The sequence below is a fragment of the Aquila chrysaetos genome, chromosome 9, assembly GCF_900496995.4.
Source record: "Aquila chrysaetos chrysaetos chromosome 9, bAquChr1.4, whole genome shotgun sequence".
In the NCBI taxonomy this organism is placed as follows: Eukaryota; Metazoa; Chordata; class Aves; order Accipitriformes; family Accipitridae; genus Aquila; species Aquila chrysaetos.
Genome location: NC_044012.1, coordinates 43115530 through 44232435, shown reverse-complemented (window position 1 = coordinate 44232435; position 1116906 = coordinate 43115530). Strand labels below are relative to the sequence as shown.

General features: G+C 51.8%; 45 protein-coding genes, 4 long non-coding RNA genes and 1 other non-coding gene across 164 annotated transcripts; 27 read left to right on the top strand and 23 right to left on the bottom strand.

Annotated features, from left to right (window-relative positions):
• Window positions 1-95141: 95141 nt before the first annotated feature.
• On the bottom strand, window positions 95142-99392 carry LOC115346482. The gene is made up of 9 exons (XM_041126225.1): window positions 99353-99392; window positions 99043-99159; window positions 97561-98367; window positions 97298-97422; window positions 96923-97035; window positions 96655-96715; window positions 96294-96386; window positions 95565-95696; window positions 95142-95177 (listed from the first exon to the last, which is right to left on the bottom strand). Exons 1-9 carry the CDS (start codon window positions 99390-99392, stop codon window positions 95142-95144), a joined length of 1524 nt encoding a protein of 507 aa, XP_040982159.1.
• A 1294-nt stretch (window positions 99393-100686) lies between these two features.
• OSBP2 (oxysterol binding protein 2) lies at window positions 100687-227017 on the bottom strand. Of its 14 annotated transcripts, none has more exons than XM_030024882.2 (15): window positions 226668-227017; window positions 218840-218917; window positions 195950-196158; window positions 136867-137117; window positions 118027-118225; window positions 116118-116235; window positions 115334-115400; window positions 114807-114974; window positions 110771-111016; window positions 107167-107287; window positions 106275-106378; window positions 105778-105873; window positions 105163-105347; window positions 104077-104297; window positions 100687-103879 (listed from the first exon to the last, which is right to left on the bottom strand). In XM_030024882.2, the coding sequence occupies exons 1-15, from the start codon at window positions 226949-226951 to the stop codon at window positions 103737-103739; spliced, it is 2490 nt and encodes an 829-aa protein (XP_029880742.1). In that variant the 5' UTR covers window positions 226952-227017; the 3' UTR covers window positions 100687-103736. The 14 variants fall into 14 exon arrangements, with proteins under 14 accessions (XP_029880742.1, XP_040981721.1, XP_029880743.1 ...); XM_041125787.1 differs by lacking the exon at window positions 226668-227017 and adding an exon at window positions 220015-220032; XM_030024883.2 differs by lacking the exon at window positions 218840-218917.
• Window positions 227018-228615: 1598 nt separating this feature from the next.
• IQCD (IQ motif containing D) lies at window positions 228616-235212 on the bottom strand. Of its 3 annotated transcripts, none has more exons than XM_030025574.1 (5): window positions 235141-235212; window positions 233379-234202; window positions 231878-232111; window positions 230106-230177; window positions 228616-228909 (listed from the first exon to the last, which is right to left on the bottom strand). In XM_030025574.1, the coding sequence occupies exons 2-5, from the start codon at window positions 234069-234071 to the stop codon at window positions 228634-228636; spliced, it is 1275 nt and encodes a 424-aa protein (XP_029881434.1). In that variant the 5' UTR covers window positions 234072-234202; window positions 235141-235212; the 3' UTR covers window positions 228616-228633. The 3 variants fall into 3 exon arrangements, with proteins under 3 accessions (XP_029881434.1, XP_029881433.1, XP_029881432.1); XM_030025573.1 differs by lacking the exon at window positions 235141-235212 and adding an exon at window positions 234948-235041; XM_030025572.1 differs by lacking the exon at window positions 235141-235212 and adding an exon at window positions 234551-235012.
• An 11905-nt stretch (window positions 235213-247117) lies between these two features.
• Window positions 247118-247893, top strand: DUSP18 (dual specificity phosphatase 18). Its single transcript, XM_030026554.1, is given in 4 exon segments — window positions 247118-247232; window positions 247292-247385; window positions 247387-247562; window positions 247565-247893. Coding segments are annotated over 4 exon segments (618 nt in total). The 3' UTR covers window positions 247798-247893.
• Window positions 247894-253003: 5110 nt separating this feature from the next.
• On the bottom strand, window positions 253004-257850 carry SLC35E4 (solute carrier family 35 member E4). Its single transcript, XM_030026691.2, has 3 exons — window positions 256564-257850; window positions 254642-255184; window positions 253004-254473 (listed from the first exon to the last, which is right to left on the bottom strand). Exons 1-2 carry the CDS (start codon window positions 257171-257173, stop codon window positions 254757-254759), a joined length of 1038 nt encoding a protein of 345 aa, XP_029882551.1. The 5' UTR covers window positions 257174-257850; the 3' UTR covers window positions 253004-254473; window positions 254642-254756.
• Window positions 257851-258350: 500 nt separating this feature from the next.
• TCN2 (transcobalamin 2) lies at window positions 258351-261811 on the bottom strand. Of its 2 annotated transcripts, none has more exons than XM_041126215.1 (10): window positions 261426-261811; window positions 260571-260760; window positions 260392-260472; window positions 260138-260277; window positions 259869-260030; window positions 259607-259782; window positions 259175-259349; window positions 258868-259060; window positions 258551-258672; window positions 258351-258465 (listed from the first exon to the last, which is right to left on the bottom strand). In XM_041126215.1, the coding sequence occupies exons 1-10, from the start codon at window positions 261478-261480 to the stop codon at window positions 258404-258406; spliced, it is 1356 nt and encodes a 451-aa protein (XP_040982149.1). In that variant the 5' UTR covers window positions 261481-261811; the 3' UTR covers window positions 258351-258403. The 2 variants fall into 2 exon arrangements, with proteins under 2 accessions (XP_040982149.1, XP_029882020.1); XM_030026160.2 differs by having other exon boundaries at window positions 260138-260280; window positions 261426-261810.
• A 1107-nt stretch (window positions 261812-262918) lies between these two features.
• On the top strand, window positions 262919-270584 carry PES1 (pescadillo ribosomal biogenesis factor 1). Its single transcript, XM_030026159.2, has 15 exons — window positions 262919-263014; window positions 263499-263578; window positions 263820-263973; window positions 264071-264180; window positions 265203-265374; window positions 265631-265720; window positions 266792-266908; window positions 267081-267158; window positions 267574-267663; window positions 267871-268001; window positions 268166-268291; window positions 268457-268641; window positions 268764-268909; window positions 269245-269412; window positions 269900-270584. The coding sequence occupies exons 1-15, from the start codon at window positions 262991-262993 to the stop codon at window positions 269984-269986; spliced, it is 1758 nt and encodes a 585-aa protein (XP_029882019.1). The 5' UTR covers window positions 262919-262990; the 3' UTR covers window positions 269987-270584.
• Window positions 270585-274545: 3961 nt separating this feature from the next.
• Window positions 274546-282746, top strand: GAL3ST1 (galactose-3-O-sulfotransferase 1). Of its 4 annotated transcripts, XM_030026559.1 has the most exons (4): window positions 274546-274807; window positions 275346-275567; window positions 278883-279016; window positions 280434-282746. In XM_030026559.1, exons 3-4 carry the CDS (start codon window positions 278892-278894, stop codon window positions 281581-281583), a joined length of 1275 nt encoding a protein of 424 aa, XP_029882419.1. In that variant the 5' UTR covers window positions 274546-274807; window positions 275346-275567; window positions 278883-278891; the 3' UTR covers window positions 281584-282746. The 4 variants fall into 4 exon arrangements, with proteins under 4 accessions (XP_029882419.1, XP_029882418.1, XP_029882420.1 ...); XM_030026558.2 differs by lacking the exon at window positions 274546-274807 and having other exon boundaries at window positions 275113-275567; XM_030026560.1 differs by lacking the exons at window positions 274546-274807; window positions 275346-275567 and adding an exon at window positions 276924-277002.
• A 5623-nt stretch (window positions 282747-288369) lies between these two features.
• Window positions 288370-290158, bottom strand: MTFP1 (mitochondrial fission process 1). Its single transcript, XM_030025557.1, has 4 exons — window positions 290031-290158; window positions 289314-289441; window positions 288981-289213; window positions 288370-288588 (listed from the first exon to the last, which is right to left on the bottom strand). The coding sequence occupies exons 1-4, from the start codon at window positions 290080-290082 to the stop codon at window positions 288513-288515; spliced, it is 489 nt and encodes a 162-aa protein (XP_029881417.1). The 5' UTR covers window positions 290083-290158; the 3' UTR covers window positions 288370-288512.
• A 342-nt stretch (window positions 290159-290500) lies between these two features.
• Window positions 290501-295320, bottom strand: SEC14L2 (SEC14 like lipid binding 2). Its single transcript, XM_030025950.2, has 12 exons — window positions 295189-295320; window positions 293879-293954; window positions 293714-293757; window positions 293444-293503; window positions 293149-293337; window positions 292395-292490; window positions 292080-292140; window positions 291913-291996; window positions 291607-291713; window positions 291386-291525; window positions 291103-291272; window positions 290501-291000 (listed from the first exon to the last, which is right to left on the bottom strand). Exons 1-12 carry the CDS (start codon window positions 295240-295242, stop codon window positions 290849-290851), a joined length of 1233 nt encoding a protein of 410 aa, XP_029881810.1. The 5' UTR covers window positions 295243-295320; the 3' UTR covers window positions 290501-290848.
• Window positions 295321-298180: 2860 nt separating this feature from the next.
• On the top strand, window positions 298181-302946 carry RNF215 (ring finger protein 215). Its single transcript, XM_030025951.2, has 10 exons — window positions 298181-298626; window positions 299375-299503; window positions 299834-299905; window positions 299983-300068; window positions 300753-300807; window positions 301116-301220; window positions 301370-301486; window positions 301562-301699; window positions 301912-302014; window positions 302153-302946. The coding sequence occupies exons 1-10, from the start codon at window positions 298330-298332 to the stop codon at window positions 302173-302175; spliced, it is 1125 nt and encodes a 374-aa protein (XP_029881811.1). The 5' UTR covers window positions 298181-298329; the 3' UTR covers window positions 302176-302946.
• A 910-nt stretch (window positions 302947-303856) lies between these two features.
• CCDC157 (coiled-coil domain containing 157) lies at window positions 303857-311463 on the bottom strand. 5 transcript variants are annotated; one of them, XM_030025943.2, is made up of 10 exons: window positions 310969-311463; window positions 309969-310143; window positions 308273-308981; window positions 306987-307064; window positions 306444-306634; window positions 306116-306283; window positions 305632-305800; window positions 305023-305162; window positions 304196-304257; window positions 303857-304118 (listed from the first exon to the last, which is right to left on the bottom strand). In XM_030025943.2, the coding sequence occupies exons 1-10, from the start codon at window positions 311214-311216 to the stop codon at window positions 303881-303883; spliced, it is 2178 nt and encodes a 725-aa protein (XP_029881803.1). In that variant the 5' UTR covers window positions 311217-311463; the 3' UTR covers window positions 303857-303880. The 5 variants fall into 5 exon arrangements, with proteins under 5 accessions (XP_029881803.1, XP_029881805.1, XP_029881804.1 ...); XM_030025945.2 differs by having other exon boundaries at window positions 308273-308978; XM_030025944.2 differs by having other exon boundaries at window positions 309969-310140.
• Window positions 311464-311751: 288 nt separating this feature from the next.
• On the top strand, window positions 311752-325996 carry SF3A1 (splicing factor 3a subunit 1). Its single transcript, XM_030026054.2, has 16 exons — window positions 311752-311946; window positions 314033-314145; window positions 315925-316129; window positions 316961-317218; window positions 317665-317739; window positions 318460-318610; window positions 319095-319288; window positions 319933-320050; window positions 320164-320349; window positions 320722-320843; window positions 321018-321260; window positions 321939-322149; window positions 322936-323090; window positions 323929-324030; window positions 324251-324322; window positions 325266-325996. The coding sequence occupies exons 1-16, from the start codon at window positions 311881-311883 to the stop codon at window positions 325365-325367; spliced, it is 2373 nt and encodes a 790-aa protein (XP_029881914.1). The 5' UTR covers window positions 311752-311880; the 3' UTR covers window positions 325368-325996.
• Window positions 325997-328382: 2386 nt separating this feature from the next.
• On the top strand, window positions 328383-339472 carry TBC1D10A (TBC1 domain family member 10A). 2 transcript variants are annotated; one of them, XM_030026040.2, is made up of 9 exons: window positions 328383-328643; window positions 331928-332027; window positions 335120-335227; window positions 335570-335676; window positions 336306-336420; window positions 336707-336772; window positions 337081-337270; window positions 337603-337757; window positions 338008-339472. In XM_030026040.2, exons 1-9 carry the CDS (start codon window positions 328438-328440, stop codon window positions 338398-338400), a joined length of 1440 nt encoding a protein of 479 aa, XP_029881900.1. In that variant the 5' UTR covers window positions 328383-328437; the 3' UTR covers window positions 338401-339472. The 2 variants fall into 2 exon arrangements, with proteins under 2 accessions (XP_029881900.1, XP_040982092.1); XM_041126158.1 differs by lacking the exon at window positions 328383-328643 and adding an exon at window positions 328840-331609.
• A 213-nt stretch (window positions 339473-339685) lies between these two features.
• Window positions 339686-348652, top strand: CASTOR1 (cytosolic arginine sensor for mTORC1 subunit 1). 7 transcript variants are annotated; one of them, XR_003925056.2, is made up of 11 exons: window positions 340629-340801; window positions 340938-341008; window positions 343636-343829; window positions 343995-344127; window positions 344365-344488; window positions 345161-345274; window positions 345377-345459; window positions 345633-345727; window positions 345840-345948; window positions 347356-347730; window positions 348254-348652. XR_003925056.2 is itself a non-coding variant. In XM_041126161.1 (10 exons), exons 1-10 carry the CDS (start codon window positions 340032-340034, stop codon window positions 345903-345905), a joined length of 921 nt encoding a protein of 306 aa, XP_040982095.1. In that variant the 5' UTR covers window positions 339815-340031; the 3' UTR covers window positions 345906-346668. The 7 variants fall into 7 exon arrangements, 5 of the variants coding, with proteins under 5 accessions (XP_040982094.1, XP_040982095.1, XP_040982093.1 ...); XR_003925055.2 differs by having other exon boundaries at window positions 348250-348652; XM_041126161.1 differs by lacking the exons at window positions 347356-347730; window positions 348254-348652 and adding an exon at window positions 339815-340064 and having other exon boundaries at window positions 340794-340801; window positions 345840-346668.
• Window positions 348653-349745: 1093 nt separating this feature from the next.
• OSM (oncostatin M) lies at window positions 349746-352716 on the top strand. The gene is made up of 3 exons (XM_030026552.2): window positions 349746-349832; window positions 350739-350877; window positions 351022-352716. The coding sequence occupies exon 3, from the start codon at window positions 351097-351099 to the stop codon at window positions 351484-351486; it is 390 nt and encodes a 129-aa protein (XP_029882412.1). The 5' UTR covers window positions 349746-349832; window positions 350739-350877; window positions 351022-351096; the 3' UTR covers window positions 351487-352716.
• A 4519-nt stretch (window positions 352717-357235) lies between these two features.
• On the top strand, window positions 357236-359913 carry LIF (LIF interleukin 6 family cytokine). The gene is made up of 3 exons (XM_030026039.1): window positions 357236-357311; window positions 359163-359341; window positions 359463-359913. Exons 1-3 carry the CDS (start codon window positions 357293-357295, stop codon window positions 359898-359900), a joined length of 636 nt encoding a protein of 211 aa, XP_029881899.1. The 5' UTR covers window positions 357236-357292; the 3' UTR covers window positions 359901-359913.
• Window positions 359914-377008: 17095 nt separating this feature from the next.
• HORMAD2 (HORMA domain containing 2) lies at window positions 377009-415114 on the bottom strand. Of its 4 annotated transcripts, none has more exons than XR_005933138.1 (16): window positions 414872-415114; window positions 411684-411838; window positions 410854-410971; window positions 401663-401753; window positions 400651-400795; window positions 399237-399300; window positions 398176-398212; window positions 396865-396885; window positions 396101-396127; window positions 394646-394713; window positions 391626-391777; window positions 390809-391062; window positions 389772-389880; window positions 389283-389545; window positions 388626-388690; window positions 379429-379441 (listed from the first exon to the last, which is right to left on the bottom strand). XR_005933138.1 is itself a non-coding variant. In XM_041125753.1 (15 exons), exons 4-15 carry the CDS (start codon window positions 401711-401713, stop codon window positions 379337-379339), a joined length of 1098 nt encoding a protein of 365 aa, XP_040981687.1. In that variant the 5' UTR covers window positions 401714-401753; window positions 410854-410971; window positions 411684-411838; window positions 414872-415114; the 3' UTR covers window positions 377009-379336. The 4 variants fall into 4 exon arrangements, 2 of the variants coding, with proteins under 2 accessions (XP_040981687.1, XP_040981689.1); XR_005933139.1 differs by having other exon boundaries at window positions 389283-389542; XM_041125753.1 differs by lacking the exon at window positions 389283-389545 and having other exon boundaries at window positions 377009-379441.
• LOC115346634 (acyl-CoA dehydrogenase family member 11-like) lies at window positions 403588-423594 on the top strand. 2 transcript variants are annotated; one of them, XM_030026830.2, is made up of 15 exons: window positions 403588-403632; window positions 404460-404867; window positions 408401-408633; window positions 409274-409373; window positions 410314-410431; window positions 411277-411419; window positions 411514-411663; window positions 412211-412305; window positions 412581-412680; window positions 414193-414333; window positions 415130-415222; window positions 415640-415747; window positions 420935-421106; window positions 421356-421422; window positions 421726-423594. In XM_030026830.2, the coding sequence occupies exons 1-15, from the start codon at window positions 403603-403605 to the stop codon at window positions 421850-421852; spliced, it is 2085 nt and encodes a 694-aa protein (XP_029882690.1). In that variant the 5' UTR covers window positions 403588-403602; the 3' UTR covers window positions 421853-423594. The 2 variants fall into 2 exon arrangements, with proteins under 2 accessions (XP_029882690.1, XP_040981686.1); XM_041125752.1 differs by lacking the exon at window positions 403588-403632 and having other exon boundaries at window positions 404459-404867; window positions 411505-411663.
• Window positions 423595-424097: 503 nt separating this feature from the next.
• On the bottom strand, window positions 424098-511026 carry MTMR3 (myotubularin related protein 3). Of its 16 annotated transcripts, XM_030026823.2 has the most exons (22): window positions 510886-511026; window positions 510090-510133; window positions 478213-478293; window positions 473098-473175; window positions 472607-472696; window positions 471279-471395; window positions 463773-463855; window positions 461193-461359; window positions 456976-457072; window positions 455347-455460; window positions 448665-448870; window positions 448313-448444; window positions 446144-446255; window positions 444784-444979; window positions 442982-443167; window positions 441447-441617; window positions 439181-439326; window positions 437096-438512; window positions 434511-434621; window positions 433888-433976; window positions 432294-432320; window positions 424098-429871 (listed from the first exon to the last, which is right to left on the bottom strand). In XM_030026823.2, exons 4-22 carry the CDS (start codon window positions 473098-473100, stop codon window positions 429700-429702), a joined length of 3636 nt encoding a protein of 1211 aa, XP_029882683.1. In that variant the 5' UTR covers window positions 473101-473175; window positions 478213-478293; window positions 510090-510133; window positions 510886-511026; the 3' UTR covers window positions 424098-429699. The 16 variants fall into 16 exon arrangements, 14 of the variants coding, with proteins under 14 accessions (XP_029882683.1, XP_029882687.1, XP_029882684.1 ...); XM_030026827.2 differs by lacking the exon at window positions 478213-478293; XM_030026824.2 differs by lacking the exon at window positions 510090-510133.
• LOC115346636 lies at window positions 464637-466755 on the top strand. Its single transcript, XR_003925188.2, has 2 exons — window positions 464637-465435; window positions 466632-466755. It is a non-coding gene; the product is annotated as an uncharacterized LOC115346636 (long non-coding RNA).
• A 485-nt stretch (window positions 511027-511511) lies between the features above and the next one.
• ASCC2 (activating signal cointegrator 1 complex subunit 2) lies at window positions 511512-552216 on the top strand. Of its 9 annotated transcripts, XR_005933137.1 has the most exons (21): window positions 511512-513925; window positions 519699-519787; window positions 523039-523134; window positions 524216-524374; window positions 524716-524886; window positions 526569-526698; window positions 528647-528714; window positions 530381-530491; window positions 531421-531533; window positions 533598-533672; window positions 534228-534335; window positions 535911-535979; window positions 536711-536785; window positions 537039-537225; window positions 538384-538598; window positions 540266-540385; window positions 543884-544108; window positions 545899-546007; window positions 546577-546653; window positions 547155-547836; window positions 551882-552216. XR_005933137.1 is itself a non-coding variant. In XM_030024436.2 (20 exons), exons 1-20 carry the CDS (start codon window positions 513793-513795, stop codon window positions 547321-547323), a joined length of 2499 nt encoding a protein of 832 aa, XP_029880296.2. In that variant the 5' UTR covers window positions 511512-513792; the 3' UTR covers window positions 547324-547918. The 9 variants fall into 9 exon arrangements, 8 of the variants coding, with proteins under 8 accessions (XP_029880296.2, XP_040981684.1, XP_040981685.1 ...); XM_030024436.2 differs by lacking the exon at window positions 551882-552216 and having other exon boundaries at window positions 547155-547918; XM_041125750.1 differs by lacking the exons at window positions 534228-534335; window positions 551882-552216 and having other exon boundaries at window positions 547155-547918.
• LOC115345525 (cytochrome b-c1 complex subunit 9) lies at window positions 550426-552607 on the bottom strand. The gene is made up of 2 exons (XM_030024438.1): window positions 552400-552607; window positions 550426-550705 (listed from the first exon to the last, which is right to left on the bottom strand). Exons 1-2 carry the CDS (start codon window positions 552538-552540, stop codon window positions 550658-550660), a joined length of 189 nt encoding a protein of 62 aa, XP_029880298.1. The 5' UTR covers window positions 552541-552607; the 3' UTR covers window positions 550426-550657.
• On the top strand, window positions 552580-570211 carry ZMAT5 (zinc finger matrin-type 5). 5 transcript variants are annotated; one of them, XM_041125756.1, is made up of 6 exons: window positions 552580-552671; window positions 557279-557510; window positions 559178-559240; window positions 559467-559547; window positions 566213-566324; window positions 569968-570211. In XM_041125756.1, the coding sequence occupies exons 2-6, from the start codon at window positions 557384-557386 to the stop codon at window positions 570095-570097; spliced, it is 513 nt and encodes a 170-aa protein (XP_040981690.1). In that variant the 5' UTR covers window positions 552580-552671; window positions 557279-557383; the 3' UTR covers window positions 570098-570211. The 5 variants fall into 5 exon arrangements, with proteins under 5 accessions (XP_040981690.1, XP_040981691.1, XP_040981694.1 ...); XM_041125757.1 differs by having other exon boundaries at window positions 552589-552671; window positions 557276-557510; XM_041125760.1 differs by lacking the exon at window positions 552580-552671 and adding an exon at window positions 552700-552835.
• A 5279-nt stretch (window positions 570212-575490) lies between these two features.
• On the bottom strand, window positions 575491-582932 carry CABP7 (calcium binding protein 7). Its single transcript, XM_030026779.1, has 6 exons — window positions 582803-582932; window positions 582490-582606; window positions 578959-579102; window positions 577292-577404; window positions 576619-576772; window positions 575491-576472 (listed from the first exon to the last, which is right to left on the bottom strand). The coding sequence occupies exons 2-6, from the start codon at window positions 582596-582598 to the stop codon at window positions 576345-576347; spliced, it is 648 nt and encodes a 215-aa protein (XP_029882639.1). The 5' UTR covers window positions 582599-582606; window positions 582803-582932; the 3' UTR covers window positions 575491-576344.
• A 10066-nt stretch (window positions 582933-592998) lies between these two features.
• On the bottom strand, window positions 592999-642487 carry NF2 (neurofibromin 2). 12 transcript variants are annotated; one of them, XM_030025363.2, is made up of 17 exons: window positions 642290-642487; window positions 630748-630873; window positions 629540-629662; window positions 627202-627285; window positions 622690-622758; window positions 622114-622196; window positions 621329-621404; window positions 620883-621017; window positions 618512-618586; window positions 616920-617033; window positions 614386-614508; window positions 613800-614017; window positions 612353-612458; window positions 607070-607200; window positions 605116-605275; window positions 603265-603324; window positions 592999-594496 (listed from the first exon to the last, which is right to left on the bottom strand). In XM_030025363.2, exons 1-16 carry the CDS (start codon window positions 642401-642403, stop codon window positions 603289-603291), a joined length of 1773 nt encoding a protein of 590 aa, XP_029881223.1. In that variant the 5' UTR covers window positions 642404-642487; the 3' UTR covers window positions 592999-594496; window positions 603265-603288. The 12 variants fall into 12 exon arrangements, 10 of the variants coding, with proteins under 10 accessions (XP_029881223.1, XP_029881222.1, XP_040982010.1 ...); XM_030025362.2 differs by having other exon boundaries at window positions 603280-603324; XM_041126076.1 differs by having other exon boundaries at window positions 603280-603324; window positions 607070-607197.
• On the bottom strand, window positions 635128-637554 carry LOC115345868. Of its 2 annotated transcripts, XR_003924952.2 has the most exons (3): window positions 636710-637554; window positions 635854-636606; window positions 635128-635716 (listed from the first exon to the last, which is right to left on the bottom strand). It is a non-coding gene; the product is annotated as an uncharacterized LOC115345868 (long non-coding RNA). The 2 variants fall into 2 exon arrangements; XR_003924951.2 differs by having other exon boundaries at window positions 635854-637554.
• A 328-nt stretch (window positions 642488-642815) lies between the features above and the next one.
• Window positions 642816-647679, top strand: LOC115345391 (pleckstrin homology domain-containing family A member 4-like). Its single transcript, XM_030023996.2, is given in 10 exon segments — window positions 642816-643618; window positions 644236-644305; window positions 644778-644858; window positions 644860-644883; window positions 645397-645469; window positions 645867-645964; window positions 646064-646167; window positions 646435-646588; window positions 647140-647235; window positions 647336-647679. Coding segments are annotated over 9 exon segments (756 nt in total). The 5' UTR covers window positions 642816-643618; window positions 644236-644242; the 3' UTR covers window positions 647399-647679.
• Window positions 647680-647701: 22 nt separating this feature from the next.
• Window positions 647702-651067, top strand: NIPSNAP1 (nipsnap homolog 1). Of its 2 annotated transcripts, XM_030023995.2 has the most exons (10): window positions 647702-647842; window positions 648666-648793; window positions 648977-649022; window positions 649338-649432; window positions 649610-649680; window positions 649797-649937; window positions 650141-650172; window positions 650287-650381; window positions 650488-650571; window positions 650660-651067. In XM_030023995.2, the coding sequence occupies exons 1-10, from the start codon at window positions 647784-647786 to the stop codon at window positions 650722-650724; spliced, it is 816 nt and encodes a 271-aa protein (XP_029879855.1). In that variant the 5' UTR covers window positions 647702-647783; the 3' UTR covers window positions 650725-651067. The 2 variants fall into 2 exon arrangements, with proteins under 2 accessions (XP_029879855.1, XP_029879854.1); XM_030023994.2 differs by lacking the exon at window positions 647702-647842 and having other exon boundaries at window positions 648228-648793.
• Window positions 651068-651397: 330 nt separating this feature from the next.
• THOC5 (THO complex 5) lies at window positions 651398-666229 on the top strand. Of its 4 annotated transcripts, none has more exons than XM_030023991.2 (20): window positions 651398-651615; window positions 652193-652295; window positions 652963-653106; window positions 653763-653876; window positions 654566-654663; window positions 655301-655447; window positions 657947-658061; window positions 658577-658709; window positions 659791-659868; window positions 660242-660282; window positions 661180-661279; window positions 661744-661852; window positions 663371-663472; window positions 663762-663858; window positions 664207-664321; window positions 664833-664936; window positions 665018-665105; window positions 665247-665362; window positions 665579-665769; window positions 666023-666229. In XM_030023991.2, the coding sequence occupies exons 2-20, from the start codon at window positions 652200-652202 to the stop codon at window positions 666084-666086; spliced, it is 2052 nt and encodes a 683-aa protein (XP_029879851.1). In that variant the 5' UTR covers window positions 651398-651615; window positions 652193-652199; the 3' UTR covers window positions 666087-666229. The 4 variants fall into 4 exon arrangements, with proteins under 4 accessions (XP_029879851.1, XP_029879850.1, XP_029879849.1 ...); XM_030023990.2 differs by having other exon boundaries at window positions 651398-651620; XM_030023989.2 differs by having other exon boundaries at window positions 651398-651627.
• A 1044-nt stretch (window positions 666230-667273) lies between these two features.
• On the bottom strand, window positions 667274-673196 carry NEFH (neurofilament heavy chain). Of its 4 annotated transcripts, none has more exons than XM_030023976.1 (5): window positions 672371-673196; window positions 670974-671173; window positions 670067-670191; window positions 668006-669701; window positions 667274-667945 (listed from the first exon to the last, which is right to left on the bottom strand). In XM_030023976.1, the coding sequence occupies exons 1-5, from the start codon at window positions 673158-673160 to the stop codon at window positions 667814-667816; spliced, it is 2943 nt and encodes a 980-aa protein (XP_029879836.1). In that variant the 5' UTR covers window positions 673161-673196; the 3' UTR covers window positions 667274-667813. The 4 variants fall into 4 exon arrangements, with proteins under 4 accessions (XP_029879836.1, XP_029879839.1, XP_029879835.1 ...); XM_030023979.1 differs by having other exon boundaries at window positions 668030-669701; XM_030023975.1 differs by having other exon boundaries at window positions 667274-669274; window positions 669332-669701.
• A 1821-nt stretch (window positions 673197-675017) lies between these two features.
• Window positions 675018-702493, top strand: AP1B1 (adaptor related protein complex 1 subunit beta 1). 8 transcript variants are annotated; one of them, XM_030023980.1, is made up of 25 exons: window positions 675018-675111; window positions 680624-680736; window positions 682124-682186; window positions 683283-683388; window positions 685272-685407; window positions 686223-686468; window positions 687315-687505; window positions 688094-688315; window positions 689712-689832; window positions 690049-690144; window positions 691253-691368; window positions 692187-692352; window positions 693281-693379; window positions 693778-694037; window positions 694460-694661; window positions 695608-695628; window positions 695961-695990; window positions 696109-696255; window positions 696784-696929; window positions 697503-697632; window positions 698248-698332; window positions 698841-698927; window positions 699721-699875; window positions 700522-700530; window positions 701271-702493. In XM_030023980.1, exons 3-25 carry the CDS (start codon window positions 682150-682152, stop codon window positions 701343-701345), a joined length of 2883 nt encoding a protein of 960 aa, XP_029879840.1. In that variant the 5' UTR covers window positions 675018-675111; window positions 680624-680736; window positions 682124-682149; the 3' UTR covers window positions 701346-702493. The 8 variants fall into 8 exon arrangements, with proteins under 8 accessions (XP_029879840.1, XP_029879844.1, XP_029879843.1 ...); XM_030023981.1 differs by lacking the exon at window positions 675018-675111 and adding an exon at window positions 676906-676926; XM_030023982.1 differs by lacking the exon at window positions 675018-675111 and adding an exon at window positions 680492-680512.
• Window positions 697053-697156, top strand: LOC115346679. The gene has a single exon (XR_003925205.1). It is a non-coding gene; the product is annotated as a small nucleolar RNA SNORD125 (small nucleolar RNA).
• Window positions 702494-703308: 815 nt separating the features above from the next.
• Window positions 703309-710640, bottom strand: GAS2L1 (growth arrest specific 2 like 1). The gene is given in 8 exon segments (XM_030024445.2): window positions 703309-704405; window positions 704407-704667; window positions 704669-705563; window positions 706356-706429; window positions 706432-706658; window positions 707010-707106; window positions 707406-707513; window positions 709832-710640. Coding segments are annotated over 8 exon segments (2415 nt in total). The 5' UTR covers window positions 710477-710640; the 3' UTR covers window positions 703309-704297.
• On the top strand, window positions 706666-710182 carry LOC121233520. Its single transcript, XR_005933160.1, has 3 exons — window positions 706666-706919; window positions 708531-708617; window positions 710075-710182. It is a non-coding gene; the product is annotated as an uncharacterized LOC121233520 (long non-coding RNA).
• A 1708-nt stretch (window positions 710641-712348) lies between the features above and the next one.
• EWSR1 (EWS RNA binding protein 1) lies at window positions 712349-735246 on the bottom strand. Of its 5 annotated transcripts, none has more exons than XM_030024439.1 (18): window positions 735147-735246; window positions 731993-732029; window positions 731692-731743; window positions 729196-729319; window positions 728713-728730; window positions 723482-723668; window positions 721916-722083; window positions 720968-721182; window positions 720237-720417; window positions 717366-717403; window positions 716797-716829; window positions 715750-715868; window positions 715039-715168; window positions 714508-714630; window positions 714236-714413; window positions 713735-713832; window positions 712971-713241; window positions 712349-712756 (listed from the first exon to the last, which is right to left on the bottom strand). In XM_030024439.1, exons 1-18 carry the CDS (start codon window positions 735220-735222, stop codon window positions 712717-712719), a joined length of 2088 nt encoding a protein of 695 aa, XP_029880299.1. In that variant the 5' UTR covers window positions 735223-735246; the 3' UTR covers window positions 712349-712716. The 5 variants fall into 5 exon arrangements, with proteins under 5 accessions (XP_029880299.1, XP_029880300.1, XP_029880301.1 ...); XM_030024440.1 differs by having other exon boundaries at window positions 717366-717400; XM_030024441.1 differs by lacking the exon at window positions 728713-728730.
• Window positions 735247-736622: 1376 nt separating this feature from the next.
• On the bottom strand, window positions 736623-748776 carry EMID1 (EMI domain containing 1). Its single transcript, XM_041126373.1, is given in 16 exon segments — window positions 736623-737234; window positions 739637-739721; window positions 740608-740652; window positions 740734-740778; window positions 740928-740951; window positions 740953-740982; window positions 741079-741131; window positions 741247-741333; window positions 741604-741741; window positions 741945-742043; window positions 742530-742656; window positions 742814-742875; window positions 742976-743062; window positions 745632-745735; window positions 745886-745999; window positions 748252-748776. Coding segments are annotated over 16 exon segments (1554 nt in total). The 5' UTR covers window positions 748395-748776; the 3' UTR covers window positions 736623-736923.
• A 4716-nt stretch (window positions 748777-753492) lies between these two features.
• Window positions 753493-764657, top strand: DTX1 (deltex E3 ubiquitin ligase 1). The gene is made up of 10 exons (XM_030026632.1): window positions 753493-753619; window positions 754844-755614; window positions 759008-759668; window positions 762040-762101; window positions 762239-762400; window positions 762669-762730; window positions 762887-763045; window positions 763162-763323; window positions 763410-763499; window positions 764053-764657. The coding sequence occupies exons 2-10, from the start codon at window positions 755356-755358 to the stop codon at window positions 764275-764277; spliced, it is 1842 nt and encodes a 613-aa protein (XP_029882492.1). The 5' UTR covers window positions 753493-753619; window positions 754844-755355; the 3' UTR covers window positions 764278-764657.
• RASAL1 (RAS protein activator like 1) lies at window positions 764593-774121 on the bottom strand. The gene is made up of 21 exons (XM_030026631.2): window positions 773993-774121; window positions 772349-772405; window positions 772145-772258; window positions 771986-772047; window positions 771765-771894; window positions 770826-770907; window positions 770607-770744; window positions 770236-770324; window positions 769984-770101; window positions 769738-769891; window positions 769482-769546; window positions 769229-769341; window positions 768840-769032; window positions 768614-768751; window positions 767677-767821; window positions 767249-767424; window positions 767022-767159; window positions 766098-766233; window positions 765882-766002; window positions 765709-765773; window positions 764593-765240 (listed from the first exon to the last, which is right to left on the bottom strand). Exons 1-21 carry the CDS (start codon window positions 774055-774057, stop codon window positions 764981-764983), a joined length of 2559 nt encoding a protein of 852 aa, XP_029882491.1. The 5' UTR covers window positions 774058-774121; the 3' UTR covers window positions 764593-764980.
• A 1538-nt stretch (window positions 774122-775659) lies between these two features.
• WSB2 (WD repeat and SOCS box containing 2) lies at window positions 775660-779623 on the top strand. Its single transcript, XM_041126290.1, is given in 10 exon segments — window positions 775660-775810; window positions 775991-776162; window positions 776276-776417; window positions 776419-776515; window positions 776711-776842; window positions 777202-777302; window positions 777544-777716; window positions 777960-778088; window positions 778582-778689; window positions 778906-779623. Coding segments are annotated over 10 exon segments (1233 nt in total). The 5' UTR covers window positions 775660-775794; the 3' UTR covers window positions 779069-779623.
• An 813-nt stretch (window positions 779624-780436) lies between these two features.
• On the bottom strand, window positions 780437-783275 carry RFC5 (replication factor C subunit 5). 3 transcript variants are annotated; one of them, XM_030026339.2, is made up of 11 exons: window positions 783202-783275; window positions 783029-783093; window positions 782782-782918; window positions 782598-782677; window positions 782179-782252; window positions 781898-782057; window positions 781649-781730; window positions 781405-781534; window positions 781119-781196; window positions 780963-781017; window positions 780437-780728 (listed from the first exon to the last, which is right to left on the bottom strand). In XM_030026339.2, the coding sequence occupies exons 1-11, from the start codon at window positions 783231-783233 to the stop codon at window positions 780632-780634; spliced, it is 990 nt and encodes a 329-aa protein (XP_029882199.1). In that variant the 5' UTR covers window positions 783234-783275; the 3' UTR covers window positions 780437-780631. The 3 variants fall into 3 exon arrangements, with proteins under 3 accessions (XP_029882199.1, XP_029882200.1, XP_029882201.1); XM_030026340.2 differs by having other exon boundaries at window positions 782782-782913; window positions 783202-783248; XM_030026341.2 differs by having other exon boundaries at window positions 782782-782937; window positions 783202-783223.
• Window positions 783276-791389: 8114 nt separating this feature from the next.
• KSR2 (kinase suppressor of ras 2) lies at window positions 791390-879990 on the top strand. Of its 3 annotated transcripts, XM_030026276.2 has the most exons (21): window positions 791390-791573; window positions 798659-798799; window positions 799677-799827; window positions 807289-807793; window positions 822547-822728; window positions 832134-832203; window positions 832888-832971; window positions 835360-835427; window positions 835610-835708; window positions 837019-837137; window positions 839785-839953; window positions 842947-842988; window positions 843307-843373; window positions 845645-845693; window positions 846416-846783; window positions 860750-860846; window positions 865313-865446; window positions 870142-870273; window positions 872854-872983; window positions 873392-873525; window positions 875330-879990. In XM_030026276.2, the coding sequence occupies exons 1-21, from the start codon at window positions 791397-791399 to the stop codon at window positions 875334-875336; spliced, it is 2925 nt and encodes a 974-aa protein (XP_029882136.1). In that variant the 5' UTR covers window positions 791390-791396; the 3' UTR covers window positions 875337-879990. The 3 variants fall into 3 exon arrangements, with proteins under 3 accessions (XP_029882136.1, XP_029882139.1, XP_029882138.1); XM_030026279.2 differs by lacking the exon at window positions 835610-835708; XM_030026278.1 differs by lacking the exon at window positions 875330-879990 and having other exon boundaries at window positions 873392-873529.
• A 25837-nt stretch (window positions 879991-905827) lies between these two features.
• Window positions 905828-965649, top strand: NOS1 (nitric oxide synthase 1). Of its 3 annotated transcripts, none has more exons than XM_030026266.2 (29): window positions 905828-905961; window positions 916749-917891; window positions 927418-927544; window positions 933130-933267; window positions 933721-933866; window positions 934222-934384; window positions 935629-935720; window positions 936296-936437; window positions 937165-937304; window positions 937734-937908; window positions 939021-939122; window positions 939877-940071; window positions 941230-941315; window positions 944221-944365; window positions 944797-944901; window positions 945328-945386; window positions 949028-949144; window positions 949386-949560; window positions 949976-950114; window positions 950898-950976; window positions 951511-951704; window positions 952341-952510; window positions 952753-952963; window positions 953709-953796; window positions 954093-954214; window positions 954785-954933; window positions 955547-955741; window positions 956702-956820; window positions 957824-965649. In XM_030026266.2, the coding sequence occupies exons 2-29, from the start codon at window positions 917164-917166 to the stop codon at window positions 957837-957839; spliced, it is 4317 nt and encodes a 1438-aa protein (XP_029882126.1). In that variant the 5' UTR covers window positions 905828-905961; window positions 916749-917163; the 3' UTR covers window positions 957840-965649. The 3 variants fall into 3 exon arrangements, with proteins under 3 accessions (XP_029882126.1, XP_029882123.1, XP_029882124.1); XM_030026263.2 differs by having other exon boundaries at window positions 927412-927544; XM_030026264.2 differs by lacking the exon at window positions 905828-905961 and having other exon boundaries at window positions 916726-917891; window positions 927412-927544.
• A 1383-nt stretch (window positions 965650-967032) lies between these two features.
• Window positions 967033-987278, top strand: FBXO21 (F-box protein 21). 3 transcript variants are annotated; one of them, XM_030024714.2, is made up of 13 exons: window positions 967033-967149; window positions 970231-970366; window positions 972088-972182; window positions 974299-974420; window positions 976246-976392; window positions 976680-976772; window positions 977256-977389; window positions 977638-977774; window positions 978584-978760; window positions 979545-979677; window positions 982319-982509; window positions 983490-983647; window positions 986628-987278. In XM_030024714.2, exons 3-13 carry the CDS (start codon window positions 972157-972159, stop codon window positions 986804-986806), a joined length of 1497 nt encoding a protein of 498 aa, XP_029880574.1. In that variant the 5' UTR covers window positions 967033-967149; window positions 970231-970366; window positions 972088-972156; the 3' UTR covers window positions 986807-987278. The 3 variants fall into 3 exon arrangements, with proteins under 3 accessions (XP_029880574.1, XP_029880572.1, XP_029880573.1); XM_030024712.2 differs by lacking the exon at window positions 967033-967149 and adding an exon at window positions 967157-967395; XM_030024713.2 differs by lacking the exons at window positions 967033-967149; window positions 976680-976772 and adding an exon at window positions 967157-967395.
• A 708-nt stretch (window positions 987279-987986) lies between these two features.
• Window positions 987987-998857, top strand: TESC (tescalcin). 8 transcript variants are annotated; one of them, XM_041125879.1, is made up of 9 exons: window positions 992110-992210; window positions 993324-994414; window positions 996064-996133; window positions 997165-997245; window positions 997502-997641; window positions 997734-997795; window positions 997866-997973; window positions 998436-998483; window positions 998590-998857. In XM_041125879.1, exons 2-9 carry the CDS (start codon window positions 994111-994113, stop codon window positions 998665-998667), a joined length of 891 nt encoding a protein of 296 aa, XP_040981813.1. In that variant the 5' UTR covers window positions 992110-992210; window positions 993324-994110; the 3' UTR covers window positions 998668-998857. The 8 variants fall into 8 exon arrangements, with proteins under 8 accessions (XP_040981815.1, XP_029880587.1, XP_029880586.2 ...); XM_030024727.2 differs by lacking the exon at window positions 993324-994414 and having other exon boundaries at window positions 992083-992210; XM_041125880.1 differs by lacking the exons at window positions 998436-998483; window positions 998590-998857 and having other exon boundaries at window positions 992109-992210; window positions 993324-993929; window positions 994183-994414; window positions 997866-998429.
• A 3386-nt stretch (window positions 998858-1002243) lies between these two features.
• Window positions 1002244-1004354, bottom strand: LOC121233522. Its single transcript, XR_005933163.1, has 2 exons — window positions 1003855-1004354; window positions 1002244-1003593 (listed from the first exon to the last, which is right to left on the bottom strand). It is a non-coding gene; the product is annotated as an uncharacterized LOC121233522 (long non-coding RNA).
• A 1107-nt stretch (window positions 1004355-1005461) lies between these two features.
• On the bottom strand, window positions 1005462-1059048 carry FBXW8 (F-box and WD repeat domain containing 8). Of its 2 annotated transcripts, none has more exons than XM_030024715.2 (11): window positions 1058116-1059048; window positions 1055183-1055287; window positions 1047209-1047373; window positions 1046517-1046605; window positions 1032531-1032688; window positions 1024511-1024707; window positions 1022785-1022994; window positions 1012688-1012815; window positions 1008903-1009076; window positions 1007041-1007157; window positions 1005462-1006325 (listed from the first exon to the last, which is right to left on the bottom strand). In XM_030024715.2, the coding sequence occupies exons 1-11, from the start codon at window positions 1058395-1058397 to the stop codon at window positions 1006181-1006183; spliced, it is 1770 nt and encodes a 589-aa protein (XP_029880575.1). In that variant the 5' UTR covers window positions 1058398-1059048; the 3' UTR covers window positions 1005462-1006180. The 2 variants fall into 2 exon arrangements, with proteins under 2 accessions (XP_029880575.1, XP_029880576.1); XM_030024716.2 differs by lacking the exon at window positions 1058116-1059048 and adding an exon at window positions 1057022-1057996.
• Window positions 1059049-1060923: 1875 nt separating this feature from the next.
• HRK (harakiri, BCL2 interacting protein) lies at window positions 1060924-1075739 on the top strand. The gene is given in 3 exon segments (XM_030024729.2): window positions 1060924-1060949; window positions 1060951-1061236; window positions 1069743-1075739. Coding segments are annotated over 2 exon segments (264 nt in total). The 3' UTR covers window positions 1061189-1061236; window positions 1069743-1075739.
• A 1994-nt stretch (window positions 1075740-1077733) lies between these two features.
• RNFT2 (ring finger protein, transmembrane 2) lies at window positions 1077734-1108993 on the bottom strand. Of its 8 annotated transcripts, XM_030024722.2 has the most exons (13): window positions 1108888-1108993; window positions 1108185-1108372; window positions 1107072-1107169; window positions 1105912-1105951; window positions 1105459-1105517; window positions 1102203-1102681; window positions 1100973-1101049; window positions 1099306-1099406; window positions 1096535-1096688; window positions 1085888-1086037; window positions 1081198-1081263; window positions 1080049-1080150; window positions 1077734-1078309 (listed from the first exon to the last, which is right to left on the bottom strand). In XM_030024722.2, exons 5-13 carry the CDS (start codon window positions 1105503-1105505, stop codon window positions 1078175-1078177), a joined length of 1311 nt encoding a protein of 436 aa, XP_029880582.1. In that variant the 5' UTR covers window positions 1105506-1105517; window positions 1105912-1105951; window positions 1107072-1107169; window positions 1108185-1108372; window positions 1108888-1108993; the 3' UTR covers window positions 1077734-1078174. The 8 variants fall into 8 exon arrangements, with proteins under 8 accessions (XP_029880582.1, XP_029880581.1, XP_029880584.1 ...); XM_030024721.2 differs by having other exon boundaries at window positions 1105459-1105951; XM_030024724.2 differs by lacking the exon at window positions 1107072-1107169.
• Window positions 1108994-1109079: 86 nt separating this feature from the next.
• SPRING1 (SREBF pathway regulator in golgi 1) lies at window positions 1109080-1115654 on the top strand. Its single transcript, XM_030024728.2, has 5 exons — window positions 1109080-1109367; window positions 1109962-1110118; window positions 1111414-1111565; window positions 1112081-1112194; window positions 1113237-1115654. Exons 1-5 carry the CDS (start codon window positions 1109257-1109259, stop codon window positions 1113318-1113320), a joined length of 618 nt encoding a protein of 205 aa, XP_029880588.1. The 5' UTR covers window positions 1109080-1109256; the 3' UTR covers window positions 1113321-1115654.
• Window positions 1115655-1116906: the final 1252 nt, after the last annotated feature.

The following is a 1116906-nucleotide window of genomic DNA, read 5'->3' as shown; positions in this document are numbered from 1 at the left end:
AATTACTGCGTGGAATAGAGGGTATCTCCCAGGAAAACCAGGTAGACAGCCTTCTCCTGGCAGAAGTTTCAAGGTAGGTAGTTTGGAGAGCTTGTCGTTAGGGGAGGAGAAGTCAAGGCCCATGGTAGAGGAAAAAAGACACCTGGCTGGCTAAAACAGCAGGACCATGTACATGAGACGGACATGTCTTCTGCAGGAGGGCAGAATAAGGCAGAAGAAATTAGGGAGAGCTGATCCTCGGAGGATCAGCCGAGGTGCACCACTGAGGCCGCCTCTTACCTCGATGCTGCTCTCTTGTCCCTGAGTGCTGGGAGCAAGCACCCAGCTGCACCCTGGAAAGTGAGGGGGCTGGAGCAGAGGCTGTGTTTCTGCTCTCGCGCTTCGCATCTGTTGTTCAGAGAGAAGACGTTGCTTTCCAAGGCTGCCAGTCTATCACCTTTCATCAGCGCAAAGTATGTTTCGATAAAGAAATGAAATATGCAAGCTGAGGATAATTGCAGGTTGTAGATGGCGATAATAGCTGTAATTTGGATTGTGGAAGCAATAAACCCAGGCTCAATCACTGGCTGCTTTATTTGGGAAAGAGCCCGAGCTGCAAACACTGAAAATGAAATTTATGAAAAATATATATTTCAAGAAAAGTAATTAGCATATGTCTGTTGCAGGGGACCGAGTGCTTCCAACTTTCTGCAGGCTAAGCCAAGATGTTTGCTTTAAGATAGGCAGGCTGGGTGGGAGACAGTTCTTCACAGGCTATCACGGGTAGCCAGCGCAGGTGGGATGAATCACCTGTCAGAGGCATGAATCTTTCGTTATCGATGACTAGTTGCATAGATTGGACATTGAATTTTTAGGCAGCTAAAGGTAGGTGGGATAAATTTTACTGTCACTTGATTGACACTGGGTCATCAAAGAGACACTGTAAAAAAAAAATCATTCCCACCGAGGTTGCCGTGTTCATGCCAGTGGACTGTAAAATATTTCTAATTGTGCCTGCTGCTGACGGCTGACTAATTTCATGCTGCTCCAGTTTATGACATGTGCTCAGCAGGTCATACAATGAGAGGAAGATAAGGAAAATCCCATCTCAGTTTTTTGATTCTGTCTTCCTTTTTTTCTTTTTCTTTGGCAGTCTGGAGCTTTCGGTTAGCTTCTCTGCACCAGTGTCCTGCTCAGCTACATCTAGGCTTGTTTTAAGCATCTCAAGTAAAACAAGAACCCAAAAAAAGGATGCAATTAATAAGCAAACTGTTTTAAAAATTAGATTCAGAGCAAATGAGACTACATTTTATTGTTGACCAAATTCAGTTAGTGTTCTGGGCATAAAGAAATGGAGGAAATTGACAATGCACAAGTGTTCCATCTAGACACTTTCAAAACAAAAATGCTGTGCTATGGAAATGCCAGAAGAGTTTAATTTTTTTTTTTTTTTAATTAAATTTCATCTTTTCAATGTAAAAGTGGCCACCATCAAAAGAGCAAGACTTAGATAAATCAGGCAAATAGCCCAAAAATAAAGCACAGTATTTATCTGCCTCTCAGTGGAAACATTTCAGACTGACCCAAAATGAATTGAGGGTTGGGGTTTTTTTTGTTTTTCAAATTCTGTGCTTTCAACAAGAACAATGAAAATTCCTTCCAAAACAAACTTCACTGGATTTTTAAGCTTGGTCACTGACATGAAAACTCTATTATTTTCCCAGATCATATCTAAATAACTGAAGTTTCAATCATCTCCCTCCCAGAACTTCTTCCCCTGTAAAATTGATCTCCAGGGAGAGTTTCCCTGACAGTCAGCTTAACCATCCTTTCTCTCATTTTCATCCCATTACTCCTAGCAAATTATTTTGTTAGGGTTATTGTGATGAGCGATGGGTATTCATGAGAGCCTTCTCACTCTGATCTGTGTATTATGGGATGGGAATGTGGTTGGGAAACCTCTTACTGCTGATGGATTGGTAATTGTTTTACCTTTAAGTATCTCTTCAGCAAAATATCTCAGGTCTGTCCATTTTTTCTGGACATGGGACTTCACCCTCATGAAATGGAAACTGCACAATTAATGGCCCATGTAGCTCACTCTGGAGGTGGGAGGGCTGTCACGGAACAAAAAAAAAGGAGAGAAATTGTAACTCCTACGAGTTCCTGTAGAAACCTAACAAAACAAAACAAAACAAATTGGTTTTCATCTTATTTACCTATGGGAGCAGGGGTCATCTCTTTGTTTCATGGGTGTTAAGCAGACACACACACCCCGCCGTGGTTCCAGTCCAGACCTGGTTTACTTGAACATAAACACGTTCTGATCCAAATACGGCATCTCCTGAAGAAAGAGCACACACATAGACGCATCTTCACACTCATCTCAAACATGTTAGAGCAGACCCAGCTGCAGTTTCACTCTCTGGACGCAAATAAGCCACACGCGGCGAGGAGGGGATGTGCAGAGCATGGGCTTACGGGGAAACTCCAGAGACCTTGCACACTGCCCTGCCGCGGGTTTTCTAGCTGCTGGAGCATTCAGGAAGGTCCTGCCTCACATATATGCTCTGTGCAGGGTCAACAGATGATGCTTCTGCTTTCAGGCATTTGTTCATTCATTCATGGCAGCAGTGAAGGGTCCACTCCTGTTTCTTTCTGACACAGCCATACGTAGGTCATCAGCTTCTCCACCATGTGTGCCCATTGCCTTGGCTCTCTAACTTCAACCACAGGCACCAATACTACCTAAGATATAGGCTGAAAATTATCTTTTTTTCAATTCTTAGCCAAACAAATCAGTAATCCCTTTTCACGGCTGTTTAAGGGTTCCCAACACCAGCGTCTCTCCTGTGTCTGGACCAGCACTTGCATCAGATCATTTTTCCATGTTCCCTGAAGGACCGGGAATGGGAAGAGCCTCAAGGACCCTGGCGCTGGGTCTGCAAGAATGCTATGATGCCAAAGCCTGCCAAGTGAAGACACTCAGCACCGAAAGACATTTGATTCAAGGAAGGTAACTGGGTGACATTCTGAGATAGAAATCACAGAGATCAACAAGAAAGGAGGAGTAAAGAAAAGGCTGATGTCTTTAGGGTAGTTGTGGTACACCTAATAAACTCCAGCATGGTACGTAACCCTTGTTTTTCCATAAAGTCTGCACAAAGTTACATCCACCTGCAAATCTTTAGCACTTAGGAAGTGATATAATGAGCTAATAAATACTTGTCTTTGCATGTCAGTAGGACACGATGTCCTTGGCTTCAGCATACCAGCAGGTTCCAATGGCCTTTGGGCACTCCAATTCACACAGCTTTAAGTTCTTGGACATGCTACTCTCCTCTTAAACACTCTGACCATTTCTCAGCATTTTGGTCAAGAGACTTCCGACATCATCTGACACCAGCAAGCCTGTGTGCTCTTCATAAGTGCTGTCCAACTGACATCATTGCTTTCCAGAGGAGACAAGAAGACGTATGACCTGGTCTGTCCAGTGGACGTTTGCTCCGCTCAGTTGCCACTGATCACTTCCTCAGGTTTTATTGCAGATTTAGTCAGAGAGCACTGCAAGGGAGCAACACAAACGCAATTTGTGACTGACTCAACAGATGAGATGAGTGGCTTGGCAGCTATCAGAAAGTTGCCGTTGTCAAAATTTCACAGGCTATTTTTGTCATTCTCACCTTACTAATTCCACAAAACCGTCCATGCCTGGAGCTCCTCACAGGGTCTCATTTGGCTCTAAGCCACCCCATTCCCAAGCCAGGCTAAGTACCCTTCACGCAGCAATACAAATGCTCAATAGGAGAAGGGCAGAGCTGTCATGCAAAAGCGGATGCTCAGCTCCAAACTGTACTGGTCTAACACAGGGTATACAGCTTAGAGATTCAGATTTTAGCTAAGTAACTGCAAGATTTGTATTCACATCCTTTTCCTGGCCATGGACTCCCAGCCTGAACAAAATTTTACAGGTAAATCTGACAGGAGCACTTAAAATAGGAGCTAGTTAGATTTAGAAGCCCATGTTTGAAATTGTGATATTCTTCAATATATTTTTCAACTTCTGTCTAACCCTAGAAGTGCTGCTTCAGCTTTCAGTGTTCAGCCCCACCAACCTGGCTTCCAGGTGGGGCAGCTGGGACCCAGATTGGCAGGGGCACTTCACAGATGTCGATGACATCCTATGCACCTCTGTAGACTTTGGTCAAGTCCTAACACCAAAACTACCTGTTCCTCCTCATGTCTCCCAGTCCACCTACCAGGTCAGGCTCTTCATAAAATGGAGCTGTCACTTCTTCTCCTTTTAAAATACAGCTGAAGTAGAAGGGGCTTCACGGGGACAAGTCAGGGATACATGCCTGTCTTCAACAAACCTCACAGCCTGGAACCAAGGAGCTGCAAGGAAGGAGTACCACCAGGAAGGTCTCCCACCAGCCCTCTGTAGGTGTGCTGACATTGAAGTCATTGTGCAGCCCTGTAACCTGCAACACTGAGAGTGCAGAGCTGTTTTCCCTTTCTTCAGATCTGGAGAAGCACAGCCCACAGCTCCCCAAAACCTCTAGGGGAAGAGGGACAGATGCCTCCGGGGGAAAGTATTTTGCTGTTGGAGAAGGCAGGAGGAGGTATGCGAAGTGGCCCATATCCCCATGCACGTCAGCTAGGAGACAGCTTACACTGGAGAGAGCTTGGCATTTGTATTCCCTTTGGAAATATTTGGGTCTGGTGTGCCCAGCACAAGGGATACCCAGACCTCTGCTGAAGCAAGACTGGGGGAAGCAGCCAGGAAAGACTAGGCATGAAAATTACATCCAGGAGCAAGTTTTCTTCAGTGGCAAAGACACTGGTATGATCTTACGAGCCATGAATGCCAGTCTGGAGGATGAAACACTGGAGGGTTAACTTGGGCAGCCAGAGGTGCTGTTCCTGCTGTCTGGAGCTGGCTGCTCAGTCTGGTTATCAGTACCACTACCAAAAATTAAAACCAGAAAGAGAAGGTGGCTGCCACAGCAAGACAAGGGCAGCATAGAGGACTGCATGGGTTATTGCTTTTTGCTTTGTTTAAACTCTTCAGATCTGTGGTTTGGATTAATGATTCAAAGGAGTGTTTACACTGCCAGGTTGATTTAGTTGCTGGGATTTCTAGGTAGGAAAACCCAGTTGTTTTATCGTCCTGCAACCTCTGACAAAAAACGTCGAGGGCCAACCAACCTCTTCCTGTCCAGAGGAAACATTGGGATGTGGTGACTTACTTCTGCATTCAAATCTGAGTGACTCCTGAGGAGGGATGCAGCCTCTGGCTGTGAGAGAGGGCTGCTCATCGCTGCCTTGGAGAGAGCTGTCCCCACGGGAGTTGTTCTTCCACTGTGCATTGGTGTTCCCCGTCCTGCTCCACTCACACGGCAGAAACGCAGCCACACTGCTGCAGCTGCCTCTTCCTCTGCACTGCCTGCGGTGACATTGCCTCTCCGGCACAAATGTAACATGACAAAGCAATTCTCACCTGCAGAAGGAACTGCGTGGGATGCTATGTCACCAGTTCGTCATCTGCCAGCTCTTATCTGTGGACTCAGGAGGTGACAGGGAGCCGCTGCTTCCCTCCATACTGCAAAGCCCAACAAGAAATAAATATCTTGTGGCCAGCAGGTTGAGGGAAGTAATTCTGCCCCTCTACTCTGCTCTGGTGAGAGCCCACCTGCAGTACTGTGTCCAGATCTGGGGTCCTCAGCACAGGACAGACATGGCCCTGGTGGACCGGGTCCAGAGGAGGGCTGCAAAAATGATCAGAGGGATGGAATACCTCTGCTGTGAGGAAAGGCTGAGACACTTGGGATTGTTCAGCCTGGAGAAGAGAAGGCTCTGGGGAGACCTTACTGCAGCCTTTCAGTACTTGAAGGGGGCTTATAAGAAAGATGAGGACAGACTTTTTAATAGGGGCTGCAGCAATAGGACAAGGGGTAATGGTTTTAAACTAAAAGAGGGTAGATTCAGACTAGATATAAGAAAGAAATTTTTTACAATGAGGGTGGTGAAACAGTGGCACAGGCTGCCCAGAGAGGTGGTGGATGCCCCATCCCTAGAAACATTCAAGGTCAGGCTGGACGGGGCTCTGAGCAACCTGATCTAGTTGAAGATGTCCCTGCTCATTGCAGGGGCAGTTGGACTAGATGACCTTTAAAGGTCCCTTCCAACCCAAACTATTTATGATTCTATGATCTTCCCTCTGAAGACTGGGCTTTAGCCGGCCTATTATATTTGCAAGGTCCACAGTCACACAGTACAGCAGGAGGGAGGACACAGTGTATAAATCCTATGCAGATACCATAATTTCTTGTTAATCCCAAAACTCAGTGCTAACACAGAGGGTCGTTGTCATTCATGCATTGTGCTGGTTGCATAGAGACACACCCAGGATATCAAACAAACACAGACCAAGCATGAGGAAATAGCACACAGCCAAACACAAAAAGCAGCAAAGTAGGTATCCATCTTCCTTAAAAACTGCATTTGTTCTTTGCCTTCCCCTGAAAAAACAGAATCAAAGCAGCAGGATGATGAAAGAAAGAACAGGAGTAAATCAACAAAGAAGTTCTGGCAAGAAACCAAGTCACCTTTCAAGCTTCTTGTGTTGAACGAGAAACTATCAATGATAAGGTATAGCCGTAAATGATTTTCACAATGGACTGGCCCAAACACTGAAATTATTCTGCAGGGAACAGATCTTCACAGGCTAATTGGGCTTGTTCAGTCTTGAACGCCAAGGATACACCAGGGGCTAGTTTCATTTATTGGGTTTAGAAGAAGTATTTACAAATCTAAAACCGTAAATCTGAGGCTTTGTAGCCTTAGCTAAAGAGCAGAAATGGAGCTAAAACTGATGTCAGCCAGGACTTTGCCTTCATCCTTGAGCTTAACTGATTGATTGAGTTACATGTAGATCATTAAAAAACATATATTAAAAGAAAATTCCCAACCTCCGGGGACACCAGCCCTGAATGCTTTAATACTACCAAAAAACAACCACCAGAATTTTCAGAAAAAAAAAAAAAAAGAAAGAAACCTGCAGCAGCATAACACCAAGCAGGTAGAAATAATTCCAGTCAGAAGCCAAAAATCCCAGTCTGCCTCTCCTCTTTTCGTGCTGGGCAGGTGCCCTTTGCTTATGTGAACTCAATGTCACCACACCTGGACTATGGTGGACCAAAATGGTGACAGGTTCAGCCATGAGTGAGGTGGACGTTGAAGGGGGCTGATGACCAGCTCAACAGCCTTTATAGGTCACAGCAAACACCCTGCTTGAGGGGCTGCAGGGCTTCCCCCAGACCAGGGACTAGCTAGACCAGGGCAAATATTAATTAATTAACAAACTCTCAAATGCATGATCTCAGAGGGAATAAGGTAAGTCACGAATGTCAGTGAAATTTGGCATATGGTTTCAGCTGGAAAAAAATAAGAAACTTCCTGGAAACTGAAAAAATCATCAAATAATTCAGGTTGGAAGGGACCTCAGGAAGTTTCTAGTCCAACCTCTTGCTTAAAGCATGGTTAACTATGAGCTGAGATTACTTAGAGCTTTGTCCATGTTTGTCTTAAAAACCTGCAAGTGTGGTGACTCCACATCCTCCAGGGGCAACCTCTTCCAATCCTTGGCTGTCCTAATGGTGAAAAAAAATGGATTTGGGCTTTTCATTTTTGAGTGGTCCTCTTCAAAAGAGCAGGAGAAGGGGAGAAAGAAAGACAAAGTGGACAGACAAAGGAAAAAGAAAACAACCTTGTGTCAAGTAGGAGGAGCAGAGCTCATTTCACCTGTTTTTTTTTACATCTCCATACTGAACTGGTCATTCCAAGTTCCTCATTGCCACCTGACAACTGACACACTTAGGACATTATTCAGCCCATCCTAAAGGAAGTGTCTAATATGGCTTAGACCAATGCCCCTCAGGACTTCTCTCTCTCTGGTGACTGTGAGGAGACCATAGGCTACTCCTGCAGAAGAATACACCTCCACTGGCATGTATAAAGGCTGATGACTCCTGCCCAGCCTGCCTCTTTCAGACCATCGCCCAAACAGACTTCTCTTGTTTCTGTCCCCGCTGCCCCCCACCCCCAAAAGCTGCAAATTTGCTGTCTGAGGGAAAGGAGGACCCACAATATCAGCTCAACATCCAGCCAAAATGTTTGGCATCTTCCTTATAGATGCAAAAGCCAAGGCATTAAAGCTGAGGAAGGTGTGCTTGTAGAACAGCTTGGGGGAATGGATTTGCCCCCCAGTTAGGAGAAAAAAGGGACTCTGGCCCCTCGGAGGGGGGATGATCCATGCTTTTTGTGATTGCTTTTCCTCACCCTCCAGTTCCCTCCTTCAGAGGCAAACCCAGGTCCAGCCAGTTGGCTTGTGTAGGTCCCCAAGGCTTCCTGCGAGCTCTAAGTGAGCTTGGAAAGCCAATGCATTTGCTTGCACATGCAAAATACCGTTGGCATCCAAATCACAGCTGCACAAGGTGGTCTGGCTTGGTCAGGGTGCCACATCCAATGTCCTTGTATATCAACCCAAGCACGCACGCGGAGCCGATTCACGGTGAGCTCGGTATGGACAATAAAATACGATTTGTCATCTAATTACTGCGGACCGTAGTGGCTTGTATACTTTAAAGGGCTCATTAATTTAAACTAGTCTCTTATTTAGCTGTTACTTTTATGCAGCCTCGCTCATCACTCAGTCAGGCCTCAGCGTACCCCATTAGCACCGTGTGGTCTGAAGCTGTAGATCCAGCTCACAGGTGCCAAGCAGCACCCTTTCCAGCTCACATGGACCAGCGGCCAAGGCAGCAACTGGAGATTAGGACTGAACATGAGGTGTGAGCCAGTTGCAAATGTCATTCCATTGTTTTGGCTCCTGCAAGGAGGGATCAGTCCAAGTAGCTTTGGGAGTGGTAAACCTGGTTTACAAATGCAACTCCTCTGATGACATCCTTTCTGCATTGTGCACAGAAACAATCAAAATGGTAAGAACCTGAGACATAAAAATTGTTTGATGTAGTCCTCTTTATTTTGCAACTCGTCTGTAGGAGGGATTGTTTGGGCACAGAGCAGTAGAGAAATTAGCATTGTTAATTTGATGCAAGCCAGGGTAGCTATATGCGTTCAAGAAATGCAACACAATTAATTAGCCTCTAAAAAAAGCATTTGAAGTGTTTATTGCAGGATCAAGCTCCTGGTTTTATAAGCAGATGGGGAAATAAAGTGCTAGGAATGACATGGAGAAAACAGCTGCACTGGGACCAGAAGCCTAATTCATAATTCAACAGACTAATCAGTGAACATCTTCTGCAGTTCCTCAGCTGTAATGGAAGAACGTGAGAAGGCAAACGATTAGGCTGCTTTATTTCTTAAAGAGGCTGCTACCAATTAGCTTTCTTTCTCTGTTGCCTATGTACAAATCTAATGATGTGGCCCATGTTATTAAAGAGACAGAGAAAAGTAGGTCAGCCTAAAATAATTGTCTTAATGATAAACACTCTGAGGCACAATTTCAATACGGTTTGCTGAGAATTAATTAAAAGAGTAAAGACCTGTTCACACTCACTTTTCTGATCTTTCCCATTCTCCTGCTTGAAGAGAAAGGGCTAATGTTTTGTTGCTGCTGCTGCTGTTTGCTCTGTAATTGCCTTTTAGTAGTGACTGCAGAGCCAGCCGTGGTGGTGGTTCACCTCCATGCAGATCCAACCGGCACAACACAGCTTTGCGTTCAGGGTGTAGCTTTCTCCTGCCTTAGCTTTACAGTCTGGGTACCCAGTACTCATTGTAGGCACCCAGGAAGATTCACCTTTTCGCTAACGGGGACAGATTTGAGGCACCCACCTCTCTGCAGAGACAGAAGGGGAACCAGCTGTGACCGGCCCAGGTTGTGACAGCAATTAGACATCTACGGCTAGATGAATAAATGCTGTAGGAAGCTGAGTGCTTTCAAGGAAAAGTGAATCCTAGCTTGGATCTGTCCCTGAATCCAACAGGAAAGCTTGTTCTGGGGAAGACACTGCAGGAGGGTCAATGTCCTACACTGTCTGACCTCCTGGGAAGAAGGACTTTGCCTTGGCATAGTCTTCAGTCTTCATCAAGAGCTTGGCTTGGAGTACATCTGACACGGTCTGTGCCCCAGGCAGAAACCTTATGCTTTTCTTTCAATTAAAAACCATTTGTCTGAGCTAGGATCCATCGGGACGAGTCTGGCATCTGCATTTCAACTTTTTTTCCTGGAATATTTCTTTCTGGTCTAGCCTGGAGATCATTCCACTGATAGCCCTGTTGCCTGCTGGCTCGGTTTCCCTGCATCGGCATCAGGGCATTGAGTGTTGACTGTTTTTCTGTGTCACAGGAGAATGACCGTCTGGCCCTGGTTGCCTTCAAGCATCTCTGTGCAGGTCTATGCAGCTGGATGAATCCAAGGTCCAAGATAAGCTCACTGGTCTTGGAGTCCCTATGCTGGCAGTAGTCTCAGTTGAGATGTAATTTTTCCTTTTCATGGATGCCCCAACTAAAATCTTCAAGTACAAGTGGTAAAGTCAACACGCTGTATACTTCTGCTGTTCTTCCCATGGTTGTGTGAGTCCAGGTACCATAAAAATGCAGCTGGAGGCCATCAGTCCAGCAGCTCCCTTGGTGTAGCGGCAAATCCTCTAAGCAGAGAGGAGCTTGCGTCTTTCTGTCTGCCTCCTGAAACCTTTTGCAAAAGCATACCAAACTGCAAAGATTTCTTTAGCTGAGGTTTTAACCAACGTTGAAAAGTGGAACATTTCCCAACAAAATGTTTTACTTATTCCTTTCAAAACAATAACTTGTCAGCCTTTGCATTTTCAAATAACAAATGCACAAAATTCAGTGAGGCATCTTGTCAGTCCTTCCTTTTTACACCAAACCCCAAAACATTTTCAAGTTCTTCTAGAATGATTTTTAAAGGTTTATTTAAAATTTAATTTGATGTAAAAGTCCAATCTTTTTTTCCAAACCTGGCTGGGATAAAAATTGATGTTCAGAGCCCATTGATATTATCAGGCTGCACCTGGCTGTTCTGACATTTGTCTAGAGACAAGCCAAAGCCAGAGCCACAGATCACAGTCGCTGCCTGAAGAACAAACGGCTGGGTCCTCCCTGCCAGGCACTTTGAAAGCACCAACCCTGGTGCTTAGATCTCTTTGACTCTGCTTCTGCCTCAGAGCATCCCCTGCCAGCTTCTCCCTCAAAACCTGCTCTTGTGACCTATCTGAGCTACCCTGTCTCTCACAAAGCTGCAGTTTGTCATCTCCTGCATCTCCAGAGCAGTTTGGGGCTCCAAATCTGTTGCCTAGATGGGAGCTGAAAAGCTCCCGCAGTACAGACTTGCATACGGAACATATGCTTTCTTCTTCTGTGGAGGCAAAACCAGCCCTTCTCAAGGCATTGCTTTCTAAAAAGCCCTCACAGAGCACAAGGCTCTGATTAAAAGGAAGGAAAGTCATTTTCTGTGTCTCCATTCAAGAACTGTGTTACTGAGCTTTTCAATAATTACTGAGCTAATCTGACATTCATGATCCTTTCTAACAGATGGACTTGATTTCAGTCATTCATTCACTGCCATATAGGATCTGATTAATAAGATGTTACTTAGTGGAACACAGTTTCTTTTCTTCCCCAAGGACATTATAATTTTAGAAATAATTTAAATATTACAAAGGATAGCAGGTAATTGGCAGGACCACTCATCTTGCTGCTCTGTAGTTCATGGGCTTCCTCACCACTCGGAGAGGTCTTTCCCAAAAGATCACTTGATACAGTAGTTGGGAGGGAGCAGCTGGGAAGGAGGTGGAATTCCTCCATGGATTTCCAGTTGCTCACCTTTGAGCAAACAGCTTGTGCAGGGTCATACCCTTTTAACAACCTACTCCTCCTGGGGTCTGCTGACCCCATGGATGTTGTTGTGGGATAGGGCATCTCCACTCTCTTCTGTCCACTTCAGTCCAAACCTATGCATTTTCCAAGTTGTTATGTACAATTTGAAGTGCCAAGCAAATCTGACAAATAAAACAACAGCAACATTAATTGCCTTTTTATTATTATTATTGCACCCAACCCTAGTGAAGAGCAGATTTTACAAGATGGATGAAAATGTTGACAAGACCAACTTACCTCTTTGTTATAACTGTGCTGGCAGCTGCCTGTCTTTGTGAAGTTCAGCCCAGTGTCTCAGTGCTGACAGCCTGGCAGTGTATTCCTCCTAAGCCTCAAGCCCCTGCTGTCTTTTACAAAGAGAATATTAATGTTGCTTCTGCCACGCCAGATCCAGGGCTGTAGACTTCATGCAGTTCATTATAATTTTTCCAATAGATCTAAAATTAATTTGATACCTGCATGTTTGCTTTTTCTCATGGACATTATTGGGTTAATTGGCATCTGGTTGACTTTCACAGAGTCCTGTGCTCAATATGTTTGAATATAAGCATTATAGGAAAAATGTCATCATGTAGAAAATGCATGTTAAGTGTACTACATATTACCTTATTTCTAAAAGCAGTTTAGGCTTGTGCGGAGCTCCTTGCCTAGCCTTACTCCTGTCTCCACACAAAGCCCCAACTTTGCATCTCATTTCTAACGTGAATCTACCATAAAACGGACTGCATCGTCCCCCGCTGTTCCTCTGGTGGCTGCGTACAGCTAGTCTAGACTAGGTTGGCTGACTGCTCTTTGGCAAGCACATATGAACGTCTGGATATTTGCAAAGCAAAGGTATGCAGAGTAGCTCCTGCATGACCCTCTCTATGAAGTGCCCAGCACTTCTCTGGCAGACCGATGAACGTTTGTGCTTACCCGTAACGCATTCTTGCCATGTTTTGTGGGCGTCACTGATGTCCCTGAAGATTAGGAGCTTATCAGCTGTCAGGGCTCAGAGGGGTCGGTATCTGTGCAGGGGTTCTCCCACAGCTCCCCCTCAAATGAAATGGTGCTTCACCTCCCAAACTCCCACAAAAAGGTGGACGCGGCAGCAAAGCCAGCCTGGGGATGCCCAAGAGGCTCCTTCTCAATTCCTTCTGCACTTCAGTTCCCCTGGGTGAGCCCATGCAGAGACCCAGCGTACAAACTAGATTAGTAACAAAAGTCTATTTTAAAGGTGGTTCACCTAAAACAGCGACAGGAAGGTCTGCTGAGGATCCTGTGGAATGGCAGCATCCCCCTGAATTCAGACCCCAGCCTTGAGCCTGCTATAGCCTGCCTGCGCTGACCTCTGCACCCCCCAATGCACTCCCTCAGGGGTCTCCTTCTGCCTCCCTGGACTCCTCCTGAACAGGCTTTCCTTGCCTGCAACATCTCATCCTAAGCCCCATGTGGCTGAAATAATGCCTTCCCCTATCAAAAGAAGGAGGGGGGCTTTAATTAAAGAAATTAAATCAAAGCTTCAGAGATTTGGGGGTTTTAGAACCTGAGAACTTTCTTAAATAAAATATTTTTATTACTCAAAACAACAAAAAAAGTAAAGAAAAAGCAAGTGAAATTAAGCTAATGAAAATCTAAATAATTTAACTGAGAAAATAATTCTCAATAAATGCTGGGGTTTATTATTTTTCCTCTCAAATGTCAGACCTTTTTTCTCCTAAGCTCTCACCCACAGCTTTTGTTCCCTTCACCACCCACTCCGCAAAGCTCACTGCAGCCTTGCTGTGCTGTTTGGAGTGATTCCTGTGCATTGCTTGGTTTAGTCCTCAGCTTATAAAGTCTATTAAATATTTTTTGATGTCACCTGTCCGTTCAGTTGTCGTCCTTAAAAATGATTTCCAGAAACAGGCAAGCAGAGTAGGCTGTCCCAGACTTCTAGGTCAACCACTGATGTCCTTTGTTTCTTTGGGCTCTATAATTTTTTAATTTTTTCCCATTTACAGTGCAACAGTGAGCCTGTGCTTCCCGCAGTAGCATCCTCAGTGATATGTGGCAGAGCTGCAGTGGGAGAAGTGGAATCAGTGAAGTGGAAGAAGGGTTATTGTCACATCTTTCCTCTACTAGTGGAACTGAATTAGAGTGGTTAGCAAAAACAATTCACGCCCATACCAGAGACATCACAGGCCATCACAGCTTTAGAGGAGGCTGAATTTCATAGTTTCCCTCTGAATGAGCAGATGGACTCCATAGGTAGTTTGGAACTTCTGCAGTTTGAAGGTTACCAATTCTTGCCATTTCAACACAATAAGAAATACTTTCTTTTTAAAAAAACAAAACAAAACAAAACAAACAAACAAACAAACAAAACAAAGATAAAAAAAAACAAAAAAAACCCACCACCACAGCCATTTCACAATTTCAGGTGCATTTTTTCAGTTAACTCTTATCCTTCTGATTATCAAGGAGGATTAGGAAACATGGCCTTCAAAGCCATAAAGCAAACACAGAAATCATGGTTAAATCTCCTGTGTATTCAACCAGTCCCAGCATTTAGGGGGACTCATCTGCTAGTTTGTGAATGTATAGGATTGGCAACAGTCCTGCAATGCATGGAGGATCCCACACCACTACTGATGAAGCCATTGTGCCAGACAAGGACGAATCAGAGCAAGTTTTTGCAAGGGCTCCAGGAGCCATATGAGCCCTCCTTTACCATTAAAAATCATGACAGCACTCCCACAATGACCGTGGGGTTTTTAGAAAGATCGTGCACACTTCGGTTTGCTCATTTGGTCTAGCTGGTGCCCCACTCCTGCAGCATCTCGTGGTGCAATCCTGTCCACATATGCTGACTGGTCACGTTAACTGGTCTAAGATACCCACTGCAGTGCATCATTTAGGATGCTGATTTTTCTTCTTTTTTGCATGTGCTTATGCTTTTCCAGTCTACCAATGAATATCAGAGACCAAGCTCAGTGGTGCTTCAGAAAGACATCATCCTACATCATCATTAGCATCCATCAGCATGGACCGTCATGGCACCCTACTGCCTCCAGCACTGCATTAACCAGTTCTTTGCTGGCTGCAATAGTTTCTTTGGAAAATAGAGCCATTTCACGCACATGCTGATTCCCTATGCTTCTCAGCTGTTTTAGATAAGACTCTTGATGTGTGCACTTCCTGGAGAGAGCATGCACTACTTTGAAAAATCCGGCTCTGATTCCCTGCTGCTTCATCTCTTGTGGGACAGCACCAAGTTTTTCAGTGAGGCTTTCCCAGTTTAACTTTCAGAAATGAAAAGAGCAGCAGAAGGACATGGATTTTGATGTTGTGCCTGCTTTGATCTGCATAGCAAATATCATTGCAACATGTGTGGGACAGAGTCCACAATAGCCTTATGCACAGTCTGGTGGTGGGGATGCTGGATAAGCCACATCGGGGTGCACTGCTGTTTCCCCTGGCTGCCATGGAGTTAATTAGGGAGCGCTGGGCTATGACTGAACTCAGGTGATGTTTGTCTGCTTGTGCTCCAAAGAGTTTCCATTATCATTATTTTTGTTATGGCCCAGCTGATGTTATGGCACTTGCACTTGCCAACAACCACTATAGATCTTGTTTGGTGGCAAGGACCTCTCTGACATTGCAGATGTATTTGCCTGCCCCACTGAGAAGTCTTTTCTGTGGTGCCAATGACCTGCCCAACTCAACATTATTTTTTTTTCACTATAACAGCACGTGTTTTGCAGAATTTGCAGATGCTCAGAGTCTGGCAGGGGCTGTAAGAGGGATGCTCCTACCCTGGCCTAGCAGTGGTCCAAATATATAAAGAGCTGAACCAAAAAGGGAGGAAAGAGATTAAAATACTGACAAGCCACCTGGTATGTGTAACGATACATTATAATGATGAGGAGGGAAAGGTATCGTTATTGTGTGACGTAAGCAACAAGTTAATTAATGTAACAGGTACTGACAGCCTTGGCATACTGGAGGTGGTACCTGTTTCACTCCTCGCCAAGAAACATCCAACATAAGATGCTGTTGGCTTAATAATTAATTAATATCAGCAGCAGCATGCCAGGATAAGGGAAAAGACCCATCCCCTGTCAGGCTGTTAGCTCTCTGTATCTTTTGGAACTAAATAAAGGCACAGTTTCAAGAAAATAAAAAGAGGAAGGCTCATTTCACAGAATCACAGAATATTTGAGGATGGAAGAGCCCTCCAGAGACCATCAGTCCTCCCGCTCAAGCAGGGTCAGTAGAGCAGGTAGTCCAGGGCTGTGTCCAGTTGGGTTGTGAATATTTCCAATATTTCCTATTAGTCAGTCTATTATGCTTTTCCCAGTTGCTTCAAGTCAGCTTGTTGTGCTGGAAGCAGCAGAGCAGATACAAAATGATCAAAAGCGATTAGGGATTCCTGGGAATGATCTCACAGGAAGCTGCAACAAACTTTAAGTAATTATGTTGTTACAGTTTATTGTGTACGTATTAGTTTAAAACTAATTATTAAACCCCACAGAAGATACTTGAAATAATTATTCTCATTTGGAGAGACATGCTTGAAATAATGACTCTGATTTGCAGAATCACATTACCTCCTACACAAACGCTAACCGGCCCTGGGAGCAAAGGTATAAATATTCTTGTTATTTGAGCAGAATTGTGGAGTCTGAACCCCAAAATCGCAACAAACTGGCCCCAGCAAAGGGCAAAGTCAGCTGGACGATGGGGGTACCAGCCTGAGTCTAGTCCTTAGACCTGTTCTGCAGTGCCAGCACACCAGCGAGAGCAGGCTGATGCGTGTGATGAGGGACTCTTGCCTGCACACCCGGCCATTCCTCTCTTGGGATTTTCCATGCATATGTACAACAATTATTCAACACACGTGGAAAAACAAACACACTTCTGGCCTGAATTTCAATTCAGGGAAGAAACTTTTTTACTAGAAAGAGTGAAGCATTGAGAGCAGAGACTCTGGCAAAATCTTTCGCTCTGCTGCTTATTTATCTTCTTTTCACACATGCAAATAAAAACCCCATACTCAGCCTTCTTTACAGTACTGGGTGCAGGCAGGATGGGAAGGAGGTCACAGTGACTGCACCAAATTGGTTTATGTATCTTGCTAAATCAGATTACAGGCACCAGACAGGAGATTTAAAATAAATTGAATATCAAAAATTTAAATACGTTTTATGAATCTTCCAGCTTCTACAAGAGCACAGCATTCAAAATAATGAAGGGATGTAAAATATGCATCCTGGGTTGTTTCTGCTGGCTATAACCTTTAACAGCATTCCTCCGTTGTGTTGAGAAGCTGAACTCATGCATATTCGCTGAGCAGATTCTTGCTATTCAAGTAGCTGTCTGAGCATCGCCTGCGCCTGCGAGTGCTGCTGATTCATGTTCAGCCAAGTGCCCCATTTCTTCATGCCCGGGAAACTGCCCGATGAGACTCATCAAATGCTGTGTGCCTTAAAGCTTTCTCAGAGAGACGAAACCCCCAAAACAACGATTAGGCCCAAGCAAGTCCCAAGAGTTACCTGCCAGTCTTTACATTTACAACATAAAAGCTCTGAGGTCTGTTTCTGAGGTTTTATAGTTCATCTTTTTATGCTTAATAAAACTGGGGGAGGTTTCTTGATAAATATATCAAAAAATACACCTGGGAACCAACACAGGGGAGGACTTCGCTATGTTTATCTCAATTTAAATAATAAAAAGGCAGATGATACACAAAAAGAATTATTTCTTTTGCTTGAAGAAATCTCTCAACACCTGCATGGCAAGATGTCAACAGCTCCAGTGCTGGGGAAGAAATGGGGAAAATTATGCAAGGAAAAGAGTTTCTTGGTAATGGCAGTGGGTGACAGGAGGGCCCTGTATTTTTGTCAGGTGTTAGAGAGGAGATCCCTGATGTGAAACCCAGGCTGAGACCCTGTTGTGGCAGCCCTCCATTGCCACCGCGAGGAGCCCGGTGCAGGGGCTGGTGACCAGCCCCAGACCCAGCACCAGAGCCACAACCCACAGCAGGCTCCATGAATCCTGCCAGGTGACTGCACTTACGAAGCACCGGTTCCTGTTCATTGGCCATGAGGAAGGGCAGGGTGAACATTTCACCTGCAGGTATCTGTACTGAAGAAAGAGACCTTTGGTGAGCGGACTCCCACCCACGCGCTTCAGGCTGGGCCACAGCATTTGACAGCATTGTCCAACATTTTGATCTGAAGACCATCACTAAGCAAAATTAATGATGCCCCTACAGCTTTGGAGAGGATTTTTAATAAATTATTCTCATGAAGATCTGCCATGTATTGGAAGTGTTTCTAATAGGTTCCACCACAAGTTATTCTTAGACTGAGATAATATTGAATTCAGTATTAAATATTGCTGATAACAGTAGCCAATGCCATGACATTTGTTGGGATCGTAGATGATGACTGTGATGAGTAAATTCATTTTTCAACCTGACTGCTTGGTTACAGGATTCAACAGATGTTTTAAACTTGCTAAAAACAAATTGAGAATGATGCTACCAGAACCAAGATGGCACAATGCATGGAACCATGTGTTGGAGGACAGTGGCCCAAGGTGGTCTCAGAGGGATGGTGGAAACCAAACCACTGTGAGCTGCCAGCACACAGTTCAGTGGCAAAGAGTAAAATGGGGATCAAAGTTAAGTAGATGAGATATAGAATTTCCTCTGGCATGGCAATAATGAGACTGTCACTGGCTCATAAATCTAGTTCTAAGTCACAGGCTTTCAAAGGAGACTGACCCACTGGAAAAAGTTCAGCAAATCGCCACAGAAATAACTAAAGGTTTGAAAATCTCTGCGTAAGGACCTCTGAACAGTCAGTGTTTCTCTGGTTGGTGCAAGCTCCCAAGTGACCACTCTCTGGTCTGAGACAGTGGGCATCTACAGGAGGAAGAAGGAGAAGGAGAACAGATGAGATAGCCCTCGCTGGAGGCAGACGCCCAAACTCAGCGGGGCATCCTGCCAAAATCAGTTAGGCTGATCGCTTTGCTTCCATCTCAGTGTAACTCCCAAAGCTATTTGGAACTACGAAAGGAAAGTCTTGCAATCACAGAAGAAAGAACACCAGCCGGAGTAAAAGCCAAACCTTCTCAATAGAGTCAGTGACTGCTGGGAGCGAACAGTACGACAGAGGTATCTGAGACATATTCCTAAGCAAGATGCCAGGCTTCCCTAGATCATAATTTGAGAACGAACAAGCTCAAGGGAGGAAAAATACAGATATTTCTTTTTTCTTGCTTTACAAGTCTTTATTTTGACTATAATGCTTTGATCATTCTGCTAAAGAAAGTCTAGTTGCCGGAAGATTTTAGATCTTTGGCATCAAATTCCTGAAAAGCATAACTACAAATACTCAGACTGAGTCAGATCCTTGAGCTACTAGCAATGGACAGCAAGAAGATGTTGTGCCTAATGCCCAGCTCAAAACTGAGGAAAACATACCATACCAGTGCAAGAAAAATTAAATCATGAGGTCTCAGGGTTTGGGGCAGTAGAAGAATAAACCATCTAACAACGTCACAGTCCTGCTGGGGACAGGCTGAAGGAACACAATTTCATATATAAAGGGGAAAGAAAGACCACAAATTAATCATGGATTTACCTGCAAGGAATATTTCAGATAATGATGTGCTGAATCCAGCCATGAAGAGCAGGTCAGGAACCAGTGGCAAAAACCTGAAACCAGGCTAATCCAGATTAAAACTGAAATACCACAGTCAGGGATGGTAGTTTAACTGCTTCTTGAAGTGTGCAGTAAGTTGGATGTCTTCCTAAAATATATACTGTAGTTCATCCATAAATGGTCAATGCCCTGAAGGAGTTTTGTCCTCTGTCCTGTGGGATGTGGCAGACTGGAAGATGACATGGGTTCCTTCTGGAGAAGCCATGAGGCAAATCTCTGATGTTTTTATATACAGACCAAGACGTATCAATTTGACTTGCTGGAAAATGATATAGGAAAACTAAAAAGCACATCAAAAATGAGATAAACAGTGAAGAAACTGGTTTTGGTGGAAACAGGCGAAGCTTCAGAAAACAGCATCGGTACTGGTGCGACTGGTGTTTGAGGAATATCTGAGATAAGTTCTTCACCTGTTCCTTGGTGATGCCGTGATGTTAAGACCGCGATTAGGACAGAAACTGCTGGAATTGGCCAGCATGTCCCACTGCACATTTGTCTGGCCGGCACAACTTAGCACAGAGCGATGGGGACACCAGCAGCGGCCACGGCTGGCTGTGGAGCTGCCACAGCTGCAGGTTGGAGACCGCAGCCCTTTCTTATCTCTTATCGCTGCTGCCAAAGGAAAGAGGTCACCCCCTTGGCCGGCAGCTGCCTTCCCACAATGAAGTGTAAAACTTAAGACCCAAGCCCCCAGTGCTCTGATCAAGGGGAAGATGTTCCCTGGCTGGAAGAGGACCTGGGTTGGCTTCAGGGAGCGGTGCTCAAAGCCACCCCTGCCAGAGCAGGATCTGTCCCCACACCATGTCTCCCTCCTGGCCTTTGGGAGCCCACTCCACGCTCCATTCGGATTTGGGGTGACGGTGCTGCGTGCGTTCCGTTCAGGAGGTGGCTGGGGAAGGGAGGCAGTGCATCTCTGCTCGGGTACCGCGGCGCCGTGCAGCGGGGTAGGTAAATGTGACTGTCTTTGTAATTAGCCATTAAGCCCAACAACTAATGTTCACACAAGTCTGTGAAAGGCTATTTCTAATGCTATTGACATTATTCTATCCACATTTCAGCTTGCATGTTTTCTATTAAGATTATTTATATGCCCCTTAAAGGAAGGCCTCGCGGCCTCTATTTGCCATTCCAAGACAGTTGCATTAACTTTATCTAATGGGACGTTTCAGCTATTAAACAATTCCAGTTTAAGTATACTTCAGAAAGTTAGACATTAATTACAGCAACAAGCTTAAGAGAATTAAAGACAACTAATGAATGGGCTGCTTCATTGTTTGTCAGAAGTGATTTCTTCTGATAGGAAATGGAGCTTAAGACCAGCTTTACAAATGTGAAGAAATCATGGATCTGAAAATATATCTCCTTCCAGAAAAATTGGCAATAATTTCTGCTGGGAATGAAAGCTAATCAGAAAGGCACCTCCAAGCCATGCTGAGCTCTGATCCCAATATCTAGTTTTAATTCTTATTTTTCATTAAACTTGTCTACTTTAGAAAGCAGATTTTTTTTTCTTTTTACTTTATTATAACTACATTCACAACATTCATAGCACGTAAGACAAAATTTTTTTTCAGTGAGATGTCTCTTCTTGGCTTTCATCTGTCACTTCCAACCTTTTCGTCTTGGTTCCTGTTCTTGAGAGGTGAATGTTCTGTATCATTTCTGTCAGCCAGTTATGCCATTAGATAAGACTTCACAAAAGTGTTGTTACCTTTTTCATCCTGGAACATTTTCTATTTTGAAATTCTGGGTGTTTTTTAATTCTGGAATTTGGGCTTTTCCAATAGAAAATATGTTCAGAAGAGAGAAAGAAAAAAGGAAAGGCATAGATTTTTTTTTTTTTTTTTTAATTAATGTTGAGATGATCTGTGTCATGCTCTTACCTTGGTAGTTCTGGCCTCAAAGCAGGAAAGGAGGTCCAGGATTCTAGAATAAAGAGCAACAGTGAGCAGACTCTTCCCTTTTGATCCAACAAAGCCTCTTATTCCTGCCTTGCCATAAATATCCCTCCCACCCCTTCATCACCCTCCAATTTATCAAAGTCCAGTCCTGTATGACAGTGAGTATGATACACAGCCCAGTTCCAGAGTCCATATTTCAGAAAGCATCAAAACGAAAGAATTCAGGAAAGATCTGCAGAAGTTATTTGAGGATCAGAAAATATGCCTTTCAGCAAAAGACCAAAATGTTACATTTGTGGTTTTCAGATAGGGGAGAGTCACTGGACTGCTGTTAATATTTTCTCTCTGTCCAGCGAAGTAAGTCAATACATAGTCAATAAGCTTACAACTGCTGTAGGAGGTTTTGCACCTTTACAGGAAAAAAAATAGGGGTCTGCAAATCAAAAATTACTGACATGCTTTATGAAAATGTGAAGTGATGATGTGATTGCAGGTCCTGGGGTCTTACCAGCAAAGCGATTTCTGACCGGAGCCAGGCTTCTCACTGCATCCAGCAGGCAAAGGCACCTACGAGCTAGAAGCTGCAGGTAGATACATCTGGGCTGGATACACAATGCAGTATTTAACAGGGATTTAACAGCTGGGGTCCAGCACTAGGAAAACGTCGAACCCCAGCACTTTTTCTACAAGGTGCACTCAAGCACAGAAGAGATGGGCTCCGTGCAGGAGGCACCAGGTCGGACTGTCTGGCCTGACCTGCGTGAAAAGATCAGTCTAGGCAATCATGGGGATCTCGCCTGCCTTCAAATCCAGGACCTTTCCATTGTCCCTCAGGGTATGTGAGTGTGAGTGGGAAGTGTTGAGCAAATATTCAGGAACCTCCATGGTGACATTGACAGGACGGAATAACGTGAGCTGTCTGCCACATGGGCAGGAGCGTGTACTACCATGGTATCCACATTCAAGGGTGGACCATGGTATTGGTGGATGGAGAAATGAGCAGGATCGGTACTGAAGGGCCCTATGGACATCCCTGCAAAGCACGGGGGTCTCATTGATCCAACTGCTCTCCTGAAGAGTGACATGGCACGTGCAAGAGGGGCCTGGACTGAGGCTGGTGACGGTTGCACAAGGCATGCTGTGGCTGATGGATGGCTGTGCATTACCGATCTGAGCAGCTATAGAGCCCTGGGTTACACAGAGATTATTCTAATCCTTTCATTAGCTGAAATCCTGCTTTTCTCCAGCATAGTTGATACTGTTACAAGGAGAAAGGAGTCAATGGTGCAGGAGCACATTTACCCTTTTCTGCCAAGGAGAAGGAGCTGGGAATAATCCCCTTTGTTGAACTCAGACGAATGGTGTGTGATTGGCACGGCTGGTCCCTCTGCTAATCACACCGGAGTGGATGGAGATGCTCTGTGCACACACAGTAGCTTGGGAAAGGAGAAGCAAAAGCCTCAGAAGACATTTCTTAATTAGGAAGATTTCATTTCTGCAGATTAGCATATTTATTATAATCATTAATCATCCCTTCCTGTGCCCTACCAGAGCACAGCTCAGCAGGATCAGGGTGCACCAGCCTCCCCTGCCAGGGTGGGATGGGAGCACTCCACCAAGGAGCCGGTGTCTTCCAGGAGAGCCTCCCAGCAGAGAGCATCCTCCTGCTCCAGTTTCACTCGGAGTGAGCCAGGAAGGTCCTTGTCAAACTGATACCTCTTGTCACCACTGCCACAGGGGACTGCATCGGAGACTCGTACCCTCTCTGCCCAGGCTGCATTGTGAAGGGGAGGTGTGATCACTTCTCCTTTTGAGAAGTTCTGGCCGTGAATCCCCCAGGGAGGTGCAGACCCACCTCTGTGATCAATGCCAAATCTGACTCCAGTGTTCACGGTTCCCAAGGGGCTCCAGGGATTCCCTTGCTGCCCACAGGCAAATCCCCACTTGGCTCCCAGCCCCTCCAGAGTCCTCCAGGAGATGCCCAGCTCCCAGCTGAGCCAGGAGATCCACTTCTCGCTTAAGGTGCTGTGATCCAGCGGCCAGAGACCAGTCCGTTGTCACAGCAGGAGACTTACAAGCAGTGAAGCCGGGGGACTTGGGCTGGTTGGTTGGTTTGCTTTTTTCTTCCAGCACTGAGTGACTCTAGATTCAGGAGAGGAGTTTGTCCCCTGCCAAGGTCCAAACCCACAGACTTCTGTCCTGCTCTGTTGCCCTGTCTATAGGATCATCCTCCTCTGCTGGGGTGGTGGATCTAAGCATATGCTGTGGACTCAGCAAAAACAGGCTGGTATCCCATTCAGTAGGGCATACGGGATGAGGATTTCTCCAGGCCTGATTTCGGGGTCATTTCCACCTCCTACAAGCACCACATCCCTACCCAACAGGGTAAGACAGGTTCACCAAGCATCTCCCTCAGGAGCTGTCAGAGCTGGGCTGCAGGTAGGGCTGGAGACTGAACAGCCCAGGCCCACCTGAACCCTTCAGCTTGCCACAGGGCCAGGAGGCTGCACTTGGTTGCCTCCTGCCATTGGGGACTTTGTTTATAACTTAAAACGTATTTCACCCCAAATCCAAAATGCAAATGAACTTTAAGGGATCGCTTTGTACCCCTGAGGTTTCTCCTGTACCAGATGGGGGGTTCCTTCTCCTCTGCAGTGACTCTTTATCTGGGGCTCAGCGTGGGAGATATAGCCTGTCTGGTGCTGTTGGTGTACTGGGTGGAAGGGGCTGTGTGCTGGATGCGACAGACAGCCTGCCTGCCTGCTGACCCCGGCCAGCCGCTCTTGCCAGCACTGTGCAGTGAAGTCTGTGCCTCTACCCTTCATTCAGTGACTGTTTCTTTCATCTTTATCCTTTGCTAGTGCTAAGCTGCACCCCTCCAGGAGATTGTCTAAACTTTGAAGTCCACGGTGACCGCGAAGTGCTCAAATACAAATAACCTAATCATCGTCCTGTTGTGTTTTTCCTGCTAAACTGCATCTGCCCTGCTCCTGGAAGGGAAACAAAAGTATGGCATTTGCTTTCCTCCCCATAACGCTGTGCACAGCCATCAACATGAAAGTAAATCCGTTGATCTCTCACTTTCTGAGCCTGACCTACTTTCTGAGTCTCGGAAAGGCAGAGGAGCCGCTGTGTGCTACAGCTGACAGCCTCCGAGGGAGATGTGCTCCACGGAAAGGGGAGCACCAGGGCATGCTGTGGAGGCTGTACCCCAAGAGCAGCAATGGAGTCACTTTTGGGGACGACTGGGCAGAGCAGAGGGACCTGGCAGCAGACGGTTATAGACACTCAGGAATAAGGATTTCTTTTAGAACAATGTTTTCTCTGGGCACCAAAGGAGCAGATTATGGCTGGATTTGCAGTGATGTGCAGTACAGAGTCTGCCATCCATCACACTGACGTCTCTAAGAGGGTTCCCCTAATTAGAGATTCCATTTCAGAGCTTCATGCCCATCCACTTTCTGACAGAGCACCAGCATAGCCCTCCCTCTCCTTAACTCCAACCAAACGTGATTTTTCTTCATCTGCTACTAACATCTAGATGTGCTTTTTGGGAACTGTTGGCCAGCGGCCAGAAGCCACAGCACAAGTGGCTGCATGTCAGTGGTCCATGAGATAAGAGGTTTGCAAAGAATCTAAAGCCCGTTCAGGATGGCACATGGCACTGGCTCCCCGCAGTGTATCCCAGTGTCTTCCAATTCAGCAGAACTGAGCTGGATTCAGTCTAGGGGCTTCCTGGCAATGAGTCCAACCTGCAGCCCTAGCACTAGCCAGCTGCAAATGGATATGGCATGTCCACCATTCATCTGTATCATGGATGTGGGCCAAAGTCAGCAATGCTGCTGGCAGCTTTTCTCCCGTCCCACCCCCAGGGTCGGTGGGCAGCTGCCCTTCCTCTGAGCAGATGTTCTTGGTTGCGTTGCCTTTGCCACCAGAGCTATTACCTGTTATCAATCTGCATTGCATAAGCCTTCCATCTAATAAGTCAGCTAATTACATGATTGAATTCCTTCGTGTCTTTTAGGAATATTATACCGTGACCTAGCTGGAGTTAGGAAAGTAGCCAAAGACCCTGAACGAACCATGTGGAAAGGCAAATGCTTGTCGAAAGGCAAATGCTTGTCAAAAAGCCAGGCTGGCTCCTGACTCACTGCCTAGCATTTGCTGTGGCATTGGTCACGTCGGTGTGCTCAGCTGCCACAGTGGATGTCCTTGGTCTGTGCTACAGAGAAAGATGGAAAAGGGGCCGCAGCTGAGGTGCTGAGCCAGTCCTTGCAGATGCATTTCTAATCCATCTTACTGCTGGGGGCCATCTGTGGCTTAGAAAGAAGTCCACAATTTTCCCTGAGTCCCAGGTGCCTCATGATTAACTTTTTTCCCCAGAAAAGTCATGTCCCCACTCCCAGTCGCTCTTTGGCGAGCGAGACAGATTGATGGCAGTCTATGAGGAAAGAGCAGCTTGTTCACATGGCTCAGATATAAGCCCTGGTTGGCCTTGGGCAGCCCCACAGCAGAGACGTTCCTCCCAGAGCTCCCATGAAGAAGAGGTGATCTGGTGGGGTCACATTCACGCTGCACATGCAGTACTGGGCTCTGCCCCTGCGGTACCCAAAAGCGCTGGCAGCAGCTCTGTGGCAGCAAGTTGGGGCTCCTGAAACCTGGAAGAGAGGCGTCACTGCAAAATTACAGCAAGCACTGACCAGAGCCAAGCAAGAGCTCCCCAAGGGAAAGTGCAGCAAAGTTCCTGGTGTTTGTTAGCAGGAGGATGTATGGGCAGAACTGCAGAAGCCGGGGGCTTTATTCTGGGAATTTGTTTTCTATGCCTGACTTTTCTTAAAACTTTTCTCTAAAGATTTGCTGGAGGTTACTGTCAGAGGTACCAAGCTAGATGGACCTCTTGTGGCTGTTTGCCTATTGGGTGCATGGAGTTGAGGAACAAAATATCTGGGATTTTTTTTAGGCCCCCAAAGACAGACAACCCATTAAATGTTAACCCCATTTGCCCACTAAGTTGGGAAGAGAGGACACCAGATCTGTGGAGGGAATCTCTTCCTGTCTCCACCATAACTCAGGTAATGATGATTTTGGGAGACCAACTGTTCTGCAGAATTGAGTCACAGCACAGAGCATGGGGCTGGCACAAGAACTGGCAGGAGATAATCAAATTGTACTCGAGCAGATGCAATAATAGAGGAAGATAAATGGGTGGGAGTTAGGAGGGAAGGAGCAACAATGAATAGGGACTGTAAGAGCTGATAGATTAAACAAGATAAAAAGCAATAAATATGTACATTTCTAGTAAACAAGGATTAATGGGAATCAGCGGATGTTGCAAGGAGGGGGTTATTGGAGCCAGAAGGAGGAGCAGAGGGTAACAGAACTAATGAGACATTATCAGGAAACAGAAACGGTGGCTGGTAAACCTTGCACCATTGCAGCAAAGAGGAAAAGCAAGGACTAGACTGGTGGAACCCCATCGCTTTGGTTAGTAAAGAGGACAGGAAGCCAACTGGACTGGCGGGAACAACAAGAACGATGAAGTTGGCCTCCCTGCACTTTGGTTTCATGTCTGCATGGCTCAGAGGCAGGCTGTGATAGAAACAGTCATTCCTGTAGGAGCTCTAGTTCCCCAACACCAGCTCCCTGCATGCAGGGGACTTGTTGCTGCTCGTTATCGTGGGAACCAAGACTTTCTTCTGCTCTCCTAGGAAGGGTGGTACCTTCACTCACCGTGAGGATGCAGCCTCCCACAAGCAGCACCAACTGTTCAGTTTTATTGCCCACAGAGGAGCAGAGCTTGAATCCCTCCCTCTTTTCCTTTACAGCAGGACCTCCAGGGGTCCTTCTTAAGAAGCTTGCAGCCTTGATCCTACTGCACAGCTGCTTTGCCAAACACCTTTACCCACAGGTTTGGTCACTACCTGCAGAGACCCAGAGCAAGGCGGGCAAGGGAAGGAGGATCATTTTGCAGCCTGAGCTTGCCCAGCTTGGAGGGGCTTTCAGAGAAAAGGAGCTGGGGAGCATGGCAGGCACTTCTGGCCAAGGGCAGGAGTGTAAATGCCTTACCCTGCTAAACTGTCCACCAGGTGCTGAGAGATGGGAGCCATTCATTAAATGTAATTTCCCTGTTCCCATCAGGCTGCAGATTCTGCAGTGATAAAATTAATTAACAACTGCAATTAAACTGAAACCTTCCCTGTTTTGTCAGGATGAGTTATCAGGAGCTGAGTGTTATAATGGCTCCACCATCCAGGGGAGAGCAAGGGGCTGACGTGTTCACAAGTTGTGATCCCCTGAGCTCTGAATCACTTTGCTCTCCTTGGGGAAAAATGTTTTAGGAGGCTTGGACCTACCTCTAGGAAGGCAGGGAGCCAAACTGCCTGAATATCCAGGAAGAGGTCCTGATGGCCAGGAAAGCTAGAAGATGGGCTCCAGCTCTGAGATCGCAGGGATCCTGGGTTCATGGCAGAGACCAGAGAATGAGAAAGGTCCTGTGTGAAGACCTGGCCTTGTCTCTATAGCAGAAACTGTTTTCAGGATCCCTGCCAGCCCACAAACAGGCCATCTGAAGTTGTGGGTACATCCTGCACCTACGAGGCAATGTGCGGTGCTCCAGAGACCAGCCCCAGCCTGGGAAGATAACGCACCCAAGCTTTCAATGTGCTGGGCACCAAGGTGGGTGGCAGAGAAGGGATTCATGTCCCAGTCCAGCACCATCTGACCATGAGAGCCACAGGGGATGCCATTCCCCATCCTGGAGGGGTGACTGCCTCACCAGAGATGATGGCTCCTCTAAGACACTGTGGCCAAAGCTGCAGTGCTTGGGCAGACGCAGGGTGAGTCTGCTTATACCCCGTGGTGGTACCAAGAGCTTGTGGAAGTCGCTGGATGACCGTCAACTAGATGTTCTGTGATGGTGCAACTCGGGCACCTCTCTGCTGACCAAGAGATGTTGCCCAGAAACCTCAGTGAGAGCTTCAGCTCCTGACGTGCCCCTGAAGCATCTGGACGATCTGAATTGCCAGACACCCCCTGCAACCTGCACACTACTGCAGTCTGACCAGAGCTGCTTTCTGTGAGATGGGTGATGGGAGACTGCTCTTCGCACAAAGCCGGGGTGAATAGAGACAGCAAAGGGGGTTGGGGCTGAACATCAGCAGTGCTTCTGTGCCCTCAGGAGGAAAACAACATAGATGGCTTGGTGCACTGCATCGGGACCCCGGGCAGGGACCAGATAGGTAATTTCTGTTCTGGAGTTTCTCTTTCTCTCCCCTGACAGTAAAAGGGGAGGCAGGGGAAAAAGCTCAAAAAGAAGTAGTGCCGATGCCCAAATTTTCAGTGGTATGAGTCCTAACTCTTACTTCTGAGAGCAATAATCTCATCTAGTCTGTGCTTTTAATTAAATCAATTATATTAAATAATTGAATTAAAAGCCATTTATACAGAGCCTGATTATTTCGGGTCTTTGTGGAGCCTTTGAGAGAGCAAAGCTTTCAAGCAGGACCTGACTATACCCAGGGATATATATAAACCTTGCCAGTACAAGACAGAGAGAAAAGCCCCAATGAAAGCCTGCTGCATGGAGCCAAGGATGGATTTTGGCTCCGCATTAAGACATCAATACTGATGCTTCCCCATGCAGGGCAGATGTCTATGTCTCAGCTTGTGCAATCTTCGACCTTGGAGGTTTCAAGATCAGATTGACTAAAAGCCCTGAGCAACCTTGTCTGACCTCAAGCTGATCCTGCTGTGAGCAGGAGGTTGGTCTAGAGACCTCCCGAGGACCCCTCCAACCTGAATTCTGCTGTGATCGCATTAGTCATTAATGGGACCTTGGCTCCCTTGTCTCTTCCACGGCCGCTAACTGTTGATTCTGCAAAAAATATTAAGTATCTGTTGGGTGGCTCTTGTTAGGCTAACAGCGAATCTCTCCAGATTTTTTTTCTTTTTTTAAAGGAGTTTTGAATTCAGGGTCCTATGCTGCGGGAAGCACGGGGGCAGCAAACCCTGCAGCTGCAAGTAGCAACACCTTAATTATAGGCTCTCTGCAACACCCAGGGAGCATTTCAGAATGAATAAAATATTTGGTTTTTTTTACCAGAAGCACTTCAGGGGTTTTATATACTTGGTTTTTAAATAAACGTAGCAGTATTTGCTGCGAACAAGTATACTGTCATTAAAGCAATAAAGAAAAGATTAGCACTTTGAGGGGAAATTTTCAATTTGCCTACAGGTGGCATTTAAAACCTCTTCACTGGGCCTTTCCCTTCCTCATTCTCTGGAACGGGCTGCTTGCCTACCTAGCTGAGATAATGAAGTGGCATCAGTTAAGGAATAATAAAAAAAAGTAGAATTAATCATATTTAATTCATCTTGATTTACAGGAAATAAGCAAAAGGGCTGGGTTCCTATAGGCACAGAGCCTGGCATGGGGCCTGAAGCTCTTTCCTTTGCCTCCAAGTATCTATTGAAATGCCAGGGAAAGAGAGAAGCCCTTCTATTTAAAAACTTCGCATTTGCTTTCGCTCCCCAGAGATGTCCCTGGTACACCACGGCCAGAGGAGGAAACCAAATCTCATTGTGTAGTTCCAAGGGCTGAGTTTTACAACAGACTGATTGTGGTTTAATAACAGGGACTTAATAGAAATACCAAACGTTTGCCTCACGCAAAATGGGGATCAAACTGAGCCAGAACACTTAAGAAAGGAAAAAGTCTTTCAGGCAGCCTGTCTCCAGCAAGAGGCTGAGAGATTAATACTGGCTTGATCCTGTGGGATTATCCCTGCTTGTGTATTTTTAATTTACTCACTGTTATGGATAGGTGCTTTGAACATCTAAATAAATAAGTGATTCAATTGCATAAATTCTCCATCAGATTTAATTTTCACATATTAAAGAATTATCTTGTAATGCCATTTGTGCCTGTGTCTTATTAAATAGATCTGCAGAAGATTTTTTTTTTTTCCAGTTTTACAGTTAAGATACTTGTTAGTAACACAAAATGACAAATCAAGCACTAATGAGAAGGAAAATCTTGTGGGACTCAAATCTCAAAAACGCCATTCGGCTCAAATGCTTGGGATGAACCTTTGGCTGTACTCACCACTTTTGACAAAGATGTGTCTTAGTGGTTTCCCTCCCAGTGTCAAGGCAGAGCCTCTTTGCCAGCACAGACAGACCTAATGCCTGTGTCCTCCTTGCTTTTCTGCACCACTTAATGGTTTCTCACTGTTTCACAGATTGGGAAAAGAAAAAGCCTTCCCAATGTTTTCTGGCAGCATCAAAAGCACAGAATTGCCTTAAATCTCCCTTGACTCCTGAGACAGAGCAATGGTCTGTGTGTCTGATGGCTGCGGACAGCCCTATCTGACTTCCTACCCTTTAGTTCAGACAAATGGTTCCTTTCCCAGCTATGCTGGAAAGGGCACACACATCTAATAAGACCATAAATACAATCATAACTAGTTTTCAGACTGTGCATGAAATAATTAGTTAGAGGAGAAATCTCCTTATGGATTGTTCAGGTTTTATTAGGTAATGTACTTACGGAGCTGGTCCACGTGAAGGAGGTTATGGCTGCACAAACATGGCCAGGAAGATGTTTGGATTTTTAAGATCAATTGTCAAGTCTTTACCTTAGGAAAAAAATCACGTTCCTGTGGGAATGAGAGCGTGCAGAGAGCAAGTACACTGTGGAGACCCTCTGACAAGACAACTGGTCTCCCCAGTTATCTTCCTTTCAAACAAGCCATATCTGAGGGGCACTGTGGTTTAACACATCATGTCAGGCCGCGGCAATGCACAGACGATGGATGCTCAGGAAGGAGAGGGAAATCTGGACCAGGGACACACTTCACGCGGGGTGTCCCTTGGCACCAAGTCCTGGGACAGCAGCAAAGTCTTGTTTTGCTCCTGCCATGTCTGATGATGCCAGAAAGGAAGCAGAGATGGGTCTAAGCAGGACATTTGTGTGGGGGTGACAGCAGGAGAGCCTGAGCAGAGGCTGGCCAGGACCCCCCACATGGGACAGGACCGAGGTGGTGGGTCTGGAGAGCAGAGGGCCCTGGAGCATCTGTATCTCCTTGGGGGGTGGCAGTGGCCACCACCGACCACAAGCCCTTGTCCCTGAGCCAGTCCTCCTGCACCATGCTGTGCTGCAGGGGGTTCAGCAATGCAGGAGATGAGCATGGTGTATCCATCCCAGAGTCCCACAGCACCTTGCACGATAGAGTGCAATGTATCTGAATCACAGATTATGTCATGTGGAGGTATTTATATTTATTTTATTTGTCATTTTGGTTTTGCATCCCCAGGTGTTGCTTGTCTCCACCAGCAGGAAGAGGGGACATTGCCTCTTCTTCCTTTCCCTGAAAACAAACATTGAGCTCACACTTACATCACTCGCCACCCAGTCTTAAGCAACTCCCCATCCCCTGCGAGACGTGAGATCACCGCAAACGCTGACCGCTCTGCATGTACCCCTATTTTAAGTCAATCCACTGAGGAACAACAAGAGAATGTTGTACCAATTCTATGACTTCGAGAGACCATTTGGATTGCCTAACCTCCTCTATGAGAAAAAGCAACTGTACATGGGTGAAATAATAGGATACAGTAGGAGAAAGTAAGTCCTTTTCAGTCCTACCTTGGTGGTCTACCCACTGAGCCATACGGGGTCTGCAGGGTGTACAGGAGCATCATCTGTGTGACCTGCCTGACCCAGGCGTGCTGCTGAGTTGCTCAGCATCATGCCCAGAAAAAAACTCTCTGCCACTGGGAGCAGGGCAGCATGCACACCAAAGCATGCCCAGAGTGCTCCTGAGCCTGTGCCAGCTCTGGGCAGGACCTCACCAGCCCTGCCAGAGCCTTGCTGTGATGGGAACCGGAGGAGGAGGATACATGCAAGGATTTGTCTTTGACACAGAGAAATCATTTGGGTTTTGCTAATTGGATAACAAGGCAATTACAGCCTTGGATGTGTAATTCACTGGCTTGGAGTGTGCTCAGACCGTATGATGTGGTTGTCTCCGTGTTGGTGGTGAGGTTTTGGTGAGCCCGCTGTGAGCATCTGTTCAGACATGAGAGCTTTTGCTCAGGCACGGGTAGAGACTTTTGGCTCTGGCCATCCCGGCCATGACCCAAGGCTTGGTGAGCCCTGATGCAGCCCCGTTGTCCGCACCTTGCACTGCACAGGCTGTGGGGCTGCCCAGGCATTGCTGGTGCTCCAGCGAGCACCACGAGGTTCTTGAGGCATTCACCTCCACCCCAAACATCGGCACTACCCGTGACCCGCTGCACCACGGATGGAGCTTGCATCACCCCACACCCATACCTGGGGGAACCCACTGCCCTCCCTTCTCCTGGACAAGTGAGAAAGGACCTTCTCTTTCTTAGCTTCTCCATCATCCTCAAAGGCCATTGTGACTGAACGTGTACCTCTTAAGCAAAACAGGGCCTCCAGAGCCAGCACAAACCAGACGATAAGGAGGCTACAACCATCAACAGCAGCTGCAATGGCCTGTCTGGAGACAGTGAAGGAATCCAATAAGGAGTCAGAAGATCTCAGACCAGAATCACTCCTGGACCAAAGGGCACCTGAAGAGAGTGTGACGAGTGCGAGGTGCGGGTGAATAGTCTGTAAGGGTGTTATTGCCCAGGGATTTCTTTGCTCAGTGTCCCTCTCCGAAGGCACCCGGTTCGAGCTGATCCTGCTGTTGTACCACTCTATTAAATTATTTTTTTTTATAAGATTCGATGCCTGAGACTCTGCTTTGGAAAACCTAAGGTTTGAACTTCAGGGCGAACTAACACTGGACATCCCGATGGAAGACACTTCTTTAACATCAAGGTTTGAGATTCCTTACCTGAGACTGAGAGACCCTTCCTTACCCAAGGCAGAGACACCCCTTATTCACAACAGATCCTCAGTATGTGACTGATAGCACAATGAATGTCTAATGAAATACATGTAGCTAATTCCATTAGCCATAAACTGTTGATGAAGTCTGGGACTAAGTCTGGATCCAGCCACACCTAGACTCCTCTCTGAGAAGGAGTTTAGAAAGCAAGGGGGTCCCCTCTGACCCTCGTGACTCAATGGGAGGGTCTCCCTTACATTTTTGTGTCTCCAATTTACACATCATTCTAATTCGATTTCCCTTTGTATGTTTCTTCCATGTAGTAAGTGGTAGAGTGAAACTACATATCTATAATTTTTATGTCCCTGTTGCAAAATGACTTTGTGTTGTGTTTGCATTTTGAATTTGTTGGTGGAACAATAATATTCCATTTGGGTCAGAGTTAGGGTCCTTGTACTATAAAATTTTATGCTTAATAAGAATAATTTTGTTTGTTATATGGGCATTGCAAGATTTATGATGCCCCTAACCATTCACTTTGTTGCTTTTAAGTGGCCAGGTGGTTTGGATGCTGTGATAAGTAAGTACATTGTTGTCAGTCAGCCACCATAATTGGCTTTTGAAACAAAGACTTCTGGCTTTTGGAATATTTACAAGCAAGTTGTGACATTTTCGACAGATCAGGCAAAGCTGCTGACTCGAAAATGCTTATTTTTGTGACTCTCAGCAACATGACCTCCCTGGTTTGAAAAGAAAAAGAAGTGATTGTTCTGCTTAGAGCTGACAATGAGGTTTCACATTCTTTCTCATATTCACAGCATATTTCTAATACAACTCAGTAATAGAAACTGCACTTAAAGGGATACATTTCAGTGCTGCACATGCATTCAAACTCAGGTCAGGAAAAGTTGTGGCTTAGGAAATGTATTATTATGATTAGCTGCTGAATGCAGAAATACAGTAGCCCAGGCAGCATCAGAATTCCCACTTCTCCTTATTATCAAAGGATATTGAGAAGAGATACACATCTGATCCACTGTCACATTTGCAAATGGCATACCCCTTGTAGGACCATGCATAGTTACTGGCTGCAAATAATCAGTCTTATGCATTCAATACTAAAAAAGTTGTTCTTCTGCTCACCTTCCTAACAGCAATTCCAGAGCCTGCAATTGGAGATAACCTAATTAAATGACTGTGAGTCTTTTTTGCTGTGGTCATGTCTAGAGTATCTTTGTGAGCTGCCACATGACACCACAATTTCTGGACAGGAAACCCTTGATATTTTGTCTTTGTCTTGCTGAGACTCTGTTCTGCATCGCTATCAAAGTTGTGACAGGCACTACAAAAATGGTGGTGTATTTGCACCTAAGCTTTACACCTCCAGCTCTTCAGCAGTCTAAAAATCAGTACTAAAGTTCAGCACAGCTAAAAAACTAGCTTGAATTTAGGTTCCAAGATGGAAATGACCTGATGTTGGCAAACTGATATTCTAGGAGGTAACCATAGAAACGTTCCCAGCGGCGTATGTGGGAGATTAAAAGTTGCAAGAAGGCAGAAACATGCTCTGGATTAGTTTTTATTAGTTTTTGTGCAAGGGCATCACCCTGGCAAGGGATTATTAATTACATGTTCTAATTCTGCACTTCTAAGGAGCTTCCTCCATGCAACTGCAGCTGCTTCCTAGACAGACGGAGAGCCCCTCTTCCCCGAAGGAAAAGCAGATCATGCACGTACACACATGCACATTTTGCAGCTCTTGCAATTGCATTATTAAGTGTACACACAGGCATTGCAGTGTCCAGTGCAGGCAGCCGTACTATGGCACAGTACAGCTGATGTTGCAGCTGGAGTCATTGAGCTAAAGTCAAGGTTGACGTTGGGCAAAAGGCTTCTGCTTTGAAATACAGGAAGAGTCAAACTTTGGGAGAGGGATGGCTGTCAGAAATTTAAAGGTATTAGCAAGAGGAGGAGACGCTCTGTGGAAGAAGGGGAGTTGAACTGTTACCACAGGTTGGGTCTAGTCCACCAAAGCATTGGACGGACCTGCCCGACCCCATAGGACTCTGTAGACCATCGGTTGCAGAAATATGGACATGCTCAAGGCTTGGCCGGTGAGTCTTTCACCATCCCTGAGGAGCTTGGGTGTCAGTGAAAGGCAGAAACTATCAGAGCAAAAAGTGACTCAACAAATGGATCAAAGCTGTTCTGAACACAGCCCTGATCTGAAGGTAGGCAGCTGCCCTCACCCCACATCCCCCCGCAGCACACACAGAAAATCAGCCGTCCCTGTAAATCCAGGCCTGGCAAAAAGCTCGCATTTCCAAAATATATATTTGCACCAGTCCCTGTAGGTTTGAATAATTCATTCTGTATTGCATCTTTTTGCTATTAAGATCCTCAGACCCAATTCTTTGTTTTCCCACAAAATCTGTGCCACTTCTATAAGATGCAAAAACACCTGAGGACAATAGTATTTTTTTCCCACTTTGCACAGGTGCAAGAAAAGGTACAAGATTTGGGGCATCCATGGACACATCACCATTACACCTAGTTACAAGTCTCTCTATTGAGCAACTTTCATGTGCATGCAAAAACCAAATTAAAGCCATCAAAATCGATTTACTTTAGGAGTGTAGCCCTGTACTCACTGCACTTGTTTTGATAATAACTAATGAATCATTAGGTGTGAATTGGAAGAGCAATCATGGTTTAATTTGTTTCACAATACTCCTGTAAGATTCCATGTATAGTTTAATTATATTGAAAACCACGAATCATTCATGTAAACTTGCTATTAACTGTTGCTACTCTAACGAAGAAGAAGAAAAAAACCTCCACACACTCGAAAGAACCCCCTAGTCATTAACATTCTCTTCTGGCTCAGTTTTCAAAATGCTTATACTTGACTAGAGACTGATCCTGCAAGCAAACTGTTGGGGAAGAGCTGTGAAGCTGTTTTCACCAGTGCCAGGGTAATTATGACTTGTCCATGGGGACTGCACATGGAGCAGATGACTCTCCTCTGGAGCTGCAGGTGGGCCAGAAAATCTCTACACCTCATCCTCCATACCTACTGCTGGACCTATGGAGTAAGCAGTGTGCCATCTTGTTGGGATCTGGACCAGAGAATCAGATCTGTGCAAGGACACAGTCGTTATACTCCATGCCTTGGCCATACCCGTGCCACCAATTCACGTGGGCAGGGGACCTGGTTAGGGGTGACACCTCCAGACACCCCCAACGTCCTAGGCACGTTGTGGTGCCCCAAATCCTCGGGAGTCTGGGCAGTGCTCGGAGCTCCCTGCTTCCACCGTCAGATGGGTGGGAAGGTGAGAGGATCAGGAAGGCAGATGGCAATGTGGGACACAACTGTTGCTCCATTGCCCATGGAAAATCCTGTTCATCTGTGGGTTGTTTCCTCCCAAAGGCAGGTTCAGGTGTTGCTGCTGGTGTCCTGCCACCTTTGGGCTAAAGGACCACGTGTCTTTGCACTAGGGCTGAACATGAAGACATCGTTCACAGGCTCCAGCAGCTAATCCTGTGTCTTACTTTTTGGTTTAAGCTGCTCTCAGCAGAGGTAGCAGAGCCCAGAGCTCTGCAGTGTATTGAGGAAACACCTAGCATCCTTACCAGACCTTAGTTCTCACTTACAGAGCAGTAACGAGTCATACGTGGCAATGTCAAAGGCAAGGTTTTGATGCACCTGCAGCTGTGCTTCTCTGAGACCGTATGGGTGCAAAGCCCAGGCAGAAGAGCATAGGATATGATGCTCAGGAGGCAGTCTGCACAGAGATCTTGTTACAGAAGTTTTCCAGAAGAAGGGATGTGGGTCCAAGGCCGGAACATTGCTCCTTATGGACTTCCCTCCATGGGAAGATCTTCCACCATACATTACATCTTCAGTACAAAAATATTGCTGTGTACCCCCAGATACCACCAAACTCCTCCAGAAAAAAAACCCTCTACAAACAATACAAAGGAATAAGGCTTTCGTGGCAAGATCCTGTCCCTATGGGCATTTTTTTGTGTTTGCTTGCTTTTAATTCTACTTTTAATTTAATTCTTGCTTTTAATTCAGTACACCTACTTCTTGCATGCGTGCTGTTGGACGTCTGTGAGGACCCCCATTGGGTGAAACACACACAACCACACTCACTGAAGTTGGCCCGGCTCATTGTTGAAGGCTACAAACCTGACTGTTACCAGGAAAAAAATCATCTGAGACAAAAAATCTCATACTTCTAAAACAACAATAATGTCTTGCTAATGGCACAACACGCAGCGAGGCATAGATGATCCACATCTCAGTTATTTGTCTTTTCTTTTCCTTATGTCAAAGACTAAAAGAAATACCAGGTGGAATCAAAAGCCAGACAAATCAGACCCACTTCTCCCTTTGCAACATGTGTTACTGCTAATAAATTTTTGCTGATGATCTATTTGCAGGGTTCATGCTCCTGCCCTTTCTTTGTAGTATCTGGACAGCTTTTATATAAAATTAATAACAAGAATTAAATCCCTAGTGAGCTTCAGGCAATATCTGATCCTTTTCCCTGCCAAGGACAAAGCTCTGCTCCATGTGGGTTTAATAGGGCTCTGCTAACCAGAGTAGTGTAGAAGAGAGGAAGTGGGTTTTAGCACAAAGATTTTTAGAGATTTTGAAATATAGTCCCAATAGGAATGAGAAACCAAACATTTATATATTCTTCATGGATAATTCTTGAGGGGAAAATTACAAGCAGCCGATGAAAGCATTTAATTTTGGCACAATGTAGTGTGATTTTGATTCTTAAATTGCATAATCAATTACAATATATTATATTATAAACCGTGTTACATTCTCTGCAGTCTAGAAGACAACAGTTTCAAAATGAAAAGTGAAAACTTTCCATTGCAATATCCTGCAGGAATCAAAACCAATACCACCCTGAAGGACCGAAGGCCCGTGAGAGCAGGAGGCGGAGGGATGTCTTGGAGGCTTTCACAGTGAGTGTCTCCAGCAGAGCAGGATGCGTGGGGCAGGCGTGGGTGAACGGCACAGTGGAAGGAGCTCTGCCCAACTGAAACATGTAGGGACTTACCCAGCAATGGAAGATCCCTCGAAAAGTAGGTGGTGGCACACAGCAGAGGGACTGGGCAGCTCGTCGGTCGTGCTCACGGCCAGTGCACTTAAGTCATCTCCTCCATCGAGGATCTCAGCTCACATTGCCACTGTGTCATGGTATGGAGACTTGATAGAGAAGTCAACCCAAAGGTCCACCTACCCGCTACCTGTCTCTGAATGCGTCCGTTACAATGCACTTGAGAACAGAGTGTAATAAAGGAAAAGGCAAGTTTATTCCTTTACCTGGTGTACGTCCCAGTGACCACAGCTTAGGACTCACCTGCCTGAGGGCTTTCTGTGCGTCTTTGTGCTTAATAACTCTTCTTGGACTTCCTCCATGAACTTCTTTAACTGCACATTGAATTCACTAATACTTTCAGACACCAAGTACATCATGGCCAAGAGTTGTGCAATTTTAGTCACTTTGAATGAAAAAAACCCAAACAAATACATTTAGTCTGTTTTATATCTGCTCTCACATCATCCTGTTTGCTAGCTGCCCATTTTCAGATTGTGAGAGATAGTGGACAGTCATTGCAATTCCTATTCCCACACCATTCTTGCACTTACATACCTTTAAGAGAGGCTCACGTATCTCTGTTCCAGGCTGAATGGGTACAGCCTACTTTGTCTGATGTGGATGCCGTTCCAAGTGTCGGTCACTCTCGTTGCCTTTCTCTGGATCTTTTAAAATCTGTTCCTGCCTTTCTGGCATAGGGATCAGAACTGCACGCACACTCGAGGTGCAGGGACGTGGTGGATTATAGAGCTGCACAAGCATGTCTTACGTCCTCTTCATCACTTCATCTTAACACCACCTAAAGACTCTGAGACATCAATGAACACTGAGCTAGCATTTGCAGAGGACTCCCCAGAGTCACTCCAAGATCTCTTTCCTGAGCAGTAATAGCTAACTCAGAGTACACCTTTGTAAACGATTGTGCCTTGCTTTGCAATTATTGACATTGCATTTCACCTGGCATTTTCTGACTTAGTCACTGAGGATCATGAGATCCTTCAGCAACTCTTTGCAGTCAGCTGTCATTTCTCCCTGCTGAGGTGGAAATGTCAGAGGCTGACAAACACAGAAACATCCCTTTTTGCTGAGCAGATTAGATTACACCTTACAACTGAACTAGGGACTGAAGATGAGGTTGAAAGAGGTAAAATAAATTCATACCAGAAAATGAAAAGTTCTAGAGAACAAATTTCCTAATTAACTGCAAGACACTAAGCACCAAAGCCAGTGTATTTATTAATCTTATGATTCAGATACGCATTTTTCTGTATGTGGGTCATCTGTCTTGTTCTTTAATTGCTGCATCTCTTGTTCTGTTGTCCATCTTCAAGAATGCTAGCTGAAAAATATTACATATAAAAAGAATATATGTATGAAACCTACTTCATTTAGAGAAACTACTGGATTTTATTGTTTTCTCTAAATTTTTGTAACACCAAAGAATGAAATTAGCTTCCTAGCACAAGGAGAGTAAGAACACTGGCCATACTTAAACATGCTGTATAATAACCTGGAATATTAAAATTAATTGCTTGATTGAAATGAACAGGGTGAATTAGTACAGCAATACAACCTCTGAAATGGAGAAAATATAAAAAGGCTCCGATAAGAAAAAGATCAACGAACGTTGTTATGTGCTGATGCCATCTCCTGGGCGTTGAGGGAATCGTGTTGTGGAAACGGAGCCCAGGAGGAGTAAAGGAGCTCTCCTCCACCAGAGACAGGGCCACGGTGTGGGGAAACTGGGCTCGCATAGACACCTTAGATTTGGTAGCGTCCCTACGGTCAGCTTCTTCCCCACTTGAATGCAATCAGTGAAGGGGAGCGAAAAAACTCCCTATTCACAATTTGTATCTTATTTTATATTTTTTACTACAGAAAACAGAAAAGCTTCTTGTACACTCAAGGTATAGCATTCTATATATCCATATAATTCTAACTTACTCTATCAAATCATGCTTATGCACCTGTGTGATACTTCCTGAATTAGTATGCATATTGATTTTTTATGAGTTATCTAATGTACCTGAACTGAAAAATGCTTTTGAGGGAAAAGTGGAACTGGAAGACCCTAATGTTAAATTTATTGAGCTAATCTATTCTATTCTAGTATGGGCTATAAGCTATGTACACTAGCTTATCTAGTTTGCTAAGCCTTTAGCTTTGCCATCTGCCTGGCACCTAAGCAATCTCAGCACTCAGCCTCTTTCCCACTTATGCAAAGCCCCTTTCCCAGTTGTCTTTGAAAGGGCTCATCAGTATCCTTCATACGGATATGAAGCTCCACTGACGATGTGATTTCATTAATGAGAAATGAACCAAAACTTCAGAGCTCATGGTCATATAACACCATTGACCAGGATTTGGAGTCCATACAAGATGGCCCTTGAGATACCAGGAGGGATGCTTCTTTCTTCTGCGGAACAAAATACGATTCCACCACGAGTAGCTGACAGACCAGTTTTCAGCAGCAATATTTCAGCATTGTCATTTTCTCAGCAATATTGAAGAAATTTGTAGATTACTGAATGAATCATGTGGGCAAGCTCGAACGTTTGTTGCAACGTGTCATCTTGGAGTATTCCCAGGGCTTTTCCAGGGAGCAGGGTGCGATGGGTCTCATCTGTCAGTAGCTCTTGCAAAGCTGTATTCTGTGAGCACACGTGCTCTGGAGGGTTCTTGTCTCTTGTCACTCCAGCTGTCTCCTACCAGCTATGCTCTCTCTGTCATCCACCTGTGAGACTGTACTTCAAAATAAAATACATTCATTATTCAATATGTTTGCTTACTCCATCCTGTAGTGACTAAATACCCTGCAGACGTCTGATGGTAAGAAATGTGCAGACAAGAAAACTATAAAGAATTTTAATGCCTAATTTTCTGGTTGAAATGTTAATTTCTGTGAACTTCTGGCTTTCATTTCATATTTCTGTGCTGCACTCTTGAAAGAGCATTATTTTAATCGTTGAACTCTCCTGCTACCTGTCGTCTTTGTGTATAGTGGACTACAGGACATACTTTGCTTGTAGGGACATGATCTTTGGTTTGAGAGGTTTGTTTTCATATCCTGAAACAGTGCACTCCTGTGCCCTCCCACGTAACATTATCACATAATTTAGTCCACTTCCTGGGCACTCTCTCCATATAATCTGGGTGGGAAGAGCAAGGTTAAATCACCTTTATTGAAGAAGCCTGAAAACCTTCCAGATTTCATCATTATGCTGCTGCCCAAACTACACAAGATGATGAAAATCAGCTTCAACTTTCCATCCTGAAAGTATTTCTTTTACTCTTGTGAAAGCATTTGTTCAGACTCACTGTTGCAGGAGCCGGACGCTGACCTGGACGTTACAGCAGCAGGACATTACACACGACATGCACATTACAAAAGAGCAAAAGTGGGTGCCAGATATGGGTCCTCCAGTTCAACAGTGAGGGGGCTGATGTGTGATTATTCCTCTGTCAGTCCTGTGGTATTGGGGTGGAGCAGTGTAGGGTTTGGAAGGTTTAGGAGCTATTTTGTCAGCCTACTTTTTTTTTGGTTCCTCTCCACATACTAATCCTGAGAATCAGGGATGCTGCCTTCAGCCTCCTGATTTTGTTGCTCTCGGGGAGGATTTGATAATAGTTTTCTTCCCTGCTTCATGAATGCCTCTGACTGCATTCAAAACAGTTTATTCAACTAATTTTTGTGCTGTTCCTGGGAGGTTTCTTTATCCAGTTGGAAGCTAGGAAAGAATTTTTCCCTCTTTGGGAGGGGCAGATGAGAGCAAGCAACGTGTCCCCAGATGCCACATGCCTGGGAGGCTGCGGTTTCTGCCAGGTGGCAAACGCAGATCAGCACACATCAGCTGGGTGGTGGGAATTGCCCAGAGCCCATCTGTGGTTAAGGCCAAGTGAGAGCCATGGACACAAGTGCAATACTTCTGGGTGACCTTTCACAGTAAAAAGGAATTTGCACATAGAATTATCTTTATTTTATGGAGAGCAGAGCTGGGGCTCAGTAGTTTCAGGCCAAGTGTTTGGGCAAGAATAACACGATAGACTAGTGCAGAAAGGCCAAAAGCCCTGGGTCTCTCTGTGCGCCAGCTCATGTCAGCTGCAGGGAAGTGAGATAACCCAGGGAGAACAAGTTAATGCACAAAAAAGCACAAGAAACACCCAAGCCTGCAAAATTCAAACGCACCATGGTCCTCTGCAGCCTGTTGTACATTTTATGACTGCAAAACATAGTCCTCCCACCTAGACTGTAGTGTTGTGGCTGGGATCTTGTAGACAAGAGTAGCAGTAAGTCACCACCCAACTTCTGTAGACTGTAGGGCAAAGCTCCACCCAGAGAGAGAGCAGATTTGGGGATTGTCAGCTCCAGCATTGCAGTCCCTCGATACATGCCTGGCCTGAGATGGGTGAGTCAACCAAGAGATGCCTGGGTGGCACCTTCTGGTCCCCACAGGTGCAGCCAGATGATGGTCATAAAGGTCCACCCCACCTTGGACCTCTGTACACTGATGGAAAAAAGTGATGCAATGAACTGCAAGGGGAACAAAACTGAGCTTTGCAATTTTTTCCTGCCCTTCCAGGGGACATCTGGCTCTGTAGGACACTTGAAATCCCTGGAAGAAGGTTCTGATGAGAATGGAGACCTGAGCATGTGATGCACAAGTGCAGGCAGGGCCTCATGCCTCAGTTTGCCCGCAGCAGTGTCTGCCAGCATCTACTTTCAGGCGCACGGTTAGAAGGCCTCTGCCAAAAAAAAAAGAGAAAATCTGAGATCTTTTGCCTGTTATTCTTGGGTCACTCCAAGTTTAGCTTAATGCTTGTGGAAGGGAAGCACCAGACTGAGAAAAGCCTGCTGTTAATTAACTGCTGTGTGTGGATGATTCGCAGCTTGGTCATTCAGCTCCTCAACTGTTTGCAGGGGCTTGGGTTGAATGCAAAAGGCTTAACACGTCTTTCCTGATTATCCTTTGGTAGGGAACAGTTACAAAGGGGAGCTGGCGGATGGTTTTCACCCTGCTGTGAAAGCAGCAGGGGAACTCCTGCCTCCATCCTCTCCCCATCAGCCTCCAGTGCCTCATGTGCTCGGGTGAGAAGTTCCTCCTCTGCTCCTCTCACCTTAGGAGCACACTTGACTCCACCTTGGATAAAACATGGTGCCCCTAGAAGCATTTATTTCTTAATCACCAAATCCTTTTTGCGGGCCACATACCAACTTTCATTGGACCCTGAATCCTGCAGCTGTGAGTTTAATTAGCCAACGCCTCGTTGGTACATCCTCCCCACCAGCCACTGCTCAGCCTTGAAACTACAGATCTGACTATGAACTTACTCCAGCTTCAATATGGCTGGATCCCACTGACTTCAGTAGTTGGGTCCTGCTTCATTTCCAATTAATTGAGCTCAGAATGAAACTTTGGTGCTTTTTCCATTCAAATCCATGGCATGGCAGATTTCCTTTAGGACAGCAAAATAACTCACTTCCCTGGCTTTTGGAATAGAAGTTTTAGGTCATTATATTTTTTTCTCGGTCCACTGGGAGTACACAGCACAGAATCTGAAGTCCAGAGTTTCATAACAAACATGCAAGGAAATGTGTAATTATTGTCTAGAGAATTACATGATTATATTACAAAATGGAGATCTCCTTGTCATTAGCAAATCTCTCCATAGGCACTTTTTTACTGGGAAGCTTTGAAACTATTAGCATAATAAGCTGTTCCTCAAATCCTGATTGCTAATTAAAGCCATATATTATTGTCAGCTCCCCCATTGGTATGTGAGCTTGGTTTTACCTCATTATAGTGTAATAAATGCTTCTTTTTTCCTAGTCTTTTCTTTTTGTTTCCTTTTTCCTTCTTTTTTCTTGCAAAAACAAACTTGCAGAAAACTTGCCACTACATAAAATTGGACTATTTCTTTCCCTCCCTTCTGGAGGGAAACTATACAGTCTATTCAGCACATTTTTCACGACTTTTCCACAAATAAAGGAAGCCCAATAGCTGTATTGACTGCTCCCAAAGATACCACACAGCTTTGGAGCTAATTAAAAGTCAGTACCTGTGCAATTGCCATGCAATAGGGTAAAGAGCAACCGAAGTAAACAGCAAAATACTCAAAGATTTTCCTTTGAAATTCAACCCCAGAGCTACTCTGTGCAAATACTAAATGAGGGAGGGAGTTCAAAAAAAGCAAGAAAATGATGGTTGTTCTCCTCAGCACAGAGGCTATTTGAATAACTTGAGAGTCCCAGAAGGGTTACGTGACCCAAAATTACAGAGACAAAAGAAGATGTAAGATGCTAGACTACTACACAACCGGGACAGGCTGAGCAAGCGGAGCTGAGGAGCATCTCCCTGCAGTGGCACTGCAGCCCAGTAAACACCACTGGAAGCAATCATGAGATACAAAAGGAGTGAGAAAAGACAAGAAGAAGCCATGAAGTGAAAGAGAGCATAGTAAATACGTACTGGAGAGACCATAGTAAATACAAACTGGAAGGGCTGGAAATATTCTCCACCCCCCAAAGCTGTATGCCTGCCCCACAGATGTATGCCAGAACATCTCCCCTGATGACTACAGGTTGTCTCTAAACAACAGCCTCGAGCTTCCTGGAGAGGGAATCACCCCTTTATAGGTAAACATGTTATGTTGGGATACAAATTTAACATAAAGGTAAATCCTTGCAAAAGAGTCTGAGCCTCCTGTGAGACAGGTGAATTACAGAAGGGTAATAACAATGCCAAAGAGTAGAGAATTGGCTTCTCTGTTCCTAACAGCAATGCACCGCTCATGTATTGGATGCCTACTTACATCATGGCACTCTCCTACATCTGCTTGCGAAGCAAGAGAGCTTCTTCAGGCTGTCTTAGGAGTCCCAAGGGAAACTGCATCCAAACCACGGTGAGCGTGAGGAATACTGGTACCATTCATTTATTCCTAGTCCCCATTCTTGACGAGCTCGATCCTCTTTGTTGGAGACCCATTCCTCAGAGGTCATTGCAGCTTGTGACTTGGGAGTATTTTCTGGAAAAAAGAATGAGAAATCCATAAGGACATCCCTGATTTTTCTTTGCATGAGTTCTTTTGGTGGTGGCTTTAACTGGGGAGAGGTGAAACTGGGAATCACCCTTAAGGTCATACGGGAAGAAGAAAGCTCTTCTTCTGTACTGTGCCTGTTGTCATTAGTCCCCAAACACAAGCAGATGGAAAACTGTGCCATTTGCAGAAAATGACACAATTTAGCTCCAGAACAACCCCACGCTCACTGGAATTTGTAATCTTAGCATGCAGATTTTTGTGTTTGAATGCAGGTATTTTATGCTCGTGTGTTAGTCTATCAAATAACTTTGTCTGGAGGAGCAAAATGAAAAGCCTGTTAGGATCCCTTCTCAAAAAAACAGACTGGAAGCCCCCTCCCAGGGGTGATGCTTCTCAGAGGAAGGAGGTTTGCCTCTTGTAACTTGCAAATCCAGTACAAAATATACCCCTGACATAATGAAACTCACATCAGAGCTTAACTTGTTTTGAAATCCCAGGTAAATGTCAGTTTGAAAATAAAAAACTGACATGTGTTACATTTTATGCAGGAGGGAATGGCGATCCTTCTTGAGGGGACTAGGAGGGTTATGCATAAAGGAGAGAATGAAAATTAATTTAAACAGTTTCCAACCTGGGGGCCTACTCAGAAAGGCTCCATTCATCAGCAAAGCAATAGAGAGACTCTTTGAAGTAATCCCTAAAGATTAAATGCTCAGGAGGAAGAATATAGATGCTATAATGAAAACTTCTTTGGCCTGAGTAAGGGAAATTCCACAGGAGAGCGTTGGTCATCAGCGAAAGCTTAGCTGCTGGCCAGGGTCAACCCTCCACACCCATCATCTCCAAAGCCTTGGTAGGACATCCTCCCGGGCTGTCCTCTACTGTGAGCCCCACTCCATCAGCTGTAATGCCTCTTTTCCCAGTGTCCTGTAACGCACCCTGGTGTGCTGAACCTCAGCTCCTGCACCTCTGCTGTTCTTGATGTCAAGAGGCTCTTTCCAACTTGTACCAAATAAATTTTCCAAGCACAACTCCTTTTCTCCCTTGCCCCGCAAGAGAGTCTTACCAGTGCTTTACTCTCCTGCTGGAGATGGCCAATATTACATATATAATTAATCTCTCCTAACTTGGGTTCTAAAAGTTAGACAGCTTGTCCCCAGAAGGAATATGTTTGACTTGGGCGTGGGGCTTTCAGATATTTGTGGCTGGATGAATACATCACGGGGGATGGTGGGGATGTGTCCTTTAATAACGTTCACAGAATTGCAGGGGTCACATCTGAACGTTTAAATATCTGAATATTGTAGGTGGGTTCAGTGCTGATGAGAAGCCATAGTCCAACTACCCTGCCAACTCCCGCTGAGTGAGGATGTGCAACAGGCTCAGCCCTGTGTTTTCCAAGTTCCTGAATCTCACTTTCTTTCACGAAAAGTAGCACAGTTTCCATAGAAAGGAACATCCCAACAAAAACAACCGGGATTTGGGAGTCAATCCTTGGTCATTGGGAAGGAATCTCCCATGGCAGAGCAGGAATCAGGGCAGAGGCTTTCCCTATCCTGAGACTAAATACTCATCCCATTCACAGCAGTGTTCCTCAGGCATTAATACAATTTTATCTGAAAGCCATGATCCCACTCAAGGCTTTCAGGCCATGAATCCCCCTCCTACTGCCCGTCTGAACATGGTGCCTAAAGCACAGGGAACATTCAAGACAAATCTCCATCGCAGGGTCTCCTGTTAGGCAGATCAGGACTGTTCCCACTCAGGGCACCCTCTCTCCCATCCCCAGTTTGAGGTGCCAGTATCCCACGCAGGGGACTGGCAGCTCCAGGGTAACAGATCCTCTCCAGTGGGCTAAAACCTGATGCTCAGCTCCATAACCATGTTGTGGTATCCCAGAATAAGCTAGAGACAGCAGCAGTGCCCTGCCTCTCAAGGGAGCTATGAGGCTACATGCATTTGCAAGTCTGGGACATGTCCAGCAAAGTGGGGAAAAACACAAGTTGTGCATACACCCCAAAATAAAAGCAGAAAAGTCCCACTGAGAAATACCAACAGTCCAGTGTTTTTTTATTTCACTTCCTCACCTCACCAAATTAAATTAATTAAAAAACATTAACTGGAGTTATAAATCTTTAAGTAATTATTATCTCAATAATAATGAATTGATTAATGGTTGCAGTAAGAATTATAATAATTATTATTAAAATTTATACCATCCAGTAATTACTAATACTTATTAAATGCCCGCTAATAGGTGCTATAGAATCATTGAGCCTTCCCTTTGAGGAGTCAGGAAAGCAATAGAAAACACAAAGTTGTCAGGAGCCATGGGACTGACTCCCGGTGGGTGCCCTTCACTCCAAGCCTCTCCTGACCTCGGTGCTGCAGTTTGCTGCAGAGAACAGCGGGGAATGCACTTAGAGGGCCAGGATACCTGTGACACGAGAGAGCAAAGATCCTGCTACTCAGTCATTAGAAGGAGACCTCTCTTGGTGCACTCCATACTCTCGGGGTTTTAGCAAACTGCTTTTATTAAGTTTTGTTTCACGGGAGGGCTCGGCTGACCTTGGTAGTGGTCTAGTGAAACACAGAGCAAATCTTTCAGGCAACACTCTAGGCGTGTTCAGAGCTCACCCACATGGCAAAACCTCCTGTTTTGGGGTGTTTGGTGTGGGGAGGATGTTTTGGGGGATTTTAAGAAAATGAGAAATGCACTTGTTTTTTTTCATTAGCAAGTTGCCCCAAAGGCAGAGGAACCACTGAGGCTTGCAGTCCCATGGGCTTGTGCACTTTGTCTCTTGTTGCCACCAAGGGTCCCCTTGGATGTCTGTGCCGGGCTGAAGGCAGCAGAGCCGCGACTTACCTGGAACTGTTCCTCGAAGCTGATCCACCTTGGGGAAGATTATAAGGATGGCTGTTCTCCTCACGCACATGGAAGCTGGTGCACCTCTTTGGGAGGGGGCTTCTTATCAAGCAGGAGAATTTTAAACCAGAGTGGTTTTTGAAAGGGAATGTCCCCAGCCTGCATCCTAAAGCCTTCCTTCTGCATAATCCAAATCAGACCCTCACCATGAAACTGCTGCTCTGGGTTTTAGTCCTTCCTCCACCACTGTCCTGTTCTGTCACGCATCAGGAACAAGGGGGTGCTACCTGGATGTAAATCAATGTTTCACTGCAGCTTTCTACCCTTTCCTATATTGCTATAAAACCATTGCACCCAAGACATCACGTAGAAATCAAACTATATCTCTTTAAGTGGACTTCTACTGAAGACCTAGAAACCTGGCACTTTTAATGGCAATTAGCACAAAACTAGGTAGTTAAGAATGTCTACAGTGAAAGGAATCCTGATATGATGATTTTATAGATATATTTAATAACAGTCCTAAAAATACCTGAATGGGCACAGCATAAATTGTGGAGCTTCTGAAAGGCTGTTAGACAAAAGTCCAAGGAGCTGCTATTTGCCTTCTAATAAATTGCAGGTGTCTTCTCAGTATTTCTAACAGCCAGCTCAGGTGTCCATTTCACCCCCCTTGCTGCAGACATTTCTGGCATGCAAGGACTTCTTTGCCTCATTTGCCCATATTAGAAAAGCTGTATTAAAAATATACATGGCACAGTTCAAATAATGTTCAAAAACTGGTATTTGTGTCATTGACACCGTAAAATACCAGTCAGTTGTCCCTTCCTCTCTCTGGATATTCCCTGTGTATGGGAGGTGGAGAAGTTAAGGCCAAGCCCAGCTGGCTTAGTCGACTCTTTATGGTCTTAACTTTTGTTTGTGGATCAAGTGACTCTTCCACCTCTCTTGATTCCTGCATTTTCTGAGCAGGCTGAGATCTTCACCCTGTGCAGAAGGAGACAGAAAGCACAGACATCACACCGTGAACTTCGAGACTTCAACAATTGCCACTAAAAGGCCAGACATTGAGCACACTGGAGAGGGTCAAATAAGACTCCAGCTGCCTTGTAGCAAAAAGAAAAGAGCACGTTTATCCACCTTGAAAGAAAAATGAAGCCCTGTTGGCATTATAGAGGTACCATTTTTCTTGCAGTGCAGTATTTCACAGTATCATGCTACCTTCATTACCCTTTTCTATTTTATCAGCATATGCCTGTCATTAAAGGGAAAACTGAGCCCTGGGAAAGGCTATGGAAGAGTCATATTTGCCAGTCAATGTTATTTCGGTAACAGCTGTGAATCCAGCAGCATGCATAGCACAGCCCTTGTTCCCGCTGATTTTGTTAAGGTCCAGACTAACACCTCAGACCTATGCTGGTGCTAGTTTTCCCTGGGACTTTCACCTCCATGTTTTAGCATCCTTTTTTTTTTTTTTTTTTTTTTTTTCAAATAGGTTGCCAAGTAACTCTCCAGTGACCTGACGTGATAATATCCTACCAGACAGTCATGGCTGAGATCCCTACTGGAATTAGGGCCATCACAGGACCAAAGAAAGGGAAGATATTTCCGACCTGTGCAAACCTTTGCCAAGACCAAATGAGCCTGTTTCAGCTGCATTCTCTCATTTCCTCCTGAGAAGTTCAAGACAACTGTAAAGATTTAGGGCAGCCATCCATCTGGCTCGCTGTAGGCCCATCCCAGAGCTGAGTCCTCCACTCCTCTCCAGAAGCCCGTGTCTCTGCTGCCATCCCATCACTGCTTATTTTCACATGTTGTCCTCAGGCTGAAGACACACTCTAATGTGGAACCACGGGACAAATCCTTTCCTTTCTGGTGGCACTGGGGAACCCATGCTGCCACAAAACTTGAGAAGAGAGGAAAGATGAGGGCCACTTACAAAGCCAGGAGAGACAACAAAATGGGTAAATCACAGATGAATCTAAACCTCTGCTTTCCACCAGGGGTGACATCAGCAGGACACACCATCCACAAGGTCCACCCTAAACAGGTTTCCTACAGGGCTTGATGGACCACAGTGGGTAGGCCATCAAAAGAATCACAGAATGATAGAATGGTTTGGGTTGGAAGGGACCTTAAAGATCACCTAGTTCCAACCCCCTTCCATGAGCAAGGATACCTTCCACTAGATCAGGTTGCTCAAGAAGAAGGGACAAGTGATCATCTAAGGTCAGCTGGAGGGTCTTCAGGACCGGCAGAGGCAAGGCTTCACAAAAAGACAACTGTTATGAGCATTCGTATTGATCTCCCAAGGCAACCCCATTCATTTTGGGCTCCAAAAGACAGTTAATCTTAGTTAAGAATAAATACGCTCAATTATTGGAAAGGAAAAAATAGCAGTGTATTTATTGTGAGGAAATCGAAAGTAATTACTCTGGAAAAAGTTATGTTGAGGCCTGGAAGTGCAATACATTGGCTGTCACGATTTTTGAGGCAGTTGGCAAACACCATTCCAGCACATCCCTCCCCATGACCCAGGAAATTATTATTAGTCTTCTTTAACTCTGCATTACTCAGCTGCCCTGTTGCTTATTGTGGTTTTCCCCGTGGCTGGAGTTACCTGTAACAGTCATTTAACCTTTCTCCCAGCTCTCTGGAGCTCCCCCTTGCTTCGCGTTTACTGGAAATCTCCATTAGTGTTTCAGAGAATTCCTCGGCCTGATCTTTTTAAAGCCTTTGATGCAATTATCTGGATACACCGATTTTAAAATAAATGCATTTAGCTATCGCTGTTAAACAACTCCTTTAAAATAATCCCTATTCAGACAGTGATTGTCATCATCAATTTTCTTTTTCAGAATAGAACTAGAGAAATGCCCTCCCTCCCCAGAGCACTGGTTGGGTACCACTGTTACCCCACAGCAGAGCGATGCTGCAGGTGGGCTCTCCTGCTCCTCCTCTGCAGAGAAGATAACCTGTGCTCGGCGAGGGACTGTCCCACAGCATCTCACCCGAGTCATCTTCTGTCCTCGCAACCCAAAGACCAAAAATAAAGGCAAAAGCAGATAGGATTTGGTCCCATGCGGACCAAACCCGAGGGCAGAGGAGACACTTCTCGGAGGATATCAGAGCTCTGTCTCTGCCGCTCCTTTAATGCTTCAATCCCAGTGTTTGAAAGCAATATGCTAGCATTTATAACAAAGGGCTCCTCGAGGTTTGAAAGCGTTTGCTGCGTAGGTAGGGCCTGGGAGCAGAAGGCCATGCACGCTCTGCGCTTGCTGTTGGAAAGACAAATCTCAGCCGGCGCTCCTGCCTGTGATGTTAAAGGTTTGTGTTTCTAATGAACGTGGCAGCTGAACACTACAAAATTTCACTCATGTTGAGAAAAAAAGGAGGCGGTTTTGTGGGCACGATACCGTCCCGCTTTAAGGGAGCTGCCAGGTTACCCACAGGTTGGGAAGCACGGCGAGAGAAATCATTTCAGAGCTAAACAATTACACCGCACCTTGCAGGGCATTTATTCACAGCTCACATTGCAGACGAAAATGAGCACAACAGCAGCAGACACAAAATGATACGGCAGCTATGGCCAGCATTGAGTCATGCCGCTATTACAGATCTGATTTAGAGCCATGCCAGTGGAAGGCAGGAATAGTGCCTGGCTCCGTGCTTTGTACAGGCACTGCAGGTAGAGCAGGGCTCTCTGAGATACCTCGTATCATACAGTCTTGAGCAAGCGGAACATAAAATCAGGAACAATTCTGGTTGGAGGGGAGCTCAGGAGGTCTCTCAACCTGCTGCTTGAGGTGGAGTGAACGTTGAATTCAGACTGGGTTGATCAGGGGGTTGCAATTACATTGCCTAATAATACAGCTTTGAAGGTGCCAACGTGCTGAAACATCACCTTCTGCATGTAGCAAACTGTTAATATAGCAGCAAGTCCCTTTCAGGAAGATCCCGTAGGAATGGTCTTTCTGTGGGATGGACAGGTTTGGGACAGACAGAGCTGGAACAGCAGCTGTGATCAGCATTTAAGAATGGTGCAAAAACAGGATAAAGTGATAAATTAGTAAACTGCCCTGCTTGCTGCTAGGAGCTATTCCACTGCAAAAACACATTCATAAAGCATGAAAGATAGCATCACTGTGTGATGTTAGTGTCGTTGGTGAGACAGTTACTTATAGAAATATGTGACTGGGAAATGCCAGAATACCTACATAAGGCTTCTGTGAATGAAAGCGTACATAAAGGCTGTAATATAATTTTCTTTGGATTAGAATTTAAAGCTGTATTCTCCCCCCGGTTAGGCAATGCGATCACCTCAATTGTCATGCTGAGATAAACATATCTTACCGTATAGTTAGTGTAAGCTTGTACATTTAAATCATGTTGTCACAGGAGCTGGTCATCCCCCTTGGAAGCATCAACATACTGGAGCGATAATGCATAGTGCCAATATCCCCCTTTTTGTCACGAGGGGATCTTGGAGTATTGAATTAAAACTGCATGCCAACTCAGCAGCTCTCCGCTACCTAAATGCATACACTTGCAACTCCTTAAATTGTGTCACTTATCGAACATAGATTATTTTTAGTGACTTGTCTGAAGAACTAACTCTAGGGCTGCTTGCATGCAGGAGGATTGCATCTCTCTTGAATGCTGCTCCTGCCATGCGTAGCCTCCAGACCTGCGGCCAAAGTCGGGTTGCTGGCCAAGTCCCTGCTGGGTCAAAGCTTCAGCCATGCATACGCTGTTCCAGCAGAGCCCTCTGACACCTGCTCCAGTGACAGGACTGAGGAAAGAGGTGGCTGTACGGGTGAGTTCATCCACCAAACCAAAATTCAAATTAATTGGCACCCCTAGTATAGGAATTATGCTGCCTGGTCCTTTCAGTACAAGACTAAAATCTGTCAGAGGATGATGCCTTTGAAGAAACTCAGCTTCTGCATGTGTCTCTCTAACAGTGGTGGTAGAGGCAGAAGTTCTTCTTGAATGGACCTCATGGAGCTCAGCAGGTCCACATGGACTGACCGCCGTGCATTTCCACATACTGAAGCAGTATTTTTGCAAGGGTGGCAGAGATCTCACTGCACTTCTTATTATATGTTCCCATATGCTACATAGCTATGCATCAACACTCAATTCTGGGACCCAAGGTCTTCTGGAGAACATTTCTGTGTTTAAATGAACTCCTGGAGAGCCAGAAAATATCTTGCAGACTTTACTAAGGTGTGTCAGAAGAGTAGACTTGGAGTTCAACGTGACCAGATCATCTTTTAGGAGGAAAACTGTCTTCTCCTAGATGTAAACATTTCCAGCAAAATGAACGATTCACATCTGACAGTGCATTTCCTTAGAATGTAGAAGTTTCCTGGGGGAGAGATTTGTCAGTCCTCACTGCACCATCCTCAGACCACCAGAGACACACATCAGAGCCCACCACCCGGGCAAGGGGGAGCATGGGGACCCGAGAGGAGTCAGCAGAGCTCCCCAGGGTCACAGAAACGCACCTGGAGCTGGAACACAGTCACACGCAGCAATAGATGGCAGAGCTGGGACCGTGTTTAAAAAGAAATAGAACATAGTGAGCAATCCTCACTGGTCATAAATCACTGTGGGGTTGATTGTGGAGAAAGCAGCCGAAACAGAGCGCCCTCACCTTGCAGATATGAAGCTGAACCCAGCTGCTCAATTGCTTAATGCCTTCTTAAGTGATAAAGTGAGATCCTGTCTGGATGTCCAAGCACACATGACTCCTCCACATTTTCAGCGAGAAGAAATTACTCTTCAGTCTGCTAGCTAAGACTTGATAAATCAGATTAACCTGTCCCAGTGATGATGGATTGGTCCTCCCATTCTTGTACAACACTCCAGAGCAGGACTAGAATTTAGATGTTCCCAAACCCCTGCAATGAGGAGCCACCTGCATGCGCCCTGGCCCAGAAAAGCCACGGTCTTGCTTTGTACAGTGCCTGAAGTGGGGTTTGAGAGCATCTCCACTACCCCTGCAGGCATAGCTTGTAAGGCAACTGGTAGAGCAGCTCCCCAACAGATGGAAAAGGCATGGCTGAAGCCACTCCAGCAGAATGGAGTGCCTCACCCTTGGTTGAGCTTTAAATGGTGGTGTAAAACCTGGGACTGAGCAAGTGTTAGAAGAAATGGAGAGCCTTTCCTGGGTTCCCATGGAGTCCGCTCTGTCAGGGTGCTCTTGCATCCCTGCTGCCCCAAGTCTCTCCGCTGGAGGAACATCAACAGCAGAATTGCAACTTACAGTTGCAACCAGACATCCACCAAGCCCTGACCTGCCCAGCCCATCCACCACGACATGATTTCATGCAATGCTCAAAGGCATTAGTCAAGTACCTGGAGACATCTGAAGGACTCTGGAGTTTACAGGTCTGTCCTCAGAGGCAGCTGTAGGACTTTTTCATGGTCATGAATTCCTCCCAGATTCTGCCAAGAAGAGATACATTAGCAAAATCAGTCAAGTTACCAATTTTAATGAGTTATAGCTCATCGTGCGAGCCATAACAACCGACAGCATGCACACCCGACTGTGACACTACAGCACGTATAGCAGTATAGCTAGCTCCAGCTACTGTAAAGTTTGTGGGCTTTATCTCTCCCAAAGTGCCCATACGGGCTTTTGACAAATAAAGCTGGCTCACTGTGCATCACTAGAACATGAAAATCAAATGCTCAGTGTGCACACTTTTTGGAGGAACAATTGATGTGTGTAAATTATACCTTCTCCCAAAGGCCACTCTCCTCCTCTTTCCTTGTGTCTGCCCAGCGCTGCGGTTCAGAAAGGCCTGCACCAGAGAAAGAAGAGATTAACATCTTTTCAACTGCCCAATAATAGTCCTTTTACCAATTAAAACAAATCAGCAGATATAATCTACACATCTCAGCAGCTGGTTGTCTTTCTAATATTACCAGACATTAATCATTGGAGAATGATTTTTAAATAAGTACCAGTGAGCAACCGGAGAACTGAAGTGATGTAAGCATCTGCGGTAGTAAGACTGAACTATTTATTCAAAAGATAAATATGTATCACCTACCCTTTGAGAAACGGATCCGCCTTTACCCTGAAATATTATAATCACCAGGTGCCAGCACAAAACTCCTGTACAGGCAGCAATACCATTCCTGCAGGTTTTGGTAGTGAATTCAGCGATGCAGCAAATGCGATGGTCCAGAGTCTTAGCCTGTGTTTGAATAAAGGCGCTTGCGGCTCATCTGGCTTTTCATGCTTTAAATTGTCCCTCCTCTTGAGGATCCTCCCCGAACTCCACATATCCCGCTGTGATGGATGGTATTTTTTTTATTTGTTTTATTTGTGCTCAGGTTGTGGGTTCCCTTGCCTTAGGGAGTCTGAGCAGGTCAGGCAGCTCTCGGAGGGAGGGATGAAGGGAGGGAGGGATGCTCCTGCCCTGGGAGCAGCCGAGCATCAGGAGTGGGAGGGCTCGGGGTTTGGGGGCACCAGGCAGGAGGACAAGAAGCACAGCAGGGAGCTGGGAGCCTGCGGCTCCAAGCGAGACTGAGCAACCGCTGGCAAGACAGAGGAGCAGAGAATAAAGCTAAGTAGTAGCAGAAAAAGCCCTCCTAGAGACAGGCTGAGCTGTGCAGAGTTCACCACAAGCAGAAAAGCCCCAGCGTTACGTGAAGCCAAGCCTGGGAGCAGGCAACTGCCCGCAGGAAAGGTGAAGATATACAGATAAACCTATTTCTATTCTGTCTTTTTTCTCTAGCTCCTTGGAGTTGTCTTTATTTATAAAGTAAATATTATAGGTTTTATTCTAAAAGGCCTTTGGATGTAAAAACCTCTTCTGCCTTCTTTAGAGAGCTCGCTTACAGTGAAGGTCCGAGCAGACCGACCACAGGGCTCTGACAGATTCAAGACTTCATCGCATCTGCACGGATTTTAATCTTTGGCCAGAAGGGCTGAGAAATTCTTCATGTTCCTAAGATCAAGGGCCTGGTGTTCAAATTTCTGTCTCATTGTCTTAGCAGAGCCTTCCTGGAGCTGTGTTAGGAGGTCACAGCATTAAACCACACGCTCAAAGCAGCAGCTGGGAAACACCCTGCGTCAAAGGAGAAATCGACTGAGCGTGGGTAAGTAAGTCGGCACATGTGCCTCATAAACAACCTCCTCCTTCAACACGTTGCCTCTGGACAGCTCAACAAGAGTGGGAGACTGGAAACCATAAGCAGACTGAAAACTTACTGCCGCTTGCCTGGGGCATTGAAACAGGAATAACAGTTTTGATTGGCTGCAGAACAAATTTGTGATGAAATCTCCCATCTACTGAAATCTCTGGGGCCAAACCAGTGGCTGCCAGGGGAAAGCAGAAAGCCATCGCAGTGGGAGTGAGCTCACAGGATTGCAGCAAGCTCCCCCACAGATTACTGGGCTTGGGGAGAGGATGGAGGAGCTCGTAGCTCAATTAAACGTGAATGGCTTCATGCAGCAATATTTGGCTTCCAAGACTTTTTTTTTTTTTTTTTTTTTTTTTTTTTACTTTTAGAATAAGAGTGAGTCCCAGTATGGTACAGAAGAGGCCAACAGCTCACTAGACTGGTGGGAGCCAAGGGAGAAATGACCATAAAAAAAGCCAGCAGGTGTTTTTCAAGGGAGATGTTTTTCATTATCAGTCTACCAATCTTTCTGGGGCTGAATTTCAACCCCATACATTAACAAAATCCCTGTCCTCCACCCCTTAGCAAATTCAGCCAGCTGATATTTTCCAGGCCCACAACCTTTTGTGTTTTTTTGATACCAAACTTACACATTAAAAAGTCAGGAGAATTGGGGGTTGGATCTGCCTTGTACAGTATTTACTCTCTATGGTAGTTACAGGCTTACAACATTTTAACAACTTGCCCTTCTTTACTGTAAATATGTCTTCGGTAAACTAAAGCAATTAATATTGAAGACAATCAATACTGCAGCCAATACAGGTTTTTTCAGGTACTGTAATAGGTATTGTGCTTGTAGCATGGAGTTTATTGATACTGTAATATATCATCCAAACCCCACTATAGTCTTTGTGATAAGTCTATGAAAGAAGTAGCCCTTTCCTGAAAAGCATTTAAATGTTAAATGTAGGATTAGATTTCCCTGCCATGAGTTTAGGGCTTTACCTTGGTGGAAAGCACACAGATTTTCCCACTATATAGTATTCCAAATACAAAGGAAAAGCTAAATGGATTTCGTCAGCGCATGCGAAATAAGTGAGTTTCAGTTACTGCCCCGTCCTTTCTGAAAATGAAATGTTAATTGTCATCACATCCTATGGTGTGGAGGTTTTCCCTGGGTGCAGAAGGCATTTAATCACAAAATGACAGGAGGTGGGGAGAACGGCAAACCTGAAATAAACGCCCCTGGCACCAGAATGCACATTGGTTCAGATTCAATATCAGCTTCAGCAAAATCAAAATATGCGATGAAGATACAGACAGGTGTAATTACTCAGCGAAACATTTCTGCTGGTCCCAAATTTCAGACTCATGAAGAGAGTTTTCTATCATAAGGCAAGTCAAAGTCCCTGATGAAAACTCCTCTGGCACATTCTTTGTGGTAGCTTTTGAAATGACCTCTGGATATTTGGTTCTGGGGAATTTTAAGAAATATTGAAAAGTGACGAATTGAAAAGCACCTGAAACTCCGTCAGACTTCTTTTGGATTTTGCATTTAATTGAATTTTATCCTGCATTGTCCCAAAGTGTCACTGAGATATGATGTGTCTTTTATAGCTTCTGTGAAGTGTTATCTTCCTGGAACAACAGCAAGTGTAAAGAGCCACTGAGGTAGGCTGTGTATAGACACATTATTAAAAGCTCACTGCGCTTTCTGATCTATGTGCACTTCTACGAGTGGATGGGAGCACTGGTCCCACAGCCCATCCCAGCACTGAGTCTACTGCCAGTCACAGAGGTTTAAAATGAGATAGAAATTTCGCTCAACATGAAGGCAATACTCTCAGAGAGAAACGTGACATTTTTGCGTCCTCTATGTGACCAGAATGAATACGTGGGTAATACTCTCCTGGGGCATTACAGCCCAGTCTTTGTGCTGAAGAGGGTTAGGATGACCAGGGAGGTAGGAGGCTGCTTTACCATTCTGCACCCTTTTCCCTTTCTTGGATGTCCTGTGCAATGTTAATAGCTGCACATCAGGAGCAGAGCAAATGGATCCTTTTCTATTGTGAAAAAGATCTGTTCTATTCTGTTCTGTTCTATTCTGTTCTGCTCTGCTCTATTCTATTCTATTCTATTCTACATTTATTTCTATTTGGGGATGATTTTATTCAAAAGCTGTGTTACTGATACTCTGCTGGGCTGTTAGTCCTTCTTCCATAGCATAATAGGCAGTAGCCAGGAAAAGAAATTCCTTTTCCTTTCCAAGGACGCCAGCATGATTTACCAACCATCCCCGCCACCCTGCGGTGTGCAGCCCACGGTGAGCAGTACCCCTTACTGGTGCTCATCCCAGCAAAGGGACGAAGGTCTCGATGGCCGTCTGAGATCCGACCGCAGCCGCGGCCTCTGAAGGGGACCCTAAGGAAGACCCATCTTCGTCGCCCACGTGTCTCCAGCTTGCTCCACCCGAAGGTACTCAGGTCTCGGCCAGGTGAGAAGCCACCTCTGCAGAGCCTGGAGTTTGGCACTGGAGAGCTGCTTGCTGCTGGCAGCCGTGAGGACGGGTCCCCGGGGGGAGAGAGGGAAATCAGGCTGGGGTGCAGGGCTGCCTGTGCAGAACAGGAACGGTGCCTTGGCTGCAGAGGAATGAAGCCACAGCCACGTCCCCAGCTGAGCTGCTGCCAAAATGTCATTTCCAAAACGGGCCCCGGAGCTCCCGAAGTACAAAGCTGCATCAGTTGTTCTGGGGAGCGGCGACAGGAGCTGGCAGGGCTGTTGACACCGGCCACGTAGCCCCGCTAACCCCGGGCGCTGGGCGGGGGGGGGGCAGATTAGGGGATCTCCCCACCCCCAGCTAGGCACAGCAAGCCACGGCGCTCACGCTCGGACCCAGCGCCGTGCAAATGAGCATGCAGCACCCATGGTGTCCCCTGGTCCCTGCTGGTCCCCCACCGGGGATGTGCGTTGGACCTCTTCGGGGAGCAGATGTGTGAGCAGCAAGGGGAAGCTGGGGGGAGATGGGCAGATGCTGCGTGGGGGGGATCACCTTTGCACGCTCGCAGATTGAGCAGGAGGTAGGAGACTCGGACAAGCAAGTCCTGGCTGGGAAGAAGGGGACCAGCGATCAGAAGTGCTACCAAAGCAAACTCACAGCTCCTCTTGAGAAAGGACACTGTTTTGAAGATGCTCCCACATGCACAACAGTTAGAAAGGGTGAAACTCCTTAGTCCCAGTGCTGAGAAAGGAGATGGGGGTGCAGGCTGGGTCACCCCAAACCTCCCAGCCCTCCCACTACCCAGTAGGTCCCACTGGGGGTCACACAGGGCCAGGCCAAGGTAACCTGACCACGGTGCATAAGGTCTCCCCTATGCCTGGATCAGGAACACGCTGCAGGGGTGGGTGAGGAGAACAAGAGCTACAGCTGTTGATATGAGGCAAAAAAAATCCAAATCAGAGAAAGGTCTGAGTGCAATGAAAGGAAATAGGGGGAACAGCAAAGGATAGGGAGGGGGCGGTGAGATCTGGAGCCCGTTCTGCAACTCCAAGCCCAGACACCGAGGAGAGATAAGGCGGCAATGCCTATCTGCGGGAGGTCAAAGCAGAAAGCAAGGCAGCCACACAGCACACCTTCCCGTGGCTTCCTTGAACGCATTAGGAAACATCTCACCTGCCAGCATAGCCTGATGCTGGACTGGTGCTTTGTGGTGCAGCAAAGTGCCATACAGGAGTCCCAAACCAGCAGCAGCATCTCCGCAGCTGAGTGAAGGTGTCTCCAACGCGGGCATCTCCATCCATGCACAGCACCCGGTTCCTTCTGGAGATAGTGGAGGGCCACGAGCACGGCCCAGGACAGGCAGTGATGTACAGCTCAGCATCTCCGGTGAATCATGTCCTAAATTCCAGTGAGTATAGTTACACAGGTGCCGTTGCCTATAAGAAGATCCCAGGATGGTTAGCTCAGATGTAGACACCTCCAAAACAGCCACCTGAATTTCGTACTCTTGGAGCCAAGTCCCATATTGAAGGCTGTACAATTCAACACCAAAACCCTCAGCTCAGCCCAGCTGTGGGATGCTCACAAGAACCCGGTGTTTCAAGAGCAGAAGCCAGGGATGCCAGTGCTGCTCCGGGACTGTATGGATCTTCCTTCTTCCCCCAGCTCAATCCACATCCATCCCGCTGCTGCCGTACATTCCTGCTCTGCCCAGGAACAAGGCAGAGATCATGAAATGCAGCTTTGGTACCAAGCTGTTTCTCTAAACAGATAAATAATAATAATAAACTAGAGTGTAGCATCTTCCAGAATATTTTTTTTGTTTTAAACAAAGCCCCTGTTCTCAGAGACTGACAGATATTTTCTTTTTTCCCTGCTTGAAGCCATATCACAAAGGATTATCTTCCTGCTCTTCCACCCTATAAACAAATTGTTTTCTTAATTTGTCACATGCCGGTGCCTGCAAATCTCTTTGCATTATTCTCTTACCAGATGATTCTCTGCAGCTCATGGGAAGAGTGTTCCCAGTCAGAAATTTATATCTGTTCTTCCCTAAGAAACTGGTGGTTGGATGTTTTCCTGGTTGTGTGAGCTGGGGAAAGAGCTTCTTTCATCACGGAAAGGGCCTATTCAGCCTGGACCAAACACACAAGAGCATTTCCAGCTCAAGAATATTTTTAATTGGTTCCATTTCAAAAATCGGGCTGCACAGCTTTTGAAAGGGTCTTAATTCTTATTAATTTTCCCGATAGCAGACGTGGCCTTCTTTTGATGTGCAAATTTTAAACTATTTTTTCCCCCACTCAGCGTAGATAGGCATCGTTGGGAAATGAATATTACACCAGCACAGGGAGGGGAAGGGAGGAACGGATAGGGAAGGACAGGCGCAGTGTAAGTGCCAGGAGGAGAAGAAAGCATGCAGCAGCCAGGCAGAAGATGACTCATTGCTGGTTTAGAAATAAAAAGAAGACAGCTATAACCACTGTGATTTTTGGCATGTGCTGGGGGAGGAGGTGCACGGCTGCACCCTGACGTACCCGGAGGTGCTGGAGCCATCCACGTGCTGTCTGCTGGACACAGCCACACGTCGTTAACTGGTCCCTGCAACACCAGCAGCTCCTGCACCCTCGGGTGTCTGCCTGGTCCGTCATCGGCGTGCCATGCCCAGCGTACGGTCAAGGCTGAGCGGTGGTCACTGCTTTTAACTGGTGCTTTACACCCACTCCTCGCTGTCCGGAACAGGGTAGAAGATACGCCATTTTTTTACCCGTGGTTTTAATTTATCGCTGTTTCAGTCACCACTTCTGCAGCCAAGGTTACAGAAGCGTTTTTTCTGGTGAGGTCTCCTCTCACCCTGTCTCAGCAAAGCCCTCCCAGCATGGAGCAGAGCTGTAGCTCTGGTGTAATACTCACTCATCTCACTGGTCCAACGGGAGTGGAAAGACCCAAGCGGCTGATGTGTCCGAAGCTTTCCCTCTCCTCCCACCCTTGCCCTTACCTTCACACACGCACAGGTCCCCAGCCCCAAACAAGTCTTCAGACGTGGCATGTCTTCAGGCGATGCTCTCATCGCCATCACAGGGCTCTCGGGAACCCAGAGGCTCCCCACAGTCCTACCAGCAAAACCCACCCGCTGTAGAGACTTTCTCACCTGGAAAAATTCCTCACCTGGAAAATATTTCCCACCTGTCTGGTGCATTCACCACCCATGGTCAATGTTCCAGGAGGGGCTGTCTGGAGGGGAGAGCTCCTCTCCATGACACCAAGGTCACTGGGTGCTCAGGGAAAACCTGTGCTTGTGTGATTTGTCACAGGAGCTGAGAAGCATCCAGAAGCACCAGGGAGTTCAGACCAACGCCACCCGAAGCAATGACAGCCTGGGCTCTGCCCATGCCAAGCTCAGGTGGTCAGGCCAAGGAGCGAGCTTCTTCCCAATGTTCTCTATGACCTGGTTTCGTGCATCCTTGGTGCTGCCTGGAAGATGTCTGTGGCACCTTCCACTGCTCCGTGAGCACCCAGCATGCCACGAAGAGGCCATGGAACATGGGTGCTGCTTCCCTGTGGTGTCACAAGAAGGGAAGTGGATGGAGTTAAGGCAATGAGCCACACCGATATGTGATGGGTTCACACTTGCATGAACCGTCTCTTTTCTCTGTGTGCTGGGAGCCCCTGCACGAAGATACGCCTGAGCTGGTGTTGGTGCAACCTGGACGTGAGGCAGGTCTGAAAAATAGCAAACGGCTTAAGCAGATGTTCAGGCAGGAGCACAGGCAAAACCATGGAGGTGCCCTCAACGCCATGAGGGGCTAACGAGCTTCTGAGAGACGTGTCTGTGCACAAACCTTTGGAGTGCTGCAGCCTTTCCCCAAGGAAACGGGCAACAGAAACATTTTGGCTTTCAGGTGCATCTTACCTGAAGCAATACCTCCAGCAGTCCAAGACTGATGGGAAATTCCAGTTTTGGTCACTTCTTTCGAAGAAAGGTAGGTCTTCTTCTGGGAAGAAAGAAACTGAAGAAAACTCATACAGAGGCAATGAATCACCATTCACAAATGTGGGAGGAGCTTGTGTTAGGAAAGGAAGAATGTGTCAGAGATGTCACTGTAAAGAATAAAAAAAAAAGAAGCAAAAGAAATTTCCGGAGTGATCTTCCAAACACTCATCAGCAATTTATTTCTCTTTCTTTTATTGGTTGAGTGGACTAATATGTTGTTGCCAATAAATTAAAATAGCTGTAAAACATTCTGTATGAAACCGTCATTAATTTTCCCTGTATCTCATTGTAACTGCTTATTACCAGCCAGTATCTTTATGGACCACGTCGGCTCTGCAGCCACTGCAATGCATATTCACTTGGTTCTCACCAGCAACCTCAAACCCATCTCAGGTTGTGTTCACTGCAGGGAACAGCCCCTCACTTCGCAGGTATAAGCTACGTCCTTTCTAGAAATAAAACCTTCCACTTAGCAGTATTAAAATACATGTTCACTGCAGCTCCTATTGTCAGGTAATTCAGATCATTCTGTAAAAACTGACTTGTCCCTGTGCACCAATTTGTGCCACCTGCAAAATTCATGTGATGATTTAATATATGCTTAACTCTGGATCATTGACAAGGATTAAGACTTTCACAGCACCCTCCCAGGAACTCGTACCAACTTTGCAGAAGTTTATGACTTTTGGGGGACATTATATCCCCAGCAAACTATTTCAGTGAGGGGACTCAAAGATATCAAAGGACCATAAATCAAGTCAACCAGAAAAAAAAGCAATACGCAATTTGGGAAAGGCATACCCAACTTGACTATGAAAATTACTTCTGTCAGTTCTGCCCAGTATGAATGAGGGACCCAAAATGGTAGAGAAGCCATCCTCAGTGAAACTCAGTCCTCACTGAAACATGTCAAAAGAATGCCACTTAAAATTTATACTGTACAGTAAAATGATAAATTGAGAGCAATGCAATGGAGCTAACACGGAGAATTCAAGCTTGACTGTAATATGGAACTTATGTAAAAAATAAAGGAGACGATAATAAATGTGAAATGGAAAGAATTAATTTTTTGGTTCAGAAGTTTTGCTTTAGAAAAAAACACAGATGCCCAGCCTATCTCAAAAGAAACTTTACCTAATCTCACTCTGGATTCAGCCTACTCCACTGAGCTGTCTGTATGGGCACATCCAAGTTTCTGCAAGAGTTTTGCATGTAGGGGAAGGAGATCCTGCAAGCCCAGGCAGGTGATGGCCGTTTCCCATGCATTTTCCCCATACCAGGACCCAACCCAGCAGAGAGAACTGGCCGATCACAGAGCTCAGAGAGAGGGGCAACAGGTAGGGTGTAAATAAAAGGCAGCACGGAAAGGTTACAGCAGGAGAGACCAGTGCTCAGGAGGGACTTGCTCTTCCCAAGCTACTTGGAAAGGCCTTCCACATCCACCTCCCCACTCCTGGATGCCAGCACAGCTGAGATCTGGCTACACACCCACAGAAAGGAAAGAGAAGAGTGTTTCTAGCACACGCTTTTCTCCATTGCATCTGATAGACCGACCCCAAGAAGGACATTTCTAGCAAGCTACACTGATAACCTGCTGGTGGAAGTAAGAAAGAGTGGCAGAGAAGCCAGATGCTTCTGATATTAGGAAGAAAAACGTCTTTCCATCCGTGCTGGAAGGCATGACCGCCATCAAGTACCCTTCCCATCCAACCACCAGTGCGTCATCCTCTCTCAGTTCAAGGCAAAGAAAGCCACCAAGCATTGCCAGTGTTGCCCAAGGCAGCTGAGGGGTCATGCTCTGCATGGATAGAGAAGCTGGAGCCATGGCCATGGTGGTCTGGATGTGTCCCCTGGTGCAGGGTCCCCAGGGCTGGCCACAGGGAGCGGCCAAGCTGCAAGTGCTGAAGCTGGCCAGAGCAGGTCTTCTTGGCCAGACTCATGTGCTTGTATTCCTCCGGCTGAAGGAGGAGGAAAGGCTGTGGTTCCCAAGGAGGAGGCAGCAGAATTGCTTGCCAAACCTGACAACTCTTTGCCGGTGCTGATGTGGCAGCATCATCAGTGGGGGTTACCGTGACAGCTGACAGGGAGGAAAACCCATCAGAGGGTCGTCGTTAGTCCCTCACACTTTCCCTGCCTTCCCCTCTTGGGTGGGCCTGGAGTAGATTTTTAATGTTCTATATTTTAATGTTATAAGCCAGATTTTACACAGTGAAAAATCCCCTGCACTTACTTGCTGTGAATGATGAAATGCAGGGGCTTAGTTTGCATTTTGGCATCTCTCAGCGGCAGATTTCCCTAGCAACTTTGATGTGATGTCTGTGCGAGTTATTGGGGGTGGATTTTAGCACACAGAGAGGAGGTACAGTCATCTTTGACCAAATGTTTTTAATCAGGGTTACTGAGAAAGATAACAGAATCAGCTCAGTTTCTCCTGATAGCAACTCAGCCTGGGTTGTTGCAAGCACGGAAAGCGGAGGAGTGGCAAATTTATCAGAAAAGTTATACCCTAGGACGAGACAGTGAAAGCAGCAATTGTTCAGCTATTGATCTCCCACCAAAATATGTGGGAGTAGACTAAGCCCAGACCCAAACTAGCTAAAACAGATTCAGTTACAACTGGGATGTGCAGCCCGTTCACACAAGGGTCCTGCAGACAGCACAGGCATGGACAGGGATGTGTCTGCTTGAAAAGACCACCAGTGTCCACAGCAGATCTTTTCACCCCAAAGTCACTGAACGCCCACCCCACCAAAGCCCCACTGCTCTCCCCAGGGGTGGCGAAGTGGGATGCTGGTGTGGAAGGCTCGATTCTGAACTGGCTCAGTGGGGAAAACACAGCTCAGGTGCACCCATGGGAAAAGATTTGTCCATTTAAATATAAAAAATAAGAAGACTATAACTTGAGACCTATGACTTTGTTGAGGACAGTGGGAAGAAAGGAGGGGAAGCTATCACTAATAAGCATTTTAAACTTTCCTGTGTCTTAACTGAAGATATAAGGCTGAAAAATTTAACAGGAAAGTCCTGTTCCCAAATGTTTAATTAGGCATTGGCATATAATATGCATTAAAGGTTCATATATTTTAAACAGTGCACAGAAGACTCAATATATCTGAAATATAACCTACCTCTGTGAACAGCACATCCATGGCGCATCTTCCATCAGCTCCCTGCCCCGTCCCCGGCACAACACCCTTGGCAGATGGGAGTGACTGGTGCTGCTGAGGAAAACCAACTGGTACAACTGACCTGTGACCAAAGGGGGCCTGGGTAATCCAGGGACCTACGGCGCAGCCGTGTCCTCCTGCGAAACCACCAGCAAAGTACTCCAGAGAGATTCTTAGAGGTTTGCAAAGCATAAATGTGTGTCTTTCCACAAAGCTCAAGAGCATAAATTGTCTGAAGTCTGTAAATACACATCAACATTTTTAAGAAGAACTATCATTTCTGAAATCAAAAATCCTCACCTGGAAAATATTTCCCACCTGTCTGGTGCATTCACCACCCATGGTCAATGTCCCAGACCACAGTGAACAACTTCAGGACAGCAAAAACTGGGAGAAACAGGCCTACAACAATCCCACATTGTAAAAAATTACCCTTGGAAGTATGAAACCCTGAAGCGAATAGGCAAGGGGCTAAAGGGCAGAATTACTTTCTACCACTTGGTTTGCTCTTTCACCACTAAGTCCTAGCAGAGGAACTTTACCCAAGGGTTTTGGTTATTTCTTTTTAATTTCACATACCCCTGCGTTTTGGGTGGCCCAGTCAAGAGGGAACTGATTTGCAGAAAGTGCCAAACCCTTGCCCTTGAACTTTAATCCCATTTGAGTTATTAAAGCAGCCGGAGCACCTAGCAACTTATAACAACCTTGGCATGAGGCCACATGTAAGGCCTGAATGAATTTTTAAAAGACAAATCTTCTGGCAGAGGAGCAAGTATGGAAAAGAAAAATGAGACATATTGCTGGAGCCAGGCCACGTCAGAAGACTTCTACAACAAAGTCCACAATGGAAGTGTGGGGGTCTTCCATTTTTTTTTTCTGGATGTTTGCTTGCAGAAACTATTTGCCAAGGCACCCTGTGCCACCGCCCAGGAACTCGATGGGGCAACCCCTGGCTGCCCTGAGCATCCTGCGGACAAGGGGACCGTTCTTCAAGCACAACCATAAAAATGCCTCCGCCATCAACAGCCGCAGCGTGCTGGAGTTTATTCTCATTCACAGCAGTTAGCCCTCCTGTTCGGATGACACGCGTTTGAATAAACACACGCTGGGATCCCTGGATTTCTCAAGCAGCCGCTGTGTAAACAGCACTTCAGTCTAATGGACCATGAACGCCCCTGGAAGAACAGCTCTGGGCACGCCGCGGCTGCCACAGCCCTCCAGCCTGAAGCAGATGGGGACCCTGGAGCTCCCAGGCACATCTCCAGGTCTTGGGGCAAGACGGGGAGGGGGGCATCCATACTGTGTTGTTTTCCTATAGGCAAAGTGGGTTTGGGACCTGCAGCATCCAACAGTGCCATGCCCAGGCACAAGATGCGTCAGCGCAGCCCTATGAGAGCAGGAGCTGGAGGGGCCGGGGGACCACACGGGGAATAATACAACTCAACCACCCCTTTCATTTCCTCGGTCTCTAGAAGACGCTTGCATGCTCTTGACACCTGTGCACTTCTCCAGGGGATTCTCCCAGAAAAAAAATAAGGATTCATTTAGAGAAGAAAATAGTAAGTAAAAACAAACATACAGGGCTCAGATTCGACTTGAAAGTGATACTGCAGGCTGAATGGATTGATGCTCCTGCAAAGTAACAGTGGTGTTTGACATCTGCTTGACTAATGGTAGCGCTGGGCAAACGCTGCACCGCAGTGGGGGTGTCACGGCTCACATGCTTCGCCCATCCCAGCAGCCAGGTTTAACAAAGATATTTTTGGTAACGCAGATGCAGATTCCACCTCTTAAATCTTTAAGGCTTATCAAAGGGGTTTTTTTTTTCCATTTTCAGCCCTGTATATTCTTAACCACTGAGATCTTCTTATGTATAATAAACACAAAAATGCTTCTCTTCCCAGCTTTGCTGCTAAAGCCAAGATGATTATAAAGCTAAATCCTCGGCATATGGCACGGGTACTGTTCTTGCAAACTTCTCACTGCATCTTGCACTAAAGGGCGAGTTAACCCTTGGTAGGCAAACAGCGCTGTCTCCCCACAGCGACCTGTGCCAGGGAAGGCACTGGGGGAAACTGGCTGACCACAGCGTGCAGCACAGGGTGGTGGGACCCATGCACGTGTGGGGCTAGTGACATTTTCTCCTGCGCAGGCTCACACACAGGAATCACCTTGGCGAGCAGTTCCCCAACATGGGATGGTCGATGGGAGGAAGGGAGGCAGAGGGATGGAAGCAGGGGAGAGGGATAGGTAATCCGAGCACCTGCATTGCCCAAAAATTTTGATTCTGCCTCTCTGAAAGCTGGTGCAGCCTGGAGATATGCAATGCTGGAGCACTGCTCGCTGGGCTGCTGGGCTGATATTTAGCTCAGGACACTGCTGGGATTTTATAAAGCCTGGGAAGAGATGAGCAAACAGGGCTATCCAAGGAGTAGCAAGATCTTGCTGTTAAGTCCAGAGCTGCCCAGTGCACAGGCACCATCCCATCAAATAGGATGCAACCACAGGGAGATGGGCTCCTCCACGCTCAAATCAGGGGTTATCTCAAGGCACTCTGAAGATGCTCCTTACTGAGGCCAGCTTCCAAAACCAGAGCCCCCCCTCTAAATACCAAATGGCTCGGCTGCCTCCTCCACGGATGGGATGGAAGCAGAGATGCAACCGGCTGGTGTCTGGAGGAGTCACCAACTCTGCAGACGGGAAAAGCCTGAGACACTGCAGTGCTGAACACACCTCGAGGGGGTCAAAAAGAGCTGAAAATTAGGGGTGCGTTTGCCACAAAATGCAGCCGCGGGAAGGGCCCAGCCAGCCTCAGCTTTGGTTCACTAAGGCGTCTTTCCATCAGGTGGGATAACAGCCCCACTGTGTGGCTCCAGCGAGATCAAGTGCATCTCAGACACGGTGCAGGAGCGCTGACAGGAGACTGTGAGCCTTAGCAGAGAGCAAGGGACAAATTCAGAGCATCCTTTGGAGGTGAGCCTAAAAAGTGGAGGAAGGCAAGGCGGTTATAATATAAACCCTGAGAAGTTTGTGTTTTTCTTTTGTGTGTTTGTGTTTGAATACACAGGGGTTTTCCATATCATTTCCAAGTTTTGCAAAGTTTTTGCATTTCTCAAAATTATTTTTTTTTCCAACAAAGGGGAAATTTCGTATTTTTTTAACGTCATCTCTCACCCACTAGTTGGATATGACATGCCAGTACAATACAAGTATTTATATCATCAGAAAGAGACGGGGCTCCACAGATCCTTCAAAAATAGCTAAAGTGCCTTCCCCCTTTACCTTGCAAAGATAAAAAAAGTGATGCTGGTCGCTAAAGTTAGCCCTGATGATACCGTGCTCTGTGGAGGGACAGCTCTAGCTGCCAAGGAAGGACATTGAGACAGCAGTGGGCAACTATTCACAGCTTGAACATGCAGTTTCCCAGTGTCTTCTCGTTCGTGGACTACTTTCACATACAAGGACAAGGCTGCACTTCAGACACAGCTCAGGAAGAGAACAGGAGAAAATCGTAACTAGAAGGGGGCCTGGGGGAGAAGAGGGGACTAGGGTGCTTGTGGGTACAGCAGCAAATCATGGGTGCTAGACAAGACTGAGTATATGCACCATGAGTAGTAGCACTATGTTAACTCACCTGGTGAATGAATGATGTTCAGCATCGCAATCAGTGATGGTATCAGTTGCAAAACAGCAAAACAGACAGTACAGCAAGTGGTCCAAAGCTGGGGAGAGGAGCTTTTCCATAATCTTGTAAATCTTATGCAGGTCTCTGCTTAAGGGAAAGGCATAAGGAAGCCAGAGCAGGCTTCTAGATGCCCAGAGACAGAGGAGGTTTCTCTGAGTAGCTCCCACAAATTAACAATCCTGTGAATGGATGGGGTCAGAGATTGAGTTTGAATGTGTACTGCTGCAAATATGCTGTGGTCCAAACCAAACACTCCCTCTTTGTGTATGACTTTCCAAGGAGTAAAGTGAAGAACAAAGCTACAGCATTGGGCAGCGTCAGCATCGGGCAGTTTACATGCTTAATTTGCAAGGATAAAAACTTCAGCCCAAAGTCACTATTAAGGCCCCACCTATAGCAGTCATTAATGATGAAATGGATGGTTGCACAGGTTCAAATGTGCATTTTTGATCACATCTCAAAGAAAGTGTACGTGTGGCCAGCTGAAGTTGTTATCTGTCAGAAGCTCACACATGGCACCATAAATCAAGTAGTCCTGAAGGCAGTTCAGAGCCAGAGGACTTCATTTGAAAGTATTCTTGAGTTTCAAAAGCAGGAGGCTGCATGTATATTAAAAAAAAAAAAAAAAAAAAAAAAAAGGCAGCTTTTCCCTCTGTTCCTTAGGGATCCTTTAGCACTCTGTTCACTGCACATATTTTGTGCATATCATCAATATATCACCTAGATGAGTGCTTCAGACAGCTCTTTGAACAGTGGACACATTTTGTTCCACGGGTTTCTTTCAAATATATTTTAATCATGGACAAGGAGTTAGATACACAGACGACTTGAAGAGTTCCCTCCCTTACTGGCACACATCTCTCCACAGCTCTTGACCCCTGGGCCACTGCGGTGTAATGCACCATAGCAGAAAGGTTGTCAACAGTGAGTAATCCTGGTTCTGAGTGCATGAGATTAACAGAATCATGTCAGCCAACCTCCATGCTTTGCTTACATTGCTGCCCGTCTTCATGGACAAGATGTACTCCCTTGTTATCAGGTACTTGGAGTATCTCAAAGAACAAGGAGTCCTGGAGAACTGCTGTCTTTGAGAAGATGGAGGAAGAGCTGAGATATCTGGAAATCAATTCTCTGACTCTGGAAGAAGCTTTCAGTAAGATCTTTTACAGGTAATTTGTCACTTGGTAAAGAAACATCCAGTTCAATGATTTCAAAGGAGCCATTAATATCTCAATGGGGGAAAAAAAAATATGAAACACCTTGCAGATGGAAACAGAGGTCACTCAGGCATCCACTTTCTAAAAGGCGACAGAGCGTTCAGTCCAAACAGAGTTCCTTTTATGTCTTGCAGTATTACATATTAGAGCTTTAATTCCTAATTGCATCGCCAGCGCTCCTCCTGTTGAGCCGGCTGTCTGCACAGACAGCCTCGCTTCTCTTCAGAGCCGAGTGCTCAGCAGTGATCTCCTCTGACCTCTGGTAAGAGACCATATTCTACAGCAAATGACCACTGAAATGTTATAAAGAGGCTGTGGTAACCCATCAGGCACCAAATAAAGCAGCTCAACCTACAGGATTATAGTGTCCCATGAAAGATGACCTGAGCCAGAACACAACTTGTGGGCATCCGTCTTTTCTATTGCAACTGTGACTATGATTTAGTACTTCACAATCACTCTTTAAAAATTGACTATATTAATAATGAAATCAGCTTGTCTCCCAAACAGAGAGCAAAACAACACAGTGGACAATGCTGCAAATTGGTTTTGGAAGAGGAATGTGAGCCCAAATGCTGTAAAATTACGAGGCAAGGAGAGGAAGACAGTGCATAGCTCTTGGGATGTCAGGTAGGAACAGCAAAAGGAGACCTGTAAATCACAGGGATGTAATCACCAAGCAAATCCAGGAGAAGAGCATGTTAGTGAGTCATTGTGACAAGAGGACTCCAAAACTAACTGAAGGTGGAGGAAGGTCATTTGTAAGAAAGCATCTCAAATGTCAAATGGGTCATCTATGTTGGTAACACATCATGTGTTGCCTCTTTGAAAACCTCGTAGAAAATGGTAAATTATCCGATCAATAGAAAATGCAGTTTCACTGCTATATAAGTCCATGGTTCAGCCATACCTTGGCTTCTGCATGCAGTTTTGATCTCCCCATCTCGTATACTAGAGCCAGGAAAATATCAGAGGAGGACAAGAGGGTGATCAAAGGTCTGGAATGGCTTTTGTATGAGGAAAACTGGAGGACAGACTCTTCAGCAGAGAAAAGAGATTGCCGTGATGGACATATGAAAGAAGTCAACAAAATCAAGAGAGCCCTGAGAGGATGTGTGGGGCTCGGCTTTTCATTTCTCTTCCTACAGAAGGACAAGGGGCATCAAATTAAACTAGTGGGAATCAAGTTCAAAGCAAACAAAAAAGAGCTTATTCTTCATGCAACAGGTAATAGACTTGCTGACTTCCTTGCCAAGGAAAATTGCAAGTGCAGAAACCTTGCATAGGCTCAAGGAAAAGTGGAAAAGGATTTGGGGGAGAGATTCACAGGGGGCTACTAAATACCTCAGCGGGCCTCAGAAATCTGCAAGATGCCTCTGAAGCAAGAAAATGGTCCCACCAAAGGCTTATAGATAATTTAAGATGCCGTAAGAGAAGGTCCTCATAGATAAATGTCTGCCTAAAAAGCAGGAAGCAAAGGACTGGTGTAAGTGCTCAGTTTCTGGAGTGCAAGGAGGTGGCTTTTTCTGCTTAAGGCAGGACACTTATGCATGACCTGCGAAGGAAATGGATAGAAACATAACACAATTTGCTGCACTGAGTTACTGAAGGTAGTAAAGGCGAGGGCTGACTGCAGAGAGTTTCAGGAGGCACTCATAATATTGAGAGAGTGGATGACAAAATGGCAGATGAAATTCAATATAGATAAATGTAAAGTGATGCACACAGGAAAAACAAATCCTAACTTCAGATATACCATAATGGGCTCTGAAAAATTACCACTCAGGAACAAGAGCTGGAGTTATAATGTACAGGTCTGTGAAAATGTCAGTGCAGCTCTCTGCAGTGGTCAACAAATAAGAAAATTGAATGTTGGGAACAAACAGAGAACAAAACAGAAACCATCCTTGTAAAACACTGAGGTTCACCTGCAAGTAGAAAATTGTAGTCTTCCTTGTCCCCATCCCACCTTCAGAGGGCACACGGCAAAATCAGAGAATTTACTGAGAAGGGCAATAAGGAAGGAAAACCAGATGTTATTTCTTAAGAAGCAAGAGGAAAAAAAAATAAAGTCCTATATCCATGCCACACTTCCTATCTCCTCTCCCCCAATTTCACAGACTTGCTACAAAGGATTTCTCTCGAAAGCCAAAGGATCCTTGCACCTTCATGACCTGCCTCATAACCTCTCCGCTATCATAATTGTCCTGAGTTTTAGTCACAAAGTTATAGAACAGTTGAGGATCTCCAGAGATTGCTTCCAACATCCAAATCATCTAGACTCGTACTACCTCACATTAAAATTCTTCCATTTCATTGAAGTGAAAGGTGAAAGATTAAAATCTCCCTCCCATCCTCAGGCATTTGCCAGTTAACAAAAGCTACCATGCTATTTTAAGACAATAAACAAGCAGTATAAGTACTGGACTTGTCTAGAAAGTTATTTTTCAGGAATCCTGAAGCATGCATTTTGCAAACAAGCTCATGAAAGTGAATGTATAGACTGTTCATAGAGAGCAACGGTTCAAATATTATTAAAGAGAGGTCAAAGGGAGTCCCCAAGGCACAGGCTGTTGGAGCCAAGGAAATCACATCTCTACAGGTTGATGCTGCTCTCAAAGGCTTCCCTGAGCACTGACCATGGCACTTACTGTGGCTGCAGGTGAGCGGATCCAGGACAGCACTCTGCTGGGATGATGCACATGGCCAGCCCGCGAAGCAGAGGTGCGGAGAGATCGGGGATGTACAAGCACCGACATGTGGATCCAGGTGCTCAGCGGGCTCTCGTTTCAGGCTTTGTCCTCTCTTGTGTGCTTTGCCCCTGGGTCTCTCGACTTCATCTTTTGCTGAGGGTGCCCCAGCTGTATTTTTCACAGGCACTTGCTAAGAAGTGCGCATTCTGTCCCAGCGTGGGACTGTAGGTCTCTGTTTTTGTCTTTGCTTACATTTCAGCTGTGGCCCCAGCCCAGACCCTGGGTTTTTCAAATGTTATGAAGGTCAAGCCTTGTGGAGCTCATCACCGTGAAGACTGACCTCTTCCTCCTTCCCTCTGTTTCCTAGTTTTAACCCACCTCTGGAAGGACCTTCCTTCTTGTTCCGTAGTGACTTTGGGATCCTTTAAGATTTCTTACAGCTCCTTTGATTAGGGAACTTGTTAAAAATCTTTAGGAAATCCAAGCAGATTATGTCAACTGGATCTCTGGGCCAGTTGATCCTCTGCCCTTGCTAACTCCTTCAGAAACTCCTAGGAGTTCCTAAGGTAGAGCTTCCATTCACAAAAGCGTTGTTGAATTTTCACATAAATCATGTCTCACTTGTATGCTCCCTAATTCCCCTCTGTACTACAGTTTTAGCTCATTTGGACATCAGTTTTAATAATCTGCTCTTCCTGGATCTGCTCAGAAGCATTTTTTAAAATCAAGGTCTCACTGCTTGCTTTCCCTCTGATAGTGAGAAAATTTTAAGTGAGAGGTTCTACAGTAGACTTAATACAGTTAATAGTTTAGCTATTTCATCCTTGAATTCCTTTAGAGCTTTTGACTGAATACCATCCGGTACTACCGAACTGTTACCGTTTATTTTGTCAAGTTGTTTTATAACTTCATCTACTGAAACATCACATTTTCTGACTCATCCCCCATAAAGAAGGGTTCCGGGCTGGGGAATCCTGTAAGTTCCTCTGCATGGACAGAAAACGTTTGCTCAGCCTCGCTGCTGCAGGCTTATCCTCTTCATTCGGTGCCTTTGCATCTCCATCAGCTGGCCCTAGAGCTGTTCTCACAGGCTTCCTGCTCAGATGTGTTTGAGAAAGAAGATCCCATTGGCATGCAATGCCTGAGCTACCAGTGGGCACTGGAGGGATGAGAGTGGCCCTACAGCTGGTGTGGATGATGATGTTGGGAAGCTGTCTCTCCCCCCCAGAAACATTAAACCTCATTAAACCAGCCACCCTTTTCTGCTGCCGGCCCTTTCTGCAGCCTGCCTTCCCCACCTGCGATACCGACCATCAGCTATGGGTTAACATGGATCCTGCAGGGCAGGGTAGCCAAATCTTTATGTAGGTGCAATATATGAGTGGTAGCAAGGGACTGGTAATCAGGCAAATATCAGAAAGGTCTTAGGGGATAGGCAACGTGCGGCAGAGAGAAGGTGGGCACACGGCAGCTTTGGATGCCTCAGCCAGGCTCTCCAGAACCAGAGGGGAGTAAAGGCTGTGTGGTCGCTGCAACGTGCGTGCTGGGCACAAGGACTTGTCTGGTCTCTTGCTGCAGGGAGGGAGCGATCACAGACATCTTCCTCAAATGGGAACCTTCCTCCTCCTCTTCTCACATCCCCCTCAAAAAGCGGTGTCCCCATCACCAGCCAGAACCATCTGCCTTGGGCCAAGGGGCTGATCTTGGAAAGACCTCACTAAACACCAAGGCATCAAGCAAACTCCACTTCAGTTTTTTCCCTCACCCCATTCCTAAACCCACCCCACTGCTGTCATAGGGCAGACACATAAGGCAAAAAGTCCTCATCGGGACTGCCGGCTCCCACCCTGTCACCGTCAGAAACGGGATGCATCCCTTCCTCCAGCCCTGGGTTGGTGGTCGCTGCTTCCCAGCGTCCATTTGGCCATGCCAGCATTGCTGTCTCCTGCCTCTGGCCATGCCTGGTGAGCAGCACGTCGCCTTGCTCTCCACCAGGCAGCTCCATGCTCTCCCTCCATCCTCTCCTTCTCCTGCAAGAGCCTCAGTTGTGCTCCCAAGATCTCCCCCGACCTGGCCCAAGGCTGCACGTTCCTCCCCAGCCCCTCACAGGTCAGAGCTACAGCCTTTCTCCAACAGCTCGAATTCAATTACAGCCTCTTCAAATATTTCAGTTAGGCTTTGAACTGTTTGGTGGAATTTGTATCTAGCAAAAACTGGATTTGCCTCTCTATTATAGGCACTTCCTATGTATGAGAATGAGTTGCCACTGCATTAGCATGCTGGTCACTGTGTTGCCACATACAAAAGGTGCTACTGCTTTTTTAATGCTTTCTTCCCCCCACTCTAGAGGACGAAGCAGCCTCCAGTTTCTCCTCGGGGTATGCTCTGTGCAGAGCCTCGCAAGCAAACCACGAGTATCAATGATGATTCTGATTCATAACCGGAGTATTCAATGCATGATTTTTCCAGCCCCATTTTTTTTCCCACGGACACTGCAGCCCAGGTGCACAGGAGCCAGCAATGCCATGTGCTGCAGGAAGGGGTTGGTCCTGCCACACAGAAACGTCTTCCATCTGCTTTACAAACGAGGACCATAAAGAGTTTCGTACAACAACTCCCCCTCCCAGCTACTTGCTTTGACTGCGAGCGTACGACTGAGTCAGGTAAAAACAGCCTCTGTCCAGGCTGGAGTGGTCCAAGAAGGCAGGGTGCCAACAAAGAGACAAGATGAACGTGAAGGAGAGGAACATGTTCTGCTCTAAAACTCCCTTGGCTCCACGGAGGCTGGATGTGTAAATCTGCTGGTTTATAGAAGAGATATATCACATTGCTTTGTCTGTGTAGGTAAAACCCGTGTGAAGTTTCACTGGGCAAGAGGATGCACTTTGAGATAAATCTCCTGCTCTGCTTGAGCCCACTTGAGATGTCGGCCAAAGCTTCTCTGCTTGCAAGTGGTGAATGGTGTGCTGATTGCAACTGGGCAGAGAGAGACCTGCACGGGGAAACACAGCAAATATCAGTGAAGAGGGGTAACTGTTTCTTATCCCTCTTTTGTGGGGTTACACATAAGCCCAAGCCACAGGGCTTGGCTTTTGGGTGCTGGATCCAAGGTTTGGATCTTAGAGCTGGCATGTGGGAAGGGTTCTGTGGGATCTGAACCCTGGCAGGTGCCATTTCTCCGTGTCTCACCTTCATGCTCTTGCAGAGGTCAGCCGGCTCTCCACCATCAGGTGATGAAAAAAAGACAAAAGGCAGTGCTTTGGAAACAGCAGTCTTCTAAGGGAAAGAAAGGCTGGTACAGTCGAGATGCACTCAGCCATGGCTTCGTACTGAACTGTACAGTCAGTTGTCCCAGAAGGAAGAGGTACGTCCCTCCTTGCTAACCTGCAGCCTGATGTGTCCGTCTAAAGCAAAGCCCAGCTGCACCTAGATGTGCCCCTTTGGCTTATCGACTTGGTGCTGCTCTATATGCTGTTGCTTCCGCAGGAGAAAAATCCTGTAAGTCTCTAGGTAAATAGGACCTGCTGCCTTTTTGTAATGCATGTGCAGCTTTGTGAGCGCTCTGCGGATGAGCAGCGCTGAGCATGGGCCTCGCGTTGTGCAGAGCAAACTTGCCATCTAGTGGGCGAGAGCATCTCTGCAGAGGTGGCTCAGGTTTATTTGCCTGCAACGGCCACCAGAGTAGGATTTATCTCTAATGGGATCATGTAAAAGAGAGAACTTCCACTTAACCTAGCCTTTGGGGTGAGAAGAGTACCTTCCCACAATGACTGATGCAACTGCTCTACATCTGCTAATTGCAAAGAGACTGGATGCCCAGCTTTAACTCCAAGCTTGCTTTTAGCCCACTAATATTAGGCAAGATGAATCCTGTGTGCATGGCCACAGGCAGTAAAAGGCCACAGGACACTGGCCTGGGGATTTACCGTCTGTCCGTGGCTTTCTTTTCAGCTCTGTGGCTTCAACTGGAGCTCCAGTGCAGGGTTCAGTGACTGCAGAGATTCTTCTTGCTGCTTGCCTGATTGCCATATTTTTCATAGTTCTAATTAAAGTGATAACTCCGTATATTTCCAACACCCATTATATGCATCTCCTGCAGGTAATTGGATTTAAAAAAAAAAAAAAAAAAAAGAAAACAAACTGCTTTCTTCTGGCAGCTCCTACAAATTAGCAGTACACAAAGTGTGTTTCCCTGCAGCGTTATAGTGGGGCCCCTCCGTTAAACGCCCACGGATGTGCTCAGACTATAATGTCACGGAGTGGTGGCTGTTTCACAGCTATATCTTCTGTTGACTATCCCCAATTTTGAGAGGATTTGGCAGATGCTACAATTTACTGTCCTTTGCTAAAGCAAGCATCAGAAGTTCTCCAGGAAGAGTTTAAAGCATCTCTGAGCTCAGCAGCAGTGCGCGGAGGCAGGTTCCCTCTTCCCATCCCACGTCCTACGGAGCAATCGTGACGAGTTTCGGTTGCAGAAGTGCCACGGGGCCGCAGCAAGAGCAGGACTTTATCACCCAAGGAGTTGTGCAAGATTTCCTTAGCAGTAACACTTACACAAATCAAGAGTTACTGAGCGGAGAGAGGCTCTCATCTGCAAACTCAGGGGCTATTTGCGCTCCATAAAATGTAAAGGCAAGTTTGAAGTGCGATGCGGAGGGGGTAAAAGAAGTCCTTCTCGCACTGTAAGCATGAAATATGTTGGGTGTCAGGTTATTACTGGCTTTCGCCTATCGTAAAAACAACTCTTGAAAATCATTTAAACATTTTTATTAAAGTTGCTGAAAGAATGGGAAAACCAGTTAATGCATTGGAATATTAAGTGATAAGGCTCTTCATTTGATGGCAACCATTATTCTCATTCTCTTCAGCCCTAAAGAGCTTTTATGGCCAAGAACCTTCTGTTTGACAGTCTTTCAGACGTGAAACCATTAAATGTGAACCGGTTTCAGGCAAGGTTAAGAGAAATCAGAGAATTAGCAGTATAAATAGCCAAGCAGTGAGGGGTTGCGAGAGTGAAAGGTGCTTGTCCTTCTTGGGTGTGGGGAGGAGAGCCTACAAACAGAGAAGGGTAGGAGATCCCAGGGTCTTTGCCTTCCTAAACCCCTACACAAGTTTTTTTTATGGGCAGATCCATCTCTATCTCCCCCCATGATAGCCCTCCCATGGGAAGGGATGTAGGATCCAGGGCTCTTTTCTGGTGACGGGATTGCTGTGTGTGCCTCAGTTTCCCTGTCCGAAGTCCCTGAGCTGGTTTGCACTGGGCGTGTTGGCGCGTGGGGCTGGTCCCACACATGAGGGGTGATCTGAGGGGAAATGGATCTTTTTTACTCAAAGGGTGATTTCTTCTTTCTCTCTTTTCCATTTTTTTGGTCATTTTTTGTCCCTGAGAAATGAATTGTCATTAACTTCCTTTTATTTGGGGTTTTTTTTTTGGTTGGTTTGTCTCACAGGGAGAAGGAGAGGCATGTGCAGCTTTCATTATCTCACCCACTGGTGGGGAAGATGGAGTTTTTTGTCTGCATTTTTCTGGATCTCCTTTTTCCCCAGGAAGGCCAGGTAGCACCTCTTTATTTTTTTGTTTCTTCTCCCTTTACTGACAGTTCCCTGTTTTAATCAAAAGGATTTAATATTTGCTTCTATTCATCATCTTTTTTCCCTTGGATCTGCTTGATTTTTTTCATACCTGATGAAAAAAATCCTTATTTCTTTTTCTTATTTTACTCCATGTTCTTGTTTTTTACCAAAAGATCAGCTTCCATGACATGTATTTTTTTCTCATTTCCACAGTTTTTCTAATTGATTTGCTGATTTATTTCCTCACCATCTTCATACTTTCTCACTTTTTTCAGTGAAGCATGGTGGACATTACCCGCCCTCCCCCCAGATTTTCACCTTTTTTTGCTTCACTTTTTATTTGGGGCAAAGCAAAGGGATTTTTTCCCTCTTTCTTCCCACTGGGTCAGAAGCCAGGGCATTTTCCCTGCAATGCTGCTCCCTGCGTATCAAATTCCTTAAGCACAGCAGGGCAGCAACAACCTTTATCTCATTTCTTATCATTTTCCTCTGATGGACAAAATCACCATCCTCTGATGGTGGCAAATATTGTTTCTCATTTTTCTCATTTCTTTCCCATCATTTTACATCTTTTCTTTTTCATGTGATCCCTCCAGTGGAACAACATGGCAATGGTTTCCTCTCGTTTTTCTTTTCTCTTTTTCTTTAATTTTCTATCGAGTTTCTCATGTCACCCAAGTGGCAACAGGTTTTCTTTGCTCCCACTTGGGTGGGTGGTTTTTCCTTTCTTTTTTTTCCCCCCTCTATTCTCTTCTCACAAGGGATGAAACAACAGCATTCCTGGTGGGACGAAAGCCATAAACAGCCCCACACCCTTCACACAAGTCTCCTGGCAGGAAAGACCATGCCCAGCATGGAGGGTCCCCTTGTCCAGAGGCTCATTTTTAAACCCCTGCTTGCTGAAGGCCATCAGAACACGTAAGAAGATGCAAAATGTGCTCCAGGCAGGCGTACAGAAGACCTTGGAGCATTTTGGATGGTCTGTTGGTGGGTCGCCTGTCGATGGGGTTGGGAACGGGCAAGGAAAGGGTAGGGTTTGCTGCTCATTTGGAAGTGGCTCTCAAGGGGCCAGTAGGACAGGTGGTTTGCTTTTCTCAAAATGTCTTGGGGGTTATTAAAGAAAATTATTCAGCATTTGCAACAATTAAATGAATAAGGTAAATCTGAGTAGGCTTCGCTTCCCACAGTTCCCGAGGAAGGATGGGAGTTGTAGCCCATGACCAAAGGTTACTGATAACCCAACATTTTCCAGAAAAACAGGAAAGAAATCAGTGGAAAGAATAAACAGCTCTGAACACCCACCTTTTTCCAGATCCCTGAGGGAACTGCTGGGCTGGGATCTGCCAGGAAACCATCTCTGGCTCTTCAGCTTTCTCCAGGGACGTGGGAAACTGCCAGCAGCAGCACAGGGATGTCTCTGTTTGTCCATCATCACCCGCAGTTTCCTAGGGATAATGTGGTCTGGTCAGCAAAATTGCTTCAGATTAACCAGCTTTTTCTGGATGGTGTGGGAATTAATATATGTATGAGAACATTCACTGCTCTATGACCATGCTTCTGCAAGAATTGGGGTACATAAGCAACATGAACAGAAAAGCTCTTGTTGGCAGGTTTTCTCCAACACCAGCAGGATTTAATTGCCATAAATCAAACATGTTCAGTTAATTACTGTCAATTCCTCAGGGATGGTGGAAATTATTAGGAAAACACCTTTGATTAATCCCCATTACCTAGAACTGATAGGAAATCTTTGTTAAAACCCACTGATGCCTCTGCTCAGCCACTGCTACCCACAATGCACTAGGACAAGGGGTATGGCCCTAGGAAAAAATATCTTCACTGAAATTCATTAGAAAGCTGAGAAATTGCCACTACAAGGTAAGCACGGCTCATCATCACTCTCATTGCTCAAAATTGCCAGGAATAAGGAGAGTGCCTTATCCAGAGTAAAAACAGATATCCTGACCCCCACAGAGATGATGGCGTTTATCACCATAAATTATATGTATTTCCACTACATGCAGCTGCCTCGGAGTAATGCGCCCTTGCAGCAAGTCGCTGCTCCCTCCAGCACGCCCTGCCTTCATGGCAGTCAACGAGCATACAACGAAACTGGTTTCCAATCACAACCGCGTCCTTACAAATGCCAGGATCTGGGTATATTAATTTGGCTGGAATTCCTAGGGATGCTGGGAATTAATCAGCTGATGATAAATCTGCTCCTGATCAACCATCATTAGCTCCCATTTCCCCCGGAAAGGGGGAATTACTCACCATGGGCACAAACCGCCTCCAATTAGCTGACGTCATCTGCAGAGAATGGGAACGAAGCAGCTTGAGACAAATACGCTGCCAATTGACTGCCAGTGCCCCAGCCACAAATAATAATGGGAGTTGTTTAGGTATAAGTACAAAATACATCTAATAAATCTAATTACCTAGAAATTAAGAGAATTAATCAGCATAAGACAAGCCTAGCCTTGCTTAACAACAATACCAGCCATTCCATGCAAATGATCAAATGATGCTTTATCAACAAAATACATACCTGATGAAGCAGTGCTTTGCAGGGATGGTGGGAACTGATCATGGCAGCCAGAGGAATGGAAAGAAACACAACCAAGAAACACGCTGTTGAGCGGGTGGATTTCTCGAGGGAGTTTTTGTCATGGGACAAACAGGTCTCTTCACCACCAAAACCAGAGCCTCCTTCCAAACGCAGTTACCCTCTGTGAGCAAAATACTCTTTGCTACTTGCGACTTTCAGAGGTGTTTAGTAACTAAATATGTTAAAACAAAGGAACAGCTATAGCTCATCCTGATCGTCATAAATGCCCTAGAAATAGTGGGAGATAGTATAGGCAAAAAATGCTGCTGATTGATTAGCAGCCTACAGAAATTATTGGAACTGGATAGGAGACAGTAAAGATGCCTTTAGTTAAGCACTACTGCACACTGCAATACTGTATGACACTAATAACTAACCAGGAGAAAAAAAATGTCTTCTACAGGCTGATTTTGTCTCAGAATAGTAGAAATTAATCAGCAGATGGTAAATGTACTTCCATAAACATCACCATGCTCCACATTCCCTATTGATTGGCTGGAGTTAGTCATGATAATCTAAGGAATATAGCTGATTAACCAGTATTGCCCAGGAATAGTGGGAATTAGTTAATTAACATGAGGTAGGTACATTTTCATTTAGTCAATGCTGACTAGGAGCTGTGGGTATTTCTCATCATAAGCAGAAATTGTCTGCTTACCTGGCACTTTGCAGGAAACTGCTACAATCAAATGTGACTAAAATTAACTGCCACCCCCCGAAAACAGCAAGAGCACCAGACTGTATCAGCATAAAGTAAATATATCTTCAATTAGCCACTACCTGTAATTCATACAAATGATGGGAGTCTTTACCACAGCCCCAAATGGCTCTGATTAACCAGCATGGCTTAAGAATCAGGATAATTAATGAGCAGGAGGCAAATACGTGCAATATATACAATTAAGCACCCTCATTCTCTCTTTCCTGGGATGGCTGGCGTTCCTGCTGTGCTCTTTTTCTCAGCCCAGGTGCCCAGGAGGTGACTGCAGACCAGCTGAGCCCCTTCCCCCCAGTCTCCTGGCCGGTCTGCATGGATGCTCTGCTCCTTTGAGGCTAAAGCTCCTGCTGAGGGAGGCTGGATGAGACCAAGGTGCATTACTGCCGGTCCAGGACAGCGGCTCGCTCACTTGTGACCCCCCGTCCTGGCCAGCTCAGACTCGTTCCCATCGCTGGCTCTCCAGCCTTCGGTCCAGCCTTGCAAACGGCTTTGCCCACCCACTCAAAGCCCTTGTAGCCCTTCTTTAATCTCTGGGCAGCCCTCAGACCAACACCGGCCAGGTCCAGCACCTCCAGGCAGCCCGTGGTGCCGGTCCAGCCCCGGGCTTGGCTGGGAAGGACCTCAGCCTTTTGCTACCCGGGTCAGGCTGTTCACATTTGCAATCTGTTCCTGTTCGGTTACCTCCGGCTTTACAGCATATTTTTCTAGCTCGCATTAAGTCCTTTTCATGTTGCCCTGGGGTCTCCACGCTGTTCTTAGCACATGCTTTGACTTGTAACTTTAATGCTTCTGCTCAGCGATGGTACCCGTGGCCCAGCTGCGTGCCTGTTAACACGCGCCTGCCCACAGCTACGCGAGGAGATCCACACAGCGTCTATTAAGTACCAGGAGAAAGCACAGAGCTCTGGCTAACAGCCTGCTAGGGATGCAGGCACTTACGGGTGAGTAATTTCCCACATGCCTATGCAATACTTCTAGCTAATTACCCTCACCTGCAATTCCTGCAGAAGGATGGGGACGACGCTTTCCTTCTGACAAACACCACCGATTATGCCGAAGTCCCTGACGCGGCTGGGACATGATTATCCTGATGCGACTGCTCTGCCTTCCGTCTCCCTTTCGGAAAAGATGATAACTGCTCACATGAAATGAGGATGCCACCAATTACTCTGCATTTCTCAGAGGGGGGAATTTAATCAGCACAAAGCAAATACATCAGCCGTGAACCACGAGTATCGGCAATCCCCAGGCGTTAGGAGATGCTCTCCATAAGTAAATATCTCTAATGGGTGAGCGCTCTCCATAAAAACATACAAAATTACTCAACAAGAAGGCAAGTGATCTTCCAGCTAAGCAGCACTGCTGCGGGTGGGTGGCTCTGTCAACAGTAGAAAATACCGAATTTCAAATATCAAGCTGACGTCTATTCATTTCATCCAAGCAGGAGGTGGGGAGCATCTTCTGCTTCACCCCCCTTGGAGGCCCAAGGCCACCATAGACAGTAGGACTGGGGAGCTCCCAGCAAAGGTCCCAAGCCTTCGTGGTTCAACATGTCCATTTCACCATCTTGGTTAGGATAATTCCCTCTTTTTTCCTCAGCAAAGCATGCTCCGCGTTCCTTACGATCACAGATAACCAGTCCCCAAGGCCTTCAGCCAACCTCGCTGGTCTGCCAGGCAGAAACCTCCTCTTTCTGCAAACATCCAGAGATGTCAGAGCTGCTTCCCTGACCTACGCAGAGCTGGATATATATTCTATTAATATAGTATTATGTTCTATTATATCAGTGTATATATTGATATACCAGATTTATTAATTACATTATATTATGTTATATTACTGGATGGAGACAACCATTTCTGTGTTTCAGGCCACACATCCTTTGCTTGGCATAAGAGACTCCCAATACCACCCATAGCCCTTTATTACTACCAAAAATACTCAGCATCTCTGGCTGCTATTTTTGTACATCTTTTCAAAATTGTATTCAGATATAAATCACCATTTACTTCCGAATTGCATGTCGTACATCACCACTTCCAGGAGTTTAGGAGTTTCTAGGACGCTGTGTCTCACTCCCGGTCCCAAAAGCAGAGGCTTTGGGATGGGGATGGAGGCATGTTTCAGCACTGACACTGATGCAGACAGGCAGAGGGGACCATACGCAGTCCTTCCTTCCTGTTTTCCTCCATTATCTTCTTTTGGCTGGCAGCGAGCTGCAGTTTTAAGGTGAAAAGAGCTGGAGTTTCACGGCAGCTGCTGATTTAGAGACCCGAATTTCTGGGGTAACACTTACACCTTTAAGTAGGACAACCTTGGCTGCCAAGGGAAACAGAGTTCAACACAGTCCTGCAAAGAAAAACTCCAAAAAACTTTAAAAAAAAAAAAAAAAGAAAAGAAAATTTTTAACTTAATCACTCCTGCACATGCACAGTTACCCAGCTGTTGGCTAACACGCACCAGCAATGGAGCAAACACTTGCAAGGTAATGATAACATTGAAAGATACTTAACAATTTTTGTCTGTAGAAACAGAGGATTTTCTCTTTTGTGCTGCCTCTGTTTGTTAGAGGGGAAACAGGCTTGTGAGAGAGAACTTCAATCTGCAGTCCTTGCAAAGGCCACACTATTACAGAAGATTTTAAAATAGCCGGGCAAATTATAAACATATATGGGCCAAATTAGAGGAACCACTTATAACCCCCGTAAGTTACTTCCTAGGCAGTCTAAATGACAGGGAATGGTAAAGAAGGCCAGCAGAACTAACTGCAGCATGTGCATCCTTGCAGAGCGTGAGCCCTACAGCAGACATCCATGCACGTCTGCAAAACGAACCGTTAGGAATAACAGGGGGAGCCCAGTGCATCGTTAGACCACTGGAAAGATGAAGGAGTACCTGGACCCCAGTTAGCAGAAGCGATGTAATTGACCATAAAGCTCTGTACGTGTAAATATAGCTATAGGATTGCTGCTGCCTGCTCAAGGTCTGTAGTAGTAAGAGCTATCCTGTCCCGGACAGGTTTTGAAGCAAAGAAAAGCCCAAAAGCGTGCTGCTGGCACTTGCTGCGGCGGGCTGCTTAATCTGAGCTGAACCGTCGTCCGAGCTGAACCATCGTCTGACACGTCAAACCCTCGACCAGGGTGAAGATGCAGCTGGTCCCAAAACTGTAAGAGGAGCACAAGGTTTAAGAGATCACATCTCTACCTGGATTTTTTACCCTGTGCAAAAAGTGTTTTCTTTTTAAACCTCCCATTTTTATAAGCAAACCAAACCAAAAAAGCATGCCTCAAAAAAATGCCTGTGATCTGGAGTCCCTCTAGGCTTCTCTTAGCTCAGCTTTTCCTGCTGCCATGAGAACTGGAAGGTTAATGCTGGGGGTTTTTAAACAGAAAAATATTTACTCATACCTAAGGATCAGTCCCAAGCATCCCTGGCAAGGGGAAAAGCCGGATCCACACACCCACTGTCACCATTATCACAGTAAAAATAGTGACAGCTGACAACCACTGGAATGAGGTTCCCTGATTACAAATACCAGTTTTCCTTGGGGTTCTCCTTGTGCTACAGGGCTTCTCCCTTGTGCTTTTATTTCCTCTTTATACATAAAGCAGAGGTGAATGTTTGTGGTGTGTGTTTTTATATATTACTCCTTGTGTCCGACAGCAAGGTTTAAATTTTTGGCTCACCACAGGGCATGGGGAAACCATGTACCACGCAGTTCACTGGGGAAAGGCAGCCCAGAGCCCTTCTTGGGTCACCATTAAAAGACTGGCAACACAAAGAGCACAAAAGAAATTATCAGTTTAGATCTCCACCCTGATTAAAATGAGTTATGCCACAAAAAGGAAGATTTGATACGATTCTATGGCAAGTGCCAGGAGTGAGTGATAAGCAGCTTTCACCCAGAGATTTTTAAATAGATGGCTTTCATTCCTAGCGGCTTTTCTACAGCAATTTCTGTTAAACTTCTCCTCCTGAAGAAAAGGCTTTTTGTTACCCAGACCATTTTATTTCTGAAAGCTCCTCCTTACATCTTCCCCATAATCCAGACCTCTTCACACCCCAATAAGAATTCAATGCCCGGGCTGGCAGCGAGCACCTTCCCCATTCATGTTCTTTGCACCAAGCAGGTTTCAACGTGGGGCAGCTTTGGAAACCTTAAACTAGAAATATGTTATCAAAAATGTCAGCCAAGCCTATGCGGTGAAGGTCCGACAGGGCTGGAATCCCCGGCTTTAACCAACGCAGCCCCCCAGCACTCACGTTGTTTAATCCTTGATTGGGATCTCTTAAATCCTCCATAGACTGTCCCTTGTTACAGGTGCACAAAACACTATAAAATAGACACTTTCAGGTAATATTTTCTTACAGAGGACATTTTCTATAGCATTACAAATTACATGTTGCTTCATCAGAACTTTCCAGTTTGTTTATAAACACATCAGTTTTTTCTTTTTTTCCCTACACAACAGTTCATAATTTCTGGCACAGAGCATTGGCTCTAGGTATTTCATCCAGCTTTCAACTGGACTTTGGTTACACTAAATTAAAAATAACAGCTGCTTTCAGACCCTTGCATTGCCTTCAACAGGGACACATTTTGTACCAGATGCCTTCGAGGTTGCATTGGTGTCCTGAAGCTCTGCTGCCTGATAGACCTTCCAAGCACGAGTCAAGGCAGAAGCATCAAGTTTTATGGTTTCTAATGACACTGGTTGAGATCACATAGCCTGTCCCTTCTAGGAACCCCCACGCACCATGCAGCTTCTCCTGCACAGATCTCTCTCTGTTCCCTCATGCCTGTCTCCTCGGTATTTCTCCTTCTCACCGTTTTGTGCATTTCACAACCAAATCCATTTGCTGCATCTTACTGTATTTTTTCACTCTGCATTTCAATCAGAATCTTGGTTTCTGCAACGCGTGCCATGTCTCCATTTTAACACCCCATCGCACTCTCCCCTTTTTACCTCTCATCACAAAACTCGGTGTCGGCCTCACGCTATGCCCCCATCTCCCTGGTTCCATTTTCAGTCTCATTACATCTTCTGCACTACACATATGTCAACATTTACATCTCAACCGCAACACTCGCACAGCTAAGCAGGCAGGCTCAGCCAGCTCCCTTTTCTTGCACGGCCCTCCTATAACGAGCACATCTCATCCTCATTAGTGCATTTAGTTCCAAAAGCCAGGGAAAGAGCCTCGTGGTCACCGTCAAGCGGGAGCCCAAGCTGGGGCACATCGCCTTTGCTCCCAGCCGTTCCTCCCAGCTCAGGAGAGCTCCACAACCCTTCCAGCCCAGGAAAACCAGGTGCAGAAGTCATCAACCATTTCAGACTCTCGAGGATGAAAGCATCTGCGCTTTGAGCAGTGCCATGTCCTAACAGGTCCCTTACACCCCCCCTCCAGGGCACGGGGGTGTATCCTGCTGCTGTTTGTCGCTTTTCCACGGTGTGCCCCAGCAAAGGGGGGGGAACTTTGTCCACCCATGAGACCTGGGAAGACCATCAGCCATCTCAGCCTGGCGTCCCCTTTGCAAAGACTACAGAGAAGGTGCCTTCGGAGCGCAGCCTTGGCCCCAGCACGGCACCCGCTGCTTCTTTTTTGTGCAAGAAAATGCAGCACGGGGGCAGGAGAGGTGTAGGACTGCTGATCTATCACCCCAGATGCTCGTCTCTGCAGTGAAAATATATCCCGACAGGCCACGGGACAACCCTCAGCACGGTTAAATCTCCGTGATAAGTGACTCTCTTGCAGACTGAACAGCTCTGGTAACAAATGAGTGGACTGTGACCTGCAATGTAGGAGTAAAGGGAATTACTGAGCATTTTAAGGAGATTCATCGTTTCCCTGCACATCTGTAGGTGTCGACTTTGACATATATTTCTTTTCTCCCTTTTGTAAATGATCTCTTTCCTGCGGAGTAAACTCTACATTGCCGGAGAGCAACACCATTATTTACTGATGGTGCTAGAGACAAACACAGACCAAAGCCACATCCACAGCAGGAGGGCTGTGCCTTTTAGCTGTATAGCAACACGTTCACTCTGACTTCAGCCGCAGCACCTACACCTCATTTTGGCTGCACTGCTGCCATCTGGGAGCCAACAAAGCACGAGCCTGCTTGCGGTTAGCGAAATCTTAATCAGCAGCAAAGCTGGCACTGCCTTGCAGGACTTGGCCAAGCCCCAGCACCTTTTAGATGAGTCAGGAAAGCACTAACGCACGGCACTATTCCCCAAAATTTCAGAGACTCCCTCTTTAGCGTTTAGTTTTAAAGCCATTTTGCAACTCGGCCGGCAGGCAATTTTCATCCTTCGCGCAGGAGTTGAACACAGCACTGGGACGTCGCAGGGTGTCCCGGCTTTGCACCCAGCGGTGGTTATGGGAGCATGTTCCCAGGCACACATCTCCTACAACCTTGTGCCTGCCAGTTCCCCTGGGTGACACTGCTCTGAGCATTAATAAATCTGTCTGGAGGACAGATAACGATGAGGAGCTATCTCGGGACCTTCCTGTGGAGGATGCTGCTGTTCCCCAGTTCAGCCCCTGACTTTCTGAAACAAAGAGCAAATCCAGACCTTATAGGAACATGCAAAGGACCTTGGACTTGCAAAGGCAAGACAAGACAAGGAACAACCAGCTGTTTTGAGGGCAGAAGTGTAGCACTTCAGACACTGTAAAAGCAGCAGTATTGCTTACCTGCTTCCCTTTGACAGGGAGCTGATGGAGTCAGCCATGCGACGATCAATACCGAGGCCAAAAAGCCTCTGTGAGCCCAGCTCCTCCTGCAGCTGAAGCTGAAAAACCTCTGAAACCAGTGAAATACTCTCCATGCCCTCAGAGCTTGCCCTGTGGGGGGGGGTCTCTACAAGTCTCACACTTGTACCCACCAGCGGAGGTGGCTGCAGAAGGGTCCCCACCGGCCCCCTCAGGCACAATCATGTGGACACTAGCGGGTTTCAAGCCACCAGGGTCTTTTAGGGGGAAATGAAGTCTTCTGCAGAGCAGAAAGGATAAAGCTGGCATAAGAAAAAGGAGGAGAAAGGGACGGTTTGTGTGGGATCTCAGACTGTGGCAGCAAAGCTCTGGAGCTGCTCTACCGGAGGAGAAAAGGGAGCCAGACAGATGAAAATGGCTGTGCTTGCATCCAGCTCCCGCAGCACCAAACAGCATTTGTACAGGTGACCTGCCCCTTTCCAGCTTTATTCCCAGAGCAAACATTTTTCCTACGTGGAAGGGGAGGTATAAAACCATCAAAATCAAAGAGCAGCGTGAGATCAGCCGTGCTCCGACTCCTCCTTCTGACACCTTCCAAAGCATTCCTCTCCTCCTCCGAGAAGACGCCAGTGACATCCTCAAATATTACAGGGGCATGAAACAGAAACCGAACACCCTGAGCGTGCTGAACAGGAACAACTGGGTGGTTTTGCAAGCTCTAGGTCAGGGTTTGCCCCCGCAAGCCATGAAAACAAGGCACACATCTGTACGGGGAGTTATCGGCATTGCATGAACAGAATAGCCCAGCTTCAGGGCTGCCTGGAAAATGTGTGGTGACGCACCAGCTCCCATACTCAGCTATTCTTCCTGGTCCTGGGCAGCAAAGCACCTTCTCCCTACGATCCTCTGGATGGCTCCAAAGCAAAGCAATACGACTTGCTGCAGCACACAAGGCGGCAGAGGCGATGCTGGCAGCGTCAGCCTGCACCCAGGCAGAGCAGGAGCTGCAGGTGTCGGTGCTGAGCAGGTTCCCACCTGCACCCCGGCATTAAAAAAAAAAGGTCAAAACTTGGAAAAAAGTGAATGTATGGATATTTCAAAAGACAGAAGTGCTATGGTCTAGCTCCATCCACTGCCTCACATCATTCTTTAAAGGCTTCTCCCAGGCATGCGTTAAATTGACCCCCAAAACCCAACATTTCTATGAGACTGTGAGTGCTAAGCCTTCATGTAAAACTCCATCACAAGAGTACTCCCAGCTCAGTTCCCATTTCAAAGGAGACGTCCCACTCCGGAATCAAACACAATAAATGCACCTCAATTAGATCACGTAGGTTTCAAATTTTTTTTTCCTGTGAAATAATTGCAAATTATCACGGCTGCAGGCAGCCTCAAACCAAATCAAAACATTTCAGCAGGAGCGAGAACAGGCTGGGAAACTCCCAGGAGAGGGTCATTTGAGCCGAACCATCGACATCTGTGTATTAAAAGTAGAATAACAGCATTTGCACTTAATAACGGCTTAGAAGGCACTGCCTGGTTCTGCAGGGAGGTGATGAACTCACGCACAATACTCATGTCAGCCCGAGGGGCTCAGCGCCAAACACCGACCTGAGCAGCCGTCCTCCCCGGGACATCGCCACTGAGGTAAGGCTGCACCGGTACCCAGAGAAACATCCGATCCTTGCTGCAGCTGGAGCGGATTTCACATCTGGACACAGTAACACCAGTTTAACCTAAAGCCAAGCCTCTGTGCTCCGCTTGCAAGATATTCCCCCAGTCTTGCACCCAAACCTGGAGGTCTCCCTGGCGCGGCTGGCTCCTGTTCCTCCTCTTCTGGGCAGGGGGAAGGCAGCAGGGCTGCTCCCAGCGCCGTCCTCCGGTCTCCGCTCTGTCCTACCTGCATCGTCTGCAGCACAAGCAGCTCCCCGCGCACATGCAGCCCGGGGCTTTGCACCCGGGACATCGCACCCAGCACCCCGCACCAGGGCTCTGCACCCAGAGCCTCGCGCCTCGACCCTGCACCCCAGCGTCTGGGACAATCGCACGTGGCAAACGGGACCCCGCACCCGGGCACCGGCATCGGGGACCCTGCACCCAGACCCCGCATCCCAGCGTCTGGGATGCTGCGCCACAGAAGCTGACGCCGGGCATCTGGCGCTCAGGGATCTGCGCCCAGATCGTGCACCCCAGCAAGGTGCACCGCACCACCGTCCCCGCTCCTCCAGGCACACACAGCCCCTAAAAACCCTCCTCGTCCCCATCCCCGCCGCTCCTAACCCCGCAGCATCCTCCTGCCTCGGTTTACACGCCCAACGCGGAGCCCGAAAGCAAAAAGGAGATTTGTCATTGCCTTAAAGAAGGGGAACTCTCTGGGTTGCTTTGCCCCCCCCAGCACCTGGCAAACCCTCGCAGACAGGGATGTCATAGTGCTGATCACCTGCAACATCTCCGGAGGGAAGTGAAGATCAAGGAGAACATGTCTGAGGCCCCTCAGCGAGAGCCACCTCACCCCTCCGCCTGAGCTCAGAACCCACGGCCACCTCCGAAGGCCAAGGGGAGGAAGACGCCCCTCTGTAGGACAAATTACACGGGGAGACATGTCCAAGAAAACCACATTAAGACTTTCTCTGCATTACGCAGCCGCTGGAGCGGCTGTTCCCCAAACCCAGCGATCAGACGAGTCCCCACCAGGCGGTGACCCACCTGATTCTTCAGGACTAACCTTGAAAATCTTGATTTGTCTGGAAGACTCCATGCAGGCAGGCAGAGCCAACAAAGAAAACATTTAACTTGCGCTACAAGGGAGAATATCTCTGGACACGAAGCTGGCAGTGTAGAAGTCCAGGTCGTTCTGTTACTAATAAACATGAAATGTTCTTCTCTGGAGAACCTTCTCTCTTTTCTACCTTCAGAAACAGCGGTTTGACTGTAGCCCAGCAGATGCTGTCTCTGATCCAGCCAAAGCTCTTCTTTGGGGTTTTTCCCTGGTAAACGCGGTGACGCTGGATGAGCCGCAGGCTGCTGCTGAAGCTTTTCTCTTCTCCTGGCATTTGGACGGCTTCTGCGAGAGCATCCTCCAACGACCAGTGAGCGCTGAGCCCTGGCAAAGCTCATCTCACGCTGCCGCATGGCTGGGGTCTCTCCCCCAGGCAGATTCACTGGTGCGGCAGAAGCCGTGACTGGCGAGCAAAGCTTTTGGCTGGGCTCAAAACATTTCTGGGGTGATTTTCCTGCTGACAGTGTCCCCCCCCCCCCCATCTTCCACGCTGCTCCTTCACCTGCTGGGCCGAAAGAAGAATCCAGGTGTTTGTGCAGCGGAGATCGTGGGAGGCGTGGAACCAGATGCACAGGAGCAAATGCAGAGTCACTGCATGAGGCACTGCGAAAACAGAGGCATGGCTTCATCCCAAGCTGCAAAACAACAAGAAAAATAAGCAAAGACAGAAACAGATGCTTCAGCTTACACTGAGCGGTGGGGAATAAAAAAAAAAAAAGGTGGTAGGAGCAAGGAGGTGCAGTCCAGCCAGGGAACACCACTGCAATGTGCTGTCCTTGGGGACCAAAGCACCTGCGATAACAGAAGGCAATGCATGTTCCTCCACCCGAAGACCTTTTTTGCAGCACGCAGCAGGGAAGGAACAGCAATTCTGTATTTTTTTTTTTTCCTCATTCTGTGCAGGCTCATATCACTTTCTGAGCAGTCCCGATATGCTGAGCAAACATCTTCACTGGTCTATAAATAAATCCATATAAAAATGAGTGGGATGGCAAAGACAGTTTGTCTCTAGCCCAGCTGGCAACCTCTAGCCCCAGCCTGAGAGCACAGGAGGCAGCTCCAGGGAGAGAAGGACCTCGTCCTAACCTGCTGCCTGTGTTGCTTTTCCTATTGCTTTGCATCTTCCTCTGAATGGCAGCTGGACTGCAACGGCCACGCTGAGAAACTGGCTTGCAGGAGTTTGGGAATAAGATGGAGTTAAGCCATACATGGAGGAACATCGTATAATTTCTGTTATTCCTCAGTTACCAAAGGGAAACTGGTGAATGCGAAGTGCTTTCCTTGTTTCTATTATAGCGTCCCTGCTCCAGCACCTGGAATAGACTTTGTTGTGCATGAAACACAGCAGCAGCTGACTTTGGACGTGGGATAATTTAGAGCTAAAAGTGTGAGCAAAGAGTGTTTGAACTTCCATTGTCCGGAGCTGTTTCTTTACACCAACAGGTCCACCAAAGAGAGGAACAAAAGAATATCTGAGATCTGAATCTCCCCGAGCATCCTGTAAATTCACATCCCCCTGCCAACAATTTTTGCCATGCAAGCTCAAAGCCTCCTAGTCATCCTCCACCTTTTCCATCCGTCATCCCCAACTCCTCCCAGCTCTGGTCGGAGAAGCAACCGGTGACAAAACCAACCCCAACTTTTCCATGAATTGTTGAAGAACGAGCAAGTTCTGTTATGAAAGTCCATCACTAAAACAAAGTTAACCACGGTTGATCTTCCACTTACTATGTCTTCAGCCTCCTCCAGAATCAAAACCTTCACACACATAACAAAGAGGGAAGGACAGACTCAGACAAGGAATGCCACAGGTGAAATTCCCAGTGACGAAAACATTGCTGCGGTCATTCAGAGATTTGGGAGCCATTTCTGCATCCACCTTCTGCTAAAGGATCAGTTTTCTCTTTCCTAGTATTATTCATATGACCAGGAACCTCAGCCCGCTGTTTGCAAAGACATTCATGGAGCCTTGCAAGCATTTGGGTTTTAATTAAAAGCTCTTCAGAAAAAAATGTAGCCTGCACCACAGTTTTCTTTGTGAAACTTAAAGGGAAAAAAATAATGCAATAACTTCAGCAAGGGAGCGGCTGTGCATCATACGTAATTTCAGAAACCTCCCCAATCCAACATTGCAGAAAAACATAATGAAAAACACTTTTATTTTAATTGGAAAGAAAGCATACAGATATATCAATTCTCATCCCCTCCTTTCCCCTGGAAGGAGGAGTAGTTATAAAGTACTGCAAGAAATTCTCATTTCCCCGCTTGCATATGGAGAAACTCTCCTTGGACGTTCTCCTGCAAATTAAAAAACAGCATTCTCTCCGATGAGATGTGTAGAGACTGAGAAATAGGTTTCTCCTTTTCAAAATTAAATGAAAGCATCTAAACAGAACAATTCCCTGTGGGGTGTTTTTTGGGATTTTTTTTTTTCCCATCAAACATTTCTGCCTGCAGCCGTCCCCAAGGAGCAGGCAGAGGGTGCGAGACAGCGGGCTGGACCCCGGCAGCTGCCGTCCCCAGCCCAACGCCGAGCCCTTGGCCACCAGCAGTGCCCCCAGCTAAGGCGACGGACTGGTGCAGACGGGGCAAGAGAGTTGCCGAAACCCCCCAGCCCCCGGCCGCGCGGCACAGGCAGAAGACGCAGCCCCTGGGTCAGACACCGCCGGCCAAAGCCCACCGCTGCTCCACGGCCGTGCAGGGCGAGACCCTCCTCCCCGTCCCCAAATCGCCTTCTTCCCCCTGGCCGGCAGGTCCCTGGGCTTGCCCTGGTTCCCCGGGGGGGCTCAGGAGGTGCTCCAGCCCTGCTCGCAGCCGGGCGCTCCCACCAGCCCTTTCCTGTGGGACCAGTCGCTGGGAAGGGACGGATCGGAGCGGCACCCGCACCACCCAGATCTGCCCCCCGCCTCCGAATCCGCTCAGCCTCTCGTATAAAAATTCTTGGCCTCGCAGGCAGGTCGGGACTCCTAGGAAAGACCCGGAGCCACCTTGCACACCCAGGGCTGAGCAGGAGAGGTTTGGCGTGAGCAGGTCAAGCACGGGGGTACCCGGGGGGGCATCTCCTCTGCCCGCCCGAGGCATCCCCAGCTCGGTGCACAGACTTCTCCCCTGCGAGGCAAGCTGCTGAGCTTGCTGCCCAACGCGCCCAGCAGACCCCGCCATCCCTGCACAGCCCCCCCCCGTCTCGCGGGCAAGGCGAAACACCTGGGTGACCTCGGGGGAGCAGCACATCTGGGCTGCTGTGCTCCCCAGCGCTGCTCCCCCTCCCCGCTCGAGCCGCAGCCGGCGGTTTTGCTGCGGTTGGACGTGACGTGGCCAGGACCTTGCCTCCGGGGTGCTGAGCTGGAGTTATCCCGTATCCCCACCCATTCCCTTCTCCCTTCCCCGACCTGCTCCAGGGCTTCCCGGAGCTGCCGAAGGGCATCCATCTTCTCCTTCTGGAGCAGCACGTGGAGCCGGTCCAGGGCTTCCCGCCTCTGCCGCAGGAGGGAGCGGATACGATGCTCCAGCTCCCGGAGCCTCTGCCAGAGAAGCTGGGGTCACGTCACCCCTTTCGGCAGCTCACGCCCACCCTCCAGGTCCGGGAAGGCTCTTCCCAAGGGCAGTCTCCATGCGGGATGCCCGAGTTTTTCCTGGCCAGGGTGACACCGCCTCAGCCCGCCCCGGCACAGGGCTTGATGGACCCCCCTCGCCCCCAGCAAGAACTGAGATTTGGTGGGGAAGCGTCACCAGCGTGGGGATCGTCGCCCTGGGGTCACTGCGGAGATGCAAGCCCTGCCTGCTCCTCGTGCCTGCGCCCAGGACCCCCGCTCTCCCTGCCTCTGCTGGGATTTTCCAGGGACCTTCTGACCTGCAGACCAATAACCCCAGTCTGCGTACAGCCATAGTGTTTTTTTCCCAACGTATTCTTCTCTTAAAAGCTCCAGCCTCTCAGTAAAACCTTCCTGCAGATAATTTTAGTTTGGCTTTTTAGGAATTTGGGCAGCACCAAACACTTCCCATGGGACACGTGCATGCCTGGATAAAGGATAAAGGACTCAGCCTCTGACAGGGGATGTAACGTGCTCCTTCCCTCCAGTGTGACTCTGGGCCCACTGGAAAGCCGGGAGAGCACCAACCTTCTGTAGCTCCCGTTTCTCTTCTTGCAAAGCTGATGTTTTCCTTCTCTCCCTCTCCAGCCCCTTCTGGCAATCCGCACAGGCTCTCTGCCCCTGCCGAGACTGGAAAATCCTTCTCTTTTTCCATTTCCCACGTCTTTGCCTCTTCCAGGAGCCAGCTCTGTCCCTTGCATTGTGCACGGGAGCGGCACTGCTTTTCCCCCCCAAAGCAGAGCCGGTGGCCGTGGCCAGCGCAGCCCCCTGCAGCCTGCCGTCCCCCAGCCCACCGAGGGCACCCGGGGACCCCCCCATGATTGAAGACCCCCCCCAAATCGTCCCTGCCACCCACGGCTGCGCCTGGCCAGCCCCTGCTCTGACTCACCGTCCGCTCCAGGTCTGCCGCGTCCCGACGGCAGGCGTCCCGGGCGTGCGCGGGGCCAGCCCTGCGGCAGGGACACCGTCACCCGCGTCCCCGTCCGCACCGCTCCCCAGCTCCGCGGGCAGAGACCCCACGGGATGCCCACCCAGCACCCAGGGGTCCAGGACCCTCTTGGGTTTCCAGTGCCATCTTCTGCCCCCAGGGCACTGGCAGGCACCTGTGGGCATCGCCAGCCTCAGTGCAGGATCCGTCCCCGGAGATCCCGGCGTACCTGGCCCTGTCTCCTTCGCTCCGAGTCCCTTTCGCACCCGTTCCCAGCTCTCGCGTTCCCTCCTGGCTCCTCTGCAGGGACCAACGCAGCGACACCGGCTGCCCCGTCACACGCTGGCAGCCAGGAGCGGGGTTACAAACCCGTTTGCTCCTTTCCCTGAGCATTTCCATGACCGCAACACGGGACTCAAGGACCGGAGCCAGGCTTGGGGTCCTGGCTGCATCCCTTCTGCTCTCCACATCCCGGCAGAAAGGAGAGCCAGGAACCATCCCCTCATCCATCGCTGACCACCCGGTGCATCCTGCCACGGCTGGGACTGTCCCCTTGGTGGCAGAAACACCCATCCATCCCGCTGTCCCCCACAGCAGGGCGTACCTCGCCGGGCAGCATGGCTTTTTGCTTTCCACGCTGCCACCGGGACTCAGCCGCTCCTCCTGGGCAGGATGACACATCTGCCCCGGTTCCGTATCGCCCAGGGGGTCCTGCTGCTGTGTCAGTACCTGTGGGAAAAAAAATGCTGCACCTACCAGCACACCCTGGCCCAGAGAGAGGGTCCCTGGTCCAGCCGTGCCCCTTCCCCCTGCTCGATCCCAGTCCCTCCGTCCTCCTCCAGCACCCCACGGCCAGCCCAGACTCACGGTGAGCCGGGCAGGGAGCTCTCCTCTGCCGGCTGCGTGCTCCTTCCTTCTCCACGCCATCCACGGCGGGGGTGACGACCCCTCCACGCCGTCCCTGGAGAGCTGGTGGCTCCTGCCGTCTCAGCCCCAGGGGCTTGCTGGTGGGATGTCCCCCGCTCCTGGCTATGCTGATCCCTGGCAAACCGCCGTCAGGAGAGCCCCTCCTTGCCCCGGCCCTGCTCCTGCCGGCAGAGATGCCTGGGGCTCTCCGGAGATGCTCAGCAGCCCGGTTTTCACCGCCCAAGGCGATGGTCAATGAGTCTTTCCCGGAGCACGAACGCCGGTGGGGAGAGTCCTCCCAGCCCAGGGCCGGCTGCATGGAAGGGGCTGGGTGGGGACCCCCCCAGGCCACCCCCAAAGCATCGCTCCGGCTCAGTCTGGATATCCTCCCTCCCAAAGACTCCAGGCTCTCCCTCCTCATCAGACGCGGAGATCTGCCCTGCAAGGGACGTCTGCCCGGCTCCACCGCCAACTGTCGCCGGACATCCAGTCTTCTCCCTGCGGGGAACAAGGACTCATCCTGCCCGGAATCATCTCCCTCAGTAGGGACATCCCCAGCGGGCTCATCTTCCTCCTCGGACAGCAGGGGCTCCACCATGCCCTCCCAAAACCTGGCAGCGAAGTCCTCCGTGCAGATAGAGCTGGAGCTGCTCCGGTCCCCCGGGCTGGGCCGGGAGCCGAGGAGCTGAGCCAGCCCCCAGCAGCGCTTCTCCCGTGGGACAGGGCTGGCGTCACCCCGGGGACCCCCGGCACGGCGTCCTTCCAGCTCTGCGTGGGAGAGCAGAGCCGTGAGCCTCCCCTGCACCCGGGCGGGGATGGGAAGAAACCACCTGGATCTGAACCAGCTTGGAGCTGCCGGCAGTGCCTGTTCTCACCAGGGAGCATTCGGTGCGCGCCTAAGCTCAAATGCTGAAGGCATCCCACCCTCTCCAGCAAGCTCCTCAACCTCAATTATTTCCAAAAGAAAAAGCCACGATGTAATCCTTGTTTTTTTTTTTTTTTTTTTTACACCGGGGTGATTTTTCACCCTGACGGATGCTCCCAGGCGTTGCCGCACCAGCACAGCTCAGCGGTGGGCGCAGCGCAAAGGCTTGCCGGGGCAGCGGGGCACAGGGGTGGGACGCTGCTGTTAGCTCTTCTATCGCGATAAATGGGAAGCCGCTGCCTGACGGGAGAGTCCCGGTCCCAAACTGCCCTTCGCATCTTCTCAAAAGCCCCTCCGACAACGTTTCCCGATTTTGCTCTCCTAGCGTTTGCTATTTCGGTCTCTGTGGTGCGCTGTTGTTTTATTTAAATAGTGCTAGCTGCAAAATCCTCTGCCTGAGCATCAGCCCATCTGCTGGTCCTCCGCCAAGCATCCCTTTGCGGGAAGGTTTGGGCCTGGCAGGCTGGCGAGGCGAAGCAGAGCTGAGAAAGCACCGAAGATGCCCTGTCCCCACTCACCAACCATCCAGGAGCCAGCGAGGAAGGTGTCGGGAGAGATGTCACCGTCTCCGCCGCCGCCGGTGCCCTGCGCACCCGTGCCGTGCTGCTGCAGAGGGGACGGGCGGGGGGGCACTCCTGTGGGGACAGGCAGGGAGGGCAGCAGCCCTGGCTTCTTGCACCCTGGTCTTGCAAACTGCTCCACTACGGAGTGGCTGGGACAAGCCCGTCCCCAGCAGCACAGGAGCAACTGCGTGTTGGTCCGGGACTGGGGGAGAACCAGGGACCCCCGTGCCCTGGGTGCAGCACCGGGCACCAGCGTGAGCCTTACTGCGTTTCTGGCCTTTGAAGACAGCCTCCGTCGGCTCCATGCCCGCTGTGCCACCTGGGCCTGCAACACAAGGCAAGGTGAGGACGGCACACCCTAGAAGCCCCCCCCCGTGAACTCATTAGGCTCCAGAGTGAACGTGCAGAGAACAACACAGCTCAGCTCACCCACCTCCCAGAGCTGCAGTGCAGGGCTGAGGCCACACCGCAGGGCTGACGGGAGGATTTGCAGGCACTGCAGGGCACAGAGGTTTGCCTCTCATTAAAGTCGAGATGCCGGCACGCTTCGTGCACCCGGGAGCTGCCAGCCCCTCGAACCCGGTGCCCGGCGCCCCGTTGCCTGCACCCAGAGCAGGCAGGGAAACTCCTCCCGACCACCAGCACTGGCCAAGCAGGTCCCAGTGCCGGGGTCTCCCACCCCAGCCCGGACCCGTGTGCCCACCTGGTCGAGCTAGGCTGGTGCAGGCAGGAGAGCAGGCAGGAGAGCAGGCAGGAGAGCAGGCAGGACAGGCAGTGCTGTGTGCGCCCGTCTCCCAGCAACGCCGCAGCCGCCGGCCAGTCTCAGCCTGCCCCAGGCTTCCCCTACCCGGCCAGGAGCCTCCTCCACCGGGCCACCTACTCTTGGCTACCTCCTGCCCCGGACAACGTCCCCTGGGCCATCTCCTTCCCTGGGTCACCATCCCCAGAGACCCTTCTTCCCTGGGCACCTTTCCTCGGGCCACCTCTCCTGTTCCTCCTTCCCCAGACCTCCTCCCCTGGGTAACCATCTTCTCCCTTGGCCAAACTCCACCGCGACATCTCCTGCCTGGATGATCTCCTCCCCTGGCCCTCCTCCCTCCCTGGGCGACCCCTTTCCTGATCCTCCTTCTCCTCTATCTCTCCTGGAGAACCTCCTTCCATAGGTACCTAGCCCTGGCCCTCCTCCCCAGGGCAACCTGCCCTCGGACATCTCCTGCCTTGGACAACCTCTGCTGGGCCATCAACTCTCCTGGCCCTCCTCCCCCCCCAAGCCACCTTCCCTGCACCATCTCCTCCCCTCTGACCCTTCTCCTTCCTTCAACAACCCCTTTCCTCGACCTCCTTGTCCTCCAAGCCACCTCCCATAGTCCTCCTCCCCTAGGTGACCTCCTCCTTTGGACAACCTTCCCTAGGCCATCTCCCCCATAGGTCTCCCTTTCCTCCGGGCCACCTCCCGTTGTCCCTTCCCTGGCCACCTCACCTGCCATCCACCGCGTGCCCAGGTCCCCCGTCCATGCCCAGAGCTCACCCAACCTCGGGGTTCCTCCGGGACCCCCACCTCCAGCCTTGAGGAGCGAGTGACAACCTCAGCACTGCAGCTTTTAAAACTCCCGAATCCAAGTTTTATTACCGTGTAGGAGAAGAGGGATCACTCACAATATATTGTTCAAAAAGAAATACATTCAACGGCATTTACAGTGGAATGACATTAAAACCCTCTGTGGGGGGTGAATAGAAAGACCAGGAGATGGTGCTCTGATTAAGCGTTGCCGCTAGATGATCTCCGGAACATAGAGCAATTTTTAAAATTAGCCTAAAAACCAGGGAATTTCTGTTTTGGGGGTGCTCCTTGTGCTCCCCCGAGCTCCGCTAAGCTGTGCAGGGTCTGTGATGGTGATTTCTAAGACAGACGCAGCGATGGGGGGTACATCAGAGAGGACCTCTCGGGGTGACAGAGCCCAGCAGGACTGATGGTGCCAGCACTTAGCGAGCAACATCTCACTCCCCGCTCCCCTCCGCTGCGGGAACGCTCGGATCCTGGTTTGGGGACAACCTGTGCAGGAGCTTCTCACACTCTCCAAGTTCGCAGGTAACACTTGCATTGACAAAGCGAACAAGGAAAATAAGGCATTTTGAAGAGCTCAATTTCTAGCCCATTTTACAAAACCGATTCAGGCCTCGGAGTGGAATAAACCCCCCCGGGCAACTTCGGTTGCCGCCACAAACGAAGCCAGAGGCATCAAGGTTTAGTGCGGAGCATCCTCTGCTCTCCCGGGTAGGTGAAAGCCCATCTCCAAAGGAGATCTGCACGCCCCGGGGCCGGGACACCCGGCAGCTCTCCACAGGCCGCATCCAACAGCTAATGCAGAAGTTTGGCTCATTTAAGAGCTGCACCGGCTTTACTGAGCCACGGGCAAACCTCCAGGAACGGTCTGGAAGGAGCAAACATGCCAGACCGGCTGCTCTACCACCCAGGTTTGGAGCATCGCGCTCCCGAATGTGGGGGATACCGAGCTCTGGCCTTCAAACCCCAAATGCATCGTTTCTAGAAGGGAATGTCTTCGTAACACCTTTTGAATGCTATCACATCCAGCTTTGGAGCAAAATGTTGCTTCTCTACTTTGGGAATTACTCTGTCACCATCACCCCTACACCTTACCTCCAGGACGAGCCTAGGGAAATTGTACTCGTGCTACAAAAACTCAGACAGACACTTCTGTCTTCATTATTTTTCATCTATTGTGTACCATAGAAATTTAAGCAAAATAATTTTATATATATTTTTATATATATATAAATTAGAAGCAAATAAATAAGATTAAAGGGTACATTGAAATCAGTGGGTGTTGCCACTCCGATAGCCACTCACTACTGTTACGCCGTACAAGGTCTATATATACTGTACACGTAGGTTTGCTGTAAATAACGGGTATGGAGGCGCTGGAAGAGAAGCCGACCAAGGAGGAGACCGATGGTTGAGGAACCTGATTGCATAAGTGTCCCATGTGTAGCCTGGGTATTCCAGTTACCATTGCCTCAAAGTTCATTATTGCTAATTATCTTCCAATGTGGATGTGACGGCCCAGCTAGGGGTGGCCTCTGACCCCCGTGAGGCAGCAGTCAGTGTGATATGATGAAGACCCGGAGAAGAAGACATTGAAAATGAGATCCAACGGGGCAAACGCAGGTGTCCAGGTCTCCCTGATACTCTCTGGCCCAGCAGATCCCATCTTCGGGGTCCTGCTACCCCCATCCTCCCCTTCGGCGCTGGGGACTGGCGGTACCCGCCTGCGTGGCCGGTGGCCGAGCACCGCTCGCTCCTGGTCCTCGCCGATCATCGGCAGGGCTTGCTCCGCTTCTCCTGGCGGGTCCAGGGCCGCAGCAATGCGATGGCATGCAGGAGGGGTGAGCGGGGGGCGTGGGGTTCCCCCAGCCCTGTGCTCAGGCTGCTTTAGTGATGACCTGAAACTGCTCCCGGGAGAGACCAGCCACAAGGGAGGAGAAGGAATGGAGCCGGGCACCGGGCTGCGGGTGCCCTCCAGTGCCAGTGTCTGGCTTAATGGGGAAGACACAGGGATGGGAGACCCAGGACCAAGGCTGCATCCCGGGGAGGCTCCATCCCAGCAGCACCACGGCATCTCTTCCCTCCCCTCCTGCCCGGCCTCAGGCAGAGCTCAGCAGGGAGACGCTGCCTGAAAACCTGGCACCGGGGGCCAGGCTCCTGCCAGCCCCTGGGCTGCAGCGATACGGAGCGGGAGAGAGCTGGTACGTGGACCCCGGAGCATTGCTGGTCTACAAACCTCTTTGCTCTGTGTCTGCCAGGCGCTCCCGACCTTGGCGAAGCCACTTCCCCCTTTGGATGTGGTTGCAGGAAAACCAAACCAAACCAAACCTCACTCAAACCACTCTCACAAAGCATCATGTTAAAGACAGTCCTAAACCTTGACTAAACACGGCAAGACTGTGGGGAATCTGCTCAAACACTTCTCTAAAATAAAAAAAAAAAAAAAAAAAAAAAAAGTCACCAGCTGAAATATCCTAAGTGGTGTTACTGGGATGACTGGGCACTGCAGGAACCACCAAGAGCCTCCAGGATCACACACCACAGCCCCTGGAGATAGTTTTCAGAGCAGGATGCAGGGTTGTTTGTGTCCATCTTTGAAGGAACCTGAACCAGGAGCAGATATTTTTTTAAAAAAATAATTCCATAAAGTCCACACACAAATAGGGGGGGGAAAAAAAAAAAATAATGTCAAAGAAAAGAGCTCACACAAATGCACGGCATCCCCACAATGCGAGCATCTTTGGAAGTCGACGTCTCAGCCAATAAAGCCGAGGCGCTGAAAGATATAGGCAGCAACTCCTGATAGCAATAAATATGCTAGGCTAAAAACGAACCAGATTCATGTGTCCTCGTTCCTAATTAGTCGCTGAAAAAGCCATCATTAAAAAAAAAAAAGGATGCTATTTATTAGTGCGTAAAAAAATAGGTTTGGAATCCCTGTTTAGATTTGCTTTTCAAATTTCTGCATGTATTGATTCTGTGTATGTATTTGCACTGTTAACTGCCAGCGGGACGCTGCCGGCATGTCCTCACTGTCCCTCTGTCCCGGTGAATTGAGGCGCGGGGCCGGCCACCCCGGCGTGGCTCAGAAGATATCGGGGCACATACTCCAGTCCTGCTTGTCCTTGGCCTCCCAGTAGCCACCCTTATAGACGCAGATCAGCTCTCCCGTCACAGCATCCACCTTGCGCTCAAACCACAGCGGGATGTAGCCTTCGTAGTCCTTGCCTATCCGGGAAGAAACACGGGATAAGGGCTGCTTTTCCCATCCGAAAGCCGGCGAGTCCCACGCTTCCCCCAGCCACCCAAATAGCTTCAGGGTCCCTCCTTCATCCCCCAAACCCAGCAGGGTTTCTTCGCCACATCCCCCCTCCCGCAGCGAGGGGCGGGCGGTCCCTGCCCGTCGGCATCCCGAAGCATCTCACCTTCCTCCAGGGCTTCCACAGCCTCGGCCTCTCGCCGCCGGCGCACGGCTCGCTGCTTCTCCTCCAGCCGCTGCTTCTCCACGTTGGCCTCGTCCCAGCGGCCGCTCTCCATCAGCCGCTGGTCGGGTCTCAGCCGGCTGTCCGTGGGGGCCACTCGTTCCTCGGGCTCGTTCAGGGTGAGGGCCAGGTCAGAGAAGAAATACATGTTCTCGGCGTTCTCCCTGCGGCCGAAGAACCCTGATCAGGACGGTGGAGGTGGTGCCTACCTCGAGCAGAGCTCCCCAGCCCTTCACATCCTTGCATCTCACCCCAGCTCTGCTGATGCTGTGCTCCTGCTACCCCAAACCGGTCATGCAGAGGCTATTCGGGGAGCCCTGCCTCCCACCCTCTAAGTGGAGAGGCCAATGACACCTCAATGAGCGTCTTGGAGGGGAGCAGACCCCTCCTCTGTTTGCTCCACACACGGAAGCTAAGAGCCAAGCCCACGAACTCCAAGTGCTGTACTGCTCAGCCAAGACACAACACAGCTTCACCCACGAGCTGCTGGATCCCCAACTGCAGAACTGGTGGCAGCAAGCAGAGGACGCTTTCCACAGGGCACCATTCCAACAGAGCATCTCCAGAGCAGGGACCGGCCGTTGGTGCTACCAAAGGCTGGAGACTAGTTTGAGAGCAGCCCTGCTGTCGGTAAGGGTGTCGAGAGAGGACTGCTCTCCAGAGGGCTAAAGTGACCGGTGGGACAGGATGGCCAGGGACCCACCAAGTAAGGCAAAGCAACCAACACATCTCCCTGCCACAGCCAGCAGCCCAAAAAACCTAACCAGTACCCCCGACTGCCCAAAACCTACCTGCAAGGGTCCCCCAGAGCCACCCCCTCCCCTTGCAGGGACCTGCTCTCCCCTCCCGCTGTGTGCTCGCGCCCTGGAAAAAGCCACACAGCCACCCAAGTCCTGGTCCCCTTCCCACGTCCTCGGGGCTGGGCACACGAGCCCCCCTCCATCCCACGGGGCTCAGGGCAGCACCGTTAATCCCCATCTGGCTGTTGCACCCCCGAGCTCAGCACCCCGCGCCGAGGAAGGGACTCACGGGAGGGGGTACTTCTTCCACAGGACCTTTGGAGACAGCGTCTGGTAGACGGTTTTCTGCTTTCCCTCTGTGCTGGTGCTGCCGTGGCTGCTCTGCACTATCTTGGAGCACTCCATCTTCTCATCCCACGTGCCAGACATGACATAGTGGGCTTTACCATCGGCGTCGCTCACCACCCCTGTCACCTGGCAGAAGGAGATAGTCCTGGAGGTGTTTGGAAATGCCCAGAGGACAGGGAGAGGCGCAGGGGGACGGAACACCCTCCAGGTGCCCCAACCAGACCTGGTGCCGCGTGTCCTCGGACATCAGCTGTGCCCAGCACAGGGGGAGCGTGGGCCCATCCTGACCACGCAGGTGGGTCTCCAGCCCATCAAACCCTTCCCAGGTCTCAGTGCTGCAGCTCCAGCGCACAGAGAGCCGAAACATGGGCTTGGAGGCCCCCCCCAGCCCTCCCTGGTGACGCACGTCAGAGGCGCCAGCGCAGCTCCTTGGCCCCGTGCTGGGGCTCATCCCAGCTGCGGTACTGGGACCCAGTGAGCCCAGCTTAGAGGGAAGAGCCAGGTCTCACCCCGCGCAAGGCTGCCAGAAGGAGCAGGGAGATTGCCGGGTACGTACCTTTCGGGGGACATCTCTGGAGAAGTAGCTGTAGGGGGTAAATTTCAGCTGGCATTTATCTTTTGACTTATGGTTAACAATCTCTATTTCACCAGACTAGATAAAAGACACAGAACCACAGCGAGTGAGAGACTTTGCAGGGAGACAAATCAGGCGTTAGTTGTAGTGCAGGTACAAATCAACACCAGCTGCAGCATCACTTCTGGCTGTAGCCACCACACCGGCCGCCCCCACCGGCTCGCCAGCAGCAGGGTAAAATCCATCACACGCGTGACCACCCTACCCCACGGAGCTGCTGGCCTTGGGAAGAGCCATTAGGAGCTCCGAGAAGCCTCCCCCCAGCCCTGCCAGGGAAGCACACCTTCCTGTCACGGTGGGGACACCAGGACGCGCTGGCACACACCCCAGGAGGGCAATGCCCTTCCAGCCCCCCTGCCCTTCCCCGGAGCCAGGCGAGGCCAGGCAGGACCCATCACCTCGGACCCGTAGCCACCGACCTGGTCAATCCAGAGCTTGCCCACGATGATGTTGTGAACAGTGGAGGTGACTTTCCTCCAGACGTAGTGATTCCCGCTGGAGTGAAACTCGAGGTGGATTGCGCCTGCGGAGAGAGGGGTGCCCCGAGCTCAGCGAGGGCAGACGGCCAGGCAGGGCTGCAGGCACGCTCCCCTGGAGCACAGTGACACCCCGGCACCGTGCTCGTCCTCGGAGCCAACCGGGCCCCTCCATCTGCATCTCCCAACATCAGTCCCCGACCAGGGCTGGGTCTGGATCCATCCCTCCCCTTGCTGCACACTCCGTGGTCTGCTGCAGTAAGGGAGCTGCAACATCCGCAAGGCCCTCTGCCCTCTTCCCACCCCCCAAAAAGCACTAATTTTAAAAGCAGGTCAGAAACACGCTGCCTGGGTGACTCTCAGTGCCACAAAACCAGCCAGGCACCAGCACAGCTCTGGGACCAGCCCCAGGCATGCTGTCCAGCCCTGGGACAGGCAGAAGACAAATAAAACATTGGAAGGAGGCAGCTTATTGCATCTGGCTGCCAGGGCGAGGGTTAAAACAGGCAGCAAGCTAACCCTTAAATATCATTTAAGGAAAAACCAATTCATGGGCAAGCAGGGTATTTCCAAAGCACATCTGCTATGGTGCTAGCAGCAAGCAAAACAGTCTCCCCTTACAGCAGGCATAATTTCCATTTCCAGGGCAGACGAGTTATCATCAGATTGTCTGTGATTGGGAGCACAAATCCGTGCTCCCTATGTTGCTTGGGGTGGAATTCACTGAGCCCTACGTGAGCCCAAGGGACTGGCACGTTGCTTTAACCCCTTGGGTACTGCATGAGCAGCGCAGACAAAAAACCAAGCCCCGATCCTCCCGGCACAAGTCACCTACCCAGTGGCATGATGGAGAGGTATTTGCCCCTGAACTTGCTGGCGATCGTGATTTCCTGCCACAACGTCCACCCTCGCTTAGAGTAGACGTGATGGGCGGCTGCCGGGGGGTGGTGGCTCACCTGGGGGAGAGGACAAACAGCCTGTAAGGTCACAGCCACCAGCACTGGAGAGCCCTGGCAAGCACTTGCTGCATGACCCCTAGGAGAGGCAATAGCTAGCTCCACGTCAGCTTTGGCCCTAAGGATGCTCTGCTGCGCTGACCTGAACACCCCAGTCTTCTGCTGGGCATTGGAGTGACCTCCCGCGAGGTACCCCAGCAGCAAATGGAGGCGCACCGAGCTCCTGCCAGGATTTTCTAAAGCTCATAAGCAAAGCATAAAATCTTAATTTGAGCAACTGTCGCTGTGAGATGATGCTGTACTGTGATCCCCTGTTCTCCAGGGATCCTGGGTGACAAACAGGGATTTGCCAACACCCAGCCTAGATCCCCAGTAATCCCAGCGTAAAAGCACCTCTCCGGCCAGCAGCGGCTCCCACTGCTCTGCCCAGGAACTTACAGGGGACACAGGTCCCCCAGCCATCCGAGACGCACAGACCTGCCTAGCCAAGACTTTGACTTCGCCCCTGCAGACACACTGGGCTGGAAAAGCAGACAGGACATCCTCCGTCCCGGGGATGACTTGTAACAGGACGGTGCTCACATTCCCCTGCGCTGGAAAAGCCGCCCAAACCCAAGGTGGGAGCAGGATATCCCAGCCAGAGGGCTCTGCGCTCACGTGGGCTCTCGCCCAGCTGACCCACGGTGCTACGGCACGGCACACACCACCCCGCACCGGGAACCTGCTAACCACGGGGTCCCAATGGCCACGTCAACGAGTTCAGAGATTATTTGCACGGATGTAATTACAGGCTGAGCGCCCCAAGCTACTGGATTACAAATGTGAGCAGAGCAAAAACCTCTCCATTAAATCCCACTATCACCGGCAGGAGAAAATCCTATTTGGGTAACTGGATTTCAGGCACAAGATTATCAACGCTTTGCTCGGCACGTCGGCAGGCTGAGCAGCACAAGTGGCATCCAAGGAAAGTTCAGAGCAGTGGGAAGGGCATCCATCCATCCATCCCACGCTGTCTGTGCCAACAGCAGCACCAGGGCAAGATGCACTGGCAATGCTACACCAGTGCAAAGCTGCACTCTTGCTGAATTTGCCTTTTGAGATGGCTCCAAGAGGGAGATTAGAGGCTTCGCTCATGGACCAAAGGGTCCGGAGTGCTGCAGGGGAGCAGGTTTGCTCCAAGTTACAACAAACCTACTTTCGGATGAAGCTCATGTGCCGTGCCAGCAAGGGAGTGGGACTCACGGACCAGGCAGGAGAGCTGCACCCAGGGCTTCAGTCCAGCCTCTGGCTCAGCTAATGTGGAGGTGTCAGAAATACCAAATTTGGGTATAGATGTAGCAGAGTCCAGACCAACCAGAAAAAGTAATTCAGGGCACGTTATTACTTGGGAGGGGACAAGGATGGAGGAAGGAGGGTGGGGAAAAGGAGATTGAAGGAATAAGAAAAGGAATGGGAAGGTATGGGAGTGATGTGGTCAGGGACATATGTGACAGGCAGCGCTGGGCTTCATCACCGCAGCCCTAATGAGGGTAAGAAAGTCACCCTGTTGTTCTGACTGTACCCCAGGAGGATGAGGGGTGTTGCTGGCTAAGGGACAGATTGAGCATCCTGGTAAGGAATCATCCACTGCCTCTAACACCGGGCTGAGCAGGGTAACAGCCCAGGGAGACAGGGCACCAGGGAGGTGTTGGAGAACAGAGACCCCTAATTTCGCTCTGCTGTGCATAAAGTCAGCTGGAGAATTTGGCTGTGTGGCAGGACAGGGTAATCGCTGCAGGTCAGGGGAGGTGAAGGCGTGATGCTGCTGAGATGGATGAACCTGAGCTCTGCGACATTCACAGCAAAAAGCTGGGAAATGCCTGGAGCAATGCTGCCGTCTCTGATCTGCCTCCCGGGAGCAGGCAAGGTGCCAGGCAGAGCAGGAAGGGGAGGCACGTTCGCAGCTGTAGCTTATTACACTCTGGTCAGCAGTGTCCTGGCTCACTGCAGCCAAGGGCACGAGCTCCCAAGACTGGGACAGACCATATGGGCATCACTGGGGATGATCAAAGCTGGCTGACATCAGGCACTCAGCTTTGGATGGTGTGAAGGGACAGCAGAAACAGGAATCTTGGAGATATCTACTGAAGCACCTTTCCGTTTGTCATGAGCAAAGGGTCCCATTTCCAGGAGACCCCACACAGCCTGTTCACCGTCACTGCCTGGAGCAGCGCAGCCAGCAGAGATGGGATGTGACAGTAGGTGCCGTCCTGCCTCAGGCCAGAGCTTTGCAAGAGTCTGACGAGCTTGGGCGCCCATTACCATGGAGAGGTTTTGTCCACACCTACATGTCCTGCGAGGAGCCGATGGCAGAGCATGGCATCTGCTACAGCGACCGCTCCAAACCTGGGTACGAAGGGCCGCGACTTGGAGAAGATGATGACGAGGGACAGAGACAAACTAAACCACGTCAGGGGGACACGTGGATGCTGGTGCAACCCTGAGCCTCCTCACTGCGTATCCTCAGCACGCCCCGTCCACATGTCTGATACATGCTGTGAGCATCACATAGCACAGCATGGCATGTCCAGATTAGCAGCAAGACCCTTTTACTATGTGATGCTCCTCCCAAAAGCCCACAGGTCTCAGGGCACAGTCTGTGGGAACAGCTCTGCAGATCTTGGACCTGCATCAGCCTCTACAGAGTGACAGAGGTTTGTGGTTTTGTTTGATGTTTCTGAACACTGAAAGATGCAACAGTTACTCTGTCTCTGAGATGGCACAGCCACCCCCTGGAGAACAGAAAGCCCCCACCAAAGTGATGTCCTGCCCGAAAGGGGTGATAAATGGCCCCATCCCTCCCCAGGAATGCAGGATGGACCAGCCAAGTGTGCTAAATATTAAAGAGTTGATTTTCTTCACAGGTCACAACTCATTAAGCACTCCACGTTTTTAATTAAGACCTGCTGTTCGATGCATGCCAGATGCACTCTGTGATTAGAACATGGGGCTGTCAAGAGTTTCTCAGGTTGCCCCCAGGCTCTGAAACTAAAAATTTTCAGTCCAACAATAAAGAAACAAGACCCTGAGACACCCTCTGGCCCAAAGATACCCTGAAACAGTTTGGGGGCATCACTGCATAGCTACAAAGGAGCTCAGGTGAGGAGAACTTCTCCCTTTCTGCTCAAGTGTTGAGATGTAACGGCAACCCCAGCTCCAGGCAGGCTACCAGGAGACCTGGCAGGGTGAGGGACACTTTTCTCCTCCCCTTCTTTGCCACCTCCTGCTCTGCAACACCGGGATGGGCACACTCTGCTTCTGAAAAATTGCTTAGGCTGTGCCTGCTGCTGCTTCTGCCAATGCCAGCAGCAACCCGCTGGCTGTCTCGGCCAGGAGGAAGGCTCAGTGCGAGGAGATGCTGGGTCTCCTTCAGAGAGGGGCTGCTTTGGCTGGACGTGAGCAGCGGGGCAGATACGCAGAGCCCTTCCGCAGACCCCGGCTCACCTGCTCGCACAGGGAACGGAAACCAAACTCCTCCAGCCGGTCAAGCTCATAGGTTTCCCCCAGCAGCGGGTTGAATGGCTTTGCGGTGCGGTGGACAGTTGTCGAGTAGGAAGACACCGAAAACGCAGCGACGAAGCACATCTGCTCCGTGGAGCTCTCACACTTGACCGCTTTGTCCAGCAGCTCGTGGTACTCGAGGTCCTCCGTCAGCCTCTGCAGCATGGAGAGCGGCTCGTTGAAATTTACCTGGAGGGGAACAAGTAAGGGTTAGCAAAGCAGGAGAGATGCCAAGCCAGACACTTCACCCTTTGCCTTTTTCCCCCAGCGCTGTAGCCTGCTAAGCACGGGCATCCCACATGTTTGGCTCTCTGAGCATGGTGCAATGCATTCCAAGAGTCAGGGATTCAGCGTCGATGGAAACTGCTGAACCGAAGCAGCAGCCCCGCAGCGCAGCTCATGGCGCGGGGCTGGATGTGCCAAGGCACACTGCGCACACTCTCCCTCTGCAGCATCACACAAATGTTAACTAGAGGCAAGAAATATGTGCTCTGCTCTGCTCCCTGAACTGTACCACCAGAGCGCGAAGGCTTTGAAGTTCCCAGCTGAGAAGAGGCGTGCCAGGGAGCCAACAGCCCCGCAAGCTAACCAGGTATCTCCTTGCTCCGGTGACGGAGCACCACTGACTCCTAAAAACAGCCTCAGCAGCGAGACCAGCTCCCTCCTGCCTCCCGGCCAGCATCCCACCAGCCATGAGCAAGAGGCGACGCGGGGCAGAGACGTGCTGCTTGCCGGGCTGCCCTCCACTGCCTCCTAGCAAAGCCATCCCCATGCTGGGCTGCAGCCCAGTTGCTCAGAAAACCTTGAAAAGCTGCATTCCAGGGTCTCCCTGTTCCTGGGACTGCAGCCCCACAAGAGCACCCGAACTGCATGTGCGAGCTAGAGGCAGCGGCGGCAGCAATGCCCTGCGGGGCAGAGAGCAGAGGGGAAGCTCTGTCACGGGAGAGCCTGAATGGGTCATATTTCCACTCCCAAGTCATTACTTTGTCAATTAGAAACCTTTGCCGTACATTGCCAGGTTGGACAGGCTGCAAACATCTCTGGAAAAAAAAAACTGGTTGATTTTAGCAATATTTTTTGTTCTGAAAAGAATTAAAAAAAAACATAATTGAAAGGAAGATGGAGATACTTTGTCTCAAAAGGTCTTCTGTCTTGAAACCATGTGAAATTCACTTTTTACCTTCAGTTCAGAACAAAGAAATATGTTTTAGAAGGAGCAGATGGTTGAAGGATGGGAGAACCACTTCTATAAGCCAAGTTACACATTTCATACTAAAGAAAACAAACTCCAGATTGTTCCACTCGGGGATTTGGCCTGTAAGCAGCAGGGATCTTACAGCATCTGAGAAAGAAAGAGCTGTGTAGCAAGGGCAGCATCACATCCACACAAAAAAGCAAATCACTGCCAGCTTGAGATAACTCTCAGGAGAGACGCAGGTGGCACGAGAACAAAGCCGGCAGCTGCATCCTCTCCACCAGCACCGCTCGGGCAATGGCAAAGCAAAACCTGTCCACAGAGGAAGGAATATGAACCCACCCAAAATGCAAAATCCCTAAAGCCGTTTTCTTCCTTTACAATGCTGCAGATTTGTTCGTTCAGAGGAAAAATTAAGGAGTGCGCTGTTTGCACGGAGAAGTTTTTCAGTCCATCACATCCCCTGGGAAGGGGACAGGGTCTCAGAAATGCTCTTAATTTGCCAAGAATCAGGTGAAGCACATAGAAGGAGAAACTCCCATCACTCAGTGCGCACAACAGGCTCACTGACAGTCTGTACTATAATTAACCACGTTTCCAAACAGCCCTCCCTGAGCCGGCCACTCCGCTTCCTTCTCCTCCTTTGCTCCGTTTACCACAATGTCAGCTTGAAAGCCCTCGCTCGGCAGCTCCATCTCAATTCACTGAGCTGCAGGCTTCTCCTGCACTCCAGGCACACATACTACAGAGAGAGAATTTAAATGGCTGTTGCACAGAGATTAAATTGATCCCTGTTGCCTTACCACGGGCTGCTTGTTCTTAGGGTGAATCTCCCCAAGAAATGCCACGTGCAGCAGAGTTTGTGGGGTGCAAAGCATCTCCCTGCCTCTCTATCTGTACAGATATCCAGAGAGAGGAGCTAACAGCGAGTGGTTGATGCCAGGCTGAGCCCCTTCTTTACAACCTATAGCTCTGTTGAACAGTTTACAGAGACAGCCAGATCCACTCGCCCCAGGAGGGATGGAGTAATTACATCCCCTGAGCCGGCATCAGGGGTTGCTGCGCGAGCAGAACATACTGCTCTCAGATTTGGACTCGGCTTTAGCAGCTCCCGCAATGATTTGATTGATAGGGAAGGTATAAATTTCCTCTCTCCGGGCACCAGCAGCTGCTGGTATTTCACGTCCTGAGCTTATTTCTGTACCCATCAAGCCTTTATCTGATATTGATGTTGCTGCAGAAATGCTAACAGACGGCGCTGGGCTGTATATCTTGGCTGGAAATAGCACAAAGAAGAGACAAACTCATCTCTCTTACTCAAAGAGTGTCAGGCACTGCTTTAAAAAGAGACGAAATACAATCAGTTCAGCATCCAAGCCCCTGTAACACACTCTTTCCCCTTTACCCAGCAGAGGAAGAACCCTGAATAAGGCTCCAGGGCTATGGTTCATGCTTTCCTGAGCTACTTCCACTCCAGTCAGTGCCACAATAACCCCCAGTCACCCCCAGCTGTTTTACAGCTGTCCCAAGCTTGCCAGGACTTCATAGTTTTTGGGGAAATGGATTCCTTACGATGGTACCCAGTCCCATCCATGCTGCTTACGGGGCTGGTGAAGACCTGCTAAAGAACCAGCAGCTTGGAAAGGGCTAGTTTGCTCTGAAAAAAATGGCTGTAGTTTTGGGGGAGCTTTGGTGTGGGCAGCATTTCATCTGGGTAGATGAAGCACAGGGTTATTTATCTGCAAGAATTAAATGCACATCCCGCTTACCCTCTGTGGCAGCCCATGCGAGGGGGGTTCCTCCACACAGACCCCCGCCAGCAAACCGTCTGCTGACCACATGCAGGAAGCCTTCGCCCCAAGGAGCAAACCCGGCAGCACCCAGCAGTGCCGTTAATCATCCCCACCGCATCTCCTTCACTAAAAGGCTGCTCTTTGCAAGGAAAATAAAGGTACTTTGCATCCCTGGGGTAAAACGCAGCCCTGCCATGCTGTCGGTGCAGGTGGGGCTGCTCCCTGAGCATCAAGTCCCCAGGATGCATACTGGGGAAAGCGTGATCAGCAACAAGGTCTCTTCTTCTAGTCCCTGGGTGAAACACTTGAATCCTCAGGGATTCAAGGTGTCCTCGTTCCCTCCTTGCCTCTGCAACAGTTGGATTTGCAGAGGACACTCGAGCAACGTCCCCTCTGCTCCAGCTCGCCCTGGGACTCGTGTGAGCAAGCTGCCAGGGCTCTCCACAGCTGGCAGAGCAGAACGGATCAGTCCCAAAGAAAGAGGCAATCCAATTCAAATAGTCCCTAACATAACAGCCACGATGTCAGAGCCATTTACCACAGAGCAATTGGCACTACAGCTCCGTGCTGCTGAGGACAGCCTCCTCCTGCCTGGCTGGTTCAGCTTTCTGGCTGTGCTGGCTCTCTGGCAGCAGATGGATGATTTCAAAGGGCAAATAAATTGCAGGGGAAAATGTAGAGCTTAGAGTCAGCAGAGCTGAGCAGCAAGGACACATCGGTGCTGCAGAGCAGGGCCAGGGAGAAGGGTGAAGTGGTTTCAGAGGGCTCTGCCAGTGCAGAAGCCAGTTCCCCAGGACAAAGTTGGCAGCTGGTGACATGCTCCTGTCCCGCTCAGGGCTGCTAGACTACCACAGCACCTGGCAGGACGACCTGGAGCCATAATCCAAGTCCTTTGCACAGCCAAGAGCCATGCCCAAACTAAACCCTCAATGCCAGCATCACGGCAGCACCCCCTCCGCCAGCCCTCGGCGCCTGGGACACGCTCACTTACGGGCATGGGGATCTTGGACAGCTCTTTGCCGATGCAGTTTTTCATGATGCTCCAGAGGTTAAGGCTGTAGTTGGGTTTGTCGGGGATGCGAGTCCGTCTCCTCTTCTTCGGCAGGAGATCTTTGCAAGTGGACTCATTGTAGCTGCTTTGATTTGAGCTTTCAAAGACCTGTGGAAGCAACAGAAGAAACACAGGTCTAAGCTGGACTTGCCCAGCATGACCCAAACGCTCCCAGGAGTGGCAACTGCAGCTCAGAAGACACTGCATGCCCTTGTACTGGGGAGCATCACTGGAAGCCTGTTCTCCAGGGCATGGGGGAAATAATGGTGCAATTGCCCCCCAACTTTCCTGCTTCCCTTAGGAGGGTGCTTGGGGTGGTGCTCACAGAGCAATCAACTCTGCTCCATCCTGGAGGCATGGGAAAGACCCGGGTGGAGAGTCCCTCCAACAACCTCCTCCTCTCCTGCTCCCCTCTCCTGGTTTCATCCCACCGGGACCATCCCTCCCGCTCTGCCCGGCCAACTCACACTGTCCTCCAGGTTCCAATCCTCAGGGTGGCCCTCGCTGGCCCCACTCAGGTTACTGCCCGAACGCCTGTGGGGAAGAAAGTACTGGCTGGTAAACACAAGAAAGGGCAGACAAGGGGAGAGAAGAGCCAGGGCTGGTGCAGCACAGCCTACATTACTCGGAGCATCTCCCTGCACCACCCCAGCGTGCTGCCAGGAAGGTAACAGGGTGACAGAGGCCGTGCGCTGGCATTGGGAGGGGATACTCAGCACGGTATGTCCCAGCCTGGGGGCAGAGAGCCTCTGCTTTTGCCAGCGAGGCCAGCGGTGTGACCGTGGTTTAGATCACAGGTGCCTCCAAGCCCAGACAGATGCCCAGGGAGGTGTAAGAGCAGGTCAAGGCAGACGAAGGCGAGATACTCCCTGCTTCTGCCCAATGCTCCAAGGGATCTCCCTCCAAGTCCCTGCCCAGGCTTCCCTCAAGCTCACATCAGCTGCTGGGGCAGAGGACTCAGTTTTCCCGCAGCACAGGCTTGACGCCTGCCCTTCCTCACCTGCTTCGCTATAGCTGGGGCCAGCCTCAGCCTCGCTTGCTCCAGGAATGCAAGGGCAGAGGGGTGCAGTACAGAGCCCTGGGCAGAGGCAGCCCATTTGCTGGGGGACATGCACGCAGAGTAAACCCACGGGAGAGGATGCTGCCCTCAAGCCCAAGCACAACACCAGGCAAACGGTCTCTCCCCGCACTCACAGCAGGTTTTGCCAGGTTGCACCGTGCAACACGTGGCCTTGGGGCAGAGGCTCGTACCTGTGATGCTTGGGGTCTGCAGTTACAGTGATAAAAGCTGGTGCATCCTCCATGGCATCAAAATATTCCGTCTCTTCATCTTCATCACTGGCCTCTCCTTTTGCAGACTGCACACTCCCTGTTGGTGCAAAGGGTTTGAGATGCTCAGGTGCTGCTGGTCCCCTTTAGAGCCCATCGAGCACGAGTCTGTCCCCAGAGCCCGCCCTCTTCCCGCTGTGTCCCCTCCAATGCTGGCTCCTTTTACAGCTTGTCCCCCTCCTCTCCACCCCACTCCATGACGAGAGGATGCCATACCAATTTCCAGCTCCTAAAAGCAAGGATGTGCCCTGGCAGCATGTGTCCAGCTCCCCAATCCAAGCACACAAGGCTTCCCTGCCGTGCTGGGGAGCACCTCCAAAAATGTCCCCAGGCTGCCTGAGCCAGACGCACGCCCAACCATGTCTAATGCAGCTGTCCCTCCAGCACCGCCCTGTCTGCCGGGAAATCCGGTTTGGATTAGATCAGAAAAAAAAAAAAAAAAAATTGCGTGTTTCAGGTGATGCTCAGAGAGATTTCCCGGCCCTTGGGTTTTCCAGCCCTGCGCTTATAAACATTTCTCTTCTCTGCTACGGCGGGAGAGATTGCTACAAAGCTGGGAGCAGACATTAATCGTGGTGACTTTTGAGACCCGGTGCAGCTCCCCTGCTCCTGCCCTCGCTGCGCTGCGCTCGACAGTGCAGGGCACGCAGCAGAGCTGACCACCTCTCTCGAGGCCTCCGGGCAGCACTGCGGCTCCGGCAAGAGGGATGCCACGGGCAGTGACAAGGCCACGTGAAGGGACCAGAACAGCCACCCTGGCTCCAGCCACCTCGCTGCAACAGCCCGTCTGGCTCAGCAGTTGGCTCGGCTTTCTGGCAGGGTTCGGCGACCTCCTTCCCCGCATCGTTCCCACGCTCCTCCAAAGCAGCAGTATTTGGGCTGGATTTGTGCCTGTCCCCACAGCGATTTCGCCCCTGCCCTCCCCAGCTGCGCCACAGAATCATTTAGGTTGGAAAGGATCATCAAGTCCAACCGTTAACCTAACGCTGCCAGGTCCACCACTAAACCATGTCCCTAAGCACGACATCTACACGTCTTTTAAATACCCCTGGGGATGACTCAACCAATTCTCTAGGCAGCCTGTTCCAATGCCTGACAACCCTTTTGGTGAAGAAATTTTTCCTAATATCCAATCTAAATCTCCCCTGGCGCAACTTGAGGCCGTTTCCTTGAGGCCATACAAGAATGAGGGCAGTGCCTGGCACGGCTATCACACCCCTGCAACAGCTGCTATTCTCTCCCTTGAGTCCATATATCCTTTAAAAATAAGATAAGGCACTATTTGCAGTTTTTGGCTACCAGGCTGTAAACTAATGCTTCCCGCAGGGAAGCAGATTTGGCACGAATGTGCAAAGCTGTTAGGTTTTATTGCCCGGTAACTCTTGCAAGCAGCAAACGAGCCCTGGCTGTGCCACCACCACCGCACGCAGCCGGGAACTTGGCAGTGCCAGGGGACCCTGGGCTTCCTCCAAGCACCATGGCTGCTCTCCAGCAGCCAGACATGTGCCCACCAGTGAGGGCTACGGCGACTAAAATAGTCTGGAATAGCGTGAGCAAGCTGGGGACACAGCCCTCTCTGGCATCTGTATCTTGGGGACATCCAAATCTCCAAGCAAGGAGCAGCAGGACAATTGGGGACAATTATGCCGCAATGGGATCCATTAAAAAAAAAGAAATCACAGGCATACAGGGCATTGCCTCGTGCATCCTTCCCATCCCTGCCGACTCACCGGGAGCAACCGGGCGGGAAGCCCCATCCAGCCCGGGGCTTCCCACAGGGCTCTGCCCCTGTAACAGCCCCGTCCCCGCTGCCCGGCCCGCCGGTGCTCACCCTTGGCGGTGCTGGTGATGCCGGTGCTGCTGGAGGACAGGCCGGGAGCTCCGCGGCAGGCTCGCTCCAAGCTGTTGTGCTGCTTGGCTAACTGCTCGATGGTCTCCTCCAGCCGGATCCTCTGCTCCCGCTCATACTGCAGCATCCGTTGCCATTTTCGGCTGTGAGTTTCGGCTAAGTCCAGGAAATCGCGGCAAGCCTGGAGGGGAGGAAGGGACACGTCAGCACCCGGCATGGCCCTCGCAGCCCGGGAGCTGGTCACAGAGCCAGCGCCGGCACGTGGTGACTCCAGAGCTGACTCCCCACCGCTCCCCCTCCTCCTGTCCCAGGACCCTGGTTTTACAAAACACAATCCCAGAGCTTTGCACGATCCGCTGTACCCATGGGGCTAAAACCAGTTCAATTCTGACCATCCAAACCTGAATCACCTCCGAGGAGACGGCTGCAACATAGACAACTGCCTTGACACCACGAAGCCTTCGTGACGTCCCGGCTCACCATACCCCAGCCCCGCAGCCTTTTCCTGTCCCCGTACCGTCCCTGGTCCCCGGGAGCCCAGGCTGGGCTCACACAAACCTCAGCCAAGCCCAGCCCTCCACGGATGCCCTGAGATCCCCAGCAGCCACCTCCAGCTCCAATCCTGTAGATGAGGAGAAGCTGGACAGGACAATGGTCCCCAAGGTGACAGCCACAGACAGAAGAGGATGCTCAAGCCAGGAGCCGACGAGCCCTTTGGTCCGAGGAGGCAGAGAGGGAGGATGCTCAGCTCCTCCCCGGAGCCGCAGAGCCCAGCAGACAGCAAAGGGCCTGGCCTGGCCCCAACAACACGTTCACCGTGGCCAAAAGCCCTCTCCTTTCCACGATGGGCCCTTTTCCAGGGAACAGGACCCATCAGCCGCAGGGACACAGGCAGACGCGTTCAGCCCAAGGGAAGGAGAGCTCACGGGATGCACTAAGTGATGCCTTGCAGGATGCACAGCGTCCCTGTCCCGTGTCACCAGGCAGGAGACAGCAGGGACACCATGACCTGGGCTGATAGGAGAACCCCTCGGTGCAGTAACCACCGCCACAGCCGCTCTGAGACCCTCTCGGCATCGCCACGATTCCAAGCATCATCCATCCCCCGGCGCGCCGGACTCCCAGCAGGAGATTTCCGGGTGCAGGACGTCCGCTCGGGGATGGGACACTGCCAGCTCTTGCGAGCTGCCTTTCTATTGTCTGACGAGAGAGAGACAGCTCTCACAGCTCTATTTTTAGGTTATTTTTTTACGTTAGACTGAAACACCGAGTTCCCTCGGCTTTGCCGCTTCCTTTGCAATCAACCCCATGTGAAGCTGAGCACCGAGGCAGGGCTGCACCTCCTCCTCCCTCCCCTAAATCTCTGCAAGTTGGGACGCACTAAACTTCTTACGTTTAAAAGTAGGAAAATATGATTTTTATGGAAATTCTATAGGAGTTTGGAGGCAGGCTGGCAACTTGCAGGCAAATTAACTGCTTTGGCTAGCTCCAACTCATCACCATACCAAGGGAGGTCCTCTTTAGATAAACGCTGGCCTGAAAAACTCAAAACTATTCAAAAAGACTAAAGCCAGCTTCCATGACCTGGCCTGGTTTTACCAGAATTTGTCCAAGAAAAGCTCCAATTCATCAGTTCTTCATCAAACCTCTCCTTTGGATAAGAGCAGGTTTTAACTCTCATCCAGGGAAGGAAGTTTTTCCTTTAATAACGTCAGAAACAAATCAGCAGGAAAGTGAAACAAAGCATCGGGTTTTCATATTTTAGGTGAAGAAGCCCAAAGCAGAGGGAACCAATATCCCATGATAAAAAACAAAAATGCAGGGGTAGGCTTGCATGCCTTCGGTGATGTCCTGAACACTGCCACACCCCCCAGGACCTCAGCACCATCCCCAGCCTCACCTCAAGGAGCTCCCCCAGTCACGGGAAGACGCAGGAACCAAACTCAGATCAGATACACGAAGGACAAACACAATGAGTTTGGGTCTGTCCTTTGGGGGAAAAAAAATAAAAATCAGTGTAACCCATCATATTTAAAAAGATGTTTTGCTTTCTATTCATCTCTACTCTTTCCTGCTTCTTAATACCTGCAGCATGGAAGGACCTGACCCTGCGTTTGTGTTATCTCCATCCCTGATCACTCCTGCCTGCTCTCACTGCGCAGAGCTCAGTCCACAGGTGGATTTCTGCAGCATCAGTCCCAGCATCAAACTGGCCGGGGTGAATTTAAACCCACAGACCATGCTCTTGCAAACCTGCTATTTTTTCCAGTGCGGATGGGTATAATGCAAGTGTCCCAAGGGTGAGCTCCAACATACATCAGTCTTCAGTATCATTAAGGCTCTCTAATGAGATGCAATCACATGCGGTTCTGCTAGGCAGAAACAATTTAGCCGAAAAGCGTTTGCAAGCTCTGAACGCGGGTTTGTCCTATGGCGTCAGCTTCTCAGCCTCTGGATTGCTATTTGTGGCCATCAGCAACTCTAGGAAGCAACTCAGCAGTGCTGTCACAGCAATGGAGATACCTGCCTGCCCGAGCTCAAATATTCCCCAGCGAGCACCACATGGCAATGGCATTAAGGCTGTATGATTAGCCAGAAGAGCGGGTGGAAATGACCCTGGGAAAGGAGAGGGGCAGAGCCCTTTGCAAATAAATCCTCAGCACCACGATGGGCAACGTGGCTCCTGCAAGCTTGGAGCAACGTGGCAGGTCCCCCTGCTTTGCTGTTTCTCTGACTGCAGGTGGGGAGGTGTCAGGGTCCTGTCCCCCCAAATTCCTTGCTGTGCACCTATCCTAAACCCCCCCCCAGCCCAAACAGGGAACCACCCAGCTCCTCCTCACGTGAGCCACGGACCCCACAGGGCTGCACGGATGGGCGCAGGGAGACATGAGACCAAAGATTTTCAGGGTGCTTCGCACTGCATTTTCACCTCGTTCTCTGGAAACAGCTCAGCTCCTCTCCCCACCCCAAAAAGTCCTCTTGGCAGGCACCCACGGCCACAAAGTCCACGGGCAGACCCTGCCCTGATGCCTTCATACTCGGCTTCAAGCTGAAGCCTCCTGCCAGTTAAAACTAACCCATGCCCCAAGCTGGCATGCTGGCTTCTTTTATTACGCTGATGCATTGCGATTAAGAGGATGGAAACACAAGGGCAAGTAATGAGATAGCGGCCGTGACCTTCCTGGCCCAGCAAAGCTCATTATCTGCTCCGAAGGTCCCTCTCCGCAGGCAGCCCACATGCAGCGGGCACAGATATACCCATTTTGGCGCAGCTCGCTGGCACCAAGGATGGAAATTGCTGGCCGTCCCCGGCTCAGGGGGCTGAGCTCTTTAAAACGATGCGCTAGGAGATCACCTGTAATTATCCTACTGCAATTAAACACAGTTTGTAAGGTATAACGGTAAATTAGGGGAAAAGGAGGTAATTACAGAGGAGCCACACAAAGGCAGCCCTCCAGCACGTCACCAGGCAGCTGGGAGCCGTGGGATGCGGAGGAGAAATCGCTCGATCACTTGACAGGAATCAACATACTAAATAAAAATCACAGCACATAAAACCTCAGGTCCTCCCATCCCAAGGCTGCCAAGCTTCGTGAATGATCTATGCTGTATCCCAAATGGAAATCCACACCGACAGGCTTCATTTATAGCCATAAGAAAAAAAAAAAAATAAAAATCCAAGTGATGGAGAAGTGGCCATCAGCATTACAGACTTTCTCCACTGAGCACGGGGAGGTTTTGGGAAGATGACCAGGATGGTCCTCGCATGGCCCCAGACCCTGCCGGAGGCAGTGGTACCATGCAGCAGGTCAGGACGATGCTTGTTTCTGACAGCATCCCACAACTTGTGTCTGTGCGGATTTAGGGGCCGGCTGGGGTATGTACAGGGTTTATTCCCTGTTTTCAAAAGACTGCTGGGCCACCTTTCTGCAGCCTCTTCCTCTGTAATTCAGACACACTGGCCCAAGCACCCTGCCCGTGGGCTGATCCAAACCACGGCACTCACGAAGCATCCGGATCAACCGCAGACAAGCGTCACGTTTGCTCATTGGAAGACAAGCGATGCTGAGGGTGACAACAGGAGAACATCCTGCAAGAAAGATCCCCCAAGCCCAGCTCCCCAGCTGCCAGCAGCAGCCAAGCAAATTAAAATTATTAATTTGGCTTTATACCTCCTACAGCCAGACAGCGCAAAGTTGCACAGGGATGCTCGCTGGAGGTGAGACTAGCACTTAACAGGGCTCGGGGTGTATTTTTCCGCCACCATCTCTCTTGCCAGAGCTCATTCCTAAGCCAAAACCGGCCCCAGACCCCCAGCACGAAGCGGGGGCAGCACTGCAGCACCAGCCCACAAGCTCCCTGGGGCTGCAGGGAGCCGGGGGCGAGTAGCTCAGACACGATAATCTCCCGTGGAGAGGCCGATATCGAAGGGAAATGAATCCCAGACCTTATCTCAGGCTCGGCTGTCTGGTTTTCCTCAATGCCTACGGCTGCTCGCATGGTCCTCGAGGAGCCAGGTCTCAGCCCGAGAGGTCTCAGCCACGTCTCGGCTCCATCCAGGCTCACCGCCCGGCAGGGAGCCCCAGCCCCTTCGACGGCTCGAACAAACCAACCCCCGGCTCAGCCGACGTTGTTTTGGCCATCCCCACCTTTGCCAATGACAAACCAAGACCAGCAGCCATTGCGTTTCGGCGTTTGCTCACACGGCGCCAGCTCGATCGAGGAGCCGCGATGACCCTTCCCGGAGACAAAGAAATGGGGGCATCAAACACGGCCGCAGTCTGACATCCTCCGAGGCCGCGTCCTCCCCAGCTGTCAGCAGCGGTAATTAAAACACCGCTGGCTGCTGCCTTCCACCGAAGGACAGGACACGACTTACTTCTAGTTACAGCTGCAAAAATCCAGAGAGCTGCACCTTCCCCTTGGACATACCCTCCTCTTCCAGCAAAACCCCTCAGAGCACGCTGTCCCCGTCCCCGTGAGATGCAGGATGGAGCCCCTGGACGCACGGCACCGGAGCCGGCACGCCAGCGTGCCGCTGCTGCTCGGCGTGGGGGGGGGGACACCGGCGAGGCCAGGACGCCGCTCCCAGAGGAAACAAATCCGGAAGGAAACCATTCATGAGGCTCCGCCAGGACCAGTCGGCCAGGTTCCCTGCTCTGGGCTGGGACAGCTTCGCCACCGGTCTCGGTGACGTCCATCACTGAGATGCTTTTTCCAGCTGGCTGAGCACCACCAGCTCCCAGGGCTGTTTGGTGCCGCTGCGGAGCAAAAAAATGTGGCCGGGAAAACGGTCCTGGAGGAGAGGGGAGCGAAGGCAAGTGGGAGACAGGGTTGGAAAGGGGGATGTCTTGCCAGGTATAGGTTTGGGAGGTGATGGCGAGATCCTGAGCAGCGAGCGGCCGTGCGGGGAAGGAAGGAAGAGCAATGTTCACCGAGTGCAATAGCCGGAGCAGGAGGCGGCACGACGGTGGGATGTCGTCTACATGCCTTCCCCAACACAGAGCCACAGCAGAAGCTGGGACTGGCAGCAGGAGAAGCCCCAGAGCTGCAGCTTCAAAGCCCAGATCCTCCCACCAGCAACCCCAGCGCAGGATTTGCAACAGCCCACACCCGGTCGCTCAGGATCAGGCCCGCAGGTGACACCAGTGTGCTCCCAGCAGCACAAGAGGCACACGAAATACCTGCTCTAGGATTTTCCAAAACCGGTCAGGCTCTGCAGTTCCTGGGACGGGGTTTTCCCAAGCTCAGTGCCCAGCACCCCGATTTCTGATCGGTCCTCTGCAAATGGGTGAAACAAGTCAGGCCATCGGCCATTGCTGCTTGCACCCTGAACGGCAGCACCCAGCTCGCACCAGCTATGGGCTGGCAGGTAGCTGGGGATCCCGGGGTGCTCTGTGAAGCTCCCATTAATGCAGGGGGGGCTGGAAGACAACTGTGCACAGCCCAGGGCAGGATGTAACCCTTGGGCTCTTTAGTGTCAGCTGCCATACACCATTAGCAGACGTCTGCTCAGCACCACCGGGCATCCCGGCAAGGCAGAGCAAGTAAGTGCAAAGAGGCATCTCCCCACCGCCCTCCTACTGGTTTTCTTGGATGTTTGCAAGCAAGAATTGCAAATCCGCTCTCTGCAAAGCAGCACAGGAGGCTCAGGCACTGCTGCTGCTGCAGGGACCCAGCAGCTGCTGGATTCCCAACAGCCACCGTGCCGCTTTGGTGCAGGGTGCAAGGAAAACGGGGAGCAGATTCCCATCTCTGCATAAGTCGTCCTAAATCTCAGCCACTGCGACTGCAAAAGCTTTTTGAAATGCAGCTGCTGGGGAGCCCTTATGCAGCACCAGTGTTGCGCGGGTCCGTCCTCCCTGATGGGGACCCCGTGAAGGGCACCAAGAGCTGGGAGACTCCCAAGGGACCCCAGTCCTGAGGGTTTGTCTCTTCTCAGGGAAGGATCCAGCCCAGACAGAAGAGGTGGAAGTGCAGCCCAACGGGTCCCTTCCTCGCAGGAGATGAAGGGTGGGAGATGCTGTACAAGGGACATGAAGCTCTCCCTGCTGTCACTGCCCCAACCACACCAGCGGTGCCCTGGGACCTCCAGCCATGCCCAAAGCAGCACCAAGAGCGATGCTGCAGCACCTCGACCCGCTGGGGCACCCAAGGAGGACCGGCTGCAGCAGGAGGTGGCGTGACAAGGTCCCAGGACAAGCTCTGACCCAGGGAAGGAGATAAATCCCTTCGTGCCCCCACTCTGCTGAGCCCTGACCTCGGATGGGTTTGGCTCACTGCTCTGCACCATGCTGGGATGAATCCCGACTCCGCTCCCCTCCTGTGCCGCTGATCCTGTCGCAACAGCTCAGCCGGCACTCAGGATCTGGGCTGAAAGCACCCACAGGCTGCTCACCCTCGTCGTCCCCCTGCATTCTCCCGTTTCAGAAGAAGCCGGGGGCCAAAGGGCCCGGGAGCCACCCACATTCCTCCAGCTCCCACCTTTCCTCAAACAGGGGCTGGGAGCACACGGGGGGAGCCTGGACCTTCTGCTTCACCGCTCACATGCATCGCCACTTCCCACCTCCATCGGCGGGTTGTGTCACGTCGTCCCCAACAGCAACAGATCTTGCAAACCGCACGGAATAAAGGCAGGCAGCTGTTTTCGGCAGCAGCGATCCTCCCTCTGCGGCCGGCCAAGGAGCAAAGGGATGGCCTCCGCTGGTAACACTCGAGGGACGCAAGCGGCTGCCTTGGACCAGTCTTGGCACAGATTAAGGTGAGGGCAGGGGACACGAACCTGGCTGAAACTCCCGCATCCCAGGTCATTGCTCATTCATTTCATTAATCTTCCCCCTTCAAAGGTGAAAACAATTGCAGTCGCTGAGTAGGAGCAACGCCTCGAAATCCAGCTTATAAAACCCTTACGGAGTGGTGGGTAAATTTAGTTACAGCTGAACCTGATCTGGGTTGTAAGCAAGACACAGCCGCAAATCCACGTTACGCTGGCGCAGGGACATGGGCCATCCTCGCAAAGGTCAGCAGGCAAGGGGCTCCTTAATGAACGTCCCACAAAGAAGAGTGCAGTCCCCAGTTTGCAGGATGAAAGCAAAAGAAAAGCAATTCCCCAGCAAGCTATATGGCTGTGGTATCGAGGCTACGCGCATCTAAAGATACAGCCTTCATATAGATATCCCCATCACCATCTGCAGAATTTACTCACCCCCCAGTTTCTCTGCAGCACGAGGAAGACCAAGTCACACCCCATATGCCCACGTCCCGCAGAGCCATCGCTGCCGCGATGCAGCTGCTGCGTTTTAGCAGTGCCTGGATGCCCGTGGGATTCGGGCAGCGCCGACATTTGCTCTGGTCCTGCACAACAGGGCTGCTCCTACCCCCAGCCCAGCCAGGCAGGGATGGGGCACAGCGGTGCTGTGTGTGCAGGGTTTTGGGGAGCCATCCACTGACAACCTGGAGCAGGGTCCATCACAAGGGAAGTCGGCTGCTTTTGGTGCCTCCTGGAGAAAAAGGCAGTTTCTCTCTCCCATCCCACCCTGCCTGCGCAAAATTTACCCGCTGCCCTCCTTAAAGGTCTCCCCATGACCAACACTCCAGCAAGTAGGAGGAGATGGACCGGCAGAGGATGCTGTGTCCACCCCCACACAGCATCCCACCGCACCGGGAGACTGCCTTTAATCCTCCAGCACCCCAGCTGCTGCCTCCCCACGCACAGAGGAGACGGCGGGTTACAGGAGGTGGCACAACGTGCCACAGCTTTTGCCACAGGGCCAAAGCTGGATGGAGTCCCAAAGTCCAATCGCCAGTGTTGCAGCCTAGAGGCCATACCATTTCTCAGCATCATAGCGATGCAGAGTCAGGGTTGGAGAGCAGCAGCCAAGATGCATTCTGGCTCTGCAAGTAAGCTTGTTTGAAAATAATTAAGACAAAGGCAAGGCTAAGAGGCAGAGCTGCTTAGTCACACCTGAATGTCCCAGCCGGTGCTTACCCCTCATCGTCTTGCAATTCCGGCAGATCACCAGCAACTAAAGAAAAAGGCAAGCTCCATCCATCTGCAGTACAGGCACAAGGTCCTGGGGAAGCCCCGTGGTACCTGCAACCGGGTGGCAGGAGGGACAGAGGTTGTTTCTCCTCCTCTCCTTGGCTGGAACAAATTGTTGTAGCAGGTCCTAATCCAGCGTTGGATGGTGGAGCTGTAAATCACCATCAAGACAAGGAGGCACAGCCAAGGTGGCCAAAAGAGCATGTTTTAATGGAAAAACACCACCAAGGCTCCTGCAGATTCCCCTGGAGGAAGAGGCAAGGTGCCATCAAGATCCTGCTGGGGAGCAGGAGGCAAGACGTGGTGCCACCAACTCCATCGTCTCCCCTGGTGCCTAGCAGCAGCCACCGCGATGGGCAGATTTAGCACCTTTCACGTGTTTGTCATGGCAAATATAGCAGATTTCACAGCTTGTTGCAAGCTAATAGGAACACCATTAACAGCCTGTGGATTATTTATGCAGCTGAAAACGATCACCCGAGGTCACCTGCATCCTGCCAAGGTGGTGGTGTCACACACTGCAGAGTGGCAGTGCTCCGGGTTCCTCAACGGGAGCAAACAGTCAACATTAGATAGATACAGGGAATAAGAGATAAGGTTAATTAGCTTGAAAGTGTAAATGATCACATCGAGGTATACCAGATTTCTGCCCAGGGGTCTGAACCACAGGGGATGACACAGGAAGTCCTAGCAAGGCCAAGCATTTCACCACCTCCAACATGATGCTGATGGATGCCGAGGGAACACACTCAAACCTGCAGTCCCACCTGCCCCAAGCATCCCAGAGGAAGAGCCCTGCGAATCTAACCTTTGGGCAGGAAAAAACCTACCAGGGAAGCACTTGCTGTTCTGGGAGTGACGTCTCCTGCTCCTCAACCAGACCCTTCCTTTGCCTGCATGGGACAAGGACCACTTCATCTCCCAGGAGTGACACGAAAGAAGGCAACCACCAGATGCATTCAATCATCTCTTTTTCAATGGTGAATTATTACAGCAAGAGCCGTCACTTCATTCATCAGGGGAAAGAGCGCCTGGCTGTTTTGCATGCGTCTGGTGCTGCAGAGATAAGTGCTCCCTTCCTTCCTGGAGTCATCAAAACCCTGGGACACATCTGCGCTGCTGCTTACTGCAAAACAGCCCCCCAAGGGAAGGGCGATTTCTGATCCTCTTTTTAGCTCTGAACACATTCACACCATGTCAGCACTCCAGGCGCACGGCACAGCATAAAAATGAGCCGTTTGGATTCAGAGCGGTGAGATACGCAGAGCATTTGCACCAAGAGGGGGTTAATTTGTCCTTCCCCTCCACCAAAATACTCTGAGCAGAAAGCAAAAGAGAAAATACAAGGATGGAGCCAGCTTGAATCCCAAATGATCTCGCACAAACAGTCAGATAGCAATGAGGCGCGGTTTTGAGTGCAGTCATCTGCCGCAACAGCGATGGTACCCACAGCCATGCCGGTGGTCCCAGGCCAGGCTGGCTGGACACCACCAGAAGCAGCAGCACAGGGAAACATCCAGATCAACACAGACTGCTTAAATAACAGCAAATCTGTCCCAAATCCTTGGAGTGACCCTCAGCCGGCTCATGAGCATCCCGGCGGCCCGAAGCAGGAGGATGCAGGCACAGTAAGAGCTGCTTCTCCCTGGCACAGGGCTGGTGGCAAGAGGAGAGCCTAAAAGAAGGCGCTGGGCTGAGTCTCACCAGGTCACAACACCATGAAAAAATAAGGTGGCATTGCATAAAAACCTGTGAGGACAGTAGGTGCGAGTTGGACGCCGAAAATCATCCCACTCCCTGTTGCCTTTCTTTCCACGCTTTTAAGTGTTACATTGGAAGGAGCTTTACAGCCAGGCAAAATGGGTGCTACAGAAATGCACAGACACAGAAAAGCTCATCAGTGCCCCAAGAGGGACTGGGAAGACACCAGGGCAGAGCAGGCTCCAGCTCACCTCTTGGTGACCTGCAGCACGCACCCCACACTGCCAATGTCAGCATCTCAGCAAGACCCCCAAAGCTCACCCAAGGTGCTCCCAAAACTGCTGATGGTCCCGTTCCAGGTGGCACATTGTGCTCCAGCAGTGCCCGTTTCTCTCTGGGGACTGTGGATTCCCCGAGAGTCAGAGACATCCAAGACAGAGACATCTACACTTGGGTGGGAGTTGGAGCTGGTCTCATGGTTGTGTCTCTGGGAGTTTTGTTACCTTACCGTGTTATTTTGGGCCATTTGCCTAAATGCCACAAAGACACCAGTGTTCCCTGCCACAAGGCAGGCTCAGCACTGCTTAGGCAACCAAACGCAGCTTGCCCAGCATGTAGCTCTTCAAAGAGGACCTCACACCACGTCCAAAGAACCAGAGGCAGTCCAGGGCTGGCACTGGCATGACGGCCAGACTCTGCCTGCAGCAAGCACCATTACCGACATGTAATCCACCCCATGCAATAAAGAGAGGATTAGTGTGAAGTGGTGGCAAATCCACCAGCCCGGCTGTGTTAATAGGCTCTAATCCCATACCCACGCAGTCTTTACGTAGGCTGCCAAACTCATCATCATCGCGTACTCGGCACGATAAAAGGAAATTTTCATCATGGCTCTGAGAAGCAGAATAAGCCAACGCTGCCCAAGGGTTACAGACCAAAGCGATGCCAGCTAGGAGCTGTGGTGATGCCAGCTGGGAGCTGTGGCCCAGGAAAGACGCAGGGTCTGGTTTCCAAAGCATCGCGCTCCAATGGAAAAACAACTAAGACATTTGCTGGATGCTTCGGCGTGCCGGCAGCACTGGCCCCTTCCACCCCAAACCTCGCCGAGCAGTGCACCGCAGTCTCCGCTGGCCATGCCGGATAGTTTGTCAGGGCACCACAGCATGCCAAGGATGCGCCGGGACCAGCAGAGAAGATGCACAGGGAGCTGAGACTTCATGCTGGGACCTCCTGCTGCAGAGTGGCCGGCCCAGAACTGTGCCCTTGCAGGGTTTCACTGCTCTCCTTCGGCAACACTCATGTCTTCAGCTTTTCCTTTTGATGCTCTTACCCATCCAGCCAGCAGCAGGGCCTCCCCACTGCCACATGTGCCAAAAATCACCTCCCTGGGAAGCTCCCAGCATTGGCTCTTCCCCCACGGGGAGGTACCTCCAGGCGGGTGCTGCTCTTCTTTCCTCTTCGCTTGCCCAAACCACCGAAAACCACAGCAGCAGCATGGAGACCCTCACAGGAGTCTGCAAAAGCAGAAGAGCCAACACCACGAGAGCAGCCGGTCTCCACTTTTAGCGTACCTGGAGGCCTCATCCTGGCTCTGGTGTGCTCAGAGAGCTCTGTCCTGCAAACGGCTCTCACAAAGAGAGATTTAATGAGGCTCTTGCTAGCTGCTTCTTTTCTCATCTGCCCAACGGAGCGAACCCCAGGCTGGAAAAGCATCTGTCCCCAGCCACACGGCGGATGGCTGCAGTGGCAGCGAGCAGCTGGCGTTGCCCACGGGCAGCTCCAACCCTGGGATCTGGAGGAAGCTGCTTCAGTTCGTACCTCCGTTTCAGCCTCATGCAATGCCTTTGCAATCCGCTCTGCTGTACGAGAGGTGCTGCAGGAGCAGTGGTTGCCGTTAGCAGCTTGTCTAGCAGCAGCACCCCTCTATCCCACTCATCTCCTGGTGCCGTAACTTCTTCCTAGGTAAATCCATGGAAAAAGCAGTGCTGGATTTCAGTGCCTTCTCCTTCGAGAGATGCTGGAGGAAGAAGCCGGAGAGAAGCATCTCCATGCATCAGCCCGGGCAAGAGGTGAACACAACACTTGTGATACCAGGGGCAGAACCCCAGAAGGGATTAACCCAGCGATACATTGCTATTTGCCCTCCCCGTATCCACATCCCACCCCAAGGTGCAATAACCACCAGGCACAGACACGTGGTAGCTGCCCGTGTGTGACGGGCAGCTGCCAGAGGATCACACGAGGTACGGGCAGGGCTCACCTGGTTACAGCGCTGCGTTTTAACATCAGAAGCAATGCCTGGCTGGGCTGTCTCACGGTTCAGCAGAGCTGCTGATTAACATCAGGCATTGCTGACAGTGCGATCCCCGTCTCCGACGTGCTAAGCCCACCGACATGCAGCCCTGCTGACCCAGCAACCGCCTGGGCAGAAACGCTCGAAACCCTCCTCTGAAGCTGCAAGAGAAAAGTTATCGCTCTCGGCCAAAAAAAAACAGGAGGGCAGAGCTGCGAGAGGCATCCTCAGGTGCTGGTGACAGACATGTCCCCCATCTTCTTGCATGAGGCTCTGAGGGGAGCCCCAGGACAGAGTCTGAAGCCTCCCAGGCATCAGAGGAACACAATGAGGAAAAGGAGGAGGAGGAGGAAGAGGTGGCAGCAGCAGTGAAGAGGCGAGAAGCCCCCAGGCACCGTGAGGATGAAGCAAGCTGCCTGCAGGAGCACCAGCCGAAAGCCCTGGCTGGCACAGAGGCCCCACAGACACGCGCGAGGTCCGAGCACCCACACACTTGATATAATCTGGCTGGAAGGACTCAGCAACCATGGGGAATGATGATGATGAGGGGAACCCGAGGAAGGCACTGCCTGTCCGGACAGATCTAATCAAAGATACCCTCACACATCTAAATTAAAAAAGCAATAAAGGATGCTCCAGAGAAAGTTGGAGCAGCTCCGAGCGCAGGGGCCGGGCTCCACACCTCCGTTCCCCTGGACCCCAGCCCTGCTCTGGCAGCCGTGCGGGCAGAGACGGATCCCAGAGAGACACCCATCACCCTCCACCGCCTCCCCCAGGTAACAGCAAAGCACCCACCAGTTATTTATTCATCAGTGCGGCGCATCCACAGCAAAAACGCCCAGGACTCACGGACCCCTCGCTGCAGCCTTCTCATCCGATGAGGATTAGGGTTGGGTTAGAGATTTAATCCCAAAGCCGGGGGTTTTCTGGGTCGGTGACATGGTTTTCAATGCACCGATTAATGCGTGTGTCATTAGCGCAGCACAGATAATTAACACAGGCTGTTACGTGCAAGAACGAGCTCCTCCTGCATGATCACCATTGCAACATTCACAGGGAAGAGAAACCCATCCCCACTGATTTTAGGCACCAGAGCATCTGCTTGGGGCCGCTGCGGGCAGCTGGGGGCAATCCCTGCCACTAACAAAGCAAATCCAGGGGTTGAAGCTGGAGCTTGCTCACTGCAGTGCCTGAATTAACCCCTGTGGTACAAGGATGCACAGGGTGGAGAGCTCCTCCAGCCCCCACTGGCTGTACTGGTGTGAACTGGGAGCAGCCCAGCAGGTTGCTGTTCCCTCCCTGCTCAGCATCTCTGCCCTGCCTGCCGGCAGCGCTGAGCAAGCAGAGAGGAGGTGAGGTCCATCGTCCTGCCTGGATCACGACGGGTTTCAGGGACCCCGAGGGATGGCATCGCACGCTCACCCACGCCGGCAGCCAGCTCCACACCAGGACCCGGCCAGGTTTGCACCAGCAGCATCACCCTGGTGCCTGAGCCCCGGGGACTCCGTTTCCCACCAGCTTTAAGCAGTTCTGCAAGCACACACAGACACATACAGCGGTTAACCTATCACTAAAATAAAACATTAGAAACACACTGGGCTGGAGGCTGCTCTGGTGAACCTGATGCCCCTCGAAGCACATGCTCAACGTCAGTCCGGTTTAATATGGAAAAAATTTTACGAGTACGGATTAATCACAGCAGCATCCCCATGGGGATAGAGGAGGCTCAGGGCTTCACGAGAACAGCACTGAAGTTGGGACACAGGAAGGCAGAGGAGCAGGGCTCTGTGGAAGCGCATCTTTTGCCCAGGCAGCTCACTCCAGCACCGGCACCCAGCAAGTCTCCAAATAAACGGATTGAGCAGGTGTAACCCCCCCGGCTCCAGCACTCAGACCCTCCGCAAACCCACCCATGGTGCCCACCAGCGGATGCTTTCACCGGGCAGATGCCACTCAAAGTCTCCAGGAACTGACCATGGCCACGGGGAGAGGTCGGCTGCTCCTCGAGCCACCAGCACGTGGCACAAGCCACTCCGTAACTGCTGCTGAGCCAGAGCATGGCCCCGGAGGGCTCCGGCAGAGAGAAATGCTGCTGGGGCTGGAGAATGCAGCCTCTGGGATGCTGGTGGGCATCCCAGAGAGGCTTAAACGAACTGCCTGTAGCCGCCTTCCCCAGGGGAGAAGCAGCACATACTGTTATCAATCCCACTTTTGGTTCAAACACTGTGCTCTGCATACTTAAAAACCCTCCCTGCACGTTCAAAGGGTTGAAGGATGCTTTTTGCTGATGCCTTGGGGTACTGGTGCTCCAGAAGGTTCCACTCCTGTGGGAAACGAAAACCCACACGGGGAAGTCAGTCTGCCTCGAAGCAGGTGCCGGCATGCTCCACATGACGAGCCTTGGTGGCCACTGGCACAGTGGCCTCTCATAAGGGCAGGTGTGGAGTCCTTCAGGTCCCCGGGACCGCCTGCTCCACGCCAGCTCACGCAGGGCTCCCTCCTCACGAAATCCTGCCCACTCAGCACCACACTCCTGCCCTGGCTGCCCCTCTCACCCCTCCTTGCCCAGGCTGTGCCAGCCTGGCAGAGCCATCCTCCACTTCTGCTCCTCATAAACCTCGAGGAAAAACGCAAAATAACCCCGGAGCGACACGCGGCCAAGCCCAAGCCCTGCTGCTCTCCATGCTCACGTCCCTTAAAGAAGCACAAAGCAAGGCAAAAGAAGAGCGCAGCTATTGCACGCTCACACGCAGTTCGGCCACCTCTGAGCTTCGCTGTAGCAAACACCATTCCCATTAAAAACCTATTTCTAGCAACACCCACAGCACTATGAGCTCTTCCTGACGCCCAAACTGGCTTCCTCAGCATGTCCGCACAGCCCTCCTGCCTGCTGTCTGCTGCTAAATTATGAGACGGGAGCTTTCCCTGCTCCTTGGACGAGACTACGTAATTCAGCACTGCACTCTTCGTCTCTGTTCCTCTAATTATCCCTTTAATTTGTTGCTTCTTATTTTTACGTACCTCCCACTCCTCCCTCGCGGCAGATTGCGACTTGCTTTTCTGCGTCTCCTCCTCGTCGCTCCTCACAGCCCCGCTGACACGGGGTGTCTTGGTCCCGGCGAGGCTGAACTCTGCTGCGAGTCTCAGCCGGTATGGTGTTATCTGAGATTTCCAAAAGTTCAGAAGGGAGCAGAGCGAACAGGTGGCTCGCAGAGGTCTGGGCTTAAATTTAAGCTCTGCAACGGTCAGTCCCTCCACATTTTAGATCCTCGCCTGTAATGCAAAGGTCCAGCATGTCCCGCTCTGCCTCTGCCCAAACCTTCCTCTGTCATCGCGAGCATCACTCACCCAGGGGAGCCGGAGGGGTTACACCTGCTCAATTTCTCCCGATCTCCACAGGGGAAGCACCCAGAGTCGACCGAGGCAGGCACCCAGAGCACACAGCGAAGAGGTCACCTTCGCAGCGAAGCTCTCTCATTTACATATGTATTTATTTATTTCTACTTGCCTGCTGCCGCTCCCCGTGGCTCCAGGGACATTTACATAATCGGATCACAGACAGCTGGACGGAAACCGCAGGCGCCGGCCCCGGAGCATCCATCCCTTCCCGCTGCAGGCAGCGAAGCCCAGCCCTGCCCCGTCCATTGCCCGCCAGCCGGGACACACTGGCCGCACAGGTCCCAGCCAGGAGCGGGACCCAAGCGCAGAGCCCGGGGCTGCTCCTGTGAGCCTGGCACTGCTCGGGAAGAGGGCAGGGGCAGACGGCTCCTGGGGGTTTGTCATAGCCGGCGGTTAGCAGGTCCGAACCCCCCTAAACTGCTCCGGGGTGCAACTGAAAAAGAAGTGGACGTGGCGCAATCTCGGCAACGAATGAGCAGCGCTGCGTGTCACCGCTCCCAGCCGTGGACGTGAGCCACAACATCTCCTGCAAAAGCCAATCTCTGCTGCACGGGCAGAGGCGATGCCCTCGGAGGCAGGATTTGTCCACGCTGGGTGGAGCAGATCAGCGAGGTTTGGTGCTGGGGCCGGGACAGACCGTGGATGCGGAGCATCCACACACCAGCACCAGCCGGTCGCTGCTGGCTGGGACCTCTCTGGGGAAAAGCTAGCAAGCAAGGGCTGTTTAATTTCTCCTGCAAGGAACGACCGGCCCGTCAAAAGCACCCTGTGCTCCCATGGGATGCGTGGCCCCGAGAAGCTTGTGAGGATCGAGGTGGGCAGGAGCAGGGTGTATTTTCACCTACAGCCAGGAGATGGCTTGACTCCAACGTGCTTCCTTGTAGCAATGTTTCACGTTTCAGTACAGAAGATTTCAGGACCTTTGCATCGCACGGAGCCACCTCCCACCCCATGAGAGACTCCCTGGGGAGGGTCCGCACAGCAGCTCACAGAAAGCATCACCCCATGCTAAAAAGATAAATCAAGGCGCAAAAAGGGATCCGTGCAGGAAAAGGTGAGTGTGTAGCTGGGAGCACCAGCCCACCATGATGGGGTGGTCAGGCTGTCAGTCCCTCCTGCTCCTGGCCCCCACAACTCTGCCCTGCTCACCCTCCTCCTGCCTTTCTAATCCATCCCCCTCACAAAGCATCGCTGTTTCCTGGGGGTCAGCGTCCCCCTGCCCACAGCTCCATCACCTCCCCCCAAAACGACAGGCTCATCAGCAAGCTGAGAGAGCCGCAACCACCCCCCCGGAGTTGTCGCTCCGCTCCTGTCCTGCTTCTTCCAGTTACAGCCTTTCCCCTTCAGACATCTCCTCGAGACACTCAGCCAAGAGCTGAAGTACAAAAGGATGCTGTTAAAAACAGGTCTCTGACATCCACCTGAAAACACATGCCTTGCTCCCTCCTTGGCCTCTCTTACCTGCTCAGTGTTTTGGACAAACCACATTTCTGATGTTTTTAACCTGTGCAACAGTTTTTGTGCTATTTCCCACTGTCCAGATGGCCTCACTCAAGTTTTTATCGCGTTGCAACCACCACAACCTCCTCCTCTCTGGGCTGGACGTAGCAAATATTGCTCTGCTCATCCCTTCCCAAAAGGCTGCTAGAGAAATCTGCTCCCCAGCAATTCCCTGCCCACATCCCATCACCAGTCTGCCTCCTAACAGCAAACCTTGGCAGCGCCGAGGGCTCCGCCGTCACCTCCCATCACTCGCAACGTGCTGCCATCCCTGCTCCAAAAACTTCAACAAACTCTCTGCTGGGAGAGCACTGCACAGGCACCCCCGAAGCTGCTCCAAAACGCAAGGCACCATCTCAGGAAGCCCCTTCCCCGCCACGGCTACAAAATCCTGTGAGCACGGATGGGGAGGATGCTGCAACCGCAGGGCTCCTGAGTGCTCTCCGGCTCCTGCTGTGGATTATTATTATTTTTTAAAAGCTCACATAAAACAACACACGACCTCCTTTTGCTCAGGGCTGGGACAGCACGGCGACAGCACTACTCTGTTCACAATTCCCCAAGCTCTGTTAGGCTTATTCCAGGTCTGTCAGGCTTTTGGGTTGGGTTTCTTTTTTTTTTTTTTTTTTCCTTTAAATATTTTATTTAGTTTTGCTCTCTCTTCCCCTCCCCAAAGCTCCCCAGGGAAAACAAGGCTCCTCAGGAAAGACTGTCTCACTGCAACGGAGGCAGATCCACACTCCAAACAGAAGCTATCCAAAAAAATAATCGGAAAGCACCTCTGCACAAGGCAGAGAGCAGTGTCGGTGCCAGCACACACTTCACAACCTCCAACCAACCAGTCTGGGAGAGCACAGCCAGCACGAGACAGCTCTCGGACCCTGATGGGGTTAAATCCCCCAGTCGTGTAAAACAGGGGCAGCTTCATGGAAGTCAGTGAGGACGCGAGTGATGTGGGGACGCGTGTCTGAATCTGCAGCGGGCAATGGGCTCCAAATTACTGTGCCAGCCAGAAAGCCACCCCCAGAACAGCAGAAAGCCCCTTTGCACTCCAAACCTCCACATTACCTAGCTTTACATCCAAAATGTGCTGGTTTGGAAGCTGTAAGGATGTAGCAGACCTGTGCCTCGGGAGGGTTACACATGTCTGCTTCTTGGGCTGCACCTTCCCAACTTCCCATCCCCTCACCACGGCACTGAGCCGGCACCGAGCCCCTGGCCCTGCCCAAGCCCCGTGCCAGTGCACGGCTTCTGCAGAAAGCCGGTGCACAGGGAGAAAACGGGGCCATGCCGGAGGGGAAAAAGGACGATGGAGAAAGAGGAGGATAAAAACGTTTCTCCCTCTGCCTCCTCTCACAAACGCGGTGGCTCGGCCGGCAGCACTTACGTTGATCATAGCATTGGAGGTGATGCGGAAGAGCGTGGCTCGTTCGTTCACCGCCTTGATCTTCTCACCGCTCTCAGCCGGCAGCTTCAGGTTCTCCAGCTCGCTGAGCGAGCGTTGCAGGGCCGCCCCGTGCTTCGCGATCAGGTCATTGCAAGTGCTCAGATCCTCCAGCTTACTCGAGAGGGTTTTCAACGTGCTGTGCAGCTCGCTCTTGTCTGACTGCGAGGCGGGCTCCTCATCGCCCGAGTCATCTGCAAAGGGAGGGATGGAGAAAAAACAGTTTCCATGGTTACTCCCAGACCGTACTAACCCGCTATCACCGCGGGCAGGGGGACCTCCTGCCTCCTCCCATGTGCGGGCAGCTCTGCTGGGGCTGGGGGTCGTGGCCACCGCATCCCCCGGGGAGCAGAGCATGGTGTGGAGGAGCAATGCGGGATGTCACCCAGAGCCCCGAGGTGGTGTCCGAAGGGTTTCTCTGGCTGTAATGGGGATTTGGTTCAGGGCTGCTAAGGCTGAGCGATGTGGGGTGGCACGGGGGGGTACTGTGCTGGTGCCACCGGCGAAGGGCCACGCGGCAAACCTCCCCTTTCCATGCACGGCCACAGGAGCCAGGCACAGTGTCAATGCACCCTGCACCAGGAGCAAACCTCGCGGGGGCTCTGCAAGGTCTGCTTTGCGCGGGATAAATTATTTCACCCAAGGGAAAGGTCGCAAAGACACAGGGGAGAGTAACAGCCTTTACCCAAAACCATCATCACGTCTTCAGAGGGCAGAAAACTCCACAATCAGCATCACAGGTACAGCAGAAAGGGTTATTCCTGCAACTCCAGAACACTTGGGTGACTTAAAACTAGAAAACCAACCCAAAAGCAAGCAGCAAGTATAATGCAGCATTTCTTCAGATCATCCCACTGCTCCCCCGGGGAGGGCGGAGGAGGTGAGCGGCTCCGAGAGGCGGCATTGCCCAAAGCAAATACAAAAAGTGAGAGCAGAGCAGGTGCTGCACAGGGTCTGCACCCCATCCTTACGTTCAAAGTTTAGCCAAGGTTTCTCCGGGTGCACCCAAAAACCACTAAGGCAGAAGAGCAGGGAGCAGCCCCTTCATTTCCCCTCCCCTCAATCATCTGTTTCTGGATTAAAAAGAGATGGGGACCAGCAAAACCTGCCTGCAGCTTCTCTGCCAGGACTGGGGGAGCCGGGGAGACGACGATGTCCTCCAAGCCAGCCAGGCTGAGAGACGCCACGATGCTGCAAAGCACAGACCTCAGGGATGCCGCAGTCAGAATGGGGGTGCAGCACATCCCCTTTCTAGGCTGCAAGAAAAGGAGTAAAGCCCATAATTCACTGACAGGTGGGTGTTTGGTTTTTATTCCTGACTCATTTATAAGACCTTTTGAAATGCTGTAGATACTGAGAGGGATGTTCAGCCATCGCTCATATCGATTCCACTGCTCTTGGGCCAGCTAAGGAAAATGAGAGAAAGAGGGCCCTTCATTTAACAGTACCAAAGCTGTGCTCCTAAGGCAAGAGCCAGAGCAATCTGGATAATATAGAAGGACCATCAGCCCAGAGTTGAGGCAGTGGCAGAGCATGGCGCGGTACCGCAGCAAGTCTCACGGCTATGAAGCTACCCAGGACGGAGGTGATGGGACAAGGAAGCATAGCCCAGGGACAAGGCTTATCCTACACAGTGGGATCTACCCCAGCTGCCCAAGGACGATGGGAGAAGAAAATCAAAGCCCTGCTGGGAAACAGGGCACAGAGCAAAATGCAAGCAACTCATGAAGCACCAGGGCAGCATTTCCCAATGCAATCATTTGCTCCGTCTGCAACCCAGCCCCGAGCATCCACAGCGCACAAACCTCTGACGAACACGAGGAGCAGTTGTTAAAGCCAGAAGATGAAGCGGCTTGTGGCCACCAAGGACAAAGGACTATCAGAGCTAACGTTCACAGCACCCACGGGAAGCCAAGCGAGACCTTCCCAAGGAAGGCGAGCAGCCAGCCAAGGTGCTGGGAGCAGAGCTGGCTCCCATCGACAGGCTGGGGAGCTACTGAGCTGCACGGCTGGGGGGAACAGCCCCGCTCCCAGGGACAGGACCAGCATGTTGGAAACACACACAGCACCAGGGAAGTCTCTGGCACAGGTGAAGGTGACAGGCAGGGGAAGGGGAACGGGAACACGCAGGATTCGAAGGGCTCTGTCCCAGGAGGGTGCACAGAGGTACCACGGCAATGGGCATGGGCTTACACCACAGGCGTCTTGTACATGCCAACTGCAAAAGATCTAGCAAGAAAACTTAAGCCACTTTTCTACCAGTAAGGAAAGCAACCAAAACGTCCCTAAGGTCTGCTTTCTGTTTCAAATGTTTCAAGCATTTCCACGGTGCCTTTCATCCTGGGGCACACAAAGGTGCTCTGGGTCCCTGGCAGCATATACACATCCCCCTGAGCTTTGAATATTATCTTTGTACCTGTCCTGAGCTGGTGCACCCAAAGGACAGAGCACACTGTACCCTGCAGCGCCCAGACGCCCGCTGGGAGAGGGACACCGAGCCGCTACTGCTGCTCAGAGCCGTCTCCCTGAGGCTTTCCACGGCAATCTCGGGCAGAGGCTTGAATCCATCCCCTTTCACGGTCTCCCATGCATCTCTTCTTCACCATCAAATATGGAATCAGCTTTCACCGGACCTACTGCGCAGCAACACAGGTTCCACCCTGCAAGGCTCTGTCTGCAGCCGTCACTTCTGATCGGGCTGTTAACCTGCTCCTCTCGAGCTGCAAGGTCCAGGCGCTGGTCCAGCAGGTCCATCCCGGGGCACTGCCCTCGTCCCACGACACCGTACACCCCGGCAGCACACACATCTGTGGGCACCGATCCAAACATGGCCCAGGATCTCCGGCGTTCAATCTGCACGCAGGGTGGGAATGGGATGGTGGCATTTACACAGCTCAGCCAGGCCACAGCCTCCTATTTCCAGGTCAAGAGCCCCTTGCTCTCCCCAGGTGCGCATCTGCGCTCTCTCCACGAGCTTCCCGGCAGCCTCTCCTGGGCTCTACGAGCTGCCTGCGCTCCAGAGAGCAGATGGGAACCACTTCTCCATAGCATCCGGGATCTGATCGCTAATGAGGCCGATCTTTAATGGCCAATTTATAACATATTATAGTGTTTTATAAAACTACCAGAAGCAGAAGTCAACCACACTAGCTCAGCTTTCGTCACAGACACAAGCCAGGCATCTACCACCACTAACTATGTCAAAAACCAGCATTACCTTTGTGGGACTCAAGGGGACAAACCAAATTTGCAATCTTTCTATTTGTAGTCATCGGTAATACTTCCCAAAAATAATTTTATCTGTTTACAAAGACTGCAAAAATTGTGCCACGCAAGAGGAAGCATCTCCCTGCCTGTCCCCAGGCAGTATTTAACCCCCAAATCCTTCCCTCTCACTTTGTTTTCCCCTCTCTCTGTACACACAATGCCTTTTCCCAGGGCAGCACTACAGGGCTGCCCCAAAGTCCTGGCTCCTGCGGGCTGTCAGTGCTCCATGCTTTCAGGAGCAAAGCCTAGATCACCTTCCCCAGGTGCAATCCCAGATCACAGCCTGGGGATTTTTGCCTATCATTAAAATGCTCCGACACAGGGACGGCACCGCATGGTGACGGACAGGCTCCATCCTTTGCCAGGGCATTATTTCCTGCCCATCGCTGCCCATTTATTGAGGCTGCGGTAATGATCCCTGCCTGTGTGCTCAGCTCGATGCAGGAGGCACGAACGCAGCGTGGCCCATTTTTTTATCATTGTGCAGAATTATATAAATGCCTCAAAGCCCAGGAAAAAGGGGGAAGGCACCTGGGTCAGACCATGCTAGTCGTGATGCTGCTCGTTCAGGCTGAGTTAGCTGAGCTAAACATCCCTCACCGGCTTGCCCCCTGCCCCAAAGCTGTTTTCGTGGCCGTGCTGGGACGCCGGCGGGGTGGGCAGCAGGATCCCACCACCTTCCTCCTCCCGCCTGTGCAAATGGAGGAATAGGGTGTCAGACCCTCTGCTGAGGCTGCAGACTTCAAACGGGATCTTAGGGCTAGAGGGTCGTGGTGCAGCGATGCGGGAGCGATGTGCAGTGCTGTCTCAGGAGCGAAAGCACACCCAGTGCAGAGGACGGAAAACTCATTACCACCCTCCATCCCTGGTAAGCACATCCCCGTAACCGGCACTGCCTCCACACCCACAGCCCCAGTGCCCAGGACGCACGGAGACCTGGACCGATTCATGTTTCTGTGACTCATGGTAAATAAAAATATCTCAAGCAATGTAATTTGCTGTAATTATCTCAAATCAAAGCACAGGAAGAAGGAAATACAGTGTCATAGCTACAATCAAATCAGATCAAGTTAAAGCAGAAACGATCATGCAAAGCACCCAACAACCTCACTGCTATCCCACCAGGGCGAAGCACCAACACCAGCTCTGAAGATGCGTTTCCAACCCACGATCAATGCCGAAACATCTACCAGTGCTGAAATACTCCGCTCCTTGCCATCCTCACAACACCAGCACGGGCCGAGCAGGATCAACCGAGTCCCCAGAAACTCCTCCTCCCTCACTTCGCTCCCTCGAGGTTTTTGGACTATGAAGATAGCTATTTGTGAAATCCTGGCTCCGGGAAAGCCAGGAGGTTGAATGAGGGGTCTTGGCTTTACCTACAGGTGCAGCACTGGGAAAAGCATCCTAAAAGGGCCAGGAAAAAGCAAAACCACAGCCCCACAGGGACCACCATCACGAGCAGAAGAGCAGCATGTGAACTTAACTATTATTTTTTAAATTATCCTCATGTTTCCTCTGTTCCATCCTTCTGCACTTGCTACACACACACACTCACCAGGGACTTTGGCATCCTCCAGCGTCAGGCTCCTGGCAGCATGCTGCTCTCCAGACCAGGGAAGGGAGGCCTGAGGACCAGCGTTACCATACCTCTTTCTCCTGGGAGCCCAAGGGAAAGCTGACCAAAGCCAAAATAAGCAGAAACACAAATCTAACTCATTCCTCAAGGAACCAGCAGCCTCTCAGATCCGCACCAGCTTTGGTCCAACGGCTTGTGGGTAAGAGCAGCCCCAGATCCGAGCAGAGGAGCCCTGCTTCCATACCATCTCCACCCAGCTTTTCAGCTGGTTTCTTGGTACCACCAGCACAACCACTGCAACGGGAACATTCCCGCTTGTCCCTGTGGCACAGCCAGAAGGGTGGGGAGAGGGTTGTCCAGGGCCTGGACAACTCCTTGTTCCCCCATCTGGGAGAGGATGGTCCCAGGGAAGTCACTTTGCTGCGGCAGCACGAGACCCACCAACTCCTACGGTTACTGCTGAAGATTATCTGTAAAGTGCTGGAGGAGAGAAAAGCAGCAACATTTATTCTTATTGCTGAGGATAAAGGATTCACTCATGCAGAAAGGTGAAGCAGCCGCAAGCCATCGCCTGGAGGTCTTCACTTGGAGCACAGCCAAACGCCGCGGCATTGGGGATCCTTCCTTTGTATCAACTCAGCCAGGAAAAAAAAAAAAAAAAACAAAAAAAAAACCGAACAGATTTTGCTTTGCTAAGGCTGGTAAAAACACCCCGAAGGTCAGGAAATACTCACAGAAAGAGAGACTCTGGCCAAGGCTCCTCACTTGAGGGCAAAGACCGCAGACGATTTGCAGAGGCAAACCTGCAACCTGGCCGGCAGACTTGCACCACTCAGGACTTCAGCAGCTGCCCAAATGGGGGGTTTCCCAATCGCAGTGATTCAAGATCACAAACCCTCTTGAAAGCTGGAGAAACTTATATTCCTAAATGCTTGGGAGGTGGGGGAAACATGATTCCAAACTATTTTTTCCAGCCCTGGCGATGGCTGATAGGTCCAACTCAGAAGAGACCTGTTGAGGGCAAAGCTGTTCCTCACCGAGACCCAGTGTGTCCCCAGCACACCGGGGACACCTGCGAGGCTTTGCCGTAAACTTCACAACACACAAGTTGAAAAATCAAGGCAGGGCAGCGCAGCATCCCTCGCCGGCCCACCACAGCCCCACCGCGATGGGAGAGCTGGCAGAGCAAGGACTGCACGAGGGCGATGGCGAGGAACACGCAGACGCCCCAGCGCTGCCCAGCAGACTCCTGCTGCAAAGTTTTCCAGCGCATCCACTGTGTCCCAACTCAAAATGAGTTTTCACAATGGCTTTGAAGGGGGGTTTCCAACACAAGCAGGGGATGAGGAGAAACCAGAAGCAGGGCATTGAGGACTTGCTGAGGTGGAGGATGCTCTGTGCTTGTTGCCTCTGGATGCCACCCTTACACCTTTCACCAGTTTGGCCCTTTTGGATCCTCAGCTGCAAGCCCAAGCTGCCTCCGAGCAGCTCCTAAATCACATTAAACCTCAAACCAACGTCCGCCAGCTGGGCAGGGCCAGGGCGGACCAGGGGCTGTGTGTCTGGAACCTACAAAAACCTTAGAGGCTCTGAAGGAGCCAGGAAGGCATCCCTGCTCCCTTCACACAGGGAATATCCTTCAAGGACACAAATACTATTTTAATACATTGGTTTCCAGCCATGCCACTCTCCAACGCAGACCCCAGCACACCCTACCCCTGCAGAGGGAAGGGGCTCTACGATGGACCCCACTCCTGCACAGGAGGGCAGCGGTGCTTCTACCTGACCCTCGTCCCTCTCTGCGCCGGGTGCCAGCCGGTGCTGCCAACAGCAGCTCTGCCATCTGTTCTCTGCAGAATAAAGATCCTCCTTCAAGCAGCAAACCTTCACTGGGTTGGCAGGGGGGCTGCCCAGCCCAGGACCCCCCCACCCATGCTGGAATGCGGGTGCCCCCGGACCCCCTTGGGGAACAGCATGTCCCTGGCTCACGAGCTTCACCTCGGCTCACCCTGCTCCTCAAGGCAAGACAGGTGTATAATGACAGACAGACATTTAGCAAGAATTCCTGTCATTCTTCTACAGCGAACAAAAGCTACCCAAGAAAATAAACACAAAAGGCTGGCAGCAAATATTTGACAACAAATTGCAAGGTTCCTCTTACTCCTGTGCCTTGGATGAGTCAGCCCAACTTCCACGGCATCCTCCCAAGGTTTCCTGCCCTTCCCAAACTCGGTGTCCCCTGAAGACCTCCTGTGCCCATCGGTGGCACACAGGGACCACCAACGATTTGAATCCATCCCCCTCTCCCTCCTGCAGTCCAGCTCTGCACCGACCGCGCACTGCTCGGGGCAGGGCTCGCTGCTCAGTACCAGCATCTCCGGAGGCGATGCCTGCCAGGACCCTGGGCCAGAGGTGGCCCTGAGGCAGAGATTTTGGGCTAAGCCTGCGTGGAAGGTGCCATCAGCCATGAGAGAGCACGACCCAAGTCCAAAACCGCCGCTTTTGCCCTCTGCTTGTGGTATCGGGCTGGGCTTGCTGTGACATGCAAGCATGGCAGAGCAGGCCTGGCCCCCAGGCACCATAGTAACCCACATAACAGCTACCAAGGTTTGCAAAATCCTCCTCTCCCTCCTGCACCAGGAAGGTTTTACAAACGCAGTTGCTGTTTTACGATCCACATGCACGAGGGAAACAGCTGTAAGAGCTCAAATACGAGAGACACAGACCACCATTAACAGCAGCTTTTAATAAATCTCCTCTCCAGGAACACGCACGGCTTATATTTTGTACACACTACGCACCCTAAAAACACGCGCCCCTGCAAGCCGAGCCCCTTCACTCTCCATCTCATACTTTGTTTTGACTTGCAAACCCAACTTAAAGGCAATCTGTTGTGATTTTTATTTGTAGGGCACTGGCATGAAGCAGTTGCTATAGGAACAGCCAACCTCACCGTAAGCTGGGAAGATTATTTTTGGAGCTGTGATGCTATTTAATCTATGTAAAATGGATCGGCAGCTATCGGCCGTAAGCCTCTTCGGGCTTGTTTCTCAGCCTGGAGAGCAACACGAAACCTCAGCGCCCAGAGCAGCATCTCACGAGGAGGCCGTTAAGGCAGAAGCTCCCTTTACATCCCTGTCTTCTGTCTCTAAAACTTCCCTCAGCTATATATTTCCCATTGCTTGCAACTTCTCTGGAGCTGGTGGAAAAGCTGCTGGCTGGAGGCACGAGGCAGGCACTTCCCTGCGCTGGCAACACGCCGGGCCTTCGCATTGCAGCTTGCGAGGAAACCCAGCGATACGGTGCCTGCCGGAGGCACCGCCACGCAGCGCACCCACCCCAAAATTATCGGGGAGACCTGGAGCAACCCCAGGGTGCTGCTGCTCATGGTCAGGCTGTTTCAGTGCTGCTCCCGGACGAGCAGAGCTGGGAAGAGCCTCTTCAAGGGATAAGCCAGGAGAAGGCAAAGGGATTGAAAGGTTTAGCATTAGACCTTTTATTCTAAAATTCCCAAACTGCATCCGGAATCCGGCTACAACATCTCCAGCCTGAAGCACCGCAGCTATGTGGCGCTGCACCTTGGCTAGGGTGGGCAATTAATCCCTGCTTACCTTCCTCTCCGGGTCCAGCACAGATGGTCTCCTCTTCCTACATCCCACACCTTCCTTCTCCACCCTGTAAGTGGAAAACTTCCCAAGTATCCTCGCTTTCAGAAAAGTCCTCGTCCTTCCTACATCACCTTGAATTTCTCCCCGAGCCTCCCGCAACCCTGAGCCGCTCACCCACCACTTCGCCGAAGCCTCTGGAGCCTCTCAAAGGCAGGGCTGGCCCTGCACAAGAAATTAAATCTGCCTTTCTGATGGTAGAAAAGGGGAATGAGCAGGTGAGGGGGGTGAAAGCACAGGATCGATATGGCAGGAGCGAGGCCGAGCCAGACCGGCTCCTGCGTCGCAAAGGTGCTGAGCTCTGCAATGCCTGGCACCCACCGAGGAGCCAAGCACAACCCAAAAGCAAACTGTGCACTGCAAGCTGTCCTCTGCATCCAAACGGTTTCATTTACCTACAGGGAAAGGAAATCATTGACTGCCATCCACAGGTAAAACCATAAAAGAATAGAAGGAGCACTGCTGACTTTAATTAAAATAGTATTTGGGTTCCCCCAAAGCCACAGCCACAGTGGTGAAGACTGGGCATCTCAGCAGCTGCCTTTTTGCCTATCAGCAGCAAGAACTGCCAGTCTGCTGCCGGGTAGCTGAGTTTTGAAGCATCTGAGTCACCAGCCTGGCAGCACCTGCCCTTAGCAACCCCAGGCCACCATAATTGTTCCCAACATCCCTAGAAAAAGCTGTCTTGGTGCTGCCCAGATGACCACACCATCAGAAGCAAGGCATGGCTTGTTCCTCCATCAGCTCACTGAGGAGGTAGAAGTGGCCAAGCCACCCGTGGGTGAATTCAGCATCCATCTCTGGAGAGGAAGGGGAAACAACAGAAAGCAGAAACAGGGCCAGAGTAATTGACTGCTCCATACACCTGTTGGAATGCAAAGTTGGTTGCACTGAAAAAGGAACTCAACTGACCTACTAGTCTTAGAGCAGCCCCTGGAGCGGTAGAGGCTGTACAGCGTGAGCCTAATGGGCCCACAGCAGGATGCAGGTGATGCTCGGTGACGTTGGGCTGTCCAGAGTACTCCTGGCTTGTGTCTGCAGCTCATCTCAGCCACTCCTGGAGACCATTTCCCCAAAGCACGATACACATTAACATCACCAAACCCCACTTTCAGAGCACTTTGGCTCTGGACGTGCAGCAGCACCTGTGCAGCATCCCTCCCCTTCCAGCCGCATCCTCCTCCAGCCAGCCACCAAGTTCAGCGTCAAGCTCAGGGACGTGGGCACCGCAGGAGCTGCAAGCCATCGGGTATCAGAGCCACAACAAAGTAGCTTTCTAAAGTTTGCTCTTCTCAGACGTGGGAAGGAAAGTGCCGTCCAAGGCTGCAGGCAGCACTGGAGGCTGTCCGTGGCACAGCGCTGCACCCGAGCATCTCTACCGGTGATGCATCGTGCCGGGGTGGTACCGCAGGCATCGCTGAGAGCTGAGGCTGCGGTGCTGTGCTGCAAACACAAGGCAAGTCTCCCGTGTGCATGAGGAGTGACAGGGCAATAAAAGACTCCATCATTTCTTCCAAACAAAACCCAAATCAGATCATCAACGTGCTGCCTGCACAGCATGGTGAAGCCACAGAGTCCTGCTGCCGAAGATGATACCAGCCGTGCAAGAAGAGTGCATTTTGGCTGCAAGAAATCCTGCGATTCTTCTCACCGTATCAGCAAGGAGCTAAGCCAGATCAGCTTGCCACGGAAAAGCACTTTTCCCAGACAGGCGACAACCCGCCCAGCAGGCACACTGCTGCAAGCAGCCCCAGCCCAACAGTCACCACCGAAATCCCAGCGAGACGCTCTGCTGACGCACAGTGAAAGCTGCCGTCAAGTGCCAAAGAAACCACACTGCTGCCCATTTCCACAATCCACAGCCCAAACCGCTCACCTTTCCACAGCAGCACAGCCCGCAGCTGGTCTCCATCAAAACAACCTCATCCTCCTCCTCAGAGGATGCTGAAGCAGTAAATCAGCAATCCTGTTTGGAGACAGGCTTCAGCACAGCCAGCTGATGCCAACACTCCTGAAACACTGGAGTGCTGCTGAAGCAAATGGTGGAGCAGCATTGGTGCTTTTAACAAACCCCACGGTGCTAACGAGCTTCTCTCAGTGAGAACCAGGAGAGCCCAGACCCATTGCTGCCATACTCTCCCAGGTCCAACGGGCAGCATATTTAAAGGTTGTTTTCCCCATCACTATGGAAGTGCTGCTGCTTGTGATGTCCTTCCTATCACGCATCGCCATGCAGTGACTCTGGGACACGATTTTGCTCTTCTGGGGACAACAGGCTGCCCGCAGCCAGCCTGGGCAGAGCATGCAGGCTATAATAGGCACCAGAGATTCAGGAGCTTCCCTGCCACTACAGTTTCCAAGGAGAAAGTCAGCACAGTCCATGCCATGCCTCAGTCCAAGCTTTCTCTCCAAAGCTGTCACCAGAGGTCTACTGGAAAGCCCAAGGAGCCCTTCATCATCTGAAGTGTGTCCCCTGGAAAACTCCCCAGTCCATAGCTCAGAGGATTACAGAAACGGGTAACTCAAAGCTATTCTTCCACCTCGCTGTCTTTAGGAGCTGATCCAACCCAACTTGTTTCTGATGTTTCCAGAGCACCAGCATGCGATTGTTGTCACAGACAATACAGGTTCCTACTAAAAAAGCAGAACTTGATCTTTGCCAAAAAAAGAGTCTAGCCTTGGTTCTCATGTCAGTGTTTATCACCACCTCAGGTCACTGCAAACACTTAACACTCAAACTTCTTTGCAACACTTACAAAGGAGGATGCATTCAACGCCTACACGTTTCTCCCACCTGATTTTGGGGGTCTGAACACCAGACCCATCACCCAGCCCTCGCTGCCCACGGGGAGCTGCCAGGGCAGGAGCAGCCTCCGGAGCCACTGCCCGCTCCTCTGACGACAGAGGCAGCCCCGCGTGACTCGCACGGACATCTGACTTTCAGATGTCTGACGCAGGCTAAATTAATCTCTGCTAAAGTCTTACCTCCTCCTTCCCTCTCCCAGGGCAATAAAAAAGCACTGGCCGTCAAATCACTGTCCCTGCAGCGGATGGTGCCTGACCCGGCTGCCTGGGGGAAACCCTGGCCAGGAGACGGGGGAAGGATGGCGTGGGTCCGAGGATGCTGAGGGTGATGCAGTGTGACATGCGGTCCCCAGGGACGAGCCGCAGGAGTCGCTCCTGCAAACTCAGAACTGTTCCCCGGCTGAGCAGCTTGAGGTGGGTCACAGACTCTGCCTCCCTCCTGCCTCAGTTTCCCTCCCGCTGCCATCCGGAGCCGGTACCTGGGAATCATGGCATGTTTGCTGGGTTTGGAGAGGATGAAAAGAAACACAAGGGTGGACAGGGACTGGATGGGCAGGACACGACTCAACTGCAAAATACAATGTGAAAAGAGCAATTTTTCACCCTCAACCACCTTTTTCTCAGTTCTACATCCTGTCCGCTTTCTCCTGGCCTCTTCCCATACCTGTCTAGGAGTTTTGTATCTAAACATATGAAAAATATCACACTTATTTGGTAAAAGCCTTTTTTCCTCCCACAGGCAAAGTGGAAGAGGTCCATGAGGACAGGCAAGCATCAAAGTCAACCTCTGCTGCGGCAATCCCAGACAAAACTCCGAGCCCTTGCTCTTCACAGTTGTTCCCATGAGTAAATACCACAGAAACCAATCCCACCTCCTTAGGAGATTCCCTCTTTATCCCATTGTCAACCAGCCTCCCTGCTGACACCATGGGTTTGATTCAGAAACACCAGCCTTTCCCATCTGTGATTATCCGGACCTCTTGGAAACGTTGATCACCCGTCATTTCTCAACCGGAGCAATTTCCACGTTGGCTCTAGAAGACACATCTGCTTTCCTCACTTTTAATAGCTATGAATATTAAATGCAAACGGGTATCTATATTTAATGGTCTAGCCTGGCTGCCAAAAGATAGATGGATTTTCACAGCATCTGCAGATGCAGGCACAGGCAGTACTTCTGTGGTTATAAAGAATTACGCTGGAAATTAATCATGAAAATAGTACAGCAAATAATCATTCATAAATCATTCCAAATTTGGGTGATCACTTAGCAATTATCACCAACCTGGCAAGACTATTTCTTCTCCCTGCTAATGCAAATGGAAAGCTGTTCAAGCAAATGGAAGCCTAAAAATAGCAAACATTGGCTGCTTGTGACAAGCTGTGACATTTCCTGAAGTCACATTTGGTGCAAGCAGGTGGTGGGCACGAGCCGAGGTGGGAAGACCCCAACCAAGCAATGGGGCTCCACAGAACAAATCCAGAGCTCAAAGACCACTGCTCCTCACAAAATATCCCATCAGATTTGCCTGAAATCCCTAAGTACAGTGGAGAGAAGTGAAATGAATAAGTCTTGGAGAAATTAGAGTCTAAGGACTTGAGTGATGTGATCTGTGTTGGCCCAAGGTTGAACAGGGGGTTGGACCAGAGACCTCCAGAGGTGCCTTCAAACCTAAGTTACTCTAGGACTCTATGCTAAGTGCAACTTTGTCACTTGTAAGAATTGGTTTAGGTTAACAAATCGGATGTAATGCTAAGTTGCAATAACACGGGAAATTCAACATACATATCCGGTTAAAAATTAATAGGTAAAATAAGGAAGATACAAAATGGGCTTAAAAAATCTTTGAAGTCTTTCTTTGGACAACAGCTTGGACAACATCCTCCTTCTACCAGACAATGCTGAAATAAAGAAAGTAAGCAACTTCTTCCATTTTGATTTTAAAAAATGTTACTACTATCTCTTGATTTCTGTAACTATGATTCTCCTAATACTTTGGTGCAGCTGGTTGGAGCCAAACCTAAGGGGAGAAGTGATGCTTTAACGTGGCCCTGTAGGGCTTGCTTTTTTGGTAAGCAAACACCACAGTGACACAAGGACTGAAAAGACTATGAACGAAAGACCACAGGGATAAAAGGCAGCTGGGGTTAATCTCTCTGCCTCACATCCAAGACAAATTACAGCTTACAAGGAAAGCAATCAGACAAATACACACCGTTACAGCAGGGAATGTGTCTAAGGGAGCCAGGACCCCCAAAACAAAGGTACTGAGGCTGATCCCATGAAGATGCCTCCTTAGAAGAACAATGCTCCTGAGAGGAGGCTGCCCAAGGAGTTTCTTCCGAGACATCAGAAAGCTGATGCAAATAAGGCCAACCAAAACGATCGCTAGGTCTTGATCTGCTCTGGCACCAGCCCTTCACCATTCTCCTTGTGACTGACCCTTCTGCGCTGATGAAGACCTGTTTTCAAGGGATGAGCAGTCAGCTCCATCCTGCCCATCGCACAATAACCCATCCGAGCCACCAGCCTGAAGCAAAATCCACTTTATAACTGGAGCTGCCTTGGGACTACAGCCTCAGCGCAGCACCAGCACCCACTAGCCTCCGTGAAATGAAAGCTTGCTTCGGTGCAAGCAGACGCTAGCCAAAATTTTTCTTACATGCTGCAGGAATACCAGAGGACCACATTTCCAAAAAAAACCCAAAAAACCCACACTAAGTTTCATTTTCAGGATTCAATTGGCAAGCAAACGGTATTTGTCCCATTACAGCACAGGACCATATAGAAGACCTAAACTCACGAACTTCTTCTGGCACAAGCTATCCTTGCCATACGGGTCCTGAAACCAGTGAAGCTACACCAGGGATGAATTTTGAACCACGTTATGTTGTCAACTTCCTTTCCTACGAAATACACATTAAAATACAGGCCTGAATGGAGAGTGGACATACCAGTCCATTAATGCACATAAAGGACTTCTTGTTTCTTGAAAGAAAAGCAGTGGGAAAGCATAAAGTATTTTTATTACAATTACTGCAGCATTCCCAGTCCAGCTATTGAACATTTTATTGCTGCAATTAGTAGATGATGATGTTACCAGTCAATAAGCCTCAGCAGCAAATGCTGCACTTTATCTGGATTGCAGTCATTCTCTCTTTCTGGCACATACGGGATTTTCCAATTACCCAACCACCTAAACAACTCCAATAAGCTGATAAATTAGGATACAAAGACATACAGATGGGTTTAAAAACACCAAAAGGCCAGGTTTAAACTCAAAGTAAGATGGACACATTGGAGAAATGGAGACTGAAATGCAGGACATGATAAATGCAAGATAACATGCTATATCAGTAGAGAGAACCAAACCAACAGATATTGGGCAACTGCCTGGTTAGCAGAAAAGGAGCCAATAATCATGGCTTATTATAAATCCAATATAAATTACAATGGAACTTTTAAAAGCAAGCTAAAAAAAGCAAATAAATTCAGGGTTATAGGAACAGAAAACCCATATCTGAGACATGCAACTTAATTCCCAATAAGTTCCCAACAGCCTATGCCCGGTTTGGGATACTGCACTCCTCAGACACACGTGCACCATAAAAAGACACCCATGAGGATGACATTGGGGCTGGAAAACACATCCTGCAGGGAGAGACTGAATGAAAGGGCAGTGTTTAGCAAAAGGGGGAGAAAATTGACCAGAGACATGCTAACAGTCAACAAATAACAACTTTTATAAAGTACAGAAGGGACTGATCTCTTGTCCATGTCCATAACTACCAAGAGAAGCAGCAGCCATAAGCTTAAAAGGGGGGTGAGGGGGGTGAAACATGGCAGGGATCAGTGCTGTTTCGACAAGCCTTTCAAGTGGATTTCTTCAACAGCTTTCCAAAACTTTTCTCAGGAGAAGCCAGGAGGACTTTGCAAGGAGATTTCAGTTTGACGGCTTTTGGAGGAGGTGGAAGGCTTTGGGTTTGGGTTTTTTTTTTTTTCCTCTGTCCTTTGACTACAATATCCTGCTCTCCATTTCCATTGGAATAAGAAGTTTGGCAGCTACCAGGAGAACTACAGAGCCAGACCTCAAACCTGCTAAACTGGAGTCACAGGGCCTGAAGAGCAGAGCTGGCAGGGAACACAAGGGGAGATAAAAAAGAGCCCAGCTGATGCTTTTGTTAAAATGCTGGAAAGCCAAAGTTAGTCCCGCTGGACATGGCCAAATGTCCCCTCCTGTCCCCTGCGGACAGTTCTGTATAGCAGTGAAAAAAAAATGGTGGTGAAGGTGTGATTATAGGGAAATAACCGCTCATTATCAGATAATTAGTGGCTCATGCTGCACGTCTCATCACCAGAAAAGAAAATAAAAAATTAAAAAAAAAAAAAAAAAAAAAAAAAGCCCTGATAAAAATAGAAACTTTTATATTATATAGCTCCAAACAGCAATGACACGCAAAGTACCGACCTCCCAGCAACAGCTCAGGGTGCAAAGATCTGCTTTGTTGCTGGCATGTGTTAACACTTGCCTCCTTGTTTGCAAGTACAGCTAATTGCGGGCCCCGTGGACAGCAACTTTGCTTTTATTCATACCTGCAAAACTGGCCAGGCTGCTTCCCTGCGAGGGGATCCTTGTAGAGAAGGTCCAGACTAGCCCCACTGGCACCATGGCAGGAGGCAAGTGTACAAGCCAGGTACCTGCAGCATCACCTCCCGGCTCCTCATTTCCTTTCCAAGTCCAGTAAGGGTCTGGGGACCCCAAGACCTCCTGCTGGAGAGACTGGAGAGATCACTGGGAGCCCAGCACACCTCCAAAGGGTGCCACATTTCAGTGGGTCAAACCTTTATGGAGCAACTACCACCAGGGAAGGAGGGAAAAAAAAAAAAAAAAGAAAAAAAAAACCCAACAGTTTATGGCCACCCCATGCTGGGCAAGGACCAGGACCCCGACCCGTGATGGAGAAGGTCTTCGCTGAGAGCTCATGCAGGCACACAGTGCGCTGCTCCAGATCATCTCGATGGACTGAGCCCGTCCATCAGGACCTTAATTTCCCAGCACTTCCCCGACAGCTCCAAAGCCGCTTGGTCCTCCCAGGAGAAGCCTGAGGAACGCTTTGGGGTTGGGTCCAACCAGCACACATTCAGGCAACAAGCTCCCTGTTTCTCAGAGCAGGTATTCTGCAATAGCAAAAGGGTTTCTGCCACCCAGGCTCCCGAACACTCCTGCCTCCCCTTCCCCAGGGATTCAAACTGCAGAAGACATCTCCTTTTATAATCATGCAATGGTTTGGGTTGAAGGGACCTTTAAAGGTCACCTAGTCCAAGACCCCTGCAATAAGCAGGGATATCTTCAACTAGACCAGGTTGCTCAGAGCCCCGTCCAACCTGACCTTGAATGTTTCCAGGGATGGGGCATCTACCACCGCTCTGGGCAGCCTGTGCCAGTGTTTCACCACCCTCATCATAAAAAACTTCTTCCTTATATCTAGTCTGAGGATGTCTCGTCTGCAGAGTGAACCCATTCCTTCTTTGCACCTTTAACAACCACATGTTTTCATGCCAGAATTTCATTCACAAACCACTTAAGGAGTTTTCTGAGCACAGAGGAGACCTTCCAAGCTGTTAGATGATCAGAACCGCGTGCTGCACGCTAGGATCGCTCTGTCGGCTTCCTGGGTACCACTCTGTATTAAATTAAATTAAAGCAGACATTGTAGGACACTGCCTAGAGAGAGGCTCCAGGCTTGCTAAGGAAGACAACCCCAAATCAGCCCATCTGTGCCACCCAACAAGTCTTGAAGTCCAGCTGCTCCTCTTCCACAGATTTCACAAAAGAAGGAACGATGGCAATGCTGCAGAGCAAGTCCCCAGCCCACGTCTGGTACCCAGTTCCCCTTTCAGCACAACCTCTACCATGGGAGTTTGATGGTAACATTGAGATCCATCCTTTGGGGTATTCTTGGGTCATTAAATTACTCAGCAGATGGAACGGAGATCAACAAATCCATAGTTCAGGCAGCCCTGATAACGCTTGCATTTAAAAATATCCCAAGTCAAATTCCTGCGGCAGGTATCAGGTTCAGCCCCAGCAACCTCCTTAGGTGGAGCAGATCCACCCCAGGGCTGCCAGCTCCATTACAGACTCTGTATTCTTTCATATTCTACTTTTCCATGGGGTCCTAGGTCCACCAGGCAGAAATCACTGGGACAAGGAAGCCACCAGACAGCCAAGCCCTGCGTGACGAGAGGTTTTGCTCTTCTGGGAGACAGTTGGGATGGTGAGCTTGCAGGAGGCCCCATCTCCTCCCAGCATCACTCTCAAATTTTGCACAGAAGGACTGGATATCTGGTTACTCACTCCGCCAAACCCCATGTGAAACTGCCTGTGAAAGCATTTATTATCTTCAGACATATTCGTATCAGCAATACAGAAGCAAAAACCTCTGTGACCCCTTCTGGGTCTCCAGGGCCAAAAAGATCCACATCCAGATGAACGTTACAAATTTGCACTTTACTAAACCATCCCTCCTCTCATTTATATGTACGCTCTGAATTCACAGCCAGCACACAATCCAATACAACCCTGCAGGGAGGACTCGCACTACCTACAGCTTCGGGACTATCTCCAAGTAGACCAGCAAATATTTAGCCCCACAGACACAAGTGCCGTCGTAAATAATTAAAAGTCATTTGCTCTTGTCTAAGAGATGAACAAAGCACATGAAAAAATGTACAAACTTTGTTATTTAATTGTGTCTGTCCATTTATTCACTAAATCCTTTAGTATCCAGTGATTACTATCAATTTGCACCGCTCCCCTGCGCTGAAATGGAGGAACCACTACAGTTTGCTGGCACCACGAGCAAGGGAACAAGAAGTCCCTGCGTCTCTGCAAGGGCTGCAGGCAGGGATCAGGCAAGGAGTGGCACAGGGCTGGGCATGGGCAGCTTGCTTAGCCTGAAACAAGCCAGCAGAAATGCAGAAGTGGCATAAAATTGAAATATCTTGACATTTTGGAGGAAATGAGATTTTTTTCAAAGCAGAAACTCACAGAAGAGATCACCATCGAGGACGTGGGGTGATGCCCTCTTCTTCCACAGACAACAGTAATGGCACCCCGGTACTCGGCTATTGAAAACCATCGAAGGTCTTGAATGTCTTCCTAAATGCGTCACCAAACATGCATTTTTAATTATGCTTAAACATTTTCCAGCCTCAGGTCTATCTACGATTTCAGCAGTGCGAGGAGGGGAGCTCACATATGGGTTGGCCTCTCCTCCTGACATCCATCAGCTAGAGAAGGCAGTCGTATCGGTGGCACAGCCAGGACTCGGGAGCCAGATGGCATTTGAGAGGCACATCAGCTAACATGAGCTCCCATCCTTCACAGGATAATGTCATCCTTGGTGTAACCAGGACCACTCCCAGGGGGTTCACTATTGATGAACGTGGCCTGTGATTTATTTTATTTTTTTACCAACAAAGTCTTTTTTTTTTTTTTTTTCTGTAAGTCTCCCATCAGCAGGGAACACACAACCTGCCCCAAGGGCTGCCTCATCCTCGCAGAAACCAGTGGGAGATGTACAAAGGACACTCCTACATTCCTGTCAGCTCTCTCCTTCCTCACTAACCCTCAGTAACAAGAACAAGATGACAAGGGACCTTGTTCCCAGGGAGGGGGAGCAGCGACACAAATGGGGGCAGGGAAGAGACTGCAGGGCTGCGATACCACCGTCCCCATCAAACCTGCAGCCGCTGCAGGATCACACGTAGGACAGCAAAATTTGTCAGTGCTGGGGGTTTCCGATGGCTAGCTCCAGTGCAACAGCGGTGAAGGTCTGCTGGGACATGGGCTCAGCTCCCGCAGGCGTGCCAGGGGCTGAGCAGCCCGTCCCAAAAACTCTGCTGCTGTGAAGCTGCCCAGAGCAGCTCAGGAGAGGGCACGCTGCAGCCCCCCTTCTCCCAGACCCACCAGCTAACGCACCCCTTGCCCCTGAGACCTGGGGTTACGCACAGCGACATCCCTGCAGGCTCCTAAGCTCAGCTCACCCAAGGTCTTGGAGAAACAGTCATGTAGGCTGAGCTGCCAGACAGCGTACTGTGGACGCTCTCCCATTAAGGCATGCCCTTATGTGCATTTAAATCTGCCTGAGCCGCCTGTGCTCAGCTTACTCGCATGTAAGAGGATCGGGACGGGTTTAAGTTACCTACCTTCCTCCAATTCTCCAAAGGTCAGGACATGCCAGCAGCAAGGGAGGGATGCTGCAGGACCTGGAAGTCTCCCAGCCCCTTTGCTCTGCTGCCCAGAGTGTAACTGAGAGCCCCAGGCACACGGAGGGTGAAAGCAAGTCACAAGCAGCCCCAAAAAGGGGTCTGACTTACACCACCTTCCCACCGTTTCTGCCTCTGGATTTAAATCCTGCTCCATCGGTACTCAAAACACAGGCAAAGCCCCAGAGCACACACCTCCACCACCCTCCTCCTGAGCACCAGCCGTCCGAGGGGGGCCAGGACAGGCTTGTTAAGGGTTTGAACTGGAATGAAGGACAAAACTTCAGTTAGTTCCTTTGTAGGGAAGATTTTTCCAACCGAGACCAAGGTTGAAGCTTCAGCAAAACACAGAATCTCACCTAAAAATGAGCAACTGCAAGCAAGGTATATAGCAAACCTGCATCGGGACAAGCGAACGCATCAAGGGTGCAGTGTTGGGGACATCACCGCAGGCTGGAGGGCTCGCAGATACATGTGGTGAGAGGTCCAAACCTAAGTTAACTGGATGCACGCCTTTATGAACTAACAACTGCTAAGAAGGCTTCAGTAATTACCGGTAATCTTCCCCTGGGCAAGGCGGGATGAATGCCTGCACAACAAAATGTATATTTTACTGGACTACATGTTCATTAATTAAAAGCTGCAGTTTATCAGCACCATTCAAGCCTTCTTAATTCACAACAAACAGCAAAGCTGCAGATACTAATTAGTGGGCTGCACAGTATTACATCAAGCTTGCTGCTAAGCTGCCAGCACTGGTCCGGGTCTGACACCGGCTCAGCGCAAGATGCCCAAGAGCAGGAGCACAAGGAGGAAGCACCTATTTTCCCCACTTCTACAAAATACTGTTGAGAGGCTTAAATGCTGCATGTCAGAGGATACTACGGCATGGGATAGCGCACAGGCACACCGGTGCTCGCACTGAGAGCGGGCTGGCACGGTGGCACTGGTCACAGTTGCCTAAGGGGACACCTTTCCCTTCTCCTCTTCCCTCTTTCCTTCCACTCGCTGGGCGACAAGACTTCCCAAACATGCCAGAGCAGACAGGCAACAAACCCACGCTGTACTATTCCCTCTTACGGCCACGTTAATTTTCTGCTGCATGAGCAAATGTAAAGCCAGTTTTGACCCCCCCCCCCCCCAGGAGCTACAAGCACAGCAGCAATGACTGCAGAGACATACGCTGTGACAGCAGCTCTGCAGGACCACAAAGCAGGATGGGCAGCAGCTCACTGAGGTTGGCCCACACTCTGCTCTCTACACAGCAGTTACTATCGATGATTTACTGCAGAAAGATCCTCTGAACCAGCAGTTTACCCCTGGAATCGCTCCCCTATCAGCATCCCCCAGTCCAGGTTTGGCTGGGGAACAGCACAGACCGGGAGAAGGACAGACACACCGATGCAGCATCCCCTCCCCTAAAGTGCTGTGCTGGCTGCCAGTGCCGCCTAGTCAGTAAAAAAGGAAAAAAATAAATCAATTTCTGCTGTACAGAGGGTCTCTATTTGCAGACCTGTTCAGATGGTGCTGGAAGTTCATCTCCTTTCCAATTCTATAAACGCATTTCTGGTCTCTAATTACACCATCAGGCTGTCAAGATGGCCACTTCCTCCCTAATTACTCCGCTTTGTATTTAAGACACAGCTAATAAGCCCACATTGTTAGTGATTGCTGCCGACTAGCTCCGAGGAGGAGAGCATGTCCTGCCTTGTGCTGAGCCGCTCTGGCACCAATCCTGCACTGCGAGCACCAGGGCAGTACATCCATTTCCACCGGCACCTGCGTGTCCTCGGGGCGCATCCTCTTCCAACCGAGCCACACATGCACGTGGACAGGAACCCATCTCCACGGCTGCTAGAAACGAAGGGGAAAGGGGAGGAGAGGGCATCATTCGGAAGGAAAAATGAACGATCCCTGCCCTCGGCACGCACTTCTGCTACCTCGTTGAACTTTGAGGGCTCCTTGCTGCGAAGGAGGCGGCTTGGCCAGCTCGGGGAGCAATGCAACGCTCCCTGTTTGCAAAGCAAGACTCCCTTCGGACGCTGGCTGCCCTACAAGCTCATCCTAGCAAGCCCCGTGGGGCTGCAGAGGCTGCCCCAACCGCTGCGGTGCCTCACGGTGTGCACGCAGGTACCTGCACGTCCATCTCCACCGGCCGCGGGGATCGAGGGCAGCTGGAGGGGTGGCTCTGTCCTTGCTTCTGCAAACAAACATCCCAGCCGCTCCTCCCTTCACTCACGCTGGTTAAAATAAGAGAGGATTTCCACAACATGAAACATCTCTAAACATCCCCATGGACACCCCTGCGTCGCTATTTCACTGCTGCGGCTGGTAAAACCATTTACAACGAAGGAACACAGGTAGGGCAATACATAAATACACCCTATGTAATACATCTGATAGATGTAGAGCATTCAGCCTTTATTCTAAAAGAGATTAATCTGACAGCCCTGATTACAGACTTTAGGCACTTTCACAAAAGGAAAATAGCAGCCACAAATTTCTGTTCAACTGCTAAAGTCATAACAAAACATCTACAGCTCTTCCGCAGCTCAAGCCAGGCGCAACCCCAGTGCGAACTACAGACATCACCCGATAGCAGCTAACCCAGGAACAAAACGACCGAGGAGCCAGTGGATTTAGTATCTCTTCACACTTTTACATCTTGGCGAGATGCCTTTCTAGCTGACTTGCTTTCCAGAGGAACTACATCACATAGGAGAAATGGTACAGGACGTGCCTGTGGGTTTCACAGGACAGGTATAAGATACTACTTTCAATCTCGTGCTTCCTCTGCTCGTGGATGGCCATGCCAAGGAATGAGGTGTCAAAACTCTCAGGCAAGAGCCCCTCTGTGAGATTTCTAAATAAATCTGGAAAAAGGCTGAATCAACACTTCTGCTTCTGGAAGCAGGCTGCAGCGTTGTCCATCATCAATGGTACAGCAGCCACACGTGCCTGGTCCCTCCTCGAAATTTAATCCAACCTTCATTATATAGCAGCCTTGATCCATACATCAACTTTAAACATTCACTTAAATGGTTTCTAGCTGGGCCATGACATAAATACACGCTGCTGTGTATGTAGCTATAGAAATGTATTTCTTCGTCTATTTATTTCATGGCCCGGGTAGAAACTATTCCCACACGTGTGCACCTTGCTGTAAGCGCTCATCACCCGCGAGCCCAGCGTGCTGACAACCCAACCCAGGCAGCCCTGGTCCCTGCCAGGTGGCAGCCCGGGATTTGACTTTCATTAGATGATTATCATCCATGTTACCATCAAATATTAATAACAGATTACATTTGCTGAGCAGGGGACGTGGTAAGTAACCCAGGCCCTGGCACCGAATGCACCAAGTGGACCTGGCAGGGGTGTTTCTGTGTATTTTCCTCTGCAAGGAGGAGCATGGTATTTAGTCACTTCTGCTGTAAAGAACTTTGAGATCCTCAAAATTAACTATAGATAAGCTAATTATCTTTATCTGTCAGCTACTTACTGACCTTTTTGTTCATAGTGTGGTCTTTGTATTCCTGCTAGCCTGTACTCCCATGGCATAAGGAGGGTGGGTGTAACATGTTATCGTAATGGAGAATAAAACCCATTACCGTGACACAGAAAAAACCCACTTCACTCTTTACAGAAAGATTTCAACACCTCCGTACTTCTTCCTTAATTTGGCCAATGTCAATGAATCCAAGAGACAAGATCCCAACAGCTCTAACCAAACCAGATCAGGCCTTTAACACAGAAGAGTAAAAAAAAAAAAAAAAAAAAAAAAAACCAAAAAAAACCACACACAAAAAAACCCCACACACGTAATTCCACTTTCACCTTTCTTTGTCACTGTCTAATCACAAGGTCTGCATTGGTTTCATCTTACAAGCACAAAAGAAACTATTAAAAGCAACCCAAAGCCTCCAGGCTGAGCGCTTGTTTGCAAGGAATCTCCTGCCAAGCAAAAAGCCCGGGCCAGCTTTTCCTTGGGCTGCTCATTAAAAGTCATCAGCATTTTAAACATACCTCAAACAGCTCCTTTTTGGTGATGTAAGTGGATTTAAGGCCAAATTTTTTGCAGAAAACAACTATTACAGCATGAAGTTTTCTAGATGAAAAGCAAAGCATCCTTGGGAAATATTTTTGGTTCCAGAAAAAGTATTGCATTTTCAATGGGGAACGTGCTTACCAGAGACACTTTCATTGCACCGTTTGCACATCACATTTTTTACAGTAAATTGATTTTAAAAGCCAACATTTTCCCAGCTTTGGGGTTCAGTTTGTTGCTAAAATGTGAAAAATATTTGCTTGTCATGTCCCAGGGACAAGACCCCTCTGGGTTTGCTAAATGTGCTCCACACGTGCCATACAGAGATCCCCCCTGCCATACAAGGAAAGCTTATCACATGTCAATGCAAAGTTTCCCCCAAAGCATCGTTTTCCCACCAGAAAATGGGGGAAAGATGCTTTTGGGGCAGAAAAAGACCAGACCAGCCAAAAAACAACCCCCACCTCATCCTGTTGGCACGAAGAACCACCACAGAGCCGCTGGAAGCTCCTGCATCAGGACTTGCTAGAGATGTGTTAAAAGGAGCCCGATAAACCCAATATTCACTAAAATGGAGGAAAAAATCAGGCTGTGATTTGGGGTGTCCACTCCAAGAGGGCTGCGTATTGCCTTCAGCCCCTGCCGTGAGTCTCTCCTTTGCCCAGGGCTATGGAGATCAGGTGGGGCATCTTTGTTCATAGGAAAGGCTAATGAAGGACATCTGAAACTATTAAAATGACTTAATCTATTTTGCACATAGAATACAATACAGTTTACATTTTACACGTGCAGTCCCATGATGAATACGTTCAACATGTCCAGGAAAAGAAGTGCACACGTCCGTGATGGCTGCAAGCAGCCGCAATCATTTTGCTGGCACCAGGCAGAATGAGGGGTGGACGCTTCAACAGTTGGGCGAGATGATGGGGGACTGGCACAGGCAGAACTACAGCAAACCCTGAGAGTGTTTGAATTTGAAAGCTGCTAAATTGAAAAAAAAACAAACAAACAAACAAACAAACAAACAAACAAACAAAAAACCCAAAAAACCAGGGCTTTGTGCTCTCTATCACTCCCTGTTGCAAAGACGCCAAGGCCACCTAACTCCTTCCCAGTCCCAAACCAGAAATAATCTGACCTCAGACACCCTTGGAAGACATCTCCCTAGGTTTGTTCCTTGTGGTTACCAAGGTCTCCCTGAAATCCCAAGCGCCGTTTCTCCCGTGCTCACCACTCACCACCTTCCCCTCAATTTTCACATGAAAGGAATCAAGCTGGTTTCAGCTTTTTATGAGAGTAATTCTGGTTTGGGGCATTTTATTCTCCACTGAAGCCTAGTTACATAAACCGCTGTGCATGCATGTGCAGAACTCCCGTTACATGCATGTCCTTACGTCACCTAGCTAGAAAAACAGCTCAAAAAGAAAACCAAAGGAAAGCGGACAATCTGGATTTCATAAAAAGCTTTTTTTTTTTTTTTGTCATCTGAAGCCTGCTGTAAATCCCCGATTGCTTGAATTTTGATTTGACCTATTTGCATTTCTCCTTTCCATGCCTTTTTCTGGGGGAAGGAAATTACATTTAGATGAAATAACTTATTGTGAAGTGATGCTTGAGAGCAGGACAGAGACACGCATCCACGTGGACTGTGCAGGGACCAGATCAAGCAGAGGCTGATGTTCACGCGCCGCTCTGCAGAGGTAGTTTCACACCACACACTAACAAGAATAAAATGGGACCAGTTTGGAAGTGGCGACTTTAAACACTTGTATCTAAAGAAGATGGGATAACTCATCTCACCTACCTTTGAAGCCAGAAATGGAAAGTCCAAATCTGAGCAGATCCGCCCCCAGGCTTCCCTCAGGGTTGGAGATGACCTATTTTGGGAAGAAGCAAACAGCTCTCGGAGGTGCCTGGTTCCCTACTGATGACAAAGACAACTCTGGGTCAAGAGATCAGGCTTCAGCTTTTAAATTGGATACAACATGATCTCACCTAGAGTGAGGCAAGATGAATCCCACACAGGAGATAGTGACTTGATTCCTATGAATTTCTGTAGGATTTGTGCCTCTTCCTTCCTTAAAACTATTAAATATCCCAAACTACATCAAAGGAGCAACAATTGGATTTGACCACCAAGGAAGTCCAGGTGTGCATCACCCAGTGCCACCAGTTCCCAGCTGGCACAGACACTCTGGGCACCACAGCGATATAAATAAAGCACAGTAAGCAATGAGTTGTTAGTGCCTGGGATCAGAAGAGCCCTTGGTGGTCTGGAAGGAAGGTTATGAGCATCGTAGAAATCCTCATTTCTCACCATCACCCCTTTTCCTTTGCTGTGAGAAGCATGGTTTCGCTTAGTCCATCCATCGATGAAGCAACACAAAAGTTGTCCGAATTGAGACGTGGGACACCCCCACACCCCCTGCAGACCTGTTCTGCTTCGTCACAGGATCCAACCCAGAAAAAAACCACACCAAAATTGTTCGGTAGTGCTCAAAAACCAGGGATTTCTGCCCCAAACCAGCATGGATTTGGGCAGAGCATCAATTGCCCTGTAAAGGACAGCGCTCCTACGCACCCAGCGCTGAGCTCTCCTGGGACTGGCAATGGGAAACACCTGGAATAACCCAGGGAGCAGTAACAGATCGGAAATTAGAGTGCACAGCCTTAAACTATAGCTCACCGCCACTCAGGTGTTCCTGGAGAACATCTCCACCCCTTACGATATGTCAGACTAAAGCATGGGCAGGGTGGATTATAGTACGAACACAGAAGCACTCTCATTTTGTCTCAACAGCAAAGTAATTTGGCTTATAACTAAAAAAATATATCTAATTTACTGAAACCAAGTAACAGGTCCGAACAGACTGAAGCAGGAACTAATGTACCCGTTACGAGCAAACCAATTCTTTTTGATATTAGAAGCACACAAAAAGAACAAACTATCATAAAATTTAACCTTCTTAGCAGTTGAACTTAGTAAATCTGAACCGTGGGTGATTTACTGTATTTTTTTTTTAAACACCTGGTAAAGCAGAAAGAGCAAGAGCCACATGCTTTATAAATCTCAAACCAAACCGAGAAAGGAGGTAGCACGTGATGCCCAAGAGCCCCGTCTGTAGGCAAGATGCCATGCCACCACGCAAACGTCACCGACGGACCCGCACAGAATATTTTCCGTATTTTTCTGTCTTCCAGGACTCCTGCGTGGCGTTAAACACCCTCCCCATCCCGGGAAGGCACCTCGCTAACTAGAGCAGCCCCTCCATCGCTCCCCAGTGCATCTGCACAGCAAGGGAAGGCACCATGCTGGATGCCGAGGGAGCGCACGCTGGGCTGGATCCGTCCGGCAGTGATGGCAGGAGGACGCCGGGAAGGCCACTAACCCTTGTGAAATTTATTCAGACAGCCGGCGTTGCAGAAGGAACGGATGGATCCTGTCTCCCAGCAGCCCCTACCCTTCATCCCCACAGCGGGATCGCTCTCGCAGAGGCTACGCGCTACATGGCTGTTAGCTTTAGGATGGAAAAAAAAAAAAAAAAAAAAAAAGAAAGAAAAAAGAAAATGTCCTTATTCAGCAGTCAGCCAGACGGCTGCATCGCTGCACTTACAGTTCCACATTTCGCATAATAAATTCTCGCCACATGCTGTTAGCAGAGCACTACGGCACCCGGCTCGCAGCAACCATCAAACCACCCTCTTACCAGCATGCACCACGGAGCAACCCTTAACTCCATCTCTGCCAGAAACAGGCATCATCCTGCCAAAAAGGGGGGGGGGGGGGGGGGGGGGGGGGAAGACAACAGCAGGTCCTACCAAGAGGAGGTTTTGCTGGGGCTGTCTCAGGAGCAATGCTGAACAGGCTGTCGGATATTCAGCCCACAAACCAAAGAGATGCTGTTTTGGGAGGGGCGGAGGATGGTATTTGGAAGCTTGTCCCTTTAAATGCTGCTGGAGGTTATTTTTAGGACACTTGCTTAAAATACATATCAGAATTTCTTTATTTTTATCAGAATCTTCATTATACATTTTACTCACGCAGCTACGTTTCACGTGCCCCCGACAGCTCAATAACAAAACCTCTGAGGTTTCACGACCGCATGCCCTCCTGATGTCTATTTTCTCACCCCTTCACTGTGGGACAATTGGATTTTCCCAGCCTTTAATATTTTACCGGTCTCAGGGGAACGAGCAAGTCTGGAGGAAAAATGCAGCATAAATCACAATTCAATATAAGACAAGCAGCTGCAGCCAAGGTGCTACTGCATGACATGCAGCTAAATACACAATCATTGCTCAGGGAATTGGAGATGAGACCACTGTCAAGTATTTACATTCAAGCATTCTGTGTAGAAAAAGGACAAATTCTGGAAAATCAAGCTAGCACCACACTACACATTTGAGGCAGAAAAAACTAATGCTGGCAACGCACACACGCAAGGAAAAATTTTATTAACCTGTTTGCATATATACTCATACTTTGGGTAAGAACCAGCAGTTTTTCAAGGGGATAAAAAAAAAAACAAACTACAAAGAACACAAGAACAGCAATTTTTAATTGGAGGGGAAGGCCTTGATAGGATTTAGCTCAAAATGAGCACTTCCATTTCTGTCAGCAGATCCAAGAACCAGATGGAGCCAGGATCTGTGTTTAGACACTAAGATCAGAGCCAATATGCACATACGTCTATATATCAATATATGTATACATACATACCAAGAGAGATAGACATACATACACACACACACCTCTCTCTCTCATATACTCATCTTTCACGTACAAATACCCAAACCTCGTGTGTATGCCTATGACAAGCAGAGCTGCGATTTCCTACAATCGCTCCTTTTCCCTGAAAATCAGACCATTTATGATCCGTTCAGGAGCAGCTTCCAATCCAGACCCCTGTAGATGACACCAGACGCAACGCAACCAACGCCTTTTTCTCCTTAAGGTCAGTTTTGCCTCCCAGGCTTCAAGCACAGCCCACAGCCCGCTAAGGCCAGACGGCAAGAGGGGGTTTAATGGTGACTTGCAAGAACCTTCCACTTGGGTTTGGAAGATAGGAAGAGCAAGAGGAGTGGGGCATGGAGACAACCACCTGAGCCTCGCAGAAGTTTGCTCTGGCAGGGAGCGAAGGTCGTGAAGCTCAGCTACGCAGGACAAGCAGGGCTGAGCTAATAACCTGCTGTGTATGAACATGTTGATACAAGGTCCTGGTCAAATACAGAATCATAGAATATCTCAAGTTGGAAGGGACCCGTAAGGATCACAAGGTTCAACTCCCTGCATCACCCCCAGCGAGGTGTCCCCACTCGCCAAACCCATGGCATGTAACTCGGTGATCTCCCCCAGTTTGCTACAGGAAAATGCATTGGATGACTGTCTAAATCGCTAGGGAGAAGCTTTTTCCACCAAGATACTCCTTGCTTTGCTCTTCTAAGCAACTTCCTTATTCTAGTGGTGGCTTGAACACAATTTAGCTATATTCCTGTTGCAGTAACTGCAAGGAAGGATCATAGAAAGCAAAGCTAAGACCCTCTTGATCAGCCTAATGTTCACAAACCATTATAACTAGCTCTGCATCTCTTCTGCCAGGTGCCGTGAACCTCCTCCTGCCAATATTTAAGTCACACCTGCAGTTACTCATCTAAATGCTTGGAGACTTAGTCCTAAAGCTCCCCGTTTAAAAACAGATTGCAGATTTATCCTGACTTTAACTCACTCCGCTCAAAAACAAGAGTTACCTCGGTCCCAGGATCAGTAAAAGGTACCTGGGAAATGCTACCTGCTGTGTTGCTCTACATCAAGATGAAATTTCTTCTTGCTTGCTTTCTATGAGAAATACTCAAATCGTGACGTTACTTCTTGCTGAGCAACAGCAAATCAGGAGGCGAGTCAGAGATGGGAAATTTTGGCTGGGCGCGGGGGGGGGTATGGGTCGCCCAGGGCTGGCCAAGAGGGGCCAGGAAAAGACAAGGATAAAAATCATGAATGAGGGGAGCCAGGAGTAAAAAATTTATCTCCCTGTGGCACACCCAGCATCCCCATGGACACGCACCACCTCCCGGATCACCAGCTCTACCTTCAGGCTCTATTGGCAATATCAAACCAATCTGTTTCCAGAAAACTATATCAGATTTTAAAAATACACCCTCCCTTGCAACTTCTACCTTCCAAATACTTTGTGTGGAAGAAAACTAGGCAGGAAGGTTAGGAGAATGATTGTAGTTTGGGTTTAGTCTGACTTCTTTGTCCAAATTTGATGAAATTCTAAAACAAAGTGGAGACACTTCAAGTATTTTCTGTTTTCCTGTTCCTGAGCGTGACCATTAACACACATACCCACCAGAAGTCCAAGGGCTATACACTTCAGCATGACATTTCCTTTTGTCATCATTATTATTCAACTAATCTTGAAAGCATCCGTTGTCCTTAATTTTCTAGCATCTTTATACCTGTGCCACATCCATCTCCAAAACCAACCGATAAAAACATCACATGAATTCTAAAAATCCAGAGCTCTAATAGGATTAGTGGTACTAAAACAACTCAAACTCCAGCTCATCCATTAAAAACCGATCAAAACCACTTTATTTGTAGCAGTTGAAATAACTTCTCCCTGGTTTAGCTGCAGAAAGCAGCCCTGTGTACGGTCGGGAGGAAGGGCTGCCTCATGCAAGGATCCGCTGCATCTCCACAAGCTCTGAAGACCACTCAAATATAGGGAGATGCATCACTTTAAGAACTTATACATTAGTTTAAGGGTCTAAACAACTTCAAGGTCTCTCTCAAACACTTTCATAGCCATTACATGCCCCGAAAGGAGCACAACCCTACAAGCTGCAAAACGCAGCACTCAAAGCACGAAAATTTCGGTGGTTCACACGTGCCAAACTCAGCCCACCTCCTGCTTTGTTATAGTCTGTATTTATAAAATTACATACTGCGTTTTCCACAGCACCTCTTCCTCATCCAGCGCTCAGGAGGGGCTCCGCTCCGTGAAGTGGGGACGCGTGGTGGGAGATCACAGCCGTAAGGCTCCGACCGAAGGCGATCATTCCCCTGGGATGCTCTCTGCAGGCTCCATATCCTCATCTCTTTCCTTCCCTTTCCCTCTCCCCTCCGCAGCTCTCATCCCCCTGCGCTCGGGGCCAGGAGATGCCTCCTCCTCCTCCTCCTCCTCCTCCTCTCCCCGCATCCACCATGCGCAGGCAGCTGCCTGCTGCCTGTACTACCTGCCCTGCCCCAGCACACAGGAGGCACGAAACGGGCTCGGAGAAAAACGAAACTTTGGAAATGTCAGCTGTTTGGGTTTTAAAAGTTTCTAATAAACAGAAAAGCATAAAACCAGCCCCTTGTCAGAGGCCTCTTCTTGGGCACGGCGGGGCAGAGCTGCATGTCGAGAGCAACAAATGCTACACAAAGACAGGCGCCTCGCCAAATTTCAAGTCCTCGCTTCAAACCATATGGGAGGCAGCATGACAAAACTGCCTTAAAATAATTCTGGGGACTTCTGCCTGCATTGAAATGCCATATAATATACTATGTATAATATACTAATTACAATAACTATAATAATATAGTATAAAATATAATACTGCATTGAAATACCCTTTCCAGAAATGCTCAAATATTCCAAAACAAAGGAGAAAAACAAAACAAAAAAAAACCCCAAACAAACCACCACAACCAAAACCCAGCCATATGAATACAGGCAGGACCTAAAGAAACAGTACAAATAGGTAAAGTTTAATACAACTACAAGGAAATGGAGAATCCTATAAAGAAAAGCATTTTGCACAGGTAACAGCAAGAGGTGTCCATAATATTTACAGCAGTGACATAGGACTGGAAGGGATATTGAGAAACACCAAGGTGACATCCAGAGTACCTATACCAGCTCTGACACCGACTTATCAAAAACCCTTTCTTTAAAATGCTGCTTCCAGATGTTCGTGTTCTAGGACTCACATATTTTGTGAGCAGAGAGATATTCTCAACACCCATTTTCTTGCTCCAAACTGAAGGGATTGCCTCTGCCCCCTGCAGACACAAAGAAGAAACAGCCACCTTCCTCCTATGCAAAAACCAGTGTATTGGAAAGCACCTGTCACATCTTCATAATCTGCTTCCGTTTTCGTTGTTTTTTTTTTAAATAAAATGTGATTCTTTCATGCTTCCTAGATTGCTGGGTGTTCCTCACAACTCTCCAGATGCCTTCTCTCTTTTTAAACTATGATGCCCAAAAAAACCGCACATATTCCCCTACACAAGTGTGAAGTAAAACGTGTCTTGAATACAATACCTACCTTAAAACAGCCAAAACCAATACTAATACTTTTTTTCTGCAGTACTTCGCACCCGGCTTTACTACATTTCATCTTATTGATATCAGACCACTCACCAATTTCCAAACCTCTTCTGTTCCTCTTCTCCCTTCCAGGAAAAGCCATTCACACCATGCCTACACGGCAAGAAAACTCTCAAGACTTTCAAAAGGAAAACACACTTAAGCATTTTAAACCTTATCCTGCCAACTAGGTAACACTATACCTTCTCTCTTGTTCTGCGCATCAACAGAAGATTTATTTAAGGGGTAAAAAGGAAAGAAAAAAAGCCTATAAAACATAATGGCATCTTTGCTTCTCTGGGTTTTAGACTTTTTCATTCCTCTTCTCTCTGCAAGGAATTAATCTTGCTATAAGCTTTTTCATAAAAACACTTAAACACAACCAGTTCCTCACCCCTGCAACCTGTTTTTGCATCTCTGCACCAACACAGAACACCACAGGACACGCTCACAGCAGTTTCTATCAGCCCTGCACCGACCAGACCAACACAGGGAATATTGCAGCAGTGCCCGGCTCCTGCCGCAGCCCACCCGGCCGGGGGATGCCCCTCGCTCCCCTCTCCCTGCCGCAGGGATGTATCGCCCATCCCAGGTACCCACGGAGAGCCTTCCCGCTGCCTGCTCCCTTTCCTACAGCTCATCCGCAGAGGACACGGTTCCATCTGCCGGAGCCTGAACCTCCAGCCTTGAAATCCCAGGACCAGGGCGCAACGGGATACGGCTGTAATGTCTCCGCATCCTGCGACTTTCTGCTTCTGTTCCCATCCCCTCCGGTTCTTCTGCAGCTGTCGTTCCCTCTGGGTTGAAGGGGCCAGGGTGCCCTACGCACCCGAACCCCACAAATGAGGGCACCACTGATGCAGCTCTCACTCAGCATCACAACCATTCCAGGGAAGGTCATTTTTGCTAATAATTCGGTTCTAGAAAAGCAAAACAGCATCTAAGTAGCAGGGTCAAACCACATGGTCCCTTGGTTAAGCCATTTCTACCCACACCACGCTGGCTCCGATGCCATCAGCTGGAAGGAACAGGCACACAGGTACCTTCTTCACTGGTGATGAGCACAGGGAGGACTGCAGCTTCGCACACCAATAACTGACATCTCAAATCCTCTCTCCGCATTCCCTTCTGCTGTCTTTAGTTTTCCATCATTGCATTCACTCGCTGGCAGTAAGTCAGCACCAGCCTGGCAGCACACAGCCTAGCAAACATCTCTGTGGAGCGAATCCCCTCAGCCCCATCTCATCCCCACATACCTAATTTTTTTTTAATGGTCAATCAGTTCTTGAGCAGTCAGAGAATCCAAAGCTGAACCTCTCCCCTGCAGACAAAATGCCATTTAGGGAAAGACACACTCACCGCTCCATCTGACCTCCCAGCCCCACCGTGTGTCCATACTGTGCAGCAAAAGATGGCAGAATTACAGCTGATTATTACTGGTGGTATTTTCTTTCCTAATAAAGAAGAATTTCAACCTCTGGATATCACCAGGATAACAACATGTGCAGGGCCAGAGCAGTTTAAGACCCATCTCACCACCCCCAGGCTGCAAATCTCAAACCAGGGACGCCCAGAAGCAAAACCATGTAACTTGTCTAAGGTCACACAGAAAGGTTGTCTCCAGAGAAATCCCTGAAGGCTTTTCATTAGCTTTGCCCAAAAATCGGCTTTTTCTTTACATTTTGCTCCTGCCTTCATTTATTTTATTCCACTCAAAAAGCACTACTGGAGTGAGAGAAAACACCCACGGGCTCCACCTTGTTTACACTGAATCCCGCAGTGGGTTTGCATGCTACAAAAATCTTTAATGAAGAATATGCAATTCACCCTCAAGATGGAAATAAATGGAATAATCAAAATAACCTTCTTCTAGTGTAAACAGACAGTTGAAACAGCTAACACGTGGATCTTTCATTAACACACTGGCGGTTCTGCTCACCAACAGCTCAACTGAGGCTGCTCTTTGGCACTGTAGGTCACAGCATCCCTCGAGAGGCACCACAGACTGTTGTTAAAAAAAAAAAAAAAAGACACACGCATTTTATACACAGCTTGTCTGTATTTCTGTTTGTTTAGCTGGATTCCGCTCTTTGCATTGCTCCCATCAAGGGACGCAGGAACAACCTGCAAAGAAAGAGAGCTCCACAGATGGAATTCCAATGTGCAAGGAACAGCTACCAAAAAATCCACAGAAATGATACAAAAAGGACACCAAGTTTGAGCTATTACATTGCCATTTGTCCTTCACAATGTGAAAACCTAACCAAAATTTGTCTTGTTCAAATATTTTGGCTTGATACGATACATGTTCCAAAATCTACAGGATTTTGCATCCCGTGCAGCTACGCTGCCCCACGTACATCAGTACCCATCAACAGCACACAAGCTTATTTACTAGCTTCTAGAAACATGTCAGAACATTTTTTTTTCCGCGGTAACTTTAAATTTGACATCAAAAAGCAAGACACTCCGGGAACGCAGCAATCACCCCCACCTTTCACTACAGCATCAAACTACCACCCACTCGCCGAGAAACAAAACAAAAAAATGATAGTTTGCATTCAAACCATAGTTTTGCTTTTAAACAACCCGTCCCACACATGAAACTGCAATCAAGAAAATCCAGGTTTATTATAACTCTGAATGTTTGATCAAACATTTACTGCTCTTTGCTCTTAAATCACAGTATCAGGAAAACACACCTTGATATTAGCTAGATAAACACAGAATAAAAGATTAGTAACCAACTTTTTTTTTTCTCCCTTTCTTTTCAGAAATCTGGGCCCTCATCAATAGAGACCTACACATGTCCTGTAGTTTTTTTAATGACATCACAATGCAACGTCTCTTTTTACCTCATTTGCAATTTTTTACCAAAGCAGTGCATCGTCAAGCCTCAGGAATACTAAAATTAAATATCAAACAATGCTTGGAAAAAATCAAGACTAAGGGACAAGGCTGACCAGGGGGGATTTCTGCAACCGGCACCTCCCGAGTTGTTCCAACCGGCTCTTCAAAGCCAGAGCAGCCACACAGCCAAAAACAACCCGAAAAGCAAATTACAGCTGCCTGAGCCCACCTGCCACACCGCTGCCGCCTCCGGCGGGTTTCGCTGGCTGGAGCAGACATCAGATTCCTGTGGGAATCCCTCAGGAGCCGACATGTCTTGGTGCCTGCGGGGTCGGGTTGGTGGCCCCTCCACACGGCTCCGACCCCTCGCTATCTCGGGGTAACTCGGCCCCACAGCAACGGTGGGAGCCCAGGGCCTCACGGCAGGGTTGGAAATGATGCGTGCAGCGTATCAGCCCTCCAACCCTTCTGTTTTGGGGCTGCTTCAGGTAAAATCCTGGGTCTTTTCCAAAGCTTTCCACTGAACTGATTCCCTCCTTTGCTGCTCGTGTGAGAGCAGAAAACGATATACTCACGTCAAGAACAGCACTGAGCTCACCGAGGCCTCTGGTCCCCCTGCACCTGGCTCAGCATCGCTACGATCAATCCCCCATTGCATTTGTTTCCACGGTCTGCAAAGCAACAACCCTCGAGCTCCCTAAGCTGGAAACTTCCGAGGAGCAGGACGGGTGCGCGCTCAGCCGGGACCGCAGCATCCCTGGGGACCACGCGAACTGCACGGAACCTGGGGCAACCCCCAGCCGACCGCAGCGTTAGAGACGATCGCTTTCGACCTTCGGCAACCTGACTTCATTATTTAATGACTCCATATACAACTTCAATAGCTACCCACGTTTGGATGCGTTGCATCGCTGTAAGCATGCAAAGTGCGGGGGGGAAGCGATGCCAAAGGGAAGGTCCGAACCTGGAAAAGCAAACGCAAAGTCAAAACTACTGAAGGTCTGGAAAGCAGGTCCCCAACGCCTTGGTTTTACGCACCCTCCTGCCCCAGGCTAAGCTGCTTCACCAAGCGACGGTACAAGCAAGAACAAAAAAATTGCCTCACAGCTGCCACATAGTTCACTGCACTTCAAAGTTACAACACGGAGATGCTTTCCCCAGACCCACCGGGGCGGTCAGGAGCAGCACAAGCGTGACACGCGACAGGGCAGTCCCGCACCGCGCCAAGGTCCCACCGTGCCAAGACCTCACCGCCACGCCGTGCCGAGGTCCCACCACCACCCCGTGCCACGCTGCTCGCTCAGCACAGCGGTGTCTTTGCTCTTGGACCACTCTCCTCCGTCACACAGCCCATCTCCGTGCTCAGCATGACTCATTATGCAGGAATCAGAAGTTATCAAGCTTTACTAACACTCACAGCTTCTCATTTTCCCCATTTTTCAGACTGGTTCAGTCTCCGTTGCCCACACCAGCAGCTAACACAACATATCCAACCGTTGGGGTATTTTAGGACCTAGAGAGCCTGAAGGGGTGTTACGAGACTTAGGCAGGAGCTCAATGCTATGGTCCGCTACCACAGCTCCTTTTTTCCATTATTATTCACAAAGAAAATACATTATGTTTGTTAAAAACAGTGCAGGAATATTTGCAATGACTTGTGTGCCATTAGGAAGTGGGGAAACATGAACTGATTTAAATAACCCTTCTCTGACATGCTCTAAGGAGGGTAACTTCTCATCCTCACATCCTAAAAGACATGCCAACAGTAGCCCAGGGTGGACAACACAGTAGCCTCTGGTCCACGCTAAGACAGTCCACACGCAGATTTTGGACGGAGCTGGCCATGACCTCTGCAGACAAAGTCCTTCATACAAACACTGCCATTCACCTCATGCAGAAAGACTTGGTCTTGATTATTGCCCTTCCACTCAGAGATTTAGAAAGGAGTAGGGGGAATAAGGCATACTGAGATAACCATCTTTATACTGACACAAATCACATGCAGGGGAAGCTGAAGCATATAAATAAATACACTGGATAAAAATAACATGATGAACATCAGCACCAACTTTGGTCAGTGGCCAAGACTGGCCAGAAAACCCTCTCAGCCACGCAATTTGCCATTTCAGGTCTCCTGTGAGCACTTCTGATCAATAACCTCGTGGCTGATGCTATTATTCCACTATGTTTCCAATCCAAGACCTTCGAGGGGACCTGAATTTGTAGCAGTGGAAAAAAAACAAACAAACAAACAAAAAAAAACCTTTTTCAAAATGAAAGGGACTTTCTCAACATGAGGTGGAATAAAAAGGTACACATCCATTTTTTCCTCTTGCTGTTTGATTAATTTCTTTTAGTCACTTTCTTGACACAGTTATACTGCAGGTTTCTCAACTGCCTGTCAAAAACCATCAGTAGGTCCTTTCTGGCTCTGCTGCCACGTCCAACTGTGCCATCTACTCAGGTGGAGACTTCAGTTCTCCACCTTCTCAACCCTGTGTCCATCAGAAACAGCTGCTGTACCACAACAGGAATTTTACTACTCAGCTCTAGAAAGAACTGACTTTACCTGTGACTTCAACAAAATACAAACTATTGGCTAAACTCAGTTTTAGGTACCAACATTTAACTGCTAACTGGTACTAACTAGAGATAGCGACCGATTAGCAGCCAGTGGTTTGAACAGGTCTGTCCAAGATGATATTCCTCCTTACCAGTGGCTCCGTACAGTCTGCACAGAGCCCAGCCAGACCCACTGAAAACAGACAAAGGATGGGATCTACCAGCCCTGATTCAAGCATTGGAAAGCAAGATGTTTTAAGCATGAACCAGCCACAATATGGTCCCTTTACAGCTAGGAAAGCCAGGGACCTCCACTGGGACACTCCTTCCACCCTTGGGAGGATGGAAGGAGTCTCCTCCATCACCTCTGGCAATGCCTTTTCTCCCTAGTGACTATAAAGTAAAAGCCAAGATCCTGGCCCAAATCAGGGGACACCTGAAGCCTCACTCGGAAGCGAGATGGAAGTTTTAGGGGGTAGCTGAGCCCGCTTCCGAGTCGTCACCAGCATCACCACCACGACACAAGCGTCACCACAGGAGAACTGCACTAGTACAGGCACCATAAGGAGCACGCAGAGCAGATGGGACTGGGAGTCATCAAACTATGGAAATTAAATGCCCCAATGCCATTTTTACCCAGCCCATTTCCAATGAGGACTTTGCCAGAAGGGGCCTGAACAGAAAACAGGCTGCTGCTGCCCAAGAGAGCAGATACGAGGGCCACAGGCAGCTCCCATCATCACACTGCACTGTCACGCCTGGCCGTGCCGGGACAACAGGCATAAGGGCTCCCAGACGAGGCAGAGGCTGCTTAATCCAGCGCTGTCACAAAAATGAGGAATGACAACAGCCTCAGTGGAAGCTACAAGCCTCTTGGCTTAAACAACGCTTCTCACAACCCCCAGCGTTACACGTAGTCTTGCCTGTAAGCCCTCCATGTGGACTGGGACCCTGGAGCCCTTCCTCATCTTCCCACGAATGCCCTGAGGCATCAGTGAGGAAATGCCTGCAGACAATTCCAAGAGACCACCGGGCTCAACCGTGTCCTGCTGGACCATCCTGACAAGCTGGGCCACTTCGCTCTCGCAGAAGAAGTCGGTTCATCGGGGAGCACATCTGTCCTGCAGCTGGGTGCTGGAGAGCAGAGGCAGAAGGGCAACTAGACTTTTTTTCCCCCCTTCCTTTTTTAAAGCAAGACATTAATCCTCCAGCATCTTTTGTTTGGGCTGCTTACTAACAAGATGCTAAGCAGTGAAACGGGGCAGGAAAATGCTTCTCTGGGTCAAGGCTCCCCAAGTTCATGCAGTGCAGGCAGGGAGGGAAGAAGCCACTTGCTGAGCTGACTTAAAATGAAAGAGCTACAAAAGGGAAAAGGAGAAGAGAGGTGGCTTAGCTGGGAACCAGCTCAGGCAGATACAGCACCACTGAAAATGAAACCCCCTGGTTCTGCGGAGTCCCAAGAACTACAAGCAATACCATCCAGTTTCAGAGCCAGTCACACATAGATAGATAAACAGAGATAAAATATCCAGCTGCTCTCCACAGAGTCTACGATTCCCTGCGGTCTGCAATTAGATTTAGGCAGGAGACCTCTTCCAGTCCTCCCCATGTAGCATCCAGATAACTGGGTGCCCTGTGTCAAACATGCCCCTAGGACTGGCAGGATTGCCTGCTCCACCTCACCCTCCACGGGAATAAGCTGTACTCATCCGGAGGGAAAATCCTGCCAGTATCTGCCAAAAATAAAAGTACAACCTGCACCATTTCTGGGAAGAAGAAACGACTGCCCGATGGCTGTGGTCACTGACTGGCAGACAGCCTGGCTGCAGGTTAACAGCTCTGAATCTTGGCAGCAGCACAACCAGTTGTGCCCAAGAGAATAACCAACAACACCCAGCGCTCTTCGCAAAGGAGGACGATAAACCTACCCCCATGGCTGGGAAACCTCCTCCTGCAGCACTGAGGAGCCTATTTAGATAGTCTTAACAGCTTTTCTACCCCCTCCATCCTCTCCAAAATCAGTGTCAGCATCTTACGCCATCAGGTCCTTCTCTTCTCTGCCTCACTGCTGCTGCTTGTGCCTCTGCTTGCGTCAGAGGGCTCTTTGCGCAGCCTTTCCATCCTCACCCGTGTCAGAAGGCAAGTGATTACCAACGCCCAGTGTGCCAAGTCACCGCTGTGCTCCCCTGCTGCTAAATATAACACCTGCCACTTCCCTCGGTAAGGCTTTGTCAGCAATTTAAGCTCCTATTGGTACATTCGGGGGAGAATCATAAATTGGATTTTTATCATCCTGTCATGCTTTCATTCCTCCTTGTTTTCCCTTAACAACTGGTCCAGCTTTAGCTGTAAATGAATATTTAAGTTTCTAGTGAATGGGTTACTGCCAGAGGGAGAGCTTCTCCCTGAAGAGATTAGTTTAAAATTGGCAAGACTCCTTAAAGCTGAATTTTTAGTTGAAGCTACAAATCTAATAATTGAGGTCAAAAACCACCAGTTATTCATCTCCATGAACAGCACCCCTGCCAATGTAATGGTATTACAGCACCGTAAGAAGTCATTTTACATGGAAAAAGGCAGGCTTCAGCGCTGCATTTGCCTTCGGCAAAGTCTCTGCACCCCAGGCTAGCTTTGTGTCTCAGCACTTGTCCCACAGCGCACAGGGCTCACCTCCAGCACAGCCTACTGGGGAAGGCTGGAGCCGGGTCCAGCGCTCAAATCGCTTCACGCTCATCCCAGGACAGGGGTCCTACTGGACAGGCTGGTGAGCCACTGGGAAGGTGCTCCCAGGGACCCCGGGGTGGGTCAGGCAGAGCTCCCTTCCCCAGGCAGGAGAAGAGAGACCTGCAGGGACTTCAGGGGTTGCAGGTCACCACCTCCTTTCACTACAATAACCCCTTCGGTGGGGAAAACACTCGTAAATCACCAGATCTGTCATCTTACCTATACACAGAAGATCAGACGTAGGCTTTGCTTCGCATCCAGAGGATGTTCTCCCTTTTTTTCAAAGGCCAGCAGCATAGAAGATGTGGATCCAGTGCAACACCACTGAGGCTGCGCTGCTCCAACAGGGATCGGGCTGCCCCTGTTTGGGTCTCCACAGGTAACCAGAAGTCACAGAAACCAGCAGCTCAGCATCCCCGCTGGGTCCTAGGCACAGCCAAGGGACCCCCACTGCACTGCTGACCTCCCTCCAACACTTCTCCATCTAGTCTGTCCACATCCTTTCTCTGTGTGATTAAAAATTGCTGAAGAAAAACTCAAATCAACATAGACGTGGCAGAAAAGTCAGGGAGGGGTCCAGACAACAGGCTTCAGGAACATGCATCCCACCCATTCCCAAAGTGTTCCTGAAAATCCTAGGTACATTAGGAGCATCTACTTCCACTGCTACAAGAAGATATCTACTCAAACCTTTATGATCACAACTGCAAAGTGCTTTTTGTAAGTGCTATTACTGCCGCTGTCCTCTTGAAACCCTGTCAACCTCCTTCTGTAAAATCCCTTGTAGTTTAATTTCGTATTTCTTTCTCGCTTCATCCTAAACTGCAGCTGAATGCTCTTGTAACATCTGCAACAGCTGTATTTCAGTGACAGGAGAAATAGATTGTGTCTTGCCTCTGTGGAAGTCTGTGAAGTGCCCCAAGGAGGAAGGTAAGGGCACCAACGCCTCGGCATGGCGCGCAGGCTGCAACACCTTCGTTCACAGCGCACGCGGCTTCACCTCCTCTTAACTGGAGAAATGTTGGTCCTTAACAAGGGTTTTCTGGCAGGAACATCCCACAGCATATTTGTCCTGATCACTTTAATTAACAGATCAGTCTGTTAATTAGACCCACCACGACTGCAGCAAAACATGCTCTGGCTGAAGACCCTGGGAGTTTCTCCGGTGCCCATCCCGAAATACTAATACTTACCTGGGATGTTACAAGGGAAAAGAATCCTTACAAGAAGCTAGCAGCAACCGTGGTGTTTAGCAGAGGAACCATCAGCATGGCAAAGAAATCCTTCCTGGTGACAGGGTCTCTGCAAGACACTTTGAGCAGGTCACCCATCTTCCTCCTCGGCAGCCCAGGCAGGAGGGGGTTCCTGTAAGCCTCACTCTGCCCTGGTTCCCCCAAAGGCTTTTTCAGACCTTTTAAAGTTGATGTCAGAAAACAAAAGCAGCAAATTGGGAAGCACTTGCAAAAAACTTGAAAAGAAAAGCTAAGGAAGCCATACCTGCTGCTTGCTTCAGTACTGCTTATAAGCCAGACACCTTTAAAGGTCCCCAGAATAAAAACAATTCATTATCTCACTGTTCCCTTTGGTGAACTTTATCAGACAGATGCGGTTGATCTCCTCCCATGACCCACACACCATCCGGACTAATGAAATCAGGCCATGTAAGGACACATGGAGCTTCCTTCCCTAGGCAAGATGAGAGCCATGGCTCTCCCCGACAGCAGATATTCCTGGCTTGGCTCAGCGCTGTGGCCATTCCCTTCCCACCGGCACATGAATTCACAGGCCGAGCTGACATCCCACAATCACGCTCACTTTGGGAGTTTATATTTAAAATATAACACAGGCTATTACCTACCATGAGGCTACCCACAAGAAATACTCATTTTGAAAAAATCAAACACCTGAAGTAAGGAGACAGGATCAGCATCAACCCTGCAATTACCATCTGCCCTCCCTGGCTCATTCGCCAGGAGGCAGCTACCAGCATCCACGGAAGCAGAGTCTCCTGCCATGTGTTTATTCAAACGCAGAGTACACACATCGGGGTCCCTGCACGTCCCTGGGGACACGGGTCCACTCTGCACACCAGCTTGCAGGTCCCGTCTCCCTTCCCCACCATCAAGCTGTGCTGGGTTTTTGCCCCGCTGCTGCCTGTTTGCCATCAGGCAATACCACGACCAGGGAGAGGACACAGCCCCAGAGCCGGCTGCCACCTCCTGCCATCCTCCGGTGGACGACACACGGTGCACCCCGGGTGGGACATTTTGGCTTGTGTCAACGCCACAAACCCCTGCAGAGCACAGAGCCTGGCGCTGCCGGTTGATGCACAGCACCTCAATGCCAACTGCACTTGGCAAAGAGGCAGGGAAAGAAGAGTTACGGACTGCAGCTATAAAGAGAAGCAACTTGCAATCAGAACTATGCAAATGAAGCTGCTGGAATTTCTAATTGCAGATAAAGCCTTTCCTCGGACCGCATGACCTCCAGAGGTGCCACCTAAACTCAGCTCCCGTGTGGCTTCGTGCCTCTTCTCTCCCCGCAGGACTGAAGCCACCTGCAAAGGGCTCAGCATCCTGCAAAGCTCCCAGGCAACCTCCCCAGCCCCACGGCTGCCCCATCGCCTGCTCCGTCCTCAGGCTTTGCTGCCACATGGACAGGGAGAGCCGGCTCGCTGCTCTGCCTCCACCCTCCCGCACCATACGCCAGTGCTCCTCGGGCTGCAAAACCCCCGGCACTTCTGAGCCATCCCACCTCCACGGTCACTCCACAATCCGCTTGGCTAAAGCCCCAATTCCAGCTGCTCCCCAACCAGGGGGGATCCCAGACCCTTCCCAAGGGGTGGGGGACACGATGTGCTCAGCCCAGCGGGGCCGAGACCCCCAGCAGACACCCCCCCGCTGCCTCCCGGCAGCAGCATCCTCCCCTCCACGCATCCCACCTCGTGCCGACGGAGCAGGCTACAAGTTACTATGCAAGAGGGATTTTCTTGAAATAAGATAAAAAGCTGAGCAGAATAAAAGTGGCATTAAATCCTCTTGAAGTTGATCTTCACTGCCTACCGTGACAATTTTAAGTTAAAGACTGCTGAACTCAACAAGAATTATAAATTTCCCAGGCTGGATCCAGGGAAATGCCCCAAAGGAGCATCTGCTGGCGTCAAAGCGGATTTCAGCGCCAGGAGGAGACAAGGCGCTGCAAGAGCACAAAGCACCGCAAGATGCCAGCACAGGCCAGTCAGATGAGCTGTTTCCACCCCGGTTTCTCGGTGCGGCGGATGTTTTGGGGGCACCGTGTGCTGTGAGCAGCCTGAAGCATGCCTGGGCCCAGGGAAAGAACCGAAATGCTGGGGAGAGGAGTAGCAGCTCCTTCCCCACTAGCCCCACCAGAAGAGCTGACTCTCCTGCCCCACTGGAGAACGTTCGGGTAGGGTCTGGCTGCTAAACCTCTCTCTTGTAAGTCACCCTTTGAAGGCCAGTTGCAAAATCAAGTATAGGCAAGCATATATCTTCAGCGCCTTCGATGCTGGGCTCTCTGCAGGGATATCCCTTATGCAAGAGCTGGGGAGCCTGACAGCAAATCCTACCCAGCACCACGGCTTCGTGGAAGGAGCGTGCCAGGAGAGGGCAACCTGTTCCTGCTGCATCGCCTCGGAGCATGGAGTAAACCACCAACAACCGGTGAATCGCAGCATCCCTGAGCTACGGCAACAGAGAGCAAGGTGATGCTCGGGAATAAAGTACCACCACAGCCCTCCGTAGGTGGTTTACGAAAACCAGGCGCAAGTAAATGTTGTTTCTGTGGAGTTTCTCATTCCCTTAGGGACGAGCTGAGGGGTGACAAACCGTTTGGCAGCGCTGAATGAAACACTCTGCAGGGTCCTAAATGACAATAGTGCACTCGGATATCCCCTTCACCTTGTCCCGAGGGACATCAGATATCCCACAGGGACGGGAAGCCACACACGGCTCTCCAGGTACACCGATGCTGTCAGTCCCACCAAGCTGTGAGTCCCACCAATTCACTGACCTCTGAATAACAAACAAAACCATTACATCCAGCCTGAAAAAAAATACAAATTAATTTATTTAGCCACAGGAAGAACCACAGAGGGACTCACCATGCCCTGCGAGGGTGGCACAGGCTATTCATACCTCCCACCTCAAGCTCAAATCCAATTCTCCATTCTGTGGATGGGGAGCAGGAGCTGATTTGCTTCATTAGACACAAACCACACGCCAGAAGGGTTTCCTTCCAGCTGTTCACTCCTTAGTGTAAAACAGCTCTGCCATGTACACTGCTGCCCCGAACCAGCCACCAAAGAGATGCCTTCAGACTTTTTGAAGAGATCAGGTTTCATCTAATGACTCATTTCTAATCAGTAAGAATTGTTATTATTTTCAGAGTTCAAAACTGATTTTCCTCCAACAGGCTTTTTCCGTGCTAGTTTAAAAAAAAAAAAAATCACTTGGGAATTTTAAATGCCTAAAAATAACACCAAAATACACTGAACCGATTACATGAGCTGGAAACGCTCCCCCTTGGTCCTCCCAACAATATGAAAAACCCCTGTTACGTTACTAAAAACTGTATTAAAAACTACTTAGAGGTGAAACTTGCTTGGCTTAAAAATTTAAGTAACAAACATATGTTTTCAAAGGGCAGGAGGAGGCAAAGCCACGCCAGCTGCCTGTTTTCCTTTCCCAGAGCAGTTTTGCCTCCTCTGCCACCATTCCCCAGTGTGACCCAGTCATTATGTGCTGCAGCCGAATGCCAGCGGCAGCTCTAGGAAATCCCAGCAGAGGCCTTATCGGGTGGCAACAAGGGTCAGAAGTCAGGATCTGACCAGATGTCCTCACTTGAGAGTCAGCTTGCTCTTTACCAGACGAGTGCCACGAATTGCTGGGGCCAAGGGGTCGCCTGTGCAGCCCAGCAGCCTGTCGACGGGCTCCCCGCTGCCTTCAGTGTGAGTTATTGGCCATTACTTTGCTTCTCATTACAGATGCAGGCTCCCTCCCCATCTGTGTCAACTCTAAACGAGCACGCAGCTCATTTGTAGCATCCTCACGTTCAGGATACACTGAACTCAGCAAAATGCTGGTCCCAACCTTACATGACTCCAGGTTCATAAACAAGCTGCTGTAGGTCACGGACATCAACCATGCAGACCTAGAGGTGCAACAGCAAGTTAAAATTCGACCCAGGCAGAGCATTAAAATTAGCAATCCACCACTGGTGGTCAGTAACAAGGGACTATTTGCATTGACTTCCATCCCAACTCCAGTTATAAGTTACCAAAATGACAAATCAAGCTAATATTAGCAAGCACAGCAGAGAAGTAATGACACAGATCATCCCTCCCACTTCTGCCACCCACGCAGGAATGGGAATTTTTAAGATCGCAGGAAATATACACGGCACTCCTGGCAAAAGCCAAGGAGAAACTCGCCCTTGGTCCAAGCTGAGACTTGCCGGCTGTTTGACTGCACCCGTTCTCCAAAAGACAAGCCAAACGGCAGGATCAGCACAAGGATGGCTTACCAAGGCCAGCAAAGACGTGAGCTTCTCCGATACAACCTACACAGAGGTATAGCTGTTCACACACATCCAGGTGTTTTGGTGACTGAATTGTCTGCTTGTTGAACACGAGAGGAAATTTAGGAGCTGAACAGCGGGCTGAACCCATAACAGAGCAACTCCCCACACCAGCACTTTGCAGTCGCTAACTGTAAAGTGAGACTGGCTAAAGGAATAAAGCAGATTGCACACTTAAGCTAAGTCTTGAGGTCCCAGACCATGCTTTCACCACACCCAAAGCATGGCTAAAGGGACCCGAAGAAGCCCTGGCAGAAGAAACAGCACTGCTTGCCCCAGGCACTGCTTAGGTCTGGTGGTACGTCCCACTGCCCAGCCAAAGCTTTGGGTCAGCAAAAGTGCTCCCAGCCCCTGTGAGGCAGGGATACACCTACATCCAGCCAGGCTATTCCCAGTCAGAGCTCAACAGCTCCTGAAAGCTTCTTTTAAGGCAGAAAGCATCTTGCCTGCGCAGTCCCGGCCCCATCGCTGGAAGGGTGGAGGGCTGGTGGCAGCCAGGGTTTGGCCAAGAGGGGCACTGCAGACCAGAAGAAATCCTGGGGGCTTTTTGCTCACTCCCCAGGGTTTCTGAGTGCTGGGCCAAGCGTTCGGGAATAGGATGTGCATCGGCCACTACTGCATCCCAGCCCATCACCAGACTCTGCTCTGGACCTCACATCTTGTCTTTGCTTTTGCTTAAAGACAATTCTTCCCCCAAAAGCGGCCAGGGTGATAAAACTACAAAAAGGCACCTACACACCAGCTCTGTAGCAAAGCAGTGACCCACAAGCCAGGCAGAGGGCTCAAGCGTGGCCGGGTCAGAGCTTCCCTGTTTCCAATGGGAAAGGCAGCCAGCTTCTGCTGCAGCAGCCCGAGGCCATCCCACCTCTGCCCATTCCAGGCAGCACCGTGCACCAGACCAGCAGCAGCACCAGACTCGACTGGGAAACCCAAATACTTGCGACGCCAGCCCCTCTGAAGTCTATCAGAGCAGGGATCCCAGCCACAGCGTGAACAGCCACCGAGAGAGCCCCAATTTGCCCCCACGTGATGGCTGCATGCAGCATGGTGCCACCCGCCCCTTGGTCACAGCTGCCAGGGGCTGGCTCGCTTCGTACCGAGAGCAGCTTCGCTTGCAGATGATGGACATGTTCTATTAAAACAAACCCTATTTCAAAATAAGCTCACATGCATGCAAGTTACGAAGCCAAAGGAGCCCAGGTTGCCATCCCATTCTCAGGACACAGTCACACCACCCTGGAGGAACAAAGGACACAAATGACAAGGCAAAAATTTACTTTGAGTTTACACATGAGGAGAAAAAAACAGGAAAGGAAAAAAAAAAAAAAAAAAACAAAAATTTACACAGGTATGAGCAAAAAGATACCAAACCTGGGTTGGGGAGAGAAGAGGGACAATGTCAGCTCGTTCCTGCACCCTCTGAGGAAGGGAGAGGAGGCGGCGAGGGGAAGGACAGGGCTGTGCGAGAAGGCAGCTGCTCAAAGCACTCCTACCTCCGCAGGGAGCAGGACCTTCAGCTGCGTCCCCAGCTCCAAGAAGAGATCTCGGGGTGGGGGGGGGGCGGATCTGGGCAGGGGCCAAGACCCATCGCCTGCAAGCCTTCATGCCCTGCTTTGCTCAGGGCATCGGAGCTGGCAGCCTCCCAGGGAAGCCCTGTGCTACAGACAGCCACTACCAGAGGTGGGGGATTTGCTTCCCCAGGTGGAAAGGGCTGGTGCTTCTGGACTGCGGCCACGGCACGGGACGTGGCCTCACTCCAGGGGTCACACCGTGATCTCCCAGCAAAAGAGAATCAGATTTAACACACGTTTCTCTTGCAAATGCACCTGCTAACAGAGGCAGGCACCAGTCTGACAGTTTCTATCTTGGCGCAACAAGCAACAGCAGCCCTCTGCTTCCCACTACCGATACCAAACTGCTCCGAGGACCCCGGCTGCACCGAGGTTTTCAAACCAGCCTCTGACAAGTCCTCATTCAAAAGGATAAAAACAACAACATTAATGCAAACTGAAGCTACTGCCTCCGTTCTTCCGCAGTTACTGTTTAAAACCGGTCAACATCATATGGAGCAAAGCCGGAGGGATCAGGCGATTAATCCCCCCCACAATGGGGCACAGGATTTGACCCAAGCCGTGGGCGGCCGCACACTGCTCTTTCTGGGTTTCAGCACTTACGTGGCATCAGTTTTTAAGCCAGAGAGCAGCCAGCGCTGGCTCCCAGGGTGTGCTCTGGTCTCTGCCCGCCCAGCTCTTTACAGGGATTAACGCGGAGGCAACAGCTCCTCATTTCCTTCACACGCTTGAAACGACACAGGGAAAGAGACCGGACACACAGATAAAGCAAAACTTTTACCCACGGCAAGCAAAGGATGGGACCCTTCAAAGGCTGTTTCAAACACTGGCGAAATAACCAAGTGCCACTTGTCATTCTCCAAGTGAAGTAATTAAACATGAGTTAAGGTAAAACGTGTGCACAGCTTCCCAGGTTTTATTGATTTTTTTTCTCTGCAGTCTTGACAAGCGACCTTGATAAATTGTTTTGTCAAAAAATTTGTGGAAGTGATGAAATCAAATGGAAGCAACAAAAAAAAGCCACCAAGCATTAGACAAAGGAAACATTTATTTACAAACAGCTGAAAAACATGAAGTGATGGAAATAGCACTTACTCAAGCCATGCACTCACATGCAGCAAATAGTAGCATTTGTCCAGAGTGCAGGGTGAGAGGTCAATAAATAATTGAGGAAAAAACACAGATTTTAAAGAAACACAGAAGATGGACACAGGAAAAAATAAAACAGTAACAAGAGACACAGCACTTTTAAAAACAAGAACAAATTTGTAGTTGATACAAACATGGCAAAATAGAAAGTGTTCTGTCACCGTTTTTCCTTGATACTTATCAATTCAAGGAGTAGCACAATCCTCACCAGAGATATTTATCCCTCTCTGATTTTTGCTGGTGAAGCATTAGCTCTTCAACTCGCCAAGAGGAGAACAGAGCTGGTCCTTATTGCTACAATGGGCTACTTTAGCCCCCTAATTTTACCTAACCTCCCAGCTCCTAGGGCCACAATGCAGGACCAAGTAAGGACCAAGAAGGATTTTTCCTCCCTGTGTACTTGCACCAAACTCCTTCTACATCAGCTCAGCCAAAAAAGAGCCTCTTCCTTCACTGCACCCGTGCCAGGTCCCCCTTGCACAACCCTGCCAGCTTTGCAGAGGAAAGAAGGGGACCCGAACAGCTGGTGCAGCTCCACGCAGCACAGCTGCACCAGCAGACTTCAGCAGACTTGAAAAATATTTGCAAGCCACCAAGGCAGCATCTCTCACCCCAACACCAGCTGCAGGCAGAGGGCATTCTGCACGGGAGCCACAGCAGCATTAACAGATTTGTAGCCTAAAAAGGAATAAAGTGGGTTATAATCCAACAGCAATGCTTGCTCTATACTTTGAAAAAAAAAAAAAATCAGAAAAAAAAAAATCAAAGGTTTCCTTTAAGATCACCATGAAAACAACTTTTCACTCAAAAAATTCTATAAATCACAGCGTCAGTGACATCTCACAGACCCAAAGTTTGCTGTGTTCACACCCAGCATCTCAGGTCTTCAATGCCAACAGATATCCTCGTGCCGCACATCCCAGCCCCCCTCCTTCCAAGCACCCACAAGGGAGCAGAGGCTCCTGCCCACCACTGCCTCACTCCTGCTGCGGCAGCCGTTAACAAAACCCTCGCCCCCTTCCCTCCTCTGCACAGTCACGTTCAATTATTTATTTTCAGGGGGTTTATTAATGCAGCCTCACTTGTAACACTGACTACACAGGAGTCCAAAAAGCTCCAAAAAGCAGCTGCACTGAGACAAGGCAGCGGGCTCCGTCACTGCCACGGAGCACAGCTCACCACACGCAGCCTACTTCAGCGCCAACTCCTGCAGCTGTATTTTAGGAGCCCTAAAATGTGCTTCATGAGTTCGTGCCACGGGTCTGCCAAGAGCATAAAAGTGCAGGGCAACTGCTCGGAAAGCGAAGCACCAGGCTCCCCCCTTCCTCCTGCTCCCCTGGGCAGCAGCAGACGCCAACAGAGGCAGCGGGGACATACCTGTGCTGTCGGGCAGGTGTAAGAGCATGTCCTGCAGAAGCAGTGGAGAGCACCGTGAGCTGGGACATCATTTTCCATCCTACTCCTGAACCCCGCTTGTACACCACGTGTTTGCAACGCTAACGCGTACTGCTTCCCCAATACCGCTCCAGACCTGATTGTGGGGGTTTTTTTAAATTGTAAGATCATCTTGGAGCATTTTTCCAGTCTTTCCCTTGCCTTTAGCCACTGCTGTTGCACGATAAACCCTCTTCCATCGACACCACGCCAGCTATGAGCGAGCAGCCACGTGGCACATGCAGCAGCACAGCTCCTTCGCTCACTCCGGAGGACGAGGCTGCAGCAGCGGAGATGGCCTATATACTGCAGTCTCCACTGAGCTCCCTGCTGTAATGTTTAGTTTGTGATGTTATGTAAGTAACATTTTCTGTGTTCCTTTGCTATAAATTATTATCACGGACTACATCTGCAATAGTATAATATACAACACAGTATATGCACGTGGGAAACAAGGGAAAGATCAGCACCAAATCGAGGAGGTAAGCATATTTCTTGGGTAACTCTATCCCAACGTGCAAGTAAAGTGGGAAACAGTAACAGGAGAATTAAAAACAGATTAGCAAAAAAAAAAAAAAAAAAAAAAAAAAAAAAGGGGGGGGGGGGGGGCACGGGGAGGAGGATTCCCAGCTTGTGAAATACTGGAAAATCCTGAAGATTCCTCCCATCCTCCTCATGTTTGCATTGCCAGGCAGCAGCCAGAAGAAGGGAGCAGTTACAGGCTGTGCAGATCTCAGACTGTTTATAGCCCTTTTCAGCTGAATGTCCATTAACAGGACCTCATCAGCTGCAGATATTGAGACAACCTGATTAAGTACTCGTCCCCCTGGGCCTCCCATCTCAAGGCCTGCAAACTTCTCTGGTTGAGGAAAAATTCCCAGGCTGATCAGACACACTCTAAAAGCAACAAAACCAGGAAGCCACTTTTTTTTTTTTTTCCTTCCTTCCCAACGCCTGAATTTCCAAGAACATGCCAGATACATGTTCAGACCATTTTAACCACCTGTATTTAAAAAGAAGTCAACACTTCATAACCCTCCACGTTTAGGGCAATTGCCAATAGTCCCGTCGCCTATGAAACCCCAAGCATTCAGCCGCAGCAGATGTGGAGGACCACGGCCATCTTCTGTACATCCAAGCCCCGGAGCTCTTCCCTTGCCTCGCAGAGCCCTTCCACTCCTCGCGAAATGCCTAGGAACCTCATCCCATCACGCTGCGTGACAGCTAGGGATGCATCTTGCCCCAAACTTACAACGTGCTTGTGGCAAGGCAAAGGCTTGTGAAATGAGGAAGGGAGTCACAGGAGACTCTGCCTGCACCGTGCCACTGATGCGACTTTGCCAGCGAAGACCGTGGTGCTACACCAGCCAGATCGTGGAGGGGGCTGGAGAAGTAAGGATTGCTTGCAGTGTCTCTTCCCCAAGGAGTAGTGAAGGCAAAAGGTTAGGAGATCAAAAGCAGCAGCCCAGAGAGGACAGAAGTCCACCAGACCCACTTGAGATCGCTCCTGTAGCCCACTGGCACCATTTCCACAGTAGCCAGCAGAAAGTTTTGTGCTCTGATATCCTCCAAACACACCCTGCATCCAACCCTGGGCATCAGGCCCCATCAGAGGCAAGGCTGATGACTAGCATAATTACTCCTAAGTGAGCCTAACATAACCCTATTGCAGAGAGAATAAATGCTCAGAAATAAGATCAGTATCAAGCCTTGCAATTCCATTAGTGACACTCACAGTTAGCGCAGAGTTACCCCCAAGAAAGGGCTGAAACAGCCAGTGGGATTACAGTCTTTTTCTGGATACCACTAGAAAGACACAAAGGACCAACAAGGACTTTTCAGAACCTATAAAAAAAAATATATATAGATGGAAAAACCCAAAGGCTCAGTACCACTGTGAAGCCCTCAAGGAAATCCTGCTGTTTTTGAAAGAGGGGGACTGGCTGAAACTCTCCAAAGTTTGAAAAACTCCATTTTGACACAGTAATAAATCCTTTCAGCAGCATCTAAGAGCAGGCACAGCTCCAGCTGTCCCTCCTCCGCACCACCTCAACTTACAGGGGGTTCGCACACCCCGCACCCATGGTGTGTCACAGCATCCCTTTGGCTGCAGCAGGAGAAGCTAAAGTGTTGACTGTGGCTCGCTGGTGGTGGCTGAGATGGAGCAACCCATCCCAATTGCAATTTAACAGGGAAACGGGAGAGACAGAGCATCCTGCCAACTGCAGAAGGGAACCCAAGTGAGCAGCAGAAGGCACTGAAAGGAGTCAGGAATCATTAGGAGTGGGAAATCCAAGCAAACAGCTCCATCTCAGCAGCACTGTCAATTATATTTTCCATGGCAGCAGCTCCTGGCACAGTTAACGGCAGCCAGCTATCCTGGGAAAATCAAGACTCCGAGGATCAAAAAAGACAATTAGAAGAGCAAGGTAACTTGGTGCTGGCAGCCAGTGCCTCTCCAAGCACAAGCCCTATGAACAGAGGGGAAAACAGTTCACAACAGGATGAAGAAACATCGCAAGGAGGACGGGAGAAGGGAGCACTTTTGTAAAAACTGCTGGAAATAGCAAGGACTGTTGCAGCAAGCAGCGAGCTGCCATCGAGGGCATATGGACAACAACAATGGGGATTGTCCGGCCCTGCCACAACTAGAGCAGAAGCACAAGCCAAGGCCACCTGGCCAGGAGCTTTCTGCGAGGAAAGGGGGAAAGCAACAACGGGATAATTCACAGAGAGGGGCAGGGAAGGTTGCAGATGCTTTGCAGTATCACATTCCCAAGTCAAAACATCTTTTGCGAACAAACCCCTTACTTGGAAAGAGGAAAAAAACAGCCAAAATACATCAAGCAACAAAGCTGACATTATCACTAGAGCAATTAAAGGGAAAGCTAAAGAATAACTAATTATGGATCCTTTTTAATACTACTACAAAGGCACTACAACTGGCTCAAGCACACTGAAGCAGAACCACTTGCTGGCAGCCTGCTTACGTGAGCTGCAGCCCTGAGAGCTGCACCTTGGCTCTCGCCCACCGAACCACACACTTAACTTGCAGTGGGATCACCAGCCTCTACAGCAGCCTTATTTCTCTCCAGAGTTACATTTTCTGCTGCAGCAGAAACTCATTCCAGCAGCCAGAGCAGAAGGCAACACCAGCACTAACAACCCTCTCCTCCTTCCCTCTTCGCACCACTCGAAGCTCCCACTCTCCTACAGTTTACAAATGAGCCCCTGTAAAGCTGCTTTTGATAGCTCCCCTTTTGTTAAGAAGAAAACAATTTATTAAGGTAGTAAGAATAACCAGACAGTCAACCCCCGTTATCCCAAACCCCAGACCCACACCACACACAGCCATGCCAGGGTGTTGGTCTCAAACTGAATCCTCCCCTGGGTGACACAACCCCAAGAGGCTGAAAACACCGCGTGAAGCCCAAATGGCCCAACCGAGAGATTTCGGGGAGCATCGCTCCAGCGGCAGCCTTGCCAGGATGGTCGCACAAGGTCAGCCTGAACACTCAGGCAGCTTCGTCTCTTCTCTAGCCAGCAAATCGTAACTAGTATTTCAGAAGTAGGATAAAGGGACAGGGCACATGCAGTAGTTTTTCTGGGCGTAGCTGCTTAGCTTTTAGTGCTGTGCTGCTTAAGGACCTCCTGGGTTGCGTTTTGCATACAGAAAGTTACAGCTCGTATCCACGAGTGATGAAATTGTGTCCAAATCTGTTCAATCTCTCTGGATTTTCTGGCTTCCCACAGCGAATGCCACCATTTAATTTTGTGTTCTACAAAATATTAATTATTCCTGCTTCATTTAAATCTGTGACCTGATAACTTCCTCCTTGTTACTGTTACAAGCAATTGCCCCCACCTTTTCCTGCAGCATTTACTATCTTCCACACAGCACCTTCAGCTGTCATTCTTCCAGATGGAAAATTTACTTTCCATCATCCACCCTCCCTTGGTGGAGGAGGCTTTATTTGTCTGGTTAATCTTGTGCCTGTTTGGTTTTTGGGGTTTAAGTTCTGCTGAAAAATTTGTGAGCTGGTGTGATGAGAGCCAGACCCTCTCCAGGGGACAAGCATCACAGCTGCACATGGAGCAAACCTACATTTTCTCTTCTGCTCTTTTTGTAGCGATTCCCAGCTTTGTTGCTGCACTGACATCTCGAGCCCCAGCCTTGGCGCGAGGCGCTGGATGCCTTTGGGGGAGGTTGGCAGGTGATTTTGTCTTGACGCAGACATGAGCACTGACCTATCCAATTAACTCCTGCTTTTTTATTACCATGAACACCAAAAATGCCTTCAGTCAGCCTGAAATCTGCACTAGTTCAGGCAACGACTGGAATCACAGCATGGATTTCATCTTCTCTCCTCCCAGGAACCCCCAAGCAGGGGTCAAAAGAAGTCACCGACTCCCTCACCTCTCCAATCAATCACCAAGCAGCCCAAGTTCATTTTGGGGAGTTTTCCAACACAATACCTAGTGTTTAAAATACCAGCGACAGACTTCTACCCTCCCCTTGCAGGCTTTTCTAAAGACCCCCTCATCACATAGCCAAGAAAATAATTCTCATATATTCACCAGTCATATAATTAATTCCTGTATCTCATGATACTGCCCTAAAAAGAAAGGATATTTTCACTGCCATAAAAAAGGTATATTAAACACAGTCATCAAATACTTTTAAGTTCACAACCTCCAAGCCATGACTGCAGAGAGAGGACCGAGCATAAGGAGCAGATAAAAGCATTTCGCTGTCACTGCTGCCACTCTACAAAGCTGAAGTTGTCAAGAGGACGATGTATGAGCTGACAAAAATCCAAGGGCTTATGCTGGTACAACATGGTGAGCGGAGAAGGCTAGAATTATTCAAGAGCTTACAGTAATGAGAACAGAGGGCAATTCCAGAAATCTGATTTTCAGGACAGATAAACAGCACAGGGCCATACCGAGCACTGATGAAAGTGTAACCCATGCCTGCTCTTTCCATGGAGTGACGGAGCTGGGTACCGTGTGGGCAAACCAAGTTACTACGAGTTCTCCAACACTGTATAAACCCAACTAGACATAGGAATGCCAGATTTGGCTGAGCAGAGTCTAGAGGCGAGCCATCCAGCCAGGTCTGGGACCCTTCTGTCCTAATCTTAAACTACAGATTTATTTTAGAGGAATTAAGCACCACATGGTAATTGAGGAGCGAGCTAAGACAGCAACTCAGCTCTGCTCTCGCATTTTGCCACTAATCCCCCTGGTATCACTAGGCAGGTTTCTCACCAGCAAAGCAGGATGAGGACAGCGAGTTTTCTCACCTGACATCTATCAATACTTACTCACGTCCCAGCTCACGGCTTATTACTAAAATAGTCCCAGCTACGCACCGGGTAGAGGGGAAACCAGAGCTCCTTCAGTTACGCACAAGAGGGAACAGCAAAGTCTCCCATCTCATACATGGTTTGTGTATAGGTTTTGCCATTTCTTAAAAATAGAAATGAAAATCAGTCCTGTGAAAATGGCATCTCTCAGTGCACAGCTCAAGCTAGCCAGCAGTCAAGCTAAAAATGCTTTCGTTTCTGTTTATTTCAAGAGAACTACTGGGAGAAAAGAGACTCTCTTCATCCACCCCAAAATAAGTCTCCCCGCTAGTAAATATATATTTGCAGAGTTAACCCAATTTGCCAGTACTACACCCCATCAAATCTCAAATGCCAGGAAAGCAGCAAGGGACCGCTGCTTTATGCAGAAACACAAATGAATGGAGAACCCCAGCTTACACTCAAGCATGCTTTATTTTCAGCAGCAACTAAAGTGTGGCTCATCTTTAAAACATTTCCAAAAAGAGGTCAGGCTTTTTTTTTTTTTTTTAGAGCACCAGGAAGCAAGGACACCCCCTTCCCTCCCCTCGGTGCTCCTTGCCTGCTGAAAACTGTATGGAGCCGAAAAGCTGTTCCGCATGTGAGACCGCCCCAGCGCTCATCAGCTGGAGACACCTCAGAAGCAGCTGACTTGAGCCCAGCTATCTCCTCCCCAGAAGTGCCACTTCCACCAGATCCCCCATGTTCCTGAGCACCAGCAGGGAATGCCGAGGATGGGCTCCTGCCACGTTCCCCTGCAGCAGGCAGGGCAGCAGGCAGTGCCCGTGAGTGGGGATCACCGTAAGGATGCTCCTCATATTCTTCCCCATACAGGCAGGCAGCATTAGACACAAACCTGCTTCTCTGTCCTCATCTGCCCACTGCAACGCTCTCCCAGTCTTCTGGCCTCCCAGAGCCACCGATGCTCCACCTTTGCTGGCACAAATCCATATGGCTGCTCACCACCCTTCGTGCCCACCGGCCAAGACAGCCCCAATGCATCGACCTCAGCTCTGCAGAGCAGCCCTGGGAAACACACGGGTTTTGGGGATCACTCAGGATAAAAGGAGTCAACCCCCCATGTGAGCAGACCTGAAGGACCTAGGGACTTCTTTAGCAAATCCAGAGCCTCCTCCCTCCACTTGTAATCACCCACCGCAGGGCTCTGCGCAATGCCCAGCACTCATAGGGACACGCTAGGAATTTTATTTCAATTCAAGCAAAACAGTCAAACCTAACACATATTCATTCTTTACCTTAATTAAAAGATCTCTAACTGGGACAAAACATCATCAGCCAGGTGAACATTAAAGGGTAAAGTAATTCACCAATGTCCTCAGCTCTAACTCCACAGCACAAGGATTCAACGCCCATTTACAGAGCATCTTATCCCCTCGGACCAGATCAGAAAAGCCTGGAAAAACAAGAGTTTGGTTTGGTTTTTATCTCCCATCAGCTCCCTGACCTAGATCACAGCATTGTCTTGCAAACAGCTGAGTCAGCACCACTGCGAAGCAGCACAGGAACGAGCCTCCGCAGCCAAATCAGCACTGCTGCTGCACTGTCCTTACCCTGAAAGTACAGTCTGGGCTCGCCGGAGCTAGGAAGTCAGCACATCCAGAGCCTTAAGACAGGAAGTCTCTGCATTTGCTATTTTTATGTAAAGACACAAACCAAAATAACTGCGCGTGACTCTGGAGGCAGCATCGCTGACATCCTCCTGCAGCCCCAGGCTGGGCGGGGGAGCTCAGCAGCCAAATGCCTGCGCTGCTCCATGCCTGCCCTCCCATCATCCACAGCCCGACGTTCGGAAAGGTGAAGGTAAAGGCACGCACCGACTCATCCCACATCCAAGATCCTTTTCCAGCTAAAGCACTCGCTTCCCGCTATGGGATAAGTGATGTTCGCAGGACCGACAGCCATCACACCCTGCTCACTACAGCCACGACCTGGTACAACGTCGCACTCCGCCAGGCAAAACACAAGTGCCTAGAAAACTTCCATCTTCTCCTCAGTTGGCTGTATTCTCCATCAGTATTTACATATACTCCAGAGCTGCAATATTAAGGGACAGAGAGGTCAAAATACTTTATGTAATTAAATCCGTAGATGCTAGTGCCCCGGAACACAGCATACTTAAACAATTATGGGAAATGGGTAAGTGGCTCACACACTAATCAACTTTTGTATAATTAGCTGTCTCACAAGGTCATACACAAGTCAGACCATATTAGTCCAGGACTGGGGGCTTATTCTCCTGCAAGTCAAACCGTTGGTGCTCTGGCATTCTGCTGCTCTCTACAAAACATTACGTTAAGCACAGACTCTGCCTGTGCAATGCCCCTGGCAGCCAGCATCCCAAATGACCATCCCACTGGTACACAGACAAAAACATTAACATGCTGCCTTCCAAAAATGTCATTACACTACTTTTATGTTGACTGTGTTTTTGTAAGCCAGCAGCATTATAAAGTCGTCTCCATCCACAGCCTCGACCTCCACTCAGACAGAGAACTGCACCCCACAGTCACACCACAGCACATTGTGGTTTTGGTGTGCACGCAAGAGCATTTCCCCTGGGGAAGCAGAGGTTTTTTTCTTGATGCACTGAACCAACCACAACCTTCCTCGGTGGTGACTCTGAAAGCTAAGCTTCACAAACATTGTACCTACAGATGCATACTCCCTGCAGTCGGTAGCACAGAGCGGCATCTGCAGGTGTCCCAAAGCCTAAACCTGGACCAGGACAGTGAGATACTACATAAGCACTGAACCAAAGCAACCCCAGGCTGTGCAACAAATACCTTACCATGGCTTTCCCCAGTCTCACCTTCACACACCCCCTTTCTAAAACATTCGGGGCATTTTCTGAAGCTACATTTTCATTTTAAGAGCATTACCAAATCAGGTGTTCGCTACATCTTTTCTCTCATACAAGGCCTGATTTCCAGCATTCAAGATAAGATCTGAGCAGTTTTATTTTAAGACAGGAGGTAGCCAGCTTTTTAATACATTCATGGGTTTCGTATTCTGCAACTTGAAGCCGTGCTTGTTTGTGGAAGAAAACCAAATGTTAATCCCAGAAGAGTTACAACCATTGAAATATTTCTAAAATATTCTGTTTGTTAAGCAGCTAATCAATCCATTACACAATGGAGCAGTAAAAATGACACTCTGGGGAGGAGCTGCGTAACAGGCACGGGGCTCTGACAGTTTTACGTAATGCAGCTGTCCCAAACATACACTAAAAAATACCACACCACAGCATAGTGCATGTAGGAGGGAGAAGAAGAAATATGCATGGAGGGAGGCAGCTCAACTAAATATATGTGTCATTCATCTACCAAACTATCCTAAGCTATGGGTGAATAAGAAAGGCATGGTTCTGGCACTTTGTTGTGAACTGCTGTTCCCTGTAGTGCCACTGACCACTGCACTTAGTGCCACTTAAAGCATTCCCTGTCCACACAGAACAACACAAAGTCTCCAGGAGAAAGGCACATACATCCTGCCTTCCAGAAGAATCATCGTTAGTCCATTTTTACTGGCTCCCTATAATTTACAGTCATTACCAGGGGCTTTAAAAACCTGTTCAATGCTGTATAACCAGATGAGATGGCACTTGGTGCACACAGTATTGTTTAAAACCCTTTGTGTCTCTGTGAAACCATCAGCTATTTTTAATTGCGTATGAAATAGTATCTGCCAGGGTTTCTGCACAATTTAGCAAGCACAGAAGAGCTGGTTTACAAGGAGATTTTTAAAAAGGATCCAGTTGCATGTCTGCACGCTAAGACGCACTCTACCTGACTGGTTGTTCCTCATGCGGATGGCTTTCGCTTTGGCCAGCTCCAGGGCCGTGACCCAGCGCTGCCTCTCCACTTCTGAGTTCGCCTTTAAGTGGTACGTCCTTCCCCCATTGGAAAGCACGATGTTACAAGAGTCCTCCGTATCGATATGAGCTGTGGACAGGTTGATGGTCCCGCGACACGTGTGGGCCATTTCTGCCTGTGTCCTGCATAGGAATAGAGGGAAAAGGAAGTGTCAGTCCCCCTGCACCCAGCCTGTCCCCAAAACACCACCAACACACCCTCCCATGCAGCAGAGACCCACAGAAACATCCCGAGCAGGCAGCAATCCCATCAAAGCCACCAAGGCTAGACAAGCTCCTCAAACAAAAAAATAAGAACAGGGCTGCAGCATTTGCATCGACCTTGCTCCCTTGTACAAACATCACCCCCAGCACTTAGGCTGCTGGTTTCACATCCTGCTGGGCCGATTGCTTCTGGCTGCCCTAAAAGTAAAATTACCAACTGCACACCATCACTGACCTTTCTCGTCTCATTTGCATTGCTGCTTTTCTCCCTTCTCCCTGCTATCCCACCTCCAGCATCTAGTATTTTGTGGCTCTTTATATCCTCTCCCCTCAATCATTGTCTTTTGTCTAGGTGTGATAAGATCGTGCATGCAAAGATCTCCATTTGTAAGGCAAATTAAAGCAGCGCAATTCCTCTGCAGCTGTTAAAACACCTTTACTACTGGCAAAACTGCTTAGTACTTCACTAGGCTCACCCAGATGAGCAAAAGGCTTTCTTGGGGCTAACTTCCCAAAGCAACAGCCCTCCTTCCACCCCAGCTGGGCAAAAAAGGGAGAACCCACCCTGCAGCAGCCTTAACCCATGACCATCCCACCACTGACAGCTGCACCCAGGACTTCATGTCCGGGGGCCAAAGGCCCCCCAGCCTGTACAAGAGCACAGCACGTCCCTGCCCCACACCACAGTTCTGCTGGTCCCAGCCAGGGACAAGGAACAGCAGGTCGCTTCAAAGCAATGACCCCTCCAGCATCCACGATAGCTGCTGCTCTCTCTATCACAAAAGTATTTCCACATCTTCAGACGTTCTTAGCTCTCCGTGGGCTTTTAGCTTTATCAAAGCTGAAATGATCACTTAATTTTTTTATTTATTAGTTTTCCTCTTTCCCCCCTGCCAGCTCTTGCACCCCAGGAGAGCAGCTGGTCCCACACTGCCTGCTCACCAAAGCAGCAGCAAGTGTCACACTGGCTGAGAGCCACCTTCTTTCACACAGAGACACTTTGACTTTTCAAAGCATACAAGCTGTGGAAGACCCACATAGAAACTGACAGCCACTTCTTAAAACATTACTTAATATAGTGTTTTCAGAAGCAACTAAAGTCACTTTAAAAAAAAAAAAAAAAAAAAATCACAAAGAGTAGGTTTTTAAGGCACTTGGGCACAAAGATAAAGGCCAAAGTAGTCCCAAAACTGCCTCTACACCCACTGCTGCATTGCAGATGCCTAAAATAGCTCCACAAGCATTGAGCCAGTGCGTCCTCAAGATTTCCCACCAGCCCAGCAGACATGGTCAGACCAGCCAGCGCAGGCAGAGCTGACAGCACCACCAACTCCATACAAACCCCACCAACTCCATACAAACCCCACCAACTCCATACAAACCCCACCAACTCCATACAAACCCCACCAACTCCATACAAACCCCACCAACTCCATACAAACCCCACCAACTCCATACAAACCCCACCAACTCCAGGGCAAGCACAACAGCCACTGGCTTCCACCACCCCGCTCCCATCCAGGGCTGCATGTTCTCCAGCCAGCGGGTACAGTGGCTGTAACCCCCAGGGTCCTTCCAGCCAGGAAGGGCTGAGCAGTACCTGTAAGCCAGGACCTTTGGACAGGATGAATCCAGAGTGTTTTCCTTGATCCTCATAGCATTTTTCCATCTTTTACCACCCATCATTTACTTTACTCCATCTTTTACTTTATTTTGTCCATCCTCTTTCCCATCCCATTCAGCTCTGCTGCATACCCATCCCTCAATCCTCATTCCTACCCACCCTGACCCCCTTCCCGCTGCCCAGTGCCCTCTCCCTCTTACCACACTGCTTATCCCTGAAAGTGGGACTACAATAAACACACTTGTCATTAGGCCATTTCTGGGTCCACAACGTTCCATACTTCCCCCCCCAGCACCCATGAACCACTTACCACCTTGCATTTAAGCTGTGCAGCAAGGTGGGATCCTTCCCGGCTTGTCCATACTACCAACCTCATTAAAGAATTGATGTAGAACAGACATGATTAACACTAGAAAATTCAGTTCCTTCACGTTTTCCTCCCTTCTACTTCTGGCTATCACTTCCCATGGCACAGTTTAATCTTGCCCAGCGTGTTCACCATTTTCACCCGTATCAAACGTCCTAGGAGAGTTTTAAAGACCCTAAATCCCCCTGAGTCCAGGTGATCATCCTGGATGAAAGAGATGGGAGCAGGATGATGCTATCATAGGATATATGAGCCTCATGTACTTTTAAATGCCTGTTGTCCAAATCATTTCCAGAGTCCTCTCCCCAACATTTTTCCTGACATTAAGACATGCTGGAATCGGGTAGATGTCAGACAATCATTGCAAGGATTTTGCTAGCATTTCAGCAAAATACATTACTACACAGTTGCTCACTGAGTTGCCGTAGCAGGAGGAATCGCAGCCATTTGTAGGAATTACCTGCTCCTTTCCTTCCCACCGAGCCTAGCAGCACAGTCCTCAAGTCCATCATTCCTCAGTTCTCGTGGATGGATGGCTGTTTGAAATGCCCCCGGAGTACAAAGGGAACCACCAGGTTCAGTGGCAGGACAGGCTCTTGCCTTATCACACCTCATCAGCCTCGGCATTCTACAGAGCAGTTTGCATCGGCCAGAAGCAGGTGGCACAAGCTCCATGCGTGAGGGTGACCCTTCCGAAACCATTTGGTCAGGGCAGTGAAGTCACTCAGAGCACAAGGTCCAGCGAAGATCTGGTGCTCCTCAGGCACCTGAGTGCTTTTTAAAGAAGTTCAACCTTGTTACTTGAAGTAGTCTCGAAACAGTACAAAAGGAGAGGGGACAAAAACCACTTCTAACTGGTTTTGAAGGCTTCAAGGCTATTTGTTGCATGATAAAGCACCTAACACCGAGAAGACTTCATCCCAGATGCATAAGGCTGCTTCAGGCTCCAGAAGCAGAAAACCACCCTTGCTCACAGCCTTGAATCACCAGTTACATAGCTCTGCTTCAAAAGTCCGATCTCTCTCTCTCCACCACACTTCCACTATTTTTCTCCCCTTCTTGTTTCTTTATCCTAGGTGTCTTAACCCAGCTATTTGCTCCTAAAAATACGGCACCCCCAGACCCAAAAAGTCATAGTTCATCCTCACGTGGATATAAGGTGCCTCAGCTGGGCAGATGTCTTTGCTGATCCTCACATAGCAATGCCAAGTCTCTCCTCCCTCTGACCCTGATCCTCCTGTATGCGCAGAATCCTCCCCATCTTCATTCAGCTTCACATTTTATCAGGGCATTCCCAGTTACTCCTTTTTTCCACCGCTAACAGCCTCCCTCCATCTCAACAGCAGCCACCCATCACCCTGCTGCACAGCTCTTCTTAACTCTCAGGTCACTAATGACACCTTCATAAATGCACTGAAGTCCAAAACTGATCACTGGTCACGGCTTTCCCAAAATTTTAAAATCAAGTCACATCTTTAAAGCCAGGAGCTGAACAAGTCATCAGCTGCTGAGCACTGGAAGCTTACATGATGACACGAAACACCAGCTCGGCAAGTACAAGACCATCCCCACGTGCCAGGAGCATCACCCTTAATTCCCAAAAGGTTCAAGGCGGTTTGCACGTTGCTTCCTTCTCCGTGGCCTCGAGCACAGCGACAGCCCCATCACGTCACACGGGCAGGGGTACGGCGTATCTCTGATTACCAACGCAGTTGGCATGTGGCATCTGTAAAAGCCACCACGGGCTCCTAAACCTTCTGGCCCTGCTCCACGTGCTGATGCAGCAGGAGAGCAAGACCTTGGCTCTTGCTCCCCAAGGAACGCATCACCAGGCAAGAGTCTCCAGGTCTCTTGAAGGAAGTCTTACAGGCATAGCCTAGAGTTGTTTTCAGAAAGATTGGAGTTCATTATGGGATAGAGATATGGTCCCTACCAGGGGAGAACGGGCAGCAATTCAGAGCGATGCTCACTGCCAACCTTATTGCTGGGGTTGTGTGTTACGCAGAAGGAAGCCATTTTGGCTGAACATGACCTCAAATCTCCAAATCCCTGCAACCCCAGCTACAGTATTCCAAGAACTTCTCTCATCTGCTCAGCCCTGACACCGTTTTGCAGAACAGATTTAACCTAGGGCCACACCCGAGCTCGACACGCACAGAAGCCGAGCAGAAACGAAAGCCTCTTGGTATCTCCTCAGGACTTACGGTCCATGTCTCACGGCACCACAGGTTAAGTTCAAACCCAAGGTACAGTGGGGTTATGCTTGCTTGCACAGGGGGTGAATTTGGCTCCAAATGAAATCAAGCACCTGTTTTCATTTCCAAAGTCATCCTCCTTGTGATGCAGCACGTACTGATGTGTTCCCAGGAAGGATTACTTCCCACCTTGAGAGAACAGCTAAAATGATTTTCTCTTCTACACAAAAGGTCTCCAAGGTGACTTCACTAAATCAATTTAAGTCGTATTAAACAGCCTTGCTCTCCCACCCAAGAAAACGGTTTCAGTACGGGTTTTTGTTCTTTAAGCTACCTTCCCCTCCCAATCTGCATGGGAAATCAATTCCTATCAATCAGCACCCACACACGAGGCAGGCGCCTGACCCAGCCTTGAGCCAACAAGCAAGCAATCTCCTCTGTCCGCATGCAGGAAAAAAATAAGAGGTGCCCTTCAGAAGCACTCGTGGTCAGATGGATCTGCTTATTCACCACTAGCAGCTCAACTATTGCATAACGTGATCCAGGCAGATTTTCTGATTCTCAACTTTCTGCAATAATCTGAGCGCTGCACATATGGGAAAGCACGTGGGCAGGCTGCAAAAAAGCTGAAGGGAGGTTAAACGTGGACATAGGCCACACAGAGGTGGATGCAGCTGAATATCTGGGATTTTTTTGCTGCTCCCTCACAGAGCTAATTGATGGGATTCGCCTTCAGAGACATAAAATTATAGCTGTGCGTGGGAGAGACGGAAGAGGACTGCCTTGCATACAGCCCTTGCCAACACACACAGAGAGAGGGGCTATGCAACATGAGGAAAAAAAAAAAAATACCTGCAGGTGTTGAAAAAGCAGGGAGGACTAAAGCTCCCATCCAGCAAGGGGAAAGCTAACGTCCTGGGTGAACATAACCCCTTCTCCCCACCAGAGCACAGCAGCGAGATCCTCAAAGCACCACGGCAAGCTCCATGCAAGCCTTGAGCTATTAACCAAGGCTCAGGCTACTGTGCCCTGCCGGGGGCTGCACAGCTCGGGCACATGGCTCCAGACAAAAAAGGCCATGAACTGTGGAGACAGACGTCATGGCTTATTCCCAAAATCATTCTTGTGGCAAGAACAGCGCTGCTCATGGATGCATTAGGATCATCAGAAAGCAGATTTCTTACTCTAAAAGCATGAATACACTTTATCATGATGCCAGCAGATCCCTATTTCAGCTGTCGAACCTGCTCTGGATGCACAGGTCCCAATTCCTGCACAGATTTTGTCAAAGCTGTCAGAAGATGCTGCTCTGAATACAGCCGTATTTGCTTTTTTTATTTCGACAGCACATAGGACACAGTAATAGAAATTTCAGATTGGCATCATCACTCAGGCACCCTACCCACAAGTACAGCAAAGCTCTTATATCACAGCCATTTGCAGAATGCCGGATTTTGCAAAAACTTTCAAAGATCTTCTTGCTGTTAAAATATTATTTGCAGCATTTCTCTCTCTTCTTTTTTTTTTTTTTTTTTTGGACTGGAAAAGCTGCTTCAGCTACTTTAATACCACAAATCTAAACATACAGAGCTTGACAAAACAACTTAGCATCATCAGTTACTTAAAAAGGCTTTCGTATAAAACTCCTGGAGTCTAAATTTTAGCAGCCCATATTCTGCACCCTGACAGATCAGCTACATGCCACAGTGCAATAAAAGAAGAGCAAATCACAATCTAAAGACCTGCTTTCCAGTTCTGAAGGAATAATTGAACTACACGAGGCTGCTCAGTATGCCAGCACTATGCAAGAGAAAGATGCTCCCACTTTTCAACAACTGTAAGAAATCTTACTATATATAAAACAATGAAATTCCTTTGTAAGAGCTCAGAAGACAGATTTATCAACAGAACAAAGAGAAGAAGGTGAAAAAGTAGATAATAAAATGTTTTTCATCTACTAGCTCCACAGCTTTGGTTTCGATGATATTGTAATAGCCAAAGATTTAGCTTCAGATGCTGGTAAGATGGTGCTCATATGGATTTTGTAACTATAACTGTGCAGCTCTGCTGGAAGTTAATAGGACGCAGCAAGCAATAAACAGCCCCAGCTCACACTCTGCTCCCAAACATGGTTCACTTAAAGCAAGCAAGCACAACGGATGCTTGTGGAATTTCTCTGCTAAGATTTCCTTTCCACCAGCAAGGCTCAACACCATTTCTGGGTAGCTTCGTCTCTCCTAAAACTCGACTTCTCCTTTTCTCGCAGCTCAGACAGGATCAGGCAAAGAACCCCAGCAGGGAACTGAGACCGCTCTGCACAGCACTCACTTTCCAGGCGACCAGCAGCATTTCAGCATGCTTTATAGCTTGAGCACCGACCAGGAGGTCAGGGAGAGCACAGCAGCCCGACTCTGAGACCAGAGCATACAGCTGCCACCCTGGCAGCTCAAGAGCTACTTCAGTTCAACCGAGCAGAGCGGGTATGACACGTGTAGGGACCTTGTTACGTTACATCCTGGCTACGAGCATCCAGCTTCACAAGGGTGCTAAAAACACTCAGGCTAGCAAGTGCACAGCTCTCCAAACCGGCTTATCCGCAAAAACTCAGCAGAATGCTACGCAAACACTGGCCTGAGGCTTCTCTCCTAAGCTGGGAGGGCCAATACTGCCTGCTTATGGGTTCCAGCATCACTCCGTATTGCTAGGCACCTTTACAGAAAAATCCAAACACAGTTTAAGTTACACCCAGAAAAATTACCTCCCGAAGTACACTCGCTCCCTCTTCCTAGAGACCTCTCCTATAATCTCAAAATCATTTTCTTGCTATAAGCCTCAGTAACCAACGCACCTGATTCTACAACTTAAATGCTAGATTCCCATCTTATCACTGTTACAGCCGTTCTGCTTTTCAGTGTAAAAGTAGGTCACTGCAAGGCTCAAACTTGTCCCCATGCTGACGGCCACAGCCACCTCCCCATGACGGCCTCAGAGAAGCACAAGGTGAGCAGCATTTAAAGACTCGCATGTTCTTGTCTTCCCTATTCCAGCGTGACCTTCACCTTGGCGTTTCGCTCACTGCAGTTATGCCACAACAAGTAAAATTTGGGCATGTACTTTAGAGGCTGCATCTGAACCTCCAAGTCTCCAACCACACACTTAAAAGAATTCACCCCCAGTGTAAGTGAGGGTGCTAAAGCCAGCACGGTTCACAAGCAGCCGAGTCATTCTTCACTTGGGAACGCAGCACCGAGTGTTTAAACAGAAATCTGCTGTGAGCTACAGCCCTGGCAACAGGCAAGAGATATCAGCAGACACACTAGACGGTTTGCCAGGTTATCACTCAGCTGCTTGGTCACTGCTTACCAACCAGGAAATATTTTCTAATTTCAATAGCATTTACAGGAAAATCTACTGCTCTTGCTGTGCAATCTTCTTGGGGTTTTTTTCCTCCTCAATGATTACTTGAGCTTTAACAGCTCATGATGAGCGGCTGAAGTTTTGCAAGGAAGTTTTACTGTCCACGTTTCACTTTTGAGTGTAAGTCCAGAAACAGCCTCCCCAGCACCGCTGGCAACACCCTGACAACCTGTTCCTGCAGCTCACGTGCTTTGGCTGGGACGATCAACACAGCACAGGGACAGAGCCAAACGGTTCACTGCCAGGGGGGGATGTTCCTGGCTTGTCCTCTGTTATGAAGGATTTAGGGAGAAAATAAGAAACATATGAAGAGTTTTAAAAGGAAAAGTCACAGCCTCTCACAGAAGAGAGTGAAATTATTTGTGGTTTGGGGGTTTTTTTGAGTCTCTGGATGTGAAGTACAGAGACCTTAGAGCAACACTGCCACTACGCACATGGCATGAAGCTGGACACAAATCCCAGGTCCATTTCTGGAGCTGGCAAACAGACTTCTCAAGGAGCTTCCCCAGTGAGCTCCACCACCACACTGTATTCGAAAAGCCAGGAACTTGGAAACACTTTTTGGCTGTCATGTCTCAACAAAATTACAAATCTAGGCTTCTGCACTGGTGCTGCAGATCACACCCAAAACCAATCCAACACAGCCAGAAGTAAACACCGCGCCCTTGCAGCACAGACCCAACATCTCAGGGCACTCTCCAACACACCAGGAGATCCGGAAAGGATGGGATTGATAAACACGTTGGTCTGGAGATGCCAGTACACCTCTGGTGTCAAAGCAGCTCAAGGACCCAAATCAGAACTCACAGCCCAAGAACTGAAGGGTGCTACAGCAAGACAACTGTTGTCAACCATCCCTGAACACCTCCATCCCGGCTGCCCTGGCCACCCTACCAAATTCAGCCAGCCCAGCATCACCTTACAGCTTAGCGATCACACGCCACTGGGTAAACATCAGCAGGCTTCATATCCATTCCCCAGTTTTCTCAGCAAGACGATGAGGATAAACATTTCCATCCTTATCTATCAAGAAGAGAGCAAGGCAAGAGAAACACATAGCATAGCAGATGGACTGCAAAGCAATACAGGAGGCACTTCCCCCAGTTAGAGAGAGCAGTCCTGCTCCTGCATCTGCTTAGGGCTCCCTGACAGCCTATTCCCTCCCGGGGTAGGGGGGGGGGGAAGTAAGTCCTCAGCATGTGCACGTGGGGAGCAGTTCAGCATATCCCAGTCCCAGGGAGACCGCAGGGTTTCTCTGCGGAGGGCTGTGGAAAAGCATCACGCCCTGCAAAGCACAGCGGTCCAAGACACAGGCACAGATCGCTGTGCTCCTACCTTGCATTGCATGACCATGGACACACTGGTGAAAGAGGGCAGGTATTGTTGTAACTACCAGAAAAAACACAAATGCATATTGAAACTCATTTAAACATGGGCATTTTTCTGACAGAGAAGCAGTACATCACCAGAAACAAAGTAGGAAACCCAGCTATAAACGGCTGCAAAGCATCCTGCTAGCTGAGTCTGCTAATTGCTGCTATTTCTACCAATATTTCAAAACAACGCAGGCATTTAATATAGAAATTGTGCAGACCTCTCATACTCGTGTTTGTACAAGAAGAAGATTATTTCATTTCCATTAACCTTGTGCACAACATGAAAACCATTCTCTGGTGGCCAAAGTGCAGATGTTTGACTCCTCTTATCACTCCACACCCGATTACACAGGGACCACTCTCAACTCTGCCTTCGCTTCCTCCACTATATTGCAAGCTGGAAACATTCAGAAGTTCACACAAAAAACACTTTAACTCCTGTCCCCCCTGCAAGAGAAAGCAGCTGGAAAGCCTCACAGATGACAGCCTCGCTGCTTCTTACACCACTGACCTCTCCTGACTCAGAGATTAAGACCTATTTTTCCTACTGTATCTTTCACGGACTAAGTTGAAACCAGTTTATTCATTTCATTTTCCCATCACACTGGAAAATATTCTATCATTAACTGAGTTGAGGACTCTGGAGCAATAAAGAAATATTTATACTAGCTGCATAACTGGGAAATGCCCTTTACAGTAAGCTGCAGAGACTGCCGTAGGCAGAGGCAAGAACAGAAATCAAGGACAGGGAAATAAAATAAGCAGAATTGGGCAATGCAATAGATGGGGACAGAAAAGAAGACATACCGAATGGATTTACACTCAGCCTGGCTCACAATAAAAGCAATGCATTGAAATACTTTCAGCACCTTTTTTCTTCTTTTTTTTGAAAATGATGCAGAACAACGACCACAGTCCACAAGGGTAATCAGACTGATTCTCTTCTTAATTAACTGAGGATGGAAATTTCTCTCAGGGGATTTTCTTTCATTACCAAGAGTGGGGGGCAGTACAAAAGACGATGCAGCCACAAGCCCTCATGGTGCAGGAAAGGCCATTTGTGCCCGTCTGCCGGGCGGCTGAGCAGCAAGGTTCGCTCTTCCCACGGGATGCTGTTCTCTGCTTGCATTCCACAAAGCACAAACCAACTCTGGACAATGCATGAGGATTTCCATGCAGAATTCATAGTCTAACAAGCCTATCTGGATTAGGTCAAGCTCTCCGATCCTTCGGTGACACTGGCGGCACAGCCAGCACCCACCGGCGTTTCCACAGGGCGCAGGGACAGAAGCCGCGCTCTCCGTCTCGCCCTGCCAACAAAAGGCTGTTGTGCCACCGCCACCTCCCCAGCATCGCCCGCGCCGGCCAGCAGTTCCCTCCCCACCTCGGCACTGGTTTCCAGCCTCACGCTGCTGCTACTTCAGGGTCCTCTGAGCCCGAGCAGTTCATCCACACTGAAATCTGGTGCTCGATTTCACAGACACTGGCATCCTGTCCTTGATACAGGAACGTTTGAAATATTTCATGCAGAGCAGCCCCATCGCTTGGTTACAGAAACCCCTCTGCACAAGCACTTCATGGCAGGTTTCCCCATAAACTGAGATTTCGCACACCCTTTGTTCAAAATAATTGGCGGTATAAAGCCAGTGAAATCTCTGCATTCAATTTTATGCACAAGAAATTCCAAAAAGCACTTAAAAACTGGTTTTATTTTGAGGCCAAAAGCTCACATGCCTGAAGTTAGGGGATGTAAGCATGGACACCAAACCTCTTGGGGTTATTACACTCCCTTGGTTCAAGGAAAAGGATTTTTACGATGACTCAATTCCAGAACAGAAATGCCCAAGAGAAAGCAGGCGCGTGGCTTGGGAGGTATTTTCCCAGCTCACACAGTAAGCAGTATTCACATTCAGCGTGTCACAAGCTGGTTCAGCACAGATCTCAAACTGCAAGCTCCACATGACAAAGAGCTCAGATTTTTTTTTTTCCTTCCTCTTTTTCCCTTCACCAAGCCTACCAAATCACAAACAAAACCCAAACAAGCATACAGCAAGTGCTGTACTGAGATTTCTGCAAAAAGATATGATTTACTTCTATTTAAAGGCCGATTAATCTGCAACTGGCTGCAGTTGGAATGGAAACAGATTAGCAACAATCAGATTTAAGGCAAAAAGCCTGCAATCCAGGCTGCAATCCTCGCCAGCCGGAGGGATGCCCGCAGCTCAGGCACCCACCGCCTCCACAGATCACGAGACAATTCTCCCCCGCCCCGACCCATCCAGCAGCTTCCCAAGCCAGCTTCTGGGACAAGCCACTACCTGCACATGGGACCCAACACCAATAAGCCTCAGTCAACACCGCACATTGTCGCCAAGCAAGGGTTTAGGAGTGACATTACTGTAAATCTCTCCCGTAAATAGATGGATGCAATAAGAGAAGCAATCTGGATTTCACACTCCTTTCTCCACTGCTTTGCCACTTTAGTTTGGCTGCAGCACCTACTCCAGTGCAGGGCAAGCCTTTGCAAGGAAAAATCTGGAAGACGCTTCTGCTTCGCATCATTACAAATAGACCTTGTCTCTTCAAGCTTCACAAAAAGGAAAAAAAAAAAAAAACTATAAGGGAGCTCAAGGAAAGTAATTTGTCAGAAAGACATTCTCACCCACACTGCTGCAGTGTAGGACAAGGCACCGCACTCATCCCTGACACTGTGCACCATAAAGGTTTAATGCAAAGTCTCATGAGCACATTTTGTGTACGTTAGCACTTCCAGGTCAGAGGCATCTTCAGTGTAACAGTGAGTCTCGGAAAACTCACTGCTGGCAAAGTATACAGATCTAATAGTCAGGTCAAGAAAACTGACAACATTGCCAAGCTGAAGCATCTCTGAAACCACCCAGGCTTCCCCCTGCTTCTTTTCTTAAATAAAAGTGTGGCAAACCTGCTGGCTAGATGGCTGAACAGCGCAGCTAGCCCCATTTGGCTCACCAGCAGGCAATCTCCTCCAAATATATAATATATCTGAGCAGGGTGCCCAAGTACAGGGCCTCTTGTTTCCTGAGAAAACAGTGTGTAAAGCATATATAAATGCACACAGACTTGTAAGTGCTTCTACTGCTAACATCAGAACCACATCAAAATGCATAGACGTGCCACAGTTCCCTGCTCCTTGTACCCTAAAGAGGAGATGTTCTGCTTCAACTGGGCTCCCACCCACAAGACTTCCACCCCAAATAAAAAGATACTCTAAAAGCAATCTATTCAGATGCATATTCTTCAGGATTAGCTTTTATAACACACTTATGACTCTCCCATGTGCACAGTGCAGGTTTTCTGACAGGAAACCTCAGCAGTGGTCAGCAGGAAAAAAACTGTAAGCCACCACACAGAGACCAGCAAGTGCAAGATATAGTCTGGCAAAGGGCCTTTATGTTGGGTATTTTATGAAAAATTTAAAAAAAAAAAGAAAGAATAAAACAAGTTTAAAAAAAAAAAAAAAACAGTTACCAACAAGCTTCCCCACTCCTCCCACCACATCCTGCTATCTCCTCTCCACCTCTGGAGAGGCTGGTGGTGGCCCTGGCTGATAAGGATATCAGCCCTGTAAACACAGGCACCCAGAAAGAGCTCTTCAAGCCACTGGTTTGGGTGAGCAGCTTCACCTGCTCCCCAGGGTGAACCGTCACCTTGTTCTGTAGGGCAAGAGAAGCTCTCCACACTGGTGTGATGCTGTACAGCCACAGCTTTGCTCTAACGCAACACTTTCCTCCAGCTTCCCAAAAAGGGCTTTCACTCCTCCCCTTCCAACAGAAGCAAAATTAAAGGCTGTAAAGGAACTCGGCACAGGGAAAGCAAACAAAAGTGTATCTGGTTGGGAAAATACCTTAGTACTTGGCCAGAAAGAAACCCCCTAAGAGCATACCAGAGTCCCAAGTGTCGCACTTACAGCAGTCAGCCTGCAGCTGATAGAGCAGACATCACACACAGTTGTCCATCTCATCCAAAAAATCCAAAACTCAAGGTCAGCAGCTTTAGCAAAGCCACTGCTGTACAGCCAGGCAGCAGGAAGGCTGCAGCAAGCCGGGCTCTGCGTATGGAGCTGCATCTCCTGCAGCGACGATGCCGATGACTGTAATGCCATTAGGCACAACAACAAAAAGCTTCTGGGGAAAACAGAGAGCTGTCTTTAGCACCAGGCATGCCAGTATCACCCTCAGCACTCCCTCACCTGTATTTTGAATACACTGGATTTCCTCGCATTTAGGCTCTTCTCTGACTAGTTGCCTAGCTGTAATTTCCAAAGATAAAACCCTGGTTCAGGTGTACATTCTGGTAACTACAACCACGCGTGAGAAAGTGCCAAACTGCAACTGCCAGACAGAGCCCGGAGCTTACAGCCCAGCAGGGATGCTGGCAGCTTCGCCGGAGGCAGGCACACACTCAGCATTCAAGAGAACCCTGTTAGAAACCCTGTTCACCTCTTCTAAAAATGGCAGAGGAAGCCTCCCAGTTTACTGTCTTCATTACTTTCCAAGCAAAAATGCTAAAGATCCAGAGGGGGAAAAACCCACCAAAATTTGTGGGCAGTACTGCTGCCAAGTTTACTGCATCAATTAAAAGTTTATGGAAGGTCTGGTCCAGATCCTATCATCTCCACAGAAGTTAGTATAAACTAAGGCCTGGGCGATGCATGACTTACATGCTAGCTGGCTCATTTTTAAACATGAACAACCGACAAATGACCATACACAAGGTTAATTTGACAAATGCTCTTACTGCACAAGAACGCTGAAATAAATGCAATACAGCAGATGAGAGCCTCAAGCAGTAATTTTTCTTGTTACAGCCTCTGCTTTTAAGTTTTCACAGGTTCTCCAGCCCTTGGGAATTGGGTTAAATGATCAGAATAAAGACCAGCCATAGTCAGGTCATGTTTATATTTTCTCACCACTACATCAAAGAACATAAGAGCACACAGGGCACAGCACAGACAACATTAAGACCTGATTTTTATTCCTATCCCACCAATGTGCTTTCATACTTAGGATATTCAGCATGGTAAAAATATCCTGTTTTTTCAGACTATAGAGTTTAGGGGTATATTTGCTTTGAGCACAAGACCTACCCAGTCTTTCTGAGATCAACTGTGGATAGAAGAGCTTGCTTCCAAGAATTTTTCCATGGCTGCAAGTTTATGCAAGTTACCATCAACATAAATAAATTTTCTTCAGAGACACTGCATGAATTATGGCCTGTGACCTTGAACACGACTTTAAAGTCATCACACTTCTGACTTTTTGCCAATTTTCAAACAACGCTAAAATTATAGCACAAAATTTCTTTCTGTATGAAGTATTTCTTACTGATAGATATCTAGATGCAAAGCCCACATGGTTGTATAGACATATTTCTTCCTCTATTTTAAGGCCTAGGCACAAGAAGACAAAGCTAAAACTTCACATTTAAAACCCAATCTAACTATTGCTTCTCAGCCCTTTACTGTGAACTCCTCAGTTCAGCAACTGCCTTGCTCTAGGTTTATGTACTGTACAGTGTGAAGGCTGGTTTCTAGGTGTGCACCCAGCACAGATTTGGAGAGCGGTTCATTCAGTTGCATTTTCTCACCAAACATGACAAGCAGCTGCTTCTGCTCAAGGCAAATACTTAATGTCAGCAGACAACAGCAACTTCTGAGGCCTCCTGCAACCACCCAGAAACTTTATTCCGCAACAAAAAAAAGTGTTCAGCTCTATAATCAGCATATCCTACTTTTGGTAGGTAGCAATTACCTCTTCTTCACAGAGACCAGCGTAGGCAGCTGCCTGCCTTTCAGAACCGATTTAAGTGGCTGGGTAGTGGGCATAAAATTGCTACCCAAGTCTGAGCAGAAGAAGGGAGCATGAACTTGAAAACTGAAAGAGACACTTAGGTATACAAGGTACCTCCATGATGTCCATTATCTATGAAATGATCAGACTATCCTTTGAGGACACGCTCCTGGGGAGTGCAGAGCTCAGCAATCCAGTGAGCAGCAATTTTTTCCATAAGAAATGATAAACAGTGAGGGGAAAATGCAAGCAGGACCTTAAAACATATCTGCAATTGAGTGCATGGGGCAGTGTAACACAATGTAAGATCCTTCCCATTCCTTATGGCACTACCCAAAAAATAAAAAGATTTTGGCAGCTGGTTTTTCAGCTGCTGGAGGTGCCAAGAGTTTTGTTTTTTTAAATAGAAATCAAGAGTTAACTGCTTCCTGGCCTGTGATTCGGACTGGCAGATCTCTTGGATCAAATCCTGCAGATGCCCAAGTGACCTTGGACAATCACTTCTGGACAGACCTGACACATCTCAGCTGCTTCAGCTGCAAGGCCAAATGCCCAAAGCAAGTCTTCCAGCACTGGTGCCCCCAGACCTCCTCCTGAACAGTCACATTTTCATTACCATCAGCCTACTTAGATGAACACTGCTCATCAGGGTCAATCAAACCAATCAAGGATGAAGCACAGAAAAATGTTACAATGGTTAGAGCAAGGTATTAAATTTAGGGTTTACATGCATATACGATTTATGTGTATATATATATATGATACAATTGATTTATATTGTATCACAGATATTGTATTGTATCATATATATTGTATTATCAGTAATATATTGTTATTATTACATATAATTTATATTGTATCATATAATTTGTCACAAAACTCCAAAATAACAAGTAAGCACAGGGTGACAGTGTTTTACTGTATTTACCTTCACAAAGTAAATGCCACAAAGACAGTCAGACTGCTCCTGGCACTAGGGACACCACGTTCCCTCTAGCCTGCACACAAGAATATACAACCATACAAAGCACATATCAGTGCTTTCAGAAATTTATCTTGGGGATCCGAGTCATGCCAATACTCTGCATTGGGATCAGTGTTCAGGGGCTATATGTTTTCTGCAAAAATCCTACGGATATTGACCGTGGGTTACCAGGAACAGAAGAGTTAAACGTATGGCCAAGAGGGAAGGCAAAGTCAGTGACCTTCACAAGGGACTGCTCTCACGCACAGACAAGGATGAGTTACAGCTTTAAGCAAATTTCCCAACTGCTCAAACCAGACTTTCAGTGTTATTTTAGTGTACTGTCTTGCAAGAATACTTCCATGGCGCAATAAGATGCTTGGAGTTTTTTAATGCAGAAATACTCGAGCTGCTTCAGCACAGTCTGAGACCTGCCCTCCGCTCTCACCAGCTTCGTGCTCCTCTGGTTACAGCCAAGCCTAGGTACTAGTCTCCCAGACGGCACTTCACAGGACACCTTCACACCTTCTCGAGAAGAATCAGCTGCCGTCCCATCCCTCTCCTCCAGGCAGGCAAGGTTCACATCCACAAAAGCAGCATCAGCACTTCATTCAAAGTCACTACCTTTCATTTCAGCAGCCACTTTGGGAACCCAAGGGACTTCCAAAGAAGCCTGCTGTACACGTACCACAAAGGCAAAGAAGCAATTAATGAGCAAAACCGCATTTTGCACAAACGGGCCCTTTGCTGGGCCAGGAGACCCACGCCAGCCCACCCAGCTGCTCAGGCTCTTGGGAAGCAGAAGGATTTTGCCGGCAGGTCCCAAAGCCCCACTGCAGGTCCAGGCCCTGGTGCTTCACAAAGGGCATTAAAAACCCCTGTCCCTGAGTGCCTGAGAGCTTGTGTCCAAGCAGCTCCCGTCAAAGGGACAGGGCTGGGAACAGTTTATTTTTAGACCTCAGCCTCAGCAACGTTCATTTCCATAGGAGACACATCAAACGCTTACCTTCTCTAAATGCCTGCCTCCTCTGCCTCTCTAACAATTTCAAAGTTAGACTGCTTGAGACAGAAGAAAGAGATTTTTGTTCCCTAATCAGGACAACTTAAACTGGATGAAGCAAGCATAGAGCTAACACACACAGGGGCAACAGACAGTTACTTTGCCAGTGCAGAAAAAACAAAAGTGAAGACAGGAAAAGCAGAAAGATATTTGCTGTGTGCCTTAACACCGATCAGTGTATTGATACACACTCCCCCAGTATGGTATGAGATATGGATAGTTACACCTGTGAAAACAAATATTGACAATACAACTCAGCACCAGAAGGAAACCAGTTCTCTGAAGCTTTTTCACAGCTTTACATTTTCTCCAGCCAACAGAAGAGAGAAATTCTGTTGCATAGCTTTGAAGTGTAATATATTGAAGACCAAACATTTATACACAAGCATTAAGGCAGGTCCTATACAAGAAAGGCCAAACTTGGTCTAAAAGCCACCCTGTGCATACACGAGCTCCTCCATTTAAGTAAATCCAGGAAGGTGCTGGCAGGACAGTGACCCATGTCCCATGTCTTTCTAGCAGCCGCTACGAAGGACGCTGAGCCCCTGGGGTCTCACCCCAGCAGGTTCAGCTGCTGGAAGGTTTCCACCCAAGGAGCCCGAAGTGCTGCAGGGTGGACAGGACAAGTCTCCCTGAGGGAGGAGGAAGACCCCAGCTGAGCTGCAGAGGAAAGCAGCCCACTGCTTAGCCAGTTTTCAGAGCATAACTTCATGTAGGTTAAAAATAAAGCTGTGTTCATCCTCCTCCTTTCCTCCCAGCATACACCAAAGTGCTTTTATGCATGAAAACTCATTTTTCTTACCTTCTCTGCCCATTTTTATTTCTTTATTCTTGTAAGGAGGTGCAGGAAGAAAAGCAGGTTTAAACCTTCAATTTTCATTTTTTTTTTTTTTTTACTGTTTTACCAGAGATAAAAAGAAATGCTCTAACAGGGAATAGAAGGCAGGCCACTGTAGGAAATCTTCCCATGGTCCCATATCAACATATTAAGGAGTACACACCAGTGGAAAAGCAGTAAAATGCTCTTTTCCCAAGTAAGGGAGCTAGATCACATCACATTCATGCTTGCTTAAGACTAAACTAAGCTGTTCAGACTACAACAGTTGCACATGGGAGCAGATTCTTTTTATAGACATCTGCCGCAGCAGAAACGCTACTCGAGGTTTTATTAAAGAGAGAAAAGGTGCACTTTGCACCTACTTTGCTAGTGTGATGTGCCTTCGTTAATTTCAATCACAGGAGCACAGTGAAACTGGACAGTGATTTTAATCATTTCTGCTAGGTTTACAACCCTCAGGCTATAAACTCGCCCTCAACACCCCATACATTACCACCATGTTGTTGTCTTTGTTTTCGTCCCCTACAAAGCAGGCAAACCTCCCCACATTTTCTCCCATTAGCAACTATAGTAAAAACATTTAGGGTGAAAGACAGCTTTGCAACACTGAGCAAAGCCCACCGCCCCAAAGCCCATCACATCTCAACTGGTAGGTCCCAGGACAACTGGCTTGGGTCTTGTATTTCGTACTGTTCTCCTTCCGTCGGACAAAGATATACTCAGTACAGAGTGGAAAAAAGGCAGCGGTCCCAGACACACGCTGCAAGCTAAATATCAACAATTCACAAGCAACTCTTGCATGTCCTCTAAATGATCCTTGGAAAGCCAAGAGGGTTTTTTGATAGAAGACTTGATGCACTGTGGCTTTTCTTAAAGCAATTCCCACCAGGGAACCTCTACTGATGTGGCAGCAGGAGGGAGGCACAAGCTCACCTAACAACAAGTCCCTCCCTCAAGTCTTCTGCACATCTTAGGCTCCAACCCCAGCAAGACAATGTGGGACCTGAAGCCACGTACACCCTGCTGCCAACCAATGCAAGGTATCGATCCCAGGTTTGGGCAGCACAAAAGTCTGATCAACAAAACCTTATCCCATAGTCTCATCTGGCCAAGGAATATGTTCAAAGGCATTCCTGCTGAAATTGAAAATCTTCATCATAGGAACACCTCAGACCAAGTTCACAACAACATTAAAACCACACTACGTTAAAGATTATGCAGCTCCTACTCCCATTACAACCATCCAGCCTTACCCTGTGAAACACAGGGCACAGCACAGCAGTCATGTTACAGAGGAAAGCTCCACTGCCATGCTCCCAGGGCTTCACTACAAATGCGTCACTGCCTCCCTGCAGCATCCATAGGGAATTTTCCCTAAAGCTCTCGGTGCCCCATTCTGACAGCAGAATTTGACTCTCACGATCATTAAGCCTGTTACAGGTATTGTGCACTTGGAAATCAAATGCAAATATCCTGATGAAATCAGTCTCATTCCCACAGCACGTGCTTTACGCTGTCTCCAAAGCAGGGGATGACAGGTAATATATTAACTTGTAATATCCCCAAAATGGAGAATATCGGATACGGGCAGCTAGAGAGATACTTCATTACTGCCCTGTAAAGGCAGCTTAGGGCTGCAGATGTGAAGTAGAATTCAATCCAACCCAGTAATTACAGACCTTATCTGTGCTGAGATACAGTGCTGCATCATCTAAAGGTACTTAGAAGTGACAATTCAGGGCCTGATGCCTACAAGCTGTAAGGAAGAAAAAATTGTCTTATTGCAGGGCAACAAAGGATGACTTGCTAGACCTCTGCAAGTCAACTTCCAAATTTAAAACTAAACTTCTAAGGCACTTGCATCCATAGGTTTTCGACTTCAAAGCAGAAGTCTTCACTGCTTTCCTTGTGGTATAAAAGAAAGGGACAGAGAGGAAGAGGTAGGTGCCTCACCCAGTGCATAGTCAAAGTTTACCTACATAAGAATGCAGGGTCCTCAGAAAACAGTTCAAGGGCAGCACCACAGCTGGGACATCCCAGAAACTACACGGGCAAAAGTAAACAGGTAAGAAAATATTAACATTTCTGTCTTTCAGCTCCTAAGCAAATCCCACTCCTAAAGGGATCAGAAACCCAGCCAGGTCTCTACCTCCCCAAGCATCCCAGCAAAACACTATATTTATTATAAGCCTTAACTAATGAAACCATGATATACCAGTAAAGCACAGTGTAATCACATCATAAATTTCAGATGTGCATTTGTATTGGCTTCTCAATCCTCAGGCTGTCCCAATGTCAGGCAGAAGTTCTTCCCTCACTTTAAGGGCCAACTTATAACTTTAGAGAATAAAACCGTACTTATTTTTTTAAAAAAGCAGTACAGCCACAAGCAGTGCAGGAATTGAGAGCTGGAGGGGCTGGATGAGTAACGCTAGCTTTTATAAAGCCAAACTCAGTACTATTAAAAAAAATCAACTTTAGAACCAGCACAGAGCACACGGTGAGATTGCATTGTTCAAGCTGTGCTGAAAGCACCAATGTCCCAATTCCTGACCAAATCGGCTTTTCAGATTTTTAAGTATATTCTGCTCATTTCCGAACGTGAGGCACAAAAGAGCCCCAGACCGCAGGGGACATACCCTGCAGCCCGTCCCCCTTCCCACCTCCCCTGGTCGTGATGTGACTCTCGCCCGTGGGGCGAGCAGAGGAGGTACAACACGAAGACCAGAAGGATGCAGTAAACCACTGGTTATCTGTACACCTCCGGTGCTCTGCGAGCCCCGGTCAGCTCTCCTCACTTCACATTTGGAGACATGCCCATGCAGCTCTTCCCATCAGGTGCTCTGCTGACACAGCTCTCCTGCCCTCCCCAAAGCCAGCACCCAGCTACAGCTGTCTGTCCCTGATATTGGCAGTGGAACATGAATCAGGAGGAAAAAAAAAAAAAGAGAATAAATGAGGGTCTCGCACTGTGAACCCCCTGTAGCAGGAACAATGCAGGGTGCCATGGAAGTGGGGAGTCAGTCTATGAAACAGCCTGAAGCGTACAGACACAGGAATCACCAGTGCTCCCCCGGCACTGCCAGGGCAAGCCATAGACATGATGTGGCTTTTCTTCATCCTCCATCACTATCTGGAGAGCTGAAGGCAAACTTACCAAGTTTTAAGCATCAGAAACCAAATAATGACAGAATGGTACATTAACGGAGTGTGGAAGGCACCTCAGGTCCAATCTCCTGCTCTGAGCAGAAGCAACCACATCAGGTTGCTCAGGACCTTGTCTAGCCACAGCTTGAATATAGCCAAGAGTTTCCTCCACCTCTCCAGACCCTTATCCCGATATTCAGCCCCCGCTCCCAATTATAACGTTTCCTTGTGTCCACGTATGATTTCCCACGCTCTGACACCAGCCCATTGCCTCATCCCACCATGAGCAGGGCCAGGCTCTGTCCTTTCCGCACCATCCCATCATGTAGCTGTGGGCAGCAGTAAGGTCTCCCCTTCCCCTCCTCCGGTCCAGGCTGAGCACACCCACATCCCTCCACCACTCCAGCCTTCTCCTGGGGAGCCCCAAACCAGACCCACGGCCCAGTGCTGAGCAGAGGGGATGGTCCCTTCCCTCGACACGCTGGCTGCACTTCTGCTAACATGGCCAAAGAGACAGCTGACCTGTGATGGCTCCTGGTCACTTTGTTGTCCACCTGGACCCCCCAGGGGCTCTTCTGCAAAGCTGCCTTCTAGCCAGTTACCCCAGGGCAGGACTTGCGTTCACCTCTGCTGAACAACACAAGGTTCCCATCATCCTGTTTCTCCAGCCTGCCATGGTCCTTCTGAAACCCAGACCTGCCTTCTGACATAGCAGCCTCTCTGCTCCATTTGGTATCATCCACAGACTGGCTGTGAGTGCACTCACCCATTAATAAAGACATTATAAAGCAAATACTAGGACTAATGCAGTGTAATCTTACCACATCTACAAAAAAAAAAATCAAATTATATGTTCAAACACTACACTCTTAATAAATATCAAGCCATACAGTACTCCTAATCAATCCTTGACAGGATATGGCTACTATGAGCATTTAACACTACACCAGCTTCAAAAGGGGGCCCTACGCATTGTCTCAAGACAGCGAAAGTACCATACAATTCAGCAGCGTGAGCTGATAAGTGCGCTGCGCATGCTTAATACAAATTATACAGTATTAAGATGATTGTCACCTTTTGAACCATCGCAAAATGACTTTTGGTTTGAGCACTCTATTCCGTCCTGCTTATAAAAATTACATCCCAGGAGAGATTCAAAGATACAGAGCCTGCAGCAGTCTCTCACCAACATAGACCACAGGAGACCCAACTGACAAGGAAAGGAAAAAACTTTTTGGATAAAATAAAGCCACATATTAGTTTCACCTGACCACACACTATAAACCTGTAGTGCTTTTTTTGCTCCACAAGCTCTGCTGAGGAACACCTCAGTAGTAACATGGGAATAACAAATGGCGGATAAACAGCATCCAGCATCAGTCACAGTAACACACACACTTGGAAACAGCAGAGGTGGAAGGTCTCTGTCTTTTAAAAAAAGGATGAGGCTTCTGAAGTACACAGCCCTGACACCTAGCCATGCAGCACCACCCAAGCACTCGCATGATGCCATCACCAGATGCCTCCAAACAGGACTTCAAACCAAAGGCTGAAACTTAACTTCATTAACTGTTAACAAGCTGCAGGCACAGGTGGCACCCCCACCTGCTGCACAACATCTCCACATTTTTAAGACAAAAAGGTGCTTATTTAATCATGTAAACCCCACTCATGCACACTCCATCTGGAGATAAGGGGCCTGTTTCTATCCTACTGGCATGAGCATACCTCAGTCACCCATATCCATTCCGCAGCCAAATGCACCCAAACGCACCCAAACTCACCCTGTCTTCCGAATTGGGACCGGTGTATTTTTCACACGTTTCCAAGAAGAGCCATCACTCCTGACAGTTGCGGAAGACCTGAAAAAAAAAGTTTGTGGAACCACCCCTGTGCATTTCACAGAAAGAGAGAAACTTCAAAAATCATGAAGATTCACAGAACTGGCGAATTAGTTGCCATGGATATTTTCTGCTGTGACAAATACTCTTAATTCTGTGCTCAGATAAGCGACAGGCACAAAGCACCAAGTCAGCTGGGAAGTGCCCACCACCGCACTTCTGAAAACACGGCTGCACTTACAGCCCAACATCACCAAACGCCGTAGGGAGCATCCCTGGAGAAAGTAAGCAAGTAACCTGAACGCCTGCCCCAGCAACAGGAGTCCAAGTGTCTTCCCAAAGGAGCTTTGCTGCCCATCCAGGGTTACTACTGCAAGCCCTTGTTATCACATCTGCTAGGTATGCCATGGAAAGAAGCAGTTTGCTGTTCTTTAAAAGACCACACAGCTGCAGTGTTTAGGTATCTGTACCAATCAACAAGCCTAAAGTAAGAAGATCTTATGCATATAGCAGTAATACGCAAGCAGTAGGTGTGAAGGACAATGTTTTCCTGCTCTGTTTCTTACAAAGTGCTTAGCAGAAACCTGCTCTAGCTATTAATAACAGATTAAGAATCACCACTTTGTGTTAAAGAAGGAAGAGAGAAAGGCACAGACTCCCACTTCACCATATTTATCTTCACATGCATTGCAGAAGCTGCTTTAAACTGCTACATGTGCCCAGACAGTGCTCTTCATCTGGAGAATTAAGACTATATTTAGGGAAGGAAGGACCTCCCCCTGAGTCACGGTAGGGACATACATCTATACGGTCGTGATTTCAAAGCAGAAATATCCTTAAAGAGTTAGATTTTAAAAAAAAAAAAAAAAAACACCACAACAGGAAAGTTGATAGAAATACAGTTCGGCCCAAATTAGCGTGAAAGGAAGGACCGCTGGATGCAGGGCAAACACATGCGACAACGCATTTCTAACACATGCATGCAAGCCAGTCAATACTGCTCACACTGCAAAAATTTCATCGCTGCCCATGTCAGCACTGTGAACTGCACGACATAACTTGCAAGCACCAACAAACCCAGCTGTACATCAATGTCATACAGTTATGAGCAACATCACCTGGTGACAGCGGGAGGCCGGGATGACCGAGAGCAACAAGCCACATCTCAAAACAGCACTCCCAGGAGCCCATGCTTGCAAAGGTGAAGTGAATCGTATAAGCGCCTGGAACAGGACGAAGGAGGAGATTTGTTCTGCTTTTATCCCAGTGCTGCCACTGACAATCAAATTGTGCCACTGGCCTGTAGTACCATGCTTTCAATTTGCATTTTTAATTCTGAAGTTGATTCGTACATAGCCTGAAGGCTCAGCACTGACATCCTCACACCCATGCCTGCGTGAGTCAGCAATCACTGACCCAACAGCTACAAGCACATCCAGCTTCATCATCCTCTCACTTTAACTCCATCTGCCCAGCCTGCAGTCGTCAGACAGAGAAATATTAAGTAATTAATTATTAAACAAGCTTTTTGATCGAAACCAAACAAAGGCTGATATAAAGTGTAGAAAGATCCCTGCCAAGGTGCCATAGGAACAATTAAAATAATTGAACAGCATAATGAGGACCTGAAGGGAAATGTAACACCTCCAGTTAGCTCAGGTTTTGAAGCACTATCCTATTTAGGGGACAAATCTCCAGGATGTTACAGCACAGTGAGCCGCCTGCCCTCCAGATAGCAGGCTGGCACAACTCACATTTCAGGGCGACAACCTGAGTTGTTGGCCATCAGCACTAGATCGGAAGAGACCTACAAGAAGCAAAGGGCTCTGATATCACTGCACGCTTAAGTTACCTAGCTACTATGCAATTTATACGTAAGCACAAAACAACACAGAAAAGAAGCTCAACAGTCTGACTTGCTGCAACATAAAAATCAACCTATGGATAACAAAAGTCCGAGTCATTCAGAAGTGAGTTGCAGTGCTCTAAACATTGCACATTGCACTGACTGAAAACTCTTCGGAAGGAAATCAGGTAGGTTAAAAGGGATACTGTAAGGAAAAACACAGCAGGTTTCTCACATTACTTCTGACAAGATCAGCTCCTTCACCAGTGACTCACTGTGGGTACAGAGGATGACAGACCATGCAAGCACAAATTTAAACCTGTAATTGGAGCAAGCGAAGTCAGAGCTGAATACCTATTACCCTGGAAAAAGACAGAGCTGAATACCTATTACCCTGGAAAAAGACAGGCATAAGAGCTACAGCCAAAAGGCAGGTGATGCCAGTCACCTCTGCGCGCCTGGACCAGAACAGACAGCCGTATCGCTCCTCGAGCACGCCCAGCAGCACGCACTGAAGGAAGACCAACCCGGAGGCTGACGACAATTTCTCAGAGGTGAGCAAAGCCACTGTTGTCACAAAGCAGCAGCCAGCCCACACAAGCCCTCAGCTGCAAAAGGCAGAGCTGAGCAGCAGCTACCAGCAACGTGTGGGAGAAAGGCAGGGCTGGAGCAGTGACCTTCCCCTGCCCTTGCAGAGGACAACAGAGGAAGGCTACAGCAAAGGCGTCACTACACCTACATGTTCTCCAGAAACAAAAGCTGGAACGATTGAGACCAGAAACGGGTGACAGGCATCTTACTCTCCCATAAGTATCCGAGCAGCTGAGCCCATAAATATGCTTCATACCTGCAAACAGCTCCAGGAGCTAAGATTGCAGTGTGAGCAATGCTACCTGAAAGTTCACCGTGCAATTGACCTTGAGACAGCAATACAGGCTGCAGTCGTTCCACACAAAACCAGAATGCATTGCCCCTCTCAAAATTCTGCACAAGACAAACCAGTTATTTCTGCTACAATTTCATCAAATGAAGCATTTGGGCCAGTGTGCTTTATTTCTACCCGTATAATCTTAAATCAAGTATCAAGATAGTTCATAGCTCTTGTTAGCTGTTTGCAACCAGCAAACAAAACTGGGCAGAATACTACAACCGAAGGAAGAGATATAAAAATCCTCATACAGTGCTAATAATCAGGCCATGACAAAAGCACCCTTAAGGACTAAGATCTGTGTCTCATGCTCTCCTGCAGTGTCAGCAGCAGTTGCTGTTTGGAGTCAAGTGAGCCTGACTCCCCCACCGCAGCACTAAACTGGGAGCAGAGCAGTCAAGCCTGCAACAAGCAGCCCGGGAAAGAGCATCGCTCATCTCACACCGCAGCAGCACTCAAGTGCTGCTCTGACGTGATGTGCCCCGATGGAGCCGTGCAAGCACCGCGTCCCCAGTTACAAAGCACAGAAGAGGAGCTTCCTCAAAAATGGGCAAACGGTGAACAGTGATCAACAGCAAAGCACCATATGGATAAAGCGAGTATCATGTGAAAACAAGATGACTGGGAACACGAATTATTAAAACGCTTGTTTGAAAACAAGCGGCTCAAAGTCACCATGAAGCCATAGGGCTGTCCTTAAAACCTGCGTGCTCCAACACCCCAAGGATGACAAACATTCAAGGACATCCAGCTACTTCTATGTCTGCAGAGGGACAAGCCATTATAGAAATCATTCTAGGAGAGTGTCTCTCTCTCCTCATTTTATTATGTACAAGCTAAATATAAAGAAACATATTTTCCTCCCCTGAGGGTGGTGGAACACTGGAAGCGGGGCCCAGAGAGGCTGTGTAATCTCATACCTCGGAGACATTCAAACCTCAGCAGCTCAAGGTCCTGAGCAACCTCACAGGGTGGCCCCACATTGAGTGGGCACTGGATCAGAGGCTCCCAGAGGTCTCTTCTGGAAATCCTCAATTCCTCCACATCTCTAGTATCAGCAGCGGTTTTCAAGCTCCTTCCTGAACTCACCACCTCAGCTCTCAGCTGGAGTCTAAGTACAAGAAGCAGGAAAAAAACCCTCCAGGTTGTACTCAAGACCTTACAATGCTAACCAGGAGTTAACTGCTGCATAAACAAAGCTAGTGAAGAATGCTGCTCTGGGAAACACAGCTTTTCCAGGGAACTGAGCTGCCCATGCCCTCCACCTTTGCAGGATAACACAGACAAGACAGCTAAACGGCCCCAGGCACCCATCATTCCTCTAAGAGCAGACCCAGCAAGGGGAGCTAAGGCTGCTTTCTGATGAGAAACCTTTCACTTCACAATGACCAAATCACAGCATGAAACATTTTTTTCCTTCCCTATTTGGCACTGCTTTAGCTGTTACATCCTGTGACCACAGAGAGTACTGCTGAAGGCTCTTCAGACACCTAACCCATGAATAACGGGCTATGGACCAAAACCACAGAGGCGACAACATGAAACTCAAGCTCTTCAAAATATGAGAAAGCTGCTCGGAGAAGACAACACTCATCTGGAGCATCGATCACAACAGCCAATACCAATCTTTGATGAATTAATACTTACCTAAAGATGCTCTCTAATCTCCTTGAAAACACTTATCTGTTCAAGGTGATTAGATTCTCCTGTACAGACACGCTAATTATAGATAATGATGAATCTATAAGTGGCAGCCTGCCAGAGTAGTTTAGAAAGAGAGTTTTGATCATTAGCAAGTCAAGTAGACTAGTTGTGTCAACTGCCCTCCAACACAGGCATCGCCTTTGTGCTGCAGATTCCCAAGTCAGCCAGAAAACTTGGTCAAAAAACAACCTAAGAGGGACAATCCATCAAGGGCAATTAAAATGGCCCAACTATCTTGCTGTGTGACTCCTGGAAGTTCCTAAATCCACACTGCTCACTCCAGAGGAGGGTACCACAGAGGAAATCTTCAAGAATTACTTGGCCGTTATCATCTTCCACAGGTTCAGAGTAGGGAATATGAAGCAAAAGCACACGATCTGCAGGGAAGCTTCGCTGGCAGTAAGACTTGATGTCTTCATAGATTTAGCAAAGATACAGGAGGCTTTAAATACTCCATTTGGAAAGAATACTCTAATTAAAAGCTTTAATTCAGCAAACTGTCCCTGTGAAACCAACCGAGTGGAAAACAGGCATTGCACCTGGCTACCCAAGAAAACCCCACCGAGCAGCTCCTGCCGGATGGCACTGCGCCCACCCACACACCATTACAACGGGAGCTCCCAAGAGGCCGCGCAAGATTTTAAGAGCTCAACTCTACAAACAAAAAACCTACCAGGAATCACCACCAGGCAATGTGACAGGCTGTTTTTTTTAAAGCAAGCTAAATGGCAAGCAGCAGGAAATTCAAATGAAACGAAAAGCTTCAATCTGGAACTAAATCAATACACAAGAGGAGGCCACTTGGGCATCACGGTGCAGTTTTTCCAATTAAGATGATTTTAGTGCACAAGAAAAATGAAGTTTCTATCAAGCTAGTCCTGAACAGTCAACAGCTAAATCATCCAGGTTGTGTACCAGGGCGACCACCTTCCAAACTCAAGCTACAAAGGCATCAAAAGCCATGGAGAAAAGGAGAGCACAGCAATTCACCTGCAAGGGCACGATTTAACCTGCAAAGCCCTTAGCAGCAAATTCTGGCATGCACCTTCAGAGCTGGGATGAGCACAAAGGCCCAGCAGAAACTAAGACACGTGGCTCACAGAATAGCAAGAGACCTCTATAGAAGTTATTTCTTAAATTCTCTGCATAGAAGTCAAACAAGCAGCAGTCCACATGTTGCCCAGCAGTCTGCTCACATAGAGAAGGTCAATGAAAAAGCACCACCTGATACCTGGAGCTTCCTTGCTCCTGTCAGTTAGCTAGAAGTAGTATTAAAATAAAAATGCCAGTTTACCCCAGACTGTCTCACAGGAGCGCTATGCGATGAGCAATTGGAGCTGATACTTGATGGGTTGGCATGGCTGTTACTTAAGAGCATTGGTTTTGAAGAGTATCATGGAGGCTTTTTTCCATTTAAGAAAAACTTTACCACGTGTTCTGTACTATATTTTTGTACTCCTGACTCACAACCAAATTAACTCAGTTCTCATCGAGCCCAATGACGAAAAGGGGGCACAAAAAACCTTCAGCATCAATTTTCCCAAACAGCTGCTGCGGGTCTGCACTGGCTGAAAGCTCCACAAAGTAAAGCAGTTTCAACTGCTTCACGTGCTGCTCAATTTCCTGGGGTGTTTTTGTTTGTTGTTTCAGCCTAAAACAGATCAAATTGTCTTAAAATAAACCCACTTGTTCCGATCTAAAATAATTGTTGAAGAAAACCACTTGTTTGCCTATGACAGATTTGGCACCAATACAGAAAAAAAATACCCTGACATGGCTACAAGTGGAGCACTAAACTTCAACAACCTTTTCAAGCTGCATAGCTCTGCTGGTCCAGATCTGAACTGGAGTTAAAGAGCATAAGCATACCAGAAAGGATTACAAGTAAATTAGCTGAATTACTGAGAGGTAACTACATTCTTACAGGGGTGTTCATTACAGAACATTTTTGTTTGGTTTGAGTTTTGGGGGGGGGGGGGTTTAAACAACTCCAAGTAGATAAACACACCATTGAACTTCTGACCTGTTACCTGGCACAGTCCGACCCCAGGACCCAGGTTCCCAATCTCTCTTTAGAGCTGGAGGAGTTTATATTAACACCTGACAGTGAGCTGAAGCTCAGGGATCTCCTTCAGGCTACGTGTCATCAGCTGTAGCTGAGAAGATGAACTTTGTGTGAGGAGGAAAAACAGCTTTTGCCTGCCCTTTAAAGAGAAGTCCTCACTCACGGGGTTTGGGACTTTAAAGATGTACTATTTTATAAAGCTCTAACCATCTTTAATATCTGGTATCCTCTCCATGTCCTCACATACAGCCAACATATACTCCACAATACTGAAGGTGACAGAGCACTTGGCTTCCCAGTGACAAGAATAAACATGACCCTTCCTAAAGGATAAAACCACCAAAATCCTACAACACCCTACGCCTGTATTTTTACCGCTCAACTGATACAAGAAACACAAGAGAACCTACTAAAACAACATCACTTCGGATCAAACCTCGCAGCCTCCCATCCCCATGTCTGATACCCTCCTCACCGAACCTACAGCCTGCCTGTACAAAAACCATCACGTTAGACAGCAAAGAAAGCCAGGCAAGACTTTTGAGTCACCGCTAAGTGCTATAACTTCCTTCCTTCCTCCAATAACACAGCCTCCTGCCTCGGCTGCCTCCCGGAGCACAACATCCCAGGCCATCCTTTCCCCTCGGACACAGCTGCCGCAGCGCTTGCATTTACACGCACGGCTACTGGAATTATTTGCAGCCTCTAGTCTCCTGCCTGGCAAAAAAAAAAAAAAAAAAAAAAAAAAACAGGAAAGGTGCAGAAGCAAGTTACAAAAGCAAATCAATTTTAGGCGAGAAGGGTTTTTTGGTTTGAGGTTTGGGGGTTTTTTTGGTTAGAAGGCTTATGATTTTGGCTTTAAGGGTAGTTGTAGCAGTTGTGGCTGCTGCAGCGGGAGGCGGAGGGATGGGAGATCAGCGGGCCGGCTCCTCTCCACGGCACTGAGAGATCAAAACCCGAGTTTTGCTTTAAAAAGGGAGGGAGGGAACCACCAAAAACACCCAACTCGGTTCCCAAACCGAAGGGATTTTCGTTCCGCAAAAGCGCAGACCCCGCGGGGTGCTCCCCGCCGGCCGGCCGCGCCTCGTCCACCCCGACACCTGAGGCACCTGCCGGCGCCTGGCGGGGCTGGCACCGGTGTACCCGGCCCGGGCAGCCGAAGGACACCGCACCCGCCGCAGCAGGCCCGGCCCGGTACCGACCCGTTCCCCGCCCCCGTCTCCGGTACCTGTAGTAGCTGAGGAGCCCGTTGCTGAGCACGAACCAGCGGCGCTGGTAGCCCTTCAGGTAGTTGGTCCACTTGAAGAGCCAGCCCTTGTAGGTGTCAGAGCCCGGGGCGGCGGGCGGTCCCCCCGCCGGTCCCCCGCCGCCCCGTCCCCCCGGCTCCGCGCTCATGGCCGGCAGCTCCTGGCAAGCCAAGCAAGGGACGGCGCTGAGGAGAGAGACCAACCCGCGGGTGCTGTTGCTGCCGTTGCCGCCGCCGCCGCCGCAGAGCGCGGCCGCCTTCCCCATAGACCCCGCGGAGGCGGCGCGGCCCGTCCCGACGGCTCCGCTCCCGCCGCCCCGCTCCGCTCCGCCGGGCACCGGCGCGGGGGGCGGCGCCGCGACCCACGTGACTGTGCGGGGGGGGGGCGGGCGGGGGCGGGCGAGGAGAGGCACGTGAGGCGGCGGCGCGGCGCGGGCGCCCCCTGGCGGTGGGGTGGGAAAAGCCCGCCGCCCCCCCCCCCGCCATTTTGACACCACCCCCCCCCCCCCCCCCCGCCGCCATTTCGCGACCCCGCCGACACGGGGGATATCGTGACTTTACTGCGCCGAGCCCTCCTTTTACAGACGGGCTGCGACGGCGACCGAGCAGTCGGTGCTTTGGCGGAGCATCAGAGAAAGCTCTGGAGAGCGGGGGGGGGTGTTATGCGGCCCAGAGGAGCCCCGTGGCCCGCCACGGTTGTTGTGCCATCGCTCCAACAAAAACACTGAAAAAACCCACTCTTAAAGCTGTTTTAAGAAAAGGATGACCTGGGGAAGAATGCAAACCAGCAAGAAAACACGGAAAACCTACGAGATCGCTACGTGAGCATGTGTGGGGCAGAGGGGCCAGCACGAGGGCCGGCAGTGCCGGGCCGGGGGAAGGTGCTGTCAGAGCTCACATAAAAATCCTTCTTCTTGGTGCCGCCTGCCTCGCCGCGAGGAAAAGCCCTGTCCCCCTCGCCTGCTTCCCCCCGCGCCAGCCCACCGTCCTGTTTTTTATTATCTGGGTCATGTCTGAGGGGGGATCCCTCTCCACAGCGAGCCCAGCAAAGCGCCACGGGGACCTGTGGCAGACGCTGCCCTGCCAGGCGTCCCCACGTCCACCCAGGCCCCTTCCCTTCATGTCCCCCCCCCACACACCCTCCCAGTCCCTGGGCAGGGGGGATCGCCTTTCTCTGATCTCTCTAATCTGCTTTGATCCTCCCTGATCGCATTACTGCTCGCCCATCACCTGCACGTGCACCTCTGCCTGCTCGCTCACGGCAGTCCCGCCAGCACAGGCAGCCCAAACCGAGAGCTCCCGCCAGCCTTTGCCAGGGTCTCACAGGGGACTCGTGGGCACAGGCGGTGAACGTGACCTTGGGACCAACCATCTCCGTCTTGTGTGACAGCTGGGCCGTGGACCCAGCACAGAGCAGGGAGGCTGGGCTGCTGTGCTGGAAGGGGGAGCGGGAGGGGTGGCACGAGGCCCATGGGGAACCCCACAGCACTTAAAGGGTTCCAGCAGGCTGGCGGCAAGCAGCGAGTCAAGGTCTGGTGAACAAGCGCCGTCAGCACGGAGCGGCCGGTTTGAGGCTGAGCTGGGAGATGCAGGGCTGGGGCTGGCCATGCGATGAGCAGCAGCGGGCTGAGGTGTGGGTGAAGGGGCTCCCCCAGCCCCTGACACCGGCCCTGGAAACCTCTCCAGCGAGCACACTTGGCTCCAAGCCTGAGGATCTGGGCTAGACATCCTCCTCCTTGCAGAGAGGTAGCAAAGCCGAACCTAAAATGGTGAGGCATGCCTTCACACCACTGCTTCGATAGATTCCAACTATGAGAGGCAGCCCCAGCCCTGGAGAGCTTGGGCAGTAATGCAAATGCTCTCTCAAATCTAATGCTTTTATCTGGAAGAGCTCAGTCCCAGTGGAGTCAGCAGCTTTGCCAGGAGGAGAGACAATAGATTTTGTGCTTTATTTCTTAGTCTTCTTGCCCTTGCCCTTCTTCTTCTTCCTTTTTGATTTGAAGAGGGACCGGACCAAGTAGCCTCTCCAGAAGGCCTGGATGCGGGTGGCAGCAAGGGTCATGGTGGTGAATTCCTTCAAAGCCTGCTCCTTCTTCTCCTGGCATATCCTGCGCTCCTCCTCAATCTGAGAATACTCCTGGAGAAGCACAGCACGTTTCTCCATCAGCAGGGACAGCTGGGCCTTCTCCTCAGTGTAGGCAGCATTAACATCCTCATACTCAGCCTAGTAAGACAGCAGAATCCAGATACAGCAATTTTAGGAACATTCAGTAGCTTTTCCCTGTACATCCCTAGGTAAGAGTTCTTAAACCCATCCTGAATCCAGGCAGAACCATGACTGGGAGCTGAGCTGAGCCTTTCCAAAGGGACTCAAAAAGGAGGCATGTACCCAGTACTCGGGGAATTTCACGAGATGCCAGGTCCTACTATCTTCATGCTCCTCTGAAAAATACTCTCATAATTCTCCCTGTGTTGCAAACAGCATCCACCCTCAGCTGGCAACTCTCACCAGGTAACGACAAAGGCAGGTCCGAGCCCCTCCTGCAGATGCTCTGTGCAAAAAGACGTATCACTGCAGTTTGGGTAAGGCTGAGCCTGAGCTAACAACTTTGCTAAGAAGCCATTTAGATGAGTGGCACTGAAGCCCAGCTGATATGCTGTACGCTGTTGAAAGCATGAGAAGAGCCAGACCGTGTCAGCTTGGAAAAGGCCAAGGACAGGTAGTTTTAATGGTGTTGCTGTACTTCCAAGCTCAGCAGCAGTTTATGGCTTTTCTAATGCCTTTGAGGAAGCCACATGGAGGTGGAAGGTTAGGAGAACCACAGTGTGGATGTGTGTCTGCCTTAGCAAGTTTTGCCCCAAACCTGCCATGACATGGTGCTCCAGCCACCCCGCAGACAGGAAACCAGAATAATCACATTGTTAAACATCTGACAAGGGGGGATCATTTCTTACAATTAGCAGCCAGCTTCTAGGCCCCTCCCTACCTTTTGCTTTGTTAGTAATCCAGTAGCTTTATCCATTTCCATAAATAGGGCAAGAACAGGAAAGCAACTAGGGCCTTCTCAGAGATGAGGTTGAGGGGTGCTGATGTGATTCTCAGCTTGTTGTGGTTAAGTTGGATGCCAAGGCAGCAGTATGCAGGCTGTTCATTTTCTTAGCACTCAGCACAACTCTCAAGGGGGACAGCAGAAACAGGAGCATGATTTGGACACCAGGTAGGGCCAACAGGATTGAGGATTGAAGCAAAACTGAAAAACCTGTTCCCTAGCATCAGGTGGGCATGTCTGAGGTCCACTGAGTCTGGAGAACTGCCCCTCACTTCCACAGCCTCCTGTGTAAGAGCCACGTGTCCATTTGGACAGGAATCTACCTGAACATATCACCTCATGGGAGAGCAAAGCACTTCAAAGTGGATACCTGCTTTTCTCCCATGTCTGTGTCATATTTCTGGATCCAGTTCACAATTTCCGTCTCCACTCTGCACTTCCTCTGAAACACAAAGCAAGATAGGTTCCTTGCAGGCACCTGAAGCCTGGTAAAAAGTAGCCTGAGTTAGGAAACAGTGTAGCTTTGAGCCCCAGCATCATTATATTGAGTATAACACCTCCTCCTTGTGGCAAGCTTCCTTCAGCTGACGCATATTTTTTTCTGCCTTGGTTTAGGGATTCTCGTGGGACATTACCTGAGGCCAAAAAGGGCCTTATTTGGTTTACAGCATGGAGCTGGGGGATTGAAACGCATCTGAAAGGTGCATTCTGCAGTAGGAAGTGAACATGTCTGATGGAATGTGGCATGTCATCGATAAATTGGGGCAACCACCCTAAAATTGAAGCAATAGAGAACTGCTAAACATGAAAGCGGGACAGAAAGTACTCAAATGATGATATATTTTAAAACGAAGAGATATTTTTAGCTGTAAAACAGTTTAACAGTGGCTATACTGTTATATGCAGTATAACCAGGTATGGGCAGTTTACCCCAAGCTGCTCTATCTGTGCTCTGTGGAATCATCAAGAGAAAGATCAGCTAGAGCCCATCACAAGTGCCACACGATTTCCTGTATGACACTGACCCAGGATGTCCCAAGGGCTCCCAGGCCATCATGAGGTCAGACCTCAGCTATTTAGACCACAAGTACAATCTTGGGCCACACAGGGCCTAGACAATGTGCTAAGGAGGAGGAAAGGAGACCTCTGTGGTCAGTAAATCTGTCTGCCTGAGCATTAGAATGAGCTGAGCAACTCATCAACAAATACTGCAGTGGCCTGCAGCCTCAGAAGAAACTCCCCAGTAAAGCCACTCCGTTAAAGGAGGTGTAAATGGGTAGATTTGGGATTTTGTACTGTGGCTCTAACTTGCACTTAATGCTTTGTCAGCGCCCAGCCCTACTGCCACTTTGCTCTACAAAGGCCAATGCAAGAGTGAAAGATGCCCCATTACCAGTGTGTGCTGTCCTGCCCGTGGGAGGCCAGTGCTTGTTTGGAATAAATACCCAGTAGGAGCAAAATGAGGGGGAAAAATGCTCTTTTTCCAGTTCCAGATTCTCTGTGCTCTGTGTCAGCAGCATGTTCTGCTCAGGACAGAGCTGTTGATACAGAGGCCTGAGCCTGCCTGCTGCTCCTATTTCCTCCTTCTGTATCTGCTCAGCACTGTGATAAATCACATTTCCCCCTCATTCAACTCAACCCAACTACTTGGCTTGTGTCTTCAGCAAAGTGCCAGACAGAGTAGGAACTGCTTAGCTTCCAAGATCAGCTGCGCTCAACCTTGAATACTACAAGGAACTCTAAAAGATGGCTTTATATAAAGTTTGCTCTGCTTACCCTACACCAAATCCCTTGTTTCTTAACATATGCCTTGCCCAGTAGCCTTGCTGCTCTGCACTCTGACTAGACCACAACCTCTCTAGCACGCAGTGTCACAGTGCTGTGTAGAGGTGTTTTCAGAGCTAAGTCAGCGGGCAGGAGGAGGACCTGTGAGCAGGCTACTTCCCTGCTGTCGCTGCAGGGTTGCTTTCCACTGGAATCAGCAGAGCATGAGGACAGAGCAGGTACACTCTGACAAACAGCATGTGCATCCTGCCAGGAACTAGCAGGAACCAAGTAATTACTTGCAGCAGCCAGCAGCCAGACCTGACAGCACTACAAAAGGTTTTAAATCTCCTGTTCTAGAGCTCTCCTCCCGTTTACCTTTCTGAGAGCCAGCTCTGATGCTCGATGCTCCAGTACAAGTGCATTGAGTTGTGCTCCTAGCTGCTGAACGTCCTGCTGTAGCCTGGCACACCTGGCCTGGGAGGCTTGCAGCTCCTCTTTTTGCTGTTTTTCTCCTTCCTGCTTGATCTGCTGGATGCCAGCCTTGCAGACTTTGGCCAGATCTTGCATGCTGGTTTTGAGGTCTTTGATCACATTGTCCTTCTTGTGAATCTAGACCCAGAAAACAAGAGAAAGAAATACCATCGAGAAATGCCAGGGAGGCATAAGTGGGCAGGAGAAGTAAGGCACCCTTGCAAAGGTGCAGGAGATCTAAGAAGACACCCTGCTGATCTGGTAGCAACAAGGACCTGCCACTGCTGGTTCAGGAAACAGAGTTAGATTTACACAAGGTGCTTTGGAAACCTTCCCCCACTGCTCCTCTGGGAATCTGTTAATAAAGGTCGAGAACGAACAAACCATACCGAGACCCACTGGCACTGCCATATGAGGAAAAGCCAAAATCAGAGCCACTGGAGTGAGCCCCGTGGTTCCCTCGAGCTTTGGATTAGGCTCAGAGTGACTGTCTGGGGGATGCAGCTCAGTGTGCTGCCTGTGAAAGAAATCCTCAGCTGGGACCAGTGAAACAGATTTATTCATGATGCCCTGGACAAGCTGCCAAATTGCACATAAAAATCTCAAGTGTCTCGATTCACGGATCTCCAAGGAGCGGAGCAAATGGGGAAAGCAGGCCCTTGTCTCCGTTAGCACCATTCAGTGCAGCGAGCACATGACAAAACCTTCCCCCCGACCCCTCTTGCAGGAAGGAGAAAGAAAAGCATATGTAAAAAACAAAGGATTGCTTGTCAGGCGTTCAGGGGCTTAGATGCTGGCACAGCCCACGGACTCACAGAAAGAGCCTGGGAAATTCCCATTCATTTATCTGCACCTCAGTTGCCTTCACTGAAAAAATGAAGAATTCTTATAATCACATATTAATCACAAATGCTCTAAGGCAGCTAGTATTACAGAGTTGGAAGTCACAGAAATGTTGGTTTTAAGCAAGAGTGAAGACAGAGCAGATATTAAAAATGGATTTTAATCAGAGCAATCTCTCCCCGGAATGACTTTTCATCATTTCATCAGCAGTGAATGAAGTCTTGCGCTGGCAGCTGGCACTGTAGCCCTGCCAAAACACTACCGCAGCAATTTGTGCCTGTCCTGCAGCTCCTTTTTAAACTCGGTGACTTGTGGCATTCAAGTTGGCCGATGAGAACAGGTTCAAAACATGCCAAATTCAAGTTTAAAAATATCAAGCATGCAATAAGCATTTTTTATTATATTTTGCAATTAAAATAGTGTCTTTAAATACAGGATCTGGTTTAGAAATCATTTCTGGAACTTCCTCTTTCGTAACTGCAAGAAAGGGATCGTTTTTTAGCTTACCAAAGTTTTGCTTCAGTAACACTTTGTTGGAAAACATATTCCCACAATATCATACCTCCTCCTCTCGAGTCCGGATTGCTGCTGCCAGTTCTGCCTGTAAAGCTGTGACTGCTTCAGCGTTTTTCTTAATCTGGAGGGAGATGTCTTCCATGAACTGAATCTTTTCTTCTTCTTCCACGGGACTAGTCAGGAGTCTCTCAAGCATGAAATTCCTGAACTCCCCAAAGGCTTTGATAAACACTTCAGCTGGTGACTCTCTCGCCCAGGCTTCATATTTCAGAGCCTGGCAAAGCGAAGGGTTGGCCAGTAAGAGTCTCAGGACATTTCTAACAGAACATTTCAGACGTTGCTCTAGCAAGCAGAGACAACCCTGTTGTTCCTCAGCTCTCATGGTGTCCTCTTCTTCCGAGCTGGCAAGCAGGTGCTCCATTTCGTTTGAAAGCTTTTGGTGCTCGATCAGGTTGTTTGTGATCTCAGGTCCCAGCACATCAGCAAACCTGTCCAGAGAGTCAATAATACGTGGGATCAAACTGCTCATCTCCAGCTTGGCAATTGTCTCATCCAAGACGGTTATGATTCTTTCCGTCTCCATGCTATCGGGTTTTAACTGACATGGATCTAATGCCTTCATGGCATCTAAAGTGATCATTGCCTTCTCTGGAGTTGCCAAGCCCTTCCCCAAGGGCTTCTTTCTTTGCTTCACGTCCTGAAGTGATACTCGGAATACAGCTGGATCCCCTGCTGCCATGGCTTCAGTTAAACACTTGTGAGTTGAGCGTTTTGAGGTCTAGAAAGGACACGACACCTCTTACTCAGTCAAAGAATATCAAGGTCCCTCTGCTGCTGCTGTCACATATTCTTCTCACTTGGATTTTATCTCTAAAAGGAAAGCATGGTGACAGCATTAGAGAAACAGCGTAATTTGGGAAAACCTGGGCGTTTCAGATTACTCCAGAGTTCTCCCTGGGTCTGGGCACAGGGTCAGGACATGGGGTCGTGCATCAGAACCGGTCTCTATCCCAGAGAGGCTGTCAAACACCCACGGGAAGGGAAGAGAGTAATGGACTCCTGACTTTGAAGGGTGGTGGGATGGGGAGAAAGCTCCCAACTGCTTCTAAGTAGCAGCGGAGGCGGAGAAGCACGCATTGCAGCTCTGCAATCCCTAGAGGTGTGTGGAGAGGGGCCACCTTGGAGGGAAGCGCAGGGCTGCCGGTGCGAAACACGCACCTCCATCCTTCCAGGTCTGGCACTGCCAGAGGTGGGAGAGGGGATCTGGGTGCCTGGAGGGGCTGCGCTGACGGGGACGAGGGCAAGAGGAGGGGGCAAGGGGCAGCTGTGTGGGGGAGGCTGACAGGGAGTGAAGGGTCCCCTCGGTGTGGGTCTGGGGGCACCAGGGGAACCCAGGGATCCCCCGGTTATGGGAGAGTCAGCGCTCGGGGGGTGGATTCCCGGTGGGGAGGACCCCCCGTGTGAGGGTAAGGAGGATCCCGGGAGGCGTCTGAGGAGAGGCCCGGGGCCTGGAGGGACAGCGGCCCAGGGGGGGATCCCGGAGGGTCGGGTGTATCTCAGGGATCGGCTCCCGGGAGATGTCGGTCCCAGGCTGCCTCCAGTCCCCGCAGCTCACTCGGTGCCGGTGCCGGTCCCGGTTCTGTCGCGGTCCGGTCCCGGCCCCGCTCGCCACCGCCCCCGGCCCGGACACCGGGCCCAGCCGGCCGCCGCAAGAGTCCTCCGGTAGCTAGGCAACCCAAGCGGGGGTGGGGCCTCTCCCGACAGCCTATGGCGATACAGCGTTTGCCCCGCCCCGTGCGGCCCCCAACACCTCAGCGTCGCCGATCGTTTGATGGGCAGCGCGGCTGTCCTATGAGACGTCCCGTGGGCGGCGAGCTGCCGTGAGGGGCGTGGGTAGCCATGTTGCTGGCCGAGGGCCCGGCGAAAGGAGCGGCGGGGAGCGGCAGCCGGGGGGAGGGCATTGGCGGCTGTGGAGAGGGAAAGGATCCCGCTCTGGTTTTCTGACAGCTGTAGAGTAGAGAAGAGGCGTCCCGAGCAGTGTCTGCTCGCAGCAGCGGTCCCTCGGGGCTCCCCAGCAATGCATTCCTGAGAGTCCTAAATATAAGCCGAAAAATAAACTTTATACCCCCCGACATCAAGCATGTCCCAGGCCCTGGCCAGTTGTAAAAGAGCAAAAATGAAGTAGGGGGAGTGTGTCAATGAGTCGGTGTCCAGGAGCCCTGCGGGGGCTGGCTGTGCCACTGAGCGTGGGGAAGGGCCCACCAGCTGTCCGCCGGACGGACAGACGGAGGACGAGGGAATCAGACGGACAGAGGTGTCGGGAGGACGAGGGAATCGGCAGCAGAGCTGTCCACGGCACCCACGGGCTGCGACGTGGGGCCTTTGCCAAGGAGAGCTTGCCGAAGGGCAGGCACGCCGCGCTGAAATACCCTCTGAGGACACGGCGCGTTCACACACCTCGGGCAGGCTGGGGTTACGGGAATTCGGACCGTGTTGCGATATTAAATCAGGCAGAACATAGAGTCTGACGAGGATTTGGAACGTCAGAACGCCAGCAGCAAAGAAATTACCCTAGCTCTAGTATTAAAGACGACTGATTTTATAGGACTGCATTCAGGGCCATAGAGATGCTAATAAACTCCAGCTGATTAAAATGCTGATGCCACCCATGCCCAATTAGCTGGTTACCCATGAATTAGCGACGTCTGCAAAGAACACATTGGCCCTGGAAAGCTGAGCGCAAGCCCTTGCCCTCGCCCTGCTGTGCGGTCAGCGAGAAGGATGCGTTCGGGGAGAGGAGGGCTTTGGTTTCCAGGAGGAACCTTGGCGAAGTGCCGAACACCATCCCGGGCTGCCGGTGATGCCAGCTCTGTCCTCGGGGGCAGGAACGAGGACGAAGCAGCCCTTTCCTCGCATGAGCAGTCCCTTTTATTTCTGTGCATAGCATGTCCGAGCCCGTGAATAAATCTCCAGCACTGGGGACTGTGCCCACTGGTCCAGCACATCGCTGGTTATTAATTATTTCCCTGCACAAAGCAAATTCGGGTCTGGTGATGGGCGATGCAGTGGGACTACCAGGGCCAGAGTTTTAAGGTCTGGAACTGGTGAGGATGGATGAGAGGACACCCATGGAGGGGCCAGGCTTGCCCAGGTCTGCTGCCCCCCCGTACAGAGCGGGACCGCGGGTCTGGCGGAGTCGCAGGAGGAGGGCAGAGCTGCGGAGAGTGAGGAGGGAGCAGGCCTGTGTCGGCTCTGGGGTGTCAAACTGGACATATCTGGCTCATTACCTGGCTGGGGAAGCAGTGCCACACATGGGCCACATCCTGCCCTCAGCAACCCATCCAAAGCACCGATTCAAAGGCAACACCAGGATGCAGTGTGAGGCTAAGTCTGGGCTTGGGTCAAAAACGCTGCAGCCGCTGGCACAAACCCTAAGCTGGTAGATATCCAGCCTGCTGTGCGTTAGAGCCTGCTTGGTCTAACTGCAAGTCTGGGACAGGCTGTCCCTCAGCCTCCAGCGAAAGCACAGAGCTGTCCAGAAACACCTTCTCATGCTCTAATTTGGCAGATAAGATCTCGTGATCACGCTGGATCCAGATCCAGCGGATCCATGATTTCCCAGCTGCAGGGTGATCAGGAGACATGGGATTTAAGCACAGTGGGGCTGTAAGATTACAAAGATGATATGCTGTCAGTTTTCTCTTTCCTTCATAGCAGTCGTCACAGCAAAGAGAAGCAGCCCTTGAGACGTGGAGAGCTGCTGCTTTTCCTGACAGGGACTTCAGGGGTGAACCCTGACCCCCATGAAAGGCTGCCACTTGCCCTGCAGACACTTTGGCAAATAAATCTGTCTTGAAAAGAATGTCTTTTTCTTTCCAAAAGCTGAAGAATGTCTTGATTGCTTCATTTGAAATGGATCACTGCTCTCCAAGAAATGCAGACTCGGGCATCCTTACAGCCATGACCCAGAGATGGGATCAACTGCCTAGTGACTCTCACCAGAGTCCCCTGTGCCCCTGTGTGCATGGCTTGTCCAAAGGGACAGAAGGGTCCTTGGGACGTACAGGGAGAGAGGATGGAAACGGTGGAGCGGTGGGTCACATCCAAACATCCTCTCAAGTAGGGAAGACCCATGCAGCACTGCAGCTCCCTCCTGGATTTGGGTAGTTAGAAACATCCCAGACTTGCAGGCGGAGATGGGGGTGATGACACGTGCCCAGAGCAGCCTGACTCGTCCTGCAGCTTCACACAGTGCTCCAGGCCAGCAGCAGCTCTTCTGCCAGGAAGGAAACCAGGTCGATTTGGGAGCTGGATGAAACGTCACCGAACCTGCGTCAATCCCACCTCATCCAGGATGTAGAAAAACCTCAGATCCATCCTGAAACAATTTGCTGCATCCAAACCCACCAGGCTGCATCATTGTCCTGAGCCAGAGGTGCCAAAGAATCTAAACTATGTGGGCAGGGGAGCGGTGCAGGGCATGTCCGAGCAGGGAAGGAGAGCTGAGAGACCCTGGGTGCAGGTACAGCCCAGGCACACAGTCCCCCACTGTTTGAGTCCAGCTGTGTTCAGACACAAAGGCCTTGTGACTAAACAGCCGAACATCAAAGACCTCCCTGGTCCCATCTGAACCACTCTCCAGATGCTAAATCCCTCTCCTCTGCGGCAAAGGGAAGCAAAGCTCAGCGCGTGGGAGCAGGCAGGCTCGGTCGATCAGCTTGGAAGGCCATGATCCACCCCAGCTCGGGTTTCCCCAAATAATTTCCCTGTTTCTGCTGCAACCCTGAAACAATTCGCTGCATCCAAACCCACCAGCCTCCATCATTGCCCTGAGCCAGAGGTGCCAAAGAATGGGACAAGGGAAGGGACAGCAGGGAGGGGGGTGGCGAAAGAGCAGAAGCACACAATGATGCCTTCCTGCAGGCTACAGTACCCCAACCTGGTGTCAGTGTAGGGACAGTCCCCTCCTGCCACCGTCCTTGCTCTGGCTGCAGCCAAAGCACAGCTACAGGGTGGGCAGAAACCGCTTCACGGATGCAACGGAAAGCATCTTCTCCTGCTCCTTTGCACGCCAGGAGCTCTGAAGCTACAGACTCCTGCGGTGCCCTCAGCGCTGGGCTCCATGGCTGAGCTGGAACAGCCTGTGTCCAGAGGCATGCGAGCACCTCGCAGCCTGCCACCACCCTGGCACAGAGCTCTGCATGAGGAGCTACGTCCTCAGGACACCCTGGCAGGAGCCAGTTGTGCTGATTGCTGAGCTGCGCCAAGCCTTGCATCACGCTCTGCTGGGAATGTGGAGCTCTGGCACCGCACCAAGCCCCGGGGCAATCTGCGGGGCTGACTGATCCCTGACCGTGGCCCGACTGCAGCTCCAGCTTGTGTTCGCTTGTTCCCATGCCTTGCCGTCAGTGGGATGACGTGTTCCTCGTCTGTATCGTGAGCAGGTGGGAAGGAGTCTGCACTTCCCCTGGCACCCAGAGCCTGTCAGAAAGCCTCAAGCGGGGCTCTGGAAACATCATAAAAAATAACAGCATCAGGCCCTTTTCTCAGTGCTTATTTCTTGGCAGAGGGAGAGGGAACATATCATCACTCTTGCTACATGCAGGATCGGCTATGACCTGCATCCCCTGGTTCCCTCGCCAGCTAATTTAGGGTTGAATGTAGGCTAGCTAAAACATGACAGAGCTTCTCAAGCACCACTTTGGGGATAATAGTTCCTGTTTCTGTGGCGGCCCCTGGGCAGCCGGGCCCGGAGTGGTCCTTGGTTGCGCACAGGACAGGAGACTCGTCACACTGAGGGGCACTGCTGGGATGAAGTGGTGGAGCTGCTTGACCAGGCATGGCAGCACAGCAAAACTGGCTGAGCTGGAGGAGGAGACCTGTCCAGCCTCTGGGGGAAATTTAAACAAAAAGCAAATTGTGAGGAGTGGCAATTTCATTTTCATAGCCATCGGTCAGAGGGGACCGCTGGAGGGCAATGGGGACAGCAGGAGCCGGCAGGGAGGTATCGCTGGCCCTGCGGCTGCATGCCTTACCCACTGCTCTCCAGACCCAGGCTGGAAGGAGCAGATCCCACCAGCACATAGTCGGCAGACCACGGATACGTGTCCTGGGGTTTGCTGACTGCCCTGCACCTTCTCACCGTACACAAAAAGGCTGGTTCCACAAGGGATCCCGGTGCTTTCCAGCCTTTCTGCCCTACCTGTTACAGGATTTTCCTTCAGGAGGGGAGCTCGTCTGCCTGCACAGCTCCAGCGCTGCCTGCTCCCACACGGCCAGCATCTGCTGCAGGGCAAGGTCCCACTGACTCTGCCTCTCTGCCTCTCTCCAGGAGAAGACAGGACACCCAGCCCTGTCCCCTGACTGGGGGAGATGCCGGGGAACAGGCCATGTGCTGCTACGTGCAGAACAAGAAACTTTGACCCTTTTGCCCCCTCCATGGCTTCAGGCAGGAAGGCAACTCTGGTGCAGGAGTCATCTCAAAGGAGTAGCAGTATCTGCTGCTGCTGGGAACCCAGGCAGACAGCAGGCAGCAGCTAACATTTTGCTTCTTGGGCTATGTTTCCTGCTAGCCTCTTGCAGCTCTGGAGGATAATAATGATGCAGCATGCACATAAAACAAGCCCAGTGTAGCTGCAGTGCTGGTCTCCGGAGAGGCGCGCAGGAGCTGCTATTTCTTTTCAACTGCACATTCATCTCAGGGGTTTACAAAGCTTGTTCCAGGTCATTGCAAGATCCTGTGATTTAGTGTTCAGTGAACATACACTGTTAATATTACATTTGTGGTCCAAGCTTGAGCACGTGGGCAGGCAGGAGAGCTGGCTCTTAAGCTGAACGCAGGCAGTGCTGCCCAGCGATGAGGCTGAATCAAACCGCTCCCACCTGCCCATGACACTGTCTGTACTAGGTCTTGCCTGCATGGGGCTACAGGCAAGAGTCACCTGCCTCTTTTAACACTGCCCGAGGGCATCTGTGAGCACTCTCTACAGTGTGTGCCAAACCCTGGATGTATCAGCTCCTTCTCTCCTTGGAGCCTCTTAGGTGAGGAAAGGGCCCAGATCTCTGCCCGGATCCTGTCTGTTTGCTTCTACATGCTGAGATCAGAGCTGCAGGGAGGGGACAGATGGGTTATGTCTCAGTGCTGGTGTCCTGGGCTGCTTTGATAATTCATCCAATCCTGGATGGCACCTGCCCTACAGCTCTGGCTTGAGCTGCTCCCCTGGAGAAGGTGTGCGCAGCCAATACTATCCCCCTCTGCTCCAAGCATTGCCTGTTCCGAGTGATGAGCGTTGCGCTGACACAGCTCCGCATTCCTTCCACCTCTGGCTGAAAACACAGACCTCGCCAGTCTGTGCCAAGGTGAACGGTCCTCTCCCATCCAAGAGGCAAGAGGTACCTCTCGGGGCTCCCCACGGCGGAACGCTGGAGCTGGGGAGTCTTTCCTGATCAAACCAGCGTTGCCTCCACCTCCGCTGTACCTAAACATAGAAACCATCGAGTCCCTACAGTAAGGAGTCTGCTGAGGAGTCAGGTGTAGTGGGATTATTGTAAGCTCTCAGCAAACTGACTTTTAAAAGGGGGGAGACGGGAGGGCTGGAGGCGCTGAGCTGGCTGTGCAAAGCAAGAAGCTTGAGAGCACCAGGCTGGAAGTGGGATGGCAGGAGAAGCGTGGCTGAAGAGGGACACTGGCTCAGCCAGCAGCACCCTCTGCAGTCAGCTGTGGGCAGCGGTAAGACCGGCTCTTGGAGGGGAAAATCTCCCTGGGGGTGTCGGGGGCACTCAGATCAGTGCGTGATTTTGGCTGGCATCTGCCTGCTGAGTCTGCGGCAAGTCGCAACCTCTGGTCTCCCAGGCACATGTCAGCTCCTTCCTCGCTTTGCCGAGCAGGAACGCGTGTGGGGCTGGCCCACCCAGGGCTCGATCAGCACGGGCGCCCAGCCCCTGCAGAGCCGGGTCCGGGGACCAGCTAACACCCACAGCCCATCATGGCAAACGGTATGGCTCCAGCAGTTCCACTGGTTTCAAGGCCACGGGGCTGGGGAGGTCGGTGAGGCGAGGGCAAACGGGGCCAGGCATCACCCCACGCCTGGTGGTCTTCGCACTGGGAATGGCTGCTGCGTGCGAGGGCTGACTCCTGCCGTGGGGATGGTGGCATCAAGGACAGCACTGAGATGGTGAACTGGAAAAATGACGACTGGTGACTGGCTTCTCCCCGCACAGGACGGACGGTGAGGTGCTCGGAGGGGCTGAACCCTGTCCCTGTAACCTCCGCGCAGAGGAGCACCGTTAGACAGAGCCCTGCAGCCCCTCTGCTTCCACGGCAAGAGCGGAGGGACATCCCCTGCGCCTGTCAGGGTGCTGCTGCATGCCAGGCACCGCTTGGGGACCGCCCCGCGCACAGGGTGGGTGCCATTTGGGAGGTGGATGGATGCAGCTATTACTGTAGCAACGGGGACGAACTGCTCCTGGGCTGGCTGAACAGCAGAGCCCAGCTGAAACCACCCGATGTCGGAGAGGACGTTGGTGGAGGGGGGGAACGAAGCCAAGGACTCTGAAATCAGAAAATGGGGAGGCAAAAAATGAGCAGTCATTCACTGCTTCTCCTAACACAAGAACTGGGGGCACACGGTGAATTTGCCCAGATAGTAGGTTTACAACTAACTAAAGGGACTGTTTTTTGACGTTGCATTATTAAACGCTGAGACTTGCTGCCCCCGCATGCTGCGGAGGCCAGACACGTACAGCAGAGTCCAAAGGCCATGCAGGGCAGGTCTGCTGCAGCCCAGACTGCTGAGAGCTGGAATAGATGGGCTACAGGAGCCTGGGTGCACTTTTGGCTGGATGGCACATTTCACAGCTGACAGAGCCAAGAGCTCCAGGCAGTATTCAAACAATAGCTGAAGTGTTGCGTGGTAACACACGAATGTCTGGACCAAATCCAGAAGCTCTTAGTTGGTTTTCAACCAGTCCTTTTCTCACAGCATCTTCCCACAAGGAAAACTCCGGGGGTGGCCAGCACAGGTCACCCCTGGGTAACAACCTCCAGGCTCCCCTCTAAAAATGTACTGCATTATTTGCTTGTGGGCATTTCCTTGCTTTTCACCTCAACGCATCTCTTCTTGGGTTTCAGTGCTACTTGAGCCAACTGATGTAGGTAGACACCAGTCTGTCACTGCTGCATGACCAAAGGCATTTACTCTCTGTCATGTCCAGCAACTGTCATGGTGAGCAACAGATCCACATTTTCCTGGACAAACACAGCAGGCAAAATACGCAGATGCAGGCTGCTAGGCAGTTAACTCTGCTGGTAATTTCTTTTTCCAGCTGGGTGTCGTCACTAAGGTCTGGTGCAGGATCCGGGCAGCAGCATGATGGAGGCAGGCTGTCTGTGAGTGAAGTCAGGAAGGAAGGATCTGTCCATGGAGAGGACAGTACGTAGGGCAGATTTACCACAGGTGTAAGAAGGAAAGACAACAAGAAGATGCCTTAAGTACTCAAGAAAAACAAGACTTTATAGATCTGTGGTTTGAAGCCAATTCAGGTGCCAAACACTGATTTTCTATTCAGTGTTTCTATAGCCTTGCAGCACCTGAATCATGTCTATGAAGCATCCTCTGGAGACAGTTTGAGAGGATGCCTTTAGACAGCTGCAAGACCTCATAAGGCAAGGCCATAGCAGGTGGCCTATTATTGCTGAGGTGTCCCAGAGATGGAAAACACTGCCCCAAAAGTCAGGCTTGCCAGGCACCTTCCAGTCTAAGATTTTTAGTTATCATCATATGTAATGTTGCCAGGTGTCTGAGTCTGGCTGAATTACGGAAAAGCTTTAAGGAATAAGAAACAGAATTATTTACTGTTTCAAGAGCCAGAGGTTAGGGAAAAGTTTGTTGTTTCTTTAAAAAAAAATAGTTGTACAGTAAATTGAGAAGCAGTATTTCATCGTCAAGGCCTGATGCCTCCAGATTTTTGAGCACTGGAGCGTAACTTGCCAGGCATGCTGTCCTGATGTCTGAGGTATGCCTCTCACATTAGTCGTGAAAATTCTCTTTAGAAATCCCAACTGAGGGGGACAGCTTGAAGTTACTGAACATTTTTTAATCCAGTGAAGAAAAAACTGAGTGAGGACATGACAGCAATCTTCCAACATGCAATTATTCCCTCAAGGCCACTGCAAAACAAAAAAATTATCAGCTTCATTTCAAGCAAAAAAGGTTTATGTTATAAAAACCCCAACACTGCAATGCTGGCTGAAAAACCAGGCCACCTCGAGAAACTGTAGCATCTCCTTTACTGCGAGTTTTTTAAAAACAGTTTAGATGCACAGTTTTCAAGGATAGTCGAAATATACTTCATGTTACAGCACCGCAGAGGCCAGAGTGGATGATGTCAATCTCTCCAGCTCTGCACTCCCACGACAAGCTGTATCCCATCCTACTGGGGGGACCTCAACGGTCACTCTGAATGTCTCTGGTTTGGGAAAAGGGAAAAAGAAAGTTGATCAGTTCTACTTGCCTACAACCACCTTCTCAATCTGCTGCTGACACTTACCCACTTCTTCAGTGCCTTGAGGCACTCTCCTTCAATACTCCATTCCTTGTTTTTTTTCTCCTAAGCTTCTTAAGTCACCAATCCCTCTTCTTTTTCCACAACAACGGATTCACTTACCCTGCCTGAACCTCTGATAACATTTCTGGAAATCCACCTAGCTGTGAAACATGTTGTTTGGATCCTTTCTAAAGGCAAAAGCCAAGAAAAAAACACTATCCCTTTCACATCACTTTTCTATTGCCTCAAAGGAAACCAGTCCATTGAAGAGGTGTTTTACTCCTGTGGCTGCCACACCGCTCCCTGAATTGTCCCCAGCCCGTGGCCCTCTAACCACAGCAGCCCCACCGATTTGAAAGGTAAATGGGCAGCAACACGAGAGAGAGCGAGGGATCGTGCTGGTTTATTGCTGTAACAGGACCGAGTGTCAGCTTCCTAAAAGGATAAAACTGAAAATACGAGTAGTTTGGCCAGACATGGGCCAGAGCCCTGGGACATCCTGCAGGAGGAGCTCTCTAGACGTGTCTCTTGGTCCCTTCTCGGTCAGTAGCAGCTGCATGTTCCAAGGGCGTCACTTCACTCGCAGACAAACCATCTGCGGAAGGGACGGATGACTTCCCACTTCTGCGGCTGAACACTTCCAGTGATTTTTCAAACCTTTCAGACGCCTTCTTCCTCCGCACCATCTTTCTCTCCTGTTCTTTCAAAAACTGCTGCTGTAAATGTTTGTGGAAATGTTCAGTCTTCTTTTTGGCCTCTTCAAAGTGTTTTACCTTTACAAAAGCAAACGTAAGACCTTATAGCCACTATCCTAACCAGGAAATACAGAATTCCAAAGTGATGATTGTCTTTGGGAAGAGAGACATCCTGCCACATCCCTTACTATGGTCAAGGTGACCTCCAAGCAAAAAGCTCCAAAATTCCTAAGTATCACTCTAAACGTTGGTCTGAAAAAGATTACTCACATCATCCTGCCTCCTTGACTACAATTCACTTCACACTACTGTAAGAAGCAGGTCTGGAGGACAGTAGTCACATTCTTGCATCTCAGACCCAATCCATCACACCAATAACAAAAAGCCCGCATTATAAAACCAACCGATGACAATGTCTGTCGTCATCTGGTTTGAGTGGGCTCTCAACCAGAATTTACTGCACAAGCTAAGGAGCTCTGTGTCACCCACACACCACAGGTGTCACACGGGCTTCCATGCTTGCAGGCATGCAGTCTCTCCAGCTGTAAGGGTCTCTTGACGGTGAACAGAAATCTGTCCGTGTGCGTGGCACAAACCCAGGGCACACCTGCGCTGCAGGACCAAACCAGGCATCACAACGCAGCTTGGGGCTTGGTTGTAGCCTAGAGCTAATTCACTCACAGCGGCTGCACTGCCCCGAGGTCTTGAAACTCGCACATCATAAATGTTTGCAGGCCAGGGGGATCTCCTCAGCACACAGCTACCTAGAGGTTACCGTCAGTCCACTGAGTTAAGCGATTAGGGAACACCATCCCCATGACAGCAGAAAGAAACCTTCAGTTGGGACATGTTAGCGTCACTAGTTCATGTCTCAAGTACAGATTTTTAGCAAGAGACGCTGGGAATTGAAACCATCAGACATTAATTTCTGTATTAGACTTTCTTATTTGAGCAAATCTCACCTGAGAGGTGAAGCCAGGTAAGCTTTTTTCCCTGTTCTTACTACTAACTGCTACAGGGCTGCGCAGTTTATTGCCTAAGCAGGCTCACTCACGCACAGAGCCAGACCCCGGCAGGACCCTACAGTTCTGCCAGAAAGAGTCAAGAGGGTGGACTTTGCAGCCCTGTGTTATAACGCTTTGATTTAAACTGAAAAACTGCTGAAATCATGATGCTTGGGGTTTCTGACCAGAGCAGGAAGGCAAAGTTCCTTGGGATATATGCAGTAAGGTGAGGGGAGAGGATTCAGGTGGTGCTGGCTGGGTACCAAGGACAAAAAGCATGGCTGCCCGGGAGCAGAGAGGTGAGCTGAAGGGAACTACTCAGTGCGTGAAGGTCCAGGTATGTCTAACGCCACCCTAAATCCCAGTTCTGAGTTTATAGACTCAATCCGGCATTCCACTCATTCCCGCAGGAGAGACTATCTCACCTGCTATTGCGAATTAACCCGTTACTGCTGGGCTCAAAGTGAGAAGCACTAAAGGGGGGATTGGGCTGCTAAATGTTGCAAAACCTTTTCCTAGTTCCCTCCCTGCTGGGAAGTCACACGTCAGCGCTTCACCCATTTCTGATAATTTACCCTTGGTCTCCATAGATATCGTAGGAACGACATCTAAGTCCAAGTTAAGTCCATGGCCGATGATGCCTGTAGCTTATCTTTCCAAAACACAGTTGACTTGCAGATAGGATATGGCAGCTGTGTCCTGAGGTCAGGATGGAGGTGCAACCATTCACGTGGAAGGTGGCCCAAGAGCTGATAGCTGCCCGTCCCGCAACCATTTGCTTCCCACTCCCCTGGAGAGACCCTTGGCACCCACATCCTGATCCAGCAGAATGAAGACCTAAGGACTGAGGACTTAAGCAACGATTTAAGGACTCTGAGGAACTGAGACCCGAGCATTTGCACAAGCCGTTCCTCCAGCCTCGTGTCACCTGCGGCTCTTGCTGCCAACCTCTTCAGAGGAGGGGGATCTCCCTCTCCTTTTCCAAGACACATCCACCAGCAGCCAAAGGCAGAACAAACCCTCCCCTTGTGCCGGAGGGGGCCGTGAACCCCATCCCGGGGGGCAGTGCCGGTGGAGTCAAGAGGGGAGCGGACACCTTCACCTTCTTCTCCAGCAGCAGCAGGGCATGGCGGCCGGCGCGGCTGGCGGAGTTGGGCAGGGAGCTGTCGGGCGCATGGCTGTCCGGGTCGAGGTCCAAGTCTGCAGAGCTGCTCCGGGTGAGAGGGGGCTTCGTGTCACACACAGCAGGGTGCAGGGGGGTGCCGAGCCCCGCCCAGACCTGTTCCCACAGCCCCAACCCATGTAAGATGTCCCCCAGTGCCAGGATGGCATGACGAGTCCCCCAACCCCAGCCTGCTGTGAGGGGTCCCCCGGCCATTGAGAGGGTCCCGCAGCCCCAGGACGGTGTGAGGGTTCCCCCAACCCCGCACCGGGGCCCGCCGAGCTGCCGGCTCTGGGGCGGTGGGAAGAAGGTGAGGCGAGGCCGCGCGCCGCCCTGCTCCTCCATGGCCGCCGCCGTTGCGTGCGCATCGGTGGTTGCCATGGGGGGCTCGGCCCTGCCCCACTGCCGTTCCCTGACCCCCCCGAGGCTGCCGGGCAGCGGGGCCCGGCAGGGTGGCTCGCGGCGGGGGGACAGGGCTGGGTGTATTTCTACAGGTATTTCTAGGCACAACCAGCGCACCCCAACGGCAGTGGCTTTGGGAGTCCTGCCCCAGCACCCCAGATCACCTCCATCCTCTACCTCGGTGACACGGTGGCCACCAACAGCCACCTCCTGCTCTTCAGCCACCGCATCAGCACGGTCATCCACAACCCTGGAGGTGGTGAACACGCTCTGTCCCGACGTCGAGTCCCTGCGCATCCCCGTGATGGATGGCCCTGCCGCCCGCATCTCCAGGTGCTTCGACTCCATGGCAGCTAAAATCCACAGCATGGGGACACGTGGGGGCTGGACACCGCTGCACTGCACTGCTGGGGTGAGCAGGTCCCCACCGTCTGCTTGGTCTGTCTCCTGAAGCACCACTCCACATCCCTGGCAGGTGCCCACGCCTGGGTTGAGTCTTGCTGTCCCATCATACGTCCCAACAACAGCTTCTGGCAGCGGCTCATCCACTACGAGTACAAACTCTTTGGTGTCAACAGGCTCCAAATGGTCAGCTCTCTGTCAGGGATGATACCCCATGTTTATGAAAATGAAGTAAGAGTAATGCTGCTGCTCTGAGTACAGATGAGCTGTTGTGACCTCTTGGCAAGAAACCGAGGGAAAGCCAACGGCAGTTCTTCCAGATCCATGCCGGAGCATTGAAAATAAACTATTCTCTTCTAAGGGGGTTGGAGCATGAAGTCTCTGCCGCTGAAAGTACAGGGGATTTGCAATATAACCAGCAAGTAGTGGGGTCTACTATAAATAAAATCAAGCCAGTTTAAACTATGCAGTTAGTTTTCACACTTAATTCGTATGAGGGTCCTGACAGTAACTCTGACACCATCACGTGTTGAGAGTGTTGTTTTATTCCAGCACAAACTGTGCTCCTAAAACAGGACAGAAACTAGCTGTGAGTCAGGATATTTGGAGTTTTACCAACGTTTGTTTTTCCTAACTGGGATATGACTTTGCATTTTGAGACAGCAACCCTAAGTCCAGTCATCTGCTGTGGAACAACGCAGGCTCCACCATCCCCGGTTGGGAGAGACCCAAGGATGTCCTGCTTTCCACTATCTGACCCTTTCTCTTCCCCCACCTGATTGCCGAACCCGTTTTCAGAAGGTGCCTTGGGAGGTCCGTGGTTATTTGTGTGAGCTGCTCACTGCTCGGAAAGAACCCCATTTACTCCTGGTGGGCTGGGAAGTCAAGGTGGGAGCAATATGAGGAAGCCTGCTGTCAGTTGGAATCATTGAGGCGAGGTCATCATGTTGTTATGAACTGGAAGCCTGATCTGGGCACATTTTGACATCGCTCAGCAGCAAACCATGTATTAATTCTGGTTTATCACAGCATGAAGTTTTCAGCTCCAGCAGCTCTGTCCTGAGTGGCAGTAACAGACCCATTTCAGGTGGGAGTAGGGGGCCCCAGGCTGGCATGTGTGTGTGAGGGATCCCACAGCCCCTGGGTCAGCATGAGGGGGTCCTACAGCCCGAGTTGGTTGGAGGGGTAGTAGCAAGGTGGGTGTCAGTCTCTTTTCTCAGGTAACAAGCGATAGGATGAGAGGAAATGGCCTCAAGTTGTGCCAGGGGTGGTTTAGGTTGGATATTAGGAAAAATTTCTTCACCAAAAGGGTTGTCAGGCATTGGAACAGGCTGCCTAGGGAAGTGGTTGAGTCACCATCCCTGGAGTTATTTAAAAGACATGTAGATGTGGTGCTCAGGGACATGGTTTAGTGGTGGACCTGGCAGTGTTAGGTTAACAGTTGGACTCGATGATCTTAAAGGTCTTTTCCAACCTAAACGATTCCGTGATTCTATGATTCTATCCTACCAATGGCACTTTGGGAGTGCTCCTCCACACCCACAAAGAGCAACCTGGCAAACTACCTCTCTGCAGGTCTCAAAGCAGCTCAAGTGATAGCTGTGGTGGGTGACAAAGAGCCTTGCCTTCCTTTGAGTGTATTGCTTTTCTCCCAAAGCACTTTCTAGAAGCAGAACAAAGACCCAACTCCTCATGGACATGTAAGAAGTTTCTCTTGGAAAACAGAAACGTTAAAGGAAAAGGACAGAGCGAGCAAGTTGGGTGCACAGGTATCACAGAGAGCATCGGAGACATGGCATCCTCTTGGAGGAGCCCCGTGTGCTGTGTGACCACCTGGGGCCTCGCTGCTTCTCAGACTGGATCTCTGACCAGACAAGGGTGCAGCTGGTGACTGTAGAGTCATCCCCACCCCTCTCTACTCCAGCTTTCCAGTGGAATACCAGGCTTCCCCTACAGAGAACAACGATGCCGCCAGCCCTAGCGGGTCCTGCAGATGTCTGGCTCTTGTGTGCCAGCCGTGGAGGGCACCACTGGCTGGGTCCCAGGCACAGGTACCTGCTGTCCGAGGGAGGGGAGACCAGGGACTTTGCGTGGATGGAGGCTCGTTGAAGTGGGAGTCCTGACTGCCGGGCAAGTCCACGGCGATGAGGCAAGTCTAAGGCCAAGCTGGGAAGTTGGGTGGGAGTCCAGATCCAGCTCGGCGGCGTACACAGCCAAGCACGGGCATGGCTGCAGCGTAGCACCGAGGGTGAGCATCTCAGTTTGAACACAACTCTCAAGAGAAGTGGGGAGGAAGGGGGGTGGTGATGCTGCTGCAGCTCTTTCTTGAACACCTTTTGCTTCGCAGCCATTAGAACCCGGGTGAGACACCTGCACCCTCACACCCGAACCTGCTGCACCAAGCTCTCGTTCTGGCTTAGGTTGCCACTAAGGCACCATTTGTGTTTCACAACAGCCTGTGGATCGCTTAAGTTTTTATATAGCGATCTTATGTTATGCATACAGTAATTAGCACACTATTATAACCACCTTTAAAGTTTGTATCTTAGACGCCTACTTTATGATGTAAAGTTATGTTATAAAAGCAAAGTATATGACTTTAAAAATGCCTTTAAGCTCATGTGATTTCATCTTTTGGAAATGCAGCTACAGGCAGTCAACAGCCTTCTCAGAGCAGAGCAGTGAGCCCGTGCCACAGAGAGAGAGCAATAAAGTCACCAGTAAAGCCAGCCTGCCCCAAAATGGTTAGGAGAAAATTCTGGAGGGTTTTTGGGGGTACTGAAGCAGAGAACATGGGGCTGGAAGGGAGCCTGAAGGGCCATCCTGTCCATCTCCTGGCCTCCAACTGGGCTTGGGCCGCTTCAAGCATCCTCACACGTTGCTTGCCACTGCTGGACATTGCACTCCTCATGTAGTCTATCCTCGGGCCAGGCTGTCCTGCCAGGGAGAACGCATTTTTCTTAATGTCTACCCTAAAAAAGGCTTTGCCATAATTTCAGCTCCAGAGCCAGCATGGTCCCTGACACCGTTTGAGGACTGTGATGCGGTAGGTTTAAGACCACGGCCCGGCATACGAGGGAAGGATATCGTTTACTGGCTTAGGCTCCCCGGCTTAGCAAGCGTTTGTCCTTGCTGCCTCCCAGCTGCAGATCCCGCGTCCCTCTGTGCTAATGCAGTAAGCCTCCCGACATCCCCGAGGGCAGCAGTTAATCCCCTGTCCTGAAACACAGAAAAATTCCACTGGGTGCTTCCCAGGCACCCGGCTGGCGTGCAGTAAAACCACCCTGCATCTCCTCTCCCCTGCGTGGAGACACGCTGCTCCTCTGCCAAGGGCAGCGGCTCACAGCTCAGCCCCCCACCTCAGAGGAAGATTTCAGCAGCGGTTTAACAGCAGATCCAGAAGAAACTGTCCGGCCAGATCTCGTAACAACACTATCCCATTGGACACACGTTTGTTTCTCCCACCTTGGACTTCCACGCTTCGCCTGGAGCTTCTTGCCAGCCAGCACCTCCAGCACAGTGGGACCAAGCACGTGGAGGTGCCACCCATCCTTGCTGCCACCGCTCACTGGCTTCAGAGCTGTCACCCCTCCTTGCATCTCCCGTCCCCTCTGTGCATTTCAGGATCGGGAGCGCGGAAACGCGACAGCAGCACCTGTGGGGGAAGATCAGGAGCGTGTGCTGGGTGCCTGCAACGTGGTTAACCCCGGGCAGCGGCATCTCAGGGGTTAATGAGCCCTGACATGGGGGTGCCCCAGCCTGCCTGCTTTTGGGTGCTATTTAAAAAGAAGTGAAAACCCAGAGGACACTCGGCAGGGGCTGTGGAGAGATGCACGGGCAAGGAAAAGCCCCCGCATTTGGGGGCACAAGAGCTGCAGGGGCTTCAGAGGCGGATTCGTGGCCATTAGACCAGGGCGATAATCCACCTCAGTACCCTCGCCATGCCGAAACCAGGGCCGGGGAGCCGCGGCTGGCGGGGGGAACCGGACCCCAGCAGGGACTGGGAAGCCGCTGCCCGCCAGGAGACGGAGGCATGGGGACACACACGTCCCCATCCTTCACTGCTCCCCCCATGCTGCAGGGTCTGCTCCCCAGAAAGGTGTCTGCCTTGGAGCAGAGGTGTCCCAATCTGCTCCCCCACCCACGAAGCAGCCGGGGCTGGGATCCCTTTCCCTCGTCCGGCTCAGCCGGAGCAGTGCCGGACCCGGCATGCGGGCGGCTGCCACCGTGCCCATGGGAAACCCGATCTTTCCAGCGGCCGGAGCAGAGGGATGGCCGGAGCGGAGGGATGCCACCGGGCTGAGATCACGGCCTGAAATACCCAGAGAGAGGATCACCACATCGGGCCAGCCTGCCCGCCGCTGCCAGGCCCTTCATGGGCAGCACCAAAGCCCCCAAACCCGGCACAAATCCTGCCCACGGGACCCCCGTGCCCAGCCCGGCTCCAGCCACCGGCCTGCACAGGGACACCCGGCAGCGGCCGGCCGCATTCCCCGGAGCAGCGAGGCATGGGGCCAGCACCACGAGGCACTAAAACCAGGGCGGACAAGGCAAAGCCGCAGATGCAGGCAGGATCCGGGTAGACCCCAGTGCCAGCAAATGAGTCAGGGGGCCGGGACGGGCGGGCTTTCCCCAGGGAAGGGCTTCTCGACCCAGTGATGCCGCAGGCGGGCTGGTTTGCAGGTCCCGCTTCTCCCGTCCCCTGGCAGGGGACAGCGTGGGTGGGAGGTCCCGGGAACGCCTGGGAGGGGAATTTCCCCCAGCCCCATCCCTGAGACCACACCGGGACCAGCCTTTTGAAAGGAACCAGAAAACCAAAACGACTTTCAACCCTCCCTGTTACGGAAAACGAAGGTGGCACCGGCGGTAGGCGACCCGGCAGGCTGCCCTTCCTTCGCCGTGCGCTGGGGAAGGAGCCGTTCCCGGGACGCTTCTGGAAGCGGCCCCAAAACTCACCGCCCAGATGAGTGGAAGAAAATTGCTGTTTGGGAAAGAGGGCGGGAGCGAGCTGGGAGTTTCCAGAGGGATGGGGTTGTGCTTGCGGGGTGATGTGAGTCACAGGGCTGGAGAAGGACCGGCGGGGTGACGCCAGGGGACAGGACGGTCCCCAGCGTCACGCTGCCCCGGGGCAGGGCGAAGCCGTGCTGCGGGCAGACGGTGCCGGCTCCCAGTAGGACTGGACCTTCTCTGGACACGTGCGGCCGGTGACTCAGCTCCCCGTCACCGCGTCCCTCCCGTGTCCTGCACCAGGGTCCCGGGGCCAGCCCTGGGGCTGCCAAACCGCGGCTGTCCCTGCACTGGGGTATGGAGACACCATCCATGGTGGGTACGGTGGCCCCGGCTTCCCCCGGGGATCTAGGGCTTCCCGAGGCATTTCTGTGCCTCAGTTTCCCATCCCTACACCGGGTGGTTCCTCCCTCCCTGCCACGATAGGTGGGAGATCGAACCCGGGAGCCAAGGGTGGAGTACGACAAAAATAGAGCTTTATTTCAGGACAAGTGCAATCAGAGCTGAGTCCTTTGGCCCCCGGCGCAGAGACGGTGAGCGTGGCAGCAGCCACCACGGATGCCGCACGCGGTGGTGCTGGTGCGCCCGTCGGAGCGCGCACGCTCGTGTGCGCCGGCGTCGGTGCCAGGGCATACGCACGCTGGGATGTCCCTTTGCCGAGGAGAGAGTGCGCCGTGCCCTGCTATGGCCACTGCAAACTGGGAGGGATGGGGCCGGAGCCGGAGCGGTGGTGGCCGGGAGGACACGGTGGGGACGACGACAATGCCGGCAGCACCGCCGGCAGCCCCGTGGGATCGGCACGACACGGTGGGGTTGGGGACAGGAGAGGGGACACTCACCCGGCCCGACCCTGGGCGTCCCGTTCAGCCACAAGAACCGTGCGTACACGCAGCCCCGGGTTTACTCCAGCCAGCAGAGCTCAGTAGTGACGCACACACGCGTGCACACACACACAGAAGTGCACACACACGCACACGCATGTATACACACGCACACACACCCCCCCACGCACGCAGAGCTGTGCGCACGCGGCGGTGCATTTGCACACGCACGATCTGTGCCGATGTGCGCGCAGAGGCCGTGCACACCAACACACCTGCGCACACCCGCGCGTAAGGCTCTGCACACACTTGTGCGCGCAGTACCTGTGCGCAGCAGCACGCCCCTGCCCACACGCACGAGATCTGCTTGCACACGCAGAGCCTGCGCGCACCGACACACGCGTGCTCCCGTGCACAGAGCTGCGTGCGGGGATGCATGCACAGAGCCTCTGCGCACCAATACACGTGCACACCTGCACGTAAGGCTCTGCACACAGAGCAACACGCTTGCACATGCGCACACAGAACCTGTGCACGCCAGCACACGCATGCCCACACACAGGTAGAGCCGTGCACCCAGACACGTTCATACATACAGAGTCTATACCAACGCACACGTGCCCACGTGCAAGAGACCGACTTGCACACGCAGAGCCTTCACCCACCAACACGCGCGTGCCCCCATGCACACATAGCCCCACGCAGACCCGCTCACGCCTGCAGAGCCTGTGCACACCCAGACACGTCCACGCGCACACAGACCCACGTGCAAACGCAGAGCCCGTGCACGTCAACACGCACGCGTGCAGAGCTGCGCACACCAAGGCACACGCGCGCGCCAGCACGCACGGGCGCACGGTGCCGTGCGCGGCGGTAGACGCGCGCACGCAGGGCCGCGCACACCGACACACGCACGCGCAGCAGCGCACACGTGCGCAGAGCCGTGCACGCAACGCGCGCGCGCGCGCAAAGAGCTTGCGCGAACCGGCACGTCCACGTGCGCGGGGCCACGCACGCCAGCACGCAGAGCCGCACACGCCGGAAAACACGCGTCCGCACCAAGCCGTGCACGCCGGCACGCCCGTGTGCTCAGGACCGTGCACCTCAGCGCATCGGTGCGCGCACGCAGCCGTGCGCGCCGGCACGCCCGTGTGCTCAGGACCGTGCACCTCAGCGCATCGGTGCGCGCACGCAGCCGTGCGCGCCGGCACGCCCGTGTGCTCAGGACCGTGCACCTCAGCGCATCGGTGCGCGCACGCAGCCGTGCACACCGGCATACCCGTGCACGCGCGGAGCCGTGTGTGCCAGCCCTCCCGTGCGCCCGCAGAGCCCCGCTCGCCCACGCGCTTGCAGCATCCCCGGCTTCCCCGGTCCCCGGCGGGGACCCTACTCCCTCCTGGGGGTGCCCCGTCCGGGCCACGCCGCCCACCGTGCTGCGATGAGGTCCGGTTGGTGGTACATGAACATCCCGGCCAGCATCAGCCCGATGCCCAGGTAGCTGAGCCCGCTCAGGTGGCTGCCAAAGAGGAGGCGGGAGAGGAGCAGGTTGCCCACCGCGGTGACGTTGCCCAGGACGTGGACGGTGAGGGCGGAGGTGAGGGAGAGGACGCAGAAAGTGGCCAGGTTGTAAAGGACGGAGCCCAGGCAGCTGAGCAGGACGCAGGCCCAGAGGGTGCCGTCGTAACGCAGGACGCCCTCCCAGGAGGGACCCACTTCCAGTGCCACGGCCGCCCCGAAGAGCAGGCAGAAACTGGGCAGCGAGGTCAGGCAGAGCAGGGACAGGGCGTCCAGGCGGTCCTCCTGCAGCAGCAGACCTGGCGGGGGGTGGACGGAGGGACAGTCAGCAGGACACACGGAACGTCCCGGCGGGGACACCCAGCACTGACACGACTCCCCGCTCGGTGCCCAAGCGGTTAAGAAATCCCTGGGAAGGGGGAAATGGGAGGTGGTGGTGGTGGGGGGGGGGGAAGCTCTTCCATGGGGCTGGGGGTGCCCCGGTTTGGGGGGGTGCCCCGGTTTGGGGGGGTTCCCCCAGTTTGGGGGTCCAGGGTGCCACAGGGCAGGGTTGGACAGGGCAGTTTTTTCATCCCGTTTTGGAGCAAACGTGCCTTCCACCCCCATCCCACCCATCCTCTTTTTTCAGCCGATTTTGCAGCCGGCAGTGACATTTCTGGGCACGTGGCCTGTCCCCTCTGTGTCCCCGTGTGCGTCCCCCCCGCCAGAGTCATCCGGGGACAGCGGGCACAGCGGGGCCGGCTGCCACGCACAGGCACGCACGGGGAGGGGGGAGCGTGGGACGGAGCAGCCCCCGTCCACGGGTCCCACGGGTGACAAGGGGACCAGGGCGGGTGCCGGGCGGCGATGTCCTTCGGGTGGCCGCAGCACCCCTTGTTGCAGCCGCCAGCGGTCGGTTCCCCCAAGGACCTCGGGGACGGCACGGGGCGCGCGCCCAGCGCTCAGCCCCACGCCGGGAGCCCGTCCCCCCGCGGTGCCCGCCTGAGTCACCAGCTCCAGAGGAAACGCTCCCTTCCCGGCCAAAAAAACAACCCGGCCGGCTCCTCTCCGACGCCTGCCAAGGACATCGCGGTCCCGGCGGCACCGCGGCTGCCGGAGCGAGTCCCCGGGCACGGGGGACGATGCCACTCGGCGTCGGGAGTCACGGGGATGGGGACGGGGCAGTTTGGGTGGCCCTGTGCCAGACTAAAGCACTGCCACCCCCCCCCCGCCATGGCTCCAGGACATGGGACGGTGTCACCGGGAGCCAGCAGTGCCCGTGGGCCACCACCACAGGGCCACCAAGGTGTTTGCTAGGTCGCCGACAAACCGGGGTCACATCCCCAGGATCACGGCACAGCCCGGAGCGGGGGGCAGCCGGGAGGGCAAGGGGTGGCACTGGGACTGGGGTGACACCAGAGCCAGGGTGGGCAGCGAGTGATGCCAGGGCCGGGGGGGCAATGGGTGGCCCTGGAACTGGGACGGCACCGGGACCGGGATGGCGCGGGGTGGGCACCGGAGCCGGGGTGGCACCGGGAGCCAGGATGCTGGGAGTGTTGGAGCGGCAGAGGAGCGGCACCGGGGCCAGGGCGGGCAGGGAGCGTCGCCAGCACCGGGGCGGCAGCGGGGTGACACCAGCACCCCGGGGGGCCGTGGCGGGGGGAGCGCGGTCGGTGACGGGGGGACGGGCGGCACTTACTCTGCTGTACGGACTTGAGGGCGCGGAGGACGGCGGCGGCCAGGAGGAAGCCGCAGCCGGGCTGGTAGATGCGGAGCCCGCCGGCGATGCTGCAGGCGGCCCCGGCGCAGACGGGTCCCATGGCGGCGTACTGCAGCGGGTGGTGCCGCCGGCCCCCCAGCAGCCCCGACAGCAGGAGGGTGACCAGCGGGGTGGTGGTGGCCACCGCCTGCGCCACGTCCAGCTGCACGTAGCTCAAGCCCAGGTTGCCCAACGCCACGCTGGTGCAGAAGGTGAGGCTGAGCAGGTAGATCCTGGCGCGGGGCCGGGGGGCCGGCGGCGGTCCCCGCGCCCAGCCCAGCGGGTACCCCACGGCCACCCCCGACAGCATGTGGAGGGACGACAGCAGCAGCGGGTAGCGGAAACCGTGGGTGGCGAAGATCCATTTGTTGAGGCCGGCCATGGTGGTGCCGGTGCCCAGCCAAGCCAGGACGGTGAGGGTCAGGGGCAGCGACGGCCCGGGGGGCGGCCGACCCCCCTCCGCCCGCCCGGGGTCCGGTTTCCAGGGCCGGAGGGTCCCCTCGCCGGCCGTCATCGCCGCTTCATCGCCCCGCCGGGACCTCCGGCACATGGGCGCCGGCTCCGCTTCCCCCCGCTGCCGCCCGCCGCTCTGCCCCGTCCTCCCGAAGACCGCGCCGAAAGCCGCCGGCCCCGGCGGGGGGGAGCCGGCGACGGGTAACGGCGGCGGCGACGGGTAACGGATCCCCGGTTCCCGCTGGCGTCGGCGTCACCCACCCGGCGGGGCGCTGGCGGGGCTCAGCCCCGGGGTGCCGGTGCCATGTGCCGAGGAGGCGACGCCGGCGGCCGGCAAGCGAGCGGAAAGTTTGGTGATGGCGGGGAGCGGAGGGAGGGAGGCTCCTCCCCGCGGGGCCGCCGCCGCCGCGTCACGGCCGCCCGTGCGGGGGGCACGGGGGTGCGTGGGTGTACCGGGGCGGGGGGGGTAACGTAGGGGTGCCCGCCCGGGGATGCCGCTCGGTGCGGCGGGGCCTGCCGGGAACCGGCGGCCCGCGCATCCCCGCCGGAACGGTTTCGGCCGGCGGTAGCCGGAGCGGGAGCGCTCGGCGGCCTCCATGGTGACGGCGGCGGCGGCGGGACTGCGTCAGAGCCCCCGGCTGACTCACGCCGGGGCGGCGGTGCAGGCGCCATCGCTCCCCAACGCCCACCCGGGACCGTCGCCCACCCGGGGATCGGCAACCCTGACCCCAAACGGCAGCGGCACCCCCAGCCCCGGACACCGCAACCCCCGGCTCCGTTCACCGCCGGCCGCCCCTGCGTGGTTTTGGGGTTGGATTAAATCCCGGGTTTGGGGGCGTGGGGGGGATCACGGAGGTTTGGGACACGCGCAGGAGGTCCCCCTCCGGCTGCGCGTGGCACCGGGGCCGCCGCGGTCCCCGAGCCCTCGGGGGAGGTGGGGGCTCAATGGCGAGGGCCGGGGGTCCCCCCCCCCCAAGAGGGTTTACAGAGGAGGATGGCCCTGGCTGGCGGCTTGCTGGGGACGAGCGGCGCTGGCTCGGACTCCCCAAAACCAGCTGCTTTGGGCGCCCCAAAACTGGCTGCTCCCACCGGCTGCCTGCCCCATCCCCGAGCGGGGCCGGGACCGGAGGAGCCGCTGGTCTGGGTGGTCCCGACCCACCGTGCCCGTACGACACAGGGCATCGTGTGTGTCCCCCCCCCTCCTCCTCCCCGGGGCGGATTTGGGGTGCTGGCACACGGGGCGCAGGGAAAGCAGGAGGCGGGGAGCCGGCAGGTCTTGTGCCCAAGGCAGAAGTTTCATTGCCATCGCCGCCCCCCCGCTCGCCCTCTACCACTCGCTCAGGCGCAGGATGAGGGTCTCCCCGTCGTGAGGTCTGTAGTCGGCGACGCCTGCGGAGAGAAGGTGGGAGAGCGGCCGTGGGGGCTGCCCGGGGACCCCCGATGCCTCCCCTGGGGACGCCCACCCATCACTCACCCATCTGCAGGCTGGTGCTGGGGGCGGTGAGGAGCTGCCAGTAGCTCCGCTTCTGCTGCCGAGCCTCCAGCCCCAGCACCCTGCTCAGAAAGGGGCCCTGGGGGGTGTCCTGGGTGTCAAACCTGGCGGGCGGGAGAGGGGGGTGAGGGTCCGGCCCCGGCACTGCCGGCGCTGGGGCAGATCTGCCGCCAAGGGAGCCAGGCGGTGGGGACCGGGGTGAGACCGTGGCACGGGTGCGGGGCACGTGGCCAGCCCGGGTGTGACACCCAGGGACCCCAGAGGGTCCCCCCCAACCCCGGCACGTGGGGGCCACGTACGTGAAGTTGTGGGGTCCCCGCACGGCGGCTGCCCTGAGCACGTCCAGGAGGGAGGCACCGGCGGGCGCAGGCACCGGCCGGTCGTAGAGTCGGCGCTGGGGACACCGTGGCTCGGGGCACTCCACCACCAGCCGCACCGTCACGTTCCCCGGCACCTCGGGCGGCAGCTCGGGGCTGAGGGGCGTCAGCGCGTCTGCGAGAAGGAAGCCGCCGCGGCACCGATGGACACCAAGCCACCACCGCGGTGGCATCCGCGCCAACCCCATCCCAGCTCCCCCGTATCACCCCACGCCACCCCGGCTCCTACCCGGCTCCTCCCGGCAGCGCATGGAGGCGATGTCCAGGTAAGAGCGGCCGTGCAGCGCCGGCAGCGCCTGGGCCGTGGTTGCGGCGGTGGTGAAGGCGTCCAGGTTCTCCAGCAGCGCAGCCATGGCCCGGCCGTACGCCGGCTGCATCCGGCACGCATCGGTGGCGATGAAGACCTGGGAGCGGGAGGGAGGAAGGTGGCGGGGCAGCGGCCTGGGGTAGGAGGCGGGTCGGGGCCCTGGGCGGCTGCTTCTTGCCCGGGCACCCATGCCCGCACCTGCGTCTGCATCCACATCTGCACCCACAGCCACATCTGTGCCTGTATCTGCGCCCACATCTGCACCCGCAGCCCTGCTCATGCCTGCGCCCACATCTCTGCTCGCACCCACACCCCCCCCCGGAGACCCCCCCCCCCACCGCACGTGACCCCCACCTGCATGGCCCACGGCGTGCTGTAGACGTTGCCGAAGAAGCCGTCCGGTCCCTGCGCCTCGACCATCCTCCTCCTCGCCCTGCGCCCGGCCGCCCGCAGCTCCGCCGCCAGCCTGGCCCCCACCGTCCGCTCCCGCTCCAGGCAGGCGAAGGCCAGCGCGGCCACCGCCTCCGTGTCTGCGGGGACGCGGCGTCACCCCGGCTGCCGCACACCCGCCCCGGGGTGCCACCGTCCCGTCCGTCCCCGGCGCGGGGACCCTTACCCACGGCGCCGCCGCCGGCGTGCCCGAACCTGCCGTGGTGCTCGGCTGCCAGGAGCCGGCGGATCACCTCCTCCCGCACCCGCTTGCGGTGGACGCACAGCGCCAGCACGCCCAGGCTGTACTGGTAGTAACTGGTGAGGGGGTGGCCGTGCTGCCGGGATCCTGGGGACGAGGCGTGGTGTCACCGGGGCGAGCCGATGGCCCCGCGGCTGGACGTGCCGGCGCGTGAGCGGGTCCTCGCCACGGTCGCCCCGCGGGGATGCTCTCACCTGCCCAGTCCTCCTCCAGGTAGTACTTCAGCCACGTCACCAGTGAGCGCTGGGGACCGGGCTCCGGCGGGGGACAAGTGGCCCGTAGCCCCAGCAGGTACAGCGCCAGCCGCCCCGTCTCCGGCCACTCCGCCTCAGCCCTCCTGCAAGCCGCCGTGTCAGCTCTCGCCAGCGGCAGCGCGCCGGGGGGGGGGGGGAGCCGTCACCCCACCGGCGGAGGGGACCATCCCCGCGGGACGGACGCACACACGTACGTGGTGTGCTCGGTGGCCACGGCGTCCTGCTGGGGGTGGCTGTGGGGCGCAGCGTGGGGCCGGAGAGCTGCCTGGAGGCTCCTGTGGGGACTCAGCACCAGTGCCGGGGCGGCGTGGGGGTCGGGGGACGTCCCCCAGGGGTACATGGGGGGGACCCGGTGTCCTCCCTTTGGACCTACCGGCCGTAGCGGTGCTGGAAGGCGTCCTGCAGCCGCGCCAGGTACCGCTTCTCCCCGCGCAGGTCGTGGTCGCCGGCCAGGCGAAGGGCCAGGTAGACGCTGGGGTCGGGGTCCCGCGACGGATCCGCCGCCAGCCCCAGCAGCCGGGCGCTCAGCGCCCGCACCGCCGCCGCCGCCTCCCCCGGGGCTTCTACCCCCCCCCCAGGGCCCCGGGGAAAGAGAGCGGAGGGTGAGGGGGCCGAGCCCACCCCAAGCACTTGCCTCATGGCGTCTGCAGCCCCCGGCACCGGTTGCGTGGGGCCGCGGTGGCGATGGAGACCCAGCACCCCCAACCCTGCCGTGAGCCCCGTGCCCTCCGTGGCCCTCCTTCAAGTGCCAAAACCTCATGTCTCCCCCCAAAAAATGAGGAAGAAACAAAATAAGATACGTGACACGAAGCGGGAGCATGGAGAGCTCAAACCCCTGTCCCCAGGGACCCTGCGGGACCTGTGGGAGGTGGGGGGCTGCGGGTGTAGGAGCAGGGCAGGTTGGCTCTGGGCTTTGGGCAGGGGAAGGGGGCAGAGGAAGAAGGCTTAACCCCGGCGGGCGCTGGGGAGAGCTCAGCCCTGGAAAACTCATCACTGGAGGGGTTTCACGAGGTCAGCGTCCTCCCCGGGGCCGGGACACGGGGCTGGAGTACAGGATGGTGCCCGTCCCCCCCAGCCCCGCTCCTCAGGGACCTCTCCACCGCCGCAGCCAGCTCAGGGACCCGCTCCAGGCACCGTCCCGTACGGGCGAGACCCCTGGCTCCAGTGGGGTCCCCAGGGGGATGTGGGGGTCCGGGGGCTTCGGGTGGCGGCCAGCTGCCGTACTCACCACAGAGCTGGGCAGGCAGGACCGCAGCCTGCAGCAGGATGAGGAGCAGCCACATGCCGGAGCAGGGCGGTGGGTGCCACGGCACGGCACGGCACGGCTGGCAGCCCGGCAGAGCCTGGCCGAGCCGAACCGGGACACCGCCGGGGATGGGAGGGTGTTGCAAGAGGCCGTTTCCGCACACCGGGGCCGAGTCAGCAGAAACAGGAAAGGACTTTGGCTGGAGGCGAAGCAAAGGGAAGCGGGACCACCCTGCGCCGGGGCAGAGATAAGTGCTCACGGCCGCTCTTTCCTCCCAGCTCCCTGACCTGGCACGAACTGCGTGAGCATCGAGGTCTCCTTGCCCTCTGCACCACGGCCGGGGCAGCGAGACCCAAACTGCGGTCGTTTGGATCAAAATCACCAGTCAAAGTTAGCCAAAAAAAACAAAAGAGGGATGAAAACCCCCAAAATCCCACGCCCTCCATCCCCGCAGCCTTGGAAAGCAATGACTCCGCTGCTCGCCTGGAAACTGGATTTTTATTGAAAACAAGGATTAATCAGCCCCGCTCGGCAGACGAGGGGTGGGTATGGGGGTGCTGAACCCCAAAAAGTAAATCCCCGCAGCCAAGGGGAGGTGGGGGGGTGTCTCCGGGCGCTGCTGGGGGACAGCACCACGGCTCAGCTCCAAGCTGACCATGGGCCTGCACGGCGTCGAGACAAACTCGCATCCCACCCGTGGGATCAGGCTGGGAACCCAAGGGCCACGAAACCCTCCCGGAGACACCTCACCCACCCCAGCTCGGGGATGAGACCCCCAGACACCCGTGAGAGCTCGCTGGTGCCCCGGGGACAGGGATCCCCGGCAGGCTGGGACGGACAAACCCCCGTCGTGGGCGTCTGTTACGTCCCCCGGGAGATGCCCCGGTCCCCGGAGACTCGCCGTGCGGGGACACGGGGTCCGACCACCTCCGAGGCAGGGGGAAAATCTGGGGGAGAAAGGATGGGGCCTGGGGCAGGCAGGAGCTGCCAGAGCTCGGGCTGAGGGAAGCCGAGGCAGCCGGGCCTTGCCCCCGGGGACCCCCCGCACTCACCCCAACGACGGCCCCTACAGAACGGGGAACCCCCGGTCCCAGGGGCTTCTCTCAGCTTGGGGGGAGCCCCCAGGGCCCGGGCAGGGACCTGCCCAGCTCCGCTGTCCCCACGGGCGGCGGGGACCCCCGGGGCCGCCCCAGGCCCAGTGCCTCGATAAATCCCGGTGCCTCGATACATCCCGCACGCCGCCCCGCTATATCCCAGCGTGCCCTGCGCCGCAGGACCCCCTCCTTCTTCCTCCTGCCTAGGCCGAGCGGGCTGCCCGCGGCGCGCCTGACCCAGACCGGCCCCGCGTCCTGCCCGTCCTGCCCGCTTTTCCCACCCTGCCCGCTCTGTTCGCGCTGCCCACGCTGCTCACGCTGCCCCCATGACCGGCGTGGGGCGGCTCCGGTGGGCGCAGACCGCGGACCCCGGGCGCAGGCAGATCCCGGGCAGGCCGGGGTCCTGCGGCGCGCCGGGAGCACGTGGGCAGCGGCGGCGGCGGCGGAGCAGCCATGGGCGGGCTGGAGAAGAAGAAGGTACGGCGGGGCGGCCCGGCCGCCCCCACACACCTCCCCTGCGGCACCGGAGCACCCTTTTCCCCGTTACCACGTTCACACTCCCCGGGGCCGGTGCCTCCCCCCGTCCCGGTGTCCTCCCTCCCTCCGGTACCGGAGCTCGCCCCTGTCTGGTCCTTCCATCTCCGGTGCGGGTAACAGCCCCCCGCTGCGGTAGCGGTGCTCATCCCCCTTTCTCCGGTACCGGTGCCCCCCCCCTTCTCCGGTACCGGTGTCCATCCATGCCGTGACACCCGGTGCCGGTCTTCCCCCCCCGCCTCCCCCCAAGCTGGCCGTGCCCGGTGGCCTCTTTCTGCTTCCCCCCCCGCCGGTTCCCGTTTTTCCTCCCTCCCCAGCCCCGGGGGCTGCCCCTCCCGCCCCCCCCCCTTCCCGGTCGCGGGGCTCCCCTCGCCCCCCCCTCACTCGGTGCCGACCCCCCCCCCCCGACACCCCCGTCTCTCCCCAGTACGAGCGGGGATCCGCCACCAACTACATCACCCGCAACAGGGCGCGGAAGAAGCTGCAGCTGAGCCTGCCCGACTTCAGGTGCGCCCGTGACCCCCCCCGGACCCCCTGAACCCCCCCAAGCCTCTCCCCGTGGTGGGTGCGTGGGGTGGCCTTTTCCGTAGGGAGGGGTGGTGGTGTCCTGAGGTTTCAGGCTGTTGAGTTTTGGGGTTTCCCACCCCCCTGAGGGGTGGCAGCACCGGAGGGAAAGGGTCCCGGGGCAGGGGGGTTCTGCTTTTGGGTGCATGGGTGCTGCGTGTCTCACCCTCGTCGCCATTACCAGGCGCCTCTGCATCCTGAAGGGGATTTACCCCCACGAGCCCAAGCACAAGAAGAAGGTGAACAAAGGCTCCACTGCAGCCAGGACTTTCTACCTCCTCAAGGATATCAAATTCCTCCTTCACGAGCCCATCGTCAACAAATTCCGGGAGTATAAGGTAATTATCCTGCACGAGACCCCCGGGGTGGTGCCCGAGGGGCTGCTCGAGGCTCATCCTCTCCTGCAGAGCCCCCGGCCTCCCCCTCTCCCCGCAGGTGTTTGTCCGGAAGCTCCGGAAGGCGTACGGGAAGAGCGAGTGGAGCACCGTAGACCGGCTGAAGGACAACAAGCCCAGCTACAAGCTCGACCACATCGTGAAGGAGAGGTGAGCCACCGGCCGAATCCCAGCAGAGCCGTCCTCTTTTAAGGGAGGAGCTTTCCCTGCAGCCACCTGGACGTGTGGAGCCTTTGCCGTGTCTGTCCCTCTGTAGGAATCCACCTCCCGTATATATTCTGGGGGTTTTGACAGAAACCGGTGTTTCTGGGCTGGAGGAGAAGGCTGTAGTGTGCTGTACGCTGGCTGCAGTAAAGCATGAGTGAGCAGGGAGTGCCTGGCTGTCCTAGATGGCTCCAGGTTCTCCAGGAAGACACTGAGAGCTCTCTTCCTCTCTCTGAGCGGTGTTTTCCTTGGAGGGAGGGACGGTGGAGGGCGAATCACGCTGACAGAGTTGGTGAATTTGGTGGCAGTGAGAGAGGAGAGGACCCAGGAGGGAGCGAACCTGCTCTGGCAGGTCTCTTTGTTGTCCCGGTGGTGTCCAGGACCTCGCTGTGCTGGGAGAAACAGCACCGAGAGGCAGGCGCTGCCCCGACAAGCTGCGTGCTCGGGAGGGGAGACGGTCTGGGCACCTGGCGGCCACGCTGCCACTTGAGCTGTGGGGCTGTGCGGTCTCCCTCCGACTGCCAGCGTTTGAGTCCTGCAGCTTTCGTCCGGGCCTCGTCCCTCTGGCCGAGGAGCACCGCATGCTGGTGTGCTGCACCGCAGGCACGCTTGTTCTCGGAGGGTCCAGGCTCGGATTCCCCAACATTCAGTCCCTGCAGGTGCCCTAAAACCTGTTTTCACCCACTTTGTAATCAGGGGTGTTGCCATCCCCTCGTCAGGGAGGTTCCTGGCTCCTCGGAGAGCCCTGAACCCCGGGGAGCTGCTTGGAGCTCCCTCTGTGACCGCGGGCTCCCCGGTGCCCAGGAGGGACACCCCATCCCTGTGGGTCGCTAGCTTTGGTGGGACCTGTGGGAGATGGATGCTCCATGGTGCCCGTTCCTGTCTCACGTGAGGTGTCCATCAGCCCCAGCAGCTTTCGGTGGACGCTGGGGCTGGGTGTGATTCCCCCTTCTCCTGCCCGGGCACAGGTACCCAACCTTCGTAGACGCGCTGCGGGACCTGGACGATGCCCTCTCCATGTGCTTCCTCTTCTCTACCTTCCCGCGGACGGGCAAGTGCCACGTCCAGACCATCCAGCTCTGCCGGCGCCTGGCCGTGGAGTTCCTCAACTACGTCATCGCCTCCCGCTCCCTGCGCAAGGTGGGTGCTGCAGGGAGGGACGGGGCCAAGACCTCCCTGCCCCGGGGGGGCTGTGGAGGCGGGGATGGTGGACTTGTGCCCCAGGAGGGCACCGGGCCAGCTGTGCTGACAGCTTCAGATGGGGAACGAGTCCTGCCAGGCCACCTGTGACACTCCCCTGATGGAACGTGCTGATGGGAGAAGGGTTAATGAGGACAGAGACGAGGGAGCATCTGTGGCCTTCCTCCCTCTGAGCCCTTGCTCTGTTCCCTGCCAGGTCTTCCTCTCCATCAAGGGCATCTACTACCAGGCCGAGGTGCTGGGGCAGCCCGTCACCTGGATCACCCCTTACACCTTCGCCCACGATGTGAGTACCTGGGAAGAGTGCGGCACGATCCGTGCGGGACCCGCGCTGCCGCTGCCTCGCTGCTTCCTTCCCTGTGGCCGGGGAAGGGTTGAGGGACCGTCCGGTGGCTCTCGCGCTGCAGAGGCAGACGAGGCTGTGGTGGAGGCCACGGGGCCCAGCTCGGGAGGCGTGCAGGGACGCAACCCTCTCCTGCCCCCCAGGATGGCTGTACCTGTGTCCCCTGTGGCTGGCTGTACCAGTCTCCCCGGTTCCTTATTTCCTCTTGTCAATTATTAAAATGTGCCTTAATCAGCAATTAAAGATTAACCTGCAGGAATGGGGCTGGTGGCACTTAGGGAAGAGCCGAGTCAGACCCCGCACCCTGTGCCAGGGTGGTTCTGCTGCATCCCCTGTGCAGTCTGGCCAGGCGGAAGGGTGAGGGGAAAGCTGTGGGTGCCACCGTGCCAGGACAGCTGCGCGGCTGTGCTGCACCTTGCCAAGATCCTTGGCAGGCAGGAGTTCGCTGTCACGGCAGTGCTCTCTCGTTTTGCTCCTGGGTTTTCCAGGGCTTGGTAGAGTTGGGTTGAGGCTTTCCAGCTTTGTGGCCTTTGGTATGGCCCGTGCTGGGGCTCACCTCCCCACCTCACCATGCACCATCTCCTCGGCCAACCCATGTCGACACTTCCTGGCCAGCATTACTTCTCGCTCCCTTGAGTTCTGGCTGTTGTGGGGCTGACGGGGTCCCTGCCGGGTTTGGCTCCTTGTCCTGCTCTTGTCTGGCTTTGCCACGGCCTGCACTTCTCCCCTGGAGGAGCAGAGTCCCTGGGGCAAGCCACCAAGGTCCCCATCTGTGATGGGATGAGGTGCTCCATCTGTCCGAGCAGGTCGCTTCACGGAGGGGTGGCAGCGGGGCCCCGTGTAGCAGCCTGGAGAACTCTCTGCCCAGGGGCTGGTGGTGGCTGAGGATCTCCAGACCTCACTGTGAAGGGGGCAGGACCCTCCTCCCTGTGTGGATGGGACGGGCTCCTGTCCCTGCAGAGGGGATTCCGGTCCTTTGTCCTTGTGTCCTCAGCCCTTCCCATGTGCTTGCAGCACCCCACAGATGTGGATTACCGTGTGATGGCCACTTTCACTGAGTTTTACACCACCCTGCTGGGCTTCGTCAACTTTCGCCTCTACCACTCCCTCAATCTGCTCTACCCCCCCAAGGTGAGGCCACCACCTGCCCCGGGGACATACCACGCTGGCCTGAGCCTGGTGGGACCGCCTGGCGTGGGTGGTTGGAAGCGAGCCCGTGTTGGGAGGGTCAGGGTGCAGAGGGGGGGATGTTTGGGGGCTCTAGGTTTGGGAGCTGCATCCCCACCTTTCTGTTTCTCCCCAGATCGATGGCCAGGCTGATGTTGAGCTGAAGCCGGCGGAGGGCAAGGAGTACGCCATGGATTCGGAGAGCTACCTGGAGGTGAGGGATGCTGCCATCACCGAGGTCCGTGGGAGGACACTGCGTGGTCTTGGTGACCTCCTCCTGGCGTGGGGCGCTTGGCGTGCGGGGAGCGAGGAGCGGAGCCTGATCCCTGCGTGGCAGAGAGGACTGGTCCCAAACTCCTTGCGCCCTCACACTGGCCAAGGAAGAGCTGTGCTTGGCCTCAGGGGCCACTGGCCTCCCCCCTGCATGGCAGGGGACCCTCCGAAGCCCCAGTGCTGGGGACTGCAGGGTGGGACAGTATATGGAGGAGGCTGAATATCTGTCTAGTCCCTAGGTCTTTTGACCTCTTGCTCTGAGGAATTGCCTTCTCCTTCCTCCATGAGCCTTCCCCTTTTCCCATCCCCAAAGCACTGGCTGGGCGTGACAGTTTCTCGGTCTCTTCCCGCTGCAGAAACTGTCGGCTCTGAGCGCCAGCCTGGCCCGTGTGGTGGCACCGACCCACGAGGATGAGGTGGAGATGGATGAGTTCCCAGTGGAGGGGGTAAGAGCCTGGTGGGGGGGCTCAGCCCTGGCCTTGGGCGATCCTGTCTGCAGTATGTCTTGTGCCTGGCAAAGGCTGGCAGGGCCTAGTGTGATGCTGGGAGGGACTGGCAGGAGGATGGGGACAGCATCCAAGAGCCCTCCTTGCGGAGAGGGGCTTAGCAGGGGCTGTTCTTGGAGAGGAGGCTGAATGCTTTGCTCTGAGCAGGAGACCGCAGAGCAGATGGACGCGAGGAAGAAGGAGCAGGAGGCGCTGGAGAAGCACAAAAAGCTGTTTGAAGGGCTGCGGTTCTTCCTCAACAGGGAGGTGCCTCGAGAGCCGCTGGCATTCATCATCCGGTACGTGGTGGGCAGGCTGTCCCTCGGCAGGCCTGCTACGCCATGCTTGCCTCCCCCAGTCTCTCTGTGAGGACTTTGAGGCCAATCTGCCTGATGTCCTGCGGGCGAGGTGACCTTGAGGGTCCCTCCTGCCCATCTGACTCCTCGGTGGGTTTTGCTGGCAGGTGCTTTGGCGGCCAGGTCTCCTGGGACAAGTCCCTGTGCATTGGTGCCACCTACGACGTGAGCGACCCCTCCATCACCCACCAGATTGTTGACCGGCCCCGGGTGGAGCAGCAGGTTGTTGGCAGGTGAGTGAGGCGGGTGGCCTGTCCCCAGAATGGCCACGAGGGCTAGCGGGTGTCCCTGGCCATCCCAGAGCTGTCCCGCGCTCTGTCCGCTCCCTTGCGGCCCCATGCGCTCCAGAGCCCGAGGTGGGAGGAAAGGGTCTGAGCCTGTGTCCCGCTGCCCCACAGGTACTATCTGCAGCCTCAGTGGGTCTTCGACTCCGTCAATGCCAAGCTGTGCCTCCCCGTGGCCGACTACTTCCCTGGCGTGCTGCTGCCCCCGCACCTCTCGCCCTTCGTGACGGAGCAGGAAGGAGACTATGTCCCTCCCGAGAAGCTGAAGCTGCTGGCCATGCAGAGGGGCGAGAACCCAGGTGATGCGGGGCTCTGAGGCCGGAGGAGCTGAGGAGCCGGGCAGCGTTGCTGCCTTGGCAGAGCTGTGCCTGTGCCGGGGCCAGCGACTGCTCTCCTGTTGGTAACGGTGGTGTCTCTGTAGATGAAGAGAGTGAGGAGGAGGAGGAAGAAGAGGAGGAAGAGGAGGATGAGAATGACAAAGAAGAGGAGGAGGAGGAAGATGAGTCTGAAAAAGAAGAGGAGATGAAATTAAAGAAGATGGAAGAGCAGAAGACTCAGAGCAACAAGGTATGGTGCCCGGCAGCGGGGTGGGAGCCCCAGGAGGAGGCAGCTCTGGTGAGCTCTGTCCCTGGTGGGGCTCTGCTCGCTGTGGGGCATCCCGGCCGAGTCCCTGTCCTGGGACTGCTGTGGCTCTGCTGCTCCTGCGGCAGCCGCCACACTTCTGGGTCCTGGACCCATGTTCATGAGCTGCAGCTGCCATTCATGCTCAGGACCTGCTGCCTGGTCTGGAGGGTGCTGCGGCTCTTCCGTGGCCCCCAGTGAATGGTGTGGAAACGTCTGTCCCCGGGGAAGGGTGGTGGGTTCCCAGTGTCCGGGGTCCTGAGCTTTCCGGCTCCCTGCAGGCGCTTCCTGTGAAGGTGACTGCTGGCAAGCTGCGGCTGGAGGACAAGCAGCGCCTGGAGCAGGAGCAGCAAAGCGAGGAGAAGCGTCTGGCCATCATGATGATGAAGAAAAGGGAGAAATACCTCTACAAGAAGATCATGTTTGGCAAGAAGCGCAAAGTCCGAGAGGTACGAGTGTAGGGCTGCTGTGGGCCAAGGACCCTTGCCTGGATCCTGGTGCTAGCTCTTCCCAAATCAGCTTGCAGCTACGGATCACTAAAGCTGGGTTGTCCCTATCTCAGGGGGGAGGGAGCAGCCTCTGCTTCCGATACCGTGCCAGCTCTGGGCTGCTCCTTCTACTCCTCTCTGTACCTGGTGAGGGCGCCGAGTGAAGGTGGGCAAGGGTGAGGCTCTACGAGCCTCTTCTCCAGCATCACCAGGCTGCGGTCTCTCGACCCTGGCAGGGCAGAGCTCCTTGTGCTCCCTCAAGGCCATGACTTGTGCTCAGCAAGTGAAGCTGCTGCCCTTCTCTGTGCCCCATGCCTGACCTGGGTGCCGGCAGCAGATGGGTCCATCTCTCCCACGTACAGCTGGAGAGTTTGGTGGGGCCGAGGGTAGAGCAGCCCTCGGTGTCTGCAGACCGGTCTGACTGTGGGTCTTGGGGGTTTCTCCACAGGCGAACAAACTCGCTGCGAAGAGGAAAGCCCATGACACTGCTGTCAAAGAGGAGAAAAAGAAAAGCAAGAAGGCGCGACGAGCATGACGGGGCCCGGGGGCTCCCTGGAGGGGCTGGCCGGATGGCCGCGCCCTGCAGACGACACCATTGCGTTTGGGTGAAAAACCCTCAGCTTTGCTCTTGGGACAGAAATGCTAAATTAAAACATTTCCCATCTGTAAATACACTTCCCACTGTGCCTTTCCCGGGGCTCCCTCGGCTCCCCTCCGCCGATGCCACTGGCTGTCCTGGCCTGGGCTGCAGGATCGGTGTCATGAGGACTGTCTTCTTCATGCTGGTGCCACCTCTGCCTCCTGACCTGCAGGGGTGGTGAGCGAGGAAGAGGAGGCCAAGGAGAGCTCTGGGCTCTTGCAGGTCCCTCTGGGATTGTTCCTTTTGCATTTGCACAGCCCTGGGCGGAGGAGCCGAGCCCCCATGGCAGAGCAGGAGCTCTCCAGGGCTCCCAGCACGGCAGGGCATTGTGGCGTGTTTTGGAGGCTCGGCACAAAGAGCGGGGTTTTGGCGGAGAGGAGTCCGCAGCAGAGGGAGCCCGTCCTCTGCCCAGCCCGGAGCTGCCCTCCAACATCTGCATGGTAGGCCGTACTTCTCTTGTATTTTTATTTTTAATTAAAGAAGGTGACGCTTCCCTGGTGGCCTGTGTTGTCTGTCCCCTTCCGGCTGTGACAGGGTGGCACGACTGCGCTGTGCTCGGTGCTCTGCCCGGTCCTGGGCACGGCGGAGGAGGCACAGATCAGTTCATCCGAGACACGTGTGGGGCTGGAGGTGGCTCCTCACCCTGCACTGGGTGAGTAGGTGGGAGATGGAGCAGAAGCCTGGTCCCTGCTCCAGGTACCACAACCCATGGACACCATGGCTGTTACCTTGCTCCTTGTCACCCTTTGCCAGTCCTTATTCCCAGCAGCAGGTTTGGGTAGGGTCTGCTCCATCCCAGCTGGGTGCCAAGAGCCAACTCTTGAGTCCATTTTGTTCAACCAGGGGAAGCGCAAAGTCCTGCCCCTGGAGAGGAGCAGCCCCAGGCACCAGGATGTGCTGGGGACCACCAGGCTGGAAAGCAGCTCTGTAGAAAAGGACCTGGAGGTCCTGTTGGGCGCAAGCTTGACCGTGAGCCGCCAACGTGCCCTCGGGGCAAAGAGGGTTAATGTTGAGGAGTGTTGGAGGAGGTTGAGGGAGGTGATCCTGCCCCTCGGTGCTGTTGAGGCCACTCATGGAGTGCTGTGTCCAGCAATGAGCTCCCCAGTGCGAGACATGGACACTGGAGCAGGTCCAGCGAAGGTCCACCAAGATGGTGCAGAGACTGGAGCATCTCTCCTGGGAGGAAGTGTTTGAGCCACCATCCCTGGAGGTATTCAAAAAGCGAGTAGGCAGCGTACTTCACGACAGGGTTTAGGGGGCATGGTTGATGGTTGGACTCGATGATCTTGAAGGTCTTTTCCAACCTAAATGATTCTATGAAAGGCTGCGAGAGCTGGGACTGGAGAAAACAAGGTTCATGGGGATCTTATCAATGGGTAGAAACACCTGAAGGGAGGGTGTGAAGATGGAGCCATGTTCTTCTCAGTGGTGTCCAGTGCCAGGAGATGAGGCGATGGGCACAAACTGAAAGCCAGGACGTTCTTCTGAACATCAAGGAACACTTCTTCACCGAGAAGGTGACTGAGCAGTGGCACAAGGTTGCCCAGAGAAGCAGTGGAGTCTCCATCCATGGAGATATCATAAGCAGGGAGGTTGGACCAGCTGGCCTTCAGAGGTGCCTCCAACCCCACTGGGAGGTTTTTGGGGCTCGCTATCCCTTTCTCTACCTTCCTCCAGCAAGAGGCCAGGGGGGAGTGATTTTTTTTTTTTGGGGGGGGGGTGAAGGGGAGGTTATTTTGGGGCTCTTGGCTGAGATAAAGCAACACATGGAGAAACTAGGACCGCCATGGCCGATGCTGGGGCCGCCGACCCCCCCCGGATGCGCTCTGCGCATCCGGGGGGTCGGCGGCCCCAGCATCGGTGGTGTTATCCCCCCCGCCTTTCCCCTGAATCTTGGGTTTTTTCCCCCAAAAACAGCCCCACACACATATTTCCTCGCTGGGGCCTAGGCACAGCCCTGAGGCCTGTTCATGGCTGTCCTGGGGAGAGGAGGAGGGTAACGCTCCGTTTTGTGCAAGACTTTATAGGTTTTTATTTCCCCTTTTCTGGCTCATTTCGGAGGTCGGGAAGGGGTGTGCCGAGGTGGGGGTGGATTGCCGTAGGGTTTTGGCGAGCGTGGCCTCGTCGGGGTGCGAAGGCTGTGTCGTTTCGTGGGGCTTACGTGGACAGCCCCGTCTCCAGCCGTGGAGAAGGCTGTGGTATCTCACGGGGCTTTCCAGGGACGCCCTCGTCCGTCGCTGCGGTAAAGGTCGTGCCGTCAAACGGGGCTTTTGTGGGGACGCCTCGTCCCCAGCCGTGGTGAAGGCTGTGTCATCTAATGGGGCCTTTTATGGGGATGCCTTGTCTCCGGCCATGGGAAAAGCTGGTTATCTCATGGGGCTTTGATTGCGACACCCTCGTCCTCCGCTGTGGCATTTCACGGCGTTTTCACGGAGACACCTTGTTCCCAGCTGTGGTGAAGGCTTCGTAATCTTATGGGGCCGTTTATGGGGATACCATGGCCCCAACCATGGTGAAGACTTTCTTCTGCCTTTCTTTTCTTTTTTTTTTTGTTTTTTTTTTTGTTTTTCTTTTTGCTTTCAGGGGTTGGGAGGGTTTTGCCTTCGTTTCCCCTTTTTTTTTTTTTTTTTTCTTCTTCTTACTTTTTTCCCCCCTTCCTTAACTTCACCTCTCTGAAAAGGAGGAGGTTTGACCACTTGGGAGCTCCCGGGGCTTCCACCGTGGGGCAGGAGACCGTGAATGGGGCTTCCCAACCCCACCAGTGCCGCTGGACACCCATTCCCTGGCACCCACAGGCTTCGTGCCGGGGCGGCAGATAAGGAAAAAGCGGTGGGACCGGCAGGCAGAGCCAGCCACAGGCAGCAACCCCGCTGCCGGGCTGCCCGGCCAGTTGACCGCAAACCGGTTGTGCCACCCCGACGGCCACCGGTTCCCCCTCTTTCGCCAGCGCTAATGACGGCTTTTCTGTGTGATAAAGGCACCTGACGCCACGTTTGGTCAACGAGTGCCTGACGGGGCCAAGCCCTGGCCCGGACAAGGTGTGCCACCACGGTGCTGCTGCCTGCCCCTCCGACCAGCCGCTCGGGCTCCTCGCCAAATCCCTCCGGATCCCCAGCTCTGGTACACGCTTCCCCGGCGGTCACGGTTTTTGGCGTGAGTGCTTTGTACCCCCGAATCTGGGGGGGGCGGGGGGGGATTTGCTCTGCCCGATCCCAGGTGGGGGACGGGGGACATCATGGTGGAGCCCTCCTGGGGATGGTTTATACCCCGTGGGGTGTGGGAGATGGGGCGTCGTGGTTCCCCAGCTCGTTTAATCGCGTCCCGAGGCTGTGAGCATCCCTTGGTTGAGCTGCCGCATCCCAGCTGCCGTAGTCCTCTTCCAGCTGGAAACCCTTTGGAGCGCCATCCACAAAAAAGGGGGAAACCTGAAATTAAAAGAGGTGCCCTGCGGAGAGGGGGGGTGGGATGGCTCCTTGCGCCCACGCCGCTGTTTCCAGGGAAAATCCAGGTAAGGGCAGGGCATGGTGAGTGGCTGGAGCCGGAGCAGGCGGCGGAGCCGGCGGTGTTATTTAATCTGTTGTCGTGGTTATTTCATGCAGCAGCCTTTACCCATGAGAAATGGGCCTGGGGGGCCGGGGGAAGAGATGGGCGATAAATCCTGGGTGTGACTCTAGCCAGGGCTGGGTGCAGCTGGAAACACATCAAATAAGGGCTCGGGGGGGCGGGGGGCCGTGCGCTCGGGCTTTGCACTGCCTCTGAGTAGGGACAGGTCTCCTGTCCCCATCCTGGCAGCAGCCTCCGCCTCCCCTGGGAGGAGATTTTTGATTTTAGGGCAGCGCACGCTTGTGCTTGTGCTTGCTTGCGTGCTAGCCTGCTCCTCTCCGCTGCCCACAGCCAGCCCGGCGTGGCCAGCACGGTCTCGGGCTTTAATTTTGAGGATCCAGGTGGGATCCCTCGTCTGGCGATGCCGGGGGATGTCTGTCCCAGGAGAGCGAGGACATGCCAGCGGGGCCAGCGCCTATGGGGAGGCGGCGGCTCTTCGTCCCTCCTCTTGCGATGACGAAGACGGAGGATATTCTGGCTTTTCTCGTCCCCCAGTGCTGGCTGGGGCTGCCCCGGGGGTTGCGCAGGTTAACCCCGGAGCGAGAACCGGTCCCGCCGAGGCAGGGCGGGATGTGGCGGCTGCCCGTGACGGGGCAATAGCTGCCTTGCCCACCCAGGGCTCGGCAGGATGACCCCGAGCCCCTGCGGGGGGACGAGCTCTGAACCCCAAACGCCTCCGTCGCGGGCAGAGCCTCGGGTGGGTACGGGGCACGGCCGAAGGGTGCCCTGCGGTTACGCCGCCGGCCGAGCCCCGGGGCGCTGGATGCCCGAGCAAGCGCGCTGGGCCGTCACCGCCTTTGGCTCGGAGGGCGGTGCGAAGCGCCGAGGCCGGATCTGGGCGCACAATGGCCCCTTTTCTGCTCCGCCGTGGGGTGATGCGCCAGCGGGGTGCCAGATGGTGCCGAGCCCTTCCCCCGGTGCGGCCGGGGCACCCGCTCCGCTCCCTGGGCACAGCCACGTCGTGGCGGGACGGGACCCCGTGGGTTTCAGAACATCCCCCCCCCCCAGCCCTCCTCCACGAGCGGGGTGCCTGGGGACCCCCGAAGTCCCGGCGGAGCCGGTGGGACCGGGGAAAGGGAGGAAGGCCAAGCCCCCCGCGCTGCCCACCCCGAGGTGAGCTCCGGCCGCGGGAGGCGAGAGCCCGGCCGTGAGCTGCCTCCCACGGGAGGAGGACGATGGCGGCCGGCGAGAGCTGGCCCCGCGGGGAGGATGGGGGGAGCCGGGTGCCGCCGCCGAGGGACAGCCATCGTCACCGGCTCGGCCGGCGGCACCCCACCACCCCGGTTCCCGCTGCCGCGGGTGCCGGCTCGCGGGGCCAAGCCGGGCTGGGGGCTGGCGGTGGCGATGCAGGGGAGCGGAGGGGCCAGGCGTGGGGGGCCGGCGGTGACAATGTCCCCGTTGAGGCCGGCGCCGCAGATGGAGACAAACGGCCCCCTTGTTTTCGGCGCTGGCAGGCAACGGGCTGAATGCCTCCTCTGTGCCGCCGGGAGTGGGTGGGGAGACGGGAGGCTCGGGGTGGCAGCGGGCACCCAGGGCCTGGTCCGGCCGTCCCGGGGGAGCCGGGCAGTGCCCGGCCGCAGCCCCGCATCCCTCTCGGCAGTGGCTCTCATTTCTTTCTCTCTTTATTTTTTTTTTTTTTCCCCCTCCCCAGGCCGGCGATACGGGGCCGGGACCCCGGCGATGCCATAAGGACTGCGGCTGGTGGGGAGGCTTCAGAAAAGCCGGCGTTTGTGGGGAGCTGCCCGGGACGAGCTTATTCCATGTCGGAGCAGCATCGGCACCCCCGCCCCGTGCCGCCCGCTCCCCCTGCGCCCCGGCCAGCCCAGGAGAGGAGAGGGACGGCTCGCCGAGAGCAGCTTAAGCAAAGGAAAAGGTGATGCTTGGGGGGGGGGGAGGATCTGTGGGGCAGGGCGTCAGGGGTTGCGCGGGAATGGGTGTTTGCACCCGCAGAGGGTGTGCAAGGGGGACGGGGCGGGTAGGAAGCACCGTGCCTGCGTGAAATTGGGCACGTGGAAAAAAAAAAGCGTGCCTGTGGGCTTGTAGGGGCAGGAGGAGCAAGCGGCAGGTGGACACACCTCGTGTGCGGCGGCTATAGGTGTTTGGCCGTAAAGGAAATGGCTCCTCTAGGGAAAACCCAAAAGAAGGCTCGAGGATATCCCCAGGGACCAGGGGAGCTGCTGGGATACAGGGACGGGGCTGCGGAGCCAGGCAGCCCAGGCCGTCCTGGGGGGTGACCCGTGGGGAAATGGCCGACGTAGCCATGTCCTCCGGCTGGGAATTTCAACCGGCCGGCTGAGGGCTGGCGCCGCAGCTGCCCTGTGCTAATGGGAGCCCCAGGAAAAAAGCCTCGATCGCCGCATTTCTCCTGGTTTAATAATTAAACCACTCTCATTTAAGGCAAAGTCAATAGAGTAACTGGGTTGGGAACTGTTTGCCATAACCACCCCAGGGAAGCCAGCCTGGGTGGAGTGAGACATCCTTTTGGCATCCCAGCACGTGGGGCTGGGGTGATGTTCTGCCTCGGGGGGGATGGCGGGGTCCCCCGCCGGACCAGGAGCCGAGAGGGGGATTAATGGCGCCGGCTCGCTCGCTTCGGCGGGGTCGGTGCCAGCGCTGGCAGCGCTGGGCCCCATGGCGTGGCAGCAAGGACAGCCTGCGAGCCGGTGGGATGCAGCTTCACTGCCAGCCGGCAGCACCCACGCAGGTGGGTGTCCCCTCTGGCACTGCCCAGCTCTCGCCGGCGGCTTTTCCAGCTGGTGCCGGCGCTGCGGATGGTGACCATGGCGCAGTAACGGCCACGGTGTAGGACCAAACCCTGGCTGCTCCCGGGCGTGCAAAACCCTCTGTGCTTCACACCCGTGCTGCAATTTTGGGGTAGGGTCAGAGCCACCTGCTCCCACTGCGGTTACACCGTACACCCCCCCGTATCCCTGCCATTCCTGCTGCACTTGCCAGCAGCTCAGAAAACTGGCCGGGAAGAGGCTGGATGCGGCCAGCCCTGCCTGACCCGGTGGTCCCTGCTGCAGGGCGAGGGGGGGGGGAGCGCTTGGCGAGCTTGGGCACGCTTGTGGGGTGCCCCCACCCCATCGGCATCCCCCAGCTGCCACGCTGGGTGCCAGGATGAGCTGTGCCCAGCACCCGGCCGCAGCCTCGGGCTCCGGTTGCATTTTCCATTCATTATTCATCGAGCTGGAAATCTCAGCAGCACGAGGCGACCCGGGGCGGCGGGGGGGGCCGGAGAGAGGGGGAGGCAAGCGGGAGCAGCGACACGGGCTCGCCGTGCCTTGGGCACCATTCGTGCTGGCCGGGTAACCTTTCTGCTTGGGGTTTAGCTTAGAAATCCCGGGGGGGGGTCTTTGCTACACGGGGGTGGGGGGAGCTAAAATGTGCCTGGGTGTAAACCACGGCTCTTGCTGCCGGGAGATTTCGTCTCTCTGAATTATCTGCTGGAGCTACAAGGCTCTAAGGGGGCGATGCCGCGGCAGGCGCGGGGGGCTGGTGGGTTATTTGTAGGGAGTGTTATTCAGCCGGCAGCTGGGAGCACGGCCAGCCTTGACCGAAGGATGCCAAAGCAGTGCCGGGGCAGCCGGAGCGAGCGGGAGCTTGGGGAGGCGATGCTGCTCCTGCAGCTGCTAAATGGGGGTGCAAGGCTTGGGGGGGCCGCCCTGGGCTTTGCCCTCCAGCTCGGGGGGGGTCGCTCCCGGCTGCTGGGCTCTGCTCGCAGCCCCTCCGGCGGCGGGTGCCACGGTCACGAGTGGCGCGTCCCCTTGTCCCGCCGCAGAGGACAGCCCTGCTGCAATGCGGTTGCTGGCGCGCCGGAGCCGCCGGAGCCCCCCACGTTCCGGGCCTTCGGCAAGCGGCGGCAGCGGCGTGCGGCTGGGCAGGTGCTGCCGAGGGATGGGGGCTGCCGGGGGGGGACGACGGGGATGGGGCTGCCTGCTGCTGCGGCTGTGTATGTGTGTGCGTGCATGAGCGGACACGTGTGTGTGTGCATGAGCGTGCATAGACATACGCGTATGTCTATGTCCCGGTGCGTACGTGGGCATGCATGAGGATGCGTAGGGGTGTGTATGTATACGCGTCCGTGTCCCTGTGTGTGCGTGAGTGTGCACAGATGTGTGCGCGTGCTTGTGTGCGCGAGTGTGTCTGTGTCCTCGGGGGGGCATTCATGAGTGTATATGCGTGTGTGTGTCCACGCATGCGTGTGGATGCACGAACACGCACAGATGTGCGCCCCTGTCTGTGCATGCGCACGCGTGAACGTGCACGGCTGTGTGTCTGTGTCGCAGTGTGCGTGTGCACGCACGGGTACGCATGGATACGTGTGTCCCTACGTGCACATGCACATGCGTGCGTGCATGGATGTTTGTGCACGTGTGCGTGCATGTGACCTCTGGCTGTCTGCATGCACATGTGCGTGCATGCATGGGTGCAATTGTGCATGCACATATGTGTATGTATGTGCAATTATGCATGGGGGGGGGGTTGTGCCATCCTGCCCCGGACCCCCTTTGACCAGCAGGTCTGCGTTCCCCTGGCCCCCCCCTGAGCCACCCAAAGATGTGGGTGCCATGGCCGGAGGGAACCGTCAGCCCCCTTGCAGCTGGTGCTGCTGGAGGGGCCGAGAGACGCCGGCACGGCTGCGCTGGGTGGATATCACAGCATCTAACACATCCCAAGCTGATGTAGCTCCTGATCTGGCCCAGAGATTTTCTTGGGAAAAGGGATCCCAGCCACTCTTGGAAAGTTCCTGCCCGTGTCGGTGATTTTTTGGTGCCGGGGAGCTGCTGGTGCGGCCTGGCAGAGGATGCCCGCTCTGCGGCTGGACTGCCCCGTGGTGCAGTTCCTTTCTCCCTGCTATTTCTAGCCCCGCAGCCTCTCCGACTGATCTTGTGTTGGGCTAGGGAGTCGCTTTGGGTTTCCTCAAGGCAGGCAAAGGGTGCGCAGGGTGGGCAGAGCCGCTGGTCTTCGGCCACGAATCTGTTGTGTCCTCAGCCGGGGACATGCCTGGTGCTGGCTCGCCTCTCTCCTGGCAGTGCCAAAAGGCCCAGTGAGATGCTTCCCGCGACTTCCCATGCCTGTGAGGTGCCCCTGTGCCTTATTTGCTTGTGATTTGAGTCACACTGTCCCTTCTGTCCCCGCTTCCCCATCCCTCAGTGCTAACGGCTCTCCTCTCTGCCGGCCGCAGGTGACCAGGATGCTGCACCATGGGAAGCACTGGAGGTCCATGTGCAAGGGGCTCGTCCTGGGGACCCTCCTGACCAGCTTCATGCTGCTGCTCTACTCCTACGCCATCCCCCCGCTGCAAGTCAGCGTGACAGAGTGAGTGTGGGGTCCCCATGTGTCCCCCCTGGCAGCTTGGCCACCCTGTTTTGCACCGGGCATCCCCAACTAGAGACGGTCCCAGAGCTTTCTAGGCTCTGCTGGCTTCACACCAAGACATCCCCTTCCTACAGCCTCCTGTTGGAGACTGCGCCCTGTCCCATGGGTGGGGGGGGAAGGCAAACCCCAACTCCCTGGGGGGCTGGGGACGCTCACCCTGGGGGGGACCTGCTGCGAAATGGCAGCCAGCACTCGGCTCCTGGGTGATGGAGGGGATGAGGAGGTGCAGGAGACCCCCTACCCACTGCGGCTTCGTGTCCCCTCAGAGAAGGAAAAGCATCAGAGGAGACATTCCCCGCCAGCCAGAAGCAGCGGGCAGAGCGGAGGCAGTTATTTGGGTGCTCTTTATCAAGGGCTTGTCCTTCAAGAGCGACCAGAGCACTGCCACGTGTAAATTCTCGCCCACAGAGATGGGCACGGGTAGGTTCAAAGCTCTAGGCTGCCCGTCACGGCAAAAGCTGGTGCTCAGCAGGGCTCAGCTCCTGGCCGCCCCTCCTGGCATTAAATTTATGTCTAAGCTTATAAAAGAGATCTGCCTGTGGGTGTTTCATAAGCTACGTGCTGACCTGCGCTGCCGGATGGGATCGTTATCAAGGATCAGCTTTGCAACTTCATTAATGGTGTCTGAAGTCACTTGACACTGTAGTCTCTGTTCCCTGTGCCAGGCATCTCAAATAACACACAAGCTGTTCTCGGTGCTTCCCGAGGGCCCATGAGCTCATCTGTGGGGCCACGCACTAGAATTATTTCCCTCTTTGCTGGGGTGCTGGATCCTCCACACAAGGGCTTGAGGGCTTCCAGACCTCGCAAGAACATTATTAGCTCCTGCCCGTGGAGTTACAGCCATGCAGAGCTCGTCTCGATGCACATCTCAACATCACCTGCACCAGGGCCACCACGGCTGTGCTCGTGGGGAGGGATGAGGACCCCCTGCTCAGGCTGCACTGATGCTGGCGGGGGCTGACCACTGTCAAGACCCCCGTAGCGGTGCATCCTCGGTGGCTGGGCTTGTCCAGGGGAATGAATGAGCTTGGTTTGGTGGCTTGGAGGTGCATCTGGTGTCAGGGGGCTCATGGGGGTGGTGGGCTCTGCCCTGCTCACCGAGGGGCTCCTGCCAGGTGGGTGCCCCCCATTCCCGCTGGGCACGTGGCTGGGGGTGAAGGGGGCTCTGCCTGAAGCCAGGCTCATCTCCGCCGGGGAGCCTGGGGGGTGCTGGAGGTGAGCACCCATCCCCAGCTCCAGCACCCATCCCCAGGTCCGGCTCCTCCAGGAAGGAAAACGGCCGAGCCTTCGTGGTGGCTGTGCTGGGTTGGCCAAGCTGCCCTCACCGTGGTGTCCTGTCTCTTCTCCCCACCAGGATCCCCGTCCCCTCCTCCTGCTCCTCGTACCCGGCCCCCGGCAAGGCGCCAGCAGTGGCCAACGGCACGGGCAGCCCCTCGGGACGGAGCTGCCTGCCCAAGCTGAACATCATGTTCATGAAGACGCACAAGACGGCCAGCAGCACCATCCTCAACATCCTCTTCCGCTTCGGGGAGAAGCATCGCTTGAAATTCGCCTTCCCCAACGGCCGCAATGACTTCTACTACCCCTCCTACTTCGAGCGCAGCCAGGTGCAGCACTACCGGCCCGGCGCGTGCTTCAACATCATCTGCAACCACATGCGCTTCCACTACGAGGAGGTGCGCAAGCTCCTGCCGGCGGACGCTACCTTCGTGACGGTGCTGCGGGACCCTGCCTACCTCTTCGAGTCCTCTTTCCACTACTTTGGGCGCGTCATCCCCCTCACCTGGAAGCTGACAGGGGAGGACAAGCTGGCGGAGTTCCTCCGGGACCCCTGGCACTACTACGACCCCAACGGGTTCAATGCTCACTACCTCCAAAACCTCCTCTTCTTTGACTTGGGCTACGACAACAACATGAATGCCAACAGCCCGCTGGTGGAGGAGCACATCCAGGAGATAGATCGCCGTTTCCACCTCGTCATGTTGCTCGAGTACTTTGACGAGTCCCTGGTGCTGCTGAAGGACCTGCTGTGCTGGCAGCTGGAGGACGTCCTCTACTTCAAGCTCAACGCCCGGAAGGGCTCCACCGTCTCCTGGCTGACACCTGAGCTCTATGAGAAGGCTACCTCCTGGAACCTCATCGATGCTAAGCTCTACCGCTATTTTAATGCCACCTTCTGGCGTAAGGTGGAGGCCTACGGGAGGGAGCGGATGGCCAAGGACGTGGCCGAGCTGCAGCGGGAGAACGAGAAGATGAAGAGCATCTGCATCGACGGGGGACACCCCGTGGACGCCAGTGCCATCCAAGAGTCCTCCATGCAACCCTGGCAGCCGCTGGGGGAGAAGTCCATCCTGGGCTACAACTTGAAGAAGAAGATCAACAAGAAGCACCAGAAGCTGTGCCGCAAGATGCTGACGCCCGAAATCCAGTACCTGACTGACCTGGGGGTTAACCTCTGGATCACCAAGCTATGGAGCCGCATACGGGACTTCCTGAAGTGGTAGGGGATGGCGGGCACCCCACTCTCCCCGGGGAAGAACCAGGTGCTTTCCTTTTTTCGTACTCATGGTGTCTGTTGGTTGGACGTGAGCAGAACCAGCTGGAGGCTCCAGCACCCTGGAAGGGTCGGGGGGACCCTCCATCACCTTCCTGCAGAGCCCCAGCTTGGGCAGGAGCCTGTGGGGGGGCTGCCGTCACCCACTGGCAAGGAGAGCAAAGCCTCCGCCTCCGAGGGGTCAAGGACTGGGGGCTTGGGGGTGGTTTTTTCCAGCAGGATCCACTTCTTCCTTCCCCACGGAAAGGCCAGAGGAGGTATTTGTGAAGGACGTGGCCTCGTCACAGCGGGAGCAGGACATCCATCACCACATTGCTGGAGGCACGCCATGGGTCGGGCAGCGCGGGCATGGCTGTGCCTGGCCAGCAGCGGCAGGGGGTCCTCCTTGCCCGGGGTGGGCAGAGCTGCCAGCAGGGAACCTGAACCTTGAGGGGCTCCTCAAATCACCCCTGGTTTTGGGGCTGCATGTCGGAGCCTGCTGCACCACCCCAATGGGTTCCGGCCCATGGGTGTGACGAGTGCAGCACATTCTCAGCCCACCCACAGCTGTTGGTCCATGGCAGGCTGTGACTTGGTGCGACCCGGAGCCATTTGGAGAATGGAAAACCCACCCCAAAAGCCTCGGCATTTATCAACAAGCTCATGGTCCCCGCGGGCGAAGGGCATCCATGCAGCAGGTCCCCTCCCAGCCCCGCCATTGTCCCGGTTAGAGGGTCCCGGGGCCCCGGTCCCTACAGGGGACATCCTGGAAGGCCCACGGGGTCTGGTGAGAACTGGCATGGGAGCAGGGTCCAGTGGCCACCGTCACGGTGATGCCATCCCCCGGGCATGGGGGGGATGCCAAAGGCAGGGTCTGTCCCCTCCCTGTGGTGGGGACAAACCTCGGGCATCCCGGCCGGGCTGAATGACACCGGCAATGCCACGTCCTGCCGAGAGCGGCCCTGGCCGGGCATGGAGGTGGCACCCGCGGTTGAGCCTCCTTGGCAGCAAAGGGACCCCCGCCGGCCCCCCAGCCCGTGTTCTGCTCCCTTTGTAAAGACCAGAAATAAAAAAGCAATTCTACTTTTGTAAAATAATTGTATATTTGGCAGTTTTTAATATAAGGATGGTCCAGCTGGTCTCCGTCTGTCTCCTTCTTCTCCGAGGGTGGGAGGGACGGGGACCTCCCAGCACTGACTCCCGGTGTGGGGCTGTGTGGCTGCAGCAGGATCGTCTGTGGGTCCCTGCTCCTCCCGGGGGGCCGGATCCTGCTCTGCCTGGGGAGGATGGTCCGGCAGCCCCTGGGGGTCTCGGCTCCGTTCTCCCCATCAGTCCTGGGGGTGGGGAGCCCCCCATCCCCTGGGCACCACTGAGGAACGAGACCCCCAGTGCGAGTGGGGTGCCTGGATCTGTCCCCGCTGTCCCTGCAGAGCCGCCCGCGCTGCCGGCGTGGGACTCCAACGGCGTGCAGATGCCACCAGGAAGGTCTGCTGGTTTTGTAGGGACACCAGACCCGTGGGACAGCCATCACGGATGACACAACTCGCTCGTGCCGCCGGGTCCCAGCTCTGCTGCTGGCAGGTGCGCCCCATTTTCAGGGGTGGCCCTGGGACTTGCACCGGGGCTTCTCCAGCCAAAGCACCGGCACCAGCGGTACCAGGGTGGACACACACCCTAATGGCCAGTCTGGAGCCGCTGCTGGGGCCACCAACTGCATGTGATGCTGCCCACGGACACAAGGGACGGGTGCTGGGGACACAGAGCTTGGGACACCTCCCTGAGGTCCACAGGTGTCTCCCGTGACACGCTGAGGTTTCCTGCTGGGAGCAGGTGCCAAATCCCACCTCGGCCACCGGTTGCCTCTGCGGATGGGGGGGGATGGAAAAGCCCCTTCCAAGGCAGGATGACGGCCGCACAGCCCACCTGGGCTGACGTCCCCGTGGGGACATGCTTCGTGTCCCTCTTTGCCCAGGCCACCAGGTCAACCCACGCAGAGGGGGCTGTGATGGGGTTTTGGGGCCACCTGAGACAGACAGGAGCCACAGACACGTGCGCTTCACCAGGTCTCTGTCCTGGCTGTGACCAAACTGCTGCTCCTGACCAGGGTGCCGGTCCTGGAGAGCGGCCAGCAGCGACCCCCGGGGTGGGAAGCAGCAGCTCTGCCCTTGCCTGAGGCCGAAGGGTGGAAGGAAAGTCCTCCTGCTGGAATCCCCCATCCCAGCATCCAGCGGCCTCCTACAGGCTTTTGTTCTCAATAAATGGGACCAAGCTGGGACTATGGGTCCAGGATTGTGTGGTGGGGCTGGGGCTGGGGCTGCAAGCAGGACCATAATGGGACAAGGAGGGTGCATTGGGGACCAGGACTGTGTGATGGGACCGGGATCATGCACAGGACCATGACTGAGTGGTGCGATCAAAACTGTGATGGGCCTAGGACCACGTGTAGGACCATGAAGTGGGACCATACCATCAGGTGGGACTGAGACTGAGTGGTGGGACCAGACCATGTGGTGCAACTGGGACCAGGGCAAACTGGTTGGACCAGGACCACATACAGGACCAAAACTATGTGGTGGGACCAGCACCATGCACGGGACCAGGACTTACTGGTGGATATGGGACCACGCAGTGGGACCTGGACCTTGCTCAGGACCAGGACCATGTGCAGGACCAGACTGAGTGCAGGTGGGACTGAGACTGTGCGATGGAACGGGGACTGAGTAATGGGTGCAGATCCTTGTGACGGGACTGGGATGGTGCGTAGGACCAGCCCCAGGGGTGGGACTGCTAATTGACTGCAGAAAAAATCAAGCAAATCCCCAAAACCCGGCAGCACCAGCTGGGGCCCGTTGGCACTCAGCCCTGGTCTTTAAAGCCCCCCCAGGTGCTGGGGCTAGAGCTGCTGTTCACTGAGGATGGGGCTGTGCTGGTGGGTGCTGGTGTGTGAGGCTGTCCTGGGGGTGGCAGGTGAGTGGGGCTGGGACCCCCTGGCTGTTCCCCTCAGTCCCCCCGTGGGTTGTACTGGGGGAGGTGGGTGGTGGCACCCACGTCTGAGTGCAGGAGGGTGGTGGGTGCCACTGGATTTTGCCTAGTGCTGATTCCTGACACCCTCCTGGACCTGCTGGCACAGGTCTTCTTGGTGGAGAGGAGACTTCCTAAAACGACCCTGTGCTCTGGGGATGTAGGGTTGGAGCAAGGGAGCTTGCTAGGAGCTCCTTGTGCCCCCAACTCCCGGTAGGTCTGTAAGGACCTGGTTTGGATGGGGGGGAACTAGAGCCACTGGTGGGGTACATGGCTGCTGGCAGTGGTCTCCCACCCCACGAGCAGCTCCTGGTCTGTCCCCAGCCTTGGCCAGGGTCACGGTACTGGGGAATGCTCTTGGTGCAGCCCGTCGGCTCCCAGGTGTGGCTGGGGATGCTTAACCCTGCACTTGGGGAGGGTTGTGGAGACCCTTGTGGAGCAAGGGTCCTCCAGCACCCGCCACCACAGCGACTACAGTGGTCCCGTGCCAGGGCCTGGGGAGGTCCGAGCTGGGGATGGAGGAGCACCCCGATGTGCCCAAACCCGGCTGAGCTCCCGGGGTGCTCTCCCCTCCTTTGTGCCGCTGCCACCTGTCCTCCACGAGTCCCGGGGACATCTGAGGACTTGGATGTCCTCTCTGTGCCTGGGACACGCTGCTCCAGCTGCTGCACGCTCAGCCCTGCTGGCTAAACCCTCCCCTTTGCTGCAGGGACCACCGTGGCTCCGGCTGCTTCAGAGTCCTCCGGCCACACGGTGGTGGCTCCGGTGGTGTCCTCGGGCATGGGGACAAGGGCTGCGGCCCCAGTGCTTGCTGCTGCCACCGTGCCTGGTGGGGCTCATCCTCAGCCCCGCTCGGAGGAGCCCGTCGTGAACTTCACCTTGAGGCTCCTGGATGGTGAGTGCTCTGGGTCTTGTGCTGCGTGCCAGCTTTGGGGGATGAGACCACAGGATGGGTCCAGCCAAGTCCCCCGGGCTCGACCAGCAGCACCCAGTGCTTTCTCCTGGTTGGCCTCAGCACTAGGACACACCAGGAGGAGGTGGGCGTCCCTGCAGGACCTCCCCTCCCAGTCTCGCGGAGGGCTTTGAATGGTGGTGCTTTGAGGCGTTCCCAAACCTGTGCTTGATGCCACGAGTGGATTTGGGGGGTCAGCCGCCCCTTGCCATCCTGATGGGTGACGTGGTCCCTCTCAGCTCCGTGGGGGGGACCGGGAAGGTGCTGTAGCTCTGGAGAGCAGGCAGGGAAGCCAGACTGGGGTGACAGAGCCAGGATAGCTCTTGGCTTTTGGGGACAGGGGTGGGCTCTGAAATCGGGGAGCTGCAGGCAGGTACCTGCCTCGCAGGGGTGGAGGCATGGACACCTACGGGCGGTGATCTGGGACATGCCTGATGTCCCTGTCTGTGGTGGGACAGGCTTGGGGATGTCACACCGAGCCCACCCTCCCTTCTCCTTCAGGAGATCCCAGTGCCGTGAAGAAGCCACTGGTGCTCAGCCCTGGCTCTGCCATCCGCCTGGAGGCCAGAGTCGACTTCAGTCCTGGCATCTCCCTGAAGATCTACGTGGACCAGTGCTATGGGACCAGCTCGGAGCAGTTGGGACGCTCCAGGAGGGTCTTCACGGTGGTGAACAGCCATGGGTCAGTGCCCACGGGGTGGGAGGTGTGGACCACTGCTCCAGGCGCCCTGAGGTCCTGCAAGGCTGCCTAACGGGGCCTGGAGACAGCCTGGGAACGTCCCTCTCCTGAGTGTTGCTCTCCTGCCTCAGGTGCCTGCATGGGCAGAAGTTGGGGAGCATGTCTGTCCAGCACTGGAGAGGGGGGTCTGCCCTCCAGCTCACCGTCCTGGCCCCCGTGCTGGAGGATGAGCCCGAGGAGGAGGAGGTGAGGTGGGGGTGATGTCCTCAGTGGTGGGACGGAGGTCCTACAGGTGATGACCTGGTGCTCCCAAAGCACCATCCCTCCTGGGACAGCCTGCTCCCCGCTGGGGTGGTCTCAACCCCACGGGGTTGGGTGGGAGGAGAGAGCAGGGTCCCCGAGGAAGGATCTGGTGGTGGCATGTCCTGCCCGGGGCTGGTGTCTTGACAGATCTACGTGCACTGCCTCTTGATGGCGTGGGGTCCCACCGGTGCCTGGGGGCACGGTGCCAGGTCCTGCTTCTACAGCCAAGCCACAGCCAGGTAAGATCAGCCCCCGGTGCAGGCTCCCCGCCAGTGCCCCAGGACACGAGCACCCGTGGGTGCTTTGGGACTAGAAGCCACTTGTCAAGGGGACCCATCTGGGGGACCAAGCCACCCCATCATGGTCTGGATGCCACCTCTTCTCCTGTGGTAGCCACGTGGCACCACTACAAGTCCTGGCTCCCTCCTGGTGCAGATGAATTGGGGAGGTGATTGGTGTCACCTGGGGGGCATCTTCTCTAGGGTGGCCAAGACCTGGAGGCACCTGCTGGCATGGCACCATGTGGGTCTTGTGGTGGAGGCTGGGGACCCCCGGACCCCCTCAGCTCTGTCCTCTCCTCCCAGCTGGCACAATGCAGAGGACCCTTCCCGGAGCACCCTGTGCCACTGCTGTGACACCGGCTGTCCCCTTGGTGACACCCTCCCCGGAGAGCTGCCAGGTACCAGGGCTGGGATGTGGTGGCCCCACACATGGTTTTGGGGTCTTGGGAGGGGGGTGGTGGTATTTGTGGGGCTGGGACAGGCTCTATTGGCCATGTCCTCCTACAGGGTTCCTGGGAGAGGGGACACTCCACCGGGAGATGGTTGGACCGTTGCTGGTGCAGAAGGAGAAGGTGCCATGGTATGAAGGTGAGCAGACACCCCCAACCCTCTCCTCGTGGCCCCAAACCCACCGTCCCAAGTGCCAAAGCAACCTCTGAACCCCCTATTTTGTTTTGGGGTTTTTTTTCCTTTTTTTTTTTTTTTTTTCCTTTGCCATCCCCAGCACCGTGCCGCACGGTGAAGAGGTTCCTGCTGGCCGGGCTGGCCCTGGTGGGCAGCACCCTGGTGGCAGCCGCCCTGGTGGGGGGTCTGCTGGGGCTGGCCTTGGCCGCCAGGCGCTGGCGGGGACGGCAGCGGCCAAGGCAGTGGTGTCCCTTCTACGCCGAGCTGCAGAGCGTGGTGGGGACCCTGGGCCCCAAGGAGCCGGAGAAACGGGGTGAGGTGGGTCCAGACTACCGCAGCCTGGTGTAGGGCTTGGTGTGAGCCGGTGACCCCCTTCCTCCCCAATAAAAGGTGGTTTTCTTTTCTCTAAAGCTTCTCCTGGTGGTACCAGCTGGATGCCACCATGGGCTGGGGCCGTGCCACCACATCTGACGGCCACCTCTCCTGGTGGTACCTCCTGGCACCAGGAGATGTGGCTTCTATGTGCAGTGGTATGGCCCCAGCCCATGGTGCTGGAGCTGGTGCCTCTTCTCTGGGGGGGGATTTGGGTCCCTGGAGGCACCACAGAAGGTCTTGGATGGGGTGGCAGCTCCTTGGCGCCAGTCCCCAGGATGTCCCACGAGGCTGGTAGTGGCTGTGGAGGGATTGGAGGTGTTCCAGCTAGGACCTGGGGGGTGGTGGTGGGGTGCTCAGGGCTGCTCTGGGAGTGCAGGGACCCCCCCCCATCCCATGGTGGAGATCCCCCAGGACTGGGGTCCCAGCCAGACCCATGTCTGTCCCCCCCCAGGAGGGGACATGGCAATGGGTCCCTGCCAGCGCTGGCATGGCCGCGGTACCCAAACATCACCCAGTGTGGGGTCAGGCTTGAAATGGTTTATTAGGACCAGCCGTGGGGCAGGGTGGCCGCTCCAGCGACGTCACCGGAGCGAGGGTTCACAGTAGATGGGTCACAGCACCCCAAAATCAGCAGCGTGCCTCGGTTTCCCCAGACCGCGGGGGACTCAGTGTGGGGCCGGGGGCTCTCCTGGTGCCCTGTAGAGCTTACGGAGGCTGGAATCCATCAGGAAATCCACAGTCCTGCAGCAGGAGAGGGGGTCAGCGGGGTCCCGGGGGGCTCCCTGGGGTACAGTTAACTGGCCGTGATGGTGGGGGGCTGGCTGGGGCTGTCCCTAATGTCCCTGAGGCCCCAGCCCTACCAAAACCAGGCTTAGGGCAGCCTCACCTCGCTAATCCCCGGCTCAGCGCCCGGCTCCTGCTAATCTCCATCCCTGCGGGGCTGTGTCCCAGCCAGACCCCGGCAAAGCCCCTTTGGGATGAGGACCCCCCCGCCACCCACTCAGCCCCGAGCCCGTACTGGGACCGGTTCCCCTGGGAGAAGCAGCGTTCCATCCCTCTGGCCTGGGATGCGGGGATGGGGTTGTGGTACCCGCTTGTCCCCAAGGGGGTGTGTGTCGTTCCCCCCCCCTTACCTGTCGATGGGGGTGATGATGACGGGGATGGCGGCCAGCCCCAGGGCGGTGGTGGTCCACCGGCGGAGGGGCAGGGGCCAGCGGGTGAGGGTGCCCAGCAGGGCCAGCGAGGCGGCGCAGAGGCGGTTGATGGTGACGCCGGGGATGGCCACCGAGGCCAGGCTCTGCCAGACGAAGGTGTCCACCACGGCCACCCCCACCCGCGTGGCCTGTGCGGGGTCCTGCGCGTGGGCCTGGGGGGGGGACACGGGGGGGGGGGGTGGTGGTCAGTGGAGGGCAGGGGGGAAGCGGTTTGGGGGGGGGGGGGGGGGTTGGGGAAGGGGTGACACTCACGGTGGCGGCTCTCCGGCCCTTGTCGATGGCATCGGCCGTCACGTAGGCGGTGGCCACGCCGTAGCTGGCCCACACCACCGGTACCGGCACCAGCGGGCGGAAGGATTCGCCCACCTCGTTGGCGTAACCTGGGGGGGCAGGAGGGGGGTCAGCGGGGCCGGGGACTGGCCGTGTGTGTCCCCCGTCCCCCTCTTCCCCCCCCCCCCGGGGTGTCCCCGTGCCACCGGGAGCAGGGAGGGCTGGAAGCAGGGACGGATCCTGCACGGGGCGGGGGGGGGGGGGTTTGGAGCAGCCGGGTCACCTTGGACTCCCCGCTGCCACCGGGACAGCCGGGCTGTCGGTGACCAGTGACAGTGCGCGGTGCTGGTCCCGGTGACAGTGACCGGTCCCGGTGCCCAGTGTCTGTGTGTGGTGCCGGTGCATGGTGCCAGTATCCGGTATTGGTGCTGGTACCCGGTGTCGGTGCCTGGTGTGCAGTGCCAGTACCGGTGCCGATACCCGGTGTCAGTGCCCGGTGTGTGGTACCGTTGCCCGGTATCGGTGCCGGTGTGCAGTGCCGTTACCCAGTGTCAGTGCCCGGTGTACAGTACCGGTACCCGGTGTGGGTGCTGGGTGTCAGTGGCCGGTACCCGACGCGGTGCCCGGTGTGGGTGCTGGGTGTCAGTGGCCGGTGCCCGGTGTCAGTGCCCGGTATCCCACGCGGTTCCCGGTGCTCACCCAGGTAGCGGACCCACGTGTCCCGGTAACGGTCGGGCTCCGCCGCCCCCATGGCGCGCGTGCGCTCCCGCCACCGCCGCCCGAGCCCGCCCCGCCCCCTCGAGCCCGCGTCACCGAGCCCCGCCCCGCCGCGCGCGCCGGCGCAGGGCGGGAATCGCGAGATGGCGGCGGCGACTGGCGGGGGGAGGCGTGGCCTGGCCGGCCACGTGACGGCGGTCACCGGCGGTCACGTGGGCGCGATGCGGGGCCGGGGCTGAATTGCGGGGTTGGGGGGGGGGGGGTCCGCAGGGGCCGGTTGTGGGGCGGGAGAGGGGCGGTGGGCCCGGCCGTGGGGCTGAGGGGGGCGGCTGTGGGGCTGGGGTTGGGGGGGGGGGGGGGCAGCAGGCCCGGTTGTGGCAGCAAAGGGGTCAGCGGGGGCCGGTTCGGGGCGGGGGGGGGGGGGGGAATACAGAAACCAGCGGAGACCCAGCTCTCAGTCCATCCCTTTACTCCCCCCACCCCACGCAGCAGCGGGTGGGCACAGGACCCACGTAAGGCACAGAGAGGTGGGGGGGACACACGCACACACACACCCCCCGGCTGCTCCGGCCCTGCTCAGCCCCCCCCCCACCTTGGACCGTCAGCTCGGGGGGCTCAGCCCCCCCCCCCCCCCCAATTTCTCCATCCTCCCAGCCATCATGCTGGGGCGGGGGGCAGCCGGCCATCCTGGGGGCACGGAGCAGCCGCCCTGCCCGGCCGTGGGACATCGGGGTCCCCTGCGGTGTCGGGGGGGGACACACACACACACGCGACCCAGGGCCGTGGGGGGGGGGCCGTCGCTAGGGGCTGTGGTTGAGGGCCACCTCGCTGAGCTTGTCCCCCAGGTTCTGGATGTGCTGGGCGGAGGCGGCGTCGGGCAGCAGGACCTCCACGCTGTAGCTCACCTTCTTGGCGTGGAGGTAGCTGTAGGTGTTGTCGAAGCGGAGGACGTCTGCGGGAAGGTGGGGCGAGGGGGGTGGGTGTCAGGGAGACGGGGGAGGACCCCCGGGGGGGGGGGTCCCCCCAACGCCCCGGGGAAGGGGGACGCACTCACAGATGCCGGGCGTGGAGCAGGTGAGGGAGCCGTCCTCGGGCACCATGTGGGAGTTGTAGCGTTGGTTGGGGTAGACCTCCGTCATCTCGCCCGCCCGCTGCCGCTCCCCGATCTTGGTCTTCAGGTACACCCCGAAACCCACGTCGGCTCCCTCCGACCTGAACTGCCACCTGTGCCGAAAAGAGACGGTGGGGTCCGGCGGCGGGGCTGGGGACGCCCGCCGTTGTGTTGTGTGTGTGTGTCCCCCCCCCCGCTTTCCCGTGGCGCGGAGCCCCCTCCTCACCTGAGGACGCAGCCGGGGAAGAGGATCTCGTACTCGACCTGGTGGGACGAGCCGCGGTTGACCACCACCGTGTGCTCGTACTGCTGCGCCAGCTGGTCCCGCACGTAGTAGTGCTGGGGTACGTCCCCCCCGTAGTTGATCTGGAAGGGGATGGAGGTGGACGTGGATATGGGGGGACCACCCGTGCACCCCCGAGGAACCCGGGGAGGGGGTTCTCTTACCTTGCTCGAGCACTTGGGGTCCCCGTCGGGGTCCGTCAGGGTGCCGCCGTACTCCACCGGGATCTGCTCGGGGTCGATGTACTTCTGCAGGACCTCCTTCCAGTTGGCTGGTGGGGTGGAGGACAGTGGGGTTTGGGGGGCTGTGACCCCTGCGGGGAGCCCCAGCCTGGGGACCCCCGCCCCCCAGGGTTGGGGTTTCAACCCTGGGTGGGACGAAAGCAGAGGGGGACGTGGCACCCCGGTTTAGGCTTCCGCCACACCCCCCCCCTTAGCCAGGGACACCCCGGGGAGGGGGTCAGGACTCACATCCCAGGACCACGACTTTCTTGCGGGTGTCCTCGCTCAGGAAGTGCTTGACGAGGTTGTAGGCAACGGGGAAGATCTTGGGGGCTGGGGGGGGGACAGAGGGTTAGGGAGTTAGGGTGGGGGTCAGCACCCAGCCAGGAGGAGCGGGAGCCTGGGGCCGAACTCACCCTTCACGATAAACAGGCGCTTGAGGGACTCGGGGTAATTCTCCTCAAACATGGACAGGAGCTGCAGGACGGGGAGAGCTTCAGGTCATCTTCCCATCCCACGTATCCACCAGGGCACGGAGGGAGCGTGGCGGGGTGCAGGCTGGAACCCCCACCCCAAAACGCCGGGGGGTTGCGGGGCACCGGCAGGGACCTGCTCTTGCATCATCCCTCAGGGCCATGAGTCAGCCCGGATCCCTGCGTCACCGCCGCAGCCTGGGGATGGCCACGGTCCCCGGCCGGGGAAGGGGGGGAGTCGGGCAGGGAGCCCCTCACCTCCCCGTACGTGTCCACAGCCGGCTTCCAGAGGTGCTTCAAGCCCAGGCCCTCGCAGTCGTAGACCATCAGCACCATCTCGATCTTCTTTCCCAGCTGGGATGGGAGGAACGAGGCGGGGGGGCTTACGTGGTGCTCGACCCTTGCAGGGACCCATGGAGGGGGGGGGGCTGGTCCCCAACGGGCTGGTCCCCCCCGGCCAGAACCTCCTCCCAAGTGTTGGTGTGGGGAGAAGGGGCATCGCGGGCTGGTGCTGGGACAGGGACACGGGACGGGGGGAACATGAGCTGGTGGGGATGGACAGGACATGGACTTTATGGGGCTGGGGAGGACATTGGGTGGTGGGGATGGACAGGACATGGACTTTATGGGGCTGGGGAGGACATTGGGTGGTGGGGATGGACAGGACATGGACTTTATGGGGCTGGGGAGGACATTGGGTGGTGGGGATGGACAGGACATGGACTTTATGGGGCTGGGGAGGACATTGGGTGGTGGGGATGGACAGGACATGGACTTATGGGGCTGGGGAGGACATTGGGTGGTGGGGATGGACAGGACATGGACTTTATGGGGCTGGGGAGGACATTGGGTGGTGGGGATGGACAGGACATGGACTTATGGGGCTGGGGAGGACATTGGGTGGTGGGGATGGACCAGACGTGGACTTACGGGGCTGGCAGAGACGTGGTCTTGGGGCTGGTCGGGACACGGATTGGTGGGGATGGCAGGGCACGGGCAGGCGGGCACCCACCTTCTTGCTCTGCTGCTCGCACTCTCGCCGCAGCACCTCGCAGTCGCGGAACTTGTTCTTGAGCAGGTCCTGCTTGGAGGCGGAGAAGAGCAGCCCCTTGGCGTCCAGCGGCCCGATGATGTCGTACCAGATGGGGCTGCCCTCCCGGTCGTAGCCGCACATTCCCCCCGACATGTACTTTCTGATCACCTGCGGGAGTGCGGGGGGCTCAGGGCGACCGTGCGCCCCTCCCCGGGGCGGGGGACACGACGCAGTCCCCTCCGGTGATGCCCACCCCGGGGCTGGGGACACCCACCTCGGGGGCCTCCCAGGCGATGATGTTGTCGGCGTCCATGTGCTTGCGGACCTCGAGGTGCTGCGAGGGGCGGGCAGAGCAAGCCGGGGTGAGGGGATGTGGGGACCCCCCCATCCCGTGGGATGGGGTGCACCCCATGGGCAGATCACCCTTATTGGGAGAGAGGGGCTGGGCCGGTGGCCCACGGCGTGCTGTCCCACCCCAGGTGACGACTGGGAGCTTGATGGCAGTTTGGTGGGGTCCCCCCAAAAAGCACGGTGCCCCTCTCACCTTGCGGAGCATCGCCTCCGACTTGGGCAGGTCGAAGCAGCGGGCTGCAAGAGAGCAGAGAGCTCAGCCCTGCCGCCAGCGTCCCCGGCTCCACCTCCACAGCCCCCCCCATGGGGTCTCTCAACCCCCCCCCCCCCACCGTGTCCCCCCCCACCCTGGGGTTACCTCGGAGCCATTTCAGGAGGAAATAGTCGTCCTGGGAGGGCAGGGAGGGCAGCACGTCCTGCAGGTTCTCCCGAAACTGTGGGGAGAAGAGGGACTGTTGGCGGAGGGGTCCCTGCTCCCACCCCAAAAGCCCCAAGGCTGGAGGTTTGTCCCCTCCCTGTCTCCCCCCCAAAAAAGTCCCAGCCAGGACTGAGACTGTCCCAGGAGAGAAGGGACAGCCTGCGCCCTGTCCCTGCCACCACGTGCAGCCATGACGAGCGGCTGTTCTCCATCACCGGTGGCATCCTTTGGGATGGAGCCGGTCACCGGGTGGTCACCACGTGTCCCCCTGCTCCAGCGACACCCCAGCGAGTCACAGCCCCCCTGGCAGGGTGCAGAACTGGGGGGATTTGGGGGAGCCGGGGCACCCTCGGCACACGGCTCCGTTCACCCCGGCCAGGGTACGGCCCAAATCTCCGTACCAGTCCGGGACCTCCCCTTAATGAGGCTGATTAGATTATCTCCCGCTGAATTTAGGTGTAATTAAACCCGGGATTAGCTTCTTCACCCTGAGAAAAACAAGGTGCTGGCGGACGGGTTTTGCAGCTCGCCTTTCTCACCCACCCGTCGCCGCCTTGGCATCGGGAGGCTTTCGGCTCCGTGCCCTGTGCCTGCTCCTGCCCCCCGGCCCCCAGCCCCCGCTGGGGTCATCGCCCGCGGCTGGAGTTTGGGTTGGGTTGGAAAGGCAGCGATAAGATAAAGTCGCCAGCGTTGCCCTTTTCGCTGGGGTGGAATAAACCCGGATAACGCCTGGCGCCCCGGCAAGGTGCCGGCGAAGGTGGCGGAGGTGGCCTTGGGTGGCACGGCCGCCATGGTGGGTGACCGCCACCGGTTCGGCCGGGCATCCTCGGCCCCGGGAGCCCGGCGGTGGGGCGGGAGGTTTCCCACCCGTTGGCGGGACCGGCGGGAAGGATGGGAGAGGGATGGGGGGGTTCGCCGACGGTGCCCGGTCCCGGGGGGCCACCGGTGGGATGGTGCAGCCGGTGAGACACCCCCCCCCCCCCCCCCCGCAAGGGACCCACCCAGGACGCTCCTTCCCCAGTGGGCAGCACCACGGGGGGGGCTCAGCCGGTGGGTTTGTGCTGCGGGCGGGGGGTCTGGAGGCGCTGGGATGGGGCAGCGGGAGCACCCCGGGACCGGGACCGGGACCGGGGCGGGGTGGGGGGGGGTGTTGATGCCCATCGCGGCGGAGGGCAGCGGATGCCGGAGAGCCTCGGGGGGGCCCCGCAACCCCCCCCCCCAGCATCCCCCGGCCGCCGGTACCGGCTCACCTGGGCCAGCGTCTCCGCCTGCCGCGGGCTGAGGTCCCCGACGCGGCCGCTCATGGTGCCCCGGCCCCGGCTGGGGGATGGATGCGCCGCCTCTGCCGGGCTGCCGGGGCGGCGGCAGGTTGCGGAGGCTCCGGAGCGCCTCCCCCGGTCCGCCCCCCCCCCGCCCCGGCCCGCCCCGGCCGGCCTTGGACCCTGCCCGCCGGCCCCCACCGCCCGCCCGGTCAGCGCCCGCTGCGGGACGGGGGAGGATGGGGGGCACGGGGGGGATTGGGGGAGATGGGGGGGACTGGAGGGGATGGGGGGGTATGGGGGGCACGGGAGGGGATGGGGGTATGGGGGAGGTGTGGGGGGGTATGGGGCTATGGGGGGTATGGAGAATATGGGGGCACGGCAGGGTATGGGGCTATGGGAGGGGGTGGGAGGACAGGGGGGGGTTATGGGGAAATGGGGGGTATGGGAGGACACGGGGGGGCTATGGGGAAATGGGGGGTATGGGAGGACACGGGGGGCTATGGGGAAATGGGGGGTATGGGAGGATGAGGGAGTACGGGGAAATGGGGGGTATGGGAGGACACGGGGGGCTATGGGGAAATGGGGGGTATGGGAGGACACGGGGGGCTATGCAGGTATGGGGAAATGGGGGCATGGGAGGACATGGGGGGGTTATGGCGGTAGGGGAGGATATGGGGGGGTATGGGGCCATGGGGCAGGGGTGGGAAATGATGATATGGGGGCAGATGGCAGGGAGAGGGGACGGGGATGGGGATGGGAGATGGGGGCAGGGGACAGATGTGGGAACAGGGGTGGAAAGTGGGGCAGGGGACAGAGATGGGGACGGGGTGATGGCTCAGGGGCAGGGGCTGGCGGACGGGGGTAAGGGACCGGGGTAGGGGCAGGGCACTGTGGGCTCACCCTCCCAATGCCAGTTCATGGACAGTGGCCCTCGCTCCCCAGGGAGAGGGGACGTCCCCGAGAGGGGGACCCCAGCCGGGGAGGGGGTCCTGGCCAGGAGAAGGGGTCCCTGCAGGGGTCCCACAGCACCCCCAGTCCTGCTCCGGTCGGGGTCCTGAGCCAGGGAATGTTCCCCTGTCCCCACTGTCCCCTCCCAGGAGTGCTGCGTGTGTCCCGTGGAGCTGGGCATGTCCCATGGACCTATGGATGTCCCAAGGAGCCATGCATGTCCCATGGAGCCATCCTTCCCCCATGAACCGATGGGTGCTCCACAGAGCCATCCACATCCCATGCGCGTCCCACGAGGCAGGTCCCACATTCGTGTCCCCTCCGTGGGGCAGCGCTCACGGCAGCAGCCCCCCCCCCCCCACCCCGACTCCCATTTTGGGCTCCCCCACCGAAGTCTCTCAGGACCCCACATCGGCGACCGCCTTTCCTGGCCCATCCCTGGAGCCGGACGGGCTTCCAGGCTGTTGTTTACGGCTCAGCCAAACCCGTGGCAATAGGGATGTTTTGCCGTGCGGTTAAACCGGCTCCGGTTGCCGGCCGTGGGCGGAGGGGCCCTGCCCGCCCTGCGATTAAACCCCCGCAGTTGCGACACGGTTGGGGACATGGGGGACACCGGGGGCGCACCCAGACCCGTACCGCGGACGTCCAGTAGCCGTAGGAGCTGGGGAGCCACGGCACCGAGTCGCCATCCCTGGCGTGGCCCCTGCCAAAACCAGGTCAACGCCGGGGCCCGGGCGGTGGCTAATCCTCCCGGCAAATCCCTGCTGCCAGCACATGTGCCGGGCACACGTGGCCAAAGCGGGATGAGGACGGTGGCATCGGCGGGACTGCCTGACACCCGCCGGGACGGGGACGGTCGAGGGGTGTCGGGTGGGTGGGGGGGCAGTTGGATTTTGAGGTACTCGGGTGTGTCGGCGCGTGCCCACGCGTGTGCCGTGGCGGTGGGGTGCGTGGATGGGGGGTGCCGGTGTGTGCGGGGCTGCACGTGTCCCCGTGCACCTGTGGCTGTGTCCCCGTGTGCACACGTGTCCCCGTGGTACCCCCGTGTGTCCCTGCATCCACAGGGAAGCGGGGCCGTGGGGGGCTGTGTCCCTATGCCTGGCATTGTCCCACTCCCGGTGCCGGTCCCAGTCTCGGTGCTGGTGCCTGTCCCTGTCCTGCTGCCGGTGATGGTCCCGCTGCCCATCCTCGTCCCTGTCCCTCTCCCGGTTCCTGTCCTCATCCTGGTCCCCGTCTTCATCCCGGTCCCCATTGCCATCCCTGGCCTGGTGCCGGTCCTTGCCTCTGTCCCTGTCCCGGTGCCCATCCTGCTCCTGGCCCTTGTCCCTGTCTCGGCCCTGGTCCCCGCTCCCTGCCCCTATCGCCATCCCGGTCCCTGCTCCCTGTCCCTCTCCCGGTCCTTGTCCTCATCCCCATCCTGGTCCCAGTCCTGGTCCCTGTCCCTGTCACTGTCTGGGTCCTGGTCCCTGTCCCGGTTCCCATCCCTGTCCCCATCCCGGTCCCTCTCCCGGTCCCTGTCCTCGTCCCCATCCCCATCCCGGTCCCAGTCCAGGTCCCTGTCCGGGTCCAGGTCCCTGTCCCGGTCCTGGTGCCGGTTCCCGTCCCTGTCCCCATCCCGGTCCCTACTCCCTGTCCCTCTCCCGGTCCCTGTCCTTGCCCCATCCCCATGCCGGTCCCGGTCCCGGTCCAGGTCCAGGTCCCTGTCCCTGTCCCGTTCCCTGTCACGGTCCCAGTCCCGGTCTCTGTCCCGGTCCCTGTGCCGTTCCCTGTCGCGGTCCCGGTCCCGGTCTCTGTCCCGGTCCCTGTGCCGTTCCCTGTCGCGGTCCCGGTCCTCGTCCCGGTGCTGGTCCCGGTCCCTGTCCCGTTCCCTGTCGCGGTCCCGGTCCCTGTCCCAGTGCCTGTCCCTGTCCCGTTCCCTGTCCCTGTCCCGTTCCCGTCCCCTGTCCCGTTCCCTGTCCCTGTCCCTGTCCCGTTCCCGTTCCCTGTCCCGTTCCCTGTCCCTGTCCCGTTCCCGGTCCCGGTCCCGTTCCCGTCCCCTGTCCCGTTCCCGTCCCCTGTCCCTGTCCCGTTCCCGGTCCCGGTCCCGTCCCCTGTCCCGGTGCCGCTGGGGACTCTGGGGCACCCCCCGGCGGGGTCCTCCGCTGCGGCAGGCGGCGCTGCGGGACGCGGCGCGGCGCGGCGATGGCGGCGGTGCGGGCCGCGCTGCTGGCGCCGCTGCTGGCGCTTTGCCGGGGCGGGCCGGGACCGGCACCGGCACCGGCACCGGGGTCGGGGCCCGCCGCCCGCGTCGAGGTGGCGGTGGCCGGGCCCGGGCCGGGGAACGGGGCCGGGAACGGGGCGGGGATGGCGGCGGGGCCCGGCGGCTCCTACACGCTGCGCGGGGCCGTGCTGGGCGCGGGGGGCGGCCGGGGGGCCCCGCGGCGGGGCGAGGAGGAGGAGGAGGAGGAGGAAGAGGAGATCCGCGGCCGTCTGCTGCTGGTGAGCACCGGGGGGGGGGGCTGTGGGCACCGGGGGGGGGAACCGGGCACCGGGGGGCTGGGGGGGGGTTTGGGCACTGGGGAGGGAATGGCGGGGGGGGGGGAGTAGTGGGAACTGGGGGGCACTGGGAGACACTGGAGGGGGCCGGTGGGCTCTGGGGGCAGCGGGGGGGGGGTGTGGGTACTGGGAGGGGGTTGTGGGGAGGGAGTGGGGAGGCTGTGGGCACTGGGGAGGGAATAGGGAGGGGGGAGTATTGGGAACTGGGGGGCACTGGGAGACACTGGAGGGGGCCGGTGGGCTCTGGGCGCAGCGGGGGGGGGCTGTGGGTACTGGGAGGGGGTTGTGGGGAGGGAGTGGGGGGGGCTGTGGGCACTGGGAGGGGAATGGGGAGGGGGGGAGCAGTGGGAACTGGGAGCCACTGGGGGTTGGTGGGGAGGCCAGGGACACTGGGGGCCGTGGGGAGGTCGGTGGGGTCCAGGAGACAGTGAGCACCGGGGGGGGACAGGCAGGGGCAGGCAGCGAGGGGGTGCTGCTGGCCGGGGGTACCCAGTGGCAGAGGGGGGGTGCGGGCAGGGATGGGGGTAGCGGGAGGGGGGGGGCCAGGACCTGTCCCCTGTGCCACCCCAGCTGCTGTCCCCCGTCCCTGCGCAGTGCCCAGCTCCCCAGGGCACTCGGGGACGTGGGGGTGCTTTGGGGGTGCCTTCAGCCTCAGGCTCTCGCCCCCACCGACGCTGCCGTGCCCCCCCAGGTGGGAGACGCGGAGCCCGAGCTGGGCGCTGCCGACAGCTGGATCGGCGTGGTGCCCGTCGGCGAGGAGCCGGCCGAGGTCCCCCGCGGTGCCAAGGAGGAGTCCTTCACCGCCGCCGTTGTCAGCAAGGTGACTCTCCGCCCGGCCCGGGGTCCTCTCTGCCTGGCCCGGGGGCTGCCGTGGCATTTGCTGGTCACGAGCCCGCAGGGCACCTCCTGGGGTGTCTCCTTGCCAGATGTGGGGGGTCCTGGCCTGTGCTTGGTGGCAGGGGGTGTCCCTGACAGGACTCCCGGGCAGTGTCAGTGCCTCTTGGCTCCCTGGCGATACTTCAGCCAGGGCAAAGAGGCACCGGGTGCTGCCTGCTCCCTGCCGTGGGACGGGAGCTGAACGAGGGCGCAGCCCGGCTGCCCGTCCTCCTGCCTGTCCTGCCTTCTGAGCCTGTGCCCTCTGTCTCCGCAGATGAAGCGAGCCCTGGTGCTGGGGGCATCAGCCCTGCTCATCCTGGCGCTGAACCAGAACGCCATCCGGGAGGTAGGAGAGTCCCGGAGGTGGGTCCCTGAACCGGTCTCGTGCCCCGCTGACGGCTGTTGCTTTCCCTTCTTGTGCAGCTGGACGTTTCCCAGCTTCTTGCCAAGCCTGTGATCGTGATCCAGTCCTCGGACAACGTCACCAAGCTGCTGGGAGCGCTGCTGCGGTACGGGCTGGGGCAGTGGGAGAGGCTGGGCGAGAGCCGTAGCTCTGCGCCTGGTCCCCTGCCTGGCTGTCACAGCCTGGGGCTGCCCTGGGGGGGCTTCTCACACAGCACATCGCGTTTGCTGGGCTGCCATCGAGCTTGCGCTGTGCGGAGGCCAGCTGGGGCTGAGACACATATTTTCAGGGAGGGTTTGAGTCAGATCCAGCCCTTCTTCAGGGCTTGAGCCCTTCCACCCATGGGTCCCCACGTGGTGGCAGGGGCTAACAGTTTCCTCGGCCAAGATCTTTAGGACTCTCAGCACAAATTAACAAGACCAGCTGGTTATCAGCATGACACCGGCATCCCCACCGCTTTTGTCGGTGCTTATCCCCACCGCCTAAAGTATTAGGACTCCCTCGGTCCTTCTTACATGCGGTAAATCGGTATCGCTGCTATAGCATCGCAGATGGGGAAACTGAGGCACGGTGCTGGGAGGGAGAGACCTGTGCGGGGTTGCTCAGAGGGCTGGGCACGGCTGGGAAGGGGGAGTCTCGCTGTCGCCTCCCCTGTGTGTTCCTCTGTCCCCAGTGGTCCCCCTCACCCACGGCTCAGTGTGGGCTGCCCGTCCCTATGGGGAACGGGGTGCTGCGGGCCGGATCCTGCTGTGCCCACGGCACTGACACTCTTCTCGCCTTTTGCTCACAGGGGTCTCCGGGCTACGGCGAAGATCACGTACCAGGCGGTGCTGCTGGAGAACCTGGTACGTAGGTCCTCCTCCTCTCTCTCCTGGTGGGAGGGCAGGGGCATGGCTGCGCCCAGCCAAACTTCCCCGACCAATGCGGGAGGCTGAGCTGCAGGGAGCGGGAGCCAGATCCACGAAGGCTGTTGAAGCTGACGGTGCCTCGGTTTCCCCAGAGGCTCGCTCCGTGGGAGCAGGGGAGCTGGCAGCTGCCGGCGCTTCCTCCTCCCCTCGACACGTGTGATCCGCCCAGCGCGGCAGGTCCTCTCGGCCTTGGGCAGCGCCGCGAGCCGTCGCGGCCGTCGGCAATGCCGTCCTCTGCCTTGCAGGGAGTGACCCTCACCCTGTGGTCGACCTGCGGCCTCTCCCGAGGGGGCCTCTACGGGGAGTGGCAGGGGGTCATCTGCACGGGGGAGAACAGCTCGCAGGTCCAGGTACGTGCGCCGGCACCGGCGAGGGCTCCTCACGGAGCCGGGGTTCCTGGCGTGGGAGCAGCAGCCGTGGCAGGGCCGGGAGCGGGATGGGGGTCTCCGGTTCGCCCCCCGCCCTGGTCCCTGACTGCCCGCTGGTGCTGTTCCTGCAGAAGTATCTCCAGCAGCTATGGAACACCATCCTGCTGATCGCCCTGCTCCTCTGCACCGGGGTGATTGTGCAGGCCCAGCGCCAGTCGCGGCAAGACCCATCAGAGCAGGATGCAGAGGTGGGAATGTCTCTGCTCTGCTCCTCGCCAGAGAGACCGGCGGCTGGGGTCTGACCCTTTGCTCTGCCTTCACAGCTGGACCTGAAGCAGCACATTCGGCGGCGGCTGTCGGCGCTGAAAACACGGCGGTACCATCCCGGCAAACCACTCCGGAGCCGGGCCTGCGAGATCGATAGCTGTGCCGTCTGCTTGGACCAGTTCCACAAGAGCCAGGTAGGGACTGGGGGGGACTGGTGCTGCGCTGGAGCCTGTCCTGGTCACCGCTTGGGGCCACCCATGCTTGTGCCATCCCTTTGCTGCCTGGGGCTGAGCCTCCCCTCGCTTGCCGGGGGCCGGGGTGTCCGGAGGATCATCCCCCTCCCTCAGGCAGCTCGATGGAGGCAGGGCTGCCGTCATGATACCACCGCCTGGTTCCCTTCCCACAGTGGCTGCGGGTGCTGCCCTGCTCCCACGAGTTTCACCGGGACTGCGTGGACCCCTGGCTTCTCCTCCAGCAGACCTGCCCTCTCTGCAAGCGCAACATCCTGGGTGAGAGCCGCACCGGCGCCCGGCCGTGCCCCCTGCAGTGACCAGGGAGCGTGTTTGTGCCGGGGTGAGGGCTGGGGAGGAATCGGAGCCTCCCCCCAGGCTCCCCATGCGATGGCCCTCCATCCTTCTCCCTTCCAGGGAACTGCTGCACGGAGAGCTAGCTGGCCTGACGGACGCGCTCCAGGGACAGACCCACTGCCGCTCCGGGGAGAGGGAGGGGGGCAAGGGGTGCTGGGCAAGCGGCGCTTGCTGCCGGAGCAGATTTGGCGCGGCTGTGCCCGTCGCAGCGCCCGGCCATTTGGAGACTGAAGGATCTCGGGGCTCTCCCTGCTGGGTGTGAGTAGAGGGGTGGGGGGGGTCCAGACGGCCAGTGCTGGGGGGCTGGGGGAGTGGGTGCCGGGAAAGGAAGCTACGGGGGCACCCATGGGTGTAACGGGGTGGGGGCATGGAAGCTGGAGGCCGGGAGAGCCCTGGCCCAGCTGCGCTCTTTCCCTGCTCATAGTAATTTTTCTAAGTCTCTTTTATTTTTATTTTTATTTTCTATTTGCCGGTGGCTGTGGCAGGGTGGGCTTGGGACCATTCTGTGCCCGAGCCCAGCGGGGCGGCCTGAGCCCCTCTGCACCGTGGCTGCATTGGGTGGCAGATCTGCCACGGCCGGGAAGAGAGCTGGCAGGGCTGTGGGGCGACCTGCCACCTCGCCGCGGGAGGGCAGGGGGGCTGAACGCTTTATTTATACTAACTTATTAGAAAGGATGGTACAAGTCAGCTGCGGAGACCAAACACAGGGCTTGTTTGACCGAACACGGGTGTGCCGCGGTAGCCGGGGACTCGCCGTGAGCCCTGACCAGCTCCTGTTCCACGCCGTGGACGGAGGCTGCTGGGCTGCAGCATCGCACGCGTCCGTCTCTATTAAATACAGAGCAAGGACAGTCTGCCGTGTCTCATGTTGGGGTTGCGTGGCTCCCGCTGCCCTCTGAGGCTCGTGAGGTTGTTCGGGGGGTTTGGGGCTAGCCTGCCTGTGCGGCTCGGTGGTCCCCGGCCCCTCTGGGCCCTCGTGGCTGCCGGCAGTGCAGGGAGAGCCGCTTTCCCGGGCTGCGGCTCTGCTGGTAAGCTAAGGGCGGCTCGGGCTCCTCTCATCCCCAGCCCAGCTCTGCCTTCCTCTTCCAAGCAGTGTGGCCACATCCCAGTCACCTCCTGGGAACGGTTCTTGGCATGAGCTAACTCACTCTGTGCCCAGGCGTTGTCCGGTCAGAGCTGTGCCGGGGATTCCAGCAGCAGCTTAGCCTTGAGCGACCAAGCTCCAGCGACCAGAGATGTCCCTGGCCCCCCTCAGCTGACTATGCAGGGGCTGCTCCGCAGGCCCAGGGAGCATTCCCCACCCTGCCAAGGGCTCCTCGCCTGTGCGTGGGTCCATCCTCCGGCTGCCAGCCGGGGAAAGACAGCCCCAGCCCCGTCCCTGCAGCAGGGCTTCTCCTGGGGCCGCTGTGCTGAGGGAGAAGGGGACACGCCAGCCCAGCACTCTGCACCGTCACCCTCGGTTTTACCACAAACCACAGCGTTGCCCAACAGAGAGGGACAACAGGGGAAACTGCACAGACCCGTTTGGTGCCACAGGCCTGCAGAAAACAAAGCGAAGCGACAGCCAGAGAGCAGCTGGTAGTTGAGCCCCGGTGGAGCTGCTGCGGGGACCGTCTCCCGGGGCTTCCTACACCCACTGCATCCAGGCTTGACGGGACGGGCAGAGAGACCGGGTTACCTGAGGGAACGCGCCTCTATGATGCACAAAGAATAGGTAACGAGGTCCCACGGGGCAGGGCAGGTGGCTGCTCGCTGAGCACTTCATTTCTGCCTTAGTCTCACGAGCATTTATTTGCGGTAGCCACCGGCGTGGTGAGAGGAGGGGGGGCATGGTCTGCCTCTCCCCCTTGGCTCGGCGGGATTGAGCACCAGGCCCTCAGCCGGGACCGAGAGGCAGAGTCCAGCTTTGCGTGTGGAGTCTGCCGAGAGCGGCTTCAGCCGCTGGCTGCTGGGAGCTCGCTGCCGGGCCTCGTCTGCGCGTCCGTGCGTCCCTCTGCTGTCCCTGCTGCCTCGGCTGCTCGGCCGCCTGCGGGTGGTGGGAGCGGTTAGAGGGGAGGAAGAAGAGGGAAGCTCCCCAGCCCCTTCCTCTGTGTTCCTACTCACCCTGCGTCCTGCCCGCTGGCCTCCCCGCCGAGATGAGACCACAGCTGGGTCTGCGGGACGAGCTGGGGAAGAGAAGAGGGGGGGAAATTCCCCCCACTGTGTTCAGCTCCAGTCGCACCCCTTGGCCACAGCAGGGCCGATATAAAGGAGCTGAGAACCAGCCCTGGGCACCTCATCCAAGCAGCTTTTCCTGCCGACACCAGTTAAACCAGACTGATCTCCCGGTGGCACAGGAGCCCAGGCCCTGGCCCAAATGGGGTGGGCACAACCCAAAACCACAGAGCTGGTCTAAACCTAACAGGGCTGAGCTGGAGGGACTGACCCAGGGGAAGGGTGTTGCAGTAGCCCCCGGGCCTGGCCTGTCCGTGCCATTCGCTCCCAGGGAGCAAGTGACCCTCGTGAGCTGCCCCTGGCTGCAGCCTGGCACAGGGGACATGCCGGAGTGGGTCTGGGTCTGGCTGCTGGTGGCCTTGCGTTAGTTGCAGGCACCGTGCATGCTGCAGTGCCCCAGCATCGCCTTGGCCGCTGTGGCTTGGAAAGCATTAGGTGGGAACACCCTGTTCAGCTGCCTCAAGGCTAAGGTGAGCTCCCAAAGGCAGGATCAGGCCCCAGGGCAGCGAAGGATCACAGCCCCTGCCCAGCTTCATGCCCTTCTGGAAGTGGCTTCATCCAGCTCTGGCCCGTGCAGGCTGGGAAGCGGCTGCTGAGTTGTAGGGTACATTGTGCAAGACACCCCACAGCCTTTTCTACAAGGGTACACAAACGGGGAACCGGTCCCCAGGGGATGTGGGACAGCGCCAGGGGCCATGTCTTGGGTGCAGCCTCACCTTCAGCACGCCCTGCTCAGCAGCTGCCTTCACCTTGGCTAGCGCAGACCTGAGCCGCACATTCTCCTGCTCCAGCACGCTGATCCGGATGCTGTTGGCCTGCAGCTGCTTCTCCATGTCCTTGGTCAAGCTCCCAGTGCCTGCAAACAAAATATGATGTCCTCGCGACGGGAGCCAGAGCTCGGCCCACTGCTGCCCGCCTGCTCGGAGCTGTTGGCAGCAGCCCTCCTGCCTCGCGGGCAGGGTGGCTGCCCGCTGGAAAGGAGCCTGCCCCAACCAGGGAGCACCAGCACAGCCTGGGAGATGGCAGCTGGGACCCAAAACCGTGCCAGCTGAAACCACAAGGGCAAACAAAGCTCTGCCTGTGCCCTGGCCCTTGCTTTACGTCCTGGCCCAGAGGTGGGATGAACAGCACCCACGCAGGGAGGTGTGTTAAGATGGTAGTGGCTTAGCACAGCCCAGGGCCTGAGCCCTTCCTGGCTATCAGTGGGACAAATGGTGATGTACAAATAATGGTGCGGCCAGGGCCGGCAGGATCCCCTGCGAGCTCTGGGAAACACCAAAGGCACAAGGCCACTGTGGGGAAAGCAGGAGCTGCTGCCCACTCACTCTCAAACTGCATCTCAGCAGGGACGTGGAGCTCGGGGAAGAACACCAGGAGCCTCTCCCGCTCCTTCAGCTCCTGCGCCTGCTCCTCCAGCCTGGACACGTTCGCTTGCAGCTCTGAGACAGACTGCTCCAGGCTCAGCTTCTCCTGCTGCAGTGCATACAGCAGCTCCTGCGGGGCACAGCAGAGAGGCGGTCAGGTTTGCAGAGCGCTTTCCCAGATCTCGGGATGGTACAGTCTGGAGGGGGGTCCCAAAGGAGTACTTGGAACCCCCCCCCAAGGAAAGCTCCCTCCCTTTCCTTATGTGATAAGGATGTCCCATGGCAGTGGCAATGTGGCAATGTCACACCGGGTCCCAGAGTCCCCCTCCTGGGAAAACTCTGGCCATGGGTGGGGGACGGCTCCTGACACCCCCATGGCACAGCTGTGTCCCGCACCAGCTGCTCCCCAGGGAGCCCCTGACCCATGCTGGGTGCCAGCACTGACCTGCTGTGCCCGTAGCTGTTGCCTGCTCTGCTCCTGGCTCTCCTCCAGCTGCTCTGCCAGCCTGGCCTTGTCCTCTTCGGCCTCTCCCAGGCTGGCTTGCAGCTCCTCACGCTCCCGGTCCAGGCTGTCGAGCTGCTGCAGCAGGGCCCTCTGCTTGGCCTGCAGGGACTGTACAGGGCAGGCGAGCCTGCGTGGGGCTGCTGCTGCTGCACCCGCTCGCCACCAGCCTTACACCGTGCAGCAGCACCCACGAGCTCAGGCTGCTCCCACAGCGTGCGGCGGGGCTGCAGAGCAGCTCCAGAGCACGGGAGAGCAAGCCCAGCTGTACCTCTTGGTGCCTCAGCGTGCTCTCCACTTTGGCCTTCTCCTTCTCCAGCTGGGTGGTGGTGGCACTCAGCTCCTGGCCCAGGCTCTCCCGCTGGCTGGTGAGCAGCTCCACCTTCTCCTCCAGCTCCAGTACCCGGCTCCTGGCCACCATCGTGGTCCTCATCTCCTCCAGCAAGGTCGTCTTGCTGACCTCTGGGGAGACACAGCACCTTTGGCCCAGGCTCAGCAGGAGGGGAGAAGCTCCCAGATAAAGTGCCTTCAGGGGGCCCCAGGCCCTCCACAGGCCCTGGCAAGGGGGAGGCAGGTCTGACAGGAGGGCTGTGGCCCTCTGAATCTCCACCAGCACCAGCACGAGACCATTCTGGTGCTGGGTGATGTTTGGGCACTGCAACAAAGGAGGATCATCCTTTCCCCCCATTCCCACCAGCGCTATACCCGACTGATTCTGGGGGAGCCAGGAGTTAGGTGGGTGTAAAACACTCGTGAGATCGGAGCGAGGCTGGGGGAGAGATATGCCAGCTGAGTGAGCCCCAGGGGTCCTTACCCAGCTCCTGCACAGCAGCCTGCTTCACAGCCAGCTCTTCCTTTAAGGCGGAGAATCGCTCTTCCAGCAGAGCAGCTCCTAAAGCAGCACAAAAACTCTACTAATTAAACAGCACCTCAAAAAAAACTTAAAGAAGGAACCAGCAAAATGGCATTTTTCATCCAGTGATTGTATCGTGCTGTGCTTCAGCAGGGAGGAGGCAGTGACAGGATGTGGACAACCAGCTCTCGCTGTCTGGGGTTAGTCTCTGTTTTGGGTTTGTGTGGTGGGGTTTTGGTAGCGGTGGAGGGGGCTACAGGAGGGGTGGTTCCTGTGAGAAGCTGCTAGAAGCTTCCCCGGCTCCAAGTCAGACCTGCCTCGGGCCAAGGCCAAGCCCATCAGCGACGGTGGTAGAGCCTCTGGGAGAACATACTTAAGAGGGGAAACCTGCAGTGGGGCAGGAGATTGGAATGTGAGAGAAACACCTCTGCAGACAGCAAGGTCAGTGAAGAAGGAGGGGGAGGAGGTGCGCTGGAAGAGCAGATGCCCCTGCAGCCCATGGAGGACCCCATGCCAGAGCAGGGGGATGCCCCCGAAGATGGCTGTGACTCCATGGGAAAGCCCGCACTGGGAGCAGTCTGTGCCTGAAGGACTGCAGCCCGTGGGAAGGACCCACACTGGAGACGTTCATTGAGAACTGTGTCCCATGGGGGAGACCCCATGGTGGAGCAGGGGGAGAGTGAGGAGTCCTCCCCCTGAGGAGGAAGGAGCAGCAGAGACAACGTGTGATGAACTGACCCCAACCCCCATTCCCTGTTCCTCTGCACCGCTGCGGGGGAGGAGGTAGAGAAATTGGGAGTGGAGTTTAGCTCTGGAAGGAGGAAGGGGTGGGGGGAAGGCATTTTAAGGTTTGGTTTTACTTCCCATTACCCTTATTTTGATTTGATTGGTAGTAAATTAAATTGATTTTGTTTCTTCCCCAAGTTGAGTCTGGTTTTCACCCGTTACCATAATTGGTGAGTGATCCCTCCCTGTCCTTGTCTCGACCCACGAGTGTTTCTTTATATTTTCTGCTCCTCATCCCACCGGGGGCAGGGGGGAAGGAGTGAGCGAGCGGCTTTGTGGCACTTTGTTGCTGGCTGGGCTGAAGCCACAACAGTCTCACAGTGGGGAACAGCCCCAGCGCCTACCAAAATCAGTGGCAAAAGCCCTGCTTATGGTAGTAGGACAAGATTTGACCATGGACTCCATGCTTCTCCTGCAAATACCCACAGGCCTGGGCGGGGATGCTGGGAACAGCACCGTACCTCTCCGTAGGTCATCCTTGTCCCGCTCCAGCCTGGCTACAGCCTCTAAATACTCTTTGTTCTTTACTTCCAGGCTCTGCTCAGCCTCCTTCCTCTGCTGCGCTTGGGTCTCCTTCTCCACCTGAAGCAACTGGGAAAAGTCCTCAACCTGTTTCCGCAGCTTGTCCTTCTGCTTCTCTGACTCCTCCAGCTCAGACTTCAGAGGGTTGACCTGCTGCAGCAGCATCTGGAGGTGTTTGCTGATCCGGGAGAGGTCCTTGCTCTGCTCTGAGGCCCAGTAGTTCACATCCGTTGCAGAGAGGGTCATTTTCCCTGTGGTCCCCTCCACCGTGTCCTGGAACCTACTAAGAGCCGAGGGGATGTTCTGGCTCTGGCAGATGCTGGCGATGGCTTTGCCGACCTCACGGAGGCTGGCCTGTGCACTGGCACAGGTGTCGCAGGGTTCCAGAGACAACCCAGTCGTCTGCGTGGGGATGCTGCGGCTGCTCTCGGCCATGCTGCGGGCAGCCCTGGGCAGGGAGCTGCCTGAGGCGTCACTGTCTGGTGCACGGACACTTGATGACGGGCACAGAGAAGTGGACTGGGCAACTTCTGTGGAAGTTCTTAACTCCAAGACGTCAGGCAAGCAGTGTTTCAGGCGCTCCTTCTCAGGTTTCCCAGCCTGGGGAAGGCATTGCAGCGTGGGGATCTCCTTCCTGCAAGCCTTCTTCTGGTGGAGAGAGCACAGAACAAAAACAGGGCCCAGATTAAACAGAGTTGGCTGCAAATGATCCATAAGACCCCAAATACAGAGGTGTGAAGCGTGGGGACAGGACATCAGTGCAGCCAAGGGGCAACGAGGGCAGCAAGCCCTTCTCTTTGGAGAAGAGGAGTTCCCAGAGCTTGGAGGAGAAGGAGGACAGCTACCAAGCACTTGAGTTTCCTGTTTACTGTGCTCCATTACAACCAAAGCACATGACTATCAAGCAAAATGAATTTTCTTCCCACTCCCCGATGTGCGGTACAGAGGAACTGAATTTTTACAAACTGCCAGGCAGCTTTGCAGCCACCGCTCCTTTCGCAGAGCTGTGGTTTCATGACCACATGGAAGCCTCAGCAGTGAAACCTGCTCCCTGGCTCCCCTTCTTGTGACCGTCCCTTCTTTCACACCTCCTGCGCTGTCTCCTGGTTATGCCAGATGAATTATTGTGAGACTTTTCCATGAGAAGGATCATTCTGAGGAAAAAAAAAAAATGCAGGGGAGGGGCGTAGTATTTTTACCACAAATTACTTCACTGATTTGAGCCAGCTCAGCCCCACAAACAGTGGGGTCAGCAGAGCTGCAAGGGCAGCATATTGGCAGGAGGAGAATATTTTTCCAAGCCATAAGGGCAGCCAAGCTTGCCCATCCTGAGATCTGGTGGAAGCCTGGAGGAGGATGGATCCAGCAGCTGGGAGCGGTGGTTAGAGGAGGGAAGGGGCTCAGGCCAGGAGGGGACAGTGCGGGACATATGTGTCCCATCTGACACACAGGTCAGCACTTGGAGGGTCATGAGCCGGGAACACATCTGCCGTGGCCACCGTGTGCATCACGGGTTGTCCCAGAGAAGGGCTGTGACCTCAGCATGGTCCAAATCATGGGGGGGGGTGAGGCAAGGGCCATTTCCGTGATCCCTGCACTCAGCTTGTGGGGTGTCAGGGCCCACAAATGTCCCACCTCGGCCAGGAGCTGCTGGTAGAAGGCCCCCAGTTTCAGCATGCTGCACCAGTACCTCCTCACGGTCAGCCCTGCGGACATGCAGGGTCCCACTGTCTGCGCCGGGGGGACGGCTTGCTTGCTGAGCAGGTTTTCTGCATAGCCCGTGAAGCTCTGAAGCAGCAGCAGCAGTCTTCTTCGAAAGAAACGAAACACAGCTTAGAGCAACGGAGTATTTGTAATGGGGAAGAGCCCTTTGTGTTTAAGTGCGCAGTGAGCCTGAAGGGCCAGCGCCAAGGCAAAGAGGTTGTTCCCCATCCACTGGACAAAGTGAGTTTGACAAAGGAGGGTGGGTATCAGTGCTCCCGTGACCCCCCCCCAGCCTGAGTCACTCCATGGAGCAGTATTTGGTGGGATGAAAATCCTCCTGCTGGGACACAGCCTGTGCATGCTGCTTGCAGCCAGCCACTTCTGAGAGGCTGCAATTAAGCTCTCCCGAAAGATTTGGGGCACCCACGCTGCTCATATCAAACCCTAATTGTTAGGGCCAACAGCTCTGGGGGAACAGCTCATTTTTTAAAACGGAGTCGTATTTATTTCACCCAAATTGCAGAAGGCACTTTTGCCTCCCAGGCCTGTAGGCGCAGGCCTGCCTGAGTGTTTCCAAGGCTTTGGTGGGCAAGTTAATGAGTCCGCCCCCATCTGCCAGGTGCCCTTGGCTCCTGGGCAGAGCAGTGGGTTGCTCTACTCCATTGTGGCCAGCATTTGTGCCAGTAGCGCTGAGCTCTGTGCAGAGAAAGGAGTTGGGTTTTAAAACTCAGCGTAGAGCTGTGGAGCACGAGCCTGAGGTGCCAGCACACTTGCTCGGCATGGAAATGCGGGGGAAAAAAGCATCGAAAACGCTTGGCTGCATTCGACAGGCTGGATATACAACCATCCCCTTCCCTCCAGGCGGAAGGAGCCACTCTGCCAGCCAAGCTTCTTTAAAGAGGGGTGGCTGGGGTTGGCTTTGCCTTCTCACCTGTCTATCACCAGCTCCAGCAGCACCACGTGGGAGTGCTGGGTGAATTCGGGGTCGTTCTCGGCATAACTGTACCGCTCCAGCAGCGCTGTCAGGTCCAGGTCGCAGGACACTTTATCGGGGAACTTCCAGGAGGGGAAACGCACAGCCCCGGCCCGGGAGGAGACGTCGGCAATAGCTGCCTGCAGGTCCCTCAGGTCGGCCCGCAGGCTCTCCATGCAGCCGGGGTGGCCCAGGAGGTGCGCCATGCCGCTGAGGTGGCTGGATCAGGCCTGTGGGCGACGGCCTGCGACAGGGCCACCAGGCCTGGAACGGAAGAAGGAACAGCCCTACGGGGGACAGGTCGCTGGAAGGGGACCCAGCACAGTGGCCCCCGGGGCTGGGGGACCCCAGGAGGGCTGGGGGACCCCAGGAGGGACCGGGGGACCGGGGCGAGGAGGCGCCGGGCCTGGCCGGGGCCTGTGCGGGGACGCGGCGACACGGACCCGCCTGCCCGCGCCGCCGCCTGCCGCTATGGCAACGGCACAGGCCACGCCCCCGCCCGAGACCACGCCCCCTCCGGGAGACCACGCCCCCCGCGCGCCGCAATGGTACGCTCCTCATTCCTCCGCCTTTAGGGATCCCCCCCCCGCCATGTGGCGTGCTAATGGCACTCCCCACGGCGCATGCGCTCTTCCCCATTCGCCCGCCGGTGGACGGTAGCCCGGGGTCTGCGCGTGCGCCGCCCCGCGGGCCCTCGTCCCGCGACCGGCTCGTCGCCGCTCCGTCACTTCCGGCGCGCATGCGTATCGCGTCGCCAGCGGCCGCCGCCATTTCGTCCGCGGCGGTGTCGGCTTCCTCCGGTTCTCCCTCGTCTCGGCCCGGGTAGCGGTTCCGGCGGGGAAGTTCTCCCCGCCGCCCCGAAGGAGCACCATGCCGGCCGGACCGGTGCAAGCCATGCCGCCGGCGCAGCCAGCGCCCCCCGCGGAGAGCAAACCGGTGCGGGCCGAGCGGGCGAGGAGGGGGGGGCGGGCGGGCGGGCAGGCCGCGCTGAGGTGCGTGGGGTTGTTTTGGTCTCTGGTTTCTTACGCTGCCCCGCTTGTCGTGGGTTTTTTGGGGAGATGGGGGCTGCAGTTCCCTCCTCCCGTTTGCTGCTGATTTCAGTCGGTATCGCCCGCAGGTCCCCGTTCATCCGCCCTCAGCCTGCGGAGGGGGGACGGACGGACGACTGGGGGGGGTGCTATACTTCGGTATAAGGCTGAGTCCTTCCCTGGAAGCGGCACAGGGTTGTAATAGTGATGGGCGTGAGGGTTTGCCGTAAGCGATGGGAACGGCCCTGCCGCCGGGAAGAACACGTGAAAGGAATCAACACGTTCCAGTGCACTTGAGAGAGCGTAGCAGTCCCATGTTTTGCAGTACCTTCTGTAGCAGTCCCATGTTTTGCAGTACCTTCCACGGTTCTCTTCTGTCTCACCTCCACAGGAACTGCTTCCCAGCCTTCCCGAAATGGGAATACAGCTCCGACGTCGCTGGAGCTGCTGTCCTGACAGCACGTTCCAGCAGTTTCACCCAGCGGCATCAGCCCTTGTGCAGCAGTACAGCAAGCCAGTGTAGGGAGCTGATCTGACTGAATATCTGGGGTGATTTGGTGTAGCTAACACAATTAGGAGGAAAATTGTGGTTCTCCCCCCCAAAAAAAACAGTGACTTTCATGCACATAAGTTAGCAAGGCAGCTCAGCATTGTGGTTAAATAAAAACATCTCTCAAGTGTGGTGTTGCTTTATGCTTCAGCTCTTCAAGATGATGTTGTTTGGAGGGAGTGGGAATGAAAACTAAAAATATTTGTGGTATCTTTCTCTTAACACACTTTATTAAGGTTGTATTTGACTCGAGAGAGTTTTCTGCATTGGAGTCCCCATGGATTTTGCAGAGCTAGTAGCTTTACTGGTATTTTAAAATTTCTCTGACTGTCCCTGTTAAGATCATAAACATTTCCCATAGACCTGTTCTCTCTTATAACAGCTTTTCTTGTGAAAGTTGCTTGATGAGGAAAGAGGAGTGACATCTTTAGTATCCTGCAAAGAGCAGCTTCTGTTGTCTTACTGGAAGACAAAGCCGTCCACAGGGAGGGTTCTGGGATCTTAGTTTGGATCCTCCTATAATATTAGTGAGAAAAACGCCCTGCAGAGCTTTCCTCTACAACCAGCTTTTGATGTAACCACAATGGGATTAAAAAGCTATGTTTTATTTAATGTGGAGTTAATCATTCAGATTCTAGTTTCTTGTAGTCTCACAGGCCTCTAGGAACGTTCATAACTTCCAAACCTGTTTAGCAATGCTGAGTTATTCCTAGATGTGGTGTTGTAGGCATTCCCCTACACTGCCTCTTGGCTCAGCATTTATAAACCTACTCGGGGTCAAGGCTGAGATAGTAAAAATGCAGGGAAGCCTTGTTTTGGTTCCCATGGAGGAGACTTCCTTGTTGTCTGGCTCTGCCTGTCCCAGCAGCAGGTGCCCTTAACAAGCAGAAAAACATTTTCTCCCACCCTGAGAAGCTGAGGAATTCATTTGTGGGATGGGTGGTTCAGATTGTTAAACCAGATCTCTGTGTCAGGAAAAATTCAATTATTTGGGGGCTGAGGAGGGTGATAGATGCTCCTGTGTGCCTTTTGGATTGCTGTTTGGAATACTTAGTTCTTACATAACATTCATTAAGCATGGGATTGCAGAACAGTTTGTTAAGGTGTGTTAGGATTGTTACTCCCAATGTAGATGAGGAAATTGAGAGAGGAGAGAGATGACTTTTGCAATTCAACCACCTGAAAATAAACCTAGTCTGGGTTTGCAGCCTACCAGGCTATTTTTCACCCCCTGATGCTGGTATATAGCACGTTACTCAATATTATTTGAAGTTCCTTTTCTTGTTTTCAGCTTTGATTTAGGCTATTTGAATTTAGTATCTTGACTGATTGCAAACACCACAATGAAAGATGTCCACCTCTTCACCTTTTGAATAGTTGCTATAGTTGTGAGGCAGAAGTACAGAGGACTGTATATATGCATATATGTACATTTTTATTACAGCCAGAAGAGGAGCCAAAAGAGGAAGCAGCACCAGCGAAACCTGTGGTAGGAATTATTTATCCTCCTCCTGAGGTCAGGAATATTGTGGACAAGACTGCCAGCTTCGTAGCCAGGTAAACAACACTGGTGTTGTCTTGTGTTTCCTGAGATTTTCATGCTTCTCCTCTTCAGTTCTAATGTCTCTGCAGCTCCAGAAACAGAAGCAGGTCACAGTCCCGTGACTTTATATGAAGGCTTTTAAGGATTAAGTCTATGCCACTGAGACAGTGGAAAAGAAACGACAATATTTTACTGAAGAGATGTAAGAACATGCTTTGCTAGAAAAACTGTGGTAATAAATAAAATAAAGTTCTTGGCAAAATCTATAGCATGAGCTGCAATAACCAGGTAACAGTTCCTGTTCCAAATGATCTGAAGGGGAAACAAAATTCCAGGTAGAAGGGAAGCCTCATTACAGGTGCTCCATTGAGTGATGAAGCCAGGAAGAGTCATGACTGTGTTTTACAGTGTGTAGGCAATGATTTTTCCAGTACAAGGGTGCTCGCTTGTTTGTTGAGCCCTGAGGTTAAGTCCCATCCCTGTTTGTGTACAGCTTGGTCAGCTGTGTCAGCGGCTGGGATGTGTGGTCGTCCAAGCCTCAGTCATCTCTCTCTCCCTTGATAGACAGAGGGAGAGAAGTGCATACCTCCAGAGAGTAGTCTGGTCCTCTCTTAGGATGGATGAGCTGCCCGTGATGTGTATGGGATTTTTTCCCTTGTTGACTGTAGCAGATTGATTAGCGTGAATATAGATGTCAAATTTAGGGGAGGAGTCTAAAAGTTGAATAAATTTTACTCATTTGGGCTTCTTCCATTTGCCTAATGTCATCATTCTGCAAGTGCAAGTTAGTGCTACGCAGGCCATCTTCCTTTGCTGTTTTTTGATGCTTAAGTATTTCTAGCTGTCTTAACACGATGTGAGGTCTTAGGGGACCAGATCTTGCTCTTCCTAGGAGCGTATGAGTAGCACACAAGGTAAATACCCCTCAGGTGGCTGTGTGAATTCTTAACCTTCATGGCATCCAGACAGACTGAACGCTGCATGCCGTTACCTCATGAAAAAGGGGTGGTTGTTGCTGCTGTGGATTTAAGACAATTACTAAATGCTGGTCTAATCAAAGACATTTACTGTGTAACTGATCTCTAAAATGCTGCCAAGGAGCGTTGGCTTCCTTTGAGGATAAGGAAGGGGCTGTGTTTATGCTTTGGTATTATAGAGACCTCCTCTTTTGGAAGAGGCAGAGGTATCCAGAGAATATGAAGAGAAACATGCTATAGCAGCTGTTAACTTTCTCAAACTACCCTGAAATAAATGGCTTGCACTTTGGATGGGAGGAATGGATGTTACCTGAACTAAAACTTACGGCTCTCCTAACTGCAACTCTCCAGCATGGTCAATCTCTGCACAGGCTGATGGTTACCTACTTTTTTCCTTATATGAACTTTCTGGAAATGAAACTAGTCTTAAAAGCTTGTTAATAGAGCAAATAAAATTGATCTAGTAAGTAACTTGTAAACTTCATCCAATAAACTGTCAATCCAATAAATGACCTTTTGTTTGTGTGTAGCCAAATGAGATTGTATAGCACTTGTTAGCGTGAGTTTTTAACTGTCTTAAGAAATATTCACTGTGAAGTGTTATAGACTAAATTAGGACAAATGCCTTTAACTTGTGTGTGTACAGATGGCTGCTACGTTGGGTATGAGTTACTTAGAAGTAAACTCCTTCCATGTAGGAGAGAAAATTGTCTTCTGAGGGGCTGATGCATCAACACATCTTACTATGAAAGAAACAGACATTTACACTTGAATTGGTGCCCATTCATCTAAACAATTTATCTTTTTCCTCCCCAGAAATGGTCCAGAATTTGAAGCTCGAATTCGTCAGAATGAAATAAATAACCCTAAGTTCAATTTCCTGAATCCCAATGATCCTTACCATGCATACTACCGGCACAAAGTCAGTGAGTTCAAAGAGGGTAAAGCACAGGAGCCCTCGGCTGCTATTCCCAAGGTCATGCAACAGCAGCAGAGTGCTCAGCAGCAGCTTCCACAGAAGGCAAGTATTCCTTTTTGCTTTGGTCAAGAAGTTGGCTTCTGACTGACCGTGTCACATCCTAATGTTAAGCAGGAGGTCTGAAAGACAAGGCAAATGATGGAGTTAGTTACCCATTTGCAAAAAAGACGGCACTGGGAGGCTTGGAGTTTAGTGTCTGGGACTTGGTTTTGATGTAGATGTGCATCCTCTAGTTGCTGGTAACACAAAGTCGTTTGTGAAAGAGCCGATATATTATTCTACTTCGTCTGTTTTAATTACTTTTAGTTCTGTGTTGACTGATACACTACTTACACTAGTGGTCGCTCAGACTTTATGAGTTTAGGACTCCTGCCATAGGCAAGTCTTTAGAATCCCTTGGAGTTCAGTTTGGGCTTGTTGCATGCACTGTTTTGTAGAAACATTTCCTTTTTTTATTGCTGGCAGGATCAACTTCCCCTTAAAACGTGGAGTACAAAATGTTGCTAATCTTGTTTAGTTGTGCCTTTATACCTACTGGATGGAAAAAGGGCACTGACTGAATCCGAGTCTTTTACATGCTTTGCATGGCCATCAGTCACACTGTGTGGTATTGGCTGTCCTGGAGGATTATAGTGAAGTCCTGATAATTTCCAGTTTTGTTAGCTGTTGGAGCAACATCTTTTTTTATAGTACACCTAAATACAGATGTCCAGATATACCCTGTGGTACTAATTGTTCTCATCCTTGCAGCTGCCAGGATGTCTAGACTGATGTTGTTTTCCTGTAGCAGCTAAGGGAAAAATGAGTTCTCCCAAGTGTTTGGTAACGGTTTGTTGAGGGCAGTCACTGAGCCATCTCTGTTCTGCTCTGCAGGTGCAGGCCCAGGTGATCCAGGAGACAGTTGTTCCGAAAGAGCCACCTCCGGAGTTCGAGTTCATTGCAGATCCTCCTTCAATCTCGGCCTTTGACTTGGATGTGGTGAAGCTAACGGCACAGTTCGTGGCTCGGAACGGGCGGCAGTTCTTGACTCAGCTGATGCAGAAAGAGCAGAGGAACTACCAGTTTGATTTCCTTCGCCCCCAGCACAGTCTCTTCAACTACTTCACTAAGCTGGTTGAACAGTACACAAAGGTACTCTTGGCAGTTTATCTGTCAATTTGATTCCTTCAGCAGCAGTACTGATTTTTGAAGACTACCAAAGCCCTACAAAACAGCCAGACTAGAAATATGTGCAGCTCCAGAAGTCCATCCTTTAAATCTCACTCTTTAAGTAGAGTGGGTATCTCATACATTGTCGGCAATGTGCAGCACTGAACACGGTGGGCTGTTATTTAAATGTACCAGACATTATTGTAATATAAGTAAAAGTTGTGGTTTTTTAAATATAGAGGGTAGTTGGAAGGCCAAGAGTGAATATTTTTAAGTGCAAGTGTAAGCAGTAGGAGGGTTGCAATAGACTGAATGAAATGTAGTCCCAGGGGTCTGCTGATATTTTTATCAGGTGGAAAGAGAATAATTGCTTTCAAGGAGGCTTTGGCAAAAAGAATTGTCACCAACTGTCATGCAAAATGTTTCAGATCTTGATCCCACCGAAAGGCTTACTCCTCAAACTCAAGAAAGAGGCCGAAAATCCCAAGGAAGTCCTAGATCAGGTATTGCATGAAAAATTTGCAAAATTGCTAAGCATTTCAGTTATGTTTTGAGTTTTTTCTCTTTGCATGTTTCTGACTTATTGGCAGCAAATGTAAACGTACAGAGGATAGGATGTGGCCCCTGTATTCACTTGAATACAGGGTACTCAAGCTTGCCTTTAAACCACTAGCTAGTGTTCGTATTGGGGGAAATTTACTTGTGGCAGCATAGAGGCATAGATAGTGCACAACCCTTTTCCAAGCGCTTTACAAAGAATGGTTGCCTCTCAGATGACTTCAGTGTGACACCTCGGTCACTTACAGTCCTTCCAAGCTGTTCTTTATTACTTAGACTTCTGTCTTCATCACAAAGACCGCTTTTCCTTTGGAAAGGCGGCATTACAGGGTTGTAATAAAGTATCTGTGAATTGTTTGCTGGCTGTGAATCTTCAGTGATAGCAGAGTCATGTCATACATGGATGGCCTGGTCCTGGCTCAAGAAGTCTGCAGTTCCAGCTTTAGAAAACCACTCTGCAAAGCTGGTGCAGTGCATTACTCAGTAGGCAAACCTATGGTTTCTAAATGAAATACAAATATTTCTTTGTTGTGCCAGGCCTCTGAAATAGCGCTTGTGTAACTGCCCTGAAAGGGTTGGTAGCGTAAACTTTTAGGTGCTGTAGAGATGACTGTGATGTGTTTCTTGTCTGACATTTGGTGTGTGCTTTATGTCTGCTTGTGCAGGTGTATTACAGAGTGGAGTGGGCAAAGTTCCAGGAGCGAGAGAGAAAGAAGGAAGAGGAGGAGAAGGAAAAGGAGCGTGTTGCTTATGCCCAGATTGATTGGCATGACTTTGTGGTTGTGGAAACAGTTGACTTTCAGCCCAATGAGCAAGGTACTGAAGTCGAGCGTTGTAACCTCTATGAAACTCTGCTCCCTTTGAGTAGAGGGACTATGTCCTGAAATGCTATTTTTAGACAGTCATTGGGTTTTACAGCTGCATATCCTTCAAAGATGAAGGACAAAGCCTTCTAGTAACTGTGCAGGGCTGGGTTTTTTTCTGGAGTCAGTAATGTTCTCATTGAACGAAGTCCAGGACTGCATCAGTGTCCACTTTTCCACTTCCACCAGGACAGTGGAACTTGTCCCACTTTCTAGTAGTGCTTTCACCTAGAAGTACCTTCATCTTCATGTGTCAAGCTGATGTTGGTCTGTATAGACTCCATCCATTCCCTTCTATATACCTTGGCTCCCAGGAGATTCTGATGCCACTGCTGTGTAAAGAAACTGCTTTTCATTCAAGAAACTGATATTTCTGTTTGTGCATTGAGCAACGAAATGGGATAGAGAAACAGAAGCTCTTGTTTTCTGTGTTGTAGGGAATTTCCCTCCTCCCACCACTCCAGAAGAGTTGGGAGCTCGAATCCTGATCCAGGAGCGTTATGAGAAGTTTGGGGAAAGTGAGGAGGTAGAGATGGAGGTGGAGTCAGATGAGGAAGATGAAAAGCAAGAGAAAACAGATGAGCCCCCAACCCAGCTGGATCAAGACACACAAGTGCAGGATATGGATGAGGTAACTAGCCAACAGAATCGGCATTACTTTTATCCTGTAAAGTTTGTGTGCTTTATGATGCCCTTCATTTTCACTGTAAGAAGTTCCTCAGTTTCGTGAGGAAATGAGATTTCCTTCTGGTGGAATTTCAAAACAACCTGGTTTTGCTGGAATATAGGGTTTTTTAAATGTTTTCCATGACAATACAATTTCCAAGAGAGAAATCCAGTAATTTTGTCACCTAATGGTGTGGATTTTATGTTTCTGTGATCAAGCCTTTTGGACTTTCTTCTGCACAGAGTCTGGAACACTGAGAGATGACTCATATTAGACTCTTCCTCTACCCACTGTATGTAAGCTGTTTTTCTGGTAACAAGGAACAAGAGCATGGTTAACCGTAAGCCCCTGCTTGCTGTGCTGTGGTAATGTGGAAGCTGAGGAGTACTTGCTTCCTCTTCTGGGTCCACTGAATATCTGAATCATGATTATCCAGAGGAACCACTGTAGCATAGGTGTCTAGAAGCAAAATAGCTCTGTTGCTTTGAAGCTGCATAATCAGTTTGTCCAGCGCTGCATAGGGTTTCTATGCCTTTCTCAAATCTTGTGGGGGAGTATTTGACTACAGGAACTTGGTTATGATTTTTTTTCCCCCCCCCCTAAATAAGGGCTCAGATGATGAAGATGAAGGTCAGAAGGTTCCTCCTCCTCCAGAAACCCCAATGCCACCACCTCTTCCTCCCACGCCAGATCAGGTCATTGTGCGGAAAGATTATGATCCCAAAGGTAAATCAGGCTGGTGAAGAAAAACATTATTTTTTCCTGAATAATCACAAAAGTATTTGTTTCTAGGCTGCATCCTCTGATGTGTTTTTAATAGTGTGGTTTTGTTTTTCTAGCTTCAAAACCATTACCACCCGCCCCAGCTCCAGATGAGTATCTTGTTTCCCCCATCACTGGTGAGAAAATCCCTGCCAGTAAAATGCAAGAACACATGCGAATTGGTCTCCTGGATCCTCGATGGTTGGAGCAGCGTGATCGATCCATCCGTGAAAAGCAGAGTGATGATGAGGTCTATGCCCCAGGTCAGCTTGAGTATCTGACACAGCTTGCAAAACCAAGTTCCTAGATGAGTTCTGTGAACTCTTAGTGCACCCCCTCACTGCCCCCAGGTCCTACCAATAAGGACCATCTTAAATGTAGCTTTCTGTGTGATGTCCTCAGTGTGCTGATGACGTGGATACATTTGTCATTAGTACATTGAAGCCTTTCTATAAACTTAAAGGCAAAGAGCATTCATTAGCTGCTGCTGACCAGCCATCAGCTGCAGTCTCTTTTTAGAAAGAGCAACACTCGGCTATTAGGTACCAAATAATTTAAAGATCATTAACAGAGGCTTGATCATGTTTGACTTCGATTATATCACTTGAGATAAGAATTTCTCTTTTTGCCTGCAGGTTTGGATATTGAAAGCAGCTTGAAGCAGCTGGCAGAGCGCCGTACTGATATCTTTGGTGTAGAAGAGACTGCCATTGGTAAAAAGATTGGTGAAGAAGAAATCCAGAAACCAGAGGAAAAGGTACAGTGGAAACTGTGGGGTTTTTTAACAGATTTCTGTAGTATTATGAATGCTTAGAGAGACAGGAGTCGTTTGAACTTTGTTCTTGCTGTAAAGCTGCTCTCTTGATTTATTTGCAGCTCACGTTGCAGTCTGGACAGACTGGAGTTACTCTGATTTATTGTATCCTCTCAGGTGACCTGGGATGGCCACTCGGGCAGCATGGCCCGCACACAACAGGCTGCTCAGGCCAATATTACTCTCCAAGAGCAAATTGAAGCTATCCATAAGGCCAAGGGACTGGTGCCAGAAGATGACAGCAAGGAGAAGATCGGTCCCAGCAAACCCAATGAAATGCCCCAGCCACCCCCTCCTTCCTCGGCATCAAATCCACCAGCTAGTGCTCAGCCTATCACATCCGTGCCTCGTCCACCCACAGTAAGTGTTTGGGCTTCCAAAAGCAAACGGCTGTGGCCGTGGTTAATTAGAACAGAGTCCTGGTCAATTGTTATAACAGCAGGGCGCTGGCTTAGAAGCAGATTTTGAGTGAAGTTCATGTTTCTGAATGACTCTTAAACCATCAGAGGAACTCTGTTGAACTTGCTGTTAAAAATGGAAAATAAGGCTTAGGTGGAGCTTTTCATCCTTAGAGGTACCAAAGAGACTTGGTCAGATGGGCAGTGAGATCTTGGAGGAAGGGAGTATGGCTAACAAAGGAATGGGTGGGGGCCTTTTCTTAGGTGTAAAAGGTGTGGTGCAGAACAAAAGCAGCCGCAGGTAAGAAACGTTGACAGGTGACTCACTTGCCCAGTGTTCCTCCCCCAAGGGTTCCGCTACATGACTCTGAAATAGCTCCTTCTTTAAGATTGCTGCATGGCTCATGGTCTGATAGCTGAGTGGTGAGGGAAGGAAGAACCGGTTAATCTGTTAATGAGGCTTCTGTGCCTGTTCACAGGCAGCTTGGGCTGGCCATACGGTGGGCTTGCTGAGGTCCTCAGCAAGTCTTTGGCCAGCAGAAGTCCTCTGTGTGTTGCCCCAGTTATTTTAATCAGGATTGTGAACAGCATTGAGTTTTCCTGCATGCATCTGCTAAGAAAAATTACCCTCTCTCTCCAGATGCCCCCTCCCGTTCGTGCTGCTGTTGTTTCTGCAGTTCCAGTCATGCCTCGTCCCCCGATGACTTCGGTTGTCCGTCTGCCTCCAGGATCCGTCATAGCCACCCCCATGCCACCGATAATCCATACCCCACGCATCAACGTTGTCCCCATGCCGCCCTCTGCTCCTCCCATCATGAGCCCCCGCCCGCCTCCCATGATAGTACCAACAGGTCAGTAATTTCAGCTTTTTCTGGTTAATTGTCAGCTAATTCCTGTATAATGTGGACTTGAGCTTTGATTCTTTTTTCCTTTTGTGCCTCTGCTAATGGTGTGTAATTGGGATTGCAGACCCTAAGTCCCATCATTAAGAATTTGGGGGTCTTTGATATGACTTACCTAGCAGTACTGGTTTTGGGCTCAGACTCCTCCTGCAGCATGAAATAGAGAGAATTGTCTCGCCTGTTTTATGTCTGTGTCCCCGCAAGCCTGCCCAGGTGAAGATTGAGAATCCATGCTGCTTTCCAAAAGGAACCAGGGTAAAGAGGAACTGCTAGCACCTCACTGGGTGTTACAACTTGTTACAGAAGTTGCTGCTGCAGGAGGAAAAGCTGTTGTCTGGCCCCTTTCCTCACAGCAGCTTCATAGCATTGGGTGCTTTTAAGTTGAAAAGCACAATGTAAAAAACAAGTCTTCCTTTTTTTTTTTTTTTTTTTTTTTTTTTTTTTTAAATTGAGGTGCTGGCACCGCTCTGCATGCCAAACCGAGAGTGTTTTCTTTTTTGCAAGATCTGCAGGAAGCTCTTATGGCTTGTTGTCTTTTCCTGGACTGTTTCCCAATATAAAAGATCTAACGTTTGAAGTTTGCATGTTACTGTTGGTTGTGTTAACTTCCTCCATGTATTGTGGCATTTATTTTCAGCCCTTACTGGTCTGCTAAAAGTTTTTACATAAGGGAGTGTTTGTTGTATACTCAGTGGATGACTGCAGGTCATGTTGTGTCCCCCTGTCCCGTTTCAGCATTTGTTCCTGCGCCTCCCGTGGCTCCGGTTCCTTCCCCAGCACCAATGCCTCCTGTTCACCCGCCACCACCGATGGAGGATGAGCCAGTCTCAAAGAAACTGAAGAGCGAAGATAGCCTGATTCCAGAGGAGGAGTTTCTGCGCAGGAACAAGGTACGTGTGTGGGCTGGCTGCTTGTTGAGAAGCGCTGGAGTCCTGACCCCTCTGGGCTGGTCAGCCTCCTCTGCCCAAAGAGGATGTAGAGCCAGCTCACTACACAGAGGGGAGCTGATGTGCCAAAGTACTTCGCAAGGGAGTGACTTTCTGAGATGGCTCCTTCCTACTGTCAATTCCTGAGCAAACTAAACTGCTTTGTGTTTTACTGGAGAGAGCAATGCAGCACTACACACAGAAGTTCAGTAAGATAGTGCTCTTCTGTAATTAAGGGCAGTGAGAGGTAGGTTTATAGGAATGTAAAGAGGAATTAAAGCTGCTAATAAGCTTTTAAGCAGAGGACTGCTAAGCTGGAGATGCAAGGAGATTTAATATATCAATGTCAGCACAATAGTATGGTAATGTGGTATATTCCGTAACAACATGAACTAAATGTTAGACTGAATTCCTTCCTGAAGAGTGCCATCATTGTGGGTTGAGTTTTAAGTCTTTTAAGAAGGCTGTATGGTTTTCCTGGATGTCTGCACAGAGAAGCTGTCTCCTGTTTAATGCTTCATACGTTCACTCTGTAACACTGTGAATGTGTGTGATGCTTGGTGAATGGCATGCAACAGGAGGGACTAATGAGAGAAATCCAACTAAATGTTTTATTTTGGTAGCAGTGAAGTAACTTTCTCAGTGTTGAGGCAAATACATTTCTGTGTGTTTACTGAGAAGTTGAGATATGTGGCTGGTTTTGGAAATAAATAATTTGTCTGCCGCTGTGTGTCTATAAATAATTTGTCTGCCCACTCTTTTATCATAGTCCTGTAAGAGACGTTATCTTTGTTTCCTCTAGGGTCCGGTCACGGTCAAAGTCCAGGTTCCCAACATGCAGGATAAGACGGAATGGAAACTCAACGGCCAAGTGTTGGTGTTTACCCTGCCGCTCTCAGACCAGGCATGTAGCTTATTAACCTGGTCTCTACCCCTTCTTGTTTTGCTACCAAGTTTCTTCGCTTTGAGAATAGCAATTGACCTGCATGGCAGGAGCTATAAAACTCTGGGTGTTCCCCACACTGCAGCCTCTTGCCCAGCAGGGTTGCGTGGCTGGGGGAGCAGTGCTGCCCATCGGTACAGTGGGGAAAAAAAGCCTGAGCAAGGTCTTTGATTCTTCCTAGGTGTCTGTTATAAAGGTTAAGATCCACGAGGCCACAGGGATGCCAGCTGGGAAACAGAAGCTGCAGTATGAGGTGGGTAAAAGCCCTTCAAATCCTGTTTGTTAACTTCAGTGCTTTCTCACACACAGACTGATTTTTTATGAGAAAAACTTGTAATGTACCTACTGAGATGCTGGGAGGAGCAGAGGGAATGGTTTTCCTGTCCGTACAGCAGACTTGGTTACAGAACTGCACACTGTTGCAGCAGGACAGGCCTTTAATAGGTGGCATCAGTGGATCTTTGCATTGTCACTGCTGCAGATGAGTCCTCTAAGCTTGATGGCTTTCTCTGAAATCAGCCGATTGTTTGATTGGGGTTTTTTGACATTTAAATGCAGCCGTCTGCTCCCACTGATCTGTCGAGTGTGCTGTGGAAGGTGGGCGAGAGCACCTTGAAACCCTGAGAGCTCTGCAAAGACTTTCTCCAAAACACGGAAGGGAAGAGATGTCTCTCTCTTCCTCTCAAGACTGGAGCTGTTAGAAGGGCACCCTTCCTTTTTAATAACTTGTTTCCAGTCATGCATGTGCTCAGGCACAACCTGCTGCCTAAGCAGTGAACTTTGTGCACTTACCTCCTCGGGAGTTCATCTATGGGCAGATACTGTATTAACCCTTAGCGAGGAAGGAAGCTTATCTGATTTTTTTTAAGTTAAAAAAAAAAGGGGGGGGGCAGGGAGTGGAGCCTAAATAACTTCACTTGTTGTGGTGACTGTCTTTATCTGTATGTTTGTAAAGGTATATGGTGTATATTGTCTGTTTGTACTCTTGCATTGTTCCCAGCATACCCACCTCCTCCAGTACCCATCTTCTGAGACCCTGGGATCTCTCCAGGGTTTTTCAAAGCCTGCAGCACTCTGTCATCACCCTGTTCTGAGAGTACAGCCAGGAGGGCTTCATCTGTGTGGGGTTTTGTGGGAAGGGAACATTAAGATTTCTGGTGTAACTGTTTTATTTTTTTCTTTTCTCCTCCCCTCAGGGCATCTTCATCAAGGATTCGAACTCCCTGGCTTATTACAACATGACAAGTGGCTCTCTGATTCACCTGGCACTCAAAGAAAGAGGAGGCAGAAAGAAATAGGAGCTGTGGAGCCGAGAGACGTAACATGGCTGCATTGCCACTAGCGTAACCCCAACCCTTCGAATCCTCCAGCCTTTTAGGGGCTACTGCGACTGCCTGCCAGCTCTAGTTTGAAAAGAGAGACTACGAACCCCATGTTTGGGTGGCTGATGAGAGAGGGGAAGTTGATAGAGCCCTGAAATGTGTAAATGTAGTGACCTAGTATGTAACTGCAGCAGTCTGTTAGTGATCAATCCTTTGCTCGAGTGCTGTCTCTCCGTTGAATTCCCTTGTGAAGCAACATTGAGGTTGTGCCCAGCATAGTCTAGATCCATCTTTGAGGGATTTACACTGACCAAGAACATCATCTGTCTGACTACAGTGCTTGCTGCTTCATTTAACCTTTTTCTAATCGAAAATTTCTTCCTTCTCAACATACTTACTAAACCCCTTGTTCTTTCTCTGTCTCGGATGTATCTGCAAGAGCCTCTTGCCTTGACCCTGACTTGGAAATTTATCCTCCCTCAGCATGAGTGTACGTGGCTGTTCCCTGCGATAAAGGAGATCTGGGTCTGTGCATGCTGAACAGCTTCGTGCTGCTTCTGTACAGCCTGTGATTTGTTTTAATAAACACGCATCTCGGTGCGGGATTCTGTCTGTCACAGCTCTCGTTCCTTGGGTTTTAGGTTTTTCAGTTGGAGGTATGCCTGGCTTCAGAGCACTTGGGTGGGTTGTGGGGAAATACATCGGGGTTTTGTAATTAGGCAGTTTACTACAGGAAATCCTTTTATTTTCTAGGAAAGGCTGCAAGAAAAGGGTTTTGTTAAAATTTCCCTAGCGCTACACAGTTATTCCTGAACGTGAAGCATGTATGTATGAATACTTATGTCTGTGTATGGGGGCAGAAAGACTACTTTGAACTTGGTGAGAATTTCATTGGAAAACGTGTTTTACACTTTATATCATGCAGCTGGCATCTCTTGGTTCTGGAGAGCATACAGATCCGGAAAACATATTATTCCTGTACCTTCAGTCAGAGCTGTGTTGCAGTTTGACAGAAACATAACACAGAGCAAAGTTAATCAACAGAGAATTGGGTGCCAAGGAAGAGGCGGTTGTCTGTGATTTGGGTATCTCTGTTCTTTTGGGATAATCCAAAGCTGTGGATTTTTTTTATTTTTTTTTTTAGTGGTGTTCAGGCATTACAGGAACATCCTGTTTACCTTATTCTGCGCTTAGGGGAGAGAGAGAGATGAAGCAGGAGGGAAGAGCCAGCATCCTCCCGCCTCCCTTGTGCCCCTCTCGGAGGGCGGGAGGAAGCCGTGTTGCTGTAGGGAAGGAGCCTGGCGCTGGCCCAGCCCAGGTGGCCGCTGGTCCCCCGCCTGCGGTGGCCAGCTGCCGTCTCTGACAGATGCCCGCCGGACACACACAGGCAGCCTGCTCCCATCCCTGCTGTAGGACGCCGAATTCGGAGCTGCTCGGCGGGTGTGGGCAAGGTGTGTGTGGGTGTATGGTGGATGGAGGGGTGCTCCCACCCTGCAGGAAGGTGCGCTAATGACTTTCCTTTTGCTTTGAAAAACTAGACAATAGGTACAATCTTGGAGAAAACAAAACCGGGCAGCAAGTGGTGTTTCCCAGAGTTGATAAAAAAAAAAAAAAAAACCTGCTATGAAAGCTCTGAAATGGAGAAGTCATGTTTTTACATCCGGCGCGGGGCCCAAACGTGATGGGACTGTGCTTAAAGTCATCCAGCTTTTCTTCTCCAGCTGTGCTCGGTGGCGTGAACCGCCACGACGCTTGGTGCCCCAGGAACTCCCCGATCCGACGTGTGTTTCCTCGATGTCTCTGGCTGAAGGCTGCGCTGGTGATTGGGTGACATTTTCAGCCAAGCTCCTTTTACCAGCCTGGCAGGGCTGAGCTCCCGGCCCGGCGCTCCGGCAGGAAAACTTCCCACTAGAAATAGCTTGCGTGGAGCCTTGCCAGCCCCTTTCTATCTAAATATTACTGATACATGTTGTAACAGACTGTGCGTGTGTATATCTAGTACAAAGCAACTGTTATCGGAGCCTTCCACTTCAGTGGGGAGGACCCGCGGGGCTCAGGCTGCCAGAAAAATCTGGAAGTAGGTTGAGTTATTGCTGACTTTAATGAGCTTCGTTCCCTCGGTCGCGTTACCCGCTTTGAGAGAGGGTCTTGGCTCTTAATAAGCCCCCGCTTCCTCGCTGTTCAAGGGAGAAAATGGAGCGCTGGGCTCAGGGCTGTGAGAAGCCTCGGGCGGTGGGATGGGGCTCGCTGCCTTCCCTCCCTGGAAGGCTTCACCCGGAGCGGCCCCCAACAGATCCCAGACCCTGCGCTGTCACCCAGTTTGCTTTATAGATCTTTTTTTGCTTTATTTTTCGGGCAGCCGGGCCGGTTTCACCTGTCAGGGCTGCAGGTGCCCAGGCCGGTGGTGGATGGGGAACCTCGGCGTGAAGCGGCGGTGGTTGGGCTGGGGCAGGTTTGGGGTGCGGTGTGCTTATAAAGGGAATAACGTGTGTGCCTTTGGCTTCAAAGGGAATAACGTGTGTGCCTTTGGCTTCAAAGCATCCCCTGACTGGAGCACGGTCATCCCTCGGGGGAAACGGGTCCTGCCGGTGCCCCGTCCCAGCACGTGCCCAGTGCTGACCCCGCACGGCGCTCCCGCGGCCCCGGTATGCACGTATCCAGTCCTCCCTGGAGTCCCAGTGCCATCCCAGTGCGGTCCCACTGCCGTGCTGGTGCGGCTCAGCCCGGTCCCGGTACGGACCCGCTCCCGGCCCCCGCCCCAGCGCTGCCCCGCCCCTCGGCTTCGCGTAGCCCCGCCCCCTCCCTGCCGTCTCCGGAGGCGGGGCGGAGACGAGCCCTGACGGACAGCTCCTTCCCAGCCGCTCGACCAATCCCCTCCCGAGGCGGGCCGTCCCCGTCGCCAATCCTCGCGGCCGGTTGGCGGGAGGCCCGCTGCCGCCCAATCGCGCCGCTGCGCGGAGGCGTGGCTCGGCGGGGGCGGGGGGCGTGGCCGCCGCCGTGGCCGCGGCATGGAGGAGCGGCCGCGCCGCCGCTGAGCCGCGCCGCCATGGCCAAGAGCCGCGGGGGCGGCGGGCCCGGCTCGCCCGGCGGCCGCCACCACAGCCTGGCCGGGACCCGGGAGAGCCTGGCCGAGCAGGGCGGCGATGAGCTCAGCTCCCTCGGATCCGACTCCGAGGTCAACGGCGGCGGCCCCGAGGAACGGCGCGTCGACAAGTTCGGCTTCATCGTGGGCAGCCGCAGCGCCGAGGGGCCGTGAGTGGGACCGGGGACCGGGGAGGATAGGGACGAGGGGGGGACCCCGCGTCTCGGGGCTTGAGGACCCCGGGGGGAGCCGCCCTGGGCCCGGCTGAGGCCGCCACCGGCCCCTCGAGCCCCCGCAGGGCCGGGCCGGGCCGCGGGGCCTCGGGGCGGCGGGGCCGGTAGCCGTTCTTCTCGCCCCGGGCGGGGGGAGGATTGTCCTCCGCCGCCCCCGGCTCTGGACCTTCGGGGCCGGTCCCCGGCGCCCCGCGGGCAGCCTGGCCCCACTCGCTTCCCCGGAAGAACCGCAGCGTGGGGCGGCCCCGGGGCTGGGCTGTGCCCCGGTGGGGGGGGGGGTGTCCCGGGACCTCCCCCCGCCGTTTGCAGGGCAGCGGTTCCACGAGGTGATTAAATCCTCCCGGGACAGCCCTCCCCACGACCGTCCCTTAGGCTTTGCTGCCGTGGACACACGGCCGTGTGGAGGCCACGGCAGGTGGGGTGCGAACGAGATTACCCACCCCCCCCCCCCCAAAAAAAGCCATTCCCGCTTATCCGCCGCCTTCGCCATCTCCTCCTGCGTCGAGGAAAAAGCTGGAAAACGGTGTCCGCCGGTGCCGAGGCCTCCTCGCCGAGGTCAGTGTCTGGTTACCTCCAGGCCTCTTCTCCTCCCAGCCCCGGATTCCGGCGTATTTTTGGCCGCCGTCAAACGAGAGAGGCCCTGCCCGTTGTTCGGAGTCCCGCCAGAGGAACCGGCGTCGGTAGCTGCCGGCGAAAGCGCCAGCGGCCAAGAGCCGCTGGCCGGCCCCCCTCCGCAGAGGAAACCCTCGGAGGAAGCGGGGCAGCCAAAATTAGCTGCCAAGCAGCCCACGGCTGTGAGCCCCGGGGCGGTGCCGGCACCCAGGAATGCGCTCCGGGTTGCCGGGCGAGCTGGTTCGGCAGCGTGTTTGGCGTTTTGTCTTCCCGACCGTGGTTTCGAAGCAACGCCCGGAGAAGCGGACGACGCGTGGCCGCCTGCTCCTCTCCAGCCGGGACGTCATCTGGAGCGGGCTCCCCTGTGGTTTGCCTGCCTCGCACGCTCTGGTGTCGGTTGCGCCCCGTGCCTCGGTTTCCCCGTCTACGAGGAACGAAGCGTTCACCCTTTGTAATCCTGCGGGCGTTACTCGGCCGGTCTGCGGGGAGAGAAGGCACCGGGGGTTTGACCGCTGGCGCTGGGCCAGGCGCATCGCTCTGGGTGATAAACCCCATCCCTGCCCGCTGGGCTCGCGGCTCCGCGCTGTAGGAGCGGGGTGATCTCTCCTGCCTGGGGCGTTGCGGCCCATCCCGGCCGCGCGCAGCGTTTTGGGGACGCTTTGGGTGTCCCATCTGTTGTCCTTGTCCCTGGGGTTCAGCGGTTCCCCCGGCTGGAGCTCCTGGTGCTGGAGGCGAGTGGCTGCTCCTGGGGGTGCTGACAGCGTGGTGGCTGCGCTCACTGGGGACCGAGCCTTCCTCCCGTGCCCCACAGATGCACTGGGGCACAATCCTGCCCTCCTTCAGCGCTTTTATCCGCTCCCCATCTGTCCAAGAGTGGATAAACAGAAGCGTGTGGCCTCCATCCGTGGCTGGCAGAACTGGGGTCCCTATAGCCAGAAGGGTTTTGGGGAAACAGAGGGAAGCCAAGCAGGGTGTCGCAGCACCCACAGCGGGTCTGGGGGCACTGGGAAGGGCTGAGCTGTGGGGCTGTTGCCCACAGTGTGGGTGTGGAGGAGTTCCTTCCCTCCGTAGGGCATCTCACCACCTCCCGGCCTGGGGTGCCCCCACCTCATCCTCCCCGCCTCGGCCATCTGAAATGCCTCCGGTCCTCGCTCCGTACCCGCTGCCAAGCAGCCATCAGCTGGTAACAGCTTCCAGTCTGGGCTGGCCGGGTTCCAGCAGGCCCACGGCCAGCTCCTGTATCCAGCATCCAGTGCTCCCGAGCTTCCCACGCCTTGGAGAGCCCCAGCTCCTCCGGCAGCCCGGGCTACCCGGCTCGGGGCCAGCGCTCTCTCCATCCCCGTGCCGGGCTGTGCTGCCGGCCGCGGAGCTGCTGGCCGTGCCCAGCCCGTGCTGGGGAGGGTGGGTTGGCCGCACCGAGCAAAGCGGATCCCTTCGGAGCAGGTTCGCTCTCCGAAACAATCGCGCTCGGCCCCGTCTGACCCGCTGCGGTGGGTGGGACCCGGCAGGGAAGGGCTGGGCAGGGAGCGGGGCAGCGCTGCCAGCTGGATGCGGCCCTGGGCTCTCCGTGCAGCAGCTTTCCGGCTCCTGACACGGAGAAGTCTGGGAGGAGGCAGGGTCTGTGTGTCCTGTAGCAGGGCTGGGTGCTCTGCACCTCCCTGGAGGATGCTCGGCGCCCAGGCCGCTGTCCTCGGGTCCTCGGAAAGGATCAGGCCGCTCCTGGGATCGGCGTGGCCGTGGGGCAGCGTGGAGCCGAGCCCAGGAAGAGATCCGAGTCTGCTGAAGTTGGCCCTTCTTCACTGACAGCTTGAAGGAACTTCTGTTCTCCCTGGGATGTCCTGTGCCCAGGGCCTGGCCAAGCTGTCTGTCACCCCGTCCCCTTGCCGATGAAAGGCAGAGGGTGCCCAGGGCGGGTTGGGGGCCGCGGTGCCGGTTTCCCCCTCGCCGGCTTTGGTGTCGCAGCAGCATCCCTGCCTGCCTCGGCAGGGTTAAATCGGATTCCCCGGCTAGGCTGAGCCGTTGCTGGAAAACGCTCCCCTCCCTCCTGGGGGACCCTCGGCCGGGCTCGACGCCGGGCCTGGAGCAGCGCCAGGCTTTTGGGGTGCGAGCATGACTGGGGCTGCGCAAATGACACGATGCTTATGGCCCCGGCTTTCTCCGTCTGCAGCCAGCCCCCGCAGGGGGGGATCGGACCTTGCTCAGCTCAGCTAATGGCTCTGGCTGCTCTCCCCGGGTTCCTCGCCTTCCTGGTGTGCCCTTCTTTCTGGGCACAGGTCCCCAGGGATGCTCAGGCACGTGGTGGGTGCAGCGCAGGCTGCTCCCGAGAGAATTTTTTTTTTTTTTTTTTTTTGAACTGCTGGGGTATCGGGGCTGCGCCGGCGCGGTGATTTCACGGGTGGCGAGCGCTTCCGGCAGCGCCGAGCAGCTGCCGAAACGCTGGTGCTCTCGAGCGTGTCCCGGACGGGCTCTGCACCTGCGGGACCGGGGAGGGGGGCAGCCAGCCGGCCGTGAGGGGCACCCGGGGTGCTGGAGAGGATGCGGGGGGGGGGTCTCTGTGCTGCAGGGAGGGCTTGGCACCACGCTGACCGGTCTCTTCCCCCGTCCCGCAGGCTGGAGGAGGTGCCCTTGGAGGTGCTACGGCAGCGGGAATCCAAGTGGCTGGATATGCTCAACAACTGGGACAAGTGGATGGCCAAAAAACACAAGAAGGTACGTGAGGGCTCTGTCCCCTGGGGCTGCCCCGGGACAGCTGTGCAGGTGAGAGGAGGTGGCAGGGAGGGACAGCCGGGTGCAGCGCCGTCCCCTGGAGGCTTTGGGGGGGCCCGCGTGTCACCAGGTCCCCACAGATAGACCCGTTGCCTTTGGATGATGCTGTTGGCTTGAACGGGCTGTTCCCTCCCCGTGACGCTGCTTCTCGTGGTGGGAGGGAAGCTGAAGCTTGGGGGGGGGGGGGGGGGGGCTGAGCGTGCAGTCCCCGAGCCAGCCCGCTCCTGCCCCCGTCTGCTCCCTGCTGGGCTGGAGCCTTCCTAGGGCTTCTTTGGCTGCCTGCAGGCAGCAATGGGAATTGTTCGGTCATGGAAACTTCTGTTCTGAGCATCTTGTAGACCAAAAAAAGCTCCGGGTAGGAAATGTTTGAGCCTGATGTGCGTGACGCTGGTCTGAAAGCCGGGGTCCCCAGGAGACCCGTGGTAGTGTGTGCTGGGTGGCTCTGTGGCTTGGTCCGTTGGTGCTCCCTGACCTCCTGAGCCTGTGAACGAGGCAGGGATGGGATGCAGCAAGTCCCAGCTTGCTGCTGTGTGTCCGCTGGAAGCGGCGAGGCCGCTGGCACAGCCCAGCGGTGCCTGAGAGTGGCCGAAGGGCCGCCGCCTCCTCCTCCTCCTCCTCCTTGCTGGCAGAGCCTCCTGGCACCGCTCCGTGTGCTGTGCTCCCAGAGCGCCGTCCCCGCTCGGTGCCTGCTGAACGACGCAGGAATCCCTCATCTGTTTCTTGGCCGCTCGCAAAGGATTTGGGAGAGCTTTTCAGGACGTGGCAGGCGGGCGCTTTGTCCTGCGGACGGTTTCCACTGCTCTCTGGCTGTGCCGCAGCGTGGCCTCCGGGCTCGGGTGAATGCTCCGGCAGCCGTATGTCTGGCAGAGGAGCTCCCTCGTGCTTGGGCTGAGCTCCTGGGGGTCTCCGTGGGGCTGATGTGCTGTATAGTCTGTCCTGCAGCAAAAAAAAATCCATGCCCGGAACCTCTGAGGTCTGCTCTGGAGAGCTGCTCCGCGCCTGGAGCCCTGGGGCTGCTCGGGGAAGGGTGCCAGGACTGGCCTTGGATGCTGTCGACCGTCCCCGCTCTGGCAGGAGCCTGGCTGCTTTGGTACGGGGCCATGCTGTGTGATTCAGGCCCTGCTGCTTCGGAGGAGCTCCCTGTGCCTCCGAAAAACCCCGGTGCTTTTCTGGCTGCCTCACCGGGGCTGGCTGACGGCCCAGGGATCTCTCGGGCCAGCTCCTGCTGGGCTCGCTCGCACCTGCACCGCTCCGGGATCCCAAAACACTCCCTCCCTCGCCCGCCTGGCCCGGATCCCGGCGGAGCCATGACCCCGCGTCCTTCGTGGCGCCGAGCCGTGCCAGCGCCGCGTGCCGGTCCTTGCCCCTTTTTCTAGCCAGACCGAAGGAGGGCAGACGCGTGGGCAGCTCCCACCGCTCTCCGGGGGCGGGCAGCGCTCTGACCGCTCTTTGCTTCCAGCATCCCTCAGCCCAGATGCGCTCCTCATCCCGGGAAAGGCACGGTGGGGAGATCCCAAGGGGCCGGGTACCCCGCAGCGCGGAGGCTACGGCAGGAGCCTGCGCGGAGCCAAGGGGGCGAGGTGCTGAGCCGCTTGGCCCCAGCTGCGCTGAGCCTGGCCAGCTGGAGGAGCTGCCGAATTGAAACCCAGCAAGGCGGCTTCTTCCTTCCTGGTAGCTTAGCCAGCAGGAAGGGGAGCCGGCTCAAAAAGGGAGCTGTCAGCAGCGGCATTGCTGCCCGCGGCCGCCCTGGGCATCGCCCGCCGTGTTTCCTGCGAGCACAAAGGGCCCTTGGGGACGGGGACATGCCCGGGTAAACGAGCAGCGTTGCGGCGAGGGAGCAGCAAACCCTCCCGGGGACGTGGCGTTACCGCCGCGCCGGGCCGGGCTGCTTGGAAGCGCGACCGCCTGCTCGAGTTATGCCGGCAAACAGGGAAAAGGAGCTCTGGGCAGGCAGGAGAGGACCAGGGAGGCTTTGGGAGCCGTCAGCCGCAGCTCATGGAGCCCTGGCACGTCTCTGGCGCTTGGCGTGTGCCACCCAAAGCGGGGATATGAGGTGTGGAGGCCGTGCTGGGTTTTTGTAGGGCTTTATGCAGGGTAACTGTGCTGAAAGCACCGGTCTCGTAGGCCCCACCTTGCTGCACGCCCCGGCCGAGGACCGTGGGGAGATGGTGCTGCTGCTTCCCGGGGAGCTGGAGTGGGACACGTGGGGGGTCTCTGGTTTTGGTCCCTGCTGGGGCGCTGGCAGCGGCAGGGTTAAGCCGGCTCGGCTCCCTGACATGGGGTAGGTACCGGCGCTGCCTCGTCTGGACTTTGGTCCTGGCTGGTGCCCCGTGCCAGGGAAACCGGGGGCTGACTGTGGGCACGGAGCCGGCCCCGGGAGCCGGCCATGCGTGGAGCTGGGGCCAGGTCTGCCCTTCTGCCCGGGGTGAGCGGGCGAAAAGGCTGAGACCCTCGGCAGGGTGCACCTCCCCGCTCTCCGTGGCCTCGTGGGTGAGCAGGAGGTCTGGACCGGGGGCCGGAGAGCACTCCCCTCCATCCCCAGTGCTTCCCATGGGCTGTGCCGGGGTGGGGAGGGAGCTACCCGCTCCCCACCTTGGCTCCAGTGTTTGCTTTTCCAGCTCCCAGCAGGATCCTGCTTTGAGGCAGAGCCGGGCTTGTTTGGAGCTGTTTGCAAGCCACAAAGCCTCCGCTGGGCTCCTGGCAGCCATCCGCAGCTCCCTCGTGCTGGTGCAGCTCTGGCTGCCATCCGAGCTGGCGTGTTAAGTGCAGTGCTGGGGAGAAGGGGGTGAGCAGGGTCTCTGGCTGCAGGTCCCCACGCCGTCCCGTAGGTCTGCGCGATGGCAGGCGCTGTCATGGGACGTGCGGCTGGGCACCCTGTCCCCAGGGATGCAGGGACGCGTCCTTTTGTACAGGGAGGCAGCGGGGGACCGGCCTGCAACCGCGGTGCTGGGCCTGGCTCCCATCTTGTCCCAGGGGCTTCTTTGCTCCCCGCTGCTCCGTGATTTTCCCCGTGACGGCTGTGTCTCTCCCCGCAGATCCGGCTGCGGTGCCAGAAGGGGATCCCACCCTCGCTGCGGGGCCGTGCCTGGCAGTACCTCTCTGGGAGCAAGGTCAAGTTGGAGCAGAACATCGGCAAGTTTGACGTGAGTGCCGCCGGGGACCTTCCTGCACTGCCAGGGAGGCGGGTGCTGGTGGAGGGGGACAGTGTTGGGATGGCTCTTGCTGCCTCCAGGGCTGGGGTGTCTGTTGGGGTCCCAGATGCTGCTTGTTCCTGCTGGGGGGGGGGGGGGACTCAGGGGGGCTAGCGTTCCAGACAGCATGGGCTGACCCACGGTGTGATGGGGCTCACATTTGAGGCAGAGCCAGGGCCAGTCCCGTGGCTGCTCTGCCAGCAAATTTGGGCTTCCCGCGGGCCTCGCGTGCCAGAGTGGGGCTGGCACCGTGCAGGCGTGGGGTATTGCTCACCCCAACCCTCTCCTCCCCAGGAACTCGATCTCCTCCCGGGGGACCCGAAGTGGCTGGATGTGATTGAGCGGGATCTCCATCGGCAGTTCCCCTTCCACGAGATGTTCGTCTCGCGCGGAGGCCATGGGTAAGTGGAGCTACTGCGTGTCTGGTCCTTGGCAGCCACGGGGCTGGACCGGCACTGTATCCCAGCTCACGGAGCCACGCTTGTCTCCTGCAGTCCTTACACCCCCCAGCTCACAAGGTATCCAAGCATGGGCTGAAAACAGGATGGTTTCCCAGGAGCTCGCTGCATGTGTCGCAGCCCTCGGCATCAGCTCTGACACCCGGCGGGGTGGGAATTGCCGTGGCAGGAGGCGGCCGGCTGTGGCCTCTGTTTCACCAGCGAAATGCCGTTCCCGTGTGTTGGGGAGCGTCTGTGCCGCTGTGCTTGCAACTGGGTCCCTGCACGGCCACAGCTCAGCCTGAGCCAGCATCCCTGGGAGATGGTCATCTCCCTGTCTCACCTCTTGGATCTGGCTTTCCAGAGCAGAGCCGTGGTTATCGTGTCCCATAGCCCTGGGTTTGGGAAGAGGGATCCCAGCCAGGGACTGACCCAGGCTCATTGGGGAAGAGTGGTGGCCAGCAGCCGGCCTGCCGTGCCGGATCGCCGTGCGATGCCCAGTGCCGATTTGGCCCGCTGGGGTCCGCGGGGGAGGCTGCTGGGCCATGCCCGTGCCCTCTATCCACCTCTCCCTCCCCGGGGTGTCTCCGCAGGCAGCAGGACCTGTTTCGGGTGCTGAAGGCATACACGCTGTACCGCCCAGAGGAGGGCTACTGCCAAGCTCAGGCCCCCATCGCCGCCGTCCTGCTCATGCACATGCCGGCCGAGGTACGACCGCGCGGCCGGGAGGACGGGGAGACCCAGTGGCCGCAGAGCTGGGACCAGCGGGGGGGGGGGTGTGGGTCTCTTCGGGCTGGTGCTGGCGGGCAGGGTGCTGGGCTTACAGCACCCGTTTACCCCAAAGCTCGGCCGGTTGCAGGGAGGTGTCCTTCGCTCCAGGTACACTCTGCCTTCTCCTCCTGCCCGCTCCCGTGGTCCCTGGGAGCAGGGTGGGGGCTGCGGCGATGTCCCCCAGGCGCACCTGGGTGCTTACCTGCTGTCCCTTGGCTTGCAGCAAGCTTTTTGGTGCCTGGTGCAGATCTGCGAGAAGTACCTGCCCGGTTATTACAGCGAGAAGCTGGTGAGTGAAGGGTCCGCGGTGGCAGGCACCTGTGATGTCTCCCAGGTCGAAAGCTCCCCCAGCTCCTCACCCTGGAGAAAGAAGGGAGCTTGGAGAGATCCTGGGTGCTCCCACGGTCTCCGTGTTGTGCCACAGCCCCCAGGAGCATCCTGCGGTCGGGGACGGGGGCTCGGCGTAGCTTAGCTGCTGGCATCCGTGGGGCATAGCCCCACTCCTATAGCCGGGTCTGGAGGGTGGGCTGCTCCTCCTCTGGGGTGGGTGGGCTGGGGTTCAGGTGCTCACCGGGGCTCTCAACGCTGTCCCTGCAGGAGGCCATTCAGCTGGACGGGCAGATCCTCTTCTCGCTGCTGCACAAGGTCTCGCCTGTGGCCTACAAGCACCTGAGCAAGCAGAAGATCGATCCCATCCTCTACATGACGGAGTGGTTCATGTGCGCCTTCTCCCGCACGCTGCCCTGGAGCTCTGTCCTGCGCGTCTGGGACATGTTCTTCTGTGAAGGTAGAAGCTCCCCACCATCCTCTTCCTCCTCCTGGAGTGAGCGGCTGCAGCCCCTGCGGCACACGGATGACACTCGGGGCTGCAGCAGGAGCGCTGCCGCGGCTGCCTGCCTGTTCCTGGCACATGGGACCCGTTGTAGGGCAAGTTTGGGGCAGCCACGTGCCTGGGCTGGTTTCCTGGGGGTTAGGGGGCATGTGCATCCCAAATCCACCCTCTTGCGTGTCCTCGCTCCTAGCGGGACCGGGACCTGGTGCCCTGCGGCATCTGAGGGACATAGTGGCAGCGTCTCCCTGCCCTGCCAGGCACTCGCCGCCTCACTTCTCCCCTTGCAGGCGTGAAGATCATCTTCCGCGTGGGCCTCGTGCTGCTCAAACACACCCTGGGCTCCTCGGACAAGCTCAAGTCCTGCCAGGGCCAGTACGAGACCATGGAGAGGCTGAGGGCCCTCAGCCCCAAGATCATGCAGGAGACCTTCCTGGTGCAGGAGGTGAGGTGTTGGGGGGACGGTCTGGGGTCCCAGTGCCACCCAGTTGGCCACGCTGCTGGACTGGGCTGCCCTTGGGTGGGCAGAGCTGGCGTAGCGTGGGGGCAAGTGCCCAAAAGGCTTGGATTTGGGGTTGCGTCTGCCCCGGGGAGGGAATCCCGGACCCTGCCCCCGTGGCCGGGGTGCCGAGCCGGCCGGCCGCCGGTGTCACCGTCGAGGGGAGATGCCGATGGCGCGAGTCTGTCCCCGGCAGGTCATCGAGCTACCGGTGACGGAGCGTCAGATCGAGCGGGAGCACCTGATCCAGCTGAAGAAGTGGCGGGAGACGCACGGGGAGCTGCAGTGCAAGTCCCCCCCGCGCCTGCACGGCGCCAAGGCCATCAGTGAGGCCGAGCCCCCCACCCACAAGGCGCTGGAGCCCGTCCCCTCCATCATCGTCCCCCCCGGGCCCGCCCCCGTGCCCAAGGCCCGCAAGAGCAAGGAGAAGAACCGAGAAAAGGGTCCGGCCAGCCCCGCCAACGGCCCCGGGGCCGAGGGCAACGGGGCGCCCGGCTCGACCCGGGAGCTGCTGCACCCCCAGGTCTCCCCCCACCACCAGTCCAAGGAGAGCCTGAGCTCCCGGGAGAGCGAGGACACGTACTTGTAGGGCTGGCGCGGCGCTGGGTCCGTACCCCGGGCAGCCGGGCTCAGCTGGGCTGCGCACGGACCCGGGCTCAAGGACATTGATTTTTTGGGGGGGGGGGGGGGGGTGGTGTGGGGGTGTGCGGGGACCTGTAGCACCCAGCCTTGGGGGCTCTGGGCTGGAGGGATGGGGACAAGCTGGCCGGCGTGGCTCCGCAGGGACACCGTGGTCCCCGTGTGCAGGGATGCCTGCTCGGGGTGGGCTCGAAGCCGAGGCGGGGGGGGGGCATCTGTGGGAGCTTGGCCAGGTGCGGTGACCAAAGGGTCCGCATTCAGTCTGCGCCGGGCGCCCACCCCGGCGGGGTGCTGGCACCACGAGCGGTGGGAGCCCTGGCAGGGGGTGGCTGAGCCACCTGAGCTCCCTCCCCGCGGCTGGGGGGGGGGGGGGGCCGAGCTGCCCCTCGGCCCCTTGTCCCTGTCCCAGAGCCCCTCGACCCCCCCCAGGGTCCCTCCCATAGCCCCCACCTGTCTGCCTGCCCTGTGCCGGCCGGGCAGACCCAGACCCAGTTCCCGAGCACTCGCGCCTGGCGCGGGGGGACTGGGGGTACGTGAGGAGTCGGGGGGGGACCCCTTGCCCCCCTCCTCTTTATCTAGTGAGGATATATCAAACTGTAGCCCTATATGTAGTACTGAATTTACCTACTCACTGAGCCTATTTATTATTCCTCCGTGGCAGTAACCGTGGCAGGACAGGGACCGAGGTTGGGAGCCGCAAGCGGGATGCGCCGGAGGCGGCAGGATTTGATGCCAGACCACAACCATGAGGCTAAAGGCCCCCCCACACACCCCGTCCCCGGGCTCCCCGTGGCTCGGGGAGGGGGGAGCGTTCACCCTGCCCCCTCCCCACCGCTGCCACCCACCCCGAGGCCCCGGCGGAGGTGAGATGGGGTGGGTGAGCGGCCGGGTGCTCCCTGGTTGCGGGGTCCCCTCTCTCCCCCTCCCCTGCCCTCCCCGAGGGCCAGGGGCGGCTTTGTAAAATAAAGCGGGGAAAAATGGTTTTGTACAAAGGGGTAAATAAAGCAGGATTGTGTAAAGGCGCAGCGCCTGCGGCTCCTACCCTGTTTTACCGTCGCCCTCCTGTCGCTGCAGGCTACTCCTGGGGAGGCACCCTGGCCAGGACCCCATCTCCCCTGGGTGCTGTGGTTTTGGGGGGGGTCCTGCTGCTGTCCCCTCTCTGTCTCCACCCTGGCAGAGCCACCCAGGGTGTCAAAGCCCTGACCCAGCCTTGCTGTCTCACCCAGCCCTGGGGCTGCCCCTGTTTGAAGTGTAAATGGGAGGACGCCGAGACCTGCCCCAGCTTGTGACGGCAGTGATGGCTGCCGTGGGGCGAGCTCCCTTCCCGGCCCCCCCCCCCCAGTGTCACAGCTCCTGTGCCCGAACAGAGCCAGGAGACCCCTAATTTATCCCCTGACACCCCAGAGCTGTTTTCCAGGCACAAAATGGTGCCCGGGCCCTCTCTCCCTCCCTCCCCGTGCTTCCTGCAGGCAGGAATCCTGCCCAAACCTCCATTCCTCCCTCCAAAACTCCCTTTTCCCGGGGGGGTGGCTGCAGGATGGGGCCTGTTCGCGGTGCTGGGTTTCCCCTCTGCCCCTGCGAATGGTGGCTTGGGGGGCTGCTGCCCAGATTTCGGTAAATCCCTGCTGCCAGGCCGGCTTGTCCGGGCTCATCCCCCCCGCTCCCTGAGCTGGTGGATTTGGGGCTGGGGTGGAGGAGGTATTGGGGGGGGGGGGGGTGTCGGCATTTGGGTTCCCAGTGGGTCCAGTCCCAGCCTGACTGGTGCTGGTGGGGGCTGAGCAGGGTTGAGACCCCGGGTTGGGCACCCCGGGGGTTCTGAATTAGGGCTGGTCCCGGGGGTGCGGGTCGGGTCCGGTACGAACACACCGGGGCTCGGAACCGGGGCTGCTCCGTGCACCGGGTCGGATCCGGCGGGGCCGTCCCGGGGCTCCGGAATTGGGGCTGGTCCCGGGGCTGCGGGTCGGCTCCGGTACGAACACACCGGGGCTGCTCCGCTTCGGCTCCGGTACGAGCACCCCGCGGCTCGGAACCGGGGCTGCTCCGGGCACCGGGTCGGATCCGGCGGGGCCACCCCGGGGCTCCGGGTCGCGGTCCCGGGGCCGAGCCCCGAGCCCCACGGCGCACCGGGAGGCGGGGCGGGCGGTGGCCCCTCCCGCGGCGTGGGGCGGTCCCGGGGCGGTGCCGGGGCCGGGCTTTATAGCGGCGGCGGCGCCGGGGGTCCGATGCGGCGCGGCCGCCATGGACCTGCACATCCTGGAGCACCGGGTGCGGGTGCTGAGCCTGGCCCGCCGCGGGCTCTGGCTCTACACCCACCCGCTGCTCAAGCTGCTCTTTCTGCCCCAGCGCTGCAGGTACCGGCCTTCCTCCCCATCCTCCTCCTCCTCCTCCGGTACCCCGTACCGCTCCAGCTTCTCCCCCCCCCGTCTCGTCCCCGGGGAGGCGGCGGTTTTGGGGTCTGCAGCGCCGGGTTTGGTTTTTCGTCTTCAGGTGCAAGTTCTTCAGCCTGACGGAGACCCCCGAGGACTACACCATCATGCTGGACGAGGAAGGCTTCAAAGGTAGCGTGCGGTGGCTTCCACGGCCGCCCCGGCCCTTGCAGGGTGGGCTGGCACCGCAGACACGAGCTGTGCACGTTCTCAGCCTGGCTGAGCCCAGCAGCGCTCCGGGCCTGGACCGCGGGGAGCGAGTCCCGGCTTGCAGCGAGGCTCCCTCGGTACGTGCCCATCCCCGGGGCTCCCGGCCGCGGAGCTCCCATCCCCTCGGCGCCTGCGCTGGGGATGTACCAGCTTGCCCGGCCGAGGCTCTCCCGGCGTGGCTGCCTTTGCCCTAATAACCCCCTCCCAGGCAGAGCCGCGTCTCCGCCGGCTCGTGGGACCGGGCTGCGAACCTGGTGGGGACGGTCCGCGGGGAGCCCGGTGCCTGCCGAAAGCCCGGCTGCTCCGGGCAGGAGGCAGGTACCTCCCGGGATGCCCGCGGGCAGCACTCCGGGCTCCCTGCCTGCACGGGGTGCTGCTGCCAGACCTCCTGCCATCGTTCCCTTGGCCGCTTTCGTCTCTTCCCCTTGCCCGGTAAGGGCCAGGGCCGGCCGGCGCTTCGGCAGAGCGGGGCCGATTCTGCGCCCACCCGGGCTGGCGAGGGTGAGCCCTGCCTGGCAGCAGGGACCAGGTTTTGGGGTGTCCGGGGGGGGGGGTGTTGAGCCCTTCCAGGCCAGTCGCCCTCCCCAGGAGGTGTCCTTCGGCGGCGTCCCCACCCTCGGTGACCGTCCGTCAGCCTCACCGCCGGTCCTGCCGGGGGTACCGGCCCAACGGGCTGTGCCGGAGGGTCCGGATCCTGTCCTGGCTTCCCACGCCCAAACTTTCCTGCCGAGGCCGCAGGAGCCGACCGCAGCTTATCACTTTGGACGTGCCCCAAGGAGCAAGGGTCAGCGCTCCGGCCACGGGGTGCTCGCCGGCCGGATCCAGCTCCCACCTCCCTCCCCGGCCCTTTGCTCGGGGAAGGGGCCGTGGGGCCGGGCTCTCCCCCCGCCCCAGATCCAGAGCCGTTCCCCACGTATTGTTTTATTTCGGGGCCTGCGGACAAATATTCCTCAATCCCGAGGGGAGGGCGGGAAGTGCCGAACAATGGTCCTGCGAGCCGGTGGCCCCGCTGTGCCGTGTGTACCCCCCCCCCCCGGGGCTGGGGGGGCTGCCAGCGTCCCCCCCGCCGCGGAGCCAGGGAGGGGAACCCCCAGCAGAGGAGAGCTGCACCCCTTCTCTTCCCTTGGGGGTCCGGATTAAGCCCCGGGGTGGGTGGCAGCGGGACAGCGGGGTGTCCCCCCCGCACTCTCGCAGCCTCGCCCAGGGTGGCGTTGAAAAGCGATTAAGCGGCGAGCGCTGGGACAGGTCCCCCACGTCCCCGTGAGTCGTGTCCCCCCCCCCGCCCCAGCCCTGAAACTCGGACCTGGGCCTGAGCCGAGGCCGTTCTGGCGCTTCCTGAGCAGGAACAGGCGCTGGAAACACCCGCCGAGGCTCCCGGATCCGGCCCCGCTCCCGCCCTGCCCCGAGCCATCGTTGGGGAGCGGGGTACGGAGCCCATCCTCTGATGGGGTCCCCCCTCCGTGGGTGCCGGACCCCTCCCTGGGGCAACCTCCCCTCCGCCACTGGTGTGATGAGTTTGACTTCTCAGCTGGGCTGGGATGCCAGGAGCCCACCGAAGGGCTGGGTGCTTGCGCGGGGCCGTCTCCCACGGGGTGCTGCCTCCCACCTTTGCCCTTTGCCAGGTGGGGGGGGGGGGGGGGAGCAGTTTGGAGACCCCTTGGGTGCCCACCCCACTCCGTCCCTTCCATGGAGGGAGCACTGTGGGGTGGGGAAGGGGGTGCCAGGGATGGGGGGGGGTTGCCTGGATGAATCCTGGGGCACCCTGGGCAGCGCCAGCCCCTCCCCTGGGTAGAAGGGTGGGTGCAGCGGTGGGGGGGGACACACAAGCGCAACCCCCGTCCCCCCCCCCACCGAGTCCCGGGGCAGGAAGGAACCGGCCAGCGCGCGCCCTCCCTGCCAACAAAAGCAGTGGTTTTGGGAGGGAGCCCTGGCCCCCCGCCAGCCTGGGCTCAGCCCTCCCCGCTGCGCTGGCATGAGGTGCTGGCACCCCTGGGATGGCGGGGTGGCCCTTCCCTCGTCCCCTCCAGTGCCCCGTGTCCCCCCCTCCCCGAGCATCCCCGGTGCTGGATGCTGGGCTGGGGGTTCCTGGGGGGCAGGGGATGAGCCAGGCAGCCCCAGGGCCCCGGCGGTGCCGGTTTTGGGGTGCGGTGCACCCCGACACCCCCTTGCACCCAGCCCAGGGTGCTGGTGCGGGGAGGAGAGACGCATCCCTGGCTTGGGGGGGGGGGGTCGTAGCCTCGGCCCCGCTCGTCCCTGCGGCCAAATTCAGATCCCGCCTCAGCACCTGGAGCGGCTGAGCCCTGTCTGGCTCGTTCCGCTTGTGGATGGGGCTGGTCTGTGGCCCCAGACCGGCATCTCCAGCCCCACAACTGGGGCTGATCCTGTCCTGGCTCCGCCAGGCCGGCTCATCTCCCGAGGGACAGTGTGACATGCGGTGCCCGAGCCGGTGCGAGCTCTGCGGCACGGGCAGCGCGTGCGGCATCGGATGCCGTTTGGCTGTGCCGAGCCCCAGGGAGCCTCGTGCCTCAGTTTCCCCTTATCCCTTGCAGAGCTGCCGCCCTCCGAGTTCATGCAGGTGGCGGATTCGACGTGGCTGGTGCTCAGCGTCGTCTCCAACGGCCGGGAGCCCTCCGGCTGCCAGGCCACCGGCGTCACCAAGATCGCCAGGTCGGTCATCGCGCCGCTGGCCGAGCACCACGTCTCGGTGTTGATGCTCTCCACGTACCAGACCGACTTCATCCTGGTGAGTGCCACTGGGTGACGGGGACACCGGTGCCTGGTCCCACCGGGATGTTGGCTCCGGTGGCAGAGCTGCGTGGGGACCCCGCTGTCCCCAGCCGGCAGCGGGGGGGGAGGGAGCTGCTGGGAGGGTTGGCGGTACCGGCCCTGATCCCGCACCCCTGGCCAGGTTCGGGAGCGGGACCTGCCGGTGGTGATCCACACGCTGGCGGGGGAGTTTGACATCTACAGGGAAGAAAGCGGCGAGTGCGTCCCTGTCACCTGCGACGACGTGAGCAACGGCTTCCTCAAGCCCAAGCCGGGTGAGCGATACCGGGTCCCACGTCCCCCGGGGCCACCCCGTCCCCCGGGGCCACCCGCTTCCCGCTGAGATGCTCCAGCTCCCACCGGCGGTACCCGCATCCTCGGGGGACCCCCCAGGGCCCCCCCTCTGCACCCCGAGGGATGCCGGGCCGTGGCTGCGGTGGCCACGGGGTGGCACTGCGGTATTGTCCCCGAGCTGTCCCCACGCCTGACGGGTGGCTCTCCCCCCTTGCCAGCCGCCAGCCCCACGCTGCACCCCGTGCAGAGCCCCCAGACCCGCTTCTGCGTCCTGACCGTGGCCCCCGACACGCTGCCCGCCATCGCCACCATGCTCATCGACGTCCTCTTCTACTCCCACAGGTGGGTCCCGGGGACGGGGACACGGTGGCGGCCCCTCGCCCGGTGCCACCTGAACTGCGGTGACGTGTCCCCCCAACCTCGCTCCCGGTGGCTTTTCAAGCTCTGGGTGTGTTTGGCAAGCTGGTTTTGCCCTCCCGAGCGTGCTGGGGGGCTGCAGCCACGTGGGTGCCATGGGTCCTGCTGCCACCGTGGGAGGTGGGAGCCCCGAGGTGACCCGAGGGACGAGCCCCCCGTTGCAGCAAAGCCTGGGGAGGGGGGGGGATGGCAAAACAGGACAGGGTGGGTTGCAAAAGGCCAGTGGGAATGGTGCTGGGGCGAGGGGATGCTCCTGTCTGGGATGTCCCGTGTCCCTCAGGATGGGGTCCCTTCTGGTGGTACCCTCCTGCTCCGGAGGCACCGCAGCATTTTGGGAACGCCCCAAAAGCCAGTGTCATCCCTGTCCTGCCCGCAGCTGGCATCTGCTGTCCCCCAACCCAGCGGCTGTGCGAGCTGCAGACCCTGCGCGTAGCACCCGCTCCCGTCCCCCTTCTCCCCGCCACCGCCGGCTCACCCTGCGGCATCCCAACGTGATGCTCAAAGACACTCAGTGCCACCGCCAACCCCTTCTCCTCCCAATTTCGGGGGTCGTGACCCCTCCCTGCGCCTCTTCCCCCCCCCCGCCCCGCTCTGCAGCCCCCCGAGGGAGGCTGGCGCCGGCAGCCAGGACCTTGACTCCATCACCTTCTTCGCCTTCTCCCTCATCGAGGGCTACATCTCCATCGTGATGGATGCCGAAACCCAGAAGCGGTAGGTACCATCCCTGGGACCGTCTGTCTGTCTGTCTGTCCCCGGGGCTGGGGGCTCAGGGACGGGGGGGGGGGGTTACATTCAGGGCCCCCCCTCTCTCAGGTTCCCCAGCGACCTGCTGCTGACCAGCTCGACGGGAGAGCTGTGGCGGATGGTGCGGATCGGCGGGCAGCCCCTCGGCTTCGGTGAGTTTGGCCTCGGTGGCCATGTCCCCCCCCCCGCTCCCCGTGCCACCGCCCCCCGTCCTCCCCTTACCCGTGGGGGGGGGGTGCTTTCGGGGTGATGCTCTCCCTGTACGTCCCCATGGCGGTGCCACGGGGGCCACCGCTCACCCCGGGGTTCCCTCTTCCCTCCCCAGACGAGTGCGGCATCGTGGCGCAGATCGCCGAGCCGCTGGCCGCCGCCGACATATCGGCGTATTACATCAGCACCTTCAACTTCGATCACGCTTTGGTGAGCCCCTGCCCCTCCCCGGGGACCCGCCGCGCTGGGGGGGTGTCCCCAAGGGGCTGACACCCCCTCCGTCTGTGTGTGTGTGTGTGTGTCCCCCCCTCCACACCGGCAGGTCCCCGAGGACGGCATCGCCGAGGTGATCCAGCTGCTGCAGCAGCGCCAGGAGAGCGGCAGATAGCGGCCGGCTGTCCCCACGGCGGGTGACCCAGCGCGGTGGCATGGTGGGCTCCCCCTTCCTCCCCCCCCCCCCCCCCCCCCCATATTTGTTATTTTTTTTCATTTTAAGGCTGTCCCCCCCACCCCGGTACGGAGCAGAGCCGGGGGGTGCAGCATCGCTCCCTACCTGCTGGGGGTGTGGGGACGCGGTGGCTTTGGGGACCCGGTGGCCTCGTGGCAGTGGGCCAGTGTCCTGTGGGAGGGGGGGAGCGGTCCCCACCCTGCCGCCCCCACGGGCGAGGCCGAAGGGCAGCCCTGAGCCATCCTCTGCCTCCAGCCCTGCCTGCGCAGGGTTGGGGGGGCTCAGGAGGAGAGTGGGTGTCCCCGGGGACCTGCTGGGGGCGGGGGGGGGACGACATGCCAGAGAGCAGTGATGTGCCACCCTGGTGCTGGGGGTGACAGCTGGGGGCTGGCGGGACGTGTCCCTATGCCCTGCGTGTGTCCCCACGGGTGGTCCCTTTGGGTGGGGGGGGGGTGGCTGTGATGCTCTGGGGCACCCCGGGGGGTGAAAGCATCCCCGGAGCTGGGGTTCCCCCTGGCACTCCCAAAATCTCCAAGGTGGGGGGGGGGGGGCTGTGGTTCAGCCGTGTCCCCTCCAGGATGGCCCCATGCCCCTGCCTGGGCTGTCACCTATTGTGGGGGGACGACTGTGACCCCCCCCAGCTCCTCCCAAGCTGTATTTTCACATAGTTTTTAATAAGTCAATAAAAGTCCTATTATTTTTATTTCCACGTAGCCCCAGGGCGGGTGGCCCAGAGCTGGTCCCCGGGTTGGTGGCACTGGGTGGGATGGGAGCGGCTGGGATGTGACAGGGGAACGTGGCACTCCCCGTGTCCCCACCGTAAGGTGGCCAGGATGAGGCCAGCTTGCCTGCCACCTATTTTGGGTCAAAAAAGGGGCGAAGGCTGCAGCCCCCAGCAAGTCACTGGCCCTGGGGAAACCGAGGCACGGGTCCCACTCCCCCATTTCTGCCCTCCCCCTGCAGCTCCACACTGGGCCAGCTCCCATCGTCTGGGGGAAACTGAGGCACAAAGGGCCAAACTTGACCCCCGGCCCGGGGATGCCCCTGCCATGCTGTCACCGTGTCCCCACATCCTCTGCCCTTGCCGGCAGCACGGCACGCCCCTGGCAAAGTGGGGTGCACAGGGTGGGTGCTGTCCCCTCCTGGGGTGCGTGGGGGGTGCTGTGACCCCCTTAGGGGCTGCGGCCGTGTGGGTGGCCCCCCCCCAGCCCCCGGGTGCCCCCAGGGGCCACACCTGGTCAACGAGCGAGACTCGGCGGGAGCGCGAGCGCAGCAGAAACCTCTTTGGGGCCTTTTCCCCCAGGGTGGGCAGCTCGGCGGGGCTGGGGCCGGTGGGCGAACGCAGCTCTGCTCCCATCCTGTCCCCAAAAACCGGCCCTCACTTTCCCAGGCACCAAGCAGGAGCGTGCCCATGTCCCAGACGTGTCTTCTCTGCGTCAGCTCCAGCACGCTTGCAAGCCGCCGGGTTCCTGCAACCTCTCCGGGCGCTTTCTTTCCTGTCTCGCTCTCTTGTCCAGAGTCATGAGACGCCGGTGACGTGCGCCCAAGCGATGAAGAAATTGCAGCCGGCCCATGTGGTCACCGGTGCTATTTTTGTCCCCCTTGGATGTTGCACGCTCCTCCGCCACCCACTTTCCTCCGGCGGGGTGGCCGCTGTGGTGGTTTCCTCCCAGCCCGGCCCGGCAGGGACCCCGCACGGAGCTCTGGGAGGTGACGGTGCCATGTGGAGGGGCCAGGGCCACCTGTGGCCGTGGGGGATCTGAAGGTGGGTGCGCTCTGCCCGCGTGGTCCTGCTCACCCGGCCAGGGTGCCCGAGGGTCCTGCCATGGCACCACACACGCTGGAGGGCCCACGGGGTCGGGGAGGGAGGGATGGACAGGCAGATGGACAGATGGATTGGTGGACAGATGGATGGATGGACGGATGGATGGATGAAGAGGTAAATGAATGAATGGATGGATGGGTGGGTGGAGGCATGGATGGACAAGTGGACAGATGGATGGTGGATGGATTGACGGACAGACTGGTGAATGGACGGGCAGATGGATACAAGGATGGATGGACAGGTGGATGGATGGGCAGGTGGCTAGAGGGATGGATAGACAAGTGTATGTATGTATGGACAGGTGGACGGATGGATGAATGGGCAGGTGGCTGGCTCGTTGGACGGATAGATGGATGGATGGGTGAGTAGATGGATGTATGGATGGTTCATTGTATCGATGGATGGATGGACAGGTGGAGGGATGGATGGACAGACGGACAGATGGACAAACTACTTCAGTCAGGCAGGTGTGGAGAGAGAAGGACGTTCTCCTGGCTCCTCCACCCCTCCAGGGCTGCCTTGGGCACAGCCCTGCCTGCCCCGACCCCACCGAACCCAGCCGGGGGACGCGCCGAGGAGGAAGAGGAGGCAGCTGGCGGAGGAAGCGGCACCAGCCCCACTCCCGCAGCAGGGAGTCCTGCAGGTCGAGGGGCAGCTGGGGAGGGGAAATCTTGGGAAAAGAAAACATTTCTTCTTCTGAGTCACGGCCGCCCTCTTCCACCCTGGAGGAGATGTTATTTCTGGGTCGTCCCCCCGCCTTGTGCCACCACCGAACCCTCGGAATGCGCAAATTTGGCCCAGGGCGGCTCGCTCTGCTCACACCGGCAACTTTTGACGGTCGTCAAAATCAACCATATTGCAACGCGTCTCAAAAGTATATCCATTTTTATGGGGTGGGTGGAAAAAGCCCCCATCGGTACCCGGTTCCCGCCGGGCTCCATCCACCGGGAAAGGGGAGCTGAGGGGTGCAAGGGGGTTTGCGCTGGGTGCTGCCGGCAGCGCCGGGGCTGTGTCGGGGCCGTGCAAGCCGGGTTCTCCCGTGGTGGTATTGCATAAGCCTGACGCGGCGATGAGGGCAGCGCTGCTGCCCGTACCGGGCTTCCGCTGCCCTCGGCCCCTTGGGCAACACCCGGGGCCGCGCGCGGGTGCCGGTGCAGCCCTTTGGCACCGGGCAGTTCCTTTTTCTTTCTGGGGGCACCCATGGGTGCTGCCGGGGCAGAAGGGCTGAGCCGTGCTGGCCGGTGTCCCCTACTTGGTCAGCACTTGAGCTCGTCACCCGGAGGGGCGGGCGGGTGCGAGCAGACGGACAGAAGGACGGAGCATCCTCCGGAGCGTCGCCCAGCGCCGCGGCCGGGTGCAGTCCCCAGCCGCGCTGGGATGCTCCGCGTTTTGTGGGCTTCCTTCCATCGCTCTCCTTCCCAGGCCGGATTTTCAGCTCCCACGGCTGGACTCGGGATGCGAATCCCCCGCCGTGATGGAACACGGGTGTCCCCACGTGGCCGGCGTCCCCGGCTGCCAGCCCCGCTACTGCCACTGCTGCTGCCCTCTTTTGCATTTGGGTTTTGGGGCAGCTAAGGCCGGTTTTGGTTCAACCAGCCCGTTGGGCGCCGAACAGCGAAACGGGGGGGGGGTGACTCGAAGCGGCCCTTTCCCAAGAAGCTGGGTCATGGGGGTCCAGCGGTGCCGGCGCAGCCGGATCCGGGACGAGCAGTGGGACCGCAGGCTCCCCGGACTGGACCCGCCGGGACTCCCTCGAGGAACTGAATCGAAGAACAACCCCATCGGCCGGCCGGCATCATTTCCTCCCGCCGGGGCGGCTCACCCCGCTCATTGGCCCCCGGGGCACGGCTTCACTTCTCGCTGGCTTTCCGTTGGGTCCCGGGTGCCTCCTTCGGAGGTGGGGGCGAACGGGTGCACTTTAAAAGGCGAGCTTCCCCATCGCCGAGCAGTTAAGGAAGTCGCTCGTGCGCCCGGCAGCACCCTGCCGAAACACCCTGCCCCGGCCATGCGGTGCGACGGGCGGCCCTTGGGCGTGCTGGCAGGTAGGTGTCTGCCGGCGTCCCGCAACTGCCCTCTCGCTCGCGCGCCGGCTGCGCCGAGACGGATGGGAGCCGCGGGAGGGAGCCGCGGCGGCGGCGGCGGGGGCCCGCGTGGGAGTTGAGTTGGCTGTGCCGTGGCTGTCGGCGAGGCTGCGTGTGTCCCCCCCCCCCCGCCAGCGCCGGCAGGGGACAGGGACATTCCCACCCTCCCTGTGGCACGTGGGAGAGGGAACACCGGGAATGGACACCCCACGGGAGTTCCTTTTGTCCCTGGGGGAGAAGAGATGTTGGGAGGGGGCGGGAAGGAGAGGACACGCTTTGGGGTCAGTTTGGGGGCAGAGGGTCAGGGGTCAGCTTGGTGGCACGGATCCTGCATCCCACCCAAGCCCTTCAAATCCCCCCCTCCCCAGCATAGCGGGGCCGGACGATGCACGCCAGTCCAGCGCCGCATCCGAAGTCCCCGCCGACACGCGGCCGTGGGTGACAGCAGGGCCTGGACAGCGTCCGGCCGGAGCAGAGGGGCCAGATCCAGGAGCGTCGCCGCCGTCCCCCCCCTTTGTGGTGACCCACGCTGGCAGGGGGAGCTGCTGGGTCACCCGCCGTGGCTGGGCTGCGCTCCCTGGCATCTTCATCCTCCTCCTCCCGCCCGCCGCATCCCCAGCGGGCTTTTGGCACAGGGGCTGGCTCGTCCCTGCGGCAGGACCGGGGATTTCGGCGCACGTGCCTGGCACATGCGGTTGTTGCCCACAGGCCTGACGCCGGGGTGATGGGCGCACGGGGCCAAGCTCTCCCCGTGGCAGCCGTCGCCGTGGCACTGGGGCTGGTGAGCTCTCCGGCGCGGAGAGGGGGCTGCCTCCCTGCACCCAGTGACGCCCCAACGTCCCCCATCTCCCTCCTCTTCCTCCCCAGCTGTCACCAAAGGGCTCTTCATCCTCTGGGCGGTGCCGGGCCAGGGGGGGCGGCCCCTGCAGCCCCCCACCCTGCAGCAGATCCAGGCACTGGTGAGGCACATGGCCGAGGACGCGCAGGAGATTTTCGCCTTCTATACGTGAGTTCCCCTTCCCCGGGGCGAGGGGTCGCTCCTGTCCCCTCCGTGGGGGGACACGGGGCTCGTGGGGGGGGGGGGGGGGCATGGGGTCCCCGTGCTGCTCCCGTCCCATGTCCCTGACCTTTCTCCCTCATCCCCGGGCAGGAGGAGGACCAGCACCTGGCCATCAACCACCTCTGCCGCACCGACCGCCCTCCCGAGTGGCTGCGGGGACCGGTGATGGGACCTGGGGGGCTGCGGGGGCTGCGGGAGACCATGGTCCGCATGGCCCAGGCGCTGCAGGACATCACCCGGCACCAGCGCGACCTCAACCCCCCCGGCGCCGAAATCCTTCGCCGCTTGGCCAGCACCCACCTGAAGGTGCGAGGGCTCCTCAGCAACCTGGAGGGGCTCTTCCCGGCCCCCAGCCCCCGCCCCGGCCACCGACCCCCGCCCGGCCCCACGGCACCCACCAAGGTCTTTCGGCAGAAGCTGGAGGGGTGCCGGATCCTCTGGAGCTACTCCCGCTTCATGGCCAAGCTCAACACCCAGCTGGAGGCCAGGAGCCGCCGAGCACGCCGGGAGAAGCGGCGACCGCACCGGGGCTCGCGGATGCCCAAGTGCTCCTAGAGTAGCCCCGCCGCCACCGGAGTTATCCCTGTCTCCATCTCCATCCCATCCCATCTCCACTCCGTCCCCGTCCCCGGGATGGAAACTCGCCGGCCGGCCGGGACGCGCCCCGGAGACCCTCTAAGCTCGCAGGGGTGAGGACGCAAGCGCGCTCAAAGCGGTTTCCATCGCTTCGGCTTGCCGTGGGGACCAAGCTGTCCCCGTGCCACCGCTCGGCTGCAGGACAGCCCCGCTCCGCTCCCGGCAGCCCCCCCACATCCCGCCCCACGTCTCGGTAGCCCCGGTGCCGCGGGGAACCGCGCGCTCCGGCGCGCTCGGGCGTCCCCCGGGTGCCCGGCGCTGAGGGATGGAGCCGTCCCCTTGTCACCGAGCCCCGCTGGATTTTCCAGTGATTCAATGGGTCCGGTGACCCAGCCTGACTAAGAGCCGCTCGCCCAGCACCCGCCGCCCCGCCGGCAGGGTGCGGCCCCGGCCCACAGAGAGCGCTGGTGGCACCGGCGAGCGGCACCGGCGTTGTCACCCCTCTGCCTGGCCGTCCCTGCGCCGGGTTTGCTGATCCCAGAGAGCATCTGGGAGTGGAATCCTGTGGGCTCGGTGGGCCCGTGAGCTCGGTGGCCCCGTGTGCTCGGTTGTCCCCGCAAGCTCAACGTCCCTGCGCTCAGCCCCGTCCTCATCCCTGCATGTTCAGTGTCCCCAAGCCCTCAGCATCCCTGCGCTCATCCCTGCTCTCCCGGTGTCCCCCCCCATGCTTTGCCGTGTCCCTGGGCTCGCTCTTGCACGCTTGGTGACCCCACGCTCTTGGTGTCCCCGTGCCCTCAGCATCCCCAGGGACCCCACGCTCGTCCCTCTGCGCTCAGCATCCCTGTACCCTCAGTGTCCCCCGTGTCCCCAAGCCCCTCGGGCCGTGCCACCGCAGCCCTGCCTCTGCTGGGCAGGGGCTCGGCTCCGGCCACCGCACTGTGACAGTGGGTGGCAGCACCCACCCCCTCCCCACTAATTTATACGTTAATATTTGTGTGGTTATCGTATTTATTGAATCTTGGGGTTAATTTAATACGTCCCTGCAAAGGGAAGAAATATTTAAGGACGAGTTTTTAATATATAAATATCTATTTTTATGATAACTTTTTTTTGTATCGTGTTAAACTATGAATGTAACAAGGTTTTATTTATGAATAGCAACACTTTTTGGTACTGTGAGAAGGGCGGCGCCCACCATGGGCTCGTGGCACCCCCCGTATTTTTGTATAACGGCAGAAGGAAATAAAGTGTCGACCTCGGCCCGTGGGCCGCTGAGCGGTTGTGTCCGTGTGTCCGGGTGCCTGTGGGCAGAGAGGGGCTGTATTCCGGTGGTCAGGCTGTGCCTGTTGTCCTCGCCAGGACACGTGGCATGGCGTGGGATGGCAGCACGGGGTGGGATGGGACCTGGCCTGGTGTGGCACGGCGTGGGATGTGGCATGGCACGGGATGTGGCACACGAAGGGATGTGGCACATGGCACGGCACATGACGTGGCAGACCATGGCATGGCACACGATGGGATGTGGCACATGGCACAGCACAGGACGTGGCACACCACGCCGTAGCACATGGCACACGATGGGATGTGGCACATGGCACGGCACAAGAGGTGGCACACCATGGCATGGCACATGATGGGATGTGGCACATGGCACGGCACAAGAGGTGGCACACCATGGCATGGCACACGATGGGATGTGGCACATGGCACGGCACAGGACGTGGCACACCACGCCGTGGCACATGGCACGGAACGGTGCGGCACATGGCACAGCGTGGCACGCAGCACGTGACGTGGCAAGGCGTGACATCCCATGGCGTGGCCTGGCACCGCCAGGCACGTGCCATGCCACGGCGCGGCACAACACCGCATGGCACCGTGTCACACAGACCCCGCGTAGCAAGCGACCCGGCGTGGCCGCCGGCACGGACCGGGCCATCGCCGCAGCCAAAGCAGAGCACCGCGTCCCTGCCGCCTGGCCGGAGCCTCCGTGGGGACCCGGCCACCCCGCTGCCACTGGTCCCGCTGAGTCAAAAATCCTAAGACCCAGTCATGTGGCACCGCGGAGTCACTCGTTCCCCGCCGTGTGCCGGTGCCCGCCGGGCTGCCCGGCACTGCCGCCGGCACCGCCGCCTGAGTCAGTCGCAGGGACCATCGCCGCCGGGACGGCCACGGCCTCGCTGGCACCCGCTGCCGTTTGGGGACACTCGGGGTGGGGACGATGTCACCATGAAGCAGCCCGGGACGGCTTGCCACGCCGTGGATGACCGTGACCGTGCCACCGCCCGCCGGCTGCCATCCTCCACCAAGCCACCCGCCCGGCTCCGAAGAGGAGGCAGCTTGCATGGGCTGCAGAGGGGAGGGCACAGGTACGTGACCCCCCCCACCACACACACACACATGCCCTGGGACCGGTGTGGAGGGGTGGGGGGGACCCCCAAACTGGGGGTGCACCCTGGGCTGAGTGTCACCGGAGGGATGCTGGCAGCCCCCATGTCCCCGTGGGGCCAGGGTCCCTCCTTGCAGGACCACTCCACTGCCCACCCCCATGCTCCTGCCTGCCCCCCCCCACCCTGGGAAAAGCCACCCCACGGCGGGGATGTCCCTCGGCCACCATCCCCAAGGGTGCTGCTCACCCTGCCACGGCCACGGGGTCCTCCCGCCTGGCTGGGGTGGAAAGCGGTGGGGTGACACCGGTGGGGTGACACCGGTGGGGTGACACTGGTGGGGTGCAGGAGCCGGGGGCGGGGGGGGGTCAGCCCCCAGCAGGGAAACATCATGAGTCGAAGGGGAATTCGGTCCCCATCATTATTCAGCCCTGGGCTTCCCCAGGGTGGGGGCATGGGGGCACCAGCCTTACTCACCCCATCCTCAGCACTCCCCTGCCCCTGGCACGGCCCCCCCCCCCCTCCCCCCCCCCCCCCCCCGGCAGCCCCGGCTCCAGCCCAAAACCTGCAGGAGCCCCCCCGGGGGGCTGCGGTGATGGCTGAAACCTCAGTGTCCCCCCCCCAGCATGGGGACAGCATGGGACATGGACCCAGAGGGGACTCTGGGGGGGGGGGGGGCAGCAATTATGGGCCGGGGCAGTTCAGGGATAGGGATGGGGGGGCAATTATGGGCCGGGGCAGTTCAGGGATAGGGATGGGGGGGGCAATTATGGGACGGGGCAGTTCAGGAATAGGGATGGGGGGCAATTATGGGACAGGGTAGTTCAGGGATGGGGATGGGAATGGGGGGGGGAGCAATTATGGGATGAGGAGGGGGCAGTTCTGGGATGGGGAGAGGACAGGTCTGGGACAGGGATGGGCGAGGGGGCAGCTCTGGGTGGGGATGGGACGAGGGGGGGCAATTATGGGATGGCGAGTGGCTAGTTCTGGGCTGGGGCAGCAGGGGGCAGCATGGGGACAGGGATGGGGCGGGGGGGACAGCACGGGGACAGGGTTGGGGGGGTTCTGGGCAGGGGATGGGCGGGAGGATGGGGCAGAGGAGGCAGCTGGGGGGGGGGGGGGAGCAGAGCAGCAGCATGGCAGCGGTGGCCTCAGGATGCCCTGGGCTTGTCCCCATGTCCCTGGCCAGGCTGGTGGTGGGGACGGTGGGGGACATCAGGCAGCAGTGGTCAGCCAGGCAGTGCCACTGCCTCTTCCCCAACCTGCCCCCAGCTCCGCTCCTGGGGTCCCCAAAACAGGGACACCCCACAGGTTCCCAGCCCCGCAGCCCCCTGCTCCCTCCGACGGGGAGGGCTGGCCCCCATCACCACCCAGCCCCTTCCCACTCCCTCCTTGGGACCTACTGGGAACCCCCCCATGTCACCATCTCGCCAGGCTCCTGCATCACACCTTTCCTGGTGCCTCTCTCCATAGGGCATCCATGCAGGATCCCTGCGGGGCCACTCCTGCTACCCAAGGGATTGGGAAAGGGGATTTTTCCTGGACATCTCCCACTCCCTGCATCTCCCCCATCCAGCCTGCCCGGGCCAGGGATTTGGATTTTCCTGCTGGAGCATCCTCCCCTGCAGAGCAGGGAGCGCCCCCCCTTCTATCCCCACTGCTAGAAAATCTATTATAAATGAAATCCCAAAGCCTTCTCCAGCTCCGGGACACCGGCCTGGTCCCGGGCAGCCCTGGGCTGAGTCACTGCTGAGAAATTCAGGGCAAGGGCAGAAAATGGTAAAGCCGCGGCAATTCCTGCACATAAACCCCCTGCCAAGGACATTCCCTAGTGCTATTAATTAAGAAATGCCAATTCCTCAGCTAATTAATTGCCATCAGGCCATCAGATATCCATCAATATGTGATGTGCTGCTCACTGCACCCCAATAAAACCAGGTGTGAGGCTGCGGGGGGTGAGACGGGGCTCCCTTGCTCCCCATCCCCATGCCCGCTCACTGCCTGGCGTCCCAGTAAGACCAGACTGGGCTGAAACGGGCTTTGGCTGCCGGGGCATCAATGCCACCTGGTAAACCAGGCTGGTCCCCAGGTTCATGCATGGGGAAACTGAGGCAGGCAGAAGCTGAGTGACAAATTCACCCTCCCCAGCACAGGGTGGGGGTCCTCGTGTCCCCCCTCGACGTGTCACCCCCTGCCACAGGGGACGGCCGGGGTCGTGGCAGCTCTTGCATCACCGTTCCTCGACTGTCACCTCGACGGGTTCACGCTGCCAGCACAACCAGGGCACAAACTTGCTAAACCTGATTAAAAGTTTCAGCTCAGCCGTGCCCTTGGAGAGGAAAAAAAAATATATACAAGTAAAACAAAAATCCCTTTAACCTGTTTTTCACCCAAATCGGGGAGCAAACAGCCCGGCAGCATCCCAGCCCCCACGGGACCCCCGCGAAGGATTGACCCCCCGCTCGGGTGTTTGCTCCCACGCTGATTTTAGCCCCTTGCCAACCAGCCCAGCACCCTCCTGCCTGCACCCTGCCTGCGCCAGGCAGGGGGACAGCCCTGCCGACGGAAGGGTTAAACCTGGGGGGGGGCTGGTCCAGCCTCTCCCCGCTGGGTGGGTTTGTCCTTTTTCCTAGAGAAAACCCACCCTTCACTTCTAATATTTTTGCCCAAAGCGATGAGCCGCCAGCGGGCCGGGGGACGCCGATGCCACCGCATCCATCCCACCATAACCGGGTGTCCCGCACCCCTCGGGGGACCCCCGCCCCCACCGCCTCCCCGCACCTTTTATCCCTCCAAATCCCCCCCAAAACCCCAAATCTTATTCCCCCCCATTTTATTTTATTGACTGCTCTGGCAGCCAGCGGGGAAGCCCCAGCCAGGGGAGGGGGACCCAAGGGTGAAAGTGCTTGCGGCTCCGTGAGTCATGGCACCGCGCTCACCGTCATGCCTCAACGCCGTCGCCGGCACCCGCCGCCCCCCGCGACACCCCCAGACCCCACGTGCTGCCGCTCGCCTCCCTTGGCGGCTGGGGGGGCTTTAATTCATATTCCCCCCCCCCCCTTCCCTTCCCACCCACTTCCCCAGCACCTCCCCGACCCCGTGCGTGAAAAAACACAAAACCCACAATCCCGGTGACATCAACTTTATCAGAAGTTTATTTCTAAGAATCATTCAGGATTTCCAAAGCCCTCGACTTCCTGATTTCCAGTTTCAATAGAAGTAACGATAGTGGTGCTGCTCCCCCCGCCGTCCCCCCCTCCTCCCCTTTCTTACAACACAGGCTGGCTGCCGGACCGGTATATAAACCCCGAGAAGTCCCCCAGTATGAACATGAATTTCTGAAAACTTCCTCTGCCAACACCAATCTCTATTAAGTCACTCCCGGGACGCGGCTCACAATGAAGTTCGTGCCGGCAGGTAAAAAAAAAAAAAAAAATCAACTTTGGGGAAATTATTTCCCCTTCTCACCCCTTTTTTTCCTCTCCCCCACCCCCTTTTCCCGGTGATGCTCGGGTACAGGCGGGTCCCGGGTCGCTGCCGCTGGAGCAAGGGCTCCCGCCACGCTACGTCCCCCCCCCCCCGGGATGAGCATCTCTGGGAATTGGCAGCGGGGAGCGAAGCGCGGCGCTGGCGTGGTGCAGCCAACATCTGGACACTTATATAACTGGAAATGCTTCCAAAAAAAAAAAAAAAAAAAGCAAGGGGGGGGATCTTTTTTTTTTTTTTTTTTGAGGGGGCTTTTTTGGCTTTTTAAAATATTTCCCCCCTCCCGCCTCCTGCTTTTCCTCCTTCTGGGTCTCTCGATGCCGCGAGCTGCCGCTGCGTCGGGGCACCGGAGGGACGGGGAGGCTGCCAAGTGCTGGGGGGGGGGTGTTGGAGGGAGCGGTCGCCACCCCAGCGGCAGTGCTGGGGGGGGGTCCCATGGGACAGCACCCACCCGGGACCCCCCACCCACCCAGCCCTTGGCACACGTGGGTGCTGAGCCTCGCCCTGCCCAGCTGTGAAATGGGCAGAAGGCAGCGGCCGAGGAGGGGGACGCAGCTAGAGGGGCTTGTTGGGGCGGGGGGGGTCAGGGCATCTGCATCCCATGGGAGCACCCAGGGCCCCGGGGGTGCGGGGAGGAAGGGTCCCCCCCCCCGTCCTGCGCGGGAGGGGAGCGGCGGCAGGTCGGGGATCGCAACACGCCCAGGTAAGTCCTCTCCCACCTGGGCAGGGTAAATAAAGCAAGGCTTGGATTACCCGGCACCGGCGGCACGTCGGAGGAGCTGACAAGTGTGGGCAGCTTCGGCGTTCGTCACGGCCCGGGGACTTCGCCTGGCAGCCCCCCCCGTGGCATCGCACGGGGCCCCCCACCTTGCCAGGGTGCTGCCTCCGGTGGCATCCAGGTCACCCGCTGGTGGGGATCCCCCAGGGACCCCCCCCCACACACCCCGGGGTACCCTTCCCTGAGGATGCAGAGCGCTGTGGCAAGGCTCCGGAGGTGGTTTGGCCTCCCCGAGCTGGGATGCTGGTTTGGGATGGGGTGGGGGGCATCCCCAGGGATGGGGGGGTTGGAGCACCCCGCTCTCGCCCCATCGGCAGGAGGGGTGGTGGGGGGGACACGCCGGGGCGACCCAGCTGCCGGCGGCTCAAGGGTCCCCTTGTTCCGCGTCCAGGGATTTTCTGGCCGGCGTCTCCGGCAGCTGTGGCGTCTCTCCCCGGGGCTCCTCGGCGCTGCGCCCACTTCGCAGACGGGGAAACTGAGGCAGGCGGTGGGGCCGGAGGCGGGAGGGAGCGGGGGGGGGGTATGCCGAAGGCAGGTTTCCTTGCGGGTGCCCCCGCTGAGTCAGCCGGGGCCGGGGTGGGGCCTCGCTCCCGCAGCGCCCGGCCGAGGAGGATAACGGAGGGGGAAAAAAAAAAAGCGCTTTCCATATTTGATTATACCCGACAGGTCGTCACCGGGACGGTTGCGAAATGTGGGAATGCCGCGGGGCACCCCGCCGGGAGGGGAGGCGGGGGAGCGCCTGCCGGGGGGCAGGTGAGGGGGACGGGAGCCTCAGCACGGCGGGGACGGCAAACTGGGGGGGGGGTCTGGAGGCTGCCGGTCAAGCCGGCCCCCCCCCCCGGTTCGAGCGGTATGGGTCCCCGCTCTGGCTGGACGCCCTCCCCTTGGGTGCTCGCCTCCTTGGGGGATGCTCAGCATCACCGGGGAGGGGGGGGGCATCGGCGGCGGCACGGACCACCGCCGGCTCGGTGCCCACCGTGACGCTCGCCTCTTTCCCCGCACAGGCGTCGTGCCCTTCGTGGCCTTGCTCCTGCTGCAGCGGCGGCCGGTGGCCGGCCGGGCGTTGTTGGTGACCGGCGCCGGCTGCCCCGGTCATGGTTTGTGCCGCTCCAACGTCCAGGAGCAGACCCGCAGGCAGGTCGCGTTGCTCAACGCCACCGCCCAGGACCTCTTCAGCCTCTACGTAAGTTTGCTCCATCAAGTGCATGAAGGGGGACGGCCGGGGATGGTGGCAGAACGTGGCCGGGGGTTGGGGGGGGGGGGCAATAGGGGACGTGGGGGGTGACGCTCGCCTCTCCTCCCAGCTGAAGTGCCAGGGAGAGCCGTTCAGCAGCGAGACGGACAGGCTCTGCAACCCCAGCGGCGTCTTCTTCCCCGCTTTCCGCGTCAACCGGACGAGCGAGAGGAAGGAGGTCATGGTGGCCATGTACAAGCTCTTCGCCTTCCTCAACGCCTCGCTGGGGAACATCACGCGCGACCAAGAGGAGCTCAACCCGACGGCCAAGGAGCTCCTCGACCGGCTGCACAACACCACCAAGACCACCCGGGGCCTCATCTCCAACCTCACCTGCCTCCTCTGCAAGAACTACAACGTCTTCCAGGTGGACGTCAGCTACGGGGAGAGCTCCAAGGGCAAAAGCGCCTTCAAGAAGAAGCAACAGGGCTGCCAGGTGCTCAGAAAGTACGTGCAGGTCATCGCCCAGGCGGCCCGCGTCCTCCTACCTCATCTCAGCCCCCCCTGAGCGCCCGCCCCGGCTCCTCTGCCTCCCCCCGCACCGGCCGTCCCCCCCACCGCTGCCTCCTCAACTCCCGCCTTCCTATTTATTACCCCGGACCCTGCGCCGGCCCCATCCAGCCCTCCGGTAATTTATTTGCCCCTTGGGGTTGAGTTGGGGGCGGGTGGGGGGGGGGGGGGTGAACGTTGCCGCATGGCGTGTCCCGGGCAAGAGCAGAGCTGGGGCCGGCATCCAGCGGGACGAGGCAGCGTTATTCCCGAGGTTGCTGCCGGGGCACGGGCTGGTCCCGGGATGAGCCGTCCCCATGCTCCCACGGGGTGCGGGGGGCCGCGAGGGGCTGGTGGCGGGGCCGGACTCTGTCCCCCGTGGCTGGTGTCCTCCATCAACGGAGAGCAACCTGACGGACGTCCTCGAGCATCGTCCAAAAGCCTCCGCTTGCCCGGGGGGAAAAAGGATTGGGATGCTGCAGCTGGCAGGGACAAGGGGACACGCTCCCCCCGCACATTTTTGGGGCTGGGCTCCCCCACAAGGAGCCAAACTGAGGGTACTGGGGTGGCCGCGGCGGCCGGGGCTGGGTCCCCGCCGGCGGCTGCCCCCACCGGGGAGCATCGTCGTCGTCCCCCCGCCGCCGGCGCGGGCACGGCGGGACGCAAGAGGGCCCGTCCCTCCCCTTCGGAAAAGAGCTTTTCCCATCGGAAGGGCTCTGAATGTACTAGCGGCCAAGGGCTGGGCTTCGCACGGCCGAACGCGGCCCCGGCGCGGGGACGCGGGGACGCGGGGACGCGGGGACGGGCCCCAGGCCGGTGGCAGGAGGCGCTGGCTCGCTCCTGGCACCAGAGCGGGCTGCGAGGGTTATTTATTGCCTCGGTGGAAAGCCCAGCACGCACTGAGTGCTCTGACCTGACTTTTAATAATGTTATTAATAATAATAATTAATAATAATTAATAACAAGATTTGTGGTAATATATATATATAGAATTCTATTTAAATATTTATTTTTTTATACTTCTTTTCCCCCTTTTTTTAAATAAACCAACAGAAATGGACTGTATTCCGCTCCTCTTTGCTGGGTTCCCTTCGCGCTCACCCTCAAACACCTCTGCTTCTCCCCCGGAACACCCTCGGGGCTGCCCCAAAACCCCCTCAGGCATCGCTGTGGGCTGGGGGTCACCGTCCCCTGTCCCCTTGCTCCTTCTTCCCTTCCAGTCTCCTATGGGATGGCTAATGGCAAAGGCATTTTCCCTGGGGGATGCTTAGGGCGCGGGGACCATCATCGCGGTGCGGGGAGCATCGTGGCGTGGGGACCATCGCGGTGCGGGGAGCGTGGTGGGGCAGGGAGCCCCGCTCTGGCAATGCCGGCAGTGCCTGGGGGTACGGGGAAACGCCGAAGCCGGCTGGGAAGAGGCAGAAGGAGGCGAGCGAGGGTGTGCGGGGGGAGCCAAATAAAGCTGCAGCCACTTCCCAGGCAGCCCTGGGAGAGGCTCGGCAAAGCTTCGCCGGGGCCAAGACCACCTAAGGCTCCACCAGCGCCCCGGTCCTCCGTGAGTGTCTCGGATGGGGCCGTATTGGTTAACAAGAGGCTGATTATACAGGAGACGTTGGAGCAGGATGATGAAATTTTCCTCCTCCTCCAGAGCCCTTGGGCGTCCGGCCAAACCTCCCAGGCATGAGACAGCAAGCGGATGAGCTAAGATCCTGTGTGATCATCTCTCGTGTCTCGGAGGAGCCCTGACCAAAAAAATCATCGCAAAAATTCAAAAGTGTCCCCCCCCACAAAAACCCCTCTTTCTCTGCCCCGCCGGGTCACGCTGCCCGGTCGTGTCCCCCGGCTCCTATGGGAGGTTTCACAGCATCGGTTTGCCCCCAAAACGGCATCGCCGTGAGCCGCCTTGTGCCGCCGGTGATGCCTTGTGCCACGCCAGCGGTGACGGCAGGGGGAGCGGTGCCCAGCTCCAGCCCAGCCCTGCCGTCCCTTCGCGGCGGGGACTGAGCCCCAAAACGGCACCGGCTTCCCCGCTCCATGGCGGAGGCACCCGGGGACATCCCTGGAGGCCATGGTGGGTCCCCAGGCGCCGTGTGGCTTTCTTCCATCATCCCGTCCTGCCACCGGGGAAGGGACCCTGGGCGTCCCCTGTGCCGCTGCCCTGGAGGGTGCCCAGGATTGCAGCCCATTTGTGGGGCCCATTTCCAGCCTGCCCCGTGAGATAAGGTGTCCTCAAACCCATACGAGCCCCTCCAAAACGCAGGGATGGAGCAGGGAGCAGCGGCAGCCTCGGAGGGGAAAGTACCATCCCTTTGGGACGGGCATCACGCAGCAGGGCCAGGTCCTGCAGCGCATGCTGGCACCAATGACGGCTGCCAAGGTCACCGACGTCCCCGCAGCTGGGGACACCCCGGGTGGCCCCGTGGCTATTGCTACCGGGCCGTCGTATGGCCAACATCTCGTATGCTGGAAGTCCAGGGCTGGACATCCAGGCTGAGCCCGTCTGGGTGTAAATATCCACACTTCAACCCCGCCGGGGATGTGGCAGGTGCCCAGGGATGCCACCGACCCGTCCCCGGGGGCTCGAGGGGTGGCAGCGGCCGGGGGCTTCAGGTCACGGTCAGCGGGGCCGGGAGCTGGGCTGGGGACAAGGTCCTGCACAGCAAGCGCAGCAGCGAGGAGCTGTGCACATCTGGATTTCTCACGCTTGCGTTCAACGTCCCTCCTCAACCAGATGGCAAAAATAAATAAATAGAATAAATCAGAGCCTCCTGACATAAATTGGGAACTCACGCCCGGGCTCTGCGTTTCATGAGTCTCCCTGGAAGACAGTCAAACGCAGGCGAGGACAATGGGTTCACTTCTCCCCTGTGTCGGGTCATTCCCAGTTAAGGCTCATTAGCGGCAGGCGGGGGATTAACTCTTCCTTCCCTGGAAACGCAGCTCCCGCTGAAGAGTGGACAAGACCCTAAAATTCCAAAAAAACCCCATCCTTCCCCCTAACCCGGGGGTTTTGGGGTCGGGGCTGGAGGCGGCCCCCAGCTCGTGCCGTCGCCCCGGCTCCCGCGAGCCAGGACGGGTCGCCCCACGCTCAGCGGACGTCCCAAACTCGGGGGAGATGGAAAAAGGGCTTTCGATGACCTCAGCCAGCGGCCGATCCCACCCAGCCGGCGCTCGGGGGAAGCGGGCCAGCCCCGTGAGCCGGACCGCGAGCGCTGGGGATGAACCGGCGCTGCGGCTTCGGGACCGCCGGGACCCCGTTAGCGTTTCCCCTTCGGCCCCAGGAGCGGAGAAACGATTTTGGCTGGGGCGGAGAGCCAGGGCGGGGGGCTCCGGGGAGCCGTTTGTTGCGACGGGAGCGATTGCCCGAGCCCCGATAACGGAGCGGTCCGACCGTCGGCGCGCGGCCGGCCCCGAGCGGCGGGTCAGGGCTGCCTTCGGGGAGCGCGGTACGTGAGGAGCCGCTCCTGCCCGCGGTGAAGTCAGTGCCGCTGCCTGGGTGTGACTAACTGACCTCAGACCTTGGCCCCGCGGCGTGGATCATGTGCTAACCGACTCCGGCCGGACGGGTCCACGCCGCTGCCCCCGGGAACGCCGGCCAGACCAGACTTGCCCGTCCGTGGGCTGCAGGTGCGGTGCTGGGGCACCAGCGGCTCCGCATCCCCCGCGGGGGATCCCCGGGGCCGCATCCCCGGGGCTCCAGCCAGCACGAGCGCCCGAATCGGGGCTGACCCCACCGGCAACGCCGGGGATGGCGGCGGGGCCGTTTCCCTGAAAGATCCCAGTTGGAGCATCCAGGCTGGGGTCGGACCCGTTGGTGCCCACCTCCCCATCCGGGAGGTCCTCCCAAGGCTCGATATTTGGGGGACGCGTTGGGCCTGTCGCCATTTCCCCGGCAGGCCCCCGACCCCAAGCTGGGTCCCAGCGGGTCCCCGAGGAGGGGAACATCGCGTCCAAAGGGCCGGCCGGCAGCTCTTCCTCACCGTCTCAGGCTGGCTGCCGGCCCGAGCACGGAAAGAATTGCCGAGCCCATCTGAAACGCATTCGTCCCTGGGCACTGTTGCTGCAATAGCAGATGCTCCTGCGGGTCCCTAACCACATCACAGCTCGGCGGCGCGGGAACCGCACGTTCGCATGGGAAGAAACAGCCCTTGCCCCGAACGGCTCAAACTCCTAATTGGAGACCAACCGTAACAAATAAACAAGACAATGGGCTGGAGGCGAGATGAACGCAACCTCTGTCGCAGGACCCGGCTCTGAGAGTCGCCTCCGTGCCTGGCGGGGGACTTGGCACCGGCCGGCAAGAGCCAGGGGGAGGACAGGGGCCGGATCCAGACCCCCCGGCAGAGCCGCTCGCCGTGTGACACCGCCGGAGCTCGGGGCTGGCTCGGGAGCTGGATGACACATCCCCAGTGGTCCCCCGAGACCCTTGTCGGCAGCTTTGCTAAGCAAGTGTTTAGTCTCACGGTGAGCGCGCTTGGAGCGGGGTCAAATCCAGCCCTGGCAGAGCTGCTGGAGAGGCCTCTCCTTGCCACAGCCCACTTCGGAGCCGGCTGGGGAACCCCCCCACGCCTTGCTCAGGGCTTAGGGGACCCTTCTCCATCACCTTCCGTCAAGGACGGGACACGCTGCCTCGTCTTTCGCCGGGGGGGGGGGCCGGACCCGGGTATCTGACGGCGGAGGTTATCTCAGCACAGCTATCGCCATCAAACAGAAGACGGGGAAACTTCCGCAGCTGCGGGTGCTCTCGCCACCGATGGAGGAGCCTCGATAAAGCGCTCAGCACCCCGACCAGACCCCGATAAGACGCGTAGCATGCAGAGCACCCAGACGGCAGGGTCAGGAAGGAAGCGAAGGCCCCAGCTCTTCCATCCCCGCTCTGCTCAGGGTCTCATGTGACGTTGAGTCTCCCTTGCAGACTGTGAGCCCAAAGCCCAAAATGCAGCAGGACCTCTGGGGCTGAAGCCATTTGAGGAGCATCTGCTTAACAAAGGCATTTCAGACGGCCCGAACCTACGTAGCCCCTGGCCGGGGAGGGTTAAAATCGGGGCTCAAGGGGAAGATTTCTTTTTCCCAAGGAAAGGAAGGGCACTTGGGGAAGAGGCAGAGAGCTGGCAGGGATGAAGAGTTGGGAACCAAGCCCTGAGCAGGCTCCCGGAGAAGTGGGCATCACTGGGAGAGACCCACCGGGATGGTGGGGATGGTGGGGAAGGACCAGCCCCGGGGCCAAGCGGGAGCCACGACAGCTCCCCGGGGTCCCCAGAGCCAGGGTGGCACGGCACGGCCGAGCAGGCACATGCCACTGAAGCCCCCCGTGCCCCTCCTGCTGCCACAGCTTGCGGTCCCTGGCCCTGGAGAGCAAAGGGGGTTGTGCCATCTTTGGCTGCATATCAGCACGGCTCTGCGGCAAGATGAGCCCTTTGCCATCATTTTTCCTACCAAGACAGACAAAAAATCAGAAAATTAGCAAAAGTAGTGGAGATTCCTGCAGAAACAGCGAAAATGGAAAGCAGAGATTTCTTTCGCTGTTAAAAGGGAGATGGCAGAAGAGAACAGCCGTGACTGAGACCAAATTTGCCCATCTCTGAAGTGTCCACCTGCTCTTCGCTCTCCCCAAGCTCTCCGACCTCCTGGGAGCGGCAGCACCTCCAGCCCAATGGCACCGTGGGGAGAAAGGGAGACGCTCCCAGCTAAAACTGGGGGGATGCCTGACCCTATAGCACTTGTAGCACCCTGCTCACTGCCTCCACCGTGTGCCACCCAAACCCAGCAGGACCCCACCACTGCGGACCCCTGGCCCACGGCGGCAGCAGGGCAGCGATTGAGCCCCCCATGGGCACCCTGCCATGCCCACCGAGCTTGGCTGCACCTCCCTCAACTGGGTGCTAAGCTCGCCGCAAGGATGCCAAGCATCTCCCCCGGCTTTAGCTGCATCTGAGATACTTTTTAGGGCCAGAAGAGTTGACATGTTAATTTACTGCAACAAAACAAAGTGCATTGACAGTGCTAACCCAGCACAGGTCACGCTCTCCTTTCCCCAGCAACTGGTTCTTTGAGTCTCGTTTCCTAAGAAAACAAGGTGTGCGTGCAATCCCGCCGGGCGAGCGTGTGCGCGCCTACGGCTGCCAACCAAATTTGACTAAGGGCCCGAGGCTCCAGAGACAGGAGGTTCCTACACGTCTTGTGAAGACAGGAGCCGGAGAGGAGCAAGCCCCAAACGAGCCCCCACGGCAGCAGGGAAGCTGCAGCATGAACCCAGCCTTTACCAGCCACCGGAGACTCTCCTCCTCCGCAGCCGGGGTGCCGCGAGGCACGAACCTGCCGAGAACGACGCGCCTGACTCATTCATCTGCTCCTAGAAAGATTTCTGCTTACTTTTTTTCCTGGCCTGGCATTTCCCACACGGGCTCTGTGCATGGCTGTGGGGCAGGGAGGGCAGCGTTGGGTGGGCGAAGCCCGTCTCCTCCTGGCATCCATGGCGAGATGCCCGCTGGGCTCCGCGGAGGATGGGGCTTTCCATGTGGAAGATGCGGTCACCCCATCTTGGTGATGCCAAACACCCCACCTCGGTGCTGGTGTACGTCAGCCTTGTGTGGGGCAGCAGTGGCTCTCCCCGGTGCTCGTCACCCCGGCACCACCGGTCCCCATCACCCCGGCACCACCGGTCCCCAGGGCACCAGGAGCCACAGCCCCTCGAGGACCAGGTTTTACCATCCCCTGGGGGCAAAGTGAAAGGTTCTCTCCTTTTCTAACCCTGCTGCGATTAATATTAAAGCTTTTTTCACCCCTTCTAGCGTGCCTGGGCAGAGGGGACCAGTCTGGCTCTCAGTGCCGGCAGGGAGAGCTGCGCAGCTCCGACCCCGGCTGCATCCTCGCATGCTCGTCTCGCAGCCAAGTCCGGGAGGAAACAAGCCCCAGCTGTGCCTCTTCGCAGCTACTGTGACCGGGCTCTTCCCCCAAAAGGTCTCGGACAAGCAGCGGGAGGGACCTGCCCCATCGCCCGGGAGCCGGGGCAGAACAAGCTGCGCTTCACGGCTCGGAGGTGCAAAGTGCAACAGGCTCCTCGCTCCCCACGCCGAGCTGGCGGCATCGCCGTCCCACCGCGCCGCAACCTGTTAAAAGCAAAGATAACGCAGGTCCCGTCCCGCGTCCCCGAGGCTGGTTTCGCACACGGGTCTGTTTACATCTCCCCATGGCGGCCCGCATCTGTGTTTATGTGTGTGTTTCCGTATGTGTGTGTGTGGCTCTGTGTGTGTGGCGGGGTTTCTGGGTGTGTATGGGTGTCTTTTCGCATCGGGCTTTCAGCTAACCTCTTAGAAAATGAAAACAAGCCTGGAAGCCTGGCAGCTGTTCCCCGAGCCCAGCTCCAGCGCCGCTTCCAGACAGACAGTAACCGCAGGGCTGATGACCGAGCACACACGCTTCCCTTCAGGCCTTCTTAATTGCGCCGTCAGATATTCTGAAACAAAGGAAATTAAAGACTATACTGATAGCAATAAATATGTCACGGGAGCAATAAGAGGCAGTCGGCTCCCTGGGTGTCTGGGAACCGGCGGCAGCGGTAGCGGTGGGAGAAGGGGCTCGTGGAGCCGCCGGAGCCGTGGCCACGGGACCAGGCTTGGCTGGGACTCTGCCGAAAGTTGGGTGGGCATTGGCAGCGCTGCTGACCCCGGGAGAGGCCTGGGAGGGCTCCAGCACAGGCGCGGGCCAGCGATGGCCACGTTGGATTTCTCATGGAAACTTGCGTAGGATCTTGCCAGGTCCCAGGATTTTTTATTTTTTTTCCCTTGCCTTTGCCCAGATTTTCTCTAACCAGCTCCTCTGATTTCCTCCAGCTGCCTGCACGCGAGCGCTGCGCAGCAAACACCCGGAGCGAGCCGGCAGGAGAACTGCCGATGTTGTCCCAGCGGGCACGTGGCCGGTGGCATCCAGCCGGAGGTAACCGCTGGGCACAGGTTCGGTTACCGGCGCAGCCGGGGTGACGGCAAGGTGTTGGCGCAGGTTTAGGGACTGAGCTGGATGGGGACCACTGAAATGGTGCCGGAGGATGGGAAAGCGGTGGGAAGCAGGGCTGGCACCAGCAGGTTTCAAAGCACGGATGAGTGTGATCTGGCAGTGACCGCGGCAGCAGCCGGCAGGGCACGGGAACCCCTCTTCCCCCAGCCGCCAGCTCATGGGATGATTTGAACACTTCAAGAAAGCCCTGACCCAGCCGGCAAGGGAAACACAGCCTGCCAGAAAGGATGGAAAAGCCCAGCGCTTGCTTAGCCTGGAAAAGGTGGGGTGGGAGTTGCAGGGGCTGTGGCGGAGCCAGGCAGAGCAATCTGTTATCCGTCAGCAGAGGGTGGGACGATAAACCCCGGGCTTCGACCAGTGAGAGACGTTTAGGGGAGTTTTTCCTACGGCCAGGCTGGGGATGCGCTGGGTTTGCTGCCTGTTGAAGAGCCCCAGGAAGAGGCAGGACGGGGATGCAAAGCAGGCAGCTCGCTCCCACGGAAGAGCCGCTCGCCACAGCATCTTGGAGCATCGGTCCGCAATTCCACAGACTTTCTCCCACCCTCAGCTTCCTGGCCGGGATGTGCAACCGGTTTGGTTGAGAGCGGACGGAGGCGACAGCCGCTCGGAGACGTCGAGGGCAAGGGGTTGAATTCAGGCAGCAGAATGGGTTTGCTGGTCTAAATCCCTTCTGGAGCCGGAAGGTTTTTTTGGCTTCCTTACAGCAGTGTCCAGCCTATTGTGGGAAAGCACTGAGCACCGATCACCACTTTGCCTCCGCTAAAGGCAGTGTCACAAGGTTCGCAGAGAGGGGCTGGGGAACCAAGTCATTTTTGGCTGAAAAACATCTTTTCATAACCACAGGGGAGGAGGGACCCAGCTGGGCAGAAAACACAGGCAGGGCAGTTCCCTAGAAATATCCAAACTCCTCCAAAAAATAACCTGAGGTAGTAACTCTCCCCACCCAGCCCTCCCCAGCCCCATGTGCACCCGGTCGGCTGGCCGGATTCATGCCACTCTTATCTCCAAAATCCCCTCGCTCTCCTGACCCTGCTAGTCACCCCTTTTGGGACAACTTCTGCAAAGTTCCTTTGGGGCTGGTCCAAAAGGCGGCGAGGCAGCCGGGGTGCCCCCGAAGCCTTTTTGCTGATGGGCACATTGCTGGGGCAGCATCGGAGGGCGAAGGCGCTGCAGCTTCCCTTCCCGGGAGCCGGAGGGGAAGGAAATGCGGCCGAGCCAGGGCTGGCGGTGGCCCGCGCCGCTGCCAGGAGCGGTTCAACACGCTGGCAGCCACTTCCTCTGCTCCGAATTGCGAAGCCGCTTCCTCGGGGCGCCGCAGGCAGCTGGCGGGGAGGAACGGGCCGCCGCACACGGATGCTCCATCCCAGCCCGAAACACCCGGCCAGTGGTGACCTACCATCCACAGCGGGACGTGTGGGTGCCAGATGCAAGCGTGGCCCCGGGGGGGGGGGGGGGGGCAGGGGTGAGCCCACAGCCCTCAGTGCAATGTGCTGGGAGACATCCAGACCCGCTCGCGAGCTGGTGCCGGCACAGTTAACTTTCACACCCTGAGCCTGGTCTAGAGCACAGGATTTTGGTCTAACCATGAGGCATGTCAACATCGAGCAAGCGGCAACCCCGAGGAGCAGGGCAGGAGAGAGGCACCGTGTGAAACGCTGCTGTTCCCTGGAGCTCAGGCACCTCTCAGCCCTGAAGGGCGGTTGCTTTTGGGGAAAAGAGTGGAGGATGCTGTTTGGTGCTGCCCACCCTTGATATAGGGACACAGCTGAGTGCCCGGGTCCATTTGGATGGCTCCGTCCCGGCAGTGTGCCGCACCGGGGGGAGGATGGGAAGAGCAAGGCAGCTTCTCCTCTTTGACTCTAGATGGGAGAGCACCGGGAAGCAGAGCAGCTTGGGTGAGTGGAAATCCAAGGTCCTCCTACCTCTTTGCAAGGCTGTTCATGCATTTATTTCCCTGGGTAGAACGTCTAGCCCAAAAGCCCAAGGGCGCAGAGCCACCTCGCTCCCGACATACCAGGGAAGCCACGCCACTGCTGCCTGCCGCAGGGCTGGACCCGCTCTGCCCCATCAATGGAGCAGGCTGCGGCCCCGCAGTCCCACACAGCCTGGTGATTTCCATATTCCCCTTTGTCTTCCCCAGGTGAGTCCCTGAGAAGGAACTTCCCACCAAGAACAGACTTGCCTTGCTTCCAGCAAAGGGGAATCTGCACCCTCGCTTTGCTTAAGAATTTGCTCTTACTCAGAAGGCATCAAGGCTTCTTTGTAACCTCCTGCCTACCAGGGGGGCAGCTGTCGTGGCTGGCCTCCCTCTTCCTCCCAGCCCACGCAGATGGGTTCAGTTCCTTGCAAAAAGCTGCCTGTTCATGTGTTTTCTTAGCAAAGGTATGTTCCTTGGCTGCGGGAACAGCAGCAGAAGAGCAGGTGGGCCGCCAAGAATGAAGAACATTTTTCCCTCCTTCCTCAGCTTAAGTATGTCAGCACAGCCCTCGCCGCGTCCTCGAAGCAGAAGGCTGGACCTGGGGGAAGTTTATCACCCTCCTTTGCCTGCCGTCTTCTTCAGACGATGCCGGTAGATAAGGCTCAAAAATCCATCCCCCAAGTGCAGCGTGGCTCCCAAAGCACCTCATGGGAGTGTCCTCCCACAAATTCTCCGTGAGCCAGTTCTTTCAGCAGAAAACCGAGTTTCTGAGAAGTGGGAAATAGTCACAGAAAACACCTGAAGACGACCCAAAGCTCAGACCCCTGAATGATTCCCATCATTTTCATTCCATCTTTGCTCTGCTGTTACATGTCAAACCGTCTTCTTGCCCACCTCACCCCAGCCTCGCACCCACCCGATGATGATGCTCGCACAGGGATGGGCAGGCGCGGGGTGGCCTATACACACCTCCCGGGAATGCTGTATACACTGCAGGATTTATGGGGATCAACTCTAATCTCCGGGATCACCAAACCCAAGGAAAGTGACTCTTTCTTTCTCCAAAGGCTGCAGAAATACTGCAGTCAGCAAAATTCTTGTCCTTCCTGCACCAGTAAGTGATGGCTAAACCTTATTTTAGATCAAAGGAAGACAGGAATGGCCAGATCAGACCTAAAGCCCATCCAGCCAGTCTCGGCCTCTGGCAGTAACTCACACCAGATGCTCCAGAGGAAGATGCAAAGCCTCCTCGGTGCACAGATGCAAAATAATCTGCCCGTGCATGACTTCTCATCATCCCATACAAGGGCACAGGAGCAAGTCCACTGGCTTTGCTATTCAAGACCAGCGTGATGTGGATGGGTATTCACACCAGCTCATTCATAGACCAACATTAGGGGGGGAACATCCCTCTACAGATAACAGAGAAAGAGAGATGAAAGACTTCCCTCAGAGTGATTCAGAAGAAGAGTCCATCTCTGCTCTGAATCATCCTGGGAAAGAGCTGATCTCTCTTCATTGACCAAATACGGTGTTTAGGGCCTTTGGCCTTCAGCTAGACCCCTCAAACACCTCAAATTAGGGTGAATACACCATCAGAAAGGGTTTCAGCTTCAGCATCAATGAAACATCCCTCTATAGGGACCTCTCTTAGATGCCTCCCTCAAATATAAAATGTCACCAGCACACACAGCTAAGGTGCAGACCACAGGCGAAAGTGAGATGGGATCCAGCAAAGAGCTGAATATAGCAAAAACTTCATTTCCCAAAGCCCTGCTTCACAAGGCTCTCTAATAATATTCCAGATTAACAAAGGAAACTCTTAACAGAAGTCCACGCAATATCAGATAAGTATCTGATGAGAGCACCTTGAAGAACTGAGACCTCTGCCACATCACTCCTGGCAGAGGTGTGTGACCTCAGGAGAGTCACTTCCAGTTTGAATTTAAGCTTCTCCCTCTTTACAGCGGGAATAAGATGTTCAACTTCCTTTGCAAAGAACCTTGTGATCTGTGGATGAAGTAAGTACCGACGGCTTAATGGAATTATTGTCGGAAAGCGGAGGAAATACCAGTTGCAAGACACTGAAAAATCCAAGTCTGCCCACGGGCAGCATTTCCTGCCACGGTGATGCACACGGGGCTGACTACGACACAAGCAAAGCCCTCGTGACGTAACAAGGTGCTCTCAGCACACTACCGTGAGATCACAGCAAGTCTGAACAACAGCCACAACACTTCAGTCCAACACGGTTTCCTCAGCTCGAGAAACCCAAGGGGCAAGGCGCTTGTGGAGCGACTTCAAAGGCATCCTGACATCAGCAAACCCACCCTTCGCGTTTCCACCGGCATGGCCGGCTGCGTTGCAGGTTCGTGGAGTTTCACACACTGTGCTCCAGGAGCAATTATCAAAGCACTTGAGTCATGAGAAGCCTCACTGACCGTTACTGAGTACTTCCTTTGTCCAACGTGGAAGGATGCCCAGGCAGAAATATCTGACTTTCACATCTAACCCTTTCCTAACAGAGCTTCTTACACAGCAAGCTCTGTTGCTGGGCTATAGGGAATTTTTGTCCCAGGCTTCTTGACGTGATCCTTTTCAGACAGAAAATCCTGACTCATGAAGCCGTGACGTTGAATATACTGCTGTGTAAGGCCTGATACAATTAGATACTTGGCATCGGCTTGCTCTTAATCCAGCCAAGGAGAATATATGCATTTTTGAGAACTGAATATTTTTATTTTCTACTTTTAAGCAACGGGCAGAGGAGGGAAGCCTTAGCAATGCCTTAGTAATGAGGGTCACCCAAATACAGTCAATGTCTCCCACTGGATAGTTAAATAAGTGAAATGGAAAAATAATGGTTTTCCCTTTTCCTTTGCAATCAGTAGCCAAATATGCTGATTCTCTTCCGGAATGAGCAGCTGCCAATTTCAGAGAAGAAAATCTCTTGTAGCCAAGTAGCTCAGCTCTTACATGCTCTAAAACAGCCTGGGAAAAGGAAAGCTGGCCAGCCAATCGGCTAAATAATTTCTGAAAATAAGTAGGTAATGGCCCTCTGAAACACCACCAACATGGCAAATTTACTTGCAAACTGATGTCTCTTTTAAAGCAGAAAATTGACACATCCATGTCAAATCCTTCCTTGCACTTGGACCTATTTCACAGAAGCATTGTGGGTTGACCGTGGGTCCGATTTCCAAGTCACCCGAAGCTTTCAAGCACATGAAGCTTCCCCAAACTTTGCGCAAGCAGCAAGCATCTTTGGATGAGCCCATCTGGCCTTATCTAAAATGTATAGAGATGCTGAGAGTGTTTGGGGTTTTTTTTTTATATTCCTGCTCCAAAGCCTCAGGTTAAGCTCTCTTTGCAGTACTTTGAAAATAGAAAGTAAATGCTGTCAGGCAACTGGCCCACTTCTGTTTTTTACTTCAGTGTAATTCCACTGCATCGGCAGGGAAACCAGGTAACAGCCAAACAACCACAAGCCAGAGGAAATGTTTGGTTGTGTACAGGCAACTACGCTTTGTCTAGATGTTGTGCTTACCAATATCTTCCACGTGTCTGAAGTCTGCACTGATTCAGAATCTCTTTACCATGGAATAACACCAAGATTGTTTTGGGGGATTTTTGCCGTGTGCTGTGCTACAGTCTCCTGCTCCTCTTGAAGTTGGTCTACGTGGACGTCGGTGCCAAAACAAGAGGTCCTTGCTCCTTGCCCCACACACAGCCCCTGAGCCTGTTTTCACCATTCCCCTTGCACCACTGTCAGCCCGTTGGCCATGGGGGGAGCCAGATTAGAGAAAGGTTCTGGTTGAAAACTAACCCAATAAATAGGTAGTTGACCTAAGCTTTTAGGAGAATAGGTAATGCAGTGGTCGTAAGCTACCTGTGCTGTCCCTTCCCAGCTCTCTGCTTAGGGGACACAGCTAGGAATCACCAAAGCCCAGCTGATGCCTGACCTTATGGCCTAGTAGGAATGATCAACGGCAAGTAATTGCCTCCAACGAACAAGATCCAGTCTCCAATAAATGGGGGGGAAAGATGCTGGGACTGGAGAGCTGTAGAAGAGGACAGCTGGAGACATGTGAGCAGAGCTCAGCAAAGGTCTCAGATGCCAGGGTGGAACAGCAGAGAGAAAAAAAAAATAACCTTTTTTTGCATGTTAGCAGAGCTCCTTCACTCTGGAAATACTGGTCATTAATGAAACTGCATCCCATTATGCTGTTTTATTAATGCTGTGGAAGCACCTAGAAACGTCTGACAAGGTCAAAGCCCTGTAATGGCATCTCCTGCAAGGGCTCATGAGATGTGGTTCCTGCCCCCAAAGGCCAGCGCTCTCTAGAGGGGGTGGGGAAGAGTGGAAGTCCTTCAACAAACCACTGAATGCCCCCACTGGGGTGTGCAGAGAGGTCTCCCGCATCCCAGTGCTGTGCCTCACCCACATGGACATGCAGTTTCAATTTGCTGGTTAGATCGAACTTTTAAGAAAAAGTATTCAGGGACAAAAAGCAACTGTCCCCCTGGCTCTCCTGACAAGTCCCTGACCCGCGGCTGCATCTCTACCACCTGCTCGGGCTGACATTCACGGTTCTGAGGCTGGCAAAGGCTTGGGTAGATTCTAGCCAACTCAAAATGCCACTTTGTTTTCTAGAGACACCATTTTCCTGTGTTTTAGACAGTCTTACCCTCTGTTACTGAAAAAAGGTCTGTGTGTGATTCAAGGTCAATTTACTGCACAAAGGACTTGGTTTCCTGTTATCAAGCCTAGACTTTCATCAGAATAAACATCCCCTCACTGCACGTCCTGTAAAGAAATACAAGTAATATGAACAGAATATATCATGATATGCTTGTAAAAGAAACCGGTACGTTATATTTGCCTGCCACATCTCCCTTCTCCCACTGGTAAATGCTTTCTCAAAGTCCTCCAGTGCAGGTCTTGGGTGCTTTCTTGTAAATAGCAGCAACAGGCCTTGAACCTTCCTGAACTATGCTTAAGGGTATGTCTTCTCCATAACAGATCCCCTCCTTAAAAAGGTGTTAAATGCAGAGCTAAACCATTAGCTAATCAGACAAGAAAACATCAAGACGCTTGCATGGGCAATTGTTAGTCCTTCCAAAACAAACCATGCAAAGTAAATGGGGACAGCGGTATTATTTCTGTAACAACCAGACCATACCATCACTGTGTTGAATCCACAGATATTTTACAGCTAGAGTATCTTAATTCTTATTTTTCTAGCATAAAAACAACAAACTCCACAGCAAGATATTTAGAAGACGTCACAAGGTGGCCAATCGATTCTGCATTAGAACAGTAGGTCATTGATGCTCCGGGAAATACCATACAGGCATGTCTGGCACACAGATACCCAGGGCGGCGTTTCCTATGGAAAACTCCTGTGAGGCTTTGGAATCTCAGCCTCCGCTTAAAGGAAAGATATACATGCCAACCTGACTTAAATTAGCCTTGGAAACTGCTTATGGAAAATGTGCCAGCTCAGATGCAAATCCCTCTTACTTACCTCGTGATGACAACAAAAGCCTGATGAAATTTTACTCATCCATTAACAAAAAAGACTTTGCCCAGTGACACACGTGGGTGGGATTCCAGTAGGGTGACATTATGCTTTTGGCACGAGGATCTTGGCCCCCAAGAATGGCAACCCTGTGGCATGACAAATGCAGGCACTCCACTACAGCAGGCCACAACTACATACTTTACCTGCTGACTCAAGAGGAAGAATGCAGAACCTACAAAAATTACAGTTCCAGCCAAAATCCTGAGATGGTAATCTCATGGAACAGTTCTTCAGGAAAAGATTTAAGATTAGAATTATACCCGTGAAAATACTAGGTGATTTCTAATCACATTTATAGCAATGTATATCCAAGGTATTTCACTGGTATCACTTCAGAAATCCACTGGAGGAAAAAAATGATCACTTAGCTCATTTGGACAGTGTTACAATATGATTTTTGTATTATCACCACAGATAGATGTTCCTCCACGCTCCACTGAAATCAATGGCAAAACTCTAACTCTCCTGTTTTAAGTGTGGAAGAATCTTCATTTCTCCTCCTTCTGTGTTGTGTTTCATTTCTTCTCTCTGCTCTCCTTCCAAAACTGAAAGCAGCAGCTCTCAGATCAGATGATTTCCTAGATCGCATGAGGCAGTGGAAATCCCAAAAGAATCCTGTTTTCAGGTGAAAAATGAATGTTGACACCTGTCCGTAAGATTACTGTGCAGTACCAGGGGCTGGGGTTATTTTCTTGTTGAGGACAGTGTATTTAAGGATGTGGTTGAGACAATGCATTTTCCGTTTGACTTCAGTTTGACTTTCAGTTTGAAACAGAGATACTACTCTTCTCGTTAAACACTATCCCAGAAACAAGGAACGATTTTTAGAAGCACCACCAACCTGTTTGTGGCTCAGCAGGTTAAGGATATCCACATTATATCTATTAAAAAGCCTGTGGTCACAATAAACAAGAAAGGGTTCCCCTTCTTCACTAATTTTCTGAAAAACCCTGTGAAGCATTCACTTTCCCCTTACAGAATGTTCCCAATATTCTGGTTTTTAAAGGGGCTTGTAATCTTAATTGCTGTTTGTATCTTTGGGAGATCAAAGGGAGGATGTCTGTGATTCTTTGTATTACTCACTGTTACATTAGCACAAAGATCACCTATTCATTTATTTTGGTTTAAGAGGTAACAGTCTCCTTTCACTGCATGCACATAATTACTGTAAGCATTCAGGGGACTTGCCAAATGATGCATGGGGGGAGGAGGAGAATCTTTGAAGAAAATTGTTCAAACGTAATTTAGTTCACTAATTGGCAAGGGACCGTTACTAACGAATTGCTTCTGTTTTATGTCAGTAGTGAATCAGGTTGATGATGTGTAACATACATCAAGTCAGTTAATGAGTATTAACTAGAAATGCGACTGAAACACAAGAAAAAGGTTTTTTTACCTTTAGCTAGCCAAGCAGAATTGCTAATAAATAAAAGGATATGTGTAAGTGGCTTATATGATTCCAATCTGCAGTGGAAAGACTTTTCTTAGAATCTGATGGTAACCACAAGTTTGTGGGAAAGAAAAATCAGACGCTTACTGTGGCAGTTCATCACAAGTTACTTTATTTCTAACCAAGCCTGAAATGAAAATGACTAAAAGTCATTACCGTAAAATAGCTGATTAGAAGCCAATGTGAACTGAGACAGTGAGTCTCTGGCCATGGCTACAAGACCAAGACATCGTGCAGTCAACTAAGCTGTGGAGGTACTTCGTGGTGTCTGTGTGCACACTCTTACTATGTGGTAACACAAGATAGCTTACTTAATTTTCACTGTGGGACAAGACACTTTGCATCTTCCAGTGTGCACCAAGCAAGGTGGCATGCCCCTAAGCCTTGTGGTATCATATGTATAGGAGAAAGACTAACTCGCTGGAGTAGCCATAATCACAGACACGTTTGACTTTCTCCTACAAGCACAACACAACACATGACAAGGCTTTGGACGCAGGCAGGAGTCACTGGGCTGAAGGAATATGGAAGCCACACGCTCTAGCAGTGCCAGGGCAGAGCTTTCAGGTCAAGGCAGGTCCTGAGCTGCAGCTGTCCTGTGAAGAACGCAGGCCTCCCAGGGATGTGCAGGCATAAGAGCAAATATCATTACAAAATCTGGGCAGAAGGAAGAATTCTGGTTTGTTCTGGCATGTGAACAAACTGGCTTATTAGGCCACAGGTGCAAAAATGAGAACACAGGACTGAAAGTGAGGATAAAATGGAGAACTCTCATGTTCTACAAGTTTTGTGAAATAGGCATCAAGCCACGAAACCTGCCAGACACTGCTGCAGGCTCAGGGACAGTCAGTGGTCTGTCTGCCTTGGGCCGAGTAAGGACAGCTGTGGTATTAGCATTAGGATTGCCGTGCATTACTCAGCTAGCTGGAGAAGGAGGTTGACTGAACATCTAGGGGTGTTCAGCTTCAGCGTTATCTCTCCCCAGTCAGCCAGTTCTAGTCTGGCTTTCAACTCTTTCAGTTGGTCAACCAGAGTAAAAGCACAAGAGAGATGCATCAATCCCCACTTTTTATCCAGTCAAGGAAAGATCACTGTTTCAGCAGTGAGGAGTCTCATGTCTGAAGCCAACCTCAAGCACTGCCACAGCAGAAGCCATCACCATATTAATGGTGATAGGAAACCTGGTGTGTCAAGCGATGGCACTGGTGGCTGAGGTCCTTCAATCAGATGCCCCAGACACCACGGGTCACATACTTGTCAAGCGATCCTCACTGCTTTCTACAGAGCTGTCTGACATACACCACGAAAGAAACACCTTACATCCAAAACCACTACTGCTCTTCAAGTCCTGTCCTGAAATATCTTTGCTGCATATCTGAAATGTCAGGGATGCTGCTACGCTACTGGGTGCATTACTCTCTTGTACTCTAGTGCTTTTAATTCCCCATCACCCTAAGATTTGAACACTTCAGGCAATCAACATTATGTTGGGAAGAGAGTACACTACATTCCCTTCTTCATTATTTCCTATTTCAGAATCTCTTTTGCGATGTGCATAAAGTAATGCAAAGGCTGTTCCTTGAACATATTTTTTAAAATGTCTAAGACCAGTTAAGGCCATTTTTCTCCTTGCACTCCAGTAACAGCCATTAGGTCGTGACAGAGTGCCTGGCAGGCAATCTACATGACACAAAGCACATCACCTTTGCTCCAAGGGACACAGAAATTTTTTCTTTTGTTGCAGTTGTTCTCCTTACCTGTATTTGCAACCACAAGGTACCTTTACTATAGTTAGGTTTTAAATGTGGTGTATTTCAAGACAACTTACATCGTACAACTGTCTAAGGCTCTTGGTACATGGTGGGTTGCTGTTTTAGAAATAAGCTGATAATACAGCTATAGCAACACTACTTGCAGAGTCAGAAAAAAAACATTCAGCACCAGCAGAAAATTTGTATAGATTACTTTATCTCTGTATTCAAAATAGATAAAAACCCTGCTTTGAAAAAAAAAAAAAAATCTATGCTCCGGAAACAGTAGATAGGATGAAGCTAAGCACAATCTAGTGAATCATGAGACTTGTTGCTTGCTGGCACTGATACCTCTGAGAGTTCATCTTGCAACAGTGCCATTAAATATTGATGACATATTGGCAAAGGACTGTCCAGCCACAGAGGAGGAAATTTAGCTGAGGCGGGGGAGGAGTGGAGGGGGGTGAGAGAGATGGAGAGAAAGAAGCACAACAGACACCATTCACATGGAATCATAAATCCTCAACTTTAGAACATCAAACAAGTGCTGTCGGTTGACATTGTCATGACAACTATGGTGCTTGCTGTCTCTTCACAATTCAAAGTTTTCACGAGACAAATAAACATGCAGAAATACATGCGGTACGTGGAAGAGTTAAATATTGGAAGAGAGTAAAGGTCTTTACTAGCCAGATGACAATGTGAACTCACACCTTCGAAAATGTGTCAGAATGAACATCATTTCCTGCCTTCCAGAAGCAGCTTCTCTGGTTCACTGACCTTCCTTTTCTTCTTGGGTCCTATTACCTCTTCCTGGCTAAATGCAAGGTTCAGGCAGCTTATCTGTAAGAACCATCAGAAACAGTGATCATTCTCACGGTACAGGCTCCTGCTAGTTGAGTCAAGAAATACAACTTCCAAAACTACAATGTGTTTTCCTGGATCCTCTTGGGTTTGTTCAGTGTGATCTTGTTCTCCAGCAAAGTAATTAGGCAAGGAATCAAAACTGGAATACTGGATGGAACTGGGACTGTAAGATTTGTGAAAGCAACAGGTTCAGCTTCAGGGACAGAGAATGGTTTTGGTGGCACAAGGAACAGTACCCATCTTCCCACCACCGACAGAAAACACCAGGAGCAAGGAGACCTTTGAGAAATACAATAGCTTATACAGCATAGCCTGTTTCACCAATCTCAAATAATCATAAAAGTATTTAAAAGCAGGGGGGCATGTATGTCAAATTTGTGGTCACTGGAAACAGCCTTCCGGGAGGAGACATACAGTACCTCTATTTGTACATCAGGGAATTTCAATGCGAGTTGGTCAATCTCAGACTTCAAAGACTACCTGAGTCTGCGAAAAATAACTGATCAAAGCAAGCTTTTTTCCAAGAGGCTTAACTTCCCTCTAGAAAGACACAAACCTCCCTCAAAAATATTCAGGGGCCTACAAACCAAAAGGTTAAAAAACACGGATAAATATATGTTAGAATATAAATGGGTCAACTGTACAGGCAATTCGGACAGACCACAGAGAGACGGACAGCCAGAACAACAGTTGAAGTGTTGGCTGTGCCAAGTGACAAACTGACTTTTTCCTCATTATTACATAACATATTTGCATTTTTACAATGATAATCTGGAGCTACAGAGAGTAACGTGTGTTGTTGCCCACCCAGAAGGGACAAAGCACACAGTCTAGCAATGTAACCTCTCTTGCTCTCACTGGAACTGAGCTGAAGGGACACACCACAGCACACTGCTTCAACTTTGCTTCCAAAAGAAAGTTCATTTGAATGAAAGTAAGGTGAATGAAGAGGGAAAAGAGTGCTAACCAAATTCCTGCTCCAAAACAGGAGTACCTTACTCCAGTTTCACCATAAAACATGAGGAATCCCGTAACTGAAGCAGGATAAGTACAAGGAGTTAATAAAGAGCTATTCCAGAATGCATCCTGGAGACAAGCACAAGGTCTCCAGATTACAAGATGTGGTCATTATAGAATTCCCCACTCACGTCATCAAGGCTTTCTTTCTATCTGACCTTGGTATGAGGCTTCGGTAATCTCTACATAGCAATGGTCTTTCTAATGTGTGAAATAACTCTGATTATGGATGAACAGCAAAATAGTTTGAAACAACCTCACTTCGCCTCTCTATCATGTTTCAAATTGTTTTTCCTCCCCTCTTCCCTCCTCTTCATTATGAGCAATAAAATATTGCTTAATGCAGAAAGTACAATTTCCTTTCCATAAAAACAGAGAAAACAAGAATCTGCCAAAGTGGGATGGGCAGGTTCTCCTTCACCCTGCACACTCAGGCTGACAAAACTTCCAACACTGCCCAAGGCGTATTCACTTGAGGAAAGAGTGATGAGTGGATCTCTGTGTTACAGCTCCTGACCTGATATCCAGCTGCTCAGACTGGCATTTTCGGCAGTTATTTACTTCCCTCTCCCTGGCATCGTCTTAACCTGTCTGCTTCCTTTTTTGAAGTAAAGGACCCAGAGCGGGGAAAACGCTGCAGGGTTTGTACCCTGTCCTGCTGGCCACACAATAAAGCAAAGTGATGATCCCCAGTCTCCCAGCCCCCAGTCACCTGAATAAGGCAGCTCTCCTTCCATTTTAGCCTAAACCGGATAAAGAGAGCATCAGCTAGAGTCAGTGCTTTTATTTCCTCCATTGAGGAATGGATCTTCTGCAGCACAGACAACTACTCAGTAAAGTTTTTACCCTTTGCTGTTCCTCCTAAATTTTCTGCATGGATGGGATACCTTTGAGCAGGAGAAATAGCCACAATGAGCAGCTGCTCATGCAGAGTCCACTGCAACTCTCCCACAGTTTTCCTCCCCTTTACCACAGGCAGCATGACCACCTAACAGGAACCTGAGATGAGAAGAGTAAAAACATCTATGCAAGCCATCCAGTGCTCTAGACAGGCACTATTTATCTATTGAATGAATAAGATGTCAACTGTGTGACGTATTTCACCAAAGCCAACATGTCCTGTCCTGCCCCTGCCAGGCTACAAGTTCACGTAGGAACTCAGAGCCAGGAACAGACCCCACGTCCAACTTCCAGGTCCCATCCTTTACCAAACACTCAAGCTTCTTCCCCAGAAATGTTGCTCTAAATGGGATTAAGTCAGATCCTACTTATGTTTATTTGACTTTAACCAGAAAGTAAACCTCTTAAACGGTGTGGTGAAAAGCAGGAAATCCCTCCCATTGACTAAACATACAATCAAAGCCTCCAGAAGTTGATTAATTCTAATTTTTCCCATGTACTTGACTTAGACTAACTGATGGGAGAGCTTGTGCTGTATAAATGTTGTTTGTCTTACACAACCACTACAGGCACTTGGCTCACTGAGGAGCCAGGTGCTACAAAAGCACATAGGACAAGGTGCAGGCCCTCGCACACTTACCCTGCAAAGCTGACAACAGGACAGGTGGGACAAGTCCAGATCAAGTAGCAAACAGAGGAACAGACCCGTGACCTCCTGACTCTGAGTCCAAGACGTAGTTTTGGATCGAGGTCATACCATGAACACACAGTGAGTTTGAATCTCCTGTTTTACAATACTGCACTACATGTGGAAAAGTAGTATGTTGCTGCAGAATTTTTCTGTAAAAATACAGCTAACTTGTGAATCATACAAGTGTTACTAATTTCTGGCATAAAACTAACAGGACAGCTGCACATTGTCTGGAGAAGATATCAGGCTAAAAATAGATTAGACTTAGATTAAAGCCTTCCCAAGGCAGACTGGTGGATGAAACAGAATGAGCAGACCACAGCTACACTGCTATTCTTAGATAGACAAAATCAGGACCTAGTTTTGTGCTCTGCAATTTTCAATCCCCAGTGTCCCCACGTATTCCAGCCAAGAATTCCCAACATAAATCGAAGCAAATTTACAGCTCTTCTGACATGTGTTTTGCTTCCCAAGGCATCCTATGTAGAAAAGCTAAAATTGCACAAGAGCATTCAACTGTGTCCCTTTTTGTCTCTGGCCTGCCCCATGCTGAGGTTTGGCACTTGGCAAATTTTATGGCCTCAGACGAGTTCCCTTTGTCAGGGAGACGGGAGTGTTTAGTTTGGTACCTTATAACTATCTTGACAAATTCAGAAGCACATTAATGTCAAAAGAAGTCCAGTTCCATCAAGCAAGCTAGAAGAATAAGGACTGAGATACAAGACTTAACTGCTGAAATAAGGCAAAACGATCCTCAGGTGCCAGGACAATAAACAGTACCTGCAGGGGACATCTGTCATCATCATGAAACTAATCAGAGAGAGCCAGTGCCTGACGTATCCTGTGATTTCAGCTGCAGCTAACATTGACTCAATAGCACAGCAAATGCTTGCCACTTTCAAAATTCAAGCCAGTGACTCTTTAAACTGATCTGGTTGACGGCAATAATTCCCATCTACTCACTGACAGTTGGCTGCTCCATGCTTTCCAAGCACAGCAAAAATCAAGGTCTACAACGTACGTCATGGTGTCCAGTGAAAGGATAAGAGGAAATGGACACAAACTGAAATACAGGAAATTCCATTTAAACATAAGGACAAACTTTTTTTTTACTGTGAAGGCAATCCAATACTGGCACAAGTTGTCCAGGGAGGTTGTGGAGTCTCCATCCTTGGAGATAATTCAACACCTGACTGGACAAGGTCCTGAGAAACCTGCTCCACTTCACCCTACTTTGAGCAGGTAGGTTGGACGTGACAATTTCCAGTTGTCCCTTCAGCGATTCTGTGAAGGCGGCACAGTGGTTAAATGCTCGACGGAGGGCTCAGCACTGGTGTCGTATCAGTTTCCAGTAAAGCGATCACACTGACATCAGTGGAATTAATCCTGATTTTCATCTGTACAAGTGGAGGAGAATCATGCTGGTTAGCATGAAAGCCAATTTACGCAGGTGGAAGAATGAAAGACACTCACTGTGGTGCTTCTGTGGAAGCTTGCCACATTTTTGTCCCCAGGAAGCCATGCCAACACATCACTGACTACCACTAGTCCTCTTCCTTTTCCATAGCTCACTGTTAAAATCTTTGACATTCAACGCAATTTCTTTTTCACAAACTGGAAGTCTCACAGGCCTACTCTGTACCTCATGTATCCTGTAGCATTTAAAGGACTAACGAACAGATTTTTCCAGAGTGTAAAAAAAAAACTTCTTCAAAAATACCTGTTGAAAAAAATTTATCCATCCTTATAATCTCTTCCAGGGCCCTCAATCACACCGTACACTGCCATGCCGGCCATTCTGATTGCTGGAACACAATCCAATATGCCTCCCCAAACCAGAAGCCTTCCCCTGTAAGATTACAGCATTGTAACCGAGGAGGTGAAAAGCAATGGACACTCCTTCTACGTACTAGGCTGCTACCCAGCTTAGTCCCTCATGGGATATTAGATGTGTCCAACCTTAATTTATGCAGATTTCTCTAGAAGGTCTGGTTGCTAGCATGTACGTTATGAATATATGTAAAGGCAGCCAGTGCAGAAGCTTCACATCTTCCCATGGATGTCCCTGGGGTAGCTGTCAGAGAATCTGAGGGTGCAAGGGTTAAATCTCCCCGGATCTGTGGGGTGACGGGCCTCACCTCTGAGTGAAGAGATCACTAGGAAACTGTTTCCTGCACACTAGACAGGGATAACTCATGCAAGGGATGAATGGTCCCAAGATACAGCTAAGGATCTGATGTGAATTGAGAGAAGCCAGGAATTTCCTGACCTCCCTGTCTCACTCCTCCCAGAATGGCCTGAGCTCACAGGAAGGAGAGAGGCAAGCTCATCTCCGAGTCTTTCTCTCTTCATTGTTTGGGTCTGTGTAGCCTCAGTTGGTTTGGAGGAGAAAATGTTCTGGGAACTTCTCATCAGATACAGCTCTCTTGATAGACAGTTAGAGATAAACCTTTCTTTTTTTTTCTTTTCTGCAAAAGTTCAAGATAATGACATTGCCACAGAAAAATGCTTTCCTATTGCTCTGCAAATGGTAGGCTTCACCCTTCAACTGTTTTCTGTCATGGCAATTTTAAAAGTGGTTTGCCTGGGAAAAATCAGACAACAAAGGTCTTGATCTCCAAGCTGTTCTGCAATTGAATCCACTTGTGCTGACCTTCACTTTCAGACAGAAGCTGTGTAAAACACGGAAGGCACAAGAATTTCCATCAGGATGACCACGGCCCCAGGCACCAACAGGACACTGATCACTGGCAAACACGGCAGATACTACTCACAATGTGTCATCCATGAAAGACTGTGTTCACACTGGCTTCCATCGCTGCCACAGTCCCTCCGAGAAAGAGGACATGGCCAGGTAGCCAAGTCTTCTGCATGAGGAGCAGCAGCTGGAGGCGAGACAGGCTATCCTCTAAGGTCTAAAACAGCACTGATTTACAATATTTAGGTATGAAATCTCTCCCTAGACATATAACTTTCAGACAGCTCCAGTTAAGAGAGCTAATCTGCATGGCAGGAGTATGCTTACAGCAGGCAGTGAATCCCAGTGCAGAGATCCCTGAGCTATCATTGATTCAAACTGGTATGTCCACGCAATGCCAAGTGTCAACACACTTCCTCATGTCCCACAGCAATCTAGTAGCATAAGCACAGCCAGTCTAGCAGCTTAAGCAGTGTCTAGTGCTAGCTAATGAAGCCAGAAACTTGGGAGGCAGAGCTGACTTCTGCTGTGCTGATACGGCCACACCACTTCCAGCTCTGGCGCAGGCTCGGTCAGGGGCGATTCAGGGCTCTCTGCGCGGCTGCTTCACGGTGCAGTGAGACTGTGCTCTAAGGACCACCCCAGAACTTCAGCCCACAGCTTCCTGATGGGAGATAAAAGCCTGCAGAGGCGTCCACATGGTCAGATTTTACTCATCTTCTAGTTCTGTTTCATTCCAAACTCATTCCACTGCAACATGTTTGCTTACATGAAGACAAAGCTGACCAAAATCAATTTGCAGGACAAGAACATTAAAGGATTCATAAGAGGATAAAGGAGGATGCTGAAGAATTCAAAAGTTATCTTAAGTTCAGTGCAGGAAGCCATTCTCATCAGCAGATTCCTATAAGCTAAACCAATGGGCAGCAATTCCCTATTTTACCCAACTCTTCACAACTCCTAGAATGCCAGTGGAAAGTAGCAAGACGCATAAAGATAGCACACTGGGCCAAATCTTTGGCTGATGCAATCAGAAAAACTCTCCTGAAGTCAGCAGAGGTAGGCTAATTTACATGCTGGTGTCTAACTCTGGATGATTAAGTACAGAGATGCTTTGCTGGGAAAGGGCAATCTCTCATTTGATCCTAAGTATCATCAATCATGAGATTGCAGATAACAAGCCAGTTGAGTACATGTAAATTTTTCTCCAATCTGAAAAGCCCTCTGTCAGAGACTCTCCATGGCCATTACTGTAGGCCAGTTACAGTTCTAACTGGACAGGAATAGCTGCTTCTCTTTTGGCAGATCTGCATCCTTTGCCTCTCCTATGTCGATTAGATAAAAATAAGCCTTTAATACTTTCATGCCTGGTTTTCCTGAAGAGCTATCGGTCAGGAAGATAATGACCAATAAACTCAGTTCCAACAGCACAGTTTTTATTTTTGATAACCAAGAAATCAGAAGGAATAAAGCAGCTCACTTCAGATGAAGAGCAGTAATGGGCTTGTCCACATTTCCAAAAGCAACTTGTGACTGTGGGTACCATTTCTGAACTCAGCACTTCTTGAATATTAAATCCTTGTACAGACATCAAATTCTGGGACACTCCAAATTGTTTTAGTTAGTTTTGAAAATCTTGGCCTGAACATTTAACTGTACAGAGAGCACCTTTAAACCCTGAGGTGCTGCTCCATGGACAGCTGAACAGCTAACACTGTGTTGCCACCAGAAGGGCATGTCTCCCTCTCAGACCCTTTTTGCCCGTTCCTTGCCACCCAGTCTTGCTCGCTCCCTTACAGTAGTGCTGGTACGTGAGCAATCATTCAGTAAGCTAGTTCAAGGGGAACTTCTTCTGGTGGAAACCTAACAGTGTCACGCACTAGCACTGCAAATCTGAGGGCTCATCTCTGCCCCAGTAAAGGGAGACCTCCATGGCCCAGGCTACGTTGTTCCCCAAGGCCCCTCACACACCATGCTAATTAAACTCTGAAATCCAGGATAGAACAAGTCACTTTGAACACCTTATAGCTCTTTAAAGCAGAGAGCTTCTCTGAAAACACCTGACAGTATGAAAACGCTATTACTTGACTGTACTGCAGTCTGGATAGCAACAAGGTGTTTGCATTCATATCCCAACAGGACTACTTCCACCCAGCTTAACTATATTTGACCCTGTTAGATAATACCTAACTCAGACTTCCCATCCACTCAAGCTTGTCCTCATTTTTTAAGACAGACTTCACTCACCAGTTTGGCTTCCTGATTCAAGCGGAATACACAATGGTCATTTGTTTTAACCACTTCCCTCAGAAAAGAAGGGAAAGTCCCTCTCATATGGAAAATAGTGTCAAATTTTTATTAGTGCTGGCTTTACAATGATGATCTGCACTTTTTAACTACTGACTTGACTTTGTTTTTCCCTAAACTGACTGAAATATTAGCCAACTTCTAAGCTATGATGGTTTAAAAAATAGTATCAAAGAATACATTAAAAAAACCCTCTGCCATGAAGAATCTACCAGGCAGAGGCTTGGGATTTTTTTTTTTTTTCTTTTTTAAGTCTTTGGAAGCACACAACGGATAAAGTGACTCTTCCATTTTTCAGCAACTAATGCTGTTTCCACCACCTTCAAACACTCTCACTATTGCTACCATATTCTAATGAAATTCACATGCTGCAAGAGAGAGGTGTCTGGTGCTCTGCTTACAATCGTGACAGACCCGAAAGAATGTCAGAGCATGAATCAGTGGGACAACCATGAGTTACAAACAAAAAAGGCTCCTGTTTTCACACAGACGACAGAATAAACAACGATCAGAAGGAAACTGGAGGATGTGACACAAAAAAAAATGTGGTTAAAGTTTGAAAAATACCAGCCTAGGCACAGAAGTTCATTTCTAAGATCCAGAGTCAAGGCAAATACTTCACAGATGCCTTTTGAATGACATGTTAAGTTGTAGTCTCCAGTTGCTGTCTGGGTTAGACACCCCGGGATTCTTTTCGACAGAGGCGGGGAAAATTTTAGTAGCAATTTCCTACCCTCATTAACTTATCCTGTAAAGATTCAGCTTCTGAACATTCAAGCTCACACGATTTTCAACTAATTTGAATGGGAGGAGGATCAAGTGGCAAGTCTGGTGGTATTCAGAGATTTGCCCTGTCACTGAAAAAACCTCTGCACAAGCCCATGAATTCGAGCTCTGATTCTGACTCAGGGTTTGGCCTGTGCAGCCTTCAGGATGGAATTAATTTCACATAACTTTACTTATCTAAAATTACATGTCTGGTCTACCCTAGTTCTTTGGGTTACCCCAACAACTACTGAAAAAGAGATCAGCATCTCCAGGGGATAATTCTTTCTATCCTAGAGAGGCAGCCAAAAAGGGATAGGATCCAGTAAGTACCTGTGACTCACATGTAAAGATAGTCTGGAAGCAAGAAAGGAGAAGTGAAGACCATGTTAGGCAACAGACAAACACACCCTTCAAACCTAAAACAGGGTGGTGATTTCAGAACCTTAATCCAAAAACACACACAGGTAAACCAGCCTGGTTGCTGCACCAATACGTTCAGTCTGCATGTGTAATTCACAAGTGCCAACTCCAAAGAACAGTACAAAATTCTTGTACTGGATGTATGAAATAAGCTGACCATGGGAAGTTTCCTCCTAAATGCTTCCAGTTCATGCTTATATCCCTATGCCCTAAAACTTTGTAGCCTGTATGTATTGTGGTACTGTACAATAAATCCACTAATGTTAGTTGAATCTTGTGCCATCCTAGACGACATAAAGTTCCATGTCAATGAATTCCACCTTGCCTGGTATATCTTAGAGCCACTAAAATTTCCTCACCTGCTGAGATGCCCTTGAGCAAGGCATCCTGACCATCTCATTTATTCCCGTCTTCTTCTTTCCACCTACAATCCAAACATCGAATCAAAATTAGCTCCAAAGTTAAACCCCTGTATTTAATTAAAAAAAAAAAAAAAATATCCAGAAGCCTGACTAAATCACTGTAGCAAAATCCCATGCCTGATCTGAAATTGTGTAACCTTTGCTCTCAGGCACTGCCAACACTGGCAGTTTATTCCTGGAAACAGAGATTTCAGAATAAACTGTCAGCTGAACGTGTAACACATCAACTTGTAGCAGCTCCTATCAATTATACTTAAGCTCGATTTTAACCTGTGCCTGCATGTGGTCTATCCAAGTGTGTGTGTGTGTATGGGGAAGGAGGGAAGCTGTACTCCGACTAATAACTATTGACCTTATTAGACAGTTTCAATAAAATTTGATGGGGAGTCCCAAAGCGCCTCAGTTTCATGAAGATAGGCAACTGGTTAGAGGAGGAAGGTCCTGTTAATATCCCCAGAGTGGAAAAGGTGGCAGTATGAGTTCACCCCGTATTAGTCATCGGAGAATCTGCAGGAGAAAGACCTGAAAAGGTGACTTCATAGGCAGACAAGCTGCTTTATTCCACTGCTTGGGGATCTCAGGAATGCTATTTACCATTTTGTCACTAGATGGTATTGTTCCACAGGCTATATCTGAGAGCCTCAAAGGTCAAATACAGCATGGTATATCAGAAGCTAGGTTGATTGAAGTGAGAGAAAAGGCTTTTTTCCATGTATCTTCATGTATGTTTTCACATATGGAAGTCATTGGCAAAATCATACTGTAACAGCTAAAGGAAAAGAGCTTTGGCGAAAATGTAGATAATGTAACTCAGTATTGATGAACTGTGCATTTCCTCCATATCTGAAAAAAACCTGCTGAGATAAAGAGGTGGAAAGATATTGATAAAAATTTGAATGTTTCTCTTAAGAAACCAAACATATACAACAAGCCCTCTATTATAGTTCAATCTGATCTGACACAAAATTCAAACAGCCTGACAAACTCTCTTCATCCATTTCAAAGTAAGTGAAAAAAACTAAATATTATGCTAGGATACAGTCATGAGCAGAAGTTCCTTCAGTTTTGAAACTGGGCGTTTACCTGTATCTTGAATGTAAAAAGAAGATGCTTCCATTTTCCAGCCTGGGTGGGGGTCACTTTTGTCCTTTCCATGCTCACTTGAATCTGCTCTGACAGGGAGAGGGTGATTCTGTAAAGCAAATGATGTTTTGTCTTAATAGAATAACCTAAAAAATATGCCCAGCTGGTAAATCCACAAACCCAGCACTAATAGGGATGAGATTTTCACAGCTCCTCAGTGTCCAGGCCTTCCTTTTCCCAAGCACTCTTCTTCAGGGGGAAATGGAGCAGACACAGATCTTTCAGGTGAGAAATTTTCTAAGACAAGACAGAATTCCAACCTAAATGGCTTCCTATCTTCAGGAGTTAGTTATGTTGGGGTTTACTGCCTGGCACTGACCACCTAAAATTAAATTGTCAAGTCTGAGCTACCAGTCCAGGCTGCCCCTTCTGTCATTTTGGAGAGAGGCTCCAGCAGAGGACAATTCATTCCAGCCTACCTTGGTGTCTAAGGAAAATATCGGAATTACCTGCTACAGATGCCTCCTCCTTCACTAAGCGCAGAGGGGGGCTAGAAAAATTAGACACAACACACAACTTTTAGATGGCTAGAGCTAAATGGAAGGAATCCCACCTAACTACACAGTGGAACATGGCTTAGTCCTGAGAAACGTCAAGTGGAAATGCAAAACTGTTTGCAATTTTCTCCGTTTTGTGCATCAATGTGTATAAGTGTGTGTGTGTGCGCGTGTGTGTGTGTGTGTGTGTGCACGTGCACGCACATGTGTTGGGTCTCTCTGTACAATCACTGCCCCCTTCTGGGGGAACATACTAGACTCAGTAAATCAGTGGATATGCTGGAATTAAATTCACTTTATGTCTATGGATTTCCAGCCTTGGCGTTCAATCCGCTGTAGCACTGCTGCCCAACACAAGCTGAAACCCTTATTAAACCCTTATGAAATCCTTAGGATTCTGAGAAAACATTTCTTTTAAGGAGAGTTTTGCTAGATAAACTCCATTCCTCTAGCAAAAACCGAATAGAGCTATTTGTATACCTTTGTACTACCCTCTTCTTCCTCTTCATCACAGTCTAACCCTTGATGCGAGATCTCCGTAGGGCCATTCTTCTGGAGCAGGTTGCTTTCAACTGTTCCCATTCTTTTCTTTTCAGTTGTCACTCTCACTTTCATGAGGTGGAAGCCAGTGGAGACTGACCCTACTCTCAGGTTGACAGGATCGCCATCAAAAAACAGGTCACCAGGGCTGCCATCTTCCTTAAAGCCAGGAGGTTGGTAATCTTTGGGAGTTACTACACAGGGAGAAAGAACCCGCTGATGTCAGAGAAATCAAGTTCCATCTCTCCTTAGTCTGATTTACAAAGAACAAGTGTATACTAGCCTTGAGTAACAACACCAACTACTAAAAATATTCTGGTGGTTTCTTTCAGGAAGAAGGGAGAGAATTCAAAGATAAAAATGAGCTGAGCAAATGTTATCAGGGAGCTCAAAGAAAGAATGACTTTAGGATGCTGAGATACCATTAATGCGCTCAACTTTCTGGAGCAGAACCTGACATTGCCTGTTCCTTAAAAAAACAAAACCAAAAACCAACAGTGAAGGAGAAGGGTGTCTCCTCTTCACACTGCATGGCTGTACGTCTTACACAGATGCTCAAACTTTTCTTAAAAAGCATCTGCCATCCCTGTGTGTCAGAAGGCTTTATTATGTTTTATACCATTTCTCACTGTTATCAGCTAACAGCTTCTACCGTTTCACCTTTCTATGCTTTATTTACTTCACAGGGGCTCACGATTATTATAGAAACTGATGGAAAGGGAATTTTTCCCCACAGCACACACTGTTCTCCACCTACCATCATTGTAGTAGAGGATTTTCATGGTCAGGGTAACGTCATTGGGAAGCGGTCCAAGGTTTTGCATTAACAGGTACAGTTTACGGATCAGGAGCCTGCTGGCCTGTTTAACATCCTTGCTGCACACCCCATTCACAAAGTTCATTTGGTTGCTATAATTGGAAGAAGAATAACAGATTTGTTTTCCTCACTCATGAATATTCACGATCTAATTACAAATACAGAGCACCCACTGACTTGTCTGAAACCACCAGCACAAAGCTACAATGCCTTTATGTAATTTCCAGATAAACAGGGAAGTGAAACAGACTCCAGGGATGGGGTGGCATCAGCAAAACAACAGCTCTAAACTAAGAGGCATGGCATTTACATTTGAACAGACTTTGTAGCTGGGGCAATGGACCCCATTATACAAATGTCATGACTCACTTGTTTGAACATGATTAAATTGGATCAAAGGACCATAAAACAAGTGCCTTTCACCTAAGCAATTTCAGGAATGAGAGGAATGAGGTGAGAATCCCATATAAAGCCGATTCATCACAGGGGCTATTTTCAAGTCCATTTTGCAGTTTGAAGAGAAGCGAATTGCATGTTCTCACTTCAATTCCATGTAAGAAAAACTAGCTCAGAAGCACATTTTTCAAAAGTGACTAAGGGGCATTCCTCTCACCTCCTTCACCCATCCAAATGTCAGCTGGCTAGTCTAAGCAAGCAGTCTAGACTGAGATAAACGTATAACAGAAGTGGGATGAATCGCCCTCTGGAGGAGTTTGTTTCTCTTGACTACAGAGGTAGATGAGATGAGTAACTTAGATCAGCCAGCTACTTTAGATGGTTGAAGATGGACTAGATGAATCACTACGTGACTAAGGAACCTAAACTTCCTTAACTTTCAATGAGAAGGGGCCATAAAAAGAATGTAGTTCCTTCATTATGTCTTTGGAAGACCACTGGCAGGTGAATGAAACTGTACAGGCTGGATGGTCCCTGATACAATCATCCTAAATTGCTTCAAAAGCAGTAAGTAAGCTAAGAGAGCAGAGAGGATCCCAGGGCTGAATAGGACTGACTAAATCACTGGAAGGAACAGCTTCGATAGGACTGATCTCCCATTCCAGTTGAAACTTCTTGGCTCGTCATGAAAATGGAGTGGCTGTTGAACAGCTTCAATTCCCAGGGTATGCAGGGTATGGTTTGGTAGGCTCCAAACTGCCAACAGCAAAACTCTGTGCTGAGCACACTGTGGCATTAGATTAAATCCTGTATGTTCAGAAACGCACATCAAGTGAGAGGACAAATGCTGGCAATGCCTAAGGTAGAGTAAAGAGAAAGTAGGCCTTCTCTTACACATCACCTTTACAAGTCTTGGGATTAGCAGAATAGAAATGGTAGGGGGAAAGAGTATAAGCAAAAAAGAGATGAGACTTCCATAGGAATTAACAGGTCAAACACTGATTCAGTATGGGATTAACATTGTGGGTTTGATGCAGGAATGTGTCAAAAGGTAAAAGCTGAGGAACTGAACCTCTCTGAAGGACTGGGATCCATGGCAAGGAATTCCTCCAAAATCCATCTAAAAGAAGGCAGAGACCATTTAGGAGAAAGTTTCCCTTTACCACTCAGATACAATGATGCAGACCCACAAAACATCTCTCATGGAACATGACAATAAACCTTACAGGTGTGCCAAAGCAGTTTTGTCAGCTGAAGGAGCTGATAGCAAAGATGAGACAACACTCTGATCAATGCCAGAACTTCAGTTTACTAACGACTGCAGGTACATGCAGTGTCAGTCACCGAGGAAACAGAACAGAGCCCAGGAACCTGATGCCATGGGCTTTGAAGCCTCAGAGCAGTAATAAGATTTTGACAGAGCAGATATAAACACATCAGCAAGATTACTTAGCCTCTTGTTGGCCAGTACGACGGACACCAAGGGATGCTGCATTCCATTTGGGGACTGTTGTTATTTCTAGCAACTAATGACTGATCTGAGTAAGGCTGATTAAAAAAATCAAACTATTCAAGAGCTATCTATTATCTTTCAGATCCCAAAGGTCTCCTCTTTCCCTCAGTGTCATGAGGACAACTGACAGCAGCTTCAAAGCAGAAACAGAGGGTACAGTCAACAGGACACTCTAGGCTCAGACATAGTTCAGATTTTCCCAATAGAAAATAATTTTGCCACGTACTACAAATTATTTGGATGTGTTTAGAGAAAGAGCAGCAAATGGCACACTACAGGAGCATCACAGAGGAGCTTCCTGAGGAGCATATGAGACAGCAGAGCTCTCTTGCTGTACAGGCAGGTTCCAAGGCTCAAAGATCCATCTTTCAACAATGGCAACTGCAGAAGCAAACTAAAAATGGGTTAATTATTTTTCTTTGCTTTGGTTATAGCCAACGGCCTCTGATAGTATTTAGTTTAAACTACACAGGATTACGGCCTACTAAACACAGCTTTAAAATATCTAACAGACAGAGCGAGCCAAAAAGATGCAAAAAGCTGCTGCTTCCTGCCACACATTTTGCAGCATCAACTCAGGCATCGTAAGCGAAAGTTCTCTCTGGTCACCCACGCAAGACTGCTCAAGCAGAATACACGTATGCAAATGCCCAAGGAAAAAAAATCGTGGGTGCAGGATCATGGTGAAAGGGATCAAACCTGAAAAAGGCTATCTTGTGAAAGTGGAAGAACACTAGCTATTAGTTGAGACAGTAGCAAGCTCAACAATGCTGCTGGTTTCTGCATCGTTACCCTGATTAGGCACCATTTCTATAAATTGTCCTTAACTTGCTTCTGGTGCACTTTAAGTGCCTCACTGTGCTACGTGACAGCATTTCTACTCATCAGCTCAGCAGATCATATCCTGTAGGGTGACTGTCCTCAACTCTGATGATATTTACAGCTGCTTAGCGACTCAGACATGCTCTAATCATAAAGTGCAGTTTCTTCTTAATGCTTCAAGAACACAGTTTTCACAGTGTAATTCTGAGAAATAAAACCAAACCATTACCTGATGATGTCCATCTGGGGCACCTCTTTTTTGTACTTGAATTTGAATTGATACAGTTCAGTCACTGTCTAGACATTTAACAAGAGAGGGGAAAAGAAGAAACAGGTCTCTTTCAATAACAAGTATAAAGATGCACACTGAACCTAGCAGTGTCCTTTCACGACTTTATGCCAGAGCACAGCATTAATTTAATGACACAATGACAGCTTTAACTTTATTATTGCTTGCGTGGGCTTTGGTTAATTTTCTTAACCACCACAGCTTACCTAACACTGAAAGAATCACAAAAAAAAAATGACAAACTTCCTGCTTCCTCCTTCCACTTCCTCTGTGGGCCTAACTCCCCAGCCTAAACCTTTAACGAGGCATCAGGGCCAGCCAACCATCACAACGTACGTACGTATGTCCTCCCTTACTAAAAGGAAAAATGTGAGGCTTCAAGGGTGATGCAGTGTCACAAGAAAGCCCGGCCCAGTGTTCTGTACGGAGACAAGGGCCTGAAGGAATCTTCCTACTAGGAAATACAAACAATACTGCATGGGCAAAAAGTTGCTGAATTTCACCGGTCTCACAGAGTTTTCTGAGGGAGATTAAAAAACTAGATGATTTTCCATTTGAAAGGAAAGGATTTGCTATGATTTTAGAGAATGAAATAATTAGGAAGAACAGACAACTTCACCACACGAGAAAGGATCTATTGTAGTCCAATTCCATGCTTATAATTCACTCTTTCCAGAGGCAATGAGGTCAATTAGTAGGAGCTCAGCTGAGCCCTTAACTCTGAGCCTTCCTTACAAATCCCAGCCTTGGTACGGACTAATCTCTTGCTGTCTCCCCAGATGCTGAGGTGCGACGCAACAGAACTGTAATCAGGTGAGCAAAGATTCTGCAGCCGTTCTCTGTATCTGCTCTGCGGAGACAGCATGGATGCAGAACCTCACTTATATATCGCACTACCCAGTCTGTCTTCACCAGCTAGATGTAAATGAAACAGAAACACAACAGAGAACACCGAATGGATAAGGACAGGCACTATGCAACACATACATCCCAGGTCTGAAGTGATTCATAACTTCTGCCCTAAACCTCTCTGCATGAAAAAACAGCTCTTTTTTCAACACTGCTGTTAAAAAGATGGTTCGTAAAAGAATTGTTTTGAACTTCCCATTTCTTCTCTTCAGGCAAGAAAAACAAAATTGCAAACATGCCCATTAGGTGCCTGTTAACATCCCTGCCTGAGGCTCTAGATGGGCCCAAAGCCGACTGCCTGGTAGGAGCGTTTGATCACAATCCAGCTCACTGAGCTGTCATTCTTGAGTGAAGGCAGAAGAAGAGAAACAGGGTCACCAAGCAGCTATGTCAGGGTAGAATTTAAGCCTACAAGTGCACTCTGAATACAGATCTACTCACCCATGCCTTCAGTTGCCTCAAAGATTAATTAAGACTCTTTCTTACCTCCGGTTCCTTGGGATTCGTGTAAATCTGTTATAAGAAAGCACAGTGAGGGCATTCTCCCCTTGGATAACTTGAACCAGTGAAAAGTGTCTGAACAATGATATTTTCACTTTACAGCAGAGATTGTACTATCTTTAGCGTGGGATCAGAGAAAGGAATGGCTGAGAAACAGCCCTCCTCTATCAGCAGTCAATACTTACCACTTCAAAGACAGGTAGAAGACACTCATCTGTGTAATTGTGGAGGAATGAGGTTAATTCCCATTCCAACCTTCACAGGCAACTATTGATGCCTGAGATTTAACTACTCAGATTTTGCACAGAATAGATGCATAGCATAGCTCTCGGTGCTTTACAGAGGACCAAGGCAAAAGACTTGCTGTGTAACCACCAGTGTGTGGTTTCTCCAGGATCAGATTAATAAAGAGCACTCTTCTTCTGGGGGAAATGGAGAAGACACAGCAGCTTCCAAGGGTGGAGGCAAGAGTTTAAAGGAAGCAATGATATGAAGCACATAAAAGCGCTTCTAGGAGTTTAAGGATGCATGCAAGGCCTCAGTCAGAAGTCTGACATACTGAGAAAAATATGAACTTCCTAGGCTGTGTGGGAATATTTACCATATTTAGGAAAGGTGACCGCTCTATTAAAAGCCACATACATTTTGACTTCCCCTTAAAAAGGCACAAATACGTTGGCACAACTTTGACTCTCTATCTCTTTCAAGCAGGGTGGGGGAAGAAAAATGCCTTGTATTTGTTTACTTACTGCGAGGACAGCAATGTGTAACTAAGGAGGGAAAACCAAAACAAAACACAAAATCAAAATCTAACCTTAGTGAGCAAAGGAAAAGAAAGACCTATCAAAATCTAACCACCTACATACAGTGAAGGAATAGATACATTCAACAAACTAGGAGTTAAAAACCTCTATGCAGAGTCTTCACAGCACAGCATCAGCAACACCTAGTGGCCAGTTTGCTTGGCTTTACTTGCAGTTCCCCAAGAAAACAACTGCATGCTCAGACTTCTCTCTTGGGACACTTTCTAAACAAATCTCCAAAGGCTATGCCGATTTAAAACTCTTTTACAAGAGCACCCATCCCAACTGAAGACTAATATTTGCTCTCTGCTATGAAACTCCCCGAAGGTATTTCATCTATCTCACAGCAAGAAAATGTACACGGGACTACTCTTGAAAACAATCCTAGAACATGTGTTAAGTATCTCCGTTTCTTCCTTAAGCCTTGTCAAATAACAATTAATTTATGTGTCTCATAAATAGCAGAGGACTAAATACCTCCTAGAACTGTCAGCAAGCAATAAACTGAGTTCACAACATTTTGAATTATCTGATGCACATTGACAGTTGTACTGATGTCTAAGAGCCCATCTGATCATCAGTGCCGAAACTAACACCACTTCATCTGATCTAGATGAGAGCTGGTTTGATGAACAGTGCCAACAGAGATGACAACAGTTGGTGCTTTTTCCTGTGCAGAGCTGGTTTTATGTGAGAATCAGCAAGGAATATGATTACTTACTAGCTGATTTTGTCCTGGAACCAGTTATATACCTTACTTGATGAATTACTGTCCAAAAAAAGTAATAAATTCTGAACCCAAGAGAAAAGCCAGGAGGGTCAGAGAAGATAAGAAGGGAAAAGACTAGGGGAAAGGAGATGAAGGAAAGCAGAAGCACAGAAGAATCTCTCTCAGGAAAACAGGCATGGAGATCAAGACCTCAGTTCTGACTGGCAGTGTCTTTATCCAGACATTAGAGAACACAAATGAAGAACACAGAACTAAGGGAAATCCATTTCAGGCTGCAAATTAGTTCACACACCATGTACAGGCAAGCCTAGAGAGCAACAGCAGTCAGTATTTGGGCTCAAGGAATAAAATCCCAGATCTCACATGTACATACTCAGGGCAGGGTCTTCCCCCTGTCCCACAGCTGTAAATGTGTGTTGTGTGCATGCAAGATCACTACCAAAATATAAAGCAGGAGTGGAAAGATAGTTTTGTCCATACTTTATGAAGAAATAGGAAACTCCATTAAAAAATGTGAAAAAACTTACATACTGCCTCTCCAAAGCATCAAAACAACCTTGAATCCTGCCAAGGAAAAAGCATGTTAATACTAACCAGCAATATTTATCTCCTGATCTGTAAACACACACTCATTAGATACACTTTAAAGTGCATTTTTTTCTGGAATTAAGACAACACAGCTAGCAACATTTTGGGATTGTAAAGTCCTTTTCAGGTCAATCATAAAGGCACTGTCCTCCTTTCTGCATTTGTGCATTGTTTATACTTCTAGGGCCACATCCTGTCAGCCTGGAGCCCACCTAAATCCTGACAAAGACCAGAATTCGAGGCCAAAGGCCAGCTCTGAGTGGGTCTCTGCTCAGTGCTCTATTCTAGCTCCCCAGCTTGATCTCTGATAGCTCTTTTTCCCATCGGCCTTGTACAGAGCTTGGCTGAAACTTCAATCTGAACGCAGCCTGACATGTCTGGTCTTGTAAATTTTTGTTATCTGATGCATAGTTTACAGCTATGGATTTTCTCAAAGTAGTAAATATTATTTGAGGTAGCAATGGTCAGATATTTACTCTGAGTCAAAGGATGTGCAGCTACGTATCTCATTAGCACATCAAAGTCAGACTCTCTGCTTGTTGGGAACATGCCAACTCTGAAATATATCCTAAAGAAAGCTGTAGGGTACTTAGACACACAATATCCAGGGAGATAAAATATTGTACATACTAAAAAACAAGCTACAAGAATCCCTATAAAAGTGAAATTAGAATAGACTAAACAACAGAAGAATCAATCTCATTATTTCCTTCACCCTCTCTCTGTACCTATGCTGCCTGTGTGTGCTCTGGGGCCTGACCACGACCTCACTACAATCAACACTTCAACAGACCTTCAACTCACATGATCTTCGTCAGCTAATTCTGTCTTGCTTACGCACAGGGCCAAGCACACATGCTGCGGCAGTGGGAGTTGCACTGGCATAGTCGATAACGCTACTGGGCACAATATTTTCAAATTCAGGAAGAAGAAGAATGCGAGGGGTAGATGTCTTGCTATTCAGCACAATCTTGTCTTAGTTTCGCTGTTACTCACTTACCACTTGACTATCTGCAATGATCCCAGACAGCTTTTATCTTCTCGGAGAATTTTTAGACAGAGGTCTGCAAAACCAGATTTAGCACATAGTTACAATCCTTATCACAGCTGTTGGGCAAACAGTGGCACTAAGCCAGTCACCCTCCCGTTTTTGGATAAAATGTGTTATCTGGAGGTCCTTCCTGAGTGGAAATGTTGGTTTTCCACTGAGTCCCAGGTGGGCTGACACAAGCTTATTGCTGCATTTTCAAATGTCAAGACTTTTCTCAGATGCTCTGGGCTCTCCCAGAAAAAGTGCCAGCGTTATGGCTTAATTTCAAAACACCAGCAGCTTCTGCCCTCTCCTCCCTCCTCTTCTCCACTCCCATCTATTCCACCATTCCTTAACAACACCTTCACTTCTGCATTCAGACTTCACCAGCCTCCCTACAACATAAATGACTGTGCACAGAATAAACTACTTCTGTTGAGCTTTTCTACACAGTCCCTTCTACCTCTGTTTTCAGGCATTCAGAGTGGCAAGAGGAAACCCATCCTGCAAATGAAGAGGTGAATTAATACCACCTCAGGATTCAACCAAGGAGCGCTCAAAGGCATGAGCGGGCCAGATGTTAATATTCCTGATCGAAAAGGCACTTGAAAGACCTGCTGTTTGATTAGAAAGACTAGTGGCTTTTCAGGGTTAGGTGATCAAAAGCCAGTTTGGCTGTGCCCTCAACCAAGTCCACCAAGTACATGTGACCATGTTTCAGGTCAACTGAGTAAGTGAAAACATGGGAACAGACTGGAATGTATGGAGACATTTCACACCCTACCAACACATCTTGAATGAACATAAAGATGTTCGTGAATCAAAGCATCACTCATTCTTGTGATCCTATGACAAGACTTTGGTTCTTGAAGTTCTTTTTTTTGTTAAAGTTCTGGTTCCCAAGCACATGTGGTTATGTCAGATTTTTTCCACAAGAAAAAAAAAAAACAAACCCCACAATAAAACAAACAAATCTACTTTCAATCTCTCAAGGAAAGCTGAAAATGTGAACCTCAAGGGCTCAAAAATCCGAAGGAAAATAAAACACACCAATCAGAGTTAATTTTTTAAGGCTTGCTGATTAAGTCCATCTCCTGACTCTGAGAACGGATTCATGGGGCTGGCCAACACTGAGGAATGATTATAAACCAAAAGAAACATTAACAGAAAAGCCATGAGTTGCCAATAGCTCTAGATTGTTGTCTATGCTCTCTGTCTGATGCAGAAGCACTGCCTGCATCCAGACTTGAGAAGGCCTGTTAGCTAACTTCCTAATAAACTGAACTCATGCATATATGAGCAGCTGGAAGCTAACATCTAAGGGAGATAATAGCTAAAATATAGCAAGTAGAAATAAGAATTCAGCACAAATTGAAAGTGTTACCATCTAAACAGCGAGTTCCGTAAGAGCTCTCTGGGAACAGCCCTCTCATGTATGTTATACAGGATACAGAGATGGCCAGAAGTCTTTTCACCAGCGCCACAGACTGCTGCTCAGTAGCAATTTTGTCGGGGAATAACACTGATTCCTGAAAAAGAAGGGCAAAGCCAAAAATAGCACCGTTTTTGTGTAACACAGGGATTATATTTAGAAACAACTCTAGGAAACAGGTGGAAAAAGAGAGTAACTTAGAAATGTAATTTTAGCATTTCTCTGGTCTTCATACTACACAGGGAAGACTCACGTCTAACATGGGTGGGATGAAATGTTTTAAGGATAGTTATCAATAGGTCTGACATGATTTACTCAGATGCAGACTGCATTGGTTGGTCATTCCCTCCCCTTTTATCAGGGCTGAATGTTCCCACCCCTTCCACTGCACCAATACTGGCACTTAACAGACAACCACCCCTAAAAAAAAAAAAAAAGTGTATAGTTTTCTGCCAGCTTAGCTCTACAGAGTTAATTGTGGAGTCAAACAAGTGCCAGTGCTGCTGTGGCATTCACTGCTGTACCAAAGCTCACTGCCTGCCACAGCTTTTTTTTGAGTTCTGACAGCAGACTGAGTCTGTCAATGCTGTACGCAGACCTAGTTTTCAGAGTGATTTTAACACAGAGTTGTAAACAGTACATGTCTATGATTGGAGAGAATTTAAGTACTAAACACTGATTTTAACATGAACAATCTCAGCGGAAAGTATACTACATTTAGTTACTCTATTAGTTCATTGCTTTTCTTCCTGCTAATAAAGCTCTGTGCACAGCTAATGAGCCTACATTTATTTAGTCAAATACATGTCAAAGCCCCATGCTGTATCTTCCTGGACTCACTAAATTGGAAATAATCCAACTAAGAACAGCACAGACAACAGAAAGTGTTCCCACCTCACCAGGCACAGACATGCCAGGTCCAAAACTGAGAGCTAAGATTGTCAGTACATTTCAAGTTTTTTACCGTAGAGGACTTTTTCTTTTGCCTAGTTTGTAGAAGCTGGTGAGTAGCCATCCTATACTTCAAAGACCTGCCTTCCACTTGTAATTAAAACCTGAAAAAAAAAGAAGATATGAGACATCTGGAAAATACACAGTCATTGCTATTTCTCATCTTTCTTAAACTGAGAACAAGATTCTTCAGCTTATTCAGGTCTGAAAGCTAATTGGCAGCCAGGACGCCTAAAGCAAAGCAAACCAAGGATACTCCACGGCACTGTCTGAGAGTCTGCAGAGCAAGAAAACTCCCTATTCACTGGTAAATGATCAATAGTATTTGAAATTCAGGGCCATAGCTGTACCTGGTGTCAGCTGGTGCCACTTCAAAATGCATTTCTCATATTGCAAACCACAAATGTTAATTCCTACCACCATTAAAAAGTGTGAAGGGGGAATGTGAAAGAACTGGAAGTCTGCCAATAGCAGCCAATATTTTAGCAAGGGTAGGCAGGAAATACACTAACATCAATCCTGGCCGGAATAAAGGAACGATTCTTCTGGGACACCTTGAAAAGGAAAAAAAAAAAAAAAAAAAAAAAAGAGAGAGAGAGAGAGAGAGAGAAGTCCACATTGTTTCAATGAAAGCGGGCCCTGTTAGACAAGCCTGGATTAAAGAGGAAAATATTCTTTTTAGAAGAATGGAAAGCTGATTGATAAAGGCAATAATGTGGACATTACATGTTTCGCACTTTGGTGAGGTGCTTGATTTAGCACTGTCTGACATCTTGATTAAAAACTTCCATTAGATGGAATTAACAAGGCACGCGTTAACTGGTTTGAAAAATGGCTGGCTGGGAGATCTCAACATGTAGTTGCTAACAGGGAGACATTAATGAAAGGAAACACCACAAACAGGTCCCCAGAGGACCGTTGCCTTGTCCGCAGCTAGTCAATATTTCTATTAACAATTAAAATAATAGCATAAACACGGTGGGTTGATTTCAATCGTGACCTAATGCAGTGAGCAGCGGACTTCTATCAACACAATTGATGTAATCTTGCTCTGCATTTGCACCTTTTCAGCTTTTTTCCATGAAAGCCTCACTTCTGTTTGTTGGCAGTCATTAAGACATGTTGATTGGAACATGTTGACAGCTTTTATGCTAAATTTAGCACTTCATTTAGTAATGAGGACAGATTAGAGCTATAAAAGTATATTTAAACAAATATACACCTGCAAAATTTTTAATATGTTAAATATTTTAGGAAAGTGGTTTTTTTTTTTTTTTTACTCATGATTGGCTAAGCGCTGTGAACGGGACCGGAATGCAATTAAAGCAGACAAAAGCATTATTCCAGTGTGAGGCTATTAGCTAAACAAAGCCGATTTAAGCGAGCCAGAGAGATAAGAAAACACGTTTTCTACAACCCACCACACTCGCAATCCATTTCTTGCGCAAAGGAAACATCACTTAGACCGAGCTTACCCGCTCCGCCCCGGTCGTTTCGGTACAGGCTATCCTCCAAGGCCTCGCTCGCGCCGGCTCCCGGACTATGGGAGACAGAAGGGGAAGAAGGAGCCCTGGCTCTCCACAGCCCCGCCGCTCGCCCGCTTTATCACACCGAGTATCAGGAGATTAGTATTAACTGGGAGAAGCACCCCAGAAACCCCCGTCCCCCCCCTCAGGGTCTTCGTCCCCTCAGCCCTGCGCCCACACACCGCCTGCCCCTTCAGCCTGATTTTCGGGCGAGGTGAGGCTACAGCAGGCCCTAAAAAAAGCAGCTGCGGCTCCAAAAAAGTGGCTTTAGAAGTCTCTTTTTTTTTTTTTTTTTTTTTTTTTAACGCTTCTGTTGTTTTGAGGTGAAGCTCAGGCCCAGCCGGGTCCTGCCCCTCACCCGGGTCTCCTGAGGCCTTCTCCTCCTCCTCGCCCCCGGTCGGGCCGGGGGCAGCCGCCTCACACCGCCATGGCGGGCCCGGCTGAGGAGAAGGGGTCGGTGGGGATGGTTTCTGCCGCTGAAGAACCGGCGGCGGCACCAGCACCCTCAGCCGGGGCTGAAGGTGTTTCGGAGGGCTGGTGTGAGGGCAGCCGGCTCCTTCCCCCGGCCCTGCGCAGGGCTTTAATGCCGGACCTCACCAGTTCGGGCAGAGCAAGGTGACCCCGGGGAAGGAACAGCAGCACGGCCGTGGGCGGTGGTGTGGCATCATACCTGTTTAAAATCGCTTTAAAGTAAAACACCGGTTTTATTAGCAGCGTATCGCCCCACGTTAGGTGCAGGTTTTAAATGACTCAAAGCCCGAAGACAGGTTCTTAGAATATTCCGGTGCTTCCCGAGGGAAAGGGAGACTTTTAATACCATCCCAACTCAAATTAAAGACAGCAGGGACTTAATAAGCAGCAGATTATTTTGGAGCTAGCGTCACAACCCACGCAAGGAGGATGGATTCTCTTATTTCACCAGTATCTTATTTACAAAACAACCCGTCTAAACCATTACTTCCCATTTCCAGGCATTTTGTTACCCTTCAGATGAGGAAATGTATTTTTTCCTTCTCACCTCTACCCCGTTACCTTCCCAAGCAATTCAGAGGGATGCTGGTGGGAACACAGCCCCCGGCTCCCCCATCTCGGGAAATGTCAGCCAGTTAGGATGGTTTGCCTGGCTGGCAGGGGAGGACACAGTGTTTTCTGAGTACTTGTGTTTTTCCAGGCTGCTTTCTGATCTCTTTCCAGAGACCTTTTCCCTAGTTCAGTTGACAACAGCTGTGGGAAGTCTCCTCCCTGAGGGAGGGACAAAGACATGATTGATTTTTTTTTTTAAAGAATAACTTCACAACATTAAAACAAAACAGGACCGGTGCTGCTGTCAACCGAGGAAAAGGTCTGGCGGTGAGAGCCGTTGGCGTGACACGCTCGGGGCTTTGCGGGATCATGCTAACCTGTCGCCTGCCTTGGTGGAGATCCAGTGCTACCTGCAAGCCGTGGCAGTCGGGTCGCTTTCTGCCTGGCGTCTGGGAGAGGTGCCAGGCGCTGAGTCGTAAAGGAGTTGACAGGACCGCAGGCCAGGGGCAACAGGTCGTCATGCAGGAGGAACAAGTATTAGAGGATCTGGAAATACCCCTTGCAAGGAGAGAAGCTGAGACCCTCTTCCAAGAGCAGCCCGAGACTGGGAACCCGTATTTGGAAGATGCTTTGCTTCGGAGTTACTTGAAAACACACCTTCCTCCCAAGGTCTGGCATGCATGTTTGTCTTTCTGTGTGTACACACTACAATTCTGGCTAGGTCACTGTTGAAGACTGTGAACCGAACACTTCTCTGAGCCCTTTGGTGCCTTCGAGCGTTTAACTGGGGGGAATTTATCAGCATTCTTTAAAACTTGTTATCTTTGAATCAGTGCAGGGGTGAAAAATACTGCCAGGACATAAACAGGACGCGGCTTGGTGCACTCCTGTGACTACGCTGGGTCTTGCAACGGGAGTGTTGTCGTTTTGGGATTGTCAGCGCGGGCATTTGTTGTCTGGTCATCCAGAGAAAGAAATTTCAGAGAAAGGGAAAATACCTAAGGTGATTCCAAACTCTGCTGTGCTCTTCCACTTGTCTCCCCCCACCCCAGGGAAGAGGGGCTTTTAAGGAAATTCCTTTCCAAAGGAGGGGGGGGGGGGGGGACGGGACTGTTCTCAGCTGAGCGCTCAAGAGGATGCAAAGGCCTGTTGAGGTTTGCTTGTTCTCAGCACAGGTCATTGGCTTTTCTGGGTTGATTTTCAAACAGCAAAGGCTCCGTACAGATTACAGGGGTACAGAGAGGTGGGGTGAGATCCCTGAGCTGCAGGTCTCTGTTCTGTGAGGTCTGGTCCTACAGGAACCACTGGGAGTAGGCAACTCATCTCACTGGCTGTCCTGTGCTGTCACCCCAAGGACCGCAACTGTTTCCCGCTTTGCAAGGACCAGATCTCATGGAGCAGAGGGTGACCTCTCTCCCTGATTTACTCCAGCAGAAGCAATGCAATGACCTGTAAAGCCACCGGGTGAGTAGCGGGGCAGAACCCGGCTTTCAGTGACCCTCTTCCTGCCACTGCTTGCTCTCCAGGTCTGTGAGACCTTGCAGTCGTGGGGTAGTAAGAGTGTGGTGGCAGCATTGGTAGCGTGCTTTTGTCACAGCCCTCAGGAAAGATGGGAACGAGCCCTTCCTAAGCACCACTGTGGCCTTATTGCCAGACGAGAAGATGGGGGAAAAGGAGGATGCCTTTGGGCAACCATGAAGGTTTTGCTCCTAATCTGCACCTTTGGAAGTAGCATGATTCAGATGCCTGAAGACTAAAAGGATCAGTGATGTCTTTTGCCAAGGCTGAGAGCTGCTCTCCGCTCCTTCCCCAAAGAGACAAAGCGGCTGCAAAATCTACCAGAGAATCCGCAGCCTCTCCTTTACGTTTCTGTGCTTGGTCCCAGCGGGGCAGTGTTGCCTCACCGCTGAAAGGGAGAGCAGAGTCTGCCGGCTGCTTCGTGCAGCACCCGGCTGTCTGCAGCCGGAGAGCTAGCCCTCCATATGAACACCTTCCTGCCCGGGAGAACAGCAACAGATGAAGCTTTGTGTGTTCCACTGAACCAGACACCATGCTGGAGGTTGATTCCTGTTGTACTAGTCACCTGTGTTCAGTGGTGAACACAGAAGTTTTCCTGGAATGGAGCAAAAGATGTCTGTCTTTCTTTCTTTGAAGCTGATTCCTGGAGAACACAGAAGAAAGCACCTGCTTTTTCTGGCCACCGTTTTGGAGAGGTGTCTGTTGGTCTTTGATCCCCTGAAAATATGTCCTTTAATATAAAGGATCATCTGTTTGCGTTCTTTGTGTGCAATAATTTGCGCATTTCCAATATATTCATCCCTGGGACATCAAAGGACAGATCAGGGTGAATGACACCACCCTGCAGATGCTGCTAGGTAGCAGCTTCAGCCCTGGCCCTAATGGTTTACAGATGCCATCTCCATAGCCTGGTGTATGTTTTTTGGAGTGCCCAGGCTGCTATGTGTTACATTCAGCAGTCACAAATGTAGGAGCCCTGATTTTGTTCTTTTACCTAGGAAATAAGCACGTTCACTTGGGCAACACGGTGATTTGTAAACCTACTTGTGCCCAGCTCACAGCTAGGCAGTTGGGTTTGGTTTCTTTTAGAATACATAGATGAGGTGAAGGGACTGTTGTAGTTTGAGTTCACTGTAGCGTGCTGACCAAGAGACCGGTTTGCTAAACTCATGTTCTTCTGCCCACAAAAAACTACCAGCTAAACATTTTAAAGGTTCTTGTGCTTCAGGGATCAGTGAAGTCCATGAACACTGGATTCTTAGGCTGTGCCTCTAAAACAACCTTCAAATTGTTGTCAAGATACGAGAAGCATTGGAGGCATACACCCATCCCAGCTGAATTCCACCAAGAGCAAACAGGAGTGCAGCATGAGCTGTACCAGTTGACAGGGCTCTCATGCATGGTTTTTGGCTTGTTTTGTGATATTTAACACTGAGTATTTCACTGTTCACCTGAAGGAAAACTGGCTGGTCTGAGGATGGCGACTTCCAGAGTAGTAACTGGGAAGTGTGTGTTGGATCCTCATTACACACGCTGAATGGCAGAGTGATGAAAGAATCAATCATACGGGATGTAGTTTAATGAAAAGTCAATACAGGGGGAGGCAGGGAAAGGAAGAAGCAGTGTTTGTAGTTCATCATCAGCAAATTAATGTGTTTTATAATTGCACCATTTTGGGTACAGCAACTATGGCATTCACCTCCACGATTGTTATATTGAGAAGGAAATGAGCATCTCTTGAGGGGTAGAGAACAGCAAAAAATATTCCTCTGATAAAAGCAAATCTAGATCAGGTGGTTCTCTGACCCCCAGTACAGTCTTGGATGTATTTATGCTAACGGGGGTCCAACAGTGCTAGAGTTTGGGTCTGCCTGGCCTAATTTTAATCATCTATAAGTCAGGTTATTTAAGTCTAGGTGACTTCACTAGACTTTGGCCACAGACAGTGAAGAACACTTGCAGAAGGCAATTCCTGTCACCTTGGAACAGGTATCTAAGGGGGTTGGAATGAATCACTCCTCTGTGGGTGCCATTAACTATGGACAGACTACTCGGTCCAGGTCACCCAAGCCTGGCTGAAATGAAGGCACATGAATCCTTATCCAGGGCCATTCAGGAGGCTGGATGCAGGGTGGAAGTTTGAATCTAGATACACTGGGTGCCAGGCTGAATTTCAAATGATTGCTCTGTGCCTCCTTTTCTAATCTGTTAGGCAGGTAACTACTGAGCCCAGTGGAAGTTTTCCTGTACAGACGAAGGTTTTCCATTTTTGGCAGCTCTTCCCCTGGCATTCTTCTCCAGCAGTAAATCACAGACTGGCTGAGGTTGGAAGGACCTCTGGAGATCGTCTCGTCCAACCCCCTTGTTCATGTGCATCTGTGTCATTCTCAGCCCTGATACAAAAGCTCTTCTGTCTTTTGTAAAATCCTGAGGTGCTGCCAAAAGTAACTTGAAAAAATGATTTGGGGGAAGAAAAAAAAAAAAAGTGACAGCTGAGCACAGCTGTGCCAGCAGAGGCTAAGAGACAAGCTGTCCTGTTGCATTACAGAATGCATGGAAGGGCCAAGTGGCAAGAGACCACTAGCACCGCAGGACAATATGGTCAGTCCTCTGCCTTTCCAACTAGGACCGAGGCTTCTTGCCTTCCAGGGGGATGCTGAAGGGCTCTTCATGTTGCTTCACAGGTACTGGAAGAGGTGAATCAGGATCTGGAGAGATTTGGAAACCGTCTGCTAACCAAGATCAAACATCTAGGATGGGAATGCGAGTTGAACCCCCCTGTGTTTCGGCAGTATGATGCCTGGGGGCGGCGGGTGGATCACATTGTCACCTGCTTGGCCTGGAGGACAATGAAAGAGATTGCGGCAGAAGAGGGGCTGATTGCTGAGGCCTATGAGAGAAGATACTCCAACTGGAGGTAACTGGGGGAGAATGGGAATGACACAGTGCCTTCCTGGTTATTCTTAGCAAGGTACATTCAACATCTTGTAGGACTGAACTTCTTGTTGTATAATGGGTAACAGATGATGCATGGACAAAAGCACACCTACTGCTGTACTGAACAGCAGTGTCTGTCTGCTGTAATGTTCCACATCGGCAATGATAAGCCGTAACTAATGGCCTACAGTTGATCATAATATTCTTTGATGTCACCTTCCTGATTCTGGGGCCTGGCAGTTCCCTGCACTGCTCCAGCTTTACATGCATTAGCTTTAACATGGCTAAAGATCTGGGATTTTACTTGCAGTTTCATTGTATTCCAGCCTCTGGAGATAGACCCCCATTTCTTATTTTTAAAACCTGCACTTAATGTGCACCAACTGGCAAGCAATGCCTTCCATCTAGCCTTGCACTGGCAGCCTCTCTGGGACCAAGAAACGCTGCTGCTCCTCTTCTCTCTTCCTGGCTGAAACAGTTTTTGCCCTCTCAGAAATGAGCAGTCTCATTCTCACCTGTTTTGGCTGTATTTTGTTCCTCTCTTCCTAGTCAAGGTGTTTTATCCTCCTGCTGTTGAACTGCTGCATAACCTGTCTGTTTTCACTCACTTTCTTCCCTAGCCGTCTGCATCAAGCTGTCAAACTGTACTTATTTTCAAGCTCCTCTGGAGGTTTCAGCTGTCCACTGGCCATGACTGATGGGGCAGCCAAAGTCATTGAGGTATGAGCTCAGCTGGTCTCCGAGGGCACAGCCCACGTCCTGGCAGCGCTGGTTAGAGACTGGAGCACCGGCCAAGGATGGAGGAGAGCTGATCTGCCATCTGGCTCCGGGCATGGCCCTTCCTTGCTCTGTGACTCAGCTCCATCTCCCACTGCCTTTCTCCTTTAGTTACAAAGTCTTTGTGCCCAGGCTAGCTTTTATGTTTACTTACAACACTGTATACAATAAGGCCTTTGCTGCACATGAAACCTGTGGCACTGCCGGTAGTTGGAAAGGTTTTCCGTATGTTTTTACTACGAGATAGTTTGTTTTCCTGTTCCTGGTGTGGAGTGGCAGTTAAATGTGTTGGGCCAGATCCATACCTGATGTAAATTAACCAAGCTAGCAAGACTTTCCCAGTCTGAAGATTTGGCTCTGCATCTTAGTGACACCCTTTGCACTATGTCAGTGGCTGTGTAAGATGCAGAGAAAAGTTAGCCCTTAAGTAGCCAGCCCTGGGCACTTTAATTCAATAAAAAGAAAAAAAAAAAGCATGAGGCAGTTACCTCTTTCCTGCAGCTCTTTGGGTGCTGATGACATCCAGCATAGATGAACATATGCTGATACCCAGGCACATGCGCTGTTTTGAAAGTTCTCTGTCCAGATGTCTAGCAGTGCAGAAATCCGAGGCGGGTAGGGATGCTCAGCACTCTTCTTTGCAACACAAGTCTGCATCTTCTGTCTGCACAGTGCTCCAGCAGCCGTGTAGGAGCTGGGCAGTTTCACAGACTCTCAGCAGTACGTGCAGATGCACTGCAGTGCAGGACACTCAGTGCCCTGCTTGCTTGCTTGCAGACCATCCGTTCTGAGCCTGGGAGACACCAGTGTTAGTTAAGGCAACTGTCTGATTTAATCTACTATGTTATGATCATCTTGGTTTCTTTTCCCTCCCCCAAAACAGTCACTAGGTATTCCTGGATCTCTGAAAAATGCTTTTGACCATCTGACATCCCGTGACCCCAAGAAGTTCTGGACCTCTGGCCAGTGGATGACCGAGCGCAGAGGAGGCTCTGATGTTGGTACGTGTTCTGAGGTGGGAAACAACTGCAGCAGCAGCTAGATATGTGTTAGCGAGAACTAAGAAAATGAAGGGTGTGGGGAACTTAGAAAGCCTGGTAGCTGGTTTAGGAAACTTCAGCAGAAGTCATCCAAATCCTCTGCATAGCTCTGCTGTTTAACCAACAAAAGGCCCAACTTCTATCCACTGACGCATACAGTACACACAGGCGGGTACAGAGCTGTGTTCCTTGCACAGATAACACACTGATGTCCAGCTCTATAATCTAAACCTTGAGCAAGACAGTCAGACCCATCCCAGCTGGGACTAGGAAAGCATTCTTGGCCTTCAACTTTTATTCCTTGGCTAAAGTCAGTAATAGAGTGATGGGCCAGGAAACCTCAGAAGTCTGCTGCAGAGACAGAAATGTGGAAGGGGAGCCACCTGCATCTGATGAAGCTGCAGTTGGTTTCCTGGTGGAAGGGTCAGCTGTGGAGTGAAAGATGTGCATCATTGCAGGACTCCATTCCTTAGCACCCTTTGTTCTTGGCTGTGGTAGCTCCTAAAGAAATGGAGGCATTGGATTATATACCGTGGTACATTCTGCTTACAAAGCACTGCCATTACCAGCTGTTAGTCTGGAGCAATTGCTGGAAAGGCTTGCAGTTAAACAGAGTGTACTTCCTTTCTAGTACTTAACTCTGGCTGCATTTCTTATCCAGGGTCAATGAAAGAGATTAGCAGCTAATCCATACTCCATCTTGATAGCAGGAGGTGACTTAAAAGAGCTGCTGCTTAAACCAAAAATCGGCATTGATCGATACAGAAGTTCCCATAAAGCCAAGATGATCTGCTCCTTTCTTACAGCTAATGGCACAGAGACAGTGGCCAGAAAGCAGCCAGATGGTACATATCGTCTCTATGGTTTTAAATGGTTTACATCAGCTGCTGATTCTGATGTGGCATTAACCCTGGCCAGGGTAGCGGACGCTGAAGGACAAGTAAAACAGGTCTGTTTGATGGTGGAACCAGGTGAAGGAGCAGGGGCTTTCCTTTTGTTTCATTGTAATGAAATCCTCTTTACATGTCTTTCATTGGCCCCAGGGTTTCAGCAACCTGTCCCTGTTCTTCCTGAAGGTTCGAGATGAGGAGGGGAAGCTGAACAGCATCCAAGTGCAAAGGCTGAAAGATAAATTGGGTACACGGCAGATGGCAACAGCAGAGCTATGGCTAGATGGAGCTAAAGCAGAGCTAGTACGTGAGGTTTCACCTACCTCTTGGGACTGGGCTGGCTTGGCATGGTAGACCACTCATGGGGGTTTTGGCAGTGATACCAGCTGAAGTTCCTCTCTTCCACCTCTGTGGCTGGCTGCTCACTTTGCAGAACACTTCACCAACAAGGCTGTGTGTGGGACAGAGCTGAGAAGAGCTCAGGAAAAGACGGGAGGGAAGAAAAAAAAGAAAAGTCATTTTAGGCTGGTCATTTCCCTAATCCAGTTGCATTGACCCAGCCGAGGCACAGTTCTGTGTAGCATGCAGGTAGGAACAAGCAGCAGGGACCAGAACTGATCATGCTGACGTGGTCTCCAAAGCCACCTCTCTGGTCACGCCACAGACTTGGCTAAAATGAGACAGCCATATTTTAAAGCAAGCAGATCTTTGTGGTGCCTGAGGACAGACAGAGACGAAGTGGGACAGCCTCTATCTATCTGTCTGTTGACATAACTTCCACTTAGATACACGTCCACTTCCAAGGCTGTGCGAAAGGCTTACATCAGCCTTTGTTCCTTGATGCTTTCAGATCTCTGCAGAGGGTCGTGGAGTGGCCTCCATCTCCCACATGCTGAACATAACTCGGATCCACAATGTCATCGGTGCAGTAGCTTCCATGAGAAGGTGAAGGCAGCATGGATCCCCCCAAAGCTGAAGGAGCAGCTTATCAGGACAAGGGGACTTTGCAATGCTCAGCATTGCAGCCAATTTACATCTAATGCCTTTGCAGGCAGAGGTCTGGAAGCCAGCAGTGCTGGAGAAGTTTGGCCTGGGGGTGGGTGACCTAGGCTGGTGTGGTACAGCTGAGCAGGGTTCTTCCAGTGGGGGTGGCTGGAAGAGAAAGCTCAGAAGTGGAAGGTTGCTGGTCTAACTGCTTTCCCTGGCTGTATTCTCTCTAGGATGATCAGTCTGAGCAGAGAGTACGCCCGTAGGCGGGTTGCCTTCGGGAAGCTCCTTAAGGACCATCCCCTACACATGCAGACGATAGCCCGGATGGAGGTAAGGCTTTTGGGAGCGGAGCTGAACCTGTTGGTGAGGAAAGAGGGCAGAAATCCTTGGCTGCTAATGAGCACAGCCAGCCTGCCTCTGTGTGCAACAGTCAGATGTAGAATGCTCCTCCTGGTACAGTGAGATGTATGCAGCAGGGTAATTGCTATATTTTAGTGGGATTTGATCTGATGATAGACCTAGCTTCTCTGCCGGACTTCAGGTTATCCTAAACAACAATTGCCTGGGAGCTATCCTGAGAGGAGTGCCAAAGTCATGCATGCACCTACTGTGTTATGCTGTGACCTCGGATGTTGGTCATTAGCATCAGAGTCCAAGCAAGACACCACAGTCTCCTAAACCACAGTTAACAGACTCTTGTCCAAGACCGACACAGACTCATCCAAATTCCCTGGTAGCTCATGCACCAGGAGATGGGCTGTTCCCAGCAGGCTTGAAGAATTCCCAAGTAGTCACCATGCACTTCAGCTTCTGAGAAGTTTGTCTTCCCTGTGTACTTGCACAGTGCTCATCACCACAAGACACCGAGCTTGAGTACAGCCTCTAGATGTGAATGTCATCTAAGGCAATAACAGACAACAGAAGAGACAGCAGCATGAATTGGCACTCTTGCTCTGGGCTTTGGGAGGAATTTCACATGTGGGCCTTCACTCACTGCAGAATGTCTCACAGTTTTGCCACAACGCTGAGCTGTAGCAGCTCACTAGATCCACAGGACACAGGTGGCTTCACACCCCTACTAAAACTTCAAAAAGAAGGCACACAGTTCTCCTCCTCTCACCCATCCAAGCACGACTCCTTAAGTGGTGTTAACACCAATGCTTGCCCTTGGGCTGCGGTAGGTTCATGCAAATTTTTTAAAAATTATTTAGAAATTCTCTTGGAAGGTGGGAGAGAGGGAAAGTGGTCAACATCTGTCAAACATAACTTAAAGCTCCAGCATCTCTTAGCCTGTGGCCAGAATTCCACCTCTGAAAGAAAGGCCAGATCCTATATAGTCCCACAGCACATTGTTATGCACAGGGGCTACAGAGCTCCATAACCCAATGCTTCCCAAATCACAACTTGCCAGGGAAGCAGGTTGCTCAACAAGAAATCTGTCAAAGACCTTGCAGATCCTGCTGCTCAGAGGTTGACCATCAGATATGCCATCTCATGTCCCTTACCTTTGGAAAGGATGTGGATTTGTGACCTGGATGCCTGATAGGAGCTTTGATAAAGCTCCGAGTAGGCCTGATGAAATGGCACTCCCCCTTTCCTCATACTAGACTGCAGTGTCCGAGAGCAGCAGCTCTGGACTACTTTTAATATTTCATGCTTTGTGCCTTGGCTGGTCAGTGGTCTTTGAAGCTGTGGGTCTGTACGGGCAGGAGTGGCATTTTGCCCAGGTCCGAGTATTGCACATCCCTTCGAGATAGTCTCATGGCACCTCAGCAGACCAGGCTGGAATCAGCCTGAGTCAAAGATCCTTCCCAGTGAAGCTCCCCACTTCTCTGCCTGCAGGTGCAGACGCGAGGGGCGTTTCTTCTGCTTATGGAGATCGTTCGTCTGCTTGGACTCGTAGAAACCAACATGGCGAGTGAGCAAGACCAGCTTCTCTTGAGACTGCTGACACCAGTCGCCAAACTGTACACTGGGAAGCAGGTATGGAACAACCAGTTTGATTAGCCCGGAGTGGGGTTGTGTGGCACATTAGCAACCACAGAGCTGGAAAGAGGAGTGATTAACACGGCCAACATGAAGGGCAGCGATAGCAGGGGATAATGGCAGTGACCTCTAGCTGCAGGGCTTGCAGCAATTATTGGTCTGTACCGAGGCTGGATTTGGTGGGTAGAAGACTTGTCCCTTTGCTCTCAAGGCCACAGATCAGCTGTCTGATCAGAACAGACAGAGCCAGCACTGTGAAGTACTCCACATGCCACAGAGGAACGCTGCTGAGGCTGCCCCAAGACCAAGGTGGGGCACTGAGCCACAGGGAATATCTTTCCCCTAGTTATGAATAAATAGCAGAGGTGTTAATAGTTTAGCATTAGCCTTAATTTCAGGGGTCTGCCCCTCTTCTAATTGCCCTCAGCTTAAATACACAGAAGCTTACACACCATAGGAAAGTAGAAGGTAAAGACTGTCCTGGACTAGAGACACGTACTCCCATGTACCAAGCAAACCACAGGCTTAACCTTACCTAGAGAGGACTGTATTGAGACACACTGTCCATGGATCTTCTCCCAAAGTCTGACTGCTCCTGCAGGTCCTCTCTCGGTGTTACTCAGTCTCCATTCCCCAGGCTGCACCTCTAGCATTTAATGAGCAACCTGCCTCAGCAAATGAGTGGGATCCAGTCAATCCCATCCCAGCAGGAACTGCTGTGTGATGTTAGAGGTTTCTGGCTACTCTTTCCCCTTCTGCAATGTGGATCGTGTCAGCTCTCTGCATTTTGCAGGCTTCTGCTGTTGTTGTTGAGGCGATGGAGAGTTTTGGAGGACAAGGTTACATGGAGGATACAGGCTTGCCAGTCATAGTCCGCGATACTCTGGTAAGAAAGCAGCAGGAGAAGCAGAAAAAGCTCCTGGGTGTCACCTAGTCCCCTGCACAGTATTCCATGGTTGTCTGCTAAAGACATACTCAAGGGAAAACAGAGTCCTCCCCAGACTCACTCCAGGCATGGCAGCTCTTTCCTAGTTGCCTTTCTGCCGAGCCCAATCATCACCAGGGAGGGGACACGATTTGTTCCTGGTGCTGGGGCTGTTCCCTAGCTCAGTAACGGAGCTGAGCTCCTAGCTCTCATCACCACTGCTCCTTTCCACTTGTGGTGAGGCAAGACATCTCTGGAGATTTCACTGATATCCCTTAGGTCTGCCCCATGTCTTTGTTTCCTCACGTTCCCTTTTCTTTATTGCAGTTGCTCCTAAAGTCTCCTCCATGCTCTTCCACAGACTCTTCTACTCCACAGGTGCTGTCCATATGGGAGGGAACAACAAATATCCTATCACTTGATGTCCTGCGATCCCTCACCAGGAGTCATGGACAGGTGATGGCTATGTTCTTCTCCACAGTGCAGGTGAGCCCACATCAAAAGCACTGGTCAACCTGATTTGCCCACCTTAACAGAGTCTAACTTGGTGTTTATGCTCCTACCTGAGACTGGTAAGGAACATGACCAAACTGAAAGCTTTAGACAAGTATTCAGAAGGTGTCTTACAATTCTGGTCTTTAAATAGCACTTACAAAAGCAGAACGCAGGCAGTGCTCATTTTGGGATCCTTGTGTGCTGCAAAAAATGCAGATACTTTCATCTCAGCAGTGAATAGTTTTGCATTGTCAGAATTCCTCACGACAGGTACCAATACAAGTATATTTTTAACATGAAAGAGTCACCTTCCTGAATCCAAAATAATTTTGTGGTTTTGTTTCTAATACCACAAGACTGCTGAATATTAAACCTTCACTAGGGCTACCTACTACCTTATGACTTTCTATTTTTATTCCCACTGAAAAGATGGAAAGAGCCAAAGGAATTCCATTGCTGCCTCTTCAGATTTGCCATTCTCTGGCTTTACCTACAGGCTGCTCTTTTAAAGGTGCTCAGATGACAGGCAGTCAGGGAGAGACCAAAGCAGCTCAGAATTTCATGAAGGAAAATAAGCATCAGCTGGCTTGGTATGTCCTGTAAAGGGAGACAGGAACCTGCCTGAAAGGCATGATCAGCATATCAGAGGGTGTTCTCTCAGAGATGACATTATTAATCCAAATAGAGCAATCCAGATAACATTAGCCCAGATACAGTGAGAGAATCCTAGGCATCTGGAGTGCTGGATTTGACTGTGGGTAGCCTTCATTTTCTCATCCAGACCCCATAAGAAAGGGAAGGTCTGGGTCACTGCACTCCCTGCAGCACTGACAACTGGATAGGTCTTTCAAAAACACAAAAGCAAGAGCCTGACTCCTTCTTACCAGTGGCTGTAGTTGGGAACTTCTGTTACATTTCAAACCCCCAACTCAGCTGTATTCTGTACAGAGCACCTCTCTGACCTCCAGAGATGAGTGTTGTCTTGCCATCCTCTCAGACAAGTTTTGATAAAGGAAAAACACCTCAAACAATTTGACTACCAAACAAGGCAGCCAAATCTGCTCATAACCAGGACTGAGCACACCCGCTAATTAAAAAGCCAACTGGTCCAGCTGCTGATAAAAAGCAGCTTAGTCTGACACTGAAGGTAATGGAGCGGAGAAGGAAAGGAGCGGGTGGTAGGCTCTAAAAATAACTTGGAAAGAAGCCAGCCTCCACAGGCTTACACTTACGCTCATTTAAACAAATACCGCACAAAGGTGCCATACTGCAGTCCTCAGAGCACCTCACTGGTGTAGCTGAGAGGGCCCCTCCAGCTTCTTAACAACTGGGTAATCAGAGAAGCATTAAAGAACACAGCGACGTGATTCAGAGCAGGTACCTGCACAGCAGTAACACCAAGTATTGAGATTTATTAATTAACAAGCTTATCATTGCTCTTGCACTCCCACAAATCATGCTGTATATGAGACTGGAGGGTGAACAAGTGAGCACTGACTTCAAAGGTCTCCAAATTCCGGTAAGTGCCATTGCATTTGCTGTTCATGTCACACTGAGGCTGCTTCCATTTCCACAGAGAGTGCCTGGAATGGGCTTAACTGGGAGAACAGTGTTGATGCACCGATTCTGGATATAATAGATCATACTTGGCAAATAACCTGGACATGTCAGAAAGCTTTTCCCTTAAGCCTTTGACAGCCAGGCACTGGAAAGGCAGACTGGGAGGCATTTCTGCAGTGTCTCTGCAGCATCGGGCAGGAACGTGCTGAGTTCCTGCACCAGAATCAGGGTTTCACTCACAGGTGATAAACAACCTCTTTTTGAGCTCCAGGTGTCCAAATTCTCTCAGTCTCTGGGAGTCTGGCTCATTTTGAAACATCCTTCCCATTCCTGTCTAGTGACGAAATCATTTAGCCCTTCATAAAGGGATTTTTACTGCTCCAATCCATTTCCTTTTTATTGATGCACACAAGACTAGTACAATTTATTTTATGTTTGTCCATCAAGGTTCTCAGTTTGCAGGATTTGTGCCCAATGACAGGCTGCTTTGAAGAAATCAGCATTAGTACTTAGTACGGCATAGCGCTTTCTTCTCTGAAGGTCATATCTCAGGGTAACTTCCCTGCTGCCCCCACTGCCACCTATTTTAGCTTTTATCCTGTGTCAGTTGCCTCTACTGATGGTGGGATACCCAGCACTGATGGTGCTGTGATCTAGGAGCAGGAACCCAATGTTGTAATTATCCTCAGGAAAAGGGAAATGCAGAGAACTTCCTCATCCTTGCACAATGTGATTATGAGAAGCTGAGTTTTTAGGGTTCTTGATACACAGGCAAGTTTGTTACAAACCACCTTGTCCAGAGGTAATTAGTCTGCAAAGTCTCGGGAGAACACATGGCGAGAAGAGCAAATGTGAGAGACAGTCCTGGATTCCAGCTCAGCCGTGGTGGGAGTTTCAGGTGGATACTGCATGGGGGCAGTCATTTCATGTTATACTAAAAATTTATTAGCTGGAATTTTGAGCCAGAGCATTGGGTGTACTTTAGAATTCAATTACAGTCTGAAAAGTGACTCTAAAATAGCACCAGGGAATTATTTGATTATTGCATTGTAGTCACTTTAGATTAAATTTGGTCACATCGCAGTACAGTTGTGTTTCTGAATGCCAGTCCTGCAGGCATCTTGCAGAGCTCAGAATCAACCGCCTTATGCATCAAGAATGACTGCGTAGGGCTGAAACTCTAGCTGTAAATCAGACATACAATCTAAGCCACGTCATGGTGTTTTCAGGTCCTTTTCAGACCATAACCACAATTTTAACACAGCAGGAAATAAATCTAGGTTATTAAAGCGAGACTACGTGTTTGCTTGAAACATTAATATGAGACTTGTGCTTCTAGCCCCGTTTTGGATGTTCTGCCTGTTGCTGTATTTTTAAATACTCATGATTATTCTTTAAGCAAAAACCATTCTGACAATCTTGCTTGGTAGCTAGTGAGAGCAAACAAATGAGCGGCATCTTAAAATTCCTCAGTGAAAACCAAAGGAATCGGAAATATTTGAGCTCTAAAGCTCTTTTGCTCTCTGATGATTTCAGCCAGAAAAGAACGGTACAACTGGCGCAGCGACGCCGTGTGCATGTGCCTCCCCTCAGTTACACCCTACGGGAACTGGAGCAGATCAACATGCGGGAGAGAAAACAGGAGCTGCTTCTGCCTCGAGCATCGTCCCTGAAGCAGCTCTCCAGCCTCTCACTCTCAAATGCAGGGGAGGACGGGTCAAAACCCAGTTTGATCTTTCAGAAGATTCAGTGCTTTTGGTTAGGAAAAGAATGAGTGTAATCTGAAAACAACAAAGTGTAAATTATTGGAGAGCAAAGAGAATACAATGTCTTTTTTTTTCCCCCTAAGGTTAAAATGATGCTTTTTTTATTCCTGGTCCATACTACCCAGGTCTTAAAATCTTAAAAAGCAAGGCAGCGTAGGACGTAGCTGTTCGTATCCCAGCCATTAGCACGAGGGTGCCGACAGAAGCGCACATGTTGTCGCTGTGCTTGGCCTGTGTGATGCTGGCTTCCACCCAAGCTGCTGGGAATATGTTTATGCCTTTGGGGTCTTTGATCCTTGTTAGCAACAAGCTCCAAGCTACTTTTAAAACATCTTATTAGCATTCTGTGGGCTTGGAGGGTTCTTTGGACTTTATCTTGGCACTAGACCTAACCGCTTTAATGATGATGTTTTCGTATTCGTACAGCATATGCTGCGAGTATTTATGTACTGCTTCGCCTAGAGCACAGAATAGCATCCATTGAGGATTGTGTTTTTCTTGTATTAACAGTCAGAAAATACAGGGCAGTGGTTAGGCAGAAGGTGTTGTGCACAGACGTACTGCAGAAAACAAAACCGCGTTCAGCTCGTGCAGTCCCAAGTCCTACTGTGCAAATAAGCTGTATTTTCACGTACTAGCAAGAGGAACTGCATGATCACTTAAGCACCAAAAGCCTCAAAAACATAAAAAATTCGTTCGACGCAGCAGACACTTATAGGCTTTAGCTTCATAAATAACCTGCAAATGAGACTAATTAATGAAAAGCACCTCCTACCACCTGCTATGCTATTTAAATACGTAACGGTTCCTTTTTGCGATTCTGTCTAAGGTAATCCTTTCGTTCTACTGCAGAGAGATCGGTTTGATTATTGTAAAGATGTTATCGCGGCACACGAGGCTCCTGGGCTGAGCCCACCGATGAAGGCAGGGCCAGCCCTGAGCGCAGGCGGGTGCCTGGCGCGGCCGAACGGTGGTGGCCTGGTTTGCTGCAGCAGAGCCCAGCTGCAAGTGCTGCAGGGGGGGGATGCAGGGTCTGGAGGTCGGTGACGGCTGCGTGGGTGAGAGCTGGCTGCTGCTCCGCCTGTGTGACTTCAGGGGGACCGAGCTGCCACCCCAGCCTGGCAGCTCCATGCAGTAGGCACGCTCTTCTAGTTCGATCCCTCATAAGAGGGAATAAAGTGGGAAATGCAGATTAAAGGCTAGCCTTTGCCAGTTGCATCCAGGCAGCCGTGGGCATGCCATGTCAAAAGAGCAACTATTTTAGACTCTCGGCAGAGTATTGCTTGTGCTTTCACAAGGTATTTGGGACAGTAGAAAAACTGCAGCGTAGCTGAACCAGGGGGAGCTTCTAGGTGGTGCTTTTGGGCACAGTTAAATGCCTGACATCCATCAGAAGAGAGCCACTCTGGTCCCGGGGCCTTTCCCACTGACATGACTTGCAGGGAAGAGCTCCTTGAAATCTGCATTTTCCTGCCTGGACACAGCTCTAGCATCTTCGTGGAAGTAAAAATATAAAAAAGAGAGATTAGAACCTGATACAGGTATGCAATTAGAGGGAATTGGGAGTGTGATCTGGTCTCCGCATGCAGCTGGAAAGCCAGCACGTAAACAGCAACACACTCACAGGAATTCTCCGTCCTCAAGGCAAGGCTGCAAGTTTCCTTTTGGCAACGTCCTCTTTCCTGCTGCCGCGCGGTGCTCTGGCTGCTCCACTGACGGCAGTGCCCATTACGGCCACCTTGATTTAAGCTTTTTGTTAGTAGCTGCTGGGCGTGCTCAGGATTTCACCAGCCCTGTTTCCTTGCAGAAGGTAAACATGTTGTAATTTTTCCTGTGATTGTTTTCTTTGCAGAAAAAACTGGAGCTGGCTTCGAGCACTGCGAAACTGGAACCTGCCGTGAAGCAAATGCGGGATGCCATCAGCAGTCTTGCACAGTTCATGCAAGCAGCTGATTCAAGGGGAGCCGTGACCATGGAGCTAGCAGCAAGAGACTTCTCCTACACCCTAGCAAGGATCTATGCAGGTAGTGGGGAAGACAGAAATGATGGATTTCAGACCAGGAGAGGGCTAGGAATCAGTCCTAGAATGGCCTAGTTTCATACCTTCTGGGTAAAGGGTGGAGTTTCAAGGAAAGCTCGGTCCCCACCTTCTTTCAAACTGAGGCAGCTCTGCCCGGCAAGTGCTGTTGAGAAGTAACCACCACCCGCTTTTCACGAGCCCTTGCTGTTTTGGCTGGAGCCCGGGAATACTGATGTCTCCTGCTCTTCCACAGGAGCTCTTTTAATTGAACATGCAGCTCGGCCTGATGCTTCCGCCACAGACATCTCCGCTGCTCAAAGGTAAGCAAAAACCTCCTCTAGACCTAACTGTTTTAGATGATTTCTTGTGCAATGCAGCAGGCTTTGCTCTGCCTCACCAAGCGATCTGACTCCCTGCCATGGTGAGACCCAAACTTCGTATCATCATCGATGGAGACAAACCCCATTCTGGGTTGGCTGCTGTCAACATCACGGCTTTCCCCTGCCATGGGGAATCTCTGTTCTAGTGGTGATGAGAGGGATCCAAACCGGGCAGACTTCAAGCTGAAACCAGCCCTGTCTGCGTAAGGGGGCTCGGACAAACTGTTTGCATCCTCTGTTCAGGTGGTGCAACCAGGAGCTGTGTCCTGTGGCCAGGGCGTTAGAGAACAGCAGCTACGAGGCTGAGGAAGTGCTCATGGACAGCGCGCTGGTGTACGAGGGCAGCCCTGCCTGCGGCAGCAGGCTGTGACTCACCAGAGGCAACTGGGAAGCCCAACCCCCAGGGGAAATTAAAGGTGGGTTGCAATCCAAAAAAAAAATATATCCAAAAATCCTCAGACAGCCACGAATTACAGGCACGGTGGGGACAGTCTACCAGGGGCCAGAGCAAATCCTCCTGGAGGAACGCCCAGCTGCACCACCTGCTCCAGTATGAAATCCACTGCTTTTGCACTGAGTTATTTGCTAACTCAGACGCAGCCATTGAGATTCAGTCCAAGATGCTGAATGTTCTTACTGTGTTTTAGGCAAAGACAAAGTGATCAAATCCAGATAGTGACTTGAAGCAGCAGCTCTTCAAGTGCCAACTGGTGTTCTTTTTAAAGAAAAGCAGCCAAAATCAAACTGAAAATTATTTGAAGCTGATTACACACAGAAAACGACCATTTTTCCCTGTTCACCTTTTTGCTTTCCAATGCTACACACGATCTTCCACCCTGGTACCTGCCAGGAATGGGGTTTTCTTCCAGGGCAGCCTCTTAGGCCCACCGTGGCTCTGAGGATGGTGCGTCCCTTCATACAAGCAACCTCCCCGGGAACTGTTGCGCTGGGCTCAGGACCCCCAGCTCAGCGGCTGATCTTGGCAACTTGTTGGGTAAAACAAAGGCTTTGTAACTTAAACTTTCCATTTTCCTAGCCAAGGCTATTGTTAAGCAAGGTGCTCACAGGACACTGCTTAGTCTAGCTCGTGCTTCTGATTTTTCCTTTTACATTCTACCTCGTCTCAAACAAGCTTTGCTTTTACTTTAACCTGGAGGAGAGGCTTTACCTTCACATGTATGGTTGGGCACCTTGTCCCCACTAAAGCTGCGAACTCAGCTCCGCAGGCAGCCGAGATGGGCAAGAAAAACATTCTCAGCCTACTGTGTTTCAAACACGGGATACAGTCAATTGCTATTTGCAGCTCCATAAATGGTCAGCGTCAACATCAACACTGCCGTGCAAAGTCCTTCTGTAACAGCTTAGGGGAGGAGGCAATTTCAATTACGTCACTCAACTTACATCAAAACTGTACAAGTTGGCAGCAAAATTAAAGAAAAAAATTAATTTTCTTAAATTTTTCTTAAGAAAGTTTTTTTTATTCTCTATGACCTCCAGAAAACTTATTCATTCCCTATGCATGTGTCCTAACGATGCTGCAATTTATACCAACATAAATTCTGACGTTTTAGACTGAAATCCAGTAATCCTCCACCAAAGCAAACACCTAAATATTGACTGCGTGCTTCTCTTCACCCCCAGCCCATCAGTCTGCCTACTTAGTATTACCCTGATGACTAAAAGTTGCTAATAACAGAAGAAAAACAATAGCAGAACAAAGACAGTTGGAATATATAGCTGTGAAGTGCTACAGCAGCTAGGATAGCGAGTGGGAAGAGAGGAAAGGAACCGTTTCCTGAGCACAAAGTCATCCAACACTTCACTGAGGCCAAACCTGCCGATGCAGGAGGACCCAAACAACCAAACGTTGCCTCCAGGGAGGAGCCGAGCTGTGCCAGGGCAGCAGCGCCTGTGGGACGCGGTGAGGAAGGCTCTGTGGGCGCGCTCTGTCCCAGCGCGGGGATCACAGGGCTGAGCCAAGCAGAGCTGCCCTCAAATCACACAAACACTGTTTAGCCAGACCCAGCAACCAGGGGCTTTCCACTGCAGTGTTTCTCTGTGTCCATTATATGTGCATTTAAGTGAATAAATAACACGTGGCTTTGAAAAATCTCCTACGTCCCTGTAGTTGTTTGGTGTCAAAGGTCCCACAGGTGTCAAAGCACAGAAACCTGTTGTGCTGTGTAAAAATCAGGAGAACGGGAAAGTGAGAGAACAACACGTGGCTCTAACCTGAACGATGATGGCAGCAAAGTCCGTCACCAGATTTGCACGTAGGAAGGGCAGAAGGGTCTGACGGCACGCGATGAATGCAACGCAAAGTGAAAGTCATCGTGTTAGAATTGTTTGCAGGGCTGCTGATAAACTGTTGGGATTCTCTGTTCTCACTAAGTGCTCATCTCCAAAGCACAGGGCTTCGGCAAGCAGCGGTGCTTTCCACGCTCACTGCCTGCCTGGGATTTCATGTCACCACTTTCCTATGTATTTTACGTAGTTTTTTTGAACACCAGGGTTACTTTTTCCTAATATATGAGCTGTAATTTGCCTAAAAATAAGCCCCACAAAGTGGGAGCCCTGCAGATGCACCGATACAGAAAACACAAGGGACTGTAAAATTGTCACCGTGTAGGAAAATGACAAATTTATTAAGATCTAAATATTCACTCTGAGGCTACAGCAGAATAAATGCTGTTACAAACAAGTAAGCGCTAGGGTCTAACACTTTATACTGCTGCTAAACAGCTCTCTGCTCTCATAGGTTTGCATGTTTTAAAACATTTAAATGTTCTTGAAGTAATTAATCAAGAATCAGATGTCATTTTAATACAAATTCCACCAAAAAAAATGTACAATCAAATGCATCACCTGTTGCCACTGCAAGGTAAAAATCATTTAATAACATAACTATGGGAAATCGGTTTAAAAAACGTATTTGTTAAATAGTAAGATAAAACTTTAGCAGCATTTAAAAAATTTGAAAGTCTGAAGAATATGGTAATCTTAAATCCCAAAATGCAACAATCTGAGCTCCAATGCCTGTATTATGTGTGTAAAATGAAGGGATGGGAATTTGGTATTCCTCTGCCCAGGAAAGGGCACGTCTACGTGGCGCAGGGACAGCATGACAGATGAACGCTCATACAGACGTGGCTGTATTAAAAGGTTACGTTTCTCTTTCTGCATCCTTGCTCTAGTGCTGGTGGATTCTCTCTTTTAACAAAAAATTGAGCTGAATTGTTAAAAAAGAAACTTCACACTGCCTGTGCTTGGTCTAGGCTGCCTCCTCAGCCCTGCCCTGCTCTTCCAGCAGCAGATCTGCCTGTGAAGGCACCCCAGGGGAATCGCTTGTCTGTCCTTCAGAGAAAAAAACACCAGGAGCGAACGCAATGCCTGGCAGTGCAGACTGCACCGCTGTGCAGGCGCTGCACGACCAGAGGTTGCATCACTCACCTTCCTCACGACTCAGAAAAGAGCCTAAATTGCTGCTTTTGCTTTTTAACCAAGAAAGGTAATTCCATGGAACTCACGAGCCAGTTCCGAGCGATGCCAGCGATGGAATCCAGCTGAGGGCAGCTTTAAGGAATACGTAAAACCTGATCCGGATCTTGCACCTGAGCAAACGTCAGAGAGCCGGCCTTCGCTCAGCACTGAGCATCCCCTTCCAGCACAGCCCAGTAAAACACCATCTTCTAACTGACCCTGGACACGGTTTTCTCAAAACCTCATGCTGAGTAATTCAGGATCTATTAAAGGGACAATTGTAGACTAACCATAAAACATCTGCACACCCCTGTCTGTTAAACAAGCTCTGAATCTGCTCAGCTTTCCTGCACGTGGCTATTGCCCTTCGCAGCCTTGTAACAGCTCAACCCCCCCCCCAGCGCAGGCTCCGTCCCACACCGATGGCCTTTCCTTTGTCGCCGACTGGTTCCCGACACCTTCTTCCCCTTCGCCACCAAAGAGCCTTCGGTTTTCCATCCTACATGCTGCCATCACCATACCTCACCCATACAATTAAGCTGTGATCAACTAATTGCTGCCCAGCCTGCAAGATTGCTGCTGCTGAACGACTCCTGGGCCACCACACTGCAGTATCACCACTTCCACTGGCAAGGAGAGGCTGGGCTTGCTGCTGCCCTACTTGGGGATGAGAGGGGCCTTCAGTTCTCAAAGATTGTCTTGTTCCTCAGCCACTAATACTATCTGCAAGACTCCCGATAAGCCGTACACATCGCCTTTGCATAAGGAGATTGTTTTACAGCATGTAAGACAGCGCTAAAGCTGCCTATTGCGATAGTAGCACTGCTCTCCTCTCGGGCTCTCTGCTGTTTGAGAGCTGTAACAAAAGGAAAGAGGAAAGGATGTTTGTTAGGAAGAACTGATCACCGGGAAATGAGCTTCTACACAATGTCAGCTGTGTGCTCCTCTAGCAGAGCTGCCAGGCTGTTGCCGCCCCTGACATGAAGCCATTCTGCACAATAATGGCTTCACACTGTGTAGAAGTTAAAAAAAGCTCTCCAACTCCCTCCAGCAGCAGCAGAGGAGACCCCTGGGGTTTTGCTCAGCGTTGCCGAAGCAGAGAACATCCACGCAGCGCGGTGTCCGGGGCTGGGAGTACCGGTGTGCACATAACATCTGCAGCCGCCGCGCGACAGAGTAATGAGTTACTGAAAAAGCACTTAGAAGTAACTCAAGTATGAAAGGAGCTATATAAAATCAAATTCTGGTGTAGAATTGAAAATCTGCTGTTCCTTTGCATGTTCTTAATAGTGCAAAACATTATATATGCTTTGCTTTTTTATTCTGGAAGCTGTAAATACTACCACCAGCTGTGATCACAGCTCTGCCCAGAATCTGCAGTTTTATTTGATTAAATAAATACAATGAGATTATAAAGCAATTGTGCACAACATCTTGTGATTAGAACAGGCCTGTCCCAAAATAACTCAGAGTTGCTCAAGGAGCCCTTCACTCCCTCTGAGAATTCAGGGCAAATCCTCTCTCTTGACTTCAAATATGTAAGGAGAGAAATAACTGATGGAGTATGAGCTTATGTGACAGGAGCGCATGCAGCCAAGCAGCTGAAACGAGCAAGCAGCCCTAGGAAAATAAGAATAATCGGACCCTTGTGCAGGAGACTTTTGCAGGACAAACAGCAGTTGAGTTTTCCACCTTCTGGGAAAAGATTAAAAGATATTAAACCTGAGTGAGTTTGGTTTGTTCCCAAAGAGCCACAGCTCCACCATCCAGCACTGAGAATAAGGCAGAAAGTGTGCAAATGAGAACCGAGCTCTGATCTCCCCACCTCACTGCCACTGCGGCGAGCGCTGGCGCTTGCTCGCTGCAGGAGAAGGGAGACTTGGAGCTTCCTTTTCCAAACATCACTGAAGGCAGGGTGAATTCCCTGGCGACCTGGGCCGCTCCTACATGTGGGCTAACATCATCGGATCAACACTTTGAAAGATGACGGTCGGTTAAGGGGAAAAAGAAAAACGAGGTACCGAGGAAGATGAGACTCTTACACAGTTCTCCAGGCTCAGAAAACCGTGCTGATTGTACTGACAGTACCTGATGGTGCATGCAGTTTGTGTCTTTTCCCCCTCCCTGGGACTCTTGCACCAGGAAAACCAAGCTTAATGTTTTTTCTTCTAAGTTTAGGAGCAACAGCGTGTTGTTCCTTGCAAAGACACACAGCGGAAAAGAAAGCAAGAGGAGGCCTGCTGCAGCCTCCTTTTTCAAAGGCCTTGGTGTTTCTGCTGAACCTCAAATATATCCCCTACGGAAGGACAGGAAAGAAAAATAAAAAATTAGAAAGTGTGTTAGCAAATGCTCCCATGCAAAAGTCTAAACTTTATTCACTTTTATTTATATATTTAACAATTCTAAAGTATTTACTTCTCGCTTTGACAAAAATGAAAAATATAGGAGCACTTTACTCTCTTGAGGAGAGAACGGTTATATATACAGCTATGGAGAGATACTGGTTCCTCCTTTACATACAAAGAAAAATAATATTAATAAAAAAAGTGCTTCATCGATCAAAAAAAGACTAAGAGCTGCAAGCATTTATTCACACTGTACATCACAGACCCCAAAAACCCGTATCATAACCTCTTGGCACCTGTCATTAGGAACTGCAGAATCTTAGACTTATTTTTGACTGTCTATTTGCACCACAAACCCACACAATGTTAGTGTGCAGAACTACACCGTGTCCCCTAAAGTCAAACCTCTAATCGCCCCCTCCATGGAAGAGCCAGAGACAGGAGCTGCATGTTATCCTTTTCCTGCTCCAGCTGTCTCTGCTTTACATGGAACAGCAATGCCTACAGTTCTGTTCCAGATACTCGCTGCACTGGTTTAGGAACAAATACTTCTAGATACAACTCAACTGGAGAACCCATCTTTATATTTGCTTTTCCCTCCTGATGGTTTGAAAAACGTCTCAAAACCCATACCCGGGGAGATCCCAGGATGCTTCGTTACCAGATCCCATTCCCATAAGGACACAGGCCGCTCTGCTAAACCAGCCTCCTGGACATTCATTTTTGTCTCGTGAATCTTCTGCTTACACCGCAGCCGTGTAATGATCCTTGCGAAGGGTGTGGGAAGTTCAAAGCCAAAAATAAAATACCTTGACCTTTCCCCATCAGACCTAAGAAATATTCTGAGACGGTTTTCTGTGTGTGATACTCGCTTTGGATTATGTGATTCTGACATTCCAGGGAAGGGAAGCGCTCCTTTCCCAAGGTTTCTTAGATTTTGAGCTTTTCTATCTAGAACTCTCAAAATACTCCAGCAGGATTCTTGAGAATATCATAAGAGAAGTTGGAACTTTGTCTAGGCAATACACTGTGAAGCAGGATCTACGTTTCTTCCTTGCCAAATTGCACTAAGCAGGCTCTATCAAAAGGAAAAGGGGACAAGTACCTAACACTCATTTAAAAACATGTATTCAATAGATTCACACTTTAATGAGGTGACTTTAAAAGCGACTCAGATTGGGAGAGAAGGAAGAAGGGGAATCCATGATGTATTTCAGGTCTTCATAAAATCCTCAGGCAGGTTTTTCCTATCTGGAGTACACTGAATACAGACTGAAAAAGGAGGAGACATCCCAGGAGTATTACAAGTACCAGTGCACTCCTCATGGACCAAGCCCAGAAAAAACACCAGCATATCACAGTTGCTCTTTCGCTGGTTTGGATAGTCTCATTAAAGTGCGAGTCTGCACAACAGCACAACGGCTTGTTTGTATGAACCATGACAAGTGCACTGCTCCAAAAGTAGCTTTGCATCGAGTAAACCATCCTAGAGATGGGGCAAGGATAGAAGTCAAAGGTCTTCTACTTTCCCACTCGGTTTTAAATAATGAATTGCATTTACAGAACTTCAGAGAGAAGCGCCAGTGTAAAACCCATCTCAGCTCGGCAGCCTGTTCAATCCCCTTCTCACCTCTCACAAACAAGCACCCACTTTCCTTAGCCAGTGTTGTCCAGGTGTTTCCACTCTGAGACACAGCCACAGGGCTGATGGCAACCAAACACATCGATTGTGTGTGCAAGTGCAGAGTCGCTGAGTATGGAAATCTGTGATTGATTCCCCCTTTACGCAGCGAGGATAACTAAGCCCACTCTAAGAACAGAGAGGGAGAGTGCTCTCTTGGGAAAGAGATTCCCATTTCTTCTAGCAGCAACAGGTTCCCAAACAGCAGTTTCTTGTTTGGAAGTAACAGGAGTGATTGAAAGCACTAGCAACTGACACTACAGGTATTCACACTTTGCACACTGGCTGGACTGATTCCCCTCTTCTCCTTTCCTCCACAAAATCGTCTGTCTGCAACAGTTCAGCAGTGGGACAGTTAAATACAAAAGGGAAATCTGGTTCTGGCACCAGCTCCCTTCCCACTTCCACAATCTTCCAGCAAACAAACATACATATATATTATTATATATATATACACACACACACACGCGCGCGCGCGCATAGACACATACACACAGATAGGACAGAAAGGAAAGGGGGAATAGCTGGAAAAGGAGAATCCCACAATCCAGCGGTACGTCCTCAAGGTCTGTCCTGCCGAGCAGTGTTCCACACCCCAGCCTCCAAAGTGCATGGCTCCCGCATCCTCCCAGCCTCAGCCCATCGAGAATCTGCGTGTCTGTTGGGGAAGAGTCAGCATGGCTGCTCCCCCGCTGCTTCGAGGCTGGAACTTCAATTTGATGTGGCAGTGATGGGTTTATCCAGTTCGAGATCAAGGCTGGAACTGCTTGGGTGCAAGCTGCTGTAGCACGATTTGCAGACTCTGCTGGGTTCAAAGAGCTGCTGGCTAGGAACGGGCACCTTCTGGTTACAGCAACTGGAGCAGAACACATTTCCACAATTCCTTGCATCAGGAACAGAGGAAAAATGGAAAAGAAAAGATTAGAAGCAGTTTGACAAAGTTACTCGAGTTCTAAAACGATACTATTCAGAGTGTTGTGATGGGGTCAGCCCTGGAGACTGCAGTTGCTCCTCCCTAAGTACCATGATGCGTGCAAAGACAACCACCACCATCTGCACCCTGGGCTACTTGCTTCTGAAGCTAAAGCAGAGCTCTAGGGACATCAGAAAGGAGCACAAAGCAGAATTACAGCTCATTAAATGTCTCTACAGTGACGGCTCTTCTGTACAACACTGCCTCGTGTGAAACTGGAGGAAACTTACCCCTCCATGAAACAGGGGTAAGCTCTCTCCCATGTCCTGCAGAGAAGCTGAAGCATGGTGCTACTCATCACTGTCACTGCTACCTCGGGGGCACATGGCTAAGAGAGGGGCTAAGTGAGAGCAAACAAGGGGCCTTCCTCCACAAAGATGTGGGGAATGGGGTGTCCTGGCACCTGCTCATATCACCAATCCAGCTTTGCGTTAGAGACTGATCAGATACTGCAGTCCTGGGAGGAGTTAGGAGTCTCTGCTCCTTTACTCTTCTAAAAGTGTGTGCTGGTAAGTACCAGCACAGAGGCATTTTCTTGTTTCTTTCAAGTGCACTGCTGGAAAGTTTAAGCACGGGACAGATGAAAGAAATTAAAACCAGTTGCGGTTGATGCAATCCTCCCATTGCCCCAACAGCGCAGTCCCTTCTGCGGCGTTCCCGGCAGTCCCCCGCTTCTGCATAAAGTAAACTGAGTCAACAAGGATCATGCAAAGCCATGAGACGGGCAGCCAGGTATTTCATGCTCAGAGAACGACAGCAACACTGCGGCAGGGTGAGCGGTCTCATACACATTCTTGTCAGATGTCAGCTGGTGGAGGCACGCTGGCACATGCACCTCACAGGAGGCAGGGATAAAATTTAAATCTTGAAAATAATTACCTTCTCTTCTTGGAGCCCTCTCAAAACCTGCTGCTGCTCAAGCTAGCCTGGTGTGCCCTGTCCTCCAGACTCATCAATTCTTATAAGGAGTTCAGAACAGTACTCCAGGGACCTGAATTTTGCAAGCTTACCTCCATGCCTGATGCCCTGTTCATTAACTCTTTGGCATCAGGATTTTGTGCCATTATTGTTCTGCACTAGAAAAGATTTGCTGCTGCCAAGAGACCAACAGAGAATTCTGCCTACACCCAGCAGCTTTGATTAATCCTTCATTGCCAAGAGACAAGATTTCCAGATGCTGGTCATTGATGGGGAAAGAGTCAGCAGAGAAATCCCATTTCTCACTTCAATGGGCTAATTTTCTCAGCTCTGCCCAGCAGCTCCCAGTCTCAAAGCTGCAACCCTAGCACTAGGAGGCTCACAATGGCTAGCCTTTCTGCAGTGGTTTTGAAGCCTTCTTAAGGACCCTGTTAGAAATTACTATCAGAAAAACCAGCAGGAGTGAAAACAGTCCCGTGAGGCATCACACAGAAACGCCCTGCAGAAAAGCAGCTCCGACAACCCACATCTCTGCTGCTCAAAGAAGGATTATCCAGCAGAAGCTTGCTGTTGACGGATGAGGTCAAAAAAGAACCAGAGGGATTAAAACAAATACCTGTTTGTTGTAGCTCACCAGCTTCCTAACATATGCTTGGGGTTTTTTTGTTGTTTTATCCTTCTGCGATAGACAATAGTGTTCTGTAACTGTTCTCCCCTGAGCTTCGGAAAGCTCTAAACAACTCATTTCTTCCTACCCTGGTGGTCCTCTGCTTTGCTCGAGAGATTAAAGAGACCTTAAAAAACAGGCTGGAAAAGCGATCTTGCTCCTTTGAGGAAGGGTGACTTACAATCATGCTACTGACACCTCCTCTTCTTACTAAGTCACAGACGTTTATCCATTTTTTGTGATACTAACCCTCTACCAGCTCTGCATTACCTGTTACTGCTACAGTATTTTCAGTCCTTCTAAAATAAGTGGCAGGTCTTTTGTCAACACTCTGCACAGTAGTATTAGAATTGTTTCATAACACGTGGACCTCTCCCAAAAATAAGGCAAAAAAGGGAAAAAATAAAAAATAAATGCGTAATGGCTAAACTTGAAGGATAGTCTCTTCTCAGTTAGAAGTGAAGCATTCTCTGTTACTCAAACACACGATTTACTGATGGTGAGTGTTAGTGTGATCCACATCCCAGTTTAAGCTACCAAAAGCCAAGTCCTAAATGCCTTCTGTGGCAAGAGGAGCCTGTTTATACGGATCTAAACATCCAACAGACTGTGCTAGCCACCCACAGCTTATTTCTAGTGATTTGTAGGCAAGTGAAAAACAAAGAGGGGGAATAGATCGAGTTAGTTTGGAGAAGTTACCAAGAAAACGCAGACAGACAACAGACAGAGGCTGTTGTAAATGCTCACCAGATTTGATCAACACGTTCAATGTCCCTGCAAGGAGGGGAGAAAGAGCTCAGAGGGGAACAAGCAAAAGAATCAAATAGTGGCAATGAAGGAAGCTGGATATGTGTATCCTGCTCAAGGCCTTACAGTGTATGGGTTTCAACTCATTTTCACTCTCAGGTAAGATGTTGAGCAGACTGCCACTGATCACTGGGGGTTTTGAAAACATATACTGTGGAAATACTTGGGTTTTCTTGTTGGTTGCCATTCCTTATTGGTCTCTGCCATAAACAACCAGAGCTTACACGGACAGCCTGGTCAACCCAGGTTAGACATTTGAAAGCTGAAGAAACAAAGACACCAAAGGGAAATTTGCAACCATACTTGAAACCCTGAGTCAATTTTAACTCCTCATGGTGTTGCGGATGTTCTGTGTGTATCCATGTGCTAGGAGTTCTCCAGAGCCCAGGCCTAGGAAACTGAAATGTAGGTGCCAAATGTCAGGTCAGCCTAGGGAGGCAGAGTGACAGTGCTGAATGGGTACGCTTCACAACAGATGCCGCTAAGAGAAGGACAAAGGAAAACATCACTTTAACTCTTATAAAACCCTTCAGATGCGTACAACCGTATGCTTAGTTAATTATATTTTTCATCTGAAGCCTTGAGACATACAAATTTGCACAAACACAGTGGACATGGAAAAAAAAAATCAAAGCCATTCAACTTCTATTTATTCTTCCCTAGGTTTGTTTATCTTTACAAGACAACTAAATGGAGCAAAATATAAAATGGACACAAACCAAGAAAGATGTTTATAATTATCAACAACTTCAAAAAGCAATGAAGCATCAAAATGTGATAACTGCCATTTATTTGAATGATGGTTCTTGTAATAGTTTCCCTCATGTCCAGAAATCAGGAATAGGAATTTATTTGAAATAGGACTTAGAAATCTGAGATTCTCTGTCTTTAACTACAGTATGATCTAATCAAAAGGCCTCTGCCACCTGTTCTTCATTAAGTCCCTGCTGCCTGCATTATCTGTTGTAGCCTCTGCTGGCAGTATGTTTGGCAAAGAATAATCCAGAAAACTTTAATTTCACATCAGTGTCCTTTTCAGATTCTCTTACAAGAGCACTTTAATAAAAAGGGGAGAATGGTTAGAGAAGGAAAGGAGAAGGTTTACAACCAGTAATGGGAAGAAGATGCTATTCATATATTTGCAGTATTGAATTACTGCATGCTAAGATGACAAACCAGTATTTTTTATTATTTACACCCTCTTAAAAAGCTAAACAGCCAGCTGCCTCCAAATCCAGTTTGAGGAAAAAAGGCGGGATCTGTTTAGGCTGAGTGGAGCCTAAACCACATCTGGCTTTTTAAATATATACTCTGCATGAACTGGAATTGAACAGGAGAAACTGTTCTGTTCTTCCAAAGCGCTCTGTTCCTTCAGGAGCATGCACAGCCCTACTCTAAAACACTTAGTCTGACAGCCATCCTTGAGAAAGGAACATGTCAAAAGAAAAACCCTTCCTGGTTTAACAGGAGAGGGAACAAATCGAGCCGTGACCATGCCTCCCTCCCTCCCATCCTCTGTCGATGCACAGGTTACCTGCAGTGGTGCTTCCTACTGGCAAGCCAGAATGTACTGTCACAGCCATAGCAGTGTGCAGCGAGATGGTCTGGAAGCCATCGTGTCACCTGGGAGAAACAAAAGCCAAATTTATCAAGGAGAGGGCAATTAATTAGAAATAAACCCATCTCATTTGCGCTCACAAATTCAAAGCAAAGCACCACGAGGGAAGTGCTTGTTCAATTTTAAGAGCACAAATTCAGTGTTTGCAACAATTGAAGAGAGACAACAGAAACCTTCCCTTTGAGAACAGATACACTAAATTCCCCTCAGACAAACAGAAATAAAGTCATAAAGTCCAATTCCCTTTTTTCTTTTTTCTGTGCTTTAACAGTATCCAAGCCAAGAATATTCACCAAGCACGTGTCCACCTAAGGCTCCTTTAGCTAACCATCCCTTCCACAGCTTCTCAGAGAGTTCATACACAGACAGCAGAGGGCTCATAGGCACAGGTACCGATATTTAAAGTATGAGACACAAGTGAAATGCAAGAAAGATAGTTCACAAGAAGTGGCACATGACCAAAGGCTGCAGGATAATTCAAATTATGAATATCCCATCCTACCAGAAGAATAAGCAATTTACAGGGATTTAGTCTGTACCTCTGTGTCCTGTTTATCCACCTGTTCCCAGCTGGCTTCAGAGAAAATCTCTGTGCTGCAGCGAGACAAGCAGTTCTGATCCAGATTGCTTTCCGAGTCGGGTATAGAAGTCTGTTGGCAAACAAACACAGCTGAACAGAACCTTCCCATATTCCTACTTCCATACAAATAAAAACCAGACAGTCATGGGGAGGAGTGGAAAGAGTACCTCCTGCAGGCTATGCTTACAGTTGAAGGTGAACGTCATAACCAGTCACCTACCTACAGTGCGCACGTGGCAGCAAAGGCAAGAGTGCCTTTTTGAATGGGACTATAAATGCCACATGTTGAAGTGGTTTGTGCAGCGGTGAACTGCAAAAAAAAAAAAGCCAAACAGCTAAGCAAAAAAAAAAAAAACCAACAGGTCAGTTTTTGACCCTCTGATGACAGGATGTGAGGTAGAATGGATTTAAAATTTGTTTTCTGCTGTGTTAGCACAAAGTTCCGGCAACACTGGGTTATTAACCAAAAAAGCTGCTATCCGTGGCTCTAATTTCATGGTCACGTTTCCTTTCCAAGGTTGTTTCACTTTCAAAACTAATACTAGTGATACATATATCCTTTTGTCTGCAAAAAGTCTGGAAAATACAAGCCAAATCACACATGGGAAACTCAGAATTTGAGCCGTATATATTCCATATATAGTTTTTTGGGGAATAATGCTTCCTTAATATAGTCTATCCAGGTAGAGTTGTATTTTAACTGACTTAAAACTCAGCCAGCCCTTAAAATACATTAAAAATAGCAAGAAATCTTGACATAATGTCTTTTTGTGCCTGAGGAATGGGCATCTCTGGAGCTCCAGAAGAAAACCCATAACTCCCAAGCTGAGGCTCAAACAGAAGGTAGAGATCAGATTCTTAAAAATGGTGAATTTTCTAAAGGACAGCATGCTCTCACATCCAGCCCTACACTGCAGTATGTGAAGGCCCTTAAAAAATGGGAGTATAATAAATTTAAGCCAAAGCACCAAATTTCTCCAAGGAATCCAAGCTTTTGCCAGTGACAGAAGCCACACCCAATTGAAATGACACTGAGCTGAAATGGATGCCCAAAAGGAGCACTTAGTGCTCTTATCTCCAATGTGAATAGCCAAGAAGGCTCTAAGTATTTTTCACAACAAATGTACCTGGGACTATCCAGCACCTCTGCCACTTCTAAACAATATTAAATGAAACAAACAGAAGTTGGAAACCTCCTATAAATTTTTTTTCCATTTTGCAGCCATATAAAACACATTATAATGTGCCCGTAGGAAAAGGAAATTTTTGATGGGTGTTATGTCACCCTCAGGAATTACAGGCTAATGCTCTGCCCAGCATTCAAACCCACAGGAAGATACAAACTCTGTTTCAGAGATTCTAGGTCCCCTCACCTTCCCCTTCATGCCCCTTTCCTCCTCCTGTGCCTGCCTGCTTCCCCAAGTAGCTCTCCCCTCTTCATTTATTTTACTAAGCTAATAATACTGGGCCTTTGAAAAACCAAGTTTTGCAGCTATCTACAGAACTCTTCTGTGCTCAAAGGCCTCTACAGAACAGAACTCCTGCTTGTTCTCTGAAGCAGTGTTACATTCAAGCAACAGTGTAAGGCCAGTAACTATTTCTTTTGACTTTTTATTATTATTTATTAGTCAAAAGAGGAGGAGGAGAAGTTAGGTAAAAAAACAGGTAGGGGAGAAGCAACTTAAAAATCCACCCAAGACATACAGAGACACATAGAAAACTTGCTGGTTATTGAGATCTTGAACTCAGAATTACACTTACTTGATTTCTGATTTTAAAATTTCTTTTGCAACCACAACTACATAGATCATTTAATCGCTACAGAAATTAGTGTACTGTATTTGAATCATGCCTCAAATTTAAGTCTCTACTTTTACAACTTTAAATGCTTCCAAGTAAAAGCACAAACAGTTTAAAAGCTCCCTTAAAATTCTTCATGTGTTGAGAAAAAACCCTCATTGACATAAGGCTGTCACAAAAACTCTTAATTTATTCCAGTTAAAGAGCCTTGTGCAGGCCAGCCATCTGAAAAGGGGATGACTTGAACTTCATGGTTTTGAGCTAACAGAGCAGCCACTGCTGCATCTTTCTTATCCCCTGAGCATGCAAAGCACCATGAGATCAGTCCTACGCTACTGTCCCAATAAGTGACACATTAACATCCCCCCCCCCAAAAAATCTACGCCCATATATGAAAACAACAGTAAAACAAATGTTTTTTTTCAATAAGGCCAATGAAGGCGTTTAAGTATGTCCAGGTATGTGCGAGTACGCTGCAAAATGCCCAACTTGAAATAAACCTTTGGTACATTTATGGTCGAACTGAAATACAGTGAAAATATTAGTCATCATTAATTACCATTTGCCATGTAGTCAGTCAGTTGTTTGCCCTCTTCAGAATGACCTTGAGAGTTTTATGAAAGCCTGCATGGCCAGAAAATCACTACCTGACCAATGAACCAAGAGCTGACAATATGGTGAGAACCAAAACATGACTAACCAGCCCACTGTTTCCAGCAGTGGCCCAATTACCATTTCACTTACCACTTCGTCTCCATAATCACCATTGAGACGTAAGGAGCTATTCAGGAACTGGCTCTCCAACCGGCTCTTCAACTCTTGCACTTGCTTCTTCAAGGTCTCCACTTCTTGCTGATGGCCAGTTTCTATCTGGCGCAGGCGCTGCTGGATAACATCAGTGTAGACAGGCATCCCATCATCGTCCAGGTGACTTCTGGCCGGTTGGTCTGGGCTGCTGGCTGCCTGCTGCTTACCAAGATGACTAAACATCCATTTTTGGTGCAAGTTCCTCAAGTGAAACTGTGCAGAACTACAGCTAGCTGTGGAGACCTGCCGACTCAGAGGGGCTTTCATCCGACTGTCCTCTCCATTCACACAGTGTCCGTTTGTCGCCTGGTACTTCTGGGTGATACTAAACCCCACAGGCTTCTCCGTCATCTTGTTCTCAGGCTCCAGCTCTCCATTACACACAATCTCATCTTTACATTCAGCTAAAGGCAAGGCACAAGGGGAAGGCATCGGGATGTGTGTGTTGCTGCTACCAGAAGTCCTATGTACTTTTGTTCCCCATTTTTGAAGTTCTAGCATGCTCTCCCCCTCTGGCCTATTTTCAATAGTTCGAGAAAGTTCATCAGCACTGTTGTTGATCAGGTGAGGTCTATGGCAAGGACCCTTAGGAATGAGCTCTTGCTTTGCTTCATTCTCTGTTAAGGTTTCTGTAGAACTTTCAATGTTGGATGTTCTTGCTTCGTGTGGGATTGTAAGAGGTAAGGGAAGGCTGGCCTGTGCTATATTGTACAGGCTCTCTGCTTCTCCTTCAGGTTTGCCATCACCTTCTTCCATATTCTTTTGAGAATCGTTATTTACAAAGCCCTCCAAAGGAACAGTTTGTAGTCCTTTCACCTGAGGTAACTTCTGGATTGTGTTACTGAGATCAGTACGCTCATCTTGTTGTCCTTTAAGCTCAGAAGCACCTTGTGAAACTGGATGTGGATTGGATGCTGGATTGTTCATTACGATACCTGTATCTGCCTCAGCCTTTTCACAGAGGTCACCGACATACCCACGTACATTTTCAGTTCTCTTCTCCTTATCCAGGGCAATCTCATCCCCTTTACCTACTGTCTCTAGGCTACCCCTTAAGTGCTCCTCCAGACCAACATCATCTTTAGTGGCCTCTTGCAAAATGTTCTCCATCTGTCCCTCTGCCACACCAGCTGCAACAGAGAGCTCTGCTCCAACTGGAGCCCTGCCTTGTTTACTCAGGCTGTCTCCATCAAATGGATCATCCCCAGGGTTACCAAGGCTGCTCAGCTCCAGAGACCGACGGTGCTCTTGCCACTTTTCATTGAGGCTGGGGTCACTACTACGTCGATTGGTTGTAGGCACGCTGCTATCACAGGCTGTTGTCAGATTGTCAAATGATCTTGTCTTTGGTAACCTATAAAAGTACAAATAATCAGAATCCAAAGTCAGGAGATTGGGTTTTGGTTTTTTTTTAAACATTTGGCTACTATGGTTTAAGAACTCCCCACACAATTAGGACAGTAACAATCAGCTAACTAATAGACTTCTGTGAAGTATTATCTAGGACCACAATTTGACCATCTGTAGTGCAGAACTGCTTCAGTACTTCTTTTGTTTGCTGTCAGGAAAATACGTTCAATCAGACTTCAAACATTCCCAGAATAATGCCTTTACCACAAAGCACAAATGCTTACGGTCTGGTCACACCACCTCATTAACATGTACTCAGAATCATTATACAAAAAAGCAAAGAAAGTTATGCAACACAGAAAAAGAACTCAAATTCAAGACAACCAAATGAAAGCTTATATCCCACAAGGATACAAGGAATCCTACAAGACTATGCAATACCCAGAGCTTAATTCTATTTGCTAGTCTTCTCGCTGTTATCACCTCTGAAACTTAACAGCTTTCAAAACTGAAACAACAACAGGCTGCTTTTGGGTAGGTCAGTCAAACAGTCCCACAAATAAGCCTCTGAGGAATACTTCCCTCCCACCACAAGTATTCTCCTCTTTATATCCCACAATATTCTCTGTTGATCTTACTTTACAGGATGGGATTTCTGGGCTCTAGGCTCACCTGCCCAGAGGCTGATCTTCAGGGCTAGAGCCTGGAACAGGGTATGGGGCACAAGTGTCATCAGCGGGTGTAGAGGGGGAAGAGCATGGCAGGTAAACAGCACTCCAGAGCATTAAATTACGCACATGGCACACTGGATACAGCACCTGAGAGGGGAGAACACACAATGCTCAGAAATTGTAAACCAGAACGCAAAGAGGTGTTCAAATCTGATTGTGGTTGTGGGGGTTTATTATTCAGGTTTGCAGCTGGGAGGCTTTGGTAGATCTCTAGATAACTCTGAAGGCCAGTGAGCAGCTATGGCATTTTTAATCAGCTACACTTGGATATATAATTATCTTTTCTTTCAGAGACAGAAGCTGAGGCATAACAATGCTGGCTTTCAGCTTCTCATGAATGAATTACTGCAATGTGCTCTGTGTGAATCTACACCTTAATAATGCTTCTGAGCAATTTAAACTGCTGAAGAATTCAGTGGCCTATTGTTAGCGCAGAGATTTCCTTGTACTTTGTATTATACCATGCCATATGAGAGCTGAACTAATAACCTCCTTCTGCAAGCTCCAATTCATCAAAGCTAACCCTGTCTTTAATGGAAGCACTCATACATTAAAAATTAAGTACATGCAGAAATACTTTGCTGAAGAAGTAGCTTGCTCTTAAAAAGGGATTCCTTGACTGCAGAGTATGCTTCCTGTTTCAGTTTAAAAACACCTTGGGACACTTATCGGTTCCACTGTCTTCCTAGGCAACTTTCTTGTGGAAAAGCAGGCAAAGGCAGAGAAACAGTCAGGTTTCCCTGCCACTGAGCAGAGGGAGGGCTGTGGGGTAGCTTGGTTCGATGGATGTTGGTCTTAAATGACTATGGTTTTGTAACAGATGTGGCTACATCACTGAGGCACCTTTAAACACTGAAGTAAAAGCACAAAAAGATGAATACAAGACAGGAAATTACCAAAACTCCCACATATAGACAATTATCCTAATTAGCTCAGTACACTACAGTGTAGTATTAACTGAGAACAGAGGCCAGGTCACTAAGACTACATCTATACTGCAGGACATAGCATATAAGGGCAGCCCAAGGACAGAACGGCTACCTGGCCACACTGCCCGCTTTAAGAGCACTCTCTAAGCTCCTCCTGGGCAAAGCTGCTGGTATTTTCAGGGAAAACTTAGATGCATTCATAGCTTTTAAAAGTCCTCATAAGCCATCTGCAATGTCTCATGCTTTCAGCTATCACATCCACTCTTATGATGACAAAGTCAGGTTGAGAAGTCTTGAAGGGCTCTCTCTGATGTTGCCTGTCGCAATGACAAATGGGATCTGCACACAGTCTGAGTGCAGGCTGCACGTCTGGTGTCCAGGGGAGACAGACAGCCACAGAGGGCTGATGTGAATATAAAATTAATCTTTTTATAACAAATATAGGCATAAACTCTTTCCTACTAAGCCAGGTTTTAATTTTACTCTAAGGAACAATTAAAAGCTAGACCTATCATATGCAAAAAACATTGCATAGCCCTTACAGTTACATTTATGGTATCTGATACTTTTATAAACAAAAAGGGTTTAAATATTTATAAAAGTCTCTGCTGTCCTAATCATCATGACATTTGATGAGTGACTGTTTGTTCACACGCCCATCATACTGCCTTCCTAAGTGCCTTACAGGCCCTTTTATCAAATACACAAAAAGGTAACTGTAAGTCCCTTCCCAAAAGCTTCAGTGAGCTATTAACTACGGAAGAGCCAAACTGAAAATGTGAAAGTATTGAGAGAAACAAAGATAGACTAAATAATCTGAGTTACTTTTTCTGTTTAGATTTAAGATGAATATAGACACAGTGTCTAGGTTTGTATGCAATTTTATGACACTCCTCTGACATAGCTGAGTTCTCTAGAAAGGTCTATTTGTCAAACACTGAAATGTTTTCTGTTACAAAAAATAAACCAAAATATTTAGGTACAGAAAACTCCATTTCCAGCATAGAGAAATTTCCGAGGTTGCATTTGACATTCCTCAAACATCAGCAAACATCAGACTGAACAGACTGTTCAAAAGTAAACATCGATGAGGAGAGCTGACCACACTTTTCTGGAAATGCTTATCTCTCCACTGTATTCATGATGACAGTTAAGCCCTTATGATGTCCCACTACTACAAGCTTGGGTATTTTCTTAAGGTACACACTTTTGAGAACATCGTACCCAGGAAGCCCTAAAGGGACTCTCTCTGCATGGTGAGAAACAGAGGATACATACAGATTCGGATTGGGAGGAGTAGAGCAGGTTTTTGAAGGCTTTGTTTGCTGCCCGCAGCAAAGACCAGACAGAACAGGTCCGTTCCTGAGTGTGTTTTTCTCCTCTCTCTTTCGCATTGTTGCACAGGAATGTACCAAAGAGGCAAGAGTAGGTGTGCTGCACCAATTTGACCTGCACAGACCAATACAAACATTGTCATATGGCAGAAGGTATCAGCTTAATGTAAGAATTAACATTCAGGCTTAAGAAGCCACAAATCCTTCCTTCACAGGGCAATACACCCCTTCCTAAAGACTGATATACAAATACACCTACCATTTTTTGCATACCTCCTTATAAACTAATTGCAAAAGAATTCAAGCATAGTGGATCTTTTAAAATCATAACTAAAAAATTCAGGAAAAAATATAAAATATGAAGACAAAATATTTGTTCATAACCAAATATAAAAGTCTTGCTGACTCAAACTCACAGCCCTATAGGATACACAAAGAGGAGAATCATGATACCTCTTTTACAAAACATTAATGCAGTACAGAAATTCTGATCATTATTCACTCCATGCTGTGGTCCCAGTCTGACAAAATAGCTTAATATGAACTTAACTTTAAGCATATAAATGACTTCCATGGGATTATTCAGATGTTTAAATGAAGACAAGTATTGCAATACTCTAATAAATTAAGAGGTTTGCTCTAAAAAGGCCAGAATACTAAGGGTATGTTCACACATAGCTCCTGTAGATTTGCAGCGTGCTGTGAAGTCAGTTATAAACTTACGTATCTCATTTCACAACTGAGCTAAGCTAGCACCCTACATATACTCAGCTATATGGCAAGCGGTAATTCAAGTCAACACAATCACAGGAATGTGCTTTAAATCTCTTGGTGGATCAGATACTTCATAAAAACTTTTATTCTTCAGATTACTAGTCCTGCAGTCAGTGACTGCCACTTTCCCAGAGACCTGCTTTCCAGCCTTGAGGACTGATTGTGACCATCCTAGGCAAATTTTTAATAGGAGAGCTACCCACTTCAGAAGAAAATAAACACAGCTCTCATATCCTACATATTTTCAGCAAAGAAACAGCAAAAATGAATGGAAAGGTAAGGGGCAGGTTGTTTTCAGAGAAAGAGTCTTCAAGTCAAAACAAGATCAAAGCAGGGGAAGTTTATATTGCCAGTAACTATCTATGATTTTTTTCATGCTGTGTGGATGTATTACACTGGAGTTATTTCAGCACCTCTTAGATGAAACTAATAAATTTGTATCATTTATTTATTTCTTTAAAGTCTAAAAGAAGTCCTTCAGGGTCCTGCTTCTGTTTTAAGAGTGAACAGACCTCAGGTCCTGTGAAGTATACAAGTACTTTTGTCTACTGTATTTGGGCAGTTTTCCTGTTACCTTTACCAGGCTGCAGCATATCACAGATAGATGGGAAAATCAGAAACCCCTTGGGGCTCTATAGTATATTAGTACTGGGTACTGGTTTAGAAGCAGTCTATAAAACAGCAATCTCTCAAGCCACAACTCACAAGGAATGCTTCGTTAAACTCGAAAGAGCAAGGGAACTGCCTCTGGAGCTGATGGACGCAGTCCAGCCACTGTAAAAACACTGGGCAGCGCTCATTTAGGTCATCCGAATTCTCACCATGGCCACAGCGATCTGCAAACTTGTGGCCAAAATCCAGCCACTCCGTCTCCACTAGCACCTGGAAACCCTGCAGAAATGAAACCACAGATGAAAAGTTCCTATTTTGCTTTGGTTCAATTTTCTAAGACAGCCTGAGACTCGTGGGAATCACCTTATTACTGTGTCCTCACTCACTCCTATTTCCCTTCAGCACTGGCCTCATTACTTATCTTTACTGCTTTACCTAATGCCTCTGTGTTCTGAAGTGCTGCACAATGAAATTAGGACAGATATGAATTCCCAAACCTACATGAACAGGAAAGGGAATAAGGCAGGTTAAGTCCTCAGTGACTGGCAGGGAAGATCCTGATATGAGACCTATCTTGGCCAGGCAGGGGCAAATAGGAACTTTATCTTGATCAAAACCATCTGGATCATGGTAACCAACATAGGACAGGAAATTTTAAAGCTCTCCCTTGAAAATGATGGGCAGATCTGTCCGTCATAAAAGAAAACAGTTCATCTGCAACAGGACATCCATGCTCAGAGAGAGTGCTTGCCTGTGTGTACACCAAATGTAGCACAATCAAAAGGTTGATTAAAGGTTGACTTGCATGATTTCCCATGCAAACGAAAAGGGCAAAGAACATTTCAAAACAGTGCCTAGCTGAGCACGTGAATGCAACACCTCATCTTACAGGACCTAAAACTCATCACAGGTTAGGAAGGTTTTGATTCTTAGTGGAAAGAAAAATTGTAGAGCATGCTTATTAAGTCAATGGCTGTAATTAGAGCAAAAAAAATAGCTGATAGCTGAAAAGCTTGAAGTGCGATGATGCTGAAGGCTCATTTTCCTAAACATTGCTGATCCTTGCATAGACAGCTACAGTTTGTGGTTTCCTCCGATGCAGTGGTGACAAGAAAGGCGGCAAAGGATGTGTACAGGAGAACTCTGCACTTTGAACAGGAATGACAGCACCCTTAGGAGGGACCAGGAGGAGGTTCTGTCCCAAGGACAGAGCAGTATGTTTTGACCTGATGGATGCTGACTTCTAGAACCCATGTGAAAAAGGACCCAAGAAGTTTCCAAAATTTCATCCAAAAGGCATTGCTACAGTTTAAACTTCTGGTCCTCATGTGTCCAAGGCTTTAAGCAGCAGTTTATAGTACAGTGTTCAGACATATGCTTCTGTTCTAGACAACAAAGGCATCTTGCATGTGGGCTGGCAGATGGAATCCAGCCACCACAAATCACACAATGCTGAAAAGTGATGGGGGGGGATCAGGCTGAAAACCCAAGAGAACTAAATGACAGAGGGCAAAGAAAATGTGAAACTGGAAAAACATGCAGTTGGGAAATCTAGAAAAGAGAAAGGCTTTGTAGCAATAGTTGGCTGAGAAACTGCAATGGTGTAATAGAAACTGCAATATGTAGCACTTTGTACTACATATTCCTAAGCTAAATATGGGGAAGCATAGGCCATGACTGTGCAGTTACAGCAAAGGGGGAAAATATAATCTGCTCTTGAATTACAGACTATGTTTACATCTATACGTAACTATCTGCAGACTACTGTTGGTAAACTCCTGCTAGCTTTAGTGCCTCTTCTGGTGGAAAAAACTGAAATAATTTATAGACAGTCTTCCTCAGAGAAGGACCCAAACTCAGTAACTACCTCATGCACTAACAGATGGTTTACAAACCTCTGTGGTCCTGTAATACGGATCTAGCAGCAGTTTGGCCAGCGCCACTATCTGGGGGGTTCGGTCCCAGCCATCTGAGCAGTGCACCAAGACTGGTCGCTGGTCTCGGTCCACGGCATGAACTACAAGTAGCGCAGATTTCAGAAGCACAGATAAGTGCTGCAGCCATTTGGTACTTTCCAGAGCTGATAACCAACTAGAGGAAAACAAGGGAAGACAGTTTTTGCTCTTTTAAAATACTTTCAGGTTTGGATCTTTGAATTTATCAAGTCAAAGCTCCTATTTTAATAAGCTGTGAATGTCATTGTTGAGTATTTTTCATTTACATCTCGTTAACACTTTCCCAGACTTGTAAGAAACGAAGCCATGCAGTCCACCTGAGGAACAGCCAGTCTCTGGTATGTGCTTTTCTGCATAAGACTTGCAAGAAGCTTAAATAACATTTTCCCAGACAAGAGCATAACACATCACCAGCAATGGACAATGTAAGCACTACCAGGTAATCATTACTTTCAGCAGTGTCTGCTGTCTCCCTTCCTCTGAGCTGAGGATTCAGATTACCCAGCAGTGCCAGTACCGAAGGACTTAAGTACCTAAAGTACCTTGGGACTCTGCCATACACTCCTGACAACTGTGCTTCAGTGAAAGGATGGAACATGAGATGCCTTTGAAATCTCCCATATCTCAACTATTCCCAGGCTTTACAAGGTGTGCTGTAGCTATCTTAAGAATCTCTACCCTATGAAGATCCACATATCCAGTTTAGTAAGGGTGGCCATTCTGGATCTACTTTGAAACCACGAAAGATTCTTAGCAGCAAATTCAAAACAGGGAAGTGGTAGGGGAAACAGGACTGGTGCAACTGCAGTGTCCCAGTGAAGACCCAACCTCAGAAGCTCCTGAGATAATGGGCCATTAGAAGCTAGTTATCCCATAGCATTGGAGGGCTATGAAGTAGGTCTCCTGAAACGACACTATAAATGCGTGAAGTACATGGAACACCACTAGAATTTTCTGAAGGAGAGCCAAGCTGTAAAGATTAAAGAACCAGGAACAGCAGGTAAGCCTAAGCACTAGCACTTAAAAGCCCACCTGAAAGTAGTAACATTCTAGCATCAATACTCAAGGCTACATTTATAATCTCAGATCTCATTTTCTACATTCACTTCAATAATAAACCAATGACTTCCTTTAGCTCAAATTCCGTGGAAATGAAAAAGATACAGCTTAGCATTATTACACAGGAAAGTCACCAAGGGAAAAAAAAAAAACACTGAAGTTGAGTTTACAAATCATCAGCAAAAGAACACAATTGCAGAAACGTGTAAACAAAGGCAAAACACACCAAACACCCACTTACTTTCCTGGATCTGGCATTTGTGTGCAGAGCAAACGCAGCGACTGAAAGCTCTTCCGGATAGAATGAATGTTTGCCATCCCCATGAACACTACTTCACAGTTTGGATAATATTCTGTAGGGAAATACCAAGAAAGAGCAAAGAAACTAAAAACTACGCTAAGTTTAATTTCTAAAAGAAGCTTTTTCATAAAAACAAACCACTGTTGCTGTGCACAGATGAAATAATCTGTTTACGAATATTCTGTAAGGAGAAACCAGTACTTAAGAGTTCAGTAGGTATTCCAGACATTACAACACAGCACAGCAAAACAGGAAAGAGTTAGCAAAGTGTTTGTGTATTTATTTTCAATGTTTCACATCACATTACAAAAAGCAGAGTACAAACCTATGGGCATAGTGATATTGCTGTGCTCGAGGTTATAGAATTTTTTTAAAAAGACTGAGAAACATCGTAAGAGACTGCAAAGCATAAACAATATTTAACATAATTTATCGATGCTATTAAATTTGGTAAACTAATGTATATTTTTATATAAGTTATATATTCCTTTTCCTAACCACTCAAAAAGGCTGAAAGGTTACTTCATTCACAGCTTTATTCTGAGCTTTTCTCTTATAGGAACAAGAATCACACATGTGAGAAATACTCAAAGCTCAGGTAAACAGAAGATAGACAGAATCACTGAGCCTGCCTTCAGATGTTGCTATGGGATGTACTCAAGCAACTCTGCTCTATCGGGGAGGCAGTATCTGTACAGGCAGGGTCCACTAGTCAAAGGGAGCACCTAAGAAGATGCAGAAAGATACTCATTCGATAGTCTTTCCTAGATTTAGTTTTCTTCTGTCCTGATGCTTCTCTCAGCACAAAAATGGTGACAATAGCTAAAATAACCTTTTCTACAAAAGAAAAAAAAATTAATCAGGATTCAGAATGGGATTCTGAGTGCTTGCACAAGAAAATGCTCTTTTAAGAGACTACTGTGTGTTTTATATAATTTGATTTCTTAACTGTTTAAAAGCCCAACAGATTCTGGCCCAAACCATAACATTGTATTAGCGATGGACTGTGTAAGCAACTGGACAGAAGCAACTGACAGTATCAGACAACTTAAGCATTTTTTTGTCTTTTTACTGAATTATGTTATATATAAAAATAACGCACAACATAAATGAGGTATTTTTATATAGAGACAATGATGCAAACTTGGCAATACCTGGAGAAAACTTGTCAGCAAAAAGGAAGCACTCAATGCAGGTCAAATTTATGAAGGTGACAAGCTGTTTGGAAATTTTTTATGAAGAATTCAAGCAGCAATATATAGGAAGAAAATTAAACTTCCTGTATACTCTGCTTTTCTGTTTTGAAATTTTGCTCTCTGATGAGGAGTTATTTAGTAGTTTTGAGGTGTTAAATGGAAAATGGTGGCTACATATCAAAGTGCAGCTATTGCAGTAAAGACCAAAACAAGACTATATGGTCAAAATAGCTTTTGTTATCTTATCTATAGTTTTTCTGTCTGGTATTTTTTTTCTAGACTATGCACCCATAGAATTTTAACAGGCTCCATTCATATCCAATAGTGACCATAAAATAGTATCTTGTTTATAATACCAACAATCTACAAGTGCCAAAGAACACAAAAAGTGATAATTGCAAGTGTATTACAAATGCAAGATGAATCAGGATTTCAGTTGCTTTGGGTTATGATATAAATGCCAAAAAATGTTTCAGCTTTAGAAAAATTGCTGAAAAGTTATATTCTGCACAACCATTCTAGAATATTATTAGCCTCTATAGTTAGTGGATTTTTACAAGTTTGTTCAGGTTTTTTTTAGACATTAGCACACTGGACACCTTTGTCTCTTTCTAGTTTATATATTTGACTCAGCAGGGGAAAACTAATCAGCATATTCCACACAGTTCAACATTTACTGAACACTGTTACCAGCTGGTTTTATGCTCTGAGAAACAGACTTAATTAACAGCTAAACCTGTCCTTTTGAAGGGCTGTGTGACAGCTGCAACGATCCAGAACCTTCATATAGATGAATAGTACTTGCATCCACGCAGTCTGTTAAATATGCAGTACTGAAGTATATCAGTGTAATTATATTTGAGCAAATCCTTTTGATTAACTTAATAGGAAGCTGAGAAGAAACACTGCTTACCTGGGCACTCACAGCCTCCACCTTTGGCTCTGTTCGCCACAGCTGCTGCGTAAGATCGTGCGTCTAAGATCAAAAGCTTCTGAGGCTGTATTGCCAAACTCTCTGCTCCTGAAGCATTAGAGATTGAGGAATCTGGGGAAGAGGATATGCAACTGATGAGTAACTAAAATGATGCTTCTGACACTGTTTACAATGATTCACTCAAGTGCCACAATGCATATGCATTGCACGTACAGAAATTGGAGAATGCCTGATTAAATACAAAGGACTGAATCTGTTACAAAACATATAAGAGATTAAGCTTTTATATAAAGCTCTGCCCTTTACAGAAAAGGAACAGTGACAAACTTACCAAATTCCACATCAGAGAGGTCCCCTCCATTGGAGAAATCTCTGGAACAATTCCCATTCATTAATTTGTTACTGTTGGACCTCGAATCTGAGGCACAGGCTTTGGCTACAGACTGGACAAGGTGTTCATCATCTGCATTCCTCCAGCCCCACCAACTGACCTCAGGCTGTCCACAGCGGGAAATAACTGCTCCATTGCTCTGGTGCCTGAAAGAAAAGAATAAAAAGAACAGTGGTGCATAACTTGAAGAATCAGGATGAAAAACACAGAGGGCATGAAAAATTAAATGGTGCACTCCAGTAGTTTAATTCCTGTCAGGGATCTCTCTATCATTCAGCAGTTATCCTCAACCTGTGATTCAGTGGCAATGTATTCCACGTGCTTCCCTTCAAAATGCTGACTGTGACCACACAGTCACTGAAAGGTGAAAGTCAAAACCGAGGTCACTAAGAGGAGAAAAAAAAAAAAAAAAAGGGCATTTTCTTGCTCAATATTGTTGTCTGTTGGCCAGTGAAAGCTGGGGAGCATTCTGGAACAGCTGATGAGGCACTAAAGAGGTATTCAACACCTGCTGGATAGTCAGGTCTACTGCTGTAATACCAGAGTAAATTGGAAGGTTCAATTTAACTCATGCTAATTTTAAAGCCAGAAGACAGGAGTAAAACCACAGATTCACTTTTTGATGAGATTATTTAAATCAAAACATACCACTAATTAAATCTGAAAAATGTTACAATTTTGGTAGGAAATACTGGCAGAATTTGGCACGCCTTCTGTATCATGATGTCTAATGGTAACCCAAAACCTTACTCTTACAGATCGATGGTATCCATTTCTAGGCATCACCCATGAATCACAGGAGGCAGTCCTTGAACACTGTAGAACCATACCTAGAAGCCAGCGTATTTTAGGTATTGTTTCACTAGCTGAAAGGAGGAGAGCCTTTCGCATCTCAGGATGCTAAACATCTGCAGTTTTACTCATTCCGAAGTTTGGTATTAGCATCCGTTGGAAAGGAGTGGCTCTGCCGTCCCCTTTTCACCTCCTCCTCTATGTGTGGGTCTTCTCCATCCTCTTCCTGACCCTCTTTGGGTAGTGTTTCATCTGCTGCCTCTCAAACACCTGTCATGTCTAGCAGAAGAGCACCAAGGAGTTGAAGAACAACAGTAGTAGCTCTTACATCTAAGCACCAGTGTGGTGCCAGGCTGGTAAATAACAAAGTCCACAAGGAAGTAGATTTTGCTACAGACACCTAAGTAGCACTGAAAAAGGAAATACTGTTCATTAACAGAATATTTTTCTTCTAAAATGCGATATAAATTGCAAGCACTCTATATACAGATGAAACTTCAGAGGACTGGCAAATGGAGTACAGAGATAAGTCTATCAATAAAAAAAAAAATGTCAGGGAGATAACTGACAAATGACCCAACTTGAACATAGCTATCTTCTTCTGGGGAGTGACATTAACAAAAAAAAAATAATGATTTTTTTTTTAAGTATCTGAAGAGTTAGTAGTTATTTTCTTAAATTTGACCTAGCTTCTTGTACTACACATAAAGGACAGATTTGAAATAATTAAAACGTATCCAACCATTGCAAACATACTCTGAAAAAGATTTAAAAACTCTCCCCTATAATCTATTATAAAAAAGAGTACTGAAACATATTATCACTGTAATTTCACTTATTGCCTCCATGCTGGCACATCCCACTGCTGCCACAGAAATGTAATTTCCCCTTCACTGAAGTGTTTACATCTGGCATTAACAATGTTCGCCTTGACCTTCCTTAGCAGTACCCTGAATTCAGAGGGCCTCAGCCACAGCAGGAAAGGAAGCCCAGCTGCTGGTATGAAATGCTGCAGGTGGAGCGGCCAAAGCAGGCAACACAGCAAGTCAACAACACTGAGGAATGGGATACCTACAAATGTTTACTCCCTGCATCATGTCCCTTCTGAAGTATCTTACCACTTATCCACACACTGCTGTTCTCTATTGAAATGGCCTGCAGATAAAACATCCCTTTAAGCTAAGATGCCTCTAAGCAATGCTGTTCTTGCTCAGGAGTCCCACCAGAACCCCGTATTTATAAAGCATGCACATGCCAATTACAGTTCCTATACGTTACGACACAGCAAAAGATTTTAGAGTCTTCCTGCAAACAAACTGGCTGTCTCAGCTTCATGTCAACCAAGAGTTGTTTAATTCCCTCTAATGAGGCAACTGCACAGAATGGTGAGGGTTAGCTGAATCTTTATGCAAATTTAACACAGTCAACTTGGACAGCCCTGAACAGGAAGAAAGCCCACCCAAACCTATAAATCTTTAACTTTTTTCCTTTCACCACTAATAAATATTTATGGCGGTGTGACAAGCTGGTTTAGAATTTGTTGTCAGAGCTGTCAAGCCCCCCATCAGGTGCTGAGCAGCACCACTCTGCAGTGTCACTGCAGGGCACAGCAGCAGGCAGCAGCGGCCGCCTCATGCTACTCATGCAAAAGCAACACTTACATCGGGTTAAGGCTCCTTGTTGCAAAAACTTACAGTTACAAAACAGGTTGTGATACAGTATTTTAAGGATTTTTCATAGCTTTTTTTGTAATTGTTTCATATAAAATTCCTTCACTGAGAGGAAGCAACTGACAGCCTGCATTAACTGAACCAAAGGAAAAGCAATCCGAACGCCTCGGCACTTACACCAGGTGCCAGCCACCTGCATGGCAAGGAAAATGTATTTCTGCTGAAATGAATAGCCTTCTAGAAACACCTCTATTGATATCAAATTAGTTCAGCAAAAAATACGTGCCAATCACTGAAAGGCCACCTAGTTCCCCGCTATGCTTGCACACATAACAAAAGAAAATAAAACATTATTATACATGTAAGAAATCTATTTTGAACACTCAGATAAGCTCATTTATTTTTCCATATGTTCTCCAAGATTTCATTACTACCTGCCTGTGGAATCATTTTCATAGGTTCATAAACAGTTATATTTTAATCTCCAGGTTCTTGCCTCCCATTTATACTACAATAAAGATTAGGCCAAAAGTCGAGTTCATTGATAGCTGTGAAGCCCTAACACTCCTAAGCCTGCATAAATATGCAATGTTCAGATGTACTAGCAGAAATCAGCAAACAATTCTATTTACGGTAATGTTGGAGGTCTGAGGAATCACACTCATTCCAACCAGGCTGGCCATGGGAACAAAAAATAGCAAATAGTTTAAGTGTGATTCCAAGGTCCCTAGAGATAGAGCTGGGGATAAGATGGTGTCACTCAGATCTCAGTAACCAAAAAAATATTAAAAAAATTAAAGCAAACCCTCCACTGCAAATTTCCTAACCCTCTAGAGACAAAGCAACATGCAGCCTCCCTACAGAAACTAAATAGTAAATCACCATTAGATAACTACAAAGCCCTTTATAAAGCATTGTATAACTATGATGTACAGTACACCTCTGCACATGCTTAATCTTCCTTGTGTTCAAGCAACCTTTTGAGTACAACAATAAATCCACCAAGCCCTTGTAACAACAAAGACAGGGAGGACTAATGAAGGTTTGAATAGCTCCCTCCATAGCATTACTTAACTACTAGTACTTGCAACTGAAAAAAAACCATTGCTGCAATTCACAAATATAATTCAGCAAGTACAGTACATGGCCATTTTCTGTTTACCTTTGCTTCCTGTGCTGGCAGAAATGCTGCCTGCATGGGTAATCACCTGCAACACAGCTAATTTCCAGGTAGGTTCTCATGAGTTTAGGACCACTGTTTACACAATGTATGAAGTCCTCTCTATCTTCTTTCCACAAAATCCAAAAAGGCTTCTCCCTAACATTGATCTTCCGGGACCAAAACAGGTAAACTACAAAAACCATGTTACAGGCCAGATTTAGCTACATAAATATGTGCCTAGATTTTTAAAAACTGTAACCGCAGAGAAAAACTGCAGAAAATGGGTGTGAGATTTTTCTAGAAATCTGATCATAAACTAGAAGCAACGCTCCTGACAGCCCAATCTCAACTGAGTATTTCTGAAGTTTGCCTCTGAACTCAGCCTGTTCAGCCTTTCAGCCTCTGTATACTGTCATAGCTCTTGAATGCTTCACAAGAACAGACAATGAGTTTTGTGTTGCCAAGTGTCTGTGCCTCCGGTCTCTCTGTCCCAGTGTTCAGTACCTGAGACAAGTTATTGGACGAATTTTTAAAAAAATCATTATTCCTTTTCTTCCCTGTGGTAAAGCAAAAAGAGCAGATTTTTAAAATGTGATCAATAATGAAACTAATAGTCCTAAAATCACCTTCAACAAATAAAAAATGCTGAATGAGCTGTTGTCCCTTACTCCTCCAAAAGTAAGAAAAAGGCTATTTTTATGGCAACATATATATAGAGAAAACTATCCATGGATTTCCAATCATATGGATCATCAACCACTAGCTGATGCAAGTTCTATTAGAGCACAGAATGATGAACGGGATGTCTTGAAAAAAATCTATTACTAAATGTCAAGATAAGGAAAAAAGAAATCAAAAAAGAGAAAAACTTTTCTCCCACTGATTTTAAGATTACAAATGAAAAACTATGTGGTAATTTAGCATACGTAGTCTCATCAGAACTGCAGAAAATTGAATGCCAGGGGTTAAACAATTTCAGTCTATGAGGTCTCTGGAACATTTAAATCACTCTCCCACAAATCCCCCAGAATGCAAGCTGTACCCAAGAATGCAAAGAAAGTGACTTCCTTCTCCTGTATAGTGATGAAAGAAGGAGGGATGCTTCCCTGTGTTAAGTGTGCTTGCAGGTGAGGTGTCCCCCAATTATGTGACACCTGCATAAAAGGCACAAAGTGGCCTGAAATGCAGTGTTTGAAGTTGAACACAAAAGCATATAAAATTACACTATTCTTTTTTATACATATATAAAAATACATACTTATATATACTACCATAATAATAAAATACCTTAAGTCTTAAAAAATTAGGAGATGCTGGAAAGCATTTTCCCCCCCCTCAGAGCTGAAGAGGGGATGGAGCAATTCCTTAACATTCAGAAAGAGACTATGCTAACCCCTTTATTATTTGGAAGAAAAAGGAGAAAAGATAGGAGGATTTAAAGATAAGGTCTGCTGCCACAAGCTAATTTGTTCTCCTTTCATAGAACAAGAACTCTTAAGCTAGGTAAATAATGTTTTGTGGCCCACTCTAACTCTTGTACACTTGCTCCTGTGACCCAGGGCATATGAATTTGTCAAAGTTACTGTTCTCTAAATTTAGCTTGCCACTCAAAGAACAGCTTTTCCTTTCTGTCTGTTTAGAAGGAACGGGTGGCTAGGCAGTCTTAATGGAATTCATTATCTTTTTAATCCCTTTGTCATCTGATTTTTTTAAAGAGATTTTAAACATTTATGGGAGGATAACTACACCAGGAAAGTGGCCACAGTATTAAACAACAGGTTCCAGAATATTTGAAAAAAGACAGATGCTGAAATATATTTCTTACTAAAGAAGCTGCCAAAAACCAGCATCTCAGAAAAGCAATTTTGTTATGAAGAATTGCTGGACTCAATCTAAGGAAGAGACTGTCTGATTAAAACTATCTAAAATATGTAGATAGAGCTAACACGTACATGCTTTTGTAATTTGGGTTTTATACCTCCCTTAAATAATTTTGGTATTTGTCCTTGTTTATACTGCAGTCTGAGTATTAGCTAGATAAGAATTAGAGAAAAACCAAAGGAATACCTAACCAAGATGCCATTTATAATTTCTTCAGCCATGTTGATGTCTTCATCTTACATTTTTTTCAATTCCATATTAAAAAATTAAAATCAATATTAACTGAGGTGACTGCCCTAGGAATGACTTGCAGGAGATGCAAATGCTGCATGCTCTTACAAGATGTGTTTGGAACTAAAAGATACAAACCATTATTCCCACTCAGAGTGAATGTGTACTAAGTCTGCCTGGGCCAACATATGCTGCTGTCTTACATATTCTTGGAGTTTTGAATAGGTATAAACCAATACATAGATAGGTAGCAAATGTGGAGACAAAGACCCCAAGCTATCAGGCTTAACAAGTCATACTTTGCTGTCAGTTAAATAAAGGTCTGAACGTTTTCTCATGTGAGGAGTCCCCTGTCATCCTTGTTTGATACCTAAACCCTTAGGGTGGTTTGTGGGTTTGTGTTTTGTTCCGAGGTCCGGTTCGCTACACCGCTTCTGGCATCCTTCTGGAGTGGAACAGCAGGACCTCACCCCAGAGAGAGTCCCAGGATAGATCAGCTTGGTTGGGTACCACTCCACCAGGCAGCACAGAGGGGACTGTGCCAGGTTTTGTTGCCTCTTCCCAGCCTAGTTCTCCAACTCTACCCTAGCAGGTCCTGGGCCTTCACAGCATCCCTCCACATCATGTTATACATGCAAAAACACAGCAAGATGCAAAGCCAGACCTCTCTTTACTTTGAATAAATTATAAAAATATTTTTTTTAAATACCTTTAACACTTCTGCTAAAGTCCGTCGGGCTCAGAGAGGGGACATCTGGGGCCCAGAGGAGCCTGAACACCTTTCATTACAAGCCAAGATTCCCAGTTACAACTTATTTCAGCTTTTATTTGCTAGAACACCTCATCTACAGGCTGGGGAAAGCTGTTCCATCTGCAAGAGCCTCACCTGTACACAACAGCAGGGATACGCTTCCAGGACCGAAAGCTTGCCACACTCTCTAGCTCTTTATCCGTGATCCAGGCAGGAACTATGATTTCCTGGGGGTAACTACCACAGAGCCTGTGAGAAAAGTGGTGCAAAAGATTGAAAGTAAGCAATACAAAGCAGTTACACACCTCCCAGGCAACACACACAAATAAGCAGTATAAGCAACCTGACAGCTATTCATCTCAGCAAACTGCCATTTTGTTAATTCCTGTTTCATTGCATGTTAATAAACTCCTCCTTCACATATACAAAACATCGAGGAGCATAAATGCATTTCAGAATTAGAAGATTCAAGCTGGTGTTTTCCCAGGAAATTCACATGCAAGCGATTTTTAACTGCAGCTGCTGAAATAAACTGGACCACAGAAAAGAAATCCCACGTCTCCCCATGCTAAAGAATTAGCCACTCGATTTCTGGGTGACAGAACACAGAAGCAGAGCCACCCTGGGCTACTAGATTCAAGAGAGAAAACTTGTGTAAGTGTGGAAAAAGTACACTGGCTAATCAACCCTTGCTGAAGGCAGGAATCCGAGTGCACTGGTTAACCGGATCTTTCTTCTACTAGATGCACCTCCTACTCCACAATTTAACTAATGAAGCCACGACTGCCAACGAGAACAGTGCAAGCAGTCAGTAGTGACTGCAATATATTCCTGAATGAAACTAGTTCATCCCCAGTCCATCCCCTTAAAGAGATGCATTTACTGCACAAGAAGGACAGACATGAAGACATGTCCAAGACCATTCTATTCAGGAACATGTATCAATCTTGAAAAAATGCTCTTTTCTCAAGTGCTGGCCCCAAGAAGGAAAGGAGTTGTTTATGTCACTCTGCTTCCATATGACATAGAAAGTTTTTTTGCCTTTTTCATTATTATTAAATATGTAAGGAATAGCTATTTTTTCTTCCCTAGATTTTTAGGGACCAAGACAGATATTCTTCTTGCAGTGAGACCAACTACCAGCTGCAAGTCATTATCCTGCAAAGACAGAGCAATGAAACATGTTTCATCAAAATGTTACTGCTTGTTTTGCTCTGAATTGGATTAGGGATCAGCCAGTACACTCTGTCCTACCAACCATGAATGGAGGACCACCTTTCTCTGCTCCAGCAGCTAGAGAACACTTGTCTACGCTTTCAGGACCACCAAAAGTCTTTTCTCTTATTTTCAGGATCTACAAGCTTAACTCTTCCAAACCAACTTTTTTTTTTTAATATAAGTCTTTGTCGTAACTTAGAGAATAAGACACAATAAAAAAAATGTATTTTTGAAGTTCAATCAAACTCTGCTCTCTGCTCACTTAAGGTTTCCCTTTCCTCCATTAGAATGCTTATTCTCTAAAAAGTCCTCTGGCAAGCACATCAAAATCTGGTACTTCTAAACCTATAAAAATTGTAGCAGCTAATAAAATATTAAATAATTATTTAAAAGCACCTTTTTTCTATAAAACAACAAAAAAATCATAATTCTAATTGTCCCTTATTAGGATCTGTAAAACTTGGAAAAAGTTCCAGTAATCTGCTATAACAAAATTGGTGTTTTGAGATGCCACTTGGCTATGAATCAGCAGCCCACATAACTTACTTGTACTTCTCATTAATGTTGGAAATCCTCCAGGCATTGTTCATATCAAAACCCATCCGCTCCACTTCATTTTTAAACCTTGAAGTTACATGTTCTCCTGGGTATCAAAAGCAGAGAGAAAAAATAAATGCAAAATAAGAAGATTCCTACCTTTCAAAATAGTTAAGAGAAAAATACTACTGCACTCATACTTACTAAAAACTGGGAAGAGAAAGGAGCAGTCTAAAAACACCATCTACATTTCACAACCCTATTTTGAAAATCTGTATCAGGAGAACCACAGCTTGTACTGATGGCTCTCTCTGGTCAACTCTCCAGAAATGTTGAAGTCCATCAATAAATTTTTCTCTGAAATGACCAGCTTCTGTAAATTCATATAAGAAACAATAACACTGCAGATCGGAACCAAGCACATCAGCAAAAGCAATTTAGATCCATCAGCAGTCTTAGTGGGAAAATGCTAGTAGTTTTTCTTTTCCGAAGTTCAGAAGAATTTTTTATCAATGAGAAGAACATAAAGCTCTGGTCTGACTGATATGTGAAGGGGCAATACATGGAACACGGTCTGGAACTTGGACAATGTGCTGGTTTTGGCTGGGGTAGAGTTAATTTTCCTCACAGTAGCTAGTATGGAGCTGTGTTTTGGATTGGTGCTGGGAACAGTGTTGATAATACAGGGATGTTTTCCTTACTGAGCAGTGCTTACACACAGTCAAGAGCAGCAAGGTGAGGTGCTCCTCACCCCACCCTACCAGTGAGTTGGCTGGGGGTGCACAAGAAGCTGGGGGGGACACAGCCAGGACAGCTGACCCCAACCAATCCAAGGAATATTCCATACCATATGATGACATGCTCAGCATACAAAGCTGGGGTTAAAGCACATTTAGCATGCAATTTCAGCCACAGGTTTCCTGTATGACTGTAGGCAAGCCCTGTAATTTAACCTGCATCTCAGCTTTCCATCTGTAAATTGGACATTATTGCTCCATGAGTCATGCAGAGATACAAAGATAAAATGCATAAATGGTTGTTTGACAAATATCAGTCACAAGATCCTCACAAATTCCTGCATTAATATATTAAAGGAACTGGAATGAGCTCCATTTGTTTCCTAGACAGTTTTTTTTTAAAGTATCAAAATACAACTGAAAAATATACAATGGCAATAAAGAATTCTGATAGACGGAAAGTCTAGAGAATAGAAGGTACTCAATCAACATGAAGACAATAACGTACAAAATTTCCAGGTTCACAGAGCTAAGAAATGTGATAAATTTTATGAGCATGTGAACAACACTAGACAAAATGATTCTGAAAGTCTGTCCATTGCTTGTCTCTTTAAATCACTGTATCATTAAATCACAAGGCAGAGCATCACCCAACAGGGGAAAACAAAATCTGTTGAAAAATTAATGCTTTAAGTATTGTATCTTTCCAGTAGATATTTCAGAAAATCTTTAGTCTTTCAATACCTGAGATATATGTAGATACATATTTATCTCAAAGATGTAAATGTACTTGTCTGAAACAATTTTTTATGTGACATTAACAGAACAATTAGAGATAAATATAGAGAAAGAGGTAAATTAAGAATAAAGATAGCAGCCTAACTACAAGACGTAATTAACTGTGAAAGAAAAGCTATAATGTTATTCATTTCTACAGGTCAGATCATACACTGGAAATGATACTTTGCAGATCTTGACATGCTTTACAATATGGACAATGTGCAAGAGATCTGCATAATGAGATTATTTTTCATACGCTTTTTGAAAGGTAAAATGTCAGAATGACACTGTGTGCAAATGGGTATTATTCACTCTTCAAGGTACATGGTGGTAAAATCTAAAGTCATGGACCTGACTGACCTTCATCACTTATTCCCTTTATATCATGTCACTGGTACAACAGTACCATAAAAAAAGAAATAGTTCTGCCTCCTGTCATATGCATTTTCTGCAGAAGGCTAATCTCAGTATAACACAGGCACTGTAGTTCTGCTCTACCTTCCCTATTGCCAGATCAATTAGACTGGAGCTTGCCAACAATTTCCCACTTCTCACGTGAACTCTGCATGAGCTTGAATTTATTATCTTCTAGCCACCTACTCAGATCAGCTGCTTGAGTTCCTGTTTTACAAAAGCTGGATGGCTCCACAGAGATGGCAGCTCTGTGAGGAGCTCTTTGATCCTTTGTCAAGTGCAGAGGTGAAACCAAGACAATACATTCCAGACAGACAACAACCTCTGTCATGTTCCTCCTTAGCAGTGACTTTAAAAAAAAAAACCACACCAAAAACCTTTTATTGGAACAGCAGCATGCTCTTGCAGCACTGAGGATGGGCTTCATTATCAGCTGCTTTGAGGAACAGTCATTAAAACTTGTGATACATCGAGAATACTGGAAATATACCAAATCATCAATGCTGCATACTGCTAGTGTGTTTCAAAAGAAACATATAAAACCATATGAAAATGAAATATTCTGTTTGATTTCTCCCTCTTAATTTTTCAGCTACTGTGCATGTTGCGAAATCATAGATTTTCCTTGGAGAAATGAAACCCTAGCCTTAACATTTTGTCTGTTCCTCCTGAAATGCTGGTATTTTAGGAGGCATTTTGAGCCAAGATGGTAACATTTTAGAAGCATCCCAATCAACTCTCCACACCAGAGAAAAAGCAAGCTATACATTTTGTGGACTTGTGCCTTCTGACTATAAAAGCTGATATTGTGAGCCACAGTTCTTATCTCCCATTACACAGATTGATAACTTACTTTTTTTTTTGCCCAGAAGTTGATACTTAAATAGACTTTGAAGCAATTTAGTATTTTTGTCCATATCTACCAAATATTGGGCTCCCTGGATGTAAAAAAATAAATTACAATGTCTTGGGATTAACTTCTTCAATTACATTCCCACAGATTTATTTCAACTATAATTCAGCTCTTAGAGAATATCTACCTCCAGAAATAAGCAAGCTACAGGGAAGAAAAAGCTATTACGTTAAAGAAAATGATTTAATAGACACACCTACAAGAAAAAAAATTTGATTGCTAAAAGTTAATAAAAAGGTAAATGCTGCTTCCTATCCTAACCTAGTGTTAGGTTGAAGCCCGCCTGTTTCAATGAGAAGGACTACAAGGAGACTTAGCAAGCCATCTACACATCTGCTATCTTCGAGTTCCTGAATTTAATTAGGAGGGAAAAAGACCCGAGTTTAAATTCTGCTCTAAGGATTTTTTTTGCCTTTTTTTCAGTACCTGCTAACATGAAGTGTGTAAAGTGCACGAACAGGAACCAGAACCAAGGAGCACCTCCTCCCACTTGTGTACTACCTGTTACCTGCTCTTCCTCAGGCACCAAAGCATTATAGTCTTTGCTCAGCCCCAGAGCAGCTTCAGTAATAAGGATAGAATCGCACTAACATTCCTCAACCTGATAATTGGGACACCTTTCTCAGATATGTGAATTGTGAGCAAAGAGAGCCTCATATTGGAGAGGGCCTGGAACTCAGATTTCCTTATATTCAAACAAGAGCTGTAAGCACCAGCATCCCAATTTTAGCTTTTATTTACTTGTGGGCTTCTAAAACTGTCCAGCAAGGATGGTATTTCACTAAAATAGGTTGCTGTCTTGCAGCTGTGAATGAACCTCGGGAGCAGCTCACGGACTTCCTTCTCCTTCACCTCCTGCTCCTCAACATACACGTTGAAGACCACTGCTCCAGGCAATTACAAAAAATGTGGGCACAATCAATATAAAATGTTTTGGATTGAAAGTTGCTGCCATGGTGAACAAAACATTATTAGTATTACACGCTACTAACTAAATCAAATCCACTGCAATAATTTCCTCAGGATATTCAGGTACTGCTTTGCATATTGATCCCAAAGCAGCTATAGTGGGAGCTAACCTCTCCTTTGTTCCAACAGAACAAAACTCAGACTGTGCAGCAGAAATGCAAGCCATTAAAGGACACCTCACTGTAAGTGAAGGTATACTATACCTATATAATTACCACATACTGTATAGTCACCAGCTAGTGAAGAACTGCAAGAACCTACATACAAAAAAAGTCCATACTGGAATTTTCCAGGTTCAGTTTACAACAGCACAGACTGAATTTGTTTAACTTTTTTTGAAAGTTCTGGATTTCAGCAAACAGGCAGTTACTAGTCAATGCATTTGTGATGATCCCCAAAGTGTTGCCACTTACCTGGCCGACACAAATCCCCGTGCTGTTCCTTTTCACTAGCATATACCTCCATACACCAAGCGTGATAGGCAAATGAGAAAAGGTCTTCTATCTTTGAAGGAGGGCGGATGGCATTGTTCAGTCGCTTAAGCCAATCTTGACACTGCTCAAAAGTAGAAAACTGACACCTATCCCAGAAACAAACATTTATCTATTAATTTTCAGTAGTAGATTCCAGACTGTAAGATCTGACAGGCTGACTATGAAAACACCTGTGAAAGCAAAAAGTAAGAACAAACATCTTATTGATAACTTAGTTCTGCTTCTATGTACATTCTAATGGATAGTACAAATGAAACCTTTGGATATTAGTAAAGAAATACACACTTAGGAAGTCAAAATAAACTGTAAGCAGGAAAGCAATGTTCTGTGATTGTGAATAAACCAGCAGTATGCCCTACTGGCCATGAATGAGGGAGACATTTATGCATATGTTTACTATAAAACCTAGGACAATATCACTGAGTTCAGTCTGCAACTTTCACACAAAGACAGGAATGTGTTACAGCAACTTGCTGACTGGCAGTCTCAGATGGAAACTCACAAAACCATCACACACATTATAATCTATGCATCGTACTCCCATAAACAAGAACACATTTTTCATCAGACATAGGAGAAATATCCATTTGATTAATATACTTAATTTGAGAATAGTGAGGACAAACTCCAGTATCTGAAATCTTACATTATTCCCCTACCTCATATGCTAAGATTCTCTTTCTGGCCTTGGTGGGAAGCACAAACAATGTTTTTGAAACTAAGTTTTGCCTAACATTACAGACTAATGACAACAACTAGTGAGAATATTCCCTGCACAGGAGAAACTAATCTTCAGAGCAGTATATTAAAATTATATTAGCTTGTCTTTTCAAAGAGGATTCCTAGACCCTTTAGAATAAAAAGGTGGAAATAAGATCAGTGATTTATTTTGCTCTGACAGATTTCTTCAAGATTTTATAGTTATAAAATATTCACCAAGTATTTACATTCAGCTCAGTCTATTCTACTGCATTAATGGTTAATGATAGCATCTGCATTCTCTAAGGGCAGCATTTATTACCCTTACCTGCAAATATCTAAAAGTCAGTCAGTGGAAGGAAAAAGACATGTCCAACTCATGAAACGTGTCTAAATAGCTGCAAGGAACTGCAGTCTGGAGGTGTTTATTTCCCATCACTGACTATAAAGCAAGCTGAGACTACTAGCTTAGACTGGATAATTCTCTATTAGATATCTATTATCAGACAAGATACATCTCACCCTAAAGACCCCATTTTCTTTCTAAATTCTTTTAAAGTTAGTGTTGCAAATAACAAAACCTACCTTCACTTGAGCCCTATTACTCAAAACACAAACTACTTTGTTCATGAAAAAGAACATGAACATGTTCTAAATCTGGTATCTCAGCCCCATACTTCATGATCTTCCAACGGCCAGTGCACCAAGTACTGATTCTTGGAGATGCAATTTTGAAGGGAAATTCATAAGGAAGGGCATAAATACAAATAATTTGTATTCATTCTACAATTGAAGAGAAATAAATTAATGTAGAGCGGAAGGGTGACTTTTTCAAATGTCAAGAGCTACAAGTTAAGAGGAAGTTAAATATTTAATTCAAATTAAACTAAATATTACCTCTAAAGTAAAATCAGTCCTCATCAAAATACAGCATTTCAGGAAGCAGCTGGCCTGTTAAACATTGAGTGCTCAGATATGACTGGAGCTCATTTCATTATACAAAAGGTACTGCCAGCAAACATTTAATCAAAAAGAAATGTTCCCTTCTTGTTAATTAAAGTTTATAGATCAAAATTTATTTCTGCAGCAGAAAAGTAGGAAATAGCTGTAGCTCAGGCTCAGTAGCTCAAATACTCCTTGGGCAGACTCTGAAGTTTGCTGAAGGACAGACAAATAAATACTCCCTTCTACACGATGTTATCTACTTTACTGGGTTACAGAGTAGGTTGCAGACCTGGCTTTACCTTATTCCCTCACTTTCTTTTCCAATAGGCTACTATGTCTTAAGGATACCAACTCCACCCTCACAGCTGTTAAAAACACAGGGTGGCTGATGCTATCCAGACGGAAGGTTTCATGTAGAACTGAACAAGCCCATACCGTAACCCTCAAAACCCCCAAATCTTGATTAAACACTTTTCCAAGAAGCATGTGTTTCAGTGGTTTTATCTAGTTCTGTACCTTACAACTAATTGAAGCAATACACTATAAGTGATTGTAAGGCAGGGAAAACGCAGCGAGACTAAAATTAATTTCAGAATAAAATCAAGATCAGCCACTTAAGGTCAGACCAAGATTTGCTGCTATACTGTATCACAGCAAGCAAAAATGCAGACCCTCTTGCTCCCATCCTCTTTACCAAAATGCCCAGCTATCATATGCAAAATCAGACAAAAGAAAATCTTTTGAAGAAAAGCAAGTCCAGTAAGTAAGAAAAAACATCTCCTTAAAATGTCACAGCTGTCCACAGCATGTGGAAAGCAAAGTTACCCCCCCATTCAACATTCACCCTATTCATACCTTATAACCTTGCAGTCTTTGCAAGTCAAATGAAGTTGAAATATATCACGGCACTCCACACTTTCTATAAGCTGCAATGGAACCTGCAATTAAAAAGATTATATAATTTTATTTCAAACAGCACTAACACTGTAATTTCTTTGCATTATCTCACAAGGATTTATTACAGGACCACATGGAATCTGAAAAGAGAGAGAGAAAAACAAAGAAAACTAAGTATAAACTACTTCAACAGCTCTGAAGTATGGTACCATATATCAGTAGTTTCAGCTCCATTGCTGTACAGTCCAAAAACCTTGAGGGATCACATGAAAACAGCTGAGAAGACTGCAGCACTGGTGACAAATGTGAAGGCAGGAAAAGCAGCAGGAACCCACAAGCTCCTCTCTCATGGAAGCATCTTCCTCTCTTATAGGTCCAAATTCAGGGATCTTGGGAATATAATTTTAGCTGTTGGTGTCAAAAATGAACTGTGAAGCAAGATTCCCCTAACAAACTGCTGCAGTCTAGATGCTCATTACATGGAAATATCCTGTATTTCCTCTTCAGGGAAAAACCATTTGGCCTGTTTAGATCAACACTCATGATCAAAGCAGCCATATTTAGAGTAATAATGCTGAATCATTCATTATTAAAGGTGTAGTTATATGCACTTATGTTTTATGGCACATGTAATTAGCAGAAGCTTGATCAGGCAAAACATGTTAAGTACATGCAAGTACCTTTAAAGATAAGAAGAAACCACAAGATGAAAATATTAGTTTTCATTAATATTTTTGGACCTTTACCTGAGACAGACAAATGTACATTATTGTCTTAAACGAATAAAAGTTAGTATTCAACTATCTCATATGTAAATGTCTAAATTCCAGGCACAGAGAATTTAGCTAATACCGATAATAAACACGAAGTGTAAAACTGTCTGAATTGTTTATGAGATTATATTGAACATTACACAAGGCAACAAAACCTCTGCCATCAAGATCCTTCAATACAAAGGCTATCAGGGAAACATTCAAATACTCTGTTATCATCTTTGCCATCAGAGGAGCATGATCCAGCAGTTTAAATTCTGGCTTGGGGTTTACAAGATGTGGCTGTAACACCCTGCTCTGCCAGTGCATTTCCATATCACTTTGAGCAAGTCATTGAAGGTCACCTCCAATCAAGGATCTGGGGGTGAGAAATCAAGACGGCTTCTAGTCATGCACCACAAAGCTTAAAAAGTACCTGATTTCAGTGAAATGAAAAAAAGAAATGGAACTAAAAACAGTAGGCAAGGGAAAGAGATGTCTCAGAAACATGAACCACAAGAAAACTTACTCTGAGCATGAAGATGCCTAGAGAAAGCTAATGGTAAATGCTGTGTCCCAGGAGTGATCAAAACTCTGACGTCTTTTGGGAAGGCAGGCACACAGCCCACAGCTGCACCTCATGCCTCCCTGCCAACTCAAAAGTCAGAGTCCAGAGTCCTCTTCTGAATGCAAAAGTTCAAATAATAGCCCAGAGCTCACACTCCCCAAAATACAACAGGCAGGTATTGCCTTATTACTCTCCCTTTATCCTTGCCCTTGCCAGACCACAACCAAGAAGCAGTGCTGGACTATTCTTAGCTGGAGAAAGTACTAACCCTCATCTCCCATGACCAGCAAGGCTGGTACAGGTAAGTTATTCTTTGTTCCTTTTGTTGTAACTGGGCCATTGAAGACCAAAAAATTCATGCACAAGGAGACTAGACGAGTTGGTGTCTGACTTGACAGCCCAGCAGTTTGGGTATTCAAATAAAGCTGGAACTTGAATTTTGGTCCATGCTTTCAGTATTATTACTGTTTTAAGATGTGTGATAGTCTAATATAAATTATGTAACTAGCAACATGAAGGGGCACATGAAATGATGCCCTCCTGTGAGATAAGCCCCCCCCTTTATTTGCCATACTTAAGCTCAAACTGACTGCAGAGTTACCTGCAGAGAGTAAGTACAGTGAAGATGCTGATAGATACCAATGTAACAGAGTATTTACAAGCATTACAGACAAGATCCATAAGATCTGCTAAACTTAATCTTTTTAACTGCTAATTTCTTCCACCCCTTTTCCTATTTGATTCTAGTCTGCAAGGTAGATAAATTGTTGTGATAGTTTTGTCTAATAAATTTAAGGGACCGGAACAAACCTCAGACTGCACAATCTTCCATTCTTCCTTCCCCACTGGACAGCCTCACATACATGCAATACATTACTTAAATCTAGCATTGACTTACTTTCCATGTTGGTGCCATGTAAGGTACCTTTCCCCAACTAAATGAGTAAAGACTCTAGAAGACTTGCTTTTTTAGTCAAATGCTGCTTTGTCTGTTAATTATTTCTTTTCAAGCACTCTTTTATTGCATTTTTTCCCATGTCCATCTTCATTTAAGCAGTTCTTTACCTTGCTCCCTCCTCTTAGCAGTCTGGTCCTGGCTCCTCTTCCTCCTGTCTGCACTCCAATGACATACTAAGTATTCTTCTACTCCTGCATTATTTTTAATTTCCTTCTTTCAAAGTCACTCTTTGTTCTATGACCTTTCAATTTGCCCTCTGCTCAACAGCCTTTTTTTTTTTTTTTTCCCCCCTCTTTACAGTCCACACGCAGCTCACCATCTATTTCCTTAGAATCTGCCAGTTTTTTTCTTCAGGGCAACCTTCATATCAATCTTTTTAATTTTCTTTTCCGGTCATAAAAATCTGTCCTCTGATCCTCTTGCATTTTCAATCTCCTTCCTGTCCATTAGTCTCCTCCCAGTAAAATTCTGTAAAATTATCTGCCCTCATTCCCCGTTCTTTCCCACTGATAACCTTCCATTTTCATTATGTTTTTCAGGTTGATGCATGTGGCAAGTCAGACGCCCAGTGCAGTTAGCTTACTCCTGAAAGAGCCATCAATTCTGTGTGCAGGCACTTCACCATATAATAATGGCTATCGAAATAAAGCAGTGGAGAAGCAATCATTTTTGCTTTTAGAAGAAAAAACATGCATTGTTATCCAAGGCCAATCATAACGCATTAGAGAGTACTAGAGCATTGTACTCTTGCAGTATCTGTCTCTTGACTATCTCCTTTAAAATTATCTCATTTTAAACAATAGCAACATTCTACAACTCAAAACTTTTTGAAATTTTTTTCTTTTTGATTACTTTAATTACTGGAAATGTCTGTTATCTAACAGCAGTAGAAGATATATTTAGATAAATATACCTTCGTGGTTAGAAAAAGCACAAGTTATATTTACACTGCTGAAACAACCCACTCCATGGCTCAATCCTTGACCACAACACCAACTGGTATGCAGCCGACCATGGCCAGGCTGCTATAAGCCAGTCCCTTCATGAGTGACTATGCTATATACTCTACCCTGTATACACCATTTGGCCTGAGTCTCCCCAGGATACCATGTGGCACCCAGGGGCCATAAGCTGTAATTAGTACTTTCTTCTTGTTTTCCCAGTTCAAAGCCTGAAATAATGTCAGGGCTATGTTACAGACTGGTTACTTTAAACAGCACAAGGCCACAGCTACGTGCTGTATGTCCTGAAGCATGGTATAATATGACATATGGAGGAACTGAGGATGCAACATTAGCTCAGAAGATCTTCCAGGACTCTCCCAGGTGGAGGGAGTCAAATCCCTCCAGGTGTGATCTTGTTCATATAACCTACCAGCAGTACCTGAGGTAAAATTGCTTAATTACAACTAATTACACTTAAGTTCTGTCTTGGAGGCAATCATTCAGTCCCCCCTCTGCTTTCACAATTGACATGCATTCAGTGTGAACAATCAGAGGATCAGGGCCTGAGAACAAAACAAGGACTAAGCTCCTGTTCAGCACAGATGAACCACAACTGCACTACATATGTAAGGAAGATACCAAACCAACCATTTTCCCATTAAAGGCCAAGCAAAGGAAAGCTTATACTAAAACTCAATCACCAAGACTGAACGTTTCCCTCGTCTTGCCAGTATGACTTTTTTTTCCACTGTGTCCAAAATCTACTATGTGAAAGAGGCTACATACAAGTTAATGGTTTCATAAACTACACTCAAATTTTAATTCTCCCATAAAGGCAGTTAGCTTACAGGGAGAAAATGATTAGACAGAAACACTCACCAGCTGCAAAGTTTGAAATTTTCTTAAGGAAAGTCAACCAATAGAGATTAGCCTGGGAACCAAACTTCCCATGTCCACTGAGAGATCACTGTTGAGTCTGTATTTTTATCCCATGGATAAATATAAGTCAACACTTTTGAATGTCATAATCCCTCAAATTTATGCACAGTCTACTGGATCTTTTGTTTTTGCATTTAGAACACCATGTTCCTATTACTACGCTGATCTAGGAAATTATCCGTGGAAAAGATTTATGCATACAGCCATTTTCTGCAGCGTTGTAGTGTGAGCATTATCAACTTCCAGATGTATTTCTTATCAAGCACAGGTGCAGCAAGTGATCTGGCAGCCTTGTGCTACTTACTGAGGTTTCACAAGCATCATTTTGAGTCAGTCTATTAAATTGTAAACAAAAAGAGAAGAGTGAGGTAAAAAACACCCCAAAGACAGGAATCCATTTTTAACTGGATTCCGTTTCCTTCATTAAGTTGCCCTTACTAAGGGGCAAGTAGTTGACATGCATACTGCTTTCTCTGGAGGACCATTTCTACCATGAGAATATCCTACCTACTTCAAGAGGAGATGTTTGCATGAACAGCTGCACATTCAGACACAGGGAACTCTTTTTACAAGTACTATAACAGATATTTGCTAAGAATCCTCTCACACAGAAGTACTTCTCCCTGCTGAGGTGACAAGGTTGTTAGTGTGGCTGGCCTTTGTCAGGATAGCAATTCTTATGAAAATTATTACAAATAAAAAACCCACAACTCCTAACATTAGTGAACATTTATACATTTTTAAAAGGTCCTCTTACAGGTGGTTTCTGAACAGCTCTAGCAACATAAAAACAGTAGGAAAGAATCAAGATGAACACTATCAAAAAGTACTCAGTGAAAATCTAATTTAGAAAATCACCATCTGCTCAATAAAGTTGACCATCAATAACCAAAGTGATTATTATTGCAAAATTTAACAATTTAAGTATGATTCCTAATTATTGCAAGTATCTTTTATGCTTACAGGTATTCCAAATCCTGTCTGCCTTAGTATGAACTCTACTGTCATCCAAGTTATTAGTGATGATCGTATATGGTTACAGAAGAATAATCTATATTCTGCTCTACCTCATACACTACCTAATTGAATCTTTCTGGTTAATGATGACATATGAAGCAGGACTAACAACCTTGGAGATATCAGATGAAGTGAGAGGGCAGAATACTGGATATAAAAGTTAGGAAAGCAAAATTAATATTGTATTATTGACAAACTTTTACAGACTCTTTCCTGAACACAAACAAAGGATATTACTTAAGAAAACATCAATTTTTGTTACTGCTCAAAAATATTAAATTGAAAATTCTTGAAAATGAATACCCTCAATTATCCTAAGGACAGAGATGACAGTAAGTGCAGTACATGCATTAGTGGCTTCTCTAATAAAGTAACTCTCTAATTTCCTGGCATTCCTGAGGAGAAACTCTTGATTTCTAGGGCTATTCTTGTTTCTCATGTCTCAGCTCCTTGTTTTTAAATATTCAGTCCTTTGCTTTGTCAATTCTAGTTGCCAATTTCATACAACATTCAGAGTCTGAATTAAAAAAAAATCTAACAGTAATACAATATAGATTTATTGTAGCAGGTCCATTGGCAGAATTCAGACCTAGAATTCATCACAAAGCAGCAAAGGAGTCCTACAAAACCCATGCCTTGTAACGCATCTTCTCTCTGCTGCCAACAGCATGTAGAGATGCATCTGGCTGGACTGCACTTGAGGCATCCCAGCACCTACCTGACCCTTGGCTACCATTCTGATGCATGGTGGCACCTACAGCTTAACTTTTAAGTCTCAAATTATACTTCAGAATTGACTACAGAATAACAGAAGTGAAAAGTAAAGTTATGCTACCTCTGCATATGCACATACTTGTATCATCTCCTTTGTATGGTCAGCAGTGGAAGATAATTGCCCTTAAATTGCCAATTAAATTTTTGTCATCATAAATTTTTTGTCATCATTTTGAGTAATTGCCATGTTCAGAAATAATACCCTTATTTGCTGAAAAACCCCACATCATCATGAATTTTAGTACTTTAATGCTGCACACAGATGTTCACCAGCCTAGCAGACATGCCTATTCAGCCTACTACCTTGATAATTCATGAACTAAAGTAGTACTTAAAGTGATTAATGATAACTGTGACACAGGCATATTTCAAAGTCTGTAGATAAAATAGCTATATGATTAGAGACAACATAAACCAGTAAAGACTGTGTTTCAGTTAGTATTACACAGTTAATTCAGTTCTGGCACAAAACAATATAAAAACAATTTAAATTTAATTAAATCAGGTGCACAGGAGATCTCGCTGATGTTCCAGACCACTGTATCACATGTGTCTCAGTCACATATGTGTTTGGATACTTGTCAATTCTTATATTTTGTTTCCCTTGCTTTTTTCAGCTTTGGAATAAAATGCAGTCTTCGTGGTTTACTCTTAACTCACCACTGCATAGCTCAGGATTTGTGACTGACATGAGGCAACTGTGAACAACTAGCCAGGGTCAGGACGTGTCTTGAAATAAGGAGATTGGTAAAAATCCCATCACCAGGAGAAAAAAAAAAACCACCTCAATTCTTTGCATTTTCTTTTACTGGTTTCATTACAAATATCCACAAAAAATATTTCTGTGCCATGTATAATGTCCTATCAAATTCTGTGGTTCAGAAATGGTATTACAACTAGTAAGACTAGTATATGTCAGCATTATACTACTGCAAAGGACTCTACAATGCCCATTTATGTCTATGATCACAAGTAGCTGGATATGTAACAATTTGGAAGAATACATACTTAAAGTAAAGCTCTTAAAAAAATGCATAGGCATCTGAAAATGAGGTCCAATTCACAGATCTCTTAAATCAATGACTGTACTCATACTATCCAACTTCAGGTATGTAACTTCAATAGCTGGACCTACTTCCACCTTTTGAAGCTCCAAGCAAGGCTCGAACCTAGCTTAGGTGCTCCAAACAGCCCTTTGGAAGACCTTTTATTTCTCTACTGAGTATATACAGAGCTCAGGGAGAACAAATGGCTGACAGCCAGCTGTAAAGAGAACAAAGTTGAACGATGCGAAGTTTCTGTACGAAGCCTGATTTTCAGAGGTGCTGAGTCACCTTTTGATGCCTAAATACATATCTGTTCTCCCTGAAAAATGTGATTTGAACATCGTAAAGAGATTTTTCATTAGCACTAACCTTAAAAGGCAGGATCACTGTACTTTTATCCTAAATTCTCTTATTTGGATTGAGTTCAGAATACCTGTATTACCATAGCAGCATGAATGATACTTACATTCACAACAGACTCCTTGAATTTGATGTGAAGCCTGTAATTAGAAAGTGCAATGATGGCATCCTCTGCTCGTCCTACATACTCTGTACTCTCACCATGAAGTTCGATGAATGGGACCTTCAGAATGGGAAGAAAAAAATCTTTCAGAAACTACTTAGCAAAAATATGTACCTCCTATAAGCATACACTCAAACACACATGATCATAAAAATCAAAATGAAACACTGCTGAGAATTCAGCCTAGCTATTACTGCTAAGAAGGAAAGTCTTGGGTAAGGTTGGTTCAGAGGTTAATTGTAGCCTTTTTTTAAAATGATTCCTCATTTTCTCTTCATTTTCCTGAGTAGTAAGTCCTTGGTCAGGGAAAACAATGAATTTTTATGAAAAATCTGAGCAAAATATCCTCACATTTTGGCAAGAAGTCTGACCAACCCCTTGATTTACACTCTTGCTCCTTACCTTACGGAGAGTGGCATTTCCATAATGTTATTGCATTCATCCTAAAGCAGCCAAAACATACAAGATGAATAATCTTCTATGCTATTGGTCTTCAGTATTCACTAAGCAAGCTCATGTAACCAGCTTAGACCAGACACCTAAATGCTACACAGCTGAAGTCAGTTGGACAAATCACACTTTTTGCTTCGTATTTCTCACTGCAAATATGAAAATGCACAACATGCTGCTGGTTTATAAAGTCAGAAAACCAGCAGTCATATTACACTGCAGATAAAAATTGCAACTGTTTTAATTAAAAATGTGACTTAAGGCCAATTTAGCTAAGCCAGGTGAAAAGTGTAAGTGCTCAACTTGAAAATAATTGGGTTTCATATCAGCTTAAATGAATTAAAAATATTTTCTATTAAAATGAAACAAACTACTTCAGTTGATATAAGAGTGTCTATGTGGATAAATCATTTGAACTAAATTGATTTCAAAAGGAACTTTGGAAAATTAAGAAACCAAAAATACCCATTTTGTGCAACATAAGACTTTTGGCTTCTCAGTAACAGGAAGTAATGGTAGTGTTTAACTGGCTTAGTCTTATTTTTTTTAAAAACAGAGAGTTCTAAACTATGGAATAACACCTAGCACTTGAAATTACTACACAAGTAATGGCTATATTTTTCAGACACTCTAAGGAATCTTCTGTAATCTAACGCACAAGTTTTGTCCTACCAACAGTACATGAGTATTTAAAAAGAAAATGTGTTTCTCCTGTTACTGTGCTCAACTGTGAACAAAAATTCTATGTGAGAGGCCAGAGAATACATAGGTCAACTAGACATATTGTGATCTTAACTGGCAAGGAGCAGTGTGGTGATTACCTGAAGGTTCTCATCCTCTCGGATCAGCTGCTTCCTGGGAAAAATCTGATTAGCCTGGATGCATTCAAGGCTGTGCTGAGTCTCTTCATCCTGAGAAACAAAGCGTTACAGTTAACTTCAGCACTCCCACTTGCTGCCTTCTTCACCACATAGCAAGCTATCAATGACCAATGAAAAACTCAAACTAGATGAAGTGTTTAGAGAATTCAGGTATCAGTTACTTACTAAAGTTATTAAACTTACAAAGACAAGCACTCAAACAACTAAGTATGATATTAGAAACAGGTTTCTGTCATGCAGCCTGAATAATAAAGTAAAAAAAAAAAAAACAACAGACTTGTAATAGTATTAGGAAAAAAGGATCAGCCTAGGCTAGTCTAGCACTACACTTAAAATTCAACAATCCCACATGTAAACATTAGTTCTCTAATGTTTTTCAGATTTTAGCCTATTCTGCTTTGTAAGAGACCCTACAAACCCCTTTTGCTTACCATGACAGGCCCTGGATAGGAGGAGAAATCCTCGTCTTTACTCGCAATACTTTGAAGCTCCCCTTCACTTACTAAAATCTAAAAAAACCAGAAAAGTAGAACGATGAAATTAAATTCATTTTCTTTTGGCAAATAAATACAAATTAACTTTTAAAGACTGAGAATTGAGCTATTAGAACATTGCAAGCAAACAGTAATTATGAAAAGATTAAATCCATATAAACTAGCTCTCCTGAGAGACAAAATTGTTTCAAAATGTGTCTGGCTCCTTCTGTTCATTCTGAAAAATCATCTTTGAATGTACTGCTGGGAGAATACCCCTCTGAATGCAGCAATTAGACCAATGTTTATATAATTTAAATTAAAACATGTTCATCTTTCTAAATCACTGTGAATTTTCTCCTAAGTCACTTGCAGATGGTGATTCACAAATACATAGGTTATAAAACCAAAGGGATCATTGTGATCATTTAGATCTCTTATGTAACACAAGTTGTCAGATCCTCCTGAAGTACTCTTGTTTCAACTACAGCATATTACTTAGAATTCATATAGGGATAGAATTCCTCATTTTATAGTTATGACTCATTTTCTACATCCATGGATGTATCAAAATATCCATTTTCTTGCACCTGCCCTTCCAAGAGCTCCAGATCACTATACACTAGTGATTTGCTCTCTCTACTATCTAACAATCCCCCAATCTTTTATCATCCGCAAATCTTCTGGAAATATTAAAGAGCATACAGTCTTGAAGTTTATGCAACTGACCCTATTTGGAACTAATGATGAAAGTGAATACAGGAGTTACAATCTGATTTTGAGATTTATCTTATAGTAAAGTTTTTAAATTCAGGTAGGTTCTTCCCTTTTTTTTTTTTTAAAAAAAAAAAAGGATTCGTTCAGATATTGTATGGGGTTTGCAGTCTACAGCACATAAAAGGTACAAACAAAAATATGTCAGTCAAGTTCAGTCAGTTCTCAGTCCATGTAACCTTACTTATATATTTCAAATTATCAGTGTTGTGGTTGACAGAAAACCACTTCAAATCCATCAGCTCACAAGCACACCACGACTGCAGGAAGCGCTAACTACATCCTGTATATTGTACAGAATATTTGCAAAGGGAAAAGGAGCAGCAAATACACATATTCTGAAACTAAAAAACCCCACTGTCTAAAAGCGATCAATGAGAAGAAAGCATTACAATGTACCCAAAACCTCTGTTAAATAGGAACATCACAATAAACAAAATGCTTTTATGTCCCCAGAGTACGGGAGAAACAGCATATAAAAGCTTGCAAGTTGGCTCAAAATTGCACAGCTTGCAGAAGGACATGTGTGTATATACATAAAGGAGGAAATTATGAGCAGAAGCGAGCTGGAATTAATCTAAAAAGTAGATAACATCCCAATTTTAAACAAACAAGAAAAAAAAGCTAGACAACTTGATGGAAGTCCGAATCCATCAAGTACAGAAACTCATAAGGAAAAACTAAAAAACAGCACAGAAATTTCCACACCTGTAAGAACAAATGAGAGTAGGAACATTCTTTTAAGTTATCAGAAACAAAGGAAATCTAGAAATGCTACCTCCCAACAGCAAGATGAAGATAGCATTATTGTTAATATTGGTTTTAAAAAGGCAGACTTAGTTAACATTTTTGTTTCAAAAGAAGCAGGAGAAGAAAGATGGTTCATACATAATCCATGCTGTAACTGGTGAGATTCACTCAAAGAATCACAATAATTAAAGCTAAAAAGGCCATATATTCATCAGGTTTGATCTTTAATATATCAGAGGCCATAAAATTCCAGCCCTTGTATTCAAAACAAGAGCTTGTGCTTGATTCCAGCATGACTTGGTATTTTACGTACGTTGTGTTTGTGTATACTTATCTTCCAAAACCACGTCTACTCTTGACTTGAAGATACCAAGAAAGGAGGGGTTCAGCAGTTCTCTCAAATGCATCTGGTTTCAGCTTCTAACCTTTGGTTCTCACTGTATGTTTTTCAGATTACAGGATGCACTATTCTCCTTGATCTACGATATTTTAAAAAAATGAGCCTCCTGCTCAATCAAACTTAAAATGATCGCTGGCTAAGCAACAGGCTTATTTGTCCAATCAACCTCTATCTTACAGCTTATCCATCAAGAAAGGTGCAGACTGGATTAACTTTGCAGTCGATCCTGATATAATGAAGACTAATGATTCAAGAGAAGATGGGTTTAAAAACTGTAAAGTTTACACAAATCCGCTTCTCCATCCTTAAAATAATGCTAAGCTCACACATTCAGCTGTCAGGTCTACAGCCAGCCAGAAGAGCGATGAAGAGTTAAGGCATATTTATGCAAACATTTTTGAGGAGAACATCTCAAGTTACCATTCCTGCAGGCTGCTGGAGGCAGGCTGCTGGCACAACTGCCTTCTGCAACCAGCTACCAATTCTGCTCTTCCAGAATAGCAGCCACTGTTAAAGCCATTAAGACCAAACATTTCCAGATCAATTCATCTACACAATTTATGTACAACTCAAACATTAATAGTAAACCCTTCTGAATATAAAAAAATACCTTGCTATTTCAGAAAATTCCTTCAACTTCAAGCACAATTATCAAAGAAACACCAACCTAATAAAAAGATGAGCTTTCTTACAAATCTCAAACATGCTTAGTATCACCGATGAAAAGTTTTAATATATTAGGCATTGTGCTGTAACAAAATTGTTCTTTTATACTTCAGATTAGATATATTTATTTTTAAAGTTTACTATATAACCATTTACATATTAATAAAAACAGTATTAGCTTAGAAAACTAGGTCTTTTAAAATTTCTTACAGCTGTGCTCCTAAAATCCAGCATAAACCATCAGCAGAGACTATCCAAATTACTGCAGAACAAGTTTCTTATTCTAATTGCTGCATTCATTTTGCAGCTTCTATTATAACAGTGTGCGTTTTATATGAATGTGAGAACCTTCCTTTTTAAAGTGAATTTTGGGAAAGCTGTGTGAAAAAAAGGGTGGCTTCAGTTTTAATCAGGATTATCAAATACAAACTGTGATGCTGCCAAGACAAATGGTACAAGAACTTATAAGACTAGTTCTAAAACAGTTTGCATGCTTACACTGCTTCTAGGTATTAGTGAAACACTTCACCAACTTCACCACCACAACACAAAAGTACTTCTAAAAATTGCTGGCAAAAATAGCAAGAAACATTGAGTTGTTACAATGAAGTTCACTGATCTGATGGACAGTGAATATACTGAACAAAATAATTCAATTCCCATCATGTCAACAAGCTGATCCCACTCCCTTCATGATCACCGGAACAAGCACAAGGGAAAGGAAATACACCACCGGGACCAGCGACAGGGACCACATGCTACTCTCAGTAGCAGCCCATACTGAGATCATATGAATTAACTCTGAAACCACACTTTCAATCTCTGTTTCTTTCTATACCAAAGCTTTCTAATCCATTTCCATCCATATGTTTAGCAAACTCTTCCAGGTTAATCATGTGAATAGAAAAAGGATCACAGTGTTTGTGTGACACCTAGTAAGGGATTTCTGACCCTCACTTTAAGAGCACTGCCTTAAAGTGAGAGCAAGAACATTCTTCATATTGTCAACTCCAACAAGCCGCTCTGTTGAATTTTACCCATGATAATTAACACACCGTGCTACTCTGAAGGACAGCTTGATACCAAGTGAGACTAGCACATACTGGCTGAAGAAATCTATTCTCAAGTTGACTCACACCATTTTTTTTTTTTATTAGTTGCAGAATGTAATCAGAATTCTCGTTTTGTTTAACTGCAGCTGGCAAATAATCAGCTCTTTCATGACAGTAAAAACCATTTCCCAGAAATGAAATGGAAATGTTCAAATACAGCTTAGATAACTGACCAAGAAAACATCTTCATAAAAAGCACCCTCAAATTCAGGCTTCTACTTATAAATAGGATCACAAATAAATAGTAGATAGCTTATATGTAGTGTAGTGAAACTTGGTTTTACTGTTAGGATTATTTTTTTTTGTCAGGACTGAGGCCTAAAAAGGTTATGTTATCAATTTACTGTGCTGCCCTTTCAACTGTAGTTTCACATATATTAAATTACACCAAAAGAGGTTAGTCTTGTTAATTCTCCATCCTTATGTTCTGCTTGAAAGGATAAATGATTAGTAAAGGTTGTAACCTCAGACTCTGTTCAGCCAATATGGGAACATCTTAATTGCCTTTCATTTCAGATGTGCCTTCTGATCTAAATTATGTACATAATTAAGACTAGCAATAACCATCTGTCTGCCAGTGATTCTACACAAAAAGATTATATAGATAAAGGATCATTCAAATTCACATACATTTAAATGTAGTTGGACTTAGAGCAAGAAAAGAGAAAAATTGGAGGGGAAAAAAAGAAAAAAGGATGTACCCAAGCATTTCACCTTGTTCCCCTGCCTTCCTTCTCCAGATCCTGAATTCTATTTATTTTAGTATCAAAATCAAATTGAGTTGACCCTCAGTCTCAAAACATAGCTATTTCCATGCTGTTTCACAGTTGCCCTTTAAGTTTTAGATAGGAACACGAAGAGTTTGACAAAGAAGCATTCGAAAATTTGAGAATGAAATATTCAAGAATGCAAACTAGCTTTAGCAAAAGATGCTTCTGTTACAAACTGAAACAATTCTTCCCCTTCCCAGGTGGAAGGAAATTATTCTGAGATAAGGATAAATACTTAGTTTCCCACATTTCAATCCCTGACAGCAAGGTTTCCCCTCCTTCCTGGCACTGCATATAGAAGTAACTAAATAGATTTCAAAAATATTTACTGGGGAAGTAGCTAACAATATGGACATTTGCACATTACTCAGGAATAGGAGCAGGATAGACAAAGAACCATGTCTGAAGATTGTGTACGACTAAGAATCAGAAGGGGCAGGGGGGTGATGATTAAAGGTTGCAAATTCCAACTCAGTAAAATACTGACTTTTTTTGTCTAGCATCTTGGAAAATGCTTTATTTAATTAAGAGAGTAATCAATTATAACTGTAGAATCCACCAACAGGTAGCTTGTCTTACCAAAATAATACAGTTAACTTACCAAAGAATGAGAGATAATAAAACAGTCCTCTTTGTCCCAGAAAGTTTCAAACTATACTCTTCCAATACTTCACATTGGCAACTGCGAATAAAAAGACAGTACTTTAAAACATGAACCTTAATTTGAAAAAAAACCAACCACTTCTTAAATAGCTAGCAACTCATACAAGAAACTCAACTGTTATGTTAGTTTGTCTTAATTAAAGCAGAAAAGTAAAAAGTATAACTACTACAGGAGTCGTAACTACTGAGATCTTAACATGCCCAAAGAGGGAATTCAACGATTGGACTCTGACAACATGGTTAAGGGCTCTTTTCTGGTAAAGAACAGTTCAGAAGTCATGGCCACAAAGCAGTTCAAATTTTTTTTAAACTTCTTTGGTACACAGAAATAAATAAAAAAAATAAAATTACTTAGCAATAGAGGCCACAGGAGGGCTCTTTTATTGAAGTTCCAATTAGTTTTGTACTGATCTTCGAAAGTGTTTTTTAATTTTACACTAAAATTAGCTTTTTCCCCCCAAGAAAGCAGATGAAAACCTCCAAACAGTGGTTATTGCCTAAGTACTTTTGGACAAAGCTGCAAAAAAGCCAAGGTGAACAGCAATGCTCATATGATACCATTCCTCCCAGACCTATCTTTTTTACTTTCCAAGTGCTGTACAAAGTTATTTCCTCAAAAATAAATTTAAGTATTGTGTCACAAAAACATATTTGTCAAAAAAATTATATGGAGAAAATATCTCATTTGCTTCATTCCTATGCAGTCACTTCAGTAGGTATTCACAGATGTCTTCTATAGCATCTGAATGACTGCTGGGACACAAAGTTCTATACTAAAATATCCAAACCCTAAAATTCAAGTTCCAGACTAAAACCAACCATTCCTAAAGCATGCAAGCAGCCAAACTGATGGAATACCACTCCCTTTTATCCAGTGTACCAGAAGATTTGTTCTTCACAATAACTTGGAAGCTATCCCAATAGCATGCTGCATGTGCCTGGAAAAGTCTAGCTTCTATAAACATAATCCTGCTGCTAGAAATAGTTTGCCTGTACTCTGATGTGCCACAACTAGTGATAATTTTCACATTCTGGTCCATTAAAAAAAAAAAAAATCTCTATTTTGCATTTATTGTGTCCTTTAGTTTATGGCTTATGACAGGGAAAAAATAAAAATACTTTCAGTACACAAAAAAGTATGTGTAATTTTAGGACTAACATAGTAGAAAGAAATAGTTTTAAAAGTACAAACTGAGATGCATCAAGCAAAAGAAATTCTAACATTTCATATGGTAGACATACTTCAGGGAAATCTCATATCTACATTCAGCTGTTATTTAAAAGAACTGTGACATTAGGATGGTCTGCTTTAACAGAAAATACCCTATGAATGGTTACAGCTGTTAAAAACCTCAGCTAATCATGAATTACAATTTTATAAAATAGTTTCTAAAAGCAACATTTGGTTACCTGCAACAGAGGTCAACTTTTTTTATTATTTTAAAGTATCTCTCAACCAACAAGCCAAATGCCAATTCCAATAGCTTTATAGGTTGATAATATGGCACACGAAGCAGAAAGGACAGAGTTTTACTTTGAGGTACCAGCTTGATCATGCAACAAGTTCAACTTTACAGCTGCTCGGTTGTACAAAGTCACCTTTGACAGGAATAATTAGCAAGCTTATTAAACAACAACAACAAAAAGCTATGAAGGCAGACTACGCAACTCTAGAATGACTCTTTAGAGAGAGTTTTCTGGCCATGTCCTTGCTTTTTAAAAGGCAAGATACACAGTAGACTTATTTTGTGTAGTTTAGGTCCAAGAAAAAAAACCTTCACAAAATCTGCAACAAGCTTTTTATTGAATTTAATGAGGTTTGGAAGAAGCCACTGAGTCTCAAGAGTTTTATAGAGAAGTTTAAAAACAGGAGAAAAATGTTCCAATATAAGCGTTAATAATTCCGCTTTACTCCTGCCAGTATTCAGAAAACACTTCACGAGACGCTCATCAGCATTCCTCTTGCATGGCTGCTAGTCACAGATAAGGACCTCAAATGTTATCACTTCCTAAGTCAACAACTTGTGCCAAACTAAAAAAAAAAAAAAAGCTGACTGTAAGAAGAAACATTGCTATGAATTCTACTACCATCTCAAAACCACTAATTACTTAAGGGAGAAGCAATTCCAAGTACTGGTGTATAACTGCTTAATTAATACAGCTAAGCACATCTAAGTTTGTGCCCCTGAGGAGGGCAATACAGCCTCCCCCTCTGTGTGCTCCCACCATTTCCTTTGCATTAGCTCTTCTGTTTGATCCACAAAGAACAGATTCAGCACTATTAGGAAAGCAAAAGGTAGAAGATAAAGGGAACAGGACCATTTCAGTAAATCCTGCGAAGTCAAACTTGTCTACTAAAGGAATTGGCTTTGCACCATCTTTCTTATTAGGCTGTCACATTCTCATAGCTGGTTTGGTTTAGATTTTCTTATTTAAGCACAGGTGCTGAAGGACATATTAACATTGCCTAATTTTAAATATGTAAGAAGTCATTATGCCATAGGGCTCCAGTACTTAAGGTGATGTGAACAGGAACACTTAAGCTAAACTTTTGCTTTGAAACATCTTCTTAGGATCCTTCCTTGTTGACTATTTTGGGAACCTGGCCATTAGGTGAACACTTTAACTAGCACACAGGTCTTGCCTCCACTGTTTTTTCTTGGAAGATGCTATGGAAAAGTAGAGTAGTGGGATGATATATCAATCATACTGTAATAGTGAAACACAAGTAATATAATAGCGGGGGAAAAGTCAGAATAATGGTTTCCAAGTTGTAGAATTTCCATCCCTGGAGATAGTCCAAACCTGACCAGCCCTTGAACAACCCAATCCAACATCCAAGTTGGCACTACTCTGAGCAGGGTGTTGGACTACATGACCTCCAATCTAAATTATATGAGTCTGTGACAATGTTTTTCTTGACTTTTTTTTTTAAATTAAAACACTGGCAAAATAGCTAGGAAAAACACTCTTGATAAGTTTTAATAAACTTGTTTATTTAAGCAGGAGATTGGAAAGTTGTCACTTTAGTTTCTTAGGTGAAAGGCTGTATCTAGCAAGAACAGAAGAGGTATCATTTGATAAGCATAAAGTAAAATGACAGAAGATAATAGCAGCTCTGGAAAAAAAAAAACCAAATACAAATTTTCTCTAGCCACAGACAAAGCTAGCCTCATAAAGATGTAGACAAACCAAACCAAACTTTATTGTGGTAACTGACTATTTTGAAGGTGTATTTTCTCCTCCCTTTGCTGAAATACGGCATTTCTGCACTGGTTATGCCACACCATGTCACAACCTTAGTATTACACAAGCACAGCTTCTGATTAAAAGTTCTCTATTTCTGTTTACATTTCTAGCTTTGCAACATTACTGCTCCCATATAACCTAGCTTTGCAGTGGCTGAACCTCCTCTTGCACCATATTATCACACACCATTTCATCACCTTTTTGTTTGGCCGCTTTCTGCTCAGCTTTAGCTCACACTGGCTATAGATTATTCTTTTCCTCCTCCTTCCTTTTTATGTTCTTCCTAGTGGATTTTTGCTCGCTTTCCCCCAAAACTATTTTTACCCTATTCTTAGTGTGCTAAGGAATAGGAATGGAGTGCTACTATCAGCTACCTACCACTTGGGGTGATGCAGTTAGCTTGTGGCTGAGCTAAAATACACAGAGGGGATGAGAGCATTGGGACTGCTACCCTGAATACAGGCGCTCCTGAGGCTAGATAGTGTAAGGTTACTGCTTAAGAGAGTTTTAAAACATGTACACAGAGAAGCAGCAATGCTGATCTTCAGGGAGGTATTTTCTGGTTTCTACTGCCATGTATCCTCTCTATCATACACTGCACCAGATTAAGTTACATAATTTCCAGTTTGGAAAGCTGCTGAATATGAAGAAGCATACCCACCAATACTCAAATGCATGACAGAGTAAGCAGATATCAACAGCCATACTGAATATCTCATTCCTGTAAGACAGGCGGGAAGTGTCCTACAACAGAGCATTTTGAAAGTGTCTTATTCCATTTTTCTGTTCTACCTGTGCTTCTATGAGTGAAAAATAAAATTAATTATAAGAGACCAAAGCATCAAAAAAGTTTTGTCAACATCTGTCACTGCACTGACTCATACCTTAATGGTAAGTAATTTAGTTTCCTGTGGAACCCTTTGCAGGTAGGCATATTAGTTACCTTCATCTTTGCACTCAGAAGAGGCATTAATCTGCTTTTAAAGCAGTTTAAGCTGATTATCTTTGCATACTAGTTAAAAAAAATCATTTCTTACACTCTTCAAGAATTAAATGCAGAAGCAACAGTTCAAAGTTAAAATGAAAAACATCTCAAACAGTAAGCAAAGCTTGAAATGGCAAAAGAATGCAGTAGGCAAGGCAGTAGAAGCACTTCTGAGACTGTGGCTATCTAATTGCTAATGGTAATAAAGAGAAATTTGATCTTGCATTAAGAAAGGTCCATTTTTTCCATAATGGACATAAAAAAATAAAAATCAGTGGAACTTAAAGTGAATACTATAATCCCACCTAAAGACTTTTTTAGGAAAGTGTTTCTGAATAAAAGATTATATATCAATATTCTCCTTCACGGATCTCAAAACCACCCTGGTCAAAAGACCACAGCAAGCTTGAAAACAAAATCTGACAAAAATGTCACTTTTTCTTATAAGATTTCCGTTTCTTTTCTTTGAATTCCTTTTTCATTTGGATAAAACCCTGAGATTCAAACACTGCAATTGTTCATACATAAGCCTGGATACAATTTACACATCAGAGATCTTCCAATGAACGACTGGAAATTTAAAGCTCAAATTAATAACCCATTCTGTCATTTTCCTTTTATTTCAGTTACTCCATATTCCTCAATTTTACGTGCATGACAGACAAGTAACATCAACCAAGAAGGATCAATGAGCTACACAGATCGGTCTGAACTGTGCAGAGATCTGCAAGGATGGGATCTGAATCTAGTAGTCAGATATGAAAGCTGACAGGACACAGAACACTGACCAGGGCCTGAGCTGGTGGAAACTCAGTAGACTTGTGTAGGTTCCAAGCTAGTAAGTTGACCAAGTATGCTGGGGAGGGGATATTATGTCAAAAGATAACCAAAGAGCCATGAAAAGTAGTGCAATATTAGATTGAAGTTACAAAACAGAAAAAGCAAGTGAGCAAGACCGAGACCAGGCAGCAGAAGTTTTCATTTGAAATAGCAGAACAGAGTAAGGGAATAATTTGCTCCTCATACATCCCATTTTTCCACTAAGGTCCTTACAGCCCATTTACCATGAGTCACACCCCCTCCCCTATTTCTTCCTTTCTGGAAGGCAACAAACAAATAGGGATAAGAGGCTGTTAATCAAAAGTCTCAAAGGTTTTACTCATCCTCCCAAACTACCTATTCGTCCCCCTTCCCTCTGGTAACATTTTGCTTTAACTCAGTCCTTTCTGTTAACTGAATGAGTACTGGAAAGAGGCAGCTGCTGTTCTATGAGAGTGGCATTACACAACAGCTATCAAGACAGGCTCCTTACATGTTCTATTTTATTGACAGTCAATGCAACACTAAAGAGATCTACAACTAATTAAAAAAAGAGAAAGTTTTGAAAATAGGAAGAACCAAGAAGCAAATTTGATTTGAAGACTCCTTTGGAGTTTCAAGTTACACTCCCATGAGATTTTTTTTTCCCCATTGAACTACTTTAGGACCATGTACATGCAGTTACAGCTATTAGCTCCTAAGTGTGTTAAGTTGACCTCATTTTCACCACACTTTGTCTGGCACAAAGCTTTTAAAACCTCTAACAAAACACCACTCAATGCTTTTGTCATAAGACAACTTCATTGCAATACCAAGTACCTGCTCTATGAATAAACATCTATTTCTCAAAGCATGAAGTAGGTTAAGTTATTATAAAGTGTCCGTAACAGGAAACTCATCCCCCCCCAAGAGGCTCAGAGCAATAGCACTGATCATCTACACAGGTGGGAGCAGGCAGGACACAGAAAAGTCTGTTTTCTGTTATCAAGGCTTATAACAACACATCACTTTTATTGCACACCTTGCACAATGCAATTATGGACTACAATTTTAATCCATTAATTCTTAAATCGCATTCAAAAAACTGTTCTGTCAAGGAGCCCATTTGAGTAAGATGCATATCCACCTTCACCATCTTCATCTAGGAATAAGCGGCTATTTGACAGGCTCAGTGTTCAATGACTTAGTGGACTATCTTATACAAATGTGAAAGTTAATCATTTCAAATGGCCTAACACTAGCCTTTGGTAAAATTGTGGCACACTCCAAAAATGTTTTTTTTTTTTAGTGTGACACTTAAGGTGGGTTTGCTTTAAAATAGACTACATTTGCATTCCCTGAAACATGAGCCATCAGACAGGGTACTGCTCCCATACTCCCCAACAAAATGTTCCCCTTCCTTACCTTACACCAACTCTGACATTTCAGACCCCTCATGACATAATCCAACTCCTAGATGCAAAACAAAACTAATCCAGAAAGAAGTCAAATTATGGAACCACTACTCTAGTGTTGTATATGTTGTTTGCTTCCAGAGCAGATTCTGATAAAAGCATAGCCTGGAAGCAACTGCATGACACTTAGAATTTAGAGAATTTGAGGCAGCTTAAGAATCACTTCAACACCTGCAGGAGTGACATTTTCTGTACAGAACTAGTCAATTAGCTTGCTCATCTCTTAGACGACTACTTAGATATTTATTTCTCAAAGCATTAAGCAGGCTAAGTTTAAACAGCAGAGGTTACAGTTCAAATACCAACTACCCTCAAAAAGCCCTGATTTGCATTAGAGCTATTAAGCATACAACTGTATTCTGTTGTACCAACAGGAACTGAAGTTGTCTTTAGGTATTACACACAGCAATATTTCTGCCTGCATCCATGAACTCAGGGATGAAGAGCTAGTCTCTTCCAACCAACCATGGCAGGGGATAAGTATGTTTGATCACAGCATTAGTACTCCTGCTTATTTACAGTATAAAATAGTGAATTCAATACAAGAAAAGCACTGAGTTCAGGTCTTTCTTTATTAGTACATGCAAAACAAGCCTGGTAACAATTGAATCAAATAATCATATTGAAAGAGCTGACCTAGGTAGAGAGCCAGCTTTTAGTCATAAGAGACCCCTTGTTATGAACTTACCACCTAAATTTCATGTTTGAGTTAATCAAGGATCAGGCTAGCTTTTCTAGGATCATAAACAGCTGTTTTCTAGAGGACACTCCAAGTACTTGTTTGGGCATCATCCACAAGACTGCCAAGACATCAACAGCACTCACTGTTCAACCAGCCACTTAATATGTGTAAATACTGTAAGGCAAAAGTCAAATTGTGACATAAAACCATGTGTGCTTGTGCATGATAAGGAGACCAGCAAGAGCTAGGTAAGGAAACACTAGCAGCTTGACTATAAGGAATTTTCTGCTAGCTCCTATTTAGACAGCAAGTTACAGTTTTAAAGCCAGACACATGATTTACCAGGTTACTGTCCTCTTTACATTTGAGCAGCTAACCCCTTCCAGACTAGAACAAACAGGTTATTGCATCAATCCATTTCCAGTCAAGTTTTCTACAGAGGGAGAAAAGACTCACACTAGCATTGTCCTTCAGCTAGGCACAGCAGTGAAGAGCTTTGGCTCCCTACACGTATTAAGACATACACACAACTCAGATGCCTTCCCCAATTAAAGGAGGCTTCCTGTATTTAGATCACAAGGGACAAACAAACTGGTTTGGCTAAACTACCAGCACACTGCCTCCAAGAAACCTGCTACTTGATGTCCTTTCTTTGGTCAGCTGATTCAGTTCACTAGAGCCAGGAGAAAAAGCAGGACAAGCAAATACCAAGAAAATATCCTATAATTAAATCACTTTAGTATCTTCCAAATATTAAGACTGTTGTTTATTCCCATCTTTTTCCACTCATGGAAAGTCAGTTACTTTCAGAAGCAGCAAATGTAACTGGCAAAATACTACTTTCCATTTGCAAGTTGCACTTAAATAAGACCTGGAGATGGGACTCCACCACTAAAATAAGAGGCAAGCAAAGAAAGATAAAAGATAGTCTTTGAAAGGGTCCTACAAACATACGCAGAAAAAGGACACTGAGCCATCCGCATATCGAACTACAGTTGAGGAGCTCTGAAGAGCCATGACTGCATCTCACTTGAGAGCCTAATCAAATACCAAGGACTTTAACCACATTTGTACATGGCCCTTCTTTGCTGTGCGAAACAGGAGGCACAGTCGTCTTGCAGCTCAAGATTGCCTAAAGAAATTTGAAGCTAGTCTTAATGTGTTTCAATTTCCGTAACTAGTTTCGAGGATCAATTACATACATTATGAGTATCTAGTATTAAGTACAGAGGTCTTCAATAGACTAGTTAATTTTGTCATACTGCAAAATGTATTCCTCTAAAGGCACAACCGTGGTGTTTTAGAACCAGTTGATTCTATTATGTAAATTTTTAAGCTTACTTATTTTTAAGTCCAGCAGCCCTCCAGCTACTAAGCCAAGGTAGTATGCTACGCAACCATCTTGTTCAAATCTTGAACATGTCAAGAGCAAGAACAATTACAGTTTCTAAAATCATGTTTCTAGACTACCCAGGGAGGCTGAGTTCAGTCATGACAACTCCCTAAAATCTTTTCTCTGTGTAACAACTTCCATAATACTGAAAGTATACAAGCTTGTCAGTTTACATTGTAGTTGCACAGACATTCAGAGCCAGGAAAGAATTTACTTGGATTAACAGAATATGCTTATCCTAAAAAAAAAAAAAAAAAAAACCAACAAACCAGCATGAAGCCAAAGTTAAATATATTTAGGCATTTCAGAGAGGCACCAAGGAAGGTTTTGTGGTTGTTTTTAAGGCACATGTGTATTAAAACACTGCATTTCAGTTAGAACTGAAATTAAGTTCTGCAATAGACTGCAACTCTGCTAGTAAAACAAGGTTTGATATATCTCTAGTTAATATTTACTAGCCACAGACCATGTCTCCCCTCCTCCCTTCTACATTTAAAATTAAAAATCCACTGACCTAAATGTTCAAGCTTCCTCAGGAGGGTACCAGCAGACATTTGCCTTATGTGGAAAAAGGAATCAATTCTGTATCGTAACTATATCTCCTTTGAAATCACTGTTTCAATGGCAAGATCAACCAACAGGAACCTGTTTCTCTAGGGAACATGAAGATTTAAGTCTGTATTTCCTACCTGCTCACTTAAATCAACCCACACTAAGCTCTGTATAGCTGGTTAGTTTTTACCAAAAAGAGGTATTACTCCAGGATCCTATTTTATACTAAATGCCCTTTAAAAAAAAAAAAGGCATGACAAATTAGTAATGCAAGATAGTACCAAGTGTCTGTATATACAGGCAAATGCATTCCTGCAACAGCTCAACACTCCTTAATCTACAGCAACCTTTGTTTCTAGTGTTGTTGTAGGAATGCATTTGCCTGTATATACAAACGCTTATGTCCTGGTGAACTCTAATGGGACTATCCAGAAGACGCTTTTCCCCAAAATTTGGTTTAGTGTGGATTCATTCAAGTCAGGCAATCCCCGATTTAAAGCCTCTCACTTATTTTCCCTAGAGAAACTCATTCATATCAGTAGATACAACAACAGCCTGAGAAGGAAGAACACTAATAATACAAAGAAGATAAGAAGCATTTTATCCTTTAGAGAACATTCACTCCCTCCTTGTGTGACTCAAAACAAACCTAGTTTACTAAAAGACTTGGCTGTAATTAAGAGATAAATCATTTTAAAGAAACAAAAAGTTTGGGCTCTTCCGCAAGTTACCTAAACACGATGCATCTACATCTTTCCCATAGGCACTGCAAAAGTGAGTGCAGTTCAACAGCTAATTCTGTCATTGATGCATCAGGTAAGGTAATTTTCATTTTAAGTACGGTTTAATCCCAGATTTAAAAAAGTGTACATCAGTATACAGGAAGCTTCAGTTATCCACTTTAATTTTGTTTTGCATTTGAATCATTATCAGCCAGCAAGACTTAACCTTTCTTTAATAAAATATAAAGATTTATAACCATCCTTACAGTAAATTTAGCATGTGCCCTTCAAGTTGTAGAGGGACATGCAAGAACATGTGCATTAGTCCACAAGCTATGAAAATAGTGCAAGTTACACATTTTTAACACTTCAATTCTTACCTGTGACTTGCAGATACCAAGCTTCACTTAAATGCACAGAAGTAGCATTGCACAGTAAAAATTAAGTAAGATCAACTAAATTAATCTATTTTTATTCTTTATCCTTCAACTTGAAGTACCTTCTGGTAACTGACTTAGTAGCAAAAACCCAAGTCTGTACTTATAGAATGCGAACTCAGAGATGTCCATCTTAAACCCATGAGGATAACATACTCAAGTTGCATTTGCTTAGATTCAAAAAGTAAATCATGAAAGTTTTGGCAAAAAAGTAGATTATAGCATAAATAAGGAGGAGTAAGAGGTTTAGTACTTGAGTTTTGTGTCCTAATTTACTGCTTTGCTCCTGATGAAATTAAATGGCAAAAACCCCTGACCTCAACTGACAACATCTTGTTTCATGATGCATAAGCAGGATGAAGCTGCTGGCAATGTGTGAAGACAATACTGAAACTCAGTTTGCTCAGGTACTCAAGGATCTCCTCAAAGATCTTACAAGGTGCCAACCTTGGTCAAAGTCCAAATAAAAAAAAGGCAGGAATTTCTTTCCTTCCCATAACTATAAAAATAAAAGCTGCCTGCAGTAAAGCTTGTTGTCAGGTCCTGGAAGACTGAACTTCACAGAAAGCTTTCCTTCTGAAAGAGACTCAAATTCAACACCAGAGATTTCTGTGCTGTTAAGAGTCACAGAACAAGATTCAATACTCAATTACAAAAAAAGAAAAAAAAAGTTACTTCTGCCCCTTTAGGTCCAAACAGGAAAGTATAAAGAACCAGGATAGATACAGATGCAAACAAATTCAGAACCATTTGGGTCGAATGGGACATATGAACATCAGTTAGTCCAAGCCCCTACTTGACACAGTTCCAATTAGATCAAGTTGCTCAAAAACTTGTCCAGCCAAGGTTTGAATATCACCAAGTATATTCTTCCTGGACAACGTGTTCCAATATTAAGGTTGGAATCTTAAACCAAGTTCAGAATAATACTCAAAGGCAAAGGAAGCCTTCACACTGAGCAAAACCAGGGAAAACGGCAAGGATAACAACAATGTTCAGAATACTTAAGTCTACCTCACTTTTATTGTAAGCCTTTATTTCAAGAGGTCATGCAGTTCATGTAAACACAAATCTACATGCGAAGACCAATCTAGAAGCAAATGCCCAGAGCTGGGATGAAAAAGCATTTGTAATTTAGGTAAGTAACAGCCCTCTGTAGGAACAACCTCAGTATTCAGGCCTTGTATTTCTGAAAGAGCCTGCATAGTTTTGCACATCTAGATTCAATGCCAAAAAATAGCCAAACTCCTTTCCTAGATGAAAGATTACATCTTTATGTAAGAAAGCTTACTTGGCAAGCTTAAATTAGTCTGTCAACCAAGTACAAGGATCCAAGGTATGCATGTTTTATTAAAAGTACCACATCTGTGTCATTAGCTTGGAAATAAAACATTTCTGCATCAGTTTCAGGTCCAGCTGACAGAACTGTTTTGAAAGTCTTCCCTGATGGTAGAAGCTTCCAGAATAACCAATGACATCCACAAACCAGCAGCTGCAGCCAAACTTCTACATTCAGTCTGAACAACTTAAAGCTTGACATGAACTGAAGATGTTTTTTTCCAGTTACCATTACCACAGGTGCTGAAAAACAGACCTTCCAAGAACAGGTAAGAAACAATGGCCTGTTTTGGCATTTTACTACTTCACATACAACAGCTCAAGAAGTCAGAGCACTGGTGTGTAAATGCAGCTGTAAGGGAAGAGATCCTTGACAGGGCAGGCACACTTTGGTGATGGATTTTTGGACTAGGTTGTTACACATTGCTGCACAATAAAGTAAATGAGAGGCAAAGCTGACAGCCTGAGACCCATGTTTTAAGGACAGAGTGGATATTTTCACTACTTATACATGCCATGGAAATCAACTTGTAATTGCATCTTAAAATGTCTATATATAAAAAGCATGGCGTGAAGAATTACACATTAGGAAATGTAAGCACTATGATCACCTGTGAAGCTTTAGCTCAGCTTCTCTTGGAGTATGTATGATCCCTAATTCCCTTCTCCATTCTTTCCTTCCCATAAAACCCCACCCTCACTCAGTGAACTAGGTGGACAATACTCCCTGAACCCAGAACTTTTCATTCTACTCATTTTTTTTAAACCTTGTAGTCAGTGCGGAGTTCTGAATCAAGTCAATCTTTCCTACACTGCTCATTTTATAGCACCTCTTCTGTTAAAGATCCTCAGTGCTTACCACAATTTTCACACTGTCCCATATGGTTAAGTGGTAGCAATGTATTTTTAAAAGGTTGAAAAACTAAGAGTTCAAGGCATCAGAAGGATCTTCTAGCTTTGGTACCCAGAACAGATGTCTAAATTCTAGTTCTTCAAATACTCCCAATTTTTATAGTATTCTGCTCTGTATTTGGGAAATACAACTCTACTAGCTGGGGGTCCCAGCTGCAGAGATGAGCACTGAGGCCTGGAGTTGTGTATTAACACCAAAACCATAAATCTACACACACCTGTAAAAGTCTCCAGTAACTTACTACCCAGCACCACAATCCACAACAGTGCAGGGACACATCTAGTTCTCCAGGATGGCAGTCACCTGAGTCACCAGACCACCACCTAGAACTTCTTCCCAGATAAAGTCACTACTCCCTCACCCCAGTGCTTCTACAAACACCAGGTAGTTTAAGATCTTAGTGGGCCACCTGGAAGCTCTAGATTTCTTCAGGTGTCCAAGACTACTGCAGCCTCTGCTTAAAATGATCTCAGTTATTACCTGTGGGGATGAACTACTGGTGCCAGTGCACTCACAGCAACAGTCAAAAGATCAGACAGTTTATTAGGCATCTGAATATCCAATAATCATTCCTCCCACAAACAGCTTAATCTGATTATATTAGTTTATTGGCTCAATTGCACAGCACTGAAATCTCTTTTGGAGGGAGATGAACTCCCTGGCAAGCCTTCAAAATAGAACAGTACTCACATTTGGTACAGTAGCTTCATCAACAGCCACAGCCATATTTATCAGGAAGCCCAGGTCATCAAGGACTCACATGAGCGCCAAAATGAGTCAATATATCCAATTCCCATAGCCTCCTTTAAAATGGTCAGCCCTAAAGGTAGGGGTAGAGTTGTCCAGTTTTATTATTTTCAACATAATGTTAGGGAAAATCCCTTAGCAAGTTAGGTAATCTTTCTCCCCTTTAAAGTTTTCTTGGAGTAGCATATGGCAGTTTAAGCTGACAAAACTGTGTACATGAGGGGGAAGCGTGCCTGACACTAACATTTAAGGGATATTCAAATTTTACACATGCTCAAGCTACATTAATGCTAAAACTAGAAACCAAACAAGGTTCAACAGGCTCTTGTACCAAATTATTTTATGCAAATCAGAAACAGCTGTCCTTCACCAAGATGCTTTTCCCTCCATATGCTTTTGTTGCACATTCCCAATTTATTTGTTGGGCTCCCATACCTGCCCTGAAGCACTGCAATGCTGAGCTGAACATCACCTTTCTGTACAGCCATTCAATATGATGCAGCCTCCACACTAAGGAAGACCTTCATCTGGCTTTGGGCACTAGTTATTTCTTCAGCAGCTTTAGAAGCAGGCTATTCTCCTTAAACCATTAAAGAAAAAGCCATTAAATTAGTTTTAAAGTCAGTATGTGTAATACACCACATGCCACCTGCCTCAGCGAGGCATCACTGTCATGCTTAAACTTCATCTGCCATAGCTTTAACTCTTGTTTATCTTATCAAAAGGATGTCATAAGTCTTATGCAAGTTCACCTCTAACATACTCATTACCCTCTTAGGAGCCATTGAATGAAATGTGAGTTAATGAATAACACAGTAGGAATTATTTCATTATCCCCATGGTGAAAGAGAGCCATCTAGTTCTTGGATATGATGTCAGACTTGAGAACCAGCCAGTAATACTTACTCAGGCTTCCACTGCTCAATCAACTGCTACACCAGTGGTGTTCACAGTGAAAGGCCTGCAGACTGCACTGACAGCTCAAGCAAGACTGCCAGAGCATGAAGCAAAGCTACCCTGATAGCAGCCTTAGGAACAATTAAAGCATGAAGTGAGAAATTGAAGCCTGTCATTTTGCTTCCAAAGAATGGAGGACAGGAGCAGGAGGTTTTTAAACGGTGTACATTTAATGTGTAGGCCTTGCACAGGTATGGAAATCAATGCAGTAATAGCATGTCAGCTCTTCACATTCTCCTCCTGCCTCATCTCCATTTTTAGAGTCTCAACCCCACTCCAAGTTACCACCTGTCTCTGGTACTACCTAAGTCAACCTGTTTACTGAACTCCATCAGAAACCCAAGACACTTTTAAAGGGAAGTCTGAAGCGAGGTATAGATCCTTCAGTCATTGGCAATCCTGTCTTCTGGTATTCAAGGCTACCTCACTTGCACTTTAAGTTAAAGTAATGCTTTTCACTATAGAACCTGATGCCTTATGACTTCAAGTAGATGTTCACTCCCCTGTGAAAAACACACCCATCTCCTGCTAGTACAGGTAAGATGGAGGACAACTGCAAGAAAGACTTCCTCAGCCTACTAAAGTCCTCCTTCAGGTCATCAAGACATTTGCCTGCAACAAAAAAAACCCCAGCTTTAGATTGCCTGAAGAGTTCATATGTTTAGAAGACTGTCTAGCTCTGCCAAGGAGACCAGGCAATTTAAGACCATGTTTAGAGAGATATTTTACTGATTTCATAACCATGAAAAGTCCATCCTCACCGATATCAGGACAGCTATGCTAGGCAGTGCCCTTCAGATAGTTGGACTCTTGGGATACATGTCCCTTCCCATCCAGAACATCCCTGTATTGCCTTTAAATTATGCAGTCAGAAGCAAGCTCAGAGACAAGCAGCAGACATTTGAACAGTTCATACCAATCCATTACAGAAGCTTGCAAGTACTCCTTACCAGGTATTCCCCTCTAACAACTTGACTGATGAGGAATAAACTAGTACACAGGCAAGCTAAAAACCTAAGAGGAAAAAAACCAGAAAGCCTGGGAAACCAAAGCTAGAAGATGGACTTCTCATGCAGATGGAAAAACAGAACTGTCTTCCTGACATGTCATACCCAATGAAAGAGCCCAACGCAAGCTTTGCAAGTGGTTTTTTCTACATGGACTGCAGAAACTGAGATGCAGTCTCTTTTGAAGGAGTCAGACTTTCCCATAACCTGCAGCTTGCAGTCACTTCTGAACAGCCACGCCTTACCGAGTTTGAGTAACACATCAAAAGCAAAGGATAATTGTACCATACTCTAAACCATATTGAAAGAAACACTATCTTCAAGCCTAGTGTGTGCTGTTCTGTCATTCTCACATGAGTATGCACATGTAAGATGTATTCATATTCAAGTCCTAGCATCACAAATTACTCCGTCAAGAATGCAATGCTGAAATATATTTAGAATGGTTCTGTTAATACAATAGCTAGCTTCCATAATGCCATTAAGGTATTCTAGACTCTAAAACCACTATTGTTCTGTAAGCATTCATGTTGAATTCTTCAATAATTGCTCAAAATACCTATGTTTAAGATACTGCCATGGGATTAGTATTGTAGCTGTAAAATTGATAGAAAATTCAGTAAGATAAACTATCAAAAGTTGGCTTTGGGCAAGTTTCTATTACACTAGCAGGTTCTGAACTGGGCTGGAACAGCATCAACACCCAGCTCTGTCAGTGAACAGCATCTCCCCACATGTGAAGAGTATCTGTGTGCAGGCACTGCCTGAGCCTTTGAGTCATCATCTCCACACAGGCACTTACTGCCAAGCTGAAATTCTTGAGGTGCTTACCCAGCAGCTAGTGCCCATTCACCTAGCAGCTGATCAGCAGAGCACACAGCTGTGCTTCAGCCTACAGAGCTGGAAATCAGTGCCTAAAGGTAAGCACAATAGTGCAGAGTGAGGTAAGAAACAAGTTTTTGAGATGGTATGCAATTTAAGAGGGTAATGGGATAGAACTGATGCCCTCACTTGTGAGGCTTGAAGCCTTAATAATTCTGACTTGTACAGTGATACTGCTTTAAGTTTAATCACATGCTTACATTCCCCACTGAGTCAGAGCTGTCCTTACACAAGCCATCATGACATCAAAGATCTTCAGAGCTTTTCAGTGGGGTCTTAAGAGGCTGTATCTATACTATTTCTACAGCAGCATTGGTTAACCAAGTTTTCATGCCAAGAAAACCACCAAAGCCATGTGCAGCCAAAAGAGATTAATCTTTTCTAGAAGCGTCCTTAGTGCCACATCCACACCAGCTGTACACAAAAACTGCCCTAGAGACCTGAAGTAAGATTCTTCTCACCTAAAGCCAGATTTCGTGTCTGACCTTGTCTCTTTTTAAAAAGGCCCACATTCTACCATTTATTGAGCAGTTCTTGCTTATTTTGGACGCCCACTTCAGCAGACAAACACATCCTTAATTCAACTGTGTAGTTTGGTGGGAGGACAGGACAGCAATATCCAAGTGTCCTTAACTCCGCAGTTTCCAGCTTAAATACATCTAGACAGAATCACTAGAAGGAAGTAAACAACATCATCCAGACTGTCTATGGAAACATCAGTAATTAAACGTACCTGCGCACCACATTCTTTAGTGATCAAATGTGAAGAACAAGCAGCTCACCAGACATTCCCTATATTAACATAACAAACAGCTGTTATCCTTAACAGCTGTAAAGCCACTACAATTATTCTTCCTACACACCCCAAGCTTTTTGCTAGCATTAAGTAGCTGCTTAAGTGAGTCAGTTAGAAAGTTGTTCTATCACCACCACTATTTTCTCAAAGCTTAAAAATTAAATCAAGTATTCCACTACTGGAATTTTCATTACCAGGAAGTTGCAATAATGCTTATTGCATTATGGTTATTGGTTTGTTCTCCCAATATAACTCAATCAGTTCAATGCTTTGAGTTAATTATTATTGCTTAACTAAGGTAAATACAAACAGAAGCCTGAAAGCATGAAATAACGAAACAAACAGTAGGAAGCAAAGCTCAACTACTTAAACTGAATACTTCATGATCACCTGCAAGTATCAGGGAAATTCTCACACAGCTATAATATGCATGAGAAATTTAAAGCCCTGATGATTAGGGCTTCAGAAAATGGCCACAAAATTATACAGCAAGGTAAAGACTCAGACTTTTTACTGTATCTAGATACACTTGGGATTAGCAATGAAAAAAGGTTTATCATAATATATAAAAGAAAGAACTAGAAACTGGATGCAATATTTCCAGGATATTCTGTCAGACTCTGATCCTCTCAGCAATAAAGCATAAATAAGCATGAATGATTCTCTGGAGAGTCCACCAAAACCCCAGAGATACTGGTTCTCTAAAGCTTGTTCTGCACTGACCAAAAAGTACCTTCAGTCATACTCTTTCTCTCATTCAATTGCTGGAAAGAAGATACAGCATCAAGGATCTGATGGAAGGCAGCAGTAACATTCAGCCCTGGCACAGCCTTATTTTATAAAAGGGCTAACAATTGGCAGACAGGTTTCACTGACTTATGCTGACAAGGTTGAACTTGGAACTGTCCAGACAAGTACTTCATTTGAAATTGCCCCTATGAGATGTTCAACCTACGGATGAAAGCCTTTGAACTAAGACAGCAGAAGTGACTTCTACAAAACAACGCGCTTCACTCAGCAAGAGCAGCATGCTAAGAAAATAAGTGAATAGACAACTAGAAAGTGATTCAGTGTCAGTCTTCCCACGAATAGCCAGGACAAAGTGCTTTTTGTTTCCACCTTTGAGATCTTGACAAATCAAAAATAGATTAAATGTGCTAGCAGACTAGCTTCTGCCTCCCAGACTGACACATGAACTCATGGAAATGATCTGCCAATACTCTGAAGTAACTTACACCAGAGCAAACACAGCAATGCATATGTTCTATTTTCCTTGTAAGAAGTTTGAAGCAAATCATGCCTTTTCAGTAAGCAGACAAGTAATCATTTTGCTTACAGTCAAGATAAAATAAAGCCTCAGAAATAAGAGCTAGGGGTCCTAACTGTATAGGTATTAAACAACATGAATAACAAAATGTTTAGTCATGTTAGAGCCAGGAGAAATATGTGCTTGAGTACAGTTACAAATTAAGGCTTTATTACCTCTAGGGACATGCTCTGAAATACATACATCTGTGTTTTGTATCTTTTTCATTTAACCTTGCTAAGTTCACCAGCATTGTTTTTTGCAGCTCAGTGACAAAAACAAGAGTTACTGAATAACTTTCCAGTATGAAGTTTCAGTGCATTAGTTCTCACTAGTGAAATACACAGCCACCTTAACATCCACAAATCCAACAACCCACTACTTCATAACCCACAAGTACTAAGCACATTCTATCTGTGGAAAACACATGAGCATTTATCAAGTAGCATATCAAATCTCACCGCAAATACTAAACAGAAACCAGCAATTCAACTGTTTCAGTTAACAATTAATAAAATAGCTCTGAGAGAAAGGAATGCATCTGCTTCCACTTCCTACATAAATCTTAAGTACAACTCAAGTAGCACCACAGCTATACAACCCAGTGCCAGACAGCAGCAGAGGCAAACCCTAGGAGCTGCACGTTCTGCAAGTGACACTTTCAAACTCAATTTGAGATATAGAACACTTTCAGGAGTTGCATTTTTGAGGGATAATTTGAAACCAGTAGTAATGGCTACCCTTTCAGCATTTAGGCATTCCTGTACCAGAAGTTCAGCCCAACAGCCCAGTGCCTCAAGGCAGACAGTATCCTTAGCTCCAGAGTTGCATGATCCACAAAGCAGCCCTATTACTCTGTACGTATCCCAGACTACAGCACACTAGCAGCACTCTACCTAGTGAAGGCTGTTGTAAGCCAGCAACTTTAGGATAGGGACCATTTTACCTACAGAAGCAAAATAAAGCACTGCAGAAGCATTTGTTAAATGCTTTACTTGCAGCACCCCCAGTCTAGAAGCACTGTATTAAAAATCCCCCTTCAGAGTATATCAGTCTAGTCATTCTGAACATGGCACTAAGACTGCAGGTTAAACTCAGAAGACGCAATGGGCTGATGCAACACAATCAAAGGTTAAGTTGCAGATTTCAACCTCAAATCTGACTGCAAGGAACAGTGTCACTTGTGACAAGGAGTTAAGATACTGGAAGAGAAAGAACCACGTTTGAGTTGTGATGAACTTACCTTAACTCCCATTCCACCAGCTCAGTATGAGCAACATTTCTGCAAAAAACTTTACACCAAGCTACCTCAAAATAATAAGAACGGATATAATTCAAGCCTACTGTTTTACACAAAAAATCTGCTGCTACTCCTTTTGAAAATTCAGTGAGGCTTGAAAGTAGGGCAAACCCAACTAGTCAAATTAGAAGACTTATTCCCTGCTTCAGAATTGAAGCCTTCAGACCCTACCATTCAACCTACTTCATCACCAAACACTTCATTTTTAAGATATTCCATATACCCAGTACATGTTATAGTATTCACCCAGCCTATTTTGTTTAGATGAGACATTAGTAAGGACTTTTCCCCATTCTTCCCCCAAAAGAAAGCCTGTAAAATTGGCATCAGATACAACGTAAAATACATCAGTCCCAAGATAAAGCTAAAGTTAAACACTCTTCATCTCAGAAGTACTTGGACAAATCTCCAGGATTTCACAGACAAAAACTCACCAGCAGACCAACTCTTAAATCCTAATTTAGAAGTTCAAAGCTGTACATAAAGCTGAAGAATGAAAAAGGTGTAACAAGATAGGCACAGCTGTTTTTTTTGCTACAGGTCACATTTACTTCTTTCTGTTAAAGGAAAAACTTACCTACCCAGTAAGTTTAGAGTGACACACACCTTGGTATTTAAATAACTGAGATCTAGAGATGTAGGACATAGGTGAATAAGAGCTAACTCTTTAAACAAATGCAGGTTTTAACAGGATAAATTCCTGTCCTATACTTAAGAGTTTAAAGGTTACAAAAAGCTCTATATTGGAGGAACAGATCAGCACCAGGCAACAAGCTTTTTATAACATGGCAAAGATGCTCTGAATTCCATGTAGAGGCTGACCTGTCACTCACACAGCACGATCTATGGATTCCCAGCTTCACAAATATTCACAACTTTCTCTTCCACGTTCTTATATGCAATAAACTATCCATATGTTGTTTAAACTCTTTATGAGTTCTGTTTAAAGCATTATTAAAAAAAAAATCAAAGCAACCAAGTCATCAGCATTACTTTTGAAGGGTTACAGGTAAAGCGGCTCTTCAGAAGTCAGCTAACAAGCAGCAGATTCTTCAGACAAGTTTCAAGCCATCGTATTTGTTTCAACATGTACAAACTCTGCTAAGTCAAGTCTTTCAACAATACTTAGCATAAAGTCACCTAGGGGAGAATACAATGGCAAAACCTGACTAATTGCTATTGAAATATGGTGGTGATTGTGTCTTCTTTTGCAAAGATGATGGATGCACTGAGTTGTTTTACCACAATTGATCTTCATTCAGCTGAACAAGCCTTCTCTGAATTAGCCCTAGGGTATTCCTTCACCTTTTGCATTTTAGTTAGCTACAAATAGTTAAGCAGATCTTAAGAACACCAATCCCACACAGGGACCCTATTTTTACTCCCACATTTTCCCCGAGTCAAACAGGAGGCTTGAAGTTCTAGAAAACTGGTGCTACACCACCGGTTTAAAGTTTACTGTTCATCAATTCATGAAAGTTCAAAAGCTGACTTTTTACAAGCAGTAAAAAACCCCAGCTGGCTACATCTGCAACTGCACCACAAACGTGCTTTACAGCAACATCTTCAGACTCCCAAAAATCTTTCCAGCAATAAAACCACCAAGACTCGCCAACCTACCTGAACAGACTTGAGTGTTCTCTGCACCTGCAGAAGCAACTATCATGCTCCAAACCCAGCCTGGAAATTCAAACTAGCTCTAGGAATTCATTAATTGTCTTGGCAAGAGTCAGTATAAGAACTGTGGAGTTTAAGCCCATAAATTAGTTTTTGGAGGGTTTTTTGGCATTAGGCCTTTCTTTAAACTGTAAGCTTAACCAGATTCTCCCCAGCCCACCCACTAATATGGTAATTCTTGCACAAAAAACTTAAGTCCCTTCTTGCCCTTTTCATGATACAAGTCACTTAAAATCAACTTCTTTTGACAAGGCATGTTTTAACTTATCACTCCTTGCCTTTGATAAGTGAAGTCAGTTTAGCTGACTAACAAATGTTATGGGATCTGCAGTATATTTTTACAAAAAATTGTTTCTTAACCAGTACACTACTTTGTCTGCTGGGATTGACTTGGTAGCAAGTATTTATGATAAGACTAAAAACTGAATTTTGTTGGAAGAACAGAAAAACCAGTAACAGTTATAAATACTTAGAAATTGAAAGGAGATGAGGTAGATTAAACCATATTGCAATTTTGGGGCTCTTGAAATACATTCCAGTACATGGGGCTTAGCCCTACTAGGTCTCTAATTTGAATGCCAAACAATTTGTGTCTAGGAGCAAGAAGTATGCTAGAAGCAGTAAAGGAACTGCATTCAGCAAGGGCTGGCCAGATAATCACTACCTCTGTGTGAGTAGTGGTCCAGTCTCAGGCAGTTGTACATACTGCTAAGACACATTTAAGAAAGCTGGACAATAACTTGAAATAATAATGTTTAGGAAAATAAGCTACAGGGCACAGCAGCATGCAACTTACTCCTCAGTGAGCTACCAAACTGCTTCCTTCCTAACCAGAACAAATCAAGTTGACTTATGCAAGTAGAAAAGTCTTCATACCTTAGTGCTGAATGAGAACATGGCGGTCTAAGGAATGATGCAATAGCACTATTAATTTTAATAGGACTGCTCTCTGGGTGTGACCCTCAGAAAGGACAAGAGCACCTAAACTTGTACCTTTTACAAACAGCTTATTAAAAAACTAGTCTTAAAAAATGAAAGCAAGAAATAGCTCTTATTGTCCTTGTTACACCAAACTTAGACTTGCCAAATCAAGCAAAATCCTTTCATCCTTTATCCACAACTCCCCAGGCTGACTCCTCCACATGAACACCACACCCACCCAGTTCAGGCATCAGCCAGTGCAGTGACAGTAATGAACCTAACCACCCTTTGCAGGTGAGCATCATATCAAGCAGGTTTCAAAATTGCTTCCTACTCCAAGTTGATTACAACAGCAGATTTGGCATTGCTTTTTTCTCTAGTGAATTACTAAAGAATTCTCATCCTTAGACCCTTCCATTGTTAGGTTATCACCAGCCTTTCAAGAGTTCACAGGAAGAAGTGCCTATGCAATAAAAATATTGCAGAGGAGTTAGAATGACCTAGCAATTGAAAGCTAGACAGCTCTTAAACCAGCCTACCAGTCAACACTTGAGAAGCAAAAGATAATTTGCCTGGAGTAATGAGCTAAGTATAGAGCCACCACAATTAGAGCTCCCCAATTATTTTTGCATTTCTTTCGATGCAAGTGAAACAGCTTGGGAAGAAGCAGGCTTCAGCTGCTGGTAGAATCAGTTACTGAAGCTACTCCAAGCAAAGCAACAGTGATCTTCTGCTTAACATACCAAATTCTGCAAAAGCAGCACCAGGGGTCACAATCAGCATCTTCTAAATCACTGGAGGTTTTTTACCATTCTCAGTTCATTACCATATTTCAGCATTTTACAGAATCCTATTCTATTTCAGAAAACCCCAACAACATACTCATCTTGTCTAGTCCTCTCACTAGATCAGTGTTTAGCAGTTACCCTCATCAAGTATCAGCATTCATCCTGTCATTTAAATGCTAAAATTCCAGTTTGACATGTGGAAGACATTTTGGTTCCAGCTACTAAAGCCTGCAGAACTGAGTGAGGGGGGAAGCAACATGACAGTGACCAGGCATGTTGGTATCATTATGCAGCTATCCAGGAAGCTACTATTTTCTGAAGTTATCTGTTAATGAACATTTATTCTTTTACTTTAGCAAGGGTTTATGAGTATTACTTATATTGCTATATATCCACTGATGTCCCATATGGTCAGATTCTGAAAGGACTCCTCATGATTAGCTGTACCACCACAGTTTTCCCACAAGGAAGTTTCCATATAAATACCCTAATACATGGTTTGAGCATTTGGAATTATACTGACCATATCAGTATACTATTGGTATATTGAGGTTGTGGTCCTTTTTATCATGAACTAGGAGTTTTAGAGCAGAAATCTGATCTCCTTACTTAGAAGTCTAACTGACCAGATACTTCCCCTTGGTTTTGCCAGAACATGACCCAGCAACAAAATATTAAACACTTAAGACATGGAGGACCAAAACTGAAAATTTCCATGCGGTTTCTCTCTGCAGTCCCAATTTACTCATCTGTTATGTACAGGGATGCTCTGCACCAGTGAAGTACACTAACCAAACACCTCCAAATCATGTGATACTCATGCTTGAGTCTGAAGGGATTAAGAGATTCCAGTCCAGAGTAAAAGAAAACAAGCAAGCTATTGTATTCTGTATTAGAAAACAACTATGCCTTGACCATAATCCATTAGCCAAACCTACAAGGAAAGCCTAGCAGACCTCAAAATATTTCACTTGTTCCATCCTCCTCCTTTTTCCTTAGAGAATTCAGATTTTCCCAAAGTGCAAAAAGGTGCATTCTTTTGGAAGTTACTCAAAGAAAGGTTCACTGAACATAGACAAAGATGATAATTTAATTATAATGGGTATCCAACCAGAATATAATGCCCTGTTCACAGCAAATTCCTGCTACCAGCAGTGAGAGAAAATTAAGAATCTGAATTCTCAAATGTACTCATGACTAGTATGTCCACCAATCACCATACAATTGAAGAACAGGAATGCTTAATTGTAAAGATGAACGCTAGTTTGATAAGGATTAGTCATTAATTTGATGAAAAGCTTATCCACTCTTAAAAAAACATGCACAGTGCTTAGATGGAAAGAAGTAAAAGGTCTGCAGGCAGAGGCAATAAACTTGCAAGTTTACATTAAGTACACTTCACTTGCTTTCAGCTTCCATTTATTAAAGGAAAATCATCAAAATAACCTAGAAATGCAACCTGCTTAGAAATTTTGGTCAGGTTTCTTGGATCAAAAGTTCAACAATGCCTACATTACACTAACATATTTGTTCTCAGAACTGAAAAAAAGAAATTCAGGAAAACTCAAATAGAACAATAAAATCAAAGCTATCAGCTCACAACACTTACAAAAGGTGTTTCTACTCTAGTCAGACCACAGCAAACTTCAATTGCAGAGTGGATAAAGTCCTCACATTAATTTTCAAGCAAATCTGTCCTGCAATATGGCAGGTGAGTTTTCTTCTCATAGCCTCTCATTTTGGCTCATCTGTTCTTTGTCAGGAGATAGGCAAGTATTTTAAAAGCCTGAACTTACAGAGAACCAACAGAACAGTAAAAGTCAGCTTTGATAACAGTAGTTTTGAAAGTCAGAAGACACTGAAGGCTGCAGGCAAGTAAAACTGAGGACAGTTCTCAGCTGCAACAAATCCAGAACTAGGTCTGAAAAGGTCTCAGAGCAAGCGCCCTATCAAGGATGCAACAAACAGTATAATTACAAACAGAACTTCACAGCACCTCATTTTATCTCAGGTTTAAGTTTCAATGATAGCAATTACAAGCTTACAGATAGCAATGCAGTAAGTAAAGCTTTCACAGGTACACATTTAGGTCAATTACAGCTACAAGAGATGAAATCAGACAGCCACAGCAACTAGCTTACTCCCTTTCCTGATCTACTTGCAGAGAAAAACAAGGAGAATGAGGCTGCTGGTCCCCTTCTAACTACCAGATAGGAAATTCCAGGGAAACATTTTCTACCAATTCCAAACCTAGCTGCAACCACTTCCACGAGCAGCTTAGGACTTAAACATTTTGAATGTATGTCGTGGTAGCGTAAGAGTGGTAATCCAGAGCTTAATACTAGACCAACTACTAGACTGGATCATTCTAACACCTTCTGTACAACAAGATTAAGGCTTCACTTCAGAAGTACTGAAAGTTATCTTACCCATGTAACATCTACTGTAAGATGTTAAAGGTATTAAGACTCCCCAGTCATAAACTGTTCCAGTGTTATAGTAGGTACAGATAAATTGCTCCTAATCTCCCTGGGTGCTCAGTCTTTGTTATCATTTCTTTAATTCAGCCTTTCCATTCACTCAACTCTTCAATATTTTCAACTACAATTTCTAGCAACTAAATAACTGAAATCAAAACTCTAGTAGTCTACCCTTGATCTATGAGATGCTAAACTCTACATGATAAAGACTCAAGGAAAGATCTGATTTTCCATCTATTTTCTGAAATCCTGCCACCAGCTGCACAGCAACCCCCCCCAAAAAAATCCTACTTGCACAGAACAGTCAAACCACAGAGAAACTGAGTCGTCATACTCACAGGACTTGGAAGGCTTATGATCCACATCACCCCTACATAAAAGGCTGCTCACAGGGGTGAGCTGGAGAGATAGCAAATGCAACATACCCTGCAGGCAAGTCCTGCCTTTGCTCCACTCTCCAAGGGTAGTTAGAAAGCCAACCAAGTGCATCTTGTCTTCACAGACATGATTTCCACCTACGCCTTTCAGCATGCAGACAGACATTTCTGTCCTCTCCTGACACAGGTGGCTGGGAGCAGTTTCCCCCAGGCACTTCCACAAGTGGAGAAAGCAGCACTAGAGAAAACAGTCTCATTCTGTCAAGAGCCTGCCCTTTCCCAGACAATATAGGAGTCAAAATCTTCTTTTAAAGGCATAGGGAAAGAGCAACTATTTTTACTTCTTCCTGAAGCTCTGTCCTTTCAGGTAACACCACAGAATTAATGCTTTGATTATAACCCTAGTTTCCAGTTCCAAAGTTGGAGAAGCAAATGAGGCCCACAAAAGGGCAACAGAAAACTGTTCTAGCAGTGTTTCTATAAATAATGTCTATACCAGTGCATAAATCTCTGGTATTGGAAAGAAAAACTACAAAGACTTAATTACGGCAATGCAGCAGTCTTCTTCCACAAATTCAACTTGAAGTGCATTACTTTCCCCCCCCATACTGACTATATATTCTAGGAGCTAAACCTTGTAGAGTACCAGAACAGTCAAAAATACTTAACGAGACTATTAGACCTGCATAAACACGAGACCTTATCATACAGACAGGCACCCTAGCTGAAGATCTCTATTTCAAGCTATTTTGTTTTCAGAAATCTCAGTTAAAGCATGATGTATAGCTTTTCACGGGTTTTCCCTGATGAAAATCTTTCCACGCTCTTAAAATAGGGTAAGAAAGACCACAAACATGAGAGCCTTCGGTAGAATTCTTATCCATGGGGATAGTACACTCACAGCACGGGAGAAGCACAACATTTGACAATGTTGTTTCCTTGAAAAGCAGGAAACAGATTATAGTGAAAGTCTTTTCCAATTCTTTTCCCAGTAAGAGCTAAACAAAGGAGGATCTGAGAGGGTAGATCCTGTACATCTGCTAGAGACAGTTCCAGTAAAGAATAGCTTTAGTTTTGAAATTAAACCAAGACAAAAAAAAGCTCAAGATATCCAACAGTCCCTAAGTATGTTCAGCCTTGAGTCTACTAGGTGCCTGCAGCTGTAGATCCATGCACCTGCAGAATTGCCCCAGCTCAAGAAACCAAGTACCTAAATCCTGCTTCTACCCCACAGGATCCAGTAGGTATGCTGATCAGCCCAAGCCTTCTCAGGGACCCAGTCCAGCAAGCAGAAAAGCACATTTAAATTGATTCTTCTTGCAACCAAGTTAAGATGCTATCACAGCTTCTTATTTGAAAGCTCTGCCAGAAGATTAAAAAAAAGACAGTACTATAAGAGCTTTGACATTCATGTGCTTGCCCATGAAGAGCTTTCTAGCTCTCCTCACACTGAAGGCTTCCACTTATCCTCCCCAGAAGTACATACCAGCCACCACACTAGAGGAGATTCTGTGGAGAAGCCCTACCCAACCCTGTGGAAACTGTCACTCTGCAGAAAATGCAGGAGTGATTGGACTAAAATAAAATGGAGGGGAGTACAGAACATACAGCTTGAGATCAACATACACAACATGAAGGAAAGAGACAGTTAAATATTGAAGTTTGAGTATCAGAACACAGATCTTTCCTATATGGATATTCACTGTCTTCTAGGCCATCTTCTCAAAGTTCAGAGGCTCATGGCAGCCTGCCTTGCCATCTAGTCTCAGAAGTTCAAACATTTGAACATACCATGTTACAGCTCTCACTATAAAAAACACACCCCATCAGGGTGGGTGGTCTGTTCTGACTGCCCTTCCAAAAGCCCAGCTCTTCCTAAGTAGCCAGGGACTATAGGTGACAGGATAATTTCCCAAGCTAAACTCAGGCTTCACAGCTAGCACTAATTCTAATGCTTCACAAGATACATAATAGCTAAAAACCCTGAAGATGACTACCACCATGCTATTCATACACTGGAAAATAATTTGATGAAGAACCGATATCACAAAAGTCAGTAAAAGCATCAGCTAGATCAGCATCTCAGATGAAAGCCATCAGCAGCATAGCCAACTTCATTTTCATTGTGGCTAGTCAGTCCATCACAATGAACACTGAAAATGACAGTGAGATATGCTGAGCAAGGCAAAAGATAACTTGCTTTGCTTTTCACCTATAGTACTTCTCTAAGTCTTGGTTTCTTTGATATTCTGTCCTCTTTCAACTAACACTGAACTGCAAAGTTGTATTTTAAAGTATTTGCAATTCAGTATTGTTGTTTAATTTCTCTAAAAAAGGGGTTTAATTCTATTTAAGATCTATCAGCATGTGTTACTGAGGACACATTTTTATTACCAGCATGACTGGTAGCTTGTACAACAGCCTGCCCCCAAGCCACCCTATTAATGCTGCTTTACAGCTTTTAACTTCATTCCTAGTTGAGAGGAAAAATAACAGACTAATTTCTCTAAAATTAAGTTCCACCAGAATCTTGTTCAAAGTATTAACTTTTCCAGAAGTGGTAATACTTCAATACAGCACCTTGTGCAAGTTTAGCTGCAATATCAGTTAACAAAGGCCATCCAGCTTGAAGTCTTCTGAAATCCAACCCTCCCAAGCAAGGGCAAGAACCACCTATTTAGGCAGTCTTTTTGAGAGTTAGAAGGGGCCTTTCCCCCCCCCCCCCCCCGCCCTTATCGGAGTTCAGAAGGGTTCCACCACCTACGTGGTAACTATTACAATATTATTAGTTGCCTCACACATATACACACACAAATTTCAGAAAAACTTCAACCTGGATCATACCACGCTTACTTTGTTGCAACTGTTTTCAGCATTAACACCTGTAAGGAGGAACAATGCTTCTGAAGTATTCAGTTGCCTGCCAGCAAGACCTACAGAGCATACCTCCAGTTAACAGCTTAACTTGCAGTCACATTCACATGTCAACCCAACTGCTGCTTTCTAAACTTCAGATTAAGAATCTGAGTCAGAGGTGTTTCAGAATATGAACCAAAGCTAGGAATCAGCAATTGTACTTTAAGTTAAGCCTTTAAAAACAGTGCTTTTTGATGGACATCAATGACTCCAGAAATAGCTTATCCATTTCAATTAACATTCCAGAAAGGCTTCTGCTTTGCTCTTTCTCCCTAGCTCACTTTGCATGGTGTGGCACTGCAGTTCCAAGCCTCACTCCTCGGCACATATCACTACTTACTGAATGTGAACAGAGCATCTCTAGCTCAGAGCAACACAATCCAGACACTTCGTAACAGACCGAAGGTGAAAGATACCACTGGTTTCAACAAGACAATGCCACACTTCTTCCCTGCTACTACAGGCTGTTCTTCCCTCTAGTTCACATCAGCAGGGACTGACTTGAGGCTTTATGGGATAAAACATTACCTCCCAGAATCACTACAGCCAGTTGGTCTTTGCCTCCCTTACACCACTACCAGAAACTATTAATCAGACAAGGGGAAGAACAGGTCTGGGCTACTCATGCTCTAGCTTACAATTAGATCTCTGTGTTATCAAGTACATTCTGTAAGTCCTTCTCAACTGCTCTCCCCAAGGCAAGGGGACAAAGTCTTGGCTGTTTGGTTATCAACTACATTCCGAATAAGGACAGTTGACACCAAATGATGATGTAGTTTGTGATCTTTGCCCATCCCACAAGCAGCAGACACAAGAACCTGGCATGCATGCAAGTCCATACAGCAGTCTGGATACAGCAATCCTGCACTGTTCAGGATTAATGCATCCAAGGTAGCAGTTGTGATGCATTAGGAGTTGAGGTCTTCAGTTCTTTACTGAGCAGAGCAAGCCTCAGTAAAAAGTCAGTATTTCAAATTCCTGAATTAGCACTAACTTCACTTTTAGGTCTTTCATGCAAGCCACTCAAACACCCTGAAATTCTGAAGTACCACAAAGATAAAGAAATAGTTATCTTTTAACAATCCAGTTAATTCACAAGAATTACAGCATGAATTGAGTGCTAGGCATGTTCCTAAAGTTTTCCTGACAGCACTGGGAAGTTATGGCACCAATATCTAGAAGAGCAATAGAATTACAAATCACGAAGCTCATTTCTCAGAGTTAAAACCCATACGGGATTTAACAGGCAGATTTTTACACCACCAGCTACTCAAGCTAGAGACAAATGCAGAACAGTTGCATGTTATGGCTTAGACAATTTAGCACTTAGAAGCTCATTTTGAAAGAAATTTAACTTATACTACTTTGATTCAGCCAATGAAAGCAACTATGAAACAAGTGCATATTTAATTACCTGGACTTGTCATTCTAGCTTACAATATTTGATAAGCACTAATGCACTATTTGGAGTCACATGTTCTGGAAGACACCACCAGTATCAAGTAGAAGAGTCCTATCTCGTTATATCCAGTTACACATCCCAACAGGAAGCTACCACAGCAGGAACAGCCATCACATCCCTTTGACCTCTGCAGATGAAAAGATCTCAAAACTTTGTGCCAGACACTAACCCAGTTCCTCCGATTCACTCCATAGAGGCAATTCCTTCTTCCTTGCTACAGCAGCCTTGTCAGGCTTCTGCCTGCTACTCCAGCAGCCTAACAATACCCTCCTCCATCAGTTACTCCTTTTTTACGGGTTAATTGCCAGCAAAGTACTGCATAGCCACATTCCTCCTACTCTTGAAAGGCTGCGAACATACTTCTCTCCACCATCCTGGGTTGCATGTAGGTGGAATAAGATCTGAGATAAAATATTGTATCCTCTATCTTCAGAAGCTTGGGCATGCTCCATTTCCATCTCCCCCAGCTGTAGATGGCCATTTTTATTAAAAAAACATGAGAGCTTATCAAGCTGACCTATTCCACCTACTTGGTATCATTTGTGCGTTGCATAGGATATTACTTAAGCAGGCTGACATTGGTATTTTAATAATTTCTAGCACAGACAGTTATTGTAATGGATATTAACAGTATCCTAGATAGGTACCTACAGCACTGCCAGCAAGAGAACTAAGCTTGATTCTCAATATATCACTCCTATAATTTGAAGAAGGACAAGAGCACCTTTTTGTGCAAATGCTCAAAAAAACCACCACTGCTCAACATTACTGTTTCTGCACACTTGCCCCTCCCCAAACTCCAGAGGCACACAAACACTTGTCACTGAAGCACTTTAGAATCCCATGCCCCGCCTTTACTTATCTGCAGAAAGTTTCAACACTTAGAGTTCACAGTATTTCCTGTACTATGAAAGAAAGCACTTTTTCTATCTTCCAAAACCACTGTGATCAGTAACAGCTGAAGCAATGCAGATATCAGATGTCAGCCTTCTCCCCTCAGGTTATCTGCAAGCGCTCCTTCGTAAAAACTCCCTTCACCTCCACCAAAAAAGTTAATTTTCAAATACTACAGCACATGCTTTAATAACAGAAAAAAGGCACCTCAGCCTTTTACCTAAAGCTTAGAGCATGACAGGTAACACAGTACAACTGCCATAGTTCCTCCAGTCACACTACCATCCCTTCCCAATGGACTCACCGAGGCATTTAAACATGCCTTTATATTCACCATAAAGCCAAGCCGTACCACTACACTCAGCACGACCTGACATGATTCACTAGACAAACTCTTTTATTCTAAGAGAAAACCTCACTGCGCACGGTTACAGGGGCTCATCAAACAAGAAAACAAACAGGTGAAGCACGCTGGAGAAGAGTGCCTATCAGACTTGAAGTCTGCAAGAGCTACAAGCCCATACCCAGCCTTCCCCCCTGCCCCCGTAAGGGAAGTGTGCATGAAAAGGAAAGAAATCGGTTTCCTGTACGGAGAGATGTGAAGCAACACGAGGTCTCATCTGCTGCTAAAACAACATTCCCTAAAAGAATGAACAGAAGAGGGAACAGCTTCAAGGCAAAAGCTTAAACACCATGTCAAATGCAAAAGCTTAAACACCACATCAGGGGGAACGGGGCAGGGGAGGCAAAACACTACTTACCAGAGAAGGGCAACATCTGCTCAGATCCCATCAAAAGAACAGGACTGTTAAAGAGGAACACGGGGAAGAGGCACAATTAAAGCCCCAAAACTACGCAAGCAAAAAGCCTTAACAAGTCACGCTTATAAAAGGAACGGGAACGTCGGCCCCGCGCACAAGGACAGCTGAACACAACTGACACCCCGGCCAAAGCGGCAGGAGAAGCCGAGCACGGGACCACGGCTGCCAGCGCCATGAGGCGATCCCTCAGCCGGGCTGTAGTACACGGGCCACAGGGAGACGGCCACCCCCGCGGGACGGGCAGGGAGGCGGCTGGCGGCAGGTGAGGCCCGCAGGCCACGGACGCCAGCAGCGGCCAGACGGGGGAGAAGGGGGGAGCCCACCTTCCCCCGGCAAGCCCAAGCCCCGCAGCGAAGGGACGCGCCGTCACCCCGCGGCAGGCTCCGAGGACGCGCCGCCGCCCGGGACGGCATCCCTGCCCGCCCGGGGAGGAGGAGGAGGCCGCCGCCGCCGCCACCCCCGGCCGCGGTACCGGGCGAGCCTCTCAGCCCACCGCCTCCTCCGGCAGCGGCGGCCCCGGCCGAGCAAAGCGGAGCGGAAGGAGCCAGCGCCGGGTCCCCGCCACTGCCCCGCGGGCCGAGGGGGCGTGCCGGGCCGCGGCCCCACAGCTGACAGCCCGGCCGCCCTCCTCCAGGCCCCGGCCCGGCAGGCCGGCCCCCCCCCCCCCCCCCCCCCCTCCACAAGACGCCGGGCGAGCCCGGACGGCCCCCCCCCCGCCCCACCGCCGGCTCCTTACCGCGGGGCAGGGCATGGCGCGGGGCCCCCACACCCCCTCCCGGGGCGCGGCCGCCTGCCTGGGCCGGGGTCGCTGGGCTCCTGGCTGCCTCCGCCGCCTCTCACTGCCACAACAACATGGCGGCCGCACGGGACGCGGGCACGGCGGGGCCGGGCGGGCGGGCGCGCGCCCGACACCACCTCCTCCTCCTCCTCCTGCCTCCCTCCTCCGCGGGGCGGGGCCTGGCGCGCGCCGTTCCCGCCTTCCCGCCGCCTCTCCCTTCCCCGCTCTGAGGGGAAGGTCGCGGCGGGCGGTGGCGGTCGCCTACAGGGCTCCCCGTCCCCTCAGGAGGCGGCCGGCCAGAGCCGCGGTCCATTCCCCAGACAGCCGCTCTCCCTCAGCCCCTCAGCAGGTGAAGCTGATTTGCCCCTTCCTCCTTTTATAACCCTGGGCGGGGGGGGGGGGGGACGGGCACTTAACCGCCGGCAGCTGGCTGAGGCCGGCCTCGGCCTGGCCCTCGGCAGTCCAGAGCCCCGCAGAGGCAGGAGGTGCGATGCGGTGGTGCAGATGGTGTCTCGGGAGGTTTTACCGCCACCTCGGCCAACCTGTGAGGCAGGTAATAAATAGGTGGAGGCTGGCTGGAGTTGGGTGTCGAGGGGAGCTCTGAGAGCTGAGGTCTGCCTAATCTCCGTAGCATCCGCTAGCAGCAGGGCCTGCAGTCCCAGGGTCCTCCTTAAGAGCCTTGCAAAGCCCATGCAGTTTCTGACTATAAAAGCCGCTCTTGCGCACAAGGTCTTGCGGCTGCTGCTTTCCTCCTTTGCTTTTGTGACATTCAGCTCAGCTGTAAGAACATGTGTGGCCCCATGCCATCAGTAGACGCACCATCCAAGCCACCCTGAGCAGCCCGCAGCTCCTAGAGCATGAGGTAATGGATTGCAGGGAGCCAACATGAGGCATGAGAGCCAAAAAATACACGGAAATTGAGAGACAAGTGATAAAAGGGATATGAGCGTTAAATAACAGAAAGGCATAAGAAAGCTTGAGAGGCAAATGGCAGCAGTGTCAGAGGTAGTAGGGCACGGTTGGCCGGAAGCATTGCAGTTTCCAGAATGAAGCTTTAACTAAGCCTTGTGCAATGGAGTTCCTTTTCAGCAGCAAGATTTATATCTGGGTTTTGTTGCAACTGTGATGGATCGTTAATGCTTTATTTTTATACATATCTTTAATTTACAATACTGTATGTAGGTCAGGTTGTACTTTTGAGAAATATTTCCACCTGCTCCTCATGTTCGCCTTGATCTGAAATGAAATGCTGGCTTACAAGTAACTATAAAATGCACTCCTAAATTATCCACAGGACTCTCCCTCTGAGTCCAAGGCTAGGCATTGTAACAGATGGACTTCACTCTGTCATTAAGTCATGTTTAAGGTACAAGTAGCATTAATGTTCAGAGAGAACAATACAAAATACAGGATCCCATGTCTTTAAACTCAGATATAAGCCACGCAGTGAGTTGTTTTCTAGTTTCACTCCCTTGGTCAGGGACAGTAAACATTTGAAAGGAAGTTAATCAGCCCCTCTAAAGGGATTTTTTCCAACAACAAGCCATCATCTGAATGCAAATGTGATCTGAAAGTCAATATGTACCTTCAGAGGAACTTTGGAAGAAATACAGGTAACTGAAGGGAAAAACAGGATTCCTGGCCTGTTTATACCCAAAAGCAATGAAAAAATGTCCAGTCGGTATAGCTGTATCTGAAAGGGATGTGTGTTGACAGTATTAGGAAGCAGAATATGAATTTTGAAAAGTCCCTGTTAAATGGTTGCCTTTTGCAGTGTGCCTGGATGGAGATCAAATGTGACCTACTTCAGGAAGCTGAATCCTGGAGACCCAGGGCTTTTGTACAGCAGAACCTGCTGGTTCCTCCTTCTGTTTTTTAAAGAGGGGGAACTAGCTGGAGTGCCATCACTGTGACAGGAAAAGCTGTGCACTTCTAGCTGCTTATTTCAGTGACACAAATTGTCTTCTTTGGCATTATCTTTACCGATACGGTTGAACACATTGCATGGAGAGTTTCCATGTCTTGTGTTCTGAGTCTCTCCATTTCTTGTGTTCCAGTGTATTTTTTAGTAAATATTACATATGGCCCCATGTTAAATGACTTTTGCTTCTATTTTCTATGACGGTCAGGGCAAAGGATGATAACTAATGGGAATTATTTTATGGAAATGGAAATTACTGTACCCAAAGGGAGAGCAAGGCCTGTGAGAGCCTGACATGCAGCTCAGGGAATGAGGTGTTCCCAAGCCCACAGTTCTGACGGACCTGGAACATATCCTCACTCATCCAGTACAAAGTTGTCAGGTTGAAGGTGGTAATGAATTACTGAGGAACTACTGAAGCACTAGTTGTTTTTAAGCAGGAGGAAGAAAAGCAATCCAGTCATTTAGATACCTGTTAGTCTGACCTCGTGGACATTAAAAGCTTAGAAAAAAATGTAAAGGAAAAAGTAGTTGGGGACAGAAAATAAATAAAGTGGAAAATAAAGTAAAAATGTGACATAGCTTTATTAAAGATAGATTGCATTTAACTAAGATTATATCTTTGCTAATTGTTTTCTAGGCAATGGCTGTACAATAGATTTAATCTAACTGGATTTAATAAGATATTAAAACCAATGCCATATGGCAAATGCATAGTTCATCTGCAGAGCTATTTGGTAGGGAAGGAGCTAGCTACAGACAGATGACAATAGTTTGGGTGGAAAGGTAGACTGTGAGGGTGGAGCTGAGCTCCTTAAGAAATGACTTGGAGACATATCAGCAGGTTCAAAAATTTATTCAATAAATTAATGGAGAGCAGGTCTATAAAAAAATAGCTACATGGAAAAGGTAGGGAAGTCACCTCAAACGTACACCACCTGTGGATGCACGGGGAGTGCAAAGGGAAGAGAGAGCAGAAAGTGGCTGGGTTCCGATGCTCTCTCAAAACAGCATCGCTGACTGCCCCTCTCAGAGGTGGAGTGCTGGACCACAGGGACCACAGGCTGACCCAGCGAGGCATGTCTTACGTTCTTTTGATCTTAGACAATATTTTTCAGACAGGTCTTGGAACAAAAGGTAGGAGTGAGCTGATGGCATTTGCTGATGGCATGAAGTTGGGAGGCACCAGCAGTGCAGAGGGAATATCTGTACTGCTGGAAGAGTTGGATAACATTGAGTGCTGGCACATTGGAAATGGGATGAAATTTAATAGTGGAAAGTACAAGGTCATGCACTTGGGAATTACTAACAAGAATCTGCTGCAAGCTGGGAGCTCATCAGTTGGAAATGACAGAAGAAGAGAAAAATCTGGGTGTATTTGTTGATCTCAAGATGACTGCGAACTCCCAATATGAAGCAGCTCTGATGAAAAGCACGTATCAACTGAGATATTTCCAGGAGAATGGGAAAATGTTAATGCCATTATACAAAGCTCTGCTGCAACCTTCTCTGGAATTGCGCATGCAGCTCTGGTCACTTTTAATCAAGGGAGACAAATTGAAAATGTGACTGGAGAATAATTACAGGGTAATCCTGATTTTTTCTTATGTAAGGATCTTGAAATAATTTGTTTAGCCAAAAAACTGAATGCTGAGAAGGGATACAGTTGTTCTCTACGAAACTTAAGGGAGTAAACACAGAAGTAAACACATCTCCCTTAAGAGCAAGGGTGATGTTAGTGTAAGAGAAAACAAGTATCCGATGGCCATGAAAGTCCGGGCTGAAACATGAGAACACCAGAGCTTCCAACAGCTCAAGTCCTGAGGCTCTGGGTCATCCTTCCCAGAGCTGCCTTACCCTGATGCAGTTGCCACCAACAGCTGAGAACTGACCCTAAAGACCCAACAGGTCCTTTCCAAACCTCTCTTACTGTTTGAGACACAGCCGCTGAGTTAGTACTTGGCTTCTTACAAAAAGAAAAAGGGTACCTGATGTGGTAAGATATTCTTCGGGCTGCAGTCGCAACCCAAAGGTCATTTGAGTTATTGGCTGTATTCAGTAAGGACACATTTAAAATCTGCATGGGGTTGTGGTGGAGGCTGACAGCATCCTGCTCTGGATCATCCCACCCTGGTCCCTCAGATCATCTTCCCACAGAGGCTGGCTCTCGTGCCCACCCTGTATGTGAGATGCAGTCCTTGAGCGATCTGCACCTGGCATAGCGAGAAATGGCAAAACCAAATGCGTGTCAGGTACTCTCCTGCCCCTGTTACCATCAAGTAACATTTAATACACTTCATTCTTGTGATCCAAACAGCCAAACTCAGACTCTGTGGGCTGTTTCTGTTATGATGAAAAACTGATGGTAAGGTCAGATATGTCTTAAAAAAACCAAACACACCAAGTCCTGATTCTGTAAGAACCGTCACATCATGAAATGCAGGGTAGTTTCCTTTCTCAGGACTCCAAACTGGCTTCTTTGGCCAGTTTTTTACCCAAAAGCAGCTCTCTTCATCCTTTCTCTCCCATTTTGTTTGTTTTTTCATCTTTTACCTTACTTTGTTGTTTTACTCATTTTACTCTCCTTTTTTTTTTTTACAAATGCCTGAACAGAATGCTGCACTCGGACCCATCTCTGACCATGGTATTTATACTGTGTTCCTCACTGTAGGTGCTTCTGTTCTTTCTGCTCCTATCAAACAAGCAGTTATTTCATTGTTCCTTTAATCCAAATGGCAGGTGGTGAGGACATGGGGGTCAGCACAGCATGAGGCCACCCCTGATTAAAATGTGCCAGGTGAGAGGCACCCACTCTGTCAGTCATCCTGATGGGGCCCAAGAAACAGATGCTCCAAATCATTCCCTTGAGAAATAAGTGAATGATTTGAAAATAATGAGATTTTTATTACTTAGGTATCATTTTTGTCAGAACATTTTCCAGCAGATTCATTTTAGGATTTTTTTGTCTTGTAGTAACCCTAATTTAAAACAAGCTGTACTATTAGTGACACTTTGCTGAAGGGAAGCTAGCACAATGAAGCTGTCTTGGCTATGGCTTCACATCAAGATGATTATTACATGTCTAATCAAATATGAAGATTTGGGGGACTGTGAGAACTTCACGTTCAGTGGAACAGCTACAATATTTTTGAGCAAATACTAAAAACGGCTTTGGGGACAGCATTTCCAGGTAGGAGCACTGCCGTCTGAGCCTGGCTCTGCAAGGACACGTGAGCTGCTTGGCATGTGAGAACCCAGCTCAATCCAGCAGATCAGCCGGAGACATACTATGCCCAACTGTGAAAGGCAGGACAGCACTTCATTACAGAATTTGTACTGAACATACTAGTTCTGCTCGGGTTCATGCTCTGCGGATGATGGGTGACACCTTGTTTGTGCAAGGCATTTCTGTACTTGGAAGTAAAAGCTGAAGACATCAATATTGAAGGTACGCTAGCAGTTCAGCGTAGGCAGAACATTTGGAAGTCTTGTTTTATGTCTTCTTATATTATTTTCTTATACTTAAGAAGACTAATAATCCATATTGTTTGCACAGTGAGCTAAAAATACATAAAATGTTCAAAGCATTTTATGCTGAACATGTCTTTTCTTTGGAAAAGTTAACTGACACAACTTTAAGCTGTGTCATGTGCTTTGTCGCTAGAACAATGCTGCCTGAAAAATGCTTTTAATAATAAAGCATATATATTTTTCTTAATAAGCACACTTAAGATTGATCCTTCCTCCTGAAGTTGGATGGTTGTTGTTATCCTAGTTGTTGCTATCCTATCATACAAAAGAGAAACACCGGGCAGTGACAGGCTAAGAAGCCGTCTGATCAGAGGAGCTGCTTCAAGTATCATTAGAAAATGGTATTTTAACTGAATATCTTAAGTGATAATTTGTTACTGTAGAAATATGCTGGTAACCTGCTCAAGGACTGTGCCTGCTGTGGTGTGCAGGTATGAGAGGAGGGAGTTCCCACCCACAGGAACTTGCACCATTAAAGCTCTCAGAAGTTGAGCAACTCCTTCGTTCCACTGGCAGCCTCTAAGAGAAAGAGGGAACTGGTGTTCTGCCCCTGCGCAGACACAATGCCATGCAGAGAATGAACTAAGAAGTATCTTAGGCCATCCCTGGTGTCTTTTGTTAGTGACCAAAAGAAAAAATACCCTACGATGAGACTGTATGCTGAGAATATACTTAGAGGGGGTTAATTGGAGAATGATGGGAGATTGATAAAATAGTTAATAAATTATTGTAGGATCCACCAGGTCAATAGTTTAATGATAACACCTCTGTCTCTGTGACTATCAAGAACGTGCTGTGGAAGGCTTCTAACTTCCATTAGTCCTTGATAAGCTAATGTATATATCATTAAGATAAAATGTAAAAAAGACAAAAATAGAGCTGGGTTGAAAAATTGTGAAGCCCAGGGCTATGCTGATTCATCATTATTACTGTAATTGCATTTCAGCTGCTTAGAAAACATAATGGCCAATTTCCACAACTTTGCAATTTAGTACTGTGGTTATGTCTTTTTTTAGATTACACCAACATATTCCTCTGGTCATTTCATAACTCTTTCATTCTATTTCTATTTTTTAAATGTGTTGAGAAGTGACAGTCCTTCAGGGTTTCCTGCGCCCTCAGACCTGCATGTAAACAGCGCACAGGCAGGCTGCTGTCTTTAAACCCTCTGTGATGTCCGCTTGGAGAAAAAGAGGGGACAGCAGGTGTGCCCCGCCTGGTTCGCGTGCAGGGAAGAAGGTCACTTGGCCCGGTAACCGCTGAGACTGCTGTGCGAGTAGGGGAAAGACAGTGACTATCTTCCGTGACTGCACAGGAGTGAAGCAGATATTCTGACCAGCCCCCAGGCTGTCCTTTGGAACTTTCAGGTGGAATTTGAGAAAACGCAGGAACCGTGGAAACCTGGGTGCTGTTCAGGAAGCGGAATGCCATATTGTAGCCTTCGTGACAGACCGACAAGGAAAACAGACTGACCTCTGGCAGCACATTGCTGGGTTGCTCCAGCGTTTCAATCCTCCCTTTGGTGCTTTTTGCGCTGCTTGAAATTAAAAGGCTGCTTTTGTGTCTTATCACTAGCCGAGTCAGGAGTGTCCTCACCACACAGAGTCAGGGAGATTATTGGTACCTATCTGTCAAAACGCTGACAGTGCTGCTGGAATGGGGGCACTCCTCCCCACCTTTGACTTGTGACATCTGATAATCTGCACCATTACATCCCTCACTGAACAGCTTCCTCCCGTCCATGAATCATACCAAAGAAGGATCCTGTTAATAAAAGCTCCTTTTCCAAAAGCTTTTGTCTGGAGAAGTTCTCCACTTCGGATCTGATCCAAAGCCTGCTTGCCCAGTAACTTCACATGGCTCTGGATCAAACACTGAGAGAGGGATTTTTCAGCAGAGCTCAGCAGCCTGTGAGCTATTTTTAATGCTTTGCCTTACCTGTGCAAGAGCGGTCAGCAGTTACCCTGTGCAGCTGGGATTGGAAAGGTGTGATTAGCATGAAGATTTCAGATCTGATTTTTACTGTCGTGAGGTGTTAAAGGTCTCTGGCACGTTGTACAGAGGTGAATGGATGCACTTTTTGTTTGCTAGGTCAAATTTACTTTGTGCGAATAATGTGTATATGTATAATTATTTAATTGGGTTATACATGTGTAGCTAGTATCACCAATGTTTTGGGCAGAGGCTCCAATAGTTCATAGTGCTTTAGGAAATCAAATAGGTAATACACAATTGGTAAGGTTACAAAAAAAAAACCACCCTAAAAAGAGGAATAGTGATTCAAAACAGCTTGATGACAGATTCAAAGCCCACTGAGTCACTTGGATTCTTGCCACCGCTTTTCTGAAGGAAGGTTGGCAAGGGAGGGGAAATCAACAGATGCCTTTGCAAGGGAATCGCGTCTCAGTTGCCAAATGTTATCCTCCGCTAAACAATCAGAGCAAATCTTGGATCTGACATCATTACTAGATTTTTGTTCTGGTAGGTTGTGTTGGACAGCGTGTCGGTGCTGGGGCTCCAGTCCGAGGGCCTGACTTGTGTAGTGATGTTTGAGAAATAGAAATAATAAATATTTCATTTAAAAAATCAGTAAATTCAAAAGGTACAGCAAAAGAATGGTGAAAACGGCAGGTTCTGGACAACCTGCCACGACACGTAAAGTGCAAACCAGTAGTACCCTACCAGAGGTGAGAGCCTCTGCTGCCCTCCTGCTAGGAAGAACGTGTCAGCGTGTGAGTAGGGAAGCGTCCCCCCATGCACGCAGCTGGAAGGCGGGAAGTTGAAGTTACCCACTGTCCGGCGTCTGCGAGGGCTTGGATTGAGGGATTGGGAGCTGGAACCTTGTTACGGCCCCAGCCCTAATTAGCCACATGACAGAGGGCATGGTGTGGTTTCCATTTTAGGCTACTTTGCCATTTAAACCCAGGCCCTGGTCTAACTTTAGGAGGAGTTCCCGGTGGTCAAGGAAGGGAACCGAGACCCTTCACGCGGGAGCACCCCAATTAGTGTGTCCGCCCCCCCCGCATCCCATTGTGCTCCCACAGGCTGGGGAGCGCCGGGGGTTTCCCTGTGCTGTGTCCTCATCTGCTCTTGGTATCAATTGCGCTTGGATTAATTGACAGGAATCACGCTTGTCCTGATGCCAAAGCTGGGGGGGGGGGGGGGGGCGGTGAGGGACTGGGGGGGGTTCGGTTCCCACGGGGGCCCCTTCCCGGGCTCCCTCCCGCCGTCTGCCGCACCGGAGGGGTCCGTGGAATGACGTCACTACGGTCTCCCTTATAAAAACGGTGACGTATTGAACTAGCTGGTTTTCTTTCAGGGGAAGGACAGCTGCCTCGCAGACGGAGGCTTTCCGGCCCGCACGGGACGGCGTTAAGGACTGTTAGCTGTAACGACGGCCGCTGGAAGGTACCGCGGGCGGCAGGAGTGGGATTTGGGGCTTAAAACCGCCTCTTTGGTTCCCGCAGCACAACCGTGTCGGTTTAAACGCTCCTTGCGGCCGGCTCCGGCCGAGGGGGAACCCGCCTCGCAGGGGCAGCGGGGCGGGCGGGCGGCGGGACCCGGCGGAGGGGGCGGGGTCCTGCCAGGCACCGCCCACTCAGGGCACTTCCGCTCAGCACCGGAAGAGTCGTTTGGCTGCGGAAGCGCGGTGCCGGCGGCGGGACGTGGCTGCTCGGTAACGGGGACTCGGGCACCGTGGCGGGGGCTGTGTGGGGGTGGCTGGGGTAGGGTGGCAGCGGCAGGGCCTGGAAGTACGTGGCTGCGGCTGGGCAGGGTGACGGGGCCCGGGCAGGGCCTGGTAAGGTGGGGGCAGGGCGGCGGCGGTGACTCAAAGGGGTGTCCGGAGCGACAGGGCTTGGCTTAAGTGGCAGTGGCTGGAGGGAGAGTGGCCGGGGCACGTTGTAGGGCTGTCAGAGCCGAGACGAGGTGGCAGGGTCTGGACGGGGTCGCAGGGCCTGGGGCCGGTGGCAGCGGGTGCTGGGGTAGGGGATGGGGTAAGGGGGCTCGGGACAGGGGCTGGAGGGGGTGTGTGGAGCTGCAGGAGGGCGGCTGGGCCTGGCGGGGGTGACACACGGGGGAGGAGGGTGCGCAGGGAGGTGTGGGCAAAGGTCAGTTGGGTGCCTGGCTTGGGAAGGGGTGGGAGGTAGGGGTGGGTGCCTGCCGCTGGCTAGCTGGAGGTCCTTGAGCTGCGGGAGTAGGGGGAAAATTAGGAGTGGTGATGTCAAAGTAGGGAAGGGGGAAGAGAGGGCTGCAGGGACTTCGGCTGACCCTTTAGTAGTGCACCCAACGTACACCGCTGCTGTTAGCGAAGGTGCAGCGTGGCAGCCCCGTTCTGCCAGCATCGCTGTGGTGGGTGCCTCGGCCTCAGCACATGGATGTCCCCTTGTCTGTGCACCTCGGTGGATAGTAGGGAGTGCAGGGCAGAGAACATTTCTGACGCTGTGAAAATGAGTTTCCCTGGCAAAAGTCTGGCTTGTATTCTTTGTCAGGGCTGTTTGGCTCTTACGCTAGGTGCCTGAAATCACAGGGTATGACAAATTAATCCTGTCCTTGTGGTTTAGACGAAAGCTCTTGGCAGGGGGGGCGGGGAAACATGATAATGATCAGGAATGATTCTCTGTGTTAAGGATATTCCGTACTCAGGTTTATTCTCTTCTTCTGATGAATAAGCTTTTGACCGGGGGGCCTGTCTCTTCCAAGATGTTTTTGACTTGACTGGAGATTTTGATGCTTGGCAGGCTTAAAAAGAGACACCTGACATTTTTTTCCTTGTTGTAAACACACACTTCTATGTGCAGTTTTCAGAATGACTCTAGAAATTTTAACAGCCAAATTAATTATGTTATGAAAACTGAGAACCAGCTTTGCTTATTCTGCTGAAAAGTTGGTGTGTCGTGTCCCGTCCCCCCCCAAAGAAATTGTTTATCATAAAAAAATTGAAAATGCTTTTGTCAATATTCTAATCGTGATAGTCCCTTGGAAAGGCATAATTATTTTAAGCTTTCTAAGCTGTGCATATTGGCATTGTTCTACTGTATTTTTTTTTTTTATTTAAGATGTTAGATGACAATTTTTGCCTAAATCCATAGGTTTCAAATTCTCTGGAACTAAAAATGTTACTCTTTCACTTGCTGTCTAAACTGTGATGTTGCTCCTGAATGAGTATTATTCAGCTGTAGAGACACTTCTCTTGTTTTAATAGTTATTCTGCCCAGGCAATGTGAATGCAATTAAATATGCCTATAAGGAGACTTGTGATCTTAGACCTTAACAAGAACATAACTTTTTAGTACCATTTTGCAGAAATCATAATACCATAAATCCCCCAAGAAATGAAAAGCTCTGTTAACCTGCAATTTTCATTTTTTGTTAACATATGAACTTTTTTAACAATGCACATAACAACATACTTTCTTCTGACTTACTCTGTTTGACTTACATTTAATTTCAGGAAGTTAATTGAAATATTTCTGATCCTAAAAATGCTGTTGAAGATTAAAATGTGGTTTTGTGAGCACGTGGGAATTGGCAGGGGAAGGGAAGGCTGCGTTTTGTAGGCTCACCCTGTGTACCTTACCTGGATGAGTACTAAGTGATTCTGCCACGTAAGCACCAAAAATATTCTTTTCATAGTATGTTGGCAGGACATGCTTTGATTGCCTCTCCAGTTTATACTGTCAGGAGGCAGACTGCAAGCATTAAAAGAGACTGCAAAAGCAGAGACCTCAGCCCGACTCTTTGGGAACGAGATTTAAATATCAAGCTTCCATATTAAACAATGTCCCAAAATGCTTTTTGTTGTCCTGGAAGATATCTGTGGCCTCTCAGTAAGTGTCCTGGTTTTGGCTGGGATAGAGTTGATTTTCTTTCTGGTAGCTGGTACAGTGCTCTGCTTTGGATTTAGGATGAGAATAATGTTGATAACACACTGAAGTTTTACTTGTTGCTGAGCAATGTTTAGTCTAAAGTCAAGGATTTTTCAGCTTCTCATGCCCAGCCAGCAAAAAGGCTGGAGGGGCACAAGAAGTTGGGAGGGCAGCTGACCCAAACTGGCCAAAGGGGTATTCCATACCATGTGATGTCATGCCCAGTATATAGACTCGGGGGAAAGCTGGCCAGGAGGGGCAGATCACTGCTTGGGGACTAACTGGGCATTGGTCAGCAAATGGTGAGCAATTGCAGTGTGCATCACTTGTTTTGTATATTCTAATTGTATCGTTATTATCATCAACATCATTATTATTATCATCATCATCATTATCATTATTTTCTTCCCTTTCTGTCCTATTCAACTGTCTTTATCTCAACCCATGAGTTTTACTTTTTTTCCAATTCTCTCCCCCATCCCACTGCGTGGGGGGAGTGAGCGAGCACCTGCATGGTGCTTAGTTGGGCCAAGCCACAACAGTAAGGAACAGGGATGAAAGTATAGTACCACGTTACAGGTTTCTTCTGAGGCATGCGCAGGTGGCTCTTGGGTGTTCCCTTGAGGTTTGGCATTTGGGTGGTGTATAAATTGCTTTGCATAAATATGTTTCCAGCCACTTGCGTGTATGTGTGTAACAGTAAGGCTGTAGCCTCTTTTGTTATGCTTTTGGTTGATTGACCTTGTAAAACGCATCCTGTGCTGCTTTTGTTTTTGTGTTTGCTGAAGACAGGAACAAGTCATCACTATGCCAGCATTGCCTTTGGATCAACTCCAGCTGACAGAAAGAGATCCCAAGACAGGGAAGCTGAGAACTTTACCGGCACTGGTGAGCTCTGTTTTTCCTGAAAGCCAAACAAGACCTGTAATAAATAATTGTCTTATGTTGAGGCCTGGGCAAAACTACACCTTTGTCCAGGATATGATGAAATTTGGCTAGCTTGCCTGTTAAAGAAATTTTTACTGCATTCAGATAGTTGAGACTTCATTTACCCACCATAAAAAAAAAACCAACCGCAAACCAAAACTTACTGCGTTCAACATCTGTAGTAAACTGTATTCTCCTCAAACTGCTTATTCTTTGAAGGAACAGCCTGATTAGTAATGTAAACTTTGCTGCAATAGAGAGAATGCTTTGGGAGCTTTTGCAACCTCTGCGTGAAGTTTAGCTCTGAGCTATAGCACTGGGCTAAGTCCATCCACTTGCATACTGTGACCTCCCGCCCTGTGGCTTCAGCATGGTGAAATCAGAAAATTAAATCTACAGTAACCCTTTTCTCGCAGAAATAAGGCGGCATGGAGAGAGCCTTCTGGGTATGAAGTGGGACCTGCCGTTAATGTTGCTTGCTCGTGAGGAGGTTTACCCTGGGCGTATGTGTGGGTTGAGGCAGAGCTTGAAGCTGCTGCTCGCTACTCAACATGATTCTCGCTCTAGGGTGGGAGTATTTGGGCAAAGCCTGTACCGTAACCCTTGGGAAGGGTAGCAAAATGTTTCTTCTCTGTATTTCGTGGTCATGTTGGTTTGACTTCATGGAATGTTGTGCGAGAACCAGTTTGGAGGACAAAGAGAGAGTCCAGGCCATGTTTCAAAGCCGTGACATTAAGCTGTTGCTGTTTATTTTGAAGGTGTGGGAGGATTGCTTTGCAAGCCTTTGGTTAGTAGAATGCAAGGAGCAACATCTACCAAACTATGAAGGTCTGAAAATATTGCTGATAAATAAGGATACAAACACACTGATCTGCTGCCTTGAAAGATTAGAAAATGGGAAGTTACCAGGGAACTGAATGTCAAATTGTATTAAAGTGTAATTTTGTGTCATTTCCTAAAATTTGGTGAACAGTGCAAATGGTAACTGGGCATTCCTGTCACTTGGTCTGTAATTTTAATACAGTGTTTTGGCTTTCTGCAGCACCCAGAAATAAAAGCAGATCGGTCTTTTGTGCTATACAGACCGCCACCTGTTGTCAGAGACCCTGCTTTAGTGGAAGAATTCTTGGAGCGAGCAAAATTCATTGCAGATGACCTGAACTGGCTTCTGGCTTTGCCTCATGACAAATTTTGGTGCCAGGTAATAATTGTTTTGTGGACACTGAAGAAAAAGCATGAACAATCTAGGTGCTCGTAAAAGCCATGAACTTTAAATTGTTTCTATAAAGACTTGTACGTGCTCATTATGTCACTTGTCAAGCACTTTAATTACTGCACCTTAGAGTGCAAAGAAAGTAGTATTTCCCTATAGATTTTTCATTGTGGATTTTAAGAGTTTGCTTGTTTTTGATGCATATGTGTATCCTTTTAGCACTCTTGAATGTTTTAGATTGCTTTTAAATTTAACCAGTCTGCCCATGAGCACAACCTATGAATGTGTGACATTTCCTTCTTTCATTTTCTTGTCTTTCCTTGTGCAAGGTAATATTTGATGAGACACTTCAGAAATGTCTGGATTCCTACCTGCGCTATGCCCCTCGCAGGTTTGATGCTTTGTTGGATTGCCATCCAGAGGTGAATGACATGCAGAAATGTCTTCATCGGAGTGTCTTCCTGACTTTCCTCAGAATGTCCACTCACAAGGAGTCCAAGGTAAATATTTCTTTGCCTTGCAGGTGCTCCAGGCTGTATAGCTTAGGAAAAAAGACAATTAGAGAAATTAATTCGGTTTCTTACTTGCACGTCCCACTGCGTTCCTCTCCCTGGCTATTTTTATCAGTCTGCTTCTCCGTATGGAGATGATACTTCAGCTCTGAGTGGTTATGTGAACTATGCAATGATTTCGTAGGTAGGAGATCCAGGCAATCAACTAAGTAATAGCAGGTTAGCCATGTGTGGTGGTATGATACATTGCTGTAAGAGGAAAAAAGAGCAAGTTGTCTTTCATATGGCTGCATGAACAGAGGTTCTTCAGGCCATCAGTAGCTGAGCATTCCCTCCCTCAATGCCATTTCCTCTGTGCCATGAAGTGTCTCGTAATCTGTGCTAATACTTGTCTCTCCTTGAACTTTCCGCAAGTTTTGGGCACACAATGAAATTGCTCTAAATTACTGTTTTCTTGGCATCGTAATTGAAAGACATACTGAGCCCTAATTGTGTGAGTGCAGCTCCCATCCGGAGCTGTGGAATTTTGACAAGGCCTTTGGGCAGGATGAGTGAGGCACCTTGTGTTTTAGCAATTACTCCCTTGATATCCTCATTGGTTCGTGATGTGTTGTTTAGTGAAGTATTGATTATCTTGATTATCATCACAATGGTGACATTCAGGACATTTTGAGGAAAGGTCTTGGAGTGGGAGTTGGAGGACGGGTGCTGGGAACAGGTAGGAGGAATGCTAGAGCCTGTAGCTGGCACCACTTCAGCAAAAGTACTTGACACCTCTATGGTGTCTTTCATTCCAGGATCTGATTAAATCTTACCACTCCAATGAGGCAGGCAAGCATTTGAAACCATTTTATAGTTGAGTAATTTGAAGAGAATGAATAGTCTGTTGTCATGCGGGCAGTCAGCAGGAGTTCTAGAAATTGAACCTAGCCAGCATAAAGCCCTGTCCCTCTGCTTTAGCAGGGAAAATGGGCTTACTTTCACTGTGATTGAAAACATTTGCTATCATGGGCAAATTTGTCTTCTGAAAATCTGAAATCACGTTTTAGCCTGCTTGTTTCTCAGTGTCAGAGATGATGGAATTTTAGAAGAAATTCCTTCAATGGTAGAGTCGCATATTTCTGACACAGAGCTGCAGTTCATGGGTTTTCTTCCTACTTGTCACTGATGCAGTCATCTTTGGTGCCTTGATTCTACTCTTCCAGGGTACCAATAACCTCACGCTGTGATCTCACATGTATTTTTTCAGTGTTAGTGCCAGTTAAGCTGTTTCTATGCCTGGTTACTCATTCCTACTCCTGAGCTGAGCCATTCTCGTGTCAGCTCAGCAGTTTATTTGGCCATGTTGTGAGCCAGGTCTGGGAACTGAATGAACTGTAGGTAGCTTTTTGTTTTTAACTTTTAGGTTGATTGGTTCACTTCATGGTGTGGCCTGGCCCTGCAGGTGTGTGAGGCCAGTGGGGTGGATGGTGTAGTGGCAGTGACAAGCAGTTGGGAATGTGGGGATGAAGGGCTCTACAGAAGCTGGCGCAAGCAGAGTTGCTCCCTTCTAGGAAGCAAAATCTGTAATACACCTTTGAGAGATGTTTTTACAGGTGTCATTATAATGCTGGAGTTCTTACAGAGTAACATATGGATTATCCTTTAAATTACTTTTTTTTTCTTTGTAGGATCATTTTATCACTCCCTCTGTCTTTGGAGAAATTATTTACAATAATTTCCTGTTCGACATCCCTAAGATTCTGGATCTCTGTGTGCTTTTTGGGAAAGGAAATGGTCTCCTGCTCCAGAAGATGATTGGTTAGTTAAAGCCAAGGAACAACTTCTTGCATTTAGGCTTTTGCTTAGTTGCATAATGGCAAGTGATGAGTGGGGTTTTATACCAGTGTTACTGCTCTGAAAATGTTCAGTAGCAACTAGAATCTGTAATTTCTAGATCAATTCCTAGATCAGATTATTCTTTCTCTTGTGAACTTCATTTATGTCAAGGAAAGCATTGTGTCCTGCTGCTTAGCTGTCCTGAGCTGGGCTCATGGTGTTAGGCATGAACCAAGGCACGGTTATGCCTCAGCAGCTGCTTCCCATGCCAATTAAATGTGTCCTTAGCCACTGTAAGAGGACCATGAGGGCTCTGTAAAATGCTGGTAGAGATGGAAAGGGGCAAACAACTCGGCTCCTGGGCAGGGAGGGAGGAGAGTTAGAAGATGGGGCACAGTCCAACTGCTCATATGAGTGCTTTTGTTCCAGAGTTGGGAGTCGAGTGAAATATGCAACACGAGGTAATCACTGGTCTGTGAAGTGGGAGAACTTGAAATTCCAATGCAGACATTGATTTATATAGTGCCTTCAAACCACAAAGCACTTCAGAGTGTTGCTCAAGCTGTGCTTATCCCTCGATTTCTCTGTATCTGTACAGACAGTCTTAGTGGGAAGTGCATACTAAGTAATGTCTCAGCCTTGGACGCTAGAACCTGCATAATGAAGATGGGGCATATTGGTTTAGCTTCTGTATTTATCCTGTGCTCCCTTCACAAGGGAAGCACTTGTGATCTTTAACATCCACCTAAGCACAGATGGAGGATTACCTAACCTTGCATTAAGTGAGGAGTTCTTCCTAAATTCTAACCCACTTTTTCTGCAGTTCATGTAATGAAACTTTTTCCTTTCTTTGATAGTTATTTTTGTCTCAGTTCCAAGTTGACTAACATGAGAAGTGTTAGAGATCATGTGATGCAGCCAAATTTCCAGACCAGAAAAGCTTATATAAACCTTTGTATTTTTTAATCCCTTTATCCTTTTTCAGTAACTTCTACTCTTAAATTAATCTGTCAAGCCTCAGAGGTGGAAAGAAGGCATGACAAGATAAATAGTTCTCTTTCAGATGTGGAGCTTAGATTATCTGGGTCTTAAAATATTCTGAAGACGACCTAAGTGTATGAAACCTTATTTGTATTATACATATGCTCTGGAGTGCAACGCAATAATGCTGCACGCAAGTGACCGATGATTTGCTCACTTGAGTATTTGCATTATGTAGTGACAGTAATGGCATGAGCAGTTCTGGTGTGTAGTTCATAACTTGATAAAGTTAGGTTCTTTGTAGGGTATAAATTTGTCTGAAACCTGTCTCATAACTCTTACCTGTGCTCTGTCCTTGCTGAAGAACTCTGTTAATTTTCATCATCTGAACAGTAATTCACAGGAAAATAGGCAGCCTCTCTGCTTACTTGGTGAGGATTTATGGTATGCCATTACTCAGTGGAGTATTTTGTAAAGATAATGAAGTCCTAGTAATATAATAGCAGGTATTACTAAAGCCTCATTACCTTTAAGAAATATTCTGCAGAACATTTTTCCAGTGTATGCTGAACTGTTATCAGTAATTAAAAGTCAACTCCAGTTGTCAAATAAAGGAACTAAGAATGTTTAGCGATAGTATTTGCATTATTCATTGATTCAGCCTCTGGGGTGTGAATCATCTAACATCTTGTTTGCTCTGCTCTGATGAGCATGTTCTCATTGCCAGCTCTCCCGTTGCACTGAAGAGTTGATGGGCCAGCTTTATAGGAGTAGGCCCTGTGCATGAGTTGAGAAGTGAGCCTGTGCCCATGTCCTAAATGGTTATTAGCTGTATCTGGAGGGGTGGGGGTGTCAGTAATAATACAAGTACATCTTCTGGTGCAAATTTGCTTGTTGGCATGAATGTCTGAACTAATGGGAAATGGTATCCTTCCCCCTCTCTTCTCAGAAAATATCTTCACTCAGCAACCAAGTTACTTCAGTGATCTAGACGAAACTCTGCCCACTGTCCTCCAGGTACTGCTTTCCTGCTTGGCCCAGGGCTTGGATTTCATCTGGAAATGTGGCATAGCTTAGAGGGTAGAAGGGAGCAAATGTGGTCGTAGGCAGGCAGAATGTATTTGCTATTGTTTACTTTCTCTAGTTTATGCTAATGTGTGTCAGGTAGGTTTTGAACCTTTATCTAAAACTGTTACTGGATGACTGTTTCCTGTTACCTTCCTTCAGCTTCTGGCCTCTGCAGGAATTTTTGTTAGGCAGTTCAAAAAGTATTCTTTGTACCGCTGCCCCCCCTGCCCCGCGGGGGAAGCATTGAAACTTAAAGCAACAAAATAGAGACTGTGAGAGGTAGCTAAGACTTGACATAGTAGAATGGGTTAGCATTAACACCGCAGGTTCTCAGGATTAAATGAAAATCTGTTGGAAGGGATGCATTGTTGCCATACAAAAGGTATTTAGCACCTCTCCATGTCTAAGCTTTCATTTTTATAAGAAGCTTTTATATTCCCCAGACTCAGTAAGCAGGATTCACATTTAACCTGAAGGGGAAATCAAGGTGCCTTGACATCTTTGTACCTTGAAAATGTCATGTTTATGTCCTCAAAAAGCTCACCTATGCACAAAAATAAACAAACCCAAGATACTGTTTACCCCAAGACACCTATAATGTCACTTGACTTTTTGAAAGTCCACATTCTTCTTTTTTTCTGTGTGTTAAGCAACTGTTAGAGGTGAATCTCAGAGGTGATATCACGTTTAAAAAATATCCTAGGATGCAAGACCAAACCTTCAAATGAATTACTGGGGAGGACAGGAGAGATTCCATTTGCTTTTCCTGATGTACCATGTCGGAGCAGTTTCTCTGCAGAGCACTGGTTTCTTTACTCTGTGTTTTCGTAACCACTGCAGGGTGATACCAGTGTATCTCAAGTATATGGATGTAACAGCTCAAAGATGTGTCGTTACTGATCCATAAAACTGTTTATGTGCTTACACTGTCACTGAAAGGAGTTGATACCTGTGCAGGTTTAGGAGCTTACATGCCCTGTAGAATAGTAATACTAACCCCAAGTATGCAACTTCAGTACCTTTAGCCACCCATTCACATATCTCTGGGAGGAGGGTTTCACAGATCTCTCAAGGTGCAAAAGTAGAGGAGTTGCTTTTAAGTTGGTCCTACTCCAAAGGTTGTTAGCAATCCGGAACCTAATCCTATCATCTTCCCCCCAGATTCTTTGTTTATAAACAAGAGCCACTAACCTCAGGGGAGAGGGCAGGAAGGCTTTGGGACTAGCTCATAAGCAGGAGGTAGTGTTAACTTCCCAGTTGTCCCACTACTCTGTTGCAAATAGGGATCCTGGTTGGCTTTCCAGTGTTGGTCTTGCTGGCTGATTTTTCTCACATAGCTAAGGATTTGGATTAGCTGCAATCCCTGTCTCAGCACCACAACCATATGCAGCTGCACTTAAATTAATTGCAAGTTGCAAGGAGTTTCAGAAATGTGGTGTGGCCCTTCCTGCTGTAGTCTGCAAGAGTCTGTTGCAGCATTCATCTTACACAGCTCCGTCCTATATGGAAATAGTCCCATATTGCATACATGATCATAGCAGTGGTGGTTAACAAGATAAAGCATGACCCACTGTTTTCTCCTGTCTGTTTTAACACTGTTGTGTTCTTGATTTAGGTGTTCAACAATATTTTGCATAAGTGTGGTTTGCAGTGTGAAGGAGCCTCTGCTGAGCCTCAGAAACTGGAAGAAAAAGTAAATGTGACTCCAGGGAACATGCCCCTTCAGGTAGAACTGTTGCTTCTTGCATTTTACTGTTTGTAGTCCTGCAGACTGAACGGTCTGTGGAGCAGTAAGACCACAGAAGGTCATTCTGTTCCCAAATACTGGTGGCTCATACAGCACATGGTTCCATGTCATTGTTTCACTGTTTGTCATATGACTTGATGATAAAGCCTTTCCACCATGAGTTGGTTGCTTTGCTTGTGTGCATTTCAACCATATCCATTGTATCATAGGTTCTTTTTAAACCTGTCATCTTTTTCGCTTAACCAGCTTATACGTAATGTAACAGAGTATCTGACAGAAGTCTCCATGTAACCCTGACAGTGATCAGAGTTGATTTTATTTTTCTTCAGAAATGTTTGTTTAACAACAGTGTACTTTGACTCTAGCTAATTAAGAGGGGGGTTTTTTTGTGTGCTGGGTGCTGTACAAAGACAGGCCCCATATCAGTAAGCATGGTCTTCTATACAGTCTTAGTCATACAGTTTGTGTTTGGGAGTTGTTACAGCTACCCTGGAAATGCATCTTGCACTGAAATGGACCATTGAAATCATCCTTTTAATTCTTGTATTACTGCTATGCAGTGCTTCCAGCTAGATGAGGGAGAATACTGTGTGTGGAGGATATATTGAGGACAAAGCCACTGTCCAAAACAGGGTATGAGAAGGATTCTCATAACCTCACAGAATCTTTAATGAGAGTGAGCAGTTGGGATTGCATTAGAGATCTTTAAAGGATAAAAGTTTTAGCAGAGACCTTGTCTCTGCCTCTAGACCCAGTAACATTTGTTTATGATTGATAGCAGACTGTCTTTGTGCAGTCAGGAAAAAGGCTTGGTCTGAGCATGGTGTGTCTCTGCTAGTGAGTTATACTATGTTCCTAGGAAAACTGGTCTGGCTTTTCTCTCAGTAACTGCTCTTTCTTTCTCTCAGGAGCTGAAGGACATTGTGCTGTACTTATGTGACACTTGCACGACGCTCTGGGCGTTTCTTGATGTCTTCCCATTGGCTTGCCAGACCTTCCAAAAACATGAGTTTTGTTACAGGTACTTCTTGGACTGCAGACAGAGCTTGTCTTGGCAAAATAAAAGTACTGAATGTGCTGCTGTGTCCTGTCCCAGTCCCTTCATTGTTAAAAGAGTAGACAGATTTAATGCAACTAGAGACTGCTAGGTTCACACTGACAGGAATACAGAATAATACAAAAATGAATATAGGGACATCTAGAGTTTGTTACATGTTCACCTTCATCGTTATCTATGAGTGATCCTAAAGCCAGGCAACATGACAATTTCAAAACCCAGCTAAACAGTACTCGGTGTGCTTTGGAAAGGGTGGAGAGGGACGAGCAGAAAAGAGTTGTGGACAAAAAAAGCTTCCTGCCATAGGACCTGAAGCAAGGGAAGTAGAAAGTATTTCAGAGTGATAGTCCATAAAGGTTGAAAATAAACATTTTTTGTTCCATGTTATGCCTAAGTTTTACGCTAGAGAATATTACTGAGGTTTGGCAAAAGCTGAGTGCCTGGGAGAGGATGACAAGCCAGCATTATCACAGCTGGTCTGACAGCTAATTCCCTGTCCAACTCTGGATCATGGTGGCAATGAGTCAGGATGGTCTCAAGGACCAGACAGCAGAGTGTGTTCCCACAGAGGCTGCAAGTCCTCGAGTGGCACTTACCCAGCTTGCTCCAGGTGTTTTAAGCCCCCAGATCATCTTGTAGAGTCTTCTGTAACAGCCTTTATTTAGGACCAAGTGTTAATTTATTGTCCTTATTTCCCCTGTTTTGTTTGCTTGTTAGTGTGAACGAACACACATTTGTATTTTGCTTTTGTTTCCAATCATGTTGCAGACCTCTGAAGTCTTAGAGCTGCCAGTTGTTTATGGACCACAGGTTGAGTAATGCTGCTCTGGGGTTTGTAGGTTTCTGTCCTCTTTGGATGTCATTGTCGAGTTGGTTATTGGAAGAAGAGCAGATTGGTGGACTGCTGGTTGCTGTTTGGATTGGCAAGCAGTGCTGCTTATGTGCTTGGTTACTCAGAGGGGAAAAGCCTTTTGCTTTTAATTCTACTGTTGATGTCAGATGTGCTTAAATAGTCTTGATCTCTGTGCAGTGGGACAACAGCAACATTTTCATTACTTCTCAATATGGACTAGTGACTGGGTCTTTAGAGTGTGGGGAGGGAAAACTGATTTACGTGTCATCTTTTTGGAACCTCTGTGAGTCTGAATCAATCTGCTGGCATTTGCTAATTTCTCACCCTGACTGAAAGTATCAACCAGCTTCTGCTACATTTGCCTCAAGGATACTCATTTAACATGTTTGGCTCTTAATATGAGACATAGACATAATGTTCTTAATGGAGCCTCTGCTCATCAGTTCAGCTTGGCTTTTGTGCAAAGTGCTGTAAACCGCTATTCGTCACACCTAACTACTCAGAAAGCAGTAGTGGCTGTTATTCTGTGAAGGTGTTTCTCTGCACCTCTTGGTGCTCAGTCCCTGAAGGAAAGGGTCTGTGTGGGCTGCCTGGCACATAAAATGTGAAACTGGACCAAACTAACTTTCTTTGTTTCCTCCCTGCCCCATTCTACTGAAACATCCTCTTAGCCTTTCTGCATATTGGATGCCTTCATCTAAATACCTGCCTAGAGCAGAGCTGAATAGCAAGACCAGTAAGACTTTATTGGAAATCATCTCCTGTTTCATATCCAGTTTTTAGCATACAGCAGGATAGGGCCATAAGGATATTGGGGTGGGAGGGGGTGTTTTGGGATAGACTCGAGCTGATCAGTTCATTGCAGACTGCAAATTTGTGTTTGGGATGTTCCTCAGTTGGGCAGATTGTTCTTCTGTTCAGTAGCATGATGCTTTTCAAATGCATTTCTTTGCCTACATCTTCAAAGATACCTTGATGGTTTCCTTAGAGAGCTGCTCTTTGTCTATTGCATATTCGCTTGCTTGTGTTTCAGGGAACAAATAACAAAATGGGATAATGCTAATGAGTACTGCTAGTGAGGAGAATTTAATGAAATTAACAATTTGATTTGTCTTTTAGCAAATGATTTTTGAAACCTCAGTTGACAGTTACTGTTTTGTTGCCCCTTTCTACAGATTAGCTTCGTTTTATGAATTGGCAATTCCTGAGCTGGAATCTGCAATTAAGAAGAGGCATTATGAGGATAACAGGTGAAAATGTCTGCAAAGGCTTGCCTTTTTCTTTTCAATAAAACTCTCCTGGGGCTTAGTTAAAAATTCACTTCATGCTGCTTTACCCACCTCTGCGGAGTCTTTCTATCTTTTTTTATGCTGCTTCAAAGAACTCTGAAGAGATGGCTTTTCTAATTCCAAAATTTTCCTGGGCAGTGGGGTGACTAATGATTTCTTTCACTGCTGTCTAAGAAGAAATTTGATGGGAGATCTATTCAAATTGTAACAAAGCGTGAAAACATGAATGGTTTCTCTATGTATAGATTGGTCTCATTTTAAGGCACAGACTATGCTGGTACAGTTGAGATATTATGTGTCTAGCTGTGGGGACAATTGGTGATTGAGACCAACTTTGTTTAGAGGATGGATTTTCCTTAATGACTATGAAATGGCTGTAATCTCTGGTCCTTGCAGAAAAGGAATGATTCTGTTTAATGAAATGCCTCCTCTAGAGGGTTAACTCTGGAATAAAGGTGTGTTAAAGATTCAGATTTCTTGTGCTGACACCAACAGTGTCTTTTACTCTCTCTGAAGTGTTTTTGCTGATTTGTGGAGGAGAATTTCACATTCCAGAAAGAGGATGATAGAAGCTTTTCACATCCTAATAAACCAAGTCTGTCTGCAACCCATCTTAGAAAGCAGGTATTGGCACTTGGGGTCTGTGGTACTAGCCAGTTATTTGATTGCTGTTGTGGGGGAGATTGTTTCCTCATTTTCAGGTTTACTGGAGAAAATGAACGGATACTCCTATTTGTGTTGGGGTTGTAGCCAAAGACATTGGCTAAGATCAGAATTCTGTTGTCCTGCATAGCAGGAATATTCCAGGTGAAGCTATATGATCCAGAATTGGTGTGGTGAGTTGTGTGTTGACCCCGCTAGAGTGGGATAATGCTGTGGTCCAATGAGCTTTCTAACCTCAGTTCATGGCTAAGTTGCAAATTCTAATGGTGTAGACAGCTTGACTGAGACACCATAGTAAAAGTGATGCAGTGTTATAGATCACTGAAAACAGTAATTTTAAATCTAGATACTGGTGCCTTTACCTAGTTCTTCCCCCGCCTCCTATTGTGGAAACTTAACTGATAGCTCTGAGTAATCTCAAAATGAAGGCAAGTATAACTATCCTTATTTTAAAATAGAGAAGTAAAGTGAAGTGACCCAAAATCATGCTGCATATTGGGAACAGAGCCAAGAACCTGGATCTTGATTGTAAGGCCAGCGGTCCCTTGGGCTAGTCTCTCTTTGCCCGTGCTTGTTAACAGGTTTTGTAGATTGTTGATCTCTGCAGCTCTCATTCTGCTTGAATATTTTCCCTGGTTTGATATCAGTAGAGTTGTCCAAGAAGATGAGGAGGGTCTGTTGGTGGAATTCCTTATGAGAGACCTGGATTTGCTTCCTTGACTTCCTCTGTGACGTGGACTCTATCACCAATCTGTGTTGTAAATCCAATCCTTAAAGGAGCAATAGCAGCCTTGCCTTACCCTTGCTTACTTCAGTATTGCCTTTCAGTACCCACCAGAATACTGAAAGTATAAATGAACTGAGGAGTGTAACGTGTTCAGATTCTACAGTATTAAGGACTATATATACTTCAGAGGTAGTAAAGGACAGCTTCAAACTCATGGCCAGTTTGACAAGAGCTGAGGCTACTGTGAAAATGATGTGTCTGACTTCTAGAGAAATACCTTTTTTCTTAAGACTTATGTACTGCAGAGAGCATTCTGGCTTGCTGTGAGGCTTGATGCATCAGCAGCAATGGGAGGTTTAGGCATTATAACAGAAAGGTTGCAATGGGAGTTTGCTTGGCATATGTTCTTACGTAGGCTGAGCATGCACTTTCTGGGAGGTTCACTGGTATAATCCCAAGACACATAATAAGAGTGCAATTACCAAAGCACTACACACCCTTTTCTGCTTATTGCAAGTCTGAGGCATCAAACTATGATTTGTAAAGTCTGTCTCAAGTCTTGTAATTCTAACTGTGGTACGGCTTTAGATCTAGCTGGCTGAAATGTTTGCTGAAGCCATAAAAGAAACTCATTTCCCTTTGACCCTTTGCTCCTGTGAAAGCCAAAAAGTGGTCAAATCTATTTTCAAACAGGATTTTCCCTTTATGTATAAGTGTGACTAGTTTGGCTAGTGAGGCAGAATGCAGAGATTGTGCAATGCAGTAGGCTTACCACTGAGTTTTTCACTCTGTGCCATTGTTTTCTGCAGCCGTGAGAATATTCAGCCTTTTATTGAGGAATTCCTACAGATCTTCACTTCAGTGCTTCAGGAAAGGAGGTGAGTCTGGCTGAAAAGAGGCCCAAGGGGGAGGGTCAGCTTGCCATCTTCTTCCATTCTTTACAACAGAATTGCCCGAGACATTATAATGGGGCATTACGATGCATTTGGGAGTTAGAAATCACTCTGACTAGTTGGGAGAACTGCTGTGAGAGGATTTCAGGCTGCAGTACAGACTTTATTGTAAAGGTGAGGAGGATGTTGCATGACGCTGGAGAATGTTATTCTTTACTCTCTTTAATCGAGGCTTTCAAAGTGGAGGATAGCAATTTAGCTATTAGCTACCTTGACAAGTCAGACTATTATTACTAACCTGTGCTTTTCAGCTGGGTTGACCAGGCCAGAAAGATATTAAGTGCTAATGCTGAAGATGCAAGTGAGTAAGTGGCAGGACTGGGAATTTGATCTTGTCCTGCTGATGATGCTGTCATTATGATCATGTTCAAATCATAAACCTTATTTTCTCTGTAATGCGGCACTGGGTTACAGGTCTTAACATCATGAGGAGTGGTGCAACTGGCTCTGGCTTGGGGGGAAGTGTTGCTGCAGTATAATGGGAGCAAAATCAGACATGGCAATGCATGCTGGAATCCAGTATTGGGTGAGAGGTTATATGTGTTCGTACCTGAGTAGTGAGGAAGTCAAGGTGGCATAGCAGGGATGGTAGTGTGTGACAGGTCTGCTGGTAATTTATTGAGTTCGACTGATTAAACTTGCTTCTGCATTTTCAGATTTCTCCGTGACTATGATGAGCTGTTTCCTGTTGAGGATGATGTCAGTCTGCTTCAGCAAGCATCCTCCACGCTGTATCCTTTGCTGTCACCTCGGGTTTTTGCAGACCTGGCTGCTCTTAGATTCCTTCACGCCAGCGGCATTTCCACTGTTGCTGCCTCTGGTTAAGCTGCATGACTGGCAATGAGCGATGGAAAGTTTTCTCTTGAAAGGGAGGGAAATGTTGACGTAGGCACAGGCTTGGGAGTTCGCTGAAAATTGCATAGTTACTCCAAGGTGAGGTCTAAATACGTGCATCTAGAAAGGTCCTTAATACTTTCCTCTTAGAGATGAGACCAGGACAGCCTATATCCTCCAAGCAGTGGAAAGTGCATGGGAAGGGGTAGACAGGAGAAAAGCACAAGTCGTTAAAGATCCAACACCACTAGCAGCATCTAATGGAGCATCAGCAATAGTGGAGAGCACTGCCGAGGACATTGAAGAGCTCGGGGCTGCATATGCATCAGAGGATGAGGTGAGTAGAGCTGTGCGACTCGATTCTGCTCTTTCTGTCCTTACTTCATCTGTGAAGAGAGGATTAGTTTGCTCGGTTTTGGGGATTAGGTGAGATTTAGTCTCATTTCTTACCTTTGCTAGACTTCAGTGCAGCCCCATATGCCTTGTGAAATGAGAAACAAAGCTACACCTGAATCCCAGCTTTATCTTTTAGCAAATTGCTTCTAGCTCCCGTTGGCTTGGGTTTCCTGTTGCTGTGGTTTATTCAAATACTGTGCTTCATCACTGTAGTTCATGTGCATAATTTTTAAATGCACAGCTCATATGCTATTTGAGGAAGGGGTTCTCCAGAGTATCCTTGCTGACTCAGGGACAGACAAAAGTAGTTGTGTGCCCAAGTCTGTGTCACAGACCTTGTGTAGTATAAAGAACTCAGATGATTTCTCTTCTTTTGACTTCAGTCTTTGACTTCTTTGTGTTTAAATTCCAATAACCCAGACTGCTGCTTTCCCTTTTGTTTAACGTTGTCCTAGTTTCAGCTGGGATAGTTAACTGTCTTCCTAGTAGCTGGTACGGTGCTATGTTTTGAGTTCAGTATGTGAAGAATGTTGATAACACACTGATGTTTTCAGTTGCTGCTAGTAGTGTTTAGACTAATGTCAAGGATTTTTCAGCTTCTCATGCCCAGCCAGTGAGAAAGCTGGAGGGGCACAAGAAGTTGGCACAGGACACAGCCAGGGCACCTGACCCAAACTGGCCAACGGGGTATTCCATACCATGTGACGTCCCATCCAGTATAGGAACTGGGAAGGGGGGGCGGGGAATCGCCGCTCGGGGACTAGCTGGGTGCCGGTCGGCGGGTGGTGAGCAATTGCACTGCGCATCATTTGTACATTCCAATCCTTTCATTATTGCTGTTGTCATTTTATTAGTGTTACCATTATCATTATTCGTTTCTTCTTTTCTGTTCTATTAAACTGTTCTTATCTCAACCCGTGGGTTTTGCTTCTTTTTCCCGATTTTCTCCCCCATCCCACTGGGTGGGGGGGGAGTGAGTGAGCGGCTGCGTGGTGCTTAGTTGCTGGCTGGGGTTAAACCACGACAAACGTGCATACCTGCCTTCCCTCAGCTGCTGTCTCTTTCCAGTAATGCCACCAATTCTGTTTGGTATATGTAGTGTGCCGGTGCAGCTGCTGCACCCATTGCCAAGGTGTCAGGGGTGGAGCTGGACTCTCTGATCTCTCAAGTGAAAGACTTGCTGCCAGACCTTGGTGAGGGCTTCATCCTGGCCTGCCTGGAAGAGTACAGTTACAATGCGGAGCAAGTGATCAACAACATTCTAGAAGATAAGCTAGTACCATACTTGGATAAGCTGGACCGAACAATGCAAAGGTATGGGACAACTTCTGGCGCAGCTTTGATGCCTTTGGGGTTTTTGTATGTGGGTAATCATTTAACATCACTCTTACTGAAGGTTAGACACTTGTTGAGCTCTAAGAAGTTGCATGTGTGTTTCCTTGGGGTAGATAGTTGCAGTGAGAGCTTCTCATTGCCATCTGCCGCTAGCTTTCTGCCCTCGTTATGTCCCTACAGAGGACTGGAATGTTCACTGCTCAGCATTTCAGTAGAGCAGATGCTGGGTTGTGTTTTGTGACAGGGAGACAAAAATGCTTGTACAATAAATGCTTAAATAAGAACCATTAAAAGTCCTTCATGGGGACATTGGCTTAGCCAGGGCTGGGCAATAGAGTGCGTTGCCTTCAAAAGTTATTTTGCTGCAGAGGACAGGGTTGTAGATGTTAAAATCCCAGCTGTCCTGCAGGAAAGGGCATCTTCAAAGGAACTAATTCAGCTGAAATTCAGCCTGCAGGGTCAAATACAGTATTTGACAGGCTACTGTTTTGCAACTGGAGTTAAACCAAAGAGAGATTGGAAATGGCAGTTCAGATCCATTTTTCTCTACCCTTTGACAAACTTGCCAGGCTTTTGCTTGCTTCTCTGGGTTGTACATGGGATGTAGGGTTTATAGCTGGCAGTAGAATTGAGTTGTTTTAGTTTGTCTGCAGCTGTTAGCGTGTGTTTGTGCTGCAACAGCAGTTTTCGACTGAGTATCAGGATGTGAATGTGCTGTTTGCTCACATTTCATGGAGGAATGGGCAGACTGTCTCGTTGTTGCATTAAAAAAGGAACGCATCTTTATCAGAAAAGTGATGTAAAAAAAAAAAAAATCTTAGTTTTGCAACAGTCTTCATGCTCTCAGTCAGATCTGCTGACTTTGGCACAAATGTTGTGGGGTGGGCGTTTGGAAGGGTTGGGGTTTGTTTCTGCAAAGCCAGCAGTTACAGAAGATAGGGCTGGTTGGGTTTTTTTTTGTTTTTTTTCCCCTGCCTTTTGCATCTTGAAACAAAACTGTCAGTTCAATAGCAAATGTCGAATTTTGATCACTGCTGATTTTAGAAGTGAGCACAGCAGCATTTTCAGATGCCCAGCTGAGCTAACAGCAGCAATAAAATGAATGTAAAATAATGGTCTTTTGACTTATAAGTTGAACAAATGGAAACCTGGAACCCTGAGAAAGAATTAAGAAGAAGCCATAGGGAGATAAATATCCCGAAATCAACAGTGGCAAATTATTGGAATTTTTTCCAGCATGTAATTCATCATACTTAGTGTTTGGCTTTACTGAGTCACTGTTTTGAGACCAGGCAGTCTGTTGAATATTCCATGCTGCTGTACAGTTTTAATTATTCTTAAACGAACAGAAGTTTGTTTTTGCTTTCTGTAAGTCACTTTAGTTTCCCCACAAATATAAGCTTCGAAAACTGTGCCTTTTATCTTAGACCAATGCCATGTAGTGATCGTGCATGTACTATAGTGTGGCTGTGAAATGAAGGAATTGCACTCTGTGACCCAGTCAGCCAGCACCATGAAAAGGATCTTGGCATGCTGTGGATGACTTTGAGACTGACAAAGAATAAACCAAGGTCTTAGGAAAGAGAGGACTTGGTCTTCCTCAGTTCACCTTTGTTTTTATTCTCTCTTCTTTTTTTTTTTAACAGACAGCTGAAGCCAGACCCTACTCCTCTAGTCACTTCTCGCTATAATGTTTTCCAGAATGATGAGTTTGATGTTTTCAGTAGGGATTCAGTGGATGTTTCTCGGATACAAAAAGGCAAGCGGTGAGTATCATGCACCCTCAATTAACCCTGTCTGTCAGGAGGAATAAATATCTGTGAACCTGCAAATTTGTTTCTCGTACAAACCTCCTGCAGGAATTTGTTGGCAGGGGGTAAGGCTTATCAAAAATGTTTCCCACCCGTTTCTTCTGTTTCTCTGGGAAAGTAAAATGAAATATTATTAGGGGGTTGGTTTCAGTTAGTGTTTTTCCTAATTGGCTTTGCTCTGTATGCTGCTAGAGATTGCACTGCCAAGCTCATTGGTAATGTCAGGCTCTTTCTTCTTGGTCTTAATATTAAACCTGTACTGAACAACAAACCTTGAAAAGCAACCATCTCTACGAGCCTGGGATTGTGACTCAGAACTGAGAATTAATAATGATTTGGTTTAGATCCAAGTGAAGCTTCAATAGCCATCTACTTCAAAATCTGATAACACTCAGTGGCTTAGACTACTTTTGTTGTTCCTGCTGTTGTAAGCTTCCTGCAGAAGGGCATTTCCTTTGCTTTCTGCCTGGTTTGGCATGTGGTACTGTGCCACGCTCCATGCAAATTTAGGTTAGGACATTGTCCTGCTGGCTCCCATTGATGTTAACTGTATCTCTATAATATGGTTGGTTTGTTTCAGATTGTTTTTAATCACTTTCTCTAACTAGCCAAGTCTGATCTTTATGTTGGTATGTATTTACACAGAACATGAATAGAAGTCTGGCTGGAGATTGAGCCACGTGACCCTGGGAGCTCCTGGTTAAGGTTTTTGTTGCAAAGCTGCATCAAATCCTCAGGAGAAAACCACTTTTGTCCCAAAGTCCAGTCAAACAGCTTCTCAGCAGCAGTGCTATAGTGTTTATACTGGCTCAGCTAGGCAAGAAAATAATTTCTCTCTGGCCCAGGCAATGACTTTTGAAGTGTTCATAGCTAAGAATTCACAGACACAATCTCTCTCCTTTCTCCTCATCGAGTGCAGGCAGGCATCTTGTCAGCAGGAGCCTTGTGCACAGGCGTGCTTGGATATCTCCCATCTCCCCAAAGTCTTGCACATGTGGGTAGCTGCTGCAGCAGCCAGGCAAGGGCAGAAAGCACTGTCTGAGTTTAGCACAGTGCATCCAGTGTATGGAATAACCCTGCTCGGAGCTCCCTCTGCAGATCCCTCTGCAGAGAGCTTTGAGAGTTGCGAGTCATTCCTGAGCTGGGTTGTGGGACCCTGCTCCCATGGCATTGCCCTCTGGCTGCTACCACGGAGGCTGTGTCTTCTCTCCAATGGTAACATCACTCCTTGAGAAAGTTGTCATCTCTTCTGCTGTACTGTTACATGACCTCTTGGGATTATCCTCTTACTGCTGCTGTTCCTAGTGTCTCTTGGCCTCCCTCAGGCTGTGTCTTCATTTCAAAACAGTTCTTCTTACACTAAGAACGCTCTCTCTGCAGTCTCCAGACACGTCATTTATGTTTTGTGTGGTTTTTAAAACCTGGAAGTAACTAGCTGGGATCAGCAATGTACACCCTATGCCCAAAGTTGACCATATCTAACTAAATCAAAGGATAAGCTATAGTACCTTGCTCTCTAGGATTTAACGTTCAGAACTCCATAAATATGAAGAGTGTGTCCTTTCAGCACTAAAAGTCCAGCTTCCTCAGTAGTCCTTATTCCACAAGCAAGAAACCTGCATCTGGGTAACAGGGTTCTCCTAGCCTAGTTTGAGATCTGCTTTGGATTTGAATTGTATCAATATATTTTTTTCATCTTTTTTTTTTTTCTCCTTAAAATCTTTTGCTCACCAAATTCTGCTTGTGTTTAGAGTGTTGTTGCTGCTGAAGCATGATGTCGCAATAGTGCTTCAAGAGTCAGATCAGGTTGGGTTCCATTGCACTAACTGCTATGCAAGTAAGCATAAGCAGTTTGGGGCAGGGACTGTTAATGGGAAGGAGAAAGCCACACCAGGATGAGGAGAGAAACAAGCATGAGGAAATGAACATACTAGCATATATGTGATTCTCTGCTCATCCTGAAAAGTGATCTCACCTGTCTCTGCCCATCCAGCCATAATTGCTAGCTGAATCTGTCTCTTGAAGTCAGAGCATGTCCTGAACACTGGGACTAGAGGAGTTATCCCACTGTTTTTCTGGAATTGGTGCCTGAAACACTTCATTGCAGCTCTTCTGCAGTCATCAGACCAGCTCAACAGGAAACAATTATCAAATATTTAGTTCAGTCTCATGCTGAATACCAACAGAAGATGTTATCCCAGCCTAGGTATGTGTGAACTAACCACCTGCTTTGTAGGGCATTCTGCAACTAAATGCAGGCATGTAACAGTGAGTCACGTTAGAAAGGGGAACCACATCTATCTGTAATGTTACTTTGTTTTGAGATTCTTAATGAAAATCAGGCTGCTTAGATCACTTCCCCACTGCTTGCTAGTATGTCACATAAGTCTATCCATTCTTGAGCCACTGACAGTGTGCCTTGGACAGGTTCTTTCTCTGATAATATCCACATGCCAAATAGATCACTGATGCGTGTTCCTCCTAGACTTTGAGGGCTGCAAGTTGTCCTGTGAATACTTGACAGTGGACTCCCTTGCTGCTTTGCTGTAAGGGTATACGTGGCTGGTCTGAAAAATGGGACTTCAAAAAGTTTATGCTTGTGCAGCTTGAGACACAGCATCTCAGTGGCTGCTTTTTAATACCTGTGTCAAAATTTTATTTCATGGTCTTCCCTTCTTTAAAATTACTATAATTTACTTGTCTCCTAAATCTTTGAAAAAATTGTACATGTAGTGCTTTGAGTAGTGATTCTGATCCAGCCTACTCTATTTTGTTCTTTTTGTTCTTAGTTGTGCTTAGTCTAATCCTGACTTGCTGTGCTGGTAATTTTTTGGCTTTACCCATCTACATTCATGTTTTGCATCTCACGTTTGTAAGCTGAGGTTCTTTACTATAGGAACATACATGTCCATGCAGCAGTTACTCTAATGCAGCCCTGGTCCATGAGTTGCAGCTGTGCGTGCTACTGCAGTGAGACGATACTGCAGCATGGTGTTAGAGGGCACTCTGGGCCTTGCAGAGCCATCTCATAGACTGGAGTCTTAGCCCTAACAGCTTGCCATTCAAGATTGATGGGACTTCTTGTGTTATTTGGATCTTGGCCAAATTTCAGCTTGTGTATAATTGCATTTGGCCTCCTGTAAAAGCTTCCTTTCCATCTCAAATGACGGTGATGGTCTCCAATTCCTGTTATCTGGTGTGTAATCTTGCCGGGCTTCTGTTTAAAAACGACTTTGTTCCAAGCCAGGAGTGGCCGATTTTAGTAGGCAGACAAACAGCCCTGTTATAAATCAGAGGGGAAATAGGTAGGCTTAAGTAGTGCTTGTAGAGTTTGAGATGAGACTTCTGTTGCTTCAGCTTCCACTTGCTAACAGGAAAAAAAGTAACTTATAGAGAAGATCTTTACGCTGCCTTTCTGTGTCTGCCTTTCCGTTTCCATGCTGTGGAGTGCAGGAGGGAGAAGGACACGACGAGGAGTTTGCTGAATGACAAACGCCTGGTTGCTGAGCAGAAGGAGCGCTACAGCCAGTACAGTGTGATTGTGGAGGAGATTCCTGTGCAGCAAGGAGAAGCTCAACTCTACAAGGAGGACTATGAGGACGAGTACGATGACACTTATGATGGAAACCAAGTGGGGGCAAATGATGCTGACTCAGATGATGAGCTGATCAGTAGGAGGTAGGTGCTGTGGCTTCAGTGAATGGGAGATTGATGGGAATCACCACCTAGGATTGCCTGGCTCGCACAAACCTGTTCAACGCTGGGTTTTGGCGCTGTTTCTCAATGAGGATGTGCGTGCTTCAAACCACCCCTTTTTCTGCTGCTGCAGAAAAAAATGTTTCTCTGTAACATGCAAGGAGGGAGATTTGGGTCTGTCTTCTGTTGGTAGGGAGTGTTGCCATGACATGCACCCAGGATGTTCTCAGGCTTCCACTTTCTGTGTCTGCAGGACTCAGCCATTGGCTCAACTAATCAACAAATTTAAGGGGGCAATTTGCTGTTGTGTTGAAACTTGTACTCAGCAGTGCTTCTGCTTATAAAAAAACTATCCTGCAGCAGGGGAAAATGGGCCAGCTTGAATAATCAGGATTGAGTGAGCTGAGCACATAAAATGGCTGGTTAGCAAAGGAAAACTTGGAAATTTTGAAAACTGTTTGGCTGGACTTCTTCTCCTTGCCAATCTCCTCTGACATCTCAGAGTGCTGACACCTGGAATTCAGTCCTGGATGGACTGCACAGCACTCTCCACAATGACTGACAGCTGGAGACAATTGGTTTTTAGGAAGCAAGGGGTTAGTTTGGGATGGGGGTTGTAGAATATTTATTTTAGAAATAAGAGCTAGAAAACATGTGTTTTAAAAGGTGGTTTAATATTTCTGAAAGTGGCCTTTCAAATTCTGATGTATTATGAAGATGTCATCATTTCTAACCTCAAACCAAAATGTATCTTTGGGATTCCTTTGTCCCTTTTTGGTTTTTTGTTTTTTTGGGTTTTTTTCCCTCCTAAAGTGTGGTGAGGCTTCAATTTAAATCCTTTTTAGGATTTCAATTTAAATGTTTTTTAAATCCTGAGTGTGGCACTCAGCTCTTTTTCCCCTATTTCAGGTGCTCAGGTCTCACTGCTCCTAGAGAGACAGTAGGAACAATTAGTGGATGTCACTGCTGAAACTAGATCTATAGGTTTGAAGTAACAAAGGCTTTTCTGTTGTTTTTTTTTTATTTATTTCTTTGACAGTGCAATCGTAAATCTGAATTCCAATAGAATTTAAGCACACGTGTATATATGTATATTAAAGAAAAGCTATAGGCATGTGGTAAATTCTGCCTCCACCTGCCAGGCCCTTTGCTGCTCTGCTTGTTCAGGGTGATTCATAAAGCTTGATGGATTTCTCCAAGTATTTCCCCCTGTATGAAACTGGGGCACAGCAATGAAACTGGGGCTCTATGGATAACTACTGACCAGTCATAGAGGTTTTAGAGCATAGCACTTTCTGAACATTAATGTTTCTGTCTGAGTTTGAGCTTGAGGTTTGAGGCATACAATAGATGCTCTCTGACTGGTGAGCTAAAGCCTAGCAAAGTATACTCCTTACTAATGCCTTGTGGCTATGCCTGGGTTCCCTTCTCCCAGAGGAAGCAGTTGTTTCCTTGGAGAAATTCTTTGTGAGGTTTCAGGTTTTTCCTGACCTGCTCCTTTTTTTAACTATTATTATTTTCAGTAACAACTTCATAGTGAACATTCCCCAGTGAGGAACATGTGTTCATTAATTGCCCATAGTAAATGTGTTATTAGCTACTGGGTCTCTTTTTTTTTTTTTTTTTTCTCTTCAGAAAAAGAACCAAGTCTATGAAACTTGTAGATTCTCTTTTTTGAAAGATATGATGCAAACCAAAAAGGATATGCTGTTCAGTGAAATGTTTGTGGCTGTACTGTCTTCATTGCTGACTGTTTGTGTCTTAATTCTCAGGCCGTTCACAATTCCTCAGGTCTTGAGACCTAAAGGACAGGAGGAAGGACTGGAGGAAGAGGAAGAGGATGAAGAGGAGGAGGAGGAAGCTGAAAAGGAAAGAACAAAGGTGACATTTAGTTTGTGGTTGCAGTTGCATTAAGATTTACCATGTCTTATCTGCTTCACCTGCAGAGTGATGTGGAGTAGACTTCCTCTTTCAGAGAGTGAATCTTTTAACAGCAGCATGGAGACTGAGCTGCTTTTCAGAGTGGCTACTTCTGTGGTCTGCTGGACTGTGAAATGTCCCCTGAGTACAGCTATGCACTGCTTCCTAGGCTAACCGTACTGGAGCAATGACACTTACTCCATGGAGAGGTTTAATCTCCTTGATTCCATAGACAGATGATGCCAGCAGAACACTTTGAGGGTCACTAACGCCCTGTTGTCATGGATATACTGGAAATGGTGACGTTGATGGTGTTGCTGGCAGAGGTAGGATGTGGGAAGAAGTCTCAGGCAGGTTTTCTGCCAGGTTTTGTGTTTAGAGTCACTGACACCAATCCTGCTGGCTCAACCAGAAGAGATAATGAACAATGAATTGACTCTGTTCCATTATCCAACAGAATCACCTCCTGCCCTAGCCTTTTGCATGATGCTGATGAGTTTACTGACCTCTTTCCTTTCTTCCCATGGTAGGACCATTTTGTGCAGGACCCAGCTGTACTGCGGGAGAGAGCTGAAGCCAGGCGGCTAGCTTACCTTGCGAGGAAAGGGTAAGTAAGCATCTCCCTCTGCGGGATGAAACTGTGGCTCCACAGTTAGCAGGTGTTTTGCTGCTGACTGGAATTGTTGAGGGTATACCTGTTCTTTAACATTCCTGTATGTCAGGGTCACTACCACAGTGGTGTTAACTTCCTCACCCAACTTCTACTTCACTGTTGGTTGTTCTGTCCCATCAAATGGGTAGGCACATCCCTTTGTGATCCCTGTGCAAGACAGGATCTTAGAGAGCACAGCTTCCCAGAGCTTGAACAGCTCCCACAGGGATTTCAGAACAGTTTAATAGCTGGCTTTAGCTGATGCATTCAATGTGTAGAAGGACGTAGTCGTTGTGTGGCTAATGCTGATACTCAGCTATTGCAGAGCTGGGGTGAGCCGAGGCTCAAGGCCTGACAGCTGAACCCCTCACGCCCAGTTGTCTCTCGGGATCAGTGTATTTTGTCCCCCAAGCGTGCAGCGTGATTGTTGTGATGTCCTTTTTCTGTGTACTCCAGGCACAAGCACGACAGCTCTGCTGTTGTTGGGAATGTGAAGGGCCATGGGCAGAACCGGGAAACGGTGCAGGAACGAAGGAAGAAGGAAGCAAACAAAAGCACACGAGCTAACCATAATCGACGAGTCATGGCTGACAGAAAGCGGAATAAAGGCATGATTCCTTCCTGAAAGACCAGGTGTTGGATCATCCCCAGTCCTCTGCTTAGGAGGAGACAGGTGTGCTCCGTTCCCTCGGCACCCCCTTCACTCAGGGGACTGGGTGTCGTGGTTCGGTGCCTGACACTTCAGCTCATGCGGAACTGCACGCCCTGCAGGAGGCCTGCCCGTTCATGGGAAGGAACTGCCCTCCAGGCTGACCCTGACTGCTTTTCAGTTTATAGAGATGTGTGTATGACGGTGGGCTGCACCGCAATGCATTGGACAGGCTGCACCAGCCATTTTTTTCCTTTTGTACTATTTATAATTCTGAGAATTTTATTTTCATACCAGCTCCGTACGCCCTCTCCGCAACTCAAGTGGGCTTCCAGGCCACACAACGGGCAGCTCTGAGAGCAAGGCTTCCCTGGAACAGCCCTCGTGGTTTTCTGCTCCACTGAAATGCCTTATTCTGAAGTACAAGTTGAAGGTTGATAAGAAAACGCTCAGGCTATTACCATTGCCAACAGACACAAAGGAGTTCAGGTGAATAAGACCGTATAAATTTCTGTCCCTTGAGTGAGGCGTGTGAAAACAGAACATGCAAATAAATGATTTCAGTCTTTTAGTTGGTGTCTTAGGCTCTTACGAACCGTATTGATCTTTAACTTGGAGGAACCTCAACAAGGCTTTTGATGTGCTCTATCTGCAGGTAGTGAAATTCAGTTGCTGTTTTGTGTTGGTTTAGTGTAATGAGATCTAGCCACAGCCACTGAGACGAAAGATACTTGAAAATCAAGATCAAGGCATCCTAAGCAAGATGACAGTAGTATGGAAATCACAGCTGAAGGCAGCAGGGTCAGAGTCCCTGGGGAGCTGCCTCCTCAATAACCACTTGTCACACTCTGTGAAGCAGAACTGCCCTGATCATCACGTTTGCTGTTGGGAAGGCTGGGAGCTAATAGTAAACAGGAGCTTGTAGTTGCTGGAAGGACTTTTCCTGAGGGCTGTCTTTTGTTACGGAGTTGTTCCCTAGGCAGCGAGACACACAGATTACAGAGTTTACCTTGTGACCTGTTTGTAAGGTGCTCAAATGCCTAGGCAAGTCTGGAACATCTTCCAGTAGCTGGTGATAAAACTGTTCCAGTTGCTGTTGTCACAGAACATTAGCATGTTTTTGGAGTGCTGTTCCCATCATGGAGCTGAACTTTCAAGTAAACAGTTAGGCTTTGCTTGGCTAATCTGCTCCAAGTGCCATCTCCCCACTGCCATGCTGTTTTTTCTAGTACTGCAAAGGTGCCTGTGGTTGTCATCTGCACACTGAGAAAATTAGCAGTGGGTTATGTAGTGTTAGAGCTACTGTTCCAGGGTAAACCTCGTGCTGCCTTCCCACTTCAGAACCCTGCAGGAGGAGTGCTCTGGTAATAAGCTCTGTAGGCACGTACGTTGCTGCCTGGTTTTACGCAGAGGGCGGGGACTATGGGGCTGTATGATTAGCACTGCTGCCAAACACTATTGTGCTGGGGCTGTCTTCAGAAAGTGTAGAAATGGCTGTCACTATTATGCAAATAAGATGAAGTCCTGAGTGCTCTGAGGACAAGATTTTTCTTTGCATATCCATACTGCCCAAACCCCCTAATGACAAGGCATAGGAAAAAGGGAATTACGTTTACCAACTTCCCAAAATCCACTGTCAAGGGCAATTACTTGCTAGGATGACTAACTCTCTACTCTTCTCTAGCTACCATTCTCTGGACTCATAGCTTTATTTACTCTCTGCCAGTCTGCTACAATGCTGTCCCCCCCTTCCTAATACTGTATTCATTTTTAGTTCTTGCTTCTAAGAAGCTGAAAATCTCTGTCACCTGCTCAGCATAGTGTGAAGCTATCAGCACTGCAGACAGAGCTGGTAGTAAAGCAGGCAGTCTTATACTGTACAAGATTATCCCAGCAAAGCTTAAACCGTTCCTCTTAAGCATCTCTAAAAGCACAGCTGGGACTGTGAAAGCTGTAGTTGTTTTTTTTGCTAAAAAAAACCAAGCACAATGTTTTTTAAGTCCTCTGTGTTCTTGGAGTAAATATTTTACTCCTGACGCCTATTTGCAAACCCAATAAAGCTTCTTTCATTAGCACTGGCTCTAATTTGCTCTGCCTCATCCATTGCTAAACTTCCTCCTTATTAGTGAAAATATGAGGAGGGAGAGATGAGGCTTCTGGCCTGGGAAAGTGGGAAGAGCAGGAGTCAATCAGCCAGATCTTCCTACAGCCACCTGAGAGCCCAGAGTAATTAACTGAATGATTACCCAAAACAGTACCTGAATAGCCCTTTGCTGTGAAGAAAGATGTGTTTGAAATGGCCACCAAAACCAGGACTCTTCTATGAAGTTGCTGAGAAGAGAATTACTCCTTCCCCTCTAATGGCCAGGGGCTGGAGCCGCACACCCAGCCCGAGGGGTGGGTGCTCCTTGCAGAGCTAAGTAATTCCTCTCCCTTACACAGCAGCTCCCCTTTGATCAGAGAGGATGGAGGCAGGCTTGTAGAGTACTGCACAGGCCTGACAAGACAGTTCTGCCCCTCAAGCTGCTTGAAGAGCTGGAAGGCACAGCAATAGCTAGGAAGGAGATCTACATCCCATGTCAGTAGGTTTTGGACAAGCTAGAAGTTACACGCCATCCCCATTTTCAGCCCAGCAGACTGACAGGCACACACGTGCACTTGCCTGCAGTAGTTCAGAGGCTCAAAGGGCCAGTGGTGAGGCAGATTCCTCACTGGTTAAGGCAGGGGTGGCAGCAGCATCTGCTGCAGCTGTGACAGCGTGACTGGCCAGAAACCAACCCAGTCCTGCATCAAAGATGTAAATGATTTTAAGTCACTTTTCTCTGAACAAGACTAGAAGAAAGCAGACAGCTCCTTATCCCTCTCTTAAAGTTCTCATCAGGCAGAAGCCAAGGGTAGTGTCAGTAGACCACAGCCCTATAAATGCTTTCAAGTCTTTCAAACCATTTTTAGGATGTTGTGATTTTCTTACACTGTCTTGAAACTAAGGTGTAGGGCCATATTTAAGCATTCTCCATCTCCTAAGATAAGGAGAAGTTACAAGCAGGCCAAAGGATAAGTCAGGTGAACACACAGGCATGAGACATGGACCAAGAATTTTTTATTTTAACACACAGTAAGTTTGAGTACAGCAGCAGAACTCCTTGAGTCCATCTTGGTTTACATCATATCAGTAGACGGCTGATATAATCTGGCTCGGAGTTGTTCAATCAAGAATCCATCTCCATTTTGATACAACCAGTTTCAGGAGGCCGAATCCTTCTCTGTGGTGTCTTTTGTCACCCCAGGCTGGATCCTGCTGCTGAGCATTTCAGTCTTCACTTGTCTCATACTTGTGCTTGATGTGTTTCCACAGTTTCTGTAGGCAAAACAAACAAAAAAACCCCAAACAGTAATCTTAGCCAGCTTTTCAGCAGCCCTGGGATAAAGTTTCACTTTAAAATGCGAGTCGTCATGAAACCTACATCCGTAACAGGCAACAGCAAGATGGGAAAGAAGAGTCTGTATGAAAACACCTCCACAGATACCACCAGGGTACACAACAGCGTGGGTACTGTCATCCTGCGCTTCCCTGCTAAGCGGGAGCACACCCTGCTCCACAAAAGCAACAGTCCCACACAAAGGTTTCAGGAGGAGCAGGAGCAGCTAGACAGCAGCTGAGAGCCACCAGCCCACGCTCATCCTGCTGTGGAGGAGGCGGCAGATGGAGTCCTCTACCTGGGCCCATGGCTTTTAGACTAGGCAGGGAGGAAGCTGCTGACAGCCCGCTTCCCCCGTTCTCCTACTCTGCAAGCCAGAGATTATTAGAGCATTCCAGTCACATTGCCTCAGCTTCCCACTCAGACTGGAGAAGGCATCCACAGGTACAGGATGCACGAAAGAATCCTATTCCAGGCACTGAAATCTGCTGGCACAATCGGGACTGAGGGAAGTGCTGCGCAAGGCCAAGGCGCATGCCGCGCTTTTCTGTTTGTTGTAGAAAATGCTTTAGCTTTTCAAAAAAAGTTAAGTTCCTCAATAATTTTGTTTTCAAACCCTGCGTAAGGAAACGTTAGCACGTAGAAAATGCTACAGTTAAAAAAAGGAGTCCAAAGCTCAAGTTCAAATGTGATTTTTTTTGTTAGCTTTTAACAAATGACTGTTGCTAAAAAGGAGGAGGGGGGACCCTGCTCTTGCTCTTTACTGTATTTCCTCAGCTACCCCAACCCCTGGTGCGTTACTTCAGGGCGGTGAAGGTGTTACTTTGCATGGTATTGGTTTTCAGCTGGTTTTATGACCTGGTTCAGGAGGCCAAAGAGCAGACATCGCGCTGTCAGGAAAGGCGCAGGGCGGCTCTTTTCAGCATCAGAGCCATTAAGATGACCTGGCTATCCTGGGAACCTGTGCCCTGGGTGCTCTGAGAGACCCACGGCACGTCGGCACTGCAGGACCGGGAAGAGGACCGCTGCGCCGCAGATGGGAACGTGCAACCCGCTGCGGGTTTTTTTGTACTTGGTGCAAGAGAGAAATAACAGCACCTCCCGCCTTCTCTTAGGGCACGCATTGAATCACCTCGTCCTGTCCAAGAAGCCGTTCTATGTCCTGTCCGCGTAACGTGGCGTCCGGGCAGTTATCATCCCACCACAGCACTACTTTGAAACACAAGGATGACTTGACCCATCTCATCGAACGCTCACGCCCGGGACAGCAGACTCCGCTGTCCCGTACAGCTCTGCGCGTTCACCCCTTCCTCTACTAAGGGCTAGAGAGCTACAGACCTGCGGAACGCGAAGCAAACTCAATCCGTTTTAACCTTCCTGCGTCCCACCGCCTTGAAAACCTTTTCCCCAGCGGCTCCGCAGACCGGAGAAGCCCAGGACACACCGAGCCCCTGACTGCCAAGCACCGCCGGGGCGGCTGCCTGAGGGGCAGCGCCGAACTCCGGCCTCGGCGCTTCCCTCGGGGACCGGGAAGCAGCCGCGGGGTGCGGGGCCCAGGCGGGGCCGGCCTGACCTTCAGGGCCCAGGGCCTGCGCCCGGGCGGACCTCGCGGCGCGGTACCCCCCTTCCTTACCCCCTCGTTGAGGTGCTCGAAGATGGCGTCGGCCCCTTGGTCGAAGGCGCGTTCGAAGAGGACGGCGCCCAGGACGATGGTGAGGGCGAAGGTGGAGGTGCGGCGGAACAGCACGCTGTACGCCTGCCGCAGCAGCGCCATCTTGCCGGGCCGCTCTGCGCATGCGCGGCCGGGCGCGAAGGGGCGGCGCGGCGCGGCGCGGAGCCGTCTGGGAGATGTAGGCGCCGCTCCCGGCAGGCGCCGCGCGGCCTAGGCCCGAGGCTTGGCGGGAGGTGAGTGCCGCCCGCGGTTTGGGGGGGCTTCGGCCCGGAGGAGGAGGAGGAGGTTTGAGGGGCTTTTCTCAGTCTGTGGGTTGACGCACCGTCCCCTCCTAGCACCCTTTCCCTTCAGCGGTTTCCGCTGGGCAACCCGAGTCTTTATGTTCTGCTTTTCTGAGGTGAAATCAGCCCATTTAGCACGGGACGGTGGGCTAAAGGCCTCCTTTCAGCTACAGCAAAATAAGGCGTGTTGGGTGAGCCCTTCCCCGGCTGCTGGACGGGCCTAATGCCGGCCGTGGAGCCGCGGGGGCAGCTGGGGGCGGTGGGCCTTGCTGGGGAGCAGGAGAAGCCTGGAGTGACCCATGAGGGGTGAAACGGAGAAGAAAGAGGGTTTTGCGTTAATGTCCTCTTCTGCTCACCCCCTCGGGGAGGGCGTGGGGTAGTTTGGGTGTTTTCTGGTTGGTTGGGCCAGCTGAGGAGGGCAGAAGGCAGCATTGGCGTAGTCCGAGCGGGAGATGGATGCTGTGGCTAGTAAAAGGCGGAGGACGCTTCGGAGGCCTCGGGAAGAGCGGGACGTGGCCCCATGTGGCGTAACTGAGGTGGAAGCGTTGTGGTTTGCCGCCCTCTCTTCTTGTTTTTTCTTTCTGCTTAACCTTGGCGAGGGCGAAGGGGCTCCAGCGCTGATGGGGCAGAGAGGTAAATTTGGGGTTGGAAAGGGAGGACAGACAAGGGGGGGCAGGGGAATCTTAAAGTTGAAGTCATCCCTCCGCAGGACTGTTGTTAAACAAGCATCTACATTAAATTTCAGAACAGACCCTCAAATGACACTCACTCTGTCGTTTCATTTGTCTCAGCCGCTCAGAAAGAGCATATGGTCTAGCTGCGTAGTCATTTCTCTTAATTTATTTATGTTTGGTTCCCTGCATGCAGCTACTGTGGAGATCCGTGGGATTTCTGGGGTAGGGCAAAGCCTCTGCTTGTGCTGGAAGCCCCTACAGAGGCTGGAAGGTGACTAACGTATTCCTGTGCCCTGTGTATAGTGTTAGACCTTGGGCCAGCCCTTCGAAAAGCTGAATTATTATTTTTCAAAGTTAACTGCTAGGGATTGTCTCTTAAGACAAATCTCCCCAATAGCCTATAAACTGCTACCACTGGCATGCGTTTGTGTAATGGTCAGGTCAGTGTTAATCCCAAATCCAGCGCCGGATTTACACCAGGTGTAATGGAAATCAGAATCTGGCTCTCTGTCATTGTGAAGGTGCCGGCGTTTTGCGTGTTCCCGTAGAGATATGAGCACATTTAAATTGGCAGCTGAGTATCATAAGCTTGACACTTGGATTTAATTAACTTCACATCTGTCTAGATATCCAAAGTGGCTGAAATGGCCCTGAGCCCGGGCTATAAGAAAGCAGGAAATTGAGGTCAAGGCCCAGCAGCAATTCTCAGGGTTCGGCATGGAGAAAAGCAGTTAGACCCAGACGAAAACAAGTCTGCCGTATGCCCGTTTCTGGGTCACCTTCTTCCCTCTGTCCATGTCTCGGGGAAATCGGTGAAAGAACCCCTGGAGAGTCCTAAATAAAATCTGTAGCTAACAGAGCGCAACGTAGAGTGTTTTGGCAGCAATTTGAGAAGGGAAAATTTAGGATGGTGCACAGGAGATCTTGCCTGGAGTTTTACCAAGCACCTCAGCTAGATGAGTGAAACACCTGCTAGGTGTCTTAGAACATGCTATTTCTCATAAAACATTGCTCCAATGTAAGCCTCCAAGAGGCTTACAGCAGAGGATTTTTTGTTAATACTTTTAAGCATCGAGATACAAGACAAAGCCCTGGGGTTTTTGTATTTGGATTTATACAGAAAGACTTTTAAGCTGGTACAAAGCCTGTCTGAAATCGTTTATGGTTGCCTGTGGGTCCAGGGGTCTATTTGCCCGAATTCAATTGCAAATTAGGGTCTAGAAATGTTAAGAGGAAATGGCCAAGCTGAAGCAGTTCCTTATAAAGCAGCTACATTTACTTTATTTCATAATGACTAAGATGGATTTAATTAGAAAACATCTCTGTTTTCAACTGAATAATGCTCTTTGTTTACTGTTTGAGCCATTTGGGAAAATGGAAATAGGTTAGCCAGTGTTGCTCAGAAGCAGCTTTTATTCCTACGTACTAGTTCAGTGCAAAGCGCTGTGGATTGCTGATACTGCAGAGAGTTGTCAGAATCCAGCCAAGATAATCCATGCAATTGAATTCTTAAAAAGATGGAAATAAGTTCAGTGTAATCTTCGGAGGGGGCGATCTCTGGGAGAATCTGATGCTCCTCTAATTGCTTTTTTTATTCTGTTCATCCCCTGCAATGGGAATTGCTAGGAGAATTTGGGAGCCGGCACCTCTGGGATGCGGGATCTAGCTGCCTGAAATCTGTAGGATCTTTCTGCCCTCGTTGTTGGGGAAGGAGGGGGAATGAGCTTCTGCAATTATTGCTGTCGGGGTGATGAAAGGAAAATTCTGAAATACGATTTCAAAGGCTGGCTGCTGCTGGGCTTCTGCAGGCAGAATTCCCATTGAGATCTGTGGAAACTTGTGTGGGACCGCTGCAGAATCTCATTTGTTTTCCCCGTTCACAGCAGCCGCTTCTGCAGAGATGGAGTGCAGAAACCAGCAGCTGAAGCAGGAAGCTTTTATGTTATCAGAAACTTTGGGAAACGATGGCATAAGATCCGGAAGGGGGATTTTTTTCAGTACTTAAAAGCCACAGCAGAGCCTGCCAGTGGGCCAGACACGGAGGGTAAGAGCGTTCCCTCTGGAATCCGGCAGCCCCACCACAGTGCAGCAAAGCTGGCTGCCAGGCTGGCTGCAAAACCCTGGGATGATCTAGTAAAGGATGGGGGGAAGTGATGGCTTAAGTTTCATTAAGCAGCACTTGGTTTTGGTTTCTTGGGCTGGAGTAGGACAATTTCAGACCTCAAGCCCTAGAGAGCTGAGTTAACACCTTCCAAGCAGGAGCCAAGTCTGATTGTGTTTGCAGGTGAAACAGTTTGCAGTCACATCAGGGAGACGTGGCTGGCTGATCAGCATCGCCTTCTAACCAGGTATTCCACCTGGAGAACAAGGAAAAGGACCTTAAAACAAGGAGCATTCAAGTTCAGTTGGAGTTCCTGAACATTTTACCTTCAGTGTGAAGGTTTGCAAGCCAATTCAAAAAAATCAGAAGATCTTTCCATTGAATGCAGATGGAGGAGACTACATTTTAACTGTGGTGTGAGGCCTGAGAGATTTCCAGGGGCTTGACTTTTGAAGCAGCAGTTTTCTGGAGTGGGGGAAGGAAGGGAGTTTGGTGCAGTTGCTCATGAGATGCCAGGATGGCTGGCTGGCAGGAGGGCTTGGCAGAACTGCCTTAGCTCAGCATGCTTGGCTCTGAGGGATTGCCTGTTGCTGCTCCTCTTCCCGCTGATTCTGGGGAATCGTTAGGGAGGCTGTGATTGATTCTGACCCTGTTTTATTTATAAAATCTTTATTTCTTGCGCTGGTGTCTGTGCCATTTTTTAAATGCATTTGGCTGTCAAGGTGTCAAAAACTGGAGAATTGCTTTTGGAGTTTATCTCCCAGTCCATCCATCTTTGGCATTTATCAGGTACCTTTATATCACTTGGGAGAGAACTTACAGCTCCTTCAGGGTATCTGTTGCACCTCCAGCAAGGACAGCTGATGGGGACAGGCCTGCACTTAATCACAAACCCCATCTGCCCTACCAGGGTCTGGGCTGCTCCAGGCCCAGCACAGATGAGAGCACTCAAATTCTGTCCTGTTACTTCTCGATACTCCACGGCAGAGTCTCCGGACTACAAATACATGCGTGATAAGCCCGTCTCTGCTGTGAGAGGAGAAAAACCGGGCATCTCCAGGTTGCTTTCAGTGGCTGTGAAGTTGGGGGTTCTTTCCTCCTGGCTGTAAGGCTGTTGTGATCTCAGTTATTGGAAGTGCTGTACTTGGTGAAGCAGACACATCTTGCTGCCATAGGCTGGGGAGAATGAGGAGAGCAGTCCTTGATGTACAGGATTAAATAGATGTCTAGGTGAACTGAACAAAATGTTATGTCCTTTAGTGCTTGTAATGCAGCTTCCCACTTGCAGTACAGGTGAGATCAGCTTTTTTTTCATCTTTGAGGAGTTGCTGGGTTTCTTCCTTACCTTGTAGAGATGGACACGGGGGAATTTCCTTCCTCTTGCATGGCAGCTTGTGGAGGTTGTCTCTGGTATGGGGTTAAAGTCCTGGGGCCCCAGGTGGAGGCTGTGGCATGGACCTCTAGCTCCTCTTGATTGCACATTGGATGGTTTCTGCTGCACCTTCCCTGGTACAGGTGGTGGCTGGGAGCCATTGGCTCTCTGGGGTCTCTGCTTTGTGTGACCTGAACTCCAGCAGACTCAGGGAAGGAGAATTCTTTCAGCAGAGGTGTTGTTGCTTTGGGTAACAGAGGTAAGCAATGCAGATCTGAGCCTGTTCTACCATGTACATGCAGCAGATGCTGCCTTACCAGTCTCTGATGGACAAGAATATATACTATTAGGTCTCATCTCTTTCCCTGTCTGCCAACCCTAAATGATTTGAATTCTTCTCCTTTGCAAGCAGGCGCTGTAAATCTTGGATCCTCCATCCCCAGGGCAGGCATGGCTGGGCGCCGAGGATCTGTATGATGGTTCCCAGGCCACGCTGATCTGCTCTGCCAGAAGAGAGATGGGGAAAAGATACTTCTGTGACTACTGTGACAGGTCTTTTCAGGACAACCTTCACAACAGGAAGAAACACCTCAATGGAGTGCAGCATCTCAGGGCTAAGAGAGTCTGGTATGACTTATTCCGAGGTGGGTACTACCAACTGTCTGCCACTCCCTTTCTGGGACTGGGGAGGTGATGGATGAGGTGGGGTGGGGGGGAATAGATAAAATAAATCAACACTGGTGATTTATATTCAGATTGTCTGTGCTAGTGAATTGCGGACTTGATACTGTTGCTGTCAAGCTGTCTCAGGGGCAAAACCCTCATGTGTCTGGATGTGGGAAGGGGAAACTGTAAACGTCAGCTGGGACTTGAAATGAGCTGGAAGAGATAGGGAGGTTGTTTCTGAGAACAGGAGTTGCAGATAAAGCTCTCTTGGCATCATGAGCAAACCTGAGACAGGAGACCTGGGAGAACAAAGTGAGCTACAGTTTCTGAAGGTGACTTAGGTGCCTTCTGCAAACCACAGTTGATCTCTTCATGCGAGGAGCAAGGAATATGGGTGTGTATGTGGAGAAAGCGGGCTGGAGGGCAGGCTGTACACATGTGTTGTGTGAACGGGTGGGAAGCTGGCAGCAGTTCTCTGCACTGGGTGGAGATGTTGGTTCTGAGGGTGGCCGTGGGAGAGGCCGAGGATGTGACTGCTTGACTGGAGATCCCAGAAGGGTGAAAGGGCTGGGAAAGCAGCTTAAAGCACTGGTAGGCTCAAACCTATCTTAGCCAAGTGGGCTAGCAGAGGAGGAGAGCTAGGTGCATTGAGATTTTGGCAGAGGAGGAACTGGAATTCTGGGGCTGGAGGCTGTGTCAGGACGTGCTGGAGGAAAGCCCTGTGTCCTCTGCCTGTTTAACAGGACTCTTCTCACCCAGCTCAGCGCTCTGACCTGACTCACCATGCAGATACATGTGTCTTAGTGCCAGACCGAGGAATATGGTGGGAATGTGTGTCCAGGGTCTGAGAGAGAGAGCAGGACTGTGTATTTTGGCAGCAGCAAAAACTTAGTTTGGATTAAACTGATGGTGAAACCATTGCCTGTGTGTTCCTCTGCTTCCTTCTGGTTCCTCGGGATCAGGAGTTGCAGGCTGTGTTTGTCTCATGGCTAGCTAGGTGAGAAATACCCTGCAGAGCTCTGGGTGGCTGTGCTGTCTGCTTAACTGCATGTCCTGGTTTCAGCTGGGATAGAGTTAACTGTCTTCCTCTGATTGATAAAATTCCTCATCCCACCCCTGATTAGGGGGTTCGTCTCCTCTTGTCTCCAGACTCTGTGGCCTGGCATCACCCAGTGCAAGTTCTTCCACAATCTATGGGAGCTGCTGTATCTTTGGGGCTCATTTTCCCCAGGACGTCTCTGGGAGGTGAATGACTGTTTCAGTGGTGTCCACTGGAGACTCAGCACAGGGTTCTGTGAGGCCTCACACAGAGCTTTTCTGAGAGCTCTGTGAGTCTGCCTGGTCTTTCTCTGCTGCGCAGAAGCGCTGCAGAGGCCTTGCTTTTCTGTCATGCTTCTTTTCCCCTACTGGCGTGGGGAGAAAGGATGAAGCAGAAGGCAAAGGTGGTGATATTTGCAAGCCAGTGAAAAGCTGAAGCCAGGGGTGCAAACAGGGACTGTTAACCGTCAGTTTGTTTGTGGCTTAAGTTCCTGGTTGTCATGTAAAATGGCTTCCCACTAGGCAACTGACCTGTTTGGGACCATGATACGATGCGGTATTGCTGTGCAAGAGATCTTTACCCTGTTTTGTCTTTCGTCTCCCCTAGATGCTGCTGCTATCCTGCAAGAGGAGCAAACCAAGAAACCTTGTCGGAAGTTTCTGCAAACAGGTGAGTTCTTCTGAGGTAGAAATAACTGCCTGAGCTCCAGCAGCTCCTTCGTGGGACAGCCCAAGGCTGTTCTGGAGAGCCCTGGTATGTGTGCTTGTCTTGGAGGGAGTGAAGGGCTTGAGCCTGTGTGGCTGGCATGCAGGTGTAATGGATCTTGGGTTTGCATGCACTTACACAAGGGAGGACCTTGTGCAGCTCTCATGGAGTTCCATGGCTTTTGTTCCAGGACAGTGTGATTTTGGGTCCAACTGCAGATTTTCGCACATGACAGAGCAGGACCTGGAAAAGCTGAGTGCCCAGGTTCAAGGTGAGTCCTTGAACAAGAAAACATCCAGGGGTCTCTGAGGTGGAGGAGTTGCTGCAGGGAGTGTGGGCTGCAAAAGGGCATGTGAGGGGCTGTGCAGCGAGAGCCTGCAGTCCTGTGCAGCCTGTACGCAGCAAGCCGAGCGTGGATCCCTCCCGCCTGCCTCTCGGTGCTATGTGAGCCTGTAGCGTGGCTGTAAGTGCTGCAGTTTTTCATATGCTTTCTGCTCTTGATCTGCTGGCACAGGCACAAACCTAGAGTTGAGCAATGCTGTTACTACTTAGCAGCAAGCATCTGAAGCAGAAGAGTGGGCTTTCTGAGCCCTGGGGGGGGTTTTCAGTCAGGGAATAAAAACAGTCAGCAGCAGAGGGCACTGGTACATCACTTCCCCTTAAATTTATGGTTTGATTTCCCCCCACCTCTCTACTATTACCAGGGAGCTGCTGCTTCCGCTCTTGGGAAGAGCTAGCCTGCTGTCACTTGGGTTGTTCTGAGGAGAGGACATGGGGTCTTGGATCCAGAAATGGCCTCTGCTCACATGGCTTTAGGTGGAACTGAAGTTTGGGCAGAGGATGAGTGGCAGCTGCTCCCCTGCTGTGACTCTCCAGAGCACTTTTGAACTCTTTCATTCTGTGAGTACCACCTCCTTGCCCTAAAAGGGGCGGTAGCTCTGTCTTCTCTATAGGATTCATTACTTTGGTGGTTAGAGAAAATGTGAGGTGTTGGTGAGAACTTATGGAATGGTTGAGGTCTCCACTGGAGATGGTCTAGTCCCAACCCTCCCCTGCTCAAAGCAGAGTAAACTAGAGCAGGCTGCTCAGGACCACGTCCAGTTCTGTTTTGAATATCTCCAAGACTGGAGACTCTACAACCTCTGTGGGCAATCTGTTCTGGTGTTTGACCATGTTTGCAATAAAAATGGGGTTTTGTTGTTGGGTTTTTTTTAATATTTCAATGGAAATTCCTGTATTTTGGTTTGTGCCCATTGTCTCTTGCCTTTGCTGGACTCCCTTCAATATGTCCCTGTCTCTGTGGTACTGGGGAGCCCAGCACTGGACACTGCACCCAGACATGGCCTCACCAGTGCAGAGCAGAGAGGAAGGATCGCTTCCTCAACCTGCTGGCAGCGCTCTTCCTAATGCAGCCCAACTTCTGAGCAGTTCTTGTGCCCACACTGCTAGCTGAAGCCAACTGTTGTTTTGCCAATAGTCTGGCAAAAACAGGCTTAAGTGTTGAAAGCGAGTGCGTGTGTGTGTGTGTGTGTGTGCATGCATACATATGAGATTTGGGGTGTGCGTGGGGTAGAGACTCTCCTGGCCTTTCGAGGGATCATATTTGGGGAGGCAGGGCTCTGGTGAACCTGGGGAGCAGGAGGAAGGCAGGCACTACAGAGCTATTCCAGTCCTTGCTGTTGCTGAGTCAGTCTGTGAGTCCCTGAGGCGACTCTGTGAATCAATTGCTGAACAACACTGGCAGTCAATAAAACCCATCTCGTCGGGCTGCGCAGGAGACGGAGCACTCCAGCCAGCCCTTCTCAGAGTGGCAGTGCCAGGCTGGCAGTTGCGCTCCTCTTCCCCGCTGCTAGCCCAGAACCTCTCCTCCACCCTTCTCTGCTGCAGGGTTTAAGTGCTGGGCTCCCGAGAGGTGGCATAGGATGTCAGCCTATTTGCAGGAACCTGTAGCGTTTCCAGTCATTGAAGGCTGTTTATTGCAGGGAAAGTGAAAGCTCTTTGGAGCAGAGCGGAGCTGCAGTGGAAGGCTGGCAAGCTCCTCTGCGCTTGGGCAGGTTTCTTTGCCAATTACACTTGTTATTGAATATTGACTTCTGTCAAATGGGTCAGGTGTAAGTGGAGAATTGGCTAGTGAGAGAGCTGATTCCTGGGAGATTACTTGGAAACCTTGCATTTGTATTACCAAGTCAAACATTTAATTAAACAATTAGACTTCAAGGAGCGATGGCCAGGGGACAGCAGGGTGCCTTGTCCTTGGCTATGTTGCTCTAGCACGAATGCCTGGTTGTAGAGTTAAATCCTGCTCACCTCTTGTGGTGTTGCTCCATGGAAATCCCGTGTGAGCCGAGCGAGCAGGCTGAGCATGATGCAGACCTCTAAATCTGATCAGTTGAGCCCATAGAGAGCTTGGAGGGATTTGATGGAGGGAAGAGCTCAGCAGGACTTGGTGGAGAAAAGGTGCAGCCCATAACACAGTAGACTGGATGGAAGAACAGCTGCAAAAGCCAAGCCGCCATTCGGTGCGTCACGGGGATGTTTCACCACTCCTTAGGCCACTGAAGCATCAGTGTCTCAGATGGTGAGGCTTAGGGCAGAGTTGAAGGCAAGCTTGTGTGATGGCAGGTTGGACTGCAGGTTGCATTAGTCATGCAGGAGACCTGATCCTCGTAGCATGTCCGTCAGGCGCCTCCATCAGTAATGTCCCTATATGCATTAGCACCTAGTCCTGGCGTTTGTGTGCTATGAGGGATTGCAGGCCACAGGCGGTGAGATGATACAGTACAGGTTAGAGCAGTGGTCTGGATCAGGCTGCCTCTTACTGAATTGTCAGTGTCCTCAGAGATTTCCCGTCTGAACCCGCAGCGTCTGGGAGATTTTGACAGCCTTGCAGCCTGGGATAGTTGGGGATTTGAGATGAGCTGAGATGCTGGAAGCTCCAGAGCCCTCTCACCATTTTGTGCAGAGCCTTGTGTGACCATGCTGCAGATGACCACCCTCTGCCTCTGATGGGGTAGAAGTGGATGGACAGTCTCTTGGTGAGTCCACAGTGCTGCTTAACTTCGCTTTCCTCAGCTCTGGTGCATGGGCGTTGAAGCAGAGGAGCTGTCAGACTGCGTTGAACCCGTGTCTCCCCTTGTCCAGGGGCAGATGCTTCAGAAAAGGGTGCAAAGAAATCCTGTAGTGAGGTGGTGTAGCCCACTAACCCGTGTTCAGGGGTGGGCTTGCATCCTAAACCACAGCAAAGCCTTTTCTGACTTTTTTTTAACACTGCCAAACAGTGACGGCACTTACTTTCTCATGTAAATATTGAACCTATCCCTGAATCCCTGTTAAGTCTTTGGTGTTGGTAGTTCTGTGTCAGTGAGCTCCCCTTGCTAATGATGCATTTTTATTACAGCCAAAGGAAACATTACATTATTCTTAACGTTTGGACTTTTTAATGCAGGGAATTCACCCTGTTGTTTGTGTTAGTCTTGTGGGTGAAGCAGGAAAATTTCTGGACGATTCGCTGTTCTGTAACAGCTTAGAGCTTGTCCTAGTTTGGCTTCAGCGTTTCTGCACCCTGTAGAATATACTCATCAAGAAGCAACAGTTTCCACCTTCAGCAGGGAGGGAGGCATATTCCCAGCTGTTACCGCATCAAAGCATTGGCCTTCTGCATCTGCTGCATCATTCATCAGCGAGACACTTCCAGGCTGTCATTTTAAGTACAGTCATGTCAGGAAAAGTCACTGTCAAATTGCCATCTTGCTTAAAGTTATTGGCTCCCTGCTAACCTGCGTTACTTCTGCTGGTAGTATTGACACAACCCAGCCTCTCATGTGAGCTCCAGTTAGCCAGAGCTGCGAGGGGCGAGTAAGGGCACAGTTGGGTGAGTGTTTGCAATATATCCATGTGATTGAAAGAATATGAGTGACCCTACTGGTGGTGGCTGTAGTCAACCAGTTTAACTTAGTGATAAGCAGGAGAAGGAGCGCTCTCACAGTCGGCTGCCACTTCTTGGCTGCAGGGCAGTAACTTCTTAAGCTGCTCGTGTTGCAGGGCCTCATCAACCTCATCTTTCAGCCGCAGTCTGCTGCTGTTCATGTGCTCTGGAGGAGTTTGGACTGACACATCTTCTGGCCCAGGGAGGGAGCTGAAGGATTACATGTAAATCTCTTTGCTGGGTGACCTGCTCAGTACCGGTGGTGGCATCTCGCATACAGTGGTGCCTCATTCGGGAAGGAAACTCATGCTAAAAGTTGCATGGGGAGAGAAGATAAATCTGGACTCCCACTCTGGCATCATTAGAGAGGCACTTCATGACTACAGATGCTCTTTTAATTGGCTGTAATTAGACTTTGAAGCAAACACCCCAGTGAGAAAGGGGGGGGGAGAAAGCACCTTCACACCTGTCTTGCTGCTGCAGTCTGGCTGGCTGCACGACCATGTATTAGGAGTAAGGGCTGGTAATTGTGTTTCAGAGTTACATCTTGGAATACCTGTTGACATTCAGGGGGTATTTCCAATCTCACGGTGGTTTTGGTGGTCCCTGGATGGGATGTGTGTGCTTCAGGGGAAGATGAGACGAAAGATTTGCCTTTTTCATGGGCGTGCATCAAGGTGGACAGAGTCAGACAGTTGCCCATACCTGCTGCCTTATTTCTCAGCCTGAGGGTTGGAGTACTTTAGAGCAGTAACCCATGGAGCTGCATGAATGGGGAGCCAGCTGGATGTCTTTCTAATCTGGACACCTGGGGCATCATTTAGGCCGGCGTGAGTCTGGAGTCGTTCCACAGCAGCCAGTGAGCTTTTCAGGACAAGACAGTGTGTTGTGGCTGCTCGAGTCCCTGGCTCCCACCAGGTCCTGCTGTGGCACTTTGGGGCAGTGGCCTTGGGGTTCCCTGCTCTAAACAGAGAGGATTTGGCAGGTTTTGTTCTGTGTTGGGGCTTGGAGTGGGATGAAAAGGAAATCTTGGTGGTAGGTAGAGGTGGGAGAGGTTTCTCTCTGATTTTCTTCCCTGCCTCATCGAAGCCTCTCACAACCACTGCTTGTCCCCTTGCTGAGGTGGGATGTGCCCAGGCACTCAACAGGTGGAGAAACCTCGAACAAGGGGAAATAAGGTGGCTGTGGTCCAGGTTGCCAGGGAAGTCTAACCTGGGAGCTGAATTCAGATATCCTGAGTCTAAAGCAGTGCCTAGCTCACCAGACTGAGCTTCTTGCCTCCCCAGTGCCCTCAGCTGGCCAGGCTGTTGGGCTGACCCCAAATAGCTCTGCTGGGGCTTTGCTTCTTCGGAATAACTGTAGGAGATTTGAACAGTCCTGTCTCCAACCATATCCTTATCGCTGGGTTGCAGAGCAGCACCTCGACATCAGGACCACAGCAGGCTGTCTTTGTGGTGGCAGTGAGTACATCGTCACCCCTCCCAGCAGCAGCAGATGAAAAGGCTGGATGACAAATTATCCATCTCCGGCTGCTCATTGTGTAGCACATTTCTGCCATCCTTATTAATATTCAACAGGCAGATGAATAATTGGTTGCCACCACTAGGATGAAGTGATCCTTCACTCTGCCCAAGCAATATTAATTTCACACCCTGTCTGGAAACGTATAATATTTTCCTTAAACGTGTGACATATGGCGTAGGTAGGTGTGGAGCAGGCTCCTGGTGGGCACGGCTGCATGTGGCTGCTGCTGGGGTGGGACCGCTGGCAGGTTGATCTCTAAGTGGGATCAGGGTTCCCTCAGAGCACTTGTCCCTGGAGGGTTTGTTGAGCGAGGCAAAGGGGAATGACACGCAGCTGCCTTGGCTTCCTTTTTATTAATACCAGTGTTTGTTTTTCGGAGTATCACGTTCCCTTTTCTGTTAGGTGGAAACTTTCCATGAGACTGGAGATCTGATAGCTCTGAGCATCCTCTCAGCCCGCTCTGCCTGACGTGCTGTCAGGAGTATGACTGTGTCGTTCGTGTCAAGGACTCGTGCTAGACCCTGTTCTCTGCTAGCTTCCCTTCCTGCTTTGTCACTGGTGCCAAGGGCGGACCGGGGAGCTTTGCTAACTGGGCAGCTGCGGATTTCTGCCCAGTGGGAGGGACTGGTGAGTGCTGGGCTGTCCTGCTGGCTCTGTGCCCTTCTTCCTGGAGAGGACAGTGCTGCAGGACAGGGTGCCTGCAGGCATCTGCCCCACGCAACCCCCCCAGGGTGACAGAGAGGTTGAAAGCCTGAAAGGACCTCAGGCTGCACTGTCTCTTGGTAGACAGCAGAGTTTTCCTACTGGCACTGCCTTGCTCGTTCCTAACTTGCATGAGAAACCGTAGGAACTTGTTCCCCTCCCTCCCACCGCCGCGGTCTGCTCTGATCTTGCACCTAGTCTGAGCAGGGCTGGGCGACAGCCTCCTGCCCTGTCTCTGCAGGAGCTGGGGATGCATCACGCAGCGTGCACCTTGAACAGACCTGACAGCATCTCTGAAATCCCGTCTCCTGATTGTATGCGCACTCTGAACCTTTCAGACTGTCGCGGCCTGCCAAGTCTGCATCGATCCGGACAGACATCTCTGTCACTCCCACCTAACTGGGCAGAGGTGGCAAAGTCCGTCCTGCCAGTTGGAGGGACACATCTTTGGAAGTGGCTTAGGGCCAGCAGAGGCTGTTTCAGGCGAGGATGAGGACGATCTACCCTGGAGGGAGATGTCAGACTCCCCTCAGTTAAGTGCCTGAACTGCCGCTGTGCTCGCTGGCTTGGTTCTTGTTCCCGGCTCTGTCTGGCTGGAGCTGTCACCAGTGAGGAGGCCAAGCATCAGATGGCAGGTGGACAGTGGAGGAGGAGGAGGGGCCGCCACAGGCAAATTGCAAACTCTCCACCATAAGAAACTATGCAGGGTAATGAGCAGCGGGTTTAATGGAGTGAAAGGACTGCAGCGCGAGGGTCTGATAGCCCTCTCTCTCTCTCTCAACCAGGGGAGCAGAGATCGAAGGAGCTGCGGCAGGAGGGAGCAGATGTCCCGCCTGGCACCATCGAGGACTGGCTGGAGAAGAGAGCAAAGAGACTGAGCGCGGCTCAGAGTAACAGGTACTGGTGGCTGGGGAGCATCCGTGTGAGGGCTGGCTGCTGCTTCTGGCCCCCACGATGCAGAGGGGGGAACCTGCAAGAGGGGAGTGAGTGGGATAGGAGAAGACACAGGTGATCAGAGGCCCTAACATGATGGGACCCCCTGAGCTATCGTTTAACACTCAGCCTGCCAGCGCTGCGCGCCTGCTCTCGGCACACGCTACAGACACGCGTATGGATCCGGACTTGGGTGCCCGCATCAGAGATGCATGCACGTGTCTCCTTGTGTCTGGGGGGCAAGCCAGGCCTTGCTGCCTGTGGCTGCTTCCCTGGGGAAGGCAAGCAGAGGGGTGCTCCTGTGCACTCTGCAGAGCGCACAGACATGCTTGGAAGGACAGTGCCACCACGGTGCTGAGTTATTAATACCCAGAGTTCAGCGGCAGGAACCTAGTCTCATCTGTTGACAGCTTCCCCATCCTCTGCCTGCCCTGTTTGCACATCTCTGCCAGTCCCTGCCAGTGAGAGGGTGGAATTAGCTCCTCCTCGCAGCATTCATTCAGATTCGGGCGGCTGCCGGTGCCTACTGTTTCCTTGCTCACCTGACTGCCGCAGGCTTAATTGGATGACATTTGGGCAGGTGCCAAATCTCTCTTTTGTTCTTTTTCCATTTGCTCCTGTCCTCTCTGTGTTTGGTCTAGGCAGGATCTTCCTTCTGGTGCTTGTCTGGGCTTGTTGCTTTCTGTTCGCTCCATCCATCAGCTTGGCTGCCGTAACCTTCCTACCCCCTGTACGTTTCACTTGCCCCATTTTGTTTGTCCTGCCCATGAATCCCTTGATCTTGGGGTAGATGATCTCTTGCAGAAGATAGCCATCGCTATACCTAGAGCAATTTCCAGACCTTCATAACTCCTTGATCCCTGCTGCCTCCAAATATGCACAAGACCTGGGATTTCTAGGATTGTTGCTTTCTACCCAGCCTCTTTGTCCCTGCAGGCTCAGAAACCATCTACTACGGGAACTAAACACCAGCTATTCAAAGCTTCTCTTCCTCTATCTGGCCTTGCTAACGCCTGTCCCTATCATTTATTTCTCTTCTCCCCTTGTGCTCTCCAGCCCCAGCATTGCCCTTCCGAGCAACTGTGTGTTTTGCTTTGTCTGCCAGAGAAGTTGTTTTGCAGTGCCAGGGAAGGGGGCCTGTTTTAGGCAGGTCCCTGTGCTCCTGGTGCCTGGGGAGTCCATGTTCCTCCTGAAAATGCTTTTAAGGCCAAGGAGCTCCCTCTCCCTCCTGCAGTCCTTGAGGTCCCTGAAATGTGGCAGAATCTCTGGCAGAGTCTAACGGTGCTTTGGGGAATTTGTGGGTTTAGATGATAACTTGCCCAGGGGCTGCTTTGCCTGGCTGATAATGTCAGTAAAGATCATTAGTCTGCACAAAACCAAAGAGAAAGTGCTCTCGAGGGCAGTCATCTCCAAAATGAGATGCTAGAGACCCAGCTCCACCTCCATGTTCTCTGGTAGCACTGAGTAGGAAGGATTCAAGCTGGGATGGAAGCATGATCTCCCAGAGTTTGATGGGAAGCTGTTGCTGTGTTAAGCCTCAGCTTCCGAGCATAGCTGAGTTTCTGCCTCTGCCTTGCCGGGGGCTTTTAGCAGGATACCTGGCAGGCAATCACAGGTGGAGCTACCGCCTTCTGTGGTCTCCAAGTACACCGCAGTGCAAAGAAAATGCCACGCTGGACTAGAGGTGGCCCTGTGGCCAAGTACTGCCTTGGCTGAAGGGTAGCAGTAACTTGAGCACCATTTCTGACCGTCACCTAAATTAGCCCCATTGGATGGAGAGTTGCCACATTGCCTTCCACCCATTGTTCGTGCAGCTGCTCTCCCAACCTGGCTGGGCTCAAGGGGACAATCTTCATTTGGAAGCCTCCACCTGATGCGTATTTTCAAAGTCACGCTGTGCCATTGCTTTCTGGAGAGCTGAGGTGGAGTTGGAAGGAGTTCGTGTAGTTCTCTTAGCAGTGGAGCTTTGCCAGGGCGTGATTGATTTTTAAGCTGATTTCCAAAGAAAACTGAGCATGTCAGTGCACGTGAGTGTGTGCTGCTACCATAACTGCCGTGGAGCCCACTTGCTGATTTCCATCAGAAAGGGGGCTGAGGCCTCAAAGATACTGAGATACTACAGGTTTCATGAATGTGGAAGTGGGTAGAGGAGAGGGATCCCATTTACGCCTTCGGAAGGGAAATATTCTTGACCCTTGCTAGACACCAGAGAATCCACACGGGACAGCCATTCTGAATGCTCCAGCTGTAGGCAAACCTTTGATAGGACTTGAATCTTATGAGACCCCAGGGAATTGAATACCCAGACAGCATCCTCCCTATTGATTAGTTCTGCTGCTCACAGAACAGCTCATTAGTTGATAGCTATGCTGTTCCACCTTGCAGCATGCCCTCCCCTGCTCCCCACCCCACCATACTACTGCTGCGAGGGCTCCCCTGCCTGTGTGAGCGACAGTGCCTGGATGTAACACAAAATATTCCTGCCTGTGTGTGTCCTAGCAGGTCTTGTCTCATCCTCGGCTCTGAAGAATCCCCATCAAGGGGATAAGCATTAGAGCAAATGACTTTGCTCTGCGTTAGCTGCCTAAAAACCACTGCACTCAACTTCTGTAGCTGGCTTTCAGCCACATCGTCGGCCCTGCAGGGAGAGGAGGGTGCTGCTTCTCTGGAGCATTATGTAAAGGAGTTTGATTAGATTTCTTCTGGCATAACAATTAAAAAGATTCATCAGGATCAGGGGTAGAGGCCTGAGAAGCTGGAAAGCTGCTGTCAGGGCTTCTGCTAAAGAACAAATGAGTTTCCTGCACTCGGGAATTAATGGAAAAGGTACGTTTCCTATGAATTTAAACCTGCCCCGGCCAAGCACTTTCTTCACCTGGAGACAAGGGAGCAATGCTTCTTGCTTTTGCACTTCTTCAGTCAGGTGTGTTGTTTGCAGCGGCCCCAACTAGTAAACTTGAGGGAGAGAGAGAGAGATGCGTTTCCCAAGCTGTGAGTTGGAGGAGGAAGCCTGTTCCCTCTGCTGAAGGGTGCTTCTGTGAAAACACCCCATCGTTTTGGCAGTTTCTCCGTTTCCGAGGGGTCCTTGTCCTTTGGGAAGTGCGCAGCTGGCTTGGGATTCAGGCTGCTGGGAAAGAAACATCTGCTAATTTTGTTTGTTCTTACAACTCAGCTGTGTGAAGAGTGGAGAGCGGCCAGGGGTGGGAGGGGATGGGGCCAGCCGTGCTCCCAGCATGGGGCCTCTCCTGCCACCAGCTGCCAGCCCTCTCGGGGGGCTGCGCCTGCTCTCCCCCCTGGCAGACCCCCTCACCTTATTGCTCCCACCTTATTTTTCAGTGACATGCACTACCTTAGCAAGCACCAACTGCTTGAATGGGTTGGGGGGTGGTTATACAGCAGTTCTGCTGTTGGATTTGAGGGGGGGGGGGGGGGGGGGCGTGTGAATATACATGCTTGTTGATAACCAAAACCCTCCTCTGCTGGACCCCTCCTCTTTTGGGGGCTAGCGGAAGGGGCACAGGGAAGCTCAGGCCCTAAGCAGGGCCTTGCTATCAAACTGAGACAGCCACATCTCACCTCTGCCCCTTCTATCTCCTTGCCTCCACAGTGCTCTGCCTGAGAAACCAGCGCCTTTCCAATACCCACCGGGCTGGCCACCAGTGCAGGATCTGCCCCCATCCCTGCAGGCCCCCCCACCCGGAGGGTGGCCAGTCCCCCCCAATCTGCAGTGGGGCTGAGGCACAGGGACCCCCGCAGAGGTTGTGCTGGAGATGGACTTCTCCCTCGCGTGCTCTAAGAAAGGGACAGAATTATTTATATATACTTTTATATCAATAAAAGCCTTCCCCCCATTGCAGCCTGCATGTGTCATGTTATTTTTTGCCTGGTCAGCCTCCTGTGGATTGAGCCGGTCGGGCAGTCGTCTCCCTGCCACTGGAACGGGGATCTGTGCTCAGCAGAGCTCCAGCCCCACGCGGAGGGACTGTCCGCTCTCATCTGGAGCGAACAGCCCCCATTTCCTGGGGCAGGATCCGTCCCCTCAGACCACTGCTGTCTGTGCTGTGCCCTGCACTGCCTGCTCTCAGTCCAGCTCTGCGGCTGGGCTCCGTGCGGCTGATCTAGGCCGGGGAAGGAAGCTGTAGCCAGGCTTTTAAAACAGATGTTTAATATTGCCTCCAGTGTTTATGTTTGCTTCTGTTAAATTCAATGTGTAGAACTGCTTCGGTTCAGGTGCCGGAGCTCCTAATGAAGAGCTTGGGGAGCTCCCATAAGCCCTCTGCTCCTGCTCCCACTAGCCTGAAGGTGAGAAGCAAGGAGCGAAAAATATCCCAAGGTTTCTCCTTCTCCAAGAAACTAAGTAAACAGTGAGTGCCAACGGGGCAAATACCTCTGTGGGTCGTGCCCTGCTATGGGAGCTGGCTGGCCAGGCGCGAGCGCTGGGGACTTTTGCTGGGAAGGGGCAAGGAGGGACTCCACGGCTCTCCTGCTCACCGCGGGGCTGCGCTGGGAGCCGAAAGCCAGGTGCAGCGGCTGGGGAAACCAGCCTGCCTACCTCCAGCTTCTCCTCTTTATTGCTCGGGAAGCGCTGCCCTGGAGAAGACTATAGAGGTGCTTTTAGGTCGCAGCTCTGGTATGGCCAAGCCCAGCCCAGCCACGTGGCTGCCGCAGTGAGAGCTTTCCAGAGTTGTCTCTCCTTACCAGGAAAGGGAGGGATGAACGAGGCCCTCGGCTTGGCTTTCTCGGGGAGGCGGGTGGGTGCTCGGCTTCACCGCAGAGCTGCCGGGTATGCGGGGGATCCTGGCCAGCCGCGTCCTGGGAGAGCGGCTCTCCAGCAGCAGGTCCGTCCAGGATGGCTGCACCCGCTGCCAGTGCATTTCAGGTTTGGCCACGCACGGAGGGAGTGGGTCCAGATTCATGAAGAGCGCAGGCAGGAGCCAGCTGCTTTTGGCCAGATCTCGCCTGGATCATGCCGGCGTTCGGCTTCCCCGGGACAGGGAAGAGCTCCCGCCTCGGGGTGTGCGGGCAGATGGTCATCGGGAACCGCCAGGCCAAGCGCACCCCATCCTGGGACACGGCTTTGGCACGAGCAGGGGCTGGATCCGACCGCAGCGTGGCTGGGTGTGGAGCTGCGTGAGCCCTGCTGCAGCGGGGAAACCAGCCTCGGCCGGAGGCTGGTTGAGCTTTAAGCCAAATTAAAGGGTGTTTTTTTTTATCCTTCCCGGTGTGACTGCGTTGTTCTGCTGAGCCTTCTGCTTGGTGGCCTCTGGAGAGCGGGAGCCCAGGGGCTTGGGCTCAGAGGATGCGGCATCAGCCCCATGTCCCATCCTCGCCTCTCCTTGCGGGAGCCGGCACGTGCAGGTAAACGAGAGCACCCGTGTGGTGCCTATTTGGGGGTAAATCAGCATCCCTTGGAGGAAGGGGACCCCTGCCCTGAATGCAGAGGTTGCACAGCTGCAGGAGGCCAAATGGGGGGAAAAAACAGACCCCAAATGGGCTGTGGGACGCTCTGGAGCGGGGACACGAGCTGCCAGGCTCCGCTCTCAGCCATCGCCGGAGCAGCTTTGGCTGCTGTCACCAACCCGCTTTGATGTGCAGGGGGAGAGCTCCGGGGAGCCGGAGGGGGGGGCTCAGCCCATCTCCCCCCACCGCTCCGCTGACTTCAAAGGGTGACAAACGGCTTCGCTGCAAATCTGAGTCGCAGCGGTGACAGCCAGGCCACGTGCGCGGGCACCTTCCTAACGAGGCCACGGCTGCCGCCGCCGCCGCTGCCGGCAGAGGCAAATCAAAGAACACCCGCTCCCGTCTCTCCCGCGGACGTTTTGAGGACGGCGGTGAAGCCTGCGCTGGCTGTTTTGCAGTCAGCCATCAAAATACTTTTCGGTTCCTCACCTGTGTTTGAAGACCCGCTTTCATCAGCCCCCCAGGTCCCGTCCCTGCCCCGTGTGTTCTGGTCCCCGTGTGTTTTGGAGCATCTCTGGGAGAGCGGCTGGTCCGGGAGGTGTTGCTTTACCCCACGCCCACAGGCTTTTCAGCGCTGAAACTGCTCTCCAGATCCATCTTAAATTTGGTGGAGAAACACATCTCCGGCCGAGCAGGCTGGAGCACCAGGCAGCTCCCTGGGCGAGCTGCAACACAACTGTAAATGAAAATTACAGTGTAAAACACAAATGCAGCTGCAGCCTTTCCGTGCTCTTCCTTGCTCCCGAAGAGACGAGCTGCTCGTGATACAGAAACTCCCAATAAAGCCTGAAAGCCGAGAGCGGGAGCGTTCCCTGCCAAGCACCAGCCTGTCCAGGGGAGGCTGAGAGGGGCTGGCGAGGGGATTTAATTAAAATCGGGTTTTGTGCCATCTCCGTCCGTCGTGGCCGACCGGAGCATCGCTCGCAGGGTGTTGTGTATTCATGGAGCCGTGTAACTCCCAGGTACTCGTAGGAGCCTGTAAATTACAGGCTTTTATGGGGGTGTATTTTACAGCGTGGTGTCGGGAGATGTAATGATGGCATGTATCACTGCTGGGGATGGGACGCAGCCGGTGTGGGCTAACCCGGGGAAAAAGGCTGTTTGCAGAGAGCCGCACGGCGGGGAGGGAAACGCCGAAGCAGGACAAGGCTCTCGGCTCCTTCCCTGGCTCCCACGCAGCCCCGGGGGGACGGCTGGTACCCGGCTCCCAAAGGATGCTGCAGGGATGTGCACAGCCCCACCGGGCTCAGCATCCCCGGCAGGTCCCGGGGTGGGCGGTGAGGAGCTGCGGCCCGTTAGCGGCGGCACAAGCCAAAGTGCCTTTTATAGAGCAGGAGCAGGAGTAATTTATCGGGAAGCTTTTAAGGAAATGAGCAGCTCCTGGGCCCCTGCCAAGGCGCAGCCCCGCTGGGCTCTGCCCAGTGTCCTCTGGCAGCTCTTGCTGGGAGAGGAGTTGGTGGGGGGACAGGGATGGGAATGGAGATGGGAACAGGGGTGAGGACAGCACAGGGATGGGAATGGGGATGGGGATCAGATGGGGACAGGGATGAGGATGAGGAGAGGGGACAGGGACGGGGCTGAGACCATCCCACACTGCTTGCAGCACCGGAGAGAGAAATAACCTTTACCAACTTCTTCCCTTCCTATCCCACAGCACTTAGTGCTACGGCAATCTCAGCCCTGCAAACCCCGGTGGTTTTGCTCTGTCCGCCGGGGACCGACAGCAGCACCCGCAGAGGGTCCTTCTCCCTCCCACACCTCCCCGGCACCTTCCCTCCTCCTGCTGCAGCACTCGCATAGTAAGATTTTTTTTTTTTTTTTTTTTTTTCCCTCCTTTCCTAGCGAGCATTTAATTAAATTAGCGAGGAGCATCGCTGTCTCGCAGCAGCCGCAATGAGCCGTCCCCGGCTGCGGCAGAGCGGTGCGAGGCCGGCGCGTGGGGAACACGGCCGGGACCCCGTTCTGCCTGCCTGCAGCCTGAATCGGGAGCTGCGATCTCCAAACCTGCATGAAGAAACCCGTTCGCCCAATTCCCATTAAAATTAATTGAGCAGCTTTGAAACGCTGAGCTTGGGGGAATCACATTATTCCTTTTATCTAATTTTTCTTTTATGCTATTGTATTTTCTAGCAAATTAAATTGTCCTCTTTTTCTTTTTGGCCCCCTTATGTTTATTCACAGCATCTATAATAGAGCTGGTTAAAAATACATATATATACACACGCATCTCCGAGGCCACGTGGCTTCCTTTGGAAATGCCAGTTCATAAAAAATCAAAACTTTCTGCGGGGAGATGGATGAAATTTCATTACAGACGCGGAGCCTCCCCCACTTTGTGAGGCAACCGAAATGATTTCATTGCCGTGGAGCACTTCTCATTTTCATTTCTCATTTGGGCGTTCGGTTCAATTTGTTTGATAAATTATACGAGATCAAAAAAAAAAAAAAAAAACCCCAACCCCCAAATCAATAAAACGCAGCCGATTCCTCCTGGCATCCCAAAAACAGGGTGTCCACCCCCTCGGTGCTGGGGAGGCCCGTCCGGCGGGTGGGAAATCCCAAGCAGGTGCAAGGAAATGTGATTTCCCTGTGTGAGGATCAAACAGGGCTCCAGGGAGATGAAGGCTGGGGGTGCCCCAGCCCTGACGCCGTGGGGATGGTCTCCTCCAGCCCCATTCCCCACTGGAGGGGGGAACCCCCCCAGCACCGCCTGCGGCGGGGGCAGCAGCTTTGCCCAGTACACTCCCAGCACCGAGAGCTTGCCCTGTTTTTATTTATTATTTTAATCTATTTGCCATTAAAAATGCATCATTCAGGGGCTCGGGGAGGGTGATCCATTATGTGGGCATGGGGCCCCCCCCCCCCCCCAGAGCACACGCATCCGTGATTGCCACGGTGGTTTGCATGAGCACGGCCGTGTCTTCATCAGCGGGTCGGCATTGCTCAGCATGGCGGGGGTTACACCCGGGGCCAGACCCCACCGTGGCGTAAATCAGGAGTAACAGGGGTGCTCGCCTCCCTGCCAGCCTCGGGGCAGGATCCCCAGCCCAGCCTGGGGACGGTGACCCCCCCCCCGGAGCCTCTCTGAGCCCCCCATGCTGTGGGCCAGATCCTGGCTCCCCCCGGATTTGCCGTTGAGCCGGGTGAAAGCGCTTTTGGGAAGGCACTTACGCTGCGTGTTCTCCCCACCGAGGCACTTTGTAAGGCAAATGGCCTTAAACCGGTCATCAAACACCATAAAACATCAAAACCAACATAAAATAGCAGGGCACGGAGATTGGGGGGGGGGGTGTGGAATAAAACTGCTCGGTGCTCACACCGATCCCCGGGAAAGGGCAGGATCCACGGCCAGACCAGGGTGGGGGACACGGGGGGGTGTAACCCCCGCCCGGCACTGGTGGGAGCTGCTTTGGGGATGCTCCAGCCCCCCAGGATGCTGGGGAGGGGGCCACAGACCCCCGGCCATTGCCCACCTCCCTTGCCAGGACTGGCCCACACACTGGCAGCGGCTCAGCAGCACCCATGGGTGCTCCCATGGCCCTACACCCGCCTGGCACCCATCACCCTGCCCCATCGCATCCCCCCACGTACCCCCCCCCCCCCCCCCCCCCCCATCGCCAGGAGCCCCAGCAGCCCAGAGCACTTCAGAAATCCCAGTTTTATTTCAGATCGGAAACAACCAACCAGGAAGAAAAAAAAAAAAAAAAAAAAAAAAAAAAAAAAAAACCAAACCCAAAAACAACTCCAAAGAATGAGAAACGGCCCCAAATCCGAACCAGTCTGGTGCCCAGGTGGGTGCTACATACAGGCTGGGGGGGTTCGGGGGGTGTGCAGGGTGGGTGGCCCCAGCCGGCATGGGCTCCCCAGCCTCGGGGTGTCTCCGGCTCTTCCCGGGGTGGGGGTCAGCTCAAAGTGCATCAAGCAGGAGGTCGGCATCGTCCCCCCCATCTGGCAGGTGGGGAAACTGAGGCACGGCACGGGGCCGGGGCGGGGAGGGGGGGTGTGTGAAATCCAGCCCTTGGCAGCCGAGTCCATGCAAACGCTCCCACCTCTAGAAACCATCTCAGGCGCGTGTATTGCTTAGGGGATGATTTGGTTTTTATCATAAATATAGAGCTATAGACGCTAGTATCGGTGCATCCGACGGGATCCTACGCCCGGGGGGGGCAATCCGCCCCCGGCGCGGGGTGGGGGCAGCACACGGGGCTCCATGCACATTACATGCACTTACGGTTTGTTTTTTGTTTCTGGCGAGGGGGGGGAAAAGGTTTGTGTGTGTTGTTTGTGTGTCTTTATCAAAGTTTCCATGTTCTGCAAACAGCCATGCGAACGCATCGCACCGGGACAGCGGGGACCTGGCACGGGTCTTCCCCCTCCTCAGGTTTGCCCCCCTCCCGGGGGGGGGTTTTGCGTGTCTGATTTGAATATGGAGAGATATATATATATATATATCTATGTCTCTACTCCTCGCTATACGTGTGGCTCCCCGTCGGTGGCCGGCGGCAGGCGCTCGGGGTGGTCCCGCTACTTCATGCCGCTACGCAGCACCTGGTTGGCGGCGATGAGCATCACGCTGATGATGAAGGCGATGGCGAAGGCGCAGATGAGGCTCTTCCGCACGCAGGTCTGCCGGATCTGCTGGCTAGAGCAGGCTGGGGAGCGGGGGGGGGAGAGCCGGAGAGGGGGTGTTATCCCAAACACCCAGCCCACCCGTCCCCGTACCGCAGGTAGCCAGTACCATCCCCGTGGCGTCGGGGCTGGTGGGGGGATTTGGCATCCCCGGCCGCTGGGCACTCACTCTCTACGTCGACGGGGCATTCCTCGGCCGTGCCCATGTGGCTCTCCTCCTCCGTCATGATGATGTTCTCGATGTCCTTCATGGAGAGGTGCTCGCAGAAGGTGTCGTACAGCAGCCGCTTCAGCTCGTCCACCGTCAGCTTCTGCATGTCGCACTGCGGGGAGCGGGCAGGGGGGCTCGGGTTGGGGGGGGGCTGACCCCCGCGCTCAGGGGGGGGCACAGTGATGCTGTGGGGTCCCCCGGCACCCTTGGGTGCTGCGTTTTGGATGGATGCCCCCAGGGAAGTGTCTGGTGTCTTGCCGAGCCCACGGCAGAGCGGGGCCGGCTGCTCCTGCGAGGGGCACCCGGCGGGTGCTGGCACCATCTGCCACCCCGTGCCGCGGCAGGGACAGAAAATCTTCGGGCTGCTGCTGCTAACCCTAACCTGGAGCCTGAGCTTGACCCTGACCCTAACCCTGACCCTAAAACTAACCCTGACCCCAACTCTAATCCTAACCTTTAAACCAACTCTAACCCTGACCCTAACCTTAACCCCGATCCCAACCTTGACCCTGACCCCAACCCCGACCTTGACCCTAACGCTGACCCTGACCCCAAGCCGTCCCCCGGTGCTCTCGGTGCAGGGGCCGGGGGTGCTGCCCCCCCCCGGGTGGGAGGTGGGGGGGGTCCTTACCTTCCAGAAGACGGTGTCGAAGTCCGTGCCGTGGAACTTCTCCGGGATGCCCGAGGTGGACAACTTGGGCCCCAGTAACGTCACAAACTCCTCAAAGTCCACTTGCCCATCGCCTGCGGAACACGGAGGCGGCCGTCACCCCCTGCCCGGGCACGTGTGACACCCCCTCTACCCCCCCCCCAGGAGGGTCCCCATGGGCTGTTTGCGGGGGGGACACCCTGCCTGGACTCGGTGATGCTCAGAGGTCCCGCTCCCCTTCCTGCGCAGCCCAGGGAGGGTCCTACTCCAAGCCTCGGTGTTTTTTGGGGGGACCCCACTCCCGGGCTTGGCGCTGCCTGGGGACACCCTGCTCTGGGACAGCCTGGGGGGACCCTGCTCTGGAGCACGGCACTTGGAGGGGCTCAGGCAGCGCCCAGAGCCCCCCCATCCCACACAGGAGTCACTAATATCCACTTGCGATGGCCCAGAGCAGCAGCCGGTATTATGGGACCTTGGACACCAGGAATTCACCAGCCAGGGGCCCCCAAACTGGCTGGGGACCCCCAATACCAGCCAAGACCCTATAGCTGGTCAGGGACCCCCAAAACCAGGTGGGGACCCCGACATTGGCTGGGGACCTCCAGCAAAGTTAGGGGTCCCCCAACACTGGCCAGGATATCCAGCATGGGCTGGGGTCCCCAGTGCCAGCCAGGACCCCAGTGCCCTCTGGGGACACCCCAGTGCTATCTGGAGACACCCCAATAATGGCTGGGGACCACCAAAACCAACCGGGGACCCCCAACACCAGGTGAGGACCTCCAACAAAGTTTGGGGTCCCCAGTGCAGGCTGGGACCCTCAATGCCATCTAGGGACCCCCAGTGCTGGCTGAGGAACCCCCCCCAGTGCCATCTGGGGAACTCCAATGTGAGCTGGGGACCCCCAGTGTCGACTGGGGCCCCCCCAGTGCTGGCTGGGGACCCTCAACACCATCCAGGACCCCAAACACCGGTTGGAACCCTAATTCCAATGGGAACCCCAGTGCCAGTTGGGGACCCCCGTGGTGGCTGTGACCCCGGGGCGGGGGGGGGTGTGCTGGCAAGGGGCAGGGTGCCGCCGGGCTGGCCGTATCCTGCGGCTGCGGAGGATGCTGGTGTCGGGGCTGTCAGGCCAGCACTAACGATGAGTAATGAAGGGAACAGCAGCTTGGCAGCGCTGCCGGAAAGGCTTTTAAATGGGGGGAAAAAAGGAAACCAATAAATTAACGAGCTCTTTAAGGTCCCGATGAGCACGGGAGAGACAGGGACAGGCCGATGGTGGCAGCCAGTGCTGGAGGCACACGGCCAGCCTGGTCCGCTGGGTGGCAGGATCTGGCCCCGGCAGCCCAGTCCCCACAGGTTTGCTGAGCTGGGAGAGGTGCCATTCCCACCCGCAAAAGCTCCAGGATCGTTAAATCCTCCTAAACGAAGCTGCAGTGGCGATGATGATGATGATGGATGAGCAGGAGGCTCTGGGCATGAGGCAGAGCCTGGATCAGGTCCTCCTGCATCCAGCATCCCACGTCGGGTCCGGCAGCCACCAGCTGGTGAGGTGGAAATGGGGCAAATCGGGTGTTTCACCAAAGGGAGGGTGCTGGGGGTCCCATCCCTGTCCCCGTTCCCGTCCCCGTCCCGGGATGCCGGGGTCCTACCGTCCATGTCGAGGCGCTGGATGATGACTTCCAGCTCCACCTCGTTGGGCATGTAGCCCAGGGAGCGCATGGCCGTGCCCAGCTCCTGCTTGGAGATGAAGCCATTGCCATCCCGGTCGAACACCTTGAAGGCTTCACGGATCTCTGTGGGGGGGGCGCAGGGATGAGTCACACACACATGGTGTCTCCAGCAGCATGTGCCCCCCCCCAAACCTCCCCAAGAAGGGTCTGACGTCCCCAGGAGACACTGACGGACCCCAATGTCTTTGCTCCAACTCTGGCCACCTGCTTGCAGCACCCACCCTGCCCTTGCCACCCCCCCCGCAGCCGAAAACTCAGCATCCTGCCCCAAAAACACCTTCCTTGGACATGCCTGAGCTCAGAATGCCCACCAGGGTAGGGGGGGTCCAGGCAGGGAGACCCCCACACTGCTGCAGCATCCAGCTGGGAGCATCCCTGTGCCCCAGGTGCTGGCACGGGGAAGGTGCTGGGTGCCAGCACCCATGTCTTCCCCTGGGGACTTCGTACCCGTCCTGGGGTTACACGGTGGGTGCCAGAGCTGTGCCGCACTTCAGCCAAAAAAATACCAACTCTTGCCGGGGTCGCTTCAGTGTTCAGCCCTCTCCCGTGCAGAGGAAGATGGGATAGAGCGGGGGAGAAAGTGGGAGGATTTGGGGTTTCTGGCTCAAAATGAGCCCCTGGGATCCCTGCAGGGTGGCAGGGAGAGGCTGCACCGAGCTCGGAGGGCAGCGGGGAAACTGAGGCACGGTGCTTGCCACACCGTGTGGCTATCGCGCACCCAAAAGCCTTGTGGTACCCATCGGCTCCATCCCGCCTCCAGCTGCGCTCGGGGCTTTCTTCCTTTTTGTGGGGAGTTTCTGCCTTTTTGATGCCCCCCGACATGCAGAGCTGGAACCAGGCTGATGGGAAAGAAGGGACCAGGCGAATTTGTATCGGGAACACTGGGAAGCCGGGCTGGGATGTCGGTGCCTTCTGCCTTTGCCAGGCGGCAAAGCTGCCGGTGCCGGGCAGCATAAATGTGCAGGTCTTTGCCGGCTGCCGGAGGGCTTCATGTTGGAGGAGCCAGGTGGGAGAAACAGGGGCTGAGAACTTTGGGTTTTGGGGGGAAAAAATCCCGCATAGGGTTGTGCTAGCAATCCCCAGCGCTTGGGGCCGTCCCTTGCCTGGCTGATGGCCCACCAGTGACGTCTTCTGAGGTGTTTTGGGGGAGTTTGGGGGTTTTTTGGCCTGCCAGCCTGATGGCTGAGCTTTTCCATGGCTGGCATCCCTGCCTGGGCAGGGGAATGCTCCTGGTTCCCCGCGTCCGTGCTCGCGGGGAGCATCGCTCCTGTCTGGGCACCCCCAAAACTCATCCCAGACCGCCCAAAGTGGGGGTCCCCATCCCCTGTCTCAGGGTGTTGGGACAAAGGCAAGGACATACCCCGACAGTGGCCAAACCGGGGTCCCAGCGGGTTGCGTCCCCCCCCCAGCCAGGGCACCCCGATCCTCCCCGGCCGAGCCAGCTGCACCCTGCCACGATTTGCACCCTGCAACTTCTCAGCCCCAACGTGGAGCCCCGAGGGGCGGCTGCGGGGCCGGGAGGGCGGCTGGGTGTCACGAACGTCCCCCCAAACTGGAGGGTGACCGGGGGGAGGTGGGAGCGGGTGGCAGCACGGCCCCCCCCCCCCCTTCCCGCAGCGGTGCAGGTATCTGCCGCCTTCGTGGGGTCACCTTGGGGCTCCCGCCGCTGCCATCGATCCACGCGGCGCAGCGGGCGTGCGGCCGCAGGTGGGGTGCTGGGGGGGGACCCCTGGGGTGGGAGCACCCCAGGGCCCGTCAGCACCCGTCGGTGCTGCGCGAGGCTGGGTGCATCGCCCCAACACCCTGGCACACGTGCGCACACACGCGGTGAGCGTGCACACACACACACGCACACTGCAGTGAGGCTGTGCACACATAGTTCTTGCAGCGACGCCGTACTTGTGCGTGCACGCGCGCACCAACGCCTTGCAGTGATGTACTCGTGCGTGCACACACATGGACGCCCGCACAACCACGTTGCAGCGATGCTGGATTTGTGCGTGTGCACACACACACAAACGCCTTGCAGCGACCGGCTTGTGCATGCACACACCGAACCACGTTGCAGCGATGCTGTGCTTGCGCGTGCACACACGCAGAGAGGCACAGTGCAGTGATGTACTTGTGCATGCACGCCTCCCCCCTGCAGCGACGCTGTACTTGTGCATGCACACACACACACACACACACAGACACACTCTCTCTGCAGCAGGGCCGTGCATATGGACCCATCCTGCTCTGACGCTGTACATGTGCGCACACACCCTGCAGCCGGGCTCTACATGTGCACACACGCGCTGCAGTGATGCTATGTGCGTGTAAACACAGACACACACGGAGACACCCTGCAGCGAGGCTGTGCATGTGCATGAAAATGGGTGAGCGCACGCTCACGTGCAGTGGGGCCGTGCGAAGGTGTGTGTGCACGCACACGCGTGCACACACGCACAACCCCTGCAGTGAGGCCGTAACTGGGCACGTAAGCGCACACGCACACAACCTGCAGAGCTGTGCACATACACACACACACACACACTCTCGCACACCCGGTGTGAGCCCATGTCCCTGCCTGCTCGGGGCTCCCGGCCAAGTTTTGGGGCCAAAGCCCCTCACCCCCCCCCCCCCCGCCAGCCTTGGGGCTCCGTGCCTCAGTTTCCCCACGGGGAGTCCCCACGGGCTCCAGGCCTGATGCCAAGCCCCCTCTATCCTCTCCTGAAGGCACAGTGGAGCCGTGCGTGGGGCCGCACCGTGCCTCAGTTTCCCCTGCAGTACTGGTGCCCGTGCTGGGGGCAGTGATGGGGGCCAGGGGCTGTGGGTGCTGCAGCCCCTTCCCCCCCGTGCCCAGCAGAGTGGGGGTCCCCAGGGACACCCCGAGCTGGCGCGGCCTGGGGGTAGCGGCAGCGCCCGTCCCGCCGCCCCGGTAAACTTTTGGGGTGGAAAAAGCCATTCTGGTGATAGCGAGCTGAGACCGGTCCCGCTCATCGCACGGGTGGGCAGAGCCCCGGCGGCCGCTTCTCCCGGTGGCACCGGGACTGCGTGGGGCTGCCGTGACCCGGCTGGGGGGGGTGACACGGGTGACAGCCGCCCCCGGGGCCCCCCGCGCCACCAGCCACTGTCATATTATGACAGCGGGGAGGGTGGCCCCGCCACGCCGGGGAAGGGGGGGGGTCCAACCCTGCGCCGCCACCGCCGGTCCCTGCTGTGTCATATTGTCACAACGGCGATACCGGGGCCGGGACCCCCCCAGCCCGTGTCCCCCCTCTCCCGCTGCCCGGCTCTCTCCCACGCTTTCCTTCCTCCCCTCCTCCTCCTCCCCCCCATCCATCCATCCATCCGCATCCCGCTCGCCTTCAACCTCTCCACCGGGGGTGGGGGGGCCGAGCACCCCGCACCCCGCACCCCACATGGGATGCCCCCCCGGACCCCCCCAGCCCCCCCCAGCCCGCTCACCCTCCAGCTCGTCCTCGGGGATCTCCACGGGGTGCTGCTCGGCGAGGATGTTGGGGATGGTGTAGATCCCCCGGTACATCAAAGCCGCCGTCACCGGGTGGAAAGGCATCTTCGGGGCTTCCCAAAAAGCCAAAGTTTAAACCCAAATCTCCTCCGGAAGGGGGGGGTACCGGGGTAGGCTAAAACCAAGTTAACCGGTCCCCGCCGCCCCCCGCCCGGCACCCACCGGCCAGCGGGGCCGGGGCGGGCGGGCGGACTCTCCCCCGTCCTCCGGGGCCGGTGGCGGGACGGGGCCGGCGGCGGAGCCCCTCACCGGGGAGTCAGGGCGCTGGGGGGGTCCGCTGGGGGCGGCCCGTCTCCCCCGCGCACATGCCCGCCCGAAGTGGCAACGGGAGACGAAAGCATCCAGGAGGCACCGGCTAAATCCCGGCGGCGGCAGCGGCGGGGGGGACGGGGCTGGCCATGCCGCTCCGGGGCGTCCCCCCCCCCCCGCCACCTTCCGCCGGCCCCGGGTCGTTCACAGCCCCCGGGGAACCGCTGCCGCCGGGCCACGCTCCCCGGTGGGGCCCGGCATGGCGGGGCCGAGGCCGTGGGCGGCCTCTTCGTCTTCTTCTTCTTCCTCCTCCTCCTCCTCCTCCTCTTCTTCTTCTTCCTCCCCGCTAAGTGTCCCGGGCAGGGCCGGGGCTCGGTTCCCCGCCGCTGGCTCAGCCCCCGCCGCCGGGAACACGCTCCCCCCCCGCCGCCGCCGCCGCCGGCAGACGGAGCATCCTCGGCCGCGGCCCCGGGGAAGCGGCGGCGGAATCCGGGGAAGGGGGGGGACACCGGGGGGGGGGGCGGGTTTTGAATGGTCCCGCCCGGCAAATGGGGCTGGGGGGGGGGGGGGGGAGGAGGAGGAGAGGGTGCCTCCCCCCCTCCGGGAGGTGGTGAGGGGGGGGAGTTGCGGTAAAGAGGGTGTCACGGCCACCCGTGGGAGTCCCCGGCCGCATGCTGCACCGGTGCTGCTGGAGGGACCGGGGTGGGTGCTGGGTGGTTGGAGAACGGCGGTCCCGCTGCTGGCTTTAGAGATGGGGGGGGGTCCCTGCGGCACCCCGCGTCCGGGCAGTCGACAACTTGGGGTCCCCGTACTTGGCACCCCAGGCTGCCGTCACCCCGGGGTCCCTGCACGCAGCATCCCAGGCTGCCGTCACCCCAAGGTCCCCACACACGGCACCCCACGCCAGATGGTCGTCACCCCAGGGTCTCCGTACTTGGCACCCCGTGCCTGGGGCAGTTGCCACCCCAGGGTCCCCATACTTGGCACCCCAGGCTGCCACCAGCCCGAGGTTCCCCGCACACAGCACCCCAGGCCATCCTCACCCCGAGGTCCCTGCTCACAGCACCCTGGACCAGGGCAGCGGTCACCCCGAGGTCCCCAGTGTGCTGTGGGGTGGCAGGGACACCACGGCCGGGCCTCCTGCTCCAGCTCCAGAGCAAAAACAAGCCATGGAAGAGGAGCGAAGTGGGGCCGGGAGCAAAGCCCTCTGTCCCCGTTTCCAGTTGCCCCCCGCTTCCCCCCAAGCCTTGATCACATTTTTCGCCTTTTTCTTCACTTTGTCATTGTGCCACGTCCCCGTGGTATCTGTGTCCCCGTGGCATCCGTCTGAGCCCCGGTACCCGGGCAGGGATGCTGCCAGGGATCTGGAACTTCTCTCCTCCCAAGTCCTGCTGTCACCCTTGCCTGGCTTGTCTCCCTGGGTGGGGGTGGCCCCCGGCAGACCCCGGCCGGTTGCGACATGGGGGCCACCGTGCCCCCCGTGCCTGGGTGGCATCTCTCTGGCTGGGCACAGCGGTGCAGGGAGGCTGCCAAAGCTCCTGCTCCCCGCTGGAGGCTGCCTTTGGAGGTGCTGAGGTGGGAGGGAAGGGGTTGGGGGCAAGGGGGGGGGACCCCAGAGCCCTAACAGGGAGGGAAAGAGAAAGGGGGACAGTCAGCACCTCTCAGGTGCTCCTCCGATCCCCAAACACACTTGAGAGCGATGGGGAAACTGAGGCACAGCTGGACAGGCTTCAAGACTGTCACAAGAACCCCCAAAATTTCAGAATCGGGTTCCTGTTGCTCCAACCCCCTCATTAAAATCCCCCTGGGATCCCATAGCCACCCCAGCTGCATCCTCAGCCCTTGCCTCATTCAATTCCACGCTGCTGGGAATTTTTGGGCAGATGGCAGCTCCAACCCGCCCAGATGCTAAACCTTCCACCTCTGGCAGGAGCATCGGCCGGGACCCTGTGCCGGGGCTCCCCAAAACCCATCGCCCTTCCCCAGCTGCCTCCCGGCAGCGCTGCCTGTGCAGCCGCAGGTTGATTTTAACCAGCTGGGGTCCCCTTTAAGCTATTTTTTAGCTGGGAGAAATTTCCTTCTCCCGGCAGCGGAAAACCACCACGGCCGTGCTTCCCAAGCCGGGGAATTTCAGGGATGATTAAATCCCTGATGCTGCGGGATGTTGGCTCCCAGGGCAGGATCCTTCCTCCCGGGATGTCACTGCTCGGGGGTGGCTTTTTCCAGCTCTGATAAAACTTCATCCTCCACCAAAGCTCGGGCCAGTGTTGGGGCACGTGGACCCGCGCCCCATGGGGAGTCTCCAGTGTCTAATACTGCGGTTGAGCTCACAGCATGGCCCTGAGGGAGAAGATGCTGATAATCATAAGGGACTTCTGGAGAGAAAGAAACCCAAAAAAGGCAAAGCAGCCTAATTGAAAATCTCCTTTTTTTCTTAGTGGATCAATTTGCTTCTCAATGTTAACGAAGTTGCCCTCCCAATTAATTCTCTGTTTGCCCACCGGAGGCCCCAGGGTGGAAACTCATTAATTTCTCACCACCCAAATCCCGGCAGGAATAATACTGCAAGTTTCTGGGCTTTTCCCCAGAAATCCCCCAGGGAGATCTCCACGCTCAGCAGCAATGGGATCTGTCGGAGCATCCTTCCCTGCAGATAGGGGAGGCAGCCGGTCCGTCCCGGCTCCTGCTGCTTCATCCCTGGGGATGGAGGGCGTGAGCATGTGGCGGCACGGGGGAAAAATGAGAATTAAACAACAGCTTAATTGCATTTGAAGTCTTGATTGTTTTTTTGCTCATTAGGGATCATCAGCGGAGCGGTCTTGGCATTTCCCCTGAGCCTGGCTGGAGACCCCCATCCTGCTCGGCCGCACCATCCTCTTCCTCACAGGATGAAGGCTGGGACCTTCCCTCAGTACAATCTGCGCCGTCACCCACCGCTCTGCCCCGCAGCCCCTTTGCTGCAATTTCCTCACTTATTTCAGGGTGAGAAGCTCTGAATTTGTTTCCTCAGATCTCAGTCCATCACCACACACTGAGGTGATGGGATGGAGGCAGCAGTGTCCCCAAACCCCAGGGATTTCAGCTTAAAATCCCAGCCACAGCCGGGCAATTTACACACTTCCTGCACCGCTGGGATGGCGCAAATGTTCCTCTTCATAATTCTCCCATTATTTTATTAGTGGTTCCTCTTCACACTTCTCTCTTTCTTTTATTAGGGGCTTGGACCAGCCTTGCCAGCAGGTCAATGCCACCTCTCCCCGCCGCATCCCTTCATCCCTCCCGTGATGGCAGCACCTTCCCGACCCTCTGGGGTGGTAACCTAATTAGCTGATCCCACTAACGAGGCGGGAGAAGCGTAATTCAGGCCTGGAGTTTTGCATCTTATTTGCAGCTTTGTGAGGATCTTGCTCTCTAGAGCGCTTGCTCCCAGGTTCACATCCCGACATCAACGTCTTTATTTCTCTCGGGAAGATTGGGAGGGGGGGAAATTAAAAGGAATAAAGCCATGCTGGCACAGAGACGGTGCTGATTTATCTTTAATTTAATCTTCTCCTCCTCATTTATTACTGAGCCTGCTTTCTCAGCCTCCCCTGGCAGAGCTGAGATGCCCTTCTCGCTCCCCGCCGTCCCCCTGCCCAGCAGAGACTCCGGTGCTGAGCGTATCCTGCCAACTCCATTTATCTGGGTGTTTGCAAGTCCGGTCTCTGCCACGTCCCCCCAGTTGAAATTCCCAATTGTCCTTGCAGAGGAGAGAGGGAACCTGGCAGGGATGGGATGGGATGGGCATGGGATTGGGGATGGGATGGGGATGGGGTTGGAATGGGGATCCCTCACAGGGATGGGGATGGGATGAGGTTGGAGATGGGATCAGGATAGGATGGGGATGCTTCACAGAAGATGGGATGGCATGGGGATGAGGATGGGGGTGGAGATGGAGATGGGATTGGAATGCAATGGGGATCCCTCACAGGGGTGGGGATGGGATGGGGTTGGAGATAGGATCAGCATAGGATGGGGATACCTCGCAGGAGATGGGATGTGGATGAGGATGGGGATTGCAATGGGATTGGGATCCATCACAGGGGTGGGATGGGAATGGGGATAGGGATGGTGATAGGGATCACTCACAGGGATGGGATGAGGATGGGAAAACTCACAGGGATGGGGAAACCTGGCAGGGATGGGACGGTACAAACCTGGGCTGGGTGTCCTCAAATCGCCCAGGACAACCCACCCTGGGGCAGCGTGAGGATGCTGGGGGGGGCTGTGACACCACAGTGTCCTTCGGGATGTAACATCGCTCACGCTGAGCACAGGGAGGGGACGTGAGCGGTCCGGGGTGGCCATTGTGTCATTTTAAAGTCACCCGCTGGCACCGAGCCCTCGGAGGCGCCGGAGGCATCAATCTCCCAGGGCCGTTGCTGTCAGCTGGGTATTTAGTGAAATGTTTCTTAAATGAACGCTTGATGGAAGAAGAGGGATGGCTGCAACGTACCGAGCCGCAAGGTTATCCCTGCCGCCGCACCGGCTGCCAGCTCCCAGCGCCCGCTATTAAACCCGGGGAGGGCGGCTGCGATAACCCACCGGGGAGGTTTTGGGAGCCGCTACCCAGCACGGCCGTGGCCATTCCCGCACTGGGATGCATTTTCATGATGTGGGAAATGCTGGGCAAAGCTCCAGGCAGCTGGTGCAGGTGGGGCGGGAAGGGCGAATGGGAAAGGCTTTGAGAGCCCCATTTAATCTAGCTTTGCAAAGGGGAAACGAGCCCCTCGGTGGGAGGAGGCAAGACTTCTGCTTAGGAGAAATTTTTCTTCATGAAAACTGGGAAAAATTGAAATGAGCCTGTTCTTAGCATCCTTCCGAGCGGATGCAGCCCAGGATGCTGAAGGCAAGCGGGGAGGTTACTCCCAGAGACCTCAGTCAAAGACCTTCTTAAACTCATTAACAGCATAAAAAAAGATCTGCGGGAAGCGCAGCCTGCCCAGGAAGAAGTGTGGTAGCACATGGTGGGATCCAGCTTTACGAAAGGGGCACACAAGAGGGGAGCAATGGGGAGGGCTTTGGCAGAGCCGCGTTTGGCCCCAGAGGCACCATGCGATGGTGAAGCCATCCCTGACCCCATCTGGCTGACCGTCAGCCCATGCCCTCAGTGACAGCTGCAGGAAGACGAATAAATGCAACAAAAATCCACATTACAGCACCTGTGCATCCGTGGTACGGGTGGGCGCCGGGACCAGGCAGGTCACTGAGCGGCTTTTCTTTGCCGCAGCCAACATTGAAGTCAGACTCCGAAACGAAAACCTTGGCTGAGCGTTAAGACTGTTTGGAAACTGCTTCCACACCTCCCTCGCAGCACCCCTACAGCCTTTTCCTCTCTGTATGCACCATCCCGACAACCCTCCCTGCAACGAGTTTTGCTTTCAGGACACAGCTGTGCCCGGCCAGGCTCTGCTCCCACCCAATCCTCGGCGCACCAGTGGTGTTCACCACGAGACACCGGCAATCAGCCGCGCCGTGCCAGCACAGCGACATCAGCTCCATCTTTCCGGGATGCTGTGACCTGTTGGATGCCACGATGCCGGGACCCAGCAGTACCCAGTGCCATGGTGCCAGCGTCCAGTGGTACCCGGTGCCATGATGCCAGGACCTGGTGGTACGTGGTGCCAGGATGCCCAGAGCAGGCAGAACTCAGCACCACGATGCCCAGCCTGGCAGCAGGCAGCGTCCCGGCAGGGCTGTGACGATGCCCGGTGTCCCTGCAGCAGGTGATGCCGTGGCCAGGCGGGAGGAGGTGATGGGAGCAGGACTCCAGCGTTCCTGTTCCGAATCCAGCCCCGGGGTGGGCACTGGCAGCAGATGCCCTGGGGAGGCTGGAAGCGATGATGCCACCTGGGGTGATTAACAGGAGAGGGAAAATTAACAGTGAGGGGGAAGGGGTGGGATCCTGGCGGAGGCAACGTCTCCTTCCCCAGGGCTGTGTCCCCATCAGGGCCGGCCGTGTGCTGGTCGGCAGCGCCGGCTCGCTCTCCTCCATGCCCAAAGAGATATCGGCCCTCGCGCTCTCACGGCAGCAGCTCACGAGCTCTCCTGGGCAATGGCTGGTCCTGAGCGTGTTTTATGGTCCTACACCAAACCACACGGTCCTGCGACCCGCTGCGTGGTTCCCCCATCCTGCCGCACGGTCCTGCAGCAGACTGCAAGGTCCCACTCCCCACCGCGTGGTCCTGCACCAAAGAATGTGGTGGTGCAGCCCGCTGCACCAGACCACATCATCCTGCAGCCCGCTGTGCTGTCCTGAGTCCCATTGTACAGTTGTGCAGCCCACCACCCTGTCCTGCACCCCATTGCATGGTTCTGCACCCCACTGCTTGGTCCTACACCCTGCTGCATGGTCCTGCACCAAACCACGGCATCCTGCATTCCCTGTGTGGTCCTGTACCCCACCACAAGGTCAGGCACCCCATTGCATGATCCTGCACCCCACCACATGGCCCTGCACCCCCCTGCGTGGTCCTGCATCCCACCATGTGGTCCCTCACCCCATGGTGTGGTCTTGCACCCCATGGCAAGGTCCTGCACCCTACCACGACCCCACAGCCCACCGCGTGGTCCTGCACCCCATCACACCTCGCCCAACATCCCCCCCGCTCGGCCCGAGCAGCCTCCGGCGATTCATCCTCCTCTCGTGGGGAAACTGTGGTGGCTGGAGCAGCTCCACGTGCTTTTTATTTTACAGCATCCATATATTATCCCCTCCCTGGTGCTCTTGCCTCGGTGGCTGAGTGGGCAACTCTGGTACCAGCCAGAGGTTTCAGCTCTGGAGCTGTGGCTTCCCCACGGGCAATCCTCCTTCTTATCCCGTTAAGCCCCTAATTAAGCCGACAAGACACACGTCAGGCTTTTAATTACAGCTTTGTGGCGGCTGCTCCAGGGGAGGTGTCAGGGCAGGGGGAGATGCACCGAGCTCGGCAGGTCTCTGCCGGGAGCAGGGAGGTCCCCGGGTGCCATCCCCCCGGTGAGGCTGCCTCTCCCCTCCCCTCTCCTCTCCCTCCTCATTTCAATTTCTTTCCTTTTTTTCTCCCTGGAGGACCAAGGGCTGGGAAGAGGAAAAGGTGAAGGGATGCAGACGGCAGCCCTGTGCCAGCCATCGACCCGTGCTGGCGGTGATGGATGAGGACGGATGAGGATGGCTGGGATGGCACAGGGCTGGTAGCCACCGGTGAAGGAAGGAATAAGGTCCCCATGTCCCCAAGATGCCGTCCCCAAAGAGCAGGACCCTGGCTGGCTTTGCCCCTGGGGAGCAGCTTTTTACGTTGTCATCCTGCAACCCAGCCCCGAACCATGTGGGAGCTGAGCGCCCATAGGTGCCCCAAGCTCCCCAGGGTGCCCAAAACCAGGGACGGGGTGTCCCATGGGCTGCTCCCCTAATTCCCACCCCGTGCTGGGTCCTGTTGCCGGTGGGCAGAGGTTGACCCCACAGAGTCACCTGCAGCCCTGGGGTGCCCCGGTCCCCCCAGCTCCAGCCTGCACCCATGGTGGCCTGCGGCCAGGTGCCCGCCGTGCCGTGCCGTGCCGTGCCACGCCGTGCCAGCCTGCATCCATTAAGCAGTGAGTCAGAGCCGGCCCGGTGCTGACTAACGCCTGCGTGCTGGCTCCGAGCACCCATCCTGCGTGCCAGGGTGCCCGCTGCACCCCGACATGGCTGGGGTGCGCGGGTGCACTTCCCTGCTTCACCTCCCCGTGCAAATAACACCTCCCTGGGCACGCACACCCCAGGCGCAGGTGCCCTTCCCTTGTGCAAATGCACACCCCGCGTGCGAATTCTCTTCCCTTGCCTGCGCAGACCCTTAATGCAAAAGCAACCCCCGTGCAAATGCACTTCCCTTGTGCCCACGCGCTCCCCGCGCGAGCCCACACGTGCAGAAGCACCCCAAGCCCCTGCAGCCGGCCCCAGCCCTTCCCGGGGGTTTGCCAGTGTCCCCCTCTCTCCCCGTTGACCCCCCGCTCCCTGCTCCTTCCCTCACCCACCTGAGGCACCCAACGCCGGGGCAGCACCCCGGGGTGCAGGGGGGGCAGCTGGGGGTGCGGAGCAGCCGCTGGGGTGGCAGCCCATGATTTATGGGGGGGGGCCCTTGGGTGCTGCCTGGCCTCCGGCACCATGGGACGAGGCTGGCATACCGGTCGGCAGCCCCTGGAGCCGGATGGCCTTGCCGGCGCCGTCCCTGCCTCAGTTTCCCCATCAGTCCCTGCTCCTGCCCTGGCTCCCTGCTGCAAGTCAGGGTTTGGGGACAGGGATGCTTATGCGAGCAAGAAATCGTCCCCAAGCCTGCACCAAAGCCACCGCCACCGTTAAAGTGCATGGAGAACCACTGCTGAAATGCTCAGTTGCTGCCTTGGGTTAGCAAAAAAAACCCCAATTTCCTTCCCGAGGAATCCGTGGCAGGAGGAAGGGGCTGGGAGAGGTACATGGGAAATACTGTTTGATGGTTCTTTTTTCCTTGGGCAAAGTCATCTCCAGCCAACCCACACCCCCTCCGCCGCTGCCTCAGCTCTGATGAATTTAATTTTGCTAAAAAGGAAAAAAATCAGAATGAAATTTCCTTTGAAAGAGGAGAAATGGCCCAGCCTGCGGCACGGGAGGGCAGGCAAGGAGCTGGCATGGGGCTGCCCGCTGCAGCACGGGGGGGGCTGCGCGTGTGCAATGCTGCCAGTGGGGAAGGCTGTGGGGCTGCAAGCGTGCAAAGCTGCCGGTGTGCGAGGCTGCACGTGTGCAATGCTGCGACTGTGAGGCTGTGAGCGTGCGAGGCCCCGAGCATGCAAAGCTGGGAGCGTGGGAGGCTGCAAGTGTGCAAGGCTGCAGCCATGCAGTGCTGCAAGCGTGCAATGCTGTAAGCATGCAATGTTGGGAGTTCGCAAGGCTGGAAGCATGCAATCCTGTGCACACACGAGGCTGCAAGTGTGCAAGGCCGTGAGCACGTAGGGTTGCAGGCATGCAATGCTGTGAGCGTGCAATCCTGTACGCACACGAGGCTGCAGGCGCGCCATGCCATGAATGTGCGATGCTGCTGCAAGTGCGCAAGGCTGCAAGTGCGCAATGCTGTGAGCGTGCAGGGGTCCCGGTGTGCATGGCCCCTGTGAGCGAGCAGGGGGAACCCCCACGTTGGAGGGGACAAGGAGACCTCCCCCCACACCAGACCCGGCACCCAGTGCATCCCCCTGCGCTGCTGTGCCGGCCCTGGCATCACGGCCTGGGCTGGGAAAAGCCCTTTCGGCTTCAATTTGGGGCCAAATCGCCCAGCCGGGGGCTCTGCCCATTCCCTGCGGGCAGCGCACCAGCTGCTTGGCTGACACCGGTGGCTGCGGGCAGCTCTCCTGCCCCACACGTGGGAAATCAGGTCACCCTCCCCTTCCCTCGCCCACCGCCTCCGAGCAGCCCCCGAATCGCCCCCGATTCCCCATCAGCATCCCTTTGCCAAAAAAAAACCCCATCCCACCTCCATCAGCCCTGCTTAAGACAACAAAAAAAAGGAAAAAATACCCGCATCCCGCCCAGCCCACCCGCTTCTTGGAAGGGACCAGAGCCCTCGCCATGAGCTCCATTTAATCTCCCGGGGTTTTGCTGCCGGTGAGAAGATGAACAAGTGCATCCATTGCTGAGTGCATCAAGTCGCAGCGGGGCCGGGGGGGCCAGGAGCAGCCCCCCCGGGGTGGGGTCTTGCCCAAGTGTTTGGCACAGATGGTGGTTTGGTGAAGCTGCACCGGCAGCCCCGACTCGGGGCCGGCAGCTCAGCTGAGTCCCCATGTCACCAACGGGGTTTTATCTGTAATTAATTAAAAAATTGAGGTCAATGCAGCGTATCGTTTATTTATTCCAGGCAGGCTGAGATCAGGCAGCGTCAGGCAGAGCCCCAGGGATGGCAAACACGGGGCTCACCCCCCCCCAGGGCACCCCAAACCCTGGGAGGGAGAAGGGCACCCTGCTGCAAGAGGGGATGGAGGAGCCCCGAGGGACCGGGGACAGTGGGACCCCCGGAGCGATGGGGAGGGGGGAGCCATCCCGGCCCCGCAGGGAGCTGCCAGAGGGATCCCAGGGCCGCAGCTGTGCTTTCCATTAAAACCTCCTCCTGCCGTTAACTGCGGCAGCGAAGGGCTTCGTGATGTTCTTCCCAAAGAAAAAAGACCAAACAAGTCCCAGCTCCCCCTCCTAGTGCTTTGAATTTTTATTAAAACAAAGGAGAAAACCGTTATTTCTTCCGAGTACAACAGTCCAGGGGAATGGGAAAGCGGCTGTGCCAGGCCACAGCCATTCGAATCGCAGCCACGTGCGGGGAGTCGATCCGAGGCAGCGCGGTTTTAAATAAAAAGGGTTCAGGATGCGACCTACTACATGCCAAGCCCCGGGGCTGACCCTCCGGCCGACTCCGGTGTGGCTGTAGGTCAGGTGAGGTTGCGGGAGGGAGGAATTGGGGGTCCCGAGGGGATGCGGGGGATGCCCGGGGCAGCACCGGCTCCGTGAAAGGGTAAATCGCAGCTGGAAGGGAGGTTTCCCCCCCTTGAACAGAGGGCAGGATTTGGGACGGAGACACAAAGGAAAGGTCAGGGCATCCCCGTTCTCCCCGCGGCCGCTGCTGGGGGGTCAGAGCTGTGAGCAAAGGCACCCGCTTAGGGACAGGCAGGAGCAGGCAGCCCCAGTGCTCGCCTGCCAGGACACAGGCAGCCCCCGGCTCAGCCCGGGGAGGCTCAGAGGAGCTGGGGGGGGGGCCGCATCCCGCGTTACGGGGTGCTGGAGCTGAGCACCCAACGAAAGCCTGGCCCTGAGTCCCCAGAGACCCCCTGGCCTCAAGCTGCCCAGGTTTGTCACAGTTTGCAGGAAAAAAAAGGTTTCATTTGGTTGGCACTAGCTGTTCTCCCGCTCCTTATCCCTTGCAGAGAGGAGAAGGAGGAGGAGGAGGAGGAGGAGGAGACCTTCCTCCCCACCTCCTGCCTCTGCCTCCTCTCCCCAGAGAAGCAGCAGCCCTAACCCCCATGGACCGAGGTCCCTGCAGCCGCTCTAATCCTGCTCCCTGCCCGCCTGCCTCCCACCTCTGCTGGGCGCTGGGAGAGCCGGCGCGACGGCCCCTGATTTACAGCACTCTACTAGAACATGCTCTGTGTTCCTAATGGAGCTCCAGGCACTGCCGGCGCGGGGCTCCGGGGCTGGCACGGCCGCTGCCGGCAGAAGAAGGCAGCCCGGAGGGACGGCATCCTTGCCAAGGGAGACCCTTCGGCACGCTCCTCCGCCGGCTGCCAGGCTGGGGGGCACGGCCGCAGCCCTGACCCCGGCACCAGGGGGAAAGCCTGGAGGGCCGAGCCAAAAATCTACGCTAGAAAAATAACAAAAAGGCTGGGGGGAAAAAAAAAAAAGGTAAAAAGAGGGACAGGGAGGAGGATAAATGGACACTAAGCTAGAAAACATCACACAGTCTGTGGGCGGCCGAGCCCCGAGTCCGTCGGCGTGCAGAGGCTGGTAGCACCCAGCAGGGACTGGGGGGCGATGCCCGGCTCCCCGGCCCCGGTTGGGGTACGCCGGTCTCGGGGGAGAGGTTTCGGCTGGCGGGGGAGCCGGCCGGCAGGCAGCAGCGGTGCGGAGCGGCTGGTCGCTTCCTAGAGCTCCTCGAAGAAGGCCACGCGGGACTTGGTGCTCTGTAGGGTGAGCTGCAAGAGAGCAGAGGGGTTGGCTGAAGGGGGACGAGGCTGACCCCCCCTCCTTCCCCGCAAGGCACCCAGACCCAGCTTCACCCCCCCCGGGAGGGCACTGGGTTGAGCAGGAGGGAGCTGCTGCCTTTATCCCCTCCTGGCCCAGCCCCTGCCCCTCCAAAAATACCAGGGAAGGCAGAAGCAGGGACGTCGTGCACACCCTCAGCAGCCGAGCCCCCGGCCGCAACAAGCACAAGCCCGAAGGCAAAGCGCAGGGCAAGGGGAGGCAGGTTGGGCTGGGGCAGCGCGACTGCTCTCTGCGGCCGACACCACCTTCCCCCCCAAAAAAAAAGGCTGCTGAGGGGCCGCAGATTCAATCAACTTAATTAGCATGGCTGCAGCTTTCAGGTTGTGGGATACACAGGAGCCTGGACCAAAGGTGCCCATCCTGGGCATGGGACTGTGCCCTTGGGGTCCAGCGAGCTCCTTCCTTTCCTTGCCCTGAGGGTGGGGGAACACACGGGGCTCTTGCAAAGCTGGAGGAGAAACAATCTCCATCAACTGAGAACAGAGGAAGAACCACGCTCGTCTCTAAACCAACAGCTTCCCCAAAGCCTCCGGGCCAGGCAGGTACGTGTAACCTCCGTCACCAGTTAGGGACCATCCTCTGTCCCGTGCTCACGTCCAACCCCAACCCACCACCCTTGCTGGGACGAGCATGCACGCCCGGTGTGCTTCAAGCAGCCACAACGCAGCTCGCCACCACCGCCCCAGGACCTGCGTGGGGCTGACGCCTTCCCCCTGCCCCGGGACACCACCCCAGACCTGCTCCCTCCACCCCGCAGGAGGATGGAGCTGGAGAGCCCTCGCTTGCAGGACTGTGTCCTCGGAGCCAAGGCTCTGCAGGACTCGGAAACCTGGCCCAGAAAAGTTTTTTACAGCACTAGCGAGGCTATCTGAAAAATAATACTCCACGGAGGAACCGCAAGCCCATTTTCTAACGGGCCAAACGAGAGACGAAAGAAACATCCTCAGCGGCGAGGAAGAAATCACAGTATTTACAGATAACCACCCAAAGGAGCATGGCGGGAGAAGTGCCACCTTCCAGCCAGCTGCTGAATCACCGCAAGAGTTTGCCAAACCAGCCGGCTAATTGTGAAGGCTTCGTTTCAGCTGGATTAAGCAGCGATGCCTTCCGCTGGGGACGCCGGTTTTGCTGAAACAGGAATCCTAGGATCACGTTACAGTGAGTTAAGCCCCGCGATGGAGCTGCCAAGCGCTCCCCCCTCCCCGCTTCCCCCCATGGCCTTTCCTCGGTAATTCCTTCACAGCTCTAATGCCATTCTGAAAAAATCTGTATTGCAGAGGAAATTTCTGCAGGGGCTTAACACCCTTTGCTGGCAGCATCTCCTGGGCCAGGGCTGCCGTTCCCCCTCCTTAGCATCCCCCTGCTCCTCCAGCATCTCCTCCAGAGCTGGATGGAGGGTGGATGAGATGGGACAGGGGCTCTGTGGGCTACGGGCAGCTTTGTACCTCTCTTTCAAGGCTGGAGAGGGAAAAAAAAAAAAAGGAGCAGGCAGCCCCAGCCTGCTGTCAGCCCCACTGATGGCCCCAGCGCAGGCTTCGTTTCAGCTCTTCCAGCAGAAATCCCGCCTGTGATCCCAAGCAGACACCTGGCTGGGTCACAGGCCAGAGAATTTGGCGTACAAAACCTGAGCGGACATCACGGCGCGCAGCATAGTCCTTCCCTTTGAGCAGGGCTGCTGCAACGACCTGGTGCGAGGATGGGGACTGCAGTCCCCCAGCAGAGAAGGGCGGTGGGCGAGGGGGCATCACGGGGCAGGAGCGGGGTGGGTGAAGCTGAGCCGTCCCACGCGTTTGCGTGAGTGCCAGGGCTCACACCGGAGCCCATCCACCCACCACAGCCCAAAATGGGGCAGCTTCGCTTTCCCATTTCGGCTGGGGAGACCTCCGAGAGGCCAGACAGCCCCAAGGAGGAACATTGACCTGCCAGCCACCTGCTTCCTAATGCCCCATCACTGAATTCATCTCTTCTGCAGGCTGGATGGTGAATCAAAGCATCCCACCACCTCCCCAGCCCACGGCAGCTCACAGTGCCACTCTGTTAAAGCGCAGCACAGGGAGATGCCCCCAGGTGCCCCCCAGCAAACTTAGTGCTCTGACGGAGAAATGAAAGGAGCCGGATGATGCAGAGAGGGAAGATGTTTCCCCCAGGCTTATAAGGAGATTTGACTATTTTGAGTCTGCTCTCTGCCTTCAGCTACACACAGCTCTCCATTAATCCCCCATGCACTTTTGCAGTCCTGGGGTACCTCAAAGCACTGCTCGGGCAGCAGCCGCTGTGTGCCCAGAGCTGTGCCTTCCCGAGCAAACGCTGCTGCAGTGCTGCGGGAAGCACGTGGAGGCAGAGCTCCGAGGGCATCCAGCACAGGCGCAAGGAGAAAGAAGAGATGCAGCCCTGCTCTTTCACCAGGGGCTTTCATCCGTGACTTTCAAAGGCTCCCTGAGATCTTCCGTGTTAATTTTTTTACCTATCGAGGGAAACTGAGGCATGGGAAGAGCATCCCAGCTGTGGGCATACAGGGAGCAGGAACAAACACGGGTTCTTGGTAAGATGGGGTCCCACAGAGAGGTGAGAGCACTGAATTTCTAAGAAGGCCATGCCCCATGGCTCGGTGGCACTCAGCAGCGGCCAGATTTTGCTATTTGAGAGGCAAAGGCCACAGGGATTTCAAGGGCAACAGAGCAGGCACCCACGCTGCCACCCTCGCTCCTGCTGAGGAGCGGAGGCAGAGGCACCCCCCCATCTCTCGTCACCCCCATGTTACGCTCTAGCTGTTCCTGAGAAAGCCAGGAGGCTCGTGCAGCGCTGGCGTCTGGGCAGGAGGATTTCTTCCCATTTAGGCTCCCGGGAGAGGAGCCTCCAGTTGTCTTTCTTCCCAGTAACCTGGAAGGTGTTAGAAAAGCATCACACAAGCAGGACAGAGGCACAGTTGGTGCATTTCTCATTAGCAGGAGCTGGGTTATGGCTAAGACCTCGGCAGTGGCCAGCAACTTGAGGCTGCTCTGCCTCCACCACCCCTGGAGCAAAGGCATCTCCAGCAGCCACCGGTGGGACCTCCCGCACTGGGAATTGGGGCTGCCCGGCAGCTCTCAGGCAGCTGCCTTCTCACATCCGATTACAGTCAGGCACATGAATAAACAGAGAGGAAATTAGGATTGCTCTTGACTGCACACTGACCCTCCACCACTGATGCTCCGCTGTGCCTGGAGGGAAAACTCCCGCCCTCCCTTTTTCTTTCTTTTATTCTTGTTTTTCTTGCTGTTGAGCACTTGCAGGCAGGGCGATCCTTGCTCCCATCGCAGGCCGTGCTCAGGTGAGGTGCGGCGGGAGAGCTCTACCACCGGCCGGTGTTGTGGTCTCGACAGCGAGCGCGGCACGGCTGCGGCATCGACGAAACCCGAGGGATGCGCTGGAGGAAAACGGGCAGAGCCAAGGGAAGCTCCTGAGGGCAGCGAGCCCCACGGCAGCCTGACTCATCCCACCCAGCGCTGCGGGGGTACACGGGGGTGCTGCATAAGCCAGTGGGCGCGGAGAGCCCTGCAGCCCAGCTCGCCTCCCATCTGCTTTCGGCTGCAAAAGCATGAGCCCCAGACAGCTCTTTGCAGGGAAATCCCACTCCCTCACGCAGGGAGCAACCGGTTTTGTTCTTTTCTTTTCTTTTCTGCACCGGGACATGAAAGGGAGGAGGAGAGCAGCCAGGGAGGAGAGCACAGTCCTGCTCCGGCCTCTCCATCGTCTGCTGGGCGAAAGCCCTAAGGTGGCCTCCAGCATCTCTGCAAACTCTCCACACCCTCTGCCTCCCTTTTGCCCGGCCAGGCAAGGAGAAATAAATATATATACACCCGTACCGTAATGTTGTGCAGGCAAGGCAGAGTGATTAAGAGCAAGTTACATTCTCGTCAGTGCGGAGAGGGGAAAAAAAAAAAAATTGATTTACAAGCAGTATTATGATAATCTCCTTCCTGCAGGAGGGAGGGTGGGCTCCACAATGCACTACCAGAGCCATCAAAGAAAATTTAGAGAGAGAGAGAGGGAGCACAATTAAGCGGCCAGAGCTCACATGAATCAAGATATGAGAAAGGGAAGAGTCCCACTCCCTGCATTCCTACGCTGGGGTTCCTCTGAGCTCTGCTTTTACCCAGGGCTGCTGGACTGATTTGATTTAAGAAAAACAAACAAAAGCAACCCAATAAGTCCCTCATAGCCAAACGCGGTTTAGAGTGGCTAACCCAATAACCGCAGGCACATAACTTCTGCTGGCAGGGCAAACTGAATAGAGAGAAACCACCTGGGCTCTCAGCAAGCCCACTGGAGCCGGCTGAAGCAAGCCCTTCCCACGCGCTGGAGATGGGGCACAGGCAGAAGGGGGCTGCAAATCACATCAACCTTCCCCCATCCTCCCAGCTCCTGAGGAACAGGGAGAGGTTTAAAATTTCTCATTTCCTTCCTATTTCCTTGCTTATCCTCCAGCCCGGCCAGGCTGGAGGAGAGGGTGACCCATGCCACCCCTAGTGGCATCACCTCACCCTGTGTGATGCTGGGGACATCTTCCTGCTGCTGGGAGGGAAATCTACAGTCCCTGCTAAATCATAACCCTGTGCTGCATACAGTAAACCCTCTTTATTCCCCCCCTGCTCCCCTGAACATCTTTCTCCATCCCTGCCCACACCCCAGTCCCCACCAGCCAGGTGGACCTTTCAATTCCCACATTTACTTTTGAAACTGAAACCTTCCTATTTTTCCCTCCCCACCCCCTTTCCAGTCCCCACCTCGCCGTTTCTCTGTTACTCCCACGCTGCTGTTTATTCTCTCCCAAGCACAACTTTCCCCCGGCCTCCAACGCTTTGATGAGTGCGTTTAAAAGAGAGAAGATGATGCTCCATTTGAAGGAAATGCTTTTCAAAGGCTGTCACAAAAATAGCTGATAGGCCTGACGTTTCCTAGTTTCCTTTCACTCCTTGTAAACAAGGAAAGGAGGCTGCCGTGTCCCAGTTTAGCTGCCAGGGAGTTTCACTTCCCAGCTCTGAGGAGAACCAGGGCAGAAAGAAAATGAACCTAGCAGGGACACAGCCTCGCACACACGGGTATGTGTGGGCAAGACCCACGTGAGATGCACCTCCATCTCCTTCCGCACTCAGAAAATGTGTGCCCAGAGGTGTCTAGAGCTGCTCTGCTCACCAGGTATCTCCTGGCTCTCGCCTGCATCCTAGCTGTGTGCCAGGCAGGGCAAGAAGCCAGCATCTTCGCTCATCTTTTCTCTCTACCCTCACAGCTCCTGAGGGGATGGGAAACGCCGGTGCTGCTTCTCCTGGGAAGTCCCTTGCTGGTCGTGTGCCCACTCTGCAGCACGCAGCCTTCCCCTCTCCTGGTGGGAGTGGATTATACAGTGATGCCACGGCAATGCTGCAGTTCTGCATGAGACTAAAGAGCACCTCATCCGTGTCCAGGCTACCACAGGATCCACAGGAAAGGATGGAACCACCTGTGTGCGGCTCAGCCTGCTCTGTACCACCCAGGCTCCCTCCTTTTGCCCTTCCCAGAGCAGAAGTATTTCTTGTCCTGGTCCCCTCCCTCTGCGGGATGAAGGTCCAGAGGCACAATAACGTTCTCCTTCCCCAAAATGGCTGTGGTCCTCCATCTCCCCAGCAAACCACTGGAGCAAAGCGGACCCATTTCACGCAGGGGAGTCTGCAGGTCCCAGAAGGGGAGAGGTGAGGAAGGGAGTCCCCAGGAGATGACAGAGACCCCACAAGATTTGTTGAAGTCCTCGAGGGACATGTTTCAGTCTCCTTCCCTAGCAAGATGCTAGCCAGGCGCAGCTGGAAAACAGGCAGAGGGAAGCCGTCTGCCCCAGCACCAGCCTCCTGAAAACCTTCAGCCTGCCCAGATGATTAAGTAGCCTCATGACATTTGGTGGTAGCACAGCAGCTTCATATCTGCATCACAAGAGGCTCCGATAGCAGTGCCCATCACCAACTCAGCAGTGTCCTTACACTGCTGTAGAGGACAGACCACAGCATATCTTGAAGGTCAGAGGAGTGAAGACAAGCCTGCAGAAATCCTCTTTGCTCTGCCTCGCTCGCCCCTCCGTGCTTGGCAGCCAGGAGCTGCTCATTGCCTAAACCTGAAGGGGACGATGCTGCATCCATAGGAATGCGGTAGAACATGACTGTTCATGGCCCAATGATGGAGGAATCCCAGACTAGTCTCCTGGTGATAAATAAGCAGATTTGAAGTAGCTTATCCAAACTCCAAGTGCCTCAATGATAGGAAAAAAATCCTGCATTACCCAAGTTGAGGGCAATGCTGCACCACAACCAGGATCAGCCAGGAGAAGAGCCAGCAAGAGCACGGTCAGCAACACCTCACGCCACCACCAATGTCCGCACAATCCCTGCGGGCACCAAAAGTGCTGGCTCCAAGGAGCAAGCTTGAGCCCCAGAGAAACACTGCATCCGAGAAAAAGCTGAGAGCTGCGTAGAGCCTGGCAGGGAAAGGCCAAGCCTGCCTGTTGAAGGACCAGAGTACTGCTCAAGGACAAAGCCGCTTGTCTGGAAACAGGCGTGGAGATTTGCTCCTTGCCTGGATACTTCAAAGGGCTTAAATCACAGTAAATAAGCATGACTGTGCAAGAAGAAAGCAACTGGAATGAAAGACCCAATTGTGTTTTAGAGCAGCAGCCTGTCCTGGGAGTCTTCCTACACTGGAGGATGCAAGGAAGAAGTGGGTTTTTTCATCTTCTACCAAAGCATAAGCGGCAAACCCTCCCGAAGCTGAGCCAGCTGGAGTTAGCAGCACCAACCCACAGCGCAGAGCGCTACGGAGAAGGGAAATCAGTTTCCAGATGAGGTACTTGTGCTGTGCCCACAGAGCTCATAAAAAAGGATTAGCATGTTAACCACGTAATTAAACATGAAAAACTTAGCAGGCGTCTTCAAAGGCAGGCAACAAAACCCAGAGGTCACACCACAGCACTTGCTGTGCATCTGGTTTAATTATGGGGGCTCCTCCCAGGCACCGAATCACTCCCAGCTGCTGGATTAGTCTTTTCACAAACTGCCAGGGCTTCATTTCACCTCCTTATGCTGTGGCCACAAGTGGATTTTGCCCCAATTTCACCTGCCATGGAGTTCCTCAAACCAGTCGGATCGGGACAGTGGGTTTCAACCATGGCCAGCCTGCCCCAGAGAGACGTCCAATGCCTCCCCCCAAGGTGGCCCAGACCTGCAGGGTCACCCCTCATTTTAGCCTCTTTCCCAAGGAAATGCTTAAAAACGAGAGCAGCCTGTCTTGGGAACACCCGCAGCCCCCCAGAGAGCAACTGGCTGCAGCCAGCCGGCACAAAACCCTAACTTGAGTGATTTACAGTGCTGCCTGCAGCCCTGAAAGGGCTGGTCTATTCAAGAACGGCACAAACCTGTGCTGATAGCTTCTGGGTACCCGCCAGGGAGAAGTCTGCATCTAAAGCATCCTCCTGCCTCTGCCACAGAGCTCCAGAGGTGCGGGGAAATTGCTCCATGGTTGGCTGTACGTGCCCCCCATGCAGGCAGGGCTGTGCAAGCCCTCAGAGTAACTTTTAACGAAAGCCTTTTCCAAAGGCGCTTACCACCAGGTTTGCCACCCGCCTTCGTGAACGCTGCTACCGCAGCATCTGTGCCGTTTCTTCCCTTAGTGCTACCGCTCGAAACTCGCTAAACCCTGTGGGTGTGCAAGAACCACGGTCGAGGAAAGAGCAAAAAAGCTTTCCCAAACTCATCCTCCTGAAGGAGGGAGTCAATGCTCTGCACACACACACAGCCTGCGGATTGAGGGCAAATCCTCGGAGGAAAGCAGGCTCCGGAAAAAAGAGACATGACGTTAACGGAGCAGGAGTCACCAGCGTGCTGAAGGAGGCAGGGGACAGGCAGCGGCATCGCAGGCAGGAAGGAAAGCGGCTGACAGCCGGTGTCCCTAGGCGTGATGGTGACCGACGGCACTACCTCCAGCACAGTCTCCATGGACCACCCCCAGCTGCAGCCTTGCCTAAGAGCTACCTGCAGACACCGGCTGTCCTCAACCGTCTGCTTTATGTTCCTGCAATATTCTCAAACAGGCAGACGCTCATAATGCGTCCACGTGCTGCTCTGCTCCAAGACGGAGGTGTGCATTTTTAGCCTGTTATGACATTTTTGGCAGCAGAGGGTTGATGGGGTTTGTTTGGGTTTAAATCCTGAATTTCTTTCTGCAGCAAGCAAGGGGGAAGGTCCTGGTTTACTTCACTAAAGAAATCTTCAAAGGCCACCCTGCACCTCCAACAGATTCCCCAGCCACCAGCAGCACAGCAAAACCAGGCACGTTTAATTATTTAAGCATCTACGCCTGCACTCCCCAATGATGTTGCCAACTCAACTTCTGCCAAGAAAGACGCTTCCCAACACGGAGGATCAGGTGCAAAAATGCAGAGAGACTGTGAACGCTACCGAGGGAGCGAGAGCCGGGCAGCACGGCTGCCTGCGACATGCTGCACGGGTTCACCATGGGGACAGGCAGGGTGCTGCGCCGCGGCGAGCCCGGTCTCACCGGCACCGCACCCCACTGCGGTGCGTAAGGAGCGTTGTAGGGGCGGCAGCAATGGGAGCTGGCTAGAGCAGTGCGTATCGCAGGCAAGCTCATGCACGGGTTAGTATTACAGCCAGTGATCCCATCACCCCACGCAGAGTACCTTGGAATAACCTACTTTGCAGTCTCAAATGCAGATAGGTCTTCTGCCCTGGGCTTGAGGCTAAACCAGCAAAATAAAATGAACAACAACAACAAAAAAATCCTCTGTGATACGAGTAATGTCAGGTCATTTGTGCAATCTGTACAGTTTGCCCAGAGCACTGAAGTGATCAGCGGCTTCCAGGTGGGGTAGAGGGTTGGTATTATTTAAGTATTGCTAAACTGCTATCCCCTTTTCCATTTCCAGTGTCTTGCATTTTCCTTTCCATCACAACTGCAAAGACAAAAGCCCTCTTGACCTCCTGGTGGCATGAACAAAAGCAGTCTGCAATTTTATTCTGATGTGCTCCACTAATAGACTATTATTTAAAAACCTTTGCTCCTCCGGCTAAGATGCAGTAGCCGGGCAGCCTCAGCTCCCTCCTGAAGGGAGGGGACAGCACAAGACTCCAGCATCAAAGGAACGAAGACTGACCGCACGGTCCCAATTACAGCGATGAGCCCTGACAGACATCAAAATGATTGCCCAGCCACCTTCTTTAAGTGAGACAAATGGGACCATCAGCTCTCTATGAACTCGTCTCTGTCAGAAGTTAAAATTTAGCATTTTCCGTTTAAACCAAGGACTCTGAGCACGGAGACAAAACCTAACAAAACCTACTGGGAGCAGAAATGTCTTCAGATTCTACGATGACAAAAGGGCCTGTGATGATTTTTATATTCTCTGCTCTGGTGGGACAGGAACCCGAATAGCTCAAGGCTAGCATGGGGAAACCAGGAAGTGAGACCCGCTAGATCAATTTTCCTGCCCCAATTCAGTGATCATAAACTCCCACCCATGAAAGTCAGCATCAACTGATATTTTCAAATCTTTTCAGACGTAACTCTCAGCTGGGAATAGTAAAGAGAGAAGGATTTGGTTTTAAAACCTGGAGTTGTTATCACAGCCTGCATCCCATGCCATACAGATTTCTGAATCCTTCACAAGGACAGCTGCTAGCTGAAAGCCAGCTGGCTAAAAGCCTTTGCAGGTGAGTGGGGCTGACCACTACAAACCACCGTACCAATTATGGATGTGCCCTCAGTCCCTCGTTACACTGAGCCCAACTGGGAGAACAGCAGAGCTATTAAGCAAAGGAAAAGGACAGGACATAAAAATAAAGAACGGGCTTTGTTGTGACCTTTCAGGAGTGACCCCCAGCTAGCAGATCCCGACATCCTAACTTTTTGGCTAAGTTACTCATCTCAACTACGTTTCTAGAGGCAGGTGGTTCCAGGGTCCACAGCACAAGGGAGCAGACATCTCACACACACCCTGCTAGCAAAAGGTTTTGCTGTTAGTATTTGAAGCTGCGCTACAGGTTACTTGAGAACAGATTAAAAGAGAGGATGAGGCTTTTGGCTTTTTCTACTGAGAGCCCATAAGTCAGGAGTATTTTTGCCCGCATTATTCACCAGATAAGGTCAATGCTGCTTGCCTGTAGGGAATGATTGCAATAGGCAGGTAGGGCTTTTCCTGTTCCTGGGGTCACTAGGGTAGCAGATCCCTTCTAACAGCATCCCTGTAGAGCTTTTGTTAAGGGTCAGCAAGAACTTCAAACCTCAAGACCTTTGCATCCCTTCACACAGCACTGAAGAGACAAGATTTTGATCGTGGCAAATATAAGCAGGACCACCAGAAGCTGAAATTCTCTGCACCCTGGTTCAAAGCTAAGCAGCCCAGGAAGAAAGCCTAGATCAAACAATTTTATTATAACAACTTGTGCAAAAGCTAAACCAAACGGAAGGGTTATTTTGTTGTTGTTTTTAAAGGATTTCATCAGGCGAGATACAAACTGGAGGCCTCTGATACCTTTTTAATAGTGTTGTGCTTGCTGTTGCCTCGGCTGGCATTCTCGTTGTGCAATATATCCAGAGCTGTCTCTCTCTCCTTTAGCTTCAGTGCCTCAATTTCTGTCTTCAGCTCATTCAGCTGCTCCTGCAGGTGCTTGCTTTTCTCCATGTACTCTACCCTAGCATACACAAAAAAGTCCTGGGTTAGTGCTGGCCAGCGGCAGATAGTGACATGATACTGTGGCAGCCGATAACGGAATTATAACAGAAAACCCTTAGCTTCACCATTTCTGGTGTGTGGAACTGACATTAGTTTACAGCACACAGTAAATTACTCTGAGCAATGATTTGTTCATTATTAAAAAGAGGACCCAGACAGCTGACCCAAGAACAAAACTGTAAGTTCCATTACTATAAACAAATCAAGTCAAGCTGGAGCTGCTGGATGATGTTTGTAAATCTCCCCATTTCTGAGTGAAGCTGCACCATGACATAGGTTAACATTGCACAGTTTCAGTCTACAAGATAGTGGTTTAAGTGCTTCTCTACTCCACCGCTCCCTCTCTCAAACCCAGCTCACAAACTCAAAGGCACGAATCCTTTCAGTAAGGAAGGACCCTGATGTACTGACTTCTCATGTTTTAGAGGGATTTAGCTTGTAAACCGTGTGGGAGCAAGCACTGCCCCCAAAATATCAGGTATCTTTTAGACACACAGTATCCCTGGGAGAAAGAAAGGTCTCCAAAAAAAGAAAAAGAAAAAAAACCCCAAACCCAGCCATTCTCGGGACTTGGCCATAACTGCCTTCCACAAGGAAGCATTGACTGCAGAAAAATCACACCATGCCAGCCTTGTACTTGTGATTAAACACTGAGATCCAGGTCAAAGTACCAGCAGACTAACAAGAACCCTTTCACAATGCCAAAATTTGTAGCAAGGTTTATCTCAGCACCCAGGGAAGCCGAACAGTCCCGGAGAAGTCAGCAAAAGCATGCTATTGCTTTTAGCATTTGGCAGAGCCAGGCTCTTCCTGCTTAGGAGAGTGGGATGACCTAGTTAGCAACCTGAGTACAGAACCAGGAATTATCCTGTTATTTTCAGCTTCTATCTTTTTCCTTCTGGCTTTAGGAAAAGTTTTTAACCTCTGTCTCTAGCACAGTGGTCTGTTGTTTTATACATGGGAGAGGGTACTCAGCAGAGGCAAAATAAACCACCCTCTGGGATCCAGGGGCATTTCATTCCAGCCCCAGGAAGTTTTGGCCGGAGCACTATGGCACAGCCCTTCTAGCTTTGATCTACTACCCAATCGATGAACAAAGTACATTATTACTACAGAGATTAAAATCTGATCTGCTTTGATTTCTGCTAAATTTGTAATTTTGAAGGCTACACTTAAACCCTCAGGAGAACACAAGATCAAAGCTCATAATCACATCCAAACTTGCTTGCACACACTTTTTATATATAAACATGACACAGATTTCAAGAAAAAGGGTTAAAGCCCTAACACGGGACCTTAGCACACATTTTCTGGACACACTGCAAATGCACAAGCACCAGCCTACAATAGCTCAGCAGTGCAATAGCTCAGTGCACCAGCAGTCAGACTGCTGTTAACTCTTTCTACCAACACGGACAATTCAAGCCTAAACAAGAGTCGGGTTAACCATATGGAGAGGAATTGACGGGTGCAGGGCTCAGCATGCTTAAACTCGCCTTTAAGCAGGCAGCAGAGGCGCATCTGTGACACCAGGTCCCCACCCAGAGAAACGGTCAACCAGTAGCTACATCATGCTCTGGGCAGAGCTACTAATGACATTGGTAAAAGTGAATCCAAAAGACTTCTCCCCCTTTCACCGCACACCGGTGCTCGTCTGGAACCTAAAAGTCACATTCAGCCCTGGTTCAATTCCTTCCACTGCAACCGAGGCACAAATCCCAGCCCTGACCCTGACTGGACACATGCCACATACTTCTCTTTCTCGATTTCCATTGAAAGCCTCTTCATGTCCGTATCCTTGAAGTCAAAGGACAGGCTCTCATTGATGAGGTTGAAGCTTGGCAGGTCGGTAGGCAGTGCTGTTGTACTTGAGTTCATGGACTGCTAAAGTGAGAGAGAGTACAAATTAATCACGTTTGGCCACACAAGTGTTCCTATAGCAAATGTTCTGTAACACAGAGGTAAAATCAGAGTAACACCTAAAAATGCAGCTCAAGGTGCTACTTACTAATGCTGTAATAAGGTCCTGATCTGCTACTCACAGAGGTGACAACACACTGTTCTTGGAGCTGGGTATATTCTACCTTGCAGCGGCGCCAAACTGGAAGGATCTCATCATTTGCATGGGGAAAGGGAAGGGACACGTGCATTCCTGATGCAACGCAGCCCACAACCCCATTTGTCTGAACCAGCCTCAAGCTTTCTGGAGAGCAGATTAGGAGGTTCTTTTGCAGCTGGTGATCTTTTAACACAGAGGATGGCAAGCACTCCAAGGTGCTGCAGAAGCAGAGCAACAAACAAGCCCAACGTCCCAAGCACCAGATCAGCCTGAAGATCCCCTTGCTCCATTCCCAATTTGCTCTTCAATTCAGAGCTATTGCTCTTCTGGGACCCTGCTCTCTGCAGTCATAAAGAGAAGAAAAAACACCACCTGCCTTCAAAATCTATTGACAAAACTTTGTAAAATCTAGGTTTTATCACTGCTGTGCCACTTAAAACAACGTTGGACAGAAGCTGCCTCTTGGAAGTCACCTGACAACTATTTAACATTAAATCAAATTTAAAAAGTGCAAGCTGTGAACAGGGGCAACGCAAGTCCCTGTATGATAGCAGAGTCCTGCACTCCACCGCTCCCCAAAGCATGAGCAAAGAACAACGTAACCCCAAGGGTTAACTTGGGATGCAATTTCAGCAAGGTCCACGGAGATGCACCAATACATTTTCATCTTCACAGTAATTTACAGTTCCAAGCGTTTAGGAACCACTGCTAGATTCAGTTGGAAATGCAGAGATAACGTAGAGAATCACTCATATCACACCTGAGCAAGGATTTGGAACTTTCTTCCTCCTGCAAAATGCTGTGATATTCCCCACTAACACACACTGCCTGGCCCTCAGATTTTATCTTTCCCTAAAAAAATGACCATTCTCTCAGTCAAAAATTCTGTCACACCTCTAATAAATGGGCTCATTACCAGTAGAGGAAAAGCATCCTGACACAAGTCATCACTCTGCTCTTGCAATACGTTAGATGAGGTTGCAAGCAGCGGCACACATCAAGGGTGGCACAGCGGCTTCAGATGGCAGACTGTGCGTGTGGATCTGAGTCAGAACTGCTGCCAGCATGCTTAGCCCTCATTTTGGATATAAGAAATCCAACGCAGCATCCAAAAGGTCACCCACCTCTCTGCTAGATGCTCCTTCTTGCTTTAAGGGATTCCTGTAATGAAAACAACATGCCCAAACCAGACTGGACTGGGGGGATGGCAGGAGATGGTGCTGCAGAGACAGGCTGCTCTGGCAGCACACACCAAAAGCTGGTGGGATGGTTCTAGGGTACCTGCTCCAACAAACAAGATCTTGAGCTTCAGCTGGTTATTTCCTTCCCTCATTTCTCCTATTTGGGATACTCCAGGGATTGTTTGCAGCTAGCTCCGCTTCAGCAAGAACCACTAGCGCCGGGGAAGTGACAGATTTACTCTGCACAATAACCTGCCTCTTCCCTCACTGCCAGACTGGAATTCACAAACAGCCAGGGCTCATCCCCCGCTTGCTCTTTGGCTGGACAAACCTGAGAGGGACGAGATTTCATTTACCCTGCAGAGGCAAAGCTGGAACGCAAACACCTAGTACAAGCATAAACAAGGCGGCACCTGAAACTGCATTGCTTGGCCTGGCTGGAGCATTACAGGTAGGTTAGACTCACACGACAAGGAAATACAATTTCTTACTCCCCTTTGCGATCGCTGCTAGTGCAGAACATAGCCGCATTAATTCTGGAACAGGCGCTGAAAGGGACAGCTGAGTACCTAAATTCCAGTCTCGAAGGAAAGGGGACAGGTCTGCCAAAGCACTTAACTGATTTAAATACTTGCATCACATTGACATTCAAGTCCCTTCCCTGTAAGGCACACAGGTGTTCGCAAAGCCCTTCCCACGTGAGGTTCTACGATCTCTGCTGTGCGGGGGAGCCAGGATCATCAGAACCAGCCTGCTGGCCTTCAAACAACCTTTAGCATTTTTTTCAGTACAAGCTTGTTGGTTTTTGTTTTAAAAAAAAAAAAACCCAAACAACAGCAGTAACAGTTGAGCAGGAATTTCAGTTGCTGCAATCATTAAGCCCAGACGCCAATTTGTCAGGGTTACTACAGCCACTTCCTTGCCTCTCCTCAGCACTACTATTTCATGTAGCAACAAAAAAATTGGTGGAGAAGTCAGAAAGCAGCAGCAGTGAGGAAGAGTAAGGAAAGAGCAAAGAAAGAGCATGCTGAGGGCTTTCAAAGGCACAGGCTTAATATCTGGAGCAAAGCACTTCCCTGCCATTTGCAATAATCCTGGACAAGTCTTGCACAAGGTGCAGAGATTTTTAATCCAGGGGTCATGGGGTGTCACTGGGACATGGGGTGACAAAGGGAACACAAACGTTTTCCCTTATGTGTTTCCTCACCTGGAACAAACTGCGTAACCCTGTTACTGCATTAAAGCAATTTCCTGCAGTTAATAGAGGCAGGCACCGCGCTGACAGTGGTCATCCCTCTGGAGTACAGAGTGAGACAGACAATAGAGGAAGCACAGAGCAAGTCATATCATGAGGCTTCCCCCGCAGGGAGAGCTCCTCCTGTTGCTGCCACTGCCTTTACTTTGCTGCTTAGGAATCTGGGCAAGCTCAAGACAGCCACTTACTACTTCAAGAGGATCAGAGAAGAGACGACTGCCTTTAGTCTTGCCATGAGTGGTACCTGAAGGGCAACGAAGGAGGCAAAGAGCCGTCACCGAGTCAGTAAAGAATGAATTGCTCTCCCAGCCCTGACGGCCTGAGACTCAGATTCACGTCTTCTTTCCCATGCATCACCTATCAGTCCCATCACAAAAGCAGCTTGGGTTTCAAGGACTAAACAGACACTGAAAAAACTTTAAAGAACCAGGATGGGAGACTAGAAAGTTACCCCCCTCAAAAAAAAAAAATAATTTAACTGTTTCTTGCCTTTTCTGCAATGCATCCATCCATTCCTCCCTTCCTCTCCTGCTCTTGTTTCCCCAGAGGGAAGTCCTGTCTAGCTCTCAGTGCCAGGGGACAACACAGCACAAGAACTGGGACCACAGAAAAGAACAAGCTCAGCGTTACACCCTCATTAAGGAAGAGAGGAGCTGGAATCTTGCACTGTTTGTCAGAGCTGCCATTCACCTGAGGGACACAAGCGTCCCAACAGCAGCCTTCAAAACTGCTTCATCCCTCAGGCCACCCTGGGCTTATTCTCTCCCTTGGGCTGCGCTTGCCCGCTGGGTCCCTCCATGCGCTGGCAGGGAAGGAAGGCTCGCCCAAATCCAGCTCTCTGAAGTGGTGCACAGAAACAAGATCTCAGCACATCTCACTTGTCTGCCCCCAAACACACACGCAGCACAGCGATGAGAGAGGCCACAGGGGAAGGGAGAAGCAAGGCAGGCGTAACAGGGGATGGAAAGCCCGGCAAGGTTCTGTCACCTGGATATGGGCACAACAGTCACACTTGCATCCTCCTGACCTTGGAAAACAACAGCCATCGAGTCTGTGTGACACGGTGCTCCTCCCGAGGCTACAAGAGGGGCAAGGAGGAGTGGCAGCTGCATGAGGGGACCCTGCCACCTAACTGGGGAGGAAAAAAGCATGTCCCCTTCCCTCCTGGCACCAGGAGCCATGTCAGGAAGGCCAAGGCTCTTTAGGGAAGGGAGAGGACAATGCCATGTGCCTGGATGAGGCAGTTTAGCGTGGATTGCCTCCAGGCAGATGCAGCTGGAGGGGTGGAGCTGAGCTACATGCAACCCTACAACATTCCCACTAATGAGGCTTTAACTCCGCAGGCAGGAACACAGCCACCCGGCTGCTCACCAGCACAGGCACGGAGAGCTGCCCAAACATCAACATTGGGCTGATGTAGCCATGCAGTAGAGTTTCAATGAGGACACTCCACCCTGTGCACAAGTTAAACCCAGAATTAAAGAACTGGTGGATCTCAGAATCCCAGTGACTTGTAAAACAGGGAGCACTCCAAAGCTAAGCTTTATCAAGCACTGAGGTAGCTAGCACTTGACTGAGTGTCCCATAACTAAGAGCACCTGACTATTTTCCATCACTGTCATTTTTAAAAGCTTCTGAACATTTTTGCAGGGAACTTCAGAGAATTGGGATGAAAAGTTACTTCATCTCAAGCCCTCCTCAACCTGCTCCTCAAAACTTTCCAGAGGAGGGGGGAAGGAGCCTGCAGGTGCAAATTATGTCTGTTGAGTTTATTCCTGAAGCTGTCAAGCTCTTCCCCTTCGCCTCTCAGGACAGCAAGGCAGCTGAACTGGCAGCTGTGGCAGGTGTGAGCCACGGGGAGGGGAGCACTTGATGGGTTTTGCAGGCCCTACAGCAAAATTAGAGAAGTTGAGGAAAGGAACTGCCAGACGGATCGGAGCAATGGTCATTTAGTCTAGCATTTCCGACCCCGGCAGCAACTGGGACCAGATGCTTCAGAGGAAGGTGTGAAATCCTCTTAATGGGCAATTAAATAACCCCCCTTCAAGGAAGTTTTTTTCCAGCACATAGATGCACAGTGGCCAGTTTATGCCCAAAGAATGAATTTACAGGTTCTGAACAATGTTTATCCTACCTAACAAGAACGAGGACATCCTCTGTTTCTAAGTATTTAACCTTATTTTAAAGGCTATTGCTGAGCTGGTACACTCCACAAATGCTAGCAAAGCACAGCTCTGACATGTTTGTTAAATTTGTTTAAAATTTGCTGCCTCTAATTTCACCAGCAACTCACTTGCTCTTGCAGCATGAGGCAGAGTAGGTGGGGGGAAAGAAAAAAGAGCAAAGTAATCTTCTGCTGGATGGGGTGCCTGGATGAAAAGGGCAAGCACTGCTAAGGGTTTCTGAACAGCTGCTAAGCAAGGCAATGAGACAGCTTGTACCCCTCCACTGACAGGATGGAGATACGAGACTCCTCCAGGCTACAGAGGAGGGCACGTTTATGGGCTAGGAACTGGAGACCACAATACAGATTGCTCTTACTGTGTAGGATGACTTGCTGGTGATCTCCAAAAGCTTCTGCTTTGCTCTCCGCTCAGACTCACGAGCCTCCTGAAGGTCTTGCTTTAGCTGATCAGCCTCCTTCGCCCTACAAAGAAAAATGGCAAATGGCAAATATTAGATTGAAGTTGAGAGGAATGAGAAGATGGAGAAGCAAGATTACAGTGTAGGTGTGGAATAGGTTGAGATTTGTCCCGCAACAAGCCTTAAACTAAGAAATCAGAACCATTGACATGTGGGACATTTTAATTAACACAAAAATCCAAGCCACAGAAGGGCAGCTCTGACACGGGCTCTGCATGAGCATCAACGAGCAAGGCTAAGGGCTGGAGAAGCGTGCCAAGATGCCAGAACGGGGAGAACAACTTCAGAAGTTAAGCTCAGACTTACAGGAGGAGAGGCAGTTTTATGACAAGTAAGCCTCTACTAATGATTATTTACTACATTAAAAAAGCAAAAAGTACCCAAGATTGCAAAGCTTTGCCTGCTCGCAGGGCCCAACAATTCTAGAATTAGTGTCTACCCTTGAGGCTCAAGGACCACCACAAGGAGAAAGCCAAAGGAGGGAAGGACGCTTTCTCTGCCAGATTGAAATCTGAGTGGAGACTTCGCAAGATAGAGACCAAGGCAAGAAGAGAAGGACAAAGGCAGCATTCGTCCAAGCAGAAGGGCTGACACCGAGCAAGCTCTCACACGGAAAGGAGTAATCAGTTGGAAGGAAACAAGTATGATCTTTTACTTGCTCACTACCAAATGCACCATGGGACTTGGGCTCTGGTATCAAGAGGATGGAAACACCAGTTTTAACAAGCAGCAAGGACTCCAGGAGCTAGGGAGACCTCAAGGCTAACCTGAAACAGAGACCTCACAACTAGTATGGAGAACTAAACAACTGAGAGGTAAATAGAGGAATAAAGAGAGAACAGGAAATGTGAATCTACCATCCAGAAGAAAAAAAACAAACCCAAGTGTTATGCAGTGGGTGTTTGCAAAAATCACCCAAAGTAGAGCTGGCTCCCGCTGCTGCTGTCAGGGCGTGAGAGGCGTGGAAGGCAGAGTGCCAAGGACCACAGTACCTTCTCCCCCACCAGCTGACGGCCCCTTTCCCTGCTCCTTTCACCACAGAATCTCTCCCAAAGAAGGCTTCAGAGAAGGGTCTCCAGCTCCGATCCGGGGAAAGATCAGAGCTACCACTGCCCTGCCAGCACCGTTTCCCACTCAGGGACAGCCCAGGTGTGGCAAACAGTGAGATGGAGAGAGAGAAACCAGCTGAGCCTTGGGGTCGTTTGCTGTTGCACATGCACGGGAGGCCAAGGGCTCACTGCAAACCATTGGATGGACTAACTCAAGGCATGAGCCACTGTTTCAGCTAAGTCAGAAGGGGGTTGGAAAGCAAAGCAGAGGCAGCTGCAAGGTTGTACCCTCTGACCTCCTCTCCGACTCCTCCGCCATTTTCAGTGCCAACATCTCTGCCTCTAGCACCTTCTGTTCCATCAGCCGCTTCTCCTCCTCCGTCCGGATGGCTGTGGCTTTGATTCGCTGCATCTCCTGTTCAGCCTCAGCTGCTTTCTGAGCCAGGAGCTTGGCCTCCTCCTCCGTGATCTGAGCCTTCTCAGCCAGCAAGTCTGCTGTCTCTTCAGACCTCATCTGAGAATTAAGGCACATTAAGCCATCAAGCGCACTGAATGTCTCCCCGAACGTGCTTACAACCCCCGGGGCAGGGCCCTGAGCTGCTCGCTCCACACAGCCACCATGGCTCATAGAGTCCCTCCCTCCCATCAGAGCCTGCAGCCAAGACCTGCATGTGCCCAGGCCCTGTCCCAAATCATCCTCCTTTGTGCTCCTGCCACAGCAGGCTAGCAGGATGAAATCAACTCCAACCAGCCTCCTGATCGCCGACCACCAGCAGCAGTCTGAGAATAGGACAGTCACATTGTGCCTCCTAAAACGCTTCAGTAGTGGAAAGAGTGAGGAACAGCTGCAGTGCCTCGGGAAACAACCTCCCAGAGACCTACCAGAGCCTCGTTGGCCATCGTTGCCTCCTCCTTTAACTGCATCAATCTTCTCTCCAGCTCATCCCTTGTCCTCTCAGCTTCTTCTCTCATTTGCTTCTCTCGGGCCAGGCGCTGCCGTTCCATCTAGGAAAAAGAGAATCGGAAAAGTGAGAGAAATAACACACATTAGAAAGGCTTTCCATAGGATGAGAAAGGGTCACTATGTGGGGGTCAGAGCACAGGACTGCATTGCTGCCTCCTCTCTGCTTATCAACATGGGGAACTTCACTAAATGGGGGTGACCTGATGCACCCTGCTCCTTTGAAAAGTGCCATTCCTGAGACAATCCCCTACCCTCTGATCAGGCTGTTACCCACAGCGCTGCCCCATAAGCTGCCTGTAGGTGATTACGTCCCCAGACAGTACCCTCCTACGCTGGCTCACAGGGCAGACTCAGACAAGCAGGGTCCCAAGAGCTCGAGCTACGCCTGGAGTTTCTTACGTCAAGTTGAACAGACAGCAAGGCTGGGCTTAAGGGCAGTCTGAGGGCATCTTCAAACTATCGGATATAGACACGCCACAAGGCAGGAGTTTGAAGGAGGTGGATAGCTGCTACTTTTAATCAGACATCTGACCCAGCATGCTGGAAACTTCTCTTCCACTCATCTATAGGGGAGGTCACAAAGAGTGTGACCACTTCTAGCAATTCCTAGATACAATAAACTGCTTCCAGCTCGGTCTGTAGGAAATAGCGATGCTTCTCCAGGAGGGGAAGATCCAAGCTATGCTGAGACAACCCACCAGAATCTGCCACCTCTTCCCAGAAGATGCTGAGAGTGTTGCGCAGACAGAGCGTGCCCAACAACTGCCTCTCTGCTAGCTAAGCACCCAAAGGGAGCCATCAGGCTAATTAACACACCAAGTTTAAGAACTCCAGTACGACAAAGATGGGTGCATTATAAATATCCACACTGCAGCTAGGACTTGCAGCATTGCACAGGCCACCTGCTGGGTTTAATAAGGGAAATAAGTGCGACAAGACACATTTCTCTGCTCCTTGGACACCAACTGTGTTCTGAAAGCGGGACGCCCACTGCTCTAACGGCTCTGCTTCCTTCTATTAAAGGTTCTCCTCATTAATTATCATTACGATCTGCATCCCACTCAGGACTTCCATTAACAAGAATTCCCGATATAAAAAGACTATCTGGAACCAGTTAACAACTGTGGATCCTGGGGAGGGAGGAGAGAGCAGGCGAGACAGCACAGTGGCTAGCTCAGGAGAGGTCAGCCAACCCAAGCAGAAGCCTGACCTTTCCTGTAGAGCACAAGTGCTCTGGATTTGAGAGCTCATGCGAAGCAATACGTTTCTGCTCACCCTCAGTGCCCTCACCTCTCCCAGCAGCCCAACTAAGCGCAGGATCTCGGGTCTTGCTGGCGTTATTCAAATACATTAAAAACTCACAAGATTGTAAAACCTGTCCCTGAAGCCACCAGCGCTTGGACACCACGCTGCTCCTTCCAAGGAAGACCTTTTGCTCCACTAATGCCAACTCCTCACTGACCAGAGGAATGCCCATGAGAAGCAAGAAGCCCCCCTTCCCCAGAGGAGCTGGCCTGGTTACCCTCGTAGTGATTCATGTCCTGTCCTGTCCTGCCGCCCCACAAGCTACAGGAATGAGAACTGCTTCAGGAGGTGCCTGCAAGACAAGCCACGTCACATCTCCAGGTCAGCTGAGAACCTCAACACCAAGTCCAGCACCATGCAGGCACCTCTGTGGACATGCTCAAATCCATTAACTTAGCAGTCCCTTGAGCATAAGGCCCTCCTGGGTGCAAGCGACTGCTTTGGTTTCTTCTGCTGCTATCTAGCGGCTTTATTGCGAAAGGGACATTTATATTCTAAGCACCAGTACTCAGATTAGCTGTGCGGGTTGCAGTGAGTAGAAAAGGTCTACGAGCAGAAAACAATGATTCATACAATCCAATTTGCTGATATATGCTCATCGGCTACACGCTGCTGCCTCCAAAGAGCCGTTTTCGCCGCCTGGACTGACCTGCGGCAGATAAAGGAGGCCAGCACCAAATTAGCATGCAGGCTGCACACCCCGAAATGTCGTCGTGCATTCCATCACCATGTAATTAGAAAATGAGGCGAAGAACTACGGCAAAGCACAGCTCCCCCTCACAACCCCTGCTTTAATTACAAGCAACTACCCCAACATACTACATCTTTCCAGCTACGGAGCGCAGGCATAAACCAAGGCAGGGAAGATGCACACACACACTTGTAGGACACCCAGATCAGCTCTTCCCTCCTGTCCTCCCAGTTTTGTTCCCGAGTGTGGGGGCTGGACTCAGGCTGCCATCAGCCTACAGAGCCAAGCTGAGAATGACTGGCGAGGTGGGAGCAGGCTACTAAAAAGAGATGTTCAGCTGGACCTTCCCTCAAAGCTGCTCCATGTGCTTGATGTCATTCTGGAGACTGTTCCTTCCCAAGTTCATTTGCATTTCTGATTTTGGCTCACGGTCTAGTTATACGAGATGTCTCTCACCTGCTTCCTGGCTTTCTCCTCCCTGGCCTGTGCCTTCATCTGCTGGACCTCCAATGAGTCTGCCTTTCTCCTCCTCATGAAGAGGTCGTGGTTTCCAATACACAGCTGAAGAATCTATTCCAGTCAAGGGTGAAGAGTGGAGAGAAACAGCTGTACACATGATGACGATGAGGTAGTTTGTATTCTTGACACACAAAAACACTAGAACTGCTTTGGTTTGGTGCTTGTAAGCACTTCCACCCACTGATCTCAAACCCTATGAGCTCTCATACCCATATGAGGGGCAGGGAGCCAAGGCATAGTCAAATCCCACACCAAACACCAGCTCCTGGGCTATCAGGTCTTTGCAGAGACCAATTTTCTATTTTCTATGCATCCAGCACAGCACGGTTCTGGCAAGCGTTAGGCCACATAATGAAACAAAGACTTCTACAGCTCTGACTGGTTCCCTGGTTCTCACTGCCCCTTTTCTTTACGTTCAAGATGAAATTGCACCTTCTCCCAACTGCATGTTTAAAGCACTGAGATTTAAAAAAAAAAAAAAAAAAAAAACCCGCTTTCCATCTTGGACAAACAGAAGGTTTATCAAAAACCTCCTTGGACATCTTCAGATACCTTTGCTGAAAGGTTTTGAGCACCAATGTGGTTTCCTCTGGCACTCAAGGAGCACAAGGAAGGTGGCAATACTACAGGAGGGTTAGCAAAGCAGTGGGTACACAGAAGAGCAAAAGCTCTTTTCAGCAATAAAAGCAGGTTTCTAAACTTGGATTCTTTTCTAAAGGACTGATTCACATGCCCGTCTTCCATTTCACAAGTCACAAATGACTTCTCTGGAGTCAGAGGAGCTACAGCACTATGAAACTGATGAGTGCAGCAAATGAGACCTTTGTCAGGAAGCCCCACTTCCCTACGGCACGTGAAATACAGGACAGCCTATAACCAGAACAGCAAAGTTCCCCTCCCTCTCTTATAAGGGTGGGAAAAATATTCCCCTCTGCCTTCTGCAGGTCCCTCGTGCGACTTAACGTGGTGCACAGCTACTACAGAATCTGGATCAAAGCTCCTCCAGATACCAAATCCAGAACACTAGCGAAAGCTGGTGTCTAACATGGATGCTAAACACAACAGCTCAACACAGCCCCCTCCATCCTTGTACAACGTGAGTGTCCTCGGAAGGAATCAGCCTAGGAAAAAAACAGGACTGCTACTCTGATAATGGTACATCCCAAAACAGGGAGATCTATGTCACAGGGCAGAATGAAAAAGATCCGCAGGAGAAGAAGGGGGATCTGGAGCAAAGATAAGGTGACAAGAAAGTTTTACTTACTAAGTGCTTCCACCACGCAGGTCAGCTGTAACCCGAGAGCTCAGAAAGGGAGCACAAAAAAAGGACAGGGGGAAGAGGTTCTGTGAAGGAGCTTGACTTGAGCTTCCCCCTTCTCTTCTAGAGGCTATGACTGAGTAGTAACTGCTATACCAAATCACATCTACAGTCCAGCCAGACCAGCACACTCCGTCCAACTGCTCAAAGGAAAAGCCCCAAAAGAAGCTACTGCTGCAGGCAATAAAAATTACTCTGTCTGTAGACTTACCAGCTTATTCACACGCAGCTTTGATGAATTGAATTTAAAAACATCAATCTTTTTGTCCAATGGCTTAATCGTAAACTGAAAAGGAAAAAATAAAGAGGGAGAGAGTTATCAGAGAATGGCGCATTTAATAAAAACACAGCTATAAAAGTCTTACTGAAAGCTTTGGTTCAGAGGAGGTCAGCAGTGTCAGACAAACAAGGCTGAGAGCTGTCCCCATGGCTTTTAGCCAAGTAAGAGAACTAGTATCAAAAGCAACCAAGGAGACAACTGTTCCTCCGGTCAGGAAAAAAGCGAGTGCCACACAGAAGCAGTAAGAGTGCTGTCCACCTACAGACTGCAATGCCCGACAGCCAGTGTCCTCTGCAGAGCACCTTGCAGAGACAACTCAGCACCTCTGGAGAAAAGGCAAGATGCTGCTCTCCTGGCAGCTGTAGAGAACAGAGAAGGTACAGCAGAAACTCACGACACTTCTGAACGGAGGAAGAACCAGCCCAGCTGCCCAATGAATGGGCAAGAGGGTTGCATTAGGAACACAGCAACAGGCGCTGCTGTCCTTCCCATTGACACCTCCACTTGCAAGGGCTCCCCAAAAGGATTTTCCACGCATTTTGTTCTCCAGAAGCCAGCCATGTCATAAGACTGCTCCACAATTCAAAATACTATTCCCTCACTCTAATTTGTATTTACACTCCATGTGCCAACCAAACAGCTGTAACCATGGCCTGGGTTTACCCTCTCCAAAGAGCCTTCCCACAGCAGGTCTCTCAAGAGGATATAGGTAGCATTGCCAGACTCGAGAGTTTCAGTAATACAGCCCCTGGATAGACAGACGACTCCGAACTAACAAAAGGATACTTGAAGAGATGGAGTGCTCCGCAACACCGCATTTTTTAGAAGGCATGCATCTATTTCATCACTCCCCCACATGTTACAGAAATAACCAGCTGAAGAGATAGCACTCGAGCAGGCAGTCTGTGTCCATTAAAGTAGGTCTATTTGTCAATACATTGTACTGCCTGAGAAGGGCTCAGCAGAACTCGCCCTGGCAGTGTTTTGCTTTGTCAGTTTAAGAGCCAATCTTTTAAGACTTTCACACAGGCAGACATGCGTGAACGTCCCTGGACTCAGGCTCCGGCAGAACCTACACCAGTCATTGCAAGCAAGAGCAGAAATATGCCAGGAGAGGAATTTCAGTTCCACATAAACAGTCAATCTTTGTTACGATGGATTAAACCCCTCTGTTGTGTTGACATAGCTGTCATACCCAGCCATTAAGTAAGCCTGTTTACTATCACGTCAGGTCTACCTGTGGTCATCATCTTACACAGATGACTGACCTGATGGAAGGTGGCAGTCCTTTCCCCCAAGAGAAAGCTCTGTTACAGTCTTTTGTCAAGGCCTGGTTATGGAGGCTTCAAGCCCCAGATTTCTGAAGCAATGCCTGAGCAGACAGCTTCCACTGCACTCGTCTGTCACGGGCAGGAAAGCCTTTGAAAGTCACTAAGTGCTGGGCTGTTTTGCAGAGTTGTGAAGCTCTTTATATTTAAGGAATAAAACAAGTGAAGAGAATTCCAGCACGGCCTTACTACTTATAAAACTTCACAAGACATGCAATAAATGCAGCTGATGAGAAACCTTTAGCTTTCACCCTGATCAATATCATGTTTAGATTAGAAAACAATTTTTAATTAAGAAGTTAATTTTCTTCCTTACCATGACGGCAGCTGGTTTCTTTGAGCAGCTCTCTCAGATTGAAAATTGAGCCAATCAGTTTTCCCTCCACAGCCAATTTCATTGCTGTTCTCAACTAGGTTTGGTGGCCAACAATTCAGAAGATTCATATTTACACTCTGGATTTAATAAATATCTATCCAATAGCGGGCTTAAATTACTCAACTTCCTAAAAATATTCCAGCTGTTACGCCAAGCCCGGCAGCCTGAAAACTGAAGATGATGTAATGATATGGCAAGAGGCAAGAGCTCTTCTCACCAGGAATACATCTCAGTATATTTCATAATACAGTATATATATACAGTAACATACAGTAAAGCAGAGATGTCAACTTCTGAACTCTGATATTTGGGCTAAGCACATCAACAGCAATTTTGGTCTTTTTTGAAAAAATTACATAAGAGGGTTTGAATGTACTCTAAAACCAAACAGGAGAATAGCTCCCAGTTGACCTCTTGTACGCCCACTCCTGGAAAGTTTCAGAAAGGCTTCGAATTAAGGTTTCAATTAGAGAAGCTGAGCTGCCCTTAGCTAAGCTGGTGATAGCAAGCACAGCAGACAGAGAAGCTAAGAGAAATAATTTTAAAATCACAAATGTGTTCTTACTGCTCTCGGAGAAGAGGGGAGACGTATCCATACCTCTTTATCGCTGTATGAGATATTCCGGATCTCGTTCCACGGGAAGGAGATTTTAGGGGTCAACCTGTTGTCTGGGTCATAAATGTGAAGACCCAAGGCGTCAACTCCAAGGAGCAGCTCAGTGCCCTTTTTATTCTACAGGAGGAAAGAAAAGAGCAGAAAACCCTTTTATTCCACTCGGAGGGTCTGACATGAACCATTGTTATCTTCATCAGCCAGCCCCGAGCAGCAACCCACCAGCACTGCATATTAAAAGAGCTTCTGCGTCCCCTGCAGCTAGCAGCAAAGCACACTGCAGCAGGGACTCTCAACAACGCGCCACAGCCATCTCCCAGGTCTGCTGGCTCTCCAAGGCTCCACTCATCCAATCTCACAGCAACACAAAAGATGAAGACTAACACAAGAGCTATGCAGGCAAGAAAACATGATCCACAACCTGCACTCACCCTAATTGCAAAATAGTTCACTCCGTACATCTCCAAGTCCTGAGCTATCTTCAAATACTCCATTTCAGCTTCATCTCTGTCAGACAAAAAAAGGCCAGTATTACGATGTTTGGTAGGATCAGAGAGAGAGAGATGGCTGCTCTTTCTGATCCTGAGCACACACAAGGCTTTAAAGCCTAGACTGTTTCTATCGCACAGGTCAAGCCCGTCTTTGCTGGCAGGATCAATAAAGTCCAACAGCAAATCCCGCTCTGCAGCTTGCCAGCATCTTAATGGCTGCTGACGCCTGCCTAGTGAGATGCAGCACTTCAAGTCTTGCTTTGTCCATCTCCCAATCCCTTAAGCATAAATAGGAAATCCCTGGCTGGGAGGCCCCTGTTTCAGATCCATCTGACTTCAGGCTTATCCCCCACAAGGAGCATTTTACCACTCAAGGCAGCAATACACCTCATCGGTCTGAATCCCCATTTCTTTTCCTGGCCCAAAAACCACCCTGACCCCTAGGCAGGCAGGATTGCCTGCCTCCCTGCCCCTCTGCAGGTGGTCCCCCACTGAGCATCAGTCCTAAATTCTCTCAAGGACCCTGTCAGTGACCAGGGGACAGCAGGGCACATACAGAGCAATCAAAGAAAGCCCTTTGCCCTTCACGAGTCTGCTACAGAGGTGTGGTGGGATTAACCCTGCTGTCAGCAGAGCTCATCCATCACCTGCCCAAGCTCCCCAAACCCTGGCGACTCTTCAGGCGAGGGGACTGACCCTGACCCACCACTGCAGCACACACTCACCTCGCTCTGCCTCGGTGCTCTGCATACCAGGCTGTTATCCTTTCCTCCCACATCTCTGGAGTCATCTGGTACAGGTTTATTACCTGAGATACACAGGGAGACAGAGACCAGGTCACACTGCCGCTCTTGTCACAGTCTCCTTAGCCAGCAAACAAGCCAGAAACACCCCAGCCCCGAGCAACCCCTCCCCAGCACCACGTCTGACCTCAAGGCAAGCAACTCTCAGCAGGGCACGCTCAGCCCTGCGCCCTGTGATCGCCCAGCGCTCGCTCAACCCTCCCAAACATGCAGCACAGGCAAACTGTCCCTAGGCCATCGCAAGGAGATGCAGGCAGGATGAAACCGTGAAAAGAATGAAAACATTTGCTTCTGGTTTTTATTAAAATATGTCAGAAAGAGTTTGAATTCTCCTCCCTCAATACATCTTTTTGGATTGTTTGCCTTGGTAAGGAAGCCCAAGCGAAGCAGCATGCACCCCGCAGGCAGTCCCACAGAGACCTCCTCTGCAAAGGGCTCTGTTACACAAAACACCACCAAGCCTGGAAACCTACTCCTCCACTTGGCCGAGCTCCTTACCCGCTTTGGAAGCAACTCCTCCTGTGCCAAGAAGCCTCGCTTGTGGACGTTGGGATCGTAATCGCCATACTGGAAAGAAGCACAGACATCATGCCCGCCCCACGTTAACAACACAGGCAAGTAAAACTCTTCACCCTTACACATCCACCCCTTGGGGAGAGAGCAAATGCAGACTGCTTACACCCTTCACATAACAACCTGTTAGGGCAGAGAACATATGCTGCTCAGTAAATTTAATAACCGTGTTTTCTTTGTCATTTGATTGCTAATAGAAACTAACACCCTCCTTCTACTCATACAGCAGAGGTAGAAGCAGAACAAAACTTCCCACCATCAGTTGACATCCACCAGTTGGACTAGATGATCATTGTAGGTCCCTTCCAACTGAACTATTCTATTCTACTCTAATTACCATGCCCAGAAGACACTTCCTCCGATGCAAGGAAAGACTCACTCTATAGTTGAGAGGTCCTTGCCCTCCCACCAGTAGTGGGACAGGGAGTTAAGATATGGGCAAAGACCTGTCCCCAAAGACTGATCAATACCAGTAATTCAGGTGAGGCAGACAGCAGTTTCTCTGTCACTGCTCACCACCCTGATGAACAAATGAAAAAAAAAACAAATGACAGGAGTTTGACAGACTCCGCTCAGGCAGGTGTCAGCTTTTCTGCCAGAGGGTCTGGTGCTCAGCTGGGTCATGGAATCCAATTCAGATTTGTTAAGTGCATCCAGTAATTACCAGTATTTGTTTAGATTTACATCTTTTTGAGCAGCATATAAAGTGACTGAGAAATACAACTGCTTATTAACAGATTGAAAAGCTGAGCGTCCCTGCAGTGCATGTGAAAATGAATTTACCTCCTGTACAGCCTAAGAGGGCAGGAAACCGCCAGAAAATGGCACCTCAAATAACCTAGCAAGTTAAAGAGAAGAGGACGATGGATGTGAGGCATGTACATGAAACGCTGCGATTTTCATTCACCTGGCAAACAGGACTTCTGCAGTGACATTACCCGATTACACAAGACACGGCAACGTTTGCTTGAGTCACTCATTTTGCAAGGGAGACAGCCCTTCCCTCCCTGCTTTTCTGAAGAACCTCAGCTCAGGAAGTACAAAATGGTGACAATTTTTAAAAACAAGACACACATGATGGTCATGTAATCAGTCAGGAAGCTTTCTGTATCAGCCTCCTTTTAATGCCAGAACCATCACGTTGTATGCTAAAACCAGAGCTCAGCATCAAAAGTCTACACATACATCCTCTCCACAGCCCAGCGAGCAATGTTTCATAAACGACAAGCAGGGATTAAAGATGCAAATATTGATTTGGAGCCAATGCAGATGCGAAGGAAGCATGCAACAATCAACACTGACTCAGACTTCAATTAATATAACAAAACTGCCAGGGATTTCATTCGGGACGGTGCTGAGCAGCAGCAACTGTCTGTCTTCCAAGGTCTACAGATGCTCGGAGCTCCTCAGAAAGCAGCGCATTGCAGGTACACATCCCTTGAACCCACATCAAAAGGGAACAGCAATAAAAACGTGGCACTGGCAAAGGAAACAACTCCAATAACCTTGGAGAAGCAGAAAATAAATAATTTTTAGGTGATGAAAATAATAGCAAATAGGATTAATGCGATTATTTTCTCTTGTGATCTACCGTGGAGATCCAAGACTAAGTATGGATTATGTGATTTTCATGTGGTGAAAAATATTGCCATGTCCCAAAGGAATATTTGTACTGAGAGGGAGTCTGGATGAGAACATTAATTATTCACAAGTCAAAAATCAACAAATGGCTTAAGTATTGCAGTATATGTTGGCTCAAATGATTTGGCAAACATACTTTTAAAGACCTTTTCAATTAAATCATTACTTCAAAACTGTCATGGAATTTCAGCTCCTGTTAATTGAACTATATGATTAATATTCATGGTTACACATGGAAGTTGCCTTTACCTCATTCATATACCTGGCTGACGTCGTCCTGGATAAACACAGGCATGTACAGCTTCAAACTATTAACACCATGTATTGTTTGTTTTGGGGAAAAAAAAAAAAAATAAAAATAAAAGAACCCTTTGCTAGTGCTGCAAGATTTGCTGTGCTGAGAGGGCTGCAGCACAGCAGCGGTCTGCATTTAAGGGACAAGAAATGGAAGAACCTCCTGGACATTACTATTTTCTGCCAGGACACACTTTTCAGTAGATTCCACGTCTCTCCTGGCTATTTAAAACCTGAACCGCCTCCAACATCTGAAAGCAGTGTGGGTGGTTTGAATGCAGGGCTAGAGGGGAAAACACATAGTAATTCCCCAAATGAACACAATGAAATAGAAATAAATAAGCTTTTGTTTTTATGACCCACACGCTTACTTTGTTATTGCAGGTAGGTGCGCAACAACAGTACAAACCAACCTGGCTGTCAATCAAATGGCTATATCAGATGCAAACACACCGCTATGTCAGGCTATTATGCCCCTAATCATGCAAATCAGCACGTTATTAGCGAAATTACTGTGCTCAGTGGCCGCTTTCTTGTCCAGAAAGGACATCATTATCCTATTTAACTGGAAGGAGATGACCTGCAACATCTTTCTTCCCAGCTCCGCACCGAAGACGTGCTTTCAGCTTTCTCCTTTGCTGAAGGAAAAGCAGAAGGGGAAACCCTGCCTGGAGGAGCAGCAAGGAAAAGCGATGTCTGATGCAGACATGAAAGCACATTAGCAAAGATCAGAAAAGGCATCGCTCTTCCACCTTCTCACAATCTCTGTGCAGAATCAAGACGTGCAAGGTTAGGAGAACTGCTCTGACTCTGGCTGACCTCCTCCAGACGACCGAGCGTCAAGCACGTCAAGTGTGCTACTGAGCGCAAGGTCAGCAGCCGAGCTGCAAGAAGAGAGAGGGGACGGCACAACAGTCCTGTACCAAATTACAGCCTGTTCCTGATCGCACGAGCAGAAGCTGTCACGGCCAAGAGTTAATAGCGCTCAATATTTACCCAATGGTTTATTCATTTTGGCAACAGGAAAAGTCATCCCCTATGTATCCTCAGCTCAGCAGGTCAATGGAGAAAAAGCCAAGTAAGTGTTTACTCATGCACTCTTATTAGAGTGATGAATGTTTCACACAAATAGAAACATTTCTAAAAGCAACTTGTCTTTCCCTGGCTGATGAGTCTCTCAAACAAAATACGGTTTCATCAATATTCTGACTAGGAGGACAAAACATCTTTTTCTAGTAAATTCAAACATTCATCATCAAAGAACACCGCTGCACGTCACCCAGGGCTGCATTCAGACAAACCAGGCGTGGACTAAAGGGTTATGAGGAAGATTATACATCAACCCAGAAAAAGCCATGGTGAAACACTGAGGACTGGCCTCTGTTTCCAACCAGCCTGAATCAGGCCCTCTCTTCAGGCAAGAGAGCCAAAGCCCCGCTCCTGCACTGTCAGGTAAGACCTACCCTGCCCCTTCTAAACTGCTCGACAGTCGTGCTCCTCAAGGACAGGCAGATGGGCCAGACCCAGGGCACGGCCACCTGCTTGCGAGCCAAAATCCATCCCTGAATCGCATCCAGAGAGTCAGAACCGACCACGAGGTTACAGCAATAACGTAGCTGGGCTGTGATCAGACTCCAGTCACTCCTTCTCCAAAGACATTATCTTTACATAAACTGGTGATTAGCTAGAAGACTTGTTAATTGAGCAGCAGTACATGTTGTGCATATGCAGGGATAAATTACTTTCCCTCCTGCAAGAACGTCCCCATTTCTGAACCTTGGGCTGCTCCCTCTATCCCAGGAGTCCCTCTGCTGTGGGCTGCTGCAAGCTGTCCGAGGCTGCATACTCCAGCCTGGAAAACAGCACTCTCTTAAATAAATGCTCAGCAAAACACACTGACTCTGGGTCCAGAGCAGAATTCAACTGAGGAACGAGGAGGACTTAGTAACCATTGACTTATTCCTCTGTCTAGTGAGGCCAAACACCCAAGATCAAAACCAAGATAAAGGGAGAAGCCAGGAAGAGCCCTTTAACACTGCAATAACATTTATGTGGCAAGCTGTAGCACTCAAAATAAAGCAGTTATCATGATGACAAGTATTCTGGGGGAGCAGTGGAGCTGCGAGTTCCACGGCTGGTTTGCCTCTGGCTACAATGGCAAGAGCAGGGAGGAAATCCAAAAAAGCACGGGCTCAGGGAATTCACCTGCTCCAGTAGTAAGCCACACTTGAGCAAGCACTGCAGCTCATAAGCTGAGCGCTTGCTAAAGAATCCTGGAAAGAGAAAGCAAAAATCTGTCCAATGTCTGAAGGTAGCCAGGAACCAGCCATGCAGAGAAGGCAGTAGCGCTCGTATAGTCCCCTCACTTCCCAAGTTTTAACAACTTTCCCTGCCTTCCCCTTCCTCAGGAACCGGGTACATCGCAAAGCGCCTCGCTTCCCAGGAGCAACGCTAACCCATCGCCAACGTCAGCAGGCCCTTGGAGAATCCCTCTGTGCCTACCTTGGCTTGGACAGCGTAAGAGGCCAGCAGGACAGAAGCTTCGGGAGGACAGTAGATCTTCTCATCCAGAATCTGCTTCTTCACCTGCACGTAGCAGTAAAGGACACATAACACACATTTAGTGGAGCAGTGCAAAACACGACTGTCACAGCAGATGGTTGCAGTTTGTTTTAACTTGAGCTGTCAACCACACAGTTAACAATTTTCCTAACACTAATTACAATTCAGGCCCAGGAAGTCTCTGGTGGCTCAGAAGGGAAGGGCTCAGGCTTTCACGGGCCACCTTTTTCACACAGGTTTGCGAGAAGAGCTAAATTTATACGTGGAAAATGACAGAACCTATATCCTATTGCTAAAGGCAAGCGGGGGGGGAAGTCTTGCATGTAAACACAGAGATAAAACCTCTTAAGGCATAATCTATGGATTGATACAACATCTATAGACACCACTAAACTAAAAAAAGAAGTTTGCAGCCAAGTCTCTGAGCACACAAAGGTTTTGCTCTGGGATATTCAGGCCTCATAATGAGTCAGTGCTCACCTGTGCTCCAGGCTAATTCCCTCCAATCCCAACGGCAGCAAGGAGAGCTGCTCTGTGGCAGTGCTTTTAGCAGCAGGCACAAGCCCTACGCACACTCCCAGGAGAGCCAACGTGCAGTTCCCAAAAGCCACAGCTTTACATTTCCTGGCTTCTGTGCATTAAAAAATTAAACCTGTCATGTTCGATATTTTTTGGTTTTGCACACTTAATTTTCCTGAATAAAGATAGAAAAAAACCCATACTATTTCCTGGGAGGCTTAAATGGATTGTCACAGAGATGCAGTAACATCAATTTAAATTTATAACATGCTTTGAGTCCTCAAAGTTGGTTACAACATAATCACAGAAGATATTCTCCTGTATTAAGATAAAAACAGGAGAGTTTGCAAGCTTACGTGGGCTCCTGTTTCCCATATGTGTTACAGCAGCCCAGGCTCCTCTCATCATCAGAAATCCTAGTAGAAAAGTCACGGTCTGCATTTATAAAATGCAGCTTTAACTGCTTTTCCTCTCTGATTTTCCTTTTCAAAGATGCCAACAGCATTCTTCCTCATCAAGGATAAAGTCCATGGCAAATCAGACATTTAAAAACAGCCCTATGGAGACACTAGTGCACGAGACAGACCCTGGAAATTAACAGCAATACTTTGCATTTAGAACTCCTTTAGCTGTGAAGAACAAAGATGAACTTTGGAAGACTGCGGAGTACCAAGAAGCTGGTGGGCTCATTTTGATATCCATTTGAAAGGGCAGGGCACACTGAAGTCTACACTGGTATGTCCAAGAGCATCCAAATGCAGGTTGCCTCTACTTTGGTGTAACAAACATAAGTATCTTTTTTTATTTTTAAAACTTATTTATTTTAGAAACTTCAAATTAACAGCCACAGAGCAGCTGAAACATCCCAATAAGAACCTAGGGGTCTGACTAGGACTAGTCTACTCCCTGTAACCATAGTTGACACAACCCTTTATAGGAAATTGTTTCAGAAAATTGATCTTGTCTGAAAGAGAGCTCCTGTGACAGAAGCTCTTTGTAACCAGCCATGCAGCACTGCTACAGCAACATCAGCTGAGCTAATTTCTCAGGACATGAAGTTTTGTAGTGTACTGTAAATACAGAAGAAAAAAGCCTGAAGATGCATTCACCACAGTTTCCAAATGCTTAACATAAGGGCAAGAGTTACTGGGGCGGGGGGACCGTTAGGATTCCCCCTCTCCTCTGCTTTTGCCATCAGGCTCTGACGGAGCTGTACTTCTAGGATTTTCTTCTGCTCCAGTTATTTGAAGGCTGTTTTGTGAAGAGGTGAAACTTGCTGTACAGCCTGAACATGAAACAGGTTGGCTGCATTCTGTTCTCGAGGATCAAATTCCCCTGTTTCACATAACAATGCTATCATGTACAAAGGCAATTGCCGTCCCTCAGCACAATTGATATCCACACCCTGCAGAGAGGTGGACTCCAAGGCTGTGTGTGTCATTCAAGCCCACATCTGACAGATTCATTTCCCCTAGCTACCACACACTAGTATTACAAATCACCTAATCATTCCTGACAGCCAGTTTACGAGGTCCGCAAGTCTGGGCATCTGTGCCTGCTTCATCCAGACAAACCATCTTTGACCTATTTCAAGAAGTTCTTGTTGTTGAAGACAACTCCCTTCAGAAAGGTGTGAACATAACGATGAGGATCCACACTCTGCTGACCAACTTTCTGACCCTGGAACCTTCTCGCACTTCTACTCATCCTGGTTCCTTCTCCCTCGGGTTGGAAAACAGTGTACTGACACGGCTCCTACCTGCAGGAAGAACAAGTGCTGTGTGATTTCCTGGACCAGTTCCTCCTCTGCATTCTCAGGATAAAATTTGGCCAGGAAGTGAAAGGTGACAGGCTCCTCTGTCGGAACATCGTGATCCAGAACCTGTAGGATACAAGAGCCATTCAGCTACTCTTTCAGCTTCTGCAGCACTCCGTCTCTTGGAGCCAAGACAGAGCTCCCTACTGTTCAGATCAGCACATCTTTTGTCAAGCACTTTAGACATCTGGAACAGACGAACCAACCTAAGTAGTTCAGAAACCATAGTTAAAAAAAGAAACTAAGTTTCTTTTTTTGTCTAACTAAACATAGTTAAAAAACCAAACGTTTCTGACACTCCTAACAATGCAAGAAAACAAACAAGGCAGAAACAAACGGCATGCGAAATGAGACAGCAAAGGTTGATCCCGATCTGCTGCGTGCACATTGCCTCTACCAAACCTCGCAGAGCAATGCTGTATCCTGCTACGCCACCATACGACTTTCTCGTTGTTTCCCTGCACTGCCTCCTCTTGTATTTCAGTGTTGTTCCTACCTTTCTATTGTGCTGGCACTGTCCAGTTCAGATTCATATTAGTTTAAAACCTTGGCACGACATGCGAGACACCCAGACCTCCCTCACAGTCTCAATTACCTTCTGGTTTTAGTGTAACATCCTTTGGATGCAAACAGAACCACATCTATCACTTCTCTAACCCACCCCTCAGCAACCTTGAGGCTTGCATATTTGGGAAGGTTTCCTCCCTTATCTCTATCTCCTTTTCACTCCTCTGGTTTACCTCCTCCCTAGCTCTTTGTACATCTCAACAACAAAAAAAGCCAAGACGCAACTTTGCTTTTCTGCTAAAGGTTTTGTCATTCATGGGCATAGGAAGAGAGACTTTTATGTTTCATTTGCATTATAGTCACCCTGAAGTCCAGCATCTCGGCATGGCTGTCTCCAAAATTCCTCAAGGGCATTCAGTGTGCACGGTCTGAGGCTTCACAGCTCAGAAGGAGCTGGGGTGGGGTATCTCTGCCAGCTCTTCCCCGTTTGACTACAAATGCCATGGGGATAAGATTTAAATACACTTCACCCAGTTCATTTTGATACCACACTGAACACAACTTTGGGTAATCAAAGAAAGAGGAAAAAAGTACATTCGCCTTTGTCATCCCACACAACCTCTCAAGGGAAATTTGGTTCCAACCTTCTTGTCCATTTTGAGCCAAGCCACCGTATCCTTGATAGTGTATTGAAGCCCGAAGAACCAGGTTTCTCGGAGTCCTAGTGTCCTGCATACTAGATCGAACAGGTCCTTCCCTTTCCACTTCACCTGTAGGAAAGCAAACAGGAAGCAGAGTTATAAAGATGGATTTCAGAACTTCATCTCCATTCAGCCAAATCGATTCTTTTTTCACCTCACAATGCCTTTGAGATTGTGGAGAAGGCATCTGGTACAGATAAGGAAGAAGCATACTTTATATCCTTCCATCTGATCTCATCTGCTGATCACCAACTCCTCCCTCACTAGGGAACCCAGATGTGATTTTTTTTTCCCACCCCTGCAAACAAGACTGTAAATAAAGCCCCCCGTTTTTTCCTCTGGCACCCCACCGACATTCAACAGAGGACCTGAAGGGTCCGTTGAGGTTCCTTTTGAGCCGTGCACTGCTACAAGTAGCCTGTTTCCAGCAAGAAATGAAAATCACTCTTAACTTCCCCTTAGTGTCTTTAATGTCTCTACCCATAGCCCCAGGAAGCCCTGCACAAACTCCAGCATCAGCAACAGGGTTTCACAGACAGGGGCGCAAGGCGCTCCCGAAAATCAGGAGTGAAACGATCTGTGTACAAAGTGCGTTCATCCAGAGCTGCCGACCCTGCACAGGTAAAAGGAAAAAAGAGCTCAGAAAAAAAAAATTATTACAGAAGTCAGCGGTTCTCTTGGAGCATGTTTTGATAGAGTCAAACTGCGTTTTCTGCTGAAAACGTTGATGACAAAAGCAGCTCAGAAGCTGAGAAAATTGGTCCTGCTCAAAGACCGTGTCCTTCGAGCAATCTTGCAGCCGCATCTATGTTGTTACTGAAGTTTGCTCATAAAAACAGAAGGCATTGGGAGGCAGAAAGGTGAAGAGGGACATAAAACAGATGAATCTAATATGCCAAAGCCACTTCGGTCTTCCATCTGCACGGTGGAAACAATTGCTGGACCGAGACATATGGCCATTACTCTAAAGCCCTAGGGCAAAAGGATCTCGGCACATTCTCTTGTCACTACAACTCAATCTTGGTACCACCTGGACAGCATCAATATTAATGCTCAGGCACGGCAGGGACTGCTGGTGCGGGTGACGCGCCGCTCCTGCTGTCACCCACTGCCGCCTTGTGGGCAAAGCCATTGAGGACAAGCTTATTGCCATTCTGTTGGCTTTGATTAAATGAGTATATCGCTATTTTCTCCCCCTCCCAGGGCACACAAACACACATATGCTGACATTCCCAGAATAGAATAAAGCCGATGCTACCCTCCAAAAACCTACACCCCCGGACGGTTCACAACAGCCTCTCTGCAATTCATATCAAGCGCCGTCAACACCTCGAGGTCAAAAACACCAGGAGGAGCAAGTTTTGCAGCGTTGTAATTATAAAACCTTAATTTCACACATTTAGCTAGCCTCCAGTCCCCATGATGAGCTCCAGCTCAGCACAGGATGGCTCAGACTGCAGAAGATCTTTTCCTGACTATTATTTTAAGAGGGAGGTTAATTTGAGGGTTCAGACAAAACAGAGCGAGACACATTTAAACAGCTATTTTGTACCATTTCTGTAGGCATATAAAAACAGGCTGCCATCAAAGGGCTATTTCTTAACTAGAATTAAACTGCTTGGCATAAAGCATTATCAGCTTTTTTTTCTTTCTGCAAAGACCACATTTCAGCCTATTGCTTCAGAGGAGCGATGGGTGCCTGCGCGCACACAGCCCTGCACCAAACCTTTCCCAGGATAGGCTCCTGCATGCTGCTGACGGGACCATCTCCTCCCCAGAAGTTGCTCCGCATCCCACGGGATCGGTGTTTTGAACAACCCCGGAGCAACCCCACTGAGTCCCCCCCGAGCCAGGATTTCCACTGGCTGCGGCTCCCCACCAAACCGCCCCTGCGGAGTTTCATGCAGGCACCCAAACCTTATTCACCACACTGCACCAGCTGGCACGACCCAAAGGTTTCCTCCCCAAAAGCAAGCCGGCAGTTAGTTTTGAAGACCAGCAGCGAGCATTAAAGAAAGAGCTTTGTGCGCTCCCTGCTGCGCCCTCCCCGCAATTTTGATTTGGTGACGGGAATATTTTAAGTGATTGCTTCTGCTGCTAGATTTTACACCGCCACTCTGTCATTGCATGCCTAAGTTATGGCAGAAATATATATTTAACATTCCTGCCTGCACGGTGCTAAAGTCTCCAACCGTAACATTGCACAGCCATCCTCCCCGACTGTGCTGAATTACCTTCATTAAATATATAAATGGAACAGCAGCCACGTTTATTTCAACATACATGATTTCACTCCACACCTCGGTACTTAAAATAACGATCTGCATTCAAGTGGCATCTTTTGACAGCTGAACTCCAACTGTTTTACAGACGTTCAGGACCTCAGACCTCCTTAACCTTACTTGATAGGCCTCGTATCATTAACTGCCACATTTCCTGACCATAAAAAACAAAAAAAAGACCCCCCCCAGGCATGAGGAGATGAAGAGGGCTGCTGTCCAAAGGGCCTGGGGGAGAGCCAGGATGGGCTGGCAGTTCCCCATCCCATCCTCTGCCCGTAACGCCATTCCCCTGCTCTGCACTAAAGTGACACCTGAAGCACAAAGACAATTTTGCAAGCCATTATGAGCTCCTGAAAACAAAACAAAGAAGCTTAGAGCAGAAAAATCCCCTCTTAGCCATATGCCAGAGCGGCTGGCACGATACTATAACAAAGCCCAATCTCCCAATAAAAAGCTACATCACGATAACCTCAACCCGACCCGCAGGACGGAGCTGGATGCAACTGCATCGCTTCAGAATCCTTGATCAGCCACAGGCATCACCTCCTGCATTTGCAGCTTTGCGTTCTCCCATTAGCATGATCACACACACAGGCTGTTAGATATATTTGGCGAGTCGTTGAAGGAATATGTGGACGAGCTGCTTTATAAACAGGGTAAGCGGTGCAAGGCTGTTATTCTGCAGAGCTGGAATTTATGTTCTTTACTAAGTACAGAGTGCTTACAATTTATCAGCAGAGCATTTTAAGTAAACAGCACTAAACACTTAAAACTCAGCAGCCAGTGGCTAGAATGGAGTACTTCCAGTACGGGTTATTGGCATCATCTTTTTCTCCAGCAGAGACGTCGCGTTTGGCATCTATTAACAGGGTTTGCATTATTTATTAACCTGCACCAAGAGTCATTTCCAACTAGCAGGCAAGTGGACAATTTATTTTGGTGCACAACCCTTCTGTCAAGTTTCACAACAACTCCTTAGCTAACAAGTCAATAAACCAGCTGCAAAATCGAGCAGAAGGGTTGTGAGATGCCCTTGTCATGGGGTGACAAGGGGGGAGGCCAAGCACTACAAAAAATGGGTGCCAGGGCACAAGAGGGTGCAACCACTCTGCATGTAGAGGGTTGAGCAGGGGGGTCTACAGAGAAAAGCGATTCCCAAAACCACTGGCACAGGCCGATGCTTTTCTTCCAATGATGTCAAATTGAATTTACACCAGCTACATGGAAAAGCTAAAAAAAAAAAAAAAAAAGGACATTTTTTAACCATTTCAGATTAAGGTTCCTCACATGAGAAGCAATCCTTGGACAACACAGAGGTGCCCAAACTCCAGGTGACAGAACCTGGCTCTGTCCAGGGATGGTGGACGGAGATCTCGCCTCCTTGTTGTCACAAAAGCAAACCACCGGAGCTTCAGCTATCCCTGGGGTCAGGCTGGGGAATAAGGCACAAAGAATTGACTGAAGGAGATTAAGGCAGCGCTCACCAGCTCAGCCCGGGCACGCTGCCTCCCAGAGCAAACCCATCGGAACAGTCCCTCCGTACCCCACATAACGCAACCGCTTTGCAGGAGGCACAGTATTGGGTTACGGAATGACCTTGAAGAAATTACTAACACCTATAAAATATTTTACTGCACCAATTTAACCTTAAATAATGCAGAAAATGGCTTTTCACCTTAGCAGATCGTTTTATTAAGTGTTAGTTCTGTGCTAGAGAGAAGAGAGCGCTGAGCCCCTGTTGTGATGACACGACAGTCTAAAAGACCACGCAGAAAAGGGGACCGAGCCCCAGGAAAAAGTGCTCAGCTTCCACCGTGTGATGTTATTCCCATTTAGAAGAAAGCTTTAACATGAGGATGTGATGCCTCTGCACTGAAACAGGGAGGGAGATGGCAGAAGGGAGAGGGCAGGGGCTGAGCAGAGCATCCCTCCACTAACTACCTGGGAAACAATAAATGGGTAGCCTGTATCTGTTCCTCATCCCACCAGGAGATGCCCGAACAAACCACCCACAACAGCTTACAATTGAAACGGAGATAACTTTGAGACTGCAGACCGCATTTATTTCTCCTTCTGGACTTGAATGGTAACAGAATTGCCACAGATAACCATTTATTTGTATTTAAAGCCCATTTAGAGCAAACAGGGAATCAAATATGCAATATTCTTCCATTTTTTAAAAAATAAAGTGATGTCAAATACTTTCAATTGCCACTTACTAAGCCACAAGACAGGGCTGTAAAAGTTATTTTTATTTACTAATGCTACACGACAACTCGATAATGAGCTTTTAATTAAAATCTATTTCTGTTAACCACCGAGGAGGCCAAAAACGCACCCAGGCGTAACAACGCAGATGGTGCAGCCAAGCACATTTCGTGGAGTCTGCCCAAGACGGAGACAGAGTGGGGTACATGGGAGAACAAGCTGCTGCGGCTCTGGCCAGCCAGCACTGAAGCAAGCGGGAGAGGCGGAGGGGACAACAACCGACGATGTCCCAAAGCCTCACCTCACCCTACAAGTTGGGGTTGCACAAATTAAGAGTTATGGGGTCAGCAGCTTAATGCAGGCGAAGAAGCTCCAAGAGGCCAAGAGAAGGATCTTAGTTCCTGCAGGGACCTCCGGCTTTCCTGTACCAAGGATGCATAGAGATATAACGTTAGACGGAGACATCTCCGTGCTGCTGTCGCATGCTCTGCAGTACAGCACACTCTTCCTCGCCCCAGGAAGGACCGAGCAGGGTGGCGATCACAGAGCCAAGCCTTACCTCTGTGCCAGAGCTGACTGCTGACGGACACCGGGTATTTCAGCACAAGCCTGCCCTGCTTGAATGATCTTTTGCACGCTGATGCAGCCTGAAACCAGACAGCTTACCCCAGGGAAAGCCAAGCTAGGCTTTAAGAAGCCAGCGCTGTCAGCCTTAGAACAGAGGGTTAGCCTTGCCCTGGCAAGAGCAAGTTTACCTCTGAATGAAGCAAGGCTAACCACATATACTGTTAAATGCCTCTCTTCCAATCTTAAGGGCTGTTTGATTTTGCAAGAGTGCTGCCTTCCAGCTTCAAGTAGATTGTTTCCAGGGCTGCTTCCCTGTTCAAGTACTTTTAATTTCAAGAACCACCTACTTGAAAGACACTGCCTGTACAAAGGAGAGGAAAAAAAAAAAAAAAAAAAGGTATTAAACGGCATCAAAACTAGAGCCTATACACCGAAACAGAAAGACTTTCTACCCCAAATTGTCATCTTCCCTCCTTCCCCTTTGCATCAACACACCTCCTCCAGATTAACCAGAGACTGAGGATTGACAGCAGTTTTGAACCATCATTGGAGGGAACCGGATAACACAGAGTTTCATAACCAGCTTAGAAGAGGCTGCAGTGGGACACAGGGGATCCAGAGAGCGTTTCAGACACAGGGTGCAGGCAGAGAGAAGCCAAAGAGGATCTGTGTTTATAATAAGTCTCATGTGACTTGCACACAGCTTAAGGGAATGCAGAACTGAACTGCATCAAGCAAGACATCTCTGAAAAATTAATTCCCAAATGACACTGTTGTGAATCAGCAGAATTTCTGACTCTTTTTGGCATAAACCCCTCCAAGACATGAAGTGAGAAAACAGCCCTTACCTGCCGCGTCTCATATTTAAAGAGAGATCAGCAGCAACCAAACAGCACCGAGCGCTCGCAGAGAGCCGACGCAGGATCGGCGCAGATGGGCACGCTAAGGAACCAGAACATTGACTTGACAGCTGGTATCCCAACAATTTACTGAAGATCATTTTGTAGCTGAGGGGGATTATTTCTCTCAGCTTTTTAAAATAGCTGTTACTGCCCACAGATTCGTCTTTTCCAGTTAACTTTCTGCCTGCTTGCAGAAGCTTAGCAGCATCGAGAGAGGTCACTGCCCCTACTAGCATCACTGAGCCGCTGCTAAACATTTAACCAGGGATGGAAGGATCTTTATAAAACTCCTTCCAAGTATCCTGTGACACAGAAAGAAGCTGGGGGCACTCCACTCCCTGGTTTCCTTCTCTTGCCTTTTTATTTTGGTGCAATGACTGGACGGAGCTCAAAACTCGACCCTGATTTACTGTGCCAGCTCTTACTCAAAACCTTATTTGGCCCCAGATTTTCACCACCAAATCTTCGCTTGCTCTCGTTTCAGAGGATGAACTTTTGCAGCTCAGCTACATAACTCCCTATGCCTGTTAACAAAGAGACTAACGCTTGGCCACATGCTGCTGAAATTGGGTCTCGTCTACTTACAAGCAAAGAGAAAAGCTTTACGACCAATGTCAGCCAACTGGCCCTGCACCGAGTGGGGCACTGGGCTAAAAAAGATCCCTTCCAACCAAGATTATTCTCTGGACAGAGAGGAACAGCTTAAGCATTGAAGCAGTAACAGGATGCATGTTTAGACCAGCAAATACATCAGTCCAAACTTGCCTCTTCTTGCTGCTTGAATACTTAAACTCTTTCTCTAGGTTGGCTATAAAGCTTTTCCATTCATTTTTATCTTAAGACCCGCAGAAGCTGCTGCTGTGAAAGGATTAAGCTCGGAAAGCAGCTGGGCGGCTAGCTGCACCTTGGTGGAGTAACCATCCCTGCAGAAGTTTCAGGCCCAAGATCACAGGCACGACAGAAAGGGCTAAAAAAACCCCACATCCTTCAGGAAAGGTGCTGTGGCTCCAGAGACAGAGAGCCACTAACCTGACTGACCACTGCAAGAGGAAGAAATGGGCAAAGACACGCACAAGACCAAAAGAAAGATTGATGGGTTCTCCTATCAGGCAGGGAACTTGGTTCTTGAAGGAAAAAACTGCACATCAGAGTGGGTGAGACCAACCTGACACCAGCCGCACTACGCCACCGCCATCCCGCCGGAGGGACGGGATGAACGATGCCTTGGAAGACACGGACTCAAAAATACCACAGGGCTCTAAGATGTTATGCCAGAGATAATGGATAACCGACTACCTCATCTAGAGAGGCACCAGCAAAATCACATTACCTTTGCCACATCGACTACTTTAATTTGGTTCAGGGCCACTGTCAGCAAGTTGCACCATCAGGGTGGCGACGGCAGAGGAAACCACCAGGCACGGCAGCCTCCTGGCACTGCGCTCTGAAGTGACATCAAGCCATTAGTGCAAGTACCACACCCTGGCAAGCTCTGCTTTACACTACTGCCGCTTAAAATAGCTTCCCGAATCGGTACTCAAGCAGTGTACAGCCTATTGCCGTGTTAATCGCAGGAGAACATCAACATTACATGTCTTTCAACAAGATTTCTCCTGCTCTGCTTTCCAAGCACAGAAAGCCGAGGGACTGCCCGGGCTATTTGAGGGTGTTCTCAGGAAGGTGAGGCAGCTAGGGATTGGTTTAAGATGGAGATTTTAAGAGCTATGCAAATGTCTATCCTTCCTCAAGATGTTATCAATTAATTAGGTACCAGGCTCAAACATCCACCATGGAAGTAAAAAAAAAAAAAAAAAAAAAAATACACTCACTTTGTATCTTCAAGATTTCCCCAAACAAATTATAAGTCTTTAAAGTGAAACCCCAACTGTGATTATTAAACTTCATCGCCATGTTAGAAAGATTAAGATTTCATTTCCATGAATTATTTTAGATTTAGGCTCAATTTGGAGACATAATTTGCAGAGTAAACAGATGCAAAGCAGGTTTAATCTCTTAAAATACACAGCTGGGAATTTCTACGGGGCAGATTGAAAAATTAACACAGAAAACCAAGGTCCCCCCAGCTACGGTGGTGTTGGTAGGGTCAGAAGAAGGAGGACTGCTGGGACAGGAGCCGGGACTCTACAGTTTGCACCGAGTGACCTTCAGTCCAGCCCCAAGAGAGCCAGCCATCAAGCCAGAGCAGGTTACATCTTACACCCCATGGCCTCCACCATTTCCAGCTGCCTGGCCAGCCTAGAGGTCTTGAGTCTCTGCCGTCACCGCCTCAAGGTGAGGACGTCACCTCTGTCCTGCACGGCAGGGCTGGGAACTCTAACTCGTGACAACACAGAGCACAACTCAAGAGCTCGGGAGCAAAGTTTAAAGAAAAAAACATCAGTTACATTAATCTCACGCAGAAAACCCACTACAGCAAAGTGCTGATTGCTTAAATGTGTTTACCAGCAACGTGATCAATACCTGTCCAGGAAGCCACCGGTTAAGCTGTGCTGAAGACCAGCACGTGTAGCATCCCCAGAATGGCCACACACCCCCTGGACCACTCACCAGCCGTGCATCCAGCTTCTGAAGAAGAAAAACGGGGGAGAGAGAGCAACATGGCAATGCTTGGAGCAAGGCTGGGAGCGCAGAGGTTGGGCATGGAGACGAGCGGTAGCAATTTGCAGTGGGGTGGAGGGAGGATGGGGTCTTCTGGAAGTGGATGGGACAGAGGGCATGGCAAGATGGCATGGCAGGATGACAGAAATCAGGCTGCTCTGCCTGGACCACAGCCTTTCCTTTCCGGGGACCTGCAGCCCCAGCATGCAGAGGAATTTCCTGCTGCCCCATCCTGCTCCAAACACCCACCTCACAGCTCCCAAGGCTCAAACAAACCGTGCTCCCCAGGACAGCTGCTGAGCAGCCAGGGCTCCCTGCAAGGCTGTTTGGACGGGCAACCTGGGGTGAAGCCGAGGTGGCAGCGTGGATTAGGCAGCAAAACATTCATGCTCTCCCTCCTCCGCCTGCTCCACTGCTCCCTTCTTCCCATGGGGTTTGAAGCCTGAGGCAGGGAGCAGGCTCCAGCACACCGGGTGCGCGACAAAACCCAACCAGAGGTACAACCCCGGGTCTACTGGCCTTGCAGAGGAATTGCTGAACCCCCAGCTCATTCCCTCGGTGGAGCCAGGAGGTGCTCATCGCCGAAGAGCAGCAACGGCAGAGAGGGAAGGGACAAGCACAGGCAGGTGAAGCCAAGAGGCAGCGGTTCCCCCTGCCCGGCTTGGCAGGGAGCGGCATGCCCCCAGGAGCAGGCTCCCAACAAGACCTCCAACAAGCCACCAGCTCTCCGTCCCTGTCAGCACGAGGTACCATTCACAGGCCACAAAAACGCATCTCAAGAGCCCCCCAAACAGCACAACAGCAAGACTCCCACTGCGCCTCCTTCCACTAATCCTCTAAAGGGTGTTTGTGCAGCAGAGGTTTCCCCCTCCCCAGCCTCCTGCTCGGGTCAGCAGTCCTCCTTCCCGCCTGAAGGAGCCCACCACAATGAAACACACACAGATACTTGGGCAAACATAGGGCTGCTTGCTCCTCTCCCATCTTGCCCTTCCAGGGCCTCAGCCCAGCAAACCTTCGGACAGGGGCCAGATCCCTTCATGGAGAAGCACAGTCCTCCCCGGATCATTGACTCTCCCAACCCTTTGACTTTGACTGAGGCGGGGCAGCCAAGACCACCACGGGCGCAAGCTCTTCTCCTGGCTCCCGGTCTCACCGTGGGCTGCCGCGGCGAGGATCAAGCCAAGCCCTTCCCTGGGCCACCTTGCCATCCCCTGCCTCACGTCAGCCCCAGCGACTCGAGGCCGCAGGGTGTGTCTGATCCGTCCGCAATGTCAGGCGTTGGGCTTGGTGCACTTCTGCAGAGTCAGCAAGCCAAGGAGCTTTCCCCAGAGCCGTACAACTACAAGACAAAGACAGGGGCAGAGACCTGGCCAGGGAGCTGGACTGCTCGAATAAAACTCGCACCTCAAGCTGGGCTGCATGGTGCTTGAATAAAACACACCTGGTCTGCACCAAGCATGGTGTGAAAGAGCCCCATCACCCACCTGCACCCAACTACTTCCCTCCCCTCTGCTTGAGCGCTCTTCGCTGCAGGACGACGCCCGAATTCCCCCATGCATCCCTCGTGCGCTGGCTCTGACAAGATACAGGAGACCTGAGCAAGACCGTACACGCAGCTCGTGAGCTCCTTCCTGCGCTTCCAGAAGGGCTGGAGAAGTCTATCTGCAGCGACAAGCTTTTTTGGCAAGAACCTCCCTGAAAAGTCACCTGAAGACGCACGGTCAAATCCCACCCGAGAGCGTTGCCTTACTGCTGCACAAACACCTTAATCCCAACATGAAACAACAAGCGACCGCACCATTAAAAAGAAGAATTACTTACTTTTCATCATACATTATTACTGGCAGCCTTGGAAGAACATGCAAGAACGGAGCCAGGACACTTAAACTCTCCTGGCAGCGCAACGGTGGGAAGCTTGCACCACTACTGTCTAAAATAAATCCTTAATCCCTGGGAAAGGCAGAAAGTTCTTCAGAGCTGACAACAGATTTCAAGAGCAAGAAAATTTATGATGACAAACGCACCTCGGCTTACGGGCACTGGAGTTCCATCAAGATTTGGACCAGACTAATGAAATACATAACTATTAAACAAAAAAGTTAAACAGGGTAGAGATGGTTTTCAATGTTTGTGTGTCCAATCGCTCTAGATCGGCTGAAAATGCAGCAACAAGAAACCAGACCCCCGAGGCCTGACACCAAGCGCCCAGAGGAGAATGTTTAAGAATGACCAAGGGCCCAAAAGAAAAAAAGAAAGTGTCAGAGAAAAGCCAGAAGCAACGGGTGCGGGCACTGGGACACAGCCCCCTAGGAACACCCCTCGTCCTCGGGACTGAGCTAACAACTCATGAAAACGTGAAAATTTCGTTCTCGTGAGTTTGAGGAGCGCTTCGAGTCGGACCCTCGCGGATTCAAGCCTCGCCACCCGGGATTCCGCAAGCCCCGGCCTCCTCGCGACAGCCACCACGCAGTGGGCGACTTCAGCTGTGACGGCAAAATAAACCTGAATTATAACCGGAATAAACCTGAATTATAACCGGAATAAACCTGAATTATGGGCCAGGCATGCCCACACCCCGCTGTCCCACCCGTGCAGCCCCCCAAGGGTCACTCCGTGACCGTGTACCTCCCACGGGGGGGCCGGGGAAGCCCACCCAGAGGAGGCCCGAGCCCCCCCCAGCACCCACCCCCGCTTCCCCGCCGCCCTCCGCGGGGCACCGGGCCGCAGCCCACCCCCTCCCCGCTCCCACCGGTGGCCCGGCCCCACAGCCGGGCTTAGGCCCGCTGCCGGCCCAGGGGAAGCCCCCGGAGCGGGGAGAGGCTGGGGGACGCGGCCCACCTCAACGGGACCCCCCCCCCGCGCCCCGGGAGCTCCGTCCCGTCCCGCCGCCGCCGCCCCGGCCGTCACCTCGCAGCTGAACTCCATCTCGGCGTCCATGGTGGCGATGCGCACCGTGAAGGTCTTGGGTTGCTTTCTCTTCAGCGAGCTGAAGCTCATGCGGGACGCGATGGCCCCGGCCATGGCGGGGGAGGCGGCTCAGCGCGGCGGCAGCGCCATGGCGGTGGGGAGGGCCCGGGCCCCCGCCGCTCCGGGCCGCGCCGAGCTGCGCCCGCCCTCGCCGCCCCGCTATTGGTCCCGCGCCGGCCTGGTCCCGCCCCCGCCACGCCGGGTGGAGCGGCGCGGCAGCCAACGGGAAGACCTGTGATGGAGGAGAGGGAGCGGGAGCGGCGGTGATTGGGGGAAGCGGGACGCCGCTCAAGGGAGGGGGGCGGGGAGAGGCGAGGCCACCTCCCAGCGCAGCGGGAGGCAAGCGGTGGGGCGGAGCGGTGGCGCCCCCTGGCGGCGGGCGGAGCGGTCGGCACCCCGCGCCGTGACGTGCTCGGAGGGGCGGGGCGTCAGGCGCATGCGTGGCAGGGAGCGGGGCGGGACGCGGACGGGCACTAGGACCCGGCAGCGGCCGAACGCCCCGGGACCCCCCCCCCCACGCTGCCGGGGCTGGGCTGCCCCCCCCCGTGCCACGGGGTGTCCGTGACCCGTGGGGTGTCCGCGATCCGTGGGTGTCCCCGCAGGACGGGCCGTCCCTGGGTGACGCGGGGACAGGGGGTGCCGCCCCCCCCCCACGCCCCCCCGTGGCAGGCACCCACCCGGGGACCTTCCGCTCCCGGGGGGACCGGGTGGCGGGGGGTGCCCGGGCGAGGGGTCCCGGGCGTTCCCGGGGGGGCCCAGGCGTTCCCGGGGCTCGTCCCGGCCCGGGCGGGCGCTGCCCAGTTCTGCCCCGGGGCGGGTGGGGGCGGGAACTGGGACCAGCGGGCGGGGACACGGGGCGGGACTGGAACCGGGTCCAGTACCGGGATAACGGGACTGGGACCGGGATAACGGGACCGGGACCAGTACCGGGACAACGCGACAGGACCGGGACCAGTACCGGGATAACGGGACTGGGACTAGCACTGCGATAATGGGACAAGACCGGGACCAGTACTGGGATAACGGGACAGGACTGGGACCAGTACTGAGATAACGAGACCAGTACAGGGATAACGGGACAGGACTGGGACCAGTACTGAAATAACGAGACCAGTACAGGGATAACGGGACAGGACTGGGACCAGTACCAGGATAACGGGACCAGGACCAGCACTGGGATAACAGGACAGGACTGGGACCAGTACCGGGATAACCAGTAACCGGGATAAGGAGTGGGACTGGAGGGCCAGGACCAGCACTGGGACCGCGGTATGGGACTGGGATTGGAACTAGGACTGGGACTGGGACTGGCACTGGGTAATGGGATAGGACTGGGAGCAGAACCAGCGCTGCGGTAATGGAACTGGGACCAGGGAATGGGGACAGGCACTGGGGTGATAGGATGGAGACTGGGACCAGCACCGGGGTAAGAGAACAGGACTGGGACCCAGGTCAGCATCAGGACGGCAGGGTGGGACTGGGACCAGCACGAGGATAACGGGATGGGACTGGGACCAGCACAGAGAGAACGGGACAGGGACTGGGACCAGTACTGGGATAATGGGATGGGACTGGGACCAGTACTGGGATAACGGGTCAGAACTGGGACTAACTCAGCGTTACTGGGATGGCAACTGGGACCAGCATGAGATAACGGGACGGACCTGAACCCCGGCAGGAGCAGGCAGGGGAAGGGGACCAGCGGGGGGCGAGAAGCCCCCCCCGACCCCCCCCCAGCCGGCCGGGGGGGGGACCCAGCGTCCGGGGAGCAGCCGCCGCCCCCGCAGCCCGGGCAGGGGAAGAACGGGCCCTCTGTCCCCGCGGGGACAATGGGGACATTGACGGCCCCCCCCGGCCCCCCCCCCCGCTCTCCGCTGCCCCCGCAGGACCCCCATGGCAGACGGCGACGAGCCCCCCCGCCGGGCCCCCGCTGACACCCACGGCCCGGGCACCCAGGTGGGCACGGGGAGGGGGGGTATGGTATGGGGGGGGTATGGGGGCCCAAGGGAGCCCAGGGGTGCTGGGGGGGGGGGCATGGGGAGCTATGGGGGGGCATGGGGGACCCAAGGGTGGTCGGGGGGCTGGGGGGGCATGGGGAGTTAGGGAGGGGTATGGGGCACCCAAGGGAGCTCGGGGGGGGGGGGGGGGGGAAGGGGGGGCCATGGCGGACCCAAGGGAGCTCAGAGGGGCTGGGAGGCCCATGGGGAGTTTTGGGGGGGTCATGGGGGACCTAAGGGAGGTCAGAAGGGCTGGGGGGGCCATGGGGAGCTTTGAGGAGGGGATGGGGGGCCCAAGGGAGCCCTGGGGAGCTCGGGGGGGTCATTGTGGGGTGTACAGGTGAATTGGGGTAGGGGGGCTGGTAGGGACCATGACAGCCCGGGGGAGGGGCCCCCTCGGAGCCCCCGCTCTGGGTGAAGCCCTTGCCCAGCCCTGCCGGCCCGTGCCGCGGGTCCACGCCTTCGGAAAGGGGGGGCAGGCGCTGCGCAGGGACCCCCGTGCCCCCCCCCGCCATGCGGGGCTGGCTGCACAAGCAGGTGGGGCGGGGGCGGCAGGGGAGGTTATGGGGTGGGGAGTCCAGGGGGGGTGTAGGGGGTTTAGGGGGTGCTGGGGGGTATGGGATTTGGGGGGATCTGGGGTGGGGGGTGCTGGGGGGTATACAGGGTTTGGGGGGTCTGGGGTGGGGGGAGTCCTGGGGGAGGGTTATGTGTTTTGGGGGATCGGAGGGGGGGCATCTGGGGTGGTGGTGGTGTTATGGGGCTTGGGAGGGTTATGGAGTTTGGGGGATCAGAGAGAGCTGGGGGGTCGGGGGTGGTGCAGGGTGCTGGCGGTTGTTATGGGGTTTGGGGGAGTCTGGAGTGGCAGGGGGTGCTGGGGGGGTTACAGGTTTTGGGGGATCAGAGAGGGTTTGGGGGGTCTGGGGTGGTTGGGGATGCTGAGGGGGGGGTTATGGGGTTGAGGGGATCAGAAGGGTTTGGGGAGTTTGGGCAGCAGGGGGTCTGGGGGGGATGATAGGCTGGGGGGGGCTCAGCCCCGTCCCCCTCCTCCAGGACAGCTCTGGGCTGCGGCTCTGGAAGCGCCGCTGGTTTGTGCTGGTCGATCTCTGCCTCTACTACTACCGGGGTGAGGGGGGGGGGCCGGGGGGGTGTGGGAGGGTAGGACACCCTGGTGGCATGGGGACCTGGGGGTGAGAGGGGGCTTGGGTGACCTGGGGTCCCTGGTGGGGATTCGGGGTCCTTGGGGGTGTCAGGGATCCTGGGGGATTGAAAGTCCCTGGGGGGTTAGGGATTCTGGGGGTATTGGGGGTCCCTGGGGGGGTCAGGGACCCTTGGGGATTGGGGGTCCCTAGGGCAGTTGGGGGTCCCTGGGGGTATCTGAGGTCTGGGGGGCCCTGGGAGGTTTGGGGGCAGCCGGTGGACCCCGAGAAGGTCCCCGACGTCCCCCCAATCGTGCTGGGGGTCTCGGGGTGCCAATGGGGGATCCCTGTGGGTTCCCCCCCCAAGACCCCTCTGCCCCCCAGACAGCAGCGAGCAGCAAGTGCGGGGCGGCCTCCCCCTGCCCGGCTACGAGATCCACGTCCTGCCCCCCGCCCCCCGAGCCCCCCGATTCCTCTTCACGGTCAGCCCCAGCCTCCTGAGTCCCCGGATCCGGGGGTGCCCTGGGTGAGGGGGACCAGATGCCTGGGTGCCATCCACCATGTCCCCCCCCCTTCCCTAGGCTGAGCACCCAGGGATGCGAACGTACTGTCTGGGGGCCGAGACCCCCGAGGAGCTGAACGCCTGGGTCTGCGCCCTGCGCCGGGGCGCATCGCCCCTGCCCAGGTGAGCGGGGCACTGGGGGGCACCGGGGGGGCCTGGGTCCATGGGGTGGGGGTATGGGGTGCCTGGGTAGTGGGGAGGTTGGGGTAAGTTTGGGGGATCGCAGGGGCAGGAGGTGGTTGGGGGCTTTGGGGGGGTGAGAGAGGGGTTTGGGGGGTCTGGGAGGGTCACAGAGAGTTTTTGCGGGAGTCTGTGAGAGTCACAGAGGGTTTTGGGGGGGGGTCTGGAGGGCAGTTAACTTCTTAACTCCTCTTTCTTTCCCCCCCTCAGCTCCCCCCGCTCCCTCTCCCTGCAGATGCCCCAGGAACCCCGGAGTGCTGGTGCCTCCTCGCCCCCGTTGCCTGCCCACCCGGGTGGGGACCTGGGGAGCCCCCCTACTCCCCCTCCTCGCCGCCCTCCAGTCCCTCCACTGCCCCCCAGCAAGGTGAGCTTGGTGGGGGGCCACTGGGGTGCTGACCTCCCCCAGGGTGACCCCCAAACCAGCCTCCTCCCCCCCATTCTGTGGCGTTTGGGGACTGGAGGGGGTGGAGTAGGTACCCCCAACCCCCAACCTAACCCCAGGTGCACCCCAAGCTGCTCTGACACCCTCTGTCCTGGGGTCCCATAGGTGCTGGGGTGCCCCGTGGGTGCGGGTGGGTGCCATGGTGCCCCCAGGAGCAGCAGCTGCGGGGTCTGGCCAGAGTGGCACCCTCATACCCCGGGGACCCCCATGCCCCACTGTGGGGGATTCTGGGGGGCCCTGTTTACCCCCTCCAGCAGAGTACCTGAGCGACCCCAAACACCCCAGGGCAGGGCACCCCACAGGGCTATGGGGCAGGAGGGGGCAACAGGCCAGGCTGGGGGGCTATGGGGCAGGATGGGGGGTCTAGGGGGTGCGAGGGGGCTGTGGGGTGGGAGGGGGCTACGGGGGGAAGCCGTGGGGCAGGAGCAAGCAGCGGGCGCCCCGTGTCTTCACAGCAGGCACCCCTACCCCAGGAAGAGGCCCCGTCCCGGGGGGGTGCCCTGCGGGACAAAGGACACCCGGGGGGGGGCCGCGGGGGCCCCCCGTGGGCGCCGTTGCCGCCGCAGCAGGTGGGTCCCGGTCCCGGTCCCGGTCCCTGCCCCAGTCCGGGGCGCTCCCGCCGGCGGGACGCCCCCCAGCCCCGCCCCATCCCGACCCCGCCTCTCCTAGGGAGGAGCCCGAGGGAGCTCCGCCCTCCTGGACCAACGACCAACCATCAGCCGCCCCCTCTAGCCGGCAGGGGGTCGGATGAAGCGGAGCGAGACACCGCGGCCAATCAGACACTGCTCTCTCCAACTGACTCTTCTCATTGGCTGCTAGCATCCGAGGGCTCGGATGGGGCCCTGCCCTTCCCGGGCACCGCCCCCCCGCCGTCAGCCAATGAGACCTCGGCCTGGCCGCGGGCGGGGGCGAGTGGGCGGGGTTCGGGGCGAGAAGGTGTGGCCGGCCGCGGGGCTCGACGGCCAATCAGAATCACCCTTCTCCAGGCCAGCTTCTGAGAGAAGGGCGGGGTCGGACTGCGGGGGGGGGTGGGGTGGGGTGGAAGGGGGAGAAGGGGCGGGGTTTTCCCTTAGCCACACCCCTCCGCCCGCTAGGCCCCGCCCCGCTGCGGGGGAAGATGGCGGCGGCGTTGCGGTGGCTGCGGCGGGGCGGCGGCGGGGTCTCCGGCGGAGCGCGGTGAGCGGGGCTGGCCTGGTGTCCCGTCCCCCCCCGGCCCTAATTCCCCCAGCCCCAGGCCCCGCTTCCCCCCCTCAGGACCCCGCGTCCCCCCTTCACCCCGGTCCCGGTTCCCCTCGGCTGGGCCGAGGGGCCGTTCCCGGCGGGCGAGGCCCCGGGCCCTGGCGCGGTGCCGGGCGGGCGGGGGCCTCCCCCCCCCCCCCCCCGCTGTTAATGTCTCACCAGGCGGAGCAGCCCGGCGGGCAAAGGTCCGGCCGGCAGCGCGGCCCTGGGGCGGGGGAAGGGCCCTGTGTGTGTGTCTGTGTGTCCGTCCCCCCCTTCGTGCCCCCCGGGACCCCGCGTTCTTCTTGGGGCGGGGGGGGCACCGGCGAGGCCGGAGGAGGGGAACACCGCTGGCCGGAGCGGCTGAGGGGGATCCTTTTTTTTTGGGGGGGGGGGGGCCCCCCCCGGGGCCAGCCCTGGCTCCGGTCAGGGCAGAGTGGGCCAAAATCCCGCCCCCCCCCCGTCCCCTCTGGGCCTTCCCACGTTTTCCCTGCACACCCCCTACGCAAACGGGCCAGGCGCTGCCGTGCCTCGGCTCCCCCCCCCCCCGAGATGAACTGGATAAAACCCGGTGAAGGCCCCCCCCCCGCCCCGAGATGGACAGTGCTCCCCGGCAGCAGGATGATGCAGGCAGCTGCCTGCGGACCAGGACAGCAGGACCGGCAGCATGGCCTCTGGTTCCCGTTCGGCCCTCCAGCCGGTCACGTTTCCTCCAGCGAGGGGGTGTCGGTGGGTGCTTCCCCCCCCCCCAGGCCCACGGTGCTGACCCGCTGTCTCGCAGGGGTTACTCGAGGGACGCCGAAGGCAGCTGGTTCCGCTCCCTCTTCGTGCACAAGGTGGATCCCCGCAAGGACGCCCATTCCAATCTCCTCTCCAAGAAGGAGACCAGTAACCTCTACAAAATTCAGTGTGAGTGGCCCTGCCGGGAGGAAAGGGGCTGGGGGTGAACGCAGAGGGGGTGCACCCTGCTGTGCTGGGCCACCCTCACCTGTGGGGACACCCCCCCCCACCCCAGTTGCTCTGCCTTGGGTCCTGCTCCCACCCCAGAGCCTCGGCTCCCACCCCAGCAGCCCCTCTCTCTTCTCCCTGCAGTTCACAATGTGAAGCCGGAGTGCCTGGATGCCTACAACAGCCTGACGTGAGCCCCGCCGCGTGTCGGGGGGGGGGCTGCCTGGGATCCTGGCAGGGTCTTGGGGTGCTGCTGTGGACTGAGGGGGGTGGGAGGGCTTGTGCAGAGCTCCTCAAGACCCTGGGTGGGTCTGTGCCCCTGCTCCTTGCCTCAGTTTTCCTCCCTGTGAAATGGGTGCACCCCCCAGGGCTGCTCCAGGTCCTGTTAGGGCAGACCCTTCCATGCCCAGACCCCTTGTACTGGGCTGGGTGGGCAGATGGGGGGATCGGGAGCGTTTTGGGGTGGCTGCTCCCCCCCCCAGCTACCCTCCCTGTGCCCCCACAGAGAGGAGGTGCTGCCCAAGCTCCACTCGGATGCCGACTACCCCTGCGACTTGGTGGGCAACTGGAACACGTGGTATGGCGAGCAGGACCAGGCAGGTGAGGGCAGGCTGGCAGTCGCTCCCGGTGCCTCCGCTGCCGGAGGCGCTGAGAGCGAAGGTGAAGACCCCTGATTGTGCCAGGGGCTGGCTGTCACACAGGGGGAGAGGGGTGTGAGCTGCCGGGTGGGCTTTTGGGGTGCTGTCCCCCTTCCCCAGCCCCACGCTGTCCTTCCAGTGCACCTCTGGCGCTTCTCAGGCGGGTACCCGGCCCTCATGGACTGCATGAACAAGCTCAAACAGAATAAGGTACCGCCGGGATCGGGGCGAGCTGCCCGAGCTCTGCCCCTCGCCTCTGCCTGACCCCCCCTGGCCCGGGTCACGCTCGCCCCCACCCCGAAACCCCCGGCTGGGGCTGTCCCCAGGAGTACCTGGATTTCCGCAAGGAGAGGAGCCGGATGCTGCTGTCCCGCAGGAATCAGCTGCTCCTGGAGTTCAGCTTCTGGAACGAGCCCCTGCCCCGCCAGGGACCCAACATCTATGAGCTCAGGACCTACAAGCTGAAGGTGAGCGGCTGCGGGGGGGCAAGCCCACACCTCGGGGTGGCCTTTGGATCAATATACCCCTGGGGCGGGGGTCCTGCCTGGTGTTTTGTGGGGCAGTCCCCGAAATTCCTCCCTCACCAGTGAGGAGACCCCAAGCAGGGGGAGCAGATGGGATCTGGCTGCTCACTCTGTTTTGTTTTTTTTTTTTTCTCCTCTGTTTTCAGCCAGGGACCATGATCGAATGGGGCAACAACTGGTAAGTGACTGTTTTCCCAGCATGGTGGTAGCCAAGGCAGAAAAAGGTCCCCCTGGAGCGGGGGGGGGACCCTTGGGCAACTCCCCCCTCCATGTTTCTCCTGATGTGTGCCAGGGCTCGGGCCATTAAGTACCGGCAGGAGAACCAGGAGGCGGTTGGCGGGTTCTTCTCCCAGATCGGGGAGCTGTATGTCGTGCACCACCTCTGGGGTAAGCGGGCTCCCCGCCACCCGTGTCACCCCCTGGGTAACCCCGCTGTGGGGGCTGTATGTGTGGGGGGGGGGGCCTGGGCGCCAGCTCTGTCCCTTCCCCGCAGCCTACAAGGACCTGCAGTCCCGGGAAGAGACGAGGAACGCGGCCTGGAGGAAGAGGGGCTGGGATGAGAATGTGTACTACACGGGTGAGTGGGACCCCCTGCCCGCACTGGGGACCCCCTGCCCGTGGCGGGGGACCCCCTGCCCTCACCTCGTTCTCGCTTCCTTTTCCAGTCCCGCTGATCCGGACCATGGAGTCACGGATAATGATTCCCCTGAAGATCTCACCCCTGCAGTGAGCGGGGGTCTGCACCAGGCATCTGCCTGCACCCGGAGGGGCACGCTCGCTGCCTGCGCTCCCTGCCTGCGCCCCGGCCCTGCTGGGGAAGGGCTGGGGGTCTCTGCTCCCCCACAGCTCCTAGCTCTCCTTTCCCCCCCCACCCCATTTTGGGGTGCCCCGTGGGGGATGAGAGCGGGGAGGGGAAGGGTGGGAAACCCCCACCCTGCAGTGGGTCCCCACGTGCGGCAGGGGACAGCACTGCCTGGGGGGGCTGGGCAGACTGCAGAGATGAGGGGGGGGGTCTTAATTATTCCTGATGGGCCCAGTGGGTGCCTTTCCTGCCAATTAAATATTTAATATGCCAAAGACTGGCCCTCTTGGGGGGGGGGGGGGGGTCGGGTGCTGGGGGTGCTCAGCCCCCAGCCAGGTCTCACCCAGGATGGCATGGGTGCCCCCTGCATCAAGGGGGGGCCACCCTGCACCAAAAGACTCCCACCCATGGGTGCCCCGATATACCGAGGTCCCCCCCCAAAGCCCCAGTGTGCCCCCAGTACCATTGGGGACCCCAGACCATGCCCCCCTCCCCCCCCCCCCCCCAAGTCCATGGATTACCCCCAGTGCCACTGGGGACCCCCCAACCAGGACCCCACCGTGCCTGCGGGTGCCCTTCTACACCAGGACCCCCCCAAGCCCACGCGTGTGGGGGACACCCCCCCACACACCCACTCCAGCAGGGCTTGTCAATGGGGGCGCTGACCACGCCCCTTTGCCGGAAACCACGCCCACCGCCAGCCGTTGCTCGCGGTCCTCCGGCGGGAGCGTCCGCTAGGGGGCGCCTTCAGCCGCTGCCGCTCTGCCCCGCGCTCGTTTGCTCCGCCGGCGTCATTTCCGGGCGGCGCTGAGGCGAGCGGTACGGTGAGAGGCGGGCGGCACCGGGCCGGGGGGAACCGGGCCGAGACGGGGGGGGAACGGGGGGACGGGACGGTGTCCCCGGGCTTGGGCGTGTGGGGGGGCTCTAGAGGAGTATAGGCCGCCGGGTCCGGTGTGCTGGGGGTCTGGGAGGGCTCTGGAGGAGTAGAAGCCGCCAGGCCCGGTATGCTGGGGGTCTGGGGGGCCTCTGGAGGAGTACAGGCCCCCGGCCTGGTGTGCTGGGGGGGCTCTGGAGGAGTAGAAGCCGCGGGGCCCGGTGTGCTGGGGGTCTGGGGGGGCTCTGGAGGAGTATAGGCCCCCGGCCCGGTGTGCTGGGGGTCTAGGGGGGCTCTGGAGGAGTAGAAGCTGCTGGGCCCGGTGTGCTGGGGGTCTATGGTGGGGGTGAGAGCTGGGATGGGGGAAGCTGGTGGCGAGAAGGCGGAGGGGCTCGCTGGGCTGGGAGAACTGCGGAGTTCAAGGCAGGGTGGCTGAAGGGATGCCAGGATAGCCCTGATCCCAGGTGGCTTTGGGCCCCCCACGGATGGCAGCTTTGCCTCTTGTCCCCCGTTGACTGGCAGCAGCACCATGTCGTCGGACTCCAGCAAGAAGAGGAAACCCAAAGTGATCCGCACGGATGGGGGCCCGCAGGAGGGCAAGCGGGGCAAGGCTGATGCCGACCAGGTAGGGTACCTGGCTGCCCACATGCACAGGCAGAGCCAGCGTGCAGTGGCAGGGTGCTTGTATCCTGCCTTACAAAGGGCTGTTCTCACACCTACGCTTTTGCTGGCCTTATTCTCCCCTTCGGGAAGTTCTGAGACCGTTCCCCTAGAGCTGAGCCACCTTCCAACGCCTCTGAAACTCCCGCTCTGAATTTCTGAACCTGTTTCCATCTCCTTCAGGAAACAGTGCTTAAGGAGTCAAACGTTCCTCTGGGGACATGGGGAGAGTGAGAACAAGGCTGAAAGGTCCCTCGGGGCTTTGCAGGTTGCCTTAAAACACGAGCAGCAGGATAACCTGGGTTCAGCCAAAGTGGAGAATAGGGTTGAAGTAGTAGTTACCTTCCCTGGCTTATCCTCTGTAGTAATTTGGCTATACCTGGTGCAGGACAGATACCTGTTTAAATTTACGATAACTACATGAGAGGCTGCCTGAACTTCCCAGGCGTTTTAATGCGTGATGGTATTTGTGTCTGGAATTGTTAACTGAGTCGTCTCCCACGTGTAAAGTCTCCTCGGGCATGGGATTAACGGACAGAGCCAGGAACCAAGACCCAGCAGTTTGTTTCCCAGCGCCCTTTCCAGAGAAGGTGGGAGGAACGAGCTGTAGAAGGTGCTTTCTGTCTTTGCAGGATGTTAGGTACTACAGCGAGGAGTGTGAGGTGGATCTCCGTGACCCTATCAAAGACTACGAACTCTACAGAGAGACTTGCCAGGAGCTTCAGAGACTGATGGCAGAAATCCAGGAGCTGAAGAGCAGAGGCATCAAGGACAACGTAAGGAGAAGCCTTGGTGCTTGATTTAATGTGTTCTGTTCTTTGATGTTTTTCCTTAATCTAAGAGGAATGGGAGCAGAAGCTGCACGGTCTTCTGGGGAGAGTCAGGAAAATGGAACGGCCTCCCTTAAATAAAGGGAAATATGATTTAGCTGAGGCATTGGTCTTGACTGAGCAGACGGTATGCAGACCGCGTTCTTCTAAAGCATGTCTGGGCTCCTGATGGGTCACGCTGATGGGTCAGGGGTTCCTGGGGAAGGAACTGAGCCCCTCCTGACTTCAGTGGGGGTGACCAGGCTCTCGCTGTCCGCTGGAGGCCCGGCAGTCTCAACGTGGCTGGGGAAGGCTTGCACTGCGACCACCCATGCTGTCCTCTGCACGGCAGGGCGGGCACTTCAGGCTCAAACGCCCCTGTTCCTACTGCTGAGAAAAATCACTAGAGTGAGCCCAGAACCCCCCTGTTTATTTTCAGTGGGTGATCTGTGAGTCTGGCAGCAGGAGGCTCCCTTGGAAGCCCTGGTGATGTTAACTGTGGCTCCTTAGCGAAGTGTGGAGCCCCCTTTGTGACAGGACTCTCAGGAAGTCCCTGCAGCAAAGGGGCTTTGTGGTGCTAGTTCTTGTCTTCCTGCTTCAAACGCCTCTGTCCTGCCACTCAGGCTTCAGAGATAGACGAGCGGCGGATTCAGAGCTGCGTGCACTTCATGACCCTAAAGAAGCTCAACCGGCTGGCTCATATTCGGCTGAAAAAAGGGAGAGATCAAACCCATGAGGTACAGAGCGGGCTGGGGGTGATGAATAGAGGTCGGGATTTAGTGGGATCAGAGACGGTGCCATTTTTGCCTGGTCTGTGTATGGATGCATGCACACATGCGTAGAAGGAATTAAACACCAGCTAGGTTGTGGTTGTTGAATTAGATGTTTATCAGGAGACTCTACTGTGGTGCAGCAGAAGCTGTAATTATAATGAATAACGAAGGAGCAGTATCTGCTTCTGTCTCAAGTATAACGGGGAGTCAGAAAGCTCTGTCTTGGGAGTCCTGGCATGCTGCAGGCCTGAGAAATGTGTATATGATTGGCCCTGAAGCTCCTTACCCAGAGTTCTCAGAGAGCTTTTCGCAGTTCACGACCAACACTATTTTCATCGTGCTGCGGACGAGACTGAGGCATGGGGATGGGAGGGGACTTGATCTGTGTGCCCCATCAGGTCTGCCCTGTTCTGTGCCTTGTCCCTGAAATGTGCTGGAAGGGAGCAGAATCAGTTTGATGTCAGCGATTGTTTGGTTTCCCAGTCCTTGAAAATGTCTTTTTTTCACAAAAATAATTGTTGTGTACCCTAAAACCCACTGTCCCTAGTTGGTGTGGTGAGGGCGGGAGTGTTGGTGACTCTCTTGCGGGGTGTGTTTGCTGGGAGGAAGGTAATACGGCTTCATCCCCTGCTCTGGCCATGTCTGTGTTTCAGGCAAAGCAGAAGGTCGATGCATATCACCTGCAGCTCCAGAACTTGCTCTATGAGGTGATGCACCTGCAGAAAGAGATCACCAAATGCCTGGAGTTCAAGTGAGTTTGGCTGGGGAGGAGGGGGAGTGACAGTGTGTCTGAGACGGGGTGGAGGCCTCGAACATTTGGGATCTCTTGTCGCATTGCCTGAGCCCGCTCTGGGGGGAGAGCGGGTGCTCCAGATGCCACCACGCAAGAGAGACCGAGTGTCCCAGAGTTCTTGTGCTGGGTCATGGGGGAAGAGGCTCACGTAGGGAAGAAGGCATCTGTTGCAATTGAGGGACACTGGAGGAGAAAAACAGGTAAATGTCAGAGACGTGGCTATGCTGGTCTCTTCAAGGAGACTCTGGCCTCCGTATATCAGGAGTTTTCTTCCGAAAGGCAAGCCTTCCATCGTGCCTGTTGCATCGGCAGCGCTCTGAGCTGCTGCCAGGAGGGCTGTATTTAGACTGATGCCTCAAACAGCGCTATGATTAACCATGTGGGGAAGGCGCCTCTGTGAAGAGGGGGCCCTTGTCAGACCCTTCTCTCCTCTGCTGTGGTTCAGCTCGCTGATACTGTGGTGGCTCACGTAGCAAAGTGAAGCTGGGGCACAGGGCACTGTTGGCATTGACTGCTCTCCTGTGAGACACGGTTGGGTTTGGCCATGCTGCAGCGCTTCCCACTCTTCCCCAATCTGATCCATCTCTCCTTGCAGGTCAAAACATGAGGAGATTGAACTGGTGAGCCTGGAGGAGTTTTACAAAGAGGCCCCCCCTGAAATCAGCCGGCCTGCCATCACCCTGTCTGAGCCCCACCAGCAGACCCTGGCCCGCCTGGACTGGGAGCTGGAGCAGCGCAAGAGGTGGGTCAGCGGCATCTCGGTTCAGTGTCAGCCCGTCCAGCGCTGAGCACGTGGCACGCGCTAAGCTGCAGGGCTCTTGGCAGACGGGAGTTAGCTGCACAGCTACTGGGTGAAGCAAACATGGGTGATAAAGGTTTTAACACCCTCTTGAAATAATCGGCGTAGAACAAGTGACAGATTTATTGCGTAACTGAGCCCTCGGCATGGAGGATCACTTTTTGTGTAGAGCTGGGCTTGGTACGATCCTTGTTTTGTAGATCAGGGAGTTTTCTTTCACCTGCCTGATGGAAGAGAGCCCTTGGGGGATCCTGGGGAGCAGCAGAGCAACCTCCAAACCAGTGTGAGAGAAGCCCCAAGCCAGCCGCAGCCACTGTGCAAGAGGGACTGCACGGCTGGGACGATGCCTTGTGCTCTGGGTGATGACAGCAAAGGCATCTTGGCTCTTCTGATAAGCCCACATATTCTGTCACTGAGGCAGTGAACATCAGTACTGGCTCTTGGGTACAAGGGAAAAAAATGAATTTTATAGCTTGATGTTTCCCCAGCGTCTGCGTGGAGATTCTTGCAGCAGGAAACAGGGATGCTGCCTGCCATAAGGGTGATACTGAAGGATAGGTGGTTATGTGCTTCCATCCAGAATCCGTTTCTGCAAGACGCACCACGCAGGGTGAAGCGATCCATGTTTTGTCTGCCATGCTGTGGTGCAAGGAACAAAATTAAGCCAGCCTGACTTTTTGGCACAGCCCAGTGCTGCTGCTGTTCCTGCCTGCCTGTGCTCCTAATGCTCGCCACGGTGGGGAGCTGCCTGCGCAGCGCTGGTCTTGACAGGCATTGTTGTCCTGGTGCTGGCAGCCGCCTCCTCAATGCAGGCTCTAACCCCCGAGGTCCCTCAGCTGGTGCAGGCAGGCCAGGTGGCTCAGCTGCTCTGTTGACTCTTGCCCCATGCGAAAAGCAAACATGACGCAACGTTCCTGTGTTTTGATAATAGCCAGCAGCTTTTTCAGCCAGGCAGCAGCCGAGACCAGCCTTCTGGAAAGATCAGTCTGAGCCTGCCTGCACGAGCAGAGCAGCTCAGCAGAGCAGACTAGCGAGAGCTGCTGCGGGTGGGTGCTATGTGGCTCTGCCGCCTCATGCTTCATCTCTCCCAGACCCTTCACGTCAAACCCAGCTGCTTCTGCCTGGTGGAAGGCACCTGTTCTCGCTACAGCTGAGATCTTCTGGACAGCTCTGCCTGCGGCACACGCTTGCAGGGGAGTGTTCAACCTGGAGATCTCTTGAGGATTGTCTTTTAAAAATGATTGTTCATTGCAAACTGCATAGAGGGCAAAGATGAGCTGAGCTGAGCCTGTCCTGCGGTTGCACGTTGAATTGCTGAGAAGCCTTGCAATTCCCAGTCCTTGCCCCACGGTATCTAGGGAACACTGCTGTTCCCTTCTCACCACTGTAGTGGTGGGAAATAGCCTCTTCACCTGCCTCAAGAGCAGATGCCGGTAGCGTTTTGGGCACTTTCTGATGCTGGTGGGGTTGTTAGCATCCATCCATAACTGTCACATTGTGGAGTACTGGGTTTGTCTTGGACTCTATTCCAAAAGGTGCCTCTTGAATGATGTTACAGGGATCTTTGCTGCTCTCACTAGCTTGGGGAGCTCAGTAAAGGTGTCTGAAAGCTGGACTTCAAAACTGCTTTGTGTAGGAGCCTGTTGTGGGGCGTTGACCCAACACAAATAGTTTTGCTTGGAAGCAGAAGTGTTTCAGTCCTGCAATGTCAGGGCTGTTGTTCCCCCTCAGAGGGGGTTTCTCTGCACTGCGGGTGCTCTTGTCCGGTGGGAAGCAGGCTCCTGAGAGGAGAGTGCATGAGCTCCCCAAACAGCTGCTCCCCCTGCCATGGTGGTGGCTTGTCCTGGGCAGCACACCTCCACACCCAGCTTTCCCTGCTCCTGCTGGGCAAGAGGTTGCAATCAACAGCAATAAGGAGATTTAGCATGTTCTCCCTAAACATGAGTCTATCCAGGGCTCAGAGCGTCGTGGCGAGCTTGCATTTTCCTGGGCTTTCTACCCAGTTACAGAGAAGCACTTGCTAGCTCATTAAACCTCGACTTTCATGGTTTAACTGTGGAGCTGACGTGACGTGAAGTGACTCTGGTGATACGAAGTGGAAAACCCTCTTCAGTAGCTTGGTGGGGTCAGCAGTGCTCTGTCAGTGTGGCTGCTGGCAGCAGAGGCTGGCATGGGAGCGGATCTGCAGGAAGATCCAGTTGCTGTCCCTTCTTCGAATACAGCACAAGGCTGAACTTCTGCTTTCTCTCCCTGTTCGTTTTCCAGCTCTAATCGGTTCCTTTCTGCCTCCAGTTGCCCTTGGTGTTAAGAGCTCTTTGTTTGTAACTGTCTCTGAGCTCTTCTGGTTCCTGCAGTGACTTTTGCCAGGCCGGGAGAGTTGGAGCCCCAGGTGGGCCCTGGCAGGCTTTGTAGCTGTGGCGGTAACTGAATTCTCACCCCTAGGCTGGCAGAGAAGTACAAGGAGTGCCTGACCAGCAAGGAGAAGATCCTGAAGGAGATCGAGGTGAAGAAGGAGTATCTGAGCAGCCTCCAGCCTCGACTCAACAGCATCATGCAGGTACTTGAGCTCTGCAGGAAGGGGAAAAGGCCTTTGGAGCCCAGCTGAGGTCATGCTCTGAGGGCTGTGTTAGAGAGGTGCAGCCCCTGGGCTGATTCTGCTTTGGAGATGTTTCACTCCCAGTCAGGGTGGATGAGGGGTAGATCTGCCCCATGCTGAGACTTCTCTGGAGTCTCCTTGTTTATGCGGCAATTCCCGCAGAACTGCGGATGGAAGAGTCATTAAATGGGCCTTTCCCTAGAGAGCAACACGCGGTTCCAGCCCCTTGTAATTGCCTTGGGAGGGAAGAACAGGAGAAGGAACTGGGTTATTTTCAGATCCAAAAGTTTTCCAGCAAAGGAGAGCTGCCAGCCCTCCCCTGGGGGCTTGCCGTGCCCGTGGCTGTGTTTAACCCTGCACCACGGCTGCTGTGCTGGTTTCCAGTCTCCCACTTACCAGCTTGGGGTGAAGGAGGAGGTGAGGATGGTGAGCTGTTCTGTTCCCAGTGATGAAGGTTAGTCCTCTTGTTTCCCCAGGCCTCCCTGCCTGTCCAGGAGTATCTCTTCATGCCTTTCGACCAGGCGCACAAACAGTACGAGACGGCCCGCCACCTCCCGCCACCTCTCTACGTTCTCTTCGTTCAAGCCAGTGCCTACGGTCAGGCCTGTGGTGAGCATTGAGGGGGGAGCGCAGTCCTCAGCGACACTGCAAGGAGCTGTCATCAGCCGAGGCTGGGGGGCAATGCTCCCCCCATGGGCCAGATTTCACCCAAAGCACTGCTTTGGGGACATTTTGGGAGGTCCTTTTCATCCCGTCTGCTGCTGGATTCTGCTGAGCCCAGAGCAGCAGGGTGGCCTCAGGGCCCACACAATGAGGCAGCAGCATTTGAAACCTTGTTTGCTCAGCTCCCTTGCTGGAAGAACTGCTTGGGAAGCTTGCTTCCCACCTCTGCCCCCCCTTCTCAAGGTTAGCGGGGACGTCCCTGCAGCCTGCGAGCTGGCTCAGTGCTGACGTGGCCTCCCAAGAGCTGTCACCTCGTGGGGTAGGTGCTACGTTGTGCCACTCGTGGGTGGTGGTGACTCCAGAGCAGACAGTACCTCCGCCTGCCCTTGCAGAGGTCCCTCCCTGCAGCACACTTGAAAGCATTCATCCCTTTAGGCAGCTTTGCATTTTGAGGGGCTTTCTGAAGCCTCCCTGAGTTGGGAGGGATTTCCCAGCAGGGCTCAGGATCCCCCTGGGCTGTCCGCATCTCCTCTGCGGAGAGGGCTGTAGCATAGTGTGAGAGCTGCAGTCCCACCTGCTCTCACGCCGCTCTGGGAGTGGTGGGGCAAGCGGCAGAGGAGCGTGGAAGGACAACACTGTGGCATTTGGCCACACCAGGTCCCTGCTAATGAGTACCTGCAGCCCTGATGACCCAGCTCCTCGCTCCCTGCATGTGCCAGCCAGACCCTAACCCCTCTTGGCTCTTGATAAAGATTTGGCCTTTGCAGTTTCCAGGGACAGTCCCTCAAAACCCAGCATTTTCCCTCCTCTGACCTCATCCTACCCAGGAGATCCAGCCCTTAGGTGGCCCCATGGAGCCCTCTGGACAACTGCCACTTCCCACTGAGCTTTCATTCGAGCTTCCTCTGCCACAGGGCTCTGCCTTGTGCAGCCATGAAGCGGGAGCTTTCTGGGGCAGGAATGCTTCTAACTGCCTTTCCCATACAGAAGTAGGGTTCATAGGTTAGTTTTCATGTCTCCTCTGTAGATAAGAAGCTTGTGGTGGCCATTGAAGGGAGTGTAGAGGAAGCCAAAGCCCTGTACAAGCCGCCTGAGGACTCGCAGGGTGAGTTGGGGTGCTGTTGCTGCAGGCAGGCTGCCTGATGCCCTGTGCAGGCAGAGGGGTTGAGTGGAGGAGTGAGTGGGTGCTGAAACGGTGCAGCGCCTGGTGTCTGTGCTGCTGGCTGAAGACCCTGGCAGCTGATCCCCTCTGTCCACAGCTCCTTCCTGAGAGATGTTCACAGCCCCTCATCTGTTGGAGTGACCCCTAGTACTGGGGACATGTTCCTGTGTGTCTGCATCCTGCTAGGACCCTGCTTTTGGGGGGATGGTGATGTCTGGGGGAGCTGAGGTCTTGGAGAAAGGGCTGGTAGTCCTGCTGCTTGTGGGAAAACTGCTGAGCCCCAGGCAGCCCCACTTACACCCCTCTCTTTGTGCAGATGATGAAAGTGATTCTGATGCAGAGGAGGAGCAAACCACGGTAAGGGATAGCATTGTCCCCTTCTGGGTCCTTTCCCAGCACCATATCATGTGAGCAAACCGATCTGTGCCTGCTAACTGGGAGGTGTTGGGGGAGCAGGGCCTGAGTGGGACTGGGAACTGGTCCCTATGTGCTGTGAGTGTGTGTGGAAGTGCACTTTTGTTAAATCCAGCTGTTTCTTGGGAGGAGGGAGGTGCCATTTCCAGTTTCTGTCCTGAATGCAGGAGAGCCAGGGTACAAATCTGCCCTGCTCGCATCCTACCTAGCCGCCTTGCAGGTCTCCGGCTGGAGCTGTTCCACTTTGTATAAATAACCTCAGGCTGGGGAGGCTGGCTGGAGCCTGGCGTCCAGCGGGAAGGGATGCATGTCAGTCCCCTGCTGTCTGCCAAAAGCACTGAGCTGAGCTCTGCACCAGGGGTGGTTCAGCGCTCCCTCGGGGTGGTGTTTAGGTCCTACAGGTTGTACCTTCTGGATGCTGGGGAGAAGCCATAGGTGCTACCTGTCCCCAGCATGGAAGCCCACGGGAGGTCTGTGCCACCACTCCCCACCACACAGCAGCAATGCCTGGTGTATTGGGCTGTAAAGGGAAGAGCCTCAGCTTCTGCCCCTCCTGGTGGGGAAGTTTTTGGGGCCAGCGGGTCCTTGGCCCAGTCCCACAGGGGCAGGGGACACTCTTGGGAGCTGAAGGAACGATAGGAGCCAGAGCAGCTTTGTCCTCGCCCTGCAGCAGGGCAAGGGTTTCCTGCTCCCCTCCCTCCCCAGCACTGCTCCGTGGCCACTGAACTGGGGGATTGGGGAACTAGACTAGAAGGAGAGAGCAGTGGGAGAAGAGGGTGGGCGCTGTGCGTTGCTGAGTGGGAGGAGAAGGATCTGACAGCTCTGTTTCACCCTCCCCAGAAGCGGCGCAGGCCCACCCTGGGCGTGCAGCTGGATGACAAGCGCAAGGAGATGCTCAAGCGGCACCCCTTGTCTGTCACTGTTGACCTGAAGTGCAAAGGTAAGTGGGTACTGGTGGCCCTCGGCAGAGAGCGCACAGGAGTGTGTGACAGCAGGTCGGGGAGCAACCTGGCAGCAGCTTGGGATTCTCAGGGAGAGCTCAGGGTGCAGAGAGGCTTGCCTGCCCTCGGCCCAGCTGCTCCGGCAGGGATGAGCGTGGCCTTCCGGAGGAGACTGAACAAGGTGGTTTAGCAGCTCTGTCTCCTGGAGCTCCTCTCGCTCGAGTGGGTGGGGTGACCTTGCTCTGAAGCTTTCTCCATCTAGTTGAGATCTTTTATCTTTTTGTGGTGGGGTCTTGGGCCTGACAGATACAGCCTGGCAAATGCTGATGAGATGGCATTAGAGGTTACAGTGCATGGGTTGCCATTTACTGCCCACATTGCCTCTCTGCCCCGTTTGCTGACCCTCTGCAGAGTGCTCCGAGCTAGAGCAGGCAGCAATGTTACCTCTTCTCTGTTGGCACAGATGAGAACGTGCTTCACCTGACCTTCTACTACCTGATGAACCTCAACGTCATGACGGTGAAAGCCAAGGTGACCACTGCTGTCGAGATGACAACTGCCATCAGTGCTGGGTAAGGAGAGCCCTGGGGACACTGAGCCCGGAGCTCATCGGGCAGCGACCCTTCCACTTGCCACGAATGCCCTGCCCTGGTGTCCTGACATGCTCTGTTCAGAGTGACCCTTTGGCAGAGCGATGTAGTGCCAAGAGCAGCGTGTGGTGGCAATGTCCCTCTGCTGAGCTGTAGCTCCTGCACCCAGTGGGCCAGGGGCACTCCATTACCGGTTGCCCGCTCCCGGCAGGTAAGGTTTTAACCTTAGTCCCTTACTTTGCTTTACCTGGGTCATCTTAAGGGCCTTTGTGCAGAGCTGCAGTTTCAAAGTGCTGTCTTGGCTTGTCCTTTGATGGGTAAAGGAGACCCCAAAGAGCACAGCTCCATCTCTGTCTCTGGGGAGGGCTTTCACCTTGTGCATCCTCTGTCCTGGGGTATCCTTCCCCTTAGCTCCAGGGCCTTGCCAGGAGCCCTGCCAGGCAGCTGCAGCCCAGGCAGCATCTTCCTCCTCCCCCTCTGTCATGACAAGACAGGGGCAGGGAGGTTGGGAACCTCTTAGGGGAGCAGTGCCAGACCTGTCAGGAGCTGGGGGAGAACATCTGCTTGTCGCATTCAATCACCCTCTTGCAGCCAAACTGCTTTCCTCCCTCCTGCAGCCTGTGCCTGGCAGCTCCCTTCACCTGCTTGCTCTGCAGGTCACCTTGTCTTGAGCACCGGAGATGCGCCTGCCTCTCCCTGGGCTCCCCAGAGACCACTAGAGCCTGATTTGTGTGAGGAATAGCTGAAATGGCAGCTGTGGGAGCCTGCCCAGGGAGCTCCGATCAGCTGCCAGCTCTCTGGTGGCTCTCCCTGGGCCAGGAGGAGGTGCCTGAGGAAGAGGGAAGCGGGAGATGTGGGTCTGGGCTTACCTGGAAGCAAATGCTGCCTCCCAACCTGTCCCATATGAGGTCTCCCAATCCTCTTGGGGTTCTCTTTTTCCCCTCTAGGTACCCAAACCCCTCTGTGACAGCAGCTAGCATCTCTCTCCAGGGTTTCCATGCAGGGTGCTCCCTCCCTCGCAGCTGCCCTTGGCTGTATCGCCCCAAACCAGTGAGGCTGTGGCTTGAGCCACACCCCAAATCCTACAGCCCTTTATGCTTGGTCGGGCTTCCAAGTACAGTCAGACATGAAGAGTTTTATTTCATTAAGCAGAATTCCTCTGCTTAAACTTGTTAGGTGGCAAACAGCCATCAGGCTGTGCCCTGCCTATGCTGGTGATGTTTTCTCCACACACGTCAGCTGGTTTTGGAGTTAGTGCACTGGAGTGAGCATCTTCCTGGGAAACCAAGGAGCTGGTGCCCTGTGATACCTATCTTCTTCACAGCCAGGGAGAGACAGATCTCCTCTCGGAGTGGAATGAGGAGAAAGCCATTCTGGTCTTTAAATGCATCTCGTGCCACTTGTAATCCCCTTCTCTGGGCTTGGAACCTGTTAGTGGCTGCCCCAGAGAGACGTGGAGCCCAGGCTGCTGCTGATTAATCTCTTCCCTCCTCCTGCCAGTGACCTGCTCTCCCCAGACTCCCTCCTCAACTGCCTCTATCCAGGAGACCACGGGAGGAAAACGCCCAACCCGGCCAACCAGTTCCAGTTCGATAAAGTGGGGTGAGTGGGGTGCTGCCCCATACAGCTGGGGCAGCTTTGCCCAGGCGGTTGGCGTGATGAGTGCCCTGCTCCTGGCATGGCGTGTCCCTCCCCAGTTTGTCGGGGAGGGCTCGGTGGCCGGGAAGCTGGTGTCCTGCCAGTTGGGATCGGGTGGGCTCACCGGGCATGGCTTGGGGTGCAGGCGAAAGAAGCACCTGCTCCCTCCGGCTGGCTCGCAGGTCAGGCGGTGGGGGGACGGGGCAAGGGGAATGCTCTGGGGTGGCGTAACCCTTCCTCGTTGTCCCCACAGCATCCTGACCTTGAGCGATTACGTGACAGAGCTGGGGCACCCCTATGTGTGGGTGCAGAAGCTGGGCGGCCTGCATTTCCCCAAGGATCAGCCTCAGGTATGTCACACCCCTCCCCTCTCCACCAGGACTTCGAGCTGGCGTTTGGGGAGGCTTTGGGGACAGTTGTCGTGTTCTGTCCTGTCCCCCCATTCCCCAGAACTCTTGCTAGCACCAGTTGCTCCCAAACCATGGTGCACCCTTGGCTGGGACGGGCTCACTTGGGATGAATCTGCACAGCAGGGCCACGCCAACATATTTTATCTCCAGCGTGTGATAGTCTAAGCCCCATTACAGACACTGAGCAGTGACTCGAGCGTGTGCCTGCCCCCACGGCTGGGTGGGGTGGATCCCGGACTGTGGGGGCCCGCAGGATTGTGTGATGGTGACAGCCCCTCCTCCCCACAGCACACGGTCACTGCGGACAACTCGCTGAGTGCCAGCCACATGGAGCTGACTGTGAAGCTGCTGCGGACGAGGCTGCAGTCCCGCCTGGCTCTCCACAAGCAGTTTGCGTCGCTCGGTGAGTGCCTGGCTCCCCACCTCATGCCTGGGGACGGGGAATGCAGTAGCAGGGTCCTTTTGCAGAGCAGAGCTGACTGATGTCACCTTTAATGGTGCTACAGATCTGCAGTGCCACCCTCAGCGTTCCCAGTTGTTCCCTCTCTCCTCAGTGGTAGTGGGGCTGTGAGGGCTGCTCTGTTTTGGATGGGAGAGGAAGACTGTGCCCTCTCGATGCCCAGCATCCCTTTGGGACTGGCCTTCCCTGTGCTGGCAATCGATTGAGGCCGTGGTGGGAGGTGAACCACACACCCACGTGTGTCGAGCGGGCCAGGCATGCGCTGCCAGGCCTGTGCGAGCTCCAGTGGGATCGCAGCCGAGGCCTCCACTGCTCTGCTCTGGGCACCTGATGAAGGTGTCGGAAGGATAACGATGTCCCCAGGTCCTGGTTTTGGAGCATCCCCACCCCAGGACAGTGACAGAACTCTGTCCCCAGCCCTCCCCTGCTCAGGTGGCCTTGTCCTTGGTTTCAGAGCACGGCGTTGTGCCAGTCTCCAGTGAGTGCCAGCATCTCTTCCCTACCAAGATCGTCTCGCGCCTGGTGAAGTGGACTGCCATTCCCTATGAAGATTACGCGGTAGGCGCCGAGCGTGAGGCTGTATCCCTTCCAGCTCCCACGCGGCGCCAGCAGCTGCTCACTCCTCCTGTCTCTTTGCAGGAGCTGCCCTACACTAAAGATGTGATAGAGGCTGGCTTGGCTGAAGACACTCACCTCTACTACATGGCCCTGATAGAAAGAGGAACAGGTAGGCATGTTTCCTTCCCCTGGCAGTTGCCAGTTCCCACACTGGACACCCCCAGGGCAGCTTCTGGGGGTCCTCGTGGGAAATCCCTCCAGTTGGAGGCCCTGTGGGCTGCGGGTGCCATTTCTTCCCTGCCCTACTCAGCCAAGCTCCAGGCAGCTGTAGTCCTGAACCCCGGTTACTCCACGCTGCCGCCTGTCTTCAGCCTGTGCCTGAACTGGAAAGGAGAGCGAACCAGCAGCAACGATGACAACATTCGAGTAAGCTGGGGTGATGGGAGAGGAGGCTGGAGAACTGCTGGCTTTTGCGGGGTGTTCCCAGCAGTTCTGTGTCCATAATAAGCAAGCCGTTGGGGTGAGCTGGTGGCCAGGCAGCTCAGGGCAGGCCCGTGAGACCTGCTGGATGCAGCCGTGGGTCCTGGGAGGGAAGAGCAGAGACCCAAGCTTGTGCTGTACTGATCCCTCTGCCTCTGTCAGGCCATGGAGAGCGAGGTCAATGTGAACTACAAGGAGCTGTGGGGGCCCAAACCGGGCTACCAGCTCCTCACCAACCAGCTGCAGCGCCTGTGCATGGTGCTGGATGTCTACCTGGAGACGGAGCCCCATGACACCAGCGTGGAGGGACCCAAGGAGTTTCCCCAGGAGAAGATGTGTCTGCGTCTGGTCAGGTGAGAGCCCAGCACCCTGGCACAGTGAGGACCTAGGCGGGGGCTGAGGGTGCTGGCAGGGACCACGGTGGCACTGCTGTCCCCTGGAGCACGGCCTTGCCTGACCTGGTGCCAGCCTTGAAGCCTCTCCTTTAGCTGCCTGTGGGGATCTGCCCCTCACAGCTGGGCAGTACCCCAGGACGAGGCCCTTTCTCTGGGTGCTGTGGGCTTCCTGACCCCCGTGGGTCAGCCTCTCCCTCTTCTCCTCTTGCAGGGGGCCCATGCGCCTGAAGCCCTTCAAGTTCAACTACCCTCAGGGCTTCTTCAGTCATCGCTGAACACCGCCTGGGCATCGCTCTGGGCTGGGCCTTGCCCTGTCCGCAGGGAGAAGTGTCCCCATCCCACCATTTTAGTTTATTTTCCAAGGTTTTGGCTTTTGTTTGAAGGTTTTGTAGACAAAGGGATTAAATGCTGAACTGAAGGCAAAGCGTGTGCGTGCCCTGTCTGTGCGGAGGGGTGGGATGGGGTGACCGGTGGGGGCTGCAGCAAGCCCTGTCCCCTGTCCTCTGGCAGCCACCTTGCTGCTGGTGTGTCCCCTTGCCTAGGGCACTGCCAGCCTCCTGCCTTCCCTCCCCACCGCAGGGCCTCGGGACCATGGAACTGAGATGGCTAAAAACTGAGATGGCTAAAAATAGCCCCTTTCCAGAGCCCGCACTGCAGCCCCAGCCTGTCCTTGCTTGCACTGGCTGCCAGCCAGCTGACTCGGCACAAACCCCGCAATGATGAGGGGGGGGCTTTGCTGCTTCCCCGGGCTTGCAGGGAGGGGAGCAGAGCAGTGTCCCGTGAGAGGCAGGACCTCACGGCACCGTGCGAGGGGTCGGGGCTTGGGGTGGGAATTCCAGCGCCTCACAGCTCCCCACTGTGGGTCCTGTCCCACAGCCAGGGTGGCAGAGTTGGGTTCCATCCACACTCCCAAGGTCATCGTCCTTCCTGGCCGCCAGCCTCTCCGCCTCGCCCCCGTGGGTGATTTCTCCCCCAGGAAGGTTGACGGACCCTCCCCGTGCTCCCGCGCAGCCCCTGCTGTCAGCGCAGTGCTGCAGTGCAGGGCTGTACCGCAGCTCTCAGGTTAAACCAGGAGGCCCTACCAGCCCCCTGGGAGCCCTGCTTTAAAAAGAAAAGGAAGAAAAAAACTCAAACAAACAAACCCCACTACAATCCTTTGCAGAGCCTGGAGGTGGTGGGCGGGGGCTGCTGGCCCTGTTTCCAGCCCCTGTGCAGGCAGGGATCACACAGGCAGCCCACCAGGACAGGGGTTCCTTTGTGCCTGCTGTGGGGTGGGCTCTCTCCAGGCAAGGACTGAACTTTCCTCCCTGGAATGCAGTCGGGGGTGCCAGAAAGCCCCATGTCACCCCCCAGCCCTGGGTGACAGATCCCAGCCCCCCCTGGGCCAGGCTTTCCTGCCTTCCTTCATCATCTCTTCCTTCCCCCCCCGCCACCCTAGAGAGGAGGCCAGCAAGAGCCAGGGTGTCTCTGTAAGCACTTTATTTGGTTATTGCACAGAAAGCAAATAACAGTGGGTTGAGGATCCTAGTGCACCGTGTGTCTGTGAGCATCCCTGCAGTGCCCAGCCTCTCCCACCAAAGCCAGCTGCAGCCTGGGTCACCGCTCAGAGGGCCAGTCGTCACCCCCAGGCCAGGGAAGGACCCCGAGGACCCCGCCAACCCCCCTCCCAAGCAGCTAGAGCTCTGCGTTGCACTCATCCATCGATTGCACATACATTAAATAAATGCACTTATTGGAGAAGGGCGGTCGGTTCCCCTGGGGTCTCTTCTCCTCGGTTATAATTCAAGTGTTTAAATGTGGCGCTCGGCATATATCACATTCTGCTAGGGAAGCTATCGGCCAAACCGCCGGGGCAGGGCAGCGAGGGGCTGCATCTCTCACACAGACATATTGCTAAGGTAAAGCCCGGCCTGGCGAGGGGTCCCCACGCCGGGTCCAGCTGTGGAAGGGGAGCGGAGCAGCTCCCGCACCCAGAAGTGCTCTTCGGCACCCAGGGCTCCGCTCACTTCTTCCCTGTGGTGGGTGCCGGCTCTGGGGCTTTGGCCTCCTTGCTGGAGGGGGCCTCGGCCTTGGGGGGCTCTTTACTGGCTTTGGGTTCATCTTTGGGTTTTGCTTTAGCTTTGGGCTCCTCTGCCTTCTCCTTCTTGGGCTCCTCTGCCTTCTCCTTCTTGGGCTCCTCCGCCTTCTCCTCAGCCTTCTCCTTCTTGGGCTCCTCCGCCTTCTCCTTCTTGGGCTCCTCCGCCTTCTCCTCAGCCTTTGGCTTCTCAGCCTCCTTTGCAGCCGCTTTGCTGACCTCCTGCTGAGGTTTTGGCAGAGCCTTCTTCTCAGCCTTTCCTTCTTCCGCAGGTTTGGGGCCCGGCTTGGTGGTCTCCTTCACCTGTGGGGCCGGAGGCTCTGGCACAGCAGCCGCCTTCTCTTTGGGCTTCTCCTCCACCTTGGCTGGGACATCTTTCTTGGGAGCTTCCTCTTTCCTGCCCTCCTCAGCTCCAGGCTTGGAAGGAGCCTTCACCTCCTTGGGCTGCTCTTCCTTTGCAGGGGCTTTCGGCTCCTTTGGAGGCGAGGGGGTGGGCTCCTTGGCCGGGGCCACTTCCTTCTGCGGAGACTTGGCCTCCTCCTTCACAGGAGATTTGACTTTCTCGGGGGACTTCACAGCTGGGGTCTTGGCCTCCTCCTTTGAGGGGGGTGTAGGTTTCTCTGGGGATTTGACAGCTGCAGTCTTGGCCTCCTCTTTCGAGGGGGGTGAGGGTTTCTCAGGGGACTTCACTGTCGGGGTCTTGGCCTCCTCCTTTGATGGGGGTGCAGGTTTCTCTGGGGACTTCATCGCTGGGGTCTTGGCCTCCTCTTTTGAGGGGGGTGCGGGTTTCTCTGGGGACTTCACCACAGGGCTCTTGGCCTCTTCCTTTGAGGGGGTTGCAGGCTTTTCTGGGGATTTGACAGCCGGGCTCTTGGCCTCTTCTTTCGAGGGGGTTGCAGGCTTTTCTGGGGATTTGACAGCCGGGCTCTTGGCCTCTTCTTTCGAGGGGGTTGCAGGCTTTTCTGGGGATTTGACAGCCGGGCTCTTGGCCTCCTCTTTCGAGGGGGGTGCAGGCTTTTCTGGGGATTTGACAGCCGGGCTCTTGGCCTCTTCTTTCGAGGGGGTTGCAGGCTTTTCTGGGGATTTGACAGCCGGGCTCTTGGCCTCCTCTTTCGAGGGGGGTGCAGGCTTTTCTGGGGATTTGACAGCCGGGCTCTTGGCCTCCTCTTTTGAGGGGGGTGCAGGCTTTTCTGGGGATTTGACAGCCGGGCTCTTGGCCTCCTCTTTCGAGGGGGGTGCAGGCTTTTCTGGGGATTTGACAGCCGGGCTCTTGGCCTCCTCTTTCGAGGGGGTTGCAGGCTTTTCTGGGGATTTGACAGCCGGGCTCTTGGCCTCCTCTTTCGAGGGGGTTGCAGGCTTTTCTGGGGATTTGACAGCCGGGCTCTTGGCCTCTTCCTTTGAGGGGGTTGCAGGTTTTTCTGGGGACTTGACAGCCGGGCTCTTGGCCTCCTCCTTTGAGGGAGACTCAGGTTTCTCTGGGGACTTGGCCTCCTCTTTTGCAGGAGACTTGGCCTCCCCTTCACCCTCTGCTTCAGGTTTCTCCTCTTCTTCTTCCTCCTTCTCTTCAGCTTTCTCCTCTTCAGCCTCTTTCTCAGCTGCCTCCTCCTCCTCTGTGACCTCCTCAGTCACCTGGATTTCCTCTGTCTGCTCCTCCACAATCACCGTCTCCTTCTCAGATTTTTCCACTACCTTGATCTTCTCCTCACTCTTCACCTTGATGTTGGCAGTGATGCTGGGAGCCTTGGGAACCACCTCGGGGAAAGAGACCATCCCAAAGCCAGACTCGATCCGATATTCCTCCCCTTCCAAGAGCTTTCTGCCAGGAAAAGACCAGAGTAGGGCAGTCAGTGATGGCTTCTCACCCAGCTCTCACCTCCTCTCGTGACCAGGAGCTGCCAGCCATACCCTGCAGCTCCATGTCCCTCCTTGCCCAGATGCAGGCTGACCCTCCCGCTTCTATGACCTGGGCTGTGCAGGTTTCCTCACCCTTTCCTCTGCAACCCATGTGCAGGGCTGGGTCACCCAGTTGGACGTTGCCCACCATGGTTTTGGAGCATGAATCATCTCTTTCTCACCAAGAAGGGCTCAGGTGTTAGCAAGGGCCCTTGAGGAGTGTCCTCAGAGACACCAGCGCTAGGGACTGGCTGAGACCCTCCCACCTTCCCCTTGCCCAACCCATACCTATAGGCAGCAATTTCAATGTCCAGAGCCATTTTGACATTGAGCAGATCCTGGTACTCCCTGAGCTGAGCTGCCATCTCCCACTTGGTGTTCCTCAGCTCGCTGTCAAGCTGCTGGATGGTTTCCTGCGGGGAGACAGAGCAACTGGTGACATGGAGGGGAGGGCAGTTCCCAGGAGCAGGGGGTTGCAAAGCAACCCCTAAATAGTCCCCTGGTTTCCAGAGGAGGGACTATTCACCCAGCACCAGGGTGCCCTCACAGAGGGGTCCGCAGCCACTTCCCCCTGCAGACACAGAGGGAAGGGGACACATCCAGGGGCTGTTTCAGTGTGTCCAGTTCCCTTGGGGCACAGGCAGGAGCCCTGCACCACCTCAGAGGAGAGCTGCACTGTGGCCAGCTGAGCCCTCAGCCCCCTCCCAGAGCTCACTCCAGCAGGGACAAGCTGTGGGGATGTCTCTAGGACTTGGGTGCGCCTGGTGGCCACCAAACCCCAGCCTGAGGCTGATGAGGGTGGAGCATCACCCTGAGGACAGTGTTTCAGTCCATGGCTACCACCTGGTGCAGCCCTACATGCTGCAATTCCCAGCTCTGGGACACGAGATGTGGCCTGAACCCTGGGTATGGTTCAGTGGCGTTTGTGACCAACATCATGGGCAGCTCAAAGCCAGGCAGAGATGTGGGACAGCTCCAGCCTGGGTGAGGGACAAAACAGTCCGGATGCAACCTCAGGCTCTGGGTAGCTAGTCACCAGGAGCTGGGGAAGGCCGGCTCTACACACAACCCTGAGTATTTGCCGTAGGTCATCACCATCTCTGAACCCAAAGCACCAGCGCTGCTCGTCCCCAGCAGCTGGCTGGTCCCTCCCCACCACACGATGTCTGGGATGCTGCCCACTGCGCCACATTACCTGGTAGGACAGGACATCTGCATGATGGCGTTCCTCCGAGTCCTGTCTCTGCCTCTCCAGTGACTCCTGGGTCCCTTTGAGGGCTTCGAGCTCGGTGGTCTTGGACTGGAGCTGGCGGCGGTACTCGCAGATCTCCTCCTGAGCCAAGCGGATGGCATCCGTGTTCACCTTGGCAACCTCCGAGAGCTTGTCCAGCCTCACTGCAACAGAGGAAAGGAGAAGCTGCAGGGAGGGAGGCTGCAGTCTCCCCGTCTTGGGGAACTTAAAATCCTTTAATACTGCACATCCCCGCCGTGTGTGTCCTCAACAGAGCCAGCCCCAGCAGGGGCTCCCTGGGTGCGCTGCCTTCACCAGCCCTCGCTCCGCCTGTGCCCGCACTGTGCTGGGGAAGTGAAGGTCCCCAGGCTGGGTGGGTGTTTCCACCATCCTGGACTTTATCCAGTGCAGACTCACGCTGCAAACCTCCCTCTCCCCTTCAGCTCCTGCCACAACCCCTGTCACCTAAAGAGCTGCCTGCTCACCCTGCCCACACCACCTTGCCACGCCTGGCTCTGTCCTGGGGAGAGGCTGGGGGGGGGGGGCGGGTTGCCGCAGCGCCCCGCAGCCACCCGGGGGGGGGGACAGGGACACGGGGGACGGGATTTGTGGGGGGACGACACAGAGCCCGCTGCTCCTGGGGTCAGCCCCCACCCCGCGGGACAGCGCGCCCACGGGTACCGCGCCCGCCGCTCTCCAGGGTGCTGAACCGCCGCTCTCCGCGGCGCTGAACTACCGCTCTCCAGGGTGCTGAACCGCCGCCCACCCATGGGTGCTGAACCTCGGGGTGCGGATTTCCCCCCCCCCCCGGTGGTACCGTAGTGCCCCACCCAACAGCGCAGCAGGGACACACCCTCCTCCCCCCCCTCCCCCGCGTCAGGGATGCGGCAACCCCCCCTCCGCTGTAATCCCCTCCCTGCAGCGCACCGCAAACATCGCGGGGGGGGGGGGGGGGAATGTGGGAGGGGACCAGTGGGACACCCTGCAGCATTAGGTGGGGGGGGGCGGGTCCGGCACCCCGAAAACTTGCGGGGTTCCGGGGCAGTGACCGTGCCACCCTCCCCAAGACGCAGTGCAGGGCGGGGGGAAGCAGCACACCCGCAGACACTGGGGTTACCACCACGCCCTCCCAGAGCACAGGATATATGGGGGGGGGGTGTCCCTACACCCCCTGGGCCGGGGTACCCCAACGCCCTGGCGGAGCACAGGATATATGGGGGGGGGGTCCCTGCTCTCCCCGGAGCGCGGCAGCTCACGGGGTCCCCGCAGCCCTGGGGAATGAGGGGGGGCGCTGCCAGCCGGCGGGGTCCGGGGATCGGGGCGGGGGGGGGGGGGACACGGGGAGAGACGCACTGACTCACCGCGGAACCACTCTTCGGCCTGCAGGGTGCTGCGGGCCGCCGTCCCCTCCAGCTGGGCGCGCAGATCGCGGAGGGCGGCGGTGACCCCGGGCCGCAGGGCGGCGGGGGGCTCGGCGGGGGGCTCGGGGCGGGCCCCGCGCAGCAACGCGCCCACCTCGGCCCGGTGCTGCCTCCGCAGCAGCTCGGCCTCCTCCCGCAGGGCTCGGGCTCGCTCCTCTAAGGGGCCCCGAGCCCGTTCCGCCTGCGCGGAGCGTTGGGCCAGCCCGCGGGCCGCCGCCTCCAGCTCGGTTCGCTGCCGGGCCTCCTCCTCCAGCCGCCCCCGCAAGGCGGCCACGTCCTCGGCCAGGCGCGACCGCTCCAGCCGCAGTTGCCCCTTCTCGGCCCCCAGGCGCAGGAGGGTTCCCCGCATGTCGCGCAGCTCCCGCGCGTACAGCTCGCCCATGGCCGAGCGTCCCGCCTGCTGCTGCCGCAGAGCCGCCGCCTCCGCCGCCAGCGCCCGGTTCTGCTGCTCCAGCGCCCGCACCCGCTCGATGTAACCGGCGAAGCGATCGTTCAGCACCTGCAGCAGCTCCTTCTCGTTCCGCGCCCGCGGTTCGCCGTTCAGCGAGTCCAGGCTCTCGGTGGAGGAAGCGGCCGCGCTGCCGCCGCCGCCCCCGGCCCGAGCCCGCCCCACCACCGGTCCCGGCCACGAGTGGAAGCCGCTGGAGGCGGCGGAGCGCGGGGGAGCGCGGCCCGGCTCCTTGCGGAGCCCCCCCGGGGGGCCCAGCAGCGTCTCCAGCATCAGGCTCATGGCGACCCCCGCCCTCGCTGCGGCACCGTCGCCGCCGCCGCCCGTTTTATAGGGCTCGGGGCGGCCGCTCCGCCCCGCCGCCGGCAACGGGGATGGGCGCCGGCACCGGCACCGCCCCGCGCCGCAGCCCCGCGGGGGGGGGGGAACGGGGCGACCCCACGGCCACGCCCCGGGTGGGGAGCGGGGCCCCGTGGTGGGGAACGGGGGCCATCCGAGAAGGGAGAGGGGACCCCCCAGGAACGGAGAGCGGGAGCGCCGGGAAGGGAGAGTGAGACCCCCGGGAAGGGAGAGCGGGACCCCTGGGAAGGGAGAGCAGGAGCCCTGGGAATAAAGAGCGGGAGCCCCAGGAAGAGAGAGTAGGACCCCCGGGAAGGGAGCAGGACCCCTGGGAAGGGAGAGCAGGAGACCCTGGAACAGAGAGTGGGACCCCCAGGAAGGGAGAGCGGGATCCCTGGGAAGGGAGAGCAGGAGCCCTGGGAATGGAGAGTGGGAGCCCTGGGAAGGGAGAGTGGGAGACCCTGGGACGGAAGAGCGGGACCCCTGGGAATAAAGAGTCAAACCCCTGGGAATAAAGAGCAGGAGCCCCAGGAAGAGAGAGTAGGACCCCCGGGAAGGGAGCAGGACCCCCGGGAAGGGAGAGCGGGACCCCTGGGAATAGAGAGTAGGAGCCCTGGGAAGGGAGAGTGGGACCCTCAGGAAGGGAGAGCGGGACCCCTGGGAATGGAGAGCGGGAGCCCCGGGACTGGAGAGTGGGACCCCCGGGAAGAGGGAGTAGGACCCCGAGGAAGAGAGAGTGGGAGCCACAGGAAGGGAGCAGGACCCCTGGGAATAGAGAGCGGGACCCCTGGGCACAGAGCTGGGACCACCCAGGGCAGAGCAAGGCCCCACCCCAGGGGGGTGGGGGAGTGGGGGGACCCCACGGGATGACACAGGACCCCCCCTCCCACGCGTGGGATACCAGGGCAGGGACCCTGGGGGGGCTCAGCGTCCAGCCCCCCCCCCCTCAACTTCATAGCCCTCCCGGGGGCTGGGCACTTTCGCTGGCCGGAGGGGGGGCCAGGGCTGCCAGGAGGGTCCCCCGGGCCCCCCCCGAGCGGGCAGGGGACGCCTCTGCAGGGTGCTGGGGGGGCTCCAGGCAGGGAGGGGGCCGGAGAGCCGGGCCCGCCATGACCGGGAGGGGGGGGGAACGGGGGGGTCCTTGAGGGGCGGAGCCCAGGCCACCTGCCTGCGCGAACCGCCCGGCCAATCAGCACTCGCGGATAGCCCGGCCAGTCAGCAGACATAGTCCAGCTGGCCAATCAGCACTCATGGCCACCCGACCAATCGGCACGGCTGCAGCTTAGCCAATCATCACACAAAGAGCTCAACCAGTCAGCAAGTACCTACGGCCCAGCCAGGCAGCAGCCAAGTACATAGAGTCTAGCTAGTCAGCACGCGTGTATCCGGCGCCCAGCCAATCAGCACTCAGGCATCCGGAGCCCAGCCAATCAGCACTCCCGCAGCACCCCGGCCGGGGACCGCGGGGGCGGGGGCGGAGGGGGTTGGAGGGGTGATGGCCGCAGCCCCCCGGTGCCCCGGTGTATGCCGGGACGGAGGCGGACCGCTGCGGGCAGCAGGGTCCCGCCAGACCCCTCCTGCCCACCCCCCTTTCCCCAACCCCCCCCCTCCCGCCGGCAGAAGAACCGCTGACGGTGTCCCGCTCCCGGACATCCGCCACCGGCCCCGGGTCCCCGGGCGGGGGGTCCCGGTGGGGTCCCCCAGAGCGGGTGGGGTGGCTGCGGCGCCCGCCTTGACCGGAGCAGCCGGCTCGGAAACGGGAGACCGTGGCCCCGCCCCCGCGCTGGCCCCGCCCCCGCCCCGCCCATCCCGACGGTAACCCCGCCCCGGAAGAGCTCACCCGCTCGGCCCTCACTTCCGCTGGGCCGGTGGCAGCGGGCGGCGGCGGCAGCAGGTACGGGCCGGGCCGGGAGCCGGGGCCGGCGGCTGCTGCAGCTCCAGGCGGCCCCGCTGCACAGCCTTCCCCGGTAGCGGGGGCTGCTTAACGGGCCCCGGCCGTGCGCAGCCCGGGCCGGGCCTCCCCCCCCCACTCCCCACGCCGGCGGGCTTTGCTCCCGGTCGGGCCGGGCCGGGCCGGGCCGTCCCCCTGGGCCTGGGACTTTCCTGCCCCTCTGTCCCGGCTCCCCCCCCACCCCTGCCCGGGCGCGGCAGTACACGGGGCACCCTCCAGCCAGCAGCCTGGCTCCGTTCCCCACTCCCCGCGCCCCCTCCCCGCCTTCAGCCCGGGCCGCATCCCACCCCGCGGGCACGACCCGGGTGGGCGCCAGGGCTGCGCCTCTGCCTGTGGCCTCCTGTAGCTCCATCTCCCAGCTCTGCCCTCCCGATCCGTCCCGGGTGGGTGCACGGGGTCAGCCCCAGAGTTTGTCCCCCCTTCACCTCCCCTGCAGCACCCAGGGGACCGTGTCCTCGCCGGCAGCCAGAGCCACCGGTGGGCATCACGCCCAGTGGGCAGAACCCGTTGGAAGTGCGGGTTTCCTTGCCTGCAGTGGGGACTGGGGGCGGCTTTGGGGACTGATAAACTGTTGCTACCGTCAGTGCCCGCTTCTCAGGGCTGCGGGGGTCCGGCCTCCGTGCAGGCACCACCGTGGCTCAGAGCACGGCAAGGCACCATGGGATCCCAAGATCCATGGGAAGAGGTCGGTACCAGGCTCTGCTGAGACATGGAATAAACTGGGAACCGGGCATGGATCGGACAGGCAGACACCTGGTTTGATATTCTGTGCTTGCTGCCTCCTCCGTGGAGGTTTTAGGGGAGCAAAACCCCACAGCTTGATAAAAAGGAGTCTGTGAAACAGATTCTGCCTAAAGGAGATGTATTATAGGTGTTCTCCGTCTTCTCTGCAGGTACTTTATATCGTACGGAGCTTGCCAGAGGTGTAAAACTTGTCAGGGATGCCATCCCTGAGTAGCAGTGGGGGCTTACGTGGGGTTTTGCTGTCCGCTCTTGCTTGGGGCATGGGATGTTAAATGGGTGCCTCGGATAAGCAGTTGCTTCGATCTGGTTTGCTAGCCCCCAAACCTGGCCATGGGAGCTGTGGGCTGCTTCTTGCGTGGCTCAGGCCACCGGACTGAACAGACTTGATGCTTTGGGACCCCGAGGGGCTTCCCAGAGGTGTTGGTCCTTAATCGGATCAAGCTAGGCTGGGAACTTCGTGGCAAGAGGTATCTGGCCTCAGAGCCCTGCAGAGCCTGGCGTTCCTGGGAAGAAAACATCCCCTCTGCTGTGGGAAGCTGTTGGTGGGGCTGATGCTGTGTCCTGTTACCTCCAGAACAAGGTCCTCGGCGTCTCTGAGGGTGCTCGGCTGGCGTGGGCTGGCATTTCAGGAGGGACACTGGGGGTGTTATCCGTGCTGGAGATGATCTCTGAGCTTACGCTGCTTAAAATCCCCCGCCACGGGTCTGCGGAGCACGATGCTTTGGGCCCTGCGATGTTGGGATCCCCGTGTGCTGCTCTGCCCGGCAGTGTGTGGTACAGGGGATGCCTCAGGACTTTCCTTTGTCTGCTTGTGGGTTTTATTCCCCAATTATTGGTTGATGGGATGTATCAGTTGCGACTCATTTTTTCTGCGTACAGCCGCTCTCGTGGCCCTTCTGCCATCTGGGTTAATTAAGGGCCAGATGCCGGCGCTTCAGGGTTTCGGATTGCTCAAGCGGCGGTTTGGCAATTGAATTGATCTGCCATGATTTTGGGTACCTTGCTAATGCTGTGGTGAGTTTGGCAAGGCTTTTACCCATGAGTTATTGAAAGGGTGCACCTTAACCTGTTGGTTGATGGGAGATGGACCCTCTTGGAAAGCGTGCGGGTTGGTCAGGAGCGGATTTGCAAGAGGACGTGCTGGCTGCCAGCCTGCGGGGTTCACAGACCGTTGTCTGCGCTTGTTACTGCTGTTAATTGGTGGCTCCTATTCTAGAAGGTGCAGGATAATTTGTGCTGCTGGCTGGCTTTGGGCAGTTCCTTTCAGGGGAATGCGGAGGGTATGTTTACAACTTAGGTTTTTATCTTCCCCCACTGGCATCTGTGCCTGCTCCAGGGTTTTTATTTGCCGAGGCCAGGGACATGCAGTGCTGCTGAGAGGTGTGGGGGGCCGTCACCACCTCATGCCTGCCTGGCCTTTTGTGTTGGCTTGAACTTGCTTCATATCAACAGAGAATAGTTGTGTGAAGTCCCCACAGCTTCAATTATCTGTCTCAATATTTAGGGGTTTTTTTCATCTGCCTTCATTTTCTTTAATTTTGCCAACTTGCTGGGTTTTACTGATACACCTTAAGTGCTTTATTTGCAGCTGCAAGAGGGTGTGTTGCTTGCTCGTAGGAGTTTTCTTTCCCTGCTAACCTTCAGCTGACCCTCTGTTTTCTAGGTGAGCTGTTTCCTAGAAGCTTGCCCTTTGAGTTCCTGCTCCTCTTTGCCTCTCCCTCTGCTTTAGGTGCCAATGTATACCCACCGACGTGCAGGGGACCTGTGTTTGTGCAGGGCTGGAGCGGATGCATTTCCCTGCATTTGCTTCCTTCCTTCCTTCCTTCCTTCCCGCCTGCCTCGGCAGACCCTCCTGAAGACACATGTCAGGCTGGGTAGATCAAAACTTACTGTCAGCCAGTAAACTCCTGTTCTGGGCTGTCACAGAGTCTGTAGAAGGATTGGCGGGGCTACGGTGAGCCCTCTCTCTGTAATAACTAGAGATCTAGGGTGTCTTGGGCACAGCTAAATGCTCATGTGATGCTTAGATGGCTTGTTCCTCTGGAAGAGCGGCAGCAGCAGCGCTTTCCCCGCATCCTTTCCCAGGCAACGGGTCTCTATTGTTAGAAGCTGAAAGACTTCCATCAGCAGCATCTCAGCCTTCAAGGATGGAGGAGTTGGCCTAAAACAGGGCGGTAGAAGTAGCTGAGGGTCGCTAATGAGTTTTCTTCTTCCACTTTCCGTAAGAGGATATGAGTGGCACCAGCGATGGCTTATTCAGCATTGGTGTTGTCCCCGGGAACCTGCTGGCAGCACCGCCTCGGTGAGAAGCACTGTGCCATGTTTCTTGCTATATCTTGGGTTTAGGAGCATCTTATTCACCAGGGACAGCTGAATTCGGGAGCCCACTGGCACGGCAGCCGGGAGGAAGGGAGAGTTGAGCTCCGCCATGGTCCGAACCCGAGGGCCTGAGATCCAGGAGGGGGTTTGCACCACATTGTGCCCATACGGGTGCGTCACCCAGCGGCTCTGAAATGCAGGTCCTCGGAGGAACGCATTGTCCTGCATTCAGCTGTGTGAGCTCAGCTGGAGGAACACCAGGTTCTCCTTCAGCCTCAAAGTGCTTCGCGAGCAGCAGAAAACCAGATGCTCCAAACCATGGTGCTTCTTCCAGCTGGGCCACAGGCTTCTTGGTGCTGCATTGCAGGAGTAAAATAACCTCGTTAAAGCTGTGTCCATCAAGGAAGGTGTCTGTAGCAGCACCTAGCAGGACCATTCTGCTGTGTGTTGTGTGAATGTGGGTGATGTTTTCCATCTCAAGGCAGGTGGAGGGGGACTGTGGGAGGTAGAGTGGTGTGGCCACTGTCGCACCGGGGTCTCAGGAGAGAAGCGTTGCTCTGAATCTTCTGGAGCTCTTGAATTTAGTCGTCCCAGGTGAATAAGATCAGGGATAAAAAAATGCTCTGGAGAGCCCCTTTCCTCCCAGAAGCTGGTGTGGGGGGCTGAGCGGGGCTGAGCTCCCCACATCTCCATCTCCATATCGCTGAGCCTGGCCGGCGCAGCCTGCAAGGTGGGAGATAAAGGAGGGATTGCTGCTGGCATATGCTCTGGTTTCACCGTTAGTAGGGACTTCGGGGAGGAGGTCTCCCACTGCTGCTTGGCTGCAGGGACCACCCGAGAGCAGAGGGCTTTGTCGCAGGACAGGGCTTGGATGGTGTGGGAGCCCTCGTGCCCTGGGATGGTAGATCCAGGGTCCCAGTGAGGATGCGGGTTTGTGCTGCTGCAAAGGCTTGTCCTCAAAATGGACCTGAGGAACCCGAACTAGGTGTGGGTGAGCTCTGGGTGCTCCCCTCCAACACCCAGCTGCTGTTTTGCTACCAGATCCTTACAAATGCTTTCAACTCCTTGAGTTCAGTTTGCAAGACTGGCTTAAAATACATTTGGCAAGAAGACAGGGTAAAATTTGAGCCACCACAAGGTCAGGGGCTTTTTGACTTCCTTGTTTGCTTGCCGCAAATCTTGCATCCTGCTTTTTCTGAGTGCTGGTGCTGCTCCCAGCTGTTGGGAACTGCTGCTCCACTCAGCCCCTTGCTGGGAGATCAGTGAGTGCCGGGACACTTTTCCCAGCCTGGAAAGGAGCTTGGTGGGAATTGCTGGAGTTGGGGGAGCAAACACCTGCACTCTGCTCCTGCTCTGTGCCATACGGCGAGTGCTTGCTGCCATCTCCCTGCCTGGTTGCTGCCATGCCTCTGCCTGCAGATGAGCTCCTGCTGCCCATTTTTGCCTGCCAGGTGCAGGTTGTTTAGCAAGGGCAGAATATTTGCAACTCGCCGTAATGACTCTAAATGGCCAGATCTGTTCAAATGAGATGATCGAGGCTGTCGGCTCTGGATCTGATACCCCCTCTGCTCCTGTGTGCCAGAAACCTGCCTTATTTACTGTCGGGCTCCAGTTCGGCAGAGGGGACCCTGCCCCATCCATCCCTTTGCCTTTGCCCAGTTCAAGCTGGACAAAGATGTTCATGGGAGAAGACGGGGCAATGCAAGTGCTGCTCTGCAGTCCCTGAACCATTTCCTTTGCCCTCCTTAGAACTGGAGCCAGGCAGCAGCGTTGGACCCTGCCCAAGGGCTGAGCTCGGGGGAAATCACCTTCAGCAGGGCTGTGCCAGTGGCGGTCGCATCCCCAGGCTGGCAGGCAGCCCTGCCTCGTCACCCTTGGTTAGCCTGGGGGGACGCACGTAGCACAGGGTGCTGAGCACCCAGCTTTGGCGAGTGTTTAGAGTCTTGCTCGGCCTCTCTTCACCCTGCTCGAGGTGCTGGGCTGCTTCAAGTCTGGTCCTGCCGCTGGGGTGGCTGAGGTGTTGGTGTGGGGAGCGAGGGGTGCGCCTTAATTCTCGAGCTCAGGCTGGAGGAGGAGGCAGTTTGCTTTTTGGACGCTGCTGTCGGCACTGCAGGGCTTAAAGGAGTGGGGGAGATGGGGGGCCATCTCTGCCTCTGAAATTAGTGGGGTTTTGGATGGCTAAAACACACACTGCGGTACCCGGAGGCTCTGGGAAACCGGGAAGCCGCAGGAAAGCAGCAGGCGTGATTCATGTCTCCGAGCTGGCTGCAGAAATTCCCTGGTAGGCTTCAAGTTTGCTTTCCAGGCACTTCTGCAGAGCAGGGCTGACTGTGAGCCAGGTCGGTGAAATCGGAGGGACTGCAGTAAATTCTCTTTCCTCCCTCTCTTGCAGGACGGGATCTGCAGTCAAGCGCAGAGTGCTGCTGCGGCGCAGCCTGGGAGCTCCCACTGTTCACTGGAGAGCTGTCGACCTAGGTGGGGAAAAAGGCTCTGAATAAATCCCAGGTAACTGAAGCAGGGAGGAGCGTTGTGTCTTACATGAGGCTGCCTGGGAAGCGGTTTGCTCACGGGGCAGCCTCGGCAGGGCTGGGGTAGTACGGTGGCAGACTTCCCCCCTCTGTAACAGCATTGGGACCGCACTGCCAACACCCAAAGTGAGCCCTGAACTGATGCAAATTCTTTCTTTCTTACTGCCTGCCAAGCTGGCTCTGGCTGTGCGTGCTGCCCAGCGGGCTCAGCCCCCAGATTTTATCCAGATTTTCTTTTTATCCCCGTTGGGGATCCCTATCCAGCTTGGACAGGGAACAGAGGGGACAGTTCCTCTGTCTGCATCTCGTGTACTTGCAGGGGATTGCTGCATTTGGCTTTCAAGATGCTCATTTACATTTTAAAACCATTTGCAAGCTCTATTTTTTTTTTTTTTTTTTTTTTTTTACTTGGCTTTGCTTTCTGTGCTCCTGCCCCTCCAAAACATCAAGGCCACTGCGGGCTTTCAAGGACAATCGTCTGGTTTCTTTGCTGTTGAAGGAAAGATGGGTGAAACAGCCGTAAAAGACAAATCCCTGCTGACCTTTAAGAAGGGCTATCTGCTGCCTGCACACCGGGCTTCCTCAGCCTGCCAAGCCGTAAATCTGCCCTAAACTGCCTGAATTATATAATATAGCCCCAAGTGCTGGGTGGAAACCCGTTGAATTTAAAGCAACACTGCCAGAGCAGGGATGGTTTCTGGAAAAGGCTCCTTTTGATCTTGCTGGCATGCTTGGTCAGGCGCTGCAGACTCGTGCCCCGCTCGGCTGCACTGTCCCCTTGCTCCGGCATCGGTCTGAGCCTTGGGTTTTGCTCGGTTCCTCTTCCCATCCCAGAGCTGTTCCCTGTGTAAGAGTGAGGGAGAGCTGGGGGTGAATTTTCCCTAGAAAAGTGTTTCTCAGACGAGGAGACACAAACCCAGGGGAGACTGGCTGAGTCCTTGTGGCGGGGATGAGCTGCCCAGCTCTGCGTGGGATAGGGTGAGCAAAGTGGCTGCTGCTACTGGTGAGAGAAGCAAGTTGGGGCTGGATCCTGAGCAGGGGTGAACGCTGGCGTCTTCAGTGACTGCTTTCCTCCTCCTCCTCCTCCTCCACATCCTCAATAGCAAACCAGCTGATTCCCCACTCATTGGCAGAGACTGTGGTGCGCCGGCGTGGCTGCGAGGCACTCACCCGCCCCTGGGGAACGGGCTCTACTGGCAGCGCGGGAGCCGAGGGCTTCTCTGGGTGCTTCATCTCCTTGTGACTCTTCCCATGAGAGCCCAAGCTCTTTCCCTCCCCTGGCTTTTCCTTCCCGGAGCTCTCCCTAGCAACCCCAGTAAGGAAACTATCAACCCTCAACCTCTCTGGTCTGCCTCTCCTCCCAGGGACGTGCCGCTAGCTGGAGACCACCATGACGGACTCGAAGTACTTCACCACCACGAAGAAAGGTAAGAGAGGGAGTGGGAGGGTCATACAATTTTTCCCCAAATAATCAGGCTCTTCTTGCACCTGTATAAGCCAGATGGGGAGGGCTGTCCCTGCAGTGAGAAGCTGACGGAGGTGCCAGCTCTCGTGGGAGTGCCGTGAGCCCACACGAGGTGCTGTGGCTGACACCCCGCTCCTCGCTCCGATGCAGCCGGGGTGGCTCCTGGGCTGCCATGGGGTCAGAGCACCTTGTCACCAGCCCCCTGAACCCAGACAAGGCTGTTGGCAGCTGGGTTATTGCCTTTAGCAGCTCAGGAGTGGCTGCGGTACACGGCCTGCCCCCTGTGATCCCCTGGGCTGGGATAGAAGCGCTCAGGGTGTTTGACTTAAGCACTTTCCAGACCAAGGAATTAATGTGGAGGAAAGCCGTGTGGCGCAGCTTCCTCTTCAATCTGCCTGCCCGGGAGTGAATAAAGAGCTCAGCGTGGCTTTGCATGGGCAGGAGACGATGCCCTTCAGCTGGATCTGGAGCCTCTGCCACATGCAGAGTGGGATTTGGGAGCCATCATCCCTTGCACCGGCTTGAAGAGCAGTTCCCAAAATCCACCTGTGTTCACAGCTGTGGGTGCCTGCTGTCATCTGGGCTGCAGTGGGCTCCCCAGGTAGGGGAGGGCCTCCCAACAGCTGTGTGCAGGGCTGGGGCTTCACTGTGTGCTGTGATAACTTCCCCACAGCCAAAAATACCTGCTGAGTAAACCCCATGTCCTGTGCTTGGTGTGTGGGGTGCTGGTGCTCATCATTCCTGCAGTGTCTGTGGTCCTTAAAGCCCTCTGGGGCTCTCGTGGGGCTGGAGGAGCCACAGGGATGCACTAGCATGCTCGTCTCCATTTCCACGGATAAGAGCTGAGCCCCCAGAGCAGCTCTGGCCCTCAGCGAGACATTTGGGAAGTTAAATCCACCTTTCCAGCTGCTGGCACCCCAGAGCACCTGGGGTGGCAAAGGAGCCCTGGCACGCAGCAGGTGGGAGCTGTGCTCACCCTCCCCTGGAAGCAGCACCCAGCGGAGGGGTGGGTGCCCCATCCCCTAACCCCTGAGCTCCCCCTTTTCCCCTTCCTTCAGGGGAGATATTTGAGCTGAAAGCTGAACTGAACAGCGACAAGAAGGAGAAGAAGAAGGAGGCCGTGAAGAAGGTGATAGCGTCCATGACTGTCGGCAAAGATGTCAGGTGTGTGGCGGTGCTGTGCCAGGGGTCCCTGGGCCAAACCGCGCCGGGAGGGTGCCTGGATGGCTCGTGGGCTCCCGTTTTCCCCCATTGCCTCTGAGGGGTTTTCGTGCTGGCTTTTGTCTTGGGTAAGGACTGAGTGAGCTCCTGGCTGCAGCTATACCTCCTGCTATGGGAGGAAAATGTTTGTGTAAGCGTGGCTGTCTGGCAGGCAGGGGCTTGCCTGGCTTTGATAGTAATCTGGCTAAAAGAGGATTGGTCTGGCCGCCAGATAAGTTGTTGGGATTATTGCCGCTTCCTTCAAGTGTTACTAAAAACAAGCGGAAACCCCCTCTGAGCCTTTATGGCAGAGGGTTGGTGTCTCTGCCTCAGTGTTGATAAGCCTTTTGCAGCCACTCCAGTCCAAAAGGTCGGGTGGCTGCTTTTCCCTCTTCTCCTTTATCCATCTGACTGAGCAGCACGTGGCCTCTCCGTCCCCTCCTTCCCGCACGGACCGGTCCCCACACACCCTTAGCATTACATGCCGTGTCAGCACTTTGCTTGCCATGGTGCATTTGAGAATAGATGGAGGAAAACTGTGGTCTAGGCTCTTTGTTTGGTAAACTGGTGTGTCCCTGGCTCCCAGAGCACTCGCAGCAGCAGGTAACGTTTCCGTCTCGGGGCCGCTGTGGAGAAGATGACACCGGACATGGCAGGGACTTGCCTGAGGCTGGTCAGCACTCAGCAGAAGCTACATCGATTGGAGAGGAAATATCAGCTGTGGCAGCCCATTTTTTTGGGGTGTGTGTGCATATTTCAGGCTGCAAGAAAGCGTTTTACTAAATTCACCCCTCCCTGGGATGTGCCAGTAAAGCCTGGTTTAGCCTGGGGTGAGAGCAGCTGAGGTGGGTGGCAGCTCTGCCGGCAGCAGGAGCTCTGCGAGAGAGCTAGTGAAGCGCAGTACCCCAGGCTTAGGCGTGCCCTGGGTTTGATCCTGTAAGCGATGGCTGGGTTTGCGGTGGCGGAGAAGCTTCCAGGAGTGAAGGGACATCTGTCGGAGTGGGATAACTCCTGCATTAGCCCTCTGATCTTGATTGCTTCTCCTAAGGTGGTTTAATAGTCTAATTGGTCTGTCTGTATCTTTAATAGTCTAATTGGTCTGTCTTTATGGTCTGTGGTGAAACAGCGTCTCTGGCATCCCACAGCTCTACGGCATTTGGGAAGGGGAAGCCCCCAGCTCCATGCAGGCAGCTTGGCAGCTCTGCTCCGTCCTAGCAGAGCACCGTTCTGCTGCAGGGCTCAGGCTCACCTGGGGGAGTGGGCTGTTCCTTACACTCAATCCTGGGTGTTTACTTCTCTAACGTGATGTTTCTCATATAGGACGTGGGTCGAGCGCTCAGCAGTTTGCAGCAGGACAGGTTTAACGTCTGCAAAAGCAGGGGATGGTTTTGGTAGGGCTGTGTGGGAGGGATTGTGCAGAAGGCGAGGGCGGAATGGCTCATCTCCCACATCCTCTCACAGGTGCCAGAGGCTTTTGCACCATCCCGCGACAACTGGGTGATGTTGCACCTTCTGCCAGGGTAGTGGACATGCACCAGAGCTGGGATACAGCAGAGCCATGTAGGAGAGCTCAATTTTGGTCCATTAGGGGCTGTTTTGAGCTGCTGTTGGTACAGATGCGTAAAGAAAAACTTTCTGGGGATAGGTGATTTAGCTGCATCTGCTGCAGGGTGGGCTCAGGTCCCGGGAGAGCCTGGGTTCTTCTGGCTTCAGGAGCGCGTTGAGCCATGGGAAGGGGATGGCCGCACACCTCGGGAAACGTGGGGTCCCGTAGGCAGCGGCGTCTCCTTCCCCTGGCTCCGCAGCATGGCTGTGTCCTGCCTTCACGGAGGTGCTTTGTGTTTCAGCGCTCTCTTCCCGGACGTGGTGAACTGCATGCAGACAGACAACCTGGAGCTGAAGAAGCTGGTCTACCTCTACCTGATGAACTATGCCAAGAGCCAGCCGGACATGGCCATCATGGCAGTCAACACCTTCGTGAAGGTGAGAGGAGAGGGTTGCATGCCTGAGAGCTGCATGCTGCAGTAGGTCGGTTCAGCCCACCACGTGCATCCCTGCTTTCATGCGAGGCCACCACACTAAGCTGCTATGTACCCCAGTCCAAAGAAGGGAACATGGGCAGGTTTCCAAAGCCTCTATCTTTGGGAGTAGGGGCTCCCCTAGCTCTAGAGAACTGAGCAAATTTGTGCAGTAATGCAGAAGAAAAACATTTTCTTGGCAGCTGTACTGTGCCACTTGCTCTGTCAGTGGCAGCTTTGGTTGTGGGCAGCTCCCGTGATCGAACTGCCATCATGTGAGCTTACGTGCTGAAGTCTCTGCAGCTGAGAAGGCCCTCGTGATCTTCCAGTTGGAGTTGGGAACTGAAGAGCATGTTTGTTAGGAGCCAAAATATTGCCAGATCACTTTGTGGAAAGGCTTGGTGGGCATTAGAGGGAGTTTTAGCTTTTTAGGAAGGAAAAAAACCCACACAAGAAACCTGATAGATGCATTTTCCAGGTCAGGTGGCTGTTCTGCAGGGTGGCAGCTGACTTCAGGTACTTGGTGTAAGTGATGAAGACAGCAGATTCCTGGAGGTGTGTTTGGAGTGACAAACGATGGTGTTAAAACTCTGTGGGTGCCAGATTGCAGAACAAGAGATCAAACCTCTCTCTTGGGTGACTTGTTCTCGAGAGCTGAGTGTTAAAACCTCTAGACTTCAGGTACCCAAAGAAGAATGGAGGTCCCGAAGCCACCACTGATGCCTGTGATTCAAGGAGCAGTGGCCCAGGTTATCTAATCTCCCCCTCTCATCCCCACAGGACTGTGAGGACCCAAACCCCCTGATCCGGGCTCTGGCTGTGCGGACCATGGGCTGCATCCGCGTGGACAAGATAACGGAGTATCTCTGTGAGCCCCTGCGGAAGTGCCTGAAGGACGAGGACCCTTACGTGCGCAAGACGGCAGCTGTCTGCGTGGCAAAGCTCCACGACATCAATGCCCAGCTGGTGGAGGACCAGGGCTTTCTGGACACCCTTAAAGACCTCATCTCAGACTCCAACCCCATGGTGATTGGTTTCTGCCTTCTCCATCCTCTCTTCTCTTCATCCGAATGACAGTAAACACTCTCCTTTCATCTTCCCTTCATCTTCACATGCTGACTCCCTTCCTCCCATTGCTCAATTTCACTCTTTTTTTGATGCTTAACAGACCTGCTTTTGGGGACAGCTGTTTCTGAGGGCTGCAGGCTGTGTTCCTTGTCCTGTAACCCTGTCTCCTGGATGGAATGTTTCTCTGATTCCTTGGCAGTGTGTTATTAGTCTGTTCCCAATAGGCAGGAAGCTGCCTGGCCAGCTTGGAGCAGGGGATGGTGGCAGAGGGGAGCTGATGCTTGGCTCTGATACCACATAGCTGGTGGCTTTTGCCTCTGGTGAGAGTTTCCTAGAAGCTGGGCTTTGGCCAGCATTAGTGTCCCTGCTTTTCCCTAGGCGTGAGTGACTTTAAAGCCTGCTTTCCTTAGGGTTTCTCTTCCCCCAGCCTTTGCTGCTCTTCAGGTCTTGCCACAGGCGTAGTGGCGAGCCTGGGAGCTGCCGCAGAAAGCGATGGGGCTCCACGGAGCTGTCTGGGGAAGGGGAACGAGAGCGGGTTCCTCTGTGCCAGGCATGGGGCCAAGGCTGACTCCTGCTGAACATGTGCGAACCGTTGGAGATGTGGCGTGGGTGGTGGGACCGTGCTGGTGGTGATTGCTCATCTCCTGAGGATCAGCTGGTGGGGAGGAGAAGCTGGTGTCCAGATGTCGCTGGGATGCGAGGTGCCGATATGGAGGATGCAGCTCATCCGCTTGCACCAGCTTTCCCCCAGGCTCTTGAACCACATTCGGTGTCACCTAACACGTGTCCTGTCCCCTCTGGCAGGTAGTGGCCAATGCAGTAGCGGCTCTCTCAGAAATAGCAGAGTCTCACCCGAGCAGTAACCTCTTGGACCTCAACCCTCAGTCCATCAACAAGCTGCTCACGGCCTTGAACGAGTGCACCGAGTGGGGCCAGATCTTCATCCTGGACTGCCTGGCAAACTACATGCCCAAGGATGACCGGGAAGCCCAGAGGTGAGGGAGGCTCTGGGTACTGCCGGGGCAGTGCTGCCTTCAGGGCACCCTGGACCGGCCAGAGTGGGGCTGGAGAGGGGAGGGGGACAGGCAGGTATCGACTGAAGGGCCTTACACACTGCCCTTTCTCCTCTAAGAAGCTTCTTCATCCTCCTGACCCTAGGAATCCTGCTGCGGGAGGTGGGACAGTGGGCATCTGCTGGCCACCGTGCCTTGGGTATAGCCATCTGGAGGCTGCTGTGGTCCCGTAGCAAGCCCTGTCCCCGTGCTGGCACAGGGATTGTGCTTCTCGAGCTGCTTCAAAATGTGGCCTTACCATGCAGCAACGGACGACAGGCACTAGGGAGCTCTGAAAGGGGGTCACTGCAACAGGGTTTTGTAAAGGGTGGGAAATAACCATCATCAGGGCATTTAAGAGCCAGTTCAGCATCTCTTGGGAAGGTCTTAAGTGCTGCTTAGCTGTCCTGCTGCAAACTCTGCCAGTGCCTTGTTCTTCCATCGGTACTAGCAGCAATGTTTAAGCAGGAAGACGGGCTGTGATAATTTTCTTTCCCTTCTCGTTCCCTCTCACCCCTCCAACACCTCCAGCATTTGCGAGCGGGTGACGCCCCGGCTGTCCCACGCCAACTCGGCGGTGGTGCTCTCGGCGGTGAAGGTGCTGATGAAGTTCATGGAGATGCTGTCGAAGGACCTCGATTATTACGGCACGCTGCTAAAGAAGCTGGCCCCACCGCTGGTCACCCTGCTTTCCGCAGAGCCCGAGCTGCAGTACGTGGCTCTCCGCAACATCAACCTCATCGTGCAGAAAAGGTGGGTGCCACAGAGCAGCAGGAGGGACAGTGTGGCTCAGGCTCTCCCTCTTCTCTGTGCGTGCTGCTTCCCAGTGCTTCAAACCCTCTGCAGCAGTGTCAGGGTTTTGCTGACACTGCCTGTCGTGTGTTTTTTTTCTTCTCTATTATCTAAAATCCAAGGTCTAAGCATAGAGAGTCAGGTGAGACAATGAGCAGGGAGCTAAGCTGGGATCTCCAGGAGGGGTTTATTTTAATTTATTGTTTATTTGGGGGAGCAAAGGATGGAAAGGCCAAAAGCTGAAACTTTGATTTAGTCATTAAATGTCTAGTGAGGAATTTTTGTGATATCAGCTTGTTTCTCTGCAGTCGTCCTCTTTGGAAAAAGTGCTGAGAGTCCTTTTGTCCCTTTGCTGATCTAAAATTGCTGGTGGGCAGGAGGTGTCCGAGGCCCCACACATGTGCCCCGAGCAGAACTGGCCAGCTGGAGAGCCATGCTTTGCAGTGACAGCCCCAGTCAGATGATTTGTCGTCCTACCAGCTATCACTGTGGTTGTCTATTAAAAATAGCAGCAATTTCTGGGAGAAGTGGAAAGCAATTAGTGTCCCTGGGAGCAGGAATGTGGAAGGCAGGTTGACTCCTTGGAGCTGGACCTGGCCTATCTCTTTCCCAGCTTAGAGAGAGGATGGTCTGGTGAGAAAGGTCCAGCCTAGCCTTGGGGTCTGGATTTGTATCCCTGCTCCCCCCAAGACATCCCTTCCAACCTTGGCAAGACAAACATCCCCTGTTGCCTTGCGTCTGGTCTTTGTTTGCGGCAAGGTTGTGCTCTGTCCCCTGCGTGCCAGCAAAGGGGAGCCAAGGGACAGAGTCCTGGGGGGATAGATAATCATGGTATCTTGGATTCCTTGGCATTAAATGGGCCCCCAAAACCTTGTGCTAGTGGCCAAGGAGCCTCGTCCTTCTGGCCCAGAGCTGCTTGCTCTCTGGCTCTGGGTTTCCCCAGCTTATGTCCTTGGTGTCCTCAAGCCTTCACCATCCCAGCTCCAACCTCGGCCAGGGAGTGATGATTCATGCTTGTAGCTGGCTAATGGAGTAATGAATTTGCAGGGACTGGGGGCATTAGCTGGCTGCAGGGTCAGGTGAATGAATCCCCATCCATCTCCTGACCGGCATGCAGCTTTCTGGGGAGGACAACTCCCTTTCTGCACTGCTTTGCCTGCTGATTGCTGCCTGGGTCAGAGCCTGGAGGTGGGAGCAGAGCTCAGATCTTGCTTCTGCCACTAGAGAAATCACCTGATAGCAGCATCAGGTGTCCAGAAAACTCTGGAGAAAACCATGGTTTCTGGAAGACTTTTCATGTCTCTCTTTGTGGTCAAAGTGAAGGAGCCCTTAATCACTCCCTCTCCTTGTCTTCCAGGCCTGAGATCCTGAAGCACGAGATGAAGGTGTTCTTTGTGAAGTACAACGACCCCATCTACGTCAAACTGGAGAAGCTGGACATCATGATCCGCCTGGCTTCCCAGGCCAACATTGCTCAGGTCAGGGTCTGCCTGATGGTGGTGGGTGGGCACCAAGGGGGCATGCAGGGGGCTCCAGCCCTGTGGGGAGGGGATTTGCCTGAGAAATCCTAGACCCAGCTTTGCAGGATGTGGATGGGAGCAGCTCTACCGCTCAGTCTGCTTCTGCGGGGTCACTGTCCCACTTTTCTGGCTTTTCTTGCTGCTGGGCTCTCACTCTCTTGTCCTCTCTGGCAGGTGCTGGCAGAGCTGAAGGAGTACGCCACGGAGGTGGACGTGGACTTCGTAAGGAAGGCAGTTCGAGCCATCGGCCGCTGTGCCATCAAGGTGGAGGTGAGGGCTAGGTCATTTCGGGTCCTGACGGCAACTGTTGCTAGGCAAGGCATCGCTCTCCAGCGTGTGTTGGATGAGCTGGAGGTCATCCCACCCCAGGAGTTAGCGCTTCCCCGACAAGCTAGAGCCTTCGTGGGCCTGGGGATAAGCCACAGTTGTTCCACAGGGCCCATATGGGGTGTAAGGAGGGCATTTCATCCCCTTACCCTTTGCTGCTGGAGCTGTTTTAGGATCCTTGCCTGCTCTGTGCTCCATTGCAGACCTGACTGCCTGCAGCTGTGCCTGGTGTGTTAATGCAGCGGGTGATACAAGTGGCTTGTTCAGGGACCGCAGTGGGGGCTGGGAGGGAGCTAATCCCTTACTGAGGGGCCAGGAGGCTTTGCTTCCCCTTGGGGGTAATTTGAAGGGGATTATTGAAAACCTTGCTGTGGCTCCACATGGCCCAGGTACAGGCAGGCGCACAGACAAGGTCGTGTAGCTTTGAGCCAGCTGATATTGCACTGAATTTACTGCAGAGCATCCTCAGTCACATGAGACAAACTGCTCGACGCCAGCGAGCTGGGCACTGGTGAGAGGCAGGAGGAGATGCGCTGGAGCTGGCTCAGGCTTTGCTTCCCACCGGGAGCTGAGCTGGCCCGGCTCTGCCGTTAGATCGATCCCTTCCCTCTGCAGTGAAGCCAACCTCTCCCAGGGGGATTTACTATCACGGCATTAGCTCTGTTCTTCCTTCTCTATTAATGCCGAGCTGTGTGGCTGTGCAGATCCAAACTAAGGCAAGGTGCAAGTTGCTGCTGCCCTGGCAAGCTGAGGTCTAGGCTTGCTGCTGCGCTCCTGCACCCGATGGCCTGAAATGCATCCAGTGGGAGCAGGGAGCAAGCGGCTTGTGGGGAGAGAAGGCTCTGGGAGCATGCAAGGGAGACAAGCAGGAGCCAGACCTGGATGGGAAGGGGAGACCACACTTGTGCGTCCCCCTGTTCTGGTCTGGGTTGGGTTTGGGGCAGGTATGGAGGGATTAAGGCAGCAAGGAGGGGGTGTGGGAAGAGCAGCGGAGGCTTTGGGACAGGGATGTAAGAGCATTGCTGCTTGACTGACCGAGTCCCTCCGACAGCAATCAGCCGAGCGCTGCGTCAGCACCCTGCTCGACCTCATCCAGACCAAAGTCAACTACGTGGTGCAGGAGGCCATTGTCGTCATCAAGGACATCTTCCGCAAGTACCCCAACAAGTGCGTGGCGGCCGCCTGCGAGCCTTGGGTGGATGCTCCCAGTCCTAGACAGGCTCTTTCTGCCCCTCTGTGCTTGGGGGGCCCTACAAAGACGCAGGCATGGGTGAGGGTGGGCTGCTGCTCCCCGCTGTGGGATGGTTGGAGGTGAAGCCACCTGGAGCCTCCCTGCAGTGAAGGTGGCTTTGGGTTTTTTGCCAGTTGGGGTTGTGATCATCAGTTAGGGCTGCCCCAAGAGTTAAGCTGGGGGCAGGAAAGCCGTCCCCAGCCCCGGGAACTTCCCCAGCCCCATGATGGCAGTCCCAGATCCAGACACACAAATGGACAGGAGCTGCCAGAGACTTCGAGGTACTTCCCGTCAGCATAAACTGTCTCTGGCTCTTAATTCAGCGCTCCTGATGCTCAAGGAAGGGCAGCAGGAGGAGAGGGGAGTGTTCCAGCTGAGCCAGGATGAATAGGCAACTGCGTGATCAGGAAGTCATGTACTAATAGTGGTAATAAATACTAATGAACTGAATTAGTAGCAAACAGGAACTCTGCACAAATAACCAGCGACTCAGGGCTGCTGCAGAGCGGAGGGAGACCAGATGCACAGGGCTGAGAAGTTAATTCAGCAGCAGGGCTGGCAAGCAGGGGAACATGCTCTGGGACCAGAGAGGAATCGGTGTGGGCAGCGTCACACCGTGCCACAGCCCTGGGGAGAGGGGACAGCCCCAGGCAGGTGGCAGGGACTGAGGGTGATGGGATGTGGTTTGGAGTTAGAGCGGAGGTAGGACTTGGGTTTCTTGCTTTTGGTGAACGTGTGTTCTCTCCTTGGGAAGGTACGAGAGCGTGATCGCCACCCTCTGCGAGAACCTTGACTCCCTGGACGAGCCTGAGGCACGAGCTGCTATGATTTGGATTGTGGGAGAGTATGCCGAGCGGATCGACAATGCTGATGAGCTGCTGGAGAGCTTCTTGGAGGGCTTCCATGATGAGAGCACCCAGGTGTGGTGGGACGGGGGGGGGGGCAGCCACCCATGTGATGGGGGGATCTGGTTGCCAGCAGGACCAGCTGGTTGAGGGGTGACACTGTGACAAAGCTTGTGCTAATCAGAATGTAACAAAGCAATTTACTCTAGCAGGGTTGTGAAGATATTTTTCTCGCAGGTGCTCGGGACAGCGGTGTCCCACAGCGGCTTTGGGTGTAGAACGTGGCCCATGAAATGCCACCATGGTGGTATCCCAAGCACCTTCCCTCCTTAGTAGTTGGGAGGGACCAAGTGGTCATTTGGTCATCCCTCTGTGCCAGGACAGGATCAGCCCTTTGGAGCTGGAAAACGGAGTCAGGCAGCTGAAATGAGCAGAAGGAACTGTGCCTGCCCCTTCTGCCGGGGCAGCTGAGGCCAGTGGTTTTGCCTGTGGAATTTTGGGGTGTTTCCATCTATGGAAACTTTCTACAACCCCACTGTGCAAAACACCATGAAACTAAGTTGTGGTGAACAGGGGAAATTCTATAAATGCAGAACAGCAAAGCCAGCGATCCTGGCAGCCCTGTCTCCAGTCTAAAGAGACTGTCGGAGGTGAGTCGCTGCTGCTTATCCTTGTAAAAGTCAGAGGATGCTCTGGCCTTCACCCTTGTGGGACCGTGTAACCCCATCCCAAGAGCTTGCCTAGTAACCTCTGTGTCAACCTGTAGCTCTTGACAGGCTGAGGGTGCGGTAATTGGCTTGAAACGGGCTGCAGACCTGGCTGGGAGCCATGCAAAGTCCCCTGACACTTGTCACTGCTGCTTAAGCGGTCACCACGTGTTTGGTCCCTTGAAAGGCAGGTTGGGGTTATGTCCTGGCAGCACATATGGGAAAAATTCACGTGTTCTTGCACAAAAATGGTGTGATCTGTCTGTCTCTCCCTAACCCTGCTCCTCTGCCCACAGGTTCAGCTGCAGCTGCTGACGGCCATTGTGAAGCTGTTTCTGAAGAAGCCCACCGAGACGCAGGAGCTGGTGCAGCAGGTGCTGAGCCTGGCCACGCAGGTGGGTAACAGCTCCACACGAGGGAAGAGCTCCCTGTGGGCCTCGCCATCCCCCTCAAGGCGGTGGGAATGGCTGGGTAATGCAGTACCCGTAATGGGAGGCAGATAATTGGAGCTTAATTCTGGAAAAGCTGATAGTTAAAGTCCTGGAGAGCGAGGACACCATCTCCTGTAGTGCAGGAGGCATCTTGTGCTGTTTCCCTGCTAACCCTGGTGCAGCAAAGCGGTGTAGCCTCTGTACAGCAGAGATGTGACATAAATAGCTTTAACTTTTATCCCCATGATCCCTCTAATACTACAGCAAGACTTAGATGGGGCCAAGATGCTCTGAGTTGCTCTGTAGCAGCTGCAGCTTCCCCTGCCCAGTGGTTTCAGCACTAACCTCCGTGCTTCCCGAAGGACTCTGACAACCCCGACCTGCGGGACCGTGGCTACATCTACTGGCGCCTGCTCTCCACGGACCCTGTGGCCGCCAAGGAGGTGGTGCTGGCGGAGAAACCCCTCATCTCTGAGGAGACGGATCTGATCGAGCCGACCCTCCTGGATGAGCTGATCTGCTACATTGGGACACTGGCCTCCGTCTATCACAAACCTCCCAGCGCCTTTGTGGAGGGGAGCAGAGGGGTCGTGCACAAGAGCTTGCCCCCACGAACGGGCTCGTGAGTATCTCTGCCTCCCCAGGGTGACTCCCCACCCCGTGCTGGGACTTCCAGGGCTGGATCCATGTGATGGGCAGGTTGGATGCTGAGCCAAGTGGCTGTGGGGCTGCCGCGGCCATGCACAGCACTGTGCAGAGCTGGCTTTGTCTGCTGTGCTCGGAGCTGAGCTGAGGCCCCCCGCTTCCCAAGGGGAGGTTCCCCTGTAGGAGCAGGGCTGTATGGATTCAATACTGTCCTTACAGGGCTGAAGTGGAAGGTGATCTCGATGAGAATGTGTTGTGTTGGGAGCCATGCTGGGACGGGGTGTCTCTTTGAATGCTCTCTGCAAAGCGCAGCTGGGTGAACTCCTGTCTCTAGTGGGACCTGTTGGCTCAGCTGGAGCTCCTCAGCATCTCATGTCTTTCCCTTGCCATTCCCTCTAGGAGCGAGAGCGCCGAGAGCCCCGACACAGCCCCCTCGGGGGTGCAGGCGGCAGAGCAGCCGGCTGTCATTCCCACTCAGGGTGACCTACTGGGTGACCTGCTGAACCTAGACCTGGGTCCCCCGGTGAGTGGGCCTCCCATCGCCACCTCCTCTGTGCAGATGGGTGCCGTGGACCTCCTCGGAGGCGGCTTGGACAGCCTGGTACGTCACAGCCCCGCGTGCTCCTTCCCCGATGCCTGGCTACCCTGGCGGCATCATGCTGGGTTTGATGCTGGCTCCTGTCTGGAGCTCCTGGGCATGGGATGGGCTTGTCTGCCTGGAGATGTCCGGGCTAGTCCTTTCTTTCTACAGCTGATGAAGACAGAGGGGCACTGCACCCTAATTTATCTTGTCATCATCAGATGGCTGGAGCAGGGCAGGGGGTTAGTGCTCCTGAGTGCCTTTTCTGTCAGTACATGAGGTCTGTGTAGATGCTCCCGCTGTCTGTGCTGTGCTGCAGGGGTGACTGCTCTTCCTGGGTCCCCCTCTGAACCCCACAGCTGCATGAAATGGGGATGTGCCCCGAGCTGCTGTGGGGCTGGGCCGAGACGTGCCTGCTCCCGGCCTGCAGGGTGCTTTAACGGGTGTCTCCTGCACCGGGAGATCTGGAGGTGATAGCTTGTCCTACTGGGAATGCTAACCAAGAAGTGGTTTGGCTGCAGGGTGAGGAGGGATGGAAACCTCTGCCTGGTTGGGACTGCCTGCCCCACGGGTACCGGCGATGGTCCAGGCTCCCCGAAGGAAGAGTTTGAAGTTTTCTCCACTGCTCATAAAGTCCAGCAGATATCCCCCAAGGGGAGGCAGCGTTGCTGTCTCTTTGCCTGCTGCCTCTCCTGGTCCGTAAGCCCCCAGGTGCTGCCCTGGCTCTTTGTGGGCTGCAGGATTTGGTAACGGGCTGGCGCTGAATGCGGGGACGAGTGACCCTGGTCGTGCTCTGTCCCCTGTGTCCAGGACAGCCACGGATGGACAGATGGATGTGTTGGCAGTGCAGCAGGACTAACCTCTCTTCCCTCCTCCCGTTCTTTTGTCTCTTTTTTGTCTCTTCTCTCCTGGCTTGTCTCTGCATGTGGCTGGCTCTTCTCTTCGCCTTGCCTGCTTCTGCTTGGAGATGGGGGACGAGTCGGAAGGGGTATGGATCAGCCCTTTTCTTAGCCCTCTCGACCATGCGTAGCCCCAGCGCCCGTGCCCACCTCTGGCTGTGCCCCTGCTCCCCCCGTGCAGCCTGAGCCTTCCTGTTCAGTGCCCCAGTGACACCTCACTTCCCTCTGGGGACAGCCAGGCCCCCAAACAGCTCCTGGCACACCAGGTCTGGGACCGCTGGAGCATCCCTACCAACTCTGGGCCCTCGCTAGCCCACACTGATGCTTTTAGAGAGTGCCCTTGATGGGGCATTTTGTGGGACCCCTGTGCCCTCGGTGCGCTGGCCCCTGCCCCTGCTGATGCCCCTTTCTTCTCTTGCAGCTGCGAAGCGATGTGGGAGGCAGCCCTGCTGTGAGTGTGCCCTTGCGCCCGAACCCCTCTCTCACCTTCTGCATCCTCCTCCTCCTCCTCCTCCTCCTCTCCCTCACCCTGCGGTGCCCCCCGTAACCTGCTCCCTTGTCCCCTGCAGATGGGCGGCGGTGGCAGCTTCGCACCAGCGCCCAGCACCGCAGTGCCCGCGAACCTGGGGGCACCCCTCGGCAGTGGCCTGGGAGACCTCTTTGACCTCACCGGTGGAGTGGGGACCCTGTCAGGATCCTACGTGGCACCCAAAACGGTGAGTGGGACAGCTGAGCCCCAGCCACTGGCTGCTGGCAAAGCTTACGGCTGCTGCATTAAGGGGGGCAGAGACCCCCGTGCCGGCTCCCCGTGGCAGGGCCTCCCAGGGGGAGGTGGAAGACGAACCCCCTTTTCCTGGCATGGTAGCAAGCCGAGCGAGGGTGGTCTGCAGATGGAGAAGATGTTATAGTGCTTGCCTGTGTGCGGGGATGCCGGGCAGAGGTGGTCTGTGTGTTCCCCCAGGTGGCATGGAGCCCTAAGCAGAGGGGAGAGCAGGGATCTGTCAGGTCACCTTTCTGATTTTGGGGCTGTGCTGTTTCCCAGTGTGCGGGGTGAGGTTTGGAGGAGGCAGCAGCAGCATCCCGCAGCCCTGGCTGGGGTGACGGTGACTGTGCCCCTGCTGACTGTGTTGGTAGTCATGAAATGGCCCTGGTTTACAAACACCCTGCACAGCTCTGCCAGGTGGAGAGCACCAAAGGGTTCGCTTTGGGTAAAATCCCAAGGGTTTCTTGTCTCCTTAACTCAGGTCTGGCTCCCTGCCATGAAGGCTAAGGGGCTGGAGATCTCTGGCACCTTCAGCCGGCAGGTGGGCTCCATCTCCATGGACCTCGTGCTAACGAACAAAGCTCTACAGGTCATGTCCGACTTCGCCATCCAGTTCAACCGCAACAGGTGAGGTCTCTCCTGGGCTGCGCCAGCAGCGACTGGTGAAGATGCTGCGTGATGTCTCTGAGCTCAGCCCTGGAGCGGTTGTGTGTGGAAGAGGGTGGGAGGAAGGGACCACAAGCTGCAAGGGCTGGGAACAGCCTCACATGATGACCTTCTCTCTCTGATGGCTGTGGTGGTGATGATCATCAAACCAAAGCCTCTAAGAAGTTGACTGAAGAGGCTGTTCCTCTGGGGTCTGACCACAGTCCCATCAGTTGTCCTCCTGGTGAACTGATGCTTCCTTTTCCCTCAAAGGGACACAAGAGATGGCCCTGAGGGAACGGTGCAGGAAAGCTAAAAATGGGTGTGAGTCTGTGTAGGAGGAAGGAGTGAGATTTCGGGGCTACCTGTTATTGCCCCAGGTGGGCAGGGCAGGAGCCAGCCTGCAGGGGCAGTAAGATGAGCTGGGGTGTTCCTGGTGTGATCCGGGTGGAAGAAGGCAGGGATTCCCCAGTTTGGCCCAGAGTAGACGGGCAGTGCCTTCTGCCATCATCTGCTGCCCTCCTGACCCCCTGCCCTCATTGGGTTTTCCCCCAGCTTCGGCCTGGCCCCCGCAGCTCCTCTCCAGGTCCACGCGCCTCTCGCCCCCAACCAGTCCGTGGAGATCTCCCTTCCGCTCAACACTGTTGGCTCTGTCATGAAGATGGACCCCCTGAACAACCTCCAGGTGCGGAACACCCAGGAACTCCTGGGAAGCTGGGGATGGGGACAGGGGTGCTCTGGGGTGGGTTTGCTTCCTCGGGAGGGAGCCAGAGGGAGGTGTGACAGCAGGAGCCAGCCAAGAAGAAAGGCTCGGTTCATCATCTCTGTGCTGTCAGAGTTCAGTCCGACTCCGATTTGACATCCAGCTCCATGCAGACTGCTTCCTGCACGGAGGAAGATTCTTGCTGACAGCGGCAGAGCTGAGCTTTGGCTGAGCAGCTGCTCGCAGTGTGCCAGCGCAGGGAGAGACGGTGGAGACAGGGCTGTAGTTTCCAGCAGGGAGCTGGGAGAGAAGTCTAAGGGGGTGCAGCCCCAGCAGCTCCCCCATTTCCCCTATACACAGGACAGTGGCATGCCTGAGAGCGCGCCAGCGTGTGGGGCATGGATGCTGGCATCTCCAGCTCCTTCAGGCAGCTGCCAGTCTTTTGCCTCTGATGCTTGCTGGGGTGGGACCTGGCTGAAGAGGGATTGGCGGTGTACGGTGGGATGGGATGGGATGGGATGGGATGCTCGCTTTGGGAACCGCTCGCCTGCTGTAGGTCAGAGGAGGTGTTGATGTCCCCGTGTCCTTCCGTTCCAGGTCGCGGTGAAAAATAACATCGACGTCTTCTACTTCAGCACCCTGTACCCGCTGCACATCCTCTTCGTGGAGGACGGGAAGATGGGTGAGTTGGAGCGCGGGCGGCTGTGGCTCCTGCAAGGTGCACTTCTGCCACCGGTCTGTAGGTGCCATGCTGGCCCCTGAAATCCTCCTGCCCATTTTCCCAGCCCTGGGGACGGACTGGGGAGCCGAGAGGAGCCAGATGCCCCTGGCAGTTGCAGATGGGAACACTGCCATGCCAGCATGACCAAGCTGTGGCTACCTGAGATGGCCTGAGCCTCCTTCTAACTCCTCACTGCTGAGGAGAGCTTCGCTCACTGCTTATTTTGCCTTTTCTGGCACTTACCAGCCTCTTCCCGGAGCCAGTGTAGCTTGCTAACCCCCCCAAAGTGGATAGCTTTCCTGTGGCTGGGTGAGGCCGGTCGTGGGAAGCTGCTGGAGGGGGTGGCAGCATGAGATCCCTTCAGCCGCCAGTGACGTGGCAGCATGGCCCCTGTGTTGTACCACCTTCTGGAGGTGGCGGGGCAGCCGGTGCTGTGGCTTCACTGTGTTGGTTTTGTTCCTCGCTGCAGAGCGGCAGATGTTCCTGGCCACTTGGAAGGACATTCCCAATGAGAACGAGGCCCAGTTCCAGATCAAAGACTGTTCTCTCAATGCAGGTGGGTCCAAACCCTTCAGAAGGACCCAGCTCAGCTCGTGGCTGGCTACTGGTGACCAGCTCATCCCAGTTATCCCAGCCCAGGCCGCGGGGAGACGAGAGCTCCTTCCCCCTGTGCCCACCCTGTATCTCCAGGAAGGAGCTGCCGCTTTGCTTGCCGTTGACTAGTTGTAGAAACTTGGCAGCCTCGGAGACGCTCTGCCTGGTGGGAATGTCCCCGCTGCTGCGGACAGTTTGCTGTGCCCACCCTGGGATCAGTCTCGGTGCAGAGAAGCTGAACTGGATCATGCAGCCCTGACGCTGCCCAGCCTCGCAGCAGCCTGTCCCGGCCAACCCACAGGCAGGGCAGCGGTCCCGTGCTTGCGGGCAGAGCAGGCAGCCGTGGGCAGGAGCAGGGGCCAGGCTCCCTGGCGCCTTCTCGCTCCCCCAGCTCCTTCTCTGGGAGATCTGGTGCCAAGCAGGACGTGCAAACCCCGGGTGGGGACAGCCAAGTCTTTTCAGTCCCACTGGCAGCGGCGAGCTGACCTTTGTGGAGCGAAGCGGGGCGGCTCTGCTTGTGAATTGAGCTCTGGGCTGCTGCCTGCCCTCCCCGGGGAGGACCTGGGAGCCGAGTTGAATAGAGCCCTTCTCCTCACTGTGTGGGGATGGTGGGTTTTGGATGTGCTTCATCATGGGGTGGGGAGAGGGAGGGGAGGAAGAGAATGGGGCAGGAGCAGGTCCAAAGGGAGCTGGTGGTCAGCCCAGTGCCCTGCTCCGAGCAGCCCCCGCAGCAGCTCTCTCCTCCTCCCACACAGATGCCGTTAGCAGCAAGCTCCAAGGCAGCAACATCTTCACCATCGCCAAGAGGAACGTGGAGGGCCAAGACATGCTCTACCAGTCCCTGAAGCTCACCAACGGCATCTGGGTGCTGGCAGAGCTCAGGATCCAGCCCAGCAATCCCAGCTTCACGGTACGCCCCTTCCCCTGCCTGCCTCCGAAACAGCCCCGAGGTGGCTCTGAGCCGAGGCTGCTGCCCACCCTGCTGCCCGCCCTGCCTTCCCCGCTCTCTGCTCGGAGCTTGGGTTGGGCTGGATGGTCCTGCGGCACATCTGCGATGGCAGGACCCCTGACCGGCTGCTGTTGGTGCCAGCTCCGTCCCCTGTGCCAGTCCTGGCGTCTCTCTCGCATGCGGGAGGGCAAGACAGGATCTGCTGGCCGGCTGGGCTCTGCAGCAACATTCGGTTTCTGCTGGGCTGCCCTCCTAGCACCGGGGAGGCACCGTGGTGGCAGCTAAAGGAAGCAGAGAGGTCCTAGCCCAGCCACACATCTCCGTTAAAACAAAAACCCCAACCCCGTTCCCTTCTTGGGGCATCTCTGGCTCTGCCTGTGTGCTGGGCAACGCGACTGCAGCTGCAGACAGCCTCAGAGCAGAGGTCTGTCCTCGTGTTGGGCATGAGCCATCCCCGTGTCCTGCTTTCCCCGGCCCGGCCCCTTCCCCACCTTCCTCGCAGCCTGTTTTCTTTGGGTTGGGACGAGCTGTGTCGCCTTGACTCACCTCTCTGTGTATCTCTGTACCTGCTGCCTGCCTGCCCTCGCCGGCCTGCCCGCTGTTGCAGGATTTGGAGGTTAGCAGACTGGTTTTTACCCTGGCTTTGGGCTGTCCCTGGCTGCTGCCTGGTTGTTTCTGCCCTGATGTTTTTAGCTGCCTGCTGGCTGCCCTGCCAGCCCTGCGTGTCTCTTGGTGCCTCTCCCTCCTGGCAGGGCTGGCACAAGGCCGGTGCCAAGAGCAGAGTTTTGTCAGAGGTGAACGTTTTGGAGGGTCAGGGTGTTCCCACCACCCTCCCGGGTTCACTTGGGATGCGGATAGCTGGAAATCCTTATCGTGGAGAATTCCCTGCTTGACACCCCTATGCTGAGCTCTCCCCGCTCGCCTGCAGGCTGAGGAGCTAATTGAGTTCAGAGTCATTTAATATTTAATCCTTGAGCAAATAACCAAAGGGGACTCGTAGTGCTTAGGAGAGGAAGATGTCTTTGGGGAACCGTTCACCCTCAAGCTACAGGCAGTGAATCAAACCCCAAGACATGAAGTGTGTGCACGCCTCTGCCTGCCCTCCCTGCCTGTGCTGCATGTGGATGTCTCTGCTCCTCAACTGGGCGGGGGAAGCACCAGCAGTCCGGGGAGGGCATTTAGGGGGCTCAGTGCTTTTTAATATCTTCTTTTATCCAGCCAAAATAAGGAGCTGGGGCCACCCTGTGCCCCATGGCGGGGGATGCTGCAGCATGCAGGGCTTTGTGCTTTGGGGCTGGTGGCTCACCGGCGTGGGGTGAGGTGCCATGACCCCCTCTCCTCCTCTCTCCCCCACAGTTGTCCCTGAAATGCCGAGCGCCGGAGGTGTCCCAGTACGTCTACCAAGCCTACGAAACCATCCTGAAGAACTAAGGTGCTGCTGCAGCCCATCCTCTTCCTCTCCTCCCTTTCCCGCCCGAGGATGCGGGGCAGGACCCGTGTGCATGTCTTCTTTCCTTCCTGCCAAGGAACCAGCCCCTGGGAATCTCCCTCCAGCCCCAGGGCCCTGAAAACGGAGCCGGTGCTCCCATCTCCGGCAGGGCTGGGGTGAGCAGAGGAGGGCAGGGGCATCCCGGCCAGTCCTTGCATTCCTGTAGAAATCTGTGTGTGAGTGATGCGGTGTCCTCCTTGCTGATGTTGCCCCGTCAAGAGCCCTGTTTCACCGTCTGGGTCCCTGTGACTGCTTTTTTTTTTTTTTTTTTTTTTTTTTTACTGAGCCGCCACACATGGGGGGCTGTTCTCCTCCTCCCCTGCGTGCCCCCAATCCTGCAAAAATCCACCTCCCTGCTGGCGCTGGGTCTCGTGGCTGCCCGTGGTGGTGTCTGGAGAAGGGTTCAGCACTCCTCAGCCCTGGGAACAGCACGCTGGGGCTTGCCCTGAGCCTGTTTGGTGCTGGTTGGGGCCCAAAGTGCCGTAGGTTTGGGTGGCTCTTGCTGCAGATCCCCCTGGAGCCTTGGGCCTCAGTGCTTGGTGTAGCCGGGAGCAGGTTGGAAATAGCTTTGGCTTCTTCCTTCCCCTGCGGCAGCTCCTGCCTCTCCCCGGTTTTGTCCCCTGGTTCGGTTCAGGAAAGCCATGGGTGAGCCCCTAGCCCTTTGGAGAGGGTCTCCTCCCCATGGGAGCTGTTTCCAAAGGTCCCAGAAGGGCCTGAGGATCTCAAATTTGAGGCTGTACTTAACAAGTGCAGTAAAAAAGGGCTTTTCTAGCCCCATCCAGCCCCTGCAGTGGGGCTGGGAGGGCTCTGAGCATTAACTCACGCTGCCCTTGCCCCCCCGCTCTGCCCCCCGCTCCCCAGCCCCACGGCTCCCTCTGCTCCCCGCTGTCACCCATGGGTGCCGGAGAGGATGCGCTGCCTTCCCCTGTGGTGACACTACTCCTTCCCCCCCCTTCCCCCAGAAATAAAGCCATGGGTCACCCCTAACTAGAAGTGTTCGGTGCAGGAAATATCTAATATATAAAATATAAATATATTGTATGTTCACTTGTTTTAAGCGAACGTTGAATAAAGGTGACATCTGCCCACAGAGCTGCTGTCGGGGCGGGGGTACCCCAAGCTCGGTGCCGGGGTGCTGGCCCGGTCACCCCTTAGGGAAGCAGGATGCTGTGAGCTTCCTCTCGGCAGTGCCCTGCCCTCGCAGGGAGGAGATAAGCTTTTCCCAGGGCTGGCGGCCGTGATGACCTCTGGCTCAGCAAAGCCTGAAGCAGCAAATTTCCTGGCGCTGGGCGTGCAGGCAGGGGAAACGGGGCCAGGAGCCTTTTGGGGACGGGATGGTCCTGGGGGAGCTCTCGGACTCTGCTCCCGGCTGATGCCAGAGCATCTAATGGCTCTGCCAAGGCTTGCAGCAGCCCCGTACGGGTGCATGGTGCCCAGGGCCGGGGGGATGCAGGGTCCCCTCCCACCCATTGAGCCCCTCCTGGGGTTGGGGACAAGTGCAGGGTCCCCAGGAGGTGCAGGTGGTCCATGTAGGGTGACAGTCCTGGCCCCGGTGCTGAGTGGGGATGGGCACCAGCACCAAACCCTGCTTTAGGACATCCTACCCAGCACCAGCACCCCTACCAGGCACCCTGCTGGGTACTGTCACCATTACTGGGCACTGGTATGGCTCCAGGGACTTCGGGGACCTGGAGGGGTCCCAGATGCAGCCGAGGGGTCCCCATGGCTGCAACAGGGTGCAGAACGTTGGGGCTCACCCTCACCTCGGTTCTTCGCTGCTCCCAACCCTCCTGGGACCCTGGCCCACCTCCCTTGGGTGCGGGGGGTCTCACATCCTTCCTCCTCACCAGTGGCTCCCCCCCAGAGGGTCTTACACCCCCGGGACAGACGACTGGACGCAGTGGGTTCAGCTCTGTTGGTCTTTACTGGCTTGGGAGGACATGCGGGGCCGGAGGGGTGGGGGCCGCGGTGGGCTGGGCAGGGGGCTCCACGCATAGCCCCGTCCCACATTAGGGACATCAACACACGCTATGGACAGTGCTGCGGCCGGCCTGGGGCTGATGGGTGCTGGAGAGGAAAAAGTGACACCCCCCCCCGCCCTGAAATACAGGTTGTGACACCAAGCTGCATGTCCCCGAGTCATCTCAGATGTGGAGAGAAGAGGAAAAAGAGAAGAGAGCAGAAGGTGGCCAAGAAGAAAAGGACAAGAAGATGAGAAGAAAACAAGAGGAGAAGGCAGCCAAGAAGAGAAGATGATGACAAGAGGAGGACAAGAAGAAAAGAAGACAAGAGAAGGCAGCCAAGAAGAGAAGACGATGACAAGAGAAGAAGGACAAGAAGATGAGAAGACAAGAGAAGGCGGCAGCCAAGAAGAGAAGACGATGACAAGAGAAGGCCAAGAAGATGAGAAGAAGACAAGAAAAGGTGGCAGCCAAGAAGAGATGATGATGACAAGAGGAGAAGGACAAGAAGATGAGAAGAAGACAAGAAGATGAGGAAAACAAGGAGAGGAGGGGAAAAATGAGGAGAGGTGAAGATCAGAAGAGCAGAGCCGGTTGCTCTCCAACCCGGCGCCCAGGATGCAGCTCTCTGCGCCGGCCACCACCACCGTGGAGCTGCTCCCCATGGGACCGGGGGCTCGTCCGGGGCCCTTTGCCCCTGGTTGGGGCCAGGGGCTCCTCCTTGCAGACCCCAACTGCCAACAGTCACCGGCTCCCCGGCCACTCCGGATCCGTGGTGGTCGCCCGGCCGGGGTCTCTCCGTGCGGGTGCCATCACCAGCAGCAGCAGCAGCTCCGTCACGTCCCCGGGGGGTGGCCGGGGGGGGGGGGGGGGGGGTTTGCTGGGGGCTTCTCCCCACGCTGCCTGCCACCCACGGCCACCAAGCTGGGCGACTCACGGCCAGGCGTCCTCTTCCAGCCCCTCGTGCTCCCGCGGGACCCAGGCGGGCTCCAGGAAGGAGGAGAGGACGCTCTGCAGAGCCCCCCAGGTCTTGCGCTCCCCGGGCTTGGGGCTGCTGGTGGGGGGCCGGTGGGGGGGCCGCCCCGTAGCCCCTCGGGGTGGGGATCCTGGAGGGCTTCTTGTGGGGCTGCGTGTCCAGCCGGGGCTTGGCCCAGGGCCGCGGGGGCGGCGCGGGGAGGGAAGGCACCGTCTCGGGGACCCCCGGCAACCCCGGGGGTCCGTCCGCCGCGGCGGGGGTCTCCTCCGTCTCCGTCAGGTCGTCCTCCCCCGGCGCCCAGTCGGTGTCGGACTCGGGGCCCCCCCCGCGTCTCCCGGGCGTCCCAGGAGGCCGGGAAGCAGCTGCTTTCATCGGAGGAGCTGGAGAGGGCCGGCCGGCGTCCAGCGTCCGCCATTTCGGGGGCCGGCGGCGGCGGGGGGCCGACCCCGTTCCCGCTCCGCCGGCCGTCCTCGGCGGGGAGGCCGTGCTTGCCGAAGACGTTGAGGGAGGACGAGGAAGAGCTGGAGGAGCAGTAGGCCGAGTCGGCGGCGGCGGCGGTGGTGCCGGGGGGCAGCGGGGGCGCGGGGGGGTTCTCCCCGTCTTCCAGCTCCTCCATCATCCTGGTGTTGGCCAGGAACTCCTCCTCCAGCCGACGGAAGAGCTGCTGCTCCTGGCCGGGCTCCAGCCGCAGCGGGGCCCGCAGCCGCCTCGCCAGCTCCTCCAGCTCCCGTTGCAAGGCCTCCGCGGCTCCGCCGTCACGGGGGCTCTCTCCGGACCCCCCCACCCGTCGGCCTTCCTCCAGGGAGGAACGACGCGGGGCGGGAGCGGGGCTGCGGGCGGCCGGGCGGGAAGGGGTCCGGCTACGAGCGGGGCTGCCGGGCCGGGAGGGGGTCTCTGCCCTCGTCCAGGAGTGCTGGCCGTCCCGTCGACGGCTGATGAGCAGCAGGGGCTGGGGGCCGGGGCGGCCGTGGCTGCGGGCACGCGGCGGGGCACGGCCGGGCCCGTTGGGGACCCTCGAACGGCCGCGTTCCTCCGGGACCGTTCGTCCGGCCGGCGAGGGTCCGACGTCGCGGGGAAGTTGCGGTGGGACCCCACGGTTGGGTTCTCGACGCCGGGGGGTCCCCCCGTCCCGCGGGGCCGGGGGTCCGCTCTGCGCAGAGGAGGTCGAGGAATCGCTGTCGCCCGAGCAGCGGCGGGAGCGGGCGGGAGCGGGGTCGCGGGGCCTGGGGGGGGGGGGGGGGGGGGGGGGGGAGGGTGGAGAGGGGGGTCAGGGTGGGGGGTAGGGGGGACTGGGGGGGGCAGCGGATACCCCATTGCCCTCCCCATTCCCCTCCCATTGCACCCTCCATTGCACCCCCCCATTCCCCTCCCCGTTCCCTTCCCATTGCCCCCCATTCCCCTCCCATTGCACCCCCCATTGCCCTCCCCATTGCATCCCCCGTTGCCCCCCCATTGCCCCCACCACTGCATCCCCCCATTGCCCCCCGACTCCCCTCCCATTACACCCTCCCATTACACCCTCCCATTGCCCCCCCATTGCCCCCCCATTGCCCCCCCATTGCCCCCCCATTACACCCGCCCCCCGCACGCCCTTTCCCGCGCTGCCCCCCCCCTCGCCCCGCGCCACCAGGGGGCAGTCCGCCCCACCTGCCAATCATCGCCGGGGGGGCGTGCCTGCGACAGGCCCCGCCCCGCGGCGCAGCGCGCATGCGCCTTGGCAGCGGCGGGAAGAGGCTGTGGCGGAGGCGGGAATGGTGTGGGGACCCCAAAACACGAGTGGCGTGGGGCAGGGATGGGTCAGGGCTGGTTTAGCAGGGCTGGTTCCCTCACGGGAGAGCAGGCCTTTGCCCCACAGCAGGCCCCAGCCCCACGGCGGGGCGAAAGCCCCGCCGTGGGGCTGGGGCCTGCTGTGGGGCTGGGGCCTGCTGTGGGGCTGAGGCCTTGCCGTGGGGCTGAGGCCTGGGAGGCGGTGGAGGTTCCTCAGCTGGGCTGGGCAGCACCCACGGGTGCCCTACCTGAGCGTGCCGGCTCCCCGTGGCTCAGCGGGGCTCCTCGAAGGGCTGGCAGAGGTGGGCAGGGGAGCCTGGCCCCCCCCCCCCGTGGGGGCAAACCCTCCTGTTTGGTGCCGGACGGTGGCTTCGGGATGCCCGTGTCCCCGACGCCTTTCAGTTGGTGGCTGCCCCGCTCCGTTCTGGCGTGGTTGGCGTCCCCACCGGCCGAGTGGGTGCCGGCTGCGCGGGGGCGGCGGGGGGTGCTGGGGCTGGGGGCGCGGGGTGTGGGGGAGAAGCCTGGGGCGCGGGGCTGGGGCAGGCGGTGAGCTGGAAACGGAGATGCCGGGAGGTCAGGGCAGGGGGGACATCTTTCGCCACCCGCCCCCCACCCTCACGTAGTGCCGGCACCCGGCTTTTCCAGCCAGGGTTTCCCAGGCTGTGGGTTAATCACCTCGGGAATTAATTTGGCCCCCAAATCCCGCCTTTCCTCACTCCCCTTTTCCCCTTTCAGCCGGATCAGCGCCCCGAGCAGCCCAGCCCCAGGGAAAGGAGCCCCACGCAGAGCCAGGAGTGGTGAAACGCAGTGAGGTGGGGTGGCACCGGCCAGGGGGTGGGGGTCGGAGGGCTGGGGGTGGTGGGTGGGGGTCCCTGGGCCCCGACATCCTGGGGGGCACTCACAGAGGGAGGAGCAGCGGCACGGGTCATGCTTGTCCAGGTAATGTTCCAGTGTGTCCCAGCCGCCGCCAACACGCACCATCACGTGGCTCCTCAGCACCTGTGGGCAGCCCAGTGTCCGTCACCCTGCCTGCCCTGCCTGTCCCCCAGGACGTGGCCAAAAAGCCAGCCTGCTCCCAGGGCGGCGGAGCTACACACGCGCCGGCCGTGAATGGCCCCCCCCGTGTCCCCGACGTGGGGCAGCTTGTGGGGAGTAAGTTCAGCTCAGGGCCCACCCCACCACAGGGTCCCTCAGGACAGGTCCCCACCGTGCCGAGGAGGTGGGGAAGGAGGAGGGTGGGGGGTCCCAGCGTAAGAGGGGGGACACAGTGAGGCGAGAGACGCGGCGGCGGCTCTTACTCGGACGAAGATGAGTGTGCTGGAGTCGCCCACTTTGTATTTACCCTCGGAGACCTTGACCATGGGGAACTGCGAGGGGCAGGAGCAGCAGCCCAGGATCTCCCGCACCTGCCGGCAGAGAGGGGAGGGGTCGGTGGGGTGCGGACCCCCAGCTATAGGGCCAGCCCCTAAGGATAGGTGCACGCAGAAGGGCTGTATATAGAGCCCACGGAGAGAGGGGAGCCAGCTTGGTCCCGGCCTCTTGGCTGCACCCATTGTGGTGGGGATGCTGTGCCCCCCCCCCCCCCAAGTCTGGCAGCTCCCCTCCTGCCTGTGCTTGCTTGAGGGGGCAGGCCCGTGGGCAGCGCGCTGCCTGTACCTGCCGGAAAGCAGCCAAGTGGATTCGCGTGGGAGCCCAAGCCGGCAGCTCCCACCGCAGCCCCAGGCAGTGGGGAGCACCCATACCTCCCACACACCGTGGGAGAGGGGCCTGGGGGGCTTCCCATGGCCGGCCACCCCTGAGCAGGCTGAGAACGGGCACAACTCTCTTCATCTGCTGCCAGCCCCACTCTCTGGAGCCCACCCGCTCCGGGACCCCCGGGTGTGGGGAGCTCAGAGCTGCCCCAAAACTGGGAAGGAGGAGGCAACATCCCCCCCCCCCCGACACCCCCAGCCGGCGCCTGAACCACAGGGGATTTGCCCCCCCCCCCAGCACCCTGCTATGGGACAGGGACCTCCAGTGCCCCACTGCACCCCACATCCACCAACAGAAAAGGGTCAAAGCCCCCCCCCCCCCCCCCCAAATTTAACATTCGGCACTGATAAAAAGCCAAAGGGAGGATTTGGGGGGCTGGCCAGGAGACCCCCCCATCGCCGTGGGGCTGCCGGACAGTGCTGCCTGCTCGTCGGCTGCCTGCTCGCCAGCTGCCTGCTCTATCTGGGGCGGCCGTCCTGCCCGCGGCCCGGCCGGGGCTGACGTCAGGGATTAGGCAGGGAGCCACGGGGGGACGTGGGGACGCGGCCGCATCCTGCCCCGGCCCGGCGGGGGGCGGTGGGGGGGGGCACAGCACTGCCTCCCTCACCCCTAAATTTGGTTTGTTTTTTTTTTTATAATTCCTCTTTTGTTTGGGTTTTTTTTTTTTGCAGTTCTGCCTTTCTGCCCATCGCAGGGGTCCAGCCAGGTCAGGATCCGGCTGCTCTGGTTCCCATCCGGGGCAGCAGCCGAGTGGCAAGGTCAGCCCCAACTGGGGAAACTGAGGCACGGGGGGATAGGGGGGGCTGCAGTGATGGGGGGGGGTCCTGACCCTGCTGCCATCCGGGGAGTGGGGGGGACGGGCCGGATCCGGCACCATCAGGCTCCTCCCCGGCTCCAGTGCTGCCCATAAAAGCCGATGGCGAGGAATTACGCAGCCCGGAAAAATGCAGCCGGGGTTGGCAGTGCCCAGCCAGGGGGGCTGGGGGGGCTTGAGGGGAGGCAATAGCAGGAGGTGGGGGGGGGACACCCTTTGCAGCGGCACTGGGTGGAGAGGGGGTGCAGGATGCTCCCCCCCCCCCCCCCGAGTATGGCGGCTGCGGGACTTACTTAATGAGGAATTGGGGTTTCAATTAAAAAACAGCTTTGAGCTTAGGGAGTCAGGGGAGGGCAGACCCCCCCTGTCCCCTCCCCATGTCCCCCCCGTCCCCGTATTAATCCGCTGCCTCGCGCGCGGGCCAGATCCTGCACCCAGCCCGGCTTTAATCCCTCCTGAGCCTCCTGGCCCCGGGGCGGGGGGTTCCTACACCCCAGCTTGCGGACGGGACACCCCCTCCCTGCTTCTCAACACCCCGAATTGTGGCTGTGAGCAGCCAGGATGTCCCCACGTCCGTCTGTCCGTCCCTGGGGACACCAGCACCAAGGTGCTGGGAGGAGGAGGGACGGATCCGGGCAGGAGCAGGTTCCTGGGGTGGGGACCACTGCGTGCCTGCCCCCCGCCCTGCTGCAGGGAGGAAATGGCAGGGGCGGAGGTGACACCCGTGTCCTCCCTGTGATTATGGCCACGGCCACCAAAATAACCCTGTCCTGACATCAGGAGGCCCCACAGGGCACGGGGGGTGGCTGGGCGGCCGAGGACCTCCCATCGACCACGGAGAGCCTGGTTGGGTGGCTGGAGAGGACCTCCCATGGGCCACAGAGAGCCTGGTTGGGTGGGTAGAGAAGGACATCCCATGGGCTGCAGCCAGCCTGGTTGGGTGGACAGAGAGGACCTCCCACGGACCATAGAGCAGCCCATCAGGCAGACAGAGAGGACCTCCTAGACACCATAGAGCAGCCTCTTGGGCAGACAGAGAGGACCTCCTGTGGACCATAGAGCAGCTGGTTGGGCAGACAGAGGGGACCTCCCAGGGACCGTAGAGCAGCCATAAAGGCCCTCACCCAAGCCCAGGGCTCCCAGGGGCGCGTGTCTCACCAGCTCGTCCAGGTTCTTCAGGTCGCAGAGGGCGATGGGCCGGGCCCTGCTGGGGTAGGCGGGCGCCTGGGGGTCCCGGCTCTCCTGGCGCGTGCCCAGCACGCTGTAGGCCATTTGGTCCCTCATCTCCTCCTCAATCTCCTCCTCCATTTGGATCAGCATGGGGGCTAGCATGCCAAACTTGGAGCCCCTCCTGGCCACCTCCAACAAGCAGAGGACAAAGTTCTTCTCGTTCTTCTTCAGCACCAAGTCGTTGGTCTCGAACATGAGGACGTCCTGGATGCCGAGGTCCTGCCGGCACCACTGGATGAAGTTGGAGACGTTATCCCGGGCGATGAAGGAACCCGGCACCACATTCTTGGCTTGGAAGACGACCTCGTTCTGGGGGACGCGCATACGGGCGGCCACCTCGGGGTGCCGTTGCTGGAAGTCCAGGGCGATGCGGTTGACGTTGTTGGCGTGTCGGCAGAGGTGACAACCCGTCTCCAGGCTCTCCAGGAAGGTGTCCACCTGGATGTCCAGGTCGTAGAGGGTGTTGAACCACTCGGCCAGGTCCTCCTTCATGGCCTCCAGGTACTCCTCGCTGGAGCGGAAGGGACGGATGCTCTTGGAGGCGGCCGACTGGATGTGGCTCAGGTCGGCCATGGCGAGCTGCCTGCCAAGGGTGGGGTTGGGGGGGGCAAAGGGCACCGTTACAGGCAGACGTGGGCAGGCAACACCCCACAACCCCCCCCCCCCCCCCCCCCCCCAGCAGCTCCTCCCCAGGCAGAATTTGGCCACCCACTGTGTGTCGTGTCCCCCCCCCCCCCGCCCCGAGCCCTGGGACCCCTCTGTGCCTCAGTTTCCCCCACCCACCCCTTGCCCGTGGGTGGGAGGGGCACCCCCCCCCCCCACTGCCAGGACCTGCCTGTCCCCTGCCAGGACCCACAGCACCAGACATCCCGTGCCCCCCACCCGCGCCCTGTCCCCTCTGCCACTCCCCCCCCCCCCCCCGGGTTAATGAGTCACTTGTCACCAATGCCCCCACCCCCAGGCCTGCAGCAGAGAGGACTGTGCCTCCCCCCCCCCACGCCAAAAAGCTGCCCAGTCATGGTGGGTGTCACCACCGTGGGGTGTCACGAGCAGGTGACACCCCCTCCCCAAGGGACCGCGGGGCCAGCAGGGGTGCCCCACGGCAGGGGCAGGGAGACCCCCCCCCCACCAACCCCAGTGCCTGCCCTGGGGGGGGTGTTGGGCCCCAGTGCTCAGCCGTGGCAGGGGGGGCTGCACCCTCGCCCTCCCAGACTGCTGACCCCCCCACACACACCATGCTGGGGGGGAGCCCCAGTGTCCCCCCCACTCCTGTCCCCAGACCCACACCCTGGGGGGGGGGGTCCCTTTCTCTGGGGGTGTCCCTGCTGCCGCGGGGGGGGGGGCTGCTCTGTCCTGGGGGGGTGTCCTTCCCTCGGGTGGGGTCTCTGCTGGGGGGGGGTCCTCTCTGCCGGGGGGGGGGGAATCTCCTGCCTGGGGGGCCCTTCCCCGGGGTGGTCGGTCGGTCTGTCTGCGGGGGGGAGCGATTGGGCGAGGGTCAGCACCTGCGAGGCAGATGCCGACTTGTGCGGGGGGGGGGGGGGGGGGGAACGGGACGCGGGTGGGGACGCGCGGGGGGGGGGGGGGCACAGGGCCAGCCGCTTCCCCTCTTACCCCCCCATTATCCCCCCCCGCACTCACCGCCGGCTCCGCGCTCCGCTACCGCCGGGCCGGGCCGCGCCGCCCGCCCGCTCCCCGCTCCGGGCCGGGCCGCGGCTCTGAGCGCCGGGGGGGCCCCGCCGCCGCCGCCGCCGCCGCCGCCGCCCGGCTCCGCGCAGCCCCCGCCGCCATCCGCCGCCGGGAGCGGAGGGGACCGGGACCGGGACCGGGACCGGGATCGGGACCGGGATCGGGAGCGGAGAGCGCCCGCCGCCGCCGCCGCGCCCCGGCCGGGAAGTTGGAGGCGGCCCAGAAAGGGCCGGGACGGGAACGGCGGGCGGGGGCGGGCCGACACGCGGGACACGGACACGGGGGGGGGGCATACGACACATACGGCGACATAGCGACACAGCGCGACAGACACCCTGCCTCCCCCAGCCCGGGTGTGATGTGACACGGGGGGGCGGGCGGGCACACTCCCACACCCCCCACCCCAAGCACCCCGGGGGGGGGCAGGATCGGGCCCCCGCTCCCAGGAGTGCAGACCGAGCAGAGGAGGGAGGTGGGGAAACTGAGGCACAGGGCAGCACAGCCGCTCGCCTGCAGTGGGGTGACTGCACCCCGAGGGGGTGTGGGCATGGGGGGGCCGGCTCCCCCCACAGGGATGGGGGCACAGTCAGCCCTGCTCCAGCCCGGGGGGGCTGCAGAGGCACAGGGGAGGGGGGCATTGAGGGGTCTTGCAGCTGCAGGGAGGGGGGCACTTCCACCCCGAAGGTGCAGGAGAGAGGGACCCATCCGTGTCCCACCCCCCCCCCCCCCCGGGATGCTCTCAAGAGAGGCCAGAAGTGGTGCGGTTATAAACATCGGGAATTTTATTTTTAAAAAACCATCACAACCGTTAACATCGTTACAGTCCGTCGCCGCCCCCGGGGTTTGCGCACAGCATGCTCACGACAAGGGGGGGGGGCACGCGGGGTCAGTTTTTCCTTAAACAACCGTTTTTAAAAGAAGGGGTGGGAAAAAAAAAGATAACTCGGCACGCTACCGTTGAACTTGGTTTTAATGTTTCTCCACAAACGGTGAAAAATACTAAAGTACAGACAAGGAATAATCATAATGTTGTGGCCAACATTATAAATATGGAATTATAAATTTAAAACATTTTTCTGGTTTAAAAAATAAATCTGGTAGTAAATGCAGCTCTGCGGGCTCCGTCTCTAGTAGGGCCGGTCTCTGCGCTCCTGGCGGTGCTCTCCCCTGCGAGGGGAGGGAGAGGCCGGGTCAGTCGCGGCGCCCCAGTGTCCCCCCCCCCACCCCAGGCTGGGGAAGGGTCCTCGTCCCACCACCCAAACCCAACCTGGGTGCTGGGGGGGGGGGAAGGAGCAGGGCCCCGGTGCCACCCTTTCCCCAGTGACAGAGCATTGGGGTTTGCCCCTTCCCCAGTAGAGGCTCCGTCCCCCCCAGTACGTACTTGTCCATCTTTCCCGGTCCTCCACGCCGTCCGCCTCTGCCCCCGCCTCCCATCTGGTCCATCAGGGGTCCCGGGGGGCCCCCGGGTCCTCCTCCTCCTCGCCGGCCACCTCCTCCGTAGCCACCTCGATCCATACCCCGTCCTCCTCTGAATCCACCTCTGTCTCCACCGCGGCCACCTCTGAACATGCTGCCGGGTCCCCCGCGGTCCATGAGGCCACCTCCTCGGCCGCCTCTCATCCCCCCGGGGCCGCCTCTGCCGCGGTCTCCGCCTGGGGAGAGGAGAAGAGGCTCAGAGCGCTCCAAAGGGAGAGCCGGCCCGCTCCGGACGCTCCTCCGGCCCGTCAAACCCTGCCCCGATGAACCCGGCACATCCAGCTCCGGGAGAAGGTCCAGGAGCTGTTGGGAACCCCGAGGGCAACCAAGGCTGCAAGGGAGCGTGGCAGGCATGCCTCACCCAGCACAGAGCCAGGAGAGACGGGGCTCGTTAAGAGGGCGCTGCCTAATGAGGTGAAAGCGGTGCTTTGGGGAACAGAAGTGCTGAAGACAGCCCCGAGGAAGAGCCTCGGCAGTTCAAGAAGAGCTGGGAAGCGTGGGAGAGACGGAGGGCACAGCCTCCATTTCGCAGCTCAAGGAGGGACAAAGCCCCAGTAGCTTTTGGGGCTGGAAAGAGCCGCTCCCCGAGGAGCCCCAAAGCGGGCTTGGGGCAGCTCGCTGGAAACCCGGGGGGCTCCAGCCCCGCCGTGAACTCTTCCACACACATACCTGGAGGGGGGAAAGGGGGTGGAAGAAACCCTTCTGGTTTGGGAGCCTTGCACTGGTTGCACTCCGTTCTCCAGGCGAAGTTCTGGTTTCCGCATCCCCTGGGCAAAAATACCAGTTAGCAAAGATCGGGAGGGAAGGCATTCCTGGCTCAGTAACACTCGGAAGCGCTGCGTGGCCGTTCGCAGGAGAGCAGATGCAAAAGCTGGTCAACAGGACCTGCAGCAAGTCGGCCGGGCTGCTCATTCGGCTGCAGCCCCCCAGGCAGCGACACCAGCCCTCCCTCCCTGCTCTGGACGGGAGAAAGGAACTTTCTCGGAAGGCCCAGCAAGTCATTTTGGGAAAGGCCGATTTGTCCCGGCCAGCACCTCAGACAAAAGGGCCCCGCTTTGGGGCTCTGAGATAAGAGATGGCCGTTGTCACCACACACAAGTGACTAGGGAGGTGCCAGCCTCACGCGGAGCTGCCGCGAAGACGCGGGCAGCACGGGATACGGATACCTACGGATTGGGGCACTGCCAGTCGCCGGCCCGGTGCTGGACGCTCCCGCCGGAAGGGTTTCCCCTGGATCCCCGCGGTCCTCTCGAGGAGAAGCCACCCCTGTCTCCACCTCTGCCTCCCATCCGGCCCATGGGGCCGCTGGGGCCGCCGGGCCCCCCCGGGCCGCCGGGCCCCCCCGGCCCTGCAAGGAAGGTTCCGTTAATCCCAGGAGGCGCTGGCCACGGCCGGAGGACGGGGCGCAGCTCGGCTGCCCTTTGCGGGGGGCTGGACGTTACCTCCGCGGAGCGGGGGAGGCATTCCCCGCTGCTCACGTGGGGGCATCCCGCCCCGCATGCTGTTCATCGGGCCCTTCTTCCGCGCGAGGCTGACTTTGAGCTTGCTCCCCTGGAAATCCTTCCCTGGGAGGAATGCAAAGGCAAGAGCATCACTTTGTGCTGCGAGTGTGCGGCGCTCGCCGGATCCTGGTGTCACACACAACCGCACCCAGTCGGTCATCACACGGAAAATTTTCCTTAAGTGTCAAAGACAGCAGGAGGGCAAAATTCCACCCGCGGGACTGAGAGAAACTCTAGCTATAGGAGACAGCAGGTGACAGAAGCCCGGCCAACCAAGGGACAACCACAGCCCAAGCACCACGTTTATCTGTTCCAGTTAAACCCAGGAACTTGTTAGGCAAAAGCCTGACCACCCAGATCCTCTGGCTACGATCCTCCACATACAGATATACTGACTTTGGTCGGACAAGAATTTAGTTTTGAAACCTAGAACAAAGCCATTGCATCCCAAAACACACCCTGCATACTCACCATCAAACCATTCGACAGCTGTTTTGGCGGTAGACGGGTCATCGTAAGATACCGTGGCATCTCCTTTCGGCTTGCCCGTTTCTTTGTCGATGTAGAGGTTTATCATAGGCTGCCCGGTCCTCTTGTTCATCTAGCAGGACAGCAAAATGTCACCTCAAGTCACGTCTCCCCATAAGCTGAGCGGGGACTCACTCTCCTCTGTTCTGCTTTTGACTTGACACAACCGAGCCTCATTTTGGCAACTCCGTGGCAGAAGAAAGGGGCCCTCTGGCTTACCATGGGTGGTAGCTGCCACCCAAACAACCCAACAAATGAAGGAACCAGCCCAGAACAGCGCTGCCTGGCCCGACAGGCCTCCCCACATCCTCCTCCGCTCTCCCTGCCACCCCGACCCCTCACGCTGTCACGCCGTCCCACCAGCAGCAGATCCACAGAGGCACACTTCCTCCGCGGCTGTAAGTGCTGGCGCTTCCACGAGCCTAATCCCGCTGTTGAGGGAGAAACCCTGCAAAGGTTCTTTGGGAAAGCCTGAGCTACAGGTCAACGGCAACGCCAGGCTGTGGCCATCCTACTGCCCAACCAGCCAGAGACCTGCCAGCTCCTGGAAATGAAGGGCTAAAGGGAGACGAGCAATGTGCAGGCAGGGGGGAGGCGGGCAATCCCTTTCCCCCATGCCCTACCAGCTGGAGGCCGACCTGTGTTCCTCCTCACCTTGACAACACCACACTGTTTGAAGAAGTCTGCCAGATCCTCCAGGGTCACATTATCATTGAGTCCCTGCACGTAAACTGAGCTGTTGTCTGAGTCCTCATCTGGGTCCATAGGTGGGCCTAGGAGATAATTCACGGTGTCATTGCAGGGAGAGGAAAGGCAGCGATACAACAGAACGGAGTACTTTTCATCACGTCATCCCCTCAGCCAGCTGCAGCTTTGCTCTCAATGAGCGTATTTATGAAGTGACACGAAAACCCAGGCGCTGCGAGCGGCGGCTCTACACCACCTCCTCGCCGCAGGCCGGCAGGACCGCGCTGCGCCCCGCTGCTGAGCGCCGGCTGCAGAGCCCAGATGCCGAGTTGGCCTGCCTCCCGCCGGCTGCCTGGCTGCTTCTCCCGCTGCAGACAGACAGACACCCACACCCACCCAGCGCGAGGAGAACCGCGTCGTTAAACCGCTCGGTTGTAACGGGAGACATCCCAGATGAGATGCGAGGAAGACCATCGTGTCCTTTGGGCTCCCACACGGACATCCACCCCCCCCCCCCCCCCAACTGCGCTAACCCCCCCTTTCCGCAGCAACATGCCGATTCTGGAAGGCTGACGCATAACTTCCAGACACGCCTGTGCAACAGGAAGGAAAGAGCTGCACGGCGACAGGCCAGGGGTGGCAAAAGAGAAGGCTGCTGGACCAGCACATACGAGCTCCGGGCTAAAGCTGCCTGAAAAGGGCTTTCTGCTGAACCGAACGGCCGCAGAGCAGCTCCCCCAAAAGCCCCCCTAGTTCCCGCGGAGAAGGGTAAGCATCTCACAAAGGCAGGCTGTTTTCCACCAGTCCAACTGTTCGGATGAACGGGGAATCAAGAAATAAATGAAATGGCCAGAAAGAGACTGCAAATGGCAGAGCATCCTCGTGCTCCTACAGAAGGGCACGCCGTGGGGCTACGCCTCCCGCGGCCACAGCCCTCGTCCGGAGCAGAGAACGAGCGCAGAAGTCTCCATTTCGGGAGCTCGGGAGAGAGTCCGAGCAGTCATTGGCAATTACCTAAATCAAGGTCCGGTCCTTCTTCCATGTGTCCTGCCAGTCGGGAAAGAATCATAAGAAGCTGTGTTAGTGCACGCCTTGCAGGCTGAAGAACCGACACACACAATACTATCTACTTATAACCACCATTCGATGGCGCTGGTTAAACTCAAATTGACCTGCATTGCAAAAACATCAGCAATGCACCTTTACTTGGTGATCGGTTTGCTATTTTTAGCAGCCTTTCAAACCATTAACCACTATTACGCTTTTTTTTTTTTAATGCTCTACCAGGCCAATCAGTTTTACATTCATTAATAAAAAGTTACTTTACAAAAAATTTATTAAATCCAAACCATTTATTTTCCCCAAATTACAGAAGTGGTTGCTCAATTCTTCCAAGTTACCCTGTGTCCTGTAACCGCATACCCCTAGGCATTGCCGGCAGTACCCATTACAGTCTTGTTGCATATGTCATTTTAACCACTTAAACTAATAAAAATTACACTTTGTTCTAAAAACTGACTGCAATTTTTTTTTTTTTTTTTTTTTTTTTTTAACACTATCCATTGTAATGCTCAAAAACTTACCACCAGGCTTATTGAAGCCACCTCGCTCTCCAGCGCTGCTGGGGGGATAAACGAAGAAATGAAGGCCTTTCCCTTTACAAAGCCAGTACCGCTCTGAGCCTCTGCGGCTCACTGGGAAGAAGGGCACTGGCTAAACATCTCCAAACAATGCATCTGTCTCTCTCTCTCTCATCTCGGCACTATGCCTTTCTTCAGGGCAGCTTGCTCAAATTTCCTTTACATATACGCAACCTTGCTTGTCTGGTTTTAGACACCACTTTGCTGTCGGTACCCTTGCATTACTTGTATGGGTATTATCAGTGCAATACTTGGCAAAAAATGTTTTCGAGCGTTACAAATTGGGCTTTTGCTTCAGAGAAATCGTGGGGTCGTTGACTGGTCAACTCCCTCCCCTCCGTGTGTACATAAAGGTGCACCCTCAGCCTCTCGCAGCACGAGAGCGAAACGAGCCCGCGGGTCCCTGACATTAACAGTTAAAAAGGTAGGAGACAACCATACGCGATACCTACAACACAGTTCAGATGACATTTCCGCTAAAAACCTCGGTATAAAGCCATACATTCAGGTCACTACTGAATTTAACAAGTCTCTGTGGAGGGAGAACTTACAGAATACAGCGGGGGCTCGAAGGCCTGGGGTGCAGCTTTGTGGACACAGACCAGAATGGCAGATTTCGGCACGTGCCAATGCAAACTGACGGCCGCAGCTTTCATCGAAAGCTTTGGCTGAAGCGTTCAGCTAAGACTGCTTTCAAGTGCTGGTTAATTAGGAAAATGCCACCTGAAAAGGATTTTGATGTTTCTTGCTCTTTTTGGAGAGCCAAAAAGCTGTTTGGAAGGAGACTAGCAGAGGAGGGAGAGCACCGCTTATTTTCTAGCAAGTATTGCACCTCTAATACTGGAAAAAAAAACGTCGTCAATACACAGTTTCAAGCTGTTGCATGCAGCTTTGCCTCCTTTTGTTAAAGTACACACCATTTACGTAATGTCTCTCTTTTTAAACATATACGTTTACACTTTTTAACGTTACACAATTCTAAAGTAGTATACCTCCTCTGGTTTTATTACCAAACAACAAGTAGGCAGTTACCAAAGTTACAGAAGGATTCCATTTATACAATGAATACATTTGGTTAAAAATATTCTATGTATATTTTTCCTCTCCATATGGACACCGTGTCTAGTCCCACTTTTCATTATGCTGCCGGCTGAGTACTGAGTACGGGTACTTTTTAAGTATTGAAGTGTATACAAGGCTCTCACTTTGTAACCTGTAGCATATAAATGCGACAAAGCATGTTAAAAAGTTTCCATGTTTAACAGCCAATGAAAATATAAAATAATTGAGTCAATGAAAAAGGGCACGTTAATAACATCAAGCTCCTTACCTGCCGGAGACACTGAAATCCATCACCACAGCATGCTAAGAAGGGCCGAGTTCCCCTACCTGCCCCTTGGCGTTCATAGGAAGGCCACCTTTTCTATGGACAGCAGAAAGTCTACGTCCATAAAGCAGGGGACCCTTTGTAATGGTCTAGTCAGGTGGAAATCACTACGTATGCAATTTAAGCTCAGATTAGGGTGTGAAATCAGACACAGATGACAAATCTTTTGCATGAGAAGCTTCAAAGGGGCTAGAAATTTTAAGATGTGATGATAGACATTTCAAGTGTCTACATCTACTTTAAACCATTAGAGATAAATACATCATGGGTGAAATCTTTATGCAGAACCATGGAACTCTGTTCCACTCGAGCCAATTCAAGCCAGATGTGTTCCAACACAAGCCAGTCTTTTTTCTTCTATTGCCATACACCGGTAGTTGTATTTCTCCGATAAAGATTTCATGCCACTTCCATTCGTTTCGACAGAGCTATGCAGAATGGGACTATTGATTGCCAAACTCCGGTTGCCACCAGGCTGTAAAACACCTTAAGAAGTTGCCTGTCGAGGAGAAGCTGCAATTCCGGCTGCCCTGCCAAGTACCAGGGCTAGCACTGCACATCCCACACCACATCTCCAGTGTGCACCTGGGGACACTCTGCATAGCTCTGAACGACGGTGTGAGGGGATGGAACACACACAAAGCTACATCTTCCTTCTCTTAGGAGCCTTTGGGATTAGTCCTCCTTCCTCGCCTCTATCAAAACAAACATCACAGACAGGGAGACACACTGCTGACCTGAAGGCATAGGTTTACCAAACCAGATTTTGCCATCAGTTAAAATGGCCAAACTGATTTAGACCACCTGAAAGCTCCAATGGGGAGCAGTCCTGGGCGCCAAGCCAGATCTCTTTACGTTCTCTCGGGGTCTTTCTTCACGCTCCAACCAAGCTCTAAGTGTTCTGGCCACTCAGAGTCATGGCTTTGACAGCAGCAATCTGCCCCAGCCATACGCTTACAGGGGCAGCTCCATGTGCTGCTGCTAAGGTGAAGAGGCTGACAGCGTAACACGGGGCTGACACGAGGCTTCTGCCTTGTACATACCTGAACTGTCAAGATCCCCACTACTGAGGCACAGGGAGTGACTCCTGGACCCGGCGGAAGGTTTGTGTGTGTTCAATCCAGAGTTACTGTTAAACCCCACAGAGGATTTCACCTCTGCGTGACCACGAAGGGAGCTGAAAGTTCCAGGTTTAGCAATACCCCTAATTCCCCCCTGGGGCCCAACCAGCCGCAGGACAAAAAAAAAATAGATCCTGCTCCTAATTTCCCCTAGGATAATATTTCCATGGATTAGAAGCAATGCTGCTACAGAGATGTCCCCCATGGAAGTACTGTTGGGAATGTCAACCTTTCAGTCCCTTCTTTCCATTTCAAATCCTATGGGTAAACCAGAATTAGATAAAAGGAGAAAAGATTTGCTCTTACCCCATTCCACCGCGTCCTCCTCCCCGCCCACCTCTGCTCATGCCTCCGCGATCATATCCCCCTCTTCCCCTGCCCCGGTTATCAGGGCCGCTCATATTCCGGTTCTCTCCCGGGCCTGAAAAGCCTCCGGATTCCTGTCCATATACGTTCATGCTGCTAGGATGGTCCTGACGGAATGAGCCTGAGGAAGTTTGTAACAAACATGTTAGGGAGCTGCAGACAAGAGTGGTCGAAGCTGCCTGCCCCCTTTCTAAGCCCTTTTACCTGCCTTCAGCACCAGAACATAATCGTGACAATCACGCTGTTGCTACAGCGCTTACAGCAACAGCGTTAACTTAAGGAGAGATGTGCCGCCTTCCGTTTGCAGAATCAAGTTTTATGCTAGGCCCTACCAGGCTGACCTCTGCAGAACTGCCACCTGGCCGAACAGAATTGTTTACGCCAAGTCTTGCCCACTCCAGCCACAACGGTATTTTGTGCTTCTGTGTTTTTCAACGACCCAGTCACCTTTGCTACGCCAAGGGGAGTACTGCAATTTGCCATGGCACCAGGCAAGCCGTTTTTCAGTGAGAAAGGGCAAACCCCAGCTACAGTTCGCTCTCCCTTCAACACAGCTGCAAGCTTTAGACCCAAAGTAACGCCAAGCTTGCTTCAGAGGCAGCCTACCCTGCAAAGGCAAGGGAGACTGACCCTTTGCTCCACAACCACGTGGCTCTGCTAAGCACACTCACTCTGTTGGCCGTAACTGCTGCTCTGCTGGCTGTACTGGCTTGGGGCCTGGCTGTAGGATCCCGTCTGGGGCGGGTAACTAGTCGGCGGCGGCTGCTGCCCGTAGCTGCTTTGCTGGCCATAGCTAGTCTGTTGTCCGTAGGTGCTCTGCTGCCCGTAGGTGCTCTGCTGGGAGTAAGTGCTCTGATCGTAACTGCTTGGCTGTGTGGAGGAATAGCTGGAAGACAAAAGCATTGTAAAGATGGAAAGATGAGTCAATTCACTGGCAATGTGCATTAGGCTGCAGAATTGGCTCACACTAGAAGGTAATGCAATTATGAGCCATATGTACTGTTGTAAACCATTTAAAAAGGTGAAGTCACCCTATGGAGGCTAGCCTGGTGGCAGGAGACAAAACAAACCCGGTAGACTGCTAAAAGCAAAATCCATGCAACCGGTCATAATTTATTGGTAGAAGTGCCAGGGCAAAAATCAGTGGCAATGCAGGTAAATAGTCTCCCTTTCTGCCTCAGCACTGAAATATTTTCAGATGATGGATAATAAAACAGTCCCCCCTCGCACATCTCGGGCTTTAAGAATTTCATAACATACACTTTAGAAGCCAGCATCAGCATATTAAAGACACCTGAGGGGAAGAGGTGAGCCCCTCCTCAAAGCCATGTGTAAGGACACAGCAAAAGGTCACTATATCTAGGAAATTTCTTAAAAACATCTGTCATCCTTACATCTTGCTACTGCAGGTGCGTACGCAGAGACACTCATGCACTCAATCATAGCCTCATCTTCCCTACGACAGAAGTACACCAACAAGAACCACACCTCCCTCCTCCCCAGGACACCAAACTTCCTTTTACATCTGTTTAAAATCCCTTGAGAAAAACCCTTTTGCCCAAGCTAACCTGAAAGTTCTCAGGGCAGCTGCATGAGGCTTACCCTGCTGGGAGAGTTACCTGGTAGGAGGATAGGAGGGAGGCGCAGTGACCGGCTGCATAGGGTAGCTGGCAGGCACCTGAGGATAGCTGTAGTTGCTCTGTCCATACCCTAGGCTGGGCTGGCTGTAGCCTGTTGTACTCGATTGCGGCTGGCTGGTCTCTGCTGGTTTGCTGCCATCCTGGGGTCTACAGAGCAACATTGAACAAGAAGGAAACATTGGTGCAAACCCCCACCTCTGGTAGCAGCGAAGGCGCTCAGATCCCCCCCCAGGAATGAACAGCACTACCTATTTATTTCTTTGGGTAGCATTACAAGCTGGCACCGCATCGGTGTCAGTCACTCTAGCAGCAGCTAATATATGCTCATTAAACACTAAACATTTTAGCACTTGCTGACTGGGTATTTGCACACTGCCCTGCCATCAGGAAAGGCCCAGGCAGCACCCTGAACAGAGAGCACAGAGCACTACAGTTTCTGTTCACCAGCTGCATTACGAAACTGAAGGCCAGGGATTTAGACTTTGGCTCTAGAACGGAGTCAAGGATGTGACATGGCCAGGAAAGTGGTCAGCAGCACTACCCCTCCGCTCGAGCTAGTTTTGCACAACGCTTGGAAACGACGAGCTCAAAAGCAGCCAGACACGTTGTCAGTTAAATGCACCATTGTCTGGTTCAGAATCCAGTGCAAGCAGATATTGCCCCATATATGTTATCTGATGAAAGGGAAAGGATGTTGGGGGTTGGACTAGATGACCTTTAAAGGTCCCTTCCAACCCAAACTATACTGTGATTCTACGTTTAGTATTAACTCTCAAGGCCTGAAAATAAAGAGAACCCTTTGCATGTGATTCGCATTCTCCCTTCTTTTATATTTGTCCCATACCGTTTATAATCTCTAAGTGTTTATCAGAGCAGAGTATAAAGAGTTAAGCTACTTTTGTTGTACAAGCTGGGAAAAATTATTTTAAATGATGTCAGGATTCATCCTTAAAAGTGTAATCGGACAGATACAGAGCTGTGCCAAGCTCCGCCTTTCCTTACTGGAGTGGTGGCTACAAACATCAGGTGAACGAATAAAGCAGTTTTTACTCACTACTAAACAAGTTTCCATGATGTATTCTAAATCTTTCATACCCTGAGCAAACAATTAAACTAACTATACTATTGGCAGTGCCCAGACATAAGAGATTTAAAAAGGAAATTGTCTACAGCATGTGCATCCACTCAAGAAGTCACAGTACGTAACAGTACCCTGCCTGACCCCGTGACTCAAGATCAGATCAGACTGGTCCATTTTCTGTTCTACATCGTGAGTCAAGAGCCCATTTTTGCTGCTTGGTTGCTCTCCTCATCTCCCAGTAACAGTGCTGACTCACCGTGCCAGAGCAGAACCTACCTACGCAGCTTCCCCCGGCCCTGAAACGCGATGGGATCGGATGCAGCAAGAGCAAAGCTCAAGCGCAACGGGCAGCGAAAAGGTGTAAGCAAAACCAGGGGGCCCCAGTTCAGCTGGTGGTGTGCTGGGGCTCTCCCCGACAGCAGGGCAAACGCAGCCTTAGGAGGAAGAGAGGAACCAGATGTTACCTTGTGGGAGCAGATGCTGCTGGCTGCTGCCCGTAGGCTGGGTAGGCGGGCTGGGTGCCGTAAGCGGACGGTGCTGCGTAGGAAGCCTGGGTGGTGGTAACCGTAGCGGTGCTAGTATCGTAGGCGGCTGTGCCATACCCCTGGACGGGCTGACTGTACGCTGGGGGGGCAGTCGGGGTGGTATAACCTAGAACAGACGACAGCATCATCAGATTAGTTTGGCGACCTTCGCTCGCCACGTTTCAGACTATTGCGCTTCTGTTGATGGTTTATCAGACCGCGGGTACAGCACTGATTTTACCACTGCAAAAATATCACAGATAACCTGAAAATGGTGAACTAACCCATGCTGCCCCTTTGCTTTCCTCAGAGAAACCCCCTGCCCCGGGAAGCCTCAGCCTACAGCCCCAGTTCTACCCTCACCATCCAAAAAACACGCTCCAAGGAGCTTTCTGGAAGCCACCCTTCAATCAGCATCCAAAGGCTGTTTGTTTACAGCTACCGAAGCTCATGGCTAATGTAATAAAGCGCACACAGGGCAAGCTGAGGCATGCAGCGTCTTCTGAACACAGGAAGACTAAACAAAGCTCCTGTTTAGTCAAAGTAAAAGAAATCCAATTGATTTAAGAAGTACAGTCCCATCCTTTCAGCTTTTTTGAAAAATAAAAGCACAAAATGGCACCAGGCTGACTTGACAAGTCTTTTTGAGCCATTTATGAAGTCTTATTTTAAATCAGTAATTCTGGAAACAAAAGAAAAGCACTTTACATTTGCTTTAACTTAAGAGAAAGGTCAAGAAAGACACATAAGGTAGCTCCTGATGTTTTATGTACCTTCGCTTTTCTTAGAATTTCAGTTTGTTTCAGGTAGAAAACTCAGAGCTCAGACATTTATTTCTGAACAATTTTACAAGAATATCCAAGATCCCAAACCAGCTCCATTTAAATTAGTCTTTCCAGTGGCCACCACTGTATAATTTAGCCAACCATTTGGCTTGTCACAAAGGTGAACTGTAAACCCAGTACTAACACAGTGGCTTTTTATAGTTAGGAACCTTGTGAGCAGGTTTTCAAATTATGAAATGGAGACTTACATTAAAAAACATCAATTAAAAATTTTGTTAGCAAAAGCTGACTTACTAAAAATATAAAACATCGATTGCCACAGAGCAGCCAACTGGTGTCTGTCTTACTGATGTGATCTGAACTGCATCAGTTAAGATAACAGCTTCTCCATCACTTCTTATTTTTAATAAACATAGGACACTTGTGACATACTCTTCCTTCTAATTATACAGCATTTTAGGCAAATTGTGCTGTAGCTTTTTATTTCAATTCCCTAATTTGCAAAACAAATGTACTTCCAGCAGAATATTGTGTGCCCTCACAAAGCACTGTGGTACTTCCACATCTCGCTGTTCCTGCTACAAAATCAGGACCCTTCCCACTGGCCCTCTGAATCAGCAAGTAAAGAGGAAGAGAAGTGTAAGGAGGAAGTTTGCACAGCACATTTAGTTTAAAAAAAAAAAAAAAAAAAAAAAAAATCTTCAGCTTTCTGTCCCTAGCATTGCTCTCAAGCTTTCTGGTTAGGCTCAGGATCCTGATGAAGGGGCTCCAAGGGGACACAAGCCTGTCCGCTCTTGTCACCTGCAAACAGCTAGCCTAAAAGCCCCTGCCCGCTCCCACAAGCCTCATTCCTCCTGCCCTGGGCCCCCCACACTTGTCACACTACCACCCTCCTGCTCAACACCACAGGCTGGCTTCCACATTGCAGGGCTGCCAACCTGGAAACATCAAAGCCAGAGAGCAAGCTGGTCTCGCACTGGGAAGTAACTTGCATGAATCACTAGCAAATCAGTTTTCATGGTCATTATTCCTTTTTGCTGAGAGGTTCTCTGAAAAGCAAAGTCCTGTTCTGAGCGTTGCTGAGAAGGGTGAATGGGATGATGTCGAACAGGATAAAATGAGCATGATTTTTAGAGCCTCGGACAAATTTAAACAGTCCAAATGCTTCAATGTGAGCTACCACAGCATTTCCACAGAGCAACGACACCAGAAGTTAAATGAATCCTTATTTTAACTGGTCGAAGCCTGACCACATACTAAAAAAGCCTGCTGTTTGCATAAGTACAGCCTGCAGTAAGTGCTGCTGAAGCCACAGCCTTGCCCTGGGCTGTTCTCGTCAGACTCGGAGCCACAGGGTGGTCCTCCCACATCTGGGCCCCCTCTCTCGGTACTGTTACTGGCAGCACTAACCTCTCGAATCAAGCGAGCAAGCAGGTTTGCTGACACCTGGCTCTGCAGTCAATAGAATAAAAGGGAGGAAAAAAAAATCCTGAATTTTAAGGCTTCAGCTCTAGATGGAGCATTTCCCCTTGTGCAAGTGCGCTCAGCAGGAAGGGTTTGTACCAAAGAAAGAAAAGGCAGTGATTTAACATCCCACTGGTCTAAATTTTCATTTCAACAACTTAGTTTAGGTACTCTGAAAATCCTCAAGAGCTGTGTTTTTGAGGGGGGCATTTACATTACATCACTTCTCTCTCCTCCCCCCACCAGTTAGTAAGATAAACGGCGAGTCTGCAGAACAGCTACTGTAAGAAAAAGGTAACAGAAGAACTTTGATAACCTGCTTAAGATGTCCAGTTACGTGGCTCAGTTTCCTCTCAAAGTATCCAAGCCTGCAAGCAAAACCCTTATTGAAGTCTAGGAATTCTTCAGGCGGAGGGGAAGCTTGCAGGATTTGGTCCTCAGAGAACATCAACTGAAAATACTGGATTCAAAGAGATTTATTCTGAAATAAGCAGGCTTCATGTCAGCTAGCAGCAGTTTTTGAAGGCTTCTCTCTGATGCAAGCAGTATTAAAAGCTACCCACGGGGTCTGCGTGCCCAGCGAGAGCCGACTCCTGTTTGGCATGCATTATCTTCTACCAGTGAGGGTCTGGAGAAGGGGACGCAGAGGCTACCACCTCTCTGCTCTATTCTGGTAAAACAGATTATTGTGGTAGCCAAGACAGCTATGGGTGGGTGAATTTCAAACTCTAAATACAATAGAAACTTAAAATATACATAACCCTAAATTTCACAGGTAAAAAGAGAAGTGGGGGCTGGCTGTCTTTAGAGAGTAATTCCCACTTAGCTACTTAAGGGACATTCATACTTGAACATTTGAAATAATGTCTTTGCCCCCAAACAACATTGTTAGAAAGCCAATAACCCTAACAGATGCAGCTCTTTATCTACTCTTGTAATTCATGCTTATACACCACAGTGATTAAAGAGCAAACCATGACCACCGCTCTGATGGTGCCGATTAATCCCCTAATCCAGCTAGCATCCAGGGAGCTGCTGAGGAGCCCGCAGGCTCCCAAACCCCTCTTCTCCGTAGTAAACCAACGGGGCAACTCCAAGACTCCTTTTCCTACAGTCTCGGGGAAGAAGCCTTCTGGGAGGAAGCCCAACCTGGGCAGTAACTCTCACCTCAGGCGGCCCAGGAGTCAGTGCAAGGCTGGATGGCAGAGTGCTTGGGACAGAAAGGTCCCCGGCCAGGCTGAAACAGACCTCAGCTGAGGCTCTGAGGCGATGCAGAGGAACTGTCTCTGCTGTTCCTGCAGAGTCCCGACAGGCTGTATCTGCACAGGATTTGAATTTCCCTGACCACAATGGCACCTTACCCCCAAAATAGGCTGTTAAAGACAAAAAAAGGCACCTTGCTTTTAAGTAATTGCAGACATCCCTCTGCTACAAAAACGCAATGCCTAGGAAAAATAAATTGAGATTCAACCATAAAAATTGCACATCTCTTAGGGCATAAAGATGTATGCCCCAGGCAACAGCCCAGGCTTTATTTAGTATGAAAGGCAAAGATGGAGAGAGGGAGACAGGCTTTAAGCACTATCAGTCTCTTTGCACAGCTCTGGCTCCTCAAGGAGAGGCAGGTGTAGGAAGAATAAATACAACCTGGCACTCTGCCTGGAGAGTAACATCAACAGTTCTGCCACAGACCAGTGCTACAGGGATTGAGGCAAATCGTACCTGAAAGCCTGATATGATCTTTTGCTTGACCACTTCCCGAGTTTTCTTTTTTTTTTAATGAAAAGAAAATCAAGATTTTTGCCTAAAAAAAAAAAAAGCTGTGCGGAAAAGATGCCTAGTATTATTATTCCTCCAGCAAATATACTCTTAAGGGACTAGCAAAAACATGAACAGTGCAGCTTCCTGGGACTGCTGCAGGACTGGAGTCCGTAATAAGGGACTCAAACATTTCAAAGAAAGGAATTTTGGGAGTCCACAAATCCTTTTTGCTGCCATTTTATGTCCATATACTAAATTAAAGGAAAAAAACCTGCAGATAGCCTGCAGTGACACAGGCTAAAGGGTACTGGCTCTCATTCTGCAGGACATGCGCTAACTGCCAGGCAGAAATTTTCCTTATCCATGTAAAGATGTTAAATATTTTAAGTGCCATGTAAGTGGACAGACTACAGGTTAACATTTTCTCTCCACCTCCTCCTTGTGAAGCATTTCTCAATGGCTTCTGTGGCCAGATACCCCATTGCCTGTCTCTCCTGGTATTCCCTTGCTTTGGGAAGTATTTAAGAAAGCTCCCACTCTAATAGATGTTTACAATGTCTCTCATAGCAAAGGATGAATCTGCAGAAAATGGTACCCAAGGCATTACTTGGAGGAAAATTTGCTTTCTTTTTCAGTCTCCTGAATATTCAGTCCAAATATACCAGAATTGAACGATGTCTCAATAGTTTCTTTCAGACATTAAGACACTCGTATGTACAAACTCCAGTTCGAAGAGCACACGTTGGAATAGTTTACAGCGCATTAATGAACATGTGACGTATGCGTCTGCACTGGAAATCCAAAGACAACATGGAACATGCAAAGGTGGTTGTCAGGACGTCCGGACGTGTCTAACCATGCTGTTTACCCTTTAGGAAATGGTAGGACAATGGGGTTAGATTCACCTGAAATGTCTCAGCATGGCTGTCATTAGTGCTCAGGAAGTTTTATCCATAAAGTACGCCACTTGGAGACTTTACAGAGATGTGGAGATGGCAAACAGCACTGCAGCCTAGCAAATTCTTACTGTCATTGTGTGTGTGCGCTCTGCTGCTGGACTTTTTTAGTGCTAAAACCAAGTGACACCTAAAGGGTTAACACCACAAGTTTAGACAGGATGAGACAGCATTTTCCATGCAAGATTGAGCAGGATAGTCAAACCTGTACTGGTCCCTTCTACTGTGGGAAGCACAAGACAAAAAGTAGAGGGTACACTATCAGAACAGGCATACATCACTTCTACTGATTTGATTTTCAGGCAACCGAAGTGCTGAGGACACCGGTTCTCAAGAGCAGCCAGAGTACACACTCCCAGGGAACGCTGCTGTGCAGCTTGCATTTGCTTTGCTCTAAGCACAGTACGCTCTGCAGCCATGCTTAGTTCCAACAGCATGAACCAGCACCCAAAACGTTCCCTGAAAAATTAAATGGGCACGTTTATTTACTCGTTCTCAGCCCACCCACATCTTCGCATCATTTTAAACTGCCCTTTGCTCAAGGCAGGCTCTTGAGGAAGGAAGCCCTTTCCACATCAGAGCTGCCCAGAGTAATTCAGTATGGTCTGGGCCAGAGTTCCCCAATGCAGACTCGAGCTCAACTCTCTCCCCAGGATAAGTCAAGCCTTGCACGCATGGGGGCTCTTACCAGTAGGAGGCTGCCCGTAGGATGTCGCATACGCAGTCTGCCCGTACGTCGCAGTCGTCTGGGGCTGTGTGTAGCTGACGTCGGTGGGTTGTCCATAGGTTCCGTAACTCTGTTGCCCATATGTCTGCTCCAAAGAGGATACCAATTTAATTCATGAACAGAAGCGACTCACAGGTGTTGCAGAGATACACACAGACTGTTTCAGTGATGTACACAGACTGGGGGATCTGTGTTACCTGATGTACTGAAAGCAATCAGAGTCAAGCCAAGGCTACTGTGAAAGTTTGGGCGCTACTGCAAATTTCGGTTCAGATCTGCAATGAAGTTACAAATGCAGTTTTTCAATGCCAGGACCGCAGGGACAGCCTCTTACATTTTCACAACACACCTCTGCTTTACGTAAAGCAAAACAGGAAACCATCCAGCTCCTCATAACTGCCTGGGCACCCACCAACACTCACAGGTACCTCCCAAGGACTAGCCTGAAACACAGGGAAGGGGACTACTCAGAGGGCAGAACTGTATGAAGTAAAACACGTCGATTACTTACACGTCGATTGAAACTGCTTTAGTGTTCACTAGAAGAAACCTATTTAAGGTTTCAGTGAAGTTATTCTGAGTATTCTTCATATCCACCAGCCAATAGTTTGAAAAATAGGAGTTTATGTAGGCATCCAAGGACGGGATCAGCAGGAGCATCCAAGGGCTTGCCATCACCAAACTATGCCGACTACAGCCACTCCCGTCCTGGTGCCTTTGCTTTCAGCGAGAGATCAGCTCTCAACTCGCACCTTGCCTGGAGCTCATTTTCAAGTCTAGACTATCACTAAAGGACCACTTCTGCCCATCGTCTGGCTCAATCCTGAAGACAGCACCACAAAGCAACTCCTCAGACATGGCAATCCAATCGGCAGCGCAGCGTGGCTGGATTAGCATGGAGCTGCTGGCGCTGCAGTTTTACCAGCTAAAGAGCTACCTCAGCCCCGTGCCACAGACCAGCCGGCTCAAACTTCAGGCACCAGCTAACTTCCAACAGCTTTGTGCGGCCAGCAGTTTGGTTTAGGACAAAACTCTAGTTACAGCTCACGAAGCGACATGACAGCCTTAACATCCAGATTCTCAAAGGGATTTACTGACTCCTGGGGGAGCCTGGAACTTAAACGCCTTCTGGGGTCTAAGCCTGTTTTACTGGTGAGCCAGCCTCCCTGCACTCAAGCCACAGATCTTAACCAAGAGTTGAAAAACCTTGAGCGGATTGAATATGTCACTGTCTGTGGAAGCTCACTACATCAAGAGGCAGAAAACGCTGCAAACCACCCATGGCTATTTGCCTACAGCTGAGTTTAGTTGGTTAGTTGTCTTAGTCTCACGCTAGAGGATGTTGCTGAGGCCTTCTGTTCTTACACTTGCCAGTATGCTTACACTTGTCCTTCCATGTAACCTGCATGTTTGGCAGCAGTTCTTCCAATTGTTCTGTCTCAAAATACTTATCAAAATAAAAGTTACCGTCACCTTCATTTAAGCTGGCCCAAATGCCCAGACTGAGCCTGCGCTCCTCCTGTAACACTGACATTTTTGACAAAGGGCCATCTTACCCTGCTGCAGGAACAAGCGAGCGCAGTATTCAAGCAGCCTCGCCTGCCTCGGACTGGCCAGCGCAGGCAGCAGCAGGCAGCGTGGCACAGGCAGCCTGAGCGGGCACAGGAAGGTAGCTCCTGCTCAGCCCTGCAGCACCAAAGCCAGGCTGTTGCCACAACCAGAATTAACCAATTAAAAGCTGCTCAGTAATGCTCCAACACAACAATATGGTGGTTTTTATCTCCGTAATGCAGACATACTCTTGGGCAGCAGGATTTTCCCTTCAAAAACCTCTCTGGAGAGGCGAGGGAAATTAACCTACACCACTTTTTGAGGACAAAAATTTACCTTTGAAAACATACTTGGAGTGTGTACACAAATGTGTTTTCAGTAACTTGAATTCTAAGGATTACAAATAAGCATGGTTTAATTCATCTCTTAAAGATCACCATCATTTTGTAGTCTAGCCAACTGAAAGTACTAACAGTTTCAGCAACAATACCTCCATGAAAAAATCTATTCCCTCTTCCTTCTTTGTCCAACTGCTGCAATCTCAGAAATGGCAATTCCCCCCACCCTTTTTTTTTTAGGTTTTTATTTCCTATACCACTGAGTAAAACACCCACCAACATGGTGGTGTCAAACATCCACCGAGAATTAGGCTTTTATAATCCTCTCAACAACAACCACCTTAGACTCGGATATATTAACAAAGAAGGGGACTGTTGAGGCTCCTTGGACGTTTAGGTTGTTTTCACTTTAAGAAAGCAGTTTGGGCTGTGTGGGAAGCTACAAGACAACTTTTAATGACAGATTTTGATGTTGCCGCTCAGTGTTTTTTGTGGCTGGCAGAGCCCCGTGTAGTTTACTGGAAGACACGTGATTCAGCAGCAATTATAAAACTGTCCTGTGTTTTACCTGGGTGGTCTGTGCATATCCTTGAGCTGGCTGAGGTGCATATGCGCTGTAGCTGTAAAATGAATTTGAAAACATTTATCATGCATCCCCGTATTTCTGACTTGCACGAAACATGTATCACAAGACAATTTTCACATATCTAAATGAGTTCCGCTGAAATACTATGGCAATACAAAATCTAAAAGCTAAAGGAAAACCACAGGATTTACAAACGTACCCGAGTTAAGACTAAACCACAATTATTATATACTTGTGTTACATCTTTTTAAAACAGAGAGGATAAGACCATAATGCTACTTACCCCTGCTGAGCTGCAGCTTGGCTATAGGTACTATAATCTACAAGAAAAAAAAAAAAAAAAAAAAAAGGAAAAAAAGGTTGACAAAGGCTTAACAAAATTAACAGTGTAAGAGCACAGCAGCTGGAATTTCCTCCCGCAGCTTGAAAGAACTGCTATAAACCGCTGGAAATCCAGTTTCAAAAGAGTGCAAGGTAAATGCACTTTTTCAGTCTTTTTGAAGGAAACAAAAACCTCTCTTCCCTTCATTGTTACTGCTGTTTGCAGCAGCAACTTTGATCTCAAATGACCCTACTTTAATTTAACTGCCACCTTGGATGACACCCAAGGGGGCTGGCAGGAGGGTGTTTTGTTTTGGAACAAAGGAAACACTGGGGCTGACACTTACAAACCCCCCACCCTGGTTTCAAAGGGCCAGGTTGCAAGCTTTTGGGTCTGCGGAAACCACCACACTTCACTCTTTCTATTTAACTTTCAAGGACACAAACAAATGGCTGGAAAGTTCTAACACCTGTCCCCTGGCAGGGTCTGAGATGGGCAGCTGGCCATAATTCCTTCCCCAAAGCCCCGATTCACACCAATACCATGATTTAGAGGAGAACCGAAATCCTGAAAATTCAAGCAGAAAAATCTACGCTGAACCGGTTTGCTGGTGGGAATGGAAAATGCGTCCACATGGCAATTACAAGGCTATATTTGAAATGATTACAGCTCCTAAATGTATGTTTTCACTCAAAGTCACCAAGCAACTCCAGTTCCCATCCAAAATTCTAGAGCAAACGATGAATTCACCACTTAGGCCAGACCTTGCCAGCCAGATTCCAGCTCTGCTGGGACCAGAGAAGTCCCGAGGACAGAGATCAGGAATGAGTCCAGACCTTGCTTGCATCTGCCGCTCAGGCCATGGCATCTGACTGAGCTGGAGGCAGAAGCTGGACGTTAGTATAGCTTTTCTCAGGCAGAGCCAGACAGTCCTCTGCAGGAAGAGGTTTCAGTGTTTCTATCGCGATCACACCTCGGGGTACGCTGATCTCAGTTAGAAAACTAACTAGTGAATCTGAGGAACCCGGCTGACAACTTCCTACTGCCTTCATTTATCCCTAGGTTGTAAGGACTGCTTTAACGCCTTCATCGCTTTGTTCACAACTGAAGGTGACGGAGCTCCAGGAATCATTTTGAAAATACTCTTTGCACACACCAGAACCTCCTGTTTCTTGAGGCCACAGATTCATCCCTAATAAAGCTTTCCTCCCCTCCTCCTAACCCCTCTATGTGAGCTTATGGCTTTTCCTCCTTTTGCATTTCCCTCAGCTGATGCCGGAGCTCAGACCCTGGGGTGTGAGTTGATGGACAAGGAAAGGAAGTGCTGTGACTCTGGGAGTGATTTTTGACAGATATTAATTACTTTGACCTTGCACCAGAGCGCAGGAATCAGTACGAGTACACAAGGAAGATGCCTGAAATACCGCGCACAATAAGAAGACGCTGAACTGCTATCCAAAGTCTTCCACGCTCCTGAGATGCACCGCACAAGTTGTTAAACTACTTTGGCACCACTCCTGCTTTCCTTACGGTTTGTCATGTCTAACATTGAAAAATCTAGCTTGTTAAATTCAGGATCGCTGCTCTTTTTTTTTTTTTCAGTTTACATGTGGCTCTAAGCTCTGCTAAATCCTGAGTGTTAAAGAACATGAATGCCCATTCCCCCACATCCATCTTCCCTCTCCCACTGCCTCCTTTTACCAACACCCCTCAATCCTCCCCCCCATTTCACCGTACACTGCCCTTCACCCCTGCCTCTTCTTTCCCAAGCCTGTTTACCCTCCAACCACCGAAACTTCCCTACTCCTCATTTAATTCTCATTTTCCGCACCCCGTCGGGTTACCACAGTCCTCCAGCTGTTAAAAACCAGCCAGGCTGCTAAGCACGGATCTCCCCAACCACCATCCCTCGCTGGTAGACCCCCAGCAAACTACCACCCTCCCGAAGAGCTGCCGGGGCCTCGAGCTACGCACAGAGTCTTCAGTTAAACACCCATCACACATCCCTTCTTACAGCCTTCCCCCAGCCCTACCTAGACGTGACATTTTCCCCTTTGCAGGATTAATTCCAGGTGTTGAATTTGCAAATTGTCTCCAGTAATCCCTCTCTTCTAATTTGCTCAAATTCAGATTAACGCAAAACATTAAAAAAAAAGTATTATGGTTCATTTAGTTAAAACCATCTCCTAGCCTTTATGTCCAGTGGGAAATTAATCTTCATCCTTCTATTTCACGAGGCTCAAGAGCACAATAGCGCAGCCGAAAACAGCAGCTCCCACGGAAGAACATTTCCATGTATTAAGCGGAAAGACAGCTGTATTTTTAAACCCCATTTTGACAATTCCATTGGCACGTGTTTCTTTAGTAACTTTTTTTTTTTAACTTCTCCAAGGTGATATTAGTCATATTGCCTCACACTCCGTGGCTTATGACATTTTCCTCTGCGGAGAGCTCCGACCTTTGGCTGCTGGGCTTTAAGGCTACTTTAAGGCTGGTGTTGCCGTGGTTGGCAAGTCTCAGTTTTGACCTATTTGCATCCAGCTGGAGCCCTCGTGTAAAAGCATGTCTCCTCCTACGATGCTTCATTGGTTTTATTCAAAGAAATTACATTTGCACCAGAAATCCTCCTGAATAGCCACCAGAAAAGCCGAAGGCACAGAGGAAGCCTTCAGTAAGGGCAAGGATCTCCCGAAAAAGCGTAACTCAAAAGAATCTTCCGGCGCTGGAGCACCGAGGATCCACTATCGCAAACAACCCTTTAACAAATGCCGAGGTGGGATCATCTGGGCACGGCGACCCCAGGGAGGCACCGGAGCGGTGACGGGCTGGGCGGGGGTCAGGACGGCCACGAAGCCCGCAGCCCAGCCGGGATGGAGCCCGTCTACCACAACGCGGGGGGCCCGGCGCCTCGCCTCGCCCCGCCGTGACAGGGCCGCGGCCCGGCCCCGAGGCGTTCCCCTCAGCCCGGGCGGCCCCGGCCCCGGCCCCGGGCTCAGTCTGTCCTGACGGGCGCCGGCGCGGGAGGCCGGTCCGGCTTCAGCCGCTCTCCGCCGAGGCGGCCCCGGCGGTACACCCCGGCCCGACCCGACCCGACCCCCCCCCCGGCCCCGCTTACCCGTCGACGCCATTTTCTCGCCTTCCTCCTCCGCGCTCCCAACGTCCGGCCGCCGCCGCCGCCCCGCAATGCGCATGCGCTGCCCTGCCCCGGCGGGCCGTACCACGGCGGCGGCGGCGGGGCCCGCGGCCGGGAGAGTACCGAGGGCTCGCCTCGTCCCGCCCCGCCACGCCGCCCTTCCCCACGGTCCCCGCCCTCCGCGGAGAACCGGGACCGCCCCGCGCCGCAGCGGCCTTTTCCCGGGAGGGCGGTTCTCCCGCGGCGCTGGGCGCTCTCCCCCACCCCCTCCCGCCCCCCCGCCTGGACGGCGGGATGGTACGGCCCGCGGCCGTTAGGGACCGTCGCGCAAGAGCCGTTGGGGTCGGGAGGCGGAGCGGTGGGCGGGGCTGCGGCGGCGTGATGTCATCGCCGGGCGTCACGCGGCAGCGGCCGTGCGCCGGGTCGCTCCTGACGTCACGCGCCAGCAAGCGGCGCCACGCGCGGCACGTGCCGCCAGTGCCCGACGGCACGCCGCGGTGCAATATCGTCGCCTGACGTCACGCGCCGGCAAGTGACGCCACGGGCTGCGCATGACCGTCGCCAGGCGTCACGCGTCACTCGCTAGCAAGCGACGCCGCAGGCCAAGCCGGGCGCCGCGTGGGATCCCGCGCCGCGCCTGGCGTTGCGCGCTGCCCGCGCGATGCCGCGATGCGAGCGTGACGCGGCGACGTCGCCCGTGACGCCGCGCGTGACCTCACCCCCGCCACGACGCTAGCGGTGTTGTCCCGTGAGGCCACGGGTGGGGATGCAGGCAGACCCCGGCGGCTGCCACCCCACGCGTCCCCCCCCCGCACCCTGTGCCACCCTGCCTGCGGCTGCTGCCCCAGCGCGTGCTGGGGGGGCTGCGGCGGGTCCCGCAACGCCTGCGTGGCGCGGGAGGGTGTCCCGCGGGTGGTGTGGCGTAGGGGGGTGTCCCACGGGTGGCATGGCGTGGGTAGGTGTCCCACGGGTGGCATCGCATGGGCGGGTGTCCCACGGGTGGCATCGCATGGGTGGGTGTCCCATGGGTGGCATGGTGTGCGTGGGTGTCCCACGGGTGGCATCGCGTGGGTGGGTGTCCCATGGGTGGCATGGTGTGCGTGGGTGTCCCACGGGTGGCATCGCGTGGGTGGGTGTCCCATGGGTGGCATGGTGTGGGTGGGTGTCCCACGGGTGGCATCGCGTGGGTGGGTGTCCCACGGGTGGCATGGTGTGGGTAGGTGTCCCACGGGTGGCGTGGCTCAGCCATGTGTCCCCTGGGTCCCCCTCCAGGTCACCGCAGCCCATTTCCCCGTGGCCCCCTCCCACCCCGCCGGCAGCCCCAGGGACCCCCCCGTGGGACCCCCCCACTGTCCCCAGGCCACCCACTGTGTGCGGAGGGGACCCGCTCCACCCCCCCTATCCCCACCCAGCTGCACCCGTGGGGGTCCCCCAGGGCGCTGAGGGACGCCGCAGGACACGGGTTCAAGAGACGTTTAATGACCCTCGAGGGTCCCAAAGCAGCGGGACGAAGCTGGGGGGGGGGGGGTCCCCACCGCCGGCCCCCCCCGGGGTCCCTTCCCCGGGGCAGGGGTGGCCGCGGGGGCTCGGGCTGGGGAAGAAATGAAGCACCCCCAGAGCTGCACATTGGGGTGGGGGCAGAAAAGGGGCAGGGGGGGGGTCCTGACACCCTTTTGCCCCCCCACGCCCCCCGGGGGGGGGGGGTTCAAGCAGCAGCGATGGGGGGCAAAGCAGAGAGGGGGGGGGGGCCGGTGCCGTGCTACCGGCTAGCACCAAGTGCCCTGCGGGACCAGGGGGCTGGGGGGGGGGGGGTGACCCCCATCGTGCCCCCCCTCCCCCAGGGCGACGCTCCTGCCCGTACCGGCACGGCGGTGGGCGCAGGGTTGGGGGGGGGGCGGGTAACAGCGGGTGACCCCCCCCCCACTCCAGGATCCGTCACTGCTTGCCGGGGGGGCGCCGGTGGGGGGCCACGATGCGGTAAGGGGGCTGGTTGCTGCCACCCCGCTTGCTGCGGGGGGGTCCGGGTGCCACCGTGCCGGGGGGGGCCGCTGCCTGAGCCGGGCTCTGGTTCTGCGGGGAGGAAAGGAGAGAGGTGTCAGGCGGTGGGAGGATGCCGGACAGTGCCCCCCCCCCCCCCCAAAAAAAAAGTCACCCTGCCATGGGTGCTGTGGGCAGGGGGGGGGGCCCTGCCCCGCAGAAATGGGGTTCATCGCTCCCCCAGCCACGCGACAGTGTGGAGCCCCACGGCTCCGGCTGTCCCCCGGGACCCCCATGCTGGGAGAGGCACACTTGGACTGGGGGGGGGGGGACACACGCACAGGAGGACCCCCCCTGGCTGGCACCCCTGCCTGGCACCCCCGGCCGGCACCCCGAGAGCCAGGGTCCCCCCTGCAGGAAAGCACAGCTGGAAAATGGAGGCGGGGGGGGGAGTGGGGCAGAAAGAGGGTGGGGGGCACCCGCAGCCCCCCCAGCTGGGCACCCTGGCACAGTGGGGGCCGGGCACTGGGGTCTCCCTTGGGCCAAGAGGGTCTCCATGGTCATCTCTCTCTCAAGCCAAAAGGGTTTCCATGGTCTGGTCTCCCTTGAACCTTGGGCGGCTCCAGGATTTCCCTTGGCCCAAGAGGGTCTCCATGGTCATCTCTCTCAATCCAAGAGAACCTCCATGGTCTCCCTTGAACCTTGGGGGGCTCCAGGGGCTCCCTTGGTCCAAGAGGGTCTCCACGGGTCTCCCTTGGTTTGAGAGGGGCTCTGTGGTCTCCCTCGAACCTTGGGCGGCTCCAGGATTTCCCTTGGTCCAAGAGGGGCTCCGTGGTTTTGTCTCTCTCAATCCAAGAGAACCTCCATGGTCTCCCTTGAACCTTGGGGGGCTCCAGGGGCTCCCTTGGTCCAAGAGGGTCTCCACGGCTCTCCCTTGGTTTGAGAGGGGCTCCGTGGTCTCCCTCGAACCTTGGGCGGCTCCAGGATTTCCCTTGGCCCAAGAGGGTCTCCATGGTCATCTCTCTCAATCCAAGAGAACCTCCATGGTCTCCCTTGAACCTTGGGGGGCTCCAGGGACTCCCTTGGTCTAAGAGGGTCTCCATGGGTCTGCCTTGGTTTGAGAAGGGCTCCATGGTCTACCCTGAACCTTGGGCGGCTCCAGGATTTCCCTTGGTTTGAGAGGGTCTCCATGGTCATCTCTCTCTCTCAATCCAAGAGTGTCTCCATGGTCTTCCTTGGCCCAAGAGGGTCTCCATGGTCACCTCTCTCAATCCAAGAGAACCTCCATGGTCTCCCTTGGCCCTGGGGGTGCTCCAGGGACCTGCTCCCAGGGGCTCCAGCCCCCCGTGCTCCATGCCTGCTCCCGGGGGGGGGGTTGGCGGGGCGGGGGGGGCCACGGCGCACCCAGCTCATGCGGGGAGGGGAGGAGGGAAGGCGGCGCGGTTACCTGGCCAGATGATGGCTTCCAGCAAGGTGACCCTTCTAGCCAGGACCTCCAGCCGGGCCTGCTGCCGCAGGAGGGTTTGGAAGCTACTGGCCTGGGGGAGAGTGAGAGAGCAGAGCAGAGCGCGCGTTCGCCGCCGCGGCGGGGACGGCACGGCACGGCACGGCACGGCACGGGCGGCGTAGCACGGCGTGGGTGGCATAGCGTGGGTGCAGCCCTGGCGGGCAGGGGGTGCCGGTGCGATGGGGGGGGGGGGGGGGGGGGGGGGTGCCAGGTCTCCCGGGAGGGTGCTCCTCCCGCTTTCAGAGGGGTGCCGGGGGCTCCCGTGGTGGCCCCAGGGGGATGCGAGGGGGTCCCCCATCCCTGTGGGTCCGGGGGGGGGGGCCGGGGGTCCCTTGCGCTGACCCTACAGCAGCCGCGGCTGCCTCGATGTCCCCACCGGTGTCCTGATGGGGACACGGCTGTCCCCTGCCCAGGCAAGTCCCAGCGGGGTGCTCCCTCTGCCCCCCCCCCCCCCCCAGCACGTCGAGCCCCTGGACACATGGTGGGGGGGACGGACATGTCCCCAACCTGCCCGGGGGGCCACCGGCTTGTCCCCAAGACGGAGACTGTCACGGGTGTCCCTGCTCGAGGTGGGCACCCCGGGCAGTGCCCGGGGGGCGGGGGGGTGTTCCTGGGGTGCCCCAGCCATGGGTGCAGGCAGGGGGGGCCCCGGCGACCCTCGCCCTATGAGCGGTCCCCGGTGCTGGCCACGATGTCGCAGTGTGGGTGGTGACGTCATGCACGGCTGATGACATCACACCGCAGCCGGGGCGAGGCTGACCCCCTGCGCCCCCCCCCCCCCCCCCCCCGGTGCCCAGGCGGCGGAGGGGAGGGGGTGCCGAAGGACCCCTCCCCGCAGCTCCATGACGTCAGCGAGCCGAGGGCCGCCGTGACGTCATGGGGGCCTGGTGACCTGCCAGCGGGGATGGGGGCCACCCCATGGAGTGGGGGCCACCCCGGGGGTCCCCGTCCCCGCCCGTGGCCCAGGCTGGCCCCCCCCCCTACTCACCGTAGAGCCCAATCATTGTTTCCAAGATTAAAACCCTCTCCGCTAAAATCTTCAGCGCCTCGCGGAGCTGGTGCAAACCCTCCCCCTGGGGAGAAGAGAGGGACGGGGGTGAGGGGGGGGCCAGACCCCCACATGGCCCCGGGCCACCTCCCCTGGGAGGGGGGGGGGGGCATGGAGGGGACACGGGTACCCCCCCACTTCTCGGCACACCCCGACTCACTACAAGACGGGGGGAAGGAATGGGGGTACCTCTCGGGGGGGGGGGGGGCACCAGCCCCCAGCCCTACCCCGGGGGGGGGGTCTGAGCCCACCCTGTGCCCCCAGCACAGCTCTGTGCCCTCCTGTATTGGGGGGTCCCGGGGGGGCTGGCTCTGTGCCCCATCACCCTGCCCAGGCACAGAGGGGCTGTGCTGATGGTGTGACCCCCCCCCCCCATGGGAGGGGGCAGCATGCAGGGGTGGTACCCCCTTCCCCCAGCATTTGGGGGGGGGGGGGGGTGTGAAACAAGCACAGCCAGGGATCCGTGTGCCATCACCGGGGTCCCAGGAGTGAGGGCACAGCTGGGGACTCCCCGGCCATTGACGGGGTCCTGGGGATGGGACAAGGGCACTGGGCACAGCTGGGACCCCCCCCCCATGCCACCATTGGGGTCCCAGGGATGAGATGTGGGGCACTGGGCACAGCTGGGACCCCCCCCATGCCAGCATTGGGGTCCCAGGGATGAGATGTGGGGCACTGGGCACAGCTGGGACCCCCCCCCCATGCCACCATTGGGGTCCTAGGGATGAGACGTGGGGCACTGGGCACCGCTGGGGACCCCCACGCCATCATTGGGGTCCCAGGGACAAGCCATAGGAGAGACCAGGGTGCCCCCCCCCAAGCCCATCACTGTCCCCCCAGCACCCACGGGTGGCCAGCCCCTGTCAGTAGACATGTCCCCACTCCTGTCCCCAGTGCCACCGGCCACTCACCCAAGTGCCCTTCTCGCCCGGCTCGCCCCTGGGGCCCGGCTCGCCCTGAAACACAGAAAGGAGACGGCCTGGCAGGGGGGGGGCACGGGGGGCTGCGGCCCGGGGGGGCCCGACCCAGCAACGTACCTGTGCCCCGTCCTGTCCACGGCTGCCTGGGTGGCCCTGGGGACCCTGGGGAGGGGGGGAAAGAGCCCGTCAGTATTTGGGGAGCACGGCCGGAGCCCCCCACCGTGGGAGATGGTGGCAGACACCCCACCGCCCCCCCCCCAGGCTGAGACCTCCCCAACTCGTGTCACAGCCCTGGGCTGGCAGGGACTCACCCTGTCTCCCTTCTCCCCGGGGGGGGCCGGCAGCTCCAGGTGCCCCGGCTTTACCCTGTGCAAGGACAAGGTGGGTGTCATGAGCTGGGGGGGGGGACACACAGGGCTCAGCCCACCCCGTGCCCCCCACCCCGGCGCTCCCGGCACTTACGTCAGGTCCTGGGGGGCCGGGTGGCCCGATGGGACCCGGGGGGCCGGGGGGACCTGCAAGGAGAGGGGGGGCTCAGCTCAGCTCAGCTCAGCCCTGGTAGGGTACCCCACACCGGGGCACCCCCAAAGTGCCAGGGTAGGGGCGTAGGGAAGGGGGGGACACGCTCACCCATCGGCCCCATGGGTCCGGGGGGTCCGGTGGGACCCACGATGCCCCCGACGGCTTCGGTGAAGGTGTTGGAGAGAAGCGGGTCCCCTGAAGGAGAGCATGGGTGGTGGGCAGGGGCCAGTTCCCCCCGGGGGCTCCCAGCACCACCCAGCCAGGCAGGATCCGGCCGCGCTACCCCCAGCCTGGGCGATGCTCCCACCCCAGACCCCGTAGCCCACTCCCCACGGCCGGGCTGCCCCTCCAGCCCCATCACTGGGGCAGGGATGCTCTGCCACGCTACAGCTCCCCCCCCTGACCCCCATCCTTGGGGTCAGCCAGGGGAAGGGACCCCCCCCCCCCACCGCAGACCCTCCTTACTGGGCTCGGCTATACGGGGTATCGCTGGCCCCACAGGGGCAGGGGGTCCCGGGGGGCCGGGGGGCCCGGGTAACCCCTTCTCTCCGGGGAGCCCCCTGGCTCCATCCCGGCCGGGTGGTCCTGGGGGGCCAGGGGGACCTGCAGGGAGGAAGAGGAGGGTGAAGGTTGGGAGGTGCCTGTTAAAGTCCTGATGCCTGAAGCTGTGCGGCGCTGGAGCACTTCCGAGCCCCAAAACCACTGCACGGACACCCCCCCCCCCCCCCCAAAATCTGCCTGCCAGGAAGGGGATGCTCAGCCAGAGCCAGGCACTGGGCTGGGACCCCCCTGCCCGCACCCCTTACCTGGTGGTCCCATCGGACCCTTCACCCCAGGAATGCCGGATGGTCCCCGTCCTCCTGCGTCTCCCTTGGGGCCGGGGGGGCCCCGCGAGCCAGATCTCCCTGCAGCCAAGCAGCACCCTCAGGGGAGCACCCCGGGGACCCCCCACCCCTGCCCAGTCCCCACCATCACGCTCCAGCACGGCTCCCCGCTGCAACCCTGGTGCGGGTGGGAAAAGCATCGGTCCGGGGCGGGGGGGGGGGGGCACCCCAAGGGCAGCAGCCCCACACCGGTGCCCTCACCCTGCCTCAAACCAGAAGCGCTTGGGGGGTGTGGGGGGGTCAAAGCCCTTCAAACCCTCCCCAGAGCTGGCCCGGTCCCCACGTGTGGCTCAGTGTCACCACCATTCCCTGGGGACAGCTGGGGTGGGACTGGGACCACCCCACAGCCCGTTCCTCCAGGGTAAAGAGCTCCAAGAGGGGGTCCCCCCAGGTCTGTCGTCCCCCCCCCCCCAAATATTGACAACACCCAGGTGTTTCGCAGGACGTGGCATTGCCACCGCCGGTGCCGTGGGATGTGGGTGGCCGGGGGGCAGCTGCCTGCCTTACCGTCATCCCCGGGGCTCCCGCGGGCAGCCGGGGACCCCCAGAGCTGCCCAGTCTCCGGCCCCCTGCCCGGGTTGCTGCCTTTGGGTGCCGGGGAGGTGGGGGGTTCAGCCACCGACAACCGGGCCACCTGGCAACGAGATGGGAGAGTTGGGTGCCGCAGCAGGGGGGGGGACCATAAGGTGACCCCCCCCCCCCCGACAAGGGCTCCCGGACCCCTCGAGGGGTGGCACGGTGAGCCAGGGAGGTGGCCGGACCCCCGGCCGGTGGCACAGCGTGGGGCTTACCTGCGCCTCAAGGGTGGCGAGCCGGGCTGTCAGCTCCCCAACGCGGCTGCAGTTCAGGCACCCTGCGGGCGGAAAGCGGGGGGGGGGGCACGGGCCGTTGGGTGGGGGGCACCCACCCGTCTTCGCCCATGCCAAATGCGGCTGGCTTGGGGAGGGACCCACCTGAGAAAGCCGTGGGGCGCAGGGAGGGACGGCGTGGGGCAGCGCTGGGGTGGCCGGCGTCCCGCAGGGCAAGGAAGGTGTGAGCCTCTGCCGAGAGAACAGGGGGGGGGTCAGGAAGGGAGCACCCCCCCCCCATCCCAGTGCATCGCCTCTGGTGGGGGACCCCCCAAGGGCCACAGGGCTGGGAAAGCCTGCTGCCCCTCACCCCAAAATGTGTGTGTGGGGGGGCTTGTAGGGGGTCCTGCTGCTTCTGCCCCATCCTCGCTCCGGGTGAGCCTCAGAGCCCCAAACCCACCCGTGGCCCCAGGGCAGATCCCCCCAAACCCACCCACGGCTCCAAGCCAGATCCCCCTTGAACCCATGCGCGATCAGCCAGATCCCCCCAATCCCACCCATAACCCCGAGTCAGACCCCCCCCAAACCCACCCACAGTCCTGAATAAGATGCCCCCAAACCCACCCATGACCACATGCCGGATCCCCTCCAACCCACCCCATAACCCTCAGCCAGTCCCCCCCAAACCCACCCATGACCACGCTAGACCCCCCAACCCACCCCATAACCCTCAGCCAGTCCCCCCAAACCCACCCATGACCACACTAGACCCCCCAACCCACCCCATAACCCTCAGCCAGTCCCCCCCAAACCCACCCATGACCACGCTAGACCCCCCCAACCCACCCCATAACCCTCAGCCAGTCCCCCCCAAACCCACCCATGACCACGCTAGACCCCCCAACCCACCCCATAACCCTCAGCCAGTCCCCCCCCAAACCCACCCATGACCACGCTAGACCCCCCAACCCACCCCATAACCCTCAGCCAGTCCCCCCCAAACCCACCCATGACCACGCTAGACCCCCCAACCCACCCCATAACCCTCAGCCAGTCCCCCCAAACCCACCCATGACCACACTAGACCCCCCAACCCACCCCATAACCCTCAGCCAGACCCCCCCAAACCCATGCACAACCACCCACCAGATACTCCAAACTCACCCCCAAGCCAGGCCCCCCCAACCCCGCCACGGTCCTGAACCCCATCGCCCCAAACACCCCCACGGCCCCCAGCCAGTCCCGTGTCCCCCCCTCCCAGCGAGACCCCCCCAGCCCCAGCTCGGGGGGATGCCCTTGGAGGAGGGCCACATTCCTGGGGACACTGCCCGCATCCATGACCCATTGTGGGGTCCCAGCCCCCCCCCGTCCCCACCGAGGGACCCTGGGGACAGCAGCTTGGGGCCACCCGGCGCGGCAGGAAAGGGGTGTCTGGAGCAGAGCTGGCGGCATCGTGCCCCCCTTCTCCCCCCCCCCACTGCCACCCCACCCCGGCATGGCCACCGCCATGCTGCAGGGGACAGCCAGCGCCGCCCTAAGCGGGCCCAGATGTGGGGCACCCGGCCAAGCACGCATAGAGCAGGAGGAGGAGGAGGAGGAGGAAGAGCCCCCCCGCCTCCCCCCCGGGCTGCTGCCACCCAGCTGGCTCCCCCCATGCCCCGCAGAGCTGAGGCTGGGCTGGGGTACGGGGCGGGGGGGGGAGAGGGAGGGAGGAGGATGGGGGAGACGATGGGGACAAAGACACACACACATATATCCCCCCCCCCCGGCCCCCGGTAAGGCGGCAGGCTGGGGGCCAGCTGCCGAGTCGGCAGCGCCCGTCCCACCACGCGCGGCACAGCCTTGCACCCATTCATCCACCCGCGAGCAGGCAGCTGCCCACCCGCCGTCCGGCCGCACACGGGGACGGCGGGCAGGAGGGCACGGGCAGTCGTCACCTCGTGGGCACGGCCACGCGCCCACCCACCCAGGAACGTCCATCCGTCCGTCTAACCATCCACGCCCCATCCATCTATCGACTTTTCCAGTTAGCCACCCCCAGGCAAAGCCAGCCAAGCAGCCATCTGCCCACCCACTCCCGCATCTACCCTTCCAGCCCGACGTAGGGCCACCCACCCGTCTGTCCACCCACCCGTAGGAATCTCTTTCCATCTATCCGCCCGCCCACTCGGCCACCTACCCGTCCATGCACACACAGGGACATCCATCCACGTAGCGACACCGGAACGTCCAGCCAACCATCTACCCACTTATCCATTCATCCATTCGTGGACACAGCCAGCCAGTCATCTACCCACAGGAACATCCATCCGTCCACCCACCCACCCACTCGCGGGAACATCCATCCATTCATCCATCCACTCAGCCATGGGAACATCCATCCATCCACCCATTCGCCCACATGGAAGAACATCCATCCATCTCTCTATCCATCCACAGAGGACCATCCATCCCTCTATCCCTCCATCCATCCCTCCATCCACCCACGGAGAGGAACAGCCATCCCTCCGTCCATCCACCCACCCACCCACAGAGGAACATGCCTCTATCCGTCCCTCTATCCCTCTATCCGTCCCTCCATCCACCCACGGAGAGGAACAGCCATCCCTCCCACCCACACGCGGGTCCACCTCTCCATCCAGCCCTCCCCACCCCACCGCACCCTGCCCATCCCCAGCAGCGATGCCGATGGCCGGGGGGGGGGCCGCAGCCCGGGCACAGCCCCTGGGTGACACCACCCCACCCCGGCCATGGAGAGGACCAGAAGCCCAGCGCCAGGGCAGGATGAGACCCCCTTCCCACGGCCGGTGCCGGTTCTCACCTTCCTCGCAGTTGGCCCCGGCGTGCCCGGGGCAGCACCTCCACTCCAGCGCCGTGAGCGTCTTGTAGGTCACCCTGTAGATGGGCCGGACGACGGTGCGGTAGCTGCTGGCACAGAGCAGGGCAGCGCTTTCAGCCCCATCCCGGGTCCGAAACCCCGGGGTGATGGAGCACCCCGGGATGATGGAGCACCCCAGGGTGCTGGGGCGGGATGCCGGGTCCCCGCTCCCGAGGGACCCCGGTGGCACCGCTCACCTGCCCCCGCTGCAGGCCAGGGGCCAGCGGCAGCCCTGGAAGACCCGCTGGAGGAAGGTGCCATTCTGGACGTGGCACGACACCGTCCGTGTCACCGTGTAGGAGCACCAGTTGCTGGAAGGGAAACCGCCGGTGCCATCAGCCCTTTCCCGGGGGACACCGTGGGGCTGGCAGAGGCGGCGGTGCCACCCGGGCTATGTCGTGTCCCCATCCCGTCCCAGGGGGTCCTGCCCCCTAAATTGCCCTGGGAGATGCCCACCCTCAGCTTTCGGGGTGCCCATGGGGGACCCTCCCGTGCGGGGGCTGCCCTGGCACGCTGGGGTTGGGGGGGGGGAGCTGAGGCCCCGCATTCCTGCTGCATTCCCGGCCCGGCACGGCGCTGGCGCCGACAGGCCTGGAGCGGGGCCCAGAGCCCCCCCCGCGCCCCCGGCCCACCCCACACAAAGGCTCCTTTCTTCGGGCGCCTGCCTGCCCCACGCCGGCTCCTCATGCCAGGCTCTGCCCACCCTGCCTGCCCCGGTCATGCCACCCCCCCCCCCCGCCCCAGCCTCAGTTTCCCCCTGCGGGGGGGGACACACCAGTGCCACAACGCTGCGTCCCCATCCCTGCAGCAAGCAGGACTCGCTGTACCCTCGGGAGCTTCAAACTCCGAGGCCATGCAATTTGGGTCAAAACCCAAGCTTTTTGGGACCGCCGCGGCGTCGCACAGCCCCTCCAAGCAGGGAGGCGGTGGTGGCGGGGACGAGTGGGCGCCGCGGGGGGACAATTGTCTGGGAGATGCCGGGGGGGGTGTGTGTTTGTGGGGGGGGGGGGGCACAGCAGGGTGGCACAGGGCTTTCCGGCCGGGCAGCGTCCCAGGCAGGCTCCGTGCCAGGGCCACGAAAGCGCCGAGCCCGCCGGGGCTGTCTCCACGCTCCTGCTGCCGCCCCGCGATGCCAAAACGGGGTCCCGGGGGACGGTGGCATCTCCGGCCTCCCTGCCCAGGGTGAAAGCCCCCGGCGTCGTCCGCCCTGGGTGGGCATCCAGCTCCCAGGGGGGATGCTCCTCGCGCACGCGGGGATGGCACGGGTGCTGCGTCGGGATGCGGCCGTGCCGTCTCGGCGTGAGGATGCAGCAGCGGTGCCAGCCCCAGCTGCGGCGGGCGCCCGCGGGGATGATGGGGATGGGGATGGGACGGGTCCCGGCCCGTTTCGCTTCCCGCCTGGCAAAGGGAGGACGTGGGGGAATGCCCTCCCGGGGAGCCGGGCAGGAGCTGGCGGGCATCGGCGTGCGAGAGCTCGCATGGCCTGGCACGACCCGGCCCACCCGCTGCTGGGCCGACACTCGTGCACCGAGCGGGCCCGGGCTCTGCTGCCGGGGCACGCACGTACCTGGGGCAAAGCCCACGTCGGGGTTGGCTCCGAATCCCACCCCGCTTCCCAAAACCAGCCTCTTGGCTTCGTGCCCCACCCTGCTCGGGCACGGGGGACCCCCAGGGATGCGTTAGCCCGGCAAGAGGGATAGGGTGGGGGCTCGCGGGTCCCCTGATGCCAACAGCAGGGTGGTGGGAGCCAGGTTGTGGGCTGGGGGGATCTGGTGGGGGGGGGGGACACACACGACACGGCAGGGTGGTGCCAAGGCGCCGGGGGCTTCCTGGGCTTGGCCGGGAGGGAAGGGGAAATGAGGCAGCTTCTGCCCGTCGCCTCGCCGACCCGAGCGGAACCGGGAGGTCCCGGCAATCCGGTGCCGGAGACATGGCCAGAGCCAAAGGTTTCCTGTAAACAACCCCCCCCGGCACCCCGCCTGCTGGGACGGGATCGTGGGGACAGGGACCACAGCCCCCTGAACTGGGCAGTGGGCTGCCTCGGCCCCCACCACCTTCCGGGGACGAGCGGGACCCTGGGGCCAGAACCACTCACCCCACACCAGTCCCAGCGTGCCCGGGCAGCCCCAGCAGTCCCAGTATGCCCAGGCAGCCCCAGTAGCCCCAGCATGTCCCAGCACCTTGCTAGCCCTGGTAGCTCTGATAACCCCAGCAGTGATGCTAGACCCAGTAAGTCCTGCTGTCCCCAGTAACCCCCAGCCCCAGTAAGCCCAGCTAGCCCCAGTATCCCCGGGTAAACCCCAGCCCCAGCAGCCCCCCAGCCTTCCCAGCCCGACTAGCCCCATCAGCACGGACCAAGCAGCCCCCGGCCAGCCGTCCCCAGCAGCCGGTGCCCCCCGGTGCCCGGAGCCCCCCCGTGCCCGCATCCCCGTCCCCCCAGTGCCACCCACGCTCCCTTCCCGGTACCCCCCAGTGGCCTGACCCCCCCCCCCCCCCCGCCCTCGGTGCCCTTGCTCCATCACCGCGGTGCTTCCCACCCGGTGCCCCCCCCCGGTGCCGGTACCTGCGGGCGGCGGGCTGCAGCACGGCCGGGCTCCAGGAACCGGCGACGGGCGGCGGCAGCAGGCAGCAGAGGCACAGGCAGAGCCCCAGGGGTACAGGCAGGGGCAGGCAGCGGCGGCAGGGCCCCCGGCCGCGGCCCGCCATGCCGCTCCGCTGGGCTCGCTGTGGGGCCGCGCTGCCCGGGCACCGGCACCGGCACCGGCACCGAGCGGGGCGGCGGGAGGGGGAGGGGACGAGGGGGAGGAGGAGGAGGAGGAGGGATGAAGGAGGAGGGATGGAGGAGGAGGAGGAGGAGGAGGAGGGACCCCACGCCCCCCCCCCCCCGTCTTCCGCCCCGCCGGCCCGGGGGTCCCGCTGGCGGCGCGGACGCGGTGGTGGGGGGGTGTACGATGCGGGGGGCTGGTCCCAGATGCGGGATCCCGGTCCCCGTGTGAGCGAGTGTGTCCCGGGTGGGAGCCCCTCCGCCTCGCTCTGCGTGGGTACACACGCGTGTGTGCGTCCCTGTGTGTGTGCGCGCCGGTCCACACGCATGCGTGTGCACGGGTGCGCACATCTGCGTGCTTCTGTGTGTGCATGGGTACACACGCGTGTGTGCTTCTGTGTGCGCCTCTGTGTGTGCGTGGGTACACACGCGTGTGTGCTTCTGTGTGCGCCTCTGTGCATGGGTACACACGCGTGTGTGCTTCTGTGTGTGCCTCTGTGCATGGGTACACACGCGTGTGTGCTTCTGTGTGCGCTTCTGTGTGTGCGTGGGTACACACGCGTGTGTGCTTCTGTGTGTGCCTCTGTGTGTGCATGGGTACACACGCGTGTGTGCTTCTGTGTGCGCTTCTGTGTGTGCGTGGGTACACACGCGTGTGTGCTTCTGTGTGCGCCTCTGTGTGTGCGTGGGTACACACGCGTGTGTGCTTCTGTGTGCGCCTCTGTGTGTGCATGGGTACACACGCGTGTGTGCTTCTGTGTGCCTCTGTGTGCATGAATGCGTGCATGGGTACACACACATGTGTTCTTCTGCGTGTGCATGGGTTCACATATCTGTGTGCTTCTGTGCGTGCACGGGGACACGTGTGTGTGCGTCTGTGTGTGCGTGGCTACACGTGTGTGTGCTTCTGTGTGTGCATCTGTGTGTGCATGCGTGCACACACGTATGCTTCTGTGTGTGGATCTGGGTCTACATGGGTATACACGCGTGTGAGCACGTACGTGTGTGTTGGTACACAGATGTTTGTGTCTGCATGAGCGCATATGAGTGCACACGCGTGTGTGCATGGGCGTGCGCGTCCGTGTGTCCTCGCGCCCACACCCGCGTGCCCGCGTGCCCGTCCGTGTGCGATGTGCCGCAGGTCCGTGGGTGTCTCTGTGCACACACGCGTGTGTGTGTGTCTGCCTGTGTGTACACAGTACACAGCCTGTCTGTCTGTCCGGTTGTCTCCGGCTGTTCTTCCGGCCGCCTCTTCCATGTGTGCGCGTGTGTGGTCCCTGTGTTGGGGCGTGCAAGGAGGCCGCGTGTGTGCATGGGCGTGCGTGGGTGGTCCCTGCCGGGGGTGTCAGCGGGGGGGGGGTGTGTGTCTGTGTCTGGGTGTGTGTCTGGGGACACGTCCCCGCACCGGCAGCACCCCAGGGCCCCCCACCCCTCTCCTCTGCGGGGCGCGGGTGGGGGCTTCGGCCCCCCCGATCGAGGCTGTCAGCACCCACCCCCCCACCCTGCCTGCACGGGGGACCCAGGCGTCCGGGTGGTCTCATCTGCTAACCTGCTGTGTCCCTTCCCTGGGAGACAGCGGGGAACCCACGCGTCCGGGCCCCCCATCCATGGGGTGGGGGGTGTGCGAGGGGAGCTGTGCTCTGCCTGCCCCCCCCCCCCCGGCCCCCTCCAGCGTGGGGAGAGCCCTGGAAAGCCTGGAGCTGGTCTGGGGGGGGACACAAGCGGGGCAGGAGGACTCTGCGCTGGAGCGGATAAGGGAGCGCTCCCACAAGGCCCCCCCACCCATGGGTGCCACCTTCCTCTGGGCAGGGGGGTAAGCGGGGAGCTGGCACAGCACAGGCGGGGGGGATGCACCCCCCAAAGCACGCACCCAAGCCTGGGGGGACCCATCACCCCGACTCCCCTGGTGGGAGCCCTGCCGGCCCCCCGGCTGGCAGCCACCCCCTTGGTGGTTAGAGCACGGGAGTGTCCCCAAAGCCCTCCCCGGCCCCCCCGCAGCACCACTGGCAGCCTGGCCTCGGTGTGTCCTTGCTGCAGGGCGCGGGATGTGCTGTTTACCCTCGTGGGTGCTTGGAGGAGCCGAAGGCCGTCCGTACTCCTCCTCAGACTAAACAAGGCTATGGTCGGGCGCCCGGGGTCTGGTGAGGGCCCTTGGGTGTGGGGGGGTGCGTATCGCACTGGATGATGCACAGGTCATCCCCCAGGTCTGGGTGGTCCCCCCATGCACGGTGGGGACAGGGCTGGGGTGCTATGAGGGCTCAGCACCGGTGGGACGGATCCTGCTTGGCTCTGGCAGGCTCCCTCCGGCAGCCTGGAGGCTGGGGCTTTGGGTGGACTGCAGGAATTGGGGTCCCCCAAAGTGGGGCAGCCCCGCACCCACTGCTCTCTGATGGCTGTCCCAGGCTGTCCCCAGCCCAGAGCTGAGCACATGGGGCCCAGCCTCAGGCTGCAGAGGACCTTGTCCCCACGGCTCCCCTGAGTGACCCTCATCTGGTTCTGGGGTCCCCTCACCCGGCTCTGGCGTCCCCTCACCCATGCCCAGCCCCTGCTTGATGACATGAATCCCTCCAGGGCTCCTCAGGTGTGTTTTAGCCTGGGTCCAGGTCCCTGTGTCACATCCCTGCCTTGGCTCCATGTCCCCATGCCACGTCCTCATCCCAGCTCCAGGTCCCCATGCCATGTTCCAGCTCCAAGAGCTTGCCCTGGCTCCATGTCCCCATGCCACGTCCCTGTTGGCCCAGCTCCATGTCCCCATCCCATGTCCCTGCCCCAGCTCCGTGTCCCCATGCCATATCCCTGTCCCAGCTCCAGGTCGCCATGCCATGGCCCAGGCAGGGACCAGGGCTCGGAGCTGAGCTGAAATGAGGCTTCTGGGCCAGGGGAGGGCTTGCGGGGGGTTGTCAGGAGGGTCCGGGGGGGGGCAGGTGGGGCCACTCAGAGCAATTACAGCCTATTAGTGCCCACAGGGCCCTGCCCCACGTCCCCACCAATGTCCCCAGCTCTGCATCCCCCGAACTACCTCTGTGACCCCGTCAGCTCCCCAAACAGCACGTGCCCTCCCAGCCCAGCTCCCAGCAAGGCGTGGGGCATACCGGGATGGGGAGAGGCTGCTGGTGGGTCCCAGGGGTGGTGATGAGGCTCACAGAGCAGCCCCCCCGGGACACCCACGCTTGCCTGAGCCACAGCATAGGGTGCCAGCCTCCAGCCCCATTTGCCCCTGGGACTGGCTCCTGGCACGAGACCTGGGTGCAGCTCATTGCATGGATGGGGCAGTGGGTGGCTCCTAGGGCCCATGCGCGCCGACGGGGAGCCGAGTCCCCCCACCGTGGGGACGGGGACAGGGACGGGTGGGTGTCCCTATGCTAGACCCCTGCCCGGCCCTGGGGGTGGGTGCTCGGGGCAGGGACCGAGCCGGGGGGGGGGGCTCGGTGCCCCCCACGGTGCCACCCCGGGCTGCCACGCGGCGTGGCCGAGGCCACCAGGTGGCACTGCGAGGCCACCGTGGCCCTCGCTGCCCGGCCCCCGGCCACCCCCAGGGCCAGCCCCGGTCCCCGGCGGTCCCGGCCGGCCGGCCCCCCCGGCCCGTGAGTGTCCCCTTCCCGGCGGCGGGGGCGAGGGGGGGGACATGCGGCCAGAGCCCGGGAGGAACAACCCCTCTGTCCCCAATCTGTCCCTCCACGGACATGGCCACAGTGGCAACCCCTCTGTCCCCAGATCTGCCCTCTCCATGGGTACGGCCAGAGTAAAAAAAACCTCTGTCCCCAAATCTGTCCCCAAATCTGTCCCTCCACAGGCACATTTAGGGTGACAACTCCCCTGTCCCCAGATCTGTCCCCTCTGCAAGCACGGTCAGAGCAACAGCCCCTCCGTCCCCAGATCTGTCCCCAAATCTATCACTCCGCAGGCAGAACCAGAATGACACCCCCCCATCCCCAGATCTGTCCCCAAATCTGTCCCTCGGCAGGCAGAGCTGCGAGCCCCCAGGCCAAGGGGGGTGGTGACGGGGGCGAGCGTGGCAGACACCGGGGTGTCCCCAAGGCTCACGGCCTCCTGCCACCTCCCGTGCCTCAGTTTCCCCATGGGGCTGCAGGAACCACATGCCCTAAAGGGGACAAGGTCCCCCCCCAGCCAGGCTGGTCAATGTGGGCCCCCCATGGGGACTCCCCACCCCACGTGTGTGTGTGAGCACACTCATGCTCGGCCCTCTGACACGCTCGTGTGCCCGTGCCCCGGGGCTGGGCCACCTGCGGGTGCCACTGCCTGGTCCTGCGCTGGGCGCAGGTTCCTCGTGTGGGTGCTGGGTGCCTGGTGTCAGTGGGGGTCCCAGGCAGGGGTCCCTGATATGGGTGCGGGTCCTGGCCTTGTACCTGGTGTGGGTGTACGTGTGGCTGGTGCACTCGGTCCCAGGGTGGGCACCCACGGCAGGCGGGTGTCCCCGGTGTGGGTGCTGGGTGTGGGTGCCCGTCCCCAGTGTAGGTCCCCAATGCAGGGCACCGGTGTGTCCCCCCAGTATGTGTCCCCAGTATCGGTGCCCAGTCCCCTGTGCATGTCCCCAGCGTGGGTGCCTGGTCCTGGTGCGTGTCCCTGGTGTGGGTGCCTGGCCCCGGTGCAGATGCCCGGTCCCCTGTGTGTCCCCGGTCCCTCGTGCGTGTCCCCGGTGTGGGTGCCCGCCCCCAGAGTGGGTGCCTGGTCCCCTACATGTCCCAAGTGCACGTCCCCGGTCCCCCATGCGTGTCCCCAGTGTGGGTGCCCGACCCCGGTGCGGGTGCCCAGTCCTGATACAGGTCCCCGGTGCAGATGCCCGGTCCCCTACGTGCCCCCAGTGCTTGTCCCCGGTCCCGGTGTGTGTCCCCCAGTGCGTGTTGCCCCGTGCCGGTGCGTGTCCCCGGTGCCGGTGCCTGAACCCAGTGCAGACGCCCTGTCCCCGGTGCGGGTTCCCGGTACCGGTGCGTGTCCCCGGTGCGGGTTCCCGGTACCGGTGCGGGTTCCCGGTACCGGTGCGTGTCCCCGGTGCGGGTGCCCGCGCAGCCGTGCGCGCCGCCGCCGGTGCCCGTGGCTGCCTGGCGCTGGCGGGAGCGCTGCTGCCGCCGCCCGGCCCCGCGCCCGCCGCCGCCGCCGGTTGCTCCCGGTGCGGCTGCGGGTCCCGCTGCGGCTGCGGCTGCCGGAGGTAGCGGCGCGGGGCGCGGGCGATGCCGGGCGGCGGCGGCGGCGGCCATGGCGGGGGTGGGAGCGGGGCGGGGGGAGGCGGCGGCGGGACCGTGAACCTGGGGGCTGGAGGGTTGCCGTGCACCGGAGAGCGGGGGGGAGAGGGACCGTGCACCGGGGGCTGCCGTGTACCGGGGGCTGCCTGTGCACCGGGGATAGCGGGCACCGGGGGTGCTGGGGGCTGCCTGTGCACCTCGCGGGGGGGGGGGGACCGGGCACCGGGGACCGGGCCTGGCCGTTCAACCCAGCCCCCCAAAGCAGCCGGGCCCCACGGGGGGGGGTGAGGTGAGGGGGGGGGGGGGGCTGGCACCGGGGCTCCTCTGTCCCCACAGCCCGGTCCCGGGGGGGGGGCCTTAGGGTTGGGGTGAGGGTCCCTCCGGCGGTGCTCGGGGTCACGGCGGGTGCCGGGTGAGCGTGAGGGTGCACACGCGTGTGGAGGTGTGAGGGTGTGCGTGTGCACGCCTGTCTCCGTGCGTGTGTATGTGTGTCCCTGGGGGGTGTGTTGGGGGGGGGGGGGGTGTTGTGGTGCCGTGGGTCCCTGTGCCTGCGTGTCCGTCCGTCTCGGTCCCGCCGTCTGTCTGTGTCACCGGCTGTGCGTGTGCCAGCGCGTGTGCCCGTGCGTGTGTCTCTGTGTCAGTGTGTCTGTGTGTGCCTGGCCGTGTCCGCGCGTCTGGCTGCCTACGGCGGCTGTGCAACAACCACCCCCCCCTCCCGCCCTGGCCCCCCACCCACCCCCATGGGGCTGGGGGTGCCCTGGGTGGGCGAGGGGCTGGGTGGGGGAGCGGGGGGGCCGGGGCAGGGAGCCCGGGATCACCCCCAGCCCGATGCCTGCAGTGCAGATCATAAATCAGCGGTGGCTGGAGCGGGCTCGGGGGGCCGCGGGCTCCCTGGCACCCAGACCACTTGGGCAGGGAGAAATGGGGCTCCCCGGCCTTACGGGGCCCCCGCCAGCCCCCCAGGGCCGTAAACAGGGTCGCCTGTCGTCCCCCCCCCCCGTCCCCCTTGTCCCCACTGTCACGTTGGAGGCCGGCAGCCGGCCGGGGCTGGCAGGCAGCCCACGCTGCCAGGGCTGCGGGCACAGTGGCCTTGCTGCCCGCCGGCTCTGCAGGGGTGATGGGGACGGTCCCCCAGCTGCCACCCACATGGCGGTACCCAGGGTGACCAGCGCCGTGGCCCTCTTTTACAGGTGACACCCCCCTCGTTTGCCACCGGTGACGTGCTGGGCGGCGCGGACAGCCGTGGAGCCACCGAGGACATAGGCTGAGCGGCGGGACACGAGGAGGAAGAGGAGGAGGGGGGTGTCTTGGGGACGGCACCTCGGCTGTGTGTCCCCAGCATCATCCGCAGCCACCGGCCACCCTTGAGCCAACGCAGCCCGGGGGGGGGTCCCGGTGGCTTTTTGGAGCCTGGGCGCTGCCAGCACCGCGGGGAGGAGGAGGAAGGGCCGAGGAAGACGTGCCGGGTGATGGATGGCCCCAGCCCGGCGCGGTGGCCCCAGGGGAGCGGGACCGGGCGGCTCGGGGACCTTGGGGACCCGGCTGGCAGCGCCCGCCTCTGCAGAGCCCCGCAGCGTTTGCTCTGCTGAGCTCCAGAGCCCGCAGCCGGTGGGAGCCGGGAGGAGGATTCGGAAGGGCTCCGGGTGAGCCCCGCATCCCTGTGCCGGGGCACGGCGCGGGGCTGAGCCGCCGTCCCCCCGGCATGGCGCGACAAGGCTCGGGGGCCATGCTGGCCTCCGGTGGCCTGGGCTTCCCCCCCCAAAACCTGGCCCGTGTCGTGGTGTGGGAGTGGCTGAACGAGCACGGGCGCTGGCGGCCCTACTCGGCTGCCGTCTGCCACCACATCGAGAACGTGCTGAAGGAGGACGCCCGTGGCAGCGTAGTGCTGGGCCAGGTCGACGTCCAGCTGGCGCCCTACGTCATCGACCTCCAGTCCATGCACCAGTTCCGGCAGGACACGGGTAAGGGGCTGGCGCTGAGCCGGGAACATCCATCCACCCATCCTTCCATCCATCCTTCCATCTGTCCACCCATCCATCCACCCATCCTTCCATCCACCCACCCCAGTGTGTATCTATTTATCTGCCTGTTGTCCCATTCATCTATCTTTCCAGCTGTCCGTTCATCCATGCATCTATCTCACTGCATATCTGTTTTTCTGTCATTCCATCCATCCTTCCATCCCTCCCTCCCTCCCAGTGTATCTCTACTTACTTGTCACTTCATCCCTGTATCCATCCATCCATCCATCCATCCACCCGTCTGCCCGTCCATCTGTCCCTCCATCCCATTGCACACACCTGCTTCTTCTGTCCATCTGTCCTTCACGTTCCTTCTCTCCTACCCTCGCCCTGCTGAGATCTGCTCCCCCCGTGGACCCCGCGAGGCTCCTCCTGGCCTTTCCTGTCCCCCTCCCCACTTTCCTCCTCCACCGTGGACCCCTGCCCCGGAGGGACATGTCCCAAAGTCCCTCCATCCCCTCTCACCCCCCATAGGGTGCTGTGGTGGGTGGTGTGTCCCACCGGCCGCCCATCTGTCCCACAAAGCTGCTCCGTCCAGGGTCCCCAGGGAACTGGGGAGGCCCCAGTTTGGGCACCGGGAGCTGTGGTGGGCACTGGGCTGGTCACAGCCGTGCAGCTGTGGCGGTCGGTGCCTGCGTGCTGATGACACCGTGCTGCAGCACGCATCCAGGCCACGTGTCCTCGGGGGAAATCAAAACCGGTCCCGTGCCGGCACCAAGCCCAGACCCCATTAAATCTGTCCCCGTTGCAGTGTGACCCATTAAACCGGCACGTGCCGGCTGTGCCACGGGGGACTCACTGGTTCGGGTGCTTTCCTGGCCATCCCTGCATCCCTGCCTGTCGGGAAACGTGGGGGTACCGAGGGCAGGGTCCGGCCCCAGGCCAGGCAGGGGACCTGCCACGCACCAGGTGACTCTCCCAGCCCCCCCCAGACTTGCCTGGGGACACACAGGGACCACCCCAGAGCAGGACCCCCATGGCCGCCCCCCCCCCCCCCCCCGATGCCACCCTTCCCGGTCACCAGCGATAGCGAATGACCCTGCGTGTGGATGTGGCTCCTGCGATGGGCTGGGGACTGAGACGGGGACCAAGCCAGGGACCTGCCACCCTGCCTCTGCCATCAAGCCTGGCTCCGAATCGGTCTCCAGCCGGTCACGGGCTTGGCAGGGGGCAACTTGGCACCCGCAGCCCTGAGTCAGTGCGGCGGCCGCGGCCGCCGGCACAACCCAGGTCGTGCCGGCAGCCGCGCTGACTCAGTGCTGTGGGTGCCACTGGGACACCCTGGCTGTCCCCACGCCAGCTCCTGCCAGCTTTGGCCAAGACCCGTCCTCGGCCAGCAGGCACCTGGTATCGCATCCCCTGGCCACGGTGCTGGGTGCTCCCGGGGAACACATGCCCACGGTGGGGCCACGGCTGGGTTTGGGGGGTGACACGTCCGCCGGGAGCAAAACGGCTCCTCCTGGGATGTCCCTGGGTACCGCGGTCCCCGTGCCAGCAGGGCTTGGGGACAGGGATGCTGAGAAAGGGGCCTCGCCATCCCCAGGGGTGTCACGGGAGGGGACGTGGCCATTGCTTTGGCTCCATCCCGTAAGATCGTCCTCGACATCGTCGTCTCCGTGTGCCCCATCCCTGTATCCACCTCCATCCATCATCTCTGCCCTCGGATGTGGGCTGGGGGCAGCCGGGTTTGGAGGCTGTCAAGTGTCTCTGGAGTCCCCTGGTGCTCCGGGACGCGAGGGTCCCCCGTGCTGAGGGTGCCCCCGGTGCCCGCTGTGGCGTGGGGGCAGAGGGAAGGCGGGCAGCAGGCTGGGGGCGAGGGGGGGGGCTTGGCCTGCACCGTGCCTGGGGAGGGAGAAACCCAAGCCAAAACGGCGATGGTGTGAAATGAGGTGACCCTGTTCCAAACAGCAGGGACGCGCGTCCCCTCCCTGCGGCCCTGGGGACGCTGGCTCGGCCTGGTGGCTCCGGCACGGTTGGCAGATGGGACGGGGGCTGTGGGGCTGGGGGCAGCTGGTGGCCCTTGGGGACCCGGAGCTGCGTGTGCCCAGATGCACGGGCTGGGGTGTCCTCCCCTTGTCCTCTGCTCTGCAGCAGCGGGACGCGGGATGTGGCTGTGAGCGGGCAGCGGGACGTGGGATGCAGTTGCAAGGACCAGTGGGATGCGGGATGCAGATGCAAGGACCAGCGGGTGCGGGACATGGATGCGAGCGGGATGCGGGCATGAGTGGGCAGCGGGATGGGGGACATGGACGCACGGAGGCAGGCACGGATGTGAACGCGGGCGGGATGCAGGGTGTGGATGCGAGCGGGATGTGGACGTGAGCGGGCAGTGGGATGTGGATGTGAGCCGGCAGTGGGATTCGGGATGGGGGCAGGAGCGGGCAGCAGGGACGAGCGGTTCTCCGCACGGTTGCCGGAGCGGGGTGAGCAGCCTCCATGCCTCCCTCCCGCCGGGCTGCCGGCAGAGCTGCCTCAGCACAAGCCGGCAGCTGGGGCCAGGCTCTGCTGCCTGACGCGGCCGATGATTAATGACGGTTATTAGCGTCGTTAATCGGGCTGGGCAAACGGTGCTGGCGAGGGGATAGAAAGGCACCGTGCCACGGGGGCACTGCAGGGGCCGCGGCTCGAGGAGGGGGCTGCGATGCATCCCCCCACCGCGGAGCTTCCGAGGCGGCTGTAGAATCCAACTCGGTCGCAAACGAGCAGCGAGGGGCCAGGATTTGGCCGTGCGTGGGGGAAAACACCTCGCTCCCGTGACTGCCGGTGCTGGCCGGAGCTGCGGCAGCTGTCAGGAAACCCAGTCCTGACCGGGAAATGCTCCCTCCGCCCCGGGGATGGCAAGGAGACCCTGGCCGGGGAAAGCGGAGATGGGCCTGGACCAGAGGGATGGAAAAAGGCGCTGGGGGCTGAGCAGCATCGCCCTTCCCACGGTGGCCAGGGCCGTGATCCCGACCGCCGGCAGCCCGGCCGGCGGCCAAGCCAACACCGCTGCCGCCGCTAATGGAGGGTTGTTGAGCCTCACGAGTCCCCGGGGAGGCGCAGCCCCGCAGACACGCCGATCGATCCATCGCACGCCGCGGCTGCCGCTGCTCGGCAGAGGTGGAGGCGGGTGCTGCCTGTTGGGGTGCGGTGGCCGTCACCCCTCCTGCACCCCGGGGTGCTTTGCGGAGGGTGAGAGTGGCTGCTTGCACCCCAAAGCGCCTCTGCATCTCCGTGCCCGTGGGGTGCCGGGCTGGGAGCCGGACACGCACGCTTGCGTGCAGGCACAGGTCCCTCTGCCAGCACCCCGGGGTGCTGGAGCCCCATGGGCGCTCACCCCCGCTGTCTCCCCAGGGACCATGCGCCCCGTACGGAGGAACTTCTACGACCCGTCCTCGGCCCCGGGGAAGGGCATCGTGTGGGAGTGGGAGAACGACAACAGCTCCTGGACGCCCTACGACATGGACATCTGCATCACCATCCAGAACGCCTACGAGAAGCAGCACCCCTGGCTGGACCTCTCCTCCCTGGGCTTCTGCTACCTCATCTACTTCAGCAGCATGTCCCAAATGAACCGGCAAACCCAACGCAAGCGCCGGCTCCGCCGTCGCATGGACCTGGCGTATCCCCTCACCATGGGCTCTATCCCCAAGTCGCAGTCGTGGCCGGTGGGCGCCAGCACGGGGACACCCTGCTCCTGCCCGCAGTGCCTGCTGGTCAACAGCACCCGCGCCGCCTCCAACGCCATCCTGGCTTCCCAACGCCGCAAGCTCTACCCGGGCGCCGTCCGCCAGAGCAGCACCTTTGCCGGGGCGGCTCTATGGCCGGCGGGGACGGGGACGGCGGCGGTAGCGGGTGGCACGGCCAAGGGCGAGGGGTTGCGGGTGCCCGGCGGGGCGTTTGCCCCCAACCAGAACGTGCCCGGCGGGGTGCCGCTGCCCGGGCTTAACAACCTCAACCAGCCCGGCACGCAGCGGGGGGCCGGACTCGGTGCCCGTGCCACCGTCCCCCCGGGGTAAGCTGGCTGAGGGAGGGTGGCCTGGGGAAGGGGATGGTCACGGTGTCACCCAGGCTGTGGGGATGCCAGGCAAGGTGGGTGCCGGGATGGGTGCCACAGAGCCACGGGAAAAGGGAGATGGAGGTTCCTCGTCCCCTTCTGTCTCCTTGCAACGAGCAGCCCCGGCCTTTCTGGCACTGCGTCACCCCCAGCCCCGGGCACCCCAGCCTGGGGACGTGGTGGCAGGAGGGACAACCCCAGCAGCTGGCTCGTCCCAGATGGTCCCCTGGATCCCTGCCCCTGCAGAGGGGCTGCGGTGACTTGTGCAGCGTGCCGTGCCGTGTCACGCCATGCCGTGCCACGCTGTGTGCCATGCCGTGGCACGCTGTGCCATGCCAGCTGGAGGAGACGGAGTGCCTGGTCACAGGGGGCTTGTGTCCCCGCTGGCCAGCACAGGGTCTATGACCCCGGCTCGTGACCCGATGCCACCAGGCAGATCCCTGGGAGGACACGGTCGTGGGGACCACAGCCCCGGTGTCCCACGCGTGATGGGAATAACTCGCCGAGGGGATGGGGGTGGTTGAGCAGACCCCCAGTGGGGTGTCCCAGTGGGTGTCCCTCTCCTGGCACCCAAGCCCCCACAGCTGTACCCCTTGGTGGGTCAGCCCAGCGTCCCCTTGGGGCTCTCGGCACCGGGTTGTCACCAGGACACGCAGGAGCGGCCATGGCCCCGAGCGTGACTTGACGAGCAGGCTGTGACGGCATGGCTGGCAGCCCGCCGGCGTGGGAAAGCCCCGTTGCCGCTCACTCGGGTGGGAACTGGTCCGGATCCGGCCTCGGGGTATTTGGTCAGAGCCCCCCCCAGAGCGGAGTGAGTGCCCTGGGCTGCAGTGAGCCGTCCCGGGGGACAAATGGACAGCCTGTCCCATTCCTCCCAGCTCCCTGCCATGGGAGCAGAATCCAGCCCCGGGTTGCGGGGCACGGGGGGGTGGCAGGTTCGCTGAGCCCCCGGCAAGTCCCGGCACATTTCCTTCCCCTGCTGACGTGCTGCTTTCGCTTCCGCCTGCCGGGTGCTGGGCCAAGCGGTCCCTGTCCCCATCACTGTCCCAGTCCCCATACCGGCACACAGGCCCCATCCCACGCATCCCCATGGACAGGTAGGAGGGGGGCCAGGAAGACCCCGGGGGGGAGGCTGGGCTGAGACCTCCGCCACTGCCCTGGCCTCGGCATGAGTAAGGGCAGCTTTGGGAATGGGAGGGAAAACGCCCGCAGCCCCGGCTCGAGTGGGGCTGAGCGCTACCGAACTCATCACCGTGATGGTTGTGTGCGTGGGGGGCTTTTGGGATTGGCAGGGGATGACGCTGCTGGTGGGGGCTGCTGTTCGGGCTGCTGAGCTGGGGCAGTGGGATGTGGATGTGAGCCGGCAGTGGGATTCGGGATGTGGGCATGAGCAGGCAGCAGGATGCAGATGTGAGCTGGCAGTGGGATTCGGGATGTGGGCAGGAGCAGGCAGCAGGGGCGAGCAGTTGTCTGTGGGGTGCTGGAGTGGGGTGAGGGCAGGAGAGTGCTCGGGCACCGTGCGGGGCTGCTCTGCTGTGCTTCCTTGCTCATCCTCCATCCCATTGCGTGCCCTGTTCCATCCATCCACCCATCCATCCATCCACCCATCCACCCTCCTGGCCAGCCAGCCATCTATCTGTCCATCCCTCTGTCCATCCCTCCCTCCCTCTCTCCACCTATCCCTCTGTCCATCCCTCCCTCCATCCACCCTCACCCATGGGCACAGCCACATCCATACCTGCACACGAGATCCCTGTTCCCACCCGGATTTGCCTGCACACGCATCTGCTCATGCTCCCACCTGCAACACCCACCCTTGCACGCACGGGTGCGCACCCAGCACCGTGCACACGCCCAGCCACGGGTGCACGCGTGGGTGCACACACTGGCGCACACGAGGTGCCCTGGGTCAGCGGGGACGAGCGGGTGGGGAGGCACCGTGCCATCGCCCTGGGGGTCTCGGTGCTGACAGCCCTGGAGGGGTGAGGGTCCCCTTGGGGCATGGGAGTGATGGCCAGGGTGATGGGTGAGGTGCCGAGGTGCAGGGACGGTCCCCGTGGGGGATGCGGGACGTGGGGCATCGCCAGTGGGACATCCCGATGAGGCACCCTCCGTGGGTCGAGACGTCCCCAGCACCATTGGGTGGATGGAGACATGGCACTGGGTGACAGCCCCGTGAGATGGGACAGCAACCACCAGGGCTGGCAACGGGACATGCTGCCCCGTGTCCCATGGCGAGGACGCTGCCCTGAGGACATGCCATGCGCGGAGGGGACAGGGACAGCCCTACCAGCCTGGCTGAGCCCCTTCCCCTCCTGTCTCCGCGCAGGGTGCCAGCCCTCCCAGTCAAGAACCTGAACGGCACCGGCCCCGTCCATCCCGCCCTCGCAGGTAAGGGGGGTCCTGCCTCCGGCCGGGTGTCATCGAGGGGCTGAGGGGCAGGGCACGGGGCTGGGGCACAGCCAGGCAGTGGGAAGGATGGATGGATATTGGGTGGACAGACGGACAGCACCTTTCCCCTGATGCAGGGATGACGGGCATCCTCATGTGTGCCGCCGGGCTGCCCGTCTGCCTGACCCGTGCCCCCAAACCCATCCTGCACCCGCCGCCCGTCAGCAAGAGTGACATCAAACCCGTGCCCGGCGTCAACGGCATCTGCAGGAAAACCAAAAAGAAGCATCTCAAAAAGAGTAAGGAGCCGCCGGCGTCCCTGCGTGCCCTCGGCCATGCCAACCCCTGCCGGAGGGGAAACTGAGGCACGGGTGCTGCTGCTGACTGCAGGGGTGGGAGCCCCAAGGGGTTTGCCCAAGGGTTTTGGGGTGATGCCCGCAGCTCCTCCATGCCGCATGCTGGCACCCTCTCCTCCTCGTGCTCTCCCCATCCTGGTGGCAGGGGTGGCAGGGCGTTGGGGCCACTGTGGGCAGGCTCTGACGGCATCGCCCCCTCTGCCCGCGGCAGGCAAGACCCCCGAGGACGTGGTGCGCCGCTACATCCAGAAGGTGAAGAACCCCCCGGACGAGGTGAGTGGGCATCCCCGGGCACCGCAGCTCGGGCACGCACTCACCCCGGGGCTGCTGGAATTTCACAGGTCTTGGGCACGGGGAGAGGTGCGGGCAGGGGACGGGCAGCCCCCCGTCCCACCCGGCCGCTGACGCCCGGCAACCTGCGCCCGGCAGGATTGCACCATCTGCATGGAGCGGCTGGTCACCTCCTCCGGCTACGAAGGTGTCCTCAGCCACAGGGGCATCAAGCCGGAGCTGGTGGGCAAGCTGGGCAAGTGTGGGCACATGTACCACCTCCTCTGCCTCCTGGCCATGTACAACAACGGCAACAAGGTGAGCCAGGACCCCCCCCCCGGCGCGGGGGGACACCCTCCCCACGGTCACCCATCCCCACGGGTGGGTGCTGCGGACTCGGTGCCGTCCCTGAGGCTCGCCCGGGTGCCGCACAGGACGGCAGCCTGCAGTGCCCCACCTGTAAGGCCATTTACGGGGAGAAGACGGGCACGCAGCCCCCCGGGAAGATGGAGTTCCACCTCATCCCCCACTCCCTCCCGGGTTACACCGACTCCAAAACCATCCGGATCGTCTACGACATCCCCACCGGCATCCAGGTGAGGAACCCACCACCCCGGGACCCCTGCCAGGCTGGGTGCCCCCACCCTGTGCCACCCACTCGCCCCATTGCCCTCTCACCCAGGGCCCAGAGCACCCCAATCCCGGCAAGAAGTTCACGGCACGCGGCTTCCCACGGCACTGCTACCTGCCCGACAACGAGAAGGGCAGGAAGGTGAGCATCCCCGATGGCACCGGGGTGGGATGGGAAGGGAAGGGAAGGGAAGGGATAGAATAGGATGAGAAGGGAATGGGATGGGATACGATGGGATGGGAAGAGAAGGGATGGGATGGGATAGAATGGGAAGGGACGGAGTGAGAAGAGAAGGGATGGGATGGGAAAGGATAGGATAGAATGGGAAGGGATGGGATGGGGTGGGAAGAGAAGGGATGAGGTAGGAAGGGATGGGATGGGATAGAATTGGAAGGAATGGGAAGGGATGGGATGGTATAGAATGGGAAGGGATGGGATGGGGTGGGAAGAAAAGGGATGAGGTAGGAAGGGATGGGATGGGATAGAATGGGAAGGAATGGGGTGGGATGGGAAGGGGAAGATGCGGCAGTGCCAGGGTAGGGCTGGGGTGTGCCGCAGGGAAAGGTGGCACCATGCGGGCACCATGCCGAGGCTGAATCCTGCACCCTGGGGTGCTGGGGGCCGTGCTGTGCCGGGCAGGAGGAGGGCTGGGGGTAGCGGGTGGGCGAGCGATGGCCGTGCCCGCCCGCCGCAGGTGCTTAAGCTGTTGATCGTGGCCTGGGACCGGCGGCTCATCTTCACCATCGGCACCTCCAACACCACGGGGGAGTCGGACACGGTGGTGTGGAACGAGATCCACCACAAGACCGAGTTCGGCTCCAACCTGACGGGCCACGGCTACCCCGACCCCAACTACCTGGACAACGTCCTGGCCGAGCTGCTGGCCCAGGGAGTCTCTGAGGCCACCCTGAAGGACTGAGGCAAGGGTGAGGGGCTTCCCACCGCCCCCTCTCCCCCGCGTCCCTGCCCGTGCCGCCGCCGCCCGCGCCGCTTCGCTGCCGACGCCGCAGCCCTGCCGGGTGGGCTCGTTCCCCCATCCTGGGCCACCCGGTGCCACCCGCCACGCATCCCAGTGTCGTTCCCCCCGCCTCCCCATCCCGGTTTGCCCCGCTCCCGTGGCGATAGCATCGTGGGCTGGTGCTTTTCTTTTTCTATCCGTGGCCTCTTCGCGCGTCAGCCGCCGCGTGCCACCCGTGCCACCCGCCGCCACCCCCACGGAGCCGCATACAGCCGGTGCCATGTGTACATCTCCGTGTTACAGAATACACCCCGCGCCGGGACGGTGTCCCCGTGTCCCCACCGTGTCCCCACTCGAGTCCCTGCACCTCCCGCCTTCCCGGGGTGCCGAGTGGCATCGCCGCAGGATCCGTCCCCCAGTGGGGTGCCGCTGAGGGTGGGTGTCACTCACTCCCTTTGGGGATGCTGGGCTGGTGGTGATGGTGGGGGGTTTGGGGCACCCCCCGTGGACAGAGGAGAGCGTGTGGGTGGGTGGGTGTGTTTGCACACGCGTGTGCTGGGGGGCCCCAGCCCCGCTGTCTGGACACGGGCCCCGGGTGGGATGAGGGTCCCGCCGAGAGGGAGGAGGCGGGCGGGGGCAGCGAGAGGGGAGTGGGCGGTGTGGACTACAACTCCCAGCAGGCACCGCGGCCCGGGCGGGCCGGGCTGGGCGCGCGGAGGGGGCGCAGGGCATGCTGGGAGGTGTAGTCCCAGCCGCCGCCGTTCAAGTGGCGGGCGCCGGGGCCGGGGAGGGGGTCGTGGGGGGGCTGGGAGCCGGGGGGGGGGCTCGGGGGCGGCCCCGGAGCGCCGTCGCGGCGGGCGAAGGCGTCGTGGGCGATGTCCAGGTCCCGCAGCACCGCCTGCAGCCGCCCCCCGAGGGGTCCGCCTGCGCCCCCCCCCGGTAGGGTCAGCGCCTCGACCGGCACCGACCCCCCCGGCACCCACTCGCGATACACCCCCGGCACCCATTCGGGCTACGCCCTCATCACCCACGCCCGGCACCCATCCCTGACACCCACCCTTGACACCCACCCTGGCCGCCCCCCAACGTGCCGCCCCCCAACATACCACCCCCCATCCCACTATGTCCCACCCCGTCCCCCCCCATCCCAGCCAGTCCCACCACCCCTCATCCGTCCCCCCCCGTCCCACTCTACGCCACCATGCCCCCCCAACGCCCCACGGACACGGGGTGGGGGGGGATTGTGTGCGTGGGGATGGGTCCGTGTTTATTGGGGGGGGGTGTATGCGTGTGCAGGGGTGTGCATGTGTGTGCCAGCTGCCCCAGGCAGCACCCCAGGGTGCAGGATCCCCATCACCCCCCCCCTCACCCCCCCAGTAGGGCTACCCGTACCTGCCTGCCCCGGGCAGGGGGGCTCGGACGCCGTGCTGCCCTCGGCACCCTCGGCCCCCGCCACCCTGCAGGAGAGGGACCCTCAGCACGCTCCCACCCTGCCCGCCAGCACCCACGGTCCCCCGGGACCCCCGTGCCACGGGCCAGCCCCCCCCCCCCACCTCCAGCCTCACCGCAACCGTGCCCCCGCCTGCCGCAGGTGCCCGTAGAGGGTCTGCGCCGCCGCCGCGGGGTCCAGGGGGTCACTCCACTCGCCCAGCACCACGGTGCTGTGGGTCCGGCTGCACCCGGGCGCTGCCAACGACAGGCGCGGTGGGGGTACCGGGGGACCCCCGCACCCCTTATCCCGGGGGGGGGGAACCTTCGCCCAGGCTGCCCGCCGGCCTTACCGGTGCAGGCAGGTTGCAGGCAGCAGGTCCAGCGGCCGGCGCGGAAGATGCCCGGGTGGCAGGTGGGCAACATGGCCTCGTTGGTGCTGCTGGCCTGCCGCACCGCCCAGAGCCACTGCCACAGCTCCTGGGCGCTCTGCGGGGACAGGGGAGGGGGGGGGTGGCATCCCGCTGGGTACCCACGGGCACCCTGCACCGGGTGCTGTCAGCGGGGAGGAGGAGGAGGAGGGCGGAGGTGGGCACGGGTGATGCCGACGGGGTCCTCGGTAGGGGTGGGCACTGGGGATGGTGGTGGGCACCAGGGCCAGGTGACTGGGAGTGACAGTTTGATGGCAAAGGTGTCCAGGTAGGACCTGGTGAGGAGATGACACCACACCACAGGAGCCAGGGTACCCCAGTGATCCCAGTGCAAATAGGGCTGGGACCCCAGTGATGCCAGTACAGACAGGGCTGGTACCCCAGTGACCCCAGTGTAGATATGGCTGGATAGCCCACTGATCCCAGTATCCCAGAGCTGGTACTGCAGTGACCCCAGTACAGATATGGCTGGATAGCCCACTGATCCCAGTATCCCAGAGCTGGTACCCCAGAGACCCCAGTACAGATATGGCTGGATAGCCCACTGATCCCAGTATCCCAGAGCTGGTACTCTAGTAACCGCAGTACAGCCAGGGTAGGATACCCCAATTTCCCCAGTACAGCCAGGGCCCAGACACCCCCTTGACCCCAGTACAGCCAGGGGTGGGCACCTCAGGGTTCCCAGTACAGCTGGTGCCTGGGTATAGCTGGATTTGGGACCAGGACCATTCCCATTGTCACCATGGGATCCAGGGGTGCCCCACGGCTGGGTGCCGGGGAGGGAGCTCCTGGGGCGCTGGGGTGGGGGGTTCCCGGGTTGCCCAGGGAGGGGTGGGGGGCACCCACCTTGCACTGGATGTAAGTGGTGTGGAGCTGCCCAGCACCATCCTGTGCCACGATCTGCATGACGTGGGGGTGCTGGAAGGTGCCCTCGTCCACCCGCTCCACCGCCCGCATCCACGGCACGGGGATGGAGCAGCGCACCTGGGGACCCCAAAACACCGCAACTCACTGCACCCGCATCCCCTCCCTGGGCACCCGGCGTGGGGTGGGGGGTCACAGGCAGCACCCACCTGCCACTCGGGGGACTTGGAGTAGGTCAGGGCCTCGGTGCTGAGCCAGAAGTACCTCTTCTTGAAGGCGAAGCGGGGCAGCAGGGCAGGCCCCCCCGCCGTGCGGGTGTGCAGGTACCCCTCCTTGATGGTGGCCGGGGGACGGAAAAGTGCCGGCAGCACCGGCTCCTCGCCCGCTGTGGCCACGGCACAGCCGGGCAAGGGAGGCAGCGGCATCACCCCAAGTGCCACCGCCTCCCCCAGCCCCAGGACGCCCGTCCCCAGCCACCCTGGCAGAATCCGCATGGCACCAAGCGGGTCCCCCTCCCCGAGGATGCTCCCAGGATGCGGGGGACGGCAGGGATGACGGCACCGCCTGGTATCAGGTGCTGGCACGGCCAGAACCCGGCACCAGCAGTGCCCCCGCGGTGCCCGGTGTGCCCGCTCACCCTCGGCACTCTCCACCGCGACCAGATTGTCCAGGAAGGCTTTGACGCGGGTGACGCTGGGCAGCAGGACGGCGTGCAGCGGGGCCATCCACGGCTCCTTGCCCTGCCCCAGCTGCAGCCCCAGGTTGCCGATGCTCTGCAGCGCCTGCCCCGCGTGGGAAAGGGCTCAGGCTGCCGTACCCCCCCTTGGCGTGGGGGCTGCGGGGGGAGCGACCCCGGGGTTGCTGCTCCCCTGAACCCCCAGGGGGGCTTGGGAATTGGGGAGGAAAGTGGAAAAGCAGAGCAGCTGGGGGGTGATGGGACCCGACTGCTGTCCCAGGCCGGCTCCTGCGCTGTGTCCGACGCGGGGTGGCACGGCCCGGTGACGAGCAGGGCTGGCCTCGAGCGGCGTGGGAAGGAGCCAGCCCGTGGCATGTGGCACGGGGGCAGGAATGGCTCTGCTCTCTCCCATTCCCTGGGATTGCCATCCCTCCCCTGGGTCTCCCTGCCTTTCTGGGGTCCCCATCCCTTCCTGGTGTCCCCATCCTTCATGGGTCCCCATCTCTTCAGAGGGTCCGCAACCCTCCCTGAAGTCTCTGTCCTTTCCGGGGTCCCTCTCTGGAGTCCCCATCCCTCCTTGAGACCCCTGTCCCTCCCCAGGGTCCGCACGCCTCCCCAGGGTCCCTGCCCTTCCCCAGGTTCCCCGTCCCTCCCTGGGGTCCCCATCTCTCCCTGGGGTCCCCAACCCTCCCCAGGGTCCTCATCTTTTCCCAAGGATCTCCATCTCTCCCAGTGGTCTCCAACCCTCCCCAGGGTCCCCATCACTCCCCAAGGTCCCCATGCCTTCCTGGGCTTCCCATCCTTCCCCAAGGGTCCCCATCCCTTCCCAGTGTCCCCATCCATCCCTAAGGTCCCCATCTCTCCCCAGCATCCCCATCCCTCCCGGGGGTCCCCACACCTTGGCGAGCAGCAGGAGCGTGCGGCCGGTGCGGGGGTCGGCGTGCTGCTCCCGGAGGCTGAAGAGTTTCGGGGTGAGGACGGCGGGGGCAAAGAAGCGGAGGAAGAGAAACCCACTGATGGAGAAGTACCGCACCTCCTGGCCGGGGAAAGGGACAGCTCAGGGCTCAGGCCGGTGGTCCCGGCGGCGTGCGGACCCCCAGCCCCGGCCGTGCCACCTGCCCTACCTCGTGCCGCGCCGAGGGGAACTGCTCCTCCACCCGCCTGCGGAGCTGCTTGAAGGCCACCCTCATGAGGAGGGGACACTTCTCCACCGAGCCCACGATGGCGTCGACGATGTCCCCCAGGTAGCCCTTCAGCAGCTCCAGGCTGCTCTCCCGCACCCGCGCCTCCGACAGGGACCCCTTGAAGGAGATCCTCCTGCGGGAACGCCGCTGGGTCAGGGGGCACCCGATGCTCACAAATGGGCCACCCCGAGTTGGCCAAAAGCCATCGAGGTGACCCATGGGCTCAGCAGCAATGGGTGACCCCCTCCCGCAGGGGACACCGGGATGGGGATGATTTCGGATGTGCCAGGCGCCATGTCCCCCCCCCCCAGCCGTCCCCCAGCACTCGCCTGCTGCGGCTCAGCTCCATCTTGCCGGGGTCCAGCTCCACATACTTCTTCTCCTCAAAGATGCGGTTCACCGCGGGCTTCAGGACCTCGTGCAGGTAGGGCAGCCCCACCACCTGCAAAGGATGGGAAGTCACCATCTTTGTCCCCAAACTGTTCCCAGATGCCCTGCTGGGACGCAACTCGGCTCTGTGCCCCGATGCCGTCACGGGAGGGGCGCAGCGGGGACCCCTCTGGTGTCCCCTTCCACGCTCACCTTCATGAACTGCTCCACGGACTTGGAGGCCAGCGAGTTGGATCGGAAGAGGGTGTTGGGGTCCGCTGGAAGAGCGCAGAGGTCACGGCGATGGCCCAGCCATCCCTGGTGTGCCAGGCTCCGCGGACACGTGGCACCTTTCCTGCCTTCCCCTTGGTGGCCCCACTCTTCTCCCCATAAGGGTCTGCGGGGACCCCGACAACCCACTTTCCTGGCTGAGGGGGGTGCAGGTGGTGCCCCCAGCCCTGGCACTTACTGGTCCTGGCCAGCTCACGGGTGGTGAGATAGTCCAGGAGGGGCACGGCAAGCCCCTGCCCCAAGAAGATCTTCACCAGCTTGGTGGCCACGTCCTGCCGGCTCTCTCCCAAGGTTACCTCCTCCAGTACGGCCAGGGCTGTGCCGTCGGGGGGCTGTGGGGAGGGCAGGGTGGGCATGGCAAGGCCCCCACACCGGTCTGGTCCTCGGCCACCCCCGAAAGTCCCCCCCAAGCCCCGGCACCCACCTGGCCCTGGCAGAGGATGGGCTCGGTGAGGAGCTGGATGAGGGGCTGGTAGTATGGGGGGGGCAGGACCGTGTCCTCCACCAGCCGCACCGCCAGCCGCAGGGCGCCCAGCTGCCCCCTGCAACGACACGGGAGGGGATCGGCCAGATCCTGCACCCACCGCCCTCCATCACCCCGGCTCCTTCCCGGCCGGGATGGGGGGGGCCACCCTGTGTTGCCCTGGGCATAGCCGCCCTGGGGAGCTGCTCTCACCCGTGGTCCTTGGTGGTGCTGGGGAAAGGCAGGAGCTGGAACCAGCCCTTGGCGGGGTCTGTGCTGATGGTGTCCAGGGGAAACTCGACCTGGGGGGCCAGAGGCGGGGTCTGAGGCGGGGGGCATGCACCAGCACCCCGTGCTGCACCCTGCTTCTCCACCAGCGGGGACCCCTCCTCGGAGGAGAACCCAGGACACACAGGGAGTCTGGATGTGGCACTGCCCCCGGCTCAGCGGGTGCACGTACCCCTGTGCCCATCCCCGCGGGTGCTGACCTGTGGTCACCTGAACTCCAAGCACGGGGAGACAACGGGGGGGCAGGAGTGCCCCCCAGGCCCCTGCCCCATGCCATTGTGCCCGGAGCTCCTCACCCGTCCCAAGAAGTCGTTCTTGCCCACGATGTCCCAGTCCCACACCTCCACGCTCAGCACGGCCTCCCCCGGCTCGCCCTCCGCCAGCTCCAACTCCAGCACCTCGTCCCAGTGTGGGAAACGGGTTTTCTTAATCACCTGCCGGGGACGGGGACCGGTGGCCGTGGGGGTCGAGGGTGCCAGAGCCTCTGGGTCCCAGCACCCAGCACCCTGACTCACAGCCGTCTCCAACGTGTGCCCGCAGCACGACACCCGGGCGAAGGGGTCCGAGGTGCCCGAGAGGTCCCGGGGGGCCAGGTCCCTGTGGGGAGGTGGGGGTCAGTGGGGGGGTGCAGTGGGCAGGGAGCCCATCCCCGCCAGCATGGTCCCTGCACCCCCACGTCCCCCCTTTTCCCCCAGCTCTCCTGGGCACACCAGGCACCCATGGGGCAACCAGAAGGTGCGGGGCGGAGGGGGGGGGGAAGCTGGTGAGAGTGGGTCCCCATTCCCCAGCGCTCCTGCTCCGAATCCCTTCCTCCTCCGGTCCCTGGGGGCCAAACGGCACAGCGGGGGGGGGGCTCCGCTGTCCCTCCTGGCTGTCCCCATGGCCATCCCGTTGCCTTGGTACCCGCTTCGGTTGCCATGGCAGCGGGATGCTGCCTCTGCTGCCTGCTCCGCTGCCAGCATCCCGCCGTCTGGCAGCCGCGTGTGTGGGCACACGCACGCACACATGCAGACACACGTGCACACGCAGGCACACGCACACCAGAGCAAAGCGGAGGGGCAGCCTGGGGCGTGCCTCAGTTTCCCCCGATTTCGAAGCCGAAGGGGAGAAACCTGGCAGGAGAGCCAGGATGGGCATCGTCCCCAGGTACCCCGTGGCCCTCTGGGCCACCCAGCTCTGCCCCTTGTCCCCCTGTCCCCGGCCCCGAGCGGGGCTGGCAGTGTCCAAGGTGGCTCATACCCCACTGAGACCCCACGGCATCGTGACATGTGGGTCGGCATCATCGATGTCCCCAAGCAGGACAGAGCGAGGACCCTTCTTGGTGCCGAGAGGGGAGGACGAGCCCCGTGCCACTGCTGTCCCCATCACCTCCCCTCCTCTCACCGCCCAGACTCCACCAGCCAAAAATAAGACCCTGGGGGTGGCTGTGCCAGCCCGCCCCCCCCCCCCCCCACCTGGCCTCGATGAGGTGGCAGCGCAGCACCCGTGGGTGGCCCTGCTCCGGGACCTGCAGCTCCAGGTGGATCTCGCCCTGCACCTCCTCGTCCGGGTCCACGGGCGCCAGGCTGAGCCAGCCGTCAACGCCTGCCGAGGGGGACGGGGTGTGTGCCCCATGGTGCCAGGATGGGTCCCACTGCCCCCCCCCCCCCAGCCCCGCGCCGTGCCCCCCACTCACCCCGCGGCTCAGCCGAGATCTGCCGGCGGCTGAGCGAGACCTTGCCGATAACGTCGTCCTGCCTGCGAGGGCAGAGACGTGGTGGGTGCTGAGGCCACCGACGGGGACGTGCCACCCCTCGGGGGGGCTCCCCGGTGCCCACCCCACTGTCTCCCCTACCCGATGGTGTCTTCATCCAGCACGTAGACGGCGAGGCTGCGGAAGCCGCGGGGCAGGCGCAGGGTGTACTCCTCACCCCAAAAAGGGTTCAGGCTCTTCCACACCGTGGCCGTCCTGCCGGTGATGGGAGAGGTGGCTGCACCCCCAGGGAGAGCACCCGTTCCCGCGCGTCCCCTCCCCGGGGTGGCACGGTGTCCCCCGTACCTGGCCACCACCTCGTTGTCCACCTTGACCACGCAGTAGGGATCGCTGGAGCCGGACCTGGGCAGGGGGACGTGGGTGCATGGGGTCAGCCCCCCACCTGGGGGTCCCACCCATCCTTGGGGGCTGCTACTGGGGGGGCTCAGGGTGCTGGATCTGAGCATCACTTCAAACGCCGCCGGCGAAGCACCAACCTCCGGGGGGTGAGATGAGTTGTCCGGTCTCAGCCCAGCCCCGTAGCTGACATCGGCACGGGGACACCTTTTCCCAGCCCCCACCGCGGGCCACCCTGAACCATCACCCTGCGTCCCGGTGCCCCCCACCCGTGGGTACCCGTGTGTCTCCAGCAGCACAGCCGAGCCTGCCTGAGTTTCTGTGGCAAACCACAGTGTCAGGGTGACACCGGCCTGGCCCAGGGCCCATCCCCGGCTTAACCCCTTCCGTGGGGGAGGACGGGATGGAGGGGATGAGGGCTGGATCCAGGGGTCTTCCACCTGGTCCCTGCAAAGCCCCTTCCCCGCTCATTTATGGCAGCCGGACCAGCACGGAGGGATGCCAGCCCCAGGGTGGCGTGCCGGGGGCGATGCTGGAGCCCCGAATCCCCAGCTGCTGGAGGCAGGGGATGACGAGACGTGCTACAGCAAGGAGCCAGACCCCAAGTGGGGCGAGGGAGGTGACCCCAGCCTCCGTCCCAGCCACGGGCTGGGGGACACGACGGGATGGTCCCGGCTGCCGCTGCGGGCTCAGCGGGCGATGTTGCACGCTGGCTAACGAAGGGCGTTGTTAATCCCCAGGGGTATCTCAATGCCTCCCAGCAAAGCAAAGCCCCCGGACCTGGCAGGTCTGGCAGGGACAGGCGGGCAAACCTCGGCAGCGCGCTGTGGGGTTGACAGCTCCCGTCCCCCTCGAGAGCCCGGACGGGAGCGGGTCACCCCGAGCCCCTCCGCAGCCCCAGGACGGCCCCAAGCTGGGTTTGGGGGGGGCTGGGAGCGGCACTGGGCACCTCATCCCTGTCCTGGTGGGTCTGGATCACCCCGCCGTGCCCAGACCCCCCCCCGAGCGAGGCACCTCGCACAGCACCATGACCCCTGGTCAGGTGGGGAAACTGAGGCAGGGAGGTCCCGCTGCCCACGGCCGTCCCCGGCTGCCCAGCCCTGGGAGCGGCCGGCACTGCCAGGCTGGCACATCCGGAGGAGCCCGGGGCTGCCAGCTCTGCCGGGGCATATCCGTGGGGCAGGAGCGGGCAGGGGGGTCTTCCCACTCCCCCCCTCACTTAGCCCCCCACCCCAAGGGCACGGATGCCCAGCAGGTATGTGGGGGTGCCCCCCCCCCCCAGTGCTACCCACAGCCTTGGGGGGATACCCCGTGCCCACCCTGCTGGGGGGTAGCAAAGGGATGCTTAAGGGGTTGGGGAGCTCATACACCTCTGGTGAGGGGGGGGGGGCTGAGGGGGCTGGCAGTCCCCTGCCACCCCCAGACCCCCCCTTTGCAGCAATGGGTCCCTGCTAGCATGGGTGCAAGCAGGGACCCCCAAAACCGCACAGAGAGCAGAGCACCCGGGGCTCCCACCAACCCCCCCGCCACATCTCCCAGGGTGGGGGGGCCAGGGGAAATTGGGGGACCGAGAGCCCCCCCCGAGCCACTCACACATCCTTGGCAGGCAGGTCCTTCCCCTCCACCACCCGGCAGTGCAGCGAGGTGGTTTTGGCCATGCCGGAGAACTTCGGGGTGGGCACCTAGAAGTCCATGGGGGGCTGCGATGGGTGCCCCCGAGGTGCCCCGAGCCCCCCCCCCACCACCACCACCGCCGGTGGGGCTGCCAGCACCGTCCTCCTCCTCCTCCTCCTCCTCCTCGCCCGCTTCTCGCTGTCGCTTCTTCCTTTTTCCTCTTCTCGATTGTTTTTCTCGCCGCTTCGCTCCCCACCTGCGCCGGAGCAGCGGGCGAGAGCAAGCGAGCCGGAGCGCGCGGGCACGCGGCGGCGGGCGAGCTCGGGTGGGCTGGCTTCGTGCCCACCGGCCCACCGGCACCAGGCTGGTAGCCACAGGGAACTCACTGTGGGGGTGTCATCCCCCCCCCCCCCCTCTGCGTACCACTGACAGCCAGCGTGGGGAAAGTCATCGTCCGTCCCCCCACCCCGGCCCCGTTCTAGCGATGGGGAAACTGAGGCACAGGACCATTGCAGAGCGCTGGCCCCTTGGCGGGGGGGCAACTTCTAGCCTGTCACAGCTGAGTGGCACAAGGGACTGTCCCCAGGTTGGGGGGGCTCTGCTTGTACCCCAAAGTGGGGGTGGGTACCGTGGGGAGCCTGGGGTGAGCACTGGCCTCGGGGTGGGTGGGTGGGTGGGGGGGCAGTGGAAGAAGCAGGCTGCCTGGGGGGCTGCTGGCACAGCGCTACCAGAGACACCCATGGGACCTCGCCCCCCCACCCCTGCGTGCCCCCCGCCCTTGCAAGGGACGCGCTGAGCCAGACCGGGGAGACTCCAGCAGATCCCAGCGCGCCTGCGGGTGCAGCTCCCCGGATCCCCACGCTCCCCGCACCCCGGCTTCTCAGCGTGGGGGACCCCGAGCCGGGGGGGATAGAGGGGGACGAGCACTGGCGGGGGGGGGGATCCCCTATGTCGCCGCTGCACTGTTGGTGTGCGGGCCCCCCCCCACCGCCAGGCATAGCGGGGGGCATTGGGGGGGCTGGAGGGATGGCCAATTCGGGGGGGTGCGGGGGTGGGCTGGCCAGATGTCTCTGCAGTGACTCACGGGAGGTATTGCCAGGGCGAGCGTCACCCAGTGGGTGCGGGGTCCTTGGGGTGCCACTGCCGGGGGGGGGGTGTCACTGAGTGGGTGCTGGGTCCTGGGGGGGGGGGTCACTGCCAGGGGGGTGTCACTGTGTGGGTGCTGGGTCCTTGGGGGGGTCACTGCCAGGGGGGGTCACCATGTGGGTGCTGGGTCCTTGGGGTTCCACTGCCAGGGGGGTGTCACTGGGCGGATGCTGGGTCCCTTGGGGGGGTCACTACCAGGGGGGGTCACCATGTGGGTGCTGGGTCCTTGGGGTTCCACTGTGAGGGGGGTGTCCCCGCGTGGGTGCCGTGCCCGGGGGTGCCCACGCTGCACCGCAGGCAGAGGGACGGCGGGTGCCGCCGCCAGCCCCCCAGCAGCGGCGGGGAGGGACGGACACGGCGGCGGCGGCGGCGGGGGGGGGGGGGGGGGGGGGGCGAGGCGTCCCCCCCCCCCCAGCGGAGGCCGGGGCACGGCTCGGCGCTTTGTTTGCCCGGGCCCAAGCCGCGGCCGGGGCGGTGCCGCCGGAGGAGGAGGAGGAGGAGGAGGAGGAAGGCGGAGGAAGGAGGAGGCAGCGGGGCTCCCCTCACCGCGCCGCCGCCGCTACCGCCACCCTGGGCCCGGGCCTGGGCCGGCGGAGGCCCGGCGGGGCCTTGCCGTGGCCGGGCCGGAGGCCGCCATGAAGCCGAGCGGAGGTGAGGCGCGGGCGGGCGGGCGGGCGGGAGGGCGGCCGGGGCCGCCTCGCTGAGGGTCGGGGAAGCGGGTAAACCCCCCCCCCCCCAAAAAAAAAAAAAATCCCCCCCGGGGAGGGCGGGAGGAGCGGGGTGAGTGAGGCCCGGGCCAGGGGGGGGTAACGTGGCCGTCCCGCCGCCCAGAGGAGCCGGTCCTGCTGGCGGAGCTGAAGCCGGGCCGTCCCCAGCGCTACGACTGGAAATCCAGCTGCGAGACGTGGAGCGTGGCCTTCTCCCCCGACGGTGCCTGGTTCGCCTGGTCGCAGGGACACTGCGTGGTCAAGCTGATCCCCTGGCCCCTGGAGGAGGCCGAGCTGTGAGTATTTGGGGGGCGGGGGGGGGGGGGCTGGATGGTTTGGGGGTACGCAGAGGACCCCCCACCCCGGGGGGGGGGGGGGGAGTTAAACGTGCGTCCCTCCTTTCTCCCAGCAGCTGCAAAACCTCGGAGCGCAAGAGCCGCGGCAGCAAAGCGGAGGCGAGGAGCCGAGGGGCGGCCAAGGAGAAGACGCTGGAGTGCGGGCAGATCGTGTGGGGCCTGGCTTTCAGCGCCTGGCCTCCGGCGGCCGAGGGGGGGGGAGACGGACCCTGCCTGCGCCGTGGGTCTTCCCTGCCTGATCCTGGCCACCGGGCTCAACGACGGGCAGATCAAGGTCTGGGAGGTGCAGACAGGTGAGCGGCCCTCGCCCGCTGTCGTGGCTTCAGGCTGGTTTCTCTCCCCTTGCTCCCCCTCGGAAGGCGGATCCCGTCTCCATCCTTCCCCAAGTGCTTCCCAGGGGTGAGCCCTGTCCCAAGCAGGGCTGCCTGCGCATGAGAGGCACCGCCTCGTTCCCAGGGCGCCGAGCACAGCCACTCTTTTCTCCGCAGGACACCTCCTCTTCAGCCTCTTGGGGCACCAGGATGTTGTCAGAGACCTGAGCTTCGCTCCCAACGGAAGCCTCATCCTTGTGTCGGCCTCGCGGGACAAGACCTTGCGCGTCTGGGACCTGAGCAGAGATGGTAGGAGCGTGCGGGGATGTCCCCGGTGCTAGCTCATCCCTGGCTGAGGCTGGGCTCTGCTGCGGGAGAGAGCGGGGGAGAAACCCACCCCGGTAGGGGAGATGGTGGGAGAGGATCTTCGGGACAGTATTCAAGGCAGAAGTGGGGAGTCCTGCGACATGGAGCAGAGCCATCCCCTTCCCGGTGGGGCCTGGGAGGTGCAGGAGGGGGTTGCAAGTAGACAGAGCTTGGGATCTGCCGTGGGGAACCCCCCACCCCCCATGCGCGTTCCCTCTCGGGAAAGGGAGGGGAGAGCGGGGGCAAAGCCGGCGCTGCCTCTTCCCCTTCCCTCTCGTGACTCGCATGTCTGCCATCCCCAGGGCGGCAGGTCCAGGTGCTGTCGGGCCACGTGCAGTGGGTCTACTGCTGCTCCATCTCCCCAGACTGCAGCATGCTCTGCTCCGCTGCCGGAGAGAAGTCGGTGAGTCCTGCAGGATGGGAGCCATCCCGTGTCCCGCTGAATCCAGCGCTCCCCTTGGCCCTCCGTGTCCCCCCCCGTGCGAGAAGCACCCCTATGCGAAGGGGCCTGGCCAGAGCCACCCTCGCTCCTCAGCCGTTCTGGTTCCGCACGGAGGAGCTGGCACCAGAGCCCAAGGGGGAGATGCTTCTCTGCTCCCACCCTGGGCATGCTGCCAGCCTCAGCCCCTGCCCGTGTCCTGCAGGCGCTGCTGTGGAGCATGCGGTCCTACACCCTCATCCGGAGGCTGGAGGGGCACCAGAGCAGCGTGGTGTCGTGCGACTTCTCGCCGGACTCGGCGCTCCTCGTCACCGCCTCCTACGATGCCTGCGTCATCATGTGGGACCCCTACACCGGGGAGCAGCTGAGGACGCTGCGGTATGGAGCCAGGGGGCCGGTGAGGGACCGTGGAAGGGGGGCAGAGCAATGCCGTGGGGGTTTGCTGGGGCTGAGCGTGGCCTTCCCTTCTAGGTGGGCACAGCCAGCAGCTCTCCGCTCTCTCCAGCGGCTGAAGGGGAGCTCTGACTTACCGGGTTTGGCCCCTCTGTCAGCCCTGGAGCACTGGGGATGGGGCTTACGGCAGCCTGGGGCTGACGCTGGGCTTTTTCTCCCCACCCGCAGCCACGTCCCCCTGCACTCGGCGCTGGACTACAGCAGTGAAGTCCACAGCAGCGAAGTCCACACCAGCTCCCTGCGCTCGGTCTGCTTCTCCCCTGAGGGCCTCTACCTGGCCACGGTGGCGGACGACAGGTGAGTGAACCCCCTTGGGGACCTCCAGTGACAAGAGGGTCCCAGGAGGACACCACCAAAACGAACCGGGAGCTCAGGACGTGCCAGCGGGGAGCAGACCTCGCATGCCAGGTCCCCACCAGTGCCCGGCGTAAGGGGAAAGGGCAGGCTGCCCGGGACACCGCGGCTTGGCTGTGGCAAGGGCTAACAAAGTCAGGGCCCTGTCGTCCCTCTGAGCGATGAGCCGGGGCCCGTGTCCTCCTGCGTGCTGTGCTGCCCTCACTGTGCCCCTCAGCACAGTCACTAGCTCTGTCTGCATCCAGCTCAGCTCTACAGGGGACAGTGCCTCCCGCTTTGCTGCCGTGTTGTGACACTCCTGGGATGCTCTAAGCCCATGGGAAGAAAATCCTACTCCAGAGTTTGCATGCATTCAGGTGAACCCAGAGGCTTTATTTTAGCTGCAGGGGCTGCGTGGATGTGGGCCTGGCATCGTGTCCCCTCCCTTTCTCCTTAGGCTCCTGAGGATCTGGGCGTTGGAGCTGCGGTCTCCGGTCGCGTTTGCTCCCATGACCAACGGCCTGTGCTGCATGTACTTTCCACACGGCGGTTTCATTGCCACAGGGTGCGTATGCAGGAAAGCAGAGCGGAGAAACGCAGGCTGCTTCCTCCTCCTGCAGCTCTGTGTCTGCTCAGCAAATTCTGGGCTTCCCTGAGGGTACGGGCTGGTTTCCTGGGCTGGGGAACACGTGGTTGCTGCGAGCTGAGGGTATTTGGGGGTAATTGAGCTTTCTAGGGTCTGTCTGCCCTGTGCTCACGGCTCGCTGGGGTCTTGTTGCAGGACCAGAGATGGCCACGTCCAATTCTGGACCGCTCCCAGGGTCCTCTCGTCACTAAAGCACTTGTGTCGCAAAGCTCTGCGCACCTTTCTGACGACGTACCAGGTCCTCGCGCTCCCCATTCCCAGGAAGCTGAAGGAATTCCTTACTTACCGGACCTTTTAAGGCAGCACGGAAAGTGGAGGCACAGAAGCGAGAGCCCTCTGCCCGGCGGCGGGGCTCAGCCTGGGTTAGAGGAGGCACCGCAGCAACGACGTCTCGCTGATTCGTGAGCCGTGGGGCAGGAGGATTGCTACTCCCCTTGTTTTGGGGCTGTGTCTGTGAACATGGAGGGATTTTTCGGTATAATAATACTAGAACCCAGAAAAATGCATGCAGAGGGCAAGGGGCACAGCTGTGGTCGCCCCGCAGGGGACACGGGTCCCCCTGTCCCCCTGCTATCTGCAAGTTTTGGGTCAGGTGCTTTTGCCTCCAAGTGCAATGTTGTGGGTTGAAGGTCAGCAGCCGCAGTCTGAGCGGAGCTTTTGTCATTTGTACGAATATGGGGCTACAACCGGCCCTGACAAAACCGACCCTCACCGGGACTGGCTCGTACTGTACCTTAGTTCCCAGAGGTGTGCGCGCTCTGCTGCTCTCCTCGTCTGGGCACGAGCTGGATAAACCCGAGCAGGTCTCTGTGGACTAGACGACAGCGATGACAGAATAAAAAATTATTCCTCACGTCTTTCCTCTTGGCTCGTAGAGGTGACCTGGGGATACCTGGCAGGGCAGGCTCCAGTGGGCTGGGGCCCAGGGCCTCCAGGCCTCCTGCCGCGGCAGCAGCGAGCGCTCACTTGGCTCTGAAGCACAGCAGACCAGTAAGCGTTCAGCAGTGGGTGCTGGGGAGGATCAGTCCACCATGAAGGCAGGACACGGGGCTTCATGCAGCCCCCAGCTCCCATTCCTCTGTTGCTTCTTCTCCCCGCTGGAGCTCTGCACTGGAGCAGCCCGATATCCAGACGTGCTGTGCATGAAGCAGTCTCGTGTGCTTGTCTCCCTCCAGCTTAGCTGGTGTCTGGAGTGACAGCACGTGCTTCGAGTCCGCTGCGTGCTACAGAGCTCGGTCTGTGCACGAGCCCGAGGCTGCGACCCCGGCCGATGGGGAAGCCAGGGAACGTCTCCTCTAAACTGCTCCCCAGGATGTTTTCCCTTGCGAGCAGCTGAACGCAGAAAGCTGGCGTTTCCCTAACCCGTACGGCTGTGACCCACAACTACGTTCCCTCTCGTAACGGGGACGTCACTGCAAGAAACCACGCTGTCCCTGCGCAGCTTGCAGCGCGTGGCTGCCCCGCTCGGCTGCACAAGCAACGGGGTGGCACAAGCCACGTGTGAGCACCCGGGGCAGCTCTGCCCCGCAAGGAACGGAGGTTTTGCAAGCTGGTTTTCAGCCTGTGTGGGTGCGATGCCTTTGCAATGGGGCAGGGGGTGAGCCTCGACCACCTCCCTTTGGTCCTTGCTGTACAGGAGGAAAAAGGAAAGACAAGTGCAAGCTGCTGGGCTTTAGAGGCATCTGTATTTCCCGCCGAAGCTCAGAAACAATGCTGTCCGACTCTCTGACCCCTGCTGCGGGCTCAAGGCTTGGGAAAAGGAAACAGAAAGCTGCAGGGAGCAGCTCCGGGCGTGGGGCTGACAGTCCCTTCCAGCTTCTGCGAGATCTGGCGTTGCAAGCAAGGATCCACCCAGCAGGACTCAGGCTTCGGCCACGATCAGGTCCCTGGTGACTTGGAAAGCCGCGATGAGGGAGCTCAGCTGAATCTTTTCACTGGTCCCAGCAGCCAGCCGGTACCTGGAGCAGGGGGCAAGGGCAGGTTTGGGTGTTTACACCAGCGTCCGCGTCCCGGCAGTGTAACGGCCCTGGCTAGGATGGATGCGCAGGGGCCGTGGGCATCTGCCGGTGGTGCCCACCGGCTGCCAGGACCCGGCACAGTGCAATAGCGGTGACCCCCGTGGGGTGGGCACACTGGCAGCCCCCCCAGCCGGGGTGTTTTGGGGCACTGGGCGGGGGTGAGCAGACACTTACTCGATGTCTGCCATTTTGATCAGCAACTGGATGCGGATCGAGGGTGGGAAATCAACTGTGGAGAGAAGGAGACGGTGTGTGTCAGTGCGGGCTGGGGGGGGGGACGATGGTTGGCCTTCCCAGGGTCGGCCGGGAGCCGGCCCTGCAAGCCCCTACCTCTGTGCACAAAGAGGTGGATCTCGGTGAGGATGTCCTGCAGGGCCAAGCCCTTCAGCGTCTTCAGCTCCGTGATTTCTGAGACGAGAGCGAGTGAAGGGTTTTCTTCCAGGCCTTTCCCTGCAAGATCCCACTCCTCATCCCCGCGACAACCCCGAGGACCCTCCCCAGTGAGCAGCACCCACCCCAGCCGGAGCAGGAGGTCACAGGATGGGAAGCCCCGGCAAAGAGGAGGATTTATAGCAGCGGGGATTACACCCCAGGGCCAGCGGAGGGACAAGGATACTGCGATAGGCGGTGGTAAAGTCCTGGTTCAGCATCCAGTCGAGGATGTTGGCGATGTCAGACTTGAGGGGGTGTCCCGTGCAGGTGTAGACGTTCTCCTCTGTCACTTTCCCGAAGGCCATGGTGGTGCTCTGAGGAAGAGGAGGGTGGAGGAGGGATGAAGAGCTCAGCCCTTCCTCCACCAAACCCTCCAGGACCGCTGCTGGCTTACATGAGGGGAGAGCGGCCGCGGCCCGGGTCCGTACCTGCAAGATATTGAGGGCTCTGCGCATGTCGCCGCTGGAGAGGGTCACCAGAGCCTTCATCCCATCCTCGGTCACATCCACCCTGGAAAACAAGACCTGGGGCTGCAGAGGGAGGCAGCGCTGCCGGAGGGAAAGACAACCGTGGAAAACCGAGCCCCGCTGCTCCTTCTCCTGTAGGGGAACGGGGAAAAAGGGGGCACGGAGGATGCTGCGGAGCCCCCCCCCGGTCCCGTGCCGCCCCCGGCTCACCCCTCCTCCTGTATGACGTGCCGCAGCCGGGGGACCATCAGCTCCGGGGTGAGGGGGCCGAAGCGGAAGCGTGTGCAGCGGGACTGCAGGGCAGGGATGATCTTGGAGAGGTAGTTGCAGATGAGGCAAAAGCGGGTGTTTTCGGTGAACTTCTCGATCACTGCAAAGGGGAGGGAGGAGAGGCTGGTCCTCGTCTGCTGCCTCGTACAAGCTCCCGCCCCGCGCCAGACTGGGGAAGGCTGAAGGGGTGCCAGCGGCGTGGGGTCCCCAGCGCCCCTCACCTCGCCTCAGGGCGTTCTGAGCATCCTGGGTCATGGCGTCGGCTTCATCCAGGATGACGAGCTTGAAGCCTTTCCTTAAAAAGGGAGAAGAAAGGGGGTGGCTTTGGTCCCGGCTGCTGGGTTGGTGCTGGAGAGGGGGAAGCGGGGGACGCTTATTCCCAGCCTGACCCCCACGAGTGCTCCCAGGGAGCCCTCCTTTCCCCTCCAGACCAGCATCTTTATCGCTCATCCTTACCACCCTCATCCTCCCTGCTTGGAGGGCACCCCTGACTCCTTCCCATCCGCTCCGGTACGCTTCCCACCCCAGAAGCTCCCCCCAACCCACCACCCAAGCTGAGCACCGAGGCACGCCGTGTCAGCGGGGGGCGGTTTGTGACAAAGGGACGGGGAGTTTTGGGAAGTGCAGACCTGCCACTTACTTAAAGATGGTCCTGGTGCTGGCGAAGCTCAGGATGGGCCCTCGGACGATGTCGATACCCCGGTCATCGGAGGCGTTGAGCTGGAGGGAGACGGTGTGGATCTGCATCCTTGCCTGAGGATGCACCCAGGGGTGGGGGGGACGACACCCCCAACCATCACCCATCCCACCCCACCCCCACTCACCTCCAGCACCATGGAGCCAAACTCCCGCTCCCGGTAGAGCTGCTTGGCGCAGGCGAGGATGGTCGAGGTCTTACCGGTACCGGGAGGACCGTAGAGGAGAAGATGCGGGAGCCGATCCTCACTGATGAACCGCTGCACTGGAGAAGGGATAACGGGCTTGGGGGGGGGGGGGGGGATACCCGGTACCCCCCGGTAGTGTTGTGGCGGGTGGGGGGGGGGGGGGGATGAGATGGGGGGGGTCACTTACCGGTGCTGAGGATATCCCCGTGAGACACCAGCTCGGACAGCGTCTGCGGCCGGTACTTCTCCACCCTGCACCGGAGACAGCGCACCGCGGCGGGGGGGGGGGGGGGGTCAGGTCAGGTCGGGACAGCGCCCGCCGCTTCCCCCCCCCCCGCCCCGCTCCGTTCCCGGTTGTACCACGGCAGATTCCCGCCACCGGCCCGCGCCATCTTCCGCCGCCTCGCGAGACCGGCGGGACGGGGCGGAGCGGGGCGGGGGGGGCGGCCGTACGGCCGCCCCCCCCGCCCCGCTCCGCCCCGTCCCGACGCATTGGTGGTGGTTAGCGAAGGGAGGCGGTGCTTGTACTGGGGGGGGGGAGGACTGCGGGGCTGGGGAGGGCTGGAGCTGAGCTGGGGGGGGTGTGTGCTTGGGGGGGGGGGGGCCACAGCGCTGGGAGGTGCTAAATTGTCGCTGCGGGCACGGTTTTGGGGAGAGCACGGCGCTGGGATTTGCTAAAGCAAGGCTGCGGGCGTGCTTTTGGAGAGACTGTGGCACTGGGAGTTGCTGAAGTGAAGTTGTGGGCATGGTTTTGGGGAGAGTGCAGCGCCGGGAATCGCTGAACCAGTGCTGCGGGCATGCTGTTGGGGAGAGCATGATGCTGGGAATTGCTAAAGCGAAGTTGTGGGCATGCTTTTGGGGAGAGCGCGGTGCTGGCGTTCACCAAAGCAAGGTCGTGCTTGTGGTCTCAAGGAGGGCACGGCACTGGGAATTGCTAAATTGTAGTTGTGGGCATGCTTTTGGGGAGAGCATGGCACTGGGAGTTGCTAAAGCGAGGCTGCGGGCATGGTTTTGGGGAGAGCGTGGTGCTGGGAATTGCTGAAGTGAAGTTGTGGGCATGCTTTTGGGGAGACTGCAGTGCCGGGAATTGCTGAACCAGTGCTGCGGGCATGCTGTTGGGGAGAGCATGATGATGGGAATTGCTAAAGCAAAGTTGTGGGCATGCTCCTGGGGAGAGCGCGGTGCTGGCGTTCACCAAAGCAAGGTCGTGCTTGTGCTCTTGAGGAGGGCACGGCACTGGGCATTGCTAAAGCAAAGTTGTAGACATGCTTTTGGGGAGAGCGTGGCACTGGGAATTGCTAAAGTGTAGTTGTGGGCACAGTTCTGGGGAGAGTGCGGCACTGGGAAATGCTAAAGCAGGTTTGTGGATGTGATTTTTGGGGAGAGCGGGGTGCTGGGATTTGCTAAAGCAAGGTTGTGGGCACGCTCCTGGGGAGATCACGGTACCAGGAATTGCTAAAGTAAGATTGTGGGCGTGCTTTTGGGGAGAGCGCGGTGCTGGCGTTCACCAAAGCAGGGTGCTGATTGCGAGAACAGCACTTGGGAATTGCTAAAGCAAGGCCGTGGGCCTGGTTTTGGGGAGAGTGCAGTGCGGGTACTCACCAAAGCAAGGTCATGCCTGTGCTTTGGGGGAAAGCCCAGCACCGGGAATTGCTCAAGCAAGGTTGCGGGCTTGCTCTTGGGGCGAGCGCGGTGCTGGTGTTCACCGAAGCGAAGCGTGGTGCCTGTGCTTTTGGAGAGAGCGCGGCACCAGGAATTGCCGGAGCAAAGTTGTGACCATGCTTTTGGGGTGACCCCGCTCTTGGAAACCCCGTTGGGTGAGAGGGGCACCTGAAGGCTGCAGGCTGGGGCGAAGGGCGGCAGCTCCGGGGGCTGCCTGGGAGCTGGAGGAGAGCAGACCTGCTGTGGTTCACCCGGTGCGACGGGAGCAGCAAACTGGAGAGGTGGCTGCGAGGAGGATGACGCCTTTAGCCCCATCCCTGCCGCTTCCCGGCGCGTGAGAGCAGCCCAAAGTTTTGCAGGTCTCTTTTTTTTCTGGTTGACTAACTTGAAAAATCAGCCCCGTCTTCCGTCCCTTGTGCTGCCAAAGCTCTTGGCTGAGTAACGGGGGTGTCTCTGCCGGGGGCCGAGTGGCTCCTGGCTATTCCTGGAGGTGCTGGATACGGCCTTTTCTTTCCAGAGTTGCCTCCAGAGGAAGAGGTGTCCGTGCTATTTCACGCTGGGCTTTGGCAAACGGCTGGAGCCTCCTTAGAAAACTGGCTTAGAGGGAAAAACAGCCTAAGCTGGCTGGCGGGGATGCTCAGGCGCTGCTCCGGTTTACATGCCATGGATGGAGAAAGGAAAGCCGGGCTGTGGTGAGGGGCTCTGGCTGGGAAAGTGCAGGTGGAGAGGTGATGGGAAGAGATCTGTTGGGAAGTAGATGTGATGGGGAGTATATTGGGGGGGAGAAAAAAAATCAGGGGGAACTCCTTTTGCTGGCAGGGGAAGGGAAGGGAAAACATCAAGAGCTCCAGGTCGAATCCTGTAGAAACCCAAAAAGCTGCCAGAGGGCAGCTGCTTTCCTATTTTTTTTTTTTCCCTTTTTTTTTCCCCCCAGCCCCATGAAGGAAAGCAGGAGCTCAAAGCTGAGCTCAGCAAGCCTCAGCCATTCCTCTGGGCGCGTGACGGCCGTGACAGATGGCCCTTCCGATGGCAGGCGAGGAGCTGCGAGGTCCTTCCCGAGCACCCGGACACCGGCTGAAAGGTGCGACCTGGAGCCCTGACGGGCTTGGGCTTCTCCCCTACGTAGCAAGTCCAGAGCTGCTCTTCTCTCCTCGCATCTGCCTTTGCCTGTGGGCAGGCTCTTGCCCTTCAAAATGGATTTTTCCAGGGGTTTTCTCCCCCACCGTGCCTCATCATTAATAAATCTTGAGCTCCAGACCAGGCAAAATCTTTGGAGGGGGCGGGCAAATTCTTCTGCCTGCGGCTGGTGTGCATGCTCAAATCCACGGTGATATCTCTCATGAGCAATTTCACCTCTCTTTTGACCAGATTGCTTTAAAGATTTTTTTTTTTTTTTAAATTGGTCGTTGTTTACTATCGTTATAATTGATGAGTGCATCCCCCTGCAATGATTCTGCATCGTTAGGACCGGCTGAATTATTAACCAGTGCCTGAGCTGTCTGTCTTGGCTTATTTACCTGTTACACCTCTTGGGTGAAGGACCGGCAGGTCGCATCCGACTTGGTAGACAGCACTAGAAATATATAACCCTGTCGATAGGTTTGTTAACAGCCCTGAGGCATCAGGCGCATCCCTTCGAAAGAGGACGAGGGAATTCCGGGTAGATGGTGGCAGAGATGATGGTGGCAGAGATGCTCTTTCACAGGGAAGAGAAATGGGGGCTCCTTGGGAGGCAAACTCCAAGAGATGGACCCATCCAGCACGGAGGTGGAGATGCTGTTTGGCATATTAATAATAAAGAAATAAAAATGCTAATATCAGAAAGACTCCTCACACGCGGAGCGGCACCCAGCCTCTAAGAGGAACAGAGACAACCCTTAATTTAAGGGGTCAGCAAGAAGCCGGAGCAACAATTTAGCACTTATGGCCAATGGTCAACGGCACGTAAAAGTCTCGCGGGGTCGTTTTGGGGGGGATTTGGTGGGAAAAGCATTGTGTGATGCTGCGGGGATGCACAAGCCAGTGAAGGGTTGGTTTCACAAGGGGGGATTTGGCTGGGTTCTTCTGATGAGCCGGCTGTGCCGAGGGGATGCCCTCTCCTTTCCCAGCTGGATGCTGTGTGCCGGCAGAGCATCCTCCTCATTAGGCGCCGTGTGAAAATGAACCTGGTTTCAAGAGACTTTCCATAGCTTCACACTCACAGACATGCAAGAAAACTAACAAAGGTGAATTAAGTCATCAGAAGATACATTCTATATGAACTGATTGTGCCAAAAACAACTCATGTTTTAGAAATGGAGTAGTTAATGTTGCTGAGTAACAACGCACACAGCTAGCCTGCGTACGCAATCCAGGCGCTGATAAGAAAGGAAATGAATAATTCAAGCTGTCCGAGGCTGTAGAATAGAAAAACACAGATTTTCTTATTGATCTCGGGGCTGCTCCCGCCGTCCGTGACGTGCATTCGCCTTTCACACCACGGGCCGGGCCAGCCCAGCTCAGCTCCAAGGATGTGAGTTGTCCCACCGACTGCAATAGGCTTTTTTGTGGAGCGTGAGGTTCAGCGTATGCCTGGAATCACTGCAGGTCTTCTGCTGCTGGTGGTTTTGGTTTGTTTTTGTTTTTTTTCCCCAGTGGAGTCTCCCTGCTTGCATTTATTTTGTTTTGTTTTGTTTTATTTTATTTTGCTTTATTTTATTTTGCTTTATTTTATTTTATCTTGCTTTATTTTATTTATTTATTTTGAAGGACGGATACTGGGATTGTGGGAATTCTTTTTGCACTGGAAGCTGTCGGCGTTGTGGGGAGGAAGGGCAGCAGCATGGGCAAAGGATACCAAGGGGGACCCACTTGCTCCCCAGCACCCCAAATTTGAGCTGGCGCTCTCGGCATCCTCTCTCCTCTGGGTACCATCCCATCCTTCCCTCCCTTGTAATCAGATCTGGGAAGAGCGGACCCAGAAATGGCTGGCCTGGTAGCTTGGATGTTTTAGGTTAAAAAATAATCTGTTGTTGCAAATGTGCTGAGTACAGAGAGTGCCTTGCCCTCTTATCTCTGGTTTGGTTATTGAAAGACTTGATTAACCTCAGAAGCCATCAGGAGAGAAAATGTCCAGCGTGGTGTTTTTTTTTTCTTTTTGTCCTGTGCTCCAGTTAATGGCAGGATTTGCATCACATTTCCAACACGGGCGATAGTTAAATATCTGGCAATCGCTGCCTTCCCCAAGCGCCTGCTGCAGCAGTCAAGGGAATGTCGGCCTTTCCGCAGGGCTCTGCTTCCTTCTTCCCGGAGGAAAAGCCAGCAGAGTGGGAGGAAGCTTCTCCCCTGGGGCTGCACCAGTGCCCACCAGTGCCCACCAGTGCAACCCAGCTGCTTCAGTGCTGCTACCTCCCATCCACCCCAGCTAAAACACCCAGCTGAAACATATAAATATATCTGTATCTATATGCATGTGAAATTAAGAACAAAACTGAGAGCACAGCCCAGAAAAAACGGGATCCTCTGTATTATGAAATTGCACCAGGTTTTTCCTTCCAGCTGCCCGCTCTGTCGCTCAGGTGGGTTTTCACCGCCTGGTCCCGCTGTGGTTTGCAAAGTGCCTGAGTGAGTCCCAGCCTGATCCAAACACGTGGAGCAGAAGGTAACAGCTCTGTGCAGTTCAGCCTGGCATCCCCTTTTTATTATATTATATTGTATTATATTATATTATACTATATTATTCTGTTCTTATTCTGTTCAGTTTGGGTATGGTAGTCTGGCATTCCCTTTTAGTTTATATTATATTATATTATATTATTCTCTTCTGTTAGGCTATGGTAGTCTGGCATCCCCTTTTTATTTATATTATATGGTATTATATTGTATTATATAATTATATTATATTATAATATTCTTATTCTTCTTCTTACAGAATTGGCTTTTTGAACCCTTTTGATGTATTTTCCTCTGCTTTATCACCCCTCCACAACCCCTTCGGAGGCTCCCCTGGCCAGAGGCAGCGGGTACAGGCAGAGTCCTGCCCCCGGCCACTGCCCCGCTCTCACCCGGGGAGCTGCCGGTGTTTCCCATTGTGGGGAGAGTCCCTCTGAGTCCCCCTTACAGTCAGGGTTGGGGACACTCTGCAGAGCCAGGGTGGCTGCAGCTTTGGGTCCCTTCCTGGCAGGACTGCACAAAACCGACCAAAAAGCTAAAATTCCAGTAATTTCTATAAAATCCCTCTAACCTGCTTCTTCCCACCCTCAAAGAGAGTTTTTGTGGGGAAGCAAATGGCTTGCTAGTGAGAGGGAGGACAAGGGACCTGTGTGGTCATCCCAACACGGGGGCAAGCCTGGGAATGAAAACATCTGATTAAAAAAAGGCAAAACCCAGCAAATTTCAAACTTTTTTAGCCATATCCCGATTCGCAGTGAGATGACCACTGCAGGCACGGCTAGTTTAATTTGATGGGTAAAGCCGTTTGGCTTGTGTTCTCCATGGAGTTGATGTGGACTGGGATGGGTACGTCGACTGGGAATAAAGTCAAATATCCAAAGCCAAGGAGGCCACGGGTGAGAGGAAGCTTTGCTCTGGGGGAGTGGGACAGGCGGAGTTTCTTGCAGCATCGTCCTGGTTCCATCTCTCCCGAATAACTGCTGAGCTTGTTGGTCAGGCTTGGCCGTTCTTGACTGGCTCTGGGTGTCTTTTATAGATAGATATCTAAAAATTATATATAAAATTATATATATATTTATATATTTATATATATATATATACCCACACACGTAATATGTATATAAAATGTTTTATATACATATACCAAGCTCCTGTAAAGCTTCTCAAGCACAGCAGCCAGTAGAGGAAAAGGCTTTTCTCCGAGGGAAAGGCTCCAGCACTGGGGGGGGGAGGGCAGTGCGTGCTGCCTGTACCCCCTTTCTCTGCCGGTGCTTGGGCTGAACCCCAAAATAGCTGAGTGTGCTAGGGAGGAGTGGGGTTCATCCCCTGCGGGGGGGGTTAGTGCTTCTCTAGGGGCTCTGGCTGCTGGGAAATGGAGATCCAGGGGAGCACATGGGGGGGCTTTTTTGGCTTCTACCCAGCAGCCTGGGTGTCAGCGTGGGGCCGTCACTGTGGCCTCTGGGCGCGGCAGCTTGGTTTTTAGTTGGTTTTACTCCCTTTTGGGCCAAATCCCGTTGCTAGGGCAGGGACCGCAGGGTCCCTCCTTGGCTTTCCCCGGATCCCACTGCAGATTTCCATCCCGGCTGCCCCCCCGGTTGTCCCCTTCTGCGCGACCCCTGGGGTCCGTGGGGCGAGGCAGGATTTGGCCTGGCCCTGAGCAGCATCGGCATCCCCTCCGCGCCAGGGGGAGCCGTGGGGTGGGAGGGCAGCTGGGGGGAACCGGCCCCTCCTGCTCCCCAGTGCTGTGACTCCTGCCCCGTTCTTTCCGCAGTGGGGGCTGCAGCACAGTTCCCCCTTGCACCCCAATACGCCTTCCTTAGGCATTTGGGGGTCCACGTGCCCTGTACCCCCCCAGCTGCACCTATTGCAGCTGGGCCCCTTTTGCACCAGCCCCCCACCCCACTGCCTTAGGGACCCCCATTGACCCCGGCCCCCTCTTTGCACCAGGGCCCCCCTGTTGCACAAGGCTCGCCCCCATTGCAGCAGTACCCCCCCATTGCCCCAGGGATCCTCATTGCACCAGGCCCCCCCAGTTGCTCCAGGGTCCCCCTGTTGCACCAGGGACCCCCATACACCAGGCCCCCGACGTTGCCCCAGGACCACCTGCTGCAGCAGGCCCCCCCATTGCACCAGTCCCCCCTTGTTACACCCGGGACCCCCGTTGCACCAGCCCCCCCATTTTGCCCCAGCCCCCCCATATTCCCCCAGCCCCCCCATTGCCCCAGCCCCCCTGTTACACCAGGGACCCCCATTGCCCCAGCCCCCCCCATTGCCCCAGTCCCCCCATATTGCCCCAGCCCCCCATATTGCCCCAGTCCCCCCCATTGCCCCAGTTCCCCCATGACACCAGGGACCCCCATTGCCCCAGCCCCCCCCCATTGCCCCAGTCCCCCCATATTGCCCCAGCCCCCCATATTGCCCCAGTCCCCCCCATTGCCCCAGTTCCCCCATGACACCAGGGACCCCCATTGCCCCAGCCCCCCCCATTGCCCCAGCCCCCCCTATTGCCCCACCCCCCCATTGCCCCAGCCCCCCCATGACACCAGGGACCCCCATTGCCCCAGTCCCCCCATATTGCCCCAGCCCCCCCCATTGCCCCAGCCCCCCCATATTCCCCCAGCCCCCCCCCATTACCCCAGCCCCCTGTTACACCAGGGACCCCCATTGCCCCAGCCCCCCCCCATTGCCTCAGCCCCCCCTATTGCCCCAGTCCCCCCCATATTGCCCCAGGACCCCCCCCCCCCCATGCCCGAGCCGGGGGCGGTTGCCCGTACGCGGTGGCGGGGTGATGATGATGATGATGAGGATGAGGATGATGATGGGGATGGGGATGAGGATGAGGATGATGATGGGGATGAGGATGAGGATGGCGGGGGGGGGGGGGTTCGCCGTTACCGCGCGGAGCGGCGCGCAGCGAGCGCGGCCCCGCGGTGCGGGAGCGCGCCGCCCCCGCCCCGCCGCGCCCGGAGCGGGGAGGGGGGTGCGCGTATGTGTGTGTGTGTGGTGTGTGTGTGTGTGTGTGTGTGGTGTGTGTGGAGGGGGGGGGGGTGGGGGGGGGCCGTGGGGGGGGGGGGAAGGCGGCCGCGGCGCCGCGCTGACGGCTCGGTGGGCACCGCGGGGCCGCGATGCTGCGGGCCGCGGCGGAGCGGGGCTGAGCGGGGAGGGGAGGGCTGGGGGGGGGGCGGCGGAGGGTGGAGGGGGGGGTGGGTGGGTGGGTAGGGGGGGGGGGGGCGCGGCGAGCGATGGATGAGGACAACATGACGAGGAGCGAGGAGCAGCAGCTGAGTCTGCAGAAGGCGCTGCAGCAGTGCGAGCTGGTCCAGAACATGATCGACATCAGCATCTCCAACCTGGAGGGGCTCCGCACCAAGTGCGCCGCCTCCAACGACCTCACGCAGAAGGAGATCCGGACCCTGGAGGTAGGGGCCCGCCGACCACCACCAGCCCCCCCCCTCTCCCTTAATAATATCCGATCCCCCCCCCCCCCCCCCCCCCCTCCCCGGGCCGCGCCGGGCTCCCCCGCGGCGCTGCGGTGAGCCCGAGTGAGGCTGCGCGCTCTGCAGGTGGCCCCCGAGGTGGGTCCGGTATCGGTCCCGGCCCCCCCGGCGTCCTCCCGGCCCCCCGGCATCCCTCCCGGCCCCCCCAGCATCCCTCCGTCCCTCCCTGCCCACGCTCCTACCGCCCCGGCAGGCTGCAGCCCCTCGGCCCACCTGCACCCCTCGGGCCGGGCTGCAGCCCCCCCCCCCCCCCCCCCCCGCGGCAACCCCCGGCCTGGCCGCATCCCTTCCTCCAGGCTCCTGCTTTGGCCGGGCTGGATGTTTTCTGCCGGGCTGGATGTTTTCCACCGGGCTGCATCCCCCCCCCCCCCCGCCCGGCCTGGCTGCATCCTTTCCAGTGGGTTCCTACTTTCCCATCAGGCTGCATCCCCCCCCCCCCCCCGCGCCCCGGCCTGGCTGCATCTCTTCCTCCAGGCTGCAGCCCACCTGCAGCCCCCCAGCCTGGCCGCATCCCTTCCATCAAGGTTCCTACATCCCCACCGGGCGGCATCCCCTCCAGCCCACCTGCATCCCTCCCACCAGGCAGCATCCCCCTCCTGGGCCTTGCTGCATCCTTCCCCCCTGCCGCCGCATCCCCTCGGCCCGGCTCCACGATGCAGCATCTGCCCAAACCCTTCGGCCTTCCCCGGCAGCGGGGAGAGCCCTGGTGAGAAGGGGAGGCTTTGCCGAGCCACAGCCTCGATACTGCCGGGGATGAAGGCAACAGGGCCGTGCCAAGGGGAGCACCAGCCGGATTTATTTGGTTTATAGATGGGAAAAATGCATAGAAGTAAAAGCTGCCAAGCAGGGCCCCGTTTATTGTAGCCCCGTAGGAAGAGGTTCCTCTTGGAGTGTGCCGGGACCCGGCTGGGGATGGATTTGGGGTTCAACAGGAGGCTGGCAGGCTGGGATGGGCAGGGGAGGTCTGGGCAGGCTGGGATTCCCAGGGGTGAGCGGGACACCCCAACCGGCAGCAAAGCGGAGAGAAGCGTGGCCGCGACAGTGCCGTGACCCCGGGGAGACACTGACGGGGCGGTGGGGAAGCGGCTGACGCAGAGCTGGGGCTGTGGGTGGGGGGATTTCGGAGGCCAGCCCCGCTCAGGCCTTTTGGCTGGTGCTTTCTGACCTGGCTGCTCTCACCAAAAGCCCAAACGTGGTGGCACAGCGGTTCCTGTACTTGGCTGCACGGGACCCTGCCGGGGTCCCGCAGCCCCTCCGCAGGGTGGCTTTTGGCTCTGGACCGTGACCAAAACACCCCATCCCGCTGCTTTCGCTCCCAAAGGTCCCGAGTGCCGTGGGAGCGAGCGGGGCATCGCCGTGCCGTTGCTGTGCCACTTGTTGGGGGGAACCCCGGGTTTGGGGTGCAGATCCCCGCTCTGCATTCCAGGCACCGGCTTGCACCGTGTTCCCATACCGATCCTGCCACGGCCTCTCCTTGCTCCAAGCCCTGTCCCATCCCACCTCTCCGCACAAGGGGCTGCCGGCTCAGCCTGGAGCTGTTGGGCCACACGTAGCCCCCCCGGAGCAACCTCGGAAGAGGGACAGGGAGGTGGGGATGAAGCAGCAGCGGTTTTGGGGTGTGTGGGAGACTTTGCGGGGGGCTGGCAGGCTCGAAGCCTGCCCGGAAGAGCCAATGCCCAGAGGTGCAGGACTACAGAAGTTTATCCCACGTGGAGCAACCACCTCATTAGGGTTGGCACAGCTGACGAATTACCGCTTCCCTCCCGTGGATGGGACTGAGGGCAGCTGAAGAGCGTGGTGAAGCCGTCCCGGTGGGATGCTCCTTCCCGGCATGGGGCGAAGCAGCGTCCTGGTGTCGCTGAGGCAGCTCAGCCCAGTCCGGACGGAGGGTTTGGAGGTGGCCGTGGGGAGGTGGCCCTGCAAATCCCAGGTGCTCACAGGGAAGCATCTCTCCAGCCCCTATGGATCGTGCTGCACCTGCAGCGGGGAGCCCCGGTATTGCCTTCCCTAAAACACCCCCAACCTGGGGCATTTGCGGCATGTCTTGGCCGTGGGCATCCCTGCCGATGCTCACCCATTGCTTTTCAGCACAGAAACGGGGGGATTCCCAGAAGGGGAGAGACAACAGACGAATCCGGGGCCAGATTCCCAATGCCGGCACATCGGTGTAGGTCTGGACCGGCTCCACAGGAGCCCATGGCTCCCGGCGGCGTTGTCCTGGGTTGCCGCCAGCGTAAGCAGGAGCCGAGCTTGGCCCTGAGTCCCTGCCGCCACCGCCGCGTCCCAAGGACGTGACGCAGACGCAGAGGCCCCACTCGGTGCTTCTTCCCTTCCCATCTGGCGGCAGCAGAGCCGGGCCAGGCACCGGCACGACAACGGGGACAGCGGCTGGGGACGGGCGAGCTGGGAGGGCATCTCACCCCGAGCGCCCCGGGGAGACTTTGCACGGCCCTCGCGTTGGCGCGAGCCTGGAAGAAAATGGGTGAATCCGCATTTTTTTTTGGTTAATCCTCATGCTAAACCCTTATTTTGCCAGGCTTATAGAAGTTTTTCCGTTCTTTTATTTTTAAACCACCCTAAGCTACATGCGAGTCCCCGTCCTTCGTGTGCTGTGATTGTGTGGGGAGCTGGTAACAGCATCCCGCCATGCAGCATCCTTCCTTTGGGATGGGTACCACTGGCTGCAGCCCGGCTTCAGTGGGAGCCCTCAGGGCTGGAACACTTTTAGGTCTTGTTTGCACCTCGGGACAGGCTCCAGCAGAAAACAAGGCAGCGGCTGGGACCGAAATGCCGACCGACACCGTCTGGGGTGGGAGTCGGGGCTGGTTTGCTTCCTACGGGGGGGCAGCAGATCGGGGGCTGAGCGTCATCAGAGCAGGAGGGTGGGAGCTGAGCGGCCGCCCCCGTTAGGCCTGCCAGGACAGTGGGGCTTTATTCCTCATCTGAGCATGGCAGTCAGGCTTTGCAACTCTAAATTTGGGTTTCAGGGTGTAAATACGGAAGAGGGGTGCTGCTACCTGCCAGTTTGCCGGAGGACTGGGGGCAGCACAGGGTAAAAGCGAGAAGGAAAAGTTGCTCAGCGCTGGGTGATTTTTCCGAATGTCGTGCGGTGCCTTGCTCTCTGTGCTGGGGTTACTCCAGCTGGTTTCAAAGCATGGGTCAGGGCTCCCAGAAACCGGCGAGTGGCTCCAAGGATAACCCCGGGATCAGTGGTTCCCGCTCCCTGGGCTGCCATGCTCCCGCCGGGAAGGGGGAACCCTCCCGGGCCGCTTTGGGCTGCTGCACAAACACGTGGATGAGGATGGGAAGAGGCAGCCAGGGAAGAGCTGTGGCCGCTTCCAAACTTGCATGGGCTGCGGTCAAAGGAGACGCTGCCCCAGCGCTGGGATATTCACTGCCTGAGCGTGTGGATTCTCTGGTGTCTAATACCGTGGGTGAGCACAGCACACTTATCCCTGGGCTGTATTCTCCCCGAGAGCCAGGCTGCTGGGTTGAGCCATTTTGGCCCCTGTATGCCCAGAAAGAGCCCTGGGGACCATTTAGCAGTGCTTGAAATAAATGCTGTGCAGAGCCAGAGATGGCACGTGAGCCTAGCAGGGCTTGGAAAGAGACCTGAGAGGGAAAATATAACTGTGGCAAGGTATTCCCCAGCCCGAGGGTGCTCCAGGTGTCTCCGAAATAACAAGCCCCTTGGTAGGAGTCGGGGAAGAATCGCTCCGGTTGCGGCTACGCGCCGTGGGAAAGCATCCTCTGCGGCCCGCCGCCGTGCCAGGAATATTTGGAGGCACAGAGCAACCTCTCCGCGGCACGAAGGCATCCGGCACGGGCATGTGCCGATCCCTCCGTGCCGAGCGGGACAGGCATCCCGGCAGGCGCTGGCTTCCCTCTCGACGGCTCACCGGGCGCCGGCGTTGGCAGCGCGTGGCCTGCCTGTGCGAGGTTAATTAACTTTCACCTCGTGCTCCCGCAGGTGGATTTTCCGCCGCCTCTCCCCGGTCTCCAGGCAGGACTCGGTGCCGTCTCCAGCCCGGCTGACGTCAGGACGGGCGCAGGGTGCTGTGCCGGGGAGCGGGGGGGGGAATGCAGCCACCCTCCCGCTCCTTGGAGACCGGCTGCTTCTCTCCCGGTGCTCGCTCGGGCGGGAGCAGCCGCTTGCCGCCACGCCGGGTTTCGGGGCGAGCGCCTGCCAAGGGGAAATCCTGCTCGGGGTGACGGGAGGAGGCTGGAAATCCCCGTCGGGGTGCGGAGGGGAGAGAAGGGGGCAGGGTTTGCATGGGGGTGGAGGGGGCTCCAGCCCTGGGTGACCCCGGCCCCTCGCCTCGCTGGGGTCACCCAAGGTCCCAGGGGAGCCACGTGGAGTGGGGACATCCCTCCTCTGCCTGCACCCATCCCCGTGGGGCAGCAGGGATCTGCCGGCGTCTTGTTTTTTCAGCGGAAGGTCTCTGCCTCGGGGAGGAGGTGGGGGGGACCCAGGAGCTGCTGGCCCCTCGCCGTGGCCAAGGGGAAGGGGCTGCTTGTGGCTTTACCCCCTTTTGTCAGAGCATCGTACCCTCCCTCAGCCCCTCGCGGTGCTGGAAGGGTTGGAGAGGCGCTTGAAAGGGTGCGAAAACCGAGTCCCAGCCCCAGAAGAAGGTATATGCCCCCCTCTGTGCACCCCAGGGTGTCCCCCTGCCCTTTTCCAGCTGGGTAAACTGAGGCATGGAAGAGCTGAGGGGGGTTGTGCCACAGCAGGAACACAAAGCAGGATCTGACCTTTGCAGCAGAGCAGCATTTAGCACATTTGCAAAATCTCCATCCCGTGCAGGGAGGGCTGAGCAGCGGCTCAGGGTGAGCGAGAGCATCTCCGCAGCCGTGGGATGGGGCTTTCCCCGCGGCATGGGGCTGTCTCAATCGCTTCCCTTTCCAGCCCTGTTAGTGAAGCTCTCAGCAAAACAAGTGCTTTTGGACTTTGCAGAGTTCTGCTGGGCTTGTTTTCCACCACCTTGAGCAGACCCGTGGGCCAGAGCATCAGCCCACACCTGGGGCACGGGGTGTCCCATCTGGATCCTCATTTGTGCTAACGAGGGCCCCTCTGGTCTCTCAAGGGCTGGGTGGGTTGAATTGCCCCCACCTGGAGCCTGGAAATTAAAGTGCCTCCCTCCACTTCCCCCATCTTTGCCCTGTTCCCAGCTCCCAGTATGTCTCTGCATGGTGGTGGTGGGCTGCCCAGTCCCCAGCTCTGCCCCTGTTCCAGGACCCCGATTTTAGCAATGGAGCGGCTCAGGCATCCCCTTTAGTTCCCTCTGGGCTCTCAGCCTGGCGGGGGGGTGCAGAGGAATGGATGAAGAGCAGGCTGGTGGGGATGGAGGTGAGTTTTTTAGGAGGGTTTTTGCTGGTGTTTTGCTGTAGTTGTGTGTCTGCAAGAGTATTTTCTGGGTGGCAGGAGCTGCTTCTGTGTGCCTGCTGCTGTTTCCCCTCTGAGGGCCTGGGGTGCCTTTAGGATGTGCGATTGGCACTGACCCTGAAACCCGTCAATGGTCTGCGTTAGGAGAGTGGCTTTTGTTAAAAAGCAGACCTGGCAGCTGGTCAGGGTGCTGCCGAGCCCAGCCAGCCCCGCGGGGCTCCCTGTGACCTCCCCGGCCATTTGCTTCTCTAGCCCCGGCTCTAGTTTGGGTATTAATTTTCGGTAATTAACCTCCGTGGCTGTTGGCTGGGTTGGGAGAAGCTGCCTGGTTGGGGTGTCCAGCTCCTGGCAGAGCTGTGACCCGCTCGGGTGATGCCGGTGGTGATGCTAGTGGGATGTCGCGGTGGGGCCTCCCTGTTTGCAAGAGGATGGGGACCACCAGCCTCTCCCGCGCCTGTGCTGCCTGGTCCCCCCCCCAGGCAGCAAAGAGAGGGCTGGTTTTGCTTATTTTGCACCTTTCTGGGTGCACCCAGCTCACCCCAACCACGATGAGTGGGCGCAGGGGGGCTGATTTTCCCCTCTCTGCTCACATACATCTTGTCACGCCAAGCCCCGTGGCCATCACCGCTGGGTACCACCAGGAGAGATGAGGAAGCCACGATGCTGCGATGGGGTTTCTCCCCTCATCTCTCTATTCCAAACCATCGCATATTTTTCATCTCATCTATTTTTGGGGTGCGCGGGAGCCGGCGGCGGGTAGGGGCACAGCACCATCTAGTGCTGCCGGCGGTGGGGAATCACCCAGCTGGAAAAGCAGGAGCAGGAAATCCCAGCAGGTTTCCAGCGAGCTGGGCTCTGCTCTATATTTCTGAAGAAAGGAGGCCAGTCGCTCAGAGTCTTTATTTTGGGAGCTGTCAGGCTGCGGTTGCTAACGCGACGTCTTTGGCCTCGTGGTGGGAGGGTTTTGGGGGGGACGATGGTTGGCAGAGGGATGGGGCTATGGCCGAGCAAAGAAGGGTCGATGGCTCCAGTTGTGTGATGAGGAGCGATGGGATGAAGGACAGCTGGGGCAGATGTGGGATGGGTGGGGGGAATAAGGAGCAAACACCGACGTCCCAGCCTCGGCACTGGGGGATGCTTGGGGGGGTCCCTTTGCACCGAGCCTGGGTATAAGAGAGGGGAGCGTGTCCTTTGGGTGCTGGGAGGGGGTGGTATTCCTGTTAGTGCGAGGCAGGAGCAATGCTTTTGCGTCCCCCCTCCTCATCCAGCCGCTGCGGGGTGCCAGGGTGGCAAGGGCTGTCTGTCCCCCGAGCAAGACCCCAGCGCTGAAGCACGCTGGGCTGGGGATAAAGGAGGCAAGAAGGGGCTTTTTGGGGGAGGGAAATGCCCCCCCTTGGACACCCAGCTTGATGTCAAAGGGGTCCTTGGCTGCAGAAGCTTGGCACCAGGTAACGGGGGGGTGTTTTGAGGGCGGGAGGGGCTGCGTGTGCCCTGGGGATGGGGCAGAGGGAGGGCAGAGCCCAATCTGCCTGCGGTCACCCCCTCCCGTGTCCCCCTCCTGCCGTGGGGTGGGTTGGGGGGGTCATGGCAGGGGGTCCAACGGGGCTTTTGTCATCTTTTCCAGAGCAAGCTGGTCAAGTACTTCAGCCGGCAGCTGTCCTGCAAGAGGAAGGTGGCCTTGCAGGAGCGCAATGCCAAGCTGGAGGGCTTCCCCCAGCTCCTGCACTGGTTCCGCATCGTCAACATCCGCAAGGAGGTGATGGAGGTAAGGGCAAGGCGTCAGCCGCACCGGAGCGGGAAGGGCTCCGCTGTGGGTTTGGGTGCCAAACCTCGCCAGTAGCGTTTTTCCCAGGGGTTTCTGGGATCCTTGAGCAAAACTAGGTGAGGGGGTGGTTTTTTTTCTGAGATGGAGGCTGGCTTGGAGCTGTGCGTTTGGGCCCTGGGGTGGGCTGGAGGGGACAGTGCTGGTGCTGGGGAGCGGAGTGGGAGACCAGAGCGGAGGAACCAGGTTGTTTTACTGCATGGAAAGGTGCTACAAGTCCATGGTGGGACGTGCTGTCCAGGGCCACCCCCCAGCTCTCCTTCCACCCACCAGTGAGGACACCCCATTGCTGTTCCCACTGAAGGGCATGGGTGCCAGGGAGACCTCATGGGTGCTGCCCCCCCCCCCCCTCAGCGGGGGTCCCCATGTCCCTGTCACAGCACGGTGGTGCCAAAGCAGGTCACAGCATCCTTTTCCCACATCCTGAGCTCCTGCAGGCTACGAGTGCAGTGAGGGGGTGGCACCCACAGGTGATCCTGTAACAGCCCCCCCGGGAAAGAGGAAAGCCTGTACTGAAGCTGCCAGTCCCTGCGAGTGCTCGGGGCAGGTTTTCATGGTGCCCCCAGATGTCCCGGTGTTGAACTAGGTCTGGATATACCTGAGACTGTGCAAAAACTTGAGATAAAGCTGAGGCTCGAGCCTTGCCCTCTGGGTTTTCATGTGGATTGAGATGGAAAATGAATGTTTTTGGGTCTGTGACCCAAATGGGACAGCAAGAAGAAATGGCTTCTCATCCGTGTGCCTTGATGTGCTGGTTTAGAGGATGCTCCAGGATGGTTTATTCCTCCTTCCTCACTCCTGCCCTGTTCCTCCCTGTCAGGAAATCGCCCCTGGGCAGCTGAGCCTGGAGGAGCTGCTGGACATGACCGACGACCAGGTCTGTGCGACCGTGGAGAAGTTTGGAGCCAACAGCGAGGAGTGTGCCCGCCTGAACGCCTCCCTCTCCTGCCTCCGCACCGTCCACAAGTCCGGTGAGTCGGGCACCCTTGTACCCGCTGGCCGGGTCCCCTCGAGCCAGTCGGGGTGAGTGGCACCGTCCCATTGCGGTGACACCGGGAGTGTGGCTTTAATGCATCAGAGGCGTTTGCAGGGCTTTCTCCGTGGGTTGCAGAGCTCCTGTATCGCTGGGGGATGGCCGGGTACCCGCTGCCCACAGGGGACATCTTTGCTCTGGTGTGTCCCTGTGACTCGGGAGCTCATGGAGGGCTCGCCTCTCTAGGAAGTGATGAGTTGTTAGTTCTCTGCAGGAAGGCTTTGCCCGAGGAGGGCGCAGCATTTCTTACGGGGGTCCCCCCAACCCGTCGTACTTGCAGGAGCACAGCCAGCAGACTCAGGAAAAAAAAAAAGAAAAAACAAAAACGCTGAAACTCAGCAAGCTCCAGTCACTCAGCATCGCTTCCCAACTGGCTACAGAGCAAAGCCCACCCCCCTCCATGCCCGAAGCCCCTTCCCAAGGCATGCACAAGCCTTGCTTCCCCTTCCCCCGGGGGTGGGTGGATTGGGGGGGGGGTCTGTATGGGTGCCTCCCCACGGCAGGGCCCCTGGGGATGTGGGTGCTGGGGTGGGGGTGCTGGGCTGGCGGGTCCCCGGGCGGTGGCAGCAGAGCTCCGTGCTGCAGAGGCGGCTGCACGAAGCGAGAGCTGTTCTGGCTTTCTCCGGGCTGGCAGACTTGTGAACGGGGCTGGGGGCTGCAGCCAGGGCTGGGTTTCCTTGGGGAAGGGGCGAGCGATGCAGCGGGTGGCTGTGCAGGATCCGGCTCTCCTGGCATCCTCTCCCAAGCCAGCCGAGCCTTGCTGGATGACGCCGTCTTGGGACCAAAGGCTCCTTTTCCAGGGCTGCTGTTGACAGCGTCTGGCCTGGCAGTGAACTGGGGGGGCTCTTCTCTACCAGTATTCCCCCCCCCCCCCCCACCAAGGAGAGGCTCACCCTCGCCTCCCCATGTGCGATAGGGACTGGCATGGCTCTTCCCTGTGGATGGCAGCACCGAATCGGTGCTGGGGAGTGCTGCCTGCGGGGTGCCTGTGGGCAGCAGCAAGGTTGGGGGGATGTCTCCTTCTGGAGCAGCTGGGGGAGGAATGCTGAGACCCCATTTCATAGTCTAAATCCTCCCCACGCTGCCATCCCCTTTTCAAGGGCTCCCTTCCTGGCCCTAGACTGGGATGATGGTAGTGGGCTGGTTTAGCTGCGGTCCCTGCTGGGACTCGTGGCCTGGCAGGACCCTTCTGTAGGAGGACCCCGGTCCTGCCAGACCCTGGGGTTTGGGGACCCCAGACCCCTCTGCCTGGCCCTCATCCCTTCTTGAGGGTCTCCTCCGATGTAGCTGCATCCCAGGGGCTGGGGGGATGGAGGGTGAGCCCTGCTGGGTTTTCGGCTGGGCTTTGCGGGTTCAGAGCAGCCCCTGGGGACAGGAGGGGACAGGGCTGGCAGTGAGGAGGGTGCGTGACAAGGTTTCACCAAGAATCAGCTTTCAGGGACCGGCAGTGTCCCTGCATTACTGTTGCTTGGCACGATATATCCCAGGGAGGGGGTCCCACCCCGCTGTCCTGGAGGGGTCTCGGCCACATCCACCCGCCATGGTTACGGCGGTTTCTCTGGGCTTCCCGCGTGGCGCGGCACTGCGTGGCATGGTGGTGCCAGCCGGTGCTGGCGGATGGTGGCAGAGGGCTCCTGCCACCGCACGCTGTCACCGGGCTGGTGCAGCAACCGCTTCCACCGCTGTGTTGGAGCAATGAGGTGGGGATGGCTGAACCCAGCCTGACATTTCCCGCAGAGCATGAGTCCCCACGCTCTTTAACTCCCTAAATCCGGCTCCCACCTGTGCTCCTGCCCTCCTTCCCTTTGGCATTTTCACTAAGTCTCTCCGCTATTTGAGGAAGGGCATCGATGCCTTCCTCAGAGTCTGGGGAAGGCTCTCAGCCTGCTCTTTGTTTAAACACCTTTGACTTTTAAAGCTCGTTGCAAACAAATATTGCTTTACTCGCCGTGCTGGCTCAGCCCATCCCTGCATCCCCCCCACTGCCCCTCTGCTCGCTCAGTCAAGGGAATTCCCCCGTGCCCTGGTGTGACCCGTGCTTTGGAAAATATACATGAACCTTTGGCTCGGCAGCTGCAGTGAAGATGCTAAAACATCTTCTGCCCTTCCAGTGGTTTCTGGCTGGCAGAGATGGGGGGGTACTGGGGGGCTGTAGGATGCTAGCTGCTCGATTTGCTTTTTAATGGGGCAGCTGATGGGGCTGCCAGCCTTCCCAGCAGGACGTGGCTTGGTGGCCCATTGGGTCCCTGCAGGAGGGAGTTCGCCGCTATCCAGGCGCCGTGCGTGTTTGCCTTCCCCAGCGCTCCATTTAACTCCATCCATCATCGAGGAGCTCCCGGGGGGGCTGCGGGCTGGGCTGAGCGGCGAGGGCTGCTGTTTCGTCCCTCTGGCATTGCAGAGATGCTGCAGCAGTCGTTCCTGCTCTGCTGGGGCCGGAGACTTGGGCTCTGCAGTGCAACGGTCCCTGGCGTTGCCGGTCGGTGTGGGTCCCTGCCGTGCCGGCACCGTGCACGCACAGTGCTGGAGAAACTCCCGGGCACATCGTCTGATGGATGGCACGAGCCGAGGGGACAGGCAGCTTGGGGCACCGCAGAGCCCCTGCCAGCCCTGAGGGATGCGGGAGTTCCCTGGCAGCAGAGGAGACCAAATCTCCCTGAATTTCTAGAGGATTTGGGTGCAGAAACCTCTGCCTGGGTTGGCATTGGTTTCCTTGTATCCCACTCGGCACAGCTGCATGTCCCCTGTCTCTGCGCCGGTTTTTCCCTGCCTGGCAGAGCGTTTGCCTGGCCAAATGGCCCCGTCTCAGCAGTCCCCGTGCTTTTTGCCCCCAGGAGAGGGGGAGCACAGCCCCTGCCCCTCTTCTGCGGGTGAGGAGATGAGAGCAGTCGTACCTCTGGCTGGGTCAGGGTGGTGGGAGCAGATCATCCCATCTGGCTGCTCAGGGATGGGTCCGAGGTGCACCGTGGTCCAGGCGGCGCGTTTTGGTGGGCTGTGGGGATGGGGAATTGGCAGAAGAGTGTTTCTGGTACGTTGGCGATGTCCCCCTGTGCTGTTGGGGGCAGCTGGGACCGAGCAGCGATGGGGCTGTAGCTCTCCCATCTGGGGTGCGCTAAGGCAATGCTGTCTGCTTGTGTCTGTCCGTCCATCCATCCACCCCTCAGCCGCATTTCAGCAGATGCTGAGCTGCTGGCTGGCTCCACGTCTTGGTGACTGGCCACCAACCTTGCCCTGTCTGCAGGCTTGGGCCAGGAAGGTCTACGCCAGCTTCGAGAGCTGTCCTGGCTCACACAGAACCTGGCAAGCGTACGTCCCCTCGGTGTCCCCGTGTCCCCTGGGGCTCCATCTGGCGCACCACTAACCCTCCGTCGAGGGTTCTTGAAATTACCTGCTAGATGTGTTGCCTTGACCCTTGCAAGCCCCGGGAGCCGTGTTATGCTTGGCTGGACCCCACCAGCCGGGTGCCTGGGAGGTTTGGATGGCCCCGAGGAGCCGGCTGGGTGGGGGGTGAGGGGGGGGGGGGTTGGAAAGCATCCCGGGATGGCAGCGATGCTCTCTTGGAATGCAGTGCTGGGGTCTCGGGTCCGTTGGGTTATCGCAGCCCTTCCAGAAGGAACCCCAGATGTACCACGCTGCAATGACCGTGGCTTTTTATCTGCATTTTATCTTCTTGCAAAGCAAGAGACGGTCCTAGTCTGAAAATATAATTAATGAACAAGTTGCTGCCTCTTTAAAACATCATGTAATTTCTTTGCGAGTGCGGTAGTGGTCGATTTCTAGAAGCCAAGATTAGTATTAATAAAGCAGGAATGAGGTACAGTATTAACCTTTTCCATCAATCTTTATTTATTGAGTCGTTAATTAGAGACATTTAATTTCCCAGGCCAATTCTGCCTGGGCATGGGGGCTGGGGAGGAGGCGGGGAGGAAGCAGGATGCTGTTTCATGGCTTAAATGGCGACGAATTTTGCCAGAATGGGGTTTGATGGTGGGGAAGGAGCCCCTTCCCAAACTGAACATCCTGGGGGCAGCTCCAGCAGCAGGGAAAGCCCCAGAGCATCTTAAAAACCAAAAGCATGTTATATTTATCAAATCTAGTGGCAACCCTATATTAAACCCCTGCTTTATTGTGTTAACAAGCCTGTATTGGATTTTTCTCAGCTGCAAAACCTTACACTTGGCAGCGGTATTTTATTAGCAGCCAAGGCATCAGTTTTGAACTCGAAGTGGGATTAATTTAATATTAAGTAAGAGCTGAGAGGGGCCGCTGCGGATTGAGGAGTTGATGGTGTGTGACTAGTGAGTTATGCGTGGAGGTTATTAGCTGTCCTACGGGGAAAAAATGATCCGGAGCTGAATATTTATGAGTCGGCCTGGTCCTGGGAGGGCTGCGGGTGGCTTGGGGACAGTGCAGGGCAGGCAGAGTGATGAGCAACAAAACAAAACAAAAAAACCTAAACCAAACAAACAAAAAAACCAACCCAGCAGTGAGCATCCTCATTTGGGCCAGATTTGAAAGCTGCACCGGCCATGGCGTAAAGGTTTGCGGAGTCGGTCCCTCCTGGTGACCGGTGTCCCCGTGCCTGCAGAGCCATCCCCCCAGCGCGCGATGGGGCTGAAGGGCTGGGTGATGCTGGGGTTTATTTTGCCCCACGGCGAGGGTGCGATCGCTGGGATGCTGGCGTCGGGAGAGGCGGCTGCAGCCGTGGGGGTTTCCCTGGCTGTAAAGCAAGCTGAGGTCTTGCTCCGGTTTTATGCACGTCTCCCTTTGGTCATCTGGATGCTGTCTTTGGGGAAGGAAAGAGGGATTGCAGCGTCGCCTGAGGAGCAGTCGGGGTGCAGGGCTGCTTTGGGTACGGCTCCTCCTTTGGACGGGACCCGCTGTCCCCAGCTCCCTAAGGGGTAGCAAATTATTCCCAGTGTTTTGTTTTAGGGAATGAAAGCAAAACTTGCTATTTGCCTTTCGGAACAGGGGGAAAACAGCTTTTCTGATGACATTTTGTCATCTCTCTGCAATCTATGAGCTGCATCCCGGCGGCGGGCGCTCCTCTCTGCCTTCTCCCAGGAGTTTGTTTTCCTGTTGATTTTAATGGAGTGGTTCAGAAACAGCTTCTTCCCTAATTAAGTACGGTGGAGTGAAGGAGGCTGGGCTAAGCGGGGAGGCGATGGCAGCACCGAGGGAATTAACAAAGCCAAATTTGGCCAAGGGGAGCACCTCTCCCTTTGTGCTGGTGGCCGGGGTTTGGTGGCAACTGGGAGGGGAGAGGCGGCCCGAGGGATCGGAGGGCGGCTGTAGCTGATGCTCATTTCAATATGCAATTAATATTCACTATCTAAACAAAACAAATCGGCTTTTATGAGCGAACAGGCAGCCTTGCAGCACTGTCGAGGCAGGCAGAGCTTGGGGAAAAGTGGGCCAAGGGGAGTTTGCTTCTGTGCCAGCTCTTCCCTTGCTTTTCCAGCTGGGAATCGGCTCTGGCAGAGCGGTAAGGCCCGGGGGAGCCCTGGGAGGGAGCAAAATCCGAAAGTGTTTAACACGCTTTGCAGAAAGAACAGCTTGGGGATTTTTTTTTTCGTTATTTTTTTCCTTTCAAGTGCGTTCTTGGTTTAAGTGTATCTCATCAAGCGGAGTGCCCGCTACCTGCAGCGTGCCTGTAAGCAACCGTGTGTTGAAAACACATTTCCCCAGCTTATCCGGGGTATTTTTAGCCCTGACGCACCCACCAGCCCCATACTGAGTTATTTTTGCTCTCGAGTGCCTCGGTTGTGCTGTGACACAGCCGAGCGTCGAAGGGGACAGCAGTGAGGGGGGGGACGTGGTGGCCACGACGCCACAGCTGAGCTTGGGGTGGCGGGAAGCGGCCTTGGCTCTCCTTCGTTAACTGCTGCTAATTACTGCTGGGGGTGGGAGCACGGGGATGCTGCCGGGCCCGCAGCATCCGGGCAGTTTTGAGTTATGTAAATCTATGCGTGCAAAGCAACCAATGGGGGAGCACCTTGATTTGCATACGTGCATGCCGATTTGCAAATCCTTGGGTGCGGGTTAATTAACCGGAGGGGTCGATGGTTTGCGGGAGGATTTAATCCACGGCGTTGTGTCCTCCCTCACCTATTCCCACGCGCGGCCACGGCTGCGCCTTCCCCAGCCCCGGGCTGTGCGTGAAGCCGGGTGCCACCAGCTGGGGTGGCCTTGGGGACAAGGGGACAGCCCAGCTACGTGGCACTGGGATGAGCACCCAGTTTGCTGGTATGTGGGCGCAGGTGCCTGCAGGCAGGGTGGTCTTGCTGGAGGTGATACGACCCTGCGCAGAGCGGAGTTTCGGGGGGGGTGTGACACGTTCCAACTTGTCACCTGCCGTGTCCCCACTTGGGCTGGGCTGTTTTGGCGAGGAGGGGGCTCGGGTGGGTGCCCGTGGTGGCTTTGGAAGTGCACCTCCGTCCTGGTGGCTCTATCCAGGCAGAGGCGAGCCTTTCCTACAGCAGGATTTTTTTTTCTGTAATTAATTAAAATATAAGGAAGGGCGTTAACTTTTTTATGAGCTTCTTGCTGGGTTGAAGGGCTTTTTGTAGCAGCTGGAGAAGCCACTCTAAAAGCAGCTGGATAGGACCTGCTTTATTGCTTATTTTTTTTATTTTTATTTTCTGCTTTGGGATTGCGATTCAAGCAAACTCAACTCCTCATCCCCCTTTTCCCCAGGAGCTTTTTTTCAATCCAGTCCTAAAGCTTTCATTTCCAAAGCCTTTTCCTCCTTTACTTTTCCTCTGGAGCTTGAAATAAAATGTTCCCCTTGAAAAGGCTGGGGAGAGAAGAGGCCAGGCAATTAATAATCAAAAAGGGGATGGGGAAGGAAGGTTTTTAAAATAAAGAGATTACGGTTTTATGTTAGTTTTCTTAGCGGAGGCGATCAAAAGGAGTCGGCGAAGGGATCTTCAATTGGGTCCATCGCTTTGGCGCTCTGAAGTTGCTGCCGACAGCCCTTTGCTCATCTCTGCGCCGGTGGAGATGAATAATTAGAAGCGGAGAGGAGCCCCGCTTAATTACAATCCCCCTCCTTTATGCAAATGGCACAACTGGGTGGCGTGGTGTGGGGGGATGGATTTGCAGGGGCGAGACGGGGGCATCAGCCACGGCCGGGTGAGGGGTGTCCCATCCCCATGCTACGTTTTGGGGTGGTGGGGGAAGCTGGTGGGGGACGCACGCCCACGGCGGGTGCTCAGCAGGTGGGGAAACACGTGGGCAAAGCGCCTCTCTAACCCTCGCGAAGCGCTTGCTCGGCTTTCGCACGTGCCTCACGCGGAGAAGCTTCTTGCCGGCGTTTCGGAGGCGAGGGGCTGCGGTGCCGGGGTGGGGACCGTGCGGCTTCTGCCGCGCCGCATGGCCGTGTCTGTGTGCTCTGTCGCAGGCGGCAGCCTCTCCAAGCAGGATTGGACCATCCAGTGGCCCACGACGGAGCCGGGGAAGGAGAACAGCCCCGGGTGCCAGCCGGAGCCGGGACAGTGGGGCAGGACGCACCTCTCGCAGAGCCCCAAGGTCCAACCCAAGTGCGGGCAGCATCACTGCCACGCGGGCTCGCCCCACGGACCCATGTACACCCACGTGGACCGACTGACCGTGGAGGGTCACCCGGGGCTGTGCCCACCCGTGGAGTCCGGCCACCGTTCCTTGCCGCCCTCCCCGCGCCAGCGACACGCCGCTCACACCCCTCCGCGTACCCCCAACATCGTGACCACCATGACGCCGCCGGGCACGCCGCCGGTACGACGGAGGAATAAACTGAAGCCCCCCGGGACGCCCCCGCCATCGTCGCGAAAACTGATCCATCTCATCCCCGGCTTCACCGCCCTGCACCGGAGCAAGTCCCACGAGTTCCAGCTGGGGCATCGCGTGGACGAGGCTCACACCCCCAAGTAAGTGGGTGCCCCGGGGTGCCGGCGCACAGTGGGGTGATGAACCCCATCCCAGCTCCTTTGGAAAAGTGCTTTGGTCCCTAAATGTCGGGGTGTGGTGTCTTCTTTTTTTTTCTTTTTCTTTTTTTTTTTTTTTTGAGCTTTGAGGTAGAAAAGCCCTTTGCAGCTCTAGCGGGCAGCGGAGGTGCTGCTAGGACGGTGTCTACTTTGTTCCCCTGGGACCTCATTTTGGGAGCGTGGGGTGGATGGGGAACACCGAGGGGTTCCAGGGCTGCTGCTCAGCAAAGCCCCTGCGTGCCGGAGCGTGGCACGGGTGGGTCTGGTGGTGGGATTTTGCAGCCGCGGCACGAGGATGCGCTACCCGGCTGAAGAGCTGTGTGTGGGTGCGAAGGCACACAAGAGCATGATAGGAAGAATCATCTTTCAGCTGAAAGGTGGATATTAAGGATATATAAAACCTTATAGATATAACACTTTATATTCTAGAGACCTCCCCAGCATCTTTTCCATCCCTGATGGTGTTTGCAGAAGGGCCCTCAGGCTCTGGCCGTGCCACGGCTCCTTCTCGCTCCTCTTGCTCTGCGGCTCCGGTGCCGGCAGAGGCTGCTGCTGTGCAGGGAAAGGGCTCCCCAGCACCAACACTTTCCCTCTCCATCTCCTTCAGGCCCTTTTGGCGGCCGTGCTCAGAAAGCCCTTCTGCTGCCTCGGTGTGGGGTGGCAGAGGGGACCGGTGGCCACCTTGGGGCATCATGTCCTCTCCCTGAGGATGCACGGGGATGGAGCACGCCTGGTCCCTGCTAGCCTCCCAAAACAAGAGCCGCAGGACAAACTGCCCTGTTTGCCCACAAATTTGGGGTTCTTAGAAAAAAAAGCCATGCCAGAAGCCTGGGCAGAGTCCCCCAAGGGATGTGGTGGGAGCAGGGGAAAGTCCAGGGTACCCCAGCATGGCCCAGGAGGCAGCAGTGATGCTCGGGCAGCTCCGGCTGGGACACGTGAAGGGTTAAAATCCGCTGGGGGCTCCTGGCTGCCAGACCCTGGTGTCCCCCTCTTCGGGCAGGGAGAGACCGGAGGGGGTTTGGGGTGCAGATGTATCGGTGGCCGCAGCGTGACGGTGTCATTTGTTTCCCCGTCGCGTCCCCAAGGCTGCGGCAGCCGCGGGGCTCCGGTCGTTGCACGAACTGAGAGCGGTTGTCCTTCTCCCCTGGGCTGGGAGCTTTTGGTCTCTAAAGGCTTTTAGCTTTTGGAAATTAATTTATTTCAGCTGGATGATGCCTCCCGTAAGGCCACCCTCCCCTTCGTACTTAGGCACCAGAAAGTCGTATTTACTTTGGTCTGTCCCCAGCGAGCATCACCACGTTTGCAGGAGCAAAGCCTGAGCAAGCAGCCTGTCTCCTCTTGTACTTTTATTTGCATTTCAGCATCTGATCCAAGCTCTATCCTCAGCTAACGCAGAGGGTCTCACCGAGGGCAAAACCTGCCTTTGGTTCCCCCAAGCTGTTTGATCCTCACCGTGGTCACCCCACACCCCGGGTCACCCTGACACGGATCTGGGACGAAGGTTTGGACGCGGGTGTCTGGACCTTACTGCAGCAAACCCTTTGGCCGGTGATGCCCCGAGCCAGCCAGGGACGGGATGCCTCGACTTTCCTGCAAGGGGAAAGAGCAGGGAAGGTTGTGGAGAAGGAAATCGTAAATAGGGTTTGCGTGAACACAGTCACGTCCCCTCTTCCTTCATTGCTCACTGCTTTCCTTCGGTCCCTGCCCGACCACGTCCAGTTTGTCCAGCATCTCTGGACAAACTCTGCCCAGCAGTGCTGGGCAAAACTTGAATCCATGGTTAGTGAATTAATAGAAGAAAGAGAGAGCCAATATTAAAAGGGCTCCATTGTGCTAGCATCCTACCGGGGGTTCATCATGTTGATGTGGAAGGACCCAGGCTCCCAAAAGCTGCTCGGAGAACCGGGGAGGTTAATTTTCTCTAATGGCTTTTAATGTTTTTCAGGAGGCAACCACTAAATCCTGCTTGCTAATCCCATTAGTGTTTCGGGATAGTAATTAGTGCATTAAAGAGGCAGCTGCTTCTTTTTTCCCCTTTTCTCTAGCAGAGGCATGCTGAAGTTTTAGCTGTTTATTAGCCTGGTTGCGGTGGCTAATGTTTTGCCTGGCACAGAGAAAAAGTGGCTTTTTGAGGCTGTTATCAGCTAATTTTTATTTTATGGCCGTGTCCATGCAATGCACATGTGTTGTAGGGCTGGTTTTTTTAGTGTCATAACTTCTGCAGTGTCCAAGTCCTCTGTGCTCCCTGCAGGAGGGACGTTTCCTCCTGACCTCAAACATGAAATGGAACTCATCCCTGAAAAATAATTTCAAGCCTGCTCTGATCAACCCCTTCTGGTTTTAGCTGTGCCGGGGGGGCCTTCGTTTGCTTTGGATTGTGGCTTTCTGTTCCCCAGATCGTGTCCCAGCATGGAAGGAGGTGCTAGACCTGGAGAGTTGATAGTTTGGGAACACTGCTGGGGACCCCAAGTGCTGGGTGGGATCTCCTGGGGTGATTTTGGGTCTAGATTTACCCCCGTACTGCCTCTTTACAGACCACTTTCTGGTGGGACCCATCTAAAACCCTCCCAAGGAGGAGGCTGGTGTCCTTCAGACTGATTTATCTCCTCGCCTGGCATGCCCCATCTCAGGATGGGGTAAAATGGGCTCTGGGGAGCCAGGGATGCCCTTGGTAAAAGGAAAAAGATCTCTCCCTGTGAGCTGTGCTCAGTATCGATGGAGGGAAGCTGTCGGGGTGCTGCAGGGCTGCCCCCACAGATTTTTCCATCTCAGTGTAGGCACAAAAGTAAACCGCACCATATACCTGGGAGAGCTTCAGCAGCGACCGGGTCCTCTCTGGAGCAAGGTCACCATGTACAACTTGACTCTTGATGACAGCTCGTAAGTTTGCTTGCTTTTTGTGTTTCAGAGCTTATTTCTAGGGTTTAATCCATCGCTTTTGTATGCTGAGACCTTCTGAAGCAGGGGTTAAGTTTTTTGAGCTTACAGCCTCAGATTTTCCTGCACGGAGCCTCCAGCTGTTGACCGTAACTCTGGGGTACGGAACATTACTCCTAAAAAGATCCCCTGGCTTCCATAAATCCACAATCCATAAACATCTCATGAATGGTCTTGAAACGGAAACAAAACATTTAGAGTGGTTGATAATATAATGCCCATTTAATACCTCATGAATTCCACGGGCCATTTAAATCTTTCATGGATAGTTAATGATTATTCATCAGCAAGAAGTCAGGAAAAAAACCCAAACTCTGAATTGAAGGTCTTAAAAATACATTAGTTGGGGAACAAAAGTCAGGCTAGTTAAGAGTGAGCTCAAGAGTGTGTGTTAATCCTTGGAAGGATGTGTATAAAATAGCTGTCTGGAGGCAAGATCTGCCCTAGGCTATCCTGCCCCAAAGCGGTGGTTGCGTTGTCTTCACCCTCAGACCCATGTGAAGGGGAGGTGAGCCCAAGACCTTATCCGCTTCCCAGTTGTGGTTCCTTTTGTCATGCTGGTGTCTGGCCAAATTCATGAACTCCATGGCCTTCAAAGAATAGCCTCCAGCCAGCAGCTGAGGAGGGAGGATCAGACCGTATCGACAGTGATTATTAAAGCAGTGTGACCTGACAGAGCTGAGCCCCGGAGGAAATGCTGAACTTTCCTGAGGGCTAACGTGAAGCAGCTGCTGGAGAGGACATGCAGTTTTTGTGGTGTACCTAGGTCAGGTTTGGGCTGGGAGGAGGCTCCTCCAGCTCAAGGCAGATTTATTTTGGGTAAGTTTTCAACAAAGTCTCCTTATCCTGTGTCGTTGCAATTGCATTCAAGGCGTGGATGCAGATAGGGTTAGGTGTTCCGGTGAAAAAGCCTGTTTATTCAAAGTCTAACGATGGTTGACTTCCTTGCCGTTAGCCTCAGTGACGCTGAGGTTGTTTTTTGGTGCTGGTTTTCAAAATCAGGACAAGGATATCCTGGATGGATGAAGTCAGATGTGAAGTTCACATCTGATCTGGTGATAGAGCACATATCCATTTACTTCTTTTCCTTTTCCCTTGTATTATTTCCAACTCTGAACCAACTCTAACTCGATGCTTTCTGTGTTGTGGGTCTTTTTCTCCATCCCACGTAACAGAGAAACCCCTGAGAACGGGCTATCTCCTGTGGCACTTGGCCAAGTCTAGTGTAGGATCCTACTTGGGGCATCTAGGCAGAGAGGTGAAAGACCGAGTCATAGACTTGCAGAAACCTGGGACCAGAGGTCTTCACCGTCCCCACCACACCGAGCAGCCTGTGGGTTAGACTGTCCCTCAGAGTTAATCATCTAAGCTGGTCTTAAATGCTACTGAGTGATAGGTCATTTATTCTGCTGCTCTGCGACCTTTATGATAATGATGTTTTCCCTTGTATCAATTCTAATCAACACTTCTACCGTGTAGATCAATTATTTGATATTCTGCGTGGGCTGGATTTGATAGAGCGGCATCGAGATAGCTCTTGTGCCTGGTGTGTGTCTGACATTTTCCAGGCTTGGAAAGGCAGGTGGGCTCTTGGCGTCGGGGGGTGAGCAAGAGATTGATGTTTGCAGAGCAGGTGGATGCAGCAGGACACTACCGACATGTGCAAATAATCCATATGCAGCACCTTTAGCATTGTGTTATTCATCCTGTATGATGTCCGAAAATGTAGAGACCTACCTGGTACTTCTGCAAGGGGGAGAGCATTGAAGTGAGGAAATTTGGAGAGCAAAATGAGCAGCATCTCTCTCTGTGTTTCCAAATAATCTTTCTGATTAATCTCGGTGCCTTTGATGGTGAGTCAGGGCTGTGGAGTTTTGCACAGGTCCTGGATTGTCTCCAGCTCTCTCAAAGTATGGTCTGCACACTGCGTCTTGACAGTGATGGGTAGCCTCCGTAACAAACTGGCTCTCTGCTGCAATTATCCCACTGCTCTGGGCTGCGGTTCTCCTTAGGTATGTCATTAATGTTAATTACTGCTGTGGTATTCCATCAAGAGGAGCAGGAGCTTTTAACATGCTTGGAGGAGAAACTTTTCACCGTGTCCTTTAATGAGAAGTTGAGCCTCCTTTCGCCACTTTGAAAGCGGAGAGCGTGATTATGAATTTAGATAAGGTTTAACATCTTGGGGCAGGGGGTTGAGAGGTGGCAGAGCTCTTCTGCTGCTGGCATCGTTGCCTGATGCGCTGCCTCCACACTGTCCTCGCGGGAGGGGAGGATACAGCAAGGGCAGGTGCTGTGGGCAACGTCCCAGGGTGGTGACCAGGAGATGGATTGACCTCTGCTGGTCATGATACAACCAGGAAGACACGCTTGAGCTCTTTTCAGCTCTCTCTTCCAGCTGTAGCTATGCAGGAAAGACACAAAGCAGCAACTCTGTCCTCTTCTTTGTGGTCTAAGAGGTTGGTGAGTGCATTTGAACACCATCCTGCAAGCCCCCACTGAGCCGCTGCTGTGGCCAGCCCAGCGCCCAAGCAGGTGGTGGGTTGGCCAAGCGCTCTGGTGGCTTCCTTGGCAATAATGAAATGAAAACCAAGAAGGCAGGGCGAGCAGGCTTCCCAAAAAGCCATGAGACTGCTCTGACTTTTCTCTTTCAATTAAAGCGCTGCCCAAGCCCACCATGCATCAGCAACCTCAGATCTAGAGGCAGCATGCAAGCAAACCACAGAGAAAAATTGCCCGGTGTCTCTTCTGAGATGAAAGGTTTGCAGAGCTGTAGTTAGTGCAATGAACCTACACCTCAGGGCTTTCCAGCCATGGGCAGTCCATGCTTTTCCCTCCAGTGGAGTAATTTTTTGAGAATTGCCTCCCAAAATGGGTCCAGGTGTGTGCACGGGTCCCTGGTCCATGCAGGCGTTTCTCTTCTCATGTTAATGCAAGTGGTGTAAGCAAGAGCCTGAGTTGATCGCGTCCCTTTTCTTAGTTGAGTTTTGCAAGCATGGAGATGATGGTGGTTGGGAAATGGGATCTTATACTGATGGAGAGCTCTGTGGTCTTCAGCCCACTCCTTCCTCTCCTTTGAGGACAGGCTGAGAGAGTTGGGGCTGTTCAGCCTGGAGAAGAGAAGGCTCCGGGGACACCTTATTGCGGCCTCCAGTACTTAAAGGGGGCTTAGAAGAAAGATGGGGACAGACTTTTTAGTAGGGCCTGCTGCAATAGGACAAGGGGTAATGGTTTTAAACTAAAAGAGGGGAGATTCAGAGTAGATACAAGGAAGAAATTTTTTTACGATGAGGGTGGTAAAGCACTGGAGCAGGTTGCCCAGAGCGGTGGTAGATGCCCCATCCCTGGAAACATTCAAGGTCAGGTTGGACGGGGCTCTGAGCAACCTGATCTAGTTGAAGATGTCCCTGCTCATTGCAAGAGGGGTTGGACTAGGTGACCTTTAAAGGTCCCTTCCAACCCAAACTATTCTATGAGTCTGTGATTTGGTGGGGGGAAAAAAAAATGCCCAGATCTGGCCCGTCTGGCTGAGGTTGTGTTGTCTGGGGATGGAGAAACCCACTCATCTGGGTGCAAACGAGGAACACACCAGGGCTGAACTGGTGTGGAAGTGGCCCCAGCAAAAGGACACTCAACCTCACCATCGTTGGTTGGCCACAGCTCATCTACCACCGCCCTTGTGTGTCCCTCAAAGAAACGTAATGGTGGAAATTAAGAAAACAGAAGGGGTTTAATGAGAAACAGGACCTGCTTCAGGATCCTGGCAATTAGCTCCTCGAGCTCCTTCCACACAGCAGCCTGCCTCTGCTCCGAGCGTCGCTCCTGCTACCCTCCTGCAGCACCGTCTCGTTGGCGCATGAGTCCCAGGAGGGGAAAAAAACCTGTTTGGCTCGAGCCCCTTCAAAGAGTTTCCCTGCTTTATAATTTGCAGCTGTAATAAAAAGTTACGCTTTGTGCTACGAAAAGAGAATAATAGATCAGTAAGACTTGAACCTTAAAACTCAGCCATCCAGGGAAGCGGGGACAGGCACTTGGATAAATATTTAACTGTCGAGGCTTTGATATGAAGAACCTGCTTCTCCACTGGCCGGAGGAGGAGGCGTTTGTTGCCTCTTACAGTAATGAGGATAAATGTAACATCTGGTAGATATTCTTTTTTTTTTTTTTTTTTTTTAATATCAAGCTAGTATTGCATAGACCTTGTTCAACTCTGGGTGTATAATGAAGAAATTTCTTCTGTTCAGGCAGGTTCAAATAATCCACTGGCTTTACTTGTGTGTTTGCCTTGAACCCTGAAATGCTAAAGCAGTCGGTGCTGTCCTTGCTGCATGGGGAGGGATGCGCGACGACACCGGGCATGGATGCTGCGTTTATTCTCATGCGTGAAAGGTGACCTGGTGCCTCCTTTTCTGGCTGTGATGGTTTCAACCTGGCAGTTTTGGTCCAAACTCCACAAGCCTGTTGGTTTGGGGATGCTCACGCTGCTGGGCCAGGGAAGTCGCCTGGATTTTTGTGGATTTTTTGGGAATCCCTGAAAAAAGGAGTTGGGTTTTGCCAGCCATGTGCCGACACAGGAACCCAACAAGAAGAGAGCAGAACTGGCAGCTCTTCTTGCATTAAAATAAATGTGTGGGGTTTACTCCTTTTTTTGTCATTGCACATGGATGCTGCTTGCTCGGGCCAGAGGCGACTGCCTGGTGCGGACAGGCAGAGTCTCGCAGGCTGCCGAAGTGCGGGGGGAAGCGCTTTACCTTCTCCTTCTTCTGATTTAATACAGAATATTGTGCAATTAAGCCAGTCAAAAGGCCATAAATCTTCTGGGCTGAATCCTGACCGAGGCTGTGCACCTCAGGCCAGGCAGCAGCGATCTTTAATCCTTTGAGAGAGCTAAGTGAAATACCAATGAGAGGATTTTTTTTCACCCTATATCCCTTCTTTTAAAAGAAACGCTTGCGTTGAAATTGGAGTGTGCTGGAGAGGAGCAAAGTGGTGAATAAAACATAGTCTGGTGCCGACAGCTGCAGGGTCAACTCACCTGTTTCGGCTAAATTTTAAATTTAAACCGCTTTTAATTTTTTTAATTACAATAATAGGGGCAAGTGAGAACAAATGCCTGCAGAGCAGATAGTTATTTACCTGATTTCCATCTTTTATATAAGCAGCGGGCGTGGAGAAGCGAACGCCGCCGGGGCGTAGGGGACCAGTTGGTGAGTCCCCTTTGGGATGCTCTTCAGGATGGCCGTGGGTCAGCCATAGCCCTGGGCAGAGCAGTACGCTGGGAGCATCGTGGAGCTGACAGCCCTACGGCCGTTGCATCTCCGCTCCCCGTAACATATAGGTCCCCCTGTGCCCATCCTCATGTTCCAAATTCTGCTGGCGAGCGCTCGCTTTCCCGGCACATCCTGCTCTTCCAGCCTGTGAATCACCTGGGGACATCCCAGCTGCTTCGTGCTTTTGCATGGCGAAGATCCGCGCGTCCTCACCGGGTACCTTTCTGTCACGGACCCTATAGCATCCATACCATCCCCGCATCCCGGCTCGCGCCGTAAGCCCCTGTCAATCCCTGCCCTCCCGCCGGGCTTCGATGCATGTAGAGCCTCGCTGGGGCTGAAGGGAGTGACGAGCCCTTTGTCCTGGGTGTCTGCTCGTGTTTTTCGCTGCCTGTTGAAACCGTCTATTTTTTTTCCAAAGCTGGTGATAAGCATTTGACTGATTCCACAGAGCAGGCGGGGATGAGCCATTCAGGCTGGATTGACACCTAAAGGGATTTGCATTAAGTGCTTCAAACTAGCTGGTTTGGTTTTTTTTTTTCTTTTTTTGAAAACCATCATCATATATTTAGCAAATTCTTGCATGAAATTACATCCCTAATAGTTGGCATTTACCTATCTGTGCGTGGAATCGCTCCCAGCGAGCGGCGCTGACTTTCCCATGCATCTGTGTCAGACTGCAGCAGAAAGGATCCCTGATGCTCCTCCAAACTCTGGTTTCGGGGGGCTTGGGTGGGGAGTGCTGTGTCTGGTGTCCCTGCCGAGAGATGCACAGGGAAGGCAAGGATAAAAATGAGGGGGTTTTGGGCCATGCAGAGGGTTAGGGGATGGTGAGAGGTAATGGAACAGAGCAGGCTGACGGGATGCTGGGGAGGGTCTGCAGGTCCAGGAGCAGCCATGGGGTTCTCAATGTGGGAACAGCTGAGAACCAGTGACCTCGGAAAAGGTCTGGGGAGCTGAGGGCTGTGTGGGACAGGGTCTGGCCCCATCGTGCCAACGGGGAGCCCGGCACCCCTGCAGCGAGGGGTGCTTGGTGCTTGCGGAGCCCCAGGGTCTGCCTGGCTTTGCAGCCTCCTGCAGCAGGGACAGGGCTGGGATGAGTGCGGAGAGGGGACCTCAGGCTCCCGGAGTGGCAAAAAAAATAGTCGAGATGGTCAGATTTGGGGATCTGCTCTGAATCTGGTGGGAAATGAGCCCTTGTCCCTGCGGTGACACTTTTCCTGCCATCCCTGGGGGTGACAGGGGCTTGCCTTAGTCACCCCAGGGTGTCCCCTAGATTTTGGGGAGCTTCAAGCCTAGAGATAGAGTGCATGTGGTCCTCTTTGCTCCCCACAACCCCTTTAAAGCCAAAATAAAAAATAACTGGTGTATAACTAGCTCCCCGCTCCCTCCGGCCGGTGCTTCGCTGCCTCCCCCGGCACAGGCTGGACTTTCATTTCGGTAGTTGTCCAGCTGTGACTGGAGGAAAATGGACCTTCCTGGGGGCTGGGAGGTATCGCCACCATCTAAATAGCCCCTTCTGCAGCCCTGTGGCTTTGCAAAGCTGTGCTGCGCTTTCTCTTCTGCCACGTTTGCTTCTCCATCGGCGTTTCTGTATAATCACTGGGTTGTTTTAGGGGGGAGTGCTTGCCTTCCTGCCCCCCCCCAGCCAAGCAGCTGAGAACTCGCCAGCTTCTGGAGAGGTCTGAAATGGTGCTTAACGGGGGGATTAGTGCTGCCAACCCCCCCTCTTCCAGAGTTCATCAGCTTGCATCCTGCACTGGACTTTGCTGGTTCCTCCCGATCCGGCTGGGACTCGTTTGGCTGAGATTCCCAGCAACGAGGTCCAGCCTGGGCCAACCCCCTCCAGGAGGGGGGGTGTCTGCTGCTGTGTTGGGGCTTTATCCCTATGGAAAATTGAATTAAGTTGATGGTCTTCCTTGTTTTTTTAAAAAAATATCCCCTTTTTCACTTCTGCTGTCCTTGCTGGGTTTGGGGGGGTGATGCCCAGCTGGGACAGGGACTCTGGGCTGTGCTGGGGGTTTTAAGCCGGGAGGAGCACAATGTGTTTCCAGCACGTGTTTTTTCCCTGCCTCATGTGATGCTGGCTTGGGTAAATGAGAGGAAAATCGAAACGTTTGCCAGAGACGGGCAAAACCTCTCCTGGATATTGGAAGTTGAGGCTGGTGGTGGTTAGGAGGTATAGCCTCCTCTGCCCGGGGATTTACACCCTTATCTCCGCTTACCACCTGAAAAGCAAGAGACCTTTCGCCCCTGGAGTGGAAAAAACCTAATTTAAGAGTGGCTTAGTGCTCCGGAGGAGGAAGAGTTTTTGCAGCGGGGCTGGGTTAGTGCAGCCCCAGGTGCGTGTCTCCCAAAGGGTGGTGGCCGCATCCTGTGCTGGGCTGGCACAGTCACCGATCAAAGCATGTCCCCTCCCAGGTCTCTAGGAGCCTGAAGTTTTCTGAGCGTTACCAAGTGTCCCAGCAGTAGGTTATGGGGAGGGGGCTCTGGTGTATCATCCATGTCCTGCTCCTTCTGTGGGCTGAGATGAGCACGGGTGGTGCAGGAGCACGGGGGGGTCTGAACGGTTGGACTTGATGATCTTAAGGGTCTTTTCCAGCCTAAATGATTCAATGATTCTATAAAAGAGTATTGCCCAAAATGCCTCCCTCGGAGCCCTCTGCAAAGTCCCTGGAGAGGGCGCCCTGATGGGCGAGGAGATGCTCCCCACTGGGACGGTTATTGCCGTGCTGGTCTGGGGGAGTGCCGCCGGTGTAAGGCCAAGGGGAACCATCCCAGTTTCACTCTGGGATGCTGCAGTGCAAACAGGCAGATGTAGGAGGTTGGCGAGGAGTAGGCTGTGACCCCCCACCATGGCAGTAAGTCCCTTATGTGGTGCCCATGGCCAGCCTCATCCTGCACCGAAGCCCATGCAGCAAGGCTGGCATTTGACCCTCTTTTTGCACAAGCAGCCCCAAACAGGGCTTGGTTTGCACGGCAGGGAGGGGTTTGCTCCGTGCCCTGCTGGCACCCTGGGTGCCTTGTCCCCAAATTGGTGGTTGTGGCCTTGGGGCCGCTTTGGAGCAGCTGAGAGGAGATTGCAGAGAAGCAGAGGAACCGCATCGCCTCTTGGGATGTCTTTGCAGCTCGTTGTTTGTGCCCTCTGCCGTTTGCAGGACTTGTCCTCCTACGGATTTTGCGTTATTTGCTGTTTCTACCTTCCTCCCCATTGCCTTTCCTGGAGGATGGGCCGCAGGTTTGCTCCCTGGGTGCACCACCCAACCATGCACGGTGCTGGGACACCCGCTGCCAGTTGGGGAAAAAAACAGAGGGAAGCCAGCAAGGGGAGAGCCGTGTCCTCTACAACCCAGCCACATGCTTCCCCTGGCCCTTCAGCTCCTCCCGGGCTTCCCATGGGTGCTATGGGCTCTGTGGCCGCATCCTGCTCTGGTGCTGCTTTCCCATGGAGGGCAAGCTGCCATCTCAGCCTGTTTGAGCAGGACTCAAAGCTTAGGGGAGCACCCAGGGAGGTGGAAGTGCAGGTTTGCTCTCAGTCCCCCAGGGACACCTCGGGGGTCCCTAACAGCTGGGACACCGCTGTTCCCAGTGTTGGGGTACTTGCAGCGGGGTACCCTGTCCCTGTGAGCCCCCTGCGGTGGGGGACTTGCCGTGGGGGAGGATGCTCCTGCTGCAGCATCCCGCTCCTCTCCAGGCTTTGGTCCTTGCTCCCCCTCCTTTGGGACAGAGAAAGGAGTCAAGGCCATGGCGAGACAGGCAGCCAAACCTCGCTGGTCACCCAGTTGGATCATGGTGTTTGTGTGTGTTAATTTTTTTTTAATTTTTTTTTTTTTTTCCTGAAGAAACAGAGAGAGAGAGAGAAAAATATCTCTCTGTCCAAAATCACTCATCCTTCCTAATAATGAGAGCTGTCACCAGCCCTGCTTGGCGAGGAAATGATGCTCGCGGTAAATATTTGGTCTGGAACTGATTTATGGGTGGAAAAAAATGAGATTAGTGGCTAATCACTGTGTTGCAGGAAGCGGTTTGGGCCGGGTGCCGGGGCTGAGCTAGCGGGGAGCTGGGGCCATGCCCGCGCTGGGGGAGCCGCACCGGGGGCTTCGGCGGAGACGCTGTGGTTGTGCCGGTGGGTTGGGTTGGGATCAAGTGGCAGCGATGGAGGGGTCGGACTGGCTCCTGGGACCACCGTGCTTCTCCTCGCCTTGGTGCTTTGCAGATTTGCTTTAAGGACTGGGGGTTTAGAGTCAGGGGCAGCTTGGATCCCCCTGGCAGGGCTCAGCATGGCAAATGTCGGCCGGGGGGGGGCTACCGGTGCATCAGACCCCCGTGGGCTCCAAGCCAGGAGGGCTTTGCTCTTGACCCTGGCTGGAGGCAATCATCTGCCCCATCCCCGAGCCCGGTCACCCAAAGAAGTCATTACAGCCACCCTCAAGGCAGCAGCAGCTTTTCCTGTGCGAGGAAACAATTAGCTTATTAAAGGGCGGTTTAATTTTCTTCTGCTAAAGCGGGCTGGCGAGCACAGCCCGGTCATTTCCTATCAACTGGCAGGGCCAGATGCCCCTGGGTGTTGCTGGGGGCCCTGGGGCGGTGGGAGATGCACAGCCCCAGGGAGGATGGCTCTCCTGCGGGCAGGAGGGGGTGTCTGGGCTCGGTTACATCTCTGGTCAATGGTGCCGGAGCGATGGCAGCAGAGCAGGACCCGGTGCCTGCGAATAAGCGTAAAGGTGTTTGCAGGGAAGCAGCTGCTGGACGCAAAGAGGAAAGTTTCGCGAGAGAGCGGTGCATGGGTTTTTACGCTCCTGATTTTCACCGCAACGGGGCTCGCGGCGTTGCACGGCGCTGCTCGGCATTGCACGGCTCTGGTTTGGTTTTGGGGCCAGATACTCTGGGTTTCCCTCCTGGGCTGCAGCAGAAGGGGCTCAGCTGCTGCTGCTGCAGAGGGGCTGCGATTCCCTTGCTTCCCTCTTTGCTCCCGCGTTGGTTTTTTGCCTAATTCTAACAATATAACCAGGAACTGAAGGCAGCGGGTTGAATTAAAGGCTGTAATTCATTTGTGCATCGATGCTGTGTCACCTGCAAGAAAACCATCTCCAGCCATTCGTGAGCTGCGTTGCTGGGAGCGCAGGAGGGTCCCTCGTGACCGTGAGCTGTTGCACTGCCCGCTCCATGCTCGGAAGGGGATCTCTGCCCCAAATCCTCCAAATCTCCAAAAGGTCTGGGATGCCTTTCTCGGAAGCTGTTTTGGGGCAGGGCAGACGGTGCTCCTCTCTACCTTGCACTATTGCAAGGTGGCTGAGGTGGGAGCAGCTGAGCCAGCAAGGCTTAGCAGTGCCCAAAACGTGCAGCCCAGCCCCTGCAAGCTGTCGGTGTCAGTCTGCGTTGCAAATCTTTCAGGTTTGTGTGCTGCTTTGGGCCCATCTGAGCCACCAAAGTGATGGCTGGTCCTGTTCACAGCGCAAGGCAGGTGGAAAAATGGGCTGATCAGTGAGGGGTGGGTGTCTTGTACCTCCCTGCTCTGCAGCGTTTCATTTCTGATGAACCTTTCCCAGTGCTTAGGGTTGTCCTCACCACAGTCCTGTGCCTCGTTGAGCTGTTCCCCAGGTTTCTGTTGGGGCTGCTCATGGTGTTAGCCTTGGGTGACACACTCCACTGCAGTCCACCCCTCGGTTGTACTCAATTCCCCTGCCTGGGCCCTAAAATGGGTGTAGGTGACGTTAAATGACATTAAAATTGGAGCAGGTGCTGAGTGCTGCAGAATGCCGGTGATCTGGGTGCTGGCATCTTGCTCTCGGTAGGAAGACTCTAGGGCGAGTGCTGTCGTGATGCACAGACAGCAGCATCTCTTGACCTTAGCAGTGCTGCGAGTGCCTAAGTCCATCTGAGGTGCTGTAGCAAGCAGTCTGAATCTGCTCCGTAATCCCTCTGTGCCTCAGTTTCCCCCATTTGAAGCAGGGCTGGTAGTAACGGCCAGTGTTTAGGGATGCAGATGAGCTCTGTGTGACGGCTGCCTTGGGGAGCAAGCCTTACCCCATGCTGACAGCCTCTGAGCACTGAGGAGCTGTGATGGGCAGAGCAGCACAACCAGCCCTCCTGGCCCCAAATGGGACAAGGCAGTTACCTGGGGTCTTGTGATTTTTGGGGTTGTGATAAGGCCAGCAAGGCTGGGGGCTTTTGGAGCAACTGACCCTTTTCAGCCAGGTTTTGCAGGAGGAAGAGTTCTCGAATGTAATGTGTTCCTTAATGAAAATTGCCTTTTTTAAATGATGGGGAGGGTTTGAAAGTTCTTGTAGGGAAAATAGGCCTAATTATCACATAAGCTCACAGGGTGGTGCAGCATCTCCCTGCATGAGCAGCCATCCTACGGGTGCCACTGGTTCCTCGGTGCATCAGTCCCCCCTCCCCACCTGTAAGCAAATCCCCCCCCCCCCCCCCGCAATTTCTTGCCCTTCACTTTTCTCTCCTTTTTTTTTCCCTCCCTTTTCCTTCCAGAGTCAAGAAGAAGAACAAGCCCTTGAACCTCAAGATCCACAACAGCGTGGGAAGCTGTGAGAACATCCCCGCGCAGCGTTCCCCGCTCCTCTCTGAGCGCTCCCTGCGCTCCTTCTTTGTGGGGTACCCGCCTTTCCTCCCTTCCACCCCTCCTGTCCACACCGAAGCCACCTTCTCAGCAAGTAAGTCCGAGTGTCCCGTCCTCCCCCCAGGTCCTTCTTCCATGGGGTGGGTGATCGTTGATGCCAAGCAGAGGACGTGACTGTGGGAAAATCAGGGTGTCCATTGTGCGTCGATGAACTGGGGGACGTTGGTCGAACGCGGGTGCTTCTGGGCAAATATAAGCCTGGAAACTTGAATATATATGTCTGTATATATATAAAACCACTGTCATTGAATATTGATTTATGCAAACAGACATGCTCCCGTATTGCAATAACATGGGTGCAGGAGGGTGGCTACTGTCACTTGGAAAAAGCCATGAGCCTTTCTGTGCTGCCCGGGTTGGTGACGCTGGCTTGAGAGTGACCTTTCCAAGGGCTCCTTTGTAAATCCAGCTGTGGTTTTACCTTTGTGCAAGGAGGCTGCTTTTCCGACCTCTCCCGCTTGCAGGGTTTTGAGCCAAGGCGGAGTCTCAGATGAAGCTGGCCCCGATGCAGACAGGTCTGGTGCAAACCCCACGGAGCTTGATCCCAGCAGCCAGCCCCGATCCTGTCCGCGGGTCTGCCCGGGGTGCTTTGGCCCCTTCCAGGAGATGCTGGTGGTGGGACTCGATGGGTTTGGGCTGATGAGCTCACCCGGGGCGTTGCTGCTGGCCGGAGAGAAACAGCCTGAGCCTCATTTCCTGGTCTCGGACCGGTGCCCCAGTTAATTCTGCAGGAATTGAAGATTTTTACAAGCCAGGCGTGACTCTCGGCCTAAACAAAGCCCTCCCAGAAAACACGTGGCAGCTGCTGGGAACAATTTGCATGCCAAGAGCTCTTGTGGGGGGGGCGAGCTCCTCTTGCCTCTTGTTGCTCAGCTAAAAACTTCTTCCAACTCTGTATCCAGGCTGGTTTTCTGCCACCTTCCCCTCCCCAGACTTTTCCCTTGTATGCTTTCCCAAAATGTGGTCTTTCTGGCTAGTTTTGAGTTCTTCCAGTTGTTCTTACTGCTCGGCTCTTGGTTGAAGAAGGGGGTTGCAGGCAACACCCCTCCCTGCCCGTTCAGCCCCCTGGCACCGGCAGGTTTTCCTCCTCACCATACTTCTCACCGGGGCGGGAAGCAGCACTGGGATGGCTTCACCGGCTGCCCTGAGCACTGGTTTGCGGCCACTGGGTGCCAGTGTGATGGGACAGTTCATTTGCCCTGCTTGCATCCCTGCAGCCATGCCTCTTCCAACCATTTACAAGGCAAAATCTTCGTGATTTCTTTCTTTCTTTCTTTTTTTATGCCAATAAGCTGCCGTTTAGGATTGTCGAAGGGTCATTGAGCCATTTCTGGCATCATTTTCCTCCCCTTTCCTTGGCTTTGGGGACAGTGGGACCTGGCAGGAGCTCTGCGAACAGGCGATGTTGTTTCTAGAGATGTCCAACTACCTGACTCCTGCTGGCACAGATTTGCCTGGAGTGAGGGGTATTTTTGCATTGCTATTTCCCCTGCGGCATTGGCCAAGTTCAACTTGCGGCCCAGAACGATGGGGCATAGCAGACCAGAAACCAAGAAATAAAACCCATTCTCAGCAAACCCCTGCTGTGTCTCGTTGCATTAGGTTTCCTCACGCATCAGCGTTGGATTACATCCCGTGGTGTGATAACCTGATGTAATGTGGCATCGCAGGAACGTGATGCAATGAGAAGTGATGGGCTATCAAGTGACTAACCACTGCTGGAGAGGTGTCTCTTCTCATTTCCCTTGGCCCTCCAACTTTCTTGGCTGCTGTGAATGATTGTTTTCTGGGCTAGACATGAGCCGTGGAGAGAGAGGCTTTGTTGCACCAGCCGTTTGATCCCTGTTGAGAGGTTTTAGCATCAGTGAAATCATTTGGTCCTTGTAGGATCAGCATCCATGTACTCAGCGACCCTCGGTCCTGGGGACCTGCAGGGAAAATTTGATGCAAGGCAAGAAAATCCCCCTCGATTGTAGTTTTTCTAGCTCTCTTGTGTTTCTGCATCGTTTCTGCACCAGTGGCCTTGTTCTTGAGGTGCATCCCAGGTTTCTGTCTGCTTCCACGTTTGCTTTCCTGCTTGTGACCCTGTGGGAATAGCGGCCGCATCCTGCACGCGGCAGCTGGGTGCTGAGCATGGCCCTATGGGGAGAGAGATGGGGTTTAATGGAGCTTGATGCCAAGGTTCGTTACCTTGTGGGGAGAAGATGAGTTATGCCAAGCGGTGCAGTGGCACATTTATTCGTGGGAAGGAGTAGGTATCTCTGCAGCTTTCCCCATGCCCCGCGTTGCTGTTATGGGACCTGGGTGGCTTCCCCATGCTCCGGTACACGGTGCTTCACATGTCCTCGGGTCGCCTGCTGTCTTCTTGTTGCCGTTCTCCCTGGTCCAAAGTACCAGGGCTTGTAGGTCCTATGAGAAGCGCTGACCACGGTTTGGGGGTCACACTTCGCCCCGTCTCTTGGGGTCCCACTATTTCACGTTGCATTTTAAGTGCAACGAGTTTCCCATGTGCTGCTGGATGAACTCCATGGGGCTCACCAAGGGTGTGAGCCCGTGTGTCATGCCAACCCCCGTCCCAAGGACCTCGCTGTTCCCATCCTTGTGGCACGGACGCGGTTTGGCAGCTAAGTTTTCCACAATATCCCATCCCTATGACCATGGGTACCTAAACTTTTATAAAACCCCAACAGAAAAACGCCTCTTCCCTTTTCCTTTTGTGGGATCAGCATGGCAGCACCTGATATGCTCTGGATTGATGTGGAATTACTTCCCTAAGCACTGAAACAAAAAAACGTTGTTGTTGTTGTTGTTGGATTGAGATGCGGGAGAGGAGCCCGGTGAGCCCTTGGCGAGACCCCTCTCTTCCCAGCTGTCTCTCGATGATCTCTTTTCAACAGCCAGCGTGTCTTGCTGCTTGTGGCAGGAGCATGCTCCCATCTGTGTCATCTCTGGTCCCGATCGGATGTGGGTTTGGATGCTTCTCTCTTATTTTTAACAGCCGATTTGCCCTGATGGGAATAGATTTTCACAGACATGGAGTGAGAGCGCAAGGGCTGGCAGCGAGCTGCAGAAGGAGCCTCTTTTTCCTGCAGCACAAATCTTGCTGGAGGGGCAAAGTCCCCTTCACGCAGGGCCAGGATCCCTGTGAATTTTGCTTTTGAATTGAAATTTTTCCGTAGCAGCCCTTGGAGGGGAAGCAGAAGGGAGAAAGTTTCTGGGTGTCCTTGACCTCTAGCTTGGCCCTGAAATAGACCAACCCTATGGCTGAGGGACAGAAGATGGTTTGTCTGGCTCCATCCAGGACCCTCACTTGGTGCATCTGGTTGCTCCTGGTGAACAAGTGACCACCAGAGACTTGTTGTTACTTTGAAATAGGATTTAGTACTCAACACCCTGTGACTTGGCTGCAAGCACCCAGAAATCAGGTTGGATCTTTCCCTTTTTATTGTAAAGGCTTATGTCTAGTAGGTCCAGTTTGTATCTCTGTTATCTGGGTGTCCCGGGGGCAGCTGGCATTGCTCCTGGGCTGTGCCCTCTGCCTGTCCTCTCCCTGCCACAATGCCAGCCGGAGCGTTGTCACCGTGTGCATCCAGATCAGGTCACCTGCTCAGTGGTTTCCAGGATGGGCCAACAATGTCGTTTCCATCCTGGACTATTTAAAACAAAAGGGGGTGGAAGGAAGGACAGAAAATTTGCGTGTGACTTTGCTGGGCTACGACAGAAAAATGAGCACCTGGGCACGTGGCTGTGCGGGGAACGTCCTCACTGCTGCCCTTCGTCTAGCTGGTGTCCAACCCTGCAGAAGGAAAGGAGCAGCCAATGCAACCCAACCCAAGACCTTATGTGTACCAGGAGAGAAAAACCCATCACCTGTCCCCAGCGGCCCACAAACTGAAGCTGTGTGTGAGGCCTCTTCATGCAGGGATGTTGCTGAACACCTTCCCGCAGCATACAGTGGAGAGTCTTTTTCTGTGGCCTGGGAGCAAGACAAGAGCTATGGAGCATCCCCTGGTACGTGGAGTTATGAGCCGTGACCCCTCGAAGTCTTTGTCTTATCCCTCGAGAGCCGATCATGGCTGTTTTAATGTGGTGTCCAGTGATGCCCACCTCCCCTCTCCTCAGCTCCCAGCTGGGTGCATCAGCCCAGTCCTATACATCAGCTCTGTTGAATCCACAGTTGCCTTCAGTGCTCCTCTAGCTGTGTCCCTGGTGGGTCACTTCTCCTGGATCTTCCTCTTGGCTTGGTGACCAAGGACTTTGTGGTTTATGGCGCTGACCTTCTGCGCTGGGAAGCAGGCTGGCTGTGCCTACCTGGGGCTTGGGTGGTCAACCAGTGATGGGCAACAAGCGGCAAGTGCTGAGATGCCACCAGAACTCTTTGTGCTTCCTCAGCCCTGAGCATCTGAGAAAGAGCCCTCTGAAAGTCTGGCGGAGAGGGATTCAAGATAATGTCCGGTGGATCAAGCCCTGTGCTGGGAATCCAGGAGTCCTAAATCCAGGCTTTCTGTTGGAAAGGACCAGGCAGGACCTGAGAGCACGATGCCGGTGTCGAGGGGGCCATGGGGCATGTGTGTGAGCCATCACTGCCATTCAGACCATGGCCCTTCTCTACAGGCATCCCATCCCTGATGCTGGGGGTGGTTTCATAGGGAAGAGACTTCTTTTAAACACTGTCCCAGCCCAAATTACCTTCAGCAGGGGACTTGCCAACTGGGACATCATTTCTTTGTGACCATCAGTAGTTTTCTCCTCCCTGAACCTGCTCTGCTGCCAGTACAAGCCATTGTACAAGTACTCTACGGCTGTGTTGGCAGTTTGGCCGGGAGCTCCCTGCAGCCCACATCTGGCCACAGCTGGCTGCCTTGCCATCGAGCTGCTCCAGCCGGCAGTGAGGCACCGGAGGGTTTCCTACCCCAGCAGCGCTGTGTGGAGCTGAAGAATATAGCTTTGTCTGGGTAAGCCTAATTGACCCTGCAAGGCTGCGAATTGGGGGGAAAAAATCACAATGCGAGTATTTAAGCCAGCGAAGCGACTGAACATGACATTTCGGCTGTATAAATAGGATTGTCACGCTGCAAAGAGGAACTGCTAGGATTATAAAGTGACTCTGTTTTCTTACTAGAGAGATGCTCTGAGAATAGCTCTGCCTTCTTCGCCTGCTTTGGATGATCCCCTCTGTAAGGGCTGAGGTTTCATTTCAACCGGCTGGATCATCCTTCTGCCCGCAGCAGAGACGTTGCTGGGTTTGGACCTGGCTGTGATTTTGTGCAGAATATTTGCCACGTGTACTAATGGAGGGGGCAGGTTGACTCCCTTTTTAGCTTGAATCCTGCGTGGATTTTATATCGTGGGGAGGGAACACTGCTGGTGCTGCTGCTCCAAGCGTTGCTGCAGCTGAGCTATTTGGGGATCTCTCCCATCCTATTTTGGCCCTAAAGACAGCTAGAGTGAGGACAAAGGTGTCTCGTGGAGGGACTTTGCACCCTTTCGGTGCACCCTTTGCTGCGGAGCAGCTCACCAGTGTGCTTGGCTCCCCAGTTAGGACCATGCGGGCAGTAACGTCTGCCAGCATCCCCCATCACCACCATGATATGGCCGCTGGGGCTGTGATTTCTGCCTGGGGCTGGGGTGGTAGAGAGAAACCTGATGCTGGACCTGTCATGGTTGTCTTCCAAGGGACTGTTTAACTGTTTCAGGAGGAGGCTGGAGCCTGGTGTCTCCCCATAATCTCTCTGGGGGACTCAACGGCCCTGGGGCCAGGGCTGGGAGTGTTTTGGTGGCTGCCTGGCGTAGACGCGGGTCTGTAGGATGTCAACAGACAAATGCAAAGTCTTCTGGCTGTTCTTTGGCTTTGTGGTGATTCATCCTGGGATGCTTTCCAAGTTCTCTTCCATCGATTTTATCTGTCCCATTCATAACGTGAACATTGCCTGACGCTGTTTGTTGTAGTAGGAGGAGGAAGGTTTGTTTATCGGGCTGTCACTGTGATGGATAACACATTTACACCAATTCCCTGGGCATCCAGAAAGGTGCCAGGAGATGAAGAAGGGGGATATCATGCCAAAACACGGTCCCTATCGGTGTGGTTTGGCACAGCTGCCGGCCTCAGGTGATGCTCCTGGTGTATTCGGTGAAGGTGTTGGGGGTTGCTGAGGGCATCACTGCCCTCCTGATCTGCCCCCAGGGAGGGTGGAAACCCAAAATAAATGAAATAGGGGAGCTCTGGCTGCTCTTCTCCATGCAGGAGATGCCCAGGGATCCCACCTCCCAGCCGGGGAGCAAAGGAGAAACATCTGCACCCGCAGCCAAAAGGTACCAGGGAGCTGTCGGGATGGCAGCGAGGGTGAGGAGGGCGTCACGGCCGAGGCAGCATCCCGGTCCCTGTCACCTCCGAGGTGCGCGGCTGCCACTCAGGGACCAGTGACGGCTGTCACAGCTGCCTGTCACTGCTGGGGAGCCGGGCGGCAGGGCTCTTCTCCCGTGTTGGCTGTCAGAGATGCGCCGGAGGCGGCTGTCACCCTCCGCCCGGGTGGTTTCCCCCCTTTCCTACTTTCCTCCCGGCACATCTGATCCCATCAAGCGCGGGCTGTTGACTCAAGGATAAGCTGTGCCGCGCGGAGCAGGAGCTGTGACCTTTGCCGGCGCGATGCTGCGGCGAAGGAGAGCGCGGAGGTTTTGGGGTGTTTCGGTGGAGGGTGGCGTCCCCCGGCATCGGGTGCCTGGCTGTAGGGGCTGTGCCGCTCTGCAAGGATGGATGTGCTGGTTGGCATCGAGCACCGCCACGGTGTTGAGGAGCAGAGTTTGGCCTTTGAGGGCCCCTCCGGGTGATGGGGGGGTCAGAAAAGGGATGGGTGCTCGGCTGGGGGGTCCCTGTTGGGCTGCTCGGTGGGTACCGGCTGCGTTCTTCCCTGGGAAATTACACCCGTGCCCATTAAATACCACCTCAGAGGAGGAGAGGGGGAAAAAAAAAAAAAAAAAAAAAATCCTAAAACTGCCCTCACACACTTCTGCGAGGGGAATTATGGCAAAGAGAGCTCTGATTTTCAAGCCATAAAGGAGGTTGCTGGTGATAAATGTATAAGTAATGACTGACACCCGGGCAGGGGAGGTCAGGAGACATCAATCGTTGCGGGGCAGCTCGGGGTCGTTAGCGCAGGGCAGCGAGCTGCCAGCAGCAGAAGGATGGAGGGAGGCAGGGAACTGGCTGTCGTACTTCAAAGCTCATGAGGGGCGACTTATCCCGCTGCCGTGGGGGCAGCCGCAGCACCTCGGGTCCGGCACTTCTCCACCATGGGGTCCCTATGACAAAGCCTGGTCCCCCTGCAGCGGCGAGATGTGCTCCCGTCACGAGGGTTTTGTTTTTTTTTTTTTATTTTTCTTTCTTGCAATTATCTCTAATTGTAGCAATTTGGGGTTTTTGATAAGAATATTCCTCCTGTGCGGTGGGGGGGCGGGCTGCTGCATCTCCACTTTCCCTTTGGGCATCACCCTGATTTAATATTGCACCGGGAGAAACAGCTTTTCCTCTGGTTGGGCATCTCACGTACACAGGTTAAAGGGGAGAATTACCAATTAACTTCAAAGCCCCCCAAATCCTTGGGGCCGTTCCCATCGGCAGTGGGGTGCCTCCCCCTGCCCTCCTGCAAACAGCAGGTCTATTGTTAAACGCTGCGATCCTTCATGTATCGCTCCCTCTAATGAACATAATTAGCCGTGAATCACGTAGGTCTCATTTTTGTTAGGAGGTTAAAATTCCCGATACACTTTAATACATTTTTGCAGTGAGCACATTTAGAAAGTAATTAAAAGGCTCAGCCATCTTTGCCTATGTCCCCTCTCCCCCTCCCCGGGATGGCAGGATTTAATTGAGGCCAGCTGAAAGTTAGTGGAAATAAATTGTGGCTGATAAAGCAGAGGTTGTAATTTAATTCTGGGAGAGGAGCTGTTCTTGCCTGGGTGTTTAGTTCATCAAGGACCGGTGTTGAGGCGGGGGGGGGGAACTTATTTGTATAATGTGATTTACTGATGAGAAAGTGACGTTTAGGGAGGAATAATGCTCATGCGTGGAGTGGTCCCACTCTTTAAAGCACCGTCTTCGGGGCTCACGGGCATCCTTGGGAGGCTGCAGATATTGGGGCAGCGGGAGGGACACTGGTCCAGGAGCCCGGGATGGGTTGGCTCAAGGGCTGGTGAGAAGTGTGGGTCAAAAATATTGGCATGCCGCTGGTGTAAAACAGCCTTCCTGGGGCTGGGGGCAGCAATTACCTTAATTGACTTTGTAGTCCTTCAACATCTTAATTGCTGGCTGTGCCCGAGGGGTGATCGGGGCCGAGGTGGTGAAATAAGAGAAGGAGCCGGAGCAGCTGCTGGCAGGAGGTACGGGAGATGGATGTGTTTTAGGATGCTCCCAAGACTTTTAACAGCGCCTTGCACGGGAAGCGGCATGTAAATGTAACCTTCAGAAAGAGAGCGCAATTAAAACACCCTGCCGCCCGCTATATTAAAATGGGATATTAAAGCAAACAGTGGTTCTCCCCGCTCGGAGGGATAATATCGAAAGTGTATTTAGTGAGGGATTTGCTGGCATACTGAGCAAACGGCCGGGCTCGCAGCTGGGCGCTGCCGCTCGGTTCTGCGCCGCGGCTCGCCTCGCCTCGTGCCGGGGCTGGCTGCTTGTGCCCGGGAAACCTCTCGAATCCCTTATTGAAAATCCAGCCTTTGAATCCCTGGCACAGATCCCCCCCGGGGCTGAGCATCCCGCGGGGCAGGAGCTCGAGGAGGACGAGGGTCTCTGCCCTTGCTGAGGCTGAAGGGGGATGTGGAGTCCAAGCACAGCACCGGCGCGGCCGTGCTGCTAATTACCTGCTGGCTCCAGCCGGCGCTAATGAACTTATCTCTTTTTCCCTACCCAGCCAAGGTCCCATTACCCTTTCTCCCTCCTTTTCCCTTAGAAGGAGATCGCCGAGCCTGCTTTTTACTTTGTTTTCTATTTGCATATGAGTTAAATTGCCTTCCAAGCGGCTGACGCTTGGCTTTTTGTTCAGCCGCAACCGCAAGACGTGATGTCTTATTAATAAATGATGCAGTTGCCATTTCAGCTTCATTTTCACTTTCTTGTTTGGACATTGTGACGTGGCTCCGATAGCTTTGCAGTCCTGCTCTGTGTGCACGTGGGTGCATCACCTCCCACCTCTCTCCCTGCCCCAAACTGGGTGCTGGGGGCTGTTATGTGGGGGCAGGAGACCCTGGTTCCCTACAGACCCAAGCCAGAGGTCTCTTGCTTTCCAGAAAGGGAGCCCAGCGGGGCATCTCTAAGGAGAAATACCAGGCAAACCCCATTTTTTGTGTGCATCCTTTGCTCCCCTTCCCAAAAGCTTGAACCCCAGCTCTCACCTTTATTATCACCTGATGGTTTTCCCCGTCTCTCCTCTTCCCACAGATACGCTGTCAGTGCCTCGCTGGTCCCCGCAGATCCCCCGTCGAGATCTAGGAAACTCGATAAAACACAGGTACGGCAACCCTACTGCAGCGCTGGGTGAATCCCCCCCGATGCTGGGGGATGAACATCTTTATTTCTATCTCTGGTCCAGGATGGGGGGCTCGGGGCCGTTCCCCCTGTTTCCCATGCTGGGCTGCGCTGCCCTAGAAGCCTATTTAAATTCCATTTCAGTTCAGATTTGGTTTAGATAAGGCTTGAGTCGCTATCAATAAAAGCCATGTATTATCCGTGACCTTGTCAACCTTCAGCAAATTTCCCATCTCCGGATTATTGCCCTTCTGTATCTACCTCTAGAAGGAAAAGCACTAGAAATAGTCTCAGTTCTGCTATTCAATGGGGCAGCTGCTTCTCCGACGGGCTGGAAACTTGGGTCCCCAGGGGAGGGACGTGTTTTGGGGGGCTCTGGCCGCAGCCTGGGGTGGGCAAAGCTGGGGAGCCGCAGCAAGCCGGTGGCTAATGCCCATCCTGGCCGGCTTGTACCCCCTTTAGAGCAGGCTGTGCCCTTCTGCATAACCAAAGGGGGGGCTCAAATTTGTGCTTTGGCATCCCTAGAAAGATGCCTCGACACCTGCAGCAGTGTTTGAGCACAGCAAGGAAAGGATAAATCAGGACTCGGGAGATGTTCCTGCAGGAGCATGGATGGGGTGGAGCAGCTTCATCTCTCCCTGGCCACTTTTCGCGTTTCTCTCTGCAGGTTTTCCACCAAGTACTGGATGTCTCAGACCTGCACCGTCTGCGGGAAAGGAATGTTGTTCGGCTTAAAATGCAAAAACTGCAAGTACGTCACGGTGCCGGAGCTGTGTGTGTCGCTCCTTAATGTTGCGAGGGGGATAATTAGGGTTTTGCTGGTGGAGCTGAGCAGGGGCTTGGGGACGGGGAGACCCACCAGCCTCTCACCAGCTCATCCTTGCAGGAAGCTTTAATGAGATGGGAAATGGGGTGAAGAACACACCAAAACGGGGCTGAGGTCGGGTCTGCGTGCCGGCGATGGCAGCGGGGTCCTTAGGGACCATGCTGTCCACCAGACCTCGGCTCTGCTCGCACCAGAGCTCTGAGTCAGATCCTGAGAGCCTCCCCCCTCAGTGCTGTCCTTGGCCTGGCTTTAGATACCCACGTTTATAGGGTTATGTGCGGAATTATCTTTAGGAGATGGGGGGATGGATGCGCTGGTGGGGGGGCCAAGATCAGCTTGGATGAGAGCATCACCTGCGTGCAGGGTAGCTCTGGCATCAGGTGGGTTTTGCCCACAGCCTTGGGCTGTATCCTCTGGTTTTTTTTGCAGCAGCAAAAGTCTTGGGGGCCTCTGTTTCCCAGCAATGTTGTGGCACCAAGAAGCCAACCCACCCCAAACTGCAATTAAGCTGCAGTGCAAAGAAGAGGGGCCGTGCTGGCCGTAAAATTGGGCAGGACTGGAAAAAGATAGCGAGGCAGAGGCTGGGGCCACTTCTACTGCTTTAAATCTGGCAGAGCCCAGCTCTTACACAGTATCGTGCAGCCATCAGCACTGAGTAAAGCTGCTTCTGGAGACACGATTGCTTTTTCTAGGGATGGGTGCTGGGAATACACCAATCATCTGTGGGTAACTGATTTAGCTGGAGCTATGAAGTGATAATGATCGCTGTTGCCATTGATTAAACGCTGATGAGTTAGCAAATTGGGATTTAAACCTGGACAAGAAATGCCTGGTTAGTCTGCAGTTGGTCGTGGTTTTCTGGAAGTGATATTATCATATATATATATTTTAACGTGGCGATTCCTATTGCATTCAAAGCTCAAGCAACTGCTGTGCCTGCCCGGGGCTGGTCCCTGTGCAGGAGGAGGGATGCTGGGACGTGCCCCTGCGATGCTGCGGCTCCGGCTCTGTGTCGGTCCTGGTGCCTGTAGTCTCTCAGAAAAGAGCAAATAAATTCCCCAGTTGTAAAAAGTTAGGGTGAACGCAAAGTATTTAGGTTTACCAGCTTTGCTGCAGCTGCCTGGCCCCGGCACTGCTTTCCTCAGAAACAGGAGGGGAACAAGCAGGTAAAACAAACAAGCAGACCCCAAAACCCCCAAGCCTCAAACGCGGAATTAATCTCTACCTTTCCCTCTAGGAATGGCTTTGTAATAAAAGCTAACATTCACGGCTCCTGAATTTTCATTACCCAGCTCATTGACTTGTAGCTGCCGCCTTTTTTTTTTTTCATCATTTACCCTTGTTTTTTAAATCCTTTCCTCTTCTTTGCCTTTTCCCCCGTGGCTCTCCCTGCTCCGCTGGGGCTGCCGTGGCAGAGCATGAGCCGGGGACTCATTTCCATCCCTAATTAAGAATGAACGGGAAGGTTTTGGGGCGGCAGGAGCCTGCTTATGCCTATATGCATGACCTAGGGGTGAAGCCCTCCATAGACTTCTGCCCCAGCTCTGCGAAACCAGGCAAAGCTCTGCAGAATATTCAACGTAGCCGTAAATGCTCTCATTATTTTTGTTAAATGTCCTGGTAATAAAGCTAGGAGGGGAGGGCACAATCGCAGAGTTTCATCGGGAGCCAAAGGGGGCCAGGGCAGCAGCTTCCTTCCCCTCTGCTGCCCCTGAATTTAATTAAGCATAAAGCAGCATTAGTGCTGGATGATGGTTGGGGGTAAGTGGCTTTCCCCTGAGTGCAGGTCTCTGCCCCTTTTATTTCAGCTGAGGCTGGCAGAAATGACAACTTTGGGTATCCTCAAGCTGGCTGGTGGGTGCCTGGTACCCCGCAGCCAGCAGAGAAAGGGGAGAGCCGGGCAGGAACCCCCAAACCAGGTTTGGGTGTTCCTGCACCCCTCCATCGGGACGGATGCACCCACCGTGGCTCTCATTTGGCAGCCCCTGTGTCCTCCCAGCCAGCCCCCCCGATGCTCCGGGACGTGCATCCCGTCCCGCTTCTTATCCCTGTTCCCACAGCCCGGGGGGGTGCGGCTTGGGAATCACGGGTGGAAGACCCGGGAGGGTTTGCCCATGGGGACCGCTCAGGCAACGAGCACCCAAGGGCTGTGCACAACCGAAATATTACATCGAGTCATCTTCCAGGGTGGAGAAAGGGTCCTCGGGCTGCAGCGATGCTCCCTGCTCCGAGCCGCATCCCTCTGGCCGTACTGTGATGCTCCGCATCCCCTCCGCCCGCGCTTCTCACGCCTTTTATTCTGTTCCCTGCTAGGCTCAAGTGCCACAACAAATGCACCAAAGAGGCCCCTCCGTGTCACCTGCTGATCATCCACCGCGGAGGTAAGGGCCTTTCTTCCTTCCCCCTTCTGCCTCCGTGGATGTTGCCACCAGGTAAAACTTTCAAAAGCCCCCCGGGCGATTCGGGAGCCCGACCCTCGCTGATGGACGGCTGGCGGGACGGAGGCTCCCGAACCGCTTGGGCGCTCTGTGAAAATTTTACCCACCGTTTTTTCCGCTTGTAGGGAGACGAGCCGTTCGGGGCGAGGCAGATTTGCATTGCAAACCACTTCCACCCACCCTTCCCCTGCCTCCTTTTCTTTTCAGATTCCCCACCGCACGGGGTAAGTGCAACAGGTTTTAGCCTTTTGCTACCGTCGAGAGCTTAGGGCGGACGCGTGGGACCCGAAATCTCCCGTGGCGCTGTCGGTGCATGGGGGTCCCCACGATGGGGATGCGGCCGTGCCCCTGCGGATGCTCGTGGTGCTTTTGGAGCTGCCTTTATCCCGCCCTCCTCCGGGAGAGCCCGTCCTAAAATCCACAGAGGAGGGGAGAACTTTGCAGCAGGACGACGGGCGTCGCTTCTCACCTCTTTTCTTCTAGATTTTGGCCGAGTGCTCCCTGACGGCCAGAGGACTGCAACCGCCTAAGGGAAACGCTTCCAATTACCGTTGCCTTGAATTTTGAGCTTTTTAAGACCGTTACTGTGTGTTAAATACCACCAAAATCAGTCTCATCCGTTTAACCACGGGGAAATGCATTGTGCTGGTGGCACCTCGCGAGGCGAGTGGGGATGCTGTGGCTCAGAGGAGGGCAATTTTGCAGCCTCCACTCCGGCCCCCATGCCCTTGCTTGCAGGAAATTTGGGTGGAAGGGGCAGAAGACCGCCCCGTCATTCTCCGAGCTGCTGCAAACCCTGACCAGGAGGCAGGGAAAGCAGAGCCCCGTGCTGCAGGGGACAGGTGGGCGCCTGGGATGGGCAGAAGTTGGGGTTTACGGCTGCGGTCTGTGATGTTGCAAGAGCCGGAGCTGCTCACTGTGTGTTTTCGCATGGGAGCAAGGAGCAGCATGGCTTTGGGGCGGCCTCAGCATCCGTGAAATAGCCACCCCTGCAAAAAAGCTCTTAAATACATTGCCTTGCAGCCAGCCCATTCCTAAGTCCCCTGGGGCTGCGGGCTGGCTTTCCCCCAAAAAATCTTCCCGCTGAGAGCAGGATGCTCTGAGCCGGCTCCTTCCCCCCGGGTCCGCCCTGAAAAGCTGCAGCGAGGAAGAGGATGGTGCCCGCTCCTGATGCTGGCTGATGCCCCCCAGCTTGTGGGGTGGCTATGGTGGCTGCTGAGCCTCCCCGAATTGCAGCCCCTCGGTGGGAGGAGAAGGGTGTTGTTCACATCCCACTATGGGGGGCTTTAAGCCCTCCGCGTCCCGGGGGGGGTTTGGCTGTAGCCTGGGTGCAGGGGGGAGCCCGAAGGCTGGCTGCAACCCGGGGCAGGAGCTGAGCGGCTGGAGGTGCCGCGGGGGATTGCTTTGGAGAGCGATTCAAGAGCGGTTTGCAAGCGCAGGGTGACCCCAAGTGCTCCTTCGAAGCTTTGATGTGTCTCCATCTCTCTCCCCCTCCTCTCCATCCCCTTTTCCCCTCTCTCCCTTCTTAATCCAGCAAGGTTAGTCCGGACAGAGTCGGTGCCCTGTGATATCAACAACCCCTTGCGGAAACCCCCCAGGTATTCGGACCTGCACGTCAGCCAGACGCTCCCCAAAACCAACAAACTCAACAAGGTGAGCTGCTCCACTAGCCCTGAACACCCCCTTTGCCCCCACCCCCTGCCAGAGGGGACCGGCCCCGTGTCACCAAAATATCAGTGGCTTTTGCTGGTTTTTCGTGTGTGGCTGGTCTTGTAGATGAGGGTCCCAAAAAAAGCAGGTGACATTTTCAAGTGTCACCCGAGTTGGGTCACTTGAGCCACCCCGTTTGCCTCGGCTTTCCTGGCAGGGATGGTCCTTGCATGAGGAGCAGCAGCTTTCCCAGGGCACGTCCTTTGGGAGCATCAGTCCCGTTTGCTGGGTGGGAGCACAGCTCGGAGAGTAATTTCTTAAAAGAAGGAATTTAAGAGCAAAAGGGGCTGAAGGAATTTAAGAGCAGGAGGGGGCCGGTGGGTTGTCCCCAGGATGGGACATCTCCCAGCCCCTCAGCCATCTGCCAAGACCAAGCCTTGCAGGTGGCTCCGTGGGTTTCCAGGCTCATCCACCACTACGGGACTGATGTGTGTGTCAGTGCGTGGGTAGGAGCTGCCTAGAAACCTGCTTGGGGGCTTAAATTAAAAAAATAATCCCGTGGACCGGTGCTAATTCAAGGAGCAGAGTGAGGGTGAGCTTGGTGTTGAGGCAGGATGAACCTCGCTGTGAGCAGAGCTGCGAGCTCCTCGCCCTTTGGGTTTCCCACTGTGGTTTGCACCCACTGACATTATTTCTTTTAAAAATAAAATGGGATCAGCACTTTCAAAATAACCTGGGTCCCACTGGTCCTGCTCCATTGTGGCCTTTCAGTCTCCAGATCTAAGCTGAATTTGGGGTGGTTTGAGGTCTTTACTACTACCTGAGACTTCAGTAAATAACAAATTTATTGTTACAAATAAAACAAGCCCAGAATTTGATCGTGTCCCTGGCAAAGCTGGTCAAGCCAGACCTGACAGTGCACTTGGCTTGCTTGCTTCTGCCCTGCATTAATAGCAATAAAACCAGCATGGGGTTATTTTTGATGAAATTTAGAGCCTGTTGCCTTCAGTGGAAAATTTCTCGTGGGCAGCCAGAGGTAGCACAGGGTGAGGTGTTCGCAGGCTGGAAGTGCTCAAAGCGAGGGAAATCCTCGGTGTGATGGGGAACACGTCATCAAAACCCTGGCTTCCCAAAGCCTGGCAGGACCCCCCAGCTCCTCCCAGAGCTCAGCATCTTCTGGCTCTCAGCAAAGGCTGGGTACCGGATGATGCTCTCTTGGATGCAGTTTTTAACCTAAATCTCTTAGGAGATCCTTAGTGCGATGATCTGCTCTGTTGTTGTTGTTGTTACGGGGTGGTGCAAATGGCTTTTTGAGGATGGAGAGGTACTGCAGGTATTCAAAAGAAAGAGAGATGTGTTTTTCTTTTTAGCGCCCGTCCTTCCAGTGATTTGTTTTGTTTTATTAGAGGGCAGTGGGGAAGCGATTCGGCTCACTGATAAAGGCTTTGGGTGCGAAGGGCATCAGCCCTGTTTCTCCTTCTGCCTCTGCCATGCAGTCCTTTCACCTTTCCTAGCTTTTCTCTAACCAGAGCATGATGATGCACAGTGTGTGTATCTCTATTTATACATTTGGCTTTGACCTGAGCACTCCCGTTCTGGTTAAAGTTTCCTCTATAAATGTGCTTTATGCAACAGGGGCCCCTTCTTACTTTGATGTTTCTAAAAGCATTTCTTTAGACATACCCAGTTCTCTGTGAATACTATTGAAATCTTATTGTTAGTGGCCTTTGTTGGTTTAAAAAATAATTTACCTGGCCAATATTGTCGTGCATGTCAGGATGGTCTATATAAAATGTATGTGGGTTTCCTGGAAAGCCCAGCTCATTTAAAAATTAATCAATTTGGACAAAATTACCTGCTGGGGGAGGCTTGTGCAGATTTTCTAACCTTGGAAGGATCTTGCCATGGGTGCACCTGTCTGGAGATGGGAGTGCTCAGTGCTGCTGAAGGTCAGACCCTGTTAAGTATCTCCAAGTTGGACAGCAATGTCACGAGCAAGGTGGGAAATTCTGGCCTCGATTTTCCTTTTCAGATCTAAGATATCTAGGCAGATTTTCCTCCACATTTGCTCCCAGGTGGTCCTTTCTCACCCATCGCCGTGCGCCCTGGAGAGGCACACCCCAAGCTGCTGTCCTTGCCTTGATTAGGAAGGGTCAACGAAGGGCAAGAGATGTCTTGGGATGTGTTGGCTGATCTTTTCAAATCTGTCTCAGCTCAGCCCCCTGCTCCGAGCGAGGCACTGGGTTTTTGGCTCAAAGGAGGTCAGCAGAAGTTGCCAGGTCCTTCATGTCTCTAAGAACCGAGCCCCAGGGATGCGACCCCCAACTCTGGTCTTGGTGGCCATGGCTCTGCAGAGCCAGCAGGGTTTGGGGAGCCCTCAGCCCTGGGTGCGTAGCATGGAGGGGCTGGCAAAGGAGCCCCATTTCTGGTGTGAAATGGCCTTGGTGCAAACTGTGAATACAGACAGCTTTGGAAAAGGCCAGGCTGGGGCTCTGGCTGTTTTCTGGGAATTCTGGAAATGGGGGACTGGGATGACCTGTGTAGCTCTCGCTTGTCACCTGGGGTCCTCTGTACTGCAGCACCTTGGGTTGGCACCGGCCGGCACCGCTCTCACTGGCACCTCTCTTCTCTCCTTCCCCGTGTCCCGCAGGACCACATCCCGGTGCCCTACCAGCCAGACTCCAGCAGCAACCCCTCCTCTACCACCTCCTCCACACCCTCCTCGCCGGCCCCACCGCTGCCGCCCAGCGCGACACCCCCGTCCCCGCTGCACCCCTCCCCGCAGTGCCCACGCCAGCAGAAGCAGTTCAACTTGCCAGGTACTGTGAGCTGCCCGCTTCCACACCTCGATGAGAAGGTCTCGTGCCCTGGGGTGTCCTCAGGGTGAGGATCTGCTCCAGCTGCTTGCCCGCTTAGACTTATAGCGGGATGGGGAAAAGTTGGAAGCAGAAATGAGCAGCAAAGATGAGTTTAGGATAATTCAGGTTGGGAGGGAGCTTGGGAATCAAACCTCATGCTTGAAGCAGGGTCAGAGCTCAAGGATGGATCCAGTTTGGTCTTGAAAACCTTCAAGGATGGAGCCAGCGCAACCTGCTGCGCTTGAGGCTACTGAAACCTTTCCAGGCATGACTTGTCCGTGGCGTGTGCCCGCTGCATTGCCTCAACAGCAAGTGGGAAACAAACTCTTACCCCTCTACGAGGGTAACTTGAGTTAACTTCACTGTGTCTTTGGGGTGACAGGCCTCCAACAAGCTTTTTGGCAGTGCGTGTGGGGTGATCGTGGGGAGCAGCTGATGCTGGGGCTATCTGACATAGCTTGTCCCACTGAGTCTTGTCTGTGTACCTGGGACCCATCTGCTCCTGGAGTTCAGTGTCTTCAGGGTTGGTGGAAGAGGCAAGTTGTTCATGGTAGCTGCAGGACACAGGAGTTGCATTAAATGGCCAAAAAACCTCCTCCTGGCCTGAGGACGTGCCGAAGTCCGTCCCAGCACAGCTGCCTTGGGGATGTCCTTGGGTCAGTGCTGCTTCTCCAGGGAAGATCCTTTCCTGGAGGGGAATGGCTCAGCATCACTCCTGGCAGTGTGGAGGGGCTCAGCTGTCCTCAGCCACCCACCTGCCTCTCCAGCCGCTCCCAAAAAGGGCCTGGCGAGGGGAAAAGAGGGGGAGCTGTGGCCCTGACCCATCGCTGAGATGCTGAAGCACTCATGGCTGCCCCGGGGCTGGTGAGCCCTGTTTGGTCAGTGGCCTTGAGCCTCTTTGATGGGGCAGCAGCCAGGAGGTTGGGGTTCCTCCTGCATCCCAAAACCCCCAGGATTAACTAACTGATCTGGTAGGAAAGAGGGTCAAGGCTGCTTCTCTGGAGGAACCAGACAGCACCTTCGTGCTCTGCTCATCCTGCTGTGCTATGGTGATTCCTCCCTTCCGTCTTGACAAGCCTTCAGCTAGAAAGGAGGAGGAGGAGGAGGGAGGCGAGGGGGGATTTGACTGGCAGGATCCATTGCCACAATAACAAACATTTCCAAAAGCCGGGGAAAAAAACCCCAAACCAACCACCAACCAAACAACACGGGTCCTTGTGTGCCCGGAGAGGCTGCAGCCGTGCACAAGTCTTGCTCGCTGGAGTGCCCGGGGCTCAGGCGGGATGCTGGAGGGGTGGGAGGAAGACAGCGGAGGAGCTGTGAGGAAGCACTGAGCACCCCAAGGAGCAGCGTGACCTGTCCATCAAGGAGGGCCTTGGCTCCTTCTCCAGCTCCCCAGGTTGGGATTTTGCCAGCCACAGCCCTTGAGCTGGGAAGATAGTCCACAGCGTGGCTGCAAACCTGAGAGCACGGCATGGGTTTCTGTGCCAGTACAACCGAGTTCATGGTGGTCCAGCCAGAGCTGAAGCATCCTGATGTCTTGGCAGCGTGATAGCTGGACTTGCAGCGATTAACATCCCTAAACTGCTTGTTGGGCAGACCCTGGACCCTGCCTGGGTCTGGGGGGAAGGGACAGAGGGTCCAGCGTTTGGTGACCTTGTCATGCATCACTTCTGGAGCAGAGACCTCCCTGCAGGTCTTTTGAGATGTTATTTCATGTTGTTTAAAGCAGAAACCACAGAAGTAACCCCCATAGTGGGCATCATCATCTCCATATGGGGACCTGGACATGGTGTCACTGCCGCCGTAGCTGAGCCAGCGCAGGGAGCCGCTGGCACACTCGCCCAGCTGGCAGGGATGGAGCAGGGCAGGATCAGACCCCAGCAGCTCGGTGAGGTGGTTGCTCCCTGCTTTCATGCCCATGATAAGCAGAGCCCTGTGGCAAACGGGAGCCGGTCTGACACAGAGCAGGACTTACTGTGCTTTCATCTTCCCGCATGGGAAGTTCTCCATGGTTTATCTCATCAAGATGGTCATCTTGGGGATTAGTATTAGAGCTTGGAAATTGCAACACGGTGACCTTTTTCTGCCAGAATTACCTTTGAGTCTCCTTTGATCTCGGCTCAGGGGTGCTCAGGTCCTGCTGCAGAGCTGAGGTCGGTGTTCAGGGTCTCGAAGCTGGAGAGGAGAAGCTGAGGGACGGTCTTTGGGGTCTTGAAGCTTAAGGAGAAGGTGCCAACCTCTGGTGGCCTCAGCAGCTCTTTCTTGCTTCATGCCCATGACCTGCCTGCTCGCATGAGTCAAATCAGCCCACGGGCTTTGCCCACTGGCGATGGGGAGCCGATGGAGGGTACCACCACCTGGAGCCCTTCTGCAGTGCTGGCTTTGGGCAGTGGCTCCAGGGGCTGCTGGCAGCCGCCGGCTTCTTTCAGTGCACCAGGAGGCAGGCAGGGAGCCCAGGAAGGACACGTCTCCGAAGCATGGCAAAAATGCACAGTTAGATTGGCTGGATTGGGCAAAGGTGGGGAGCAGCTGCAAATCCATTGCTCGGTGTCTCCGTGATGCCGAGTGGTTCCCAAAGGCTGGTCGGGAGCTGAGCGCTCAAACCCCGCGGGCTTTTACTGGCAACCAGGTGTCCAAATCCCACCGGCAACACTGCAGATGACATCAATGCTCTCTAAATGGTATAGAGCAGTAGCTGATGGTGGCAAAAGTTAAGTTATAATCCAGCCAGATCGTTAGAGGGCTAATGTCTTAATTTTTTGGCCTGGGCATGCTATGTGCCATTGTGGGTAGCATCCTCTGGAGAGATGGAGATGGGAGAAGTTGGGTCATGCAGAGCGGGACCCAGACCTGTGGCTGGCATTTCATGGTGCAGGACTGGGTGCAGGTTGGGGTCTCTTCAATGTCTGGCTCTGCAGGTCAGTGTTTAACCCCACTTTTCTCTTTTCCAGCTTCCCATTACTACAAGTACAAGCAGCAGTTCATTTTCCCAGGTAAGTCTCTTTGAAAGTCTCCCCTGTAACGTGGGGTGCTGAGATACCCCTTAGGGGGGTGGCTGCATGGCTGGCTCTCCTAACCCCTGGATTTGTGCAGGCAGGTTGTGCTGGGGTGGGATTTCTCCCCCAAACTAGTATATTGTTGCAGGACCGTGCGCTACTAAGATGCTGCAGGGCTGGGTGGCCCTGAGTTACACCCAGTTTATAGCTAAAGGTGTAACTAAATTGGACCTGGGGACAAAGGGAAGTTTTCGGTGGGATTTAGTTCCCTTGGGTGCCTCCCAGCCTGCTCTCACTCCATTCTCTTCTCCCCAGACGTGGTGCCCGAGACGCCGACCCGAGCCCCGCAGGTGGTCCTCCACCCCGTCAACTCCAACCCCATGTGAGTGCCTCCTCCTCCTCCTCCCGCTTCACCTTCCCCTCCCCAGGCAGCGCATCCTCTGCACCTCACCTCCTCCGGGCACCCACGGGTGCTCCCCTGGCTTTGCAGGACCAGTTTGGGGCTCAGGGATGCCTTTAGGGCAGGTTGGGGTGGATGGTGGGGGTGAAGCCCTGGTGCTCCTGCTGCGCTAACCCAGCTCATGGCTCTGGCTTGTGTCTCGAGGAGGAGAAAGGTTGAAAGGACAGCGCAGGGGATTGATTTATAACCTACAGCAATGCACCTGCCCAGCACTTCGCCATCAGAAAAAAAAATGACTTTTAGTCCAAGGCAAAACCCACGAGACGCCAAAGCCCAAGCGATGAATCTTTTACTAAATTATAAGCAGAGAACCAGGGTCTTTGAGATAATTTTAATAAAGGCAGTTCTTGCAGCCCCACCTGTAATATTTTCAAGCCCAACAAACTTTGCACTGAAATTAGTTTTGAAATGCAGTATCTAATTGGCATTAGGACCAGCTCTCCCCGGCACATCGAGTCCGAGCTGCTCTGCCGAATGCGGCATCCGCTGAGGTCCTTGTGCCTGTGCCGCCCCAGCAGTGACATTACAGTTTAGGATTGCTTGCCGAACCTTTTTATAAATGCTATTTTTGAAGGATTTTACAAGCCAGGAGTTTAACAGATAGGTTCTCACTCCAGGCTGTGATGTGGTTTGTTTCCAGCTCACCCACGCTCTCCAAACTGCATTGGCAACTGCCGGGGGGTCCAGCAGATCTTGCCTCCGGTGGAGGTGATGGGAGGGATGGGGACAGAACTGCTGTCCCCACTGGTGACTGGTGGCTGGGAAATTAATGGCAAATTGGTGAAGTCAAAGCCTTTTTTTTTTTTTTTTTTTTTTTTCCCCTTCCTTCCCTGCCTAAAGCAAGGTATCAGGTGTAGGGCTGGCAGACTTTTGTGGGTAAATAGCTTTCAATATGCAAAATCTGTGATTCTTCTCTTGCTCACCCCACTGAAAATAACCTGCGGGAGCCATTGAGGTTACCCTGGGCTCGGCTGGGTTAAACAGCAGACTCTGCTTCGGATACTCAGGAGACAAGTATTCGTGCCTGGGTTAAAGATCAGGCAGGAGGAGACTGCTGCTCCTGCAAACCGCCTGTGCATCGTGATGGGCAGCAGAAGCCGTCTGCATCTACCTGGGCTTTCTGTGCTGCTTAAAATATCAGGGTTGGCTCCTTTGGTATATGCACCTGTGTCTCCCCTGGGATTTATAGCTCTTTAGTGGCAATTGAATGGGATAGGAAGCACAGGACCACAGTGTCCGAGCGGTTTGGGGAGTGTTATGCCTCTCCTGTGATCATTGCTGTCTCGGGGAGGGGATGCTGTTATTTATGCTATTGATAATAATAATTTAGAATATATTTATATTACGCTCGAAACCACCTGAGCTGCTCCGACTGATCTTCCCCACAGAATTTCCCTAATTCCCTGTTAACTGTCAGGTGCAGTGAGACCCTGGTCATGGACCTGGTGGTGGGAGGTGCTGTGTAAGCGGAGAAGAAAAAGAGGAGCTCCTGGCCCAGAGAGCTGGGAAACTAGAGAAATTCAAGTGCTCTTACTGCAGGGGAGGGTCTTTGAAACCTCCACTTCTCAAAAATAATTGAGAAACCTGTTTTCTTCTCTTCTGGCTACTAATCAGCTGCGCTTGTCGCTTTGGCTGGCATTCGTTGGGAGGGTAATTCTGATCTTAGAAACCACCTAAAAATGCCATGAGCGCATGCCCCAGCGCTGCCTTGAGATGGTCAATAGCTGTGAGGGTGTAAATCCGTCCCTTACGCTGGGTTAGGTGGGGGTGACGCCTGCCTGCTGTGCCCTGGCCTCGGGGCTCCTCCTGGGGCATGCGGTGATGGTGCATCCTCCGCAACGCGTGCTTTGGGCGATGGGATGGAGACCTGGTCGTGTGCTCCCATGTCACCAAATCCACTCTGGAACTTCATGCATCTGATATTAATTAATGCAATAATTAATATTGCTCATTCCCACTATCGTCCCCCCCTCCCGTGTGAGCACCCAGGGCTGTCCTGGGAGATGGAGGCAGCCAGGGTATGGATGGGAAGGGGTTGCTCTCCCAAATTAGCAGCGAGCCTGGTACTTCTCCTCCCTGATCCCTTTAGTCTTGGTGCAGAGCGATGCTGCGGGAAGCAGGACTCAACGCCTGCATGTGCTCCCCACCTAACTGTGTTTCTACCCGGCGGTAATTCAGTAATTCTTTTAACAGCCTGGAAGGAAACCCATTGCTTCAAATTGAAGTGGAGCCCACCTCGGAGGTGAGATGGCTGGACTCGCTCCTGTGCTTAACGGGCCTTTATTTTATATATATATCTTGGGGCACATTTCACAGGAACCAGTTAAGCTTAGCATCTGTGCAGTGAAATTGCTGATAATCGAATTAATGGCCAGGCCTGATCCTGCCCAGACATCCGTGTCCCCACCTCATGAAGTGGGACCCTCATGGGCTTCGTTTCTGCACTCGAGTTTATAGTTCAGTGAGCTTTTCTGAGACGCATTAAAAATGTGGTGGAGGGGAAGAGGTGGAGGGTGAGGACAGGGATGCAGCTTTTAATGGGTGTTGTAAATCCTGTAGAAAGCATATACAGAGCGTCAAGGGAAAAGTCAGACCCATCCCGGGGGGCTGGCCGTGCAGACCGGGGGGGTGCCAGGGTGGGAGCAGTCGGTATTAGCGGAGCACAGCTTGGCCAGGGTAGGATGAAACACTGCTTTCAGGCAAATGAATTAAATGCTGCAGTGTGTCACACTCTTGTATTTAACCCTGGAGTAAAAAAAAAGCCTCCCTGTAAAATCTGGGTTTCTGCCAGCTTTGCATAAAACGCAGCCGCCTGGTTGCCTTTGGAAGGTACCTGCCTGGTTTCTCTGGGTCTGAGCAAGCAGTAGGTGGGTTAAGTGGGGTTTTGTCCACGTTATCTTCCTCGGCTACGTTTTTTTCCCCCCTGTTTTATTGTGCTCGCCTCCCTTTACCTCCCTGCCGCAGAACGAGGAAGGCACCGAGGAGGCGCAGGAGTCTGAGGACGACTTTGAAGAGATGAACCTCTCGCTCCTCTCTGCACGCAACTTCCCCCGCAAGGCCAGCCAGACCAGCATCTTCCTCCAGGAATGGGACATCCCCTTCGAGCAGCTCGAGATCGGCGAGCTCATCGGCAAGGGCCGTTTCGGGCAGGTCTTTCACGGGCGCTGGCACGGGGAGGTGGCCATCCGCCTCATCGACATCGAGCGGGACAATGAAGACCAGCTGAAGGCCTTCAAGAGGGAGGTGATGGCGTACCGGCAGACCCGGCACGAGAACGTGGTGCTCTTCATGGGAGCCTGCATGAGCCCTCCCCACCTTGCCATCATCACCAGGTAAGCCCCGACATCTCGTGCTCAGCCGGAATAATTTTTTCTTTCCAAAACACCTTCCTGCGGTCAAACGTTACTGGGAGGTAAGGCTGGCCATGCCTCCCTGCCCTAGCAAAGGGATGTTCTCCATCTGCTGTGATTTATGCTGCGAAGCAGATGGCAAACCCATCAAAGTGGGTCCAGGCAGATTCATCTCCTGTAGAAGTGGAGCTTGAGACAGGAATGGTTTGTTTTAACCAGGAGGAATGTAACCTGGTGGGATTCAGCAGTTTCTATCCTGGTTTGTTGTTTTTTTTTTCCATGGTGCCCTGGTCAGGTCCCTGGGTGGGTGGTGGGGACTGGACCCTGCTCGACCGCTGTCACAGCATGGAAAAGCCTCTCATTGCGTAAAGCAGCTGGTCACTTGAGAACACCAGGTTTCATGAATAACTCGGTGCTGTGAAAACAGCTCGGGTGTCTGAAGGCTCAGCAGGGTGCAAGTGTTAGGTCCAATGGTCTGTGAAATGGCCAGGAGGGCAGCAGAGGTGGGAAAACAAGACGCTTGCAAGGAGGTCTGGTATTCCACGGGTCTGGAGCCCATCCACAGGGTCTCCTCGCTCCCGAGGAGATGGGAGACCTTGCAAGACAAGTCACAGTCTCCTGGAGCATTTCCTCCCTTTCCCAAAGCTGTTGTCTTTATTTATTACACTCCAGACTGGGTATGAGACTAATAGGAATGAGTTTGGGATGGGGCGAGGGGAGGGAGATTGGGGGCTCGAATTGCTGCTGGCTGAGCGGCTGGTGATGCTCAGGGACATCGTAGCAGGGTATGGGGATCAGACTACTGGAGGGGGGCTTCTTGCAGCTGGTTGCGGAGCAAGCTGAGATTTGGGGTCTCCCAAACCATCTCACATCCAGAGCTGCTTTGGTCTCAAGGAATTCCCATGTACCTGCTGTCACCCACGTGCCTGGTGGGAAATGCAGCACCGAGCATCCCGGCATGCTCCTTGCATGGGTGGGCAATCATGAAATCCCCACTGGCCTCGAGGCAGGGAGGCTGTAGCTACTCCCAGAGTAGCTGTTGTTGTGTGAAATACATTTATTTTTGAGTATTCAGTTATTTCCCTCACCTCTAGACCATGTGCTCAGCCACGGGGCTTGAGGCAGTGCCGCTTTGCCTCCTGCCACAGGTTACCTTCTCTCGGAGAAGTTTCCCCAAGGTGAGGTTGAATTTCCAGCCTCTTGGCAGCGTTTCAAAAAGCCTGTGCTGAAATGGCAACGCTTCTGACAGCCATTAGTGATGAAATATTGCATCATCTTCCTAATGTCCCCTTGAAAGCGGCACCTCCTGGCCCCCCCGTCCCAGCTGGGGCGGCTCTGCAGGTGCTGGGGTGGGGGCTTTGCTCTGCTCCCCTCCTTGCTCAACAGCGCAGGATTTCAACCCAAATTTGTGGCTCCTCATGCCATCGCTTGCTCACTGCCCCGGTGGGTTCATGGGCTGCATTTGGCTTGGGAGTTGCATCCTCCGGAGACAAGGTGACTCCAAATGGGGGCTGGCTCTCCCCAGCTGGGACTGGAAAAAATATGCTTTTTATTTTGGACCAAAAAATAGTCATCTGGGAAAATTCAGCAGCATTTCAGATCTCCATCTATTAGCTAGCTTCAGGCCAAAAGCATTTTGAAAAGTATGTAAACACATGTATTGATCGATGCGTCAGAGACCCCATCCATGTGTTACACCGCGTTGCTGCCTCTACCCAGAGGAAAACGCAGCTTCTCTGTCCCGCTCAGCTCTGCTCCATGGTCCCTTTGCAGCCCCTATTTGCTCAGCTTTTCAATCCTATTCAATATCAAAACCTGGGCAATATATTCTTTTCTTTTTTTTTTAGCTACAAAGTGTTTTCTATTCTAATGCCTCTTTATATAATACCATAAAGGTGCCATTTTTGACAGTTTGACAAAATAAATATGTGCGCTGCAGTAGCTTGATACATTAATATGAGGTCTGTGAAGCGCACTGCTCGGCTTGCTTTTCTTCCCAGCTGCACTCGGTCCTTTTTTTTAAGGTCAAAGTACAGCTTTATTGGATTGCCCTAAATATAACCTGTGCTCGCAACGTCTCCGAGCATTGCCTCCTCTTTGCCTACAACCGGCAACCCGCTTTTATCCGTATTCTTCGAAGGCTGAATTAACATCACGATAGTTTTTCAATTGCAACTGGAAACCTGCTTGGTTTTCTCCTGCTGGGATTTCTGGGGTGCGATCAGCTCATGGCCGGTGCTGGTGCTGGGCTGGCCACAAGGATGCAGGAAAGTCAAAGCAAGGGGATGCTGGAAGGGGGCTCAGCTCAGTCTCAAGGACTTTTGGGGAAGCCCAGGACTACATGAGTGCCCATCCCTTAGCCCAGAGGTAATTTCCAGACTCAATTTATTCCCCTTTGATGTTTCCCAAGGGGCTCTGTTCTGCTGGTGCTTCCCCAGCAGGCACCTCTGGGGCTCTCGGGGCAAAGCATCCCTTGCATTTCCCGGGGTGACAGCACAGGGATGCTCCCTTGCCTTTGTGCCTGCAGTCCTTGTCTGGTCTCTACTCGGTTGAACTTTTCTGGGGGCTTTTTGGGACATCTCTGATCATCTCCTGTGGGGAAAAGCCTTCTGGCCATGTGGAGGTCTCCATCCCATACATGTTTCCTTATCTGGCCCTGCTTCTTGGAATAGGCAGGTCTTTCCTAAGGGATATGACAGCCCTGGGGACTCTTCTGCCATGGCACAGGTGGGAGCTGCTGCTCAGGCGTTGTAGGGAATGACTCTGGGAAGAGGACAATGTGGCGTGAGCTGGGCTGAGAAGGGTCAAGGATACCGGGAATAGTCCAGGATGTGGCACTGGGGGAGGAGGGAGGCTGGTGACCCTGCAGAGGGGAGAGCAGCACTCTTCAAACAGGATTTTTCTGAAGAGACTCAAGTTTTCCCCGTGGGTTTACAGGAATAACTTTAAACCAGGCTTTGCTTGGAGTGGGGGAAAATCAGTTCCAGCTGTCTGATGAGGCTAATTACAGATACAAATCCAGGATGTCCAAGTTTCCTCACCCGCTCATCCCTGCACACAACCCCAGGCCCGAACTGGCTGTGTGCAGAAGAGGCCCCTTTTCTTCTGGATGCCCAGAGGTGGTCGCTCGAGGACATTTTTTTCCACCAAGAAAAAAAGCGATTTCTTGTAGCTGTACAAGAAATCTCCATTTTCCTGCCGGCACGCTGGAAGCAGCTGCCCGTCCCTGGAAGGGGCTTTACCATGCCGTGCCACCCAGTGCTGCTGCAGGGGGGTTATTTATAGATGGGTTTATTTTTACTTTTTCACATCCCTACATTTTCCTTCCTGCTTGCTTGTGATATTCAAGGATTGTCTCATTAGCAGAAAGAAATCTCTCCCCTCCAAACAGCATTGACCCATGGGCAAAAGCTGGAAAGGGAAACTGAGGCAGCAGCTTGCCAATGGCGTGGTGCTTTGTTTTCAATTTTCTCTGCATTAGCCATTGGTCTGGCCAGATGACTGGGACCAGTACTGCTTAGTATCTTCATCACTGACATAGATGGTGGGATCCAGTGCACCCTCAGCACATTTGCAGATGACACCAAGCTGAGCGGTGCAGTTGACATGCCTGAGGGGCAGGATGCCATCCAGAGGGACCTGGACAAGCTCAAGAAGTGGGCCCAGGCGGATCTCATCAGGTTCAACAAGGCCAAGTGCAAGGTCCTGCACATGGGTCAGGGCAACCCCCAGTATCAATAAAGGCTGGGGCGTGAAGGGATTGAGAGCAGCTCTGCTGAGAACTTGGGGGTACTGGTGGGTGAAAAGCTGGACATGACCCGGCAATGTGCGCTCACATCCCAGAAAGCCAACCCTATCCGGGGCCGGATCAAAAGCAGCGTGTCCGGCAGGTCGAGGGAGGGGATTCTCCCCCTCTACTCTGCTCCCGGGAGACCCCACCTGCAGTACTGCCTTCAGCTCTGGGGGCCCCCAACATAAGAAGGACATGGACCTGTTGGAGCAGGTCCAGGGGAGAGCCACGAAGATGATCAGGGGGCTGGAGCTCCTCTCCTATGAAGACAGGCTGAGAGAGTTGGGGTTGTTCAGCCTGGAGAAGAGAAGGCTCCAGGGAGACCCTATAGCAGCCTTCCAGTACCTAAAGGGGGCTTAGAAGAAAGACGGGGACAGACTTTTTTGTAGGGCCTGCTGTGATAGGACAAGGGGTAATGGTTTTAAACTAAAAGAGGGGAAATTCAGACTAGATACAAGGAAGAAATTTTTTTACCATGGGGGTAGTGAGACACTGGCACAGGCTGCCCAGAGCGGTGGTTGATGCCCCATCCCTGGAAATATTCAAGGTCAGGTTGGATGGGGCTTTGAGCAACCTGATCTAGTTGAAGATGTCCCTGCTCACTGCAGGAGGGGTTGGACTAGATGACCTTTAAAGGTCCCTTCCAACCCAAACCATTCCGTGAGTCTATGATTCTTGAGTTGTCTGTTAATGCGACTGTCTGGGTCGGAAAGGAAGAAATTCAGCATCTTTTGGCAATGGGAGGTGGTGACTCCAAAGAGCGCTTCCATCAGAGCCGCTAATAGATTTTCTCTTGGGTAATGAGCGGTGGGGACAGTTAACATTCATCTTAATTAGTCTTGAGCAAGAGTGAATGTGAGCCTTGGTGCTTTGAGCGCTGCATAATGGATAGCACGAAACGGCATCAAAGTCCTCGGCCCAGTGGAAATGAAAGGACTGAAAAAATGCCGTGTTTGCTGCATACAGGCAAATGACAAGTTGTTTTCGCCGGTGTTGAATGAGACAAAGCCAGGCCTGGGTAAGCTCACGTCAGCTCCTCGGGGCTCCTGGTCCCGGCCCCCATCAGTGGCAGCATGGGGAGGGGAGGTAAAACCTCAGCCACCCAGGAGGTCCTTCAAAGGACAAAGTCAAACAGTTTTCTAATGCTATTAAAATGGCTCGAGCCACCCACGAAGGTAATGGATTGCAGAAACTACCAGGTTTTAGGATTCTGGGGGGAAAAAAAGGCGGGGGGGAGGATTTTAATGCTGATTGATCCTTCCCGAGGCTCCTGGGTCTCATCGAGTCTGTAATGAAAGTGGGGGCATCAGCATGCTGGATGCAGCTTTCTGGGGGGGCAACGATGGCTCTTGTTGGATGGGAATGTTGTTTGCAAGAAGAGAGCGAGGTTAGCAGGTCTGAAAGGCAGGAGAGAGGAGGTTTGAGGTGGAGCTTCGTCGTGCTTTGAGCTCCCGCTGACTTGCGTGGGGGATTTGGTGCGGCTTTTCTAAGATTCCTTGGTTTTTAGTTAAAAGCTTAAAAGTGGCACTAGAAGCCCATGCAAAGACCCAGGGATTTGTACCCTGAGATGATTCTGGCTGGGTTTTGTCCCCTCTCTTGTCACAGTGCGATGCCAGAGTGACTCTGGATTTACAGGGTGCAACTGGGAGCCAACTTGATGGCTGCTGGCAATCCCACCTGGGGCTGCATGGCCGTGATTTATGTCCCTGCCGTGATGTGCCAGGAGGACCAAAGAGAACATTGAAGAACATTAGGAATTAAGTTTGACCATGGCAGGACTATATAAAAAGAATTAATTTGTCGAAGGTGCCTTTCAGCAGAGGAACTTGGAGTATAGCTGCGAGAGAGGGAGCATCTCCCAAAACCCTTCCCGGGAGCTGGTGGTTAGTGGGAGGGAGCTGAGTGCTGAGGCCGAACAGAAACCCAGGCCCTCTTCTCATGTGAGATACCAAAGATGAAAAGAGAGTTTGCTCTTTTTTCCTCTGTGGCAAAGCAAACTGGCTTCAATAACAGGGAACGCATTACCTGCCACGAATTAATAGGGAAGGTGTGAGAGCAAGGGGTGGGAAGAATATCTGAGATGCTATGGCTATGTCTTACAGGATAACTTTCTGGCACTGCATGGGCTAATGTTGGGGTTTGTTATGCTTTTATAATTTATTTCTATGCTGGCTTTTGGCAATGCCTAATGCTTGGGTCTGCTGCTGGGAGGAGCAAGCCCGGCTCCTTGCAGGGGATCCTCTCCCATTGCTGGGCGTGGGGGAGCTTGGACAAAGCTCGGCTTTAAACGCTTGACTCTTCCAAGCCTCGCCCCGTGCCAAACCTCCTGATATTTACAGTGTCCCAGCCTAGCTGCAAAGGATTTGGGACTTGTAAATCTCAATGATCAGGGAGCTGGGGGCTGAGCAGATGTTTAACATGATTTGAAGGATGGGAATAAAGGGGAAGGGTGTAAGCCATGGCACTTAAGACAAAACCGACTGGGGCTGCTTGGTTTTTCCCTGTGTGGGTGCTCTGTGGGGCCAGGATGGGCTGCGCAAGCCGCTGCATGCTGCTTGCAGCGAGCCCGTTGTTCTCTTCAGAGATAGCCATGTTGGCCATTTGGGCTTTAACGAACAAAAAATGGGCTTTTTCTCCGCACTGCAACCCAACCATCTCAAAATACATCCTATCAGCCTTCTTTCCTGCCCTGGAAAGTTAAGTAGGTGCTCCAAATCCTGCTCAACAGGAGGGAAACTGAGGCACAGAGCTGCCACATTGTTTCCCTCCATGTCAGGCTGGAGCCACGCATCCCGGAGCCAGGCATTTCCAAGATGCCTTTCATTTCTGACCTTTCTCTCCCCATTCGTGGGTGTATTTTGGGAGCAGAAGCCATGAGGTCTTGCCTCCTATAACCGTCCCCACGCTGGAGCACCCTCTTTGGGAGCCAAAGCATCACCTTCTGCCCTGCCTCTCGGTTGTCTTCCCTCCTTTTACTTTCTGCTGCCTTTCCCCTTTCCTAGCAGTTAAATAATGGAGCTCGTAGATCATATAATAAATAGGTATTGACTTAATGCCACAGGCTGGATCAGAATTGATTGACCCGTGGGAATACACTCCTTTGCAATCAATAAGAGGCCATCAGGCTGGATAAATCTTGATAACGACTGACAACAGGAAAGTCGATATGTGTATTAATATATACATTAAGCGAGTATATATCTTTTGCCTGGAGAAAGCGTTGCTTTTGGCAGCTTGTGGAGTGGGATGGGTTGGGGAGGAGACCGAAATATCCTGAGCAAAGAGGATGGCAGGGATGGGGAAAGGCAGCGGCTTGATCTTCTATGAGGGTGTTTGATGTCGAAATAAGAGCTGGCTGCTTCAGTGCTGGCTGAGCTTTTCTTACCCATTGTAGCATCAAATCCCTGCCGGCGGCTGTTCGTTAGCACCGCCTTAACGTGCTCCTCTGGCGGGGGATGCTCAAGGGGAAAGTTCTCCTTTGTATTTTAAAAGTGTTTCAAAATGCCATGGAAATATTTCTGTTTTGGCCGTGACTTCTTGAGGAGAGTACTTAACGCAGCGGGACTCGGCGCTGAGGCACTTTACTGGAGAGGAAGGGATTTAAGCGGGTTTTTAAGGGAAAGCCTGTGATTAAGTGCCCTGCTGAGAGATGGTCCCACCAAGTCTTTCTGCTTGTGCCAGCTCTTCCCTTCACTGCTGAGTGACATCTCAGCACGATTCCATACTTTTTTTGAGCATCCTCAGTGCTGGGGATCCTCTTTGGGGCTGGGGAGGGCTGTTTGGTGGGGCAGGTCGTGGGGGACCCCTGTGCTGGTATCCTCCTGCCTAGCCAAAGAGGAGGCTGCCCAGGGAAATAGTTCCCTCCTGTGACAGCATTATTAATTTTTTATTAATAATAATTATTATTACTATTTCAAAGTGGAGTTGGGTTCTAGTGAAGCAGCCGTCACGATCAAAAGACTTGCTTCTTCCCTCTCTTCAAAAGGAGGGTGGTTTTTTTAATTTCTTTTCCTTCCTGAAGTTCAAAATAGCAGGAGGAGCACAGTGTAGAGAATATATTAGGCTCCTTCAAAGGCAAGGAGAGGTCAAAGAGCCTTCACACATCCCCGTGCACACAGCCAGCCCTCTCGGAGCCGATTACGAGCGCACCCTTTCAAAAGGCAGCAAGTGCCACCCGAAGCATCAAGTATTTTCGGATGACTTGTTTGCAACCAGGGCTTTAGATAAGCTGCTGGAGCCTGTGGCTGCTTTGCATTCACCTGTCTCTTAGCTCTTTTCCCTGCAGCTGTAGCATGGCTCGTCTCCTCTGACACTATCTCCTTCAAATAAAAATGCATGGAGTTTGCTTTCTCTAAATAACTTGTTTTTTTCCGAAGCGACGATGGAGTTGGAGCTACTTTTCGGGGAGGCTGATCCCCCTCCTCCTCCTCCTCCTCCAGCCTTTGCGGTTTGGCTGCGCTGGCTGTAGTTATCTTGCTTGCCAGCTGCTGGGAGGAAAATTTTGCTGCCTAAGTAATATCCATCGAAGGACGACGCTTCCATCGGGCAGAGATAGCAAGCGTGGGACGAGGGGACCATCGCCTCTTCAGGGCTTTTCTATTTCCCTACGCTAGTTTTGCTCTGCAGAGGCTCCTCCATGCAAAGCGGGAGCCGGGTCGCTGCGAGCTCCAGGCTGGCGACCTGGGCTTTGCTGTGGCCAAAAACGTTCCTCACGGCAGGTAATGAATTCCTCGCCTCCCTGTTGGGCTTGCTTTGGGAGACTTGGGTAAGGGTTCAATTCAGAGGTGGAGTTTGATGGGAAAAGTATTGTCACCCCCGAGTGATGCTGCCAGAGGGGCTGAGCTCTGATGGATGCTGATGCTCGGCATCAGGTCTGCGGGCTCCCTGTCCGGCATTTCATGGCACTGCGCTGCTGTGAAGCTTTTGGCTGCTGCTTTCCTCCCTGGTTGTGGTCCGGCGAGGATGGATGGTGTTTCTCAGGGCCCGGGGAGGAAAGAAACCACATGTTGCTTTTATTGAAAGAGATGGGAGCGATGGGGAAGGCGGATCCCTGCTTGCCAGCGGGTGCAGCAACGAGGAGGGAAAAGAAAGGAAAGTTGTAGTCCTGGGGCTGAAACATTTCCACGCCAGATCTCAGGGTGCTGGGTATGTGTGGCTCAGAGAAGAGCTGCTTTGCTTCACCAGGAGGTTTGGGCAGTGGTGGATCCCAGTGAAACCAGTCCTGAGCATCCCTCACAGGGCTGGGGGGACCTGAGGCCTCAATAGCACTGGGTGCCACTGGCAGCCCAGTGGGGATAGCTGGCCTGTGAACAGCCAAGCTTTTTTACCCCCCAAGCTTTTCACTAGGGGGTAAAAAAAACCCACCATATATATATATAGGTGTGGGGTCTGACACATGCCAGCTTTCTCCTTAGACTGAGACGTAACAAACTCATTGCAGCTCACGTCGGTGTGACCCCGGTTGTTCCAGCTGGGTGTCCCCACCATCCTTGGGGTGGCATTTAGATGCAGAGGGCTTGGGGAGCTCAAGCTGGATGATACCACTGCTCTGCTTTGCTCACGCCAGTGTAGCAAGGAGAACGTGCGTAAAAGGTGCAATATTTCTTATTGATTTTTGAGGAAAACAAAGCCTAGGGATAAAAATTAACCCAAACCTCTCCCTTTGCTGCTCTTCCAGCCTTGTTTAATTTTCTGTTTTGTGAAACACATTTGTGGCTGCCTAGTTTTAAAGGCACAATTGCCAGATGTCGGTAAAAGAGAAAAACAAGCCAATATATGGAAACAGCTTGAAAACTTCCCGAATAACTCGGGCACGTGCAGACGTGTGCAGTACTGGTTCCTCTCCTCCCTGCTGCAGCTAGTCCTGCTCAGATGAAATCAAATAAGTCCCAGCTCAGCAGCTCTGGTTGCTGTGGTCGTATCTTTCCTAATATTCCCCAAAGATTTCTTCTTTTCTGTGAAATAATAAAAAGCAGCGAACTGCTGGGGAATGTGGAAGCATCCGAGCAGCCCCTCCCTTGCTCTGTCTTTCCTCAAGCACAGATGTAACCTGCTAGCAGAGGTATTTTTATATTAAAGTACTTATTATTAATTCTCACTCTCTCTCCTTCTGTGTCTCCCCTGGGTGTAGAGTGCCGGCTATCACCATGGTATCTGAGCTGGTTCCCCATAAATCAACATACTAGCAAGTAATGAGCTTCCTGGGGTCTGGCATTTATCACTTTGGGGTGTTCAAATGATCCTATTTAATTTAATGGGCATTTATGTGGATGGTTGAGCAGAGGGAAGAAAACCACAAAACACCGGTGAGTAACAGCATCGGGACCTGCGTGCAGCCGCCGTACCATCAGCTCTGAATTTATTCCTGCTCCTGATTAGGAGCCGGGCTGAGGTCTTCAACCCTATAGAGGCGATGGCCGTCAATATAGAGATGATGGCTATCAATATAGAGATGATGGCCACCAATATTGTGGGGGAGGGGAAAAAGCCCCAATGAGTGGGGGGTGGATGAGGCTGTTTTCACATCGAATGGCAAAAATATCAAGAGGCAGTGCTCCAGCTCTTCCTCACTCATCCCTCCTAAATTGTTCCTCTGCAAGTCACTTTGGCTTTGCTCCCGTTGCTGATGTCTTCAGCCCACGCTGGTGAAATGCAGAGTGTTTATAAAGCAATTTGGGATTTGGCTTGCTTGGCTGAACACTTCAAAAACTCATTTTGAATAGAGAGTTACATCTGCAGCAGGATGGGGCTGGGACCGTCCTGGTGCCGGGGAAGGCTGCGAGCCGAGGTTACGCCGTGGGTTGAGGTCCACTCCTGGAAGCCGGGGACCCCTGGAAGGACCTTTGCATCTCCCCGAGCCACCCGGCCGGGCTGTCCCTGCTGCCTCTCGGCTCCGGCTGGGGTTTGGCGGGATGCCGGGGCACGTGTCACCAACATCCCTGCTCTGCCGACGGGTGGGTTGGAGAGGTTGAGGAGGAGAAGACAAGTATTTGTTTACGAATACGTACTTCAGCGGTGAATAAGCCGGGATCCGTCTGAAGATGCGAATCGTCTGCCTTTGTTTCTGGTGTCAAGCGTAGGCAGTCGCTGGCCTTGTGATCCGCAGCATCGCTCGCTCGCAGCCGGCTGGATACCTCAATGCCGTGGTTCAGCATAGACCTCTTGAAGTGGAAAGGCAGAAGATGATGTGCGTGCCCCGGGAGCCGTGCTTTGTGCCTGCTGCTCCTGCCCGAATGGGGAACGATTGACGGCGGATGAGGAATGAGAAGAAGCGAAATTGTTGAGCTCTGCCATGAAAAGGTTCTGCAGGTGGTGGCTGAATGGGCTCAGGTGCTGCATAATAGGTATCAACCGGGCTTTATCTCTCCATTGGCAGCTCCTTATCCGGCAAGAAAACTCTAACAAATACTGGTGCGGTGGTTGCTAGCTGAATTCATTCCGAGGAGTTATTCATTGAGGGGAGGAGAGAGGCACCTGGGCTGCCTCGATGGCTCTACCGAGGTCTGATGAGCGGTGGTGGCATGTCCTGTGTCCGTGGTGCTTTGCCGTGTGCTGGTGCCACCACCCCGGGTCTAAGCGGTGGCTGCTCGACTTGTGCCGGGGCTCACGCCAGGTGCATCCGCTGCCTCCTTTAATGCGGTCCCTCTGTAAATGAAGCGGAGAGATGGGAATCTCATCCGAAAAGGGCTTCAGGCTCCGCTCCCGGGGTTATCTCTGCAGCTCAGATAGGCAGAAATTTGAGGATTTTTCTCTAAACAACCCTTTTCCAGGAAAACAGCTAATCTTAACTCACTTTAGGGCTGAAATCAAACCCAGGTCCAGCGCTAATCTATTCATTGCATTTGCGGTGTCGATTCATGACTAACGCAGACCACAAGCTACTTTCTGAAATGGTCTTCTCTGGGGGAAAACAAGCCTTTGCTGGGGAGCAGGGAGGGCTGGGGGAACTCCTTCATGCACAGGCAGGTCATGGGAGGTGGCAGAAAGCCCATTGCATTCCAAAGCTTAAAGCTTTACAGGTTTATTTAGCAAATTAGCGCAAAAAAGCTTCATACTGTAAAGGTGGTGGAAAAAGAATTCATGTCTCATTATTTTGCACCCTTTAATTCTGGTTGCCGAAACCCAAGGGTTTTCTTTATCGCTTATTTCCAAGTAGGAGTTCAAGTGCTTGGATCCTAATCTTCAGACAAATTCATATTCGACTGCAGCCAAACTATCGCAGAAGATAGGAAGCGTCTGGTTTAGTTAGAGGAAGATCATGCTTGTAATTGCGGGTGCCTCGGGTTTGCAGTCCAGCTGGTGTGCTCAGGGACGTGCTGAGACACCTGAGCAAGGAGAACCATTACTGAGGCGGTAGTCGCACGGGTATGAAGATGCCCTAAAATCTCCACCGCAGCTTGCTTGCGTCCGGCAAGGCTATTTCTAACACAACCTGTGACAAAGTACTTCGAAGGATGCTGTTGTCTTTCCAAAACCTGTGAGATACGGGACCGGTTCCACTCCTGCTCTGCTGCTTGACCTAAAAATTGTGCTCTCTGCCCAGGGAGGGAGCTTTTGGCTTAGGAACAGGAGGATCCTTTGTATCCATGAGCTTCTGAAGAAGCAAGCAAGGTTTAATCCCAATAAGCAGTATCCCAATTCCAAACAGTTTAATCCCCCGAAGAGCTGCAGAGAGCTCGGCTTTCCCCAACTTTCTGGAGGCGAACCTCTAACATCCCTGCTCTTGGGGGCTAATTGCTCACAGGGACCTTATTTGCATCCAGGTGACGGCCTTGGCCATGCGGTAACGATGGGGGAACGGCAACCGCACTGTGGTTTGGGGGGATTGCTGTTGCCTTTTTCAATGTCCGCAGGGAAATCACAGCAGAGTCTCCTGGGGGTTTTGCCTCATGGTACTGCTTGAAGCCAGCCTTGAGGTAAAAAAGTAGAAGTGGGGCTTTACCATGATGTTGCATTCCTGATTTCTCTGGATTTGCAATGCGGGGGAAGTCGCTGTGGGGCTGTTCGCCCCTCCGCAGGGCTGCGCTGAGCATCGCTGCCCTTGGCGTGCCTCTTCTTCCTCGCCTAAGCCGGGGGTCTGAACCGTCCCCTCTCCCCGTCTGAGCAACATGGTACCCAGGCAAACCCAGGGCAGCTCGGTGTGGTGCTCCTCAGCCCTTGCAATGAGGCACAGCTCGGGCTGGTTATTTCCATCCAAAAAGGGCAAAACCTGTTGTCTCAGGGGATAAATCCAGACTGGTCCATGCTGGCATCCCCAGGGCTGGAGGAGATGGGCAAGGGGGAAAGTGGTGGAGCCAAGCGAGGATGCAGTGAGGGGAGAACAGAGGAATTAAAACCTGTAACTTTTTATTTGCTAACTAGAACAGGATCAAATTAACGTCTGCGGTTGCCGAAGCCTCTTTAACGAGACGTGTGTCAGGCACTTTATTTCCCAGGCACAGGTATCCAGTCTCATCTTTCTAAAGTTGCCTGTAATGAGCGTGGGTGGATATAGAAAAGCAAAAAAGCCCTTTTTTGTGGGCAGGAGTCGAGGCAGCATCCACCCACGTACTCCATTATGATATTCAAATGTCAATATATTTTTAATTGGTTTATATCCCCCCCCCCCCCCTCCAGCTGCCTTTGGTAATTAAGGCTCTGTAAATAGATCTGTAAATAGATTTTACTGTAATTGGTACGAGAAGGAAAATTGGAGGACATTGTACAGTGCATTGGGTTGGGGTTTTTTTTTTTTTCCTCCCTGTCTTTCCTCTTTTGACTCATATTACATCTGTGAGTATTGTATCCTCCGAGGGAAGAGGCGGGGAGCCATGGGCAGTTTTGCACAAAAAGTCTGAAGCAAGAGGACCAGGTGGTTTGCTTGCGGCTGGGACATGGGGAAAAGCCAGGAACCAGCCCAGGTTACCCCTTAATGGGGCTCGGCACCATGGTGATGATACCAGCACACACCGGGGAGCAGCACGAGCTCCCTCCCAGTGCCAAACTGGGGAGAGCCCCCAGTTTCCGTGCTGAATCTTCAATCTGCCTTGAGATGTAGCCAAAGCTTTTGCAGTTATTTATAGTTCCCCGCCACAGCCGCTGCCTTTATAATTTGGGGATGTTTCTTGGCGGGGGTTTCTAAACCGTGTTTCTATCTTCTCCCTTTTCCTGTTCTTTCAGCCTGTGTAAAGGACGGACTCTCTACTCGGTGGTGAGAGATGCCAAAATCGTCCTGGATGTCAACAAGACAAGGCAGATAGCACAAGAAATTGTGAAGGTACGGTACGGTGTGGGGGCAGCTCGGCACGGATGGGGGTCTGGGTCCAGCCGAGAGCCCAGCCGAGCTGCTCCGGGGAGTGGGAGTGAAGAAGCTAACGAGGGTGGGCAGGATAGCACCTCTTGGCTTTAAAATCCAGGTCTCTTAGACCTCCCTCACCCTTGTTGAGCTGAACTGGGGTAGTACCAAGGTTTCCCACGGGCAGCGGTGAGCTTGGGGCTCATCCTGGCCACAGCTCCTTCTTCCCCCTTGGAAGTCCAGCTTTGCTGCTGCGAGCGAGTTGCTGGTTGGATATTCCTCTCCTCTTGGAAAAAAAACCCCTAATCTGCTGTTGGTCTGAGATTTCCACGTCTCTGTAGTGAAAGCATCCCCGCAGCCAAGGCACCCGGAGGAGTCAGTGCCGTGGTGCTCATGGCAGGAGGCTGTGTGTGCCATGAGGCAGAGCACGCGTACATTTTTCAGAGCTAAAAAAGCTTTTCCTTTCACAGCGATAACTCAAAGTGCATCTTTGACAGTTCAGATGTGACCGTATAAATAGATGCTGGGGAGGATCCTCACGTGGCAGGGTCAAGTGGCTGGGAAGTTGCATCCTGAGCCATCAGAGCTTCCCATCGTGTGTCTGCAATGGTTCGTTTTCCTAAGAGGTGTTGAGTCATCTGCCAGAGTAGGGTTGTACTGTGATTCCAAACACATTTAACACCAAACGATAACAAAAGTATTTGGCATGTGTTCTACCTTGGGAGCTGCGACACTGACCCTGTGCCCTGCTCAAGGTCAGCCAGCACCTCTGGTCCCCAGCAAGACTAAATCGTCTGGGGCTAGGCTCCCATTTAACATATTTCTATGGAGAGAAAAAAAAAAAAAAAAAGAAGTTTTTCTGGCAGATCTTAAACCCCCTTAAATATTCAAATCCATGTTATAAAACAGAATATGTTCTGCAATATATCCTGAGTGGTGCCGTTCCCCTGCCTGTGATTATGCTCTCTCTTATTAGATTGCCTATTTTGCGTTTATTTACACCCAGATTTAGCAAAGTACACGTTGCTTTTAAAGTCAATTCCTTAAATTCCCCCAAAGTCTCTGGGCAGGAGCTGACAGTTGAGCATAGGCTTAACTGCTTTGCTGAGCTGCCCGTGTCCGCACGGACATTGCGAGAGGTGTCTTGGAGCTGTGATGTGGCTGAGCCCCATGTTGGAGTGATGGAGGGAAGCTGCAAGGGATAAACTTCCCATCTTCAGTGTACTGTCCTGAGGCATTGAGCAGGTCTCCCCGCTCCAAGGGTGCTCCTGGACCCGTTGGGTGATGCTGTCAGCCCCATGCAGGGCTGTAGTGTGCCCCAAGTTGGGTGGTGGCACCTTCTTGCAAGCTCTGGCTTGCAAGTTGGGGTGTCTGAGACAGCCGAGGGCTTCTCTGCTTCATTTCTATTTTTGATCCAGTATTTTCTACTTTTTAAAGATGGATTTTTCCCACTGAGCAGATGTCTGAGGTATCACATAGGTTTGCCTCATATTTTTTCCCCTGACTACCACTGCGCTTGTGCTCAGGGTTCTCGCCTCCCAGATGTTCACAGCGGGCGGTAATAGCTTGGTGCAGCCCCTTTCTCTGTGCGCGTTGCATTGCTTCATGTGGGTTGGGGTTTTGAGGACGAGGCTAAGAGGCCGCTGTCTTCTGCAGCTGCATGTGCATTAGGAACGGGTTGGAAACCTCGAACTTTTTGCAGTGTTGTGAGGCATTGCTAGCACTGGGGAAAGCATCACTGGATTTGTGAGATGAGAGCTTCGCCATGAAGAACATCAGCCATGAGATCTGCTGAAGCAAATCAGCAATGACTGCACGTAGACCTGGTTGTAGCCCCAGCAGCAAGCCAGCTTCCCTGCATCCCCTCTCCTCCTTGGGAATACGGGGTTGGGTGTTCCTGCTGGAACAGAGGGGTTTTGGGTCTGAGCCAGGTCCCCGCAGGAATTAGCAGAGGTCCAAAGGCAAAGCCGTGCGGTATGGGTGCTGAGCTCAGGCTCTCCCTGTGCACTGGAGGGATTTTAAGACGGCGGCTCCTGCTCGCAGGAGAGGTCCATCACACCCCTGTCACAGCCATCCCGGTGCTGTGCCCCAGACATATTGCCCTTTGCTGGTGTGCACCAGGAGGAACAGTTTCTCTGCCTTCCCACCTCTCCGTGTCAACCATCAGCAGATGTTAAGGATGTTTTGGTGGACTTGGAGGTGGCTGGTGTGGAGAGGTGAAGGAAAGCCCCAGCATCTTGGTTTGGTTGGGCTCGGGGTGGCATCGCCGGGAGGAGCCGGAGGCAGGACCATGGTGGAAGCTTTAGCTTTGCCACCCGGTCACGACAGTCGTTTGACTTTATCCTTTGAGTCCCCGTATGCGATAGGAGAGCCGTTAAGCTTATTGGATTAGCGGCTGCAAGGGCTCTCATTATGCCGTGATCCTCCAGAGGCAAAAATTAATTTATTTAAGAAGCGAAGCCGGCAGAGGGAGCTGGCTTTTCACGCACGCCGAGCAGCCGAGCAAATTAAGGCGTTATTGGGCCGAGAGTGTTTTCTCACAGATCATCCCGGGGACGAAGGTGGCAGGGCTGGAATTTGCAGTGGGATATGCGCGATACCCCGCGGAGCGAGGCGAGCGATTCGGGTTTGCTGAGAGCTCCTCGAGAAATACCTTCAGCAAAGGCTTGGCTGCGTTTGATGATTGCATGGGAGATGTGTTCCCATCCATGCTGTGTGAGCATGGGTGCAAAGGCCCCGCTGCCTGCTCTGAGCTCCCGTCAACCCTGGCCGATGGGAGGGGGCTGCAGAGCATCTCCATGGCGCTGGGTCTCATCCTGTCCCATGGATGCTCAGGGCCCTGCGCTGCACCTTGCAGGAGAAACAGGCTCCCAGCGTTGAAATGCTGTTCCTTGCACAACCCTGACACTTTGTGAAGGTGACAGTGACATTTTAAAGCAGATTTTTAAATCTCATCATTATTTCATGTGCTGGGACCCGGAGACCCCTAATTAATCCCAGTGCCTGGAATGGTCCCAGCATCCAGCTGCAGCTGTGGCATCTCAGGGCCAGCCGCAGCCCCGAATCCTTGCCTTCCTCCAGCATCCTTTAGCAGAGGCTCTTCAGGATTTGACCACCAAGGGGTGCAGTTAAAGCCCCGTGACTTGCTGGGCTGGGGTGTTTGCAGTCCCCAGCAGCACGTTGTCTCTGGATGCTCCCAGCCTTTCCCGCTGCTGGAGCAGAGCCCTGTAGGTCTATGTGCTGGCAAGTCCTTGGTACCCTCAGGATGTTTTTCCACATGCCGGGCATTTGCGTTTGAAGATTTGTGTGGGTTTTTCAGCTTGCTTTCCCAATTTTTCCAGATCGTTTCTGAATTTGGATTGTGCCTCCCAGCTCCAAGCAGGCTGCAAACTTAAAAATATATTCTTGTTCCACTGCCTGTGTGGTTAATGGTGATATGTGAAAAGATGGACCCCCGTGGAAATCCAGTTAATAAATCCCCCCATGTCAGTGATAGACAACTGATACTCTTAAGCAACAGTTTGCTGGCCCATTTGGCATTTATCCTTCAGTAGCTTCCTCTAGACCAGGTTTCCCCTAGTCTGCTTATGAGAATGAAAAGTGAGACAGCATCAAAAGCCCTGCTGAAGTCAGGATAAATGGCTTTTATCATCCTCCCCGTTCCCAGAGCTGGTTATCCCGTTGAGCTGAATGTCTGCCACATGGAGCTGTCGGCAGTCTGCTTGATTTGTCGATGCTAAACAAGCCCGGTGCAGGGGAGTTTGGATTTCCCACCCATGGCCTTTTTTTTGCATCATTAGCAATAATTTTAATTAACCACCAAGTAGCTTTTCCCAGGGGAAAAGAATTAAGGCAAGACTCCTGCGCAGTGCTTGTTTCCAGACTAATGGTGTCGGTGTGCACATAGGAAGCACTAATGGCTCAGCCAGGGTATGCGATAGCAGTGATGGAGAGCTTTGACTTATTACCCTTCTACTCCCAGCCCCCAAAGAGAATGAAGGAGAAAACATCATCATCATCAATTTCTCAGCAGAGGATTTCAGGAAAGCGACTGCCAGTTTGGTTTGCTGCTAATTTTTCTTGCATAACCAATTAATCAGGAAGATGAGCGGGTGCCATCGCAGCCGAGACACACACACACACCACGATCCCATCACCCTCCGTGAGCACCACCCGATGCCCATCCCAAGCCAGGGAACCCCTGGACACATGGTCTTTCTGCAGGGACGTTTGGGGACGTGCAGCCTTTGGCTGTGGCCCAGCCGTAGCACTGTGGTAGTGTGGTCCACGGTCCACGGTAGTGTGGACGTGCTGCCGCAGCACAGGGATGTTCCTGGTCAGGCTCTCCCCGTCTTGGTGATTGAGGGGCTGCCCCTGCTCTGGCTTTATCCTGTCTGTTTGTGCTGCTGTTTCAATTTTTGGGTATTTTTCTCTCTCTTCCGTCCTAGGGAATGGGCTACCTGCATGCCAAGGGGATCCTTCACAAGGACCTCAAGTCAAAAAACGTTTTCTATGACAACGGGAAGGTGGTGATCACAGACTTCGGCCTCTTCAGCATCTCGGGAGTTCTCCAAGCAGGCAGGTAGGACATAGCGTGCTGGAAATACCGGCATTCTTCCCCATGCCCTAGAGCTCCCCTTTGAGCTGGGAATATGGGGAGAGAGCCCAAAAACCTCCTCTGCAAGCACCTTTCTGGGTCTGCAGCCTCGGTAGACATGAGGACAAGGTGCATTTGAGTGTCCTGGGACTGCCCTGGGGATTTCACCATCTCGCCTCCCAGGATTTTGCTTTTGAGGAGGCTTGCTTTGGGAATACAGCAAGACGCGTAGCTCCTGCAGAAACCCCTCTGGCCCCCAAGTGGTGCTCCCTCAAAACGCAGCTCTGTGCTCAACGCCAGTGTTGGGTTTGCAGTGCAAAACCCCAGAGGGATGGTGAGAGCAGGGCTGAGGTTTCTGCAGCAAGGTGGGTCTAGGCTCAGCGCCGAGCGGTGAAAACAAACTGCTCTGCTCCTTGGGTGCAGAAGTTGCAGCTTGTTTTGATTTGATTTAGTTTCATTTATTTTTTAAACCTAGCGTCGGGAAGGCAGAGTTGCTTTTGATCAGTAGGAAGGAGCATGGTGCTGCGTGTGAGTCTCCAGCAGTTCGGTTCAGAGAGGCAGGACCTGGCCCCTGCAGGGTGTCTTGGACCCAACCTCTTCCCACGGGATGCATCATTTCCATGGCCACATCGCCCTGCAGCCATCCAGGAGATGTTCCTCAGGCTCAGTTTCACTGGGGCCAGCAAAGCTGGCTCGTTCCTTGGCATTTCCCCAACTCTCTTGTTATAAATCCCCTGGCACCTTTTTCATCTGGGCCGATGAGAGGTGCAGCAGCCCAGGTCGAGCAGGGCCACCCCCATGGTTGTCCCCTGGCTGCTCTGGTGACCTTTCGGGTGCTGCAGACATATGGCCATGGTGTCTGCGCCGAGCTGGGACATGGAGGAAGACACAGAGAAAATGAGAGCCAAGCTTGGGACATTTACAGCATTGTGACATTTTTTTGTCTCTTTGGGTTTGGAATCAAGCCCATTCGGTAAATGTTCCTTATTAAATGGTTTTTTTCCAGTGCTTTGGGAAGTTTTCCAGCTGTAGGCACGGCAGGGCAAAGAGTTTCAGCAGCCATGGTAAGGAAGAAAAGCAAAGCTGGGGGGAAAAGGAAACAGAAGAGGGGAAAAAAGAACAAAGATTATATTTTCCTTTTTTGTTAAAACTAAAAAAAAAGAGCGTTGCTGACTTTTTCCGGGTGGGAGAGTGCTTTTTTCACGAAACCCTTTGTGTCAGAAACAGCACAGGCCAAGTGCGGCGTTATCGGCGCCAGCAGCTCAGGCAGGTTTCCTCCGGCAACATGGTACCCGCCTTCTGGTCCTTTTGGTCTCCATCACCCCATGTGATGGGGTTTGTTGCTGGAGAGGTTGTCATGGCCAATCATCACTTTATGGCGAACATGCTCAGGAGATAAAATGCACCTTGGAAACCACATATTTTTTTCTAATTCCTGTGTGATGAGGTCGAAGGATTAGAGGAAAAGGCGATGGCTGCCTCTCTCCATCCCATGCCTCTCGTGGCGAGCTGGGCAGCCAGCCTTTCCGTTCCACTTGTATAAATATCATCTGGTTTTAGCACAAACCTAGCCAAAAGCTTAGGAAGCCCAAGAAATCCAGCAGTGCTGCTGGTCTCCCCACAGTGGAGAAGTGGGTTTCGGCTCTGGTTTAGCAGCTGGGCAGGGAGGTTGGGACTTGGGTCCTGCCCGGGTGAGGTTGCAGCTCGTTCCAGCAGTGGTAAAAGGATTTGGGGAAAAATAGCCCAATTTTTCTAGGGACCTTTGCTGTGTAGGTCAGAGATGCTCTGGAGATAAAATGAGAGATGAGACGCTGGAGAAATGGGATATCTGATGGGGTGGACCAATGCTTGGCCATCTCTGCTCAAGATTGGAGTGTCATTTGGGGGGTAAAGTCCAGGAGATTGCTCAGGAGAGGAAAGATGGCACCGTGGGGGTGGTCAGAAATGCAAGGCTGGACAGAAATGAGCAGCATTTTGCTAGAAAAATGGAGAAGATAGGGAAATTTTGCCTGGAGGAGCTTTCGGTGTGGCTGCCCTGGACTGCTGGTGGCACACACGTCTTCTGCTGGTGGAGAGCTGAGAGACAGCTTTGGGGATCCGCACTCATCGGTCACCGTGAATTTTGAAGCAGCAAGTGTCTGCAGGTCTGATTTCCCTTCTCAGGCTGTTTTTCTTTGCTGGTGATGGTTTCTCTCAGATGAAGAAGAATGATAAAGCCCAGTTTTGGGTCCTCGGAGGTTTGCATGGCCACAGGACAAGCATGTATAGAGAAGGGAGCAAAGTTTTGCAGCTCAAGTTAAGGACGCTGATGTTGCTTCAGATGTGAATGAGAACTACAAACTGGCCTGTTTTCACTAGGGTTAAAAAATGATGTGGTTTAAAAATCCTCCTCATCCTCTGAGAGCAGGCTCACCTTCAGTTCATGAAAGCATCCGGCACAAGGAGTTTGCCGCGTCCGTCTGTGCCGTGACATGCTTGCGCTGCTGAAAAATGAGACAGCTATTGCAACTAAAATACCTTCCGTAGAGGCTTCTTAATCCAGTGTCTTATCCTGGTGAAATCAGATTTATTTCTCCTTTATTTAAACATTGTTGGGCTTGGCAGGGCTGCTGTGTAATTAGGAGGAGTGTGAGGTGGGTCTTGAATAGTCTGAACAGCTCTTCTGTTCTTGCTTTTGCCTTGGGGCTGGCTTGTCCTTCGGTGGGTTTAGCAGGCGCTTGGCTAGTCATGCTGCTTTCTGCTAGTGGAACTGGCCAGGTCGGTTATGAAACTTTTGTCACGAAAGCTCAAATTCCTGTAATTGAACCGCATTTGGGATTGCACTAAAGCTTAGCCCTCATTGCTGAAAGCTTGTAAACCTGTAGCTGCATGCTCGCGTGTATGTGAGCTTTGCAGAGGGATGAGGCTGGGCTTGCACGGGAGCTGCGGAGCCAAACCTGGTCCCCAGAGCATCCCGAGGCAAGCCCGAATGCCGCTTCTGGGATATCACAGCACTGGGTGACTTGAGTGAGCAAAAATAAAAGCCCCATGTGCAATCCTGGTCTCGCTGAGGGTGCTGGAGCAGAACTGAGTGCTGCCCACTGCATCCTGCTCCCTGCTGCTTGCCTGGAGATGGAGACTGTAGACACAGGGAAGGATGAGCGAGCTCCTCCGCGTCTTTTCTAATTGCCCCAGCGCTTAACGCCGGCTTGTAATTAAGAGCCGCACAGGGCTGGAGGATGGCGGCGGGAGCTGGCTGGGGAGCTGAAAGCCTTCCCCCCGTGCCAAAGTGCTCTCGCCTGCGGCTCCTGGGGCCGGAGGGTCCATGTCTCGCTGGAGCCGCTGATTGCGGCGGTGGCTCCGACGCAGCAGGGCGAAGAGGAGCCGTCGAGTCCCCAGAGGGGGTATGGAGGCTTAATCAGCAATTCCCTGGACCGTCAGCATCCTTCCCTAGGGAGGGGTTTCCTCCTCCGAACGCTGCCAGACCCGGGGGGTGATGCCGGGGGACGGGGATGGCTTTGCAGCCAGGAGAATCTGGACTGCGTCGTCTTGGGATTGCGCGTGTTGCGTGCACGCAGCCGCAGGGGGAAAAGCCAGCCAAGGAGTCGGCATTTGTGGTGGGAGCTTGTCATCCTGCCTCGGGGGTGGACGGAGATGCCCGTGGCTGGATGGTGTCTTCCGGGACCTGGGCTCTGGGATTTTGGCCCCAGGCTGAAGTTCAGGAGGACAGATGACCCCACAGCCATCCCTTACCCCTGCGCATCACTATCTTTGGGAGGGCATCAAAGCACAAAAAAGGAGAAATTCCTTGATACGAGTCAGTCCTTCTCTAGCCTGATGTGATATGGGACAGTTTTTTTCACCTCCTGCAAAACTATGCTGCCAAATTTGGGCTCAGACACACGATCAAGCCACTTAATGTGTCACCACCACCGGTGGTCCCTGCCCATTTCCCTGCCCGGGGACCCTTTTTAAGCCAGCGGTGCATCCTAGGTGCCTGCTGGAGGATATAAAGGATGAAGAAGCAACCAATGTCATCCTCAGCTGTTGGCCAAAGGAGTCTAATGTATTTGTACTGAGCAGGGGGACCTTGAGGAGGTGGAGGAAAACACAGCCAAGGTTAGCTGAGGGGCTGGTGATTGTAACAAAGCCAGCCTGCTCCCATGGGCAATGACATTGGAGGCTTGGACACGGAGGTGGGCTGGAGGGGCTGTTTGGGGGCCAAACACCTGAAAACTGATTTCCAGGCCATTATTATAGGATGGCTTTGCTCAGCAGAGACGCTTAGAGGTCCCCAGTCCAATCTCCTGCTCAAACCACAGCAGGGCCATCTCGGGTGTCAGCTCTGGTGGGATTTACCGCAGCTAACACTTTGCCCCTGCTCTTTTAAGGTGTTTTGGTGTATCGGTCACAGCAAGGGCCCCAGCAGACCATGCATCCCCATCACCAGACCAGCAGAGCCGAAGCTCCCCCTCACCACTGTCCTGTGCCCAAATTGTGCCCTGCCGCCTGGCAGGGACAGGCATGAAGCCACCGTGCTGGCATTTCTCAGAGCAGGGTTAAAACCTGACTTTGCAAGGATGCTGTTCAGAAAACCAGGCTTAAATGCCCTGGGGAGAGCATGAGAGGGCTGTGGGGCTGCTCGCCAGTGGTGATGTTCCCCTCTGTGGTACCCACGGGTTTGGCTCTGTGTTTTGGCAGGCGGGAGAACAAACTGCGGATCCAGAACGGCTGGTTGTGCCACCTCGCCCCGGAGATCATCCGCCAGCTCTCGCCAGACACCGAGGAGGACAAGCTGCCCTTCTCCAAGCACTCGGATGTCTTTGCACTGGGGTGAGACCTCGCGGCAGGGCGGGCAGGCAGGCTGCAGAGAACCGGCGTGGTTGTGTCGGGTGTGAGCTGCCCTGAGCAGCTGGGAGGGGACGGAGACACTGCTCGCCACAACACTGATGGGACGCTGCCTGCGGGAATCCCCATCACTGGGCTCGGAGCACCTTCCCGCCTCAAGAAATTTAGAGTTAACCCTCCCCAAAATCACCAAATCCTCCTGTTTTGGCTATGCACCAGGGTGGCTCCGGGCAACGGGATCCGGAGTGTCCTGGGGATGCCAGCCTGGTGTAATCTCTTCCCTGCACCCTCCCGGGGTGGGTACCGATGAGAAGGTGCTCTGGATGTCAGCTGGGGATGCAGAGGGTTGGGGACACAGGTCTGGGAGCCCCCAGACACCCCAATTCTCCCCACCAGCCGGCTGCAGAGGGGCTGGCAGTGGTGGCTGCCACTGCAAGCCGGGGCTGCCAGGGGGAGGAGATGCCAGAAGGCCAAGAAGAGGAGAATTGATGAGTATCCTTCAGCGAACCGGCTCATCGCTCCTGCCGTTTATCTGAAAGCAAGCTTCCCTTACGGCATGAGCCCAAACACGCCCCGATTAAAACCTTTCTAGAGGTGGACGTAGGGCTGGGGGTTTTATCCAGCGGATTAATTTTCTTGTGGATACCTTAAAGGCTGCAGGGATTAGCACGCGTGGGGCTGTTATCGGAGGCGGTATTTCCATCAAAACCGCAGTAATTACAGCTGAAAGGGTCAGGCTTTTTTTTTTTTCCCCTCCCCAAGGTATAACTTTAGCACAAAAATAAAGAAGTAATTAAGGGATTGCATAGAACTGAGAGTCGGTTACTTAGACTTAGTTTTTTCTCTTTTTTTTTGACTGTGAGCTCTGCCCTTATGTAAAGCATGAGTTTCCTTAAAAGATTAAAAGATTTTCCCACACTTTTCCTCTTTCTTGTTTCTGCTGCCCTCCGCTGAGCCCAGGAGGCTCACAGATGATCTGGAGGGTTATTGCCATTGCCGCTTCCCTCTAGGGATTTGGGGATCAGCGACAGCAAGAGGAAAAGATCCTTTAAAGAAGACAGAAATGTTAAATTAAAGCATGTATGAGGGCGGCGCAGAGCGGGAGGCTGAGGCTGGTGGCGTTTGCTCGCTGAAGCCTTGAGAGTTCGTGGCAATAATTAATATTAGATATGTGGTCTTCTTGTGCAAAGGGAGATGGAGCAGCAGACCACCCTCCATAGCACCATCCATACCCTGGGAAATGCAGCCCAAATATTTTGGACGCATCTGAAAGAAAGAAGGTGAAAAATTAAGCCCCAAACTCCCAACTAGAAACTTGAATTTAACTGCATTGGATGCGTTCAGGCACCTTCAGAATCCCTGCTCCTGCCTGAGCATCTCGTCCTGTGCTGCTGGGACCTGCCCCTCTCCAGCCTCTCAATTTTTCTGCTTCCACAGTACTAACAGGCATCTCACATTATTCAAATTTTTGGAGATTTACAGCCAAACTGTGCATATTTTTCCAAAATCAGGAGAGCTGATTTTCAAACTCAGGAAGCCCCCCTATCCGAGAGTGATCTTTCATATATCAGACCCCCTCCACCAGATTTTTCCACCCTGATGCCATTTTAACCCCATTTCTTGCTGCTTTAACTGGCCGTGACAGCATCCATTGAAGGCAAAAGTAGGTCCAGGGAATTTGCCTTGGAAATCGGGGCTAGCACTGTGGGAGCTGGGGCTCATCCAGCCTCCAGGTGCCAGAAAATGAGGATGCAAAACTCCCAGGCGGTAGCGGGGGCGGAGGACCACGGGGGCGGCCGCCAACCCAGCCAGAGACGCCCTTGTTTCGGGATATTCCCTTGGATTTGGGAGTCCTCACGGGAAGGAAGGCTTGGCTTAGAGATGAGAGCAGTGCAGTGGCAGATGGTTGGGGGTTCACGTGTGCCATCACCCGGTGAGGGTGCTGGGGATGGTTCACGCCATGGCTTGGATGGCTTTTTGTGGCTTGGAGCGCTTTTTGCAGAGGAAAATGAAAAATTCGGAGTGAAAGCGAATGCTGGGGCTTGTCCTTTCCCCACACTCGCTGCCCTGCGCAGCTGGAGCAGATGGCAGGGTTAGAAACGCCAGCCCAGCAGCTGGACCATGTATTTACCTCCCGCATCATCTATTAAGCTGCTCCGCGGGCAGCGGGGCGAAGGGCTGTTGCAGCCCGGCAGGAGGTTCCCACTTGATGTAACAGACTGACTGGCAGCTCTGCCCGTGCCTCTGCCCGTGCTTCCCATCAACCTCCATCCTCCTGCCCACAGGCCAGGTTCTTCCCTGGTGTAAACTGGGGGCTGCAGCAGGCTGGTGGCTTGCTCTCGGTCAAGCCAACAGCCTCAGTTTCCCCATCTGGAAAATGGGAGCAGTGATATCTCTGTAATGAGTGCTGAGCATCTCTGGTGTCGTATCTAGGATGAAGCATCTCCTGGATGTCGGTGATTTTGGAGCAGGGAGAGATGGTGGATGTGGGTGCAATGGCTAGATGTATGCTCCAGGGATGTCCCCCATCTCCTCCCATCTCTAATCCTCGCTGTCTCCCAACAGCACGATCTGGTACGAGCTGCATGCACGGGAATGGCCCTTCAAGACGCAGCCGGCGGAGGCAATAATCTGGCAGGTGGGAAGAGGGATGAAGCCCAACCTCAGCCAGATCGGGATGGGCAAGGAGATCTCGGTAGGTGGTGTGGGGCAGGCGCTGGAGCCGTGTGTGTGTGTGTGCATGGAGTGGGATCGTGCCCCACTGGAGCACGCCCTGGGTGGAGGGTCCCTTTGAAAAACACTCTGTGCTGCCCAGGATCTGCCAGCAAAAAAGTAAGGGGTCCCTCCTTCTCCAGCCAGTGAGGCTTGGTCCTGCTGCTGTGGCACGAGTATCAGCTCAGCTTGCACACCCCTTCTGCCCCAGCCCTTCGCAAGGATGTAGTGATGGAGACAGGGTTCTCGTGGGATGGATGCATCCCCTCAACTGCAGCCCTTTGCAAGGATGCAGTGATGGAGACGGGGTCCTCGCAGGGTGGGTGCTGGGTGCGAGGGTTGTAGTGGGAGAGGGACTGGCTCTGTTTGCTCACGCGCTCGCCCTGTGCAGGACATCCTCCTCTTCTGCTGGGCCTATGAGCAAGAGGAGAGACCCACCTTCACCAAGCTCATGGACATGCTGGAGAAACTGCCAAAGCGCAACCGTCGCCTTTCCCACCCCGGGCACTTCTGGAAGTCGGCGGAGTAAGTCCCTGCCCCTGCCTGTCCTTCCCTGTGCCAGCAGGCAGCTCTGCCTGCGCTCCCCAAGACCCCCCTGTCACAGCTGAACGGCTGGGACTGGCACTGGGGGAACACAGGGATGAGCTCTGGGTACCTTCAATGCCACCTGGGTGGGCAAGGGTGGGTAGGAAGGGTGGTCACAGAGTGCTGTGCCCATGCCAGCTGTCACTGCGATGCTGGCTGTCTTCACTGGGGTAAAAAAGCCTGTGAAAGTAGATGGAGATGATCAGGAGGAGCCTGGCGATGTGCTCCGTGAACACCGGGAGGAAGAAGCAGGGTAGGTCCAGCGGCAGGCTGGAGCCAGGACCCTGGGGACGTCTCCTTTGGGGACATTGGCCAAGGCTCCTGTGCCTGCCCGTGCACCGTGCTCAGAGCAGTTTTCCTTCCCTGGAAGGTTTTTTTTCCTTCTTTTGCCCAGACTAATTGATGCGGGGGGGATGACCTGCCCAGGGTCCCTCCCCAGACCTGCAGCCTGTGTCAGCTGTCGCAGCTTCCAGTGGTGGGAGAAGGGGAAGGTCTCTTTTTCTCCTGCAGACAGCGCGTGGCCAAGTCCCGCTCCGTTTCATTGCTTTGGCTTAGTCACATCTCTCTGCTTCAGCAACCGCAGCGTAAATGGGTCCCCAGCCAGGGTTTCAGGATCTGGCCTGTTAGTAACAGCAGGAAAAATGCAGAAGAATCACTTAGAAACTCATTTTCTTCCCTGGAATTCATCATATTATGACAAATAGGACCAAAAGCCTAACCCATGTGGAGGTTGCGTGCACAGGGGGGCATTTTTCCTTCTCCAGGCACGCATCCCCGGCCTGTGGAGGCTGGAAATGGGCATGGTGGGAGGGGAGGGAAAGGTGAGATAAGGGAGAGAAGCGAGGATACTTTGGACTGCTTCAAGCATCCCCCTTGGACCCCGCTGAGGGTTGGAGATGCCGATTTCTCCTCCCGCATCTGATAACAAACCTCCTCGCTTCTGTATCTCTGTGGCAAGTGCGGGCGGCCCCAAGGTTACGGGTGCAGCAAAAGCTGCCGGAGTGTCCCCTGTGCCACCTCCCATCCCCGTGTGCTCGGGGCTGACGAGGAGCTCCTGGGAACAGCACAAAGCCAGCGGTCAGATGGCCCCCAAATCACCCGGAACGTAAGCTGCTAATCAGGAGGGAAGTTAATTACCAACCCGTGCTCCAAGCAGGCACCAGGGTGGCTCCGGCAGCCGGGCAAGGAAAGCTGAAGGTTGATGAACCCCAAAGCAGCAGGCTGTGTAATTGCCTAGTTGGGTTTGGGAAGGTTTTTGCAATCACGGAGCCATGCTCTGCCTGCCACTGGCTTTGGCTGCCCGGCAGCTTCCCCTTAATTACGGGCCCCCTCTTTTGCTAAACGTGAAGTGGGGGGGAGGATGCTTCAGCTCGGTGCTCGCTTTCCATCCGAGCTGCCTCCTTCCTTAGGGACTTGGCTCCGGCCGCTCTTCCCATGTTAGGTGCCAGCTTCCCCGTGGGGTAAAAAACCCCTCGGGGGTCCTGCTGCTGGGAGAGTTTGCGTGTATGTGGATGGGGTGAGGTGTGTGGTACCCAATAAGCCCTTTCCCCTCTAGACAATACTAAACCTGAGAGCTGCCTGCACCAGGAAAACCCAAACCAGGCTGGTGCACGGCTTTGTCCGGGGGCAGCCCCGTGGCAAAGCCATTTGGGGAGGCTTTTTACAATGTGCTGCCTTGCAAAAACCCACGGTGCCGCGGAACAAAGCGCCCAGCGCTGACTCTGCCATGTTGTGTCCCTTCCAGGCTGTGACGGGAGGAGTTAAGGGACGGTGCCTTCCTCCCCCTGCAGTTCTCCTCTTCTTCTCCGCTTCCCACCCTGTGTTACAGAGGAGCAGCGGGCACCACGGGCCGACAGCGGGATGGGAATGAGCCTCTTCCCCCGCAGAGTTTCACCCCATGAAGCCTCTGCAAGGGCTGGAGGAACCGAGCCGGCGGCCGAGCCCCGGGAACGCCCGGCTGCGGTGGGATGGGGACGGCAAGCGGCTCTCTGTGCACATGGGGTCGGGTCTCGGGCTGGTTCCCCGCCGAGCAGGGGCAACCCATGAGGCAGACGGCTTCAATTTAACCCCAGGGCTCCTCTGATCCCAATCGGCATGGTCAGTGCTCGTAATGCTGGGTTGGGGAGGGGTTGCTTCTTGGTTCTTGGTGGGTTTATTTAATTTCCTTTATTATTTTTTTTTTTAATGGAAAAAAAAGAAGGAAAATGTTGCTGATTCATGAGTTTAGCGCTGGAACCTGCCGCGGCCAGGGAGTGCCGCCGCTATTAGCTGCCCCCCGTGGGGAAATGCATCTGCAGAGCCGGAGCTGGAGGAGTCCTGCTCCCCCGCGCCTCGGCAGCCCCTTCATGGGCAGCGGTGACCTTTCACAAGTGGCCTCTCTACCTCCCGGCCATGCCCACTTACGTTTCCCCCCTGGGGTCTCCGTCTCGGCAGGGCACATCTCCACATTCCTGTTAATTTAGCTGTTTGCCCCGGTGTGTATCTAATCAGCGAGCCTTTCCCTCTCACCCTCCCCGGCGCTTCTTTGCTCTTGGCTTTGATCTTTGCTCCCAAAGGTGCTGCCGAAGCCCCAGGTTTGGGGATGCTCTGGGACTGGGCAGAGCGGGGCGGCTGGGGTTGGGGTCCTTCCCCTCTCCCGTTGCCTTCCCCGGGCCCGGTGCCGGAGCCAGGGATGCAGACAGGCTCTGGTTGTACAGAGCATCTCCCTTCCCAGCCCCAGCACGGGAGCCGTGGACATCTCAGCTGAACAAACAGCCATGCCCAGGACCGTTTTTCCTTGCATATTCATCTTCCATCAGCCAAATCCCAGACCTCACCAAAGAGATGATCTTTGGGCAGCGTCTCAGAGCCGGTGTTGCCATCTGAATACCGTGTGCTGGTATTTCCCTCTCCCCATCAGCTGGGATGGGCCCTCGAGCCCATTAGATGAGCTGTCAAGTGACAGATGATAGCAAATTGCGTTTTCAGGCCCTTATTGAGCGTAATTGCTTGACAGGAACCATCCTGAATAATTCAATCGTAGTCTAAGTTAGCTTTAATTTGGAGACATGACGAGGCTCTGCAAACTAACTAGCCCTGGTTTGTTTGCTGCTCCTCTAACTCCCCCGTGCTGGCATTTGAACCACTTTAGCATAAGTAAATGAAGATTAGAAACCTAATTGCAGCTAGGAAGAGATGTTACTTTAATCATGGGGGTCTGTACGAAGGTGCTTTTATTTCTTAAAATTTGCACACGTGCATATGTATAAAATCTGAGGTGGGCAGGAGCAGGGGGAGTGAATCTGGCCTCCAAGCGTGCTGGCAGGGGGTCGGTCTGGATGAGTCTCCTGCTGATGCTTTTGGGGCATTTGCTGTGCCATGCGGTCGCATCTCGCTCTCAGATGTTTTGCATGAAGTGGGGATGAGGCAGGATCACCTGCTTCTGCCTTTGACGCTGAGGCCAAGTGGGAGGAGCAGGCGAGGGCAGGATGAGCCCTCGTTTGTGCTAATTGCCCCCTGCACCAGGCAGTACGGGCGGTTTGTGGTCCCTGGGTGTGATGCTACAGAGCTCAGCGTAGGTGGCTGAGCATCACCTCATCCCGGTGATGAAGAAGGATGTTCCATGGCTGTTTGCCCTCTGCCTCCTCCACATTCCACCTCTTCCATCGTTAACACCCCCCCCCCCATCTTCTTCATCCTGCCGCAGGAGCGATGTCCTCTGCCGCCCGTCCTCCCCATCCCAACCCTTCCCTGCTGTCTCATGCCCCCTCCATCCTCTGCGTGTGTGCGCACGTGTGCCATAAACGTTGCACTAAGCCTCAGAGTCTCTCTGAGTTTTCACCAATGCCTTCACCTGCGGTGGTGCCGCCGGGGTCTGTGGGAGGGAGCACACTCCCGTCGCCGGAGGTCTCGGCTGCCGGGGGGGCGCGGGGAGGTCTCACCATGAAATCACCGGTCCCAAAACCACATTCAGATGGAGCGATGGCTGTAGAAAGGTGGTGTCCTTCTCACTCGGTGGTTTTAGTTTCTAAGCAGGCGTGAACTTCCTAGGCGAGCAGTAGCAAGTGGAACGTGTTGGAAGGATGAAGGAGGTGATACCATGGGCGATGCTCAGCACTGGGGCTGGCAAAATGCTGTAGCTTGATAGACGTTGTGCAGATTCATGGTGGAAAGTACAACGTCCGTCTTGAAAGACTTGCTGTGGGTTTGCTCTCTGTGCCCCAAGCCCACTACTTGCCTCGAAAGTCTCACCTTGACATGTCCCTCCTACAGGGTCTCACTAGCCCTTGGCAGACGCCTGCTCTATTTTATCAGCCGAGACTCAAGGAAACAAGTGAACTGATGAGCATGTTGGTTTGGTTACCCCACGGCATCAGGTCCTCACCAGGAGCACAGGGCTCTCTGCAGCAGCCTCGGCCAAACACTTCTCCCCTGGATTTTGGGCACCTGAAAGGAGCAAAGTGCTCCTATAGCCAACAAATCTTGCCAACTCTTCCCTCATCTCCCTCCTCTTTCTCCCCCCCTTCCCTCACTGTAACGTCTCAGCCGGGCCACGAGCAGAGCCATTGCACAATAGTATCGACAGAAAAATAGCTGCCCTGTATTTATCATAAATTAGCTCAGAAGAGCAGCTCCTTCCCTTCCATTCAGCGCAGCAACGGTTGTTTATGCAGCCGTGTTATTTGCATCATGCCTTCTTATTTTCGAAAGTCTTAATTATTAAAAAAAACCAAACCAACAAATCTTACTTTTTTTTTGTTGTTGTTCTTTGTTTTTTGACTCTGGCTTTGTGAGGGTTTTTTTTTCCCCCGGTTTAAAAATATCCAGCCCTTCAGCAGGGAGAGAATGTAGGAGAAGCTCTCCACAATGCCCTCTAATAGGAGATCCGAAGGAGCGAGAAGGTCCATCCGGTGGCTCAGTTTAGCTGCGTGAGCTAGAGGAGAGACAAGGGTTATTTCCAGATGCGCCAGGCGAAAGCGGAGCCAATTTTAGCACGGTGGTGGTTTGAGCAGCAGCTTGAGACGTCGGGAACCATCCCCAACCCCAGGGTACATCCCCGGGCTCTTGCAGCGGAGCAGCCCCAGCAATGCTCTCCTGGCCTTGCTCCTCCAGCTTTCAGCTGCTTCACCCTTTCGGTCACGCTCCGAGGCTCTTCCCCGAGCTTCCCAGTCCCTGAGCTTGCTGCTGTCTGAGTTTTTTTCCAGCGTTTCAGTGCTCATGGGGAACACGGTGTTTGGGGCTGGGTAGTGAAGCCGCTACCAGTGATGGAAGTGGGGGTGCTGCATGGCCCTGAAGCACTATGTCCTCCTTTGGCTGCTAAATTATAGCCCCTGGTCCTGCTGCTGCTTCTACCCACCTTTCCTCCCAAATTATCCAAATCCTCGCTGAGCCATGACTGGGTGGCTCCTGGGGATGCTGAGCTCAGAGTCCAGCCCCGATGACTTTTATCCAGTACTTGACCACAGCAGGAGCCGAGATGATTAAGATTTAAGGCAGACGGGAGGCAGAAATGAATGTCTTGGAGGCGGAGGAGCTGCTCAGTCTTTGCTAGATGCTATGGAAGAGTTGGTGGAAGGCTTGGTCTCTTTGGCCACGCTAAAGAGAAGGGTGATGTGATGGTGGTGCCATGAGATGCTGTCTGCACCCCCCAAGTGCCGCGGGGAGCCCCAGGTCAAGCCCACTAGCGGCCAGCGCTCTGCTGGGCGCCTTCGCTTTCCTTCCTCCTTTCTTCGCCACTTACTTATTTTAATTTATTTTTAATTTTTTTTTTTTTTTTTTTTGCAAATAGTGATTCTTTGGGAAGCTTGGTCAGCTGCAAAAGCCTTCTTTAATTTCCAGTCTCTGTAAAGTACGCTGTTACATTTTCTTGTACATAAGGTATATATAAATATATATACATATCTCTATATGTATGTATATAGATATATACATATATAATGAGCTCTAAATCCTGTACAGTTTCAAACTGAACTCGATGGCCTGCTTTGTTTTCTCTGTGTTAGTTCTGACCGTTGCAGAATGAGCTGACTTTCATTTCCCTTTTCCTCTTTCCCTTTTCTTTTTATAAATATATACATAAATATATATATATATATTTTGTTGTCGTTGTTGCAAAACTCTCGTCACTGGAAAAGAACAGTTGATTCTGGTGCAAAAAAATTATCACCCACAAACCAACAAAAAAAATTGCTGAGAAAGGCACGATGGATCTCCCCGATGTAAATTTGTACAGTAACATTTATAACGTTTTCTACACTTGAAGAAAGTATTTATAATTTCAGCTGTCTGACTGAGTGCGAATCTCTGTGACCTGCAGAAATGGATAGCCATTTGTTCCCGTGGTTTCTCGTGCAGTGTTTGGTGAGGTGACAGTGTATGAATTATTTATGCCAATAAAAAAAAAAAAAAAACAAAACCCTTTGAAAACCATTGCACCCCTGTGCTGCTCCGCGTCCCCGCGCCGCCGCCCGCTCCCTGCCCTCTCCTTGCTCTGCAGCGGCATCGCATCCCGGTGATGGGGTGAGAGTATTTGTCCGTGGCGGGGTCTGGACCACTCTCCTCCCTCAGACCCCCGGGAGCATCTCAGTGCCAAACTCTGGTCCAGCGACGCTCAGGGGGAAGCACGGCGCTGCCGAACCCCCCCTCCTCCTCTTTCCCACCGTGTCGGCTCACAACCTTTGGGGACGATAATTCACGGCGAACATTTGGCTGGGAGCCGCAGGGAGATGCGGCAGCCGAAAACGTGGCAGTCGGGCAAATTATGGGGGCAGGCAGCAGATAAATCTCCACGCGGCTCTGCTCGGTGGAGGGGCTGGGGCCAGGGTGGGGTGTGTGCCGGGGGGGGATGCTCCTCCCCAGCCAGACCCCCGTGGGGACGGCTGAGCCCGGTGATGAAGCGCTGGAGGCTCTTCGCATCTGCTGCTTTGTTTGCTTGCTTCTCCCATGCTGTTTTACTGGGGGGGCTGCCATAAATCTGCAAAACAGCCCGTTGGAAAGCAGCGGCGGCGTTCGCTTGCGGGGCTGGCGCAGGCGGTAGCCGATGGTAGGAGATGGAGAAGAAAGTTGTGGAGGGCTCGTGTTGCTTCCCCCCCCCCCCCCCCCTTCCCTCCTCGCTATCACCTGAGTGCTTGAAAGGTAAAATAATGATGGCTCACCATTAATAAACCATGAACACTCAACACTTCTCCTGTCGAGGGCTTTTCATCTTTCAAAGCCTGCAGGAGCCGGTAACCAATTAGACCAGGCACATCCCAGGTGGGGACCGGCGGTGGGGCCAGCCAGGGGGATTTTCCTGCGAAGGATGGAAGGGGGTTGCTGTGATCAGGCATGGATTTCCCAGAGGAGATAGAAACAGGGTATTTGGGGGTAAAGAACCACCACCTGATGCCCTCTCCATGCTGGGGACTTTGCCACCCTCCCCGGCTCCCTCGCAGGCTAAATGGGATGCTGGCTGCATCGTGGTGTCACCATCTCTTGCATATATGCAATAAACAGGGGGTTAAACCCTGCTGGTGGTTCCCCTGGTGTAAATCTGGAGGGCTCCCACCAGTCTGGAGCATAACTGGTTGGCACTGGTGTGTAACTGGGCAGCCAGGGCCCTGGTGGTTCCAGGGACGGAGCCGCTAATTGAAACGCCGGCGGCAGCACCGAGCCCCTGCTGAGCCCAGCGCAGGGATGCTGAGCTCGCTCCTGGCTTGTGGCTAATGAGATGCCAGCACCGGGATGGGGATAAATGTGCAATATATCCCCAAAACAGTCTTAACAATGGCGTTGGTGGATTAGAGGAGCTTCTGAATACATATCTGCATATATACACGCGCGCGCGCGTGTGTGTGTGTTTCAGAGAGCCACATGAATACGCACACGTGTCCGTAATCTCCTTCTTGCTGTTGATGAATCACAAGCCATTAATACTTCACAAGCAAAGAACAAACGCAGGGAGTGAAAGAGGAGCTAAAACCCCAGGACGCCGGCTCTATACCTCCTACCGCCGCTCCCAGGCGAGCCCACGGCAATGCTGCAGGACCACGGGTCGGGGCTCAGGGTGGGCACCGTTCCCACGTGGGAGCTGGGTGCCGGCGGCATCGGCACGATGGGGGTGCAGCCAGCCTGGCTGGAGCGAGAGGGTACCATCATCAAAGGGGGCTGTTGGCTTTGGGCTAGCAACTCCTTTGGGGTCAGCTATGTTGATGGAGAAGGGGGAGAGCAGAGGGCATCTGCATTTTCACCAGGGAGGGTGGCTTCAGAGATGTCCCCATGTGTCCCGGGTGCTGCTTGGGTGACCCACCCTCCCACCGGACACACAGAGGCTTACTATACACACGTCTCTTCCTCGACTGCCCCCAAAATTAAGCGTAGGCTGAAGCCTTTTATTGATCCGAACTTAAAAAATCAGATACATGGGCACCATGATGATGCACCTGGCTCTTAGACCTGGATGCCGGCCACAAGCCTCTGCCCGCCGCGGGGACGGCGCTGCCACCGCGGGGACGTCTCCAGGCGCCGTGTCTGCTGCCAGCCGGTTTGAGTTCCCCTTTCTGCTCTGTATCAGCAGAAATGGGAGAAAAAAGGCTGGCAAGGAGCCGAGCCCTAAGCCCGGAGCGTGAGGACCGGCAGTGGCCCCCAGCCAGTACTCTCAGCCATCCCAGTCCAGCACTGGGGGGGTCTCGGGGAGGGTCAGGGCTGCACAGGGTTTGCAGAGCAGGGAAACCACAACGCTCGTGCTGCAGCCAGAGCCAGAATGGGGCTAGTGGGGGTCCGGCATCGCTGACCCGGGCCTGGACTATCCTGCTGGTGCCGGTCCTCCCCGGGATGGCCACAGCCCCGGCATGGGCTGGGGTTGTGGCAGTGCCCAACAATGGAGCATTGTTCGGCCGCTGTAATTTATGTTTCCTCCCGAGGCTTGTCTGGGCTTTCTCAGGAGCCTCAGTGAGCTCTCACTGCTGGAGCAGAGGGCTGGTCCCTTCTGGGGGGGCCAGGGATGGGTTGACCACCCCACAGCCACCCCAGCAGGGACTGGGGGGAGTCCTGCCTGGGTGATGCACGTGTGGACACGGGCTGGGGGATAAAGCACAGCTCCAGCCCTTCGTTAGGGCTTGATTAGCTCATCAAGGGCTGTCCTGCCCCAGGAGCAGGACATGCTGGGGCAGCCCGAGCCCGCTCCACCATGGATGTCCTGGAGAGCATCGTGGGGGCTGCGGGGAGCCCCGGGCAGGCGGCTGACGATGCACAGACTAATTGGCTGCTTTTTCGTGGCCACCCGCTCTTTAACAGGATTGTTGCTCTGAGCCAGAGCAGAGCTGATCCCGCTTTGCAGAAAGACCCGGCTGGTTAGCGGGATTAATGCCAGCCAGGGCATATAAGGGAGCTGCCCGGCTTCCCCCCCGTGTTTTGCCCTGGGGTTTCCATCCTCCTGGGCCCACTTGCTGCAGAAGGGGCTGCCCTGGCCAAGGTCCCCATGGTCCTGCTGTCCCATTGCTCAGCAGATTCCCTTTCCTCACCTCTATTTTTACGCTGCCCTCTGGGACAGAAATCTGACCCCCGGCCCTCTTGCCCTGTGCCTGGAGATATTACGTGAGCTCCCGCTTGGCTCCCAGCGCAGGACCCTTTCCTCCCGGCAGCCCTGGGAAGGAGTCGTCCTTCCCAATTCCCAGCTTTTTGCCCTAAACTTTGCACCTGCAGCCTTCTCCAAGGGTTAAAGAGCCACGCCGTGCCTTCGGCAGCACCAGGTAGAAAAACTGGCTGAAGGCTTTCCCGTGCCTCACAGCTATTTATTTATTCTGTGTTTTGTCGGGACAGGGTGGCTTTCTGTGTCCTGTGCAGCAAACCCTGGACCTGGGGGAGGTCAGGGCACCTTCTCATCGTTGGGTGTGCTGCGAGGTCCCTGTGGTGTGGAGATGGGAATGCTGAAGGTCCCCTCGGAAAAAAAACCTGCAGCTCAGGTTTTGTGCCTGGGAACTTGGAGGGCTGTGCTCACCCGGGTGGCATTTGGGTGGCCGGCACCGTGCCGCCGGCACTGAGAGAGCTGGAGGAGACGTTGTCCCACCAGGACATGGGCTGACCTTGTCGGGCACGGCGGGGTGCCAGGCATCGCTGCGGGTCTCCGGAGGGGACAAGAAAGACCCTGTGCCCCCCATCCTATGGATAACCATGGGGTAGGGATGCTCTGCAGTACCTGCAGGCTCCACATCCCTATTTCCAGCTGGTGGAAAGAAATGTCCCAGCAATCTGCCACCTGTAGCGGGTGTGGGCATCGCCGCCAGTACCATGGGTGAGCCTTCGGCCTCTCCTCCCTTCTTTCTCTGCCAGCAGCCCCTGGGGGCAGAGCTCAGCTGGGTGCTGCTCCCCCCAGTTCCCTCCAGTCCCGCAGCAATGGGCAGGGCGAGGGCACCGTCCCGAGCTCACCCGGCTGCGGGCAGCCAGACCTGGGCAGAGCCTGCCAGCCCCCTTCCAGCCCGTTGTGCCTGCGTGGGTTCATTTTCTGGGAAAACCGGGTTGGTGTGAGGGGGACCAGAAACAATTTTTTTCCCCTGAGCGTGAAAGCAAGCACTTCTGCCCACACCACCCTCCGCACAGCCGGGGCAGAGGGATAGCTGGGGCAGGGATCCCTCCATCTGCAGGGGAATTCCATGCAGAAAATTGGAAAATCATAATCATAAATACATATTTATCCTGGGGGCTTTTGCAGCACTTGGTTTGCTGGCTGCTGGGGCCACAGGTGCTTGGGGATGCCCCAGGCTTGGGGACCTGCTGTCCCTCTGTGTCTGCTGGCACCGTCGAGCTGACATTGCACCAAGAGGCTTTCGTGACCTTGGACACTGCCCCGTGAGCTGGGGGGATGCGGGAGGAGACGGTCACCCCCAAGCTTGTGGACACTGAGATTAGAGCGGTGCCACTGCGGCAGCCGAGCCCCGGGTTGGGTTTCACTCACTGGCAGCTATTTTCAGGCCTGCAAATCCGACGGGTGATAGTGCTTGCAACTGTGCGTGTGTGGTAAAGTTGTCCTTGGAGCAATGGGTCCTCCCTCAGCCTGGCCATGCTGCTTTCTTTTTTAGGATCGAAGTAATATACTCTTATTTTCAGCTGCTTGAGCCATGCAACCTTTTTTCCAGCATCCTGGATGGGAATAGGTTCTTGCTTAACCCTTGCACGGGAGATTTGCTGCTCAAATTAGCCCCTAACATTCCTACCATGCAGTGATCGATCCCTGCTCCCTCCCCAGAGCCCCCCAAAACCCAACACGCTGGGCTGCTGCTGAGTTCGTTTTGCATTTACAGCAGTGCATCCACGCTGGTGGAGCAACTAAGCCATGGCTCTGCCAGGTGGCATTGGCTCTGCAGCCTACGCATCATGAATCCCGTTTGCATCCGCAGGGACGTGGGGAGGCTCTGGGTAGCCACGGTGCTGGGAAGGGGAAGGTTTCGGCAGCGGGGATCCCTTGCTCTATGGCTGGGCAAACGCTCTTGGTGGTTTCCCCCAGGTCCTGCCCCTGGGCTTGGCTCAGAGCAAACCTGCCTCAGGTGCTGGGAGGAAAATGGATTGCCCCATTATCAGCGCTTTCTCCCACACCTTAAATACAATGCACCTGGAAGGAGAGGGACCCTTGGGTGCTGCTCACCCACAGCCTCCTAGGAAACACCCGTGGGACTGGTTTTCCCAAGGGAACAACACTACGGCTGTCCCCAGACCCGGCGGTGAGCGAGACCTGGGTTGTGCTGGGGCTGGTGGGTCGAGACCCCGGGGCTGGGTCCGTGCATGCTGGGGCTGGCACAGGGGCTTGGGGCGATGCTGGATGGGGCCCTGCTGCGGGGACGTGTGCCGGGAGCTACGTGCTGGGGTGCCTGTTGTGCTTGGAGGGGGGGAATTTGGGGGCTGAGTGGCTGGGAAGGTCATGCTCGGCTCCTAAAGGGGCAGATGAAAACCGTTGCAGAGGCTCAAAACACTCCTGCCTGTGGAAATAAGGTGGGGAAGGCAAAGGGCTTGCCTTCAAATGCTTGGGAAGCTGATAAAATAGCAATTGTCCCAGCAGGAGCTGCTGCCTCTTCCTGGCTGGCTGCAGCCCCGGGGCATCCCTCCAGGGCTTTCTCTGGCACTGCTGAAGATGTCCAAGCCCCTTCTCTAAATGCCTGTTGTCGATTATAAAAATGGCCTGTACATCAGCGCACAGCACCTTTTCCACCAGCCTTCTCCTCGTTTCTGTGAAGGCAGTTAACGTATGGGGATGGATCCTGGGAATCCAGGGCTGGGAAGACACAACTGGGGGTTTAAAGGCAGAAACATTGAAGTGCCTGGGTGCCTCTGCTGCGAGATGGCTGCTCAAAAGTCTTTCTCATTGATAAAGTGGCCCCAGCGCAGAGCAGCGGGGACTGACTCTGGCTTTGGAAGAGGAAAATGCCAGGTGAAATTGCTCGCAACTCAATAAAATTGGGGTTTTGCAGGCAAACGGTGAGTGACTGGAGGACACGCAGGACACTGTTCCTGCTCTCAAGAGCAGCATCCGAGTTACCTTGGGATGGGAAGGGCTCGTGTGAAGTATAGCAAGGACCTGATCTATAGGTGTTGACAGCAATCAGGGCAGGATGTGACTTTTGAAAACTTTTTTTTATTTTACAAGGTTTGGGTTCCTTGGGGTTGAGCTGAGGCTTCTGGGCAAGAAAGCCGTGTCTGTGCCGGTGCAATATGTGGGTCCAGCGCATCCCTCCTTGCTTGGGGTTGAAGTCTTTTAAATTTAAAGAAGTAAATTGCCTCTGCGCCAGCTGAGCTGGGGAAGTCAGGGGCTTTGCAGCAGCCGAACCTGACACTGAATTGAGGTGCAGCTCTGCCATTGCTGGTCAGATGCTGGACAGGGCGATTGGAGGGGACAGGAGACAACAGGGTCCCTGGTGATGTTTTAATCTTGAAGCACTGGTTTAATTAATGCAGCAGCCTTTGGATGCATCCTAATTCTCTGGGCACACCTGACTTTGCAGCACACGGGGGCTGAAGTTGTGGTGAGGAACCTGCACGCGCCTTTCTGCTCTCCCTCACTTTATAGCTGAGAAAAATCGATGCAAAACCCTTCAGGATGCCCGGAAAGAACCCCTTATCTCCCAATCGAGCTGGGGAGGTGAAGTGCAAACAAAACCCCACCGCTGCGTCAAGGACTAGAGCTCCTTGCCTGCTATTGAGGGTGGGTTAAAAAAGAATCTCCTTCCTTATAGACATATATAATTCCTTTGGTTTAAGGCAAAAAGAGCCTTGCTCGCCCTGGCTGTGGTGTGCAAGCAAGCTTCTCCCTGGGTCTGTGACTTATTCTGCTTTGGAAAAAGCATTTTGCAGAGGGGAAGGTCCTAATCCCCTGGGCATGTCTCCCTGGGAAGCAGAGGACGACCTGCTGCAGCCTGTTTCTGCAGCTCATAAGGGTTTGCTGAGCTTTCTCTTTCTACTTTTTCCCATTAGTTGGGTGTTTTGAACTCAAATCTGAAGCGCTCTCTCATCCTTGCCCTCCTTCCCAACCCCACCAGTTGGTCCAAGGGACAGACAGACAGACCCTACCCCACTAAATGCCTGAAAATTAGCCGAAACCCACAGCTCGTGTGATTAGGCAGGCGTAGAGCAACTTCCACCTGGGGAGGTTAAAAGTTATTGAATAACCAAACGCCTCCGTCAGCCACCGGTCACCGCCAGGTGCCCTGCGGGTATTTTGGTCACCCAAACCCACAAGCCATTCCCCCCCCCCATCCCAACTCTGGAGAGCCCAAGGGGACGCCCTGGCTGAGACGATGGGCAGAGTGGGTCCTGGAAGAGCTGGACGGTGCCGGGCATGGCCTGGGGAGGGGACGAGGACGCTGCTGGGCCCCGGCGAAGGCGAATGCCACCGTGGGAAAGCCGGCTGGGGCCGCGCAGGCGGCTCGGCACCGCGCACGCAGCCCTCCCGCTGTTCCACCGTCCCCTCCGCCTGCTCCACCGCAAGCAAAAAGCCCTTTCTCCTCGCCGCCCAGCGCCTTTCTCTCCCCCCCGCCCGGCTCCGGCCAGCCCCTCGCCTCTCGGACGGCTCCGGAGCGATGGAGTCGGTGTGTGCCTTTTGTTTGCTCTTTCTTTTGGGGCTGAAATCCTGTAAGTGGGGGGCAGGGGAAGGGGAAGGGGGGAGTAGGGCCTCGGCCAAGCGGCATCTGTGGTGGGGGGCGAGCGGGACGTGATGCTCGATGCCTGGCTCTCTCCGTGCATGAGTAAGGCTGGGGGGGGGGACGGGACCTGGTGGGGGGTCTGGCTGTGGGGTGGCAGGGGGGAGGCTCAGGGTGGCTCTGCTTGGCCGAGGGGGTGCGGATGTCTTTGGCTCCCACCGAACTGGGAGGTTTCCAGGAGTGGGAGCACCCGGGTTTATTTGGAATGGGATTGTGGGGGTCTGCTCTCCCCCACCTCCCCTGCTGGTCCTTTAGCCTGGGAATTGCAGGAGGATCACGTCTTGCCTCCGACCCTCCGGGTGCTTTACTTGTTGCACCCCTTGGGCACACGTTTGGCCTTTGCGTGGTGGGCTGGGGGCCAGTGCTGCCGTCAGCATCCCTTTGGCCGGAGCAGGGGGTCAGCAGCTCCCTCCTGGCTCAGCCGGTCGATGGGCTGGGGTCTGCAGGACTATTTTATGCACTGGGAGCCTTAAAAATCCCTCCCACGTGCATCTTGCTGCTCTTTTGAAGCTCTTTAGCTTCTCCTACGTGCCACGGGCTGGTGAGACATGCTCCACCTCGATTAACCACAGCAAATTTTCGGCGTATGTTAGCACGGGTGAAGCGATGTGGGGTGCGGAGGGGTGACCGTGGGGCCCGGGGAAGGGAAGAAGAAAAGCAGCCGAAGGGGAGGGAAGGCACCTCCAGCCTGTGCAGCAGTTTCTGCGGGGAGGCGTGCGCTCCTTCCTCCAGCAAGGACCTCATCCTGCAAACTGCGTCGGCACGCAGCTGCTCCGGCTTCCTGGGAAGTCCTATTGATGCCAAAGCAATCCTGGGCGATGGGGGGGGGGGGAATGACTAAAGTTATCCGGGGCCGCGTGTGGCTGCAGATGCGGGGTCCTTAGTGTCCCCCCCCCCCCCGCTTTTTCAGGGAGGGGTTCAGAGACCGTGATCAAAAGCTGGAGCCGCCGTCCATCTGCTTCTGACAACCTGAGCGCTCGCTGGCAGCTTCTGAATTCAGAGCGTTGAATTCCTCAATAATTAGAGGTTTTCTTGCAAAAAAATCCATCTGGGCTTTTTCATTATGGAAATGAAAAGCCAAGGTGGGTGTGGGAGGGGGGCAGGTGGATTTTGAGCCTTAGCAACCCAAATCTTGAAATATTACATCAGCGCCGAAGAGGTGTAATTAAGTGGGAAACAAATGAGCCCAGCTAATCTGTTTTGCTTGTTTGAGCTTAGTGGAGTGCAGAAAACAAACAGAGGCTGAATGATGAATGAGACTTTTTTTTTTTTTTTAAAGGGTTTTTCTTTCTCTGAGCCCCAAGGGGGTGTTGGGATGTGGGTCAGGAAACTCGGCCGCTCTCCCCTGCGGTTCGGAGGCCACCCGGCCGCGGCAGCCGAGGCTGCGTGCCGGCGCTCGCCGCTTGCCCGTTTCTTGCTTTAATTGGCTGCTTTGCCAAGCCGGCTCCCTTGGATGCCTTCCCAGAGGGATGGGGATGGATCTCCACGCTGCTGTTCCCCGCTGCTGGGGGGGGGGGGGGGGGGCATCAAAGCCACGGCCCCGCGGGTCGCCGTGCGAGTGCCCTTTAGCGTGGGCTCTGCCGTCGCATCCCTCCCTTGGCGGCAGCCCCAGGAGCATCCGCGTGTCCTCGGGAAGATGAGCCCCTGCCCGAGGTTCTCTCTCGGCATCGGCGTTTCCACTGCCGCGGCGCAGAGAACCGACGCTGCTGGTGCACATTTGGGTGGCAGAAGCGGGGAGGGCTGGGCAGTCCCCACATGGGGATCCCACAGCATCCCCCCCGTCCCTCCTGCTGCCTCCCCCAGCCTCGCCGCCACCCCACGAGGGAGAGTGGGACGTGTCGCCGGCTGCGAAGCCACCGACACGGGGAAGCGTTTCGCAGCCCTTTAAACACCCCAAAGGGCTTCGGCAGCTTGGCCGGAGCAGATCATGCCTCTGCTTCTTCACTGCCCGGCTGTGCCCCAGCTGCCTGCACGTCCCCCCTGCCTGCACCGAGCCTACTGGCACGGGCTCGCAGAGCTGCCGGCTGCTTTTGGCCGGCCGTGGCAGGGAGGAGGGCTGGCTGCGGTTTGTTTTCTCCATGCACTCGTGTGCTTTCAGTCTCCGGCAGTGGCATGAGGTGCCAGGAGCAGATGGCAGCCATCGACCGGGCTTCTTCTCAAATCCCCGTGGCTCCTGGCACCGCGCTGGGCAGCGGCTCCCGGTAACCCCCTCGCTTCCGCGCCGCTCTCCAGGGAAAGAGCTGGGTTGGTTTTTTTTTTTTTTTTTTTGCCTCTTCTTTGAGCTCATTGCATCTCAGCCCCCTCCCCGATCCGTTGAGGAGCTTCTCGCTGTGGTTTTTGGTGTGGTGCCCAGTGCCGGGGGCCAGAGGGGACCTGGCGTGGAAGAGGTTTGTGTTACAGGCAGATGGGGCTGAGCTGCTCCCCATCAGCCGGTGTCAGCAAACACCCTGTTCCCTAATACCCTCCGGCCAAACCTTCCAAAGATGGTTTTAAAACCAGAGGAAATGAGCAATTTGCTTGGCCCTAGGGAGTGAAGGGTGCCACAGGGAGGAATGGGGGCTTGGCTGGGTGGGAGCAGGGTGTGGGGGGTCCCAGGGGGGCTGTCGGCGAGTGGAGTCACCTCGGGACAGTGGGCCTGGCCACCGCCGTGCTGGTCCTGATGTCCTCCCTGACCTTGGGTATGTGCCTTCCCAGGCTGTACCGTGACCCCAAAATATTACACAGCAGAGGGGATGCTCCAAGTGAACCCCAAAATATTGCATGGCAGAGGGGATGCTCCCGGTGCACCAGCGGTGTCTGTCCTGGTCAGCATCCCCCCAAACCACCCTGGTGCTTCCTTTGCACCCGCACTCTTGGTCCTGCACTTTTAGGCTGGTTTAAACCTCCTCGACGGGGTTGTGTCCCCGCTGGTGTCTCCAGCAGTCCCCCCCTTTCCCCGCAGCGGGAGGATGCTGAGCCCCCCCATGCCCACATCTGGCTCTCCCTCGTGTATCTCTGCCCCGACCTCCCCTCCGCCTTTCCTCACCCTCCCCTGCCAGCCACATCGCATCTCCTGCCCCCGGAGGGGCTGGGAAATTGGGAAACCGCCAAAATGAAACAAGTTTTCCTCTCCCCTCCTGAGTGACAATTTCAACCCTGCAGGAGCTTGGTGGCCACCAGCCGGTTCCTGCATCCAACCCAGACCCCAGCAGCCCCCCCGGAGGAGAGCACCGGCCCCTGCCTCCCATCATAACTAGCACAAGCATTCGCCATAGTATTAGCATTATTATATTATATATTTTTTTAAATTTTATTGTTTCTCTGCGAGGAAAAAGCTGGTGCTATTTCTTGACGGGCATTGCAGTCGGCTGCCTTGTTTCAGCAGTGTTGCGGCGCTCTCCAAGTAATAAGAGCATCTCTGGAAGAGAAAATTGAGCAACTCGGTAGCAGGCGGTGTCTTCCTCACCCAGCAAGGCTGTTTATCCTCCTCGTTTTGTTTCAGATGAATAAATTTGCCAGACAGCAATGATATTAGCCTCGTCTCAAAGACCTTATCAATTTGCAGTTGTCTCTTCGATGCTGGTTTTTTATTGAACTGTCTGAGATGATTTCCAAAGAGAGGACTGCAATTTAAACTATTAAGTAATTTGGGAGAGCAATTAGTGTTAATCTGGAAACTCCCTGTGTTGCTCCCGAATAAATCAACCTCTCTGTGAGAGCCATGCTGAAAGAGCCTGGGCTGATTTATGTAAAGGGGGGGGCTTTCGGCCATGAAAACAACAAGGAGCAAGTTTCTTGCCTGCAAAACTTTAATACTTTGATGGTGCTGTGGTTCGGAGGGTGGCAGGGACTTGTGGGAGCCAGGCTTTGCTTCTGGGGTCTGCCAGCGTGCCGGGGTGCCCCTCCATGCATCCCCATCTCCGAAACACTTCTCTGCTGGCAGCCATGCACCGCCCTGCGGTGTTCCCCAAAAAGGTCTTGGTTTGACCTGGTGCCTGGCGTTTTGCTTCTGGTCTCACGTCTCCCAGGGGAGATGGAGGAGGGACGGGGGGGGCAGGGAGATGAGGGAGGGCAGAGGAGACCCCCACCTCCTCCCTTCAGTCCCATGGGATCGGACCTGGCTCGCATCTGTCCAGAGCACCACATGGCATGTTAGGTGCTAGGAACACTGTGCGGTTCCATCAGGTGGAGGTGAAGCCTCTTCCTCCTCTGTCTCGTTCTCTGTTGGTTTCTTTTCAAAACCAACCACCAAAACTGTGTGTGAGGTCTCCAAACCTGGCTTGTACGAGCAATCTCTGTGCTCTGCCTTGCACCCGGCCTCCTCTGCCTGCACCATGGGTGTCCTTGCTCAAGGCAGGGCCAGAGGTGGTTGTTCAGAGCCATGACCCCACCAAGTTTCAAATAACTCCAAGGACAACAATCCCATGTGTTTGACCACCTTCATGGGGAACTTTTTTTTTTTTTTTCCCCCGAATAGCAAGCCAGAATTTCTCTTGTGCCATTGCATCTCATCCTGCCTCTGGTGACCTCTGGCTGTCTTCTCCCCAGCTTCCACTTAGGTGTTTGCAGACAGCCATTAGGTCTCTTCTTCCCCTCCTCTTCTTTGGGGAGAGTGAGCCCAACTCCCCTTCTGCATTGTGTGCTCCTGCTCCAGTCCTTGATCAGGCTGGTGGTCTCCACTGGACTTCCTCCAGTGTATCCATGTCTGTCTTATCCTGGGAAGCTGAGAACTGGACACTGTCCAGACCTGCAAGTGCCAAATAGAGGGCGATGATACAGCCCAGCGAAGCAGCTGCCTTTGGCCAAGCTGAACCACGGTTGTTCTTGTCCACCAGGATCTCCAGATGCTTTTCTCCAAAGCTGCTTTCCAGCCATTTGGGCCCAGCCTGTCCTGTTAATTGGGGTTATCCTGTTCTAGGGGCAGGACTTAGTGTTTGCCTTTGAATTCCCTGAGCTCCTGTTGGGCTGTTTCTCCAGCCCATCGTGGTCCCTCTGGAGAGCAACCCTGCTTTCCAGCATGTCAACTGCTCCCCCCTACCTGGTATCATCTGAAAATGAGCTGAGAGTGCAACCTGTCCCCAATTTATCTGCTTATCCACAATTTGGCCACAAAGATACTCCAGGACACTCTGTCAAAGGTCTTGCTAAAGTGAAGTTATACAGATTGCGCTGCTCTGCCTTGGTCCACAGAGCCAATTATCTCACCCTGGAAGGTGATCAGGTCCATTGGCCGTGATTTATACCGGATAAATCCCTGCTGGCAGTTCCCAACCACTTTCTTGTCCATCATGGGTGGAAACAGCTTCCAGGAGGGTTTGCTCCATCACCTTCTCAGGCAAGCTGAGCAGCCTGTGCTTCCTTAGATCATCCTTGCTGGACCATGGGTGACATGTGCCTTTTTCCCGACCTCAGGAAACTCCCCTGATCCCCACTGTCATTCAGCGACAGAAGCAGCCTTCGGTGAGACCAGTGCCAGAGGGGCAAAGGCAGCTCCGGCAGAGTAGAGAGGCCATCACAGCCCTCCTCTCCCCCACCTTGTCTTTCTCTTCAAGGTCATCCCAGGGAAGATATTTCTGTTTGCAGAGAGCATGATGGCACCTTGCGAACGGCAGCCTGGAGAGCCTCCACCTCTCCAGACAGTTGCTTCTGTTTGGAGCTATTGCTATTTTCTGGTGGCTGCCGGTTCCCCATTGAAATACCTTCGTAATCCACTAAGGGACCTCACATCTCCCTTTCTTTCTTCTTTTTTTCTTTTTCTAAAACAATTAGCTTGGCTCAAGCCCTCTGCAATACATCAATTAATACAAGCTGCGGCAGTAAATTAAAGGGAAACAGGAACAACTATGCTGGGATTAGGTCACTGAAACTATAAACTTTGGAACAAATCTGATTTCCTTGGGAAGGGAAATGGACAGCAGTGATATGTCAAGTTGTGAGATGAGACAGGCTCAGAGCAACTTTCCAGAGTCTCCTGACTTGGCCACTGGATGCCAGAACTTCTTCCCCAGGGAAAGTTTTGGGTTGCCAGACCCTGTTGCTGCTGATAAATGCTTGGATGGCCAAGCAAACAAACAAGAAGAGAGAGAAAATGGAGAAGAGGGTGGGGGGAAGCTGCGCAGCCGCTTTGGACAGCGTATGGTGTGTAGTTGTATGGAGACTTGCTGCCAGCCAGGTCAAGCCCCGTATGCCCTCCTCTGAGGTGGTTGACGCTCTTAGATGTTGTACGTGGCTGTGCTAGAAGGTCAGATTTGTTCATTCCCAGCTCACCAAGTAACATTTCTGTCCTGCACAACAGTGGTAGGGAGCAATGCTGGGAAGGGTGACGGTGCTCAGGGGTCCCTGCCGAAGGGCCAGAGGAAGGCAGGGCACTCGCATCTCTGTGCCAGCTCGGTCTCCAGCCAAAAGGGGCTAAAAAATCCCCCCAAAAGCCAATGTGACTGGTACAATAGCAATTTCTGCCCTGAGGGAGTGAGAGCATCCTTGCCCTGGTGCTCCAGCAAGGCACAGGCAGTCCCTTCCCCTGCCCGTCCTCTGCACCTCGCTGCCGGTACCCGGGACAGACAGACTGCCGGACCGAGGTCATCTGTCATCCCCCTCCCCAGGGAGGATCCACTTGTGTTCCCAGTGATCTGAGGTTGGTGGAAGGCCAGGAGCGGGGGTTTACACCCTCCTGGGGTGCTCTCACCAGCAGGGATGATTACAGCCCATGTGTTCTCATTAGCCGCATAAACACCTCATCCCTTTTGGCCTCTTACTCAATTCTTGGCTCCAGCGAGATGCTGCAAGCTGAATTACACACTGAGTGCATGAGCAAAACTTTTCCAACTCTCGGCTCTGCATCATCCCTCCCTCCTCTCCTCCCACAGCTTCTGTCTTCATGCCGTGCTTTGTCCCCTGGGCTGGTCATGTAAAACCCAGGAGGTCCCCCGTCCCTCGCACCCTGTGAGCACAAACCTCCACTTGCTGCTATTACTGGAGCACTGGGCTGACCCCCCAGCACTTAACCCCTGCCCACGCAGCTTCGTTAGCAGCGGTGTGAAGGCCACCGCATCCCTTCACCTCCAGACAAAAATCTTGCTAATGATGGAAACATCTACTGGTGGAGCTGGAACAGCGTGGGAGCCGCAGGGACAGAGATGCAGTGCTCTGTCTTGAAAAAACAACCCTAGGTGGCCTTTTATTTCCTCCAGCACTAATGATGTTTCTCAGCCACCCCAGCTCATTTGGAGCATCAAAGTTGGGAGTGAACACTCAGGGCTCCTCGTGTGCCAGAGAGGAGAGGCATGTCTGGAGGTGGGACTGTGGTGGGCTCCAGCACCTTCCAGGGCTCCCAGCCCTCACTGGAGAAGGACCATAGCAGGCTATGGTCCCAGGGGACCACAGGGGACCTGGACATCCGCAGGGCTTCACCCTGTGGTGGTTGGTGTGGACCCTGCCGCAGCAAAAGCTCCCTGTAGCAGATGTATGATGGAGTAAGGTTGAGTAAATGTGTGATGGAGCGAGGTAGTGGTGAGAGCACCGTCTTGGCAAATGTGGTTAACTAAGTTTCCTGCTTCTTGCTTTTGGTTAAACCAAAGCTGTGCCACTTCTCCCTGCTCTAAAGGAAGGCAAACCAGGCAAATCCTCCCCATGTTTTGCGCTCCTCCTTTCCAAGGTAACACCTGGAGGGATGCCACTGAGACAGTTCCCATCATCTTCATCGGTCGTTGTAGGCAGAAATATTTTGCAAAGCTCTTGCCGCTGCCTCCCTGCCCAGGGCCGGGCTGCTGTGCCAAGCAGGCAGCCAGCTCCAGGCTGTGTTGGAAAAGCTGGCTTTGCCGTCCTCATCCTGACATCTCTGCCGGCTGCTGCTGGGGACAGAGTTCGTTCTCGCCGTGTATAAACTGGTGGGGTAATGAAACACTGGGAGGAGATTTGTGGCGAGAGGCAGATGTTCGCCCCTGTGAAATCACAGAGGTGGTTTCATACTCAGCGCTACACCCAATTTATTGCTCATTCACCACCTGTTCCTTGTATTGAGTGGGGACAGGGATGGGAGAAGCAAAGAAATTTCAGCATCACTTAAGGCAAAACCTGGTCTTGGCTGTTCTGGTGTTTTGGCTTCTTTCTTGATCTTCTCCTCCTCTGAATTATTTTTCCCTAAGCCCTCCTACCCTCTTAACAATAGAGAGCTGGTCCCAGAAAACTTGTTACCATGCAATGTGTTGCCAACTGAAAACCTTCATGTTCATGTAGATGCCAAGACTGATGTCAGGAGGACCCTCAACTGACTTACATAAGCATCTCGGTGCTGGTTCAGGTGCAGTAAACAGGGTATGTCGTATTTATAGCAGAACTTGCATTATTCCAGTATCTTGCTTGTGTTTCTGAAGCTAAAATCCCCAGTCCCCTCGTGGGAACCAACACGCACCATTGAGTGAGAATGAGCCATCAGGCTGGAAGAGGCCAAGACAGCAAAGCAAAGTGGGATTCGTAGCTGGAGAGCCTGGGATAAGGTCTGCTCAAACCTCCGCTAGCAGTGCCCACGTTCACACCAACAAAGCCTCAATCTTTGGCTCCCCTCAATCTTTCCTTCTCCATGTCCACCTGCATCTCGGGGTTCTGCGGCTGGTTGGGGTTTTCTGGGGTCCTCGAGCCTGTTGTGGGGAGCGGAGACAACTGCAGTGAGATCGGGAGGTTCAGACACTGGCTAATCCTGTTAGGAAGCCAGTGGTTATTGCAGGGCTTCCAGAGGGACCTGCTAAATGAACCGTAATTCTGTAATGAGATTTCCTTTTCCCGGCCAGACTAAATGTTCTTGGCCACTGGGAATAAAAGGTTGGGGGGAAGAAAAAATAAAGAGAGAGAAAGAAAAAGGGGAGGGGGAAGCCTGTCTCGGGCTCTGTCTATCTCAATCCTATCGAAGATTTGAAGAGCTCTCGGATGTGCCTGGTTATTGCAGCTCACTTCTGCGCCCTGTGAGGGCAGCTCAGGGCAATAGGCTGCCCTGTCCTCCTCTGCAGGGGGTTGATAGGACCCTGAGAGCAAGAAAAACACATCTGAGGTTGTGATATCACTCCAAAATTCAGAGAAGGCGAGAGAGCCTTCTTTATGAACCAGCAGGATGCTGGAGAGGGAAGAGGAAACAGGCTGTGGGGCTAGCGAGGAGAAAACATACCCTAGAAGGACAGTGATTTCTTTGTAGGAAAGCTGAATCACACCAAGAAATGTCCAAGGTGTATTTTGTTCTGACTTCTAGCTGCAATGGGGCAAAGCCAGCAGCCTCCTGCTCTTCCCCAGGAGGTCTCTGGGGTATGATTGCAGGCAGAGTCTGCAGGGAAGGGATGCTTTGGACTGGGGCAGCTCAGTGCTGGTCCTGTCCCAGTTTGGCAGTGGGACGCCTGTGCCGCTGCGGCCCCGGTGCTTTGGTTGGGGTGAAGTCAGGGCAGAGATGAATTTGACCTATGGTCTTTGCAAACAGTGGGTTTTTTTCAGTGAAAACCCATGGTGGAGGCTGGCTTTAGCTCCAAGACCATCCGCTGTTCGCGCTGGACCATTGACCCCGTGCTCTGCCAGCAGCAGATGGGGACGGCTGCTCACCCCAGGGCAGCAAGGGCACGTACCCGGCAGGGACGGCTGCATTAAATACCTCCTTGCCTAGGAAAAGCGTGCCCACAAATCCGTAAGACAACGTGTTTCTGATTCCCTTGCTTGCAGGTGTTCCCAAACTTCCCAAACTGGCCTTATTTCACCCCAGCCTCCTTGGGGAAGGGCTGGGCTCGTTGCTCCATCGCTCGCTCCAGTGTGGTCTCTCTGCTGGGGAGCGGTTTGGGGCTGGGAGCTCTTGATGCAGCCCAAGGAGCAGGGAGAGATCTGTCTGCTGTGACTTGGTGTTTTGTAACAGCTCTTTTCCAGCTTGATCTTGATCTTGCTTGGTGTTTTTTCTTTTCTTTCTGGTCTTTCTTTTTGAGTGTCTGACTCTCTAATTTATTTCTGTTTAAATGGCAAACAGAAGCTTTTGGTTTGCCAAGTCCTGGGCTGGGTTTCTCTGGTCGTGGCTGGTGCTTCGGGGTGAGCGTTTTCCAGCTTTTCCCTGCTCGAGGGATTCCTGACGGTCCTTTAACCTTGCAGTGAAAACCCTGAGCCCTGTCTCCCACCCAGCAGGCAGGTGAGGAAAAAGTGCTTTGATTTTTTTTTTTTCCGCTTTGAATTTTGGTCCCAGGGGTGTTGCAAACATGGTGGCTGACCCTTGCCCCTTCTGTGCCTCAGTTTCCCCGTTTGTAAAATGGGGATTGGTGAGAGGGGTGGTTATTTTCCAGTGTTTCACAAGGTAGTGCTTCACAGGTCCAAGGTGGCCTCTTTATCTGTTAGGCTGTTTTTCCTGTTTACTATGTTTTTAGCCTCAAAGCTCTCCCTTGGGCTGCGTGGATGGGTGCCTCCCGCTCCTAACTCAGAGCCTGTTTCCAGGCCATCAGCTGCTCTTGCTGCAAAAAACCCTCAAATGAGGATGGGAAAATAACATTGCTAAAAATAAAATAAAAATCTGAGTGTTCTGGATGCCAGCTCTCCTGGTATCTTCTGAGCACCTCTCCTCCCTCGTGGCCCACAACCATTCGATACGGGTCTCAGCAGGGCAGAAAACATCGCGGGGCTGGAGATGGGTGCAGTGGGGCTGGGTCTGTCCTGCTCCACCAGCCGTGGTGCTTGGCCAGCGTCGGGGCAAAGCCTGTGGGTCTCCATCCTCCTGCCTGGGCTCTTCTCCAGTATTTAGTGGTGGGGTGAGAAGGGGATTCAACCTGTCTGACGTGCAGCGGTGACAACCTTCTCTGGGGACACTGATGAAGTTTAGAGGAGTTGCGGCTACAACCCAACCTCCGTTGCCAAAGGGCTTCTGCCAGTGGCCTGGTGGCGAAGGGACCATCCCCTGTGCTGAAGTGGCCACTGAAGGAGCCCAAGGGCCGTGGCAGTGCTGGTCCCGCTGGGACCTCGCTTCCCCCTGCTTTGGGGGGCAAGGTGGGACCCATCACCCGCAGGTCCCGAGCTGGTCCGAGAGCAGAAGCTCAACCAGATGGAGCTGGGGAGCCGCGGAGCAGCGAGTCCTACAGCCGTGACCCCTGGGCCGGCAGACAGATTACTGACCAGCTCTGCACAAAGCATTACGGAAAGGCGAGGATATCCACAAGCTTGTTAGACAAAGCCCGAAAGCGCACAGTTACGGCCGGCTGTAGGCAAAACCCTAGGTCAGATGTTAATGTCGCAGCAATCAATTTAATCTGGACTTAACCGAGTCGTCTCATAAGAGTTGAAGCGTGTTAAGATGCAGCAGGGAAAGCAGGAGCCTGGAAATAAAAACAGTTGGGGCTCCTCCAACGTTTCCCTGGCATGGAGAGCCAGGATTTCCTGGGATTTCACCTCCTCCCTCTACAAACTGGGCAGGATCCCAGGTCTGGGCAGTGGGACTAGGAAAGTCTATGTGTGCCCATCAGGAAACCTCTCCTTGCCTGGGACGTAACCATGGCCCAGCCTCGGAGGGTAAGTCCAGCTAGAGAGTGAGAAAAACAAATTTTAGCCCCCCAAAGTAGCTGGTTTGCGTTTTCTGGGCAGCGAAGCCACCCTTGGTGGAGTTACCATCACCCACCGGAGGTCTCAAGAGGTGGAAATCCTCCAGCTTTTAAACACAGGTACAATTTCCCTTCTCCAACAGCATCAAAACACTAGAAGGTTTCAGGGGCTGTTTTTCTTTTTGGGGGTACCTTTGGTACCACTTTCCTAAGAAAACAGGGTTCATCCAGCTGTGCTCTGGTTTATCCGTCTGCCTCATCCTAACAAATCCAGTTAATTTTGACCAGATTTAACGGGAGGGTTGAGACCTCAAAAATAGGATATTTGTGTGAGTTGCATGACAATGGGTCCCAGGTGGCTGGACTGAGCGGGATGCCAAGCAGGGGGCTGGGAATTGGGCTGAAATCCATGTGGCACCGGTGATCTCACAAGGAAACGTCAGGGACGTTTTCAACCGCAGGCAAAGTCTCCGTCAACCTTATTAGAGCTGACGTCAGCCCCGCTCGGGGATGGGGTCCCTGGTGCTAACGAAGCTCTCACAGGTGACACCGGTGAGCTGCGCAGTCCCAATTCCCTGACATTAGTGGGGTCAGCCCTACTTCCAGGAGCCTGAAATCAGAGGGGCTGCATGTGAGCCAGGATTCGGCCGTGGGGAGCCTCTTGCAGCCTGGAGGTAGGTGAATCACTGAGACCGAGCTGCATCTGGAGGTAGCCAAAAAAGCTGTAAATTGCTTTTTTTTAAAAAAAGAAAATTTTAAAAAATCTGTGAACTCAGGGCCTGGCACGTTCAAACTTGCTGCTGGGGCTTCGCGTCAGGCTGCTGAGCTCTCCTGGCTGTGCTGGTGTTCGTCGGCTCAAAGCAAAGCGGTTTGTGTAAGGGTTTGCTTCATCTTGGTTTAGCTAGAAGAAGCTGTTTAATACCTTTAAATTACAGCAGCGTTTCAATATCCCATTAAAGTCATTCCAGAAATAAATCTAAATTCCTGGCATCGCTTCTGCAAACTTCTCCCCAGTCAGTGGGAAGGCTGAGTGCAGTCTTTCTTTTGTTTGGTTTGTGGAAGAAAAGGGGGGAAAAAACCCACAGCTCTGTCTCTCGACTGCTTGTTTTTCTCCCTTTTTTTTGGGGAGCCGCTGACTCACACATTTGGGCTGGGAGAGATCCTCCGTTGCTGTTTGGCCGTGGTCAAATAGTGCTGATTCAGAGGTGGGTGACCAACATCTTTGTGTCCCCCTACACTTGCACATCCCCCAAGGCTTTTTTTTTTTTTTTTGCTGGGGCTGTGAGTAATTTGGGGGCTGGGATCAACCTTCTGCGTTTTTGCCTTCGCCTTGGTCTTTGCAGCGGGGGTTGTGTCGCTTTGCTGTTCCATCCAGGCTGGAAGAAGCTGGGCTCGATGTGATGGAGGGGCTGCCCAGCTCGCTCCTCCTCGTGGGGTGCCCCAAATATGTTTCACTTCAGTGGGTCTGGGGGGGACCAGGCGTGCTGGAGCCTTCCTCCCCCCGCACCCTGCAGGGAGGCACAAGAGGGGCTTTGCTGGTGGGTAGCAGAGTATTTTTGGCATTTTTTTTCTTCATGCTCTTTTTTAGAAATTAAGAACTCAAACCGCAGCTGTTTCTCTGCTTTTGGGTTTGCTTTGTGTTCTTTTTTGCAATGAATGCTTTGCAGATTTGGCTTATCAGGCTTGTCAGCCTGCTCCAAGCCCTCCGCTCTCCTCCCCGTCCCTATTTACCCAGGGCGCTGGCTGACGCAGGGCCCTTTCCTGTGTTTGTCACCACCCACCCCAAGGTCCTCCGGTGATAACTTTTCATTTAAGATTAGGGATTTGGGTCTTTTCAAAAGAGTCTTTAACCTACAGTCCTCTGAAATGTGTCACTTAATAGAAAAAAAAATAATCTCTAAATATACTGTTTCAGGTTGACACAAAAGTGATTTTTCTGGTTTGTAATTACCCCAATAATTGATCCAAAGGTTAAAAGGTACCATTCAGGGGCCGGATCCCACTAGAAAGGAATGGGCTTGAAATAGGGACTCAGATGGTATAAAATACTGAAAACTGGCTGGTTTTAGCTGGCTTTAATGATCGTGATTCTGCTGATTTCAGTGGAGTCGTGTAGCTCTGCTGCTGCTGAGCATCTGCCCCCAAACTTACAGCTGCTGGTGGATGGCTCAGGCACTTGTGTTTCAAAACAGTGTTTGCATCTGAATAACCCAGAAGTAACTCGAACCCTGTGAAGCAAGGTCTTAAAGCAAGTTTTTTTAATCTGTCTAAATTAGACCCCGGATTTACAAGAAGTCCTTGAACTTTGGTGTGTTTGTTAGCCCTCCGAGGTGTCCTTAAAATGATAATGAGAGCAATTTTGATTTTGATGGAAAGGTGGTAGGGCTTGGGCTGGAGGAAACATGCTACCGTGACTTTTAAAGGTAGGGGGTTCACATTTTGAAGTACAAGAAAAAGAAATGCAAGGGAAAACAGACAGGTACTTCTCTGCCCTGTAACAGCGATGAAACATTAATTCATCCCCCTGGAATTTCTTGTTTGTGTGCTCCCATAATTTCATTTCTTTGGTGTCTGTATGAAGCTTGAGTTAGCTGAATGCCAGAAGCCAAATACTCTTCGACTAATATCTTTTTATTAGATTTTGTGTGTGCATGCATGCCCACACGTACGTGTGAGAGAGAGATCACCCTTTATAACCCACTTTATAACCTTGGAGGCTGTGAGATGGGCTCAGAAAGAATCTTTCCGGCAGCACGTTTCGAACTCTAACCCCCACGCAGGGAGGTTTAAGACATATATTTGGCTTTTGGTTGGATTTACGGGTGTCTTGTTGGAAGGGAGGGCGGTTTCGGGGAAAAGCTGACACTGGTGTTTGTGGTGGAAGACTTCACGTTGCCACGTCTCTGCCCAGTAGCTCAGGACTTGTTACACCACCTGAAAGTGGGGAGCAAAGAGCTTCCCCCCAGATGTGTCCTGGAGCTGGGATCTGGCACAGGGATGTTTCTGAAAACAAGTTCCCTCGGCCGTGTCCTCCCAGGTTTTAAAGGCAGTCTGGATTTGATCACAGCCCCATCTTTTCCCCAACCACCTTGCAGAGGGGAGGGTGCCAAAGAATCCCCCCGAGCCCGTGGCGTGGGTGTGCACGACACGCACGGAGGATGGAGGAAGGAGGCAGCGGGACTCCTCCTCGCGGGTCCTGCCTGGGATCTCCTGCGTGCCATGGGGGCACAGGTACCTGGATTTATACCCACAGCAAACCCTTCACCTGCAGCCAACCCAGCAGAGAGTGCAAAGCTCCAGCTCAGCTGGGGACTTCCCAGGCCCTCCTGCTCTGCTCTGCTCTGCTCTGCTCTGCTCGGGAAGAGGACAAGAGCGAAGGCTCACTGCCACCTCTAGGCAAGCACCAGCATAGGCACTTGCTCTAAACTAGAGCACAGACAGACAATCCTGGGATTTGTCCCAAATCACTGCAGTCTCTGGGCCAGACCCCCCTATCAGCTGGTGGGGGTGTGTGTGTGTGTGTGCAGTTACATAGGCTCCTTAAGCTTTAGTATAAATATGTTTAGCCGTTTCTTTATTCCCCGGGCAGTAATCCCTCGAACGCATTTCGAGTTGCATAGAAATAGCAGCTGAATAACTCCAGAGCTGCGGATGCCGGGGATATTGTGTGTGTGATCTGTGCCGAGGCCACGGTTTCCTAAGGATCTTAGAGAGCCGAGCATCCCGAGCGGCACGTTCCCGCCGGCGGGCTGCGAGCCCCGGCAACAGAGCCGGCCACCCACCCCTCGAGAAAGACCCATTGCCGGCTCCCAAAAGAGAGGTGGGTGAGGATGAATGGCAGCAGGAGAGGGGAAAGAGCCCAGATTTGGGGGGGCGGGGGGAGGAAACTTGGGTGAGCATTAGCCGCTGTGTTTATATTTGGCTTCTCTAACCGCTGGCAGCATATGGCCAGAAGCAAACGGCGCTGAGCTGATTTCAGAGGAGAGGGGGAACCGGGGAGCAGCTGTACGAGGGGCAGGGAGGAGGCTCTTCCCTCCTCCGAGCAGTTTTGGGGGATAGCTTGGTCAGTAGCACCGCTTGCGTTTGCTGCCAGCTGTGAGAAGGGGGGAAGCAACTTCCATGGACGAGGCTGGCTTGGCAGGGCTGGGCATGGGGGGGCTTCTCCAGAGCTGGGCTCTCTTCTCCAGGGCTCTCGGCTACCCAAGTAGGATGAGGCAGGATTACAGGAACATGCTCCCTGTGGAGAAATCCTGTCCACAAATGCTCTTTGCTGGAGAAAGGAAGGTGCAAACCTTTGCTGTCACACCAAGAGCTGTGTGGGAATGGGCTCACTGGGTGCAGATGGGCTGGTGAGGGTCTCGTTCCACCTCCTCCATTCCTGGACCAACATCTGTCTCATTAGTTGTTTATGAACCTCCAAGCCTTCCTCTCCGGGCTGACTCATGGCTACCGGCTGGAGGGAAAGGCTACCTGGGGCTCCTCCCTGGCTCAGGGGGATCCACAGGACACCCACAGGCCGGCAGCTCCATTCTCATACTGACACTTTGCTCCTGGCTTGCCCGGATTTACGGGCTTCAGCAAAGCTCCAGATGATACAAAAACGAGCATTGTCCCATCAAGTTTTCAGCAGGTGAAGGAAGTGCTGCGGTGCCCTGGTGAGGACGTGGCTCGCCGATGAGCACAGCTCAGCGGGTTCCCTGAAGCTCCGGGCTAGTGGGGAGGGCTGGGATCCTGCCAAGGGTGCAGCTGCAGGCTGCGGTGGTGGGCTGGGTGAGTTGCTGCCAAAGCTGGGTCCAGGAGCAGCGCAGGGAACCCCGCTCCCCTGCATCCAAGCACCCCAGCAGTCAGGGCTTTGCTTCCCCACCCTGGTTTTGCCTCCTGCAGATCTGCCTCACTGGCAGGAGGGCAGAAGAGCAGCGAGGTGCTGGTGGCTCATGTCGTGTGGCGGGGTGGCTTTGGCGGCGCAGAGTCCCCTCGAACACCACGCGGGTGCCATCGCACCCACCAGCCTTGCGTGAGCCGGACCTCCAGCCACGCTACGCTCACCCCCGTCTGTCTGCACCCGCATCCAAGGCGGATGGGTCCAGCTTCCCTGATAATCACCAGCACACACAGCCCTGCAGCACTAAGGCTGTGCTCAGAGATGTGAGCCCTGAAGGCAGAAGGTTTTGGACTTCTCTTAGCCTGGGCTGGCAATTTTCAGCCTGGATCATGAAGCCCTTCTTTGCAGGAGTGCATCTACTCTTATCCCTCCACGGGGCAGGTTTCCCTGCCCAATGGATCAGAGCAGATGTCATTGGGCAGCTTACTATTAGATTAGTCCTCCTGCATCTAAATAGGCGTAATCATGTTTTCATTAGCCCCAGACAGTGTGTTACAGCTTGATGTATGGGTAGTCTGAGGAGGGGAGGGTATGGGGAAAGCGGCCCCAGCCCCAATTCTGCTGCATTTGCCTGTCCTCTCCCCTTTAGCACCTCTGCAAAACTCCCTGTGTGCCGGGAAGGAACAGGGCTGCTCCGTTTCCTCTTCCCTGTGGGAAGTTTTGTAATTGAATCGCCTGCTGTGCTGTGCTTTATTTGCCTGCCTCCGGAGAGGCAGTGGGGCAGGCAGGCTGGGGCTGCCCGAGGTGGCTGGTTCCCGGAGCTGCCGGGCATCCACGGGCTGTGCATCTTTACTAGGCTGAAGCCACTTCTCCATGCGTGCTCCGGTGGGAGCTGCCTCAGTGGCTTGGGAGGAGGCTGCGAGCAGGTGAACCTCGCACTCCTGCCCGAAAGCCAGCTTGGGTTTATATAATATTATATATCTATAATTGTGTGTTTGTTGTTGCCATGGGAATGAGCACAGTTGCAAAGCCTGGAGGCTGATGTCAAGCCTCGGTCTGCGCTGGGCCTCATCGGGGGCAGGTAAAGAGTCAGAAGGGGAACGGGGTGAGGAGGAACCCCTTCGCTCTCCCCCATGTGTGCAGCCCAGGCTCGGCTCTGGCAGCAGAGGTACAGGCAGCTGGGAAAGGGCCAGGGCTGCCCCAGCCTGCAGCATTGCCCGGCTCAGGACTGGGGGCACTGGGGGACCCCGGTGGGGCTGATGCCATCTGCCCTGGGCACAGAGAGGGCAGGGGCAGAGCTGGCAGGAGGGGGCTGCCTACTGTCAGGGAAAGAGGGGGCTTTTCTGCAGCCCTCAGAGCACAACCCAGCTGGGAGCAGGAAGGTGGGGGGCTGCAGCTTTCCAGGGGCACGGAGGCGGTTGCCGGTGGAGCGGGACTGGGCAGGGAAGCCGGGGCAGGCTAAGGCAGGCCGGTAGGCTGCGGAGCTTCCCGGCAACAAGTGGGGGCCGGGGGGGGGTGTGTGTCTCTCGGCTCTTTAATTGGGGGGGGGGGAAGCTTCGGGGGGGGGGGGTGATGCTCCCCGGCAAGGGGAGGGAGGAGGAAGAAAAGCCACGCTGGAAATGAGGTTATATAAAAGATGTATGATTTGGAGAGCAGAGTGTCTCCTAATGAGGGCTGCACCGGCTCGCTCCACACCCATAAAAACCCTGGTTGGACGTCAAAGCGGATTCGTTTCGGTGATGCTGGGATAAAGGGGCGCAGCGAGGACTGGCTCCCTCCCAGCCGAGCCCAGCGCCGCGCCGGGCTCCGTCCCTCCGGAGCCGCCGGGAGGGATGAACCGGGGACGGGAACGGGAACGGGAACGGGGACGGGAACGGCTCCTCTCCGCCGCACGGTAGGTGGGGCGGCAGGCGGGCTGCCCCCAGCCCCGCACCGGTCGCCGCTTCTCCGGGAAACTTTGCGGCGGGGCAGGGGGTGCGGGACCGGCCGCGGAGCCCCGCGGGACCGTGCGCTCCCTCGGACGCCCGTGGGAAGCTCTCCCCGCCGCCTCTTCGTGCCCTTGGCCGGGGGAGGTCGGGGGGGGGGGGGGGTCCTCTGCCTCCGGCTGTAGGAGCCCCGGGGGTCGGCGGAGGTACCCGAAAAGCGGCTCCCACCCGGGTCACACCCCCCCCCCCCCCCGACAGTGGGTGTCAGCCCTCCGCACCCCGGGGCTCCGCTGCAAACTTCCTCCAACCGCCTCCGTGCTCGGCTCCCCCCGGTGTCCCTCGGGCTGGGGGGGGGGGGGGGGGCGCTGGGGCTGAGCCAGCTGCGGGAACGGAGCGAAGCTGGCTGTTCTCTCCCTCCCCCGCAACTCTTTGCAGCAAGTTTGGATGGGGCGAGGGGGGCCGCTTGCACGGGCGGGCAGTTTACCGGGGGGGGGGGACGGGACGACGGGACGGGTACAGCAGGGGCAGGAGGCGAGGTGGATGGCGTGCCGGGGGGCTGGGGGGGGGGGGGGCAGGAGGGAAGGCAGGAGCAGGCGGCCAGTTTGGCCGGGGAAGGCAGGCGGGAGCAGGCGGGCAGCGTGCCCGGGACAGCCGGCAGTTTGCCCGGGGAGGGAAGAGAGAGGAGCCGGGGAAGGCGCGGAGGGGGGGGGGGGGGGGGCGGATGCAATCTGTCCGGGGAGGGCAGGGGGGGCGGTTTTCCCAGGGAGGGGGCAGTTTCTGGAGAAGGCAAGGTGCAGTTTTCCTCGGGGGGAGGCAGTTTTTCCCCAAGGGGGGGGTATGCTGGTGGTGGGGGGCAGTTTCCCGTGGGGGGCGGGCAGGGCTGTTCGTGCCCCCCCCCCCCCCCCCGCGGCGGGCGGTGCCGGAGCTGTCCCGGGTGCTGAACGCTGCGGGCGCCGCCGCCCGACCGGAGCCCCGGCCCCCCCCCCCCGCGACAGCCCGGTCACCGGCGGGGGGGGAGGCTCGGGGCTGCAGGAGATGCCACCCCCCACACACACACTGCTGGGGTTTGGGGGAGAGGGGGGTGACCCACGGCGGGTCCTGGCTCTCCTGTTCCCTCTGCCCCGCGGGGTCGGGATGTCCCCGCCGTCCCTGGGGCACTGGGGGGGGGGGCAAGATCCTCATCCAGGCTGGGGTGGGGAAGAGACACCCCGATGAGGCTCCAGCCTCCGAGTGAAGCCCTGGGATGTCCCGCTCACGGCTGTCCCCTGTCCTTCAGGGAGAGCTGGGGGTCAGTCCGGATCTTGCCCCTTCCCTCTCCCCACCCGTGCACCAAGAACCTCGACAGTCCCCTCGGGCTGCGCTTGGAATGCAGAAGGGAGCTGTTGTCGCAGGGATCAAAGGAGATGAACCCTGCTTGCCCTGCCTGTGGTCTCGCTCTCGGCTCGGTTTGCAGTAGATAGTAGAAAGCTTTGGGTTTTTACTGGCAAAGCAAGAGGAAAAGAGACCTCTGTACCCGCACATCTGGAGCATCTGGTGCTGGGCTGGGTGTGCATCACCCCATCCAGCTCCAGTCCCGCAGAGCCTTTCCCCGCCTCAGCTCCGCGCTCCCTGAGCGCGCTGACTCCACAGCCCAGGTGCAGACATTTTCTTCCAACGCTTTCAAGTTATGACTGTCAGGAGGAAATTCTGGCAGGCAACTTGACAATTATCTGCTGAGTCCCCGAGGAGCTGATCCGCCTCTCACTGAAATGGAGGGGAAGTGTCTCCTTCTTTCCCGTGGGAGCACAGGCTGTCTGGAGCGGGAGATGTGGGAGGTTGCAGGGGGCAATTGCAGTGGTCGGGGGCTCGACTGCTTTAAATGCTTTAAATGCCAGCTCCTCTTCCTCTTCTGCATGCCCAAATGCTGATGGTTCAGGCAGACGGCAGAACGGGATCTACAGGGATGATCACACAAAAGCTGTGGGGAGGCTTTTGGGGCAGGGGGGCTGTTCAAAATAGCACTCTCCCGCCGTTTTCTACCTGCACGTCTTGGCTGGCTATGCCTTTTCTGTTAAAGATCTGAGGTGGGGAAGTCTTATTTCAAAGAATTTGGGTTTGCATCAGCAATTTCTTCCCCCGCCTATTTTATTTTAACTTGTATTACCCAGAATATTTTCTTAAAGATGCTACCAACTCAGTCATATAGTCTCCAGTTTTAAAACGTGCATATGTTTGCAAACAAACTCCCAGTACAGTCTCTTCTTACGCAGACATGGGTTTTGAGGGGATATTTCTCTAATCGGATACCTGCACTGAGAGAAGCATTACATTCCCTCACGAGCAAAGGAGAGGGACAGGTCCTTGTGCCCTTTGAATTCTGTTTATTCCCTCTGTCAGTGTGGCGATTGTGAGCGAGTACTGGAGAGGCCATCTTAGGCAGAGGGGCTTGGGCTGAATCCTCACTTGCAATTAATATTGTGTGCCTGCTGATGGGGAGGGGTTGGTCCTCCCTGACCCTCAGGGGCATTTTGGCCCTGTCAGATTTTTTTTCCCCTGCTTTGCTCGTGTATTTTGTATTTTCCATTTCGGTAGTGTATCTGTACAAAGGCTTAGGAAATCTGCCAGATTGCCTAAATCAGTGCCTGAAAACAACTATATATAGTAACTGATAAGTCACATGAGCTTGGCTCGCATAGATTAGCATTTACCTTTCCTGAGTGATGAGAATATTGTTTGATACTTGTTGATACCATTGATTTTTACTAAAGAAATACAACCCCGATAGCAAGGGACCGGTTTTGAGAGGAGGCTCCAAACAAAGCTAAAATGCCTTTGCTCTACTCACGCTGTTCTGATTGTATCTGTGCATTAAATCAAATCTATATGCGTGATCTGATCTCTCGTACGTAGCCGAAAATAAACATATTGTGTCCCGAAGAGGGAAGGATCTGTAAGCCACTGTCTGGCTGAAGCCGGATGAAAGCGTGGTTACTTCCATCTGCTTGTTCCAAATTAATTCTGCGATGGGCTGTGTGCGATACCTGACCCAATGCACCCTGCACTGCCACCCTACATGGCAGCTGTAAAGCAAGCAGAGCGAAGTACCGATATGACACCAAGCACGTGCTCAGGATCTGGCTGCGGGCACGAGAAACAGGCGGTCTGGAAAGCCCATATGTTATCAGTATGTTAGTTCTATATGCAGAGCATGGAAACCTGCAAGTACTCTGTGTGTGTATATACAAAACCAGAGGTATTTATGTTCAGGCAACTCTTTCCATAGCCTCTCTTTTACATGACAATTCGGAAATGCTTAACGAGATCTTGCAATGCCCTTCTAGGGTAGGCTTGTCTTAATCCCATTTTGCAGAGTCTCAGGCTTATGTTTTCAGACATGCTGAAAACGTGCAGCTCTTCCATGCCTTGAAAGTCATCAAAGCTCAGTCTTTTCAAAGCAGGACCCATCCTTCATCCCCAAACGCCATCAAAATGAACACATCCTTGGAAATATCACTGGCACGTCTCGGCCAAGGGCTCCAGTCCCTCTGCAGTGCAGTGGGACCGTGACCCTGCCGGGACAGCCTGCCCCACTGCTGCCTCTCCCCATGATGCCAGTATTGAGGAGCAGGGTCTTGGCAAGCCAAAATCCTCTCCTCTGGCACGGGGAAAAGACAGGGGCTGAGGCTGCTTCAGCCCAAGGCAGCATCACCAGCATGGGACTGTCCCATGGGAGAAGGGGAAAAGCCCCAGGAACCGGTGAGGATCGGGGCCCGTTTCCATTCCCCTCACTCATGGCTTTCTTGCCACAGTGCCCCACACCCAGCCCCATGTTCAGGGATGCTGGCAGAGTGAGGATGATGGGGCTGATGCTGCTTCTAAGGAACGGCCTCACTCTCGCTGGCAGTGCCTTTAGCAAAAATTAGGAAGCAGAAAATTCTACATTCCCCACCGCAATCCTGCCCGAATTAGAGCCAGAGCCCTCAGTGGGACAAGGAACGGGTCCCAGGAGGCCCCCAGAGAACTTTGCCACCGCCGTTGATACTATGGCAACAAGTGCTAACGCAAAACCCTAAGAAAAGCGCAGACAGAAACTCGGGGGAACAAATTATCTTCGCTTTTTGCCTTGCGCAGTCATCGAGAATGCCGGTGCAAAGAGGGCGAGAGCTCTGCTTTGACTCCGCGTACCAGATTAATTGGTGGGGAATCACACCTCTAGTCCTCCTGCACCTTTCAATGTTGAAAAGAGACGGTAGCGATGCTCAGGGGAGAGAGAAAACCCAGCAGCCTTTTCAGCGACAGGCTTTCACGGGGACCTGGCAGGAGGCTCGTGCCTCCAGACCAAGGAACCCAGGCTTGTGCCGTGAGGAGCCTGATGTTTTCCTGAGGTCTTTAAATAGTGATATGAGTCACTCTTTATGAAAGTCAGTGACAATAAGGTTTATTGCTATTTAGTGTCCTAATTGGGCTACTTCTCCCACTGGCTTGTTAGAGTGGAAAAATTTAACACCATGCTAGAAGGATTTTGGGGTGTCAGCAGCAGAGGGGATGGGAACGTGAGCCGCTGAAACGAGCCGGGAGTTTAATTCCTGGACTGACTCTGAGCCGAGAGCTCTGCCGCTGACTTTATTGATGCCGGCTGGCGGCTCTGGAGCTATTACAGCTCCAGCCAACCTGCTGCGATTTTTAAATTCCCTTTTTCTTTTTTTCTAAATGAAGCCACGATTCCCCTCTCGTGCTGCGACTGGATTTTGAGATCATCCATCAAGTGGCATTTTCTCATTTATTTCCTATCTACCTATTTTGTCATTTAGGACAAAGTGGTGTTGTGTTAACACAGGTCCCATTTGTCAAGCTGGAATCGCTGGTGTAATTCCGATCCTCTCGGCAAATTGAGGGCGGTGAAATTTATGTTTTACAGATGGGCCGAGCCCTAATAAGAACATCAGTTTTAGATGGGGTTAGTGGTGGAATTGACAGATAGTGGTGGTTTTATCTAAACTCTGTTTCAGCTGCACACCACAGGCGCCAAGAGAATATTGTACAAAACAGTAAAGGAGAAATGGCAGGTGTGTTACTGAAATATGCTAAACGTTGAACTCCAAATTAAAACAAAACCTTGTTTCTGTCATCTAAAAAAAAAGGGAATTTTGTCAACACAGTTGTCTTGGCAACATTAAAATGTATTGCCTGCGGTCTGCTTGGAGAGGTGCGGTTCGTATCAGATGGGGCGAAGGGGAGAGGGACGAGGGACTTCATTAAATTACAGCAAAGGCTCAGTGCAGGTTCTGCCTCCTCTAGCGTTGTTGCTCCATGACTAGGAGTGTGCAGGACACTGGCCTGAATAGAATAGAATAGAATAGATTTCAGTTGGAAGGGACCTACAATGATCATCTAGTCCAACTGCCTCGAAGGCATGCCGGTGGCTGCTTGCACCGGCAGAACCAGGCTTTCCTCAGCTGTTTAGTTCCCTGGAGAGGGACGGTTGGGATGAACACAAAAGCAAGTGCCAGGAGTTGGATAAATGTGCAGGTCTTGGGGCAGCTTCAGCCCAACGATATGGCCATGAGCAATGTGTATTGTTTTGCTTTCCAGAAAGCAACCCCCTGATTAGAGGCAAATGAACCCTCTCAGGGAATGGACATAGATTTATTTATATCAGAAAGCAAGCATTTATTTTATTAACTGTTCTTTTACCAGTGATAGGCATGTTTTCAGTGCAAACACCCGTGCCCTGCTGACACAGGGGAGCCGAGGGGGTCTCCGGGGCTGAGACCTCGGCACTTCATCCCTTCGGCAGCATCCTTCCCGAGCCCGTGGGTTCCCGTGGCTGAGTGGAGCGGTCCAGCAGCTCTGCAGCATCACTGGGCACTGGCACCAGGGTGTTGTACAGATGGCAAAGTGCCTCTTAGTTAATTCACTCCTATGTGTAAATCAGGTTTATTGGGGGTGAAGAAAATGTCATGGCCCAGGTGAAATAGGCGCTTCCCAGCCTCGTGTGCTGGGGATGGGAAGGGAGAAGCGGAGTGCGTCTTTTGGTTGTGAAGGAAAAAGGGCTCACTCCTTCCCGGGCAGATTTTGGCAAGGTTGGTGGGAGATGGATAATTAGAGATAATTAGAGGTAGCTGGGGGAACACTGTCTATATATTCTCAGGATTAAAAAGCCATGTACATGGATATATCACGGCGTCGGTCTGAGCCGAACGGGAGTTAAGTGCAGAACTGCTGGCACGAGCAAGCCGGCTGCCAGTGAATCACTTTAATGCTCTGTTTTCAGATGCACAAACATGCAGGTTTACAGTAACTGTGCATATGTTGCATCCCATTGCTCCTCATCAGATTCACTGACGCTCCATGGGTCATAAAAATTAAACGGGCATAAATCCGTCAGCCCTGGGCTTCTTCATTGAATGCTATAAATCCCATGAAAACTAATTAAATAGGACAATGGTGTCCATTTAAAGCTGGCACATAGAAATGTAAGCCATTACCGCAGCGAAGACAAGACTCAAAATTGATTTGCGAGGGCAAGGGCAACCCAAGTGCCCACGCTGAAGGGCTGGTGTTGGGTACATCCTAGCTCACCGTAGCCTGCAGCTCCTGGCTGGGAGAGTTAAGAGATTGTGTTAAGCTCCTAAGATTGATTTCTCCTCTGCTTTGCTTTCTAAATCAAATCATCCAATTAACATATGTGCTGGAGTTTGTTGCTCGGAATGTTGTCTGGCGACTCTAAAAGCTTTTCGTTATTGCTTTTCGTAGGGCTTGTTTGTTAAGCGAATGCCTTCGTCGCTGCCGTAGGGGAGCCTGTTCTGCTGCTCTTCTCCACGCTGATTAGAGCCTCCAAACAAGCAATGTCAGCGTGGATCGGTGTCGAGATCAGAGTTAACGCTTTTTGTAACGCTTGTCTGGGGTGCTACAAGTTTGCAGCTCTGCGGGGTTTGTTGCTCTTCTGTAATTTCAGTTGGTTTTACGCTTTGGAAGGGGAGGGAAACCGAGGCAGGGAGTGGGATGGCACCATCCGTGGTTGTTTATTCAAGCGGGGTGTCTCGGCAGGGAGCCCATGGCATCGGCCATCTCCCAGCTGTCTTTCAGGGGTGAAGTAAGCGTTTCCACCTGAGTAGCACTCACCCCGGTGAAACTCTGCTCACCGCATTGCTCTCACTGGTTTTAAGGAGTTAGACGTGACACCTCCGGTAGCTTTAAATGTACGACCACGCAAACTTACTACTGCTCTTGGGTTCATAAATCAGGCTCTTAATGACGCTCGTAGGGAGAACTGAACTCGGCAGAGCTGAGCACAGCTCAGCCACCCGCGCTGCAAACAGCCGGCGTCTCCCCGTCGCTTCGCACGGGGTTGAATGCTTCAGGTTTCATCTGAAACGTGTCCCCTCTGGGACTAGACCTGCAGATGTCCCGGGACACCCTGGGAGCTGGGCATGGGGGAAGCCCTGACCCATGCTGGGTGTCTGGGGAAGTCTTCCCTGCGCTCCTGGATGTCTCCTGCTGCCTTCTCATGCCCTGAACTTCTCCCTCTCCCTCCCATCTTCAGTCTGAGTTTGTGCAAGGTTTCGTAGCTGGAAAACGGTTGGACTCAACGATCTTAAGGTTATTTTCCAACCTAAATGGTTCTATGTTTCTACGAAAATGCTTGTCCAACTCTTCCCCAAAGGAGCAGAAGGGTCAGGGGCTTAGAGGCAGGTTGCCCTCAATCTCCTTGCCTGCCCTTCTGCTTTCTTGCATTTTTCTGACCTTCCTTACTCTGGGGAGCAGCAGAGAAAAAGGAAAGAAAAGGCTTGAGTTAGAGGGAGGGGAAAAAAAATCCTAAACAGGCAAATAATGTCATTCCTCGTCTTCCAGCCGTCACCCGGCTGCTGCTGCAGAGCCTGCAGCCGTGGCGGGGGGAGATACCAGCGGCCAATCTCCCACGGGCGAGAGTGTGTAAGGTCCGGGAGCAAGTCACCCTCTTGTCTGTAGGGGACACGCTGGTGCTCACCCCCATCTTGGAGAAAGCCCTGGCTGGGTGCTTAGGTATCGCCTAGGATCTACTTTTTTCTCCTCTTCCCGCCTGTAAGGAAAGGAATGCTGAGATGTCGGCAGGTTTTGGGGACGGGGACCGATGTGCACCCGGCAATAATGTTGTTCCCTGGGATCTTGCAGGCTGGAGCTGCATATATGTAACAAATGATAAGTTTTGCTATAAATTTTTTGGAGGAAAGAACTGGGAATTGGCTTGGTGGGAGAAGAGTGAGGGACTGTAAACACTTTGGGGTTTCTCAGCTCTTTGAGGCGGGTGAGGGCCCTTTCCAGTGAGCTCAGCATCACCCCGCTCCCCTGCAAGCACTGCGGTAAGGGGTCGAGCCGGGCTGAAAGGCATCATCTCCTCCGGCTGTTGAGCATCTGCCCCCGGGAGCTGCCAGGGATGCCCGGCGGTGACAGGGGCTCGTGCCGGGCAGTCCCCGAGATGGCCCTGGCCCTTCTGAGATGGTCATGATGCGAACACAGACTTCACCGACTGCGAGGAGTTCGTGAGCGCCGCAGATTTGTCCAGAGCAAATAACAGGGTTGTCCCCCCAAAGGGAAGCTGACAGTCCCGCACTCGTGTGGTACTTACGCTGCTTTCAAAGCCTCGTTCGTCCTTACGGCGTCAGCTAATATGTTAGAAATGAGTCCCACGTGAATCGGTGGCTTGCCCGCACGTCAGGGTGACGGTGACCTTGTTTGCAGGGGAGGGCCCAGTGGAGGGGCTGGGGGATCCAGGGACTGTGCTGGTGGGCTGCTGGGAGCAGGGTGAGGAAAAGACAGACCCTGGGCAGGGAGAAGGAAGCCGGTCCTGTGGTTTGGCACTGGCACCGAAGAGCTCGTGAAAGAGGGGGACGACTCGGCCAAGGTCCTGCTGTGTCCAGCGCTGCCGGTGGAAGCGGGCTCCGGCTGGGGAAAGGATGGAGGGGCTGGAAAGGAAGGAGGAGAGGGACAGGACCTTCCCTATAGAAGCAGATCTCTGCTTCCCTCTATCCTCCCTAAATATGTGGCCTTCCCTCCCCAGGTGGCCTGAGGGTCTGGAGGAGATGTCCTGCTCTGCTGCCCCGAGCCCTACGAGGTGGCACAAGCCATCACGGTTGGCGGAGGTCCTGCTCCGGTGACCTCTGGCCAGGGCCACTTGCGGGAAGTCACCCAGCAATTAGGCCTTAAGTCGCCTGGGTTAATTAGCCCTTGAAGACGAGACTCCCCACCGACCTACTCAGGTCGCATTTAACCCTTTGCACGCTGCTACTGCTCTGCAGGGCTGAGTAATGGCAGGAGAAGGGCAATAGGGGTTAAATCCATCGGCTTGGGTTATTGCTCTCTAATTGCTTTATTCTTTACTCGCCTGTAAAAAGCCAGACTGGGGTCAGCAGCCTTCATCACATGAGGATTAAAATACTCAAATGAGTTAATGCCAGGGCTGGTGTCACTGCCCCGCTCCTCAGATCCCTGTTTTTCCCATCTGGGTGCTGGAGGGAGCTCCTGGCAGAGAGGAGCTCAGTTCTCGGTGTCTGAACGTGCAAATGCTGCCCTGAATGTGCTGCTTCTGGGAGACAGGAGAACGTTTTCCTTGGCATGTCAGTGGCTCCAGCCTGCAGATCTAGTGCCCTCTGTTCTCTCCTCAAAATTCAGATTTAAAAAAGAAAAGAAGGCATCTGCATTTCAGCTTGCTGCCAAATGTCAGGGCACAGTCCTGGAGAGAAACGTTCTCCAGAGCATCTAAGAAATGGGAGGGGATCGCAGAGAGGGTTTGGGAGCTGAAGTTATCGAACACAAGCGTAGGCATGTAAGAACCAGGGTCCCATCAGGAGTCAATGAGACATCACTCCCCAAGCCACATGAGGGCTGTAGAAAGCCATACCCAGCTGCATGAGGTTCCCCCAAGAGCTGGGTAAACTCATTGCATGTTCTCCTCTAGATGGTTTTCCATCAGCTAAAGCAGTTTGTTCGGGAACTGTTCAGAACTGGATGGCAGGGCTGGGCACGGGGGAGTGCTAGCTTTGCCTCCTGTATCCCCGTGCCAGGCTTGAAATATGGGGAGAGGAGGAGCTGAGCCAGTCTGAGGCTGTGATCCCTGTCGCCAGGCTTAAAAGCACTTGCCGCTGTAAGCGCTTTGCTGTAACTCAGGGTAAGGGGAGCTGAATGTCCTCTTCTACTGCCTCGTTTTGCTTGTGGCCGCTACCCTTTCTCCTGAAGCATCGAAACACTCTCGGTGTGACAGCACCTACGGAACAGGTTTCCTCCTGGGCAGGGACATACGTCCCCTGTCTGGTCACCCTAATCCATCTCGACCATCGGGTTGTTGGATACTCTGGAAAACCCAAGGAGACAAGATCCTCAGCCGGCAGAAATCACCGCTGAGCTCCACGCGGCTCTACCCATTTGCCAGACCTGCGCGGTTTTTGCTTGCGACCCATGGGCAAAGCGGGGAGGGTCCGAGCACGGCTGCCCAGCAGCCCCTTCCCAGGGCTCCCTCTCTCCCCCCGCGCTTTCCCGGCCCCCGCCGAACAGATGGTGCCGATTTTTGCAGGGGGAGCGGAGGAAACAAAGCCCAGAGCGACGGGAGGCTGCAGCCTGTCTCCCAAACGCAGCCCGGGGGATGACATCTGTGGGGACAGGCTGATGCATGTGGGTGTCTGTGGCGTGCTGAGCCCCGTGCCGAGCCGGCACTTATGCCTGCCCTATCTCACTTTTCTTTCTCTTTTGTTGTTTTTTTGTTTTGTTTTGTTTTGTTTTGTTTTGTCTTCCTCCTTTCTAGATAAAGAAGCTTGTGGACCGTTTGCAGGGATGTCGGTGAAGCGAGCGGGCTGCCTTCCCCCCTCTGCCCAGCGCAGGACCAGAGGCTGACTGGAAAGCTGGCATGTTGCCCCCTCCAGCCCCTGCTTGGCCGCACGATGCCCAGCCCTGCCTGCCCTGCCCCTAGCCTTGCTTTCCACCCGTAATACACCCTGCTTTCCCCAGGCTGCGTTTCCGAGAGAGGCGGCAGGGAATATGCTGCAGAAAGCCAGCCCGCAGCCGAAACCCAGAGGAGTTTTGCAGTGAGGCCAGTTGCTAAAACGCCAAAGAGTTGCCCCTTCCCCGCCCCGGCGTGGATAAGCATCTCGGACAGCGAATTTCTCTGCGCTCAGTGGGTGTTGAGGTCCTGGTCTGCAGGCTCAAAGAGGGGGGCTGCCATGGAAGAGAATGTGTTCAGCGTGCAGCAGATACAGCCCAACGTCATCTCGGTGAGGCTCTTCAAGCGCAAGGTGGGCGGCCTCGGCTTTCTGGTGAAGGAGCGCGTCAGCAAGCCACCCGTCATCATCTCGGATCTGATCCGGGGAGGGGCTGCAGAGCAGAGTGGCCTCATCCAGGCTGGGGACATCATTTTAGCCGTCAATGGCAGGCCCCTCGTGGACATGAGCTATGAGACCGCGCTGGAGATACTGAGAAGCATCGCCTCCGAGACCTACGTGGTCCTCATCCTGCGGGGCCCCGAGGGCTTCACCACTCACCTGGAGACCACTTTCGCAGGCGACGGGACGCCGAAAACCATCCGTGTCACCAGACCCCTCTGCCCGACTCCGAAGGTGGTCGACTTGTCCAACCCAAGCCTGCACGGCAAAGAGCAGCCGCTGCCAGCAGCCGACCGCACCATGGGCTCCCTGTGGACAAAAGAGATCGGGCGGGAGGTGGAGCCGATGGTCCACGTTAACGGCGTCTTTACTGGCAGCAAAGGGCAGGATGCCGGGAAGGGGAAGGAAGGTGCTTGTGGTCACCCTTGCCTCAACGGCGGCGTGGAAGACAATGAACTGCTCAAAGAAATCGAGCCCGTCCTGGATCTCCTGAAGAGCAGCAGTAAGGACAGCGATGGAGATGCACCCTCCAAGGTAGAGACAAGAGATATAGAAGTCCAGGTGGACTGGTAGGTCCCTAAATACATTTTTTACATTTGGTGAAATGTGCTGGTTTTGGCTTCCCAATGTGGCTGGTTTAGGTGTCAGTGAGCACCTCTCCAGAAATGACTGCTGTCTGACACAGCAGGATGGAGATGGAGAGGAAGGGATGTGAAAAAAGGGGGAAGTGGTTGATGAGGGGAAGATAAAAGTAATGAAAAATTGGGCGTAGGTGGTGGAAGAAAGGGAGAAAGATGTAAGCATGGGATATCGGGGAGACAGCAGGAGTAATGTCTCATGGAAAGCTGAGCTATGTGATGTGGTGGATCACGGGCTGGGCTGGGATTTGTTTCTGTTCCATGTTCTCGATCTCATTTGTTTTAAGTTTAAACAAAATCCCATGCCTCAGTTTCCCCACCTGCCGAATAAGATTCATGGTATTGTCTGTCCTTGCTATCCTGCTTTAGAGCTCTCTAGTTGAAATCTTCTATTGATTACTTGCCGGAGAGGGAGAAGGAAGGTCAGACCGGCAGAGTATGATGCTTCCCAGGAGAAATGAGTTTCAAAACCTTCTGTACTTTTGGCAGTCAGGCTCTGGCTTGGGGAAGGGAGAGGGGATCCCCAGTCCAGCTCCAGCTGAAGCCAAGGGGACCTCTGTGCAAGGGTAGTGGGACCTGCCTCGGGTGTTCCCGTCTTCTGGGAAGGGAGGAAATGTTTCCCATCGAGAGCTCAGAAATGGCCAAACCTTGTTGAAATACAAGAGCGGAGCTGCCTGTTCATGCCCTCTGCTCTTTCTAGATCAAGCTAATTATTTCACTATGCATAGGCATGTATAACAAGGGTGGGGACATATGGATGCTTGCCCTATGGCTTCTTGAGAAGGGTGAAGTCTCATCATGCGGGTGAAACTGCTTCATTTCCGATATCTGCTTCTGCAAGGGGGCATGTGCATAGTGTTGCCCTCCTGATCTTCCTCGGCATTTCCCTGAGATGCAGACCATTGCTCCGGAGCCAAAGCAGCTCCCTGTGGCCTTTCGTGTTTTGCAAAATTGTTGTTAGTAGCTATTTTGGTTTTGGTACCAGCTCTCTCACCTCCTGGCTGTTTATTAGCAATGATAGGTTGCCTTTTTCTGTTGCCTTTCCCCAAGTCCCCAAACACATTTTAGCAGTGTCAAGTGCCGCAGCGGGTTGTGGCTGCCCTCGGTTATTGACTGGCTGTAAAAGCCAGGAGGCTTTTTCAGGAGGGTTCGCTGAAGCTGGTGATCTCGGTTCAGTGACAGAGGGCTTTGTAGTTTCAAGTTCCCTTGCTGCACCTGCTTTCTTAGGTAGGGGAAAAAATTGTATTCTTTTTTTTTTTATCAGAAACAATGAGAGGGGAAAGGCAGAGCTGTGGAGGAGCAGGATCCCTGCGGTGGGTTGCCTGCCCGGCTCAGTGGCAGAGCCCAGGCAGAGCTCCCGATCGTTCCCATCACACCCACACCGTGTGTTTTCCATCTTCTTTTTTTTTAATTTTTGGTTGTTTTTGCGTCGTTCGTTTCCGCTCTCCCAAATTATGCCTTTTTTTCTGCGGAGGACATGGTTACTCAAAGCCCGTTAGGGTGGTCACACTGAGTCAGAGAAAAAACAACTGCTCAGCTTGGCGCTGGCGGCGGGTGGCAGACGTCTGGGGAAGAGCGGTGGGACAGGGCACGCTCGGGGACATCCCTGCCACACATACCCTCAGGTCTCGCACATTTGGCTGCTTTCCGAAACTGTTGGGTTTGGTCTCTGCTGTGCAATAGGAGGCAATTTAACCCCCCGAGCCCGGCACGCTCTCTGGAAGGCTGAGGGCTACCTGTCCAGACTGCACGTCTTTTAATCCAGCACCAACCCATCTCTGGGGGAACCTGGTTTAAGCAACTAAAGAATTGAGACCTTGATAGGGTTATGCTTGACTACAGGTCCAACAAAATGTGCAGGGGTGCTTTAAAAGTCCCTTCTGTCCCTCTGTTTTTGCTAAGACTGCTGCGATAGAGCTGGGGGTCACAGCCCAACGAAGCCCCCAGAGGACACAGTCTGAAGAATTTTGATGCAAGGTACAGCCTCACCCTTCAAACAATGTCCCCCACTGTCCCCATCCCACCCCACCAGCTGCAGGGTCTCTGAGGAAATTCTGCTCCAGCTGGGAGGAGGGATGAAAAATGTGTTTTTTCTTTGAGGAGTCTCTTCTACTCGGACATTAAACCAAAACACTTTGAATTCACTTAAACTGAAGGACCTTGAGCCAGCAAGAATATTAGCAAAGTGGGTACTTCACCAAAACTCCACTCACTTTATCTTACAATACCCTTTAAAAAAAAAAAAAATCTATGTAATCTGCGTACCTTGAGACTGAAAATCCACTTTTTGGTCAAAATTAGCCTTCAGTCTTTTGCTTGATGAAAAGCTGCAGCCTCGCTCTTGCGGTAGAACTCTGTATGAGCGAGGAGACCTCGGCTAGAGCGGAGAAGTGGGAAAGGAGATATACTGCAGGGAAAACTTGTCAAGAGCCGCTCTGCAGGGTAAAGGGCATTTCTCAGCCGCCTCTCCTCCCACTCCTGCGACGCGCTGGAAATGATTCATCTCCTCGCCTTGGTCTCAGACAGAGCTGGGGCATCGTGAAGGTCTTCTACAGTGAGAGTTTTCTTGGTCTGTAGGAGAAGTGCAGAAAGGTCAGGGAGCGATGGGGAGTGGATAACTGGGGAGACTGTTGGTCCATGCCAAAGAAATGCCCAAGGAAATAAGCAAGTCTTATCAGATTGATGCAGCTCTCACGCCATAGGCTGTGACTTCTCCAGGCTGGGGGGGAGCAAGCAAAGCTGGCGTTACTCAAAACAGGAATAGAGCTCTACCTAGACACTAGGAGGGCGCAAAACCTCACTCAAGGTTGATCCTGACAGCTACAGCCTGGACCACTTGACCATCAATCCAGCTGGAGATGCTGGTCCCGGGATCAATCCTGTTCTGTGTCTGTCTTCGCCTGGTGCTGACCTTCACAGCCTGCAGCACTTTGTCAAAGCCGGTCCGGCTCGCAGAGCTGTAACAGCTTTCCTAGGGCAGAAAGGAATGGTACAAGTTTGAGGTTATTCACAAGGAGCCAAACACTTCTTGTTCAAGGTGGGCTTTGCCAAAAATGATTCAAATTACACCTGATACTTCAGGCTTCCAGCCCATGTCTCTCGTGTTACTTCCAAGGAAAACTGGAAACTGTAAAGTTTGCACTGGGGGAAAAAATCAGTTCATCTCCATCCCCTGCACCCCTGGTCTGCACTCCCTGAGGGAGCTGTCCCTGCAATCACCTGGCCTTTGCTCCCTGCTGATTGCCAGCTGTAAGGTGCCCTGGGTCCATCGTGCGTGTCCGTGGGATGGGCTGCGGCCACGGCTCAATGTCTGCTACTTGGCTCAAGCCATCTGCGATGAAGACGATCATAAAACAGAGCATGGAAGTGGGGCACAAGGTATGATGAGAGCTGGCATTTCTGCCATGAGGCTCACCGTGGGCTAGAAAACAAAAATAGAGTTTGATTCACTCACTGCCAGCTAACCTAGGTCTGTTTTTCCCTCTGAGCTCTAGGGAGATTGTCATGTCCCATCTTCCCTCTGTCTCCCCCCTCACTGAGTTGCCAGTATTTATTTTTCTTCTCAGGTCTATTCCATAACATGAACAGCATGATGGAAACATGGCAGTTTCGGTCCAAAAAGCAGCATCAGCAGCCCTGAGAAGGAGAAGTGTGCTGAGAGCAGGAATTCTGTTTATGAAGGGTTTCAAGGTTTCAGGCTCCATCCTGCATTGGAACAAACCCCATAATTTTGCAGTTCTCAGAGAGAAAATTCTCTTCCTCCCACCTCCTTTGCTGCCGCCAAAATCTCTTTGTGTTGCTCAAAACATTTCATTTGCATTTCTGATGTCTTCATTATTCTGTACTTGGACATGAAACTTTAAAACCTCTGAAATGAAAAGGTTCCCTGAAACTATCATGTTATTGCCATTCTGCAAAGCGGTGAAGTAGGAAGCTTTGGCAGTGAATAACCCTCCCCTTCTCCCTCGGCGGATTCTTCTTCCTCGTCACTCTGACTACATCAGTCTAATCCAGAGAGGCATTTTGTGCCTGCAAACAGCATATTCCACCCAAATATAACCCTGCGGAACCTTCTCAGACCAGTCTCCAAAGCACCCTTCACCCGCTCAGCCCCCTGTGCTGGTGCTGCTTCTTACATCCCATGGGATGGCTGTTCTCCTTGTATGTGGTCCCAGCAGACAAACCCATGGCCCATGTGCGAGTCTGCGTTGTCCCAGCAGACCCGAACTGTGTTTGGCCTCCAAATAAGATGCTGAGGCTGGAATCCTCCCGGTGCTCTTTGGGCACGGCTGGGAAGGGACGAGCGTGGCGGTTGCAGGTTGCATGTGACGCTGGCTGAATCTCGAACGATACCGATGGGACTTTGGGATCGCTTGGATCTGTTCCCAGGTCTTTATCTGGCAATGCCTACTCAACGGCATTTACCAACCACATATTTCATAGAGCTCTCTCCAAAGCAGCTCTGTGCAGCTTGCTTGGTTCATTAGTCCTTAATCCCAGCAATGGGCACAGCCCAGCGACGCTCTGACCTTCTGAGGGTGCGAGACCTTCTTCAAGCCATGCCACATGCTTGTCGGTGAGGCTTTTGTCCTCTTCCTTTGGTGTTGTTCAAGCTTCCCTTTCTCATTTAGGAAGTGGTTTCTTGCTTTGATCGCTCTACCATTGCCTGCTCTGGGCACGCTGGCCCTGCTGCCTCTCCAGAGAGTCATCCCACCTTTTGGAGTTATTCCTTCTGCTTCCAACATTCCCACTTCCTTCCGAAGTTCTGCTCCATCCTCTGCACCCTGCAAATCCCAGATCCTGCCCGATACCTTCTCCTGCCTCTCCCTCAAGGGTGCTGTTGTGCCAGACCTTGCTTTAACCCTCGAGGCAAGGAGTCTGCAGCCAGCACATTTTCCAACGTTGCAGACTGTGAGCTGCCCCAGGGGCATGAGAGCCAGGAAATATTAACTTCTGAGGATGCAATGCCCTCTGGAATATGGTTTCCCGTGGGGCAAAGGAAAGGTGAGGCAAGAACCATTTACCCCAACCTCTAGCACTGGAAGGAGGAGCAACGCGCAGCGGAGCCTTGCAGCCGTCTCCAAGGACACACCAGGAGAGGGGAAAAAAAGTAAAAAGGAGGTATTTCTCTCCCGAAGCTCAGAGCAAGCGAGCTGTGCACGTGTGAGCTTCCCACGCAGTCCCAAGCTCAAGCGTAGGGTTTTCAGCCACCGGGACAAGGGCCTGGAAGGAGTCCATCCCCCGCAGTCACAGCATAGGGTGCTGCTGTCGGCATCACAGCACGAGAGCCATCATCGGAAGCGTGGACATCGGCATCCGTATCGGTTCATCCAAAGTGGCCCCTGGGGATTGCAGCAGCTAGTGGTATCTCTCATCTCTGCCTGGGAAATCAGAGAGATTCTTCTGCCAAGCAAATTCAAAGGAGCGAAGTGACAAATTTTCTTTCTGCTCTTTTTTTTTTTTTTTCCTTTCTTTTTGGAAAAGCTTTGGAGAAATTTCTCAAAGGGCTGTCTCAGCAACTTCCCTTCTGCTTCATCACTCTGAGCACTGCAACATCATCAAATTAGTCAAAAGAAAACAGTGGTGCCTCTCATTTCTCCAAACAGCCAGATGCTCTTTCCGAGGTGAGGCTGTGCCTGTGCACCAGTGGGGGAGGGCAGGATTCCTCTTCCTTTTTTTAAGTAACTAATTTTGCTTTCAGAACAAAAGATGACCTCAAACGGTGTCCCTTCCCAAAATCCTGCTCTGGATCCAAGAGATCTTGCTAACAGTATTTAATAGATCTGGCAGTGGGACCAGGTCAGAGAAGGGTCTCTGGATCCTGGATCTGGCCCTTGGGAGAGTTCAGCCAAACAAGTGCCTCCAAGGACAGAACTTCAGCATTGCTTCCAGTGCCACAAAGACCCTAAAGTGGTGATTTAAAAAATCTTGTTCCATGCCCCAAAGTGCCCAGATAGGGTCTGACGGTGAGTCGGGAGGATTTCTCCAACTGCTGCCGGGGGCCGAGGGCGAGGTCCCCCCTGCCCTGGGTAGCTGCAGACGGGGCTGCTCCCACGGCAGCTCCTCGGAGGTGCCCAACCTGGCTGCCTCGAAACACCCCTCAGGGGAACTGCACCCTCCCCGTCACCCACCGGGAACCTGTGAGAACGGCCCTTCGGGTTCTCCTGTCGATAAAGTGCTTTTGGAAACGTTATCGGGAGGCTGAGCTCAAGCACGGTGTTTTGGTTGTCCTGCCGGTCTCCTTGAGCGTGTGAGTGGCATCCTTGTATGAACGGGGCAGGTCACCCCATGTCTCTGCTGGGGGCTGGGGAAGCCAAGTCAAGAGAGGAAAATAACTTACCCAAAAGACCCTGTTCCTGTCTGAGCTCGCAAACAAGGCAGTTACAAGAAACGGGCAGGAAATATTTGTAAAATGAAGCAATTGATTTTTTTTTTTTTTTTTCCCCCCATCTGGGCTAGGACTGGGGTGAGGCTGTGGCTGCTCTGAATGGGCTTTTCTCTCCCTGTCTCTCTCCAAAAGACAGAGCCGGATACTTCTGGGCAGCCTCATCCGGGAGAGGTCTGCGCTAGCTCAGCGCAGGGGCACGCACCCGCAGCCCTGCGAGGGACGGACCTCCTCGCCTGACACCGAGCACACTGCAGCACATACACCAGCACGGAGGCGAGAGATACAACCACTAATTTAGTCTAATGGCTCTGTTGCAGCTATGCGTGACTGTGCTTTTATAGCAGAGACGAAGGGTAAGGGCAGCACCTCGCTGCCTCGTTCACGCAGCCGTAAGTCCATCAAGAATAGCAACACACAACCTGTTTCTGCCCCAGCTGCAAACATGCGATGGGATGTGGAGCATTTGCTCCTGAGCATCCGACCCTTAATGCCCACCTGGACTTCACTGTTCCTCAGGACAGCGCATCTCGCTCTCGGGTGATACTCGAGGCCACTGAACGGGAGCAGCTTCAGCAATACTTGTAATACACAAAGTAGCCAACCACAGCGATGACTTAATTCAAGCATCTGGTCTTTTTCTGTGCCGTTGGCACAGGTACCAGCATTTATGGCTTTGCTGGTGTGCAGACAATGAGATTACATGTGCAGCCTCCCGGCCGAGACCTCCGACTGCTGCTGCCGATTGATGGATTCCTCTCTAAGGTTCCCTTGTGCCGGCAGACGCCCATTTAGACAAGCTTGCAAACACCTTCCTGGAAACAGCGGGTCGTGCCAGGCGCCTGCAGGCATATGCTCAGTGTCATTTTGGAGGCATCTGTGGGATATCTGGCACGCTGGGGTCTGTCTGCCCAAGCCTCTCCTGTCTGCATAGAGGCAAAGTCTGTGCCCCTGGAGAGGTACCGTGGTCCCTCAGGAGGCAGGTTGCCTCTGCTAAGTCCCAGGCACTAGTAAAGCCAAGGGATTTCTTCCATTGCCTTATGGATTTAGTGCTTGTGTCTTGGTTTTAGGCCAGTTACAGGGAGCAGCACGTTGGGGCTCATCAGTTGCAAGATATGGCTCTTGTACGCCCATCATTTCATGTGCTCAGTGGCTCTGTGTTGACCTGCCTCCGCTCTCCCTGATATGATGGGGCTCAGGGCAAGAAGGCAGGGATGTGCAGCCGTGGAAACGAGTATTCTCCGGGAGGTTTAATAGCTGGCCTTGACTTAGGGGGAAGAGCCATGTTTGCTGAATTTTCATCCTGCTGATCCTCTGTCTTGCTGCTGGGAATTCTCTAGATGGAGGTAGGCTGGACATGTCAAGAGACCCTGAGCTTTCCCTTTGGATGGGCTGGTAGAGGGCAGAGTGGGTACTGTGTGGTTCGTGGTTGTCCCCAGCCTTGGGACTGCACGGCTGTAGCAGGGAGCCGGGAGCTGTTGTCTTTGGCTGCGGTTGTGCGGTGCGGCGGGTGCGGTTTCTTGTGTTTTATCTGATTGAAACCCTTTCATGTACTCATAGGAGCCAAGTCACAAAAGAACAGCTTTCTTTTCCTGGGGGGGGGGGCATAGAAAGCCCAGTAAAAACTGCCCCTATGGCACCTGTACCTCCTCGCTTGCACCAAGCTGGCCACTTTCACCCTAAGGCAGCCAATGTTTGGAAGGTGTCCAGGAACCTAGTGTAATATTTTGGCAGCTGAACATTGCTCTGTAAAGGCAGAAAAATTACGGAAAACTTAAAGGACTGGGAGGTCATCTTTAAGTGAAGTATTTTCCTTAAGCTGTACCTAAAGAGATGAGCTTGGGGGGCAAGGAGGATTGTGAAACAGAATTTGTGTATACATACGTGTCTTCCTGTGACAGTGTCAAGAATTATGTCCTGAGTGTCAGTGTCCTACTTTGGTCAGTGCCCAAAGCCCGCCGTCATTAATGGGAAGGCTCATTATTGACTTTAGTGGGCATCTGAAAGACTTTTTAAGAACTGACAGCAGGAGCAAAACAATTGCCAGAGTGCATTACCTCGACGGTCTATTGAGCAAGGGCGAAGGCAGCGTGGCTGCGAGCGGTGGGGCTGTGCCCGTACCGGCGTGGGGCCCCGTGCAGCCCAACCCACGGAGCTCCTTCCCACGTGTGGCCTCACCAGGGCGGTCGGTGCCTTTGGTGCGGATCCTGCAGCCTGTCTTCTCTGAATATCACGTCTCTAAACCCCATTTGTTTTTCTCCTTTGCGAGGGCTCATATGGCAGTGGTTTTCCATCACCTGCTTGGATGGCATTTAGCAGCCTCGCAGACATCCCGCGGTATGTTCCCCAGGCAAAACGTGCGCGGTAGGCTGCGTGTGCTGTGAGTTACATCGGTCTAACTGCGCAGGCCAGGGCAGCCAGCGCTGGGGACATCCTCAGTCCCCCAGCCTTACCCACGTCCCCAGCTCTGGGGAGGCAATCCATCAGTTTCCTTAAGTAAAATCACTTGCACTCGCCAGCATTTGCAGCATCTGTAAAGGTCAGGAAGAGGAGAGAGAGCTGTTTCTCCCTCCTGGGAGCCACCTATTTTTTCTTGGGTTTTTTTCCTCTCTTCCACTCATAAACACCAAGCTGCTCTGCAAACCTGGCTGGTTTTGCTATGAAATTTGCTATGAGGTTTTGCAGCTGGAAGTGCGTGCAGCTGTCCTTTCCCCTGCTCCGTGCTTGCTTTCGCAGGGCTCCAGCTTGGGTTTTGGGGGCAGAAGGACTGGCGGGTAACCCTACTAGAGCCAGTGTCGGGGCAGGGGTTTCCTGTTGCTTTGCAGGCACCGCGCTCACCCGCGCAGCAAAATTTCTATTGTGTTTGGGTTGCCCTCGCCACGGTGATTCATCGCCTCGGCCGAGGCAGAGCATTTCCTCACCTCCCGCAGGGCGATGCATGAGTTTTCGCTCCTGTGGGAAGAAGCTGGAGCAGGTCCTGGAGCCATCACTCCAGGACCTGGCCCCATGGTCCCAGCACCCAGCTGCCCTCCAGCCCGCTGACCCAAATGGTTTTTAACCCTTCAGTTTCAGGGAAGGGGAAAACAAGCCGCAGAAAGCCTTACCGGCTCAGATGGAGAACGACCGTGTCTTCGGTGACCTGTGGGGGAAGAGCAACGTGCCCGTGGTCCTGAACAACCCCTACTCCGAAGCGGAGCAGGTAAGAGCCCATGGCTCCTGCTGCTTTGGGTGGGAAGGGGGTTTGGGGGTACGTGACCCATCCTGGTGGGCGCACACACCACAGAGATCCTGCAAGGCCTTACATGCACTACCCTGAAGATCTTTGATCCCAAGAGCTGGAGTTGATGGGGCATAGAGTCGATTTGGTCCAGAAGCCGAATTCCCCAAGGTTCGGGCAGGGTATGGGTCACTGAAGAACGATGGTCTTCATCCAAGGGGCCAGAGTGGGACAGGAGCGCAGCCAGGGACCAGGACTCCGAAACCTCCCTCAGGACTGTCTTCCCTTTTCATGGCAAAAAGCCGAGTTGCATCGTTAAAGTCATTTTGATTCATATGACGGTAATTCAATAGAGCACTTCAGATAATATGTTGTGCGGTGCCTTTTCATCTCCTCACACTCCACAGACATAAATTCTCAGGCTTCCTTGCCAAAAGTGGATTAACTCCACGTTTGTAGCACAGCCAGAGACGTAAGGCAGACCCTGGCAGGCCAGAAAGATCACCTCGGGGAAAACATGACGTGCGTGAGCACTGCCAAGCCTGTTCGGGCAAATGTGTCTCCCTGATGGGATTAACCAGCATCAGGGCAGGACACAGGGGACCAGTCTGGGAACCATTTGGTCTCCTTGCCCCACCATGTTTCTCAGGGTGATGTCGTAAGGACTGTTTTCCAAGGAAGGGGAGAAAAGTGATTTAGTGGTCACATTAAGACTTCTGAGAAAATCAGTATTTCCTCAGCTTAGGAGTGTCCTCAGCAGATACCTCTGGCTGACGCCTCTTCCCAGCTCCAACGAGCTGCAATGCAATGCTCCTCGCTGACACGCCACGTGCAGACCACCGCAGGGTGGGTGCGCTCGTGGTGTGGTTGACACCCAGATGTTGAGCCTGGCCTTGACACCCAGCAGCACCTCCCAGGCCACGGCTCTGCCGGCAGATGTTTTCCCATTTCACGGGCATTTTGCAAGATGCAAAGCCAGAAACAGGAGGTGAGGGCACCTGAGGTGACGTGGTCCCTTCATGCCCATGGAGGTGACACGGTCTTGGCTGCGGTGGTTTAACTCTGCCCACATCTTCATTCCTCCTGTGGCCCGAGCACCGGTGTTTCTCTTGGGAATCCTGAGCAGAACGATGTTCGTGTGTGCTTTTGCAGCACAGTGTCAGAGGCTCATGGGACACGCAAGACCCGCTGTGCGGGTGCTGATGCACATGCAGAGCATCTGAGATCGTGCCAGAATTGCTGCATAGTTTTAACCATCCTGGTTGGGTGCTTAGATGCAGTTGGGAGCAATTTCCATCCTCCCCTCGCCTGGCCGCAGCTCAGCATTGCGGCCAGGTCTCCGAGCTGCGTAGCCAACCTTACGGTGGGTATTGTCCTCCATCGGCACACACAAATGGGTGCATCCAAGAGCTGCAACACACTTTGTTCAGCCGCTGGAGAGACGTCCCTGGGCAGCCCCGTGTCCCGCCGCGCGGTTAATGCAGTGTGGCAGGTATCACGAGCCCGTCTCGCCCAAGGACAGGTCACTGCTCTGGTCCCTTTCCCCCAGCTCTGGAAAGACACTGTCTTTCTGCCTCCTTTGCTAAGCTCCTCACATGTACGTGTCTGTTACCATAAGCACTTTATAACCTTCTGTGTTCAGAGCTTAATTTCTCTCCGTGTTAGGGCTGCCAAAACCCCCAGTCTTAAGCTGCTATTAAACTCTTTAATATTTTTTTTCACTAGATGTGCAGCTTTCTTTTTATCCTTCTTATCCCCAAATCGCTATGCCTGCTCTTCTGGAGGCTGTTTGGTTTTCCCCCATGCTCCCTGCAGCCGTTCCCCTGGGCTGTATGTGGTCAAGGCAACTGAACTTCTTGCAAGCTGCAATAAATACTGTTAACACAGGGGCAAGTCAAGCCAAGCGTGAGATTTTATACACGTTGTTCCTTCTGTAAAGCAGGATTTGGTGGATTCACTTGGCCTGGCAGAGAATGCTCACTGAGGCTCATAAGATGCTGAAAAATCTATTGGGCATCGATCCCTATCCCTCTTTTTTTTTTTTTTTTTTTTTCAAAATCACGCAGTGTGTTTTGCTTGTTTCCCAGGAGCCCAATCCCCCTGGCCCTAAACCTGACCGATGGAAAGATGCTGTGACTGCACCAGCCCAGGTCCTGTGTGAGTCGTATTCCAGTCCGTAAAGACTGATTTGTTAGGAGCTCCAGGGTAACTGGGGGGGTGTGTGTCCATGTAGCTAGCAGGGGAAGGGAGTCATGTCAGCTCCATGCTTGTAATGATGATTTACAGCTTTATAAAAGCGAAAAACACACTTTCAGCTAGTGAGGTTAAAGCAGTCTGGAAAGAAATGTCAGCATGCCAATATATCTATGACCTGGGCTAATGCTGCAGACCTCGTCCTCCCACAGTCGATGCATTTCAGCAGGGCAATACATGCCATCATCGCAGGGACTCCCGAAGCCCAGCTGGGACGCGGGAGGAAGGCTGAGGACCTGTAGAGCCCGCTTGGGTCTGCAAAAAGGGAGATGCTCCCTGCCATTCTGGCCCCAAGAAGCGCCCGGGGCTGGGTGCATTTCTCCCCTGCATCTGTAAGAGCTGCAGACAGCTCGCAAGCTGCACGCTGACGATAAGTGCCAACACGCTCCCTTGTAAAAGATGTTTGCATAATGCATGTGCGCCCCGACTGCTACGTTAGTCTCTCCGTTTGTCCCACTCTTGAGTCACTAATATCACAGCTGCCTAATTAAAACATGAAAGGATCTCACACAACCTCCCTGACAAAACCAGGGGTAATATTTGGCTTCAGCTTTGCTATGCAGGGAAGGCACACACACACACACACACACACACAGAGCACTCTTTCCCAGTTTCTTCTGGGTGTTGCTCTCTCCACAGCTGCTCTGCGAGGCGGTTGCCAGACCTGGCACCTTTGCTTCAGCCCGGCTGGCATCCCAGGAATTCGGCATGCCTCTGCACCATGGCCCTCTTTCAGCAAAGATTCAAACTTTGCCAGTTCCTGCAGGGAAGAGACAAAAAGGAAAGGGAGCAGCTTTGAGAGAGGTTTAAGGTAGAACATCTGTAGGCAGATGTTAAGCAGCCGATGTCCACCAGCCTGGACCATGAGCTTGCTTGCTCCAAGGATGGGGTCAATGCTACATCTGGATTCATAACACAGCTCTTGGGCCATACCTGCTCTAGCAAGACGTTGTTTAGCAGCACACCTCCTAAGCTGCACTGAAGCCCCATCAGCAAATCAAAACTAACTCAGAATAAAAAAAGTGCTGCTGGATACAACCAACACTATCTGCTCAGTACTTCTACTTTCTGTCTGGCAGGTGGAGGTATGGGTGAGGATTGGTTTTGTTTGCATTTTTGAGCAGCAGTTTTCAGCTATGTTTTACCAATCTCATAGAGCAATCACGCTCAGAAGGAAGGTGGCAGATTATGCCCCTTGGTCCTAAGGGTGGCCCAGGTTGGTTCGGAGAGCACAGGATGCTGGTAGTGGCTCAGGAATGGTTTAGTTCTCTTGAAAGAGTAAAACAAGCAGAAAAAAAATAACCAGGAACTGCCGCTGCCGTAATTCAGGTCAGATTCCCCAAAACTGAAAAAAATGAACTTAGAAATGAACTTAGAAATAGTGCTTTTCCAGGACTACATTTAGGAGGTTCTTTTTATTTACTACTGGTTTTGAGCTCTATATGAAGTCTTATATTTGTTTTCTGCAGCATGGAAAGGGGAAGCTGAGATCCACTGTGTGGTCATCTGGCTTCAGGGGCTAGGACTTCAAAACGCTCCTTGGGAACACCACAGGATTTGTGACATGAGGAATGTCACAGAGACCCATGACAGCATAGCCTGAGGGCACGCAGAGTGGCTTTCAGAAACTGTGAGGACCAAAGAGGGTCCTACCGAGGGGTCAGGTTATAAAGCTCTCCCTTCTCCTCTCTTGCTCCCAGTATATGCTTTCAGTGCATGGTATTACACTGTGAGCCTTAGGCTGCTTGACAGCAAAATCCCTATTTTCCAGGGGAAAAAAGTGTGGAGCATATGGTAAAAACAAACACTGGGCAAAAAAATATGGCCAACGTTGCCACCAGGGCAATGCAGCGTTGTCTGCTGAGCCCAGGCATTAGTCTCGCAATCGATCAGGTATCAATCTCTCTCTGCTTCGGAAAAGCAGAGCAATCCTCTGTCTGGCAAAGTAAGAACAAGTTAGATCTGGAGCCTCATCTGCTTTTGTCATCCTTGCGGCCCCTGTTGCTTTCCCTCCTGGGTTTGCTTATCGGCAAAAGTGCTTGTTCTGAAACGAGAGCTTCTTCCACCATGTGCTGGCTCTTCTGCAGTTGGTCCTTCAGGCTGTAATGCTGGATTTGTACTAGTGCTGCTAGTCCATGAGCTGCAACCGTGACATGAGCCCAGAACCATCGAAAAGGAGGGTGAGACGCTCCACAGCTCTGCTGAAGGCAGTGCCATCTTTAAAAAACTTTGCAGACGCACTAGAAAGGGACACAAGCTACAGGATTCATGTAGGAAGGCTATATCAAAACTCGGTCCAAGCCTAGATCTGCTTTGCAGAGGTGCAAGCCTTTAAGTGGTTGTGAAATATAAGTAGGTTTTGACAGGATGCTCTGGTGTGGGATCAGGTCTCCCCCTGAAACCTGCAGCAACACCGTTGCGGTTGCAGTGACTGAATTACATCCTACGATAAGATCTGATTCCTAGAAGAAACATCTCTGCTTTCCAGGGCCGCTGCGGATCAAACTGTCCCATGATACACTGGCAGACACTGATTGCTCTTTAATTTTTTAAGTGCTTGGGGGGAATAAGGGTCAGAATAGAAATACTAGACATTTTCTGTGAAAACATGTGCAAATACAAGCACTTGCAGCCAGCTTTTCTCGTTACAAGCTCTCTGCTGGCTGAGGCTCTTCCTTATGTTGGCATGTAACTCAAGATGTGCTGGATGAGCACACCCTGACACAGAGTATTTGGGGGGACTGGAGATTCAGAGCTGAGACTGAAGTAATCCAACTATGCATAATTCAGCAGCCCTCCCACTTGCATAATTTATCCATCCTTATTCCTGCGATCTTCCAGCATTGATATCAAAGGAGTTGTGCCTTTGGCTTGCTCAGAGGAACGATCGGCTGTTAGCTGTATCGCACAGTGCTCGTATTAGCGAGGCAGAGCTTGGCATGTGTAAAAATCTGAGCAGGTGATGCTCCTTAAAAAGAAACATCTAATATATTTTAGAGAGGTAAGTCTTCCACTGGGAAACTTGAACACAACGTTCTCCTAATTCACTTCTTTCTCTGTTTTTTTAACTCCTCTTCTACAGGTTTGGCTGTTCTGTAAACAGAGATGATTTCTCAATTGGATTGTGAGTTGGTTGCTCCACTGTAGGATTCTAAATGTTGCCAATATTTGGATCATATACCTTGTCATGCTATATTACACTAGGATTCAAGCACAGGCATCCATTAATACAAGATGCTGCTTGTTGTTGTGGCCTTTTTCCTATATCTCATTGATGAATACTAACCTTGTGCCTGGTCTTCACTGTTGTCCAGCCACCGCCATCTGGGCGACAGTCCCCAACTAAGAACACAGTGAATGGAAGTCCTTCCAAATGCCCGCGGTTTGTCAAAATCAAGAACTGGGAGACAGGCTCTGTGCTTCATGACACTCTGCACCTCAAGACAGCAATGGTGAGTAGAGTTGATAGGACTGGCTAAAAGTTGTCTGAGCATAATTGAGTGGCTCACAGTGTTTCCAAGATGGCTTTACCAGGAAATGCAGAACTGGATGAATTCAAGCCAATCTTCTTGTCTCTGATGGTGTCTGGATTTCAAAACTCTGGTGCAATAAGCTGGGTGAGAGGGAAGCCCGTCTGGGATAAATCAGGAAAAGCACATGACTTTAGGCCAAGCTGGGGCAAGAATTTAGTGAGCCCAAATTGTCCGTATTGGGTGTGACAAGAGATCACCACATGTGCTTGAGCTGTCTTACACAATGTTACTGATAGGTGTGAAAACAAATAAGCTGGAAATATCCCTGTTTGTCAAAGATGCCACCAACTTCTGTGTAGGTAACTGTTGACTTCATGTGACCAAAAGTGCTGCAGTAACCCAAGACACACTTGTCTCCTTCTGTCTCCTCAGGCCACCGCGTGCACCGAGCAGATCTGCATGGGCTCAGTAATGACCCCCAGCCAGCACGTCCGCAAGTCAGAAGATACCAGGACAAAAGAGGAGGTGCTCCTCTTGGCTAAGGACTTCATTGACCAGTACTACTCCTCCATAAAGAGGTAAGTATTGGCCGGAGAAGGTCGCAGGCCCTGGCTGCTGCTTATGCTGAGATGTCACATAGGATCTGTTTTTCACACTTGTGAGTCAAGGCCAGGTGAGACTGTGGTGATCCACGTTCAACTGCTTCTTCAGGGGAGTTTCATTCCTAGCATTTGTTGTGTGCCTCTGTGTAAATTACTGACCTTTCCCATTTGCACTTGGTCATCGGTTATCTGAAAGCACACAAGTGTGTGTGTGTATCCGTGCACACATGCACTTAAGAAGGAAAGAACTCATGCCCAGGTGGAGAGCGGCAGGATTCCCTGCCCTCCACCCGGGTTGGTGACTGCCATCTCCTCCGCTCCCCACGTGCAGATCTGGCTCCAAGGCCCACATGGAAAGGCTGGAGGAAGTGACCAAGGAGATTGAAGCCACTGATACCTACCAGCTGCGGGACACGGAGCTGATCTATGGAGCCAAGCATGCCTGGAGAAATGCAGCCCGCTGTGTGGGCAGGATTCAGTGGTCCAAGCTGCAGGTGAGCACCAGTGCAGCTGGAGACAGCTGGCAGGCTGCCTGCCAAAGGATGCACTGGAGTTTTGGAGAGGCAAAACTTGCTCTTCAAATACCTGGGGAAGCACAGCACAGGTACAGCTGGGGGTGTTCAGCGCACACAGCAGCTACGCTCTCCTCGACAGCTTTGGGGATGCATGGGCTGGGAGGTCAGCAGGAGCTGGAAAAGCATCTGTGGGGTAGGTGTAGCCTAGGTGTCTGTGTCTGAAGTGGGGCCAACTGGAACCTGGCGCTCTAAAGAAGATTTTCCAAAATCAGATACTGCTCCGGTATCTCACATGCTGCTTCCAAAACTATTGCTCTGCCTGGAGAGAGGCAGCAGGACACACTCTTCCTTGGTACGGAGATGCTATGGCAGGAGAAGATTTGGCTCGGTGCCCTTTTGACTAGCTGGAAGCATAGGGTAGGATCTGAATTAGTGATCTCTAGTGGAATCCCTAGGTACGGAGATGACGTCTCCCTCTGTAACCTGGAGCGCAGCTCAAGTGCTGCTGAGCAATTCTTGTGCCTGCTTCGCAGAGGCTATAGGCACTGCCTGGGGCCGGCAGGCTGGGCCTCCTTTGCTCCCAGCTCAGCCTTCAGCTCTTCGCTTCCACTGTTTCTTTTGGCATATCTGAACCTTGGGAGGAGCCATTTCTGCAAGAAGTTGTCTTCAAGCCTCCCGTTGACCCTCTTTCCTGGTTTCCCCATCCTTTCGTAGATGTCCCATCCCTGGAAACGTTCAAGGTCAGGTTGGACGGGGCTCTGAGCAACCTGGTCTAGTTGAAGATGTCCCTGCTTACTGCCAGGGGGTTGGACTAGATGACCTTTAAAGGTCTGGTCCAACCCAAACCATTCTGTGATTCTACGATTCCCCATCCTCTCAGTGGATCTCAGGCCTGACTGATACCTGTCCTGTTTCAGCTTTGACTCTTGATCTACATGAGACAGAGAGCAGAAACCAAAACTGTTGGTGGATAAGCCAGGAACAGCAGCAGGTTGAGAGCACTGCCTGAGCAGCAGATGACTCATCTCTCCAAAGCAGAAGGGGCAGCTGGATTAGACATCCATGTGCTGTAAAGGCAGGGAACACATAATTGTGGAGCTTTAGATACCTAAGAAGTCACAGTGGCCTCTAGGGCTTTCCCTGTGCTGTGTTTCTTCTGCTTGGCTCTGCCCTAGGAGTTGGAGCATCCCGTAGCATCACCACAATTGCTTCCGCTGTTTCAGGTGTTTGATGCCCGGGACTGCACCACAGCCCATGGGATGTTCAATTATATCTGCAACCACATCAAATACGCCACCAACAAAGGGAACCTAAGGTAAGTCACCAGGGAGTCACCAGGTTTAATATCCAAAGGCCTCTGGGTGGGGATCAGCCCAGGGCTGGGCCCTGCTGACATTGTCTCCTTTAGCAGCTGCTGCACAACAGGATGGTTGTAGCCAGCACTTGTCCTGGGGAGTAGTGGAGGGACCTGGTATCAGGGGAAGGTGTCCTGCTGGTCCAAGTATATTTCTTCTTGCTCTCTGTGGGACCTCAAAGGGCAGATTTTCCAATTATTTCTCCTTTCCTATATTCTGCATCAAATGCAGAGCACAGACTGCTCTTCAGCTCTCTCTGAAACCCCGTGTTAGCAGCCAGCTTCTTCCTGGAGCTGAATTGCTGGAAACATCCCAAATTTGAGAGCTGGACTGCACCTGGCCGTGAATTCTTCTGGTGAAGGAAATATAATAAATGTTTGGGGCTTGTCCAAGACACAAGCAGAGGTGGTGCCCAGGGTGGTGGCAGGCAGGGGCAGCACCTTTCCCCCGCAACACTTTGCAATTCCTCCGATGACCCCTGTCCTGTGCCCTCGCAACATCCTCGGCATTCACCAGCGCTGCCTCTTCCATCCAGATCTGCTATTACCATCTTCCCACAACGGACGGACAGCAAGCATGACTTTCGCATCTGGAATGCCCAGCTCATCCGCTACGCTGGCTACAAGCAGCCCGATGGCACTATCCTGGGAGACCCTGCAAACGTGGAGCTGACGGAGGTACCAGCTGAAGCCACCTTCCCTGGGCACCACGGGCATGGGGCTGGTGGGGCACGCAGAGAGTCCGACCAGCCCAGGAGTGAGGAGGGTGCTGGGTCAAGCAGGGTTTATCACATCCACTGCGGTGCCACAAAGTGAAGCTGGATTTGTCTCACCCTCAGATATTTTCCCAAGAATAAAAGCTGTTTCCACGCATGCAGGTGTTGGCCATAGCTGCACTGAAAGGCTCTTATTTCCCTTTTGCTGAGAAGGGGTCACTTAGCGTTGCTGAGGGAACTGTTGCAGGAAGATGTGTGTGGCCACTGCTGGCCTGGGACAGTAGGAATCAGGAATAAGATTTGCCTTATGCTGCTGCCTGTTGGTGCTGCCCACCCAGCACCAATGCTCTGCTCTGCTCTTCCCAAACTCCTCTGCTTTTCTCACCCATTTTCTCCTTTACCATTACAGGCACAAATAGCATAAGCAGCTTTTGCAGAGCCATGATCCTACCTGGGGATCTAGTTCTAGGCTCATTTTCAGCCCAAATCCCCCTTACTTGGCCATGGGTTGGCTATGACAGGCAACCCTGTGACATAGCTCCCTTGGATGGAGGTTATTACTCAACCATAAGGGCTGAGCAGAGATGCTGTTAGGAGACCCTGCTCACTGCATGCAACACCCTGCCCATAATGCTTGAACAGCAGGTGACCTGCTGGGACTTCTAACCCCACCTTTGTTTTGCCTGTAGATCTGCATTCAGCAAGGGTGGAAGGCACCGCACGGGCGCTTTGATATCCTGCCTCTGCTCCTCCAAGCCAATGGCAATGATCCAGAACTTTTTGAAATCCCCCCGGAGCTCGTGCTGGAAGTGCCCATCCGGCACCCCAAGTAAGTCAGAGTAAGCCCCAAAACTGCTCGAGGGGATCAGCAGGACTGAGCTCCTCTGGTTGCACCCTAAGCCACCTCCTGTGCTTGGCCTTTCCTTGTGGTGGTTTAGGTACTTCACCCAAGACCCTCTTCCAGGTCTTCCCTCCACTCTGATGTAAAGCTGGCAGAACCTGGAGGTGGAAAACAAGTTGTGTCCTTGTCTCAGGGCTGGCTTCCCTTTTCCTGAAGTCTGCCAGGACCTACGCCACTCTGTAACGCTCCTGATGTAGCACTTTGTCCCCATAAACAGCCCCTAAGGGAGATATTGCCTCCAGGAACCATTCTGCTCGCATGTCCTTCAGCCTGGTGGCTGGTAGCAAAGCAACGTCCTCCGTTCCCCTGCCTGCACTGGGGAATGACTGATTGCCTAACCCTGTTGTATCCCGGCAGGTTTGAATGGTTTAAGGACCTGGGTCTGAAGTGGTATGGTTTGCCAGCAGTTTCCAACATGCTCCTCGAGATTGGTGGCTTGGAGTTTTCCGCCTGCCCCTTCAGCGGCTGGTACATGGGCACAGAGATTGGGGTCCGGGACTATTGTGACAACTCTCGCTACAACATACTGGAGGTAATTCCCCCTCCTCAAGGAGGCCAGGCGCTCCTGGCGTGCAGAGGGCGTGTGTGAAGTTACTGGGGAGCAGGCAGGAGACTGGGAGAGTGTTGCCTTGAGTGGGAGAGTACAGGACATCCAAGTCTCCCTTAGATAGGGCAGTTACATTCTCCTGCAGCCACATGGCCAAGGGTGTGATGGGCTGGCAAGTGTTTTTGTGCCCTATGGGGCTAGCTTGCATCTAACACAGCGAGTGTGATGCCTGTTGAGCTCCCCATAGACTTCTCAAAGCACCTTATAGATCAGCAGGCACCCGGTCATGTGCTTGATTGAGGTCAAGTGCTAAGACATGGTGGGGCTGAGAGGGTACAGAGACACTTGGTGACTCCTCAGGGACATGCCTGCCCATGGGGACCCTCCAGCTGTCCCCTCCGGAGTGCTCTACCATGGCTCGGGGACTCCCAACACTGGGGACAGGGTGAGTCAGAAACAAAGCCAAGCCATGGGGAGGTGCTGGTGCAGGGGACCTGCGCCCATGAAGGGTGGCTCCTTTGCCCTTCCAAGGGGCACGTTGTGTCACTTGGAGGGGCCGCGTCCCTCCCCAGTCGCTTGAAAACCAGAGGGGTGAGAGCGTGTGTGTGTGTCCATATGTCTGTCTGTGACAGTGTCGGGGAGGGAAGGACTCCAGGTAGAAGAAACGGGCTGAGAAAGAACAGAGTTTGGGAGCAGGAGGGCATCTGGCATGGGAAGGTGTGCGGGGGTCTGTTCCTCCCAGCACATGGATAACCACCATCTCCTGCTGTCCCACAGACCCACCCATTTTCTCTCCTGTCACAAAGATCAACTGCTCTTGATGGCCCTTTTCAGCAACATTTTGTCATCTTCCTGTGCCTGGGGGAGGACGGGAGGCCAGACTGGCCTTGCCCCTGCCATGGAGAGGAAAAGGCAGGACCATATTTTCTCAGACGAAGGCAAAATGTCAGCCCTTCATTGCAAGCGTGCTGCCCTGCCCTGCGGGTGCCTTGTGTCAGTCTGGGTCCCTCCTCTGGGCTCCTCTCCCGGGGCAGACATCTTCAGTCCTTGGTTCTTGGCCATTAAAAGCGTTCACCTTCCATCACGTTTTGTTACAGCAAGTGGCCAAGAAAATGAATCTGGATATGAGGAAAACCTCCTCGCTGTGGAAGGACCAGGCCCTGGTGGAGATCAACATTGCTGTGCTGTACAGCTTCCAGGTACCTGAGTAGCAGGACTGAATTTTGTTTGGGGCAGGCTTGAGGGACACAGGGACTGGATGGGACAAGTATGGAGACATCTGCCCAAGGACAATGGCAGCAGCTGATACACTCAGCTGAAATTGGGCTGTGCCTTCCTAACTTTGGGCTGTTCCAGGAGCCTGCAGTGAAATTTAATAATCTCTGTGCCCTGGATGTTGCAAAGACAGCATTACCAGCATCTGAGCTCTGCTGGTCCAGAGGGAGTGCCCTGAGGGGCCAAGATCCAGCCCTTCTGTCCCATCCCTGAGGCAAGAATTGGCCCAGGTTCTCCCCCCGCCTGCACTTAAAGGTCAAGTAGCAAAACTACTCATTGGAAAGCCAACTGCAGAGGGTGGGAGTCCTTCCCAGAGCTGGATCAGAGCTGATCCTTGAGTTGTACAAGCTATGGAAGAGTTCTCCAAGGGGCTGAGCAGAGGATGCTCCATCCCGTTCATGCCATCTTAGTCTTTGCTTGGCCCATGACAAATAACAGGAGGAATGGCCATCCCATAGCACATCTACTCAGAAAGGACAAGGGCAGCTTTACAGTCTCCTTGGGAAGACCAGGGTCAGCAGCCACACACACTTTGTCATCTCCAAAGGTACGGTCCTGTAAGACCATGGGAGTGAGGCATATTTGGGTCAAACAGCTCCAAATGTAAAATCTTGGCTTTTGCCTTCTGGGGTGTATTAACCCACAGATGTTGATTCTGCTCTCTTCTCCCTCCAACAGAGCGACAAGGTGACCATTGTGGATCACCACTCAGCCACTGAGTCCTTTATCAAGCACATGGAGAACGAGTACCGATGCCGTGGAGGCTGTCCTGCCGACTGGGTGTGGATTGTCCCACCAATGTCTGGCAGCATCACCCCAGTTTTCCATCAGGAAATGCTCAACTACCGTCTCACACCCTCCTTTGAGTACCAGGTACTGTCTGCACCCTACCTTCCACCAGGTGCTGTGTGCCCAAAGGTATAGCCAAGAACAGGGTGGGAGCTGGAGCTCAGAAGATGCAGGAAGGAGAGAGACACTACCTAATCCCTTCTACAAGCTGTCCCTCGAGGCAGTGAAGTCCATGACCAAGTCTAATTGATGACCCCCCCAATGTAGTGTAGTAAGCCCCTGGATGTCACACCTTTTCTCAGGGGCAATGGCTTTTTGGCCCTCCGTGAGAACATGGGATACCTGAGGCCCCAACTTTCACCCTTGGATCAAGCAGAGTTCCTCCCTTTGGAAATGCCTAATTTTGCACTTTGATGGGTAGGTGAGGAAATGACCTGGCAGTCACTGTGTCCCTCCTCTCTCCAGCCTGCAGGTTTGAGTGGATGGCTCTTGCCAGCTTGGGGATCCAACAATTTGATGGGGAGCTCCTGCCCAGCAGGCCAAGCAGTGGGCTGAAATGCTGGTGCTGGATTATTTAACACTTCAGATCGTGGGAAAAAGGGCCCCAAGCAAACACGCCCTCATTAGCCAACCATCCCTGCTCCGGTGGTTTTCACACAATGTGACCTTTAGTCAAGAGCCCTTAAGGAACAATCACAAAACAGGAGCAGTCTGTTCATTTCTGTAACCAACCCACCAGGAACCCCGATGGTTCCTGGCCCTGATTTTAGACAGCCACCTCCAAGGGCACTGAATTAGCTTCTGTGCGTTTGTTCCTTGCTTCAGCTGCCTCCCCTTCCCAAAGGGCCTCTTAGGAAAAAAAAATCAAAAAACTGTGGGCTGGGGAGGGGGAAGAATGTGTTTCCATTGCCTCTCCCCTTCGGGCATTGCCTGCCTTCCTTTTGCTCGTGGCCTATTAAAGCTCATCTCAGAGGTGAGAAGGCATTTGGCCAGGTGCTGTTACAAGCCAGCAAAGTTTCATTACATCGCAATTTTTCTGTGCATACTCCATTGCCCAACTGCCCCACAAAACCCGTGGGGCTCCAAGGATCAGGGACATATACAGGAGATCGAGAGCTGTGAAGAGGCCAGCTAGTCCTCCCCTTCATGACTAGAGGAATTCAACGCTCAGTGCTGCGGGTACAGTATTTCTCAAAGCTCTGAGCACTGCCCATCAGCTACTGCTGCTTTTCTCTCTCCTAGCCGGACCCCTGGAACACCCACATCTGGAAAGGGGTCAATGGGACACCTACCAAGAAGAGGGCCATTGGCTTTAAGAAGTTAGCCAAGTAAGTACCAGTGGGCTCTAAAAAGCCCTGGAGTGTTTGGGGCCAGTCCTGGTTTTGGGCAGCTCTACTTGCTGTGCTGTTTGATAGTGCTACCCTATGGTTGTATGCAAATGCATGGGTTGTGAGCCTGGATCTCAGGCCACTGGAGGCTTTAGCTGCCAAGAGGGACATTTGGAGAAACAGGCAGTCCTTTGAACACCCCATTAGACCACCGAAAGGTATGTGATCAGGTGAATACCAGATGTTGCATATAGTCTCTTCTCCCAAGCTGGCTCATTCTCCAGTAAGGTGGTCTTCAATGCTCAGGAATGGCTTTCTCACTTCTTGCGGGTATGTTGCCTCTTTCTCCTTTCGCAGCCTCCTGGGGCAGAGAGATCACCCGTCACTGTTCAGGGCCATGCTGGCACGAGCGAGATGAAACTCCTGTCCATATTTCTCTTTTTCTCACTGACTCTTTAGCTACTTGAGGAGCACTTGTCTCCAGTGGGTGCCTAAACCTCCAAACACCCACATTGCAAGGAGGGGGGAGACAGGAATGAGGAATCTCCCTACAGGTAGCCGATGGATCAGGGCCGAGCTGAGATTTGCACTTTATGGCCAGTTGACCCCTAGTAATGGGCCACACGAGTCCCTCTCCCCTGCCAAAGCTCCTAGTCAGCAGGGGCGTAGGAATGAAGTGTAATTTGGAGCCGTTGGCTGATCCTGGCCCAAATGCCTCCCCCGTGGGCCATTGGCAGAGAGGTGCTTGTAGGAGCTGCTGGCTCGGCGGCAGCCAGGTCTGCCCCGGTATCTGTGGCCAGGCTGCCAGGTGGCCTTGTGCTGTTCACAGCATCTCCCCACGCTTCAGTTTCCCCGAGTCCCTACTATCATTTTGTTCCCACTCTTCAGCTGTCACCTTCTGTAAGCTATTTTCCATGGTGCATCCATAAACATGATCAGCAGCTGATGAATGTGCTGCTTAGGCTGACACTGGTGCCTGGGTCTGGGCTGCAGCCCGGGGCTGGTGGAGAGCACAGGAAGATTAATTGAGCCATTGAGTTAGAAGAAACAATGCTTTTATTTGTGTGTGTGCCATTGATAAATGATTTTATAAAAATGTGAGCATGGCAGGTAATTTAAAAAAAAATAATCTCCATTGTTCCCGATGTAGGGCAGAGGAATTATTTTTGTAATTCACCATTAATCCTGCCTGGATCTGAGCTAATCAGCTGAACAAGTGGCGGACCGAGCCCAGCAGTCCTTGGCACTGGTTGCAGCATGATCTTGATCCCTGTTCAGACAGGCTGTGCTGGTTCTGGCCAAATCAGAGTGTTCAAACCTGCAGACCCTGCCCGTCCTGCCCCTCCCCTCCCTTGGGGCCACTGTAAACCCTGGGGACAGCGAACACCTTCAACCTGGGAAAGCAAAGGGGCAACTTGAATAGGCAGAACCCTGCCGAGGAGTGATTGCATAGCAGCAAATATAAATGTTTCTGAGGCTGACTTTGGTATGGAGGGGAGCTGCCCGGAGGAGGCAGGACATACCAGCCTGGTGCGATTTCTACCTCTTCTTTCCTCCCCCTCTTTGTTTTTTCCCAAGTGATTTTCCAAACCTAGAGCATTTCTTCCCTGCTGGGCAGGAGGAGCAGGGGGAATCTGGGCTTCTCTTATCCTGCCAGTGGAACCAGTCCAGCTGCAATCTCCATTCCCCATAGCTCATCTGAAGGGGATGCAGGAGTCCTGCTGAACTTGATCACCCCAGGGCAGGGTCTGATCACTCTGTCAAAGTGAATCAAGTAGCCCTTATTCTTGCAAAGGCCACAGAGATGCTTTATGCTCTCTCTGCCCCCTTAAATCTGCCCCTTCCCTATTGCAACACCCCAGGCTAAATCCCGCCCTGCTTTTCTGATGGCCCCATTTAAAGGCTTGACGGTCCGTTTAGAAAAGGTGAAGATATTCTGCACTTAGGAAAAATAATGTTGATATGATTATCAATGGCCCTAAAATAACAAACTTGCCACACTGGGCTTGGTGCCCCACCATGCAACCCAAAGCTGGCTCATGACAGCCTCCCTTGTCCCCCATCGCTGATGCCAACCCAGCCAGCAGCGCTAGCAGAGACAAGGAGCCAGCGTTTCAAGCTCTGCGTCACCTTGGCCAGGATTAGAGGGACCGGTGACCTCTCAGGGCCCCTCTGCCCTGCTGTCAGAGCTGAGCCAGTGGGGAAAACTGGAGCAAATGCATCCAGTCATGATTGCAGCCACGGGAGGCAGCCGGCTAGACACAGCCCTGCAAACACTCAAATAAATGTGCAACCTCTCAGCCTCAGGAGTGCTGTTCCTCTGAGTAAAGTTCATAGCGTCGCTGGAGTGCAAATCAAAGGGACTACAGACAGCTTCGTCTGACCTCAGTGTCTCGGGGCTTTGTGTGTGACGTGTGGAGCCCAGGCACTTCTGCTCGGCTAGGACACCTCCTGCAGAAAGGCAGCCAGATAGGATTTAAAGACATGAAGAGATGGAGAAGCCACTGTTCCTCCCATAGCTTGGGCTCTGGTTGGCCTCCAGTTTTTTCTTTGGGGTTATCTGGTTACTGCTTTCAGCGATTGCTGCCCCTGATTCTTCCTCTGCTTCTCTGTCCCTGCAGAAAGAGCAATTCCACACTTGGTTTAGCATTTTCCTCCCTATACCCATTCAGGTGCTTCAGCCCTGTCTTCAAGCCCCCCATCTAGTCTTCCTCTCTGACAAGCCAAGACAGACAGACTCTTCCATAGCTTCCCTGTTTGGCATATAACAACCACAACAAAGTAATGCTGCAGTTTTTAAGGCAGGCTGTTCATTTAATAATAAATAAAATGGTGTGAATAGTCTGAGCTGGGGGCACCAACAAGGAAATAAGCTCTCTTACCGGGATTTATTCTTGCTTTCTAGAGCTGTGAAGTTCTCAGCCAAGCTGATGGGACAGGCCATGGCCAAGAGGGTCAAAGCAACCATCCTGTACGCCACTGAAACAGGGAAGTCACAGGTCTATGCAAAAACTCTGTGTGAAATCTTCAAGCACGCTTTCGATGCCAAGGTATTGTACCAGCTCCCAGCCGCCGCGAGATTACGTGCGCATCTGGGCGGCCCAAGGAAATACGTGGCTGTCGGAAAATACATGGCTCAATGCATGTGGAGCTTCCCAGCTGCCAAAGGTCTTCAGCAGCTCCCAGGATATGACCCTGTGGGTCTGGATTGAAGCCTGCACAGGAATTTTTCCAGCTAATACTCCTGCAGGCATCGTAGCATACATATGCCTACTGCCTCTCAGGTGGTAACCCCATGGTTTGTCCACGGCCCTTGAGGCTCTTGTTGTCATCCTCCCTGTGTGGAGAATCTCTGCTAGTGCACTGGCACGGAGTCAGCAAGGATATGCTGCTCCCATCCCCAGGGAGACTGGGGTCCATCCCAGGAGACTGGCTGGTGGTAGATCTCCCCACCAAAGGCTAACATCTCTGTCACTCCCAGGTGATGTCCATGGACGAGTATGACATCGTGCACCTAGAGCATGAAACCATGGTCCTGGTGGTCACAAGCACCTTTGGCAATGGAGACCCACCTGAGAATGGAGAGGTAGGACGGAGCGCAGCGATGGGTGACTACAGCGGGGATGTGGGCAGGGGGACGGGGAGGAGCGTCCTCTTTCTGCTCAGCCTGAGCTGGAATGGCCCAAACCAGGTCTGGGTGCTGTGTGATACCTGGTGCTGTGCCTGCCTGCCTCCAGCCTGCTCTGAAATAGGGATATCTACTTATTCTCTGCTGTGAGACAAGTAACTAATCTGTTGCTAAATTCCTGCTGTACAACTGATGTCAGTGTCACGCAAAAGGTGACAGCCCCTTGGCTGGGGAGTCACGACCTCATCCAGCCCTGCACAACAGCCTTGCAAGCTGCTGGGAACAGCAAGCAGAGAGCAGAGCCACAGCCCAGGTTTTGGTCACGGCTTTGTTTCCTGCAGAGGCTGGCAAAACTGATGGCCTTTTTTTATTTCTTCTCTGTAGAAATTTGGCTGTGCATTAATGGAGATGAAGAATCCCAACTCCAACCTGGAGGAGAGGAAGTAAGAGCACCCCAAACCCCTCCATTCCCACTCAAAACCCCAGCAAGCAGGCAGCCCCGCAGCCAGGACAGCCTGCTTCTCTGCTTCCCTCCTCTCCGAAGGGAGTGTGAAATCCTCACGCAGGTTTCTAGTTTGCAAACGTCCAAGGGATGGGATGTGCCTGGAGAACCAGGGGATGGAGCAGGGGGAGGTCCCAGGGAGGGCAAAAGCACTGAGCCAGGCATGCCTGCGGACTCCAGCTTGTAGTTCCCTGGGCTGGCATTTTAAAGCTTCTCTCTTCAACTGTAAGAGGCAGGCATTTATGAAAAAAAAAACAAATAAAAGCAGGAATTACCCTCAAATCATCAAATCTGAGAGCTAAGGCTGTCCAGGAGACTCCAAAATAGTAAGACTTGGAGGTAGAAGGGAGTTCCCAGCTATGTGGATGTAGGTGGGGGAGGCCTTGAGAACCAAATTTAACTTCTTGCATCGTGTGAAAATATTTCTCAGGAAAATAAGAGCTGTTATAAATTCTGGCTGTGATGTTTCTAACAGCGAGTCTGGAACCGGTAGCTTGGAGACAGGCTCTGGGTTTTTAAAAAATCCCCCATCGCTGGAAGATGAGCCTTGGGCATCTCAGTGCATGTCCCAGAGGCTGGGAAGTGAGGGCAGCCGGCAAAGTGTTAATCTTTTGGGGCCTCCTCTTATTTTAGCTATTAAGTACAATATATTTCACTTAAGTGGGACACTGCTCTGCTCTGGAGTCTTTCCTCAGTCAACACAGCGATGTTTGCAACTGGCAAAAGGCTGTTCCTTAATTAAGGATTAGCACTGGCCATTGGTACAGTGCAATTTAACCGCCTGACTTTCTGCTTGAGCGGCGCAGAGCAGTGCCGGTGGGACTGCAGAGCGGTGACAAACCCTGCCGGGCAGGGCAGGGACCGATTTGTACCTCTCCGCTGCTGGCAACGCAGCAGCCCCAAAGTGGTCTCCTCGCAGTGCAGCCAAGTCATCTGACGGATCCCCGCAGGGCTCACGAGCCGAAAACCCATTAGGTTTCTAATGGCCTCATGCCTTAATGGGGACAGCTGACAAAATGGGACGTGCAGGCTGCCCTGGAGGTGTCTGGATGGAGAAGGGGCATTTTGCATGTGGTTCTCACCCCAAGGATCTTCACTTTTTGGGGCTGTGATGGTGAAACATTGGGCTGGGTGTGGAGGTGTCACCCACGGCAAGCCAGGCAGATTTGAGGAGGACAAAAGCACCTGAGCTTGGTGCTGGCTGTCCCAGTCACCTCTAAATGTAATTTAAGGGACTGGCAGGAGTTTCTAAGAGCCAGGACAGCCTGTGGCTTGGTTATCTGACAGCAAAAGTAGTCAGAGTGCTGGAAACAGCAACCTGCGAGGACAGATCAAAAGGGTGAGAGCTGTTTTATCTGGAGAAGAGGAGACAGAAATGTAGTGTGGTAGCAGACTTCACATACAGAAAAGGTGACTGCAGAAGTGGAGGGAATAAATTATTCCCCGTGGCCCCCCCGGGACAGGCCAAGAGGTCGTGGCTCTGGATGGTAGGAAGAGATCATAGACTCATCGAATCACAGAACAGTTTGGGTTGGAAAGGACCCTAAAGATCATCTAGTTCCAACCCCCCTGCCATGGGCAGGGACACCTTCCACCAGACCAGGTTGCTCAAAGCCCCATCCAACCTGGCCTTGAACACTTCCAGGGATGGGGCATCCACAACCTCTCCAGGCAAACTGTTCCAGTGCCTCACCACCCTCACAGGGAACAACTTCTTCCTTACATCTAATCTAAATCTACTCTTTTTCAGTTTAGAGCCATCACCCCTTGTCCTATCACTACATGCCCTTGTAAAAAGTCCCTTTCCAGCTTTCTTTAGGTACTGGAAGGCTGCTATAAGGTCTCCCTGGAGCCTTCTGTTCTCCAGGCTGTACAACCCCAACTCTCTCAGCCTGTCTTCATAGGAGAGGTGCTCCAGCCCCCTGATCATCTTCGTGGCCCTCCCCTGGACCTGCTCCAACAGGTCCATGTCCTTCTTATGTTGGGGGCCCCAGAGCTGAAGGCAGTACTGCAGGGGGGGGGTCTCACCAGAGTGGAGTAGAGAGGGAGAATCACCTCCCTCGACCTGCTGGTCACGCTTCTTTTGATGCAGCCCAGGATACGGTTGGCTTTCTGGCTGCAACCACGCATTGCCGGGTCATGTTGAACTTGTCATCAACCAACACCCCCAAGTCCTTCTCCTCAGGGCAGCTCTCAATCCATTCTCTGCCCATCCTGTATTTGTGCTTGGGATTGCCCTGACCCATGTGCAGGACTTTGCCGATGTTAAGCATGAAAAAAAGCTTTTGCAATGAGAAAAGGTGGTCTGGAGGAGACCATCTAGGGAAGAGGGGCAGTGTCAGCCTGGCATCTGTAGGAAAGGGCTGGAGAGAGCAGCTCCTGCCCATGCACCCCGTGGGCTCCCAGCTCCATGTCCACCATGGGATGCTGAGGGTGGCCGAGACCTCCCAGGGCAGGGATCGGTGGCCTCTCTAAGCCACAGTGTCTCAAGGAGCCTGCCAGGGCACTGCAGCTGTAGCTCTCTGACCAGAGCCCAGGGGTTTTGCTGTGGTTGTATATTTGGTTCCTTGTGTCTTCCAGCAAGGGTTTTCCAAGGATTTTCAGAGGCATTCATAAGCCATCCCTATTTAAGGACCCGCTGTTCAAATGCAGCCCATCCTTCAACCGTCATCCCCTGCCACAAGGACCTATTCATTTCAGCAAAAACTGCTGGTGCCCTGACCTTGGGCCCAGCACCCAACTGGGAAATTTGGGCTTCACGCCCATCTCAACCAGTGGGCTGTGCTGCCCTGCCTTTGCCACGTAACCCAGGGTGAGGACACGGCCCAGGGACAGCAGAGACAGAAGCGGGTCCATCCAGATGGAGTGAAGGAGAAAAGTGTGAGAGGTCTGGGCAGAAAGGAGGAGGCTCTGGAGCAGAGGTGAGGCACAGGGCTCCTCGACCCTGGCAGCTATTTTGCTCAGGGGTTGTCTCCTGTGCGTGGTGTGCCGGGTGCAGGAGGTCTGCTGTGACTCATCCGCACACTACTGCTTCATTGCTCTGGCAGTATATTTAGAAACTCTTGTGTAGAGCAATTTTTGAAGATGGTTCAATTCAGAAATACTTCTGCTGTTGTCAGATTTTTTTTCTCCACTCCCCTTCCCCCTCCTCATCCCCTCTGCTCTCACTCCTTTTTTTTTTACTTCCTATGAATGAAAAAACCTTCAGAATATCTGTTCATATACCCAACCTTATGTGCACCCAGGGAAGGACAGGTAAAGCCAAAGGTCCTGTCAGCTCTGCACCGCTGGGGACAATGTGGTGGCCAACACCTGGGTCAACCCACTGGGAGTTACTGGGGGACCTCATGGAGCAGACCAGGTCCAGCTGGGGGGATGCAACATATGGGCTGCTATGGCTTATCCCCAGGAGGTTAAGCCACTGCTCTAGCCACTGATCATGGTGCCTGCTCATGGAATATTGAGCCCTGAGCTCTGGTTTGGTCTCCTCCACAATCTGGTCCCCTCTGAGCACGCAGCCCAGAGGGAACCACATGCACGTTTGTCACCACTGTTAATACTTGATGCTGTTGCTGTTCACAGGAGCTACAAGGTACGTTTCAACAGCGTCTCCTCTTACTCGGATGCACGGAAATCCTCCAGCGATGGCCCTGACTCCAGGGACAACTTTGAAAGCACGGGGCCCCTGGCTAACGTCAGGTAAATAGGACAGGGTGGGAGGCAGCAATTTCTTGCTGCAGAAGGGACAGAGCAGAAGCTGGTGCTGCACAGAGCCTCTTTTTCCTACGGCAGCTCTTTCTTTCCTAAAACATGATGTATTTTTGCAATGTGCAGAACCCTCCACGCTCCCTCATGCCGGGGTTGGCCGTGGTGGTGCAGGAGGGGGAGACGTCAGTGTTCCTCCCAGCTCTGGAGCCACAGCTGTGCCACCTCTCCGCAGGTTCTCCGTGTTTGGGCTGGGGTCGCGTGCTTACCCCCATTTCTGCGCCTTTGCCCGGGCGGTGGACACCCTCCTGGAGGAGTTGGGTGGAGAGAGGATCCTCCGCATGGGAGAAGGGGATGAGCTCTGTGGCCAAGAGGAGTCCTTCAGGACCTGGGCCAAGAAGGTCTTCAAGGTAACCCGCTTCCCTTGTGCTCCAAGAAGGAGCAGGGGGGAGAAAGACACAGGGACAGAGCAAAGCTGCTGGTTAGAGCTGGATCGAAACCCAGCCTTTCCTTCCCTACACCGGGACACCCGGCCAACGCCCTGGCCCACAATAAAAAGGTTGTCCGTATTTTGGTGGAGCTGACGCTCTGGTTTGTGCTGACTGCCAAAGGGTGAGCACTGTGTTGAACTCCTTCATTATCCCAGATGCCTGGGGAAGGAGGGCACCACGAGCCATGCCCATGGCCACTGGTACAGCCCTACATCACTGGGGGCTGCTTCTCCATGTGTTGGCCAAAGTGGGGTGGGACAAGGGGGGTCACAGGGCTCGGTCGGAAAGCCCGGGGGCAGCGGGAAGATGCCTGAGAGCCTGGTGCGTGCTGCAGGCAGCGTGTGACGTGTTCTGCGTGGGCGACGACGTCAACATCGAGAAAGCAAACAACTCCCTCATCAGCAACGACCGGAGCTGGAAGAGGAGCAAGTTTCGCCTGACCTATGTTGCTGAGGCCCCGGAGCTCACACAAGGTACAAAGACGGGGTCATTCCGGAGGGCTCTGGGCGTGGGGCAGGTGGAGGAGAAGACGTAGTGGGCTCAGGTAGGGGCAAAGGGATCAAACCTCCTTACTTATTCTGTGTTAAACCCCCAGCATTTCAGTCTTGCCTTTCCCCTCCATCACATGCCCAAGGAGCAGTTTGTGATGGTCTCAGCCCCTCTGGCTGGTCCCCGTCTGTATCCGTAACAGAGATGTTGGGATACGATCTGATCTCCCTCCTCCTGACCCCATTTTTTGAAGCAAAGAGCTGGAAACCTGGGAGCTTTCCAAGCTCGCTTTGTCCAAATGCCGCTCCGCCGAGCGTTGCGGTGCAATGGCAGGTCCAGCCCACCGACACCTGGCCCCTCAGCACGGCTCCTGCAGCTGATGATCTGCCGCACTGGCTTAGCTCTTCTTGAATTCAGGCACTTTGCTACCAGCCAGGTGGTACTGGCAGCGAGAGGTGCATGCCTGCACGTGAGGGCACGTCCCCGCTCCTCGTTCGGGTGGTTTCGGAGTCCTCCTCAGTCACTAACAAAAGGGACATGTGTTTGGTTCTCCCCTGGGGTTTCTGATCCCCCAGGCTCGCTGAAGCTTTGCAGGAGATGGGGGCAGAAGGGTGGTTGAGCTCACGGTCCGCTCGCTGCGGCTGGCATCAGCCAGCTCCTGTCCAAAGGGCTGAACCCGCAGCAGCAGCCAACAGCCCTGCAAAAGCCAGAAGCTGTCTGCCTTGGCCACGCTCTGCTGCGTTGCTTCACTGACTTCTCCTCTGCAGGACTGTACAGCATCCACAAAAAACGCGTCTATGCAGCCCGGCTTATCACACGCCAGAACCTGCAGAGCCCAAAGTCCAGGTAGGAGATGCGGCTGTCCTGGGAGTTGAATGCACTCGTGGTGCACCCAAGCATCTGTGCATGCGGTGCTGCAACTATCCGTTGGCCCCTGAATGTCCCGTGGATACCGTCTTTGTGCAAATCATCACCAAGGCTGGAAGCCACGCTGAACCCGGTGAAGGGTGTTTCCTGCCTTATACAGTGAAATCTCTGCCACTACGTAAATCAGCCTGCTGCCTGTAAGGATGAGAAGATGGGTGGCTGCATTTATGGAGTGGTAGGGTGCAAAGAAAGGATAAAATTGCTGAAGCAAGAGGTTAAACTGTTTTTTCCCTTTTAAAAAGTCCCTGAGGGTGAGTCAGTGGCAGGAGGAGGTGGGCACTGCAGTCTCCTTTCTAGCTCCCTGCTGCAATTTTGATGACATGCTCAGCGGGGCACCAGCGCTTGGAGATGCCACCACTGCCCAGCACACCCAGTGGCTCTTAAGGCCAGAGCTCAGTGACTCCCTGAAGGTCTCCCCCAAAACACATCCTGCTTTTTCTCCTTTCCCTGTAGCCGCTTGACGATTTTCCTGCGCCTCCACACCAATGGACACCAGGAACTCCAGTACCTGCCTGGGGACCACTTGGGCGTGTTCCCAGGGAACCACGAAGACTTGGTCAATGCCCTGATCGACAGGCTTGAAGATGCCCCTCCGGCCAACCAGCTGGTGAAGGTGGAGCTCCTGGAGGAGAGGAACACAGCTCTAGGTAACCAGGACCATCTCAGTGTAGAGGTGGCGTCTCTCCTCCTCGCCCATCCCCTATAGCAGTTCTTGTAGCTCCTCGGGGAGGTAGGTGGCCCCCAGGAGAAACCATTTCCCATCTCACTGCTGTGTTTGCCTGGATTGGGAGAACCTCCTTCAACCATCCTCTGCCCGGAGCCATTGCTTATCTGCACTTGGGATGTAGAGCAAGGGTTTGAAGGGTGAGCAGGACCCTGGGGAAGATATTTCCTTATTCTTCAGAAAAATTAAAGGTGTTTATATTCTCATGGAAAGAGCAATGTCTAGGACTGGAAAGAATAGTTACGAGATCTTGATGGACCATCCCAACACTATATTTCAGGGATAAATCTGATACCCTACTGCCATGCACAGTGTAACAGGAGATGGAAAACTACTAACTCGGAGTGGCTGAGGCTGAAAGTGGTGGAGTATCAGACTCGTATTTGTGCTCATTGTACAGCATCTCGCTTGTAGCATGAGAGTATCTCATTGACTCTTCTTTCCAGCTCTTCATCATTCACTGCCTCAGAGCTGATAAGGGGAATGAAAGCAAGAATTTGTCCACCTTGGCTCTTACGCTCAGCTGATGCCATGGTTGTGCTGAATTCCCTCCTGGCAGGTGTCATCAGTAACTGGACAGACGAGAACCGTGTCCCACCATGCACCATCTTCCAGGCTTTTAAGTACTATTTGGACATCACCACCCCTCCCACACCCCTGTTGCTGCAGCAGTTTGCTTTGTTGGCCACCAGTGACAAGGAGAAGAAACGTCTGCAGGTCCTTAGCAAGGTAAAGCCTCAGACCCCAAACCCCAAGGCCCTGGAGGCAACCACAGCCCCAGGGCATTTTCATCCCACACTGTGGTTAGGCTGAGTCTCTACCCGTGACAGCAGGGCTCCTCCTGCCTGCCTTCACTGCCACCCACTGCAGCTTTGCCATAGGCTCGGTGGGATATCGGTTGAGGCACCTGGCTTGAAAGAGGTTGATGCTGCAGCTCTGTCCTCCCTCCCTCCCTCTTTCCCTGGCTGCAGGGCTTGCAGGAGTACGAGGAATGGAAGTGGTCCAAGAACCCCACCGTTGTGGAGGTGCTGGAGGAGTTCCCCTCGGTGCAGATGCCCTCCACGCTGCTGCTCACACAGCTCCCCCTCCTCCAACCCCGCTACTACTCCATCAGTTCCTCCCCAGAGATGTACCCAGGCGAGGTCCACCTCACCGTGGCAGTGGTCTCTTATCGCACGAGAGGTACCATGCTCATGCAGGGCTCAGTGGAGACAGGCTTGGTGTGGAGAGCAGGGAAAAAGCATCAGCACATGGGCAGCACCACAAGGTCTTTGGCAGAGAGATGTTATTTTAAAGCCTTTCTACCTGCTGCAGTGACTAGATTCCTTCAGCCCATGACACTGCTGTCCCGTGTTATAGAGAATGGCCATCGATCAAAGGGCAGTGTATTGCAGAGATGCCAGATCTGGGTCAGGTACCAGCCATGGCGGCTCCAAGCTCCATGTGAGATCGTCACACCAAAATCCACATTGCCACAACTAGCCAAATTTCTGTACCTGTGCAAGCACTGAGGTGTCCAAGCAGCCCTGGTCATGGTGTAGATGGACACAGCCCCGTCCCCCCTGCAGCAGGCAGGACACAGGGGAAGACACTGGCTGTTCATCTGGAGCTGCCATGGAGGGCTTGTGCCTGGAAGCACCATAGCATGATGCTGCTTCTCCCAAAAAGGACCAAAGAGAAGTTGGGTGCTTCCTAAGTATTGTGGAAGTCCAGCTATCCCAGGGCTGGGTCCTGGGTGTACTTGGGTAGCTCCACAGAGGGATTCAAGTGCCAAAATTCTGCCAAGTTCGTGGGGGATGGATGCAGAGATACTAAAGTTTTCAGTGAGGTGTGTATGTGGGAAATAGCAGGGCAGGTTTCAGACAGAAAAGCAACTGGAGTAGTTGACTGGTGTGCCAAGTACAGACCTCCTTTTCTCCCCTCCTAGATGGAGAAGGACCAATCCACCACGGAGTCTGCTCCTCTTGGCTCAATCGGATACAGACCGATGAAGTAGTGCCCTGTTTTGTAAGAGGGTAAGTGGTCCACACGAGGCAAGGGGTGAAAAAGATGGGGTGAGCCCCCTTGCAGGATGAGCTCTTTGCCCTCAGTTCTTCTTTGCAAAGCACTAAGGGTGCAGAGAAAACCAGGCTGGATTTGCGAGCAAATGAGTCCCTCTTGGGTGCAATTCTTCTGCACTAAAATGTCACTTTCTGGGATTTCACCACGTTTTCTACCCCTCCCTCTCTGGGTGGTGTCTCAGCTTGCTGCGGGCAGACGCGAGGGAGGGAGCATCCTGCTTGGGTTTAACTGGTGTCTTCCATGTGTGCAGCGCGCCCGGGTTCCACCTCCCCCAGGATCCCCAGGTGCCCTGTATCCTCATCGGCCCCGGCACCGGCGTCGCCCCCTTCCGCAGCTTCTGGCAGCAGCGGCTTTTTGAAATTCAGCACAAAGGTGGGTTGACGCTTGTTCCTCCTGTTTCTCATCTCAAGCAGCGCTCAGGAACCCTGGGCTGGTGGCGTGGGGATGGGGGTCCAGTCTTCTGCCCCGGCTGCCCCAGCAGAGGCAAAGGGCTTCTTGAAGCAGCGGCTGTCGCAAGTGTAAGCTTGGAGGCCAGCCCAAACTCCCAAAACAAACGCCATGAAAATCCTGCTGTAAAACTTTGTGAGTTTTTTATGGCAGTACTTTAGTGCTGGCATTGGTTTTTAAAGGCCTTTTAATGCAGATTTATGTAAAATATACATTTTTCACTGAGCATTTAGAGCATTTAGGAAAAAAAAGTTTAATATCTCCCCAAAACCTGGCACAAGTGCCCCTGCCATGTGACCCCAGGCCGTGTACTGGCTCAGGCAGTGCATTACCTCCTCCTTGCTGGTTTTAACTCCCCCCCAGTTTGGCCAGGGAAGGCTCCTGGAAGTCTTCTGCAGCATGCTGGGGCTGCTGGCAGATCTGAAGGGAGGTGGCTTGCAGAAAGGGGGGTATCGGTGGTCCCCGGGCTAACTGCTTCCCCCATCTCTCCCCCAGGTCTGAAGCCTTGTCCTATGGTCCTGGTATTTGGCTGCCGGCAGTCCAAGATCGACCACATTTACAAAGAGGAGACGCTCTTTGCCAAAACCCAAGGTGTCTTCAGAGAGCTGTACACAGCCTACTCCCGGGAACCGGACAAACCAAAGGTGCGTGGCGGGCACTGCTCCGGTCCTGGTGCGCAGCCCTGGGCAGCCGTGGCCAGCCGGCACGGTGTGGAGGTGCTGGTTCCTTGGCATAGCCACGGCATCTCATGCCCTGGGATGATCTGGTTGCATAAGTGTGCAGGATCATGCCCTTCCCAGCGCAGCCCCGTTCCCAGGGCGCATCCCCATCGCTGCACCAGCCTGAATGTGTGCCCACATCGCTCACGCTTCGCCCTGGGGAGCTGCAGCCGTCCTCACCAGGCGGGAGCAGATGAGGAGGGGAAAGGCACGTCTTGCCAAGCAGTGGGCAAGGAGGGATGTCACCCGGTGGCGTGGCCCAGAGCCAGCGCAAACATCTGGTCCAGATTCCCTGAGCAGGCCTGGCAATGAGATATATGGTGAAGGTGTGAAAATGCAAGAGCAAAACGACGCTTTGCTGCTTTCCCCAACTCTTTTCTATCGTTGTGGGTGCTGCGAGGTGCAGGCACGTTCCCCGAAAGACACATTGCACTGCTGCCTCGAAGGCAGCTGGTGCACACAAAGCTGGCCGGAGCGTGCAGGTGGATGGGGCTGAGACGCTGTAGTTAATCTCAGCTCCCACCTCCTCCTCCCTCAGAAATACGTGCAGGACGTGTTACAGGAGCAGCTGGCCCAAACCGTGTTCAAAGCACTGAAGGAGCAAGGAGGCCACATCTACGTCTGCGGGGATGTCACCATGGCCGGGGACGTCCTCAAGACCATTCAGCGCATCGTGAGGCAGCAGGGCCAGCTGTCGGTGGAGGAGGCGAGTGCTTTCATCAGCAAGCTGCGGGTGAGTAGCGCTCCCACCACGGGCGCTGCACCTGATGCCTCCTCCTGCAGAACGGGCAGCACCGAGGAGACGGGTGCTGGGGGGGGGGGGGGGGGATCACAGCTCCCACCCACGCTGCCTGTGCCCGGGCAAGGTCGGGAGCGTGATCTTCCAAAGCTTTGGGTGCGCGGTGGAAGTCACCTTGCTTCGCAGGAGCTCTGCTCCAGGCTGCAACCCCTTCAGCCCGCGCTGGAATCCTGCGATGAGCCTGCTGCTGTGCTGAGCGCTGGTACAAGCTCTTTTGGGCACCCGTGGTAGCCCAGGCAGGGCTTGCTCACATTGCTTAGCCCCCTCTGTCCCTCCATCGCTGCAGCAATCTAACAGGGCAGTTTGTGGGTCCCCCTCCCCAGATCTCCTCTGTCTGTGTGGATGATGCCCCTGGACAAACACGTTGCTGCAGACATTGCAGCTGAAGCATAAATGAGCTCAGTTTGGGACACAGGCCCAAGGACGGATGCTTGAACGGCTCTGCTTCTGCCCAGGAGGATAACTCAGCCCGATTCCTATGGGACTGCCCCTTCTGCACCACGTCCCCACACTCCATCCAGGACCTGAGGGAGCCCAGAGACACATTTTTAGCTGGTTTGAAAGCAAAAGCTCTCGTACACGGGCTGGCCTGGGGCTGCTTCTCCCCCTGACAGCCAGGCAGTCCCTGGGTTGGCAGCAGTTGACAAGGTCTAATGCACCAAGCAGCTCCGCCACTGCCCCACGGTGTGACCTTGGGAAGGTCATTTCACCTCCCTGCTTGTTCCTGCCCCTCTGCGCTGCTTGCCCCACCAGCTCTTGTGACAGGACCCAAAGTATTTGCTGTGTATTTGGCACCTACCCACAACACGAGAGCTTTCTGGTGCTGCAGCAACACCAACTGTTTGTAAATACTCTTTTTTTTCCCCACTGCCCCTCTCCCAACCTCTGTTTCAGGATGACAGCCGGTACCACGAGGATATTTTTGGAGTCACCCTGCGTACGTACGAGGTGACTAACCGCCTTAGATCTGAGTCTATTGCATTCATTGAGGAGAGCAAAAAAGATACGGATGAGTGAGTTGACATGTTTATTTTAACCCCTGCAATTGTCTCCCAAGCGCGTGGGCTGCGGGATGGGGAAGGGAGCTTTTACTTTGGCACACATGTGGTCCTTCTTAGCAGAGGCTGAAGAAAAGGCATTTGATTTTTGCACTGGAAGGAGAGGCTGCTGCCTGGCAGTCTCTCTGAAATAGCTGTCACCTCACTAGGACAAATCCCCCCTGGCCTTCCCAGCTTATTGCACCCGCAGTACCAATGTGCTCAGACCTGACAATCCTATCCAAATGGTGATGCAACGCAAAAGAGTCCTGCCCGCTGCCTGCCTCTGCTCCCCTGCCAGCAAGCTGGCAGATGACAGGATGGAAGGTTTGCAGGACCGGTGCCGAGGGGTGGCTCTCCCCAGCTCCAGTGCTGGCTGCGGGGGGGCCTGGCTGGCTCCAGGGGTGCGGGCAGCAGGTACCCACGGTGGGAGAGGTCTCCAGGCTGCTGCATGCCTGGTTAGGAAAGTTCTAGAGACTTTTCTTTCCACTGTCGTAAAAACAACCAAAAGAAGTAAAAAACCTTGACATTTGCTATGTTTGTTTCTGCTCTACCATGTCCTGCCATTTGCTCAGCTCTGTTGTGGTGGGATTTTCCCTGGCTGAGCAGGATTATTTAGGATAAAGGATGGGCAGCTGCCTGGATCTTGCTCCTTGTCCTGGTCCTCAGTAGCCTGGGGTGCAATCCTTTCCCTGCACTCCTGGGTGTGCCATGTAGCGCCCCGCTGACCCAGAGTGGGTTTCCCAACATCCCTGAGGTTTGGTAGGAATTTTTCTCCAACGCAGCACATACTCTGGTGTCTGCACTGTATACAGAGTGCCTCAGTTTCCCACCTCTAGGTAGGGATAAGGTTTACTTACCTGCCCACCTCACTCAGCTGCAAAGGGCTCTGTAAATTCCTTTCTACAACATGGTCAGGGTGCTCAGATGCTCCTCACTGCTCCCTCTAAGGTCAGCCTTTCTCCCCTTTCCCTTGCAGGGTTTTCTGCTCCTAACTGGACCCTTTGCCCCAAGGGGATGCCAAACCAGTCCCAGCACCTGCTGCCCCCTCCAGCCGGAGGGCACTGGGTTTTGTATTTCACGGACACGGTGGCTCCTTTTCCGCGGGGATCTGCCCATGGAAAGCGCTCTGTCTCTCGTCCTGTTGTTGTGTCCTGATGATGATGATGATGATTTTTATTTCGTTTTCTTCCTCTTTCTCTTGCTCTTGTCCTGTGGCCGTTTCTTTTCACCCCCTTTCCCTTCCCTGGATTTCCCTACTGAAGTACGATGGCTTTATAACCTGCAGTGGCTCTTAACAGAACTTCACATTTCTCCTTCTCTCATGAGGGCATTTTGCAGCTGCATGAAATCACCACCTTCGTGATCATCTGCATTTTTGGTGTTTTGGGGGAGAGCAGAGGTGGCAGGGGCTGGGCAATGGCTAGGTCTTGTTGCTTGACCAGAGCTGGGGTTTGTTCCCCCCAGGCTCCCCCCTTCCCCAGCTCCGGGCTTGGCTGAATCCTTGCATTTTCATGGCTTTCCTTTGGACTTGTACAGATCTGGGCATATGCCCGAGGCTGGGGGCAGATGATGTGCAATGCCCTCCTGCCTATGAACTTTTCTCATCCCCAAGCAGCCTGGGTACAAATGTGTCTGTTTCGACCCAAAGGGTGGGGATGGCTCTGATTCACGTGTCATGATTTCTCCTAAGTGGACTCTGTGCTATGTTTGCCTCCTTCTCTGCTCCCTGTTCCCCATGAGCCTCTCCTTTTGCTCAGTCCCCACTTTTGCTGGCATGAAAGGCCTCCCACAGAGGAGCAAGCACTGAACACGCAGGCTGATGTGTATGCTAGGGAAAAACTCACGGCAATGGCTGCTGCTGGGCCAGGCTGTCCTCCAGAAGGCTTTACAGGAGATATGTGATCTGCACCCAAGATGCTTGTGGGAGAGATTGAGGGACCGGCTGCACCCCAGAGCTTTGCATGCTGTGAACGTGTGAACCCTCTCCCAGGTGAGACTGGAAAGCTACAAGGATGGGAGAGAAGCAGCTCCAACCCCATCTGCAAGAGGCACCTCCTGGTAACAAAGCCTATTTGGAAGGCAGAACCTGGAGGGTTACGGAGGCTCCTGGTCCTTGGTGAGGATGTGTCGACCGAGGACTCTTGAAAGCCCAGAGAGCATCAGCTCCACCTTAGTGCAGTCTCATGAGCAGTTCTGGGACAGCAAACCCCAGCCACTTCCACAACTTCGGGAGCAGAAAGTGCCAGCACGGAGTGACCTGCCTGCCAAGAGAAATACATGTGGCATCACGGTGGCAAGCCAGTCCCCTCTGTAGGCTCTGCACCACCTGCCAGCGGCACGAGCTGTCTCTGCCGGGACATCTCATGTGAGAAGGGAGGTGAGATCGGCTGCAAAGATGCTGCGTGATTCTGGGCTCTGACACGCTCACACCTCAGCCCTGCTGCAAAAATCTGGCCCCAAAAGCAATCTGTTAACACGATCACAGAAAGGTATCAGTCCCTTTAAAAGAGAAAAGCTGTCTGCAAGGTAAAGCATGCCTGACCTTGTGTGTCCTTCTTCCTTCTCCTCCCTTCCTCACCCTGAAGAAGGTTTGTCCTCCTCCCTCATTGCCAGGACAAGGACAGCAGGGCACGGTTGCAGCTCTTGCTGGAGGCAGGAATATGGGGTTGACATTTTGAGCTGGTAGATGCTGGTCCTTTCCTCCTGCCCCTGCTCTGCTGAACTGTGCACTGATGCTTGTATGGAGCAAGGCACCAAAGCCAGTGACAGCAGAGGGTTTGTCCAGGAGCTGCGACGGTGAGCTTGCTTTCAGAGGGCTAAGGTTAGCTACCCTAAGCCAAAGTCAGAACAAAAAGAGCTGCAAGAGGTTTGCTATTCTCCCAGCCCATGGTTCAAGCCGTGCAGTTATTCCCACCCTCAGCCAGGACCTCCTGCCCTTTCCTGCTGCTTGGCTGGCCGCGCCTCCAATTGCTGTGACCATCTTCTGCAGCTTTGACTCCCAGAATGCTTGAAGCAGCTCCAGCTCAAAACCCAAGAGCAAAAGGCCTCCAGGCACTGGGAGAATTTGAGATCCAGGTCTCAAGTTTTGCTGGTCCCACCAGAGCATCTAGCGTGGCGTAAAATGCGAAGGAATGCTGCCACGGTGTGGCCAGAGCCGAGCTCGCTGGGCTGGCAGGGCAGTCAGAGCAGGGTTTGGAGCCAGGTACAAGGCCAGGTTTGTGTCACTGCCTGGGGACTCTGTGACCTGAAGGTGAAAGCAGGACAGGGCAGGAAAAAGGGAAGCCCATGGTCCACCTCTGTGGGTTATGCCCTAATCCCAGGGCAGGCAGTGGGATGGGGGAGCTGGGTCCCTTAGCTGCTGGGATGGGTGAATTTGGGCAGAGGTCCTGTCTGTGGGACACAACTCCCTGGCCCTACAGCAAGCCTGGCCCTAACCCCCAATCCAATCCCATGGCTGCAGAAACAGAGCTAAAGAAAAAAAATCAAACTCATCCCCTTCTTCTGGGAAATTTCATTCTGGCTCTAGACTTTGTGCTCTGGTCTTCCTTTTAGTAGAAGGAGCGATGCAACCTGAAGAGGAGGTAGTGCCCAAAGAAATGCCCTTGTCTTCATCCTCTTTCCAGTTCATCCTGTGTTGCTGGCAATTAGTTTTCTCCTGTCCTGACTTCTGCCTGTATCACTACAACATCTCCCATCTGGAAGTCATATTGCTGCTGGAGTCTGTGTCTGAGATGAATTGGCTTGCTTTTCCTGCACCCCAAAGCTTGCCACCTCCATCTCCCCCTTCCACCTGAGCTGCCAGTGAAAACAGCGGGGAAGCACAGCAGAGAGGGGAATGGGGCTGTGCCTTGCCTTCGGTGGGATCTCCAAAGGGGTCTGTGCTGGGCAGACAGCCAAAGCCGTCTCAAGTTCAACAGGCGTCGGGTAGGTGAGTCCTTCAGAGCCTTTTGGCAGGGAAATGGTGGTTTAAGGCCAGCCTCCCTGTCTGGCCCTGGAGAAGAAACACCGTCCCTGCCGTGAAGGTCCACGAAGTTAATATGTCCCCCAGGGCTCTGAGCTGCCTCTCTGCTCCCTCTGCCTGAGTAGGACCATTCGCTCCTCATGAGCCGCACCACTGGGAATTTTGATTCATTGGTTTTTGTTGCGTCAGTCTCAGACGTCTTAACTTCTCCTTCATCCCCCTTACCTGCAGGGGCTTCGCACTCCCCTCGAGCTTAATTTTCTCCCACAGTGAAGGGGGAAATAAACTTGTGGATCTGCTTTATCATTCCACAAATGCAGCTCTTCCACCAGTTGTCTAGACTCTGCTCATCTCGGTGTGACATTTCTGATGCGTGGGTGTAGCCACAATATCTCCGGCATGCATAAACGGCAGAGAGCGAGGTGGGGTTTGCCGCAGACCGGTGCCATGAGCTGCTTCGGGGTGTCACGCATGGATGGGTTGTGCCTCTTGGGCACTCGGTTCACAAATCTGTCACCTCCGGGTACCTGCTGCTCATCCAGGCTCCTGCACAGCCCCACGCGGCTCCCGCGGCGAGGGGATACTGGACCTGATGGACACCCAGCCTGATCCAGTGTCCCGGTCCCTCTCCTGGAGGATGTCCACGACCACCACTGCCCGTTTTGAGCAGCTCTGCTCCTTTTCACTCCCCAGATATTAAACATATAGAGGCTCTTCTCTAAACAGGAGATTTGATTTACAAGACACCATGAAGTGGGTTTTTTTCACAAAGGTTTTAATCCATAGGTCTTTCAAACATCCACAGAGAGTTATTATATGAACTTGAAAACTCATGGGAAATGGTTCTCTGTTTTCCCAACCTGCTGTGTCCACCAGCAGGGAAAAATAAGTTGTTCATTTAGTGCAAGGGTATCTACTGCCTGTGCTGTTGATGACTTCAGAGGTTTCATCTCCCCAGAAGGACTGCCTGGGAGTTTGTTGTTCTTCTATTTACGAGAGACAGCAGGAAAAAAATGAGACTTCTGTCATCAGGAGTAGACTCACAAAGATGAAACCTCCACGATCGGTGCTGGGTAGGCCTGAGCTCGTTGCACTAGAGGAACCAAGCCAGTCACATCCATACTGGCCAGAGAAATGGGGTTTGAGTTTGGGCTGTCCACACTCCCTGTCCCTGTCCTGTGCCTATGCGTCCCCAGGGGCAAGCAGGGGACTCTGGCTCACACTGCTCTGGGTGTGAACGTGTCCGTGCGTGACCGGCAAACTTGCAGTTGTGTCCTGAGCAAATGTGATTGCACCTATGCAGAAGAGGAGATGGGAAGAGACAGGAGCTGCATGAACCTGTGTCCAGCCTAACTGTGATTGCTCCGTTAGTTCCTTTACTCTTAGTATGCGATGCCTCTCACCCCGTCCCAGGCTGCAACCCAGGCTCCCTCTACCACTTCCCTCTGGAGATCCCTCCTTTCTCCTTCTCAGCCCTGTCTGCCCAGCCAAAAGGTGCAGCGAGCTGCTCGGCAAGGGCAGGTCCTGGGAATGGCAACGGACTTACAGTGCCTTGTGCTGGGAAGAGACTATTGCACCGGGGTTGCCCTCCCGTTCCTGCTCTCTCCGGAGATGCTCCTAGCACACAGAGACTGGGGGCTGAGGGGAACAGGTGACTTCATTTTACAAGTGAAATTCTTGGTGGGCAAATTGCCCCTAGGATAACTGAGAGCAAACTTACAGCCCAGCTCAGCCGTGCTGTGCAATTAATCTCCCAGTGATGGGGTTTTATAGGGGTATGGAGGTGGTGCAAGGTTAGAATGTGGGTGCAAACTGGACACCACCTTCTGCAAGCACCACAGGTCTGCAAATACCTACCACATACACGGAGACCGTGTTTTTATTAAGCTGGGGGCAGGGGGGAGAGGGTGTTTGTGCTTGAAGCCTCGTGGACTTGCACCAAGCCCAAGCCAAAGCTGCTGCCTCCCGACTTACGACCACTGAAGCCATTACAGTCCTCTGATTTATACCTGTGGGGAAGCTGCAGTGAGTTCCCAGCATTTTTTGGAAGGAGAATTTTATGCTCAAAACCAAATTTTGTTCCTGCTTTCACTGGGGACCAGTTCTCAGCTTCAGAATTGCTCTGATAACTTTGCAATTGCTTTGATAGCTCCAGAGAGGAGCACAGTCCCTTTACAGAACAGATGGAGACACATTTTCAGGACCATTCAACTTTGCTGTAACTCTGTCTTTGTTGTGACAATTTCTTCTGCTATAACAGGAGGAGCAAAATTTGGCCAGTGATGAATGCTCTTGAAAACCGTATTCCTGAACTTGGAAAATATTAGTCTAGAATCCAAGTCCTACAGACAGGCAGACACAAAATGCCTTCCACACCCACCGGCTTCAGTGGCATCGGGGATTTCAGCAGCTTGCAGGATCAGGCTTTCACAGCAGCAGCAGCGGCAGCAATTTCATGACGGCAGTATTTTTGCGTGTGTCAATCTGCACTTGCACTTGCCTGCAATGCATGACTCTAGTAATCCATTTGAAATCTACCCTCGACAGGGAGATCTGAGCTCTAGCTTCTTCCATATGGCCATGTGTATTTAATAGGAAATCAGGGGAGTGGGAAAAAGCTCGTGAGATTGCTGCTTTAAAGCACTTGGTTCCAGAAGTAAAACAGACCTTACCAGAGGTCAAAACTGGCTTGATTTTAGCATGGGTACAAGGGCAACTCATGAAATATTTAAGCACTGTAATGCAGATACACCTTTTTCCTGCTGTGCCAGGAATGAAGTAGACTAGAAACTCTTGGCCTCCACCCCTACAGATGTTTGGCTGTGATGGAAGTTTGAGCCATCGAAATCGCAGGAAAAAAAAACCAGATTGTGAGTTCATAGCTGAGCAGTTGCAGCTTGTTTAGCAGTGAGAGCGTCTCACTGCGAGGGCTGCTGCTTTCCTGCCTTACTCATCCATGCACCTACCTGGCCAGATTTCAGGGAGGGAGGAGGGAGGAAGCACTTCAAAAGCAAGAAAATCCAACCTGTGAGCCTTGCCCTGAGAATCCCTCATTTAACAGGAGCCTACAGGCCAAGGCTTTGCAGCTACTCCTCATTACCACAGCAGGGAAGTGGGCAAGGCACCGGGGGCTTCTCTTGTATCCGCGGGCCAAAGCTTGCAGAAGCTGTTCTGGGGCTGTGGAAGAGCAGGAGTGCGGAGCTGGGCTGCGGGTAGACCCCTGCACGGCCTGACTGCAGTGTTTGCATGCAGCTCTCTGTAGGGCTGGTTCAGAAACCTGCTCATGAATAACACTGGGCAAAGTATTTTTCTTCCGGGGGCATTCTTAATACTTTAAAAATTTAAAGACTAAATACTGGAAAAAATTATCTAAAACAGCAATTGATTTGGGGCTTCTTTTTGTTGCTTTGTTTTCATGTGTTGGTTCTGGGTGGGGAAAGCAAACAAAAAGTATATCAAATTGTTTTGGATTAAATCAAATATATTGTTCCCACAATAATTTCTAATGGAGATTTAAAAATTTTCCAAGGGCAACAAAACTGCCTTGATATGTATTCAACTCCAAGAAGAGACATTAACACCACTTGCTTCTGAGCCTGCTTTTTTACTTTTCTCTCTGTGTGATCGTGGCATGGAATCATGTCTTAACAAAATACACTTTACAGTACTCAACAGTATGTCCAGAAACAGAAGACAGTGTTTCAGAATCTCCCCGTGCCCAGCATTGAAGTGATGGCTTTGAAGCCAATGAAAGTCAATGCAAAACTTCTGCTTTGCTAGAATTCTACAAAATAGGCAAATGTCCACAATTCCCAATGTTAAATGTGCCCTGCTGCCTTGAGATGCCTTCAAAAAACCCTGGGATCTGTACGCTGAAAAGAGCTTGAGAATAGGCTCCCTGGTCTGCGGCAACATCCCCAGCTCTTTTAGAGTGTACACAATTCCCCAGGCAGTAGATGAACAGAGTAAGATGACTTTCAGCCAGGACTCATTGCTTTTTAGATTGCGTGTAGTTAGAAACATGAGTTCTGCCAGCCGCCCAGGGAATTTGATATTCAGTGCCAATTAATTTTTGTAATGGGAACAGGGATTTATTCCCTTGATTCCCTTAGGCACCTTTGAAAAGCGTAAGCCTCAAAGGTTGGTTTGGAATTTTTTTTTTTCTGGTGGCCTTTTTCCTGAAAAGCAGTGGTGCCGAGATGAGAAAGGGGACCGGTCTGTGAAGGGTAGCAGCTTTGGGGCAGGCAACTCCCAAACTTCCCATTGCAGAGGTTTTCTAAACTTTTCAGGTGTGGGTAAATTCTGCTCTGCTAGATGGGACTCGAACCTCTCGCTGCTCTCTGGTCCTCCTGCTCCTTCCTCCCTCCCCTCAGCACCTCCTCATGTCACTGTGCCTTCATTTGGTTTATAAAATGATGCCATGATTTAAGACTGGCACATTGTCTTTACTCTCACTTTGCATCCCATAAGACAGGTATGTGTGGAGAGGGGCTTAGCTTATTTTGTAGTTTTTCGTGTGATCCTAAGGTAGGTTTCTTCTGAGGAGTAAAGGGGTGGGGATAGTGGGAGCAGGAATGAGCCGGTGTTGTATTTGATCATACCAGTGCTTTAAGCGGTCAGAAACATGTTTTTCCCCTACCTCTGAGCTCTCAATGCTGCTAAAATCTCTGCCATTCGTACAATGTACTCCAGCCCCCTCTCTCGGACTGACTCTGGCTCTGTTTGCAAGATATCCACATTGTTCTAAAGCATGCACCTCTTTCTGTATAGTTCCAATCTTCTGATTTTATGGAATACTTATGCCTGTTTGCATTACAGTCAAAATAAAAAAGTGAACTAAACTCTAGCAGACCTTGTTCTTCTCTTATAGCTTGAGTTTCAATGCTGAAAGGCCTCTCCTGATATCTTGGCCTTGCTCTGGTTCGCTACCTGTAATGCCGGAGCGCTATAAATAGGATGGTGGCGTCAATCAGCATTATCTATTGATCTGCAAGACAGGAATGCTTTCTTATAAGGTTGCTTGAGTCACAGCATTACATGTTTCACATCATTTATACCACGTCCACTGGGACAATGCCACAGTCAAGCAAGGAGGGCTGTCTGCACACAATCCAGGGCAACTTTTAATGCTGGAGCCTCGGGAACGCAGTAGCAGTACTCCCGGCAGAACCTGAGAGACCTGAGCAAAAAGAATGGCTGCATGTGGCCAGGTGAATGAGCCAGAAGGACGGACATGGCTTTTTACACGGGAAGGTAGTGTGCTGTTGCAAGGGGGTAGTAATGTGCCTTTATTTAAATAGATCCCTTCTCAGGGCTCCCTGCAGAGCAGCAGGACGCGGATGTGATCAGGGCAGAGAGATCCTAAGCTGTCTGCAAGAAGCAGGCGAGAGGACGAAAGGCATCCATGTGCAGGAGCGAAGGGCTGCTCCCCCGGCAGCGCCAGGCCGGCGCGAGGGGCACGCGGCTGCGGTGTTACCTGATGCACGGCAGCACTTTTACCTCAGCCATCGCTGCAGTTACACCTCAGACGCAGCGGCAGCGTGACCTCGGAGACCACCATGGGGTGACCTCAGACGCTGCGGTGGTGTTATGTGAGGCACGGCAGCAGCGTGACCTCGGAGACCACCATGGGGTGACCTCAGACGCTGCGGTGGTGTTACCTGAGGCACGGCAGCAGCGTGACCTCGGAGACCGCCATGTCGTTACCCCAGACACCGCGGCAGACACCTCGGTGCCACCTCGCACACCGTGCTGGTGTCACCTCTGTCCCCACCGCGGTGCTGCCGCAGACATGGCAGCGGGGTTACCTCAGGTGCTACCACAGACATGGCGGCAGCATTACCTCAGGTGCTACCACAGACATGGCGGCAGCATTACCTCAGGTGCTGCCACAGACATGGCGACGGGGTTACCTCAGCCAGCCTTTCGGCTCGGCCCTGCCAGGCCCCGTTAGCCCGGGGGAGACGGGCACAAACCACTTGCATCCACCTGCCTCCCTGCAGCCCGCCCCGGCGTTTGGAGGGTCTGGGGGTTCCCCAGGCCCGCGTCCCCACCGACCCTGAGGGCTGACACCTCCCCTGGGGGGACAGGCACTTTGCAGACGCTCCCTAGCCCCCCCCCCGCCGCTGCCCTTGGCCCGGAGAGGCGGCGCGCCGCGCTGTGCGCCGCGGCACTTGGCAGACGCTCCCTAGCGCCTATAAAGGGAAGGCGCCGCGGCGCTCCGCTCCGCGAGGCGGCCGCACTTGGCAGACGCTCCCCGGGCCGTTCCTCCGCCTTCGTTCTGCGCCGGAAGCGGGAGACGCTCCCTAAACCCCTCCCTCCGGGGGAAGGGGGTCGCCCAGGTAAACATCCAAGATGGCGGCGGCGGAGAGCCAGGGCCCGGCGGCGGGCGGGCCGCGGGGCTCGGCGGAGGCCGACGCCGACGGGGCGATGGGCCTGACGGACCTGCCGGGCGAGCTGCTGGAGCTGATCCTCTGCTGCGACGTACTGGGAGCCGCCGACATCGGGCGGGTGTCGTGCACCTGCCGCCGGCTGCGTGAGGCGTGCCAGCCCCGCGGCAAGGTGTGGCGGGAACGCTTCCGCCTCAGGTGGGCACGGCCCGGCCTGGCCAGGCCCGGCACGGCACGGCACGGCACGGCCTGGCCTGCCGGGGAGGGGGGCTGCGCCGGCTGGATGCGGCTTGGTGAGGGAGGGCGAGGGCTGCCCGGGGCCGGGGGGGGGGGCCCTGTCAGCGCAGGCCGGGCCCCGGCCCGAAGGGTTCGGCTGGCACCGGGGACGGCGGGACCTGGGAGGGCCTGGGTGCTCCTGGGGAGGTGGAAGTGCCCCCCTCCATCCCATCCCGTCCCTGTCTTTCTTCTGTTCCCGGCTCCTCGAGGTGCACGCCGAACCCCTCCGTGGGTTGGACGAGCTCTGCAGCTTTCTGCTGTGTATCTGACAGCTGGAAATGTGGGTGTCCTTCCCAAGCAGGGATGGCAGGGACTGTTGCAAGGCTGCTTCCCCTCCGAAATCCCAGGGCGTGGGACCAGGCTGAGCCTGCCGCTCGGAGGAGATCCGTCGTTGCGGCCCCTTGCTCGGGGGGGATCCGTCGTTGCGGCCCCTTCCACAGCCGGGCACTTGGATTACTCGCAGTCCCCAGATCCAACCTGGGGTCTGGCAGCGGTACGGACATAGGGCCACATGGGGTTATCGATTGGCCTCCCTGGTCCCGCTGACAGCTTCCAAAACAACCACCAAGACTTGTCTTGTTGCAGGGCTGATGCCTTACAGCAAAGAGAGCTGTTTATCTGTAGTGCTTTTGGGAGAGCTATTTTCACAGAAACCAAAATCCTTTGCATTGAGTTTTGCTGCTTGTGAGTTTAGTTTCCCCCCAAGGCTGTCACAAGGTACCTGATGAGGGCGTAGCTGTGTTGTAATCGGGGAAACTGTTAACGCTTTAGCTGGGAATAAAGCGTGAGTGTTGTATCTCTTATGCTGCGCTGGTTTCAGCAGTTCTAGAAACAACACTTCTTCACTGGGGCCGCCAACCTATCTAGAATGGGGCATGCTCATCTGCTACCTGGTTTTGTCTGGGTTTTGGCACAGCAAAAGCAGCAATATTGCTTTCTCTAATTGCCAGTTGGCTTCTAAAATTTAGCATGGCTCAAATGAGAGGGTTATTCTCTTTTCACGGGTGAAAAAGGCTACTGAACAGCTTTCCCAATTCACTGAGCTATGGCTTGGGATGGCTGGCCAGATACTTTCACCAGTTCATTGGCTCTAATTTGTGAAGCAAATGTGAAAGTTTAAAAGTGGTTGAGATCCAACAGCTGAAATTGGATGTAGTAGGTGATTAGCACATGCTGCTGTCCTCCCTGTCTTTGATAATAGAACTTTTGGCAGGAGTTTGCACATTGACCTTGTCGTCCTGGCTGGATTCCATTGTGAGTAATTGCACTTTATCTTCCTAAAATTTTCATTGTAATTTCAACCCAAGAAATTATTGTGTCTCATCCTGAAATAAACAATTGTAAATGTTATTATGACGTGGCTGCATTTCAGCGGTAGATGAATGGCTAGGGATCCATCAGGAGAGAGGTTGTTATGTAATGTGAAGTTATTTGGTTGGTCTTTGACTTTATTTTGTAACTGCAATTGCAGTGTAGTTTTATTATTAACTGGTAGTAAAATATCTTCCATGTGTGGACAGACATAACTGCATTTTGGTCAGTTGGTAATAATTTTTATACAGAAGTAGTACTTTAAATGTCTGGCATCTCTCTATTTAGAAAGGTAAAAATATAGAGATAGATAAAAGTGTGTGTGTGTGTATATGTATATACATATATTATATATGTGTATATATATAAACTGGAAAGAACCTAAGGCAATCCATGTAGCTTAAGGAAAATGTTTTGTAAAAAACAGTAATAATGAACAGAATTTCAAAATGTGAAATAAACCCCCCTGTAAATTACAAGAGGCCTTTCTCTCAGCTTGCTTTCCCATGCTGTCCAAAATATTTCCATCTGTGCTGATTCTTCTTCATGTTTCATAAACAAATGATCATGGTATCTTCAGAACAGTCATGGGTATTGCTGCGCTGGCATGTATTTATTGCACAAGGCTGCATTGTTGCAGCATGTGCCCACTTTATTAGAAAAGGTGCTGCTGCTAATAGCCTCCAAAACGTTACCTGAAGTTAGGTTTTTTGTTGAACCTTGAAACACTTCTTAGTAAGCTGTGGAATATGTTTTAGCTTTTGGACTTTTAGACTCAGTAGTGCAGGTACAGCTTTCTTTTACATGAAAGGTGTGTGGGGGGGTTAAATAATTCTTTCTTGTATTAAAAATGAACTGCAAAAGCATTTAGCTGTCACAATTTGACTTCAGAATTCTGTTTTCCTCCAGTAGACTTTGCCACCAGCAAGGGCAATAGAGGGAGCTCTGTTTTGTGCATCCTTTTAAGTAGTAGGGGGAACACAGGATAATAAATTCTCATTCTATTAGATGATAAGTTAGCTTACATGTGATACATCTTCAGAATGGCAAACTTTTTTTTATTATAAAACCCTGCCTCTCTTCTACTAATGTGATACCTATGTTTATCTTGCAAAGCTCTAGAGGAAATCTCAAAAGTATTTAGGATATTTAGATATTGAAATACACGGAGTATGAACCTTGTGGAGGTTTTGTGTTGGCAGGCTTCAGGAGAGCTTATTTCTAAATAGCCATTAATATGCAGATGAAATCAGTTGGATCTATGCTTTGATGTTTGAGTCAGTCATTGAATTAATTTATACAATTACATTTAAAGTTGTACTGTGTCCTGGCAGTGTCTCAGCTCCTCAAGTCACGTGGTTACAATAAACAACATTTTACAGTTCTGGAGGTTCTCAGTGATGTTGAAATACTAATGAAGCTGTTCACTTATATCTTGTTGTGTAGATGGCCATCGCTGCTGAAATACTATAGCCACACAGACAGTGTTAGCTGGCTTGAAGAATACAAAGCACGGCACAATGCTGGTCTAGAAGCCCGGAGAATTGTAGCTTCGTTCTCCAAAAGGTTCTTTTCAGAACATGTAAGTCGTCTTCTCTATGTACGTGCAACAGCCTAGCTACTTGTTCAGTACTTTTTATTAGTTTGTCTTTCCTCTTTTTCACATCTTTTCAACTATGCAGTCGGAAGGTTTGTATATCCTTACTTTGTGTGAAAATGCTAGATCACCAGCCAAAAGGGGAGAGACAGTTCAAAATCCAAAGGTGCAAACTGCAGACTCCAAAGTGCACTTTGCATATTGCATTCAGCTATTGCTGCTGCAGCTTTAAAAGCTCTTTGCTCATTGCTGCATGTTCAGACCTGGCTCTGGAAACTTCTGAAGGACTGATAGTTTATTGACACATACCACGGCCTATGAATTTATCTCACTGCAGACCTTGTGCAAGGATGCGTTCTGTGAGTTGTCAGAAGTCATTTGAAAACAGGACCAAGGCGCAATAGGTTCACTGAATTGGAAAGTATGTTATTTAAATTCTTTACCTGGCCATGACACCAAGACGCTTTTGCATTCAGTGTGAAAAAGGTGAAGATGTAGTCTCTCAGAGAGACTTACCTGCATGTGGACCAACAGTTATTTCATTGTCTGTTTGCTTAGTTGATGGCTGTGGGTTTTGGCTAGCTGTACCGTTTGGGTCAACTTGAAATTCTGTGAAATAGGCATAAACACTGCCCATAACTTTGGCTGAATTAAAAAGTTCACCCGTCTGTGGCTCCTTTGTGAGTATGTTGTGGTCCAGTAGAGAATTCCCCTAAGATACAGGAGACCCATGTTGAAATCCTCTTAGCTGATTTTAAGCAGAGGTTGGCACCTGGGTTTTTACACCTGGAGAAAAAGGCCATGGGGCCAGTAGAGTGTTTGAAGATGCATATCTCTTAGCTGTTCTTTTTGAACGCTTCCACAGTAGTTGCAGCAAATAGATATTTGACCATGGAGAGATATGTGTGGGGGCATTAACTGGGGGCAGAGGCTACTGGATTTGTACTGTTTTAATCACATATGCAAAGAGTACTGAGAGCCTATTCAGCAATACCCAAAGGCCTAATAATGAGGATCATCTCCTGTGGGGCTAGAAACTGCAGCTTGATTCCCTGCTGAGAATTGAGGGGAACAGACTTTCAACCCAGTTCTGCTAGATCCTGCAGAGTGCCTGCTAAGATACTGTATGATGGGAATCGTTTTTTCCTTACTGTATTAGCCCATGCCCTATACTGAAAAGCTTGAAAGCAAACAGATTTCTTACAGTTCAACCAAAGTTTAAAAAAGAATTCTGAATTCTGGAAGAAGATGGCTCTTCTGAATAGAGATATGTAAGTGACTGTTTCAAAAAATGAAGGTTCCTGCTCCTTCATTCCTTCCCCCAGGACCACTCTTCTACATGGGGGAGCATATATAGAGGTTCAGTCAACCATAGATAAAAGTTGATTCCACCTTAAAATTACTTTCAGCTTGGGCCCATCCTGCTTAAGATCTGGTATGCTTCTGCTGGTCCATACACCCACTGTAGGAGCCCTGAATGCTGTAGTAGTTAGCTCAAATCGCTGTAGGGTGCTTCTGGGGCTCTCAGTGGATCCTTGTAATAAATCCATAGAGCAGAGACTGAGTATGCGGTGAGCTGGACATTTTTAAGATCTTATATAAATTTAAAAAAATAGAACAAAATTGGTTTTGAGACTTTTTATGAAATTATGTTCTTTTGGGAAGAATCTGTTGTGCTCTGCATAACTCATTGTCTGGTTTGACAGGTCCCCTGTGATGGATTCAGTGACATTGAGACTCTTGGGTGCCCAAGTCATTTTTTTGAGGATGAGCTGATGTGTATCCTTAACATGGAAGGAAGGTAAGAAAGAAAGGGGTTAGAAATGGAAGGGATTTTTCCCCTTTCACTTGTTAAAGGAGAACGGTACTGTGGTGGATGCCTGATCTCAGCTTCTGTCATTTTGTCACTCTCATAAAACATCCCCAGGCTTACCAAGGCTGGGAAGTATTCCTGTGTATTTAATTTCACAACAAATTTAATATTCCCGGAAGAAACCATGTAAACTAATCTACAAGAAGGAGATCCTCTGGCTTTGTGTTGCTGTTTGTTGCTTGTTTCCTTGCCAGTTCATGACATCTCTCGGGACATGTTCTGTGTACCCTCTTCTCTGCGGTTGTTTTGGCTTAAGGAGTTCCCATCCTCATGTTTGTTTTTTATTTAAACCTGGATCAGTTTGCTGAACTGATTTGCAGGATGAGGCCACGGCACTGGAGGGAAGCAGGAACGCTCAATGAGGTTTGCCACCATGAATCCCTGTATCATGAAACTAGAGCTTTTTTTTTTTATTTCCCTCTTCTTGTTGCTTTTCTTAGCTGTAGTAGGTTGGTACAATTTTTGTGCCGAAATAAGCAACTGAGTTTAATTCAGCCACTACAAAATTTGCAGTTATGTAAAGTATCCAGACAGGTGAAATGTCAAGCAGGTGAATAAAACCTCTGGTTTGCATCTGCCTAGCTATTCTCATCACCATGGTTAGCACTGAGCAAGATAAGTCACTGCTTTACTTGAAAGTTACTCTGCAGGTAGCATATAAACCATGCTAATTTTGCTGTGATACGAAGCAGCGATAGATTGCTCTTAATGGAGTCTAATAGCCTTGATTAAAGAGACTGTTAGTAGAGCTTGAAAAAAAGTTAGCTGGAATGGCAATCATCTCATTTTTGCTTTTTCACATCCATTTTATTACCTTCTCTATTTGAACTGGGACTAAACATCTCTTATTTGACAACTGGTTAAAAAGCTTTTGAGCCTTTGCACTGGCCAAATGCCTCCCCATAAAGCGGAATTGATGCTAATTACACCCTGATTAAGCTGTAGTCATTGCAATTCAGGAGCATTAGGCTAAATCATTTCCCTGGAAGATGTCCCAATAAAGCAGTTGTCCCTATTGAGCATCCCAATTTATTGGAAGAGGATAAAGTGTTATGATGTTTGATTGTTCTCCTGTCCAGTAGGATGGAGAAGGCTGATTTGACCTGCAATCTGGAGGAGAGGCAATGTAAGCAGGGAAAGAGGGTTTTTACTGAAGAAGGAAATTGGACTTCTTTTAAACACATGGCAAGAGCAGAGCCTGGGAATCAGCAGAATTCTCCCTTTGGGTTTTTTGGGGGGCCAGGGCTTTGTGCCATTCCTAACTATTTGGTGTAAAAATGCTCAGTGAGGCACTGGGTGACCCATTGCTAAAGGCCAGGGCTTGCTTAGATGCATGTGATTTAAATGCCTCTGAGCTGGTCTGTCATATTTCAGGTGAACTCTTCAAACATTACCTGGATAGTGACCAGCTCTTGCTTCTTCTTGGGCCCTCTGCCTTCACTTGTTAATTTAGAAAGTGAAGGGGCTTTACTATAAAAGCTGTAAGGTTTGGGATTGTGTGATCTACAGACCAACTGTTGATCTGTTCCTGCCTTTTCAGAGCAACAGAGGTGTTTTTCCTCTGGGGATTTTTTTTTTCCTTTTGAATACTATTGGACCTACATTCATGTCCTTCATCAATTTATTTTTAATGGTGAGAGGATACTTCAAGATTGATTCTGGAGGGATCCAGTCAGACAGAGGGTACTGTTTTATGAGTAAAAAATAGGATTTTAATCAGGTATTCCTGAGCTACTTTAATTAGGATCTGTGTTGTTTCCCATGATACTGTATCTTCTCAAGGTTACATACTGGTGATAGGATAAAAATCGGGGATGATAGTGGCAATGTTTTGCCAGTGTCTTGTATTGTGGTTTTTGATGACAAATTTCCTCTTAACATTTACCTTTTTGGTTGACCCTTCAGTGATAGTGGTGTTCTCAGACTTGTTTAGAAAAGGAATAGTCTAAATTGTAAACCTATATTCACTGGAAAAGTTAAGTCAAATGCTCACCCTTAAAGTGTTTGTTTAGGGCAATACTATTCTTTGTATTCATATGTGCAGGAAAGGTCTCACCTGGAAGTACTATGCAAAGAAAATTCTATACTTCCTACGGCAACAGAATATATTAAAAAATCTGAAGGAGTATCTTCAACGCCCAACTGATCAGCAGTCATTTTTGGAGGGTAAGTCTTTGGCAGAAATCCCACGTAGAGCACCTAATGACAGCTTTCTATCATTGTTGTTTTACTTGGAAAGAGCCTTCCTTGCTTATATTTCAACTAGCCCTTGGACAATGACTCAGAATTAAGTTTGGATTTTTAATGTACCTGAAATGCTTAAAATCTTGCCGTAGTTGTGTAGTGTTGCATCAGAATGTCAGGATTACATTAGCTTCTGTCAGTGCTGTATGCTTGAATAATTGCCCGTGGACAGATGAGCTGAAAAACAATGCAGAAAATGTTAAAACACTTGCATTTGAATCTTGAACAGTGTATTGAGGAAATCAGCAGTAGCTCAGGGTCCTAGTTAGCTGACATTGCAGAAGCATTTTAACTGTGGCCCATGGGCTGAATATGGCCTAACAGACCAACTGATCTGATTTCGAGTTGGCTCCCTACTATCTCCTTTCCCAAGAGCTTCTCGGATCAGGGCAAGGAGCAAGCTGAGGGCAGGGGGAATTGTTGCAGCTCATAGCCTGTGCGCTGGCTGTGGCTTTCTCTTGAGAGCTGTCTGACTGCTGGACCATTGAAGCTGTGCAGTGTAGAGCTGGGGAAAGGACAGAAGTCCAGTCACATGGTGGGGAGGCACATGCACCTGATATGAAGAAAGAAAAGGCTTTTCTGCAATTCATGTCCTCTGGTGGATTATTCTCTTCTTCGAGCCTCCTATAGAGAAGATAGTTTTCTGAATGGATCGAAAGCTGCCAGTGTCTGTAGGAGTCCCTTACTCTTGGTATATACCTCAAAACTGTCATACAAAAGAGTCTCTTAACACCAAAGCTGGTTCTTGTTAGTGGCAATAGACTTTGAAAAAGGGACTGTGTTAGGCCAAGAAGGGAAGGGCAAAAGTGGCATTTTCTTGAAACAACTGAGACAGTTAATTACATGACCTAATCTTGTGTGTCACAAATACATGCATTTGTCTGCCATGGAGGTACTATTAGAGCACCAAGAGGTAGTCTTTTGTGAAGTTTCACTTGGTCAGCACGGGAAACACTTTGAGTTGGGGAGGGTGGGGAGGAGACATGGCTTGGGGCCCTGCTGAAATCCTTGAATACAGGCCTGTCACGGATGTGCTAACGAAGAAGTGTAGGAAGCTGGAAGAGGTATGATCCATGCAAAATTCTTGCAGGTGAATACAGTTGATTCCAAAGGTTGAACAATGTGGAGGCTTTGGAAAGAGCAGTGGTGACAAGATGACAGGGAGAAGACTCTGAGAAAGGGCTATTTTTTTCCTGCAGAAGTTTGACAGAAGAGGCTTGGGCAGAAGGGAAATGAAAATTTGTTCTGTTATAGTGGGTTTCTGACGTGAAGATGGAGAGCAGGCGTGGAAGAGAAAGATGAATGTAGCGGAAGAGGGAACGATGAGGAAGAATGATAGCTATGGAGGATATGACAGGAAGAAATCAGAACTGAAGCAGAAGTGAAGTTGAGATTGTTTCAGGCTCTGAATAAAAAACATTGTAAGTTGGGAGGATGCCAGGAGATGCAGTGTGACTGGAGAGCTGGCCGGTTAAGCCTGGTCTAGCAGCATACCTGCTCAATGTACAAATCTATTGCTTTCCCTTTCAAGGTGGTGGAGAGGGGAATACTGAATTTAATTGGTATTTATCATGTCAGCTTATTCTTTGCATTTTATGTGATAAATCCAATATATGACTGCAGATTTTAAAAGGAAAGCTCTCATGTTCTGCTGCAATTGCTTGCTGCATGCCTGGAATTTAGAGTAGGTAAAACTAAGCAAAGAAAAAACTGAAGTCCTGTTTCTTATATAGTTTGTTTTTTCCAGGTGCTGTTTTAATTGATCAATACTGTAACCCGCTGTCAGACATCTGCTTAAAAAGTGTCCAGGCACAGGTGGATGATATCACAGACAAAGTGCGCAAAGTCCTGCGGACGAAAAATCCAAGGCACCCCAGCTTGGCTTCCAAGGCAGGTACTGTACAGAAACATATGCTTTACTGCAGAGCATTTCTGCAAGTCTAGATACAGGCAGACAAGGTGAAACAGCTGTTGAATTATTGCAGCTTAAAGAGCTGTTGTTCTTTATCCCCTGGCAAGCATATTCTGACATTTGCTTAAACCATCATTCAGGAAACAGCAGTTTGTTCAGCCATGGGGACTTGATAGCCCAGGGTTGTCAGTCCATCTGATGCTGTCTAAGCAAAAAGAATTCAGAGGGGAATTCTTTCTTCTTTTTTTTTTTCCCATTTGTCCCTGAAGTCTTAAGTAGTCCTGACATCTGTACCAGAGCTGTGGGACAGGGGATCGACCTCTTTTCTTCTGCAAGTCTCAAAGTCAGCAGCAATAGAAAAGGTATGTGCTTTAACATCTCCAAAGGTCAGGCAGCATCTTGCTTCTTGTTTTTTAAGCACTATCTAATGTTTGCCATCTTTCAAAGAGAGAATGAGCAGTCTGCCTGTATCTGTGTATCTGGAGTAGCCAAGCTGTGACTCTCAAGCAGTGAAAGCACACTTCCCATGCCTGGGCAGTCTGACCTGTCCAGCTGCAGTGCTGTGCTGGCACAGGGTGGTTAGGATCCAGTCCTCCAGCTGCAGAAGGAAGCGAGATACCACTGTTGCACAGCTGAGGTGCAGGGCAATCCACAGAGCCAGGCCATGATGTGAGTGGAGCGCTAGGGCACTGCCACGGTCAACTCCAGCCAGTCTTTTGACGATCTGAATTGAGATGAGTCTCTTGTGTTCTCAGTCCGTATGAAGGATTTTGGTATAAGTTTTGTTGCATAAAGGTTAAGTACACTTGTTTTCTCAGTCTTCATTTCTTTACATGTCTTTTTAGGAGAGGTCCTGATTCCAGAAGTGGAGCTTCAGCGGCAGGTACTTGATGCTATGAATTGCGTCCTATATGAGCAGTTAAAATACAAAGGAAACGAGCTGGATTACTATAACTCCCTGAATTCATACATTCACCAGGTATGTGTATGGTAGGCAAAAACTAGGAGGCTGCAAGGCTTGAGACATTCTGTTTGTGGTGGTTATTTGTCCAAATGTAGTCGGGCAAATAATTCTCTCTGAAGAACAATTTGCTGTAAAGTCAATAGGATGTCATCTTTTAATGTATATTCTGTCAAGTTGGTGTATTTTCATTTGTGAAATCAAACCTTGGGAGTTTGTGTTTTTCTTGACATCCCACATGTTTTTATCCCATTTTTATCCCCCAGGTTTTGATCCGCAGGACGGGAATTCCCATCAGTTTGTCTGTGCTTTATTTAACAATTGCCAGGCAGTTGGGAGTCAAACTTGAACCGGTCAACTTCCCTAGCCATTTTCTACTACGATGGTGTCAAGGAAAAGAAGGGTAAGTGACCTGCTGAATTTTGAAGTTGTGTCCACAGAAATAAAAGCCAGAAAGCATTTACAACAGCTGCAGATCTATACCAGAATGTTTAATTATTTTCCATCTGTAATTATAACCTATACAGAGGAAAAGATCAGACCTCTAGAAAAGTTTTCCCAGAACTCAACTTTGCTGCTGCTGAAGGGTAACAGATTTCCTGAGTGTGAAATAATAGTAACCATGAGGTAATGTGTCTCTTACTTAAGAAAAGAAGAAAAAAGGTGCTGATTTCACTTACCCTTTCATACAGAACAGTTGCTAGAGGCCACTGCTGTTGTTTTGTGGACTCAATTAATGCTCTGAGTCAGTGCAGAATACGTCTTTGACCAGATCATGATCAATTTACAGAAATCTGTATTTTGTGAATGATATCAGCAGTTGAATTCAGAGCGATGGTTTTGTCTATATGTACCCCTTTCAGCACTAGGCTTCAGAATGCCATATGCGTGGGCCCTGTTACACTTTCCAGTGCAGTGTCATGATATAATCTAGCAGTAGATAGAGCAAACTGAAAATATCTGAAGGAAAGAACTGACATGAAGGAGTGAAAAGTCCCCTTAGTTTCTCTGTCCTTTCCCTTATATGTTTATGTGAAAAAGAAGCTAGGAGGAGAGAGAAGGTACCAGGTAATCTCTTTTTAGGAGAGAGCTGAGGTATGAATGACACTCATTTTACAAACAAGCTTGAAAGTACTGAGGGAAGAACAGAAATAGGTAATCCTGCTTTACTATGAGACCCATCACAATTTAGTTTCCTTGTTGTTTCATTAGAAGCACAGATATTTTTGACTACACCTACATTGACGCCTTTGGGAAGGGGAAGCAGCTGACGGTGAAGGAGTGCGAATACCTTATTGGCCACCATGTGACAGAGGAGTTCTATGGAGTGGTGACTTCAAAAGAGGTCTTGCAGCGTATGGTGGGAAATCTCTTAAACCTTGGCAAGCGGTGAGTTGAGGATCATCTGGCCTGTAAGGCCTGTGGAAAAAAGGGCCCAGAGTATACTGTCTGCATATCCAGTACTGCTTCTTCACAGTATTTGAGCGAGTGCTTTAAAAAGGTGTCAGTCACCCAGGGGATCTTGAAAATACTGTATGTCACGTTGCATCGTCTAGTTGCTTTTAATCACTTGCAGCAGCATTGCGTGGAAACAATATTTAGTAAAACTAGTTCCCCTCAAGAAAATGTATAGATTTTTTTTTTTTTCTTTGTGAAAAGCTGATCGGGACTGTCCACCATTCCCTTAAGAGCAGGGACCTTCGTTATAATCTTCTAAGCACAACCCATATGCTTAAATGAGCAGTTTCAAAGGTACTGTTGGTTTGTAGAAAATTTGGTTTTATTTTCAAATGCCTGTGATCATCACTTTCCAAGTAGTCATAGACAGAAATCACAGGGTGAAAGGATTGCTTTAGGTGTAATTAAGCTAGGGGAACAATAGCAGATTTCAAAAGGAAGTGGCTTGGAGAGTGAATTCTCTGTAGGATTATTTTACCAAGCAGAATGGTGAAGTGAAGTGGGAGGGTGGAGTCTGATCATCAGTTGTGTAGTGTTTTTCCTTCTGAGCAGGCTGTTGGATGTGATGAGTGACAGTCAGTGCCAGAGTCACTCTTATTGAATGAGCGTGCCTGTACATATAGCATCATTTCTGGTGACTATCCCTGTACATCGGAGTACTGGGGATAGGGGTTGAAGAGCTGGCCTTACAATTGAGTTTCTTTTTTACTGGCAGAGAAAGCACTGATCAGTCTTACCAGCTCTTGAGAGACTCGTTGGATCTATACCTGGCCATGTATCCGGACAATGTGCAGCATCTAATGCTCCAGGCTAGGTTATACTTCCACCTGGGAATCTGGCCAGAAAAGGTACCTTGCCACTCGGTTGCATGTTTTCTGATAGTCTAAGTGCTATTAACACTAGTCTATTGATTTTTGGACTACGTCAGCTTGCATTACAGTCTGCCACAACTTGTTTTGGTAATAAATGCAATTGAACGAGTTATCACATTTCAGAGAATCAATTTCTACTATGTGAAGCAGGGAAAAGAGGATGATGCTTGCTTGCTTGCCTGGGGGAGACTTGTGAGCAGCCTTGAGTCTGAGTCATAATTTATGATTTACGGCCCAAGTCTGACAGCTTATCTTGCAACCAATAGTGTGGACTTCCAGTTGAAAGTTATAAGAACATTCTGTTTGGTTTATGCCTAGATTGTGGTAGTGGTGGTAAAACCCTTCCTGGACTCATGCAAAAGGAGCAATTACCTTATCAGAAAACTTGTAAGAAGTTACCTTTTATGAATACAAACAAACCTTAGCCACACAATCAGTGGCTCTTGTGAAAAAGCAACTTAATATTCCTGTCCTTGGGATTCTTTTTTAATACCACCTTTAGCATAGCATCTTGAGTCCTGCTATCTTGTGAATGTGGGAAAGAAGGTGCCAAGATTTAAAGTTGTCTGAGTTGTCTAGATCATCCATGTCCTTCACTGAATCAGCAGAAGGCACAAGGAAGAAGCATGTAACTCAAAGTTTTATTTCTTTAGTGTGTCACTACAGCAAAGAGGTGTTCCCTAGTCAAAATTTCCTGTACTACTTTAGTGAAGCTCACACACTTGGGCAATGCCCGTGCCATTTCCAAATGTGAGGTTTGGATGAGGGGGCAGAAGTATTTGGTTGGACAGCTGAGCAGAACACAAAGCTCTTTCCACCAAATTAACTGAAGCAATAGGACGTCTGGAGAAGCTGCCTTCCTATTGAAGAACAAACTGTGCTAAGCTTGCCGTTCCTTTTTTACGGCAGCAAGTTTTAGGGTTGCCACAGAAAAAACAGCACAAACTAAGAAATTGTGTATGGGGGGACTGCTGAGCTGAAATGGCAACCGTATGTACATAGAGGACAGCTAAATGAAACACTGAAAGATCTTCCTTCCCCTTTCTGACATTCAGCAGTGTCTTTGTAAAGCACCAAAGCTTGACATACTTGTGTTTTGCTGCCCTTCAGAACAAATAACACAACCCCATGGCCAAGTGTTACATGTAGTTTCTCTGTACTACATTGCCAGATGCAATGAAAATGTGCAAATTTGGACTTTCCAGTATTGTGTCCTCATGTGTATCCAGTCGTTCCAGGCTATCGGATAGGTTAGTAGCTAGCCAGAGAGAATGCTCTATGTCTGACAGAACAGAAGATAACAGATTTAATAGAAGTTGCCAGATTTATGGAAAATGGTGCAAAATCTTAAAAGTCAAGCAGAACTACACAGAATGTTGTCCTAAGTGTTTGCAAATAACAGTAAATGAAATTGCCAAGAGTCTCTGGCAGCTATGGTCACTGTGCTAGGCCTTCCCCTTTCTGTAGGATTTTTCAGGATTTTCATGTCCTTCTTAAGATGCCAGCCAGAGAATTAAGGTGGCCAAGAAGCTGCAGCTCTGTTTCTTCTTCTCATACCTAATTACTCACTTGTTCTTTTTCTGAATTCATTTTCTTCATCTTGTGGCTGATGTTCATGCTCAATAGCCTGAGATTTCTATTCCTCTTCTGCTGCTGCTCTGAACTTAAAGTGACCAAAACTTCCAGCACGTGATCAAGCAGACAATCCTTTTGCCAGGTGCTAAAGTACATCAGATTTTTTTGGAACTGTGGCAGCACTTAAGGTATTTGATGTTGGGACGGATGTATCTGTCTCTTCCCAACCTGTTTAGAAAACAGTTTTGGTAAGAGCAAGAAAGGAAAAAAAAAAAAAAAAAAAAAAAAAAAAAAAAAAAAAAAAAAAGCATTTAAAGCTTGCATTGCCTGCCTCTAACAAACTTGGCAGCAGATGCTCTGATAGTGTGCCAGAGGGTGTTGGTAGACTGGTATTCTGGATCTACAGGGTTTGCTGCTTTGAGAGCACGTTTAAAGTTAGTGTTCTTCAGTCATCCTGAGACAAGCAGGTTCTCCGTCTCTTGTTCACTATTGCATGGTATAGCATCATAGAGGTTATTTGTGTTTGCTTCTGTGCTGCCCTATTTTTTCTCTGCCAGGCTCCCACAGACATGCTGAGGAACTCTTTTAAACTAATATGTTTGTTCTCAAGTACAGCAGAAGTCATCTGGAATCAGTTCACAGCAGCAGTTTGGGAGACTAGGAACAGTATTCTCTTCGCATTTTAGAAACCTTGAAAAGGTCTTGTCAATGCCCTGTGGTCGCAAAATGTGATGCGATTAGCTTGTATGACTTAATTTAAAAGAGTTACTGTGCTCAGCAGTGCCCTTCCAAGGAAGTCGGGACCTAAATAGAAAAGGAGAGGACTGTTGCAATTTCTGCAGGCTAAGGAAGTGTGAAGAACTCCTTGGGAGTGTGTAGCCAGAGCAAAGACTCTCAGTCCTGTGTGGAAAACTCGTGGCGGACCTGTAGGCCTGGGCACTTAGACCCAGCTAATTTGAGAAATATATCTGTATATATTTGTAAGTGTTGGACTGCTGTAAGGACTTGTTCTGAATCTGTCTTTGTGTTTTGGTTGCTGAAGGTTTTGGACATATTGCAGCATATTCAAGCTTTGGACCCATCCCAGCATGGAGCCGTCGGGTACTTAGTTCAACATACCCTAGAGCATATTGAGCGCCGGAAGGAGGAGGTGGGACCTGAGGTGAAGCACCGTTCAGATGAGAAGCACAAAGAGGTCTGCTTTTCGATCGGGCTGATTATGAAACACAAGAGGTGAGCTCTTCAAAACCTTCCCCACATTAGCAGGCTGTACTGTAACAATGAGTGCCAAAGTGTTTGTTCTGATGGTAATGAGACGTGGTTTTATCTGCCAAGGAGGTACCTGGAATGGAAAATGCCAGGCACGTGCATCTATGCCATGGACCTTGTAGAAAAATGGGAGCAGCTCTGTCTGTCCTTTGAGAGAGTGAGTGCCGTTTGCTTGCAGAGAGAAGTTTGTGAGGTGACTTGTCTGAGTCATCATATATCATGCAGCTAAAATTTCCACAGCCCAGAGCTCTCAAAGAAACATCAGTAATCAGTTAATGAGGGACTATGGAACAGAATTGACTTCAAAAAAGATTGTAAGATACCTAAGACAGCTTATGAATCTTCCCTGTGCTATTATTACTCCCTCTTCCTGTTCCTGTCTGTAGCACTCTGCCAGAATGACATGCCAGCACTGTGTTGCTTCGGCCAACTCAACAAGACATCTGGAGCATATTTTAAGGGCGTCAGCAGTGACAGTTGTAATACCTCATGATTAATCGCATAAATAATCTGAAAATAATGATGGCTTTGTTTCCGGGAGTTCGGTATTGGGATTACCACCTCTGTGCGATGGGCACAGAAGTAATTGCACAACACAGTAGGATAGTTGATTCTCTCCCTGTTTCTTGTTTCCTGTTCTCCCGGTTGCTGAGTTCCAGTCTCTTTCCCACTTTCATTTCTTGCTCACATTTGGTTTTCCTTTGTCCTCAGCTGTTTGTTCCTGCTTATTTATCCAGTCACTCCTAGTCATTTCCCCCCACCTCAAAATACACACATGTATGCACACAATCTTTTTTAATTAATTTTTTTTTTTTTCCTCTTGTCCTCTCCTCCTTGTGCCAATTCACAGGAGGCTCCTATCCTGTTTGTGCTATAGTAGTCTTGAGGAAAAAGAGCTAGCTCTGGAGTTTTCACAGTCTTTGGTGTGCAATTTTTTTAATTAGATATGGCTATAACTGCGTGATTTACGGCTGGGATCCCGCCTGCATGATGGGGCATGAATGGATCCGGAATATGAATGTCCACAGCCTTCCGCATGGCCCCCACCAGCCTTTCTACAATGTGCTAGTGGAAGATGGCTCTTGCAGATATGCTGCTCAAGGTGAGCAGGAGTCTCCTGTGTTTACTATCTGTTTAGGAGAAAGGGATGCTTAAGTGATTAACTCTTTTAAGTATGAAACATAAACTGTTAGTTAAGGTAGGAAGGAAAATGGTCTTGAATTCATGGCCTGCGTTGTTTGCTCTCCATGAAATCAGTAATGCTAGGGGTGAATGTTAAGGACCACTCTGGTGTAATCTCATCTTGCCCAAGAAGCGTATTCTGGACATGATTGGTTTTATGGTGTAAACCATGATTGCTCCTTTTGAAAGAAGTAATTCAACTCTTGCTGAAGTCTGAAGTTCTGTCAGCAGCTCTTGCTCTTTGAAGTTATAGCTGTGCTTTGGGCAGGACCTCAAAATAGGATCTAGTGAGGGAGCACAGAGGCTTTGCTTGTCAGCTTGTGGTTCTGAGCAGCTGTCATCAAGAGACTGTATGTGCCAAGATCCCAGAGAACACAGGTAGCATGGCTTTTAGTGCCACCTCTAATAAGAATGGGACAAAAATGAATGTCTCTTTACAAGTGTGAAGAGGTGTAGAAATCTCAATCACCCATTCTTTAAGCAGCATACCGTAAGAAAGGACATTCTTTTCTGATGGTCAGAATATGAGGTTAGGATACAGGAAGAAGTGTCAAACTGAGGTTCAAAAGAAAAAAAAGAAAAAAACATCTGTAACTCTGTACATTGTAATCAGAGTGTTTCTTTGCCTCATGTTTGTTCTTCTCCCTGTGATACGGAGGTGTCCCATTCAGCTGGCAGGGCAGCTGCACAGCCTGATTGTATTTTGCTAAGAGAAGACATGGGAGCTGCTGGAGGGGAAATGCAGAACAAAATGCAGTTCAGCTCTTTCCCTAGGGGGTACTCCCTAGCATGTTCTGGTCCCATACATGTGAGCAAGAGGTGGTTTTACAGGATGGGACACTCCTACCTTTGTAGGTTTAAAGTGCAGGTGTTTCTCACTGTCCTGAGTTCCTTTATATTCAGTAGTCCAAAAAGATGAAGTGGAGACTGGGAATATTGCAGCTCAGCCTTATGGCTCATATTAGGCAGTACTTGAACTCTCAGAGTCTTAAAAAAATGAAAATTCCTGTGCACCATGGGTTGATATTAAAATATGTATTCAGAGAATTGTCCACAGTGCTTCTGGGGCTGAGTCATCTCTTATATCTTTTGTCTAATTGTTTATAAACAAGTATACTGCTGGCTGGTTCCAGAGCACAGAGTATTTTAGCCAAGCTGTAGGTTGACACCATCATCTCTGTAGCATCCAAGTGTTTTGATATTGCTAAGGAAAATTGAAGGGTTTGTCCTTGCTTGCTGAAATCCTGCTGCCTGCCTATTGAGTATCCCTTGTAAAATACATCCTCAGATCATTTGGGAAGGGAGTATTTCATAACTTACTGACCTGACTGGGGAGGGGATGATAGTTTTTTACTGAAAGAATCTTAAACAAATCTGCATGCAGAGTTTTATCTAACCAGCTCAGGAATAACACCAAGCTTATTATAGGTAATTGTGCCTCAGTTTGAGTCCTTCTGTAAATTTGTAGATTGAGCTGTAGCTAATTCCAAAACACCTGTTTCATACAGTGAGTTTGGTATCTACCTGTCTGCTCTTGTCTTTCTTTTGTTTGCTTTGTAGCAGCACAGACCTGATATCTGGTGGCTCAAAACTGCTAGTCAGCATGTTTCTCAGGCTCCCCACCTAGTGCTGAACTTGCTTGTCTCAGTCTTTCCCCCCTGCCAGCTTCTGTTTCGTCACTGTGTTTTCCCCCTTTGTACACAGCTCACTGCTCAGCCATGCTTCTGCAGAGCATATTGGAGTGTAAATTGTTTTCCGCAGTGGTGCAGTATACGAAAAAGGTACTTTGCAAGCCTGTAGGACTGCATCAGCCCACTGAGGTGTAGAAAGCTCTTGTGCTTTCAGCTGCAGGCACTTGGCATACAGTAGCTTCAAAGAGCCTGTATGGATTAATATGACTTGTATGTGCTCTTTGTAGTGAACTGAATAGTTTCAGAGACAGATAAATTATTCCTGAATGATGTTCTCTGTATCCCATCTTGATCCTGCCCTGCCTTGCAGATAAGTCAGACTTTGGGACTTAGGCAGCTTTTGTTTCTACCCATATGTCTGGCACTGTGCTGGAAAAAATGACATCATTTGGGGACTGCTGCAGGGCACCTGTGCATGAGATTTACTGCTGGGCTGCCTCCCAGTTACACTGCTTTATACAAATACTACAGGAGCAAAGGGACCCTCAGATTGGGTCACCTTTGCATTTTAATGCCAGTGCTTCTGTGTTTTTTAACTGTTGTCCTTAATCAGGTTATCTTTTAGTACAAAGGAGGAAATGGGGTGCCATGGGAAAGAATCAGTATGCTCTTCTTGGGGACTTTCTCTTAGCTTTGGGAAGTTTGGATTTAGAAAAGTTAACTGTGCTGTGTGAGACATGCTTGAAAACCAGGCTGGTGACTTGACATGGTTGAAACACAGACTGGTGACTTAGAGCAAGAAAGCACTTGCCTCCTCTGCCAGGAGAACCTTGTGCAGTTGGCCTCACCTTGGAGCACTTGAGAAGGATCTCTCCTAGAAACTGATCTCCCATGGGACTTGAGGGATCAGAGCTCAGTGCAGCAGCTTCTCCCTGCGTTTACAAGCAAGACCTGTGACCAACAGAGTGGGAGCAGGTCAGCATCCTGCTACTCTAACCTTATGTCAGGCAGTGTGGTCTCAGGCACAAAATAGTTTTCATGCCACTAGTAAATGGGGTCAGCACCACTTAGGAGATAAGACTCTGTGAGCAATCGTACTGGCATACTCTGTGCATATTTTCCTGGATTATGGTTGTTTGTTTTTTTCTTTAAAGCATCAGGAGGTGGTGTTTCTAGAGACAGAAACAAGACTTGAGAGAGGTGCAGGATTTATTGCCTTGTAGCAGGGCATTTCATGAGCTGATAACTGATTCTTTCCTTTCCTAACAGAGAACCTGGAATATAACTCTGAGCCTCGGGAGATCCCTCACCCTGACATTGGCCGCTATTTTTCAGAGTTTACTGGCATTCACTACCTAGCAAATACCGAGCTAGAAATTCGGTACCCGGAGGATTTGGAGCTCACACGTGCTACAGTTCAGAAGATCTACAGTTCAGGCAAGGAGTGAGTGCGAAAGGAATCATGAGGACAGAAGCAGCTGGAGTGTAGCTTTACCCTCTACAAAACTTGCGTGGAAGGCAAGTTTGGTGACAATCCTTTGGCTTAATGCATTGAAAACTGCATTGAACTTTGTAACTGGTGCTATAGCATCTTTCCGTTGCCTGCCTGCCCATTCTGGCCCAAAGGCACAGGGACACGTGGTAGTTGAGGCCAGGTGTTAAGGATCCTGCAGGGACAGTTACGCTAGGAAGCACGCTGTCCTTCAGAAGGATTTGCGCATACTACTTGTTCCGTGATTGTCTTGCCTAGAAGGTCGACGCAGTGAGTTCCCTGGTGTGGAATATGGAAGAACACCCTCTTCCAGAGAAGTTGCTTGTCCTTGCAGTGTTGTGGGTTTTTTTGTTTGGTTGTGTTTTGGGTTTTTTTTTTTTAATGTATATCTCATGCAGGTGATAGTTTTTAAAGTCTCTTATGTTTCACTGTTGTCTTCTCCAGTCTGAATTTTTGGTCAAATTTTGCTTCACCTCTGTAGTCTGATTGCTCGTAGAGCTACCATTCCAATTCTGAGTATCCCTATGGGCCTGGGAAAGAGCCTCAGCAACAAAAACAGCAGCAGCTAGGCTTCCAGGGGTGGCAAGCACAGTGGTGACACTGAGGTCCAGTTGGCTACCTTGCTGACAATACAAACTCTCCTAATGCAGAAGATGAGCTGCTAGCCCTTTTCCATGCCTGCTAAACATACCCAGTCCATGTTCTTACCTTGTTTTTCGGTCTGTTCATCTTGTATGTCCAAGGTGGGATCTGCAGCACAGCCGCGAGTGCTCCCAGGACGATTTTGAACCTCGTGGCACTGTTTCATGGAAGCCTTGAGGTCAGTGCCAGAATGACTTTGATGTATGGGGAGCTTCCACTCGCTGCCGTCTCCAATCTATAGGTATTTATGCAATACAGTGGGATCGTGACTGGAAACTGGCCAACCCTGGAGTCAGCCAAACCGTGTATGGAAGAAATGTTAATTCCTGCAGCTCAAGGCCTTCTTCCTTTTTGCCAAAAGAGAATGGATTTGGGGGGAGTGCATGCTCTGCTGCCCAGAGGGAAGAGCTTTAGCAGCTCAAGGCACATCAATTTCAAGATGACTTAAAGACAGGACCACTGCAGAAAAGGTTTTCCTCTGGGTTCAGGTATTATGGGGTGCAGAGTGACACAGCGTTTGTGCATACACAGAGCCTGCATATCTTTGTGGTTTCCAAAGCAATGTCTATAGACTAGCTGCCACTAGTGTCTCCTGTCACTGTCCAGTTGCAATACAGTAGCTATGTCAGAGATGAGAATTAGGTACTGTGCCCTGTAGAGTTAGGTGGATGCTCTTAGTCTATTATAGCACTTCAGGTATCGCCACGTGAAATCACACAGCCCTTCTCTTAAAAGAATGCTTGAACTGCATGCCATCCTATTGAAATATTGAGCACTGATTAAATACGAGAAATAAATACTGAAAGCCCAGCTCTTTTGCCAGCAGAGTGGTGGTGGTGTGCAGGAATCTTGGTGCTTTAGGAAGAAGAGCCCTGTGTGGTTAGTGCTGAGGAATGGTGAAGGTGCTCTACTCCAGGTAGAACTGTGTCTTTAAAGAAGTCTGTACTGAAATGAACTTGGAGGGAGGGTAGGAGCTGAAGAATTTCTATGGAAGCAGAATGGATCCAACTGAAAGCAGGGTAGGGAATCATTAGGCAAAAATCTTAAAAATCCATCTCTTGTTTTTGAGGGCTGGAGTAGACCCCAACCCTCCAACCCTTTTTGAGGGTTGAAAGCAGATCCCAAAAGATTCCTAGCAGGGATGCAAGGTTGGGAATGGGTCTGTTGAGTCACAAGGTTGATACTGGTAGCTGAGAACAGGCATGCAGGAGCAGGGCTTGGGCTCCCCATTCCCAGCCTCAGCTTTGATGAGGGTAGCTCTGCAGCAGCATAGATATCAGTGAGTTTCCCGGGGCTTTATGCTCCCCTCTGCCAAACGGGCAGTCTGTTCACACCTTGCCCCTCTCAAGTGCATCAAGGGAATTGCTACATACCAAGCTTATAGGAGTCCTCAGCAAGAGGTGCTGCCTCAATGCCAGGTCGAATTGTGCCATAAAAAAGCCACAGGAGTCAACAAAAAGCTGCCCAAAGTTTCTCTGAAAACTGGTGCTGGACAGTGCGTATCTAACCCACTTGAAAACATGCTGTATACTTTAGGATGGGGGTGCCAGAGTAGCTGGCAGAACCTGTTATACCCATCTGTCTGGGGCCACCCTATGTTTGTACTCTGAAGAGAGTCTGGACAAGGAGGAAGCGTGGGAGCTGCTTCTTACAAGGTTCACGCTCACTTCCCCCACCCACAGACTCTTAACGATTTCCGTTTTTGCATGGGGTGCAAAAGGGGAGCGTTACTGTGCAATAGGGGACAGAGGTACTGCAAGTGACTTGCATACACAAGGCAACACAGCCAGCCCTGTAACTAAAACTTCTTGTCACTTCAGCAAATGTTTTGTAGAGAAACTGTGCTCTCAGGACAGGTCTGCCTGCCTACCCTGCTGTGCAGACCGTGTCAGTGCCTGGTTATGTGGGTGTTGGTGTCGTCCAGCAGCGTCGACACAGCCTTGTATGTGCCAAATTCGGAAAAGACTGGAGGCATTTCAATAGGCACCGCACAACATCAGCACAGGGTCCAAGTCCCATTTTGGGACTTCAGGCAAAACCAAAGGAAATGGTGTGTAAAGGCTCCCCCTTTTTGTTCCTGTTTGGTTAGGCATGCCCCTTGCCCCGTTCTGTCCTGCCGCTGGCCGTGGGGTAGGCTGTGTTGCATGCTATGGGTTGAGTCTTTGGTCTTGGTGAGGAGGAATTCCCACGTAAGTATTTGCAGCTGTGGGAGACCTCAGCCCAAGCATCCAGGGTGGCCAGGGAAAACTGGAAAAAAACCCACCAGGCTACCTCTCTATCCCTGCTTGAGCACCTCTTGAAATGCACATCAGTTCCCACAGGCTGAGCATCCGAGGTCCAGCACAGCCGGGAAGTGCCTCTTTGGGTCGATGGAGGTCACGCATGAGGTGTTCGCCTATGCATCAGGCGGGTCTTCTGACCCCTCCTTCTCTCCTGGCAGCACAGGCGTCTTTGCAGTCAGCATTTCCCCCAGAAGACAGCAGTGGATCCCAAAAGTTCCTTGTGTCCGTGAGTAATGTCTGGGTCTGCGTGAATGTACCTATGTTAAAGATGATACATATGCATATACATCACCATTTGTCCTGTCGTATCTGTGCGGAGTTCACTTGGGAAAAGGGATGTTTTCCTTTCTGGAGGAGGTGGAATTGCAACCCTTCTCTTGGCTGACTTCACAGACCTGCTGTCCCAATGAGCAGCCACAGAACAGCCAGGGTGCTATCACATTAAAATGGCTTTCTGGAGGGTGAAGGAAAAAACGCAGAGGGTGGGAAAGAGCGGGCAGGAAGCAAGTAGTAATCGCTGTCCAGATCGTTAGGAAAACGGCACAGAGAGTTGAGCAGCAGTCGTGGGCTGGTTTTGAGTGGTGCCACTGGGTCCGGTAGGTTATAAAGGTAGTGCCGTTCCCAGACTTCCCCTAGCAGGGAGCGAGGGCTGTGGGCAGCAGCCTCCTGGGGGGGGTTGTCCTCCCTTACAGGATGATGTCTTGATGTGCTGCTGCTTGTGAGAGAGACTGAAGAGCTGCTCAGGGCCTTCCACCAGCAAGGTGCGCTCCCTGGGGCAGGGGAGGGATGGCTAATGGTGCAGCATCCTCTTGGGAAGCGTTTCCCACCCCTCTGGACCCATCCTGACACACAGGGCCATGGCGGGGGGACACTGCGGAGTGCCCTGACAGCCCCCAGAGCTGAGGGCTGGGTGGATGGCCTCTGTGACAAACCTTGGCGGTTTGTCATCAACCTTTACGGGGGAAAAACAGAGGCCCCTGGGCCCTACGCACCAGCCAGCCCTGCCTTTGGGTGGCGGAGAGCTGCATCCTCTGGGCCTCTGCCGCTGAGCAGAGGAGGGCGAGGGGAGGAAAAGATGACTCCGGGCTGGAGGAGGGCCCCTGAGGGTCTTCTGATCCCTTCCAGGCCACCTTCAGCTTTGTACCAGGTTGCTCAGGGTTGAGCATCTCCAAGGGATGTCACAGCTCCATTGGTCCTGCCTGCCTGGCTGGTGGCTTTTCCCCCACACGAGGACACAGGGACTGGCTGCGTGGGCAAGGGCAGAGCAGTGCATGTGTTACCCCTCTCTCCTACCCTCCTCCTTTTGGCTGGGGGTGCCTGGGCTGGGCAAAAAGACATATTAGATGAAAAATTGTCTGCCCCAGGCCTGGAGGCTGAGGACTCCTGAGCCTCAGGGTCCCTCTGACATTGACAGCTGAGGTTGCAGGATGGGGACATCTGTCCTTTTTTTTTTTTTTTTTTTTTTTTTTTTTAACCAGGTATTTTATTGGATCTGGTGCAGCTGGAGGCTGGAAATGATTTGGTTCATTTCCTGTTTATATTTGGCTTTAAAAAAAAAAATAAACCACACTGGCTTGCTACCTCCTGCCACAGCGTGCTGTGCTTTCTGAGCTGCCTGCCCGTCTTAAAACCACTGCGTTGTCTCTTCAAAGCGGTTTGCTCTTCTTCCCCTGCGCTCGTGGGAGGCTGACGTGTCGCTGCCAGTGCTGGAGCCCGGTCTGGCAGAGAGAGAGAAATGGTGACAGAAACCCCCACCTCTGCACCGGGCCCTGCCAAACCTGCCTGCCTGCTTCTGCCTCTCCCTGCCCGCTGGCCCTGCACCGCCTGGGGTCACAGCCGGTGCCTCTGGCCCCTAAGGAGGGCTGGGTTTCTCTCTTTTGGGGGGGCTGCTGTGTTGCCCCTCTATCTATCCCCCTTTTTCTCTTCCCAGCGCCCTGTGTGGCTCTGGACAGAGCCGGGGATGGGGGAAGCCGAAGGAGCTGGGGTTCCTGCCACGGTGGGGGAGCCCCCCCCGACCCCAGTACCTACAGCCAGGCTGGGCAGGGAGTGGGGGGTATGGGGGGGCCAGTCCCTGCCCTTCTCCTGCCACGAGTGGGCAAGGCCGGGGGGCTTCAAGTGCCACCAGCCCATGAGGCACCCGCCCCCTCACCGAGGTGGGTCCCATCCACGCCGGCCCGCGGGGTGGTGGTGGTGGTGGGGGAGGCTGTTAACTCTGGAACCTAACGACGGCGCGGCGGCGGGGAGCTCAGGGACCCGGGGGAGCCCCGCCGCCGCCGCCGCCTCCCTCCTTGCCGCGCCCGCCTTTATAAGCGGCGGCGGCGGCGGATCCCGGTGCAGCGGCCCTCGGCGCGCCGCCTCCCGGCACGGCACGGCCCGGCATGGGCTCCGCGCACTCCGTGCCCGCCGAGATGCGGGAGCTGGCCGACAGGACCGGCTGTAAGTATCGCCCGCCGCGGGTCCCCGGGGCTACCTTGGCTGTCCGGCCCCGCAGGGGACATGTCAGCCGGGGAGGGATGCAGCAATGTCACCGGGGGATGGAGGGATGAAGGAGATTTGGGGGGGGGGAATGCAGCTATGTCACCCGCAGGGATGCACCCCCGGTGTCACCCAGCCGGGGTGTCAAGCGTGCACACGTGTGAGCTCCAGCCGCGCTTTTGCCCACCCACCCACGCTGCTGGTGCAAGAAATTGTCCCCACGTCGCTGTTTCGCCCAGGAGCCACCGGCTCCGCTGCCGTCCGTCCGGTGATGCTCTGGGGGCTGGTACGGTGCGTAACGCCCGGCGGGGGGGGGGGGGGGGGTGGTTTGCAGCAGGGACGTGGGCTAGAGCTGCAAGCAGGACTCGGCACGTAGGACAAGGTGGTCGTGTTCCTCCTGGGATATGTCATCCCTCCGGGATGCCCCGGGATGTGGCCAGCTCTGGGCGCAGAGATCGGGATGCTCCTGCCTGGTTCCTCCAGCTCCTGCCGTACTCAGAGCAGGCTGTGATGGAGCGAGGGGTGGAGGAAGGCAACTCTGCCCACAGCCAAAGGATGTGCCGGGGCTGAGAGGGTCCAGCAACTCTCCCCGGCCCTGCTACGGGTCCTATGGGCACATCGCCCTTCCTCCCCTCTCCTCCTCCTCCAGGGAGGGCTGAGCACCACAGCACCCCGGGGTGAACAGCCCTCCCCGCAGGCAGGAGCCTGGGGAACCCCCCCCAGGGTGCGAGCGTGGCAGCCCAGGGTGGGAGGAGGTTTTTGGGGAACACCTTGGCCTGGGGACCCTGCTGCAGCAGGCAGCTCCCACGCAGGCAGTGCTGCCCGTGGGCCTTTCTCTGGCATCTGCCCGTGGGAGGCACCTGCCTCACGCCCGAGTGCCCCTGGGAATCAGTCCCGGAGGAGGGTTTACAAAGGAAACACCCCAAAAAGTCTCATCGATCGAAACCAGAGGTCAGGGGTGGGGAGGGGGAGTGTGATGACCCTGTGCCCTGACCAGGGTGCATGGGCTCCCACCGTGCTGTGCCTGCTGCTAGAAAAACCTGGGGAATGCAAGTTTGGTTTTTTTTTTCACAGACTCGCTGCTGCCGTACAACCTCGTGGAGGTCATCACAGTCACCCTTGGGAGGAGCAGGGACAGGGCAGGGATCCCTGCGGGTCCTGAGGATGCACTCATGGCCTGTTTCTTCACCTTCTCCCCCACTGCTTTAAACCCCAAAAGCCGCAGGGTCACCCAGAGCTCTCTGCTCGGGGCTGTCGGGGCCCGTTCCCGTCCCTGCTGCCGCGTGCTTGATCACGAAGCTGCAGCAGAGGCGTCTGCCAGGTGCTGCAGTGGCTCTTCCCGGGACGATGTGATCTTTTCCCACACCCAGGCTGGTCCAGCGAGGCAAAACACAGCACAGGGAAGGCAGCGCTGGGCTGAGCCCCTCCAGCGCATCTCTTCCCTGGGGGATGCTCTTTGCTTGAGCAGCACAAACTGCTGCAGGCTGGGAAACAGCAAACCCAGCACCCTTCAGTTTAAATACCTTTTTTTTTTTTTTTCCCTCCCTATAAGCATAGGTTGCCATGCTTGGACACGGGCCTGCAGCATCAGAGCGCTGAGGATGTTTCTCAGTGATACGAGCAGCCTCTCCTGCCCTTGAGCCAGTCCTTCTTGCAGGAAAGCCTTTGCCCTTTGTGCAGGTGCAGCTTTTTTTTTGGAAAGCAGCCGCGCGCTGCCGCCCTTTGCAGGACGGTGCAGTCCTCAGAGACCTGCCTGCACCGCAGCCCTGCGCTGCAGCTTGGGGGCCAGGCGAGGAAGACCTGGGTTTGGGGAAGGAGCGGGGGGAAGAGCCATCTTTTTTGCCTTGCAGCTGTGGGCTGGATGCAGAGCGGGGCTGGACCGACCGTGAGCATCCAGCCAGTGACCCCAGTTTTTTGGCATGTCGGTGTTTGGGACATTTTTCTGAGAGATCAAAGATTTTGGTGTACAACCAAGTCCCAGATGTTGAAGGCTTGGTGGCCCAGCTGCTCCCATGGTGACGGTGGTGTTGTCAAGGGAGAAAGTGAAAGGTCACTTCTCCATGGCCTAAATTGGAAAGCAAAGTCCAGAGAAAGTTTCTGTGTGCGTGTGTGGACAGCAGCAGAGCACCAGAGAGGAGTTAGAGAAAAAAAAAAACATCATATAGGTAAATCGGTGGTGATCACCACCTGAGAGCCAGTGGGTTCACAGGGGGGACCCCCTAAAGCCCAACCAGGGGGGGCTTAAATGGCCTCATCCTGCAAAGGGGCTGGTGGCTGCCAGCGTGGGCAGAGATCCTGGGCAGGCACAGAGCCCCAGCAACAAGCACAAATGGGTTTTCCAGTCCATTAATAAAGGTCTGTAAATGCTCAGCCTTACTGATCAATACAGTTTCTATTCCAAGGCTGTGAAACAACAGTCAGAAACGGAGCGAAGGACATTATTTAAACATAATAAAAGAGAGAGGGAGCCAGCCAGCGAGCACCCAAGCTCAGCCTTGACCCCTTGTCTTTTTTCAGCCGCAGCAGTTAACCATTTGCAATCCCTCAATTATACTTTAACATGCTTTTATCTTTCTCCGCGCCACCGGGAGAGGCTGACAACCAGCCGCCGGCGCAGCCCTGCTCCGTGCCCGGCTCCGGCCGGGGCCGCAGCAAGCGTTCGGGTCCAGCTGGCGCCCGGACAGACGCCACCAGCTCGAGCAAACAGAGCTGAAAGCCGCTTCCCTGGCTCCTGGGAATGGCTACCGTCAATATTTGCACGAGAGAGTCAGGCTCTGCGTGTCTTCAGGGGTTTGGAGAGCTTGGTTATGGCCTGTAGAGAATAGCTGGGAAAAAAAAAAATAAAATAAGCTGTGGCATGGGGTTAAGGGGGTGAAAAAATGCCGTAACCTCAGCGCTCGTGGGGCTCAAGGCAAGGTTGATGGGCATCCCAGTCCCTACCCCAGGCTGATGCTGCGGTGGGCACAGCCACCTGCCCCAATGGGTCGGGGCTTCCCGGTGCCCCGGCTCTCTGCGAGAAGCAGCAGCTATTTCAAAGCCCAGCTTTGTTTTTTTGGGTACGGATGCTTCTCCTCTATGTTCAGCCTTTCCTTCCTCCAGCAAGGCACAGGTGGCTGCTGTCAGCTGTGGGGTTTTCTTTTTGGTTTTTTTAGTGTTATTTTCTGTCACCTGGCATGGCTGCTGACATGAGCACATGAACCTCCCAGCTGCAAGTAGAGATGCCCCAGGGCAGGTTGAGATGTGCTGCCAGGGCACAGCTCCCGCCCACTGCGCCAGCAAACCCCAAATTAAATGCTCAAGCCTGTTTGAAGGGTCTGCTACCGAGGATCCTAAACTGGAGGAGGTGGGATCCTGCTGTGCCATGCCATACAGGCTGGGCCAGGGGAGTTTCTGCAGACCGGGACTGGGGATAAACCAGCCCTTGGCATCACCCTGTTGTCCCCCCCCGCAGCAAGCAAGGGACAGAGCATACAGGGACCGTCGCAGTGAGATGGACCTTGCAGAGCTGCATAGAGCCACCAAAGGGAAACAGGGATGGGGAAAAACTGTGCCAAAAAGTGCCCAAGGCTGTACTCCGCTGCGGGAACAATGCGGAGCAGGCAGCCTTTTGGCTATTGCCAGACAGGGTGGGCTTTGGCGGTGTCCCTCTCCCAGGGAACAAGCTTTGTGGCAGGTTTTGGTGCCTGCCAGACTCCTTGTGTCCCTGGGCAGGACTCGAGCTCTGCAGATGGGTGTCCCGGGGTCCCCCAGGAGCTGCCTTGTGCCCATGGAGCTCCCCCCCCCTCCCCATCACCTCTCTCTTTTCCCCCAACAGTCACCTCTGAACAAATCGAGCACTTGCACCGACGATTCAAGCAGCTGAGCCGGGACCAGCTGACGATCCGGTACGGCGCTTCCATTTCCACCGCCGGGGCGATCCCTGTCCCGCCGGGGTCTGGTCAGAGCATCACCCGTGGCACCTGCCTTCGCCGGGCTGGCGAAGGGTGCCTAGTCGGGGTGCCCGGCTCCCCGGGCTGCGAGAACGAGCGCGTCCTTGCCGGTCATCCCAGGGCCGTGCTGAGCTGGCTCTCTGCAGTGTGGCATTGCAAATAATATGAGGAAAAATGAGTGGTGAAGCAGTGGCCTGAGAGCAGGGTTGCTCCTGCCTCCCATTTTTTCTCCAGCTTTAAAAACAGTTTTGGGGAGGAAAAGTGAGAAGTAAGTCAGTCCCTACACAGCAGTGACAGGGGGGTTTGCAGTTGCCCTTTTCCCCCCTCCTAGGCACCTTTGCAGGCAATTGTGCACCAAAGCCATGACTCCGCTTTCTCGGAAAAGCTCTGGCACGTCCAGCCAGCTTCACCAGCCACGCGAGGAGCCAGCGCGGGCCGGGGAGCCCAGCTGCCCTCTGCTTCCACTCCCCCCAAGATTATTTCTCGGCTCATTTACTTTATAAAAAGTCGATCCCAAATGACCAGCACAGGCTCGAGCTGGTGCCTGTGCAGCAAACACGGGGCAGCAGCGGGACGGTGCCGGGCAGAGGAAGCCGAGGGGACGGTGGATGGCAGAAGCTCCTTCCCTCGCCTCGTCAAACCCCGTTCAGGAACTTATTCCTGGGAAAACTCTGAAAAACCATGCAGCCGTTTGCAGGTCGAGCCAAGCAAAGGGTCCCAGAGCTTCCCAAAGACCCGTTTTAGTGGGGACAAAATTCCCCCGTAGCTGCACCAAGCACAGCCTGATGCGGCAGCGCGGCTCGCTTTCAGTCTGAATTGAGGCAAATAGGGGTTTTCATGCTAAACCTCTTTTTTTTTTTTTTTTTTTCATGATTGCTTTGAAAGAATGGGGTCGGGGCTTCTGCCCCAGCCCTTCAGTGATTGTCGCAGCATCTCCCTCCTCTGCAGCTCCCTCACACTTTGGGCTGTGTCTGTTTCCTTTGCAGCAAGGAGAATTTTGACAGCATCCCCGATCTGGAGTTCAACCCAATTAGGGGGAAAATCGTCCATGCTTTTTTCGACAAGCGGTAAGAATATCCCCGGCACCGTGGGGAGGGGCGGGGTAATTGGTTTATCCTCTGAAAGCGGGATGTAGCTGGGCAAAGATCTTCTCTCTAAAGGCTGGGATGGAGCCAAGGTGAAAATTACAGACGTTTAAGCTAGGACTTAGGGAAAAACCAGTCCTAAAGCTTTGCCGAGGGACGCGCCGGGCTCTGCGGCAGGCAGGAGCGGGCGGCTGGGATGGTCCCGGCTGCCCGTCACTGGCGGCTCCGCTCTTGGCAGGAACCTGCGGCAGGAGTCGGATGGGCTGGCGGATGAGATAAACTTCGAAGACTTCCTGACCATCATGTCCTACTTCAGACCCATCGAGATGAACATGGACGAGGAGCAACTCGATCGCTTCCGGAAAGAGAAACTTAAATGTGAGGCTCGCCCAAAGCCCAGGGCCGGGGAAGGGTGGGAATGGTGGGAAGGGGCTGCCCTGACCCTGCCATGCTCCTCTCATCCCTCCCAGTCCTCTTCCATATGTATGACTCGGACCACGACGGGAAGATCACGCTGCAGGAGTATAGAAATGTAACGTATGGTCCCTCCTGCCCCATCACCACCGAATTCCCGGCCCCGGCTTTGACCCGCTGCCTCGTAGGTGGTGGAGGAGCTGCTGTCGGGGAACCCTCACCTGGAGAAGGAGTCGGCGCGGTCCATCGCTGACGGGGCCATGATGGAGGCAGCCAGCATCTGTGTGGGACAAATGGTGGGAGCCGGTTCCTTGCTCTACCGTGGCACAGAGATACACAGATGGTATCGAAAACAGGGCTGGAAGGTGTCCATCCTGCCCGGCGCATCTTCCCTGTCCCCAGGCTGCTTTGGCTGGAGAAGATTTTTATGCAGGCAGCAGCTTTCAGGGTTGTTTTGGTTTTTTTTTTTTTTTCCCTTATAAGAGTCCAAGGGTGATAAGCAAGGAGCATCCCATAAAGCACGATCCTCAGTGCTTGGGGCTTTAGTGCTTATAAAAAGGGCAGGTCCTTGCAGCCATAGTGGTTCTGGGAACCAATTTTGGGCTGGCCATGGGGCACGGTGCAGGACCAGCACTGTGCGCCCATGGGAGACGTGTCCCACAGCCCCAAGGGACCCATCCTCTGGTCACCCAGTGCCCCGAGGCCCCTGCCCCATCGGCGTGGGGCAGCTGTAATGTTTTCTCTCTTGCTGCGCGCAGGGGCCGGACCAGGTGTATGAGGGCATCACCTTCGAAGACTTCCTTAAGGTTGGTGGCATCTCCGCTCGTCTCTCCCCGGAGGAGGGTGCCGGGCGGTGGCAGGGACCTGGGCGTTTGGCCCCCCCGGCCCCGCTCACCCCCCTTCCCCTTGCAGATGTGGCAGGGGATCGACATCGAGACCAAGATGCACGTCCGCTTCCTCAACATGGAGACCATCGCGCACTGCTACTGACCTCCGGCTCCCTCCGGGGAGCCACAGGAGGAGGAGGAGGAGGAGGAAGACGAGGACTCTGCAGCAGCTCCGTGTTCCTGGCACCAAGCGCTTTGTACCCGCCCACGTGCCTGTCCCGTAGTGGGGCTGCCTTCTGCTCTTTAGAAACATAAGAGGCTTTTATCTGTAATAAAAGGTATTTCTCTTTTTACTCCTTGCTGAGAAATACTCTGTCCATCCATGGCCCAGTGGCTGGCGGGGTCTCTCCCAGTGCAGAAAGCCTCCACAAATCCTGGTTACCCCATAAATTCGAATTTTTAGCCTCTGCCATGTGCTGCTCTGGGAAAGGAGCTGCCCAACTTGTGCCGTAAACCCCCCCAATCCCCAGGCCATGGGGAGCGTGTGCAGGCAAGGATGGGGATGCTGAGGGGCAGGAGGTGAAGGCAGCATCCTCAGCACCTGGAAGGGCCACATCCCCCTCTGTATCCCACAAGATGCTCAAGCCAGCGAAGGTGGCAGCGGCACAAGGAATAACCCCAATTTAAACCCAAACCAGCCACCTTGGCTGCATCTGCCAGCCGAAGCCAGGCAGGAGGAGCAGCGTGGGACCATGCCGGGGCCCGGGCTTTGCAACCGGCATCCCCCCCACCGGGGCTGGGGCGCAGGCAGCAGGGATGCGGGGACATGGGGACTTGGGCTCCTGGCAGCCGGTTGGCTCCCGCCCCCACATGTTCCCGCTAGAACAAGGCACCGGAGATAAGGGTTTGTTTACTGGTATTAATAACTGGATGGCTCGAGGCGGATTTCTGTCTCTAAGGCAGCCTGAGCTGGGAAGGGAGGGGGAGAAAAAAGGGCAATGGCTATTTTTAGAAAAGCTGGAAAGATTTGTTTGTTTTATCAAAAATAGCTTCCCCTGGTGACATGTACGCTTGACGGAAAAATAGCCCCCGCCACAGCAAGCAGCCGGCAGCGCGTGTGAGTGAAGGCTGCAGGGAGCGATGGATGCACAACCACGCACAGCCCCGGCGCCAGCCCCCTCCATCCCCCCGTGGGCAGCGAGCGCCCGGCATCTCCCCGGCTCAGGGCACGAACAATTTCTCCTCCAGCTCCGCATCGGCGGGGGTTTCCGCGCTGCCCAGGCATCCCCGCACCGAGAGCGTAGATAAGGACTTGCCCTTGCAGGCTTTTGTAGCTTTGCCTCTCCAAAAAACCCCGCTCTCCGTTCACAGCTGCTGGACCACAGCCCCTGCACCGGAGCAGCTCTTGAGAGCCAGCAGCGGGAGAGCAGCCGCGCTAAACCCGGCGAAGGACAGCCCTTCCCTGCAATGCAGTCCTGTCCTGGAGAGACCCGTGCTGCTCGGCGGCACCGAGGACAGGCTGGGGCTGACCTGGCTTCGGAAGGAGCCGCAGGAACGGAGCCGATCCCGTCTCGCGGCTCCACACGGGGGGATGCCACCACGCCGAGGCTGGATGCGCCGCAAAGCCGTGGGACAGCGCCGCTGCCATCCGTGGCGTTGGTTGAGCTGTTACTGGTGTTGGTTGAGCCGTTACTGGTGGAGTTCGAGCCGTTACGGCGCTGGCACATGGTACTCGACCTGGGCTGGGTGGCGAGAGCCAGGATTGGTGCCGGCGCTGCGGGCAGGGCTGAGCATCGGGGCCGGGGAGGAGATGATGGCGATGGTGGTCCTGGTTTTTCCAGTGCAGCTTTTCAGGCCCTGAGGGTCTCCTGGTGCTGCCTGGTGGCAGCCACAGCTTTCTCTGAGTTTGCAGGGCTCTGGGACTCTTCAGTCCTGTTCTCCTCTTGCTCCTCTCGACACCTCCATCTCCTGGGCTCGTGCCCAGCTGCACTGCATCGGCACCAACCGGTGCAGAGGGTCAGAGCCCGACCTCTCGGCTGAGACCGAACCTCCTCTGCATCCTGAAGCTCCTCATCCCCCCCTTTGCCAGACCCTCAGCGCTCCCTTCCCTCCCCAAACACACGAGAGCGCACCATCCAGCTTCTCCCAAAATCCCCACGTTTCAGGAGGAGATGCAGGCTCCTTTCCCCATTTTCTCCCAGGAATTACCATACTGATGCTGCAGAGCCATCCCACTCCCCAGACCAGCTGCAGGCTCTGTGCTGCTGGCCTCACCCTGCTCCTGGCAGCAGTCGTGGGTGTCCGAAAGGCCCTTTTCCACCCCAAATCACCCAGCGGGACTGCCCCTCCTGAGCAAAGTCCTTGCTGCCGCCGCTGCCCGGGATTGACATAAGATCCCGAGCCCATTCCCTCTCCATACCGTGGTTTTCTTGGAAGAGACATCAGTGCTTCTTGCAGCCAGCAAGGGCTGGGTACACTGTGCAATGCAGGAAAATAGAGGGCAAGAGGACTTAAGGGTATTGATAAGAGGGTAATTATTATCCCTTCAGCTAATTAGCTGTCCCCCAGCTATTTTGTTAGGTAGCAAGGAAAGTGTAGGAGCAGGGACGCAGCAGCAGGACCCAAAGCAAACTGGCTGCAGCATGTTTCGCCTTCACTCGTGTTTGCCTTCTCTGTGGGAAATGGAAGTCAAGAGCAGAAGGGATGGTTGCAGGGAGCAGACAAAAAGGAGAGCGGAATGGGAGGAACCAGGGAAGATAAACCCAATCCTCAGCCCAGCAAAGGGCTGATGGTAAAGGCCAGGAGCCCCAAGGCTGTGCACAGCCCTGCCCACAGTAACGGTTCCTCCAGGTGGGCAGGAGCATCACTGCCATGGCCAGTGGAAAGCCAGGGCAGCGTAATGCAAAGTTGATGTTATGCACAGCAAAACCCAGCGAGATAGAGGATAATAATTCTGTAAAGCGCAGGAAAAAATGGCAGAGCACCGGGAAATCTGGCAAGGGTAATGTTTCTGTCGTAGACCACGGCAAAACCCTGCAAAGCCCAGAGCGTTCGACAAAGGGTAATAGTTCTGTTTACGGGGCACAGCGAGAGCTGCCAAGATGCTGAGACCTGTGACATGGCACAAAGCTCCGTTGCAGATCCCAGCAGTGGTCAGCAGAGGGTAATTGGAAAATTGAAGCTGCTTTGCTGCGTGTCGGAAAACTCAGGGAAGGCTGATAAAGGCTGAGCAGTGTCTCGGAGAGAACAGTGACTCGTGGTTCTGGAAGAGCAGGACCGAGCGACCTACAGGACTGCAGGGCAGGTGCCCCAGGCAGGTTTTTTTTTTTTTTTTTGGCACCCAGGGAACAGATAGTTTCTCAGATCCTCACCCTCCCCACCCATCTCAGCCACAGTGGAGCTTGGGAAAGGCAGGAGAGACTGAAACACAGGGGACATCTGCCCGGGAAGGACAGGAGGTGCAGGACAGCGGCACAGGAGCATGCAGCAACGGAGTTAGGGCAGCTGTTTGCAGCTGATGCTTGTAAGCTAAATTTTGAGGCGCTTCCCTGTCCTTCTAATGGCACCCTCCGATGCAGAGGTGACACAGGACCTCCCCTCCCTCCAAAAAAGCCAGCAGCTGAAGATGCATTTGGCCCAGAGGCTGAAGGTCCAAATCTGCCAATGGCACAAATCCTGATCTGGAACAGGCACTTTCCTCACTAGTTTCTACTGCTTAATCCATCAGTACTTCATCTGCTTATGGGGCCTCCAACCACTGCTGGCCCGTCTTCCCCTTCAGCAGCAGGGACCAGTCTCAGAGGGACTGGGAGGGGCTGGGATGAAACCAGTGCTGGCCAAAATATAGCTGAAGGTTTTAGGACTATCCACGGAAGGGGGAAAGGAGAGGCCAAATGTCACTGAAAGAAAAGAAGGGGCAGAGAGGGCATAAAAAAAAAAAGTATTTTTTGCACCACCATGGCTCATCAATACCACGTGCTCGCACCTCCCCAACAGCAACCAGGACAGGGAATGACAGAGGTACCTTCGCCTCTGGACAGGGACACGAAAGCAGAGCGGAGAGCAGGAAAAGCAGCAGGGTGGGAGGGGAAGGTGCTGCTCTGCAAAGCCGAACTGCAGGGCAGGGGAGTCAGAGACCCCCGTAGTCCCTCTCTGCACAAAGAGCACCCGCTGTTCCTCCTCCCACCGCTCCTCGGCATCAAGTGAGAGATGGCAGCCCCACAAAATGCTGGAATCGCTCTTCCCCCACCACCAGGGTGGTCGAGGGCACAAAACAGGCAAAAGGCACATTCTTAGGGCCTTTGCTGCTGGCTTGGACCCAAAATATGTGGAGGGAAAGCTGGGTTTTTTCCAGTACGGCACTACAGCTGAGCGCGTCCTACCACGTCCTTTGCATTGAGACTGTTTTACTATGCACCACCCATTGCTTTTGCCTGAAGTCAGAGCTCCGGAGCCTGGTAGCAGCTGGAGGCTGCTATACAGAGACAGCCTCCCCCTTTGATCTTATATTCTCTTTGGAGAATAGCAGGAAAGAAATTTAAATCCAGGGATCTTTCTCACGAAGACAATGGATACCTCTTTTTTCGCTAAGGATCACTGTCATCAAGAGCAGAAACCAGAAGTTGGTCTCGAGGCTCTTCACCCCAAACTACCACCTCCTTTGATGCATTCCGATTCTTTAGCTCTCCCCAACTACCCAGCCCATCTGACGGTCACCAGCCTGGTCACAGTGTGAGCCTTTGCCTTCAGTTTAACCTCTGCCTGCTCAATCCACAACACTGCTCCAACACGTCCTGACTGCAGCTCCTCAACTCAAAGCCCTGCTGTCAGCTCCAGGCACCACCCAACACAGAAGAGATGCCCCCTTGCTGAGCGATAACCTTTGCCTGTGGGATACAACAGGGGTCTGCTGACACAGGAGTCCACCTTTACCCCTACCTACCTCAAACTGGTAGCACTAACAAGTCCTAGGGAGTCTCCAGATGGGAAATCCAAAGGTGGCATCTGTCTCTGGTAAAGACTGGATGGCAACTCCATTCTTGCTCTTGAAGTTGTTAGGGAAGAGGATCCATTTAAATGTCACCTAACCCTGGCAAAGATACAAACACCCACGATTGCATTTGCTGCACTCCAACACAGTATTAATGACTACCCGGTGAAGTAGGACAACATCTCTTTTCAGAAACAAAAATTAAACTCCCAGCATGGATACTCTCCAACAGCCTAAGTGCCCTCATTTGCATTATGAATGCTAGTTAAATACGTACACAATCTTCTGCTGTGGTACAACCTTCCTAAATGAATTCCAGCGATAGGAAAAACAGACCAAAAGGACCACCCTCCAACCCACCCAGAGGAGCTGCATCCAGACTGTGAGCCAACAAAACGGTGGCTGTAGGGACAGAGAATTTCTTTTGCCACTGGAGGTGATGCAAGCCTTCCAGTATCCGGATGGGGTGGCGTTTGGTCCCCAATGAACTGATGACTTGTCTTCTCTGCATAAAAAAAGCAAACACCTCTACAAATGCAGGTGCTGCAAAGCATGTTTTCTACCAGCTCAGTGACTACCACGGGTCAAGGAGCAACACGGAGGCAGCCTTGCCACAGGCAGCGCAGAAGTAGAGGGGAAGCACAGGGGAAAAGGGCTCAACACATACGGGCACAAGACAAACTTATCTGCTACTTGCAGCAGGGAGATGAAGGAAGAACAAAGCTGTCCTGAGATAATGAGGCAAGATAAGGAGAGTCAAAGTCAGAACAAGCCAAGGGCGTATTAAGCGAGACGGGGCAGCAGGTCACAGCACGGAGGGGAAGAGAACAATGAAGCAGAAGCGCGCTCTGTTCAGCCACATCAGAAGACATAGGGCTGGAGCAACCCACAAAATCATTTGTGCTACCGAAACTATTGTTTATTTGACAGGTTTCAGCTGAGCTCTTGTCCAAACTATGTATCCATGACACTTCTTGCTCTTCCAGGAATGAAGGAAGTGAGCTGGCTTCCCAGAAGGGCAGAGGAAGAAAAAAGAAAAAAAAAAAGACCAAAGCTTTATGAAAGATAAAATCTATTGGTCAGACAAAATGACTTTGCCCCTTGCACTTCTTGTATCAGTCCATCATGAGGAAAAAGCTCGTTAAAAACCAAACATGCACGTGAAGGGCTAGCCTAGGGGTCATGGAAAACCACCCTAAGCCAAAGACAATGAAAAGCTGTGAAACACATCTCTCTCCAGGCAGGAGAAGGGCAGCACGAAGCTCTCCAGGACCTGCCTCAGCAACTGGTTAAGGGTTGAAGTGACAGTCCAGCCAGCCCCAATCCTGCAGGTTCGGGCACCTTTCTTGCATCCCAACCCACCACTGTACTTTTAAATTTATTCCATTTAGCCAGCAAAAAGGTATTAAGTTAAAACTTAATCTCAATTTAACCTTGATTTACGTGGCTTTGGCTTGCACCAGTAAGTTTACAAGGGCAAATCACAACCATAAAATATAAAACAGTAAACCAGTATAACATACCCATGCAGGACTCGAGCTCTCGTTCGCCAAACTGGTTCTACCTATGTCAGCGCAACTTGGATTTAAGATAAAGCCTTACTCCTCATTTTTCACCTGAGGTTCTACACCACATCTTTCAGCCTGGACGCTTCTCCACAGCATTAGCGTGAACTACCCATGCAGAGGGATTGCGGCCAGTTCATCCCTTCTGCGTCATTAAATCAACATGATCAATTCCCAGCTCAGAAGTGAGGGCAGTGTCAGAAACACAAGTCCCAGGCACCTGGGGAAAACCTCCAGGTGCTGTGGAAGGGCACGATCCAGCAAAAAACATACCTGACAACTAACCTGAGACACAACAGCCTTTTGTTTCAGTGCATAGGGGTTAGCTCACCCTAAAAGACTCAGGGCCAAACCCCCCACAAACACATGTACATATACAATTAGAAAACATTTAATCCAGAATTTTAGAGACTTAAAAAAATAATTTATTTTAAAATAATTTTGATGCATGTGGCCTGCTGAGTTTCCAAGCATCCGGCCTGGCCAAGGCCAACCTTCCCCTCCCTCTCTCCATCATACTCCCCTCTCCCAACCACCATAACCTTTTGTGCACGGTTCTGTTCCTAGACACATTCCGATGCACTCCAAGGAAAAGAAGAATGAGCAGCTTATTACAAGGAAAGAAATTTCAAACATGTGGCTCTGCCAGATGCTTTTTCCAAGTCCTTGGTGGGTTTTTTTTTCCCCTCTCAGGACAGGCATGAATTCCTCAATGTGCTCCCAGCCTCCCACCACTTCAGCAGTTTGCCACTTGGGGCTCTCGCTTCCTGACCATATCCTCTGCCAAGATGGGATCAGCAGCATTTTTCCCACAAGCAGCATGAAGGAACATTTTTGTTTACACCGAAGCATACTGTTCCCCTTCAGTCTTCAGTCTCTCCATTCCACCATAGTGGACCTTTGAACATTTGCGCAGCAACATATTTTAGTGATATGCTCGAAGGCAGCCACACTCTCTGTTCTGGTTCATATCCCCAAGTTTTCGGCAAATGCTCAGCCCATTTGATGTGCCTGCAGCCAACGCCATCTTTTTGGCGCTTGTCCCATGTGGATCTCCTTTTTGCCTTTGGCCATGTACTTGGCAGAGGGCTGGACCACAGAAGCCAAGTAAAGTGAATTACCTAAATGTTATCATAGGGAACTGCAAGGCCAATGTTGTAGTTGTAACCAGTCACTTCATCATAGGAAGAGCGGCAAATAGGAAGGATGCTTTCTACAGCCAACTGGTCCACTGAGAACTCGTAGGCATAAATGATTCCTCGATGCCTGTACAAAACACAACCAGGACACACCATTTTACTTTAATTATATATTTCAACAGGGGAAACAAACAAAGTTAGAGATTGCCATAAAGGATCAAAATTCGATGCTTCAGGAGCTGAATATAAAAACACATCCCTTCTGCACTAGGGCTGTCTGTGCAGTTCTAGCAGACAAAACTCCCTCCTGCCTCCTTCCAGGGACCCCACCAAGCCCTGGAAACGATCGGTGAATCATTCACTTTAGCACTGCAGAGACATGACTGTCATCTGCTGAAACATTTCTCATCTATTCAGGAAGGGGGAAGATAAGTACATTTTAGTTTGATAGTTCAATTAGACATGCTAACAGCCATCTGAGATGCAAATACCAAAACCTGGAGTTTAAATATCAGTACTTTTCCTTTAGGAGGAGATATCATTACTAATATTTAAAACAAGGAAAGGGCTGCATTCCCTGTCTGGCTTCAGTGGCCTTTACATTCCCCTGCTGAAAAAGAAATGCATTTTTTTTGCGCTCAGAAGTAAATAAAGAGGCAATTCACCAATGGTTTTGAAAGCCTTATGTTTAAACTTTTAAAAATTTTATTTTTTAGATGCTACACCTTCTCTATTATTGCTCTGGATCATGACTCAGGTGCCTAGTGTGCCATTTTAAAATACATAACAAAGCAGATCTTTGCAGTGCCAGAAATCCTACCCTTCAGAGATGGCTTACTCACTTGCGGTGCGCAGTAAGGTCATCATCCATGATGCTGGCGCCTCGGGGACTTTTCTCATCAGGGATGTTTGCAGTGATGAGGCTATGAGAATTAAACCATACATGGCGGACTGGATGTCTGAAAAATAACCCACAGCACTGGGTGAGATGCCACCTGTATTAGACTCCTAAAATCCAAGTGCAGTAAAGGAATTGCTCTGGATTAAACAAGAATTCATTTAAAGCAGCACCCTCTCTACGGCCAGAGGCTGGGAACCCACACCTTTGGCTCTTCTCCTCCTGTCTGGAGCAGATAAACACAGCTTTTATCCCCATCTAGTGGGCTGTTACCAGAACACACGTGGAGGCCAGAAAATATTTTAGACCCTTGGCAGCACACAGGCTGCAAAGGATCCAGGCTGCCCACTTGCTTTGCTGCTTTCAGGACTGCAGCAGCACACTCCTGGGAAGAGCAGGATGCTTCCCAAAATGAAGGATGGAGACACCCAGGACCCCCACACCCTCAAGCACTGAGCTATGGCTGATTTAGAAATGCACTATATGGCACAAGCTAAGAGGTCTGGCCTTCATTCCTTTTCCTCCCACTGGTGAATAAACTAACCCTGAACCATTGTAACAGCATTTACTGTTCAAGTAGGAGTAACTTATCTTCTCCGATTAAGATGGCTTATCTCCACGACCCTAAATGTGTCTCCTGTCATCTCCCTTAGCTTCTGCCCTTGCTTTCCACTCATGGCACTGGGCTGTAGGCATGGATAACAACACACACGCCTTTTTGATTGAAGTGATCCCTTCTTATTCCTATATAGATTAAACAGTATTTTAAATGTTTAATCTAATGGTTTCACTTTCAGTACACCCTCAAAGCTCAGATCTGCACTGCCTGCCCTCCTTCTTGGCATGCTCATTAGTGCTGCTCCAGGAGACAATCAATGCAATATCGTCCTTAATGCATCAGCCGCATCACAATGGGCTGTATAATTCACAGGGTCAGAAGAGAAGGAGATACCTGCTATTAATCAATGACAACTCCAACTTGAACTTCTCTGACTGTAAATACCTCATCTACCTCCTCTTTGGGGAAGATGCATTAGGGGAAAAAAAAAAAAAAAAAAATCAGGATTTATCTGTTCATTTTATTAAGGGGATCACTCAGACTTACAAGGGGCTAAATCCTTGAGGTCTTCATTCAGACAAAGCTACACCCTGGGAATTGTGCCTTGATGAGGAAATCATAACTTGGCTGTAGCAACTAACAGTCTTCTGTCAATTCCAGGATACTGATCTCTGCTTGTACTTTCAGTACTGTACTTCTTGTGTTTTCAGTACAAACTGGTATTTTAATATTTAAATGAGTTTAAATACCAGCCTGGTTTTGATGGTTACTGCTAAGGGAATGAGTGAATGAGGTGAACAGAAACACAGGTATTGTGTAAGGATATAGCGGATAGAGACAGCCAGGACCAGCCACTCTGAAGACAACAGCCAGGAGTCCAGCATTTTAAATCCAAGGTTCAGTAAAGTAAATACTGGTTGGGGATGGGGCGGGGAGAAGACACTAACTGAACTTCACAGAAAATCCAGGGGAAACTACTTCCATGCTCCCTTACACCAACTGAAGCACTCTTTAACTAACGAGCAAAAAGCCTATGACAGCTAAAGGGCACACACAGAACCAGGCACAAGACTCCAGGTGGGGAGGCAATCTGTTCCCAAATCACATGAAAACTAAACAGAACTCTCAGAAGCTTTAGACATGGACATATTATCATTTTGGTCCTGGATCATCCCATTCCCACGTTCCTCCTGTCAGCCAGATCCAATAAACACCCTTGCAATAGGACCCCACACAGACAAAATTACCTGGCATGCATTTCCCAGAGTTTGGTGCCCATCCGTTGGTCCCACACACAGACCAAGCCCTCTTCTCCTCCACTGACAATCTTCCAGTCATCCATCTGAACTGCAGACACTCCTAACTGGTGGGCATAGAGGGAACACAAAGATTCGCTTTTGCGGAGATCGAATACCCTGACCCTAAACAAAAGCAAATGAAGAACAGAGGTAAGAAAAGCTGTGGCTCTGCAGTCTGTGGGTTCTGAGAGCGCAAGTACTTTGGGGGTTACGAAAACACATCTGGGATAGCAGTAGTCCCACAGCTGCTACAGGGCCAGAAATCCAATACGGTTGACACTTTTCACCGCTGATTTTCACTATGACTTCTATTATCAAAGATTTTTTGAGGCAGACTTCTCCCACCATACAGGACCTCTCTGTCTCTTTAAAAGCCCCAGGTGATACAAAATGTAAGTGAAATTTGGAGAAAGCTCCTCTGTTTGTGCCTCCCAAAATGTTAGCAATGCCGTGGGGCATAAAGCACCATGTTTTGGGTATACTGCTAACACATCCTACCCCTTGGTACCTAACCCATGTCCACTATGGCCAAGGGGTAATATTATTACAAGGATCAAGGAAAAGACTATTATTACAAAGATTTAGGAAGAGACTAAACGCGGGGCAATTCAAAAGTCAAGTGAATTACAGGTTTATATGCTTGAGTCAACCACCAATACTAAAACAAAGCTATCCACAAGCACCCAGCAATCAGTATCTCTTCTGATTTCAAAAATGCAACTACTGACTGTGGGTAGCTTTTAGGTACATCTGGTTTTCAGAAATTATTGATCGCTCAGACAAGGCATTTTGAAGAGAAACGTATCGAACACTCGGCTAGAAGCAGAACTGTAGAAAAAGAGCTTAGCATTTCAACCACTGCAACAAGTCCACAAAAACAGTTAAAGCTAATGGTGTTAAGTTTTAAACCCAGCACTTATCACAAAGGAATATGTTTTTTGATCCCTATGTATTGAGATTAAGAGATAAAGCAAGTACATATGCGAATAAAAAAAAGATGCAGCAAGTGAAAACAGAAGTAAAGGGGAAATACTGATCTCAGATTTGAAAAGAAGCCAGAGAAAGTTCCTCCCAGCTGATGACTATCAAGAATGAAACCATCAGGTACATATTAATTCCAGAAAAGGCCAAAACACACTCGTTCCAACACATTAACTTTACTTTATTCCATACCCCTGCTACGATCCTAATGGTGTTGCAAGTCTTTCCTTTTCCTTTCTCAAATGGAGATTGCATCATACAATTTTACAAACACATTTCAGCAACCGAAATAAAAGGCAAGAGAACAGTCCAAAACTCCAACAGAGCAACATCCATCTGACATGTAGAAAAACATGCTGGAACAGAGCAAGGAGCATGCTTTGTGTGGCTCTGCAGCCACCCTTAGGAAAATCCCATCACAACAGCTGCTGATGGTGAAAAGGACTTCTTGTTTTCTCCAGCTCCAGCAGAGAGAAGCTTTGGCTACATATTAGAGCTGTGCTTTGGGTAAGGATGGGGTATTTTGGAAGTGTTCACACCCAGCGCTCGCCCTGTCTTGCTGCATGTGTTCTGCACGGCAATCAAAGCTTCTTCTGTTTGGTAAGCACAGTTGGAAATGAAGATCTGATTGTGTCCTGGTTATTTCATTAGCAAGGGCCCAGGTTTCAGGCAGGTGTCCATTCTGGCACACCCTTGGAAGAATTAGACGCACACTTGAGTTGTTTAGATATGCTTCACAAAAAAAAAAAAGCATTTTGCAAATCTAATGTGATGCTCTAATGCAGACCTGGCATGGCCTGCCATCTCCTGCCTCAACAGCTGGGCTCAGTGGGAGCACATCAGATTCATCCGAGTTCAACGGAGCCATAAGGAACGTGTTCTCATGACCAGGCTTTGACTCTCCTGCTAGGCTACTTTAGAAATGAGCTCACTTGCCTGTAGGAGAGCCTGGAATACATGTTTTGATCCATACCTTTCAGAGATGGTATACACCAGGCTTGCCATATGTTTGCTTTTCCAATGCTATTCACCATCTTAGGTTCCACCAAGAAAAAGGGTGCTGTTGTGCAGTGCAGCAGCACACACTCCCTGTTATCAGACCTCCTGTCAGTGTGAAGCACAGCTGGGTAATCAAATAAATCAGCAACGCTTCAGGAGTATTTTCTGATGGAAAGACAGATTTTATAGGCCCTACCAAAAACATTTCACAAGTGTCACTTTTCAGAATCATGGCTTTGAATGAAAGAATACCATATACTCGTAAAATTGTGAAATTGCTGCATTTAATTCAAGCAGTAAGTTTTCCCACTGGCCATCAGCAGTGTAAACTCTCATGGCAAGATCCCTATTTAGTACACTTGCTCTGTAATAGGGCTATGGAGGTTCAAGTCACATTCCAACTGTGGATGCCCAGCACCTATTAGTGCCCTTCATACAGCACCACATGAAGAACTGACCTCTGAAATACACATGGTCTTGCCTCCTGGATGCCAAACTTATTTGCTGAACTATCGATTCCTAACTTTTTGCTACTTTAGTGATGACCAAACCCCTTGAACTCAGTCAATACTTGAGTTGAAGAACTGAAAAGCTTTCTGGAGGAGAAAGGGTGCAGACATTTACTCTAGCATAAAGGGAGTAAATTTCAATCTCTCTTAAGGGATATCAACTTTATCTACTCTCCCATCATTGTGCAAGAGATCAAAATTGGAGGTAGTTTTACTGGGGTGCTTTGGAAAATCAATTATCTGCTTTTAGAGGGGAAAAAACTCCCAAGGATTCAATTACATGTGTCAAACTTCTGATATTTCCTTTATCCTCTTTGCTGAGAAAGTGTGAGGTTTGCTTGCACTGCCTATTCACTGAGAAGTTAAAAAAAAAAACCTGTTTGACAAAATAATCATTTTTGCAAGCTGCTGCACTGGCGGGACAGAGGTCTGGGATTTGGCAAAGGGAAGTATCCGCCTTACAATCTGATACCCACCACCACACCAGACCACCACCTGCAGCCTGATGCCCAGTGCAGAAAGGAGGAGGGAAGGAACAGGGAGCCATTAGAGACTGGCTCCTCGCCATCCCACATCTCCTTTGGTGCACTGGATCAGACCCCACAAATAACTAGCCAAAAAAAGAAAATCTAAAAATTGGACTCAAAGGGTCTTTTTAAGCACTTTAATCCTTTTGCACTGTTCCCAGCGCGTCCATTCCTGGCACCAGATATTGTGCTGGGAAAATCCTACTCCCCAAGCCAAGGAGTTAAAGAGAAAGCTGCTAATCAGCTAAATAGAAGCTGGAATCTGTTCATATGAAAGTCTCTTTTTTTTTTTGTCACCTGAGGGACATCACAGTGTTCCGAAATACACTCTTGACATCATTTGGCAGACGGACCCATCTCATCCTACATGATTCATCCCTTAGGTTATTTTTTTAATATCAGAAAGTGAGCTTTTAAATGCCAAACTAATTTTGCGGGTGGTGGTGGGGAAGTGGAAGATATTCCAAGTGGTCTCGCTGGGCTGTACACCAACTGCGTCCACCAAATGGCTTAAAAAGAAAGTCTTCCCATGGAGCTTTCTGAAACAAAGCAAACTGGTAGCCACATCCAACTCTTACCTAATATTTTGTTCCTGAAGTTCACGCAGGCTGCATTTGAAACATTAGAAGAGAAACAGATTCTAGCAGGTCCAGATGTAGGACAGCAGGACAGGAAGTAAGCTAATTTGAGATGGGTTACAGCTCTTGGTAGCACCTACCTTCTGTCTTTATTGCCTGTAACAAGCATGTTTGGAGGACTGTTCTGGAGGTTGACACACGTAAAGTCACCTATCGAGTTGCCCATCTTCTTCAGACACTGACTTGTTTCCAGATTGTAAAGAAGAATCTGGCAGAAAGAGAACAAACACCAGCTAAATGTAGCCTGAGCACAACAACTACATTTTGCTGCAGCATAAAGTAGAGCAGAGTTATTACCATCAGAGGTGGTTTGCAGGACTCATTTCTCAATATGCTAATACATAACCAAGATACAGATCTACCCCTATTAAGAAGGGCAATAACGCCCTCAGAAATGAGGAAATCAAGTTTCACAATGGAATCCATCAAGAAGCAGGGATGCAAGGCTCTTGCCAACCAGTATCAGATAGGTATAGCTCTCAGGCAGGCAAAGCAAGCCATACAGATTTTCTCCAGGTCACATTTTTAAGGCTTACATGGAAAAGCAAATAGTTTCTTCATCAATTTTAATATTTGGAAGACTAGTAAAAGTAAACAGAATCAACATTTAGAAGGTTTAGACAGATGGACTGGGCAAGAAACATTCAATCAAATACAGCAAAAAATGAAGAGCAGAACTGAACACCGACTCAGCGCTGACAGGCCCTGCTGACGGCTTTTGTACAGATCCTGCGGCAGAAGCAGATGAAGAGAAATATTACATCTGAAGTGGCAGTTCAGATGGGAAAGGAATAAAAACAGCTCTGATTTTAAGCAACATCCAAGATGATTCGACTAGAGACTGGAAGAGAGGTACGAGTTGTTTCCCGTCTGTTCACCCACCTCTCCTTTGCACAGCAATCAGTTTAATCATGTTCACTGTCTTTCCTGTGTGGCCAGATGAGATTTATCTGTTTGGGCCTTTCAATTTAGGAGAGCAAGTATTTTTAGAAACAGAAAAATGTACTGGTCAAAGCCCAGTGGAGCTCAGCACAGAACCGGGTCTTACGTAACTTCATAAACATTATTAAATTTCATGGTGATGCTCCTTTAGTTTAAAAGAAACCTATGACTATGAAAAGAGTAACAGTAGTTAAAACATCAGAAAAAACTTATGGCTTCCATGGCAACATCAGCATGGCTATGTCAACGTCACATCAATATTCTTAGCTTCTACTCTTCTGATTATGTCCACATGCAGCTTAATAAATATTACACTATCTGTACATGTTATTTCAACATTTCCCAGAACAGCGATAGTGATGCTGCCTGGCCTTTTACTTCCTATCTGTGCAATTTTAGTAAGCATCTCAAAGGTCAAATTGAGAGCAGGAGGGGATCATTTTGTGATGGTCGCCTCTAGGCAACAAAACTGAAGCTTTAAAAATTTCTAGGAATACTGCAAAGAAAGGCAGAGAATTTGTAGGTTTCCTCCACCTGCCATTTCTCCCAACTAAAGGGCAGGCATGGTTTTATTCAGATATGTTATCAGTTACCTATTAGAATCAACACATTCATACCCGACTTCCTCAGCTGCTTAAAATATTTGTAATCTCCCAAATAGTTCCCGTTCCCAGCCTTGTCTTTGTGAAGCTATCTGCCTCAAATACCAGTCTTTAGCATGTAATTTTTCATCTTTAAGACTTAAGGTACTTAGCACAGTTTTCAGTGCAAAGGAAATCAGTATCTGTGCCTGGCAACCAAATTTCTCCTTGGAAAGTTTTGAACAAAAGACAAAGTCAATAAACGGCTGAATTCAACTTATGAACAACAAATGATCAGGTCAACAGCAACATATTCCAGCTCCCAATTGAGCCTCTGAACAAGCCCTTCCCAGATGTACGTTAAAACTCTGGAGAGAAGAGGGCCAAATGCTGCTTTCTCAAAAGTCCCCTGGGGCTAATACTTAAAATGAACATCCATAAACTATTAATTTATCTAAATGACCATAGCTCCCATCTATCCTATAAACATATGATACACACTTGAAAAATTCAGTTATGCCCATGAAAGACTATAATGAAAAATTACTTCCACATAGTATTTAAAGATTCCCTTGTTTTACATCAGAACAAGCATTACATATTCTCCTGCTTGCAGTCTCACTTTTAGAGCCGTGGCAATCCTCATATCTAGGTAGCACCAGCCGAAAAATTGTTTATTTCTCCTCACATAACTTGTAGATGGTCACCAAGTTAATGTGTTTGCATCTAAGAAAGAAAATCTGTAAAAAAATAAAGGTTTAGATCCACGAAACTGGAAGAAAAGCCTTTGTCTTTTCATCTTCTCCCACTCTGTCCAATTCCTTCTCTTCTCACGTCAGTCTCCATTCTTTTAGAGATCGTTGGGTTGGGTTTTTTTAAAATTTTATAATGCACATGTGTATTTCCAGTCAATTAGCCCTATCATTGGAAGAAAGAGTCTCTTTGTGATTTTTGGTATCCAGGTTTTACCTATCTTTAAATTCAACTTCTGTCTTGAGCAATATTATGGTCTGCAAATGAATTTCAAAACCTTATCTTGACATACTGATAGGTAAAGAAACAAAAAGAACTCAGAATGCTTTTTTAAAGTCTGAATAATAATTTCTTTAAGTCAGGGTTTTTAAAAGCACACTGATGACAATTTTGAAGTTGCTAGAACACTTCTGATGAGGTCTCCTATGAAATCCCAAGGCAACAAGGGTTTTCTTTACAAAGGCCAAGGAGAAAAAGAATGAGAATACCTGGTCAATAGGGACTTGAAATAAGGGCCTGTATGTTAAAGGGCAGATAAAGCATAAGATCTTTAGGAGGTTTATAATCCTGTAATGCACACTGCAAAGGGATTACCCTTTTAAAGATATTTATAATCCTATAATGGACACCCAAGACCAGTGACCTAATAGGTACCAAACTGAAGGTAAGTGAACCAAGAGCATTTGGGTGTGAAATGAAGTACCCTGGGATAACACACTAACGAGCATCCCTTCCCCCAGTGGGACTTTGGGGACACAAGGGAGGAAAAGCATTAAATACTCTGTGCAGATGTACCAGGATCTAACGCACAAAATAAAAAGTGTTACCTATTAACATTGTTCAAATGAAAAAGTCTTAAGTTATTGGATAAGAGCCAAGCAATCTCCCAGAATGCTTAATAATTCAACAAGCCAGAAATAGCCAGAGTACCTTTACCATTATGTTTAGTTAAAGACCACAGAGATTAGAAAACACATTATCCATCTCAGAGGCGATTCTTTCCATGTTACAAGTCCCTTAACGACCTTTACCATCTCTCCCTCTCTCTCTCTCCCTCTTTTAATAAGGCTGAGCAAATGGGACTTCATTTTATCCGATTGCCACAGACTAGTGGTATTAATTATTCATGCTCATACTCTCTCTTTTGTTAAGGCAGTGCATTAGACTAATTTCCCTCTTTACTGTGAGAGTTGGGCACGTCTCAACCTGTGGCCACTGTTCTCGGATAGATGCGCCGAGAAGCTGGCAAATTCATGAGACCAGGCAGAGGAAGAAAGGAAAAGTTACTGTACTTCATGAAACTGCAGAGCAGTGGGTACGGGGAACTCTCTTTAAATGCTGTCCAAGAACTCAAGAAAGACGACTAAATTAATTCACAAAGAATTAAAGTCTCTGTAGTCAGAATAGCTAAGCTGTGAGCTTTGTTACATCTTGCAGCTAAGTGAGGTCAAGCGTGGTCGATGTACTCTGGTTGAGATACTTCCAAGAAAAACCAAGGAACTGAAGGAAATGCTGTTGATGGAAGTCTTCCATGCATGTCCAATACCCCAGCAGGTGTTTTGGGATCCTGTGTTGTTGGAGATGTCTTTTTTGGATGGAATATTAAAACAACAAATCCCCAAGCGCTTGTTATCAAAGAGCCTGTGGTACTTTCAACAAGAGCAGGGGTGTTCAACCCACTGTCCTGGCTGAAAGCCAGCAGACAACTGCTTTGTGAAATAGCTCGTTTCCCTCTGCAATCACATTTCTGCTTCTTGTCAAAAGTTACCACATCGCGCAGCTAGCAAAAACTGAGCTGTCTCTCAGAACTGGGCAAAGCACTCTGTACATACAGTATATTTAGTTCTTATTTAGATGAAGTATTGAACAGAGTATCATAAATACTAGCAAAATGTATACTGTAAAACCACACTCAAAACCTACATCCTCTTCCATTCTGAATAACACACAGGACACATTAAAGAACCACTTTCTCAGAAAGAACTGTCTAGTTTAGAGGTTTCTAACTGTCATTTTAAAGACAGAGGATCAAAATAAAAAAACCCCGAGATGCTCAAAGAGGCAGAGGAACAAGCAGCAAGATTGGGAACAGAATCTGCATTTATTTTCAGATTATGTTTCTCCCCCTTTCCTTCTGCCCATCCTTCTGCCAACTAGAAAAAACATTGTCTGAATACACACAAATATTGCCAACAAAAGAAAGGGTCATGAAATTTCAAGTCCATCATGAATAAAAAGGGATCTGGTTTTCGCTCAGGTCAAAACCATTCAATTCAAAGGGTATCTACAAAAGCGGCAAGGCTATTTCATATGCATTTGCAGCAGAAGTCATCAAATTAAGTACAACATATGGTACACACTGCTGCAAGTTTGAATTTTATTTCTAAAGGGATGTGGAAAAAGAATATTTTCAAAGTTTACAAGCCTCAGGGGCACAGTTTCCCAGTGCAAATGTATTGAATTGCCTTCTGTAAATATGGCACATAACACTGCAACAACAACAACAAAATTTGACTATTAACAAATGCAAGGTCAGCATATTGATACTTGTACACAGAGATAAGTGTTCTGGCTCCATAAATTTAAAGATGAGCTAAGATTTAAAAGGAGCAGCTGAGGGAGACAGACAGACAATCAGAAAGAAAAAGAGTAAATCATACACAAAACAGCCAGTAAAAAAAAAAAAAATAAAAAAGCAGTTAATATACATGAATAATGGATGTTTGATTTAAAAGCAGTTTACTCCAATATGATGTAATTTTTGACAATCAGCCAGAGAGACTATTTTGCAAGTTCTTGCCAGATATAAGTCATTGTGTAAAGCTGGTAACACAACCATTCCTCCGAGCATGTGGAAAATTGACTTTCATGCCATCCTAAAGGTGACTTTACGCTGGCAAACGAGAACTCTTATTTTGCATGCGCTGAGCTGCACCAAGCAGCCTCAAGCAATGTTTCAAGATCCACACAGAGGACTGCAAAAAATAACAGAGTCTAAACAGCTTGCAGCAAATCCAGCAGCAAAAAAAGCCAGCCACACACACTACCCAATCCTCCAAATACCTACACCTGCCGTAAAAGTTACATGCGAAGCTAGAGACAAGTGTAGTTTGGTTTTTCCTTTTAAGTTTTCATCTGACTGCAGTTAAAAAGTAAGACTCCAAGCTGGTAGCAAGAAGCAGAGCCAAGCATTGTGCAGGCAGGCAGCGCACAAGCTTCGGCAACAAAATTCTGCCAACGCACCTGCAACCCTTGCCGTTCCAGCACTGGACACTGCCCCAGCCCGGGCTGCCAGCGGCCGGGACTCTGCCAGACTTGATGGGCTTGTGATGTGGACAGATGTCTGCTAGGAGCTGGAATGAGGTCACCAGACTCATTTGACTTGTGGCTGAAGACTGATGTAAGAGTTCAAGCACCCAGAGACGAAAGGACAGTATGTTTACCCAATGAACCACCCACTCGCTAAAAAACAAGCTCTAGCCCAGAAACACATTTTCCCTAACCTAAGGATAGGACAGGGAAAAGGAAGCCAAGGTAATTCTTAAAAACCTGAATGAATTCTCTTGGTTTCATAGATTATCACCTTGAATACTCATGGCACATCCTAGCAGCTATATTTTCAAAACCTGAGACGCTTACCTAAGCGGCTATGCCAAAGTTGAGGTATTCACGTTAATGTACAAATAGGAGGGGGGAAAGAAAAAAAAAAAAAAAAAAAAAAAAGGCAGAATGTCATTAACATTAGCCAATACAAAAGGGATTCTTTTTTTTTTTAACTTGCAAAGTTATTTCTGGTCATTTACAAACACAGAAGAAACCAAGATGGATGACTGTCACTTTTCAGCAAGAGAGGGGTTAATCGATACATCATGCAAAATTTAGGCAAGGAAAACTTCTGGTCTCTGCTGGACTGTATTTCTTGCAATGCCTGACTTATAAAAAGTTATACAGTTCAGATCCTCAGAAAGAGTTCTGTCACTCCTACATGGTACCAAAGAGTTTATAAAGAAAAAGGTATTTAAAACACCTTTCACCTTCAAAGATCTGCTAACACCCTACAGTCCTACAGCTCCGCGAAGCAAAACGTTCGGGCAAGTCCCATATGTTCAAATTCAGTAAGACCTGCCCTTCTATTGGTATGAAAACAAGAGTTCATAAAGACCAGTTTATTGAAAGCTGGACTATTTACAAGGGCCACAGTGGTTAACAAAACTGAAAAAAACCCGCATTTTTTAAACAAGAAAAAAAATCAAGATTAAAAAAAAATTGAAGTCTTTGGAACTCCACGAGAACTGGAGACACTATAACACCAGAAAAGACAATGCAAGCTTACCAGTTAAAGAGGAGGATTTTAGTTAAAACAAGGTGCAAGAAAAGTGTAACCTATGACCTAAATACATCATCCAAGAGAGACTGTAGTGTATGAAATTCAATTTAAAGGATTATTTAAAATTTGTTTTTCACTTACTATTAGCTCATAACATCCACTTCAAGTGGTTAATTCTACTGGATACGCTCACATTAGCAAGCAGTTGAAGAACTCTGTGGAAATATTAAATACAGGAGCAAAACTAGGCAGTATTTCAATCGCTGATGAGAAGAGACAGGTGATGTCGAAAGCCATTCATCAAGTACAAGCCAATCACCAGCTCAAAACAGATGAAAAAGCGACAGCATAACAAACAACTCCCAAGACATCTGATCTCAACATATCTAGCCTTCTGTTCCTAAGTTGGAGGCTCTAAAATCATTACTGTCCTCCCTTCACTCCTCTATTCCCATCTACCTGTTCTGAAATAAGGTTCGTTTGTGCGCAAAGCAACCAAAACCACAGACATACTCTGAACTGCACCTTATAATGCATGCAACAGAGTTCTTCAGCCCCACGAGCTTAAAATAAAATTCTCTTACATGCTATATGAAGTTTCTTGGGTGGAAAAAAAACCCAAATCCTCCCATGTTGATTATCTTCTATCACCAAGAACTGCTGAATAGGTTAAAAAATTTCAACTACATTGTAAATACAGGAGAAAGTTGGGTTTGTTCCCCCCCCAAGAGTATAAAGCACCTATAAATTCCCAAGAAATAATCCACAAGCAGAAGAGAGCTCACCTGAAGCTACAGTAGGAGACCAGACTTACTTGACAGCAGATGGTCCATTCAGGCAAGCTTATAAATATACCAACTGTGAGAAAAGCTTTGGTGAGATCCTACAATCAGCAAGATAATTGCATCAGAAATCAGATGATGTTAATCCTGACAGTTATAGTGCTACCTGTTTAAGAGGTTTATATCCTGACAGGAAGAGGACCAAAGCCAGCTCTAGTTTAAATCTGTGGATTTAATTTTACATACAATGCTCAAACCCAAAATTCAAGCAGGTGAATGCCAAGACTTTGTGATGCTGCTGCAGCACTGAGATCACAGGGCACCAAACTGCATGACACAGGGTAATGTGTTATTCGCTAGACACCATCCTTCAAGGCATGTCCACTGGATGTCATGAGCACCACTTTAGGTTGAAAGGGAAAGCCAGGGTTAGGGTTTTCCCTGTGGTTCATTAGCTGATCTATATTATTAGCCATGTACGAGCCTAGATGGGAAGAGAGACCTCAGTATTTCAAGAATTTGGAATTTATGGAAAACAGTACATTCCACGTTGAGTTAATACAGCCGAAATAACCCTTACTAAAGAAATTTCTCTTAGCTTAACATAAAACAAAGAGCTCCAGGAGCACTAAACAGATGAACTTTCAAGAAACAGCATCATTAAGTCTGATGCCTAAATAAAGTGAAAGTTGAACTTCTCACAGATGAAGCATTTATATTCTCCTCTCTCTCCTGCACGCATGTCTGTCATCTAACAGTAGGCAAGTCTATGCCACAGATTTGATGTTTTTCTCCTCTCTGACATAAAAGTTCCTACAGAATTTATGCCTCAGATCTCTACTTTGCTGTCAAATTTGGTTAAAATTAGACAATGATTAAAAAAAGAGAGAGGGAAAAAGATGGTTTCTCTAACTATATTTTCAGCAGAAAGCAGGTTACTAGGCAGTAGCATTAGGATTGTGAGCTTACACTAAAGAAAAAAAATATCCCTCAGGAAAAACAAAGAAAACCCCCAAACGAGAAGAAACACAGCTTTCCCACTACAGCAACACAGCCAGAAGCAAACGGGGCTGGAATTCTTCATCATTACGTTTCTGAGACTGAAAGCTCTCCTAAAGACAGATTGTCAACTTGTGACCAGTGTAATCAGCCAATGCAAAGTCCCTTCACGTCTGCGCGAGGTGAATAATTATCATAATAGACATTAGTAATTAATTTCCGGCGTGATGTCAGCTGGTGCGGCAATGCCAAGCAAGCGTCCTTGTCAAACACACCCCAGCCGTCTGGACGACTTCAGTCCCATCTCCCTGATTAGGATGCGCGCTGATGCACTGCTTAATACAATCTGCCATCAAATGCCAAATAGTTCAGAACTAAATTAGGAAATATGTCCGGCTTTACAGAGTGACGCTCAGGGGTCTAAGTAGATTTCTCTATTTCTTTACGAGGCACAAAGGCGATCACCGACGTAATGCCCCCGAATGAGGCAATTTTACCTTCTAACCTCCCACCTCTGTAGGGAAAAGAATTGGATTAGGACAGCAAAGGAATTAATAAAGACAGCATGGCCTCGCAGCATCTCTCAACCCTAGAGGTATTTATGGTGGCCTCAGCATTTCCCTAGTGAACGTGAATTTTAAGGGGAAATTAGATGCAGCTGGACACATTTATTCCTAACACAGAGGTAGTCCTAAATGAAGCTTTCCTGTTCCCGTCGCTTGCCAAAGAAAACACTGCATTTTTACACTACAGACCACAGCTCATCTGGGTGCTCACCTCCTGCTTCTTTCTCCACCTGCCTGAAGCACTCTCCTTCCCTCATTTCTGATAGCCCATCACATGCCTGAAGTATAACCACAAAAGATAGAATTAAATTAGGGAGTGGAAAAGTTAGACAAGATGCTGGAAAGGGACAGAAAGTCTTATCAAAGCATCTGGAAACAGGTCTTTCCACAGCTTGGTCCCTGCCCTGGCGTGGGGCTGTGTCTAGGAGCTGGCTTCTGCCACCAGCTACCTGGGATCTCAGGTAGGATTCTGAGCCCCCCAAAATACAATTACTTATGCTACCTATTTGGGTCTGCAAGCCCGAAAGAGCCCCTCCTGCAAGCAGATAAGTTTGAGAAGAGCTGCATTAGAAGCATGCCTCAGCTATGAGTCTTCAGCAGGGTTACAAAACCAGTCTGGTTTTCATCTACCCTGCCACTGCTAAGATGTGCTGATAAAAGAAGCAGACTGTGTCACAGGGGGTTTCAAACCCATGATTATCATTTAGCTTCCTTTAATACAACAGTCACACCATCCTCACCAAACTGGGAGTAACTTAGTTCAAATACTCAAGTGCACAAAAAGAAGAAGCATCCTCCTAAGATTGCACATTTGAATGTACAAGGCTTGACAAGCTGCTCAGGATGCCCTCATCAGAAAGGCTGAAGGATGTTTTGGCTTTTTGGGGCAGGGGTTGTTTATTGGGGTTTTTAGTTTTTTCAGGGTTTTTTTGAGGCGAGTTCCCCCTAGAGGGCCACTGACGCAGCACACAGCTGAACGAGCTGGGATTCACTGAGGAGCAGAGAATGCAAAATATTTACAGTGAACCCAGTTAGCTGAACTATAATCCCTTACCTCAGCCCACTAGAAGAACACTAATAGAAGCATCAGATTGTTGCACTAAAAGAATATCTTACCTCCACTGTCAAAAGCTGAATAGCAGGGAAGGAAATGGTCAGTAGCATGAACTATTTTTTCCTTTGTTAATTATGAAGGTATAAAAATCTTACAAAAAAAAAATTAAATACCTGGTTGGGCTCATTCAATAACCAGCCAAAGGTTTTGACCCCAAAGGCTGCTTCATGAGCAGACACATCGAGACATGTGACAGGCTGACCATAGACAGAATGGAGAATTTTGCCAGGATCTTCTGCTTTCAGGAGATAGACAATGTCTTCTGCAGCTGCTACGGTCACTGGACTCCCCGTAACATCTGGAACCAGATTAAGGAAGTTGACCTAAAAAGAGCAGACTTTTTATTTTTATTAGAGCCAAAAATTCTTTTACATCGCTACTGCCACAAGCTAAACTAAACACACTACTGATGTGTGGTTATCAGCTATCTTGAATCATCCCAATTATGGATTAATTTCAGACAAAGACCAAGTATCAATTTTATTTCTGGACTTTTGCAAGTTTAGCTCCTGTGATGAAGTCTAGCTCAGTCTTTAGAATGAGCCCATTTAAAAAACTAATCAGAACACATCACAACAAAACACACCAAAATGTGCCATCAAAGAAAGGAGCAAGACTTAATGGACTCATTCAGATGAAGAGCAGAAAACCATAAGGTTAAAGCACACAAAGCAAGTACTGTGGCTAGAATGTGAATATAGTGCTCCAGAAGAGGCAAAACATTCATGCAACTAACATAGAATAGTTGATGCTTACCCTGCAATCATGTATATATACCCTAAATTAACAGAAAAGTCATCACATGACTCTAGGACAGCCCAAATATCAGCTCCCCTATCTTCTGTCACAAGACCAGAATGACGTTGCTCTTCCCATTTCAGTAAACAGTTAAGATGTGGCTGAAAAGTCTCACCACAGGAAGGGTTTAAACTCCTTAACAGTACAGCTATTTCTAAACCAACCTTAGAAGAGAGTGTAGTGTCCTGAGTGTCCGTCTTTCACATGTGGCAAACTGACATTTCACAGCACACAAGATGCAACAGTAAAATGGATCCAACTACAATGGAGTGTGTGGTGGTGTTTTAACATTTTTGCTGGGAAACCTCTTAAAATGTTTGGGGATTTTGTTTATTTAAGTATTGTAAGACTGACTTAGCTTTGAAAGAGGGGATTAATCAAGAGTGGTTTAAATTGCAACTTCATACCCATTAGCTGTGCAGTCAGCTTCCTGCAATAGGAGAGAAGCTGCAAGACTCAATTTATTCCTACGCACTTCCTTCCCCTTTCAAAAAAATGTTGATACTCTGAGACATAATAAAGCTTCAGAGAATGGGACAGCTTTGAATTTTTAATTAAAATAGTCTCAAAACTTCGGTGACAGAAGGTGCAACCTAAAGAAGCTGCACAACTAGTTACAGCTTCACAAGTGATACTATTAGCTCGTCTGCAATATCCTGCCTCAGAATTAATCAGATAGCGTTGATCTGGAATGAGACCTTGAGTTTTAGCTCCAATTCTACGCGAGAAAACTGATTTACAAAATGAGCCAACTTAGTTTAGTGTTGACAAAAAAAGTAATTAAAAACAGCCAACCTCCTGCACCATATGGACTTCTATTCATTTTCACTTGTAGCTTAAGCCAGCATTTCACCCTTGCTCTTCAGTGATGAAAGGCTCATCCATTAACCTGCTTCAAAACCATAGCCTCTAGCTGCTAATGCTGTTATCTAGTTCAGGCAATGTTCTTGTAAGATTTTTCTAAGATCTCTCTCAACTCTACCAAAAATAATTAGTGGATCAGGAGCTCCTGGAATGAAGCTGAGTAGCCTGGAGACTCACCAATTTCTGGATTTCAAATGTTGCCGTAGTTTGCCAGAATCCTCTGTCATTAGGGCTTTCCACTTTGACCTCAAAGCCAGATGCTGTTGCTACTGTTGCACCCTCTGAAGCAAGAGCTAAAGCCTGTATCCTCTGATTGTGCTGGTAATGATGGATTGGCTCCCGCCCAAACATCAGGTTCCAAACACTAACAGTTCCTGTATACAAAAAAAAAAAAAAAAAAAAAAGTAATAGCTATGCATTATCTTAGAATTTAACAAAACTTTAAAAGATCATTTAAAGATGTAAGCTTAAAAGCATTCTAATGGAGAAAGTTAATACACAGAAAAAAAGACTGCAGGGCAGGAAACCAGAACTTCAGGATGCTGCATAGCACCACACAACAGGTTCAGAGGAAACTTTCCAAAATTATGTGCTCTGGCATTAGAGGCTCTGTTGCTCTCTAAGTAATTCCTAATTTTTTACTTTCAGATAACGATGGTATCTACCTTGAGGAAGACTGCTTGACTTCTCTCACATTTCCATGTTTGGAGAAGATCAGACTTAAACAGATACCTAAATTCTTGTTCTACTATATACTTGCCTCAATTACCACAAAAAAATAGTGAGGAAGAACCCACATTCAAATTTAAGTCACTCTGCTGCACACAGAGAAGTTTTAAAGTGAAGAACCTGAAGCTCTGCACACACTGCAATCAGGTCAGGGATTTTAATACCATTCTTAACAGTTTACAACCAGCAGCAAAGCTCCTAATCCTGATGCTCTGGAAAAACAGAAAATGCAGAGGACTTCAAAAAGCTAAAGAATACAAATCCCTAAGAATACAAGAGTATAAGTCAAAAGACAACACATTTGCAGTTGCATTTTTTCCTGGTATAGATCACTGATACTCTATTTAAAAGCATGGTACATTAAAGCAATAATCTGAGTAAGAGCAACCTGAAGCAATCAGGAGTGTATTACAGAACAGAAGGGCCAGACAGAATTGGAGACTTCTGGGCCACCTTTGCACTGAATTAACGGAGAAGCAATCTTCAGATGTGATACACAGGGCTAGAGAAGCCTTCCTTCTACTTGAGCATAGCCATTAATGATGAAATGATTAATGGTAGCTATTCCTTCAAAAGGAGACATAAAAGCTCTGACAGACAGCTGTGGACGGGCACCAATGCCAGTTTGCAAACACTCCTCCCATGTCCCAAAGGAGGTGAAGCAAGAGTGTGGTAATGAAACTGCACATAGTGAAATGGTATCTAAATGAGTTTAAATTGATTTATGTTTGCTTTTGTAAAGATTATTTGGTATCTGGAAAGTGCTACCAATGTGAAATAATGCAGATAATCCTTAAGATCCCTGTCTAATGGCACTCCCACTGAATATTTATATTCCTCGCCATGGGAATGAGTACCATAATGGGGACCATTTTTGTTTTATTAGGGATGCATATTTAAATTAATCTGCTATTTGCCTAAACAATTAGCCGCCTCTGTTTGTTTACACAAAGCCAAAACTGCAATTAGGCTTCCATCAAAAAGATAAGTCCCGACTAAAACTGTCCCGATGGAGTCATAAGGGCTCAGAGCAGAACTTCCCAAAATTACTTCTTAGCATAATGGTAATTATGTTAATTGCTTAAAAGGTAAATAACTGCTGAACTGGTTTTGAAAAACAGAACGTTAGCTCACATCACAAACACTTACGCTTAAAACAAGTTAACAAATACAAACGGACAGCACAGGCTACAATTCCCCCTGCAGCCTGGGCTGCCCCACGCGAAGGCTTCACAGCGGCACTTTTGTGCCTTCACAGCGAGTCCTCAGCTCCAAACTAAAACAAAGGGAATGTGTGAAGTCTCATCTTCAGGATGGCTGATTTAAACCAGGAAACATCAATAATAAAAGATTGTAGTGATATCAGATCGCGGATGTTAGAACTAGACTTTTTAATCAGACAATGAATATTGCTGCCAAGCTCCTCTGGGCAGGAGTATTTTCAACTTTTTTATGCAGAACATTTATCCCAATTAAAGACCACTTTTGTGAAGGGGAAAAAGGAAGCTGATTTGCTTTCAGTGAAGTCTTTTGTTTACACATCTCTGTGATGAGCATTTCACTGTTTTTAACAGAGTGTGTTAATGTATGAAAGTTCTCCAAAATACCAAAAAATATTCAAGTCAAAGAACCCTCTTCTGACCATGCGAGCAAACTAGGAAACTCAGAATTCAGCACTCTCTTCCCTAAATTTGGGCAATAACAACAACAACAACAGTGGCTTTGCATCTCAAACATCACAAAAAGAGAAGACAGTGAAAATGGCTCATGCAATATCAGTTCAAGACAGGTACTTTTTTTTTTTTTAACCAGATGTTCAACTGCAAAATCTGTCCAAAATATCTGAAAATTTTATCAGGCAAACACAGCGTGTGCAACACCTGATGCACAACATGGTGTGAAAACATCCCTGGTAATATCAAAAAACCAAGTGACTTTTAAGGTCACAAGTTAACATCTGTTTAATGAAGGAGCACAATATAAAGAGTAAAAAGGAGAGTTCAAAAGGAATGCAAAGAGCAAGAGAAATACCATTTTCTCTCATTAGGTTGAACAACTATTTGCTCGCAAAAGTATTGCCTGTCCCCCTTACTTCTCCCCTCCTCCAAAAGAGTGTACAATTCTGTACGTACATCCTCCATCATTTGTTACTTGCTACCAGTCAGAAGCTTCAACCATTGCGTGCAAGGACCTTCTGTGGAAATGCGCTATTGTCAAAACAGGCGTATGCATTCATGTATTATCAAGTTTTACATAGAAAAAGCAAACACTCCACTGTATTTATCACTAGGTAAAGCTACTACTAGATCTAGACGTGCTACTCAGAATATTCTGTATTTCATGGCAGAAAAAGCAAAATGTATTTATTAGCGTGCAAGCCTTTGCAGCAGTCAATCGTGTTTGTGTAAGAGCAAAAAAAAGCCACCATTACAGTTAAAGTTATTAGTACAGCAACGTAGAAAAAAATTAGGCATAAGATTTACCAGTGCAGATGAGATCACTACTTTACATAGTCTATCTTCCTGCCTCCAGCAGTGACCAGTACTTCATTTCCAAAGCACTATCTTTGCTAAGGTGAAGTTATGGTTGCAAGCATACCGTATCTTTTCTTTCTTTCTTTTTTTTTTTTAAATACTGTAATCTTAAGTGTTAGAAAGTCATTAAATCAAAGTTATAAGCAATACTTTCACAGCATGCTAAAATCTGCACAATTGTGATTATTCCAATTGAACTCTAACAATAACTCCTCAAACCTATTTAGACTTTACAGCTTGCTTATATTTCATCCTGGCTCAAGGAAACGAGTTAAGTGCAAGAAGCTGATGAAGATGGTACAATTGCTGACACTTGACATTACAATCACTGTAGCAGCCCTCATCTATCACTTTGGCCCAGATTGTACAAAGAATTCAGGTTTGTAACTTCTAACCCAATATATTGTTGAAATGTGGCCTGATGAAAGGTCCATTTATTGCAATTCACTCTAGATTGTAAGGTATTTGGATAAAACGTTTAACTATGAGTCTATTGTGCCTTACACAGTGCACTGCTGATCCCGCCTGTACTCCAATTTTAGTAAGCATCAGCCAGTCTTACACATCTCTTGCTATCTCAAAGGTGAATGGCAGGAAGCTGTTGTCCATTAACAGTGCCTGTCTCTAGTATATTCCCCTCTTTGCAGCTGGAAGCACAAAAGACATCCTGCAAAAGCAGCTGTTTTTTACATCTGTTTCACATAGGTTTCTCTCTGGTATAAAAGGCAATACTTTTGCCACAACAAAAAAAAGTATCTCTTCTCCTATAAAACTCTAATCCCATAACAGGGAAAGGCAGCATAAACACAGAGGCAAAAACCAGTAAATCACATTTGTAAATATTATACTGGCTGCGTTCGTTGGTGTAATACAGCATGTCACAGCTCCTTCTAAGTGCCAGCCACAGCAGAGGACAGCTGCCTGCTCGTGCTACCTGCTAACAGCAAAACCTTGGGCTAAGTGGAAGGAGAGCTGTGTTTTGGTGCAGAAGGAAGATCCTACGCTCAGATCCTAATGACCCATTACATCAGCTCTCCCACATTATGATGATACAGCTAGCAGTTGCTGTCAGCTTTAGAAGAAGATGTAAGGTAATCTACGTGTGCGTTACCTGCCAAAAAAAAAAAGAAAGCAAAGACGGAATTTTGTATATGCTAGAGCAGGGAATTGGGACATGCTCATGGTTTTCATGCTCATTCACTTCAGCTTCTAAACACAATTCCATGGAAAGGCCAGAAGCTGCTTAATTCACATCATCTACATGATGTTTTTCCTGTTTGAGAGTCGCAGTCTTACCACTTCTATCTTGATTTAAACAAAATAAAATTCTTTTTCACCTGCTGAAAACACTTCTTATGCATATTTTTTTCCTCCAAGCTGGGAACATTAATTTATTTCCTTGTAATTTTCAGATAACATCATACTTCTATGAAGTACAAACAGTAGATGAAATACACAGGTGGAAATGAACACCGGCCTGAAGTCTCAAAACTTCTTACATTGAATTTCAACTTTCTCCCAAAAACATTTCTAGTTGGAGGGACCACCAACACACAGCCAGTTTAACCTTAATAGATGCTTGGCGTTCATTAACTAAAATTTTACATTCTATTTTCACTGCAATGCTGTTTCTCAACTTTCAGCAGGTACAGCAAGCTACTCACTGTACTAAACACCGAGAGACTAGACCTCAGTCATAAGAGTCATGCATTTACATGACCATTACCACATCAGTTTCCACGAAATGTTGTCAGGCTTTATCTCCACCACTCTTCTTACAGATTTCCAAAGGACACCATCCCTGTACAGTCCCTCAGAAAAGGCACAGACAAGAAAGTCTGTATTTTGTTCCCAACTTGGGGACTTGAGTCTTGAGAGGCAGACTTCCCTGGCTGTGATGTGAAATCACAGGCTGTTTACCCAAACCAAGAGTTTTGCATCCACAGCCTCCTGTACATTATCTGATGGGAATAAATATACTACTGCCCACAATGTGCAGTTTTCTTCAAAAACTTTTTCCTTTATTTGAGCCAGCCTGTTTCCCTGCTCTTGCTACCATACAGCATGTCCTGGCACTTAGGGGAAGGCACCAAACACATCATTCCATTTCTGTCTTTGCAAAGAGGGTACAGAAGGGACAATACCCACGAGCAGCTTTAAGGGCATCAGAATGGACAGGACAGCAGATTTCCAGTCCCAGAATGTAGCACTGCCAAAATTCCCTTCCTGGAGCCTGCTAACAAGCAAGAGCGCCTCTGATCCCTGCAGAAACCACCTTCCTTTGCTCCATGTTGCTACTCTGCAACTTGTGAAGTACCACTAACTCCTCCCAGCGGGTCTCAAAGCATTACCATGAAGGGCAGCAGCGCAGCACCTCCCCACCATGCCTACACAAGTATGAAGCACGGCATTTAAAAAAAAAAAAAAAAAAAAATCAAAACAAACCAAAAAAGTATGTTCTCTTGTTGCAGCACATTGTTTTCAAGTCAAACTATGAGACTCCGGAGGCTGGGGGGGGGAAGAGTGATGGCTAAAGTAGACTGCTGTTTCCCAAAAGCTGTGGCTCACAGCCAAAGTCAGGCAAGCATGGAGCAGATGGAGTCCTGGCAAGGCCTCTACTGTCCCTGCATTAGCAGCATCTGCTCATTACCCAGAACCCTCGCCTGCTTTATCTAATGCTCCAGGAAAAGCATTTTGATTTGATTCATTTCAGTTCGGTAACGTGCAACACAATTAGTGGTAAAATCAAACTGGAGGACTGCCAGTGCTGACAATAGGAAACAAGGCAGAAGAAATATGAGGCCAGTGGGTTGGAATTCAAAAATCACAACTGTGGATCAAGTTGCCAAGTCCCGTTGCCCCAGGTGTACATACAGTGCCCCCACTGAGTATTGGCATGGGCGGAGGGAACTTCATTTTCTCCCCATACATTTTTCTCTCATTTACCTCTCCTTGCAGCTTGTTTCTCAGAGGCTGACGCCGTCGGAAACATTCACCAGAAGTCGCAATTCAATTTTTCTTTAGTGCCATCATGGAGTTACAATTCACTTTGGATGCAGGCATCCCAGTAAGACAAATCTTTCTCCTTGCTATATTTCATATGCCTTGGGAAGCATTTGCTACTACTGAACCAGCAAAACAGCGCTGTAAGGCAGGCACGGCGCGAGCAGAATCTGCCTGTTAGTTCTTCCCTGTGATCGGATGCCAAGGACATCGCTGCGTGAGCTCTGTTGAACTGGGAGAAACTGATGTTATCTGAACGAGTTTGCTAGCCAGGGATTCGACAGAGAAGTCTAGACTCTTTGCCTGACAGCACCACCTCCAACACTAGCAGATGGTTTCTCTGTGTTAGTCAAACTTACAAACAAAAGAGAAAAGGAAGCTGGAAAAGTACAACAAAGAACAATCAAACATATTATCTTCAAAGTCATCCTCTCCCTCCCCGAGTTTAAAATAACTCTCTCCACCAAACTGAAAATATACGCTTTCAGATTCCAGTTAGTAAACATTTCTAAAATCAGTCTTTATAATTCCCTAGTCACACAGAAGCTAATCTATTCTGACCAGGCTTCTCAAATCAGAGTAACCGCCGTATCACAGAGCCCATTAAAATTTCCACCCAAAAGAATAAAAGACGCCGAGCTTTATGCAAACTAGTTTAGTCACAGCACACACAGGACTGATGACAAGGAATATGACAGAAAAAAAACCCCTAGACAAATTATAAGATTAGTCAGTGGGAGACTAGAAAACAAACAAAAGACCCTCTGCTAGTCATTGTTTGGCACACTGGACAAAAAGCCAACACTTAAAACTATCACTGTGTTATAATTTCCTATGACTCGAGTAAATAATATTAATGAGTATTCTGTAATACCAGACTTGCTGTTGTCAGAAAACGTTGCCTATCAACAATTCTTAGGCACAGAAATCCATTCTAGCATGATCCACGCTAGAAAAACAGCTAAGGGTGTTGATCATCTTAAAACAGTTGTTTTCACATATAAAGCATTTAATTTACTTCTAAAATAAAATATATGGATTAGAGATTTTGTTTGGATTACCCATTTTCAGTTTTGTTTCCACATGCAGAAATGCCAGGATCAAAGATAGTATGCGTACAATGCTCCCTAACTTAAAAATACTCTTTATTCATACCCAAGGAGAGGTTTTTTAAGTGTCAAATCACACATTTTAAAGAAAGATGATAGGAGTTGAGTTCTGCCTGAGCAACTCAGGCTAGGATCACAATTGGCTAGCACTATCCAAACCTGACTTTTTTAGTTGCTGTTCCCACATCCAGTAGATGCACGGTTAGGCTCTGGCTCTTGTTGCCCATTACATAAACATCTAAGTATATTTAAAACAATGCATATAACCAGGATTTTATTAGGGTTCCATTAAATATTAGGTCATAGTTTTTATTTCTCTATATCAAAGTATAAAATAACCCACCATTGCAAACCAATACTTCAGTTAAGAAAATGTGCATCCGTACACTACGCCAAGAGCAAGAGAGGACGCAGATTAATCAGACATGCAAGTTTACCAGTATTCCCATAACAAAGCTTCACAGCACCCCAGGGGAGTTTTGGACAGAGGAGAAGGCTGGTGGAAGAATATTTAATATTTTTATAGCAAAACAAGTTATTTGCTTAAGATAGTTTGGCTGGACTACAGCCTGGCACTCAAGCTTTGTGTAGCAGTTCCAGTAGGAATAAACATCAGTTTTAATGGGTGCTATGTTCCAATGCCTCCTAATGCATTTAGGGTTATTGGCCAACTTTCTCACATAAAAGCAAGTGTGTGCGTGTGTGTGTATGTACAGGATTACAGACACACAAAAAGCTGAGCACAGCTGCTTCATTTTTGTAAAGCCTTTTTTTTTTTTTTTTTTTTTTTTTTAAATAGGGAGGAGAGTTGTGGTTACTTACCATCCTCATAAGCTGCTACAGCCAGAGAGCTGTTTATCCTCACAAAGGAGACATGTGGCTGAGGTCCAGCATCACCAGGACCATGCATTGGTTCCAGGATGGGGGCTGTGTAGTCCCAGGTGCGAGTGTCCCACAACCTCACTTCTCCTGATGTATATCTGGAAAAGAAGGCTATTACTCATCCCAAAACATCTAAAAAGAGGTAGCTGTAGAAGGGAGGAAGAAACAAAAAGCGTCTTAAAACCCAACACCATTTACAGCTCCTAGACTGATTCTCCTCCTGTTTACACACTCTGTGTACAAGCCCATCAACTTTGCTCATTTTATTCCCATTTACTGAATGTAGCATCAAGCCTACTAAGACAGCCAGGTAAATCGGAGCTACAAGAATGACATGACTGAGCTACCACAGGTTACAAACTATTGATATTAGCTTTACAACTAGAATGCAAGAACAGCTGGGCTCAAGGGAAAGAAGGTAGTCAGTAACGAGTCTAAATTACATTATGGCAAAACTTCAAACTGTTTTTCTTTGGTCTTTAAAAATTTGTGATTGTGGTTGTGCCAAGGAACGGCTGTTCAATCAGAACATTTATGTATGTACATACCAGCACTCACACACATACACCCATCCAAACTACTGCTCTTTATAGAAAGAAATTTCTTAGTGCCTCATCAACGGATCAGATTTGCCTACATCTCAAAAGACTAATTAATTTATTAATACAATTAAGTCTTGTCTTTAGAATTGAGGCAGTGCTGCCTTCTTTGCAGAAGGCTCTCTCGCTGAAACATCAGAAAAACTATAGTTTAAGATCAAACTACAGTTTGCCAATGAGAAAACAAAAAAATAGAACTAAACTTCTCGGATAATACTGAATATATCTAAATGAATGAAGGTTGGTACACAGCAAACACCACAGAAACTGTTCTGTGCTATCTATGCTGTGGCACACAACATACTATTAAAGAGCAAAAAAGAAACCCACTGCACGCAAAGTAGAGGAGAAGCTCCCTCTATAACTGGTCAAAGAACACAGTTCAAGAGCTATTTGGAACAGTTCAATAATTATTTAACATAAATTTTGACAGAACTGTGACAATTAACACTGTCAGACAGCCTCAGATGTCTTTCTCTGCCATAGCTGAGACTTGGATTCTGTTGGAAAATGAAGGATGCTTCCTGGTCTGTCAGCTTTGTTGTTACATCCTGACTTTTGGGGGAAAAGTATTTCAGAAGAATGATTCTTATAAGCCTCAGAGGTCTACCGGTTAGAAATCTGGCTGTCCTATGTTTATGAGGAAAGTAAGAAAATAGTTATTTACAAAGGAGGTGAAGGAAAGTGCTTAATAAAGGTTTAGAAGATGTTGGACTTCAACTCAGGTTACCCAGTTCTTTGGGGAGTACCATGCAGCAGTGTTACAGGTACTCTGGAGCAGATTACTCCCAACATCTCCGGGTGAAAACGCTCCACTTTATACAACTAATTAAAGTGCCTGAGGGGGCGGTGAAACCTGCCAAGCAGAAAGAGATGCACATTAATTCTCTGCACTGCATCAGGAGGAGAGGAGAACTGTGTCCTTGTCACCTGGCTTCCTCTTCAGTGCTTTACATGGTAAGACAGAAGAAAATGAGAGAATAGGCTGGGATAGCACTTCTCCCTTTTTCTCCTTCTGCAAATGAGGCCCAAATCCCCCCATGAATCCTGCTTTCTTTTCCAATTTACAGCAGCACTATTAAAAAACAATAGATCAAGAAAGAAGCTTCCCCAAAGCAAAGCAAAATGTTTCATGTTGGACCGAACAAGCAGTCCAGATTAGTCCATAACAAATAGTTTACAAACCTGAAAAGTACTCATTTCAGATACATTTTAAAATTTGGAGGTAAAACACAACGGGACAGGCAATTGCACAGATCTGCTGCAGTCCCCTTCAACAAGGGACACAAATAACATTTTGGAAGCATTTTCATTTTGAGCTGCTTTTTGTTTCCCTTTATGTTTGGGCCGGTTGGGGTCATGTTTTCAAGCTTCTCCTAACTGTGATGAATAGCAGATTACTCCCAAGGGGGAAGCCAAAATTCTTTCGTCACTACGTGACCCTGAAAAGTGAGTTGAGGGAGACATAAAATACTGGTAGAATTGACAGAACTAAGTGACAGAATATTCATTTTCCTCCCCAAATAAGCAAGGAAGAACAGCATCTCCTCCTAGTGCATATGCATACTCGCTCTCACACAGTCCAGTCTAGGAATGTAAAAAGAAAGACCAATAGATAGAGAAAACAGAATGACAAGAATAGAGAATTAGCCAGCCCCGTGTCTCTTCTCTGAGCACACTGCTTTTGGTTTTTCTACATAGCATGCAACACAAGTGATCCAGGGCTCAAGACACACTACCATCCATAAAAAATAACATGGACCACAATCTTGGAATTAAAGATCCAACATCACAGTACCACAATAAGTGCTCAAATTAATTTTATCTCAGAATTCAACCAAGTCAAAATTTAGTTTGAACCATTCTTTGCTCTTGAAGAACCACCTGAACCACCTCTACAGCTAAGCTCAAACTGGAACAGAACCACCAAACACTTCTATCAGTTTTAAATAAATTTGACTCTAATTCTGATACGTTTGTGCTGGGACCTGTTAAATGCAGGAACTGTCTCTGCCTAGTAGGCTCTGCATCAGACCACCCTGTAGCCTCCTCTTCCTCACCAGTGATGGATAGGTACATGCTGAAGAGCTTTCACTTCTATACCATGAAGCCATGCTGCTCTCCTACCCCTAGCAAGGACCTGTGGAACACAAGAGCTTGTTAGATGTACCTCAGGTACGCTCCAGCGGGTTCAGACAGATACTACAGAACGATCCGTAAGAGGATCCTGGCCGTAGCGCTCATTCCAGTTCTGTCATGAGAGAGAACTGGGAGCACCGTACATGCCAGGAAAACCCTGCAAGCGCCCACCAAACCCTACCTTCATGTGTGTCTGTCCAGAAATCCCACCAGCGTGCTGCAAGATAGGACAAGTGCTTTATGTTCATCAGGAAGAGGAAGGAGGAAAGCAGTAAGGCATCTTTGCCCCCATCCCTCCCGTACCTCTCCCACCCCCATTTCTTACTCAGCAACACCACTCACATCCTTCCCAGTGCAGCACGACAGCAAATCAGTCCCATGCGACAAACCTAAAGGATTTGGAGAGATGTTACAAGACCATGCTGGAAACATAAGTGGAGGTCCAGGTTTGGGCAGGGAACCAGCATGGGGAAACAGGAGACATAAACCATCTCCTCAGCTGACAACACTCTCTGTTGGCCATCACCACCACATGCCCGTTTCCAGCATCCACTGGGCCTGTACCAGAACTGAACTGGAAGAATTTCAAACACAGATGAATCCAATTCAGAACTAAAAAATTTAATGGTTCCACTCCCCACTTTTAATGCTGTTGTAAAGAGCAACACACTTTCAATTTGTAACCACAACAAAAGGCTTTTAAACTATTAAAGCATTGCCTTGCTGTAAAAAAATAAAAAGGCTGCTTTATTGCAGATAATTGGCAAATCTGCCATATCAATATAGATAGCTGAAGAGAAGAACACGCTGCACTTTACAGAACCTATTTCTAGATAATTTCAGTATTTCTATTCATTTCCTACCACAACAACTTTTACACTTTGCCGTGAAAATTTAGTTTGGATTACCAGCTATTGAATGAAAGAACCCTAGATTTAAGTCTTCTGCCCCAGAACAGGCAGAGACCTCCGAACTCCTTCAGTTACTGCTTTTTCTATCAAGATGGCTATGAAAGGCCCATACAGCTTTCTGCTGGAGTGAACCCCCCCCCCCCCAAAACCCCCAACCCACAAAAACCCCCAAACCCTAAAAACTTTTCTGTTTGATATAACAATGAGCACATTCTATTTGCTATAATACCAACAGCATTCAGCTGCTGCTTTTTTTCCCCTGGTGGGTGCAATGAGATGATTATTGCAGTGGCAGATAAATACTGCAACATCTAATATAAGCCACTTGCGCAAAAACAAACAAACAAAAAAACCCAACCCACAAAACCCCAAACCCGAAACCTACAAATTCTGAGTTCTCAAGTTTAAAGAAAAAAAAAACCAACCCAAAAACCACAACCACGTTAGAGACCATACCTGATTTACTTCATTTAGAAAGGCTGTTCAAAGCCTTGCTTTCCCAAGCACAACAGGGAGCAACAAGCAAAAGACTATTGCTTACAACGCCAAGTTTCCCCCTCTCCAGATACCCCCTGCCCTGCTGCCTTCCAAGGTGTTTCATCCACACAGTGCCTGGCTTTCAGCTCTGGGTCTGCGTGTTTTGCTCCCTATTAACCAGACACAGGCATCCTTCTCTTAGCGTTCAACAGAGATTCTCCACCCAAGTAACTCAGCCTCTTTGATGGACTTACATTTCACTTTGCTCTTGTTCTTCTGAGCATTTCAGTATATACAGATGACAAGTAGCAGGAGGAGAAAGACAAGAGCTATATTTTTCTAACTGTACTTCTTGACAAGCCAGTTCTGCAATTCTTGACAGATATGTATACAGCTGTAAGAATTAGTCTGCAAATTCAGCTTAAGCTTTACAGATATGCACAAAAACCTTGCTGAAATGGAGCAACAATAGGTGGAATGCATATGGTATACAGAAACAGAAAAAAATTAAATTCATATGGTATCTACAAACATACTGTAATAAAAATACCTACTCGCTCATCAAAAGCATTTCAACTACTTTTTATTGGCAGTAATGTCATAATGAGATGAACAATTTCCTCATGCCCTCTCACATGAGTGAAAGCAGAAGACTGAAGGAGAAGGAGCTGGGGGTTAAAAGCTCCTGATGTCCCACGATGGCTGGGAAGCAGGTGGTGAAGTGCAGAGCACATGTGGGAGGAAGCAGAGATGGAGGCTGGGCACCGCTCTAATGAAGTGGTGCTGAAGGGGCAGACGATTTCATAAGGAGAAAAACATCAGGAAACTGGTCAGAACACAGAATCTCATCTGAAAAAGCTCAACTGTGTTGGATAGCAATAGCCAGAACAAATTTGGGGAAGAGGAGGAGGGGGAGGCTGATCTCTCTCCAGAGCCCCAGATGTCTTTATCGTTGCCTAATGACAATTATACTCAACCAATTAAGACACTGCTATCACAGTTGCATTGTTAGTAAGCCTTTGGCCCTGAGTGTTGATGGCTGTCTAATTAGTGTTTGTGCAAAGTACAACTGCAACTAATATATAAACTGACAAATACACAAAAGAAAAACTGTTAACAGGAACATTTTCAAAACAGTCGAGACTCTACTCATTCAGTCCATGGCAGCAGCAAAGACAAACTGCTTTCCTTCATGGCTTGCTTACTGCTGGCACTGCAGAATTTCACTTCAAACAAGCAGGTCAACTAGACTGTTGCTGCGTTTCTGTTGAAACAGGATGCTGGTGTCAGTCCATTTTGTCAGCTGCCTCAAGCACACCACTCCAGGGCAAGTCTTACTACACTAAGTTGGTCTGAACACCAAAGACTTTTGATAAGACACTTCAGAAATCAGTTAACATTTTCCATATTTTCTCCAAAGAATTTGCAGCAAGAAAATAAAGAGGAAGGAGAAAGAAAAACCTTTGTTTCACAGTCAGGTTTGATTTCCAGAAGGCAAAGTCTGTTCAGTTTCCAGATACCTGTGGTGATCAACAAAACAAAAAAACCCAACAACTTTGTTTCAGGCAGTCAGTGACCATCTGTTAATACTCAAAAGATCTTATTATAAAGTCCTTACAACGTCAATGCATTTTATTGAAGTCAGTAGGAATTTTGCTCAAGTAACAATCTCTAGCTACAGCTCTGTTTAAACCGATGCCTGTTGATAAGCAAGTAAAAATAATGAGTATTTTGCATTGTCTTGCTGCAACAAGCATCTCGGACCTTTCATCCTTATTCCACCAAAAGCAACTAACCAGTCCTTCATGTGGTTAATTATGGTATCTAGTCAGTGACCCCCATCAGTAGGCTTAAGAATAAGGTCCAATTAAACATGCAAACCCAAGTCCAACTGTCTTTGTAAGTTGGTTCAAATTGCTCCTAAGCTTCATCTTCTCTATAAGGCTCAAGACAGACAGTGGTAATTCATAATTTTCAACTTCAAAAAAAACTCTTCATCAAAAACACTGCAAGTTGGAAGATACCTCAATCGCAACACACAATACTGAAATTAAATGGATTCTATTACCTTCTTTATATTCAACATTAAGACCCACAACTCTTCTCTGAAGTAAGGGATAATGATGGACTGCTTAAACACATTTACCACAGTGTTTGATGCCTCACAGAGTAAGGCTGGATGAAAGAGGTAAAAGTTCCCAAGCCTTCCTGTGTTCTCATTTCCAGTTATTTAGAGACACTGATTCCGCCACTACATATATAACTGACAGGTAGCTTGGCTATGGGATCCCTTAGGGGAAGGATTCAGGAAAAACAGCCTAGTAGCAACAACGGAATAAAGAACTACTTTATATGGCAGAAAGGAATATAAATAGAACACAATGACCAAAAAAATGAAATACAAATGGAACAGAAAAGAGAAAATTTTCTGCTATTACATAGCATGGCAGAAAGCTACACCATAAAATACAAGAAAAAACAGAGGGGGGTAAACCAAAACCTGCATTTGAAACAATCCTAACACTGGTAGAAGAACATGAAGTAGAAAAGTAATGTCACTGATTTCATCCAAATATTATTTTGGGTTGCTTGATATATGAGTGCAGCTACAAAAAAAGTGACTAGCTTGTACCAAAATGGATCTGGAACCAATTTAAGATTTAACATGTAGGAAATACATTCTGAGCATCCCCACGATTGGTTCCCAAACTCTTCTGCTGGGAACTTGACTTTCCAACTCATCAACCCACGTCCATCTGTGGACCACTCACAGAAACTGAGCTGCAGAGAGCTTATACCTTCATTCTTAAGCCTTTATTTAGGAAATCATAGCTCTAGAAAGTGGGTTAAGCTGCTGGAGATAGCGTGCAGTTCTTCTGCAGCTTATCATTGTTATCTGTAAAAAAATGAACATTTCACCATCCTAAGTACTTCTGCGTGCCTCACCTTCTTATTAATTTTAAGTGCATGCAAATGTCATACCAAGGGAACAGAAACAAGCCGAAGGGTTATATGGTAGGCAAAACATTTTAATGAACACTTACAAAAGCAGAAGTTAGAGAAAGCCAAACTGTCTCTAGTAATTTCTTTTTTAAGGCCAAGAATCTCCCATCATTTAGATCAAGGTTCCAGTGGCTTGCATCAGCCCAGGCCCATTAATTAAGCCAGCTGCTCTGACCAAGGAAACATTACTGTGGGTACTGCCTAGGGCTACTGCCATCACAGGAGAAAAAAAAATTATCTTTTTCAAAAGAATTCAAGAGGAATTATGATGCAATTTGGAAAGGATCTGGTCCCTCAGCCCTTTTTTTTTTTTTTTTCACAAAGGACAAACATATAATGCAACAAATAAAACAATGGCTCCAGTTTCAGATACAGGCAAGAAAACACCATTTGAAGATGATGTAAATTGATAAGTTTACATGTTGGAAGGAACACAAACTGCAGCACACTGCATACAGCAGAGAGGAAAAGTATCACCTGAACTCTAGGCACTGATGGCAACAGCCCAGAGGCTGGCAGGTTGTGAAAACAGTAAAAATGAAGCGTTCAAGAAGTTTACGAGAAAGAAGAATGGGTTTGTCTGGCCTCAGTAGAAAACCAGGCTTTACAAGCTCAAAAATAACAACTGTGACTTCAGAATACTGGGCATCACTGCACATACTACATCTCACTGCAACAACGCATTCCTCTGCATCCAGCAAAACCTATAGGTAAACCAATAGCTTAATGGTCAGGCAGGCTGAAAAAGCATCTTTCACAAAGAGTCAGTATCAAGCTTCTACTATTGGTTTCACCTGAAAGGCTCTTTTTCACAAGATGACAGAGAAGCCAACATGTTTGTCACTTAACACAACCTTACCTAACTCCCGTAGTTTGTCATCTGACCCCTCTGAACTCATGATGTCATGCTGTTTTCAACCCTCCTAAAGGTGACTCACTTGAAAAAAAGAAGGCCTGACACTTATTACTTCTTAACAATGATGAGAATGAGTGAAGAGAACACAAAAGGTTTGGGGAAGGTTGAAGGAAAAAGGCGAGTATTTTTACCTTCTGCCTTACTGCTTTGTTTTACATCCAGGCTCTCAGTCACTGGGAGGGGAGGGAGAAACCTATCAAAGTTTTGCCATTATACAAGTGAAATTTAAGCAATTAAGTAAGGCAGGGGTTTATTCAGGCTGTTTAAGACTTCGGTTTGTTAACTTTTATTCATTTTCATTACTAATTAATATTTTGGTTTCCTCAGGTCTGCACACTGAATTAAGATGCAAGAGCTAATAATAAATACCTTGAGAATAGCCCACAAGCCCTATAGCAAAAAAACCAAATTAGATGAGAGTTGACAGGAAGTTTTAAAAAGTGCAGAAAAGTGTTTTCAAGCCTTTCGGGCTAGTTTCACACATCATTATGAAGCTAAAAAGAGTGGCAAGCCCATTTTTTTTAAAAAGTCATTTGCAGGTCACCTTTGAGCAAGAGGAAAGCAAAGTGGGAGGTGATCACAGAGAACAAAGAAATCTACCGTATAGTAGCAGCTACTTATATGTCTGTATGTTGCTCATAATGACTTAAACTGAAAGGCCCAAATTGTTCGGAAGCGCTGCAGTGTTTAAACTGTAACTCCCATAAGACTCCTTCAGAACGAAGACAACCGTATGAAAATTATTTCTAAGCATTTAGTTTCTCAGTATGAGAGAATCAAAACATATCACTACCTCTAAAACAGATGATTCCCCTAACCACACAGGATATTTAGAAAGTTCTTCTCTTGCTTCTCATTGCCTTTATCAAGCATCAGTTGGAGAAATACCATGTGTGTTCCACCCTGAAGGGGGAGGAAGCGTTAAATCTGTTGATTTATCAAGGCACTCTGAGCAGATGAAGCTTACCCTAACTCAAGAAAATAAAACGTCTAGGAAAGATGACAGTACTTGCTGGGGGAAGGAAGAAAATGTCTGAAGTTAAAATGTAAAGAGAAGAACCAGGGGCTGATGCCCAGCCCAGTCTGTGAGAGGTGCAGGGACTCTACACAGCATCTGCTAGATCAGTCCCTCTGGCACAGCAGAGGCATGCCCTTAAATCTCCATTTATGGAGGCTCTTCACTAACAGTCTACCGCTCTTTCTTCAGTCACGGAAAACTGAAGAAAGAAAAAGCAGACACCTTTATATTGCTGGGTCTTTGGAAGGGTGGTCTGACTCTGGATCTCTTCTGTTTATTTTCATTTGGGAAGCTTTCAGAGCTACAAACAGCAGCAGTAAAGCCACAGTGCCCTTTCTGCAAGCATAAAAAAAAAGTTAACACAATGCACAATAAAACATCACCCTGACTCACAGCAGACTTGGTGTGGTTTTACAGGGTGAGTTGCGAGAGAGATGATCGCCACCAACACACGGCAAGTTTACCACACAGTTCAAGGACAGCCACACTTGAGGATTTCACACAGAGCCAGTCAAACAGCAAAACAGTCTCACAACACGCTATGGACACGTTACACCACAGGATCCACTGTGTAATGACAACACAGTTCAAACAAGGACCAGATGCATGCTCTGAGATCGCTATCTCCAGGAGGACCTAACCTCTGACTACAAATGCCCATCAGCGTGGCTGCCAACACTGCCAAGAAAAAAAGAAAGTAGCAATTTTACTGTCTGAACATGAGCTTGCTTAAAAAAAAAAAAAAAATTTAAGATTTTATTAACAGAAGGTGAAGAAATCCAGGCATTCTGTACTGAAACCAAACATACGACAGCATTAGGTACAGTGAACCTAATCACCAGTAGTAATTTATAAAAGCCAAGCAAGCAGACACATAATTGCTTTAAGTAAACTCTGACTTAAAGACGAAACTACATTTGAATTGAATATGGAGGGGGGGAGGACAACATCCCTTTAAAGAAGATCCTTTGAGACATGTAACTGTAGAAAGGCTGGTGAATACAACATTGATTGGGAGTGAGGTAACCACAAACACCGCTGTCTCAAATGAAAAGGGATTCAAGGTCTGACCCAGAAAACAAGCATCGTAACCGCTGGGATGAAATTTTAATGATAAACACAAGATGCTCTGCATGCAGGCCAGATTGAATTATCTGATGTCAGCCAGTAAATGCAAGGCGCTCCGAGAAAGAGGAGCTGCTAGCAGCCACCTTCAACTCGCAGCTCAGGTTGCACTTAATCAATCCTTGATATTCTGCCATCTTCTGGCTCGAGCTTTGGCAGCAGCGTGGGGAAAGCAGAGGAGAGTGCACGAAATAGGTACATTTCTCTAAGGGAGAGCTAAGCCTGTAGAGTTTATCTTTCCTTCCTTACACAGAGTTAACAAAGAGATCCGCTCCTGAACCCATTCAGGCAAACTATGCCTCCATGTATTACACTTGTAGCTCCTGTTTTAAGTCACTCTGCTCGCAACCTGTACAAATTCCTTTCCAGAAAGATTAACAAAATGCTCTACAGCAACTAAAATAAAAATTATCCCACTTTCCAGCAGAGTTTGGAGCAGTATAGTGAAAAACACAAGATGAGGTCTATCACAGCACAGGTTCAAATCAAATAGGATTGTTCCGAGCTTTGCTCGAAGACTCCAAATACAAAACAGCCCCAGCATTTCTGCTGGAAAACCTCTCTCCACCCCTTTTTTAATTTTTATAACCATTCTCTGATCTCCCAAGATCCTGAGTTGAATGTCCTGAAACCAGGGAGCAGCTGCTATACACTGCCACAGTTTCCAGCTCTAAAGACAGAGTGTAATGCCTGGCTGGCCTGACCGAGCTGAGCCAGAGCGTTGCAGCTGCTCCCCGAAGTCAGACATCAAAAAACCTGCTAAAAACCAAGTGGCCCGATTTTTCTCCAGTGCCGCAACCTGACTATAGAAGAAAGGAAGGTAAACGATGCCATAAGCTACTGCTTAGAAAACCCCAGGAAATGCCACACACAAAATTAGCTTTCAGATCATCACCAACTTCAAGACTTGCAAAGTCACACATCAGTTTAGCTTTATACACATGGCAAGTCTCACTGTAATCTATGATTATTCACATGTAAAGCTAAGCACATAAGTGTTTGTGAAACTGGAGATATAATCATTAAATGTAACAGATAATTGATATTTATACTGAGAAGAAAATTGACTTCTGTTAACCTCAGCTATTAAATTACTTGTTCAGTACTGAAAGAATGCAACAGCTAGCTATTGATCACCAGATTCATTACACTTTTATGACAAATTTGAAAGCACAATGCCATTAACTACAATACTATAAGCTGGAGAGAAAGGGGAGGGTTATGTTTGGATTTAAAACAAACAAACAAACAACAAAACCCCAACAAATTCCTCAATCTAGCTATCCTAAATACTTACTGAATGCACATAATGGACAAAGTATTTCCCTGCACAATTTGCTAATGTCCTTGGAAGTTTTAGTTATAACTTCAAGTCTGTCTTGTTTGATATTTACCAGGAAATATTATTGGGAAGGACAACAGCGTGCTACTGTCTTGCAGACTTTGATCATTGCTGGCAGAACAACAAATTCATCTTCTTTTGGGCAAGATTCACAGAATAGTTTTCTACTTGCAGCAATTTAAAAGATGCTTTCAGAAATCTCAAGCTACCAAAGCAGAGTGAAGGGCAACTAGTAAAGAGCAAAGGAAGTAACGTAACTTCTGTGTTCTAATATTCTAAACATTTCATTTATGAACCAGGTGAAGTCAAATAGCTGAATTCCGATTTCCCCATGTTGTTTTATCAACTATATGCTCATAGCTTCATAAAAAGATACTTCATTACTAAAATTCATTTTCTTAGAGAAGGGAAATTACTGAAAAGTAATTTGAGTGAAACCCGTAAGATTGCTTTTCCTAATGGCTATGTATGTGCAGCTTTTCCCTCAGTGGTCTCTTACCTGCTCACCTATTTTCAGGAACCTTTCAGGAACCTAAATTATTTAATGGCACCACCTCCCTTCATCATGCCAACTGATGCAAACTCACCAAAAGAATCAAGAGACACCGGAGGAACTGGGGAACCAATACAAAAAGACTGTGTGAAACTGCATAAACCCAACTTCTGTAATTCGCCAAGCTAAAATATGGACTATTTGAGTTTAATATGCGGGATTAATATCCTTTGTTTATTAATTCTTTAGAAATTTAATTTATTCTGCCTACCTTCTACATATTGCATGTTCGGATATTAACACAACGGAGAGAACGAAGAAAAAGAGCTGGATGTTTTGGCAACAGCATGGAGACAACTGGGGTTTCTGGCTCCCAAAAAAGTACAGGAGGTTTCATTAGAGACAGTGGAACAGATACAGTAGTGCAGATCCCCAGCCAAGGCCAGGAAACACACTGCCCACGCTGAAGGGCACAAAAGAAGTCAGGCTGCTAGCCACAGAGCTGGATCCCAGCTGCAGACCACAGCAGGCTGGGAGCTGCCGTGGCTTCTCGGTGGCTCAAGGAAGTCTCAACATCAGACACGAGTCAACGTCGGATCTGCGGTACTCCAGCCACACAAATTCCTCAAGCCTCTTCCCATGGCCACTGTTGAGGTTAACCGCTGTGTGGCACTGCCCCTCTAGAGGTCACAGACTACAATGCTCTTCAGAAGAAGCATTTTCATTGCTATAACGCAGCCAATTACAGCAGCGAAAACATCGCGTGAAAAGCGGAGAAAGAGAAGCGATAGCCAATGAATAGGATGGCAGAGAGAACAGAAAGGGAGACCTCCAAATGCAGAAGTAAAACAAGTGGAAGGGCATCCAGTAAAAAAAACAAACACACGCAACACAAACCAATCAAAGATTAAAATTCCCCTTTTACTCCTGCCATCTGCTAGTTCAGACTTCCACTCTCAGTTGTCCAAGAGCATTCAACACAATTTCAATGTATATGGGAGTTATCTACACGCAATGTATTTCAAGGTACCTTTCTTAGAACCAGTGTGTGAATTTTATAGTACTTTGTAAGTAGTTTTCTCTAATCCCACAATGCATAAGCATACCATTAACATGAAGTGCTACCATAAAATATGGAACTCTGGTATGTTAAGGACAATGTCCTCTGACTGCCCCCAGGATGATATCATTTTTATTTACTCATGTGACTTCTTCTGGACGGCTACTAATTACTGAACCTGTAAATTCAAGCAGAAAACAGTAAAGCCTTACACCTATTGAGACATTCACGGTAACCTCTTCTAAGAGTTTGTGAGGTTCTTAAAATTCTATTTAAGAGCATAAACCAAATGAATAGCTAACATTAAATCAAGGTCCTGACAAAGCTTTATATTAGGAAAAGAGAACTTTCAGTTTCTCTATTTTTTGGGTGGGTTTTTTTCCCCCAGATTGTCTTTTAAATAACAATGGAGAACAGTAACAGTCCTTCTAAAGTTATCTTGTGACAGCACACAGAACTATCCTTGTGATTAAGAGATTTTTATGGAAAAAAATAATTTAAAAAGCATTTTTCAGTAGCTGTGTACAATATTTAATACATTCGGGTGCTTCCACAGCAGAACAATAGATACAGTTCATCAGAAAGTAGTCTTTACAGAGACTGCATGTACATGAGATAGCTTTTTCAATAGCACAATAAAAATTTGCACTGCTGAAATGACTTGTAGATAACCATCATTATCAGTCACTTTAAGGACAATCTACCTCACCCATAAAGGAACTGCAGTCAGAAAAATTCATTCTTGTTGCCTCAAATGGGTGCTTCTTTTGAATTCATTAAAAAGCAGTACATGAGATTTGAAACAGTGAAGATTAAGTGAGCATTACGCAACCTCATACTCACCCAGCAATAACAACTCCATCGCAAGAATGTACATCACAAAGAATTTTTCCCAGCTCATATTGCAGCTGGCTCACAGCACCGATGCGGTTCTGCACAGAAAGACAAGACATGGTGTTGGTATTGCAATACATTCATCGACCAAGTTAATTTGCTGCTTTGTGAAAACCTCCAAGCTTTGCTATTGCTACTGACAAGTTGCAGTGCAGCTAAGAGAGAAGACACATCTATTTTATGCTTGCCGCCTGGAATTTTTTACAGATGGAAATGAAGGAGAAAGAAGCTATCACTCTTCATTATCATTCATAATCCTTAGGTAGAGAAACAACTATCCCAACAGCAAAAAAATTACAGCTTTCTTTTAGCCAGGATATGTAATGAGCAGGGGAAGCAGCCTTCATCTGAAAAGCTGATTCTCATTATCAAGGGATGGGTGAAGTATAAACATCTCTCTTTCACCAAAGCCAATGGAGTCGCATAGCAAACAGAAAGACTCACTCCCAAAAGTAATCAGCCATTGGGGAAAAAAGGTATTACAGCTAAGGCTAAGCCTCATAAATCCTTCAGCAGCTTTCCCCTTTTAAGTGGCAAAAAGAAGCTGCAATACAAAAGACCAACTTTTCACTACCACTTGCTTGAACCAGGTTCCCATTTTTCTACAGCATCTGGATGCCATTAAAGAAATTCCCTTTTACCTTCCAGTTGGTTTTCAAAGTGCGCTCTCTGGCACGGCAGTTCTTGAGGGTGAGCTTCCAACAGGAATGATCAGAGATGCTCGTATCTAAGAGGTATCCTTCCTGTTGGCACAACCGGTACCACAACACTTCATCTTCTGCAAGTACTTTCCATGTCCTGCTGACCTAGAAATCAAATTTACTTTTTATATATATATATATATATATATCAATCATAAAGTTGTAAGTAAAAAGATTTCATATAAAATGATTTAAATAACATCTGAAATATAGACATATATATCAATATAGGCCTGCACTGAGACTAAATGCTTCCCTAAACAAAGACATTTGTTCACCCTTCATACTACTGAGAGTATAAAAAGACCAAACCTTTAACAAAATGCTTGTTTTCTATGGAATCTTTTGAAAATAACTGAGTTTCTACTCCATTAAAACTCCACGCAACATGGACACCAGTGTTTAGTGACCACACTGCCAACCTGAAATATCAGTGTATTAGAAAATTTTGAAGGGAAAAGAAACAAGAAAACAATTAAGACAGCATTGTAAGTTTAGAGAAAAAAAGATTTATTTTCACATTTAGAGCTAAGAAAACCTCTCAGATCATACCACCATATCTCTAAAGTCCTACTGACAATGCCTGATTAGCTGTATAACATTAGTGATTTATAACCTATTGTATTACAGTGTGCATAAATAGGAATGAATTATTAAGTTTTTCAAGTAGCCTCAAGTTGCTGTCCATTTCAGAGAGAACAGCTTCATCATAATCAATTGTGGGCTTAGAATTAAAGATTCAAGAGGTAAGAGCCAACTTAAGTAGCATTTGTTCTCTGTAATTCTTAATTTAAAAAACCAGATGCAACCAATGAAAACCGCTACCGGTGAAAGAAGTAATCAATTGTACACTGGTTCCAAAAGATTAAAAAAGCCTTCTCAGATTGACATCATTTTTAGCAACTTACAATTAAGCATCTAATGTCCGTTTCAGTCCCAAGATTACACCAAGAATCTAGGCCTCCCATTAACGCACTTTCACAGGACCATCTCTTTGTGTTTACTTGCCACTCCTTCCACATTTACACACAGATACAACATGGCACAGGGAGGCAAAAGATGAACTATAATCATATAAGTGGGGAACAAGTAAATGTCCTTTGTATTTTATCATTACCACACACACCTTGCTGCAGACTTCTTAAAACCACAGCTTTCAAACACAAAGTATAGCTTCACAAAATTACGTATCACGAGGAACGCTGAAAGTACGAGATCCTTTTGGCTGGTACAGATTTGCAAGAAGTCCATGCAGAACAAAAACCATTGGAGCAACAAAGCGTGTAGCAAGGCTTAGGAAAACAACACGCCCCACCTTAAATAGATCAAGCGATCTCAGAGTTTGTAACAGGATCTGTCAAATTTTATATGTGATGACTTGGAAGATCCTGCCTTAGTCTGCTGTATTAAATGCAGCACCAGGCCAAGACTGACTGGTCAGCCCAACCAGAACACTCCCAACACCGCAGGGAGACAGCAGCTAAGGTCCACAAAGCAGGTCAGTCCCGTCAACACAACCCCATGTCTTACAGCTCTCCTTGGGTCACAGTAAGTGCAAAAACATCTTACACACGTGGTCCCAAACCTCCTTGCATACTATATAGTACCCAAACAGTGGGACAGTATGCCCTGCAATGAACAGCAGAGATGTCCCCTTGAAAACTTTATGAAGCTTCTAGCCATCTTGTTTACGTTGTGTTGCTGGTTGGTCTTGCTGTAAAGACACACAAGTATCATTACTGCTCTCAAAAACCCACGTCCCAGTAAGAATCTAGAATTCCATCATGAGATCATGACCTCTTTCTTCCAAAGGAGGGGGGGAAGTTTAACATGAGAGAAAAAAGGGGAGTGGACTGAGTAACCTGCATATGTTTTTAAGATTTGATACCTACATATACAAGCAGCTCTCAAACAGGAATATCCAAGTCCAGCGGAGCTAATATTCTAGTTATTCACCAAAAGATGTCAATTCAAACTAGCAGACATACAATCTCCTTCCACCACAAGACAAACAAAACAACCTGGATACAGCAATCATAATGCCTTACAAATGACAGAAACAGCACCGAGTCTTCCCTAGCATTATACACCATCCTGTAATAAAAAAAGCAGTGCTTAATGCTCCTGTCCCTATAGGGACACACTCAGGAAGTTCAAAGGCAAAAAAAAAAACCCCAAAACAATCCAAATTTCAAACCATTACAGTTTAGTGGGGAATTTGCTCTCAATTTGATTTTAAAGTAACATAAATCCATATATTGCTCAAAGAAAAAAAAACCACCCAGCTTTTTGCTGACACACAAAAAAAGCAGGTGTTCTGCAGGAGTTCAGCACCCCGGCCAAGCCTGGTCAACAGTAACAGCACCTCTGCCCCCCTCCCTTAACAGCAGCACATTTATGCTAACATCGAGGGGACAGGCTAATGGAAAAGCAGAAGTAAACAAAGCCAAACTACGGCAAATTTTGCCTTGCCTTTTAAAAAAAAAAAAAAAGAAAAAAAAGAAAAAACACATCTTTGGAGTCTGCCAAAATAGACAATGTTGTACAGACTTTTCCAGTTTCAAGGTCTTAAAAGCATTTTATAAAGACAGTAAAAAAAAAAAGGAGGGGGGGACACAACTACATAAAATTTAGACTGCCTTTTCAACTTTCAGGAACAAACATTCAAGGGGAATAAAGATCCTATCCTATTATGATTTTTTTAAATCAAATTACATCGAATCCTGCTGCTTTACAAGCATGAATTTCCAAGGGTCCCTAATGCAGCCTTTTCTTAATGCACCAAAACTGGCATGACAATCCCTTGTAAAAGCCCCACTGAGCGAGCCTCAGCTGCAAGAAATCGCTAATAAAAGAGTCTCAAGCATTTCACTTTACAGCACCACTGTGAGCTGCCGCATTAAAACCAACCATTGGCTTGAAGTCAGGTTTATTAGATCTGCTTGACTTAAGAGTTTCAGGTGAGGCCCCGAAACCCAGAGCATTATGGCTTTATTTATAGGCACCCATACATTCTGCTTGTTGGAGAGTAGCTGAGAGGTGCAAAGATCTTATTAAACTACTAACATCATTATTTCCAAATCTACACTACGTAGAAACTCCAACAACGATCAATGACAACATCTTACACAATCGTTTATAGATTTAGAGTTCCCAATTTAATTTTGTCTTCAGTGTTCCTATTATCTTTTTACTACAGTTCTCAACTGTTCTCAGCAAAGAAACTTCGGTTTCCCCTGAGCTCCACACAGGAACAGTTTTATATCTTATAGTTCAGCAAGCAATAATGTTCTGAAGGATTTCGAAGGCTTTTGCTGACATAGGTTTTGCTATTTGGTTTTGCCTTTCGGGGATATTTTTTTTTCCCCCAACCCCCCCCCCCCCCCCCACCTCTTCCATCAAATCCTAAATTTCTTCTAATCCTCTCTAAATCAACTGGCTCAAATCCTAATGAAGGTTTATTCATCCCTCTCCATCTGATAACTCTTTGTTTCATTAGGTTTGTTTTCTTCCCTAGACACAAAAGACACAGTCAAGGTTCATTCACTGAAGCCAGGGGCCTCAACTGGAAATATCTGGACTTTCAGTTCACTACAATACGTAGCGCCAAATAGTATTTAAGCCAAAGCCATTCAGATGGAAGCCATACCAGGTGGAAGCTGCTCATCTTTTCAATTCACAGCCATAATCATAGAATCATCATAAAATCATAGGATGGTTTGGGTTGGAAAGGACCCTAAAGATCATCTAGTTCCAACCCCCTGCCATGGGCAGGGACACCTTCCACCAGACCAGGTTGCTCAAAGCCCCATCCAACCTGGCCTTGAACACTTCCAGGGATGGGGCACCCACAACCTCTCTGGGCAACCTGTTCCAGTGCCTCACCACCCTCACAGGGAAGAACTTCTTCCTTACATCTGATCTAAATCTACTCTTTTTCAGTTTAGAGCCATCACCCCTTGTCCTATCACTACATGCCCTTGTAAAAAGTCCCTTTCCAGCTTTCTTTAGGTACTGGAAGGCTGCTATAGGGTCTCCCCGGAGCCTTCTGTTCTCCAGGCTGGACAACCCCAACTCTCACAGCCTGTCTTCATAGAAGAGGTGCTCCAGCCCCCTGATCATCTTCATGGCTCTCCCCTGGACCTGCTCGAACAGGTCCATGTCCTTCTTGAGTTGGGGGCCCCCAGAGCTGAAGGCAGTACTGCAGGTGGGGTCTCACAAGAGCAGAGTAGAGGGGGAGAATCGCCTCCCTCCAACTGCTGGTCACGCTGCTTTTGATGCAGCCCAGGATACGGTTGGCTTTCTGGGCTGCAAGCGCACATTGCCGGGTCACACTGAGCTTCTCGTCAACCAACACCCCCAAGTCCTTCTCCTCAGGGCCGCTCTCAATCCACTCATCGGCCAGACTGTATTCGTGCTTGGGATTGCCCCGACCTGTGTGCAGGACCTTGCACTTGGCCTTGTTGAACTTCATGAGGTTCGCACGGGCCCACTGCTCAAGCCTGTCAAGGTCCCTCTGGATGGCATCCCTTCCCTCCAGCGTGTCAACCGCACTACTCAGCTTGGTGTCATCGGCAAACTTGCTGAGGGTGCACTCAATCCCACTGTCCATGTCGCTGACTAAGATGTTAAACAGCACTGGTCTCAGTACTGACCCCTGAGGAACACCATTCGTCACTGGTCTCCATTCGGACATCAAGCCATTGACCGCAACGCTTTGAGTGCGACCAACCAGCCAATTCCTTATCCACTGGGTGGTCCATCTGTTATCTTAAGTCTCATCCTGAGCCCAGGATATCCTTATCCATCAGTTTCTCTGCTCTCTCTCTAAGCTATGAGGAGGATGGATGATTACTTTTACCCATATACAACTTTGATGCAAAAGTATGCTCAAAAAATACACGAGATTTTCTTTTTTTAAACGTATAAACACTAAAAGCCTAACAGTTTAACAATTCCAGAAGCTCTAGAGGCAAGCATCTGAAATTCTTGATTTATGCACGACAATTCATTCTTAAAATCCTAGAAACAGTCTCCCTTGTCCTAGATACATACACAATTGTTGTGTTGGTAAACATTTCTAAACTTTCTATCAGATGAAAATGCTAACAGTTCAAGGCAATTTCCCACTGATCTGTTCAGAAATAAAACTGCCTTAGCCTTGCCAAAATTCAGTACGTACTGGTATTTCACACCACAAAATGCAATTTATGCAGTCTCTGGTATTTACTAGAAAGCAGTAACAACTATAGATATACGGAGAAGTTAATAGATGAGACCCATCACCTTATCACTAAGCTGACAGTTTAAAGGCTAGGTCCTCAGACCACGAGTGAAGTTAATTGCAGGTATCTGCAGTATCAGCCGCAAACAACACAAGAACTTCTGATGCATTTCAATTTGTCATACTTGTGGTGTCCCAAGTGATTGTTTTGCTTTTCCCTCTACATCACAACCAGGAGAAAGGACTGACTGTTCTCAAACCCACTCATCACAGAAGTCACAAGAGAGTTGCTCACAGCATAGCTATTTCTTTCAGTGGTCAGAACAGAATCAAAAGGTGTTCATAGGGCTGGCACAAAGCAGAGGGAAAATTTTGCCATTACTCTGGACTGTTCCGCTGACTAATTAAGTCCTGGATACCTCTGTCCTTGAATTATAAACATGGGATATCAACAGAGACTGGTCTGCTGGATGCTACTGAATATTGCACAACTACTGTGAACCCACCAGAGCTCAGGAACCGATGACACCATTAATTTACATGCTGCACATGGCTTTCGTATTTCAAGTGCCATACAGATAGTTTGTGTTTTATAGTACTAATTCCAAAAATCAAAGAAAAGCTGTGGGGAAGAGGGGGAAGGGGAAATATCGGGGTGAAATTAAAGTTCTCCAGAGCAGTCTGTGGTGTGATTAAATCTCAAAGACGCTCTGCAGTCAGGCTACTTTACTGTTAGTCAGTTACCAATTTGGCATAAAGAACTAAGCAAACAGGTTTTCTCCAAAGGCACTCACATAGTTCACGATGCCAATTGTACTAACTGGCCCAATTTCACTAAAATCCCAAGGCGCCTTAATAAAAAAACCTTTCTACGATAACACTGTAAAGCAGCAGGGCTTTCCATTTAACAGAAGAGGGCTTCCCCCCCTTCAAAAACAAAATCACCAAGAGAAAAATGAAAATGGTATTTATTTTTATTGCTTTGCTTTTTATTTGAACCCCTAAAAAGAAGCCAGCTCTGCACTAAAAGCATTGGATATTCATCTCATTTGGAAAGCCTTGTAAAACACCGGGCATTTGCTCAGCTACCTGTCAGCTGCCACGTAGGACCAACTGACTAAGTCTGAGAAGACGAATGAGAAATGTGGAAAATTTTCTCAGTGTTAAAACACATCTTACGAGAAGAGGTTCAAGTTAGAAACCAAAGCGAGAAAGAGAGAGAAATCAAGTGCAGCCCAAGCACAGAGAAAAGGAGCAGGCCTTCATCAGCCAATCTTTTCACTATGCCATGAGGTAAACTGATCATGCCGGGGAGGGGGGGAAGAGAAAGACAAAGAATAACCTTAAAGTAATCCACTTCAAATATGCAACCCTGTTCCTTTCCATGGGATGCAGCCTTTACTGATCGCGTATCTCTACCTCAAACGACAGAAACTCGAGCATATCTGAAAGCTTCACAGTCCCCTGGACAGCACCAAAAAATAATCCTAGAGAATTTTTTCCTCTGCAATAGAAGCCCTGCAAGAGGAATTATTTTTCTTCTAACAGCCCTTGTTCCTAAAAGGCATTAGCAAGTCAAAGATTGAAGCAATAATCACCTGTAGCTATTTAACGCTATGACTTGCTCATGCTGAACATTACAAGTCCAATTTCATTTCAATGCATGTGCCATCTGGATAATACTTGTGTCTAGTTTACCATCCACAACAAAGCTATATCCTGTCCATCACTTTTCAATTTTTACATGTTAACATTTCTTTCTCCTGCAACAGTCCAGGGCATGGTTTGAGTGTAACACAAAGAATGGTTTTGGTTGGATTTTTGTGAAGTTGCAAGATGTGCTTTGTACATAACAGTTCAATGAACACCAGCCTGAGACACTAAATAGTGGCCACAGGAGAAGCTGGCAATGAATATGCACAATATTCTACTCTATTTCACAGGGTAATCAACACTTGCCAATTAAGTTTGCTTTGAAGACTCATTCAGAGAGCAGGTTCATCATTCAAAGTGTGCAGAAAGGACATGAAGAGGCTCAATAGCGTGGGCTGAACAATTCTTAGTCAGGTGTGTGTGAGCGTTTAGCTTAGGAAACAGGCAGTTTACAACTACACATAAATTATGGACCATGTCTGAGTACAGACTAGTGAAAGCACTCTCTTAAAGTATCACCAATGAAAAATATAAATTCCTTGCGGGGAGGGAGGAAAATCAGTGTCCTTTAGGAATTTAGCCTCATGTGAAATTACTACAAACAAAAAGTTACTACTCCAATTCCCATGGTTCAAGTCACAGACTGGAAAGTGGGAGGAACAGCTTTGTTGCCATGCCCTTGGCACTGTAAAGTGCCGAGTTCTTAATATTGCAGCAAGACACTCACTTGTTTCCAAATACATTCGCTTGAATCAAAAGATCTTTGCAAGTATTTATTTTAATTTTTAAGGCTTCGCTCTTGCCCAAGCCACAAATGTTTTATTTAACTCTACTCAACTGCAAGCTATAAATCCAGCTCATCTACTATTATTTTTTCAATATTCAGCTTTGGATGTATTTCCAATAAGTAAAAGCACAATCAGCTGAGCTACTACAGCTACCACACATCTTCCCTGCATCAAGGTGCCTGACTGTTTCTTCAATATTTCTGGCAATTTTACATGGTATCAGAGAAACAAAGTGCCAGCAGCACTTACCTGAGCACATCTTCCCAATTCAGTCTTGCCCAGGTACTGAAATATCTTCAGTGCCAGTTCATAAGGCAGCTGGATATCAAAGAAAGGAACCTCGTTTATTTCATTCTGAAAAGAAAAAAGAGAAAATAATTTGTTAGGCTTCTTTAACGCACAGCTAGATAGCAGCAAAAGTTACCGTAGTACGAAGAAAGGACGTTGCATCCTCACCGCCATCACAGTTCCATAAAAAAGGCAGAAGTAATTCTGCCTCCCCTTCCTTATGGGCACAACATCAGAGATGCCACGCCGGCATGAAGGTACCCGAGCTACTCTTTGTTCTCTGCGAGTCATATCAGGTAAAGAGTATTAGAAGGCTAATATTGGAGCTAAAAAGCAAATTGAGGCAAACTGTAAGGCTTGTCTATAGTCAGATGGCAGAGAAAGGCAAGACACAAGCTCTAGTAAGAAAGTTTGTCTAAGGTTTCAGCATCAAAAAGGCCAAACAAGTAAGCACTTTGAAGACATATGCCCACTGTTAATTTCACTTACAAGATTTCAAACACAGATGATGAAAAATAAACAAATATTTTGATATAAAACTGAATGGAGATGACCTTACAGTTTGTTTCTGTCTTTCATTAGTAACATATAAATACCTTCTTAATATGAAATATGCTGAAAGAGTTGCTGCTTTAACTGATTAAGTATCTAAAAAAAAAATTAAAAGCAAAGAATCCATCATTTTAATCTGACAGCTAAATGCAGCACATACATTTTTTTCCTACGTGTTTTTTTGCTTGTTTTAACTACGTAATTATTAAGTCTTCTTCCTGCAGTTATGCCATCAAGATTTGTCCTCCCCTTCGTTTCTATCTGGACATTCCAAATTTTTATACTATATAACGGAGAGAGCAAAATCAGCCCATTCTGACCATTTCTATGTCACCCATTTCAAAGTTTTGCTCTCTAGTGTTTTTTCCTGGTTTCTGTACCTCCCCAGTGCTCTCAAACACCTGATCACTCTCCATCAATCCCCATGCACAAAACCAGCTGCTCAGTTAAAACCTGCCTCTGTTGTTTGCCATCAGAAAGTCAGGCAAATCCCAAATCAGGATCATCCCTTGCCTCTTAGCACTTCTCTAGCCCCGATACCTTTGTTTCTTTGTAGGCATCTTCTACAACTACTCCTTGCTCATTTAAACCTGGACCCTTTGCAGTGCCAACAAAGCAGCAAAAACAGGCAATGCTGGATTTATTTAAAGTACAGTTACACAGGAAAACCATTGTATAATACGGTTGCGTGGAAGCTTTTAATGCAAAAGGTGTTCTACACTAGGTAAGTGTTTAGACAGCACAAACATGGGCAATGTTCCCATTAGGTCTTTTTAGCAAAACAGCACCAGATTATAGACACTGGAACCTCACGCTCATTCTAAAGTTACTTAAACTAGGACCTTACACCAACCTTTCTGCTCCCCTCCCTCCTCGTCCACAATTTTCCTGCACAAACAGCTCCTTTTCCTTTCCCCCTGCATGAAGACCACTGGCTCCGCTGCCTGCTGTGGATTTGCAAGATTGTTTGCTTTCATGCGATTTAAATTGCATCTATTTCCAAAGGGGGACACCAAAGGAAAATATAAAAGGAACTCTGAGAGTGCATCTCCACGGCCACATGCAGACAGACCCCAAGCTGCCCAGATGTGAACCAGCTCAGATCCAGGAGCCGCATAACCATTTTAGAGCAACATGCTGCCCAAACTAATAAGATGAGCCATTCGGCAAGCCTTATTAGCTCTAGGCTTATGAGCTCAGGCACAGCACCACTATGAATATATTGCTTCCAAATTGGAGTTGACTCACGTCCAACCAGCAGAACCTGGTCTGTCTGCACGTACCCAAAGGTATCATTGAAGGACAGACTGCCTACAGACAGACCGGTACAGGTACAACAGTCAAGACCGACAGCTCTTTCATGAAAAAGGGGGGGAAAAGAAAGAAAAAACAGCTATACAGATTTTTTTTTTAAATAACCCGCAAGAGGATTTATAGTCAAACTGTAAGCACGAGCTTGCAACAAAGCTCAAGCGACGGCTCATACTAATTCCATTCTAATGCAATCTTAACACTAGAGACAGATCAAGGTCTTCCCTTCCCACATCCCCAAAATTCACGCAGCTTGTCCTTAGCACAGTGCTCACCGCCGCAAACGAAGCGGTAATGTTAAGTCAGCACCAGCCTGTCTAAAAGTCTACTGGAATGAATCCAAAACTCAAATACTGCCATCCCCTCTGAGACAGATTTGGGCTCCTGTGTGCTAATGGAGCACTAATTCTGTAAATGGATTAATTTGTGCCTTGCAGACAGAAATTTAATCTGTTCCTTTTAATTTTTTTTTAAGCAAAGAGTAATTAGTCACAGTTAGGTTAGTGAGAAGCAAGAAAATGGGTTTCCCCCCTAGTTTTCCTACGCTGTAAATAAAATCTCTATTGCATTTAGAGAATTTACCAAAGTAACTTTTATCTGGTTCAGAACTGTATTTAAGACTATTTCCAAATTAACTCCTTTATTTAAAGAATTAACACTTGTTTTCTTACTACACCACTGTGTCACAAGGCAGGATTCCCTTAATCGCTGCAGCTGCATCAAATCGCCTGAACACGCCACAAAATTTTTTTTTAAGGGGAAGAAAAAGTACTGTCTTATAAGAAGAAAACTAGATTTTGGAGGGCTAAAACCCCTGTAAGACGCAATGTATTCGGAAGCTGAGCTTATACGCAAGCTCGCAGGAACCCAAAACTCAGCGTCCCCCTTTCTCGCCCCATCCCAGAGACGAGGCACCACCACCACCACCCCCCCCACCCCCCAAATTTCCACAGCCCCCCTCGCCCCCGGTCTCTACCCCGAGGCAAAGCGCCAGGGCCGGGGCACAGCCCCGGGGCCCGGCACAGCCCTACCAGGTCTCGGATGAGCTGCCCCAGCAGGTCGTCGCCGTCCCCGTCCCCCGCGGGCTCCTCGGTGGGGCGGGCGGGAGACGGGCTACGGCAGGCCGGGGTGCCGCCGTCCAGCAGGCCGCGGGCCAGCGTCAGGTAGCCCGGCTCGCCCGCTTCCGCGCCGCCGCCGCGGCGGCTCTCGGGCTCCGCTGCTGCCGTCTCCCGCCGCCGCCGCTTCGCGTCCCCCGCCAGCTCCTCCCGCCAGCGGCGGCGGAACAGCTCCAGCTCCGCCGAGACCTCGGCCATGGCGGCGGGGCCGGGCCCGGCCCAACCTCCAAGCGGCCCGGCCCGGCTCGGAAACCGCCCCCCGCGCCCACGCGTTCCGCCGCGCGAAGGTTCCTACCGCCGCCGGGGCCCGCCTGACGCGGCGACGGGGGCCCGCCGGCCGCCATTTTGTGGGCCCGAGGCCCCTGTCAGCGGTGGGGCCGCGGGCCCCCGGCGAGCGCACGAGGGGCGGGATGGAGGCTTAGGGATCCGCGGCCCGGCCTTGGAAAGCCGCTGGTGGCCGAGCGAAGGCCCGGGTGAGGGCAGGGTCCCGTGCCGGCGCCCTGGGCCTGGGCTCGGCTGTGAGCCCCCAGCTGCCTCCCAGCCGTGACCGGCCCGTGTGGCCCCACGGGGGGGGAAAGGCCGCTGCCCGAAAAGCCGAAGTGAGGCCGCCAAGCGGTTTGTTGCCCATGGAGGAGGCGCAGAGGCGCGTTGCTCTGCCACCGGGTGACGGGCCCCGGTCGGATTCGTTTCTTCCACCCGTTTTGTTGGCCAAGGCTGAACCAGAGCTTGTGTCCGTTACATCCCCCTTGGGAAGATGGCGCCGCGCTGCTCGGCGCACCCCGAATCACGCCCGCGTCCTTCTGCAGCCGCCGCGAGCCCAGGAGCTGCCACTTCCATGGCGCTTTGGGGAGGAGACGACGTTTGCTCCGCACCTCTCCGGTATCAACCCACCTCGTGGCTGAAAGGCTGCGTCTCAAACAACGGCTAGACCCAACCGCTGAAACACGGCTACTATGGCTTCAGCTGGTCCAGCTGCCCGGAGGAGTGGAAAGGCCGCGAGTATTTGAGTCTTCAGCACAACTTCTGTGGAGCGCTTGGGGGAATGAAACAGGTAAGCGATACTTGTCCGTGTCAGTCAAACAGCTGGTTGTCGCTGGGCGACGGTGGACATGCTAAAACGCGCGGCCCTTGCTCTCAGCGGTGGCATGTGCCAATGTACCTGCACCCTCGCGTCTGCCTCCAGCTGCTGCCATTCGGCATCTTCAGCGGCCCCTTGCTGCTTTTTCTGCTTCGCAGTGTTCCTGCCCGTGCAGTTTACAAAACCCAACTTAATGAACACAAACAGGCGTTTTGGATTGCAGGAAAAACCTGAACTACCTCATTGTGGGGAGGAACTGGTGTGTGTGTAAACCCCACAAAAGATTTGTTTTCCCTACAAAACAGTCCTTTGGACTTGGAGGAGGATCTCCCCGGTGTGTATATGCTGACTGCGCTGAGCCCTGCAAAGAGAGGGGCTGCAGAGCAGGATCTGCCCCTGTAGCAGGACATGGGGCTGCTCCAGGGAGGGTAAGGTGGTTTGGGAAGAAGGCAAGCCCCAGGAGGGTGTCCTTAGACCCCTTTGCAATACGAGGGTGATCTGCCAAGGAGGTTGCAGCAGCCTCCCTGCCAGGCAGAAGGGAAACAGGCCAGTTTGGGGTGACTCCTGCCCCACAGGGAGCCCCCGCTGCCATCTCCAGGGCTGATGCGTGATGGGGAGTCCTACTGGGGGGGGTCTCAGCCCTGCTTCTGTGCTCTGATGGCTGGCGGGGCTCCACATCCCCCTGGGTCAGTGCCTGGGGCCTGGTGAGGTTGCTGTGCACTCCTTTGGCCACCTGAAATGCGATCAGAATCAGTAATGCTCTGGGTGATGAAATCCCCTCCAGCTCTATGTAATCCTCTCGCCGCCCCCCCTCCATCCCCACGCTGTCCCTCCATCTCTACACTGCCCGCTCCATCCCCACGCTGCCCCTGCATCCCCACGCTGTCCCTTCTATCCCCACACTATCCCTTCCATCCCCACGCTGTCCCTTCCATCCCCACACTGCCCCCTCCATCCCCACACTGCCCCCTCCATCCCCACACTGCCCCCTCCATCCCCACACTGTCCCTTCTATTCCCACACTGTCCCCTCCGTCCCCACACTGTCCCTCCATCCCCACGCTGTCCCCTCCATCCCCACACTGTCCCTTCCATCCCCACACTATCCCTTCCATCCCCACGCTGTCCCTTCCATCCCCACACTGCTCGCTCCATCCCCACACTGCCCGCTCCATCCCCACACTGTCCCTTCCATCCCCACGCTGCCCCTCCATCCCCACCCTGTCCCCTCCATCCCCACGCTGTCCCCTCCATCCCCACACTGTCCCTCCATCCCCACGCTGCCCCCTCCATCCCCACGCTGTCCCTTCTATCCCCACACTATCCCTTCCATCCCCACGCTGCCCCCTCACTCCCGCACCACCCCTGGACAACAAAGTGACCCACCACACACACACACACACACACACACTCTCCCCTCCATTCCCCCCATCCCCACGCTCCCCCCCCCCCCCCCAGCCCCGCACCGCCTCCCCGCTCCCCGCGGCCGAGCGCCGCCCCGCGGGGGATGATGTAACCCCCCCCCGGCCCCCGCCCGCCGCCGCCGCCGCCGCTGCTGCCGCCGCCCCGGCCCCGGCCCCGGCCCTCCCCTCCCTCCCTCCCTCCCGCACACGCCGCGGCACTCGGCGGCGAGCGGCGGGCGCAGCCATGTGCCCCTGCGCGCTGCACGGCGGCCCCCCCCGCTCCCTGCCCCTGCAGCCCCGGCCGCGCCGCCCGGCCCTCGGCCGCCGCCCGCCTGGTCGCCGCCCGCCTGCGCCGCCTGGGCGATGAGCTGGAGCAGCGGGCGGCGCGGCGAAAGGCGCGGGGCCGCGGCCCCTCGGCCGGCCGTCGCCTGGCCGCCGTGGTGTGCCTGCTGTGCGCCCTCACGCCCGCGGCCGCGCTGGCCTGGCTGATCCGCAGGAGGAGCCTCTAGGCGAGAGGGGCGCTGGCCGGAGCGGGGAGCAGGCGGGACGCGCAACAGGTCGGCACCGCGCCGGGGGCGGGGGGGGGGACGGACGGACGGACGGGGACGAAGGGCTGGGCGGCCGCCGGGGCTCGGCACGGGTCGGTCCGGGGCGCGGCGGGACGGGACGGGGTCGGGGTGGGTGCCGCACGGTCCGCCGCGGCCCGGCGCGGCGGGGTCCGGCCCGGGGGGTCCGGCTCGGAACGGGCAGGCTCCGGCGGCGGGGGCTCGGCCCGGAGGAGCGCGCTGTCCGCGGTACTCGCCGGGCTGCGGCGGCTGATGGCGGCTGCGGCGGCGCACGGAGCCCCGGGCTGCCCGGTACCGGCGCTGCCAGGTCGCACCGACCTGTCCTCTCCCTCTCCCTCTCCTTCTTCCTCTCCCTCTCCTCTCCAACTTCCCCTTTCCCAGGACTCCCCAAACCCCCCCTTGCCCCTTCCCCAAACTTTCACGGCTTCCAGCCCCGTGCCTCCCCTCCTCCCGGGTCATCTGTGCTTTTATGGGGCAGTTTCAGCTCCGTGCCCGCACTGGGTGAGCCCGTGGCCCCGGTGGGCCGGCGGCAGCAGCGCAGCGGGGCAGGGCAGCTCAGGGGGATCAGAGCAGATCCCATGTCACTCCGACTGCCAGCCCTGGGAGATGGGGGATGCTTGCCCCGCACACCCATGCCGGCCAAGGCTCCAGCCTTCTCTTGAGTGGAGGAACTTCCCCTGTGTCCTGCCATCCCCTGGTGGGCTTTAGACCCACGGGTGCTGTGGGGCACCCATCGCTAAGGTCCCTTCGTGATGGGATGTCCCCACAGGACCATCCAGCGGGGCAGCCTGGGACTTTGGCCAGCTGTGCCTGGCTCTGTGTTTTGGATAATAGCTTGCCCAGTGCCAGAGGCTTTCTCCAGGGGGGGTCCCAAGCCAGCAGCCAGGGAAAAGCATCCAAGCACAGTTACTGCTGGTTCCTAGAGCCCCCACTGCGCTCCAGAGCCACCGAGCAAACGAGCAGCAGGGAAATGGGACGCACCTGGTCCTGTAACCCTCATTGTCGTCCTGGTGACACCTCCTGCGCTGGTGGGGGTACCTCTGCACCCTCAGCCCTGGGAGCACGCAGGGATACTGAGCATATGTGGGGTCACCTCAGGGATTTTGGGTGCTCTGAAGTGCTCTTTGGGACATGGATTTCTCCCCACAGACATGAGGAGCAAGGGCTCCTATTTGAGGTGCTTTAAATTGTATCTATGAATGTCCCCCGATGTCTATCCATGTTCAGGGCTAAGTGCATGTCTAACTTGCAGCATGCGCTCATCTCCCACCAGCTCGGATAGGGTTTAGACAAGAGCTTAAAATCAGTCAAAAAATGCCACCGATACTGGGCTGACCTTGTACAATTTCAGCCTAACTGGGCTGTTTGCAACTCTTGGGCCAGACCTTGGCTGTCAGGAATCAGGTCTTACGTTGCAAAATGTCTTGCATGCTTTTTAGGTGCATGAAATACCATTAAATACATATGTATAGTGTGGAGAAAAAGTATGGTTATTGAGAGAGTTTAAAAACAAGGTTTTCCAGCAGGCATGTGTGTTTGCACTGTGTGTGTGTGTGTGTGTGTGTGTGTGTGCACTGCTGTATGGGGGGGGCATTGTTGTCATCTGTCTGTCTGAGCCACAACTGCTGTGTCTGTGGGGAGGTTCAGCTGGTTACCTTTGGAAAGCTTTCTTTGAAAACAAAACCAGAACAAAACTGGGGTTTTTTTTGGTGAATCAAAGCCTTAATTTCTATAAAACCGTCAGCTCAGAGGTATGAGTTTCCAGGATGGTGTCTGCAGAGCTGTGCCCAGCAAAGCCCTCGGAGAGGTAGTGTCAGTGGTGCGGGGCAGCGGTTAGAGACCTGGGACTGTGGTCGGGAGCAGAGCTTAGAGATCTTCTTTCCCTTCCTGTCACTTTGTGGCAAGTTTGATTCTAGTGTTTGGAAGCAAACCCACCCGTCTGACTTTCTTGCCTCTCTGAGCTCAAAAAAAGTCGAAATCCAAGGGGGAACAGCAGGGATCTCCCTCATCTAGCGTCCCAAGTGTCCTTTTCTTTCTAACAAGCCGGGGAATTTCCTCCCTGCCCAGTCTGGGACTTCATCCCGTGTAGAGAAGGTGGCAGGTGAGAAGGGCTGGCAGAGAGAGCCGGTTCGCTGGCCCCGTGGATCCGTGCACACACTCAGCCCAGACTTCCTGGCAATCTCACGAGGCCAAAGCTGTTTGGATTTTTAGTTTTTCTGAAGGTTTGCATAGCTTTGGTTAGGCAGATATTATTTTTTTTCCCCGGTCTCTTCTGCTGTTGACTCTATGGAGCCCTCACCTTCATCTGGCTTTATGCACTTCAGGCCCAACAATAACCAGTTGCTTTTAAATTGCTTTGATAAAGACACTATAGAAAAGCAAAGCATTATCCTCAACACAACCGAGGCGAGCTCCTTCAGCATGCACAGTCCTTCCTCACAGCTTCAAAGGCTGCAGCAGACAGGACGTGCTGAGCTGCCTCCAAATGCTCTGGGGCTTCATGGACACAAATACAAATGTAAGTCTCTGAAAAGAAGATCCTTGTGTGTGATGTGAAGCAGTTTCAGGGATAAAGAGGCCAGATGTGGGAGAATAACAAGCTAGTAACAGTCTCCTGGTTGTCCCTATGCACAAGCGGACTGACCTGTGCGGCTCCTGGCAAGCTTCTCAGGCACAAGTGACCAAGCTGCAGATGAAAATACAATGCAACCCCCAAATAATTAAATATATCACCTACACCTCAGTTTCTGGGTTATTTTTGCCATTAAACATCTTTTCTCTTCATCCTGAATAGTAATTTGCTCACACCAGTGGAGGTATCTGATTATCTGCAGTGTCTCACAGCTCAAGGGATGGTGCAGTGAGCTGAGTTAGACTTAAAGATGTGGTAAGACAGCATTGTTTTATTAACTCAGCCGAGTATTTCTGAACAAAGTATGTATTTTTCTGCCATCCTCAGAGACGCTCTGCAGTGATAATAACACTGTTCTGCAACAAGATGGGAAGTCCAGGCTCTGAGCACTTGTGATCTTGGGATTTCATGGAACGGCTCATAAGAGGAGAGTAACTTGTACACTTAATAAATGTGCTGCAAAGTCAGCATTTGTCTTGTGAACTGGTGGTTGCAGAAGGAATAGAGAAGTTAGAGGAAAAGGCCAGTTTCAGCTTGGCTTACTACTTGAGTTCCCCTCCTGCTTTTTCAAGTGGTAATAGCATTTTGCATTGGCTGCCAGGAGAGTACGTACTGTTTCTGAGGAAGAAGGTTGGTAGGTGTTCCCTCAGGTCCTTGTGGCTTTACACAACACTGCAGCTCAGGGAATAATTCTGTGTACCAGGGAACTTCTGCTCTCCCAGCCCCTAGGTGATGCCAGTGAAAGCAGGGTTAGGGCTGCTGCATGTGACCAACTTGTATCTGTGGACCATGCCTGAGATTTGGGGATGAATGCTTTGCACATGGCAGTTTTATAATCTATAATCTGACATCACCTTGAAATATCCAGCCAGGGCATGAAGTATAGTTGTCATGTGCCAGTTTGGCATACAATGTCACTTGTATTTCGCTCTATTAGTTCAGAAGTGGCAGTGTATTAAAATCAAACCCTACTTGTCCCTGCCAGCTTCACCAGCCTGGTTCTGTGCCCACTGTGTTGCCAGTAATTCCCCCCACTGTTTGCTGCGAGGTTCATGCAGAGCCACTCTGTCCAAAGTCTCAGTGCAGTTAATTATCTGTATTAAAATTGGGTTGATAAGATTTCTGGAGATGTCACACTGAGCTGTGCAGGAGTGCAAAGAAAATTAAGGACCAGAGGCAGTACAGCTAGCACAGGACTAAGCCGACTGGCTCAGCAGTGAGCTGCAGTTTTGCGCAAGGACAAACATTCAGCGTGTTGCACCCTGTATGCATCCCTGACACAAAGAGGCAAGCGCTGGTGTTTATCCTCCTGGATAACTAAGGAAGAAGGAGCCTGCCCTTCCTAGTGGCAAGCATCCTACTCAAAAATGCCAAAGATCCCTGCCACCCTTGCCTCAACTTCACAGTTAAATTGCACCAGGAAAACCTTCAACATTAACTTTAATGATAAACTCGCAGCAGAGTTTTCAAAAATAAACAGCAGTCCAGAAATGCCTCTTTCCGCAGGTGGGCTATGGCCAAGCAGGCTGCTTCTTTGCGGAAAGATTGGAGCCCCCACATATTTCTTTACTCTGTCTGGGTTTGTAGAATCATAGGATGGTTTGGGTTGGAAAGGACCCTAAAGATCATCTAGTTCCAACCCCACTGCCATGGGCAGGGACACCTTCCACCAGACCAGGTTGCTCAAAGCCCCATCCAACCTGGCCTTGAACACTGCCAGGGATGGGGCATCCACAACCTCTCCAGGCAAACTGTTCCAGTGCCTCACCACCCTCACAGGGAACAACTTCCTTGCATCTAATCTAAATCTACTCTCTTTCAGTTTAAAGCCATCACCGCTTGTCCTATCACTACATGCCCTTGGAAAAAGTCCCTCCCCATCTTTCCTGTAGGTGCCCTTTAGGTACTGGAAGGCTGCTATAGGGTCTCCCTGGAGCCTTCTCTTCTCCAGGCTGAACAACCCCAACTCTCTCAGCCTGTCTTCATAGGAGAGGTGCTCCAGCCCCCTGATCATCTTTGTGGCCCTCCCCTGGACCTGCTCCAACAGGTCCATGTCCTTAAGTTGGGGGCCCCAGAGCTGAACGCAGGACTCCAGGTTCCTTGATCTTCCTGTGCTAAGATCTCCCGGATACACCATTCTTCCGAGTTCTTCCCTAGTAGTTAAACTCTTCTTTTGCCTTACCTCTTGAACCCCCTCCTAATTGTTTTTTGGTCTTCCAAGTTACCCTTCTGCCTCCCACAGAGATGCTAATGAAGTGTGAGTGTACATGGATGCAGGCTGCTTGGGAATTTGACAGGGCTCTTGCCCAGCCCTTGTTTTCTCATTAACCTGCTGCTGCGTGAGGAAGGAAGTGAGAGCGCCTCGTTTTGTCCCTGCCTCATGCTCTCCCTTAGCAATCCAAGGCCTTGAATATTTTTTTTTTCTATAAATATATCAATAACTGTTATTTTGTTTGTTAGGAGTGGAAGGTATGCCAGCTGAATTGCCTGTGTCATTTAAGTCAAGAAGTTACATGCTGACACGTTAGCTGTGAGCAGAACTTCTTTTGCCAACTGCTTTAGGGGACATGAGCTCAGATTCTCCTATGGCTTTATGCAGGTGCTACCCAAGCATGGCTTTGTGTCCTGTCTCTGAATAAAGATTAGTCAAAGAAATGCTGTGATGAGACTAGGGACCCCCTGCCTGAGTCATTTCATGCCCATCCTACTCAGCGTCCCAGAGGAGAGCAGCTTTCGTTTGTTTGGGGTTTTTTTTTAAAACACCAGCTTAGCAAGCTGTGTGATAAAACTGTAGGATTTAAGGCTGGAGAGTTCAAAGTAATTGAGAAGTTGAGATGCCCGTATCTATTAAAAGCAACGGGATGTGTTGAGGCTGGCTGAGATGGTTTTGCAAATATCGGCCAACACGATTTGCTGTCTCACAACCTCATTGCTTAATAGGTGCAATGAATAAGAGCAACTTTCTGAGAAAAATCTGCATCTCCCTAAATGACCAGGAAGAGAGGGATACGTCACCAAAGGGAATGTTGGTTCCCATGAAAAATTCCAAAGCAAGTGATTTTTTTCTTTATCGCTTCAATCCATGGTTTCAATAGACTCCACATTTTTCATATAGGAACCCAGCTATAATTCCTTTTTTTTAATAAGTAAATGAAAAATTTTGATAGTAGTGGACAATCCCCTCCCCCAAGTTTCTACCATTATACGAATGACATGTAAAATAAACAATTTTTCAGCAGCTCTGCAGAGGGGATATGCTGGCACTCTTTCCAACTTACTATCCACCCCAGTATTACAAATGGGATGTAGTTTGACTTTCCTCAGCCTTTTTCAGACCGAAAGTACCACATTTTGATCTATTTGCTGAGTGCCTATTGTGGGAAATTTGGAGTAACTCCATTGAAGTCAATTGGGTTGCCCTGGATTTACAGTGCTGTAAATGAGATCAGAATTTGGCTCAAAGTATATTCCATTAATGAGTCAGATACTGGCAATGCAGCCAATATGCACCCAGAAATGGCTTTAACACAGCCTAGGATATTCAAAATTGTTTTATTGAAAGATGGGCTGAAGGCCAGGATTCTGGGGTTCTCTTTTATTCTTTCCATGAAATTCACCTTTATGCAGAAGGCCCGCACGAGGCTGATGCAAAACTTAAGAGCCATTTAAGCTCTTAGAATAGGGCTTGTGAGATGCATAAACATTGTGCTGAGCTCTTTGCCTGCCCCAGAGCAGATTTATCACTCAGAGTTCAAGACGTTCTAGGATTTATCAACTTTTACAGGTTTTTAAAGATTTTCTATACGTTAAGTGACACAGAGAGACAGTTTGTAAAATATAATGACACTGAGGATGATCTGTTGCAGGCCATAGATGGCCCAGTAGGAGAAGGGTTCACAGCTGGCATTTGGAAGAAGTGCTACTACAGGAGAAATAATAAATAAAGATTAAATGTTTGTGCTTTGGAGGAAGTCCTTTAATCACCTCCTGAAGTCTTTATTCCAGTGTAACTTGAGTAAATACCTCACCTCTTGGAGCGTAAGCAACTGCATCGCAGGCTCTTCCTCCGTATCGCCAGCCCCGTTTCTCAGTACCCTACACGCAGCTCAGGTTGTGCCCTGCTTTCCCACCCCAGCAGTGCCGATGTGGTTCATTACGAAGACCTCTCTATAAAGACATCTTGTGCGAGAAACGCAGATGCCCACAATCTCCTCCTCGTGACGTTTCCCAGGTCTGCAGCAAGCCGTGGTGCTGTCTGTCCGTCTGTGCTCAGCATTGGCCTGGACCTGAGCGTGCAGACGTGCAAGTGCGGGCTGAGATCCCCGGAGGTCTGGGTGGGAGCGCGGGGCGGCAGGAAGGAAGGGCTGTCTCCTGTGCGTGCTGGCCGGGAGGCCGAACCTCTGGGCTACTTATTGATGGTCTGTGCTCTGTCGGCTGTTTTTGTGTAGCCGGTATTACCATGTTCATGCTTTCTCAAGTAGCGAACACCTTTCCTGTTTACCTTCTGCCAAAAAAGCTAAGTAGCTCTGCAGAAAACCTTTTAAAGTACCTCCAGTACTTCCAGAGAGCGGGTGCGTATGTGAAAGTCTGTGTGTGTGCAGATACAGAAGCCACAGAAACTGTGTGGCTAGCTGGTAGCCTTGATCACAGCAAGACAAATGAAAATGTGCTTCAAGTCTAGATGATTCATTCTGGCTTTAGTCCTTCAAGCTATTTTCACTGTTGCTTCAGATTCCTCAAAACTAGAAAGCAAGACTGTAAACTGAGGGAGGGAGAGGTTGTAATTGCCACATCCTGTGCGCAGCAGCAGCTTGAGCAGCTGACAGTAACTGGGATAAAGCAGATACGGTTAAATCTTTTGAGGCTGAACAGGAGACGTTCTAGGTTACTCAGAGTCCGTCGCAGCACCAGGATTTGCCCTCTTTCCTCACAGTGGAGGTTTCAGTTCATCTCAGAGGCAGAGCCACTGAATCGTGATAACCTTCACGCTGGCATAAACAGGGGCAAGGGAAGTGATTCTGGGTTTACATCAGAGTAATGCCGATCAGAATCTGCCCCAAAGCTGTTTGCCAGCCCTAATTACACTCTGACTTCATAGCTGATGCAGTTGCAGTGTCAGCTACTCCCCCCTCCTTTCTCCCACCCGGGTGAAATCACCTCATCCAGAAGGCCAGCAGAGATTTCTCCACTGAGGTTTTTACAAGATCACTCATTGTCACAGTCCCTGCAAACTAGACAACATAGTCTGAAAGATGGGATCTACCCCAGCAAATGCTGGTATCAATAAACCTAGGTATAAATGCGGGAAATGGGAATTTCATAGTAGATGCCCCTTGGGCACCTCTCCTGCTAATTTGCACTTAGATAGGTGCCTTTCTCTGAGCACTTTATTAATTAAGGCTTGCAGCCCACCTGTGAGGCAAATAAGTTATTACTGCCCTCATTTTACAGCAGCAACTGAAAGAAGTGGTTTGCCCAAGGCCACAAATCTAATCAGTGGCAGAACCAGGAATGAGTGAGTTCTTCCAGTCTCCTGTGATACTCAATGCACCCCATTGCCTACCTGTAACAAAATTAATGGCTTCCCTAAAAGTTAACATTTTTGTTAACGTGATGTAAATGAAGATGGAGCACCCAAAAGAATGAGCCTTGCAAAATGAGAGCTCACCAGAAATCCTGCAGTAGCACAGGGATAAAGGCGTAATCTCTTGTGTTGAACCACAAAACCATCCTCCCCATAAATTATATACCTCTTCTTGTCAGTAAATTTAGCAGGAGGGTTCGAGCATAAATTTAGAAGAAGCTTTTATTGTAACCAATGCATCAATATAATTAAAACCAAACACAATTCTTTTGCTTTCTTAGGCTGGAGAAAACCCTGTGCCCTTGGAGAAAATTGTTTCCCCTTTTCCTACAGGGAATCCAGAGCCTGAGCAGCAGCTGTGAAGAGTGGAGATAAAGAAAGAAGTGGAAGATGTTGGAAGTGCTTTGGGCAACGTGAAGAAGGATTTGCACGGAAGGAGCTGTTCAAGGGCCCAGCAGCAAAACAGAGACACATACATGCTTATATATAGAAGAATGTAAACCCTCCTGTATGCATACGTTAAAACGTGCATGCCTTGTTGAGAACGTAAGCAACATTCCTTGTAGATGATGGTGGTCTGAGCATTCATGCTCCTGCAGTCTGAGTCAAAAGATTAGTGATGTCCTTGCTGTAATGCTAGCATTTTCTCCACTGCACCTTGTTTATGGCAACATAAACGTTCCTTTCAATGCAGCAGGAAGAAAAATAATCTATACATCCAGAGCTAAGTAATATCGAGAGACGGAACTTGCTGCAAAATGGGCATGTCCTAGCCGTGGCGGTGGGGGAACAGGTGCTTAGCAGCTCGGACAACAGACAGTTTGTGTGTGTATATATTAAGCGCTATCGCACCAGGTGAGATAAGCTTTTCTTATGACTTTAGTTTCTCTGGTGCTACATTTAATATTTGTCTGGGGCTAAACTGCCTCTCTGTGGTGCTACAGTTTCCGCAAGAGGATGTTCTGAAACATGGGACAAGGAGAAATCTATTTTGGTTATTAATATTTATACACAAGATAGCAAAAAATAATACGTGTTGAGAAGGTGCTATTTTTTCTTTCTTTCAATCTCTGCATAAATTAAGACAAAACAAATAATCTAGCCCAGAACTTTATAAGACTAATTTTCTTTGGGGCAGTTCTTTTTCTTTTGACGGTTTGGAGCTTGGGAAGCAGCATTCACTGAGGTGGCAAAGACACACCGGGTCTTTTCACTGCAGTGTACGTGTCAAAGTCTGCTAGTGCAGAATCTCCTACGGCTCCGGAGCTGGGTATTCTCCTGGATGGTGATTTAAGCAGTCTCAAATCCTGTGAACCAGGGAAGAGAACTATATCTAGACTAATCAGTAGACTGGGGGATATCAGGAGAACTTGTCCTTAGAAGTCAAAGGGCTTTTTTCAGTCTAGTACTGAGCACTTTTTTTCTTGCAGCCAAAACTACCTGTCAGATTTAGGATACCTTCCAGATCCTATTTACAGTAATTATTATGCACATTTTTTAGAAACATTTTTCCCAGCTTCAGATATTTGCACCAGAAAATTGACCCTCTCGTGGCAGGGGGCAGTTTTCAAAGGCATAAAGGAATGTGAAGAACCCAATTTCCAAAGGAAGTTTGGCTCTTTGTCTTTTAAAAATACTTCCTAACCCTCACCCAGTCAAGGAACAAGCCGAGTGGCCTCTATGTCCCAGTCAAACCTTGCATTTTTCACTACTGCAGGAGAAATGTTTCTAAGCAACCTAAAAGCTAAATTCTCCCTTTGTCAAATATTCACCGATGTGTTTTGGGCCCCTGCACACATATTCTTGGGTATTATTGATCCAAGTCAATTCACAAACAGCAGAAAGGGCTATGCTGAAAGAGCAAATTGTTCCTAATGAATAACCTTGCCCTACTTTATATTATGTGCAGTGTTGGGAGGGATCATGTAGCTAAGTGTAGTTTGTCTATTGATAGAGTTTGGATGGTGTCAGAACCACAGGGACCGATAAAACATTTTCCTGCCATTTTTGGCCTGACGCTCAGTAATACTCGGCATCCTGTACTCCTTCCCGGCTCAGGCTTCTACTGAAATAAGTAAGAATTCCTCTCGCAAAAGGAGGAGTCTCAGCTGATTTCAGCAGTGATGCAAGTGCTGAATTAGTGACTGCTGGATCGGGCATAGTCTTAGAAATACAACTTTCTGCAAATCACTCAAATGAGGAAGTGAAATCGTGTGTATGGTATTGCACCAGTCAAATTTGAACAGAAAATAATTGATCAGGAAGACTGGATGTGTCACTTTGCTATACAGGACACGCAGCCCGCAGGTCTCCCCTCCGCAGTCTTCCCTCACCCTCTGTGTGTGTACCCCACGTACACAGAGGCAGCCTTGTGACAACCCGTCGGGCATAGGATCTGGCTTACATTTCTCAGTGCAAGAGAGAGGGCTCTCCCACATATTCCTCACCATTAACAATTACTAGCTCCTGAGTTTTGAATGCTTAATAAACTTGTCACCCAGAATATGCATTATTCCATTTTCCCTTCCATCTTCTGTGCATACAGTTTGCACTGCCGTTGGTTCTCCTGCCAGACTGGCTATTTGGGTCTGCAGCCTTGAGTTGTCTTGTAGCATTCTTCCCAAAGAGGCAATTCCCCTGAAACATTACAGCACAGCAAAGGAAAAGGAAAGCGAGTTCTGTCCTTACCATAGCATCTCCGCCTTGGGAAAGCCCCCTGAATCGTTGACCAACCTCAGCAGCAAAGCGATTGGCTAATCTCCCTTAGTCCTACCCCACTGTGGACAGGCTTTTCTGTAAAAAAAACCCTAAAACCCAGAATTCCCAGGGGAGCAGTCTCCTCCCGGGTGGTTCCCAACATTAGCAAAAATGTTAGAAGACACGTGCTGCCTGTTTTCTCATGAAACAACAACCAAATCTATTGTGCTTCCCAAGTGTAAACAAGAGCAGGTCCAGTACCCCAAATTCTGCTTCAATCCTGATTTGCTTCCCTTTGGTAGTTCTAAATTGGATGTTTAGTGTGAACTGAGGGTTAAGTTTTGGAGACTTTCATCTGTTAGTTGCTGGGTCAAGCAAGCTTTGCTAGAGAAACAGCTTACCAGCACATTATAGCCAGCATTCACTGTACATAAATTGAATTACTTACTAGAGGGTATGTATTTGTCAAAGCCTTACATTTTCTGGTATAATTGCTATTCTTGAATGCCTCCATTTTTTGACAAGGGGTGTTTTTATCCTTTTTAAAATATCTGATTTAACCCTGGTTGATGTTTGTATTGGAAAAGAAAGCATGCTATATACTCCCCTAGTGCTGTTCTTACTGTATTGCAACAGCTGTGTGAGATGGTGGGGGGTTTCTGTACCGTACTAATGGGTAGGAAACCAGCACAGTCCCTCTCTCTTGCTCCTCTTTTTTTTTTCCAGCAGCCAAGAAGTCATTGATTTTGATTAGCTTCGCAATTGCGCCTCCGTGAAGACTGGGGAGTGCTCTCTAAATGAAAAAAAAAGACCTCATCTTAGGTTTCAGCAGACGGTGCGTGCGCAAGCCAGAGGAGGAGGTTATGAGATCATAGTCTATATAGAACGCCGCATAATGTGGCTGTGAGGAAAGTCTTTATTAATTTTTAAAGCAGCACTCCACCAAGATAGCTCCCATCACATATTGGAACTTCATATTTCAAGTTAAAAAAGAAGTCTAGTGTCGACTACTAATCAGCTTCTCTCCCCTTGCCTGTTAAAATAAGTCCTTTGGCCACATTAATTCTAGGATGGCACTGCTGTCTGCTTGCAGACCGCTGGGTTACACCTAGGACAGAATTTATCCCATTAATTCCAGATTCCTTCCTCTTCTCTCTCAGAATTATTTTCAGTAGATAAAAAAATATGGAATGGGACCAGGCCTCCTGTCATACACTTTCATGTGCCCAGGAGAGGCATCACCCAATAAAAACATAGAGCAAATCACCAAAATCAATGAGTTGTCAGCAATGAGGAATGAGAAACCCATCATACTTCTGTTTTAGAGCATGTATGCATGCAGAAATTACCCTAATTTAGCTAAGCCCATTACTAAAGCAATTTACTTAAATCAGAAACACTTGTTAAATCAGTTTAATCTGATTTGTGAATTTGCTTTGTTTCTATATCATGCTAAAATTATAAGGGTCTTAAATCCACTGCAAAAGCAGAAACAGTACCTTCTAATGAAATTGATTACAAACAGATTTGGTTAAACTGGTGCAGTTTCCATGTCCACATACACCTTGGAATCAGGCACTTTGCCCTGCTGTAGTCCTTGTAGGTTGAGCAGGCAGAAGAGAATCTCACTTGGGAGCGGGGGGGCAATGGAGAATGGGGAAGCAAAACTGAAGGAGATCTTTCCCTTCTGAAAAGCTGCACTACCATGTACAAAATGGTTCATGATGAGCACAGGGTAGTACATCTACCTTAATATTTAATTTTCCTACAAATGGTTTTAAAACATCTGTCTGTGGTCTTGACAGAAGTCTGAGATACATAACAGACTACCTGTGGTTCAAAATTAAATCCTGGACCCATATTTTTTGTCCATGTCAAAACCTTCTGGCTATATTCTACCTCCACAACAGGTGAACAGTATCTTCACTTTTCTTCGGGCAAATTTGCTTAGAGCAAATTTGATTTTGAATCCAAGCTTCAAAGCCTCACTCTTGTGTAACACTTTGCAAGGCAGTGCTTGCTGTATGCTGAGCTAAACTTCTTCATCTCAGTACAGAAGGTTAGGAGACACTCACTAACCATGTTAATTCAAAATCCAAAAGCTTAGGGAAGTCTACGTAACATGGGACTTGATCTGCCTTAGGAAAACACCAGTATATCAGCTAGTCTGAATGGAGGAGAGGAATCCTTGCATGCTGCTCCTGCCTTGGTCTTCTGATTCTGTCCTGGTCTGAATGGGCAAGCCCTTCTCGTGCCAAAGGCAATCTCTGCTCACAGTACAGGTGTATATCCCTGTCCCCAGCGTAAGACACCTCTGTGCTTCTTCTCTCTGCCTGTCCTACTGGCTTGAATCACGCGCCATCTGCACAACAAGAATCTCCGTGAGCGTAGACCCTAAACGCACTCCCACGCTCAGGTCTTCCAAACAACAGTTCTGCCCTTAGCAGTTGTGGGAAAAAGCTGACTGTTCCAGTCAAAGCTGCAGAATTTCCATTCCCCATCTGCAACAGAAATTTAAAACTACAAAATATAAAACAGGTGAATATTTTTTTCTGACAATACTTATTTGAATACAAGAGTGAATTTTCATGTAACTCCTATCAGACTTCTTCGGTGTTCACTCTGCATGAATACTTGAGTACTTGAATTTCAGAAGTTTTTGAATATTTACAGAAAGTGAATTTGGAGCTTGACAAATATTCACTGAAAGCATCTGGGTATTGAACTGCCATTATTAGTTACATCCATTATTAGTTACAGATGCCACCTAAGTAGAGAGCAAAACCAACTACAATGGGATTTAGTTTTCATGGGTATTCACGGCACAACCTTCCCAATCAATTTGAAGACCACAATTTATCAGAAGAAAAAATCTTCCCATTATCTTTAGCCCTTAGGACATTTGCAAATTTTCCAGTCTGCTCCCAGATGCATCACTAACAGAATAAAATAGATGAAATGCAGTGAATACACAATTCCTTGCACATTACTGATTTAGTACCATTTGGATGTAAACTCTTGGAGAGTCACTGTGCAAGTTTCCACCCTCACCAAAGCAAGAGCAAAGCATATGCTCACTGCTGACAGGAGTTCATGAAGGCTCCTGTTTATGGTTGGATGTGGCTTCTCTTTTTTGTAAAAGGAATTTCATATGCTGAGACTCTTTGTACATATTTATAATGACTTTAATAAAAAAAAAAAGAAAAACAACTGTTCAATGGCGAAAAAAGGCTACAGTTTTTATTTCCTCTCTGAAATTGGAGACAATAATTTCCTTCCGTAACCCTAACTGTTTTCCCATCTCATAAGCTGTCATTAGAACTGAAGTTTCCCCTGTATGTTTTCTGGTCCAAATGTCATGTTCTAGGAGAGGGTAGAATCGTCCTGCCTCACAAAACCATCACCATAACTTACCTGAGGAGGGAGGGTTTGACAGACTGCTAACAGCACAGAGCTGTTTCTTCCACAGCATCCAGGCCAGAAGAACAGAGACTGAAGGATGTCGGTTTAATTTAACAGCTGTATAATAGTGGCCTGTAGTAAAATCTTTATCTTGCAGGAATTAAGAGGATCTTTGTTATGCTTCCAGTAGAATAAATATCCACAGCATAAAATTTCACTTTCTATTTAGCACTAATTAATTTTAACAGAGCAGTGGAGCACTGGCTGGCCCACCGAGTCTCAGGCACCCATGGCCTCTCAGGTACAGGCTCTTCCCATAATGAAGGCCTCGCACACGGATCGGGGTGCTGCATTTTGTCACTGAGGTATCTGTTTGAAAAACAACTGACACTGCCAACTGGTAAAGAACATTCAATAAAGAAAAAAAAAAAGGACTATAAGAATGCAAAAAATATTCCCTGTACTTTCCCTTTGATTGCCTGCCTTCCTTAATCACCAAATAAAAAATAGTAACTTTGAAACAGTGTATCAAATACTATCTGTAGTGTTAGGCTCATATTGACCTTTTCGTACTCTTCTCCAAATACATTTTCCAGGAGCATTTAGAAAAAAAATCAGAAGTGGCTTTTCAAACATTTTGAAAGCAGATACCACCAACCCTTTAATTAATTGGCATTGCACTGAAAATGACGCTGAAACCTTTCGTAAATTGCCTGCCCACAGAATCAGTAATTTTGCCTTTTCCTGGTGACTATCATACATAACAACATTTTTATGCCCACTGAAAACCTTGCTTCCTTCCTTACTGAACTCTCTTCCTGCATCCCAAAAAAGCTTTTCCCACTGGAGATAGCCACTGGATTCCTTAGTTCTCCACTTTCATGGGATCCATTTGACAATAATCAAATCACTTTGTTTTGGAAAGTAAATCTTTTCCTCCTCTACTTCCCTGTATCTCCCAAGCCAGATTTGGACTATCTTCCCTGCTCAGGCTCTGCCTCTCATCACTTCTCCTGTAGCCATACTGAACTATTATTTCCAAAGAAATGTTGAGCCTTAATCCTGTTACCATTAGCTCCTGTTTGCTTTAATTCTTCTCCCTGTGGAGTTTCACAGCAGGCGGGGAAGGCGGCAGTCAGTACATACACATAGGCTCATTTCCCCCAGGTACAGTTCTTCCTGATTACCCACTCAAGTGGGATTGTAACCTTACGGCCATTTCCATAGTAATGAGCATGGAAGATGCCACAGTTGCCTAATGAGGCACCTTCTCTGGGCGTTCGGCAAAAAGCAGAGGTTGCTTAGTGAAGGAGAAAGCTCCAGCGAACAAACAGCAACTATTTGCATGCAAGTGCCACTGCAGCACCCTCAGCAGAGATGGAAATTGCAGCAATATAAAGTACGTTAATTCTCCTGTTAACAGTACAAGGTATCTCCTCGAAGAGCTTTTTCTGAAGCGGAGGTGTTACAATCAAGTCTCTGCCATCACAGGTGGATTATCCAGCTTGTGTGTAAACCAGGCTGGCTCCTGAAGCAATGCAGCTGCTTCATTATAATTCTGCCCTCAAGCTAGTAAATCTCACTAAACCCAGTCTCTCCAGGGGGCCCAGTATCCTGATGCCCCAGCACTTCTGGTATCAGCAGTGCTGTATGGGCTCAGTTCTGTGTGAGCACATTTTTTCTGGTTTTGGACCCAGGCAGGTTCTGGATGCTGAGTGGCGCTGGTTTTTAAAGCCAGTAAGCCTTGCCTCAAGTGGCTGCACTAAGGAGCATATTGCAGAGATACCTGAATTTGTGAGATGCTCTTGGTTAGGACCGTAATTTTTCACCTAGACAAATCAAACTTGACTTTAAGCTCTCCCTGCCTCCCACTGTTCTCCCCATGTGCTAGGAAATCAGAAAGTCTGATCATGAAAATTAAAGAGGAAAAACATTCCCAAGAAAAGCAGGTGTCGTTTCCAGCTTCACTAGCATGGTCCTTCCCAAGTTCCTTGAGATTTCATTAAGGTGACAACACGTGCAATTTGTGGCATCAATTGCAAAACCACGGCTGCTGGGAAATGACGTCTCTCCAACCCCAAATAAACTTTGGACTTGAGGTTCTGAGGCACTGTTTTGGAAGATTTCTCAAAGGTAATATAACAGCAACAGTGTAATTCTATGAAGTTACAGATTCAGGGAAGGTAGGACCATTTAATGTGAAAAATGTCACCAGTGGTTTGAGGCAGAGGAAGACAGCTTTCTTCCAGTATACCAGGTTATACACATGCAATTCACAGTATGCTTTCCGTATACACACAATACTTATCTATACTAAAAGCACAGGAAAAAAGGAAACATCCCAGGCAGTTTATAACTGTGTAAATTCAAGAAAAAATCTTGGCTGTAGCTTAGCCATGGAGTTTGCCATAACATAAAACACATCTTTCTTGCCTTTGAGGATAAAGTTTCTGGCTAGTAACAATTATTGTTCTGTTGGCTCCCGGAGAAACAGAGCTGGAAGAAAGACTAAGACAAGAAATCCACAGACAACTAAACAGCGGCATGGGATCATCAGATTTTCCAGCTTTTTCTTCTCTCCACACGTTATTCCATTTGTTGGTATGTATTGGTTTTAATACACCTGGAAATGAGCGGAGGTGGTGCCATCTTTCCAGCAACGCAGGGTTTCTACTGTGACAGAACGACAAAGAGGACAGGTCTTCTCCCTGTCAAACCAGAGGCAGAGGCATTCTTCACAAAACACATGCTGTGGAGACAAAAGGGCATTATCACCATGAGGGCAGGAGGTCCAGTCTTGTCACCAATTGTGCGCACTCAGTAGGACAGCCATGGAAACAAGAAATTATTCAAGTTCAGGTGGAAAGTGCAGCTGATTAGCAGTACTCACATGATATGAAAAATAAATCCCAGCATTACTAGTACATCAGTTTGCCAAAGCTAATGATATATTACTCTGTTTCTTAATATAGCAATAGAAAGAAACATTAAAAAGGCCTATGACATTCGGGCTAACAAAGTAGGTGAGAGGCTTTTCTCTACTGTGTTTCCATCCTCAATTCCCTGAGTTATTTTACAAGTATTTACTTAGCTCAAACAACCCCCCTTCTTCCCCTTACTCCCTATTGCATTTGCTTTTTTCTGCTCACATCACCCATCCTAATCGGTAGCTTCACAGTTCCAGTTTCCCCTTCTCTATAAACATCAGTTTTCAGCCCTTATCTTCTCCTCTCATTTCTACACCAAGCCACAACAGGATTCTCTCTCCAGCCTGCCTTGGGTACTAACAAAGATCAGGAGGGATGGCTGTCCAGCACACAACACCATCTAGCCCCAGACTGGAAGAGCAGGAATAGGGCAAGAAGGGAGTATTAGAAGCCGTAGAAGCTGAGATGTCCTCAACATGTGTGGAGTCAGCAGAAATGTTAGTCATCAAAATATCAACTCTGATAAACACAGAGAAAGATAGCTTCTCTGGGGCTTATAGCTCGATAACACCTGCACAGATGTTCACAAGAATAGTAAGAGGCATGTTTGATGCACAGGTGACCTACTTGCTTTAATTTGATAACCCTGTTACAAAGCATGGGAATGTTAAAGCTCTCAAAAAAAAGGCTCTGGAGCTTTATTTTGATATCACAAGAGAGCATATATCCCACCAATTCCATTCCCAGAAATGGCTGAATCATTCTGCCTAACGTTTTCCTGCACACCACACATCAGCCAGGGACAGCCTCCAGGATGCAGAATTTCAACCCCAAAAGACAGAGCTTGTCCAAGTTACAACGGATTGAAGAGAAAATCTTGGGGAAGCATCACCAGTCTTGCCACGAGGCAATGCCTTCAGCTGGCCTCTGATATATTAACAGAACCCATGGCAGTGTGGTGTGTTTGAAGGGTTTTACCAGATTAGGACCACTGCATTACTCAGAGCATGCCACTCTTAAGCTCTAGGTTTTGCCAGTTTTTACCAAATGAGAAACAGGACAATTCTGAGTTACTGGCAGTGGTGACCAACTTCAATATGCAGAACTACTTTTATTCCTGTCCAGGTGTTCAGAGGCCAGACCATGATTACACAGTGCTGCACTAGTCTTCATGCACCCTATCAGGCTCATTCTGGATCTATGCCCCTCTCGTAGCACTTGCTCATAATTCAGTTGGCCTATTAACTAGCCAGTCTCCCCAACAGTCAGATAAAAATGTCTTGCATTCTAGATCCAAGATCTGGACTGCCAACTGGCAGTCCCTGGACTACAAGGCTGGTCTTCTCCATCTCAATAGCTATGATCAGTCCCTGAAGAGTGGCTCAGCTATTGTGAATCACTGGCTATCTGGAATAGGGCAATAAATAGCCACTAGGACCTAGATCAAGACCCAGCAAATTATTTTAGAAGTACCTAGGCTAACTGTGCCTCTCCCCAGCTGCAGAAGTTAACCAAATGAATGCCAATGGGGAAACCTGACGTGCGAAGCTTGCGGTCTTACCTGGCACATAAGAATCAAAGGTTCCCTGAATTCTGCTTGGCAAATGGCACAGATATCACCTGCCTCACTGCACTGCTGGCTGGTAGCACGAACTCCATAGGTCTGTTAGGGAGAGATGGAAAAAAATCCCAATGTCAAAGGGTTTGGAGGTAATCTGGTTTGTGGCTAAGCATATACATTAGACACTGTTTTTCACACCCAGATTCCCTGCATGACCTGGGAAGGACACAGGTGTTACGTCACTGCGTATGGGGAAGGGAGATTTGGGCACCAGCACACAGAACACAGGGAGTCTGGAGCTCTGTGTTGTCTGGTTTGTTTTCCCCTCGAGCTGACTCCATCTTTTAGTGCCTCCACTTGTGGAGCAATGATAATGAAATTTAATGAGCTCAACAGGGAGCTGAAAGGATTAATTCAGCATCATTTGCAGAGGTGTTTAGATAGTGGGAGGTATTATTATTAGCAAGTTAGACAATAGAAGAAAGAATAACAGCAGCAGCACCCACAGGCTCCATTTTTCTTTTTAAATATGTGGAAGGTAAATGTTGCTTCTCCTACTGTAACAGTAATAGGGGAAATGGAAACATGCTGGGGAAAAATGACCAGCCCAAGCCCACAGAATAAGCAAGGCAAGCTCTAACAAACTTCTATGATGTTATGTTCCTTTCCTCTACAGTCTTTGATTTTACCATTTTAAAACATAAGTCACAGTATTGCACTGCAACAGATCTAAATATCAGTACTGTATAATGCGAAGCCTGGGATAATTTCTGTGCACTGTAGGATCTCTTTTAATGTCATTGCACATCAGGCACTACGTACTTCTATTTAAAGTCTTTCTCACACTCCGCACTACAAAGTTTTGTCAGCTTCGTGCAGTTTTGGCCCCAGTGGATTAATCCATATTACACAGGGCTTCCAATCAGGCAAAACAGGCCAGACTAGCAACAATCTCTTACCACAGCTGGGACAGGGCAGGTATCAGAAAAGGTTCCTAACATCCCTGACAAGAGATACCAGCTTATCCAGCCATGGGACAACAAATTATTTTATTTTATGATCCTGGTACACTAAACACTTTTCAACTCCATCATTCAATAGTAACAAGGTTCTACCTATGAAACTGCTTTAATATGTATGACTATTTACCTGTGGGGTACAAAGGACCTTCAGTGCCTTCCGGACACTTCCCACACGACCACAGATGTCAAAAGACTGCAATAGAGACATGCCATTTTAGATACTTTTCACAAAATATGTGTGTGTCCCCGCCCCGTGTGTGTGTACAGTCCAGAAACTCAGGAAACAGTGTCTCCAAATGGATACCTGGAGGGAACAAAGATCCAAAGTAACAATGGTGCCAAGAAACATTTCATGGTGATCATGAAATATGTAATAAATGTGAACTGACAGTGGAGAAGGGTAGCCAAAAAAGCTCTGGTAACACAATGGACTGCAAATCAGGGACTTTACAGGACAGAAAGAGGAGCAGACATCAGGGGGTTGTGGTAGGGTAAATTGCCCAGCCCCACTGAGTAGGAAAGGGCTAAGTGGACCCATTCCCACCCTGAGAACTGAGTACCTGAGAAGCCCAGAAGTGAGGTTAGAAAACTCTGCACCTAGCTTGAGAAAGAGGGAAGGAAGGGCAGTCTTTTCACATCGAAGAGGCAGAAAACGGCTTTCCTCAGCCTCTGGGGAAAAGGGGGATTTCCAGGGCTGTGTGCCTCTGCCACACAGCTGACACTTCAGTGCCCAGATGATACTATGAAAGAAGGAGTGGGAATTGCTTGTCCTGCTGCAGAGAGTGATTTAGCGGAGTGCAGTGATTAAATGCTACCAAGAGAAGAACAGCCTGAGGAATGAGAAGCAGGACTGAGGCTGAGTTGCTCCCATCTGCCTAAAGAGTGAGAAACTGCAAATGCCAGGAAGGGAGTGAGTTTCCAGCACCTTGGTACTTTGCAGACACCCAGAGATGGCCAACAGCAGGGGCAACGCCAGGTCCTTTTCTTTCCCCCTCCCTTCATTGCCCAGCAAACATGATGTAACTGCATCTAGAGAGCAGCGCTCATTCTGGGCTCCTCATTAAAGACTAAAAGCAGTTCAGAGAAGGGCAGAAAATGAGCCTGCAGAAAATGATTTCTGAAAAGAGACTAAAAGACATAAATATTTACAGCTTGGCTAGGCAGTACAAAAGTGGGGGGGAAAAGATGATAAACTGCCTACAAATATCAAGGGGCTGAGCAAGAGTGGAGACACTCAGCATTCTTAAAGTGAAGACACAGTACTACTAATAAAAGGGAAAACAGCTTGAAGACCTAATCCGGTATGTCAGCTTCATCTTCCCTATCTGCTGGCAGAACACAGGGAAAAAGACACTATGAACTAGACAAGATATGAAGAAATGATTGTGCAAAGAACAGCCCTGCATTAGCTGGGAGAAGGGCCAGATGTGGCTAGGAGGGCAGGGGAAGATATGATGCAGAATACGCACAGCTGTAGTTGACTAGCAGTACAAAGGCACCAGAATGCCGGGAGTTGGCTTTCTATTTTTTTTTTGGTTAGCATGATTAAGTGGGCTCACTGCAGGGAATGCCAATGAGATCATCGTGCAATAGATGTGGAATCAAATGAAGGCACCAATAATGCTTCCAGTCAGCATGTAAAAAGGCTCCCAGGGTCCTTCCAGTAATGCTTCCAGTCAGCAACTAGCACTTGAGGCTGCAGACTACTACAGACTTTTTATCTTCTAACAAGGATAGGGATCAGCTCTTTTCCACAGTCCAATTCACAGCTTTTTCTGGTTGCTTTGCTTACAGGTGACTTCTAATGCCTTTGCTCTGGCTCTGATGTCTCCTCTTCTCCCAGTCCATTTCCCCCCTTCAATTTTTTTTCCTCTGGAGTTTCCTGTACCCGCAAAAGATGTGTGTTTCAGTAGTCTAACATCTATTTATCACCCCATGCACTGAAGTCTATGTTGCATCAGTCATCTTTCTAGCAGTATGATTGCAACAATTGGGTTCATAGGCAGTGAGTGCTTCTGTTCAGGATAGGCAAAAAGTAAGACCTGGATGCCCTTACTGATGAACACCTGGGATTTCTTCACCAAAATCAGAGGTTCATGTTTACACAGTCCAGACAGAGACACCAAGACAGCGTGCATCAGCTGCACTATATACAACGTCCTGAAAGTTGAGCCTGCCCTTTGTGTAGGGAAAGGGGATGCAGCCCTAGCTGAGCCCTGGATTTTTGCCAGGAGCACAGAAGGTCTGAGTGCCAAATTGGCTTCTGTGGTTTTTCTAATGTGGTTTGTGGGTTTGCTAATGTGGACTCCTTTGGGTATATTTTCAGTGTCTCAGGCAAGGAATTAGACCTGCAACTCTTGTGATTGTAAATGGGATGCACACACCTAGTATTTCATGACCTGTATTGGAAGAGTGTGCTCCCACTTTTCTTTCACTTCCAAGCAAAGTCTCTAGCGTGCAGAGGTCTAATCCTAACCTGGACACAGCTGTAGTACTAAGTAGTTGTCACAGAATGACCTGGGACCTGTTCTTGGACCTATCACCCTTCAGCTGGCCTATCCCTCCATTTACAGCTCTGATGAGCTAGATGAATTAAAGGAAGAAACATGCATGTTAAAGGCATAGGCTGTAGCCAAGGCACTTTCACAAAAGTGTGCCCCACAGTCCTGGTCCTAAGTTATAGTCAAGGCCAGTAAATAGCTGTCCTTTTCTCATTGAGCTTCTAAATAACAGATCAGCAGAACTTTTCAAAATAAGGTTGCTTTTCCAATCTAGATCATCACAACACTACCTATAAAGGCTTCATAGTACAGAAATGTCAAGTTAACCCATAAAAAACTGCTTGCACTTATGTGTCAGGGCCCTGAGTGCATTAATAGGCCTTCCTGGCCCTGACAAGCCTCACCTGGGGTCTCCACCCACAATCCCTGCCCATGGGCCCAGGAGCTCTATTTAAGCTCAGCCCTGGAGACCTCAATTCATGTCTGAGCTGTGGTATGCAAGTACTAATTTCCAATTCAGCCACAGCCATGCCTCTGCCTAGCTACAGATCTTACTGATCTGGACATCCCAGCACATGGAGTGACTTCCTACCCTCACTTTGAGCCTGTCTCATCACTATGGCTATGCCTTGCAATTGTTGGACTGTGTCTGACCCTGGCTGCCTTCACCAGACCTGATCCTGACCTGTGGATTGATGTTCTGGCTTTATCTTGGACCTGCCTCCCCAGCTGAAGATCTGGACTCTTTGAACCTGGCTACTGCCTCCAGGCCTGCCCTGCCTGACTTGTTTGGGCCCTGGCTGGTGAGGCCCTTGTCATGCCAGCTGTGTTTTTGTGCTTGGCTCCCCTTCCTCCAAGGAGCAGGTGGGCCCCACTGCTTCTTCACACTATGAGGACTTCTCCAGATGTAAGAAATGGCATGTAGAACTGCAGGTAAGCATCCCTTTTCCAGGTGTTGAGTAACTTTTGCAAGAAGGGACACCAGAAATATCACCTGAAATCTGCCCTTGTAATTGTGATCTGTATACCTGACCTCACAAGCCAGAAGGGCATGGAAGGGTTGGATGCTGCTGTCTAGAGCAGATCCAGACAATGACATCTCTGAAAAGGGCAACAATGCTCTCCCACAGCACAGAGTAAAGAGCAGGAAACATACAGCTGAGAGAATGGATGGGTGTCCAGGGAACTACGCTGGTTTCATGTGCCTTCTTTTCTGGCACATTTACTCTGTTTCTGGTTTGATCACAGGTCTGCTGTGATCAAGTTGCTTCACTTCTCATGACCTCCTCTGCCTATGTTGCTTACAAAAACTGGTAATTCCTTGCCCCATTCCTATACAATTTATAGCTCCAACTGCAGCCACATCTCATATGAGAACTATAGTACGATTTAGTATTGCTTAGCAATCCATTAGCCCTTTTGAGCTGTTTTCAGCTCACGTATATTCTCTCTTCTCTGTTCTTTGGTCTGCTTCTGCAAAGCCATAGCCCCTTTCTCCTAGGCAGAAACAAGTATCAGGGCTGCACCAAGCATGACTCACTTGGCCTTTCTCAGAGGGATAGATAATACAAGTATATCATTGTTTGCTTCAGCTACTGCTCTGCCTCTAGGCAGGGTTCAATACACACAATTAGAAATACAACTATTTCTAGACCTCAGACTTGAGATTCTTCTAAATAAGTCACACCTATTAATTTACAATTACACAGGCAGACTTTGTGCTCTTAACATTCTTATTTTTGAGGAAACATTAATTACTCTTGTCCATCACTGAGATCCTGGACTTGTATCAGCCATACCAGGACCTAGAATGGGGCCAGAACCACCTGTTTTATCTAGGCAGGACTTGGATGACCCTCTCTCCCCCTGCTGCATTCAGCACTGTGAGTGACAGAGTACCTACCCTGCCTTGAAAGACTTAGAGAGAAACATTTAAATGTCTTCAACCTTCCTTTCAGGGTTGCATCTAGAACTCTGGAGACAGCTAATGTCTCTTCCAGTACTGGTCCCCCAAGACTCTACTCCCATTCTCCTCTAGCCTTTATAGAAAGGTATTAGAAAGCAGCAATGACTTCATAAGCCTGATGCAACGCTACATGAGCAGTCACAGATCTTCCTCTAGTTCACCAACGCCCACATCCTGGTGAAGCAAAATGCCTTTGGCAACTAAAGCACATGGTGTCCCCAGCTGCTGCGGCTTCCCTTCCTGGGTAGTGATAGCAACAATCAAGAGGTATATTTGTTCCCTTCAACTGTGCTGCTTTTCTCTGCTTTTGCTACAGCTCCTACAGAGGTTATTAATGAGGTGGTACTTGCCTTGCAGAGGCTATACAGGATGATCAGGATCCCACCTAGGAAGTAACTGCTGGATGGATCATCTCCCATGATGTATTTATACCACAGCTGGATGGGGACAAGGGAGCGGAACAGCTGGCTCAGCTCCTCAATAATCAGATAAAACTTTCCCTGTAAAACAACCAAACAAGTGATACATGGTTACTATCAGGAAGTCAAAAGAAGAGCACTTAACAGGTGCAGAGCTTGAAGCTTATAGGACTTGTGTTCACTGTCCACCTATGTGCTCTGTTAAATGGTGCAGAGACCAGTATTCATGAGATGCAGCTTTCTTTGCAGCCATTTAACTCAATACCTAGAAAGGATAACTATCACTTCGTTGTTTCATAGTGTTCCTCTTGCTCTGTCACTTATCCAGCTACTCTATCCTTTTGAATCTTAAACTTTTAGAGCACATTATGGATATACACTTTATTGCATATCTGGACAATGCTACAGAACAGTAGCAGCAGGGGTTAATACTTACAGGGATTAATATGATGTAAATTGTAGATACTATTAATAATGAGAAAAGGAATGCAAGGTAGGTCTCTTTGATCTTATACTCCTTCTGAAGGTACAGGGATTAAATGTAAGGTGACATCAGTCTTCCTGACAACTTTCTAGATCATCCCAAAGAATCAGATTAATTATCTATTTGCCAGCATCCTTCCCCTTCCACTCAGGTGTGTGTTGGCTCTTTTACAGTACACAGATAAAAAAACTGGTGCTGGGGGGAAAAAAAAACCCCAACAACCTCAAGGCATTTTAAACTCACAGATACCAAACCTTCCTGAGGACCTTACAGAAGAAAAGGGGGGAAGGGGGAAAGCATGCTGTTGAAGTGCTTCTCTATCAAAAGAGAGTCAAAGAATGGGCAACATACTTTGTAAAGCTTCACTGAAGCTGTCCTTGCCATTCTGGTGTTTAGTCCAAGTAGAAAGCTTTGCTTCCTTGAAGGATACCTGCAAGGTAACATGAACTCCCTCCTGGCTTACTACAACCATGAGGTGCAACAACTAAAATGGATTTTTCTTACCACATAATTTCTATTTTAAAGCACCTAAGATTAGGGAAGCTGGCTAAATAAGGCTATCTAATTTAGGCCCCCCCAGTCTTAATAAGAACCTGTTTATGTTCTGTCCCACATTGTTTAAAAGGGACAACTGGTGACAGGGCACTAGGTCAGGGCAAGCTGTGAGCCCAGAACTATGCTTAATCTGCAATGACATTATCTGGACTGAAAGATTTGTTTTTGACATGTCAAAATTCTTCTATTTGATAAGATCATAGAGAAGGGGAAATTCCCCTGGAATTTTGCTGTGTTGTCCCAGTTAGCTTTGTCATCAGTGATGTCATCACAGGCCAATCGTTAATTGGTGAGATTTGGAGTGGGGATTAAGTCCTCTGCAGTCCATGAGGCTAGCAACAGCTAGCGCCCTTCCCTAGGGTCTCAGAGATGAGATCACTCAGCAGGCCATCCTGCTGTACTGAACAAATCGAATCCTTCAGAGAGCTCTGGCATTCTCATGATCTCATATCCCCCTGGGGACAAGGAGTGAGGTCACACCAGTGGTTGCTAACGGACCTGGGCTGCTTTCTTCCTCTCCCCCCATAGCCCCCCTCCTTGTTAATCCCAGGTGGCATCACATAGCAAAAATGTAACAGCAACAATCTGGGGTCCTAAATGCAAGCAATTTATTAGATTAGCACAGAGGTCTCTATCCAGCCTCATGCTTCAATACAATCATCGTTTATTTCAGGAGCCCCTGTGACAGAGGGTCGCAGTCTGCTAATGACTATGCTGTCACTTCCTCCCCTTCACACAGGCAGTTCTCCACCTCCCCCTCCTCAGCCAGCTCTGATGAAAGCTACCAGCAAGCTAAAGGCAGCAAACTGTTTGCTTTCTCTGACTCGTTCCTCCCACCAGGCTCACACTCATCATCTTTTATTTAACCTTGCTTCCCTAGCAGGCTGGGCTGGGACAGGTCACTGCTTACTTTCTCATTGCATCAGATGGAACTTCTGGATCCAGCATTTGTGGCATCAAAGCTGAAATTCTTCTACCACAGAAGCTTTTGAGGCACTAAAACACTAGAGCCCACAGCAAGACGTAAGGAAAGATGGGTCACAGGGACTCTAAAATAAACATGCAACAAGGACAAATTTCAATTTTCTAACCACAAAATCCCTACCCTTTACAAGGCTTTCACAGTTCCTTTATGCAATGCAAATCTTCAGTTTTCAATGGTAACTGCAGGGTATCAGGATTTCTTAGAAGCTAGATACCTGTTAACACCCTCACAAGAGAGGTTTTAAATGGATGCATCTCCCCATCCAGGCTATTATCACCACCCCCTTGACCATTTAAGAAAGGCTTGATAAGCTTAGAGTGATTACAGCTAGAAGGGAAGCAATACAAGGACAGCTGAGCATCATTGAGAACTAGTCCTACAGTAAATGCTTACAGAAATTTAAGTCTTGTCAGGCATCTCAGTCCTCAGTGCAACACATCAGCCCTTTTTTAAACTACAAGAAGTGCCTAGAAAATCAGAAGTAATTCTACAAAGGGCTGCAGCAGAAGTGGGGTCTTCCTTCTGAGCCAGAAGGTTAGAAAACAAGGGTTGTTCCCTATAATTTCAGCAGCAAAATTTAGTTGTCTGATAGCAGTAACTTACTGCAGACAGCACCCATCACTCGTAAACACACTCGATATACCTTTCTGACTTCTGCTTTTCAGTTTTGTTGTATCTTGGCTATCTAGTTGAAGTTTTCAAAGCCAAATCTTTGTCTCAAGCTGTATTTTGTCTGAAAACTTCAGCTAAAGTATTTCAGCTATTTCTCATCAAGATTAGGAAGAACTGTGTGTTATATGAAGTACAAATACAATTATTTCTCCTGTGCATCTGACTTGGAACAACAGCTTGAAATAAGGCAAGGCCTGCTTCTGTTAAGTGACTTTTTCTATTTCATAAAAATCCATGTAAATCTGGGAATCTTCTCTTGAATACACTCTATAGAGATTGAACAGTTCTCCAAGATCAGCAAAAGCTATTTTTGGTGAGCCTGTAAGCCAGTCCCAATGCATGACTGGATTGTGCAGGAGCCAGCCCTCCAGAGCAAGTACATCTACCTTGCTGGACCGCAGAGATTAAATAGGATATTACCTGAAATTACAGCTGCTGGTTAGGGTAGAGTCAGACACCAGAAAAGAGCCTCTGCTCTGTTCTCATCAAGCCTTTGTGACAGGTTGGAGTAAAGCCCGACTAAAAAGTAAGAAGTACACTGCTTACCCTGCTTCCTCTGTAGGGTCAGTTACTGAAAAAGCTGACAGTCTACTACTACTGTTATCAAACACTTCATTAGCACAAGTGGCAAAGGACTGTGCTGTGGATCTAATTATAGAAACCCTGCTGATGAGCCTTATGATATCAAAATTTCACCATGTGGTTCCTTTTTTTTTTTTCCTTCCAGAATGCTTTGTTAAAAACTAAGTCAATGACTCATGTATAACCTTCCATTTTCCTCTACCTCCTTCATCACACAGAAAGACCATTTTTATACTTTAAATCAAGCACTTTTGAAAGAGCAGAATTCAGGATTTTCATACAATTGCAATTTTCTTTCTGTACATGCAGTACTACACAGTCTGTAATGATGTGAACACATACTATTTTTTCACAGAGGGTGAGCGGTATTCATTAAGCATGTAACTTTTTAGTACTTTTTTTTATATCCTCATTACTTGATGGTAGACCTGCATCCTATCACTTCATGCTATTTGAGCTCTGTTCAGAGTAGCAAAATACTAACATTTCTTCAGTCTCTTTATGACATCACCAATACAGTAAAAGATTTTAAAAAACCAACCTTATTTTCACATTGCTGGCTGACATAAGGGACAGCTATTCTCTGCATTTTCTAAATGAACACTTGAGACATGGAAAGACTAAGGTTAAGGAAAGGTTGTTTTGGTGTCGAAGCTGAGATATCTGGGATTAGACTTTATAAAAAGCACTTAATTTTATAGATCATACTACCATTAAAAGCTAAACCACTGACTTCAGTTTGCAGCTGTACATGACTTTTCTGGAATCACATAGGAATTATTTGGCAACATAAAGGATGGAATTTTATTCTCTAGTGTAGCATTCAACTTTAACTTGTAGAACATTCTTCTTCCCATGGTCTCTTTGTTCTTTATGCACTTTCCAGTTTCTACAACAGCTTCTTTTAATACCTCACCTTGCTTTGTCCGTGGGGCACAGTATATACTGGTGATGGATGGAAGAATTCTTGCAGAAAAATAACATGGAATCACGTAATTAAAAATTGAATCACAATATATACACACCAAAGGGGCAAATTACAGCTGCAGAAGCAATGCTAATTCCCACATAGCCTAACCAAGCACTGACTTTGTAGTCTCTTTTGACATAAGGCTTCGCATAAGTGTGCATGTGTGCCTCCACAGAAGGAAACAGAAAGGCATGCTAAGGTTTTACACAGCGGAATTAAAATGGGATGTAAGAGAAGTGAGAGAAGTTGCAATGAGGCAACTGTAAGTTGTGATTAGCACTCGAGGGAAGTTCCAAGTCTCACTTGTTCTGTTGCCAGCAGCATTAGGACATATTCTGAAACAGGAAGATGCGAGAAAAAACTTTTGAGACCTGCTGGCAATTTGGATCAGAGGAGAGCAGGCTCTGCTGAGATTTCAGGTCATATTGCCAATATAAGTAAGTGTTGGATAGGAGCAGTAAACAGGGTTGTGACACAGAGGATGCTGGTGAAAATCCATGCAAGACTAATGAGGAGTAGTTCCAAGGTGGGACTAGAGGGGAAAATCAGGTTTTTAGTTAGTGGACAGCACTTCTGAAAGTCACGTTTTGGATATCTTAAACTGCAAAGTTAAACTTGGAAGGCACCTAAGAGCAATGATTCCTTTAAAAAGTTTAGCAGCAGTGACTTTCAAAGTGTGTAAAGGAGAGGGACAGAGAAGAGTCCCAGTTCCTCAGTACCTAGTCTCATGCTTCAGTTAGTCTTTTTCTTTCATAAGGAATAAATCTCACACTCCTGACTCTGGGACACCACATCTGTCCCAGGCTGCAACAGGGAAAAGTCTTTGCAGAACCATCACGTAGTTCCTGTGGCTCTAGAGGATCAAGGCTCAGATTGCTGTCCAAGAAGAGTGAATCTATTTCTGAGTGAGTTCCCTTGAGTGATCATCAAGGAGAGCATGAAGAGAAGATAGGCTGTCACCTATCTGGAAACACCACTTTGGCCACACTATTAGAGAAGACTAGAATTAACTTGCATATCACACAGTACAGGAGAGCACAGACAAGGAACAGGAAGATCTTTACCTGGATATTTTTTTTGTAACACATCTATGTGTACATACATACATCCTGCTCCTGGTGCTTCTTTTAATGCTTCTGTATTTTTTTGATCAGCATCTAGAGGACTCAAATGCTCCAACAGACCTTGTTTTTCTCAGGATGAAAAACAATGTACACAAACTTCATGTTAAATGATTGATAAATATCTTGTCCCATGATGAAAGAGAGGCTGCAGGGACATTAGAAGGCTGCTACCATCACAATTAACACAACTTCCCTCTGGCACCTTCTCTCCTAATGTGAGCCTTCTGGAGGAGGCTGTGGCCTAGAGAAAATGCTTTGGCAGCAGCAAACTGCTCCAACTTGCCCTCTTTCCCCCAATGCAAAAGGAGGGACTTTGTTCTGACATGGGTTGTTCTACATGAATGGCTAGTGCAAGAAGAGCTTGTTGCTCAAGGAGCATAAAACTTCTGCACATGCAAGTCATTTGTGCAACTAGTCATGTGATGGAGGAAGGGTCAGTCTGCCCAGTGAGAAGGCTGGGCACCAGGCTTTTGCACCATGGTATCCCATGGAGCTGAGCTCTGACACAAGATGGAGGCAGGCTGTAGAACAATTCTAATCACTATAAGGTGAGTGCTCATTTTCCTTACAATAACTGTTTAATTATATATGGCTGTGCACAGAGACAGAAACAGGTGGCGACATGATCACCAAAGTAACTGTGGATATGCTTGTGCTCCATTAGAACATGGAAGAGCACTGGGGCTACTCAGTCACGTCTCACTAGCTTCAGACTCACAGAATACACAGTTATCACAGATGAGCTGACATTGTAATACATTGCCTTTAGATAGTTGAATGATCCAAATCATACTACTTCGTGCAAAAGACATTCTGATATTTCTTTCATGTGCAAAGTGCAGCTTCAGAAGGAATATGGAAAGCTTAGTGTGCCAGTTTACATGGCAGAGCTGTAACCATCTATCCTACGAAACATGGTATGCACCTGAAAAAGGTATCTGGTCCAAAGTCCAAGTGCAAAACTACGTAAAGAGTGGCTGCCACATACAGGCCAAGTTTTCTCCAACCAGATTTGATGAGATGGTAGTTAAAAAAAAAAAAAAAAAAAAAAAAGCACCAAAAAAAAAATCAACCAAAAAAAACTTATCAAGCAAATATTTTCAAAGATGCAGTGAGGAATCCACACTGCTAGTGTGGACTAGTATTTGTACACTTGCCACTGACACCATTTAAACATCATAAAGAAAAAAATGTCACACGAGTAATGCCAGTCTTGCCACAAAAAAAACATTTACAATGTCTAGATCCAGCTTTCAAACAAAACTGACAAGTATTTATTCAACAGTAATTTCATGCTGTGTTTTCAACACACAAATGTGTTTTCCTTCTGAATTTTCAGTCTTCTGAAAATGCAGCCCCTTGCAACTTGGCTGCACATCTGTATTGAGCAAGCAAAGAAAATTCTTACTTAGGGCCTTTCTTACATACCAGCCATTAAGACCATTGGAAAAAAGTGTGTCCTTGGTATCTTTCTCCCCTATAGAGATAGGGATATATAAAAGAACCTGGGATACCAGTTTCTTATAGTTCTCTTGGTTTTATTTTCTTTCTCCCCCTTCCTCCCAATGCTTCACACTGTTCTCTAGGACACCAGCTTAGATTGCTGACAACAGCATGAGGAGGGGATGGGAGACTTGCAGGCACCTGGGATTTCCTAAAGGAAATCTTTGGCAACTGTGTCTTTTTATTATTTATTTCCTTATTTTTAATTCCACCCCCTTCAAGCTGTCATTCCTTAGCAGTGAAAATGAAAAGCTGCCATTTATGTGTGTACAACAATGGAGGCCTCTGCAGGCCACATGGCTCCTGCAGTTTAATTTACTTTAATTCATTTTATATTGAACCAAATGATCTTATTTGCCTTTTTTAATGGAGAGCCTTCAGCATGCAGGGTGGGAGCCAAGCCCCCCTTGCAAAGAAATTATGAGCCCAGCTGCTATTAAAACTTGTACTCAGCATGACGTGCCCATCACAGCTCATGGAGGAGGAAGGGACATCTTTAGCTACAGGTATGCTCCCTCTCCCACAAACTCCCACTGATTGTAGAGGTGTAAGATTGGAGTCTGATGTTGGGCTTACCTTCCTTTTTCTGCTTTTCTCTCCTGTTCGCAAGCTCTTCTTTCCCTGCCTTCCAGCCTGATTGTAGTCTCAGCCTCTCTTGGCACCTCTGTTTTCTGGGCTGGTTTGGAACCTGGGAAAGTCTGGGATTGTTTTGTCACATTTTCAATCTTCCCTCATTCTTTGGAGGGGTTGCTTGCAGAGATATTCCATTTCTGAGTTATTCAAGCTTGGAGAACTCTGGCTAGTTGTTTGCTTATAATATAGCAGTCCTCATGCTTCACACTTCAAGTGCTCATGATCATGTTTACTGCCCTCTCTATTCTGATTGCAAAGAAAAACTTCTTTTTCTGCCTTTTTAGTTTGCTTTTTCTCAGTTAAAGCATAAACTGATGCTATAAATCCAAGATGGCTCTTGACGTCACCTTAAACCAAATGTTGCCCTTCCTGTGATGGGGCCATACTAGGAACACATGATGTGGATACTTTAGATTGGGAGAACTGAGTGCTGTAGCCCAAATTTTTACTGTGTTCACTATCAAAATGAAAAAATGCATCTGAGGTAAGCAGATTTTAGTACTATTCACTAATTTTCATTAATGGTCTTGATGGAACAGAGTAGGCTTGAAAATGTGTAGTCGACACTAAACTGGGAAAGGCTGTAAACACTGGAAAGAAGGATTATAATCAGAGTGGAGAAATGGTCTGGAAAACAGGAGGGGACTGAAGACAGTCCAGAAAAGAATAAAAAGATCTGGAGTGAATGATCTCTGAGAAAAGACTCAAAAAATTAGTGTTCTTCAGTCTACAGAGAAGATTGACGGGAGATATGAAGACTTTGTGTAAAAGAAAGATAAGAATCTGATCTTGCTCCAATCACAATGGATATGGAGAGGTAAGAGACTTAAAAGAAGGACATTTGGAGGAGATGCCTTGTATTAGAAAAGCTAGGCAAGCATCACTGAAAACCACATAGTATTCAGAGAAGACTAGAATCTCAAGGAGCAGCATGAAAAGTCAGACTAGCTTTGGAACTGCCTTTGAACTTCCAAAATGAGGAAAATCTGAAAAGCCTGCTCAGAGGTTGAGTGCAGAATGAACAAAGTCCCTGATATTCCATCCATGGGCAAGTTTTATCATCTATTACTGACTGCCAGCAAGAAGGTACTGCAAGGAAGCTCATGATTAAATACCTCTATCCCATTCACAGGTGTGCTGAACTCTGTCCCTGACAGTGCCACAATCTCCACTTCAGGCCCTGTATTACAGGGAGCTAGAGGCTGCTGTTCTGACTATCAGCAGAAAAATTCTCAGTATATATATCTTGAAAAAATCTTCTAGCTCTACTCTGAGTTTAGTTTATATTTCTCCAGCAGCTTGCTACCTGCTACCGCTAAGTGACAACTGTGCAGAAGTTCATAAACTACAGACAGAAACACTACTACCAGCACATGGGGAGGAAGAGAATAACTTTGTATCTGGCAAGTATTAAGATAGCCGATAGCAAATAACTTGATAAGAATTTGGTCAAAGTTAATGTGCCTAAAGTACAATAGAACAGTCCTAACTCAGGAAAAAAAGCTTACACTTAAAAACTCATCTGAAAAATAAGATGTGTAGCATTGTGCTGGCCTGTAGAAGTAAGCTGGGTCACCAGGTTCAGGGAAAGAGCTCAGCTATGTGGTTACCAATTACAATTTCTATGGCATCCTGGGGTTCTCTTGGAGCTCTCCCATCCCAGTCTGATCTTGCTTAATTTGTTACACCAGATCTCATCGCTGGTTGGCTTAATGGATGCAGTGTAGAGAGAGGGATAAAAATAAATCCAGATCCATAGTGGTAGGTAACAGCAGACTCAGATGTCAAGGGACAGGGAGACCATCAACAATATCCTAAGACAAAAAGGGACTTAAAAAAAGTGAGAAATATTGCTATCCAGAAAAAGGTATTAAAAATGAAGCATCTGTGCTCTGAGTCATTATAGGCCCTTGACAGATGTGATCTTACCAGCCTCCCACTGTAGCTGCAAATAAAGACCCCTTCTCTTTCTTCTCTCCCGACAAGGATTAATGAGTACTTGGGATAGCTCTCAGACAAGCAAGCAAAGGCTGTGAACCTTTTCCAACACTGCAATTTATCTTGGGAAGACTATTCACATCACTTTTCCCTCCCTCCCCAGGCTGGATTATGCTCTGACCTAGCACATTAATCTCCCAAAATAAAATAATAATAATAGAAGAAAAAAAAAAAAAGAGCTGGACAATTGCCAGAAATAAATTAATAACCATCTCGAATAGCCCTGCTGTGCAGGAACAAACTGCTCAACTCCCCTGCCACCCATGTCATTTGTAAGCAAAACTATTCCCAGTTTAGATATCTCCTTAAGTGCCCTGCCTGAGACTTTCAGCAATTAATGATAATATCTTGCATCTATATAGTGCCTTTCATCCCAACAGCTGCCAGAAGTTTCTTCACCAAATGCAAATAATACACATTGCTACATTTGCCACTGAAATGTAGATGCTACTAAGTGGAGGAAGAGGCAGCATGACACATCTATAAGAATAAAAAAATATGAAAAGGTGTTTCAAGAGAGAGAATGTAGTCAGAAAGTTTCAAAAGTTAGGCCTAGTCTACATATGATTTTGTACACATTTAAGTAAAATATTTCTTCACCCACGGTTAGAACTGGCACTGTCTTTTCTGGCATCAGTAGCTTTAATTTAATACTGTTACTTCTTTGGCCCAAGCGGAAAGCTGAAGAGACAAGTACTTGCAATTTCTTTCCATTAAATGAAGAGATTTGTGCTTCAGAAATATCTATTTACAGAGATAACTCAGAAAACAAGACTTAGAACAAAGTCAACCAGAAAAGCAGTTATCTTGCTGCTAGTACCTATTCCTTCTCAAGCAATGCTTACCTTTCTCTCTCTGGACTTTAATTACTTGCTGGTATTACCAAACCCTTGCTCAGGTCTGCGATGGCTCAAAAAACAAAACCACTACTCAGGTGACCTTCTGCCAAAGTTTCATCAAAGATTTTATTATTTTTCTTTTTCTACCCATATTTCATGCTGCAAACATGTTGTAAAGGTATCGGATTATCAAAGACACACATCTGTATATCAAGAAGAAAAGAGACTCCTACCTTTGACTTGACAGCTAGGATGATCTTAGGCAGGGCAACAATTAGGCATTTCAATGCGATGGTGAGGTACTTCAGTACAAAGTCTGCGATCCCCACAATCCACATCAGGTCGAAGAAGTCTAGCCTCTCAAGGTTGGGTTTCAGAAATATAAGGCTGAAAGGCATGACACCATGGCTCAAATACCAATGAGGAGAACTTCACTTAAGCTTCTTGATATCAGCTGTATCCACTGCTGGCTAGAGAAGGCCTAGAAACTCCACTGAGCTTCAGTGAAGTTCTCAAGGGCAATAGGAATAAGACATGCAAATTAGTCCCATGGCTCCTCAGGGCCTCTTCACTTTGCTCTTGCCCATTTCTACTGAGGTCAGCAGGTTTGCCCGCTATCAGAAAACAGGACCCAAATGTGTACAAAATCTGTTTTGGAAGACTGCAGTCTCCATAACCTGCAATCGACACTGCAAAAGAGCCTTTGGTCTAACGACAGTGCCTTTAGTGTACAGCTTTGCTCTATCAGATCTGCTTGTAAAAGCTTATCCTTTGAAGTCCAAGTCAGCAGTAATTATGATTTCTTGGGGAAATCATGGCCAAGTCAAGACCGCTATGTAGGACATAGTGAGGCTGACTTGCCACTGGTAGAACTACTGCAGGGGCAGCAGTCTCTAAAGCTACTTGTGCATGTGAAACAAACTGGTGAGAAAGGAAGCACTGTATTAGGCATGGCAGAAAAGTCAGAACTTCAGGTGTGTCATGCTCTGACAGTGGCTTGCCACTGTCTGAAGCAGAACTAGAGCTGGGCTGTGTTAATTAGCAACTCTTACCTGAACCAAAGATCCAAAAAGGTAGTGCCCCTTACATAATGTTATTGACTGGGCTGAACATTTGCTCTTTAAAGAAGGGGAGTCCAGGACAGCAGAACTTCATATAGCAATGGGCAGGAGCTACTGACCTGAGCAGCAATGAGGACTGGACCCTATTCAGACTGAAAAACCAGGATTCATCTTCAGGATATTTACCTACTATAGCCTCATGGTAGAAAGCAAAAACTTAACAAAAAATAAAAGCAAAAGTAAAATAACCAACCCAGAATGAAAAGCCTGAACATGAATTTAAAATACTCACAACACTGGCACAGCACAACAGGTAAAATTACACCCTAAAAACAGAAACAGAATCAGAGACTTTACTACTATTCATGCACTAGAAACAATCAAAAAGTAAATAAATCAGGAAATGAAAAATAAGCCAGAAAGAAACAAAACTGAAGCAGCTATTTCTAATTTCACAAGCCTGCCTCGTGAATAGTCACAGGTCCCCACACAGCAAGCAATAGGTACACTAGCCCAAGCCTGATGCAGCTGGCACCACTCGAACACGCACAGGAATAGGGCTTTTCAGTGCAGATGTTGCCTAGTCTGTTCACTGTTAATAAACCACACCCTAAACAGTGTGTAGGATGGCCCCAGTTTGCTGAAGCCCTTTTATTTTAGATGGTCTATCCTTTATTTTAAACTAGTTCTATTCATGCTTTTAACCTTAACCACCTTAGAGACACTCTGTTTCCCTGTGGTGCAAACAAATTTCTTCTTAAAGCTTTCACACCTTTCTGCCATACCTGTTTCTTTTCTTGGATTCCTTCCCACAAGCCCTACCCAGAGTATCCCAAGGCTTGCCACTCCCATTCGGACCCACACATAAAAGCCTTCTCATCTCTCCCCCTTTCTAGAAGCATTTACATATGCAGCCTTCCAATGATCAAACTGAAATACATTAGGGGTAATTTCAAAGGCTACCAGGGTTGTGGGCAGACCTTGACTCTTCCCATAGACAGTATTGGTGGGAAGAAGCAGGGAGGCAACAAAATAAATGACAGAAACTCAAGAGCCATCTAGCCATAACCCAGCTGATGCATGCTACACTCATTGTATTTTCAGTCTGAAGTTCTAAGTCCCCTTCAGCGGGACAAATAAAATTTTTATTCGGAAGATAATTCATACGGTTTTAGCTACCAATATCAAAACTACTTTCTCAAGTAACTAGTTTTGATATTGCTCCATTTCTTCCTATTTATTCTACTAACATCCCCTTGCTTAAGTTCTGTATCTTTGCTTTCCATCTGTCATTTAATCCCTGCTTTATAATAAGCAGTGATAGTACCAACCCATTCCATGGGTACCAACTTTTCTGTATTTGAGAACCTCTTTAGTCAGAATCTGAAAGTGGAGGCTACCTTAATTACCTCAGATCCAGGCCCTGAGGACACTGAAGTAAAACACTACTATTTCCTCTCCAGTTTATCTCCTGTAATACACTCAAAGCTTGATAGACTGAAGAGAAAAGAAAACATTACAGGAAGAGGAAAAACGGTGGGTCAATTTCTTATCTGCTTCCAACACCTGCTCTTTGTGTTCAGTCACAGCGGTCAAAATGGAAATTCAGAAGTCCCACTATAAAAAAGTATCCACCCTGCTTCAACACATAAGAAAATTGCAAGTGTGTATGTTTCAAGCAGCAACACTGTAGTACATCATCACACCCTGGCCCGTTTAGACCCTGGTTATGCCATTTATTGATAGGAGCATATAGTCCACTGGTAGAAGCGACGCACACATTCTTTTCCTGCACTGAAAGGTATTAAAAAGACGTAATAAAGACAGCAGATACCTTAAGTATACACACTTCCTCTCAAAGTGTGGGGAAAAGTGGGCTTCCCTCTTTTCCTCCCTGGCAATTATCACCTGCTTCCATCAAGTACAATGTAAATTTTGCTCACCTGTTGTACAGCTGCTGAGAGCTGAACGTGTAAAGCAAGTAGAAGGTGTTTCCAGTGAGAAAGGCCAGGATCCAGAAGACAACCAACACTGATCTCTTCTCCTGAGCAAGAAAAAGAAGCAGAGAAGATAAATTCAAAGTCTCAAGGGTTGCGCTGAGCCTTCCACTGCTGAAAAATGCAAGACCAACCCAGGGGACACAAATATGCAACTAAGTGTTCAGTAATTAGTTTATTTACATAGGACTAAGACTCAGAAATAGGCTGCTAGGTAAAGACATATATAAACACAAGCAGAAATGGCTCTCACTCAGCTAACCTTTTCAAATAAAGTAACTTCAGAGAAATTAATTGGCATACACTGGTAAAATGACAGCCTTCCTTGCAGAATGCAATTTTCAAAGTTGGGATCTTTCTTGGGACATCTAAATTCAGCTGATATTTAAAATGCAGTTTGACAAGCAGATTAAAAAAAAGTCAGTTCCATATATTGTCCTATAATTCTGAGCTGTCACCTGTTTGGAATGACGCTTCATCAAAGGGGTGGCTTACAAACAGATCCAAAGTCACTTAGAAGAAGACTTAGCTAAATCAAATACAACATAACCCATCACTACATGCAGCACATATGAATGTTATCTGAATGCATGGAGGTTCTAGAACATACATTTTTGATTGAAGAAATAATTAAAAGTCAAAAGAAGGGCAAATTTTACATTTCAAAAGACATCGAACGTTATAGACGGAAGCTGGATGGCAGAAGATCCTAGTCTGGGTCTTGGTCCAGTGTAATTTTGGTGAGTAAATTTAACTCCTGGGAGGAAAAAACCCAGCATTTTTCCTGTGATTTGATTTATTAAGAAAATAGCTCCTTGTAGCTATTCAACAGCCAGGGATGTTAGGTTGAGATTTAAAGCAGGCAGATTAAGGGGCACACTGCTGGAAAGACAGAGGTGCAAAGTGCAAGGCAACAGCAATCTATCACATGATCGTGCAATTTATCTGTTCATTCAGCATTGTATCACATTTATTTTACTGCTGCTGGTAGATATAAGTATACACTTGTGCCACCCATGTAATTTTTACAAAAAAACAATTCTAGTCTTGTGCTTTCAGTGCTGTTGAAGTATTCTGCTGACACTGAAGATCATAAGACCTGAAAAGATCTGCTTGTTTCTTTATATACTAAGCATATTATCAACAGAGCATTATAAAGATACTAGCAAGCAATACCTCTACAAAATCCTTCAGCTGAGCATCTTAAAACATTATCTAAATGCTAATAAATTAAAACTCATCATTAACTACTGAAATAGTTTTCAGCACCTCTGCTGTATATAATGGGAAACTGAGGTGCAGAGAAGTGCTTGAAGATGTACTGCCAGTCAGTGGCAGCGCCAAAAGCAGATTACAGTATCCCTGACCCTTCCTCTCTTTGTTTTATTATGCGACACTTTCACAAAAGAGCAGGATAGAAACTGTGGGAGAGCGTCAATGGGGAGAAGTAGGAAGAGGAAGTGAGGATTACGGCATGGTACTCTTATTCTGACAGATCTGTATGCATATAACAGCATTCAGCCCTACATTGCAAAAGAAGGTTCAACATAGACTTTGTTTTGTATACAAAGAATGATGCCTGGGAACATAAGAGAGTAAGATACTGTACTCACCTTTAGAGCAACCTGTTCTCGGAGTGTTGAGTTGGCATACGCAAATGTGCTGGCCATACCGATGCACACAGCAATCCCTGCAGGGAAAGACACTGTCAGAGTATATATGGCTGAGAAGGAGGATCTTCAGTCCTAAGCCATTTGATGACAGCATCTCAAGCTTAGAAAAAAATTTACTGGGTGATATTCTGGATGCACTGGGAATTAAAATATAAAGGTGACTAAAACAGGGCAGTCTGGACTCACATAAAGTTCAAATTCAAGCTAAATGAAAATTAAGCTACTGCAGTGAGCACTTGCCACCCAGCCCAATACAGACACTCCATCCTAATGTCAGTTCTGTGCTGAAGGAGAATAGAAGTGCTGCAAGCTGTGGCTGCGTTGTGCAAACAGAACTCAGCTAGATGACAGTAGTACAAGAGCAGTTCAGCAGCTTATGGAGGACAGGGCACACTATCAAAACCATATAGGATACCAGGTCCAAAGAGCAAGATGTTGCAGACATGAATCAATACCCGGTTTTGGGAATACTGGCAGAGCTGTAAGTGTGCTAAACTCAAGCATTACTGGCTTTCCTGTGATGATAATCTCAGCATACTACTCCCAGAATGAGTAAGGAGCCTCAGACATGGCACACATACAATTTCGTACTAAGAGGAGGATTAGATGAATAGATTTTACATGACCACTGAAGGGCTGAAATACCCAGGTACTATTAAAGAAACCTGGATAGATACATTCTTTAGGGAACTCTGAAGATCTCGACTGTAAGATGTAACTGCTGATGCTGTCTGGCTTGATTTCACAACTACCATCCCTCCAGCTATACAAGTGCCTCATCCATCTGAACCCTTCTGTGCTACACAGAAGCCTTTGCTAGTCACTAATGTAAGCTCTCCCCATTTCTTCTGGAGAGAGTTCTGAGGGATAAGCCTTGGTAACATCCTCAGCCCCTACACGAATGTCAAGGAGAGATTAGGAAAAGGAACAGAACTGGTCTCCCACAGGTCAGGACAGGAAACAGATGGGACTGACACAGATGAAAATAGCTTGGACTGAAAGTAGGGTGAATTTATCAAATGCATTATCCCATGCATTTGAATATGTCCCCTTCATGCTAGACTACCTCTAGACACTGTCATGCAGATAAATGTGTCACACACCACAGCACGATAAAGCTTCCTAACCACTCTCTAATACACTTACAATCCAAAAAGGATAGATCCTTACCAAGCTTGTGCTGGAAACACACTTTTGCCAGGAGGATCAAGATGAAGGGAAGTCCCTTCTGCAGCCAGCCGATCACAGCTTTTAACTCTGAAAGAGCTGGAGCTGGAGTTCCAGCTTGTTCGTCACTGCCTTCCTCAGCATGCCCGTGGCGGTCCCCTCCTGCCATGTGCAGTAGAGATGAGCCCCGGTGATGGCCATGATGGAAATGATGGGACGATTGCCGGTGGTGAAACGGAGCTCCTTCTGTACGACTGGTCCCTTCCTCCCTTGGGGCTGGCATCTGAATGAATACTTCCCCACCTCCTGCTGAAGAGCCCAGAACCAAACCTGCCTGGAACGGCGTGGCTGTGATGGTGCCTGACGGAATACCTGCCAGGCCTGAGAACAGCTGTTGTGGTGAGGAAGCTTCAGCCTTCAGACTTTCAAAAACTCCACTTTCATCCACGCTGGTTTCAGAACTGACTGTTTGGCTCCGGTTTCTGCAGTGGATGGAGAATAGAGAAAAGTGATTAAACAACAAGTGCCACAGAACATCTCAGTCTTTTAGCCCAATCCTGACTGTAGTCATTTAAGAGTTTCTCACACACTATCAGAATATGTAGGTCTCCAGATGACAGATACTTTTCCTCCTATTTGCTGTTGGAAAGTCACAGTTGCAGAACTAGAGGCCAGTAACCAGACTCCTAAGATCAGAGCACTTCTAAAGAATGGATCAAAATGCACCAGTTCCTTCATCTAAGAAAAAGAGTTACCAAACAACCCCTTTACTTTTGGAGGAACCAAAGAAATAACACATCTGATACCAAATCTGACATCTTCTATAACGATTTTAATATTTAAAGAAAAACATACAAAACCCCATGTAACTTGACACAGCATGACCAAGACAGGGCATATTATATACAAACAAATGAATCAAGCTAACTCTAAAGAAATTACCTACCCCCAAAATCTTCTGTCTTTACTTAGGGATGATCACTACTTGCCCACTGATGAATAACACCAAGAGACAGAGTCAACTGGGGAAGAGAAGTGTTGAGAGCTGCTTGTGTGCCCCTGACCCAACAAATATTGTAAGTGAAGGATGTGCTCATGGGTCAAGAGAAATTGTTTTATTTTGATATTCTTGGCAAATTGGACATGGATGTACCCAAATTACTGGGCACTAGACAGGATTAGATCTGGCACTGATTCTTTCCTGAGCTTGTTGGATTATAGCCAGATTACAAAAAGAAAGTCTTAAATATCTTCATCCTAATACCAAAAGAAAATAGGCTTTCTTCACCTGAACTCAATACTGTGGTACTGAAATGAATACATGTAAAGTTTAGATGACAGGGAACAATACAAGTAACAAGTAGAACAATCATTAGGCAGTGAATGCCAGCAGACAGCAAATACCTCTCTAACTTGCAAAAGGAGAGTAAAGAATAAATAAAGCTCAGCAAGAGGCAAAGCCCACAAATAAGGCATGTTGCAGAGCTTCGGTCTCTCTTGATTTTAATCCTTAGAGATCTCTAACTTTAGAAATAGTGGTCACAAGCTGAGACAGCACATGCAGGCACATACAGGGCCCTTAACACTCTCTCTCCCATGGGTTCAAAAACCTCCCCAGACATCTTACAGGGCACAGAGCACTGCCTTTCATCTCACTCTGGAGATAGCTTCAAACCTCTCTGGGCATACCTTTCCACTAAGTAAACTCCTCATAAGGCTTTTTATAGCTACACCCCATTCCCAATGTCTCTCCACAGGCTTCAGCAAGGAATCAAGTCAACAAGACACTGCACACCTCTTTTTGGTTCAAAATATTCATCAACCACATCTTGGCTTTTACACCTAACATTACAATTCAGGGATATATACATAAGACAGAGACATAATGTGACAGTACTTATGTCTGGGAAAATAACAAGTTGGGTGTAACCCAGTGTTACAGATAAAGACACAACTATTGTTTGGAAAAATACTACCAGGATACATGACTATGCTTTCAGCAGGAAGGAATTAATCAGGGACATATTTAAAAACAAATAAACAAGGATAAAAGTGTGTCTGCTGAAGTTAACAGAAGTGAAGACCAGTGGCGACAGCATTTCATTCTACAGTTAGAAAACCTTCAGCCTCTGATACTGACTATATGTATTTACCCTGTTAAAAAACCAGAAGCATTTATAAAAACCAATTGACATTACTCTCCCTATCTTTTGCACTTGATAACAGAAACCTATCCTGAATATATTTTAACCATTCAAACAGATCCTGAAGTGCCTTACAAGTTTGTACAGACTCAGAGAGCTCTACATTGCAGATGAGAGGACCCATACAACATCTATGTGCCTCTCAAGCCCCAGCCTTGCCTGGTGATTTAAGACCCACAGACTGCACTGAGGCTTGGGCAGCATCATGCAGAAAAAGTTGAAGATGGCTTCCTTTTTCCCTGAAATTAAGAATGGAACCATGCTAGAAGTGGTCATGACCTCAAGCTTCATCTCTACTTGCAAAACCACTAAGAAATACTTAGTAACAATCCTTCACTTACAATCTCAGCTCAGCCACAGCAATGAAATGCGTTAGTTCCATCTTTGTCTTAGAGTAATTAGATTAGTTTCTTCTTTAGGAAAAAAAAAAAAAAAAGTCAAGCTTTAACCCTGGGAAAGCACAAGGGAATATTTAGTACCAGAACAACAACAGTGGCAAGGCTCCCTTGCTGATGTTATAATTACAGAAATGAATTAGAGGTATTCTACTTCTAAGTATTCACATACATGAAGCTAGATAGAGATTCTGGGATGATGTAAAGGGTCACTCAAAATCTTTATAAAATACTAAGTCATAGTAGTTGGGAGCTTCAGACCAGCAGACTTTTTAAACACCTTAGCAACAGAAGTATAAATAGCCTCTGTTCATACAGATCAATGCTTTCAGATTGATAGCGCTCAGGATCCCCACAGGACTGTGCCATGAATCGCTCTTCTCGAGCTCCAAAGCGTCTTGCCTATGCTAAGACAACTGTCTCCATATGTGCCATACTGGATCATGAAACCTGAAACACCGTAGGTGGTAGCAGTCAATAACTGACATGAAGGAGAAAAGTAAATCTCTAAACTCAGAAAGCCTGGCCACACTACATGCACAGGAAATATATGCCTTTCTCAATTTTGAGCTTTCATCTTCTAAAACACACCATACACTTAAATCAGAACATTCCCTTCTGGAGAGGAAAACAGAGGAAAAAAGAGGGAAAAAGATTTACCTTTCAGGAGGAACGTTGTCAGTGTTGCTGCTATGCCGTCTCTGCATTTTCCTCAAAACCTTAAAACACAACACGCTCAACATCAACGTTGCAGGTCAACAATTCCCAGTGTGACTACTAACAAAGGCCCACAGAGTCAGAGGGTTGTGAAACCCATTCAGCTAGTGACATGGCTGGCATAAATCATTCGCTTCTCTGAAAGAGCACCTCAAGCTTGCATTTGTTTCTTAGTACACTTGCGAAGAAACAACATTCAACTGGCAAATGGAAGCACACATACACAGGTCTCCAGGCAGAGCAGAAACTAGTCAGATCCCCTTTTGTGGTATGTGGCAGTCACAAGAAGTGTACAGCTGTGTGATGACATGTTCTGATAAAGAACTTGAGGACAACTAACAGAGTACCTCTCGATGTGACACGTGAATTGACATACACTCTCTGGAAATGAAATACCTTCTTCTTCTTTTGAAGAAACTTGCTTTGGAAAGCACAACTGAGAGCAAAGAAAAAAAGAAAACATATAAACATTTTTTAAGTAAAATACAATCAGGTTATGACAATATTCTTTTAAATAAGCAATCCATTCCTTTTAAAGCACAAAAATGCCATTAGCAAACTCTGCACTACGGTCATAAATAATATGCACATATGCAAAAGATCACATGTTCCCACTTCAGTCATTCTGGAATTGTCAGCATAAATAAAGTAAGGCCCAGAGTGGGAAATGAAAGGGCATTGAAACTGTATTAACTTCAGGAACTTTTTCTAGAACAAGGAGAGAAGTTCTTTATTTAGTTATTTAAATCTCTGCTTTCAAGTGTCTAATTTTAAGGGAACAACCTCAAACACATTACACCTTTTTAAAATAAAGTTAATTGAAAAGCAAAGAAGAACACACAATCATCATCATCAAGGCACAGCACAGAGTACCCGGCAAATAGTCTTACACTACTTAATGTTATATTAGTTATATAAAACCTGAGGAATGGGCTATTTTTGCAAGTGATTTGTCCAGGTTCCCACAGGCATTTCATAGATTTAGAGAGAAATCCTTTAAATATTGAAGTCTGAGCCTACTCAGCCCTAGACTACAATAGCTACTGAATAAAATATAAAAGGCTCTTTTAATTAAAAAATACTTTTGAATATCAGAAGTTATAACATTATTTATAACATATCATACTGCATGAATATATGTAAATAAATGTGTAGCCCTGTATCTGTATTCTGTAAAGGCACAATGGCTCTGAGAACATTTCCTAGCTGTCTGTAAGCAGAAGTATGGAAGCTGAGAAGTAGAAAATATGGAATATTTATTTTTTCCCCTATATTTGCACCTTTTCATTCATATTCTTTACTTTCGGTGACCTACTAGCCCATGCAAAATTGCATTAAATTCAAATTTTATCCCTTAATAAAGCCCAAATCATGACGTTCACAGTGCATAAACAGACAGTTGTGTTTACCACGTACACCTGCAGTAAAAGTACCTGTAGCTCGCCCAGCCCTGAAGATAAGTTACAAAACAGTGAAAGAAGAAAGGGTATTTCAGTTAAATCACACAGGTCACTCTCTTGAATTTGTAACAAGATGAGAAAAAAAAAAAAGCTTACATTTACAAAAAAGAGAAGGACCCTTGGTTTGTAACATCCAGCCTTGAAGAACCCCATCAAGTAGGCTGAACTGAGACAACACTGGATTTGAGTATTCACTGACAGAGAACACGGAGGTTTTAATATGAGGTACCAACTTTGGACATCCCCTTGCCAGTTAATATAAATACACACATATCTATGTAAATAAAATTTGGTATAATCATATATGGTGGGAAAAACACAGCTTTTAACACATTTTATGGAGAGGATGCAGGAAGCCATCATGAGTACCACAAATCTAATTCTAACCAAAGTTTTCTGATACCCTAAGTAACCAACACTCTCTTAACTACAAATTTTGATCTTGTAACTCCCAGCAGTTTTTTAATCTCTAGCTATACATTTCAATTTGTGTTGTGTTTTCAGGGCCAAAACTTATTTTATAAGGATCTGTAAGTTTTATACAGTAAAAAATACATATCGAAGGGTTTTTTCCAGATTTTTTTAAAGCTGCATTTGTAGTAACAACATTTAGTACTCCAAGAATCTTTTGTGCTTTCCCTGCAGTAAATGTTACTTAATCCTAACCTGACAGTGTCTCTGTTGACTTAATACATAATATTATCCTCTTTTTAACCAAACCAGTAATTAAGATATGATGAAAAGACCAAGACAGGCTGACCCATGCAGGAAGAGCTGTCCTACCTGCAAACAACTTTGGGGTCACTGCTTATAAAGAAATCTGCCCATATTCCCATGCTACAAGCTGAGAGCTAGAGCCAGTGTGGAGAAACCTGGAAAATCTTTCACTCTCTTCTAGACCATTAGAAGTCTACTAAATTGTAATGTGGGGTGAAATGATGTTCCAAAATGACATGCAGCTCTATGGGGAGACACTTTGCCTTTTGGCATCAGCCATGAAGGGGGCAGTGACGTGAATGCAGAGTCCTGAAGATACAGGACTTCATGAGATGTAATCATCTGTTCTGCCCAGAGTCCTACAGATTTAAGATTAGACAGAATTTAAATGGACTTTGTTCCAAAAGGCACTCAGCTTCAGTACTGATTGGTCCTGCCTTTTCCAGATAAGGGGTTTTCATCTTGCAACACTTGAACATTTTTTAACAGTACCTGAACAACAGGTTTAACCAGAGGTGTAAGGTGCCACCGTGGGAGAGAGGGAAGCTCAAAAGGGTGCAGACATCTCATACATGGAGTCCTTCAGATAATCCAAGATGGTCCAAATTTCAAACTCATCACAGGTCCTTCAAGGTGGATGACTGCAAGGCACCCAGATCACAGAGCTGAAACAGGCGCATCTGTAAGAAGCACATTAATAGAGTCATTTTCACCACAGCACAGCCAGTTTCACCTCTCCATCTCCTTAGGAAAGACAGACAGGAGCAGGAACCCTTGGTGCTTCAACCCCTGCACACGTGCACGATCCAGCAAGGCTGTTTTCCTCTGGGATTGGCACTTACAGCCCTGCTCACTGCCCAGGCACTCCCTGGACGCCTGCTGGGCTGTACTCTGCCTTCGTTATGTATACACACACACACGTGTGTGTAATAAATAAATATATAGATAAAGGTACTGATATATACACGCACACATATACATAATAAATACAGTTACACGCATATATATGTATACACAGAGAGAGACATAGGTGCGGCCTTTTTTCCCAGTTAGGTCGGGGAAGGAGATTCCCGCTGGAGTAGGTGGCTAAATGCCCCAGCGGGGGCGGGAGCAGGCCGGGTCTAGGCAGCAGCAAGCCCGACCCGACCCGACCCGACCCGGCCCGGCCCAGGAGGCTGCGGCCCCCCGTACGTACCCGTGCTGGGCCGCGGTGACGGGCGCCGCCCTCGCCCGGCGCGGCCGCACCCTCTGAGCGCACGCACATCCGCGGCTTCCGCCTCCTCCGCCCCGCGGCCGGCGGAAGCGGTTGGGCCGCGCTCCCCGGTAGGCTAGGCCGGGCCCGGTGGCCGTGCCTGGGGCGGCCGCCGCCGCGCCGAGGCTTTCCGCCGGGCGCGGCCCGCGCTCGCTTACCTCCGCTCGCCCATCCCTCCCGCCGGTGATGCCGGTCCTGGATCAGCGCTGCCCCCGCCGTTCCTCTCCCTCCCTGCGGCGGGCGAGCGCGGCGGCGGCGGGGGGCTGAGGGCCCAGCCCGAGGTCCCGGGGCCGGGCCGCCCGCCGCGCCGCCATGGTGCCCTGGGGAGCGGTGCTGTGGCGGCGGCTGCTGAGGAAGCGCTGGGTTCTCGGCGTCGTCTTCGGGCTCTCCCTCGTCTACTTCCTCACCAGCACCTTCAAGCAGGTCAGTGCCCTCCCCGGAGCACGCTGGGGCGGGAGGGGGATCGAAACATCCCAGTGTAACTTTTGTTCTTCGAGTGCTGTCGCCGAGCCCCTGGGATACGTTGCCGTAAGAATTACATCGTAATGATTAAAAAAAGGCAGGAGTTAAAAAAAGTCATGTCTGATACCGTGTTTGACGGCAATAGTGTTTAGAACCAAAACCGGGAAAAAAAAGTTTCAAAGGGACTTGATTATTCTGTTGTAATATCTCTTACGAACTGTAACTCCACAAGCAAAGAACTTACAAAAGAGAAGTATGTGTACCTGTGGTTATTTAATGTAATATATGCTACTTTTGTGGTTGTAGTAACCAAATTCAGCTGTGTTAGCTGATCCTTTGGTGAACTTGCATACCCCTGTTTCCTGGATTACGTTGCTTTCATGCTGTGTATAGCAAAAAGTAAGCTACTGCAAGTAGTATTGCGCTTATGCCATTGACACTCAAGTTTCTTGTAGTTTACGAATACTAGGCATTTTTAATTGCGGGGAAAACACATGGATTGGAATGACAGAAGGAACTTGTATGTTTAGTTGCATTGCTGTCTTTTCCTTGCAGGAAGAGAGGACAGTGAGAGATCGGAATCTCCTCCAAGTGCAAGAGCACGAGCAGCCGATCATGTGGAAGGTGAAGTTCAGTTCGGGAAACAGCAGTCAGCTGAGTAACCAGTGCAGGAATTCTGTGCAGGGGAAGCTCCTCATTACAGATGAACTGGGTATACTTGATACTAAGAATTTATTCTGCATATTGCAGTGTCGAATGCTGCTTTGCCTGTCTGATTGTTGATGGCACTTCCAAGTAACAACTGCTCCTTGTTAAGGCATTCTTACTGCAGAACCTCAGCTGTTGGCATTTGATCCTCAGACTGGATTAATTTTGCTGTGGCTGCAGACACTGCTGACCTGGTTCTGTGCACAGCAGGCTTGGGTCCAGCTGGACTCGGCTCAGGCATGGTACCTTATGAGTGCAGCTGCACTGTTTCCAGGACCACCTTAGATTCAAAGAACTCCAGTTACCTTTGCACAGAACTCAAACATTGAGTCCTGCTCAGCTTAGCGCGGTTGCTTGCAGAGCTATCTCTGTCTCCCTGCAATGTATTCCTACTGTCAGGTATGTTAGGGAGAGTAATCAGGAAACCTGATTGGCCTTGCATGGAGGCAGCTCAGGACTGGTATAATTAGGGCTCAGTCACAGTTAACAACCTCATCTGACCCTTGTAAACCCAAGGATATTTCTTGCAGGTTCTCAAATTAACCACTTGTTTTAAGTGTATGGAGCCTTTCCTGCCCTGCACATATGCTTCCCCAGTGTGCTTGTTGCTCAGGCATGGGACTGTTCTTGACCAGAAATCAAGGCTGTAGAAAAACCACCACATCATCTGTGATTTGCAGCAATGTTACATTTAGCCCTGCCTGAATTATGCTTACTGCTGATTCTCTAAGGTCTCTAAAATCACAGGTATCTTTCATGGTCTAAGGCTGTGGTAGTACAGTTTCTGTAAGGACACACACTGTGGTTCTATACTATTAAGGACTCCACTCAACAAGGAATATTACAGCTATCCTGCATGCATAAATCTAAGTCTCTGCATATTGAACTGTAAAGAGAGTTACCCAGACACAGACCAGTTGAAAGAACGCATTTCATAGTTTTTTCCAGTATAATCATCACCAATCACCTTTCCCCTTCCAATTGCAACAATGAATTATGCCAAAAAGAAATCAGAACTTAAATATTCTGCATTTGAATATTCATACTGTATACACAGCATATTAGAGTAGGTACATAACAGTTGTGCAGATAACACCACGCTGTTGTGAAACTCAGCTCTATGTCCAAGTGTTATTTCAAAGAATTGCTAGTTAGGACTTAAGTGAAATTGAGGGGGATCATAATCTACTAAATGATGAATAAACCTGTTCTTAAGTAATGAGGTTCTTTCTATAGATTTCTACAGAACGTGCAAAGGAGTGTGTCTTGCCAGCTGTTACTACTGTTTTTGTTTTTCAGGCTACATCTGTGAGAGGAAGGACCTACTGGTAAATGGCTGTTGTAATGTCAACGTGCCCAGTACAAAGCTGTACAGCTGTGACAGCTGCCTTCCCAATGGCTGCTGCAGCGTGTACGAGTACTGTGTTTCCTGTTGCCTGCAACCCAGCAAGGTGCATAGACTTTCTCCTGCTTTTCAGGTGTTCTCAGCTGCTCAGGTTCCTCTGTGGCTAAAAGTGCTTGTTTGCGAGGAGCTTTTTCCTTAGAGGGGACAGTTCCTTTTTTTGGATGAGGAGAGCCTGCAAGGACCATATGGCAAGCTATAAATAAAGCTTTAAAAAAATTCATCCTTCCCACCTTTGAGAGGAAATACTGGGAGCCTTGCAAAATGTTTCAGCTTTGGGGGAATTGCACTTGCTGAAGGGAAATGATTGTAGAAAAGCTATTCCAGCCAGTATCAGTTTTGCAACTAGCACTTCCCTGTATTCTGTTAGCTTCTCTAGATTCTCTTCCTACTGCTGGGGTTCTGTGGTGTGTTAGCCTCTCAGCACTTGCTAGAAATTGTAAGTGCTTACTATTCCTCTGATACTTGAGCTGTGTAGGTTAAGGTGGGCTATGATTACTCCTTGTTCAAGTACAGCATTCGTGATTTTTTTTCCACTTTGTCTTCTTTTTGCTAACCACTTAGCAACATCTTCTGGAACGTTTCTTGAACCGGGCAGCTATTGCTTTTCAAAACCTCTTCATGGCAGTGGAAGATCACTTTGAGTTGTGTCTGGCGAAATGTAGGACTTCATCACAGGTAAGACACAAGTACATGTCCAGGGCTCAAAAATGGAAAAATACCCCAAAAATGCCTTTGGAAAATGGGGCTTGGTCCTATGAATGGCTGGTCTGTTGTGCTTGCATGCACATGGGCATTTTCATGAATGCTGAAGCTATAGGTGAGAGCTAATCTGAAGGCAGTCCTCTGATTTGTAAGGTGAAATAGTAATATCAGCAGTAAATGAAGGGCAAAGTGCCTATTTAGAGCAGGATGGGTTGTACTCTCTTTAGAAAAGAGGTACTTAACTAAAAAGAGACTAGCTGAGTTCAATGACTGGTAAAGATCTCTGATGTGTTTTGGGGAAGATCTCGTAAGGAAGAGAACCGTGTGAGTTGTTCCCACTAGCTTCAGAATGCTATTTACTTTATGGTACATTTTTAGACTTGCCATATGCTGAGAATCATCTGCACAATAATTCAAAAAGTATGTTGTAATTTTTTTTTGCTTTTTAAGAACAGAGGTGAACTTCTGTTACCCATATGATTTTATTAGAAGTTTTGGTCTAAGCAAGCATCGGCCCTGTTAGAAAGTGCTGTTGAAGATGTCATGCAGCTTGAGTATTTAATATAGCAATAGGGGTGGATTGCAAACAAAGGGCATAGTTCCAAATGTCTCCAAAGTTGTTTGGGTTTTTTTTTTTTTTTTTTTTTACCCGTAACATCTGAACTCTAGCTTTATCAAGAAAAATGCACCCATCTCAAGTAGCAATTTTACTATGCCTTGCTTGCTTAGGACATTTGATGATACTGCCTAAGCATATAAAACTTTTTTTGAATATTGAATCTATTCCCACCTACTTGGGTAGTCTCCTGAAAAGGAGGTTCTGGGTATGGTTTAACATTAAAGTCTATAATAGCAACTGGCTCTTATATGTTGGGAGTGCAGTGTTGTCTGACTCCAGATGATACCCTCATATATAGAAGAATTTGGGAAAAGCTCTGGGTTTTGGCCTGCATTGAAGGGATGTATTGTTTCAATATGTGTGTATTGTTAAAGCTTCTCCTCCTCTTCCTGACAGAGTGTGCAGCATGAAAACACCTATAGAGATCCAATTGCAAAATACTGCTATGGCGAATATCCCCCAGAGCTGCTGCCTGTTTGAAAGCTGCATGATCTAAGCAACAAAGGGAAGGAACTGGAGACTAGAATCCAAAAGAGCAAGACAACAGCTGTTACTTTACAAGACCCTCACTGTAAACGGTTTACATTGTTTCTGTACACCCAGAGGTGCACAGTGTAAGTGAGGGACTTAAGTTCTCCGGCACTGAATCTTGCTTTCTTCAGTTTGTTATGCACCTGCTTTAGAGTACTAGAGTACCGGTACTGTACTAGAGTACTAGTACATTCTTTGAATACTTTCTCTAAATTTTAGGATGCATGGAGTCAATCTAGACTATAAAACATCATAGGAAAAATATCTAATGTAGCTTTGCAGCTGTACATGGAGGTTCAGTTGTGTCTCTGCGGTCCAGAGACTTTCCAGAGTGACAGTAATTGGAGGATTTTTGCTTTTAGAGAGTAAAGCACGGATGCTGTGCTTCTGTCTCTGGAGCACTTCTTGACATGCATGGTGTACACTACATATGTAATTATGAATTATTTATTCATTTTGTATGGATTACTAGCTGAAAGTATTGATGCTTTGCATAGCTAGTTGTTGATGCCTTTCAGTCCCTGTTTTGTTATGTCGGGTAGAAAGGACATTTTAGTTCCTGACTAAAATTGGTTGGTTTTTTTCCCTCCTTAGTCTAAAGGAATTGTATTGGGATTCGTCACTATAGTGCTTATGTTCCTCTTGGTGAGTTTAAAGCATTCAGAACTCCAATGGAGTTGTTATTTTCTCCAAGTCCCACAGCATGAGACAAGAGCAGGGATCTGCCTAGGATGGGATGTTTATTGTCTGTAAACAATTTCCTTGTTACTCTGCAACAGTTTCTTTAAGAGGAGTCTTAGTTTTGTAAACAGCTCTCTTCTAGTCCACTTTCTGACAAGAAGCACTGAAGATTTGTTTGCTTGAACTTGTTCAGGCCTTGGTTATTCAAATGTACTTAACTCCTTGGTTGTGCAGGAGGCAAAAGGGTGGAGTTGTTCTACTTTCAGTTTAATGATGTTCTTGTGCATGAAGTAATTAGAATGTCAGAACATGGTGCAAACCCTCCTCTGAGGACAACTGTGTTGCATGAGTTCAGTTAAACAGTCATGATGGGTTTGATTTGCTGTTTCACGTGCTTGCTACTCTGGAATTTTGGTCTGAGCAGAATGGCACTAGAACAGGGTTGGTTCTCCCACAATTTCTCCTAGCTTTCTAAAGTTGGAATTTAAACTGTCTCCCTCTTAAGGCACACAACACAGAAAAGATGGGTAGAGAACCTGTAAAATGCTGACAAAATTTGTGCTCCCCCTGCAAGTCACTGGGTCATGTCCAAACGCTAGACAAAATTGGGCTGTTCTTCTCTATATGAAGAGCCTCATTTCTCTTTTTTTTACTCCATCCATCTCCTCCATGATTTTGACTTTGTGTATGCTTGTTTAAACTGATACTTCCTATTCCCTGACTGAAATAAAACAATCTACAGAGGCTTTAAAAAAAAACAAAAACAAACAAAACAGAAAACAAAATAATCCAAAAAACCCAACCGAAGCACAGTGGTGGAATATCCTGGTGCAAAAGATCTGTAGAATGCTATTGCAATTACGTATGATATAAACAAGAAGTAGTGTTACCAGCCATCTAATAAAATCCACTTGTATTGTTTTCATTGTTCTTTCCCAGAAGTCATCAAGTGAGATAATGGCTCTGTCAGCAGATTCTCTTGAAAATCTTGTTTTTCCAAAAGCTTAAAAGCTTTAGCATTAGCAGTTTATCCAGCTGAAAATCTGTCTCCCCTTTGCTGCCATCCTATGGCAACTTGCTGCAGCAGACATGATACAGTGTGAAGATGCAGTCTGAGATGCTGTCTTCAGAGGGTAGCAGAGGTTACTTCTCTTTTCGGTGTTAAACAGATTCTTCACCCCTGTTCCAGCACTTCATAACTGTTTTCCTCAGGGAAGGCCATCAGGTTGGTCTATTATATCATTCCTGCTGAGAGGTATTCCAGCACTTCGTGGTTTTTTGCACCACGACTGATGAGATCAAGATACTGATGGCTTGCTCTTGCTTTCTTTTCCAACTTGGTATTAATTCCTTAGCAAGTGATACCACTGCTTGAAGCGGTAATTGTAAGAAATTGTAAGAACCAACCTAATCTGGACACCATGAGTGGGAATTTCTGGCCCCTTTCTCTCCTAGAAAAACAGAATGTGATCAGAAGTGTGTTGTGATCGTTGCCCGTTCAATGAGACAGAAACTACATCCTCCCTCCCTGGCTGTTGAGCTGTTCAACTAGTGTCTATACGATATGTTAAATCATTAAAAATTTATCTGTGTTCCAAAATAGCACCTGTTCTCATGTCTTTCCTTGAACTACCAGGCAACTGTACCAAAATGTAAGTTTGAAGAATGCAGTGGAGTGGAGAGGGACACTAACTTGAATATGTGTAATAAAGGCAAGCAAGTAGAGGCAAACAGGAAATCTATTTAATTTCAATCTAAGAAAAGAGCATGCTTCTCTCGGTGGTGTACAGAAAGATCTGGCCCTTTGCAAAAGTGGACTGAGCAGGGAAAGGAATGCATACGATTGCTTCATGTTGTGAACATAGGGTGAGAAATGTCAAATCTGTGCTTCTTGGTAATAATTCTGTGGTTTAAGTGATGTCCATCCCTCTTGCAAAAAAGCCTGGTGATTCTGTGGTTGTCAGTGGCTGTCTGACATCCCTCTATTTGTCAGCTAAGAGACTCGGGTTGTTGACTTGTGTTTGGCAGCAGATTTAATGAGAGCACTTGATGGAGTGACTAGCTCTGCTTATCTGCACCGAGGTCAATGCTGGGGATAATTGAATGGGTTGTGTACTCCTTGATTTCTGTAGTTTACAAGAATATTAATGCTAGTGAAAAATGGTAGCGGCTGACATCTAATGAGGAACAGGTATAATATTTACTTGTACCAATTTGGAAACAGTAATCTATGGCAGAAGGGCAAAGCAGTAACTGCCATCTTTGCTGAATTTAAACTTGAGCCATTGAAAGAATCTGCTGTACTGCCCCATTGGGATGTTACGTGGAGAATTGGGTAACAATTCTTATTGTGATGGCCTGGAGTTCTGAAAAGGCAAAAGCAGACTTCTGGCTTGAGGCCAACACTAAACAGTTGATGAGGTGGGATCATGGTTTCTGCTTTCTCAGAATCTCACTCATTGTAGTGGCAATTCTTCAGTCTCTCTCCTGTATGTGTTCAGGCTCTAATTGCTTGGAGAACTTTTTAACAAACTGTATTAGGAATCAATTTCTGAATATAAAGCACTAAGGACAGCAAGTCCTAAATGTCTTTGTTCTGATATGCTTTTAAAAAGCAAATACTTTTTTTACTTCCCTTGTCATTTAGCTGGACGGGCTTGAGCTTTAGGATTTGTTCTGTCTTGTGCTAGTCACTTAAACTGCAAACACACTAGACCCTTTTACGTAGCACCATAATGTGATATTTGTTCTTCAGTTATTCTAGTCAAGGAGAGGTGGGGGAGGAGGTGAGAAGGAATTTTCTAACTCAGCAAGTTCCACAAAAGATGGGGTTTAGCAAATTCTTGGTGCTTTA

Bases quoted from the DNA above. Each gene is read 5' to 3' on its own strand.
- LOC115346482 (XM_041126225.1), bottom strand. From the start codon at position 99,392: ATGGAGCCGACGGAGGCTGTCTTCAAAGGCCAGAAACGCA. The intron at 97,036-97,297 runs GTACGCCCTGCT...CCTGGCTGCCAG, and splicing joins AAGCCATGCTGCCCGGCGAG to CGTGTGACGGGGCAGCCGGT. The intron at 95,178-95,564 runs GTCGGGGAAGGG...TCTCCTGCTCAG, and splicing joins TCCGGGAAGCCCTGGAGCAG to CCCTGGGTGTGCAAGGTGGC.
- OSBP2 (XM_030024882.2), bottom strand. From the start codon at position 226,951: ATGGGGAAGGCGGCCGCGCTCTGCGGCGGCGGCGGCGGCAACGGCAGC. The intron at 116,236-118,026 runs GTGAGCACCGGC...TTGCACCAACAG, and splicing joins CATCACCAGCACCGCCAAGG to GGAGTGTGCAGTCTGCAAAA. The intron at 106,379-107,166 runs GTAGGTGACTTG...CTCTCTCCGCAG, and splicing joins CCTCTCCATCATGCCACTGG to GCGCAATCCACCTCGAGTTT.
- IQCD (XM_030025574.1), bottom strand. From the start codon at position 234,071: ATGGCAGCAGGGGATCCAGCTGTATTCCGAGTATCACTTCAGGACGTG. The intron at 230,178-231,877 runs GTAAACGGGAGG...TTTGTGTTTCAG, and splicing joins CAGAGCTGGCTCTCAGAAAG to AGGAAGTGCAGAGTGGAGAC. The intron at 228,910-230,105 runs GTATCCACTTTG...CTGTCTTACTAG, and splicing joins CAGACATGGGAGAAAAGCAG to GCTGAGTATGAGGATGTTAA.
- SLC35E4 (XM_030026691.2), bottom strand. From the start codon at position 257,173: ATGTGCCGGAGGTCCCGGCGGGGCGATGAAGCGGCGATGACGGCCGGC. The intron at 255,185-256,563 runs GTAAGTGCCGCC...ACCCCCCGCCAG, and splicing joins CCTCAAGTCCGTACAGCAGA to GTCTGCTGCTGCAGGAGGAC.
- TCN2 (XM_030026160.2), bottom strand. From the start codon at position 261,480: ATGTGGCTGCTCCTCATCCTGCTGCAGGCTGCGGTCCTGCCTGCCCAG. The intron at 260,473-260,570 runs GTAGGTCCAAAG...GAGTCCCCACAG, and splicing joins TTCCAGCACCGCTACGGCCG to GAGCCTCCAGGCAGCTCTCC. The intron at 258,466-258,550 runs GTGAGTGATGGG...TTCTCTCCGCAG, and splicing joins CAGCACCAGCCTGCAGATGG to GCGTCGCCGACTACAGACCT.
- PES1 (XM_030026159.2), top strand. From the start codon at position 262,991: ATGGGCGGGCTGGAGAAGAAGAAG. The intron at 266,909-267,080 runs GTGAGGCCACCA...GTTTCTCCCCAG, and splicing joins ATCTGCTCTACCCCCCCAAG to ATCGATGGCCAGGCTGATGT. The intron at 268,292-268,456 runs GTGAGTGAGGCG...GCTGCCCCACAG, and splicing joins GAGCAGCAGGTTGTTGGCAG to GTACTATCTGCAGCCTCAGT.
- GAL3ST1 (XM_030026557.1), top strand. From the start codon at position 277,168: ATGCCGCGGCAGGCGCGGGGGGCTGGTGGGTTATTTGTAGGGAGTGTT. The intron at 277,579-278,882 runs GTGCTGCCGAGG...TGCCGGCCGCAG, and splicing joins AGCGGCGTGCGGCTGGGCAG to GTGACCAGGATGCTGCACCA. The intron at 279,017-280,433 runs GTGAGTGTGGGG...TCTCCCCACCAG, and splicing joins CTGCAAGTCAGCGTGACAGA to GATCCCCGTCCCCTCCTCCT.
- MTFP1 (XM_030025557.1), bottom strand. From the start codon at position 290,082: ATGGGGGCGGCGGAGCCCGACCGTTACCGGGACACGTGGGTCCGCTAC. The intron at 289,442-290,030 runs GTGAGCACCGGG...CTGCCCCCCCAG, and splicing joins CACGTGGGTCCGCTACCTGG to GTTACGCCAACGAGGTGGGC. The intron at 289,214-289,313 runs GTGAGTGTCACC...TCCCCCCCCCAG, and splicing joins AGGGCCGGAGAGCCGCCACC to GCCCACGCGCAGGACCCCGC.
- SEC14L2 (XM_030025950.2), bottom strand. From the start codon at position 295,242: ATGAGCGGCCGCGTCGGGGACCTCAGCCCGCGGCAGGCGGAGACGCTG. The intron at 293,955-295,188 runs GTGAGCCGGTAC...TTCTCCCCACAG, and splicing joins AGGCGGAGACGCTGGCCCAG to TTTCGGGAGAACCTGCAGGA. The intron at 291,001-291,102 runs GTGAGTGCGTCC...ACCTTCCCGCAG, and splicing joins CTGCTCCACGCCCGGCATCT to ACGTCCTCCGCTTCGACAAC.
- RNF215 (XM_030025951.2), top strand. From the start codon at position 298,330: ATGGCGGCGGTGCGGGCCGCGCTGCTGGCGCCGCTGCTGGCGCTTTGC. The intron at 299,504-299,833 runs GTGACTCTCCGC...CTGTCTCCGCAG, and splicing joins CCGCCGCCGTTGTCAGCAAG to ATGAAGCGAGCCCTGGTGCT. The intron at 301,221-301,369 runs GTACGTGCGCCG...CTGTTCCTGCAG, and splicing joins AGAACAGCTCGCAGGTCCAG to AAGTATCTCCAGCAGCTATG.
- CCDC157 (XM_030025943.2), bottom strand. From the start codon at position 311,216: ATGGCGCACCTCCTGGGCCACCCCGGCTGCATGGAGAGCCTGCGGGCC. The intron at 305,163-305,631 runs GTGAGTGGGCAG...TTTTGTTTGCAG, and splicing joins TGCTGAGATGCAGTTTGAGA to GCACTGGGAGCTTGACCAAG. The intron at 304,119-304,195 runs GTGAGTAGGAAC...CACCACCCGCAG, and splicing joins GCCAGCGGGCAGGACGCAGG to GCGGCCGAGCAGCCGAGGCA.
- SF3A1 (XM_030026054.2), top strand. From the start codon at position 311,881: ATGCCGGCCGGACCGGTGCAAGCCATGCCGCCGGCGCAGCCAGCGCCC. The intron at 320,051-320,163 runs GTAAATCAGGCT...TTGTTTTTCTAG, and splicing joins GAAAGATTATGATCCCAAAG to CTTCAAAACCATTACCACCC. The intron at 324,323-325,265 runs GTGGGTAAAAGC...TCCTCCCCTCAG, and splicing joins AACAGAAGCTGCAGTATGAG to GGCATCTTCATCAAGGATTC.
- TBC1D10A (XM_030026040.2), top strand. From the start codon at position 328,438: ATGGCCAAGAGCCGCGGGGGCGGCGGGCCCGGCTCGCCCGGCGGCCGC. The intron at 332,028-335,119 runs GTACGTGAGGGC...CTCTCCCCGCAG, and splicing joins TGGCCAAAAAACACAAGAAG to ATCCGGCTGCGGTGCCAGAA. The intron at 336,773-337,080 runs GTGAGTGAAGGG...CTGTCCCTGCAG, and splicing joins GTTATTACAGCGAGAAGCTG to GAGGCCATTCAGCTGGACGG.
- CASTOR1 (XM_041126159.1), top strand. From the start codon at position 340,689: ATGGACCTGCACATCCTGGAGCACCGGGTGCGGGTGCTGAGCCTGGCC. The intron at 343,830-343,994 runs GTGAGTGCCACT...ACCCCTGGCCAG, and splicing joins ACCAGACCGACTTCATCCTG to GTTCGGGAGCGGGACCTGCC. The intron at 345,460-345,632 runs GTGAGTTTGGCC...TTCCCTCCCCAG, and splicing joins CGGGCAGCCCCTCGGCTTCG to ACGAGTGCGGCATCGTGGCG.
- OSM (XM_030026552.2), top strand. From the start codon at position 351,097: ATGGGACCTGGGGGGCTGCGGGGGCTGCGGGAGACCATGGTCCGCATG.
- LIF (XM_030026039.1), top strand. The intron at 359,342-359,462 runs GTAAGTTTGCTC...CTCTCCTCCCAG, and splicing joins AGGACCTCTTCAGCCTCTAC to CTGAAGTGCCAGGGAGAGCC.
- HORMAD2 (XM_041125753.1), bottom strand. From the start codon at position 401,713: ATGGCTACTCACCAGCTTCTACAAACTAGGCAAAAGAAAAAGTCCTCT. The intron at 396,886-398,175 runs GTAAGTTTTTTC...TTCCCTCCTTAG, and splicing joins ATGCTTTGGAGAGGCAGTAT to TTACACATTGCTGTCCTCGC. The intron at 391,063-391,625 runs GTAGGTGGAGAA...CTCCCTGTGTAG, and splicing joins AATCCTCTACTACAATGATG to TAACTCCCAAAGATTACCAA.
- LOC115346634 (XM_030026830.2), top strand. From the start codon at position 403,603: ATGGCGGGCCCGGCTGAGGAGAAGGGGTCG. The intron at 412,681-414,192 runs GTAAGGCTTTTG...CTCTGCCTGCAG, and splicing joins AGACGATAGCCCGGATGGAG to GTGCAGACGCGAGGGGCGTT. The intron at 415,748-420,934 runs GTGAGCCCACAT...TTTTCTTTGCAG, and splicing joins TGTTCTTCTCCACAGTGCAG to AAAAAACTGGAGCTGGCTTC.
- MTMR3 (XM_041125742.1), bottom strand. From the start codon at position 474,718: ATGCTATCTTCATCTTGCTGTTGGGAG. The intron at 463,856-471,278 runs GTAAGTATCATT...TTTTAATTGCAG, and splicing joins TCAAGGAGTCTGTTGTGAAT to GTTCCATTGCAGCTTATAGA. The intron at 434,622-437,095 runs GTAAGTGAAATG...GTTTGCCAACAG, and splicing joins GTGATTATGGAGACGAAGTG to ACTTCTATACCCGACTCGGA.
- ASCC2 (XM_030024436.2), top strand. From the start codon at position 513,793: ATGCACGGGGAGTGCAAAGGGAAGAGAGAGCAGAAAGTGGCTGGGTTC. The intron at 531,534-533,597 runs GTACTTCTTGGA...CCCTTTCTACAG, and splicing joins AAACATGAGTTTTGTTACAG to ATTAGCTTCGTTTTATGAAT. The intron at 534,336-535,910 runs GTATTGGCACTT...TGTTTTCTGCAG, and splicing joins CAACCCATCTTAGAAAGCAG to CCGTGAGAATATTCAGCCTT.
- LOC115345525 (XM_030024438.1), bottom strand. From the start codon at position 552,540: ATGGCGCTGCTGCGGCAGGCGTACAGCGTGCTGTTCCGCCGCACCTCC. The intron at 550,706-552,399 runs GTAAGGAAGGGG...TTTTGCCTACAG, and splicing joins TCGAGCACCTCAACGAGGGG to AAACTGTGGAAACACATCAA.
- ZMAT5 (XM_041125756.1), top strand. From the start codon at position 557,384: ATGGGGAAAAGATACTTCTGTGACTACTGTGACAGGTCTTTTCAGGAC. The intron at 557,511-559,177 runs GTGGGTACTACC...CGTCTCCCCTAG, and splicing joins CTGGTATGACTTATTCCGAG to ATGCTGCTGCTATCCTGCAA. The intron at 559,241-559,466 runs GTGAGTTCTTCT...CTTTTGTTCCAG, and splicing joins TCGGAAGTTTCTGCAAACAG to GACAGTGTGATTTTGGGTCC.
- CABP7 (XM_030026779.1), bottom strand. From the start codon at position 582,598: ATGCCTTTCCACCCGGTGACGGCGGCTTTGATGTACCGGGGGATCTAC. The intron at 579,103-582,489 runs GTGAGCGGGCTG...CCCCCCCCACAG, and splicing joins CCCCGAGGACGAGCTGGAGG to AGATCCGTGAAGCCTTCAAG. The intron at 576,773-577,291 runs GTAAGGACCCCC...CGCTCCCCGCAG, and splicing joins TCGACACCGTCTTCTGGAAG to TGCGACATGCAGAAGCTGAC.
- NF2 (XM_030025367.1), bottom strand. From the start codon at position 642,403: ATGGCCGGGGCCATCGCGTCCCGCATGAGCTTCAGCTCGCTGAAGAGA. The intron at 622,759-627,201 runs GTAGGCACAGAG...GCTTCTTTCCAG, and splicing joins CTTACGCTGTCCAAGCCAAG to TATGGCGATTACGATCCCAA. The intron at 621,018-621,328 runs GTGAGTGCAGGT...TTCCTCCTGTAG, and splicing joins TGAACTATTTTGCAATTAGG to AATAAAAAGGGCACTGAGCT.
- NIPSNAP1 (XM_030023994.2), top strand. From the start codon at position 648,481: ATGGACAGTGCTCCCCGGCAGCAGGATGATGCAGGCAGCTGCCTGCGG. The intron at 650,382-650,487 runs GTAAGCGGGCTC...CCTTCCCCGCAG, and splicing joins TGTCGTGCACCACCTCTGGG to CCTACAAGGACCTGCAGTCC. The intron at 650,572-650,659 runs GTGAGTGGGACC...TTCCTTTTCCAG, and splicing joins TGAGAATGTGTACTACACGG to TCCCGCTGATCCGGACCATG.
- THOC5 (XM_030023991.2), top strand. From the start codon at position 652,200: ATGTCGTCGGACTCCAGCAAGAAGAGGAAACCCAAAGTGATCCGCACG. The intron at 653,877-654,565 runs GTACAGAGCGGG...TCTGTGTTTCAG, and splicing joins GGAGAGATCAAACCCATGAG to GCAAAGCAGAAGGTCGATGC. The intron at 664,322-664,832 runs GTGAGTGCCTGG...CCTTGGTTTCAG, and splicing joins CAAGCAGTTTGCGTCGCTCG to AGCACGGCGTTGTGCCAGTC.
- NEFH (XM_030023974.1), bottom strand. From the start codon at position 673,160: ATGAGCCTGATGCTGGAGACGCTGCTGGGCCCCCCGGGGGGGCTCCGC. The intron at 671,174-672,370 runs GTGAGTCAGTGC...CCTCTGTTGCAG, and splicing joins GGCCGAAGAGTGGTTCCGCG to TGAGGCTGGACAAGCTCTCG. The intron at 670,192-670,973 runs GTAATGTGGCGC...GTCTCCCCGCAG, and splicing joins CAGATGTCCTGTCCTACCAG to GAAACCATCCAGCAGCTTGA.
- AP1B1 (XM_030023980.1), top strand. From the start codon at position 682,150: ATGACGGACTCGAAGTACTTCACCACCACGAAGAAAG. The intron at 687,506-688,093 runs GTGAGGGAGGCT...CAACACCTCCAG, and splicing joins GATGACCGGGAAGCCCAGAG to CATTTGCGAGCGGGTGACGC. The intron at 694,662-695,607 runs GTACGTCACAGC...TTCTGCTTGGAG, and splicing joins GAGGCGGCTTGGACAGCCTG to ATGGGGGACGAGTCGGAAGG.
- EWSR1 (XM_030024439.1), bottom strand. From the start codon at position 735,222: ATGCGCATTGCGGGGCGGCGGCGGCGGCCGGACGTTGGGAGCGCGGAG. The intron at 731,744-731,992 runs GTAAGTAGCATT...TTCATTTTACAG, and splicing joins CAAGCTGCAGCTCAGCAGGG to CTACAGCGCATATGCACCTC. The intron at 720,418-720,967 runs GTGAGTGTGCTT...AAACTTCCTCAG, and splicing joins CAGCAGTTACGGCCAACAGA to GCTCATTCCGTCAGGACCAT.
- DTX1 (XM_030026632.1), top strand. From the start codon at position 755,356: ATGGCGCGACAAGGCTCGGGGGCCATGCTGGCCTCCGGTGGCCTGGGC. The intron at 762,731-762,886 runs GTGAGTGGGCAT...TGCGCCCGGCAG, and splicing joins TGAAGAACCCCCCGGACGAG to GATTGCACCATCTGCATGGA. The intron at 763,046-763,161 runs GTGAGCCAGGAC...GGTGCCGCACAG, and splicing joins TGTACAACAACGGCAACAAG to GACGGCAGCCTGCAGTGCCC.
- RASAL1 (XM_030026631.2), bottom strand. From the start codon at position 774,057: ATGGCCAAAACCACCTCGCTGCACTGCCGGGTGGTGGAGGGGAAGGAC. The intron at 770,102-770,235 runs GTGAGAGCAGCT...GTGTCGTTGCAG, and splicing joins AGCACCACCAAGGACCACGG to GGGGCAGCTGGGCGCCCTGC. The intron at 766,003-766,097 runs GTAAGGCCGGCG...TGTCGTTGGCAG, and splicing joins CCTGCAACCTGCCTGCACCG to CGCCCGGGTGCAGCCGGACC.
- RFC5 (XM_030026339.2), bottom strand. From the start codon at position 783,233: ATGGCGCGGGCCGGTGGCGGGAATCTGCCGTG. The intron at 783,094-783,201 runs GTACAACCGGGA...TCTCCGGTGCAG, and splicing joins GGTGGCGGGAATCTGCCGTG to GGTGGAGAAGTACCGGCCGC. The intron at 781,197-781,404 runs GTATCCTTGTCC...CTCTCGTCTCAG, and splicing joins CTTTACCACCGCCTATCGCA to AAATCACGGAGCTGAAGACG.
- KSR2 (XM_030026276.2), top strand. From the start codon at position 791,397: ATGGATGAGGACAACATGACGAGGAGCGAGGAGCAGCAGCTGAGTCTG. The intron at 835,709-837,018 runs GTAAGTGCAACA...TTCTTAATCCAG, and splicing joins CAGATTCCCCACCGCACGGG to CAAGGTTAGTCCGGACAGAG. The intron at 865,447-870,141 runs GTAGGACATAGC...GTGTTTTGGCAG, and splicing joins GGAGTTCTCCAAGCAGGCAG to GCGGGAGAACAAACTGCGGA.
- NOS1 (XM_030026263.2), top strand. From the start codon at position 917,164: ATGGAAGAGAATGTGTTCAGCGTGCAGCAGATACAGCCCAACGTCATC. The intron at 933,268-933,720 runs GTGAGTAGAGTT...CTGTCTCCTCAG, and splicing joins TGCACCTCAAGACAGCAATG to GCCACCGCGTGCACCGAGCA. The intron at 954,215-954,784 runs GTGGGTTGACGC...TCTCTCCCCCAG, and splicing joins TTTTGAAATTCAGCACAAAG to GTCTGAAGCCTTGTCCTATG.
- FBXO21 (XM_030024712.2), top strand. From the start codon at position 967,163: ATGGCGGCGGCGGAGAGCCAGGGCCCGGCGGCGGGCGGGCCGCGGGGC. The intron at 967,396-970,230 runs GTGGGCACGGCC...CTTGTTGTGTAG, and splicing joins CGGGAACGCTTCCGCCTCAG to ATGGCCATCGCTGCTGAAAT. The intron at 983,648-986,627 runs GTGAGCAGGAGT...CTTTCCTAACAG, and splicing joins TTGCAGATATGCTGCTCAAG to AGAACCTGGAATATAACTCT.
- TESC (XM_041125876.1), top strand. From the start codon at position 994,111: ATGCAGAGCGGGGCTGGACCGACCGTGAGCATCCAGCCAGTGACCCCA. The intron at 994,415-996,063 runs GTAAATCGGTGG...TTCCCCCAACAG, and splicing joins AAAAAAAAAACATCATATAG to TCACCTCTGAACAAATCGAG. The intron at 997,796-997,865 runs GTAACGTATGGT...GCTGCCTCGTAG, and splicing joins CGCTGCAGGAGTATAGAAAT to GTGGTGGAGGAGCTGCTGTC.
- FBXW8 (XM_030024715.2), bottom strand. From the start codon at position 1,058,397: ATGGCCGAGGTCTCGGCGGAGCTGGAGCTGTTCCGCCGCCGCTGGCGG. The intron at 1,047,374-1,055,182 runs GTAAGTGCTGCT...TTTGATTTCTAG, and splicing joins AATTGGGAAGATGTGCTCAG to GTCAGCAGGACATGGAAAGT. The intron at 1,046,606-1,047,208 runs GTAAAAGGGAAT...CTTTCTGTGCAG, and splicing joins CTTTGAAAACCAACTGGAAG to AACCGCATCGGTGCTGTGAG.
- RNFT2 (XM_030024717.2), bottom strand. From the start codon at position 1,107,811: ATGGGAATATGGGCAGATTTCTTTATAAGCAGTGACCCCAAAGTTGTT. The intron at 1,101,050-1,102,202 runs GTAAGGATCTAT...CTTTCCCTGCAG, and splicing joins GTGTTTCCAGCACAAGCTTG to GGATTGCTGTGTGCATCGGT. The intron at 1,078,310-1,080,048 runs GTAAGACCGCAA...TTGTCTCCACAG, and splicing joins CTTTGATTCTTATGTGCCAG to CATGTGTTTTGTGAAGAATG.
- SPRING1 (XM_030024728.2), top strand. From the start codon at position 1,109,257: ATGGTGCCCTGGGGAGCGGTGCTGTGGCGGCGGCTGCTGAGGAAGCGC. The intron at 1,109,368-1,109,961 runs GTCAGTGCCCTC...TTTTCCTTGCAG, and splicing joins TCACCAGCACCTTCAAGCAG to GAAGAGAGGACAGTGAGAGA. The intron at 1,111,566-1,112,080 runs GTGCATAGACTT...CTAACCACTTAG, and splicing joins GTTGCCTGCAACCCAGCAAG to CAACATCTTCTGGAACGTTT.